Genomic DNA, 1,135,847 nt, shown 5'->3' on the forward strand with positions numbered 1-1,135,847 from the left:
TCCAAAGTGGTTGAACCAATTTGTGCTTCCACCCCCAGTCCGACTATGTATGAGAATTCTAAGTGCTTCCTATCTTGACATCATGAGTCTTTTTATTTTTAGCCGTTTAGACTAATATGCATTAATCTTTTTATTTTAGACCCAGGTGGTGGGTCTGTAAGTGGTGTTTCCTTGTAGTTTTAATTTATATTTCCCTGATGGAAAGGTAGTAGGTCATCTTTTCATATACTTAGTTTCCATTTGTGAAGTCTTTTCTGGAGTCTTGATTATTTCTTAATGTTTGTATCTCTATATTTTTCTTATTGAAGGAGTTTTTATATATTCTACATATAAATCTTTTAATAATAATTTTATCTCATCAAAATTTAAATACAAGCATCACTTCAAACAGTTAATAAGAAGGCATTCTGATCCTGTTAATGAAATAAAAGTATTTTTCTTTCTTGCTTTAGAAAATTATTTCAGACAACAATAATATATGACACGTGCATTTCATGTGTACACAGCTGGCCCAGAAACCCAGCCCGATATTCACGTGTGGAGCAGGGCATTCGCATTCGCCCTGGACTGGGTTCCAGAGCAGCCTCCAGCTGGGTTTGATTGAGCCGGGGAGGGGCATGGAGATGCGGACTCACTTGTTACTCCTTCTTCCAAGACAGGCTGACAGTGACTCTGCAGTGGCCCCAGGGGGCCAGGGTGACTGGAGGAACGGAGAGAATACCAAGGCAGACACAACCGCATCTGGTTGGGTTCTGGAAATGGGTTCCCAAAACTAGACTGCATGCTCGTTGCTGATGGCGAGTCAGCCACAGGGCAGGTGCTGGGGACCCACAGATGGTTGGGACACCAGCCTCCTCCTGAGGGAGCACAAGGTTTAGAAGTATAATTATAAGAATGTTCTTTCATCAGTCACCACCAATGCAACACACTAATGCAAGGTGTTAATAATAGAGTAGTGTATGGGAACTTCGTGTTTTATGCCTGATTTTTCTGTAAACCTACAAATTCTCTAATAAAGAATTAAAATAAAAAAGGGAGAGTCCAACATGCAGGCAAGGACTATGGCATGGAGGACTAAGCGTAAGAAGAGGTACGTTTGAGCAGGAAGCGATGGGAAGAAGGCTGGCAATTCCCAGCTCTGCCTGGAGACTCCCAGCCCTTGATGGGTCCCAGGACATCTTCACAGGGAACTGGTATCATTTGAGCTGTGTCTTGAGGGTTGAGCAGGAGACACCTGTAGAAGGCGGCAAGGAGGGCATCCCAGTGAGTGACAGTCTTGTGGCTGCGGTGTAGTGTGTGTAGGGGCCAGGGCAGGAGAGTTAGGGCTTGGGGATGGCCCAGTTCACAAAGGACAGAGACTTTCCTTCCTCAGCTTCCAGGGAGCCTTGGCTCCTGGCATCATGTTTCCAGTGGGTAATCTGAGGTTACAGCTTTCCAGGTCATCTGGTCCTCATGGCCAAGATGGGCTTGGAGAGTGGCTCTTTTAGAGTGGCCTTTCAGCTTAGAGAAATCATTGTTTCTGACCCCTCTTCATGGTAATTACTGTCTACAAAGCTGAGAATGCCATCAGGCATTTAGAAAGGGACTCAATTACCTGGTCAGTCCTTTCCCTACCCTCACCTGAGAATGTTCCTTTAAAAAAGAGCAACCTCTGGTGTCCTGTTGTTTTTCTCCTGGAGTTGGGATCTGGAAGGCAGGAAATAAAGGAAGATGGTCCCCCTGAGGCCTAGATTTCTGGGTCTGACAGGGAGAAGCCGAGTTAGAAACCAGGGGCGAGGATGCCAGGACCAGGGTGGGCCCTGGCTGGTCTGGGTGGGGTGGAGTCAGGGTGGGAGGGGCTGCTCGTAGGGCACACCTGAAGGACTTGGCCTGCTGCAGGAAGCTTCTGGCCTTGGTCATCTCCTGGGCCAGTCTCTTTAAATCATCACCTTCGAATAGTGGCAAGACGGGATCCTTGAAGAGGGGAAATAAGCGTGAAGTTACGTCCATTAAATGACTGAATGGAAACCGAAAATCCAAAATCTCAGGAGCAGAATTTTAGAACTAATGAAATCCAGCCTCTCCATGCAGGAAATCTTGTGGGCCTCAGCTTCCAGGGGTGTGGAGCCCACTGCCTCCAGGGCAGTTATTCTGCAAATGGGACCCTTGAAATAAGATGGCTGGTGTCATTGTAGGTGTGGGGACAGGGGCAAACCATGCTGGTCCCTGAGTCTCACTGCCATCAGCAGGTCTCTGAGTCTGGTAGAACAGAAATGCTATATGTTCTTCTTCTTTTTTTTTTAAATCCCATTCTTATTAGATAAAATCTCTTCAGCCCTTTCTCCATTTCTTCTAGGAAAATGGAGCTACGCAAGCATGCTTTTTTCTTATGTTAACTAATGAAATTCTAGAGCCTCGCCTTAAAAATGCAAGTTCTTGGGTGCACGGGTGTCAGTGGTAGAGTGCTTGAATGCACCCCCCCCCAAAAAAAAAAACAAAATGAAACACAGGTTCTCACAACTAACAAGAGAAACTAAGAAAGAGATGAAGTTAACCCTTCTCCTTGGCTACAGCGCAAGGGGAGATCCCTCTCTGCGCCTAAACTATTCACAGAATCCGGTTTGGTCAGGTATTACACTGAGAACCTTCCCTGTGTCATCAAGTTTGTTTTTCCGGGTAATAAGGATACTTGGGTGACCATCCATTACTTTTACCAACTTGTATTGCTTTCTTTATTATTTGTAATATTTGTCCCTAGAATAGTTGCTTGAACAAAAGGTTCCTGTAAGACACTCAGGTTTCAAAAATTATACCAGGTCCTTCGAAGTAACATTTAACATCCAAAAAGAAATCTGGAATTCTAATTGGTTGTCTTACTTGATAATCCTGTTGCCCTGGAAATGTTGCAACTGGCAACGCTGCATTGCTAAAAGGTATAAATAAGTGCATAATTTCTTCATCATATCAGAAGAGGATCATTGGTGTTTTCCTCTTATCCCACAAGCCTGGAGGAAACTATGGCTTTACTAGATTTGTTCTCTAACAGATAATTTGGATTTCTGTGTTTCAATGACTTTAGCCCAGGGAGACAGAAATAAACAGGAGGTAAAGCATATAGGTTAAGGGCGAGGGTGTTTTACCATGACTTTCGGTATCTCTCCTTGGTCTGTTCATCTGTGAAATGGGCCTACGAATGGTTGGGAGTTGAAAACAGGTAATCCTTAGGAAGCAAAGTGCCTGCACACAGTAGGCACTCAATAAATGTAAGCTGTTGCAATTATTAAATAATACCCCCAAGCCCTGCTTCTTTTCCATCTTTGAGGACAGTCAGCCTGAAAGCCCAGCAGCCAGGAAACACAATCTATTTTAGCCAACACTTGGTTTTCCAAGAGAAGCAGAGATCTCTTTCCCTAGAACGGCAAAATTGTGACTGCCGACAATTTGCGGAGCCAGTTCTACAAACCTCGCTGCTCACCACCTACCCCTTCATTGACGAAGCCCTTGGTCAGCAGGCCACGGATTTTGAAGAGTGCATCCTCACTAACAGGGCAGTGATAGCGTCCCCTGGTGAGCGAAGCCAGTGTTCTCAGGAACTCAACTGCTGCCCTAGTGGGGTTGGAAGAGAGGGCTGGGGAGAGGCCAACTGACCAGGCCCCTGCCAGCTCCCCAAGCAAGTGCCCCCAGAGCTGAGGATGTCAGTATCACCAAGAACATGTTCTCAGTCCGTTCGTGGGCAGCGGTCACCACTGAGCCCGGACTCCCTCAGACCGCATGGCCAGCATGCCTTAGCCCCGTTCCTTTATTGGAAGCCTGTCCAGTGCCTAATAAGTGTTAGATCTGTCCAGGACCCAAGTATGACCTTCACGGAGCTCATGGTTTAGAGAGAAGGATCCAACATTTTCCAAGTTCCTAGAGTAATCACAGTTTTGCCACTACTATTAAAGCTTTTCCAAAGGAGCAGAATCTCTCTCATCTAAAAGATGTTCTCCTTTAGTGACCATCTATGAAAGTAACCATAACGATGCTACGTTAATCTGTTATGTTTTCCTCTCTAGCTTTTTTCCTCCCAAACATTCACAAGCGTGTTCCCAAGAAACATCAGGATGGAGAATAAAATATGACTGTGCAGGTCGGTGCACATCTGTCTGCCCACAGGAGAAAATCAGAGGAGCGCCCCATGGGCGGGTGAGTGAGGCGCGGAGAGTTGTCAGAGCTGCCCAGGGTCCCAAGGAAGAGGGCAGCTCCTAATTGCTGACTCGCAGGATGGGAGCCCAGGGAGATGGGGGTCTAACATGAGGCCCAGATTAGGAGAGGAGGCTCAGGCCTTCTGGGGAAGATGAAACTCTGCCCAGGTGTCTCACTGCTCACCTGTCGGAGCTGTTAAAGGAAATGGTATGCACCTTCACGGCTCTTCTCTCCTCGAGTCTTTGGACTTCGCTTAGAATAAGGCTGCAGCTCGTGTCTGGCTTCCCGTCAGTCAGGAGGTATAATCCTTCCACACCGTGAAAGCCAAAAGCCTTCTGCAAGAGCCCGGGCAGGTGGAGCTCAGGGTAATAGCTAACTATGAAGGGCGAAAACTGATTGCATGAGGAAGGCTCCTGCTATCCCCCAGGAAGAGGATTCTGATCCAATCCCCCTGACTTGTTCATTCACGCCAACAGACTCCCCTTTTCAGCCTAAGACAGATGGAGGAAGCGGCTGAGGGTTAGTAGAAAGCATATGCCCACTTCCTGGCTGGTTAACCCCAAGCGAGTCACTTAACCTCTCTGAGCCTCTAGATTTTCATCTATAAAGTTGGAACAATGAGAATACCTTTTTCACTGGGTTTTTGGGAGACAAAACAAAATAACACTTGGTAAATTCTAAAGCAGCATGCAAAAGGAAAGTGACCTTAATTATCAGCAGAGATGTTTTGCTGCTAGGAAGGGAAGGGGGTTTAATGACGGAACTTGCCAGTAATGCTTCTAAGACTGACGTATTCCCCTGAGCTTCTAGGTGGGTCACCCACTGCATGGCCTGGTGGCATGCTGCGTCTGTGGTCTCCACCAGAGTGTCCTGCCATGGCTGTAGGCCCTCTGCGAAGCTGAGCAGGTTGAAACTGGGAAAGGAGGAGGAGAAGGGGGACAGACAGAGAAGGAGAGAAAGAGAGACTGGTGAGAACAGGCGAGTCTATATTGAATTCTGGGGGAAGCAACCTCTGTGAGGACTGTTTATGGCTCTCTGGGAAGACCCCTACAGGGACTCTGTGGCCCTTCTGGGGGAGGGGGGTGGCACCTAAGAATGAGAAGATTTGCACTGGAGATTCTAGATGCAGCTGGAAATAGATTTTAAATCCCAGATCAGCCACTTCCTGGTTATGCTATCTTGTGTGGGCAGATTACCCAATCTCTCTTAAGTCCTACTTTCCTTATCTGTAAAACGGGGATAATAACAGCATTGTTATAAGGGGTCTTTGTGAGGCTTGAAGGAAATCATGCATTATTGAGCTCAGAAAATACCCAATAAATGTTTACTCTTATTAATATTCAGGCAAGAATGAGCCTCAGCCTAGAATCTGAGTCTCTCTTCTTTAAAAAAAAAAAAAAATCAAGGGCAGCTGAAATCCATATTTCGAGATCACATAGAAGTTCCCTTACTCTGCTAACAAGTGTCTCTGGGCCTGAGATGCTTTACTTCAGCAGAAAACAGTGTTCTTCCTTCCTCAAATAGGCTTTTCAGAAGAGCATTCCAGAATCCCCCACGCTCTCTGAAACTCCAAGCAGAGAGATTCCTTGGCCAGGGAAGCCCCAGGAACTATTTCTTGGGTCTTTCTGAGGCTCTCCCCAACCCCCCGACCTGCACCCCTGCCTCCTACCTCTTACAGTGCTTCCGCAGCTGTTCCCAAATCAGCAGAATCAGCTCCGCCTTCACCTGCTGCAGGTAGGGGCCCATGGACCCCGACGTGTCCAGCAGGATGCACACTTTGCTCTCCAAAATGGCACCAAACAGGCGGCGGCTCCCTGTTCCGAGGGAGGTGGGGACAGAGACAGAAAAAGAGTGAGGGGGGGTGTCTCTCCTCCTTGTGGTTTTCCTCACTATATCTATGAGATATACAGTCTTGCAACACTTGTAGCCTGACCATTTTATCAAACGTCAGCTCCCTGGGAGACGGCCTCTGTGGTGCTGCTGGAGGGGCAACTGCCCAAGGGCAGAGCGAGTCAGTGAGTCTGGGCGTCAGCAGATCGAGATTTTAGTTCTGGTTCTGCCTGCAACGACTTGCACAAGTGGCTGTTATCTCCCTGGGCTTGTTTCCTCACCTCTAAAATGAAGTGGTTGGACTAAAGGGTGTCCAAGTGTGGTTTGGGGCCTAAAGAGCTGTTCGAGAGCATGCAGTCAGCCAACTGGCCAGCAGAAAGTCGCTGAGCATCCACTATCTGCCAGGCACTGTGCAAAGTACAAGGCAAGCCAGAGAGGGGCTCTGTGCTCACGGAGCTTGCAGGTGGCCAAGGAGGACAGAAGTTAAACAAACGATGACAATTCTACCAGGGTTAGGGAGGAAGAGATGGTGTTGTGGAAGCATGAAATTGGGAGAATCAAAATTAGTTGGATATAGGCTGGGGAGCAGAGAAGCTGCGACCGACGAGAAATGAAGTGGAGGTGTGGAGGTCATGCCAGATAGAGGCAACGGCCTGTGAAGGACTGCAGAGGGAGAGAAGAGTGTGGACTGCTTCAGGAACGAAGAGAAGCCCACTGTGGGGAATAGAAGAAGAGACTGGTAGAGAGAGGCCCATGGGGAGAAGGACATGAGATGAAGCTGGAGCACGCAGCCCCCTCCAGAGGCTTTGGAAAGCTGCCACTGTCGCTACACCCCACTGCCCGTGGATTGTCTATAGCAGGTTCTCCTGAAGAGGACTGGACCTAATGAATTTGTACAGGACCCCGAGTGGTCCTCTATAAAAGGCTCCCTCCTTCCTTGGGACCCTTACAGGCCCCAAAGCCTAAATCCGTGCCCTTGCCCGTGGCATGGTCTGCCCATCCACTTCGACTTGCTGCTTCCGACTCTCTCTTAATTCCCAGCCCACCCTCCTCTGGGAGGTGAGCTTGGCCCTCCTCAGCCAGCCCTGGCCATTCGCCTCTCCTGGAGAGGCTGTGGTGCTGTTTGTAAAGAAGAATGGAGGTTTCCTCTCTGTCCGGACCCCTCACCATCTCTACCTGCGTGGACCAGTTTGATGGCACCCAGTCACTACTAGCCCAAGCTTCTCGAAGCTGAACTCCAGTGCCATCCAGGAGGATGAGGTGAGGCAGCTGGCCTCGCAGAGCCCTGGATGGTCAGGTTGCTCTGTGGTGCTCTTAAGCCACTACCCCCCCTGTCATCCAGCACCCGACAAACATCGCCTGGCTTGACCTCGGAACCCAGAAGTTGTATTGTACCTGGATGATCATTCTGACCGAATCCTCCGACCTGCCAGCTCTTGAGTGCCTGGCCTGGGAGGAGCTGACCCCAGGGCCCCTGGGGGTAACTTTCCACTTCCGCTTATGGTCTCTGGCCTCTGGGACAGGTGGCAGACTCACCTGACAGCAGCCACTGCAGCCTCTGGACATAGCGCCTCATCACCTTCTCCAGGTTCGTGATGTATGCCTCGATTTCCCTGAGAGTCCAATGAATGTGTCTCAACATCCCCTGCATGATGGCAAGTGGAGACAAATTTCCCACAATCGACTATTTCTTTACTCCCCTCATCAATCCCTAAAACGGCTTACTCCATTTGTGGTTAATAATTTCCAAAGCATCTCTTAAGCATACATTTTAAATTTTGGTTTTAAAGCTTTATAATTTTTTTTATTACACTACTAGGATTTATGGTTCTAGGAAGGAGTGGAGGAATTGGGATGATGGTTTTGTGGCAAATGCAGTCACTGTGATTTTCTCTCTCAATTTTCAAGTGGAAAACTCTCAAAGCCAGGTCAGATGGTACGGTGTGATGTCCATACATTTCAAACTTAATCTTTATCTCGGTTTGAGAAGGGGAAGCACGATAAACTATCCAGTGGATAAATTTGAATTTGGTGGTTCTTTCTAATTTTGCGGTTTCTCCTGATGTTTTTTTTATGTAGTATTAAAGAGAAAGGAGAGAAAATGGGGTCTTTTAAAAAAAAAGTTTAGATGTTCATTTTGTCGTAAAATTTACTTGCTCCAGTGTTAGAGCAATGTAAAAACATAACCCCCAAAATGAAAAATCAGGAAGAAAACTCCCACCCCCCCCAACACACCCCCTCTACCATCCTAACACAACCTTCAGCAGTATTAGAGGTATAGAGTCCTGATTGGCAGATACTTCGGCCACAGCCCAATGTTGCCAGCAATTATTTCTAGTTCTCACTCCAGTGAGCCCTTCTGTCCCTGGGTGTCCTGCTCAGGTTGCTGCTGGAGAGATAACTTTGCTTCCAACAGGATTCTGCTCTTCCTAACCCACCCCCCACCCCCACCTGAGGGCAGTCCCCCTTTTATTTTTGGTGCACAGGCAGGCACTGGGAATCGAACCCGGGTCTCCAGCATGGCAGGTGAGAACTCTGCCTGCTGAGCCACTGTGGCCCACCCTGCAGTGCCACTTTATAGTCAATATTAGTAGCAGGGATATAACTATGGTATCATACATTCATGCGGAGCTTTCCCCGGAGCACTACTCTCTGCCATTTGTGGCTGAGAAGAGGCATGGCTTAGGGGAGAAAAAATATATATATATATGACTTACATTGACCTCTACACTGGGGAAGACACTGCAGTACTTGGCTGATGCAGGCCTCTGTGCTGACGTTTGATGAGTGCAATTGGAACCAAGGTGTCGAGAGATCCCCATCTTCAGTTTTTTCAGCCCATAGTTGGCTATCCACTTTAAAATAAAGAAAGAGCTATTAAGTAAGCCCAGCTTAAATGAATGGTTGTTTGACTCACCTTTATTGAAACCACATATCTGAAATCTGTCTCACATGATCGACCTGTGGGGTTTCCTAGGCCCTCACGGAGCTCACTGAGCATCTGCTGCATGCAATTTCCTTCCCCAGCTTCAGGCATAGATGCACAAAGAATTTGTGGAATGGAAACAAAATTTATTGAGCACTTACTACTCCCTAGTCTAGAGGTCACTGTTGCTTCTTGAACATCATTTCAAACCCACAACATTTGGGTAGAAAATCCTAATTGGTCTAAAGTTCAGAGTGTCAGCCAATTAGGGTCATCTCAGTCTCCTTGCCAAATTGAGAGATATAAGAATGGGCAGGGCCGAGCCAATCCAAGCATAGCAACCAGCACCCCACAGCAATCAACAACATACAGTAACCAGCACCGCATAGCAACTAGCACCCCTCTTAGACTTGTACTGAATGGATGGCTGTAAGAAGAAATATGTTCTGTCTTCCACATAAGAACAGGGAGGGGTATTTCTGTTCCTTGCAACCCAAAGCATCCGGCACCATGTAGTACTTTAAATGAAATACACTTCAATTAACCCCCCACATCAATTTATTAGATGGGCATAACTGTCTCCATTTTACAAGAACATTGAGATCGAGAGGAACTAAGTGACATGATCAACATGACCCATCTAGGAAGTAGCAGACACAGATTTCAAACCTATGTCTACTGAACCCTTACTCCATCTGCCACATTAAGCAGTCACCCTAAGCAGATGTGTCCTTGTTTTCAAGTGTGTCCACCCTCCTAAAAGTATGGTTGTCAGGTGGAATTATGGCCTTAGGGCCATGTGCTGGTGCTGACAATGCAATACCTCTTGGCTTGAACAAATTTTATCCTTTCTGGGCAACTCAATAGATGGGCTAGTTCTTCTTACACACTTTCCCTGAGGATACTTCTTGTACACAGAACCTAGAAGAAACACAGTAAAGTTACTTTGTGCACCTCTCACCTTCCTACCCACCACTTCCCATTCCATGTCAATTTCAGGGTCCATCAGGTCAGTTGTAAAATTCCTCAGGTGCAATTTGCTGAGAGGTAGAAAGGTAGGCTGCTAGGTGGGTGGGGGAAGGCTGCTCAGGATCTCCCTCTGACCTTGGGAACTCATCTCTGTGTCCTTCGTCATCAGCTCCAAATCTAAGGAAACTAGCCCTGTTGGGGGGAGCCAGAGGGTCTGTGCGGCAGGACCTTAGGAGGTCCTGACTTTTGTCATTCTCCTGCTAATGTTAAGTCTTTCTGTGTCCATTCCCCAGGACTGGGAGGGCTGAGTGGTTGAAGGATGGGCTACTCCAGGGGCAGTACTGCCCCAGGCCTGGAGTAGTTGTTGCCTGGATGGAGGAAGCTCCTGCCCACCAGGCTTGCTGATCCCATAGGATCAGCAGGCTGCCCAGACCTTTGTGCAGGGGTCAGGCTTACAGCTTACCCACATTATTTCCTGTATCTGTATAAAACAGTGAGAGAGATGTCTCTGCTTCTTTTGGCTTGGTCTTCCTCCTCCATCCTATAGTCCATTCTTTCAGTGACTGGGCTGGAACTAGAGAACATTAGGTTTGTTGGCCGGAGCAGCCTCCTGGGTTCACTGTCCAGCCTGGCTGGTGGGCTTCTCAATCTCAGCTGCCCTCTGGCCTGGAAGGTGGGGCTCCAAGACAGCCTTGAGGCACACCGCAATACTGACTCAGCCAGATCAGCAAGAGCTAGAGCTATCATTTAATGTGTCCTGCATGCGTACCAAGCATGGTGCTACGTGCTTTCCACACCCTGCTCCATTTTCTCCTCAAAATCCCCAGCGTACAGATGAGATAAGTGAGTTTTTAGTTTTGACTCCAGAATTAAACTTTGCACCATTCTGCCACGTCTTTGGCGTCAGAAATATGATACATGGCCTTAGGTCCTCTGAGCCGAGTACTTGCATAAAGATATGGCCACCCTGTTAAAAACTAGCTGGCATGTTACCCTTACCCCCATTGGAGCCTGAGTTTCTCTGCCTGTAAAATGGGGCGCTAGTAGAGACCCTACTGCGTAAGATTGTTGGAAGCATTAAATGGGCCAAGTCTTGGCAGAAGGCCTGGTGTATGGTCAAGGCTCATGGTCATGGATCCTTCTAGTTGTTCTCATCATCAATACAGGGCTCCCCATGGCACTCAGGCTGCCTTGGCCTTGCATGTGCCTTCCCTCTGCGCCCCAGCCCGACTGCGGGGTGTCTCACCGGGTGGGATGCCTGCTTTGCTGCTGAGTGGATGCCATATCAGGGCTTTCAAGGGGGGACTCTTCTCTCTGCCAGTGTCCTCTTTAACTCTCTAGAAAACAGGCGTCTTTCCCCTCAGTGGCCTGGCCTCTGTGCCCAGTGCCCCAGTCATCCCGGCTTCATTCTGTCAATGAGAAACCTTTGCAGGGAAGGGCCAGGGGGTGGAGATTCCTCAGGCATGTTTGACCATGTCCTGCAGAAGATTTGGAGGGGGTTCTGGGCTTTGAGGTAAGAAAGTAAACGTGAGTGGGCCACGGTAGCTCAACAGGCAAGAATGCTCGCCTGCCATGCCAGAGGACCTGGGTTCGATTCCCGGTGCCTGCCCATGTTAAAAAAAAAAAAAGTGTGTGGATGGTGTGTGTGTGGGAGGTGGTGGGGTACTAGGACAGCTGAGAGATACGTCTCTCAATGTGCCAGAACTTTATTCACAAGTTACCTGCCCTCCTTCCTACAAGACTGGGGTCTCTGGGCCTCCAGCATGGTAAGCAACCACCCAGGTAACTTCTGTGCTCTGCTGGGCACCTCAGCTTTAAGGGAGGAGCTCCTTTATCACTGGGCATCAATGAAATGGGGCAGTAGTTAAACACAGTCACCCAGGGCGCTGGGTGACCTTTGAGTGAGCCGCTGTGAGAAGGCCGTGGATCAACCCCCAGCTCTGTTTCTGGGCTGCCCCATTGGACGCCTCAGTGCAGCCTAAGCCTCCCGGCACTGAATCAGCTCAGGAACCTCTGAAGGCCAACAGGCAGGCCTGGCGAGTTTGGGTTTCCCCACTGACAGCTGCTTGGGAAGGCAGGAGAGGGTGGTGTGTCTGGACTGGCTCCTGAAAACCTGTGGAGTTAGTTCTTTGAATGAGGGCGGTGGGCCTGTGTATTCAGATTCTCCAGGGACTGAGCCATGCCCTGTCTGGGATGGATTTCCTCGTTCAGAAAACCTGTTGTGTTCACCGGGCCTGTTCACTGGTGAAGTGCTGAGGAGAGCCCAGGTTTCATGGCCCCTGCTGTGGTCTCCCCACCGTCACCCTCCTGGAGGCCCCCTGGGCTTGCTGAGGCTGTGTATGGGAATAAGCCCCTAGCAGGCACAGGGACATCCAGGCCCTTGCTCTCTTCAGTGACAGCAACAGCAAGAGCCCACAGGACACCCTAATTCCTTTGCCCCGAGTAACCCTCCAGGGCCCTCCAGGGTGAGCCCTTCTGCCTATACCCATCCCATATGGCCGGGTGGGTGTCCCCTCCCTAGGGTCCTTAGCCCTGGGCTAGGGAACACAGCTGGGTAGCCAGGCAGAGCCAAGAAGTGTTGGGGAGGCTGTAGTACGGGGTGCCCCCAGAGCTGAGAAGCAGGCACCCCAGCGGTGCGCCTTTCCCCAGAGGCCATGGCTAGGGGCACCCCCATGCACCCTGGGGAGACCTTGCCCCCACCCTCGCTGGCCATGTGAGGATCGAGGAAAGACCAGGAGACAAGATGGAAAGAAAAGCTTCTGCATGTTATCAGTGGGGAGAGTCAAACCATTCTGGCCAGCGAGGGGGCCGTGGGCTTGGGAGGACAGAGTTTCTTGGGCTGGCTTCTTTGCGTCTTTGGCTTTTCTTTTGGGGGTGCTGCGTTTTCCGGTCCTTTTCCCGACTGGTTCTTCAGGGAGGCCACTAGTAAGGCACACTGCAACAGGATTGGGAGTGTTACAGCACCACGGTGCCTCTAAGCACCAGACAGACAGACACATGGACATGCACACAAATGTCGGGATAATTGCGTCTGTTGGGACCTCTGGTATCCTTTGAACTCCCCTTTTTGCCCCTAAAGTGCCACCTGGAGCCAAGAGCACTGTGGGCCCAGCCTAAGAGTACCTACCACCTGTGGAGGGCCTGGGGTCACACAGACCCCGGGCTCATTGATGACTGGAGCTCTCAAACCCTCACCCCATCCATGTAGGGCCATTTTTACCCCCATTTTCCAGAGAGGAAACCCAGGCTCAGTTTGTTTAAGGGACTTCCCAAGGCCACAGGACTAGTGGGTAGGGAGCCTCCACCCCATGGGGGTCTGGTCCCAGAGCCTCCACACTGTGGGAGTATGCAACAAATGTCCACGTCCGCAGGTCCCTCTGCCCAGGCTGACCCTGGCTGCTGGCAGAGGTGTGGGGGACACGTGAGTCCTTTGCCTACACATTTCTCAATGGCCTGAAATAGTCTCCACCAATTATTCTCAACCAAAGCTCTAGAAGACACCATTAAAATGTAAATAGCATCCTACAAAGGGTGGGTTAAACCATATGCCCCCCCACCCAGCACCTTGTCCCTGAGTCTGTAGAGTGAAGGAGGGACTGGTGGCAGGTGGAGAAGGGGATTTGAAAGTCCCAAAAAGGCACATCCAGCGGAGCCCGAGGGGAAGAAAAGAGCCTGGAGGTCTGGGCCAGCCCTGTCCCCAGACCCTGGAGCTTACAGACTGGGTGGGAGAGTGACTCATCCCTGCAAATGGCAGAAATGAAAATGGAGGCAGATGGGACCCGACAGTGGGGCTGTTTCCACAACAGTGGGAACATACCCAGTGCTGTGGAATTGTGCACTTTAAAATGGCTGAAATGGCAGATTTTATATTACTGTAGTGGGCCACAATAAAAAAAAAGAGAAATGTAGCATATTATTTTAAAAAGGCAAAAAAACAACAACTGGGGGACTTCCGGAGAAGATGGCGGCTTAGTAAGACGCGCGGGTCTTAGTTCCTCCTCTAGAACAGCTACTAGGGAAGTAGAAACAATATAGAACAGCTCCCAGAGCCACTACAGAGACCAAGAAGACAGCGTACCCCATTCTGGAACGGCTGACTGGCTGGGAGAACCCGCTGCGGTGAGATCGCCGAGGGGTGCGCGCTTCCCCGGGCCGGGGCGGCAGGCAGCCGGAGTCCATCCCTCCCTCCTTCCCGGGCTGGCTGGGAGATTGGACAGGCGATCCCCTCAAGCCGTGGCGGCTGGCGCTCCCCCCCCATGCGCGGCCCCCCGGACCAGCTGGGAGAATTGGATCGGAGATCCCCCAAACCGCGGAGACCGGCGACCGAGGTCCCTTCCAAACACGTGGCTTCCCGTCCGGCTGGGAACGGTGTATAGGCACTCCCCCAAGCCGCGGCAGCTGGCGCCCCCCCACCACGCTTGGCGCCCCGGGCCGGCTGGGAAATTTGGACACGCGCTACCCCAAGCCGCAGAGGCCGGCGACCCTCCCCACGCGCAGATTCCCGGGCCAGCTGGGAGATTCGGATTGGCACACCCCCAAGCCACTTTGGCCGGCGACCCTCCCCTACAGCGAGAGTTTTCCAAAGTTAAAGGAGCCACAGCATCTTTTACTGGTGGGACCCGCAGACAGACGAGCGCCACCTACTGGGCAGGATAAGAAAAACAGAGCCCAGAGATTTCACAGAAAAATCTTTCAACCTGCTGGGTCCCACACCCAGGGAAATCTGATTAAATGTCCAGACGCCAGCAGAAGATAATGGATCACACTCAGAAAATTGAAGATATGGCCCAGTCAAAGGAACAAACCAATAGTTCAAATGAAATACAGGAGCTGAGACAACTGATGCTGAATATACGAACAGAAATGGAAAACCTCTTCAAAAACCAAATCAATAAATTGAGGGAGGACATGAAGAAGACATGAGCTGAACAAAAAGAAGAAATAGAAAAACTGAAAAAACAAATCACAGAACTTATGGGAGTGAAGGACAAAGTAGAAAAGATGGAAAAAACAATGGATACGTACAATGGGAGATTTAAACAGACAGAAGCCAGAATTAGTGAACTGGAGGATGGAACATCTGAATTCCAAAAAGAAACAGAAACTATAGGGAAAAGAAAGGAAAAATTTGAACAGGGGATCAGGGAACTGAATGACAGTATGAAGCGCACAAATACACGTGTTGTGGGAGTCCCAGAAGGAGAAGAGAAGGGAAAAGGAGGAGAAAAACTAATGGAAGAAATTATCACTGAAAATTTCCCAACTCTTATGAAAGACCTAAAATTACAGATCCAGGAAGTGCAGCGCACCCCAAAGAGAATAGACCCAAATAGGCGTTCTCCAAGACACTTACTAGTTAGAATGTCAGAGGTCAAAGAGAAAGAGAGGATCTTGAAAGCAGCAAGAGAAAAACAATCCATCACATACAAGGGAAACCCAATAAGACTATGTGTAGATTTCTCAGCAGAAACCATGGAAGCTAGAAGACAGTGGGATGATATATTTAAATTAATAAAAGAGAAAAACTGCCAACCAAGACTCCTATATCCAGCAAAATTGTCCTTCAAAAATGAGGGAGAAATTAAAACATTCTCAGACAAAAAGTCACTGAGAGAATTTGTGACCAAGAGACCAGCTCTGCAAGAAATACTAAAGGGAGCACTAGAGTCAGATACGAAAAGACAGAAGAGAGAGGTATGGAGAAGAATGTAGAAAGAAGGAAAATCAGATATGACATATATAATACAAAAGGCAAAATGGTAGAGGAAAATATTATCCAAACAGTAATAACACTAAATGTTAATGGACTGAATTCCCCAATCAAAAGGCATAGACTGGCAGAATGGATTAAAAAACAGGATCCTTCTACATGCTGTCTACAGGAAACACATCTTAGACCCAAAGATAAACATAGGTTGAAAGTGAAAGGTTGGGAAAAGATATTTCATGCAAATAACAAGAAGAAAAGAGCAGAAGTAGCTATACTAATATCCAACAAATTAGACTTCAACTGTAAAACAGTTTAAAGAGACAAAGAAGGACACTATCTACTAATAAAAGGAACAATTAAACAAGAAGACATAACAATTATAAATATTTATGCACTGAACCAGAATGCCCCAAAATACGTGAGGAATACACTGCAAACACTGAAAAGGGAAATAGACACATATACCATAATAGTTGGAGACTTCGATTCACCACTCTCATCAATGGACAGAACATCTAGACAGAGGATCAATAAAGAAATAGAGAATTTGAATATTACTATAAATGAGCTAGACTTAACAGACATTTATAGGACATTACATCCCACAACAGCAGGATACACCTTTTCTCAAGTGCCCATGGATTATTCTCAAAGATAGACCATATACTGGGTCACAAAGCAAGTCTTAACAAATTTAAAAAGATTGAAATCATACACAACACTTTCTCGGATCATAAAGGAATGAAGTTGGAAATCAATAATAGGCGGAGTGCCAGAAAATTCACAAATACGTGGAGGCTCAACAACACACTCTTAAACAATGAGTGGGTCAAGGAAGAAATTGCAAGAGAAATTAGTAAATATCTCGAGGCGAATGAAAACGAAAACACAACATATCAAAACCTATGGGACGCAGCAAAGGCAGTGCTAAGAGGGAAATTTATTGCCCTAAATGCCTATATCAGAAAAGAAGAAAAGGCAAAAATTCAGGAATTAACTGTCCACTTGGAAGAACTGGAGAAAGAACAGCAAACTAATCCCAAAGCAAGCAAAAGGAAAGAAATAACAAAGATTAGAGCAGAAATAAATGAAATTGAAAACAATAGAGAAAATCAATAAGACCAGAAGTTGGTTCTATGAGAAAACCAATAAGATTGATGGGCCCTTAGCAAGATTGACAAAAAGAAGAAGAGAGAGGATGCAAATAAATAAGATCAGAAATGGAAGAGGAGACATAAACACTGACCTCACAGAAACAAAGAAGGTAATAACAGGATACTATGAACAACTTTACGCTAATAAATACAACAATTTAGATGAAATGGACGGGTTCCTGGAAAGACATGAACAACCAACTTTGACTCAAGAAGAAATAGATGACCTCAACAAACCAATCACAAGTAAAGAAATTGAATCAGTCATTCAAAAGCTTCCTAAAAAGAAAAGTCCAGGACCAGACGGCTTCACATGTGAATTCCACCAAACATTCCAGAAAGCATTAGTACCAACTCTCCTCAAACTCTTCAAAAAAATCGAAGTGGAGGGAAAGCTACCTAATTCATTCTATGAAGCCAACATCACCCTCATACCAAAACCAGGCAAAGATATTACAAAAAAAGAAAACTACAGACCAATCTCTCTAATGAATATAGATGCAAAAATCCTCAACAAAATTCTAGCAAATCGAATCCAACAACACATTAAAAGAATTATACATCATGACCAAGTAGGATTCATCCCAGGTATGCAAGGATGGTTCAACATAAGAAAATCAATTAATGTAATACACCATATCAACAAATCAAAGCAGAAAAATCACATGATCATCTCAATTGATGCAGAGAAGGCATGTGACAAGATTCAACATCCTTTCCTGGTGAAAACACTTCAAAAGATAGGAATACAAGGGAACTTTCTTAAAATGATAGAGGGAATATATGAAAAACCCACAGCTAATATCATCCTCAATGGGGAAAAATTGAAAACTTTCCCCCTAAGATCAAGAACAAGACAAGGATGTCCATTATCACCACTATTATTCAACATCATGTTGGAGGTTCTAGCCAGAGCAATTAGACAAGAAAAAGAAATACAAGGCATCAAAATTGGAAAGGAAGAAGTAAAACTATCACTGTTTGCAGACGATATGATACTATACGTCGAAAACCCGGAAAAATCCACAACAAAACTACTAGAGCTAATAAATGAGTACAACAAAGTAGCAGGTTACAAGATCAACATTCAAAAATCTGTAGTATTTCTATACACTAGCAATGAACAAGCTGAGGGGGAATTCAAGAAATGAATTCCATTTACAACTGCAACTAAAAGAATAAAATACCTAGGAATAAATTTAACTAAAGAGACAAAAAACCGGCCATTAGAGAAATGCAAATCAAAACCACAATGAGATATCATCTCACACCCACCAGAATGGCCATTATCAACAAAACAGAAAATGACAAGTGCTGGAGAGGATGCGGAGAAAGAGGCACACTTATCCACTGTTGGTGGGAATGTCAAAGGGTGCAACCACTGTGGAAGGCAGTTTGGCGGTTCCTCAAAAAGCTGAATATAGAATTGCCATATGACCCAGCAATACCATTGCTAGGTATCTACTCAAAGGACTTAAGGGCAAAGACACAAACGGACATTTGCACACCAATGTTTATAGCAGCATTATTTACAATTGCAAAGAGATGGAAACAGCCAAAATCTCCATCAACAGAAGAGTGGCTAAACAAACTGTGGTATATACATACGATGGAATATTATGCAGCTTTAAGACAAGATAAACTTATGAACCATGTAATAACATGGATGGACCTAGAGAATATTATGCTGAGTGAATCCAGCCAAAAACTAAAGGACAAATACTGTATGGTCCCACTGATGTGAACGGACATTCGAGAATAAACTTGAAATATGTCATTGGTAACAGAGTTCAGCAGGAGTTAGAAACAGGGTAAGACAATGGGTAATTGAAGCTGAAGGGATACAGACTGTGCAACAGGACTAGATACAAAAACTCAAAAATGGACAGCACAATAATACCTAATTGTAAAGTAATCATGTTAAAACACTGAATGAAGCTGCATCTGAGCTATAGGTTTTTGTTTTGTTTTGTTTTGTTTTGTTTTGATTTTACTATTATTACTTTTATTTTTTTCTCTATATTAACATTCTATATCTTTTTCGGTTATGTTGCTAGTTCTTCTAAACCAATGCAAATGTACTAAGAAATGATGATCATGCATCTATGTGATGATGTTAAGAATTAATGATTGCATGTGTAGAATGGTATGATCTCTAAATGTTGGGTTAATTTCTTTTTTTCCGTTAATTAAAAAAAAAAAAAAAAAGAGAGAAGGGATAATTGGAGATGAAGGGATACAGACTGTACAACGGGACTGGATATAAAAACTCAGAAATGGACAGCACAATACTACCCAATTGTAATGCAATTATGTTAAAACACTGAATGAAGCTGCATGTGAGGTATAGGTTTTTTGTTTTTGTTCTTTTTGTTTTTTTTTCTTTCTATTATTGTTTTAATTCTTATTCTGTTGTCTTTTTATTTCTTTTTCTAAATCGATGCAAATGTACTAAGAAATGATGAATATGCAACTATGTGATGTTATTAAGAATTACTGATTGTACATGTAGATTGGAATGATTTCTAATTGTTTTGTTAATTCTTTTTTTAATTAATAAAAAAAAAAAAAAAAGAGACAAAAAACCTATACAAAGAAAACTACAAAAAACTTTTAAAAGAAATCACAGAAGACCTAAATAGATGGAAGGGCATACCGTGTTCATGGATTGGAAGACTAAATATAGTTAAGATGTCAATCCTACCTAAATTGATTTACAGATTCAATGCAATACCAATCAAAATCCCAACAACTTATTTTTCAGAAATAGAAAAACCAAGAAGCAAATTTATCTGGAAGGGCAGGGTGCCCCGAATTGCACCCTATAAAATGAAGCTGGAGGTCTCACGCTGCCGGACTTTAAGGCATATTATGAAGCCACAGTGGTCAAAACAGCATGGTATTGGCATAAAGATAGATATATCGACCAATGGAATCGAATAGAGTGCTCAGATATAGACCCTCTCATCTATGGACATTTGATCTTTGATAAGGCAGTCAAGCCAACTCACCTGGGACAGAACAGTCTCTTCAATAAATGGTGCCTAGAGAACTGGATATCCATATGCAAAAGAATGAAAGAGGACCCGTGTCTCATACCCTATACAAAAGTTAACTCAAAATGGATCAAAGATCTAAACATTAGGTCTAAGACCATAAAACAGTTAGAGGAAAATGTAGGGAGATATCTTATGAAACTTACAATTGGAGGCGGTTTTATGGATCTTAAACCTAAAGCAAGAGCACTGAAGAAAGAAAGAAAGAAAGAAATGGGAGGTCCTCAAAATTAAACACTTTTGTGCATCGAAGAACTTCATCAAGAAAGTAGAAAGACAGCCTACACAATGGGAGACAATATTTGGAAACGACATATCAGATAAAGGTCTAGTATCCAGAATTTATAAGGAGATTGTTCAACTCAACAACGAAAAGACAGCTAACCCAATTACAAAATGGGAAAAAGACTTGAACAGACACCTCTCAGAAGAGGAAATACAAATGGCCAAAAGGCACATGAAGAGATGCTCAATGTCCCTGGCCATTAGAGAAATGCAAATCAAAACCACAATGAGATATCATCTTACACCCACCAGAATGGCCATTATCAACAAAACAGAAAATGACAAGTGCTGGAGAGGATGCGGAGAAAGAGGCACACTTATCCACTGTTGGTGGGAATGTCAAATGGTGCAACCACTGTGGAAGGCAGTTTGGCGGTTCCTCAAAAAACTGAATATAGAATTGCCATACGACCCAGCAATACCATTGCTAGGTATCTACTCAAAGAACTTAAGGGCAAAGACACAAACGGACATTTGCACACCAATGTTTATAGCAGCATTATTTACAATTGCAAAGAGATGGAAACAGCCAAAATGTCCATCAACAGAAGAGTGGCTAAACAAACTTTGGTATATACATACGATGGAATATTATGCAGCGTTAAGACCGAATAAACTTATGAAGCATGTAATAACATGGATGGACCTAGAGAACATTATGCTGAGTGAGTCTAGCCAAAAACTAAAGGACAAATACTGTATGGTCCCACTGATGTGAACCGACATTCGAGAATAAACTTGGAATATGTCATTGGTAACAGAGACCAGCAGGAGTTAGAAACAGGGTAAGATAATGGGTAATTGGAGCTGAAGGGATACAGACTATGCAATAGGACTAGATACAAAAACTCAAAAATGGACAGCACAATAATACCTAATTGTAATGTAATTATGTTAAAACACTGAATGAAGCTGCATCTGAGCTATAGTTTTTTTGTTTGTCTGTTTGTTCGTTTGTGTCTTTTTTTTCTTTCTTTTTCCTTTTCTTTTTTATTTTTATTATTATTATTATTTTTATTTTTTTCTCTATATTAACATTCTATATCTTTTTCTGTTGTTTTGCTAGTTCTTTTCCTAAATCGATGCAAATGTACTAAGAAATGATGATCGCGCATCTATGTGATGATGTTAGGAATTACTGATTGCATACGTAGAATGGAATGATTTCTAAATGTTGTGTTAATTTCTTTTTTTTCTTTAATCAATAAAAAAAACAAAAAACAAAACAAAACAACAACAACCGGGAGGCAGGCTGTGCCTCCTTCACCGGCTCCTCCCCTGCCTTAACTGAGGGCCACACACTATACCTGCTGTCCCCACCCTACCCCAGGGCCCCAACTGCCCCAAAGCTCTCAGCCCAGATCCTTTTCCCTGACCTGCAAATCCACCTGCTTAGGGGACACCTGCCCTGGCAGGTCCCAGGTCCCACCCCCTCTTTCCTCCCTGCACCCCAGCCCCTCCTCCTCCTCTTCCCTCTCTCACTCAACGGCACCCCAGGCTGCCCAGCCCCCACCGGGGCCTCTGTGGATTTCTTCCTCTCCCTCACACCACACAATCAGCCCGAGTTGGGTCACCTCCCCTCCCTTCAATGTCTTCACTGCATTTCCTCACCTCCAGGCCCTTCCCGCCGCACTGACCTCACCCTGCTCCGCTCACCTCCCCTTCCTGAGGAAGTGACCTCGGGATTCTCCACTAACAGGGAGCTCGGTGGGAGGTCCGGGGAGGGAAAGGCAGGTGAGACAGCAGCTCAAAGGCCCTGACGTGGGAGCGAGGAAGGGACGAACCCGACGACTTCGCGGAGCTAAAGTGGAGCAGGGGCCGCAGAGTAAAACCAGTGACTCAGAGGAGCCCTCAGCGGCTCGCTGGAGGCCTCGGGCGTCGGTGCCCCGGGGCCCTGGATGTACCTTTTGGGAGTAGTTGACGGCCTTTTCCATCTCAGACATCACAGCGCTGATGTCGTCGCTTTCGTAAATGCCTGGAAGCAGAGCACGTCCTGGGGTGGGGAAGGCGCGTGATCACGCCAGACCCCCCACCCCCCACCCCGACCAAGCGTCCGCGGACCGAGCTGGCCGTGGCCTATTCCACGCCGTCTGGTGGCAGAGTAGACAGGCCACCACGGGGAGGTCACCAACTGTGGGGTCAGCCTTAGGACCCCATGCCCTGGCACCCGGCCAAGAGCTGTCCCCACGGAGAAGCTGGAGTTAAAGGCACAGGTCTTGCTACTCCACCAATAAAAAGACCCACCGGGGACTGTTTAAAATGTCGGTAGTGAATGTTGTTGACTCACTTGGGAGGGACTAGTGCAATGTCTAAGAACACAGCCTCTGGAGCTGGACTGCCTCGATTTACCTCCTGGTTAAGGTACATAAGCTCTCCATGTCTCAACTACCCCATCTGTAAAATGGGGTCATATTACTACCCACTGCTTAGGGCTTTTGTGAGGGATGAATCACAATATATGTGAAATGCGTGGAACCTGCCTGGCATATAATAGCTGCTCTGTAAGCGTTTGCTAATCTGAGTAATAATGGCCGGTCACATGACTTCATGGTACATGCCCAGCACTGTTTATGGGAAGAAAGAGCTGTGGGAAGTGGCCCCAGAGTTCCAGTTCTAGCCATGCTACTGTGTGCCACAGACATCCGAGGTCAGGGAGGGGCACACACCACCGTGTCCCAATCCTCAGCCACGCCCATAGCGCTGTCCTGATTTTTGTCTTATTTGCACACCACTTAAGCCATTATTGACTTATACATTTTGTCCCTGCTGACAATGGAAAGCCAAAGTTTTCCTAAGAAATGTTAAAACAGGAATGTAGCTCTCAGGCTGCAAAAGTGCTGCTCCAAGCCCACCCACAGCAAACCTGTGGGCCACCTGCTGTGAACACACCACCCTTTGGGAAACACTGAACGGGGCGGGGGTGGGGGGAGCTTCAGAGCCCCGTCCAGCTCTGACATTCTGAAATATTTAAAGCGGTTTTACTTTTTGTCTGTGATTCTGAAACACAGCTTTTCAGGATCCCATCGATGGCATCAGGAACTTCTATGGCAGCGCGACAGCTGTCTGGAAAGAAAGAGGTGGAAGAGCCATCCAAGGCTCACTCACCCGTGTCTCCGAACCAGTGGAAGCGGCCGCGGGCAGCCCGGGCGGCCTCCCTGTAGGCGGTGGCTGTGTCGGTCCGACTGGCGTAGCAGGCAGGGGGTGTGGTGTCCATCTCTGGCTCACCCACATAGAAGAGGCACACGTTGAGCTGGAGGTCGCAGCCTGCACAGGCCTCGGCCAGGTAGGCACTGATCAGGGACTGCAAGGGAGAGAGAGAGCAGAAGGCGCCTAGAGCTGAGGGTTCTGGGAGCTGCTGGTCTTGGGTCAGTTCTGCCTGGTTATCTTTCTAGAAGGCCTACTGTGCGCAGGTCTAGGGCTGGGGACTGAGGGTAGAGATGAGAGAACCTGGGTCACAATTTGAACAGCTTAAGAGGGCCAGGGAGGTGGCCCCCAGGGTGTGGGACTCCAACTGTGTCCAGGACCAGCAGCTGTGACATCCCCTGGAAAGTTATTAGGCCCCGCCCCCAGACCTACTGACCCATGTCTGCATTTTAACGAGATCCACAGGTGGGATTCACCTGCCCAGGGAAGTCTGAAAAGCACTGGTTCAGAAAAGCAGGCTGGAGACACTACCTAGGGGCAGAGGTGGGGTCGGCAAGGACAATGGGTGCCCGGGACGCTGCCCACCCACCATGTCCTGGTCGGGGATGCCTCCGGTGAAGAGGTAGATGCCCTGTGATTGGTGTTTGTCTTTGTCCTTGAAGTCCACTTCCAGAGCCTTCCGCAGGGCGCCGAGAACATTCCTGCTGCCCCCGCACCGCAGGTTCAGGGCCCACCTGGGGAGGAGGCGGGGGCTGCTGCTGAGCTGCTCCATCTGCCAGGCCCCAGGGTGGGGAGGACAAGGCCATGGGTGGCTGCGGGGGGGGGGTGGGTGGGGGCGGGGGGACTGGGGCAGGTGTTTTCTATTTTCTGCCTGTGTCTGCAGAGCCGCTGCCTGCGCAGGTGAAGGGTATGGGGGGCGGATAGAGCCCAGGCTGTCCTCAGTCGCAGCATACACTGCCTGTCACCTACCGCCAGGCGCTTTGTAAGGTGTGGTGGCTCACAGGTACCAACTCAGGCCTCCAACTTTCGATTCTCTTTCCAAACCTGTGAAGGAGGACAGAGGGCTTGCCCTGGGGCGGGGGGATGCACCCTCCCTCAGGGGCCTGGCTCTTCAGGGCTCCCCGGGATTTAGGAGGGGCAACATTCTGATGACACCCCTAAAATGGACCTGGGCAGCCACGAGGTCCCCTTGCTGCCCCAGCACATCCGAGGTGAGCACGGAGCTGGGGCTGTCAGCAGAGACACCCAGTGACGAGGGGAACCAGGGTGAGGGAAGTTTAAAAAGGAAGGAATGCTGGCTCCTTGGGGGTCCAACTTCCTCCTTCCACTTAGTGCTCTCTCCCCACCTCCTTCTCTTCTTCCTCACCACAGACCCCCCCCCTCTCCTCCTCTCTCCTCTGTTTCCTTTAAGAACAAGCTCCCTGGAAAAACTGTACCACCACGCCTACATCTCCCACTCACTCCTCAGCCTACTGCAGACACATGCCCACCCTGGGAAGTTCTCCAGCAGACATTTAACAATGACCTTTTTATTCCCCCTTCAATGGAAATACCTCTATCATAGTTCGATAATGATTCTAACCATAGAAACCGTTCTAATAACATTTTAAAAATCCTTCTAATTTTAGTCCCAGAATAAATTTTTAACCAGTTGCTCTCTTAGCCTCTCAGATGGAAAAAAAAATGTGTATGTAAATACATACATTTTCAGAAGTGGAATTATACACTATATATTACTTACAATCTGCTTGTTTCCATTCATTTGGACTAATCGAGGCCATTTTTCTACATTGAATTGCACAAATCCCCCTCATTCTTTTAAATGGTTGCATGGTTTCCCACCGTAAGGATTATTTTACCAGTTCCTTCCTGACAGTCTTACCATTTGTTTCCAGGCTTCTCTGCCATTATTTAAATTCCTGTGCACTTATCTTTGCACGCTCATGTTCGTATTTCCTTGAGATAATTCATAAAAGTGTAATTGTAGGAACAAAGAATACACACCTAAAATCTTTATCTCAATACAGAGGGCTGCATCAAATTGCATTCCTACCAACATTTCCCAAGAGTACTCTTTCCTCATGTCATCACCAGCACTGGGCATTATCAATTTTTAAAATATTTGCCCATCTGCATTGCAAGAAACTGTATCTCATTGTTTTCCTATCAGTGTCCTCTATCAACAGAGTCCTTCACTCCTGCCCATTCTTCTTTGCTTCTGCAGGATCTGACTCTGTCTTCCTAAAGTCCTCCTTCCTTGGTGCCCCACACCAGTCTCTCCTGGTTTCTTCTTACCTCCTTGGCTGCCCCTTTCTGGTGTTCCTTGGGTGGTTCCCTTCCTCTGTCCACCCTCCGGAGGTCTGTGTCTCCCAACTTCTATCTTTGATCATCTTCTCTCCCCTTTTATCTCTCTAAAGGTGCAGCCCATGCACACTTTCATGTTTTTAGCCATGCAACCAAAATGCTGATGGCTCTATTACCCAGATTTTCTGCCTGTGACCTCTCACTGGGGCTCCCAACAGGGGCTCCCAACAGGACATCTCCTCTTGAGACTCTCAAACTCTACCTGTTTAAAACCATCATTTCCTCCGAAGAACTGCCCCACCTGGGACATCTTCATTCTTCATCACTTCACTCTCCTCTTACCCCTACAGCCCAGCCGTGACTACATTCTGTGCATTCTAACTCCTTAATACCTCGTACCCGTGTCCCTTTCTTTCCATTCCATTGCTTTGGTTCAAGCTCACTGTGCTGGTCTGAAACTTTCCTGAACACCAGAAAAGCCACGGGTGCAGACATATGGGTGGGATCTTTTGATTAGGTTGTTTCCATGGTGATGTGACCCACCCAGTCATGGGGAGGGGCTTTTGGTTAGGCTGTTCCCATAGATATGTGACCCCCCTCCCCCACTCGAGGTGGTCTTAATCCATTTACTGGAGTCCTTTAAGAGAGGGATATTTTGGAGGAAGCACAGACACTCGGAGATGCAGAGAGAAGCGCCCCAGGAAATGCTAAGCAAGGACCAACAGTAACTGAAGGAGTCAGGACCTGGAGAGAGAGCCAAGGGAAGCTAAGAGATGAAATCCAGAGTGTGCCCCCAGAAAAACTAAGAGAGGACCCACAAACACTTCTAGAGACAAAGTCACTGGAATCAGAAGCTGAAGGCAACGGAAGTGGGAGCAAAACCCAGCAGATGGTAGCCACGTGCCTTCCAAGCTGACAGACGTTTTCCAAATGCCAGTGGCCTTTCTTCAGAGTCCAGATAACATCTTGTCGATGTCTTAATTGGGACACATTCGTGGATTTAAACCTGTAAATCTGTAACCTAATAAATCCCCTTTGTAAAAACCAGTCCACTTCTGGTATATTGCATTCCGGCAACTTTAGCAAACTGAAAACCCCCTCAACATTAGTGCAGACGACCGCCAGCAGGTCCCTAGCTGGTCTCCTTTCCTTCGGTATTACATCCCTTCAATTCATCCTTCACATCACTTGAGCCTTTGAAGATGCAAACCTGATCATATTAATACCTTCCCTGGAATCCTTCAATGCCTATATGAGCTATAGTACAGGAAACTCCTGAGCATGGCACATATAAGTCCTTCATTATTAGGTTTTGTTTTGTTTGTTTGATTGTTTTGTGATGCACAATCTCTACCTTTCACCTTCCAACCCCATCTCCGTCCCTATGTGGAAACTGATGGTCGCAAACTTTCTGTAGTACCTCACATCTCTGAGCCCCTGTCCTTGCTGTTCCCTCTACCTGGACTGCCCTTTCTTCCCGTTTCCCCCATCCTTCCACGGGCTAGGCAAACAGCTCCTCATTTGTCAAAACTCGACTAAAAGGTGGAGGAATCTTTCTCTATGGAGATTTCCTGACTTCACTCCACCCAGACAGAACAGAGCGGTCCGGCCTCTGATCACTCACTGTCCGATATCCTGCCTCCTACCTATTTCCTCAGAAAACACTTTCTAGCACTCCTTCCTTTCTTTTATTTTCATCCATTACCTATTGGCACAAAGGATATAGAGTTGGTCCAATTTCTCCTTCATTTAGGAGGAACCTAAAGTTAGCTACATTCTCTGAGCATGAAGGTGAGCCAAGAGAAGTGATAGGACCGATGTGCCATGATTCTATCTTCTTAGATCAGGGACTGATCTTTTACATAAGAAATTACCCTCGTTGATGATTGGCTGTACTTATTAGTAGCATGTTTGTATATTCAGCAGAGTGTAATTTACCCTACTAAGCTCTGTTGAGCTTCTTCAGAGTCTAACTCAGGCATGATTCAAGCATGGTTGAGATGTGCTCTTACATTTCTGGAGGTAGGAAGGAAATAGAGCTTGTGGTTGAGAGGAGGGATGTTGATTCAAACCCCAGCTCTACCATTTACTACGCATGAGCCTGGACAAGTTCCTTAATCTGGAGATGATATAAAAAATGGAAATGGTACTAATATTAAGTATGTGGATGAAATGAAATGGTCAATATAAGATGCCTAACGCAATACTTAGCACTCAATAAGGGCTCAAATAAATAGTTGTGATGGTACTGTTGTAATTGTTGAATTTGGTCATTATTGTTATTATGGTGGTTGTTGGATGGCTTAATTCAGGGGTCGGCAAATGATGACCCTTAGACCAATCTGGCCCACGGTCTACTTTGTTTAAAAAATGTTTATTCTATTACCATATATGCAACCCGACATTTCCCCTTTTAACTACATTCAGATATAGGTTTCAGTGCTGTGATATTGAAATAAATATTATTTCTTTTTTTAAATTATTTTATTTTTTCAAATACCAAAAAACACCACACAAACGCAAACATTCCTATTTTGATCATTCCATTCCACAAAATGCTATTTCTTAACATGCCTGTCTCCCACTACTAGGCCATAAGTTCCTTGTGTGTATTCACTTCTGTACCCCCAAAGCCCAACACAGCTTTCAATAAAAGGAATGTTTTCAGTAAAAGTCTGTTGAATGACTAAATGAGTGAATAAATGAATGAAAATGTTCTCCAAAACATTTCTCTAAGAATGTTTCTGTAGAATTTACTAGGGAAAGATTAGACTGTGGCATAGAAAATATCCAATTTAAGTGCTGACTTAATATTGCCCTCACCAATAGAACCTGCACCACTGGATGTGAAGTTGTATGAAAATGTACATTTCAAGTGGGCTTCTTTTCTTTCTTTCCTGATTAGTTAAAATGGTATGCAATTTTTAAAATGTATATGTGTGTGTATCTACATCTGTAATTTCAGTTTAGACCTGGAATCCTAAAGGCTTGAAATATTATGGCTTGCTAGAACTGAGCTGGGGACTCAGACTGGGACATGCCTGTGTCCTGCCCTTCTCTCATTTGTGTTTATCAGCTTGGGAGCCAAATAGGGCAATGGGCTGTGTTACTTTACCCTGACCGATCAAGCAGTGTGTTTTGGGGAAGCTTATCATCTTTGCCCCAGTGGGACTGTCCTGCAACCATTTAATTATTCAATGCCCCAAACAAGAGCACCCAAATCAGATAAAGCGATGGCCATCCTAGGGTGCTGTGTTCTCTTAACCTCTCTCGCCCAGCCACCTGCCAGGAGCCTCCCCTCGGCGATGGCACCCTAAAGTACCCTACCTCCCCTCCCCAGTGTGAGCTATGAGAACCTTACGCGATGATGTTGAAGTGGTCCTTGTTGGACAATTGCTCCTCGAGCAGCAGTCGCAGGGAGTGCTGGATATGAATAATGTACATGGAATTGGTCACAGAGATATCCAGCAGTATAACCACCCTAAAAAAGAAACATAAGCTTTAGGGGGAGAACCGAATCTCTCAGATAATGTTTATTTTGTTCCATCTTACTATTTAAAGCTTTTTCCAGGGGAATTTTGCATGTCAAATTCACAGCTGGCCAAAATCGTTCTAGTTTGAGGTCAACAGAGAGGTGCATTTGCAATAGTAGCCTAAGGGGATCGTGCAACCTTGTCTCCCTGGAGGTTCTGTAATGGAATAAAGGTCTCAGATGGTGGAGGTGGTTTAAGGGACAGTGTATGCATATAATGATTTTCATACATTTCCTTGTTTCAAATCACTAAGATTCAATACCATTAGAGGTTGGGGTCTCTGTAGGGAAAATTGACACAAGGTAAACAAGTAAGATGGGGAATAATGTGTTTCTAGACCCCTTGGGAAATTATTGTACCTTTTTGTTTCCTCTCTCTCCCAACATAAGATCTCTAGCTCCATTCTGTCTTCACCTTCTTTTACTACTCAAGTCTTATATTACCACCCCATTCCCACTTTGAGGCAGCTATGTATAGCAAATGGAAATCTACTGGATTTAGGGTCAGAAGATCTTGGATCAAGTCCCACTCTCTACTGGCTGTGTGACATTCTTACAATTCACAAAACCTCTCTGATCCTTGGTTTCTTTAACTATAAACTATAACAATACTCTTCATAGGGCTGTTTGAGAATTAAATGATATAGCTTGCATAAAAGTATTTTGTAAATGGTAAGCCATCGAAAAAGATAAGGAAAGATAATAATGTATCTATGGTCTCTCCTGGTTCAGCATCCATTACCTCTTCCGACACCAGCATCCTGGTTTTCCTCGGGAACACCTCTATCTCTATCAGTCCATGGGAGCAGGGTGGATTCTAACCCCCCCCCTAAGCTTCAGAGGTGGGCACTTGACCCTGGACAATCAGAGCATTGCATCCCCCTTGGCAGAGTGAATGGCTCAATGCATGGGCCCGTGATCCAAACCTTGGGGGCACTAAGCTGGTAGAAAATAAATCTGGAGCTTCAGGCCACTATCTTGCCACATGGGTAGGAATGTCCTCCTGAAAAAACAGCCAATAGAGAAGAAAGCAGGGCTGAGAGATAAACAGAGAGAGAGCCCTCACATGTTTGAATCCCTGAATCAGCCTTGCCTGAAGACAGCTGTCAAATCTATCTTAGAATTTTCAGTTACCTGAACCAGAAGTCCCTGTTATGCTTAAGCCAGTTTGCATTTAGTTTCTGTCACTTTGTGACGGGAAGAATACCAAGTGACACAACGACATTTTCCTTCTCCGGAGGCCAGGGGGTCTGCTGAGTGATTGCTAAACCCTAATCTAAGTGACGGCTTCTGATGCTACCAACAGAAAGTTCATGAGATGGGTAAGTGCTGTGGCACACACCACACCCAGTAGGACAAAGGTACTGTTGAGGGTAGGTACCTTTTCTCGCAGACGGTGCCCCAGATTCTTCTGCTAGCCAGGGAGAGCCACTCGATCCGCCTCTCATACATCCGCATAGCTCTGCTGAGCTGTTTCTGCAAACCCATGGGCCCCGCACAGTGAGTGGCTGATCAAAGGATGGCCAACGAAGGGTCTATGGCCGCATTCCTCAACTGGCTTCTGGGAGTGGTGTGTCAGGTCCATGGACACCCAGGCTGTATAAACGCTTTACTAAATTGTGGGAGAGTTTGCTACAAGACTAAGAAGAGACAAAGTATTCCATCGCCTCAAATAAGGGAGGAAGCAGAGCTTGCCCCACAGGACTAGAGGCATTTGTGTGAGGTGTTCTCCACCCTTCCCAGGGAGGAGGGTGGGGAACGTTCCAGAAGCTACTGTGGGTGCAGTACACAGCTTCTGTTTGCAAGTGCGGTTCCAGTTAGTGACTCGGTGAATCCACATCCCAGGGTGCCTTCCGCCCATTCCCGCTTCTTGCACCCCATACTCTGATGGACTGGGCCCACCACTGACCTGGTACTCATAGAGTAAAGGTGGGTCCACGTGAACATTCTTCACAGTTCCATCGTGCCACTCAAATTGTACCATCACCTTCTTCATTCAGGCATGGGCAGGAGTGGAGGAGGGGAACAGACGCAGATGTGGGGAAGGGATTTCAAGTTTAACCAGGCACCAGACTCTCCAGATCAGACACATGAGAGATAAATGGGCTCTGAGCACATTTCTGGTGAGAGTACCCCAGCAGGCCACTGCCTTGTCTGGAGCTGGCAGCAGAGGGTCTTCAGGAGAGCGACTGACTGAAAGGACCATGCCTCAAGTCAAGCCAGGGGGCCTCCTGGGAGGCTCTTCTGAACATCAGAGTCCTTATTACAAGAAATGATTGGGGGATTTTTGGTAATAGCCGAGTCAGAGACCTTAAAACATGGTTCTAAAGTTTGGGAACTCAGAAAGGCCTTCTGGGATACTTTGAAAATCCAATTTTGTTCATTCTGTTCTTTCATTGTCCACCAAGCAATCATGTCCATTTCTCTATTACTTCATCCATCTGTCCATTCATCCATCCATTGCTAGAACTATATACTCCGTCCCTCTTTCCTTTCATTATTCCATCTTTCTACTCATCTTTCCATTCACCTCCTATCCTTTCCCCTCATTTCTCCATGCTTCTAGTCCTCTATTCTACCATCTTTACTTTTTACTTTCATTCTTCCATTTTCCCCTTCCATCCTTCCATCTATTCACGTTTCTATTGATCCATTTACTCACATTTTCATTCATTCTTCAACATTTCCATCCATCCACCCATCCATCTTTTTCATCTCTCTTTCCATCCTCTATTCCATCTACTCACCCATGCACACATCCAGTCAATATTCATTGACTGCCTACTTACATTAGATTGGGATACAGAATTGGAGAAGAGTTTTTCCTCTTAAAGGACTCATGCTCTTGTGAGGATTTAGACATGTAGCAAACTCGTGCATAAACACATTACAGGAGCTGTACGTAGAAGCCTCCACAAGGGACAGTAAGGACACAAAAGAGAGTGAGTCTTCTATTTTTGTGGGGCGGAGGAAAATCATGGAGGAGGTAACCGTGGCTCCCAATGTCCTCCCTCTTGCCCTACCTCTAAAGTTTTATTTTCAGATCTTTCAAAAACAGCAGTTACAGTAGATTTGATGAGCATTCTAGAGTCCTGATTGACAAAGCCCCACTCCAGGCCACACGCCCCACAGCCCTGGGGCTCTGCCTTTGACTCCCATTGTCTGAACATTTAAGAAGACAGAAAATGGGGTACACAGGCAGTTCAGTGGTGGAATGCTAGCCTGCCATACGGGAGATCTGGATTCAATTCCTGACACATGTACTCCCAAAAGAAGAAGAAATGTGTGAAGGAATCCCCCTTTCCAAGGACTGAACAAAACTCTGCATTTGAGTTTGAATTACCTCATGGATGGTTGATGACACCGTTTTCTGGAGAATAGGCACAAATTCCTCCACGGGAGAGAATGCATTGGGTGCCAGAACCTGATAGAGGCTTAACTTCTTGGCTGTAAGAAGAGCAGGATTTGAGGCACCATCTGCAAAGCCCCCGTGGGTTTGTGCTCCTGTCCTGGGTGCTACCGTCTTAGGGGCTTTACCTTTTAGACCATTGACCTTGAGCCATTCTGTAGAAGTCTTGTCCAGGTTTGGGAACTCAATTGTGAGGGGAGACTCGTGCTTGGGGGGTTTAGGCAAGAGACTTGTAGGTGATGACCCTTTTTCCGTCTCTGTGGAAATCTAAATCAAATAGAAAACCTCATTGCGTACCCCTATTTTAGAGCTGGAAAGTCCTCAACGTCCTCCAGGCACCCAGCCCCCCCAATGTGGAACACCCTAAACATTGCCTCTCCCCAGCCTCCTCTCCGGAGATCTCTGGAATTTCCAGGGAAAATTCATGGACCCGGCTTCATCTCCCCTCCCCCACTCCCCGTTTAGCTCAGCACCGCGGACTCCGAGACCACAGACCGCTCTACCCGCAGCCTCTAAAGGCAAAGCTGAGGGCGACCTGAAAGCGAGCTGCTACATCAGCTTTTTTTTTTTTTTATAGTATTTATTTTTTTTAATAAATATTTTTATTGTCAAACTTTAGCAAACACACAAACATTCTTGACATACAAACATTCTGTACATGGTGTACAATCACTGGCTCACAGCATCATCACAGTTGTGTATTCATCATCACGATCATTTTTTTGAACATTTTCATCTCTCCAGCAAAAGAAATAAAAAAGAAAGAAGAAAAAACTCACACATACCACACCCCTTATCCCTCCCTCTCATTGACCACTAGTATTTTAATCTACTCAATTTATTTTCATTAAATTAAAATAAAATTCCCCCTATTGTTATTTTTAATCCATGCTTTTTTTACTCCTCTGTACATACTCTAGATAAAAGGAGCATCAGACACAAAGTTTTTTCTTTTTTTTGCATAGGCAGGAACCAGGAATGAAACCCGGGTCTTTGGCATGACAGGTGAGAACTCCTCCACTGAGCCACCACCATGGCCCGCCCAGACACAAGGTTTTCACAACCACCCAGTCACATTGTGAAAGCTGTATCATTATACAGTCATCTTCAAGCAACACAGCTACTGGAACACAGCTCCACAGTTTCAGGTACTCCCCTTTAGCCTCTTCAAAACACCATAAACTAAAAAGAGGATAGCTATTTAATGTGTAAGAATAACCTTCAGGGTACATCAGCTCATTTAGGGAGTCTAGATCTAGCCCAGCCCTCCCCTGAATTAAATAAATGAAAAAAACTGATTATTGAGAGGTTAAATCACACACTGGTGTATATGATCAAACACCAGTAAAGCATAGGGCAGCCATTCCCAAGCTTTGGTCATTTGGGCTCTACCTTCCTGAATTTTGCCCTACCTGAGTACCATAGCCATATTATTTACTTAATATTTCAAAAACATCATATATGTATCATTAAAGCTTTTGAATGATTTTTTACTTACTAAATTGACTAAAGGAATTTAAAAAGAAGATACACTGCTACCATAATGAGCTGATTTTATACACAATAAACATGTGACATTAAAAAATTTAATCCACATACCACCTAAAATCATCCTGCCTCTCACAAGTTGTATATGCACTTCATCTTAGGGAACTCCTAGCAAGGTATTGGGTCAGATGGACCTAAGTTCAATCTAAACTCAGTTTATTTCCATCTCTGTGATTTCAGACAAGTTATTTACCCTCCTAACTTCAGTCTTCTCAGGTGTAAAATAAGACTAATAATACGTCTGTCCCATGAAGATAAAATAAAGCATTTAAAAGATTACGCCTATCTCATAATGAACACTCATTAAATGAGAATTATCATAATTATAATACTAATAATTATTGCTATTATTTATAGATAAGCAGTGGAAGGACTACTTAAGAACTCTGTCTCTAGCCCAGGGTTTCTTTCAACACATCCATCCAAGCCAACACTGCCTGGTACCTCGCAGCTACTCCTTCATCCAACTAACCTAGAAACTTAGAATGTTTCTGTCCGTAGCAAGTTTTCTTTGTGGTGCTCGTGCCATAGCTGGCTGCGTTATTCTGCTCATGTTAAATTAACCAGGTCACCAAGCAGTGACCTTTGCCTACATGAGGAGCTGGGGTAGGGAAAGACTTCCTTCAAGATGCCTACTCCATGTGGTTGGGTTTTGCACCATTTTCCAAACCGGGGGGAGACGGGCAGTGGCAGGATGGATGGGACGGAAGGGGCCTGCTCTCTGTCTCTGAGATGAAGTTTTCAATTAGAAAGTCTACCAGGACCCTTCAGGTACCATGGAAAGACCACCCAGCAGAACCCAACTCAGAGTTCTGGGGTACAGCTGGGGGTGGGGCTTTGGCTGGTTTCATTTTGGCCTGTGAGGCTGGCTGAGGACCTCTGGGACAAGTCCTAGAACCTGCGCCCGAGCCACCTACCTCCTTCATGAGGCCGCTCAGCCCCTCACAGGGGTCGCTGTGCACCAGGGCTTGGACATGGCCGAGGAGGCGCTGGGCCTTCTGGATCTCTTCCAGGAGCTCCTCCAATTCCCCGCTGGTGTAGATCTGGGGCAGTGGGAGCAACTGGTCACCCAGAAGTCCCTTGGCTACTGGCAGTGGCCAAGGCGGAAAGGGCAAGCAACAAAGTCAATTCCCAAAACCGAGTGGCTGGCTATTTAAACCAGAGGTTATAAAATGGGGTCTGAGTGCTACACAGAGATTATGAATGTGTTTTGTTCCATTTGTATAGTACTGGCCCACAGTGCCTTTTAAAAAACTGACAGATTTTCTAACCTTAGAAATGCAAAGCACCACTTCACACCTACTAGGATGGTTATTATTATGTAAAACACACACACACACACACACACACACACACACACACAAGGAAATTGGAACCCTCATGCATTGTTGGCGGGAATGTAAAAAGATACAATTGCTATGGAAAACAGTTCATAGGTTCCTCAAAAAGTCAAAGGTAGAATTACCATATGACCTGGCAATTCCATTCCTAGGATTTCAAAGGACTGGAAACCGGTGTTCAGACAAAAGCTTGTACATAAATGTTCACAGCAGCACCAGTCACAAAAGCCAAAAGGTGCAAATCACCCAAATATTCATCAACGGATGAGGGAAAAATAATGAAACATACAATGAAACACTATTCAACCATCAAAGGGAATGAAGGAGGGACTTCCGGGAAGATGGCTGAATAGAGTAGCTCGAGATCAGCCCTGCTCCACTAAACGGTTAGATAGGGAATGGGAAGGCAACTGAGGCGGTGATTTGGGAGTGTGGCTGACCTGGGAGAGCCTTCGGCACCACATGCAGCAGCCCAATCACATCATTCAGCTCTGGGAATCACGCTTTCTGAGAGGCAGAAAGCTGAAGCCTGGCAAAGACCCACGGAGCCACAGAGCCTGTGGGAGTGCACGGACAGGAGTCTGGGACTAGGAAGTAAACCAGGCCGCGTTCCTTGGGCGTATTACCCTCACCAGTGCAGCCCCGTGACGAGTGACTCACCCCACACACCCACACTCCTGAGCCCTGTTACTTGCTCCCATTATCTTGTTTCAGGTGTCCCCACCCCACCAGCCCCCAGTGCATGTGCCTATCCCCCCACCCCCACCCCAGGTGCAGCCCAACCCACCTCTCCTGCCCCCTTCCCGACCACTGCCTCCCCCTCCCTGTTCCCTGCAGGCTGTTGCCAGCACATAAAGGCTGCGGGGACTGCCCTCCATACCTAGGCTACACTTGACCCCCCTGCCCATAGTGTCACACAGCCTTGCTCCACCCCCCCCCACCCCGAGCTCTGTGCATTCATTTATGGCACCCCCAGGCCCACACATGTGCACAGGCCCCAATCACATCATTCAGCTCTAGGAATCACGCTTTACAGCAGTTCTAGAATCACACATGTGCATGGCCGTCAGTCATACTTCCCAGCTCTGAGAAAGTGCTGACCTGCACAGTCAGATATCTGCCAGCAATCTATGCAGGTGTAATACCAACCTACTGCCATAGCTCTACACATGCTCACAAAGGCCCATGTGCCTTAGTGCAGCGCATGCCAGGGTTATGCCCCCCAGCCCTGTGCACCCTCACAGCTACATCCTCCCTGGCCTCTGGACACCCATGTTCACAAGCATCACATAACATCCCCAACCTGTACTTATACCTGTCCTGAAACAAATCACCGTACTCAGTGCTCCACCCCGTGCCCTGCTCCCTGCTATACAACCATCCCACAAACACAAGGCCTTAGACTGCTGAAAGAAATCAACTCCCAAAGTAAATCAATCAAGATATTTACATGCCACAAAGACAGCAGAAGATCACTAAGCTTATCACAATCCAGACAAATATAGCCCTGCCTAATGACCAACTTAAAACACCAGAGGAGACACAGACGTTGGAACAACCAATCAAAGATATTCATACAACTCTACTTAATAAAAAAAGTGGGATAGCAAATGACATAAAGGAGTCAAGAAGACAGTAGAAGAGCCTAAAGAGGAACTTGAAAGAATAAATAGAAAAATAGCAGATATCACAGAGATTATAGACACTGTTGACCAAATAAAATACATAGTAGAGGCATACAACACCAGACTTGAAGAGACAGAAGAAAGAATAAGTGATATAGAGGATGGGATGTTCTGAAGACTCAAAACAGCAAATGGCAAAAGAGATGGAAAAAAATGAATTGGAACTCAGGGAAATGATAGACAAAAGAAAGTGCACAAATACAAGAATCATTGGTGTCTGTATTAGTTAGAGTTCTCTAGATAAACAGAATCAACAGGAAACACTTGCAAATATAAAATTTATAAAAGTGTCTCATGTGACCACAGGAATGCAGAGTCCAAAATCCACAGGGCAGGCTGTGAAGCCGACGACTCCAATGGAGGGTCTGGATGAACTCTGCAGGAGAGGCTCACCAGCCGAAGCAGGAATGGAACCTGTCTCCTCTGAGTCCTCCTTAAAAGGCTTCCCATGATTAGATTTAGCATCACTAATTGTAGAAGACACTCCCCTTTGGCTGATTACAAATGGAATCAGCTGTGGATGCAGCTGACGTGATCATGACCTAATCCTATGAAATGTCCTCATTGCAACAGACAGGCCAGTACTTGCCCAATCAGATAAACAGCTACCGCAACTTGGCCAAGTTGACACATGTCCCTAACCATGACAGTCCACCCCTTGTCAACTTGGCACTTATATATATATGTCACCTTAAACCATACTTCATTTCCAAATGAAAACAAATAAGCACACATTTTTTTTCTTTTACCTGACAATGCTCAACTGTACTGCATATAATTGGAAACATAATAAATCTTTCCAGAATAAGGTGCAAATCCTTAGGCAACATGCATTCTTAAACTTGATATCTTACAACTTAAACAGTATAACATGAACAAAACAGCATTACAGTCCTTGTTTCTGTAACTGATCACGTGGTTGAAGTTCATATTTATCACTACCTTCTTCCACTACCCATTCCATGTTCCCTTTCCCCTCAGCAAGCACTTCAGCTGGCCATGGTTCTTTGCCTGGTGGGGTGACCAAAACCTTCATTCCTGAAGTTTCAGAGCCATTAGTAGTCCTGTCTGGATTGTGTTGTTGCAGTTTTCCATTGATTTTAATCACAGGACATGGTAGTACTAATAGACGCCCTAGGGGATCTCCTATATTCCAAGAAAACTCTTCTTTACCTTCATTATGTAGTTGCAGTCCTACTTCTTTCTGATAGTCAGGGTCAATTACCCCAGAGAATAATGTAATCCCCTTCTTGGCTTGTTGATCCAGAGGCATAAGTAGCCCAAAGTGACCAGGTGGCAATCTTAACTTCCAGTTCAGTGGTATCATTGTTGTTTCTCCTGGAGGAAGCACACCCCGTTTTGGAACTAAAACCTGTAGACCAGGAGAACTCAGGGTAGCAGGGACAGGAAGCAAAAATTTTCCTATTGGATCACTAGGGGTAATAGTGAGTGGTACCACACCCATTTCCACCCCTTGGTTCCTGGACCCATGGATCCTGGCTATGGGAGAAACAGCACCATACAGCGGACGCTGATTCAGAGCATACACAGCTTCCTGGAGAACATTACCCCAGCCTTTCAAGTTTTTGCCACCTAGTTGGCACTGTAATTGAGTTTTCAAAAGGCCATTCCATCGTTCTATCAATCCAGCTGCTTCTGGATGATGGGGAACATGGTAAGACCAGAGAATTCCATGAGCATGCGCCCATTCTCGCACTTCATTTGCTGTGAAGTGTGTTCCTTGATCAGAAGCAATGCTATGCAGAATACCATGACGATGGATGAGGCATTCTGTAAGCCTACGGATGGTAGTTTTGGCAGAAGCACTGCATGCAGGGAAAGCAAACCCATATCCAGAGTATGTGTCTATTCCAGTTAGAACAAATCGCTGCCCCTTCCATGAAGGGAGTGGTCCAATGTAATCAACCTGCCACCATATAGCTGGCTGGTCACCTCAGGGAATGGTGCCATATCGGGGGCTGAGTGTGGGTCTCTGCTGCTGGCAGACTTGGCACTCAGCAGTGGCTGTAGCCAGGTCAGACTTGGTGAGTGGAAGTCCATGTTGCTGAGCCCATGCATAACCTCCATCCCTACCACCATGACCACTTTGTTCATGAGCCCATTGGGCAATGACAGGAGTTGCTGGGGAAAGAGGCTGACTGGTATCTACAGAACGGGTCATCTTATCCACTTGATTATTAAAATCTTCCTCTGCTGAAGTCACCCTCTGATGTGCATTCACATGGGACACAAATATCTTCATGTTTTTAGCCCACTTAGAAAGGTCTATCCACATACTTCTTCCCCAGACCTCTTTGTCACCAATTTTCCAATTATGGTCTTTCCAAATCCCTGACCATCCAGCCAAACCATTAGCAACAGCCCATGAGTCAATATACAAACGCACCTCTGGCCAGTTTTCCTTCCAAGCAAAATGAACAACCAGGTGCACTGCTCAAAGTTCTTCCCACTGGGAGGATTTCCCCTCACCACTGTCCTTCAAGGACACCCCAGAAAGGGGTTGTAATGCTGCAGCTGTCCACTTTTGGGTGGTACCTGCATATCGTGCTGAACCATCTGTAAACCAGGCCCGAGTTTTCTCTTCCTCAGTCAATTCACTGTAAGGAACTCCCCAAGAGGCCACAGCCCTGGTCTGGGAAAGAGAAGATAATGTGGCAGCAGGAGTGGAAACCATGGGCATTTGTGCCACTTCTTCATGTAACTTACTTGTGCCTTCAGGACCTGCTCTGGCTCTATCTCGTATATACCATTTCCATTTTACAATAAAGTGCTGCTGTGCATGCCCAACTTTATGGCTTGGTGGGTCAGACAACACCCAACTCATGATAGGCAACTCAGGTCTCATGGTAACTTGGTGGCCCATGGTTAAGCGTTCAGTCTCTACTAAGGCCCAGTAGCAAGCCAAAAGCTGTTTCTCAAAAGGAGAGTAGTTATCTGGAGCAGATGGTAAGGCTTTGCTCCAAAATCCTCAGGGTCTGCGCTGTGATTCTCCTATAGGGGCCTGCCAAAGGCTCCAGACAGCATCTCTATTTGTCACTGACACTTCCAGCACCATTGGATCTGCTGGATCATACAGCCCAAGTGGTAGAGCAGCTTGTACAGCAGCCTGGACCTGTTGCAGAGCCTCCTCTTGTTCAGGTCCCCACTCAAAATTAGCAGCTTTTCTGGTCACTCGATAAATGGGCCAGAGTAGCACACCCAAATGAGGAATATGTTGTCGCCAAAATCCAAAAAGACCAACTAAGCATTGTGCCTCTTTTTTTGGTTATGGGAGGGGCCAGATGCAGCAACTTATCCTTCACCTTAGAAGGGATATCTCGACATGCCCCACACCACTGGACACCTAGAAATTTTACTGAGGTGGAAGGCCCCTGTATTTTTGCTGGATTTATCTCCCATCCTCTAACACGCAAATGCCTTACCAGTAAATCTAGAGTAGTTGCTACTTCTTGCTCACTAGGTCCAATCAACATGATATCATCAATATAATGGACCAGTGTGATGTCTTGTGGGAGGCAGAAACGATCAAGTTCTCTGCGATATGACATAGGGCTGGAGAGTTGATATACCCCTGAGGTAGGACAGTGAAAGTATATTGCTGACCTTGCCAGCTGAAAGCAAACTGTTTCTGGTGGTCCTTACTAATAGCTATTGAGAAAAAAGCATTTGCCAGATCAATAGCTGCATACCAGGTACCAGGGGATGTATTGATTTGCTCAAGCAATGATACTACATCTGGAACAGCAGCTGCAATTGTAGTTACCACCTGGTTGAGCTTACGATAATCCACTGTCATTCTCCAAGACCCATCTGTTTTCTGCACAGGCCAAATAGGAGAGTTGAACGGGGATGTGGTGGGAATCACCACACCTGCATCTTTCAAGTACTTAAGAGTGGCAGTAATCTCTGCAATCCCTCCAGGAATACAGTATTGTTTCTGATTTACTATTTTGCTTGGTAGGGGCAGTTCTAGTGGCTTCCACTTGGCCTTTCCCACCATAATAGCCCTCACTGCACGAGTTAGAGAGCCAATGTGGGGATTCTGCCAGTTGCTCAGTATGTCTATGCCAATTATACATTCCAGAACTGGAGAAATAACTACAGGATGGGTCCAGGGGCCCACTGGACCCATTGTGAGAAGAACCTGAGCTAAAACTCCATTGATCACCTGGCCTCCATAAGCCCCCACTCTGACTGGTGGTCCAGAGTGACGTGTTGGGTCCCCTGGAATTAATGTCACTTCTGAACCAGTGTCTAATAATCCCCAAAATATCTGATCATTTCCTTTTCCCCAATGCACAGTTACCCTCGTAAAAGGCTGTCGGTCTCCTTGGGGAAGACTTGGAGGAAGATTAACAGTATAAATTTGTGGCAGTGTAATAGGTTTCTCCCCCAAAGGGACCTGGCCTCCCCTTCATTCAAGGGGCTCTGGGTCTGTAAACTGTTTCAAGTCTGGAAACTGATTAAGGGGCCATGACTCTGTGTTTTTGTAATTCAGGTTAGACTTCTGTTCACTTGACCTAGAACTCTTTTGTTTATACAGCTCCAACAAGAATTTAGTAGACTGCCCTTCTATTGTATTTCTATGTACCCCATGATTTACTAGCCAATGCCACAAATCTCTGCGTGTCATTGAATTTGCTATCTATTATAATAGCCACATCTACCCTGTCTTTGGTGATTAAGTGCTGCCACCTGGCTTCTGCCAACTCGGGATCCTGTCATCCCCATTGTGTTTAAGGATTCCAGCTCAGTGACAGCAGTTCCCACAGTAATATCTGAACTACAGAGAAGTGCAACCACAGAGCTCTTCAGGGATGATGGTGCTAGTCTCACAAATTTATTTCTCACTGTTCTGGTAAAAGGTGCATTCTCTGGACATTCCTGGGGTGTAAGAGCAGGCTTTGCATGATAAATTCACTCTATCATTCCAATCTCTCTAAGCCTCTGGATCCCCTCATCTACATTATACCAGGGCAGTTCTGACATTTTGACCTTAGGTAATGTTGGCCACCTTTTGATCCATGTTTCAACCAACCACCCAAACAAGCTGTTAACACCTTTTCTAACCACTCGAGCTATAACATTGAATGCAGAATCTCTGCTTAGTGGGCCCATATCAATAAATCCATCCTGATCCAGCCTTATATTCCTTCCACCATTACCCCACACTCTTAAAATCCATTGCTACACATATTCCCCTGATTTCTGTCTATATTAATTGGAAAACTCACACAGTTCTTTTGGAGTATAACGTACCTCCTCATGTGTGATACTTTGTACCTCACCTTTAGGGGCCTATTGGGACTTTAGTCTAGTTATAGGTCTGGAAGAAATGAGGGGTGGTGGGGGTGGGTCATGAAAAGAATTAGAAATATCTTCCAAGCCATTTGCTTCAGGGCCTTCATTTGCAGTTTCATCTGGTGAAACAGGATTAATCACTCTAGGGATAATCCCTTCAGGAGGAGGTTGGGTGGCCAATTCCTCAAGGCAGGCTGGAGGTGGGGCGGCTATGCCCTCAGGGCAGCCTATTACAGGGTTATCTAGAGAAGGCTCAGCATGGCCTAGGGTTTCAACTTCGCCCCCAATATCATTATCAATCCATATGTCACCTGTTTACGTTTGGGTGCCAAATGTCACCTCCCATTTTCAGGGTCCCACTCCTTTCCAATCAAGGCCCTCACTTTAACGGCAGACACCGTGCAAGACTGAGATTTCAGTTTATGTTGTAAAGTTGCTACTCTAAGAATAAGATTCTGAGTCTGATTTTCAGAGATCTCAAGTCTACGGCTATAGGAAATAAGATTTTCCTTCAGGATACTCATAGAAACGTCTACGTCTTTCACACGGTGCTTAAGCTTCTCGTCTGAAGCCTTAAGCCCATTCCTCTCACCCCTTAATGTAGCCAGTGTATCTAACAACAACCGACAAACATCTCTATAACTCTTATTTCTACAAAACTCTGTAAAGGTGTCAAAAACATTATCCCCCAGAGTCTGGCTTTGTACAAGCAAAGCATTAGGAGAATCGAATGATGATATTTTGACGATCTCCTTTGCCAACTCACACCATGGATTGGAATTGTCAATCTGATTATGGGAATCAGAGTCCTTAGTGTCTCTGAGTCCAGTCAGAGTAGAAAACCATTCATAAAAACCCATTTTTAAGATTCTGTTCCTTAAGAACCACTCCCAGTACCAAGATGTTTTAGTTAGGGTTCTCTAGATAAACAGAATCAACAGGGAACACTTGCAAATATAAAATTTATAGAAGTGTCTCACATGACTGCAGGAACGCAGAGTCCAAATCCACAGGGCAGGCTGTGAAGCTGACAACTCCGATGGAGGGTCTGGATGAACTCCGCAGGAGAGGCTCACCAGCTGAAGCAGGAATGGGGCCTGTCTCCTCTGAGTCCTCCTTAAAAGTTTTCCCATGATTAGATTTAGCATCACTAATTGTAGAAGACACTCCCCTTTGGCTGATTACAAATGGAATCAGCTGTGGATGCAGCTGACGTGATCATGACCTAATCCTATGAAATGTCCTCATTGCAATAGACAGGCCAGTACTTGCCCAATCAGATAAACAGCTACCGCAACTTGGCCAAGTTGACACGTGTCCCTAACCATGACAGTGTCCCAGAAGGAAAAGAGAGGAGTAAAGAGCTAGGAAGAGTAGTTGAGGATATAATGGAGGAAAACTTCCCAACCCTCATAAAGGACATAAATATACAAGTCAAAGAAGCCCAACAAACTCCAAACAGAATAAATCCAAATAGGCCTTCCCCAAGACACATACTTATCACTCTGTCAAATGTTGATGAGAAGCAGAAAATCCTTAAGGAAGCAAGAGAAAAACAATCTACTACATACAAGGGAAACCAAATAAGACTGAGTTCAGACTACTCAACTAGCACCCTGGAGGCAAGAAGGCAGTTTTATGATATATTCAAAATCCTGAAAGACAAAGCCTTCCAGCCAAGAATTCTGTATCCAGCCAAACTGTCCTTTAAAATTGAAGGAGAGATTAAAGTTGTCATAGACAAAGAAGTCCTGAAAGAATTTGTCAACAAGAGACCAGCCCTACAAGAAATACTAAAAGGAATTCTGCCAGCTGCAAAAAAACAGACAGGAGAGGGAGGTCTGGAGGAGGGCACAGAATTGAAGAATACCACTAAGGGTAATTTAAAGAATACAAAGAGGAAGAGGTAAATAAATATATAGATCTGACAAATAAAATAAAAAGATAAGATGGTGGAATCAAGAAATTCATTTTCAGTAATAACTTTGAATATTAATGGACTAAACTTACCAATTAAAAGGTAGAGATTGGCAGAATGGATTAAGAAACATAATCCAGCTGTATGCTACTAATAAGAGATTCATCTTAGACACAAGGATACAAATAGATTGAAAGTGAAAGAATGGAAAAAGATTTTCCACACAAGTTGTAACCATATGAAAGCAGGAGTAGTTATTCTAATATCAGATAAAATAGACTTTAAATGTAAAGACATCATAAGAGACAAAGAAGGGCACTATATAGTAATTAAAGGGTCAATTCGCCAAGAAGTTATAGCAATCATAAATATTTATGCTCCCAATCAAGGAACTCCAAAGTACATGAGACAGACATTGGCAAAATTGGAGGGAGCTACAGATGTATCAATAATAATAGTATCAATACACCACCACTCTCCTCTATAGATAGAACAACCAGACAGAAGATCAACAAAGAAATGGAGAAGTTAAATAATTTGATAAATGAATTAGACCTGAAAGACATATATATAGATCATTATACCCCAAAGCATAAGGATATACATTCTTCTTTAGTGCTCATGGAACATTCTCTGGGATAGATCATAAGCTGGGGCATAAGATAGGTTTTTATAAATTTTAAAATGTTGAAATTATCCAAATCACTCTCTGATCACAATGGGATGAAGCTGGATCTCAATAACCACCAAAAGAATGAGAACATTCACAGATATAGGGAGATTAAATAACACACTCTTAAATAGCCAGTGGGCCAAAGAAGAAATTGCTAGAGGAATCTGTAGCTATCTGGAGATGAATGAAATGAGAATACAATTTATCAGAACTTATGGGATGTGGCAAAGGCTGTGCTGAGAGGGAAAATTATTGCCCTAAATGCCTATATTAAAAAATAAGAAAGAGCAAAAATCGAGGACATAACAGCACACCTGGAGAAACTTGAGAAAGAATAGCAAACTAATCCCACAGCAAATAGAAGAAGAGAAATAACAAAGATTAAAGCAGAGATAAATGAATGGGAGAACAAAAGAACAATAGAAAGAATCAATAAAACCAGAAGTTGGTCCTTTGAGAAAATCAGTAAAATTGTTGGGCCACTAGCAAGATTGACAAAGAAAAAAAGAAAAAGGATGCAAATAAACAAAATCAGAAATGAGAAGCGGTGCATTACCACAGACTCTGAAGAAGTAAAGAAATCATAAGAGGATACTATGAACAACTATAGGCCAATAAACTAGACGACATGGATGAAATGGACAAATTCCTGAAAACACACAAACAAGCAACAATGACTCAGGAAGAAATAGAAGATCTCAACAAACCAATCACAAGTAAAGAGATTCAATCAGTCATCATAAATCTTCCTACAAAGAAAAGCCCAGGGGCAGATGGCTTCACAGGGAATTTTTATCAAACATTCCATAAAGAACTAATACCAGTCCTGCTCAAACTATTCCAAAAAATTGAGGAAACAGGAACACTACCTAACTCATTTTATGAAGCTAATATCATTTTAATACCCAAACTGGGTAAAAAATGCTATAAGAAAGGAAAACTACAGGCCCATCTCCCTAATGAACATGGATGCAAAAATTCTCAATAAAATATTAGCAAATTGAATCCAACAACACACTATAAGATTTACACACCATGACCAAGGGGGGTTTATACCAGGAATGCAAGGATGGTTCAGCACAAGAAAATCAATTAATGTAATATGGCACATTAACAAATCGAAAGGGAAAAATCACATAATCATCTCAATTGATGCTGAAAAAGCATTCGACAAAATTCAGCATCCTTTTCTGATAAAAACACTCCAAAAGATAGGAGTCAAAGATAACTACCTCAATAGGATAAAGGAAATATATAAAAACCTGATAGCCAGCATCATACTCAATGGAGAGAGACTGAAAGCCTTCCCCCTAAGATCAAGTACAAGACAAGGATGCCAACTGTCACCACTATTGTTCAACATTGTGCTAGAAATTCTAGCTACAGCAATCAGGCAGGACAAAGAAATAAAAGGCATCAAAATTAGAAAGGAAGAAGTAAAACTCTCATTATTTGCAGATATGATACTATACTTGGAAGATCCTGAGAAATCTACAGCAAAGTTACTTGAGCGAATAAACAAATTCAGCAAGGTGGCGGGACATAAAATTAATGTGCAAAAATCAGTAACCTTCAGCAATGACCTGGCTGAGGAGTCAGTTAAGGAAAAAATTCCATTCAAAATAACAACTAAAATAATCAAGTACTTAGGAATGAACTAAACTAGGAACATAAAGGACTTGTACACAGAAAACTATATAACATTGCCAAAAGAAATCAAAGGAGATCTAACTAGGTGGAAAGACATTCCCTACTCATGGATAGGAAGGCTAAATATAGTTAAGATGTCAATTCTCTCCAAACTGATCTACAGACTCAACATAGTACCAATCAAAATTTCAACAGCCTGCCTTGAAGATTTGGAAAAGCTAACTACCAAATTCATCTGGAAGGGAAAGAGACCCCAAATAGCTAAAATCATCCTAAAAAAGAAGAACAAAGTGGAAGGATTAACACTCCCTGACTTTAAAACCTATTATAAAGCCACAGTGGTCAAAAGAGCATGGTACTGGCACAAAGATAAAACCATTGACTGATGGAATCGAATCAAGAGTGCAGAAATAGACCACCAGATCTATGGTCAACTGATTTTTGACAACGCCTCCAAATTCTCTGAACTGGGACAAATTAGTTTTTTCAATAATTGAGCAAGGAAGAACTGGATATCAATAGCCAAGAGAATGAAAGAGGAACCTTACCTTACACCCTACATAAAAATTAACTCAAAGTGGATCAAACACCTAAATATAAGAACTAGCACCATAAAGCTTGTAGAAGAAAATGTAGGGAAACATCTTCAAGACCTAGTAATAGGAGGTAACTTCCCAAACTTTACACCCAAAGCACAAGCAACAAAAGAAAAAACAAATAAATGGGAACTCCTCAAAATCAAATGCTTCTGCATTTCAAAAGACTCTGTCAAAAAGATGAAGAGGCAGCCATCTCAATGGGAGAAAATATTTGGAAATCACAGACAAAGGTTTGATTTTCTGTATATACAAAGAACTCATACAGCTCAACAACAAAAGAACAAACAACCCAATTATAAAATGGGCTAAAGATCCGAATAGGCATTTTTCTGAAGAGCAAATACAGATGGTTAAAAAGCACATGAAGAAATGCTCACTTTCCTTGGCTGTAAGGGAAATGCAGATCAAGATTACGAGATACCACCTCATACCTATAAGAATGGCTGCTATTAAACAAGCAGGAAACTACAAATGTTAGAGAAGATGTGGGACACTTATGCACTGCTGGTGGGAATGTATAATGGTACAGCCACTGTGGAAGACTGTTTGATGGTTCCTTAGGAAACTAAATATCGAGTTGCCCTGTGACCCAGCCATAGCACTACTTGGTATGTACCCAGAACTGCTGAAAGCAATGACACAAACACATTTGCACACCGATGTTCATAGCAGCATTATTCACAATCATCAAAAGATGGAAACAAACCAAATGCCCATCAACAGACGAGTGGATCAACAAAATGTGGTATATACATACGATGAAATATTATGCAGCAGTAAGACAAAATGACATCCTGAAGCACATGACAAGATGGATGAGCCTTGAAGACGTAATGCTGAGTTAAGTTAGCCAGATGCAGGATAGATACTGTATGATTACACTTTTATGACCAACATAAAAGTATAATCAGAGGCTTATAATACAAAATATAGGGAATTTAGAGATACATAGAAGCTAGAGATGGGTGAACCATTAGTTAATGAGGTTAAACTCCAATGTAAAGGAATAGATAGGAGTGAAGGTGGTTCTCTAGTGGGTCTATAAGTAACATTACCATTTTGAAGATGAACAAGATTGAACAGGGTTGTATAGACACACATATCCCATTAATTCATACTGGAAATATGAATTAGTTCTCGCAATAATTACTTCAAAGATATGATTCTTGTATAAAGAGTGTTTAAGTCCAGGGTACAGGGGGAGAACTGCTATTGCATGCTATGGGCTATGTTCCAAAGGAAACCACCAGCATTAACATAGTAATAGCAGAGGTATATAATGGGGGGAGGGACAAGAGTTAAGAGGAGGTTTAGATTTTCTACTGGGCGAGGGTATGTTTATTGGTTTTCTTTCTCTTGGGAACAATGGAATTATCTAAAATTGAGAATGTTGATGGACTGTGGACTTTGGGCCCTCTACATGATGCCCGATGAATGCAGGTGGCTGAAGGATGCACTGATGGAGAAGTAGTGAACAATGGTGTACACTTATGAATGAAGGTTGTGCTGCTACAAAAAGGAACAAAGTCGTGAGGCATGCAATGATGTGAATGAGCATATGGGACATTTGGTGAGACGAAATAAGCCAAAAACAAAAGTATGAGAATGGGATGGTCACCTTTAGAAAATGCTTATAAGAAAACAGGGGCCTAGATTGTAAGCTTTTACAGCAGACACATTTTACAGCAGACACATAAGCAGGTGATGATTATTTCTGGATTTTGAGAGGCTGTTTTATATATATAACCTGATATTTAGACATAAGAACGAAGCCAAACAGGTTGGTTTTAAAGTAATTCAGAACACAGGGGAAAGGAAGACAGTGTCTATATTTTAGAACCATACATACTCTTTGAAGAAAGATTTATTTGGTCTGGAACTGAAATTTTCTGTAGTGCGTAATCTAATTCAACCTATCTGTACAATTGAAACACAGGGAGCACAGTATAAGAAAGAGGTCCTTTAATCCTGTATAGAATATTATAATACCTGGATACATCCTAGAGTATATTAAGCAGATAATCAAAAAGTATTGGCAAAGCCCCCTGAGGGATGGGAGAAAAATATGGAACTATTAAATCTTACCATCAGGGAATCCCCTGATACTGTGTCAAACTTTAGAGACACCCAAATTTATGGGCCATGCCCTCAATCATGAGGCTTACTCTTGTGAAGCTTATGTAGGTAGTGGAGAAGCTTTGACTACCTATAGGCATGCCTAAGAGTTACTTCTGGAGGACCTCTGTTGTTGCTCAGATGTGGCCTCAGTCTCTCTATGCCCAACTCTGCAAGTGAAATCATTGCCATCCCCCCTATGTGGGACATGACATCCAGGGATGAAAGTCTCCCTGGCGACATGGGAGATGACTCTCAGGGATGAATCTAGGCCTGGCACCATGGGATCAACAATTCCATCCTGACCAAAAGGGGGAAAAGAGTGTAATTAATAAAGTGTCAGTGGCAGAGAGAGTTCAAATAGAGTCGAGAGGCTACTCTGGAGGTTATTCTTAATGTAAGCTTCAGTTAGACTTTGCTACCTGTCATAACCTGCCAACCCCCAACCAGAACCATTCCAGCCAATCCTAAAGCACACCTAGGGCAAAATATAAGATTCTACAAGGGTTGCAGGCACTAGAGTAACTTTCCAGAAACCTACAACCTTCAGATAGGTTCCTGGTCCAGATAAGTCCTGAAACTTAGCCCAGCCTCTCCAGAACATCAGATGGTTCCATCCCCCTACCCCATATTAGTGACAGACCCTTCCAATATGAAAAACTTAGAATTGCCATAGCCCAAATACCCCTAAAGAGAGGGATGGTAAAATCAAAGGTGATGGTGGAGTTATACAGATAAGATAGAGTTTCGCAAATGATATGAATGCTGGATCATTACATTGATATCTCTTTTAGTATCCAATATTTTAGAGCAGCTCGAATTAAAAACCTAAAACTGTGAAATTGTAATCCATGTCAAACTCTGAAATATGTTCTACAACTAATTGTGGTGCTGTGCTTTGAAATGCACAACTTTTTTGTACGTATGTTATTTTTCACAAATAAAGAGGGAAAAAAAGTCAATTGTGATGATAAAAAAATATTTAAGCCCTCTAGACTCCTATATTCTGGAGCAGCTAGAAGGAAAAACCTGAGAGGATTGTATGGTAGCCCATGGCAAACTCTGGGATCTGTTCTGTAAATACTTGTTGAAGAGTGCTTTGAAAACTATTGCTTTTTTATTTCTTTGCTTTGTATATTTGTATACATATATTGTATAGTATATGTTATACTATACAATAAAAAAAGTTAAAGAAAAAAAAGGAATGGAGTACTAAAACATGCTACAACGTGGATGAACCTTGACAACACAATGCTAACTGAAAGAAGACAGAGACAAAAAGCCACATACGACATGATCCCCTTTATCTGAAATATCCATATAAGGTAAATCCATAGACACAGAAGGCAGATTGGTGGTTGCCAGGGACCATGGGGGTGGAAGACTAGGGAGGGACCGCTTAATGGGTCCAGGATCTCCTCTGAGGGTGATGAAAATGTTTTAGAACTAAATAGAAGTGGTGGTGGTAGCACAACGCTGTGAATGTACTAAACATCACTGAGCCGTCCACTTTAAAGTACTTAATTGCACATTACGTGAATTTCACCTTAATAAAAAAGTGTCATGAAATCATACATGAATACTCCAGACTTCTTTTTTTCTTGGAAGTCTACAAGACCTGGTAACCCTGGGATCACACTTGTCCAGAGCCACACACAGCTGGGCTGGGAGGCGGCTGCCTCTTTAAACGGGGCCTGCACTACTCAGTTTGCCACAGACCCCACCACTCTCTGTTGCACCCTATTTTTTATCCTCACACTGTTGTTTTGCTTATAATAAAGAAGAAAATGAAACATTTTTATAGCCATATCTCTACCAACAGTAGGAAAGCAATAGATAAATCAAGAGGGCCACAAATTTTAAGAGGAAATATTTCTTAAATCAGCCAGTTTTATTCTCTTACTCTACTTTCCAGCTCCAAAAATCTGAGAGCTCTACAGAGTCTGGCGGAGGGGGTTGGGCGGTAACAAGAAGTGGGGTGCTGTCCAAGGCACATGTTACCTGACCTTGGCTCCTGGTGGCAGACACTAGGCTTGGTGACACTTGAACATGCTTGTGAGATGCAAACATTCATTTACTCGTGGATACTGTGGTTGGTAGGCAAAACACACCCGCTAGCTGAATGATCATGGGGGTCTCTATCTGCCAAATGGATCTGCACACGCATTTGCTCACTGTTACCTCCGCTGTAGCCAAAGAATGGATGATGTTTCCTTATTTACTGGGACAAGGACACTAATGGATGAATTGATGCAGAATGCATTGTCCATTCTGGAGAGAGAGAACTGGGGCAACTATTTTAGACTTGGTGCTTTGGTTGGGGGAGGGGGAAAGTGGAGCTTATGCTTATGCCAATTGGCTAGTGACTCCGGATTCCACCAGCTAGGGGTTAGAAGGCTTTAGGCCCACAGGCATGCAATCGACTCATCACACATGCTGACCAAAGGATCTCTTTAGACTCGCATGTTGTCCTTGGTCTTCCCATATACTCATTTTAACCAGAGTTTACCTCTGTAACCCTATGCGCGTGGGGGAAGCAAACACATAGCCATGATCTGTCCTAGGTCAGATCCTGGACCCAGCCTTGCAGGCAGGCTTGGAGGGAAGGAGAGGCATGCTACCTTAGCACAAGGGCTTACCTTCATCTCTGGGCTGTAGCAGTGGTAGGAGCCCCCCACAGCTTCTGCCATGTTCTTTAGGACAGCCTGTGGGGGTGGAGACAGTGTGAACCCTCACTTGGGCAGCGCCAATGCTCTAAAACACTTCCTTCTTGACTGAACCGCCCAACTATCCAATGCTTCCATTTTACCAGAGAAGTAGGTGCAAGGAGAAGCAGAGGAGAGGAGGGAGCTGCTTGCTCTGGGCCACAGCCTGGAGCCCTGTGTGGGAATGTATGCTTCAAAGTTGGCCTGGCTCACAGGACTCTCACCCAATCCAAGGGCCACCTCGAGGAATCTTGGGTACTTACGAGGGGCACCTGGTCACTGCATTTGTAAGTGATGGTGTGGATGAAGAGGGCCCTTCCCACAGTGGACTGCTGGATATACTGAGACAGGATTTCAGAGGGCTGATCTGGGCTTGGGAGAAGATGGAAGAAGAGAAGGGGGATGCAGGTCAGACGAGTCTGAGAACCCAAAAACATCGCCCGGGGACCACAGCCTGTGGGAGATGCAGGTTGGGTGGTCCCAAGGCCAGGCTCGTCCTGGTTTCCCTGCCCCTGGGGCTGCTCCCTCCCCAAGCCCTGTGCACGTGTGGCCCTTCTCTCAAGTACATGAGAAGAGCCTTGCTTGAAGAACTTTTTCCAAAGGATGGTTTGGTTCTTCCATCCCTTTCTTGTAGTCTTTCTCTGGCTTAGGAAAGGAGACCTACCAGCTTCCCATGATGGTCACCAGAGAATCCAACCCTTTAATAGTGAAGATTTTCTTTAGGGCTTGTAGTAAATTGCTGCCTCCACTGGGCTGTAGCTGCTTTACCCAGTTCTTGAGTTCCTGGAGCCTGGGGAGACAATAACGGACCCAGTGGGAGCAACCGAGTCGGTACCAGGCCTGGTATAAATATTAGCTCACCGAAACCTAACGATCATTCTTTGAGGTGGGTGCTGTTATCCCCAGGTTGTAAATGGGAGACTGAGGCCCAGGGGTAGGTAACTTGCTTAGGGTCATACTGCAGATAACTGGTAAAACAGAGATTTCAAACCAGGATGGCTCTGGAACCTGAGCTTCTGGCCACTGTCATTTGAGGGTCTGGGAATGAATGTCCCCTCTCACCACCCCCCAACTCTCCTGGGAGCCAGGACTCGGCCTGGAGCGTGACCTTACGGTATTAACGGGCTCTAAAGAGTGGGCACTGTGGCTGGGCAGCTCTTTTGCACACCTGCTCTTTGTACTCCCCTTTCCGTTTGTCAAAAAAAAAAAAAAGAAAATCTCAGCTGGGTGCTAATAAGTCTGTCTTTATTATAGCTGTCCATCGCCCTTCTAAGAAGAAAAGAGAGACCAAACCCCAGGCCTAGTGTCTCCTCCAGCCAGCAATCTCCAACTATCATTGTTTCACTTCTGTCGTACTGTAACCGAGAAATTGGGATTTAGGGGATGATTATGGTTGCTGAATCACTATATAGATTCTCCTTTTTGCTTTCTGACGAAAGGAAATACCTGAAATCTTTGAACTATAATTCGGTAGCCTTGATCTCTGATAATGATTGTATAACCTTTATCCGGTGCCCTTGTGATTGTAAAAACCTTGAGACTGATCCTCACTTGTACCCATTTTATCCGGTTTTTTGACTTTGGAGTCTTGTGATCACTAAAGACAGCCCTAATGTTTATTAATGAGAGTTCTTGGGTCAGCCCAGAACTAATCCAACCTAAATCCAAAGTTATCCTGATAACTGAAGCTGGATCTAACCAAAATGGGCCTGCCTGACATGCTCAGAGCTTAGACTTTAACCAACAAGTCACCAATACCTCATTATAACACTAAAAATCACACCCATTATCATATTAACCGTATCATTTTCTGTCATATGTTCTGTGACTAAAGCATGTAATCAATCTGCACATGCTCGATTACTAGATCACCTCTAATTACCTCATCTGGGACCATTGTTATCATTGTCCTAAAACCTGCCCGTCTTTTAATACTATAAAACCACCAGAATTACTGCAATTCAGGGAGAGAGATTTTTGGGCCACTAGGCCATCTGACCTCTTGCTTCGCACTTAGTAGTAAACTTTTTCCCTCTTTGAAACCTTGGTGGTTTCTCAGGAATTGGTCCCTGAGTGCATCAGGTAAGAATCCACAGCCTTTGTCCAATAACAGTATTCATTTTTATAGCTACCTTCTAATGATGACTAGTTATGGTCCTGATGGACGTTTCCTTCAACAATAAATGAAGTGAGATAATTCAAAGAAAATAAGCAGCAGTACAAATGACACTGAGATATGATGACAAAAGTCAAAAAGGATGTCCAGGAATGGCTGAAGTTGGGAACTCTTGGCTGGATGACCTCAAGGTGATTTCCAGTGGTTTAACTAGAGTAGAAATCACAGTCCTTTCACTGCGTTCCTGCTATGGGCCAGATACTTATTTTCTATTTCATCTTCACAACTCTGGGAGGGTAGGTATCATTGTCCTCATTTCCCAAAGAGGAGAGACAGAAGACTCACCATGAGCCTACTGCCAGTGGCTGACAGAACTGGGATGCAAAGCTGGAGCTGCCAGACCTGGGCACTTCTCTCCTTATAAAGCACCTCTTCCCACCCAGCACTGGGTGAGGAGGCTTGCCTCCCAGAAGTCTAAGCATGTGGTTTTTCCTGGAATCTGTTCTGTGCTCTGGATTTCCTGGAATCAGCTCTGCTATATACTAGATTGGAGACCTCAGGTATGTTCGCTAACTTGAGTCCCTATTTCCTTATGTGCAAAATGGGGATGCTAAGCCTGTTCCATGCAGTGGCTGTAAATATTAACTGGGATAACATGCATGAAGAGCTTAGAGTGGTAGCTAACAGCATCATGGGATCAAGAATATTCTCCCTTCATGGAAAAGAAATCTCTACTAACTGGCATACGTGAATAAAGTGCAGATCAGCGTAATTGCTCCTGCTTATGATTAAATGTCAGATGATAAACACAGAGATATGTCTATGAACACAGAATGTCTCTGGAAGGTGGTATGAAACTGTTATGGGAAGTGGGAAGGGGGTCTAGGGTGAGAGGGAGGCTCGTTTGCCATTATTTATCCTTTCGTACTATTTGAATTTTTTTAAAAAGACAATGTACATGTGTGCACATTTTAATAAAACTGTTTTTGCTAGTTTGTTGGGTAGAATGGTGTTCTGTGGTTGCTTTGCCTTTTATTGTGTGGGCTGCTCATGAAGGTGAGCTTTTATCCAAAAGTTGTGAGCTACCCATGTTGACATTTTTGTGAATTGTGTTTGTACTCACTTCTCTACTGTAGTCCTGGGACTTGCACCTTGACTATACAATAATGACGCTAATCCGTAGGGAAGAAAATGAACAAATAAACATCCTGCTGGGGCTGGGGAGCCACTCACGTGGAGGCGTTGACTTCCATGGGGGCTGGCCAGAGGGCCTTTGCAGTGGTTCCGAAGGAGAGGCTGTACAGCTTCTCCTTGTGGCTCAGCTGCTCATCGATGAGGCTCTGCCAGACAAGAGGACATCACTGGAGGGCCAGAGGGAAATGAGGGGCATGGCTTTACCTCTCCCATCCTGGCTGGCCCCTTTGGGCTTGGGTGTAAGTTGTGCTGAAATGGGACCCAAAGCTGCCATTTGCTTCCTTTCCCTTGGGTCTCATGGGAAGGATGGGATAAGCTGCCCCATGTCTGTGTAGGTGATGGGGGTGGGGCATGGGTCTTCAGTCTGTGGGTTGGCAGACCACCCTGGGAGCCTGTGGACTGAAGTTCTCTCCTAGAGTAGCACCCTAGGGCTGCTGCTCTCTCGGACCAGACCATGAGGTGTGGATAGGTGAGTATCTTGGCTGCCCTTCTGAGCATGCACTCTGGCTGTATCCTTGGCACTTATTTGTGGCTCTGCAGGGAGGAAGGTCAGACGTTGGGGCAGTGGTTTCTCTCCAAGGCATGTGAGTTGGGAGGCATGGGGGCAATGGGCATGCTGGCAATAGATGGCAAATGCCCACCAGGAAAGTTAACTCTTCCCTCTTCTTCCTGGACAGTTGGAAATTTCACCTTTCCCTGGCTAATATTAGACTGGCATGCCCCGGGTACCTTTGGAAGTTCGGTCCTGAGAACCCGCCATGGAGGGGAGCCTGCACTGACTGAGTCCTGCTGCCTGACCCTCCCTGAGACCAGGAACAGAGCACAAGTCTGGATGACAGATCCATGTTGAGTCCTGTCAAAAGGTCCTTGAACAGGCTATTGTTACTATGGTCCCATTCCAAAGTTCGGGTTAACCTAACAAAATAGCCTCTCCATGCTACTTCACAGAGACCACAGAGGTTTTACTTTGTGCCAGGTTTTGCCCAAGTGTCTCACTTGCTCGCACGAATGGTGATCCTAGGAGGTAGCCACTGTTATCACCCCCAGGTTACAGAGCAGGCAACTTAGGCACAGCAGGATTAGATGGCTGGAATTTGACTCCAGACATCAGACTCTAGAGCTCTTCGCTTCCTTGTTAGGACTCAGTGATAATGCACAGGTCCAGGAACAGACCAGGGAAAGCGGAATAGCTCCTCTCTCCAGAAAAGGCTGGGGTGGGGGAGGGCGGCCTGCGCTATGATGTGCTAGATAGAGTCCATGTCCATCTGATTCCATCTTCACCTTCTCTTTCCAGGCAACTGGCAGGCTCTGGGGACAAATTCTGGTTCGTAGATGCTGCGGTGGTGAGAACACTAGAAGTTTGCACCATGACTGGAAATGACTCTGGTTGGGTTTCTCAGAACTCAACACATTTCTTTAAAGGTAGGTGCTAATGAAGTGTGAAGTATTCTTCACAAAATCCTCTGTTTGGGATCTGCTCTAACAAAGCCAATTAGTGAGCTCACCCAGGGAAAGTGTGGGTCCAGGCAATGTCTGTGCTGCTTACCAGGAAGTCCTTCTCGAACTCGTCTTTCTGAGGACCACAGCTGACCCCTGACACGTCAATGAGGATGCCAACTCTGGCGCCCTTGATGAGGCCAAACACCTAAAGCAGAGAGCATTGTCACATACCCAGCACCACTTTGTGCTGCTTCTAAGCCTTTCACCGGGCAGAGGTGAGAACACTTTCCCCACCCCAGCAAGAAACAGCACATGGACGCTTCATTTTTTTTAATTTTTGGGCATTATTTGCTCCTACTTTGTGGCAGATTATTTTTTAAAGTTTTTTTTTCCCCCAAACATTTACCATCCACTCTTAAAAAGGTAATACATGTTCATTGTGGAAATCAGGACACTATAGAAGAGTGGCCAAAAACCTATCCCATCCATTGGCAAGACTTGCTGGCTCTACCTTCAAACCATACTTTGAATCCCATCACATCTCATCCTATCCGCTATAGTCATTGTGTCTAAGCCACTCTCATTCTCACCTAGCCTGTCTTCCAGCTTTCACCTTTCCCCTCTATAGTCGTGTGACACAGCAACCAAAGTGATCTTTTCAAAATCCAGTTCAGATCATGTCACCACCCTGCTTAAAATGCTCAGCTTTGGAATAAAATAAAAAACAAAATTCAGATACTCCCTGGTCTGAATCTGCCTGTATCTCTAATCTCATCATTTCACATTTCTCATTGTGCTTGCTACACTGGCCTGCATGCTGCTTCTGCAATGTGCCAAGCTTGCCCTGCCTCAGGACCTCTGTATTTGCTCTTTCTTCTGCCTGGAATATTCTTCCACAGACGTGTGCATGGTTTACTCGTTCACTTCCTGTAGGTCTCTGCTCAAATGCCTCCTCAGGGAGAGTTAGCTTGACCCTTCTGTTTAAATACCCCTCCTTCTATCCCATCTTCAAGTCCTTTACCCTGCTTTAATTTTCTTCATAGAACTATCACTAGCTGACCTCATCTAGTATTTGTTGATTTATTCATGACCCGTCCTTCGCCATTGGACTGAAAGTCCCATGAAGGCAGGGCCCTGATGTTGGTCAAGTTTGTGTCCCTAGCCCTAGAGCAGTGCCTGATACACAGTAATCACCCAATAAATATTTGCTGAATTAATGATCCAAATGAAGCTTGAGACTCCCCAGGACATTATCAAACCTCAGGGACCATAGCACTAGTTTTGTTCCTTATAAAATCGAAAACAGCTGCCATTAGAGTTTTAGAGCTTTTGCAATGACAACATGCATTCCCTCAAAGCTAGCCATTAAAATGATAGAAATTTATCTTGGAGAAATAATTAGACCAGTAGATAAGAGGAAATTGCAGCCCAGTGGCGCCAGATATTCCTATCTTTCTTTAGTTGCCAACTAATTAAAAATATATTTAAAGCCATGGGGAAGAGGCAGAAATATAGTTGTGAGCCAATTGGCCTGAAAGGCCACTAATTTGTAACTCCTACTTGGCCTCTGCAGATATGGTGTTGGAAACTCAGAGAAGGAAGGCCACTTATTCATGACCTTAGAGCAGAGTCAGGAACTTGGCCCAGCGATGGCCTATCCATCACTCCAGGCTGCCTAGGCACCCAGAGCTCTCACATTTTGACTTATGGGAGCTCTCTTCTCTGGGATCCAATCTGGACTCAGTTCATGACTCATCTCTAGCTCCATCAGTGTTGGGTGGGGAAAGAAGGGTCTTTCAATCCCTGCCCACTTTGTCAAAAGTGCCAGGACAGGTGTGAGAGGGTGGGGAGGTGAGGGCACCATTGCCTGAATGGATGTTTCTGGAGTAGCTGAAGATTTCAACCCTCTGAATTCTCTCTGCCTGCCTTATCATGTATAACCAGAGGGGGCGTGCCATAGCTGGAGACAGGCATCTGCTAATCAGCCCTAGGAAAGCAAAGGACGTTCTGGATCTGAGATGTAGACAACACCCTGCAACAGGCGTGGGACAGGCAGCCTTAACACTATGTTGTCAACTACTGGTCCTGTGCCATAGGAGCGGGAATTTCAGTATCTGCCTGTTCTCCCAGGAGTTGAAGATTACCTAAGGGTGGTCTTCAAATGGTGAAGCCCGAAATGTACCAGTTGGAGAAAAATAAGGAAGTAAATCAAATGTTAATTTGCCCGTTATCACTATGCTACTATTGGAGTTTGTGGAAAATGTTTAATCAAACTTTCAAGAAAAGTTATGTTCAGATGATCAGCCTTTGTTTCCTCACGGTTCTGAGGTTAAATGGTCTAGTGGATGTCTGCTGTTTTCACCTGCCCAGGATCCATTTCCCCTTCTGGTAACAGCACTCTGACTTTCCATTTGCAACCAGTGGTCTCCGTTTCTTAGTCCATGAGGTTTAGATGGGGCTTACCCAGTCTTCCCCCACTCCCCTCATCTCCTGCTTTCCAGGGGAGAGCGTAGGTTCCAGGTCTAGCCAGCTACTGTGTCTCATCGCTTGGCAATGGCAGTTGGTCTAAACTGGTCCCATGTGAGTCAATCTCAGGACTTGGGAGGGTGTTTTGGGAAAGGGAAGTGAGGTCCTTTTCCAATGGAGTTGTCTAGCTGGTGACCTGTAAGCTTAGAGGTGGGGAAAGCCTTGCTGAGAATAAAAACCAGAGGAAAGCAGAGCCCAGAGACAACGAGAAATGTGTTCCTGATGACATCATTTGAGCATTTCATTATGGTTATGTCTGAGCCTTTCATCTATGCAGGTCAAGAAACTCATGTTTTAGCCTAAGCCAATTTAAGTTGGAGGTCTGTAACTTGTAACTGAAAGGTATCTAACAAATACAAATGGGTGAAAGGGGGCAAGGAAAAAAATTCATGTCTATTACCTTCTTGCTGTTTTCTGTGAGCCACTGAATTCTCTGTTGATAGAGTTCAATAGTTCTGCCAAAATATCAGATTAGACTCGTCACCCAATGTTAGCTTCATCACTGAGCAGAGGCATCTTACACATATGGAAAGAAGGTATGGATAGGATTTTTTTTATGTGTCTGAGCCTTTGGGAAAAACATAAGACAAGCTCTAGCAAAAATAAAACAGAAGAATTAGTTTGGCAGTGCACTAGGCAAAAGAGAGAGGGAGTTGTAAAAGGGATCAAATACACAGATGCTGATGTATTGGCAATGCAATGTACATTATAAATGACAATGGGTGGAACAAGTGGTAGATTGCCGAATGAGGGTAGGTCTGTGGAAGATGGGGACATGCATTCTCATGTGGAAGGTGGAAGAACATTCTTGCACTTGCTCAAATTGGTGTCTCCTCAGATGGGACCATTCCTGCTCTCTTGGAATGTAGGTGCAACTGAAGCAATTCAGCAGCAGTTTTTCAATGAATCAATCAACAAAAAGTTAGTTTCCAAAAAGTAACTGGGGGACCTTCTTAAACTTACCTCATTGCAAACCAATGGCTAATTGGAGACTAGCACATAACAGGTGCTCAAGGTCAGGGCTTGGTCACCTGAATCTAATTGAATCATTCTCGCTCAGGGCAGGTAGGATTTGGAGGACTAGAGAGGGGCAAGGAAGACCTCCGGATGTGAAATCATGGGGCAGAGGGTGATGGGTAGAGTTATAAAGGATCCATGAGTATAAACAGAGGAAGAGTATGAGCTTCGTAAGGAGACATGCTTGTGTCTGAGATCCAACTTGCCATTTACTGGTGGCGTGACTTTGGACAAATGTGGTTGCCTCTCTCAGCCTATTCCATCACCCCACAGGAAGATAACAAGAAGATTCTGACCAAGTCGATTTGCCAAAAATCAACTTGTTGAACACTAATTCTCTGAAAATCAATTTTCCAAATGACCAATTAACTGAATATACTTGAACATTTCTTAAAATGCTGCTCTGGATTCAAAATTAAGACCACTAATGAAAGCTTTACAGAAATCTTTAAAATCTGTTAAAACCATCTGTGGTGGCTTAGACCTATGTACCCCAAAAAACATGTTCTTAAACTTAATCGATTTCTCTAGGACCGTTTGATGAGGTTACTTTAGTTACTGGATCAGGATGGGTTTTAATCCTGCTATTGAAGACCTTACAGGGAGGGTCACACAGAGAGAGAAAAGTCACAGGGGACAGCTAGAAGCTAGAACTCAACAGGATCTGGAAGAGAAAAGAGAACCCAGAAGAGGTCGCCAGATGCACTGCCGTGTGACTGAGAAGCCAAGGACCGAGGCTCGCAGGCAGCCACAGTCTTTTGGGAGAATGCATCGCCTTGATGACGCTTTGACTTCGGACTTCTCCTAGCCTTGGAACAATGAGCCAATACATTCCTGTTGTTTAAACCAACCCATTGCATGGTATTTGCTTTGGCAGCAAGGAGACTAAAACACTATCCAACTCCCCCCAAAAACAGTTGTAAAATTAAAAGAATGTTTTAGTAAATTTGGCAAATTGATCATTCAATGAGTCATCATTTTAACAATTGGTTTTTGATTAACTGGCCTAAAAGTAATACCATAGGTTACTTTCAGGTTGTCAGGAGGATTAACTAAGATAATGGATGCAGCCTTTAGAAGAATTCCTGGCACATTGTTGCATGCTATTATAACCTTTTAAGAAAGCTCAGGCAACCAGAAATCTGCTAGACCGGGAATGGGATCTTAGGGACTGGTCTCTACTCTTTACTGTCTACAAGTTATCAAGAGGTATGTTTGTATATATGTATGTGCATATTTGCATATATACATATACTATCAAAATCTGGTTATATTTGCAAAGATATGAACCCAGTCAGATGGGCACTGAAAGTGATCACTCTTAGCCATTAAACAACAAATGAGACTGTGAGTGTTGATGTGCTCACCCAAAAGGATGTGGATTGTAAAGTGCTGAGAAACACTAATCTGGTTCAATGTTTTCATTTGTGAAAAGAGAAAATTGGGGCTAGAAATGGGAAGCGACCTGCCCATGGTTCCACAGGGATCATTGCTTGAACAAAGTTACTTTCAGGCAGTGGAAATGAGATCAATTCTTGTGCTCTGGGGTTGCTGGGAAGACACTGAAAGCATACTTACTCTAAAAGCTTTGATTCAAAATGGCAGATGCTTCGGGTGGAGAAATGCATTTGCTGTCTGTCATTGCTGCCCTCCTTCCTGAAGAAGCAGAGCTGTATGAGAGGGTCTCTAGGGCGCAGGGGGATCATTGCAGGCTTGGCTGGGGAGGCGGGGAGGAGGGGAATGGCTTAAGACTTACAGGATGCCTGTGCCCTGACTTAACAGGTCAGTCACTGTGAGTTTCTCAAACTTTAAACTGTGAGTTGAAAGCCAATCTTCAGAGTCCTCCAAAACTGACAACTGAATCTCGCTCCCCTGCAACTTCTGCAAGACAGAAGCCAGAGTCAAGTGGGAAAGTGCGGAAAGAAATGGTAAGGATGAGAGTGCCCCAGGTTCCCTTCATACAGATAACCAAGAGCTGTCAACTCTGATCGGTGCTACCTTAAACACTGATTTAAAAACTTACCTTGCTGAGGGAAGATATGAATTGTGGAAGCCTGTCTTCTGGGTTAGTTGTCATGGCCATACCTGACTCCCACCACTCATCCCCACCTGAAGTTACACTATGTAGCCAGACAACTCAAGGGTCATTTGCCACATACTGATTTATAAGAGTCTGAGTGTACAGAGGAGCCATAACCAGACCATATATGACAATGGAATTCTGCAGGAACCAGCCCAGGGCAGTCATGACTTCATCAATGACTTCCAGTTTTCCTTTTTTTAGCCCCCCACTTCCAACTCAAGACCAACTAGAAAAAGCAAAATATTTTCCCCTAACCTATCCTATAAGATGCCTTGCCTCTAGTTAGCCCTCCTCCAGCTTCTCCAGACCTACAACCTCCAATCGGAGCATATCTGAAGCCTTCCTTCACTGTAAAGCTTTCCCACTTCCCTGTCTGCCTTTCAGTCTCTGCCAAACACAAGCGGTGGTAGTGGACTCCCTTGGTGTAGCTAGCTCTGAATAAACTGGCTCTGCTCCCATTTGAATGGTCATTGCTTAATTTTACACTTGTATCTCTGTATCTTTTCAGCTGTGTGAGTCTTCCCCACTGGGCTGAGAGGTCTTCAACAAAATTGGTTGACTAACTGATGGAAGAAAGATTAGGTTTATTCTATCCATTCCAGAGGCTAGAACTAGGAGCAGTGGGTGAAAGTCTTGGGAAATGGGTGACAGTTTTAGAGGAAACCTGGCTGGGGCATGGACTACACACCCTTGTTTGTACCTAATGATGGGTCTGCCACACTGTGCTAAGCTCAGGATGTGGTGGTGGCCTTTGTGGTGAAGCTCAAGTAGTTCATGGCAAGCATTCAATATGGCCATGCTTTCTGGAAAGCCAGAAGGTGGGAAGTCCTAATCTGAGGCTCTGGGTCTGCCATTTCTTCCTTTGTCTTTTCAGTGGGCATCACTGAGCCTTTCTGACAAGCCAAGCACATAGCTGATGTTAGGGGTACAGAGTGAATAAGGTAGAAATGTTCTTGCCTTCTTGGAGCGTCCTTTCTAGTGTAGGCAGATGGACAGTAAACAGAAAATGAAACCCACATACACGATTTCAGAAAGGAATAGTTCTAGTGAGAAAGTAAAACAGGGAAGTGTGATACACAGCTGGGGAAAGCACATTCCGGGCCAAGGTGTGGAGTTGGGGTGGGGTGGGAGGAGGTTGGAGGGTTTGAAGAACAGAAAAGTGGCCACTGTGGTTGGAATGTGGTAATAAGGGGGAGTCTGATGTGAGAGGAGGCTGAGAGGGTCTGCATGGCCCAGATCAGACAGGGATTCTGCGAGAGCTACCACAAACCACTCCTATGCTTGCATGGCATAGATGGACCTCCAGGGTTGCTGGAGTTGGCCACGACTCACTTAGGATATAGAATGCTATTGTGCTAGTTTGAAACGCGTATGTATCCCAGAAAAGCCATGTTCTTTTTCCTAATCCAATCTTGTGGGAGCTGACCTATTGTTTAGGGTGGGATCCTTTTTATTAAGTTGTTTCCATGGAGATGTGGCCCACCCAATTGTGGGTGAGGCCTTTTGATTAAGTGGTTTCCACGGAGATGTGTCTCTACCCATTCAAAGTGGGTTTTAATCCACTTACTGGATTCTTTTAAGAGGGAACCATTCTGGAAAAAAACTCAGCACCGACACAGAGACTTTGGAGATGCAGAAAGAAAACACCCCCGGGAAAACAGTTTGAAACCAGATGACAAAGGACCAGCAGATGCCAGCCATGTGTCTTCACAGCTGACAGAGGTGTTTCAGACACCATCGGCCCTTCTTGAGTGAAGGTATCTTTCTTTGGGTACCTGAGTTTGGACATTTTTATGGCCTTAGAACTGTAAACTTTTAACTTGATAAATCCCCTTTGTAATGGGTATATTGCATTCCAGCAGCATTAACAAATTAAAACACCTTTCAAAAGGGAAGGCTGGTTCAGTCCCACTGTAGAAAGACCCTGTTGCTTCTGATGATCGTGGAATGTGCCTGAGATTCCAGTCCAGATTTAGGGATAGCTTCGCCCATCTTCTGGGCACCACTCAAGCCCTACATGGATTCTGCTTGGTCTTGTATCTGTCCAGGCTTTCGTTGTGGTAGAGGAGATGGTGGGCGAGGGTTGGAAAATGTTTTGTGTGCTGAATGAACTGTGTGGGGTCGAGGGACAGCAGGAGAGATAGAGGAAGGAGTGCACTGCACTGGGGTTCTCCATTTACTAGCTTTGTGACACTAGGCAAGTCATTGTGATGCTTGCTTCAGTGTCAAATGGGCATTGTGAAATTAAAATATGGTAGAAAGTGAAGCTTTCTATGGTATAAAGTAGCCTGATTGTTCCTGCATAAACAGTTCTTATCAGTGATCTATATTGTTACAACTATCAACATTTTTTGTGTGCCCTGCCCCGGAATCTATCTTGCTTTGGCTAAGCCACTTGCCTGAACACTTTGGCTTAGCTCAGGAATAGCTTTCCAGCCTTGGGGCATAAACTCCTTCAAAGCCCAAACCCCCTTCCCTGGCCACCACTCACACCACCCACATACCTCACCCAGTATCCACAGCTTATCCCAAATAATAAGCTAATCATCTCCACGAACCTTGGATGACCCAGGCCCTTTCCCCTTGCACATGCATCTGCTTTCAACTAACCAGTCCTTGACTCCTGTGGGCATCTAACCTCCACCCCCGGGTCACAATACAGGCACGAGCCCATGGATCTCTCTTATTCTGCTTGTGTGCTCTCCGCCTGCTGGCTGAGTCCCCCACCCCAAGCTTCACTTCCCTCACCTGCACAACGCTCCTTTCTCCTTAGGACCTGTGAGTAACAAACTCTTTTCTCACGCATTATGGCTTTGGTTTCCCGTTGTGTCGCACTTGACCTCCACTGGACCCAAATTTAAAAGCCATTGTAACTAATTTGGAACACTTGTCCCCACCCCGGTTGTCTCCTGTTGGCATAGGTTTGGTAATAAATAGAAGGTAAAAAAACGCTGCTATTATAGCCCACCTAGATGGTACTGCATGCCTTAAGTTCTGTGCCTGAGGCCTGCTCTCCCTGTTTCAAAAGGAAATTACCAAGTGTTAAAGAAGTGTGAAAAACACACCAATAATGACAGCAAATATTTACATAGCATTCATGATGTGTCAGACACTTTCCATATATTAACTCATTTAATTCTACAAGGTAGCTTCTATTGTTAACCCCATTTTACCGACAGGGATACTGAGTTACAGAGAATTTAACCTGCCAGAGGTCACCAGCTATTAATTGTGGAGCTGGGATTTGAACCCAGGGGGACAGCTCCAGGCCCGCTCCTTTTAACTACGGCACTATCTTGCCTCTCTAAACTAGCCCCAAACAGAGAGTTGCCCTGTGCAGGGCTGAGAGGGTACTAATGGGAAAGGCAGTACTTTCTTTGTTATGTGATTCTGTGCGAATTAACGTCCTGTCCTTGAATAGCACGAATGAAAACCCTACATTTAGGGAAACCCCGCACCTAGGGAGACGCTGCCGCACATCACAGGAGCACTAGATGTCGCTGTCCTCCTCTTTCAGGTCCCAGCCATCTTCCTGATGGCGAACACTGAGCTTGGGGGCCTGCATTTGAAATGATCTCCATTTCAGTGCATGGATTTTGTCTTGTCAATGTTCTAAGGTCCACTATTAAACACAAAGGTTTTGACGGTGGGGCTTCATGATTGTGTACTAAAATACGAGCCTTATATAGAAAACAGCTCAGTAAGAGCTCTGTGTTGAGGCGATCTTTCCCTCTTTCCCCCTGCTTTTCATTTGGGAGGCAAAGGAGGCCCCAGCTGCGGCTGATAAATCTAAGCGTGGTCCTCGTACACCTGGGAAGTCACGCATTTTGATGTGAAATTAGATACAATGAAGACCCATGTCATCAACATCTGAAGTCCTCGAAAGATTCCTTCAGAATCTCAAGACTCCAATGGTGTTTCTTCGTGTCCCTTCGATTAAACTCACTTTCCCTTAAGTGCCAAAAAGAAACAAGGCTCTTTTCCTGATCACTTAATTGCCAGCATTATAACTGCATTGATTTTGACTGATTATCATTTCAAGGGTATCATATTTCAATTGTAGTGTAGCTTGGGTCCGAGGTATAGGCTAGCCTGGCACCTGACAAGTGCTGATGACAATTGTTCTATGGCATAATGAATTCTGAGTTCTAAACAACCCACCTTCTTTGTGGGATGACAGCTCCTTTACCTAGTAAAAGCCTAAAACTAGTTTTGGTTATTCTAGAGATTGGTTCTCCTGCCATACAGCAGTTCCTGAAACTGATTTCTGGATCTAGCTCTTGGGGAATCCTAAAAGCCAAAGAAATTTCAGGAAGGAGGATTTGAAAATGAAATTCTTTAGCCTTTAGGCTGTGTTAACATTGACAGAGTTTCCACATAGTCCTGAATATTTAATGGTGTAGTCAAGAAGGCTGGAAAATTTCTATACGCCACATAAAGATTCTTCAGTCATTTCCAATGACAGAGGATTAGAGATAAATGCTTAACTAATCTTTTTCAGTCCTAGGATCCTTTGGGAAGAAAGAAATACTCAGAACGAAACCCACTTGCAGTCCCTGACTATGATTTGTAAGCACTGCTACTCAGGTAATGTAATATGGTTTTTACCAGTAAGTCCTGTGTCTGGTTAACGTGCGTAACCAGTAATCCATTATCTGGATTTTGGTCAAGTCCATTGATATCCTTCTGGCTCCATTGCTTCTTTGGATTTCTGTTGGTGTTTCTCTTCAGGCTACAAAACACAAAGTGATTTGAACGATGCCCAGACATTGGTTATTGACTCCACATTGCCCCCTTCTCCTCTCTTTCCCTTAGTGCCTAAAGGAATTCTGGAAATATTTTTATTTCTGTGCAGTAACTGGGAAGGATTCTTTTGGAGTCCTGATAAAATGTGGACTATAGGTTATTGAGACACTGTATTATATTGTTCTGATGGTTAGATACCTAAAGCTCACAGGAAGATAGAAGATGATGCAATGACCATTTAACCAGTTTCACTTCAAGGCAGATATTTCCCCTCAACTCCCAGGGGCAAAATATTGTTTGTTTATTCGTTTTCCTTTACAACCTCAAAGAAGATGCTTACCAATGATTTTCCAGAAATGTATTATCTTGAGCATGGAAAACTTGTCTAGGTTTTGTAGCCATTAAGAAAACAGCCAAAGCTTATTTTCCTAGGGAGAAAAAGAATACCAGAAAAACAGAAGGATAAATGCAGCATGCAGTCAACAGCTTTGTGGGATTTTCTATGTTTAGCCCAACTAATTCATCCATTCCATAAATACTCATCGGACACCTACTAACTATCAGGCATTGTGCCAGGCACTGAGGATAAGATATTGAATAAGATAACAAGGGATTCTCCACCTTGGCACTTTTGACATTTTGGACTGCGTAGTCTTTCTTGGGGTGGGGGGGAGACGGGCTATCCTGTGCGTTGTAGACCATCCCTGGGCTCTACCTACTAGATGCCAGTAGCGTACTCCCTTCCAGTTGTGACAACCAGAAATGTCTCCAAACATTGCCAAGTGACCTCGGCAGGTGGGCGCAGGGGGACAATATCATCCCTAGTTGAGAACCACTGAAATAGACATTGTCCTTGTCTTTATATTCTTGAGAGGGAGATTGATATTAAAAATATTAAATTAAAAAATTACAAATCATGGTAAGTGTTATGAAGGAAATTAACAGGGTGATACGATAAAGAGTCATCAGGGAAGGGTACTACTTTACATAGGGAAAGTGGCTTTTGAACTTAGAGCTTCTTGAAGGATGAAAAGGAGCTGGCGTTGTTAGGAGTGTGATGAAGGTGAGACTAGGCAGAGAGGATAGCAAGTGCCGAGATCCTGGGGTGGGAAACATCTTGGCTTATTAAAGCAACTGACAGAAGACCATTTGGCCAGACCATGGAGATTTCAAGGAGCGGGGAAAGGGAGAGGAAAACTAAAGAGATGTGGTTGAGATCTTTTCTTTGAGAACGGCAACTGTACTCAAAGGGAGAATCCCCACAGCATATTGATCTCAGCTTATTGAATCAGTAGTAGACATATATCCAAGAAGGATCAGATTCTCTCCCTGGGAATTAGAATTAAGAACCATGGGACCACCATGTGCATTCAGAGCCTGGAGAAAAGACTGTCTTCAGAGAAAAGAGAAGTTCAGTGGTTCTCTCCCTTTCATGGTTCTCTAACTTAGAGAGAGCCTCCATCCCTCTACAGAAACCTAGGACTCATTCCCCAAAACCAATCCAGTACCTAATTTTGCCAATTTTACCTCTCTCGAAGCTCTCCACTTATCTCTGTTGCCACTGCCATTTCCCTAGTCCAGGTCACCGTGATCTCTGCATAAACTGCTGCAGTAGCCCCTAACTGGCCTTCCCTCAGTCACTCCATCCAATCTGTTCTGTTCTGTTCATTGAAACCAGAGAGATCTTTTAAAAGCACAAACCCAATGTCATGATTTCTCTTCTCCCTTCTGCTTAAAACTGTTTAAAGTCCTCCCTTTATTTCTAGGACGAAGATGAAAATCTTTAGATGGTATTTGAAGATCCACATAGTTTGGAAGTGTCCCACAGACCTCTCTAGTTTTCCCACATCACCAATGACCCCTCCCCTTGCTGTCTTCCACCAGGGCGTCCTTTCAACCCTGGAATACTATGTAATTCGTTTAAGGAAAGGACCTTTTCATGTGCCCTTGCTCTGGAACATTCTCCTTCCTTCCACCCACCCTACTCATCCTTGACATTTCAGCTCAAATACCACTTGCTATGGGAAGTCTTCTCCAGCTTTCCACTATTTCAGGTTCCTTTGTGCTATATAAACTTTCATAGAAAGAACTACTTCCTTTCAGAGCTTTTATCTTAATTTGAAGCCATACATCCACCTGTGTGATTTTTTTTAATTGATGTGCCTCTTCCAATAGACTGTAAACTACCTGAGACCAGGGTCTGGCAGACTCTCAGTAAGTATTTTATGGAGGGAAGATGAAGTGAGAGAAGGAGGTTAAGAAATTGCGTGGGTTCTTGGGTTCTTGAATTTCTAATTACTAATTCCAGGCACTTGTGAGAACTTCATTTCTGACTCTTGAGTTCCATGAGTTATCTCATTCCTTACAAGTTCCCTACCTTTTTGCTTAAGCTAGCTCATTTACTGTCACTTTCAACTGTCACTTTATCTATCTATCTATCTATCTATCTATCTATCTATCTATCTATCTATATATCTATCTATCTATCTATCTATCTATCTATCTATCTATCTATCTATAGATATATATATATATATCTATAGATAGATAGATATATAAAGACACAGCAAGTGGAAAAAATTCCAAATGAAGTTACAGCTCGAACATTAATGTAGAATGTGTTCTTATGAAATCATTAAATAACCTAGTGATGGTTCAGCAACTTGCTTTTCTCTTGGGAATCTTTCATCTTACATTCAGAGGATGCTTTGTTTTCTGGGAAGCACCAAGATAATGTGGCAATGTCTTAAAAAACAGGCTTTACTTCAACCAGCTTTGCTGGGAGGCTGGCAACAGGGATTGTTGAAGTGGAAATGCCTCAGGAACACTGGAAGTCCCACAATGTCTTTGGTTCCCTCTCTTTAGGAGGTGATTAGCAGCACTTAATGAATTCAGAGGTCTGCACAATTAGTTCTCGGGTGACTTGTGTAAGCTGATGGAGGAGGAGTTGGGCTGCATAAACTAACCAAGCAATGTGGTGTGTGCTAGAAAGAGCACTAGGCCTTTGGATGCTTCGTCTGCAGAATGGAAGAGGGTAATAGTAACTGCCCTGCCTACTTCAAATCCACTAAAAGGATCACATGAAATAGAGAATGTATAAGTGTTTTGTAAAATACAAAGTACTATAGAGACATGTAGAATACCATAAAATATGCTGCATCTTTAAGCACTTTAGCATATGACACTTTAGGAATCACTCATTCAATGAACATTTATAGAGTGCCTACTGGGTACCAGAGAGAGCTGGAGCTGGGGAGGTAGAGATGAACAGGACACAACTCTTACAATCAGGGCTTTGCTCAAATGAAAGCTTATTAGAGAGGACTGCTTTGAGCACCCTATCTCAACAGAACCCCCTCCACCTTACTTCATTTTTCTCCATAACTTGTTTCCAAGTTATGTACTTGGAAAGTACACCTGACGTTCTATGTACTCACTTATTGTCTGCTCCTTACCTCCACACTCCCATAAACAGTTCCTAGAACATAGGAGCTGCTCAATTATTCAACATTTGTTGGATAAATGCACTCAGGGCAAGTCCTGCATTTAGGCAAAGGTGCCCATCACACTTGGCGAGTGGCAGGAGGAAGTCCCTAGGAGGTACAAACTGGTCCTTGGGAAAGGGCATCTTGGTCAAAGGGAGGGAGAGAGGGAGCCTGATTCCTGGATAAAAGTAAATCTTTAGTGTGCTGTTTATCCAGGATAAATAGGTTTCTCCAGGATAAAACCACCCTGTGATTTGTCTTTTGAACTGCAAAATAACCTCCAGTCTTGCCCCCATCCAATCTGCTCTTCATTCTTTTGCCAGAATGAATTTTCTGATAGGCAGTTGTTTGTATTGCTTTCCATTTAGTTGTCATAGCTCCTCTGTGCCCGACAATACATTCTAGGCATGCTCACCTCTCCACCTCCAATCTCATCCTTGCCTTCCCTCTGGCAACCCTAATTTATACACACTTTATCGTTTAATACCTCCACACCTTTGCTCGAGAAGTACCTACTTCTAGAATGCTCTTAGCCCCTTTTGTCTGACAAGGGAGGGAGTCTTTCCCGAATTCCTTCACTGGCCCCAATCCCTGTGGAGGAAATCATTGCTCCCTATGGAAGCCCTATTGCTCCATCCTCATTGTCTCCTACCCAGTTGCCATGGTCTGTCTCCCCACCCAGCTCCATTATTTCCCTGTCTCCTGTCATATCTGAGGCACCCAGCAGGATCCCTGGTATACAGGGAGCAGATGCTTAAGACCTCAAACACTGAAATCTTTCTTACTCAGTCCAGAGTTTAGGGTCAAGGCCTCCCCCACCTTCTTCTATCTTCCCATCCCTTCAACCCTTGTGACACTCACCCTCACCTGCTTTTCTCCCCTTATTTCTCCATCTTTGGGAGAAGGGCTCCTGGTCACCCCAGGGGCCCTTCCTCTTCTGGTTCCCACTTCTGGTTCCTCCAAGCTCTTGTAAGCAACTCAACAGTGCTGCAGGCAAGTGTTAGCTGGTCTCCAAGGCAACAGACCGCACCACTGCAGCTTGGGGCAGGCAAAGGGAAAAAACTTCCTTAACCCCTGGAAGGAGTTACCACTTTGTTACTAATAACAACTCTCCCAGGTCACTCTGCTTTTCTCCACTCTTACAAAAGCCTGGAAGCCATTTGGACTTCTTTTCTATTTTTAGTGCTTCTGGATCAGCAGAGAACCATGGTTTAGACCTGGGGAGCCCTGTGGCCTGCCATCCTCCTGTGACTTGAACTGAAAGGTACCAGAGAACCTGTGACGTATGTGAGGGGGAGAAACTCCCCTTCCTCCCCAGGATCAATAGGTCCCTCCCCAAAGACTTCCTGGGAGAAGTTGGGTAGCCTCACCCCATACCAGGTCCAGCCCCTCCCAAACCTGGCTGAGACAACAGCAAGCACAATGACCTCTTAACCTTTGAGAGAGATCATCTTCTGCAGTGGTTCCCAAACGTAGGCACTTAGAAAATATATGTACACCCCCACTTGGAGTATTCTGATTCAGAACTGTGGTAAAGTGTGGGAACATGAATTTTTAACAATGGCCCCAAGTGATTATGATGTAACCAGTCCTTGGCCCATAGATGGGGACCTCTCCAGCCCTTTCTTTTATAGAGTTCAAGGGAGACAAAGTAATATAACTAGTGTCAACCAGTTTGTAAATACCTATGGGATTTGCACTTAGTTTCTATCTCAGTCATTTGTCAAATCATTGTCTTCCCTTTCTGAACACTTCATTGTGTAATTTAGAACATGTGCTACTTACAGTAGCTATCATATGGTAGAGAACCCCTTCAGACGTTGACCCCTGCAGTGACTCCTATAGGTTGGGTCAGAAACAAAACCCGTCAAAACAGAGACTGCTTACCTACCACAAGTCACCCTGGGTAGTACAGTTGTGGGTTGAGAGCAGCATGTGTGAATCCAGGACATCTGGCATCTGGTCAGCACCAACAAGGCAGGAGAAGGAGATCAGAAAGATGTAAGGAAGTCATGAGAGCCTGAGTACACCTCTATGAATAAGAGGTGAGGGCTTGTGTGGCCACCTTGCAGAAATCCTGGATAGAAAGGGCTGACTGGGCTTGAGTCACCATATTTGAAGATATGGGAGCTCCAGGCAAGTAATCTGCTACCCTCACCCATGCTCCATGGATGCATGGGTTTTCAACATTTTACAGGAACTAAAACTCAATATTGAAGAGTCTATTACTACCGTCTTCTACTTCACCTTGTATGACACATTTATTCTGGAAGTATTTATGTCAGATGGGATAAAACAGAGTAAGAATTTCAGGCTGTATGACCATCCAAGATGTGTGGGTCCCATTGTTCTCAGCTCCCCTGAGTACTGCTCATGAATGGTTCCATGTTAGGGATCTGGGACCTGACCAGGGTCAACTCACTTCTGGTCTTTATTTTGGAGGTCTCATCTGGTCCCATTACCCAGGAGTATGGGGGGATATATATTTTTAGATACTAATTTGTGTCTTGCCTTGTTTATCTCTCACCTCCATTTAAGCTATTAGTAGGTGCTTTTTGTTGGGTCAGAAAACAGCAGCCTGAAGTCAACAGATTGTTCTGTCTTTTATAAAAGCCTAAGCTAATGGAAAGTTTAAATTGAAAAGCTGAAGCAGGGGGAGGTGAGGGATGTGTCAAGAGGGGAGTGGCTGTGTATCAATATTCTTTCCATTAAATGAGACACAAACCCAACTCAAACTGGCTGAAGGAAAACAGGGAATTTATTTGCCCACGTAACAGAAAAATCCAGTGATAGTACTGGCTTTAGGTGTGGCTTGATCCAAAGATTAAAATGATGTTCACAGAATTCTGTCTCCATTTATTTCTCAGCTTCCTTTCTTCTGTGATGGCTTCATTCTCAGGCAGGCTCTTCCTGTGTGGCTGGCCAACTTGTACACCAGCAGCATCAAGTTTCTCCAAAATCCCACAGCACAGACCACTTAAAGGAAAGAGAAGACCTCTTTCCCAGAAGTTCCAGCAAAATCCCAGGATTGGTTTGCCCATATACTCATTGCTGAAGCCATTACCAGAACTGTCGTTCGCTAGACCTGGCTTCTGCATCTAGCCCTAGAGCCAGAGAATGGAACTGGCCCAATGGAACCACATGGCCTGAGGGTGGAGAAGGAACAGCTTTCCAAATGAAAACTGAGTTATTTCTTACTAAAGAAGAGAACATGGGTGCTAGGCACAAATGTTCCTTACATAACCAAAGGGAAAAAGCTATTTTTACCCCTAGACAAGCAGAGGTCAAGCAGAGATCTGAAGATTTGCGAGACAAGGACCTGCTTAAAGTTTGGTAGCAACACCTTGGTGAGACTGCAAGATCTAAGAGGAAATCGGTCTTATTTCATCAGGAGGTGTCCACAGGCATAGGGTCTCCCAGCTTACCAATGTTGTTTACCATGTCCCAAGCATGGGATGGAAACAGTTTTTTTTGGAGCTGCAACAATTGATATCTCAGCATAAGTGTAGCTGACAGATGACAAACAACTGGAGGGGCCTTCCTAATGTTTCAGCCATGGGTTTCTGAATAAGCCTGGGGTACCCCAATAACTGACAGATTTCCACTGATATGCTTGAAAAGGACTTGGAGTGAGATCTGAATTGATATTTTAAGAAAGTGCTATTTGTGGAGGGAGAAGAGCCTGTTTCGGAAAAATTTCCTGGGTGCTCAAATCCCTAAAGGACACCAACAAAATCAATGGGTAATTTTCACCAGTCAAGGAAATTAGCACTATAAATTACCACCTAACAAGAGCATAGGCTTACAGTGAGAGGGGAATGATGGAAGATTAGAAGAACAAGAAGTGGGAGGTTATTCTTTTTATTCTTTTTCAACAAAGCAGATAGTATTCACAAGTTGTTCCTAAATAGGGACTACCTTTTATGGTTGTTTGCATTCCATGTCCAAAAGAACCATAGATTTAGCTGCTCATGTTCTAGCCAAGAAATCATGCAACTGGGACCAGCTATTTTTGTTTCCTTTAAACTAGCCAAAATGACAATGTAGGACAGCAGGAGAAGTCCTAGATTTAAAGTCCGGGAACCTAGGTTAGAAACCCAGATTCATTAATTGCTAACTATAGCAACTGGTAAAGTGTTCCCCTTCTGATCCTTAACTTTCAACATAAAAAAAATCACCTCCTACCTCACAACAGGAGGATTTAGGAAAATGACGTGGAAAAGTCTGTAACAGAAGGAATTTAATGTTAGTTTCTTTGGCCAAACACTTATTGAATGTTATTATACCATGATGCTTTAAAAAATATGAACTGCCTTCATAGAGTTGTTGATATGCTTCAGTCAGAAAGTCAAGCTATTATATTTGGGAAGTTTCTATTATCTAAAACCTTACTTCACAGTAGCTTATTTTGAATAGCAAAAACCTGGAAACAACCTAACCGTACATCAAGAGAGGAAGAGGTAAATATATACATCAAATAGAATACTATGCAGCCATTTAAAATGAGGAAGACCTATATTTATTGACACAGAAAGATATCCATGACATATTAGGTAGTGGAAAATAGATATAACATGATCTTGTATTTGTTAAAAAAACTGAACAGGACACACCCATCATATACATATATATGAAAAGGTATAAAGGCACTAAAAAATATCTGGAAGAATACCCACCAAACTGTTAATTGTGGAAGGTAGATTTTATCAGGAAGGTAGAATGTGGGGGAAGGGATTTTAATTTTCTGTACTGTTTGATTTTTTAAAAAAATTTTATAACAGGCATGTGTTACTGTATAAAAAAAATCTATTCATACTAGTTTAGGATCATAGTAACTTCCGTCTCCACGACAGCACTTAAGACAAGAAAAAGTTACTGATGACCCTGAAAGAAGAAATGAGGGAAAGCATTGTAGTAGTGCGGAGGTAGTGGGTAGTGGATCTAGGATTGCAACAAGCCCATCTTGTTACTCATTAACTATATTAATAAAGTATATAGTAAATGATGTGGTCAAAAGCTTTTTTGGGTAGGTGGATTAATTTTTTTCCCTAGAGCAATTTATTATGGATAATGGAAAGGCTTTTTTTAAAAAATTGGTTATTCAACTATATTTGCATTTTGCTGCAGAGAATAAAGCAACGTAAAAGAATTTGTTTTTTTCATTAAAGAAAATACTTGAATTGTCTTAGATGACCAATATTAACATTTAAACAACATAAAAAAGAATACCAGAGTCAGGGCATGCCATTTGTTTTGCTTACTTGCCTGGACAGATAATAAATGGGGATTGATTTAATAGTGACCAAATATATTGGCAGTATTTACTAAAGCCACATAAACAATCAACTGGGGATATCTAAAATGAGAGCAAATCCTTGAATCCATTTTTTTTTAGCAGAAATAATTAACACCATCTTGACAGACCCAAGTTCTTGCAAAACATACCAATTGTATTATGGCTTCAAGACAGCAGAGAACACATAAGTTTGACGAAGCCTCCAGAAAGTTTTCTCAGGATCAGCGGAGTGCCTGCATCATCTGGATCCTCTCTGCATAAATATCAATGTCATTGCACTATGAGTTCAGTAATAAAGGATCTTGAGTCCATAGGGGAATCCTAAGGTCAATGAAGCTGACATTATACAGTTAAATACTTAAAAATAATGACCACACTGATGTAGCTGATCTCAGCAATCTTCTACCTTCAGGAAGAATCTCATTAAAACAGTCCTGGCTGATAGATGACTGGGTCTTTCAGATGTCCAAGAGATATGGTTCAGACTTTTCCTTTATAACATAACCCCAGGTTTGTGATAATTCAATTGAATGTGTAAAAACATTGTGCCAGGTCTCCAGGGAGAACAATATGAGCAAGTCATATTCTTTGTATCCAAAGAGTTTACAATCTAGCTATAGAGAAGTGTTTAATAATAGTAGCAACAACCATCATTTGAATACTTACCATGTGCCAGGCACTTTCCATACTTTCTTTTGTTTAAACCAACAATAACCCTGAGATGGGTAGTATGATTAGCCCTATTCTAGGGATGAGACAACCAAGGTTCACAGAGGTTAAGTGGTCACACAGCTAGAAATGTGGAATCGTGATTTGAATCTAGGCAGATAACTTCCTCTAGTAAAAAGTTCTGTAACAGAGGTATGAGTAAAAGAGAAACAAAGCAGAAAAGATTAAATGTATTTCAAATGTGGGAGGGATTAGGGAAAACTGCATGGAGGATGAAGTACAGAAACAGCCAAAGAAGGGAGCAGAATTGTATAGAATAGGCCAGTTTGTCAGAGAAAAATGAAGTGTAGCGGGAAAAGAAATAAGATTGAAGAGACAGCCTGAAATCAGATCATGGAGGGTTTTGAATGCTGTGCTAATAGATGGCTAGACAGTATGAACAATAGTGCTAGGCCCATTTATGAGGACATTCTTTCTGTGCTCTGCTGAGACCCAGTTAATAAACCTTTCTGAGGTCTTTATTTTTTCATTTGGAAAACAGAAACATTGTTCATGTTCTTTTAGATTCTGTCCTACTCTAAAATTTTATGGGTCTCATGGAAAATCTCTTCTTGAAACTTAATTTTCGTGGTCTTATTCTGTGACTGGAACTGGGGCTGATTTGTAGAAACCTTGAATGTGCTTGTAAATATTCCAGTGTTTTTCCAGTGTAAGTATTCCAGAAAAGAACCAAATGTCAGAAAACAATATAGCATTATGCTTTCTATCTTCACTACCACCTATAAATAACTACTTGTTTGGTTGCATAACTCTGACCCAGAAGCGTTTGCATAAAAGGAACTCTCAGACCTCTAGTTTTGGTGTTAAAGCAATCTTCTCTTCCAGTGGCTACAACAGTATTGATGGAAGACTAAGCCAAAATAAGATATTCTCAAACTCATGTTATTGATTTCAAATACCCTCAATAGCCTTTTCTTACAATTTTATCAAAGAGAAGGAAAAAGCGTTTATTTTCCTTCCTTAGATGTTCAGTATGAGTCTATTACAATTTCCAGTGGATCTATTTATTCATTAATGTTTATAGAAAAAAACACTTCAAAGACCGTTAACCTATGTTATAAGTTAAGATAAAAGCTTGACGGTATGAAGACAGGGTGGCCAACTTGTCCCAGTTTTAGCACTGAAAGATCAGCATCCCAGGAAATCCCCTCGTTTCCAGCATACTGTGCTGGTTGGTTACCCTATGAACTTGCCCGTAAGACCCAGAACCCAAGAATGTCCAAATCTTACTGTGTCTTCGTCCCTCAACCACACATGAGGCTCCTGAAGAGGTTACATAAAGAAGAAGCAGCAAAAGGTGAACACAGTGTCACTTTATTATTAGACTGGGTTGATCCTGATACCCCATAGTGAGTTACAGAAAGACTGTGGTGGAGCACATGAGATAATTTAAACACCAAGGGCCTCTACATAGCAACTCCAAACCCAAATTACTCTCTTGAGATCTAATAATAGTAGTACTATTATTATTATAACAACTACTAATAAATATTAGGATTTAAGATCTTTTGACCTGCAGTAAATGGGAAACAGAAGACTGAAGCAAAGATGAATGGGTCTCGGTATATGTGCAAGGAAGAAAAGAAAGAGAAAGATGGCTGCCTTTAGGGGCCATGGCTCAATTAATTTTTTCCAGTCCATGGAAACAAGATACAGAAGAGGAAGCCACATGCATGTAGTCTTTTATTGCTGAGAGACTCTTCTTAATGGTAAACACGGCCTACTCCATGTCCTAGAATATCAACACCCCTCTTCCATAGGGGTGAGCTAGGAATGGGAGTGGTAGAAGGGAAGGGAACCTCCCTCCCCCACAACCGACCTGCACAGTGCAAACAACAAAATCAACCTAAGAGGCACGAGGTGTCACTGTGTGAGTATGTGAAACCTCTGTAAGAAATCAATTTTTAAAGTAATAGAAGTCTTTTTAGTTTCTTTAGTAGACAATTTATTTTGATAAACTTGCTCAATAACAAAAATACAAGTGAAGAAAATTATGTTCATTTATACAGCTTGTATTAACAATTTGTTTTGAAACTATTAATTGAAAAAATGTTATAACCAATTAGAAAACAATTCTTAATAAAGTTGGGGATAATATACAGACCTTGATCACAAACTTTAAAATCTCTTGAAGTGAAACGAGTAAGTCCTGTGTTGGGAGGGAATCCTACCCACACAGATCATTTTTTTCCTTCATATTTTTTTTTTTTTTTTTAAAGGAAAGACAGAGAGAAGGAAGGAAGGATAGAAGGAAGGAAGGAAGGAAGAAAGGGAAACATCTTTAAACATTTTCTTGTTTTATTGTATTCTGTTTCTCCGTTTTTGTTACATGGGCTGGGGCCGGGAATCGAACCGAGGTCCTCCGGCATAGCAGGCAAGCACTTTGCCCGCTGAGCCACCGCGGCCCGCCCGTCCTTCATATTTTTATCCTTCAAAAATTTTCTGAAAGATAGCATACTGTTTTGAATTGTGAATGTAAATTTAATTTTTTAAAGGAGATCAAAGTGGGTTGATAAAACTGTTACTACAATCAGAGTAACTCAAGACTAATAGTCTTTTAATAAAGACAAAATAAATGCAACGTGTTCTTCCCAGGAAGTCCACAATGCAAAATAATAGCTAAGAGGATATCCAAAGTTAGTGTCCAATATTTTTTCAGGGTCTTTCTTCTAAATCAGTAGATTGTTTGTCACCAGGACTATTTATTATTATTAAAGTTAAGAGATTATACAGTGAATTCACAGAACATCAAGTAGGGATATCAAAGCTTTAGGCAAAAGGATAAAAACCAATTAAGTGTTTTGGTCATCTAGAACATTAAAAAAAAAAAGAGTTGTTCTTCAAAAACAAAACAAATGAAACAAAATAGGTCTATAAGAGGTGGAAGAGTCAGAAAAATTACATACACACATTAACAACATAGAACATGGATTACCTTTGGAAAGAATCATACTGAAATGTTTACTTTTAGTGAATTGAAGAATTTTTCACGTTGCAGGTATTTAGGCATGTTCAATAGGAGCTTCCAAAAATTTCAAACTAATTAAATCTTGTGCAAATAAAACCTATAAATAGTTTTCAGCAGATTTTACAGTGACGTTCTTAGGTATGAGAAGAATGCACACACTCGAAAAACAATGTAACAGACAAAAGTTTGACAAATGATTGCACCATAAAACAGTGTTTTATATACAGTTTACAACATATGATTTTCTGCTATAAATTAATACTGCACTATATAGTACTTAATATAGTGACCTTTTTAAAAGCAACTGATGACAGTTGTCTATTTTTTCACTTACAGGATTTATAGACTTTTATATGAATGAGTCCATTTCAATGTTTGGTCTGGAAGAATACAAAGATTTGACTTCACATAACCACTTGATGGGACGGTTTTAATCTTGGGTTAGAACGCTGACTGGCTAGAGGGAGTTTTCCCCTATCAGCCATTCACTTCCCCAGACAATGATGAAATTAAGGACAATTTAGGTTTCGGTAATTGATAGAAACAAAACCTCAAATTTTGCAATCTTCTATGCAATACCACCATAAGTGAAAAGAAGTAAACAGTGGGGAAATTCTTAGCAGCTGAGAAACTCTCTCTCCCCATGCTCATGATCCAGTTAAAAATATTTTGAGAAACTATTTACAATAAAATTCATCTTTTGGAAGAGAAAAGCTCCTGGTCATATCATTAATTTGAATCATACTTTGCTAACACTTTATCTCAGTGGTATAATGGTGACAACTAAAGCTTTCCTTCAAAGTGATCCATTAATTTGAGGACCAATCAAATCACAATAGGAACTGTAGTTCCAAATGTACAGAAAATACGTTCAGTGGTATTCTTAGAACTGACGAGACAGCATAATACTTGGGGAAAAAACAGTCTCCTTCAGATATCCCCTAAAGGTTACAATTTTTCCTGGGAAGGGAAAGTGTGACATTCCCCCAGACACTCAAGGAATGCACCACAGTGCTGGTCCACCTCTTACCCTTGACGGCCTAAGTGAGCTGAAACACTGGGGTTTTCTTTCATCATAAAATACTGCTCAATGTCATACAGACCTGGGCCAAACACTTCAGGCTCCTCTGCTTCACATCTGAGGAGGTAGCCCCATCACTGTAGTAATCATTCTATAATTTATCATCTGGCTTCTTAAAAACCAGTCCATTTATTTCTGCTTGTGTGCAGTATGGGCTATACTGGACTCTGCTGATAGGGACATTTGGGTTGCCACTTCACTATAAAGAAGGAAAACTTAACTCCATTGCCACAAAAGATGCTCCTGACCCCCATTTCAGACAGGAGATTATCTATAGTTTTCATCTGGAAAAACAACTAAGCATCGAAATGGAGGCATGGAAATGTGGAGAAGAAAAATACTGTATTTTAAAACTATTTCTGGGTTCAAGAGTTAATTGCAATGCTTTTTTAAGGAAAAAAACTTAAAGCTGTGGGGTTTACTACAGCCCTTTAAAGTAAATGCAAATACGTTAGCTTATAGCAAAGAGGCCTTATAGCATATAAAGAAAATAGTGTATTGCTCAGGTTTTTGGTAAAGGGGATGTGTTTTTAATGCTTATAGATGAAAAGAACATATGACTGAATTCTTATGGCAGGATAAAATTAGTGTTATAAATAGCCAAAATATTGTGAATTGATATTTACTAGTGAACTCTGTATCTGTGTTTTGTGTGCTTAAACATACAAAATGCATAATGTAACAGACTGAGAATCTCTGTACAATAGACAATAGTTGCTAATAATTTAAATACTGTCAGATTTCCCAAATTAAAAGGTTTGAACTTTAAAGTTATGACATGATCTCACTTTCTATTACGTATACAAATAAATTAACCCTACAAAGAATTTTGAGCTTAACTTAAAATTGCACCTAGACACGTATGGTATTATTTGTACCTATTACAAAAACCTGTTAAAATCAAGGGCTGCTACAAAGAATGAGGTAAACTGAAGACTCTCTCCACTATGCAGCCTTCAGAGAAATGGCTTTTTTTTCTATTGAGTTCTAGGTTTGCACACCACAGTGTTTTGCTAGCAAAGCATTCAGAGTTCTCTTCCAGGAACTGTTTGCATGTGTGCGTATATAAATTTACACACACACACACACACACTCACACACACATATATACACACTGTATACTGCATCAGCAAAATATATATATTATATATTTATATAAATATAAGGAAGATTTCCCCCACCCACCCACCACAAACAACGCTTCTTAGTGTTTGATTTTTTTTCTTGTACACAGAGAAGAGGGAATTTCAGAATTTTTACATACACTTTAGCAAACAAGTTTTGATCTATTGGCTTCTTGGTGCAGTAATGCAATGGCAATCTGTTCTGGTGCCATTACCAGGGAGTTATGAACACTAATTTCTTAGGAGGTGAGGCCAGCCCCACTTGAACTTCTCTTGCATCCCTCTGGTCCACCAAGATTCATAAATACTTAAGACTTTTTTTTTCCTCAAATGAATCATTAGACGTTAAAAACGCAACTACAGAGTCACAAAGGGCCACATGCTTTTCAGTATAAAGCATTCTCCTTCACTAGGTTGCTATCACAGTGCAGACCTGACTGCCTGAATATGCTCAGGAGATTTAGTCAATATTGTCTGTATTTGGTTAAGGAAAAGGCTCTCCTCATTTTTTTTTTTTAATCCAAAGTGCATAGTGAGAACAACTCAAAGCAATTTTCTTTTCAACATCACTTTCATCTAAGCATCTTCTATGAGAGGATTGCTCAGATGCCTTGCCTTTGTCCTCCAACCCTCCAAAAAAATTTTTTTTAAATTAAAAAAATAAAAGCAGAGTCAAGCAATTTAGACATTCATCAGCCTGGTAAACAAACTTTGCCAGCAAATAGAAGTCCTACTATTGTAAAGAAAATTGATAAGACAAAAAGTACATATGATGACCCAACTACTGTGTTGTTGGGTAATTTATAAGGTTGACCTCCGACTTCATTGATGTAAAATCCTATTGGAAATATTAGGGCAGCCATACAGAAAAGGATCACTGTAAAACAAACCAAAACACAACATTAGTAACATGGCTTGGTGATTAAAAAGAAAAAAACAATAAAAACTTGACACAAAGGTGTTTATAAGATGGACTGTAGGGTGTTAACATGGTCAAACCTGTTAAAATATGGACCACTTGTCAAAAGGTTTGCATATATTATAGGTCAAATTATCCCTAGAAGTTTAACAGTTAACTACAGTAAAAGTCTTTACTATATAGGGATGATTTTGAGCGGCAGCATGAAGAAAGGACTTCAACAAATCTACTAGTAGTCAGATAAACTATTCCTAGCCACTTAGAACTGTGATGTAAAAGTACCAGCTACAGTCAGATAGGGGCTAAGTTCTGAATCTACTACTCACTAGCTGTGCAATCCTAGGCAGGTCTCTGGTTCCCTTCTGAAAATGGGGAAAATACTAGAAGAATAAATAAAATAATATCAAGTCTCTGGCACAGTGCCAGGCTAAGAGTAAGTGCTGAATAAACAATGCCTATTATTATCATCATAGCCATTATCTTGCCAATTTTCTGCCCCCCCTCAGTTGATATTAGTTAGAAATGACTGGAGAAAAGGCACATACAAATGGAAATGCTATTTACTGTACTCTGACTCAAAGTCAGCCAGTAGGAAGAGCTGGAAAGACTTAGGGGATGATTAACAACTTGTCAGCAACAGTATTCGAAAAACATAAAAACTCTCTCAGGTTTCTGAATACACACAGGTCAAAGTGTGTGTGTGTGAGGGGAGAGGAGGTAGGGAAACTTTGAGTTTTGAATATAAACACAATGAAATATATTATTGCTAAAATGCTTCTAGAAAGATATCAGAAAACTCTGTGTATGGATCAAAATAATTCCACAATCCAATGTTTTAGCAAACAGTATGATCCCCTGTGCTACCAAAAAAAAAAAAAAATTTTGTTTTTTTAGCAAATCAAAATAATGTACAGATAGGCTAGCTTTTCCAAGAAAATATTTTATGCTCTTTGAAAGCATACTGGCCAAATATTTAGAGTCCTTCAAATTTCTTTAAAGGCAGTGCAATGGGAAGTGAGGCATAGGTATATGTAGAGTTGACACTTTCCATTATTACATGAATTAGAAACCTTTTTCAAATTAAACCTACCCCCAAGAATATTGACAGAACTCTGGATAAACATACTGGCTGATTTTCTCTCTCTCTCTTTTTTTTTTTTTTGCATTAATCGTCAACACTTATATGAAAGCCCCACCAGTTAGGAATCCTCTTCTGGAAGGAATAGCTCTAGCAATGTATTACAAAGTAGAACATTTTCTTAAGTAATACACAAGTACATGCATTAAGAAACACACCAGCACTCTTGTTTGCTTTATACCATTTAGGGAGACTATTTTATATTATGCAGAATCTAACTCATTTTGGGGCAACTACCACACTAAATAATATTATATAAGCGAACTTGAATTCTTTCAGATACCTATTATAGAACAAATGAAAACTACAGGCATTAAGTTTTAGAGCTTTTGACCTTACTGTTGTATAGTCAGCAATAAATAATTCCACTTATTAGTATTACTTGCACTAATTTCTAATGGCTTTTATGGCTTAATATAGTTTGGTAAATACAGCAAAACCACAATCTAAGTGGCTAATAACACATAATCTAGTAAAATAAAACAAATTAGTTCACTGTTTTAAAAACAGAACTTTCTTCTGAATGTTGATTAATCTAATTTTAGGGAATGCTAAAAAATTTCAGAAGAGAAGTATTTGAGGGATATTAAAATTATTCAATCCATGGTGGGCCATGGTGGCTCAGCAGGCAGAGTTCTCTCCTGCAATGCTGGAGACCCGGGTTTGATTCCTGGTGCCTGCCCATGCAAACAAACAAACAAAAAAAAGTAAAATTATTCAATCTGCCAATCGATGTGCCAACTTTATTTCTATCCTTTCCTATTTGCTATTGTAATATAAAAAATCTATATTTTGTAATGTAATAATCATTTTGAAACTACATTTAAAGTAGAATTTTATATTTTTACAAGACAAATATTTTCCAAATTGGTTAGGAATAACTGAATCAGATTTTAAGGAAGCAATGAACTCATTCAATATAACTTTGTTTTTCTTCCCCAAAGAATTAGGTTCTCCTTACTTCCAGGGGAGCATATTTAATGTAGGTAAATGAGTTCTCCTGTTAAGCTACTGAGCACTGTAAAGGTACTTCAGATTTTAATATATTATTAATGTTGATAATATCTATCAGTCCTTGAGGATTAAGTCCTGGGTCCTAAATATACTTAAAAAACATGTAACTTCATATTCTCCATGGTACAGATTTCTTGGTGCTATGAGTCAGAAATCTGGTATACTGCTAGATAAGAAGGTAAATCAGGGTGGAGAAGGAGAGAGGTCAGACGTGAAGAAAATGCACATCTTTGTTTCCCTTGTACCCTGGGGCAAGCCCATCAGCTGCAGCTCCCCTCAGAGAGCCACTTCCCTACTGTGTGTTTTGAATTATGCATCATATGCATACATTACCATTTTGAAAAATTAAATTACTTAATTAAAAAATTAAGGAAAGACACATTGTATTGGTGTAACTACATAAATAATCATTCTCTGTGAAAGAGCAGTGAAAAACAAATAAAACAACCCTAGTTCTTTCCCTTTATTGGGTCATCAGAATCAAAAGCATTCTCAAATTTCAGCTAAATCCAGAACTAAATTCTTCTCTGACATTATTTTACTCCTTAAAGAGTGAATTGAATCTGAATAAAGTGACTGCATCTGTGAGGAAAAGATAAAAGAGCCAGACTCTCTTCAGACACCCTGTCAACAGGCTATAATTTAGCAGCAATGTCTCTATAAGTGTCACCTGACTCTACTCTCCAGAAAAGAGAGACCTCAGAGGGTCTCTCTGAAAGGGAAACATCACCAACTTGTTTCAGCCTGTTTAATACGGGTGAAGCTTTTTTATGTCTCAATTTAAAACTGAGGGAGACAGAGACCAGGAAAAAAAAGGAGCCAGAAACATACACATTAAAGAGAAAGTACACATTAAAGAGCGAGAGGGAAAATAAAGGCTCATGAAGTAACAATCCTTCCTAGGGCCTTTTAACATTAAAAGATGTACATGGGATTATCCCTTATTTCTATGAAACTAGTTCTAAATGAAAATATCAAGTGAAAGTTAGCAATTACAATACTCATTTTTAAAAATGTATGCAAAATTGAGGTGATTTTAAGGTACTGAATTAGAAGCTAAATCCCATAATATTTTGCATAGGTATTGTCACTCAGTTTCTCAACAATGATACTTTTGCTATTTGGGGCTATATAATTCTTTGTTGTTGCATTGTAGGATATTGAGTGACATCCCTGCCCTCCACCTGCTAGATTCCAGTAGAATTCCTCTAGTTGTGACAATAAAAAAATGCTTCCAGACATTCCCAAATGTCCCTTGGGGAACATATTTGCTTTAGAAAGAAAGAAGCAAACAAGCAGATTTACAGAAATATATATTCCCTTGTGCATCTTTGTTTCTTTCGTTTAACTTGGAATAAACCTTTCATGTGTTCTGAAATTAATTTTGCAAAGTCTAAAGAGAATGTATACTGTAATATATCAGACCCCTGGGCATAGCTTAATGGAAAAAGAAATGCTGGTAAAAAATTATTAAATAACCAAATGTGTTCATTTTGCAATGGTCACACAGCAGCTCAAGTAGAAACTCAAAACGATGATTAAAAAGCCAATCACCATCTAATTTATATTTTTGTTGTATTTTCTTCTATATTTATCTTTATTGGAAAGAAGACACCAATATCTTTAAGAAGAGGAAAAAACTCAGGACAATTGTAGCTCTGAGTCACAAACTTGGAACATTTATGTCACAATGTGAAAAAAAAAATTAAAATAACATTTCTTATTTTTCACAAAAAAGAAAAAATCAATTGTTATGATAAATGCACAGCTATATGATGATATTGTGAAGCACTGATTGTACACTTTGGATGATTACATGCTATGTGAATATATGATATATATCAATAAAAAGAAAAAAAACACATTTCTTACAAAAGGTGATTAAGGTTTTAGATGTCCTGGTCTTGTGGTAAGAGTTCTGAAGAACTGGTGGGGGGTCTGTGTAGGGTCTATCTTGTGGCCATATACAACTGGTGTCTGTATGATTATGGAGTCTTGGATTCTTGATTATCTTCACAAATATACTAGCGTGCATGCCTTCTAGGCAAATTTGGTAAGCACAAGTTACTTACTTCCAGTGAATGCTATCCATCGAGCGTATTTTGTAGCTTCTCTTCGCCAGTGGGAAGCCACTAGCAAACCACATGTGACAGTCAATGAAATGATACCCATGATGATAAAAAACAGTGTGGTAACCCACTCTGGGGGAAGCCGGGGAGGGATGCATGTCCGGTCTCGTCCATGGATAGTTTGACATTGTCGCACAAGGCCCACAGTGAGTGCTCCTGGGAAGAGTAAAAGGTGGGAATACTTTAGTGGGGTTCGCATATCTATCACCCTCAAAAGTCCTGAAATCTTATTTCTTTGTGCGTGGCTCATTCAAGCACTTAATTCCACTGAGTTCTACTTTTCAACATGCTGCTATAGTCCACAATGAGGTACTAATGGGCTTAATATTCAAAGTAAACTTTTTTAAAAACCTTACATAAGCCATAGTGTAAGGCAGCTCATTTGGTCATTCATTAAATACTTTTTTCAGTGCTCGTGTCTGCACTATTCTAGGCTCCAGGGAAATAACAGATGAGATTTTTGCCCTCACTGAGTTTACATGCTAGCAGAAAGAGTTGGACTTTTTTTATTCCCAGGTCCAAGACTCATTACATATTTACTTTATTTTGGCTACAGAAAAAAACATTTTTCAGTAAAAGTCATAATTGAAGACAAACTTGAAATATGCCTAACCATAATATATTTTAACAATTATATAATGAATTAAACACCAGAAGCAATATGTTTGTCAATGTTAAAAGGACTAAGAATAATAAAAGTATTTTTCCATTAAATTCAAGAAAATATGTTGGAAAATCTAGTGGATTCCCTTCTCTGTTAAGTTCAACAATTTTTGTACATGGTATGTGTTCATACTGCCAAACTCTACTGGCATGCTTCAGCATAAAAGCTCAAAGGCAGTGGTGATAATTTTTAAAGTGCCTCTCCCTCCCTCCATTTAAATAAAATGAAAGTGATTTTTGTAAAACACCAAGTGCTATTTTCCAAAAATATATTCCGATGTCAAACCCATGGATCTCTTCTATCAAATTTGGGGTGAATTAATTTACAGAAATCCAGAAAAGGAGGGTTAAAAAGTAATTATTTTCTCCTTTTCCCTATTAAGAAGAATGATTAAAGTATTTCTTCTAAATAAAAATTGCTTGTTTCCCCACTTGAAGAGCAATTGCAAATAGGAAGAGTTGACAAAGTTTAAGAACAGCAATTTCTGGAATCATTTGAAAACATTACAGATTTCTGTTAACTTCTTTTTGTCTTATTTTGTTAATATGAACACAAATTTAAAAAATTGACCTCACAACCATAACACCTGCCATGAACAAGTGCCTTCTTTGAGAATAGTCAGTAAAAATCCTGGAGGCATTTTAGGAAAATGCCTTCATGTGAGAAGATAGACCGCAACTGGATATGTACGTATATATGTATTTGTGGGAAGGTAGGGCTGTTGGAGAGAAGGTGCTTTGTGCCAACTTGCTTTTTGCCACTGATACATTTTTAGCACTAAAGCAATGAGTTGAAAGAAAATGAAGGGAAAAATTGGTTCTGGCTCTCAAAATTGAGTTGTAGTCTTATTTTACCCCATAAGGCTAATTCTATCTCACCATAACTAACTCTTTACGTACTGTGGAGGAGGGTAACATTTAAACAAGTTATCCTTTTCCTCCAAAGACATCTAATAATTAGGCCCAGCTGGTGGTTTCTGCACAGGTGGAATCACTATAATGTCGGGTGTGTGGTGGGCAGGATGGAGGTGGACCAGGGGAGAGGAGTGGTGAAACTTCACAAGAAAGCCACAAGCTATATGCCTACCTCTAGTCACTGCTTGCTGCCCAGTGACTTCATAGGCCAAAGAGAAGTAAATCAGTTCAAATTTTTTTACTCTCTATTGCTAACTTTCAAGTTTTTTGGTAATTGTTTGAAAGCAGAAAAGGGTGGGGTGGGGTGAGTAGGCACGAAAGAATTGCATAATTGTCCTTAAACTGAAACACTCAAAAGTTTCCTTGAAAAGAAACTTTTCAACTTGGGGAAGGGAGTGCCTTATGATAAAGCATTTTATGGTAATGTTGGAAATAAAGGACCCAAGAACCAGAAATAACCTAACAAATGTTCAGCTTTAAAAGAAGAGCCCTGCTCCTGTATTTACAAGATTCCTTTTCATCATAAATCAAGACCGAATATTCAGCAATTATATTCTGGAAGAAAAGATGGCTAATGCAAACTGGCAATCAGAAGGTATACTGTATATACCAATTCACAGATATTTTATTGAGTGTCTCTCATGCTCGGCATTATTGAGGTCAGAGATTCTAAACTGAATACTGTCACACTGCAGTGAAAACAGACTTTGCTTAAATAAATTATACAAAGGTTGGTGCAAAGTGTTCTACCAACATTTTGTTAAAATTCATTTTCTTGAGTAAGAAAATGTCAACAAAATTTATATCACATTCATTCATTTTCTACAAGCTATGTGGGGGAGAATCAGCAAGGGTAATTGTGCTGCTATATTATATGTTGTAAATGCAGGCACTGTTAATAACCAGATTTTCACCAGGGTGTTTAATTTTCATCTTTTACCTAAAATAATTATTTTCTGTCTTTGGATTAAAATTTATCACTTAGGTTGACTAGCCAAGATGTTTTCCTTCCTCCAAACTCTTTTAACACATTTAGTCTATAGCACACAATCATGTGCTTGATTTTAAGGTAGTCTCTTTTTACCCCAAAGAAACTGCATCTTCTCTTTCATTGGAAACTCTCCAGTGGCTTGCAGCCGTGGGTACAAAGCAGGAATTAATAAGCATCTGGTGAGTTTAAACGAATTAAAATCAAGCTAAATTAAAAATCACAGTGCATTAAATAGATTCTCCTGCAGAACTGTATCTTACCCCAGTGTGGTTTCCTGCCGCACTAATTAAGGACAGGCTTAGTCATTTGCTAATTTTTGTTTTATCCAACAGGTCTTTAGCTTCTTGAAGGAGCCTAAAATTCCACTCCTCAAACAGCCAATCTATCCTTACCCTGGAGCTGTTTCCTAGGTAACCAATTTAGCCAAATAAAAGATTGCCACAATAGGAAAAAGGAAACCAAACTAAGAATGATAGCATCCCACATGCTTCTCAGTATCTTACCTGTATATCCTAATACACAAAAGGAAAAATCATAATGAATTTTACTTCATTAAGTGGGTGTATCTTATACCAGGCTTTTGACAGCCATCATCTACAGATGCAAGTCACTGCTAAAATGATTTAGCCAGCCTGAGCATGTCTATTGCCACAATGTGAATATAAGGCATGTCATCTCCATATGTAAAAGCTATGGAACAGAAAGTCTGTAACACAGGGATTGTAAAGCAGTGAGGCACACACCCACCACAGTCTGGCAGGGCTCCATATGTGCTTGCCAGCCAGCCATAGACAGAAGTCTCCCAGAGTTGGATCCGAGCAAAAATGGTAGAGTTCACATTTGCTGCTGACCTCTCCCCCTCACCTTTGTTTCCCACCTATTCACAATGTTCTCCCTGACTGCTCTTGGTATTGTGATTTGGCCTGTCCCATTTCTACCACTGATCTGGATCTCTTGCTTTACTTTCACCCTGGGGATATAAAAATCTGTTCTTGGAAAGATACTCCGTTGCTAACACAGAACAAATGCTTTCCCACCAAAGTCTTAATGACTGATAAAGGCTTAACATGTTGCCCCACCCAAGGTCATCTGCATTTAAGCAAGGGACAGTATACTGGCTTAACTGAAACTATAGAGCTTCATGTTTTAGTGACAGGTTGGCTAAGGAATTTAGAATTGGGGGCAGGTGAGGATAGGAAGGGACCAGGAAGGGGTGGGCCCTACTGTAGGTGGTGATGCACACCTCCCTGGCAGGTAATTCATTAAATGAGTAGAAGCACAAGGACGAAAAAGAAGAAAAGAAGAGCCTACAGTTGTTTAAATATTTTATGAACTTATTTCTTCCAGAAGCACTGCTACTGGCAATGATTTCATCTGCCACAATTTCTGGGTTCTACCTTAAGACAGAAACGTTTATAAACAGTGGACTGGCCAAAAGAATGACCAGGTAAAACAAGGAAACTTAATGAACCATAAACAGACAGTTTCTGAAAACCTGGGGAACTCAAGATGTTCAGGCCAAACCCAAGCATCCATAAGCAAGTGTTCCCTCCTGTTATTTCCACCTATTCTTATTCCTCCCTGACTCTACCAGGAGTCCTGTACTTTCTTGCCATCAATTATTTTCCTCTTTTCTTCATGTCCTATCCTGTCTAGCCTAAAGTCCTTGATCCATCATCTCTCCACCTAACTTCTTCCTCTAACGCCCTTCCACGCACTCAAGTGCCAAAAACCGTAACTCTGATTCTACATGAATTTCTCTCTTCTTGTATTTACCTACAGGCTGCTTGGATGCTTCTGGAAAGGATCACATAGCAGAGCAGAGAGTACCACTGTAAAGTCCTAACTTACAATCATGGGGCCATAACTGCTATCCAGAAACTAATTAGGTTTCCCTGAGTCAGTGCTTCCCCATTCTCTATTTCAAGTCTGCTGCACTGTCCATAAACATCAGACACATCCACCATGCCATCACAACCAGTAGGTGACTGTCTCTACTTCTCCTCAGAAAAAAATAGGGACCATAGAGAGCAACTTCTCAATTTCCCATCATCAAACATTAATTTATCTGCCCACATTTATTCTTTCATCCTGTTAATCCTTCTCTTGGTATTTTGGATCCCACCCCCTTCCACCTTCTTTGGGATCTTGCCCAGATTATTTTTTCTTTTCCTATCCACCTCTGGATCTCAAAAATGTTTAAATACACTCAAGTCTCCCCTAACACAAAACAAAACACTTCCACTATGCATACCCTGACAACCACTAATCTACTTCCTGTCTCTGTGGATTTGCTGATTCTGGGCATTTCATATAAATGGAATCTTAAATATGTGGCCTTTTATGACTGCCTTCCTCCCCTTAACATAATGTTGTCAAGGTTCATCCAACTGTAGCATGCGAATGGAACTTTGTTCCTTTTTATGGAATAACAATTCCTTTCAATTTTAGAATTTCTATTTGGTTCTTCTATTTAATTTTTATCTTTTTATTGATATTCTTTTTATGGTGAGGCATTGTTCTGAAATCTTCTTTGGATTTTTTTTTTCCTCAACAGTCAGATTTTTTCTTTTTTTTTCTGACTTACAACAAAACAATGTCATGGGTAGCATACCCAAACAGAAATAAGTGTAGATTTGTCCCATCTCAGCCCCTGTATCTTTTACTTTTATATACGATCCAAAATTTCCATTTTAGCAACTTTCAAATATGCAATTCAGTGGTAGAATTACATTCATAATGTTCTGCTACCATCACCATCACTCATTACCAAAACACTTACATCACTAAAAAACAGAAACTTTGCACTAATTAAGCATTAACTCCCATTTTCCTACCCAACCCCTGGTAACTTGTATTCTAATTTCTATGAATTTGCATATTCTAGTTATTTCATATGTGACATCCTACAGCATTTGTTCTTTCTGTATCTGGTTTCTTTCACTCAACACGATTTCTTCAAGGTTCACCCATGTTGTAGCATGCATAAAGAACTTTGTTTCTTTCTATAGCTGAATAGTATTCTACTGTATGTATATACCACGTTTTGTTTATTCATCATCTGTTGATGGACACTTGGGTTGCTTTCATCTTTTGGCACTTATGCACAATGCCACTAATGAATGTCAGTGTGCAAATATCTGTTTGAGTCCTTGCTTTCAATTCTTTTGAGTATATACCTACAAGTAGGATTCAGGTCATATGGTAATTCATACTTATCTTTCTGAGGAATTTTCAAACTGTTTAACGTTTTACATTCCCACTAATAATGTAAGTGTTCCTATTTCTCCACATCCTCTCCAACACTTAAGTTGTTTTTTTTGGTTTTGGTTTGCATTTCCCTAATGGTTAATGATGTTGAGCATCTTTTCATGTGCTTATTAGTCATTTTTATCTTTGGAGAAATGCCTATTCAAGTCTTTTTTTTTAATTGGGTTGTCTTTTTGTTGTTGAGTTTTAGGAGTTCTTTATATATTTTGGATATTAAATCCTTATCAGATATACAAATATTTTCTCCCATTCTGTATTTTTTACTTTCTTGATATAAGCCTGCTGATGCACGAAAGGTGTTAAAATTCAGTGAAGTTCCATTTATCTAATTTTTCTTTTGCCTGGGTTTTTGGTGTAAAGTCTAAGAAACCACTGCCTAACACAAGGTCCTGAAGATGCTTCCCTATTAGGTCTTTGATGCACTTTGAATTTGAATTAACTTTTGTACATGGTGTGAGGTAGGAGTCCACTTTCATTGCTTTGCCTATCAATATCTGGTTCTCCCAGAACCATTTATTGACGAGACCAGTTTTTCCCCACTGTGTGGACTTGGCACCCTTGCCAAAGATCAACTGGCCAAAGGTATGAAGGTTTATTTTTGAACTTTCAATTCAAATCCACTGGTCTGTATGTCTGTCCTTTTATCAGTATCACACTGATTTGATTACTGTTGTTTGTAATGAGTTTTAAAATTGGGAAGTGTGAATCCTTCAATATTGTTCTTTTTCAAGGAAGTTTTGGCTCTTTGGGGCTAAGCCCTTCCATATGAATTTGATAACCGGCTTTTCCATTTCTGTGAATAAAATCTGTCGGAATTTTTATTGGAATTGCATTGAATCTGTATATAGCTTTGAGTAGAATTGACACATTAATATTTAGTTTTCCAAACTATGAACATGGAATAGCCTTCCATTAACTTAGGACTTCTTTAATTTTATTCAGCAATATTTTATATTTTCCATGTACAGGTGTTTTACATCCTTGTCTGATTTATTCCTAGATATTTAAATCTTTACTTGCTATCGTAAATGGAATACTCTTCTTGATTTCCTCTTCAAATTGTTCATTATTGGTATATAGAAGCACAACTGATCTTTATGTGTTCATTTTGTATCCTGCCACTTTACTGAATTCATTTATTAGCTCTAGTTTTGTGGTAGATTTTTCAGGATTCTCTCTATATATCATCATGTCATCTTCAAACAGGGAGACTTTTACTTCCTCCTTTCCTGTTTGGATCTTTTGGCAATTACATCTTTTTCATGCCTACTTGCTTTGACTAGAACTTCCAGCACAATGCTGACAATAGGAATCCTGATCTTGTTCCTGATCTTGGAGGGAAAGTTTTCAGTTTTTCATCTTTGTGTATATTAACTGAGCCCTTTGTCATATTAAAGATGTTTCTTTCTATTCCTAGTTTTCTAAATATTTTTATAGGAAATTGTGCTAAACTTTGTCAAATGCCTTTCTTATGTCGCTTGAGATGATCGTGTTTTTTTCCCTCTTCATTCCAATAATACGGTGTATTACATGAATTGATATTCTTATGTTGAACCACCCTTGCATATCTGGAATAAATCCCACATGATTATGGTATAATTTTTTAATACGCTGTTGGATTCAGTTTATTAGTATTTTGTTGAGAATTTTTGCATCTATATTCATGGGGAATAATGGTCTATATATTTCTTTCTTGTGGTATCATTATTTTATTTTGGTGTTAGGGTGGTGCTGGCCTGACAGAATGAGTTGGGAAGTGTTCCTTTCTCTTCAATCTTTTGGAAGAGTTTGAGTAATACTGGCATTACGTCATTGAATGTGTGATAGAATTCACCAATGAAGTAATTTGATTCTGGGTTTTTACTTGTTGGGAGGTTTTTGATTCCTGATTTAATCTTTTTGTTACTGGCCTGCTGGCACTTTTTTATTTCTTCCTGAGTCAGTGTATGTAGTTTGCGTGTTTCTAGGCATTTGTCCATTTCATTTAGGTTGTGTAATTTATTGGTATACAATTGTTCAGTGTCCTCTTATACTCCTTTTTATTTCTGTGGGGTCAGTATTAATGTCCCCCCCCCATTCCTGACTTTAGTTATTTGCATTTATCTCTTTTTCCTTTGTCATTCTAGCTGAAGATTTATCAATTTTATTGATCTTTTCAAAGAATCAACTCTTGGTTTCATTGATTCTATTGTTCTTCTATTTTCTATTTCATCTCTAACTTTTAAAAATTTCCTTCCTTCTGCTTGCTTTGGGTTTAGTTTGCTTTTCTTTTTTCTAGATCTTCCAGTTGTGAGGTTAGATCTCTGATTAGAACTCTATTTTTTTTTAAGGCTAGAAATCAGAGTTATAAATTTCTCTCTGAGCCTAGCTTTTGCTCTGTCCCATAGTTTTGATGTGTTTTATTTTTGTTCATTTGATATTTCACATTTCCCTCAAGATATTTCCTGATTTCCCTTGTTTTTTTTTTTTTTTTTGACTGCTGATGGCTTGAGAGTATATTGTTTAATTTCCATATGTTTGGAAATTTTCCAGTTCTCCCTGTGTTGTTCATTCCATTGTGGTCAGAGAAGATGCTTTGTTATAAATTCAATCTTTTAAAATTTATTGAGACATGCTTTGTGACCTAACTTGTAGTCTACCCTGGAGAATGATTCATTTGCCCTTGAGAAGAATGCATAGTCTACTGTTTTAGGGTGGAATGTTCTGTATATGTCTTTTAAGTCTAGTTCATTTATAGCATTGTTCAAGTTCTCTGTTTCCTGATTGAGTTTTTGTCTAGATGTTCTATTCATTAATAAAAGTGGTATATTGAAAAGCCTCCATTTACTAATGTAGATGTATCTATTCTCCCTTAAGTTTGGTCAATGTCTGCCTCAGGCATTTTGGGGCACTATGGTTATGTTTATGGTCATTATTTCTTCTTGGTGGACTGAACTTTTTATTCAGTGTCCTTCTTAGTCTCTTTACCTGATATTAGTATAGCTACTCATACTCTCTTTTGGCTACTACTTGAATGGAATATATATATTCTTTCCAACCTTTCACTTTCAACCCATTTATGTCTTGGTGCTTAAAGTGAGTCTCTTGAAAACAACATATAATTGGATTGTGCTTCTTTATCCCACTGTCACGGGACTTACTTCAGCCACTGTCTTTCATTTTGTATGTCTTAATTTTTTTGTCTCTCTTTTCTCTGATTGCGGCTTTCTTTTATGTATAGTTGATCTTTTGTGCTATAACCAATTGACCCCCTTTCTCATTACCATGTGTAGGTACATATTTCAAATAATTTCTTTGTGGTTACCCTGTGGTTTGTATTAAACAACCTAAGTCTATAGCCTACTAGTTTGAAAAGATAAATTAAATTCAACAGCATATATAATCTCAGTTCCTATACCCCTGTTTCCCTTCTTTATGTTGCTTTTATTGTGCATTACCCATATATATATTTGGGTATATGGGTATGTGGTATATATATATATATATATTTTGTATGCTGTATGGCGAGGGTTACATTTCATTCTTTTTCCATGTGAGTATCCCCTTATTGCAGCACCATTTGTTGAATTTTTGTTTGCTTGGTTTTTTGTTTGGTTGTTTGGGAAATGCATGGGTTGGGAATTGAATCTGGATCTCCCACATGGCAAGTGAGAATCTCTTTATGTTTTTGTGTCCATAGCATAGAAATATGATTATTTCTTATTCAACTGTGTTCTAAATCATATAGGAAATAAAAAGTAGAGTTAAATATTGAGTATACCACATTACTGGGTTTTGGATTCACCCATGTAAGTATCTTAATGGAGATCTTTAGTTTTTCACCCTGCTCCAAGCTACTATTACCTGTGCTTTTCTTTCAACCTGAAGAACTCCCTTTAGCACTTTTGTAGGGCAGAACCCTTGGTGATGGACTCTCACTGTTTTTCTTTATCTGTAAATGTCTTATTTAAAGTCTCCCTCATTTTTGAAGGACAGTTTTGGCAGATAAAGAATTTTCCCTGGCAGTTTTTCTCTGTCATTACCTTAAATATATCATAACATTGCCTTCTTGCCTCGACATAATCTTATTTAGGATCCCTTGTGTGTAACAACTTGCTTTTCTCTTGATGCTCTCAGAATTCCTTCTATATCTTTGACACGTTCTTTAAAAAAATATTTTTATTGTAAACAAAAGACAAACATTCTTGACATAGTTACAATCAATAGCTCACAATATCATCACAGTTATGTATTCATCACCATGATCATTTTTTTAACATTTGCATCTCTCCAGCAAAAGAAATAAAAAAGTAAAAAGAAAAAACATGCCACTGCCCTTACGCCTCTCTCTCATTGACCACTAATATTTCAAACCACTCAATTTATTTTAACCTTTGTTCCCCCTATTACTTATTTCTTATTCATATTTTTTTACTTATCTGTCCATACTATAGATAAAAGAAGCATCCGACACAAGGTTTTCACAATCACACAGTCACACTGCAAAACCTGTATCATTATACAATCATCTTCCAGAAACATGGCTACTGGAACACAGCTTTACAGTTTCAGGTATTCCCTCTACCCACTCTAATGCACCATAAACTAAAAAGGGGATATCTATATAATGCATAAGGATAACCTCCAGGATAACCTCTCGACTCTGTTTGAAATCTCTCAGTCATTGACACTATTTTGTTTCATTACTCTCTTCCCCCTTTTGGTCAAGAAGGTTTTCTCAATCCCTTGATGCTGAGTCCCAGCTTATCCTAGGATTTCTGTCCCATGTTGCCAGGGAGGTTTACACCCCTGGGAGTCATGTCCCACATAGAGAGAGGGAGGACAGTGAGTTCACTGCCATGTCAGCTCAGGGAGAGAGAGGCCACATCTGAGCAACAAAAGAAGTTCTCTAGGAGTAACTCTCAAGCCTAATTTTAAGTAGGCTTAGCCTGTCCTTTGCAGGGATAAGTTTCATAGGGGCAACCCCCAAGATCAAGGGCTCAGCCTATTGATTTAGTTGTCCCCACTGCTTGTGAGAATATCAGGAATTCTCCAAATTGGGAAGTTGAATTTTCCCCTGTTTCTCCCCATTCTCCCAAGGGAACTTTGCAAATTCTTCTTTATTCACCGTTCAAATCACTATGGGATTTATTGGGACATCACACTAATCTAGACAAATCTACAAAATCTCACACCCTATTCAAGGTTCCATGTACTTATGGTGTTCAATTAAATTGCCCATATAAGTTAAATTAGGAAATGCACTAGTCAAAATATAAATTTTGCACCAAATAAACATTTCTTGCTTTAGTCTTAAACAGAAGTTGAAGTTTACCATCTATTTTCAACACCCTGCAAAACTAACATTCCTTAGTTCTTCCCCATTCAAAAGCATTTTTTAATTTGTACATTTAGTCAGTATCATTGTACACTCTAGACATTCCTAAATTATACCATCTCAGTCTTTATTGTCTAGCTTTCTTTCTGGTTTCATATGTGCCCCCAGCCCTTCTCCCTCTATCATTCTCACATTCACCTTCATTCAGTGTACTTATATTATTGTGCTATAATCAGGTAGTATTGTGCTATCCATCTCTGCATTTTTATAATCAGTCCTGTTGTACAATCTATATCCCTTCAGCACCAATTACCCAATCTCTACTCTATTTCTATCTCCTGATAACCTGTGACACTCACATTTTGATTGGTATGTATCATGGAGTGGGTCTATTATGACTTATCCTGTGTGGAGTTTATTGTGCTTCTTGGGCAGATATATTTATGTTTCTCATGAGATTTGGAAAATTTGGGGCCATTATTTCCTTAAATTCTTCTTCTGCCCCTTTTCCTCTTCCTCTCCTTCTGAGACACCCATAAAGTCTATGTTGGAATGCTTCATGTTGTCCCAAAGGCACTTAGGCACTGATAACTTTTTCATTCTTTTCTCTATCTGCTCTTCTGGCTGTATGTTTTCAATCGTTTGGTTTTTTAGTTCACTGATTTTTTTCTTCTGGTTGTTCAAATCTGCTGTTTAACAGCTCTAGTGTATCTGTCTTTTTTTTTTTTTTGCATGGGCAGGCACCGGGAATTGAACCTGGGTCCTGTAGCATGGCAGGCGAGAACTTCTGCCTGCTGAGCCACCGCGGTTCACCCATGTCTAGTGTATTTTTAATTTCCATTATTGTGTTTTTCATCTCTATAAATCTGTAATGTCCCTTTCTAAACTTTTCAATTCTTCTTTTTGTTCACACATTGTCTTCGTTATATCCTTTATTCTGTATCCCAAATTGTCTAACCATATTCTCTTTAGCTCCTTTAATTGCTTTAGAAGATCTGACTGAACATCTTTGATTAGTTGCTCTGGTGATTGTGTTTTCTCTAAAATTTTAACTTGTTCCCTTCACTGAGCCATCTCTTCCTAATGTATGGCTTGTGATCTTTTGTTGATGTCTGGGCATTTGTTTTGAAGCTAACTCTGGAAGTCGGTGTCTTCCTGCCTAGGGTTTGAGTACAGATTTGGCTGGTTGTTAAGGCCCTTCTTCCATGTTTGATCTGGTTTATAATGAACTTTTACAGCAGTCCATGGTTTGACAGTATGGATTTTCTCATGTCTTTCTGCACCTGTCTCTTACCCTGGACATATGCAGTAACTTTTAAGCATATCTTTGTTTTGTATGACTGTTTCCCTCAGGGAGAGAATTTCCTTTCTTCTGTTTCTCCTCTCAGAGTTTGGGCTGTTCTCTTTGTTTTTATGCAAATTTTTCTCCCTAGCTGTTATGATTTGCTCAACTTCTCTCCCGTGCTCTGCACTGCCTTTTCACTCCAGCTTTCAGCTCTGTGTCTGCCCTGTTTTATGGAGGTTTAGTTTTGCCTTTTAATGCAGCTTTTCTCCCTCTAGTATCTTCAACATTATGGTACCCTAACCCATAGAGCCAGATGGTTTCAGTATTCAGAAATGCCCATTTTTTTGTTTAGGAGCACCAGCAATTAGGGACAAGGCTGAGAGTGTACACAGCTTGGCAATAGTTTCACTGTGGATCACTTTGATTTCTGGGGGACTTTGTATGCTTGTATACACCTATTACTAGGGCCTTTTCTTGGGACTATGCGGCTCTAGGTCCCCATGCCTGAAGGTCCATAGAATTCTAAGTTGCTGCTACAGGTGGCTGTGGGCAGAAACTGTGGCAGGAGTTGCCTGGACAGTTGCACTGCCACTGTATGTCTCTTAAATTGTGTGGGGCCAAGTGTGGAGGAGGGGTTCAGACTGGAAGGTGTGCATCACTCTCCTAGCTCATTTTATTTGGTGTGTAGGTTTTTTCCCTTTGGTTAAGCATTTGTGAGTCTTTCTGCAGTCTCTATTGTCCTTCAGAGTTCTAAGCAAATTGAACTTGCTGTCTCTATGAGGAAATGTTCTTGGAAATGTCTTACTCCACCATCTTGATAATGTCACTACCTTTCCTCTAATTCTTCATACATAGTTTTTTTTTAGTTCTTGGACATATTTATAATAGTTAATTTAATCTCTCTTTCTAGTTAAGTCCAATGCCTAGGCTTCCTCAAGGGTAGTTTCTATTGATTGCTTTTTATTTTCTCCTCTGTATGGGCTGTAGCTTCTATTTCTTTGCAGATCTCATAATTTGTTGAAAACTGGAAATTTAAAATAATATAGTATGACAACACTGGAAATAAAATTCTCCAATCCCCAGGGTTTGCTGTTGCTGCCGTTTCCGTTTGTTTATGACTTTCTTCAAATACTTCTATAAGGTCTATATTCTTTGCTGTGTATGGTCTCTGAAGTCTGGGTTCCTTTAGCTTAATGTTCATCTAATGGTTGAACAGAGACATCTCTAAATGTCTTGAAGCAATAAGTCTTCCAGCCTTTCATGAGGGGCTCTATGTATGTTGTGCATGTCTTTAATACTCTTAGTCTTTATTTCCTCAAAGTTAGCCAGCAGTAAGAGATTAGAGCTTTCTTCTCGTTCCTGGGCATGGGTATAGCCCTGCACATGTGTCTGATTTTCTGGATTCCCAGGAATATGCCACAGATTTTCAAAGCTGTCTTTGGACATGCCATTCTCCAGTTTTCCCTTTTATGTATTCTGGTCAGTCTGTTGTTAGCCATAACAAGTAGTACCTCCTCAAACAGCTACAATGTTATACAATTGCTGCTAGTTGTTTTTGACAAATTTCCAGGGAATGGGACAGAGAAAACTTTGAATCAAGTCAAATAAAGATAAATCCTGAAAATGGAGCTTTTTAGCAAGCTGCCAGTCAGACCAAATGACACCTCTCTGTGGTTGGGGCTTTTGTGAATTCCAAATCCTTTTGCTCCCTCAGGTGGCTGGCTAGGTTGCTGCTTTTAACAGCTACTACAGTTGCAAAGCTGTAGGTTTCCAGAGCAGAGGAGAGGGCCGTAAGGATTAATAAAAGTTAAAATATCTAAGTTCACTGTTGATAATGAAATTTAGCTTTTAAAAAATGCTGCTTGGATTATTCTAAGCCTTTAGTTAATTTCCAGAGTTCTGAAAAAGTTAATGTGACAGTTTTTGCCAGTGTTCTTACTGCTTTTATGGTCCTTACCGTGCCATTCCAGAAGTTACCCCTGACAGGCCACAATTTGAGTCTCAGCTTTTCCACTAACTCAGGCAAATCACTTAACCTTCCTAAGTCTGCTTCAGTAGAAAATAATATGACCTACTCTTTTAGGTTTGTGTGAAAATTAAATTTAGATAAGGAGATGATACGTATAAAGCACCTGGAACTGTAAGCACACAATAAGCATTATATGTTTTCATTCTGGTTTTAAGAAAAAGATATACAGGACAGTAGTGAACACAATAATTTGGAATAGTAGACTCATAAAACTTACATTCCAAAATGAAAGGGTGATATGTGAGGGCTGCTAAGGCTACTAGTCATAAAAAGTACTCAGGATTCTCCTTTCCAACTGTTTCAATATATCATTCAGATTGAAGATTAAGCTCAAGGCAAGTTCAGATTTGTTGAAATAATAGCTGTGGGGACAGCTTTTATAGGAAAAGCAATGCTGGGAAATCTGGGATTGTGAACACTTTGTTAATATAATGAAATCCCAAAACATTTTCTTAGATAACAAATAAGTAGAAAAATTATCCTTAACCTTTCCTTTTAGTTTTATCTTCTTTTTGCTTGAGTCCTACTGGTTGTTCCCTCTATCTCTACTTAAAAGACAACTATTACCAGCTTTTGTAAGTTCAGTGTTCATAATTCATTCTATAGTTGACGAGATCATACCTTAGCATTTGCCCTCTCATAACAGCCTATTCTACCCAGCTTTTGCTCCATAAACTTTTTGGCTCTAGATCTAATACTGTAAAGATATTAAACACAAAACAGTAATCAATCTATATTTTAAAATCTGCTTCAGTGAGAAGTATGGCACGGTACCAGAATCTCCTTACTGTAACTCTCCTAATCACTGAAGCTCTTAACATTTAATGCATGAGAGGTTCACTAAGGAAAGCTTACCATAACATTTAAACTGTCCACACAATTTGTAGACAATACAAATTGCCATACTGCTAAGAGTGGCATGCTTGGCTTGAGTAGGATTGGAGGTGGAGTGGGGAGTGGGGTTGAGGACCCCTTGCATTTTTTACTCTGTCTTATCTGCATGTAGATAAATTCATATAGTTCTGTACTTTTTTTTTTAACTAAACAAAGTACATGTATTTGTTTTATATTTTAAAATCTAGAATGTTATAAAGCATTACTCAAATTTAAATAAAATGTGCTAAGTGTATTTTATTTCCACTGAGAAATCTTTCAACCAATCATAGATTTAAGAACATGCTCTAGATCTAAAAGAAATTGGAGTAAGACAAGAAAATCAGATAGACAGCTAAAATGGAATTTAAGTTACTATGTCTATATTTTCTACTCCATTTCAACTAGGGTATCATGAGCAAACCCAGTGGAGGAATGCAATGGACCATATTAGATACTTATTGTTTCTTTCCTGAATGACTTGGCAGAAGGAAACCCAAATAAGCTTTAACATTTATTTCACATAAAGGAAAAATCTCCATTTTTTTTTTTAAATGTAGAACTTACCTAACTTAAGATGTGTAATAATGGTTAAGGGACTAGAAAGCCAAACAAATTTGGTAGGTTGAATCACTTTTATGGGCAAAAAGTACCACAGAATTACTTGCAAAAATATTTAAGGAAAAGGCTGAGCTTTCCTGATCCCAGATCTGTCAATCATAGAAAAGGTTCATCTATGGACTAGGATCAAAAAGTAAACAAGCAATGCAGCAGACAAGACTGGCTCTCAATTATGCAAAAAACAGTGATTAAGAACATGAAATTAAGAGCTGGAAGGCATCTCAGATCACCTCTCCTAATTTCCCCAGTTTAGAGCTCAGACAATATAGAGCCCAAAGAGGTTAAATAAGTCTAAAAGGAAATACAGTAACTAGTAAGTTTGTGACTAACGGGCAGATTTTCAATTTCCCACATCCAAACTATTCCTGCCACTTGATGCAGTTTTTACAAATGAAGGGTTTCCTAGAGGATTCCTAATTATATTCACAATTATTTAAATTAGCTTTATTGAGGTATAATTTAAACACAATAAACTGACATTTTAAAGTGTATAATTCAATTCAGTGAGTTTTGACAACTATATTACAGCCACTGCATTCAAGACATGTATCACTATAAAAATTCCCGCATTCATCTATCTCAAGATAGATGCTTTCTATCACTATATTTTTACCTTTGATAGAATTTCATTTGAACGGAATCATACACTTTTTATTATTATGAATAAAGTCACTATATACACTCCTGTACAGGTTTTTGTGTGGACATATATTTTCTCTTATGTTAATACTGAGGAATGAAAATGCTGGGCCACATAGTAAGTATATGTTTAAATTTTACATGTGAGAAACTACCAAAGTGTTTTCTAAAGTGCCTGTACCATTTTGCATTCCCACCATCAATGTATGGAAATTTCAGCTGTTCCCAATACTAACCAATGTAGCTTGGTTAACAAGCTACATTTTAGCTATTCTAAATGCAGAGATCTTATTGTGGTTTTGTGTTTCCCTAATGTCTAATGATGTAGAGTATCTTTTCATGTGCTTCTTTATCATTTGTGCATCTTATATAGTGAAGTTTCTGTTAGAATATTTTGCCTAACTTATTTAAAAAAAAAACACCTCGGGGTTGCCTGTTTTATTACCGAATTGTAAGCGTTCTTTATATATTCTGGAACAAGTCTGATAGGCATTTTGTAAATATTTCCTCACAAATCTGCCTTCAAATTTTCTTAGCAAGATCTTTTGAAGAGCAACTATTTTAAATTTTGAAAGTATAATTTATCTGTTTCTTATCTTGTCCTCTATTGTTAACCACTAGCAAAGGGGATAAACCCAACCATCCTAATCCCAAAATAAGACTTAAGCAATCAGAGACTTTACCACATAGGGCACCAAAGTAATAAACTTTTGCTTGCTTTAAAACTCTGTTAATCAGAAGATCTTCAATGGCTAATGAAAAAAACTTGTCAAGAATAGTTAACTTTACTTATGCTGTATGAACAGACAGCTAAAAATCCTATCATCTCAGCCATTTACAGGACAAAAATACAGTAAGGATAGTTCTTCATTCCTTCCCTAGACAAAACAATGCCTAGCCCATATGCTCAGTAAATATTAATTGCCATCACCTGTGGAAGATCAAATAATTGCAAGTTCTATTCACTGCCTGAATAAATCATAGATAATGTATGACAAATTTTTAGTAAAAGACATGGCAGATATATATGGCAAGAGGGAGAGAGTTAGTATACTACAACAGAAAGATTCAACTAAAACAACCACAGCTATCACAAAGTCCAATTCTTATAAAACCAAAGTTTGCCAATAATAAGAATTCTGAAGAACATTATCAATGAATTCTCCAAGTTCATAAGCCAGCTGTCTCTTCTCACTCCATACTCTTTCTAAGCAATCTCAATTAGGTTCACAGATTCAACTATCACTTACAAGCCAAGTATTTACAAATTTATCTGTAAGACATCTCTTCTAAGCTCCAGGTTCTTACATATTACTGCTTACAGCATATTTCCACTTAGATGTCTCACCAGACACCACAACCTGAACAAAATGAACTCAATAGCAACTAAAAGAATCAAATATCTAGGAATAAATTTAACCAAGGATATAAAACACTTGAACATGGAAAACTGCAGAACATTGCTGAAAGAAATTAAAGAAGATCTAAATAGATGGAAGACCATTCCATGTTAATGGATTGGAGTATTACGTATTGTTAAGATGTCAATTCCGTCCCAAATGATTTACAGATTCAATGAAATCCCAATCAAAACAGCCTCTTTACAGAAATGGAAAAGCTAACCATCAAATTTATATGTAAGGGTAAGGGGCCCTGTATAGACAAAATCTTGAAAACTAAGAATGAAGTTGGAGGACTCACACTTCCTGATTTTAAAACTTATTATAAAGCTACCGTCCTTGAAATAGCATGATACTGGCAGAAGGACACACATTCAGACCAATAGAATTGAATTGAGTGTTCAGAAATGAACCCTCACTCCTTTGGCTAATTTCTTTCTTTCTTTTTTTTGGTGCATAGTCCGGGAATCAAACCTGGGTCTCCTGCATGGAAGGAGGGCATTTTAACCACTGAACTACCCGTGGCTAACTTGATTTTTTAAAAACATTTTTTATTGTGATTACAACATATATATATAAGCAACATGTTTCAAATTACATTTTTTTTTTTTTTTTTTTTTTTTTTTTTTTAAAGGAAAGACAGAGAGAGAAGGAAGGAAGGATAGAAGGAAGGAAGGAAGGAAGGAAGGGAAACATTTTTAAACATTTTCTTGTTTTATTGTATTCTGTTTCTCCGTTTTTGTTACATGGGCTGGGGCCGGGAATCGAACCGAGGTCCTCCGGCATAGCAGGCAAGCACTTTGCCCGCTGAGCCACCGCGGCCCACCCTCAAATTACATTTTAACAAATAATTTTAGAACAAATTTCGAAGTATGGTATGGGTTACAGCTCCAGAATTTCAGGTGTTTCCTTCTAGTTGCTCTAAGACACTGGAGACCAAAAAACTGTATAAATATAATGATTCTGTAGTCATATTCATTTGTTAAATCCTATCTTCCCTGTTACAACTCCTCCTTCTCCTTTGATTCTTCTCCTACTCTTTAGGGACATTTAGGCAATGGCCATTCTAATTTCTTCATTTTAGAAAAAGGGTGTTGACATTATGGGGCAGGGGAATACAACTGGTTGATGCTCTTGGAGAGACTGGTAACTCTTGGTTTCAGGGCTTATCTGGCCTAGGAACCATCTAGAGGTTTTAGGTTTCTGAAAAATAAACTTAGTGGGTGAAACTTTTATTGAGTCTCAGATAGAGCCCTGGGTATTCTTTAGGGTTTACAGGAATACTGTTCGTTGGGATTTGGCATACCATGGCAATTAGCAATAGCTAGATGAAGCATGCATAAGAGTAACCTCCAGAGTAGCCTCTCAATTCTATTTGAAATCACTTAGCCACTGATACCTTATTTTGTTATATTTCTTTTCCCCTTTTTGGTCAGGTAGGCATTGCTGATTTCATGGAGCCAGGGCCAGGCTCATCCCTGGGAGTCATGTCCTACGTTGCAAGGAAAACTTACATTCTTGGATGTCATGTCCCACATAGCATGGAGGGTAATGATTTTATTTGCAGAATTGGGCTTAGAGAGAGAGAGATGGCCAACTGATTTTTGATAAGAGTGCCAAGGTTCATTCAGTGGGTGAAAGAAGTCTCTTCAACAAATGGTGCTCAGAAAACTGGGTATCCATAGGCAGAAGAATGAAAGTGGACCCCTGCCTCACTCCATGTACTAAAGTTAACCTAAGAAGACCTAAGAATGAAAACTATAAAATTCCTAAAATAAAACAAAGGGAAGCATCTTCAGGACCTGTGTTAGGCAATGGTCTCTTAGATTTTACACCGAAAACCCAAGCAACAAAAGAAAAACTAGATAAATGAGACTTCACCAAATTAAAACCTTTTTTGTCTCTATGGGGACTTTTATCAAAAAAGTAAAAGGACAAAATGGGAGAAAATACTGGAAACCCTTATACTGGATAAGGGTTTAATATCCAAAATAAATAAAGAACTCCTAAAACTCAATAACAAAAAAGACAACCCAATTAAAAAATGATACAAAAGATCTGAACAGGCATTTCTCCAAAGATATACAAATGGCTAATAAGTGCATGAAAAGATGCTCAACATCATTAACCATCATGGAAATGCAAATCAAAACCACAATGAGATACCATTTCACACCCATTAGAATAGTTGCTATTAAAAAAAAAAACACAACTTAAGTGTTGGAGAGGATGTGGAGAAATAGGAATACTTGTACATTGTCGGTGGGAATGTAAAATGGTGCAGCCACTATGGAAAACTGGCAATTCCTTAGAAAATTAAGTATAGAATTACTATATGACTTGGTAATCCGACTTTTAGGTATATACCCCAAAGAACTGACAGCAAGGACTCGAACAGTTATTTGCATATAGATTTTCATAGAGGTCTTATTCACAATTACCAAAAGATGGAAGTAATCCAAGTATCCATCAACAAATGAATGGATAAACAAAATGTGGTATAAACATACAAAGGACCATTATTCAGCCATAAAAAGTAATGAAGTTCGGATGCATGCTACAATATGGATGAAGCCTGAAGATATTTTGAGTGACATAGCCAAACACAAAAGACAAGTACTGTAGGATTTCACTTTATAAAGAAGAACACAGGTTACCAGGGCAGCAATTGGGATGGGAAATGGGGGATTAATGCTTTAATTGGTGCCATTTCTGTTCTGGGTGATAGAAGTTTTGGTAATGGATGGTGGTGATGGAAGCAGAACATTATGAATGTTATTAACAGCACTGAATTGTATATTTGAAAGTGGTTAAAATGGGAAATTTTAGGTTGTATATATGTTACCAGAATGACATTTTAAAAAACCCACAGAACTGTGCAACACAAAGAGTGAACCCTAATGTAAACTATGGGCTATAATTAATAGTATAATTATAATATTGTTTCATTAACTGTAAAGGAGAAACCACTCTAATGCAAAATCTTAAAGAAAACTCTGTGTGGGGGGGAGAGGAAAAGGGGGTATAGTAACTATACTTTCTGCATGATTTTTCTGTAAACCCATAACTGCTCTTAAAACAACCAACCAACCAACCAACCTTCATAAACAAAAAAAAAGCAAAACCCTTAACTTCCATCCCAAATTTGGCTCCCTCTGGTGTTCTTCCTAGGGTTACTACTATTCATCCTGCTGTGTAAACTAGTAGCATTGTTTTGTTTTGTTTTAGTACTGATTATTTTATTTATTTATTTATTTTTTTACATGGGCAGGCACCGGGAATCGAACCCGGGTCATCTGGCATGGCAGGCAAGCATTCTTGCCTGCTGAGCCACTGTGGCCTGCACCTGATTTTTATTAGGGAGAAAAACTTTCCATAGAGGCTTCCTAGCAGATTTTCCCTCACATTTCACTGGCTGGAATTATTTTCACATGCCTGTGCCTAAGCCAGTCATGTTTTCAGAAGCTGGTTGACAAGATCATCATCTTTATTCCTTTTTTCTAACCCCCAAGCATCCTATCCTCAAATCATGAATTCATCTGGAATCTATCTCCTAAATATAAAAATCTATCTTCTTCTCTCCATTTCCATCCTAATCCAAATCATTATCAATCCTCATCTTTCAATTCTTGCCTCTTCCAATCCTTTCTTCTTCACACTGCAGAGTAATTATTTTAAAGATAATTTATTTGTGATTTATGCCACACTGCCTTATGCCCTCAAATGGCTTCCTTCTTAGGATAATGACCAAAATCCCTACATGGACTACCAGGCCCTGTATGAACTGGACTATACCTGTTTCTCCTGCCGTATCTCACCTCATTCTCCACCCTTTGCACTATGCAAATTAGCTGCATCTGTATTTGGTTTCTCACATGCACAAAACCCTTTCCCGCTTCGAGACCTTTGTGCATGTTATTCTTTCTGCCTACAGCACCATTTCTTGGTCCTCATTTTCTTGCTAACTCCCGCATTTCCTTTCATTCCTACTTTAAGTGTCATTTTCTTAGAGAGGCCTTTCCCTAGAACCTTCTTCCTGTCATTAGGCTCCCATTAAACTGTATTTTACCTTTCATAGCACTTATCATGATTATATTTATTTTCATGCTGTTTGTTTATTGTCTCTTTTACCTACTATACTATAAGCTCATTAAGAGTGTGGTCAGCAGCTATCTTATTTACCAATATATCAAATGCCTAGCAGTGCCTGATACATATCTTCAATAGTATATTAATTGAATAAATTGGCAATCTGCTATATATACTTTTTGCGTCAATCATTTAAGAATCTACATTTTATTACATTATTCTTTCTCCCCAACTCCAATAAGATAAATTAGGGATCATTTTTAACATGGCCAGCAAGATATTGACTGACATGTGCCTTGAGGAATATACTGATTCCTAACATGTTGGACTAGTTCTTGAGACATGTTCTAGTTTGCTAGCTGCCAGAATGCAACACACTAGAGACGGATTGGCTTTTAATTAAAGGGGATTTATTTCATTAGTTCTTCAGAGGAAAGGCAGCTAACTTTCATCTGAGGTTCTTTCTTACATGGGAAGGCACAGGGTGATCTCTGCTGGCCTTCTCTCCAGGCCTCTGGGTTTCAACAACTTTCCCCGGGGTGTTTTCTTTCTGCATCTCCAAAGGCCTGGGCTGAGCTGTGAGTGCTGAGATGAGGTATGCTGAGCTGCTTGGGCTGTGCTACGCTGACCTCTCTCATTTAAGCACCAGCCAATTAAATCAAACATCATTCATTGCAGCAGGCATGCCTCCTAGCTGACTGCAGATGTAATGAGCAACAGATGAGGTTCATGTATCATTGGCTCATGTCCACAGCAACATTAACTAGGCACCTTCACCTGGCCAAGTTGACAACTGAATCTAACTACCACAGGACATTTACAATGAAATGTAAATACAGATGTTCAGATTACAAAAGAGACCACAGAGACACTCAGAAGGTAAAAAAAAAAAAGACTAGAATTGTCAGCTAATGCCTAAACTCAGACCTTGGTGGTAGGTGCTAATGTAGGTATGTTTATATTTATGGAACTAAAGGCTTTAGCTATGGGAATAGGTAAGCCTATTCCTCAAGAGAAGAGGGGTCCCAAGCAAAGCTACAAGGTCTAGCACAAGGTATGTAGTCTTACTTTTGCTACCTCTGTGAAAGCAGGGATACCATATCTAGTTCTAAAAGACACAAACTTAGTTCTTTAGGCTTACTGTGCTCTTTGGAATTATATGTGGAGAACTTCAGCAAACAGCTTCAGGTTTGGCATTATCCAAACCCATGCCTTATAGTGTTCAACTCAAGAAGGCAGTCTGACTCTTCCTCCTCCAGGAATAAAGACAAGTATATGAGGGAGTCATGAGAGAAAGTCATCTCTCTCCACCCTGAAGTGTTGACTAAAGGTCAAGATGACTACAATTTTCAACTTCTACAATCAGCACCTCTGTAACCCACCTTCTATTATGAAATCTGATAAGACAGATTGTTTTGTGATCTGAGCTCCAAGGGTCATTCTTCTTCAAGACATTTATTTGCATTAAATATGGAAGATTCTTCTGGGGGAGAATTTCCATAATAGAAGAAAAATACAGGACACAAATTTTACCTAGTAATAAAGTCTTTATCATCCCCAATAGAGAAGGAGTAATACTGAGTACCACCTACTGTAATTTATATTTACCTCCCATGGATTTATACTTAAGCCCAAAAAGGACAGGGGATACAAAATTTGTGGGGAAAACATAAAGAGAACCAGTTCCATAATGAAGTCCATAAGACACTGGAGGGAGTGTCAATATTGTTTTGCTATTGCTCTAGTCAGGGTGTAACACAAGACATAAGATAAGTAGTTCTCCCATTTCAATAGGATATAATGTAGCTTACTTTAATTTCCTGTGTATAAACATTTAACCTAAAGGAAACATTAGTGAGGCCTGTTGGGGTGGCACTACAGAGCAGAAAAAATTGTGTTAACAATAGTTAACGGACAGAGGTTATGTATCCAGTGGAAATAGCATCAATGTGCAGCAGTATTCACTGGTATTACACAAGATGCTTCAAGGAGGCAGACCTGACTTGTTCTCTCTCTAAAAGACAGGAAAACACTTTTCAGGAGGCTGGAGTCCTGTATTAGTGAGAGAATGCACGAGTCAGCTACATACAGGTTACATTTATGATGCTTTAATCACTTATACTAGAGATAATGGTATAAAAACCCAATCATGAAAGAGAACTGATTTAGCATTTAATGAAGATAGAAGATATCTGACATGTTTAAATAACTTCAATTAAATAATAAGATACAAATTATTTCCATAAAAAGAAAATGAGGATAAAATGTTTAGAAGAAAATGGAGGAAATATCTTAAGGATCTTATGATAGGTGGTGGTTTCCTAGACCTTATATCCGAAGTGTGAGCAATGAAAGAAAACCAGATAAATAGGGTCTCTTCAAAACTGAACACTTTTTTGCATCAAAGGACTTTGTCAGAAAAGTAAAAAGGCAGCCAGCCTATACCAAGGGAGAAAATATCTGGAAACCTCATATCAGATAAGGGTTTAATATCCAGAATTAATAAAAAGATCCTACAACTCAAAAATAAAAAGGTAACACAATTTAAAATTGGACAAGACATGGACACTTTCAAAAATGAAATACAAACGGCTCAACAACATATGAAAAAATGTTCAATGTCACTGGCTATTAGGGAAATGCAAATCAAAACCACAGTGAGACATCATCTCACACCTACCAGAGTGGTCATTATGGAAACAAAACAAAAAACAAAAACAAAAACAGAAAATAAGTGCTGGAGAGGATGTGAAAAAAGAGACACTCTTAAATTCACTGTTAGTGTGAATGTAAAATGGTGCAACTGCTCTGGAAGGCAGCTGTTATCAGGCAATAAAAAGAGGGTAGAGATTGTGCATTTGATGCTAAAGGAGTACAGACTGTTCAACAGGATTGATTGTCAAGATCCAGAAATGGATAGTACAATACCATCTGATGGTAGCACAATATTTTAAGAACACTGAATGAAGCTGAATGTGAGTATGGTTGAGGGAGGAGAGTTAGGGGAATGTATGACTCCAAAAGGAAAGACAGGATAAAGACTGTGATGGTATAACTTAGCAATGCCTAGGGTGAACAATGATGGTGATTAAATATACAAATATGAGAACGTTTTTGCATGAGGGAGAACAAATGAATGTCAACATTACAAGGTACTGAAAATGGGATGGTATACAGAAAAATGCAACCAACACAAACTAGGGACTATAGTTAACAGTAATAGTGTAATATACTTCCATTGAATGTAACAAAGGCAGTGTGCCAAAGCTAAATGTCAATAAATAGGGGATATGGGATTCTTTGCAAAAGAAATGGAAATGTCCTCATATAGACTGCGGTGGAGAAGGCATGGTTATGTGATTATACCCAGAACCACTGATGTTTTACTTAAGTTGGATTGTATGATGTGTGAATGCAACTGTTTAAAGATGAACAGAGATGGCACTGACAGTCCATGGGGTAAGCTGGCAATAGAGATAACAAAATATCACTATTAAATTTTACTAATTGTACGCTTAGAAGAGGCAAGGCTGTTAGAGTGTTTTTGACACCTTAATGGTGTTCTGTGGAATTAAGAGGTATAATGATGTTAACTGGTTGCTGTCAGATATGATGCATACAGTTATGGGATGAGCTGAAGGTTTCACATTTGCAACTTAAGAGCTGTATGAAAGATGTAAAAGTTACCATGTGCCCTGAAAGGAAATCTTATTTCCTGTGGTTGCAGACTTGAGATCTCTGAAAATCAGACATATAGCCTCATTGTGTGAGTGGCAGATTTACAACGTAAATTAAAATCTCAATGTTGCAGAGTGTCTGTGGTTAAAGTAAGGACTTTGATTACAAAAGAATGGGATCCTGAAACTTGGGTTGGGGACATTTGGGTTGATAATGACGGTAATAAGGACACAGAAACCCTGCAATCTGCTGAGCCTTTGCTAGATAGACCTGCAATGGTCTATCCTGAGCCCCCTTACCTCTTACGTTTTAATAAATATTAATAAAATAATTAACTCTCATAAATTCAATAAGAAGTATAGTAAATTCCCCAAAGGTCATGAGATTTTGTAGGTTTGTCCAGAGTGATGCCTCGATAAATCCCAGAAGGATTTGAACAGTGAATAAAAAAGTATTTGCAAAGTCCCCTTGGGGGAATGGTGAGAAAGGAAGAAAATTCAGCTTCCCCAAGTGGAGAATTCTTGATATTCTCACAAGCAGTGGGGACAACCAAAGCAATAGGCTGAGCCCCCAATCTTGGGGTTTGTTCATATGAAACTTAACCCCACAAAGGATACTTAAAATTAGGCCTAAGGTCTGCCAATAGAGCCTCTTTTGTTGCTTAGATGTGGCCTCTCTATCTCAGCCAACACAACAAGCAAACTCACTGCCCTCCCCCTCTTTATGTTGGACATGACTCCCAGGCGTGTGGACCTTCCTGGCAACATGGGACAGAAATCCTAGAATGAGCTGGGACTCAGCACTAAGGGATTGAGAAAACCTTACGACCGAAAGGGAGAAGAGAGAAACGAGACAAAATAAAGTGTCAATGGCTGAGAGATTCCAAACAGAGTCGAGAGGTTATCCTGGAGGTTATTCTTAGGCATTAAATAGATATCACCTTTTAGTTAAGGCATAACAGAGAGGCTGGAAGGAACTGCCTGAAAATGTAGAGCTGTGTTCCAGTAGCCATGTTTCTTGGAAATGATTGTATAATGATATAGCTTTTGCAATGTGACTGTGTGATTGTGAAAACTTTGTGTCTGATGCTCCTTTTATCCACGGTATGGACAGATGAGTAAAACATATGGATTAAAAATAAATAAATAATAGGGGGAACAAATGTTAAAATAAATTCAGTAGATTGAGGGCGGGCCACGATGGCTCAGCAGAGAGAGTTCTCGCCTGCCATGCTAGAGACCTGGGTTCGATTCCTGATGCCTGCCCATGCAAAAAAAAAAAAAAATTTAGTAGATTGAAATGCTAGTGATCAATGAAAGGGAGGGGTAAGGGGTATGGTATGTAGGATTTTTTTTGTGTTTTCTTTTTATTTCTTTTTCTGAATTGATGCAAATGTTCTAACAAATGATCATGATGAATATAAAACTATGTGATGAAAAAAAAGAATGTTCATATTGTATGTTGATTGGTTTTATTCATAAAACTTTTTAAAAAGTTCCCCAAAGGACAGTAATTAAAAAAATACTTAAAAGAATAGTGGGAATAGTTCAGGGGGGATAACAAAAAACTTTCAGGAACTGACAGACATTTTTCAAAACAAAAGTAAGTTTTCCCTTAATGTCAACACTCAAAAAAGAAATAAAAAGAGAATTGTGTATTAAAATGCTAAATTAACCATAAATCTGTTCAAAAACTTAAAGAACAGAGATAAACATGTATCTGATCTCTAGATGGAGAAGAACATGTTAAGGAAAAAAAAACAAAAGTGGCATAGAAGGAACAAAGATGATGGGTTCAATTACATGAAGTCATGGAATACAATGTAAAAATAATCACAAGTGTGACAGACAATCATTATTAAAGAAACTACTTTCAAAAATAAATAAGCTTATTCACAGCTTTATCAAAAAGGGCAAAATTAATGAAAAAGTAATATGCAGGAAAAAGCTATGTATTTATAAGATTCTGTATTTTATAAGTCATAAAACAAATATAATTTAATAATAATGAAATTATTATTATTATTAATTGGCAGATTAGCCAAGATTTATGAGAGTTATATTATCCAGTGCTTGTGTTGGTATAAAATTTTCAGTATTCCTTACTCTTACAATCTATTCTAGTAAAAAATATGGGCAAAATTATGCACACAGATTGTATTTCACAATAATAACGGTGTAAAGGGAAGACAACCTAAGTGTTCACTTAAGGGGTAACTTTAACAGAATTATGATGTATAATTAAGAAATATCAGGTGGACGTTAATGTGATTTGAAAGAAGATTAATGATATGGAAAGTTGCTTTCAATATAATACTGAGTTGAAAATGCAATATATAATACCGCTATATATTATGATCTCAATTCTCTGAAAAAGACATAACGCCGAAAAGTAAACAAAGTATATACACTAAAGACTAATAGTGTTTATCTGACTTATTGAATTAAAGGATAATTTTTGTTTTCATCTTTTATCATTTTTATCCCATTTTCTATAAAGAGATATTTTGCTTTTGTAATCAGCAGAATAATTTAATAAAAGAAGTTTTACTTAAAAAAAAAGAACACAGAGATACATGTATTAGAGAAAATGTAGAGAGAAATGTACCTATTCACTGTTGGCAGGGAAGTAGAGTAGTGCAGCCCTTCTGAAGTGCAGTGTGAAGGCTCCAAAGGAGGCTAGGGGTGGGGTTGCCACCTGATCCTACAACCCTGAAGTTAGGTGTATATTTGGAGGAACTGAGGAGCAGGGACACAGAATTGCACACTGGTGTTTATGGTGGCAGTATTCAAGGACTCCTAGGGATGGAGGTAATCTAAGGGTACATCCACTGAAGACTGGAAGGGGAAACTATAGTGAATACATACAATGGACTATTGGACGGCTGCAAGAAAGAATGAAGTCATGAAGCATTCAACTAGGTGAATGAACCTGGAGGGCAGTAAATTGAGTGAAATAAGCCAGAAAAGAAAAGACAAATATTACAATGCCTCACTAATATGGACTAACTATAATGTGCAAACTCTGAGAATTGAATTTGAGAGCACAGGCTATTAGGGGAAGGGTTACTATAAGGGTTCCTAGATTGTAAGCTCTTACAGCAGTCACATCTATACCAGAGTTATTTTAAAATTCTGAGATGCTGAGCTCTTTGTGCATTTGTGTGATACCTGGGACACAGAGTTAGAGTTTTGTAGCTATGAAAGACAGCATTATCCCATACAGTAACTGTTAAAATTGCTGAAAAAATTATCAGACTTCAATTAGAGATATGAATAAAGCTGATTTGGGTAGGACTAAGGTGAATCAGACTGAAGGGTAAAGGATGATATTGACTGTATTTTAAAACTTCAACTTTTGTGTGAGACCACAGGAAGAGATGTTTATTTGGTTCAAAATTTATACTTTTGGTAGCAAAATATTAAATTTAACTTTAGTGGTCAGCTTATTCAAACAGCTAAATTACATGGAACCACAAATAGGGAGTGAGCTCTAGTTGATTTGTACAGGTTGGTGTAATGCCCTGGTACATCCCAGAGTAAGCTGGGCAGAAGATAAGCTATTATTTGCAAAGTTTCTTGAGGGACTGAGAAAAAAGGCTGAAATACTAATCTTACCTACTCGGGAGGACCTGATATTCTTGCAAGCAGTGGGGCTTGCCAATTTGATGGAATAGATCCTCGATCTTAGGTACTATCCTTATGAAACTTACTCCTGCGAAGGAGAAGCTAAGCCTGCTTATGATTATGTCTAAGAGTCACCCCCAAAGAAAACCACTTTTGTTGCTTAGATATGGCCTCTCTCTAAGCCAACTCTACAGATAAAATCACTGCTCTCTCCTCTACGTGGGTCCTAGGGGTGTAAATCTCCCTGGCATCATGGGTGATTCCCAGGGATGAGCCTGGCCTTGGAAATGTGGGAAAGAGAAAGCCTTCTTGACCAAAAGGGGGAAAAGATATGAAACAGAATAAAGTTTCAGTGACTGAGAGATTTCAAATAGAGTCGAGAGGTCATTTCAGTGGTTATTCTTATGCAGAATATAGATATCCCTTTTCAGTTCTTGGTATATTGGAGTAGCTAGAGGGAAATACCTGAAACTGTTGAACTGTAATCTGACAGCCTTGATTCTCGATAACTGAATAACTATAGAGCTTTTAACGTGTAGACATGTGAGTGTGAAAACCTTGTGGCTGACACTCTCTTTATTCAGTGTATGGACAGATGAATAAAAAAAAAAAGACAAAAAATAAACAACAGGGGTATGTGGGGGTTATGGGATTTTTACAAAATTATTTTTTTAATATATATTATATATTCACATACCATGTAATCATTCAAAGATTACAATCAATGGTTCACAATATCATCATATAGCTGTGCATTTATCATCACAATAGACTTCTTTTTTGTGAAAAATAATGTATATACAAAAAAGCAATAAATTTCAAAGCACATCACAACAATTAGTTGTAGAATAGATTTCAGAGTTTGGTATGGGTTACAATTTCACAATTTTCCACAATTCTAGCTGCTCTAAGATACTGGAGACTAAAAGAAATATCAATATAATGATTCAGCAATCATACTCATTTGTTAGACCTTACCTTCTCTCTATATAAATTCCACCATCACCTTTGATCTTTCTTTCACTTCTTTAGGGGTATTTGGGCTATGCATATTCTAACCTTTTCATGTTGGTAGGGGCTGTCAATAATATGGGATAGGGGGACAGAACTAGTTGATGTTCTGGAAGGGCTAGCCCCTCTGGGTTTCAGGACTTATCTACTCCAGGGACCCATCTGGAGGTTGTAGGTTTCTGGAAAGTTACTGTAGTGCATGGAACCTTTGTAGAATCTTATATATCACTTCAGGTATTCTTTAGATTGGCAGGAATGGTTTTGATTGGGGTTTGGCAAATTATGGTAGGTAGTAATGTCTAATCGAAGCTTGCTTATGTAAGAGTGACCTCCAAAGTAGCTCTCAACTCTATTTGAACTTTCTCAGCCACTGATACCTTATTACACTTCTTTCCCCCTTTTGGTCAGGATGGCATTTTTGATCCCAGACTCATCCCTGAGGATCATCTCTCACAGCACCAGGGAGACTTCTACTTCTGGATGTCATGATCTACAGGGTGGGAGGGCAATGATTTCACTTGCAGAGATGGGTTTACAGAGAGAGCCCACATCTGAGCAACAAGAGGTCCCCAGAAGCAACTCCTAGGCATACCTATTGGTAGGCTAAGCTTCTACACTATATACATAAGCTTCACAAGAGCAAGCCTCAAGATCAAGGGCTTGACCTATGTTTCCCTGGTGGTAGAGTTTAATTTTAATCCTCTCCCTCAAGGGATTCTGCCAATACTTTTTGATTATCTGCTTAATATACTCCAGGAGGTATCCAAGCATTACATTATGTTATACAGGATTAAAGGCCTCATTGTTATTCTGGGCTCAGTTATGGGATGTTTTGGGTGTTCTTTTTTATTTGTGCTATTTTTTGAGTAATGAAAATGTTCAAAAATGTATTGTGATTATGAATATGCAGCTTTATGATGATATCTTGTGAACCACTAAAAAAAATTGAAAAAAAAAAGGGAGGAAAAAATATTTGATTAGTCTTGAGAAAAAAGAAACGTATTCAATTCACAGAAAATAAATTATCTTTCTAAATATTCAAGGTAGTAGTACAGAAACTACCTTTTGCTTTCTATTACAAACAGGACCTAAATAAGTGCTTTGATGAGATACATTTGCTTTCAAATTTCACAGCATTGATCTAATATCAGTGTAAGTACTGTATACTAAGAGTTGATATATGAAAGGAATGAAGAAAGGAATTTTTTTCCTCAAAAACACCTAAGCAAAAATCTTCAGAGACTCCTCACTGTGCAATACAAATAATGTGAGGTGTTATAATGGGTGGGGGGTAGTATATGGTAACTTCGTATTTCTGTATGATTTTCCTATAAACCTACAACTCTAATAAAAAATTTAAAAGAAAGAAAGAATAATTTGGTGAAGTTTTGGATAAGGATTCACAGTAGAATATCATTTATCAGTGATGAATATATTATATTCCATGAAATTTAACCTTCAGGGAAAAACTGATGAAAGAAGTTGAAGTATTTAATCAACACAAATGTGTCTTTTCATTTCATACATGGCTTGACAAAACTTGCAAAATCACCAAGATGGAAATGATATTAGAATTTCTCCAACCACCTCTCAAAATGACAATTGACTCTTTTTTCTGATGCACACATATTTAAAAACTAAATTTTGAATAAGTACTATATACACTTGCCACAAAAACTCAAATGGTACAAAAAAGGATATAGTATAGATCAACAGGTAAATTTCCTTGATATCTAACCCCCAACTACCTAGTTCCCTTCCTGTGAGGCAACAACCACTGTTATTACTCTCTTGTGTATCTTTACGGGATCATGGCATATACACAAGCGTAAGTGTGTGTGTGTCTTTTCATTCTTTATAAAAAGCTCCACACAGTCATGGTACTATACACAATGTCCTATACCTTGCTTTTCAAAAATTATTTTTATTAAATAATTAGTAAATATAAATGAATAATAACAAAATATATGTTGAGGTTAAAATTCATGATATAATGAATGCCCATGCATTCACATATCACATGCTAGTTTAAGAAAAAAGGATATTTTTATTACTTCTGGAATCTCCTGTTTGCCTTCCTTGATCCTTCCTTTCTCCCCTGAGCTAATCACTCTCCTCAATTTGTGCTTATCAATTTCCTTGCTTTTACTTTTACTATGTTTTTTCTCAAACAATAAGTGATTTAGTTTTGTATGGTTCTGAACTTCATACAAATGGAACCTTACACAAGTATTCTTCCATAACTTGCTTTTCTCACTCAACATGATAGATGTTCAGATTGTTGTTCATTCATTTAAAAAAATATATTTTATTGAGATGTCTTCATGCACATACAGCCCACTCAAAGTATACAATCAATGGCTCACAATACCATCACATAGTTGTGCATTCATCACCATGATCATTTTTGGAACATTTGCATTACTCCAGAAAATAAAAGAAAATAAAAAAACTCATATATCCCATACCCCTTATCCCTCCCTCTCATTGACCACTAGTATTTCAATCTACCCATTTTTTACTCCTTAACGTTTATATAGCACATTTATATTAGCACACAAAAAAAGAAACACCATTTATATTAGCACACAAAAAATTAAATACTTAGGGATAGATCTGATAAAATATGTAGGGGATGTATATAATGAAAATGAAAGAATTCTGAATAAAGAAATCAAATATCTAAATAAAGAGAGAGCATTACATGTTCATGGATAAGAAGATGCATATTTTTTAAGATGTCTGTTCTTTCCAAATTGAACTACAGATTAAATGCTATCTCAATCAAAATCCCACCAAATTATTTTGTGGAAACTTTCAAACTGATTCCAAAGTTTAAATGGAAAGGCTAAAGAGCCAGAATAGCCAGTGCAATACTAGAAAAGTAGGCAGTTGGAGGAATGAAGCTACACTACCTAACTTTAAGACTTAGAAAGATACAATAATCAAGACTATTTGGTATTGGTGAAAAAACAGACAGATCAATGGAACAAAAGAGAGAGCCCAGAAATCGACCCATACAAACAGCCAGCAGATGTTTGACAAAGGAACAAATGCAATTCATGGGAGACAGAAATAGTCTTCAACAAATGGTGCTGGAACACTGATCATTCATATGCAAAGGAAAAACAAACCTAGACACAGAAATTAAAGCTTTCACTAAAATTAACTTAAAATGTATCACAGACCTAAATGTAAAATGCAAACTATAGAACACGTAGGAGATAACATAGGAGAAAATCTAGGCAAACTTGATTTTTTTAAAAAATATTTTTTATTGAGGTATCTTCATGCACCATACAGTCCATCCAAAGTATGCAATCAATGGGTCACGATATCATCATAGTTGTGTATTCATCACCATAATCATTTTTAGAACATCAGCAGCACTACAGAAAAACAAATAAAAAGAAAAAAGAAAAAAATCCATACATCCCATACCCCTTATTCCTCTCATTATACCACTAGTATTGCAATCTACCCCCCCCCTTTTTTTTTTTACCCCTTATCTATCTATTTATTTATTTGTCCTTATTTTCTTACTTATCTGTCCATACCCTGGATAAAGGGAACATAAGACACAAGGTTTTCACAATCACACTATAAAAACTACATAGTTATACAATCATCTTCAAGAATCAAAGCTACTAGAATACAGTTCAGTTTCAGGTACTTCCCTCTAGCCAATCCAATACACCATAAACAACAAAGGGGATATCTATATAATGCATAAGAATAACCTCCAGGATAACTTTTCAACTCTGAAATCTCTCAGCCACTGAAACTTTATTTTGTCTCATTTCTTTCTTCCCCCTTTAGGTTGAGAAGGCTTTCTCAATCACATGATGCCAGGTCTCACCTCACCCCCGGGAGTCACATCCCACATTGCCAGGGAGATTTACAGCCTTGGGAATCATGTTCCATGTAGTGGGAAGGGCAGTGAATTCACCTGCCCAGCTGGCTTAGAGAGAAAGACGCCACATCTGAGCAACAAAAGAAGTTCTCTGAGGGTTACTCAGGCATAATTATTAAGTAGGCTTAGTTTCTGCTTTGCAGGAATAAATTTCATAAGGGCAAACCCACGATTGAGGGCTCAGCCTAATGAACTGGTCATCCCCACTGCTTGTGAGAATATCAGAAATTCCTGTGTTCATTCACTTTTAACTGCTGGAGAGTATTCTAAGGTTTTTTTTTCTGACTTTATACATCTCAGTAGTTTCTAAGTTTGTTGTTGCTATTGTTTTGTTTGTTTTTGCAATTATAAACAAACATTTCTGTACATGTGTCCTGGTGCAAGTGAGTAAGAGTTTCTCTAGAATATATTAACAAGTGAAACTGCTAGGTCATAGGGTGCATCCATCCTTAAATTTACCAGGAATATGAAACTGCTTTCCAAATGGGTTGTATCAACTCACTTTTCCCCCTGCAGAATGTAGTCTTTCAATTACTCTATATCCTTGCCAACACCTGATATTGTCTGGACTGCTGTTTGCTTATTAACATATTGTGGAGAACCTTATATATGGTACAAACACAGTTGCCTCACTCTTTTTAAATGACTTCACTGTATTATATAAAATAGATATACCAGTTTTTACTTATTCATTCTTCTATAAAGGAAAGGTGCAATTATTCCCTTTTTAAACATTATTTCCAGTCTCTTGCTACTTCAAACTGAATAGAACAGCCTTATACATTTGCTACAAAATTAATTTCAAACATGAAACTACATCTGCAGAATAAATTCTTAGAAATAAAATGTGAGTCAAAGAGTATGTGCATTTAACATTTTGATGCATATTGCCAAATGTTCTCCATCGAAGTTATGTCAATTTACCCTCCACCAGCAATTAGTTCTTATCTCAGCTCATTCATATCAACAAAATGTTTACCAAAGTTTTTGATCTCTGCCAATGTGATAGGTGAAAAAATGTATCTCACTATAATTTTAATTTGTATTTCTTATACTAGAGAGGTTCAACAACCTTGTTTAAGGGCTATTTGTAAAATCTTTACTGTAATCCTCTGTTCATATCCTTTGCCTATTTTTTATTGACTGGCTGGTATTTCCCTTATGGAGATATAAGAGTTCTTTAAATATTGGGTAAATTAGCCATTTTTTAGTGTGTGCGTGCTATGAATTATAGATATTTTACCCTAGTTTGTCATTTTTCTTGTTTGTGGTACGGATTTTTTTTTTTTTTTTTTGGTCAGGCAGAAATTTTATTTTTGTATAGCATTAAGTTTATCAATAATTTATTCTATGGCTTCTAGGTTTTCTCATACTTAGAAAAGCCTTACTTTACACTAACATTAAATTGTGTTCTTTCTTTTACGTCTTTTCTATCCATATATTAAACATGTCCGCAGTTATCTTAGACTGGACAGCACCATGAAAATGAATGTTTTCTCTATAGGAGCACTACTGACATTTTGGATCAGATAATTCTTTGTTGTTAGGCTGTCCTGTGCATTATATGATTGTTTAGTAGGATCCCTGGCCTCTACCCACTAGATACCAGTAACATTACACCCCCAGTAGTGACAAAAAAATGTCTCCAGACATTGCCATTGTCCTGGGGGTGGGCAGCTAAAATTGCCCCCGACTGAGCACAACTGCTTTAGAGAGAAGTTTACCTTCGATATTTCTTTCTAACCACAGAGATGATTAGATCTTAAGCATAACATCCATTTATATTTAATTAGAAAAGCTGTTTCTTAAACACTGGAACTATCTCCTTTTGGAATTTAATATTTTAAGCTACCAACTAAGGAATCTGGTGCTGACATTTCTCTTGGACTGTTCTGTCTTTAATTTTATAATACCTTAAGAACAACCATTATTTTATGTCCTAGGCAACTAATAATTCATGCTCTTTAAATAATATAAGGCAGAATGTTGACAGCACCCAAGCAGAACTCAATCCAATTCACTAACCCTAGCTTAAGAGGGGTTTTCCTTTTAACTTTCAAAACTAATGTTTGAAAAACATATTTTTACAAAGAGGTTACTTTACAAGGTAAGCTCTCAACACACAAAACAGATATTACAGCTACAATAATAAAAAGCATGTGGTAATGGTGCAGGGAAGCATACACAAATCAATAATGAAGAATCAAACATACCCCAACAGGTCAAATATATATAAGAAGGCAGTTCAAATCACCAGAAAGAATGGATTATTCAGTTAACTGCTGTGGATAATTGGCTTCCATTTAGAAAAGAATTAAGATAAATTCCAATTTGATGCTGCACACCAAAATAAGATGGCATATGAATTAATATAAAATTAAAATAAGAAAATGAAAGAGAAAATTCTAGTTGACTATGTGGTCTTAGGGATGGGAAGGCATTTCTATGTGTAAGGTATATAAAAGAAAAGACCAACAGATCTGATCACAAATTTTTAAACTTCTTTATGTTGAAAAAGACCATAAATGTAATTTAAAGGCAAACAATAACCTGTGTGCAATACACATGAAGGGATAATATTCTTCATATATAATGAATTCTTTCAAAGCAACATGAAATCAAAACACCAAAATTGGAAAATGGGCAACAGATGTGAATAAGCAATTCATATAACATGGCACTTTTTTTAGTAATCAAAGAAAGGCAGATTAAAATAACATCTCTATTTTTTGACCATTAATTTGACAGAAACTACAAAAAAATTCAAGTTGGGGTTGTACAGTAACACAGTTTTCAGAAGAAGCATCAATTTCTATAGGTATTCCTCAGGCCAATTTAGCAGAAGATATTAAAATCTGTATTAAAAAATGTTCATATTTCCAACCTAAAATGTACAGAAATTTAGAATATGGTAAAAAAGCATATATCAAAATAGACTAGTCAATGAAAAGTGGGACAATTGGTTAAATAGTTTGTGAAAAATAAAGTGAGATACTTGTTTTGGTTTGCTAATGGTGCTGGAATGCAACATACCAGAAGTGGATTGGCTTTTATAAAGGGGATTTATTAAGTTTAAGTTTACAGTTCTAAGGCCATAAAAATGCCCAAGCTAAGGCATACAGAGGAAGATACTTTGACTCTGAAGAAAGGCCGAATAGTGTCCAGGATTTCTCTGTCAGCTGGCATTATATGTGGCTGGCATCTGAGGTCCTTGCTCCTGGTTCGTTTCCTCCATCTTCTAATTCCAGTGGCTTTCTTTCTCAGTGTATATAGGCCCTCATTTAGCTTCTCTGGGGCAAAACTCTGGGTTTCATCTCTTAGCTTAGCATCTCCCGGGACCAGAGATTTCTTCTCTTCAAACGTCTGTGTCCTGGTTTTATATGGCTTCTCTAAGCATCTCTGTAGCACTCACTCTAAGCATCTCCAAATGTCTGCATCTGAGCTCTCTCTCTCTGGAAGTGCTCTCAAAGACTCTAATAAACCAAGACCCACCTTAAATGGGCAGTCACATCTCCATTGCAACAAATGAATTGAAACTTCCCACCTTACAATTTTGGATCCAGGATTAAAAGAACATGGCTTATCATATATCTGCTCTGTGTGTCTATATGTATAGATACAGAAATACATGTACATAGAGAGACATATTAAAAAAAAAAGAACATTGCTGCCTTTACAAACTGGATTAGGATTAAAGGAACATGGTTTTTCTGGGGGTACAAAACAATTTAAAACCAGCACAATACTTGTATCAAAGCATGAACAAAAATAAATTCATGATGTTTTACAAAACTAAATGGAAAAATGAGAAACTTTAATCTTGGAGTAGGAAGATCCTTTCAAACTAAGAGGCAAAATCCTAAACTCATAAAGAAAAAAAAATGATATACACAGTACACAGGTGGTTCAGTGGTAGAATGCTTGCCTGCCATATGGGAAACCTGGATTCAATTCCTGGCCCATGCACCACCTCTCTCCCCCAAAAATCGATACACAAGATTTTAAACTTCAGTATAACAAAGGAAACCATAACAATTATTGATAGACAAATCTGAAAAACAGTATGAGACTTGAAGAAAATATACAACTATATTATCAGTTTAATATCTAGTATAGATGGATAGGTACTGAAAATCAATAAGAAAATAATAAAACCCTCAAGTATACAAACAGAAGATAAATAATAACTGAACAATAATATGAAAATATGTTCAACCTCAAAATAATTAAAGAAATGTACATTAAGACAAAATGCCATTTTTTGGCTAACAAACTGGCAAAGACTAAAGAAGATTTATACAATCCAGTACTGGAAAAGGTATAGAGAAAAATGAGTATTCTTTCAAAAATTGTTGAGAAATTGTTGAGATGGTGGGAAGAAAAAATCAGTGGCACGTCTTTTGAGAGCAATTTGGTACAATAACAACAGAAAGAGCAACAGAAGATAATACTTACATAAGGCTACCATGTCTCAGGCACTATTCAAAGTACTTTAGATATATTAATTCATTTAGTTTCATAACAATCCTACGAGATAAGTACTATTTCTTCTTCAGTTTATAAATGAAGAAACTGAGGCACACAGATGTTAAGTAACTTGCCCAAAGTCTCCATACTTTGAGGTGAGATGTTGAATAACACCGTACTTAAAGACACTGAATCTAGGGATTTTGGCTTTAGTGTCTGTGCTATATATTAGATATAAAACATCAAAGTGGTGGCACAGAGGTACAATGTTCAGATTTCCTTTCAAGAGATCTTGGACTTTAGTTGTAAAGAATATAGTTAGCTGCTAGACTACAACTGTTAGTGCTGCAAGGATTCACCTCATCTTTCAAACCAAGGCCAATTTCTTTCAGAGTAGCGTCTGGCCAAAAACTGAGCACAAGGTGAAATAGGTCTGACTATTTCCACCCAACACGGAGTACTTCCTCTAACAGGCAATCTTTACTCCAAAGTGCCCCATTGAAATGATCTAGACTCTGTCAGATGTGCATCATAGTTTGACCATTTTCCCTGTTTCCTGCTTTTGCACTCACTGTGTTTCACAGGCATTAATGTTCAATAAACTGCTTTTAGTTCTAACTCCATCTTAAGGTCAGCTTTCCAAAGGTCCCAAATGAAATAGGTGCCTTTCTCATCAGAACTGGAACAGTTTTTTAAATGGGGAATTTAATAAATTATAAGTTTACAGTTCTAAGCTTATGAAAATGTCCAAATTAAGGCACCAATAAAAGGTTACCTTCACTCAAGAAAGGCCAATTGGTCTGGAACACCTCTGTCATCTGGGAAGTCACATGATTGGCATCTTTTTTTTTTTTTTTTTTTTACTTTTCTTCCTCCAGAATTTGAGCCAGGGACACACACTGGGATTGCAGAACAGCTCCGCACCAAGCCAGGGTAATCCTTGTACACATAGTACAGTATATAGAAGCCTGTGCCAGTCTGTTGGGTGGCGGTGTGAAGGACTGAAGGAAGACATTTATTCTGGGCTTGCCATCCAAGAACTTGCCCTGCATGTAGAGGCAGCAGCAGCCAGAATGCTGCACCACAAATTACAGCTGCCTAGGGCAAAGGATTACTGGAAGTACAACGAATAGTGCAGCATACAGGACTGTGAGGAAATACTACTTCTTAGGGGAAAAGGGATATTTAGATCTGTGTAAACAGGAGTGTTCCTAGGGTTATATGCACATGCGCAGTCATAGGAAGACCCTATGCTTTTACCTAGGGCCATTTCTTAAACTCATTGATAAGCACTCATATGGCCAATCTGCAAAGACTTTGAAAGGAAAGTATTTTGTCCTTTTTTTTTTTTGCTAGGTCCTGGCATTCAAGGATATCTCTGTCAAAACACTAGCTAGATTAAAACAGTAACAGCAACAATACAGCTAGATAAAAGCTTAAGTGACAGACACCTCAGGGACTAAATTCCAGAGATAATGCATTAAAATACTGAAATGTCCAGTGTAACAACCTCCAGTGGGTTCCTAGGCCAGATAAGTTCTGAAATGCAGAGGGGCCAGCCTCTCCAAGCATCAACTAGTTCCATCCTCCTACCCCATACTATTGACACCCCTTTCCAACATGAAAAAGTTAGAATGGACATAGCCCAAATAACCCCAAAGATTGGGAGAAAGCTGAAAGGAGGAGTAATAACAGAGGACATAGGATTTAACAAATGAGTATGACTGCTGACTCATGATATTGAAATTTCTTTTAGTCTCCAGTGTCTTGGAGCAGCTAGAAGGAAAAACCTCAATTGTGGAGTATAACCCATACCAAACTTTGAAATCTGTTCTATAACTACTTATTACAATGTACCTTGAAATTTATTACTTTTTTATATGTATATTTTACAATAAAAATATTTAAAAAAAATGTCTAGTGTGCCACAAGAGATTACAAGGCATGCAAAGAAACAGGACTTATGGTCCATGCACAGGAAAGGAGGAAGATAAAGCATTAGAAATCATCAATGAGGAGGACTAGACCTTGGACATATCAGATAAAGAGTTTAAATTTTTTTTTGCCTAAATAAGGCAAGGAACTGAATGAAAACATAAGAAGTAACTATAGTTAACAATAGTTTCAAGACTTTCATCAACAGAAAAAAATGCATGACACCAACGCTAGGAGTCAACAGTAACGGGGACAACACTCTGGGATATTCTGGGTTTTCTTTCTGTTTTTTTTTTTAGTGATGAAAATGTTCTAAAATTGTGGTGATGAATATACAACTATGTGATGGCACTTTGAGCCACTGATTGTAGGCCATGGCTGGATTGTATGTTGTGTGCCTATTTCTCAGTAAAATTGCATTAAAAATAAGAGACAGCAGGAGTGGATCCACTTATATCAGACAAATTAGACTTTAAGCCAGTGATAAGAGGGTCAAGTCACCAAGAAGAAATAACAATTAAAACATAAATATACTTAAAAATAGAGCCTCCAAATCAAACACTGATGGACCTGAAAGGAGAAATAGATGGTTCTATGTGAACAAAAGGAGATTTCAATATAACAATTTCAATGATAGATAGAACACCTTAGATAGAAGATCAATAAGGAAATAGAGGAATTGAAGAATACTGTAAACCAACTAGATATTAACAGATATATATAGGACACTTCATCCCACATCAGCAGAGTACACATTCATCTCAAGTACACAGAACACATGTAAAATCACAAAACAAGCTCAACAGAATTTGAAAGATTGAGATCAAAGTATATTCTCTAACCACAATGGAAATGGCTCTAGAATAAAGCCAAAAATCAATAACAGGGAGAAATGGAAAATTAAAACCTATGTGGAAATTAAACAATACATTCTTTTTAATACAATTTTATTACTATATTATATATTCACATACCATTTAATCATGCAAAGTGTATAGTCAACAGTTCACAGTATCATCATACAGCTGTGTATACATCACAACAGATTTCTGAATATTTTCATAACTCCAAAAATTTTTTTTAAAGAATAAAAATAAAAAAAGGACACATAAAATATTCCATACCCCTATACTGCCCCATTATTTATTTTTTTGTCTTTATTTTCTTACTCATCTGACCATACATAAAGGGAGTGTCAGTGACAAGGGTTTTGCAATTACACAGTCAAGGGAGTGTAAGTCACAATTCATCAGCTATATTGTTATACAATCATCTTCAAGAACAGTTTCAGGTATTTCCCTCTAGCTACTCCAATACACCAAGAACTGAAAAGGCATATATGTCAGTTTGAAACTGTCGTGTATCCTAGAAAAGCAGTGTTCTTCAATCCTTGCCAATATTGTTGGGTGGGATCTTCTTGATTAAGTTGTTTCCATGGAGATGAGACCCACCTAATTGTGGATGGGACTTCTGATTAGGTGGTATCCATGGAGATGTGTCTACACCCATTCAAGGTGGATTTGCTTACTGGAGTCCTTTAAGAGGGAACCATTTTGGATAGAACTTTAGAGCCCACACAGCCAGAGACCTTTGGAGAGGAAAGAAAACACCCCCAGGGAAGCCAATGAAGAAGACAGGAGAGAAAACCAGCAGATATCGTTATGTGTGTTTCCAGCTGACAGAGGTGTTCAGAATCCAAAGACCCCAGCAGATGCCAGTCATATGCCTTCCCAACTGAAAGAGGTGTTCTGGACAGCATCAATCTTTCTTGAGTGAAAGTAATCTCTTGTTGGTGCCTTAATTTGGACATTTTCATGGCCTTAGAATTATAAACTTGCAACTTTGTAAATTCCCCTTTATAAAAGCCACTTCATTTCTGGAATATTACATCTATTTCAGCTTTGACAAACTAAAATAGATTTTGGTACCAGAGAAGTGGGGTGCTGCTGCAGTCTGCAAATACCAAACATGTTGGAATGACTTTTTAAATGGATAGGGGATTCTGGAAGAGTTGTTTGGAGCTTGATAGAGAAGGCCTAGAATGCTTTGAAGAGACTGTTGGTAGCAATGTGGACTCTAAAGATACCTCTGATAAAGCTTTAGACAGAAATGATGGATGTGTTATTGCAAACTGAAAGGAAGGTGATCCTTGTTTTAATTGTAAAAAATCTGGCAGAACTGACTGCTAGTTTTGGATGGAAGGCAGATATTAAAAGTCACAAGCTGGGATACTTAGCTAAAGAGAATTCCAAATTAAATGTGGAAAGTGCAGCCTAGTTTCTCCTTGTAGCTTACGACAGGAAAGACATAAGTTGAGAATTGAACTCTTGGGTACTAAGAAACCAGAAATTGATGGTCTGGAAAATTTTGGGCTTCCAGAAAGGGAGACCCCAAAGAATAGTGCCCCACATAAGGATTTAAACAAACATGGAACCAATCAGTCATTTTGGAAAAAAGTGAGGATTGGAGATGGAGTTAACCAGGAAGGGTCTGTGGAAAATTCTATTGTCTGATGGTTATGATACCTGCAGACTACATAGAAAACCAAAAAAGAGTGTTGTAGGGTCTTTATCAATGGACCCACTCCCAGTTTAGACCAAAAGGGACAGAAAAGGGACACATTGAAGGAAAAATAACTCCAAAGGCAGAACCATGGAAGCTAAGGTATGAAGTCAAGAAACTTCAGGCCAGGGGACCCTTGGATATAATGAGTTTGCCCCAAAGGCAAAGGGTAGGCCTTCCATCTCAATGTTCAAGAAGATTTGTGCCACCTCAGGGTCTGGAGACAGTGGAGCACATTCCCAGAGGACTAGGAAGAACCTTGCCGCCACCACATTGTTCTGAGAGGTTGAGTGTGGACTCCAGAGATGGCAGAGAGCTCGGGTACTACCCTCATGCTTGAAGAGGGTGAAACTGAGAAAAAGGTAGTCTAACCAATGTACCCCAAGGTTACATTTGGAGAAAACAGAGTCTAACCAATGTACCCCAAGGTTACATTTGGAGAAAACAGGGCTGCTGTGTAGGCTATTGAAAAGGGTGGGACTGCCACTTTCTAAGGAATGTGGCTCTCAGACTTTGAAACCTAATGGAGTTTGCACTGCAGATTTTTGGAACTATTTGGGTCTGGTGATCCCTGTGTTGCTTTCAATTTCTCTCTATGGAAATGGGAATATATATCTTACATGACTCCTTTGTATGCTAGCAGCAGATAACCTGTTCTTGGTTTTATAGGTCCAGAGCCAGAAGATAATTTTGCCTTAGGACAGACTATGCCTATAGCTGATTTTGATGAGATTTTGTACTTTTTCTGATTTTGTATTGTTACTGAAATAGTCTAAAGCTTTCTGATATTGTAATGGATGGATGCATTTTATGTATGGAAAAACATCTTTTTGGGGTCCAGAGGGTGGAATATGCCAGCTTGAAAAGCCATGTCCTTTAATCCTTGTCAATATTGTTGGGTGTGATCTTTTTGATTAAGTTGTTTCCATGGAGATGTGACCCACCCAATTGTGGCTGGAACCTTTTGATTAAGCAGTTTCCATGGAGATGTGTCTCCATCCATTCAACATGGGATTGCTAGAGTTTTTTAAACTCTTTTTTAAACTAGAGTTTTTTAAGAGGGGACCATTTTGGGAAACAGCTTTAGGGTCTACATAACGAGAGACTCTTGGAGATTAAAGAAAACGCACCTGGGGAAGCTGTAGACTATAAACACAGTGTTCAAATGTCCATTCATGTCCCTGCTCTCAGTTCCTCCAAGTATATACCTAACTTTGGGGTTGCAGGATCATATGGCTTTTTTTGTTTTCTCCTTGGGCAAGAAATGATCTCAAAATTTCAATGGTTCACAACAAGATTTACTTATTCCTCATATTATGATTCCGTTAAGCATTAAATTTACCTTTTTAAACTGGGAACTGGCTAAAAAGGCAGCTCTGATCCTCTGATGGAAGCAGAGGAAAAATAATGAAGAATTCTAAAATGGCTTGCAAAACTTCTTACATACGGTATACTCCATTTCTGACCATATTTTATTGACTAATGAAAGTTACTGTATTAGCCAGGGTTCTCTAGAGAAGGAGAACCAACAGAAGATATCTGTAAATATGAGATTTATAAAGATGTATCATGTAACCATGGGAATGAAAGTATCCAAAATCAGTAGGGCAGCCTGTGAGGCTGGCAGTGCCAATGAAAGGTCTGGACAAACTCCACAGGGGAGGCTCACTGGTTGAAGAAAGCAGTAAAAAAGTTTCTCTCCTCCCTGAAAAGTCTTCAACTGGTTGGATTATCTCATTGGTGGGAGAGAAGGCTTAGTTGATTATAGATGTAATCAGTCACAGATACAATCAACTGATTTAATACACCAGCCTTCTGGCTTACCAACCAGCCTTGATAAATATCCTTAGAGGAACGGTCAGACCAGTGCTTACCTGACCACACAGCTGGGCATCATCACTTGGCCAAGTTGACACCAGAACCTAACCATCACAGTCACACAGTGAAGTTGAATTCAATAGGAAAAGAAAGGAAAATCCTCCTGTACCTTAAGGAAGGGTAAAAATACTTGGAAACCATAATACAATCCACTATTTTCACACAGTAAACTTATAACTTAATCGCTGGGGCTATTATAGACCTTTGGGGAGTTGTGATGTGATGTTTTTCACTAAATTTTTTATCTTAATATTTTTCACGTATAAGAAATATTTTTTTTATATTGATACAAAGTCAATTTCTTGGTTGTAATATTGCAGTCTGAAGTAGTGGGATATATTTAGATATGCACTTATGTAAAGATTTTATTTTCCATTATTTAAAAGTATTTATACACAAATTAATTTCTTAGGTTTTATTTCATTATCTAGTTTCTTGTTATGGTTATTATGATTTGAGGGACATAACTGAGCTCCTGCCTTAAGTTATGTTACAAATATCTTAAAATTATTATGTCTATTTTATATATACACATATATATACTCCTCAAATTAAGAAAACTTTTAGAAATTTCTAGATTCTCTCCCATTTCTGATTTTATTTATTTATATGCACTTTCTCGCTCCCTCTTTTTTGGTCAGCCTAGCTAAGGGTGCATTGATTTTCTCAAAGAATCAACTTCTGGTTTTGTTGATTCTCTATTGTTTCCATGTTCTCAGTTTAATTTATTTCTAATCATGGTTATTTCTTACCCTCTGTTTGCTTTCAGGTTAGTTTGTGGTTCTTTGTCTAGTTTCTTCAGGTGAGTAATTAAGTCCTTGAATTTTACTCTTTCTTCTCTTCTAATACAGGCATTATAGACATAAATTTCCCTCTCTGCACCACCTTTGCTGCATCCCACAAGTTTTGATATGTTCTGTTTTCTTTTTTATTTGCCTCAGGATAATTATATATTCCTTCTGTAATTTTTCTGTTGACCCACTGGTTGTTTAAGGTGCAAAAATCTTTAACAATAAATACTCTTATTGTTTAGCCTCCATATACTTGTGAGTTTTCTGGACTTCCACCTGTTTCTGATTTCCAATAACATTTCATTATGTTATGAGAAAGAGTTTTGTGTAATTTCAATCTTTTAAATTTATTGAGACTTCCTTTGTGACCCAGCATATAGGCTATCCTTGAGAATGACCCATGTGAGAAAAATGTATACCCTGTTGTTGTGGGGTTTAATGTCATGTAAATGTCTGTTAAGTCTAGTTCATTTATTGTACTATTCAAAATCTCTGTTTCTTTACTGATCCTCTGCCTAGATGTTCTATCCATTGATGAGAGTGGTGTACTGAAGTCACCATCTATTATTATAGAGATGTCTACTTCTCTCTTTAATGTTGTCAGTGGGTGCCTCACGTATTTTGGGGCACTCTAGCTTGGTGCAAAAATATTTATGACTGTTAGTCTTCTTGATGAATTGTTCCTTTTATTAATATAGTGTCCTTCTTTGTCTTTTTGTTTTACATTTGAAGTCTAATTTGTCAGATACTAGTATAGCTACCCCCACTCTTTTCTGGTTTTTGTCTGTGTGAAAGATCTTTTTCCAACCTTTCACTTTTAACCTTGAATCTACAGTTGTATGCAACATGTAATTGGGTTCTGTTTTTAATCCATTTTGCCAGTTTATATCTTTTGATTGGGGAGTTTAAATCATTAATATTTAATGTTATTACTGCAAAAGCAGCACTTTCTTCTACCATTTCGTCTTTTGGACTTCATATATCACATCTTTTTTGTTCTCTTTTTACCAGTGCTGGTTTGAATCTGGGTTGTGCCTCAGAAAAGCCAGGTCCTTTAATTCTCATTTAATATGCTGGGTAGGAGACTTTTTGATTGTTTATGGAGATGTGACTCACCCAATTGTGGGTGGTAACTTCTGATTAGATGGTTTCCACGGAGACGCGTCTCACCCCATTCAAGGTGGGGTCGCTTACTGGAGTCCTTTAAGAGAAAACTATTTTGGAAAAAGCTTGAGACCATGAGAGCCCAGCCAGTGACCTTTGGAGATGAAGAAGGAAAATATCCCCAGAGGAGCTTCATGAAATAAGAAGCCTGGAGAGAAAGCTAGCAGATGTTGCTATGTTCACCATGTGCCTTTCCAGTTGAGAGAGAAACCCTGAATGTCATTGGACTTTTTGAACCAAGGTATCTTTCCCTGGATGTCTTAGATTGAACATTTCTATAGCCTTGCTTTAATTTGCACATTTTCACAGCCTTAGAGCATATAAATGTGCAACTTAATAAATTCTCCTTTTGAAAAGCTGTTTGGTATATAGCATTCTGGCAGCCTGCAAACTAGAACATTACCCTTACTGATAGTCTTCATTTCTAGATTCTTCTCCAGACCTCTCTCTCCTATCTTTTCCTATTTACCTGTAGTGCTCCCCTTAGTATTTCTTGTAAAGCAGGTCTCTTAGTCACAAACTCTCTCAGCGACTGTTTGAAAATATTTTAAGCTCTCTCTCATTTTTGAAGGACAGTTTTGTTGGGTATAGAATTCTTGCATGGTCATTTTTCTCTTTCTACATTTTAACTATATGATAACACTGCCTTCTTGCCTCCATGGTTTCTGCTGAGAAATCTGCACGTAGTTTTATCACACTTCTTTTTTATGTGATGGATCACTTCTCTTTTGCTCCTTTCAGAATTTTCTCTTTGTCTTTGAAATCTGACAATCTAATTAGAAAGTGTCTTGGAGTAGGTCTATGTGGATCTTTTCTGTTTGGGGTATGCTGTTCCTCTTGGATCCATAACTTTATGTTTTTCATAAGAGATGGGAAATTTTTAGTGATTATTTCCTCCATGATTCTCTCTGCCTTTTCCCTTCTCTTCTCCTTTTGGGACAGGCATAACATATATTTGTGTACCACATGTTGTCATTTAATCCCCTAAGACCCTGCTCATATTTTTCTATTCTTTTCCCTATCTGTTCTTTTGTGTGTACACAAAAGATGTCCTGTCTTTAGTAAACTAATCCTTTCTTCTGCCTCTTCAAATGTGCTGTTGTAAGTCTCCATTGGGTTTTCATCTCTTCTGTTGTGCCTTTCATTCCTGTAAGTTCTGCCATTTGATTTTCCAAGCTTTTGAGTTCTTCTTTGTGGTTGCCCAATGTTGATTTTATTTTTGAGTTGATTTAGCAATAATTAATGTTTGAACATTAATTAGTTGTTTTGACTCCTGTATCTCATTTGAAGTGTTAGTTTGTTCTTTTTACTGGACCATATCTTCATTTTTCCTAGTGTGACTCATAATATTTTGTTGTTGTGTTAGCATCTACTTTCCCTGATTAGTGTTCTAGTTTGCAAAGCTGCTGGAATGCAACATACCAGAAATGGAATGGCTTTTAAAAAGGGGAATTTATTAAGTTGCAAGTCTACATGTTCTAAGGCCATGGAAATGTGCTAATTAAAGCAAGACTATAGACATGTCCAATCTAAGACAGTGAGGGAGAGATACCTTGGTTCAAGAAGGCTGATGACATTCAGGGTTTCTCTCTCAACTGGAAAAGCACATGGTGAACATGGCAACGTCTGCTAGCTTTCTCTCCAGGCCTCTTGTTTCATGAAGCTCCCCTGGGGGTGTTTTCCTTAATCAACTCCAAAGGTCTCTGGCTGCGTGGGCTCTTGTGGCTCTGAAGCTTTTCCCAAAATGTTTCCTTTTAAAGGATTCAGATAAACTAATGAAGACCAACCTAGAATGGGTGGAGTCACATCCACCGCTAATCAAAGGTTAATACCCACAATTGGACAAGGTTTTAGACTACTGAAGGAAATCAACTTCCAAAGTATATTAATCAAGATATTTACACGCGGTGAAAACTACAGAAGATCATTAAACATATCACAATGCAGACAGATAAAGCCCAGCCTAATGACCAAATTAAAACACCTGAGGAGACACAGACGTTGGAACAACTGATCAAAGATGTTCATATAACGCTACCAAAGAAATTAAATGGGATGGCTAATGATATAAAGATCAAGAAGATACTATAAGAGTATAAAGAGGAATTTGAAAGAATAAATAGAAACGTAGCACATATCACAGAAATTAAAGACTCTGTAGACCAAATAAAAAACATACTAGAGGCACACAACAGCAGATTTGAAGAGACAGAAGAAAGTAAGTGAACTAGAGGACAGGACAACTGATTTTGAACACTCAAACCAGCAAATGGCAAAAAAGAAAAATTTGAATTGGATTTCAGGGAAATGACGGACAAAACAAAGTGCACAAATATAAGAATCATTGGTGTCCCAGGAGAAAAGAGGAGTAAAGGGCTAGGAAGAGTAGTTGAGGATATAATGGAGGAAAACGTACCAGCTCTCATAAAGGACATAAATATACAAGTCAAAGAAGCTCAATGAATTCCAAATAGAATAAATCCAAATAGGCCTTCCCCAAGACACATACTAATCAGTTTTTCAAATGTTGGAGAGAAGCAGAAAATTCTGAAAGCGGCAAGAGAAAAATAATCTACTACATACAAAGGTAAGCACATAAGACTGAGTTCAGACTACTCAACTGGCACCATGGAGGCAAGAAGGCAGTCGTATGATATATCTAAGATTGTGAAAGACAAAGCCTTCCAGCCAAGAAGACTGTACCAGCCAAACTGCCCTTCAAAACTGAGAGAGATTAAAATTTTCAGACAAACAAATCCTGAAAGAATGTGTCAACAAGAGACCAACCCTACAAGAAATACTATAGGGAGTTCTGCCAGGTGAAAGAAAAAGACAGGAGAGGGATATCTGGAGGAGGGCACAGAATTGAAGAATACCAGTAAGAGTAACTTGAAGGATAAAAAGAAAAAGAGGGAAAAGAATATATAAAATAAAAAAATAAGATAGTAGATTCAAGAAATACCTTTTCAGTAATAACTCTGAATGTTAATGGACTAAACTTACCAAGTAAAAGATACAGATTGGCAGAATGGGTTAAGAAATATAATCCAGCTATATGTTGCTTACAAGAAACTCATCTAAGACACAAGATACAAATAGATTGAGAGTGAAAGGACGGAAAAGATTTTCCATGCAAGTTGTAACCAAAAGAAAGCAGGAGTAGCTATACTAATATCAGAAAAAATAGATTTTAAATGTAAAGACATCATAAGAGACAAAGAAGGACACTATATTAATTAAAGGGACAATTCACCAAGAAGAAATAACAATCATAAATGTTTATGCTCCCACTCAAGGAGCTCCAAACTACGAGACAGACATTGGCAAAACTGAAGGGAGTGATAGATGTTTCAACAATAATTGGAGGAGACTTCAACACACTTCTGTCCTCTATAGATAGAACAACCAGACAGAAGATCAACAAGGAAACAGAAAAGTCAAACAACTTGATAAATGAATTAGACTTAACAGACATATATAGGTCATTGCACCCTAAAACACAAGGATGTACATTCTTCTCTAGTGCTCATGGAACATTCTCCAGGATAGATCATATGCTGGGATACAAAACAGGTCTTTATAAATTTAGAAACAATGAAATTATTCAAAACACTTTTTCTGATCACAATGGGATGAAGCTGGATCTCCATTAACCACCAAAGAAAGAATATTCACAAAAAAATGGGGATTATATAACACACTCTTAAACAACTAGTGGGTCAAAGAAGAAATTGCAAGAGAAAATCAGTAGCTATCTGGAGATCAATGAAAATGAGAATACAACATATCAGAACTTATGGGATGCGGCAAAAGGCTGTGCTGAGAGGGAAATTTATTGTTCTAAATGCCTATATTAAAAAACAAGAAAGAGCAAAAATCGAGGACTTAATTGCTCACTTGGAGGAACTTGAGAAATAACAACAAACTAACCCCAAAGCAAATAGAAGAAGGGAAATAACAAAGAATAAAGCAGAGTTAAATGAAGGGGAGAACAAAAGAACAACAGAAAGAATCAATAAAACCAAAAGTTGGTTCTTTGAGAAAATCAATAAAATTGATGGGCCACTAGTAAGACTGATTAAAGAAAAAAAGAGGATGTAAATAAACAAAATCAGAAACAAGAAAGGGTATGTTATCACAGACCCTGAAGAAATAAAAGATATCATAAGAGGATATTATGAACAACTATATGCCAACAAACTAGACAACTTAGATGACATGGACAAATTCCTGAAACACACAAACAAGCTACACTGATTCAGGAAGAAATAGAAGATCTCAACAAACCAATCACTAGTAAAGAGATTCAAGCAGTCATCAAAAATCTTCCTACAAAGAAAAGCCCAAGGCCAGATGGCTTCACAGAGGAATTTTATCAAACATTCGAAAAGAACTAACACCAATCCCACTCAAATGTTTCCAAAAAATTGAGGAAAAAGGAACACTACTTAACTTATTTTATGAAGCTAATATTATTTCAATACCATAAGCAAGTAAAGATGCTATAAGAAAGGAAAACTATACAGGCCAATCTCTACAATGAACACAGATGCAAAAAATTTTAACAAAATATTAGCAAATTGAATCCAACAACACATTAAAAGAATTATACACCGCAATCAAGGAGGGTTTATACCAGGAATGCAATGACGGTTCAACACAGAAAATCTATTAAAGTAATACAGCACATTAACAAATCAAAAGGGAAAAATCACGTGATTATCTCGATGGATGATGAAAAAGCATTCGACAAAATTCACCATCCTTTTCTGATAAAAACACTTCAAAAGATAAGAATCAAAGTTAACTTCCTCAATATGATAAAGGGCATATATGAAAACACGACAGCCAGCATTGTACTCAATGGAGAGACACTGAAAGCTTTCCCCTAAGATCAGGAACGAGACAAGGATGCCCAATGTCACTACGATTATTCAACATTGTGCTAGAAGTTCTAGCTAGAGCAATCAGGCAGGACAAAGAAATAAAAGGTTTCCAAATTGGAAAGGAAGAAGTAAAACTTTCACTATTTGCAGATGACATGATACTATACTTGGAAGATCCTGAGAAATCTACAGCAAAGTTACCTGAGCTAAAAAACAAATTCAGATTTTATATATTTCAGATATAAAATAATGTGCAAGAATCAGTAACATTTCTATACACAAGCAATGATCTGCAGAATCAGTTAAGGAAAAAAAATCCATTTAAAATAGAAACTAAAAGTATCAAGTACCTAGGAATGAACTTAACTAGGGATGTAACGGACTTGTCCACAGAAAACTACATAACATAGCCTAAAAGAAATCAAAGATCTAAACAGGTGGAAAGACATTCCCTGCCCATGGATAGGAAGGTTAAACACAGTTAAGATGTCAAGTCTACTGAAATTGATCTACCGATTCAATGCAGTCCCAATCAAAATTCCTACAACTCACTTTGAAGACTTGGAAAAGCTAGTTACCAAATTCATCTGGAAGGGAAAGTGATCCCGAATAGTTAAAAGAATCCTAAAAAAGAAGAATGAAAATGGGAGGTTTAAAACTTATTATAAAGCGGTCAAAACAGCATGGTATGGCACAAAAATAAAAGTATTGGCCAATGGAATCAAATAGAGTGCAGAAATAGTCTACCAAATCTTTGGTCAACTGATTTGGCCCCCAAATCCACTGAACTGGGATGAAATAGTCTTTTCAATAAATGGGCATGGGAGAACTGTATATCAACAGCCAAAGTCAGAGTTCGGAAGGATTTTTATAGCTCTAAATGGTTACATTAGAAAAGAATGATCTCAAATCAGTAACCTAACCTCACACATGGAGGGACTAGAAAAAGGAAAGTAAAGCCCAAGTGAGCAGAAAGAAGGAAATAATAAAGGTTAGAGTGGAGATAAATGAAATAGAAAATAGAAAAACAGTAGAGAGTACCAACAAAACCGAAGTTGGTTATTTGAAACGATCAATAAAATCAACAAATCTTTAGCGAGACTGACAAAGAAAAAAAAAAAGAAAAGAGTAAACAAATGACAAAAATGAAAGGGGAGACATTATAACCAACCTTAAAGAAATTTGAAAAGATTATAAGGATACTATCAACAATTATATATCATCACATTAAATAACCAAGATGAAACGGACAAATTCCTAGAAACATTCAAATGACTTAAGATGACTCCAAAAAAAATAAAATATGTCAACAAGCCAATAAGTAGTAAAGAAATTGAATCGGTTAAAAAAACCCTACCAATAAAGAAAAGCCCAGGACTAGATGGTTCACTGGTGAATCTTACCAAACAGTTCAAGAAGAATTAATACATATCCTTTTCAAACTCTTCTAAAAAATTGAAGATGTGGGAAAACTTTCTAATTCATTCTATGAGGCTAGCATCACAATACCAAACAAGATAGAGATATCACAAAACAGAAATTTACAAACTTATATTCCTTATAGGTTTGCATAGGTAAAAATCATCAATGAAATACCAGCAAATGAAATCCATCAACACACTGAAAGGATAATACATCATTATTAAGTGGGATTTATCTCAAGAATACAAGGGAAGTTCAACATAATAAAATCAGTCCATGTAATTAGCACATCAATAGAATGAAGGAAGAAAAGCATATTGTTTGGTTTGCTAATGTTACTAGAATGCAATATACCACAAATGGATTAGCTTTTACAAAGAGGATTTATTAGGTTATAAATTTAAAGTCTTAAGGCCATGAAAATGTCCAAATTAAAGCATCAATAACAGTACACCTTCACTCTAGAAAGGCTGATCACTTCCAGGGTTTCTCTTTCATGTGGGAAGGCACATGGCAATGTTTGCTCACCCTCTGCTCCTAAGTTTTGTTGCTTTTAGCTCTCAGTTCCAGTGGCCTCCTCTCTGAACTTCTGCAGGCCCTCACTTAGCTTCTCCATGGCAAACTCTGGATCTCATCTCTAAGCTTAGCATCTCCAACTGTCTGTGCCCTGGTTTCATTTCTCTGTTTCCCGTGTCAGTTCTGAACTCTTTCTCTCTCCATGAACACTTTAAAGGACTCCAGTAAACTAATCAAGTCCCACCTTGAATGAACGGGATCACATCTCCATCTAATCAAAAGGTCACACCCACAATTGAGTGGGTCACAACTCCATGGAAACAATCTAATAACATAAATCCAGCACCATCTCTTCATAAAAACACCAGAAAAACTAGGATAAGAGGAGAACTTCTTCAATATGATAAAGGGGACATACGAAAAACCTACAGCAAACATTATCCTCAGTGGTGAAACACTGAAAGCTTTCTCTGAGATCAGGAATGAGATAGGATGCGCACTTTCACTAATGCTATTCAAGTGTTACCTGGAGCAATTAGGCAATTAGAGAAAATATCAGCATCCAAATTGGAAAGGAAGAAGTAAAATGATCTCTTTTCACAGATGACATGATTCTATATATAGAAACTCCTGAAGAATCTACAAGAAAGGGCCATGGTGGCTCAGCAGGCAAGAATGCTCACCTGCCATGCCAGAGGACCCGGGTTCATTTCCTGGTGCCTGCCCATGTGAAAAAAAAAAAAGAATCTACAAGAAAGCTACTGAATGAATTCATCAAAGTGGCAGGGTACAAGATTGACACCCAGAAGTGAGTGATGTTTCTGAACACCAGCAATGAAGGAAATCAAGAAAACAACTCTGTTTACAATATCAAATAAAACATCTAGGAATATTTAACCAAGGATGTAAAAGACTTGTGTATGTAAAACTACAAATCTTTCCTGAAAATAATTTAAGGGAAACCTAAAGAAATCTAAAGTTATCCTGTGTTCATGGGGTGGTAAAATTTAACATGGTTAACAATGGGGAAAAACTGAAAACTTTCCCCCTAAGATCAGGAACAAGACAAGGATGTCCACTATCACCACTGTTATTCAACATTATGTTGGAAGTTCTAGCCAGAGCAATTAGACAAGAAAAAGAAATACAAGGCATCAAAATTGGAAAGGAAGAAGTAAAACTCTCACTGTTTGCAGATGATATGATACTGTATGTCAAAAACCCTGAAAAATCCACAGCAAAACTACTAGAGCTAATAAATGAGTACAGCAAAGTGGCAGGTTACAAGATCAACACTCAAAAATCTGTAGTGTTTGTATACACTAGTAATGAACAATCTGAGGGGGAAATCAAGAAACGAATTCCATTTACAATTGCAACTAAAAGAATAAAATACTTAGGAATAAATTTAACTAAAGAGACAAAAGACCTATACAAAGAAAACTACAAGAAACTGTTAAAAGAAATCACAGAAGACCTAAATAGATGGAAGGGCATACCATGTTCATGGACTGGAAGACTAAATACAGTTAAGATGTCAATTCTACCTAAATTGATTTACAGATTCAATGCAATACCAATCAAAATCCCAACAACTTATTTTTCAGAAATAGAAAAACCAATGAGCAAATTTATCTGGAAGGACAGCGTGCCCCGAATTGCTAAAAGTATCTTGAGGAAAAAAAAACGAAATGGAGGTCTCACGCTGCCTGACTTTAAGGCATATTATGAAGCCACAGTGGTCAAAACAGCATGGTATTGGCATAAAGATAGATATATTGACCAATGGAATCGAATAGAGTGCTCAGATACAGACCCTCACATCTATGGACATTTGAAATTGATAAGGCAGTCAAGCCAACTCACCTGGGACAGAACAGTCTCTTCAATAAATGGTGCCTAGAGAACTGGATATCCATATGCAAAAGAATGAAAGAGGACCCGTATCTCACACCCTATACAAAAGTTAACTCAAAATGGATCAGAGATCTAAACATTAGGTCTAAGACCATAAAACAGTTAGAGGAAAATGTAGGGGAATATCCTATAAATCTTATAATTGGAGGCGGTTTTATAGACCTTACACCCAAAGCAACAGCACTGAAGAAAGAAAGAAATAAATGGGAGCTCCTCAAAATTAAACACTTTCGTGCATCAAAGAACTTCATCAAGAAAGTAGAAAGACAGCCTACACAATGGGAGACAATATTTGGAAATGACATATCAGATAAAGGTCTAGTATCCAGAATTTATAAAGAGATTGTTCAACTCAACAACAAAAAGATAGCCAATCCAATTACAAAATGGGGAAAAGATTTGAACAGACACTTCTCATAAGAGGAAATACAAATGGCCAAAAGGCACATGAAGAGATGCTCAACGTCCCTGGCCATTAGAGAAATACAAATCAAAACCACAATGAGATATCATCTCACACCCACCAGAATGGCCATTATCAACAAAACAGAAAATGACAAGTGTTGGAGAGGATGTGGAGAAAGAGGCACACTTAATTCACGGTTGGTGGGAATGTCAAATGGTGCAACTGCTGTGGAAGGCAGTTTGGCGGTTCCTCAAAAAGCTGAATACAGAATTGCCATATGACCCAGAAATACCATTGCTAGGTATCTACTCAGAGGACATAAGGGCAAAGACACAAACGGACACTTGCACACCAATGTTTTTAGCAGCATTATTTACAATTGCCAAGAGATGGAAACAGCCAAATGTCCATCAAAAGATGAGTGGCTAAACAAACTGTGGTATATACATATGATGGAATATTATGCAGCTTTAAGACAGAATAAACTTATGAAGTATGTAACAACATGGATGGACCTTGAGAACATTATGCTGAGTGAGACTAGCCAAAAACTAAAGGAAAAATACTGTATGGTCACACTGATATGAACTGACATTAGTGAATAAACTTGGAATATTTTGTTGGCAACAGAGACCACCAGGAGATAGAAATAGGGTAAAATATTGGGTAACTGGAGCTGAAGGGATACAGACTGTGCAACAGGACTAGATACAAAAACGCAAAAATGGACAGCACAATAATACCTAATTGTAAAGTAATCATGTTAAAACACTGAATGAAGTTGCATCTGAGCTATAGGTTTTTGTTTCGTTTTGTTTTTACTATTATTATTTTTATTTTTTTCTCTATATTAACATTCCATATCTTTTTCAGTTGTGTTGCTAGTTCTTCTAAACCGATGCAAATGTACTAAGAAACGATGATCATGCATCTATGTGATGATGTTAAGAATTACTGATTGCATATGTAGAATGGTATGATTTCTAAATGTTGGGTTAATTTCTTTTTTTCCGTTAATTAAAAAAAAAAAGAGAGAGAAGGGGTAATTGGAGCTGAAGGGATACAAACTGTGCAACAGGACTCGATATAAAAACTCAGAAATGGACAGCACAATACTACCTAATTGTAATGCAATTATGTTAAAACACTGAATGAAGCTGCATGTGAGGTATAGGTTTTTTTTTCTATTATCATTTTAATTCTTATTCTGTTGTCTTTTTATTTCTTTTTCTAAATCGATGCAAATGTACTAAGAAATGATGAATATGCAACTATGTGATGATATTAAGAATTACTGATTGTACATGTAGAATGGAATGATTTCTAAATGTTTTGTTAATTTTTTTTAATTAATAAAAAAAAAGAAAAAAAGAAAAAAATAATAGTGAAATGTACAATGTACAAATTTTAAAAATGTTTTTGCATGAGGAAGAACAAAGGAATGTCATTATTGCAGGGTGCTGAAAATAGATGGTAACTAATATTTTAAAATGTCACCTTACGTGTGAGACTAAAGCAAAAAATGTTTGTTACAAAATTTACATTTTGATTAGTGCATTTCCTAATATAACTTATGTAGATAGTTTGATTGAACACCATAAGTACTTCAAATCTCAGGTAGGACATGAGATTTTGTTGGTTTGTCCAGAGTGACGCCCTGATGAATCCCAGAGTGATTCAATCAGTGAGTGGAAAAGTATTTGCAAAGCCCCCTTCGTGGAATGGTGAGAATGGGGAGAAATTCAACTTCCCCAAGTTGAATTCTTGATATTCTCACAAGCAGGGTGGACAACCAAAGCTATAGGCTGAGCCCCCAGTCTTGGGGTTTGTTCATATGAAACTTAACCCCACAAAGGATGGTCAAGTCTACTTAAAATTTAGGCCTAAGAGTCACCCCCAAGAGAGCCTCTTTTGTTGTTCAGATGTGGCCTCTCTCTCCAGCCAACACGACGAGCAGTCTCACTACCCTCCCCCTCTCTGCATGGGACATGACTCCCAGGGGTGTGGACCTTCCTGGCAACGTGGGACAGAGATCCTGGAATGAGCTGAGACTCAGCATCAAGGGATTGAGAGAACCTCCTCATCCAAAAGGGGGAAGAATGAAATGAGATTAAGTGTCAATGGCTGAGAGATTCCAAACAGAGTTGAGAGGTTATCCTGGAGGTTATTCTTATGCATTAAGTAGATATCACCTTGTTGTTCAAGATGTAGTGGAGAGGCTGGAGGGAACTGCCTGAAAATGTAGAGCTGTGTTCCAGTAGCCATGTTTCTTGATGATGATTGAACAAGCATATAGCTTTCACAATGTGACTGTGTGATTGTGAAAACCTTGTGTCTGATGCTCCTTTTATCTACCATAGCAACAGACGAGTAGAACATATGGAATAAAAATAAATAATAGGGGAACAAATATTAAAATAAATTTAGTTTGAAATGCTAGTGATAAATGAAAGTGAGGGGTAAGGGGTATGGTATGTATAATCTTTTTTTTTCTGTTATCGTTTTATTTCTTTTTCTGTTGTCTTTTTATTTCTTTTTCTAAATTGATGCAAATGTTCTAAGAAATGATGAATATGCAACTATGTGATGATATTAAGAATTACTGATTATATACGTAGAATGGAATGATATGTTAACGTTTTTGTTTGTTTGTTGTTAATTTTTAATAGATAAAAATTAAAATTAAAAAAAATTCAACATGGTTAAGATGTTGATATGACCCAAAGAGATGCACAGATTCAACACAATCCCAAACAAAATTCCAACCACCTTCTTAACAGAAATGGTAAAGCTAATTACTAAATTCACATGGACGGGCAAGGGGCTCCTAGTAGCCAAGACCATCTTGAAAAGGAACAAAGTTAGAAGACTCACACTTCTAGATCTCAAAATGTATATTACAAAGCTACATTAATAAAAACAATGTGGTAATGGCAAAAGGAAAGACATATGGGTCAATGGAAGAAAACTGAGAATTCAGAAATAAAGCAGCATACATAGCCAACTGATGTTTTTGAGAAGGGTGCCAAGTCCACTCAATTGCGGAAAGAATAGTCTCTTCAACAAATGGTGCTGGGGAAACTGGATTCCACATGCAAAAGAATGAATTTGGACCCCTACCTCACACCATATACAAAAATTAACTAAAATATGGTTGTACAACCTAAAAATAAGAGCTAAAACTATAAAACTCTTAGCAAAAAACAAAGGAAAATATCTCCATGACTTCATAATAGCCAGTGGATTCCTAGATTTTTACATCAAATGCATGAGCAAAAACCAAACCATAGACAAACTGGAGTTAATAAAAATTACAATAGTTTGTGCATGGAAGGCTATTCTCAAGAAAGCGAGAAAGACAACCAAGAGAATGGGAAAAATATTTGGAAATCATATATATGATAAGGGCTTTATATCCAAAATACATAAATAATTTCTACAACTCAACAAAAAAACAAACAACCTAATTGAAGAATAGGCAAATGATCTGAAACAATATCTCTCCAAATATGAAATACAAAAAACTAATAAGAACACAAAAAGTCTTAACATCATTAACCATTAAGGTAATGCAAATCAAAACTACCTCACACAGAATGGCTATTACTAAAAACCAAAAAACTGAAAATAAAAAGTGCTGGTGAGGATGCAGGGAAACAGGAACTCTAGCACATTGTTGATGTTAATATAAAAAGATACAGCCACTTGGAAAATAATTTGGCAGTTCCCCCAAAAGTTAGACATAGAACTATCATATGATCCAGTGTTATAGATTCAGTCACGGACTCCTGCAAAAACATTCTTCATCTTCATCCATGTTCCTGTGAAATCATCTGTATAAATAGGGCCTTTTGAAGATGCGGCCAAATGAATTGGATGGGTCTTATATTACCAGAGGCTTTATAAAGAGAAGTCAGAGAAGGCCAGAGAAGCCAGAAGTCAGAAGAAGAGAAAAAGGCAAGGACTTTGCCATGTGATGGAGGGCAGACATACAAGCCAAGAATCCGCAAAGATTGCTGGCAGCCAGCACCAAAAGTCTACAGTTTTGGAGTAGAGTTGCAGATATCTTGGCTTTGGACTTCTCAAAATTGTGAGCCAATAAATTCCCAGTTAAGCCAACCCATCATATGATATTTGTCACAGCAGTCTGGCAAACCAAGATACCCAGAAATCCCAGATATATTCCCCCAAAAATTGAAAGCAGGGACTTGGACAGATATTTTTACACCAATTTTAACAGCAGCATTAGTCATAATAGCCAAAAGGTGGAAGCAACCCAAACGTCCATTAACACTTGGCAAAATGGATATAATTGATAAAAATGTGACATATACATACAGTAGAATAATATTCAGCCATAAAAAGGAATGAAGTTCTGATACATGCTATAATATGAATGAACCCTGAAGACATCATGTTGAGTAAAATAAGTCAGAGCAAAAAAGACCAGATATGGTATGATTCCACTCATATGAAATAACCAGAATAAAAAAAATTCATAGAAAGTAGAGTACACAGAGTTAAAACTCTGAAACTATGAAGGTCAGCAGTACCCTATACAGAACTATTTAAAAAGCTGAAAAGGGGATCAGACTTGAGTAGAGATATGAACAAAGTTGATCTGGATAGGAATAAGGTAGAGCAGCATACAGGATTAAGGACGATATTGTCCATATTTTAAAACTTCAACATCTGTGTGAGAACAAAGGGAGAGATGTTTATTTGGGGCAAAATTTATACTTGTGGTAGTGCATTACCTAACTGGTCAGTTTAGTTGAACACCATAAGTACATGGAATCTTGAATAGGGTGTGAGATTTTGTTGATTTGTCTAGGTTAGCGTGATGTCCCAATATATCTCAGAGTAATCTGGTCAGTGAATAAAGAAGTATTTGCAAAGTGCCCTTGGGGGACTGGCGAGAAAAGAGGAAATATTCAACTTCCCCATTTGGAGAATTTCTAATATTCTCGCAATCAAATCAACAGGTCGAACCTGTGATCTTGGGGTGTATCCCTATGAAACTTCCTGCAAAGGATAGACTAAACCTACTTAAAATTGGGCCTAAGGGTCACCCCCAGAGAACTTCTTTTGTGACTCAGATGTGCTCGGTGGGCTAACTCACTGCCCTCCCCTCTACATGAGAAATGACTCCCTGGGGTGTAACTCTCCCTGGCGATGTGGGTCAGAACTCCCTGGATGAATCAGGACCTGACATCAAGGGACCAAGAAAGCCTTCTTGACCAAAAGGGGAAAGAGAGAAATGAGACAAAATAAAGTTTCAGTGGCTGAGAGATTTCAAACAAGGTTGAGAGGTTATCCTGGAGGTTATTCCTATGCAATATATAGGTATCCCTTTTTAGTTTATGGTGTATTGGAGTGGCTGAAGGGAAGTATCTGGAACTGTTGGGCTGTATTCCAGTAGCCTTGATTCCTGAAGACAATTGTATAAAGATATAACTTTTACAATGTAACTGTGTGATTGTGAAAAGCTTGCGTCTCATGCTTCTTTTATCCTGGGTATGGATGGATAAGTAAAATATATATGGATTAAAAAATAAATGAATAATAGAGGGGACAGAGGTATAGATGGAAATACCAGGAGTCAATGAGAAAGAGGGGTAAGGGGTATATTATGTATACGATTTTTCTTTTTATTTCTTTTTCTGGAGTGATACGAATGTTCTAAAAAATGATCATGGTGATGAATACACAACTATGTGTTGATATTGTGAGCCACTGATTGTATACTGTGTATGGACTGGGTGTGTGTGAAGATCTACTAATAAAAATAATAAAGAAAAAAAGTAGGGTACAGGTTACTAGGGAAGGAAGGGAGGGGGAATAAGTAATGTATAATGGCTGCAGGGCTTTCGTTTGGGGTGATGGAAAAGTTTTGCTAAAGGATAATGGTAAGTGCAGCACAGCATTGTGAGTATGGACTAATCCCACTGAAATGTACACTTGAGGGTGGTTAAGATGGGGAAGTTTTTGCTGTATATATTTCCACAATTAGAGACAGAGAAAGGGAGAGAGAGAAAGAATGAGAAGGAGAGGTGATGGGAATAGGGGAGAGAGAGACACACACACATACTAAAGAGACAGTGACAATTAAATGTAATACATGATTCTTCACTGGTTCTAGTAATGGCAAAGAAAAATGCTCCAAAGGACATTATGGAGATAATTGGAAAAAAAAGGAATATAGACTATATGCTTTATATGAATGTCAAAATTTCTGAATTTGCTAACAGTGAGGTTACATAAGTGAATATACTTGCTCTATGGAAATATATATGGAAGTATTAAGTGTTCAAGGAATAGAATGCATGCAACCTACTCTTTAGTGGATGGATAGGTAGATAGGTAGGTAGATAGAATATGACAAATATGGCAAAATGATAAAATTGACAAATCTGGTTATTTAGGTAAAGGAGTATATTGTCTTCTGTATTGGTTTTGTATTATTTTTGCAATTGCCTTGTAAGTTTGAAATTATTTCAAAATAAAAAGTTTTAAGAACTGATATATTATGTGTATGTTTCTGCAAGTACACATTTTAAATATATAGGAAACTGGGAGGAGTGGTTAATTCTGGAAAGGAAAGACAGAATGAGGTTGTGGGGAAGGAAAGATGGGGGCAGAAATTCTTCTATTTTTTACTTTTCATTTTTTTTAAAACTGAGAATGCATTCATGTATCACTAAAGGTAAAATAAAAGCGAGATAAAGCAAGAACTATGTTGGTCAGAGTTCTTTAAAATAGAGCAAGAAAGTCATCTATAGACATCAAAAAAATTATCTTTTCTGCTCTCCTATGCACTCAAATTCCACATCTCTCAGCTGCCTACTCTTCACGGTGGCTGTAGTAGTTAGGTTCAGGTATCAACTTGGCCAGGTGAAGGTACCTAGTTCTGTTGCGGTGGACATGAGCCAATGGTACGTGAACCTCATTTGTCGCTCATTACATCTGCAGTCGGCTAAGAGGTGTGCCTGCCTATAATGAATAATGTTTGATTTAATTGGCTGGTGCTTAAATGAGAGAGCTCAACGTAGCACAGCCCAAGCAGCTCAGCCCAGGCCTTTGGAGATGCAGAAAGGAATCACCCTGGGGAAAGTTGCTGGAACACAGGCCTGGAGAGAAGGCCAGCAGAGATCGCCCTGTGCCTTCCCAAGTAAGAAAGAACCTCAGTTGAAAGTTAGCTGCCTTTCCTCTTAAGAACTATACATCAACTAAATAAATGCCCTTTTATTAAAAGCCAATCCATCTCTGGTGTGTTGCATTCCAGCAGCTAGCAAACTAGAAGAGTGGCAATATGGCCATTTGAATTTTTCTTACTCAAAATTTTCTCAATAAAAGCCCCAAAACTGAATTAAAGAAATACAAATGGATTAATGCTGACACCTGAGTTAATAAAAAAAAGACAAGATTTTATTGCAGAAAGGATCCCCTGATGGTCTGAACCTGCACTGTCTAATATGAGAGTCACTGACCTCATGTGGCTACTGAACACTTAAAAAATATCTATTATGAAGAATTTTTTTTTTAAAAAGAAACACTAAAGTCCTTCTAAAATTTACTGTAAACCATTTATCATAGGAAATACTTTTCAGAAACTCAAAGAGCAAGCAAATATTTCTTTTCAGGATCTAATAACTGATAATTTTTTTATCAGTTTCCAAATATTTTACTACCCACCATGGCCCACAACCAACATTAGAGAACTCAATACATTTCATTTATAAGGACTATGAAGATCTAGCCCAAATAAATACTTGGGCTCTATCTGGGAATCCATTTAAAGCTATTTCCCCAATGTGACATGGTTATATTCACTTGTAAATCCTCTAATCATGATCCTTCTACTTTTTTTACTCATAATTTTCAATTTGCTTATTTTTCAGAGATTTGAAGGCCTCCTGATTATTTCTATGCCACTTGAGCACTGAGATCCAGAGGTACCAATTCCTCCCAGTTCCACAATCAGAAACTTGAAAATACCTTCTGCTCCAAACAAAACAACTCTATTGCTCTGCCCCACAGTATCAACATCCCTCCTTGGCCTGAAGCAGCCAGAGCAATCACCACCCCTGATCCCTCAAGAATGAGGAATGAACAAAGGGGGAAATGTATCCATTGATTACAGCAGTTTTTCTTACAACTGTAAATGTGATTTTAGCTTATTTCTATTCCCTTACTTGTTAACTTGTGCTAATTGAGTGACTTACAATGCTGCTGTCAAAGGCTTGTTTAGATGGTTATCTTTTGTTAACTGAGCAATCCACACTGTTGTAACTAGATGCTTCTTGGGCCCACACTTATACACTCCCTATTAACTATAATGAAAACAACCAATGAATATATGCCAACTTAAATACCTCTTTTTGTTTGAATTCCATAAAATCCTGAGCTCTTTAGACTCAGGGAGACAGATTTGAGCCAGAGGTGGAGGCAACCTATCTCCATGCTGATTACCTCACATTGAAGGTCTTTTCTCAAAATCTTGATGTCATGGCATTGACTTCTGTGTGTGTCAGGCAGCAAGCCCTTGCTTGGTAACAGAGGTATCCATTCTTCTGTTATAATCTATAACAGAGATGTTATGATTTTGGGATTGAGAAGTGCAGTGGTGACTTCTCACTATGGTAGTGGATTTCTGATCACAGCAGGAGCAGTGGCTTCCTTGGTGGTACAGTTCAGCAGTGGGGCTTTGGCTTCCATTTTAAAAGCTCATTATATCAGAACTCAATTAGAGATAAAAATGAAGCCAATCTGGCTGGGACAAAGGCAAACCAGAATTCAGGGCAAAAGATGATAGTGTCTCATTCATTACTGTACAAGACAAAAGACAGAGGTTTATTATGCCTAAAATCTAAACTTTCTATAACACATAATCTAAATCAACCTGTCTGGATAGCTCATTTAAACAACCCAAACTACGGGACTCCAGAACAGCAACAAGGCTTTGTAATTCTGTATAGCTTAAAGTAATATCAGGATACATCTCAGATTGGGGGTGGATGGGAGGAGACTGATGATTGAAAAGTATTTGGTAGAGTCCCTTGAGGGTCCAAAGGAAAAAAATATATATGAAAAATATATAAATTAAACTTTCTTATCTAGTAAATCCTGGGTACCCAATCAACCACTGGAGACTCTCAAGAAAATAGGCCAAGCCCTTGATTTTGAGGCTTGCCTTTATGAAACTTACTTGTGTAGTGGAGTAGCTAAGACTACCCATAAAGAAGCCTAAGACTTGCTTCCAGGAAACCTCTCTTCTTGCTTAGATGTGATCTCTCTCTCTAAGCCCAACTCTACAAGGAAAATCATTACCCACCCCCTATGTGAGGCACAACATTCAAGGAGTGAAAATCTCCCTGATAAAGTATATATTTTTGTGACTCCCAGGGATGAGCCTGGCACTGGCATCGTGGGAGCGACAATGTTTTCCAGACCAAAAGGGGGGAAAAGTGTAATAAAACAAGGCATTAGTGGCCAAGAGAGATCAAACAGAGTCAAAAGGTTATTCTGGAGGCTACTCTTTATGCAAGCTTCAGTTAGATAGAGCTAACTGCCATGGTTTGCTAAACCTCATTCAACATTGTTCTTAACTCTTAAAAACACCTAGGGCTCGAACTCAAACTCTCTAAGTTTCAAGCACCAAGTTTGCTTTCTTGGAACCTATAATTCTCAGAGGGTTCCTAGGACAGATAAATCTTGCCTTTCCAAGATTATCAATTAAGTACATCCCCCTATCCTTTACGTCAACACCCCTTCTCAACATGAAAAAGTCCGAATTGCCTAAAGATCTTTATAGACTGGAAAAAAGATCAAAGGAGAAGGAGGAGTTATAACAGAGAACATAAGATTTAACAATCGAGTATGACTGCTGAATCACTATATTAAAATTCCTTCTAGTCTCCAGTGTTTTGGAACAGCTAGAAGAAAAAAACTGAGATAGTGGAATGGTAGCCCATAACAAAGTCTGAAATCTGTTCTGTAATTACTTATTGAAGTGTACTTAGAAGATTATTGTTTTTTCTTTCTTTGCTATGTATATATTTCACAATAAAAACCATTAAAAAAAAAGAAGACGACACATGTAGGATAAATAGCACAGTACCTAGGTGCTTCTCCATGCTTTAGTTTGAATTGACTTCCATTTATTCAATCCTGAAGAAAACTCAGCAGATCAATCCCCTGAACTCTAACCTAGGCCCTGCATTCACTTGGTGATAACTATCATAACTGAGCACTGGGTGGTAACCTCTGAGGCCCAAGAAAAAATACTTTCTACAGGGCTGGTTTTAGAAACACCAAACCGCAAATTAACGCTAACAGCCATATGTATTCTGATTATTTAAATCTATAAATTTGAAGAATATGGCAACAGTGAATAGTCTAGCAAATCAAAGGAAGCACTTTTCGAGGTTAAAGGTAAATTTTAGATATGTTTACTTGCCCTCCTATTTACCTGAGAATCTCTCTGAAGCTCACTTCACTCACTATCTCAAAGTTTCTTTATCATTTCTTCCTTTTTGTTTTAAAAAAGACAAACGACCTTCTCTTTCTCAAAGTTTAATCCCTACAATGGTTTTTTAAAAAATCCAATTCCCCTCCTCTTCCTTTCTTCAGATTTCAGTTACTCCCTGGACCAGTATTAGTCAAAGTGTGGTCTTAGTATTTTACCTACATCAGAATATCCTGGGAGGTGTGTATGTCTGCTGGTTTAAAAAATGCTAATTCTAGGGCGGGCAATGGTGGTGCAGTGGCAGAGTTCTCACCTGCCATGCCAGAGACCTGGGATTGATTCCTAGTGTCTGCCCGTGCTGAAAACAAAACAAAACTAAACAAACTAGTTCTAGGGGCCTATTGTATTGGATTCTGTACAAGGGGGATCAGCAACCTGGATTTTAAATAAAATTCCGTTATTTTTGTGCACGTGAAAATTTGAAAACTGCATTAGACTACAAGTCTTTCTCTTTTCTTTCCAAATACATATTTGTCTTTATATAAAAGAGAACAAAACAAACTAGTCTCCCTCAGATTACCTCACTGTCTCTCTTCTCTTTAGCTCTGGAGAGGGGAGGTATTTACTGTCTTTATTTATCTCTTTATCCACACATTCCTCACTCTTTGTGACTTTTTCACTGCTTTAAGTTGTTCTTTTCAACTCATTCATTAAAGGTTTTATCATTCATAAAAAGGTTTTATAAAGAAGATAAAGGCAGAGAGTTCCAAAAATGGTACTGCCATTCCTTTAATCACCTAGTTTGAAAATCTTGCACTCATTCTTGTTGCTTTCCTCAATTCAACTCTTCCAATAGGTCAGAGTGCTTTCTTTCTTTATAGTTTTTCTTATTGGTTTCTTCCCATTCTATTGCTATCATTTCCTACCAGATCTTCAAATCCTGTTTTTCTGCATCCTATTCCTCGTATTTCATTCAACATATAGTTACTGAATGCCTTTTAAGCACTAGGCACTGTTTTGGGTGCTTCAACACAGCAGTAAGGCAGACTAATACCTTTCTCATGAAGCAAATATTCAAGTGGAAGGAGACAAGAAAACAAGTAAACAAATGAAGGAGACAAGAAACAAGTTCCTTTCATGTAGTCATACATGCCATGAAGAAAATGAAACAAGATAAGGCATTAGAGAGAAAAAGAGAGCAGTATTTCTAACTTTCAGGGTTGTAATGGAAGGCCTTTCAGAAGGGGTGATATTTGAGCTGAGACCTTAAATCTTATCACACTTCTGCTAAATTAATATGCACAAAACTCTATATGTTATTTCCCTGCTCATAAACTTTTTTTAAAAACAATTTTTATTACATGATATAACAAATACACAAAAAAGCAATAAATTTCAAAGTACATTGTAACAAGTAGTTATAGAAAAGATTTCAGAGTTTGTATGGGCTACTGTTCCACAATTTTAGGTTTTTTTCCTTCTAGCTGTTCCAAGACTGTTTTAACTCCTCCTCCTTTGATCCTTCTCCCAATCTTTAGGGGTATCTGGGCTCTGCCCTTTCTAACTTTTTAATGCTGGGGAGGGGTGCCAATAATAGGGGATAGGGGCATGGAACTAGTTGATGTTCTTGGAGAGGCTGGCCCCTTTGGGTTTCAGGACTTATCTGGTCTAGGAACCCATTTGGAGGTTGTAGGTTTCTAGAAAATAATCTTAGTATGTGAAACTTGTAGAATCTCAGCTACAGACCTAGGAATGATTTTGTTTGGGGTTTGGCAAAGCATGGTACTTAGCAATATCTAGCTAGAGCCTGCATAAGAGTAGGCTCCAGAATAGCTTCAGCTCTATTTGAACTCTCTTAGCTGCTGATCCCTCATTTTGTTACATTTCTTTTCCTTCTTTTGTTCAGGAAAGCGTTGTCAATCCCATGGTGCCAGAGCCAGCCTTGTCCCTGGGATTCATGTCCCACGTTGCCAGGGAGACTCTTGCCTGGGAGTAGAGTAATGATTTTTCTTTCAGAGTTGGGTTTAGAGAGCAAGAGGCCATATATGGAGCAATAGAAGAGATATTCTGGAAGTAACTTAGGCATAACTATATGTAGGCTTAGGTTCTCCACTAAAGAAATAAGCTTCACAAAAGCAAGCCTCAAGATCAAGGGCTTAACCTACTGACTTAGATTGTCGCTACTCCCTGGACCAGTATTAGCCAATTACTGGACCAGTATTAGTCAAAGTAAGATCTTAGTATTTTACTTACATCAGAATGTACTGGGGTATGTATGCCTGCTTGTTTAAAAAATGCTAACTCCTGGTCCCTAGACCTACTGTATTGGATTCTGTACAAAAGGGGGATCAGCAACCTACATTTTAAATAAAATATCCTATTTTATTTTTGTGTATGTGAAAATTTGAAAGCTGCATTAGACTATAGATCTTTCTCCTTTCTCTCTAAATATGTATTTGTTTTTATATAAAAGATATTGGGAGTCCCTAATATTTAAGACAGTATCAGGGATATCCCCAGTGGTAAAGCTTAATAGTTTCATATTTTTTCCCCCATTCCTCAAGGGACTTTGCCAATACTTTTTAATTAACTGCCCAATATACTCTCAAATATATCTGGATATTATCTTAAGCTGTACAGAATTATAAGCCCTCATTCCCATTCTGGGCTCCACATATTTGGGTTGTTTAAATGAGCAATTCACACAAGTTAAGTTAGATTATATACCACAGAAAACTTAGGTCTTGGACAAAATAAACCTCTCTTCCTTGGTCTCATACAGTAGGTGAAGTTCTAAAATAAAGACGATGTCATCCTTACCCCTGTATTCTGATTATCTTATCTCTAATTGAAGCTTGATCCTTTTTTCAGCAACAACAGTTGCTATATGTAGCAATGCTGACTTTCAGAGTCTTACTTGTCACACAGGTAGCCAAAGTTCCAGGGAGATACTAGGTTATACATATATAGCACAGCATCTCAAAATCTAGAAATAACATTAGCAGCTCTGGACTAAATGTGATTGCTATAAGAGCTTACCATCTAGACCCCAATCTTCATAAATGTACTTTCTAAAAAAGACCATACAATATATCCCTTGTTCTTGATTTTTTTGTACCACATAATGTCCCCAAGGTTTGTTCACCTCGTTCCATGTCTCATGACTTCATTCTTTCCTGTAGCTGCACACTCTTCCATCATATGTACATACCATAGTTCACCATTCTACTTCTAAGTCAAAGTATCCTTCTGCCACCTCCATCCATTGGGCATCATGTATAATGTCCAAAGTCAACAATACATGCCTTACATTATTCTCACTTAAGCTGTACAATCGTCAACATTCTCATTTTTAGACAATTTCCATTGCTCCAAAGAGATAAATAATTGATGAACACACTCTCAGTAAACAGAAAGTCCAAACCTTCCCTTAACTCTTGTCCTTCTCTCAGAATTATTTACCCCTGTTATTGCTGCGGTACTGTTTATGTTTTCCTGCTAAATATAGACCACAGCATGCAATAGTAGTTTTCTCCCTACCTCCTGCTCATAAACTTTTAAAGTCTTCCTACTAATTATAAGCAAAAGTAAAAATTCCCTACCTAACTTTCCAACCTAACTTGCTAAAACTCCCCTACAGATTCTGCTTCAACTAACATTTACTGTACTGAATGGTTAAAAGGATGTGCCAGGCATAGTGCTTGTCATTTTTTTTTCAAAAGATGCCTAACTGAACACTCCCAGGAAGTATATTTCCTTTTTATTGGTAAAAAGGAAAGAAACTTGCCTAAGATTACCCAGCTAATAAGTGGCAAGACTAGACCCCAAGTGATAATAAAAGCAGACATTTATTAGCATTTATTATGTGCCACACAATGTGTTAAGGGGTTTACTTACCTACTTGTGTCATTTAATCTTCATCACTGAAAGAGATGGGTATTACTATGTTCAAACAACAGTTATGATCAGATATCATGATGATTAAAGCTTAGAGAATGTCAATTTGCCTAAGTCACACAGCTACTAGGAGACCGAAACAGGATTAAAACAGACTGGTCTGACATCAAAGTCTGTTAGAGATCACTATACTTGGTTCATTCACTGCTTTTTCTCTTGTGTCCTGTGGGCAGAACCCCAACTCTAGAACAATGGCCTTCTTTTTCTATACTGTACCCCAAGCTGCAGACCTCTGCTGAAAAAAATACATTAACTTTTCTTCCTTTTTACATGGGCAGGCACCGGGAATCGAACCCGGGTCCTCTGGCATGGCAGGCGAGCATTCTTGCCTGCTGAGCCACCGTGGCCCGCCCAGCACTTACATTAACTTTTAAGAGTGGTTATTGTTAAAACACTTGTGTCTTCCTGGCCCAACTAATCCCTCTTCATGGCCAAGAAATCTGTTTTTCTAGCTAGCTCTTTCTCCCATTCTTTACAGTAGCTCTCTCTCAACTGCTTCCATTCTCTTCAAGCTTCCTACTTATCACTCTCCTTCACTCCCAGCATATGACCTCTCCCCTTAGCCCCAAGAAATACAAGCCATCAGAAGAGGACTCTTTCAACTTTCTACGGCCATTACCTATAAACTAACCTTACCTGCATTCATCCTTACTTCCTTTCCTCTTATTAAAAAAGAAACTGTATGTTTCCTCCTAAAGTCTATCCCTCTGCTGCTCTGATAAGCCCTGTCTTTACCACCACCAGGGTCCTTGCTCAATCAGTAATCACCTCTCTCTGGCATATTATCAGTCCCTCCCTCTTTCTATTGGCTCCTTCTCATTATCATTTAAACAAGCCCAAATCTTCTCCAGATGAAAAGTGACCCCATTCCTGACCCTACATTCTTCTCTAGTTAGCTAACCTCCCTCTTCTTTCCACAAGCAAAATTCAAGTCTTCATTGCTTCACCTCTTACTTATTTTCCACCCACTGTGAATGAGGGGCCTACCCTACCACTAGAATGTCTCACCAAGGTTATTAACAATACTTTAAATACAATATTCTTTTCAAGTTCATCTTACTTCTTTGGTAAAAATTAGATGCTGCTGACTATTTTTTTTTCTTTTACTATTTTTATTGAGAAATATCCACACACACAGAATTCAATCACATTACACAATCAATAGCTCACAATATCATCATATGATTGTGTATTCTTCTACATGATCATTTTTAGAGCATTTGAATCACTCCAGAAAAAGAAATAAAAAAAAAAAAAAAAAGAACTCACACTGTGGGGGGTCAGGAGCAATAAATCAGGCCCTAGCTAGAAGAAGGTATCCGGAGTCACAAGATCCAGGGGGGGGAAGTTCCCAAGAGTTAAAAATTGAGCAATAATCATTGTTAAGAAACAAAAAGAATGGGATGTATTGTGCAAGAGCAAATGGCATTTCTGTGCTTCTGTAGATAAGATTGCTTGCTTACAGCTGCAAACCAAGATGTGGCTCAAAAAGATAATGTCCTACTTCCGGAGAAGATGGCGGCTTAGTAAGACGCACGGATCTTAGTTCCTCCTCCAGAAAAGCAACTAAAGAAACAGAAACAATACGAAACAGCTCCTGGAGTCACGACAGAGACCAAAAAGACAGCGTACCCCATTCTGGAACGGCTGAACGGGCAGGGAGAATCCGCTGCGCTGCGGTGAGATACCCGAGGGGTGCGCGTTTTCCCGGCCGGGGCGGCTGGCGACTGGGGTCCCCTCCACGCACGTGGCTCCCCGGTCTGACTGGGAACGCTGGATAGCGGGGCCCTCCCGTCACGCTTGGCGTTTCGGGCCAGCTGGGCAATTAGGACCGGCACTCTCCCAAGCCGCGGCGGCCAGCGACCCCCGCCTCCACAAGCGGTTTCCCGGGCTGACTGCCGTGCAGACAGACGAGCGCCACGAGCGCCACCTACTGGGCAGGAAAAGAAAAACAGAGCCCAGAGATTTCACAGAAAAACCTTTCAACCAGCTGGGTCCCACACCCAGGGAAATCTGATCAAATGCCCAGACACCAGCAGAAAATAATGGATGACGCTCGGAAAATTGAAGATATGGCCCAGTCAAAGGAACAAACCAATAGTTCAAATGAGATACAGGAGCTGAGACAACTAATGCTGAATATACGAACAGAAATGGAAAAACTCTTCAAAAACCAAATCAATAAATTGAGGGAGGACATGAAGAAGACATGGGCTGAACAAAGAGAAGAAATAGAAAATCTGAAAAAACAAATCACAGAACTTATGGGACTGAAGGACAAAGAAGAAAAAATGGAAAAAACAATGGATACCTACAATGGTAGATCTAAAGAGACAGAAGCTACAATTAGTGAACTGGAGGATGGAACATCTGAATTCCAAAAAGAAACAGAAACTATAGGGAAAAGAATGGAAAAACTTGAGCAGGGGATCAGGGAACTGAATGACAATATGAAGCGCACAAATATACGTGTTGTGGGTGTCCCAGAAGGAGAAGAGAAGGGAAAAGGAGGAGAAAAACTAATGGAAGAAATTATCACTGAAAATTTCCCAACTCTTATGAAAGACCTAAATTTACAGATCCAAGAAGTGCAGCGCACCCCAAAGAGAATAGACCCAAATAGGCGTTCTCCAAGACATTTACTAGTTAGAATGTCAGAGGTCAAAGAGAAAGAGAGGATCTTGAAAGCAGCAAGAGAAAAACAATCAGTCACATACAAGGGAAACCCAATAAGACTATGTGTAGATTTCTCAGCAGAAACCATGGAAGCAAGAAGACAGTGGGATGATATATTTAAATTACTAAAAGAGAAAAACTGCCAACCAAGACTCCTATATCCAGCAAAATTGTCCTTCAAAAATGAAGGCGAAATTAAAACATTTATAGACAAAAAGTCACTGAGAGAATTTGTGACCAAGAGACCAGCTCTGCAAGAAATACTAAAGGGATCACTAGAGTCAGATACGAAAAGACAGAAGAGAGAGGTATGGAGTAAAGTGTAGAAAGAAGGAAAATCAGATATGATATATATAATACAAAAGCCAAAATGGTAGAGGAAAATATTATCCAAATAGTAGTAACACTAAAAGTTAATGGACTGAATTTCCCAATCAAAAGACATAGAATGGCAGAATGGATTACGACCCAGCAATACCACTGCTAGGTATCTACTCAAAGAACTTAAGGGCAAAGACACAGACGGACATTTGCACACCAGTGTTTATAGCAGCATTATCTACAATTGCAAAGAGATGGAAACAGCCAAACTGTCCATCAATAGACGAGTGGCTAAACAAACTGTGGCGTATACCTACGATGGAATATTATGCAGCTTTAAGACAGACTAAACTTATGAAGCATGTAATAACATGGATGGACCTAGAGAACATTATGCTGAGTGAGTCTAGCTGGGAACTAAAGGACAAATACTATATGGTCCCACTGATGTGAACTGACATTCGAGAATCAGCTTGGAATATATCATTGGTAACAGAGACCAGCAGGAGTTAGAAACAGGGTAAGATAATGGGTAATTGGAGCTGAAGGGATACAGACTGTGCAACAGGACTAGATACAAAAATTCAAAAATGGACAGCACAATAATACCTAAGTGTAATGTAACTAGGTTGGAACACTGAATGAAGCTGCACCTGAAATATGGTTTTTTGTTTGTTTGTTTGTGTGTTTGTATCTTTTGTTTTTGTTTTTTTTTTCCTTTTTATATATATATATTTTTTATTAGTATTATTATTTTAATTCTCTTCTCTATATTAACATTCTATATCTTTTTCTGCTGTTTTGCTAGTTCTTTTCCTAAATTGATGCAAATGTACTAAGAAATGATGATCATACATCTATGTGATGAAACTAAGAATTACTGAGTGCATGTGTAGAATGGAATGATTTCTAAATGTTGTGTTAATTTCTTTTCTTTTTTTTGATTAATAAAAAAAATAAAAATTAAAAAAAAAAAAAAAAAGATAGTCCTTTTTCCTGCTTCTGTGGATACCCTTGTGGTTTTTACCTTTATAAGCCCCCATTGAGAAATCCTCGGGGCTGCTCTCTGATTCCTCCTTCTTGAGTTTTGGTGGCTAATAAAGACTCCTAATTGGCTTGCAAATTGCTTTGACTTGTGTGGTCTCTCTTTTGGTGTGCCCCACAACAACACATCCCATACTCCTTATCCCTTCCTCTCACTGACCCACAGTATTTCAACCTACTCAATTTTTACCCTTTATCTCCCATTATTTATTTATTTTTTATCTTTTTCTTCTTCTTTTTTTTTAACTCATCTGCCCATACCCTGGATAAAAGAAGCATCAAACACAAGGTTTTCACAATTTCATAGTCACACTGTAAAAGCTATATAGTTAGTTATATAGTCTTCTTCAAGAATCAAGGTTATTGGAACACAGTTCGACAGTTTCAGGTAACTTTCCTCTAGTCACTCCAATACACACTAAAAAGGGATATCTATATAATGCATAAGAATAACTTCCAGGATAACCTCTCAGCCACTGAAATTTTGTCTTTCATTTCTCTCTTCCCCCCTTTTGGTCAAGAAGTCTTTCTCATTCCCATGATCCAGGTCCCAGCTCACCCCCGGGAGTCGAGTTTCACATTGGCTGACTTTTACATTCCTGGGAGTGCTGACTTCTTTCTTCCTGAAAATACTTTCTTCCTGTAACTCTCACAACATCAAATTTTCTTCCATTTTTTTTTTCTCTTAAGTCTAGCTCTTTCTCAGCCTCCTGGAGATGTTGGTGTTCTAAGAGTCACCCTCAAGAAAACCTCTTTTGTTACTCAGATGTGGTAACATGGCAAGCAAACTCACTACCCTCCCCCTGCCTACGTGGGACATGACTCCCAGGGGTGTGGACCTTCCTGGCAACGTGGGACAGAAATCTTAGAATGAGCTGGGACTCAGCATCAAGGGATTGGGAAAACCTTCTTGACCAAAAGGGGGAAGAGTGAAATGAGACAAAGTGTCAATGGCTGAGAGGTTCCAAACAGAGTTGAGAGGTTATTCTCTGGAGGTTATTCTTATGCATTAAGTAGATATCACCTTGTTATTCAAGACGTAGTGGAGAGGCTGGAGGGAACTGCCTGAAAATGTAGAGCTGTGTTCCAGTAGCCATGTTTCTTGATGATGATTGTATAATGATATAGCTTTCACAATGTGACTGTGTGATTGTGAAAACCTTGTGTCTGATGCTCCTTTTATCTACCTTGTCAACAAAGGAGTAGAACATATGGAATAAAAATAAATAATAGGGGGAACAAATGTTAAAATAAATTTAGTTTGAAATGCTGGTGATCAATGAAAGGGAGGGGTAAGGGGTATGGTATGTAAAATTTTTTTTCTGTTTTCTTTTTTTCTGTTGTCTTTTTATTTCTTTTTCTGAATTGATGCAAATGTTCTGAGAAATGATCATGATGATGAATATGCAACTATGTGATGATATTGTGAATTACTAATTATATATGTAGAACAGAATGATCATATGTTGAGATCAAAAATTAAAATTTTTTTTAATTTAAAAATTAATTTTAAAAAAGGTTACATACTGCATGACTCTATTTGTATAACATTCTCAAAATGACATAGTTATAGATGAAGAACCGCGATGTGGTGACTGCCGCAATCTCAGGACTGGCGTGAGGACAGTTGAATGTAAAGGCATGAGGATTTCCTTGGCAGTGGTGGAACAGTTCTGTGCCCTACTTGGCATGGTGGTTATACAAATCCAGATAGATGATAAAACGGCATAGACATACTAACAAAAATGGGAATGCACAAACGCTGGGGAGGTCTGAGAAAGGTCTGTGGTCTAGTCAGTTTATTGTGCCAATGTCAATTCCTTGGTTTTGATCATGCACCATAGTGATGTAAGGTGTTGTCACACGGGAAGCTGGGTGATGGATACACGAACTCTTCTGTTCTATTTTCGCAACTTCTCGGGGGCCTATAACTGTTTCAAAAGAAAAATCACTTATATAGTACCACAATAAAATTTTAGAGAAGTAAAAAAAAAAAAAAAAAAAGTTGGTGTTCTCAGGTTTCTTCTGTCCTGGATTCTCTTTTTGCCTTACTCTTCATATTCTCCTTGGTAAATATTATCTGTACCATGGCTTCAAAACCAACCATGTCAATGGTTCTTTATTCTGATATTCTTTCATTGCAGTCTGATTTATGAGTTTCAGATTCATATATTCACCTGCCCATTAGGTATATTCTCTGGCTTAACAACCTCTTCGTATTCAAAATATTGAAACTGGCATTCATTTTAAATGGCCTCTTATAGCCCTTATGAAAAAGTCTAAATTATTTACACAGCTTAAAAATTCTTCAGAAATAGTTAGGCAGTTTCTTAAAAAACTAAACATTCAACTAAGCTATGACCCAGCAATTGTACTCCTGGGCATTTATTATTCCAGAGTAATGAGTTTTGGGTTCATATGAAAACCTGCACACAAATATTTACTGTATTTTATTTGTAATAGCCTAAAACTGGAATCAGTCTAGATGTCATTCAACAGGCGAATAGTTAAACAAACTTAGGTACAGCCACACCATGGAAAACCACTCAGCAATAAGAAGAAACTATTGATACACACAACTTGGATGAATGTCAAGGGAATTATACTATATGAAAAAAAGCCAATCACTAAAGGTTATGTACTGTAAGATGCCATATTTATAACATTTTGACAATAACACAATTTTAGAAATAAGGACAGATAAATGGTTGCCAGAGGTTAGGGATCAGGATAGGGTGAGAAAGGGGTGTGTAGCTATAAAGGGCAACAGAAGGGATCCTTGTGGTGGTGGATACACGAAACTACACAGGTGATAAAATTGTATAGAATTTATACAAAAACCTATATACAAATGAATATAAGTAAAACAGGAAATCTGAATAAGTAAAACTGGAAATCTGAATAAGTAAAACAGGAAGTCTGAACAAGGTCTGTAAATTGTATCATTGTCAATATCCTGATTTGATATACTATAGTTTTGCAAAAAATGTTACCACTGGGGCTAGGAATAAAAGGGAAAGGTCAACAACCTGATAAAAGGGAACCTCATTAACCTGATAAAAAGAGTATCCACAGAAAACCCACAGCTAACATAATACTTAACCGAGAAAGACTGACTGCTTTCCTCTCTGAGGTGAGATAAGATAGATGTCCACTGTTGCCACTTCTATTCAACACTGAATGGGAGGTTTTGGCCAGGACATTTAGGCAAGACAAAGATTGGAAACAAGAAAATAAAACTATCTCTATCTCTCTTCTCAGGTGGCAAGTTCTTGAATACAGAAAATCCTAAGAAATCTTGCTGAAAACAAGTTCAGCATATAAGATCAATATACAAAAATCAACTCTATTTCTATATACTTGCAATTAAGGAAAGCCTATATAAATGGAAAAACATCCCATTTAAAGTGTACAATTTCACGATTCTTAGCATATTTTCAGAGTTGTGCAACTATCACCATGGTCAATTTTAGAACATTTTCATCATCCCCCAAAGAAACCCTGTATCCTTTAGCTATCACTCTCTAACCCTCTAAACCCTAATCAATCACTAAGCTACTTTCTGGCAGTATATATTTGCAATTTTGGACATTTCATACAGATAGAATCATACAATATATGGTGTTTTGTGACTGGCTCCTTTCACTTAGCATGCCAACCGCAGTATGTGAATTATATATCAATAAAGTTTTTAAGAGGAAACAAAAAAACTAGGTTCTTCATGATCTAGTCCTGTAGTCTGTGCTTTCTCATTCTTCCTTCAAATACTATTATCAACAAACACACCGAGATTCCAGTCCACTAAAGAAAACTTCTTTCCTTAAACCTCTAGGCTCTAATCCTGCCCTTCTTTCTACGTGGAACATTCTTACAACCCTTTCTTTCTTCCCTCTCTCTTCTGGCCAATTCCTATCTGTCCTTTAAGTCTCAGGTTAGATGTCATTCCTCCATGTAGCTATTTCTAACCTTCCAAGACTGAGAGGCACCTCCAATATGCTCCCACAGCAACATGCACATCTTACTTTAGTACTCTTCTCACTGAATTCCAATTAACTGCTTAATTGTCTGTATCTGTCACTAAAACTGGGTCTTATTTATCATACCTTGGCTTACAAGTAACAAAAAGTAAATACTTTTCAAAGAATGGGATAAACTAACCAAGAGTCAGAAACATGTTTGTGATAATTTGTCAGCTGAAAAGAATACTTTTTTTTTTAAGCCAGAAACAGACATTTATTATCATTTATAATTTGGCAGTGGCTTAGGTGGATGGTTTTGGCTCAGAGTCTCTCGTGAGATCAAGATGTCAACTGGGACTGCAGTCATCTGAAGACTTGGCTGGAGCTGGAGGTTCCACTTCCAAGATGGCAGACTTGTGAGGCTGGCAAGCCAGAGGCAGCTGTTGGTGAGGGATCTCTGTCCTTCACTACTTGAGCCTCTCCACAGAACTGCCTCAGTGGGCTTATCACCTGGCAGCTAACCTCCCCCAGAGTTAAAGATCCAAGAGAGAGCCAGAGAGATGCTGCAACGTCTGTTATGACCTAGCCTCAGAAGTCACACTCCATCATTTCTGCCATATTCTCTTGGGTACACAGCTCAGCTCTATGTGGAAAGAGACTACCTAAAAGTGTGAATACCAAAAGGCAAGAATCACTGGGGGGAGAATCTCTTTTGTTGCTCAGATGTGGCCTCTCTCTCTCAGCCAACACAACAAGCAAACTCATTGCTCTCCCCCTCTCTACATGGGACGTAACTCCCAGGGATGTGGACATTCCTGGCAACGTGGGACAGAAATCCTAGAATGAGCTGGGACTCGGCATCAGGGGATTGGGAAAACCTTCTCGAACAAAAGGGGGAAGAGCAAAATGAGATAAAATAAAGTGTCAATGGCTGAGAGATTCCAAACAGAATTGAGAGGTTATCCTGGAGGTTATTCTTATGCATTATATAGATATCACCTTTTAAGTTAAAGTGTAATGGAGAGGTTGGAGGGAACTGGCTGAAAATGTAGAGCTGTATTCCAGTAGCTATGTTTCTTGAAGATGATCGTATGACACAGCTTTTGCAATGTGACTGGGTGATTGTGAAAACCTTGTGTTTGATGCTCCTTTTATCTACCTTATCGACAGATGAGTAAATAATAGGGGGAACAAATATTATAATAAATTTAGCAGATTGAAATGCTACTGGTCAATCAAAGGGAGGGGTAAGGGGTATGGTATGCATTAATTTTTTTCTGTTTTCTTTTTATTTCTTTTTCTGAATTGATACAAATGGTCTAAGAAATGCTCATGATGATAAATATACAACTATGTGATGATAATGTGAATTACTGGTTATATACGTAGAACGAAATGATGATATGTTAAGAATGTCTGCGTTTTTGTTTTTTTTTTTTTAACATGGGCAGGCACTGGGAATCGAACCCGGGTCCTCTGGCATGGCAGGCGAGAATTCTTGCCTGCTAAGCCACTGTGGCCCGCGCATGTCTGCATTTTTTTTAATTAAAAAATTAATTTAAAAAACCTAAATAAACAAATAAATAATAGGGGGAACAAATATTATAATAAATTTAGTAGATTGAAATGCTAATGATCAAGGAAAGGGAGGGGTAAGGGGTATGTTATGTATGAATTTTTTCTGTTTTCTTTTTATTTCTTTTTCTGAATTGATACAAATGTTCTAAGAAATTATCATGATGATGAATATACAACTACGTTATGATATTGTGAGTTACTGATTATATATCAAGAATGGAATGATCATATGGTAAGAATGTTTGTGTTTGTAGATTGTTATATTGAATAATAAAAAAAAACAACACCACTGGGGGCCATTTTGGATGTTGGCTTATCTGTACCTTCACCCAGTCCTCTAGCATTTTGTTCTAGAAACTTCCAAACTTAGTTCTGTGCTTTCCTCATGATGTTATTGGGCATCTGGGAAAAAACTGTCTGCTCCACTTCACTCCCACCACACACATATATCACCACCAATGCCAAGACAATTTTTCACTGTCAACAGAAACACAGCAAACCACATTTGAAGATTCATAATTCATTTTGCATCATAAAAGTTCTGAGGAACACTCTGGTAAAGAATATGTTTAATTTTGACCCTGTATTTCTTAGACTAATTTGATCCTGAATTCTCCCTCAAGGACTATATTTTGTCTCCTCAAAACAATGCTCAGAAAGACATAATTCAAGAAATGCCTTTCTGAGGTTGTTCCAAATTAGGGCTGATCTTTCTTCAGGTGTGCCTGGATAATCTCCAAGGAGGTTTTTGTGGTTTTTCTGGCTCTGACGCTTGTGGGCATTCCCTGGGAGGGAGGCCTACTATGGTAGCAACCCACTTTTGCCCCTCAATGACTGAATTTGCAATATTAAACTCTGACTGATCCCAACAACCATAAGACTTCAGGCAAGGTCATTACAAATAGAGCTGAGGGTCACCCTTCTCCTTATTTTGTATTAGAAGGAGTGTTTCTTGGTTATCAATTCAAGCTGCATTTCTTTTTCTTTTTTTTAAATTTTTATTAATAAAACCAATCAACATATAACACGAACATTCTTAATGTATGAACATTCCATACTTTGTGTGTAATCAATGCTTCACAATATCATCACATAGTTGTATATTCATCACTATCATTTCTCAGAACATTAACATCACTCCAGAAAAAGAAATGAAAAGAAAAAAGAAAAAACTCAGACCTACCATACCCCTTACCTTCCCTCTCATTGACCACTAGTATTTCCTTCTACCCAATTCATTTCAACATTTGTTTTCCCTATTATTTATCTATTTTTAACCCATATGTTTTACTCATCTGTCCATAGTGTAGATAAAAGGAGCATCAGAACAAGGTTTTCACATAGTCATTTTGCAAAAGCTGTATCATTATACAATCATCTTAAAGAAACACAGCATTACAGTTTCAGGCACTTCCCTCTAGCCTCTCTAATACACCTTAAACTAAAAAGGGGTTATCTATATAATACATAAGAGTAACCTTCAGGATAACCTATCGACTCTATTTGGAATCTCTCAGCCACTGACACTTTATTTCATCTCATTTCTCTCTTTCCCCTTTCAGTAGAGAAGGTTTTCTCAATCCCTTGATGCTGAGTCCCAGCTCATTCTAGGATGTTTGTCCCACATTGCCAGGGAGGTTTATACCCCTGGGAGTCATGTCCTACGCAGAGAGAGGGAGGGCAGTGAGTTTGCTTGCCATGTTGGCTGAGAGATAGGCCACATCTGAGAAACAAAAGATGTTCTCTGGGGGTGACTCTTAGGCATAATTTCAAGTAAGCTTAATCTATCCTAAGTTTCATATGAACAAACCCCAAGATTGAGGGTTTGGCTTACTGATTCTGTTGACTTCACTGCTTGTGAGAGTATGAGGCCTTCTCCAAATGGGGAAGTTGAATTTTCCCTCTTTCTCACAATTCCCCCGAGGGGACTTTGCAAATATGAAAAGAATACTTTTAAAACCAAGTCCCAAATTACTTGAAATATTAACTTGTAAAGAGGAAAATACAGATGCAAAATTTGCCTAGAAATATGTGTGAAGCAGTTAACATTCAGACACTCTAAGCAAGTTTTCAAACGGAAAAAGAATGACCTCATTATTCAGTTAAACTTTGTGCAGACATACACATTTAACTTGACTGTTGGAAAAATACATTTTTGATTTTCAAATACTTTACTGTATTAGAATCTTTTCCTGCAATGATGTTTATTCTGAATCTCAGTGAATATCTATAAGCAAGTCTGAAAAATCATAAACCCTAGAGAGTAATAAGGCTCAATGCATTCTGATCAATTCTGAAAAAGAGTGAAGGTAGAACAGACGGTACAGATTCCATCTAGACTTTAAAATAGCAGGGTGACATCATTTGCACAGATTTTCTTCAAACTTAAGAGTGGAGTTCATAAGTAATTTTGCTGGGAAACTTTCAGAACTTTTTGAGAGTATGGAAACATGGGTTTATGGGGGAAGAAATCTGAGAAAATAGCCTTTTAATGGTGTCTTTGTTCTTTGTGTGAAATTAGTTAGCAATCTGGTAATTTAGAACTTTTCACCAGAGGTCCAAATAACTGGTTAAAAGCCTTTACTTAAGAATAAAACAGCATTTATTGCCCAAGAAATTTAAGGGTCTAAAAGTACAGGTCATTTGATTGCTGATGCACATTTTGATGACCAAATTAAAGGAAAGATAAACACTTTTAAACAGGAGAAGGAAGAAAAGGAGAAAGAATTTTTCTCAAACTATAAGATTTATGATAATATATGCCATTAAGAATTTTATAACTTCTCCCTAGACAGATGACAAGGCCAGAAGACTATAAATGGCAACTCAACTGAGAAAGAACTACAGGCAACCGTTTTAATCTATGAATCATACATGTATCTAACAGTCCAAATATATAATAACATATAAATAAATAACATACATGTATTTAACAGTGCTTTCAAAATCAGAGATAATTAAAATACCAGGAATGTACATTAAACAATTTGCCTTTTATGATTTTTAAAAACATGAACATTGCAGAAAGGGTAATGGAAACAATACTCTGATCATATGCACCTGTTCAAGTATATGGGGCTGGGGGAATACTAAGGAAAAGAGATATGTAATTGACATCAGTTTTGGAAAAAGTAAGATTTTAGAAAGAAAAAGAATAGGAAACATATAGACTATATATATAACAATGCCTAAATAAAAGAGACTAAGTATACTAAAAGGTTAATGAGAAAAGGAAACCATTGTCTTAAAAATAAGACTAAAACATACTTCAGATATTTATAGAGTATTATCTGTTTCTGATGTTACGATCCTCTTCATCTAAATTGCAGGGTCCAGCAGCCTGTCTAAGATATTGCTGAAATAATTATAATCAAACAAGTATCATAAATCCTACTACTCAATGCAACTGAGTAAAAATAGTCAATTACAATAAAGGAAATTTTTATTTGAACATATTGGTATTATATGGTTTGAATTGTGTCCAGTCCCTCCCTACCCCACCTCACCCCAAAGATATGTTGAATTTCTAATCCCCAGTACCTCAGAATGCAACCTTATTTAGAAACAGGATCACTAAAAATGAAATTAGGCAAATTAAAATGACACTGGTTTAGGATGGGTCCATAATCCAATATGACTGGTGTTGTCATAAGAAAGGGAGAGGAGACAGACAGACATAGTGGAGAACCAGATGATGGCTGAAGCAGAGATTAAAACCTAGGGACTGCTGCAAACCACACTAAAAGCTAGGAAGAGCCAAGAAAGTATTCTCTCCTACAGACTTTGGACCTCTAGCCTCCAGAACTGAGAGATAACAAATTTCAGTTGTTTTAAGTCATTCAGTTTATGGTACTTTATTATAGTAGCCCTAGGAAACTAAGACAGGTATATATGTGTACACATATATGTATTTGGTGTAATGATATCAAGCATTTTATAACTCCCAAACTTTGTAGTTTTCAGTTCTCTAAAATGATAGTGTTATGCCTCTTACATAATGATAATGATGATAATTATTGTGCTGGTTTGAAAGGAAGTATGCCCCCTAGAAAATTCATGTTTTAATCAAAATCCCATTTCATAAAGGAAGAATAATACCTATTCAATACTGTATGTTTGAAACTATAATCAGATCATCTCCTTGGATGATGTCATTTAGTCAAGAGTGGGTGTTAAACTGGATTAGGTGATGACATGTCTCCACCCATTTGGGTGGGTCTTGAGTGGTTTATTGGAGTCCTATAAAAGAGGGAACATTTTGGAGAATGGGAGATTCAGAGAGGGCAGACAATGCTGCAGCACCATGAAGCAGAGAGTCCATCAGTCAGTGCTCTGGAGTTGAAGAAGGAAAACGCCTCCCGGGGAGCTTCAAGAAACAGGAAGCCAGGAGAAGAAGCTAGCAGATGATGCCATGTTTGCCATGTGCCCTTCCAGATGAGAGAGGAACCCTGACCGTGTTCATCATGTGCCTTTCCAGATGAGGGAGAAACTCTGTGTTCACCATGTGCCTTTCCACTTGAGAAAGAAACCCTGAACTTCACTGGCCGTCTTGAATCAAGGTATCTTTTCCTGGATGCCTTAAATTGGACATTTCTATATCTTTGGGGTGAGGCGGGGTAGGGAGGGACTGGACACAATTCAAACCATATAATACCAATATGTTCAAATAAAAATTTCCTTTATTGTAATTGACTATTTTTACTCAGTTGCATTGAGTAGTAGGATTTATGATACTTGTTTGATTATAATTATTTCAGCAATATCTTAGATAGGCTGCTGGACCCTGCAATTTAGATGAAGAGGATCGTAACATCAGAAACAGATAATACTCTATAAATATCTGAAGTATGTTTTAGCCTTATTTTGGGACATTTTCTCGGCCTTGGAACTGTAAACTAGCAATTTATTAAATTCCCCCTTTAAAAGCCATTCTGTTTTTGGTATATTGCATTCCGGCAGCTAGGAAACTAGAACGATTATTTTTAGTTATATATAAGAAATTTGTGGAATATTCTGTGTTCTTTCTACAATGTTTTGATATTCTGAAAACCTGAAGAAGGGAAACTCCAGGAGCTTAATTGCTAATAATGAAGATTTTTATTGACTTCATTTTTAATGAAGATTTTTATTACATTTTCAAGATAAAAAGACATATAACTCTTAAAATAGATGGGTACAATCTAGGAAAAGAATTAAAACCAATATTTTTTCTAATTACCTTAAAAATTACAGACTTAAAAAACTAAAACTGCTCCAAAAGTTCTTCCAAAAGAACGATAAAGTTCTATAACCAAAAGGTTATCATTGCTAGCTATAAAAAACTCCCAGAGATTGTTCTCTGTTGCTGCAGTCAGGCATGATCTCCAAAGGAATGTAAAATTTTCATACTGAGTCAGAGGAATTGAAGGTAAGGGCTAGGGGCAGGAAATCAATTAGAAATTGAGTCCCCTCGCCACTACACTACTTGTGTAGTGGAGTAGGTGTTTGACAGCTTTCTTTCTCACTTCCAAAAAAAACTCAAGTGTTTTGGTACAGGAAAATCAACTTTTGTCCTAAGCTCTATTTCAAAACCTTGACATTTAAAATAATGGTACTGTATAAGAAATTCCCTCTTCCCATCATTCTAAATCAGGAGGAGGAGGTGGTAAAAGAATAAATAATAGTTTTTGAGAGCTTACTTAGTGCCAGGTATAGTATCATGTGATTTTGATTTACATATGTTCACTTAATTCTCAAGACAATTCTATGAGGAAACCAAATAGGCTAAGTGACTAGGCACCACTTAGAAAAAGATGGAGTTAGGACATATACCAGTTCTGATTCTAAAGCTCTGCTCAAAATTTATTATTCAGGAATTCATTTTTGTAGAACAATTTTAACTTCTCTAGAATGCTTGCCAGAGAGTCAAAACCTTAGAAATGTCAACAAAAGTATCTAATAAGCACTGACTTCCACAGACAAGTGGCATATTTCCACACAAACAGCTATTTTGGATAGAAAATTCTTTAAAAAATTTTCTGTGTGAACTCAGCCAACCTAATAAAAGATTATATTGCTGCTTTTCTTAATTCTGATAAACACCAATTTTCTTAATTATGATAAAAAGCACTTATTCAAATTAATCTGATTGTCGATCTTATTTCCCTTTAAAAATTACATTGATTTCCTAGGCCTAGATCTTCTTGTCAATTTTTCTGGTATGTTAGAAAAAATTACAGTTTAAAGCCACACATTGTAAGTACAGTTCAGAAGTAATTTAAAAATTAGAATGCTATTTTGATTCTGTTAATTCAAGAAGAGGTCCTTCAAATGCCGTAATTAAAAAAAAATCAGTTGGAGATCTACTACACCAACTAATTTAAGCAAGATCCAACTAAATTCCTGTACAGTTTAATTCCTCCCATCATTTTTACTCAGCAAAATTTTAAACAGCAGCTTGTATACCCAAGTTATTTACATATTTTCTCCCTTAATCATTCCCTTTCCAAAGGACATAGAGTTCATTTAACAAACAGTTATTAGGTACTTATTTCATTGAATGAATCCTTTCAAAATCACAGTTTATAAAGTAAATGTTTACACTATTTCTACACGTAAAAATGCAGGTCCAACAATTGCTCTCTACCACTCTTCCATCCCATCACTATAAGACACCCTAAATTATAACTAGATGAATGTGTTTAAGAATGCGGCTCTGTCATATACAAATTCCAGGCTTATTTATCAATACTGATTATATCTGGAATAATTGTGACTTTAACACTAGCTAGAATTCCTAGCTAGAATTCAGGAATCTTGTTTTTAGTGAAAAAGAAGGAATGAAGACCTATAGAAAAAGCTATGAGGTCATCTTTGAATTCATACAGAAAAAGGTGAGCAGAGTCAAATACCCTTTAATTTAGTAAGGCAGATTTCAAAAAGGTAGGCATAAGTACTATGCAATGAAGTTCTTCAAGGAAAGAATACTCAAAAGGTTAGGAAGTGCTCAAAAATGTCATTCAAACTAATAATTACAGATGATGCCAATAAAAGAAAGGGAGGTACTAGAGGAAAGCAGGATGGCAGCACAGGGACTCATCTAAAACAGCACACTAAAAAGCAGGGTGGTATAATGAACGAGCATGGGTTTCTGATTCCACCTTCTAATTAAATGATGCCAGACAAATCACCTCTCCTCTGCAAACATGCTTCTCCATCAGCAAAATGGGGATAACATTTCCTTGCAGAGCAGTTGTATGGTGTTTGCTGCATACTAAATAAAAGTCTGATATTTCTTTGCAGTTCTTTTTATTCTAAGACTATATTCCACCAAGGGAGCACAGAAGAGTACAATGTTCAAAAGTTACCCACAAAAATCAACTCTCCAAAATTCCCTATTCTATTCCCTTCCTAGGTTCAAAATCTTAATGACAACCTTATGTCCTTTCTTGACATGTGCAAGCTTGGACTGAGTACTAAGGTACAGACCAATAAATCAGATCTCATACTCTCAAGGAACTTAAATTCTGCACTAGAAAATAAGGCAAATACCACACATATTACCATGAAAAATGTGCAAGGTGTTACCCAGGAAAAAAAAAAACTTTCGGTTGGAGGTATCAAGAAGGTTTTTTATGAAGATGGCAGTTGGAAGATGCAGTGAGCAGGACACTGATAAAAGAAGGACTGGCAAGAGTAAGATGACATTTCAGGCTGAGAATAAACAACATCAACAAAGGCTTAGAGATGAGAACACAGATTATATTTAGGAGACAAAATTAACTGAAGAGTTTAAAGGTGGAGCCATACTGGGGAAAGTTGAGTGCCTTTTGTTCTGAGGATGATGAAGAGTCCTTGAAGGTTTCCAGTAGGAGCACAAGCAGTTGTGAAGAGCAAGGACTCTGGAGCTGGGCTGCCTGGGTTCAAATCTTGACTCTTGTACTTATCAAGTGTGTGACCCTGGGCAAGTTACTTAACCTTTTCTATGTCTCTGTCAGGATCATACTTTATTTGGTTCTCATTAGGATCAATGTAGTTAATACATGTAAAGTGCCTAAGAATACTATCTGTCACAAAGTAAATACTATATAAGTATTTGCTATTATTATTACATGTGTCCTTTGGAAAGATAAATTTAGCAACATGTATAGAAATGGACTAGAATGGAAATTTCCCTACCTTCTATGTTTACTCATGCTACATCCCCAGCATATCCCAAGTCTTCCTAACTATTTAAAATGTTCCTTATTAAATGCATCATTCATTCTGTTAAGCTCACATTCTACCTCTACCCTGACTACCTTGACAAAGAGTAGTTTCATCATGTACTTCACAGTAATTATTTCATATCTATATAGCCTTATCTTTCTAGAGTACAAATTTCTTAAAGAAAAAACACTTTTTTATTGTTTAAATGTAATCCCTCTGAATATTTAGTACAGTTTCTTCGAGACTACAGATACTTTAATAAGCATTTACTGTGAAACAGTATGGAATAAAGTCTGGTGGTTTGAGGTAATATCTGCGGAAAGATTAAAAGAAGATTCATTGTAAATTAAAGATTTATTAAAAGGGATGTTACTTTGTAAAAGAAATGGCCATATCTTTGATAGTCTAGCAATGATCTTTTACTTTTGGAAGTCAATTGATCTCAGTATGGCCCCCTCTTTTTTTTTAATGGCCTCTTTTTGAAAAGAACTTCTAATACTACAGCTGAAAGCAGACAAAGCAATATTCCAGGTAAACAATTTACTGTGACTACAATCCAAATGGGGAGATAAAGTGAAATTCTGCTTTCCCATTTACTTTCCTGACCTAAACAACTGCATTTTTCTTTACTCATGTTTAATCTCTAACAATAGTGGTACATGGTCCCTAGTTGAACAGAGCTATATTAAAAGTCAACAGCTGCTTTTTTGCTCAATATACACAACAGCAAGTGTCAAAATGCCAAATGTGATCTTTTATTTATAGCAAAGCTAGTATGAAGAGACACCCAAAAAAGTACAGACTTTTTCTCTTAAAAAAGAGCACAGTAAGTCAATGAAATGTCAGTTTGCTTCAAAATTGAACTGGAGTCATACACTATGAAACTTCATGCAAGAAAGCTATACATTTTCATTGGTACGTATCTACAAATACATGTATCATTGATAGCAACACCCAAATCCATATTCTTCTTATTTTGTCAGCTGTAAATCAATAAATTCCCAAAGTACAACACATTCTATTTGTGATGGCACATCTGGTAAGGATTTGCTTTCTTGTAACTTACAGCTAATGAGATAATGCACAGTGAAGTTTCCATAAGTTTATGACTGACAAGTGATTTTGATCTAATTCTTATTTCTAGGTATCCTGATATTCAAAGATCTTTAGGTTTCCTCCTGGCTCTTATCTAACCCATTATTTCCACACTAGCCTGCTAAATACTTCTTTTCCATAAGTTTTATACTGGCTAAAGGAGTAAACAATGTAACCACTACTCCCAATCTGTTATATTATCAATTGGTCCAGGTCTTCAAGTATTAAACTTTTTTGCAGCTAGCTACTAGCTGGACAAAGAATTCTAGAAAATACTTAGAAAAAAAATGTTTAGCATCAAAACTTGGATTCTAAAACACTGTGACAGCCAAAAAGAAATAAATGCATGTTTACATAAACCATCAAAAACAGATAAAGCTGTAAATATGAAATTTATACCTATATATTGTCACTGCTGTCACTGTATAACCTATATCTCCTGGATTACTTAGAGGAAGGATATAAAGCAAGGTCACTATGTAAGTAATTACCCATTCACGTTGCATGATTAAACTCTAATTTAAAATTCAACAGTAACAATTTCATAAACAGCAATGCTCCATTATGTGTATAAGTTTCCTCTATAAGATTATGCAATATGGCCTCTGCTTAAGTATTTAATGAAATGGGGTAAGGAAAAAAAAAAACACAAAAAATTCACAGGTGCATTGCAGAGGCTAATGATGACAAGAAGAATTTTTATTCCATAATTAGAACTAAATGCTCAGTTATACTGCTTGCCAGTTTTCATGAATAACTGTCTCATATATTTCAAACTGATTTTCAGAGTTTGAGGTGAGACAAACTGACTTCAAATAATTCACCTGTGAAACTCTATAGACCAGCAGCTCTTAGACTTATTCCTTTAAAAATAATTTCTGAACGAAACAATTTTCACAATTCATTGAGGTTAATACTCTTTAACCTTGAATGTTGGTGTGTGAGCCTGCATTAACGACTGGAAGAGCTGAAGAAGGTATTAGTTAAATCTGAATGATATAATTTTTATTAATAAAAAAATTAAGTATGACTTGCTCAAGATCACAGAGATACTAAATAGTGGAAGTGGGATTTGATGATATATTGATTTGATCCCAAAACCTGAGTGCATGTACCCTTTCGTCTATGCTTGGGTGCCTTTTGCTTAAGAAAACCTCTTCAATCTGTTCCAGAAACATCTAAACCCAATGCATTAGTTGGTTTTGGTATTTACATGTGTTCCATTAAGTCTGTATTACTACAACAACAGGTTATGCAGTCTCTCTTCCCAGATTGGACCCAGCTGGGTTTCTGGAATACTCAAATAAAGGCACATCATGATGCCTTAAATCTTTCTGGAACAAGGCAGGGTATAAGTAAATAAATAAGGCAGAAAATACAAAAGGAGATAGTAAAAATTTCAAATGTTTTGACCTTTTATGAAATAAATAAAATTATGACCAACATTTCAGCATTTACGAAGATCATGGCTTAGAGGCCATGTTTTTATTTCTTCACAACAGCCCTTTGAGATCAGTATATCATACCCATTTTATAGCTAAGAAATCAAATTACATGTCCCAAATCATACAGCTAATAAAAGAGAATTCAAGAACCAAATCTTTGTATATCTGACTCCAAATCCTACCTAACCACTAAACTGTACTGCGACTCTAATACAAACACATACTTATCAGGAAAGGGACAACAACAACATAGTTTCAGGACACACTAAGCTGAGCACTGTTTGGAGCTCTGATGTCTGTGACTGTTATTATGACTGTTTTGAAAAGGGCTCTGGCAGCCAGGTAATGAAGAGCCCAAAAAATATGGCTAGTTCTATAAATGTATCAGCAGTTATTACTCTGTGATTTCTTTTCCTGAATTTCTTTCCTTTTTAGTGATTTCCATTTAATCATGTCTTTTGCCCATGTTCATGGTCCCAAATTCCCCTCCTCCGAGGCCACGAGCTTACACCCTCCATCTTGAGAGATGACTTTTGGAACTAAGGTGGTAAAGGAAATAAATGCTTTCCTCAGGAAGTCTAATCCCACTGGAAAATCTGCCCTACACTATGAAATTCACAGTAGTAAATAATTTCAAGTTTAAAGCATGTCCTGTGGATACTGTAAAGACTTGTCTTTGAGTTTTTATTCAAAGTTGTCATTACTTGATATGCTGATAATGTTCTTTGTACCACTTTACCATGTGGGGAAGTGTTTTTCACAGAAGGAAAAGGAATTGAGTGATCCAAATATCCATCAACTGATGTATGGATAGCATGTGGTATAGCGATACAAAGGAATATTATTCAGTAATACAAAGGAATGAAGTACTGATATATGCTGTATAAGGATAAACCTTGAAAACATGATAAATGAAAGAAGCTAGTTACAAAGGACCACATACTATATGATTCCATTTATTTGAAATGTCCAGAATCAGCAAATCTATGTATAGGGAAAGTATATTACTGGTTACCTGAGGCTGGGTGGGATAAAGGGATAATGGCTAAGGGGTATAAGGTTTTTTCTTGGGGGAATGAAAATGTCATAAAATTGTGGTTAAAAAAAAATTGATTATGGTGACAGACGCAGAGCTTTGTGAAAATATTAAAAGCTACCAATTTATATACTTTGAATGAACTGTTATGGTTAGTGAATTACTATCTCAACAAAGCTGTTAAAAAGATTTAAAAGGCCAATGAAGAAATATTAGTGCTTTTTAAACAAAAGAACACAGGAGAAAAATCCATAACCAAATTTATCTGGAGAGGCAGCGTGCCCCGAATAGCTAAAAATATCCTGAGAAAGAAAAATGAAGTTGGAGGCCTCATGCACCCGACTTTAAGGCATATTATGAAGTTACAGTGGTCAAAACAGCATGGTACTGGCATAAAGATAGATATACTGACCAACAGAATCGAACAGAGTGTTCAGATATAGACCCTCTCATCTATGGACATTTGATCTTTGATAAGGCAGTCAAGCCAACTCACCTGGGACAGAACAGTCTCTTCAATAAATGGTGCCTAGAGAACTGGATATCGACATGCAAAAGAATGAAAGAGGAGCCATATCTCATACCCTATACAAAAATTAACTCAAAATGGATCAAAGACCTAAACATCAGATCTAAGACCATAAAACTTTTAGAAGAAAATATCTTATCAAACTTATAATAGGAGGCGGTTTCCTAGACCTTACACCCAAAGCACGAGCACTGAATAAATAAATAAATAAATGGGAACTCCTCAAAATTAATGCATCATTAATTTTGTGCATCTTTTGTGCATCAAAGATCTTCGTCAAGAAAGTAAAAAGACAGCTTACACAATGGGACACAATATTTGGAAATGATATATCAGATAAAGGTCTAGTACCCAGAATATATAAAGAGATTGTTCAACTCAATAACAAAAAGACAACTCAATTAAAAATAGGCAAGGGACATGAACAGACACTTCTCAGAAGAGGAAATACAAATGGCCAAATGGCACATGAAAAGATGCTCAACTTCCCTGGCTATTAGGGAAACTCAAATCAAAACCACAATGAGATATCATCTCACACTCACCAGAATGGCCATTATCAATAAAACAGAAAACGGCAAGTGCTAGAGAGGATGTGGAGAAAGAGGCACACTTATCCAAGGTTGGTGGGAATGTCAAATGGTACAACCACTGTGGAAGGCAGTGTGACAGTTCCTCAGGAAGCTAACTATAGAATTGCCATATGATTCAGCAGTACCATTGCTAGGTATCTACTCAGAGGACATGAGGGCAAGAATACAAACAGACATTTGCACACCAATGTCTATAGCAGCATTATTTATAATTGTCAAGAGATGGAAACAGCCAAAATGTCCATCAACAGAAGAGTGGCTAAGCAAGCTGTGGTATATACATATGATGGAATATTATGCAGCTGTAAGACAGAATAAAGTCATGAAGCATGTAACAACATGGATGGACCTTAAGGACATTATGCTGAGTGAGATTAGCCAGAAACAAAAGGACAAATACTATATGGTCTCACTGATATGAACTGACATCAGCAAATGAACTTGGAGAATTTCAGTTAGTAACAGAGACCATAAGGAGATAGAAATATGGTAGATATTGGGTAATTGGAGCTGAAGGGATACAGATCGTGCAACAGAACTGATTGTAAAAATTCAGGAATGGATAGCACTATCCTACCTAACTGTAATACAATGTTAGAACACTGAATGACACTGAATGTGAGAATGATAGAGGGAGGAGGCCAGGGGGCACAAATGAAATCAGAAGGAAAGATAGACGATAAAGGCTGAGATGGTATAACCTAGGAATGCCTAGAGTGTATAATGATAGTGACTAAATGTGCAAATTTAAAAATGTTTCTGCATGAAAAAGAACAAACGAATGTCAATAATGCAGGGTGTTGAAAATAGATGTTAATTAATATTTTAAAACTTTAACATATGTGTGAGACAAGCAAAAAATGTTTATTTGGTACAAAATTTATATTTTGACTAGTGCATTTCCTAATATAACTTATGTGGACAGCTTAATCGAACTCCATAGTACTTGGAACTTTGCATAGGGCATGAGATTTTGTAGGTTTGTCCAGAGTAATGCCCAGATAAATCCCAGAGCAATTTGATAAGTGAACAGGGAAGTATTTGCAGAGTCCCCTAAGGGGAATGGTGAGAAAGGGGAAAATTCAACTTCCCCAAGTGGAGAATTCTTGATATTCTCACAGGCAGTGGGGACAGCCAAAGCAATAGGCGGAGCCTTCAATCGTGGGGTTTGCTCATATGAAACTTAATTGCACAAAGGACAGGCTAAGCCTATTTAAAATTAGGCCTAAGACTCACCCCCAAGAGAACATGTTTTTTTTTTTTTAATTTTTATTAATTAAAAAAAAATTACAAGAAAGGCAAACATTCTTAACATTTGCTCATTCTGTTCTACATATATAATCAGTAATTCACAATATCATCACATAGTTGCATATTCACCATGATCATTTCTTGCATCAATTCAGAAAAAGAAATAAAAAGACAACAGGAAAATAAAATGAAAACAGTAAAAAAAGAAAAAAATTATACATACCATACCCCTTACCCCTCCCTTTCATTGATCACCAGCATTTCAAACTAAATTCATTTTAACATTTGTTCCCCCTATTATTTATTTTTATTCCATATGTTCTACTCATCTCTTCACAAGGTAGATAAAAGGAGCATCAGACACAAGGTTTTCACAATCACACAGTCACACTGTGAAAGCTATATCATTAAACAATCATCATCAAGAAACATGGCTACTGGAACACAGCTCTACATTTTCAGGCAGTTCCCTCCAGCCTCTCCATTCCATCTTGGATAACAAGGTGATATCTACTTAATGCATAAAAATAATCTCCAGGATAACCTCTCGACTCTGTCTGGAATCTCTCAGCCATTGACATTTTGTCTTCATTTCACTCTTTCCCCTTTTGGTCGAGAAGGTTTTCTCAATCCCTTGATGCTGGGTCTCAGCTCATTCTAGAGTTTTTCTCAATCCCTTGATGCCGAGTCTCAGCTCATTCTAGGACTTCTGTCCCAAGTTGCCAGGAAGGTCCACACCTCTGGGAGTCACGCCCCACGTAGACACGGGGAGGGTGGTGAGTTTGCTTGTTGTGTTGGCTGGAGAGAGAGGCCACATCTCCAAGAGAACCTCTTTTGTTGCTCAGATGTGGCCTCTTTCTCTCGGCCAACACAGCAAGCAAACTCACTGTCCTTCCCCTATGTGGGACATGACTCCCAGGGGTGTGGACCTTTCCGGCAACGTGGGACAGAAATCCTAGAATAAGCTGGAACTCAGGATCAAGGGATTGAGAAAATCTTGACCAAAAGGGGGAAGAGCGAAATGAGACAAAATAAAGTGTCAGTGGCTGAGAGATTCCAAACAGAGTCAAGAGGTTATCCTGGAGGTTATTCTTACACATTAAATAGATATCACCTTGTTAGTCAAGATGTAATGGAGAGAATGGAGAGAATTGCCTGAAAATATGCAGTTGTGCTCCAGTGGCATGTTTCTTGAAGATAATTGTATGACGATATGGCTGTCATAGTGTGACTGTGTGGTTGTGAAAGCCTTGTTTCTGATGCTTTTTTGTCTACCTTATCAATGGACAAGTAAAACATATGGAATAAAAATAAATAATAGGGGGAAGAAATGTTAAAATAAATTTAGTAGATTCAAATGCTGGTGATTGGTGAAGGGGAGGGGTAAGGGGTATGATATGTATGAATTTTTTTCTGTCTTCTTTTTATTGCTTTTCCTGAATGGATGCAGATGTTCTAAGAAATGATCATGATGATGAATATACAACTACGTGATACTGTGAGTTATTGATTATATAACAAGAACGGAATGATTATATAAGAATGTTTGTGTTTGTATGTGGTTATATATCATAAATAAAATATAAATTAATTAAAAAAAGGAAGGGAGGAGTAAGGTGTATAGTATGTATGAATTTTTTTGTCTTTTTATTTCTTTTTCTGAATTGATGCAAATGTTCTAAGAAATGATCAGTAATAAAGATAATATTTTTGTCCACAATTACCTTACTGTTTTTTTTCCAATTGGCTAAGAACATATATGGGAAAAAGTGTGTTGATTATTGAGACCCCTTAAACACCTAAACAATTTTAAAAACTAAAGAGAAAGAATGAAAATATTTTCAGGAATAAATACATTAATCTTTATTCAGCTATGACAGACTATAATGTGCACCAACTCTACAGGAAGAAATTCTAACTAGACATAGAGAAGGAGTTCATTCATGTACTAGAAGAGACTTTTGGGAAACAATCTGAAATCTTCCTAAGGAACACTGGGCAAATCCATGTAGAATGAATCAGGATGTTATAATCCTAAACTGTTGCTGAAATCCCTGCTGTGTAAAGGGATGATCTCAATAAGGGGATCTGTACATCATTTAAATTTATCAGAAGCAGTTTTGCTTAACTGTTAATCTTGTTAAAATTAACTAAAAAAAACTAAAAATTTTTTTCACAAAAAGTTTGCCTCAGGAATAAAAAAATTGTGAGCTAGGTTAAGGGACTTGGATAAAGTGAAAAATCTCATTTTAAGATTGAAGCCAAATCTCTTTCTTTCCTTCTTTTGTAATCTGGCTAAACCCCTAGCCACTGAAGGATTTTAACCTCATTTAAGATAAGGAAAGGTGTACATAAATAAGATATAGGTAATACTTCAATGAAGCACTTCCTTGATGGGAATCTTCGCAGCACCGAAACACAAGTTTCTTGGGCACGTGGGGGAACAATGAAGAAATGACTATTTACATTGGTCAAATATAAAAAATCAAAGGAATCCAATCAATAATGAATGGTAAAGTTCCTTGAAAACTATAAAGTACTATCTAAAATAAAAGATATTGCTATTGATGATGAGTTCTAGCAACCAGCAGAAATCTGACCTCCACATAAAAGAATTCCATTATTTTGCCATAATAATTCACCTACCATTTAATATTTTTGGTTCTGTTAACATAAACTGCTATAAGGGTCCTTGCTGAAGTGCCCCCCCTCCCACGTACTTTCCCCAAACATGTAATATCTATTGTTTCATTATATCTTCAAAAGTTTCTACATAATCCAGAAGCTATTAAAACAAATGCAAGACAGTTACCACGCACAAATGAAAATAAGACAAACGTACTCTTTCTGGATTAAACAAACTAAAAACTATGCCAGTCTGAGGCATGGTCCATAATCTTATGGTAATAGTCTGGATTTTAAGAGGTTATTCTATTCAGTTTTGTTGATATTTTATTTCCTTCTGTTTTAGCTCAAATAGAGGACAAGGGGCAAAGAGACCAGAACACAAAGATCTGAGACTGGAGGAGGAGGTAGGGTATGGGAGTGATGGAGAAAGCCCAAAGTCAACTTAACTTCTTCTAAACCTGGTCTTATTCTTGATGTTTCCTTATTTCCAAGGAAAACGTGTCAGTTTTCACGTAGAAAGTTCTTAGCTTTAATTTAAAAACTAGGATTCTCACGTGTTATTTTGAACTACAACTTAAGAATAGTAGCAGTAACACAACATTAATAACATCTAATATTTATTGAGCAGTTACCATGTGTCAGGCACTGTTATAAATGTTTTACAAGGATTAACATTAATCCTTACAATAACCTAGCGAGATGGGTACTATTATTATCCCTATTTTACAGAGGAGGAAACTAAGACACGAGAAGCTAAGGTCACAGAGCTAGTAAGTTGATGGAGTTTGGAAATAAATCCTGAAACTTTCCCTTAATGGTGCAGTACTTTTCATACTGATTCTGCAGAATTTTTCTTGATCTTTTGTCCCTCCCATGTCCACAGCAACTATACTGGATGACTTTTCCTCTCAATGTGAAGGAGTTGTACTCATTCTATCTCTGCATTCCTTCGAGTATAATAGAGGACCTATCTCTTTTGCTGTGCTTTGCATGCTCTCCTTTTCCATCTTCTCAGGAATGTTATGCTATCAATTCCCTCTTTCCTCCTTCTATATATGTAACAATTCCCTCTCACAGCTACATCTTTCCCATGGATATTTAATCTATTTTATACCTTAAGACTCCACCTAAAACTTCTTTGTAAAAAGGATCTTGCTGCTAGAACAGTGAAACCTCTTTGGCCCTAAGTACATAAAGTGCCAAAGAAAGTCTCATAAAAGGAGTCACTACATATATAACTAGGGTATCAAACACAACAGACCATGAACTGGCTGTCACACATATAACTGTGCAAAATAGTTCTAACACTGGAATTACCAATATTTTCAGAAACTAAAGCCCATATATTCACCAAATTCTAAGCCGTTCTGATAATTTCGTGTATGCTTTACAATTAAGAGTGCTGCTAAAACTGTGAAGCCAAAAAGAAGAGACTTCTTTAGTGTTATTGTAAATAACCAGTAAATCTGACAGCATGATTCTGTGTTACTAGGTCTAGACTGGGGAACAGTAGGGAGGAGGAAGCAACAAATGCCCTAGCTACAGCTTTTTTTTTTAAAGAGCTAAAAATATTGCAGGACAAATACAGAACAGTAAGTAATACTTAATGTTTTTATAACAAATTATTCATAAAGGAGGCTTGACCTTCTTCCCCACCAAAGGGGGAAAAATTCCCTTCAAGATGAGGCATTTAAAAAAATAAGATGATTTCTCGGTTTCATGAACTCTACTAACAGCTGTTTACATTAATTAAAGGTTTGGTCTCACAGATCTGGGTGAGTGAGTGTGAGTGTGGGTGTGGGTGTGGGTATGGTGGCCCAAGCTAAGAAACTCTTGCAAGCACAGTTACCTGGGATACCCTTAAGAGATGCCTGCCTCTTTTCTGAGGGCACCCCATTATCCCTCCTGCTTAGAGCTCTGGGGCATCAACAGCAGACACTGCTACTGCTCCTGGGCTGCCTACAACTCGAATGTGTTATTTAATTTTCTAACTACTATTAAGACCTCTAAATCATTTTGTGATGCATTGGAATGAAAGATGTTCCATGAAATTAAGTTTATTATTCGTATTATTATAGTTCCCAAGCCTAAAATAAAGCAAAATTATAACCACATAAGCTTCAAAGAGAAAATCGGAAGGCATGGGCGTTTTAGACATTGCCAAGCGGGCCGGAATGGCCCAAGAAGACGGGGGTTCGGCCCGGCACCCAGCCCTCGGCCAAGAACTCCAGCTCATCCAGCACTAACTACTGGCCCTAATCCTCGGGTCGGCGCCCGCCGCCCCAGCACCTCTCCCCGGGCCGCGCAGCTCCCTGGGGGTTGAGGGATTCGGAGTCGGACCTGACTCCCCTCGGCCTCTCTCGTCTTGCCTCCACAGGCTGCCTCTTTCCCGGCCCCCAGGCCTCGTTCTCCTGCCTCAAGCTCTCCGCCTGGTTTCTGATCCCTTCGCAGGCGCCTCAGTTTCCTCCAAACCGGTTCCTCCCGTTTCCCACCTTGACTTTTATCCAGAACGAAACTCGTTCCTCCTCGGTCCCTCAGGTGGGGTACTGCCCTCACCCCATCCTCTCGGGTCCGGGACCCTCCAAGCCAGCCCAGGTCTCCTCACCCTTCCGCCACTCCTCACTCTGCCGGGAGCGCCCGTTCCCTCAGCCTGAGGGTCTCGCTTGTGACCAGCAATAGCTTCTCCTCCACTTCCTTTTCCCTCAGCCTGGACCGCCCCTCGGCCGCCTTTCTCCGCGGCTAGGGTCTCCTTTCCGCGCCCTTCTTCTCCGGCCGGCCCTCGCCTCGGACTCTCCGGCCCGGGGCCCCCCTCCCTCCCCGTGCCCTCAGCCAACCCTTCTCCTGACCCCGCCGGCCCCCGCGCGCCCGCCGCTCACCCGCGGACTCCCCGGTGTTGATCCAGTCCGGGTTGGCGATGCTGGCGATGGCGAAGATATCGGCGGCCAGAAAGAGACATCCTGAGATGATGGTCAGTTTATCCATCTCCCCGCCCCGCTCCCCCCACCCCCCGAGCCCCGGGCAGGCCGCGGCCTCACGCCACCCGCCCCATGGGCCGCCGCCGGGGCCCGGAGTCCCCGCGCCGCGCCTCGCGCCCCCTCGGCCCCCGCGCGCCGCCCGCGCCCTCCGCGCGCCCGGGACCAGCAGCCGCGGCGCGGCCCGCACAGCCGGAACCGCCGCCCGCCCCGGAACTGCTCGGCCCGCCCGCCCCTCACCCGGAAGCGAAGCCGGGGCGCTGGCGAGTCCGGCGCCCGGGGGTCGCGGTGTCCCGGCTGGCTCCTTTCGGCGTGGGCGCTCGCATCTCCGCCTCAGCGGGTGATTCCTGCCCCCTCGACCCGTCCAGGCCCTGCTGCGGCGCGGCGTTCCCTCGGCTGCCCCCTCGACACTTCGCCCCGCGGCCTTGCCGACTGCCTCAAGCCCCTCTCGGCTCAGCCGTCCGGCTCCGGGACTCCACCTGGCCCGGCTCAGGCCCATGCACCGGCCTGGTCTCTTAGGGCCGGCCGCGCCACCTCTTTGCTTTTTAGCCAATAGTAATAATACTCTCGTTGTTGATGACTGTTTGGGCACAAAATACTGCGGTCCTTAGCCTTGCAGAGGGGGACGGGGGTGGGGTTTGAAGCCGCGGTTTTTCCAATTGAAGGCGGGCCCAGATCACCGACGAGTGATTTGGGGGTTGAGGGGCGCACGGCTCTTCTCACCTTTGTATTAGCTTTGCCTGTTGCATGTCAGTCAGCTGTTGGAATTGCCTCACTTAGAAAATAGCTATTCAGTACCTGCTGTGCGTCAGGCATCGCGATAAGCGTTGGGGGTATACTGCCTTGAACAAGAGAGGTGAGGATCCCGCTCTCCTGAAGCTGATATCTTGGGGGGAAGAGACCAACACGTGTGAAATTGATTTTTTTTCTTTTTACTGTTCAGCAGTTTTATTGAGATATATTCACATATCATACAAATCCATCCAAAGTGTACAAATCCATCCAAAGTGTACAATCAGTGGTTCATATATCATCACATAAGTTATGCAGTCATCACCACAATCAATTTTACAACACCTTCATTAGTCCAAAAAAAGGAAAAAAGCAACAAGAAAACCTGAACATCTCATAACCCTTATTCCCTATTATTATTATTATTTTAAATACAGAATTGATTTTTAAATAAAGATAATTTCAGGGGTGGATCCACTCATTAAATGGGGCTCACTGTGATGGAAGTGGGGGTGATATTTAGGATAGTGGGTTCTCTAGGAAGGTTACATTTATGCTATACGGCCAAGATCACAAAAGACCAGCCTTCAGAAAATCCGGGGCAAGACAACACTAAAAGGAACAACAAGTGCAAAGAACATAAGGGAGGGGGCAGGGGTGAGATTGGCATGCTCAAAGGACTGCAAGGTGGTCAGCGATGCTGGAGAGTGGTATGAGAACGCGTGGGGGAAGGAGGCAGAGACTAGATCTGGGGCTTTGAAAGGACCATGAGAGAGTTTGGATTTTGGTATTGATGGTCTTTAGCACAAGAGTGACATTTAATCTGTAAAGACATGGATGTGAAGATTAGATTGTAGGGGTGGGGGTGGCAGGTATGAAGGCAGTGACTCCAATTAAGAAGAAAATGAAGTAGTCAGGAGAGAGTGGTAGCTTTGGCTAGGGGGAGAAGAATAAAGATGGAAAGAAATGGACAAATCTGGATGTTTTGAAAGTAGAGCAAGGACTTGCTGATGGATGGGGGAGGAATAAAAGAAAGAGGACTCAAGAATGATGCCTAAGGTTTTTTGTTTGTTTTTGCTTGTTTTTAAAAGAAAATATAGGTTTATAGAAAGTCATGCAGAAAATAACTGTTCCCATATACCCCCCACCCTCCATCTTATTAATACCTTGACTCCTGTTTTTTGGCCTGAGTTTTTGGCTTGAGCAAACTGGTGTTTGTTGATACTATTTACTGAGTACTGTTGGGGGAGAGGCTTAGATCACATGGAAAAAATTAAGGCATTTGTGTAATTTGTTAGCAATACAGGTAATCTATCCATTTACGATTCTACTGTCTAATGGAAGTTTCCTTTTTTTTTTTTTCCATGTTGCATGGGCCAGATCACCATTAACCCTGACTTTGAATCCATCTTGCTTTCCCTGAGATTCCACCATGCAACAACCAGGAGACGAGGCACTCATTTCCCCCTTAAATACCAACTGGTTATCTCCAGAAAGACCCAGAAATGTGACATTTGTCTCTATTTTTGGAATGTCTACATGTCCACAAAACTCAGCAAGTTTCAAATTCCACCAATCCAACAGTCTTGCAAAATGTGCTTAGAGCTATCAGTATCACCACAAAGACTGGGTAGAGAGGGACGTGATTGCTGATCTGTAAGTTCCTGTCCAAACATTGATCTCTTGGGGGAAGGGGGAGGAGAATTTATTATTATTCTCATGCAATTTATTTTTCCTCTGCCACAGAAATTGGCACAAGAAAAATCAAGTATTCCAGGGACCCAGATAGAATGTGTATTACATTTCTGTGGGAGGCTTTAACTTTTTTCTTTGAAAGAAAAAGTACTGGAGAAGTTAAATAGAACTTCTTGTGTTTCTGTTGCCCAGTGATAGAAGAAATCCCAGCTATACAGAACTCAATTTCTCTTTGTCCCAAATAATGCCCACTAATGCTCACCACTGGGCAGTTGATGAGACTCCTAGGGTCCAATATTAGAACAGTTTGCTTATTCTAACTCTTGAGTGTTATGATGACTTAAGTCTTGTGTTTGAAAATACAAAGCATAAATTCCTCCTTCCACTACATTTCCCAGTCCCTCCACAGAAGATTCTGGATCTAAGATTAAAGCACAAAAACAAGCAGTATTGAGTTCTAAAAAAAATTTAAAACATTTAAATTAAATTAATGGCTGCACATCCTTACAGACAATAGTCATCTATCTCAGGGTTCCTACCAATTAGGTGGAGGATGGGAATAGAGGTGGCAGAGGCCAAATACACTGTTTGCAGGCTTCTCATTAATCCCTGTGTTTGGCCCCACATCTCATTCTTGCCCTCCAGCATACTTGGGATTTCAGAGGCCCAAGTCTCTCTCTCAGCTCTACAGCACTGATCCCCTCTATATCTCAGTCTAGATTTTATTAGGGCCTCTTCTTCCCACCGCCCGCCTCCCCCCCCCCCCCCCCCCCCATGGAACCCAACAGACTCCCAGAGTCAGGACCTCTGGCTTGATGATAGAAGCATCCCATTTTCTCATCCACCCCTAAGCAAAGTAGCTGGGGGTTTTCTATGCAGACAGAGAAGAAGCTAGGAGACTCCTTGTGGCAGACTGTTCTTGGGGACCCAGAAGAGCATAGAAGGCTCCCAGGAGGACCCTGTCCTGGCAGCCACATGTTGTAAGTGGCCGTTCTGTAGCTGTTAAAGGGTGGTGAGTACTGGGTGCTTTATCATGGTGGATGGTAGGCCTTGGTCGGGAAGAGGCTGACTCCAGGTGGGACTTTGGGGAAAGCTGTGCAGGGACTACGAAATCACTCCTCTCTTTAAGGAGTGTCTTCAGCCTCACTGGGGGTCACCCTTGCCTATGCAGGCCAGGAGTGTGGTGTGAGGACTGAAGGTTCTGAGCTTAAAGAAGACAAAAACACTAAATCTAGAGGTTAACAACTTGGGTCCAGGGCTTACAGATAGGGTTCTCCTGGAGCAGACTGAGCAAAGAGGTTAGTGATTAGTGTGCAAGAAGTTTATTAGGGAATGCTCTCAGGAACAACTACTGTGTGGAGAGGGAAGGGAGCAGCTTGGGAAGGGGGAGAAGTTGGGCTGTGGTACAGTCACAAGAGGCCTCAGCAGCCCCTGTGGGAAGCTCTGCAGCTGGGATGGTCCTTCAGAGCTGGTCAGAGTCAGGGCATAGGGGCTGGGTCTTTCTATCTCTGCATCGACCAGTGACCAGTCGGATGCTGGCTGCCCCAGGAACGGGATATGATCTTGGATGAGCAGCCCTCGGGAGAGGGCTGATATCTGAGACCTATGAACCTACAACTTTGCCTATAGCTGGGGATTTAGTCCTTCAGTCCTTGAGGGGCCCTAGGCAGCATGTGCAACAGTTTACCCAGTGTGCTGCGCAAATCGCCTTGTTTTGTGTAAAATCTGAAAGCAGCATCTTCGGATCCCCAGCAGGCATCTTTTCTTGGGGGAAACTTACAAGAGGCAGATGAGTGGGACAAACCATGGCTCCTGCCGCCCCTGCAGGTCCTTCAGTCCTAAAGAGGGATCTGGGCAGACAGCATAGCATCACTCCAGTTTGCATCCTGCAATTTCTCTAATTAGCGTGATCTTGGCATCTGCTCTAAAGAGATTTTTCAGCTTGGTATAGCAGGAAGGCAGAGGGACCTTCTGTGTGCCAGTCTTGTGCCCTTACTGAACCTCAAGTGCTGTCATCCTTTGTTCCCCACAAACTTTCAGCATTCCTCTGCTGATAGGAAGCTGGAGGGAACCGGTGCATCTATGATAGAACTAATCTGATATCTGGACAGGCTGTTTGGAGGGGAAACAGGAGACCTGTCACAAGAAGCCCCCAGCAGGAGACTCCTTGAGACTGAGAGGAGCTCTTTGTATCAGCCTCTGCGCCCCTGGAATTATCCAACGAGAAATCTGGGTAGAGCCACAGAAGAAGCCGAATAAACTGGTTCCCGCCCAGATTTACCACGAAAACCCATGCACACTGCCTGACACCCAATAGTGTCTGATAACTGTTTGGTAGACAAAGGAATGCCTTTTTGCCAGGTGTTTGACTGATTAGTTCCCTCAGAGTGGGGATAACAGCAGGACCCCACTACCTTGTTGTCTATTTCTTTTAGAATTTATTTTTGATAACCCCTGTTTTTCTTAAAAGTGTCCATTTCATCTGCTTCTAAATCTAAGCTCCAAGATGACTCGGCCTTTGCCTGTCCTGCCTCCTGTTGTGTCCCAGCATCAGCAGAAACCATAGAGCAGGCTTCCAGCAAATATTTGTTCTATGAGCGAGTGTGTGGGGGAGGAAGGATTATTTTGAAAGAAAGAAGGAAGAATTAATTCCTCTTATAATCGTGACTCATTATTTTGAGGCCATCCTTGGCCTTTTCTCATTCATATACCCATGATGAAAAGTGCAGATGCAAAAAAGCAGCTGGAGCTGGAAGTGGTACTGGAACAATATTTAAAAAGACCATTATTAGGGGCGCCTCAGGGGTTTCTAAGGGCTTCTAAGATCTTCCTCAGTTCACTGTCTCACACCTTTGAGACAACCACCCTCCCCGTTTCAGTCCACCAGAAAGGTTGAAAAGCCAGTGGCGGGTCAGGCACCGTGACAGTCCTGCCCACGTTGTGTGCTTCTCCACACACTCCATTGGCGTGAGGACCGCGGCACGTGTGCCAGCGTCCACGGGCATGCTGTGACTGATCAGCTGCTTCACTTCTGGGCGGCGGCTTCGCGCGCCCCCTGGCGGCCGACCAGAGGCGCGGCACCCGAGGTCCCGTCGCCTCCCGCGGTCTCCTCGCAGCCCGCGGTCTCCCCGAAGCGCTCCCGCACCCCGCGGGTTCGGAACTGTTGGGAGTTGAATCAACTCCAGCCTCGGCTCCGGGAGGTTCTCCCTAGCCGCTCGCCCTCCTGCGGCCATGGAGAAGAGCGCCCGCAAAAGCAGAAAGGGTAACCAAGAGGTGGAAGGGGGGTGACGCCCTGGGGACCAAGCCTTTACTTTTACTCCTCTGTCAATGACGCCCTCACCCCCTTGGCCTTGGAGGCAACCTCTCGCCATCTTTTGTTCACTGAGGTATGACTTACATACTGTGAGCTCGTTCCCTTTTAGTGTTCAGCTCTATACCCACCCACAGTCAAGCCATAGAACAGTCCCCACCGCTCCCCAGATTACGGTGCTGCCCCTTTGCAAGCAACGCCTGCCCTCACCGCAGCCTCTGGTACCCAAGATCTGTTTTTATAGTTTTGCTCTTTCCATGGAGAATGTCATGAAAATGGAATCATATGGCGTGGATCCTTTGGGTCTTTAAGTGGTAGCCCTCCTGTTTTTTGAGTCCTGTCTTCCTTGTGGATTCAGATGATAAGCATATTTAATTTGTAAGCTGAGGTTAGAACCTAGTCCCCACCCTAAGGTGTGACTTTTCTGTATGCTCAGGAACCACTGGTACTCAGAGGGGATGACCTGCCCCAAATTGCCCCCATAATCCTGAAAACTCTCCAAAGATGTTATCTTCCTTAGTCTCTGTTGATTATTTTCTAGATAGAGAACATCTGTGGTTTTGGGGAAAGTGAGGTTGGAAGTGGGCAAGGATACCCACTTGGAGAAAGAACCATGAACCCCCTCTGCCCTCCACAGCTGGGATTAAGGGAGCCAGGGGAGACCCCTTCAGCAGTGGTGAGGGCCCCAGGGCCCCCAAAACGTGGTCACACGGTCTTAGTAAGTAGGAGTTTGTCAGTTGTCCTTAAGAAAAAAATATTGTGTGGGAAACGCTGGATGAGTGTGCTGCAAATGAGACTATATAAACTTCCTCTTGCGAAAATAACTTTCTGTTGTTTTAAATCACTCCTCAAGCCCTTGAACCTTGTCTTGTGAGATTTGGTTCTGCAGAAAACATAACCCTCTACCCGCACCCATTATCCCCAGGGACCACAGGTTTTCCTTAAAATGTTTTTTGATTTTTGTTTCCTTACTTTTTTTGTTCATAGACATTTTATTTTGAAATAATTTCAAAGGTGCAGGACAGTTATGAAAAGAATACAAACTCCATACAGAGAACTTCAATATACTGTTACCAAGATACACAGATTCACCAATTTTAACATTTTGCCACTTTTGCTATCTCTCCCTCCCTCCTGTCTATATCTATCTAGCTAGCTATTTTCTCAACGTTTGAGCAGGTTGTATATGTCATGCTCCTTGAACACATAAAATCTCCATGTATATTTCCTGAGAATGAAGTTATTCACTTACGTAACCACCTTACTTATGGTTATAAGGTTAAGGAATTTAACATTGATATAAAGCTTTAAAATCTATCTTCTAATTTTTTCATATGTCTCTGTAATGCTCTTTTGGACCTTTTCTCCTCCATGATTAGCTCTAGTCAAGGATTGTGTACTGGATTTAATTGTCATTGTCTCTTTAATTTCTTCTTTTTTTTTCTTTTCACAAATTGTGGCCACATATATACAACATAAACTTTCCTATCCCAGCCCCTCCCAAGCTTAACATTCGGTGGAATTAATCACATTCATGATATTGTGGTACCCTTACAACCATCCATTTCCCATGACCCCAAACAGAAACTCCTACACCCTCCATGCATTAAGTCTTCCTTTCCCCTTCCCCCCTGCCCTGGTAACCAGTCTTCTACTTTCGCTATGACCTTGCATATTCTGGCTATTTCACAAAAGTGGAATCATACAATATCGTCTGTTTGTGTCTAACTTACTTCACTCAACATGTCTTCAGTGTTCTTCCATGTAGTGGCATGTACCGGAACGTCATTCCTTTTAGGACTGAGTAATTCCAGTGCTTTTGTTAGGCTTGCCCTGTTCATTTCCACCTTCAGCTCTGTGACCTGCCTGGTGACGCTGTGACCCTTTCATTTCCTGCTCTCATGTTGGAGCCCATAATCCACACTTCACACAGCAACCCAGAGGGATTTTTTAAAAACCTAAACCTGATTATGTCCTGCTTAAATCACTTCAAAGCTTTTTAATTAAGGTGACCCCCACCCCATCAGCCTGGCCCATGAGCCAGCCCCCCGTCTGCTCTCCCACTGGTCTTCTTTTTCTTCTGACAGGGTTTCTTCCTTCTAGTCTTAACCCTGATGCACGTCTCCCTCCTGCCCTACTTTCCCTATTTCCTGTTGGTCTTCTTGACATCAGTTCACACGTCACCTCCTCAGGCAAGCCTGCCTTGCCTTACCCAACCCTGCCCAGGCCGCTGTTCATGTCTAGAGTTTTCTGTACTTTTCCTTCATGGCGACCATTGGCTATTCAACATATATTCATGTGACTGATTGATAGGCCTCCTTCACTGGACTGTAAGATCCACAAGGGCAAGAAACACATCTGTTTTGCTCCTTATGGTGAACCCAGGGCCTAGCACACTGCCTATATGAATAAATATTTGTTAAGTGAATGGATAATAATAACTGACATTGATGAAACACTTATGTTGTGCCAGACACTGTGCCAAAATCCTGATTGTCTCCTTTAGTTCTCACGCTGCCCCTCTAAGGTGGACACTATTATCAGCCTACTTTTCAGATGAGGAAACTGAGGCACTAAGGGCTCTGGCATCAGATCTCCCATGCATCATCACTGTGCTGCCTTTTGGATGAAGGACTTAAATAAGGTCTTCTCTCTCCATTAGAAGGACATGTCAGCACCAAGCTCAAGGCCTCTGTGCACACCTTGAGCAAAACACAGAAGACCAAACTCACGGTGGGCAGAATGGGTCTGGGCCTGATCATCATCCAGCATGGGCCCTACCTCCAGATCACCCACCTCATCAGGAAGGGGGCCGCGGCCAAGGACGGGACACTCCAGCCAGGTGACTGTGGCTTCCCCATGCCTCTCTTCCATCCACCTTCAGGGACACTTGGGTCATTAGGCTTCAGTGTAACCATGGTAATGATGTTGATGGTGACATCGGTGGAAAGCTTTGCTGAGCCAGCCCATTGCTAGCCCTTATAAAAGCCTCACTGCTGTGTGTATTAGTTCATTTAATTCTCATAACAACCTCTCGGTAGGTATTCTCATCATCACCTCTCTTGGATAGGGAAAGAAACTGAGGCTCATGAGCTTGTGCTCCTGGCTCAGGGTCAGCCCCACCTTGTAAGTGGGGTACAAGCCCAGGCGGTGTAATTCCAGAGCTTGGTCTGTGGATAAGGATTTCTTCTTTTGTCGATGTTATTAATCATTGTTTACACTTAGGTGCTTGGTCTTGTTGCATATTCTTGACAACCTCTGAGGTACATGCTGCAGTAAACCACCTTACAGAAAAGGAGTCCAATCTTTTTTTTAAACTTTTTTTATCAATTAAAAAAAATTAACAAACAAAACATTTAGAAATCATTCCATTCTACATATATAATCAGTAATTCTTAATATCATCACATAGTTGCATATTCATCATTTCTTAGTACATTTGCATCGATTTAGAAAAAGAAATAAAAAGACAACAGAAAAAGAAATAAAATGATAATAGAGAAAGAAAAACTATATGTACCCTACCCCTTACCCCTCGCTTTCATTTACCACTATTTCAACCTGAATTTAACATTTGTTCCCCCTATTTTTAATTTTTATTCCATATGTTCTACTCTTCTGTTGATATAGTAGCTAAAAGGAGCATCAGACATAAGGTTTTCACATTCACAGAGTCTCACTGTGAAAGCTGTATCATTGTTCAATCATCATCAAGAAACATGGCTACTGGAACACAGCACTACATTTTCAGGCAGTTCCCTCCAGCCTAAGGAGTCCAATCTTTAGTACTCTGTCCAGGGTCACACTGAGGCTGGGATTTGAACCCTCTCTTGTCAAACTTGGGAGTCCAGGTTTTTTTTTTTTTTTTTTTTACCAACACTGCCCTGCTTCTTTTGTCTTTAGGTAAACGAATTTTCCATCCAGTTCAAGATGACTTTCCCACTCCTGGCCTGGGCTTATTGCTATACTCGAAGTAGGGGATGTACAAGGTGCTGGTGAGGTGGAGAGAAGGAAGAAGCCCGTTTGGTGTTCTCAGGGCTGAATTCCAGCCCGGGCTCTGCTGCTCTGCCACGAGTGTGACCTTAGTCACTTAACCTCCCAGGTGTCAATGGCCTTGTCTCTAAATCCGGGTAATATGCCTTTGTTAGAGGTTGTTAGGATTTGATGAGATAATTTTTATGAAAGTGCTTTGAAAACTAGAGGGCTACAAAAATACTGACAGTCATTTCTCTTAGACTGCTCTTAGTAAAGGATTCTTTCGAAATGTGTCTTTTTTTTTTTAAATAAAAAAATCATTGTGGTACAAGAACCCCAGTTGGTTAAATCACTAGTTTGCAAGCCTGGTTAATTATTAGAATTACCTGGGGAGCTTTTAAAACTAAGCCGCCTGGCCTGTATCTCCCCAGAGGTTCTGATTCAGTTAGTCTGGTATGAGGACCAAGCAGTTAGTTTTCAAAGTTCCTCAGGTGATTCTGATTTGCAGACAGGGTTCGAAGCAGTGGCGTAAAGAAGACGGTAGATAAATGATGCTGTTCTGAAACAGTGGGAGAGTTCTGGATTTTCTAGATCAAAAGAACTCCAGCATAGCCACCCCGGGCTTTTTCGCTTGTTCTCCTCTGCTTCTCTGGGTTCACTGACAGATGCTGGTTGATAACCAGGGTGCAAACTTGTAGAGTGGGCAGGAGTATGCGTTTATGCACATGAAAGAGAATCACATGGTGGGGGCTACAGTAATGGAAACCTTGAAGTTAGGGGCAGTGTTGGATTTGTCTTTTAAATCCTGGACTCACCTATAGTACAGGCACATTTATTACAAGTGTTTAATAATTGAATGATAAACTAGTATCTGTGCCAGGCATTGTGTAAGGTGTTCTTATATCGTTACCTTTTTAAATCCTTGCAACACTTCTGGAAGATAGATAATGAAACAGGCTTGTTCGGTATGCACAGCTAAATCAGTGGTCAGAACTTGGATTTAAACCCATGTCATCCAGAATGTGACCAGAAGTGAGATTTGCATACAGATAAAGGCAAGAACCCACACTGTTTCAGGACAAGTCAACCAGTGTTAGTTTATTCAGGCTAAACTTTAGATTCCTTTTGGCCCAGTATGGCTTTAACAGACTCTGATACCCAAAAACTTAAGAAACGAATATTTTTGACAGTAAACACAAACCAGTTATGGCTGCTGCCCTTACCAGACCCCATTCATTCAATAAATGTTTGCCTGCTGCCTGCCAGCACCGTGCTGGCATGGGGGTGATAGTGGTGAGCCAAACAAATGTGGTCCCTAATCATGTGGGGTATGTGGAACTCACAGCCTCTTTGGGAGATATAGGGGAAAAAATAAATCAAATCTATTCTCATTTGTGGCTGGGCTGCTGCAAAGTTGATTTATTATAGGTAATGAGATAACGTTCATATTGTGTGGTTCCTATAGGCCATTAAAACAGAAAAACAATGTGTAATGAGTTTATGTTCATAAATACTAAATTGCTGTTTCTTTAAGAGCAAGGTTAATATCTACTGCCAGCATAATCACATTCATACTCTGACACATTTGCTTTACAGGCAGAATGGTCAGGGAATTAGGCTGTTTATTTTCTGCCCTCTTGATAAAAGTCACCCTTTTACAACATAATTAAACAGAATGCCAAGCCATAGCTTTCAGCTATAAATGCTCCTCTTAACATTAGGCAAGTAAGCGCATCCAGCCAGTTCTTTTGCCATTGTAATTAACCTCGGTAGGATGAGCAGCTGTTTCATACTGCACACTCTGCAGGTAGCTGGAAGAAGCCTTGGTTTATTCTGAAATTAGCTTCCGATACTGGTTTGGTTCTGAGCTTTTTTTAAAGACCAAAGGAGGTTTTCTCCACATAAGTGTCCATTTTCCTGACTCCTAGGAACTCTTATTTCTGGTAGGATCCAGCTCTATGGAAATTTTTTTTCTTTCATTCCTTAGAGACTGCTTTTGGATCAGTGTAAATCCCAATTTAAGCACAGTGAGATGTAGTATCAAAGAGAAGTTAAAACTTCATCTTGACTCCTTTGTCATCTGGGTTTAGGTTTCAGCTGTTTTGTAACAAGGTTAATTTAAGTGTCCCTAGCTTCTCAGACAAAGAGAAGTGAACACATCCTTTGAGCTTCATTGGAGTCATTTCTTCCTGTGTCAGCTATAAAGACCCATTTCCATTTGGTGAGACATGAGTACTGGTAAAATCTGAAAATTTAAGATTTTACCCAGTGTGAGCCTGTTCTTTCCTTCCTCTGTGGATGAATGCTCATGTAGCATTCAGGTTCTTTGAAAGGAGCATTACAAATTTCTCTTAAGGCACTACACTGACTCTAGGATATCAAGTCTAACATAATTGCTGGAAAGGCTGGAGAACCAGGCTTGGAAAATGGGAATAAAGCAAAAACCATGAATAACTATCCCAGGCAGATTTTCCAGGTTCAGTGAACCAAGAGAGACTGCCCAAAGCTAGGTCTAAGTTTACCTGCCCATGCCCTAGGTGCTGGAGTAAAGAAGAGAGGGAGGCCAGTGCAAGGAAATAACAGGTTTTCCTAGCTTCTGATTTTGGTGTAGGACACACAGTCCTTTTCCCTCTTGTCAGGGGCTCAGAAGCTCCACGGCTGTCCATCATGCCTCCCTTTCTATCCAGTACTGCCCTGAAGAAAAGGACCTTGCTGTCAAATCCACTTAAACCAACATACTCTCTGTATATACACTCTAAGTTTTAATTAAAGCATATGTATTAGTCCAGTATTTCATACAGAACTATTTGCTTAACTAATACTGCACAAAGGCAGAAAATTAAGATGGAGGCTTGATGTTACTATAGTCTATTTACTCTGGATGGATTGGAAGTTGCCAGGTAGGTGTCATGGGAAGTAGGCCATTTATTCATGACTTAGGGTAAGTACTGTTTTCTTTATTAATAATAGCCATTTGTTTTGTTTGGAACACATTTTTGGACTCTTAAAGGATGGTTCAGATTGTTAAAGTGGCTTTAATTTCTGTCCAACTAAGGACATCAGAAATGTCACTAAAATACAATATATTTACCAGTACACTGCTATTAAGGAACATTTTGCATGCATTCTTCATTACGCAAAGGACACTCATGTCACTGCGATGAATGTTTTTATTAAATAAAAGCTGAAGCCTGACTTTGGTTCACAATGAACCTACAATGTGAACGTATAAAATGACACACTCACAATCAAACCAGAAACCAATATGGTCCCTTTAAAACAATATGTTAATTCTACTATTTTTTTTTTTTTAACTTCAGGTGATGTTCTGATTAGCGTTGGCCATGCCAATGTGTTAGGATATACTCTTCGAGAATTTTTAAAGCTTTTGCAACAAATCACCATAGGAACAGTGCTACAAATCAAGGTTTACCGAGATTTTATTGACATACCCCAAGAATGGCAAGAAATATATGACTTAATCCCTGAGACCAAATTCCCAGTAACACAGTAAGTAGTTCTACCTTTGTTAACTTAAGGAAATCTTTGTTATACTATAGAACCCCAAGGTCTTTGAAGTGTAGACACTGTGTTTAATGTGAGAATTATCGAATATTGAGAGAGGTAACCACAGGACCATGGTAGGAGAGATTGGAGACACCATCAGAATAATTTAGTGGGTTTTAAATCCTTTTGGAAAGGAGACAGTATGAGGCAGAGGCAAATGATAAAGGCAAGATCTTGGACTTAAGTTAGGAAAAAAAAAACAGCCATCGGATGGGAACTCTGTCCTCACATTTTCCTGCACTTTGCCCCTCTTCTTCTGAAATCAACCCTTAAACACATGCTGCATTCTCCTTTCCTCCTTTCTTGCCTGTGTATTCAACTTATTTCTGGGTCTTTACCAATAGCATTTAAATCTTTTAAAGCCCGTCTTAGCAAACCCTACCTCCATTCCACTCTCCTTTCTGCCCCTTGCCTCCCCTCCAAATTTGCTGAGAGCTGTAATGAACATCTCCTTTTCCTCAGTAGGCTCTAGTCCCCAGCACTCCTTAGCCTACCCCAGTCTAGGCTGTGCTTTCCTCACTCAGCTGAAATGCCTCTTCCCAAGTTGCTTATAACCTTCACACTGCTAATTCCAGTGGAATTTGGCCTGACTTTTGAGTAGCCTTAGCTACCTCACAGCCCATTGTCCCTTTCTTGAAACATCATTTCCCAAGGCTTCTGTGATACTACCCTCCCGATTTTCCCATTACTGTGGCCAACTCTTCTTTTACCCAACCATTGATTTCCTCAGGGTTTAGTCCTTGGGTCTCTTCTCTCAATCTCCTAAGCAATCTCATGGATACCTGTGGTTTCTATTGCAATCCATACACTAATCAATCACTCTCAAAATGTCTATCTCCAGACTTATCTATTTGGACACCTACTTGATATCTCTATTTGGGTATGTCATAAACTCTCCAACCTGTTATATCTAAAATCAAAAGCCAGCTCTCTGTTGTTCTTCCAGTGGCTCCTATCTCATTGAATACCTAGGTGATCAAGCCAGAAATCTAGGGTGCTTGTCTTCCTTATCACCCATGTCCCCCACAAACCAATCACTAAGACTTGCCATTTTATCTTTCTATCCATCTTCCAAATCGATCCACTTCTCTTCCTGGCCATCACCCCAGGCAAAGCTACCGTTTGGATGTATATGTTCTTGCCTCCTTTTCTTTCTCTATGCAGAATGATCCTTTCACCATGCAAATCTGATCATGAAGTGTTCTTTCTTAAAAAAAAATTTTAACACCTTCTTTTGTTCTTTGTATAAGTACTAAAATCCTAACAGTGGCCTATAATGCTTGCCATGGTTTGGCCTGCTTAAGTAGCACTCCAGTCTCATCCCAAGCTGTCCTTCCCATCTCTCCATGCTCTAGCCCACTTTGGCTTTGGGCTCTTCATCCTTGCGTTGCTCTAGACTCAGAATCTTTGCATTTGCTCTTGTCTGGAACATGTCCAGCATCTTGCTCTTTCTCTCCCAAGTGCACAGTTTCTTATCCTTGAAGGCTCATGGTACAGACTTCTCCAAGAAGTTTTTAACAACCTTTTAAATTTTTTAAAACTTCAGTGACATAGAAAGTTAGTGTTAAAGCTAAATTGTATCCTTTCTTTTATGAGCCAAAGCAGGTTTGTTTTGACCTTAACAATCCATTCCATTTTATTTACTACTCTTTTCATTTCAGCACATCAAATAAAACAGAGCAAGCAAAAGATGAAGATTTCACAAGTAGTGATGAAAATGAAGATGTGGTTTTAGATAAAAAACTTCAGTATCACAGATACCAACAGTCAACTGCACAACACCCTCCAAGGAGACCAATGTCCATTTCTAGAGAATGGCATGGATATAAAAAGAAGAACCACATTATTCGTGTAGGAAAAGACATTAACTGTGATGTGATGCTTCACAGGGATCAAAAGAAAGAAGTGAGAGCCCCTTCTCCATACTGGACAATGGTGAAGCAAGACAATGAAAGATCGTCCTCCTCCTCCTCGGCCTCTTCCACCTCAGACGCATTTTGGCTGGAAGACTGTGCCCAGGTTGAAAAGGGCAAGGACCAACCTCTATCAAAGGTTGGTTAGGCAATAGTTTGCAAATCTATAATAGGAGCATTTACAAGTCTGCCACAATATCCATGCAGACTTATCAATTCTGTTCCTTGACTGAATTGTAAAGTCTTTACAGACTTCTTCAACATGATTTCTAAAGACTTCACTGGGTTCTCATGGGCCTCACAAACTGTAGTCTCAAAATAGCAACATCATTTGGATCATCGAGACCCTCCTTTCTAGGAAAATGTCTCATCTTTTAGAAAATGTGGCAGATGCAACCAATATCAAATGTCTGAAAATAGTGGGGAACTTTATTTTTTAAGGTAAGTACCACATTATTCTTTAGATATTTAGTTTTTCTTTTTTGCAAACTTTAGGTGCCATACTGAAAAGAAATAATATATATTTTTTAGTGAGTTGTTCATATTAGAAGTTTTTTTTCCCCTTTAAATCCTACTTTGACTTTGTTGGGTTGATAGTTAATTACTTAAAAGAGCTGGACAGAAATAGATGAAGGGATAGGAGATGAAAGAAAAACAAAAGTGGTACAGTGAAGATAAGTCAGACATAAAATGAAGCAATGAGGATATGATTGATGAGGGAATTTATAAAATTCTTCAGAAATAATTCTAATTGCAAAAAAAGAGGGATAAACATCCAACTGTTTAACTATCCTTACTCCAACTGTGGGTTCTTAACTGTTTTTACCTTAAAAGGTCACGATAATAACATGGGAATGTTTACCCTCAAAGCCACTTAGCTTTAAGTTTGGAATGCTTCTGCACTTAATCTATTATAATCCCCTCTCCTTTGTAGCATCTAAAACAAAGACTTTAGCATATAGCAATGACCTGTTAATTAACTCATTAGGAAAATCACAAGAAAAAAAATTTAAACAATATTTTATTTACTTTAGGTCAGCTGGGAATAATTACCTGCATTTATACCTTATATCTCACCTCATTGAGAAAAAAAGATAAATGTTTTATTAGAGACTTTTGACTTTCAAGCGTTTGCAGCTCTGGATTGAGAAAACGTCTGATCTCCTGTAATATGTACTTCATTATTACAACTCATCAACAAAAGGTGTATGCCCCAAATTTCCACTTGCTGCCATTGACTTCTTGCCAGATACAAACTTCTTTGCTGCCTTTAAACAAGCAAAAGGGATAAAAAATTAAGAGAAATAAGAAAATGTACTATCAAGCAGATAAACTTATTCTGTTATTTTAAGAGTTTATGAAAAAGACTTTTTAAGCCAGCAGTTCTATAATAGCCTGTTTTGAAAAGTAACTACATGAGATGGCTGGAATTTTATTTTAATTTGTGATAATGTAGAGGAAAAGCTCAGCTCTTCCTCTGAAGAATGCTTCATCATATATGCACCTAATGGAGTGAGTGTGGTGCTCCAGACAGAGGGTAGCTGTGTACAGGGAAATAAGGAAAATCTCACTGGCAATACAAAGTGGGGCAGGGTCAGCCTCTGGCAGGGTTGTGCTTTTGTGTTTCTGTATTACATCGGCAAAATAGTCTAGACCAATTCAAATATATTTTGATTGTGAACTTAAAAGTTATGATTTATATCCTAGTATTCTTTCTGCCACTAGTTGGAGTCCACAAGTTGGTCAATGAAGTTAGTATGCATAACAGCATAGAGGCAGGACTGGGTAAAGCAGTGGTCTTCACGTTATCTCAGGCCAGTTTTTTTTTTTTTTTAAAAGAGAGATGGTGGTAGAGGGAACTGGGTTGTGGCAGTACAAAAAAAGATGAGGACAGTCATTTCAAAGAGTATATAATGATGAATTTAGGTACCAAGTGGTATCAAGTCAAAGTAATTCTCTTGAAATAGCTTTGTCTTTTTTTATATCCCCACCTGTTGTGTGAGAAGATGGCTGAAATCACTATAATGGAAGGGGAGTTATCATTTTTAATGTGGAAAGGACTGAGAAAAATCACTGATTTTGGATTTATTCTGCAGTTCATGTACTTGTTAGGTATAGTAGGGAAATACAAAGACGTATGAGCCACAGACCTTGCCTTTGAAACAATTCAAGTGTGTAGGGAACAATATATATGAAAAAATATATATAAATATATGAACAGTGGAATGTCTCAGGCCGAATAGACTTAAGAAAATTTTTTTTTACTTTAAAATATTGTGATGTATTGAAGATTTTTATCTTTAATATGCACATTTTACATATTACGCACAAACAAGTATAGCTGAAGGTTTACCTCTCCTAAAGAACATTTGAGATGCTGGATTGTATAGGATTAAGAACTGCCCAAACTTTACTATCAGATAGAATTCATATGAAATTACCAATTTTTAACTCTTTTTGACTTATGATTTAACAAAATGGTAATTTAGGAATGAGGAAGATAAATATACCTTACAATGACAAGGAAACTATTTATGGAGACTTCTGCCTCCATATGAGGCAGATAAAGGCACAAATAGCACGAGAACAACATCAACAGCCCAAGGATGCCTTCAGTATTTCTTCTGAAGCTGGATCACTATGGTTAAGTTATTTGGTGTTGAATCATATAATTTCTTAAGTAGTATTAACAACCCTACAATATGACAAAAGGTTTTCATTTGCTTACATTTATGATATCAGCGGCAGCCACTGAGTCAATCTGCTGAAGGACTGTGGTTGGCGGCACATACAAACCAGCAGCTAGAGCCTGGGACCCAACTTCATCCAAGAAACCCTCAGAAGACTCTACCAACATTAGGTATCCAGCTTTCAGCTTGTTCCTGTCCAATAAAGGATGTGTAAGGCAGGAGTTTTATAGAGAAAGGCAATGTTTTAGTGACTATGCAAAGTAACAGCTTTGAAATCTTACAGTGCCAAAGGCCCTCATTCTATTTCTTTTATTTACCTAATATTTTATTATATTATAATTTAGGAAAGCTGTCATTAAAAATATACTGAAAACCTAACAGATTGCTCTTTGACTTTGGAGTGGAACTTAGATCTAGTTAAAATTATTTTAATGTGAGGTTTTGATTAGTGTAAAAAACTCTTCCCCCTGAAACTCTGGTAATAACTGCAGCCATTTCTATTAAAAATACCTATGTAGGTTCTTAAGTCCATTTAGCTGAATGTTGTGTGTTGAGTCTCTATCCAATTTTCCCCCCTAAACCTTATTTCTATGCTGGGATTTGTCTCAAAGAGGGGAAAGGCATGATGGAGAAGGCAGGTGAGGATGAGAGACAAAATACAGGTTTTGTCAGTCCACCACACAAGCTTAAAAACAGGCACAAAAGCATCCATTCTAGCAGATGCCATGACCCTGAAGTCCTTTATTATTCTCAATTTCAAATAAAATAAATGAAAACTCAAATCCTCAATTCTCTCAGAAAGAAACTGTTATTCTTCATAAACTTGGTGTTTATAAAGCACTTGAGTTATTTAACCCCCAAATAAACTATCACTCTTTGACATTCTATAGCAAGACTTCCATCTGAACATAATTAAAATTTAATGTAGCAATTTCCCACAGTGTCAGCTTAATTAAAAAAGATTTTTACCTGCAATAAACTTTACCAAGAGGTTATTAGTTTGTCCCCTCAGCAATGACACCTCATTTTCTCTTTCACTATAGAAAGACTAAAAACTTTACAAAAGAAAATATCAATTCCATCAAAGTAACAAAACGAATGTATCTTGACATTAGTAACTGAACTTCTATTTTCTGTATATTGCCATTCCTTAGGAAAATTGTGCTACACTTGCTAAGAAATTTTTTTAAATAAATTAGATTTGAAACTTAGATTTTTTTCTTAACTAAGTCTAATGTTTCAATTATTCTCATATTTTGTTTTTGGTGCAATCACAGAACTGCATTCTATCAATCACTGGTTCCATGTATACACTATTTAATAAACTGTGTTGTACCTATTCAAGATATGAAATTTTATGTGTTTAGTATGTCAAAAGTAACAATATTAACTAGAACAGAAATGACTAGGTTATTCCGTCCTGGGTTGTAATTCACTGTCATGCTTCCCTCGCCATGGTTCCCTCATTATTAGTGGATACCATACACATTACATAAACAGGATACTAAGTAAATTGTTTCTAGTAATTTGTATAAATGGACATAATCATGTTTAAGACAAGAATCACTGGGAGTCAAATATCATTTTTGTGTTTTCCCCACCAAATTTCCACAATAAATACATTATTAAGAAAGAGTATTTTAAAGTGATATGCAATATTAACAACTATTACTTGAGAATGCATAAAAATGGTCAAGAAAATAAACAAATGTTAACAGTTACATTTTTAGGTGGTAGAATTATGGGTGCATTTGTTTCACTTTTCTTTTAAATTCTTTTCTATACTTTTCGATCCCTGTAAGTATATATTACAGTATTAATTAGAAAAGTAACTTTCAAGTATGTAAAGCACACATATCTGATAATGAATCTTACTTGGCAACTTGGACATCTGTACTGGAAAGGTTTCCTTGAGAGATTGTTTTTACTTGGTTATAGGCAGCCTTGATAACCTAGGATAGACAAGTAAAGGTCAGTTCATCTTTGATCAGTGCCAGAGTCCCTTTCAGCAACAAAAATGCTTCTCTACTGAGGCAAAAACACAAGATGGAAGGTCAGTTTCAAAGAAACTGCACAATGTCCACTTGGAATTCTTAAAGTCTCCGTGGGTTCCAGATTCTTTTGTGTTCCATAAGGCAGCTGTGTGTACAGATTTGCTTCTTCCAAAGTTAAGGAGCAGAGGCACAGGATGGCAGTATGGTTTAGGAAGAGCAAACCACCCATAAAAAATAAATACCTCTAAATTTTTCCCGGACTCTCACAAGATCATGCAATTAATACTGTTTTCTCTTAGTATTCACTAAGAAGAAAGCAGTAATCTATACATAGCCAAACATACTCAGGATGCTAAAGTCAGGAAGTTCCAGTGATGTGGGTGCTTAGTAAATAGTTGTTAAATATATTAATAAAGGTGGTCCATGATTTTTTTTGTTTATTTTTTAAAATATTTTTATTGACAAATCTTCACATATAGTCCATACATGGTATACAATCAATGGCTCACAATATCTTGACATAGTTGTGTATTCTTCACTATAATCATTTTTTTATGAAACATAACCACATACAAACACAAACATTCTTACCATATGATCATTCCATTCTTGTTATATAATCAATAACTCACAAAATCATCACAGTTTGTTTATTCATCATTATTATCATTTCTCAGAACATCTGCATCAATTCAGAAAAAAAAAAAGAAAACAGAAAAACACTCATACATACCATACCCCTTACCCCTCCCTTTCACTGATCACTAGCATTTCAATCTACTCAATTTATTTTAACATTTGTTCACCCTATTATTTATTTTTAAACCATATGTACTACTTATCTGTCTATAAGGTATATAAAAGGGGCATCAGACACAAGGTTTTCACAATCACACAGTCACATTATGAAAGCTATATCATTATACAATCATCTTCAAGAAACATGGCTACTGGAACACAGCTCTACATTTTCAGGAAGTTCCCTCCAGCCTCTCCATTATACCATAACTGAACACGTGGTATCTATTTAATGCATAAGAATAACCTCCAGGATAACCTCTCAACTCTGTTTGAAATCTCTCAGCCATTGACACTTTATTTTTTCTCATTTCACTCTTCCCCCCTTTGGTCGAGGGGGTTTTCTCAATCCCTTGGTGCTGAGTCCCAGCTCATTCTAGGATTTCTGTCCCATGTTGCCAGGAAGGTCCACACCCCTGGGAGTCATGTCCCGCATAGAGAAGGGGAGGGCAGTGAGTTTGCTTGTCGTGTTGGCTGGGAGAGAGAGGCCACATCTGAGCAAGAGAAGATGTTCTCTTGGGGGTGACTCTTAGGCCTACTTTTAAGTAGGCTTAGCCTATCCTTTGCGGGGTTAATTTTCTTATGAATAACCCCCAAGATTGGGGGCTCAGCCTATTGCTTTGGTTGTCCCCACTGCTTGTGAGAATATCAAGAATTCTCCACTTGGGGAAGTTGAATTTTCTCCCTTTCTCACCATTACCCCAAGGGGACTTTGCAAATACTTTTTATTTTTTTTATTAATTTTTAAATTAAAAAAAATGACAACAAAGGAACACAAACATTCTTAACATGTGATCATTCCATTCTACATAATCAGTAATTCACAATATCACATGTTGCATATTCATCATCATGATAATTTCTTAGAACATTTGGATCAATTCAGAAAAAGAAATAAAAAAATAGAAAAAAATTCATACATCCCATACCCTTTACCCCTCCCTTTCTTTTTCTTAAATTAATTAATTTTTTATTTATGATCCATAACCACATACAAACACATTCTTATCATATGATCATTCTGTTATTATATAATCAATAACTCACACTATCATCACATAGTTGTACATTCATCATCATAATCATTTCTTAGAACATCTGCATCAATTCAGAAAAAGCAATAAAAAAAAGACAGAAAAAAATTCATACATACCATACCCTTTACCCCTCCCCTTCACCGATCACCAGCATTTCAATCTACTGAATTTATTTTAACATTTGTTCCCCCTATTATTTATTTATTTTTAATCCATATGTTTTCTTTGCCCGTCGGTAAGGTAGACAAAAGAAGCATCAGATACAAGGCTCTCACAACCACACAGTCACACTGCGACACCCATATCATCATGCAATTACCTTCAAGAAACATGGGTGGCCCATGATTTTCTCCATCCCAACCCTGGCACCATTCTGGGTTGCATTCCATAATCACCATAATCTTATTGCATTCCATAATCGTCTAAATTCTAGGGCCTTCATTTTCCCCCATTTTAGCCACAGTCACATCCAGACTTGACATAACTGAGATTTGCCCTACCTCTGAAATCTCGAATCCCAAGACCCCCAGTCTCAGCCTTTAACGTCTCTATCCTTATCCTTCCACTTTATCAAGATCTCCAATTCCTTGATTTGTCTATTTTCTCTCAATCTCTCAGGCACACCTAGCTTTGCTTCTCTATCTAGCTAAGATTCATGAATCATTCTTTCAATCACTCTTGCCAGTGCTCCCAACAACCTTGCCACTGTCTCAAACTTCTAACTTGCCCACCTTGCAGAGGATTCCAACTTGGGATCAATCCTACTTCCTGCCTCACCCATTTCTCCAATAGGCTAGTGAATGCTACCGAAGAAAAATTACAAAACAGACCTCACAGCACTATAAATTCATAGTCACCCATCTCATGGAGATATCTAAACTTCCACTGATGCCCATTCTATAACTAGCCATTCATTTTGTCCTAAACATCATTATTCTCTTTAAACTCTCCTCTCCGCTCTTACTCTCAAAACATGACTCAGCCTCCTACTTCATCAGGGAGGTACATCCCCATCTTCCCAATATCCTTTTCTCTCTACATCAGCATTTATGTCCAAGGCTACCATGTCCACTTATACTCTGAATCCCACTTGCTCTGGCTTTTTCACACTTGATAATCAATTTGTAATTTTCTACCTCCTATATCTGCTCCAATCTTTTTGTCCTTTTCATATATATACATGCCTCTTCCAACTTAATCTTTCACTGTAAACTCTTCTAAAATTACCACCCTCCTTCCAGTCACATTTAAGCTCCCTGCAAATATAACCTAAACCAATCCTGCATTTCTTACTTCCTATCCATTCCTTAATTACTATAAATTTTAGAGCATTTACACCATTCTGATGAAAACTGCTAAGATTGCAATTGATGCCCTACTTTGCCAATTCTACCAGATTGCTCTGTGGTAAACTACAGGGATAATAATCCCCAGTGGATGAATATGGGTATACTCATTTATTTCTGTCTTCACCTGTGCTGGTTTTAAAGGATGTGTGCCCCCTAGAAAATCCATGTTTTAATCTAAATTCCATTTTGTAAAGGCAGAATAATCCCTATTCAATACTCTATGTTTGAATCTGTAAGTAGATCATCTCCCTTGGAAGATGTAACCCAATCAAGAGTGGTTGTTAAGCTGGATTAGGTGATGACATGCCTCCACTCATCTGGGTGGTCTTGAGAAGTTTCTGGAGTCCTATAAAAGAGGAAATATTTTGGAGAATGGGGGAGATTCAGAGAGAGCAGAGCAGAACAATACAGCCACAAGAAGTAGAGTCCGCCAGCCAGTGACCTTTGGAGATGAAGAAGGAAAATGCCTCCCGGGGAGCTTCATGAAACAGGAAGTCAGGAGAAGAAGCTAGCAGATGATGCCTTGCTCGCCATGTGCCCTTCCAGCTGAGAGAGAAACTGTGACTATGTTTGCCACGTGCCTTCTCACTTGAGAGAGAAACCCTGAACTTCATTGGCCTCCTTAACCAAGGTATCTTCCCCTGGATGCCTTTGATTGGACATTTCTATAGACTTCTATGGACATTTTCTCGGCCTCAGAACTGTAAACTAGCATCTGATTAAATTCCCCTTTTCAAAAGCCATTCCTTTTCTGGTATATTGCATTCTGGCAGCTAGAAAACTAGAACATCACCTCCAAAGATACCAACGTCTCTTCTTTTCCTTCCTTTTTTCCTAACACCTTTCCTTAGTCACTTAATCAAAGAACTTTAGCATCTGTGTTTTTCTCCTACAATCTTTTAGCTACAACCCTGATTTTAACACAATCTCCATGCTTTCAATTCCAAAAAATATGTATCTTGGCAATGACCTCTCTTGAGTTCTCAATTTAGATGTCCCAGAGTCAAGTCAATGGCACTTGTCCAAACATTTACATGCAGGCATCTGTACATGCCTGGAAGCATTAGTATACATTTTTAAGTTACCCCAGAGCAGGTACACCTTGATGCTATTATATTACACAGCTCTCATAAATGGCATTCAACATTCCACATTTTAACTAAAAACATGTTAATGGAAAACCAAAACAAAAACCAAACTTGTTAATGAGAGTGGGTTTGCAACTTACATCTCCAGCAGCTGCAGCCTGTGAGACAGTATAAATCCCAAAAAGTCCAGAATCCGAGTAACTGGCATTAAAAGCGGAAACCTGAAACATAATGAATCTTTACTGCAAGTTATTCTACCATGTAGAACCAAGTTTTAGTCTAGACAAAAATTTGTACCTTCACAGTATAAGTAAAATAAGTTAATATTTCACTTATCCAGTTCTGTCAAGGACTAAAGTGTTCTGCACACAGGCTACTTTGTTTAGAATTAGAGCTGCTTTAACTTTTTCATTTATATCTTTCTAAAACAGATTTACTTTCTTTTTTGCTGGTTATTTTCAAACCTTCTTTTTATGATTATAGATCACTGCAGATATTACTATATCACAGACACAGTATGGCCAAGTGATACAACTCAAGGGCTTTGACATTAGACAGACCTGGTTTCTTTGCTTTGCAGTAGGTGGTAACTTTTTCACCAGTTCTCATTCACTTCTCCCACAGACAAAAGCATTAGGGAAACATTTATGCTTGGTGGTTATTATCCAGGTGCCCAAGGTAGCAAGAAATTTAGCCTCTGGATATGTTTCCAGAGGTATAAACCCTGTATGAGCAGGGTTGTAGCCTCTGAAGATGAATTTGATTACCCAGACCGGTGTTTCAGTGTTTTTGTGGGCCACTTGCATGGATCACTAAAAATACAGACTTTCAGCTTCTTGCCCCGTGTTTACAGACTGCTATTGCTGTGGATGCTCACATTTTAAATAAGTGTTAAATAAATGCAGAAGAAGTTACTCTTCTGCATTTAAGGTTTGAGAATCACTGCGTCAACCCTTGTAAAGCATAAGAAGATATGCACTTTAATTACTTGAAGTTTAATTAATAACTTGAATTAGGACTAATTCAAGATATGTTTTTCAAATTGTACCCCAGGAAACCCTAAGGCTCTGTGTGGAAGATTCAAAAGGTTCCACAATCAAAGTAAGCCTTCAAAATGTTAAAAGCTAACTTTGGTGTTGTGCATTACAGGGAAAAAATCCTATGGAAAAAAAGGTTCCTCTGCTATCAAAGTATGTTTAGAAATTATCATTTGAGCATTAAACCAGAATAAAGACAGAAGGAGGTTGATTTTAATTTCCACTGTTAAAAGTGTCAAATGACCAAAGGCTTAATAAAGCAGAAACCTACATGTGTCACGTACTATTTGCTTAAATTATGAACAATGTTTAATCCTTCCACTTTGAACAGTTACCTTTTTTCCCTACCTTTAAAAATTTATTATAGAAGTTGTGGTTTTTATAACCACACACATAAAATACAGGAGTCCCATAAAACACCCTATTATTAACACCTTGCTTTGGTGTGGTACAAAAAAGGTACATTTTTATTATTAATTATAATCCATGATTTAACTTAGGGTTCACTATATTCTGCAGTTCGATTTTCTTTAAAAATTATTATGATAGTAACATATACACAACCTAAAATTTCCCCTTTTAGCCACATTCAAATATGTAATTCAGGGCCATTAATTAGGTCCACAATGTGCTATATCAACACTATCCATTACCAAACCGTTCCATCAACCCAAGCAGAAACTCTTTATTTTTTAAGCTGTAACTTCCTATTTCCTACCCCTGGTAACTTGTACTCTATGAGTTTGCTTATTCTACCTCCTATCAGTGAGATCTTATAATATTTGTCCTTTTGTGTCTGACTTATTTCATTCAACATGATGCCTTGAAGGTTCATAAATGTTGTTGTATCAGGATTTCATTCCTTTTTACAGCTGAATAATTTTCCATTGTGTAGATATATACCACATTTTGTTTGTCCACTTACTGGTTGATAGACACTTGGGTTGCTTCCATCTTTTAGCAATTATGAATAATGCTGCTATGAACACTGGTGTGCAAATATCTGTTCAGGTCTCCGCTTTCAATTCTTTTGGGTAAATACTTAGAAGTTGGGATTGCTGGGTCATATGGTAATTCTATGCCTGATTTTGAGGAAACGCTAAACTGTCTTCCATGGTGCCTGTACCATTTTACATTCTACCAGAAATGAATCAGTGTTTCTATTTTTCCACATCCTCTCCAACACTTCCAATTTTCTGCTTTCTTAAAAGAAGTCATTTAGTGGGTGTAAAATGTTATTGTGGTTTTGATTTACATTTCCCTAATGGCTAATGATACTGAGCATTTCTTCATGTGCTTTTTAGTCATCTGTATCTTCTTTGGAGAAATGTCTATTCAAGTCTTTTGCCCATTTGAAAATTGGATTGTTTGTCTTTTTGCTGTTGAGTTGAAGTATTTATAAAATATTCTGGATATTAAACCTTTATTGGATATGTCATTTCCAAATATTTTCTCTCACTGTGTAGTGTAGGTTGTTGTTTTACTTTTCTGATAAAGTCCTTTGAGGCATAAAAGTTTATAATTTTAACAAGGTCCCATTTATCTATTTTTCTTTCCTTGCTTCTGCTGTGGGTGTAAAGTCTGAGAAACCATTGCCTATGTTTCTGAAGATGCTTCCCTATGTTTTCTTCTACTAGCCTGATAGTTCTGGCTCTTATATTTAGGTCTCTGATCCATTTTGAATTGATTTTTATAAATGGTGTGAAGTAGGGGCTGGCAACAATAACTGCCATGTGGGGAGAAAATTTACTGGTATTTACCAGGTGATAGTAATTGCCATGGAGAGAAAGCAATTTATTGGTATTTACCATATTTGAGCTGCCTCTCCCTCCTATTCTTCCCTGGATGCTGTATAGTGTTCTACTATACTCTGTGGTTTTGAAATAGTTGATTCAGACAGCTCCTGCCTGATTAATAGTTGTTTGGTGGAAGGACTGATTCCTGGAGCACCTCCCCAGTGCTTATCTTCCCAAGCATTAGTTACCTTTTTCTTTTGAAGATTTTGTTTGTTTAATACAGCTAAAAAGAATGTATGTACAAAGAAGTGAGACATGAGAAAGCATTGATTCATCACTAATAAATCTATAAAAATCAGGATTTGGGGAAGGTGGAAAAGATTGCCTAAACATATTAAAAACCAAAACAAAACAAAAAGGAAACTGTGTGAGGGCCCTGGTGGCTCAGCTTGCCTGCCATGGTGGAGACCTGGGTTCGATTGCCGGTGCCTACCCATGCAAAAAAAAAGAAAGGAAACTGCAACCAAAATAAGCTAGTAATATCCCTACTAACAATTATGAAGAGTCTTCATAAGACTCCTTCCGTGATTTTTATTACACTAGACAGCCTCAACTGGCTGCTCTAGAGCTCCTGATAAGCAAAACAGAAATAAGGGAATTCCTCTGACTGGTCCCCATAATGAAGTGGGCCTCCATCCCCATCACTTGAAAGAGGATGTGAATCATTCCATAGACATCTGTCTTTCTGCACCACTCCCCATATTTCCCCATCTACCAGTTCTTTGGTTGTGTTCTAGGACTACCGTATCATATACTATTAAGCTGTACATCTATGCTAAGCATAACAGGCAATGACTGACAGGGAAAAATAATTTTTAAAAAAAATTATGTACTCAATCCACTTGGAATATTTCAAAAGGTGCAATACTTTTCTTCATTTGTAAGTGAAAGATGTTAGAAATTAATTACAAAAAAAAAAAAATCAGCAAATGGCAAACAAATGTTCTCGAAAGTTACTCACATTTATTGTGTATCCGAGAAAAGAGGAGGGCAAGACAGGTTCCAGACACTTTCATCAAATACTGAACCTACTCAAGGGTGGTGAGAAAAAGGCAACTTTCAAAAAGGAGTATGCTATTATATGAGGCGTTTACCATACTCCTTCTTAAGAGCACTAGGTGGGGAACAAATTTTCTAAACTAGATTTAGGAAGTGGAATGTGGACTCAACCCAACCTCCTCCCCTCAAGGGCTGTCCACCACTTGTTAATGAATTAAAAAACAAAACTAAATAAAAAATTACCTTCAAACTACCCCATCCCCCACAAAGGGGAAAGAAGGAAAAAAACAAAACACTAAGATGTCTAAGATTACTCAACAGAGTAGAACTAGGAAAAAGCTTCAGCAATTCAAATTAGTTTGTTAATTGAGACATCACAAGGATGCCTTGCTTTTAACCAAAACCAAAAACAAAAACAAAATTTTTTGAAACCATAAAACAAAAACTAGTACCGATCACTTTTCTGACAAAACATAATTATTTAAGATTAACTACTATTGGGAGGGGGCAGGGGGGCGATACCTATGGGCCTTGTCTCACATGAGTGCAGGGCATGTGTCATTGTAAAAACAAACTTTAATTTTTTAATCTTTAGTTTGATTTAAACGTTGTTTGTCATATGATACCAACACCAGCTGTGCAGAAAGGGCTCTGGAGAGATGTTCATAGCAGCACACAGCTGTGGCTCTTCTTTGGTTCTGGAGGCTACAGGACAGCCAATACTGTTTCACCAAATACATTCCTTAGGCCTTTCTGTGAATGCAGAACACCCCACATGTCCTGACAGCCTTCTGGTCACAGGACAGCTTTTCAGCAGTCTCTGGAGTGATGGGCTGCAGTTCCTCTAAGTTTCCTAATAGTACACGGGTCATTTCTAAGATCAATTTGGGACCCATCTAGTACGAAAGGAGTCTTTGGACAGTGGTGAGCTATCTCAGGTACCCATTTTTGTACACAATTTTCAAATGGCGTCCGAGAGACCACTGAAAAACAGACTAGAAATACATCTGTGGATCACCCACAACAACTCATTTAATTATATGCATTGCTGAAACAGTTTTATATCCACTTTAAATATTTCAAATATAATGTTGACCTCAGGTCCTCCACTGGGCAGTTACCTTTTAAAGGATAACTACTTTTAAAGCATAAACTACTGTGGATCATGTAGGGCATTAGGCAAACAACGGTCATTCATTACATACATTTTGGTTTCATCTGAATATTAATTTGAATAACATTATTTGAAAGTTTTAGCACTCTCTTTACTGTCATAAAAACAATGAAACTGAGAAAGAAGACAGAGGAAGAGAAAAGTTTAACAAAAAATCTAGAAAAAAAGACTAGTGAGGGTGCTATTAAACAAATAGGCAACTATAAATGTTGATAAGGATATGGAGAAATTGGGACACTTATACACTACTGGTGGGACTGTGTAATGGTGCAGCCACTTTGGAAAACAGTTTGGTGGTTCCTTAGGAAACTAAATATCAAGTTGCCCAGCAATAGCACTACTTGGTAAATACCCAGAAGAACTGAAAACAATGACACAAACAGACATTTGCACACTGATGTTCATAGCATTGTTCACAATTGCCAAAATGGAAACAATCCAAATGCCCATCAACAGACGAGTGGATTAAAAAAATGTGGTGTATATTTATATACACACATACACATATTTATATACATATATATGTACATATATATATATACACACACACATGATGGAATATTATGCAGCAGTAAGAAAGACACAAAAGGATAGCTACTGTACGATTCCACTTTTATGACCATGGTAAAGGTAAAATCATAGGCTTATAATACAGAATATAGGGGACCTAGAGATACATAGAAGCTAGAGATGGGTGAACGGTTAGCTAATGAGGTTGAACTCCAATGTAAGGGAATAGACAGAAGTGAAGGTGGTTCTCTAGTGAGTCTATAAGTAATATTACCATATTGAAGATGAAGAAGATTGAAAGGGATTGTATAGATCCATGTGTTCCACTGATTAACATGAGAAATATAAATCAGTTCTTGCAAGAACTAATTCAAAGGTATGGTTCATGAAGTCCAGGGTACAGGGGGAAAATTGCTATTGCATGCTACAGGGTATGTTTAAAAGGAAAACATCAGCACTACCACAGCAACAGCAGAGGTAAGTAATGGGAAGAGGGACAAGACTTAAGAGTAGATTTAAATTTTCTATTTGGTGAGGGTGTGTTTATTGGTTTTCTTTCTTTTGGGGACAATGAAATTATCTAAAATTGAGAATGTTGAGGGACTGTGGACTTGGGGCACTATACATGGTGTCTGATGAATGCAGGTGACTGAAGGATGCACTACCTGAGAAGCAGATTGGCAAGAATGATGGTGCATACTTACGAATGAACGTTGTGCTGCTACAAAAAGGAACAAAGTCGTGAGGCATGCAACGATGTGAATGAACATGTGGGACATTAGGTGAGGCAAAATAAGCCAGGAACAAAAGAACAACAATGGGATGGTCACCTTTAGAAAACGCTTATAAGAAAACAGGGGCCTAGATTGTAAGCTTTTAGACAGACACATTAAGTCCAGAGTGGTGATTATTATTTCTGGATTTTGAGAGGCTGTTTTATATATATATATTCTTATATCTAACTATCTGGTTTTATATATAACCAGATAGTTAGAGATAAGAATGCAGCCGATCAGGATGGGGTTAAAGTAATTCAGAACACAGGGGTAAGGAAGACAGTGTCTATATTTTAGAACCACATATACTCTTTGAGACTAAAGGAAGAAAGGTTTATTTGCTCTGGAACTGAAATTTTCTGTAGTGCATAATCTAACTCAACCTATCTGTATAGCTCATTTGAACAACTGAAACACAGGGAACACAGAACAAGAAACAGGTCTTTTAATCCTGTAGAGCTTAATGTAATGCCTGGATACATCCTCAAGTATATTAAGCTGATAATAAAAAAGTATTGGCAAAGTCCCTTGAGGAATGGGAGAAAAAATATGGAACTATTAAATTTTATAATCAGGGAATCCCCTGATACTGTGTCAAACATTAGGGACACCCAAATCAACAGGCCAAGCCCTTGATCTTGAGGCTTACTCTTGTGACGCTTATGTAGGTAGCAGAGAAGCTTAGACTACCTATAGGCTTGCCTAAGGGTACTACTGGAGGACCTCTTTTGCTACTTAGATGTAGCCTCACTCTTTCTTAGCCTAACTCTGCAAGTGAAATCATTGCCTTCCCCTTTTCGTGGGACATGACATCCAGGGTGAAAGTCTCCCTGGTGGCGTGGGAGATGACTCCTAGGGATGAGTCTGGCCCTGGCACAGTGGGATCAACAATTCCATCCTGACCAAAGGGGGAAAAGAAGTGTAACTGAAAAAGTATCAGTGACAGAGAGCATTCAAATAGAGTTGAGAGGCTACTCTGGAGGGTGCTCTTAAGCAAGCTTCAGTTAGACACTGCTACCTTCGTAATTTGCCAACCCCGAACCAAATTCGGGGCTGGAATTCCAGCCAATCCTAAAGAACACCTAGGGCAATATATAAGATTTCACAAGGGTTAAAGAACACCTAGGGCAATATATAAGATTACACAAGGGTTCCATGCACTAGAGTATCTTTCCAGAAACCTACACCTCCAGATGGGTCCCTGGACGAGAAGTCTTGAAACCTAGAGGGCCTAGCCTCTCCAGAACATAAGATAGTTCTACCTACCCCATATTATTGACAGACCCTTCCAACATGAAAAAATTAGAATGGCCATAGCCCAAATACTCCTAAAGAGAGGGAGAGAAAGATCGAAGGTGATGGTGGAGTCATACAGAGAAGACATGACTTAACAAATGAATATGAATGCTGAACCATTAAATTGATATCTCTTTTAGTCTCCAATATCTTAGAGCAGGTAGCAGTAAAAACCTAAAATTGTAAAATTGTAACCTATGGCAAACTCTGAAATACATTCTACAACTAACTGTGGCTATGCTTTGAATTTTATTGCTTTTTTGTATGTCATTTTTCACAAAAAAGAAAGAAAAAAGTCAACTGCGGTGATAAAAAAATAATGAAGCCTTTTAGTCTCCTATATTCTAGGAATATAGAATATAGAAGGAAAAATCTGAGAGGATCATATGGTAGCCCCTGACAAATTCTGGGATCTGTCCTGTAACTACTTGTTGAAGAGTACTTTGAAAACTACTGCTTTTTTCTTTCTTTGCTTTGTATATACGTTATAATATAAAAAAAAATGACTAAACTAATTAGGAATATTAGTGAACATCTTCAACTTAATAAAAATATTTATAGGAAAAAAAAGACTAGAGTCTAGGGAATGTTTAATATCTAAAAGTATATTCTAAAAGGAACTAAAGTATCAATTTCTGACTTATTTCTAAGCATTCAATTCCTCCTCCTATAGTAAAATAACTGAAAAGACAGTAAATCTATGACAGACCCACCACTGTACTAAAATCAAGTCTGGCTGCCTCATCAATTTTTTTTTTATTAATTAAAAAAAATTAACAAACAAAACATTTAGAAATCATTCCATTCTACATATATAATCAGCAATTCTTAATATCATCACATAGTTGCATATTCATCATTTCTTAGTACATTTGCATCGATTTAGAAAAAGAAATAAAAAGACAACAGAAAAAGAAATAAAATGTTAATAGAGAAAAAAAAACTATACGTACCATACCCCTTACCCCTCGCTTTCATTTACCACTATTTCAAACTGAATTTATTTAAACATTTGTTCCCCCTATTATTTATTTTTATTCCATATGTTCTACTCTTCTGTTGATATAGTAGCTAAAAGGAGCATCATACATAAGGTTTTCACATTCACAGTCTCATTGTGAAAGCTATATCATTATTCAATCATCATCAAGAGACATGGCTACTGGAACACTGCACTACATTTTCAGGCAATTCCCTCCAGCCTCTCCACTACACCTTGAACAACAAGGTGATATCTACTTAATGTGTAAGAATAACCTCCAGGATAACCTCTCGACTCTGTTTGGGATCTCTCAGCCATTGACACTTTGTCTCATTTTACTCATCCCCCTTTTGGTCGAGAAGGTTCTCTCAGTCTCTTGATGTTAATTCTCAGCTCATTCTAGGGTTTTTCTCAGTCCTTTGATGCTGAGTCTCAGCTCATTCCAGGATCTTTGTCCCACGTTGCCAGGAAGGTCCACACCCCTGGGAGTCATTTCCCATGCAGAGAGGGGGAGGGTGGTGAGACTGCTCATCATATTGGATGGAGAGAGAGGCCACATCTGAGCAACAAAAGAGGCTCTCTTGGGGGTGACTCTTAGGCCTCAATTTTAAGTAGACTTGACCTATCTTTTGTGGGGTTAAGTTTCATGTGAACAAACCCCAAGACTGGGGGCTCAGCCTATAGCTTTGGTTGTCCACACTGCTTGTGAGAATATCAAGAATTCAACTTGGGGAAGTTGAATTTCTCCCCCGCCTCATCAATTTTATAAATATTTTTCGTGGGTATTCATGTAAAATTTTAAGAACAGATAAAAATTAAGAGCAGATTATCAGGACTACGTTTTAAATACTGAACTTTTGAAAACAAAAAGAGATATCAACTGCTTAGACTCACGTCAAATGGCTGTTGAACTGCTTTGGCAATAGCCTGGTATAGAGAGCTGGTGGAGTTGCTGCCCCTCTTGACATGTGGTCCAGCACCAAGGACATGCTGGAGAACACTAAATGCATTGGCTTCTGTACTTCCTGTGGCAGAACTTTCTGCTACAAGAGCAGCATGGACAAGACTATCTCCATTCTGTTCTCGAATTTCACCTGAAGCCAAGTAAGGGAAACAGCGAAGAAGAAAATGGCAGTTATCACAGCTTTTAATGTTCAGTATTTCCCAGGGCACAGTATTAAACCACTAAGATTATGCTTTCCTATGTCCCTATGCTCTGCCAATACCATCCCACTTTCCCTAGCACACATGCAAAACACCTGGTTAACTACCAAGTAATCTAGTTCTTTCCTGCCACATTAAGACTAGTAATATATAAGCAGATCTGTTCCACACAGTTCCAGTGTTAATCTTGTGGATGGGGGAACTTCCCTCAGACAAATTAACACTAACAGAACAAAAGCACTTACCTCCACGGTATCTGGTCTTTGCGCCAGCTAAACCAAGTCCACCCCTCATGTTGAGAAACTGTTCAGCTACTTGCTTTAGGACAGGATGACTCACACCTATTTCAGCAGAAACACAAGGCAAAAACAGAATGTTTAGAACACAATTGCAGAACATCAACATTTCCCTTGTTTTAAAAACCATTTAAAATTTACTATATATTTAGAACTTTTTCCCTGTGCATATATTATCATCTTCTTTACTTTAAAAATAGGGTTATTTTATTGATATTGTTTCTGTCATCATTAGGGACATGTGCCAACTTGGCCAAGTTGTGGTACCTGTTTATTTGATTGGGCAAGTGCTGGCCTGTCTGTTGCAATGAGGACATTTCATAGGATTAGATCATGATCACGTCAGCTGCATCCACAGCTGATTCCATTTGTAATCAGCCAAAGGGGAGTGTCTTCTACAATGAGTGATGCTTAATCTAATCATGGGAAGCCTTTTAAGGAGGACTCAGAGGAGACAGGTCCCATTCCTGCTTTGGCTGGTGAGCCTCTCCTGTGGAGTTGACCCAGACCATCCATCGGAATTGTCAGCTTTGCAGCCTGCCCTGTGGATTTTGGACTCTGCGTTCCTGCAGTCACGTGAGACACTTTTATAAATTTTATATTTGCAAGTGTTCCCTGTTGATTCTGTTTCTCTAGAGAACCGTAACTAATACAGTTTCCAACCTGTCTTTTATAACTTATGTCTTTCTAAGTGAGTGATCTACCTCAAACATTTTAATGGTTATAAAGAATTCCATTATATGGACACACAGTCATTTTAATAAATCCCTTCTTGATGGATATGTGTATGTTTCCAATATTTTGCTATTAAAACAACATTGCATTTCACATTAAAAGACACTGTCAAGAGAGTGAAAAGACAACCTACAAAATGGGGAAAATATTAGCAAATCATGTCTCTGATAAAGGTCTAGAGTCCACAATAGATAAAGAACTCTCACAACTCAACAATAAAAAGACAAACCTGATTAAAAAAGGGCCAAAAATTTTAATAGACATTTTTCCAAAGAAGATGCTCAAAGCCATTAGTCATTGGGGAAATGCAAATCAAAATCACAATGAGTTACTGCTTTAAACCCTCTAAAATGGCCATAATATAAAGATGGAAAATAACAGGTATTAGTGAGGATGCAGAGAAACTGGGACCCTCATTCATAGTTGGTGGGAATGTAAAATGGTGTAGCTGCTGTGGGAGACAGTTTGGTAGTTCCTCAAAAAGTTAAGCACAGAGGTACATAGGATCCAGCAATTCTCAATATGCACTACAAAAACCTGAAATATTTGTTCCAACAAAAATTTATACAAGAATGTTCATATTTACAATAGCCAAAAGAAGAAACAACCAAATATCTACCAACTGACAAATGGATAAATAAAAGGTGGCGTATAGTTTTTATTTTATTTTTTATAGTTTTATAGAGAAATCTCCACACATATAAGTCCAAACATATTATACAACCAATGGCTCACAATATCATAAAATTGTGTATTCTTTACCATGATCATTTTTAGAACATTTGTATCACTCCAGAAAAAGAAATAAGAAAAAAAAAAGAACTCATACATCTCATACCTCTTATACTTCCCTCTCACTGACCCACAGTATTTCAATCTATCCAATTTTTACCCTTTATCTCCCCTTATTTTTTTATCCTCATTTTTTTTTTACTCATCTGTCCATACTCTAGATAAAAGGATCATCAAATGCAAGGTTTTCACAATCATACAGTCACACTGCAAATGCTATATAGTTATACAGTCCTCTTCAAGAATCTACTTGAATCTACTACTGGAACACAGTTCAATAGTTTTAGGTACTTCCCTCTACTCACTCCAATATAAAAAAGGATATCTATAAAATGCACAAGAATAGCCTCCAGGATAACCTCTCAACTCTGAAATCTTTCAGCCACTGAGACTTTATTTTGTCTCATTTCTCTTTTCCCTGTTTTGGCCAAGGAGGCTTTCTCAATCCATGATGCCGGGTCCCAGCTAATTCCCGGGGATCAGGTCTCTCATGTTGTCAGGGAGATTTATACCCCTGGGAGTCATGGCCCATACAGGGGTAAGGTTGGTGAGTTAACCTGCCAAGTCGGCTTAGAGAGAGAGGCCATATCTGAGCAACAAAAGAGGTTCTCAGGAGGTGACTCTCAGGTGATTATCAGTAGGCTTAGCTGCTCCTTTGCAGGAAAAATTTGCACAGGGGTGAGCCCCAAGATCAAGGTTTTGGTCTATTGGATTGTTTGTTCCCAGGGCTTGCAAGAATATCAAGAATTCCCCAGATGGGGAAGTTGAATATTTCCTCCTTTCTCCCCAGCCCCCTAAGGGGACTCAGTAAATACTTTTTTATTCTGTGCCCAAATTACTCTGGGATATTTTGGGGCATCACACTAACCTATACAACCCAACAAGATCTAGTGTAATTATTTGACATAAATAGAGGACCTGAACTCTCAAATTTTGCTAAATCATGTTTTCACATAATTAATATAAGGGATCAATATTAAGGAAGCAAATTTAAAAAGACAGGTAATCCACAACTTACCAAGTCCAATTAAAGCCATTCTTGCACTTGTAAAATAGTTCTGAATGTAGTAATGTAACTGGGGAAATTAAAAATATTTATTAGGTTATTTTTCTTTAAATATTAAACTGTGAAAACTTAAAATGCAATTAGGCAGAAAATAAATGCTCAGGCTTAAAATGGAGTATCGTGAATTAGAAGGGGCAACCTAGTGTCAAATGACACTGAGGTTTTTTTTTTAACTTTTCATTTTGAAATAATTTTGAACATACAAGAAAGTTGCAAAAATAATAAAAGAACTCCAATATATCCCAGCATTTTTGCACATTTGTTATATCATTCACTTACATAACCACATTAAGTAGAGTTATCAAACTCAAGGAATTTAACACTGATATAAAGCACATAGTCTACACTCCAATTTTTCCAACTGACCCAATAATGATCTTTTAAGTTATGTTCTCCATTATTATTAGATCCACTCCAGGATCATGCACTGCATTTAATCATCATTGTCTCTTCAGTGTCACTCATTTTTAAAACTGTGGTAATATATATACAACATAAAATTTCCCATCTCAACCACTTCCTGAAGCATTCCATTCAGTGGCATTAATCATATTTTTGAAGAAGTTCTATGATTTACATATGGTTGTGAAATGTGATACATCCGGAAGCCAAAGCTAAGATGGCTGATTAGAGAGAGGCTGGGCTTAGTTTTCTCCCAGAAAAACAACTAGGGGCAGGCAGAAAATTTTCAGAACAATGATTCTGGGACTCTGGAGATTAAGGAAGAGTGTTGGAAATACCCAGGGAAGTGTGGGATGAAGAGATGGAGACACTGCAGTGAGAAATCGTGAGTAACTCCCTTTAGCTCTGGTTCCTGGAGCAATCCCCCATCACTGGAGCAGAAAGTCTCAGGGTATCAGATCCCCGGTGGGTGGGAGGCTGCAGACTGAGCGGTCTTGGAAGTCCACCCCCTGCCAAACAAGGCATGACACAGTCTAGTACTGTTTCAGCTTTTGGTGGGTCAATTTGGATTGCTGGGTCCAGTGGTTTCAATGTGCCCAAGTTAGACCTGCTATCACTGCCTAGAAACAGCAGGGAGCTAAGAAGTGCCTGCCTTTCAGAAGACTGAGGGGAAGAAACTGTTAAAGAGCACTATCTTCTGGTAGGCAAGAAAAGTGTTTCCAGAAAGACATATAGAAGGCTTTTGGACCATATGAGTGAGTGCCATATGATGGGTAGGCCAGGAAAGCACACCCTTGGGGAGCAGTATTAAAGGCTTCTTGGTGTCTTTGCCTCACCCTGACCACTGGGTCCTGTGGAACTGATGTGTACTCCCTTTATGGGTCTACAGTCCCGCCCCGGTTGGGAACTACAGACAAGGCAAGTAGAATGAACACAAAACCAATAAAAAACAAAGTATCAGACAAAAGAGAAATTCTGATGTTTAGTGTAAACTCTCCAGAATTATCCAATGTCCAGACATCAGCAAAAAATTATGAGCCACATCAAGAAACAGGAAGATATGACCCAGTCAAAGAAGCAAGCCAACAAGTTTGAGATATGGAATTTAGAACTAATCAAAGATGTTCAAACAAATCTCCCAAACCAAATCAAGGAAATGGATAGAAAAGACACTGGGTGAGCATAAAGAAGAACCTGAATGCATGCAAAAACAAAACAAATCTTATGGGAATGAAAGGCACAATAGATGAAATTAAAAATACATTTGAGTCACACAACAGATTTGAAGAGGTAAAAGGATCAGTTAGCTGTAAGACAGAGCATCTGAATTCAAACAAAAAAGACAGAGAAAAGAATGGGAAAAATTGAACAGGGTCTTAGAGAACTGGTTGACAACACAAAGCACACAACAATTTGTGCAATGGGTGTCCCAGAAAAAGAGAAGGGAAAAGGGGCAGAAGGAATATCTGAGGAAATAATGGCTGAAAAATTTCCCAACTCCTATGAAAAATATGGATATCCATGCCCAAGAAGCACAACATACTCCAAACGGAATAAACTGAATAGACCTACTCCAAGACAGGTACTAATAAGAATGTTGAATGCCAAACATAAAGAGAGAACTGTGAAAGCAGCAAAAGAAAAACGATTTGTTACATACAACGGATGTCTGATAAGCACCAATTTTTCATCAGAAACCACATAGGTGAGAAGAAAGTAGTATGCTATATTTAAAATGCTGAAAGAGAAGAAACTGACATCTAAAAATTCTATATTTGGCTAAAGTGTCCCTCAAAAAATGAGAAAGTGTTTAAGATATTCACAGATAAGCAGAAGCTGAGAGAGTTCACTAACAAGAGACCTGTCATACAAGAAATACAAAAGGGAGCCCTGCCGGCTGAAAGGAAAAGATAGGAGAGAGAGTAAAGATAACTGAAAGGGTAAAAAGAGAGACAAAAATAAGTTAATATGGAATGTTAATAGATTAAACTCCTTAATCAAAAGACACATATCAGCAGAATGGATAAAAAAAAACGTAATGTCTACAAGAGACTTATCTTATATACTTGGAAGAACTGAGAGTAGGGACATGAATGGACATTTGCACACTGGTGTTTATGGCAGCAGTGTTCATAATTTGCAATGGATGAAAAGTGATCTAAGGGTACACAGACTGAGGAACAGAAGGGGGGAACTGTGGTGTATATGTACAATGGACTACTGAGCAGCTGCAAGAAGGAATGGAGTTGTGAGTCATGCAACTAGGTGAATGAACCTTGAGGACAGTGTGTTGAATGAAATATCAGAAACGAAAAGACAAATATTACCAATCCTCGTTCATATGGATTAACTATAATATACAAACTCAAAGAACTGAAGTTGAGAGCATGGGTTATCAGGATGTGACCTATTGCAAAGGTTCCTAGATTATAAACTCTTAGAGCAGTCACATCTATTCTGGAGTTGTAACTGTTACAGAACTTTCTAAATTTTGAGAAGTTGAGCTATTTGTGAATCATTTCCTGGAATATTAGGCATTTGTGTGATATCTGAGATTCAGAGTTAGAGCTCTGAAGCAATCAAAGTCAGCATTACCCCATACAGCAACTTTTAAAAAGATAAAAAAGTGACCAGGCTTCAAATAGAGATATGAAGAAGCTGATCTGGATAGGACTAAGGTAAATCAGAATACAGGGTAAATAGCGTTTCTATTTTAAAACTTCAACTTCTGTGTGAGACCAAAGGAAAAGATGTTTATTTGGTGCAAAATTTATATTTTTGGCAGTACATTATCTTAACTTGTATGGTCCACTTACTTAACACCATAATTACATGGAATCTTGAAAAGGGCGAGAGATTTTGTTGGTTTGTCCAGGTTAGTGTGCTGCCCTGATAAATCCCAGAGTAATTTGGGCAAAGAATAGAAAATATTTGTAAAGTTCATTTGGGGGACTGAGGAGAAAGGAGGAAATGTTCAACTTTCTCATCTGGGGAATTCCTGATATTCTCACAAGCATTGGGGACAACCAATCCAAAAGACCAAGCACTTGATCTTGGGGCTCACCCCTATGCAACTTTTTCCTGCAAAAGAGAAGCTAAGCGTACCGATAATTATGCCTAAGAGTCAACTGCAGAGAATCTCTTTTGTTGCTCAGATGTGACCTCTCTCTCTCTAAGTCAACTTAGCAGGTGAATTCACCACCCTTCCCCACTGTGTGGGACATGACTCCCAGGGGTATAACTCTCTCTGGCAACAAGGGACCTGATCCTCGGGAATTAGCTGGGACCCGGCATCATGGAATTGAGAAAGCCTCCTTGGCCAAAACGGGGAAGAGAGAAATGAGACAAAATAAAGTCTCAGAGGCTCTGAGAGAGTTGAGAGCTTATCCTGGAGGTTATTCTTATGCATTTTATAGATATCCCTTTTCAGTTTGAGGGGTATTGGAGTGACTACAGAGAAGTACCTGAAACTGATGAACTCTATTCCAGTAGCCGTGATTCTTGAAGATGAATGGATAATTATATAGCTTTTACAATGTGACCACATGATTGTGAAAACTTTGTGGGTGACACTTCCTTTATCCAGGGTATGGACAGATGAGTAAAACAATAAGGAGAATAAGTAAATAAATAATGGGGGTGGTTTTTAAGGGGTAAAAAAAACCTATAGATTGCAATACTAGCGGTCAATGAAAGGGAGGGGTAATGGGTATGGACTGTATGGGTTTTTTTTTGCATTTCTTTTTTCTGGAGTGATGCAAACATTCTAAAAATGATCATGGTGATGAATATACAACTACATAATGATATTGTGAGCCACTGATTGTATACTTTGGATGGATTATATGTGTGCATGTGAAGACATCTCAATAAAAATATTTTATAAAAACAATATAAAACTTAACAACAAAAACCAATATATATATATATAAGAGATTTAAAAAAATTAAATGATTAAAAAAAAAAAAAAAGACTCACCTTAGGCCCAAGGAAAAAAATAGGTTGAAAGTGAAAGGCTGGAAAAAGATATTTCACACAAACATATCCAACAAAAACCTGGGTAGCTAGACCAGTATCAGATAAAACAGACTTTAAATGCAAAGCTTCTATGAGAGACAAAGGACATGATTTATTAATAAAAGGGAAGAAGAAATAGCAATCATAAATATATATGAACCTAAGCAGGGTGCCCCAAAATACATGAGGCAAATGCTAGCAAAAACAAAAGGAGAAACAGACATATGTATAATAGTTGGAGACGTCAATACAACACTCATATCAAAAGATAGAATATCCAGACAAAGGTTCAATAAGGAAGCAGAGAACTTGAATAGTTTGATAAATGAACTAGAGCCAAAAGACATATACAGACACAATGCACCTCAAAACATCAGGATATACATTAATCTCAAACTCTCCAGGACAGATCAGATGTTGGGTCACAAAACAGGTCTCAATGAATTTAAAAAGACAAATTATAAAAACCACTTTTTCTGATCATAATGGAATGAAGCTGGAAATCTGTAAGTGGCAGAGGACTGGTGTTCTAGTTTGCTAGCTGCCGGAATGCAACACACCAGAGATGGATTGGCTTTTAATAAAAGGGGATTTATTTCGTTAGTTCTTCAGAGGAAAGGCAGCTAACTTTCAAGTGAAGTTCCTTCTTATGTGGGAAGGCACAGGGTGACCTCTGCCGGCCTTCTCTCCAAGCCTCTGGGTTCCAACAACTTTTCCCGGGGTGATTTCTTTCTGAACCTCCAAAGGCCTGGGCTGAGCTGTGAGTGCTGAGATGAGGTATGCTGAGCTACTTGGGCTGTGCTACATTGAGCTCTCTCATTTAAGCACCAGCCAATTAACTCAAACATCATTCATTGCAGCAGGCATGCCTCTTAGCTGACCGCAGATGTAATGAGCAACAGATGAGGTTCACATACCATTGGCTCATGTTCACAACAACAGAACTAGGCACGTTCACATGGCCAAGTTGACAACTGAATCTAACTATCACAACCGGAAAATGTACAATTTTATGGAGGTTAAACAGCATACTCATATAATTAGTGGGCCAAAGAAGAAAATACAAGAGAAATCAGTAAATATCTCAAGATGAATGAAAACAAGAACACAACATATCAAAACTCATGGGATGCAGCGAAGGTAATGCTGAGGGGGAAATTTATATCCCTAAATGCTTACATTAAAAAGTAAGAACAGGGGAGATGACACCCAGGGATGAGTCTGGCCCTGGCACTGTAGGATCAATAATGCCATCCTGACCAAAAGGGGAAAAAGACGTGTAACAACTAAGGTATCAGTGGCTGAGAGAGTTCAAATAGAGTCAAGAAGCTACACTAGAGGTCACTCTTACGCATGCTTTAGTTAGACATTGCTACCTATTATAACTTACCAAACCCCAACCAAAACCATTACTGCCAATTCTAAAGAATACCTACAGCATTAATACAAGATTTTACAAAGATTCAATGCACTCGGGTAACTCTCCAAACCCTAAAACCTTCAGATGGGTCCCTGGACCAGATAAGTACTGAAACGCAGAAGAGACAGCCCTTCCAGAATATCATCTAGTTCCATCCTCCTAATCCATATTATTGACAGCCCCTTCCAACATGAAAAAGTTAGAATGGAAATAGCCCAAATACCCCTAAAGAGTGGGAGAAAGATCAAAGTGATGGTGGAGTTATACAGAGAAGGTCGGGTTTAACAAATGAGTAAGAGTGCTGAATCATTATACTGATATTTCTTTTAGCCTCCAGTAATTTAGAGCAGCTAGGAATAAAAACCTAAAATTGTAGCATTGTAACCCATACCAAACTCTGAAATCTGTTCTACAACTAATTGCTGCAATGTTCTTTGAAATGTATTGCTTTTATGTATATATGTTATTTAAAGCGAAGGAGGAGTATAACAGAGAAGATATGATTTAACAAATGAGCATGACTGCTGAATCATTATGTTGATATTTCTGCTGGCCTCAAGTGTCTTGGAGCAGTTAGAAGAAAAAATGAAAAATCATGGAACTGTAACCCATACCAAACTTTAAAATCTGTACTATAACTACTTGTTAAAATGTACTTGGAAATTTATTGTCTATTTGTATATATTTTTCACAATAAAAAAAATGTTAAAAAAAATGGAAGAATGAGCTCAAAGACTTAACTACACACCACAAGGAACTAATAAAAGAATAGCAAACTAAGTCCAAAGCAAGCAGAAGGAAAAAAAATGACAAAGATTAGAGCAGAAATAAATGAAATTGAGAATTACAAAATTGAGAAAATCAACAAAACCAAAAGTTGATTCTTTAAGATCAATAAAACTGACAAATTTTTAGCTAGACTCACAAAGAAAAAAGATGCAAATAAATACAATCAAAATGATAAAGGGGACATTACTAGGGACCCCTCAGATATAAAAGATCAGAAGATATTATGAACTGTATACCAACAAAGTAGACAACTTAAATGAAATGGACAATTCTCAAGAAGCACATAAACAGCCTGCAATGATTGCTGAAGAAACAGAAGACTTCAATAAACCAGCCAAAAGTAGAGAGGGTTCAACAGTTATAAAAAAATCTCCCAACAAAGAAAAGCCCAGGGCTAGGTGGCTTCTACCAATTATTCCAAGAAGAATTCATACCAATTCTGCTCAAACTTTTCCAAAAAACTGAAGAGGAGGGAACACTATGTAACTCAACCTATGAAGCCAAAATCATTCTAATACCAAAGCCATATAAGAAAAGAAAATTAAAGACCAAACTCTCTAATGAATATAGATGCAAACATTCTCAACAAAATACTTGCAAATCAAATTCAACAGCACATTAAAAGAATTACACATTGTGATCAAATAGGTTTTATTTCAGGCATGCAAGGACGGTTCAACACAAGAAAATCAATTAATGTAAACACCACATTAAAAAATCAACAGAGAATAACCACATGATCATTTCAATGGACACAGGAAAGTGATTTGACAAAATCCTGCATCCTTTATTGATAAAAACACTTGAAAGATAGAAATAGAGGGAAACTTTCTAACATGACAAAGGGCAAAAATGGAAACCCAAAACTAACATCATACTCAATGGTGAAAGGCTGAAAGCTTTCCCTCTAAGATCTAGAACAAGACAAGGATGCCCATTGTCACCACTGTGATTCAACATTGTGCTAGAAGTTTTAGCTACGGCAATTGGGGGCAGAGGGGGAAGGCAACCAAATTGGAAAAGAAGAAGTAAATTTTTCACTATTTGCAGATATGAGCCTATACCTAGAAAGTCTCCAAAAATCTGCAAGAAAGCTCCTGGAACTAATAAACAAGTTCAGCAAAGCAAGAGGATACAAAATCAACATGAAAAATCAGTAGTTTCTGTACATTAGTAATGAAAAATGTGAGGATGAAATCAGGAAAAAAATTCCATCTACAATGGCAACTAAAAGAATGAAATATCTTGGAATAAATTTCACCAAGCACGCAAAGGACCTGTATTTACAAAACTACAAAGCATTGTTTAAAAAAAAAAAAAAAAGAAGTTCTAAGTAAATGGAAGGACATTCCATGTTTATGGACTTAAAGACTAAATATCATTATGATGTCAATTATGATGTCAATTCTACCCAAACTGACTTACACCTTCAACACAATTGAAATCAGAATTCTAACGGGCTACTTTGCAGAACTGGAAAAGCCAATTTATTAATTTTATTTGGAAGGGCAAGGGGCCTTGAATAGTGAAAAACATCTTGAAAAAGAAAGATGAAGCTGGAGGATTCTCACTTTCTGACTGCAGTGTATTACAAAACTACAGTGGTGACGATAACATGATATTGGTATAACGATAGATACACTGACCAATTTTTGGATACAGGCCCTCACATTTATGGTCAACTGAATTCTGATAAGGCTCCCAAGTTCACCCAACAAATGGTGCTGGGAGAACTGGATATCCATATCCAAAATAATGTAAGAGGACCCACATCTCCCACCTTATACAAAAGTAACTCAAAATGGATCAAAGAACTAAATATAAAAACCAAAATCATGAAACTCCTAGAAGAAAATGTAGGGAAGCATCATCAAGATCTTGTGGTAGGCAATAGTTTCTTAGATTTTATACTCAAATCATGAGCAAGAACAACAACAAAAATAGATAAATGGGATTCCTAAAAATTGAATACTTTAGTGCTTCAAAGAGTTTTATCAAGAGGGTGAAATGGCAGCTTAGTCAAGGGGAGAAAATATTTGGAAACCACATATCCGATAAGGGTTTAACATCAAGAATATACGGCAATACTACAGCTAAACGATAAAAAAAAAATCACCCAATTAAAAAAAATGGGCAAGACTTGAATAGGCATTTTTCCAAAGGGGAAATATAAATGGTTAAAAAGCATATCAACAGATACTCAACATCACCAGATGTGCCGGTTTGAAACTATCATGTCTAGTTTGAAGCTATTAACCCCCCCAAAGGTCATGTCCTTTAATCCTCATTCAATTTTGTTGAGTGGGATCTTTCTGATTGTTTCCATGGAGATGTGACCCACTCAGCTGTGGATGGTAACTTTTGATTTACATGGTTTCCATGGAGATGTATTTCTACCCATTCAAGGGGTGGGGCTGCTTACCGGTGTCCTTTAAGAGGGAGCCATTTTGGAGAAAGCTTTAGAACTAACAAAGCCACCAGAACCAACAGAGTCCATATAGCCAGAGACTGTATGATATGTATAAAGAAAATGCCACAACAGGAAGCCGTTGAAGAAGCCTGAAGAGAAAGCTAGCATATGTTGCCATGTATCCTTTTAGCTGAGAGACAAATACCAAATGTCACCAGCCTTCTTGAACCAAGGTATCTTTCCCTGGGTGCCTTAAATTGGATAGTTTTATAGTCTTGCCTTAGTTTGGACATTTTCATGGCCTTAGAACTATAAACTTGCAACTTATATTCCCCTTTTTAAAAGTCATTCCGCTTGAGGTATATTGCATTCTGGCCCCTTTTACAAACGAAAACACTAGTTATCAGGGAAATGCAAATTAAAGTTATAATGAGATATCATTTCACACCTACTAGAATGGGCATTATTACACAAATGGAAAATTATAAGTGTTGGAGAGGATGTGGAAAAATAGGAACACTCATTCACTGTTGGTTGAAATGTAGAAGAGTATAGCTGCTTATGGAAGACAGTTTGGTAGTTCCTAAGAAGCTAAATACAGAGCTGCCCTAGGATCTGACAATCCCATTACTAGGTATATACTCAGAAGAACTGAAGGCGGGATGCAAACAGGTATCTGCACACTGAAATTCATCGTGGCATTATTCACAAATGACAAAAGGTGAAAGCAACCCAGGTATCCGTTGATATATGAATGGATGAACAGACTTACAATGAAATATTAATCAGCTCTAAGAAGAAATGAAGTCTTGACACATGAATCTTGAAGATACTATGTTGAGTCAAGTCAGACACAAAAGGATAAATACTGTATGACCTAACTAATATGGACTAAGTACAATTAGCTTGCTCATGGTAATATCCAGACCATAGGTAAACAGAAGATAAAATAAGGGCATAGAATGGGGAGCTGATGTTTAATTTATAATTTTGCTGAGTGTAAAAGTTTGGAAATGGATAGTGGTGATGGTAGCACATTATAGTCAATGCAATTAACAGCAATGATATGTTGGTATGATTGTGGGTAAAAGGGGAACTTCAGGGTTGAGCATCTCACTAGAAGGAATGAAACATGAGACTATATAACACAGTGAAGGCTCTTGTGGGTGAAAATGTTCTAGAATTGATTATGGTGATGAAAGCAAAACCCTGTGAATATACTAGAAGACACTGACTGTATACTTTAGATGGACTGTATGTCATGTGAATTTATCTCAATAAAACTGCTTTAAAAAAAGGGGTGTGTGTGTCATACCAATGCAATGCATTAATTATCAGGTGGTATATGGCAATCCTGTATTCTGTAGACCCACAACTTCACTAACAAAAAAAAGAAAACGATAAGAAAAAAAAGGAAGTGGAACCAGTGTGCTTTCGAAGGTGAAAGAGGTAGTGAGCATGAGGATGAGATAGGAAGTAAAGAGGGATTAAAGAAAGATTTTGGTCAAAGGATTTATTATGATATTCAACATTTAAATTTTGTACTTTTTTTTTAGTTTAAAGATATAGAATAAATGTTCAGATAGAATTTTAAATTAAAAAGCAAGCTAGTCTCCTTGATAGCATGGGGTGTGACTCCCAGGTGAGTCTGGCCCCGGTACTGTGGAACTGACAATACCTTCCTGATCAAAAGAAGGAAAAGAAGTGTAATAAAATAAGGCATCAGTGGCCAAGACAGATCAGATGGGATTGAGAGGCTGTTCTGGAGGCTGCTCTTATGCAAGCTTCAGTTAGACACGGCTAATTGTCATGGTTTGCCAAACCTCAATCAACATCGCTCCTGATGTCTCTTAAGAATACCCAGGGCTCTGACTGAGACTCTATAAAGGTTTCATGCATTAGGTTTGCCTTCCTGGAGCATATAATTCTCAGAAGGTTTCTGGGTCAGATGGGTCCTGAGGTCCAGAGGGACCAGGCTCTCCAAGATTATCAATTAACTGTACCCCCTATCCTTCAGTGTGGACACCCCTTCTCAGCATGAAAAGCCAGGACAGGCATTCCCCAAAGATCCCTATAGACCGGGAGAAGGATTAAAGAAGGAGAAGGTATAGCAGAGAAGATGGGATTTAGCAGATAAGTATGGACTATATTAATATTCTTTCTAGCTTCCACTGTTTTGGAGCAGCTAGAAGGAAAAAGCTGAGATGATGTAATAGCAGCCCAAGACAAACTCTGGGATCTGTTCTGTAACTACTTGCTAAAGCATGCTTTGAAAATTACTGCTTTTTTTTTCTTTGCTTTGTATATCTGTTATATTTTACAACAAAAAAGTTAACCAAAAAAAAAAAAAAAAGCCAGTTGGACAAATGCTACAAAATTTATGCTGGAGTTCTCTGTTGTGGGTTTTCTATTATTTTTGCAACTGTCCTGCATGTTTGAAATCATTTCCAAATCAAAAGTTTAAAGGAAAAAAAAAGGCAAGCTGGAAAAAAAAAAAAGGCAAAAACCAACAACAAGTAAACTGAAGTTTTAAAAGTTCCATTAGAAGACAGAAAGAAATATTAGCAAACATCTGAAAATGGGAGATGAATGCTCAATTTAATGTGAAAAAAGTACATTTTAAACTGTAATGTGGTATTAGTACCTGTTCTGGTGTCACTTTTCCAATCCTATAATCAGGACAATATAAGGAATTAGCCAAGGCATTCTGGTAAGCGGCAGCATGTAAATTTTCAATGATACCTGTAAGAAAAGAAGTAGTGCGTGAAATAAAATTTAAGAAAAGAAGTAGTGAGTGAAATAAAATTTAAGAAAAGACAATACTTGAAAACCTAAAGCAAAAAAACTAACTTTGATCATCTTACAGAATTTAGCATTCAAAGGATTTGAGAGTGCATGGGTAGTTCAGTGGTTAGAACGCCTGCCCTCCATGCGGGAAACCCCCGTTCGATTCTTGGACAATGCATCCCCCCCGCCCCCCCAAAAAAAGAAAATAAAAGGATTTGAAATGTATCACTGTTTAATCTCTAGCAATTTTTTTTTTTACATGGGCAGGCACTGGGAATCGAACCCGGGTCCTCTGGCATGGCAGGTGCCTCTAGCAACTTTTAAAATTCTGCCAGTACAATGTGCTGAGAAAGATAAGAAATTACCATATGGCAGAAGCATCTACATGTCTAAGTCACTAAACATGTTTGAGCCCATCTAAACATTCATCTCCAACTTTATTCAAAACCTGGTATTATCTGGAAAGTATAATGGCCTGGGTTTAGGAAATCTGAATCTAGTTACCACTCTGCCACAAACTTGCCAAGTAACCTTAGACAAGTTATTTCATGTGCTTCTTAATTTCAGATTCTCAATTTTAGGTAATAAGGAAAGTGCCAAGATAAGAGGGGATAGAAAGTGTCATTCTTATTCATATTAGCTCTCAGAGGTATGTACTACTGTCAAGCTGGATTCCTCACTGGTGTCCTGGCTAACAATGTCCACACTTTTCCTGCCTTTCTTCAGGTTTGTTTTTTGAGTTTACTTTTTTTTTTTTTTATTAATTAAAAAAAGAATTAACAAAACAATTAGAAATCATTCCAATCTACATATACAATCAGTAATTCTTAATAACATCACATAGTTGCATATTCATCATTTCTTAGTACATTTGCATCGATTTAGAAAAAGAAATAAAAAGACAACAGAATAAGAATTAAAACAATAATAGAAAGAAAAAAAAACAAAAAAAACAAAAACAAAAAACCTATACCTCACATGCAGCTTCATTCAGTGTTTTAACATAATTGCATTACAATTGGGTAGTATTGTGCTGTCCATTTCTGAGTTTTTATATCCAGTCTCATTGTACAGTCTGTATCCCTTCATCTCCAATTATCCCTTCTCTTTTTTTTTTTTAATTAACGGAAAAAAAGAAATTAACCCAACATTTAGAGATCATACCATTCTACACATGCAATCATTAATTCTTAACATCATCACATAGATGCATGATCATCATTTCTTAGTACATTTGCATTGGTTTAGAAGAACTAGCAACATAACCGAAAAAGATATAGAATGTTAATATAGAGAAAAAAATAAAAGTAATAATAGTAAAATCAAAACAAAACAAAACAAAACAAAACAAAAACCTATAGCTCAGATGCAGCTTCATTCAGTGTTTTAACATGATTACTTTACAATTAGGTATTATTGTACTGTCCATTTTTGAGTTTTTGTATCTAGTCCTGTTGCACAGTCTGTATCCCTTCAGCTTCAATTACCCATTGTCTTACCCTGTTTCTAACTCCTGCTGAACTCTGTTACCAATGACATATTTCAAGTTTATTCTCGAATGTCCGTTCACATCAGTGGGACCATACAGTATTTGTCCTTTAGTTTTTGGCTGGATTCACTCAGCATAATATTCTCTAGGTCCATCCATGTTATTACATGGTTCATAAGTTTATCTTGTCTTAAAGCTGCATAATATTCCATCGTATGTATATACCACAGTTTGTTTAGCCACTCTTCTGTTGATGGAGATTTTGGCTGTTTCCATCTCTTTGCAATTGTAAATAATGCTGCTATAAACATTGGTGTGCAAATGTCCGTTTGTGTCTTTGCCCTTAAGTCCTTTGAGTAGATACCTAGCAATGGTATTGCTGGGTCGTATGGCAGTTCTATATTCAGCTTTTTGAGGAACCGCCAAACTGCCTTCCACAGTGGTTGCACCCTTTGACATTCCCACCAACAGTGGATAAGTGTGCCTCTTTCTCCGCATCCTCTCCAGCACTTGTCATTTTCTGTTTTGTTGATAATGGCCATTCTGGTGGGTGTGAGATGATATCTCATTGTGGTTTTGATTTGCATTTCTCTAATGGCCAGGGACATTAAGCATCTCTTCATGTGCCTCTTGGCCATCCGTATTTCCTCTTCTGAGAGGTGTCTGTTCAAGTCTTTTTCCCATTTTGTAATTGGGTTGGCTGTCTTTTTGTTGTTGAGATGAACAATCTCTTTATAAATTCTGGATACTAGACCTTTATCTGATATATCATTTCCAAATATTGTCTCCCATTGTGAAGGCTGTCTTTCTACTTTCTTGATGAAGATCTTTGATGCACAAAAGTGTTTAATTTTGAGGAGTTCCCATTTATTTATTTCCTTCTTCAGTGCTCTTGCTTTAGGTTTAAGGTCCATAAAACCGCCTCCAGTTGTAAGATCCATAAGATATCTCCCAACATTTTCCTCTAACTGTTTTATGGTCTTAGACCTAATGTTTAGATCTTTATCCATTTTGAGTTAACTTTTGTATAGGGTGTGAGAGATGGGTCTTCTTTCATTCTTTTGCATATGGATATCCAGTTCTCTAGGCACCATTTATTGAAGAGACTGCTCTGTCCCAGGTGAGTTGGCTTGACTGCCTTATCAAAGATCAAATGTCCATAGATGAGAGGGTCTATATCTGAGCACTCTACTCGATTCCATTGGTCGATATATCTATCTTTATGCCAATACCATGCTGTTTTGACCACTGTGGCGTCATAATATGCCTTAAAGTCAGGCAGCGCGAGACCTCCAGCTTCGTTTTTTTTCCTCAAGATGTTTTTAGCAATTCGGGGCACCCTGCCCTTCCAGATAAATTTGCTTATTGGTTTTTCTATTTCTGAAAAATAAGTTGTTGGGATTTTGATTGGTATTGCATTGAATCTGTAAATCAATTTAGGTAGGATTGACATCTTAACTATATTTAGTCTTCCAATCCATGAACACGGTATGCCCTTCCATCTATTTAGGTCTTCTGTGATTTCTTTTAGCAGTTTTTTGTAGTTTTCTTTATATAGGTTTTTTGTCTCTTTAGTTAAATTTATTCCTAGGTATTTTATTCTTTTAGTTGCAATTGTAAATGGGATTCGTTTCTTGATTTCCCCCTCAGCTTGTTCATTACTAGTGTATAGAAATGCTACAGATTTTTGAATGTTGATCTTGTAACCTGCTACTTTGCTGTACTCATTTATTAGCTCTAGTAGTTTTGTTGTGGATTTTTCCGGGTTTTCGACGTATAGTATCATATCGTCTGCAAACAGTGATAGTTTTACTTCTTCCTTTCCAATTTTGATGCCTTGTATTTCTTTTTCTTGTCTAATTGCTCTGGCTAGAACCTCCAACACAATGTTGAATAATAGTGGTGATAGTGGACATCCTTGTCTTGTTCCTGATCTTAGGGGGAAAGTTTTCAATTTTTCCCCATTGAGGATGATATTAGCTGTGGGTTTTTCATATATTCCCTCTATCATTTTAAGGAAGTTCCCTTGTATTCCTATCTTTTGAAGTGTTTTCAACAGGAAAGGATGTTGAATCTTGTCGAATGCCTTCTCTGTATCAATTGAGATGATCATGTGATTTTTCTGCTTTGATTTGTTGATATGGTGTATTACATTAATTGATTTTCTTATGTTGAACCATCCTTGCATACCTGGGATGAATCCTACTTGGTCATGATGTATAATTCTTTTAATGTGTTGTTGGATACGATTTGCTAGAATTTTATTGAGGATTTTTGCATCTGTATTCATTAGAGAGATTGGTCTGTAGTTTTCTTTTTTTGTAATATCTTTGCCTGGTTTTGGTATGAGGGTGATGTTGGCTTCATAGAATGAATTAGGTAGTTTTCCCTCCACTTCGATTTTTTTGAAGAGTTTGAAGAGAATTGGTACTAATTCTTTCTGGAACGTTTGGTAGAATTCACATGTGAAGCCATCTGGTCCTGGACTTTTCTTTTTAGGAAGCTTTTGAATGACTAATTCAATTTCTTTACTTGTGATTGGTTTGTTGAGGTCATCTATGTCTTCTTGAGTCAAAGTTGGTTGTTCATGTCTTTCCAGGAACCCGTCCATTTCCTCTAAATTGTTGTATTTATTAGCGTAAAGTTGTTCATAGTATCCTGTTATTACCTCCTTTATTTCTGTGAGGTCAGTAGTTATGTCTCCTCTTCCATTTCTGATCTTATTTATTTGCATCCTCTCTCTTCTTCTTTTTGTCAATCTTGCTAAGGGCCCATCAATCTTATTGATTTTCTCATAGAACCAACTTCTGGCCTTATTGATTTTCTCTATTGTTTTCATGTTTTCAATTTCATTTATTTGTGCTCTAATCTTTGTTATTTCTTTCCTTTTGCTTGCTTTGGGGTTAGCTTGCTGTTCTTTCTCCAGTTCTTCCAAATGGATAGTTAATTCCTGAATTTTTGCCTTTTCTTCTTTTCTGATATAGGCATTTAGAGCAATAAATTTCCCTCTTAGCACTGCCTTTGCTGCGTCCCATAAGTTTTGATATGTTGTGTTTTCATTTTCATTCGCCTCGAGGTATTTGCTAATTTCTCTTGCAATTTCTTCTTTGACCCAGTCGTTGTTTAGGAGTGTGTTGTTGAGCCTCCACGTATTTGTGAATTTTCTGGCACTCTGCCTATTATTGATTTCCAACATCATTCCTTTATGGTCCGAGAAAGTGTTGTGTAAGATTTCAATCTTTTTAAATTTGTTAAGACTTGCTTTGTGACCCAGCATATGGTCTATCTTTGAGAATGATCCATGAGCACTTGAGAAAAAGGTGTATCCTGCTGTTGTGGGATGTAATGTCCTATAAATGTCTGTTAAGTCTAGTTCATTTATAGTAATATTCAGATTCTCTATTTCTTTGTTGATCCTCTGTCTAGATGTTCTGTCCCTTGATGAGAGTGGTGAGTTGAAGTCTCCAACTATTATGGTATATGAGTCTATTTCCCTTTTCAGTGTTTGCAGTATATTCCTCACGTATTTTGGGGCATTCTGATTCGGTGCGTAAATATTTATGATTGTTATGTCTTCTTGTTTAATTGTTCCTTTTATTAGTAGATAGTGTCCTTCTTTGTCTCTTTTAACTGTTTTACATTTGAAGTCTAATTTGTTGGATATTAGTATAGCCACTCCTGCTCTTTTCTGGTTGTTATTTGCATGAAATATCTTTTTCCAACCTTTCACTTTCAACCTATGTTTATCTTTGGGTCTAAGATGTGTTTCCTGTAGACAGCATATCGAAGGATCCTGTTTTTTAATCCATTCTGCCAATCTATGTCTTTTGATTGGGGAATTCAGTCCATTGACATTTAGTGTTATTACTGTTTGGATAATATTTTCCTCTAACATTTTGCCTTTTGTATTATATATATCATATCTGATTTTCCTTCTTTCTACTCTTTTCCATATCTCTCTCTTCTGTCTTTTTGTATCTGACTCTAGTGCTCCCTTTAGTATTTCTTGCAGAGCTGGTCTCTTGGTCACAAATTCTCTCAGTGACTTTTTGTCTGAGAATGTTTTAATTTCTCCCTCATTTTTGAAGGATAATTTTGCTGGATATAGGAGTCTTGGTTGGCAGTTTTTCTCTTTTAGTATTTTAAATATATCATCCCACTGTCTTCTAGCTTCCATGGTTTCTGCTGAGAAATCTACACAAAGTCTTATTGGGTTTCCCTTGTATGTAATGGATTGTTTTTCTCTTGCTGCTTTCAAGATCTTCTCTTTCTCTTTGACCTCTGACATTCTAACTAGTAAGTGTCTTGGAGAATGCCTATTTGGGTCTAATCTCTTTGGGGTGCGCTGCACTTCTTGGATCTGTAATTTTAGGTCTTTCATAAGAGTTGGGAAATTTTCAGTGAAAATTTCTTCCATTAGTTTTTCTCCTCCTTTTCCCTTCTCTTCTCCTTCTGGGACACCCACAACACGTATATTTGTGCGGTTCATATTGTCCTTGAGTTCCCTGATACCCTGTTCAAATTTTTCCATTCTTTTCCCTATAGTTTCTGTTTCTTTTTGGAATTCAGATGTTCCATCCTCCAAATCACTAATTCTATCTTCTGTCTCTTTAAATCTATCATTGTAGCTATCCATTATTTTTTCTATGTTTGCTACTTTATCCTTCACTTCCATAAGTTCTGCGATTTGTTTTTTCAGTTTTTCTATTTCTTCTTTATGTTCAGCCCATGTCCTCTTCATGTCCTCCCTCAATTTATCGATTTCATTTTTGAAGAGGTTTTCCATTTCTGTTCGTATATTCAGCATTAGTTGTCTCAGCTCTTGTGTCTCATTTGAGCTATTGGTTTATTCCTTTGACTGAGCCATATTCTCAATCTTTTGAGCGTGGACAATTATCTTCTGCTGCTGGCGTCTGGGCATTTATTCAGATTTCTCTTGGTGTTGGACCCAGCAAGGTTGTAATATTTTTCTGTGAAATCTCTGGGTTCTGTTTTTCTTATCCTGCCCAGTAGGTGGCGCTCGTGGCACACGTTTGTCTGCGGGTCCCACCAGTAAAAGGTGCTGTGGGACCTTAAACTTTGGAAAACTCTCGCCGTCCTGGGGGTTCGCTAGCCGAAGCGGCTTGAGCCGGCCCGGGGTCCGAACGCAGGGAGGGTGTCCGAACGCAGGGAGGGTTGCTGGTCGCCGCAGCCAGGGAAAGAGCCCGTCCGAATTTCCTAGTCGGCCCTGGGCAACAAGCGTGGCGGGAGGGCGCCAGCGGCAGCGGCCCGCCCGAGAGAGTGCACGTTCCCCGGGAGTCACGGGGTCACCGTTCTCCGCGGCCTGGGGGTTTCCGATCCAATTCTCTCAGTTGGTCCGGGGGCTGCGCGTGGTGTGGGCGCCAGTCACCTTGGTTTCAGGGGACCACCTCTCCAATTCTCCCAGCCGGCCCGGGAAGGGGGAAGGGAGTAACTCCGGCCGCTTGCCACCCCGCCCGGTAAGGCCCGCGCGCCTCGGCGATCTCACCCAAGCTGCTTCTCTCAGCCAGCCAGCCGTTCCAGGATGGGGTACGCTGTCTTTTTTATCTCTGTTGTGGCTTTGGGCGCTTTCTGTATCGTTTCTACTCCCCTAGTAGGTGTCCTGGAGAAGAAACTAAGATCCGCGCGTCTTACTAAGCCGCCATCTTCCAGGAAGTCCGCCACTGGGTTTTTCTGAGTTTACTTTTTAAACAACTTTATGGAAATGTAATTCTCATGTTATACAACTCACCCTTTCATGTATACAATTCAATAGTTTTTAGTGTATTCACAAAGTTGTGCAACCATCACCAGAGTCAACTTTTAGAATATTTTCAACACTTCAAAAAGAAACGCTGGGACCAACTTGGTAGCATGAGACGCTCCTGGGGTTTCCTTCCCCCATGGAATCTTTGAACAACTAGCAAAAACTGGCAAAGTCATCTTTCTCAGAACTCTGGAAAGTTAAAGGCTTGCAGTAACTGGGTGAGTGTCAAATCAAGAAAACGCAACTCAAAAAAACAGTAGGAAAAGCTTCTGGTGCCTTTGCCTGTCCCTCCAGCCTCTCCCCAGACTGATGTGGAGCTGGCCTGTGGTCTCAGTGCAGGTCCTTCTCCCCATTCCAGAGGGAGCAGAGTAACCGCAGGTTGCAACTGGGAACTATGATGAAGGTTTTTGATGACTGCCCAGGAGAAGCTGGCTGGTATAAGTAAAGAGATTGCAATTTTCCCTTTTGACTGCTGAAATCATCACTTTGCCTTTTAAGGCCTTCAACTAATTGGATGAGATGTCACTTATTGTAGAAGGCAATTTCCTGAGTCGATTGTAAAAGTAACGAGCTATAGACACAATCGACTTACTGAAGATATAAAACCATGAAATATTCTCAAAGTAATAGTCCAACCAGTGCTTACTTGACGAAACTGAACACCATAACCTGGCTGAGCTAACACATGAACTTAACCATCACAAATGATCTCTTCAACATACGCTGGTGGGAAAACTGGATATATACTTGCACAGGAATGAAACTGGACCACTATCTCACATCATATACAAAACTAACTCTGAATGGACCAAGCACTTACCCACAAGAGCTAAACTCATAAAGTTCCTAGAATGAAACAGGGAAGAATCATCACAGTCTTTGATTTCATAATGAGTTTTTAGTTATGATACCAAAAGTAAAAGAAACAAAAGAAAAAATGCGTAAAATGGAATTCAACAAAATTAAACTCTTTTATATATCAAAGGTAACCATAAGAAGGTGAAAAGATAACCTACAGAATTAGAAAAAAATATCTGGAAACCAAATATTTGAAAAAGATTTAATATTGTCAATATATAAAGTACTATTATAACTCAACTACTACAACTCTTTCAACAAGAAAGAGATGTACAACCCAAACAAAAAAGGGCAAAATACTTGAAAAACACTTCTCCAAAGATATACAAATGGTTAATAAGCACATGAAAAGATTCTCAACATCATTAGCTATGAGAAAAATGCAAATCAGAACAATGATTTATAACTCAACTACTACAACTCTTTCAACAAGAAAGAGATGTACAACCCAAACAAAAAAGGGCAAAATACTTGAAAAACACTTCTCCAAAGATATACAAATGGTTAATAAGCACATGAAAAGATTCTCAACATCATTAGCTATGAGAAAAATGCAAATCAGAACAATGACATACGACTGCATATCCACCAGAATGGCTACTATTTAAAAAATGGAAAATAACAAGTGTTGGAGAGGATATGGAGACATGGAAACCCTTATACTTTGTTGGAGGAAATGTAAAATGGTGCAGCCACTGTGGAAACAGCTTGGAGGTTCCACAGAAAGTTAAATAGAGAATTACCACATGACCCAGCAATTTCACTTCTGGGTATATATCCAAAAGAATTTAAAGCATGGCTATTGCTTGAACAGATAGCAAACCAAGGTTCATAGCAACATTATTCACAACTGCCAAATGGTAGTAGCAACCCAAGTATCCATCAACAGATGAATGGATAAACAAAATGTGGTATATACATCCAACGGAATATTATTGTGGTATAAAATGGAATGAAGTTCTAATACACGCAATAACAAAAAAAGACTGCTGAAGATATCATGCTGAGTAAAATACGCCAAAAGAGGACAAATACTGTCTGATCTCATTTATATGAAACAATTAGCATATGCAAATTCTTAGAAATTAGAAGACAGGTTACCAGGGGCAGTGCTAAAGGTGGAGAATGGATATTAATGTTTAACTGCTACAGTGTTTGCTTGGAGTGATGGAGAAGTTTTGATAATATATAGTTGTGATGGTAGCAGGGCACTGTGAATATAATTAACATCACTGAATTGTACACCTGAAAATGGTTAAATGGGAAATTGTTCCTACTATATACCTCTAACAAAAAGGGAGGGAAGGGAAGGAAGAAAAAAGAAACCTTGTATCTGTTAGCCATCCATTCCTTAATGCCCCATTTCCCCAATCCTTAAGCAATCACTAATCTACTTTCTCTCTTGATAAATTTCCCTAATCTGGACCTTTGTATGAATGGAATCATGTAATTTGTGGACTTTTGTGACCGACTTCTTTTAGTTAGCACAGTGTTTCCGAGATTCATCCAAGTTGTAGCATTTGCCTCTTAAATTTGCTCCTTATTTCGACAACCTCCCTATTCTAGGCACTGTATTAGCTGCTGGAAATAGAAAGAGGAATAAGACAAAATCTTTGCCTCAAAATTCTGACAAGAAAAATTGTGAAATAAAATATTATAGGTGCAATTTCAGTAGTATGTCAGAAGTGTCAGGAGCACAAGGGAAGGCAGTGGGATCTGGACAGCAGTAACAGAAGAAGGAAATCTGACATGAGCCCTAAAGTCTAAGTAGGTGTTTCCCAGGTGGATATGAACTGATGAATGGCATTTAAGGTCAAGGAAACAGATGAGGCACAGGCAAAACATTTGATTCAAAGTGGAACTGCAGCTGGCAGGATAAATGAGAAACAAAGGAGGCAGGTAAGGGCTAGATTACGATAAGCCATGTATGCTAAACTTGAGTTTAGACTTTATCCCATAGATAATAAGAAGCCTTTAAAGGATTTTCACATCAGATCACTATAATGGCACTATGGGAAATAAAGTGAGGATGGAAACCTGGATGCCAAGGCAGCAGCCTTAGAGGTACCAGCGGGGAAGAATCTACTGCGACACGTCATTCTTTCCTGTCATTTTATCATTCTATTTCTTTAGTAGAGGTCCATAGTTTGTAACAAAGATGGCATTCCTCTGTGATCCAAAATATCACTATGAAATAGTATTAGCTCACATGAACAACACACTCAGTATGTTCTAGACGCTTACCGGTAGACAGTCCCCTAACAGACCAGATTTCCAAGTGAGGTCATGCTACATGAGCCCCGCAGCTGGTCATCTATTTCTGTAAACTTCTGTTCCCACGAGAAGTTGCATGGCTTCCAAGAGTCAGCAGTATGTTTACAGATTTGTTGTGCTGGTTGTACTTGTCAAGATTACATAATTTATATTAAACCTTACATAAATAATGAAACATAAATACAAAAACACCCCTTATTTCTTAAAAACTAGTTGCTTGCTTTGGAAAGACCCATTGTAGGTGAGTCGGCTAAATAACAATAACGACAACAGTAGAAACAACAATCTGCTTCTGGATTTGGTGTGAGCAAAATAACTATTAATAAAAAAAAGAAGACTGGAAGGAATACAGGGAAAAAAGACTATGGTTCTTAATTGTATATTATCAAAGATGAAAAGTAATCAACAAAGAACACATTTTTAAAAAACCAGAAATATTTTTGGAAATGGCACTTTATAAACCTAAATAGAAAAAAATCTCAAAAGCAATTTTTTTCTTAACAACTAGATATTCTAGAAAGACAGTATTTTAGAAACACCTAAATGTAATCTGAAAACACACTTACAAGCTTGTGGATTCTGAAGAGCCACAGCTTTGTCAATCTTCAGTTGAGGCTGAAGGGCAGAGACTTCCCAGCGACGAAATTCTGGCGCTGTGGTGACATTGAGCAGGATCTCCATAAGAATCTCACTATAGTAGACACCAAGGTGAGAGTTACAAGTCTAAAATGAAAAAACAATGCCCAAGATTCTACATAACTGTAGCGATCTCAATATTAAACTTTATATCTGGTGGTAAGCACAGTGTTATGAGCAAAGTTTGTGAATGAAAATTCAAACCAAGGTCAGAAGCCACAATCCCCCATTTCAGAAAGAAAGAACCAAGCAGTTAAGTATTTCTTTTAAAGCAAATCCTAAACACATGCAGATACTTACATGTCATCCCGCTGGCATTCAACAGTGTAAGCCAGGTTTTCCCTTGTTGCAGTCACACTGAATTAGAAATAATTTGCAGTGAATTATCTGAATTAGAACAGGCTTTCCTTTATGTCTTTCTTATTAAATCAACCAATTACTTTGGGGGAAAAAAACTAAGCATAAGAAGTACAAATAACAATAGAACAAAGCTCCACATACTCAGCAACCAAAAATGAAAAATATTTGTGTATATATATACACACACACACACATTTTTTTTGGCATGGGCAGGCTCCAGGAATCGAACCGAGGTCTCCAGCTCAGCAGGCAAGAATTCTTGCCACTGAGCCACTGTTGCACCGCCCAGTATATATTTTTAAAAGAAAAAAAATCACTTTTGTTTAATTTCTGCTATGCTGATAAATATAGATCTAGTTCATTACTTGACTGCTGTGTAGTATTCTTATCAGATAACTATGACATACTTTATTTATCCATTTCTCCGAAGGAGCTCATTTCCAAACTTTTCAAAGATAAAGAGCATCTTTTTGCATGTGGATTAAAAACTGCTGGATTGTAGCATACGTCCATTTTAAGTTTTATTATTCCCTAATTCTTTTCTAAGTGGATGTATCAATTTACACTCTCATCAGCAGTGTAACAGATTCCCAACTCCCTTATTGTTGTCAACACAGGATATTATCAGAAATCCAACAGATGTGAAATGATGTCACACTGATGAAGACACACTGGAGTTTCACCCTTTGAACACAGTCTGCTCCTATTCTTTGTCCATCTACTTCCTCTGTGGTCGTTTTTTTCCTGACTCGTAATTTTTTATTTTTCTGGTCATCCTCAGCATATTTTATACCTTGCAGATATTCTCTTATGGTCAGTTACTTAAAGTTTTACTTTGTTTAGGTAAAAACAAAGATGTTTTAATTTTAAATGTAGCTGAATTTCATGTCTTTTTTTTTTTTTTGCCCTGTTTAAGAAATCCTTTACCACCTTAATAACAGAAAAAAAAATTCCTTACAAGTGAATATTTTCTGATGTTTTCACTATTCATTTTCTATTATTTGTTAACACACCTTAATTTACCACCAACTGCTTCAATTCCACGGGTTATCTTGAAAGATGAAGCTCCTTTTGTAGTCTTTAAAAAAAAAAAGGATGACTGTTGTTAGTTTTTCAATACCAAATTTGTCAGACATCCCAAGTCTAAATGTTATTAGCAGATTCAAAAGGAACTTTACCTTAAAGTGGATCCTTTTTTAGTTTAAGAATGAGAAAGCAAGGTTCATAAAAAAGCACAACCTTAGATTTTCTTTTTTTGGTGCATGGTCTGGGAATTGAACCCGGGTCTCCTGCATGGAAGGCAGGCATTCTAACCACTGAACTACCCGTGCACCCACAAGTATAGATTTTTATATAAAGTATATTTAGGCAAAAATTCTACTCTCAAATGCAAGCTTATTGGACTTACCAGGCTATTCTGAAAGATACTTGCCTAGGGGAAAGTTACCTTTCTTTCAATTTTTGGCACTTCTCTTCCTTTCCTTTTCCCCCCTTTAAATTGATTTTTTGTGATCTAACACCAATGTTCAGATGACCAATAATATAGTATTTCTCTCTAGCAAACAATCCTGCGGTTTCTTGTTATAACTTAGTTTTTCTTTTAATTAGGCCACGATTCCACAGCATTGACTGTTAAACGTTTCCAAACATATCAACATGGTAAAGATGCTTACCAAACTGGATGCAAGACGCAGCAAATGAGAAGTTCCCAAATTGTTGGAGTCCTCATATCTACTGCCTGCTTTAATGAACAAACCAATTCTTGATGTAGGAGCATAGTTTTCCAGAGAAGCAATAACTAAGCCATTTGGTAATTTGGTAAACTGTATTTAAAATAAAGTAGAGATGTGGTTAATATCTTTGTATTACCAAGAAGAGTATGGTATATACTGGTTCAATGAATGACTTAGTGGGACTAACCTCAAGATCCTGAGGATGTAGAGGCGCTGCTGGAGGGGCAGCTGTGGCTTTAACTTTGGGAGCAACTTTGAGGGAATAAAACCTCTAGACACAAAAAAGACAGGTTATGCTCATTTCTCACACGAACAATATAAAAGCACTGGATCCTAGTGTACTCAAACCAACACAGGGTGTTCAGTGGTAAAAGAACGCTATCATCTCCATAAGAGGATTTTGCTGAAAAACTTGTTTTAGAATTATTAACCCAGCAGATTACCCAAGCCATTCTCAAACCTCTATTATATATGAATTTTAAAGTACCCAGGAATATTGAGTTCTATATGTTAATTTTTACAATGTAAAGTGTTGCCGTATTTCCTTTTCCCTTATAATTTTCAAGTGGTTCTTTCTAGCTCTAATACTTTGAAATTTTTCTGAAAAAGTGCAGCATTGCCACATCCATAATTTTTCATAGATTTTAGCACCACTGACTACCTTGTCTGCCCAAAGAGTCACATTCTTTTAGTCTATTCTCCCACTGAAATGACTTCATCTCTTTGATTATTTTAGTAGTCTTTATAAAAGAAGGTATACCAAGAAAAACTTCCTTTGTGCCTCCAAAATCTCTACAGTATCTTCAATTTCTTGGGCACTATACTAAGGCCACAAGTAATGGTTTTACTTTCCTGAGATTATTAACAATGCATCCACAGCAGACTCTTGATATATGATATGCAGTCACTGGTGGGAAAAAGGGTTCTCTTAAATGTCAAATAATAGATCCAAAGTTCTTTATATCACAAAATTCATTTTGATCATGATGAAAAGTCTTAAGATTACTAGTGGGGATGTTAAGGGCTAATAAAATTTGGTACTTTCAAGCTTAAAGAAACACTAACACATTGCTGGAGTTTTCCGAGGACCCCTAAGAGAAGCTCTTACTCTGAGCATCCATCATCAGTCTGTACTAAGTTAGCTGTTGGGTATCATTTGCAGTTAGTATTATTATAAATTACAATTAGTTTAGTTTTAGCATCAGTTTAGTTTGCTGGGTGTGGTATAGTTGCCCTATGTGTGATTCTGGCCTTTGATTTTCCAAAAAGTAAATTTTGGGATATGTGGGAGTAACAGTTTAAATATAAATAATCAATAGCTGATTACCAAGGATTTAGGTGTCTCTCTCAAGTATGCCTGAACAGTGACTCTTTGTTGGTTATGTGCTTCCTATAATTTGTCCCATTCAGATAAACTGTAAATAACTATCCTAGTAATTATCATAAAATTACTGGATTTTTAATTTAAAAAACATTTAATTTAAAAAATTTATTCTAAGTGCTACAGTTAGAAACGAATAGAATTGCTTTCAAGTTTGTTTACCTTGAATCTCTCCAATTCATTTACCTGTGTTTTTTTTTTCTAGTGGTAGGTAGAATGGGAGGAGGGTATCCTTTGACAGTTTAACTGGGCTGCCCTCAAATCTATGTATCATTGGTTTGTCTAGGCATGTCAGAAAGGGTAATACAATTACAGCTTAAATTACGGCCACTTGTATAACCCATATTTTCATATGTTTTATCAATATGCCCAGGGGACCTCTAGCCGCACTTCCTGTCTTTTGCATCTCCCCTTGCACAGTTTCTCAACCTTAGTACTATTGACACTCCTGGCTTGGTAATTCTTTATAATTGGAGGGGTGTCCTGGGCAGCACTCATGCCTCTAGATGTCAGTAGCACCTTCCAAAACTGTTACAATGCTCCCAGACACTGACAAAAGTCCCTTAGGGGATAAAATCGCCCCTAATTTACATTTTTAAAAACGGCGCTCCGCTACCCTACCCCACCTCCGCCCTCCCCAATCAGTACTCTACAGTTTCCCCCTATGTTTCAGTGGCGCAAAAGGGGGAGCCTTAAGCAGCTCTGGTGGAGAGACCAAAACCACCTCTTGGAGGAACCCTCTAACGAGAGATCAAGCACACATCATATTTCTAGGACGCGGTAACAGCTAACGATGACGTTTTAGACACTGTGATAAACGCTATACCTTCATTAGTTCATGCCTTCCTCATAACCTTACTCATAAGCCCATTTAACTTTTGGGGAAACTGATGCTCCATGATACACGAAGCAGTAGAAGCCGCAGGAGGAATGGGGCAAGAGGGGTTAGGAGGGAGGATGCGGATTCGTGTCCACCTCCCGCCCTCGGGGTCTCGCAGTCTCCTGCTGAGGCCCGCAAGTGCAGGTGTGACCTTCAAGGCCTTTCCGTGGAGTCCGTGGGATACATCTGCTCTCAAACCCTCTCCCCCTCTCCAAGTTTTCTGGCGGAGGTCTCCTCTGTCACATCGCGGACCCGGCCTCCAAGGCCCGACTCAGCCGGGAGCGCACTTCGCACACAAGGTTCAGCTGAAGGGCAGACTGAAGCCCTGAGCTCTGGGTCCCCAAATGGGCATCTCCGTTCCTGGTCACTTTTCTGACAAACTATTCCCCAGTACTTCCCCAAACCCGCCGGCTGTGCTCACCGAAAAGGAGCCAGCTCTGGTTAGCAGCTTCATGGTTCAAGATTGCTCCAACCCACGGTCACCGCCGGCTTAAAGGAAAGCAAGATGGTGACGGAGGACCGGAGCTTCCCAGTTCTCCCTGCGAACACGCTTTCCCACGCCTCCTAAGCGAAGTGGGACTCTCTATACAGTCCGTGCTCTACTGCTCCCAGAGGGTAGTTCTAGTTCAGTCCCTCCAAGACGCGCAATAGGGAGACACATAATTTTGTAAGTAAACATACAGCAGATAATTTAGTTTACTTGTTCGTGGATTATTTTCCTGGCTACTCACTTTATTGTCCTTTTGGTCTACGAATATGATAGCACATCATAACCCCCCCCCCCCCCCAGCTTTGGATTCTTCCGATCTGGATCGCCCAATGAAATGGCCCCTTTCCCGAGATTCCACTGGCTGTCGCTGAGCTCCGGCTCTGTGTGGGTGTTCGGATTTCTGGTTCACTGAGCAGTGGGGGTCCTAAGAGAGTCCTCCCAGTCCTGTTTTCACTTCGGGGTTTCGGCTTTGAAGCCGGACATTCGTGCCGCTTGCTGGGCGAAGTCCGCTGTAGATCAGTAGCTCCGTGAGAGCACAGGCCTTGTCGGACGAATTCGCTGCTGTATCCCCTAGAGCAGGCCGGGGACACGGTGAATCCGCCTTCTGAGGAATTCTCACTACTAAAGCTTTTGTTCTCATGGAATTTACGTGGTAGGCTGGGGTGACGTAAGTAAAAACGTAAACTGTAGTTTTCATATGAGGGAAATAAAAGTATTTTTGAATGGTGGTGGTGTGTGTACTCGCGCGCCATGTGAATTGAAACCTGCATATTGTAGACAGAGACAATCCTGTGAAGAGTTGGGGAAAATGAGTTCACGCCATTCTCAATTAGTATTAACTAATAAGGCACCTCGTGCTGGATTAAAGCTCAGTCCTGCCTCTTAAGGACCTAAGAGTCTAGTACCTTGCTACTTTGCTACCAACAGTATCGGCATCGCCTCAGAGTTTGGTAGAAATGTAGAATCTCCGGTCCTATACTGAATCAGAAACTAGTTTAACACGATCCTGAGGTGATTCGTGTGTATATTCAGGTTGGAGAAGCACTGGTGTTGTAGACGTTCCAAGGCATAAGCAAACTTATGTTCCCACTTAAAGCGCCCATAGTCGTCTCTCTTGCTATCTAAAATGACTCCAGGTGACATCTAAGACCCGGTCATCGAGAATCTAGTACCAACCGAATTCTCGCCACGAGAGATTGTGAATTTGATCCGTCCTCTCCATTTTCACTACCAAAGCCACTGTTCGGTTCATCTTCACCACTTACTGGTTTCTCTGCCTTCAGGGAAGCACTCTCAACCCAATCCATACCCTGTGGTTGAGTTTCCCGAAGTGTTGGAGACTTAACACCAATGCACGAGGTTATTTTAAGTTGGTATGTGGGTGACTCTTGTTCCATTTTAATAGTTACATATTTGTTTGGATTACAGCAAGTAATGCTGGTAATTAATTTCATCCTTAAATACATGGATAAAAGAAAATATTGATTTAAACAAAAGCAAGTAAGTTAACTACAGGTGATGTGGAGATATGACATATTACGGAGGTATTGTACTAGTGAGTGAAGTTTGGGTAACATTGCTCTGACCAAGTCACTCACATGCATAAAATCCTTCAATGATTCCCCATCTTTTTCAGGATAAAGTCCAAATTCATTAACAGAGTCCAGTCATTGGAACTTCATCATCAAACAGTTCAGGTTAGGTGGTACACTCACACAACACACACACACATCACAAGTCCTTATAGTTTTCCCTTGTGTTTTTACCAAAGGTTATAATACCATCCACACATCAAAAGTCACTGGGACCCAAATAATCCTGAAGAGGCAAAAAAAATTTCTGCTCAGAAACATGGTTGGATCTGAAAGATGATAATTCATGATAACAGCCACATAAATAACCATCAGTTTATTTAGCTTTCTGCAAAATTTCCTATTACACTTTCAACTACAATATGAGTGCATCTTGTGGAAAAATCTACTTCCACACAATATCAGGTCCTACCGAATTCCTCGATTGTGCTGCTTTTGTGAAGGCTGCTTATGTGTGTGTGGATAGGAGTGGGTTGTAGTTGAGATAGGTTTCATTATTAACATGTATGTGGTGTCGATTGTTGGGTATTGTGAGATTTCCACCTGATTCTTTTCCTTTAGCTCTCAACCTATCTGTCCTACAGCTAATCACAGTGAGAGAGGAACTTCAATTCCCACTTCGTGTTCCCACTCCCTGAACCCTTTGAAGCATTAATGCTTAGAGTAGTAAGCTCCTAATGTTTGCAGGTAGTAAAAAAAAATTGAGAACGGAGAACACACACACAAAAAAAGTGGGTGATTAAGAGGGTAAAAAGGAGACAAAAGGAAGAGAAGATTGTTCTCAAGATGAGGCTCTAAATTGTGTTCTTACTCATTACTGTTGCTAATTAAGTGAATTTTAAAGTCTTTTATCTATCTTCCTTTGATTTCTAAACTCCTTAATATAGAGATCTGTGACTCCTAACTGTTGCAGATGGCTTCAATCATGCTTAAGGGGCATGATTATTTTTTGTTTTATCATTTTTTCTTTATTAGAGACGTGTGCATTTACAGAACAATCATGCATAAGATGCAAGATTCCCATATACCAACCTATCATTAACACCTTCATTTGGTGTGGGACGTTTATTACAATTGACGATAGCACATTTTAATAATTGTACTGTTCACTACAGCCTATGGTTTAAGTTAGGGTTCACTGTCTAGTGTAGCATGGCTATTTTTTTTTTAAATCATTTTTAATGATTGAAACAAAAAATATCTAAAACCGCAGCTTCTGGAAGAACCACTTATTTTTGCCCATCTTGTATCTCTCCTCGAACTTGACCTTGGCCTGGCGCTGGGCCTTGCGTTTAAGAGCAGGATCTCTGAAGACGTCCTTGTTGACTACGGTTTTGTCCAAGGGGATATCCACAGAGTACCTTGTAGGCATGAGGTGATTGTAGTTATAAACTTTCACAAAAGACTTGATCTTTGACCTCTTGGCGATTTTCTTCTTGCCCATAGCAGCTGTCACTTTACGGGGGTAACGGTCAATTCCAGCCACTAGAGCATGGCTGTAGGGGCGGTCCGAGGTGCCATCATCAATGTTCTTCACGATGACGGCTTTGCATCCGGAGTAGCGTCCGGCCAGCACCAGCACCACCTTCCCGGGCTTCATAAACTTGCCCATTTCAACAGCAACCACTACGGCCTATGGCAGAAAGAGCATGGCTATTTTTGACACTACACTTAAGTGTCAAGATCTGAAATCAAAGCGACTCTAGTTAATGTTTATTCTCACTTTTCTCTTAGATCTGTGCATTTCCTATTAAATGGCACCATGCCTGTCCATTTTGTCTTAAAAAAGATTTTGCTTTCACCTTCCTTTTAGTGGTATGTAGAAACTGAGTAAGTTTGATATTCATCTCATCAGCTGATGTCAGATATGAAAAAGAAAATCCAAGTGAAATCACTTGTATCATGAATGTACAAAGATAAAGGAAGGAACTGTGGGACTCACACCTGTGGTGGTTTGAAGCTGTATATATCCCAGAAAAACATGTTCTTAGATCTAATTAATTCCTGTGGGTGTGAACCCATTATAAGTAGGATCTTTTGATGAGGTTACTTCAATGAATGCCTAACTGAATCAGGAAGGGTCTTAATCCTATCACTGCAGTCCTTTACAAGTGGAATGAGATTCAGGCACAGTGAAAGAAAGCCAGAGGAAGCGGCCAGAAGCTGCACATCAGTGGAATTCAGAAGAGAAGGAAGAGACTAGGAGATGGCGCCATGTGCCTTGCCATATGTGGTAGTTTGAAGCTGTTATGTACCCAATAAAGGGTACATAAAGTGTTCTTTTAGTCCATTCCTGTTGGTGCAGACTATTGTGGATCTTTTGATTAGTTTATTTTAATTGAGATGCGACCCACGCCATTCAAGTTAGGTCTTAATTCTTTTATTAGAGTCCTTTATAAAAGGATGAAACACATACAGAAGCTAAGAGATGAAATTAGGAGAAGCTCACAGAAAAAGCCCCAGAAAAGCTGAGCGAGGAAGCCATTGAAGCCAGAAGCTGAAAGCAGTGGAACCCGGGAGAGCAGAACAAGCAGACGCTGGCTATGTGCCTTTCCAAATGACAAAGGTGCCCCAGATGCTGGCAGCTTGTCTTCAGAGTCTAGGTATCATCCTGCTCACATTTTTGGCCTAAAAACTGTAAATTGTAAATTAATAAATCCCCATAGTAAAAAGCCAACCCATGTCTGGTATATTGCATTTTATCAGCTTTAACATACCAAAATACCACGTGATAAGCCAAGGACCAGGGATCACCAGTGGCCAGCCCAGGAACATCACAGTCTGGGAGAAAGCATCGCCTTGATCATACCTTGATTTGAGAGTAGGTATAATTATGTGTTAACCCCTTGATAGACCAGCATTTCATATCTGTCAAGGGGCCATGTTGTTGTTAATAGCTTATTCATTAATGAATCTGAAATAAGAGAGCATCTGCGATGAAAGGACCCTAGGCTAGGGGTTAGACTAAAAGAGAAATATATTGCATATTTGAGGCACATTTAAGAAATAGAGGACTTGGATGGAGTTCTTCATTTTAGCAAGATTTTCTCAATGCCACTTTTTTTTTTTTTGCCACCCGATCCCATGCAGCTGCTGCATATTAGTAGGGATGCTATAGTAAATCTCCAATTGCAATTCAGTTCAATTTCAAGACATAAGAATTTTTATTTATTTTATTTAAGAAAGAAAACCAATACACTTAGAGCCACCACCAATGGATATCTTAACCATAGGCATAATTTAAATAAAGTATCCATATCATTATTGTTAAGTCTGTGTTTGTGCAGTTTCATAAACCAATTTAAAATTAAGGCAACAAGGAAAAAATTTACCTAATCAGATAGCAAAGTTCTTAAATTCTAAGTATTAAACACTAAGAGGCCATTTGATTTTTTAAAATTTTTTATATATATTTTTTATTTTTTATTTTTTTCTCTATATTATCATTTTATTTCTTTTTCTGTTGTCTTGCTATTTCTTTTTCTAAATCGATGCAGATGCCATTTGATTTGCTGTCAAAACTGAATGTTCTCAAAATATCAAGTAGAAAGTTCTTTCAAATATCTGCATAGTAATGACCTATGTACTAAATATTTTCCTGATTTGAGGAAAATATTAAGATACAAACATTTTTACAATTAGCATATGGAAATCTTAACTACCTAAAATGGATATCTTAGCTTATCCATAGGCATATTAAAAAAAATCTAGATAATCATTATAAAGCCTGTGCGATATGTTTCATAAACCAATTTAAAATTAAAGCAAGAAAGGAAAAAATCTATAAATACAGATATCAGAGTTGCTTGAATTCTAAATATTAAACAGTATCATAAATACAATTTGATTAACTATCAAAATTGTGTTTTCAAAATATCAATTAAAAAGTTATAAGTATCAACTTTGCTATAATAGTGAGCTATGTTACTAAATATTTTCAAATTTTTGATTTCAGGAATTTATTTTCTCCTATGCTACTATAACTGCCTACAGTTTTTTTCTTTTTTACCATTTTTTAGTTATAAAATATAACATATATATACAAAGAAAGGAAAGAAAAAAGCAATAATTTTCAAAGCACACTTCAACCAGCAGCTACAGAACAGTTCCCAGAGTTTGTCATGGGCTGCCATGCCCTCAACTCAGATTTGCCTTCTAACTGCTCCAAAAAACTGGCAGCTTTATCAGAGTCATAATAATGGAATCATACAGTATCTGTCCTTTCGTATCTGACTTATTTCACTTATCATTATATCCTCAAGGTTCATCCATGTTGTCATATGTTTTGGGACACCATTTTTTTTAAATGCTGCATAATATTCCATCGTATGTATATACCACATTTTGTTTATCCACTCATCTGTTGATGGACACCTGGATTGTTTCCATCTCCTGGAAATTGTAAATATGCCGCTACAAACATAGTACGTAAATGTCTATTTGTGTCATTGTCACCCTAAACTCTTCTGGGTATATACCGAGTATTGGTATTGCTGGGTCATAGGGTAACTCAATATTTAATTTTCTGAGGAATTGCCAAAGTGATTTCCACAGTGGCTGAACCATTTTTCATTCCTGCCAACAGTGAATAAGTGTTCTAATTTCTCTTCATCCTCTCCAACATTTATAGTTTGTTTTTTAATAGTAGCTATTCTTATAGGTGTGAGATAATATCTCATTGTTGACTTAATTTCATTTCCCTTATAGCCAGTGAAGATGAGCAGCTCTTCATGTGCTTTTTACCCATCTGTATTTGCTCTTCAGAAAAGTGCCTATTTATTTCCTTTGCCCATTTTATAATTGGGTTATTTGTTCTTTTGTTGGTGAGCTGTATAATTTTTTTATGTACACAGTATATCTAGCCTTTGTCTGATATGTGGTTTCCAAATATTTTCTCACGTTGAGTTGGCTGCCTTTTCACCTTTTTGACAAAGTCGTTTGAGGCACAGAAGCTCTTGATCTTAAGGAGTTCCCATTTGTCTTTTTTTTCTTTCACAGCTTGTGCTTTAGGTATAAAGTTTAAGAAGTTACCTCCTATTACAGATCTTGAAGATGTTTCCCTACATTTGTTTCAAGAAGTTTTATGTTACTGGCTCTTACATTTAGGTCTTTGATTCATTTTTTTTTTCATTTTGAATTAATTTTTGTATAGGGTGTAAGGTAGGGGTTCTCTTTCATTCTTTTGGCTATTGAAATCCAGTTCTCCCATGCCCATTTATTGAGAAGACTATTCTGTCCTGATTTAGTGGATTTGGGGGCCTTATTGAAGATCAAATGTCCATAAATTTGGTGGCCAATCTGTGCACTCTCAATTCTATTCCACAGATCAATCTTTCTGTCTTTGTGTCAGTGCCATCCTGTTTGGACCACTTTATAGTAAGATTGGATGTCAAGAAGTGATAGACCTCTCAGTTCACTCTTCTTTTTAGGGTATCTTTAGATATTCAGGGTCTCTTTTCCATCCATATAAGTTTGATAACCAGTTTTCCCAAGTCTTCAAAGTAGGTCATTGGGATTTTTATTGGTATGGCATTGAATCTGTAGATCATTTTGGTAGAATTGACATCTTGATGATATTCAACCTTCCTGTTCATGAGCATGGATCTATTTAGGTCATTTTTAAATTTCTTTTAGCAATTTTTAAATAATTTTCTGCGTATAAGTCCTTGACATCCTTGGTTAGGCTTATTCCTAGATATTTAATTCTTCTGGTTGCTATTCTGAATGGAATTTTTTCCTCAGTTGTCACCTCAGGTCATTGCTTGGGTATAGAAACATTACTGATTTTTGTACATTAAACTTGTATCCTGCCATTTTTGCTGAATTTTTTTATTAGATCAAGTAGTTTTACTGTAGATTTCTCAGGGTTTTCTAAGTATAGGATCATGTCATTTGCAAATAATGAAAGTTTTACTTTTTCCCTTCCTATATGGATGCCTTTTATTTCTTTTTCCTGACTAATTGCTCCAGCTAGTACTTCTAATACAATGTTGGATAATAGTGGTTACAATGGGAATCCTTGTCTCATCCCTGATCTCAAGGGGAATGCTTTCAATTTCTCAGCATTAAGTATGATGCTGGCTATGGGTTTTTCATATACAGCTTTGTGATATTGAGAAAGTTTCCTTCGATGCCTAACTTTTGAAGTGTTTTTATCAGGAAAGGATGCTGGATTTTGTCTAATATTTTTTCAGCATCAATCGATATGATCATGTGACTTTTCCCTTTTGATTTGTTAATGTGCTGTATTACGTTGATTGATTTTATGTTGAACCACCTTTGCATTCCTGGTATGAGTCTCACTTGATCATGATGCATAATTCTTTTAATGTGGCATTGGATATGATTTGCTAGTATTTTGTTAAGAATTTTCGCATCTATGTTCATTAGGGAGATTGATCTGTAGTTTTCTTTTCTTGTATTGTCTTTATCCAATTTTGGTATTAGAGTGATGTTAGCTTCATAAAATAAGTTAGGTAGCATTCCTTTTTCTTCAATTTTTTTTTTCCTGGCCTGAGCAGACTTCAGAAATCGAATTTTTTTTTTCGGGCATGGCAGGTAAGAAATTCCTTTTTCTTCAGTTTTTTGGAAGAGTTTGAGCAGGATTGGTGCCAGTTCTTTTAGAAAAGTTTGATAAAATTCTCCTGTGAAACCATCAGGTCCCAAGCTTTTTTTGTTTGTGGGAAGATTTTTGATAATTGATTGGATCTCTTTACTTGTAATTGGTTTGTTGAGATCTTCTATTTCTTCTCAAGTCATTATAGGTAATTCATGTCTTTCTAAGAATTTTTTCCATTTCATCTAAGTTGTCTAGTTTGTTGGCATTTGGTTGTTCATAATATTCTCTTATAATTTTAAAAATTTCTTCATGATCTGTGGTAACAACACCCTTCTCATTTGTGATTTTATTTATTTGTGTCCTCTGTCTTTTCTTCTTTTTGTTCTAGCTAGGGGACCATAAATTTTATTAATTTTCTCAATGAACCAATGTTCTAGTTTGCTAGCTGCCAGAATGCAATATACCAGAGACAGGATGGCTTTTTAAAAAGGGGAATTTAATAAGTTGCTAGTTTACAGTTCTAAGGCTGAGAAAATGTCCCAATGAAAACAAGTCTCTAGAAATGTCCAATCAAAGGCATCCAGGGAAAGATACCTTGGTTCAAGAAGGCCAATGAAGTTCATGGTTTCTTTCTCAAGTGGAAGGGCACGTGGCGACCACAATCAGAGTTTCTCTCTCAGCTGTAAGTGCACATGGTGAATATGGCATCATCTGCTAGCTTTCTCTCTTGGCTTCTGGTTTCATGAAGATCCCCGGGAGGTGTTTTCCTTCTTCATCTCCAAAGGTCGCTGGCTCATGGACTCTGCTTTGTGGTGCTGCTCTCTCTGAATCTCCCATTCTCCAAAATGTTCCTTCTTTTATAGGACTCCAATAAACCAATCAAGACCCACCCAAATGGATGGAGACATGTCGTCACCTAATCCAATTTAACAACCACTCTTGACTAAATCACATCATCCAGGGAGATGATGTGATTACAGTTTCAAACATACATTATTGAATAGGGATTATTCTACCTTTAGGAAATGGGATTTTGATTAAAACATGGCTTTTCTAGGGGACATACTTCCTTTCAAACCAGCACAACCAACTTTTAGTTTTGTTGACTCTTTCTATTGTTCTATTGTTCTCCAGATTGTTTAATTCTGCTTTAATCTTTATTACTTCTCTTCTTTTATTTGCTTTGAGGTTAGTTTGCTGTTCTTTCAATTCTCCAGGTAAGCAGTTAAATCCTCAAGTTTTGCTCATTCTTGTTTTTGAATATAGGCATTTAGGGCAATTAATTTCCCTCTTAGCCCTGCCTTTGCCACATCCCATAAGTTTTGATATGTTGTATTCTCATTATCATTCATCTCCAGATATTTACTGATTTCTCTAGCAATTTTTAACTTGACCTACTGATTATTTAAGAGTGTGTTATTTAATGTCCATATATTTGTGAAAGCTCTGGTTCTTTGGTGATTATTAATTTCCAAATTTATTCCACTGTGATCAGAGAAAGTGCTTTGAATAATTTCAATCTTATTAAGTTTATAGATACTCAGTGTATGTCCCAGTATATGATCTATCCTGGAGAACTCATATTCTTCAATTCTGTGCCCTCCTCCAGACCTCCCTCTCCTGTCTTTTTTTTTTTTTTTTAATCAGATTCACAAAAGATTGTGTATCATGGTGTTTTGGGATGTAATGATCCATATATGTCTATTAGATCTAATTCGTTTATCTTATTAAGTTCTCTATTTCCTTGTTGATCCTCTGTGTGGTTGTTCTATCTATAGCAGAGAGTGATGTCTTGAAGTCTCATACTATTACTGTTGATATGTTTATAGCTCCCTTTGGGTTTTCCAATATGTGCCTCACGTACTTTGGAGCTCCTTGATTGGGAGCATACACATTTATGATTGTTATTTCTCCCTGGTGAATTGTCCCTTTTATTGATATGTAGTGTCCTTCTTTGTCTCTCATGATGTCTTTACATTTAAAGTCTATTTTGTCTGATATTAGTATAGCTACTCCTGCTTTCTTTTGGTTACAGCTTGCGTAGAATATCTTTTTCCATCCTTTCACCTTCAATCTAACTGTGTCCTTGAGTCTAAGATGCACCTCTTGTAAGCAGCATATAGATGGATAATGTTTTTGGATCCATTCTGTCAGTCTGTATCTTTTTTTTTTGGTGAGTTTAGTTCACTAACATTCAAAGTAGTTACTGTAAAAGCAGTTCTTGAGTCTACCATCTTGTCCTTGAGTTTTTGTCAGATTATGTATTATTTTCCTTCTCTCTCTCTTTTCCTTTAAATTACCTTTACTCATATTCTTCAATTCTGTGCCCTCCTCCAGACCTTCCTCTACTGTCTTTTTTTTTTTTTTAATCAGCGAACAGGGCTTCCTTTAGTATTTCTTGTAGAGCTTGTCTCTTGTTGACTAGTTCTCTCAATCTTTCTTTATCTTTGAAGATTTTAATCTCTCCCTCAATTTTGAATGATACCTTGGCTAGATAAAGAATTCTTGGTTGAAAGCCTTTCTCATTCAGGATCTTAAAAATATCATACCACTGTCTTCTTGCTTCCATGGTGCCCGTTGAGTAGTCTGAAGTCAGTCTTATGTGTTTTCCCTTGTGTGAAGTAGATTGCTTTTCTCATGCTGCTTTTAGGACTTTCTGCTTCTCTTCAACTCCTGACATTCTGATTAGTATGTGTCTTGCAGTAGGCTTGTTCGAATTTATTCTGTTTGGAGTTGGCTGGGCCTTTTTGATGTGCATATTTGTGTCCTTTATAAGGGTTGGGAAGTTTTCTCCAATTATATCTTCAACTAACTTTCCCAATCCTTTTCTCTTCTGGAGCACCAATAATTCTTATATTTTTGTGTCTCTTGTTGTCTATCATTTCCCTAAGATCCAGTTGCATTTTTTCCATCTTTCTTGCCATTTGTTCTTTTGTGCAATCTAGTTCTATTGTTCTATCTTCTAGCTCATTTATCCTTTCTTCTTCTTCTGCTTCTTCAAATCTGCTGTTTTGTGTCTCCAGTATATTTTTCATTTGGTGTACTGTATCTTTCATTTCCATAGGATCTGCCATTTTTCTATTTAACCTCCTGAATTTTTTTTTAATGCTCTTCTAGTGTCTTCCTGATATCCTTTATTTCTTTATAAATATCCTTGAATAGTTGTTCCATATTCTGTGTCCCCTCTGGAATTTTGATTGGTCATTTGGCTGGGCCATTTCTGCTTGGGTCTTCATGTGTTTTGTGATTTTCTGTTTTGTGCAGGGCATTTGATAATCTTGATATGGTTATTATGCAAGTTGGTTTCCTTCACTTTTCTAAAGTTTTGTATTTACTTAGTTTTTGCTGAATGTTTCCTTTTCTACTTTGTTTTTCAGTTATTCTCCTCCAGAACAAGTTCCAGATCTCATGTAGGGGATACAATTCAACTTAAGGGTCTATTATAAGTTATGCCAGAGTGTACAGGTACTCCAGTGGCAGAATGGCTGACTACCATGCAGGAGACTCAAGGTGGACTCCTAGCCTATGCACACACGCACAAAAAGAATGGGAAAAGAAAAAAGAGATACTACTAATAAAGTAAAATAATAATATAATAAAAACATGAAGCACACAAACAATAACCACCACAAAATACCCCTCGACAGTAGAAGGCACCAGAATCAAAAGAATTCACCCCAGGACATACTGGGAGTGAAGCCAGGCTGGCGCCCACTAGAGGGAGAGAAAATTTAAGAGAAAAAAAATAGTAATAATAAAAATAAATGAAATGGAATAATAAAAAATTAATCTGTGAAATAAAAAATAGTGAGTAAAAATATAATAGAAATTATGCATAAAACAAAAAATGAAAAGGACAATTATATTACCAATAAAGATGTATGGAAAGAATATGTTTTAAAAAGGAGGAAAATTAAAAAGGAATATTGAGAATAAAAAAAAAGCCTAGGCAGATAGGGAGTTAGCTTGCTTTCACTTACCGACTCTCCCCAGCAGGTGGCAACCGTGAGGCTACTCCTCCCTAAAGCTCTCCCCTCCCTGTTCTGGTGCAGTGGAACTGCACTTACCACATTTGGCCACCAGATAGCGCGTTGGAGTCTCCTTCTTCCCCAGCCTGGCCTGAGCGACTCAGGTGGGAGGGCTCGGCGGAGGTGGGGGTTGCTTCCGCAGCGGGGCAGGTCTCTTTCCCCGGACAGCGCTGGTGGGCGGGCTTTTCTCACACCCCACGGGGTGATCACTCCCCTCACCCCGAAGCCTGCCCTGCGGTGGACAATCAGTGGCCTCTGGCCTCCCTCTAGGTGCTGCCCACCGCAACCACGTGGGGAGATTTCCCCAGCCCTGTGCAGACTGGAACCAAGATGGGTCAGTTCCTCCCCATCGCACCTCCTTGGTGCACCGCAGCCTGCCCGGTGGGGATCCGGGACACCCAACCCACTTGCTTTCCTCTGATCCTCCTCCCGACCAAAACTGCCTAAAGACCTTCTTGAACTACTCACACCCCAGAACCTGTAGTCCTGGGTATTTTCTCCCCATCTTTTATCTTGTTTCACGGAGCAGGAGTGAACTCACTGCACTCCGGTTCGCCATCTCTCTGGAAGCCCAAGACATAAGAATTTATTGAGTACCTACTGTGGACTATATGCTTTGCAAAGCACTTTATAATCTTACTTGGAGAAAACTCTCTCTCTCTCCTCCTTACTCTTCCCTCCCTCTCTCTCCCATATACACACACACACACAGAAAATAGTAATATAAAAATCAAGACAGTATATGTCAAAGTGCCTCTAAATGATTGGTATATACAGTAAGTTTGATGGAAGAGAATGTTTTGGTGACATGAGAGCAATATGCAAATGTCTGAAGCTATAATGAAGGGTTGTCATGCTGAGCAGGAATTACTATGATGGCATCCTTCTGGCTTCAAGTCAGGGGAAATGAATTTAAGATGAAATTTTTATTTGTTTTTTGAAATGTCCTGCCTTTCTGAAGGGGGCTAGACCAGGGAACAGCAAAACTCAAAAGCCTACAGGATCTAGACAGGTAAAATAAAGGAGCAGAGTGGCCAGGTATAAAAAGAGTGGAGTTGTGGCAAAATGAAAAATGATGACATATTTAAGGGAGGTTGCTACTACTTAGCTAGAATCAGATTCAACATTGTGAAATTGTCTGATTTTTTAAGAGAAGTCATAAATCATTTTTATGTGTATTCAGTAGATTTTAAAAATATTACCAAATGATTCACTCTAAAATCTCCTTGCACATTGCGTTTGGCCAGTTTGTGACCTCTGGACTGAACAAATTGTTGGTGAAAAAGATTAAAAGTTTGGGTGGGTGGTTCGACTAAATAGCTTTTAAGGACATTCTAAACTTGAGATTTATCATAATAAGTACCGTCACTGGGCAAAAAGATTATGTAACAGTTTTAATTTCCTGGCTGTTAAAACAGGAATCTTGATCTGTCTGGGTTTTTTGCCCCCCTTTTAACTCTTCTTTTGTTGCTTCTAGATGCTTTTGCCAGGAGGGCAAATTTTGGGAGGAGGGTTACCCCAGAGAGGATGTTCTAGTTTGCTAGCTACTGGAATACAACACATCAGAGACGGATTGGGTTTCAATAAAAGGGGATTTATTTAGTTAACGTATAGTTCTTTAGAGGAAAGGCAGCTAACTCTCAACTGAGGTTCTTTCTTACGTGGGAAGGCACAGGGGCAATCTCTGCTGGCCTTCTCTCCAGGCCTCTGCGTTCCAACATCTTTCCCCGGGGTGATTCCTTTCTGTATCTCCAAAGGCCTGGGCCGAGCTGTGAGTGCTGAGATGAGGTATGCTGAGCTGCTTGGACTGTGCTACGTTGAGCTGTCTCATTTAAGCACCAGCCAACTAAATCAAACATCATTTATTGCAGCAGGCATGCTTCCTAGCTAACTGTAGATGTAATTAGCAACAGATGAAGTTCACATGCCATTGGCTCATGTCCACAGCAATAGAACTAGGCACCTTCACCTGGAAGTTGGCCCCTGAATCGAACTACCACAGAGGACTTGCCCAAGTCAGTATCTCCCAGCTAAAACAAGGCCTGGGACCTACCAAGGGGGCACAGAGAACTCAAAAGGACCACAGATCAGGTTCCAAAGGACCCTGGGGATGCCCAAAAGCCATTTATAGGTTCCCCAATGTTGCACTTTTCAGCCTTGCCCAAAAGGTGGCACTTTTCAGCCTTGCCCAAAAGGTGGCACTTTTCAGCAAACTCTTCCCCACAGCTGTAAGTAGGCAGTATGTCTTTAAACCCTCTTTGGCTGTGTCCCTTTTGGGGGCAGGGTTGAAGTAGTGGCTGCTGGGGTTCCTATCTGGGCTGAGCTAAAACCATGGTAAATGAGCCCTGCTTACCCTAGCTACCACAGTTCATTGATATTCTCAACTCTAATAGCCTTTTTGTCCCTTCCCTTATCACTCACAACCACTCTACCTCTTATATGCTTTTTGGTTCTAGAATACACAGTTACTAGAGTTTCTTTTGAATATGTCAAATTTGTCTTTGTATGTTTTTATTTCTGCCAGGAATGTCAGATTCTCCTCTCCCCTATCACCCTTGCCTAAGGGCTAGTGCATACTTATTGAACTCTTAGTCCAGGCTTTCTCCAAAGGGTTTTACATGATTCTTGGCCTTAACAGACTGGGCATGTGTACCTAGTCTAGCAAAACACATGACATATTATTTTAAATTTGTCTCTTCATGTGTCTCTTTCATAAGACTATGTGGTCAACGAATACAAGGACCACGTTTTTCATGTGTGCAATACCAGCACCCAGCACAATACCAGAAACAGAGTAAGAACTTAATAAATACACTGAATGCACCAGGGACAAGGAAAAGATAACCCTGGGGAGAATGAAGTTTAAGCTACAGTATCCCTTCAGGTAAAGGTGATAAAGGTGACCTAACAGACACCAGGAGGTGACATTTGGACTGGTGTTATGGTTCTTCATCTTAATAGTCTCTTGGTAAAGTTTACTGTTGGCAGAAATGAAGTGCTAATGTTCTATTGCTCAGCCTATTTTAGCAACTGATTTGATTCCACATGCTGGATGGAAGTACAGAACGACTGTTAAAGTGAGGTCATACTACATTGGCTCTGTGTCTGATACTTATATTCCAACAGGCTTCAGGTGACACTCTTCATTCAGACTCCAGAATAAGGCTTTTATTTTTCCTCCATTATGTCCAAATTTCTGGAGCTAGATGCTGTTTTTACAGGGTAAATTCATTTATTCACTATTTATTTGCTTTTAAATAGTTTTATTATGTGCCCTACACTACTCTAAGAGCTTTCAAAATTAATTCAATTAATCTTCTCAATAACTCAATGAGGTGTTCTATCCTGAATTTTCAGATGGCAAAATAGAATAACTTGCCCAAGGCCATGAATTAGTAAGAGTCAGAGTTGGGATTTAGAAAACAACCAAATCAAGCTCTTGATATCATCATCCCACCTCCCATTTCTTGTTGTGGCTTCCACTGTGAATAAGGTAGTCACTCCTCAAGAAGGTCAAGACTTGCCTTGAAGAACCTTACAATCCAGCAGGGAAGGGAGAATATTGTCCGTCTAACGTGAGTCCTCTATACAGCTGTTCTCACGGGGATTATGCAAGAGAATTAAATACTACAATAAATTATTTGAAGGATTATTTTCTCAGTTTTCCCAAGGACAGTACATATCTAGTACATTTCTAGATGCATAGGAGAGAAGAAAATTTGTTACATACAGTGAATGCCTTATGATAGGGCAAGTTCTGGAATCCCACTTGAGAAACACTGAAGTGAATCATACCCTTTTGAGTTTTCATGGATGAGTAAGTAGCATCTTACCTTTCTCATATTTTTACTGATATTTTTGTCATCAAATATACAAAATTTGAGGGCACATTTGGAGTGATGATCTTGTTGCTGTTCAACGTTTTGAAGGTTCGAGCTCCACTGGAACCAAGCAGGCCAAACTATTCCCCTTTTAGAATTGCAAGGGTGAGCCTGTCTACTGCCACAATAAGCACCCAATGAAAACATAGCTAAGGAAACATGTATCTTATAGTAAACTTTAAGCCTAAAACAGTGGCTAAAGAGCCCACTCCTAACTTCTGAGACAGCCACACTCCAATCCCTGGTTCCTTCTTTCCCCTAAAACAGTAACGGAACACAGACGTCAAAGATCAACTACAGTGAATCAGTGGCATTTCTGGTAGATTTCTGAAAGAAATAAGCAGGACTACACTGTTGCCAATTGACTGTAACTTCAAGAGTTCTTTAAGGATCAAAGAACTGTTCAAGGATGATAGGTTCCCTGAGGGACACTCCAGGACTTTGCTTCTCTCATTTACCACATCTTGGTCTTGGATGTGACGATGACCCATCACTGTTCTGTGCCTACATTCCAAGGCAAAGATTACAGTTGTGAATCTTTTTTAGGTAGGGCCAAATTATCCATTAGGTTATTAACCAAAGCGATCCACAGATTCAATGCAATTCCTATAAAAATACCAGCAGCCTTTTTTTTTGGAGAAAGGGGAATATGTCACCTCAAATTCATAAGGAATCACAAGGATCCCCAAATAGCCGATTTAATATTGCAAAAGAAGAGCAAAGTTTGAGAACTCACATTTCCAAATTTCAGAAATTATTGCAAAGCCACAATAATCTAAACAGTGCGGTCCTGGCGTAAATATAGACATATAGACCAATGGAAAATAATTGAGAGTTCAGAAATAAATTCATACATTAAAAAATATTTTTATTAATTTTTAAATTAAAAAAATTATAGGAAAGGAACACAAACATTCTTAATATGCGATCATTCCATTCTACATATATAATCAGTAATTCACAATATCATCACATAGTTGCATATTCATCATCATGATCATTTCTTAGAACATTTGCATCAATTCAGAAAAAGAAATAAAAAGACAACAGAAAAATAAAATTTAAAACAGAAAAAAAATTATACATACCATATCCCTTACCCCTCCCTTTCATTGATCACTAGCATTTCAAACTGAATTTATTTTAACATTTGTTCCCCCTATTATTTATTTTTATTCCATATGTTCTACTCATCTGTTGACAAGGTAGATAAAAGGAACATCAGACACAAGGTTTTCACAATCACAGTCGCATTGTGAAAACTATATCATTATACAATCATCATCTAGAAACATGGCTACTGGAACACAGCTCTACATTTTCAGGCAGTTCCCTCCACCCTCTCCATTTCCTCTTGGATAACAGGGTGATATCTACTTAATGCATAAGAATAACCTCCAGAATAACCTCTCGACTCTGTTTGGAATCTCTCAGCCATTAACACTTCGTTTCATTTCACTCTTCCCCCTTTTGGTTGAGAAGGTTTTCTCAATCCCTTGATGCTGGGTCTCAGCTCATTCTAGGGTTTTTCTCAATCCCTTGATGCTGAGTCTCAGCTCATTCTAGGATTTCTGTCCCACGTTGCCAGGAAGGTCCACACCCCTGGAAGTCATGTCCCACGTAGACAGGGGGAGGGTAGTGAGTTTGCTTGTTGTGTTGGCTGGAGACAGAGGCCACATCTGAGCAACAAAAGAGGTTCTCTTGGGGGTGACTCTTAGGCCTACTTTTAAGTAGGCTTGACCTATCCTTTGTGGGATTAAGCCCCAAGACTGGGGGCTCAGCCTATAGCTTTGGTTGTCCACACTATCTGTGAGAATATCAAGAATTCAACTTGGGGAAGTTGAATTTCTCCCCATTCTCACCTTTCCCCAAAGGGGACTTTGCAAATACTTTTCCACTCACTGATCAAATCACTCCGGGATTTATCGGGGCATCACTCTGGACAAACCGACAAAATCTAATGTCCTACCCAAGTTTCCATGTACTTATGTTGTTCAACCAAGCTATCTACATAAGTTATATTAGGAAGTGCACTAGTCCAAATATAAATTTTGTACCAAATAAACATTTTTTGCTTTAGTCTCACACATAAGTTGAAATTTTTAAAATTAAATCCATACATTTGACAAGTTTCCAAGTACTTTATTTGGGGAAAGAATGATGTCTTCAACAAATGGTGCTAGGAAAACTGGATATCCACGTGCATGAGAATGAAGTGAGACCTTTACCTTACATACTAAAAAATTAACTAATGGATTAAATTAGTTAATCCAGTTAATCCAGAAAATGGATTAAATACCTAAACATAAGAGCAAAACCCCTCAACTCCTAGAATAAATCATAGGAGTAAACACTTATAATCTTGGATTGGTAGTGACTTCTTAGATATGACACTAGAAGCCTGAACAACAAAAGAATAAAAAGATAAAATGTACTTCATCAAAATTAAAACTTTTATCCAACAAAGGATAATACTAATAAAGTGAAAAGTCAAGCTATCATATATCTTATATTTGGTTTAAAATCCAGAACATAGAAATAACTGCTATAACTCATAAACAAAAAGTCAAACAACCAAATTTAAAAACAGGCAAAGGACTTGAATAGATTTTTCTCCAAAGAAGATATACAAATGGCCAATAAGCACATGAAAAGATACTCAATATCTATTTTTCACAAAAAGAAAAAAAAGTTGATTATGATGATAAATGCACAACTATATGATGAAATTGTGAAAATATATACTAAAAAAAAGATACTCAGCATCATTGGTCATCACATCTTTTAGGATGGCTATGATTACAAAAAGCAGAAAATAACAAGGGGTGATGAGGATGTGGGGAAATTGGAACCCTGTGCCAATTTGAAAGTATTATGTACCCCAGTAAAGCCATATTTTAATCCTGAATCAATCTTGTGGAGGCAAACATTTCTTTTAATCCTAATTCAGTACTGTAGGTTGGAAACTTGATTCGATTATCTCCACAGCGATGTGACAGGCCCAATTGTGGGTATGACCTTTTGATTTGATGGAGATGTGACTCTGCCCATGCCGGGTGGGTCTTGATTAGTTTACTGGAGTCCTTTAAAAGGGGAAACATTTTTAAGAAAGCCAGAGATGACAGAGAAAACAGAGACTTCAGAGCAGAGGTGATACAGATGCCAATACTTAGAAATCAGAGATAAGGATGTTTGGAGATTCATGGAACCCAGCAGATATTGTCATGAGATGTTAAGCAAGCTGGAATCTGGAGTGAGCCAAAGGAAGCCAAGAGATGAATGCCTACCCCAGAGGAACAAAGTGAGAAGCCCCCACAGGAATAGAAGCCAAAAGCAATGGTGGCCAGGTGCAAGGGACCAGCAGATGCCAGCCACATGACTACCCAACTGACAGAGGTGTTCCTGACGCATTGACCTTCCTTGAGTTAAGGTATCGGTACCTGGATGCCTTAGTTGGGACATTTTTATAGGCTTAGACTTGTAAGCTTGTAAGTTATTAAATTCCCCCCCCTTAAAAATTATTGTAAGCAACAAACAAACATACAAACATTCTTGACATATGAACATTCTTGACATGGATACAATCAGTGGTTCACCATATCATCACATAGTTGTGGACTTATCACCATGATCATTGTTTTGGACATTTGCATCTCCCCAGGAAAAGAATCTCTCCAGCCTGTCCTTTGCAGGTATAAGTTTCATAGGGGTAAACTACAAGATTGAGGGCTTGGTCTTTTGATTTGGTTGTCCCCACCGCTTGCGAGAATATCAGGAATTCTCCAAATGAGGAAGTTGATTTTTTAAAGAAATTATTTGTCCTTATTGTCTTATTCCCCTGCCTATACAGTGGATAAAGAGAGTGTCAGTCATACAGTTTTCACAATCACATTTTAAAAGCTATATAGTATATATATATACTATATATAGTATACATATATAGTACATATATAGTATATATATATGTATGTATCATCATCAGGAATGAAGACTACTGGATTATAGTTCAATAGTTTTAGATATTTCCTTCTAGCTATTCTACTATACTAGATACTAAAAAGGAGTATCTATGGAATGCATAAGAATAACCTCCTGAATGACCTCTTGCCTCTAGTTAAACTCTCTTAGCCAATGAAACTTTTGTTTCTAAAGAGGGAACATTTTGGTCAAGAAGACTTTCTCAATCCCCTGACACCAGGGCTAGGCTCATTCCTGGGAGTCATGTCCTATGTTGCCAGGGAGATTTACACCTCTGGAAGTCATGTCCCACATAGCTGGGGAGGGCAGTGAGTTCACCTGCCAAATTGGCTTAGAGAGAGAGGCCACATCTGAGCAACAAAAGGGGTTCTCTGGGGGTGACTCTTAGGCATAATTATAAGTAGGCTTAACTTCTTCTTTGCAGGACTAAGTTTCATTAAGATCAAGCCTCAAGAATGAGGTCTTGGCTTATTAAATTGGGAGTCCCTAAAACTTGTGAGAACATTTAGAATTCCCCAGGTAGGCAAGTTTAGTAGTTCCAATTTTTCCCCCAGTCCTTCAAGAGGACTTTGCAAATACTTTTTTATTTTCTGCCCAATACACTTAGAATTGTAAACTTGTAACTTATTAAATCTCCCCTTTTAAAAGCCATTCCAGTTCTGGTTTATTGTGTTCAGGCACCTTGCAGAACAACACAAACCCTTATACATTGTTGGTAGCATTGTAAAATTGTACAACCACTGTGGAACTCAGAAAGTTGAATATATAATTACCATATGACCCAGCCATCCCATTTCTTGGTTTACACCCCCCAAAATGGAAAGCAGGAACTTAAACAGCTATAGTGTTTATAGAAGGATTATTCGCAATATCCAAAAGGTAGAGGCAACCCAAGTGTCCCTCAACAGATGAATGAATAGACTATCAAAATGTGTTTCTTCTCTACCATGGAATAACTAGAGAAAAGGCAGAAAACAGCCAGGACAGTGGTTCTAGGGTATGAGTGGCCAGAGAGGGTCTACTACATTATATAGGGAGGACCTGGATGAAAAAGTGGGGGAATTGTGACTGAAAGGATGGGGTGAGTTTATTTAATTGTGACCTCCTCTAGGGCTGGGTGTGTAGCCCTCCCTCACTGGCTCCAGGCTCAGTGAAGGAGGAGCTGAGCACTCCTGCATTTCCCATTCTGCAACCAGCTGGGGAGTCACCTCTCAGCCCAGCAGCCAGGAGCTCTTGTGTGGGAATTCAGGAATCAACCGACTTATTTTAGTTACACACAGAGACCTTGCTGCAGTGCAAAGTGCCTACCTCCCAGTCCTGAGGCAGCCTTCTGCAGCTGCCTGGTCTGGGAGGAAAGGGGATGCATAACAGAGCAGACAACTAGCAGGTGAGAGAGACACTCCATGTTCTGCTGCTCGTATACTTTCTCCATTGAGGTCGGAAGCATTCACAGCACATATGGGTAGAGAGGTGGGGACAAGGGAGAGAGCCACATGGAGGCACCAAGAGCACCTCCTCCATCCCAATGGCCTGCAGGTACACAGTGGGCAGGGATCTTGGGTGCTAGATAGCAGGGCACTTCCAAGCTGGCTGAGGGCTGGAGAAGGTTTTTCCATTTGGAAGCTTGTGAATCACCAGACCTATCATGCCCTCAAGTGAATTCTCTGCACAGTGCCCATCTCCAACACTCAGGGCTAGTAGTCTCCAGCACTCAGCACCTGCTGCAAAAACTGGACTTTCATTTGCTTTGGACCCCACCCAGCCAGCTGTAGTAGTCAGGGAAAAGTGGGCTTGAGGGGAAGATGTGGCTGAAGTCCGCTATCTGCTGGGAAGACAGGGAAAGTGCACTCTGGCAAGTTGCTGTTCTGGCAGATTTCCTACAGATATTCAAATAGACTTTGCATCTCCCATGGGAGACCTTGGCCATACTCTCACTTGGAATTATTAATAAACCAAGAGCCAAGGGAGACCTTCAATGCAAACCCAAGAAATTATAAAATCTTAGGTGAGTGAGGGAAATCAACTTTTAAAAGAACCTTATCAAGATAATTAAATGAGAAGAGATTAGCAGAAAATAACAAAGCACATGAAGAGGCAAAAAGATGTGGCTAAGCCAAATGATCAAATTAAAGATCCAGAGAAGACACAGAATTTGGAACAACTAATCAAGGAAGTACATAAAAATCTCCAAAATAACTTTAATGGGTTTGCCAAGGACATAAAGCATACTAAGAAGACACTAGAGGAGAGTGCCAAGATGGCGGCTTAGTGAGGTGTGGGATTAAATTCGTCCTCCAGAGCAACTACTAAATAGTGAGGAACATTACAGAACACTGCTGGGGCCACGTCAGTGACTGGACACACAGCATACCCCAGTCAGGCCCAGCTGGCCCAGCTGTGAACCCACCTAAAACCGTGAGTTCCCCAAGCCGTGGCAGCTGGTCCCCACAGGCTGCTACCCAGAGGAGAAAGGAAAGGGACTTTACTAGCAGTGGGGGATGAGCACAACTAAGCTCCAATGGTGAAATTAATCCACAAATTCTGACTACTAAAAATAGGCCCCCAGCTCAGCTGAACCTCGAGTCAAAGCAGAGGGTGTTGATTTTTGCCCTGGTACAGAGGGGGCAGAGCTGATGGGAAAAGAAAAAAGAAAAAAAGAAACAGAGTTTTTTTGGATTGGATAGCACATAATACTTGAAAGGGTCTGGGCCCTGAAGGAAAGGAGGGGGCATATAGAATCTGAAGGTACATAAAGCAACATACCAACTTAATTAAGCTCTTGATTGGCAAACTTGAGGAATGGGGGTCCTACTCTGAGGATTTTTCTTTCTTTTTTTGTGGTTGTGATTCTACAGCTTGACTGCCTTTGGATACAGCTGTAAGGCTTCTCAGGTTCCAACTGCCCCAGGCATAGGCCTGTGCCTTCTCCAGGAGAGGGGTGGGGCCCAGCTCAGGTGGATTCCCTTCCTCAAGGAATTCAGTCCCCACGGTCTGGAAAGGTGAAATGATTGAAGCTAGCCTACAACCTCTCCTCTGTCTCAAACACGCCCCCAGCAGGGAGAGTCTGCTGGTGGGACCCGCAGGCAGAAAAGCACCACACATTGGGCAGGATAGGAAAGACACAGACTCCAGAGGCCTCACAGGAAAGTCTTTCAACCTACTGGGTCTCACCCTCAGGGAAAACTGACGCAGGTGACTCTTTCCTTCTGAGAGGAGGCCAGTTTGGTCTGGGAAAATCTGGCTGGCATCTGTAATACCTAAGTAGACTGTCCTAAGTGGGGAAAAAAAAGGCACCATACAGGCAGGGCAAGAAACAAAACAAAAACTGAAAAATTCTGATCTGTTAAACAAAACCTAAGCTAGAGGTCTAGAATAAATAGAACTGAATTTCAAAGAACAGATAGACAACAAAGTCTCCAGCAAGAAAATCCTAGGTAAAAAAAATGAAAACAATCTCCAGAATAAACTAATTAAGGAAATTAAATGCATAGACACCAGCAAAAAATAACAAATCATACTAGGAAAATTGAAGATATGGTCCAGTCAAAGGAACAAATCAACAATTCAAATGAGATACAGGAGTCAAAACAATTCAGAATGTTTGAACAGACATGGAAAACCTTATCAAAAATCAAATCAATGAATTGAGAGAGGCTGTAAAGAAGGCAAGGAATGAACAAAAAGAAGAAATCAAAAGCCTGAAAAAACAAATCACAGAACTTATGGGAATGAAAGGTACAGTAGAAGAGATGAAAAAAAAAAAAAACAATGGAAACCTACAATGTTAGATTTCAAGAGGCAGAAGATAGGATTAGTGAACTGGAGGATGGAACATCTGAAATCCACAAGAAACAGAAAGTATAGGGAAAAAATGGAAAAATATGAAAAGGGACTCAAGGAATTGAATGATAATATGAAGCGCACAAATATACGTGTTGTGAGTGTCCCAGAAGGAGAATAGAAGGGAAAAGGAGGAGAAAAACTAATGGAGAAAGTTATCACTGAAAATTTCCCAACTCTTATGAAAGACTTAAAATTACAGATCCAAGAAGTGCAGCATACCCCAAACAAAACAGATCCAAATAGATGTACTCCAAGACACTTATTAATCAGAATGTCAGCTGTCAAAAAGAAAGAAAGAATCTTAAAAGCCCCAAGAGAAAAGCAATTCATCACATACAAGGGAAGGCCAATGAGACTATGTATCGATTTCTCAGCAGAAACCATGGAGGCAAGACTCCAAGACACTTATTAATCAGAATGTCAGATGTCAAAAAGAAAGAAAGAATCTTAAAAGCCCCAAGAGAAAAGCAATCCATCACATACAAGGGAAGGCCAATGAGACTATGTATCGATTTCTCAGCAGAAACCATGGAGGGAAGAAGACAGTGGGATGATATATTTAAATTACTAAAAGAGGTAAAACTGCCAACCAAGAATCTATATCCAGCAAAATAATCCTTCAAAAATGAGGGGGAATTTAAAACATTTTCAGACAAAAAATCACTGCGAGAATTTGTGATCAAGAGACCAGCTCTGCAAGAAATACTAAAGGGAGCACTAGAGACAGATACAAAAAGAAAGGAGAGAGAGGTGTGTAGAAGAGTGTAGAAATGAAGACTATTAGTAAAGGTTAAAAGAAGAGAAACTAGATATGACATATAAAATCCAAAAGGCAAAATGGTAGAAGTACTGCCTGTACAGTAATAACACTAAATGTTAATGGACTAAACTCCCTAATCAAAAGATACAGACTGGCAGAATGGATTAAAAAACAGGACCCATCTATATGCTGTCCACAGGATACACATCTTACACCCAAGGATAGGTTGAAAGTGAAAGACTAGGAAAAGATATTTCATGCAAATAACAATCAGAAAAGAGGAGGAATAGCTATACTAATATCCAACAAATTAGACTTCAAATGTAAAACAGTTAAAAGAGACAAAGAAGGACATTATATGTTAATAAAAGAAACAATTCAAAAAGAAGACATAACAATCATAAATATTTATGCACCAAGCCAGAATGCTCCAAAATACATGAGGCAAACAATGAAAACACTGAAAAGAGAAACAGACAAATCTACCATGATAGTTGGAGACTTCAATTCCCCACTCTCATCAATGGGCAGACCATATAGATAGAGGATGAATAAAGAAACAGAAAATTTGAATTACACAATAAATGAGCTAGACTTAACAGACATTTATAGAACATTACACCCCACAACAGCAGGATACACCTTTTTCTCAGGTGCTCATGCATCATTCTCAAAGATTGACCATATGCTGGGTCACAAAGCAAGTCTCAATCAATTTAAAAAGACTGAAATCATACAGAACACTTTCTCAGATCATAAAGGAATGAAGTTGGAAATCAATAATAGGCAGAGTGCCAGAAAATTCACAAATATATGGAGGCTCAACAACATACTCTTAAACAACCAGTGGGTCAAGGAAGAAATTACAAGAGAAATCAGTAAATATCTCGAGGCAAATGAAAATGAAGACACAACATACCAAAATTTCTAGGATGCAGCAAAGGCAGTGCTAAGAAGGAAATTTATTGCCCTAAATGCCTATATCAAAAAAGAAGAAAGAGCAAAAATCAAGGAATTAACTGTTCATTTGGAAGAACTAGAGAAAGAACAGCAAACTAACCCCAAAGCATGCAAAAGCAAATAAATAATGAAGATTAGAGCAGAAATTAATGAAATTGAGAAAGTCATGAAAACCAGAAATTGGTTCTATGAGAAAATCAGTAAGATTGATGGACCCTTAGCGAGGTTGATGAAAAGAAGAAACAAGAGGATGCAAATAAATAAAATCAGAAATGGAAGAAGAGACATAACCACTGACCACACAGAAATAAAGGAAGTAACAACAGGATACTATGAACAACTTTATGGTAATAAATATGACAATGTAGATAAAATGGACAACTTTCTAGAAAGGCATGAACAACCAACATTGATGCAAGAAGAAACAGATGACCTCAACAAACCAATCACAGGGAAAGAAATTGAATCAGTCCCTAAGAAGCTCCCCAAAAAGAAAAGTGCAGGACCAGATGGCTTCACATGTGAATTCCACCAAACTTTCCAGAAACAATTAGTACCAATCCTGCTCAAACTCTTCAAAAAAATTGAAGAGGAGAGAAAGCTACCTAACTCATTCTATGAAGCCAACATCACCCTCATACCAAAGCCAGACAAAAGATATTACAAAAAAGAGAGAAAACTATAGACCAATCTTTCTAATGAACACAGATGCAACAATCCTCAACAAAATTCTTGCAAACTGAATCCAGCAGCACATTAAAAGAATTATACACCATGACCAAGTAGGATTCATCCTGGGTATACAAGGATGGTTCAACATAAGAAAATCAATTAATGTAATACACCATATCAACAAATCAAAGCAGAAAAACCACATGATTATCTCAATTGATGCAGAAAAGGCATTTGACAATATTCAACATCCTTTCTTGTTGAAAACATTTTAAAGGATAGGAATAGAAGGGAACTTCCTCAACATGATAAAGGGAATATATGAAAAACCCAAGCAAACATCATCCTCAAAGGGGAAAATCTGAAAACTTTCCCCGTAAGATCAGGAACAAGACACGGATGTCCACTATCACCACTGTCATTCAACATTGTGTTGGAAGTTCTAGCCAGAGCAATTAGACAATAAAAAGAAATACAAGTGGAGCACAAAACTGGAGGAAGAGAAAGAAATTGTGATGGAGAAATTATAGTGAGAAACTCACTTGGCTGTGCCTGTTTGCACTTACTCCCCACCCTTGAGTCTAGTACTTTCTGATCAGCCCAGTTCCTCTATGTCAGAATGCTGTGGAATGGAATTTGTGAAGTCCCTTGCCACACTGGGAACAGGGTGACATGGCACAGTTCTGATACATTTGTTGCTCAACAAAATTGGACATCTTGATCCCACAGCCTTGCCCCATTCCACACAGGAACCCATGGTGCCTGGAAATCCATTGTTTACTCAAATAGAGAAGCTGCCATGAATGACTCAGTTGGCCATGTCTCATGGTGCCCATCCCCAAGCCCCAAGACAAAAAACTTCTGATAATCCTACTTCCTGCCTAATGGACTACTACAGACTGAAAGAATTGGGGACATTCTCCCTCTGCCAAGAATACAGGTGGATGCAGCAGAGCATGGTACAGGAGTTGACCTGCAAAATTGGATTTCTAGGTCTCTCTCCTTTTGGTCCTACCCAGGCAGATTCCTGAAATGCCATTATTTCCAACTGCCATAGAAATAGAGCAGACTGAGTGCTAAAATATATTGCCTTTGTTGTTTCCAAATTGTGCCGTCTGTGAAAGCTTGGAATGTGCCATCTTGGGAAGTGGTTTTCCTGGTTCTCTGTCCAAGTACCTTTGTAATTCTTCTGCACCTCCTGCATGTGACCTTGGCCCTGTTTTGACTGGGAAATACAAACACAGTGCCATATAAGAGCTGTAACAGAACCCTATCAACAGCAAAATCTTAGACAAGAGAGGGAAACCAGTCTTCAGAATCTCAATAACTTAATGGCCCAAATAACAAGCACAAAATTACAAGCCATACTAATAAACAAGAATATGGCCAGGCAAAGGAAGAAATTAAAAACAGATGTAAAAGCTGCAGCAACCACTCACATATATTCAAGCAAATCTAAACTAATTCAGAGATGAAGGAAAATGTATATTAAAGAATATTAAGAAGACACTGGGTGAACATATAAGAAGAGGTTGAAAGCCTGGAATAAAACTAACAGAAAGGCACAATAGATGAGATTAAACATATGTTAGAGGTAAACAGCAGCAGTTTTGAACAGGCAGAAGAAATAATTAGTAAGAATTAGTTCTATAAGGCAGGACATCTGAAATAAAAATGAGAAAATAATACATAAAGATAAGAATGGAAAAATTTGAGCAGCATCTCTGGGAATTGAATGATAACATGGAACTCACAAACATACATGAAATGGGTTTCCCAGAAGGAAGAGAGAAGGAAAAAGAGGCAGAAAGTATTTTCAAGGAAATAATGACAAAAATTATTCCCAAGTCTTATCAAAGACATAAAGATACAAATGCATTGGAATCCAAACAAAATAAACCCTACTAAACCCACTCTGAGACACATACTAATCAGAACGTCAACTTCCAAAGATAGAGAATTTTGAAAGCATTAAGAGAAAAGCAGTTCATTACCTACAACAGAATTGGAATTAAATTAAATGCCAACAAATTGGTAAATAAACCCACTACTGTCCCCCATCCATGAGACATGACTTCCAATGGCATAAGCCTCTGTAGCACTGTGGGACATGATAACCAGAGATGATCCTTGCCTTGTCCACATGAGTTGAGAGTTACTAAAAGTGGAGAAAGAAATGGAATAAAAAACAGTTTCAGCGGCTAAAACTTTCAAGTTTGATTGAGAAGCCATTCTGGAGGCTATCTTATGCAAGCTGTAGCCAGATATTTCATGCTACCAGAGTATGCCATAGCACAAACAACAGTATTCCTGAAAACTCTAGGGAATACCCTTATGCTCTATCTAAGTTTATGTAAAGGTTTGCTTAATAAGTTTATTTTCTCAGAAAATTAAATCCTCCAGATTGATCATAGTCAAGATAAGTCTTGAAACCCATAAGTACCAGTCACTCCAGAAAAATAACCAGATTAATTAATATATCTCTGAAATCCAGTACCCCTTTTCAGTATGAAAAAATTAAAGTGGTCCTTTCCCAGGTAGCCCTGAAGGATGAAAATAAATGAGAAGAAAGAGGTATAACTGAGAAGTTAGAATTCTGTAAATGACTGTGATTACTGACTCATTATACAGACATTTCTTTACAGAGTATAATGTTTTAGAATAACCAGAAGAAAGTACCTGAAGTTGTGGAACTGAAATCCAGTGGCTCTGATCTCTGATAATGATTGATAAGTATATTGCAAAGAAATAGTTGTCTGTGTGTGTATGAATCTATTTCAGGATGTTTTCTGTTGTTCCACTGACTCTCTTACTATAATCTGTCAATACAACACTGTCTTAGTTAGCCTACCTCAATTGTAAGTCTTAAAATTGTATAGATTGCAATACTAGTAGTTAGTAAGAGGGAGGGATAATATGTATGAGATGTTTGGGATTTTCTTTTTCCTTTTAATTTCATTTTCTGGAGTAATGGAAATGTATTAAATATGATCCTGCTGGTGAATACACACACACACACACACACACACACACACACACACACACACAAATAAAGAAATACAAGGCATCAAAATTGGAAAGGAAGAAGTCAGACTCTCAACTTTTTGCAGATGACATGATACTATATGTCAAGAACCCCGGAAAATCCACAGCAAAACTACTAGAGCTGATAAATGAGTACAGCAAAGTGGCAGGTTACAAGATCAACACTCAAAAATCTGTAGTGTTTCTATACACTAGTAATGAACAATCCGAGGGGGAAATGAAGAAAGAGATTCCATTTACAATCGCAAACAAAAGAATAAAATATTTAGGAATAAATTTAACTAAAGAGAAAAAAGCCCTATACAAAGTAAACTACAAGAAATTCTTAAAAGAAATCACAGAAGACCTAAATAAATGGAAGGGCATACTGTGTTCATGGATTGGAAGACTAAATATAGTTAAGATGTCAATTCTACCTGAATTGATTTACAGATTCAATGCAATACTGATTAAAATCCCCAAAACTTACTTTTCAGAAATAGAAAAGCCAATAACCAAATTTATCTGGAAGGGCAGTGTGCCCCGAATAGCTAAAAATATCCTGAGAAAGAAAAATGAAGCCAGAGGTCTCATGCTACCTGACTTTAAGGCGTATTATGAAGCTACAGTGGTCAAAATAGCATGGTACTGGCATAAAGATAGATATACTGACCAATGGAAAAGAACAGAATGTTCAGATATAGACCCTCTCATCTATGGACAATTGATCTTTGATAAGGTCATCAAACCAACTCACCTGGGACAGAACAATCTCTTCAATAAATGGTGCCTAGATAACTAGATATATGCAAAGAATGAAAGAGGATCCATATCTCACACTCTATACAAAAATTAACTTAAAATGGCTTAAAGACCTAAACATTAGATCTAAGACCATAAAACTGTTAGAAGAAAATGTAGGGAAATATCTTATAAATTTTATAATAGGAGGCGGTTTTACTAGACCTTGCACCCAAGGCACAAGAATTGAAGAAATAAATAAATGGGAACTCCTCAAAATTAAACACTTTTGTGCATCAAAGAATTTGTGAAGAAAGTAAAAAGATAGCCTGCACAATTGCAAACAATATTTGGGAATGATATATCAGATAAAGGTCTAGTATCCAGAATATATAAAGAGATTGTTCAACTCAACAACAAAAAGATAGAAAACCGAATTACAAAATGGGCAAAAGACTTGAACATATACTTCTCAGAAGAGGAAATACAAATGGCCAAAAGGCACATGAAAAGATGCTCAACTTCCCTGGCTATTAGGGAGATGCACATCAAAACCACAATGAGATATCATCTCATATCCACCAGAATGGCCATTATCAATAAAACGGAAAACAACAAATGCCGGAGAGGATGTGGAGAAAGAGGCACACTTATCCGCTGTTGGTAGGAATGTCAAATGCTACAACCGCTATGGAAGGCAGTTTGGCGGGTCATCAGGACACTAAGTATAGAATTGCCATATGACCCAGCAATACCATTGCTAGGTATCTATTGAGACACATGAGGGCAAGAACACAAATGGACATTTGCACACCAATATTTATAGCAGCATTATTTACAATTGCCAAGAGATGGAGAGAGCCAAAATGTCCATCAACAGACGAGTGGCTAAACAAGCTGTGGTATATACATAGGTTGGAATATTATGCAGCTGTAAGACAAAATAAAGTTATGAAGTATGTAACAACATGGGTGGACCTTTAAGACATTATGCTAAATGAGATTAGCCAGTAATGAAAGGAAAAAAACTGTATGGTCTCGCTGATATGAACTGACATTAGTGAATGAACTTAGAGAATTTCAGTTGGTAACAGACCATCAGGAGATAGAAATAGGGTAAGATATTGTGTAATTGGAGCTGAAGAAATATAGATTGTGCAACAGGACTGATTATAAAAATTCAGAAATGGATAGCATAGTACTGCCTAACTGTAATACAATAATGTTCGAACACTGAATGAAGCTGAATGTGAAAATGATAGAGGGAGTAAGGCTGTGGGCACAAATGAAATCAGAAGGAAAGATAGATGATAAAGACTGAGATGGTATAATCTAGGAATGCCTAGAATGTGTAATGATAGTAACTAAATGTACAAATTTAAAAATGTTTTTGCATGAAGAACAAAGGAATGCCAATACTGCAGGGTATTAAAAATAGATGGTAATTAATATTTTAAAAATTTAACTTACGTGTGAGACTAAAGTGAAAAATATTTATTTGGTACAAAATTTATATTTTGACTTTTGCAGTTCCTAATATAATTCATGTGGACAACTTAATTGACCACCATAAGTACATGGAACCTTGAGTAGGGCATAAGATTTTGTAGGTTTGTCCAGAGTGATGCCCTGATAAATCCCAGAGTGATTTGAACAGTGAATAAAAAATATTTGCAAAATCCCCCTGGGGGAATGGTGAATAAGGGGGAAAATTCAACTTCCCCAAGTGGAGAATTCTTGGTATTCTCACAAGCCGTGGGGACAACCAAAGCAACAGGCTGATCCCCCAATCCTGGGGTTTGTTCCTATGAAACTTAACCCTACAAAGGATAGGTTAAGCCTACTTAAAATTAGGCCTAAGAGTCACCCCCAGAGAACCTCTTTTGTTGCTCAGATGTGGCCTCTCTCCCTCAGCCAACATGACAAGCAAAGTCACTGCCCTCCCCCTCTCTACATGGGCATGACTTCCATGGGTGTGGACCTTCCTGGCAACATGGGACAGAAATCCTAGAATGAGCTGGGACTCAGTATCAAGGGATTGAGAAAACCTTCTCGACCAAAAGGGGGAAGAGTGAAATGAGACAAAATAAAGCGTCAATGGCTGAGAGATTCCAGAGTCGAGAGGTTATCATGGAGGTTATTCTTATGCATTAAATAGATAGCACCTGGGTGGGCCACGGTGGCTCAACAGGCAAGGATGCTTGCCTGCCATGCCAGAGGACCCGGGTTCGATTCCCGGTGCCTGCCCATGTGAAAAAAAAAGGAAAAAAATAGATATCACCTTTTTAGTTAAGGTGTAATCGAAAGGCTGGAGGGAACTACCTGAAAATGTAGAGCTGTGTTCCAGTAGCCATGTTCTTGAAGATGATTGTATAATGATACAGCTTTTGCAATGAGACTGTGTGATTGTGAAAACTTTGTGTCTGATGCTCCTTTTATCTACCTTATTTTTTATTTATTTATTTTTTTACATGGGCAGGCACTGGGAATCGAACCCGGGTCCTCAGGCATGGCAGGCAAGCATTCTTACTTGCTGAGCCACCGTGGCCCACCCTTATCTACCTTATTGATAGATGAGTAAAATATATGAAATAAAAATAAACAATAGGGGGAACAAATGTTAAAATAAATTTAGTAGGTTGTAATGCTAGTGATCAAGGAAGGGAGAGATAAGGGGTATGGTATGCAAGATTTTTTTTTTCTGTTGTCTTTTTATTTCTTTTTCCAAATTGATGCAAACGTTCTAAGAAATGATCATGATGATGAATATGCAATTATGTGATGATATTGTGAATTACTGATTATATATGTAGAATGCAATGATCATAGGTTAAGAATGTGTTTGTTGTTATACTTTTTAAAAATTAAAAAATTAATAAATTAAAAAAATAAAAAAGGAGACACTAGAAAAGCATAAAAAAGAATTTGAAAGAATAAATTAAAAAAAAGCAGATCTTATGAAAATGAAAGATACTGTAGATCAAATTAAAAATATACTAGAGACACACAACAGCAGATTTGAAGAAGAGGGCAGGGCAATTAAATGTGAATGTCCAAAAGAACAAATGATGAAAAAGATGGAAAAATTTGAAATGTATCTCAGGGAAATTACAGATAACATGAAGCACATAAATATAAGAATGGGTGTCCCAGAAGGAGATGAGGAGAGTAAAGGGCTAGGAAGAATATTGGAAAAGATAATTGGGGAAAATTTCTGAACTCTTATAGAAGACATAAATACGCAAATCAAAGAAGCCCAATGACGTCCAAATAGAAGAACTCCAAGTAGAGCCACCTAAAGACATATACGAATCAGATTGTCAAATGCTGAAGAGGAGAAAGTCCTGAAAGCAGCAAAAGCTATTCACCACATACAAGGGAAGTCACGTAAGACTAAATACTGACTACTCAAGGGGCACCATGGAGGTGAGAAGGCAGTGGTATCACATATTTATGATTCTGAAAGAGAAAAATAGGGAGGTGAGATTTTTTTTTTATCCAGCAAAACCGTCCTTTGAAAGTGAGGGAGAGTTTAAAATCTTCACAGAGAAAGAAATGCTGAGAGAATATGTTAGCAATAGACCTGCCCTGCAAGAAATAATAAAGGGTCAGCTGGAGAAAAAAAAGAAAAAAGGCAGGAGAGAGAGGTCTGGAGAAGGGCACAGAATTGAAGCATATTTGTAACTTAAAGGATAAAAAGAGAGGGAGGGAAAAAATAGATCTGACAAATTAAAACCAAAGGAAAAGATGGTTGGTTCAAGTACTGCCTTTATAGTAATAACTTTGAATGTGAATGGATTAAGCTCGCCAATTAAAAGATACAGATCGGCAGAATGGATTAAAAAGTATGATCCATCTATATGTTGTTTTCAAGAGACACGTCTTAGACTCAAGTATACAAATAGATTGAAAGTGAACAGATGGAAAAAAATATTCCATGCAAGCTGTAACCAAAAGAAAGCAGGGGTAGCTATTCTAATATCAGAATTTCTCTGTGGCCTATGGTTTATTTAGAAGTGTTATATTTAATTTCTAAGTACTTGGAGTTTTTCCAGATGCCTTTCAGTTATTGCTGTCTAGCTTAATTACATTATGGTTAGAGAGCACAGTTTGTATGATTTTGATTCTTTTGCATTTGTTAAGGTTTATTTTATGACCAAGGATGCCATGATTATTCTGCTGTTATGAGGTATAATATTGTATACATGTCAGTTGGGACATGCTCATTGATAGCATCATTCAGAGATCTTGCTGATTTCGTCTCTACATGATCCGTTTTTTTTGTATGCTGTTTGGTGGGTTCACATTTCATTATTTTTCCATGTTAGTATACCTTTATTACAGCACATTTATTGCATTTTTGGCTTTTTTGTTTTGCTTGTTTGTTTTTGGGGAACTGCATGGACCAGGAGTTGAAGCTGGGTCTCCCACATAGAAGGCAAGAGTTCTTCCACTGAACTACCCTTGCACCCCTCTATGTGATCTTTTTTTTTTGGTGGTGGTGGAAGGTTTTTTTTTCATTTTAACTTTTTTATTGTATAGTATAACATATATAAAGCAAAGAAAGAAAAAAGCAGTAGTTTTCAAAGCACTCTTCAACAAGTAGTTACAGGACAGATCCCAGAGCTTTTCATGGGCTACGATACAATCCTCTCAGATTTCTCCTTCTAGCTGCTTCAGAATATAGGAGGCTAGAAGGCTTAAATGTTTTTTCATCATCACAATTGATTTCTTTCCCTATTTTTTTTTGTGAAAAATAACATATATACAAAAAAGGAATAAAATTCAAAGCACAACTCCTCAATTAGTTGTAGAACATATTTCAGAGTTTGACGCGTTACAATTCCACAATTTTAGGTTTTAACTTCAAGCTGCTCTAAGATACTGGAGACTAAAAGAGATATCAATTTAATGATTCAGCATTCATATTAATTTATTAAATCCTATCTTCTCTGTATTACTTCACCATCACCTTTGGTCTTTCCATCCCTATCTTTAGGGGTGTTTGGGCTTTGGCCATTCTAATTTTTTCTTATTGGAAGGGTCTGTCACTAATATGGGTTAGGAAGATGGAGCTATCTGAAGTTCTGGAGAGGTTGGTCCTCTAGGTTTCAGGACATATCTGGAGCAGGGACCCATTTGGAGGTTGTAGATTCTACATGATCTTTTAATTACTGAAACGGGACCAATCAAATCTGTCATTCTGATTTGGCTATTTCTATTTTCAGTCCTTTCAGCTTTTGCTTCTTGTATTTTAAGGTTCTGCTGTTTGATGTCGTACGTTTAGGATTGTTATGTTTTCATAGTGAAGTTATTCTTGATGAATGTCTTTCTTAATTTCTGGTAATTGTCTTTGCTCTGCAGTCTACTTTGTCTTATATTAATATATAATTATATAATATAGCCACTCCAGTTTTTTGGGGATTAGTGGTTGCATGGTATATCTTTTCCTATCCATTAACTTAAAAAATTTTTAAATCTAGTAACATATATACAACCTAAAATTTCCTCTTTTAACCACATCCAAATATATAATTCAGTGCTGTGCTTTTAATTATGTTCACAATGTTGTGCTACCTTTTCCACCATCCATTGTACAAACTTTCTATCATCCCACATAGAAACTCTGTATCTTAAGTCCCTATTCCTTACCCTCACCCATTTCCTGCTTAATATAAGTGAGGAAATATTTCATATAAGTGAGATAATACAATATTTGTCCTTTTGTGTCTGACTGATTTCATTCAACATGATGTCTTCAAGGTTCATCCATGCTGTCATGTGTATCAGAATTTCCTTCCTGATGAATAATATTCCATTGTATGTATAACACAGTTTGATTATCCATTCATTGGTTGATGGACACTTGGGTTGCTTCCATCTGTTGGCAATTATGAATAACGCTGCTATGCACATTGGTGTGCAAATATCTGTTTGAGAGCATGCTTTCGATTCTTTTGGATATATATCCTATCCATTTATTTCTGTCTGTATATATCATCATATTTAAGGTAAATTTCTTATAGGCAGCACAATGTTGGATCCTTTTTTAAATGAAAATCCAATTTTACTATCTCTGTATTTTCATTGTTTTTTTTTAAAAACCATTTATAGTTGATGTATTTATTAACATGTTTGGATATAGGATCACAGTGTATTAAATGCTTTCTTTTTGTTTCCTCTGTTAATGCTTTCCTGCATCCCTTTGGATTGTTTTCATGTTTTTGAATGTTTCATTAATTTAACCATTGTGATTTTGATTATATCTCATTTTGTGTTTTTTAATGCTCACTGTAAGAATTACAGTATAATACCTAACTTTTACAGTTTATGTAGAGAAAATATTTTACCATGTCTAATAGAATAAGTGAACCTCACCAATACATAGTCCCTTTACTCTACCGCCTATATATTTGTCGTGTCACATATGTCACATGTTGCAACCACATATAATAAGAATATCATTAAAGTTATAATTTTACTTTTAACTCTCATATTTTTGAAGAATTTAAGAAGAAGATATTGTCTATTATTTTTATTTTTGCTTTATACATTTTGAAGCTCTGTGGTTTGATGCAGTCATTTAGGATTGCTCTACGTTCTCAGTAGAGCACGTAGGATTGATTCTATTATCATTACGTAATAACTTCTTTGCTTTGAAGTCTAGTTTATCTGATATTAATATATCTACTCCTACCTGCTTTTTTATTAATAGTTGCATGATTGAGTATCAAGGTATTTTATGAACCTTCCATTCTTCAACTTGAGTATTGGAAATTAAAATTATTTCAGACAATCACTCTTCCTTCTCCTGGTCCACACATCTAAGTAAAGCATTGAGATCACTTTTAGTCACTTCAATGATCAGCTTGAAAAGGGTGTAGAGTTAAATAGATCTACTTTGAAAATTCAGGATTTTTCCCTGAAAATTCCTGGGCATGATGTTTCTTTCTTACCCAGTATCAACCCCAGATGGGCCTGGTTTGTACATGGTCTGGGTGGAAGCCTGGCCAAAAGAAGATCTATGCTATCCAAATTTAATTCTGGCTCTGTAGGTTCTATTGAAAAAATTTTGTCCTTCCTGCACCTGACCCTTCCAGATGAAAGGTCTGGCTGTGAGGAGATGATTGGAAAAAAAGTAAAGTTACAGTCACTGGAACATGACAGACCATTTTGTGTGGTGGAGAGAGAGCAAACACTTAGGCAGCTGGGAGGGAACACCTTAGACCCTTGGAGCAATGGGGGAGAGAGATACATTAATGATCTTCCATCTTTCAGAACCACTGCTGGAGTCTTTCTCATGAAGGAAAACCCCTGGTGCAAATCTCCCAAACTGTTGCATGTGCCTTGAATTTAACTGACTATTAGGTCTTTCTTTGCTCATCAAATAGCTCTGACCACAATTTATTCTCCATTCTTTTAAACCTTACTGAGAAATCTATTGGAAACAGCAAAGACTGGCCCCAATTCCTGCACCTCTTTCACAAAACACTTGCCAACCCTATGAATGCTTTGTCCCTATCCATTCATGTAATCATTACATGGGGAAGGTAAATGCCATATGGCTGGTGGAACAGACAAAGAGGACATGCTGGATGGATTGTCCTTGGGAAGAAATTTATTTTTTTGTTTGCATGAACTGGGATCATAAGGTCTGCAAGAGAGGCAGGAGGATGTGTTTGAGGCACTGTCAATCTGTGCTTCCTGGCTGATGTCCCACTTGGGAGGCACCAACAATTGTAAATAACATTTTCTTCCTTGACGAACAAGGCACATCCTCATTATTGTATTGTATTGTATTGTATGAAGCAAATAGCCTCTGAAGAAGAGATATTGTCTCCCTCTGGACTTGAAGGAAGGTTTGCTTAATGTTCAGCATAATAAGATAAAGTCTCCTTCTAGAACAAAGGTTGGGCATGTTTGCTTATTGCTTATTATGAAAGATTTGGATTCCATAAGCTCAGGGTTCCCCTCACATAATGCAGTGCACTGAATATACAGGCATTGCCCAGCTCTACATGTGTTGCTCTGTGAGAATTGTGGGTAAGGAAACTATTACAAATTATGATACTCTTAGTTTTGTTATTGCTTTGAGTAATAAAGTTCCATTGTCTTTGACCCAGGTTTCCATGTTTTCTGCTACCATCCATGTGACTGTTAACTTGTTAATTCAAGGAAGGGTAAAATCTCAGACCTTTCACAGTGCTTGACAACAGATCACTCACCTTAATCTTCAAAGATGGTGATGAACTTTCCTATTTGGGAGAATATATATGTATATATGTACATATATGTGTACACACACACACACACACACATGCCCACACACCAAGATATACACACGTAGAAATGTCCCTTTATGTATCCAGGTGTAGGCAGCAATCAAAGAGACATAGGATCAGTGATTGGAACTGAATCTCATAGCAGCTTTATTTCCTTATCATTTTCTGCTTTATCAATATTAGCAAATGTCAAAAAGACTTGTTCCAGTGTTATCTGACTGATTGAATAGTCTTCTAAATTGAATAGCACTTTAGCTTCCTCCAAAATATTAAAAACCTTTAAAAGAAAAAAATGGAATTATTCATTGCAATCCCTCTAGATGAAACTTTTCCCATCCCATCATTCCACTACTCCTGCCAGGTTTATGTTTAGGGAAAAAAGATACAGTAGGGGGAGGTGAGAAAGTAGGAGGAAAAGACTGAAAAGACAGGGGAGGCAGTTTTCAATCCTCATTCTCTTAATTGGCATGGAATGATAATAGACTAGTGAGGCAAAAGTCTCAAACAATTAAATTTAGGGGCCTTTAAAAAGTAACCCACCCTTGAGGGATGGGAGAAAAAATACGGAACTATTAAGTTTTACCACTGGGGAAACCCCTGATACTGTCTCAAATATTAGGGACTCCCAAGTCAATATGTCATACCCTTGATCTGGAGGCTTGCTTTTGTAAAGCTTATTCCTGTAGCAGAGTGCTAAGCCTCCAGAGCACCTGTTTTGTTGCTCAGATATGGCCTCTCTCAATCTCTAAGCCCAACACTGCAAGGAAAACCATTACTCTTCCTTCTACGTGGGACATGACATTCAAGGGTGGACGTCTCCTTGGCAACATGGGACTTGGCTCCCAGGGATGAGCCTGACCCTGGCACTATGGGATTGACAGTGCCTTCCTGATCAAAGGAGGAAAAAGGAATGTAACGAAATAAGGCTAAGAGTTCAAACAGAATCGCGAGGCTATTCTGGAGGCTACTCTTATACAAGCTTCAGCTAGATATTGCTAATTAGCATGGTTTGCCAAACCTCAACCAAAACCATTCCTGTTTACCCTAAAGAACACTTAGGGCTCTATCTGAGATTCTACAAAAGTTTCACATACTAAGATTCCTTTCCAGAAACCTATGACCTCCAGTTCAGTTCCTAGGCCAGATAAGTCCTGAAATGCAGAGAGGACAGCCTCTCCAGAACATCAACTAGTTCCATGCCCTTACCCCATATTAACAACATCACTTTCCAACATGAAAAAGTAAGAATGGGCAGAGCTGAAATACCCCTAAAGATTGTGAGAAGGATCAAAAGGAGAAGGAGAAGTTATAACAGAGAAGATAGGATTTAACAAGTGAGTATGGCTGCTGAATCATTATATTGCTATTTCTTTCAGTCTCCAGTGTCTTGGAGCAGCCAGAAGGAAAAACCTAAAATTATGGAACAGTAACCCATACCAATCTCTGAAATCTATTCTATAACTACTTGTTACACTGTACTTTGATGTTATTGCTTTTTTTGTATATATGTTCTATTTCACAATAAAAATGTTTTTTTTAAAGAAAAGTAACCCAAAGGTTCTGCTACTCCTCCAATGTCAGAATTCTATTCCATGTACTTGCATTACAATGTTTCCTATCAGTCCTCTACTAACTATAATGTTGTAAGGGTATGATTTTTACAATTACCTTTCCCCAGCTAATTTCCTTGCTGGGAATGTAGTAGTCAATAATCCCTTCATGTTCCTGGTTAATGATGTTACCTAAGAAAAGAAAGATGTGGCAGGTAAGTTATATGGAGCGTGGCCCCGTACTTTTGACAGAGTTTGAAAAAATTTCTAAGTAATTCCTATTCCAATTATCCAAACTAAAGGAAGAGAGAATACATGTAGTTAATGCAGAAGATAATGTAATCCAAAAGCCCATTCTCTTTGGTATACATTAGCTTGTTAACTATTTCACTGATTTACTTCTGGCTGAAACATGGTGTTATTGCCTACAGTTTGTAAAAACCGCAGAGGATAGACTAACTAGTTTTTTTTTTTTTTTTTAAATTTATTTTTTTTATTAATTAAAAAAAGAATTAACAAAACAATTAGAAATCATTCCATTCTACATGTACAATCAGTAATTCTTAATAACATCACATAGTTGCATATTCAACATTTCTTAGTACATTTGCATCGATTTAGAAAAAGAAATAAAAAGACAACAGAATAAGAATTAAAATAATAATAGAAAGAAAAAGAAAAAAAAAACAAACCTGTACCTCACATGCAGCTTCATTCAGTGTTTTAACATAATTGCATTACAATTGGGTAGTATTGTGCTGTCCATTTCTGAGTTTTTTTTTTTTTTAAATTTTTTTATTAATCAAAAAAAAGAAAAGAAATTAACATAACATTTAGAAATCATTCCATTCTACAAATGCACTCAGTAATTCTTAGTATCATCACATAGATGTATGATCATCATTTCTTAGTACATTTGCATCGATTTAGGAAAAGAACTAGCAAAACAGCAGAAAAAGATATAGAATGTTAATATAGAGAAGAGAATTAAAATAATAATACTAATAATATATATATATAAAGGAAAAAGAAAAAAAACAAAAACAAAAGATACAAACACACAAACAAACAAACAAAAAACCATATTTCAGGTGCAGCTTCATTCAGTGTTCCAACATAGTTACATTACACTTAGGTATTATTGTGCTGTCCATTTTTGAGTTTTTGTATCTAGTCCTGTTGCACAGTCTGTATCCCTTCAGCTCCAATTACCCATTATCTTACCCTGTTTCTAACTCCTGCTGGTCTCTGTTACCAATGATATATTCCAAGCTGATTCTCAAATGTCGGTTCACATCAGTGGGACCTTACAGTATTTGTCCTTTAGTTTTGGGCTAGACTCACTCAGCATAATGTTCTCTAGGTCCATCCATGTTATTACATGCTTCATAAGTTTAGTCTGTCTTAAAGCTGCATAATATTCCATCGTAGGTATACGCCACAGTTTGTTTAGCCACTCGTCTGTTGATGAACATTTTGGCTGTTTCCATCTCTTTGCAATTGTAGATAATGCTGCTATAAACACTGGTGTGCAAATGTCCGTCTGTGTCTTTGCCCTTAAGTCCCTTGAGTAGATACCTAGCAGTGGTATTGCTGGGTCGTAATCCATTCTGCCATTCTATGTCTTTTGATTGGGAAATTCAGTCCATTAACTTTTAGTATTATTACTGTTTGGATAATATTTTCCTCTACCATTTTGCCTTTTGTATTATATATATCATATCTGATTTTCCTTCTTTCTACACTTTACTCCATACCTCTCTCTTCTGTCTTTTCGTATCTGACTCTAGTGCTCCCTTTAGTATTTCTTGCAGAGCTGGTCTCTTGGTCACAAATTCTCTCAGTGACTTTTTGTCTATAAATGTTTTAATTTCTCCTTCATTTTTGAAGGACAATTTTGCTGGATATAGGAGTCTTGGTTGGCAGTTTTTCTCTTTTAGTAATTTAAATATATCATCCCACTGTCTTCTAGCTTCCATGGTTTCTGCTGAGAAATCTACACATCGTCTTATTGGGTTTCCCTTGTATGTGACAGATTGTTTTTCTCTTGCTGCTTTCAAGATCCTCTCTTTCTCTTTGACCTCTGACATTCTAACTAGTAAGTGTCTTGGAGAACGCCTATTTGGGTCTATTCTCTTTGGGGTGCGCTGCACTTCTTGGATCTGTAAATTTAGGTCTTTCATAAGAGTTGGGAAATTTTCAGTGATAATTTCTTCCATTAGTTTTTCTCCTCCTTTTCCCTTCTCTTTTCCTTCTGGGACACCCACAACACGTATATTTGTGCGCTTCATATTGTCATTCAGTTCCCTGATCCCCTGCTCAAGTTTTTCCATTCTTTTCCCTATAGTTTCTGTTTGTTTTTGGAATTCAGATGTTCCATCCTCCATTTCACTAATTGTAGCTTCTGTCTCTTTAGATCTACCATTGTAGGTATCCATTGTTTTTTCCATTTTTTCTTCTTTGTCCTTCACTCCCATAAGTTCTGTGATTTGTTTTTTCAGATTTTCTATTTCTTCTTTTTGTTCAGCCCATGTCTTCTTCATGTCCTCCCTCAATTTATTGATTTGGTTTTTGAAGAATTTTTCCATTTCTGTTCGTATATTCAGCATTAGTTGTCTCAGCTCCTGTATCTCATTTGAACTATTGGTTTGTTCCTTTGACTGGGCCATATCTTCAATTTTCCAAGCGTCATCCATTATTTTCTGCTGGTGTCTGGGCATTTGATCAGATTTCCCTGGGTGTGGGACCCAGCTGGTTGAAAGGTTTTTCTGTGAAATCTTTGGGCTCTGTTTTTCTTTTCCTGCCCAGTAGGTGGCGCTCGTGGCGCTCGTCTGTCTGCAAGGCAGTCGCCCGGGAAACCGCGCGTGGAGGTGGGGGTCACTGGCCGCCGCGGCTTGGGAGAGTGCCGGTCCTAATTGCCCAGCTGGCCCGAAACGCCAAGCGTGACAGGAGGGCCCCGCTATCCAACGTTCCCAGTCAGACCGGGGAGCCACGTGCGTGGAGGGGACCCTAGTCGCCAGCCGCCCCGGCCGGGAAAATGCGCACCCCTCGGGTAGCTCACCGCAGCAGATTCTCCCTGCCCATTCAGCTGTTCCAGAATGGGGTATGCTGTCTTTTTGGTCTCTGTCGTGACTCCGGGAGCTGTTTCGTATTGTTTCTGTTTCTTTAGTTGCTTTTCTGGAGGAGGAACTAAGACCCGCGCATCTTACTAAGCCGCCATCTTCTCCGGAAGTCGACTAACTAGTTTTAGGCATACAAAAACTGATAGTGTAGATGCTCACTTTGCAAAACCTGAGCCTTATATGAATCCTAATTTTATATAGACTCTATTCCTAAACATAGTCTCTAGACTATGCTCAAACAATTTGGGTGTGGTTTCTTCTACCAGTGTGTGTGTGTGTGTGTGTGTGTAGGGGAGAGCAGTCTACTATTCTCAGAACTAGGCAAACTTCATCCTAAATGAAAGAGAAAATCCATGTATATAAAGCACAAATGCCAGACAAATATTTTCTTATTCCCTTTACAGTGTTCACTGGAGGAATGAGATATTATAGCTTCTGAAACTATCATAGCCATTCCTAATCGATAGGATGCATTTGTATTTATTGTTAGACACTTGGAGATTGTAAATGGAATTAGTTATTAAAATATTTTAAATAAATTGTTAATATTAGTAAGTGATTTTTTAATATAATGAGTCCATACTCAACCTCCATGAGGCTTATATATATATATATATATATATATATATATATATATATATATATATATATATATATTTTTTTTTTTTTTTTTGGCATGAGCAGGCTCTGGGAATTGAACCCGGGTCTCTGACATGGCAGGCGAGAATTCTGCCATTAAGCCACCATTGCACCATCCCACGATTATATATATATATATATATTTTTTAATTTTTTTATTAATCAAAATAAAGAAAAGAAATTAACACAACATTTAGAAATCATTCCATTCTACAAATGCACTCAGTAATTCTTAGTATCATCACATAGATGTATGATCATCATTTCTTAGTACATTTGCATCGATTTAGGAAAAGAACTAGCAAAACCGCAGAAAAAGATATAGAATGTTAATATAGAGAAGAGAATTAAAATAATAATACTAATAATATATATATATAAAGGAAAAAGAAAAAAAACAAAAACAAAAGATACAAACACACAAACAAACAAACAAAAAACCATATTTCAGGTGCAGCTTCATTCAGTGTTCCAACATAGTTACATTACACTTAGGTATTATTGTGCTGTCCATTTTTGAGTTTTTGTATCTAGTCCTGTTGCACAGTCTGTATCCCTTCAGCTCCAATTACCCATTATCTTACCCTGTTTCTAACTCCTGCTGGTCTCTGTTACCAATGATATATTCCAAGCTGATTCTCAAATGTCGGTTCACATCAGTGGGACCTTACAGTATTTGTCCTTTAGTTTTGGGCTAGACTCACTCAGCATAATGTTCTCTAGGTCCATCCATGTTATTACATGCTTCATAAGTTTAGTCTGTCTTAAAGCTGCATAATATTCCATCGTAGGTATACGCCACAGTTTGTTTAGCCACTCGTCTGTTGATGAACATTTTGGCTGTTTCCATCTCTTTGCAATTGTAGATAATGCTGCTATAAACACTGGTGTGCAAATGTCCGTCTGTGTCTTTGCCCTTAAGTCCCTTGAGTAGATACCTAGCAGTGGTATTGCTGGGTCGTAATCCATTCTGCCATTCTATGTCTTTTGATTGGGAAATTCAGTCCATTAACTTTTAGTATTATTACTGTTTGGATAATATTTTCCTCTACCATTTTGCCTTTTGTATTATATATATCATATCTGATTTTCCTTCTTTCTACACTTTACTCCATACCTCTCTCTTCTGTCTTTTCGTATCTGACTCTAGTGCTCCCTTTAGTATTTCTTGCAGAGCTGGTCTCTTGGTCACAAATTCTCTCAGTGACTTTTTGTCTATAAATGTTTTAATTTCTCCTTCATTTTTGAAGGACAATTTTGCTGGATATAGGAGTCTTGGTTGGCAGTTTTTCTCTTTTAGTAATTTAAATATATCATCCCACTGTCTTCTAGCTTCCATGGTTTCTGCTGAGAAATCTACACATCGTCTTATTGGGTTTCCCTTGTATGTGACAGATTGTTTTTCTCTTGCTGCTTTCAAGATCCTCTCTTTCTCTTTGACCTCTGACATTCTAACTAGTAAGTGTCTTGGAGAACGCCTATTTGGGTCTATTCTCTTTGGGGTGCGCTGCACTTCTTGGATCTGTAAATTTAGGTCTTTCATAAGAGTTGGGAAATTTTCAGTGATAATTTCTTCCATTAGTTTTTCTCCTCCTTTTCCCTTCTCTTTTCCTTCTGGGACACCCACAACACGTATATTTGTGCGCTTCATATTGTCATTCAGTTCCCTGATCCCCTGCTCAAGTTTTTCCATTCTTTTCCCTATAGTTTCTGTTTGTTTTTGGAATTCAGATGTTCCATCCTCCATTTCACTAATTGTAGCTTCTGTCTCTTTAGATCTACCATTGTAGGTATCCATTGTTTTTTCCATTTTTTCTTCTTTGTCCTTCACTCCCATAAGTTCTGTGATTTGTTTTTTCAGATTTTCTATTTCTTCTTTTTGTTCAGCCCATGTCTTCTTCATGTCCTCCCTCAATTTATTGATTTGGTTTTTGAAGAATTTTTCCATTTCTGTTCGTATATTCAGCATTAGTTGTCTCAGCTCCTGTATCTCATTTGAACTATTGGTTTGTTCCTTTGACTGGGCCATATCTTCAATTTTCCAAGCGTCATCCATTATTTTCTGCTGGTGTCTGGGCATTTGATCAGATTTCCCTGGGTGTGGGACCCAGCTGGTTGAAAGGTTTTTCTGTGAAATCTTTGGGCTCTGTTTTTCTTTTCCTGCCCAGTAGGTGGCGCTCGTGGCGCTCGTCTGTCTGCAAGGCAGTCGCCCGGGAAACCGCGCGTGGAGGTGGGGGTCACTGGCCGCCGCGGCTTGGGAGAGTGCCGGTCCTAATTGCCCAGCTGGCCCGAAACGCCAAGCGTGACAGGAGGGCCCCGCTATCCAACGTTCCCAGTCAGACCGGGGAGCCACGTGCGTGGAGGGGACCCTAGTCGCCAGCCGCCCCGGCCGGGAAAATGCGCACCCCTCGGGTAGCTCACCGCAGCAGATTCTCCCTGCCCATTCAGCTGTTCCAGAATGGGGTATGCTGTCTTTTTGGTCTCTGTCGTGACTCCGGGAGCTGTTTCGTATTGTTTCTGTTTCTTTAGTTGCTTTTCTGGAGGAGGAACTAAGACCCGCGCATCTTACTAAGCCGCCATCTTCTCCGGAAGTCGACTAACTAGTTTTAGGCATACAAAAACTGATAGTGTAGATGCTCACTTTGCAAAACCTGAGCCTTATATGAATCCTAATTTTATATAGACTCTATTCCTAAACATAGTCTCTAGACTATGCTCAAACAATTTGGGTGTGGTTTCTTCTACCAGTGTGTGTGTGTGTGTGTGTGTGTAGGGGAGAGCAGTCTACTATTCTCAGAACTAGGCAAACTTCATCCTAAATGAAAGAGAAAATCCATGTATATAAAGCACAAATGCCAGACAAATATTTTCTTATTCCCTTTACAGTGTTCACTGGAGGAATGAGATATTATAGCTTCTGAAACTATCATAGCCATTCCTAATCGATAGGATGCATTTGTATTTATTGTTAGACACTTGGAGATTGTAAATGGAATTAGTTATTAAAATATTTTAAATAAATTGTTAATATTAGTAAGTGATTTTTTAATATAATGAGTCCATACTCAACCTCCATGAGGCTTATATATATATATATATATATATATATATATATATATATATATATATATATATATATTTTTTTTTTTTTTTTTTTTGGCATGAGCAGGCTCTGGGAATTGAACCCGGGTCTCTGACATGGCAGGCGAGAATTCTGCCATTAAGCCACCATTGCACCATCCCACGATTATATATATATATATATATTTTTTAATTTTTTTATTAATCAAAATAAAGAAAAGAAATTAACACAACATTTAGAAATCATTCCATTCTACAAATGCACTCAGTAATTCTTAGTATCATCACATAGATGTATGATCATCATTTCTTAGTACATTTGCATCGATTTAGGAAAAGAACTAGCAAAACAGCAGAAAAAGATATAGAATGTTAATATAGAGAAGAGAATTAAAATAATAATACTAATAATATATATATATAAAGGAAAAAGAAAAAAAACAAAAACAAAAGATACAAACACACAAACAAACAAACAAAAAACCATATTTCAGGTGCAGCTTCATTCAGTGTTCCAACATAGTTACATTACACTTAGGTATTATTGTGCTGTCCATTTTTGAGTTTTTGTATCTAGTCCTGTTGCACAGTCTGTATCCCTTCAGCTCCAATTACCCATTATCTTACCCTGTTTCTAACTCCTGCTGGTCTCTGTTACCAATGATATATTCCAAGCTGATTCTCAAATGTCGGTTCACATCAGTGGGACCTTACAGTATTTGTCCTTTAGTTTTGGGCTAGACTCACTCAGCATAATGTTCTCTAGGTCCATCCATGTTATTACATGCTTCATAAGTTTAGTCTGTCTTAAAGCTGCATAATATTCCATCGTAGGTATACGCCACAGTTTGTTTAGCCACTCGTCTGTTGATGAACATTTTGGCTGTTTCCATCTCTTTGCAATTGTAGATAATGCTGCTATAAACACTGGTGTGCAAATGTCCGTCTGTGTCTTTGCCCTTAAGTCCCTTGAGTAGATACCTAGCAGTGGTATTGCTGGGTCGTAATCCATTCTGCCATTCTATGTCTTTTGATTGGGAAATTCAGTCCATTAACTTTTAGTATTATTACTGTTTGGATAATATTTTCCTCTACCATTTTGCCTTTTGTATTATATATATCATATCTGATTTTCCTTCTTTCTACACTTTACTCCATACCTCTCTCTTCTGTCTTTTCGTATCTGACTCTAGTGCTCCCTTTAGTATTTCTTGCAGAGCTGGTCTCTTGGTCACAAATTCTCTCAGTGACTTTTTGTCTATAAATGTTTTAATTTCTCCTTCATTTTTGAAGGACAATTTTGCTGGATATAGGAGTCTTGGTTGGCAGTTTTTCTCTTTTAGTAATTTAAATATATCATCCCACTGTCTTCTAGCTTCCATGGTTTCTGCTGAGAAATCTACACATCGTCTTATTGGGTTTCCCTTGTATGTGACAGATTGTTTTTCTCTTGCTGCTTTCAAGATCCTCTCTTTCTCTTTGACCTCTGACATTCTAACTAGTAAGTGTCTTGGAGAACGCCTATTTGGGTCTATTCTCTTTGGGGTGCGCTGCACTTCTTGGATCTGTAAATTTAGGTCTTTCATAAGAGTTGGGAAATTTTCAGTGATAATTTCTTCCATTAGTTTTTCTCCTCCTTTTCCCTTCTCTTTTCCTTCTGGGACACCCACAACACGTATATTTGTGCGCTTCATATTGTCATTCAGTTCCCTGATCCCCTGCTCAAGTTTTTCCATTCTTTTCCCTATAGTTTCTGTTTGTTTTTGGAATTCAGATGTTCCATCCTCCATTTCACTAATTGTAGCTTCTGTCTCTTTAGATCTACCATTGTAGGTATCCATTGTTTTTTCCATTTTTTCTTCTTTGTCCTTCACTCCCATAAGTTCTGTGCTTTGTTTTTTCAGATTTTCTATTCCTTCTTTTTGTTCAGCCCATGTCTTCTTCATGTCCTCCCTCAATTTATTGATTTGGTTTTTGAAGAGTTTTTCCATTTCTGTTCGTATATTCAGCATTAGTTGTCTCAGCTCCTGTATCTCATTTGAACTATTGGTTTGTTCCTTTGACTGGGCCATATCTTCAATTTTCCGAGTGTCATCCATTATTTTCTGCTGGTGTCTGGGCATTTGATCAGATTTCCCTGGGTGTGGGACCCAGCTGGTTGAAAGGTTTTTCTGTGAAATCTCTGGGCTCTGTTTTCTTTTCCTGCCCAGTAGGTGGCGCTCGTGGCGCCCGTCTGTCTGCACGGCAGTCGGCCCGGGAAACCGCGCATGGAGGCCGGGGCCGCTGGCTGCCGCGGCTTGGGAGAGTGCCGGTCCTAATTGCCCAGCTGGCCCGAAACGCCAAGTGTGACAGGAGGGCCCCGCTATCCAACGTTCCCAGTCAGACCGGGGAGCCACGTGCGTGGAGGGGACCCCAGTCGCCAGCCGCCCCGGCTGGGAAAACGCGCGCCTGTCGGGTATCTCACTGCAGCAGATTCTCCCTGCCCGTTCAGCTGTTCCAGAATGGGGTACGCTGTCTTTTTGGTCTCTGTCGTGACTCCGGGAGCTGTTTCGTATTGTTTCTGTTTCTTTAGTTGCTTTTCTGGAGGAGGAACTAAGACCCGCGCGTCTTACTAAGCTGCCATCTTCTCCAGAAGTCCCACGATTATATTTTTGTAAAACTTTTTCTATTGTGAAATATGTCAAATGCATAAAAACTGGAACATAAATATACAGTTTGGCAAATTATAATAAAGTTGCTGGTGCTTGAAACCTTTCTGTAGACTCTAGCAGTTTAGACATTAAAAATGACCACCACTGTTCCCATCATACCTGAAATCATAGCAGTGACTGACACAGTCCCTTAGTACCAGGCAGTATGCTGCCTTGAGCATTGCTACTATGGGTTGCAAAACAGTTTTCTAATTCTATCATTTCTTTAGAATTAAAAGTATATAATGTATTAACTCAAAATTTTCTATATGCAAAGAACTTTCTCTCATTCATTGTATTCAGTTACTCTAAAATTAAGGATAAGTGATTGATACCATCTCTTTATTCACTAGTTTTCAGAATCATAAGGTCTCCAGAGCCCCAATAATCCCCAAAGGTGACTTTTTTTAAAGACTTTTTAATTGTATAACATATAAACAAAGCAGAGAAAGAAAAAGCAATAGTCTTCAAAGCACTCTTTAACAAGTAGTTACAGGACAAATCCCAGAGTTTTTCATGGGTTGCTATACGATCCTCTAGGATTTTTCCTTCTTGCTGCTTCAGAATATAGGAGGCCAGAAGGCTTAAATATTTTTTTTTTATCATCACAATCGACTTTCTTTCTTTTCTTTTGTGAAAAATAACATATATACATAAAAAAGCAATAAATTTCAAAGCACAGCACCTCAATTAGTTGTAGAACATATTTCAGAGTTTGACATGGGTTACGATTCCATAATTTTAAGTTTTCACTTCTAGCTGCTCTAAAATACTGGAGACATTCATTCACATCATTGCTTGTTCATGACTTCATCCATTTTTTGTAGCAGCACATTTGTTCATAAGTATATACCATCGTTTGCCAATCTACTTCTCAGTCAGTGCCTCCTTCAACCACCTGCATTCATCAGGGATCATGCATAGTGTCCAAAGTCCATTAACACTCTCAATTTTGGATAATTTCATTGTTCCCAAGAGAAGGAAAACCAATAAACACACCTTCACCAAATAGGAAATCTAAACCTCTTAACTCATGTCTCTCCCCCCATTATTTACCTCTGCTGTTGCTGTGGTAGTGCTGATGCTTTCCTTTTAAACATAGCTCATAGCATGAAATAGCAGTTTTCCCCCGCACCCTGGACTTAAACACTCTTTGTACACAAATCTTAACTTTGAAGGACTTCTTGCAAGGACAAATTTATATTACTAGTGATAATCAGTGGGACACATAGGTCTACACAGCCCTTTTCAATCTTGTTCATCTTCAGTATGGTAATATTACTTATAGACCCACTAGAGAATCACCTTCACTTCTATCTATTCCTTTACATTAGAGTTCAATCTCATTAGCTAACAGTTCACCCATCTCTAGCTTCTATGTTTCTCTAAATCCCCTGTATTCTGTATTATAGGCCTCTGATTTTACCTTTACCATGGTCATTAAAGTGGCATCACACAGTATCTATCCTTTTGTTTTTGGCTTATTTCACTCAGAATTATGTCCTCAAGGCATCCATCTTGTCATGTGCTTCAGGACATCATTTCATCTACTGCTGCATAATATTCCATAGTATGCATATACCACATTTTGTTAATCTACTCATCCGTTGATGGACATATGGTTTGTTTCCATCTTTTGATGATTGTGAATAATGCTGCTATGAATATCAGTGTGCATGTCTGTTCGTGTCATTGCTTTCAGCTCTTCTGGGTATATACCAAGTAGTGCTATTGCTGGCTCATGGGGCAACTCGATATTTAGTTTCCTAAGGAGCCACTAAACAGTCTTTCATAGTGGCTGCACCACTATACATTTCCACCAGCAGTACATAAATGTCCCAGTTTCTCCACATCCTCTCCAGCATTTATAGTTTCCTGTTTGTTTAACAGCAGCCATTCTTATAGGTGTGAAGTGGTATCTCATTGTAGTCTTGATCTGCATTTTCCTTATAGCCAATGAAAATGAACACCGCTTCAGGTGCTCTTGATCTATCTGTATTTGCTTTTCAGAAAACTGCCTATTCATATCTTTAGACCATTTTATAATTGGGTTGTTTGTTCTTTTATTGTTGAGTTGTATGATTTTATTGTATATACAGGATATCAAACCTTTGTCCAATATGTGATTCCAAATATTTTCTTCATTGAGTTGGCTGCCTCTTCACCTTTTTGACAAAGTCTTTTGAGATGCAGAAACATTTGATCTGAGGAGTTCCCATCTATCTATTTTTCTTTTGTTGCTTGTGCTTTGGGTGTAAAATTTAGGAAGCTACTTCCTATTACTAGTTATTGAAGATGTTTCCTGACATTTTATTCTAGAAGCTTTATGATTCTGTTTTTATATTTAAGTGTTTGATCCATTTTGAGTTAATTTTTGTATAGGGTGTAAGATAGGGGTCCTCACTCATTCTTTTGGCTATTGATATCCAGTTCTTCCCTGCCCATTTATTGAAAAGACTATTTTGTCCCAGTTCAGAGGATTTGGGGGCCTTGTCAAAAATCAATTGACCATAGATTTGGTGGTCTATTTCTGTACTCTCAATTCAATTCCATGGTCAATGCTTCTATCTTTGCGCCCCTACCATGCTGTTTTTCTTTCTTTCTTTTTCATTTTTTAAAAATATAACAGCATACAAACATGAATATTCTTACCATATGATCATTCCATTCTTGGTATATAATCAATAACTCACAATATCATTACATAGTTATATTCATCACCACGATCACCTCTCAGAACATCTGCATCAATCCAGAAAAAGAAATAAAAAGAAACAGCAAAAAACTTCATACATACCATACCCCCTAACACTCCCCCTCACTGGTCACCAGCATTTCAATCTACTAAATTTATTTTTAATATTTTTTCCCTCGTTATTTATTTATTTTTAATCCATAGGTTTCACTCATCTGTTGATAACGTAGATAAAAGGAGCATCAGACACAAGGTTTTCACAATCACACAGTTACACTGTGAAAGCTATATCATTATACAATCTCTTCAAGAAACATGGCTGCTGGAACACAACTCTACATTTTCAGGCACGTCCCTCCAGCCTCTCCATTACACCTTAACTGAAAAGGTGATATCTATTTAATGCATAAGAATAACCTTCAGGATAACCTCTCGACTCTGTTTGGAATCTCTCAGCCATTAACACTTTATTTTGCCTCATTTTGCTCTTCCCCCTTTTGGTTGAGAAGGTTTTCTCAATCCCTTGATACTGAGTCCCAGCTCATTCTAGGATTTCTATCCCACATTGCCAGGAAGGTCCACACCCCTGGAAGTCATGCCTCACCTAGTGAAGGGGAGGGCAGTGAGTTTGCCTGTCATGTTGGCTGAGAGATAGAGGCCACATCTGAGCAACAAAAGAGGTTCTCTGGGGGGTGACTCTTGGGCATAATTTTAAGTAGGCTTAGCCTGTCCTTTGTGGGGTTAAGTTTCATATGAACAAACCCCAAGAATGAGGGCTCAGCCTATTGCTTTGGTTGTCCCCACGGCTTGTGAGAATATCAAGAATTCTCCACTTTGGGGACATTGAATTTTCCCCCTTTCTCACCATATCCCCAAGGGGACTTTGCTAAAACTTTTTTATTCATTGTCCAAATCACTCTGGAATTTATTGGGGCATCACTCTGGACAAACCTACAAAACCTCATGCCCTACTCAAGTTTCCATGTACTTATGGTGGTCAATTAAGCTGTCCACATAAGTTATATTGGGAAATGCACAAGTCAAAATATAAGTTTTTACCAAATAAACATTTTTTGCTTTCAACACACTGCAATCTTGACATTCCTTTGTTCTTCCTCATGCAAAAACATTTTTAAATTTGTACGTTTAGTCACTATCGTTATATACTCCAGGCATTCCTAGATTATACCACCTCAGTCTTTATCGTCTTTCCTTCTTATTTCATTTATTGCCCTCAGCCTTCCTCCCTCTATCATTCTCACATTCAGCTTCATTCAGTGTTCTAAAATTACTGTATTACAGTTAAGAAGTATTGCACTATTCATTTCTGATTTTTTAAAATCAGTCCTGTTACACAAACTGTATCCCTTCAGCTCCAATTACCCAGTATCTACCCTATTTCTATCTCCTGATGGTCTCTGTTACCAACTGAAATTCTCCAAGTTCATTCACTACTATTAGTTCATTTCAGTGGGACCATACAGTATTTGTCCTTTTGTTTTTGGCTAATTTCACTCAGCATAACGTCCTTAAGGTCCATCCATGTTGTTACATATGTCATAACTTTATTCTGTCTTACAGCCGCATAATATTCCAACCTATGTATATACCACAGCTTGTTAAGCACTCGTCTGTTGATGGACATTTTGGCTGTTTCCATCTCTCGGCAATTGTAAATAATGCTGCTATAAACATTGGTGTGCAAATGTCCGTTTGTGTCTTTGCCCTTATGTCCTTTGAGTAGATACCTAGCAATGGTATTGCCAGGTCATATGGTAATTCTATACTTAGCTTCCTGAGGAACCACCAAACTGCCTTTCACAGTGGCTGTACCATTTGACATCCCCACCAACAGTAGATAAGTGTGCTTCTTACTCTACATCCTCTCCAGCATTTTTTGTTTTCTGTATTTTTTAAAGATTGATTTATTATTAATTAAAAAATTTAACAAACTAAAACATTAACATATATAATCAGTAATTCACAATATCATCACTTAGTTGCATGGTCATCATTTCTTAGAACATTTGCATCAATTCAGAAAAAGAAATAAAAAGACAACAGAAAGAGAAATAAAATGAAAACAGAATAAAAAGATTAAACATACCATACCCTTTACTCCTTGCTTTCATTGATCACTAGCATTTAAAACTAAATTTATTTTAACATTTGTTCCCCCTATTCCTTATTTTTATTCCATATGTTCTACTCATCTGTTGACAAGGTAGATAAAAGGAGCCTCAGACACAAGGTTTTCACAATCATACAGTCACATTGTGAAGGCTATATCATTGTTCAATCTTCATCAAGAAACATGGCTACTGGAAGCTCTATATTTTCCGGCAGATCCCTCCAGCCTCTCCATTACATCTTGAATAACAAGGTGATATCTACTTAATGCGTAAGAATAACATTCAGGATAACCTCTCAACTCTGTTTGGAATCTCTTAGCCATTGCCACTCTGTCTCATTTCACTCTCCCCCCTTTTGGTCTAGGGGTCTAGATTTTCTCAATCCCTTGATGCTGAATCTCAGTTCATTCTAGAGTTTTTCTCAATCCCTTGATGCTGAGTCTCAGCTCATTCTAGGATTTCTCTCCCATGTTGCCAGGAAGGTCCACACCCCTGGGAGTCATGTCCCATGTAGACAGGGGGAGGGTGGTGAGTTTGCTTGTTGTGTTGGCTGGAGAGAGAGGCCACATCTGAGCAACAAAAGAGGCTCTGTTGGGGGTGACTCTTAGCCTAAATTTTAAGTAGACTTGACCTATCCTTTGTGGGGTTAAGTTTCATATTAACGAACCCCAAGACTGGGGGCTCAGCCTATAGCTTTGGTTGTCCACACTGCTCGTGAGAATATCAAGAATTCAACTTGGGGAAGTTGAATTTCTCCTCGTTCTCACCTTTCCCCAAAGGGGACTTTGCAAATACTTTTCCACTCACTAATCAAATCACTCTGGGATTCATCGGTACATCACTCTGGATGAACCAACAAAATCTCATGTCCTACCTGAGATTCCAAGTACTTATGGTGTTCAGTCAAGCTAGCAACATAAGTTACATTAGGAGATGCACTAGTCAAAATATAAATTTTGTACCAAATAAACATTTTTTGCTTTAGTCTCACACATAAGGTGAGATTTTAAAATATGAATTACCATCTATTTTCAGTACCCTGCAGTAATGACATTCCTTTGTTCTTCTTCATGCAAAAATATTTTAAAAATTTGTACATTTAGTCACCATTATTATACACTCTAGGCATTCCTAGATTATACCATCTCAATCTTTAACATCTATCTTTCTTTCTGATTTCATTTATGCCTCTAGCCCTCCTCCCTCTATCATTCTCACATGCAGCTTCATTCAGTGTTTTAACATAATTGTATTACAGTTACATAATATTGTGCTGTCCATCTCTGAGTTTTTATATTTAGTCCTGTTGCATAATCTGCATCCCTTCAGCTCCAATTATCCAATATCTTACCCCATTTCTATCTCCTGGTGGTCTCTGTTACCAACGAAATATTCCAAGTTTATTCACTAATGTCAGTTCATATCAGTGAGTCCATACAGTATTTGTCCTTTTGTTTTTGGCTAATTTCACTCAGCATAATGTCCTTAAGGTCCATCCAAGTTGTAACATACTTCATAACTTTATTCTGTCTTACAGCTGCATAATATTCCAACCTATGTATATATCACAGCTTGTTTAGCCACTCATCTGTTGATGGATATTTAGGCTGTTTCCATTTCTTGGCAATTGTAAATAATGCTATAAACATTGCTGTGCAAATGTCTGTTTGTGTCTTTGCCCTTATGACCTAGCAATGGTATTGCTGGGTCATATGGCAATTCTATATTCAGCGTTTTGAGGGACCGCCAAACTGCCTTTCACAGCGGTTGTACCATTTGACATTCCCACCAACAGTGAATAAGTGTGCCTCTTTCTCCACATCCTCTCCAGCACTTGTCATTTTCTGTTTTGTTGATAATGGCCATTCTGGTGGGTGCAAGATGATATCTCATTGTGGTTTTGATTTGCATTTCTCTAATGGCCAGGGACGTTGAGCATCTCTTCATGTGCCTTTTGGCCATTTGTATTTCCTCTTCTGAGAAGTGTCTGTTCAAGTCTTTTTCCCATTTTGTAATTGGGTTGTCTGTCTTTTTGTTGTTGAGTTGAACAATCTCTATAAATTCTGGATACTAGACCTTTATCTGACATATTGTTTCCAAATATTGTCTCCCGTTGTGTAGGCTGTCTTTTTACTTTCTTGATGAAGTTCTTTGATGCACAAAAGTGTTTAATTTTGAGGAGTTCCCATTTATTTATTTCTTCAGTGCTCTTGCTTTGGGTGTAAGGTCTATAAAACCGCCTTCAAGTATAAGATTTATAAGACATTTCCCTACATTTTCCTCTAACTGTTTTATGGTCTTAGACTTAATGTTTAGGTCTTTGATCCATTTTGAGTTAACTTTTGTATAGGATGTGAGATATGGGTCCTCTTTCATTCTTTTGCATATGGATATCCAGTTGTCTAGGCACCATTTATTGAAGAGACTGTTCTGTCCCAGGTGAGTTGGCTTGACTGCCTTATCAAAGATCAATTGTCCATAGATGAGAGGGACTATATCTGAACACTCTATTCGATTCCATTGGTCAATATATCTATCTTTATGCCAGTATAATGCTATTTTGACCACTGTAGCTTCATAATATGTCTTAAAGTCAGGCAGCATGAGACCTCCAACTTCATTTTTTCCCCTCAGGATACATTTAGCTATTTGGGGCACCCTGCCCTTCCAGATAAATTTGCTTATTGGCTTTTCTATTTCTGAAAAGTAAGTTTTGGGGATTTTAATCGGTATTGCATTGAATTTGTTAATCAATTTAGGTAGAATTGACATCTTAACTATATTTAGTCTTCCAATCCATGAACAGGGTATGTCCTTCCATCTGTTTAGGTCTTCTGTGATTTCTTTTAAGAATTTCTTGTAGTTTACTTTGCATAGGTCTTTTATCTCTTTAGTTAAATTTATTCCTAAATATTTTATTCTTTTGGTTGCAATTGTAAATGGAATTCGTATCTTGATTTCCCCCTCAGATTGTTCATTACTAGTGTATAGAAACACTACAGATTTTTGAGTGTTGATCTTATAACCTGCCACTTTGCTGAACTCGCTTATTAGCTCTTGTAGTTTTGCTGTGTTTTTTCCGGGTTTTTGACATAGAGTATCATATCATCTGCAAACAGTGAGAGTTTTACTTCTTCCTTTCCAATTTTGATGCCTTGTATTTCTTTTTATTGCCTAATTGCTCTGGCTAGAACCTCCAACACAATGTGGAATGACAGTGGTGATAGTGGACATCCTTGTCTTGTTCCTGATCTTACGGGGAAAGTTTTCAGTTTTTCCCCATTGAGGATATTAGCTGTGGGTTTTTCATATATTCCCTTTATCATGTTGAGGAAGTTCCCTTGTATTCCTATCCTTTGAAGTGTTTTCAACAAGAATGGATGTTGAATTTTGTCAAATGCCTTCTCTGCATCAATTGAGATGACGTGATTTTTTTGCTTTGATTTGTTGATATAGTGTATTACATTAATTGATTTTCTTATGTTGAACCATCCTTGCATACCTGGGATGAATCCTACCTGGTCATGATGTATAATTCTTTTAATGTGTTGCTGGATTCGATTTGCTAGAATTTTGTTGAGGATTTTTGCATCTATATTCATTAGGAGTAGTTTTCTTTTTTGTAATATCTTTGTCTGGCTTTGGTATGAGGGTGATGTTGGCTTCTTAGAATGAGTTAGGTAGCTTTCCCTCCTCTTCAATTGTTTTGAAGAGTTGGAATTTTTGAAGAGCAGGATTGGTAGTAATTCTTTCTGGAATGTTTGGTAGAATTCACAAGTGAAGCCATCTGGTCCTGGACTTTTCTTTTTGGGGAGCTTCTTAATGACTGATTCAATTTCTTTACTTGTAGTTGATTTGTTGAGGTCGTCTATTTCTTCTCGATTCAAAGTTGGTTGTTCATGCCTTTCTAGGAAGTTGTCCATTTCATCTACATTGTTGTATTTATTAGCATAAAATTGTTCATAGTATCCTGTCATTACTTCCATTATTTCTGTGGGGTCTTGTCTCCTCTTCCATTTCTGATTTTATTTATCTGCATCCTCTCTCTTCCTTTTTGTCAACCTTGCTAAGTGTCCATCAATCTTATTGATTTTCTCACAGAACCAACTTCTGGTTTTGTAGATTTTCTCGATTGTTTTCATGTTATTAATTTCATTTATTTCTGCTCTAATCTTTGTTATTTCTTTCCTTTTGCTTGCTTTGGGGTTAGTTTGCTGTTCTTTCTCCAGTTCTTCCAAGTGGACAGTTAATTCTCGATTTTTTGCCTTTTCCTCTTTTTTGATATAGGCATTTAGGGCAATAAATTTCCCTCTTAGCATTGCCTTTGCTGCATTCCATAAGTTTTGATATGTTGTGTTTTCATTTTCATTTGCCTTGAGATATTTACTGATTTCTCTTGTAATTTCTTCCTTGAACCACTGGCTGTTTAAGAGTGTGTTGTTGAGCCTCCACATTTTTGTAAATTTTCTGGCACTTTGCCTATTATTGATTTCCAACTTCATTCCTTTATGATCTGTGAAAGTGTTCTGAATGATTTCAATCTTTTTAATTTATTCAGACTTGCTTTGTGACCCAGCATATGGTCTATCTTTGAGAATGATGCATGAGCACCTGAGAAAAAGTTATATTCTGCTGTTGTGGGGTGTAATGTTCTATAAATGTCTGTTAAGTCTAGCTCATTTATTGTATTATTTAAGTTCTGTTTCTTTATTGATCCTCTGTTTAGATGTTTTGTTCATTGATGAGAGTGGGCAATTGAAGTCTCCAACTATTATGGTAGTTCTCTTTTCAGTGTTTGCCACATGTATTTTGGAGCATTTTGGTTCGGTGCATAAATATTTATGATTGTTATGTCCTCATGCTGAATTGTTCCTTTTAATAGTGCATAGTATCCTTCTTTGTCTCTTTTAACTGTTTTACATTTGAAATCTAATTTGTTGGATATTAGTATATCTACTCCTGCTCTTTTCTGATTGTTTTTTGCTTGAAATATCTTTTCCCTACCTTTCACTTTCAACCTACATTTGTTCTTGGGTCTATAATGCATCTCCTATAGACAGCATCTAGATGGATCCTGTGTTTTAATCTATCCTGCTAATATGTCTTTTGATTGGGGAGTTTAATCCATTAACATTTAGTGTTATTACTGTAAGGGCAGTACTTTCTTCTACCACTTTGTCTTTTGGATTTTATATGTCACGTCTAATAATTCTTCTTTTTACCTTTACTGATAGTCTTCATTTCTACACTCTTCTGCACCTCTCTCTCTTCTGGCTTTTTCTTTCCATCTCCAGTGCTCCCTTTAGTGTTTCTTGCGGTGTTGGTCTCTTGGTCACAAATTCTCTCAGTAAAGTTTTTTTTGTCTGAAAATGTTTTAATTTCCCCCTCATTTTTGAAGGACAGTTTTGCTGGATTAGAAGTCTTGGTTGGCAGTTTTTCTCTTTTAGTAAACTAAATATATCATCCTGCTGTCTTTTTGCTTCCATGGTTTCTGGTGAGAAATCTACACAGTCTTATTGGGCTTCCCTTGTATGTGATGGATTGCTTTTCTCTTGTGCTTTCAAGATTCTCTCTTTCTCTTTGACATCTAACATTCTGATTAGAAGTGTCTTGGAGTATGTCTTTGGATCCATTCTTTTTGGGGTACTCTGCACCTCTTGGATCTGTAATTTTAAGTCTTTCCTAAGAGTTGGGAAATTTTCCGTGATAATTTCCTCCATTAGTTTTTCTCTGCCTTTTACCTTCTCTTCTGTTTCTGGGAATCCATAACAAGTATATCCATGCACTTCATGTCGTCATTCACTTCCCTGAGTCCCTGCTCATAGTTTTCCATTCTTTTCCCTATATTTTCTTTTGCTTGTTGGATTTCAGATGTTCCATCCTCCAGTTCACTAATCCTATCTTCTGCCTCCTGAAATCTGACATTGTAGGTTTCCATTGTTTTTCTCATCTCTTCTGTGTGCCTTTCATTCACATAAGTTCTGTGATTTTTTTTCTGACTTTCAATTTCTTCTTGTTGTTCATTTCATGCCTTCTTTATACCTTCCCTCAATTCATTGATTTGATTTTTGATGAGTTTTCCATGTCTGTTGGAACATTCTGAATTGTTTCAACTCCTGTATCTCATTTGAACTGTTGGTTTGTTCCTTTGACTGGGCCATATCTTCAATTTTCCTAGTATGATTTGTTTTTTTTTGCTGGTGTCTATGCATTTAATTTGCTTAATTAGTTTATTCTGGTGGTTGTTTTCACATTTTTTAACCTAGAATTTTCTTGCTGGATGACTTTGTTGTCTATCTGTTCTTTAACATTCAGTTCAGCTTATTCTAGACCTCTAGCTTAGGTTTTGTTTAACAGATCAGAATTTTTCAGTTCTTGTTTTCTTGTTTCTTGCCCTGCCTGTACAGTGCCTTTTTTTTTTTTTTACCCCCCCTTAGGAGGTTCTACTTAGGTATTATAGACCCCAGTTAGATCTTCCTAGACCAAACTGGCCTCCTCTCAGGAGAAAAGAGTCCCCTGCATTAGTTTTCCCTGTGGGCGATACCCAGAAGGTTGAAAGACTTTCCTATGAGGCATCTGGACTCTGTGTTTTTCCATCCTGCCCAGTAGGTGGCGCTTGTCTGCCTGCAAGCCCACCAGCATAAGGTGATGTGGTACCTTTAACTTCAGCAGACTCTCCCTGCTGGAGGCATGGTGGAGACAGAGGAGAGGTTGTAGGCTGGCTTTAATTATTTCACTTTTCCAGACCCTGGGGTCTGAATTTCTTGAGGGAGGGATTCCCCCTGAGCCGGGCCCCACCCCTCTCCTGGGGCAGCTGGAGTCTGAGAAGCCCTGAAACTCTCTCCAAAGAGTAGTCAAACCATAGAAACACAGTCACAAAAAAGGAAAAGAAAACTCCTTTTCAGAGCAGGACCCCCATTCCTCGGGTTTGCCAATGAAGAGCTTAAGTTGGTCCATTGCTCTGTGTATCTACAGGTCCTATGTACCCCCTCCTTTTTCAGGGCCCAGACCCTTTCTAGTATTATGTGCTATCCGATCCAAAAAAACCTCTGTTTTTTCTTCTCTTTTCTTTTTCTGTCAGCCCTGCCTCTTCTGCACCAGGGCAAAACCCAGCAACCTCAGCTTTTACTCAAGGTGCAGCTGAGCTGAGGGCCTATATTTAGTAGTCAAAATTTGTTAATTAATTCCACAATCGGAGCTTGGTTGTGCTCAGCCCCTGCTGCTGGTAAAGTCTCTTTCTTTTCCCCTCTCAGAAGCAGCCTGTGGGGAGGAGGGCTGGCTCCACAGCTTGGGGAACTCATGGTTGTGGGTGGGCTTGCAGCCCGTCCAGCTTATCCAGACTGGGGTAAGCTGTGTGTCAGGTCACTGACATAGCCCCAGTAGTTGTTCTGTGCTGTTCCTGGCTATTTACTAGCTGCTCTGGAGGATGAACTAAATCCCACACCTCACTAAGCCATCTTGGCCCTGCCCCACAGCTGACATTCACTACCATGTTGCTTTGACCGCTGTGGTTTTATGATAGGTTTTAAAGTCAGGAAGTGTTAATCCTCTCACTTTGTTCTTCTGTTTTAGGATGCTTTTAGTTATTCAGAGTCTCCTTTCCTTCCAGATGAATTTGGTAACTAGCTTTTCCAAGTCTTCAAAGTAGGTTGTCAGAATTTTGATTGGTACTGTGTTAAATCTGTAGATCAATTTGGGAATAATTGACATCTTAACTATATTTAGCCTTCCTATCCACGAGCAGGGAATGTCTTTCCACCTATTTAGATCTTTGATTTCTTTTAGCAGTGTTATGCAGTTTTCTGTGTACAATTTTTTTATGTTCCTAGTTAAGTTCATTTCTAAATACTTGATTATTTTAATTGCTATTTTGAATGGAATTTTTTCCTTAACTGACTCCTCAGTTAGGTCATTGCTTGTGTATAGAAACATTACTGATTTTTGCACATTAATTTTATATCCTGCCACTTTGCTGAACTTATTAGCTTAAGTAACTTTGCTGCAGATTTTTCAGGATCTTCCAAGTATAGTATCATGTCATCTGCAAATAATGAATGTTTTATTTCTTCCTTTCCAATTTGGATGCCTTTTATTTCTTTGTCCTGCCTGATTGCTCTAGCTAGAACTTCTAGCACAATGTTGAATAATAGTAGTGACAGTGCGCATCCTTATCTCTTACCTGATCTTAGGGGCAAAGCTCTCAGTCTCTATCCATTCAGTACAATGCTGGCTATTGGCTTTTCATATATTCCCTTCATCATATTAAGGTACTTACCTTTGATTCCTATCTTTTGGAGTGTTTTTATCAGAAAAGGATGTTGAGTTTTGTTGAATGCTTTTTTCAGTATCAATCCAGGTGAACATGTGATTTTTCCCTTTTGATTTGTTAATGTGCTATATTACATTAATTGATTTTCTTAAGTTGAACCATCCTTGCATTCCTGACATAAACCCCACTTGGTCATGGTGTATAATTATTTTAATGTGTTGTTGGATTCAATTTGCTAATATTTTCTTGAGAATTTTTGCAGCTATGTTGTTTAGGGAGATTGGCCTGCAGTTTTCCTTTCTTATAGCATCTTTGCCCAGTTTTGGTATTAAATGACATCAGCTTCCTAAAATAAATTAGGTAGTATTCCATTTTCCTCAATTTGTTGGAAATGTGTGAGCAGGACTTATGTAAGTTCTTTTTGGAATGTTTGATAAAATTCCCCTGTTTGTTCTATCTATAGAGGAGAGTGTTGTATCGAAGTCTCCTACTATTGTTGTTGAACCATCTATTGCTCCCTTCAGTTTTGCTAATGTTTGCTTCATGTACTTTGGAGCTCCTTGATAGGGAGCATAGACATTTATGATTGTTATATCTTCTTTCTTTATATATATATATATCTTGAATGTTGCAGCAAACATGGAATGCTACCATCCAGGCTTTAGAAGAACAAGACCAATCTCTAAATAGCTTAGCTGAAATAGTCCTACAAAATAAAAGAGCCCTTGACATCCTAACTGCAAAAGTGGGAGGGATCTGTGCAATATTAAATGAAACCTTCTGTTTTTATGTCAATAGTACAGGCCAAGTATAACGAAATTTAAAAGTATTAAAAGAAAATGTGGCCATAATAAATAATAGCTTAGCAAATAAGAGGTAGATTCATCTTGGCTAGAAATTTTTCTCTCAAATTTTCTTTCATTCTTCTCTACCCCTTTATGAGCTATTCTGCTCCCCCTCATTGAGCCCTTAATTATCCTCCTGTTAATTTTCCTCCTAGACCCTTGTCTCTTACAATGTCTATATAAGTTTGTTCACAGGTCAATAGCAGCAACCAACAAAACTCTGAGAACATACTCCTGCTACAATAGAAATTTGAAAATCTGCTCCCATCTCAACAAAAGCATTGCTATCAACCTGTTCCAACAGAAGATGCCAAAAACCCAATTAATAATGCTCCTGCTCAGCTTGAAGCTTGATGAATTATCCCTTTAATTGATATATAGTGTCTTTCTTTGTCTCTTATGATGTGTTTACATTTAAAGTGTATTTTGTCCAATATTTGTATAGCTACTCCTGCTTTCTTTTGGTTAAAACTTGTGTAGAAAATCTTTTTCCATCCTTTCACTTTCAATCTATTTGTATACTTGTGTCTACGATGAATCTCTCGCAAGCAGTGTATAGCTGGATTATATTTCTTAATCCATCCTGCCAATCTGTATCTTTTAATTGGTAAGCTTAGTCCCTTAACAGTTATTACTGAAAAGGCATTTCTTGAATCCACTATGTTATCTTTTTTATTTTATTTGTCAGATCTATATATTCTTTTCCTTCTTTTTGTTTTTATTCTTCAAGTTCCCCTTATTGGTACCTTCAGTTCTGTGCCCTCCTCCAGACCTCCCTCTCCTGTTTTTTTTTTCCAACAGGCAGTATTTCCTTTAGTATTTCTTTTTTTTTTTTTAAATACAAATAAAAGTTTATTGCACAAAATTAAGGCCTTTGTATTCCACAGTTCACAAAGGCTAAACAAAGACTGGATAATTTTTAAGTTCTTCAAAAAAATTTTGCTTTCACTACATCTTGTCCTCAACTATTAAAAATGGCCTGACCAAAACGTTATCAAAACAAACACTATAAATAACATCAAGTCCTTTAAAGAAGACTACCCCAAATGTTATTTTTTTGACATAGGTGATCTTCATGGCATGGGATAGTGTGATCTTAAATCCTTGTAATGCATCGCTGGCAGCACCAACCTGTCTGTCATTTTCAAATTCAACAAAAGCAATGTCATGTCTTCCAGGTACCAAACGGACTTCCTTAAAACCAGGGAACTGATTAAACAGCATAGATAATATCCTTTCATTAGTCTCTTCTGGTAAGTTATTAAGGAATAAATATAGTTTGGAGGATAATCAGGAACCTGAGGATTTGGTGCTGCATTTCCTTGGGTATTAGTTGAATTTGGTGTTTCCAGACCTGGCTTTTTGTTTGCAGTTGACGCAGTCTGTTCCAAAGTTTTGGCTTTTTTCTTTTCTTTGTCAGCAAACGTGCCACGAATTTTAGATATCATATCAGAATCTGTTTTTGCATACTGGATTCACATTGGTTTACCATAAAATGGAAATCCTTGTAACTGTCTCAAGGCACTTGTGGAAGAACCCAGTTCCTTAAATATAACGAAGGCCTGACCCCTCATCTTCTTAGTCTTTAAAGCTACAATATCTACCACATGGCCAAACTGAGGAAACAGGGCATACAGCGATCTCTTCAATTCTTCTTTTTTAATTTTGTCATTCATATTTTTGATATAAATTGTATGATTGGGTCTATATCCATGTTTTTGTTTAAATTGTCCAAATAACCCTGCCCTCCCTGAGCTCAGCACATCCGTGTATGGCACTCCCAGGCCCACATATCCTTTAGTATTCCTTGTAGGGCCCGTTTCTTATTGTCAAAGTCTTTCAGGATTTCTTCATCTGTGAAAAGTTTAATCTCTCCCTCTGTTTTGGAGGACAGCTTGACCAGATACAGAATTCTTGGCTTGAAGTCTTTCTCTTTCAAGGTCTTGATTATATCGTACCACTCCCTTCTCATTGCCATGGTGCCAGGTGAGTAGTCTGAACTGTTTCCCTTGTATGTAGTAGATTGTTTTTCTCTTACTACTTTCACCATTTTCTGCTCCTCTTCAACATTTGACAGACTGATTAGTATGTGTCTTGGGGAAGGCCTATTTGAATTTATTCTGTTTGGAACTCATTGGGCTTCTTTGACTTGCATATTTGTGTCCTTTATAAGGGTTGGGAAGTTTTCCTCCATTATATCCTCAAGCACTCTTCCTAGCCCTTTATTCCTCTTTTCTTGTTCTGGGACACCAATGATTCTTATATTTGTGTGTTTTGTTTTGTCTATCATTTTCCTGAGATCCAGTTAAAATCTTTTCATCTTTTTTGCCATTTGCTGCTTTGGGTTTTCAAAATTAGTTACCTTGTCCTCTATATCACTTATTCTTTCTTCTGTCTCTTCAAAAATGCTGTTGTGTGCCTCTAATATGTTTTTTATTTGGTCAACAGAGTCTTCAATCTCTGTGACATCTTCTACTTTTCTATTTATTCTTTCAAATTCCTCTTCATGTTCTTCTACTGTCTTCTTGATCTCCTTCATGTCATTAGCCATCCCACTTATTAAGTAAAGTTATATGAACATCTTTGATTAGTTGTTCCAATGTCAGTGTCTCCTGTTGTTTTAATTTGGTTGTTAGGCTGGGTTATATCTGTCTGCATTGTGACATGCTTAGTGATCATTTGTTGTTTTCATCACATGTAAATATCTCAATTAATTTACTTTGGGAGTTGATTTCCTTCAGTAGGATGCAGTGTATGGGGCAGGGCAAAACAGCATGGTGATGCATCGTGGTGCAGATATAGGCGCAGTTGGGGATGTTACACTGGTGCTTGTGAATTGGGGTGCCCAGTGGCCAGGGAGGAAGTAGCTGTGTGGGTGCACAGGTCTGGGGGTCATAACCCTGGTTGTCCCCTGGTCTAGGGCGTGGGGCCCTTTGTGCGCATGCACAGAGCTGTGATAGCAGGTCGGCATTATGTCTTCATGGGTTGGGGTATCATACGACCTGGCTGCGTAGGTTAGGGCTTTCTTGGCCTGGGAAGTGTGACTGAGGGCCATGCATATGCACAGGCCTAGGAGTGCTGTAATTTGATGTTCCCAGAACTAGGAAGTGTGACTGACGGGCCGCACACATGCCTGCATCTAGGAGGGCTGTAAACTGATGCAGAGAGCTCAAGGGGGAGCAGAGTGAGTCTGTGCAACACTATGGTCAGGGGAGCAAGTGTAACCTGGGTATGGAGGTATGCGCCCGCAGTCTTTATGCACTGGCAACAGCCTGCAGAGAGCAGGGAGGAGGAGGCAGTGCTCGGGAGGGGTGCAGGCAGGAAAGGCCAGGTAGGCCGCACCTGGTATGGGGTGGGTACGCGCATTGGGGATTGGTGGGGTGGGCGTGTTTGGAGTGCAGGGAGCAGGGGTGGGTGATGGGGTTCAGGTGCATGGGGTGTGGGGTGAGTTTGGGTCATGGGGCTGCACTGATGAGAGTAGTATATTCACGGAGCATGGCTTCGCTTACTTCCTAGTCCCTCTCTCCCCATCTGTGCCCTCCTGTGGGCTCCATGCTTCTGCACTAGGCTTCAGGTTTCTGCTTCTCAGTTCCTCAGCTTTTGGAGCCAGGGCTGCCCTATGTGATGCAGAAGGCTCTCCCAGGTAAGCTGCACTCTTGAATCACCATCTCAGTTGCCCTCCTGTCCCTCTCTAACTTTTTCTTGGAGCAGGGCTGAAGTCGATCTACCCTATTCGGCCATCTTCCCAGAACCCTCGGTGACTGTTATTTTAATGATAATATTACAAACTTGTAAAATCTTATGTTTTAAAATGTTTCAATCCATTTGCCATTGTTGTTTCTGATGTTCAAATTATCCCTTTCAAGTTGTCTTCTCATGTACTTTGGATATAACCCAGATGTCTTTTGACCTGAAATCAGCCATTTCTCCATGGTGATCCAATTAATCTTAGGAGGAAATCAAATTATACAACACAATGTAGATGTTAGCAGTTCTTATTAAAACTCACTTGGTTATTTTTTCTAGGATTTTTAACTTGATAGAGCTAGGAAATAAATAACTTCTGTAGAGATAATAGTAAATCACATGTTAATACTGATATTTAAATTTAAAATTTAAACTTAAAATTCCTTTTACTTCTTTGCTTATGCTTGCATCTCTTTTCCTGATGCTGAAAATCACAATTTCTAATATCATTATCTAGTTTCTTATTTGTCATATTCAACTTGATACATATGATAGTTTGAAAGTACCAATGTAGAGAACATTAAGACGACAGAATGCAATTTAGGATGTTTTTCAGAGAGTTCTTGGTTCCTAAGGGATACTGAAAGCTGTTAAAAGTCAGTATTTCTTTATACAAATCACAACACACAGAGATGAACAAGGAGAGTACATAAAATAATGAACTATGCCTAAGTAGGGAAATAGACAACCAAGCCGGGTAGTGCCAGCTCTAGACAGATTTGGGTGAATATTGTGCTGAAAAGGATACAGGAGCAGATACAATCACCCCAAGATTGTGAAAATACCACCCTGACTGGGGAAATACTGAGGACATATATGAGATATGGTAGATCAGAGCAGTCACTACCAGGGAAGCAAAATGAAATGGCTGTAAAGGGCACTGGATAAGAGGTGTTAGTTAAGGGAGGGTCTGTTTCTGGGATAGATAGGAGTAATGAAAAAGGGGAGGCACTCTTTGGAAACATGGTGTTGAAGGAACAGAAAGAATGCATGAGTTACAAATTAAATTTTCTGCAGAAACAAAAAAGAATCAGAAAAACAAGAGACATCTCCACCCCTCTGTCTGCCAAAAAAAAAAAAAAAAAAGATAAAAGAAAAATCAGTTCCATTGGTTAGAAAAACTGAATTTCAAAACACCAGTAGGAGAGGACAGTAAAAATTAGTTTGCCACTCAGAACCCTCATAGCTTTCTACATATAACTACAATCTTTGGTCCAGGAAATTAGACCTTAAAAAAATGAAGAAAAATGGAGCCATATTCATATAAGATTAATATGAGGAGACAAAAATAAAATGAAAAACAAAAGCTTTCTGTTGATTATTTTATTTCCTCAAAAACTAACCAGAAGAAAACTATGACAAAGTATCTGACCTGACTTAAATATCCTTAAATAAGATTTGCTGTTGTGAAAAAATAAAACACCTTTTGTACCTGCAATTCAGGAAACTCAGAATATAAATGGACAAAAAGTTGGGAAGGGAAATAGGGCTACGTGTGGTGAGGAAGATGGTGAAGCAGGGAGCGCCAGGATTCAGTCCTTCCACCAAAGCACCTATTAAACAGGCTTGGACTGTCTGAAACAACCGTTCTGGGCTCTGGAGGCCAGAAGAACACTGCACACCATCTAGGCAGGAGTGGGAGGAAGAGGCTAAAGAACGATGGTAAAGAACAGGGGTGGTTCTCTCTATGCAATGGCTGCTGGAGCCCATCCTCCTTTTCTGGGGTGGGCTATCTTGGGATCCACCCCTGGCTGGCTGCTGCTGACAGAAAAGGACACAGAAAGCCTCTTCCCCAAGAACAAAGTTGGGGATAGCCATATACTATTCATGACTTTTGATTAGTGGATTTGGATTGCTGAGTTCCAGTTCTGAGCTACCATTTCAACCTACCCTGGACAAAAGTGCTGGCAGCCATTGTTCCAACCCCACCTCTGATGGGGACAGAGGCAGTGGTGATTTGGACAGTTAAGTCTTTAACTGTGGTTCCTTAGGTCTGTGGGAAACAGTTTGTTGAAGGGTAGCATCTGTTGGGCAGGCCATGAAAGTGCAGCTTTGGGAATCTATCAAGGAGGCTTTTGGTGTCCCTTCTGATCCCCTCTCCAGGGTACTTGGGAGCCAGTCTGTGAGCTCTTTGTGGGTCCTTGGCCTTGTTTTGGCTGGGAGATATGAACTTGAAACCTTTTTCAGGGTCACCCTCCTCTCAGAATTTGCCTTCCAGGCAAAAGCAGCTAGAAATTATGAAAAGAGTGTAAAAGTACTCTAGAGGCAATACAAAATCAAACAGCACAGATCAATATTCCTTGAGAAGGAACAGAGGAAAGGAAGGTATCTCCTGGAGGTGAAACTATTGTACAAACAGTGCAGCCTTAAAAAAAACAATTGTACAAACAGTGCAGCCTTTACCATATATCCAGGGTAAAAAAAACAGACGAAGAGCTGAAAAAATCATCAGTTAAACATGGACTTTTCTAAAGTTCCAGAATAAGTTGAACCAAGTGTCATAGAAGAGACAACACATAGCCAATAAACAATAAAACCCTAGGCAAGAGAGAGTAAATTCATCAAGATAATTAGATGTCTAGACATCAGCAAAATATTAAAAGTCAAGGAAACAAAACTCCAGAGGAGACACAGAATTTTGAACTAATCGAAAAAGTTTAAAAAAATCTCCAAAATAAATTCTAGGAGATGAAGGATAAAATAGAAAAGAGATAAGGGATATTAAGAAGACACTGGGTAAGCATAAAGAATAATTTGAAAGTATAAAGAGAAACAGAAATGATGGAAAGCGAAATAGAAGAGATTAAAAATACACTAGAGGCAAACAACAGCTGATCTGAATAGACAGAAGAAAGAATCAGTGAACTGGTAAGACAGGGACATCAAAATCTTATGGACAGAAGAACAGATAGAGTAAAGAATGGAAAAAATTGAGCAGGGTCTCAGAGACCTGAATGACAGTACAAAGTACAAAAACATATGTGTCATGAGTATCCTAGAAAGAGAAGAGAATGAAAAGGGAGCAGAAAGAATATTTCAGGAAATAATGGCCAAAAATTCCAACTCTTATGAAAGATATAAATATACATGTCCAAGAAGTGCAACATACTCTAAACAGAATAAATCCTAATTGACCTACTCTGAGACACATACTAATCAGAATGTCAAATGCCAAGGATAAAGAGAAAATCCTGAAAGTAATAATAGGAGAGTAATTTCTTACATACAAGGGAACAGCAATAAGATTAAGTGCTGATTTCTCATCAGAAACCATAGAGGTGAGAAGGCACAGGTATGATATATTTAAGGTACTAAATACTTTGTAATAAACTGCCAGCCTACAATTCTTTATCTGGCAAAACTGTCCTTAAAAAATGAGAGGGGGCTTAAAATAATCACAGATAAACAAAAACTGAGAGAGTTCATCAACAAAAGAGCTGCCCTACAAGAAATAAAAGGGAGTTCTTTACGGAGAAAGAGGCTTGGAGTAGAATGAAGAAATGAAGATTATCAGTAACAGTAACTAAAAGGATAGAAAGAAAAAGAAATATATGACAAGTATTGGTTTGCTAAAGTGGCCAGAACAAAAAACACCAGAAATGGAGAGGCTTTTATAAAAGGAATTTAATAAGTTACAAGTTCATAGTTCTAAGGCCATAAATATGTCCAAACTAAGGCATCCAGAGAAAGACATCTTGACTCAAGGAAGGCCAATCTGGGAAGGTGTGTGGTCAGCATCTGCTGGTCCTTGTCCCCAGTTTGTTGCTTCACCTTCTGAAGCCTGTGGTTTCCTCTCTAAGCAAATGTGGGCCTTCGCTTAGTTCCTCCAGGACACACTCTTTGTTCTGGCTTTCTTAGCATCTCATGGGAAGGTACATGGCAATGTATGCTGGGCTCTGCCCATGTCTGGGCATCTGCTTTCTCTGTTGGCACTCTAAACATCTCCAAACAGCCATGTCTCTGTCAGCTCTAAAGCAATTGTTCTCCAAGCGTCTGCACATGAAGTTTCTCCAAAATGTTTCTCCTTTTACAGGACTCTAGTAAACTAATCAAGACCAACCTTGAGTGGGTGGAGTCCCACCTCCATCTAATTAAAAGGGCACACCCACAATTGAGAGCACATCTCCATGGAGATAATCTAATAGAAAGTTTCCACCATACAGTATTGATTCAGGATTAAAAGAATGGCTTTCCCTACAAGATTGGATCAGGATTAAAACATGGCTTTTTTTTTCTGGGGTACATAATAGTTTCAAACCGGCACATTCCACCCTATGGAACCCCCAAAAAGACATGTTCTTTCCACATACAATGTACATTCACTCCATCACAATATCACAAAAGCCTTAAACCATTTCATTAGCAATAAAATGCCATACAAAGGAAAAAAATACAAAATCTCATCAAAGTTAATTACAGGCATGGTCTGTTCTGAGGCAAAAAATTCTCCTCTGACTCTGGACCTGTGAAACAGAACAAGTTATCTGCTGTCAATATACAAAGGAGGGAGTCAAAGGACACATGTTTCTATTGCCACAGGGAGAAATAGAAAGGCAAACGGGGTCATCAGACCCAAATGGTTCAAAAAACTTGCAGGGCAAACTCCATTGGATTTCAAAATCTGAGAGTTATTCATCTTTGCAGCTTTAGAAAATGACAGTTTCATCCTTTCCAAGGGCCTACATAGCAGCCCTGCTCTGCAAATGCAGGAGTGGTGGTTGCAAGATTGGGGCTTGTTGGGGGAACCACCTTTTTCTTGGCTCCATCCTCTCCAAATATTGGGGCAGCATGTGGGCTCTCTGCCATATCTGGGGCACATGCTTAACCCTTTCAGAACAATGGGGTGATCGCCCCTCTGAGGCCTGCAACTTCTCTGCTTCTGGGACAAACTCCACGTGTATAGTCGTGTCTGCTCTCCTGGCCTAAGATTTCCTGTCTCCAGACCTTAGTTTCCATGGTTTTGCCTCTGAATTAATTTTTCCTTCAAGTTGCCCCTTTCCTGTCCCTTTTTGTCCAGACTGACAGTCATTCTGTTTATACAGATACCCACAATAGCCTTGTGGGTTTTCTATGCAGTATGCAGGGATCATAACCCTGCATATCAGACAATAGGATTTTCCACAAATCCTTTCTGGATAACTCCACCTCAAACCCTGGCTTTTTCTGAAATGGCTAACTGGTTCCATCTTTAGTTAAATCCTCATGTGGTGTACTAACCACTGGGATTTCCCTTTGTGGAGGCCCAGAACTTTCCAGAGCATCAATTTCTGTTTTCTTTGTACCTAAAAGTTCTGTTCTCAACTTATCTCTTCCCTCTCTCATTTTACTAAAATCTGGAAGGAGCAGTCAGACTGCATTTTCCACATTTAGTTTTGAAATTTTTTCTGCTAAATATCCAAGTTCACCACTCTCAGATTCTGCCTTCCATCCACAAAGATCACCTTCCTTCCAGTTTGCAACAACATGTTCATCATTTCTGTCTAAGGCCTCATCAAAGATATCTTTAGAGTTCACATTTCTACCAACAGTCTCTCCAAAGTATTCTAGGCCTTCTCTATCAAGATCTTTTTCCATTTAAAAGGCTGTCCCAACATGTTTGGTATTTGTAAACCATGGCAGCACAACATATAAAAACCAAAGGATAATATGGTTGAAGTAAGTATTGCCTTTACAGTAATAGTAATGAATGTGAATGGACTAAACTCCTCAATCAAAAGACCCAGATTAGCAGAATGCATAAAAAAGTCTGATGCAAATATATACTTTTTACAAGAGATTCACCTTATATCCAAAAACACAAATAGGTTGAAAGTAAAATGTTGGAAAAAGATATTCCATGCAAACCAGAACATAAAACATCTATGTTCTTTTAATCCATCCTTGTGGGGGCAGACCTGTTGTGGGTAGGATCTTTTTATTAGGCTGTTTCTATGGAGATGTGACCCACCCAATTCAAGTGGGTCTTAATCCTTTTATTAGAGTCTTCTATGAAGAGAATAAAGATAGAAAACAGATCAGAGAGATGAAACCAAGGAAGGATGCACAGAGAGAGACAGAAACTACAGGGAGAAACAAGCAAGGACACACAGAATCTTAGAGACATTTTGGAGAGAAGGACCAGCAGACATTTCCATGTGACAGAAAACCCTGGATACCACTGGCCTTTCTTCAGCAAAGGTATCTTCTTGTTGATGCCTTAATTTGGCCATTTCCATGGCATTAGAATCGTAACTTAATATATCCCCATTGTTAAAAGCCAACCCATTTCTGGTATATTGCATTTTGGCAGCTTTTGCAAACCAAAACAAGTGAGATACATTTAAAACAATTATCAGAGGAAAATTCATTACCTTATATAATACTATCAATGAAAACAAAAAAAAGCAAATTAAATTTTGTACTCAAAATCTTAGAAAATTAACAGCAAAATAAACCAATAGGCAGAAGAAGGAGTGAAATAATAAAGGGCAAAAAATGAAGTAGAAAAACACTCAAGTAGAATAAATAAGTAAAAATACATCTTTTCTTTTTACTTGGAAAAAATAACAAAATAGAGAAACATGTAGCTAAGCTACCTAATCAAGAGACAGAATGGGAAGAACACAAATGAGAAATGCTGGGAAGGGGGTAGGAATTCCAAAATTCAAGAGAGACTTCTTTGCACACATTTATGCAAATACATTTGAAAATATTAATAAAATGTATCTTTTCATAGGAAAATACATTGTACCATTATTGACCAGATAAAAGCACTAGGACCAGATGATTTCCCAAAGTAAACTCTACCATATTTTGAAAGATAATTGCAATGTTAAGTAATTTGTTCACAATCTAGAAAGTGAAGGAATACTTCAACTTCTTTTAATAAGCCTATATAACATGGATAGTTAAATTGTTAAAGATATCACAAAAAGAAAACCAGAGGCCAATATCATTTATGATAATCAAGGCAAAGATCCTCAATAAAATACTGATGAACAGAATACCATAGAGCATGATGAAAATAACATACCATACCACATGGGATTTATTCCTGTAGTGCAAGGGTGATTTCACATTAGGAAATAATTAGAATTCGTCATATTAATTGATTTAAGGAGAAAAATCACATAATTACCTCCATAGACGTTGACCATAGATGCTGAAAAGCCCTTAAACAGTAAATACACATTCCTCATGAAAACACTCAATAGAACAGGAATTGAAGAATACTTCCTTAACATGTGTTCTGGTCAGGTTTGTGTGTCAACTTGGCCAGATGGTGGTGCCTGGTCATCTGGTTGGGCAAGCGCTGGCCTGTCTATTGCTATGATGACATTTCATGGACTTAAATTATGATTACGTTGGCTGCATCCACAGCTGATTGCATGTGTAATCAGCTAAGGGGAGTGTCTTCTGCAATGAGTGATGCTTAATCTAATCACCAGAAGTCTTTTAAGGAGGATGCAGAAGAGACAGTCATGCTTCCTGCTTCAGCTGGCGAGCTTCTCCTGTGGAATTCATCCCGACCCTTCATTGGAGTCACCAGTTTCACAGCCTGCCCTATGGGTTTTAGATTCTTCCATTCCCACGGCTGCCCAGCAAGCCTCTCCTGAGAGTTTGTTGAGGACCTTCATCAGCGTTACCAGCTTGCAGCCTGCCCTACAGACCTTGGACTCTACATTCCCATAGTTATGTGAGACACTTTTATGAATTTTATATCTATGGATATCTCCTGCTGATTCTATTTCTCTAGAGAATCCTAGCTAATGCAACATGATTAAAATTTATGTGTAACTCAGTTAGTGTCTTACTTAATGGGAGAAGCAATAGAGACATTTCCAATAATCCAGAAACAAAGAGTGCTCACTAATTTCCCTATGATTTAATATTTTAGTGGAATGGAATTAGACAATTCCATTGTCACTGGAATTAGACAAGAGAAAACAATCAGAGGCCTAAATATTGGAAAAAGATGTGAAAGTATTTCTATTTGAAGATTATATAATATCTTTACTCATTTTTTTTTCTATAAAACTTTTTTTATTGCCTATGTGCACATTTAATACCAAGACGTGATAAGTTTTTGATCCTGGAAGGAATGTTTGGTACAGCTAAAGTCAAAGTTTGATTTGAGATTATGGTTGTAGGGGAAAAACATATACAGGTAACTTTCAATATTATATTTGTTAAAATCAGGAAAATATTAAAATGATTTGGGTGTGCTATATGAAAAGCATTAAATGCTTTTGTCCCCATCAATTAGTGAGAAAACATGTAAGGATACTTGTTGGGAATATGGTATCTTATCCACTATAAAATGAGTCCATTATTTTCAGGGTAAAATAGTATAGTGGTAAGCACCGTCTCTTGGCTATGAGATTATATTATTATTTTGAGAAACATCTATGACATGGCACCTTTCTGACTGAAGCAAATTAACTGGTATAGTTCATCTCATTAGACAATAAACCCTCCCCAGGAGACCTGTATGAGAAACTCATATTCATATGTATAACTAGTTTTGTTCTTAAAAAGGATATACCTGTCAGCTTCCAAGCTCCAAAGTCTCAGACTGGAAGGGACTTCAGAAATGCTCCGAGGCCTGTGTTTTATGGGTGAACATGTAATTTGTTTAGAGATGTCCCCTCAAGCTCTGATTAGAAGCCAGTGCTGTGGTGTCCCATCATACATCATGGTTAGGGCAAGGAGTTCCTCTCTAAAGATAGAGTTTATTGAGTTCTGTCTTTTACTATAACTGCTTTTAAAGTCACAGGCCTTAAGCATTCTGAACTGCTTTCCTGATGCATAAGACTTCTCTATCTTGGGGGCTGTACCTGGCTCCCTGACCTTGATCTGTTTCCTGCTTACAAATTTGCTTCCTGTCAAATAGTCTTTAGTGGATTTCTGAAACATTATCTTCTCTATCTCAGATACCTGCTAGACTACTGGGTCATTTTAGAATCCAGAGGGCCAGGTTTGGCCATTGTATAGCCATTTCTCCCTGGCTGCTTCTTTCTCTGCAGTATAAAGAAGTTATGCATTTCAAAAGCTAGGAAAGTTACAATTTACCTGTCAGTAAACAGAAGATGGTTTATCAACAGACTTTACCTTAATGACTACAAATGTTTACCTCCTTCTTTCCAGAATGCAAAGAAAATCTTGGAAATGTCATAATATCTTACAAACATTTGCAAAACAAATCCTTATTCATACGAGAAAGAAACAATTGTATTCGTTGTCTTTGACACAAGGAAGTGTTTGGCGAGAAACATACAGATAGATGTACACACTTATATATAAATGTGATATGCTAATTAAAAATTGCAGTGGGCACTTATTAAAAATTTATTTTGCAATCTAACCGTTCAAAACATCTTTATATCAACAAATACAGCAGCTTGACTATTGGAATCATAAGTGATTTATCTTGAAAAGATTGCATTTGTAGCTGGATGCCAAGATTTTTTTGGGGGGGGGGGAATATTCATATCAAAATTGCTGGTTTTTTTGACCTATTTTGATTTCTCTATTTTTAGAGAAAAATTAAAACAAGTATCTCTGCTTTCACTTTATGAGTGAGATGGCCCCACTTTGTGTATTTCCATGTTTGTCCGAATTACAGCTGTTTATCTTGCAACTTTCTTTAAGACTAATTAAATGCAAATGTAACTCTGTGACTCATGGGAATACCTGCCAGACCCCTTATTAATACCTTCACTTAAAAACTCCTGTGCCAGAGAGTCATTAATTTGCTAAAAGAAAAGTGCTAAAGCAGCCCTTTGCCCACAAACAGTCCTGAAATGGCTGCCCAATTAGTCTGGTAGCCTTCTGATCCTCCTTTCAGACCCTGTGGCCCTTTGAGGACACAAGAAGGCTCCGATGATAACCTGGCAACCTAGGTAGAAACCCAGCCAAGTGTGAGCATTTGAAGCTGCAGTTTGGCTGCCATCATGTCGGCGAAAAGAAAGAATTCAGGCACCATGTCATCCAGTACAAAGGATAAAAACAGATTCAACCGGAAATTCAATGTGGCACCACATATGGGATACATGAGTGCAGTTATACAACAGGCCACATATTTTTTTTGAACAGTCTCCTACATGTGATGCCGAGGACATGTGTAACCATCATAACGTCTCTAGGAATCTGTATTTAATTTGAGTTGGGGTGGTGGCAGGGATTGGAGATCTGAAGCCGCCACAGGTTTGTGGCAGATGGCTCTGTGTCAGCTATGACAAGCAGCCAGGCTCAGCTTCCTCTGCAGATTTTCTTTTCTCTCTGATCAGGTAAATATGGGTACACTCTGGAAAGTTCTACAGATTCTGCCTTAGGCTGCAAGTTTGTGACTTAGCCCCATCTGTCACAAATCTTCCCTAGGTTCTGTTGTAAGCAGAGACCTGAATTTACCATGTTGTGCTGCCCAAGAAAACAGAGCCATCTCACCCTTATAGAGATGTTTTCTTATAATATCTGGTCTCTTGCAGAAATTCTGGAGCCTTTTTGAAAGCTGTTCAGGTGTAGAATACAGATATTCAGCTGGAAATATTTCAGGATAAACCAAGTCTTTGGGACAAAGTGGGTAACAACCGCAATACACAGCTTCCAACATTGCCACTCCAAAGAATTCATGTTTAGCTGTTGAGATGACAACATCAGCCATGCACAGTACTTGGAAATAGTCATCTTTGCTGGGTAAGTAGCCCCAGTGTAAGGCAGACGATCCCAATGCCTTTTTGGCCTCTGAAAATATATCTTTTAAGACATAATAATATAAACTGTAAAGCCTTATTTTCTGCAATAATTTTCAATTAATGAAGTTCACAAAATGAACATCAAGAAACTGACTTGTCAGTTGGTACAACTTTCATTCTCAACGCCATCAGTCTGACATTTTTCAGAAGCACTGAACACAGTTAAACGTTAAGAACAATTTCATGAGAATTGTTTTGGGAGTTGTATTCTGGAACATATTATCTTCATGGCCTTCCCCCTGGTAAGATGGATAAAGGATCTTGCCTTCAGAGCTGTGCTGAATTTTCTGGGACATCTTGGAAGGTTTCTCCAAGGACAGAAACATAGAAATTGAGTGCTAAGTCCTTAAGATGCATTAATGCCTTAAAAAAACTCTCTGGATCTTTATCATGTTCCCTTTATTAGAAACCTTGCTAAGCCTCTTTCTCTGATCCAAGTCTGCTTTTGTGAAATCTGCTCACATCAGGAAACCTGATGGGAAAGTAAATAACTTGGCACTTGGGTCTGATGATGCTTTCCAGATCCTTGGGTCTGTGATCAGGAATCAACTTCATGAATTTCCCAATAGAAGTGAGAAATGACTCCATATTAAACATCGAGTTAAATACCACCACATCAGCCACCAGGCATGAAAGAATTTGGTTGTATCCATATTGGAAATCCCTCTCCTGACATTTCTTAACAGGATATATCAATTGGTTCTCATGGAAGTACAGAATCTTTTTCAGTTTTCCAAGGTCAGGCCGAAGGGCAATCAGTTCAGTCAGGTTAAGCACTGAGCTTGCAAAGAGGATCCTCCTCCTCCTCGTCTCTCCCTCCTGGCCACCGGCGCGGCCCAGCCGGCGATGCGCTGACGCCGCGCCCCTCCCCCAGCGGCCGCGGCCACCGCCCCTCCCGGCCTGCGGCCGCCGCGGCCTCCAGACCATCTTTACTCATTTTGATTTATGTTTTTGTTTCATAGCTTCTATCATTTTTCATTGCTTTAGCTCATTTTAGAACACTCAGTATTCGTTTTCAACCGCTTCCCCCCCCCCCCCATTTTCTTCTATTGGGACTTCGTTTTTTATAGGCTTATTATTCTCCTAATCTCTTGTCTTAATACCTTTCTCTGGGGTCCAATTGCAAACTTTTATGTAACTCATATTTAAATGACATCTATTTTTCCGTATTTTAGGAGTTCTCTGTGTAGGGAGCAGGAGTTGACCAAGATAACTTCCCTAGGTTTATAGCTCCAGGGCTGTCTATTCTATTACGTCAGTGAATTATTAATAATTATTAATACTCTCAAAGTAGCCATCTCTGTAGTTATTTTCTGATATCTGTCTCCTTTCTCCTATCACCCTGGGCTGGGTGATAAAACTCTCTCTTCACCAGTGCCTGAAATTCTCTCTCCTTTATCCCCAGTGACCCTGTTTTGCTTCTAGCAGTTTTTCTCCAGAGTAGGATTCTTTCTTGAAGGGAATTTTGGTGGGATAATTCTGAGAGACTCAATAGCTTAGGAGGTATATCACTTTCTTTTCCTTTCTGCATCAACGTGGTTTCTTCAGTCTTTTTACATTCAGTGGCATACTGGAGCTTGGGAAGTCAAGACTTCTTCCAGTTATGATAGTTGATTTCACATCCACTTGCCCACATATCTTTTCCTTTTGGGTTGCATATTTCTTGGTAATTTTTAGGTTCCCTAGCTGTTAGGAATATCAAAACTTCCCTCTTTCTTTCCTTGGCTGTGTCTTGCATAATTGTTGATTGGGCATAAGTTTTGTTGCTTTGAGTAGTTTGGGCCCATCTCTTGTGTTCTGGCATCTGGGATACTTTGACAACTAATGTTGGTTATAAGATGTTCTCCATGGATTTTTACTTTTACAATTGAATTTATTCTCTGTGGGTGTGTGTGTGTGAGAGAAAGAGCCACAGAGCCAGAGAGAAAGAGAAATCTGGGGAGACCAAAAAATTAGGCGGCCATAAACATTTGCCTCACCCTGGAAAATACCACAGCCTTCTACTGGCAGCTGGGGGAGAGAGGGGGTCTATGTTGGCTGCACCTGCTTGTAGTGGAAGTTTTATCACCCTGGGCTGGGAGGGAAGAGGTAAAGAGTGAGTCATGGTTCAATGCCAAACAATCTTGCTGTTCTTATCAAGTTGTAGTAGATTTTGAAAATGCTTTTTCATTTGCTGTATGTCCCTAGGACCATTTTCAGAGATTTAAAAAAAAATAATTTCACAAGTTTCACTGGGGAGCAGATCTGCAGAGCTTCTCATATTGCCATTCTGGAAGCAGAAGTACTAAAGTTATTTTATATTCCATATTCCATACTGTTGATTTAAATATTGGAGTCTAAACTGCTTATATCTCTGCTTAATCTCATTTATTGTGCCCTATTTCTTTCTGTGATTGTTGGCTTTTAATTATGATCTTACAATGTGTGATTTTAATTTGTGGTAATCATAAGGTCCTAAATTGGGGACACTTTCCTTCTAAGAGGATCTATGTTTGCCTCTGTTCCGTGTTAATGGATGCTACCATTCTGGGTCTTAAATATTTGTTAGTTCAGTTTTGAAGGTCCTTAATTAATGAGAGAATCTCAGGATAAGCCATTTCCTTGGAATGAGCCCAAAGTTTCATCTCTTATCTCACTACCAGTATCAGAATTAATTTTAGGATAAATGAGTGTTTACATTGTGTTCTTGCTCACTGTCAGCTTTTAGCTTAATAATATTTTCTTTTCTGTTTTGGTTCTTTGAATTTTATCTCACTTTCCCTATAGGTCCCAGCAAAGGATTAAAAGGCAATTTTGTTTCAACATTTCCAGCAGTGGTATTTTTATTTTAACAGAAGGACCTTTCCAAGTATATATTCTGCCCTGCTGTGAGAAACAAAAAACCTCACTTTGTGGTCTGTAAAAAATAATGCATTATCTCTTAAATTATCTGAGATTAGATTTAGGATTCCTTAAATTTTTCTTCTGATCTTAGAGTTAATCTTTGACTGAAATGTATATTTAAGTTACCTTTCATATTTTGGGAAAAAACTTCTTATTTTGAAATAATTGCAAGCTCACAGGGCAGTTGTAAAACAATACAAAACCCATATAGAGAACTTCAACATACCACCTTTCCACAAATAACTAGATCCATCAATTTGAACATTTTGCCATTTTTCTGTATCATTCTCTCTCTCTCTCTTTCTTTCTACCAGAATTCCAAACATTTGAGAGTAGGATGTACACATCATGCCTACCTGGAAGAACAGTTCTATCTGCACTTCCTAAGAACAAGGATATGGACCATTATCAAGTTTAAGAATTTCCAACATTGATTTAAAGCTTTCAGTCTACATTCCAATTTTTTCTATGTCCAAATAATGTCCTTTTGAGCCTTTTCTCCCCCATTACTAGATCTAGTCCAGGATCATGTATTGCATTAGTTGTTATTGTCTATTTAGTTGCTTTTTGTTTAATCATGGAAACATACATACAATATGAACTTTTCCATCTCAACTCCCCCCAACTCTACCATTCAGTAAGATTATTCACATTCATAATGCTGTACCACTCCACCTCAATCCCTTACCAGAACTTTCCTGTTATCCCAAACATAAACTCTATATCCATTGTGAATTAAATTCTCCTTCTCCTTCCCTGACTGCCTCTGGTAACTTGTACTCTACTTTCTGTGTCTATTAATTTGAATATTCTAGTTATTTTGCATAAATGGAATCATACAATATCTATCCCTTTGTGTCTAGTGTATTTCACTCAACATGAAGGTTTATCCATGTAGTGGAATGTTTCAGAATGACATTCCTTTTTAAGGCTGAGTGAAATTTCATTGTATACATATTTTATTTATCCATTCTTCTGTTGAACAATGGTGTTGCTTCTACCTTTTGGCTATTGTGAATAATGCTGCTATGAGCAGTGGTATACAAATATCTATCTGAGTTTCTGCTTTAAATTCTTTTGCATGTATATCTAGAAGTGGGATTGCTGGATCACATGATAGTTCTGTTTAAATTTTTTAAAACTGCCAAATTGTTTTCCACAGCAGTCACACCATTTTACTTTTCTGCCCACAATGAATGATGGTTACTATTTATATGCGTCCTGATCAGCACTTATCATTTTCCATTTTTAAAATACTAGCCATTCTAGTTGGTATGAGGAGATATCTCTTGGTTTTTGATATGCATTTCCATAATGGCTAACAAGTCTGGGTATCTTTTCATGTGCTTATTGTATATCTTCCTTGGAGAAATGTCTATTCATGTCCTTTGCCCATTTTAAAATTTGAATGCTTGTCTTTTTTGTTGTTGAGTTGTAGGAATTCTTTATATTCTGATAGTATGCCCTTATTAGACATATGGTTTCCAAATATTTTCTCCCATTCTCTCTGTGTTAGCCAAGGTTTTCTAAAGAAACCGAACCAACAGGTGAAATCTGCAAATATGAAATTTATAAAGGTGTCTCAAACAACCGTGGGAATGGAAGAGGGCAGGCTATAAAACTAGAGGCTCTAATGAAGGGTCTGGACAAACTCTACAGGAGAGGCTCACTGGCTGAAGAAACAATGACAGATTCTCTCTTCTTTCTTAAAAGGCTTCAAGTAATTGGGTTTTCTCATTGTGGGAGACATGCCTTAGTTGATTGCAGATGTAGTCAGCCACAGCTGGAATCAACTGACTGTTGACTTAATACACCAGCTTTTCCAGCCAGGAAATATCCTTGCAGTAATGGTCAGGCAAGTGCTTGCCTGACCAGACAACTGGCTGTAATCATTTGGCCAAGTTGACACCAGAATCTAACCATCACACTCTTGGTTGTCTTTTCAATTTCTTGATAACGCCTGAACCTTTTACTTTTAAAATTTTTATCTTTCTTCCCTTTCTGGATAATACTTATACTTAAGTCCTTTGTGGCTCCTTTCTGTTCTGTCACTTCAAATAGGGAAGGTGTAACTGAAACAGCTATTTGCTCAAGGATACTGTGGGGAAACAACCGGTAAATAGTCAACTTTATACTTGGATATACTTTAACAGATACATTCACAACCAGCAATTGTGTTCACTTTCCTCAGGATAAGTCTGTTTTCAGTTTTTTGCATCTTCTCTCCCTTTCAGATTGAGCAGGACAGTGGGTTGACTCATAGTAAATATGGTTTTCTGTGTGGTTAATTCAGGATCTTTGACCATGCATACCTAATAAGTACTTGATAAATATTAAATGAATGAATGATTAAATGAATATTCAACCGCATAATGAACATATCCATCTGTGTATCTCATAGGTAATAGTTAATATGGTTAACACCGAATTCACTATCTTTTCCACAAAATGGTTCTTCTTAATTGCCCATCATACACACACACACACACACACACACACACACATTCTCTATCATTTCCTCCTCTTCATTCCTGCTGTCACTTCTTTAGTGTAGGCTGATTCCATTTACTGCTTTAAGCATTGGTTATACTCTCCATGCTTTCAATCTTATTATACCCTGACAATCTGGCTTCTACACTGTTGATGGAGTGATCGTTCAAAGTGGAGATGAAGCAAGCCAAAACTATGAAAGGTTTGCCATATCTCCATATAACGATTAGGATAAAGTAGTGGGAACAGAAAGAAATAGAAGCTAGCTGTAAATGGCTGTGTTATTGTGCCTTGTCCACAAAGAGGTGCCCACTGAATTTAGTATGTAGAAGCAGGATGATTCATCTTTATGTTTCACACTTCCAGATTTTTCCCTTGAAAGGAGTACAGGGAGATTATTGAATTTGCATTTTATAATCACTGCCTGACTGAGGGAACAGCAAAAGGCATAGGACACATGCTAAAAAAGAGGGGAAACTTTAAAAAAATGGATGTATAAACAATAAAAACTTATCCTCAATAATATAATTCTAGATGAACACATATGATTATTTGGCAAAGAGAGTGACAAAAGTCTCTGCCATTTTATAAGAGCTTCTTAGCATAATCAGGGATAAGAAGTTCATAGAAAAAAATTATTGCAGAAGGAGCACAATATGAAAACTCAATGAACATTAGTAACTCATAAAAAAAGTTAATTATTGAGGACATACAGCAGAACAACAAATAAATGTTAGAACAATTGTCACAAGTCAGCTCTACTTACATTACCTGGGAAATTTTTTGTGATGAATTCTTTGAATTCTTCCATTTTATCTTCATAATTACCAACCTTAAGCTTGGCTGTCAAACTGTGTATATTACCAAACTTTTTCTTGAGGTGCTGAGGGCTGCCTAGGCACTTCAACTTCCCCTTTGCTATGATGGCCAGCCTGGTGCAGAGGGCCTCACATTCCTCCACACTAGGGAGACAAGGGAAATACGGCTGGAGAGTCTCATTTTTAGAGAGCAAACTGTGTAGTTTAAATAGAGGCATGATTATAAGGTTATCTTTGCAGTGAGAGGGACTGATATTTCAGATGATTATCATTAAGGTTAAATTTGGAAGAGAAGATTTAAAAATTCAAAGAAATTGATGCCTAAATACACAAGAGGAACAGCCCCTATACTTTGTATCTTTTAATCTTCATATTTTCCCTCTTTGTACTCTAACTACAGTACCTCCTGGGTAATTCATATACTTAGGCAAGTTCACTGAAGCGTACTCTTGACTCCTAATTCCCTCCTATTGTAACCCCCGTAACTCCCAATTAAGCCTCCAAATGGGCTATACCTGTGGGAAGTTATGATGATAGCTTTTCCAGCTTTGCAGGTCCGTGTAATTATGTCCCAGAGCAGGCGCTGGGCTACTGGATCCATGCCAGTAGATGGCTCATCCAGGATGACGACTGAGGGATTTCCCATTAGGGCAATAGCAGTACTCAGTTTACGTCTATTTCCACCACTTTACAGAAAGAGAAAATGGGAGAATAAGATTCCCATTAATACGTGGGAAAGAATTAGCTCCGACATCCAGAATGCTGATTTGATATGAATAACAAAGGAGCAGGTCTAAGTCCAAGTATATATTAATTAATTTCATTTCAAAATGACTCTTCTTGTAATTTATTTCAGCATTACTACTGGTGGCATACTTTTTATTTAGGGAGACAAAGAACCATAAGGAGAAAGGAATAACTGCTCTTTTTTAAAATTCCAAGGCTATTGTTAATTTCTGTAAAAGTTGGCCTCACACTTCTGAGATATGCCTTATTTCTGAATCTTAAATCTGAAAACTGGCAGGACATTCCACAATTTATCTCACAGCCATTGCTCCTGTGTGTGAGAGGGGCTCAAGTTGTTTTCAGGCCTTCATTCCAAACAGTGGAAACACAAGTAGGGGCTTAATGATTGTGGCAGCATAATGTCTCACCTGTAGGTGTAGATAAACTTGTCAGCATAGGGTCCCAGGCGCATTGAGCACAAAAAGGCTTCCACATACTTATAAATGTTTGGCTCGGGGATCCCCCACAGCCTGGCATACATGATCATCAATTCCCGACCTGTCATGTGGCTCAGCGTGGAGTCAGATTGAGGACAATAGCCAATTCTCGACCTAACCTGAATCAAGAGGGTGATCATAAGCAATAGACTCGAGTCAACCATTCCATTGACCATACAGTTCATATGCTGCTAAGGTTGATACCCATAGATTTACTATTGAGACTTTCTTCTTTTCAAGTCTACAGGAAATTTGCAGCTGGAGCCCACCATAATAAAATAGAGTAAAATGGACTTATCAACACATATTAATTGTGCACTACTATGTGTCCAAGATAGGCTTTTTGTTAGATGAAGTTTCTTATAAGGTATCATTAGAAAAGAAACAATCTATGACATTAATTAAAATAATGTTTAGGATTCTACTTTCAGTAAGGGCCAAGTAGCTTGTATTGATCCAATCCCCGCAGATAACAAATATGAACTGCACTGTGTTTATTTGTTTACATTTAGCCTAGTTAAGTCTAAAATAAGTACACCAAAATTTCACCTTATCCCTATTATAGAGTAGACAGAGTTTGTAGTATGAGGTCAGTTATCTTAAATGCCTTTTAAAAATATTCAGAAATTTTTGAAGGATTTTAGAAGAAGTCTAAACTCTCTACAATCTAATATTCACAATATTTAGGATATAATCCCAAATCAACTGACAAATGAAGAAACAGCTGAATATTACCCATGTTCCAAAGACAAGACAGTCAATGAAGAGGGACCCCCAAATGACCAAAATTTGGAATGAACAGAAAATAATTTTATAGAAACTCTTATAACTATGCTTAAGAAAGTAAGGAAAATATGCTTACAATGAGAAAAAGAAGATAGAGTTAGAAAATCTCAGAAGAAAAACAGAAACAAAATTAAAAAATCAAATGGAAATTCTAGTGGTGAAAATTATACTATCTGAAATGAAAAATTCACTGGGTAGGCTTAACAGAAGATTGGAGATGAGAGAAGAAAGATTCAGTAAACTTGAAGATAGAACAACAGAAATTATTCAATCTAAAAAAATGTTTACAGGCAGAAAAAAATGAATGGATTCACAGTGATGTGTGTGATACAAGATCAAAGCATTTAGCATATCCAAAGATGGACTCCTAAAAGGAGAGTAGTGCAAGAATTGAGGAACATAAAGATATTTGATGAAAATTTACCACATTTGGTGAAAAGTATAAATTTACAGATTTATAACTCTCACTGAATCCCCAGGAAAATGGGATAAAGAAATGAACAAATTTTGCTTAAAGACATCACAGTCAAACTGCTGAAAACCTAAGAAAAAGAGAATATTTTGAATGCATCCAGATAGAAACAACACATATCTATGAGGACAAAAAGTCAAAATTCTGTTGAGTTCTAATTAGAAACTATGGAAGACAGAAGGCAGTGGAATATCTTTAGTATAAAATTTTATGCCCTTCAAAAATATCCTTTAATAGTAAAAGCAACTTTATTTTAATAGCCCCAAATGGAGAGACCCCAAATGTCTTTTAACAACTGAACAGATAAATAAGTCATGGTATATTCATACAATGGAATGCAACTGATCAAAACAAAGAACTGTTGATACATGTATCATGGAAGAATCTTTAATTGTGCTGAGTGAAAGAGCTAGATAATAAGAATATATTTTATATGACTCTATTTATATAAAACATTATACAATTAAAATTAATCTATAGAAGCAGAAAACCTATCAGTGACTCCTGAGGAGGAAGGAGTGAGGAGGAGCAGGAGGAAGTGATTACAAAGAGACACACAAAAACTGTTTGCAGTGTTTGAAAGATTCACTATATTGCAGCAATGGTTTCACAGTTGTATATATATGTGGAAAGTTTTCAAGTTATACAATTTAAATATGTGCAGTTATTGTATTTCAATTATACCTTAACAAAGCTGTTAACAAAGAGAACGGGGGCTAAATAAAAACTTTAAGAAAAACATAATCTGAGTTTTATAATACCAGCACATCCTCACTGAAAATAATCCTAAAGGATATTCATATCAAGAACAAGAAAACCTTTCCAAGACTAAAGGTTTGAAATGCAAGAAGGAATGGAAAATAAAAAAAGTGGTAAACATGTGGGTAAATGTTAACGCACATTGACTCTGTAAGGAATAATAATATTAAACAGAATTTAAAAATAAAAATAAATAAGCAAATTCATAGTCAGAAACTAGGTTACTGGTTATAGGGGCCAGGAAAGGGGTGGAAAATGGGAAGACAGGCTTAATTGATTACAGAGTTTCTGTTTGGCGTGATGGAAGGGTTTTGGAAATGGATGGTGGTGATGGTAGCAGAACACTGTGAATGTAATTTACTCCACTTAATTACGTTTTAGAGCGTGGTTTAAAAAGGAAATTGCAGGTTATATATATGTTACTAGAATAAAACTTTAAAAACCATAAAATTGTACAATATAAATAAAGACCCCTACTGTAAACTATGGAGTACAGTTAATAATATAGTTATAATGTTTCCTCAATTGTAAAAAAGATACCACACTAATGCAAAGTGTTAATAATAGGGAAAATTGTGTATGTGTGTGTGTGGGGAGGGGATACATGAGAATTCTGTATTTTTTGTATAATTTTTTTGTAAGCCTATGACTTCTTTAATAAAAATATAAATATATTTTAAAAATAGTATTCCTGGGATGAATCCTACTTGGTCATGATGTATAATTCTTTTAATGTGTTGTTGGATACGATTTGCTAGAATTTTTGCGATGCTGGACTTTAAGGCATATTATGAAGCCACAGTGGTCAAAACAGCATGGTATTGGTATAAAGATAGATATATTGACCAATGGAATCGAATAGAGTGCTCAGATATAGACCCTCTCATCTATGGACATTTGATCTTTGATAAGGCAGTCAAGCCAACTCACCTGGGACAGAACAGTCTCTTCAATAAATGGTGCCTAGAGAACTGGATATCCATATGTAAAAGAATGAAAGAAGACCCACATCTCACACCTTATACAAAAGTTAACTCCAAATGGATCAAAGATCTAAACATTAGGTCTAAGACCATAAAACAGTTAGAGGAAAATGTAGGGAGATATCTTATGAATCTTACAACTGGAGGTGGTTTTATGGACCTTAAACCTAAAGCAAGAGCACTGAAGAAATAAATAAATAAATGGGAGCTCCTCAAAATTAAACACTTTTGTGCATCAAAGAACTTCATCAAGAAAGTAGAAAGACAGCCTACACAATGGGAGATAATATTTGGAAATGACATATCAGATAAAGGTCTAGTATCCAGAATATATAAAGAGATTGTTCAACTCAATAACAAAAATAGTATTAAAATGCATGACAATGACCACATATAAATTGCAAGGTGTTCTAGCTTGCTAGCTGCCAGAATGCAATATACCAGAAACAGAACGGTTTTTAAAATGGGGAATTTAATAAGTTGCTAGTTTCAGTTCTAAGGCTGAGAAAATGTCCCAATTAAAACAAGTCTATAGAAATGTACAATCAAAGGTATCCATCTAGGGAAACATACCTTGGTTCAAGAAGTCCGATGAAGTTCAGGGTTTCTCTCTCAAGTGAGAAGGCACATGGCAAACACAGTCAGGGCTTCTCTCTCAGCTGAAAGGGCACATGGCAAACACGGCGTCATCTGCTAGCTTTCTCTCCTGGCTTCCGGTTTCATGAAGCTCCCCGCGAGACGTTTTCCTTCTTCATCTCCAGAGGTTGCTGGCTCATGGACTCTCTCCTTCGTGCTGCTGAAACATTCTCTACTCTCTCCGAATCTCTTCTCCAAAATGTTTCTTCTTTTATAGGACTCCAGAAACTAATCAAGACCCACCCAAATGAGTGGAGACACATCTCGCCTAATCCAGTTAACAACCACTCTTGATTGGGTTACATCTCCAGGGAGATGATCTAATTACATACAGTATTGAACAGGGATTATTCTGCCTTTACGAAATGGGATTTAGATTAAAACATGGCTTTTCTAGGGGACATACATCCTTTCAAACCAGCACAGAAGGGTAGTAAAAGAAGTTAAAGTGTTCAAATTTGTATAGTCTAGGAGTTAAAGAGGGTAATTAATTTTGACTTTTGATAACTAAGACTATTATAATTTCTAGGGTAACCTCTGAAAGATAGAAAAAGTATATAAATTTCAAAAATAAAGCAGAAAAATGTGATAATTAAAAATGCTCAATTAATCCAAACCAAGGCAAGAAAAAACAAACAGAGAAACAAAAACGTGGGAAAATATAATATACAAATCAAGTTGATGGATTTAAACCTATGTGTAGGAGTAATTATTTAAAATATAAGTGACTTCAATGTTTTAGTTAAAAGACAAAGATTGACCAGTTGAATGAAAACAGAAACAAAGACAAAAAAATTTTCAACTATATCCTCTTGAAAACATAGGGAAAATCTGAAAGCAAATGGAGAGAAAAAGATTTACTGTACGTATACTAATCAAAAGAGCTTAGGTAGCTATAGTAATATCAAAGAAAAAATTTAAAGCAAATATCATTCCTAGAGTTAGAAGAGAGTGTCACTTGGATAATTATAACAATAAATTTTCATAAGGAAGAAATAGTTTAAAATTTTAGGAATTTATGAATAGTGCCACAAAATCTATACAGGAAAATAAAAGGGGGGGGGGGATGGAGATTCAAGGAGAAACAGAAATTCATAATCAGAGTGGCTAATTTTAACATCCTTCTCTCAGTGTGACAGAACAAGGAGGCTAAAAAAATAGTAATGCTGTGGACTATTAAACAATTGATATGTTTCACCTGAAGAAATATATAGAATACTGTACACAACAACTAAAGAATGATACTTGTTCACAAAGATCAGTAATATTTACTTAGAATTACTTGCCACATGTTGGACTTTAAAGAAGGCTAAATACATTTCAAAGACATGAGGTATATAAATGGGTAAATATAAATTATTCCAATAGAACAATACAAACCTTTCTAAATATCAGAAGTAAAAGGGGAATAAAAACTTTTATTGATAAAATATATTAATAAATATAAAAGTATCAAATCCCCTATTATTAAAAAAGATTTTCAAATTGTAATCCTAATTAAAACCCATATCCATACTAACTTCAAGATGCCCCTCAAATACAATGATTCAGAAATGTTTAAAGCAAAATGCAAAAAGAAGAAAGCAAGGGTCCCAACTTGAATATAAGACAAAATAGAATTCAAACGTAAAAGCATTGAGAATGACAAAAAGGGCACTGATCTTGAAAGGTACCATTTGCTACAGAAATAGAAAAGTTATGAATATATTTGTACCAAATGAAAAAGAAGTAACTTTCCTAAGGCAGAAATTACAGGAAATATAAAGAGAAAAACATTCAACAGATTAAAACTAAGACTAACTTCAGGAGAAATAGAAAACTAAGAGTCACAGTTTCCACAGAAGAAATAGAGAAAGAAACAAAGATATATACATCAATGAAAATAAAAATAAAATAAAATAAAGCACCAATCCCCAATGGCTTTATAGGGGGTGTGCTGGTTTGAAAGGATTAGGTACCCTAGAAAAGCCATGTTTTAATCCTGATCCACCTTGTGGATCTTTTAATTCCTATTCAGTACTGTAGGTTGGAAACTTGATTAGGTTATCTCCACGGAGATGTGACTCACCCAAATTGTGGGTATTAACATTTCATTAGAGGGACATGTAACTCCACCCATTCTAGGTGGGTCTTGATTAGTTTACTGGAATCCTTTAAAAGATGAAGGATTTTGGAGCGAGTCCCTTTTGAGAGCTGCCAGAGAGTGAAGAGAACCAAGAGAGCCCACACAGTCAAAGAACTTTGGAGATGAAGGAAAATGCCCCCAGGAGAGCTTCATGAAACAAGAACCTGGAGAGAAAGCTAGCAGAAGTCACCATGTTTGCCTTGTGCCTTTCCAGTTGAGAGAGAAATCCTGAACTTCATTAGCCTTTCTTGAGTGAAGGTAACCTCTTGTTGGTGCCTTAACGTGGACATTTTTATAGCCTTGCTTTAATTGGGATGTTATCACGGCCTTAGAACTGTAAACTAGCAACTTACTAAATTCCCCTTTTTAAAAGTCATTCTGTTTCTGGTATATTGCATTTTGAAGCTAGCAAACTAGAACAGGGGGTATTCTATCAACTTTTTAAAGAACATATAACAATAGTGGTGTTTAAATAAGATAATAGAAAAATTAAGGGAAAATTTCATAGAAAAATTAAGAAAATTGAGCAAAACCCACAAAAAATTGAAAACAAAGTTCAATCTCACTTCTGAGTATTGATGCAAAATGCTAAAACTAAAAGCTGAATAGAAATCCAGAAGCCCCCTTAAAAGAATAATGCCTTATGAGCAAGTGGAGTTTATTACATTATGCAAGGATGGCTTAAAATTAGAAAAAAATATTCTATATATGCATATAGAATATATATGCATATATATATGCATTCATTCCATCAATAGATAAATTGGAGAAAATATTATGAAATTTTCTCCATCAATGATGAAAAAGCATTTTATAAAATTTAACTCCCATTTCTCTTAAAAATTCTCAAAATTGAAAATTGACGGTTAATTTAACATGACTCATTTAGCAAGAAATCTATATTGAACATATAATGGCCTAGATTGAACATCAACAATTGTCATAGCTTGTAAGCAAAAATTAGATAAGGCCGTTCCTTGACTATAGTGAGACAGGAAAGAGATAAGGCCTCTTTGTATATCTGAAATGAGATAGAATTGCAAAAACTCTCTTCACTGACTAAACTCTCTTCACTGACTAACACAAATGACTACTACTTTTATTTTTCCAATGACATCCCTAGCCTTTATTTAATCTTCCTGCCTCCTAGATAAAAATACCCACAAACACCAAATTGCCCCTACTTCCTGACAACATTCAAATCAGAACTGGTTTCAACGTCCAATATCCAGCACAACCGCAAAGCCTGTAATAAACCCTTCCCAATTTTCTCTTACCAAGACGGCTAGTTGTTCCTCTGATGTGCATTCACCCATGCTGCAGAAAACTAAATAAAACTAAATTTGTTTAACTACAGGTGTGTTTCTAGTGATTTTTGGCTGGTGAGCTTTATTATAATGACTTGGAATCAAGTGGCATAAAAGAGAAGATTGATATATCTACCTACTTAAAAGTTTCTGCAGGGCAAAAATAATATGAGCAAAATCAAAAGACAGATACACAAAATATCTGAAACTTACATTATAGATATTAACATATGAGAGTCCCAGAAGTTAATAAAGAAAAATATCAACAGTTAAAAACTGTAAAGGATATGAATACATTATTCACAGGAAAGGAAATGCAAATGATTCTTGAACATGTCAAAAGTTATGCAACCTTACTCATAACGAGAGAAAAATTTAGTAAAACTATAATGAAATATCATTTAAAAAACCTATCAGACTGATAAAAATCCAAAAAACTGATCACATGCTTTGTTATTATTAGTAAAGGGAAACAGTAACTCTTATACATTGTTGATGACTGCAAATTTGTATACCCACACATGGAAAGCAATTTGGCAAAATCCAGAAAATATATCCTTTTGTGTAATAAACTAGAAAAGAGATATTTATATTTGATTGTATATACATAACAATAACTTTAGAATGGTAGAAGTGGTTACCTTTTTGTGTGGACTTGGAAAGAAAGAAGGTTTCAAAGGAAATGAGGTTTCAAAGGAGAGTAAATGAGACTAATGCCTTGTGTAATTTTTTATATTTATGATTCAGGTGAATGCATACCTATGCATATTATGTCTATAATTTAGGTGAATGCATACCTCTCTTTCTCAGGTAGCTCCTGTAGCCCTATATTTAAAACTTCTTTTGCTGCCTCTTCCCACTTATATGGTTAAGTTTCTGAAAAGTCATCTCAAACTTTGGGTATAATTATTTTATCCCCTTTGTTTCACAACTACATTTCTTCAAAGTTTGGTCCACACTTATTAATTTCCTCATCCTCACTTGCCTATTTGTCATCCTACTGCATTCAGGCTTCAGTGATGTACAAGGTCCAGGTGGGTTATTACCTGAGATATTTGCTCTATTCCCTTGAAATTTTCTCCTCACCTGGCTTGTGTGATATAACTCTCTCTAGATTTTTCTTCCAATTCTTTAACTTATTACTCCCAATTTCTTCTCCAATTCCACTCCAAATCCTAAAAATTATAGTCACCCTCAGGATTGAGGCCATATTTTTATCTTAATACACATTATTGATAAGTATCTCATCTATTTCCACAGTTTAAATTTAACCTGTTCTTTGATGAATCCCAGATTTGTATCTTTCTATCAATTCACTAATACAGGTTCCAACTGTCTGTTGGGTATTAAAGTATTTGGGTGTATCACAGATACCTTAAACTCATCACATCCTCCTTCAAACACCTGAATCCTCCTGTATTTATTTTCTTGGCAAATGGAACTTTCATCCATTCACTAGCTCAAGATAGAAACCAGGATGATATCTTAGGCTCCTTTCATCCCCTTATAATACACATCCAAATGAAGCACTAAATCCTGTCAATTCTACCTTCTTATTATCTTTCACTGTTCCACTCATACTTTGCTTCCACTAGAGAGAAAACTGCCTTTACTTATACTCAATATATTATGCCTATTGCTCTCCATGGAGTCTTTTTGAGAAAAAAGTCAATATCCCTGGAATTCCCTTCCAGGTTCCCCACCCACTTGTCTGGTACCTTCTACTGATTACCTCAGGGTATCAAGTCTGTGACTAAGGTCAGAAATACCTTTCTGATATTTTCAGTGATGCTAATGCCATCAACTAGTACAGCTCCAGAGGTAGTGGTCTCCTCTCCAGTCAACATTTTAAAGGTGGTGGATTTTCCGGCTCCATTTAATCCAAGTAATCCAAAGCACTCAGACTTTTTGACTACAAGGGAGATATTCCTCACAGCCTTTACAACTGGACACGTATAATAAATCTGAGAAAATTAAAACAAAAACAAACTGCAATGTACTGAAGCACTGATTATGGGTCAAATACGGCTATATCCTCACACCCTTCTGGATCACTACCTGGGAACGGTTTCACAAGAGCTCTTTCATCTTCAGCCTTCTATCTTATCAGGAAAAGACACACAGATCCCAAAGAAATGCCACCAATACCATCAACAACTTCTTGATTGTAAAGGTGGGCTAAAGCTCAGGGCAATATTTGTCCTTGAGTAACTTTACCTTTGTAAGTTCTTTAAGAAGCAGTGGGTTCTTCTGCAAATTAACAGACAGTGCCAGAACCTTCTTCCTTTCATTTTTTACATCTTCATCTTCATATTCCTTGATTTTTTGTATGGACACTATAGCCTATATTTTCAAGACAAGAGTCACGAATGTGGATATTCTTAAGATAACTGGTTTAGACTGAGTGGCTTCAGGAAATCTGACCTGAGGGAATAACTTCAAAGATGTCAGTAAAGGTATGAGTAATTTCTACGAGCTTTCCTACCAGTTACCTGAACTTTCAAGCACAAAAATAATATTGACTTATTTAACTTTGGAAACTATAGTCACAAATAAGTGTCTATGGCTATGAATAAACAGCATGTTCTTGATAATAAACTGGTCACCATGAAAAACAGAGGCTACATCAATACTATTAATTAGAGTCTTGAGTGATATGTTATAATTAAAATGTATTCAAGAGACCATACAATTCCAAGTAAAAAATGAACTTTTTCTCTATTGAAAGAAGGCCTCTCCATAAGAGAAGTCTGAAAGATAAAAATGATTTATTGAAAGATAAATAATGATTTATTGTTTTGAAAGATAAACAATGATATATTGAAAGAAGGAATTAGGGAGGGGATAGAAGAAGGGCCACCAGCAGTGTGAGCTTAGTGAAAGAGATGGAGGAATGAAACAACAGGGCATGCTTTTTCTTTCTGAGTTTTGTGGTTTGTTTCTTTCTATAAATTGTTTCATTTCATCTCAGGTGTGAAATTTATGTGCAGAGAATGGCTTGTAACCTTTGTGAGATCTGCAGTGACATTCCCTTTTTGTTCCTGATGTTGGCAATTTGTATCTTCTCTATCTTACAGTCATTCTGGTTAGAGGTTTATCAGTTTTAGTTATCTTTCAAAGAATCAGCTTTTGGTTGTATTCAGTAATTTCTTTCTCTATTGCTTTTCTGCTTGTAATTTCATTTTTTTATGCTCTTATTTTTATTTCCAACTTCTTTTGGTCTGAGTTTATTTTGTTCATCCTTTCCTAATTTATTGAGGAGAAAGCTTTGATTATTGATATATCTTTTGAAATCTTCATTTCTAATATAAGCATTTAATGCTATAAATTTGCCTCAGAGCAGTGCTTTAGGTGCTTCCTGCAAATGTTGATATATTGTGTTTTCATTTTCACTCAGTTCAAAATATTTTCTAATTTCCCCTCAACTTCCCTTTTGGAACATGGGTTATAGAGAACTGTGTTGCTTTATTTGCAAGTGTTTACAGATTTTCCTATTATATTTTTGTTGTTGATTTATACTTTAATTTCATATAATCAGAAAATATACACCATTATTTCAATTATTTTAAAGTTGTGAATGGTCTGTCTTGGCATATATTTCATGTGTACTTCTTTTGTTGGGAAGAGTATTCTATAAATGTCAGCTTGATGATTTTCTCTTTAGTCTATCGATCACTGAGGGAATAACTGATAAATTACCAACTATAATGTGGACAGGCACATACTACTTATTTTGCAGGGCAGGCTGTATACTTGCTTGATCTGAGAACTGAAGACAAACTCTTAGTAAAGACGAGTGGGTTACTTGCATAGACTCAGAGGGTTCAGAGGAATTGGGGGATTTAAGATCTATGGGTTATCAACTCAGATGTCTCCAACCCACACGTCAGGGTCCCATTATTCTCCAATAAGAGACTGACCTTGGTGAAGACCTGCCATTGTTGAGTCTGATCTTCAGTGAAGCTCAGTTAATCTGAAAACTAGACCCTGATTCTGGTCATCAGTTTTCTCTGCCCTTCCGCTGGAGGAAATGAGAGCCTCATTATGTGCTACTGAAGAGGACATTTTGCTTTCTCATTTGACTTTCAATGTCCTAATTACTCTCAGCTTTTTATTATCTTTTTACAACAAAGGAATGTAGCAATAGTTCCCTAATTTCATTGTCCTTATAGTTGCTATTTCCTCCATACTTCTCAAATACCTGATATATTACATTAGATAGTGCATTTTCTTCCACTAGTATACCATCCAATTCACCAACAATCCATTGAGAGTTTTAAAAATTGGATCTTGTGCCAGAGGCTATTTGTATTCCCCTTACCACTAGTGATGCAATCCTCATTGCCAGCTGGGCAGAGAATAATCTAGTTCCAAAATTCCATTGCTTACTTACTGTGACTTCTCCTGGTACCAATGTTGTGGATGAGGTTCCCTGAGAAGCAGACTCAGGGATAGAATTAGTATATAAGATGTTCATTAAAGAGTAACCTTGGGACCAACACCTGTGGAAGGCAGAGGAAGGGAGCAGGAGTAGGCACAGGGGGAAGTCAAGCTGCAGTGCTCACCTGACCCTCTGGGAAGTGCTGGAGTTGTCTGGGTGAGATTAATATAACCAGGCCTTTTATTCCCAAATTAATGTCATTTTTATGAGGGCTGACCTTGGGAGAAGAGGCTCTTTGAAGCTTAAGCAATCCATGAAGACAACGGCAGCTGAAGGCTTCTGAAGATGGTACTCTCAGAAGCTGGGGACAATTAAGTTTTCACTGAAGGGGATGTGGACAGTGCATTACAATGTATACCATAATGGGGATTCAATTCCTGTAATTCCTGAGACATATATGGCGACTATCAGTGAAAATGTATGCGGCAGGATAAAATGCCAAGAACTACTTTTAAATCAAATGAAAGATATATACAGGGATTTTAGTGATAGATTAGATTGGGGTGCAGTATAAGAAAGGAGTCAAGGACAAGTCCCATATTCCTCTGTTGAACAAAGGTATAGATGATCATGTTATTTATTGAGATAGGGGACACTGGAAAATGTTCTGGCAGTGGAAGAAGGAGAAGATGCAGATATTAATAAACAACAATGCTGCTGCTACAGCACTTATTGTTTAGTATATGCTAAGCACTGTGCACTTTACAGATACTTATTTAATTTAATTTTTAAAGTAACTGTATGAAGTAAAGTCTATTATTATCTCATTTGTGTAGGGGATATATCTGAAATAATGACCAAAAATTTCTTAACTTTGATGAAAAACATTATACTTTCAAGAATTTGAACAAACTCCAAGTAGTTTAAACACAAAGAAGTTCATAACTAGCCATCTTCATCAAATTATTGAAAGTCAAGGACAAAAAGAAAATCTTGAAAGTAGCTAGAGAAAAATGACTCATATAAAGGTATCATAAGATTAATAGTTGGCCACTCAGAAGCAGGAGTCCATTGTAGTGTAATATATTCAAAGTGAAAGAAAAACTATCTATCAAGAATTCTATATCCAATGCCTATCACTTTTTGGTTCCTGCACTACATTTGCTTTTCATTGATGAGTATGGCTTCTTCTCATTTTGGAGTGTTAAGAAAACTAAGACTGGAGTTTTGACTTAGCCTAGGACATTCAGTTTATTTTGTATTTAGGATATCTAGGCAAACAGGACTAGTTTATTAGAGTTCCACATAAAATTTGAGGTGTAGCCCTTATTCCAAATTGAAAGTATTCCTTTGTCTGGCTCTGCAACCTGTGCATATAGGAGCAGTGGCAAATCCAGGGAAGAACTTAGAGCCAAATATCCTTGTAATATTGTCACCCAGGAAGACTGACAGAAGGGTATGGTCAAGACCCAGAGCCATCCTGGAGAAGTGCCCAGAGGTAAAACTTGGTTGAATGAGAAGTTACAATCAGAAATATTGAAAGCAATATCTTATTGAATAAGAGATGTTCAATCATGGATGAGTAAGGACTCAATTACTGAATGAGTGGACCACTAAAATAACCTTTAAAAACCTGAAGGAATATAAAAAAGTAAGAGCTATATAAAGCAACAATCAATAATCTGCCTGGTAAAGGCTATGCAGCCCTACAGTCCTGCTTAAATTTAAATAAGTCAATTCCATAATTACAACCAAATGACTCCCATAGACAGTGAATGTGCAAGGCAGTGCCTTCTATCATACCTTATCCATCACAAATGGATTATTTCCTTGTGAAGAGGATTCAAAGTTTAGAGACTTGAAGTCCAAACTTAGATAAAAAAAACCTTTTGAGTCAAATAATTTCCAATTAGGTCTTGATGTAATTGCCTAATATTTCCTTTATCCAGTAAAGTAGGTAGGGATATGCAAGTTCATACCTTCTGGCCTAATGGTGAGCTTTCTTTGAGTTGTATCTGAAGTCCTTGTTAGTTACTTACCCTCTTGCTTTTCACGAGCATCTTGTAGACATTAAACATAATGTTATGAAAGAAAAAGATTTTCAGGTTCCAGAATGCAGTCTCCACAAACAAAAGCAAGAGGAGAAAAAATAAGCCCAGGACAGCCATTGCAACCAAAAACTTTGCAATCCCATGTTCTCCAAAATTATAGATGTGTTTCTTAGTAACTGAGGATGATAAAAGAGATAGTCTTACTTTAAAAATTAGTACACTACTTAAGATAACACCACATATTAAGAAATATAAGATCAAAGTGAATTTTAGATTAGATAGAATTATAGAATATAGAAAATCTGAAATTTTCTTTATTATTATCTCTCTTAACTGACTTTCCGTGGCATTTATGGTTATTTTTGGTTACTATAAAGTTTCTCCTGTCATTAGATTTTTTCTCATACTTTTACAAGTTGTTGATTTGAGACCTTATCCATATCTACACAAAGACTGATTCTTTGCTAATAGCATGTCTAGTAAACAAGTAAAGCATACAAAATTTTATAAAAATTATTATAGGCCATAAAAATATCTTTACAGAAATTAAGAGAGAAAAACTTTTATTTCATATTTAGGAAAAAGTTTAAAGATGGAGCAGTACTCATAAGGAAGAAAACAACCAAGTGTCTACATTGTAAGTGGGCAAAAGCTGATAGTTTTTTACCTTATTGCAGAGGAAATGAGTCAATACAAACAGTTGAATAGGAGGCATCTCCGAAATATGAAGATGATAAAAATCTCTTCTTTTTCTAAGAATTCTTTTTTTCTCAGTTATTAGTATCAGTGTATACAAATACAATTTGTTTTATTAAAAACACACATAACATAAAATTTACCATTTTAAACATTTTAAAGTGTACAGTTCAGTGTCATTTAGTACATTCATAACATTGTGCAGCCTTCACTACTATCTAGATCTAGAAAGTTTTCATTACCCCAAAAGGAAACCTGATGCCCATTAAACAATCTCTTCCTATCCATTCCTTCCCCTAGGCACTGCTTTATGTTTCTATGAATTTGCTTATTCTGGATATTTCATATAAATAGAACTATATATTATGTGATCTTTTGTGTCTGGCTTTCGCTTAGCATAATGTTCTCATATTGTAGCATGTATCAGAACTTCATTCCTTTCTATGGCTGAATAGTAATATTCCATCATATGAGTATAATTCATTATTTATCCATTTATCAGATGATGGGCATTTGGGTTGTGTTTTCATTTCCTGACTGCTAAATAAACACCATTCAGTGGGTGGGCTTAACAATAGGAATTTATTGGCTCATAGTTTCAGAAGCTAAAAGGCTTGCTTCCTCTCAGGGTTGGTATCTACCGGATGGCTGGTAATCTTTGGAGTTTCTTGATTTTGTCACATAGCAATGCATATGATGGCATATTCTCCTATCTCTTCTGGTTTGCTGACTTCATTCTGTTTACAAAGCATAGCCATCCTAGTGAATGTGAAGTGGCATCTCATTGTGATTTTGATTTGCATTTCCCTAGTGACTAATAACTTTGGACATCTTTTCATGTATTTATTAGTTGTTTGTATGTATTCTTTGGAGAAACATGTACACAAGTCCTTTGCCTGTTTTTTAATTGTGCTGTTTCTCTGTTGTTGAGTTGTAAAGAGTTCTTTATATATTTTGGATACTAGACCCTTACAAGATATATGATTTGCAAATATCTTTTTCCATTTTGTAGGCAGTCTCTTCAGTTTCTTGATAATTTCCTTTGATACACACAAGATTTTAACTTTGATGAAATTTAACATTTTTTTCTACTGTTACTTGTACTTTTGGTGTCATATCTAAGAATCCACCATAAATCCAAGGTCATGAAGATTTACCCCTATGTTTTCTTCTAAAAGTTTTGTGATTTCAGCTTCTATATTGAGGCTTTGGTCATTTGGATTAATTTTGTATATAGTGTGAGGTAGGGCATTTGGATTAATTTTGTATATAGTGTGAGGTAGGCATCCAATTTCATTCTTCTGCATGTGGCTATCCTTTTGTTGTAGCACCATTTGAGGAACAGACTGTTTTTTTCCCTGTGCAATGGTCTTGGCATTCTCGTCAATTGAACATAGATATAAAGATGTATATTTGGACTCTCAATTCTATTACAGTGACCTCCAAGTCTGTCCTTATGCCAGTACCTCACTTTTTTTAATTAAATTTTTTTTTAATTGGAGAAGTTGTGGGTTTACAGAACAATCATGCATAGAATGCAGGGTTTTCATACGCCACCCTACCACTACCACTTGCACTGGTGTGGTGTATGAAACCACATTTAAAAAATTAAAATTTTAAAAAAATTTTTAACTTTTTAAATTGTATAGTATAACATATATACAAAGGAAAGCAATAAAAAAGCAATAGTTTTCAAAGCATTTTTCAACAAGTAGTTATAAGACAGATCCCAGAGTCTGTCATGATCCTCTCATATTTTTCCTTCTAACTGCTCCAGAATATAGGAGGCTAGAGGGCTTAAATATTTTTTATCACCACAGTCAACCTTTTTTCCTTCTTTTTTTCTTGTGAAAAATAACGTCTATACAAAAAAGCTATAAATTTCAAAGCACAGAGCCACAATCAGTTGTAGAACATATTTCAGAGTTTGACATGGGTTATAATTTCACAATTTTAGGTTTTCACTTCCTGCTGTTCTAAAATAGTAGAGACTAAAATAGCTATCAATTTAATGATTCAGCATTCTTATTCATTTGTTAACTCCTATCTTCTCTGTATAATTCCACCATCACCTTTGATCGTGCCATCCCTCTCTTTAGGGTTGTTTGGGCTATGGTAATCCTAAGTTTTTGATATTGGAAAGGTCTGTCACTCATATGGGGTTGGAAGATGGAACTAGCTGACGTTCTGGAGAGGCTGGGCCTTCTAGGTTTCAGGACTTCTCTGGACCAGGGACCCATTGGAGGTGAAACCACATTTTTGATAACACTTTTTTTTGGTAATTCTATTATTTTTTAACAGTAGTTAAATTTGTTATAATTGGGGACTTCCTGGAAGATGGCGGCTTAGTAAGACGTGCGGATCTTAGTTTCTTCTCCAGGACACCTACTAGGGGAGTAGAAACGATACAGAAAGCGCCCAAAGCCACAACAGAGATAAAAAAGACAGCGTACCCCATCCTGGAACGGCTGGCTGGCTGAGAGAAGCAGCTCAGGTGAGATCGCCCAGGCGCGCGGGCCTTACCGGGCGGGGTGGCAAGCGGCCGGAGTTACTCCCTTCCCCCTTCCCGGGCCGGCTGGGAGAATTGGAGAGGTGGTCCCCTGAAACCAAGGTGACTGGCGCCCACACCACGCGCAGCCCCCGGACCAACTGAGAGAATTGGATCGGAAACCCCCAGGCCGCGGAGAACGGTGACCCCGTGACTCCCGGGGAACGTGCACTCTCTCGGGCGGGCCGCTGCCGCTGGCGCCCTCCCGCCACGCTTGTTGCCCAGGGCCGACTAGGAAATTCGGATGGGCTCTTTCCCTGGCTGCGGCGACCAGCAACCCTCCCTGCATTCGGACACCCTCCCTGCGTTCGGACCCCGGGCCGGCTCAAGCCGCTTCGGCTAGCGAACCCCCAGGACGGCGAGAGTTTTCCAAAGTTAAAGGTCCCACAGCACCTTTTACTGGTGGGACCCGCAGACAAACGTGTGCCACGAGCGCCACCTACTGGGCAGGATAAGAAAAACAGAACCCAGAGATTTCACAGAAAAATATTACAACCTTGCTGGGTCCAACACCAAGAGAAATCTGAATAAATGCCCAGACGCCAGCAGCAGAAGATAACTGTCCACGCTCAAAAGATTGAGAATATGGCTCAGTCAAAGGAACAAACCAATAGCTCAAATGAGACACAAGAGCTGAGACAACTAATGCTGAATATACGAACAGAAATGGAAAACCTCTTCAAAAATGAAATCGATAAATTGAGGGAGGACATGAAGAGGACATGGGCTGAACATAAAGAAGAAATAGAAAAACTGAAAAAACAAATCGCAGAACTTATGGAAGTGAAGGATAAAGTAGCAAACATAGAAAAAATAATGGATAGCTACAATGATAGATTTAAAGAGACAGAAGATAGAATTAGTGATTTGGAGGATGGAACATCTGAATTCCAAAAAGAAACAGAAACTATAGGGAAAAGAATGGAAAAATTTGAACAGGGTATCAGGGAACTCAAGGACAATATGAACCACACAAATATACGTGTTGTGGGTGTCCCAGAAGGAGAAGAGAAGGGAAAAGGAGGAGAAAAACTAATGGAAGAAATTATCACTGAAAATTTCCCAACTCTTATGAAAGACCTAAAATTACAGATCCAAGAAGTGCAGCACACCCCAAAGAGATTAGACCCAAATAGGCGTTCTCCAAGACACTTATTAGTTAGAATGTCAGAGGTCAAAGAGAAAGAGAAGATCTTGAAAGCAGCAAGAGAAAAACAATCCATTACATACAAGGGAAACCCAATAAGACTTTGTGTAGATTTCTCAGCAGAAACCATGGAAGCTAGAAGACAGTGGGATGATATATTTAAAATACTAAAAGAGAAAAACTGCCAACCAAGACTCCTATATCCAGCAAAATTATCCTTCAAAAATGAGGGAGAAATTAAAACATTCTCAGACAAAAAGTCACTGAAAGAATTTGTGACCAAGAGACCAGCTCTGCAAGAAATACTAAAGGGAGCACTAGAGTCAGATACAAAAAGACAGAAGAGAGAGATATGGAAAAGAGTGTAGAAAGAAGGAAAATCAGATATGATATATATAATACAAAAGGCAAAATGTTGGAGGAAAATATTATCCAAACAGTAATAACACTAAATGTCAATGGACTGAATTCCCCAATCAAAAGACATAGATTGGCAGAATGGATTAAAAAACAGGATCCTTCGATATGCTGTCTACAGGAAACACATCTTAGACCCAAAGATAAACATAGGTTGAAAGTGAAAGGTTGGGAAAAGATATTTCATGCAAATAGCAACCAGAAAAGAGCAGGAGTGGCTATACTAATATCCAACAAATTAGACTTCAAATGTAAAACAGTTAAAAGAGACAAAGAAGGACACTATATACTAATAAAAGGAACAATTAAACAAGAAGACATAACAATCATAAATATTTACGCACCGAATCAGAATGCCAGAAAATACGTGAGGAATATACTGCAAACACTGAAAAGGGAAATAGACTCATATACCATAATAGTTGGAGACTTCAACTCACCACTCTCATCAAGGGACAGAACATCTAGACAGAGGATCAACAAAGAAATAGAGAATCTGAATATTACTATAAATGAACTAGACTTAATAGACATTTATAGGACATTACATCCCACAACAGCAGGATACACCTTTTTCTCAAGTGCTCATGGATCATTCTCAAAGATAGACCATATGCTGGGTCACAAAGCAAGTCTTAACAAATTTAAAAAGATTGAAATCTTACACAACACTTTCTCGGACCATAAAGGAATGATGTTGGAAATCAATAATAGGCAGAGTGCCAGAAAATTCACAAATACGTGGAGGCTCAACAACACACTCCTAAACAACGACTGGGTCAAAGAAGAAATTGCTAGAGAAATTAGCAAATACCTCGAGGCGAATGAAAATGAAAACACAACATATCAAAACTTATGGGACGCAGCAAAGGCAGTGCTAAGAGGGAAATTTATTGCTCTAAATGCCTATATCAGAAAAGAAGAAAAGGCAAAAATTCAGGAATTAACTATCCATTTGGAAGAACTGGAGAAAGAACAGCAAGCTAACCCCAAAGCAAGCAAAAGGAAAGAAATAACAAAGATTAGAGCACAAATAAATGAAATTGAAAACATGAAAACAATAGAGAAAATCAATAAGGCCAGAAGTTGGTTCTATGAGAAAATCAATAAGATTGATGGGCCCTTAGCAAGATTGACAAAAAGAAGAAGAGAGAGGATGCAAATAAATAAGATCAGAAATGGAAGAGGAGACATAACTACTGACCTCACAGAAATAAAGGAGGTAATAACAGGATACTATGAACAACTTTACGCTAATAAATACAACAATTTAGAGGAAATGCACGGGTTCCTGGAAAGACATGAACAACCAACTTTGACTCAAGAAGACATAGATGACCTCAACAAACCAATCACAAGTAAAGAAATTGAATTAGTCATTCAAAAGCTTCCTAAAAAGAAAAGTCCAGGACCAGATGGCTTCACATGTGAATTCTACCAAACGTTCCAGAAAGAATTAGTACCAATTCTCTTCAAACTCTTCAAAAAAATCAAAGTGGAGGGAAAACTACCTAATTCATTCTATGAAGCCAACATCACCCTCATACCAAAACCAGGCAAAGATATTACAAAAAAAGAAAACTACAGACCAATCTCTCTAATGAATACAGATGCAAAAATCCTCAATAAAATTCTAGCAAATCGTATCCAACAACACATTAAAAGAATTATACATCATGACCAAGTAGGATTCATCCCAGGTATGCAAGGATGGTTCAACATAAGAAAATCAATTAATGTAATACACCATATCAACAAATCAAAGCAGAAAAATCACATGATCATCTCAATTGATGCAGAGAAGGCATTCGACAAGATTCAACATCCTTTCCTGTTGAAAACACTTCAAAAGATAGGAATACAAGGGAACTTCCTTAAAATGATAGAGGGAATATATGAAAAACCCACAGCTAATATCATCCTCAATGGGGAAAAATTGAAAACTTTCCCCCTAAGATCAGGAACAAGACAAGGATGTCCACTATCACCACTATTATTCAACATTGTGTTGGAGGTTCTAGCCAGAGCAATTAGACAAGAAAAAGAAATACAAGGCATCAAAATTGGAAAGGAAGAAGTAAAACTATCACTGTTTGCAGACGATATGATACTATACGTCGAAAACCCGGAAAAATCCACAACAAAACTACTAGAGCTAATAAATGAGTACAGCAAAGTAGCAGGTTACAAGATCAACATTCAAAAATCTGTAGCATTTCTATACACTAGTAATGAACAAGCTGAGGGGGAAATCAAGAAACGAATCCCATTTACAATTGCAACTAAAAGAATAAAATACCTAGGAATAAATTTAACTAAAGAGACAAAAAACCTATATAAAGAAAACTACAAAAAACTGCTAAAAGAAATCACAGAAGACCTAAATAGATGGAAGGCCATACCGTGTTCATGGATTGGAAGACTAAATATAGTTAAGATGTCAATCCTACCTAAATTGATTTACAGATTCAATGCAATACCAATCAAAATCCCAACAACTTATTTTTCAGAAATAGAAAAACCAATAAGCAAATTTATCTGGAAGGGCAGGGTGCCCCGAATTGCTAAAAACATCTTGAGGAAAAAAAACGAAGCTGGAGGTCTTGCACTGCCTGACTTTAAGGCATATTATGAAGCCACAGTGGTCAAAACAGCATGGTATTGGCATAAAGATAGATATATCGACCAATGGAATCGAATAGAGTGCTCAGATATAGACCCTCTCATCTATGGACATTTGATCTTTGATAAGGCAGTCAAGCCAACCCACCTGGGACAGAGCAGTCTCTTCAATAAATGGTGCCTAGAGAACTGGATATCCATATGCAAAAGAATGAAAGAAGACCCATCTCTCACACCCTATACAAAAGTTAACTCAAAATGGATCAAAGATCTAAACATTAGGTCTAAGACCATAAAACAGTTAGAGGAAAATGTTGGGAGATATCTTATGGATCTTACAACTGGAGGTGGTTTTATGGACCTTAAACCTAAAGCAAGAGCACTGAAGAAGGAAATAAATAAATGGGAACTCCTCAAAATTAAACACTTTTGTGCATCAAAGAACTTCATCAAGAAAGTAGAAAGACAGCCTTCACAATGGGAGACAATATTTGGAAATGATATATCAGATAAAGGTCTAGTATCCAGAATTTATAAAGAGATTGTTCATCTCAACAACAAAAAGACAGCCAACCCAATTACAAAATGGGAAAAAGACTTGAACAGACACCTCTCAGAAGAGGAAATACGGATGGCCAAGAGGCACATGAAGAGATGCTCAATGTCCCTGGCCATTAGAGAAATGCAAATCAAAACCACAATGAGATATCATCTCACACCCACCAGAATGGCCATTATCAACAAAACAGAAAATGACAAGTGCTGGAGAGGATGCGGAGAAAGAGGCACACTTATCCACTGTTGGTGGGAATGTCAAAGGGTGCAACCACTGTGGAAGGCAGTTTGGCGGTTCCTCAAAAAGCTGAATATAGAATTGCCATACAACCCAGCAATACCATTGCTAGGTATCTACTCAAAGGACTTAAGGGCAAAGACACAAACGGACATTTGCACACCAATGTTTATAGCAGCATTATTTACAATTGCAAAGAGATGGAAACAGCCAAAATCTCCATCAACAGAAGAGTGGCTAAACAAACTGTGGTATACACATACGATGGAATATTATGCAGCTTTAAGACAAGATAAACTTATGAACCATGTAATAACATGGATGGACCTAGAGAATATTATGCTGAGTGAATCCAGCCAAAAACTAAAGGAGAAATACTGTATGGTCCCACTGATGTGAACGGACATTCGAGAATAAACTTGAAATATGTCATTGGTAACAGAGTTCAGCAGGAGTTAGAAACAGGGTAAGACAATGGGTAATTGAAGCTGAAGGGATACAGACTGTGCAACAGGACTAGATACAAAAACTCAAAAATGGACAGCACAATAATACCTAATTGTAAAGTAATCATGTTAAAACACTGAATGAAGCTGCATCTGAGCTATAGGTTTTTGTTTTGTTTTGTTTTGTTTTGTTTTGATTTTACTATTATTACTTTTATTTTTTTCTCTATATTAACATTCTATATCTTTTTCGGTTATGTTGCTAGTTCTTCTAAACCAATGCAAATGTACTAAGAAATGATGATCATGCATCTATGTGATGATGTTAAGAATTAATGATTGCATTGTAGAATGGTATGATCTCTAAATGTTGGGTTAATTTCTTTTTTTCCGTTAATTAAAAAAAAAAAAAAAAGAGAAGGGATAATTGGAGATGAAGGGATACAGACTGTACAACGGGACTGGATATAAAAACTCAGAAATGGACAGCACAATACTACCCAATTGTAATGCAATTATGTTAAAACACTGAATGAAGCTGCATGTGAGGTATAGGTTTTTTGTTTTTGTTTTTTTTGTTTTTTTTCTTTCTATTATTGCTTTAATTCTTATTCTGTTGTCTTTTTATTTCTTTTTCTAAATCGATGCAAATGTACTAAGAAATGATGAATATGCAACTATGTGACGTTATTAAGAATTACTGATTGTACATGTAGATTGGAATGATTTCTAATTGTTTTGTTAATTCTTTTTTTAATTAATAAAAAAAATTTGTTATAATTGATGAAACATTATTAAGTAATACTATAACTATCCTCCATAGTTTATACTGGGGTATTTCCTCCCATATATTCCTGACCTATTATTATTTTTTACATGCAATATCTTTATTTTATTACTCATCTACCCTGAATAAGGGGAGTGTCAGTCACAAGGTTTTTACAATCACACAGTCACATGATAAATGCTATATAATCATTATCAAAGACAAGGCTACCGGATTATAGTTCAACAATTATAGGTATTTCCTTCTGGCAATTCTAATACACTAGAAACTGAAAAGAAATATCAACATAATAAGTCAGTAGTAATAATCATTTTTAAAATTCTAATTTCTCAGTTATACCTCCTCCCTCTCATGTGATCAGTCTTTCAGTCTGTAGGGATATCTGGGCAATGTACATTTTAGCTTCTTCATTCTGGAAAAGGGTGTTAACTTATGGAGTAGGAAGAATGAAACTGGTTGATGCTCTGGGTTTCAGGACTTTTCTGGCATAGGAACAATCTAGAGGCCTTAAGTTTCTGAAAGAAAAGAAAAACTTACCAAGTAAAACTTTTATAGAGTCTTATAATAGAGCCCAGGATATTCTTTAGGGGTTTTAGGAATACTGTTGGTTGGGGCCTGGCATACTGTAGCAATTTGTAATATCTGGTTGAAACTTGCCTAAAAGTAACCTCCAGAATGATCCCTCAACTCTATCTGAAATCTCTCAGCCACGGAAAGTTTATTTTGTTTCATTTCTGTTCCCCCTTTTGGTCAAGAAGACATTCTCAATCCCATGGTACCAGGGCCAGGTTCATCCCTGGGAATCGTGTCCCACATAGGGAGAAGAGTAGTGAGTTTATCTGCAGAGTTGGCTTAGAGAAAGAGGCCGCATCTGAGCAACAAAAGAGGTCCTTTGGGGGTGATTCTTTAGCGTAATTATGAGTAGGCTTAGCTTCGCCATTGCAGAAATAAGTTTCATAAGAATGAGCCAGTATACTTGATTGCTGTAGTTTTTATTAGCAAGTCTTAAAACTTAGAAGTTTGAGTCCACAATTTTGTCCCTATTTTCAAAATCATTTTGGTTATTCAAGGCCTCTGTAATTCCATATGAATTTTAGGGTTGGCTTTTCCACTTTTGCAAAAAAAAAAAAAAATAGGCCATTGGGATCTTAACAACTCTGTAGATTATGTTGGGGAATGCTGTGGGTTGAATTGTATCCCCCCAAAAGATATGTTGAATTCCTAACCTCTGGCACATATGAATGTGACCTTATTTGGAAACAGAGTCTTTGCAGATATAATCAGGTTAAGCTGATGTCATACTAAATTAGGGTGGGCTTTAATCCAATATGACTGGTGTCCTTTTTTTTTTTAACATGGGCACCAGGAACTGAACCCAGGTTTCCGGCATGGCAGGCGAGAACCCTACCACTGAGTCACCATTGGCCACCTGACTGGTGTCCTTTTAAGAAGATAGAAATTTGGATACAGAGACAAAGATGCCAAGGGAAGGCTATATAGGAAGACAGAGGTAGGGACTTAAGTAATACTGATATAAACCAAGGAAGGCTTGGGGCTACCAGAGCTGGAAGACGCCTGGAAGTATTCTCTCCTACAGGCCTCAGAGGAGCATGGCCCCTACCAACACCTTGATTTCTGATTTCTAGCCTCCAGTATGGTGAGAGAATAAATTTCTGTTGTTATAAGCCACTGAAGTTTGTGGTAATTTGTTATAGCAACCCAAGAAACTAATATAGGGAGTATTGTTATCTTAGCAATATATGGTTATTCCAATCCATGGACCCAGGATGTTTTTTAGCTCACTTAGGCCTTCTTTGATTTCTTTCAGCAATAATTCATAGTTTGAAGTGTACAAATCTTGCTCCTCAGTGGTTAAATTTATGCCTAAGTATTTTATTACTTTGATGCTATTGTAAATAGAATTGATATAATTTCCTTTTCAGATTGTTCATTGCTAGTATTTAGAAATAAAATTTTTTTTTTCCCATTGATCTAATGTCATGCAACTTGGCTGAACTGTTGGTTCTAATAGTATTTCTGTGTGGATTCTTTAGGATTTTCTTTATACAGGATCAAGACATCTACAAATAGAGACACTTTACATCTTTCTTTCTAGTTTGATGTATTTTATTTATTTTCCTTGCCTAATTTCTCTGGCTGGAACTTCCAGTAAAATCTTGAATTTCAGTGGTGAAAGCAGCAGCTTTGTTATGTATCTGATCTTTGAGGAAAAGCTTTCAGTTTTTCATTGAGTTTTACGTAAACTGTTTTTTTTTTTTTAATAAATGCAATTTATCTTGTTTAAGAAGTTCCTAGTTTGATGAGTATTTTTGATCATGAAGTGATGTTGGATTTTGTCAAAGACTTTTTAATGCACGAATAGAGATTATTATGTATTTATTTTTCTTCCGTTCTATTAATATATTACATTGATTGATTTTTTGTATATTGAACCACTACTCCTGAGATAAACACTATTTGTTCATTTATGCCATCCTGCAACATTAAGTTGGTTGATGATATACACATCTATATTCATAATGGATATTAGTCTGTAGTTTCCTTTTCTTGTGATGTTTTGGGCTTTGAAAAGGATTGGGGTTAATTTTTTTTTGAAATATTTGGTTGATTTCACCAGTGAAGCAGTGGTTCTCATCTTGGGCTTTTCTTTTTTGATTATTGATTCAATCCTCTTACTAGTTATTGGTTTGTCGAGATCTTCTATTTCTTCTTGAGTAAGTTTTTATAGTCTGTGTGTTTCTAGGAATTTGTCCAGTTCACCTAAGTTATCTAATTCGCTGATGTACAGCTGTTCATAGTATTCTCTTACAACTCTTTTAATTTCTGTAGTGATGACTACATTTTCATTTAGGATTTTAGTAATTTGTGACTTCTCTCTTTTTTTCTTACACAGTCTAACTAAAGGTTTGCCAATTTCATTAACCTTCTCAAGGAACAAACGTATAGTTTTGTTGATTCTATTATTTTTTTATTTTCTATTTTATTTATCTTTGCTCTAATCACATCTCCATCCTTCTGCTTCCTTTGGGTTTACTTTGCTTTTTTTCCCCTAGTACCTCAAGATGTGAAGTTTGTTATTCTTTGGGATCTTTCTCTTTTTTTAATGTATATATTTACAGGTATAAATTTCAACCTAAGCACTGACTTTGCAGCATCTTATGGTTTGTTGTGTTTTTGTTTTCATTCACTTCTAAGTATTTTCTAATTTCACTTTTGATTTCCTCTTTGGTCTTTTGGAATGTGTTGCTTAATTTCCACATATTTGTAAATTTCTTCATAGGGCTTCAAGTTTGTTCTAGTTTGCTAGCTGCAGGAAAGCAATATACCAGAAATGGAATGGCTTTTAAAAAGGGGAATTTAATAAGTTGCTAGTTTACAGTTCTAAGGCTGAGAAATTGTCCCAATTAAAACAAGCCTATAGAAATGTCCAATCTAAGGCATTCATGCAGGGAAAGACACCTTCGTTCAAGAAGGCTGATGAAGTTCAGGATTTCTCTTACAAGTGAGAAGGCACATGGTGAACACAGTCATGGTTTCTCTCTCAGCTGGAAGGGCACATGATGAACATGGCATCATCTGCTAGCTTTCTCTCCTGGCTTCTGGTTTCATGAAGCTCCCTGGGAGGCGTTTTCTTCTTCATCTCCAGAGGTCGCTGGCTGGTGGACTCTGCTCTGTGGTGGTGCAGCATTCTCTGCTCTCTCCGAATCTCCCATTCTCCAAAATGTTTCCTCTTTTATAGGACTCCAATAAACGAGTCAAGACCCACCCAAATGGGTGGAGACACGTCGTCACCTAATCCAACTTAACAACCACTCTTGACTAAATCACATCATCCAGGGAGATGATCTGATTACAGTTTCAAACATAGGGTATTTAATAGGGATTATTCTACCTTTATGAAATGGGATTTTGATTAAAACATGGCTTTTCTAGGGGGCATACTTTCTTTCAAACCAGCACAAAGTTATTGCATAGTATAAGTTTATTTATAAATCCCTCTAGAATTACCTGTAAGGCAGATGTACTAGCAACAAACTATCCTCTTGAAGTATAGTTTTGCATCTATAGGATTCTTGGCTGGTAGTTTTCTATTTCAGCACTTTAAGTTTAACATTCCTCTGAATTCTGGTCTCTGTGGTTTCTACAGATAAACTGGCTATTAATCTTATTTAGGATCCCTTTTACATGATGAGTCACTTGCTGCTTTCAAGATCTTTGTCTTTTGAAAGTTTAATCCTATGTCTTGGTTTATCTCTTTGAATTTATCCTATTTGGAGTTCATTGTGGTTCTTGGATGTGTAAATTCATGTTTTTAATCAAATTTTAGAGGTTTATGACTAATTCATCAAGTATTTTTTCTGACCCTTTCTCTTTCTCCTCTAATTCTGGGACTCCTGAAATGCATATGTCGATATGCTTGAGGATGTCCCACAGATCTCTTAGGCTCTGTTCATTTTTCTTCATTCTTTTTCCTTTCTGCTCCTATAATGGATAATTTCAGATGTTCCATCTTCACCTTTATTATTTCTTCTAATGTGAGCCCCTTTTATGAATTTTTCACTCTTTTCAGGTCCAGGATTTCTATTTGGTATCTTAATTTAGACTAACTGATGTTATATTTGGTATGAAATCATTGTCTTGATTTCCTTTTGAGTTGTCCAAGATTTCCTTTAGCTTTTTGAGCATATTTAAGGCAGTTAATTAAAATTTTTTTATTGTTAAATACAATATATATATACGAAGCAAAGAAAGAAAGAAGCAATAATTTTCAAGCACACTTCAACAAGTAGTTACAGAACAGATCCCAGAGTTTGTCATGACTACTGTATCACCATTTCAGATTTTTCCTTCTAGCTGCTCCAAAACACTGGAGTCTAGAAGGAATATATATAGTATATTATATAGTGGTTCAACAATCATATTTGTTTGTTAAATCCTATTCTCTCTGTTTTATCTCCTACTTCTCTGATCCTTCTCCCAATCTATAGGAATCTTTAGGCAATGCCTGTTCTGACTTTTTCACATCAAGAAGGGGTGTTGCACCACTTTGAAAGGATTATGTGCCCTAGAAAAGCCGTGTTTTAATCCTGATTCATCTTGTAGAGGCAGTTGTTTCTTTTAATTCCTATTCAGCACTGTATGCTGGAAACTTGATTATCTCCATGGAGATGTGAAACATACAATCGTGGGTATTAATCTTTGATTAGAGGGAGATGTCACTCCACCCAATCCCAGGTGGGTCTTGATCAGTTTACTGGAATCCTTTAATAGAAGAAACATTTTGGAGAGAGCAACAGAGCCATGAAGACAGAGCCCACGCAGTCAGAGACCTTTGGGGATGAAGAAGGAAAACACCCCCAGTGGAGCTTTATGAAACAAGAAGTCTGGAGAGAAAGCTAGCAGACTTCATGAACAGTGAACTTCATGGCCTTTCTTGGGTGAAGGTAACTCCCTATTGGTTCCTTAACTTGGACATTTTTATAGATTTGCTTTAATTGGGACATTTTCACAGCCTTAGAACTGTAAACTTGCAACTTAAATTCCCTCCTTTTAAAGCCATTGTTTCTGATATATTGCATTCCAGCAGCTAGCAAACTAGAACATGTGTCAACACTAAAGGATGGGGGGATGTAATTAATTGATAATCTTGGAAAGGCTGGTCCTTCTTGGTTTCAGGATTTATTTGACCTAGGAACACTCCAGGAATTATAATTTCTAGGAAAGCAAACTTAAGTGCATGAAACATTTACAGAGTCTCAGTTCAAGCCCTATGTGTTCCTAAGAGTCAACAGGCGTGATGTTGGTTGGGGGTTAGCAAACCAGCAATTAGCACTATCTAACTGAAGTTTGCATAAGAGTAGCTTCCAGAAGACCCTCTTGATTCAATTTGATCTCTCTTGGCCACCAATGCCTTATTTTATTACACTTCTTTCTCCCATTTTGGTCCAGAAGGTACTGTCAATCCCACAGTGCCAGGCCAGGACTCAAGCCCGGGAGTCACACTGCACATTGTTGGGGAAATTTTCACCCTGAATGTCATGTCCCATGTGTTGGGAGGCTAATGATTTTTCTTGCAGAGTTGGGCTTAGAGAGAGAGAGAAAGGCTATATCTGAGCAACAGAGTTTTCCTAGAAGCAAGTCTTAGGCCTTGTTATAGGTAGTCTTAGCTTTTCCACTACAGAAATAAGTTTCTTAAGGGCAAGCCTCAAAATCTAGGGCTTGGTTTATTTTCTTGGGAGTTCCCAATGGTTGAGAGGATACCCAGGATTTTCCAGATGGAAAAGCTTAGTAGTTCCATATATATATGTATATATTTTTTCCTTCAGACTCTCAAGGCTCACTACCAATACTTTAAAAATATATTTTTTTATTGCAATATCTTCATACACATACAGTCCAACAAAGTATACAATCAATGGCTTGCAACACCATCACATAGTTGTTTATTCATCACCATGATCATTTTAAGAAAATTTGCATCACTCCAGAAATAGAAATAAAAAGAAAAAAGAAAAAACTCATATATCCCATACACTATACCCCTCCTCTTACTGACCATAAGTATTTCAATTTACATAATTTTTTTACCCTTTATCCCTGCATCCATTTTTATTTTTGTCCTTATTTTTTTTTACTCTTCTGTCCATACTGTGGATAAAGGGAGCATCAGCCATAAAGTTTCCACAATCACACACTCTACTAATATTTTAAAATTATCAGTCTACCATATCTGACATTTATCCTGGTATTACACTAAGCTATATAGACTTACAAGGCTTCATTCCCATTCCTGACACAAGGAGTTTGAGTTATTTAAATGAGCTATCCAGATACACTGGTTAAGATTATGTGTTACAGAAAATTTAGGTTCTAGACATAATGAACCTCACTGTCTTTAGTCTCATATTGTAGATGAAGGTCTAGAATACATGCACTTTCATCTTTTACCCTGTGTTCTAATTTTCCTTAGACCCAGCTAGATTGGCTACGTTTTAACTCTAATTGAGGCCTGATCTCTTTTTCATTTACTTTATTATTATATATAGCTAAGCTAACTTTCAGGGTTATAGCACTCAATTTCTGAATTGTAGGAGCCACAGAGTTACTCAAAGTTCCAGGGAAATATCAACAGATAAACAATAGTTCAGAGTCTCAGAATCTAGAAATACATTTATAACCTTGGACTAAGTGTGGCTGCTATAAAGACTTACAATCTAGACTCCCATTTTCTTATAAGTATTTTCTGAGAGAGACCTTAGCATATTTGTTCTTTTGTTTCTGGCTTATTTTGCACAACACATTGTCCCCAAGGTTTATTCGGTTTGTTGTATGCCTCTCGACATCCTTCCTTTTTGTAGCCTCACTTTATTCCATCATGTAAATGTATCACAGTTCGCCCTTCTGCTTCTCATTCATTGTACCCTTTGGCTCCCTCCATTTATTGGGCATCATAGATAACGTCTAAAATAAACTAGCCATGTCTGACAGTATCCTCACTTGACTGTACAATCAGCAGCATTGGTCCATAATCACAAAGAACTGGCAAACACACCATCACCAATTACCACATCAAAACTACCCCTTATCATTTGTCCCCCCCACCCCCCAATTAGTTGCCTCTGGTATTGCTGTGGTATTGCTGATGTCTTCCTGTTAACTATTGGGCAGAGCATGCATTTTCAGTTTTCCCTCTATACCCCTCTACTATTGATTCTTTGCCCACTATCAAACCTTTGAAATAGTTCATGTGAGAAATCAGTGGGATACATGGCACTGTACATCCCCTTTAATCATATTCACCTTCAATATGGCAATGTTACTTATGAGCCCGCTAATGAGTTACCATCACTTGTATCCATTCCTTTGCATTTTAGCTCAACCTCCTTGGGTAGTCTTTCTTTTATACAAAACTTTTATACAAAAGTCTAGCTTTTGTATAACTCTAGGTCTGCTATATTCTACAATATAACCTCTGAGATTATGTTTACCAGAGTCATAGTAGCAAAATCATGCAGTATCTGTCCTTTCGTGTCTGACTTATTTCACTCAGCATATGTCCTCAAGATTTACCCACATTGTCATATGCTTTGGGACCTCATTTTGCCTTACTGTTGCATAATACTCCATCATATGTATATACCATATTTTGTTTATCCACTCATCTGTTGATGGGCACTTGGATTGTTTCGATCTTTTGGCAATTGTGAATAGTGCTGCTATGAATATTGCTGTGCAAATGTATGTTTGTGTCACTGCTTTCAGCTATCTGGGTATATACCGAGTATTGGTATTGCTGGGTCACAGGGCAACTCAATATTTAGTTTTCTGAGGAACTGCCAAACTGTCTTCCACAGCAGCTGCACCATAATACATTCCCACCAACAGTGAATGAGCGCTCCAATTTCTCCATGTCCCCTCCAATATTTGTAGTTTTCTGTTTGATTAATTCACAGCCATTCTTATAGGTGTGAGGTGATACAAAATTGTCACCTTGATTTGCATTTCCCTTACAGCTAATGAAAATGAATATCCCTTCATGTAATTTTTGGCCATCTGTATTTGCTCTTTAGGATAGTGTCTATTCATATCCTCTGCCCATTTTTATAATTTAGTAGGTTGTTCTTTTGTTGTTGAACTGCATAATTTCTTTATGTACACAGGATACCAAGCCTTTATCTGATATGTAGTTTCCAAATATTTTCTCCCATTGAGTTGACTGCCTCTTCACCTTTTTGACAAAGTCCTTTGAGGCACAGAAGCTCTTGATCTTAAGGAGTTCCAATTTGTCTATTCTTTCGCTGCTTGTGCTTTAGGTGTAAAGTTTAAGAAGCTACCTCCTATTACTAGATTTTGAAGATGTTTCCCTGCATTTTCTTCTACAAGTTTTATGGTATTGACTCTTACATTTAGGTCTTTAATTCACTTTGAATTAATTTTTGAATAGGGTATTAGATAGGAGTTCTTTTTCATTTTTTGGCCTTTGATATCCAATTCTCCCATGCCCATTTATTGAAAAGACTATTCTGTCCCAGTTCAGTGAATTTGGGGGCCTTATCAAAGATCAACTATCCATAAATTTGGTGGTCTATCTCTGCACTCTCAATTTGATTCCTTTGGTTGATACTTCTTTCTTTGTGCCAGTTCCATGCTGTTTTGACCACTGTGACTTTATAGTAAGCTTTAAAGTCAGGAAGTGATAATCCTCCCACTTTGCTCTTCTTTTTAAGGTTATCTTTAACTATTTATGTTCTCTTTCCCTTCCAAATAAATTTTATAACTAGCTTTTCCAAGTCTTCAAAGTAGATTGTTGGAATTTGTATTGGTATTGCATTTGAATCTGTAGATTAATTTGGGTGGAACTGACATCTCAATGACATTTAATCTTCCTATCCATGAGCATGGATTATCTATCTATTTAGGCCATTTTAAATTACTTTCAGCGATGTTTTGTAATTTTCTGTGTAGAAGTCCTTGACATCCCTGGTTAGGATTATTCCTGGATACCTGATTCTTTTGGTCACTATCTTGAATTGATTTTTTCCCCTTAATTGTCTCCCCAGATAGATCATTACTTCTGTATAGAAACATTACTGATTTTGTACATTAATCTTGTATCCTGCCACTTTGCTGAATTTATTAGCTCAAATAGCTTTGCCATAGATTTCTCAGGGTTTTCTAAGTATAGGATCATGTCATCTGCAAATAATGAATGTTTTACTCTTCTGTTTCTATTTGGATGCCTTTTATTTCTTTTTCTTGCCTAACTGCTCTAGCTAGAACTTCTAATCTGATGTTGGATAATAGTGGTGATAATGGGTATCCTTGTCTCATTCTTGATTTTTTGGGGAATGCTTTCAGTCTCTCACCACTGAGTACGATGTTTACTGAAAGCATTCCCCCCTAAGATCATCATATTTTTCATATATGCCCTTTATCATATTAAGACAGTTTCTTTTGTTTCTTACCTTTGAATTATTATCATGAGAGGATGCTGAATTTTGTTGAGTGCTTTTTCAGCATTAATCCATATGATTGTGATTTTCTCCTTCTGATTTTTTAATGTGCTGTATTACTTTGATTGATTGGTTGTGTTGAATCACCCTTGCATTCCTGGTATAACCCCCACTTGGTCATGATGTATAATTCTTTTAATGAGTCATGGGCTTCCATTTGCTAGTATTTTGTCAAGAATTTTTGCACTTATATTCATCAGGGAGATTGGTCTGTAGTTTTCCTTCCTTGTAGTGTCTTTATCCAATTTTGGTATCAGAGTGATGTTAGCTTCATAAAATGTATTAGGTACCACTCATTTTCCCTCAGTCTTTTGGAAGAGTTTGAGCAGGACTGATATTAGTTCTTTTTGGAAACTTTGATAGAATTTTCTTCCTTGTGAAGCCATCTGGCACTGGGCTTTTATTTGTGGGAATATTTCTGATGACTGATTGAATCTCTAGTAATTGGTTTGTTGAAATCTTCTATTTAATCTCGATTCAGTATAGGTAATTTGCGTGTTTCTAGGAATTTGTTTGTTTCATCTACATTGTCTAGTTTGTTGGCATCTATAGATTTCTCTTATGATTTTTTTTATTAATTAAAAAAAGAATTAACAAAACAATTAGAAATCATTCCAATCTACATGAACAATCAGTAATTCTTAATAACATCACATAGTTGCATATTCATCATTTCTTAGTACATTTGCATCGATTTAGAAAAAGAAATAAAAAGACAACAGAATAAGAATTAAAACAATAATAGAAAGAAAAAAAAACAAAAAAAACAAAAAAAACAAAAACAAAAAACCTATACCTCACATGCAGCTTCATTCAGTGTTTTAACATAATTGCATTACAATTGGGTAGTATTGTGCTGTCCATTTCTGAGTTTTTATATCTCTTATGATTTTTAAAATTTCTTCAGGATCCATGACAGGATCCTCCTCTCACTTCTGATTTTGTTTATTTGTGTCCTCTATTTTATTTTTCTTTGTTAGTCTAGCTAGGGCTCCGTCAATTTTTTTCTTTTTTGGGTGCATGGTCCAGGAATCGAACCCGGGTCTCCTGCATGAAAGGCATTCTAACCACTGAACTATCTGTATACCTTTAGGGGTTCATCAGTTTTTAGTGATTTTTCCCAAAGAACTAACATCAAGAATTTTGGTTTTGTTGATTCTTTCTATTGTTTTATTTTTCCCTAGTTTATTTCTGCTTTAATCTTTGTTATTTCTCTTCTTTTATTTTATTTGGTGTTAGTTTGCTGCTCTTTCTCTAAACTCTTCAGGTGACCAGTTAAGTCCTCAAGTTTAACTCATTCTTGTTTTTAACATAGGCATTTAGGGCAATAAATTTCCCTCTCAGCTCTGCCTTTGCCACATCTCTTAAGCTCTGATTTGCTGTATTCTCATTATCATTCATCTCCAGATGAATTTACTGATTTCTCTGGTAGTTTCTTCTTTGATCCACTGATTATTTAAGAGTGTGTTTTAAAATCTCCATTTATTTGTGAACATTCCATGTAAGCTAAAGAAGAATGTATATCCTGGTATTTTGGGGTATAATGATCTGTATATGTCTAATTAGGTCTAATTTGTTTATCACATTATTTATGTTCTCTATTTCCTGTTGATCCTCTGTCTGGTTGTTCTATCTATAGTGGAGAATGGTGTATTTAAGTCACAACTATTATTGTTGAAATATCTATATCCCCCTTCAGTTTTGCCAACATTTGCCTCATGTACTTTGGAGTTCCTTGATTGGGGGCGTAAACATTTATGGTTATTATTTCCTCTTGGTGAACTGTCCCTTTTATTAATATGTAGGGTCCTTCTTATTCTTTAATGACATCTTTCATTTAAAGTCTATTTTGTCTGATGTTAGTATAGCTACTCCTGCTTTCTTTTGGTCATAGCTTTCATAGAAGATCTTTTCCCATCCTTTCAGTTTCAAACTAACTGTATTCTTGAGTCTAAGATGCATCTCTTGCAAACAGCATATAGATGGATTATATTTTCTGATCCATTCTATGAATCTATATCTTTTAATTGGTAAGCTTAATCCATTAATGTTCAAAGTTATTATTGTAAAAGCAGTTCTTGAATCTACCATCCTATCCTTTAGTTTGTGTCAGATCTATATATTCATTTCCCTCTCTCTCTTTTTATTCTTTAAATTACCCTTACTGTACTCTTTAATTCTGTGCCATCTTCCAGACCTCCCTCTCCTGTCTCTTTTTCTTTTTTTTACCCCAGCTGACAGGACTCCCTTTAGTATTTCTTATAGGACAGGTCTCTTGTGGACTAGTTCTCTCAGTCTTTGTTTGTCTTTGAAGATTTTAATCTTTCCCTCAGTTTTGAAGAACAACTTGGCTGGATAAAGAATTCTTGGCTGGAAGATTTTTTCATTCAGGATCTTAAATATTTCATACCACTGACTTCTTGCTTCCATGGTGTCTTAACTCAGTCTTATGTGATTTCCCTTAAAAAGGAAGAAGTTGATCTCTTTTCTTTTGCTGCTTTTAGGACTTTCTGTTTCTCTTCAATATTTGACAGTTTAATTAGCATGTGTCTTGGAGTAGGCCTATTTATTCTATTTGGAGTTTATGGAGTCTCTTAAATTTGCATACTTATTTCCTTTATAAGGGTTGGGAAATTTTCCCTGATTGCCCTTTACTACTTTCTTCCCCTTCTGGGACACCAGTGTTTCTTATATTTGTATACCTCTTGCTGTTGACCATTTCCTTAAGATCCAATTTCAGTTTTTCCATCTTTCCTGCACTTGTTCTTTTGTGTGCTCTAGTTTAATTGTTCTGTCTTCTAGCTCACTTATTCTTCCTTCTGCTTCTTCAAGTCTGCTATTGTGTGTGTAGTATATTTTTAATTTGGTCTATTATATCTTTCAGCTCTGTGAGATCTGTCATTTTTTTAATTTAATCTTTTGAATTTTTCTTTACACTCTTCTAGTGTCTTCTTGATAACCTTTATTTCTTTACAAATATCCATAAGTAATTATTCTATATTCTGTGTCCCCTCCAGAATTTTGATTTGGTCATTTGGCTGGGCCATTTCTGCCTGGATCTTCATGTGCTTTGTGATTTTCTGTTGTGTTTGGAGCATTTGATTATCTTAATAAAGTGGTTTTGCAAGTTGGTTTCCTTCACTCCTCTAAAGTTTTATATTTACTTGTTTTTTTTAAAACTGTATAATATAACATATATACACAGCAAAGAAAGAAAAAAGCAATAGTTTTCAAAGCACTCTTCAACAAGTAGTTACAGGACAGATCCCAGAGTTTGCCATAGGCTACCATATCACCATCTTAGATTTTTCTTTCTAGCTACTCCAGAACATAAGAGGCTAGAAGGAATAAATATATATATATATATATATATATATATATATATATATATATATATATTTTCATTGCAATCAACATTTTTTTTCTTTTGGTAAAAAATAATGTATATACAAAAAAGCAATCAATTTCAAAGCACAATAACAATTAGTTATAGAACAGATTTCAAAGTTCGGTATGGGTTACAATTCCACTTTTAAGTTTTTACTTGTAACTGCTCTAAGATACTGGAGACTTGTCTTTACTTGGTTTTGCATTGAAGGTTTCCTTTTGCACTTGTTTGTCAGTAATTCCCTGCCAAACCAAGGCCCAGATCTCATACAGGGAGTACAGTTCAACTCAAGGGTCTATTAAAAGTTAGGCTGGGGTGCATGGGTACTTCAGTAGTAGAATGCCTGTCTGCCACATGGAAGACTGGACTTGATTCCTGTCCCCTGAACCCCCAAAATAATAAAATAAAAATATAATGTGGAAAACAAAAATAACAACAAAAAATACACCTCAACAGTAGTAGGATCCAAAGTCAGAAGGAGACAACCTGAGATAAATTTGGAATGAACACAGATTGGGGCCCACAGCAGGGAGAAAAAATTAAAAAATAAATTAAAAAATATATAATAATAAAGAAATATAAAATAAGAAATAAAAAAATTTAATTAATGGATTACCTAACAAATCCCAGACATTGGACTTATTAAATACAGTCTTTAATTAACAGCCTTATAGCACCCACAGGGAGCCCAGAGGTGGGCTGGCCATCCACTATGAAGAGCCAGGCCTCCAGGTGCTGGGAGCAGTCACCCACTGGGTGCTGCGAGGGGCTGTCCCGTTGGGCATAGTGTGTGGTGGATCTGCTGGGCATGGGGCGCTGTAGGTCAGCTGGTCCCCCAGGGCACTGTCAGCTCCCCATGTTCTACTATGGCTCCATTATCCCTTTTCTTCTCATCTCCTGATTCTTTATCTCCTATTCCTCTCCCTCAACTCTTTCCTTTCCTTCTCATTTTGACATCTCTTACATTTTTTTGTCTCCCTCATCATTCTCATACTTCTTCCCTTCTTTTCCATATCTTGGTATTCCTACTTCTTTCAGCTCCCCCCACTCCCATCACTTCCCCCCCTCCTTGGGATTCTAACGTTTTTGCCACCTTAATCTTTGCTTCACTGGAGGGACAGACCCTTGGAGTTGCCTATTCTGCCATTTTTTTGGTTGAAATTTATTTTTATATATTGATTTAATTGATATTCATTCAGCAGTTTTGCTAAGTTCCCCAAACAATTCTAGTAACTTATCTGTAGATATTGGGGTTTTTACAAATAAATATTAACATCATCTGCAAATAATTTCAAACATTGTTTCATCCTATCCAACTCCTCATACTGAAAAATTTAAGGATATTAAATAAGTACAAAAAAATGCAATGTAAAATTAATGCCCATGAACCTACTACCCAATTGATAAATAAAACATTGCTAATAACTTCTTTCTAAGCATCTATTTCTTGATTTTACCCCCAGTACCTATTCTCTAGAGGTAATTGTTTTAACTATTCTCTCACTTTTTTCATCACAGGCATGCTTGTTCATAAATAATGTTTATATAGTTTGATTTTGAGCTTTATAAAAACAGCATTATGATGCTTGTAGTCTTCAGGGCCATGACTTTTGTTCATGCTTCATTTTTCTAAGATTTATTCATATTGTTGCCTGCAGCTGAAGTTAATAAATTTTCACTCCTCTATGATATCTCATTGTGTGTATAAAAGAGCCTTTATTTATGTATGTGTTCTCTTTCCAGATTTATCGTTGCAATTACAAACATTGCTGAATAAAAATTTATCAAAGGCTTATGTCTTGGAGTATAAATGCTTATATGTGCATGTTAAACTTTGTTAATGTCAACTTATTTTCCACAATGGCTTTCGTAAATTTTACTGACTAGCAATTAACGTTGCTCCCCATCCTCACTAATACTTGCTATTATCAGACTTTTCAACTTCTGTGGGTTTAATGACATTATATAGTGGTCTATATTGACGTTCTGTACTAATGACACTGAACAAATCTCCATATAGGCTATTTTGGGGCCATTAGTATTTTTTCCCTCCCTACCCCCGAAATGCTTCTTCATGTCTTTTTACTTATTTTTCTTAGATTGTTTGATGTGCTACAATCGTCTTTTGCAGATTTAGGCTTCTCTTCATTTTTTCAGGGTGGTCTTTTAATAAAGTGTCCTTAATTTTAAAGTAGTTAAATTTAGCAATCTATTTGTCATGATTATTGCTTTTTGTACCTGCTTAGGAAGGGCTTTCATACCCTGGTTTCAGAAAACTATTCTAATATGATTTCTTCTAAGTTTTAAACTTTGGTTTCCCTATTTATCTCCTTTGTCCATCTGTTTTTTTGTGTCTGGTGCAGAGTGTGGATCCAATTTCTTTTTTTCTTTTTATGAAAGATCAACTATCTTAGCACCTCTTATTGAATAGTCTATTTGTTTCCCAAATGATAATACAATGCCATCTCTTTTATGTGTCAAAGTTCCATATCATCTGTCATGTTTCTAGGCTCTCTATTCTATTAAATTGTCCATTTATTTCTATTTCTACACCAGTATTACAATGACTTTACTATAGCTTCATAAATGTTTACATTTTCAGATCTTGATGACTGGATTAGTACTTGAGAAAGCATCTACCTAAGAAGCATCAAGTCTGGTTTTTCAAAGTAAATTCTACTTAAATGAAAGGGATATTTTACCTAAACATTTACATTGAATACAAAGAGGGAACTCTATACAATTCATTCTCCCCACAATTCATTTTCTCTTATAAACATAAACTTCATACAGAAACCAAACATAGACATTATTCCAAAGGAAAGAGCAGGCCAATCTTCCTCAGAAGCATAAATATATAAAATTTCCTATAAAATATTAACAGAATATATAAATGCACACAGAGAAAATTAGGTTTATTCTAGGATGTGAGAAGAGTTTAATATTTTTAAAAACATTAATGTGATTTTATCCCATTAATATGTTAAAAGCAAAAGCCGCATGATCACATCTCAATTGATTCATGGAAAGTATTTGTTAAAAATCAAATACCCATACTTATCAACTCTTAATCCAACAAAGAGAACTAATCAAAAACATACTAAGCATAAAAAATTAGTGGTGAAATTACTAAATCGTGGCGCTTATATAACTGAGAAATTAGGATTCAAGGAATGATTTTAACTGCTGAATCCCTATATACTATTCCTTTTTTGCTTTCTGGTACATTGGAGTAACAGAGGAAAATACCTGAAATTTCTGAATTGTAATCCAGCTGTCTTGATATCTGATAATGGTTGTACAGCCTTTATCTTGTGTCTTTGTAATCATAAAAACCTTGTGACTAACCTTTACTTGTACTCATTTATCCAGTTTTTTGACTTCAGAGTTTGTGATCACAAAAGGCAGCCCTTAATGTTTATGAATGACAGGTCAATCCAGAAATAACCCAACCTAAGTCCAAAGTTATCCTGGTAACCAAAACTGGATCTAACCAAAATGGGCCTGTCTGACATGCACAATACCTTAGACTTTAACCTACAAGTCACCTATACCTCAGAATAATACTAAAAATCACACCCACTATCATATTAAGGCTGCCATTTTCTTACATACATTCTGTGACTAAGCATGTAATCAATCTGCACATACTCAATAATTAAATCACCCCAAATGATATCATTTGGGACCACTGTGCTCATTATCCTAAAACCTGCCCATCTTTTAATACTATAAAATTATCAGAATTACTGGAGTTCAGGGAGACAGATTCTTGGGCTGATAGGTCATCTGATCTCTTACTACATATCTAGTAATAAACTTTTTCTCTCTTTGAATCTCTGGTGTCTCAGGAATCAGTCTTTTGAGAGCATCGGGCAAAAGAATCCAATGCCTTTGTTCAATAACACTAATAAGTTGTGGAACCAGGATTTAAACTCAGGCTGATAAGTTTAAATCAGTCTGATAACTCCAGGCCATTTTCTTACTGTTCTTCTATAAAAATAAATAGTAGGGTGCATGGGTGGTTCAGCAGTAGAATGCTCACCTTTTATGTGGGAGACCCGGGTTTGATTCCTGGACCATGTACCACCACCCCCCAAAAATAGTATAAGATGATCAGGTTTATAGGTATAAGGGAAACCTTAAAACTCCCCAAAATATAGTTTTTGAATGCCAAATACTGTGACCATATGCAAAAACACTAAGTAAAGCAAAAGTAGGAGTGAACTATGAAAAGAAAATGAAATTTGTAAAATAGAAATGAAAAAAAACAAAACAACAACAAAGAAAAACTTAAATTTAAGCCAAAAATTAAATTACATATAAATGAATTTAGCTACATATAGCTAAAACTGGATTGGAGGAAAATATATACTTTCATAAGAGTTTATTATAAAAATAAAAATATGAATTAAGTATTAGCTTAAAAACTAGAAAAAAGCTAAAATGGACAAAATAGAAATTTAAAAAGAGTTTAAAAAAACATTAAAATCAAAGGCTGAAACTTCAAAATGATGTACATTTAGAAAAGCTGCTGGGGAAGCTAGGGTAAGATAAAAGGAAGGGAAAAAATTCTCCCAAAATAAACTATATTGGGAGTGTGAAATGAGATGCAATTACAGTTAAAGAATAGAATAAAATAATTATGTTCAATGTTATGAAAATACAAATTAACATGCATATTCTGTGAATTAAGTCAAGGAATAATGGACAAATAACTGAAAAGGTTGTTAAAGCTCTACCAGGAAAAATATGACAAGCATAAATGCTTTCATAAGCTGAGATCTAACTGCCAAGGACTGGATAATTACTATGCTATCTGAACTATTTTAAAGGATTTCAAGTTTCAGACTGTCAATCGAGCATACACATTAATTTCTCTTTCCTAAAATCTCTTTGAAATGGCCTATATACGAAAGGGAGTAAATCCTTAAAAATATGCAGAATGAAGGTGGTGGTAGGAATCGGGATGGGAACCAGCTGACTTCAAATTCTGTTAACTTTTTGGAAGAGAGAAGGATGACTGGGTGTTGGTAATAAATAGCTGGCCAGGGAAAGAGCTGATTTCCTAACAGTCTATTAATCCAACAGGCAAAGTCCCAGAGAGGCTCCAAACATGCAACTGGCAGTTATGGCTGGGATGAACAGTATTTAGAATATTTCATAAAAGTTTTGTACAGATGAGAGATTTATTTACCACCCCCTCACTCCAATCTATATTAATAAAAGGATTTCTTCATTCATAAGTATAAAAAAATTGACAGAGGCTCAATCTAACTTTATTTTATGCCAGCCAGACAAGCCTCCTTTCTGTTCTTTAAACATGTAAAGCTCTTCATTGATTTGGGCTTTTGTTCCTGCTCTTGCATCAATTTGAGATATTTTCCCTCCAGCTCTTCACTGACTGGCTCAACCTCGTTCTTTTATTCATCATATCTAAAAACATTCTGCAGAGATATCCTTCTTAAGTATTCCATCTGAAGTAGCCTCTCTAAGTTTCTAGCTCATTACCCTGTTATTTCCTTTGTCTATTTCTACATGAAGTTATTGGTTTTATTTATTTACCTTTACAGATTTTTCCATCTACCACCACACTTAAGAATATAAGCTCCATGAAAGTAGGGACCAATACTGTTACTTCAGTGTCTGGAATGGTGCCTGGCATATACTAAGTGTTTAAAATATATTTATTGAATGAAAGGAAAAAAGATAAACAGAGTTGGAGAAAGTTCAATGGCAGAGAGATGAGCAAAGACAGCAATTGACAATGACAGAAACAGAATTAATCCAGAGAATAAACAGAAAAAGAAAAAAAAGTATGTGTATGAATCTTTTTTATCTCTCAAAACGACTACGTGAGTGTGCATGTATATATGTATGTATGTATATACATATATTGGTAAGTTGTGATATTATAATATATACTATCTTGGTTCAAAAGCAACCATTAAGCAAACAAAAAGACAATCCGCAATCTGGGAGAAAATATTTGCAAACCTTATATATGATAAATAACTTGTACTCAGAATATAGAAAGAACACTTACAACACAATAGTAAGAAGATTTCAAAATGAGCAGATTTGAATAGGCTTTTCATCAAAGAAGACATATGAATGGCTAATTAGCACATGAAGATATGATCAATATCAATTATTAGGGAAATGCAAAATTAAAATCACAAATGAGATACCATTTTACACCTAACCATAGTGCTATAATTGAAAAGACAGAAAATAACAAGTGTTAAGAAGGATGTAGAGAAAATGGATCCCTCATAACATTGTGGAGGGAATGTCAATGCTGCAGCTGCTGTGGAAAACAGTTTGGTGGCTCCTTAAAAGTTAAACATAGAATTACTATAGCAATTCTACTCCAATCTGGTCATGACTATGAAATTTATCTTAGATTTTATTTTGAGGTTTCATTTTTCCCCCTCAGTCTGTGAAAATAACTTTGGTATAGAAAAATACTCAAAACAGGAAGCCTACCTGTTTCAATCAGAGGAAACACAGGTTCCCCTTATCTTCCAACATCTGAGTTTAAATGTGGAGATCTGAGAAGGAATAGCATAGGTTGTTGCTGGAGACTTGGAGAGCCCCAGATACTCACATGCTTTACTGCAGTTCAGGTATGTGCTTCGAAATTTCTTGGAACACAGTTTTTTCAGCTCATAGTTATCAAAGAATTTGCTGATACTCATTGCAAAGTTGTAATTAGGAAGCAGCATTAATAAATTATATATGATTGCTTTGGTGGATTTAGGCAAGTCAAACTCTGTGATTTAAAAGATGATAGATTATCTTTAATTATAAGTAAGGAACTTCCCCACAGCAACAAACTTCCCCCAAATGAACAAATCATTCTCAAATAATTACAAATCTAGCAGATAATCCTTGAAAACAAACTAGTTATTGGTCATTAAGCTGGTTCACTTTGGAAGTTTGTAGCACGGACTTGTCAGTTGGAGAGTTTGAGAGGGGAATTTTGGTAACAGTATTTCCCTAGGACTTGTGTTCCTGTCATTTGAGACAAACAGGAAACCAATATTAAGTATTTTTTTCACATTTCCAATCCTGCTTGTACAGTAAGAGAATAAACTATGATAGAACATATAGCCTAGGCTTCAACAGTGCGAAAGAATATGCAAAATTCTACCTGCTTTTAGAGGAGATCCATCTTTAGAGAAGTGAATTTATAGGCAACTGAGGTTTCTCCAAAGAATAAATATAATCCATAATTGATGGTGACTATATCATGACTCAGTTTAGATTACTGGAAGTGTGGAAAAGGCTAGATCTAAGCTAAAATGTATTTATGAGGTACTTTGAGGTCATAAAAATGGCCATTCAAGTATGATACTGGATAAAAGAAGTCTCTAAGAGGTGAAGCAATTAAGGGCCCAACAATGGCAATGTGCCCCTGAATAGCTCATGGTTTAGTGAAATGAGAAAAGCTGTTAAGGAAGGATTCCTTAAGGAAATTGGTTAGGCATTTAAATTGATAAACAAAATGTGAGAAGGTCTCGGTGGTGTGAAGGGTAAGAGCCTTTTACTTCTCCGTGTAGTCTATAAATACCTTCTCATCTCTGAAGAGTGGAGGAAGGGCTTCCTGGGTAAGACGGATTAAGATAATATATTTTGACTTCACTTGCAATTTTCTATTTATTTTCTAGGTTATATTTCAAATATGTCATTTAGATTATGTTCTGGATTACTAATTATTACTTCTCTCTGTTCTGAATTTCTCCATTTAATTCTTTTTTTTTTTTTTTTTTTTAAAGGAAAGACAGAGAGAAGGAAGGAAGGATAGAAGGAAGGAAGGAAGGAAGAAAGGGAAACATTTTTAAACATTTTCTTGTTTTATTGTATTCTGTTTCTCCGTTTTTGTTACATGGGCTGGGGCCGGGAATCGAACCGAGGTCCTCCGGCATAGCAGGCAAGCACTTTGCCCGCTGAGCCACCGCGGCCCGCCCTCCATTTAATTCTTAATTTCAAATATATTTTTGATCTCTGAAAGTTCCATTTGTTTCCTTTAAAATATGTTTTAAAAAATGTTTAGTTTTTTACTTATATTGTCAAACCTCATTGGTGTTTTGAATATATGTTAAATGCACTGTTTTATATTATCCTATACATACTGTATTTGAAATATTTGTTGGTATTATTCTTAGTGTTATTTTTCAACCAGGCTTTACCTCTATAGTTCCTTGCTTTATGTGCTTAGTTGTACTGATGTGAGTTTATGTTCCTTAGAAATTTTTTATGAGGTTAAGTTTAAAGCTGTTGTGCCAGTTTGAAACTATTATGTTATCCCAGAAAAGCCATATTTTAATTCTGATCCAATCTCGTGGGGCCAGACCTATTCTTTAGGGTGGGAAACTTTGTTTCCATGGAGATGTGACACACCCAAGTGTGGGTGTGACCTTTTGATTAGATAGAGATGTGACTCTGCCCATTAAAAGGTGGGTCTTGATTAGTTTACTGGAGTCCTTTAAAATTGGAAACATTTTGTAGACTGCTCAGACCCAACATGAGACTCAGATATTTGGGAATGTAGAAAGAAAATATTCCCAGAGAAGCTCTTTGAACCAGAAGCCAAAGACCCCAGCAGTCACCAGCCATATGTTTTCCCAGCTGATAGAAATATTCTTGAACCATTGACCTTTTTTGAGTCAAGTTATCTTTCTCTGGATGCCTTAGTTTGAACATTTTATGGCCTTAGTAACTGTAAACTTAATAAATTCCGTTTATAAAAACCAACCCTTTTCTGGTATATTGCATTTTGGCAGTATTTGGCAAACCCCAACTGATTTTTTTATACTGATGATAGCATGTTGATTGGACCTAGTGAGCAAGAAGTAGCAACTACTCTAGACTTATTGGTAGGACATTTGTATGTCAGGGGATGGGAGATAAATCCAACAAAAATACATGATCCTTCTACCTTAGTGAAATTTCTAGGTGTCCAGTGGTATGGGCACATAGAGATACCGCTTCTAAGGTGACAGATGAGCTGTTGCATCTGGCCCCTACTATGACCAAAAAAAGGGCAGAATGCCTGGTTTGCCTCTTTGGATTTGGGAGACAACATATTCCTCATTTGGGTGTGCTACTCTGGCCCATTTGCTGAGTGATCAGAGAAGCTGCTAGTTGTGGGTGGGGACCAGAACAAGAGGAGGCTCTGCCACAGGTCCAGGCTGCTATACAAGCTACTCTGCCAATTGGGCCACATGATCCAGCAGATCCAACGGTGCTGGAAGTGTCCACGGCAAATAAGGATGCTGTCTGGAGCCTTTGGAGAATCACAACAGAGTCCCTTAGGATTTTGGAGAAAGCCTTTACATCTGCTGCAGACAACTACTCCTCCCTTGAGAAGTAGTTTTTAGCCTGCTACTGGGCCTTAGTAGAGAGACTGAGTGCTTAACCATGGGCCACCAAGTTACCATGAGACCTGAGCTGCTTATCACTTGTCTGACCCACCAAGCCATAAAGTTGGGCATGCACTGCAGCACTCGATCATAAAATGGAAATGGTATATATGAGATAGGGCCAGAGCAAGTCCAGAAGGCACAAGTAAGTTATGTGAGAAAGTGGCCAAAATGCTGATGGTCTGCACTTCTGCCACATTACCTTCTCTTTCCCAGAACAGAGCTATGGCCTCTTGGGGGGCTCCTTATAGTCAGTTGACTGAAGAAGAGAAAATTTGGGCCTGCTTTACAGATGGTTCTACAGCCCTTTTCTAGTATGTCCTTGAAGGACAGTGGTGAGGGAAAATCCTCCTAATGAATGGAACTTTGAGCAGTGCACCTGGTTGTTCATTTTTCTTGGAAGGAGAACTGGCCAGAGGTTCACTTTTATACTGACTCATGGCTGTTGCTAATGGTTTTGCTGGATGGTCAGGGACTTGGAATGAATATGATTGGAAAACTGGTGACACAGAGGAATGGGAAGGAGGTATACGGATAGACCTTTCTGAGTGGGCAAAAAGCATGAAAATATTTGTGTCCCATGTGAATGCTCATCAGAGGGTGACTTCAGCAGAGGAAAGTTTTAATAATCAAGTGGATAAGATGACCCATTCTCTTTCCTCAGCCACTCCTGCCATTGCCCAATGGGCTCATGAACAAAGTCGGCATGGTGGTATGGATGGAGGTTATTCATGGGCTTAACAAAATGGACTTCCACTCACCAAGGCTGATCTGGCTATGGCCACTTTGAGTGCTGACTGCCAGCAGCAGAGACCCACACTCAGTCGCTGATATTGCACCATTCCCCGAGTGATCAGCCTACTACTCGGTGGCAGGTTGATTATACTGGACAACTTCCATCATGGAAGGGGCAGCAATTTGTTCTAATTGGAATAGACAGATACTCCAGATATGGGTTTGCCTTCCCTGCATGCAGTGTTTCCGCCAAAATGACAACCATGGATTTACGGAATGCCTTATCCACTCTCATGGTATTCCACACAGCATTGCTTCTGATCAAGGAACCCACTTCACAGCAAATGAAGTGCAGGAATGGGCACATGATCATGGAATTCTCTGGTCTTACCAAATTCCTCATCATTCAGAGGGAGCTGGGTTGATAGAATTGGTGGAAAAGTCTTTTGAAGACCCAATTATGGTGCCACCTAGGTGGCAGTACCTTGTGAGGCTGAGGCAATATTCTCCAGGAGGCTGTGTATGCTCTGAATCAGTATCCACTCTATGGTGTTGTTTCTCCCATAGCCAGGATTCATGGGTTCAGGAATCAAGGGGTGGGAATGGGAGTACCACCACTCACTATCACCCCTAGTGATCCACTAAAAAATTTTTGCTTCCTATCCCTGAAACCTTAAACTCTGCCAGTCTACAGGTCTTAGCTACCCAGGAGTGCTCTTACCAAGAAACACAATGATTCCATTGATTTGGAAGTTAGGACTGCCACCTGGCGTCTTTGGGTTTTTCACGCCTCTGAATCAACATGCAAGGAAGGGGATTACTATACTGGCTGAGGTGATGGATCCTGACTATCAAGGGGAAATAGAATTGCAACTACACAATGGAGTTAAAGGAGAGTTTTCCTGGAGTACAGGAGATCCCCTATGGGATCTCTTAGTACTACCATGCCCTGTGATTAAAGTCAATAGAAAACTGCAACCCAATGCAGGCAGGACTACCAATGGCCCAGAAATTTCAGGAATGAAGTTTGGGTCACCCCACTCCTGGTACCAAAATCTGTTTTGGTTTGCTAAATGCTGCTGGAATACAATATAGCAGAAATTGCTTGGCTTTTATGAATGGAATTTATTAAGTTACAAGTTTACAGTTCTCAGGCCATAAAAATGTCCAAACTAAGGCATCCAGAGAAAAATACCTTGTGTCAACAAAGGTCAATGAATCCAGAACACCTCTGAAGCTGGGAAGGCATGTGGCTGGTAACTGCTGGAGTCTTTGGCTTCTGGTTTCAAACAGCTTTCCTAGGGATATTTTCCTTCTGTGTCCCCAAATGCCTGAGTCTCATGTTGGGTCTGAGCATTCTCCAAAATGTTTCCAATTTTAAAGGACTCTAGTAAACTAATCAGGGCCCATCTTGAATGGGTGGAGTCACATCTCCATCCAATCAAAAGGCCACACCCTTAATGGGGCGCATCACATCTCCACAGAAATAATCTAAGGAAAAGGTCCACTCACAACTGGGCCTGCCACATCTCCATGGAAATAATCCAATCAAAGTTTCCCACCCTAAACAACAGGTCTGGCCCCACAATACTGGGTCAGGATTAAAACATGGCTTTTCTGGGGGTACATAATACTTTCAAATTGGCACAGATTTATCCTTTAGGAGGTATATGCACTACAAACTGGGGACTACTTTAAAGTGAAGGGGATACTTTAAAGTGGATTACCATCTTAAGACTTCTGGCTTACACAGGTCTTTTTTTATACCTAGAGATACATATTTTATATACACATACTACCCAAAGGATGTATATGCAAATGTAGGGTTTAATACCTTCCTCTGTGCCCCATTCAGGCTACATAAGGCAAGAGCATGACCATGAGGATTCCTAATTTCAGTTCCTTGTTAGAGTCTGCATTCTGAAATTTCTTCTCATCTTTTTTTTTGTGTGTGTTTTAATATTTTATTAGAGAAGTTGGAAGTTGAAGTTCAATATTGATGGTAACATAATTTTCTCTTTGTTCAGAGGAACACAGAATCGATTTGTACAAGCATATACAAGAACTCAGTTGGTGCTGTGTGTACTAAAATCAGAAATCTGATTAGTTCTAAACTACCAGGCTTCCATGCTCTCAGCTTTGGTAGCATGGCTCCATTCCCAACAGAATGCTTTTTGTCATGCACCCATGACATTTTTTTTTTTTTTTACATGGGCATGCACCGGGAATCGAACTCGTGTCCTTGGGCATGGCAGGCAAGCATTCTTACCTGCTGAGCCACCGTGGCCTGCCCCACCCATGACATCTTAATAAGGCATTTTACAAATTAAAAAAAATATTTTATCCAACATATTTTGTTGTTTTAAGTAGGACAATTCACCATATTCAGTCTACCATAGGAGTCTGGACATGGAAGTTTCCACTGAATTTCTAAGTGCCAAATCCAATTGCCAAATACCACATTTAAAAATTTTCCCCTTTATGTCACTCTCTAATCTCCTCCACTATGCTTTTCATCCCAGGAGACTTAGCTGTATGGACTAAATCAAGGGACTTCTTTACTCTCTAGCTTCTGGTTGGGCAAGGATCCTGGAGAGAGGGAGGCTATACTATTGCATTCAGTGTGTGAAAATTTATCAAACTGTACATTTATGGTCTCTGCATTTTTCTTTATGTCTGTTATACATCAATAAATAGTAAAAATAAGAATACATTCTTAAAGAGCTCTGCATTGACTGTCTTCTGTAGGATGAAGAAGATGGTAGGGGTTGTTGCAACTGAATTTGGTTCCTTGACATCAGTGGGAATACCACATTCCAGAAAGTAGTAGCCAGGGAACAGAAGTTAAGTATTAGATAGAAGCAAGGTGGGAACTATAAGCAACAGGGTCAGATGGTAATCAGATTGTTTTCAACCACAGGGATGGAATTAATTTCCTAAATTCAATATCTCTTGCAGACAAATTATATTATAGTTCAAGAATAAACTTAACAGGTTTAGAGGCCCACATCCCAGGAGAAGAGAATTCGTTATTGGCAACTGGCATTCATAAAATCTGCTGTATCTGGGTTTAAAATAGAGTGAAATCAAGGTTGTTACTTTAGTATACCTCTGGCAGCAGATAGAGCTCATTCCTCTGAATTAAGAAGAACACACCATGGCCAGACAAGAAATTGTTTCAGAAATGAACACAATTACCAAGATTAACATCTCTAGTTCATCTCACTTCTGGTAGGGGAACCTGAAGTCTTTGTAGTCTGGCTGCCTACAGGAAGGCAGACTCTCTGAGGGAGGGAGATACTGCTATGAGAAATGACATTGGTGCAAAAGAGTCCAAAGGTCTAAGTCAGCAGCAGAGAGGAAATTTAGAAAGGAAATACTCATAAGACAGAGTGGGTGACATGAGCAATTTGTGGGGCAGATTACCAGTAGAACTATTGTCAATCTTTAGCAACAAAGTCATTAACTCAAGGAATGAGCACCAATGCATAATTATACTTGTCTTTCAGCCAACTATGTAGGCTCAACTTCTACACATTGCATGATACAACCCCTTGGATAGGGGTTCAAAGGAATATAAAAACCATGTTTAACCCATGTACTACGTCTAGTTTTATGGGCGGCCAAGGCCTAAAATCAGGAACAAGGCTGGAAGCCTGTTTTTATGGAGTTCTCTTTAGGCAGGACTAAATTGCTTAACACAGTTCCAAATTCATGTTTATGGAGAATGTCAACAAAGGAATGCTCTAAAAACAAACAAAACAAGCAAGTAAGCAACCAAACAAACATGTCCTATTTGTGATCATCATCAACTGAGTGAGCTTCTCATTAAACTTCATAATCAGAGAAGGAAGGTAGGAAGAACCTATTCCAGGAATCCTGCTGAAACCAGGTCTGAAAGGAAGGAAACTGGTTTCATGATAATTGAACTGTTGCATATTTTGTTGTTTCCTTGTGAGACTATCTTGTTAGGAGGCTCAATATTACAGGCTTCTTCATGAAATTAAGGAGGAGTCATACCATAGGATCTCCCACTCTCCAGTCTCCGAACCTTTTTTAAAAATGCTACTAAGATGTTAAAATTAAAAGAGCTCTTAGGTGAGGCCTAGTGGATGGGGGGTGGGTAATTCAAAGGAAAAGAAAATGAATGTTTTGAACTCTTGTGCTGTAATCTTTTACCCTTTTATCTTTTTCTTTCATGAATCCAGAGTGATACTGAGTCCTGTTTCTTCAGAGGATTTGGCTTCTTACTCACTTTCTCTCTTTTTTTCTGTCTCTGTCTTTTCCTCTCTCACCTTCTCCCTCCCCCAACCTTGTTCTCTCATATACCCACTCAATAAATATTTGATGATTTCTAAAAAGCATAGGTTTTCAAAGATTCTTAGATCATTAACCATGTAGCAATTAATACTCTCATCCTTAAGCCCTTGCATCCTTGTTTATTTCTTGTATATCCCTGGGAAAGTGAAAGTTGTGTGGAGCCCTTACCATAGTGTTGTAATATGGTGAGAATGATGATAATGCTAACAGTTGAACAGTAGTTAAATAGCGTGAGCTTGATGTAGGCAACAGTACTACTAGAGAACAGGAAGCTGCCGAGGTACATGAGAGGAAGAACGCACCAGCCGTATAGCATAAAGATCAGCATTGTGTCCAGAAATTGGTAATCCACGACAAATGCATCCACTCCACAGTATTTGAACACTCCCTGAGACACAGAGTATACGGGTAAAAGCAAAGTGAAAGACACTTGCAACAGGAAGTTAAACCACAACACTTAGAAGCAGCAAGTACTGCATTTATTAGAGCACAGAACTATTCATTACTTAAATAATTTTACCCATTTTTAGAAAGTCTTAGAAGCCCAATGTGAACTATTATTTCTTCAACAGCAGACATTACAATGAGCAGAATGAGAATTCTTCCCTTTTCTGTTTCTTCTATTTGGAACAGTTTTTAGTACTTTTATTTTTCCATGATCAAAGTCAAAGTAATTATGTCTGCCTTAAGCCTAACTCTGAATTTTACCAGAAATAAAACTTCGAATTTTCCTACAAGATAGAATAATTCTCTAGATAATTTTCCTCTGACAGCATCACTCTCCACCTTTAGATTCACCTCTTGGCTCTACTCTGCACCCCCCTCCCTACTCCCACTCCCTACATTTATCTCAGTAACTTAGGAGTCTCTTCTTTAAAAAAAATCCATTTGGAAATCAGACAAGGAAGCATTAATTCAGCATTCCTTAGATTGAGAAGAAGGGAACTACTAGAGCTATTAAAGAAAATAATTTTACAAAAATATCTATACTAGTTTGTAATTTTTTCAAAGATGGCAGGTGACCTCTTTTGAGAAATTACATAATTGTTTAGCAATACTACTAATAAATGGAAAACAGGGTTAAAGTGAAAATTACTCCTATTAAACCCTACGAGGTTCTTTTGAAGTAGTTTACATTCAAGCAATTGTGTTTTAAGAAAGTGTATGTAGAAAATCAGCCATCTTAGGTGAAAGAAACTAACAGCTATAATTATAGTTAGTTATAACTTTCCCATCCCCTAACTATGGGGACTGAAATCCTTAAAAGTCTGAAAGAAATTGTGAGTAACCTAGGAGGTGCTTTGAACTAAGATTTTATAATACTTAGGGATGTTCTAAATTAGAACCTTTAAAAAAATTAAGTATGTGGATAAATGAAGAGATACGACCTGTTTTTATGGTATGACTGAACATGGTAAAAAATGTACATTCCCCATAGGTTAATCTAAGTAGAAAATTATGACAGGATCTTTTGGGGGGAATTATATAAGCAGATTCTAAAGTTTACATGTAAATAAACAAACAAAACATGTCAAGATAGCCATGTAATTCTGCAGAAAAAGATGAACAGAGACATAAGGTCAATCCACAAAAAAATTTATAAATGTACATTTGTAGATGTATTCTAGGGGAATTTAATTAATACTGTAATTAAAGTATCAATGGAACAGAATAAAGAATACAAAAATATACTTAAATGCATATTGTTGATTAATATACAACAAAGGCAGTATTTCAAATCAGAGGGAAAAACTTGGCCATTAAAAAAATGTGTGAGAAAAATGGATTAGATACTTAGGAAAAAACCTGAATCTTTACTTGACTCCTTATAAATAAGTTCATGAATAAGCGGGAAATAGCAGTCTAACATGTGTCTGATGATACATGACTTAAAAAGGGGAAGCTCCCTGAAGACCTTCAAGACCTGAGCTTCACAATGCAGAGCTAGGAGGCTTATCCCTAGGGTGATACTGATCCTTTGGTGAAGTCAGTAATCTTAACATTCACTAGAATTTAAGCTCATGAAAAGCTTGTCTATCCTGCTCATGCTGTGTGCATAGTACCTAAAACAGAGACTGGCTTATAGTAGGTACTCAGTATCTGTTGGATAAATAAATTGATTTACATATTCTGGAAGGTGTGACTTTCAAACGTGACCAACAGCATGATAAATCATTCAGGGCTCATAAAGACAGGCACACAGGCTGCATGAGAGGGAAGCCTCACCATTCAGCATCACTGGCAGCATGGCTCATAAAAGTTACTTGTTCAACTTCTCCAAGTCTTTATGGATGGACTCATTTATAGAAGAAGGCAGAGTTCATGACTAAGTGCCACCAAGAATCTCTCGGGGTAGCAGAGACAACAGTGGTGGGGAAGATAATTATTTAAGGGTTGAAACCAGCAATAAAATTAGCTCAGTGTTTGTCTCTGACATATAAGCTATATGTAAAATTGCGTGCCTGTGAATTTGACAAGTAGGAAAAAGGGTGAAACAGGAACCCTGGCTGTTAGGCAAACTTATGGAATCTTGCCACCATATATTGGGTCCAGGAAGAAATGCAGTTGATGGATTTTTACAGAACCAGAGCATGGTGAGGGAGTGTCTTGCTTAAAATAAAAAGGGGATGGAAAAATCAGAGAAGCAAGCAGAGCCAAGAATCTATTTGTAGAACCCCAGAGAATCATGAAAGAGAATCTTGGATGGAGAAGAGAGAAAGAATTATCACACCAAAAAGATGAAGAAGCAGATTTCAATGTCAGAGTAAGATACTAAGACAGAAGAAATTGAAAATATGAGACCAGAAAGAAGTTGAATGTACATTGTCCAGGATGACTCTGAATGTATAAATGATACTGGGCTTTGGAGTTACCCCAATCAGTATTCTGGGGGAATTTGGTAAGTAACTTACTTTCTCTGTGCCTCAATTTCCTTGCCTATAAATTTTTCTTTTTTTTTTTTTTTTTGGTGCATGGTCTCGAAATTGAACCCGGGTCTCCTGCATGGAAGGCGGGCATTCTAACCACTGAACTACATATAAATTTTATGAATTAAAATCACTTCAGAGAATTGTTGTGGTATTTGAATAACATACAAAAACCACAGAACAAGTAACTTTTCTCATGAGCCATAAGGGACAATATTGGTATAAGTATTAATAGTGGACGCTCTTATCTGCAGCCTATTTTTAACCTACTGTATCTAACCCATTTTTCTCACACCTTTTTTAATAGCCAAGTTTTTCCCTCTGATTTGAAATACTGCCTTTGTTGTATATTAACAAGAAATGGGAACTGGGTATGACAGCAAGGTTTAAAGAGTCAGAGAAAGAAGGAACCTCAGCATGGAGATTAATGATTCAATGGTTGTCTAAATGATTCCAATACTGCACTAAATGGAGGGCAGATGGTAAAACCAGCTATCGTGCTTGGATAAGCTCTCCCAGTTCCTGTGGTGAAAGAGGTGAGTGGTGGCCATCATAAGGTTGTTGCCATGCTGGCTGCTGGTGAGCTGAGAGCAGAAGAGGTGGGCGTCAAAAATCCCAGCCACTCTTGTTTGCATATGGCAAAATAAAGGAAGTACTGCTTTCTTGGGGCTCCTCTGGGACTCCTCTGTACGCATTGTTTACTCTTGGGGATTGGGGCTCCTCTGTACACATTATTTACTCTCCACACTAACACCATTAACCTTGTCCTCTCACTCCCATCCTTGAACCCCGCCTAAATAGCTGTTATGGCTGGTGGGATCCTAGCTCTTCCTCAGAATCAATCCTAGGGCCTTTTGAAAAATCATCAATTTCCTTATGATAGTGTAGCCAAAAAGACTAAAAAAATTTTCCTTTTTCCTCCAAAAAGTGCTTTTACTATTCCATGGTATAGTTTGGTTTGGACATTGGTAGTTCATCCTTTAAAATAGCAATTAGCAGGGTATTTGATAATATTCTGTTTTCATGCCTGTGTCTACAGTTAAACAGTGAACTATTTGAAGGCTGAGACATTGTCTTACTCATATTTATGTCCACAGTACCTACTATAGGACAAATAACTTCACCTCCTCTCCCCATATTTTTACCTCTCTATGTAGATTTCAACCCCATTTCCCCCCTCAAAGTAAGAGAGGTTTTAACAGTCACCAATGAGTAAAGCCATCACATTAAAAATATGTTACATGCTAACTTTCTATACTATTTCCTCAATGTCTAAAATTAGCGGCTGAGTTAAAACTAGTTCTGCTTTGCAGGATTTGGGGTGTGAAAGTGGGGAGTGAATGGTAGCAGGAAGCCTCACTTAAGACTTGAGTCTAAGCTGTATGTTCCAATTCAAACCACAGAGCTCAGCATTATGAAGTAGTGGGCAGTAGCTCAGTTATTATGAGTTGTAAGGGAAAGAGGACAAGTGAGCCCTTCTACCTTTAGGGCAGTTTTTGTGGGAGGGCATATTGATGAGCCAATATATGGGAAACCAATTCAAGAGAGCTTTTTCAAGGAAAGGTAGTTTCCCCAGCTGAAAGAATATCAGGGAGAACATTTCCATTTGAGGTTTCTACAATATATTCTCTGGCATGATAAGCCAAAGTAGTTTCAAATTTCTTGAAAGATTTTATATTAGCATAAAATTAGCTGATTAGAAAATTTCTGTGAGGGAGAGAAGGAAAATGAGCAATGAACATTTATGCAATTTCAGGTAATACTCACCAAAAGTAAGCAGCAGGGAATGGAGTAGCAGATGAGATCCCACAACAAAGCAGAGAACCAGTAAGTAAAAGCATGGACTCCACTCACAAATTGGATGTGCTTTGCATTACTGATTGTCTCAGTCACTGTCTGGACACAAAATGTACCAACAACAACAGCCATGCCAAAAGACAAACATAATGCTATTTGTAATCCATTTGCAGGCCTATAAAAGAAGATTAAATAAGAGTAGAAAATGCTGATTTCAGTAGCTATTCTCAAAAGTTTATGGCCAGATAGCAAGGGATCAATTCCAGTAAAAGGAAAATCATACATACACTATGTAAGAACCATAAAGAAGGAAAGGTTGAGGCTTGTTGGAGACTCTAATGGAAGCACTGGGGCCAGAAAGTGACATAAAAAGAATGTTGTCTAAAACAGCCAGGGATGTTGCAGATGAATGGTATGCCTCATTATTGAACAAAATAGTAAGTACTGTTTTATTCTTCTCAATCTTAATGGAAAGTGCAATAATGCAGAAGCTACGACACTCTATCGTTTCCAATGTGTGATTCAATGCATTATCTAGAATAAAGAAAGAAATTGGCCAGTGAGTTAGCATGTAATATGTCATATACTGTGCATGTTGGAGAGGTAGGTACATTTTAAAAATTTGCCTATCTCTTTCCTTTCTAACGTCTCACAATGCCCACTTCCAATCTTTACCTTTCTCTTTAAGAATACTAACCCACTGTTAATCATTAAAATACTTTCACCATACAGTCTACAACCTGAAGAAACAATGACACTAAGAGTTTCTTGCTCCTGTTTTCCAAAACAAACATGGTTTGTTACTGTTTTTCAAAGTTGCTTTGGTTATTCTAGGTCATTATATTTCCATATAAATTTTTGGATCTTGCCAATTTCTGCTAATAAGTGCTGGGATTTTGACAGGGAACAGATTGACTCTATAAATCAATGGTTGATGGACACATGGGTTGCTTCCAACTTTTGGCAAGTGTAAATAATGCTGCTATGAACATCAGTATGCAAATATCTGTTCAAGTCCCCGGGTATATACTCAATTCTTTTGGGTATATACCTAGTAGTGGGATTGCCAAGTTATATGGTAAACCTATATTTAATTTTCTAAGCAAGTACAAAATTATCTTCCACAGTGGCTGTCCCATCTTATGTTGCCACCAGCAATGAATGAGAGTTCCTATTTTCCTACATCCTCTCTAACATTTCTGTTTCATTTTTTAATAATAACCATTCTAGTGGGTGTGAAATAATATTTTATTGTGGTTTTGATTTGCATTTTCCTGATGGCTAATGATGTTGAGCATCCTTTCATGTGCTTTCTTCCTGGCCATTTGTATATCTTCTTTGGACAGAAGTATATTCAAGTCTTTTGCCCATTTTTAAATTGGGTTGTTTGTCTTTTTGTTGTTATGTTGAAGGATTTCTTTATATATTCTGGATAATAAACCTTCATTGGATATGCAGTTCCCAAATATTTTCTCCCATTGTATAGGCTGTTGCTTTACTTTCATGATAAAATCTTTTGATGCACAAAAGTTTTTAATTTTGATGAGGCCCCACTTATCTATTTTTTTCTTTTGATGCTTGTGTTTTAGGTGTAAAGTCTAAGAAACCACTGCCTAATACAGGGTCCTAAAGATGCTTCCCTATGTTTTCTTCCAGGCGGTTGGTAGTTCTGCCTTTTATCCATTTTGAGTTGAGTTTTATATATAAGGTGAGAGGTAGGGGTCCTCCTCCTTTCTTTTGCAAATGGAGATCCAGTTTTCCCAGTAGTACTTGTTGAAGAGACTATTCTTTCTCAATTGAGTGGTCTTTGCCCCCTGGTCAAAAATCAGTTGGCCATAAATGTGATTTCTTTGGTAGGATATAGTTGCATACTTTCCTTTAATTCTGTAAACATAGTTTCCTTCATTTCTTTGAAAATATCTATAAAAACTGATTTAAAATCTTCGTCTACTAAGTCCAATATCTGGCTGCCTTAAGGACATTTTCTGCTGCCTGCTTTTTTCCATATATGGACTGTTCTTTGCAGTTTCTCCACACATTCCATTTTGTTGTTAAAAACTGGACATTTAAGATAATGCAACGTACCAACTCTGGAATCAAATATCCCCTCTTGGGTTTGCTGTTACTGTTTTATTTTTTTTCACTTTGTTTTTTACTGTTGCAGCTTATTTGCTTAGCAACTTCCATGGACTAATTCTATAGATTTTGTATTCTCTACAATGTGCAGTCACAGATTTCACTGATAGAAGTTTTTAAAAAAACATAATAAAAGCATAAAAAATATGCTTTTATTTTTAAGCCTGGATCCTAGTGGTCACCCCTAGGATTTAATGGGCAGCCAAAGATTTCCTTAAATGCCTTGAGCCAGAAAGTCTCCTACCTTTTGCCAAGGGGATCTCTGTTGAAGGCACACCTTCAAGCTTCAGACAGTTTACACATCAGCCTCAATTCTCATTCCCTGCTTGGGCAAAACTTTGAAATTACCAGAGGTGAGTAACTGGAGGTTTCTTCTTTCCTAGGTCATCCCTGGTCACGTATAGTGTCCTGTGAACATTTCAAAGTTCCCTCTGTCATCTAGTTCTTCAGGTATTCCTGTCAAATTTTGTGACCAGGCTATCATTGACCCCATTTGAAATCACAGCCTTAGCCTGCTGTGATGATATTACCAGGAAATAACCTTTGTTCTTAGTAATGCCCTGTGGGATAGGGCTTTTCTTGAAGAGATGAACCCTGATTCAAATAATTTAGAAACAATGCCCTGGGAATGGAGATTTTTCCAGGAGCTGCTAGCTTGGTCAAAATATGGACAGTGCTCTTTGGATAGGCATTTTAATAGAGCTCTCTATAAACTGCAAGGTGCTGTCTTTTCATAGCTTCCATGCCTTTGGGCTAGGAGGGAAGATAGGTAGAAGAGCTCTAAGTTAAAATGCCACATTGTTCTTAAAACGGTTCAGTATTGTTTTTTCTTTGGTTAGGTAAGCAGGTAGAAAATTTACTGAGAACACATGAGAGGCACATGGGCACTCTCGCAAAACAGAACTGAGGAAAGTGAGAGGCCTCAGTAATTTCTTCTTGAATGAATAGACACGTTTTAGTTCATTCTGTGCCTCTGATTAACTTTTAGGGTTCAGAAATAGTTATTTTTTTATTGTTTTGCAAGTATTTTTATTGCTTTTATAGATGTGGGTTCAACAATATCCTCAGTTCATTCCACTAAAAGCTCAAATCCTTCAGCTGCTAGGCTGTGGGGTAATTTGTTATGCAGGAATAGATACCTAATGAATTACATAAAAAGGGTTGTTTTAAGAAAGATAATGCAGAGAAAGTGTTTAACATGGTTCGTGCCAAAGGTAAGTGCTGAACAGTTACTTATACTACCCTCAACATAAATTAGTACTGGGAAGTTAGTACATCCAGCCACCCGTTTTAGAATACTAGGCTAAAGGCCAGCATTCAGGTTTTGGTACCAACATGCCACACTATGAAAGCTTATTTTATTCTGATTGGAATAAAAATTCTGTGCTAAATTTCACAACAATGTAGCATTTGGATTTTTACCCATGCCCTGAAAGATGATGCAAAACCATCAACAGCCAAAATACCTACATTAGTTACTAACTTTGTAGCCAGAAATGTACTTTTTTTTTGCCTTATTTGTAATTGCCTGTACAATATCAGTAGTTAATAGTAGGTAGCTAAGTATTATAGTTCAGTCCTTTCTCTGCAAGTTACATATACAGGTCTTCCTATACCACAGTCTCCCTTTTTTCACGTGGGTCTTACCGTTCACTTGCCGAAGTTCTTGATTCTTAGTCTTAAGAAAAATCTCAAGGTTTTTTATGAGATTCAGAGCCAAATCAGAATTCCCTGAAATTGAGTAAGGTACAATGGTTTGACCATATTGACCCAAATCCATTTCTCTAGAAGGCAGTACCGCATAGCCTAAGTCCACAGTTCCTAAAAGATAGGTAGTGACAAGTATAATTACTGATAACTGTAGCAACATCAACTTCCAGTTACGGCGAGTGAAAAGTGCTCTTTTTATCAACATGGAACGAAATTGCTGGCAGTGAAGTGAAAACTAAAAAAGAGGAAAAGAAGCATAACATTACAATGATTAGTGACTCAAATAGGAATGCTGAAATTCATTAAGATAAATGTTTTCAAAATTTTGTAGTAGAAGAGGTACATATATAATACAAATACGTCCTTGATAAGAACCCAAGTAATAACAAGATGGTATGAAAAGTTTAATGTGTTTAAGATATTAAGTGAAAGGGTTAAGACTCAGCTTCTGATCTAACTACACTGAAACTACCAACTACATGATTTTCTTGATTAACATACTGGTAGAATTTCTTGTCAGAAACATAAAATTATATATAACTCTTTTATTTAATATGAAATCATAATTCTTCTATTTTCTCCATTTTATAAAGGAAATTAAATATTTTATATTACAAATTTCTTTCCCAAGGTTTTAATACACATGCTGTACATAGTTCACAGTGAGAACTGTGAACTAATCTGATCAACCAAAATCTTTTGAATACTATAGTCCTAACTCTTGTGTGTTGTCACAAAATAGAACAAAGGGAAATTTTATAGCAGTTGTGATCTTTATTTAGAACCCATCTCTTTGGCATCAGGAAATTAATGGAGTTGTAGTACAGGCTGCTCCATATCTGACAGGATTTTTTTTTTTACAGGATTTTTCATGGCTAAACTCCAATCCTCTTTTATGCTCATATATTCCACAAAATGTAAATCTTATAACAAACATATTAGGTTTGCATTCTTAGTGAATATGCTCACCCCAGTATTAAATTTAGTGGTAGGAAGTTCATTCAAAGCGGAAGAAATTTTCTCATAATTTCTGGGCACATCATTATCCTTGTCTGTGTCTTGTCCTGTTGTTTTGTGCTTCAAGGGAAGGGGCTGGATAGCCTGAATATCCATTTGAGAATCTGCCAGCTTACAGACCCTACACACATACACACAAAAAGAGCACAAAGCACTTTATTTTAGCCATATCCTATCTAATTTGGAAGTGTCAAACAGGTCTCAAATTCGGAAGCCTTGTTGGTCTTTCTCATTGATTGGCAGGAGCATTGTATGGAGGCAGTACAATAAGAGTGGTACCTAACCACCAGTCGCAGGGTTGCTGCCAGAACATTGCAAGCTTTCTAATAATCTGAGGCAACATGAAGAAAACAATTACAATGCATTGTGTGTTTCATGAAATTAAAGGATTTATCTTTAACCTAAGAAAAGTGTCTTCTTTTGGAAGTAAAAATATTCTTTATTTTTTAATGAAATATTAGGGACACATTGGAAGTTGTTTTTTTTTTAAATGTCGTTACTTTTCCTACTACTGCCCATGCCTGAAGCTGGGTCTTTGGGTGTGAACAGGCAATGATAATGAAGAAATATATACAAGTAATTATACCTCAAGTGGGAAAATGTTAACTAGACACTTCATTTTTCTATTATGTTAAGTAAAATGTTAAGCAGAAGAACAGAAGAATAAAGAAATTATAGTACATTGAGAGACAGGAAAGACTAATTCTACCATTCCAAGTGGTAAAAGACTTGGTAGAAAATACATAATTTGGCAAAGTGTATTTTTTTCTAAACCACAGAGTATCAAAATATTTCCAATACTTTCCTGTTAGCATTTGCATGGAATACAATATTAATAAACTCTGAAGTATGACAGTCACAAGAAATGAGATCAGTGACTTCTTTTCTACTCAAAACAGATATAAAATACTGATTAAAAAAAACCTGTTTGAAAATGTTACTGCAGCATTTCTGTTGTTTGATATTAAAAGAATTGAGGACTGTTGTGCTTTTAAATATATATTCCTTAACTACTCTTCTCTATCATCTTCCTTAAGTTTTTATTCTTGTTTTTTGCATTGGTAATAAATTTTCATTAGAAAACATAAGAAAAGACAAACAAGCAAAAAGATAAATACAATTCAATGCATTTAGGAATTGACAATGTTGTACAACTGCCATCTCTATCTTGTTCCAAAGCATTTCCATCACTCCAAAGTAAAAACCTTTACCCATTAAGCAGTGTCTCTCCATTCTCCCCTCTTACCAGAATTCAGGCAACCAACAATCTGAGTTCTATCTTTATGGATTAATCTATTCTGGATATTTTATATAAATGGAATCATACAATATGTAATCTTTTGTGTCTTGCTTCTTTTACTGGCATAAAATTTGTAAGGTTCATCCAGGTTGCAGCATATATCAATATACTGTTACTTTTTATGGCTGAATAATAGTCCATTGTATGAATATACCACAATCTGTTTATGCATTCATCTTTGCTAGTGAACTTTCCCTTCATTTTATTAATTAGAAAAGTTGTGGGTTTATAGAAAAATCATGCAGGAAGTACATATACAGAATTCCCACATAACACTCCCACAGTTTCCCCTATTGTTAACACTTTGCCTTAGTGTTGTTAACTTTGTTATAAGTGATAAAACAGTATTATCATAATTACACTATTAACTACAGTTTATATTTACTTAGGTTTATTCTTTGTGTTCCACAGTTCTGCTTTTAAAAATTTGTATTCTGGTAACATATAAAAGCTGAAATTTCCCATTTTAACCAGTTTAAAATATAAAATAGAATGACGTTAATTACAATTCACAATGTTGTGCTACTGTCACAACCCTCCATTACCAAAATGTTTCCATCACTCCAAATAGAAACTCCATACTAATTAAGCCCATTCCCTACCCTCTTGCTAGCCCCTGGTAACCAGCATTCTAGTTTGTTACTCTATGAATTTGATATTTCATATCTGTTAGATAATACAATATTTGTCCTTTTGTACCTGGCTTATTTAACTCAACATTGCATCTTCAAGATTCATTTATGTTGTACTGTGTATCAGAACTCCATTCCTTTTGACAGCTTAATATTCCATTGTATGTATAGACTACATTTTGCTTATCCATTAGTCAGTTGACAGATATTTGGTTTGCTTCCATGTTTTGGAAGTTATGAATAATGAACATCAGTGTACAAATATCTGTTTGAATCCCTGCTTTTAATACTTTTGGTTATATACCTAGAAGTGAGATTGCTGGATCATATGGTAATTCTATGCTTAGGTCTCTGTCTTCCACAACAAACTGTCTGTCATACACAGTCTTCCACAGTACTACACCATTTTACATTCCCATCAAAAATGTATGAGTGTTCCTATTTCTCTACTTCCCTTCCAACATTTGTAATTTTCTGTTTTTTTTAATACTAGCCATTCTAGTAGGTATGAAATGATATTTCATTGTGGTTTTGATTTGTATTTCCCTAATAGCTAATGTTGTTGGGCATCTTTTCATGTGATTTTTGGCCCTGTGTATATTTTCTTTGGAGCTTTATCTATTGAAATCCTTTGCCCATTTTTCAATTGAGTTATCTCTTTGTTGTCGAGCTGTAGGATTTCTTTTAAAATTCAGATATTAATACCTTATCAGATATGATTTCCAAATATTTTCTCCCATTCTGCAGACTGTCTTTTCACTATTATGATAAAGTCCTTTGATGCACAAAAGTTTTTATTTTTGATAATGTCACATCTATTTTGCCTTTTATTGTGTGTCCTTTCTAAGCAAAAAAAGTCAAAGAAATCATTGCCTAACACAAGGTCCTGAAAATATTGCCTTGTGTTTTCTTCTAGGAGTTTTATAGTGTTGGATATTTTATTTAGGTCTTTGATCCATTTTGAGTTAATTTTTGTATATAATGTGAGGTAGGGGTTCAACTTCATTCTTTTCCACATGGATATCCAGTTTTCCCAGTGCCATTTGTTAAAGAGACTATTCTTTCTCAATGAATGGACTTGGTACCCTTGTCATAATCAATTAGGCATAGATGTGAGGGATTATTACTGATTCTCAATTTGATTACAATAGTCTACATACTGGTCTTTATGCAAGTCTCCCACTATTTTGACTACTGTAGCTTTGTAATAAGTTTTAAATTGGGAAGTATAAGTCCTCCAACTTTGATCTTCTTTTCAAGATGTTTTTGGCTATTTAGGGCCCCTTACCCTTTCAAATAAATTTGATGGTTGACTTTTCCGTTTCTGCAAAGACTACTAGAATTTTCATTGGGATTGCACTGAACCTATAAATTGCTTTGCATGGAATAAGCATCTTAACAATATTTAGTCTTCTTTCAGGAATGTTTTGTAGTTTCCCACATATAAATCCTTTATCTCCTTGGTTAGATATTCGATTCTCAAAATTTTGCAAACCATCAATTTCTGTTTCTTTATGTGCAAGAGTTCAGTTTTTGGTGTATCCCTTGCCTCTTGCATTTTACTATAAGCTATAAGGAGAAGCCAAGCTGCACTTTCCACATTTAATTTGGAAATCTCTTCAGCTTAATATTCAAGGTCATCGCTTTCAAATTCTGTCTTCCATCCAACATCAGGACACAATTTTGCCAAATTCTCTACCACTTTATAGTAAGTGTTTCTTTGCTAACAATTTGCAATGACACATTCATCATTTCTGTCTAAGTCCTCCTCATAAGTACCTTTAGTGTCTATATTTCTACCAACAATCTCTTCTAAGAAATCTAGACCTTTCCTATCAAGAATTCTTCCAGAATCTTCCCCTTATCCATTTATAAAGTCATTTCAGCATTTTCAGCATTTGCTAATAGCAGCACCCCACTTTTCTGGTACCAAAATCTGTTTTGGTTTGCTAAAGCTGTTGGAATGCAATATACAAAAAAAATGAGTTGTCTTTTTCAATGGGGATTTATTAACTTACAATTTACAGTTCTTTAGCCATGAAAATGTCCAGCTCAAGGAATCAACAGGATGATAGCAAGACTCTGAAGAAAGGTTGATGGCATCTGAGACACCTCTGTCACATGGGAAGGCATATGACCAGCCAGTAGTCCTTTGCTCCTGGGTTTCATATTTTCAGCTTCTGGTCCTGGTGACTTCCTGTCTGAAGCTTCTGTGGGTTCTCTGTTAGCCTCCCCAGGACTTTTCTCTATGAATGTCTCTCAATTTCACCTCTTCTGTATGTTTCATCCTCTTATAAAGGACTTCAGCAAGTGGATTAAGACACACCTTGAATGAGGTGTGTCAAATCTCAATTGAAATAACCTAATCAAAAGGTACCACCCACAATAGGTCTGCACCCACAGGAATGGATTAAAAGAATGGCCTTTTCTGGTGGTAACAGCTTCAAACTACCACACCCCACCACTTTGATGACCAGGTTATTTTCTTCAGAAGACCTACACTATACCCCACAAATGTCAACTTTTAATGGGACTCATTGATTGCTTCTATCTGGTTAGTCACTTGCTTGATCCATGTTTTCATCTTAGTTTCAACCAAGTCTTAGTTCACTGTTTTATTTTTTATGTTTCCATCAGTTTGAAAGTTGTCACACAGAAGGTTATGTTCCCAGTACTCTTTGGAAGTTTACATAGAGAGCAACAAGTGACAACAGGTTTTTCACTGACTATATTCCCCAGGATTCTCCAGTTCATACTCAAATCCCTTGGCTGAGAATACCTTTTTTTAAAAAAATTTCATTAAGAAATATGCACACACAAACAGTTCACCAATATTTTATAATCAGTGGCTCACAATATCATCACATAGTTGTGTATTCTTCACTATGATATTTTTAGAACATTTGCATAACTCCAGAAGAAGAAATAAAAACAAAAATAAAGAGCTTATACATCCCATACCCTTACCCCAACCCCACTGAGTCAATCTACCCAAATTTTACCGTTTATTTTCACCTATTATTTATTTGCTATCCTTTTTTTTACTCATATATACATACTCTGGATAAAAAGAGTCAGATACAAGGTTTTCACAATTACACAGTTACACTGTAAAAACTATGTAATTATAATCTTCCTCAAGAATCAAGTCTGCTGGAACATAGTTCAACAGTCTCAGGTACTTCCCATAAACTAAAAGGGGGTATCTACATAACACATATGAATAACTTCCAGGATAACCTCTCAACTCTGTTTGAAATTTCTCAGCCACTGAGACTTTGTCTCATTTCTCTCTTTCCCCTTTTGGTCAGGAATGGTTTCTCATTCTATGATGCTGGGTCTAGGCTCATCTCTAGGAGTCAGGTCCCACATTACCAGGGAGATTTATACCTCTGGGAGTCATGTCCCATATAGTGGAGAGGGCAGTGCATTCACCTGCCAAGTTGGTTTAGAGAGAGAGGCCACATCTGAACAACAAAAGAGGTTCTCTGGGGGGTGACTCTTAGGCATAATTTTAAGTAGGCTTAGCTTTACTTTTGTGGGAATAACCTTCACAAGGGGCAAGCCCCCAAATTGAGGGCTCAGTCTATTGAATTGGTTGTCCCCACTGTTTGCGAGAATCAGGAATTCCCCAGGTGGGAAAGTTTAAAAATACCTCCTTTCTCCCCAGTCCTCCAAGGGACTTTGCAAATACTTGTTTATTCTCTGCCCAAATTACTCTGGGATATATCGGAGCATCACGTCAACCTGTACAAACCAATAAGATCTCAAGCCCTATTCAAGATTCCATGTAATTATGGTGTTCAAGTAAACTGACCATACAAGTTAAATTAAGTTAATGTGCTACCCAAAATATAAATTTTGCACCAAATAAATCTCTCTCTCTTTGGTCTTGCACAGAGGTTAAAGTTTGAAAATATGTGCCTGAGAATGCCTTTTGATGGCCGGTCTGGCCTGGGAAAGTGATGATGGACCTGGCCACTGACTGCACCTCTGACAGTCTTGACTACCAAAGCAAGAAAGACTTAAGGGGCAATAGTTACTAAGCAATAGGCACAAAGACTCTTCTTACCTCTATGCATGCCTACTGAGGTCATCAATGCTCACCCTTGGCAGGCACATTAGATCACTAAAGGCCTCAAGGGAGTGTGCTGGTTTGAAAATGTTCTGTACCCCAGAAAAGCCATGTTCTGTTAATCCAATCTTCTGGATGGGATCTTTTGTTTAGGTTATTTCCATGTGACTCTCCCAATAGTGGATGGGACCTTTGGAGATGTGGTCCTGCCCATTCAAGGTGGGCCTTACTTTGTTTGCTGGAGAGTTTAAAAAAGCTCATGGAGAGAGAGCTCAGAGCTAATACAAAAATTATTGTATTAGCTTCATACATACCTAGACACAGATGCATGAAGATGATTGGAGACAGAACAGAAGCTCAGAGAGGAGGCCACTGGAACCAGGAGCTGAAAGCAATGAAATCCAGGAGCAAAGGGTTAGCAGATGTTGCCATGTGCCTTCCCATGTGACAGAGAAACCCTGGACGTGATCAGCCTTTATTGAGTGAAGTATCCTCTTGTTGATGCCTTTATTTGGATATCTTCATGGCCTTAGAATTGTAATTTGTAACTTAATAAATCCCCTTTATAAAGGCCAGTCCATTTCTGGTATATTGCAATCCAGCAGCATCAGCAAACTAAAACAGGGAATTCCCATGAGAAAGAACCCAATTATATTTACCTGGTCATTGACCAGCCTCTCCAGTTATAAATGTAAGAGAATTCTTAAGACACAAGAGCATCCATCCTCTTTAACTCAGATATGATTAAGAAAATATGAACGACATGTAAACGGAAAGCAATAAATTCTAATCAATGTTGCAGGATTCTGTTAAGTGCAACACCAATAATCTCAAACAAATGTCTTAAAAACTTAATATTTAGAATGGGCTAGTTCACAGACCAAAAATTCCCAATTTAAGTGCTTAGCTTACATTATATTTAAACATATCTAGAGTAAGTGCTCACTATAATGACAAAAAAATAGACAATATATCTGGACCTAACTTTAAATGTGAAAATAGGTTTATAAGCACTCTCTTACCCTTTTCCCAAAGTATGTTTAAATGGGTTTACCATGCAGAGTTATGGCTTCCTGGAAGTGTTGTAAATCAGTCTCTATAGATGAGCTAGTTTCTGTTGAAGTATCTTGGTTAGAGGACACTACAGTCAGTCTTGGGGGAGCTCTTGAGTTTTGAAATGGAGCAACTTTTCTACATAAGAAGTTGATCAAATCTTCTCTATGTATAGTTATGCATTTTTAACTCAAGCCAACATATCCTTATTTCGTCACTGACAGTCAATATGAATTCCAATACCAAAACTTCACTGCTGGGTATCCATGCTTTCCTTGTAGAGACTGGTGACAGTGGTAGCTACATTTTATAAGTGGACCCTAAGTGAAAACCCTGGCTGCTGAAACACTTGGTCTTGTAGATCTGAGCTAGGCAGTGGCCAAGTTCTGGAAAAAGTGCTACAGGTTTTACTGCTTGTGCTAGGGAAGTGTGGTAGATACTACCTCCTCTTATAGCTGTTGGGCAGCTGCTCTTCTTGCTTGGCCTTGGCCAGGTACTGCTGCTTCCACTTGGAGAATCAGTGCTTGGCCATGCTCCTGGATCTCGGCCTTGCCCTCCTTCCACTCCTCCATCCTTTGTCACTGTACCCTTCTCAGGGGTCCCCACCCCCAATCCCCTCAATACCCAACTCCCACCCCAACCACCCCTCCCTGGGAGCGCTGCTGAGCTGGCTAACCACCAGTAGTGGTGGCAGCTACTCCCAGCTGCCTGGGCCTCCTGCATCCTGAGGGCCTGCAAGACCCCCTGTAGCCCAGGGCCTCCCTACTCTGGACCCCGCAGGAGGGCACCACCCCCAGATGACTGTCACTGCTTGCTGGAACCCACCTACCTACCACTGCCCCCCCACCCGGTGAACTACATGCTATGGTCTTCCTAGGGCCATGGCTGTTGACTTTCAAGGCCTCTGTGTAGCCTGGCTTGCATCACAGAACCCACACCAAAGACTCTCTCCCTCAGTTTTTTAAAAAATTAATTAATTAATTAATTAATTAAACATAACATACAAACTCAAACATTCTTATCATATGGTCATTTCATTTTTGATATCGATAACTCACAATACCAGCACATAGTTGTATATTCATCATCATGATCACTTCTTAGAACATTTGCATCAATTCAGAAAAAGAAATGAAAACAGAAAAAATATTCATACATACCATACCCTTTACCCCTCCCTTTCATTGATCACTAATATTTCAGTCTACTAAATTTAACATTTGTTCCCCCTATTATTTATTTTTATTCCATATGTTCTACTCCTCTGTTGATAAGGTGGATAAAAGGAGCATCAGACACAAGATTTTCAGTCACACAGTCACATTGTGAAAGCTATTATCATTATACAATCATCTTCAAGAAAAATTGCTACTGGAACACAGCTCTACATTTTCAGGCAGTTCCCTCCAGCCTCTCCATTACACCTTAACTAAAAGGTGATATCCATATAATGTGTAAGAATAATCTCCAGAATAACCTCTTGACTCTGTTTGGAATCTCTCAGCCAACTGACACTTTATTTTGGCTCATTTCACTCTTCCTCCTTTTGGTCGAGGACTTTTTCTCAATCCCTTGATGCTGAGTCCCAGCTCATTCTAGGATTTCTGTCTCACGTTGCCAGGAAGGTCCACACCCCTGGGAGTCATGTCCCACATAGAGAGAGGGAGGGCAGTGAGTTTCCTTGTTGTGTTGGCTGAGAGAGAAAGGCCAAATCTGAGCAACAAAAGAGGTTCTCTTGGGGGTGACTCTTAGGCCTAATTTTAAGTAGGCTTAGCTTATCCTTTGTGGGGTTAAGTTTCATACGAACAAACTGAAAGATTGAGTCTCCCTCACTCCACGAACCTGAGAGAATGAGTCTAGACCTGGTCTGTCATATCCTTATTAGAAAAAAGACATTTTGTGTCTTTTTTCCTTTTGAAAAGCTAGCCAGCTGCCCTTTCCTAGGGAAAGCCTGAACTCCCTAGGCACTTTCATTTTGAACTTTCACACAGTAGAAGAAACAAACTATGTGCAAATTAAATATATTACAGAAGCATGATTAGTTCAAGATTTTAAAATGATCACTAGTATGAACTTCAAGTTAGGACTAGAATTTTTTCCTATGATGAATAGATGTTAATTCTCTTTTTAAACTTTTTTCTGGTAAACCCTTTACCAGAAAAAGACATATGCATCAAGGCCCAAGCTCAAAATTTTTACATATTTCTCTAATATATGGAACTACACTAGCATAAAATATGAACATATCTAAAAACTCTTTAATACTGTGATTACTCCATCTACAAACATGGTAAGGTTTGCTCTCAAATTGACATAGGATTTTATAGGTAGAAGGATTTTATAGGATTTTTCAGGTCATCATTACTCACTTAAAGAAGACTTCTTCCATGGTAGTGACTGAAGCACCAAAGCTGGCAATGCCTAACTCTTTTTGATTCTTGTCCAGATCATTAAACAGACCTTCAAACCTAGAAGCAGAGGAGGAAAAGAAAAAACTAGCACTAACCTAAATGAATTTTCAATATAGTTTTGTCTCAAAATAATTTCTTATTAGTAATATGAAAAATGTTTAGTAGCTCTTTCTTCACTGCAATGCTTATGATGAAACAAAAGGGAAGAAGAAGGATTTATCTTAGCAAAGAACCCCATGGTAGCTTGATCTTTTATTCTTCTAATAAATCAATTAATTTCCTATGTATGTTCAGGACTATAGCTAGCTGACAAGAAGTTAAATATTGACATATGGCTCTTACATCAAAGAAAAGAGTTCTCAAATTTCAGAAAATGGAGTTGGTGAAGTATAAATCTCTTTCTGAGAGAGAAAGGCTTAGTCAAATAGCTAGGGGAGATATATGGTAGTTTTGGCAATTAAGTTATAGTTATACCAAGAGTTCTAAAGAAATTTTATAGGGTTTGATTTGTGCTCAGGGCCCTGAGGGTCTATGCTGGACCCTCTGGAAGGCCTCAAGAACCATGTTTGGGGGTTGGACAGTCCAGGCAGGTGCGTCAGGGCAAGGAGGCATGCAGCTGCCCATGGCCCAGGTCTGGGGTGCGCCTCCTGCACAGCCGGTCTGTTGAGGACAACTTACTGCAGGCATTCCAGAGGAGATGCCCCTAAGATGAATGTCTTTCACAAGTGCTACTGAAGTGAAAGGATTTACAACAGTTTGGAACCACAGTGGCAGATAAAACCAACTCCTTGGGGCTCAAGTATATAGGGATGGCCTGGATGAAAAAGCTGAGGAAGTGGGATGTAGAGAATGGGAGACCATCCAGGTAGTAGACCAAGTTACCTACCATACAGAGGCTCAGAGCCCTCAGAAGTGCATGGACAGGGAAGCAAGGATGAGGAAGTAAGCAAAGTCACATGGGACCACGCCCCTGTGCCCTGCCCCCACACCCCACCCCTGCCCCCCTGGTCCTGTTCTATGCCCCGCTCTATATCCCCACTGAGGTGTACACTACCCACCCCCCAACCCTGTGGTTGGTGGCTTCCAGTGTGCAATGGGACCAGTGGACCTGGCTGGAATTTCACTGGGTTTCCATCCATCTCACCCAGCTACCACAGTTAAGGAGAGGTGGGCCTGAGGGGATGAGGAACCTCAAGTGCCAGAAGAAATGAAAAGTGCAGTTTGGCAAACTGCCTATCTGTCTAACTTCAAACAGATCCTCAAGTAGAGCTGCATCTCCTGCATGAGGTCCAGGCCTTGCTTTGGCGGGGAATTACTGAAAAATGAAGTACAAAAGGAGACCTTCAACACAAACCCAAACAAACACTAAACCTTAAATGACTGAGGGAAATAAACTGTGCTGATTTGAAAGGACTTATGTACCCTAGAAAAGCCGTGATTTAATCCTAAGCAATCTTGTGGGAGCAACCGTTTTTCTTAATACCTATTCAGTACTATAGATTGGAAACTTGATTGGGTTATCTCCATGGAGATGTGGGTATTAAACTTTATTAGATAGAGACATGTCTTCATCCATTTTATGTGGGTCTTTTTTTTTTTTTATTAACGGAAAGAAAAAAAAAAGAAATTAACACAACATTTAGAAATCATACCATTCTACATATGCACTCAGTAATTCTTAACATCATCACATAGATGCATGATCATTGTTTCTTAGTACATTTGCATCGGTTTAGAGGAACTAGCAACACAACAGAAAAAGATATAAAATGTTAATATAAAGAAAAGAAATAAAAATAGTAGTAATAGTAAAAAACAACAACAACAAACAAACCAACAAGCAAACAAAAACAAAAAAACCCTATGGCTCAGATGCAGCTTCATTCAGTATTTTAACATGATTAATTTACAATTAGGTATTATTGTGCTGTCCATTTTTGAGTTTTTGTATCTAGTCCTGTTGCACAGTCTGTATCCCTTCAGCTTCAATTACCCATTGTCTTACCCTGTTTCTAACTCCTGCTGAACTCTGTTACCAATGACATATTTCAAGTTTATTCTCGAATGTCCGTTCACATCAGTGGGACCATACAGTATTTGTCCTTTAGTTTTTGGCTGGATTCACTCAGCATAATATTCTCTAGGTCCATCCATGTTATTACATGGTTCATAAGTTTATCTTGTCTTAAAGCTGCATAATATTCCATCGTATGTATATACCACAGTTTGTTTAGCCACTCTTCTGTTGATGGAGATTTTGGCTGTTTCCATCTCTTTGCAATTGTAAATAACGCTGCTATAAACATTGGTGTGCAAATGTCCGTTTGTGTCTTTGCCCTTAAGTCCTTTGAGTAGATACCTAGCAATGGTATTGCTGGGTCGTATGGCAATTCTATATTCAGCTTTTTGAGGAACCGCCAAACTGCCTTCCACAGTGGTTGCACCCTTTGACATTCCCACCAACAGTGGATAAGTGTGCCTCTTTCTCCGCATCCTCTCCAGCACTTGTCATTTTCTGTTTTGTTGATAATGGCCATTCTGGTGGGTGTGAGATGATATCTCATTGTGGTTTTGATTTGCATTTCTCTAATGGCCAGGGACATTGAGCATCTCTTCATGTGCCTCTTGGCCATCCGTATTTCTTCTTCTGGTAGGTGTCTGTTTAAGTCTTTTTCCCATTTTGTAATTGGGTTGGCTGTCTTTTTGTTGTTGAGTTGAATAATCTCTTTATAAATTCTGGATACTAGACCTTTATCTGATATATCATTTCCAAATATTGTCTCCCATTGTGTAGGCTGTCGTTCTACTTTCTTGATGAAGTTCTCTGATGCACAAAAGTGTTTAATTTTGAGGAGCTCCCATTTATTTATTTCCTTCTTCAGTGTTCTTGCTTTAGGTTTAAGGTCCATAAAACCACCTCCAGTTGTAAGATCCATAAGATATCTCCCAACATTTTCCTCTAACTGTTTTATGGTCTTAGACCTAATGTTTAGATCTTTGATCCATTTTGAGTTAACTTTTGTATAGGGTGTGAGAGATGGGTCTTCTTTCATTCTTTTGCATATGGATATCCAGTTCTCTAGGCACCATTTATTGAAGAGACTGTTCTGTCCCAGGTGAGTTGGCTTGACTGCCTTATCAAAGATCAAATGTCCATAGATGAGAGGGTCTATATCTGAGCACTCTATTCGCTTCCATTGGTCGATATATCTATCTTTATGCCAATACCATGCTGTTTTGACCACTGTGGCTTCATAATATGCCTTAAAGTCAGGCAGCGCGAGACCTCCAGCTTCGTTTTTTTTCCTCAAGATGTTTTTAGCAATTCGGGGTACCCTGCCCTTCCAGATAAATTTGCTTATTGGTTTTTCTATTTCTGAAAAATAAGTTGTTGGGATTTTGATTGGTATTGCATTGAATCTGTAAATCAATTTAGGTAGGATTGACATCTTAACTATATTTAGTCTTCCAATCCATGAACACGGTATGCCCTTCCATCTATTTAGGTCTTCTGTGATTTCTTTTAACAGTTTTTTGTAGTTTTCTTTATATAGGTTTTTTGTCTCTTTGGTTAAATTTATTCCTAGGTATTTTATTCTTTTAGTTGCGATTGTAAATGGGATTCGTTTCTTGATTTCCGCCTCAGGTTGTTCATTACTAGTGTATAGAAAAGCTACAGATTTTTGAATGTTGATCTTGTAGCCTGCTACTTTGCTGTACTCATTTATTAGCTCTAGTAATTTTGTTGTGGATTTTTCTGGGTTTTCTACATATAGTATCATATCGTCTGCAAACAGTGATAGTTTTACTTCTTCCTTTCCAATTTTGATGCCTTGTATTTCTTTTTCTTGCCTAATTGCTCTGGCTAGAACTTCCAACACAATGTTGAATAATAGTGGTGATAGTGGACATCCTTGTCTTGTTCCTGATCTTAGGGGGAAAGTTTTCAATTTTTCCCCATTGAGGATGATATTAGCTGTGGGTTTTTCATATATTCCCTCTATCATTTTAAGGAAGTTCCCTTGTATTCCTATCTTTTGAAGTGTTTTCAGCAGGAAAGGATGTTGAATCTTGTCAAATGCCTTCTCTGCATCAATTGAGATGATCATGTGATTTTTCTGCTTTGATTTGTTGATATGGTGTATTACATTAATTGATTTTCTTATGTTGAACCATCCTTGCATACCTGGGATGAATCCTACTTGGTCAGGATGTATAATTCTTTTAATGTGTTGTTGGATACGATTTGCTAGAATTTTATTGAGGATTTTTGCATCTGTATTCATTAGAGAGATTGGTCTGTACTTTTCTTTTTTTGTAATATCTTTGCCTGGTTTTGGTATGAGGGTGATGTTGGCTTCATAGAATGAATTAGGTAGTTTTCCCTCCACTTCGATTATGTTGAAGAGTTTGAGGAGAGTAGGTACTAATTCTTTCTGGAATGTTTGATAGAATTCACATGTGAAGCCGTCTGGTCCTGGACTTTTCTTTTTAGGGAGCTTTTGAATAACTAATTCAATCTCTTTACTTGTGATTGGTTTGTTGAGGTCGTCTATTTCTTCTTGAGTCAAAGTTGGTTGTTCATGTCTTTCCAGGAACCTGTCCATTTCTTCTAAATTGTTGTATTTATTAGCGTAAAGTTGTTCATAGTATCCTGTTATTACCTCCTTTATTTCTGTGAGGTCAGTAGTTATGTCTCCTCTTTCATTTCTAATCTTATTTATTTGCATCCTCTCTCTTCTTCTTTTTGTCAGTCTTGCTAAGGGCCCATCAATCTTGTTGATTTTCTCATAGAACCAACTTCTGGTCTTATTGATTTTCTCTATTGTTTTCATGTTTTCAATTTCATTTATTTCTGCTCTAATCTTTGTTATTTCTTTCCTTTTGCTTGCTTTGGGATTAGTTTGCTGTTCTTTCTCCAGTTCTTCCAAGTGGACAGTTAATTCCTGCATTTTTGCCTTTTCTTCTTTTCTGATAAAGGCATTTAGGGCAATAAATTTCCCTCTTAGCACTGCCTTTGCTGTGTCCCATAAGTTTTGATATGTTGTGTCTTCATTTTCATTTGCCTCTAGGTATTTACTAATTTCTCTTGCAATTTCTTCTTTGACCCACTTGTTGTTTAAGAGTGTGTTGTTGAGCCTCCATGTATTTATGAATTTTCTGGCACTCTGCCTATTATTGATTTCCAACTTCATTCCTTTATGATCTGAGAAAGTGTTGTGTATGATTTCAATATTTTTAAATTTGTTAAGACTTGCTTTGTGACCCAGCATATGGTCTATCTTTGAGAATGATCCATGAGCACTTGAAAAAAAGGTGTATCCTGCTGTTGTGGGATGTAATGTCCTATAGATGTCTGTTAAGTCAAGTTCATTTATAGTAATATTCAGGTTCTCTATTTCTTTATTGATCCTCTGTGTAGATGTTCTGTCCATTGATGAGAGTGGTGAATTGAAGTCTCCAACTATTATGGTATATGTGTCTATTTCCCTTTTCAGTGTATTCCTCATGTATTTTGGGGCATTCTGGTTCGGTGCGTAAATATTTATGATTGTTATGTCTTCTTGCTTAATTGTTCCTTTTAATAGTACATAGTGTCCTTCTTTGTCTCTTTTAACTGTTTTACATTTGAAGTCTAATTTGTTGGATATTAGTATAGCCACTCCTGCTCTTTTCTGGTTGTTGTTTGCATGAAATATCTTTTCCCAACCTTTCACTTTCAATCTATATTTATCTTTGGGTCTAAGATGTGTTTCCTGTAGACAGCATATAGAAGGATCCTGTTTTTTAATCCATTCTGCCAGTCTATGTCTTTTAATTGGGGAATTCAGTCCATTGACATTTAGAGTTATTACTGTTTGGATAATATTTTCCTCTACCATTTTGCCTTTTGTATTATATATATCATATCTGACTTTCCTTCTTTCTACACTTTTCTCCATGTCTCTCTCTTCTGTCTTTTTGTATCTGACTCTAGTGCTTCCTTTAGTATTTCTTGCAGAGCTGGTCTCTTGGTCACAAATTCTCTTAGTGACTTTTTGCCTGAGAATGTTTTAATTTCTCCCTCATTTTTGAAGGACAATTTTGCTGGATATAGGAGTCTTGGCTGGCAGTTTTTCTCTTTTAGTAACTTAAATATATCATCCCACTGTCTTCTAGCTTCCATCGTTTCTGCTGAGAAATCTACACATAGTCTTATTGGGTTTCCCTTGTATGTGACGGATTGTTTTTCTCTCGCTGCCTTCAAGACCCTCTCTTTCTCTTTGACCTCTGACATTCTAACTAGTAAGTGTCTTGGGGAACGCCTATTTGTGTCTAATCTCTTTGGGGTGCGCTGCACTTCTTGGATCTGTAATTTTAGGTCTTTCATAAGAGTTGGGAAATTTTCAGTGATAATTTCTTCCATTAGTTTTTCTCCTCCTTTTCCCTTCTCTTCTCCTTCTGGGATACCCACTACACGTATATTTGTACGGTTCACATTGTCCTTGAGTTCCCTGATACCTTGTTCAAATTTTTCCATTCTTTTCTGGATAGTTTCTGTTTCTTTTTGGAATTCAGATGTTTCATCCTCCAAATCACTAATTCTATCTTCTGTTTCTTTAAATCTGTCATTGTAGGTATCCATTGTTTTTTCCATCTTTTCTACTTTATCTTTCACTTCCATAAGTTCTGTGATTTGTTTTTTCAGTTTTTCTATTTCTTCTTTATGTTCAGCCCATGTCTTCCTCATGTCCTCCCTCAATTTATCGATTTCGTTTTTGAAGAGGTTTTCCATTTCTGTTCGTATATTCAGCATTAGTTGTTTCAGCTCCTGTATCTCATTTGAACTATTGGTTTCTTCGTTTGACTGGGCCATATGTTCAATTTTCTGAGCGTGATCCGTTATCTTCTGCTGGCGTCTGGGCATTTAGTCAGATTTCCCCGGGTGTTCGACCCCACAGGTTGAAAGATTTTTCTGTGCAATCTCTGGGTTCTGTTTTTCTTATCCTGCCCAGTAGGTGGCGCTCGTGGCACACGTTTGTCTGTGGGTTCCACCAGTGAAAGTTGCTGTGGGTCCTTTAACTCTGGAAAATTCTTGCCGTAGGGGAGGTTCGGCAGCCGAAGCGTCTTGGAAGAATGCCAGCCGGCCTGGGGTTCCGAATGCGGGGAGGGTCTCCAGCCGTCGCAGCACAGGAGAGCGTCCGGCCAAATGAGCTAGTCGGCCCGGGGCACCAAGCGTGGCGGGAGGGCGCCAGCTGTTGCAGCCCGGGAGAGTGCACTGTTCCCAGCCGACGGGGGAGTCACGTGTTTGGAAGGGATCCCCCGGTCACTGTTCTCCGCAGTCTGGGGATTTCCGACCCAACTATCTCAGTTGTTCCGGGGGGCCTCGTGTGGTGGGGGCATCAGCCGCCGTGGCCTAAGGGGACCGCCTGTCCAATTCTACCAGCTGGCCTGGGAAGGTGGAACGGAGGGACTCCGGTCGCTTTCCGTCCCACCCAGGAAAGCCCGTGCCCCTTGGTGATCTCACCGGAGCTGGTTCTCCCAGATAGTCAGCCGTTCCAGGATGGGGTACGCTGTCCCTTTGATCTCCCTCGTGGCTCCGGGAGCTGCTCTCTATTATCTCCACTCCCCCAGTAGCTGTTCTGGAGGAGGAAAGGTGAGGGCGGCAAGGCTGTCGAGGCTGGTGGCGGAGGAGCACGGTGAAGGCGGGGGAAGAGGGCACCGTGGTGGTTGGAGAGCAGCCGGAGCAGGAGGGGGAAGAGAGGGGAGAAGGAGGGCGGGAGGCTTGGCTGCTGCGGGGCGTGGGTGCCGCGCGGCGGGCCGGCGGAGAAAGAGAGGGGAGAAGGAGGGCGGGCGGCTCGGCTGCTGCGGGGCATGGGCGCCGCGCGGCGGGCCGGCGGAGAAAGAGAGGGGAGAAGGAGGGCGGGCGGCTCGGCTGCCTTTATGTGGGTCTTGATTAGTTTTCTGGAATCCTATAAAAGAGGAAACATTTTGGAGAAAGGAGGAGATTCAGAGAGAGCAGAGAAGAATGACACAGCTACAAGAAGCAGAGTCCACCAGCCAGCGACCTTTGCAGATGAAGAAGGAAAATGCCTCCCGGGAGCTTCATGAAACAGGAAGTTAGGAGAGAAAGCTAACAGATGATGCCATGTTTGCCACGTGTCTTTCCAGATGAGAGAGAAACCCTGACTGTGTTCTCCATGTGCCTTCTCACTTGAGAGAGAAACCCTGAACTTCATTGGCCTTCTTGAAGCAAAGTATCTTTCCTTGGATGCCTTAGATTGGACATTTCTATAGACTTGCTTAAATTGGGACATTTCCATGGCTTAAAAACTGTTAACTTACAGCTTATTAAATTCTCCCTTTTAAAAAGCCATTCCCTTTCTGGTATATTGCATTCTGGCAGCTAGCAAACTAGAACATCAACCTTTAAAATAACCCTATCAAAATAATCAAATGCCTTGTCACCAACAGAAAATCACAAAGCATATGAAGATGCAGGCAGATATGGCCCAACCAAATGACCAAATTAAGATACTGGAGGAGACACAGACTTTGGAACAATTAATCAAACATATTCATATAAATTTCCTAAATAAATTTAATGGATTGGCTAATGATATAAAGGATATCAAGAAGTCACTAGAAGAGCATAAAGAAGAATTTGAAAGAGTAAGTAGTAAAATAGCAGATATCACTAAGTTGAAACATACTGTAGACCAAACTAAAGATGTTATACAGGAAGAATTAACAGTATTTTAGGTTCAAAAGATTATCTTCTCTGGAAACCCATCCACTTCTTGAACACATTTCCTATTCTCAATGAGAGACTATTACACTTACATTTGATTACCCTCATAGAAAGTGAACTCAAAACTTTCCATTTTCTAAATTTATTCCATATTTTTGGCTGAATTCCATTTTCATCTAAACCTTATTCTGCTTTAATAATTGGTTCTAATGTTGCTCTTTATTGTAATCTGACAATGATACTTCTTCACATATTTTAAGGTCATATTTCTGTTCCAGTTGAATATTTTCCTCAATAGGATCACTTCAGTGTGTGTTTTTTTAATCTCTATCAACACCCCATATACTCTGTCAAGGATTATTGTGTCTATACGCACTGGTATATAGTTTTCTTGCAAAGTCTTTGCCTGATTTGGTATCAGGGTAATACTGGCCTTATAAAATGAGTTGGAAAATGTTCTCTCCTCATATTTTTTTAGAAAAATTTGAGTAGAATTTGTATTATTTCTTCTTTAAATGTTTGGTAGAATTCATCAGTGGAGCCATCTGGTCTTGGAGTTTTCTTTGTTGGAAGGTTTTTAAGTACAGATTCAGTTTCCTTAAAAATAAAGATCTTTACAATTGTTTTCCAAGGGATTTTTTCCATTTCATCTAAGTTGTCAAACTTTTGACGTGGAACTGTTTATAGCATTCCCTATTATTATTTTAATATAACTGAAGATTGGTAGTGATATCAACTTGCTCATACATAACACAGGTATTTATGTCTTCTTTTTCTTTCTCATCAATTTGACAAGAGTTTATCAAATGTATTGGTTTTCTCAAAGAACCAGCTTACAACTTTTTAAAAAAATCTAAAAAATTCACTTTCATTAGCTACATTCTATGGATAAGAATATAGGTATGGGGTTATAAATATTATTTCAAGGTCTATTTCTTATTGTTTTCTCATGTAAAAACTCACATGTAGAGCATTTAGAAGGGGGCCTGGCACAAAGTAAATGAAAAATTAATATTGGCTATCAAAACTTTATTCTTTTCTCATTATGTTGAACTGTTTTATGAATTAAATGTGTTAGGAGCATTTTATTCTGGCCCAGAAGTCCATATTTAATGTGTTGATGTAAATCTTTGTGACTATTCATTTTTACAAACTTCTTTATCTTTTCCATGTCTAAAATATTAGTAGAAAGACATGATGAAAATATCTCTTGCTTCTAAATCCTTAACTTTTCTGTTTTAGAGTTAATCTTAATGATATATTCATTATTCCTTGTTTCTTCTGATAATGTCACTGAATACGAATTGTTTGGAAAACAGCTATCATGCCACAGTTTGTAAAAGAACCACGTGGGCAGGAAACCAAAGATGCATTCCAGACAAAGTTAAACAGAAGTTATTGTCACTGGCAGTTCCCACTACCAAGAGAAAGGGCCGATAGCTAATATTCCTGACTGGCTACTGGAAGCAACATGTGCCTCATTTAGGGAGTCTCCTGGCTCCCTTAGCAAAGGTGACCTGCAACAACAGCAGGGTCCAGAGGCTGGTCAGCATACTGTAGCACAGATGTTGCCTTTGGAGCTTATGGACCCCACCAGCCCCACTTAAGCAGAAGTTCTGTGACTCCTATCCACGTGGCCTGGTGTCTATGGTGGCAAAGGATTCCAAATGGGATGCACTGGCCCCTCAAGAGTTTGGACACGCAAACTACCTGAGGCAGCTGTTAAGTATTTTCCCTCCAAATAGCAGCTTTTAGCCTGCTACTAGGCTCTAATGGAGACTAAGTTCTTATGTAACTTTAAGACCAAAGCTGTCCATTCTCATGTGGGTACTTACTAATCCTACTATTTTAACAGGATAGGCTCAACAAAACTCCATAACTTACTGGAAATGGTATATCCAATATCAAGGTTGACCAGGACCCCAAAGAGTCAGCTGACTCCATAAACAAATAGCTGCTTTACTGGAAAAGACTGAATGGCCTATAGGGGATGTTCCTGTCCCTCCCTTAGCTAAATGAGGCCCTGTAAGATGTTTCAGCTGATAGTATGGCTTGGGTTGTGAGTAGATCCACAAATTCAAGGCTTTTGGAGTCCTTTGGATCATGGTAGCTATCTTCCCTACGGACAGCCTCCTTCTACTGAAACTGGATGGGATATTCTGCCCAACGGGCTGAGCTCCAAGTGTTAGTAATGGCTGTGCAAGCCTCTCCTAAGATAATCCCTTTTTACATCATTATAGACTCATGGATCATTGACAAAGGCTAGCTATATAGTTTTGTCTATGGCAAACTAATGGTTGTGCTATAAAAGATTCCCTTATGGGGGACCAGGGATTATGGTAACAGCTTGGGAACTTGGAAAGAGATCTTCTCATCACCCATGTCGAAGCCCATGGTAAAGGGCCATTTGAAGCAGAAAACGGTAGAATTCCTATGCTGAACAAACATGTGCCCAACAGGTAGCCATGACTGCTAAGAAAACAGGACATGGGAACCTTCCTTTTGATGCAAGAATGGGCTAAATCATGACGACTCACTCTAGAAGAAGCTGAGGCCACAGATGCAGCACAGTTATGTAACTCCTGTCAACAAGTTCAGGCCATGCAAAATGGTGAGCTGGTTTACAAAAGTTAGGACTTAGGCCCTGCACAAATGTGGCAAATTTATAATATTAGACTGTTAACCTTAGTCAGGGGTTCTGATGGTGCCCGATAGCTACAGACACATACTCTGGCTAAGGACAGTAATACCTGTGTGTCATTTGGATGCTGGGATCACTATCTGTTGCCTTAGAGAAACACCTCTGCCATGTATTTGTATGCCCAACTGAACTCCAGTCAGATCAAGTTACCTAATTTAAAGCATAACCAACTAAAAAATGGGTGTACTTCCATGGCATCAGGTGGATCTCCCATGCCTTCTGTCACCTTTAAGCAAATGGAGTAAAAGAACACTGGAATGGCTGAATTAACAGCTACACAAAGGCCATCAAGATGGACACCTGATGGGATGGTATCCACCTTAAATAAAGACCACATGGACATTAAATGCTGCCTCTAGAGAAGGGAAACACAGCACTGCAGCCTTATTGGGAAATCCTGATCTTCAAGAGTAGGAGGGGGATTGGTGGTGGAGGACCTGGTAGTCACTGATTAGGCTGTGCTCACTTAATTTCAAACAGTATTCCCAACCATTCTTTCTCCTTTTTTTGTTTCAATAGGGTACACTCCTTGGGGGTAGTTTTTGGTCCAAGCGGCGGTGTCACCACCAACAGGGCTCCTTTTAGAGGTAATGCTGCCTCTAGGTGCCTCCCTCCTGTGGGACCCCATGGAATGGGGACAGAGGCAACAGAATATCAAGGCACTAGGGTCCCCTAGTCACACCCAGAACTCCCAACCCCCTATGCATGTGGGCAACATTATTTGGGTAGGTAAAATTTATGTAGGAAGTGACTTCCCCTTTCAGACTGATGACTAAGGTTGGAAAGTTTGGGTCAAGTAATGGAGACAGTGAATCCCCACTGACATTGTAGGATTTGGACAGCCTGGGCTTCAGCACCTGGGCAGCTCTCATTTGAAATAATAGGATAGGAACATCTCTGGCCTTCAGAAGTATGAGAGTTGGGTAGGGGGTGGGGAAGCTAACCTCTCTTTCTCTGCGTCCCTTAGAAATCTCTGTAGTGCTTGCATTGACAATACCAAAGTAAAGGTCAGCATGGTGGTGGCATCCGGTGGCAACTTAAAGCAATTTGAATTCCCTATCCCAGAATATAATCTTTATCTGCACAAACAACGATTTTAGAAAGGCTGGCTAGTACACAATGACACCAACCTCTCCGGAGTGTCAGTGGGTCAAATTGCCAGGTAAGTCATTGATGCATGTTCAGCTACAAATTCATCCTGGTGTTCCCTGTTTCAATATTACTTATAGCATGGATGGAAAAAATCCTCACATGGGAACCACTGACTCATATTGGCACTTTGGATGAGGGGATGCCTGCAACCATTCACTGCTGCTTCATGGCATACTCAGTCTGAACAAATTTATAACTGGACTAGTAAACATTATAATAACAAATCCCTAGTGGGTGTCTCATGTGCCTCACTCTGTGGTCCTTACTGGGCAACGGAATATCCCATGCAAGGAGAGTACTCTTGCTGCATTGGGATATTAGGGCCCATGGTCCATGTGGACAATCATACAAAGGGTTGGAAGGCCCCTGAGTACTGTTCATCATTGGGTTGCCAGTGACACCCTCTCAGGAGGACAATCAGATAGTTGGTTGCATTGTGTGGTCCTAGTTCTGATGCCCAGCATAGGCATACCTCCATTAGAATACATAATATGCTACTAGTCTCTGACCATGGAGGAAATAGCGAACACTACCACCTGAGCAATTCAAGACCAACAGGATACATTAAATTATTTAGCAGATGATAGTGGATAATCAGGTAGCTCTTGATTATCTGTTGGAAGAACACGGGGTGGGGGTGAGGGTCTGTGTTATTGCTAGTACATTATGCTATGTCTACATAAACAATCCAGGAAAGATTGAAACTGAATTGGAAAAGATATATGCGTGAGCAGATAGCTGTCATCCATACAACCCCAATTTCCCTTGAATTCTTTGATTTCTTTAGCTTTCTTAATCCAGAACTTGGGGATCCTGGTTAAGGACTGTTTACAGGAAGGCCTGTTCATCCTTCTAGGACTGGTTCTCCTGGTAGCCATAGTGAAGTGCACTATTCTCTGGGTGAATGAAGCGTTACTCCAACCAGTGCCAAACATTGTATGTTCTTTGGCAACAATAATACCTCAGTACCATGGAGTGGGTAGAAGTGTTTGGACTCCTACTCTTGATGACTAGCATTTCTTTGCTGTTTTTCTCATGGTGGGCTTTCTACCTTGGTAGAAGACTGGAACGTTGATCTGTCACATATGATATAGGAGGAGCAGGCATTGTGATAAATTTAAGCAGCTTCTCTGTATACATATTTCTTCCAGAATACCCTGTACTTCCAGATTTACAGTTAGGGTACCCAAGGAAACATCTGTCTTTTGTCTCTATGTGAGTCTTCATATAATGACTGTCTAGTTGTAGTTTCTTTTATTTCTCATAATCTTTGGTATCAAATTCTTTTATTCTTCCTCATGACTAGGACTGAGGACCCTTTCAGCACTCTTATAATACTGCTTCATGCTGCTGTTTCTTAAGAAGGTTCATATTTACTCTCCAAATGACTATAATTCCTATGAAGCATTTATTCTTCATCCATTCTACTTAGGAGCTCTTTATCAGATGGAAAAGCAGAGTAATGTCCTACAAGTCCTTCATCTTTTTTGCATATGATGATCACCTCACATCCATGGGACATCTAGGTAGTAATTACCTCTGGCAAGAAGATGAATATGGCACACTACTTAAAGGTCACTGATGAGTATTTTAAATTTCCATTTCTCTTAACTGGGATGGGAGTCCCAGGTAGAATTATCATCCCTTCATTTTCCCATATAACTAACTTAGATAACTGCTACAATCAAAATCCCAGTTATCCCTGTGTCCTTGTCACTCTTGCACCAAGAGTTCCCATTCAAACTTCTCTTAACGTTTATAATCTTAATATTTTCCTGGATATTATTCTTCAGGCTGAAAATCTACATACTATGCATATATATTTTACTATTAACTATCCCTTATTAACTCTAGGAAGCAACAGCCACTAGCTATAATAATACTGTGTATGATACATATTATATAAGATACAATCTTCCCCCCAAAAAACAGAAAGAAAAATATGAAATAATTATTGAATGAACTTGAATTTATGACATAATACTTGGTTCAGCGAGAACTCAGTTGTGAATATCCCAACTCTACTACTCAGCAAATGATAGCTATACCTGGAGATCTAGTTTGTTAGCACTAAAACAAAAAATGATTCCTGCCCATCCAAAAACTATTCATCTAAAACTTTCTGGATCCATACCTTTGTATATACTTTTTGGGTAAGATAAATGATAATTCAGCTCCAATATTGTTCTCCAAAGTGGCATTTGGAATGTGATAACGAATGAGTTCAGATATCTTCTCAACATCACAATGAGGTTCCCTTTCCATGACTATATGGTATCCAGCACCTGAGAGAAATCATTTATAAGACAAAACAAATAAGTTCTGTACTTTTAAATCCTCTTATAAGACTAAATTTGGGTCTCTGTATTTCAGGTTAGCTAGATCCACAAGGAAGAAGACAGGATAAATAATAGCTTCCTCTATAATTTCAAAAAATTTCTCAGTGAACAATGATCTAGTGTATATAGCCAGATATAGAAAGTATATGAAAAAGGTCCCTGTTATCTGGCTTCTTATTTCTGAAACTGCAATCTTGATATATATTCACTTAACAATTATTATTGGTTGCCCACTGTGTGTCAGGTAATAATCTAGGCCCTGGAGATAGAGCAGTGAACCAAGTAGATAAAAATCCCTGTCCTTATTAAGAGCTTACTTTCTAGAGAGAAGAAACAGTCAACAAAAGGAATAATATGAAACACACAGTATGTTAGAAAAAATAAAGCAAAGAAGGGAGATGTGAAAAGTTGAGGAAAGGTTGTTAAATTTTAGACAGATACATGGAAAGCATAACTGAGAAAATGATTTTCCATTAAAGACCTTAAAGAAGTCAGAGAACTATTATTCTTAATTAGTGGTCTGCAAGTACAGAGAAATTCTTCTCTGAAATTGGAGGAAAACATCAATGTTTTTAAATATATGTAATTCAAATGGTCATTTTACTTGCATTTATTTTCCACATTAATTTTTTTTTTTTTTTGGCATGGGCAGGCTTCAGGAATCAAACCTGGGTCTCTAGCTCGGCAGGTGAGAATTGTTGCCACTGAGCCATCATTGCACCGCCCCACATTAATATTTAAAACAGTGAATAACAGATCTTAAACACAGATCTCTTGGTCAATAATCTGGTTCATTACCTATATGTAAGGCAGTATTATTTCATTTTTCAAATGAGGCAACTGACATGACTCTCATGAGAATGAAGTGACTCATCCATCATTTACTAGCTATGGGGCCAAAACTTTTTTGGTTTACTTACAAAATGATGTGTAGATTGTTTTTCATTTCTCTGGAATCATGAGATAGTAAACTTCACAATTATCTTATACTCTCAACAGTCTGATCAATAGAAAATGACCTCTTAAACAGAGAGCTCAGTTAGTGAGAGCTGAATACTGATACCAGCATGGAATTTTCCATGCCATCAAAGAAGCAAATAGAAATTCTAGACTTTTGATAGAAGTGTTAGAAATTCAGTTTCAGCAGACTTAAAGTGCAGTCTCTTACAGAAGGGACCGAAATTTCCCAATGTAGTATGGTCTTGTTTAGTTACATATTATATATGATTTTATCAATAATTAGTAAAATTAGCAAATATAATTTGAAACTATTATAAATAATTTATTTAAATAAAACCATACCCACTTAAATCATGTGGCTTATAACCCAGGGACACAAATTTACATGGCATAAGCCCAATCTTGAATGTACAGCTCATTGCAAGTCAATTGTACAAACCCAAATCTGTAAAGTGATCAAACACTTTGAACAAAAAAATTGGCATATTTAAGCACGACTTTAGATAAGTTATTTGATGTATCTGGGCCCCAGTTTTGTATTCCAATGTTGTTTTGAATATTAAATAATATTTATAAAGTAGCTAACATAGTAACCAGTCTAGAGAAGATGATTAATGTAAGTTGAATAAACTCAAATACTGAATACACGAATGATTAAGTCAGTGTATCCTTAATTATCTCTACTTGCACTGATATATTTAGAATTCTCACTACTATAATTTTAGCCCCCAGTAATTCACTGTGTACCATTTTTATCTTCTCTGAAGACTTTATACTTATTGAAGACAAGGATAGTTTTATTCCATTTTTATGATCCTTTCATTCTACAATAAATTCTTACTGCAGTTGTCCCATTTAAGAGATATATCATTACACTGGGAATTTCTGTTTGTTTGCTTGTTTTTTGCAAGGGTATACACTGAGAACCAAACCTGGGTCTCTAGCATGGCAGGCGAGAATTCTGCCAATAAGCCACTGTCGCACCACCCCACACTGGGAATTTGATACTGGTTTGGCAAAGGAGAAACTAGGACTGGAGATGCCCTTGTTTCTCTACTCCCATTACTCATCAACCTATCAATTACTAAATCAAATAAATCTATTTGGAGGCACAACCTCATTCCAGGGACAAATAAAACTGTAAGTATGTACAAAAATTGGAGAAATGAGCATGATCTTTGTGGGTTGATGAAAGTATTTCCTGAGTCTCACAGTATGTGTTTGAGAAAAAGTGGTAAGTATATATAGGGAATATCCAAATTATATAGGGCCTTAAAAGCCAATTAGAATAGTTGGGATCTAATTAATAGGACAGAAGAAATCACCAAGATTTTGGTAAATTGACAAAAATAATGAAAATCATGTTAGAAGGGTATTATAAGGCATCACTATCCTAAGAATGATAAAGGGAGAGAGACCATATATTTGTTTCAGGAAGACTGAAGAGCCACAGCACTGCAGGGTCCCCTTGACCATGATGGCAATGCGGTCACCCAGGACGTCAGCTTCATCCATGTACTGGGTAGTCAGTAAAATAGTACGATTCTGTTTATATCGCTGAAGGAGATCCCATGTGGTCCTCCTTGACACTAGGTCCATGCCGGATGTTGGTTCATCAAGTATCAACACCTAAAGACCAGAAGAACAATTCCATGACCACTGATAACTGATACTATGTTACTCATGGAATACCTTACTATTCATGGGGGGCACATTTAAGCTAAGATATAGAATCTAGACTTAAATAGAATTAAAAACTCTGGAAAATTAATAATAACCCCAAACCCTATGACCTGGTGGATCAATAATATGAATCTCCTTTGATTACCACTGGCAAGATCCTTTTAAAGGGTTTATGTTAGGTTTTTATCAGCTGAGTGTTTTAGCCAGCTGGAACGGATCCATTTTAGCTCCCTCTCTCTTTCTTTCTCTCTTTCCTTTAATACCTTGGAGTCCCCTATAAGTGCTATTATGACGGAGAGTTTGCGCTTCATTCCTCCAGTTAGTGACTGTGAAAATGCATCACGCTTCTCTCGCAGATTGAAAGTAGACAACAGATAGTCAATTTCCATAGGAAGCATTTTCCGAGGTACTCCTTTTATCTAGAAAGAGGAACCAAAATTTACATGGTGTTTCCAACTTTATTCTTACAACAAAAACTTTTTTACACAGCTATCTATATGTTTCCTGCAACTCTGTCATTAGTAACACTTTGTACAGCTGTTTCTTTTTTACATCAGTTACATCATATTGTCTTTCCCTTGTATCTCTTTAAGTCTAAAGGAGAGTTATTCAAAAAAAAATTTTTAGAATTTGTAAAGATTCCTGAAGCACAGGAATACAGGGAGAAATGAAAACACATCTCTGGCTTCTAGGTAGGATGGAGTAACCAAAACACACATATACCGTTTTATCTCCCACTGAATTCAACTGTTAGATCTGGACATATGTAGATCTAATCCTAATAAACAAACCAAACTTTGGAAATTGAGTTCATGGGTAGAACTTTGCCCAGGTGCCAGTATGACCAATGGAAAACATGTATGCAGGAGAAATAGGAATAGCACCGCATAGACTTTGAAAATTGGTAAAAGAACCACAGCTCACAAATAGTATATAAACAAGAGTCAAGTGATGTACTATTAAAAACATACAGGATATAAACCAAAATTACTAGTCACACAAAGAATAGTAAAAATCTCAACTCACATAAGAAAACACAACAGATATCAATGATGAAATGACAAGACATTGGATTATCCACTAAGGTCTTTAATGCAGCTATTATAAAAATGTTCAAATGAGCAACTGCAGAAAATATTAACATAGAAGTATGAGAAAATTATAGAAGATAAAAATAAGAAAAAATATAAAACTAACTAAAAAATATAGTAACTAAACTAAAAACTCGTTTGATGTACTTGATACTAGAATAGAAATGATAGAGGAAAGGGTCAGTGAGCTTGAAGAGTGATCAATAGAAATGATCTAATATGAACAACACAGAAGAAAAAAGATTGAATACAAAGGAATAAAGCCCACAGGACTTTTAGTACAAAAAGAAAGATTCTAAGATCTATGTCACTGAATTCTAAGAAGGAGAGGTGAAAGAGTGCTTGGCTGAAAAAAATATTTGAAGAAATAATGATTGACAATGTCTCAGGTTTGGAAAAAGGCACAAATCTAGAGATTCAAGAAGCTAACTGAATTCCATCTAGGAGAATTAAAAAAAAACCCCACACTCAGAAGAATCATAACCAAATTGCTAAAAACTAAAGACAAAGAACAAATCTTGAGAGCATCTAGAGAAAAATGCACATTACCTATAGGGGAACAACAATGCAGATGACTGTAGATTTCATCAGAAACCACTGAGGCCAGAAAACAGTGGAACAACATTAAAAAATATATTTTTTCATTGATAAATCTTAACATACAAACATTCCATATATGGATTACAATCAGTGGCTCACAATGTCATCATATAGTTGTGCATTCATCATCATGATCATTTTTTCAGAATATTTGCATCACTCCAGAAAAAGAAATAAAAAGAAAAAAGAAAAAACTCATACATACTATATCCCTTACCCCTTCCTCTCATTGACCACTAGTATTTCCATCTACCCAATTTATTTTAACTTTTGTCCCCCTATTATCTGTTCATTCTCCATCTATATTTTTTATTCATCTGTCTATATCCTAGATAAAAGGAGCATCAGACACAAGGTTTTCACAATCACACAGCCACATTGTACAAGCCATATTGTTATACAATCATCTTCAAGAATCAAGGCTACTGGAACACAGCTCAACAGTTTCAGGTAATTCCCTCCAGCCACTCTAATACACCATAATCCAAAAAGGGACATCTATATAATGCATAAGAATAGCCTCCAGTATAACCTCTTTACTCTGTTGAAATCTCTCAGCCACTGAAACTTTAGTTTGTCTCATTTCTCTCTTCCCCCTGGCTCAACATTTTAAAAATTCTGGAGGAAAAGATCTTTCAAGCCAGAATTTTATTTCCAGCAAAAAAAAAAAAAAAAATCCCTGAGAAATGATGGTGAAATAAAGATATACTCAGATGAAGGAAAAATAAGAGAATTCATAACCAGTCTAAAAGAACTGATAAAGGATATTTTTCAACAGAAGAGAAATGACACCCAGAATAAAACTTGTTAAAAAACAACAAAAATGGTAAATATATGCTAAAGATAATAGGTTTTTATTTTCTTACTGAATCCTTTAAACTTTAATGTTGCATGATGGGGTTTTCAAAGAATATAGGTGTTAACAACATATAAAAATACAGAGGGAAGGGTAAAAAACTTACATGGTAGAAAGTTTTCCATGTTCCAAAATTAAGCTGGAAAATATTGATTCTAAATTACTGTGAAAAACTAGACTGCCTTTTGTAATCCCTAGAGAAACCACTAAAAAAGATAAAGAATTCCAGTTTGATAAGTAAAGAGCTTGGAAGTCATCACTCTTGGACTCACAAGAAAAAAGCTGAACAAACAGAAAACCAACACCTCTTATTAGGTCCATTAGAGAATTGAGGTCACTGGGCAAAACTGTGCCCTGAAAACTGGAGAGAGAAGTAGATAATAAGAATCACAGCTTGCCACGTGCAGGCGTGAAGACCACCAGGAGCAAAAGCTTGCCGCTGGTGCTAGTACCAGCAGAAACACTTAAACTGCAAATTTATGAATTGCTGGAAGTTCAGTGTGAATGAGCTTGTGAGTTACAAACTCCTGGAGGCCAAGTTATAGGGAGCTCAGACTTTCATGAGTTTACCTTCAGGAGCCTAACACAGTTCTCAGAGTGAAGATGAGAGAAAAATCCTCTCATCCTGCTTCTTGGCAGGGGGAAGGTTAAAGCAATTATACTGAAATACAGGGAGAGCACTCTGTTCTCCTTAAAAAGGGCTGCCCTCAAGGGAAACCAGTTTACCAGGGACCTACCACTTGGGTTTTATAAGAGCCTAACCCAGGGAAGGGAAATGCCCAATTCCAACACCTTTTAGCCTTCAGTATATTGGGAGAAAAATATCAATCTCCAGTAACTCTGTTTATCTGGGTAAAGGGAAATACCCAAATCCAGCCCCCTCTAACTTTCCTATTTCACCTAAGAGGGGGAAAAAACAGCACTCGTGAAAGTTACAGCCCAGAGGCAAAGGATCACTAAAAGACTGAGACTGAGTATAGGAGTATAGAATGGTTCCCGTCCCGTGATACCTTGTCACCATATCAACCAGTGTCCTGTATAACAACAGGAGATTACAGCAGAAAGAATTGCAAGATTCAGATACTTTTTAAAAGTAGGAGTCTCCAGGGAAACCAAAACATAACAGGAGAGACAAAAACAAGGCCACCAGAGGAAATTTTAGCTTCTTGCACCTGCAGGTACAACAAACAGTAAATAAAGTCTAATTTCTAGCCAGATGGACATAAAACTTCACAGTAAAGGCCTATTTACCACAGGCCCTTTTGCTTGATGCATCATGTGCAGCTTTCAAATAAAAATATTATAAGGCATGCTAAAAGGCAAAAAAAAACACAGTGTAAAGAGACAAAACAAGCTCAGATATGGAAGATATTTTTGAATATTCAGAATAATTATGATTACTATATAGGCCAAGGGCGCTAATGGAAAATGGTGGAAAATGTAAGAACATATAGGTGATGTAAGTAGAAAGATGGAAATTCTAAGAAAAATCAAATGGAGGGTGGGCCACTGTGGCTCAGCAGTAGAGTTCTCACCTGCCATGCTGGAGACTCGGGTTCGTTTCCTGGTGCCTGCCCATGTACAAAAGAAAAAAAAAAATCAAATGGATAAATTAGAAAAAAAAACTATAACAGAAATGAAGAATGCCTTTGATGAAGCTCGTAAGTATACCAGACAGGACTGAGAAAAGAATAAATGCATATGTGTGTGTGTGTGTGTGTGTGTGTCTGTGTGTGTGTATGACATATATATATGTCAAAGTTTCACAACCATAAAAGGAAAGAGAACAGAGAATAAAACAGAATATCAAAGAGCTGTGGGATAATGACCAAGGTACAACATATGCATAGTGGGAATACCGGGTAAAGAAAGAAAGAAAGAGGAAGGAGCAGAAAGAGTTAACGTAATAGTGTCTGAGAATTTCCCAAAATTAATGGCAGAAACAAAATTGCAGATCCAGGAAGCTCAGAGAACACTAAGTAGGATACCAAAAAGTCTACACATAGGCATATCACATTCACGCTAAAGAAAGTCAAAGAGAAAAATCTTGATAGAAGTCAGAGGGAAAAAACACAAGGAGCCTAAGGAGACACACTGACTAAATAAATGTAAAGTGGAATCCTTGATGGAATCATGGAACAGAAAAAATAAATAAGGACTTTGGTTAATAATAATAAATCAGTGTTGGTTCTTTCATCTGATAAATACACCACACTAATGTAAAATGGTAATGACAGAGAAAACTGGATATGGGGTATAAGGGAACTTTCCACTCTTTTTGCAATTTTCTGTAAAGGTATAACTAATCTAAAATAGAAGGTTTATTTTTATTTTTTACATGGGCAGGCACCGGGAATCGAACCTGGGTCCTCTGGCATCGCAGGCAAGCATTCCTGCCTGCTGAGCCACTGTGGCCCAACCTGGAAGGTTTATTTTAATGAATCACTGTAATATAAAAAAGCCAATCACTTTCTTATATACCAGCAATGAAGAATTATAATATGAAATTAGAAACATAACATTATTTACATTAGCACACAAAAAATAAGATACTTAGGGATAAATCTGACAAAATATGTAGGGGATGTATAATGAAAACTAAAGGACACTGATTAAAGAAATCAAATATCTAAATAAATAGAGAGCATTTCATGTTCATGGATAGGAAGATTCATATTATTAAGATGTCTATTCTTTCCAAACTGAACTACAGATAAAATGCAATCTCAATCAAAATCCCATCAAGTTGTTTTGTGGAAACTTACAAACTGATTCCAAAGTTTAAATGGAAAGGCAAAAGAGTCAGAATAGCCAATGCAATACTGGAGAAGAATGCAGTTGGAGGAATGACAGTACACTACCTAACTTTAAGACTTAAAGATACAATAATCAAGACTATTTGGTATTGGTGAAAAAATAGATCAATAGGACAAGAATCTCTGATTCTCCCTGTGCTGGTTTGAAATGATGTATGTACCCTAGAAAAGCCATGTTCTAATCCTAATCCCATTTTGTAAAGGCCTTCTAATTTCTATTCAGTTCTGTATGCTTGAAACTGTAATTAGATCATCTCCCCGGAGATGTGATTTAATCAAGAGTGGTTGTTAAACTGGATTAAGTAGAGGTGTGTCTCCACCCATTTGAGTGGGTCTTGATTAGTTTCTGAAATCCTATAAAACAGGAAACATTTTGGAGAATGAGAGATTCAGAGAGAGTAGAGCAGAACGACATAGCCACAAAAAGCAGAGTCCACCAGTCAACGACCTTTGGAGATGAAGAAGGAAAATGTCTCCTGGGGAGCTTCATGAAACAGAAAGCCAGGAGAAGAAGCTAGCAGATGATGCCATGCTTGCCATGTGCCCTTTGAGATGAGAGAGGAACCCTGACCGTGTTCACCATGTGCCTTTCCAGATGAGAGAGAAACTCTCTGTTCGCCATGTGCCCTTCCACTTGAGAGAGAAACCCTGGACTCCATTGGCATTCTTGAACCAAGGTATCTTTCCCTGGATGCCTTTGATTGGACATTTCTGTAGACTTGTTTTAATTGGGACATTTTCTCAGCCTTAGAACTATAAACTAGGAATTTATTAAATTCCCCTTTTAAAAAGTCATTCTGTTTCTGGTATATTGCATTCTGGCAGCTAGTAAACAAGAATACTCCCTTTCTCTAAAATGTTTCCTCTTTTATAGGATTCTAGTAAACTAATTAAGACCCACCCAAATGGGTGGAGACCCACCTTCACCTAATCCAGTTTAACAACTACTCTTGGTTAAATCACATCTCCAGGGAGATGATCTAATTACAGTTTCAAACATACAATACTGAATAGGGATTAGAAGAAATGGCTGCCTTTACAAAATGGGATAAGGATTAAAACATGGCTTTTCTAGGGTATATACATCCTTTCAAGTCAGCACATTCCACCCTCTGGACCCTAAAAAAGCCATGTTTTCCCCATATACAAAATATATTAATTCCATCACAATACCAGAAATCCTTAAACCATTCCAGTAGAAATACAAATGAAATACAAAGTTAGAAACAGTACAAACTCCTATCAAAGTTAGTTACAGGCATAGTCTGTTCTACCGCAAAATTATCCTCTGGCTCTGGAAATGCAGAACAAGTTATTTGCTGCCAACATACAAAGGAAGAACAGTCATAGGATACATATACACATTTCCATAGGGAGGTAGGAACACAGGGGTCACTGGGCCCAAGCAGTCTTGAAAACCTGCAGGGCAAACTACATTAGATTTCAAAGTCTGAGAGTCATTTATCTTCGGGGCTTTCGAAAGCAGCAGTCCCACCCTGTCCAAAGGCCTACACAGAGGCCTGCCTCTCTTCAAGTGCAATCTTGGGTGACACTGAGGAGACCACCTTTTTCTCAGCTCCACCTTCTCCAAGCATCGGGGCTGCACCCTGGCTCTCTGCCATCTCTGGGGTGCACATTCAACCCCTCCATGTGGTGGCAGCCAGGCTCTTCCCAGACCCCAAGGAATGTGCTTGACCCTCTCCAAGGCCTGAGGTGGCATGACTCTTCCACTGCCACGAGGTGGAAGGCCCATCCTCTGCCTTTGGGGCAAACTCACCCTCTCCACAGGCTTGGGTGGGTCCGCTCTCCTGGCCTGCGGCTTCTTGACGTCAGATCTCTGCCTCCATGGTTTTGCCTCTGAAGTTATTTTTCTTCCAATGTGTCCCTTCTCTGAACCCCCCAGTCCAGACCGGCACCGGCTCTGTTTATACAGGTCCCACAGCACTCTCGTGGGCTTTCTATGCAGTAGCCTTGGATCATGTCCATCAGACATAAGGAGTTTCCACAAATCTTTCCTGGATAACGCATGTCCAATCCTGGCTTTCTCTGAAATGGCTAACTGGTTTCACATTTGGCCAAATCCTCACATGGAGCACTATTTTCTGGGGTCTCCCTTTCTGGAAGCCCAGAATTTTCCAGAACATCAATTTCTGGTTTCTTTGTACCCAGGAGTTCAGTTCTTAGCTTATCTCTTTCTTGTTGCATTTCACTATAAGCTGTGAGGAGAAACCAGGGCTGCAGTTTCAACATGTAATTTGGAGATCTCTTCTGCTAAATATTCAAGTTCATGGCTTTTAAAATCAGCCTTCCAGCCAAAGCCACTGGTCAATTTTGACAGATCATCTGCTATTTTAAAACAAGGATCATCTTCCTTCCAGTGTGCAATAGCACATGCCTCATTTCTGTCTAGAGCCTGGTCAGAGGTACCTTTAGAGTCCACGTTTCTACCAACAGTCTCTTCAAAGCATTCTAGGCCTTTTCTTTCAAGCTTCTCACAACTCTTCCAGAATCTTTCCCTTATCCATTTAAAAAACTGTTCCAACATGTTTAGAACTTGCAAACCGCAGCAGCAACCCACTCCTGGTACCAAAATCTGTTCTAGTTTGCTAGCTGCCGGAATGCAATATATCAGGAATGGAATGGCTTTTAAAAAGGGGAATTTAATAAGTTGCTAGTTTACAGTTAAGGCTTAGAAAATGTCCCAATTAAAACAAGTCTATAGAAATGTCAAATCTAAGGCATCCAGGGAAAGATACTTTGGTTCAAGAAGGCAGATGAATTTCAGGGTTTCTCTCTCATCTGGAAGGGCACATGGCAAACACAGCATCATCTGCTAGCTTCTTCTCCTGGCTTCTGTTTCATGAAGCTCTCCTGAAGGCATTTTCCTTCTTCATTACCAAAGGTTGCTAGCTGGTGGACTCTACTTTTCGTGGCTATGTCGGTCTGCTCTGCTCTCTCTGAATCTCCCTTTCTCCAAAATGTTTCCTCTTTTATAGGATTCCACTAAACTAATGAAGGCCCACCCAAATGGGGGGAGATACATCTCCCCTAATCCAGCTTAACAATCACTCTTGATTAAATCACATTTCCAGGGAGATGATCTGACTAAAGTTTCAAACATATAATACTGAATAGGGATTAGAAAAAACAGCTGCCTTTACAAAATGGGATTAGGATTAAAACATGGCTTTTCTAGGGTACATACATCATTTCAAACTAGCACACTGAGGGTGACTCCTAGGCATATAAGTAGGCTTAGCTTCTCCTTTGCAGAAATAAGCTTCATAGGGGCAAGCCCCAAGATTGAGGGCTCAGCCTATTAAATTGGTTGCCTCCAGTGTTTGCAAGAATATCAGGAATTTCCCAAGTGGGGAAGTTTAACATTACTTCTTTTCTCCCTAGTCCCTCCAGGAGGCTTTGTTAAATACCTTTTTATTCTCTGCCCAAATTATTCTGGGATGTATTGGGGCATCACAGTGACCTGTACAATCCAACAAGATCTCATTCCCTATTCAAGATTCCATGTAATTATAGTGTTCAAATAAGCTGACCATACAAGTTAACTTAGATATTGTGCTACAAAAATATAAATTTTGCACTAAATATACATCACTTCCTTTGGTCTCTCACAAAACCTGAAGTTTTAAAATACAGACCATATCATCCCTTACCCTGTATTCTGATTTACCTTAGCCCTAGCCAAATCAGCTTCACTCATATCTTTAGCAGAAGCCTTTTTAGCAGTTGCTGTATGGGGTAATACTGGCTTTCATAGCTTCAGGGCTCTAACTCTGAGTTTCAGGTGTCACACAAATACCCAAAGTTCCAGGGAATGACCAGGTTATATACAAATAGCTCAGCATCTTAGAATTTAGAAATGTTACAACTCTGGAATAAATGTGGCTGCTGCAAGAGTTTGCAATCTAGGAACCTTTACAATAGGCCTTAACTTGATACCCTAGGCTCTTGATTTCAATTCCTCAAGTTTATATATTATTGTTAGTCCATATAAGTGAGACATGTTAATAATTGCTTTCTGTTTCTAATATTTCATTCAATATACTGTCCTCAAGATTCATTCATCTAGCTGCATGCCTCACAATTTCATTCCTTCTTGGAGCTGGTCAGTAGTCTATTGTATGTATACACCACAATTCCCCCTTCCATTCCTAAGTGATGTACCCTTAGACCACCTCCATCCATTGCAAATTGGAACACTGCTGCCATAAACACCAGTGTACTAATGTCCATTTGTTTCCTGACTCTCTGTTCTTCCAAGTTTACACCTAGCAACAGGGTTGCAGGATCATATGGCAATTCCACCTTTAGCCTCCTGTGAAGCCATGATACCGCCCTCCAGTAGTAGAAATATACCTATTCGCTGTTGGTAGGGGCTGCACCACTCTGCTTTCCTACCAACAGTGAATAGGTACATCTCTGTCTCCACATTTTCTTCAATACTTGTATCTCTCTGTTCATTTTTAAACAGTTGTATTCACACATCAGACAATCCAACCTAAGTAAAAAATCAATGGTTCCTGGCATAATCACATAGCCATGTCTTCACCACCACAATCTATATGAAGACATTTCCTCCACCTTCACCCCACAAAGAATCCTACACCCCTCCCCAATATCCCCCACTTATTGACATTTAGGTTTGGCATACTGCCTTTGTTACAGTCAATGGAAGCATATTATAAAGGGCAACTTTGATATTAGCAATGATATTGTTAATATACAACACCAAAAGTATGATTCATGAAAGAAAAACTTGATAGGTTGGACATCATGCAAATAAAAACATGTGCTTTTTGAAAGACTGTTGAAAGAATGAAAAGGCAAACCAGAGACTGGGAGAAAATATTTGCAAGCTACATAGCTGAGAAAGGACTTGTATCCAAAATATTTTAACTCAACAATAAGAAAACTTGCAACCCAAATTTTAAAAGTTTTATTTATTGTATAGTATAACATATATACAAAGTAAAGAAATAAAAAAGCAATAGATTTCAAAGCACTCTTCAAAAAAGTGGTTATAGGATAGATCCCAGGGTTTGCCATGGGTTACCATACAGTCCTCTCATATCTTTCCTTATAACTGCTCCAGAATATAGAGGACTAGAGGGCTTAAATACTTTTTTATCATCACAATTGACTTTTTTTCCTTCTTCTTTTGTGAACAATAACATACATACAAAAAAGCTATAAATTTCAAAGCACAGCACCACAATTAGTTGTAGAACATATTTCAGACTTTGACATGGGTTACAATTTCATAATTTTAGGTTTTTACTTCTAGCTGCTCTAAAATACTGGAGACTAAAAGACAGATCAATTTAATGATTCAGCATTCCTATTCATTTGTTAAGTACTATCTTCTATGTATAATTCTACCATCACCTTTGATCTTCTCATACTTCTCTTTGGGGTTGTTTGGGCTATGGCAATTTAAAATTTTTGATATTGGAAGGGTCTGTCTCTAATATGAGGTAGGGAGATGGAATTATCTGATGTTCTGGAGAGGCTGGGCTAGGTTTAAGGACTTTTTTGGACCAGGGACCCATCTGGAGGTTTCAGGTCTCTGGAAAGTTACTCCAGTGCCCACAACCCTTGTGGAATCATATATTGCCCTAGGTATTCTTTAGGATTGGCTGGAATGGTCCTGGTTGGGGGTTGGCAGGTTATGACAGGTAGCAAGGTCTACCTGAAGCTTGCATAAGAGCAACCTCCAAAGTAGCCTCTTGATTCTATTTGAACTCTCTCTGTCACTGATACTTTATTAATCATACTGCTTTTCCCCCTTTCGGTCAGGATGTAATTGTTGGTCCCATGGTGCCAGGTCTGGATTCATCCCTGGGAGTCATCTCCCACGTTGCCAAGAAGACTTTCGCCCCTGGATGTCATGTACCACATAGGGGGGAAGGCAATGATTTCACCTGCAGAGTTGGGCTTAGAGAAACTGAGGCCTCATCTGAGCAACAACAGAGGTTCTCCAGAAGTAACTGTTAGGTATGCCTATAGGTAGTCTAAGCTTCTCTGCTACCTACATAAGCTTCACTAGAGTACGCCTCATGGTCGAGGGCATGGCCTATTGATTTGGTTATCCCTAAGGTTTGACACAGTATTAGGGGATTCCCTGATGGTAAGGTTTAATAGTTCCATAGTCTTTCTTCCCTCCTTCAGGGGACTTTGCCAATACTTTTCGATTATCTAGTTAATATACTCCAGGATGTTCTCAGGCATTACAATAATCTATATAGGATTAAAGAACCTCTTTATTATTCTGTGCTCCCTGTGCTTCAGTTGTTCAAATGAGCTCTACAGATAGGTTGAATTACATTATGCACTACAGAAAATTTCAGTTCCAGACCAAATAAACCTTTCTTATATTGGTCTCAAAGAGTTTGTGTGGTCTATATTCTAAAATATAGACATTGTCTTCCTTACCCTTATGTTCTGAATTACATTAACCCCAACTGTTCAGCTTCATTCTCATCTCTAAATATCAGGTAATATATATATAAAACAGCCTCTCAAAATCCAGAAATAATAATCACCACTCCAGACTTAATGTGTCTGCTCTAAAAGCTTACAATCTAGGCCCCTGTTTTCTTAGAAGCATTTTCTAAAGTTGACCATCCCATTGTTGCTTTTTTTGTTCCTGGCTTATTTGTCTCACCAAATGTCCCACATGTTCATTCTCACGACTTTGTTCTTTTTCGTAGCAGCACAATCTTCGTTCGTAAGTATACACCATCGTTCGTCAATCTACTTCTCCATTAGTGCATCCTTCAGCCACCTACATTCATCGGGCATCATGCAGAGGGCCCAAAGTCCACAGTTTATCAACATTCTCAATTTTAGATAATTTCATTGTTCCCAAAAGTCAGAAAACCAATAAACACACCGCCACCAAATAGGAAATCTAACCCCCTTTAAACTCTTGTCCCTCACCCCATTATTTACCTGTGCTGTTGCTGTGGTAGTGCTGATGGTTTCCTTTTGAACATAGCTCACAGCATGCAATAGCAGTTTCCCCCTTGTACCCTGGACTTAAACCCTCTTCATACAAGAATCACATCTTTGAAGTAATTCTTATGAGAACTTATTCATATTTCTAGTGTGAGTCAGTGGGACATGTAGGTCTATACAACCCCTTTCAATAGAATCAACTTCGCGCCTATCTATTCCCTTACACTGGAGTTCAGCCTCATTACCTAATGGTTCACCCACCTCTAGCTTCCATTTATCTCTAAGTTCCCTATATTCTGTATTATAAGCCTCTGATTATACCTTTATGCTGGTCATAAAAGTGGAATGATACAGTATCCATCCTTTTGTGTATGGCTAATTTTGCTCGCATTATGTTCTCAAGGCTCATCCTTCTTGTCATGTGCTTCAGGATGTCATTTTGTCTTACTGCTGCATAATATTCCATCGTATGCATATACCACATTTTGTTGATCCACTCGTCTGTTGATGGGCATTTGGTTGATGGGCAAATCATCTTTTGGTGATTGTGAATAATGCTACTATGACATCGGTGTACAAATGTCTGTTTGTGTTGTTGCTTTCAGCTCTTCTGGGTATATACCAAGTAATGCTATTGCTGGGTCATAGGACAACTTCATATTTAGTTTCCTAAGGAACTGCCAAATAGTCTTCCATAGTGGCTGCACCATTACACATTCCTACCAGCAGGGCATAAGTGTCCCAGTTTCTCCACATCCTCTCCAATATTTATAGTTTACTGTTTGTTTAATAGCAGCCATTCTTATAGGTGTGAGGTGGTATCTCAGTAACCCAATTTTTAAAATGGGGAAAAGATCTGACTGACACTAACAATAGAAGATAAACAGATAGCAAATAAGTATTTGAAAACATGTTCAAAACCATATGTCATTAGGGAAGTGCAAATAAAAACTATCAGCTCACCTCGAGGGGCGGCAGCTCCCTGACTCTCCCATTGCAATCTGCAGCCACCATCTCGAGCGGCCGTGCAGCAACAGAAATGCCACCGTCACCTGCAAGAGCCTGCTCTGGCTGGGCCTGGGCCTGGTCTCTGTCGGCGCCGCGTTTGAGTCCGCAATGCACAGGCACTCAGACACAGAGACCCCAAACGACCTCCTCATAGCCTTGGATGACCTGCTCATGGGGTCACCAAACATCGACCAGCTGGCATCACACAGCATCCTCTTAAAGCAAGGTGTGTGTGCCCCCACCTGAGTGTCCTTCCGTACCAGAGGAGACCAGACACCACCCACCTGTATGACTTTAACTATTACTGGACGATGCACGTTGGGAACTACTCCACCATCCCCCAATACTTAAAGGAGAGTGGCTAGTGACCATGGGGGTTGGAAAAGTCTTTCACCTGGGAATACCTTCCAACCACAATAATGATTCTCTGTATAGCTGGTCTATTCTACCTTATCATCCCTACTCTAAGAAGTATGAAAACACCAAGACATGTAGGGGACTGATAGGGCTCCATGCCATTCTGCTTTGCCTCGTGATTGTGGCGGATGTGCCCGAGGGCACCTTGCCTGACAAACAGAGCACCAAGGAAGCCATATGCTTGCTGGAGAAGATGAAGGCATCAATCAGTCCTTTCTTCCTGGCCATTGGGTAACATAAGTCGCACACCCCCTTCAGACAGCCCAAGGAATTTCAGAAGCTGCATCTCTTGGAGAACATCTTCCTGGCTCCAGATCCCCAGGTCTTGCTGGCCTACTCCCAGTGGCCTGCAACTCCTGGATGGACATCAGGGAGCCTGAGGATGTCCAGGCCTTAAAACATCAGTGTGCTGTAAGGCCTGATTCCTGTGGACTTTGAGCAGAAGATCTGCCAGAGCTACTTTGCCTCCGTGTCTTATTTGGATACAGACTGGCCAATTTTGAGTGCTCTGGATGACCTTCAGCACATCAACAGCTCAATCGTTGTGTTCATATCACATCACAGCTGGGCTCAAGATAAGCATGGAGAATGGGCCAAATACAGCAATTCTGATGTCACCACTCATGTACCCCTGATGTTCTATGTTCCTGGAAAGACAGCTTTGCTTGCGGAGATAGCGAGAAGCTTTCCCCTAGGTGGACCCTTTTGATTCCATCAACTGATGGGACCAGGCAGGCAAGCCACAGCCCTCATGGAACTTGTCTCTCTCTCCCCCAGCTTGATGGACTGGTGGGACTGCGAGTTCCACCAAGCTTTTCTGTCCCCTGGTATCATGTAGAGCTGTGCAGAGAAGCATTTTTAATTCCACGACTTGGGAGAGGCTCCATACCTCTGCCGGACTCCCTGTGAGTCGTCTGCCTATAGCCAGTACTCCCGGCCTGCAGATTCCTTCAGTGGAGCTCTGGTAAGAAGAGTTTAAAAGATAAAAACGCCATGGGCTATTTCATATGCACAATAGTTCAGGTATACTGTGTAGGTTGGTTTCAATCTTGATGAATTTCTGGCTAACTTTTCAGACAGCCATTGAAGGGAACTGTATTCTGCAGATTCTGACCCATTGCAGGATCATAATGTATATAATGATTCCCGAGTTGGATAATTTATCCTATTATTGATGCCTTACGTTTTGCCAACCACAAAGGCTAGGCTGGTGAGAAAATGAACTTGGACTGGTTACTTTGTGATTTCCTATAATATTGGAGCCAATCAAGGAGTAGGCATTAACAATTTTGCCTAAAGTATGTAAACACCCAAGCTTCTTGAATTTAAAATTGGTAATAACTTGTATCCAGGCTGAGCTGAACTTTTTCTTTCTCTCTTTTTTTCCTTAAACAATCTGAATAAGTGCAAAGTGAACCAAAAACTAAAATTAGGTCATCTCTTTTTAGATACCATCATAACTAAACATAATACTCAAGAAACACAGATTTGTGGAATTTGGTGCATTTCAAATAGTAACCATATTATCAAATTAAGTTATACTAAATTCTTGGCTCTTTTGCTTTTAATTTAATAATATATTTTATTTAGCCCAATATAGTCCAGATATTACCATGTCAACATGTACTCTATGTCTCTTTCTAAAATGCCAAGTTAAATAGTAATGCTAAAAAGTCAAAGCCTTGAATTAAAGTCTCTTTTCAATGCTTGCTTCTAAGATCACAAGATTTCAAAGTCCAAAGACAAACTGTGCACGAGGTGATTAATGTGGAATTTCTGTATCAAATTCATTATCATTTATTATGATGCTCAATCAACTTGAGACATGAGATGAATGAGAACATCAGTGAAAATTCTTCAGATACTTTCAGACGCTGCAATGGATTTATTACTATCAGATAATGCAAACTTTTAATATCAGATAATGTAAACCTTCAGAGCAAAGAAAATTATGAGAAATGAAAGCGCACATAACATATTGATAAAGAATCATTTGACAAAGAAGACATGACAATCTTAAATGTACATGCACCTAACAACGGAGCTTAAAACATACCAAACAAAAACTGAAGAACTGAAATGAAAAATAGACAATGCACAACTTTAGAAGGACCGCAACATTCCTCTTTCAGTAATAGGTAGAAATCAGCAAGTATACAGAAGAACTGAACACCACCATCACGCGACTGGATCTAACTCATGTTTACAGAAAATTCCAACCAAACAGCAGGACACATGTTCTTTTAATGTACATATGAAACAGGCACCAAGATAGTTCTTATCCTGGGTCATAAAACAAACCTTAACTGCTTTAAAATAACTGAAATCACACAAAGTATGGTCTTTGTTCAAAATGGAATTAAACTAAAAAAAAAAAAAGAAAGAAAACAGATAACCTTCCATCACTGGTACATCAAACAACATAATTCTAAATAATCTATAGGCCACATAGGAAGTTGAACTAAACGAAAATGAAGATACAACATATCACAACAAAATTTGTAAGACATAGCTGAAGTAGTGCTTAGAGTTAGAATCACAGCAATAAATGCTTATGTTGGAAAGCAAATATGCCTCAAAAAACAATCTGAGTTCCCACCTTAAGAAACTAAACAAACAAACAAACAAAAACCCATCCAATGACACATGAAGAAAAAAAAATATAAGTATAAATCAATGAAATCAATAATAGAGAAACTAATGAAACCAAAAGCTGGCTCTTTATAAAGATCAATAAAACTGATAAACCTTTAGCAAGAATGACAAAAGAGAAAGAAAGAAGCACAAATTACCAATATCATCAAGAGAGAGGATGCTATCACAGAACCCACAGATGTTAAAAGGTTATGTGTGAATACTACAAATAATGCTATACATCAAATCTTCAATGAAATAGACTAATACCTCGAAAATCACAAAGTACCTTAGCTCACCCAAGATGAAACAGCCAGAATATTAGTTACTATTAAATGAATGGAACTTATCATTAAAACTATTAAAAAAAATGAACCTCCAAGTTTATATTGTTTTACTGGTGATCTAGGTAAAGCTCAATGAAGAAATGACACCAACTCTACATGATTTCTTGCAGAGAACAGAAAAGAAAGGAACATTTCCTAACTCATTTTATGAGGTTGATATTATAGTGATACCAAAACGAGATAAAGACAAGAAAAAGAGGAAACTACATATTAATATCCCTCATGAATACAAGTACTGAACAAGATATTATAAAACTGAGTTCAGACAGACAGACACACATACACACCCCATGACCATGTTTCAGGAATGTGAGGTGGGTTAAATATTTGACTATCAATCAATGTAATATACCAAGTTAACGGTTTAAAAAGAAAAACCATATACTTATTAATACCTGCAGGAAGAGCTTTGGATAAAATATAACATCCAATCATGATAAAAACTTAGCAAACAGAAGAAAGTAACTTCTTTAAGTTGATAAAAGATATCTACAAAATATCTTTATGCTGAAAGATCAGGAACAAGGGAAGAATGTCCACTCTCACCAATCATATTCTAACTGGAGGACTTAGCCAGTTGTGTTGGTTTGAAAGGATGTATGTACCCTAGAAAAGGTATGTTTTAATCAAAATCCCATTTCATAAAGGTAGAATAATCCTTATTCAATACTGTATGTTTGAAACTATAATCAAATCATCTCCCTGGAGATATGATTTAATTAAGAGTGGTTGTTAAGCTGGATTAGGTGATGACATGTCTCCACCCATTTGGGTGGATCTTGATAAGTTTCTGAAATCCTATAAAAGAGGAAACATTCTGGAGAATGAAGGAGATTCAGAGAGAGCAGAGCAGAATGACATAGCCCTGAGAAGCAGAGTCCACTGCCAGCAATCTTTGAGATAAAGAAGGAAAATGCCTTCCAGGAGCTTCATGAAACAGGAAGCCAGGAGAAGAAGCTAGTAGATGATGCCATGTTCACCATCTGCCCGTCCAGATGAGAGAGGAACCCTTTCTGTGTTCACCATGTGCCTTTCCAGATGAGAGAGAAACTCTGACTGTGTTCACCATGTGTCTTCCGCTTGAGAGAGAAACCCTGAACTTCATTGACTTTCTTGAACCAAGGTATCTTTCCATGGATGCCTTAGATTGGTCATTTCTATAGATTTGCTTTAAATGGGACATTTTCTGGGACATTTTCTCAGCCTTAGAACTGTAAACTAGCAAGTTTTAAAAATTTCCCTTTTTAAAAGTCATTCTGTTTCTAGTTTATTACATTCCGGCAGCTAGCAAACTAGAACACGAGTCCAGTAAAGCAATATAAAGAAATAAAAGGCATACAGGTTGACAAGAAAGAAATAAAACTGTCCTTATTTTCATATGACACACCATCTATGTATAAAACCAAGGAATCTATAATGAAAAAAATCTCCTAGAATAAGTGAGTTTAGCAGAGTGACAGGATAAAAGATCAACATAAAATATCAATATTTTTCTAGGTATACGCAAGAATCATTTAGAAAGGGATTTTTTTAAAAAGCATTCAAGGGGGTGGGAGGGTAGCTCAGTGGTTGAACTCTCGCCAGCCATGCAGGAGACCTGATTCTGGTCCATGCACTTTCCAACAAACAAACAAGCAAAACAAACAAAAAATTAAACAAATAGTGTTGCAATAATGGGATACTTATATGGAAAAATAAAAAAATATGACCCCGCTGTACAGCATACGAAAAAGAAAGCATTTATACATCTGGCCCAGCACCAAGCTGTGGAGCCCACTGGCCTTCACGGCAGGAGGAGAGACGGAGTGAGGGAATGAGGGAAGGAGGGTAGTGCAAAAAGCTTAGGAGGAAGTGACCCCGGCAGCTGCATTTTCCTGGGAAAGCAGCGGACAGAGCTGCACAACCTTGACAGGGTGTTGAGAAATTTCCTCTAGAGCTTTGGAAAGCTTGATGGACATATAAGTATCCCATTATTGCAACACTATTTGTTTAATTTTTTGTTTGTTTTGCTTGTTTGTTTGTTGGAAAGTGCATGGACCAGAATCAGGTCTTCTGCATGGCTGGCGAGAGTTCAACCACTTGAAAGAGCTTGAAAGCCAAGTTCAGGAAAAGTGACACCGATGAGTGGAATAAGTACGATGACCGCCTGCTGCAGGTTGTGGAGAATGGAGATGGAGAGACAGTAGCCTTACTGTTGGGCAATAAGGGCCAGTGCCACCTAGCGTGACCGAGAGGTCAAGCCTGCTTTTCATCTTGCTACTGCCAAAAGACACATAGTATGCCTCAGGGTCATGATTACACTTCGGAGCCAAGGACAGCCACCATGAGTGCATCAAGAAGCTCCTGCAGTCTAAATGCCCAACCAAGAGTACTGACAGCTTTGGGAAAACAGCTTTACATTACGCAGACGCACAGGGCTGCCTTCAAGCTGAGCAGGTTTTCTGAGAGCACAAAGGCCCCATAAACCTAAAGGACTCGGATAGGAACACACGACTGCTTCTTGCAGTTCAAAATGGCCACAGTGGCGGGCCGGGAAAGCGTGTGGGTGAAATGCTGGCAACTTCCTTCCACGCCCCGCCCAGCTAGCGCCCTTGAGGATGAGGCCAGGCTGCTGCTGGCCATTGTACCCAACTCTGCTCTCGGCCCCTGGCTGCCGCCATCTCACTCCTCGTGGAGGCCAGCTCCTCCAGAATCGGCGGGGTCCCCTCGGGCCTCTTTCCTTCCTGCAGCAGCCAAGCATGCAGTGGGTGCCTGGTAGATATTCTAAAACTTTTAATTTTCTTTTAAATTTTATTATTATTTAATTGGCAAGCCAAAACAACATACAAACACGAACACTCTTAACATACAGACATTCCATTAGTTGTACAATCAATGGCTTGCAATATCATCACATAGTAGTATATTCATCACAATGGTCATTTTTTAGAACATCTGCATCACTCCAGAAAAAAATATAAAAAGAAAAAAGAAAAAACTCATACATACCATATCCCCTTACTCCTCCCTCTCATTGACCACTCATATTTCCATCTACCCAATATATTTTAACCTTTGTTCCCCTTATTTTTTTTCATACCCCTTACCTTGATCAATCTACTCAATTTGTTTTAACATTTGTCCCATTATTTATTTATTTTTTCATTTTTTGAAATATGGAATGCTTCACGAATTTCCATGCCATCCTTGCGCAGGGGCTATGCTAATCTTCTCTGTATCTTTCCAATTTTGGTATATGTGCTGCCGAAGCAAGTACTATTTATTTGTTTTTAATCTATACTTTTTACTCATCTGTCTCTGCCATAGATAAAAGCAGCATCAGACACAAGTTTTCACAATCACATAGTCACATTGCGAACGTTATATCATTATACATTCATCTTCAAGAAACATGGCTATTGGAACACAGCTCTACAGTTTCAGGCACTTCCCTCAAGCCTCTCTAATACACCTTAAACTCAAAAGGGGATATCTATATAATGCGCAAGAATAACCTCCAGGATAACCTCTCAACTCTGCTTGAAATCTCTCAGCCACTGACACTTTATTTTGCCTCATTTCTGTCTTCCCACTTTCGTTCGAGAAGGTTTTCTCAATTTCTTGATGCTGAATCCCAGCTCACTCTAGGATTTCTGTCCCACGTTGCCATGGAGGTTTACACCCCTCAGTGTCGTATCCCATGTAGAGAGGCGGAAGGCAGTGAGTCTGCTTTCTTTGTTGGTTGAGAGAGAGATAGGACACATCTGAGGAACAAAAGAGGTTCTCTGGGGGTGACTCTTAGGCCTAATTTTAAGTAGGCTTAGCCTATCCTTTGTGGGGATAAGTTTCATATTGACAAACCCCAAGATTGAGGGCTCAACCTATTGATCTGGTTGTCCCTACTGCTTGCAAGAATATCAGGAATTCTTCAAATGGGGAAGTTGAATTTTCCCCCTTTCTTGCTATTCCCCCAAGAGGACTTTGCAAATACTTCTTTATTCACTGTTCAAACCACTCTGGGATTTATTGGGGGTATCACACTGGACAAACCTACAAAATCTCATGCCCTACTCAAGGTTCCATGTACTTATGGCGTTTAATTCACCTGTCCATATAAGTTATACTAGGAAATGCACTAGTCAAAAATATAAATTTTGTACCAATTAAATATTTTTTGCTTTAGTCTCACACAGAAGTTGAAGTTTTAAACTATCTATTTTCAACACCCTGCAATATTGACATTCCTTTATTCTTCCTCATTCAAAGACATTTTTTAATTTGTACATTTAGTCACTATCATTGTACACTCTAGGCATTCTTAGATTATACCATCTCAGTCTTTATCATCTATCTTTCCTTCTGGTTTCATATGTGCCCCCAGCCCTCCTCCCTCTATCATTCTCACATTCAGCTTTATTCAGTGTACTTACATTATTGTGCTACAATCAGGTAGTATTGTGCTATCCACTTCTGAATTTTTACAATCAGTCCTGTTGTACAATCTGTATCTCTTCAGCTCCAGTTACCCAGTACCTACTCTATTTCTATCTCCTGATGACCTCTGCTCTTAACTGAAATTCTTCAAGTTCATTTATTGATGTTAATTCATATCAGTGAGACTATTCAGTATTTGTACTTTTGTTTCTGGCTTATCTCACTCAGCATAGTGTCATCAAGGTCCATCCATGTTGTTACATGCTTCATGACTTTATTCAGTCTTACAGCTGCATAATATTCCACTGTATGTATATACCACAGCTTGCTTAGCCACCCATCTGTTGATGGATACTTTGGCTGTTTCCATCTCTTAGTAATTGTAAATAATGCTGCTATAAACATTGGTGTGCAAATGCTTGTTTGTGTCCTTGCCCTCACGTCCTCTGAATAGATACCTAGGAATGGTATTGCCGGATCACATGGCAATTCTATACTTAAATTCCTGAGGAACCGCAAAACTGCCTTCCACAGTGGTTGTAACATTTGACATTCCCACCAACAGTGGATAAGTGTGCTTCTTTCTCCAAATCTTCTTCAGCACTTGTTGTTTTCTATTTTATTGATAATGGCCATTCTGGTGGGTGTGAGATGATATCTCAATTGTGATTTTAATTTGCATTTCCCTAATAGCCAGGGAAGTTGAGCATCTTTTCATGTGCCTTTTAGCCATTTGCATTTCCTCTTCTGAGAAGTGTCTTTTGTCAATTTTGTAATTGGGTTGTTTGTCATTTTGTTGTTGAGTTGAACAATCTCTTTATATATTCTGGATACTAGACCTTTATCTGATATGTCATTTCCAAATATTGTCTTCCATTGTGTAGGCCATCTTTTTACTTTCTTGACAAAGTTCTTTGATATGTAAAAGTGTCTAATTTTGAGGAGTTCCCCTTTATCTATTTCTTTCTTCAATGCTCGTGCTTTGGGTGTAAGGTCTAGGAAACCGCCTCCTATTACAAGTTTTATATTTCCCTACATTTTCTTCTAAAAGTTTTATGGTATTAGATCTAATGTTTAGGTCTTTGATCCATTTTGAGTTAATTTTTGTATAGGGTATGAGGTATGGATCCTCTTTCATTCTTTTACATGTGGATATCCAGTTCTCCAAATACCATTTATTGAAGAGACTGTTCTACCCCAGGTGAGTTGGCTTGACTGCCTTATCAAAGATGAATTGTCTATGAATGAGAGGGTCTATATCTAAACACTCTAGTAAATTTCATTGGTCAGTATATCTATCTTTATGTCAGTACCATGCTGTTTTGACCACTGTAGCTTCCTAATATGCTTTAAAGTCCAGTAGTATGAGACCTCTGACTTCATTTTTCTCTCTCAGGATATTTTTAGCTATTTGGGGCAACCTGCCCTTCCACATAAATTTGGTTATTGGTTTTTCTATTTCTGAAAAGTAAGTTTTTGGAATTTTAATTGGTATTGCATTGAATCTATAAATCAATTTAGGTAGAATTAACATCTTAACTATTTAATCTTCCAATCCATGAACATGGCATGCCCCTCCATTTATCTTAACTATTTAATCTTCCAATCCATGAACATGGCATGCCCCTCCATTTATTTAGATCTTCTATGATATCTTTTAGCAATTTCTTGTAGTTTTCTTCATATAGATCTTTTGTATCCTTAGTTAAATTTATTCCTAAATATTTCATTCTTTTGGTTGCAATTGTAAATGTAATTTTTTTCTTGATGCCCCCCTCAGATTGTTCATTACTAGTGTATAGAAACACTACAGATTTCTGAGTGTTCATCTTGTAACCTGCTACTTTGCTGTAGTCATTTATTAGCTCTAGAAGTTTTGCTGTTTGGATTTTCCAGGGTTTTCGACATATAGTATCATATCATCTGCAAACAGTGAGAGTTTTACTTCTCCCTTTCCAATTTTGATGACTTGTATTTCTTTTTCTTGTCTAATTGCTCTGGCTAGAACTTCTACCACAGTGCTGAATAGCAGTGGTGATAGTGGACATCCTTGTCTTGTTCCTGATCTTAGGGGGAAAGCTTTCAGTTTTTCCCCATTGAGGATGATGTTAGCTGTGGGTTTTTCATATATTCCCTTTATCATGTTGAGGAAGTTCCCTTCTATTTCTATCCTTTCAAGTGTTTTCAACAAGAATGGATGTTGAATTTTGTCAAATGCCTTTTCTGCATCAATTGAGATGATCGTGTGGTTTTTCTGCTTTGATTTGTTGAAATGGTATTATTACCTTAATTGATTTTCTTATGTTGAACCATCCTTGCATACCTGGGATGTATCTTACTTGGTCATGGTGTATAACTCTTTTAATGTGCTGCTGGATTCAATTTGCAAGAATTTTGTTGAGGATTTTTGTATCTATATTCATTAGAGAGATTGTTCTGTAATTTTCTTTTCTTATAGTGTCTTTGGCTTTGGTATAGGGTGATGTTGGCTTCATAGAATGAGTTAGGTAGCCTTCTCTCCTCTTCAATTTTCTGAAGCGTTTGAGCAGGATTGGTACTAATTCTTTCTTGAATATTTGGTAGAATTCACATATGAAATCATCTGGTCCGGGACTTTTTTTTTGGGAGCTTCTTAATGACTGATTCAATTTATTTATTTGTGATTGGTTTTATGAGGTCATCTCAATGTTGTTTGTTCATGCCTTTCTAGGAAGTTGTCCATTTTATCTACAGTGTTTATTTTATTAGTATAAAATTGTTCATAGTATCCTCTCATTACTTCCTTTATTTCTGGGGAATTAGTAGTTATTTCTCTTCGGTGGGGTCTGTATTTATTTATTTCTATGGGGTCGGTAGTTAGTTCTCCTCTATGGGGTCAGTAATTATTTTTCCTCTTCCATTTATGATTGCATTCTCTCTCTCCTTCTTTTACCAACCTTGCTAAGGGTCCATAAACTTTATTGTTTCTAGTGCTCCCTTTAATATTTTTTGAAGAGTCAATCTCTTGGTCACAAATTCTCTCAGTGATTTTTTTGTTTGAAAATATTTTAATTTCCTCCTTATTTTTGAAGGACAATTTTGCTGGATATAAATTCTTGGTTGGCAGTTTTTCTCTTTTGGAATCTTAAATATATCATACCACTGTCTTCTCGCCTCTGTGGTTTTTGCTGAGAAATTTACACATGGTCTTATTGGTGTTCCCTTGTATGTGATGGACTGCTTTTCTCTTGTGCTTTCAAAATTCTCTTTTTCTCTTTGACATCTGACATTAGCAGTGCTACATTGCATTCTCCCATTTAAGCACCAGGCAATTAAGTCAAACGTCACTCATTGCAGCAGACACGCCTCCTAGCTGACTGCAGATGTAATTAGCAACAGATGAGGTTCACGTACCATTGGCTTGTGTCCGCAGCAACAGAACTAGGTATGCTCACCTGGCCAGGTTGACAACTGAATCTAACTAACACATCCTTCTTCCCCTCTAAGTCCACTTTCAAAGACTTGGATATAAATATGCTTCAAAAAATAAGTAATATGGGATCTTAAAATTATGTTTTTAATGCTAAGAATAAATAACTTTACTGAAAAATAAATGGCCACAGTGAGGTCACAGTGAGATCAAATCTCTAAAATAAGCTCAGAAAGAAGTGGAACTCCAGAAAAATAAAAAACAAACCATAAAGCTCCACCACTTGCTATCAGTCCTATCCAATTGAATGATGTGTCTTTCCTAAGATCAGTAACTTGAACACCACTTTCAGGAAAGGAATCTGTATTTTTTACTGAAGGCTGAGATCAGTTCCATACAGGAAAACAAAGACAGATTCAGTGACAGTACTATGGGTTTTGATAGCTTATTGGATATAAGTTCTAAAGCTGACCAATAAGATCTTGTCCTCTTTAAGCAAAAGTTGTTGCTCTTACCTTTCACAAGAGGGATTATAAGATAAATTACAGGCCAAGAACTCTCACGGTGGCAGAAGCAGACCTAAATTTTGACTCATACTATGCCACCCAAACTGGCTTGGCCCCATCCCAAGGCAAACTGAGCAAAACCTCCCCCCTCCGGATGCCACATTTTTAAACACATTCCTTGGATAAGTCCACCATCGACAGCTATGTCAGATATCAGCAACCAAAAGAGGTTTTGTAAGACTTGTAGAAGAGATTGGAGAGCTCTGGAGCAGAAAGGAAACTCAGGCTGAACTCCAGTCTAGAGAGACAGAATAGGTATGCTTAATCGATGCAGGTCTTTCAGAGGACAGCTCTGACCTCAGCCAGAAACTTAAAGACACGAGAGCAATTATGAGGAGACCATGAAAGAGGTCCATGTGCAGAAGCAGATGGAAGAGGGTCTCATCTTGCAAGGGTAATTATTTTCCATCTCCACAAGTTGAGGATCACTGAAGAGGAAATAGATGTTCTAAAGCAGGATCTCCTGAATGCGTTAGAAGAGAGTGAAAGAAAGAGATAGTGAGAGTATAGGAAAAACTTGAAGAGAGGGAGAAAGGTGTTGTGATTAAACCATCTGTGAAGGAGTAGAAGGATATAAAAAAGTTCATGGTTGGTTGGTTGTTGAGAATATGAATAAGGAGAAAGCACTCTTTGTTTGAGAAATATCAAGAGGCCCAAGAAGAAATGATGAAATTAAAGAACCCATTAAAAATTCAGATGACACATGAAGCCAGTGATGAGGAATAGGATGAAAGATGAACTTAATAAACAGGTGAGTGACCTATCTCAGCTGTACAAGGAAGCCCAGGCTGTTACAGGATTATGGGAGGAGGAAATCTCTAGAGGGTGTAATAGCTGAATATATAGTGCAGCATGAAAAACTGGCACATGTGACAAATGTATCCAGGGTCAAAGCAGAAGAGGCACTGTTTGAAATGCAGTCCCAGTGTTAAAAGAGGTAAACGAGTTGACCCAACCCAAGCAACTAGGAGATGTACAAAAAGAGAACTCTGTCTCCATAACAGAATGTTTGAAGTCATAACTATGCTGAGAACTACTGCAAAAGATACTGTGCCAGTTTGAAACTATTATGTACCCCAGAAAAACCACGTTTTCATCCTGACCCAATCTTGTGGGGGCAGCCATTTCTTCTAATCCTAAATTCAATATTGTAGGGTGAAAACTGTTTTGATTAGATTATTTCCATAAAGATGTGGTGTGCCTAACTGTGGGTATGGCCTTTTGATCAGACAGCCATGTGACTCTGCCCATTCAGGGTGGGTCTTTATTAGTTTACTGAAATACTCTAAAAGAGGAAATATTTTGGAAAAAGCTCAGAGCTGACAGAGATACAGATGCTTGGAGAACAGCTGCTTCAGAACTGACAGAGCCAACCTGAGAGCTAGATGTTTGGATATGCAGGGCCCAGCAGATGTCACCATGTGCTTTCCCATAAGATGCTAAACAAGTGAGAACCCAGAGCTGTGTCCAGAGGAATCAAGTAAAGGCTCACAGAAGCCAAATGAGAACCCCCCCCCCCCCCATAGCAAATAGAGGCCAAAAGCAATGGAACTCGGGAGCAGGGGACCAACAGATGCCAGCCATGTGCCTGCCCAGCTAATAGAGGTGTTCCAGATGGCATCAGCCTTTTCTGAATCATGGTAACCTCTTGTTGGTACCTTAGTTCGATCATCTTCTTGGCATTAGAAGTGTAAACTTGTAACGTATTAAATTCCGTTTTTAAAAGCCATTCCATTTCTGAAATATTGCTTTCCAGCAGCATTAACAAACTACCACAGAGACAGAGGGGGGGATAAAAGCAATCTTAAAAATCACTTTTCAAGCAAAGAAGGGGAAGTGGCCAAACTGGAGAAACAACTCTTAGACTAGAAAGCTGCCGTAACTGATGCTATGGCACTAAGTCTTCCTATGAAAAGCTCTGGTTTTCTCTAGAGAGTAAAGTGAGCCTGTTGGTACTGAAATTAAAGGATTAGGTAAAAGAGAAAAGAAAGCCCATTCAGAGATTGCCCAGATTAGAAGTGAAGTCTCACAAATAAAAAGGGATAAGAAAATATTCAGAATCTCCTAAATCAAAAAGCAAGAAGTAAATGAACATTTGCAAAAATCCCAGCAAGCTCAGGAAGAACTTGCAGAAATGAAGAGATATTCCTGAGAGCTCTTCAAAACTGGAGGAGGATAAAGATGGAAGATAAATGAGATGTAAAAGGAAAGCACCAAACTGAAGGAAGCTGTGAACTGGCTCTCACAGCTCTCCAACTCAATGAGCATGTCCAAGAGGTCAAGTCAGCAGCTGGAAGCACTGCAGCAGCAGATCAAATAGCTATAGAACCAACTGGCTGAATACAAGAAACAACATCAGGTCATATCGGTTTACAGAATGCATCTTCTGTTTGTTGTTCAGGACCAGACGGATGAAAATGTCCAGAAAGTACCGAAGCACTAACCAATGTGTAAAACCAATCCTAGAAGAAGTAAAGTAGATTGCTTGGCAAGACTTATTGTCCCCCTTACTGTCCATCTTTGAGTTAGAGTTGGAGCTAGTCATTGGCACTGCCGTTGCTTTCATTCATGTTATTACACTGTGACCTTGTATATCTTCTCTCCTTTCCAAAGGCTTCCGAGGACTGGTTCCAGGAAAAGATGGCCTTCCACAGAACTCTTTAAGGAATTCAAACCAGCAGAGGTCCACATCCCTTCAGATTCCAGAGTCAGGATCAGCCATGCCCAGAGGTCTAGGTCCAGACCCTGGCAGGTGGTTTTCCTCCACAGTAGCTGACCAGCTGAGGGAGCTTCCTCTTGGGGAGGTGCTGAGGCTTCCAAGCAGTGAATGTTGCTGCAATTCTTACTTTTGGTACTGTCCCCTTCTGGACAGGAGGGCTCTTTTTACCTTTGGTTTCCAATCCCCAAACGTGATTTCATTACTAGCCAAATTAATATGGCACTAGTAATGAAGTGCATGCTTAATACCCTTGACTGTGATATCCTGTGAATTAAAAAACTCTAATTCCATCCTTTCCCCCAATCTACCTTATACATCTCATCATGCTTACAAATCTTAGTTTGATGAACACTGTTAACTAAAATATGAAGTATAAAAACAAAATAAATTGTCCTTAAAAGTTTTTCTTCTGAAGTGAATCATTGACATGTTGCAAATTTTCTTTGCAAACTTGTTTCATGCTATTATCCTTGAAGCTCAGGAAATTCAAACACTTGGGTTTCAACAAGAAATTATAATAAACTCTTTGTTTACAGCCAAAAGAAATGCCTCATAGTTTTTAGTCTCAAAGTTTAAAAAGTTTCTTTCCCTCTAATATTTTTATTGGCTCTTAGAAGATTTTTCCATATCTAAACCCATAAAAAGTGAAATTTCCATTCAACTATATTAATGAAATTTTTTTAGGTAATCATGCTTAAAGTTTTCTTAAAATATAACTTTTACTCCAAGTTTTCAGCTATAACAAAAGGTGGTTATATATTCCAAACTCAAGATGAGCCGCTGCCAATACCCTTTGGACTTTGCAGCACTGTTTGGTTAGAACTGAGTGCGTATCTGAATATAATAAATCTCCTTTTTACCTGTTAAAAACTTTTACAGTAGCTCCAAATAATGAAATCCTTATGCATACATCTAATGAAACAGGTATTAGATCTGTATTATGAAAACTAGAAAATGCTGATTAAAAAAACCTAAGTTAATAGAAACAGTGTTCAAGTAACAAAACAATGTCAATTCTCTCCTAAATGATCTATAGATTTATTATAATACCAATCAAAACTCACAGGAAACCTCTGTACATACAAAAAAAAGAGATGATTCTAAAGTTTATCTGGAAGGACGAAGCAGCTAGAATATCTAAAACACTTTTGACAAAAAAGAACAAAGTTGAAGAAAAAGCACTGTTGCATTTTGAGACATTAAAAAACTGCACCAGTCGGGACAGTGTGGCATTTGCAAAGGGATAGGTTTATTCAAAGATAAAATAATAGTGTTTTCAAAACATGGTATTGGAATGATTGGATATATCTATATCTGTATCTGTATATCTATCTCCCAGACCTAAACTTTATACCTTTATATAAATACAAAGATTAACTCAAAATGCATCACGGATCTAAATAAATGTAACATATAAAACTCTAAAATTTTATAAGAAAATATAGAAGAAAATCTTTGAGTCCTGGAGTTAGGCATAGAGTTCTTAGCACAGACATCAAACCATGATCCACAGACTTCATCAATATTAAAAACTTTTTTTCTCTGCCAAAGACGACATCAAAAGAATGAAAAGATAAGCTAAGATTGGGAAAATATTTGTAAAGCACACATCCGACAAAGGACACATATCCAGAGTACCTAAATAACTCTCAAAATTTCAACAAAAAGAAATGAGAAAATAAGCAATTCAGACAAAAATGGGCAAGGGTTGGAACAAACACTTCCCCAAAAGGATATAACCATGGCAAACATAAGCATATTAAAATATGTTCAATATCATTAGCCAGTCTTGAAAACCAAATCAAAACCATGATTAGATACCACTGCATACCTATTAAGAATGGCTAAAATAAAAAATACATATAGTGACAATAAATGCTAGCAAGGATGTACAGCAAATGAAATTATGTACATTGTTGGTGGGAACGCAAAATGGTACAGCCACTCTGGAAAACAGTTTGGCAGTTTCTTATCAAGTTAAACACCATATGACTAAATAATCCTCTTTCTATAGAAATTAAAATATATTTTTACACAAAACCCTATAAATGAATTTTCACAGAAGCTTTATTCATAATCACTCAAACTGGAGAAAAGCCAAATGTTTTTCAATTGGAATTCTGTGGTATATACAAATACGGAATATTACTCAGCAATTAAAAGGAACAAATTACTAATACCTGCAAATAATACCTGGTGAATCTCAAAGGCATTATGCTGAATGAAAGAAGCCAGTCTCAAAGGATTACATACTATATTATTACATTCATATGACATTCTCAAAAAAAATACACAAAAATAGATGTATCAGATACAGGTTACCAAAAGTAACAGGTGGGGTGAAGGCTGACTATAAAGGAATAGCATGAGGGAGTTTCCTGGGGTGATGGAATTATATCCTATATCCTGATTGTGGTGTTGGTTACACTTATTTGTACATGTGTTAAAATTCCTAGGTCTATACATCAAAAGAAACAAGTCAAATTTACTGTGATAATTAAAAAATCATATCTCTGACTCACCACACAGTAGAATAAAAGGTGTTCTGACACTGTCAAATCATTAAAAAACAAATCTTGCTGTGGGCAGAAACCCAAGGTTTTTCGGATCTGAACCATGTTCTTTGAGATGTCAAATCTATTAACATAGGCCTCTCCACTGGTAGGGAGATAATTACCTAGAATGAAGCAGAAGAATGAGAGAAGTTTAGCTTTGGTGAGGAAACATGACAGCACATTGCATTTTATCATGTTGGATTCATAGTCTACTTATGGACTACTCAAAAGAATTAGCATTTATCTCCTGCAGAGGACTACTTCTGGAAAATATCAATAGTTGCCTTTATATGATGAGATTAGCTATATCTTTGTCTTCTTTCTTTGTCTTTTCTTTTTCACTTACATATTCTAATTTTCTACAATGGTTATGGGTTATATGGAAAATAAAAATATTTAAATAACTTCCTATATAATACTTACAAAATATTTATACTTTGCTGGTGGCAAGTGATCCAGATTTTAGGGAGAAACTATTTGATAATATGTGAAAAAGCAGGTATAGAACTATTTAAATCTTATGAATCATTCTATTTAGAATGTATATTTGAATAGTATATTTTAATATATACTCCAAAAGTGGAAACAAATACATCCATAATAAAACTACTAAGTTGATAGAAGACAAATGCTAAACAAAAGAAAATGAGTACATTAACTAGAGTATCTTGATATGACAGAGGATATTTTATATATTATACAAGAGGAATACTATTTGCCTATTAAAAATACCAAATGGCCAAAGGAAATGGCAAGTATGTAGACTATATCAACAAGTGGAAATTTTGATAAGAAATTAAATTCTAAAAAAGGTGAATACAAGCTGTTATGTTACATATTAATAACAAATAAATAACATATTTATATATATTAATAATAATCAGATGAAGATTTTTTAAAGGTGTGGAGTCAGGTTACTTCCCATATTATTACATGAATTAATGCATTTTAAAATACTTTTAGTAAGAGCAAAATGGTGGATCTAGAACTCCAGCGGCCCATCCCTCCATAGAAATAGAAAAAATGGACAAAATCTGTCAGAATAAACTCTGTCAGAGTGCAGGAAAATAGTCAAAAGATTTACAGTATCCTACCAAATGTGGAATTAAGAAAAAGGTGACTGAACCACAGAGGAGAGCTTGTGGCTTTTGAAGATACCCTTGTCCCACAACCCTCCCTGGCTCAGTGGTGTTCTTGAAAATGGCAGCTAATATTCTTGGTGAGGATTCCTGGTTCTGTAAGGAGTAGAGCAGACATTGTTTGCCAGGAATTGTTTGTTTTGACCTCTTGTGCTCCCTGAAGGAGTAAAGCCAGGAACTTGCCTTTGTTTTGCCTAATTGGAAACCATCTCAATGTGGAAGAAATGGATACATTTCTTGAGGTCTTCCTTGAAAATACTGAAAGGCAAATATACAAAGAGCTGACACTCAGGGCAAAGATAACAATTGGGAAAACAGTAAACACATCAAAAAATTTCCTGGGAGGAAATGCTGTTGTGTGAGATACCTTGGGGAATAAGGGCTTGCTTGAAAAACTATACTGAAAAATTTAGAAGGTCACACAGATGCCCATGACAAGGGCACATGCTTGAAAAAGAACTGTGAAGACCTTGAGCTCTGGCTGCTGGCCGATATTTGGGTTCAGGTCAAGACAGAGTGAAAGCAAAGGCAGAATTGTAAATGGCTTGGGCAGGCATTGAAGGACTGCCGTGACACAGAGTCATTCTACAAAGACTGGGAGAGGATTTTCTTTTATTTCTATTTTCTTTTCTTTCCTTGCCTTTTGTTTCATTTAATTTAATTTCGTTTTGTTTCATTTTTTATCTCTACTTTTCTTTTCTCTTCTCTTCTTTCCCATTCCTCCTCCTTCTTTCGGGCTCTGGATGTTTAAGAAAATCTCTGTTTAGTCAAGAGCTGACCAAAAGGTTACAGGAACAGACAGCTAAGAGAGTACACATGACAAAGAATACAGTCTTTACAAATTTAGCTGACAAAAGCCATTAAACAAACAAATGACTACAAACCACCACCAAACCCTGGAAGAAGAAATTTTGAGTTATCTCATCGTAATTTTCAAAATATCCAGTTTTTCAAAAAAAATTTCAAGGCATGGAACAAAAAAAAACCACAAGAAAATATGGTCCACTAAGGAAAAAAGACACTAATAGAAACTATCTCAGAGGAATCCAAGACACGGACTCACTAGGCAAGGACTTTAAATCAATCACCTTAAATATACTCAGAGAGCTACAGGAAACTGACAAAGAACTAAAGTAAATCAGGAGAACAACTTCTCAACAAATAGAATATCAATAAATAGATTGAAATGATAAAAAAACACCAAGACATTCTGAAATTTAAAGTAAATAACTGAGACAGAGGCAGGGCAAGATGATGACTTAGTGAGGAGCAGAATTTAGGTTGTCTAAGGCAGCTAGTAAATACCTAAGAGCTGTATGGAACAACTATCTGGGAGATCTCAGTTATGGATACACATGGTACATCAGCCTGGAAGGGTGGAATGGCCAAGCTCCCACACAGAAATGTAAATTTCCCAAGGTGTGGAGGCTGGTGCCTCTCTCCCATTGGCATGGCAGGTTGTTCCCCGAGGGAAGAAGATGCCCCACTCTGTCTTCTGGGACCAGCTGCTCTGCCAGGGCAACAAATAGTCACCCCACCAGGCATAGAGAATAGCTGCCCCAATGAGCACTGAGAATAAATGCTCTGATGGGTGCAGAGAATAGACACCCTGCTAGGAGTGAGAATAGCTGCCCCCCTGGGTGCTGAGAATAGCTGCCCCATCAGGTGCCAAGAATAGCTTTCTGCCATCTTGCTCAGCTGCAGCAGCAGCTGGAGCAGAGGGGAGGAGGTGGCTCAGAAGCACCATCTATTGGGAGGCCTCGAGTAGAATTGCATCCCCTCCATGAGATCTGGGTCTTGCTTTGGCAAATAATTACTGACAAAACAACTGCAAAAACTTCAAGGCAAACTCAAGCAAATACAAAACCTTAGATGAGTCAAAGAAATCAACTTTTAAAATAATCTAAGATAAACAAATGCCCTGAATGAAACAGAAAATCATAAAGTATGTGAATATTCAGGCAGATAAAGCCCAGCCAAATGACCAAATTATTACACTGAAGGGGACAGGGAATTTGGAACAACTAATCAAGGACATTCATAATAACATAAAGAATATCAGAATACACTGGAGGAGCATAAAGATGAATTTGAAAGATTAAGTAGAAAAATAGCAGATCTCAAGAGAAGAAAGACCAAAATAAGAGAAGTAGACCAAATTAAAAATATACTAGAGACACACAACAGCAGATTTGAACAGGTAGAAGAAAGAATAAGTGAGGTAGAAGACAGGACAACTGAACTTGAACGCACAAAAGAACAAATGGCAAAAAAGATGGAAAAAATAGAACAGGATTTCAGGAAAATGATGGACACATGAAAAACACAAATATAAGAATCATCAGTTCTTAGATGGAGAAGGAAAAAAGGCTACGAAGGTTAGTTGAAGAGATAATGAGGAAAAACTTCCCATATCTAAATATGCAAATCGAAGAAGCCTAACAAATGCCAAATAGAAGAAATACAAATAGACATACTCCAAAACACATGCTAATCAGACTGTCCAATGTTGAAGATAAGCAGAAAGTCCAGAGAACAACAAGAGAAAAGCGATTCACTACATACAAGGGAAACCATGTAAGACTGTGTTCAGCCTACTCAGCAGGCATCATGGAGGTGAGAAGGCAGTGGAATGATATAGTTAAGATCTTGAATGAGAAATATTTCTAGTCAAGAACTCTTTATCCAACCAAGTTGTCCTTCAAAATTGAGGGAGAGATTAAAATCTCAGACAAACAAAGGCTGAGAGAATTTATCAACAAGAGACCAGCCCTACAAGGAATTCTAAAGGGAGTTCTGGCAGCTGAAAAAGGAGAAAAAAAAAAAAAAAAGACAGGAGAGAGAGGTCTGGACAAGGCCACAGAATTAAAGAGTATCAGTAAAGATAACTTAAAAGATAAAAAGAGAGAGAGGGAAAAGAATATATAGATCTGACAAATAAAAACTAAAAGGATAAGATGGTAGTTCAACAACTGCTTTTACAGTAGTAACTTTGAGTGTACTAAACTCACCAATTAAAAGATGTTGAATTGGAAGCATGGATAAAAAAATATGGTCCACCTATATACTGCTTACAAGAGACTCATCTTAGACCCAAGGATACAAATAGATTGAAAGTGAAAGGGTGGAAAAAGATCTTCTACCAAAACTGTAACCAAAAGAAAGCAGAAATAATTCTGATCATATATATATATATATATATATATATATATATATATATATATATATATATATATATATACTTTGAATGTAAAGATGTCATAAGAGACAAGGAAGGACATATTAACACATGCAATACACTATGTAATATATATAACATATGTAATAATACATATTAACAAAAGGGACAATTCACCAAGAAGAAATAACAATAATAATTATTTACATTCCCAATCAAGGAGCTCCAGAATACATGAGGCAAACATTGGATAAATTAAAGGGAGTAATGGATATTTCAACAATAATAGTGAGAAACTTCAATACACCTCTCCTCCATAGATAGAACAACAAGAAAGAAGATCAACAAGGAAACATAGATATTAAACAATGTGAAAATTGAACCTGACAGACATATATAGATCATTACCAACCCAAAACACCAGGAAATGCATTTTTCTCTACTGCTCATGGAAAGTTTTTCAGGATAGATCATACGCTGGGACACAAAACAGGTCTTTATAAATTTAGTAAGATGGAAATTATTCAAAGCACTTTCTCTGACCACAATGGAATGAAGCTGGAAATTAGTAACCACCAAAGTAACAGAACTGTTATAAATACATGGAAATTAAACAACATGCTCTTAAGTAACCAGTGAACCAAAGAAGAAATTGCTAGAAAAATAGGTATCTCGAGATGAATGAAAATGAGAATATGACACTTAAGAATTTATAGGATGTGGCAAACACAGTGCTGAGAGGGAAATTTATTGCCTTCAATGCCTGTATTAAAAAAAGAGAGAGCAAATAAATAAAAATAAAAAGAAAGAAAGAGTAAAAAATTGAAGACTTAACCACACCTGGGGAACCAGAGAAAGAACAGCAAATGAACCCCAAAACAAATAGAAGAAGAGACATAACAGAGCTTAAAGCAGGAATAAATGAACTGGAGAACAACAATAGCAAAAAACACAAAACAATATAATCAACCAAACCAAAACTTGGTTCTTTGAAAAAAATCAATAAACTCTATGGACCCCTAGCTAGGCTGACAGAAAAAACAGAGAGAGGATACAAATAAACAAAACAAGAAAAGAGAGTGGCATTATCATCATGGATCCTAAAGAAATTTTAAAAATTCATGAGAAGATACTATGAACAGCTATATATGCCAACAAACTAGAAAACTCAGATGAAATGGACAACTTCCTAGAAACATACAAACTACCAACACTGACTCAAGAGAAAATAGAAGATCTCAACAAACCAATTATAAGGAATGAGGTTCAATAATCTTCCTACATCAAAAATCTTCCTACAAAGAAAAGCACAGGGCCAGACAGATTCAGAGGGGAATTTTTATCAAACATTTCAAAAGGAACTGTTCTAGTTTGCTAGCTGCCAGAATGCAACATAGCAGAAATGGAATGGGAATGTGGGTATGTGTATCCTATGAATGTTCCTTTTTTATATGTTGGCAGTAAATAGGGGAATTTAATAAGTTGCTAGTTTACAGTTCTAAGGACAAGAAAATGTCCCAATTAAAACAAGTCTAAAGAAATGTCCAATCTAAGGCATCCAGAGAAAGATACCTTGATCCAAGAAGGCTGATGACATTTGGGGCTTCTCTTCCAAATGGAAAGACACATAGCAAACATGAAATTCAGGATTTCTCTCTCAAGTGAAAGGGCACATGGCGAACACAGTGTGAGTTTCTCTCTCATCTGGAAAGGCACATGGTGAACACAGTCAGGGTTCCTTTCTCATCTGGAAGGGCAGATGGCGAACACGGCATCATCTGCTAGCTTCTTCTCCTGGCTTCCTGTTTCATGAAGCTCCCCGGGAGGCATTTTCCTTCTTCATCTCCAAAGGTCACTGGCTGGTGGGCTCTGCTTCTCATGGTCGTTCTACTTTGCTCCGAATCTCTCTTTCTCCAAAATGTTTCCTCCTTTATAGGATTCTAGTAAACTAATCTAGACCCACCCAAATGGGTGGAGACCCACCTCCACCTAATCCAGTTTAACAACCACTCTTGATTAAATCACATATACAGGGAGATGATTTGATTACAGTTTCAAACATACAATACTGAATAGGGATTAGAAGAAATGGCTGCCTTTACAAAATGGGATTTGGATTAAAATATGGTTTTTCTAGGGTATATACAGCATTTCAAGCCAGCACATTCTACCCTCTGGACCTTAAAAAAGACAGGTTTTCCCCACGTACAAAATACATTAATTTCATAACAATATCAGAAATCCTTAAACCATTTCAGTAACAATACAAATAAAATACAAAGTTAGAAACAGTATAAAATCCTTATCAAGTCAGTTACAGGCATAGTCTGTCCTGAGGCAAAGTTCTCTTCTGGCTCTGGACCTGTAAAACTCAGAACACGTTATTTACTGCCAACATATAAAAAAGGAACATTCATAGGATACATATACCCATTTCCATAGGGAGGAAGGAACACAGGGGTCACCAGCCCCATACAGTTTCAAAAACCTGCAGGGCAAAGTCCATTAGATTTCAAGGTCTGAGAGTCATTTATCTTTGGGGCTTTAGAAAGTGGCAGTCCCACCTTTTCCAAGGGCCTATGTAGTGGCTTGCCTGTCTCTGAATACAACGTTGGGGGACATTGGGGAGACCACCTTTTTCTTGGCTCCACCCTCTTCAAGCATCAGGGCTACACCTGGGCTCTCTGCTATCTTCGGGGCACACACTCAACCCCTCCATGTGGTGGCAGCCAGGCTCTCCCCAAACCCCAAGGAATGTGCTTCACCCTGTCCAAGGCCTGAGGTGACATGACTCTTCCCCTGCAATGAAGTAGAAGGTCCATCCTCTGCCTCTGGAACAAACTCACCCTCTCCATGTGCTTGGGTGTGTTCACTCTTCTCGCCCGAGGCTTCTTGACTCCAGACCCCAGCCTCAATGGTTTTTGCCTCTGAAGTTATTCTTCCTCCAATGTGTCCCTTCTCTGTCCCTCTCAGTCCTGATTGGTGGTGGTTCTCTTTATACAGATCTCACAACACTCTCGTTGGCTTTCTATGCAGTAGCCTTGGATCATGCCTATCAGACATAAGGAGTTCCCACAAATCCTTCCTGGATAACTGCATGTCTAAGCCTGGCTTTCTCTGAAATGGCTGGCTGGTTCCACATTTGGTTAAATCCTCATGTGGGGCACTTTTCTCTGGGGTCTCCCTTGGAGACCCAGAATTTTCCAGAACTTCAATTTCTGGTTTCTTTGTATCCAAGAGTTCAATTCTCAGCTTCTCTTTCCCGTTGTATTTCACTATAAGCTACGAGGAGAAACCAGGCTATCCTTTCCACATTTAATTTTGAAATCTCTTCTGCTAAATATCCAAGTTCATGGCTTTTAAAATCTGCCTTTCAGCCAAAGCCACTAGTCAACTCTGCCAGATTATCTGCCATTTTAAAACAAGGATTGCCTTCCTTTCAGTCTGTAATGACACATGCTTCATATCTGTCTAGAACCTGGTCAGAGGTATCTGTAGAGTTCACGGTCAGAGGTATCTGTAGAGTTCACATTTCTACCAAGAGTCTCTGCAGAGCATTCCAGGCATTCTCTATCAACTCTTCACAACTCCTCCAAAATCTTCCCCTTATCCATTTAAAAACCCATTTCAACATGTTTGGCATTTGCAAACTGCAGCAGCACCCCACTCTTCTGGTACCAAAATGTGTTCTAGTTTGCTAGCTGCCAGAGTGCAATATACCAGAAATGAAGTGGCTTTAAAAAAGGGGAATTTAATAAGTTGCTAGTTTACAGTTCTAAGACTGAGAAAATGTCCCAGTTAAAACAAGTCCATAGAAATGTCCAATTTAAGGCATCCAGGGAAAGATACCTTTGTTCAAGAAGGCTGATGATGTTCAACATTTCTCTGTCAGCTGGAAGGGCACATGGAAAACATAGCAGCATCTGCTGGTTTTCTTGTGGCTCTACAAAAGGGATTCTCTTCAAAATGTTTCCTCTTTTAAAGGATTCCAGCAAGCAACTACACCTTCAATGGGTGGAGACACACCTCCATGGAACTCATCTTATCAAAAGTTACCACCCACAACTGGGTGGGTCACATCTCCATGGGAACAATTAAAATACTCCCACCCAGCAATATTGAATGAGGCTTAAAGGACATGACTTTTTTTGGGTCCACCACAGATTCAAACCAGCGCAGGAACGAATACCAATATTAATACTAATACTAATACTGCTCAAATTCTTTCAAAACTTTGAGGAAAAATGAATGCTACCTAACTCATTTTATGAAGCTAACATCACTCTAATACCAAAAATGGATGAAGCTGCTACAAGAAAGGAAACCTACAGACCAATCTCCCTAATAAACATACATGCAAAAATTCTCAACAAAATACTAGGAAATTGAATCCAATGATTCATTAAAAGAATTATACATCATAAACAAGGAGGGTTTATACTAGGAATGTAAGGGTAGTTCAATATAAGAAAATCAATGAATGTAATAAGCACATAACAATACAAAAGGGAAAAGTCACATGATTATATCAATTGATGCTGAAAAAGCATTCAATGAAATTCAGCATTCTTTTCTGTTAAAAGAATTTTTCCGTTAAAAATGCTTCATGAGGCAGTAGTCAAAGGAAATTTCCTTAATATAATAAAGGGCATATATTAAAAACATGTAGCCAGTATCATACTCAATGGTGAGAGATTGAAAGTATTCCCTCAAAGATCGGAAATGAGACAAGGATGCCCGCAGTCCCTGCTATTATTTAACATTGTACTAGAAGTTTTAGCTAACGTGATTAGGCAGCAGAAAGTAATAAAGGCATCCAAATAGGAAAAGAAGAAGTAAAACTTTCATTATTTGCAGTTGACACACTATACTTGGAAAATCCTGAAAAATCTATGACAAAGGTACATGAGCTAATAAACAAATTCAGCAAAGTAGTGGGATAGAAGATTATTGTACAATAATCATTAATATTTCTATACACAGGTAATGATCTAATTGAGGAGAAAATTAAGGAAAGAATTCTATTCAAAATAGCAACTATAGGAATCAAATACCTAGAAAAGAGCTTAACCAGAGATGTTAGGGACAGTACATAGAATCCTACAAAACATTGTCAAAAGAAATCAAAGAAGATCTAAATAGACAGAAAGACATTCTGTGTTAATGGATAGGAAGGTTGAATGTCATCAAGATGTCAATTTTACCCAAACTGATCTTCAGATTCAAAGCAATACTAATAAAAATTCCATAAACCTTATTTGAAGACTCAGGAAAGTTTGTTATCAAATTTATTTGGAAGGAAAATAGACCTCAAATAGCTAAAGATATCATAAAAAAGAAGAGAGAAGTGAGAGGACAAATACTTCCTGACCTTAAATACATTCTAAAGCCACAGTGGTCAAAACAACATGGTATTGGCACAAAGAAGTATTGATCAATGGAACTGAACCGAGAGTCTGAAGATAGATCACCAAATCTACAGTCAGTTGATCTTTGACAAGGCCCCCAAATCCACTCATGGACAGAATAGTCTTTTCAATAAATGGGCATGCGAGAATTGGACATCAATAGCCAAAAGAATGAAAGAGAACTCCTACTTTACACCCTAGTTAAAAGTTAATTCAAAATGGATCAAAGACCTAAATATAAGAACCAGTACCATAAAACTCTTAGAAGAAAATATAGGGAAACATCTTTAAGATCTAATAAAGGAGGTAACTTCTTAAACTTTACACCCAAAAGCACAAGCAGCAAGAGAAAAAAATAGATAAATGGAACTCCTCAAAATAAAAAACTTCTGTGCCTCAAAGGACTTCATCAAAAAAGGTGAAGAGGCAGCCAACTCAATGATAGAAAACATTTGGAAACCACATAGCGGATAAAAATTTGATATCGTATGTACAAAAGTCTACAATTAAACAATGAAAGAACAAACAACCCAATTATAAAATGGGAAAAATGATATAGACATTTCTATGAAAAGCAAATAGAAATGGCTAAAAAGCACATGAAGAGATCCTCATCTTCATTATAATGGAACTACAAGTCAAGACTACATTGTGATACCACCTCACACCAATACGAATGGCTGTATTAAACAAACAGAAAACTACAAATGTTGGAGAGGATGTGGAGAAACTGGAACATGCAATCACTGCTGGTGGGAACATATAATGGTACAGCTGCAGTACATACCCAGAAAATCTGAAAGCAGTGACATGAACAAACATTTGCACATAGTGGCACTATTTACAATTGCCAAAAGGTGGAAACAATCCAAGTGCCCATCAAAAGATGAGTGGATAAACAAAATTTGGTATATACATACAATGGAATATTATATAGCAGTAAGATGAAATGAGGTCCCGAAGCATATGACAACATGGATGAACCTTGAGGATATAATGCTGAGTGAAATAAGCCAGACACAGAATAGATGCTATATGATCTCACTATTATGACTCTGGTAAAGGTAAATTCTGAGACTTACAATGTAGATTATACGGGACTTAGACATATACAGAAACTAGACATGATGAATGGTTACCCAATAAGGTTGAACTTAAATATAAGGGAACAGATAGAAGTGATGGTAGTTCATTAGTGGGGTAATAAGTAACACTGCTATATTGAAGGTGACTATGATTAAATGTATAATTATAAAGTTCTTGCATGAACTACTTCAAAAATTTGACCTTGTACAAAAAGTCAATAATAGAGGGGTATAGGGTGAAAACTAATATTGCATGCTATGGCATATAGTTAATAGAAAGACATCAATAGTAACACAGTAATATTAGGGGCTTATAATGGGGGGGTAGGTGGGGGGACAAGAGATAAGGGGAGGTTTTGATTTGATATTTGGTGAGGCTGTGTTTATCAGTTCTTTGTCTCTTCGGAGCAATGAAAACTGTCTAGAATTGAGAATGCTGATGCTTGTACAACTGAGTGAGGACACTGTGAGACATGGATTGCTTATTTTGGAATTATTTATGATGCCCAAAAGATGGAGGGGGCCGAAGGGCACAAAGACTGAGAAGCAGAGTGGCAAACCATGATGTATACATATGATGGAACATTGTACGACTACAAAAAGAAATGAAATCATGACAAAGTGAATGAACCTTGGGAGCATTGTACTGCCAAAATAAGCCAGAAGCAAAAGAACAAATATGGTGTGGTCTCTTTTAGAAAACACTTAGAAGAAAACTGGAACCTAGATTGTATGCTCTTATAGCAGTCACACTTAGTCAGGAATTGTAAGTGTATTTCTAGAGTCTGAGATGCTGTGCTATATATGGATAAGATCTTGGTGGGACTAACATAAATCAAATACAAGACAATTTATGTATTCTAGAGCTTCACTTATTTTATGAGACCAAAGGCAGAGAGTTCTAGCGTGTTCTAGAATGTAATTTAATGTAACACACAATCTAAATCAACGTGCCTGGATAGATCATTTTAACAACCTAAACACATGCAACCCAGAATGGGAATGAGGACTTGTAATTCTGTATGGCTTAATGTGATATCCAGCTACATCCTAGACTATGGTGGCCTGATAATAACTATTAATAGAGTCTCCAGTAGGACTGGAGAAAAAATATGAAACTATTAATTTTTCCCATTTGGGATGCCCCTGGCACTCTCAAACACTAAGGACTCCCAAGAAATTAGGTCAACCCCTTTATTTTGAGGACTGCCTGTACAAAAATTATTTCTATAATAGAGAAGCTAAGACTAATAATTATGCCTAAGAGTTGCTTCCAGGAAACCTCTTTCATTGCTCAGATGTGGCCCCCCCCAAACCCAATTCTACAAGGAAAATTATTACCGACTCCCCTATATGGGACAGAATATGTAGGGGTGAAAGTCTCCCTGAAAGTGTGAGACATGATTCCAAGGGATGAGCCTGCCAGTGCACTGTGGGATTGATAATGCATTCTGGACCAAAAGTGAGGAAAGGACTGTAACAAAATAAGGTATCAGTGGCTAAAAGAGTTTTAGTGGAGCCAAAAGGCTATTCTAGAGGCTACTCTTGTACAAGTTTCATCCAGATATTACTAATTGCCATGGTTTGCCAAATCCCAACCAACATCATTCCTGTTAACCTTAAAGAACACCTAGGGCTCCAACAGAGACTCTACAAAAGTTTCATGCACTAAGTTCACTGTCCTGCAATGTATAACTTTCAGAGAGTTCCTAGGACAGATAAATATGCAAACCTACAGGGGCCAGCCTCTCTAAGAATATCAACTAATTGTATCCCTCCCATCCTATATCACTGATACCCCTTTTCAACATGAAAAAGTTAGAATGGGCATATCCCAAAGACTCCTATAGACTGGGAGTAGGATCCAAGGAGAAGGAAGAGTTGTAATAAAGAAGATAGAATTTAATAGGCAAGTATGACTGCTGAATCACTATTTTGATGTTTCTTTTGGCCTCCAGTGTTTTGGAGCAGCTAGAACATAAAACATGAAGTTGTGGAATGGTGACCTATAGCAAACTTTGAACTCTGTCCTGTAACTACTTCTTAAAATGTACTCTGAAAATTACTGCCCCTTTTGTAAAAACATTTTTTACTTTAATATATACTTTATAATAAAAAACGTTTTAAAAATCACAAATGAAATGAAGTGGCTTTTGTTCAATCTTTAAAAATATTATCTAATGATCATAAAACTTAAAAAAAGTGAAAATTCTTATTAAACATTGTATATTATTGTTTAAAAATGCATTGACTAAACTTTTTAAAGTATTTAGTATTATTCTGATAAGTTTAATTTTGATGGTAATTGTATGTTGTGGAATGTGTGCTTAAAGACATGTTCCAAAATTATTTTGGTAACTTAAGTATAAAAGACAAAAGGATGTGTTTTTTATTAAAAGGGAAAACAAAATGTAGGACAAACCTGAATAAATACAGTAAGACAAAGAAAGTTCACAGAGAAAGGAAATTATTGTAAAAGTTAAGAAAAATTTGAAGGATCTAAGTTTCCAGTCTACAATGTTGAACCAGGATTAAAAGAAATTGCTGACCCCAAAGATTGGATGAGGATTAATACGTCTTTTTTTTTTTTTTTTATAAATAATAGCTTCAAACTTGCACATTCTGCCCTCTGGACCTCCCAGAAAGACACATTCCTTCCATATACAAAATACATTAATTCAATCACAATATCACCATTTCAGTAACAATACAAATGCAATATAAATTCAGAAACAATACAAAATCTCATCAAAATCAGCAACACACATGGTCTGTCATAAGGCAAAATTCTCCTCTATCTGTGGAGTTGTAAAACTCAGAACAAGTTATCTGCTGCCAATCTACAAAGGAGGGACATTCACCAGATACATATTCTGTTTCTCTAGAGAACCCTAACTAATACACGATGCTATGAAATATTATGCAGCAGTAAGAAGGAATGAAATCTGAAGTCCTGAAGGACACAAACAAATGGATGAACCTTGAGGACATTGTGTTGAGTGAAATAAGTCAGGCACAAAGGACAAAAAATGTATGCTCTCACTAATATGAATTAATTATAATAGATAAAGTACTAGATATAACATCGAGAATACAGGTTACCAGCAGAGAGAATGGGGCTAGAGAATGGAGAGTAGTTGCTTAATATGTGCAGAATTTTCAACTAAGTTGAATTTAAATGTTGGGAAATGGATGGAGGTGATGGCACCACATTATTGTGAGTAAAATTAACACTGCTGAATTGTGTGTGAATGTGGTTTATAGGGGAAGATTAGAATCATGTCTGTCACCAGAAGGAAAGCTAGAGGTTAAAACATGGGACTGTATAAATAGTAAATTTTGTGATGGGCGATGACTGTGATTAACAGCTGTTCTAGTTTGCTAGCTGCTAGAATGCAATATACCAAAAACGGAATGGCTTTTTAAAAGGGGAATTTAATAAGTTGCTAGTTTATAGTTCTAAGGCCAAGAAAATGTCCCAATTAAAACAAGTCTATAGAAATGTCCAATCAAAGGCATCCAGGGAAAGATACCTTGGTTCAAGAAGGCCGATGAAGTTCAGGGTTTCTCTCTCAAGTGAGAAGGCACATGGCGAACACAGTCAGGGCTTCTCTCTCGGCTGGAAGGGCACATGGCGAATACGGTGTCATCTGCTAGCTTTCTCTCCTGGCTTCCGGTTTCATGAAGTTCCCCGGGAGGCATTTTCCTTCTTCACCTCCAAAGGTTGCTGGCTCGTGGACTCTCTGAATCTCATGGCTACATCGTTCTGCTCTCTCTGAATCTCTCATTCTCCAAAATATTTCCTCTTTTATAGGACTCCAATAAATCAATCAAGACCCACCCAAATGGGTGGAGACATGTCGTCACCTAATCCAATTTAACAACCACTCTTGACTAAATCACATCATCCAGGAAGATGATCCAATCACAGTTTCAAACATACAGTGTTGAACAGGGATTATTCTACCTTTATGAAATGTGATTTATATTAAAACATGACTTTTCTAGGGGGCATACTTCCTTTCAACCCAGCACAACAGTACAAATACAAAAGTTTTCCTGTGATCTAGAACAAATGTATAACAATATTACAAGGAGTTAATAATAGAGTGGTAAGTGAGGAAAATGTACATATTCTGAACTATGGATTATAATTAACGGTAATATCTTACTTTTATCAACAGTAACAAATGTACCACACCAATGTTAGGGGTCAATGATAGGGGGCGATAAAGGGTATTGGATGTTTTCAGTGGGTTTTTTTTGAGTACTAAATATGTTCTAAAATTACTGTGGTGATGAATTTATAGTTATATGTTGATACTGTGAGCCACTAATTGTATTCTTTGAATGGACTGTATCATGTGTGACTATAGCTCAGTAAAACTGAATAACAAAAAAAGAGAAAGCTTACTTAAAAGTGGTAGTCTATTGTGGTGCCCTGGCTGGCCCCTGCCCACTCCTCCCTGGCTTGGTATGAAGCTAGCCTATGCTCCTCAGACATATCCATAGTACCAATTTCGAGAGGAGCAGAGTAACCCCCATGCATATACTGATAGCATGCAGTCTGACCCAATCTATCTCATGGTGGCCTGAGGGTCTCATTGTCCCAGACCTTGCCCTGTATGTAGAAGGCAGCTTAGCGAGTTCTCTTATAGAACACTGTGGGAGAGAAGTCAAATACTGCTTCCTGGGATAAGTGATATCTAGGTGTGGGATGCACAATGCAGTTTCCAGGACTGTGAGGAACCTGTTTCCTAGGGAAGAGGTGATGTTTGTTACAATGAGAACAGGTAATTCCTAGGGTTGCATGTACATGCCCAAGACAAGACATGTGCAGAAAGGATCAGGGAGTTAGTTCTCTATGCTTTGGCCTGGAGCTATTCTCTAAACTCATTGTTTGGATAAGCCCTGAAGAAAACCACGTGCTCAGGTCAATCTGTAAATACTGGAAAGGGTGTTTCTTTTTTTCCCTTTTTTTGTTAGCTCCTGGCCTTAAAGGAAAGCTTTGTCATAATCTTAGCTGGATACAAGCTTAAGGACCCCATAGTCTCACAGTCTAAATTCCAGTGATAACACATTAATATCTCAACAAAAGATTATAAAACATACAAAGAAACAGAAGGGGTCAGACAAAGGATTAGACATCATCAATGAGGAGGACCAGACCTGGGAATAACAGACAAAGACTTTTAAAAAAATGGTCCTAAATATGCTGAAAAAAGCTAAAGGAAAGAATGGTCAAAGAACTAAAGGAAATCAGGAAAACAGTAGATGGACACAAAGTGAATATCAATAGAGAGATGGAAATTTTGAAACGCAACTGAGCTCAAGGGTATAGTAATAGAAATTTAAAATTCCCTAGAAAGGTTCAACAGCAGATTGGAGGCTGCAGAAGAAAGAATAAGTGAACTTGATGATAAGACAATTAATTAAAACATTCAATTGGTGTTTCAGAAAGAAGAAATAATAAAGTCAGCAGAGACTGAAGAACCTGTGAGACACCAACAAGTATACCATATATGCATTGTGGGAGTCCAAGAAAGAGAAGAGAGAAAGGGTCAGGGAGAATTCTCAAATAATGGCTGAAAACTTTGCAAACTTAATCAAACACGTGAATAGACTCATACAAGACACTCAATGAAGTCCAAGCAGGATAAACTCAAATGGACCTATGCCATAGCATATTAAAATTAAACTGTAAAATGCCAAAGATGAAGAGAATTTTGAAAGCTTCAAGAGAGAAGCAATGTGTCATGTACAAGGGGACTTCAATAAAATTGAGTGCTGATTTTTTGTCAGAAACCATGGAAGCAAGAAAGCAGTGAGATGACATTTAAAATTCTAAAAGCAAAAAACTGCCAAACAAGAATTCCATATGTGGTAAAACTGTCTTTTAAAAATGAGGGATATATGGGAGGAGTGGCTCAGTGGCAGAATTTTTGCCTGCCTGCCCACGCAAAAAAAAAAAAAAAAAAAAAAAAAGGGGGTATATGAAGACGTTCCCCAAAAACAAAAGCTAAGGGAGTTTATCAGCACTATACTGGCTGATGAAGTAGAGCGCTATAGGTTGAAAAGGACAATACACAACAAAGAAATAAAAATGCATGAAAATAAAGATCTCTGCTGAGGGAAATGACATAGGTAAATATCACATGGATAAATATAAATGCCAGCACTATTGTATTTTTGTTTTGTAACTCCACTTTTTACTTCCTATAGGATCTAAAAGGCAAATGAATAAAATGTAACGATAAAATTTAGGTTTTTAGACCCATGGTGTATAAACATGTAATTTGTGACAAGTGGGTGTTGAAGTGGTATTAGACATACTTTGTGTATCCTATTGAAGTTAAGTTGGTACTAGCAAACGAGATTGTTATAGATTTAGGATGTTAAATTTAAGCTTCATGGTAACTACAAAAGAAAATATTGGAGAATATGGAAGTTCAGAGAGATAGAAATTAGAATACAGGTTGCCAGGGGCAGTGGGATTGGGAATTTAATGCATAAGGTTTCGGTTTGAGGACATGGGAAAATTTTAATAATGGATGGTGGTAAGGGTGCTGCAATATTGTGAGTATGATTAATCCAATTGAATAGTATTCTTGGGAGTGGTTAAGCTCAGAAAGTTTATGTTGTATGCTCCCCCCTCCACATACACACACAAAGAAAGGAAGTAAAGAGATAATGACAATTACATGTACTAAATCATCCTGGATGGGATTTAACAATGGAGAAGAAAAGACTCAAAGGGACATTATTGGGACATGAAAAAAAATTGGAATCCAAACTGTAAACTTTGTATCAATGAATATCAATTAAATTTGATAACTGTAAGTAATGTGATTACATAAGTGAAAACTCATGTTCTTAGGAAATGTACACAGCGGTAGTAAGTGTTCAAGGAGCACGATGTATAAAACCTATACTCAAGTGTTCAGAAAATGGATAGAAAGAATGAAACTGAAATTGGAAAATGGCTTGATAAATATATAGACAGATAGAAAGATAGATGTATAGATAAACTGATAGATATGGATAGCTGGATAAACTGATAGACTGATAGATAGATAGAATGATACAGCAACAAAATGCGGCAAAATGTTAAAATGGTGGATCTGGGTACTTAGTGGGTAGGAGGTATATTGGTATTTCCTATATAGAGTTTGTATTACTATTTTTTTGGTAAATATTTAAATTTTTATTTGTGTAATTACTATAATGATATTGCACTATTTGATGTTTAGAACCATGAAAAAATATTAAATTAACAAAAGTTGTTTCTTAAACATTATTTGCTATCTTTATTTTCCCAGCGAACAATCTATAATGAAAAAATGAGCAGGTACTTTGTGCAGCGCAAAACCAGAACACGACTTTTTTTCACTCTAGTAAAATACATCAAGTACACACTATTAGTATGAAGTAATAAAAGTTACTGGAAGGAATATAAACAGATACACTCATAAGCATTCAGCAGACAATTTTACTTTAATTCCTTTTCAGAATGTGTGCACATGAAATAATGAAATGAGACTGTATACAATAGACCAAAGGCAAACCTTATTGATTTGTTTTAAATAAGGCAAGTGAAATTTTAGGCTCAGAATTAAACAAGATTTTCAAGTAACTTCTTGGAGGTGTATAACAGGGAGAACATGAACATCGAATTTCTGACCATTAAATGCAAACTTGAAAGCAAATGTTTTCCAAGTTGTAGTGAAAGGAATTTCTAAGCACTGGAAAGTTATTTGGTGGCAATCCAAATTCTACAATATTTTCTCAATATAAATTTTGGAACATTCTAAATACTTTTATAAATTCAATTTCCTGTCATTGGAAAAATACTGAAATTCGAAGGAATGTTTGCTACATCAGTTTTAAGTGGTCAAAATAAAACAAATTATTTTTCTAGATTTTTATGCAATTCAAGTAGAATGGTACTGAGGAAGACACGTAATATTAATGAACCCAAATCGTTGAGAAAAGGCAAGTTGTAAGTTAAATAAAAGGACAAAACTACTATTAGAAACAGTGGAATAGGTGTGGCATAAGGGACTTACATTTAAATTTCACTGAGGAAAAACCTTAAAGCTTCTTCTCTTTTCTGGAGCTTAAATAGTGAATCATGTTCTAGCTTAAAAATTCACCTTGTTTCTCTAGAGGTCTTAATTTTTATACTTGGCAATGTGTTCATGGGCAGTAATAAGCCTTTGAATTTGTGCAGTACCTTCATAAATCTGATAGATCTTGGCATTTCTCATTAGTTTTTCCATAGGATATTCAGTATTATATCCATTGCCTCTGACAACCTGTACAGCATCAGTATCTAACTGATTTGCAGGATCTTCAACAAATGCCTTTGCAATAAAGGCATAAAAGGTATTTTGGTGACCAGAATTAACCTCCCAAGCTGTTCTCTGGTAACCTAATCTAGCCAGTTCAACTTTCATTGCCATTTCAGCCAGCAAGAAAGATATCCTTTGGTGCTCTACAAACAGCTCTCCAAAAGTTTTGCTCTTCAGGGCATACTTGGTACTTTCGTCCAAAACTCTTTGTCCTACTTCAGCAGCACCAGCTGCTACTGGAGGTCTGGTTTTATCAAAAGCTCCCATTGCAATTTTGAAATCTTCTCTGCCATAAATTAAAACATTTTCTTTAGGCACTTTCACATCTTCCAAGACAATTCCTCTTGTATCTGAACATCACTGGCCCATATTTAATTCTTTTCTTCCAATCTCGATTCCTGGAGTATATGTATCCACAATGAACTCAGTAAAGGCTTTAGCAGTAGGAGCCAATAAAAAATATCAATTATCTCCATCAGTTACCCACATCTTCTGACCATTAATAATATACTCATCTCCTTTTTTTTCTGCTTTGGTTTTTATACCAGCTACACCAAAGCCTGCTATAGGTTCTGTTATACAATAGGCACATGCCTCCTCAATCGTCCTCCCCAAGTACGTCTTTTGTTGTTTATAATTTCCAGCAATAACAGGCATATGCCCCAAAGAATTTGCTTCAATAGCAGTCTGAATCTCAGTACATCCATGAGTTAACTCTTCAGTAATTAAATAAGCATCAAAACTTCCAAGACCAAGGCCCCCACAACTCTCTGGAATGTATGTATTCATCGAACCAAGTTCCCATGCTCTTTTAATTAGGGGAACAGGGTACTCTCCAGTTTTATCATATTCTGCAGCAACAGGGATTATTTCCTGTCTGGCAAACTTACGAGCAGTAGACAAATTTTTTTTTAACTTTTTTTATTAATTAAAAAAAATTAACAAACAAAATATTTAGAAATCATTCCATTCTACACATATATCAGTAATTCTTAATATCATCACATAGTTGCATATTCATCATTTCTTAGTACATTTGCATCGATTTAGAAAAAGAAATAAAAAGACAACAGAAAAAGAAATAAAATGATAATAGAGAAAAAAACTATACGTACCATACCCCTTACCCGTCGCTTTCATTTACCACTATTTCAAGCTGAATTTATTTTAACATTTGTTCCCCCTATTATTTATTTATTTTTTTATTAATCAAAAAAAGAAAAGAAATTAACACAACATTTAGAAATCATTCCATTCTACACATGCACTCAGTAATTCTTAGTATCATCACATAGATGTATGATCATCATTTCTTAGTACATTTGCATTTAGGAAAAGAACTAGCAAAACAGCAGAAAAAGATATAGAATGTTAATATAGAGAAGAGAATTAAAATAATAATACTAATAAAAAATATATATATATATAAAAAGGAAAAAAACAAAAACAAAAGATACAAACATACAAACAAAAAACCATATTTCAGGTGCAGCTTCATTCAGTGTTCCAACATAGTTACATTACACTTAGGTATTATTGTGCTGTCCATTTTTGAGTTTTTGTATCTAGTCCTGTTGCACAGTCTGTATCCCTTCAACTCCAATTACCCATTATCTTACCCTGTTTCTAACTCCTGCTGGTCTCTGTTACCAATGATATATTCCAAGCTGATTCTCGAATGTCGGTTCACATCAGTGGGACCATACAGTATTTGTCCTTTAGTTTTTGGCTAGACTCACTCAGCGTAATATTCTCTAGGTCCATCCATGTTATTACATGCTTCATAAGTTTAGTCTGTCTTAAAGCTGCATAATATTCCATCGTAGGTATACGCCACAGTTTGTTTAGCTACTCGTCTGTTGATGGACATTTTGGCTGTTTCCATCTCTTTGCAATTGTAGATAATGCTGCTATAGACACTGGTGTGCAAATGTCCGTCTGTGTCTTTGCCCTTAAGTCCTTTGAGTAGATACCTAGCAGTGGTATTGCTGGGTCATAATCCATTCTGCCATTCTATGTCTTTTTTTTTTTTTTTTTAATTTTTTTATTAATCAAAAAAAAGAAAAGAAATTAACACAACATTTAGAAATCATTCCATTCTACAAATGCACTCAGTAATTCTTAGTATCATCACATAGATGTATGATCATCATTTCTTAGTACATTTGCATTGATTTAGGAAAAGAACTAGCAAAACAGCAGAAAAAAATATAGAATGTTAATATAGAGAAGAGAATTAAAATAATAATACTAATAATATATATATATATAAAGGAAAAAGAAAAAAAACAAAAACAAAAGATACAAACACACAAACAAACAAACAAAAAACCATATTTCAGGTGCAGCTTCATTCAGTGTTCCAACCTAGTTACATTACACTCAGGTATTATTGTGCTATCCATTTTTGAGTTTTTGTATCTAGTCCTGTTGCACAGTCTGTATCCCTTCAGCTCCAATTACCCATTATCTTACCCTGTTTCTAACTCCTGCTGGTCTCTGTTACCAATGATATATTCCAAGCTGATTCTCAAATGTCGGTTCACATCAGTGGGACCTTACAGTATTTGTCCTTTAGTTTTGGGCTAGACTCACTCAGCATAATGTTCTCTAGGTCCATCCATGTTATTACATGCTTCATAAGTTTAGTCTGTCTTAAAGCTGCATAATATTCCATCGTAGGTATACGCCACAGTTTGTTTAGCCACTCGTCTGTTGATGAACATTTTGGCTGTTTCCATCTCTTTGCAATTGTAGATAATGCTGCTATAAACACTGGTGTGCAAATGTCCGTCTGTGTCTTTGCCCTTTAGTCCCTTGAGTAGATACTTAGCAGTGGTATTGCTGGGTCGTAATCCATTCTGCCATTCTATGTCTTTTGATTGGGAAATTCAGTTCATTAACTTTTAGTATTATTACTGTTTGGATAATATTTTCCTCTACCATTTTGGCTTTTGTATTATATATATCATATCTGATTTTCCTTCTTTCTACACTTTACTCCATACCTCTCTCTTCTGTCTTTTCGTATCTGACTCTAGTGCTCCCTTTAGTATTTCTTGCAGAGCTGGTCTCTTGGTCACAAATTCTCTCAGTGACTTTTTGTCTATAAATGTTTTAATTTCTCCTTCATTTTTGAAGGACAATTTTGCTGGATATAGGAGTCTTGGTTGGCAGTTTTTCTCTTTTAGTAATTTAAATATATCATCCCACTGTCTTCTAGCTTCCATGGTTTCTGCTGAGAAATCTACACATAGTCTTATTGGGTTTCCCTTGTATGTGACAGATTGTTTTTCTCTTGCTGCTTTCAAGATCCTCTCTTTCTCTTTGACCTCTGACATTCTAACTAGTAAGTGTCTTGGAGAACGCCTATTTGGGTCTATTCTCTTTGGGGTGCGCTGCACTTCTTGGATCTGTAAATTTAGGTCTTTCATAAGAGTTGGGAAATTTTCAGTGATAATTTCTTCCATTAGTTTTTCTCCTCCTTTTCCCTTCTCTTCTCCTTCTGGGACACCCACAACACGTATATTTGTGCGCTTCATATTGTCATTCAGTTCCCTGATCCCCTGCTCAAGTTTTTCCATTCTTTTCCCTATAGTTTCTGTTTCTTTTTGGAATTCAGATGTTCCATCCTCCAGTTCACTAATTGTAGCTTCTGCCTCTTTAGATCTACCATTGTAGGTATCCATTGTTTTTTCCATTTTTTCTTCTTTGTCCTTCACTCCCATAAGTTCTGTGATTTGTTTTTTTCAGATTTTCTATTTCTTCTTTTTGTTCAGCCCATGTCTTCTTCATGTCCTCCCTCAATTTATTGATTTGGTTTTTGAAGAATTTTTCCATTTCTGTTCGTATATTCAGCATTAGTTGTCTCAGCTCCTGTATCTCATTTGAACTATTGGTTTGTTCCTTTGACTGGGCCATATCTTCAATTTTCCGAGCGTCATCCATTATTTTCTGCTGGTGTCTGGGCATTTGATCAGATTTCCCTGGGTGTGTTACGCAGCTGGTTGAAAGCTTTTTCTGTGAAATCTCTGGGCTCTGTTTTTCTTTTCCTGCCCAGTAGGTGGCGCTCGTGGCGCTCGTCTGTGTGCACTGCAGTCGGCCCGGGAAACCGCGCGTGGAGGTGGGGGTCGCTGGCCGCCGCGGCTTGGGAGAGTGCCGGTCCTAATTGCCCAGCTGGCCCGAAACGCCAAGCGTGACGGGAGGGCCCCGCTATCCAACGTTCCCAGTCAGGCCAGTGAGCCACGTGCGTGGAGGGGACCCCAGTCGCCAGCCGCCCCGGCCGGGAAAACGCGCGCCCCTCGGGTAACTCACCGCAGCAGATTCTCCCTGCCCGTTCAGCTGTTCCAGAATGGGGTACGCTGTCTTTTTGGTCTCTGTCGTGACTCCGGGAGCTGTTTCGTATTGTTTCTATTTCTTTAGTTGCTTTTCTGGAGGAGGAACTAAGACCCGCGCGTCTTACTAAGCCGCCATCTTCTCCGGAAGTCCATTCTATGTCTTTTGATTGGGAAATTCAGTCCATTAACTTTTAGTGTTATTACTGTTTGGATAATATTTTCCTCTACCATTTTGGCTTTTGTATTATATATATCATATCTGATTTTCCTTCTTTCTACACTTTACTCCATACCTCTCTCTTCTGTCTTTTCGTATCTGACTCTAGTGCTCCCTTTAGTATTTCTTGCAGAGCTGGTCTCTTGGTCACAAATTCTCTCAGTGACTTTTTGTCTATAAATGTTTTAATTTCTCCTTCATTTTTGAAGGACAATTTTGCTGGATATAGAAGTCTTGGTTGGCAGTTTTTCTCTTTTAGTAATTTAAATATATCATCCCACTGTCTTCTAGCTTCCATGGTTTCTGCTGAGAAATCTACACATAGTCTTATTGGGTTTCCCTTGTATGTGACAGATTGTTTTTCTCTTGCTGCTTTCAAGATCCTCTCTTTCTCTTTGACCTCTGAAATTCTAACTAGTAAGTGTCTTGGAGAACGCCTATTTGGGTCTATTCTCTTTGGGGTGCGCTGCACTTCTTGGATCTGTAAATTTAGGTCTTTCATAAGAGTTGGGAAATTTTCAGTGATAATTTCTTACATTAGTTTTTCTCCTCCTTTTCCCTTCTCTTCTTCTTCTGGGGCACCCACAACACGTACATTTGTGCGCTTCATATTGTCATTCAGTTCCCTGATCCCCTGCTCAAGTTTTTCCATTCTTTTCCCTATAGTTTCTGTTTCTTTTTGGAATTCAGATGTTCCATCCTCCAGTTCACTAATTGTAGCTTCTGTCTCTTTAGATCTACCATTGTAGGTATCCATTGTTTTTTCCATTTTTTCTTCTTTGTCCTTCACTCCCATAAGTTCTGTGATTTGTTTTTTTCAGATTTTCTATTTCTTCTTTTTGTTCAGCCCATGTCTTCTTCATGTCCTCCCTCAATTTATTGATTTGGTTTTTGAAGAGTTTTTCCATTTCTGTTCGTATATTCAGCATTAGTTGTCTCAGCTCCTGTATCTCATTTGAACTATTGGTTTGTTCCTTTGACTGGGCCATATCTTCAATTTTCCGAGCGTCATCCATTATTTTCTGCTGGTGTCTGGGCATTTGATCAGATTTCCCTGGGTGTGGTACCCGGCTGGTTGAAAGGTTTTTCTGTGAAGTCTCTGGGCTCTGTTTTTCTTTTCCTGCCCAGTAGGTGGCGCTCGTGGTGCTCGTCTGTCTGCAGGGCCCACCAGTAAAAGATGCTGTGGCTCCTTTAACTTGCCAATCCGAATCTTGCAGTCGGCCTAGGAAACCGCACGTGGGGGGGGGGGGGGGTTGCCTGCCGCCGCGGCTTGGGGGAGTGCCGGTCCAAATTGCCCAGCTGGCCCGAGACGCCAAGTGTGGCGGGAGGGCCCCGCTATCCAACGTTCCCAGTCAGACCGGGGAGCCACGTGCGTGGAGGGGACCCCAGTCGCCAGCCGCCCCGGCCGGGAAAATGCATGCCCCTTGGGTGTCTCACCACAGCGGATTCTCCCTGCCCGTTCAGCCGTTCCAGAATGGGGTACGCTGTCTTTTTGGTCTCTGTCGTGGCTCCGGGAGCTGTTTCGTATTGTTTCTGTTTCTTTAGTTGCTTTTCTGGAGGAGGAAGTCCTCAGTTCTTACTAAGCCGCCATCTTCTCCGGAAGTCCCTGTTCCCCCTATTATTTATTTTTATTCCATATGTTCTACTCTTCTGTTGATATAGTAGCTAAAAAGAGCATCAGACATAAGGTTTTCACATTCACAGAGTCTCATTGTGAAAGCTATATCATTGTTCACTCATCATCAAGAAACTTGGCTACTGGAACACAGCACTACATTTTCAGACAATTCCCTCCAGCCTCTCCACTACATCTTGAACAACAAGGTGATATCTACTTAATGTGTAAGAATAACCTCCAGGATAACCTCTTGACTCTGTTTGGAATCTCTCAGTCATTGACACTTTGTCTCATTTTACTCTTCCCCCTTTTGGTTGAGAAGGTTCTCTCAGTCTCTTGATGCTAATTCTCAGCTCATTCTAGGATTTTTCTCAGTCCTTTGATGCTGAGTCTCAGCTCATTCCAGGATCTTTGTCCCATGTTGCCAGGAAGGTCCATACCCCTGGGAGTCATGTCCCATGCAGAGAGGGGGAGGGTGGTGAGACCACTCATCATATTGGCTGGAGAGAGAGGCCACATCTGAGCAACAAAAGAGACTCTCTTGGGGGTGACTTAGGCCTAAATTTTAAGTAGACTTGACCTATCTTTTGTGGGGTTAAGTTTCACGTGAACAAACCCCAAGACTGGGGGCTCAGCCTATAGCTTTGGTTGTCGACACTGCTTGTGAGAATATCAAGAATTCAACTTGGGGAAGTTGAATTTCTCCCCACTCTCACCATTCCCCGAAGGGGGCTTGCAAATACTTTCCAGTCACTGATAAAATCATTCTGGGATTCATCGGGGGATCACTCTGGATAAACCAACAAAATCTCATGTGCTACCTGAGATTCCAAGTACTTATGACATTCAATCAAACTATCTACATGAGTTATATTAGGAAATGCTCTAGTCAAAATCTAAATTTTGTAACAAATAAACTTTTGCTTTAGTCTCACACATAAGGTGACATTTTAAAGTATTAGTTATCATCTATTTTCAGCACCCTGCAATAATGACAATCCTTTGTTCTTCCTCATGCAAAAACATTTTTAAAATTTGTACATTGTACATTTCACTATTGTTATACACTCTAGGCATTCCTAGATTATACCAATACCATCTCGATCTTTAACATCTATCTTTCTTTCTGATTACATTTATGTCCCCAGCCCTCCTCCCTCTATCATTCTCACATGCAGCTTCATTCAGTGTTTTAACCTAATTACATTACAGTTAGGTAGTATTGCGCTGTCCATTTCTGAGTTTTTGTATCCAGTCCTGTTGCACAGTCCGTATCCCTTCAGCTCCAAGTACCCACTATCTTACCCTATTTCTATCTCCTGATAGTCTCTGTTACCAATGACATATTCCAGGTTTATTCACTAATGTCGGTTCATATCAGTGAGACCATACAGTATTTGTCCTTTAGTTTTTGGCTAGTCTCACTCTGCATAATGTTCTCTAGGTCCATCCATGTTGTTACATACTTCATAAGTTTATTCTGTCTTAGAGCTGCATAATATTCCATCGTATGTATATACCACAGTTTGTTTAGCCACGCGTCTGAAGATGGACATTTTGGCTGTTTCCATCTCCTTGCAATTGTAAATAATGCTGCTATAAACACTGGTGTGCAAATGTCCATTTGTGTCTTTGCCCTTAAGTCCTCTGAGTAGACACCTAGCAATGGTATTGCTGGGTCATACGGCAATTCTATATTCAGCTTTTTGAGGAACCGCCAAACTGCCTTCCACAGTGGTTGCACCATTTGACATTCCCACCAACAGTGGATAAGTGTGCCTCTTTCTCCGCATCCTCTCCAGCACTTGTCATTTTCTGTTTTGTTGATAATGGCCTTTCTGGTGGGTGTGAGATGATATCTCATTGTGGTTTTGATTTGCATTTCTCTAATGGCCAGGGACATTGAGCATCTCTTCATGTGCCTTTTGGCCATTTGTATTTCCTCTTCTGAGAAGTGTCTGTTCAAGTCTTTTTCTCATTTTGTAATTGGATTGGCTGTCTTTTTGTTGTTGAGTTGAACAATCTCTTTATAAATTCTGGATACTAGACCTTTATCTGATATGTCATTTCCAAATATTGTCTCCCATTGTGTAGGCTTTCTTTTTACTTTCTTGATGAAGTTCTTTGATGTACAAAAGTGCAAAAGTGTTTAATTTTGAGGAGCTCCCATTTATTTATTTATTTCTTCAGTGCTCTTGCTTTAGGTGTAAGGTCCATAAAACCGCCTCCAACTATAAGATTCATAAGATATCTCCCTACATTTTCCTCTAACTGTTTTATGGTCTTAGACCTAATGTTTATATCTTTGATCCATTTTGAGTTAACTTTTGTATAGGGTGTGAGGTACGGGTCCTCTTTCATTCTTTTGCATATGGATATCCAATTCTCTAGGCACCATTTATTGAAGAGACTGTTCTGTCCCAGGTGAGTTGGCTTGACTGCCTTATCAAAGATCAAATGTCCATAGATGAGAGGGTCTATATCTGAGCACTCTATTCGATTCCATTGGTCAATATATCTATATTTATGCCAGTACCATGCTGTTTTGACCACTGTGGCATCATAATATGTCTTAAAGTCAGGCAGCGTGAGACCTCCAGCTTCGTTTTTTTTCCTCAAGATACTTTTAGTAATTCGGGGCACCCTGCCCTTCCAGATAAATTTGCTTATTGGTTTTTCTATTTCTGAAAAGTAAGTTGTTGGGATTTTGATTGGTATTGTGTTGAATCTGTAAATCAATTTAGGTAGAATTGACATCTTAACTATATTTAGTCTTCCAATACATGAACATGGTATGCCCTTCCACCTATTTAGGTCTTCTGTGATTTCTTTTAACAGTTTCATGTAGTTTTCTTTGTATAGGTCTTTTGTCTCTTTAGTTAAATTTATTCCTAAGTATTTTATTCTTTTAGTTGCAATTGTAAATGGAATTCATTTCTTGATTTCCCCTCTGCTTATTCATTTCTAGTGTATAGAAACACTACAGATTTTTGAATGTTGATCTTGTAACCTGCCACTTTGCTGTACTCGTTTATTAGCTCTAGTAGTTTTGCAGTGGATTTTTCCGGGTTTTCGACATAGAGTATCATATCATCTGCAAACAGTGATAGTTTTACTTCTTCCTTTCCAATTTTGATGCCTTGTATTTCTTTTTCTTGTCTAATTGCTCTGGCTAGAACTTCCAACACGATGTTGAATAACAGTGGTGATAGTGGACATCCTTGTCTTGTTCCTGATCTTAGGGGGAAAGTTTTCAAATTTTCTCCATTGAGCATGATATTAGCTGTGCGTTTTTCATATATTCCCTCTATCATTTTAAGGAAGTTCCCTTGTATTCCTATCCTTTGAAGTGTTTTCAACAGGAAGGGATGCTGAATCTTGTCAAATGCCTTCTCTGCATCAATTGAGATGATCATGTGATTTTTCTGCTTTGATTTGTTGATATGGTGTATTACATTAATTGAGTTTCTTTTGTTGAACCATCCTTGCATACGTGGGATAAATCCTACTTGGTCATGATGTATAATTCTTTTAATGTGTTGCTGGATTCGATTTGCTAGAATTTTGTTGAGGATTTTTGCATCTATATTCATTAGAGAGATTGGTCTGTAGTTTTCTTTTTTTGTAATATCTTTGCCTGGTTTTGGTATGAGGGTGATGTTGGCTTCATAGAATGAATTAGGTAGCTTTCCCTCCACTTCAATTTTTTTGAAGAGTTTGAGTAGGTTTGGTACTAATTCTTTCTGGAATGTTTGATAGAATTCACATGTGAAGCAGTCTGGTCCTGGACTTTTCTTTTGGGAAGCTTTTGAATGACTGATTCAGTTTCTTTACTTGTGATTGGTTTGTTGAGGTCATCTATTTCTTCTTGAGTCAAAGTTGGTTGTTCATGCCTTTCTAGGAACTTGTTCATTTCATATACACTGTTGTATTTATTAGCATAAAATTGTTCATAGTAACCTGTTATTACCTCCTTTATTTCTGTGAGGTCAGTGGTTATGTCTCCTCTTCCATTTCTGATCTTATTTATTTGCATCCTCTCTCTTCTTCTTTTTGTCAATCTTGCTAAGGGCCCATCAATCTTATTGATTTTCTCATAGAACCAACTTCTGGTCTTACTGATTTTCTCTATTGTTTTCATGTTCTCAATTTCATTTATTTCTGCTCTAATCTTTGTTATTTCTTTCTTTTTGCTTGCTTTGGGGCTAGTTTGCTGTTCTTTCTCCAGTTCTTCCAAGTGGACAGTTAATTTCTGAATTTTTGCCTTTTCTTCTTTTTTGATATAGGCATTTAGGGCAATAAATTTCCCTCTTAGCACTGCCTTTGCTGCGTCCCACAGGTTTTGATATGTTGTGTTTTCATTTTCATTCGCCTCGAGATATTTACTAATTTCTCTTGTAATTTCTTCCTTGACCCACTGGTTGTTTAAGAATGTGTTGTTGAGCCTCCACGTATTTGTGAATTTTCTGGCACTCTGCCTATCATTGATTTCCAACTTCATTCTTTTATGATCTGAGAAAGTTTTGTGTATGATTTCAATCTTTTTAAATTTGTTAAGACTTGCTTTGTGACCCAGCATATGGTCTATCTTTGAGAATGATCCATGAGCATTTGAGAAAAAGGTGTATCCTGCTGTTGTGGGGTGTAATTTCCTATAGATATCTGTTAAGTCTAGCTCATTTATTGTAATATTCAAATTCTGTGTTTCTTTATTGATCCTCTGTCTATATGTTCTGTCCATTGATGAGACTGGGGAATTGAAGTCTCCAACTATTATGGTAGATGTGTCTATTTCCCTTTTCAGTATTTGTAGTGTATTCCTCACATATTTTGGGGCATTCTGTTTTGGTGCATAAATATTTATGATTGTTATGTCATCATGTTGAATTGTTCCTTTTATTAGTATATAGTGTCCTTCTTTGTCTCTTTAAACTGTTTTACAGTTGAAGTCTAATTTGTTGGATATTAGTATAGCTACTCCTGCTCTTTTCTGGTTGTTATTTGCATGAAATATCTTTTCCCAACCTTTCACTTTCAACCTATGTTTATCTTTGGGTCTAAGATGTGTTTCCTGTAGACAGCATATAGAAGGATCCTGTTTTTTCATCCATTCCACCAGTCTATGTCTTTTGATTGGGGAGTTCAGTCCATTAACATTTAGCGTTATTACTGTTTGGGTAGTACTTTCCTCTACCATTTTGCCTTTTTTATTTTATATATCATATCTAATTTTCCTTCTTTCTACACTCTTCTCCACACTTCTCTCCTCTGTCTTTTCGTATCTGTCTCTAGTGCTCCCTTTAGTATTTCTTGCAGAGCTGGTCTCTTGGTCACAAATTCTCTCAGTGACTTTTTGTCTGAAAATGTTTTAATTTCTCCCTCATTTTTGAAGGAGAATTTTGCTGGATATAGAAGTCTTGGTTGGCAGTTTTTCTCTTTTAGTAATTTAAATATATCATCCCACTGTCTTCTAGCCTCCATGGTTTCTGCTGAGAAATCTACACATAATCTTATTGGGTTTCCCTTGTATGTGATGGATTGCTTTTCTCTTGCTGCTTTCAAGATCCTCTCTTTCTCTTTGACTGCTGACATTCTAACTAGTAAGTGTCTTGGAGAATGCCTATTTGGATCTATTCTCTTTGGGGTGCACTGCACTTCTTGGATCTGTAATTTTAGGTCTTTCCTAAGAGTTGATAAATTTTCAGTGATAATTTCTTCCATTAGTTTTTCTCCTCCTTTTCCCTTCTTTTCTCCTTCCGGGACACCCACAACACGTATATTTGTGCACTTCATATCATCATTCAATTCCCTGAGCCCCTGCTCCTATTTTTCCATTCTTTTCCCTATAGTTTCTCTTTCTTTTTGGATTTCAGATGTTCCATCCTCCATTCACTAATTTTAACCTCTGTCTCTTGAAATCTACCATTGTAGGTTTCCATTGTTTTTTTCATCTCTTCTACTGTATCTTTCATTCCCATAAGTTCTGTGATTTGTTTTTTCAGACTTTCCATTTCTTCTTTTTGTTCATTCCTTGCCTTCTTCATGTCTTCCCTCAATTCATTGATTTGGTTTTTGATCAGGTTTTCCATTTCTGTTCGTATATTCAGAATTAGTTGTCTCAGCTCCTGTATCTCATTTGAACTATTGGCTTGTTCCTTTCATTGGGCCCTATCTTCAATTTTCCTGGTGTGATTTGTTATTTTTTGCTGGTGTCTGGACATTTAATTACCTTAATTAGTTTATAATGGAGATTGCTTTCACTTATCTTACGTAGGGTTTTCTTGCTAGATGAGTTTGTTGTCTATCTGTTCATTGACCTTCAGTTCAGCTTTTTCTGGCCCTCTAGCTTAAGTTTTATTTAACAGAGGGTAATTTTTCAATTCTTGTTTTCTTGTTTCTTTTCCTGCTTGTAAGGTGCCTTTCCCCTCCCCACTCTTAGGATGGTCTACATAGGTATTGCAGACTCCAGCCGGGTTTTCCTGGACTAAGCTGGCATCCTTTCAGGGGGAAGGAATCACCTGTGTCAGTTTTCCCTGAGTGTGCGACCCAGCAGGTTGAAAGACTATCCTGTGAAGTCTCTGGGCTCTATTTTTCTTATCTGCCCAGTATGTGGTGCTTGTCTGTCTGCGGGTCCCCCCAGCAAAAGATGTTGTGGCTCCTTTAACTTTGGAAGGCTCTCCTTGCTGGGGGCGTGGTAGAGACAGGGGAAAGGTTGTAGGCTGGTTTTAATGGCTTCAAATTGCGAAGCCTTGGGGTCTGAATTCCTTGAGAGAGGGATTCCACCTGAGTTGCTTTTCACCCCTCCCGTGGGGAAGGTTCAGGCAGGAGAAAGCCCTGAAAGCAGCCTGTTTCTGCATATGTTTGGGGCCGTTGCTGCCTGTGTAATCCCGCCGCTGAATCCAGAGGCAGCCAAGCCTCCATAGAAACAGCCACAGAAGGCTCCGTTTCGTCTCCTTTCCTCTTTTTCGGTTAGCTCAATAGGGGACCTCCGCCTTGACCAGTTTCGCCTGAGCTGGGGGCCTATTTTTACTAGTCAGAATTTGTTTATTAATGCCACTATTGGTGTTTGGTTGGACTCAATCTCTGCTACTATTAGAGTTTCTTTCGTTTCCCTTCAGGAAGCCGCCTGTGGGGGAGGGGCGCCAGGCGCCGGCCGCCATGGCTTGGGGAACTGCACACGGCTTGGGGAACTGCGTGCAGCTTGGGGAACTCACTGTTCCGGAGACTTGCAGCCGGTCCAGCTGGTCCAGACTGGGGTATGCTGTGTGTCCGGTCACTGTTGTGGCTCCGGGAGCTATTCTGTCCCGTTTCTGGTTGTTTAGTAGTTGCTCTGGAGGACGAACTAAAATGCGCGCACATTACTAAGCCGCCTTCTTGGCCAGATATTGACAAATTCTTTTTGCTGTTCAGTGAGTTCAAAATTAAAACTGAATCCTGGTTCATGTTGTAAGGCAGTTTTTGTATGTCACGATCACCATAAAACCAAGAACTACTTCTCAGAACCCCACAGCTTCACCTAAACATTGCTGCCATGTTGGCTTCAGATCCAGGTACTCAGATCAAGTTTGAATCATTTTTGTGACTATCCTGTAAATCTGAAAGTATTTCAAAATAAAAAGTTTAAAAAAAATGGGCAAAGGTCTTTAATAAGTCTCCAAATGTCTATATAAATATGACCAAAAAAAGCACATGAAAATATGCTCAACATCTTTAATCATGAGGGAAATAGAATGTAAAAGCATAGTGATATACCCACTAAGGCAGCCACAATAAACATCAAACAAATAAACAAAAAGTAAAAAAAAAAAAAAAGAAATCAACAAGAGTTGGAAAGGATGTGGATAAATGGGAATATTTTAACATTACTAGTCAGAAAATAAATGGTGCAGTCACTTTGAAAAATAGTTTGGGTCTTCTTCCCCAAGGTAAACAGAATTGCCCTACTACTCAGCAATTCCACTCTGAGTTATATACCCAAAGATTTGAAAAGAGTTGTTCAAACAAAAACTTTTAAATGATTGCTCACATCAACACTACTCACAATAGCCAAAAGGTGGAAAGAACTCAAATGTCCATCAACAAAGTGGCACACACATAAATTGGAATATTATACAGCTATATAAAGGAATGAAGTACTGATATATGCCACAACATGGATGAATATTTAGAACATTGTGCTAAGTGAAGGAAGCTAGACACAAAAGGACAAATATTGCTTGATTCTGCTTCTATGAAATATCTAGAGTAAGAAAATTCATAGACAGAAAGCAGATTAATGTTTGCCAGAGGTTGACAAGAAGTGAAAATAAGAAGTGACTGCTTATTGGGTGTGGGGATTCCTTTTGGGATGATGAAAATGTTCTAGAACTTGACAGTGGGATGGTTGTACAACATTGTAAATGTGGAAAAGCCACTACAGTTTGCAATGGAAAAATATTAAATTTTATTTCATGCGTATTTTACCAAACAAGAAAGAAAAGAAAAACTTTTAATTGCAGACTTAAAAATGTTACTAAACTCGTAAATCAGTATACCAGTAAATACAATTGTAAATAAATTGTGAGAACAAGGTTTATCGTGAGACTTAAAAAAATTAATAAAACCTGGTTTTTGCCTCAAATAACTTAGAATATAGTAGAAGAAATAGACACAAGTGATTAAACAACTGTAGTTCATGAAAGAATTCATTCATTCATTCAAAAAATAGTTACTATGTACCTACTTTGTCAGATATTATTTTAGGTCCTGAGACATAATGCATGAAAGAGAGGAAAGAGCGATTAATTCTAACTGAGCTTGATGTTGGTTAGCGAATAGTATTAAATAAGCAGAGAGGTGATTAAAGCATTCCCAGTTAAGGAAAAGGCATAAACATATGATGCAGATGAGGAAGTGCATACTGTGCATTTTGAGAAATGTAAAGTGTGTCACAAGATAACATACGCAGAGCATATCAACATATACTATGTATATTATCGTGAGGGTAATGATAATTCACACCATAACCTTGTGATGTCATGAATGACTTATGAAGTCATGCTTAAGAATAGTTTTTATTGAGATTGAGAGGTAGCTAGTTCAAAGATATAAATAGAGAATGTGGGTAGTACCTGCCCATCCTCACTTAGTTTTGGTATCTCTTTGCTTCAAGTGAGAGGCCACTTAACAGTCACTCCTAGATTCAACCCTTTCCCAGCCTGCAGGACTTGTACTGACCACACGTGAAACATTGAATTTACTGCCCTTAATCCTTAGTATTCCTTATCCATTCTCCCTTGCTGATGAAAGTAATGTTTCTAAGACATGAACCTGCATATAAAATCATTTAATGGCTTCCTAGTGCTGTCAGCATAAATTATAAACTTCATAGTATAGTTTACTGCTTTAAAAATACAGAAAAGCCACGTTTTAACCCTGATCCAATCTTGTGGGAGTGATCATTTCTTCTAATCCTGATTCAATAATGTAGGTTGGAAACTTTTGATGAGATTATCTCTGCAGAGATGTGGCACACCTGATTGTGGGTATGACTTATGATCAGATGGAGACGTGACTCCATCCATTCCAGGTGGGTCTTGATTAGTTCACTGGAATCCTTTAAAAGAGGAAACATTTTGGAGAGAGTCAGAAATGACAGACGCCTCAGAGCTGACAAGAGAGCAGATGTAGACGCTTGGAGAACAGTTGCTTCAGAGAACAGAAACATGGGTGTTTGGAGATGCTTGGAACCCAGCAGACATCACCATGAGATATTATGTAAGCCAGACCCACCTGGAGAGAGCCAAGGGAAGCCAAGAGATGAAAGCCAGCCCCAGAGAAGCAAAGTGAGGAACCCCCACATGAACAGAGGCTGCAAGCAACAGTCCGAGGAGCAAGGGACCAGCAGATTCCAGCCATGTATCTTCCCAGCTGATAGAGGTATTCCTGACTATCACAGTTCCTTGATGCCAATGTTTCCCTGGATGTCATACTTACATATTTTTATAAATGTGTAACTTATTAAATTCCCCTTATTAAAAGCTGTTTCAGTTCTGGTATATCACATTTTGGCAGCTGGCAAACAAACACACATGGCTTTTCCAAAACCCTTTATGATTTGACCTTTTGATTATTCCTTCAGACTCACCTTTTGCCGTTTTTAATTTTCATTCTTTGCTCTAGTCATAAGATGTTCCCTGCTCTCAAACCTCTGGTCTTTTCTTATGCTTAGAATATTCTTCTTTCCTTCCCTTTATAGCCTTTCATACCTCAGATTAGATGTAACTTCCCTCATCCTTTTCCCAAAGACAGGATTAGTTGTCATTCTATTGGCTGACCAGCACAGTATATATACTATTCCCTTCTTAATTATGCTACATTGTGAATTCCAAATTTCTTGTCTTGTATTCCCCCAAGTATAAAATTGCAGGTAAAGATCTTGTAATGATCATTTATTATCATTCCTATAAAAATATTGGGATATAAATATTCAGATTGAGTAAATGAATGGAGTTGTTACAAGACCTGGAATGTCTTGGTTGTAGATAATAAAAGCTCTAATAATATTTACAAGTTTAGGTATCAATGAAACGACAACATCCTCAACCCAAAACTCAGTGATTGGCCCACTGCTGAAGAGGAACCTTGCTACTGCTGTGTACAGAGCTGAATACATACCTGTGAGAATGGACAGAGTTGTGGTCTTTCCTGCCCCATTATGTCCTAAAAGGACAGTGATCTGTCCTTTATATGAATTCAAAGACAAGTTGTTTACTGCCACACTGCCATTGAATTGCTGTGGGATAAAAGAAGCAATAACTTGGTAACTGTCACTTTCAGTTGTGAAAGACAATCATACATATCCTCTTAACCTCAGAAAAACAACACTAAATCAGCAAATTTATGCTGTAAAAACAGATGATATGAACAAGAAACAATATTTGGAGGCACATTACATCACAAAGTGTGGAGGCACATTGTTATGTTTATTTATCTGCATTTGGTCAGGAAACAGAGACCGTTCTATATTCCAGTTATGACGAGTTTAATATAGTAATCAGGGGCTTACTCACCAGTAGAAAGAACTGGTGAAGCTCAGGGAAGCTGTCACTGATGATCTGAAAAGTTAATGCTATAGTATTAGCCAGAAGTTTGCTGATAAGCAAGAGAATACCCAGAGCCTCCTGATAGTCTAAGTAGGGGTCTGCAAACTCAGATCTGTCCTATGACCTGTTTTTGTATGGCTAGTGAGGTAAAAATATTTTTTACATTTTAATGGATTAAAAAACAAAATAGAATATGTGACAGATATTGTATGTGGCTTGGAACATCTAAAATATTTACTCTTTGGCCCTTTACAGAAGAAAACGGCATCTCATTCAACAGGTCTTTGGGTAACTTCTAGTAACTATTTCAAGATATGATTGGACAGCCTGTGGATCTCAAGAACTCATCTTGTTGAATCTCAGATTTGCTCATGTGTCTGTGTATAGGCTTCTCTTATTGACAATTTCTAATCAGAAACCAAACAAGGAAGGGAATTCTGGGGAACGTAGCTCCTGGGCTGTCTTTTGCAATGTAGGAGAAACCTTAGAAGGAGGTGGTAGTGTTGCCAAAATGATCTACAAATTCTTGCTAGGCCAAGTTTCTAAGCAGTAGCAGTACTGACATTTGGGACTGAAGAATTCTTTGTTGAGAGGGATTCTCCTGTGTTTTGCAGCATGTTTAGCCATATCCCTGAACTTAAAATAAGTAAAAGACAGGAAATAATAAATAGAGCAGAAATCAATGAAATAGCAAACAACAATAAAAAAATAGAGAAAAATCAATAAAACACTCTCCTTTGAGAAGACCAATAAAACTGATATATCCCTGCAAGACTGCTTAAAAAAAACTCAAGATGAAATAGATAACTTGATTAGCCTTTTATCTATTAAAGAAATTGAATCTGTACTCATAAACTTTGCTGCAGAGAAAATTTCAGGCTCAAAAGGCTTCAATGATGAATTCTACCAAAATTTTAAGGGAAAACTAGTAGAAGTTGTAAAAAAAACTTTTCACTTCCAGTAAAGTGAAAAGGACAATATATTTTGCATCTTATTCTATGAGGCCAACATTATCCTGACCCCAAACCAGATAAAGGCTTTACTAGAAAAGAAAACTTCAGACCAATATCTCTCGTTGACCTAAACACAAAATTTGTAAAAATAATTTATGACAACAAAACCCATAAATAATAGGGCAAGATAGCAAGAAGAGGTCCATGGAAACACCACCCAGCAAGCAAAGCTGTTGAAAACTTTAAAAATAGAACAACCATCTAAAGCCTCTGGAAATTGCCCCAATGGCATGAAAAAAATGTATACAAGAAAACCTACTAAAACTTTGTTAAGAACAGGGAGAATATGTGCCATTTGAATATTCAGGTGCTTTAGCTTTTCATCTTACCATTCTAGTATCCTATTTTCCCTCCCTGTTTACCTTTTCCCAGGCTTTTCAGTTTCTGGACCTTAGATCTGTCTATTCTCCCCTTATCCACTGCCTTGACTCTGGTCCACCTGTATGAGTTCTTACATAGGCTACCATCTGGTCTTCCTTCTTCTTTTCTTCCATTTCCTCCCTCTCCTCCCTCTACCATTCTATTTCTACACAGTAGCCAGAATGATCTTTCTGAAACACAGGTCATGCCTTTAGGGCTATGTACCCATCAATGACTTCCCAATGAAGCCATTTATTATCATTCTTTCTCCTTGACCTTTTTTTTTCCAAATATATTTGTCTCCTTCTGATTCTCAAACACCTGAAGAACTATTTCATCTTAGGGTCTTTGAATGTGCTATTCTACCTACCTTGTGTGTTCTTCCCTGAGCTTTTCAAATGATTGATCCTTCTCAATCTTTAGACCTCACCTAATATATTACCTATTCAGGAAGAATTTCCTTTAATTACACTTAGTATTATCCTCTCCACCTCATACCCCAAATGTTAATATTTTATCATTCACTTTATTTTCTTAGAAGATTCAAATGTATTAGGAGATTCAAATATCACTTGTGGCCAAGCTGCTCAGAAAAGATCCAAAGTAATTCATAACTGCTGAAGCAAACATGACATATTTATAAAGAGAAGCCTGTTTTTATACATTCTATTTATAACATCTCCAACCTCTTAAAGTGAGACTATATTATTATCACCCTTTATTAAGCATCTCATTTGTTATCTTGAAATGGCCAGTTACAAACGATTATATGTATTGCATAGGACTTTCAGTTTCAGCAGGAAATGGAGAACTTTGAAACAATACCTTGCATAAATGTTTGATCTGGATATCTGCCACCAAATTGCTAGGTACAGTTTCAAAATACTCGCTTTGAGTTCTTTCTCTGACTTTTCTTTCTTTTCTCTTTTTTACTTCTGGTGTCCCAAACCAGTAGGAGCGCTACAAAGGAAATAAAAAAGTAATTAACAAATAGAGTATTAAGAAATGAAACATTCTATTTAAACGGACCTATAACAAATAAGGGACTAAATCAGTCAGCAGAAACCTCCCTACAGAGAAAAGTCCAATACCAAATGGAGTCACTGGTGAATTCTATATAAACATTCAAAGAAGAATTAACACCAATCTTTCAAAAACTCTCCAAAAATAGAAGACAAGGAAAGACTTCCTAACTCATTCTGTGAGGCTAGCATTACCCTTATACAAAGCCTGACTAACATCACAAGAAAAGAGAACTACATGCTAATGTCCTTTATAAATACAGGTGAAAAAATTCTCCACATAGTACTAGTAAACAAATTCAGCACATTAAAATGGTTATAAACCAGGACCAAGTGGGATTTTTCTTAGGAATGTAAAGGTGGTTCAACCAAGAATTTCAATCAATGTAATACATTACAGTAATAGAATGAAGAAAAAAAGATAATCATCTCAATTAACTAGAAAAATAATTTGACAAAATCTAACACCCTTTCAAGATTAACACTTAATAAACTAGGAAGAGAAGGAAACCTTCTAAAAAGGATAAAGGACATGTATGGAAAACGCACATCTAACAACATATTCAGTGATGAAAGACAAAGATTTCCTCTAAGATCAGGAACAAGATAAGGGTACCCGTTTTAATCCCTGCTAGTCAACATTATACTTGAAGTTAATTTTTAAAATTTTTAAATTTTTTTAAAATACCAAAAAAATACCAAACAAAAGCAAGCATTCATAATTTTTGATCATTCTGTTCTACATATAGAATCAGTAATTCACAATATCATCACATAGTTGCATATTCATCATCATGATCATTTCTTGGAACATTCGCATCTAGAAAAATAAAATGAAAACAGAAAAAAATTCATACATACCATACCCTCACCTCTCCCCCCCACTGATCACCAGCATTTCACTCTAAATTTATTTTAACATTTGTTCCCCTTACTATTCATCTTTATTCCATATGTTTTACTCGCCTGTTGATAAGGTAGGTAAAAGGAGCATTAGAAACAAGGTTCTCACAATCACACAGTCACATTGTGAACGCTATATCATTACACAGTCATCTTCAAGAAACATGGCTGCTGGAACACAGCTTCACATTTTCAGGCAGTTCCTTCCAGCTTCTCCATTACATCTTGACTAACAAGGTAATATCTATTTAATGCGTAAGAATAACCTCCAGGTTATTCTTCTCAACTCTGTTTGGAATCTTTCAGCCATTGACACTTTACTTTGCCTCATTTCACTCTTCCCCTTTTGATTGAGAAGGTTTTCTCAATCCCCTGATGCTGAGTCTCAGCTCATTCTAGGGTTTTTCTCAATCCCTTGATGCTGAGTCCCAGCTCATTCCAGGATTTCTGTCCCACGTTGCCAGGAAGGTCCACACCCCTGGGAGTCATGTCCCATGTAGATAGCGGGAGGGCAGTGAGTTTGCCTGTTGTGTTGGCTGGAGAGAGAAGCCACATCTGAGCAACAAAAGAGGTTCTCTTGGGGGTGACTTTTAGGTCTAATTTTAAGTAGGCTTGACCTATCCTTTGTGGGCTTAAGTTTCATGTGAACAAACCCCATATACTTGAAGTTTAGCCAAAGGAATTAGGCAAGAAAAAGAAATCAAAGGTGTGCTGGTTTGAAAGGACATATGTCCCCTAGAAAAGCCATGTTTTAATCTAAATCCAATTTCAGAAAGGCAGAATAATCCCTATTCAATACTGTATATTTGAAACTGTAATCAGATCATCTCCCTGGATATATGATTTAATCAAGAGTGGTTGTTAAACTGGATTAGGTGATGACATATCTCTACCCATTTGGGTGGGTCTTAATAAGTTTCTGGAGTCCTATGAAAGAGGAAACATTTTGGAGAGAGAGAGATGTGGAGAGAGCAGAGAATGCTGCAGCACCACAAAGCAGGGAGTCCACTAGCCACTGACCTTTGGAGATGAAGAAGGAAAACGCCTCCGGGGGAGCTTCCTGAAACTGGAAGCCAGGAGAGAAAGCTGGCAGATGACACCGTGTTTGCCTTGTGTCCTTCCAGCTGACAGAGAAGCCCTGACTGTGTTCAACATGTGCCTTCTCACATGTGAGAGAAACCCTGAACTTCATCGGCCTTCTTGAACTAAGGTATCTTTCCCTGGATGCCTTAGATTGGACATTTCTATAAACTTGTTTTAACTGGGACATATTCTTGGCCTTAGAACTGTAAACTAGCAACTCATTAAATTCCCCTTTATAAAAGCCATTCTGTTTCTGGTATATAGCATTCCAGCAGCTAGAAATCTAGAAGAAAAGGCACTCAAATTGGTAAGAAGAAATCAGACTATCCCTATTTGCAGAAGGCATGATCTTATATATGGAAAATCCTAAAGAATCTACACAAAAAATCAAAGCTCATAAACAAATCCAGCAAAGTTGCAGGGTACATACAAAAATTCAGTTGTACTTCTATACACCAGTAATGAACAATTCAGAAAGGAAATTAAGAAAGCAATTCTATTTCCAATAGCATCCAAAAGGATAAAGGCCCTAGGAATAAATTCAATCACATGTATGACAGACTTGTATAGTGAGAACTCGAAAACACTGTTGAAAGAAATTAAAGAAGATCTAAAAACAGAAAGATACCCTGTATCCATGAAGTAGAAGGCTTAATGTTGTCTTGATGGCAATACTATCCAAATTAATCTACAGATTCATGCAATCTCTATCAAACTCCCAACCACATTTTTCTTGCAGAAATGAAAAAGCAGATCCTCAAATTCATATGGAACTGCAAGGGGTCCAAGACAACTTTGGAAAAGAAGAATAGATTTGTAGGGCTCATATTTCCTGATTTCAAGACTTATTACAAAGTTATAGCAATCAGATCAGTGGGATATTGGCATAAGGGTAGAGAAATAGACCAATGAGGTAGAAATGAGAATCCAGAAATAAACTCATCCATCCATGACCAACTGATTTTTGACAAGGGTGCTAGGGTTATTCAATGGGAAAGGAATAGTCTCTTTAGTGGTGTTGGGACTAGATATCCTTACATAGAAGAATGAAGTTGGATTCCTACCTCATACAATGCACAAAAATTAAAAATGAATCAATGACCATGTAAGAAATAAAATGATAAAACTCTTAGAAAAAATGGTAAATCTTCATGATCCTGGTTTTAGTAATGGATTCTTAGATATGATACCAAAAGCATAACCAACAAAAGGAAGCAAATAGATAAACAGAACTTCAACAAAATAAAAAACTGTTGTGCATGAGAGAACACTATCAAGAGACTCAAAAGCCAATTCCCAGTAAAGCAGAAAATATTTTCAAATCATAAATCTGATAAGACTAGACTATCCAGAATATATAAAAAAATCTTACAATTCAACCATAAAAAGACAACCCAATTTAAAAATGGGCAAAGAACATTTCTCTTAAGGTTAACACACATATGGCCAACAAACACAATAGAAGATATTCAATGTCATCGGTTATTCAGAAAATGCAAATCAAAACCACAATGAGATACTATTTCACATCCATGAGGATGGCTATAAATAAAAAAGGAAAAAAAGAAAGTGTTTGTGAGGATGTGGACAAATTGAAATCCCTTTTCCTTTTATATTTAGCTTATGGGAATGTGAAATGCTGTAGCTCCTCTGGGAAAGTTCAGTGGTTCTTCAAAAAGTTAATTAAAAAATTACCAGCAATTCTACTCTGAGGTATACAGCCCAAATAATTGAAAATAGGTGCTAAAACAAAAACTCGGACATGAATATTCATAACAGCACTATTCACAATCACCACAAAGTAAAAACAACCTAAACATCCATTAGTGGATGAATGTATTAACAAATTGTGGTATATTCATACAATGGAATGTTATTCAGTCATAAAAAGGAATGAATGCTACAACATAGACGAAACTCAAAAACATCACACCAAGTGAAAGAAACAAGAAACAAAAGGTCATATACAATATAAATGATTCCATTTGTATGAAATACCCAAAACTAGGTAAATCTTTTGAAACAGAAAGCAAGATTGCTGTTTTCCACATTATGGGGAGAGGGGAGAATGGTAAGTAACTGCTTAATGGGTACAGGGTTTTATTTTGGGGTGGTAAAAAAGTTCTGGAATTAGACATTGTAGTTGTCAACATTGTGACTGTCCTAAATGCCACTGATTTGTTCATTTTAAAATCGTCAATTACATGCTATATGAATTTCACCTCAAGTTTGTTTTTTAATGTAATTTTATTGAGATATTTTCACACGTAAAATAATCCAAAGTATGCAATCAATGGATTATAGTATTATTACATACTTGTGCATTCATCACCACAATCAATTTTAGAACATTTTCATTACTCCAAGAAAAAAATAAAAAGAACACCCCAAACATCCCATAACCCTTATTTCCCGTATTACCTATCTATTTTTTTGTCTTTATTTTATTGCTCATCTGCCCATACACTGGGTAAAGGGAGTATCAGTCACAAGGTTTCCACAATCATACGGTCACACAAGAAAGACTATATAGTTACACACTTATCATCAAGAATCTAGTTACTGGATTACAGTTCAACAGTTTCATCATCTCAAGTTTTGAAGATTAAAAAATAAAATACAAAAAGGGAAAGAAATGACAAACTGAGAAATTGAAAGCACTTTGGCTTGGTTTACTTCGTGAAATGGAGAAGTGTAGTATACTTTCAGGAAGTATATTTTACAGCAAAATTATCTGTAAGTTGAAGTTCAGGGTCTAGAAGCAAATCTCTGTTTAAAATGCCACCATTAAAGAAGTAAGGACAAAATTAAAATACTCAAAAATGATGTCATAGCTAGTACCCTTTATCAATTCTCCTTACCATACAAGAACCAATAATGGCAAGGAAATGATTGAAGAGCAAGATGTAGATGATATCCTACTCTTAATATCCATTGAAAGGAAACAGGTGAGAGCTCACATACATACAATACCTATTAGTCTCCTTATTTGGATTTAAGAAATCATCACACATTAATTCGGTCGGGAAATCCTTTCAAAGAGACTTCCAGTTTTCTTTATTTTCTAGCCTAACACAATATGTAGCACTCGGATTTAAAAGGAATAATTACAATTTGTAATGTTTGGGTTTCTTATCTATAGATGTGTATTTGTATAAGTGGAAAGCTTTAAAATGTATCAAGAAATGACTCTTTCTCCAGTATGGCTGGCATGTGGATGAGAATTATTCTTTATCTGACATTTGATTATAAATATTATAAAATAGATCCTAAGGACTATGGCCTTTCTCAATAATAGCAGCATTAAAACTCACCATAAGGAAAAAGTACCATGGTTGGGGCACACCATACTGCCCTGGAAAGACAGCTTCTACATACCAGGTCACAAGGACATACAAGAAAGCATCAAGTAAAAGCATTCCCATCATATAGCCAAAGATGAGGTTGTCCTCAAGACTGGTTGGTTTCCAAAGGTTATCCCATTTAACACCAATCTCTGAAACAAAACAGAAGTTAGATACTATAGATGACAGTTCTGTGATGTAAAGAACAAAGAAAAGAAGACTGTACTTTATTTTAGATTTTGTATCTGATGATCATGTATCTGATGATACTTCTAAGTATTTAAGTCATCCAAAAAGGTATGTAACAAAATTGGTACCTGTCTATTCTCTTCCAAACCTTCAAAAAGAAATAGTAAATGAGACAAAATGAAAAGGAACTGAAACAAAAAAAAGCAATAACAAAAATGTCAGTGAAAATAAAAATGAAAAATCAGTAAATCAAAGCAAACATAAATAATAGTAAAAAATCAGCAAAAAACCTGACCTATCAGATCCTATCCCTCTTTTCTCCCCCTCATGCTAAATTTTCATTGAAATAACCATTAGGTTATACAAATTTGAAAAAAAAACATTCAAGGGCACTACAGATAGAAACTGATTACAGAGCAAAGAAAATAAAAAGGTTTTGCTTAGATATAGCACTGATGGAAAAGAAAAATGGAAATCACCAAAGACAGAAAAGTAATCTTTTCTACCTTTGTATCCTCTATCTCCAGAGGGTAGGATAGCAACTGGAAAAGGATTAGTGCTTGCAGCAAACCCCTCACTTCAGGTATGGAGATAACAATGCCCATGAACCTCATCTGCCCTTCAACTTCAGCCTTCCCTTGTCTTTAAGTTAGCACTACAAGAAGAATGTTTATGAGCATTGTATCTTTAAGAAAATCAGAAGAAAAGATAATTTGAGAAAAACTATTCAATGGAATTAAAAATGAATATCGAATTGAAAGCCATTTTGAGAGGCAGTGAACAGTGAGTTAGAAATCACAAGAAAAAAAAGGTAGATAAATCTAACTCCTCAACTTGAACAATTCTCTCAACCTAAACACAAAAAGCATTTATGAAAAAGTAAGCAAATCAGATAGAAAAGAAATAATAACTAAACAATATAAAATAAATAAAATAATTTGATAAAAATAACTCATTCAGAAAACTGAGAGTGTACATCCTTGCTTACTTTGTAAGCCAATGAAAAAACCTACATCTAAATAAATCCTCAGTGAATTTCTTACTGGTTCCTATATAAAATAAGTATTATACATGCATACAGAAAAAATTAAATGCATATTGTTTGACTGGCTATTAATGGGAGTATATTTTTGTTCACAGAACAGAAAATTAAGTATCTATGACCTTCTCACTAATCAGTACATGCAATAAAATCCCCACTAAATCCCAACATTATTTTTCATAGAACTTGAAAAAGTGATCCTAAAATTCAAGCAGAAGAACAAAGTGACAAGAATAACAAAAGATCAACAAGGTAGGGGGGATAAGTCTAAGAGATATTAAGACTTTATAAAGTTGTAAGTAAAACCAGGGTGGATTTGATATACGATTATACTCAAAAGACCCACAAAGTACAAAAGATCACCAGAAACAGATCCATGCATATAAGGAAACTTGATTTAAGACAGAGGTAGAATTAGAAACCAGGAGAGAACAAATTGTTCAATAACTAATTGTAACATCTAGATTTTCATGTGGAAAATAAATATTAGGTTCTCATAACAAACAGGAAAATCAACTACATTTATTGAAAAACTAAATGTGAAATTCAAAAATTTTAAAATTTTAGAAAAAATAAAATTATCTTATGACTCTGGGCATAGAAGGACTTCTTGAACAAGACCCAAGTGTACAAACTAAAGGAAGTACACTGAGTTATGCAGGCCACATATAATCAGTATACTTCAATTTGTAAGGTCCATATGGCAGTTCAGGCTAGGCACTTGCCACAGAGGCAAAAGATGCAGAGGATACCAAATAGATTTGAGGTCCCCATTTCCATCTACAATGAGATTTCATAAATTCCCATCCTTCACCAACATCATCTGGAACAAAGATTGACATTCAGAAGAGACTGAATAAATTGTATCAGATTTATATTACATTTAGTTTTTTCATCCTTGCTATCCAGTACAGTTTGGAGGAAAATTAGTTATAGCAAATAAAGATGCTATATTTGATTTTTACAGGAGAGCAATATAATGAATGCATTATTGGAGAGGATATGGAAAAACTCCCAGGTACTGTTGGTAGGAGAATATATTAGCATATTATTTTTGAAGGTAATTTCAATGAATCAATGAAATCAATGAAAATGTAAGCTATAAATACCTTATTGGACAGCATTTTTATGTCTAGGAACTTATTATTCAGCTCAAAATGAATATGTGACTAAATACATGTGTACCATTGTGGGCAATGGCAAAAAACTGGAAATGACTTAGATGTACATTGATTGAAAGCTAGTTATTGTGGTTCCCCTTTACAATGGAATATTAAACAACTTTGTAAAAGAATGAAGTCTATATACACATGGGAAGAGGTCCAAGATAATTTACTAAGTGAGCAAAGAGAACTGTAGTCTAGTAGGCATAAAATTATTTCATTTAGCATTTTTTACTCCATACATTCCTGTGTTTATTTTTACAGTTTACATATATTGCTATTATTATAAAGAAACAATTTTGGGGATGAATAAATCTAACGTGCCCTTACCTCTTCACTCACACGTCTACCCACAGTGTCCTGCCCTACCTTTCTAGGAATTGGATCAGCAAGGCAAAACTTGTAAGGCCAAGACTCACCTTTTATTTCCAATTTGAGCAGAAGATTAATCCCCAGTGCTAATGCAACATTTGAGCTGAGACAGGAAGCCACCTTCTTGGTGAGGGATATCTCTCCATAGTGCTGAACAATGGAGTTAAATGGAAAGAAAGTGGCAAAAAATAGGAGGTTTCCAGCGGAAGCAGCCAAACGGACTGCAAATAAGAAGGAAATTATAACATCAGCTTAAAGCAACCTGCAATATCCTTAGCTACAAATAACTTTATTATACTGTCACACAGCACTAGAATGTAAGCACTGTGAGACGAGGGAACTCGTCTGCTGTTGTTTTTTAAACACTTGTATTGCCAGTGCCTGAAGTACAGCATGTGATCAATAAATACAGGTTCAACAAATGATTGAATACAGATGTGAGGAAGAACTACTTCTGGAAAGTTATCCTTGTATGAGTATTGATAATACATATATTCAGTTATTTCAACAACGATCAACCCATATATATATAACAGAAATTTTTTCCTTCCTAAAATTTATTTATTCAAGGTCAGTCAGCTTGAGAAATTCTAAATGTATATCATCAAAATTAACATAAGTTGAATATCCTTAAGTATTTCCAGGCAGTTTGAAGTTATGGGTAGAAAAACAAAGGCCTATGAAGTTTTTGATATAAATTTCCAGTCTAACTCATACTACTTGTATTAGTTAGGGTTCTCTAGAGAAACAGAATCAACAGGAAATATTCATAAATATAAAATTTATAAAAGTGTCTCATGTAACTGCAGGAAGGTAGAGTCCAAAATCTGCAGGGCAGGCTGTGAAGCTGACAATTCCAATGGAGGGTCTGGATGAACTCCACAGGAGAGGCTCATTGGCTAAAGCAGGAAGAGAGCCTCTCTCTTCTGAATCCTCCTTAAAAAGCTTCCGGTGATTAGATTAAGCATCACTCATTGCAGAAGACACCCCCTCTTGGCTGATTACAAATGGAATCAGCTGTGGATGCAGCCAATGTGATCATAATTTAATTCTATAAAATATCCTCATAGCAATAGACAGGCCAGCACTTGTCCAACCAGACAAACAGGTACCACCACTTGGCCAAGTTGACACATAAACCTGACCATGACACTACTGAAAAATAAATAATTCTTTAACAAACAGATAATAACTGAATGTTAAATGTGTCTAAGTTCATAAGCATGGGATCCCGTAAGCTCTAGAAACAAAATTCTTTTCAAGAAATCACTGAACCTGGATACATCCCAGAGTATGTTGGGCGGATAATTACAAAGTACTGACAAAGTCCCTTGAGGTACTAGAGAAAAAATAGGAACTATTAAACTTTCCCACTCTGTTAATCCCTGATACTATTTCAAACATTATGTACTCCCAAGTCAATAGGCCAAGTGCTTGATTTTGAGTCTTGCTCTTATGAAATTTATTTCTGTAGCAGAGAAGCTAAGCCCACCTATAATTATGCCTAAGAGTTATACTGCCAGAAAATCTCTTTTGTTGCTCAGTTGTGGCCTCTTTCTCTCCAACTCCAACTCTGCAAGGAAAATCATTATCTTTCCCCTAAGTGGGACATGACATCCAGGATGAAAGTCTCTCTGGCAACATGAGACTTGACTCCCAGGGATGAGTCTGGCCTTGGCACTGTGGGATTGACCACCCTGACCAATAGGGAGAAAATAAATGTAATGAAATAAGGTATCAGTGGCTAAGAGAGTTCAAATAGAGTCAAGAAGCTATTCTGGAAGTTACTCTTAAAAAGCTTCAGCTAGATATTGCTAATTACCATGGTTTGCCACACCCCAACCAACACCATTCCTGTTAACCTTAAAGAACACCTAAGACCGTATCTGAGATTCTACAAAAGTTTCATGCACTAATATTACTTTCCAGAAACCTACAACTTCCATATGGTTCCTAGGCCAGTTGAGTCCTGAAACTCAGAGGGGCCAGCCTCTCCAAGAACATGAACTAGTTCCATCCTCCTATCCCAAATTGTCGACGTAACTTTCCAACATGAAAAAGTTAGAATGGGCATTGCCCCCAAACCCTTAAAGATTGTGAGAAGGATTAAAGGAGAAGGAGGAGTTATAACAGAGAAGACAGAATTTAACAATTGATTATGACTGCTGAGTTATTTCTTTAATATTGATATTTCTTTTAGACTCCAGTATCTTGGAGCAGCTAGAAGGAAAATCATGAAATTGTGGAAATGTAATCCACACTAAACTTTGAAATCTGTTCTATAACTATTTGTTACAATGCAGTGTGAAATTTATTGCTTTTTGGTATATATGTTATGTTTTACAATAAAAATGTTTTTAAAAAAGAAATCAAGAGGATATAAAATTCAACATTGGTGAAGAAAGTAAAAAGCACTCAGATGAAACTGTGAGATGGTATCCTCTAATGCTACGAATTACCCTTGATTCTTCCATTCAGTATATCCATCATCAAATTCTTTTAACTATCTCCAAAAATATAATTAATATATATTATTTTCTCTGAATGTAAACTAAATGATCCTAATCCAAGTCATCATATCTCATCTGGACTTAGAATTTGTTTCAGTGCTTCCACCTGACCCTCTACAGACATCAGTTCAACCTTTTTGTTTTTACAGAGATAAACATACAATTTATTCTACAGTAGCATCCATATGAAAAAGGATGTTCTGTGAAAAAAATGTAAAAATATGAAATCAGTTAATTAAAAACCTTATAATTCTAAATTTGATTGGAAATACTATGAACACATAATATATATTATCTCTCTCTCTTTTTTTTTTTTTAATTAACGGGAAAAAAGAAATTAACCCAACATTTAGAAATCATACCATTCTACATATGCAATCAGTAATTCTTAACATCATCACATAGATGCATGATCATCGTTTCTTAGTACATTTGCATCGGTTTAGAAGAACTAGCAACACAACCGAAAAAGATAAAGAATGTTAATATAGAGAAAAAAATAAAAGTAATAATAGTAAAAACAAAACAAAACAAAACAAAAACCTATAGCTCGGATGCAACTTCATTCAGTGTTTTAACATGATTACTTTACAATTAGGTATTATTGTGCTGTCCATTTTTGAGTTTTTGTATCTAGTCCTGTTGCACAGTCTGTATCCCTTCAGCTCCAATTGCCCATCATCTTACCCTGTTTCTACCTCCTGCTGGACTCTGTTACCAATGACATATTCCAAGTTTATTCTCGAATGTCGATTCACATCATTGGGACCATACAGTATTTGTCTTTTAGTTTTTGGCTAGACTCACTCAACATAATGTTCTCTAGGTCCATCCATGTTATTACATGCTTCATAAGTTTATCCTGTCTTAAAGCTGCATAATATTCCATCGTATGTATATACCACAGTTTGTTTAGCCACTCATCTGTTGATGGACATTTTGGCTGTTTCCATCTCTTTGCAATTGTAAATAACACTGCTATAAACATTGGTGTGCAAATGTCCGTTTGAGTTTTTGCCCTTAATTCCTTTGAGTAGATTCCCAGCAATGGTATTGCTGGGTCGTATGGCAATTCGATATTCAGCTTTTCGAGGAACCGCCAAACTGCCTTCCACAGTGGTTGCACCATTTGACATTCCCACCAACAGTGGATAAGTGTGCCTCTTTCTCCGCATCCTCTCCAGCACTTGTCATTTTCTGTTTTGTTGATAATGGCCATTCTGGTGGGTGTGAGCTGATATCTCATTGTGGTTTTGATTTGCATTTCTCTAATGGCCAGGGACATTGAGCATCTCTTCATGTGCCTTTTGGCCATTTGTATTTCCTCTTCTGAGAGGTGTCTGTTCAAGTCTTTTTCCCATTTTGTAATTGGGTTAGCTGTCTTTTTGCTGTTGAGTTGGACAATCTCTTTATAAATTCTGGATACTAGACCTTTATCTGATATGTCATTTCCAAATATTGTCTCCCATTGTGTAGGCTGTCTTTCTACTTTCTTGATGAAGTTCTTTGATGCACAAAAGTGTTTAATTTTGAGGAGTTCCCATTTATTTATTTCCTTCTTCAGTGCTCTTGCTTTAGGTTTAAGGTCCATAAAACTGCCTCCAATTGTAAGATTCATAAGATATCTCCCTACATTTTCCTCTAACTGTTTTATGGTCTTAGACCTAATGTTTAGATCTTTGATCCATTTTGAGTTAACTTTTGTGTAGGGTGTGAGATATGGGTCTTCTTTCATTCTTTTGCATATGGATATCCAGTTCTCTAGGAACCATTTATTGAAGAGACTGTTCTGTCCCAGGTGAGTTGGCTTGACTGCCTTATCAAAGATCAAATGTCCGTAGATGAGAGGGTCTATACCTGAGCACTCTATTCGATTCCATTGGTCGATATATCTATCTTTATGCCAATACCATGCTGTTTTGACCACTGTAGCTTCATAATATGCCTTAAAGTCAGGCAGTGCAAGACCTCCAGCTTCGTTTTTTTTACCCTCAAGATGTTTTTAGCAATTCGGGGCACCCTGCCCTTCCAGATAAATTTGCTTATTGGTTTTTCTATTTCTGAAAAATAAGTTGTTGGGATTTTGATTGGTATTGCATTGAATCTGTAAATCAATTTAGGTAGGATTGACATCTTAACTATATTTAGTCTTCCAATCCATGAACACGGTATGCCCTTCCATCTATTTAGGTCTTCTGTGATTTCTTTTAACAGTTTTTTGTAGTTTTCTTTATATAGGTTTTTTTTCTCTTTGGTTAAATTTATTCCTAGGTATTTTATTCTTTTAGTTGCAATTGTAAATGGGATTCGTTTCTTGATTTCCGCCTCAGCTTGTTCATTACTAGTGTATAGAAAAGCTACAGATTTTTGAATGTTGATCTTGTAGCCTGCTACTTTGCTGTACTCATTTATTAGCTCTAGTAATTTTGTTGTGGATTTTTCTGGGTTTTCTACATATAGTATCATATCGTCTGCAAACAGTGATAGTTTTACTTCTTCCTTTCCAATTTTGATGCCTTGTATTTCTTTTTCTTGCCTAATTGCTCTGGCTAGAACTTCCAACACAATGTTGAATAATAGTGGTGATAGTGGACATCCTTGTCTTGTTCCTGATCTTAGGGGGAAAGTTTTCAATTTTTCCCCATTGAGGATGATATTAGCTGTGGGTTTTTCATATATTCCCTCTATCATTTTAAGGAAGTTCCCTTGTATTCCTATCTTTTGAAGTGTTTTCAGCAGGAAAGGATGTTGAATCTTGTCAAATGCCTTCTCTGCATCAATTGAGATGATCATGTGATTTTTCTGCTTTGATTTGTTGATACGGTGTATTACATTAATTGATTTTCTTATGTTGAACCATCCTTGCATGCCTGGGATGAATCCTACTTGGTCATGATGTATAATTCTTTTAATGTGTTGTTGGATACGATTTGCTAGAATTTTATTGAGGATTTTTGCATCTGTATTCATTAGAGAGATTGGTCTGTAGTTTTCTTTTTTTGTAATATCTTTGCCTGGTTTTGGTATGAGGGTGATGTTGGCTTCATAGAATGAATTAGGTAGTTTTCCCTCCACTTCGATTATGTTGAAGAGTTTGAGGAGAGTAGGTACTAATTCTTTCTGGAATGTTTGATAGAATTCACATGTGAAGCCGTCTGGTCCTGGACTTTTCTTTTTAGGAAGCTTTTGAATGACTAATTCAATTTCTTTACTTGTAATTGGTTTGTTTAGGTCATTTATGTCTTCTTGAGTCAAAGTTGGTTGTTCATGTCTTTCCAGGAACCCGTCCATTTCATCTAAATTGTTGTATTTATTGGCGTAAAGTTGTTCATAGTATCCTGTTATTAACTCCTTTATTTCTGTGAGGTCAGTAGTTATGTCTCCTCTTCCATTTCTGATCTTATTTATTTGCATCCTCTCTCTTCTTCTTTTTGTCAATCTTGCTAAGGGCCCATCAATCTTATTGATTTTCTCATAGAACCAACTTCTGGTCTTACTGATTTTCTCTATTGTTTTCATGTTTTCAATTTCATTTATTTCTGCTCTAATCTTTGTTATTTCTTTCCTTTTGCTTGCTTTGGGGTTAGTTTGCTGTTCTTTCTCCAGTTCTTCCAAGTGGACAGTTAATTCTGCATTTTTGCCTTTTCTTCTTTTCTGATATAGGCATTTAGGGCAATAAATTTCCCTCTTAGCACTGCCTTTGCTGCGTCCCATAAGTTTTGATATGTTGTGTTTTCATTTTCATTCGCCTCGAGGTATTTGCTAATTTCTCTAGCAATTTCTTCTTTGACCCAGTTGTTTTTTAAGAGTGTGTTGTTGAGCCTCCACGTATTTGTGAATTTTCTGGCACTCTGCCTATTATTGATTTCCAACTTCATTCCTTTATGATCCGAGAAAGTGTTGTGTATGATTTCAATCTTTTTAAATTTGTTAAGACTTGCTTTGTGACCCAGCATATGGTCTATCTTTGAGAATGATCCATGAGCACTTGAGAAAAAGGTGTATCCTGCTGATGTGGGATGTAATGTCCTATAAATGTCTGTTAAGTCTAGCTCATTTATAGTAATATTCAGATTCTCTCTTTATTATCCTTCGTCTAGATGTTCTGTCCATTGATGAGAGTGGTGAATTGAAGTCTCCAACTATTATGGTATATGAGTCTATTTCTCTTTTCAGTGTTTGCAGTGTATTCCTCACGTATTTTGGGGCATTCTGGTTCAGTGCGTAAATATTTATGATTGTTATGTCTTCTTGTTTAATTGTTCTTTTTATTAGTATATAGTGTCCGTCTTTGTTTCTTTTAACTGTTTTACATTTGAAGTCTAATTTGTTGGATATTAGTATAGCCACTCCTGCTCTTTTCTGGTTGTTATTTGCATGAAATATCTTTTCCCAACCTTTCACTTTCAACCTATGTTTATCTTTGGGTCTTAGATGTGTTTCCTGTAGACAGCATATAGAAGGATCCTGTTTTTTCATCCATTGTGCCAATCTATGTCTTTTGATTGGGGAATTCAGTCCATTAACATTTAGTGTTATTACTGTTTGGGTAATACTTTCCTCTACCATTTTGCCTTTTGTATTATATATATCATATCTGATTTTCCTTCTTTCTACACTCTTCTCCATGCCTCTCTCTTCTGTCTTTTCGTTTCTGACTCTAGTGCTCCCTTTAGTATTTCTTGCAGAGCTGGTCTCTTGGTCACAAATTCTCTCAGTGACTTTTTGTCTGAGAATGTTTTAATTTCTCCCTCATTTTTTTTTTTTTTTAAAGGAAAGACAGAGAGAAGGAAGGAAGGATAGAAGGAAGGAAGAGAGGAAGAAAGGGAAACATCTTTTTTAAACATTTTCTTGTTTTATTGTATTTTGTTTCTCCGTTTTCGTTACATGGGCTGGGGCCGGGAATCGAACCGAGGTCCTCCGGCATAGCAGGCAAGCACTTTGCCCGCTGAGCCACCGCGGCCCGCCTCTCCCTCATTTTTGAAGGACAATTTTGCTGGACATAGGAGTCTTGGTTGGCAGTTTTTCTCTTTTAGTAATTTAAATATATCATCCCACTGTCTTCTAGCTTCCATGGTTTCTGCTGAGAAATCTACACATAGTCTTATTGGGTTTCCCTTGTATGTGATGGATTGTTTTTCTCTTGCTGTTTTCAAGATCCTCTCTTTCTCTTTGACCTCTGACATTCTAACTAGTAAGTGTCTTGGAGAACGCCTATTTGGGTCTAATCTCTTTGGGGTGTGCTGCACTTCTTGGATCTGTAATTTTAGGTCTTTCCTAAGAGTTGGGAAATTTTCAGTGATAATTTCTTCCATTAGTTTTTCTCCTCCTTTTCCTTTCTTTTCTCCTTCTGGGACACCCACAACACGTATATTTGTGCGGTTCATATTGTCCTTGAGTTCCCTGATACCCTGTTCAAATTTTTCCATTCTTTTCCCGATAGTTTCTGTTTCTTTTTGGAATTCAGATGTTCCATCCTCCAAATCACTAATTCTATCTTATGTCTCTTTAAATTTATCATTGTAGGTATCCATTGTTTTTTCCATCTTTTCTACTTTATCCTTCACGTCCATAAGTTCTGTGATATGTTTTTTCAGTTTTTCTATTTCTTCTTTTTGTTCAGCCCATGTCTTCTTCATGTCCTCCCTCAATTTATCGATTTCCTTTTTAAGAGGTTTTCCATTTCTGTTCGTATATTCAGCATTAGTTGTCTCAGCTCTTGTATCTCATTTGAACTATTGGTTTGTTCCTTTGACTGGACCATATTCTCAATCTTCTGAGCGTGGACCGTTATCTTCTGCTGCTGGCGTCTGGGCATTTAGTCAGATTTCCCTGGGTGTCGACCCAACAAGGTTGTAAGATTTTTCTGTGAAATCTCTGGGTTCTGTTTTTCTTATCCTGCCCAGTAGGTGGCGCTCGTGGCACACGTTTGTCTCACGTGTTTGGACGGGATCCCCCTGGTCACTGTTCTCCGCGGCCTGGGGATTTCCGATCCAATTCTCTCAGTTGGTTCGGGGGACCACGCGTGGTGGGGGCGTCCGCTGCCGCGGCTTGAGGGGACCCTGTGGCTCCTTTATTAATTTCCCTATTGGTGCCGGCCACAGCGGGCCCGGGGAATTCGCTACCAGACCAGAAAGCCGCCTGCGGGCGAGGGGCGTTGGTCGCAGTCCACCGCGGCCTGGGGAATTCGTCAGGCCCTCTGATCTGAGACTCGTAGCTGGACCAGGAAGCTGCCTGCAAAAGAGGGGCGCCAGCCGCCGCGGCTTGGGAAACTTGCCTCTCTGAGACTCTCAGCTGGCCTGGGAAGGAGGGAGGGAGGAGCTCTGGCCACCACAGCTGCCGCTGTTTGGGGGTTCACGCGCCGCTCGGGGATCTCACCGCAGCCGAGTCTCGCAGTCAGACTAGCCAGTCCAGACTGGGGTACGCTGTGTGTCCATTCCCTACCGTGGCCCCAGGAGCTGTTCTGCACTGTTTCTGTTCACCTAGTAGGTTCTCTGGAGGAGGAACTAAGACGCACGTACCTTACTAAGCCGCCATCTTGGCCCCGCCTGTATATTCTCTTATAAGTAACATTTTCTACCTCTGTCCATGTGAAATATCTGGAGACAATGACCAAATTCAGTAGCTCTGTTGACTCTATTAGTTGCCAATTGCTGCAGGTATATACTCTAAGTTTTCGATACACTCCAAAGTTTCTGGCTTTAATCAACCATTAAATTTCTTACAATTCTGAGGGTCAGGAATTCAGGAGGGGATCCAAAGGGATGGCTTATCTCTGCTCCCACCATGTTGGCAGGGTATCTTGGTTGAGGTCAGAGAACCCAGGATGGCCTTACTGTGGCACCTCAACTGGGATGGCTCAAATGCTCCAGACTATCTGGGATGGCAAAGCATTTGATGGTCATTTCATATGTCTGGGTCCTTGACTCTTTTGATATTGTCTCTATCTCTCTCTTCACAGAGTCTTTTTCCTTTTAAAGCCCATTCCGAGTCAGGCTTGGGTAGTTTATTTTTTGTAGTTTGGGTGCATGGTCTGGGAATTGAACCCAGGTCTCCCGCATGGAAGGCAAGCATTCTACCACTGAACCACCTGTGCAGCCTAAACAGGTCTAGTTGTTTTTTTTTTTTAACAGTTTTATTCACACACCATATCATCATCCAAAGTGTACAATCAATGGTATAATTGTATAATTACAGTTATGCATTCATAACTACAGTCAATATAATATTCTCATTTCTTCCAAATAAAAAAATCCCATACCCCTTATGTTCTACTATTATTAGCATTTACCTTTGGTATAGTGCCTTTGATACAATTAATGAAAGGATATTACAATGTTACTGTTTACTACAGACCATAGTCTACAGAAATTTGTATTTTTTCCCATATAATACCCTATTATTAATACCCTGCAATAGTGATGTAAGTTTGCTCTAGTTCATTCAAGAACTATCATATTTATACAATTCACCACCATCATTGTCCACTCTGCGTTTCACTAAGTTATACAGTTCCAGTTTTTATCTTCTAGCTTTCCTTCTGGTGACATACAAGATGCTAGTCTTCTTCTTTCAACCATATTTACACTCAGTTTTGTTAATTACACCTAGTGTACTGGCTATTCATTCCCCAGTATAATGAATATTTTCAATCAACCTTATTGAACATTCTGCAATCCTTAATCATTGATTGCCCAATCTCTGCCCTCTTTCTATCTCCTGATAACCTATGCTTTTGACTTTAACTCAGAGTTCGCTCATTTTAGCTAGTTCATATTAGTGAGACCATACAATATTTACCTTTTGTTTCTGGTTTATTTCACTCAACATAATGTCCTTAAGGTTCAGTCACTTTGTTGCATGCCTCATGCCTTCATTCCTTTCTGCAGTTGCACAATATTCCATTGGATGTATTCACCAGTTTGCCTTTCTTCTCATCAGTCCCTAGACCCTTGGACTGCCTCCATCCATTGGCAATTATGAATAATTCTGCCAGAAACATAACTGTGCAAATGGCTATTTGTGTTCTGGCATTCAGTTCTTCTGAGTATATACCTAGAAACTGGATTGCAGAATTATATGGCAACCCTATACTTAGCTTCCTGTGGAACCACACTGCCCTCCAGAGGGGCTGCACCATTCTACTTCCCTACCAGCAGTGAATAGGTGTACTACTTTCTTCACGTCTTCTCTAGCACTTGTGGTTTTCTGTTAATTTTTTAAAAAGTTGTATTCTGTGGTAGTTAGATTCAGTTGTCAACTTGGCCCAGTGCAGATACCTAGTTTTGTTGCTGTGGACATGAGCTAATGGTACATGAACCTCATCTGTTGCTAGGAGGTTACATCTGAAGTTGGCTAGGAGGCGTGCCTGCTGCAATGAATGAAGTTTGACATAACTGGCTGGTGCTTAAATGAGAGAGCACAATGTAGCACAGCCCGAGCAGCTTGGCATACCTCATCACAGCACTTGCAGCTCAGCCCAGGCGTTTGGAGATGCAGAAAGGAATCACCCTGGGGAAGTTGTTGGAACCTAGAGGCCTGGAGAGAAGGCCAGCAGAGATTACCCTGAGCCTTCCCACGTAAGAAAGAACCTCAGATGAAAGTTAGCTGCCTTTCCTCTGAAGAACTAACAAAATAAATCCTTTTTTATTAAAAGCCAATCCGTCTCTGGTGAGTTGCATTCCGGCAGCTAGCAAAGTAGAACATATTCCATGCATCATACAATCTACCCTAACTGTACAATAAATGACTCCTGGTATAATCACATACTTAAACATTCACCACTACAATATACAAGAGAACACTTCCATTTCTTCTGAACAGAAAGAATAGAGAAAAAAAAATCCTATAACCCTCCCTTATACCCTCTTATTGAAATTTAGCTTTAGTATATTGCCTTTGCTACAATTAATGAAAGAATATTATAATGTTACTGTTAACTGTAGATACTAGTTTGCATTAATTGTATTCTTCTTTAACGAACCCATTTTTTCATGTGCTTAGAAGTTTATTTTTTCTGTTTAATACACGTCTTAAGTAACCATTTTAATGTTTTTGATTGATGACTGAACTGTTTGGTTTCAATTTCCAAATTTGGTTTTAGTGGACAATGAACCAATTTCTGTTCTCATCTGTTGTGGTTTACTAGCTGCCGAATGCAATATACCAGAAACAGAATGGCTTTGAAAAGAGGGAATTTAATAAGTTGCTAGTTCACAGTTCTAAGGCTGAGAAAATGTCCTAATTAAAGCAAGTCTATACAAATATCCAATCTATGGCATCTAGGAAAAGATACCTTGGTTCAAGAAGGCTGATGAAGTTCAGGGTTTCTTTCTCAAGTGGAAGAGCACATGGTGAACCCAGTTCAGAGTTTCTCTCATGCGGAAAGGCACATGGTGAACACGGTCAGGGTTCCTCTCTCATCTGGAAGGGCACATGGCAAACATGGCATCATCTGCTAGCTTCTTCTCCTGGCTTCCTGTTTGATGAAGCTCCCCGGGAGGCATTTTCCTTCTTCATCTCCAAAGGTCACTGGCTGGTAGACTCTGCTTCTTGTGGCTATGTCATTCTGCTCTGCTCTCTCTGACTCTCATTCTCCAAAATGCTTCCTCTTTATAGGATTTCAGAAACTAATCAAGACCCACCCAAATGGGTGGAGACACACCTTTACCTAATCCAGCTTAACAACCACTCTTTTTTTAAAAAATTTATTAATTAAAAAAATTAAGAACAAACAAAACATTAACGTATCATTCCGTTCTACATATACAACCAGTAATTCTCAATATCATCACATAGCTGCATATTCATCATTTCTTAGAATATTTGCATCAATTCAGAAAAACAAATGAAAAGACAACCAAAACAGAAATAAAACAATAACAGAGAAAAAGATTATACATACCATACCCCTTACCCCTCGCTTTCATTTATCACTAGCATTTAAAACTAAATTTATTTTAACATTTGTTCCCCCTATTTCTTATTTTTATCCCATATTTCTACTCGTCTGTTGACATGGTAGATAAAAGGAGCATCAGACACAAGGTTTTCACAATCACACAGTCACATTGTGAAAGCTATATCATTATTCAATCATCATCAAGCAACATGGCTACTGGAACATAGCTCTACATTTTCAGGCAGTTCCCTCCAGCCTCTCCATTACATCTTGAATAACAAGGTGATATCTACTTAATGCGCAAGACTAACCTCCAGGATAACCTCTTGACACTGTTTGGAATCTCTCAGCCATAGACACTTTGTCTCATTTCACTCTTCCCTCTCTTGGTCGAGAAGGTTTTCTCAATCCCTTGATGCTGAGTCCCAGCTCATTCCAGGATTTCTGTCCCACATTGCCAGGAAGGTCCACACCCCTGGGAGTCATGTTTCACATAGACAGGGGGAGGGTGGTGAGTTTGTTTGCTGTATTGGCTGGAGAGAGAGGCCACATCTGAGCAACAAAAGAGGCTCTCTTGGGGGTGACTCTTAGGCCTAAATTTTAAGTAGACTTGACCTATCCTTTGCAGGGTTAAGTTTCATATGAACAAACCCCAGGACTGGGGGTTCAGCCTATAGCTTTGGTTGTCCACACTGCTTGTGAGAATATCAAGAATTCAACTTGGGGAAGTTGAATTTCTCCCTGTTCTTACCATTCTTCAAAGGGGACTTTGCAAAAACTTTTCCATTCACTGATCAAATCACTCTGGGATTCATCGGGGCATCACTCTGGACAAACCAACAAAATCTCATGTCCTACCCAAGATTCCAAGTACTTATGGTGTTCAATCAAGCTATCAACATAAGTTACATTAGGAGATGCACTAGTCAAAATATAAATTTTGTACCAAATAAATATTTTTTGCTTCACTCTCACACATAAGTTGAAATTTTAAAATATTAATTACCATCTATTTTCAGCACCCTGCAGTAATGACATTCCTTTGTTCTTCCTCATGCACAAACATTTTTAAAATTTGTACATTTAATCACTATCATTATACAATCTAGGCATTCCTAGATTATACTATCTCAGTCTTTATCGTCTTTCTTTCTGATTTCATTTAGGCCCCCAGCCCTCCTCCCTCTATCATTCTCACATGCAGCTTCATTCGGTGTTTTAACATAATTGTATTACAGTTAGGTAGTATTGTGCTGTCCATTTCTGAGTTTTTATATTCAGTCCTGTTGCACAATCCATATCCCTTCAGCTCCAATTACCCAATATCTTACCCTATTTCTATCTCCAGATGGTCTCGGTTACCAACGAAATATTCCAAGTTTATTCACTAATGTCAGTTTATATCAGTGAAACCATGCAGTATTTGTCCTTTTGTTTTTGGCTAATCTCATTCAGCATAATGTCCTTAAGGTCCATCCATGTTGTTACATACTTCATAACTTTACTTTGTCTTAAAGCTGCATAATATTCCATCGTATGTATATATCACAGTTTGTTTAGCCATTCCTCTGTTGATGGACATTTTGGCTGTTTCCATCTCTTTGCAATTGTAAATTTAACAACCACTCTTGATTAAATAAAATCTCCAGGGAAATGATCTAATTACAGTTTCAAACATACAATGTAGAATAGGGATTAGAAGAAGTGGCTGCCTTTACAAAATGGGATTAGGATTAAAACATGGCTTTTCTAGGGGACATACATCTTTTCAAACCAGCACACCATCCATAACAAATATTTAGAGCCGTATCTTCATGCTAATTTATGTTTTTTTAGCATTTTTAATTGTAAAATATATATATATACAAAAAAGCAATAATTTTGAAGTACATTGTAACAAGGAGTTATAGAACAGATATCAGAGCTTGGTATGGGTTAAAGTTCCACAATTCTAGTGGAACTAGTGGAACAGTGGAACTGTTCCCAGAAACTGGAGATTAAAAGAAGTATCAATGTAATGCTTCAGCAGTCATATTCATTTGTTAAATCTTTTCTGTCTTAATTTCTCCTTGTCCATTGGTCCTCCAAATCTTTAGGGGCATTTGGGCTTTGCCTATTCTAACTTTTTCATTTTGGAAAGGGGTTTCAATAATATGGGATAGGAGGATGGAGCTTGTTGATATTCTTGGAGAGGCTGACTTCTCTGGGTTTCAGGATTTACATGGCCTCAGAACCCATCTGGAGGTTGCAGGTTTCTGGAGAGTAATCTTAGTGTGTGAAATTTTTGTAGACAGAACCTTAGGTGTTCTTTAGGTTTGACAGGAATGACTTTTTCTTTCAAACCAGCACACCTTTGATTTCTACCTTTTGGAGTGTTTTAACCAGAAAAGGATGCTGAATTTTGTTGAATGCTTTTTCAGCATCAATCGAGATGATCACGTGATTTTTCCCTTTCAATATGTTAATGCGTTAACAATTAACATTTCGATATGTTAATTGATTTTCTTGTGTTGAACTATCCTTGTATTCCTGGCATAAACCTCACTTGGTCATGGTGTATAATTGTTTTGATGTGCTGGTGAATTTGATTTGCTAATATTTTATTGAGAATTTCTGCATCCATATTCATTAGAGAGATTGGCCTGTAGTTTTCCTTGCTTATAGCATCTTTATGCAGTTTTGATATTAAAATATTAGCTTCATAAAATGAGTAAGGTACAGTTCCTTTTTCCACAATTTTTGGGAAAAGTTTGAGCAGGACTGATGTTAGCTCTTTTTGAATGTTTGATAAAATTCCCCTGTGAAGCCATGCGGCTCTGGGCTTTTCTTTGTAGGAAGATTTTTGATGACTGATTGAATCTCTTTACTTGTGACTGGTTTGTTGAGATCTTCTATTTATTCCTGAATCAGTGTTGCTTGTTTGTGTGTCTCCAGGAATTTGTCCATTTCATCTAAGTTGTCTAGTTTTGCATCCCCTAAGTTTTGATATGTTGTGTTCTCGTTTTCATTTGCCTTGAGGTATTTACTGATTTCTCTTGTAATTTCTTCCCTGATCCAATGGTTGTTTAAGAAGAGGTTGTTTAGCCTGCATATATTTGTGACTTTTCCAGCCTGTGTTAGTTTGCAAGCTGCTAGAATGCAATATACCAGAACTGTAACAGTTTTTAAAAAGGGGAATTTAATAAGTTGCAAGTTTACAGTTCTAAGGAAGTGAAAGTGTCCAAATTAAGGCACCTAGATGTTACCTTCCCTCAGGAAAGACCAATTGGTCTGAAACACTTCTGTTATCTGGGAAGTCATGTGGCTGGCATCTGCTGGTCCCTTGCTCCTGGGCTCTGTTGCCTTCAGTCTCTGTCCGTGTGGAGGTTCCTTACTTTGCTTCTCTGGGGTTGGCTTTCATCTCTTGGCTTCCCTTGGCTCTTTCCAGGTCCTAGCTTGCTTAATATCTCATGGCAATGTCTGCTGGGCTCCAAGCATCTCCAAACATCCGTGCTTCTGTTCTCTGAAGCAGCTGTTCTCCATGCGTCTACATCTGTCCTCTGTCAGCTCTGAGGCTTCTGTCATTTCTGTAGGCTCTTTCGCCAAAGTATTCTCCTTTTAAAGACTCTAGCAATCTAACCAAGACCCATTCAGAGTGGGTGGGGTCACATATCCATCTACTCAAAAGATTACACCTACAATTGGGTGTGTCACATCCTCATGGAGATAATCTAATCAAAAGTTTTCAACCTACAGTATTGAATCAGAATTAAAGGAAATGGTTGCTCCCATAAGCTTGGATCAGGATTAAAACATGGCTTTTCTAAGGTACATAATACTTTCAAACCAGCACACAGCCATTTGCTTGTTATTTTTAATGCAATTTTATTGAGATATATTCACATATGATATAATCACCCAATGTGTACAATTAATGGTTCATAGTATTATCATATAGTTTTGCATTCATTACCACAATTTTTGAAAATTGTCATTACTCCAAGAAATACATATACATATAAAAATGAAAATAAAAATAAAAATGAAAAGAAAACCCCAAATATTCCATGCCCCATATCCCTACTATTTATTCACTTTTGTCCTTATTTTTTTTAACTCATCTGATCATGCACTAGATAAAGAGAGTGTTAGTCACAAGATTCTCACAATCACATGGTCACACTGAAAAAACTATATAGTTACACAATCATCTAAAAGAATCAAGGCTCCTGGGCTACAGTTAAACAATTTCACGTATTTCCATCTAGCTATTCGAATCCTCTTAAAACTAAAAAGGGATATCTATATAATGAATGAGAAAAATCTCCAGAATGATTTCTGGACTCTATTTGAAATCTCTCAGCCACTGAAACCTCGTTTCATTTTTCTTCCCCCTTTTGGTCAAGAAGGCTTTCTCAATTGTATGATACCCCTCCAGCTATTATTGATTTCCAGCTTCATTCCATTATGATCTGATAAACTGTTGTGTATAATTTCATTCTTTTAAAATTTATTAGGACCTGTTTTGTGATCCAAGATGTGGTCTATCCTGGAGAATGATTCATGAACACTAGAGAAAAATGTGCTTCTTGCTGTAGTAGGATGTCTGTTAAGCCTACTTAATTTATCATATTATTCAAGATCTCTGTTTCCCTGCTGATTCTCTGCCTAGATATTCTATCCAATGATGAGTGCATTGTATGGAAGTTTCAACTATTATTGTAGAGGTATCTATTTCTCTCTTTAGTGTTGCCAGTGTTTGCCTCATGTATTTTGGGGCACTCTGGCTAGGTGTAAAAATATTTATGACTGTTATTTCTTCTTCTGAAGTGCTGGCTTTATTAATACATAGTGATATTCTTTGCTTCTTTTAACTGTTTTACAGTTAAAGTATAATTTCCGATATTACTATAGCTACCCCTGCTCTTTTCTGGTTGCTATTTGCTTGCAATATTTTTTTCCAACTTTTCATTTTCAATCTATTTTTTGTCCTTGGGTCTAAAGTGAGTTCTTTTAGACAGTATATAGATGAATTTTTTCTTTTTATCCATTCTGCCAGTCTATGTCTTTTGATTGGGGACTTGAATGTTATCACAGTAAAGGCAGTATTTTTTTTTTATTAATTGAAAAAAATTAACAAAACATTTAGAAATCATTCCATTCTACATGTACAATCAGTAATTCTTAATATCATCATATAGTTGCATATTCATCATTTCTTAGTACATTTGCATCGATTTAGAAAAAGAAATAAAAAGACAACAGAATAAGAATTAAAACGATAATAGAGAGAAAAAAAAAACCTATACCTCACATGCAGCTTCATTCAATGTTTTAACATAATTGCATTACAATTAGGTAGTATTGTGCTGTCAATTTCTGAGTTTTTATATCGAGTCCTGTTGCACAGTCTGTATCCCTTCAGCTCCAATTACCCCTTCTCTCTCTTTTTTTTTTAATTAACGGAAAAAATGAAATTAACCCAACATTTAGAAATCATACCATTCTACATATGCAATCAGTAAATCTTAACATCATCACATAGATGCATGATCATCGTTTCTTAGTACATTTGCATCAGTTTAGAAGAACTAGCAACACAACCGAAAAAGACATAGAATGTTAATATAGAGAAAAAAATAAAAGAAATAATAGTAAAAACAAAACAAAACAAAACAAAAACCTATAGCTCGGATGCAGCTTCATTCAGTGTTTTAACATGATTACTTTACAATTAGGTATTATTGTGCTGTCCATTTTTGAGTTTTTGTATCTAGTCCTGTTGCACAGTCTGTATCCCTTCAGCTCCAATTGCCCATCATCTTACCCTGTTTCTACCTCCTGCTGGACTCTGTTACCAATGACATATTCCAAGTTTATTCTCGAATGTCTGTTCAAATCAGTGGGACCATACAGTATTTGTCCTTTAGTTTTTGGCTAGACTCACTCAGCATAAGGTTCTCTAGGTCCATCCATGTTATTACATGCTTCATAAGTTTATCCTGTCTTAAAGGTGCATAATATTCCATCGTATGTATATACCACAGTTTGTTTAGCCACTCATTTGTTGATGGACATTTTGGCTATTTCCATCTCTTTGCAATTGTAAATAACTGCTATAAACATTGGTGTGCAAATGTCCGTTTGTGTCTTTGCTCTTAAGTCCTTTGAGTATATTCCCAGCAATGGTATTGCTGGGTCGTATGGCAATTCTATATTCAGTTTTTTGAGGAACCGCCAAACTGCCTTCCACAGTGGTTGCACCATTTGACATTCCCACCAACAGTGGATAAGTGTGCCTCTTTCTCCGCATCCTCTCCAGCACTTGTCATTTTCTGTTTTGTTGATAATGGCCATTCTGGTGGGTGTGAGATGATATCTCATTGTGGTTTTGATTTGCATTTCTCTAATGGCCAGGGACACTGAGCATCTCTTCATGTGCCTTTGGGCAATTTGTATTTCCTCTTCTGATAGGTGTCTATTCAAGTCTTTTTCCCATTTGTAATTGGATTGGCTGTCTTTTTGTTGTTGAGTTGAACAATCTCTTTATAAATTCTGGATACTAGACCTTTATCTGATATGTCATTTCCAAATATTGTCTCCCATTGTGTAGGCTGTCTTTCTACTTTCTTGATGAAGTTCTTTGATGCACAAAAGTGTTTAATTTTGAGGAGCTCCCATTTATTTATTTCCTTCTTCAGTGTTCTTGCTTTAGGTTAAAGGTCCATAAAACCGCCTCCAGTTGTAAGATTCATAAGATATCTCCCAACATTTTCCTCTAACTGTTTTATGGTCTTAGACCTAATGTTTAGATCTTTGATCCATTTTGAGTTAACTTTTGTGTAGGGTGTGAGATATGGGTCTTCTTTCATTCTTTTGCATATGGATATCCAGTTCTCTAGGAACCATTTATTGAAGAGACTGTTCTGTCCCAGGTGAGTTGGCTTGACTGCCTTATCAAAGATCAAATGTCCATAGATGAGAGGGTCTATATCTGAGCCCTCTATTCGATTCCATTGGTCGATATATCTATCTTTATGCCAACACCATGCTGTTTTGACCACTGTGGCTTCATAATATGCCTTAAAGTCAGGCAGCGCGAGACCTCCAGCTTCGTTTTTTTTCCTCAAGATGTTTTTAGCAATTCAGGGCACCCTGCCCTTCCAGATAAATTTGCTTATTGGTTTTTCTATTTCTGAAAAATAAGTTGTTGGGATTTTGATTGGTATTGCATTGAATCTGTAAATCAATTTAGGTAGGATTGACATCTTAACTATATTTAGTCTTCCAATCCATGAACACGGTATGCCCTTCCATCTATTTAGGTCTTCTGTGATTTCTTTTAACAGTTTTTTGTAGTTTTCTTTATATAGGTTTTTTGTCTCTTTGGTTAAATTTATTCCTAGGTATTTCATTCTTTTAGTTGCAATTGTAAATGGGATTCGTTTCTTGATTTCCCCCTCAGCTTGTTCCTTACTAGTGTATAGAAATGCTACAGATTTCTGAATGTTGATCTTGTAACCTGCTACTTTGCTGTACTCATTTATTAGCTCTAGTAGTTTTGTTGTGGATTTTTCCGGGTTTTCGATGTATAGTATCATATCGTCTGCAAACAGTGATAGTTTTACTTCTTCCTTTCCAATTTTGATGCCTTGCATTTCTTTTTCCTGTCTAATTGCTCTGGCTAGAACCTCCAGCACAATGTTGAATAATAGTGTGATAGTTGACATCCTTGTCTTGTTCCTGATCTTAGGGGGAAAGTTTTCAATTTTTCCCCATTGAGGATGATATTAGCTGTGGGTTTTTCATATATTCCCTCTATCATTTTAAGGAAGTTCCCTTGTATTCCTATCTTTTGAAGTGTTTTCAACAGGAAAGGATGTTGAATCTTGTCAAATGCCTTCTCTGCATCAATTGAGATGATCATGTGATTTTTCTGCTTTGATTTGTTGATATGGTGTATTACATTAATTGATTTTCTTATGTTGAACCATCCTTGCATACCTGGGATGAATCCTACTTGGTCATGATGTATAATTCTTTTAATGTGTTGTTGGATACGATTTGCTAGAATTTTATTGAGGATTTTTGCATCTATATTCATTAGAGAGATTGGTCTGTAGTTTTCTTTTTTTGTAATATCTTTGCCTGGTTTTGGTATGAGGGTGATGTTGGCTTCATAGAATGAATTAGGTAGTTTTCCCTCCACTTCGATTTTTTTGAAGAATTTTTTTTTTTTTTTTTTTTTTTTTTTTTAAAGGAAAGACAGAGAGAAGGAAGGAAGGATAGAAGGAAGGAAGGAAGGAAGAAAGGGAAACATTTTTAAACATTTTCTTGTTTTATTGTATTCCGTTTCTCCGTTTTTTGTTACATGGGCCGGGGCCGGGAATCGAACCGAGGTCCTCCGGCACAGCAGGCAAGCACCCCGCCCGCTGAGCCACCGCGGCCCGCCCTTTTTGAAGAATTTGAGGAGAGTTGGTACTAATTCTTTCTGGAATGTTTGGTAGAATTCACATGTGAAGCCGTCTGGTCCTGGACTTTTCTTTTTAGGGAAGCTTTTGAATGACTAATTCAATTTCTTTACTTGTGATTGGTTTGTTGAGGTCATCTATTTCTTCTTGAGTCAAAGTTGGTTGTTCATGTCTTTCCAGGAACCCGTCCATTTCCTCTAAATTGTTGCATTTATTGGCGTAAAGTTGTTCATAGTATCCTGTTATTAACTCCTTTATTTCTGTGAGGTCAGTAGTTATGTCTCCTCTTCCATTTCTGATCTTATTTATTTGCATCCTCTCTCTTCTTCTTTTTGTCAATCTTGCTAAGGGCCCATCAATCTTATTGATTTTCTCATAGAACCAACTTCTGGTCTTATTGATTTTCTCTATTGTTTTCATGTTTTCAATTTCATTTATTTCTGCTCTGATTTTATTATTTCTTTCCTTTTGCTTGCTTTGGGATTAGTTTGCTGTTCTTTCTCCAGTTCTTCCAAGTGAACAGTTAATTCTGCATTTTTGCCTTTTCTTCTTTTCTGATATAGGCATTTAGGGCAATAAATTTCCCTCTTAGCACTGCCTTTGCTGCATCCCATAAGTTTTGATATGTTGTGTTTTCATTTTCATTCGCCTCTAGGTATTTACTAATTTCTCTTGCAATTTCTTCTTTGACCCACTCGTTGTTTAAGAGTGTGTTATTGAGCCTCCACGCATTTGTGAATTTTCTGGGACTCTGCCTATTATTGATTTCCAACTTCATTCCTTTATGATCCGAGAAAGTGTTGTGTATGATTTCAATCTTTTTAAATTTGTTAAGACTTGCTTTGTGACCCAGCATATGGTCTATCTTTGAGAATGATCCATGAGCACTTGAGAAAAAGGTGTATCCTGCTGTTGTGGGATGTAATGTCCTATAAATGTCTGTTAAGTCTAGCTCATTTATAGTAATATTCAGATTCTCTCTTTCTTTATTGATCCTCTGTCTAGATGTTCTGTCCATTGATGAGAGTGGTGAATTGAAGTCTCCAACTATTATGGTATTTGTGTCTATTTCCCTTTTCAGTGTTTGCAGTGCATTCCTCACGTATTTTGGGGCATTCTGGTTTGGTGCGTAAATATTTATGATTGTTATGTCATCATGTTTAATTGTTCCTTTTATTAGTATATAGTGTCCTTCTTTGTCTCTTTTAACTGTTTTACATTTGAAGTCTAACTTGCTGGATATTAGTATAGCTACTCCTGCTATTTTCTGGTTGTTATTTGCATGAAATATTTTTTCCCAACCTTTCACTTTCAACCTATGTTTATCTTTGGGTCTAAGATGTGTTTCCTGTAGACAGCATATAGAAGGATCCTGCTTTTTAATCCATTCTGCCAGTCTATGTCTTTTGATTGGGGAATTCAGTCCATTAATATTTAGTGTTATTACTGTTTGGATAATATTTTCCTCTAACATTTTGCCTTTTGTATTATATATATCATATCTGACTTTCTTTCTTTCTGCACTCTTCTCCATACCTCTCTCTTCTGTCTTTTCGTTTCTAACTCCAGTGCTCCCTTTAGTATTTCTTGCAGAGCTGGTCTCTTGGTCACAAATTCTCTCAGTGACTTTTTGTCTGAGAATGTTTTAATTTCTCCCTCATTTTTGAAGGACAATTTTGCTGGATATAGGAGTCTTGGTTGGCAGTTTTTCTCTTTTAGTAATTTAAATTTATCATCCCACTGTGTTCTAGCCTCTATGGTTTCTGCTGAGAAATCTACACATAGTCTTATTGGGTTTCCCTTGTATGTGATGGATTGTTTTTCTCTTGCTGCTTTCAAGATCCTCTCTTTCTCTTTGACCTCTGACATTCTAACTAGTAAGTGTCTTGGAGAATGCCTATTTGGGTCTAATGTCTTTGGGGTGTGCTGCACTTCTTGGATCTGTAATTTTAGGTCTTTCCTAAGAGTTGGGAAATTTTCAGTGATAATTTCTTCCATTAGTTTTTCTCCTCCTTTTCCTTTCTCTTCTCCTTCTGGGACACCCACAACACGTATATTTGTGCGGTTCATATTGTCCTTGAGTTCCCTGGTACCCTGTTCAAATTTTTCCATTCTTTTCCCGATAGTTTCTGTTTGTTTTTGGAATTCAGATGTTCCATCCTCCAAATCACTAATTCTATCTTCTGTCTCTTTGAATCTATCATTGTAGGTATCCATTGTTTTTTCCATCTGTTCTACTTTGTCCTTCACTTCCATAAGTTCTGTGATTTTTTTCAGTTTTTCTATTTCTTCTTTATGTTCAGCCTATGTTTTCTTCATGTCCTCCCTCAATTTATCGATTTCGTTTTTGAAGAGGTTTTCCATTTCTGTTCTTATATTCAGCATTAGTTGTCTCAGCTCCTGTATCTCATTTGAACTATTGGTTTGTTCCTTAGAGTGGGCCATATTTTCAATTTTTTGAGCGTGATCCGTTATCTTCTGCTGGCGTCTGCGCATTTAGACAGATTTCCTTGGGTGTTGGATCCAAAAGTTTGGAAGATTTTTCTGTGAAATCTCTGGGTTCTGTTGTTTTTTTATCCTGCCCAGTAGGTGGCGCTCGTGGCACACGTTTGTCTGCGGGTCCCACCAGTAAAAGGTGCTGTGGGTCCTTTAACTTTGGAAAACTCTCACCGTCCGGGAGGTTCGCTAGCCGAAGCGGCTTGGAAGAGTGCCAGCCGGCCTGGGGTCCGAACGCGGGGAGGGTCGCTGGCCGCCGCAGCCCGGGAAAGTGCCCGTCCGAATTTCCTAGTTGGCCCATGGCGCCAAGCGTGGCGGGAGGGCGCCAGCCGCAGCGGCCCGCCCGGGAGTGTGCACCGTTCCCGGGGATCACCGGTTTGGAAGGGCCCCCCCCCCTCCTGTCACCGTTCTCTGCGGCCTGGGGATTTCCGATTCAATCCTCTCAGTTGGTCCGGGGGGCCATGTGTGGTGTGGGCGCCAGCCACCGCGGTTTGAGGGGACTGCCTGTCCAATTCTCCCAGCCGGCCCAGGAAGGGGGAAGGGAGTGACTCCGGCCGCTTGCCGCCCCGCCCGTTGAAGCCCGCGCCCCTCGGCGATCTCACCAGAGCAGGTTCTCTCAGCCAGCCAGCCGTTCCAGGATGGGGTACGCTGTCTTTTTTATCTCTGTCGTGGCTTTGGGAGCTGTTCTGTATTGTTTCTACTCCCCTAGTAGCTGTTCTGGAGGAGAAACTAAGATCCGCGCATCTTACTAAGTCACCATCTTCTCCGGAAGTCCCCTAAAGGCAGTATTTTCACAACCTGTTGCTTCAGTCAACATCATTTACCAAAACTGTTTCATCACCTCAGACAGAAATTCCTGCACACATTAAGCAACATCTTCTCCCCAACTCGGTCCTAGTAATGTAATCTACTATCCACCTTTATGTATTTCATATAAGCAAGATCATAACATATGTGTCTTTTTGTGTCTGGTTTATTCCTCTTAACATTATGTATTCAATGTTTTTTCATGTTGCAGCACGCAAAGGAAGTCTGAGCTTTTTTTGCTGCTGAATAATATTCCATTTAGTGTGTTAATCATTTTGGGTAAAAAAGAAGCTCCTTGGGGACTGGCTATGTTTTGTTTCTTGGGTTCAGTTCTGGTTCCACAGACTATATCCAGTTTTTGAGAATTCAGTGAGCTTGTGATATATGGTATGTTTTCTTATATATGTTATAGTAGAAAATAAGAATTTTTAGAAGTCTCATCTTTCACATCCCTTTTTACCACATCCTTGAATTCCATTCTTCCTGAATATGATATGGCTTTCATGGCTGTAAGTGCAGGAGCTATTCAAAAATAAAAAGGATATGCAGTCCCTAACAATTTTCCTGAGCTGCTGAACCATCCCTGGGCTCCCTAATTCTAGACCTCTGATTCGTGTATAAAAAACCCCCAATTTATTTTTAGCACTTTTTTGGTTGCGTTTTCTGTTACTTGCAGCTGAATTCTATCCATAATTAGAGTCACTGTTCTTGTTACATTTTAGAATTATTCTAACATTTCCCACTAATGAATGAGTTGCAAGGGGATAGGAAACTAGAACGTCACATATTTATTGTAATAGTCACACAGTATTACACTTTATTCTTTGATGACTACTGCACAGGAAGAAATGCCTTTATGAATTAGATGTCCAAAATAGAAATACTAGAGTAAGACAAAATCCAAAAACATGCCATAGGGGAACCAGACAAAGAAACTGTTATTAAACATAAGATAGGACTAAGAGGTCATGAAACCAGTAACTTTCACATATACTGTTAAAGTCTTTTTAACGGAGCAGAATCATTTCAAATATTAACAAAAATATAAAACTCCTAGCACAGGGAAAGGAAATCTGTGAATACTCAATAAATGAGAGTAAATATACCACCATGAGGCAAAGCATCATTTCATGTTTTTCTGCATGGTATATTTTCTCACTGAGTTTTTCAATATTATTTTTCATTTTTCCTCTCTTATTTTTATGAAAGACTTCATATACTGAAAGAACAATTTTTTTAAAACATTTTTATTCACACCATACAACCCATCCTAAATGTACAATCAATGGATCTTGGTATAATCACATAGTTATGCATTCACCACTATAGTCAATATAACATTCTCATTTATCCAAAGAAAAAAATCTCATACTCCTTATATCCCCTATTATTAACATTTAGCTTTGGTATAGTGCCTTTATTACAGTTAATGAAAGAATATTATGAGCTGCCATTAACTAAAAATTTTAGTCTACCTTAATTTTATTTTTCTCATATACTATCCTGTTATTAATATTTTGTAATAATGACATACACTGGTTCTTGTTTATGTAAGAACTTTCTTGTATTTATACAATTAACGATCATCATTGTCCACTCTGGTTTTCAGTAAGTTATACAATCCCAGTTCTTATCCTCTAGTTTTCCTTCTGGTGACATACAAAATTTTAGCCTTTCTCTTTCAACCATACTCGCACTCACTTTTTTTGTTGGTTACACTTAAAGGATTGTGATACCTTCATACAGTGTTGTGCTATCCATTTCTAACCTTTACAATCAACCTTACTGAACATTTTGTACTCCTTAAATACCAATTTCCCGATCTCTTCCCTCTTTTTATCTTCTGGTAAATAGAACCTGGTAAAAACTAAAGTTAAACTGCTTTTGACTTTAACTCTCAGAGTTTGCTCATTATAGTTAGCTCATATTATTGAGGCCATATAATATTTGTCCTTTTTTTCTGGCTTATTTTGCTCAATATGATGTCCTCAAGTTTCATCTATGTTGTTGCATGTATCATGACTTTATTCCCTCTTACAGCTGTGTAATATTCTATCATATGTATATACAGTAAAACCATGTAGAAAATACATAATTCCCATATACGCATCCTCAAACATAGTTTTCTCTACTATTAAAACTTTGCACTAGTGTGTAGCTTTGTTAGAATTGATGGAACAATATTATTAAATTATAACTATTAACTGTAGCCCATAGTTTACATTAAGTTTCACTGTTTGTGCTGTACAGACCTAGAATTTTCTTAAAAAAAAATATATGTATATCCATCCTACATTTTGCCCCTTTTCCTCCCTTTACCACATTCAAATATACAATGCAATAGTGTTAATTACATTTGCAATGTTGTGTTACCATAACGAGTATTCATTACCAAAATTTTCCATCACCCCACAAAGAAATTCCATACCAATTAAGCATTAACTCCTCATTCACTAAATGCATCCTGGCCAGGGGTAACTGGTACTCTACTTTCTGATAATATTAATTTGCCTATACTAATGATTTCATGTCGCCAGAACATACAATGCTTATCCTTTTGTGTCTGGCTTATTTCACTAAATGTGATGTCTTCAAAGTTCATCCATGTTGTCACATGTATCAAAACTGTATTTCTTTTTCTGGCTGAATAATATCACATTGTATGAATACACCACAATTTGTTTATCCATTTCTCTGTTAGATAAGCGGGTTGCCTCCAATTTTTGGCAATTATGAATAAGACATTATGATCATCAGTGTTCATATATGTTTGAGACCCTGTTTTCAGTTCTTTGAGGTATATACCTAGAAGTGGGATTGCTGGATCATATGGTAAGTCTATACTTAACTTTCTGAGAACCATGAAACTGTTTTCCATAGCATCTTCACCATCTTATACTCCCACAAACAATGAATAAGTGCTCTTATTTCTCCACCACTCGTTATTTTCCACTTTTTAAACAGTAGCCATTCTACTGGGTGTTAAATAGAACCTCATTGTGCACTTTTCTTTTATTAGAGAAGTTGTAGGTTAACAGAAAACTAATGTATAAAATATAGACTTCCAATATATCACATTATCATTAACACATTGAGTTAGTGTGGTACACTTGTTACAGTTGGTAAAAGAACACTTTTGTAATTGTACTAACTATAGTCCACAGTTTACATTAGGGTTCACTGTATTGTATAGACCTATGCTTTTTTAAAAATGTTTATTCTAGTAAAATATATGTACCCTAAAAAGCTGTCTTTAAACCACATTCAAATATATAATACACAGTTATTAATTACATTTACAATGTTGTGCCATCATCACCATCATCCAATACCAAAACATTTTCATCACCCCAAATAGAAAGTCTGAAGTAATTATGCATTAACTTCCCATTCTGTACCCCGTATTATATTATTATATAATATATATAAAATATTTAATATATTTTATTATTTCTTTCTCTATGAGCCTGACTGTTCTAATTACTTCATATTAGTGAGAGCATACAAAATTTGTGCTTTTGTGTCTGGTTTATTAAACTCAACATGATGCCTTCAAGATTCATCCATGTTAAAATTGAGTGAGTAATATGAGAATCTTAGCAAACAGAGAAAATTTTGAAAGGAACCAAACAAAACTACCTTCCATGTGGGAAGCCGGGGTTCAATTCCCGATCCATGCAACCAAAAATAAAAAAGGAGAGAGAGATCAAGACATTACCAGATAAACAAAACTTGAGGGTGTTCATCACCACCACTCGATCTGCCATACAAGCACTGCTAAAGGGAGTTCTTCAAACTGAATAGAAAAGACACTAGACAATGATTCAAAGTGGCATAACGAAATAAAGACCTGCAGTAAAGGTAACCATTGGGGTAATGATATAAATGCCAATATTATTGTAGTGTATTGTTTGTATGTAACTATACTTCATATTGCCTACAGGTGCTAAAATGCAAATGCATAAAAAGTAATGATAAATCAATGCTTTGGGACATACAATGTACAAGACATATAAGTGGTAACAAGTACAGAAAAAGATGGGAGCATAGAGAGGCACAGGAAAAGTATATGTATATGCTATTCAAGTTAAGTTGGTATGAAATGAAATATGACAATATTTAGGACATTAAATTTTAAATCCATGGTAACCACAAGCAACACAGATAAAAAATTATCCAGACAGAAAACAGAGGGCACTTCCTGTAGTACAAAACACAAAAAAGCAAATAAATATAAAAGGCATTTACGGAAGAATTGAGGGAAAAAAAGATACAAAACATAAAAAGGCTAAAAGGAAAATCGCAGAAAAAAGTCCTGCATTATCAATAATGACTTTAAATGTAAGTGGACTAAGCTCTCCAATCAAAAGACAGATATTGGCAGAATGGATAAAAAGCACGACCCAAAGGGTACAAGGGTAGTTCAGTGGTAGAATTCTTGCCTGCCATGTGGGAAACGTTTCCCACGTTCAATTCCCAGTCCATGTACTTCCCCCAAAACAAACAAAAAAGAAAAACAAACAAAAATTCAACAAATGGTGCTGCCATAACAGGATACTCACATGGAAAAGTAATGAAATGTGACCCTGCCCTACAGCGCGCACACACACACACACAAAGCACAACCTAATTATATGCTGTCTGCAAAGGACTCACTTAAATTCAAAGGTACAAGTAGAGTGAAAGTGAAAGGATGGAAAAGATGCACCATGCAAGTAGTAATCAAAAGAGAGCTGAGGTAGCTATACTAATATCAGACAAAATAGATTTTATGTCAAAAGCAGTTTCTAGGGACAAAGATAGTCATTATATATTGATAAATGGGAAATTCACCAAGAAGACATAATAATTATAAATATATATACCCCTAAGAGTACTGACAGATTTGAAGGGAACAATTGACAACTGTGCCAGTTTGAAGGGATTAGGTACCCTAGAAAAGCCATTTCTAACTGTAGGTTGGAAATTTGGTTAGATTATCTCCACAGAGGTGTGATACACCCAATTGTGGGTATTAACCTTTGATTAGAGGGAGATGTGACTCTACCCATTCCAGGAGGGTCTTGACTAGTTTATTGGAATCCTTTAAAAGAGGGAACATTTTGGGGAGAGCCACAAGAACCACAAGAGCCCACACAGCCAGAGACCTTTGGAGATGAAGAAGGAAAACATCCCCAGGGGAGCTTCATGAAACAAGAAGCCTGGAGAGAAAGCTAGCAAACATTGTCATGTGTTCCATGTGCTTTTTCAGCTTTTCGTAACCTCTTGTTGGTGCCTTAATTTGGACATTTTAAAAGCCTTGCTTTAATTTGGACATTTTCATGGGTTTAGAATGATAAATTAGCAACTTAATAAATTCCCCCTCTTAAAAGCCATTCTGTTTCTAGTATATCATATTCTGGGACTTAGTACATTAGAACAACAGCTCTACATTAACAATAGGAGACTTTAATATACCACTTTAATAATAGATCAAACATCTAGTCAGAAAACCAATAAGGAAACACAAAGAATTGAATGATACTCTAAAACAACTAGATCTAACAGATATATATACAACACGTCACCCAACATAAACAGAATACACATATTTCTCTATTGCACATGGATCATTTTCCAGGACAGACCATATGTTAGGTTACAAAACAGGTCTTAATAAATTAAAAAATATTTAAATTTTATAATGCATATTCTCTGACTCAATGGAAAGAGGCTAGAAATAACAGAGGGAGAAATGGAAAATTCACAAATATAAGGAAATTAAGCAACATACTCTTAAACAACCAATGAGTTAAAGAGGAAAACACAAGCAAAATTAGGAAATATCTTGAGGTGTTTGAAAAAGAAAATATAACATACCAAAACTTAAAGGATGAAGTGAAGGCAGTGCTGAGAAGGAAATTTATAGCTCAGAATACTTTCATTAAAAGACTTCAAGTTAGAGATGAACCCTCAAAACTGGGAGAACTAGAAAAAGAAGAGGAAACTAAACCCAAAGTGAACAGAGGAAAAGAAATAGCTAAGATTAGAGAGTAGATAAATGAATGCAAAACAAAACAAAAACGATAGAGAGACACAACAAAACCAAAAGTTGGTTCTTTGAAAAGACCAACAAAATCAGCAAACCTTTTACTACCCTGTAATAGCTCTAAACAAGGATGTAAAGGACTTATACATAGAAAACTATAAAACATTGTTAAAGAAATCAAAGAAGACCTAAATAAATGGAAGGACATTCTTTATTCAAGGACTGAACGACTTTGAGTCAGTCTGACTCAATGCAATGGATAAATTCAGTGTAAGCCCAATCAAAATACCAACAGCCTTCTTTGCAGAAATGGAAAAAGCCAAACATCAAATTTATAGCAAAGGGTAAGGGGCCCTAAATAGCTAAAGCCATTCAAAAAAGAAGAAGGAAGTTGGATGCTCACATGTCCCAATCTTAAAACTTATTACAAAGCCACAGCAATCCAAACAGGATGGTACTGGCACAAGGATAGACATATAGATCAATGGAATTGAATGGAAAGCTCAGAAATCACATTTATGGCCAGCTGATTTTTCACAAGACCACTCAGTTGGGAAAGGATAGTCTCTTCAATAAATGATGCTGGGAAAATTGAATATTTACTTGAAAAAAAGGAAGATCCGTACTTCACAACTTACACAAAATAAACCAAAAATGGATCAAAGAATTATCAGACTCTTAGAAGAAAACACAGGGAAGCATCTTTAGGAACGTGTGTTAGGCAATAGTTTTTTAGACTTCACATGGGAAAGCAAAAGTGACAAATTAAAAATAGATGAATGGGACCTCATCAAAATTAATTTTTTTGCACCTCAAGGACTTTATCATAAAAATAAAGCTACAACCTATACAATGGGAAATATATTTGGAAATCACATATCAAATAAAGATTTAATATCTACAATATATAACCAGGTCCTCAACTGGACAACAAAAATACAAACAACTCAATTAAACAATGGGCAAAAGATCTGAATAGACATTTGTCTAAAAAAGACATATAAATTACCAGAAAGCACATAAAAAGATGCTCAACATCATTAGCTATTAGGGAAATGCAAATGAAAACCACAATAAGATATTATTTTTTGATAACACGGCTGCTATCAAAAAATGGAAAAAAGTGTTAGAGGGGATGCAGAGACCTATGAACATTCATTCATTGCTGGTGGCCATGTACCATGGTGCAGCCACTGTGAAAGACAGCTGGACAGTTCTTCAGAAAGCTAAGTATAGAACTATCATACGGCCTGGCAATCTCATGACTAGTTATATGCCTAGAAGAAATGTGTTCTAGTTTGCTAGCTGCCGGAATGCAACACATCAGAGATGGATTGGCTTTTAACAAAAGGGGATTTATTTCATTAGTTCTTCAGGGGAAAGGCAGCTAACTTTCATCTGAGGTCCTTTCTTATATGGGAAGGCTCAGGGCGATCTCTGCTGGCCTTCTCTCCAGGCCTCTGGGTTCCAACAACTTTCCCTGGGGTGTTTTCTTTCTGCATCTCCAAAGACCTTGGCTGAGATGAGGTATGCTGAGCTGCTTGGGCTGTGCTACGTTGACCTCTCTCATTCAAGCACCAGCCAATTAAATCAAACATCATTCCTATCAGCAGATATGCCTCCTAGCTGACCACAGATGACGCTCAGGTATCATTGGCTCATGTCCACAGGAACATAACTAGGCACCTTCACCTGGCCAAGTTGACAAATGAATCTAACTACCACAAAATGAAAGGGACTTGAAGAGATATTTGCATACAATTGTTCATTGCAGCATGGTTCACAATTGACAAAAGATGGAAGCAACTGAAGTGTGCATCAACTGATGAATGAATAAACAAAATGTGATATTTACATACAGTGGACTATTATTAGGCCATGAAAAGGAATGAAGTCCATGCAGAACAGATGAACCTCGAAGACACGTTGAATGACATAAGCCAGACGCAAACAACAAATATTGCATGTTCTCACTGACTTGAAACAATTAGAACAAGCAAACTCATAGAGTCAGAATATAGAAGATAGGTTACGAGGGGGCACAGGATAGGGAATGAGAAGTTAAGGCTTAAAATTAACAGAGTTCCTAATTGGAATGATGAAATATTTTTATAATGGATGATGGTGATTATAGTACATTAATTGTGAACACAATTGACAACACTAAAATAAATATGCTTAAAAGGGGAAAATGTTAGATTGTATATATGAAAGTAGAACAAAATTTTTTTGAAAAATCCATGCAACTACACTATACAAACAATAAACCCTAAGTTAAACCATGGACTTTAATCAATAGTACAATTATTAAAATGTGGTATCATCAATTGTAACAAATGTTGCATACTAATGCAAGGTGTTGGTGGTGGGGTGGTGTAACGGAATCCTGTGTTTTTCTGCACGATTGTCTCGAAAGCCCACAATTCCTAATAAAGAAAAAAAAAGACTCATCCACATTGTCACGTATAACAAAACCTCCTTTCTTTTTACATCTGAATAATATTCCTTTGTATGTATATACCACATTTTGTTTATCCATTCATTGGTTGATGGACACTTGTGTTGCCTTCATCCTTTAGAAATTGTGAATAATGCCACTATGAACTTCAGTGTGCAAACACCTGGTTCTGGTCACTGGTTTCTTCTTTTGGTAATATACCTAGAAGTGGTATTGCCAGATTATATGGCAATTCTAAACTTAACTTTCTTAGGAACCATCAAACTGTCTTCCACAGTAGCTATACCATTTTAGCTTCTCATTGCAGTTTGGATTCACATTTCCTTAATGGCTAAAGATGCTCCACAACTTTTCATGTGCTTACTAGCCACTTGTGTATCTTCTTGGAGAATTCTCTATGGAAGTCTTTCGCGCATTTGTTAACTAGGTTGTTTGTCTTTTTCTTGTTGATTGTAGGAGTTCTTTATATTTCTGGATGTTAAACCCATATTGGATGTGTACTTTCCAAATATTGTCTCCCATTCAGTACATTGTCTTTCTTATGTCTGTGATAAAGCCCTTTAATGCACAAACGCAATTCATTTGATGAAGTCCCATTTATCTATTTTTCTTTTGTTACTTGTGTTTTGGGTGTAAAATCTAAGAAACCACTTTATAACAAAATGTCCTTGAGATGCTTCCTCAGGAATTTTATGATTTGGGTTCTTATATTTAGCTCTTTGATTCATTTTGAATTAATTTTTGCTTATGATGTGAGGTAGAGATCTATAGTCGACTCTTTCCCCCTTGAATCAACTTGCTACCGTTTTCAAAACTCAGTGTCCATACATGTGATGGTTTATTTCTGAACTTCCAATTCAAATATATTTGTCTATACATCTATTCTTGTGTAATACCAGGTTACTTTGATTACTGTGGGATTTTAATGAGTTTTAAAATCGGGAAGTGTGACTACTCCAACTTTGTTCTTCCTTTTCCAAGATGGATTTAGCTATTCGGGTCCCCTTACCCTTCCTTATAAATTTTGTGATTGAGTTTTCCATTTCTAAAAGAAGCTGTTTCAATTTCGATTGGGATTACATTGAATCTGTAAACCACTCTGAGTAGAACTGCCATCTTACAAATATTTTGTCTTCCAAATCATGAACACAGAATATCCTTCTTTTAATTAGGTGGTGTTTTAGTTTGCTAATGCTGCCAGAATGCAATAGACCAGAAATGGAATGGTCTTAAAAAAGGCAGTTTATTAAGTTGCAAGTTTATAGTTCTAAGCCTATAAAATGCTCAAACTAAGGCATCCAGAGAAAGATACCTTAATTCAAGAAAGGCCTATGGGTCCAGAACATCTCTGTCAGCTGGGAAGGCATATAGCTGGTGTCTGCTGGTCGTTTGGCTTCTCATTCAAACAGCTTCCCAGGGGGGCATTTTGTTTTTGCATCTCCAAATGTCTGGATCTCATGAAGGCTCTGTCGCCACTGAAGCTTTTACTGAAATGGTTCCCTCTTAAAGGACTCCAGTAAGTGACCCCATCTTGAGTCGGTGGAGCTATATCTCCATGGAACCCACCTAATCAAAAGATCCCACCCACAACTGGCTGGGTCACATTTCTATGGAAACAACTTAATGAAAAGAACCCGCCCAGCAACATTGAACCGAGATTAAAAAACCTGGCTTTTCTGAGGGACCCAGCAGTTTCAAACTGGCACAGGTTTTCTTTGATCTCTTTTAGGAATGTTTTATATTTTCTACGTTCAAGTTCTTTATATCCTTGGTTAACTATTTCCTAGTTACAGAATTTTTTTTGTTGCTACTATAATGAAATTTTTGTCTTGATTTCCTCTTCATATTTTTTTGTAATTAGTGTATAGAAACACTACTGAATTTTTGCATGTTGATCCTGTACCTTTTCACTTTGCTGAATTCTTTGGTTAACTATAGTAGCTCAGTTGTGGATTTTTAAGCCATTTATGTCTATAGGATCATGTCATCTGAAAATAGGGAAAGTTTCATTTCTTCTTTTCTAAATTAGATGCCTTTTATTTATTTTTTTTTCTAATTGCTCAGGCTAGATATTCCAGAATAATGTTAAATGACTGTGGTGACCACAGTGGGCAACCTTGTCTTGTTTCTGATTTTAGAGGGAAGTTTTCAGAATTTCACCGCTGAGTATGATGTTAGCTGTAGGCTTTTCATATATGCCCTTTACCAAGTGAAGGAAGTTTTCTTTTATTCCTAACTACCTAAGTTTTATCAAGAAGCAGTGCTGGGTTTTGTCAAATACCTTTTCATGTTTATTGAGATGATCACGTGTGGTTTCTTTGCCCCTTATTTCTACTGATGTGGTGTTTAATATTGCTTTTCTTATGATGAACATTTGATTACACTGTATAATGGTTTCAATGTGCTATTGGATTTTATTGAGGATTTTTTGCATCTATAATCATCAAGTCTGTACTTTGCTTATAATATCTTTATCTGACTTTGGTATTACGGTCATGCCTCATTGAATGAGTCCTGATGTATTCACTCCTCTTCAATATTTTAGAAGAACCAGTTTTTAGTTTCATTGATTCTCTGTATTGCTTATTTTATTTTCTATTTCATTAATCTATGCTCTAATCTTTGGATTTCCTTCCTCCTCCTCACTTTATGTTTAGTTTTCCTTTCTTTTTCTAGATTCTCAAGTTGTGAGGTTAGGTTTCTTATTTAAGGTCTTTCTTCTTTTTAAATGTAAGCATTCAGAACTTTACATTTCCCTTGCTGCACTGCCTTTGTTGCATCCCATGAGTTTTGGCATGTTGTGTTTTCATTTTCATTGACCTAAAGATCTTTTCTAATTTCCCTTGTGATGTTTTTCTTTGACTCATTCATTTTGATTTCACCTATTTTTGAATTTTTCAGTTCCTTCTCATTATTGATTTTTAATCTCATCCCCTTGTGGTTATAGAAGATACACTGTATTATTTCAATACTTTAAAATTTATTGAGGCTTATTTTGTGACCCATCTTATGGACTTTACTAGAAAATGATCCATGTGCAATAGAAAAAATATGTGTATTTTGCTGGTGTTGGGTGATGTGTTCTCTATATGACTATGAGGTCTTTTTGATTTATAGGATTGTTAAAGTCTTGATTTCCTTATTAAACTTCAATCTGAATGTTCTATCCATTATTGAAATTTGTATATTGATGCTTCTTACTATTAAAGTAGAATAATCTATTTCTTCCTTCAAAATCTATCAATATTTACTTTGTACAATTTGGGTCTCTGCTGTTAGATGCATATGCATTTATGATTGTTGTATACTCTGTCTACCTGTTGAATTAACCACTTTATCAGTACTACCTCTTAACTGTGATAACAAATCTGCACTTAATCACATTTGGTTCTGTGTATATAACACTTCGCTTTTCTCTTTCACCTTTCAGAACTATCTCCTCGCCTGTGGCATTGACTGACTATTATGTGTCTGGACATGGTTCTCTGCAAGTGCATACTGTTTGGGGTTTGTTGGGATTGTAGAATGTGTATATTCACATCTTTCTTTAAATTTCGGAAGATTTCTGCCATTATTTCTTCAAATATTCCTTCTTCCCCTTTCTCTCTTCTCTCTTTTCTTCTCCTAGAACACTTGATGGTATTCCTCAGGTTTCTTAGACTCAGTTCACATTTTTCATTTTTTCCCTTTCTACTTCTTAGCCTGAATCATTTCAATTGTTTTGACTCCCTTCAGTGATCATGGTCTTCAACTCCAATATGCTTGGTTCTTTTTTAAAATTTTTATCTTTTTGAGATTCCTATATTGCTCATTCATTGTTTTCCTGATTTTTTTTAGTTCTTTCTCTGTGTTTTCCTTTATCTCCTTGAGCACATTTAAGACCATTTTTTTAAAAAAAAGTATGTCTGGAATGTTCAAAGTGTGATTTTGTTTGCTAATGACTCCTGGTATTTTATCTTGTTTGTATGAACTATCAATTTCTGTTTCTTTGTTTGTCTTGTAAACTAGGAAATAGTTTACACTGTACATTTTAATGTGTAAACTCTGGGATTTAGTCTGTTCCTAAATCTGTTTCTTAAGTTTGTATCCAGTATGACATGACAGAAATCCCTTTCAGTTCTAGGAGCTAACAAAAACAAACAAACCCAACATAAAAAAACACCTTTCACAGTTTTTGAAAATTGGCTGTTTGGCTGGTGCTCTCCTTCAGAGTTATCCCTCCTATCAAGATTATCAGCCCAAGTCAAAAGTGAAGTGTAGGGACCTCTCCATCTTTTCTAAGCCTGTGTCTTGGCCTTGGCTTGTGTTTACTTGTGGCCTTAGGAATTGCCCCATTTACAGGAATCTGAATGTCCCCTTCACTCCCTACATAACAGACTTTTCCCTCCTTCCAGGTTCTCAATCATAGTCTTACAGCTGCTAGTCCTTGCCCCAGGCCACTTGGACTTCTTACTTTGCTTTAGCTGGCTGAAAACTGCTTCTGCCTGCAGAGTAAGTCTGGGAGGCCAAGCCCCAGATGAATTTCCTCATTCATCCTTCAGGTTGTCACCTATTATACTGGTCCTGAATACAGACACCCCAGTTTGTACACAGTGGTTACCCTGTTCCCTCACGAACAGGATCAGGGATCCACAATGGGAATAAAGGCTGGATTCACTCTGCACCATGGAGCAAGGGCACCAAGGGCTTCTTCTATTATTTTTATAGTTACATTTTCTTGATTTGGTACTTGCAGCCCTTTAACTCTTTTCCAGAGTTTTGAGAAAAATGGTTCTGCCAGTTTCTACTAGTTGTTCAAAGATTCTGAAGTACTTTGTATTATCTTATGCCACCATCCTGTTCATTTGGAAGTCCATCTATCTCTGAATATATATTTTCAGTCCCACATTATTTCTCTTCTTCTCAGATTCAAAGATATTAATGTCAAATATTTTGTTTTTACTACAGATTCCTGACTCTCTTTTCTTTTCTGTTAATATTTTCTTCTTTGCTCAGACAGTATAAATTCTATTTTTTTGTTCTCAAGTTCACTGATTCTATCCTCTGTTATCTCCACTTTAGTTTTATACTTCTGCTATTTATGCTTTTCAGTTTATGATTTACATTTGCTTTTAAAAATAACTTCTATTTCTTTGCTGAGATTTCCTTTTTCTTTCCTTTGTTTCAAGAAATTGGTAGTTGCTTGTTGAAACATCTTATGAGGGCTACTAAATTCCTTGTCAGGTCATTACATTAACTGCTTCATTTCAATTTTGTCATCTTTTGACTATCATTTCTCAATGATGCTGTGATTTGCCTGGTTTTTGGTATGAGTGATTTTCAATTATATCCTGAACATTTTGGGTATTTTAAGACTCTGGATACCATTAAATCTGTTTATTTTCTAACAGGCAGTCTCTCTGTGGAGGTATAGTACAAGGATAAGATGTGTGTGTGTGTGTGTTCACCTTCTTTGCTAACTCCTTTGCAAAAATGGGGTACTGAATCACATTGTCTCATTTCAGACTGATGTGGTTGGATGTTCAGCTCTCTCTCTTTGGCTTGGCTTGCTGACACCTTCCTTGTGACAATGGAACATTTACTCATACTACCTCATTACTTCTGTTTGGAGATATAAGATAAGCTCCCAGCTGGGTCCTGCTGCTAACAGGAGGGGGAAATTGGTAGGATAACTCAGACTGCTTTTTGCAAAATGGGGGGCAGGGGGAGGTGTTCCATGGAAGTCCAGCTCCCCACTGGACCTTAATGACATTGCAGGGGGTGGAAGTGTACAAAGAGTGTTCACTAGCTTATCAATATCTTGTTCGGCTTTCTTGTGGTTGAGGTGTGGAAGTTCAGCTTCCAGCTTAATCTCGCTGACACCAGAGGAGGAGAGGAGATGGAATGTTCACTAGAACTGACTTTATACTACCTTCTTCAGTCTCATTGATTACCCTTGGGAGTGGTGGCTCAGCTCACCACTGGACCCTGCCAACACCACCCAGGCAGGGTAACTGGAAAACTGCCTGCTTCTGCGGGTAGGTGTTTAGGGTAAAGGACCAACTTCCTACATGATCCAGCTGAAACTGGGGTAGGTTTTTGGGGTAGGTTTTCCCTTGGTGGCTGGCTAGATTTCAGCAGGTATTGCCAAAATTAATTCTGTTGTTAGGCCACCCTTTTCCTGGTCTTGAGAGAATTTGAGGTGCTGTCTGCATATGCCTGTTGTCAGTTCTGGTTGGAGGCTTCTGTAGCGCCCTGTTCAAGACATATTATAAGCAATAATAAAATACAGGGAATTCAGGGCTGTGTCATTCTTAAAGTTTCAAGATCTCTAAACAGTGTTTCTTCTTCTTTCCACTTTTCAGACTTCCTTTGGTTGTTTACTGACTACATTTTTTCTAAGATTTTTTTTCCTTGTAAAGGGGAAGATCCAGGAGGAATGGGGCTACTCCATATTTTCAGGACCATGCAGGCAATATATTTAAAAACAAGCTTTAAAATATTTTAACCAATATCTTAATTGTTTTAGTTGCGAGAGTCATTTCTGACTAGACTACCATAGCACTAGAAATAAAAATCCCTTTCTTTTAAGTTTTATAGATAAACTGCCTTGTATTTACCTGGCTATCTATCTTTCTCTACAACGTATCACCTTCTGGTTGCTGACACCTTCCTTGCGAAAGTGGGACACTGCTAACTGCTGCATCAGGGTTCCCCCAAACTACTTCCAAGTTCAAAGATTCCTTAAGACTACTCACAGGATTCAACATACAGCTGTACTCAGGGCTATTTTATTACAGAAAAAGGATACAAAATGCAAAGTTAGCAAAAGAAGGACTCATGGGGTAAAATTTGGAGGAAACCAGCAGCAAGCTTTCAAAGTTCTCTCCCAGGATAATCACAGAGGTTGCACTTTAATTCTCCAGCAATGAATTTTGACCACACATGTGAAATGCTGTCTACCAAGGAAGTTAATTAGAGCCTCAATTCCCAAGGTTTTCAACTGGGGAATAGTCATATACACATTCTCTTCCTATGAGAATGTGTACCAGAATTTAAGATTCCCAGAAGGAAAGCAGATTTTTGGCATAAACCATACAGTTTTTTAAAAATGTAATTTTATTGAAATATATTCATACACCATACAATCCATTCAAAGTATACAATCAATGGTTCACAGTATTATCATACAGTTGTACATTCATCACCATGATTTGGTTTTAGAACATCTGCATTACTTTAGAAAAAGAAATAAAAAGGAGAAAGGAACCACTAAATGTACCATACCCTTACCCGTCCCTCTTATTTAAACCATATAGTTTTCACAAACAGTTTAGACACAGTGAGACCTTCCTATCAGATATGGAATGCTGGGAATTCTTCTGAAGTCCAAGTTGTCAGACACAGTGAAGGACTAACCTTGCAAGCCTGCCTTTATAAGGATAACAGTCCAGGACTGTTATGTTAATTCTTTTCTGCACAGTTGTGAATTCCAATTGTGAAGACCAATCACCTGATAAAGCCTGTGACAATATACTAAAAATTTTAAATATTTGTGATATTTAAGTTATAACTGTAAAATGTATTTGTATCCTAAAATGGATGACTAGTAGTGACATTCTCACAGTTGAGCACAGAAGAAACATATGGGAAAAATAATGGTTAATGTTTTTGGTCTAAGAAAACACACTTAAACATTTGAGAAGTGATTAAAAATGACTAGTAGAGAATTATTTCTATAAAATGTCTAATTAGACTAATATGGGGTTATTTGTTCACACATACTTTTCTCAGGTAAGCTCTCAAAAAGAAACAATTTTCATTGGTCTATACATATATATGATACAGCATATTAACACATGGCAAGTGTCAATATATATATGTAAATATATATTATATATGTCCAAATTAATTTTCAATGCTCTCTGTACTTACTGTCAAATCATTTCAATGTGTATTTCATCTTCGTAGAACCATTCCGTAAGGTATCTAGAAGTAGGTCCAAATATGACTTGATTATAGTCAATTAAAACAATGATTCTATCATAGGAGGAGTATGAAGACTCACCTTTACTGAAGAATGTGCTAAGCATAAAGCCAAATAATATTGAAGCGATGGCATAACACATAAGGAAAACAAAGATGAAACTATAGTCACTGTAGCGGAAGATTGGCTCATTTATAATCTACAATGAAACAATTATGAATCAGGTGAGTTACATAATAAATAGTATCACATAAATACAACAGAGGAGGGAGAAAATGATTGCCTTAATGAAACAGATCACACTGGTCAGTAATTGAAACTCAATGAGGTGGAAATTTAATGAAAAAATTAATTTCATACAGAAGTGTTTAAGTCTTTCTGGCAGATTCAGTAGCTACTAAATCCCAGAGTGGAGTCAATGAAAACCACTTTATTCTGTTAACTTGAGACCAATCAGCCCACACTATGATTATATTTTCCCTTTCAAAGGATAGCTGCAGCAGGCTCCCATCAAATAGAACTATGCTGTCTAATATAATAACCACTAATTACAGGTAGCTATGAAGCACCTGAAGTGTGGCTATGTGATAGAGAAAGTGAATTTCAATTCTAATTATTTTGAATGTAAATTTAAAAACTGAAGCAGTGTCAAATACAGATCAATTGATTCTCATGAAAAATTTAGCATCTGAATTGGGATGTGCTGCAAATATGAATTTTGTGCTATAAACACCAGATTTTGAAGATTTGGTATAAAAATTTAAAATATCACTAATTTTTATGTTGGCTGTATGTTGGGTAAAACTAAATATATTATTAAAATAACTCCGCCTGTTTTTTTATTTTTACATTTTTATTTCTAGAGACTACTGCAGAATTTAATATTATATATATGGCTCACATTAGAATTTCTATTGGACATTACGGAACTACACACTTGCCTTGGCAAAGAATAAGATGCATATCAAAGAGATAAGAATGACATACAAAGGGAAGACCGTGAAGAAATAGGTAGCCCAGATCATCCAGTTTTTAAGTCCGACGATGAGCTGGTAATCCTGTGCAAAAGTCAACAGAAATCAGACACTACATACATCAGGAATTCATAGTGCTTTTACATACATTTTTCTAATTTGTTTCTCATAACCTATATAATGACTGATATCATCTCCACTTTCAAATGAGAAATCAAATCTCAGAAAGTCAAGTATTTTTTATAATAATTATAGAGTTATTAAGTGGCACTACTGGGATTAAATTTGTTTCTCATAAATTCAGAGATTTTTTCCCCAATATTTTACCTAATATTGGACCAAAATGGAAAACACTACAAATCAATACTTAAAGAATTAATAAGATCCTTTTTCTTTTCTATTATATCCTGCATCTTTTTTTTCTATTATATCCTGCATCTAGGAATATTAGAGAATGTGCCTATTAAAAAAAAATCTAATTGTAGTTTTGAGGTAATCACTACAAAATAGGAAAAATAAAGTTCCTAGTATGATGAACCATTAATATTTTAAATAAATAGTTGGTTATAGATATATCAGACATTTCAATTTTTAACATAAGATCAAATATGGTTTATTTAACCACTGATATTTTGCAAAGCCTTTAAATGCGGTACTTTTAGATTGGCTATTTCAAGTTGATGTTTTAAACTTGAAACTCTCTGTCAGCCAAACCCCTCTGTGAGTTTGTGTGTGCATATTTGCATGTATGGAGAGGGTGAGAGAGAGGAAAGATATTTACTAAAGTTTTAGCAGGGTCTGTTCAGAGTGAATGTTCTTTATAATGTTCTGCAGTAGGCAGAATGGCACACCAAAGATGTTTACATTCCAGTTGCTGGAACCTGTGACTATGTTGTTACTTGGCAAAGGGACTTCACAGATACGATTATCCTGCATTATTTAGGTAGGCTCAATCTAATCACGAGCCCTTAAAATCAGATAATTTTCTCTGGCTCCAGTCAGAAAGATATGGCAGAAAAGAAATGCAGCAGAAGGGAAGGTCAAAGAAATTCCAAGTGTAAGCAGAATCTGATGCACTAATGTTCAGTCTGAAATACAAGGGCTCAGGAACAAGTATCGGAAAGGAGTAAGGGCAGCAACTGGATGAAAGGCAGCAAAGAAATGGGAAACTCAGTACTACACTCATAAGGAACTTCAGTCTGCCAACAACTTGAATGAGCTTGAAAGTGGATTTGTCCCCAGAGCGTCCAGTAGGGGACACAGCCCTGCCAACAACTTGATTTTAGCCTGGTGAGACCCACGTCAGACTTCTAATCTACAGAAATGTGAGATAATAAATAGGTGTTGTTTTTAGTCAGTTAAGTTTGTGATAAATTATGTCAACAATAGAAAACTAATGTATGTTTACAGTGTTCTTTTTGTTTAAATGTATGTTTGTATTTTTCCAGAGTGACATATATTGCTTTAGTTCTTCAGAAAGAAAATGATAAGAAACTGTGTGTAATGTCAAATTGATTCTCAGCAGTTATGCTTGCTGGACTATATTTTCAAGAATTTACAAATTGAACCATTTTTTTCCCCAGAGAACACCGAAAAAGCATGTAATTCCTGAGACTCAGAGAAGAGATACCTTCATTTTTGGAAGAATTTTAATAAATAGACTTATTTAATAAATACAGGGAAATTTAGGTTATCTACCTCTATTCTTTATTGGGTTTCGTAACTTGTGCCTTCCATGAAATTGGTCCGTTTCACCTAAGTTATCAGTGTATGTGCACAGAGTTGTTCACAGATTTCCTTTATTATTGTTTTAATGCATGTGTTTAATGTCACCTCTTTCATTATGATATTGGTAGTTTGTATCTTTTCTGTTTTCTTGGTCAGCCTGTCTAGTAGTTTTGTTGCTATTTTCAAAGAACTAGCATTCATGATCAATGTATTCCTATTTTCAATTTCATTGACTTGTTGGTGTAATTTTTCTTTCCTTATACTTTCGGTTTCATTTGTTCTTCCTTTCTCTAGTTTTGCCTAAGCTGTAAGTTAAGGTTAGTGATTTTATATATTTTCCCCTAATATATACATTCAGTGCTATAAATATCCTCCTAAGTACTGCTATAGCTGCATCCCATAAAATTTTATGTTGTATTTTAATTTTCATTTATTTCAAAATATTTTAAAATTTTCCTTAATATCCTTTTTGATCTGTGGGGTATTTAGAAGTATATTGTCCAATTTAAAAACATTTATGGATATTTAGGCATTTTCTGAATAGTTTCTATTATTTCATATTTGTGAAGGTTTGTGCTATAGCTTGGAATATGCTTTAAGGCCAAAAATATGGACAATTATGGTGAATATTTAATATATGCTAGTGATGAATGTGTCTTCTACTGTGGTTGGAAGGATTGTTTTATAAATCTTAAGTTCGTTGGTAGTTTAGTTCAGATAATCTACTTCCCTACCGATTTTTTGTTACTGGTTCAATGTTGAAACCTCAAATAATAATTATCAGTTTGTCTATTTCTCCTGTCAGATATAGCAGTTATTGCCTCAGATAGTTTTAAGTCCTATTGTTAGATGCATACATGTTTAGCATTGTTAACTGTTATCATTATGTAATGTCCCTTTTTATTCCTTATCTCATTCTTTGTTCTGAAATGTACAGTTTTAGTTTTGTAGGCTGATCCAGCAATAACATGAAATAGGTTGGCTTAGACAATAGAAATTGATTAGCTTACAGTTTTGAGGCTGAGAAAATGTTCAAATCAAGGCATCATCAAGATGATGCTTTCTTTCCAAAGACTGGCTGCTTGGTGACCTTTGGCTTCTCTGCTACCCAGCAAGGTACCTGGTGGCAGCTGTTGGTCTCTCCATTTTTTTTCCCCCAAGTTTCATTGATTTCAGCTTCTTGCTTTCAAGGTTTTCTCTCTGTATTCATTCTCTTTATAAAGGGCTCCAGTAAAAGGATTAAGTCCCATCTTCAGTGACATGGGTCACACCTTAACTGAAGTAGCCTCATCAAAGAATCCCACTTACAATGGGTTTATAATCACAGGAATGGATTAGATTCAAGAACAGGTTTTTCTCAGGCACACATAGCTTCAAACAACCACATTTACTGAAATTAATACAGCCATTTTCATATTTATGGCACACCATTAAACAATCTAAGTCTTTATATTTAAAGGAAAATTATTATAGATATAATAGGGTTTTGTTTTTTTATCCAATATGACAATTACTAACTTTTATATAATTAAATAATCATGTATTTAAATTTGAAGTGATTATTTACATAATTGGATTAAAATATACCTTGTTGCTGTTTTCTGTTTGTTATATTTGTTCTTTCTAATCTGCCTTCACTGATTTTAATATTCCATTTTATATCCTCTATTTACTATTATTTACACTTCTTTCTTAAAATTTTGAGTGGCTGCTCTAGGGTTTATAATGTACATTTTAAAGTAAAATGAGTCAAACTTTAAATATATATCACTTCATATATAATGAAAGGAGTTTACTAAAGTATATTGATCTTTCTTCTCTCCTACCCCTTCTGCATAGATATATGTTTTTATTTACATTATTCATTCTTTCCTTTATTTTTTTAAGATTTCAAAGAAGGAGTTGATTTAATAGCCACCTTAAATAGTAAAAAAAATCAACCAAGGAGGTGAAGAACTTATGAAATCTACAAAAGAATTTCAAAAGAAATTAAAGAACATCTAAATAAATGGCAAGGTATCCCATGTTCCTGGATAGAAACAGTATTTGTAAGACATCAATACTACATAAAGTGATTTACTTGTCATGGTTAGGGATAGGTGTCAACTTGGCCAAGTTGTGGTACCTGTTCATCTGATTGGGCAAGCGCTGGCCTGTTGCAATGAGGACATTTCATAGGATTAGGTCATGATCACTTCAGCTACATCCACAGCTGATTCCATTTGTAATCAGCCAAAGGGGAGTGTCTTCTGCAATTAGTGATGCTAAATCCAATCATGGGAAGCCTTTTAAGGAGGACTCAGAGGAGACAGGTTCCATTCCTGCTTTGGCTGGTGAGCCTCTCCTGTGGAGTTCATCCAGGCCATCCATTGGAGTCATCGGCTTCGCAGCCTGCCCTGTGGATTTTGGACTCTGCATTCCTACGGTCACGTGAGACACTTTCATAAATTTTTTATTTGCAAGTGTTCCCTGTTGATTCTGTTTCTCTAGAGAACCCTAACTAATACACTGATGCACTGCAATACCTATTAAAATCCTAGTGGACTTTTTAGCAGAAATGGAAAAGCTTATTCTCAAATTCATATGCAATTGCAAGGGGCCTGAATAGCCAAATCAATAATGCAAAAGAAGAACAAAGTTGAAGGCCTCACACTTCCCAATTTCAAAACTTAATACAAAGCAACATTAATAAAAAAAAGGTATGATACTGGCATAAAGACAAACATGTAGATTAATGGAATGTTATTGCTAGTCCAGAAATAAATTCAGACATATATGGCCAACTGAATTTCAACAAGTGTGCCTAATACAGTAATTGGGGGGAAAGAATGATCTTTTCACTAATTGTGTTAGAAAACCTGGATATCCACACATAAAAGAATAAAGTGGAACTCTCACATGTTATGTATAAAAATTACCTCTAAATGAATCAAGGACCTAAATAGAAGAGCTAAGACACTCTTAGAAGAAACCATAGAGGGTACTTTTATAACCATAGATTTGGTAATAATTTCTTAGATATGACACCAAAAGCACAAGCAATAAGAGAAAAAATAGGCTTTATCAAAATTAAAAACTTCTGCATGTTAAAGAACATTATCAAGAAAGTAAAAAGAGTGTGGGACACAGTGGCTCAGCAGGCAGACTTCTTGCCTGCCCACGCGAAAAAAAAGAAAGTGAAAAGATATCCTGAATTCTTCTGACATAACATGAAAGTTCCATGCTTTCTTGAACAACACATCCAGTCTTACTTTGTGCCTTCCTTCCCTAAACCTGGAAGCAGTTATATAATAGTGTAACCCAGAGACTTAGATCTGTGGACAAAGGTGGTTCATTACCTCTGGGATATTTTAATAAACCAACCTACATGATACATGTTTTTATAAACAAGTTCATTTTGGATATTCCAAATTAAATTTAATACTACATAATATTTACAAAATTTATTTAATTTTATATTTGTATCACTTTTCTTTTATACTGCAAACCTTGATTCTAATGTTATTGAACATAATTACTTAAATGCTTTTACAAAAATTAAACTACTGAATTGAAGTCTCAAATTACTTTGTATTAAGATTGCATCACACTAAGGAGGTATAGTCAAAGCACTATACTTTAAAGTTGTTTGAAATAAATCCTTCCTCTATGTGGCTATAACTATTTGATATACAGTCATGTTAAAGTATTTGTTTCTAATTTTAGGATTCTTTTAAAGAATAGTGATATATTTACATATTCCATGACTAGAATCTTACAGAAAGGTATTCAGAGAAGACTTGTCCCTCCATTGTTTCTCCCGTAAGTAACCATTTTTATTACTTGGTTGTTTTTATTCAAGTATTTCAAATATAAGCTAATACAAATTTGTACAAATATAAGCATATATATATATATATAAATATTACATATAATATTATATATATATTATTTTCTCCCTCACAAAAAATGTAGCACTATTCTGTAGCTTTCTTTTTGATGGGTGTGGGGGGGTTGACAAAAATATTCCACATCTTGTTCGTGGTGGTAGTTACATGAGTGCAGGACTACCTACATAAGCTGAGCTCAGTACAAAATGAAAATATAAAGCAGGAAAATGCCATTAAAGATACTAAAATACAAAACATTTAATCTTTTTTCTGTGATTTCTCTTTATACCTTTTATATATGCTATGAACACTGAGTTCATACTTTTACTCTTCTTCCTTTTAACAGACAATTATATTTTAGAGCAACTAAAATAAAAAATTTATATACACTTTTTACTTTAATTTATTCCATTTCCAATGTTCTTTATTTCTTTATGTAGATCTAATTTTCTGACCTAAAATCATATTCCCTTTGCTCAAGGAACTTCCATTAACATGGAAGTTGTAGGGTAGACCTTATGTCAATAAATATTCTCAGTTTTGTTGGCCTGAAATTATCTCTATTTTCTCTTATGTTTGAAAGATATTTTCACTGGATGTAGAACAATGGTTTGACAGTTTTTTCTTTCAACATTTTAAAGATATTACTCCACTGTCTTCTTGCTTACATGATTTCTGACAAGTCAGCTGTACTTTATCCTTGTTCTTCTGTTGGCAATGTATCCGTTTTTCTTCCTCTGACTGTCTTCTAGATTTTATCTTTGATTTTCAGTAGTTTCAACACAATATGAGTATGGTGTGTGTGTGTGTGTGTGTGTGTGTGTGGTATTGATCCTGCTCTGTGTCTTCTGAGCTTCTTGAATCTTTGCTTGATTATGCCATTAGTTTTGGGAAATTCTTGGTCATTATTTCTTCAAATATTTCCTTGCTCTATTCTCTCATCTTTCTTTTTGGATTCAAATTTTGCATGTGTTATACCATTTGATTTTGACCTACACTTTTGGATGCTTTATTCTGGCTTTTTAATATTTTTTTTCCCTTTGGATTTTAGTTTATGCAATTTGTCTTGCATTCAGGTTCACTGATTTTTTTTCGTAAATCCAGTCTACTGATGAGATTATCAAAGGCATTTTTCATTTCTTTTATTGTATTTTCTATTTTTTGAAATTCCACTTGAATCTTTCTTATAGTCTTTATCACTCTGCCCATATTACCTATCTGATCTTGCATGTTACCAACTCTGGAGAAAAGAATTAACACAGCAGATCTGAGACCACCATTCTTGAAAAGGTATGCTTGCATGTTTGACCCTTGTCTGGCATATAGGAACGTGACTGGTAAGTAGTTCCCTACCCAGATAAGTGGTAAGAGTGGTGTAGTGCTTAAACTGTTTTACAAACAAATGTTTATGGCAGAAACACGCCTTCCTTTTAGGAGCCTGAAATTTTGGAAAATGTTAGGCAAAGTGTGGCTAAATGACAAGCACCCAATCAAAACCCTGGATGTTGAGCCTGTAATGGGTTTCCCTGGTCAGAAATACTGCAAACATGCTGCTGAATTTTCACTGCTGCAAGAACAGTGTACTCTGTGTGACCCCACACATGGGAGGGAGAGAGTGTGAGGAAGCCTATATGTGGATTCCTCTACATTACCTGTCTTTTGCTCTTATAATCCAGCTGTGTATTTTTACTACGTCACTATAATAATCTTAGCTGTGAGTATAACTATATGCTAAGTCCCATGAATCCTTCTGTCTCAGAATGGAGGGGTGACCTGGGGACCTCAAACACATCTATCTTTCCCTTTAGAGCATTTAACATATCAATCATAGTTACTTAAATTTCATGTCTGCTAGTTTGAACACCTGTGTCATTTCTGAGTTTGGATCTGATGATTAATTTCTCTCTTGAGACTGTGCTTTTTCTTGATTTCTGTCATGCTCTATAATTTTTTGTTTAACTCCAGACATGTTTTCTGGGTCAGTGGATATTGAGGTAAATAGGCTTTACTGCAGGTATTAATATTTAGCCGGAGTTGTGCTGTATTTGAAGTTTATTATAGCTATGATTACCAGCACTGAAGTTTATTATTGCTATGGGCACCATAGACTTTAAATACCTCTAGTGATCTTGTTTTTGTTTCCCTCCTTGGCTCTGAGTCTTCCCTTTTGTTGTTCTCCAGAGAGCCTATATCTTGAAGCCCTCACAGCTTGGAAGATTGGTAAGTAGTAAGTACTCACTTTCCTGCTCTATTTTTGAATTTTGGTGGTAGGACATAACCACAAATACCCAGTGGTGAATATGTGATATAACTGAACTCTCAATACAAAAGAGCTCTCTACCAGCATAAACAGATCTTTACAGAAACTTTATCAGAACACAAGTTGGATTACCTTCAATCTCTTTTCCTTTTCATTCACAATGGACTGCATGATGGAAAGTACAGTTGGAGAAAACATAAGTATGAATATCAAGGGGAGGAAAGAACTTGTGACCCAAAGCAATCCATCGTGATGATAAGCTGGGTATGGAAATCTCTGCACAAAAATGCTAATACTATCAAACAGCTTTTCTCCAGCACTGCTCTCATGATATAGCATTATGGCTTTATCCAAAGCATGCTGTACAGCCAGGAACCCTTCTCTGATGTACCCTGCATGATAAAACAAACATGGTTAAGTACAACAGACTAAGGCACAGTTCAGATATGTAAAGAAGGCAGTAATTCAAGTAAGTGTTACCTTGCCGTCTACAGAACTTAAATTAACCATTGTATTAAGGACATTTGGGCATAATTATTAAGAAAACCTATCAGGGTTTTTTCACAAAAGGGGATACTTCTTTAGCTCAATCTGATTCACATCTTCCCCAAATTAAAATATTTAACTGAAAATAGTAGGTTATTAGATGCATACATATGTATAATTATTATCTTCCTGACATCTTGAAATCTTTTGTCTTGAAATCTATTTTATCAGATATGTATATATCTACTCCATCCTTCTTTTTTATTAATTTTTAAATGTTTTTAAAAATATAACAAACTCAAACATTCTTATGATCATTCCGTTCTATATATATAACCAGTAATTCACAATATCATCACATAGCTGCATATTAATCATCATGATCATTTCTTAGAACATTTGCATCGATTCAGAAAAAGAAACAGAGACAACAGAAAAAAATTCATATATACCATACTCCTTAGCCCTCCCTTTCATTGATCACTAGCATTTCAATCTAAATTTATTTTAACATTTGTTCCCCCTATTATTTATTTTTGTTCCATATGTTTTACTCGTCTGTTGATAAGGTAGGTAAAAGGAGCATCAGACACAAGGTTTTCTCAATTACACAGTCACATTGTGAAAGCTATATCATCATACAATCATCTTCAAGAAACAAGGCTCCTGGAACACAGCTCCACATTTTCAGGCAGTTCCCTCCAGCCTCTCCATTACATCTTGACTAACAAGGTGATATCTATTTGATGCTTAAGAATAACCTCCAGGATAACCTCTCAACTCTGGAATCTATCAGCCATTGACACTTTACTTTGTCTCATTTTGCTCCTCCACCTTTTGGTCAAGAAGATTTTCTCAATGCCTTGATGCTGAGTCTCAGCTCATTCCAGGACCTCTGCCCCACATTGCCAGGAAGGTACACACCACTAGGAGTCACATCCCACATAGACAGGGGGAGGGCAGTGAGTTTGCTTGTTGTGTTGGCTGGAGAGAGAGGCCACATCTGAGCAAGAGAAGAAGTTCTCTTGGGGGTGACTCTTAGGCCTAATTTTAAGTAGGCTTGACCTATCCTTTGTGGGGTTAAGTTTCATATGAACAAACCCCAAGATTGGGGGCTCAGTTATTGCTTTGGCTGTCTGCACTGCTTGTGAGAATATCCAGAATTCAACTTGGGGAAGTTGAATTTTCCCCCTTTCTCACCATTCCCCAAAGGGGACTTTGCAAATACTTTTTTATTCACTGTTCAAATCACTCCGGGATTTATGGGGACATCACTCTGGAGAAACCAACAAAATCTTATGCCCTACTAAAGGTTCCATGTACTTATGGTGTTTGATTAAGCTGTCTACATAAGTTATATTAGGAAATGCAGTAGTCAAAATATAAATTTTGTACCAAATAAACATTTTTTTGCTTTAGTTTCACACATAAGTTAGTATTAATTACTATCAATTTTCAACACCCTGCAGTAATGACATTTCTGTGTTCTTCCTCATGCAAAAACAATTTTTAAATTTGTACTTTTAGTCACTATCATTATACACTCTAGGAATTCCTAGATTATACCATCTCAGTCTTTACCATCTATGTTTTTTTCTGATTTCATTTTTGCCCCCAGCCTTCCTCCCTCCATCATTCTCACATTCAGCTTCATTCAGTGTTTTAACATAATTGTATTACAGTTAGGTAGTATTGTGCTATCCATTTCTGAGTCTTTACAATCAGTCCTGTTTCACAATCTAAATCCCTTCAGCTCCAATTACCCAATATCTTACCCTATTTCTATCTCCTGATGGTCTCTGTTACCAATGAAATTCTCCAACTTTATTCACTAATGTCAGTTCATATCAGTGAGACCATACAGTATTTGTCCTTTTGTTTCTGGCTAATCACACTCAGCATAATGTCCTTAAGGTCTATCCATGTTGTTACGTACTTCATAACTTTATTCTGTCCTACAGCTGCATAATATTCCATCGTATGCATATACCACAGTTTGTTTAGCCACTCGTCTGTTGATGGACATTTTGGCTGTTTCCATCTCTAGGCAATTATAAATAATGCTGCTATAAACTTTGGTGTGCAAATATCCATCTGTGTCCTTAACTTCATGTCCTCTGAGTAGATACCTAGCAATGGTATTGCTGGGTCATGTGGTAATTCTGTACTTAGCTTCCTGAGGAACCACCAAACTGCCTTCCACAGTGGTTGTACCATTTGATATCCCCACCAACAATAGATAAGTGTGCCTCTTATTCCACATCCTCTCCAGCATTTGTTGTTTTCTGTTTTATTGATAATGGCCATTCTGGTGGGTGTGAGATGATATCTCATTGTGGTTTTGATTTGCATTTCCGTAATAGCCAGGGAAGTTGAGCATCTTTTCATGTGCCTTTTGGCCATTTGTATTCCTCTGCTGAGAAGTGTCTGGCAAGTCTTCTGCCCATTTCGTAATTGGGTTGTGTTTTTGTTGTTGAGTTGAACAATCTCTTTATATATTCTGGATGCTAGACCTTTATCTGATATATCATTTCCAAATATTGTCTCCCACTGTGTACGCTATCTTTTTACTTTCTTGACAAAGTTCTTTGGTGCACAAAAGTGTTTAATTTTGAGGCATTCCATTTCTTTCTTTCTTTCTTCAATGCTCATGCTTTGTGTATAAGGTCTAGGAAACCACCTCCTATTATAAGATTTATAAGATATCTCCCTACATTTTCTTCTAACAGTTTTATGTTCTTAGATCTAATGTTTAGTCTTTGATCCATTTTGAGTTAATTTTTGTATAGGGTATGAGATATGGATCCTCTTTTATTCTTTTGCATGTGGATATCCAGTTCTTTAGGCACCATTTATTGAAGAGACTGTTCTGACCCAGGTGAGCTGGCTTGACTGCTTTATCAAAGATCAATTGTCCACAGATGAGAGTGTCTACATCTGAACACTCTTTTTCATTCCATTGGTCAGTATATCTATCTTTATGCCAGTACCATGCTGTTTTGACCACTGTAGCTTCATAATATGCCTTAAAGTCAGGTAGCGTGAGACCTCTTATTTCATTTTTTTTCTCAGGATACTTTTAGCTATTCAGGGCACCCTGCCCTTTCAGATAAATTTGGTTATTGTTTTTTCTATTTCTAAAAAGTAAGTATTAGGGATTTAAATCAGTATTGCACTGAATCTGTAAATCAATTTAGGCAGAATTGATGTCTTAACTATATTTATTCTTCTAATCCATGAACATTGTATGCCCTTCCATCTTTTTAGGTCTTTTGTGATTTACCAATTTCTTGTAGTTTTCTTTGTATAGGTTTTTTGTCTCATTAGCTAAATTTATTCCTAAATATTTTGTTCTTTTGGTTGCAATTGTAAATGGAATTCTTTTCTTGATTTCCCCTCAGGTTGTTCATTACTAGTGTATAGAAACACTACAGATTTTTGAGTGTTGATCTTGTAACCTGCTACTTTGCTGTACTCATTTATTAGCTCTAGTAATTTTTTGTGGATTTTTTTGGGTTTTCAACACATAGTATCATATCATCTGCAAACAGCGAGAGTTTTATTTCTTCCTTTCCAATTTTGATGCCTTGTATTTCTTTCGCTTGTCTAATTGCTCTGGCTAGAACTTCCAACACAATATTGAATAACAATGGTGATAGTGGACATCCTAGTCTTGTTCCTGATCTTAGGGGGAAAGTTTTCCATTTTTCCCCATTGAGGATGATGTTAGCTTGGGTTTTTCATATAGTCCCCTTATCATTTTGAGGAAGTTCCCTTCTATCCCTATCCTTTGAAGTGTTTCAACAGGAAAGGATGTTGAATTTTGTTAAATGCCTTTTCTGCATCAATCGAGATGATCATGTGGCTTTTCTGCTTTGATTTGTTGATATAGTGTATTACATTAATTGATTTTCTTATGTTGAACCATCCTTGCATACCTGGGATGAATCCTACTTGGTCATGATGTATAATTCTTTTAAGGTGCTGCTGGATTCGATTTGCTAGAATTTTGTTGAGGATTTTTACATCTATAGTCATTAGAGAGATTGGTCTGTAGTTTTATTTTTTTTTGTAATATCTTTGTCTGCCTTTGGGCTGAGGGTGATGTGATGTCAGCTTTGTAGAATGATTAGGTAGCTTTCCCTCTGCTTCGATTTTTTTGAAGAGTTTGAGCAGGATTGGTACTAGTCCTTTCTGGAATGTTTGGTAGAATTCACACGTAAAGCCATCTTGTCCTGGACTTTTCTTTTTGGGGAGCTTCTTAATGACTGCCTCAATTTCTTTACTTGTGACTGGTTTGTTGAGGTCGTCTATTTTTTCTCAAGTCAGTGTTGGTTGTTCATGCCTTTCTAGAAAGTTGTCCATTTCATCTACATTGTCGAATTTATTAGCATAAAGTTGTTCATAGTATTCTCTCATTGACTGCTTTATTTCTGTGGGGTCAGTGGTTATGTTTCCTCTTGTATTTCTGACTATTTATTTGCATCCTCTCTCTTCTTCTTTTTGTCAATCTTGCTAAGGGCCCATCAATCTTATTGATTTTCTCATAGAACCAACTTCTGGTTTTATTGATTTTCTCTATTGTTTTCATGTTTTCAATTTCATTTATTTCTGCTCTAATCTTTGTTATTTCTTTCCTTTTGCTTGCTTTGGGATTAGTTTGCTGTTCTTTCTCCAGTTCTTCCAAGTGGACAGTTAATTCCTGCATTTTTGCCTTTTCTTCTTTTCTGATATAGGCATTTAGGGCAATAAATTTCCCTCTTAGCACTGCCTTAGCTGCGTCCCATAAGTTTTGATATGTTGTGTTTTCATTTTCATTTGCCTGTAGGTATTTACTAATTTCTCTTGCAATTTCTTCTTTGACCCACTTGTTGTTTAAGAGTGTGTTGTTGAGCCTCCATGTATTTGTGAATTTTCTGGCACTCCACCTATTATTGATTTCCAACTTCATTCCTTTATGATCCGAGAAAGTGTTGTGTATGATTTCAATCTTTTTAAATTTCTTAAGACTAGCTTTGTGACCCAGCATATGGTCTATCTTTGAGAATGATCCATGAGCACTTGAAAAAAAGATGTATCCTGCTGTTGTGGGATATAATGTCCTATAAATGTCTGTTAAGTCTAGCTCATTTATAGTAATATTCAGATTCTCTATTTCTTTATTGATCCTCTGTCTAGATGTTCTGTCCATTGATGAGAATGGAGAATTGAAGTCTCCAACTATTATGGTATATGTGTTTATTTCCCTTTTCAGTGTTTGCAGTGTATTCCTCACGTATTTTGGGGCATTCTGGTCCGGTGCGTAAATATTTATGATTGTTATGTCATCATGTTGAATTGTTCCTTTTATTAGTAGATAATATCCTTCTTTGTCTCTTTAAACTGCCACCAGGTAATATGCTGGTCACCTCGGGAATCGTGCCACATTGGGGACTGAGTGTGGGTCTCTGCTGCTGGCAGACTTGGCACTCGGCAGCGGCTGTAGCCAAGTCAGCCTTGGTGAGTTGAAGTCCATGTTGCTGAGCCCATGTATAACCTCCATCCCTACCACCATGACCACTTTGTTCATGAGCCCATTGGGCAATGACAGGAGTTGTTGGGGAAAGAGGCTGACTGGTATCCACAAAACGGGTCATCTCATCCACTTGATTATTATAACCTTCCTCTGCTGAAGTCACCCTCTGCTGTGCATTCACATGGGACACAAATATCTTCATGTTTTTAACCCACTCAGAAAGGTCTATCTACATACTTCTTCCCCAGACCTCTTTGTCACCAATTTTCCAATTATGGCCTTTCCAAGTCCCTGACCATCCAGCCAAACCATTAGCAACAGCCCATGAGTCAGTATACAAACACCTCTGGCCAGTTTTCCTTCCAAACAAAATGAACAACCAGGTGCACTGCTTGAAGTTCTGCCTACTGGGAGTATTTTTTCTTACCACTGTCCTTCAAGGACACCCCAGAAAGGGGTTGTAATGCTGCAGCTGTCCACTTTTGGGTGGTACCTGCATATTGTTCTGAACCATCTGTAAACCAGGTCCAAGTTTTCTCTTCCTCAGTCAATTCACTGTAAGGAACTCCCCAAGAGGCCATAGCTCTGGTCTGGGAAAGAGAAGGTAATGTGGCAGGAGTGGAGACCATGGGCATTTGGGCCACTTCTTCATGTAACTTACTTGTGCCTTCAGGACCTGCTCTGGCTCTATCTCGTATATACCATTTCCATTTTACAATAGAGTGCTGCTGTGCACGCCCAACTTTATGGCTTGGTGGGTCAGACGACACCCAGCTCATGATAGGCAACTCAGGTCTCATGGTACTTGGCGGCCCATGGTTTAGCATTCAGTCTCTACTAAGGCACAGTAGCAGGGTAAAAGCTGTTTCTCAAAAGGAGAGTAGTTATCTGCAGCAGACGGTAAGGCTTTGCTCCAAAATCCTAAGGGTCTTGTTGTGATTCTCCTATAGGGGCCTGCCAAAGGCTCCAGACAGCATCTCTACTTGCCACTGACACTTCCAGCACCATTGGTCCTGCTGGATCATATGGCCCAAGTGGCAGAGCAGCTTTTACAGCAGCCTGGACCTGTCGCAGAGCTTCCTCTTGTTCAGGTCCCCACTCCTTTCCAATCAATGCCCTCACTTTAACAGCAGATACCATGCAAGATTGAGATTTCAATTTACGTTGTAAAGTTGCTACTCTAACAATAAGATTTTGTCTGTCTTTCAGAGATCTCAAGTCTACGGCTACAGGAAATAAGATTTTCCTTCAGGATACTCATAGAACCATTTACATCTGTCAGATGTCGCTTAAGCTTCTTGTTTGAAGCCTTAAGCCCATCCCTTTCACTCCTTAATATAGCCAGTATATCTAGCAACAACCAACCAACATCTCTATACTACTTATTTCTACAAAACTCTGTAAAGATGTCAAAAAAACATTATCCCCCAGAGCCTGGCTTTGTACAGTGAAGCATTAGGAGAATCGAATGATATTTTGACTATCTCTTTTGCCAACTCACTCCATGGATTGGGAGTGTCATTCTGATTATGGGAATCAGAGTCCTTAGTGTCTTTGAGTCCAGTCAGAGTAGAAAACCATTCATAAATACCCATTTTTCAGATTCTGTTTCTTAAGACCCACTCCTGGTACCTAGATGTATTAGTTAGGGTTCTCTAGAGAAACAGAATCAACAGGGAACAATCACAAATATAAAATTTATAAAAGTGTCTCAGGTGACCATGGGAATGCAGAGTCCAAATACCACAGGGCAGGCTGTGAAACCTACGACTCCAATGGAGGAAAAAGCTCCACAGGAGAGGCTTGCCAGCCAAAGCAGGAATAGAACCTGTCTCTTCTGAATCCTCCTTAAAAGGCTTCCCGTGATTAGATTGAGCATTGCTCATTGCAGAAGACACTCCTATTTGGCTGATTACAAATGGAATCAGCTGTGGATGCAGCTAACGTGATCATGATCTAATTCTATGAAATTTCATCATTGCAACAGACAGGCCAGCAGTTGCCCAACCAGACAAACAGGTACCACAACCTGGCCAAGCTGACACATGAACCTGACCACGACAGTTGTGTTTTCATTTTCATTTGCCTCAAGATATTTACTGATTTCTCTTGTAATTTCTTCCTTGACCCCCTCGTTGTTTAAGAGTGTGTTGTTGAGCCTCCACATATTTGTGAATTTTCTGGCACTCTGCCTATTACTGATTTCCAGCTTCATTCCTTTATGATCTGAGAAAGTGTTTTGTATGATTTACATCTTTTTGTATTTATTGAGACTTGCTTTGTGACCCAGCATATGGTCTCTCCTTGAGAATGATCCATGAGCACTTGAGAAAAAGGTGTATCCTGCTGTTGTGGGGTGTAATGTTCTATAAATGTCTTTAAGTCTAGCTCATTTATTGTATTATTCAAATTCTCTGCTTCTTTATTGATCCTCTGTCTAGATGTTCTGTCCACTGATGCGAGTGGAGAATTGAAGTCTCCAGCTATTATGGTAGTTGTTTGCTAGCTGCTGGAATGCAAAATACCAGAAACAGAATGGCATTTAAAAGGGGGAATTTAATAAATTTCTAGTTTACAGTTCTAAGGCTGAGAAAATGTCCCAATTAAAACAAGTCTATGGAAATGTCCAATTTAAGGCATCCGGGGAAAGATACCTTGGTTCAAGAAGGCTGATGACATTCAGTGTTTCTCTCCCAGTTGGAAAGGCACATGGAGAATATGGTGGTGTCTGCTCGCTTTCTCGTGGCTCTACCAAAAAGGGACTCTCTCCAAAATGTTTCCTTTTCTAAGGATTCCAGTAAGTAACTCCACCTTCAGTGGGTGGAGATACACCTCCATGGAAATCATCCAATCAGAAGTCACTACTCACAATTGGGTGGGTTACATCTTCATGGAAACAATCAAAATGCTCCCACCCAGCAATATTGAATGAGGATTAAAGGGCATGACTTTTCTGGGGTCCACCACAGATTCAAATCAGCATAATATTTCTCTTTTCAGTGTTTACCTCCTGTATTTTGGAGAATTCTGGCTCGGTGCATAAATATTTATGATTGTTATGTCTTCTTGTTGAATTGTTCCTTTTATTTAATAAATAGTGTCCTTTGTCTCTTTTAACTGTTTTACATTTGAAGTCTAATTTGTTAGATATTAGTATAGCACTGTCATGGTTAGGGACGGGTGTCAACTTGGCCGAGTTGTGGTACCTGTTCATCTGATTGGGCCAGCACTGGCCTGTCTGTTGCAATGAGGACATTTCATAGGATTAGGTCATGATCACATCAGCTACATCCACAGCTGATTCCATTTGTAATCAGCCAAGGGGGAGTGTCTTCTGCAATTAGTGATGCTAAATCCAATCATGGGAAGCCTTTTAAGGAGGACTCAGAGGAGTCAGGTTCCATTCCTGCTTTGGCTGGTGAGCCTCTCCTGTGGAGTTCATCCAGGCCATCCATCGGAGTCATCGGCTTCGCAGCCTGCCCTGTGGATTTTGGACTCTGCATTCCTACGGTCACGTGAGACACTTTCATAAATTTTATATTTGCAAGTGTTCCCTGTTGATTCTGTTTCTCTAGAGAACCCTAACTAATACAAGCTACTTCTGCTCTTTCCTCATTGTTATTTGCATGAAATATCTTTTCCCAACCTTTCACTTTCAAGCTATGTTTATCCTTGGGTCTAAGATGTGTTTCCTGTAGATAGCATATAGATGGGTCCTGTTTTTTAATCCATTCTGCCAGTCTGTGTCTTTTGATTGGGGAGTTTAATCCATTAACACTTAGTGTTAATTACTGTATGAGTAGTACTTTCATCTATCATTTTGCCTTTTGGATTTTATATGTCATATCTAATTTTTTTTTCTTATTACCTTTACTGATAGCCTTCATTCTCCATACTTCTCTCTCCTGTCTTTTCATATCTGCCTCTAATGCTCCCTTTAGTATTTCTTGCAGAGCCGGTCTCTTTGTCACAAATTCTCTCAGTGATTTTTTGGTCCGAAAATATTTTAATTTCTCCCTCATTTTTGAAAGACAATTTTTCTGGATATAGAATTCTTGGTTGGCAGTTTCTCTCTTTTAGTAATTTAAATATATCATCCCACTGTCTTCTTACCTCCATGGTGTCTGCTGAGAAATCTATGCATAGTCTTATTGAGCTTCCTTTGTATGTGGTGGATTGCTTTTCTCTTGCTGCTTTCGAGATTCTCTCTTTCTCTTTGATATCTGACATTCTGATTAATAAGTATCTTGGAGTATATCTATTTGGATCTGTTCTCTTTGGGGAATAGATATTTGGGGAATATTCTCTTTGGGAAGAAGCTGCACTTCTTGGACCTGTAATTTTAAGTCTTTCTTAAGAATTGGGAAATTTTCAGTGAAAATTTCTTCCATTAGTTTTTCTCCTCCTTTTCCCTTCTCTTCTCCTTCTGGGACACCCATAGAACGCATATTCGTGTGTGTCATGCCATCAATTCCCTGAGTCCCCACTCATATTTTCCCATTCTTTCCCCTATATTTTCTTTTGATTGTCAGATTTCAGATGTTCTGTCCTCCAGTTCACTAATCCTATCTTCTGCCTCTTGAAATCTGACATTGTAGGTTTCCATTGTTTTTTCATCTCTTCTACTGTGCCTTTCATTCCCACAAGGACTGTGATTTGTTTTTTCAGATTTTCAATTTCTTCTTTTTGTTCGTTCCTTGCCTTCTTTATATCCTCCCTCAATTCATTGATTTGATTTTTGATGAGGTTTTCCAAGTCTGTTTGTACATTCTGAATTAATTGTTTCAACTCCCGTATCTCATTTCAATTGTTGGTTTCTTCCTTTGACTAGGCCATATCTTCAATTTTCCTGGTGTAATTCATTATTTTTTGCTGGTGTCTGGGCATTTAATCACCTTAATTAGTTTATTCTGGAGATTGTTTTCACTTTTTTTACCTAGGGTATTTGTGCTGGATGACTTTGTTGTCTATCTGTTCTTTGACATTCAGTTCAGCTTATTCTGGACTACTAGCTTAGTTCTGTTTAATAGAGCAGAATTTTTCAGTTCTTGTTTTCTTGTTTCTTACCCTGCTTGTATGGTGCCTTTTTTTCCCCCACGCTTAGGTCTCCTTAGGTATTATAGACCCCAGCCAGATCTTCCAGACCAAACTGGACTCCTCTCAGGAGGAAAGAGTCACCTGCATCAGTTTTCCCTGAGGGTGAGACCCAGCAGGTTGAAAGACTTTCCTGTTAAGTCTCTGGACTCTGTGTTTTTCCTATCCTGCCCAGTATGTGGCGCTTCTCTGTCTGTGGGTCCCATCAGCATAAGGTGATGCGGTACCTTTAACTTCAGCAGACTCTCCCTGTTCAGGGCATGGTGGAGACAGAGGAGAGGTTGTAGGCTGGCTTTAATTGCTTCAAATTTCCAAACCCTGTGGTCTGAATTCCTTGAGGGAAGGAACCCACTTGAGCTGGGCCCCACCCCTCTCCTGGGGAAGGAACCAGCTCCAGACAAGCTCTCCAACATGCTTGTTTCTGCCTATGCCTGGGGCAGCTGCAGCCTGAGAAGCCCTGCCACTGTATCCAAAGGCAGTCCAGCCTTTGTAGAAACACAACCAGAGCAGGACCCCCATTCCTCAGGTTTGCTAATGAAAAGCATAAGTTGGTATGTTGCTTTGTGTACCTTCAGATCCTATGTGTCCCTTCCTTTCCTTCAGAGCCCAGACCCTTTCAAGCATTATGTGCTATCTGAGCCAAAAAACCTCTGTTTCTTTTTTCTTTTTCCATCAGCCTTGCCCCTCGGCTCTAGGGCAAAAATCAGCAACCTCCGCTTTGACCAGGTTCCATTGAGCTGAGGGCCTATTGTTAAAAGTCAGAATTTCTGAACTAATTCCACAATTGAAGATCAGTTGTGCTCAGCCCCTGCTACTGTTAAATTCTCTGTCCTTTCCCCTCTGGGAAGCAGCCTGTGGGGGAGGGGCGTCAGCCACAGTGGCTTGGGGAACTCACGGTTCTGGAGGGGCTCACAGCTGGTCCAGCTGGTCCAGACTGGAGTACGCTGTCCGGTCACTGATGTGGCCTCAGGAGTTGTTCTATACTGTTCCTGGCTATTTAGTAGCTGTTCTGGAGGATTAACTAAATCCCACACCTTGCTAAGCCACCACCTTGGCCCCTCCTCCGACTCCAGCCTTCTTATAGTTACTGTTTGCATATAATGTCACATCCATTTGCTTTCAATCTATTTGTTTCAGTCTATTAATATTTAATGTAATTTTTCATGTGGTTAGATTTGAGTGTACCATTTTATTATGTGTTTACTATTTATCTTATCCATTTTTGTTCTTCTCGTTCCCCTTTCCTACTTTTTTTGGGTTATTTAATATTTTTATAATAAATTTTTACACATTAGATTTTTAGCTCTACCTTGTTGCATTAATTTTTGTGATTGAACTAGAGATATTTTATTACTTTATATAAAATATAAAAATCTCATGACTGTATAGATCCATATCCTTCTTCCCTTATAAAATATGTCATATACATTACATCTACATAAACCCACAAAACAGATACCACACGGTGAAAATTGATCAATTTAATTACATCAAATTAAAGATTTCTGTTTGATAAAGGATACAATGAATAAAATCAGAAATTGGAAAAAGATATTCTTAATGTTTAGGATCAACAATATATGTAAAATGTAAGTGGAACTCCTTATATTGACCACCCTCAATACGGTCTTAGTAGAGGCGCTTGAGAAAGGCCTCAGTTTTGATCCCCTGATAAGGGAGCTCTCCAATTACAGGATTCCGGCTAGTAATGCAGATCCATGCAAGAGCATGATTGGCTACGGGGTGGAGGTGGGGAGGCTAAGTCCTTGACTTCAGGTCCTCTCAGAGACTGCAGTACACTGACTGTACACCTAATCTGGTGGGGGCAGCTTTCCTCCATGGGGCCTGCCAAGAAAGGCCTTTGCAATGAATTTCCTATGGACAGGCCTGAAAAATCACACATAGGTTTTTAGTCAGGAGCCAGGTTTCTCTATCTTGATTTTTCACCTCTTTTCCTGCCACTACTTCTTAGTCTTTGCATTCTCCTCTTACTTTACCTACTTCTTAATGTAAATGTTAGCTAACTCTCAGGCCATCATTTCCTCTTCTCTCTCTTAAACACTTCCCCCCAAATCAAAATAGCATGGTAATAAGGGAACATAATGGTCTCTTGCCTTTCAGCAAACAATATGCCACAAAACTGCAAAAATGAAATCACATGTATCATCCCAATGTCTGAGAGAAAAACATATTCTGATCAATTATATAAATTGTAAAACCTAAGACACAATCTTCTTCGTTCAGCAACAGTGTAAAACTGGAAAAAAATTGTGTTCGGTTACAAATAGAAATCAGATAAACTATGAGTCCTATCACTTGGAGAGACATACCCAGTAACATTGTAACATTATTCCTATTCATCTTAAATACTGCTATACCTTTGTATCTAATAACTTAAAAGAGAGATTTAATTCTTCTTCACTTGGTACAATAGGCTTTAATGACCTTCTAGTTTCATCTAATAGACTACCCTCTATTCTAATCATTAAAAAAAAAAAAGCAAAAATGGAACAAAACAAAATCGAGCAACAAAAAAGTCACACAGTTTTCTCTGAATGTGACATCCTGCTCTGCATGTGTTCATAACTTTATTCCCACTACCTGGAATAATTCCCACTCATCTCCATCTAGCCAATTCATTCAGTTCCCTGTAGATTCAGCTTAAGTACTTTCTTTCTCAGAAGACTTCACAAAGATTATTAAAAATGATTGCTTAATAGTTTTAAGTATTCTCTTACTGGTTACACTGTTTCTAATTTGTTTTTTGTTAGTGCTAAACTGTGCATAGCTTCTCTATTACATTGAGTATTTTCTAAATCCCACATTAAGGGCTTTTTGTATAAGATAAATTGCTAAGTAAAAACTTGAGTTAAAAATTATCACAATTTAAAGGTTTTATGTCAAATCAATAAAAACATATATAGCCATGAATATACAAGTAAATGTAAACAAATGAAAGTGTGTATATTTTCTGAGAATAAAAAATCATAACTATTAAATATACATAGATACATTGACATAAGAATCAAAAGAGGCTAAAACATGATATAAATAGTAAGCTTTCCAAATTTATAGGATTGAAAATAGTTTAGGGTATAATGTAAATTTAAATTTAAAAGTTACCACAAGTTAAGAATAAACAGATTTCCTCACCTGTGAAATAATAAGCACATGTTAATATGCAACTGTGATAATCAAGTACATTTAATTAAGGGTCTGCTCACCAGGACTTCCACCATCAGGATTACTTGGATTCCTGGGTCCTGCAGACGGATGAACAGGAAAGAGAGAGCCCGTTTTCCAGCCTACCTTGTCTGGCCACCAGATGGACCTCTGCACCCTAACAAAACGCAGATGATATTTTACCTAGAAATAGCAATAAGAAAAAAAATATATTAAAAAACAAAGAAAACTGTGAAAGGCAAATATTACAAATAAAGGAAAGTTAATTTCTAGATGAAAATCATGTGATTTGAGGGATGAGACTCACCTGATGTCAAATGGATTCTGAATGCTAAGGAATGACAGTGACTTGGAAGCACAGTTATATGTTCCTATCATACCTACATCTGAAGTCCATACAAAATACCAATAATTCACAAAAACAAGATAGACACAAGGCCAAAGATAAATGAAAAGACTGTCAATGTCATTTAATAAAATAAAGGGAAATTAAACCTATCAGACTGGCAAAGTAAAAAGTTTAAGAACACACTATAGGGGAGGCTGAACACAAATAGACACTTTAATACATTGCTGGTGGGATGCAAAATGACACATCTCCTATGGAGAATTGGGCAATTTCTAACAAAACTACACATTCATTTACTGTTTGATTCAGCAATCCTACTCTCAGGGACAGCCATGAATATATACCTAAAACAAAATGAATAAAATACATGCACAAGTTTGTTTATTGGATCACTATTTGTTGTAGAGGAAATATATTGTGAAGGACTACCAGTGCTGGTGGTATCTATGAGGGAGTGTAATGAGGGTGACTTTGAAGTGCTGGACAATCTGCAAAGTGCAAATTTGCAAATCTGCAAATTTGGTTCCTGCTATGGCAAAAACTACTATTGCCAAAATAAAGAAGTGTTGCAAGATGTCACTCACAGGAACTACAAACAGGAAGAGAACAGGAAGTCTCAAGTTCCTTCTTTCTCCCTCTTGCAGCCTGCCTCTAGTGCCTTCATTATGAGTCTCAGAGTTGGCTAGAAAATCAAACTCCCAGCTACTGGATCAAAAAGCAGAATATAGAAGAATGGAATTAGAGCTCAGAAACAAAAACCTAATGACTGACATCTATGCTATCTTTTGCATAAAAAAGGCAAATGAGATATGACATACGTGCACACACACACATATCTGTACCTTCTTACCTTTGTAAAACAAAATACATTTTGCGTCCCTGGCCGCTTGGCCCCCTGGGCTGGGCGCAGCACCGTTGGCAGCCAGGCTCCAGCCTGCGACCTGGGAAGCGGCTCAGAAGGAAAGCGATCGATCGCTGAAGCGGCACGTCGCACCCTTCAGCACAGCAAGGCAGCCCTTCACACCACAGCCCTGACTCTGGCCCTGCACCTCCGCTCCTCTCAGGAGTCAGGGAGACCTCGCGGCTCTGCTGCCCTCAGCTCTGGCAGGAAAGCCCAGCCGGCCCCAGGTGTCGGCTTGGCCGAGTTGGGGGCTCCAGTGAGGGCGGCAGTGGCTGCTGTCTAGTTACAGTGAAGGTAAATGGGGAACCCCAGGAGTCGGGGGAGCTGGGAGGCCTGCCCCCTCCCCCTTAGTGGAGGAACCCAAACAATTGCTTTTTTCTTTCTTTGTTTTGTATATATGTCAAATTATACATTAAAAAAGTTAAAAAAGTGGAAGATTAGGTTATTGGTTTGAGATCTTTCTTCTTTAATGTAAGCATAGCTATGAATATCCCTATGAGCACTGCTTTTGCTTCATTCCATTTATTTTGTTATGTTTTGTTTTTATTTCCCTTCAACTGCAAGTATTTACTAACTTCTTTGATGCATTGGTTAAAAGCATAAGTTTTTAACTTTCATGCCTATTTGTCTGTTTTCCTTAATTTATTCACAATTTCCTTTCCATCCTGGTCAGAGTAAATACATTATATGATTTTAGTCTTTTAAAATGTACTGACACATTTGTGGTCTAACATGGGTATCCAGGAGAATATTCCATGTGCATTTAGAAGAATGTGTATTCTGTTGTTGTTAGATAGAATGTTCTGTATGTTAGGTCTAGTCACTTTATACATTATTCAAGTCTTCTACATCTTGATTTATCTTTTTTATCCAGTTGTTCTAGCCAACAGAAAGTTGGGATGTTGAAGTCTACAACTACAACTGTTATTTTCCCCTTCACCTATAATTTATGCTTCATATACATTGGGACTTTGCTGACAGGTACATATATGTCTATAATTATTATATCTTCTTGATGGATTGACCCTTTTATCAATACATAATGTCCTTCTTTATCTCTTACAGCAACTTTTGTCTTAAGGTCTATCTTGACTGATATTAGTATGGCCTCTCCAGTTCTTTTTCGATTAGTGTTTGCATGTAATATCTTTTCTCACTTTTTCAGTTTCATTGCATTTGTGCTTTTGGTTCTCAAGTGAGTCTGTTAGCAGCAATAGTTGACTCATAAATTTCCTTAATCCATCCTGCCAATCTGTGCCTTTTAACTAGAGTTTGATGGATTTACATCTAATGTAATTACTGATAAGAAAGGAGTAAGTTTGCCATTTGCTATTTGTTTTCTAGTCATAATTTTGTTACTCAATTTCTCCATTGCTGCCTTTCTGTAATACAAAACTTGCTCCTATATTGGTCTGTTTCCATCCCTCCTGTTATTGTTAAAAATACAATAACAAGTACAAACTTTATAAACTGTACATCTACTGACATTGAGTTATTTTATGTAGTTATCTTTTAAATCATCTAGAAAAAAGGAATACTAATCAGAAATATATTAATACTGACTTTTATTGTACATTTATAGCTAACTTTACCAGTGTATTTTATCTCTTTAAACTCAAATTACTCTCTAGTGTCTTTTAACTTCAGCCTGAAGTATTCTCTTTAGCATTTCTTGGAGAGCAGATAACTAGCTACAAATTCTCCCAATTTTTGTTGATCTGGTAATATCTTCAATTCTCCCTAACTTTTGAAGATAAGTGTATTAGTCAGGGTTCTCTACTGAAACAGAACCAACAGGAAATATCTATAAATACGAGATTATAAAGGTGTCTCATGCAGCTGTGGGAATGGAAGAGTCCAGAATCTGTAGGGCAAGTTGGGAGGTTGTCAGCTGTGATGACAGGTCTGGATGAACTCCACAGGAGAGGTTCACTGGCTGAAGAAGCAGTGAAAAAGTCTGACTTCTCTCTTAAGTCCTCTATTGATTGGGTTATATGATTGGTGGGAGATACACCTTAGTTGGTCGCAGATGTAGTCAGTTAGAGATGCAATGAACTGACTGATGATTTAATATACCAGTCTTCCAGTTTATCACCAAGCCATGAAATATTCTTGCAGCAATGGCAAGGCCAGTGCTTCCCTGACCAGACAACTGGGTATCATCACTTGGCCAAGATGACACTAGAATCGAACCATCATAGTTAGTCTTGCTGGAAATAGTATTCTTGGTTGAGAGTTGGGTTTTTTCCTTTTAAATTATGAATGTATCACTCCACTGCCTTCTGGCCTCCATAGTTTCTGATAAGAAATCAGCTGTTAATCTTATCGAGGCTATTTTGCACATAACAAATGATATGCTGTCTCTTGCTGCATTCATAAGTCTCTCTTTGATTTTTGACAGTTTGATTATAATATGTCTCAGTGTGGATCACTTTGAGTTTATCCTTCTTGGAGTTCACTGAACTTCTTGGATGGATAGGTTCACATCTTTCATCAAATTTGGGAACATTTTAACCTTTATTTCTTCAAATATTCTTTCAGTCCTGCATCCTGGTGCTTCTCCTTCTGGAACTCCTATTATGTGTATAGTTGTATGCATGATGATATCCCACAAATTTCTTAGGCTCTGTTAGATTTCCTTCTTCTTCTTCTTCTTTTTTTTTTTTTTTTTTTGTTCTCAGATTGGGTAATCTCAATGGATCTAAATTTAGGTTTGTTCATTTGTTTTTTTTTTGCTGTTGTTTTCTCTATATTATTGATCTCTAAATTAATTATGTAGTGAATTGTTTATCTTTACCAGTTCCATTTCGGTTGTTTCCAACACAGCATTTAACTCTTTGGTGTACTCATTTCGCATTTCTCTTATTTCCTTTACACCATTTTTCCAATACTCCCTGTAGATCTTTGAGCACATTTACAATACTGGAGATATTGTAATTCTAATGCCCAGGGTTTCATAGGGAGAGTTCCTATATATTTTTCCAGTATATAGCCCATACTTGACTGTTTGCCTGCCTTGTAATTCTTTGTTGAAAACTGGACCTCCTGACCATTACAAATGTGTGAACTATGGTATCAGTGTTTACCCACTCTTCAATTTGCTGTTGTTGCCATTGTGGTAGCCATTGTTTGCTTAGTAACTTTCCTGAACTCATATTGTACAGTCTGTATTCTTTGTTTTGTGTGGTTAGCTTAGTGAAGTCCCTGTTTGGTTAGCTTAGTGATCAGCTAGTGATTTGACAATTACCTTGAAATGTCTGTAACTAAAACCAACCAAACAACGGTGATAAATACTTCTTAGTCTTTGCTAGTGGGATCTGTGTGTGAGTTTGGGTACTCCTTCAATACTTCACTGGAGAGTTTCCAATCCTGTTTTAACCTTCACTTGCTGCCTGTGCAGAACCTGAAGGCCAGTCAAAGGTCAGGACTTAGGGTCTGTATAGGTGTTTTCTATGCACATGCTGCACTCTGGGCATGCATATAGCCTTTTACATCAACAATAGTAAGTGGGGAAGCTTTTAAAAGCTCTTATTCTTCAAAGTTAAATTGTTAGTCTTTATTCTCAGACTTTTTGGCACCTACTTTTTGTCTCAACTGTTATTCTTTGCTCCAGCTGACAGAGGGTAATACATTTGCCTTTAAATATTTTTGAAAAAATGCCCCTCAGGCAGTCACCTCTATGTTGGGAGAGTTCTGAGTCAGGTGAAATAAAGGCAACCTCTTAGTATAACTCTTTTAAGGAGCCACAAAACAGGTAAACAAATCACAATTCTTTGAAAAGAAAGTCTGTCCTCCCTTTGGCACCAGGAATTTCCACTGGGAATGTGGGTGCTATCTTCAAGACTGCTGCAGAGTTCGTAAATGCCCACAAGTGTGCTTGTAGAAGCCCCTGGCCCATTGCTGGATCCGGTGTGGGGCATATGCCCTGGCCTTAATCTTGCCTCCACAAGGGCAGTGCCTTACTTCCCTGAGGCCAACCTCTCAAGGCTATGCACACCACACCCTCTGCAACTGGCCTCGAGCAGGCCCTTGAGCAAGACTAGCCCCTAAACAGGAATGCTGGCACTGAGTATGCAAGCAAAGGAAAGGAGCACACTGGAAGGAGTAGACAGGTTTGCCTTCATTTAATTTTTGAATGCATGTCAAAGTACGTTACAGACAACAGCAAACTCCCATGAAATGCCTTTGTAGTAACTAGCATTCAATATTTGTTTATGGTTCTTTTGAGTTGAAATTTACATGCAACAAAATGCACAGATCTTAAGTGTACATTTGTTGAATTTTGACATATGAAAACACATAGTGTAGCACAAACACCTATCAATACATACATTATCCTCACCCCCAGAGAGTTCTTTGATGCAATTTCCAGTTAATCCAACCACATCACCTGAGATACATCATTTGGCCAATTTCACAAAAAGATTATTTGGACTGTTCTATAAGTTCATATGAATGGAATCACATAATATTGTACTCTTTTGTATAAGGCTACTTTTACTCAGCAATGTTTCTTTTCCTTTCCCCCACATTTTCAGATGTTTTATTTATTTTGAACTCTTTATTGTAGTAACATACATGCAACTAAAAATTTCCATTTTAAGCACTTTCAAGTATATAATTTAAGTGGTAGGAACTACATTTGCAATATTGTGCTATCACTACCAACTTTGAATACCCAGATTTTTTCATCACCTCAAACAGAAACTCTGCACCCATATGTAATAATACCCCATTACCCTGCTTTTTCCCCATCTTTGGTCACTGGTTACCTGTAATCGACTTTTTCTCTATGAATTCTTTATTCTAGGTATTTCATATTGGTGAAATCATACACTGTCCGTTGTTCTTGGCTTATTTCACTCAGTAAGAAGTCTTCAAAGTTGATCCATGAGGAATGGATTCCTTTCTATGGATAAATAATAGTCCATTGTATATACATACCACATTTTGTTTATACACTCTTCTGCTGATGGGCAATTGGGTTGCTTTCAGCTTAGGCTATTGGGAATGCTTTTATGAAAACTGGTGTACATATATGTGTTCAAGTTCCAGCTTTATTGGATATATACCTAGAAGTAAGATTATCTGGTTGCACAGAATTATACATAGGAATTATGCTCAACTTTTTGAAGACCTGCCAAACTGATTTCCACAGTGGCTGTACCATTATACAATACCACTAACAATGGACATGCGTTCCAATTTCTCCACATCCTGGCCAACACATTTAGCAATTTAGTAGGCATAAACTGGTATCTTGTGGTTTTGATTTGCATTTCCCCGATGATCAATGATATTAAGCATGTTTCCATGTGTTAGTGGACATTTGTATATCTTCTTTGAACAAGTGCTTATTCAAGTACTTTGCTTGGGTAGGTTGTCTTTTTATTGTTGAGTTGTAGCAGTTCTTTATATGTTTTGGATAGTAAACCCTTCTCAGATATATGGTCAGCAATTCTTTTCTCCCATTTTGTAGGTTGTCTTTTCACTTTCTTGATAATGTGTTTTGACACACAAAAATTTAAATATGATAAAGTACATTTTATAATTTTATTCTTTGGTAGCTTGTGCTTTTGGTGTTATATCTAAGATATCACTGTTAATTCCAAGGTTATGAAGCTTTCACTCTGCATTTACTTCTAAGAGTTTTATGGTTCGGATCTTATGTTTAAGTCCTTGATCCATTTAGTTTATTTTTATTTCACTTTTTGCCCTGCAGTAGTTCATCCAAGAATTTACATTTGTAGTTTACTTGGTGAGACACATGAGTCTATACAATCCCTTTCAATTACGTTCACCTTCAATATGGTAATATTACTTATAGACCCACTAGTGAACTGCCTTCACTTCTGTCTATTCACTTACAATTAAGCTCAACCTTATCAGCAAACTGTTCACCCATCTTAAGCTTCTGTCTATCTCTAGGTCTCCTATATTCTGTATTATATGCCTCTGGTTTACCTTTACCATGGTAACAAAAGTGGAATCATACAGTATGTGTCCTTCTGTGTCTAGCTTATTTCACTCAGCATTATGGCCTCAAGAATCATCTATCTTGTCATGTGGTTCAGGACATCATTTTGTCTTACTGCTGCATAACAGTCCTTCATAGGTATATACCACATTTTGTTAATCTGCTTGTCCATTGATGGGTACTTGTATTGTTTCCATATTTTAGTGATTATGAATAGTGCTGCTATGAACATTGGTGTGCAAATCCCTGTGTCACTGCTTTCAGTTCTTCTGGGTATATACCAAGTAGTGCTATTGCTGGGTCATAGGACAACTCAATATTTAGTTTTCTGAAGAACCACCAGACTGTCTTCCTTAGCAGCTGTACCATTATACATTCCCATCAGCAGTGCATAAGTGTCCCATTTCTCTACATCTTCTCCAACATTTGTAGTTTCCTGTTTAATAGCAGCCATTCTTATAGGTGTGAGATGGTATCTCATTAGGTAGTCTTGATCTGAATTTCCCTTATAGCTAGTGAGAATGAGCATCTCTTCATGTGGTTTTCTCTTTTTGCTCTTCAGAAGAATGTCTATTCATGGCATTAGCTCACTTTATAATTGGGTTGTTTGTTCTTTTGTTGTTGAGTTGTATGATTTCTTTATGAATACAAGGTATCAAACAAGATATCTGATGTGTGATTTCCAAATGTTTTCTCCTTTTGGATTGACTGCTGCTTCACTTTTTTAACAGAGTTTTTGAGGTGCAGACACATTTGATTTTGAGGAGTTCCCATTTATCTGTTTTTTCTTTTGCTGTTTGTGCTTTGGGTGCAAAGCTTAGGAAGCTACCTCCTATTATTAGGTCTTGAAGACATTTCCCTACATTTTCTTCTAGGAGCTTTATGTTTAGATGTTTGATTCAACTTGAGTTGACTTTTGTATAGTATGTAAGGTAAGGGTCCTCTTTCATCCTTTTGGATACTGAAATCCCATTTTTCCATGCCCATTTATTGTAAAGACTGTTTGTCCCAGTTCAGTGGATTTGGGAGCCTTGTCGAACATCAGTTGACCACAGATTTGGTGGTCTATTTCTGCACTCTCGATTCAATTCCATTGGTCAATACTTTTATCTTTGTGCCAGTACCGTGCTGTATTGACCACTGTGGCTTTTTAATAAGTTTTAAAATTGGGGAGTGTTATTTCTCCCACTTCATTCTTTTAAAAAAAATTTTTTATTAAAAAAATTACAAGAAAGAAACACAAACATTCCTAACACATGCTCATTCCGCTCTACACATACACTCAGCAATTCACAATATCATATATTTGCATATTCATCATCATGATCATTTCCCAGAACATTTGCATTAATTCAGAAAAAGAAATAAAAAGACAACAGAAAAATAAAATGAAAACAGAAAAAAAAATTTTTTACATACCATACCCCTTACCCCCTCTTTCATTGATCACTAGCATTTCAAACTAAATTTATTTTAACATTTGTTCCCCCTATTATTTATTTTTATTCCATATGTTCTACTCATCTCTTCACAAGGTAGAAAAAAGGAGCATCAGACACAAGGTTTTCACAATCACACAGTCACACTGTGAAAGCTATATCATTATATAGTCAGCATTAAGAAACATGGTTACTGGAACACAGCTCTACATTTTCAGGCAGTTCCCTCCAGCCTCTCCATTACATCTTGAATAACAAGGTGATATCTACTTAATGCATAAGAATAACCTCCAGGATAACCTCTTGACTCTGTTTGGAATCTCTCAGCCATTGACACTTTGTCTCATTTCACTCTTCCCCCTTTTGGTTGAGAAGGTTTTCTCAATCCCTTGATGCTGGGTCTCAGCTCATTCTAGAGTTTTTCTCAATCCCTTGATGCTGAATCTCAGCTCATTCTGGGATTTCTGTCCCATGTTGCCAGGAAGACCCACACCCCTGGGAGTCATGTCCCACGTAGACAGGGGGAAGGTGGTGAGTTTGCTTGCTGTGTTGGCTGGAGAAAGAGGCCACATCTGAGCAACAAAAGAGGTTCTCTTCGGGGTGACTCTTAGGCCTAATTTTAAGTAGGCTTGACCTATCCCCTGTGGGGTTAAGTTTCATATGAACAAACCCCAAGACTGGGGGCTCAGCCTATAGCTTTGGTTGTCCACACTGCTTGTAAGAATATCAAGAAATCAACTTGGGGAAATTGAGTTTTCCCCCGTTCTCACTGGTCCCCAAAGGGGACTTTGCAAATACTTTTCCACTCACTGATCAAATCACTCTGGGATTCATCAGGGCATCACCTGGACAAACCAACAAAATCTCATTTTCTACCCAAAGTTCCATGTACATAAGGTGTTCAACCAACTATCTACACAAGTTATATTAGGAGATGTACTAGTCAAAATTTAAATTTGTACCAAATAAACATTTTTTGCTTTAGTCCCACACATAAGTTGAAATTTTAAAATATTAATTACCATCTATTTTCAGCACACTGCAGTAGACATTCTTTTGTTCTTCCTCATGCAAAAACATTTTTTTTAATTTGTACATTTAGTCACTATCATTATACACTCTAGGAATTCCTAGATTATACCATCTCAATCTTTATCACCTATCTTTCTTTGTGATTACATTTATGCCCCCAGCCCTCCTCCCTCTATCATTCTCACATGCAGCTTTATTCAGTGTTTTAACATAATTGTATTACAGTTAGGTAATACTGTGCTGTCCATTTCTGAGTTTTTATATTCAGTCCTGTTGCAAAATCTGTATCTCTTCAGCTCTAATTACCCAATATCTTACCCTGTTTCTATGTTCTGATGGTCTCTATTACCAACAAAATATTCCAAGTTTATTCACTAATGTCAGTTCATATCAGTGAGACCATACAGTATTTGTCCTTTTGTTTCTGGCTAATCACACTCAGCATAATGTCCTTAAGGTCCATCCATATTGTTACATACTTCATAACTTTATTCTGTCTTACAGCTGCATAATATTCCATCTTATGTATATGCCACAGTTTGTTTAGCCAACCGTCTGTTGATGGACATTTTGGCTATTTCCATCTCTTGGTAATTGTAAATAAAGCTGCTATAACCATTGGTGTGCAAATGTCCGTTTGTGTCCTTGCCCTCGTGTCCTTTGAGTAGAGACAGCATGTAGATGGGTCCTGTTTTTTAAACCATTTGGCCAGTCTATGTCTTTTGATTGGGGAGTTTACTCCATTAACATTCAGTATCATTGCACGGGTAGTATTTTCTTCTACTATTTTGCCTTTTGGATTTTATATGTCATATCTAATTTTCATTCTTTTTACCTTTACTCATAGTCTTTCTTTCTACACTCTTCTCCACACCTCTCTCTTTTGTCTTCATATCTGTCTCTAGTGCTCCCTTTAGTATTTCTTGCAGAACTGGTCTCTTGGTCACAAATTCTGTCAGTGACTTTTTGTGTGAAAATGTTTTAATTTCTCCTTCATTTTTGAAGGACAGTTTTGCTGGATGTAGAATTCTTGGTTGGCAGTTTTCCTCTTTTAATAATTTAAATATATCATCCCACGTCTTCTCACCTCCATGGTTTCTGCTGAGAAATCTACGCATAGTCTTATTGGGTTTCCCCTGTATGTGATAGATTGCTTTTCTCTTGCTGCTTTCAAGATTCTCTCTTTTCCTTTGACCTCTGACATTATGATTAGTAAATGTCTTGGAGTATGTCTATTTGGATCTATTCTCTTTGGAGTATGCTGCATTTCTTGGATCTGTAATTTTAAGTCTTTCATAAGAGTTGGGAAATTTTCAGTGATAATTTCCTCTATTAGTTTTTCTCCTCCTTTTCCCTTCTTTTCTCCTTCTGGGATACCCACAACACGTATATTCATGTGCTTCATTTTGTCTTTCAATTCCCTGAGTCCTTGCTCATATTTTTCCATTTTTTCCCTATTATTTTCTTTTTCTTGTCGGATTTCAGATGTTCTGTCCTCCAGTTCAGAAATCTTATGTTCTGTCTCTCGAAATCTACCATTGTAAGTTTCCATTGTTTTTGTCATCTCTTCTACCTTGCCTTTCATTTCCATAAGTTCTGTGATTTGTTTTTTCAGACTTTCAATTTCTTCTTTTTTGTTCATTCCTTGCCTTCTTTATATCCTCCCTCAATTCACTGATTTCGTTTTTCATGAGGTTTTCCATGTCTGCTCGTATATTCGGAATTAATTGTTTCAGCTCATGTATGTCCTTTGAATTGTTGGTTTGTTCCTTTGGGCCATACCTTCAATTTTCCTAGTGTGATTTGTTATTTTTTGCTGGCATCTAGGCATTTAATTACCTTAATTAGTTTATTCTGGAGATTGCTTTCACTTCTTTTACCTAGGGTTTTCTTGTTGGATGAATTTGTTGTCTATCTGTTCTTTGACATTCAGTTCAGCTTTATCTGGACCTCTACCTTAAGTTTTGTTTAACAGAGGAGAATTTTTCAGTTTTTGTTTTCTTGTTTCTTGCCCTGCTTTTATGGTGCCTTCTCCCCCCCCCCCCCACCCTTAGGAGGGTCTACTTAGGTATTATAGACCCCAGCTGGATTTTCCCAAACTGGCTTCCTATCAGGAGGAAAGAGTCACCTGCATCAGTTTTCTCTGACGGTGAGACCCAGCAGGTTAAAAAACATTCCTGTGAAGTCTATGGACTCTGTTTTTCTTATCCTGCGCAGTATGTGGTGCTTGTCTGCCTGCAGATCCCACCAGAGTAAGATGGTGTGGTACCTTTAACTTTGGCACACTCTCCCTGCTGGGGGCATGGTGGAGACAGAGGAGAGGTTGTAGGCTGGTTTTGATGGCTTCAAATTTCCAAACCCTGGGGGTCTGAATTCCTTGAGGGAGGGATTCCACCTGAGTTGGGCTTCACCCCTCCTCTGGGGAAGGCACAGGCTCCAGACAAGCCCATAAACGAGCTCGCTTCTGCCTATGCCTGGGGCATTTGCAGCCTGAGAAGTCCTGCCACTATATCCAAAGGCAGTGAAGCCTTTGTAGAAACACAGCCACAAAAACCACTGTTTCCTTCTTTTTTGTTTTTTCTTTTTCTGTCAGCCCTGCCCCCTTGGCACTGGGGCAAAAATGAGTGCCCTTGGCTTTGACCAGGTTCACCTGAGTTGGGGGCTGATTTTTAGTAGTCAGAATTTGTTAATTAATTCCACAATTGGTGTTTGGTTGGGCTCAGTCCCCGCTGCTGGTAAAGTCTCTTTCCTTTCCCCTCTGGGAAGCAGCCTATGGGGGAGGGGCGCTGGCTGCTGCAGCTTTGGGAACTCATGATTCTGGGGGGGCTCACAGCTGGTCCAGCTGGTCCAGACTGGGGTACACTGTGTGTCTGGTCACTGACGTGGCCCCAGGAGCTGTTCTGTACTGTTTCTGGTTATTTAGTAGTTGTTCTGGAGGACGAACTAAAATGTGCACATTGTTAAGCCGCCATCCTGATCTGGAAGTCACAAGCTGTGTCAAGGATCATGGCTTGACTTACTTCTTTGTCCCCATCTCCCTGTCCATGCATTCCTGACAGCTCCAGGCCTCCTTCTGGAAATGGATGCACTACGTTGTTCGTACTAGCTAGCCAGTCTTCAGTTCTCTGCATCTCAATTCTTCTGTTTTTTTTTTTTTCATCCATAGCCTCCCTATGTGGTGTAGAAGACCTGCCCAGGTCACTTACACCCTGGAATCACTCTCTGGGTCTTCCTCTAGCTGTTGTTTGTGGTAGGGATGAACTCAACCTATTCTATTCCATCATCTTCCCAAAGTCCTCATTTAGTTTATTTTTGTATACAGTGTGTGGTAAGGGTCCAACTTCAACCTTCTGCATATGGACATCCAGAATTCCCAGCATAAAAGTCCCCTGTTGAAGAGACTACTCTTTCTCCATCTTGGCACCCTCATCAAAAATCACATGGCAAATAACGGTTGGGTTCATTTCTGGACTGTAATTTTTATTCCACTGGTCTAAATATCTATCTTTATGTCAGTACCACACTATTTGGAATACTTATAATATTGTCGTAAGTGTAGACATTGAGAAGCGTGGGACCTCCAATGTTGCAGTTTGAAGCTGTTATGTTCCCTAGAAAAGACCATGTTCTTTTAATCCATTCCTGTGAGTGTAGACCTATTATATGTGGGACCTTTTGTTTAGATTATTTCAGTTGAGTCCTGCCCCCATAGTAGGTCTTAATCCCCTTAGTAGAACATTTATAAGAGATGAAATTAACAGAAGCACAGAGAGAAAAGCCCCAGATAAGTTAAGAGGGTCTACAGAAGCTCATAGAGGAAGCCTAAGAACAAAGATATTCACTAATATAACCATTTAAGTGCAGTTATCAAGTTCAAGAAATTTAACATTGATATAAAGCTTACAGTCTATTTTCCATATATCCCAATAATGTCCTTTTGGGCCTTTTCTTCTTCATTATTAGATCATGCACACATATTACCTTTAATAGGCATTTTCTCTTTATTTGCCATTTCTTTTTTTATTAACTGTGACAATAGATAGGCAACATAAACTTTCCCAACCCACCTGTTCCCAAGCACACCATTCAGTGGGACTAGTCACATTCACAATGTTGCAGTAACCTCACAACTGTCTATCACTAGAACCTTCCCATCACTCCAAACAGAAACCCTACAACATTATTTATTAACTCTACATTCTTGCTCCCTGTTCCTGGCAACCTGAACTCTACTTTCTGTCTCTATGAGTTTATATATCCTCTAATATTTTCTTTGTGGTTATCATGGGATTTAAATTTAACATCCTTAATCTATAACAACTTCATCTGTTTTGTACCAACCTAATTTTAATAACATAAACTATGTTCCTACAACCCTCCTCCTTTAGGCATTTCTTTTTACAAACATTTATAAATGATGACTCCCAAACCGGTGATTTCTGATTACATTTTATGCATTTGCCTTTTATAGGAAGTAAAAAGTGGGGTTACAAATAAAAAATACAATAATACTGGCACTTATATTTATATTCATGTTATTACCTTTACCAGAGATCTGTATTTCTTCACACAGCTTCAATCCATTGTCTAGCGTTCTTTCTTTTCAACATAGAAAACTACCTTTAGCATTTTTTAGAAGACTGGTGTAGTGGTGATGAACTGCTTTACCTTTTGTTCATCTGGATTTTATATGCCATATCTAATTTTTTTCCTCTTTTTACCTTTTGTTAATCTTCATTTCTACCTTTTCTCTAGACCTTTCTCTCGGTCTTTTCCTCTTTACCTATAGTGCTCTGTTTAGCACTTCTTGTAGAGTTAGTCTCTTAGTCACAAATTTTCTCAGTGACTGTCTGAAAATATTTTAACCTCCCCCTCATTTTTGAAGGCGTTTTGCTGGGTATAGGATTCTTGGTTAGCAGTTTTTGTGTTTCAGAATCTTAAATATATCATACCACTGCCTCCTTGCTTCCATGGTTTCTGCTGAGAAATCCACACATAGTCTTATCAAGCTTCCCTTGCATGTGATGGATTGCTTTTCTCTTGCTGCTTTCAAAATTCTCTCTTTGTTTTAGACATTTGAGAATCTGATTAGTAAGTGTCTTGGAGTAGTTCTATTTGGATCTATTCTGTTTGGGGGTACACACTGCACTTCTTGGATCTGTAACTTTATGTCTCTCATAAGAGATGGGAAATTTTCAGAGTTTATATACTCCACTAGTTTTTATGCTCCCTTTCCCTTTTCTTCTCCTTCTGAGACACCCATAACACGTATATTCATGTGCTTCATGTTGTCATTCAATTCCGTGAGTCCCTGCTCATATTTTTCTATTCTTTTCCCTATATTTTCTTTTCTGTTTCAGATTTCAGATGTCCAGTCCTCTAGTTCATTAATCCTTTCTTCTGCCAATGCAAAAAAAAACACCTTTTACATTGTCTGAAAAATTGTTTGAACTCCTGTATCTTATTTGAAATATTGGTTTGTTCCTTTGACTAGGCTATATCTTTGATTTTCCTAGTATGACTCATTAGTTTTTGCTGGTGTCTAGGCATTTGATTTCCTTAATTAGTTTATTTCCAAGGCTTTTTCTATCTTTTACCTAGGGTTTTCTTGTTGGATGGCTTTGTTTTCTCCCTGTTCTTTGGCTTTCAGTTCAACTTATTCTAGACCTCTAGCATAGGTTCTGTTTAACTGATCATAAATTTTCAGCTCCTGTTTTTCTGTTTCTGGCCCTGCCTATATAGGGCCCTTTTTTGAGGAGGATTTCCTCAGATATTATTGACTCCAGCCAGATTTTCCCAGACCAGATAGGCCCATGTCTCAGGAGGAGAGAATAACCAGCATCAAATTTCCTTGAGGGTGAGATCCAGCAGGTTGACAGACTTTCCTATGAAACCTCTAGACTCTGTGCTTTTCCTATCCTGCCCAGCATGTGGTGCTAGTCTGACTGCAGCTTCCCACCAGCATAAGGTAATGCCTTTAATTTCAGCAGCCTCTTCCTACCAGTGCTGTGGTTAGGACAGAGGCTGAGGTAGCAGGCAGGCTTTGATTGCTTCTATTTTCCTCCTCTGAAGGCAGGCCCTCACTTGCACTGGGCCCTGCCCCCCTTTTCTTGAGGAAGATAGAGCCTTTAGGGAATTGCCCCTTCCATCTCACTATTTACTTTGTCTCTCAGGCATGCCTTAATTCCGCCCTTGCCTGGGACAGTGCTGGAGCCTGAGAATGCTTCTAGTTCTATCTAATGAACCATTAAGAAGTTAAAAAAAAAAGATTTTTCAGTGCAGGACCCGTGTTCTCTGGGTTTGCCAACCAAGAGCTGGAGTTGGTATGTGAGTCTATGTGTCTGTCCTCAGGCTCTATGTGCCCCCTTTTCTTGGGTCTTGCCCTTTTTCAGTATTTTGTGCTGTCCAACTCAAAAATCTGTTCTTTTATTTTTCATTTTTATGTCTACCCCACCCCCTCTATTACAGAGTGAAAACACCTGGTTCCTTCAGTGCTTACTCGTTTTATCTGTGCTTAGGTTCTGTTTTCAGTAGTCTGAATTTATTAATCAATTCCACAACTGGAGCTTGGTTGAGCTAGTTCCTTGCTACTAGTAAAGTCTGTTTCCTTCCCCCTCAGTGAACCAGCCTGCCATGCTCATGGAGTAGGGTGCCAGCTTCTGCAGCTTGGGAGACTTACAGCTCTGTGTGGGGTCTTGGTCATTCCACCCATTCCAGACTGATTTATGATGTGTGTCCAGTCTGGTGTATGATGTGATGTCCCCCCAGAAGTTGTTCCATACAATTCCTGGGTATTTATTAGCTGCTCTGGAGGATGAACTAAATTCTTCACCTCACTATATATATATATGTTATTTTTTACAAAAAAGAAAGAAAAAAAGTCATTTGTGGTGATATTAAAGTATTTAAGCCTTCTAGCCCCCTATATTCTGGAACAGCTAGAACGAAAAATCTGAGAGAATCATATAGTAGCCCATGACAAACTCTGCAATCAGCCCTATAACTACTTGTTGAAGAGTGCTCTGAAAACTATTGCTTTTTAAAATTTCTTTGCTTTGTATATATGCTATACTACACAATAAAAAGTTTTTAAAGAAAATCTAGTTTGTCTGATGTTAGTAAGGCTACTCCAGCTTTCTTTTGGTTACAGCTTGTATAGATCTTTTTCCATCCTTTCACTTTCAATCTAACTCTGTCCTTGAGTCTAAGATGTATCTTATAAACAGCATATAGAAGGATTATGGTTTTTAATCCATTCTGTTGGTCTGTATCTTTTAATTCATGAATTTAGTACATTAACATTCAAAGTAATTACTGTAAAACAATTCTTGATTCTACCATCTTGTCCTTTAGTTTTTATTTGTCAGATCTGTATAGTATTTTCCTTCTCTCTCTCTTTTCCTTTAAATTACCTTTACTCATATTCTTCAATACAGTACCCTCTTCCAGACCTCCTTCTTCTGTCTTTTTTTATTAGCTGACAGAGTTCCCTTTAGTATTTCTTGTAGGGCTGGTCTCTTTCTGACTAGTTCTCTCAATCTTTCATTATCTTTGAAAATTTTAATCTCCTCCTCAATTTTGAAGGATAACTTGACTGGATAAAGAATTCTTGGTTGAAAGCCTTTTTTCATTCAGGATCTTAAAAATATCATACCACTGTCTTTTTGCTTCCATGGTGCCTGTTAAGTAGTCTGAGGTCAGTATTATGTGTTTTCCCTTGTATGTAGTAGATCGCTTTTCTTGTGCTGCTTCCAGGACTTTCTGTTTCTCTTCAACAGCTGACAGTCTGATTACTATGTGTCTTGGAGTGGGCCTGTTCAGAGTTACTCTATTTGGAGTGTGCTGGGCCTCTTTGATGTGCATATTTGTGTCTGTTATAAGGGTTGGGACGTTTTCTCCAATTTATCTACAACTAACTTTCCCAACCCTTTACTCTTCTCTTCTCCTTCTAAGACACTGATAATTCTTATATTTTTGTGCCTCTTGTTGTCCATCATTTCCCTAACATTCAGTTGCATTTTTTCCATCTTTCTTGCCATTTGTTCTTTTGCATGCTCCAGTACTATTGTTCTACCTTCTAGCTCACTTATTCTTCCTTTTGCTTCTTTGAATCTGCTATTGTGTGTCTCCAGTACATTTTTTATTTGGTCTGTTGTATCTTTCTTTTATGTGAGGTCTGCCATTTTTCTATTTAACCTGCCAAATTCTTCTTTATGCTCTTCTATTGTCTTCCTGATATTCTTTATTTCTTTATAAATATCCTTGAGGAGTTGTTCTATATTCTGTATCCCTTCTGAAATTTTGATTTGGTCATTTGGCTGGGTCATTTCTGCTTGGATCTTCATGTGCTTTGTGATTTTTGTTGTATCCTGGACATTTGATTATCTTGATATAGTTACTATGCAAGTTGTTTTCCTTCACTCTTCTCAAGTTTTATATTTCCTTAGTTTTGTTGAATGTCAGTTATTCTCTGCCAAATCAAGGTCCAGCTCTCACGTAGGGTATACAATTCAACTTAAGGATCTATTATAAGGTAGGCCAGGGTGCATAGGTACTCCAGTGGCAGAATGACTGGCTACCACGCAGGAGACCCAAGCTGAACTCCTAGCACTCTGGGACCTGCAGTACTGAACATTTCTCCCCATCTTCTATCTTGTTTCATGGAGCAGGAGTGAACTCATTTCACTCTGGTCTGCCATATTCCTGGAAGCCCCCCTTCTTCATTTTTGTATTAGTTATTTGTGTCTTGTCTTTTGTCTTTGTTAGTGTAGCTAAAGGCTTACCAATTTTATTGTTCTTTTCTCAGAACAAACTTTTGGTTTCATTTAATCTCTCCATTGTTCCTTTTTTTCCATTTATCTCTGTACTAATATTTATTATGTCTTCTCCTAAATTTAGGTTCAGTTTGCCATTTTTTCTTAGTTCCTCCAGATGTGAAACTAGGTTATTCATTTGAATTATTTCTTCTTTATCATAGGTATTTACAGCATTGTCCCTTTGAGCACTGCTTTGCTGCATCTCAAAGATTTGTTATATTGCTTTTTCCTTTTTCTTCATCTCTAAGATAATTTCCTGACTTCCCTTTTGATTATTTAACCAATTGATATTTTAAGAGTGTGCTATTTAATTTACATATGCTTGATAACTTTCCAGTTTTCCTTCTCTTATTGATTTCTAGAACCATTCTATTATGGTTAGAGAAGATGTTTTGTATGATTTCAATCTTTTAAAACTTATTGTTACTTTTTTTGTGTGGCATAACATATGGCCAGTTCTGGAGAATGAACCATGTGCATTTGAGAGGAATGTGTAGACTGCTGTTGTTGGGTAGAGTGCTCTATATATGGCAGTTAGATCTAGTTTATTTATAGTATTGTTCAAGTCCTCTATTCCCTTTTTGATTTCCAGTCTAGATGTTCTTTCCATTATTGAAGTAGTATATTGAAGTCTCAAACTATTATTGTAAAACATTTCTCCCTTCAATTTTGTCAATTTTTGCTTTATGTATTTGGGGGGCTCTTTGATTAGATGGATATATCATTATACTTGCTATATCTTCTTGGTAGATTTCTCTTTTATTAATATCATGTTCTTTACAGTCTATTGTAGCAGTGTTTAAATTAAACTCTATTTTGTTCAATATTAGTACTAGACAGTATCAGTATTAGTATAACCAATATTAGCACAGCTCTCTTTTGGTTATTTGCGTGAAATATTTGCATGAAATATTTTTTCATACTTTAACTTTCAACCTAGTTATGTCTTTGGCTCTATGTTGCATCTCTTGTAAACAACATATAATTGGATCATATTTTTAAATTTATTCTGCCAATCTGTGTCTTATGTTTGGAGAGTTTAATGTATTTACATTTAAAGTAATTATCAAAAGGCAGTACTAACTTCAGCCATTTGTCATTTTTCTTTTGTACATCTTATACATTTTTTGTACCTCACTGCTGCCCTCTTTTATGTATAGCTGATATTCTGTAAACAATTTGATCCCGTTCTCGTACCCTTTTCTATGTATATTTTACATACTTTCTTTGTGGCTACCATTGGTTTATGATTGACATAAAAATGTATAACAATCTAATTTGAACTGACATCAAGTTCAGCAGTATCTCTGTTCCTATATCCCTCTATTGCCCTCTTTATGTTGGTCCTGTTGAACATTTTTTGTGCTTGATACAGAAATATACTTATTTTATGCATTTGTAGTTTAGAACACAAAAGAAATAAAAAGTAGAGTCATATACAAAACTACAATACTCACATTTGTATTTACCCATATCATTACCTTTAATTGCAATCTTTATTTATCTGTCTTTGAGCTACTATCTATTGTTCTTTCCCTTTGACCCAAGATCTTCCTTTAGCATTTCTTGTAGGACATGTCCAACAGTAACGCACTCTTGTATTTACTGTTTATCAAATAAAATCTTATGTCTAATTTTTGAAGGACAATTTTGCCAGTATAGGATTTTGGCTGGCATTTTTTTCTTTCTGCACTTTAAATATGCCATCCCCCTTCCTTCTTTCCTCCATAGTTCCTGATGAAAAACTGGCACCTAATGTTGTGGATCCCTTGTATATGAGCCTCTTCTAACCTCTTACTTTTAGGAACCTCCCTTTGAGTTTGGCTTTAACTATATTTTGGTGTGCATCTGAGTTTACCCTATGTGGAGTTCATTGGGATTTTTTAGATGTGTACATTCATGTCTTTCACTAGATATATTACAAATGTTGGGTCTTTGTTTTTGTTTCACAATTCTCTGCATCTCTGCTCATTTTTTCTTAAGTTTCTTTTCTCCATGCTATAGATTGGGTGAACGCCATTGATCTTTCTCTAAGTAAACATTCTATTCTCTACAATCTCTACTCTTAAGACCATCTAGTGATTTCTAAATTTATTACTGTATTTTTCAGTTATATTTCATTGTTTCTAACTTCTATTCCTTTGAAGAGATTTTCTATTTTTTCATTTGTTTCAAGAGAATTTTAATTTGTTGCTGAAACACTTTTATATCGGTTGCTGTAAAATCCTTGTCAGATAATTCCAACATCTGTTTCATTGCCGTGTTGGTATCAGCTGATTGTACTTACTCATTCCAGTAGTGGTTTTCTTGGTTCTTGGTATGACATATGACTTTTCTATTGTATCCTGTACATTTTGTCTATTATGTTAGGAGATTCTGGGTCCTATTTCAATCTTTTTTATCAGCAGAGAATCTCCTTATTTAGGTGTAGCATATAGGTGGTTTTTATTTGCGTTGTGTAGTTCCAAAGATAGTTTAACAGAGCCTTCGTGGTATTATTTTGGTTTCTCAGTTCATGTAGTGCTGTGTAGTTCCCACTGATCCCTGCTGGTGTTGCCAAATGGGTTAGAGAAGGGAGACCTATGAAGACAAAGAACTTTCCAATTTGGACCACTTGTTGTGGCTGGGTCTCGCTTGCCAATTCTGTTACCTGTCTAATGTCTTCCAGTAAGGGTGGGGAATCTCAAGCCTTCATCTTAAGAATGAAGATTTCCTGGCAGGACACTTGCCACAGCATCCCACCTGCCAGTGTAGAATAGAGCACTTCTTGAGCCTAGCATGAATGTAGACACATAACATTCAGGCAAAGGCCTCTTATATAGTGTAGGTGCAACAATGGACATCTGACTATCAGATCTTTTATTCCACCATATTCCACACCACTTAGAAGCTACAGGTCTTAGAGAAAAAAAATTGAATGACCTATTAAGTTTTAGCTAAGACACCTGCTAGGAGACAATGCCCTGAGCATTATCCTAGATAATAGTCTATGCAGTTAAAAATAACTGTATATGACTCTGTCCCCAATAGCTAGAAAATAAGGGTATGTGAACCAAGGCTTCTAAGAGATGGCTCTCATCTAAGAGATGGCTCTTCTTATCATCACTCTGAGACCTACTTGTGGAATGTACATTTCCTATTTTCACAAACTCATACTCTGCTGGATTAAAGGCCTTGTTTCCTTGGGTGGGGAGAATATTTCCAACAGGAAACAGAGAAAATTTTCCACCACAGCTTTTGTGATTATCATTTGCATATATGAGCTACACACACTTGTCCACTAGCAAATAAAAGAGCTATGATATAAAAGGGGAAATTAACCATGATTAATATGAGGGGCTTGCATGGCTGTTATATAATGAAAACAAAAGAATGTCTGAAACTTGCTGGATTCACTGGGGTACCTCTTGGTGCTTAATTTCCCACTAATAACAGTGAATATGCATTGCAACAATCAGGCTCAGATACCCCTCGAAGAGTCTGGTTTGCCTGACCATGTAAGCAAGCTAGATCCTCTACAGTATTGTTCAAAAGTGACTAAAATTTATAACAGGCACGTGTATATATATCCTTATATTATAATCCCTTTGTAGAAATACTTACATATGAAGATGCATTTGCTTTGTCCCATTAAGTTTTTCTACTTGTGTAGTGTCTGTGTTCCCATATGGAATTTGACTAATAGACATGCATGGATTATTATGAAAGGACAGAAAAGGAAGGGGTAAGTGTGGTCAGAAGAGTTTTCAAATTGGAGGTCACAGTAGCAGTCTTATACTATAGAAAATAATGTGATCAAAGGCACAGAAAGAAGAAATATCATGGTGAATGCAGGGAACTTCTAGCAGTTACATGTTGCTGGATAATAAATAATGGAAAGGAGAGGCAGAAATGGTACAGAAGTACCCAGGTGCCAGAACACTGATACCATATATATTGTGCAAAGGACTCTGGATGTGAACCTGAGGCAATGGGAAACCACTGTAGTCTTTTGATCAGGACAGTGCCATGATCATATCTGAGGTTTAGCTTGATCATTGTGGCACTTCTGTGGATAAACAAAAGATCATGTTAAGAAAGTCAGATAAGACAGGGAAAATCTGGTGGATAGTATAAAGTCTGTGCTGTCCATGAAATCACAACAAATCATAAAGTTTATTATGAAAAAAGAAAGCAGGCACCCAGGCAAATAAACTGAGGAAATTTGTTTCAGGAATATTTGTCTCAGTTTCGAGAAAAGCTTGAAACTGCATTGAAGACATTCTGAACCAAAGTTTTTTTTTGAGCCTAATTCTGCACCAGTATATGGACAGTTCTGAGTTAATTAACATAAGGAAGTTGGCACAGAAGAATGGGGTCAAGGAAGGATGGAAAGACAGAATAAATAACTATCCTACCAATGGTTTTACTTAATCCTGCTTTCTACTGATAAGCACCTATCTCCTAAAAATAGGAATTACTTCCATGTTTAGATATCATGGATCAATCATTTATTTCCATTGCTTCACTTCCAAGACAGTATGTCTATAAGATCTGTTACAGAAAAACCAAGTTTAAAGCACTGCCCTTCTCTCTCCTACCTACAGGAATCAGATTCCTCTTCAGTGCCTACGAATGTTCTAATTGTGAATCAAACTGGTTGACCCTATGATTTTTCTCTAGAGATTTATGAAAGAAATTAAATTCTGTGTTTCATTAAAAAAGGAGATTTTCATGCTTAGTTGACTGTTCATGAAGATGTATATGTTTTATTCCATTAAGTCTTTCTACTTGTGCAGATGTCTATATGTTTCAGAATGAGAAGCACTGTTTTCGGTAGTCAGAGTTTCCCACGGTTCTGTTTTGCTTTGTTAAAACAATTCAGCAAAAAAAATTTCTGGCTTATTGTTGGACAACATTGTTTCATATATCAAATTTCAAAGAAAAAAAAAGAAAGAAAGCCTTTTTGACCATCTCCTTCAAACCAAGTACTTACAGTATAGCTAAGTATATACAGCTAAGTAAATACACAAAAAAGTTACTGGAATGCTTGGAATAAGATTCTATTTTTCGTTTTTTACATTATAAGCTCCTTTGAGCTTATAATGAATATAGTAACATCACAAGTGAAGTCAGAAGGATAGAAAATGCTCTGAAGGCTGATGTGGTCATCTGAGATCATTAAAAATGGCTGACCCTTAATAATGGATACAAAAATATAAATTAAAAATATAAATGAGGTCTCCTTTTTTAAGAAAAAAAAGCAGGGCCTTGGAAATTTTTGTCTTTTTTTCCTCCCCAGTTGCACATTCACATTGTGGCTTTGGTTGAGTGGTGGAGAGCACGTATCATATGCACATGGCAATGCCTCCTATGGGGGAGTGGGCATGCCTCTCTACTCAAAGGTGGCCACTTCGATTCTGAGATGGGAAGTGGAGGGTGAATAGGTCAGGGAGGCTTTTTTTCTTGTTGTTTAACTTTTCCTTTTTTTCTGTCTAGTCATCTTCATCAGTCTTCTGTTTTGGTGCCTGCATCTTCATCCTCATCATCTTCAGCTTCCTATCTGCCTGTAATGGCCTCAGCCTCTTCATCTTCATCAACATCCTCTTTCTCTCCATATCCTTCTTCTTCTTCCTCCTCCTCCTCCCCACCTTCTTTCTCTTCTTAATGTCTTGTTGTCAGCCTCCTGCTTCCTGTTTTTCTCATTAGTATTTCCATTAGCAAGTGTGTCTCGTCCATTCTTTGCCTCCTCCATAACTTTCTTCTACTCCTTTAAGTTCTTGGTGGTGATTTCAGAACTTGTATCCACAGTCATATGTCTGACTTGGTGAGGCACACCAGTGATCTAACACAAGGGGTTAAAAAGAAAGCTAGAGTTTGGGGACTCTGGCAAATAAGCTGCCAGCGTCCAAGGCAGTGGCACATAGCAGAGCTGGCTGCAGCAAGTGGGTGTCAGACCCAGAACAATACAGACAGTTTTTCAGAGCAGCCAGTCCCATGATTCTGCTTTATAATATAAGTCCTTGTGGGTGGCAGATACAGTTCCACCCTTATTAGAATAATGTAACACTTGAGAGCACAAGCATTAAAGTTACTCAAATCTGGATTCATATTCTTACTTTATTATATAACAGCAGAATGATGAGAAAGTTTCATTACTTATAAAACAGGGGTTCATAATATCTAATTGATTAAAATTCTAGACTCTAAAAGTACAGTTATGAGATCTCTAAACACACCTTTCTTTTTTTCAATATACCTTTCTTACCTGAAGTGGCAGGGGGTCACTACTGGTTTTGAAGTCAGAGTCAAAAACAATGGCAGCCAGCACCTTAGGTTTTTCAATGTCATACTTAACGTACTTCTCAAACTCGGTTTCTGAAGAAAAGCCTTTAACTGTAAAAAAAGAAAATTGCCCACATAAATAAAATAATAAATCTGATAATTCTTCTTCCCAAGAAGTGGGATACTACTTTACCTAGGCAAAAGTCTATCTAAATATTGCACATTGAAAACACTGTTTTTGAAATTTGGTACAATGAAGACTTATGGAAATTTGGGGTACAAAACAATTTTAGTTGTGTTATAAATTTTTCTACAATTTTAAGATAGTTTTTTTTTTACATTTTTTTATTAATTAAAAAATTAACTAACACAACATTTAGAAATCATTCCATTCTACATATGCAATCAGTTATTCTTAATATCATCACATAGATGTAAGATCATCATTTCTTAGTACATATGCATCGATTTAGAAAAAGAAATAGCAAGACAACAGAAAAAGAAATAAAATGATAATATAGAGAAAAGATAAAAATGAAAATAAAAAATACAAAAATATATAAGAAAAAAAAATTAAAAAAAAACAAAAAAAAAACTATAGCTCCGATGCAGCTTCATTCAGTGTTTTAACATAATTACATTACAATTAGGTAGTATTTTGCTGTCCATTTTTTTTTTTTTTGAAATCATACCATTCTACACATGCAATCAGTAATTCTTAACATCATCACATAGATGCATGATCATCGTTTCTTAGTACATTTGCATCGGTTTAGAAGAACTAGCAATATAACCGAAAAAGATATAGAATGCTAATATAGAGAAAAAAAAAGTAATAATAGTAAGAACAAAACAAAACAAAACAAAAACCTATAGCTCGGATGCAGCTTCATTCAGTGTTTTAACATGATTGCTTTACAATTAGGTATTATTGTGCTGTCCATTTTTGAGTTTTTGTATCTAGTCCTATTGCACAGTCTGTATCCCATCAGCTCCAATTACCCATTATCTTACCCTGTTTCTAACTCCTGCTGAACTCTGTTACCAATGACATATTCCAAGTTTATTCTCGAGTGTTGATTCACATCATTGGGACCATACAGTATTTGTCTTTTAGTTTTTGGCTAGACTCACTCAGCATAATGTTCTCTAGGTCCATCCACGTTATTACATGCTTCATAAGTTTATCCTGTCTTAAAGCTGCATAATATTCCATCGTATGTATATACCACAGTTTGTTTAGCCACTTGTCTGTTGATGGACATTTTGGCTGTTTCCATCTCTTTGCAATTGTAAATAACGCTGCTATAAACATTGGTGTGCAAATGTCCATTTGAGTTTTTGCCCTTAATTCCTTTGAGTAGATTCCCAGCAATGGTATTGCTGGGTCGTATGGCAATTCTATATTCAGCTTTTTGAGGAACCGCCAAACTGCCTTCCACAGTGGTTGCAACATTTGACATTCCCACCAACAGTGGATAAGTGTGCCTCTTTCACCACATCCTCTCCAGCACTTGTCATTTTCTGTTTTGTTGATAATGGCCATTCTGGTGGGTGTGAGATGATATCTCATTGTGGTTTTGATTTGCATTTCTCTAATGGCCAGGGACATTGAGCATCTCTTCATGTGCCTTTTGGCCATTTGTATTTCCTCCTCTGAGAGGTGTCTATTCAAGTCTTTTCCCCATTTTGTAATTGGGTTGGCTGTGTTTTTGTTGTTGAGTTGAACAATCTCTTTATAAATTCTGGATACTAGATCTTTATCTGATATGTCGCTTCCAAATATTGTGCCCCATTGTGTAGGCTGTCTTTCTACTTTCTTGATGAAGTTCTTTGATGCACAAAGGTATTTAATTTTCAGGAGTTCCCATTTATATATTTCCTTCTTCAGTGCTCTTGCTTTAGGTTTAAGGTCCATAAAACTGCCTCCAATTGTAAGATTCATAAGATATCTCCCTACATTTTCCTCTGTTTCATGGTCTTAGACCTAATGTTTAGATCTTTGATCCATTTTGAGTTAACTTTTGTGTAGGGTGTGAGATATGGGTCTTCTTTCATTCTTTTGCATATGGATATCCAGTTCTCTAGGCACCATTTATTGAAGAGACTGTTCTGTCCAAGGTGAGTTGGCTTGAGTGCCTTATCAGAGATCAAATGTCCATAGATGAGAGGGTCTACATCTGAGCACTCTATTCGATTCCATTGGTCGATATATCTATCTTTATGCCAATACCATGCTGTTCTGACCACTGTGGCTTCATAATATGCCTTAAAGTCAGGCAGTGCAAGACCTCCAGCTTCGTTTTTTTTCCTCAAGATGTTTTTAGCAATTCGGGGCACCCTGCCGTTCCAGGTAAATTTGCGTATTGGTTTTTCTATTTCTGAAAAATAAGTTGTTGGGATTTTGATTGGTATAACATTGAATCTGTAAATCAATTTAGGTAGGATTGACATCTTAACTATATTTAGTCTTCCAATCCATGAACACGGTATGCCCTTCCATCTATTTAGGTCTTCTGTGATTTCTTTTAGCAGTTTTTTGTAGTTTTCTTTATATAGGTTTTTTGTCTCTTTAGTTAAATTTATTCCTAGGTATTTTATTCTTTTAGTTGCAATTGTAAATGGGATTCGTTTCTTGATTTCCCCCTCCGCATGTTCATTGCTAGTGTATAGAAATGCTACAGATTTTTGAATGTTGATCTTGTAATCTGCTACTTTGCTGTACTCATTTATTAGCTCTAGTAGTTTTGTTGTGGATTTTTCCGGGTTTTCGACGTATAGTATCATATCGTCTGCAAACAGTGATAGTTTTACTTCTTCCTTTCCAATTCTGATGCCTTGTATTTCTTTTTTTTTGTCTAATTGCTCTGGCTAGAACCTCCAACACAATGTTGAATAATAGTGGTGATAATGGACATCCTTGTCTTGTTCCTGATCTTAGGGGGAAAGTTTTCAATTTTTCCCCATTGAGGATGATATTAGCTGTGGGTTTTTCATATATTCCCTCTATCATTTTAAGGAAGTTCCCTTGTATTCCTATCTTTTGAAGTGTTTTCAACAGGAAAGGATGTTGAATCTTGTCGAATGCCTTCTCTGCATCAATTGAGATGATCATGTGATTTTTCTGCTTTGATTTGTTGATATGGTGTATTACATTAATTGATTTTCTTATGTTGAACCATCCTTGCATACCTGGGATGAATCCTACTTGGTCATGATGTATAATTCTTTTAATGTGTTGTTGGATACGATTTGCTAGAATTTTATTGAGGATTTTTGCATCTATATTCATTAGAGAGATTGGTCTGTAGTTTTCTTTTTTTGTAATATCTTTGCCTGGTTTTGGTATGAGGGTGATGTTGGATTCACAGAATGAATTAGGTAGTTTTCCCTCCACTTGATTTTTTTGAAGAGTTTGAGGAGAGTTGGTACTAATTCTTTCTGGAATGTTTGACAGAATTCAGATGTGAAGCCGTCTGGTCCTGGACTTTTCTTTTTAGGAAGCTTTTGAATGACTAATTCAATTTCTTTACTTGTGATTGGTTTGTTGAGGTCTTCTATGTCTTCTTGAGTCAAAGTTGGTTGTTCATGTCTTTCCAGGAACCCGTCCATTTCCTCTAAATTGTTGTATTTATTAGCGTAAAGTTGTTCATAGTATCCTGTTATTACCTCCTTTATTTCTGTGAGGTCAGTGGTTATGTCTCCTCTTCCATTTCTGATCTCATTTATTTGCATTCTCTCTCTTCTTCTTTTTGTCAATCTTGCTAAGGGCCCATCAATCTTATTGATTTTCTCATAGAACCAACTTCTGGTCTGATTGATTTTCTCTATTGTTTTCATGTTCTCAATTTCATTTATTTCTGCTCTAATCTTTGTTATTTCTTTCCTTTTGCTTGCTTTGGGATTAGTTTGCTGTTCTTTCTCCAGTTCTTCCAAGTGGACAGTTAATTCCTGCATTTTTGCCTTTTCTTCTTTTCTGATATAGGCATTTAGGGCAATAAATTTCCATCTTAGCACTGCCTTTGCTGCGTCCCATAAGTTTTGAAATGTTGTGTTTTCATTTTCATTCGCCTCGAGGTATTTGCTAATTTCTCTAGCAATTTCTTCTTTGACCCACTCGTTGTTTAAGAGTGTGTTGTTGAGCTTCCACGTATTTGTGAATTTTCTGGCACTCCGCCTATTATTGATTTCCAACTTCATTCCTTTATGATCCGAGAAAGTGTTGTGTATGATTTCAATCTTTTCAAATTTGTTAAGACTTGCTTTGTGACCCAGCATATGGTCTATCTTTGAGAATGATCCATGAGCACTTGAGAAAAAGGTGTATCCTGCTGTTGTGGGATGTAATGTCCTATAAATGTCTGTTAAGTCTAGCTCATTTATAGTAATATTCAGATTCTCTATTTCTTTATTGATCCTCTGCCTAGATGTTCTGTCCACTGATGAGATGAGAGTGGTGAATTGAAGTCTCCAACTATTATGGTGTATGTGTCTATTTCCCTTTTCAGTGTTTGCAGTGTATTCCTCACGTATTTTGGGGCATTCTGCTTCGGTGCGTAAATATTCATGATTGTTATGTCTTCTTGTTTAATTGTTCCTTTTATTAGTATATAGTGTCCTTCTTTGTCTTTTTTAACTGTTTTACATTTGAAGTCTGATTTGTTGGATATTAGTATAGCCACTCCTGCTCTTTTCTGGTTGTTATTTGCATGAAATATCTTTTCCCAACCTTTCACTTTCAACCTATGTTTATCTTTGGGTTTAAGATGTGTTTCCTGTAGACAGCATATAGAAGGATCCTGTTTTTTAATCCATTCTGCCAATCTATGTCTTTTGATTGGGGAATTCAGTCCGTTAACATTTAGTGTTATTACTGTTTGGATAATATTTTCCTCTAACATTTTGCCTTTTGTATGATATATATCATATCTGATTTTCCTTCTTTCTACACTCTTCTCCATACCTCTCTCTTCTGTCTTTTTGTATCTGACTCTAGTGCTCCCTTTAGTATTTCTTGCAGTGCTGGTCTCTTGGTCACAAATTCTCTCAGTGACTTTTTGTCTGAGAATGTTTTAATTTCTCCCTCATTTTTGAAGGATAATTTTGCTGGATATAGAAGTCTTGGTTGGCAGTTTTTCTCTTTTAGTAATTTAAATATATCATTCTACTGTCTGCTAGCTTCCATGGTTTCTGCTGAGAAATCTACACAGTCTTATTGGGTTTCCCTTGTATGTGATAGATTGTTTTTCTCTTGCTGCTTTCAAGATCCTCTCTTTCTCTTTGACCTCTGACATTCTAACTAGTAAGTGTCTTGGAGAACGCCTATTTGGGTCTAATCTCTTTGTAGTGCGCTGCACTTCTTGGATCTGTAATTTTAGGTCTTTCATAAGAGTTGGGAAATTTTCAGTGATAATTTCTTCCATTAGTTTTTCTCCTCCTTTTCCCTTCTCTTCTCTTTCTGGGACACCCATAACACGTATATTTGTGCGGTTCATATTGTCCTTGAGTTCCCTGATACCCTGTTCAAATTTTTCCATTCTTTTCCCGATAGTTTCTGTTTCTTTTTGGAATTCAGATGTTCCATCCTCCAAATCACTAATTCTATCTTCTGTCTCTTTAAATCTATCATTGTAGGTATCCATTGTTTTTTCCATCTTTCCTACTTTATCCTTTACTTCCATAAGTTCTGTGATTTGTTTTTTCAGTTTTTCTATTTCTTCTTTATGTTCAGCCCATGTCCTCTTCATGTCCTCCCTCAATTTATCGATTTCATTTTTGAAGAGGTTTTCCATTTCTGTTCGTATATCCAGCATTAGTTGTCTCAGCTCTTGTATCTCATTTGAACTATTGGTTTGTTCGTTTGACTGGGCCATATTCTCAATCTTCTGAGCGTGTACCGTTATCTTCTGCTGCTGGCGTCTGGGCATTTAGTCAGATTTCCCTGCGTGTCGGACCCAACAAGGTTGTAAGATTTTTCTGTGAAATCTCTGGGTTCTGTTTTTCTTATCCTGCCCAGTAGATGGCGCTCGTGGTACACGTTTGTCTCAAGTGTTTGGAATGGATCCCCCCTGGTCACCGATCTCAGCGGCCTGGGGTTTTCCGATCCAATTCTCTCCCTTGGTTCAGGGGCTGCGCGTGGTGGGGGCGTCAGCCGCCGCGGCTTGAGGGGACCCTGTGGCTGGTAACCAGCCGCAGCGGGCCCGGGGAATTCGCCACCGGACCAGGAATTCGCCCACGGGGGAGGGGCGTCGGTCTCCGTCCGCTGCAGCCTGGGGAGTTCCCCACTGGACCAGGAAGCCGCCCGCGGGGGTGGGGTGCCACCGCGGCTTGGATAGCCCTCTGATCCGAGACTCGTAGCGATTCGAAGCCGAGATTCGAAGCCGCCCGCAAAAGAGGGGCACCGGCCGCCTCAGCTTGGGAAACTTGCCTCTCCGAGACTCTCAGCCAGCCCGGGAAGGAGGGAGGGAGTAGCTCCGACCGCCGCAGCTGCCGCTGCTCGGGAAATCGCGCGCCGCTCAGGGATCTCACCGCAGCCGAGTCTCGCAGTCAGACTAGCCAGTCCAGACTCGGGTACTCTGTGTGTCCATTCCCTGCCGTAGCCCCGGGAGCTGTTCTGCACTGTTTCAGTTCACCTAGTAGTTGCTTTGGAGGAGGACGAACTAAGATGCACGTACCTTACTAAGCCGCCATTGGAACCTCTCAAGATAGTATTTTGTGAACAACCTACATATAACAATAAGTCATTGGGCATCTGAGAAATGCAAATCAAAATCACAATAAAAATCATACTTAACACCCATTAAGGCTATATTAAAAAAGATAGGGGGAGATGATGTTATCAACATGGTGAAGTAAGACATCCCTTGAAAAAGCGTCCCCAGTGAATCAGTTTATAAAAAGACAAATATCCCTTGCAAAGAACTCTCCAATTCCACAAATTCTTATTAAAGTAAAACAAAAATATCAAGTAGGAAATTTCCATTCTAGACTATTGGTCCATTCCTGTCCCCTACACTTAGTCCTGCACAGCTTTGGAGTTCATCTGAGGCAGCGGCCCAGGTCCCTTCCACCATGGATAGAGACTTATAGAGCAACTCAAAAAAATAAGTTAGAACCCCATGCATATTCAAGCACAGGAGCCCAAGTCCTCAGAGACACAGAGCAGAACACGAGCACTGAGGAGTGCTGCATACAAAACGGCCTCCAGGGGCAAAAAACAGAGACCTCGATAAAAACTATTGGCAATGGCTGTTGTATCATAACCCAATCCAGTTTCTGTCGCCTGAAACATCTAAATGCAAAACAGACGTTTCTGGAGTGATCCACCCTTCTAGATTGCCTTCATCTGACTTTCTAGGATAGAATAGCCTAATGGGGAAGAAACCAGAGGCAGAAAAGCCTCTGAGAAAAAGAAAAGGGGAGGAGAGAGTTAAATAAACTTGTTAGATAATATGGATTCTAGAATTGAAAAGTATGAGGAAAATGGGGCACTGAGTGAGGGAGAGAATGTAAACAAATCATCAAAACTGGGGGGAAAATTCTTCACAAAAAAGAGACAGAAAAGATAAAGATTCCAAGAGAAGGAAAAGAGGAAAGGATGCTCTCACCTGGAGGTGAAACAATTGCACAAAAAATGCAGTCTTAAAAACTGCACTGCATATCCAGGGCAAGAATCTTCAGGATCAGATGAAGAAGAACTGAGAAAATCTAAACAGTTAAAAATGATCTAGTCTAAACGTCCAGAATAAGTTACATCAAGCATCAAAGAAGAGCCTTAACACAAAGTCAATCAACAATAAAACCTTAGGCAAGAGGGAAAAACAGACCTTTAGAGGTAACTTATCAAGATAGTGAGATGCCAAGACATAAGCAAAAAATTAAAAGCCATACTAAGAAACAGGAAGTTATGACTCAGTCAAGGGAACAAATTAAAACTTTAGAAGAGACTCAGAAATTGGAACAACTAACCAAAGATATTCACACAAATCTCCTAAATCAATTCAAGGAAATGAAGAAAAATATGGATAAAGAGATAAAGGATATTGGATGACAATGTGTGAGCATAAATAATTTGAAAGCATAAAAAGAAATATAACTGAAATCATGGGGATGAAAAGCACAAAATATATTAAAAATATACTAAAGGCATACAACAGAAGATGTGAACAGGCAGAAGAAAGAATCAATGATCTAAAAGACAAGACATCTGAAATCATACTGTGTGGTAGTTAGATTTAGTTGTCAACTTGGCCAGGTGAACGTGCTTAGTTCTATTGCTGTGGACATGAGTGAATGGTACATGAACCTCATCTGTTGCTCATTACATCTGCAATCGGCTAAGAGGCATCCCTGCTGTAATGAATGATGCTTGATTTAATTGGCTGGTGCTTAAATGAGAGACTCAGTGTAGCACAGCCCAAGTGCCTCAGCATACCTCATCTCAGCACTCGCAGCTCAGCCAAGGCCTTTGGAGATGCAGAAAGAAAACACACCAGGGAAAGTTGTTGGAACCCAGAGGCCTGGAGATAAGGCTAGCAGAGAGCACCCTGAGACTTCTCATGTAAGAAAGAACCTCATATGAAAGTTAGCTGCCTTTCCTCTGAAGAACTAATGAAATAAATCCCTTTTTATTAAAAGCCAATCCATCTCTGGTGTGTTGCATTCCAGCAGCTAGCAAACTAGAACATAATGTCAGAAGAACAGATAGTGAAAAAAATAGAATAATCAAGTAGGGTCCCAAGGATTTAAGTGACAGAATAAAATATACAAACATAAATATTGTGGGTGTCCCAGAAGGAGAAAAGAAGGGAAAGGGAGCAGAAAGAATATTTAAGGAAATAATGGCTGAAAGCTTCCCAACCCTTATGAAAGACATAACTATACATGTCCAAGAAGCTCAACATGCTCCAAACAATATAAATCCCAATATACCTATTCTGAGACCCAAACTAGTCAGAATATCAAATGTCAAAATAAAGAGAGACCTCTGAAAGCATGGAGAGAAAAGCAATTAGTCATATACAAGGAATCCTCAATAAAATTAAGTGCCTATTTCTCAGAGGAACTATGTAGTAGAGAAGGCACTGGTATGAAATATTTAAGGTGCTGAGAAAGAAAATCTGCCAGTCCAAAATTCTTTATTTGTTAAAACTGTCCTTCAAAAATGAGGGTCATTCCCAGTGACTGCCCTAGCAAAAACAAAAGGACAGTTTAAAATATTCACAGATAAAGAGAAACTGAGAGAGTCTGTCAACAAGAGACCTCACCTATAAGAATTACTAAAGGGAATACTGCAGTTGAAAGGAAAACACAGGAGAAAGTAGCCCGCAGTAATATAAAGAAATGAAGAGCATAATTAAGGTAACTAAAAGGGTAAAAGCAAAACCCAATAGAACTCTGTCCTCAATATATAACTCTAGTATTTAATTCAAATAAAAATCAGAAAACAATTGAAAAAGAAAAAGGAATATTTCCTGATAACAGTCATGCAAAATATAAAGTGGTAAAATGGGACCAAAACAACATAAAAAGGGGACACAGAAGGATTTGGCAGCAGAGACTTTATACTACTGAAGCTAAGCTGGTATATTTTCAAATTAGTAGGTAGAGATTTAGGTTCTAAATATAACCCCCCAGGGTAACCACAAATAAAGTATTTTAAAAATATACAGAAACAGAAATGAGAAATGGTTCAGTCAGATACATCACAAAAAATCAAGTATACAGAAAAGGAAAAGAGAGAAAAAAAGTTACATAAGAATCAAAGGACAAAATGGCTGAAGTAAGTACTATCTATACAGTTACATTCAATGTTAATGAATTATACTTTCGATCAAAAGTCAAGGATTGGCAGACTGGATAAAAAAGCATAAACTAACTAGATGTTGCTTACAGGAGACTCACTTTAAACCCAAACACACAAATAGATTTAAAGAGAAAGTTAGGTAAAAGATATTCCATGTAAACAGTAGCCAAATAAGAGCTGGGATAGTTATATTAATATCAGATCAAACAGACTTTAAGCCAAAAGTTGTTATAAGAAACAAAAAAAGGACACTATATATAAATAAAAGGGTCAATCTGCCAAGAAGAAATAACCATCATAGGTATTTATATACCTAACTAGGGTGTATTTTCACTATACTTAGTGCAAATATCATTTAGAAATGGAGGTAAAACAAAGACATTCTCAGATAAAGGAAAACAAATAAAAATTCATTGCTTGTAGACTTGTTCTAAAAGATTGTTAAAGAAATTCTTCAGAACAAAGGGAAATAATAACAGAAGAAAACTTGGAACTTTGGAATAAAGGAAGAGCAACAGCTATGATAATAAGGGTTATATATTTTTTCTTAAGTTTTTAAAAATATGTATATGAAAAAATATATGTATATGAATTATAACAGTTTCTAGTGAGGTGTTTTATTTATGTAGATATGAAAACGGCAAAAGAAAGAGAAAAATGTAAAGGATCCTGTGCTGGTTTGAAAGGATTTATGTACCCTAGAAAAGCCATGTTTTAATCCTAATCAATCTTGTGGGAGCAACCGTTTCTTTTAATCCCTATTCAATAAGGTATTAACCTTTCATTAGAGGGAGATGTGACACCACCCATTCCAGGCGGATCTTGATTAGTTTACTGGAATCCTTTTTGGAGAAAGCTTGAGAACAACGAGGTAGCCACGAGAACTACAGGAGCCTATGCAGCCAGAGACCTTTGGAGATAAGGAAGGAAAATGTCCTCCTGGGAGCATCATGAAACAAGAAGCCTAGAGAAAAAGCTAGAAGATGTCGCCACGTTCACCATGTGCCTTTCCAGTTGAGAGAGAAACCCTGAACTTCACTGGTCTTTCTTGAGTGAAGGTAACCTCTTGTTGGTGCCTGAATTTGGACATTTTTATAGACTTGCTTTAATTGGGAAATTTTCATGACCTTAGAACTGTAAACTTGCAAATTATTAAATTCCCCTTTTTAAAAGCCATCCCATTTCTGGTTTATTGCATTCTGGCAGCTAACAAACTAGAACAGGACCCATATACTGGTAAGGTTTTGAAATTACAATACAAGTGGTAAAATATTAATTCTAAGCAGACTGTGTTTCTAAGAGAAACCACTAATAATATTACATACAGAAGCCCCAAATCCGTATTTTTCTTTTGTGGATCATGGTTTTGGTATCATGTCTTATACTCTTCAACCAACTCTGTGTCTCCTACTTTCTTTCCTAAAAGTTTTACCATTTTACATTGAGACTTATGATCACTTTTGAGTTAATTCTTGCATAGGGGGGAAAGTTAAGATCAGGTTTCACTACTTTGGCTACTGACATCCAATTGTTCCAGCACTATTTGTTGGAAAGAATATTCTTCCTCCATTAACTTTCTTTGACACCTTTGTCAAAAATAATTTCAATGTATTTGTGTAGGTCTATTTCTGAGTTCTTCATTCCATTTCATTGAACTATATGCCTATCCCTCCCATCAGTACACTTTTAATTACTAAAATTATATTGTAAGTTTTAACATCCAACTTTATTCTTCTTTTTCAACAATGTTTTGTTCCTCTAAAAACAATTTAATAATATGTTTTAAAGAAAACCTTAGTTTCTAACCTTTTATACTGATGTTTAGATTCCTTTTCACATTTTCAGTGATCTCTTTTAGCACATCAATATTAGAAGGTATGTAGATCAATTCCCAGTCATCAGAATTTTTGAGGAAAGAAGGCAGAGTATTGATGGGTTGAGAAGCAAATCTGTAAGGTCCAGTAATCCTTATATTAATAAGTGAACGGAATAGCAAAAGCACCATTGCAAACATCAATGCTGTTAAAACTTCCACTAGTAAACCAAAGAACTGCCTCCTCTAGAAGAGAAACAAAAAGATGGTGTTAATTAACTTAATACACATTCGATACACATGGATAGTTTTATTATTTTAAACTCTGCCAATTTTACTCGGCAATAGCCAGTGCTTCCTGAACTGCTTCCCCTGACTCCTACACAACCACTCACTTTCTTACAGGCCATACTATACTACTGATTCACTCAACTCTATAGATGTGAAACTGATTTTGTGAGAGCACAAAAAATACGGCAAATTTAAATGTAACGAATGGGCATTTTCCATGAATGACTTTCCCTACCTGTGGTGGTTTAAGGCTGCCTTTACCCCAGAAAAACATGCCCCAGAAATACATTCCTGTGGGTGTAAACTCATTGTAAGTAGGACCTTTTGATGAGGTTACTTCAGTTAAGGTGCAACCCATCTCCTTCAGGATAGATCTTAATCCTGTTGCTGGAGTCCTTTATAAATAGAATTAATACACAAAGAAAACCATGGAAGCAAGACACTGAGATCAGTGAAATCCAGAAGAGAGAGAGGAGAGACAACAGGCACTGCCATGTGCCTTGCCATGTGGCAGAGAGGCCAAGGATCACTGGTAGCTAGTGGCTAGAAAGCAATGCCTTGATTTGGAAATTTCTTTTGGCCTCCAAACTGTAAACTAATAAATTCCCACTGTAAAAACCAACTCATTTCACAGTACCTGCTTTAAGCAGCATAGGGGATGAAAACAGATTTTGGTACTAGGAGAGTGGGGTAGTGCTATTGCAAATATAAAAAAATGTCAAAATGGCTTTGGAATTGGTTAAATGGGAAAAGGCTGGAAGAATTGTGAGCTGTTTGATAAAAAAGGCTTAGATTGCTCTGAAGAGACTATTGGTAGAAATATGGACACTAAAGGTATTTCTCATGAGGCCTTAGGAATGAGATTGTGTTGTGGGAAACTGAAAAACAGACAATCCCTTTTTAAAGTGGCACACAACTTGATAAAATTGTGTTCTGATGTTGTATGGAAGGCAGAATTTGAAAACAATGAAGGTGGATATTTAGTTGAGGAGATTTCCAAACTAAGTGTGAAAAGTGTAGTCTGGTTTCTCCTTGCAGCTTATGGTAAAATATGAGAGGAAAAGGATGTGCTTAGAAGTGAACAAAAACCCCCCAGAAATTGATGGTTTGGAAAATTCTGAGTTTTCAGAAAGCAAATCCTCAGAGAATAGTGCTCCATATGAGGGTTTAACTGAACATGGGCCAAGTCAGCCATTTTAGGCAATTTAGAACTGGAAGTACAGTTATCCAAGAAGGATCTGTGGAAAATGCTTTTGTCTGATGGCTTGGACCCCTGTGTACTACACTGAAAACCCACAAGTTTTTGTGAGATTTATATGAATGGAACCATTACCAGCCTGGACTAAAAGGGATAGAAAAGGGACAAACTGAAGGAAAAATATCACTTCAAGAGTAGAACCATGGAAGGTGAAGTCTGGACCAAAGATATCTTCTCAGGCCAAATGAGCAGGCCCACCTTTGTGTGTGGAAAGGGTGAATCAGCCCTGGAGCTTGGAGGGGGCTGACTGTCTACCTGTTGTTTAGGAAAAATGTCACCACCCCAGTGTTCTCAGATGTTAGAGCCTATTCTCTGTGGGCTGTACAGAGTCAACCCACCATCCCAATACCTGGAGACGATGGAGCCTTTACCCCAGTGTTTGTAGAGAGCATAGCCACTGCACAAGTATTTGTATAGTTTGGAGCTACAGCTCCATTAGGTCCTGAGGTCAAAACATCATGCCACAGATGATTCTCAGACCTGAAAATTGAATGGAGCATGCCCAATAGGGTTTCAGAATTATTTGGGACCCATGTCCCCTGTTTTCCTTCTAACTTCTCCCTATGGGAAAAATTTATGTTATGCCTGTCCCTCCACTGTATATTGGAAGCAGATAACTTGTTTTCTAGGTTTTACAAGTTCACAGACAGAAGGGAATTGTGCCCCAGGACAGACCACATCTATAACCAATTTTGATGAGACTTTGTACTTAGTATTTTCCTGAAATGACTTAAGGCTTTTGGGATATTATAGTGGAAAGAATATAATTTGTATATGGAAAGAACATGTCTTTCGGGGGTGCAAAGACTGTAGAATGGTGTATGTACCCCAGAAAAACATGTTCTTAATATTAATCCATTCCTGTGGTGTAAACTAATTGTAAATAGGACTTTTGAGGAAGCCACTTCAGTTGGTGTGGGCCATCTCATTCAGTGTGGGTCTTACTCCAATTGCTGGAGTCCTTTATAAATATAATCAATACAGAAATAAAACCACAGAAGTAAGAAGCTGAAAACAATGGAACCCAGAAGAGAAGGGAGAGACCAGCAGAAGCCACCATGTGTCTTATCATGTGGCAGAGGAGCCAAGAATTGCCAGCAAACAGTCTTTGGGAAGAAAGCACTGCCTTGATTTGGACATTTTTACTTAGTCTCAAAACTGTAAGCTGAGAAATTTCCACTGTTTAAACCAACCTATTTCATGGTAACTTGCCGTAAGCAGCCTACGAAACCAAAACACTACCTTTATGGTAAAATTTTTCCAGAGGAGCATTGCAAATTGATTGAGTTCCAATGAATACATTCTTCTACAAAAAGGGTATGTTCAACTCTATGGAGAGAAGAAAGATCTTTCAATGTTGTTACATAACAAAATGTGAACTTTAAGCAAATAATAGGATTATTTTTTCCCTTACTATTCTCCTTAATCAATCTTAAAAACTGATAGCAAGAAAGTGTATGTATTTGAAATAAACATTTGCAAACTGAATTGTTCTTACTTTTCTATTAACTTACTTACCACTGAAATAATTTCTACCCTATATAAATTACCAGGAAACAGAGAACAAATGCCAGTAAAATTCATCTCTGGAAAATTTGGTGTTATTGTTCCAGAGAAAGATGGCATGATGAGCTGAGAATACTGATGTCTTACTCACCTATGTTAAAGCTTGCTTGTAGGGCAGAAGCATCACACCAGAAAGGGCAGGCTGAGAAAATCAGGGGCAACCAGCCCTCCATGCCTGCCACTCTGGGGTTTAAAAATGTAAACTTGAATTTTAGTAGCAGCCTCCAAGGCACACACATATGAGAGTAAAGAGTAAGTATATAATTTTCCAAGTAGGCTTAAGCACAACCTTTGACTAAGTGGCTAACCCTGATCCAGGGGTATCCCTAGGAAGCCAAGCTTAAAGATAAACTCCAGGCATCGGTGAAAATTGAAGACAACATGTTCAGGGAATTAAATCAGGCACAAAGGGACAGATAGGATATGCAAACTAAAGAAGGCAGGAGGCAGATTACACTTCACCATGGGCAGGGGGAGGGAGTTAAGGAGAAATTGGGAACTAACGCATAATGGGTTTAGGGTTCTGTTTGGGGTGATGGAGAGGTAATGGGTAATGGAAGGTAATAAGGATAGCACAACACTGAATGTGATTAATCACACTGAATTTTATGCTTGAGAGTGGTTGGGATAGGAGAGGTTATGTTCTATTTTAAAAAAGAACAACTGAAGAGACAATGACAATTAGATGTAATACATTATCCTGGACTGGATATAATAATGGAGGAGAAAGGCCCAGAAGGACATGTTTGGACATACAAACAAACTGGAATGTAAACTGCATGCTTTATATCAGTGTTAAAGTTCTTGAATTTGATAACTGTATTTAAGGTTGTTACATAAGTGAATGTCTTTGTTCTTAGAAAACATACATGGAATTCAAGGAGAATGATGTACAACTTACTCTTAACTGATTAGTAATTGACAGATTACAGATAGACAAATGGATAAAGATAGATGAAAGGAGGAGGAAGGAAGGAAGAAAAGAAGGAAGGAAGGGTGAGCAGACATAACAAATGTCGCAAAATGTTAAATCTGGTGACTTTGGGGGCTATACTGGAGTTCTCTTGTATTGTTCCTGCAACTGTCCGAGAAGGTTGAAAATATTTCAAAATAAAAATTTCAGAAACCAAAAGATAAATACAAGGAAAAATATCTGAGGAGGGACATCAGAGGCAGAACATAGCAAACAGATTCTGCAGACTCTTCAGCTAAGTCATTAAATTTAACACCTGACAAAACATATGATAAAAAAACAAAAACAAAAAACAATAACACAAGTCCAAGGGGTCAAAAGGATCAGTAATCCACTACTGCAAAAATATACAATAAATTTTCCAACTCCTAGCAGAAAAGTATGAAACATACAAAGACACAGGAAAGTATAATCCACACAAAGGGAAAAACAAGCGAAAGAAATTGCCTTTGATAAGACCCAAATGTAGGACTTAGCAGGAAATTTCTTCAAAGCAACTATTATTAATATGTTCAAAGAACTAAAAGAAACCACGTATAAATAGCTAATGAGCAGTCTGATAAAAACAACTCACAATATAGATTATCAGTAAAGAGATTTTACGAAAAGGCCCAAGTGGAAATTATGGAGAAAGTGCAATAACCAAAATGGAAAATTTACTAGAAGGGCTCAACAGTAAACTCCAAATGACAGAAGAAACAATGAGCTTGAAGGAAGATCAACAGAGATTTTGAAATCTGATTCTGGAGTCTGAAGAACAAAAAGAAAAATTAACAAAGACCATGAAAATGTGGGACATCATTAACTGTATCAAAATACACTCAATAGGAACGCCTGAAGAAGATGAGAGAGAGAAAGGGACACAGTTATTGAAGAAATAATGGGTGAAAACTCCTCAAATTGAATATGAAACAATAACTCAGACAACCAAAAAGATAAACTCCCAGTAAGATAAAGTCAAAGAGATCCACTCCCACCCAAACACATCATAGTCAAATACTGAAGGCCAAAAAATAAATATCTTGAAAGCAGCAAGAAAGAAACAGCTGATCATATATAAGGGAATCCCAATGAAATTAACAGCTAATTTTTCATGAAAAACTATGAAGGCCAGAAGTAATAGGATGATATAGGCAAAGTGTCAAAAGAGGAAAACACTGCCAAGTAACAATTCTATTTATCTAGAAAAGCTACCTTTCAAGAAATGAAGACAGAATATATACATTTTCAGAAAGAGAGAGGAGAGAAAGAGAATGAATAAAAAAAAATTTGTTTCTAGCAGAACTGCCATAAAAGAAATATTAATATTAAAGAAAGTTCTTCAGAATGAAAAGAGTGACAACAGAGAGGAATTCAAACACACAATACACACACAAACAGGGATTGGGTAAACATAATTATGGAAGTAATGGCAAAGGAGAGTATTCTTACAAGCTTCTTTTTCTTCCATCAAGTAACTGATTTAGAAAGCAAACTGTATAAAATAATTTCTATAAAATTGCATTGAAGGGCCTAAAGGATACAGAAAAGAAGTATGTTTGAAAATAAAAACACAAAGGAGGGGGTTGGGAATGAAACTATATAAGAGTAAAGAAATACCACCACATGATAACTCAAGTCCATAGGGAAAAATTAGGTTAAAACACTTGTAACTCATTCTGTGAGGACACCATAACTTTAATACCAAAGCCAGACAGAGAATCTACAGATTCAATACCATATCTATCAAAATCCCAGCAGCCGTTTTTTTCCCTAGTTTTTTTTAAAAAAATTATTTTTAACTTTTTAATTGTACAATATACAATATACAAAGTAAAGAAAGAAAAAAGCAATAGTTTCAAGGTACTTTTCAATAAAGTAGTTACAGGACAGATCCCAGAGTTTGTCATGGGCTGCCATACCATGATCTCAGATTTGTCCTTTTAGCTGCTCCAGAACATTGGAGGCTAGAAGGAATAAATATGTCTTTATCATCATAATCGACTTTTTTTCTTTTTTGTAAAAAATAACATATATACACAAAAGTAATAAACTTCAAAGCACAGCACAACAATTAGTTGTAGAACAGATTTCAGAGTTTGGTATGGGGTTACAATTTCACAATTTTAGGTTTTTATTTTTAGTTGCTCTAAGATACCAGAGACTAAAAGAAATATCAATTTAATGATTTAGCAATCATATTTGTTTGTTAAACCTTATCTTCTCTGTATAACTCCACCATCACTTTTGATCTTTCCATCCCACTCTTTAGGTTATTTAGGCTATGGGCATTCTTACTTTTTCATGTTGGAAGGAGGTTGTCAATAATATGAGGTATGGGGATGGAACTAGCTGATGTTCTGGAGAGGCTGGGCCCTCTAGGTTTCAGGACTTCTCTGGTCCAGGGACCCATCTGGAGGTTGTAGGTTTCTGGAAAGTTACCCTAGTGTATGGAACCTTTGTAGAATCTTATATATTACCCCAGGTGTTCTTTAAGATTGACTGGAATGGTTCTGGTGGGGGGTTGGCAAGCTATGATAGGTAGCAATGTCTAACTGAAGCCTGCATAAGAGTGACCTCCAGAGTAGCCTCTCGGCTCTATTTGATCTCTCTCAGCCACTGATACTTTATCGGATACACTTCTTTTCCTCCCTTTTGGTCAGGATGGAATTGTTGATCCCACGGTGCCAGGGCTGGATTCATCCCTGGGAGTCATCTCCCACGCCACCAGGGACACTTTCACTCCTGGATGTCATGTCCCACATAGGGGGGAAGGGCAATGATTTCACTTGCAGAGTTGGGCTTAGGAAGAGTGAGGATACATTTGAGCAACAAAAGAAGTCCTCCAGAAGTAATTCTTAGGCATACCTATTGGTAGGCTAAGCTTCTCCGCTACATACATAAGCTTCACAAGAGTAAGCCTCAAGATCAAGGGCTTGGCCTATTGATTTGGGTGTCCCTAATGTTTGACACAGTATCAAGGGTTTTCCTGGTGGTAAAGTTTAATAGTTCTATATATTTTCTCCCATCTCTCAAGGGACGTTGCCAAAACTTTATGATTATCTGCTTAATATATTTTAGATGTATCCAGGCATTACATTAATATGTTAGTTTACAAAATTAAGTTATGGCTTCTTTAAAAAACTGGTTCAGAGCTCTACCTATTCAATTGTTACCCTCTTCTTCAAAGATCTTACAAGTTTCATCTCTTCTAGGAGGTCTTCTCCTAGGTTACTCTTTATCTGTTTTTTTTTTCTGAATTCTGACAGCATTTTTACTCCTTTATTAAGATAATTGTTGGCAGGTAATTTAAATACTACTGTCTTCTATTATTACTTGGTACAAGTATATTCCAACAAGAATATAAACTACTTGAAGCCAATAATTATGATTTCCCCATTCATGACAGCACCTACTAACCTGATTATGTAATATACTCATAAAACTATTCTGACTGACATTAAACAAAGCTACTACATATTCAAATTCTTCCACATATTGGGGTAACAAATAGCAAAATAATTAAAAAGCCAAATTCTTTGAAATCCAGGTAATCAATGTCACAAAAATCTCATTTATATTTCTTACTATACTCAACTGACACCTTAAATAGGATATATTTGAAGCATCAGCATATCCTTATTTTTATTATATTTTATATAAATGTCATCATTACCAGCTACATTGCTCAGTTTATGCAACCTGTCCAGCTAGGCTCCCTTTTTTAAGGGAAATTTAAAAAATGTATTTACAAACTAGCTTATTTTACTGGTAAACTTGTATAACTTAGGGAGAACATAACTAAGTGGGAATAAAACTGTTATTTGTTTTATTCAAAAAGACATAAAAACAGGTATAGGACTAGTCTTTGTCAGTACAATTTTTGCAGCTGTATTTGCTTTTTTATTCCCTCTATCAGAGGTTAAAAAACTCTGTGTTTTCATAATAACCCCAAATTAAGACCAATCTCAAGAGTATATTGACTATCAAGCTCAGGAAAATACACCACAATTGTTTAAATTGTCCAAAGCATAAATCCAGGAAAACTTTTCCATAGCTCTGAAGGACATTTCCTTTTGTTAGTGAAATTAGACAATTAGATTTTATTCAATTACTATTATCCCAAGGCTATTTATATTTTAATATGATTTGTCTATTATAGCTATTGTTGCAAGGATATTATTGGAAAAAATAATTACAAGTGGGGAATTCTTTCAGAACAAACATACCCTATTGGCAGCATTTCTTCTATGCCTACCATTTCTAATCTCTAGACTCAGTAGAAAGAATTCTAAAATAAGCCCATAGTTTCCCCATCTTTCTGTACCCACTCTTCCCCTATAGCTGCTTTAGCTGTGTGCCAGTTTGAAACTATTATGTACCCCAGAAAAGCCATTCCTTTATTTTCATTCAATATTGCTGGGTGGGATTTTTTTATTGTTTCTGTGGAGATATGACACCCCTCCAACTGTGGGTGGTAACTCTTGATTAGATTGTTTCCATGGAGATGTATCTCCACATTCAAGGTGGGGTTGCTTACTGGAGCCCTTTAAGAGGGAACCCATTTGAAAAAAGATTGAGAGACACCAGAACCGACAGAGCCAACAGATGGACAGACCCTGAGGAAGCTGTTGAAGATTCCTGGAGAGAAAACTTTTAGACTTCATCAGGTGCCTTTCCAGCTGAGAGTGAAACACCAAACATCACTGGCCTTCTTGAACCAAGGTTATGTTTCTCTGGATGCCTTGGATTGGATATTTTCATAGTCTTGTCCAATTTTCGACATTTTCGCAGTCTTAGAACTGTAAACTTGCAACTTAACAAATCCCCCCTTTTAAAAGCCATTTCATTTCTGACATATTTATTGCATTCTGGCAGCTTACAAACTAAAACAAACTGGTTCATTCATATTCGGTCAAGTTTCAAGAGGCTCTGAGGGCAGAGTTAGGTGAGAGAGGAAAAATGCAGCCTGGTCTGTTTAACTTAGTTTTTTTTTTTTTGCATGCACAGGCACAGGAAATCGAACCCAGGTCTCCAGCATGGCAGGTGAGAACTCTGCCTGCTGAGCCACTGTGGCTCACCCTGAACTTGGTTTTAAAAGTTTTAAATGAGGGAATCGGATTTGAGAGTTTTTACACCTTTTATTGTTTCCAATGATTAGATCTATTTCACTTAAAGCTGTGACCCAGTTAATTGGAAAACTGCTTGCCCTTTCCTGTAGCAGCCCCTGCCTTTCGGAAATTTTAGTATGGTTTCTTTTCAATGTCCAGGTTTGTTTACAGTAATTACAAAAACCTAAGGCTTTGCACCCTGTTTTTTTTTTTTTTTGCTTTGGGACCCCAGGAATATTTATATATACACATAAAATACTAATACTAATATATATATATACTTAAATATAATACTAATATATATATATAAGGGTCTATATATATACACACACACACACATATATATACTTATTTATCTCTAAGCAATTTAAGTAGACCTTTTTAAGAATTGTTTTGTTAATTTGCTATTACTGTAGTATTAGAATTTAAAATGAAGCCTTAAGGGTGGTGCAACAGTGGCTTAGTGGCAGAATTCTCTCGCCTGCCATGTAGGAGTCATGGGTTTGATTCCCGATGCCTGCCCATGCAAAAAAAAAAAAAAATGTAACCTGCAAACTGTATATTTGAGTTTTGAATTAACAGATGAGCAATATGTAAAGTATGTTTCCAGACATGAACAGGCACCAATTGAGCTATACATTAATTACCATTGCTTGTGTTTTTTCATATATTGCCTCAGACTTGGAAGCACCATGCTCCAAGTATCTTAGCGGATGTAATTCCTAAAGAAAATAGTGAATAACTGAGATAAGGAACTAATGTTCTCCAGAGCCCTGTTACTTATTACCCAAGGTGATTATCTTTTTTTGTCTCTAACATGTATAAGCCATGCAAAAAAAAAAAACACTTTGGCAGGGGCACAGATTTGCGAAGTTCCCCTGTCCTCCAGCCAGCATCAATAAAACTTCCTTTTCTTCACAGCCTGTTCGGTACGTCTGTGCATTAAGCTGTACCAAGCAACAAACCCAGATTTGGGGGGGGTCCTCATCTTCATTACCATCCAGAGGCATGAAAATACACATTGAGCAAGCAGACAGACAAAATAGAAAGTCAGTCACACAAGAAACAGAAATGTGTACTTTTGAAAATGGCAAATAAAGGACTGAATAAACATCAACTCATCCCATTTCTGCTGTTTTGCAGGACAATTCTAACTGTAATGTAGTATTCTTTTCCACAGAGCATTGTCAGGCCATTTCTCTTCTGATTCTAAATCAGACAGAGGCTAGATTGTGTTACAGAAATAAACTTTTATTCTCACAGGCTTATAACTTAAATCTTTCCAGTTTTTCAAAATACAACCCAACTACCTCATTTTAATGAATTTCAGTAATCAATATCTAATTAGGAACACTTGAAGAGGATAATGCAGTGTTCTAGTTTGCTAGCTGACGGAATGCAATATACCAGAAACAGAATGGCTTTTAAAAAGGGGAATTTAATAAATTGCTAGTTTACAGTTCTAAGGCCAGGAAAATGTCCCAATTAAAACAAGTCTATAGAAATGTCCAATCAAAGGCATCCAGGTAAAGATACCTTGGTTCAAGAAGGCCGATGAAATTCAGGGTTTCTATCTCAAGTGGAAAGGTACATCGTGAACACAGTCAGAGTTTCTCTCTCATCTGGAAAGGCACACGGCAAACATGGCATCATTTGCTAGCTTCTTCTCCTGGCTTCCTATTTCATGAAGCTCCCCGGGAGGCGTTTTCCTTCTTCTTCAAAGCACTGGCTGATGGACTCTCTGCTTCGTGGTGCTGCAGCATTCTCTGCTCTCTCTGAATCTCTCATTCTCCAAAATGTTTCCTCTTTTTACAGGACTTCAGAAACTTATCAAGACCCGCCCAAATGGGTGGAGACATGTCATCACCTAATCCAGTTGAACAACCACTTTTGATTAAATCACATCTCCAGGGAGATAATCTGATTACAGTTTCAAATGTACAGTACTGAATAGGGATTATTCTGCCTTTATGAAATGGGATTTAGATTAAAACACGGCTTTTCTAGGGGACATACATCCTTTCAAACCAGCACATGCAGTAACACACCAACTAACAAATTTTAATAGACACTTCACACTTACTATATATTTAAGTAACACACCAATTAATAACTAGACCAACCAAACCAATTCACAAGTAAATAGACATTAAACACTTTATACCTAGGTAACACAACAGTTAATGGGTATACTTAGTTTCATTAAATGTCAATTGTTGGATTACTTGTTTTCAGGAGTATACTCAACAAACAAACTCAGGGCAGGGCCTTGAGCCCCATATAGACAAACACAGGTAAGGGCCTCAAACCCCATACAGAACGGTTCCCAGGAAACAAGAGGGGTCATTCCGGAAGCAGGACCCAAGGCTTAAGCCTTGGTCCGGGGGACTCTAACCTAACTTCCTGATCCACTTTTACCTTGATGACCCAATCATACAATCAGATGTCCAGACCTGGAACTGGAAAACTGTTTCTCTCTTTAAAGCTTTTTAAGGTGCCGAGGATCTGGAATGCCAGCAGAACAGAGAAAAACCTGTTTACAGAGTCTCTAGACTAAAAGGAGTCTAGCAGCTAAAATAGGCTCAATTATCCGTTTATCCGTCCAGCCAGGGCTCCAGAATTTTGGGCAGAGGACTTCTTTAGGAATCTTTGTCCCATTTGGGTGGCCAAACAGATAATCAAAAGCAGTGGGTTCTCTGCCCTACCGCTCCAATGACCAATTCTGGAGACCCCGGGGTTTCAAAGAGAGAAAGATTATATTTTCAGGAGTGAAGTAGGATATCAGATAGCCTAACAGCCTAAAAATCTGTTCCCCTGAACTGCAATAATTCTGATAGCACCAAAAGATGGGCAAGCTTTAGGATAATGAGCACAAGTGCTTCAGGTGATACAATTAGAGGCAATCTAATTACTGAGCAGGCACAGAATGACTACATGCTAAGTCACATTTTAGTATTATAATGAGACATAGGTGACTTACAGGTTAAGGTTTCAGCTACAGTGTATTATGTCAGGGAGGCCCATTTTGGTTAGATCCAGTTTTGCTTACCAAGATAATTTTGGAATTGGGGTGGGTCAGTTCTGGGCTGACCCAAGACCCTTCATTAATAAACATTAGGAGCCGTCTTCAGTGATCACAAGATTCTGAAGTTGAAAACCCGGATAAAAGGCGTATAAATTTAGTTAAAAGGTTTTTACAATCACAAAGACACAAAGATAGAGACTATAAAATCATTATCAGAGATCAAGTCAACTGAATTACAGTTCTGAAATTCTATCTCTACTATATCAGGAAGTGAAAAAGGAAACTCTATGTAATGATTCAGTAATCATAATCATCCCCTAAATCCTAATTTATTACTTACCCATGTTAGAGGAAAAAAGTAACTGTTGTTTTTCTACCAAATGTCAGGTTTCCTCCTTTTCCACAACTGATCAAAACTAAATGATATTATTAAATTCTTGAAAGTTAAGCGACCTTTGGCTCTTCACAATCCTAACACGCTCCCTCAGACACTTTTTTTCTTTTTTCTTTTTGCAGCGGCGGCCTAGCACCGAGGCTCTTACGGCACTGTTACTCTCACGGACCACAACACCCCTCTGAGATGAGACCATTCATCACATTTCAGTTCACACAGCCAATAACCGCCAGCACCACGCCTACTCGGTCGCCGCGCCTCCGAAAACCTCAGTTTTTAATGACTAAACTACAACCAAAATTAAAAAGTCAAAATTCAAACCGTCTCTCGTCGTTCTGTGGGGGTGGGAGTGGTGGAGGGTTCCACAACTTAGTCTCTCACGCTTTTGGTTCTGTTTCTATTTTTGTTGAGGGGAACAGTTTTCGGGCTCTGCGCGCAGACATCGGATGGTCCCCGGGGGAAGCCGGGCCAGGGGAGGCCAGAGTCCAGGGAGCCGGAGTGGAGAGGAGGCGCCGAGTAACTCACAGCTGAGGACGCGCCACAGCCGCCGTCTACGCTGACGAGCGCGCGTCCGACCCCGTGCGGCGCCGCCCCGCAACGCCCTAGCCAACCGTCCAGGCCCGGCGCCAGAGAGGCTGCCCCGTCCCCTCGCGCCGCCACAGACCCTCCCACCCAGTCTCCGGACCCAAGAACCCGCCCCCTCGCGCCCACAGACCGTCCCCACCCCGCCCTCGGATCCCCCGCCCCCTCGCGCCCACAGACCCTCCGCACCCCGCCCCCTCGCGCCCACAGACCCTCCCCACCCCGTCCCACAGACCCTCCCCACCCCTCCCCCTTCCCCTCGCGCCCACAGACCTTCCCCACCCCGCCCTCGCATCCCCCGCCCCCTCGCGCCCACAGACCCTCCCCACCCCTCCCCCGCCCCCTCGCGCCCACAGACCCTCCCCACCCCTCCCCCGCCCCCTCGCGCCCACAGACCCTCCCCACCCCTCCCCCTTCCCCTCGCGCCCACAGACCCTCCCCACCGCGCCCCGGCCCCACCCATGGCACCGCCTCAGAGCCCAGAGCGTACCCCCTCACAGTCCCCCGCAGCCCTCCCACGTGGCCCTTGATTCTAAAACTAAACTGAGGAGTTTTGTCTTTATTAGGATCAAACACTCATCATAGTCGCGTCTGAAGAACTCAGAGACTCAAATGTGCACGCTGACCAGAACATCCATATGCCTGACCTTAACAATTTCCTTCCTAAAGTCACTGAAGCGAGCCTCCCACTGAGCCACACCTGAGGGAGGTTAGGGTGATGGCTTTGCCAGCTTCACCTGTCTGTCATTATGTTCCAGCACAGGTGCGGGGCTGCAGGGTCCAAGCCAGTTGACGGCTCATCCAGGATGATGACTGAGGGCTTTCTCATTAGGGCAGTAGCAGTACTCAGCCTACGTTTGTTTCCTGCGCTCCATGATAAAGATAGGAGGAGAAAGTGGAAGAAGAGGAGGCTGTACAGATTCGTTATTCATAGTGAAGCGTGAAGGTAAACACCCTAAATGACAGTCCGATCAAACAACATGAACATCAGCAATGCTTCTTAAATGTGATTTTAAAAAGCCTCAGGTACAGGTGTACATATCAATTCATTTTCATTTGAAAGGTAGAGGAGTGACTTGTTTATATAAGTGATTTTAGCTGCATTATCGGTGGCATTAGGGTGCCATGGGTTTTCCATGTGCATAAACACCACCAGAATTCAAAGGGCCTCACATTCCTCCTTATTTGGGAGACCAGAACAAGCATGCTCCATTTTGAGGCTCGAAGGTGATAATTCAAAAAAACTAGGATTTTGAGTTTCATCTTTGCAAAGGAAAGTGGAGCTACACTGATAGCTTTATTACTGGCATCTGAAACCTGCCAGGGCATTGGATAATTTCAGTCTCAGGTAATTGTGTGCCAGAGGGGGCTTAGGTGGAGCTGTGGGAATTCATTTCAACCTCAGAACATAGGGAGATCCCTCAGCATCAGCAACAGTGTAATGCCTCACCTGTAGGTGTAGATTAACTTGTCTGCATGGGGTTCCAGATGTAGCGAGTTCAGCCAGTTGTTCACATACAGGTGAATCTGGGGCTCAGAGACTCCCCATATTCTGGCATACATGATCATTATTTCCCGAGCAGTCATGTACTCCAGGAGGGCATCCGTTTGAGGACAATAGCCAATCCTTGACCTCACCTGATTGTGAGTAAGGACCTAAGTAATGTATCCCATTAAGTAGTATGGATGAGATAGGAGACATGAAGTCCTCTGGGCCAGGCCTCTAAGAGTCCTATGAAGAATATTTTCTCTTCTAAGGCTACAAATATTGGTCACTAGAGACTACTGGAATGAATGGGAATAATAGCCTCTCCAATTCAGTGTTGATGATCTTGGGGATGAATAAGTTATAAATGAAATCCAAGAGCACATTCAATTTGGGGCATCTTTATGAAATGTTCTCATTAATCAGGAATGGTAAAGGGCATGGCCACTCCAAATTATTTTGTACTGAACAATCTGCACAGCCATGTGGAGGCCTTGTTTCGCAGTGAGGCTGATCCAGAAACAAAGCCTTTTCCCCCACCCCACTCTCAAGAGACTGCAAAAAATGTTAATGTGGCAGTTAGCCGTTATCAGGTGCACATAGATCTCATAGCCAGAGAAGAAGCAATAGATTTATACTGCTTCTAGACCATTCATGCTACTGGACTCTTGGCAGAAGCAAACTGACATCCTCTCCTTATCTAAAAGCAATAGAATGATGGTTTCTATATATCACTTTAAAATGGATAGTATCTAAATGAGGATATGGCAACTGTGAATGTGCCAACCTAAAACAGAGCAGTTTCATGGACTCTCTTCACCTTAAGGTTCCATGAGCATCATTCCTACTTGTCTACTCAAGTGCCCATGAATCCTGGACAAGTGCTTAGATTTCTTATGTTGCTTCTGGGGTACCCATCTGCCCCAAGAGTAATCAAAAGAAAAGTTCTCTGTTTTCCTCCCCTTCTATTTCATTTCTCCTTGTTCACTTCTTCCCTAGAGGTGGGGCAGGAGTAGGAAGTAATATATATATATATATATATATATATATTTATAAAGAGCATATATAATATATATATTACATTGCTGTATGTTCTTGGACTCTAAAGGTTCTTGGTACAAAGATTTTCTTACAAATGAAGATTAAGAGTCTTCATTTGGTTTTTGGAAATATTAATGAAACCCATCTCTTAAACTTTAGGGTTTAGACTCTTTTTATGTGTGAAACTGGCTTGTGTGTGGGTGTGTGTATGTATGCATTCACAGGAAAGATGATTTGCTCCAGGTCTTAGGCTCTGCTTATCCATAATTCAGCTGCTAAAACATAATGTTCTTGATTTTTGGTTTGTCCCGCCTGTCAGCACCATCATCTATTAATGTTTCTGTTCAAACATCCAGAATACTCAGAAATAAGTTCTTGTCCCCCACCCTGATAAATGTTACTCTTCCTTATTTCTGGGAGAGAAAACAGGAATTTCATCAAATCTTAGAAATGCACATGCTAGATACATAGGCTATTTACCTAAATCTAAAACGAAGGGGACAAACATTCTCCTTTGGGGGAATCTTTATTACATAAATCTATTTACACCGAGATATACACACAACACACAGTAGGATATCCCTCTGTGCATCCAGGTTGGAACTAAATCTCATGGCACCATTTTTTCACTCGCATCTTCTGTTTTATCTGGGTTAGAAAACATCAGGAAGACCTGTTCCAGCGTTATCTGACTGATGGAATAGTCTTCTAAATGGAATTGCTCTTTAGCTTTCTCCAAAATACTGAACACCTTTAAGAACAACAACAAAATTGCAGTTACCATTTTAATCTTCCATCCCAATCCCAAACCCAGGTAAGCCTCAACCCCAACTTCCTAAAACTGTCAAGTTTATGTTAGAGGACAGAAAGAACTGAAGGGGGAGGTAAGAAAGTAGAAGGAATCAATAATTGAGAAACAGAGAGAAGGCAGTTCTCTGTCCCCATTCTTTTGGTGGACATGGAATATTATTAGGATTTAGGGACAGAAATCTCAAGCAATTGAACACCAGTGGACTTTGAAAAATAGCCTAAACACTCTGCTCCTCTTACAATCCCAGGTTCTCATTCCACATGTTTGGATCCCAAATATTTCCCAACAGTCGTGCTCTATTAGCATGTAATATCAGAAGGGCATAGCTTCTACAATCACCTTTCCCCAGCTATTGTCCTTGCTGGGAATGTAGTAGGTAACAATCTTTTGATGCACCTGGTTCATGATACTACCTAATAAGAGAAACATAGGATAGGTAATTAATCTTACAGGTTTCAGTTTTAATTATTGAATTATTGCTACGTCAACTTAATTATATACAACAGAGGGGTGAATAGATGTGGCTAATACAAAAGGGAACATAATCCAAAGGCCCACTATCTTTGGGATACCTGACATGGATAATTCAACTGATTTATTCCTGCTGAAATAGTCTTATCTAGAACTCATAGCAATTGTTGAGGGCAGGCTACTCACTTCTAGGCACAGGAAAACTGTCAGTACACTTGCCCAACCTAAAGCTCTTGAGCCTTCTAAAATTTCTACTGTTATGACAAGAACATGGGAGAATATGAATATAAACTGCGAAGATTTTCTTCCTGATTGTGTGTCATGCATGCATATAGAGTATGTTAAGTGGGGAGGAGAGCAGAGAGCAGGGCTGTCGTGAGAATGTGAAGCCCATTATTTAATGTTATTTTTTTTTTCACATGTACAGGCGTTGGGAATTGAACCTGGGTCTCCGGCATGACAGGTGAGAACTCTGCCACTGAGTCACTGTTGCCTCATTCATTTAATTTTAATCTCTGTGATTCAGTCTTTCTTTTTTTTCTTATAACAGCAGAGAGTTGGATTTTGCTTGTTAGCAAGTCATAATTTTTTTTCCATTTAATGGTGAAGAGTTAAGCCTATTTACATTATGACTACATATTTTGTAGTTTTATTATAATTTTATATAAAGCATATGCTTATAATACACAAATGTTTGCATGCATGTAAACAAATATAAATATATAATATACATATGCATATATATATATATATTTCCACGATGTGCTGGTGCTCTCTATTTTCGCTTAATGTCTTATTTGTGATAATGGAAGTTCGATATTTTTGTTCTCACGGTTAATTTCATAACAATATCTTTATACTAATACCCATGGTCCCTTCTTTTTAGGAGACTGACTTTTATGATTCCTCATTAAAAACAATATTGAATATGCTAGTAACATCTTAGCTCCCTGGCCCAATATCTAATATGCAGTAGTTTTTTTATTGTCTAGTAATATACAAATTGCATACAATGATCATGGTCTAATTTGTATATATTCTCTGCCATGTTTCACTCCACTTTTACCATGTTTCACTCCACTTTTGATTTAAAATCATATCAATTATATGATATTCTGTATCACCTGAATCCCCTTCATTTAGGTGTAGTTTTTGTTTTTGTATTTATGTGCATTGTCCGGGAATTGAACCCGGGTCTCCCACATGGAAGGCGAGCATTCTACCACTGAACCACCCATGCACCCTTAGACCTAGTTTTTGAGCTAAATATATTCAGTGCTCACCAATACTTTTTATGCAGAAATTTAGCCAATCATTTCTTGGTTGATCTGAATTGTTTTTTGTTGTATATTTTTCAAAATGAGGCAAGAACAGTATTTCCTGAGTTCTTTTTGTTCAGAACTATTTATAGCTTTCAGTTTTGAAGGTCATTTCGGCTGGTTGTAAAATTCTTGGGTTGAATTTTATTTTATTTGAGTATGTTAAATATATTACATTTACTCCTAGCATAAAATGTTCTTGTCATAAAGTCTGAGGTCAATCTAATTTTCTTTCTCTTATGAAGACTTGTCTTTTTATCTGGATATCCAAAGGGCACTCCTCCTTTATTATTAAACTATCATTAAAATATTATTAAAATATCAAGGAATATTAGAATATTCCTTGGTGTTGATGATCTAGGGAGATTTTTCAGGTGTACTGGGTGCTCTTTCAATTGCCCTCTTGTTTTTCTAGGAAGTTTTAAAAATTAGTTTGGTAAAGTATGCATAACATAAAATTTACCATTTTAGCCGTTTTAACTGTACAGTTCGATAGCAGTATGTGCATTCACAATATTGTGCAAACATCACCACTACCTATTTCTAGAAGTTTTTTATCACTCCAGAAGAAAACCCCAACCCATTAATTAGTCAATTCTCATTTCCCCCATCACCAACCCCTGACAACCATCAGTTTGTTTTCTGTCTCTATGGCTTTCTCTAGTTTAGATAATTCATATAAATGAAATCATACAATATGTGCTTTTCCTATCTGACTTCTTTCACTTTGTTTTCAACGTTCTTCTACACTGTCATATGTATCAGTACTTCATTCTTTTTATGGCTAAATAATATTCCATTGTATGTATATACCACAATTTGTTTAAAAATGTATCTATTGATGAACTCATGGATTTTCATCTTTTGAATATTGTTTATGACACATCTATGAACATTTGTGTGCAAGTATTTGTTTGTTACCTGGTTTCGTTCCTTTTGGGGATATTCCTAGAGGTGGAATTGCTGGCTCATATGGTGATTATATGTTTAACATATTGAGGAACTTCCAAACTGTTTTCCAAAGTGACTGTACCATTACATATCTTCATCAGCAATGTATGAGGTTTCCAATTTCTCCACATTCTCACTGCACTTATTTTCCATTTTCAAATAAAAACTATTCTGGTGAGTGTGGAGTGGTGTATCATTTTGGTTTTTATTTGAATTCCCCAGTGAATAATGATGCTCAGCATCTTTTCATACATCTGTTGGCCATATGTATATCTTTTTTTTTTTTTGAGAAATGTCTATTCAAGTCCTGTGGAATTTTTAAAATTAGTTACTTGGTTTTTTGTTATTGTTGGGTTGTAAGAATTTCCCATATAGTTTAGATATTAGACCACTATCAGATACATGTTTGGCAAATATAGACTGTTTTTTACATTCTGTTGATAGTGTTCTTTTTTGGGAGGGGTAAAGGGGGGTTACATGGGCTGGGAAATGGAACTTGATAGTATTCTTTGATGCACAAAGGTATTATATTTTATGAAGTCCAGTTGATCTATCTTTTCTTTTGTTGCCTGGCTTTTGGTGTTATATTTTAGAAACCATTGCCAAATCCAAGTTTATGTAGATGGAGATTTGCCCTTATGTTTTCTTCTAAGAGTTTTATAGCTATGACTCTTAATTAGAGGTTTTAAATCTATCCTGAGTTAAATTTTTGCGTGTGGTGTAGAGTAAGGATCCAACTTCATTCTTTTATATATGGATTTCCACTTGTTGAATAAACTGTTGTTTGCCCATTGAATGGACTTGGCACCCTTATTTCTGGACTTTCAATTCTATTTCATTGGTCTGTATGTTGTCCTTATACCAGGGCCACAGTCTTTTGATTACTTCAGATTTGCAGTAAATTTTGAAATCAGAATGTATGTGTCCTCCAATGTTGTTCCTTTAAAAAAAGATAGTTTTGGTAATTTTTGGTCCCTTAAAATTGCGTATGAATCCTAGGCTGTGGCTTTCTGTTTCTGTATACAGTATTATTGGTATATTGATAGGGATTTCATTGAATCTGTAGCTTGATTTGAGCAGTTATTGCCATCTTAACAATATTAAGTCTTCTCATCAAAGAAAATGGGGTGTCTTCCACTTAATTAGCTCTTCTTTAATTCTTTTGAGTATTATTTTATAGTTTTTAAGTGTACAAGTTTTGCAGCTCTTTAATTAAATTTATTTCTAAGTAGTTTATTCCTTTTTAAAAAAATTTTTTATTAATTAAAAAAATTAACAACAAACAAAACATTAAGATATCATTCCTTTCTACATATATAATGCTAGTGGTAAATGAAAGTGGGGGTAAGGGGTATGGTATGTATAATCTTTTTTTTTCTCTGTTATAGTTTTGTTTTTATTTCTGTTGTCTTTTTATTTCTTTTTCTAAATCGATGCAAATGTTCTAAGAAATGATGAATATGCAACTACGTGATGATATTAAGAATTACTGATTATATAGTTTATTCCTTTTGATTTTATTGTAAATAGAATTTTCTTAATTTTTCTTTTGGATTGCTCATTGCTATTATAAAGAAATATAACTGATTTGGGGGTTTTGATTTGGTATCCTACAACTTTCTGAATTTCTTTATTAGTGCTAAGAATTTTTTGTGGATATTGTAGAGTTTTTAAAATATAAGATAATGTCATCTGTGAAGAGATGGATTTACCTCTTCCTTTCTGATTTCGATGACATTTATGTCTCTTTTTTGCCTATTTACTCTGGATAGAACTTCTAGTTCTATGTTGAGTAGAAGTAGCAAAAACAAGCAATCTTGTCTTGGAAAGGCTTTCAGTTTCTCAGCTTTAAGTATAATGTTAGCTGTGTGCTTCTCACATATGGCCTTCATCATGTTCAGGAAGTTTCTTTCTATACCTAGTATATTAAGTGTTTTTATCATGAAATAGTGCTGGATTCCTGCATCAATCAAGGTGATCCCTTCATTCCATTAATGTGTTGTGTTGCACTAATTGACTTTCGTATGTTGACCCATCCTTGCATCCCTGGGATAAATTCTACTTGGTTGCGGTGGATAATCCATTAATATGATGCTGGATTTGATTTACTAGTATTTGGTGGGGATTTTTGCATCCATATTCATAATGGTGATTGGCCTGTAGTTTTCTTTCCTTGTTCTGTCTTTGGGTTTTGTATCAGGTAATTCTGGACAAACAGAATGCATTAGAAAATGTTTCCTCCTCTTGAGTTTTTGGATGAGTTTGAGAGGATTTTTGTTAATTCTTTGCTTCATAGAATTCACCTGTGAAACCATATAGTCCTGGTCTTTTCTTTTTTGGGGAAGATTTGATTACTGATTCAATCACCTTACTTGATATAATTCTGTTCAGATTTTCTATTTCTTCTGAGTCAACTTTCATAATTTGTATGTTTCCAGGATTTTTTTCATTTCATCTCAGTTGTCCAACTTATTGGCATACAATTGTTGAAGTATTCTCTTATAATCCTTTTTCATTTCTGTAAGGTTAGTAATAATTTCTCATTTCATTTCTGATTTCAGTAATTTGAATCTTCTTTATTTCTTAGCCAGTCTAGCTGAAAGATTTTGTTGATCTTTTCAAAGAACCAGATTTTTATTTTGTTAATTTCCTCCATTGTTTTTCTATTCTTTGTTGCATTTATCTCTGCTTAAATCTTTTTTTTTAATTTTCCAAATGAAATTTATTATTATTTTAAAGAATATTGCCTGATATGTAAATTCATGTATCTGATGTAAGTGATTCTGGCTAAGGTTTCTGCTTTCTTTTGTTTCAGGAAAAAGACAAAACAGTTCTCTGCCTTAGAACACACAAGAGAAATGAAAAATCATAAAACTGGGCGGGCCGCGGTGGCTCAGCGGGCAAAGTGCTTGCCTGCTATGCCGGAGGACCTCGGTTCGATTCCCGGCCCCAGCCCATGTAACAAAAAAAAAACGGAGAAACAAAATACAATAAAACAAGAAAATGTTTAAAAGATGTTTCCCTTTCTTCCTCCCTTCCTTCCTTCTATCCTTCCTTCCTTCTCTCTGTCTTTCCTTTAAAAAAAAAAAAAAAAAAAAAAAAAAAAAATCATAAAACTTGCAGAACTTCTGAAGTGGTATGTTTTTGATGCACTCAGCATTTGAAAAAGCTATGTGAAAACAGGAAAGGTCTTTAGCCTAGGGATTAACTTGTTTCTGGTCAAGGAAACCGGCGAGGACATTTGAATCACTCTCTCTGGTGGTGGTGTTGTTTTTGTGCATGTGTTTTTTCCTGATGTTTGATGGTTATTTCTTTTACCATTTCTGTCCTGAAAGATATCTCTTTATCTGGACAATTACTCTTTTTACACAGGAGGGAAATTCAAAGCTAGTAGTTGTTTTGTTTAACTAGAACTTCCCTTTGCTCTGGCCCTAAGCTAAGTCACTGAGGTTTCTTTTACCCAGGTTAGGTCTTGATTCTTGGGAGTGATAGACACCCAGAATTGTTACATTTCTTTTTGCATCCTTATTCATAATAGTTGCCTAATGCTGATAAAAGGTTTCAGACCTGCATCCTGCGCACAATAGCCTCCTTCAACAGAGTCGAGACACTGATGACAGGAAAACAAGCTTGGAGCCTGATCATGATACCTGGAATGCTCGTCCTTTTTCTGTTTAGGTACTACCAGCTATTCTTTTTCTTTAAGAGTTTTATTCACACACCATGCAATCCATCCTAAGTGTACAATTGATGGCTCTTGGAATAATCACAAAATTAGGCATTCACCACCACAATCAATATGAAAACATTCTCATTTCTTCCAAAGAAAAAAATCCCATACCACTTGTATCCCATTATTGACATTTTGCTTTGGTATAGTACCTTTGTCACAATTAATAAAAGAAATTACAATGTTACTGTTAACTATAGACTTTAGTTTATATTAATTGTATTTTTTCCATGTAACACCCTATTATTAACATGTTGCAATAGTGGAATACGTTTGTTCTTATTCATGTCAGAACTTTCCTATATTTATACAATTAAGCACAATCATTGCCCACTCTGGATTTTGCTGTTATACAGTCCCAGTTTTTATCTTCTGGTGACATACACGACTCTAGCCTTTCTCTTTCAACCATAGTCACACTCAGCTTTGTTAATTATGCTTATGGTATCGTGCTACACCATCACCCAGTATTGTGTTATCCATTTCTGAACCTTTACAATTAACCTTATTGAATATTCTGTACTTCTTAAGAATTGATTGCCCAGTCTCTGCCCTATTTCTATCTTCTTATAACCTATGCTTTTGATTTAAACACTCAGAGTTTGCTCATAATAGTTAGTTCATATTATTGAGACATACAATATTGGTCCTTTTATTTTTGGCTTTTTTTATTCAACATAATGTCCTCAAGGTTCATTCACCTTGTTGCATGCCTCATGACAATTCCTTTCTGCATACATAGTGTGTATTTGCCACAGTTTGTTTATCTACTTGTCATCTGATGGACATTTGGGCTGTTTCCATCTGTTGGCAATTGTGAATAATGCAACTATAATCAACAGTCTGAAAATGTCTTTTTGCATCCCTGCTTTCAGTTCTTCTGAGTATATACCTTGTAATGGAATTGCTGGATCATATGACAATTCTATACTTAGCTTCCTGAGAAACTGCCACACTGCCTTCCAGAGCAACTGTACCATTCTACATTTCCATCATCAATGAATAAATGGTCCTCTTTCTCCACATCCTCTCCAGCACTTGTTTTCTGTTTTTTTTGTTTTTTTAAATAATGGCCATTCTAGCAGGTGTGAGATGGCATCTTGTTGTGGTTTTGATTTGTATTTCCCTAATAACTAGTGAAGTTGAGCATCTTTTTATGGGCTTTTCAGCCATTTGTATTTTTTCTTTGGAAAGGTCTATCCATTTTATTTGCCCTTTTAAAATCGGTTGTTTGTCTTTGTTGCTAAGTTATAGGATCTCTTTATATATTGTAGATATTAAACCTTTATTGGAAATGTGGTTTCCAAATATTGTTTCCCATTGAGTAGACTGCCTTTTTACTACTCTGACAAAGTCCTTTGACTCTGCTTCAATCTTTATTATATCTTTCCTTCTGCCAGCTTTTGGACTAGCTTGCTCCTCTTTTTCTAGTTTTTCAAGGTGTAAATATAGTTTATTGTTTTGAGATATTTCTTCTTTATTAATGTAGTCCTTTACAGCTATAAATTTTACTCTTAGCACAGCTTTTGCTGCATGCCATAAGTTTGATTTTTTGTATTTATTGATTTTTCTTAATGTATCATTTCGATTTCCACTTTCTCTATCTATTTTAAAAGTTATTTTCTTAGTAGCTAACTTGGGGAGTTAAATTAACATCTTAAATTTATAGCAAACTTGTTTGGATAAAGCCAACTTAGTTTCAAGAGTGTATTAACCCTCTGGCTCCATACATTTCCATCCTTCCCTGTTTATGTTACTTTTGTTGGAGATTATATCTTCACAGACTTTGTGTTCTTTAATATAGATTTATTTTTTTAAACGGGGGAAAATAGGGTAACAAACCTAAAGTGTAATAGTACTAGCTTTCACATTTACCTACTGTTACCTTTATCAATAGCCCTTTTATTCTGGCATTGAGTTACTGTCTGTCCTTTCTTTCAGGTATGAAGGCCTCCTTCTAGAATTTTTTTGCAGAGAGAGCTACTAGCAACAAATTTCCTCAGCTTTTTTTTTTTTAATGTCTTCATGTCTCCCTCATTCTTGAAGGGGAATTGCTGGATACACAATTTTTGGTGTTTTTGTTTGTTTGTTTGTTTAACACTTTAAATATGCCTTCTCGGTGCCAACTGGCCTCCTTGGTTTCTGATTAGATGTAAGCTGTTAATTTTATTGAAGAGTCTTGTATGTGATGAGCCACTTGTCTTGTGCTGTTTTAAAGATTCTTTGTCTTTTGCCAGTTTCACTATGTTGTGCCTTGGCATGATCTCTACATTTTTTCTACTTGGAATTGAAATTCTTAGATGTGTAGATTCATGTTTTTTTTAATCTAATTTGGGAAGTTTTGGCTATTATTTCTTCAAATATTTTTCTGTCCCATTATTTTCTCTCTCACCTCCTTCTGTGACACTCATGATGTTTAGGTTGGTATGCTTTATAATGTCTCATATGGTCCTCAGGCTTTATTTATTTTTCTTTATTCATTTTTTCTTTCTGCTCCTCAGACTGGATAATTTCTAATATAATATGCTAACTCCAAGAATTAGATTCTCCCCCGCTCAGGGATTGCTGATTTTTGTTCATTGAGTGCTGCAGTCAAATGTTTGTTTAGTGACTGTTCTAGTTTGCTAGCTGCCAGAATGCACTATACCAGAAATGGAGTGAATTTTAAAAAGGGAAATTTATTAAGTTGCAAGTTTACAGTTTTAAGGCCATGATCATGTTCCAATCAAAGCAAGTCTATAAAAACGTCTAAATTAAGTCACCAGCAGGAGATTACTTTTGCTCAAGAAAGGCCAATGAAGTTCAGGGTTTCTCTCCCAACTGGTAAAAATGGTAACATTTGCTTTCTCTCCAGGCTTCTTGTTTCATAAAGCTTCCCCAGGGATATTCATCTACAGAGGTCTCTGGCTGCATGGGCTATCTCATCTGTCGTGGACCTTGTCATTTCCTTAGATATCTGGATCCCCTCCCCTCAAAAAGGATCTAAGTCTCTTTAAATATTCCTTTAGCAGTCTCAATGGTAAAGTGACTCGCCATCCCCACACCCCACAGCTGTGGTGGAGGTGAGGAATGGAGGACTGTTACTAGTTTCTACACACCACTCTCTTAACAAATTTCATCAGCCTCTCTCTTCATCAAGCACTCCCTTAGTTGCTGTTTAAGTGTCCAATCATGTTCCAGCATACTAAGATGGTTGATTAAGATAGTTATTTCTTCAGTTTGATATTGTTTCAATGGAGGGAATGATCCTTAATTTTTCTTATGCCAGCATTTTATGGGACCTAACTCTCAGAAGATTTCTTAAAAGATAGTTTTCAGAATTTGTTCTATTCTATTCCTTTGATTTTCTTGTTTGTAGATTACTTTCATAATTGCGTTGGATTGTCATTGCCTTACTTCTCTCTCACTTTCTCTCGAATTCTTATCTGTTTTTCTGTTTGATTTTTTTTCTATTTACTCAATTTCTGATATCTAGCTCCTTTCTTGTGATTTCTATGTTTTTTATTTGCTCTTTCTCCTTAAGTATTTCTGAAATGCTTTCTTCTTCTAAAATTAATCTCCAATGCTCTATCAGCTGTGTTTTCACATACCCCTATTTTCTACTCATCTTATTTTTCAGCCATTCCAATTGTGATTTAGGATTTTCTTTCATATCTATATCCTTCTTTATTTTTAAAGTTCATATTGATGTGTTAGGTAGTAATTTTCATCTATCTTGTGGCTTTATATATCTGTTATTCTTTCATGTCTGTTAGGTTTTTCTCCAGTCCTCAAATGCTTAAAATATTTTTCTGTTAAGTTCAACCACAATCTCTACAGCTGTCATATTTAAGTAAGTTGAATTTTCTTATACTTTTGGAAGAAGTTTCCTGTGCAGGGGGTGGGGTAGACAGAATAACTTTCTTAGCATTACAACTGTAGGGATCAGTCCTAAGAGTTCTCTATGATATAGTAAATAATATGATATGTCAGTAAAGAGCCTCTTCAGGTATTTATATTTACCTCCTATGGTTCTCCCTCAACTCCAGGCCTAAATAAGGGATGTTTTCCTTATGAGAGGATCTGTATTGATTCTTCTTGGAGAGAAGATGATACCAACCACCCACTTTTCTCCACCTTGAGGGTCCTGCCTTTATGTGGGAGTCTTAGCTTGAGTTTTCCAGTATTGCAACTGAATGTTCCTTTTCTTTTCATTTCTTTTAAATTTTAAATAATGTCCTCAATTTTGTTTCTGAGACAATGATTGCATTAAAATAATTTTATTTTTATCTTATAACATTCCCATTTTATTTTACCATAAGTGCTTTTCAGAGTATATAACCTTCCAAATACAGAAGTAGAATAATCTTATTTGTGCATATTTTAGAGAGAATACATGATCACATTTATTTCCTTGAGATTATGGAGAATCATGCAATTTAAATATTCCCTGTTTACGGTGGTAAGCCATTTTCTTTTTGTGTGGGCAGGCACCGGGAATCAAACTGGGTCTCTGGTATGGCAGGCAAGAATTCTGCCACTGAGCCACCATCACACCGCCTGGTAAGCCTTCTTTTTAAGTGTGTATTACAGCTCACCTTTGCTTACAATTATTCTTTCTTCTTTTTTAAAATTAATGTTCATGTATAGGTCTCATGTCAGGACTTTCTCAATCTGCCATATTTGCATAGATATTTACTAAGGAACAATATGAGAAAGGACTGGGTAACCATTCTTCAAGTAGAGTCCATTCTTTGGGTAGCTAAATTTGTTAGGATAGCTCACAGCAAATGGATCTTTACTGATATAATAAGAACTAAAAACATTTGCCAAGTGAATTCATACATAAATATTGAACTTCTTAACAGGTCTATTCATTTGCAGTTGTCATAGGCATGTCATAATCTGACCAAAAATGAGGTAATATTCTTTCCCTCATATCTGCTCCTCCACATCTGCTCCACTATTCATTTCTTATCTATATTCTGTTCTCCAGTCCTATGTAATAAATCATGCTATTTTCTATTGCCTAGAAGATAAGGTTCCAATTTATCAGCCTGACACACAATGGGAACTTCTGTCATATTTTGCTCAGCCTAAAAAAAAAATGGAAACTAAAATGAAAACCCAAAATTATTCAAAGCATTGTCATGTCCCTGATTTATGTTTAGAAAAGAGAGGTGAGGAACAAAAAGAAACAATCACTGGTTGTGTACTATACCACATTGGCAGAGAGGTACTTATTGAATTTAGCATATATAGCCTTGAAGGAGAGAATGAAGCTTAGTAGTTCTTGCTTGCATTTCAAAACCACATCCTGGTTGAGTCAGCAAAAGACTAGAGTTACATGCTTAGTGTGAGGAAAAGAAACATGAAATGTTGCATGGATAATATATGGAAATAGTTGAGAATTATGCTAAAAAATACGACTTAGTTATAAAGTCATATGTAGACCACAAATACAGAACTGCCTGACCAGAAGAGCTTGGTGACAACCACTGTTTTTGTGAAATCTTTGAGCATAAACAGATATGAGAAGTTCACAAGGACAAAATTTCCTGAAGGGATTCAATAAGGAAGGTAAATAAGCATCAATAACTCGCAAGAGACAGTTTTGGAGACATACAACATATGGATACAATGTGATTTGGCATATATCCAACAAAGTTAGCCCAACCTAATTTACCTGGGAAGGTTGTTGCAATGAAATTTTTAAAATCTTCTAAATGATCTTCATCATCATCAGTCTTAACCTTTGCCTTCATGATGTAATAATGGCCAAACTTGTTCTTAAGGTGCTGTGGGCTGCCCAAGCACATGAACTTGCCTTTCACCATGATGGCCAGCCTGGTACAAAGGGCTTCACATTCCTCCATACTAGAAAAACAAGATGCCAGAATAATGTAATCCTAAAATCTGCTTTGGAGGACATTTTCTAATTCAAACAGAAGCCAAATTTTGTGAATCTCTTTGCAATGGAAAGTTGCATTTGCCAAATATCAAGTCATCATTGCAAAATGTTTTTTTTTTTTTTTTGCATGGGCAGGCACCGGAAATCGAACCCAAGTCTCCATCATGGCAGGTGAGAACTCTCCCTGCTGAGCCACTGTGGCCTGCCCGCAAAATGTATATTTTTCAATGCAAAGTAACAAAGGACCAAGTCCTCAAAAGGAGCATGTCCTGAACTTCCTAACTTCTACTCGTTCTTGATTTTGCAGCTTAGTGAGGATTCTTGTCTGTCCCATTCATTAGATTAATGAGGAGCTCACATACTCAGGGAGGATCTCTCTTCAATATTCTCAGCCCCAAGTAATTCCCTCTTATAGCCTGCCAAACCTAAAGCAAGCCTCTCAGTGAGCCATACCTGTGAGAGGTTAGAATGATGGCTTTGCCAGCTTCACGTGTCCGTGTCACTACGTTCCAGAGCAGACGCCGGGCTACTGGGTCCATGCCAGTTGATGGCTCATCCAGGATGATGACTGAGGGCTTTCCCATCAGGGCAATAGCAGTACTCAGCCTACGTTTGTTTCCTCCACTTCATGGTCAAGATAGGAGAGAGAGAGAGTGAGAGAAGAGAAGACTGTACAAATCAATTATTCATAGTGAAGTGCTAACACAGACATCCAAAATGACAATCCGAGCAAACAACATGAATGTCAGCAATGCTTCTTAGATGTGGCTTTAACACGGCAGCAGACCCAGGTGGAGGTGTACATATTAATTAATTTTCATTTGAAAGGTAGAGGAGTGACTTTTGTTTATGTAAATGATTTTAGCAGCATTACCAGAGACATTTATTTACTTTACTTAGAGTACCATGGGTTTTCAGGTGCATAAACACCACCATAATTCAAAGGGCCTCACATTCATCCTTACTTGGGAGACCTGAACAAGCATGCTCCATTCTGAGGCTCAAAGGTAATAGTTCAAAAGAACTAGGATTTGGAGTTTCACCTTTACAAGGGGAAGACTTGGAACGCCACCGATAGACTTTATTACTGGCAACTGAAAACAGCCAGGGCATTAGATAATTTCACTATCAGGTAATTGTGTGACACAGGGGGCTTAGGTGGAGCTGTGGGAATTCATTTCAAACTTCAGAACATAGGGAGACCCCTCAGCATCAGCAGCAGTGTAATGCCTCACCTGTAGGTGTAGATTAACTTGTCTGCATGGGGCTCCAGATGTAGCGAGTTCAGCCAGTTGTTCACATACAGGTGAATCTGGGGCTCAGAGACTCCCCATATTCTGGCATACATGATCATTATTTCCCGAGCAGTCATGTACTCCAGCAGGGCATCCGTTTGAGGACAATAGCCAATCCTTGACCTCACCTGATTGTGAGAAAGGCCTTAAGTAAGGACCTAAGTAATGTATCCCATTAAGTAGTATGGATGAGATAGCAGACATGAAGTCCTCTGGGCCAGGCCTCTAAGAGTCCTATGAAGAATATTTTCTCTTCTAAGGCTACAAATATTGGTCACTAGAGACTACTGGAATGAATGGGAATAATGGACTCTCCAATTCAGTGTTGATGATCTTGGGGAATGAATAAGTTATAAATGAAATCCCAGAGCACATTCAATTTGGGGCATCTTTATGAAATGTTCTCATTAATCAGGAATGGTAAAGGGCATGACCACTCCAAATGATTTTGTACTGAAAAATCTGCACAGCCATGTGGAGGCCTTGTTTCACAGTGAGGCTGATCCAGAAACAAAGCCTTTCCCCCACCCCACTCTCAGGAGACTGCAAAGAATGTTGTTGTGGCAGTTAGCCAAATCCTTTTGTAGATGTGCATTCAGGTGCACATAAATCCCATAGTCAGAGAAAAAGCTGAGAATTAAATTTAAGTTAAATTAAATTTTGTTTATTACATCAATCCCAGCCTCTTCATGGCCCTAGAGTTTTGGCAGAAGTAAATTCAAATGCGCTGCTTTTCCTAGATATCAAATGATTTTTATAAATAATTGTTGAAGGAATATTACCTACATTCAAATATAGTCATATAAAGAAGGAATGCCGGCAAAATCAATACTCACAGGAACAAATTTGTAATGACTTCATACATTAATATTTGCAGTACAAGATGAGAAAATAATTATGCTTAATATATTTGAACATATTTTGCAGGTTTAAAATATCTTATGAAGAAAGTACAAACCATCACTTAGAAGTTTTGGAAATGATCATATATGTCATCTAAAAATAAAAAATAATGCTGTGTTAAAAATTCCTTGAGTCACAAGGAAGTAGATAGTACTTAGCTGGGGGATGGGTCATAAGAAATGTAGAATGCAGTATAAAGCCCTATGAAAGTGATACTGAGAGATAAGGAATGGGGTGCACAGGTAGTTCAGTGGTAGAATGCTCACTTCTTCCATGAGGGAGACCCAGGTTTGATTCCCAGACTATGCACCACCCCCCAAAAAGAAAGAGAGATAAGGAATAAGTAATATGTGAAATTGGAGTTGGAGACAGAGAGAAATAAAGGAGCACAAGAAATATTTGAAGATATAATAGCTGAAAATTATCCAGAACCACTAAGGATATCAGTTGATAAATTTAGGAATATGCACAAATCCTATGTAGGGTACATTTTAAAATGGTTCCATACTTAAGTTCTTCCTGTTGAAGCCTATGAAGAGCAAAGAGAAACTTTATAAAGCAGCCGTAGGAAAAAGAGAGATTATCTATATAGGAGTGTCAGACTGACATCTGACTTTTCAAAAGCAGTGATGAAAGCTTGACGATAGTTAAATAACACCTCCAATATGCTAAAAGAGAATAAATGTGAACCTTAAAGGTCTATGAAAAGTGCAAATATCTTCCAAGAATAAGAGTGAAATAAAGGTATTTCCAGAAAAATAAAATCTGAATAAAAAGTTTTCCCCTCAGATGGAAGAGGGGAAAGATGTCTAAAACTGCCATTTCTATTCATGCTGAGTAGAGATTCTAGCCAATGCAAGAAACCTGGGGTGGGGTAGGGAGGAAAGTATAAGTATTTGAGCAGGAAGCAAACCCTTACTATTTGCAGCAATTTAATTTATAGATTAATTATTAGAATTAAGAGAATTTAGGAATTTTGTTGACTACAAATTCAATATTTAAAGCTCATCTGTATTTTTATAAACGACCAATAAGTAATTAAAAATAAAATTTTAGGATTTAATTTACAGCAATATTAAAGTGTAAAGTAAGCAGCAATAAGTTGCACATACTAGTTTTCATGTTCTTACACATGGTGAGCTAGCTGAATCCTCTAGCTACTGCAAAATCCTTGCAAAATTATTAAAGTATTATTTGCAGACATTTAACAAGACCCAAATGCATTATAGATATACTGTGGTCAATTTTTCTGGAATCCCATTCAAAATCACAGGTTTTTTTTATAAAGACAAATTGATTCTTAACTTTGTTTATAATTTTAAAGGGTCAAGAATAACCAAGACGATATTTACAATAAAGTTTGTTTTTTTTACAATAAAGTCTTTAGTATTTCATATTTTGATTTATTATAAAGCTGCATTAATTAAGAAAGTGTACTGATGCAAGGATGGAAAAATATACCCGTGGAACACAAATGAGTCCAGCAACTGACCCACATTTTTTTAACACTTGATATTTGATGAAATTGATACCCCAATTTATGGGGCAAGGACAGAATATTTCAAAAAAAGATGCTGAGCCAATTTGCTATCTATATGCTAAAAAAATGTGGAATGATTCTTGACCCTTATTTCACACCACAGTTGTTTACAGATGGATTATAGATTTAAATGTGAAAGATAGGCCAATGAAATTTGTAGATGATAGCAAAGAAAATTTAAGTTTTAGTTTAAATTTAGGGTAGGTAAGGAATTCTCAAATAGGACACACAAAAAAAATGATCATAGAGAAAATATAGACTATTGAAATTATAAACTTCTTTTCAACAAAAGAAAGACAATTATACAAGAAAAATTATTCTGAAAATAATTACAAAAAGCCAGATAACTCAAAAGGAAAATGGGTAAAACACCTGAACAGCCACATTGCTAAATAGCATATCCACATTTCCAATACACATTTGACAATAAATTCAGGTTTGCTCATCAGTTAAAGAAAATGAAAACCACCAAAAGCCAACATAATTTCTAAGATGAAAAAGTCTAAAAGACTGACAATATCAAATATTTGTAAGAATGTCGAATGATAGAAAACATCATCCACTGCTGGTAGGAGAGGAAATTGGTGGAACCCCTTTGACAGAATTACCTGAACCCCCAAATCATCATGCTTTTCAATCTTAATAATAGTCTAACCTTGTGGATATTTTTGATGATGCTAAAGCCATCAATGAACACATCCCCAGAGGTAATAGTCTTTTCTCCAGTTAACATTTGGAAGGTAGAGGTTTTTCCAGCTCCATTAAATCCAAGCAATCCAAAGCACTCCTCCTTTTGTATTGCAAAGGAAATATTTTTCACAGCCAGGATGGCTGGACGCTTAAAATATATCTGAAAAAATCCAGAAAACACAATATAGTTAAAATTACATATAGGTCATACACAATCACCCCAGACCCTTATGGACCACTATCTGGAACAATTTCACAAGAGCTCCTTTTTTCTACTTGGAAAATTTATCTGTATCCTAAAGAACTGCCGCAATCCCTTGACACCAAAAACATGCTCTTAAGTGGGGGCAAGGCCAGTATAATGTTGGCCATTGAATGATATTACCTTTGTGAGTTCCTTAACAAGTACAGTAGTATTCAGAAATTCATACGGCCGCTCCAGGATTCTCTTCCTTTCCTTTTCTACATCTTCATCTTCAGATTCTCCAGATAATTCCTTGGACACTACATCCTTTATTTTAAAGACAAGAACCATAGAGGGGGATGGTCTGTAGACATCTGACTAAACTGGGTGGATTCAGGAAAGCTAAATTGAGAGACAATCTCAAAAATATCAAAATAGAATGCTTAAGTCATTTCCACGAGACTGCGTTAATATCACCTTACTCTTAGATACAAACTTGATAGAGGTTTGAAGAATGAAAAGTTCATCAGAAGAATGAGGGTGGGAGCACAGGAGAGGGAAAGGACATTCCATATAATAGATAGACTGTGAATTACAACATTCTGATGTGTACTCTAAATCTTTGAAAGACAGAAGTTAAAGCATTCAAGGAAATGGTTTTCATGAGCTGGATTCTTAAGAAATAGTAAGTTATCTCAAGAGGGTAGGGGAGCTCTCAAAAACACAGCCCTGCAATTGTAATAATAACTTTTGACAAGATTAAAAGGGATGGGGAGCTAGGGAAATTTGTAAACCTTCAAAAAAGTAGCTTTCCCAAAGTAACTCGTTGAACTCTGTGACCTATATTTTCAAGAAAAATATACAGATAAAAAGAATACTCTTTAGTGAGTAGAACAAGAGGCTCTAGGAAACTGATCTCAATATGTTAGAACATAAAGTTGGAGTATTTTAAAGACTTTTTGTCCAATCTCTTTGGAACAGATTGATCCTTGCTTTCCACAGTTTAAGAAATAGAGATTGCATAGTCTGTTTTGCCAGAATTGGGCACCTCATGATAAACTGAAGCCACATAGAGCTTATTATAATCAATCATGATTTGTTATAATCACAATATGTTCAACATGCCAAAGAATAAAGAAATATTAACTCTTCCTTTTAGTGAAGAGAGGAGAGTCAGTAAGGCTTCAAGTAGAAGAATTTTGAGATTTCCTGAACGGCAATACTCAGAGATCCTTCTAGAATGGCAATAGGAGGAGATCCTTAGACCCATGTGCCAGCAAAACTAGTGAAAGTTATTTTTAAAAATAACCATTTAGAGTCTCTGGAAATAGTCCTACAGGAATACAGAAAATGAAGAAACATTTATTCAATGGTATTTGCTAAAACTCAGTAAGAACAGTGAAGGCCCATGGCATTTGGACTGTGACTCACATTCTGTCTCCCTGCCTCCCAGCCCGGTGATATGGAACTCCACTCCAGGTGGGCACAGCCAAGAACATAAGTCTTCTTCTTCCCCTACTTCCAGTTTAGGGCTATCGAATCTTCACAGAAGGGGCAGAATGTCAGCATTACTCTTCCCACCCACCAGCTATCTGTTCCAGAGGCTGAGTTCTGGGGCTCCCTTTTCCACCTATCCCCCTACTACTGGGTAGAAGCTCTGACCTTGGGCATGGTGTGCTACACTGGGAACCTGCTTGCTCCTACCCTACATCATTCTTAGGGCAGAGGCTCCACACCAGGAAAGGTGAGTCAAGAAGATTAAGGATCTAGCTTCTAAAGCATGTCTACCCTCCCAGCTCCAGAGCCATGTCTTAGAGATTTTTTTTCCCAATGGAATAATCATCCTGTAAAACATAAAGCTCCTACTCTCTTCCCAGAGGAAAGGACTTTATTTGTAACAATGGGTGAGGAAGTGCAAGCCTAAAGATGCTCTAAAGAACAATGGAAGTTTTTGGTGGAATTAAGCAATTAAGAGGAAACTGATAGCTTCATTAGAGTAATAAATTCAACCGTAGTCTAAGTAGTTAACCAAAGAGACCCAGTAAAAGAGACAACTAAAAGAAGGCCTCAGCATGTGAACAAACCTTAACCACTGACCTCAAACTAGCTCTGCAATGGAGCTTGCATTTAATTGAATTAGGCTGTGGAATAATTTGTATCTTAGGGCATTATTGAAAATAATAGAAGAACAAGCAAGAAATTAGTAGAGTTTAACAACTGGATGTGGTGAGGAAAAGACACATGTCTTTTCCAGGGCTGCAACCTCTGAGGAGCAACCTCAGAGGCTTCACACTGCAACAGAAATGGAATTTATTAAAATAGTCAGTAAACAAAAAGGCAAACAATAAGTCCCCTAAAATGTCCATATTTCAACAAAAAGCTTATGATACATGCAAAGAAACAGGGAAGGGTGACATACATAGGAATAAAGCAGGCAACAGAAACTGCAAGTGAGAACAACCAGATATTAGATTTAACATAAGAATTCAAAGTAGCCATCGTAGTTATGTTCAAATAACTAAAGGAAACAATGCTTCAAGTAACAGAAGAGGGTATGATGACAATGTCTCTCAAATAGAGACTGTCAATAGGAGATAACTATAAAAAGGAACCAAATGGAAATTACGTAGTTGAAAAGTACAATAACTGAAATGAAATTTCATTACAAGGGCTCAATAGTATGTTTGAACTTGCCAAAGAAAAAAAATAGCAAACTTGAAGATAGCTAAAGAGTGTATGCAATCCAAAGAACAAGAAAAAAAGAATGTTGAAAAATGAACAGAGCCTCAGAGAAATGTGGGAAACTATTAAGTACACTAACATATGAACAATAGGAAGCCAGATCCAGAGAGAGAAAAAGAAGCAGAAAATTATTCAAAGAAATAAGGGCTGAAAATTCCCCCAATTTAACGAAAACCATCAACCTACAAATCCATCAATGGATACTAAGTAGGATAAATACAAAAAGTTGTATGTCCAAATGTGGGCATATCATAGTGAAAATGCTGAAAGCCTAGGAGCAGGAGAAAATCTTGAAAGAAGCAAGGGAAAAACACGTCACCTATAAGATAACCTCTATAAGGTTAATAGCTGACTTATCAGAAACAATGGAGGACAGAGGCAGTGGGATAACCTAGTACAAATCCTCAAAGAAAAAAATCTGAGACCCAAAGATCCTATATCCAGGAAAACTATCTTTAAAAAACAAAGACAAGGGTGGGCAATGGGGCTCAGTGGCAGAGTTCTCACCTGCCATGTTGGAGGCCTGGGTTTGATTCCCAGTGCCTGCCCATGTTAAAAAAAAAAAGCAAAGACAAGATTGGATGCATTCAGGGAGGTATGGCATAGACATGAATAGGCATTTGCACACTGGAGTTCATGGTAGCATAACTCCATATGGTAGTCCTCCATTGATGGAGGAGGCCTAAGGGTACATTCATTGATGAAAGCAAGGGAGAAACATGGTGTATACATACAGTGGAATAATGAGCTGCCATAGGAAGGAATGAAGTCATGTGGCATACAATTAGGAGAATGAACCTTGCAGACATTATGTTGAATGAAATAAGCCAGAAAACAAATTGGACAAATAATTTATGGTCTCACCTATATAAACTAACAATAATGAACAAACTTTGAGAATTGAATTTGAGTACATAGGTTATCAGGGGATAGAAAGTGGGCAGAGGTTGAGCAATCAACGAGTAAGGAGTAAAGAATGTTCAAATAAGGCTCATTGAAAGTTTCCTAGATTAGAAGTTTTTATAGCTGAAAGTTTCCTAGATTAGAAGATCTTCTAGCAGTCACATGTATTCCTGAGTTTTAACTGGAATTTCTAAATTCTGAGATGCTGTGCTCTTTGTGTATAACCTGGTAGTTCCCTTGAACACTGAGAATCTGTGAAATACTTGAGATTCAGAATTCGAATTCTGAAGTTCTCAAAGTCAGCATTACTCCATCGAGCAACTGTTAAAGAAACTGAAAAAAGGCAACTGTCAAAGAAGCTGAAAAAGAGATCAGACTTCGATTAGAGATATGAATGAAATGGACCTGGTTAGGACTAAGGTAAAACAGAATACAGGATGATGGATGATATTGTTTGTATTTTAAAACTACAACCTCTGTGTGAGACCAAATGAAGAAATGTTTATTTAGCCCAAAATTTAAATTTTCAGTAGTGCAGTATCTAATTTAACCTGTCTGGTCTATTTGTTACCTAATTACATGAGATCCAGAATAGGGAATGAGGTTTTATTACTTTATACAGGTTAATGTAATAACCAGATATCCTTAAAGATTGAGAGGAAGATCAAATGAGAGGAAGGAGGTGCAATTCAGAAATTAGGATTTAAGAAATGACTCTGACTGCTGACTCATAATATAGATATTCCTTTAAAAAGTCTTGTGTTTTGGAATGGCCAGAAGGAAATACATGAGGTTGCTGAATGTAATCTAGTATCCCTAATCTATGATAATGATTGTATAACTATATTGCAAAAAAAAAAGTCAGTTGCCTTGTTTGTATGGATCTACTTCTGAAAGTTTGTTTCGTTCCACTGATATATATATATATCTCAATACTACACTGTCTTAGTTAATATAACTCTATTGTAAGTATTAAAGCAGGTGGGGGGGGTGGTTCGAGGATAGTTCAGTTGTAGAATTCTCACTTGCCATGTGGGAGACCCGGGTTCAATTCCCAACCCATGAGCTTCCCCAAAACAAACAGGCAAAACAAACAATAATGGGATACACACATGGGAAGAATGTGTGACCACCACCATACAGCAAAAAAAAAATGGGTAGATTGCAATACTAGTGGTCAATAAGAGGGAGGGATAAAGGGTATAGATGTATGGTGTTTTCATTTTTTTTTTTTGTTTCTTTTTCTGGAGTAATGCACATGTTCTAAAAATGATTATGTGATGAATAAACAACTATATGATGATATTGTGAACCATTGATTGACTACTTTGGACGGATTGTATGGTGGGTGAAGATAACTCAAAATTGCATTACAAAAAAAAGTGAAGACAAGACATTCCCAGATAAGCAAAAGTATAGTTTTTTTTTTTTTTTTTGGTAGCAGACCTGCCTTACAGGAAATACTAAAGAAATTTGATCAGGATGAAGCAAGTAATACTAGGCATAATTTGATTCCATGTGAAAAAAGCAAAGAGCAAAAAAGGTAATCATGTAATTATAAAAAACAGTATAAATTCACATTTCTTTTATGAACCAACAAATATATACAACATTTTTTATGTAATTGCATTGTTGGGCCTATAACACATAGAAATGTGATTTATTTGCCAACAGCAGAACAAAGGATGTGAGTAGAAGCAAAGTGGTATTGGAATAAGGAAAGGCACTAGATGACAACACTAATCTACATGAATAAATCAAGAAAAGCAGAAATGGGAAATCAGAAGGCTCATATAACAAAGCCTATAAATATATACATGCTTTCCTAGCTTCCCCTAGCTTCTTTAAAAGAGGAAATATTATATAATGTAACAATTATAACAATGTATTATAGAGTTGGCAGTATATAGATGTATAACAATAATAGCACAAAGGGGAAAGAGAATAGAGATATATAAGAATAGCTTTTCTGTATCTCACTGGAATTAAGTTACCACAAACCTGAGGTAGATTCTGGTAAGATGTATTTGGTAAGCACTAGACCAACCAGCAAGGAAATAGCTAAAAATATATAGTGAAAAATCATTAAAGGAATTAAAATATTACATTATAAAAACTTCACTTAATGCAAAAGAGAGCAGAAAATGATGAAGAGAAGAACAAAAGATATGACACATAGGAAAAAAAGTAAAATTTAGACACGTATTCAACCACGTCAATAATAACATTAAATGTGAATAGATTAAATGATTCATTCAAAAGGGAGAGTGGATAAAAAAGGATCCAACTGTATGCTTTCTACAAGTGACTCACTTTAGACTCAAAGACACAACTAAATTGAAAATACATGCATGGAGAAGGTATGTCATGGAAGCATCAACCAAAAGAACGCTTGGTGACACTAATTTTGGATAAAATAATATTGGCACTACTAATTTGAGATAATATAGATTTTTAGACAAAAAGATGTTACCAGGGATAAAGATGGACAATATGGTGGATAGAATTATGCACCCCCTCAAAAGACATGTTCTTAATTAATATTAATATTTGCATTTTTAGAATTTTAAAAATGACAAAAATGAAGGGAGGAAAAGACAATTCAACAATAAGAGCTGGAGACTTCAATAATTAATCGAACAACCAAACAGAAAACTTTAACAACACAATAAACCAACTATTCCTAATAGATATCTATGAAAGACTCTACTCAACAACAGCAAATTGGGCATTTCTCTCAAATGCTGGAAACTAAAGATAAGAGAAACTCTTGAAAGTAGCCAAAGAAGAGCAACATATCACACACTAGAGAACAAACACGTTAAATTACTGCTGATTTCTCATTTGCATTAAGGGAGGCCAGAAGACATTGAAATGACATTGTTAGAATGCTTAATGAAAGAAAGAAAGAAAATCTATCAACTCATATTTCTAAGAAAGCAAAAGTGTCTTTAAAGAATGAAGGTAAATTAAAATATTTTTGGATAAAAGGAAACTAAGAATTATTCTCCTGCTAGATTTTCAATAAAATGAATCATTTTATTGCTTAAGAAAGTTTTCAGTCTAAAGGGAAATGAAAACAGAGGGAATCTCATACTCAAGAAAGAATGAATAAAATCAGAAATGCTAAATGTCTAGATGAACATTTTTCTCTTAATTTCTTTAAAATATGTATGATGTTTTAAAGCAAAATTATAGCATTTTGCGTGGTTAAAATGTATGACATGAAACCCATATTATAGCTATAGTAAACCACACTATAGCTATGTTGTAAAAAAAACATTGAGGGAAGGGAATAGACATTTATGGTTTCATGTTTTCTACATTTTACAGTATTAACTCTAAATATACCATGTTAGGTTGTGTATATTTTTTTAAACCCTTGAGCAACCACTAAAGACAGTGCAAAGTGGTATAGCTAAAAAATCAATAAAGAAATTAAAATAAAAAAAGAAAGGCAGGAAAAGGGAAGCAAAGAAATAAAAAAACCAGACAGAATAAATGGAAAACAGGAAATATGACAGACAGATGGAAATCCCAAACCATTAATAATGGACTAAAATCTCCAGTTGAAAAGTCAGAAATTATCAGAATGGGTAGAGGCAAGACCTAACTATATGCTGTTTACAAAGAGACACTTTAAGTAAATGTCTTAGAAGGCTGAAAGTAAGTTGATGAAAATAGTAAGCATGTGTAAAAAGTAAGCACAAATAGACAGGAGATGCCACATATCAGATGAAACAGACTTCAAGATAAAGAATATAGCCAGAGATACAGGGTAAAACTTCATGATTATAAAAGAGTCATCAGGTAGGCATTACAATAATAAATGTTCCTGCACTTAAAGGTAGAGATTCAAATTACTTGAAGAAACAATAGGCAAAATTAAAGAGAGAAATAAATAAATCCACAATCACGATTGGAGACTTTAACATCTCTTTCTCAGTGATTAATAGATAAACCTGACAAAAATATCAGTGAAGACTAGATGATCTGAATAACACTATCAACAATCATAACTAAATTGATATAGACTATTAAAACCAGCAAATGCAAAATACACATTTATTTCAAGTGCAAATGTACAGATTGTTACCATACTGTTACCCAGATTGACCGTATGCTGAGCCATAGAACAAGTATTGGTGGATTTAAGAGGACTGAAATCATCCAGAGTAGGTTCTTTGAGCACAAAGAAATTAAATTAGAACTCAATAACAATAACTTATCTAGAAAATTCCCACATATTTGGAAATTAATCTGCCCACCTCTAAATAATCCCTGTATCAAAGAAGAAATATGGGAATTTAGAAGATATTCTGAACATTTGAATGGTGATAAAAATACAATAATTCAAAATTTGTGGGATACAGCATGAGCACTGCTTATATAGAAGTGTTTAATTTTAAATGCTTTAATTAGAAAAGAAGAAAAATCTAAAAGCAGTGACTAAGGCTTTCCATTAGGAAATTAGAAGAAAGGAGAAAAATAAACCAAAAGGAAGTAGGAAAAAAAAGGAAATTATAAATACAAGACCCAAAATCAATGAAACAGAAAGTAATCAACAGGAGAAAAAAAATAAGCCAAAAATTGGTTCTTTGAAATTATCAACATAATAAATGCAGTTTACTGTAGGTAAAGTATACCTCTATAAAGTTTATTTAAAAATGCTTTCTTAGGGACATATATTGATTTTTCTTTTATTCAGTAACAGAAGTAATGATTTGTTGAAACATACTTGGTTTAGGCCTAATGATTTGTTCTCTTAGAGTTGTTCTTAAGGTCCAGGCTTAATTACTCACCTTTCTGAATTTCTTGAAGATTGCAAAGTAGACATATTGATTGAAAAATGTACATAACCTCCACAAACTGATCTCTCTAAGGAAAATCAAGAGTAGGAAAATAAAGCCTGTAATACCCATCATCGCCAAATACCTTCCGATCATTTTCTCTTCCAAAGTAAAAACATTCTTCTTAGTATCTAAGAATGGCAAAAAAGAGAGATAATCTTGCTGTAGAACATTGACACCATAAGCAAGGTCTAAGAAAACAACAAATAGGAAGAAATATGAGATAAAAAGGAATTTTAGGCTAAACTGAGATAAGTAAAACATTTAGAATGTAAGAAGTGATTATCCTACCATTAAAAAAAATCATTTGAAAATGAATTCTGAAGGCTGACCTTCATGAACAGAATATATGGTAATCAAATAAGCATATGAATAATAACATATTTATATGTTGAATCATTCTTGCATTCCATGTGACTATGTCCACACTCCTTTCAGAGGGGTGAAATCTTACATTGATAATTGAGAGATTGTTTTAAAGTGAAAATGCAATTGGGAAATAGAACACCTTATCATTTCAACAATGTAAAAGTGATCATTAATTGATGCTTTTTGAACTTTCTTATAAAGAAAATTCCCAATAAAAGGCACATTACTCCAGATAGAAAAAAATTATGCACAAGTATACGGAAATTAAACTACACACTCTTAAATAACTAGTGGGTTAAAGAAAAAATCATGAGTGAAATTAGAAAATATTTTGAAACAAATGAAAAGGAAAACATAAAATACAAAAATATAAGGCTGTAGTAAAGTCAATTCTCAGAGGGAAATTTATAGCTATGAATGCCTACATTAAAAAAGAAGAAAGATCTGGAATCAATAACCTAACTCCATATCTGGAGAAACCAGGAACTAAGAACAAACTAGACCTAAAGTTATCAGAAGGAAAGAAATAGAAAAAATATTGAACAGAGATAAATGAAAAGGAATAGAAAACAATTGGGTGAACCAATGAAATCATAAGTTGATTATTTGATAAAATTGACAAACATTTGGCTAATTTGGAAAAAAGAGAGAAGGTGTAAAGAGATGCAAAATGAAATGGGTGAAAAAAATGAAATGGGTGGCATTAATACTGATGCTGAAGAAAATAAATGGATTTTAGGAGAATAATATGAACAATTGAATTAGAACAAGTTACATAATCTACAGGGAATGGACAAATTCCTAGAAACACAATATTTACCTAAATAAGCTCAAGAAGAAATATGAAACTTGTTACTGACCTATAACAAGTAAAGACTTTGAATTCATAAGGATAAACCTCACAATGAAGAAAAGCTAAGGGCCAGACAGCTTCATTGGTGAATTCTACTAAACATTCAAAGAAAAATTAACACCAATGCTCAAACTCTTCCAAGAAATTGAAGAGTAGGGAACTTCGTAATTCATTCTGCGACGACACCATAACTTTAATACCAAAGCCAGATAGAGAATCTACAGATTCAATACCATATCTTTCAAAATCCCAGCAGCTGTTTTTTCCCGTTTAAAATTTTTTTTATTTTTAACTTTTTAATTGTACAATAAACAATATACAAACCAAAGAAAGAAAAAAAGCAATAGTTTCAAAACACTCTTCAGCAAAGTAGTTAGTTATAGGACAGATCCCAGAGTTTGTCATGGGCTGCCATACCATGATTTGAGATTTTTCCTTTTAGCTGCTCCAGGACATTGGAGGCTAGAAGGAATAAATATGTCTTTATCATCACAATCGACGTTTTTTCTTTTTTGTATACACAAAAGCAATAAATTTCAAAGCACAGCATAACAATTATTTGAAGAACAGGTTTCAGAGTTGGTATGGGTTACAATTCCAGAATTTTAGGTTTTTACTTCTAGCTGCTCTAAGCTTCTGGAGACTAAAAGAAATATCAATATGATAATTCAGCAATCATACTAATTTGTTAAACCTTACCTTCTCTGTGTAAGTCCACCATCACCTTTGATCTGTCTATCCCATTCTTCAGGGGTATTTCAGTTATGCCCATCCTTACTTTTTCATGTTGGAAGGAACTGTCATTAATATGAGGTAGGGAGATGGAATTAGCTGATGTTCTGGAGAGGCTGGCTCCTCTAGGTTTCAGGACTCATCTTGTCCAGGGACACATCTTGAGATTGTAGGTTTCTGGAAAGTTACCCTAGTGCACGGAACCTTTCTAGAATCTTATATATTTTCCTAAGGGTTCATGAGGATTGGCTGGAATGGTTTTGGTTGGGGTTTGACAAGTTATGATAGGTAGCAATGTCTAACTGAAGCCTGTGTAAGAGTAACCTCCAGAGTAGCCTCTCAACTCTATTTGAACTCTCTCAGACACTGATACCTTATTTGTTACACTTCTTTTCCCCGTTTTGGTCAGGATGGCATTGTTGATCCCACAGTGCCAGGGCCACTCATCCCTGGGAGTCATCTCCCATGCTGCCAGGGAGACTTTCACCCCTGAATGTCATGTCCCACGTGGGGGGAGAGGTGCAATGATTTCACTTGCAGAGCTGAACTTAGAAAGAGTGAGGCTACATCTGAGCAACAAAAGAGGTCCTCCAGAAGTAATGCTTAGGCATACCTATAGGTAGGCTAAGCTTCTCCGCTGCATACATAAACTTCACAAGAGTAAGCCTCAAGATCAAGGGCTTGGCCTATTAATTTGAGTGTCCCTAATGTTTGACATAGTATCATGGGTTTCCCCAGTGGTAAAGTTTAATAGTTCCATATTTTTCTCCCATCCCTCAAGGGGCTTTGTCAATACTTTTTGATTTTTGGCTTAATATATTCTAGGATGATCCAGGCATTATATTAAGTTATAAAGGATTAAAGGCCCTCATTCTTATTCTGGGCCCCCTGTGTTTCTTCCTTAAATGAGCTATCCAGACAGGTTGAGTTAGATTATGCGCTACAGAAAATTTAGATTCCAGATGAAATAAACCTTTCTTCCTTTGGTCTCAAAGAGCATGTGAGGTTCTAAAATTTAGACAATGTCTTCCTTACCCCTGTGTTCTGAATTACCTTAATGCCAACATGATCAGCTTCATTTTTATCTCTAAATACCAGGTTATACATACACAAAAGTCTTTCAAAATCCAGAAATAATAATTACCACTCCAGATTACATGTGACTGCTATAAGAGCTTACAATCTAGGCCCCTGTTTTCTTATAAGGATTTTCTAAAGGAGACAAGACAATATTTTCTGTTTTGTCTCTGGCTTATTTTACCTCACCAAATGTCCCACAGGTTTTTCAACAATGTTGCATGTCTCACAACTTCATTCCTTTTTGTAGCAACACAGTATTCAATCATATGTATACACTATCATTTGCCAATCTACTTCTCAGTTAGTGCATCCTTCAGTCACCTGCATTCATTAGGCATCATGTATAATGCCAAAAGTACACAGTCCATCAACAATCTCAATTTTAGATAATTTCATTGTTCCCAAGACCCAGCAGCCATTTTGCAGAAGTCAAGGAAAAAAATCCTCAAATTCATATGGAATTGCAAAGGACCCTAAGTAGCCAAGTCAGTATTGACAAAGGACAAAGTTAAAGGTTTCAGAGTTCTTAATTTCAAAAGTTGCTACAAAGCCTCAGTAATCAACACAATGTGTTGTTGATACAAAGATAGACATATAGGCCAATACAATATTATTCTCAGTTCAGAAATAAACCCATAAATATATGGTCAAGTGATTTTCAATAAGCATGCCTGGTATATTAATTGGGGAAAAAAGAATCTCTTCAACAACTGGTGCTGGGAAAACTGAATATTCACATGCAAAAGAATGAAGTTGGACCCCCTACCTCACACCATAGATTTAGGACATAAATATAAGAGCTGAAACCACAGAATTCTAGAAGAAATTATAGGAGGAAGTCTTTGTAACCTTGTATTTGGCATTGGTTTCTTAGATTTGACACTAATAGCACAAGCAACAAAAGAAAAAATAGATAAAGTGGATATCAAAATCAAAACCTTTGTACATCAAAGGACACTATCAAGAAAGTGAAAAAATCTACAGAATGAGAGAAAATAATTGCTAACTTTATATTTGATAAGGACTTAATATCCAGACTATATAAAGAACTGCTGCAACTCAACAAAAAAGAAAAATATCTCAATTTAAAAATAGGCAAGGGGGAGGGCAATGGTGGCTCAGTGGCAGAGTTCTCGCCTGCCGTGCTGGAGACCTGGGTTTGATTCCTGGTGCCTGCCCAAGCAAAAAAAAAAAAGAAAGAAAAGAAAAAAAAGAAGAAAAGAAAAATAGGCAAAGGACTTGAATAAACATTCCTCCAAAGAAGGTATACAAATGGCCAATAAGCATATGAAAAGATGCTCAACATCATTGGTCATCAGAGAAATGCAAATAAGACCACAACGAGTTACCACTTTACACTCATTAGGATGGTTCTATTAAAAATAGAAAATAAACAGTGTTGGCTAGTATGTGGAGAAATAGGAACCCTTCTACATTGTTTGTCGCATTGTACGATAGTGCAGCAATTGTGGTCATCGGTTTTGCAGTTCTTCAGAATTCGAAAATAGAATTACCATGTTACCCAACAAATCCACTTCTTGGTGTATACTGAAAAGAATTGAAAGCTGGAACTCAAATAAATATTTGTACATCAATGTTTACAGTAGCATTATTCCCATATAACCTAAAGGCAGAAGCATCCCAAGTGTCCACAGATGGATGAATGGATAAACAAAATATGGTATATTCACACAAAGGAATACCATTCACTTATAAGAAGGAATGAAGTTCTGATGTATGCTACAACATGGATGAATCCTGAATATACCATGTTAAATGAAAAAAGCCAGACACAAAAAGACAAATAATACCACTTTTGTGAAAATCTTAGAAAAAGCGAATCTCTAGAGACAGATAGCAGATTATAGGTTACCAGGGGTTGGGCATGGAAGGAAGAGGGAATTATTAATGGGTGCAGAGTTTCTGTTTGAAATGATGGAAAATTTGGGAAAAATAGTATGTGGTTGGTGGAAGCACAATTTGTGAATCAAATTAATACAAATGAATTATACTCTTGAAAATGGAAATTTTGAGTTGTACATATAACAAGTTTTAAAAAGTTTGTGTTAATAGAAGTATTTATAATAGCCATTATATGTAAGCAACCCAAACGTCAGTCAGCATTAGAAAGGATAAATGAATTGCATATCCAAAAAATGGAATACTATACAGGAATGCGAATTTGTGAAACTAGTGCTACATTTAACTCACAAATATATTGTTAAGCAAAAAGAACACAAAAACATGCAAAAATACATAGTATTATTCCCTTTAAAAAGGTTACATTATGCTAATCTATGGTGTAGATGTCAGAACAGGAGATTTTTGGGGGAAAGACCAGGTGGGGCTGGGAGAGGCCATAGAGTGTGTTTCTGGAATGCTGGTAATATTTTATTTCTTGATCTCAGATGAGCTCTTATGGTTAGGTTCAGTGTGTGTGAATTCATTGTACTATACAGTTAAAACATTTGCATTTTTCCGTATAGGTTACATTTTATTTTCTATCTCAATACCCTATTTATTTCTTCATTTATTTGCTTTATAACATCACCGTCACTGGAATATGAATGGAAGTAAGTCAAGAAACTTTTGTTTAGCTTACAACCATATCAGAGCATCAATTACCATACCTGACATGTAGTAAGTGCTCAATAAACACTTAGTGACTGAGTAAAAGGATCACTTGAATTTTTTGAGAGAACCAACAACAGAGAAGAAAAGGACCTAGATGAACAAAGAAAGCACCTCTTTTTGGAATAAGAGAGGATAACCCAGGCAATTGAATACATTTTTAAAGTCTATTCTGATTTGTATACTCTGAGAAATCCAAGAAGGCATCACATTTAAAAGCAAGAACAAGTTAGCTATTAGTTAACATGAATAATCTGAGAATTAAGATTTCTCTGATATTAAATATCATTTAATACCATATTGCAAAAGAAATCAATACAAAGACTGGGAAATGATAGCGAAGAAAAAGTTGAACAGCCAGATAATAGGAGAGCAAAGTTAAGCAATTCTAAAGGAATATTAAATTCCTTTAATTTAATTTAATTCCCCTCAGCATGAGGGGTCCAGAGACTTCAGATTGAAATTGCCCAACAAATCTAAATACTAAGAATGTCTATGGCAAAATTTCACAACACCAAGGGAAAAAGGAAACTCTTGGAAGTTTTCAGAAGAAATAAAGTGGCTACCTAAAAAGAAATAGGAATCAGATTAACATAAAAGTCCTTAGTACTCAGCCGAGTAGTTAATTATAAAATTTCATAATATCAGGAACAACCACAGAATAAATAATTCACTTTTAAAGCAGTGAAATTCAGTACAGCATAAAACATATGAGTAGAATCTCTAAAAGTTATGACAGCTATTATTGTTTTTACATTTTTAAACAATATATATTGCTATTACTTGTTATTAATATATTACCTTTTACTTTCTTACATTGAAAGATAAATGACCTAATTCTTTTGTACTCTTGTTTCTCTCTCATATAATTACATTGCTTATAAAAATATCCTCTACTCCTCAAATTACATTGCTTATAAAAATATCCTCTACTCCTCACATTTACCTTTGGTCTTATGCCTGTATTTATTATTCCATCAAATGTATAGAACATCTCTTAACTACTTTCATGTTGTCAAAGCTGTTACCATTAAATTTTTAATAGCCAAAAATCAAATTGTCTTCTCTGTCTATAATTGATACCCGAATTTTAAAACCAATAAATAGCATTTACATTATTGTGACCATGTAAATACTGTTGATTGCAGAGTTTAGTGTTAAAATAACTTTGCCACCTAAATATGAATGTTCAAATGGTTTCTTCTTTACGCTATACTCAAAAGCAAAACATATTTAGTTTACTTAATGATGGAGTACACCTTGTTTTAATGTTACCGCCTCCCACTTACTCACCCCTTGCCTAGACTTCTAAGGACTTGTTAAGAAAAGAAACATGGTTTCTTATTCATCTGGCACATTATTTAGCTTGAATTTCATGTGTGAGGCACTGTGCCAGGCAATGAAAAATACCAAAGTAGTCCCTGCTTCTATGGATATTCAACCATATAATGACATGTTTTTGTCACTAGATTTTACGTGAAATCTTTGTCATTTTTTCTACCTCAATCCATTCCTTAAAATTGACCGACTATATAGTTACAGCTATTTGACTACTGAGCTGCCCCTTGAGATCATTAACTATCGTTTAAGGGAGGACCTAGCTTTTTAAGTACTCTTTGCATATCTCACTTTTACCACAAATATTTTCAAAACTATCTAATAAACGACACAGTGCCATCATATCTAAAGTAAACATGAAAATTTACCCCCTTCTTTTTCTATGAATCTGCAGAACTATTTTTCTTTTTTTGCTTTCATTTCTGATTCTTTTCTCCATTATATTGCTTTCATCACCCAAATCACTCCTTCCTACCTTTACTTATTTATTCAATGAAAATTTGAGTCTCTCCTATGTGCCAGATCCTATGTTAGGCACTAGAGAATGGATTTTGTCTATTCCTTAATAACTTGTGGGCGGGTGAGTGTGGGTGATTATGGGTGGTGGTGGTAGGGATACCAAAAGTAAATACAATAGTGCTACGATACCAATCCTTCCCCTGGAGGTTCTTCCCCAAAGAGAAAAATTCATTTTGTAATGAAAGAACCTAAGTTTTGACTCTCCATTCTGGCCCATATATGCTGTGTGACATAAGTAAGGCACATAGTTTCCCCAAAATGAGTATAACATGTATCTTGAGGAGTTGTGGTAAAGATTTAAAATAATGCATGTAAAGCTACTAGGTGTTTGATTATGAGTAGTTCTTACTCTACATCTGATGACTACTTTAAATTTACCTTGGGTTTGCTTTTAAAGCTTCATTATATTTACAGAGATTTTTCATAGCCTTGTAAAATGACTTATGTACTGAACATATGGCCTTACTTTCCTTAGAAGGAAGGGCTAATTTCCCTTATCTTCCATGGGCTGAGCCTGAGGCTAATTCCAGAGACATATAGGGACCCCCAAAGTACTTACTTTCTTTACTACAATTTAAGTAGACCGGCGGATGTCTTAGGTTGTGGCACAATATCTTATTCTGGTAGATGTTAGTATATTCACTGATGCACTTTGCAAGGTTGTAATTGGGAAGCAGCCGTAACAAATTAAGTATGAAGGTTCTAGAGGCATTTGACAGTCTGTGTCCTGTTTCTAAAAAAGATGATAAGATTAGGTTTCATTATAGAAAATGAACCACACCCAGGACAACAAACGCCCCCAAGAGAATAAAACCAAACTCAGGGAATTAAAAATCAGATGATTATATTGGAATTTAGTTCCAGTTGATAGCCAGTGACACAATTTGTGTTGTTAATTGCAGAATTCTGAAAAGTTCTTTTTGTGAAGTAGGTGTCCATATATGTTTTCCTGACACCTGACAAGAACTGGAAACCACTACTGGTTATTTTTCATATCTCTAATCCCAATTGATCAACTGGAGAGCCACATAGAGATAGGAGAATAGAGCTTAGCTTTCAATGGTAAGGAACAGATAGGGAAAATTTCTCCTTTCTTCGAGACCAGAAAATGTTCAAAGAAACAAACTGATGTCTCTCTAAAGAATGAACTGAATATGAGTAATTGGTGATTAGATTCCTGGAAATATGAACATGTTTAGTTTTTGAATTGCCATTGTAGAATTCTGATATTGAGCTCATATGTGGTGGAGAGATAAAAGGCTAGTTTAAGCAAAAACTTCTTTTAGTTTTGAGGAGAGATGGCCAAGAATTAAAACCTGACGTGTCAAAGCCATGGCAATTCTGTCCTTAGCATATCTTAACTTGATAATGAGACAAATAATAGATCCAGAGTGAAGAATTTGGAATATTGGCCATATGAATAGTTGCTAAAAAAAAGCAATAGGCTTATTAAATAGACTAGCATTGTCCAATAGGACTTTTCATGATTATGGAAACGCTTTACAGCTGCATTATTCAATATGTACATGTAGCTATTGAGCACTTGAAATGTGACTAGGATTACTAGGGAACTGAGTTTCAAATTTTAATTTTGATTAATTTAAATTTAAATCTAGATAGGCAAATGTGATCAATGAGTACTAATTGGACTGCATAGGTATGGTCTAGTAACTTTTGGCATTTTCTTGTATCTTCTCATTTCCAAAAAGAAGAGAAAAATCTCTCAAAGTGAGGAAAAGAAACACTATATCTTATCTGACAAATGAAAAAAAAAAAAGCGTCCTTAGGGATGTCACGATAAAAATTGACAAAATGTGTGTTAAAATATTTGTTAGTCAGTTTAGCATAGACTCTGACCATTCAGAATAGGCTTCTGCCCACCTAAGTTGGACACAAACTGTACAATGGGTGTGGGCATCTTGGTGTACACTGGTAGAATTTCAGTTCTTACTATAGATTCTGAAGAAGGCTGCTTTGATATCTGCTCTTTTGGCTTGCTCAGCATCCATTCTCCATACTTCTGGTAACCGTTTCTCATATTTTATAGCATTTTTGAATAATGGTAGTTTCATTTCCAGTGTGTATATGTTTTATTTATTTTTCTATATTACAAAACTGATCAGGACCTACTGTGTAATGTTAAATAGAAGTTGGGATCTAGGTTTTAAAAGGAAATGCTTTTAATGAGTCACCAATTTGTATTATATTTGCTATAGATTTTGGTATACATAGACATATGTCCTTTTTAAACTTGGGCAAGTTTTTTCTTCCTAATCCTAGTTCACTAAGAAATTTTATCATGTATCTTATTGATTTATGCATCTTCCTAGATTCAGTTTGCTAAAATTCTGCTTAGAAATTTTGAATCATATACTTATGGATGAGATTGGTTTGTGATGGTATTTCATAAGATGTTCTTGTCAGGTTATGACATGGGGTTCTGCTTATCTCACAGGAAGGGATGAGAAGTATTTTATGTTTTTTCTGTCTTAGCTGGGAGAATATATAGAACTCATCAATAGAGCCACCTGGGCCTTGGTTTTCTTTCTGAAGGGAACTATTGACTTCATTTAATTAAATGAATGCTTATATCATACAAATTTACTAATTCCTTAAATCAGGTTTAGTAAATTTCATTTTTTTCTAGAAGTGTAACAAATATTTACTTTCCAAATTTCTTTGCCTAAAATTGTTGATCATATCCTCTTATCTTTTCAGTGGTACAGCGTTTTCCTATATGTTTCCTTTTTATTTATAATATTTATTGATGCTTTCTCCTTTTTTTTCTTGAATTGCTTAGCATTATGTTAATTTTATGAGATCCCCAAGTGAGTTAATTGGTATTCTTTATTGTATATTTGTTTTCTATTGATGCTCTTTATTGTATATTTCTTTAAATTTTGCTCCTATCTTTATATTTCCCTTCTACTTTTTTTGAGCATAATATACTGCTCTTTTTCTAATGTTCTGGGTTGGATGTTCTGTTAATTAATTTTTAAACTTTCTAATGTTAACAGCAATAAGATTTCCCCCAAATATTTTTTTTAGCTGCAGAGTATCTATCTTACTCTTGAGTTCTAAATATGTTTCTAACTTCTCTTATGATTCTCTTTGGCCAATTAGTTATTTAGAACTGTTTTTAAAAATTTCCTACTATATGTTTTTTAACCAGTTACCTTGGGAGTGATCTCCAATTTAATTACATATTGGTCCATGAATGTATTATTATAAATATTAATCTTCATGGTCTGTCTGGTCAGTTTTTGTGTGCTCAAAATGCATATTTGGGTTACTAGTTCTATATATGCCCATTAGCTCAAGCTTATTAACTGTACTGTTTATTAGATAACACTTATTCTTTCTCTGTCTTCTAACAGAGGTGTATTAAAATCTTCTCTTTCATATCTTCTATCTCATTATCTCATAGGATACATTCAGGATATTTCTTTTGTATCCATCTTTAATCCACAAATTCTCTTTTTTTAAGTTTCCTTTCTATGTTGTGTCCTATTTGGTGTGTTAATTTTGTTCACTCTTATAATGAGGGTATGGTTCTTTGCACTTACCATTTTATGTAGGAAGCTACTAAACCTTTGGTGGACTTCTGTGGTTTTTATTCTGTTCTTTGTTTTCCTCATAATTAACAAAAATGCCTCACCAGATGCTGACAGTAACCATAGGTCTAAGGCTACCTTTAATGCTTGCTTACCTACAAGGAACTTGCTTTTACTTTATTGTTAACTTCTGTTAATTCCATACTTCTTTCTCAGCTCATTATTTTTGGGAGAGTATAGTTAGAGTATTGGCTATGCTGCTGAAAAGAGGAGGTCCCTCTTTACTTTCTAAATGCCAAGTCTTCTAGCTCCTTGTTTGTTTTCACCCTACATGACTTTTTGCAACATATTCTTTCCAAGATATACCTTTTAAGCTTTCTAAAACAGTAATCTCTTCTGATTCTTATTCTAGCACAACTATTTCTCTCTACTCCCTTAAATGATAATTGCCCAGAATTCTAGATCATTGTTCACAAGCTTAAATGCCTATAATCATAGAAGGAAAAAAAGGAGATACAAATATTAAGGCTCCTGCAGTAACCAGGCCCGAGAGGAAGGAAAACAGGTTTAATTTTACCTATATTGTGCATATAAAGTTTTTCTTCTTTTTGGAAAATCTTGTTAGAGGCTTAAGATCTTGTAGTGTTCACTAAATTAGGGAAGAGGAGTCAGCATAAAACTTTCCCTTATCAGAACTGCTGTCCTCTCTCAAGAGCTGAAGATTCATCTCTACTCTTCTCTGCTCACATCACTCCAAAGTGCTGCAATATCAAGGCTAACACTTCTTAAGATAATAGAGGTCTAACATATTTGAGATACATTTTTTTCTATCTTTCTGAGGTCTTCCTCCTTTAAGAAGAAAGATGCTCTTTTGTTTCACCATGCCTGGCTGAAAAACTCTTCCAAAAATCAACTGCAAAACAGATTCCTTAAATCATGTGATGGAGCTACAGGAAGTGTGGGAGTCAGAGAAGTCATATCAGAAGACCTGTGGATCAGGTTCACTCCCACCACTTCATTATGAAGATTTCAGCTGTAGCACAATACTTAGACTATCTCAGGTATTCAAGATACAGTCATTCATCAAGTACAAGCTTTCCCCTAAAATTTAGAACTTAACTGTCTGTGAATGTTCCTGGGTGTCTGTAAGCTCATTCCTCCTTATTTAGGTGCTTTCCGGGGAAGGGAAAATTTTGTGAAGCCCTTACTTACCATTATTGTATTGAACTGCAGTATCTATAAGAAGACTGAAAATGCCTGAAAAGTAGTTGAATAGGATGAGCTTGATGTAGGCAGAAGTACTTTTGGGAAACAGGAAGCTCAGCAGGTACATGAGGGGAATGGCACACCAGCCGTAGAGTGTGAAGATCAACATTGTGTCCAGAGAGTGGTAATCCATGACATATATATCCATTTCACAATATTTGAACACTCCCTGAGACACAGAGTATATAGGTAAAGGCAAGGAAGGTGAAGGGCAAATGCAAAAAGAAATCAAGCCAGAACATGCAGAGAAGGAATCAGCAAGCCCTGCCTTTATTTAGCCTACAACTCCTTATTTAAAATCACTTGGCCTCTTAAAAAAGAACGCCTTAGCCTATGAGCATGAAGTTACTTACACTTCTTCATGAGAGACATTCCAGTGAGCAGAGCCACTTAAACTTATCTTTTTTCCCTCAGTATGTATGCATGTATCTATTTTTAATTCATAAGCAAAGGCAGTATACATTTCCCCAATAAAATTCTCAACTTTCCCGAATATAGATTATTTCTCTAAAGATTTTGTCTTCTGCCTATTGTAGTATGACACAACTGCTTCTTACTGTTATCCACCTTTAAATTTGGTCTCCTGGCTTTATTCTAAACCCTCACTCCTCTCTCACCTTGCCCCATCCATTCAGGAGCCTCTTTCTTCACTTTTTCCAATTCAAATTGAAAAGAAGTTAATGAAGCACAAAATCAGAAGGATGTAAGTAGAAATGAGAATGGGTGGTGGGGGAAGGAACCTGTAGCTGATAAGGGAAATAAATTTATGGAAATACATCTCTCCTTAGTCATTACAGTCCTTCCACAAATGGCAGGGTAGTCCCTTTGTGCAATTATATAATCATGTAACAGAACCACTGACAAGAAAAAAAGTATAAGTTAGGAATAGCCATTATACAATTGATGACTGATGTTCCTGATGGTGGCAGCAATAGCAGTAGACATGATTAGATCTTAGTTGAATACAACACCTACAGCTATGATTGCTTTGTTTCTGACTAACTGTACTGCAACCCTAAACAGAATACAACAAGGTAATAAAATAAAAGTTAGAGTGACCTAGGAATCCCCACGTTGTAAGGCTAATAATGTCTTCAGGGTCACATATCCGTAACAATTATGGAGAAAGTTGTTTTTCCTAATTTCTAATTTCCTAATAAACAATCCACCTTATTCTTAGCCAAGAAATTCCCATGTTGTGAATTAAGTATATTTTACCTAAAGTAATCAATAAATGAAAATGCAACAAGGTTTTCAAATAAATATTTTAGCCGCTTTATTATGAAATATAACACATCACAAAAGTGCACAAAACAAATTATCACACAGCAAACCTGGAGAAAAGCATTGCAATGCCAGAACCCAAGTAACTTACCATGTCCTCCCCCAGCCCCTATGAGAATAACAACTATTCTGACATTTATCATAAACACTTTTCCTTATTGTTTTATATATTTCTTAATAGTATTTGCCACATAGGCATGCATCTCTAAATATTATATTTAGTATCATCTATATATTGGATTTTTAATGGATGTCATTATACAGATAAATCCTTTTGTATTTGGCGTCTTTTACTCAACATTGTTTGTAACTTGCCTTTATGTCATTAAGTGTAGCTCTAACTCATTCTTTTTTTTTTTTTTTTTTTTTTTTTTTTAAAGGAAAGACAGAGAGAAGGAAGGAAGGATAGAAGGAAGGAAGGAAGGAAGAAAGGGAAACATTTTTAAACATTTTCTTGTATTCTGTTTCTCCGTTTTTGTTACATGGGCTGGGGCCGGGAATCGAACCGAGGTCCTCCAGCATAGCAGGCAAGCACTTTGCCCGCTGAGCCACCGCGGCCCGCCCTCTAACTCATTCTTTATCTAGCTACGTAGTATTCCCCAGATGATTATACCACAATTTATCCATTTCAATCTTCATGAATAATGGGCTGTTTTCAGTGTTCTATTATTATGAATAATGATTACAAATATTTTCTTTAGCCTGCCTCTTGGTGAGTATGTGCACATATAAAAGTAGCGGAATAACTGAATCACAAATTGTAGTTATCTTCAACTTCAGAAGAAAATGCCAAACTGTTTTCTAATAGTTCCTGTTGTTTCACACCGTTGTCAAAATTTATTGTCAGTACTTAATATTAGCCATTGTTGCATGTTTGTAGTGTTATCTCGTTGTGATTTAAATTTGACTCTCCTTGATAAATTATGAGGTTGGATACTTTAACATATATATTTATTATTTGTGTGTCCATTTTCATGTTATACGTGTTTTACTATTAGGGTGTCATTCTACTAGGGCTTCTTATGCTGGATAAAAACCTTGTGTCAGACATATGTACGTCCAATGTCTTCTCCCACACTGTAGCTTGACTTTCCATTCTATAAATGATAGATTTTGATGAGAAGGAAATTTGTAGGCCAAAAAATTTATCCTTTTTCCTTTAAGGTTAGTTCTTTGAATATACCCTGTTCAAAAATATAATCCCTGTCTGAGGCCATGGTGATATTATATATTATGCTTTATCATCTTCAGTAGGTTTATAATTTCAATTTTCATAATTTGATCTACAATTCACCTGGAATGGATTTTTCTGTGTAGTATAAAGTAAGAGTCAACTTCCATTAAGTTCATTATGAATATTCAGTTGTTCTTGCATCCTTTTTTCCCCCCCTTTTTTGCATGAGCAGGCTCCAGGAATTGAACCCGGGTCTCAGGCCTGGCAGGCAAAAACTCTGCCACTAAGCCACCACTGCCTGCCCCTGCATCACTTTTAACTTTTTGATGAGTTAGAATTCACATAACATAAAATTCACCATTTTAACTACTTTAAAGTGTACTATTCAGTGAGTTTTATTATATTTACAAAATTATGCGAGCCTTATCCCTATCTAATTTGGGGACATTTTCATTACCTCAAAGAGAAACTGAATGGCTCTAAGCAAATTACTCTTCACAGACTCAAGCAAATACTAATCTACTTTCTATGTCTGTGGATTTGTATATTCTGGACATTTTATATAAATGGAATCATATAATATGAGGTATCATACAATATGAAACATTTTTATGAATGGCTTCTTTCACTTAGCATAATGTTTTCGAGGTTCATCCACTTTGTAACATGTATCAGTACTTCATTTGCTGTTATGGCCATGTAATATTCCACGTGTATTTTATACATTCATCTTTGAGTTGTTTCCATTTTTTTCATATTATGAAAAACGCTACTATGTGTAAACATGTGCAAGTTTGAATATATTATTTCAATTTTCTTGAGTATAAATCAAGAAGTGGAATTTTTAAGTCATATGGTAATTCTATGCTTAACCTTGAAGAACTGCTAGACTGGTTTCCGCATTGACTACTCCATTTAATATTCCTTCTTTGCTTCACATAACAATTTTTATCTTAAGGTCTATTTTGAATTATATTGTTAGAGCTGCTGCAGCTCTTTTTTGGTTGCTATTTGCATGGTGAATCTTTTTACTTTCAACATATGTGTCTTAGAATCTAAAGTTTGTCTCTTGTAGACAGCATATAGTTGGATAATGTTTTTGTATCCATTCAGCCAATCTCTACCTTTTAATTGGACAGCTTAATTGGACAAATAATTACTTATAAGAAATGATGCACTTCTGCCATTTTGTTTGTTTTTTCTATGTCTTACATCTTTTTTTGTTCTTCCTCTTTATATATATTTTGGAGTAATTTTATTTGTGATGGTCCTGGGGATTACAATTAACTTTTTTTTTTTTTTTTACATGGGCAGGCACCAGGAATCAAACCTGGGTCCTCTGGCATGGCAGGCAAGCGTCCTTGCCTGCTGAGCCACCGTGGCCCGCCCTACAATTAACATTTTAATTCATCACAGATTAGTTCATATTAACATCAATTTAATTTTAATACAGCGTAAAACTTGGCTCTTATATAGCTCCATCCCTCCATGCTCTTATTGTACAAGTTAACATCTTTATACATTCTGTGCCAATCAACATAGATTTATAATTATTGTTTTATGCTGTTGTCTTTTAAATCAGATAGGAAAAGGGAGTTATAAACAAAAATATATTAATATCATCTTTTATTTTTAGCTACATAGTTACACACTAGTTTTCTTTATTTCTTCATGTGGATTTAGTTATTATCTAGAGTCCCTTAATTTAGGACTGAAGGACACCCTTAAACTTTCTTTTAGGGCTGGTCTACTAGCAATAAACTCTCAGTTTTTTTTTTTTTAATCTAGTATTGTCTTAATTTCTCTTCTGCTTTAAAAGATAGTTTTCCTGTGTCTACAATTTTGGTTTGACAGTTTTTTCTTTCAGAACTTCAAATATGTCATCCTCTGCCTTCTGGCCTCAAGTATTTCTGATGAGAAATCAGTTATTAGTTAATCTTATTGAGGAAACCTTGTACATGAGTATTCACTCCTTTCTTGATTTCAGGATTCTCTCTTTTTGTCTTTTGATGGTTTGACTAGGATGGGTCTGGTGTGGTTCTCTGATTTTTCCTACGTGGACTTGAGATTCTTTGATGTATAGATTAGTGTCTTTAATTAAATTTGAGAATTTTGTGGCCATTATTTCTTCAAATATGACTTCTACCCCTTTCCCTGGCCTCATTCTGGGACTCCTATTGTGTGTATGTTGGTTTGCTTGATGGAGCCCACAGGTCTCCTAGCTCTGTTCTTCTTCTTTTTTAAAAATTATTTTTCTCTTTCTATTCCTCACACCATAAAATCTCAATTGACCTAACTTCATGTTCATTACTTCTTTCTTCTGCCTACTCAAATCTGCCGTGAAGCCTCTCTAGTGAATTTTTCATTTCAGTTATTGTAATTAACTCCAAATTCCTCTTTGGTTTATTATTTTTATATCTTTATTGATATTCTATATTTGGTAAAAAAAAAAACTGTTCTCATGGCTTCCTTTAGTTTAGTCATGGTTTCCTTTATCCCTTTGAACATATTTAATATATATTACAAAGTATTTGTCTAATAAGCTCAATGTGTGGGCTTCTTCAGGGACAGTTTCTATCAATTGCTTTTGTCTTACATATGGGTCTACTTTCTTTTTTAGTTTTTTTTTTTAACCTTAGCACATTTGTAGATTTACAAAATAACATGTAGAAAACACAGAGTTCCCATATACACCCACTCACACAGTTTTTCCCTATTTTTTACATTTTGCATGTGTGGTAATTTTGCTAAAAGTGATGAAACCTTATTAAATTAACTACAGTCCATAGTTTACATTTGGGCTCACTGTGTCCGATTGATTTTTAAATTTTTATTCTAGTAAGACATATACAACCTAACAGCTCCCCTTTAAACCACATTTAAATATATAATTCAGGAATGTTAATGGCATTCACAGTGTTGTGCTAACATCACCACCATCCATTACCAAAATTTTCCATCAGGCCAAACAGAAACTTCGTACCAATATTGCATTAACTCCGCATTCCCTATCCCTAGGCCAGCCCCTGGTAACATATATTCTAGTTTATGACTCTGAATTTGCTTTTTCTAACTATTTCATATCAGTAAGAAAATACAATATTTATCCTATTATATCTGCTTTATTTTGTGCAACATGATGCATTCATGTTCTTCTATGTTGTTGCATTCATCAGGACTTCATTCCTTTTACATATCAATATCACATGATATTTCATCATGTGTCTACAGCACATTTTGTTTATCCATTCATCAGTTGGTGCACCCTATGGTTGTTCCATCTTTTAACAAATGTGAAAAATGCTGCTATGATGTCAGAATGCAAATATCTGTTCAAGCATCTGCTTGCAAATTTTTTGGGTATATACGTGGAAGTGGTATTGCTGGGTCATTTGGCAATTCTGTTTTCACCTTTCTGAGAAATTGCAAGATTGTAACTGCAACATTTTACATCTCTCACCAACAATGAATGAGTATTCCCAGTTTTCCACATCCTCTCTAGCACTTGTTATTTTCTGTTGTTTAATAGTAACCATTCTAATGAGCATGAAATGGTATCTCATTGTGGTTTTGACTTGCATTTTCCTAGTGATGTAAGAATCTTTTAAGTTCTCTTAAGCCACTGTATATCTTCTTTGGGGAAATGTTTCTTCAAGTTTTTTTGCTCAATTTAAAATTGGGTTGTTTGTCTTTTTGCTTTTGAGTTGCAGGATTTCCTTATATACTCTGGATATTAAAACCCTTATCAAATATGTGGTTTCCAAATAATTTATTCCACTCTATAGGTTGTTTTTCCACTTTAATGAAGTCTTTTGATGCACAAAAGTTTTTAATTTTGATTAGTTTCCATTTATCTATTTGTTGTTGCTGTGCTTTTAATGTAAAGTTTAAGAATTCATTGCCTAACCTACGTTCCTGAACATGCTTCATGTTTTCTTCTAGGCATTTTATAGTTTTGTTTATTATTTTTAGTCTTTGATCACTGTAAGTTGATTTTAATGTATCGACAGACATGGATGTCCACCTTAATTCCTTATGGATATGCAGTTTTCCCAGCACAATTTGTCAAAGAGACTTCTTTCCCAATTGAGTGTACCTGGCACCACCATGTCAAAAATTGGTTGGGCATAGATATATGGGTTTATTTTTGAACCCTTAATTCTACTCCATTGGTCTTTCCTTGTGCCAGTATCATGCTATTTTGATTACTGTAGATTTGGATTAAGCTTTAAAACCAGAAAGTGTGAGTCCTCCTACTTCATTCTTTTTCAAGATTTTGAATTTGGCCTTTTGGGGACTCATACTTTCATACACATTTGATGCTTGGCTTGTCTAATTCCTAGTTCCAGGAATTTGTCCATTTCATCTAAGTTATCTAATTTATTGATGTACCCTTCAAAATAATATCTTATGATAATCTTTTTATTTCTCTGGTGTTAGTAGTAAAGTCCCAGGATCATTTCTGATTTTAGTTATTTGTGCCCCCTTTTTTTTCTCTGACATTCTAGCTAAAGGTTTTTCAACTTTATTCATCTTTTCAAAGAACCAACTTTTGGTTTCATCAATTCTATTATTTTTTATTCTCTATTTTATTTATCTTCAATGTAATCTTTTTTATTTCCTTCATTTTGTTGTTTTTGTGTCTGCTCTGCTTCTCTTTTTTTTTTTTTTTAGAAACTCCAGTTGTGAGACGAGATATTCTCATTTGAGATCTTTATTCCCTTTTAATGTAAGCATTTAGAGCTGTATGTTTCCTTCTTGGCACTGCTTTGCCTGCTTTCCATAAGTTTTGGTAAGTTATGTTTTCATTTTTATTTGCCTAATGTCTTTGTGATTTCTTCGACTTATTGCTTGTTTGAGAGTGTATTGTTTAATTTCCATGTATTTGCTAAATTTACAGTTTCCCCTAGTTAATTGATTTGTAGCTTTATTCCATTGTGATTGGAGAAGATACTTTCTATGATTTCAATAGTTTTTAATTTATTGAAACTTATTTTATGGCTTGACATATGGTGTATCTTGGAGAATTATCCATGTGCAGTAGAGAAGAATGTGTATTCTGCTGCTATTGGGCGAAGTGTTTATACATGTCTCTTAAATCTTTTTGGTTTATAGAATCATTCAAATATTCTATTTCTGTGTTAAACTTCTACCTAGATGCTCTATTCATAATTGAAAATGGTGTATTGAAGTCTCTTACTACTAATATAGAACATCTAAATATGTCAATATTTGCTTCATATATTTTGGGGATGTGCCATTAGGGGCATCTATATTTCTAATTGTTACGTCTTCATATTGAATCAAACCCTTTATCAGTATATAGTGACCTACTTTGTCCCTCATAACTGTTTTTTACTTAAAGTCTATTTCATCTCACATAAGTTTAGTGCCTCAGTTTTGTTTTGATTACTGTTTGCATGGCATATACTTTTTCCATTCTTTAACTTTCAGTCTACTTGTGTCTTTAAATTTAATGTGAGTCTCTTGCAGACAGGCATAATTGCATCATGCCTTTTTTACATTCTGTGAACCTGTCTTTTAAATGGGGAGTTTAATCTATTTATATTTGAGGAAACTATCAATAATACAGGACTTTTTTCTACCACTTTGTCTTCATCAGTCTTATATATCTTTTTAATCCCTCAATTTTTCCATTAATGACTACATTCATATTTATTTGATTTTTTTTGTAGTGTACCAGTTTGAGTCCTTCTCATTTGTTTCTGCATATATTTTTTCAGATATTTTCTTTGTTACCAAGGGGATTGCATTTAACATCCTAAATCTATAATAATCATGTTTGATTTGATACCAATTTAACTTTATTGCACACATCATATTCCTATAACATACCATCCCTCCACCCTTTTTGTGTACATGCTGCAAATTGTATCTTTATACATCGAATGACCTAAACACTAGATTTATCATCACTTTTTATGTGTTTGTATTTTGAAACCTATAAGAAGTAAAAAGTGGAGTTATATACCAAAAAATACAATTTGATAGTATTTTATACTTTCCCATATGGTTACTTTTACTGGAGGTCTTATTTCTTTATCTGCTCCAGTCCACTGTTTAGTGTCCTTTCCTTTCAGTCTGAGGAACTCCCTTTAAAAGTGCATGTAGGTCAGGTCTAGTGGTAACAAACTCCCTCAGCTTTTCTTTATCTTGTAATATATTCAGCTCCCTTATTTTTAAAAGATGTTCTTGCTGACTATATAATTCTTAGTTGGCAACTATTTTCTTCCAGCACCTTGTTTTATTTCATCACCTTCTTGTTTCCAAGTTTTATGTTTGTTTGTTTTTAATGAGAAAGCAGCACTTAATCATTTTGGGACTTCCTTTTACATAGCATGCTGCTTTTCACTTGCAGCTTTTGGAACTCTCTCCGTGTTCTTGGCATTCAGCAGTTTGATTACTGTGTGTCTGGGCATGGGTCTGAGTTTATCCTGTTTGGTGTTCATTTGGCTTCTTAATGTTCATATTCATGTCTTTCATTAAATTTGGGAAGTCTTCTGCCATTATTTCTTTGAATATTTCTTCTGGCCTTTTCTCTCTTTCTTCTCCTTCTGGGGCTCCCATAAGTGTGTATATATAAGTGTCCCACCTGTCTCTTAGGTTCTTCTCACTGCTTTTGATTATTATTTTTTCTGTTCCTCAGCCTGACTCATTTCAATTGTATTGTCTTTGAGTTCATGGATTCTTTCTTCTGACTACTCCAATCTGCTTTTGAAATGCTGTAGGGAAATTTTCATTTTAATTATTGAGTTTTCAACTCTAGTATTTCAGTTTGATTCTTTTCTAGTTTGCTAGCTGCCAGAATGCAATAGACCAGAAATGGAATGGCTTTTAAAAAGGAGAATTTAATGTTACAAGTTTACAGTTCTATGGCCATGAAAATGTCCCAATTAAAGCAAGTCTATAAAAATATCCAAATTAAGTCACAAACAAGGGGTTACCTTCACTTAAGAAAGGCCAATGAAGTTCAGGGTTTCTCCCTCAACTGGAAAGGCACATGGCAAACATGGCGATGTCTGCCAGCCTCCTCTCCAGGCCTCATGCTTTATGAAACTTCCTGGAGTCGTTCTCCTTCATCTCCAAAGGTTGCTGGCTGGTGGACTCTGTGGTTCTCTTGTCATTCTGAAGCTTTCTCCAACATGCTTCCTCTTTTAAAGGATTCCAGTAAACTAATCACGACCTACGTGGAATGGGTGGAGTCACATCCCCCTCTGTTCAAAAGTTAATGACCACAAATTGGGTGAGTCACATCTCTGTGGAGATAACCCAATCAAATTTCCAATATACAGTGCAGCGTGGGGTTTTAGGATTAAAGCATGGCTTTTAAAGGGCACAAAAATCCTTTCAAACCAGCACAGAGTCCTTTAAAATTTTTCTTTCTTTATTGAGATACTCATATTTTTCATTGTTTTTCTGATATTCTTTAGTTCTTACTCTGTGCTTTCCTTTCTCTCCTTGAGCACATTGGGGATCATGTTTAAAAACTCTTCATCTAGTATATACAAAATCTGGTCCTCTTTGTTGGGCTTCCTGGAGATTTTGAAGTGTTAGCTCTGTTATTTAGTCACTGAGCTATCTGTTTCTCAAGTTTTTATCCAGATAGTGGATATGAAAAAAGATTTTCTTATGTGCCAGGAGCTAACATACGCAAACAAATCAATGCAAAAAACTAATTTCACAGTCATTACAAAGTGGCTTTGCATTGGCTGGTGCTTTTTCAGAATTTATTTTTCGTATCAAGAAAATAAGCTTGAGGTAAAAGTGAAGTACAGGGTCAACTCTGTCTTTTCTGAGCTTTCATCTTGTCTTGGGCTTGTGAGGAATGAAGGAGGGAAGACAGTGACAGAAATAATGTCCATTTGCTTCACTGGTTCCTGTGGTGACAGATATAATTAGGTCTGCTCTTGTCATGCTGCCTGGTAACTTATGAACAGAAAAGGATGGCATGGGTCTCCCTGTCCACAGTGACACATGTATTAAGATGAAGGATGTGCTGAAAGAACTTCCTCCTGTTCATTCTAATTTGGAGATCTCTATATTGGAGGTTCTCTCCACAGTATACCACCAACTTTCCCCACCTACCATTTCAAGCATGGAGCTCACTGGCCACAGTGCTATGCGACAGTACATAGGATGTGCAGAGAAAGAAATTCCTGATGCCTTTCAACAGTAGGCCTTTATGTACATATGTACATAAATAAGAATATTTATCTATTATTTTCTTCATTCCAAAAAGTATACACACACATATACATGTATCATACAGCGCAGACATGTTCACAGTTCACAAATACATATACATACACATAATCACATGATTTTGATGGTATAATGCACAGAATTTAAATTAAATTTTAATTTTATTTTAAATTTAATTTTAAATGTTTAAAAACTCTTCATCTAGTATATACAAAATCTGGTCCTCTTTACTGGACTTCCTGTACATTTTGAAGTGCTAACTCTGTTATTTAGTCACTGAGCTATCTGTTTCTCAAGTTTTTATCCAGATAGTGGATTTTTTTTTTCATGTGTAGTAAAAAAACTTTATTAAGAAGCCTTTGAAGTCAAAAAATAAAACTCTTGATACAATTTTCTTAACCCTTAAGTCAGCGCAGCAAATATATAATCAGTAATTTAGCTGTGTAAGGTTAAAGGTCCGTTATTTTTATTTAAAATAAAATATATTTTAGTTCTTAAAATTTATTCCATAAAGTACACATTTCCCTATAAATTCCCTACATATACACAAGAGGTAAAAAGTAAAAAAGTAAAAATAAAAATAAAAATAAAATGATAAAAAATTTTAAAAACAAAACGTTAGAAATTTCTGTTTGGGACGTCTCACCATCCCCCCCACCCCCACCCCCAGGCCGCGGGTAGTTGACGTACAAAACAGTAAACAGTTCGCCTGAAAAAGGGAGTAGAAACGTCCTGTGTCGGAGAATTCCCTACAGGCTGACAACCGCTGGCGAAAACAGCGGCGGTTTAAATTTAAATTTAAATTAAATGTTTTTCTCAAGTACAAATGGAATAAGGAGAAAAAGGGAAAGATATAACACAGAAGAAAATTTCAGAGATGAGGTAGAAAGGGAGGGAGAAAAGAAGTAATTTTACTGGTCTATTATCTAGTTTGGACTGTAAAAAATTTCATAGCTTTATAATAAGAAGTAACATATCATGTTATATTTTATTGTCTTTGTTAGTTTGTGTCCATTACTAAACAGTTAACTACTTAAGAGATGAGTCATATTCTTATTAATACTTAAATCCTAGTACCTATTATTAGAGAAGGAACTTCTGTCTACCCTCCTCAATAATTTCACCTCTAGGCACACTACATATTATATATTTGTTGCTTTTTACCATCCCCCAAACACACACACAAACACACACTGGACAGTAATTGCTAACATAGCTGGGAGATTCTAGCGTATACATGGGGCCAAGATTCATTAGGGATGGTATCCATTCATACATGTTTATTCTTTGTTCTAATTCTTCATTGATAGAAACTACGTGGGTTTAAGTGGGGTGAGTAGGATCAATAAACTTCACTTACTTCTCCAGCCTAGAATGTGTTTTCTCTAACCCCTTCCTTTCATAAAGTTCAGAATTGGGAATTACTAGCTCATCTTTAAATATAAAATATTTATCTCGCATATAGTTCCTTTGGTTAGGAACTCTGATAGAAGAAAAACTGGGGTATAGGATTTAGACACATAAATTGCACACTGAATTCCAAGATAGTGTATGGATGATAACAGGTATTAAATAAATTTTTGAAATAAACTGAAAGGTACTCTAAGGGAAACTAGGAAATATGGCCATAGTGTAGTCAGGAGGTCCAGTAGATGACAAAAGTGTACAAGAATGGACAATATGGGACAGGTGACAGGTAAGAAACCCTCCACCTTTAAAGGAGCTTTGGGGTTGAGCACAAATTGATGAACATACTTTTTGATTAAATAGAGTAATTCCAGCAAATAAATGGGAAGCTAGTCCAAAAGAGGTTTTTCTTCTGGAAAGAAAGTATTTTCTTCTAATGAAGGAATATGAGGGGTTAAGTTTCTACCATAAGAGTTTTACAATGTATTTTCTAAGATGATGAAGAAATTAATTTATTGGCAGAGTTAGATTTATGACACTATTAGAAAATAGGAATTTTAGGTAGGATACCTAAAGAAAATGCGCCCTCAGGAAACGTTAACACTCACCAGTACTAAGCAGCAGGAAATGAAGAAGATGGTGAAATCCCACAGTAGAGCAGAAAGCCAGTATATGAGCACATAGACCCCACTCACAAATTGGATGTGCTTTGCCTTAGTTATTCTCTCAGTTACTGTCAGGAGACAAAAGCCACTGATCAAAAAAGCCATGCCAAAATGCAAATTTAAGGCTATTTGGAGTCCATTTGTTATGCTGCAGAAGGAACAAAAGAGGGTATATCAGAAAATCAACATAGTAGGGAATGCATATTTCTATCAATAGCTATTTTTATCATAAAAATGTAACAAGATAGGGTAGAAGGAATATATTTAAAGTGTAAAACTCAATTCTAATGAAAATGATAACATACTCATCATTCGTGTTATCATCACTAATGCGTGGCTGAGGCTTGTTGAAGACTGTTAAGGAAGCATTAGGGCCAGAAAGTAACAGGAAAAGAATGTTATCTAACATTGCGAGTGATACAGATGGTGAATGATATGCTTCATTGTTGAACAGAACAGTAAATATTGTTTCATCATTGGTCACATCAACGGAAAGTGCAACAATGCATGAGTGCACGCAATCTTTATTTTCCTGCAAGTAATCCAGTAAGTCACCTAGGATAAAGAAACAATATTGGTCAGTCAAGCCATAATACAGATCACCTACAATATATGTTAGGGAAGAGGAACAGTTCTTACGACAATTAAAACCTGGCTTCTAATTACTTCAGTCTTTGATTGGGTTTAGATCTGCCCTTAATTTTACTTCCAGCCTAAATTAAATCTCCTAAAAAGATTTAATTTTGTGCAGAATCTTTACAATTTTCATAACCAATATCTGGCATTCAATTAAAAATAATCAGGTATGCCAATAAATAGAACCTGGAGAAAGCACAGACTACAGAAATATATCCACATATGAACTAGGTATTAGAGATGGAGAATTTACCAGGGAACTGGAGTTCATGAAGAATCAAATGGTGATGTTAGAATTGAAAAAATACATAAATTACTAATTGAGGACTCAATATTTAACAAATAACTAGTTGGACATAAATGAAGAGTAGGAAGAAACAATTATGAATCTTTAGCCAATTTTTTGAGGTTCTACTTTTGCTGGGCTTAATAAAGTGTTACAAATGAAAGAAAAAAAGTGGTAGGATCTTATGGTACCCTGGCTGGCTCCTCCCCATCCCATCTTTGGCTTGGTGAGAGCTTACCCAGGCTCATAGTGTGAGTTCCTGGTTCCAGAGGAAGCAAAGTAACACTAGAGCATATACTGGAATCATATGTCTAGTCCAGTCTGTCTAGTGGCTGCTAAGGGACTTGCTGTCTCCATCCCAGTATGGGGAAGTATTATGCATTCAAGGAATATGATGTGTATAACCTGCTCTCAAAGCTTCATAAAATATATTGATAGTTGATAGATAGAATGATATGGCAAAGGTGGCAAAGTGTTAAAATTGGTGGAGATTTTTTTTTCGGGGGGGGGAATATGTTGGAGTTTTCTGTATGGAGTTGTATTATTTTTGCAACTGCTCTGCAAGTTTGAAGTTTTTCCAAAATAAAAAGCTTAAAAAATAATAAAATAAAACTACTCTGAAAGATAAATTAAAATAAAATAATTCCATTCTGAGGAACTAGCCCATTAAACCTTCACTATTCCTGTTATGGATATGACCAATCTAGGAGACTGAAGAAAAGCTTCAAGGGCTTAGGACTTCCATACCACTCTGTGATGTTTGGATTCATGTGAAACATTGCATTCCGGCCAGATTTTTAAATTTAAAAAATGCATGCTTAATTTCACAGTAACATGCATTTTGGTGCTTTTGTTTTATTTCACTTTAAAGGATCAACAAATGGCTGATAGATGAACCACAGCCAAAGTACCTCTACTATTAATTAACTTTTTGAGACCAGTACCATCACAGGGGGGCATTTTTGCCCTTAATTTAGCTGTCTCTATGAGATTGGTGACTTGCAGGAAAAGAAAGGAACAGCAGCTAACTACTACAGATAGATCCTTCTTAGCAAGTGACATAAACAGGTTGTCATTTAAAAGCAATGTTTTTTGTTTTTAACTCAGCCCTACCTTGTACTTTCTGAAGTATTTGTTTTTCAGATGCTAGCGTACTTTCAAATTGTTTTAAGAAAATCAGAGTCAAATCAGAATCCCCAGAAATAGAAAAAGGTACAATGGTTCGACCGTATTGATGCAAATTCATTTCCCTGGCAGGTTCATCATGATCATTTGAAAAATTATCAGCTTTTAAGAGAAAGGTAATGACACCTAGAAATCCCAGTATCTGTAGCAACATCAGCTTCCAATGGCGCCAATTGAACATCACCCTTTTTGTGAACATGGCACAAAACTGTTGGTGATAGAGGGAACACTAAAGAAAGAAGAGAGAAGCATAATATTAAAATAGTTATAAATCTAAACAGGCCATATATTTTGAAATTCATTAAGATGAAAGCCTTAAAATTTTATTGTAGAGGATATAAAGTTTTTTAAAAATAATTACTTGGAATAGAAACTAAGCATAATAAAACAAAAGTATAAACAGTCTTTTGTTTGTATAAGGCAAAGGTCAACAGACTATGGCCTGTTTTGCAAACAAAGTCTTATTGGAACACAGTTATGCCCCCTCATCTCTCTATGGTCCATGGTTACTTTGATCCTACAAAGGAAGAAATGAATAACCATAAGGCTCAAAAAGCCAAAAATATTTACTATCTGGCCCATTGCAGAAAAAGTTCACTAAATCCCAAATAATTCACAAGAGAACTACTAGAGCTAATAAAAAATTCAGCAAACTTGCAATGTATAAGATTAACAAACAGAAATAAATTGTTTCTATATCTGAAATGGAAATTAAGAGAGAAATTCCATTTACAGTAGCATCTAAAAGAATAAAATAAACATAACCAAGGAGATGAAAGTCTTGTATATAGGAAACTATAAAACACCACTGAAAGAACTTAAAGAAGACCTAAATAAATGGCAAGACATCCTGTCTTCATGGACTGGAGGACTTAATATTGTTAAGATGCCAATACTACCCAAAGTGTTCTATAGCTTCAATTCAACCCTAACAAACTTTCAGCACCTCTTTTGCAAAAATAGAGAAGCTGATCTTCAAATTCATATGGAATGGCAAGGGACGCTGAGTAGTCAAAAGAACTTTTCTAAAAAATAGATGGCCTATGCATCCCAATTTCAAAACTTATTACAAAGCTACAGTAACCAAACAGCATGGTCCTGGCATAAGGTTAAACATAGAGACCAACAGAATAGAATTGCATGTCCATAAAAAAAACCACACACATTTATGGCCATTCGGTATTTGTCAAGCATGTCAAGTCCACTCAAAGGGTAAAGAATAGTCTCCTCAATAAATGGTGCTGCAAAACTGATGCACATATGCATAAATGAAGATGGATTCTTACCTCATACCACATAGGAAAATTAACTCAAAATGGATCAAGGACATAAACATAAGAGCTAAAACCACAAAACTCTTAGAAGAAAACATGAATATCAGCCTGACCTTGGGTTTGGTGATGGATTCTTAGATATGACATCTAAAGTATGAGCAACAAAAGAGAAAACTGATAAATTGGACTTCAGAAAAATTTAAAAATTCTGTGCATGAAAGGATATTATCAAGAAAGTGAAAAGACAATGCACAGAATGGGAGAAAGCAGTTGTAAACCATATATCTATTAAGGGTTAACACCCAATATACACAAATAACAAAAAGACAAACAACCCAATTAAAAAAAAATGGGCAAAGGATTTGAGTAGGCATTTCTCCAAAGAAGATTATACAAATGGCCAATAAACATATGAAAAGATGCTCAACATTATTAGCCATCAGAGAAATGGAAATCATAACTAAAATAAGACATAGCTACCCACTCACTAGGATAGCTATTATTTTGAAAAAACTGAAAATAACACATGTTGCTGAAGGCATGCGAAAATCTGAACCCTTGTACGTTTTTGGTGGAAATGTAAAATGGTACAGCCCTATGGAAAACAGTTTTGCAGTTCCTCAGAAAGCTAAACATGGAATTACCATATGACCAGGCAATCCACTTCAGATAGAACCTGCGAATAACTGAAAATAGGTACTTGGACAGATATTTATATACAAGGTCCACAGCAGCATTATTGACAATAGCCAAAAGGTGAAAACAACCCAAGCATATATCAATGGAAGAATGGATAAATGTAATTTGCTCACGAAAAGGAATGAACTTCTGAAACATGCTATAACGTGGATGAACCTTGAAATGACTATTTTCAGTGAAATAATTCAGACACAAAAGAACAAATATTGTATGAAATATTTATATGAAATGTCTAGAATAAGCAAATTCACAGAAGCAGAAAGTATATTAGAAGTTACCAGGGACCAGGGGAAGGAGAAATCAGGAGTTACTGCTTAATGGGTATAGAATTTCTATTTGGGGTAGTGAAAAAGTTTTGCTAATGGATGGTGTGATGGTAGCAGAACATTGTATATGTAATTAATACCACTGAATTGTACCCTTAAAATGGCTAAAATGGGAAATTTTGTTATATATATAACCAAAATAAGAAAAATTTAAAAAAGTTAGCTGATTCCTGCTATAACGTTTTCAATAAATTATTTAGAGTCTAGTTGATACAACACACTTAAAATCTTAAGAGGCTGATTCTCCTCATGAATTGTGAACCAGAAGAACAAAATCAGATCCATTTCTCTTGTGATTGTTCTATGATCTTTGTGTGTTTTTTTCTTTTCCTAAGGGAAGCATTACCATAAAATCCTTTAATACACACATACACACACATAGTGCACATACATACAGTTTTCAAGATATTTGATCTGGTTCAAAGTGAGAAAATATCCCTTACTCTGATCAAGCAAGGCCTCCTAAATGAAATTTGGGTGTTTTCAAGGAGCAGGGAATGGTGATAAATTTAGAGTTGGAATTTCTCAATATGCTCTTCCTTGTGCCCACAAAAGAAAGTTCTTCATAGCTTTTATAAAGACAGATCATTAGACAAAGCTTTAAAATATAAGAACATGCCAACTTAGGAATCATAAATCTTTCTAAGCTGACCTGCCAAATCTTCCTTTATATGCACCTGTTGTGAAAGAGTAAATAGGGAAGAGTGGAAATGTGCATACATAGGAAAATCACATTTCTTGAGTATTTGATATAAGCAAAACTTTTGTTTTTTTTAAGATGATATTAAAATCCAAAGTCCCATACTAATAAATGACAAAAAAAATTCTACCTCAATTCCGTCTGATTCCAAATCCTCAGACAACAGCACATTGCCTTTCAGCTGAAATCATCTTACCCTCAGTAAAAGCATTCATAGAAGCACACATAAAAGATTTGTGTCCCATATCTCAACCTCCCAATAGCCAAGAAAACCAGGTGCTTTACTGGGGAAAAAGGTAATTAAAAGGAGAATGAAATAATGCTTGGCAACTTAAGGAGACTATCTGTGCTGAGGTAAATATTGATTTGCATTTTGGTTTCTCACTGCAAAACATAAAATATTTAAAATACCGTGCATTCCTGATTATTAAATATTAGGCTCACTAGTATTCTCACTCAAACTTCAATGAATAAATTTGTGTTAACAAATTCTAAAAAGTGAATTCTAAAAGACAGAAAAAAAAGAACTCCAAGGAATAACAACAGTGGTAGCAACATCTGGGATCTTTGACCAGAACCCAACACTTCTGCATAAGGAAATTAATTAGGTTGTTGTACAGACTTTCACATCCGGTTGGGTTTGCAGTGGCTGAGAACTCCACGCTCATTTCAGTTCAAGCATTAAAACAAAATATATCTTGCGCCCCAACCAACTATATACATCAGGCTTTTTAGTGAAGGTGCTTACCCCAGTATTAAACATAATAGAAGAGCATTCACTCAGGGTGCAAGAATCTGATGTTTCAAAATTTCTAGACATATTCTGGCTATTTCTCAGGTCTTTGCTCATCAGGGAGGAAGAACGGATAGCTCTTTGCGACTCTGCCCTCTTATTGACCCTACATCAAAAAAAAAAAAAATCACAAAGCATTTCATTTCAATTCTATCCCAGTATAGTTTGTTGGAAGACTGAGTCATAATCCCCAATTCAGAAGGCTCCTTGCTTTTCTCACAGTCTGGCAGGAACATTATATGGGGGCAAAATGGGAATTGTGGTAAAGCAGTGGTTCCCAAGCACTAATCAGAGGACTGAAGACAGTCTGAGGTAAAATGAGAAAAATGAGGGCAATGTAGTGAATATTTCATTAAACCAAATTCATTAAAGGGAAAGACTAATGTCTAATTCCTACTTTGGGAAACTTAAAATATCCATTCTTTTATGAAATGATGGTGATAGGTTTTTCAATATCCTTACTTAAAAAAATTATGTTAGTGCCCACCCTCTTTATTTCCTAATGTATGAAATCTGAAATTTTAGTGAGTTTACAAAGGATACTAAGATATGGTCCTTACTGTACAAGGTTTCTATTCCCCCTGCATTATTACTCACCTAAGGAAGACTTCTTCCATGGTAGTGATAGACGCACCAAAGCTAGCAATGCCCAGCTCTTTCTGTCTCTTTTCCAGATCACTAAAGAGAGTTTCAAACCTAGAAGAGGGAAAGAGTAAATGATTAGCACTGAACCCAGTGATTTTTGTAATTATATATATTTTAACTAAAAACTGTTATCTCCTCGGTAGTGAGAAGTTATAGTCTCCACGTCAGAAATGTGGGACAAATGAAAAGAAAGAAACTAGCAAATTGTTATAGCAAGTTACTCCCCACTCAGTTCTTGGATACACATAATTTCGGTCTTCTGATAAAATTATCAAGAGATTACATATATGTTTATTCTAGTTAATAATAGTTAACTTGTACATGTACATATGCTATGGTTCATATTCAGTAAATCAAAACAGAAAATCATCCTTAAATTGATATGAAGAAAAAGACACTTAAAGATCGAAAATGGAGTAGGTGCAGCAAAAATGGAGACTTCTGGTGTAATTAGCCAGGGAACATCTATAGAATTTGAGTTAGATGCAATATAGAGGCATCAAGACTTTTAAAGAACAGTTTCCTGGGAAGATTTTAGTACATCGGATTCAGAAGATTATCTTTTCTGGAAATCTCTAGTTCTCAAAACCATCTCTGTCACATTCCCACCAAAGGGCAATTGAACCTACGTTTGAACTCTCAGTGATGGGACAACTGAAAATTCCCTCTTGAAAAATCTATCAAAATTTCCTCCATATTTGAGCTTAAATGATCCCCCCCATCCAATTCTATCTACTTTTACACATTACTCTAATCTTATACTCTGAGGTTATATAGAACAGATAAAATCCACCTACGTGACAGCCCTTCAAATGTTTTAAATCCATTTTCCCTTAGCTTCTTCATTCCCAATGCATGGCTTTTCAACCAGGACTCACCCATATTTTTTTTGCTTCCACTTTAGTTATGAAATTAATAAGTGTGCACTATACAACATTCAGAAATTAAAAGTATAAAGAAAATAAAAAGCACCATATTTCCCATGGATGACAAATGTTAATACACTAATATTTTGAATATTTACTTATTTTTTGCTTCTTTGGCTTTACATATTACATGACAACATTAGAATTAAATTCTGCTGCCTTAAAATGCATTTGATACAGCCAGAAATGGTGATAAGCTATCAGTAATTTAATGAATAAAGAACTTATGGTAGGAAGGTATGATAGAATAGAATCTAAATAAAATGTAGATTTCTCCATGCTCATTTAAAGAAATCCTAGGAGTCCTAACACAGAAAGTTGACCAAGATAAGCTGGTAAGCATACAAAGAAGAATTCAGAATGTTATTGTGGCAGGATACTATTTCTATAAACATAATTATTGTTGAACACATCAGTTACACATTTAGTGATCCTGACTAATACAGGATCTTTCTTCTTGCTTATTGAGATATATCTATACAAGGTACATTAATCTTAAGTGAATTTTTACACATGCACATACCTGGATATTCAATATCCAGATAAGGGATTGTGCAATTCCAACTTACCAGAAAATGACTCATGCCCCTTCCCAATCAATCTACCCTCCTCCAACTCCCCATATACACACACGCACCCACACATGCACCTTGTGGTAACAATGAATTTAGAGTTTTTAACTAAAGATTAGTTTTGGCTTTTCTTAAATGTCATATAAATGGAGCCCCAGAGCCTGTACTTTTTCACCCAATGCAATGCATGATTCATCCATGTTGTTATGTGTACCAGTAATTCATTCTCTTTTATGGCTGAGCGATAGTCATCCATTCTTCAGCTGATAGACATTTGGGTGTTTCTGATTTGAGGCTATTATGAATAAGGCAGCTATCAAGATAAACTTTCTTTTACATGCCTTTTGATGGACAGATGCCTCATAGGTAAATACTAGGAATGAATTTTCTGGGACATTGGATAAGCACTTAGCTTAGTAGAGATGGTCAAATGTTTTTCAAAGCAGTTTTACTATTTAATACTTCCATAAGCAATGTATGAGAGTTTCAACTGCCACATTCACATGCTACTCTGAGACTTTTAGTTTTAGCAATTCTGGTGGATGTATTGTGCTAATGTGTTCGTTTTTTATTTTTTGCAATTTTGCTCATAGTCACGGGGGTGGGAGAATTCTTGACATAATCTTTTATTTCACTAGTTCTATTGTCTGCCCTTATTGTCAGTTTTTTATTAGCAAATCAGGAATTTTATCTCTAAGTTTTCCTCTTCACAGCTACTTGGTCTAGAGTCACAGTCTCAGTTTGATTGAGATGCAATAGCAGAGTTTCAAAAGTTTTCTGTAATTGCAGTAAATTTATTTTCAAAGTAGGCATTTCTTATCAAATCTTAGATTAGCCGTTTCTTTAAAAATTCAGCATCTTTTTTAATAATCCATTTTTTTCTTCTGTCCTTAAGAAAGTCAGTGTTGATGTTTATTAGTATTGAGATGAAGTCATAAAGCACTTCAGGAGGAAATTCCATGCAAGTCTTTGGTGTGATTCTGCATAATTCAGTGATGTCTTCTAAATTTTCATTCCAGTTTGCTTGTGCAGAATCAATCTTGGGCTCATGTGATTTCTTCACTTTGTTTAAAATGATGATGAGATTGACATGTCTTCAGTTTTCAAAATCATGGTGTAGATGGAAGAACATAATCTTTGAAGATAAATGGGCTTGCATTTGAATCCAGCCTGTATCACTATTACTTTTGATTCAATCTTTTGATTTGATTTACTATTGATTTAATCTTACTATTGGATTTATTTTTTAATGTTAAGAGTCATCATTTGTAAAAAAGATAAAATAAGTATATTTTATTTTCTTCTCTCATTTGTCACATTATTTCACTTTTTTGTAGAGAAACATTTATTTCTCTACAATCATTTTATGGTGATCTGAGGGAACTCATATGTACTTTCTACTAACTTAGAGACCTGAATTTATTTAAAGCAGCTAGGGGTATCATGAAAATCTCTTCCTACTTTTGATTTGTTCTTACCCTTTAAGTGTAAAGATCATTATCATTGATAAAATAGGATTGAATCAAAAGAGCAATAGAAGAGTACTGCTTCCTTGAGGAAGCATTGTTTCCTGGCATTCTTGGTCAAGATATATCTTTAGATATTTCTTTTTCACATTGCCAGATTGCAAATGCAAGATCCCATGTCTTTAAGCCAAGTGGAGGTAAAACTAGAGGAAAGGAATCAGGATACTTTAAATCAGGCCCTGACAAAGCCGCACTCACTCCATAATATTTTATCTGGATCTATGATGGTCACTTCTAATTTCTCTTCCATTTCTTCCTGGTTAACTTGCTTGTCCTGACCTCAATTACTAGGCCTACTTCTGTCCTACCAGATAGATTTATGAAGCACTCATACCTTTCCAACTGTTTTGCTTAGGAGTCAACCTTGCCCATCAGAGAAGATACCCAACTCTAAGAAAAATGAATGGTAACATTACTATCATTAAAACTACAGGCATACCTCATGTTATGTGCTGTGTTTTATTGCACTTTTTTTCTTTCTTTCTTTTTTTTTTTTTTTCACAAATTGAAGGGTTGTGGCTACCCTGCCTTGAGCAAGTCTATCAGCACCATTTTTCCAACAGTTTTTGCTCACTTCATATCTCTATATCACATTTTGGTAATTCTCATAATATCTTAAACTTTTTCATTATTATTATACCTGTTATGGTGATCTGTGATCACGTGTCTTTAATGGCACTATTGTAACTGTTTTGGGGCACTACAAACCATGCCCATATAAAATGGTGAACTTAACTGATAAATGTCACGTGTGTTCTGACTGCTCAATGAACTGGCCATGGCCCAATCTCCCTCTCCTCAGACCTCCTTATTCCATGAGATATAACAATATCAAAATTAGGCAAATAACCCTACAATGGCCTTTAAGTGTTCAAGTGAAAGGAAGAGTTGCATGTCTCTCACTTTAAATCAAAAGCTGGACATAATTAAGCTTAGGGAGGAAGGGAAGTCAAATGCCAAGATAGGCTGAAAGCTAGTTTTCCTGTGACAAACAAGTCAATCTTGGAAAATGTTGGAAAAGTTCTTGAAGGATATTAAAAGTGCTACTCCAGAGAAAACACAAATGGTAAGAAAGCAAGTTTTAGTAGTCTGGATAAAAGATGAAACCAGCCACAACGTTCCCTTAAGCTAAAACCTAATCCAGAGTTAGGCCCTGACTCACTTCAATTCAGTTGAGTCTGAGGGAGGTGAGGAAGCTGCAGAAGAAATGTCTGAAGCTAGTAGAGGTTTGTTCATGATGTTTAAAGAAAGAAGCCCTCTCTATAAGATAAAAATGCAAGGTGAAGCAGCAAATACTGATGTAGAAGCTGCAATAAATTGTAGCTAGATAACTGATGAAGGTAGCTACACTAAACAGCACATTTTCAATATGGACAAAAGACCCTTATTTTGGAAGAAGATGGCATCTAGGATTTCCAGGCTAGAGAGAAGAAATCAGTGCCTGGCTTCAAAGCTTCAAAGGGAAGGTTGGCTTTCTTTTTAGGGGCTAATGTAGCTGGTGACTTTTAAGTTGAAACTACTAATGTTCATTTACCATTCAAAAAATCCTAGGGTCCTTAAGAATTATGCTAAATCTCCTCTGCCTGTGCTCTATAAATGGAAAAACAAAGCCTGGATAGCAGCACATCTGTTTACAACATGGTTTATCGAATATTTTAAGCCCGCTGTTGAGACCTACTGCTCAGATACCTCTCAAAAGATTCCTTCCTCTTTGTCAATTTACCTGGTCACCCAAGAGATGTGATGGAGATATACAATGAGATTAAATATTTTCATGCCTGCTAACACAAAATCCATTCTGCAGTCCTTGGATAAAGGAGTCATTTGGATTTTCAAGTATTACTATTGAAAAATTACATTTCATAAGGCTATAGGTTCCATAGATAGCGAGTCCTCTGATGGATTTGGGCAAAGTCAATTAAAAACCTTCTGGAAAGGATTCACCATTCTAGATGACATTAAGAACATTCATGATTCAAAATATCAATATTAATAGGAGTTTGAAAAAGTAGGGATTTAAGACTTCAGTGGAGGAAGTAACAACAAATGTGAAAATAGCAAGAAAACTAGAATTAGAAGTGGAACCTGAAGATGTGACTGAATTGCTGCAACCTCATGATAAAATGTTAATGGATGAGGAATTGCTTCTTACGGATGAGCAAAGAAAGTGGTTTCCTGGATGGAAACTACTTCTGGTGAAGATGCTGTGAACATTGTTGAAACACAACAAAAGATTTAGAATTTTACATAAACATATTTGATGAAACAATGGCATGTTCTGAGAGGATTGGCTCCACTTTTGAAGGAAGTTTTACTGTGGGTAAAATGCTATCAAACAGTATTGAATTTATACAGAAATCTTTTGTGAGAGGAAGACTCAGTCAATACAGCAAACTTCACTGTTGTCTTATTTTAAGAAATTGCCACAGCCACACCAACTTTCAGCATAGCATTCACCACCCTGGTCAGTAGCAGTCAACAAATTCAAGGCAAGACCCTCTACAGACCAAAAGGTTATGACTTGCTGAAGACTCAGATGATGGTTAGCAACAGATTATTTTTAAGTTAAGGTATGTACATTGTTTTTTAGACCCAATGCTATTACATACTTTGTATACTGAAGTATACTGTAAACATAACTTTTATATGTACTGGGAAACCAAAAAAAATTCATTTTATTGCAATGCTTGCTTTATTATAGTGGTCCTGGAACTAGACCTGCAATGTCTCCAAGATGTGCCTATTCCTTTGAATAACAGATTGGAATATTAAAGTTCCTGATGATGTTCTATCAGCCTCTTATATTTATCCTTGTTTGTTGAATTTTATATATTACTTTCTTTATTTTGGGAATCTTGTGGCCAGAATCTCATTTCTGAAGTTTCCAAACACTTGAGTTATCTTTCCTTTCAAAAGATCATGCCATGGAATCTTGCTTTTCTATATACATTCCAATTTTGGCATGTCTGGATTCACCAAGTTCCTTCTTTCTTTCAGGCCATGAAGTTTACCATGATGTGGTAAGTTCCCCCAAGGTATTTGATGTATTTTTTGTTCTACAATTAACATTTTCTTGATTATCAGAATTAAAATCAGAGAAGCAGTTTCTTTTTCATTTCCTCCTTCTTGTAGGAGGTGTAAGTGTTGGCATGAAAAGTGAAGAACTTGTCAGGAGACCTGATTTGAGGTAAATAAGACATGTATTAGAAGTCCACACTTGGTTATAAGTAAAGATGATATTTACTATGTCATCTTGCTTAAACATTATATAAGGAATATATTACACATTTCTTCTTCTTAGACAGGAGTTTCACACATTGATACTTAGCTAGTTTCTCTCTCTTCCTACTGTCACTGATCTTCCACCATATTTCTACCTTCTAGTTCATGAAGTTTTTTCAAATGTATATTCTCTGATATTAGCATTATTCTGATACCTATTCTACATCTCTATTCATATGGAATTCTGTGTTTCACACCAATCCAACATTATGAAACTAAATTTAATTCTACCCAGTCTCAATATTGTTTTACAACAAATTATGAAATTGTTTTTAAATTTTTAAAGGTTACTTTCCTTGTGAGATACACTCAAAGAATTGGAATATAGGTATATGCAATTAAAATTATTTCTTTTTCTCTTTGCTATTATTTTTATGCAAATAAATATATATTAGAACAATATATGGTAGAAAATAAGTACTCAATTATTGTTAGCTGTCAAAAGTTTAGCTGGACTGTATATTACTAAGAACTTAACTGTCATTTCATTTTTAAATATTATACTCAAATAACTGGATCCATAGGTATTCCTTTTCTGGTAATTTTTCTTTTCCACATTTTTTAGTTTAAAATTCTCCCTGTTAGAGAAAACTTCATTCAAAGCAAACAAACTCTTCTCTAACTTCATAATTTTCATTTTACTTTGTACTGAGTCCATCACTTCACATCTGGAATATGGTCCCCAAATCCTGGAGCTTCTTCCAATTTCTCCCTTCCAAGACTAAGAGATTATTAAGAAGATAGGATAATAACATCATCTGTTTATATATCCTTCTTCTTCCTGTTTTAGACTTAATCATAGCATGCTGTGTCCAGTCTTTTCTGAGAATGTCATTTGTGTTCAAATGAATCAGAATAGGTAGATTATGTGATAATTTTAAGCAAGTGCTTCATCTATGTCTCCTACAGATATATTCTACAGTTCAGATGGATCACAACTTCCACCCTGTGCTAAGCTACCAACATCATACCTGACTTCCACCTTTGCCTCACCTCAGTTATCATTTATCTCCAGTGGCAGCTTTGTTTGGTTCTTTGTTATATTTCATTCTTTCACTCAAGCTTATGCCTAGGATCTTGGTTTTATTGAGCTGCCTGATCATGCTGTTCAGTGCTGATGCTTCTCAAGAAATTTCAGATTTACTGGTTAAATATAATTCAAATGATACAGTTCCTCTTCTTTCACTTTCTCCTTTTTTGACACATTTCTCTGTTGTATAGTTCTTTGACTTACAGGACTCAATATTCAATATTCAATAAATATTTCTTTTATTTAATACTTCCTTAATTTTTTTGGCAGGGGGAGCATGAGTAGGCTCTGGGAAACAAACCCAGGTCTCTGGTATGGAAGGAGAGAATTCTGCCTTCCTTAATTTTATTTAGAATATGGTTTTCCTAGGAAAGAAGTTAAAGTCCTTCGTTTTCTTGAATATGACAACTGGCTTAAATCTAGGGGATTTAAATCTAAGTTGCAAAAAGATAAAACTGTCATACTCTCTGAAAGTCACTGAAGAGCACTCTTAGTTTCTATTTCCTGCTTTTAGGGTGGTTATCCCAGGAAGAGTTCTTATTCTTTGTGGCGCCTTTGATGAATAATTTAGCTAACTGATGCTAACTGCCTGTTTCTTTTTGTCACCCCTGCCTGTATCCAGGAGTCACCATTTAAAACATTTCCCCCTTCTCATTATCTTAATATTTCTCTTTACTCCACTCACCAGTGGAAAACATACTCTACCAGCAACTTACTGTCAGTTATCACCAATTGACACATGGAAGTTATAGCCACTAGGTTTCATCTCTTTCTTCAGTTCAAGTGGAGGCTATGATTGGAGTTTGGACTTGTTAGATAAACTACTTTTAAGCCTGAAGAGATCAGGAAAAGTATCAATGACCTCTGGTGGTCTAAAAGCAATCATTTAGCACTCTCTGGATCCATACCTGTGTGTACAGTCTTTGGGTAGAATAAATGATAATTCAGTTCCAATGTTGCTCTCCAAAGTGGCCGTTGGTATATGATAATGAATCAGTTGGGAGACTTCTTCAACCTTACATTGAGGTTCCTTTACCATGATTATGTGGTATCCCACACCTAGAAAATCCATTTAGAATAACAAATAAAACAATTTTGTACTTCCGATACTCTTGTGAGAACATAGTTGGCTTTCCATATTTGTGTGATCTAGAAGAAGACAAGGCGTGTCAAAAATTATTGGGTTACAAATTCTAAGGAGACCAATGAATATATGTTTTATAATTCCAGTACTTTTCTTAGGTACTTGTAATGATCTGAGTTATATAGCAGTTAGAGCAGAGTTGCGTGAAAAGCCTCTGTTATCTGGCCTCTGGTCTTATTGACACTGAAATCTGAGAAGACAAGATTTGCATTCATTAAACAGATATTTATTAGGTATCTATTATACTCAGGCAGTAAATAAATCAGATAAAAATCACTTCCTTCAGAGAGCTGAGAAATCCTTCCAAGGTACTTTGTACCTTCACTAAATACACCGTTCTTGACTCCCAGAAGCTAGGGGTTGGGTAGTATAGCTAATGCACTCCAGGACTTTGTGGAAACCATTGCAGTGGCATTCTGAAGGCTCAGGTTAAGGCAGAAGAGCTGAGAGAAAAGTCCCTCACTGAGTATATTACAATGGCCCTTCAAAGGCTTGGGAGAGGGCAGCAGGACAGATAAAGCTCTCTAAAGGTGAAGAAATCTATGTAAAGGTAGAACAAAGAGGACTAGTCAGATCTAAGAAGGTAGATTCTGTTCATCTCTGTCCTGAAATGTTTTAGGGGTGGTGTCAAAGTTTTACCTTTAGGAGAGTTTAGGATATGTGTGGATGAGACTGAAGATCTTTTTAAGCTACAGTCCCAAGGTAACTAAAATATCTTGAGCACAAATACTTGCAATATTTTGTTTTTCATCCCTTGAAATATCCCACTTGTTTCTTTTTGTATCTTTTATTTCTATGATTATCTTACTAGATGTAGGGAAAGCATCAACAAAATTCAAAACTTGTAATAATTTTAAACAAACTTCCAAGAAAGTGGCATAGAAGGAAAATCAAACCAGTGAAAGGGTTCTATGTAAAACCTACAGGAAATGTCATACTTAATCATGCAGTATTGTACAATTCCTCTCTAAGATCAAGAACAAATTTGTCCACTTTTACCCCTTCTATTAAAGACTATATTGCAAGTCCTATACAGAAAAATAAGACAAGAAAAGGAAATGAAAGGTATACTGATTGACAGGAAGAAGCCAAATCATTCTTATTCACAGGTGGCAGGATTCTGCGTAGAATCTATATGTGAACAAACAAGTGCACAGGATACTAGGTCAAGATTAAAAATCATTGAAAATCTACTTTTACAAGAAATGAAACAATTGGGAAATGAAATTAAACAATTTTACATAGAATAAAAATAGAAAATTTTGGAATAAATTGAAGTAAATTCTTTATACTGAACAAATAAAATATAACAAAAAAGCCTAAATAAATCAAGGAATAATACCAAGTTCACATGTTAGAAAATTTAATATTGTTAAAGTGACCATTCTTCCCAAAATGATATATAAATTCAGAGCAATCCTAACTGATATGCCACTGCACGTTTTTGTGAAATTTGACAAAATGATTCTAAAATTTAAATGGAAATAAAAGGGACCAAAATAACTGAAGTAATTTTGAAAAAGAAGAAAAGGAGGACTTACATTATCTGTTTCTAAGACATAAAGTACAGTATCCAAGACTGTGGTATTTGAAAAAGAATAGACTTAGAGATCAATGAAACAGAAAAGAAAATCCAAAAATACTCCAACATATGGATGGTGATTGATTTTCATCAAAGGTGCCAAAGCAATTCAATTGGGAAAGGAATGCATTTTCAACAAATGATGCCAGATGTTTGTATGGAAAAGCAAATTAACATCAATACTTATCTAACACCATTCACAAGAATCAACTTGAAATAGATCACAAATCTACACTTATGAGCTAGAACCATAAAACATTCAGAAGATACAGGAGAATATCTTTGCAACCTTTACATAGGCAAAGATTTCCTAGAGAGGGCACAAAAGCACTGATATAAAATAAAACAATTGATAAATTAAAAATTCATTGTCATCAAAAGATAACACTAAAAATGGATAGACAAGTGTATCAGTTAGGGTTCTCTAGAGAAACCGAATCAACAGGAAACACAAATATAAAATTTGTAAGTGTCTCACATGACTACAGGAATGCAGAGTCCAAAATCCGAAGGGCAGGCTGTGAAGCCAATGATTCTGATGGAGGGTCTGAATGAACTCCAAAGGAGAGGCTTGCCGGTCGAAGCAGGAAGAAAGCCTGTCTCTTCTGAATCCTCCTTAAAAGGCTTCCGGGAATGAGACTGAGCATCACTCATCGCAGAACACACTCCCCTTGGCTGATTACAAATGGAATCAGCTATGGATGCAGCTGACATGATCATGATCTAATTCTATGAAATCTCCTCATTGCAACAGACAGACGAGCACTTGCCCAACTAGACAAACAGGTACCACTACTTGGCCAAGTTGACACATGAACCTGACCATCACAGTCCACCCCTTGTCAACTTGGCAGCTATATATATTACCTTAAACCATACCTAATTTCTAAATAAAAAACATTAAAACACACATTTTTTTCTTTCACCTAACAATACTCAACTGTCCTGCATATAACTGGAAACACAGTAACTCTCTTCAGAACAGGGTGCAAGTCCTTGGTTAATATTTATTCTTAAACTTGATATCTTACAACTTAAATGGTATAACAGGAACAAAACAGCATCACAGTCCTCTTTTCTGTAACTGATCACGTAGTCGTAGTTCATATTTATCACCACCTTCTTTCACTACCCATTCCATGTTCCCTTTACCTTCAGCAAGCACTTCAGCTGGCCATGGTTCTTTGCCTGGTGGGTGACCCAAACCTTCATTCCTGAAGTTTCAGACAAATTGGTAGTCCTGCTTGGATTGGGTTGTTGCAGTTTTCCATTGATTTTAATCACAGGGCATGGTAGTACTAAAAGACACCCTAGGGGATCTTCTATATTCCAAGAAAACTCTTCTTTACCTCTATTGTATAGTTGCAGTCCTATTTCCCCCTGATAGTCAGGGTCGATCACCCCAGACAATAATGCAATCCCCTTCTTGGCTTGTTGATCCAGGGGCATGAGTAGCCCAAAGTGACCAGGTGGCAATCTTAGATTCTAGTTCAATGGAATAATTGTTGTTTCTCCTGGTGGAAGCACTCCCCCTTTTGGAACTAAAATCTGTAGACCAGTAGAGCTCAGCATCGCAGAGACAGGAAGCAAAAATTTTCCTCATGGATCATTCCCACTTCCACCCCTTGGTTCCTGGACCCATGGATCCTGGCTATGGGAGAAATAGCACCATCCAGCGGATGCTGATTCAGAGAATATACAGCTTCCTGGAGAATATTACTCCAGCCTTTCAAGGTATTGCCACTTAGTTGGCACTGTAATTGAGTTTTCAAAAGGCCATTCCATGATTCTATCAATCCAGCTGCTTCTGGATGATGGGGAACATGTTAAGACCAGAGAATTCCATGAGCATGTGCCCATTCCCGCACTTCATTTGCTGTGAAGTGTGTTCCTCGATCAGAAGCAATGCTATGTGCAATACCATGATGATGAATAAGGCATTCTGTAAGCCCATAGATGGTAGTTTTGGCAGGAGCACTGCGGGCAGGGAAAGCAAACCCATATCCAGAGTACGTGTCTGTTCCAGTTAGAACAAATCACTGCCCCTTCCATGAAGGGAGTGGTCCAATGTAGTCAACCTGCCACCATGTAGCTGTCTGGTCACCTTGGGGAATGGTGCCATATTGGGGGCTGAGTGTAGGTCTCTGCTGCTGGCAGATTGGGCACTCAGCAGTGGCTGTAGCCAAGTCAGCCTTGGTGAGTTCAAGTCCATGTTGCTGAGCCCATGCATAACCTCCATCCCTACCACCATGACCACCTTGTTCACGAGCCCATTGGGCAATGACAGGAGTTGCTGCACAAAGAAGCTGACTGGTATCCACAGAATGGGTCATCTAATCCACTTGATTATTATAACCTTTCTCTGCTGAAGTCACCCTCTGGTGTGCATTCACATGGGACACAAATATGTTCATGTTTTCAGCCCACTCAGAAAGGTCTATCCACATACTTCTTACTGTCAGAATCCCCATATTGGCTCTCTAACTCATGCAGTGAGGGCTATTATGGTGGGAAAGGCCGAGTGGAAGCCACTAGAACTGCCCCTACCTAGCAAAATAATAAATCAGAAGCAATACTGGATTCCTGGAGGGACTGCAGAGATTACTGCCACTCTTAAGGACTTGAAGTATGCAGGAGTGATGATTCCCACCAATTCCCATTCACCTCTCCTATTTGGCCTATGCAGAAAACAGATGGGTCTTGGAGGATGACAGTGGATTATCATAAACTCAACCAGGTGCTAACTCCAATTGCAGCCTTGTTCCAGATGTGGTATCATTGCTTGAGAAAATCAATACATCCCCTGGTAACTGGTATGCAGCTATTGATCTGGCAAATGTTTTTTTTTTTCTCAATGGCTATTAGTAAGGACAACCAGAAACAGTTTGCTTTCAGCTGGCAAGGTCAGAAACATATTTTCACTGTCCTGCCTCAGGGGTATCTCAACTCTCAGGCCTATGTCATAATCTTGTCTACAGGAACCTTGATCGTTTGTCCCTCCCACAAGACATCACACTGTTCCATTATATTGATGATATCATGTTGATTGAACATAATGAGCAAGAAGTAGCAACTGCTCTAGATTTACTGGTAAGGCATTTGCATGTCAGAGGATGGGAGATAAATCCAACAAAATACAGGGGCATTCCACCTCAGTGAAATTTCCATGGTGTGGAGCATGTCAAGATATATCTTCTAAGGTGAAGGATAAATTGCTGCATCTGGCCCCTCCCACAACCAAAAAAGAGGCACAATGCCTAGTTGGTCTCTTTGGATTTTGCCAACAACATATTCCTCATTTGGGTGTGCTACTCCGGCCCATTTATCTAGTGACCAGAAAAGCTGCTAATTTTGAGTGGGGACCTGAACAAGAAGAGGCTCTGTGACAGGTCCAGGCTGCTGTACAAGCTGCTCTGCCACTTGGGTCATATGATCCAGCAGATCCAATGGTGCTGGAAGTGTCAGTGGCAAATAGAGATGCTGTCTGGAGCCTTTGGCAGGCCCCTATAGGAGAATCACAATGCAGACCCTTAGGATTTCAGAGCAAAGTCTTACCATCTGCTGCAGATAACTACTCTCCTTTTGAGAAACAGCTTCTGGCCTGCTACTGGGCCTTAGTAGAGACTGAACGCTTAACCATGGGCCACTAAGTTACCATGAGACCTGAGTTGCTATCAGGAGCTGGGTGTTGTCTGAACCACCAAGCTGTAAAGTTGGACGTGTGCAGCAGCACTCTATGTAAAAGGAAATGGTATATACGAGATAGGGCTAGAGCAGGTCCTGAAGGCACAAGCAAGTTACATGAAGAAGTGGCCCAAATGCCCATGGTCTCCACTCCTGCCACATTACCTTCTCTTTCCCAGACCAGAGCTATGGCCTCTTGGGGAGTTCCTTACAGTGAATTGACTGAGGAAGAGAAAACTTGGGCCTGGTTTACAGATGGTTCAGCATGATATGCAGGTACCACCCGAAAGTGGACAGCTGCAGCACTACAACCCCTTTCTGGGGTGTCCTTGAAGGACAGTGGTGAGGGGAAATCCTCCCAGTGGACAGAATTTTGAGCAGTGCACCTGGTTGTTCATTTTGTTGAAGGGAAACTGGCCAGAGGTGTTTGTATACTGACTCATGGGCTGTTGCTAATGGTTTGGCTGGATGGTCAGGGACTTGAAAAGATCATAATTGGAAAATTGGTGACAAAGAGGTCTGTGTAAGAAGTATTCCAAGCCATTTGCTTCAGGGCCTTCATTTGCAGTCTCATCTGGTGAAACAGGATTAATCACTGTAGGGCTAATCCCTTCAGAAGGATTTGGGTGGCCAACTCCTCAAGGCAGGTTGGAGGTGGGGCGGCTATGTCCTCAGGGAAAACTATTACAGGGTTATCTAGAGAAGACTCAGCATGATCTAGGGTTTCAGCTTCACCGCCAACATCATTATCAATCCATATGTCACCATCCCATTTTTCAGGGTCCCACTCCTTTCCAGCCATTGCCCTCACTTTAAAAGCAGACATCATGCAACATTGAGATTTCAGTTTATGTTCAAAGTTGCTACTCAAACAATAAGATTCTGAGTCTGATTTTCAGAGATCTCAAGTCTACGGTTACAGGAAATAAGATTTTCCTTCAGGATACTCATAGAAACGTCTACATCTGTCAGACAGCGCTTAAGTTTCTCATTTGAAGCACATCCCTTTCACTCCTTACTGCAGCCAGTGTATCGAACAACAACCAGCCAACATCTCTATACCTCTTATTTCCACAAAACTCTGTAAAGGTGTCAAAAACATTATTCTCCAGAGCCTGGCTTTGGTACAAACAAAGCATTAGGAGAATAGAATGGTGATATTTTGACTATCTCTTCTGCCAACTCAGTCCATGGATTGGGAGTGTCATTTTGATTATGGGAATCAGAGTCCTTAGTGCCTTTGAGTCCAGTCAGAGTAGAAAACCATTCATAAAAACCCATTTTTAAGATTCTGTTTCTTAAGAACCACTCTTGGTACCAAGATGTATTAGTTAGGGTTCTCTAGAGAAACAGAATCAACAGGGAACACTCGCAAATATAAAATTTATAAAAGTGTCTCACGTGACCATGGAAATGCAAACTCCAAAATCCGCAGGGTAGGCTGCGAAGCCGATGATTCTGATGGAAGGTCTGGACGAACTCCACAGGAGAGGCTCACTGGCTGAAGCAGCAAGTGTCTGTTCTGAATCCTCCTTAAAAGGCTTCCAGTGATTAGATTGAGCATCACTCATTGCAGAAGACACTCCCCTTGGCTGATTACAAATGGAATCAACTGTGGATGCAGCTGACATGATCATGATTTAATTCTATGAAATGTCCTCATTGCACCAGACAGGCCAGCACTTGCCCAACCAGACAAACAGGTACTACCACTTGGCCAAGTTGACATATGAAGCTGACCATGACAAGTGACTCATTCAGAGAAACAGTTACAATATATCTATCTGACAAAGGACTCATATCCAAGATTTATAAAGGGCTCCTGCAAAATAACAATAAAAAAGACAAAGAACTAACTTTTAAAAATGAACGAAAGACTTAATTAGACACTTCGCAAAACTTATGTGAGCAGCTAGTTTGTACATGAAACGGTACTCGGTGTATAATGCAAATTAGAACCATAAGAAAATGCCACTTCATGCCCACTAAAACAGCTAAAATCAAAAAGACAGTATCAAAATATTGGGGTGGGTATGGAGCAAGTGAAATTCTCAAACATTGCTGGCAGGTGAGTACATTACAATCGCTTTGAAGAACCTTTCGGCAGTTAAACACACACCTGATCCTTAAGCAAGCAAATCCACTCTTAGGTCATTTTAAACAAGAAAAACTTTTTACCCCCAAAAGACTTTACAAGTAACTTTACAACACATTTGCTCACTGTATTTGAAAAATGGAAACAACCTAAATACCCATCAAGAGTAGTATGACTAAAGAATGTGTGGTATGTTCATATAAGATAATACCATTCAGCAATAAAAATGTGTGTGCCACTAATATATGCAACAACATAGATGAATCTCAAAAATGTGCTGAGGGAAAGAAATAAAAAGCAAATAAAAGTGTTGTATAATTCATTTATATTACATTGAAGAACTAATATATGGTAATAAAAAGCAGAAAGTGATTGCATGTATGGGAGGGGAATTGATGGAAAGAGATACAAGGGAACTTTCTGAGGCCATTCAAATATTTTCTCTTGTTTTGCTAGGAGTCAAATGGGTATATGCAATTGCAAAAACTCAGCTAACCGAACATGTAAGATTTATTCATTATATTGTATGTAAATTATATTTCAATTAAAAAATATTCCTCGATAAGGGCATATATTCTAGAGAGGGGAACTGATAATAAAAAAGGTGAATGAGTAAAATTGTGTATTATATTAGATAATTCTAATGCTTCAGAGAGAAAAAAGGGAAATATTGGGAATGAGGTATTGAAATTTGGTTTAGGGGGCCAAAGAAGATTTAGGTAATTTTGAATAGCAAACTAAAATAGGTAAGGAAGCTATCACAACATACAATATTTTCCAAGTTTTCAAAAACTCTTCTCCAGATTGGAAGAAAATAATTTTCTTATACAGAGGTGGCAATATTGGTTTGACAAACAAGAAAAAAAGTGCAGATATATTTGGTTCCCTACATTTGCCTCTACAATCCATCAACCTACCTATCTATCTATTGCCCATCTATCTGTCTGTCTATCCATCCATTCAACCATCCATTAAATTTCATTGAAGGCACAACTGCAAATTACAATTTTAGGAGAAGCCAAGTGAGAGAAATGAATTGGAACTTTGGGTAATACAATAAACATAACAGTGGGAAATGATTTTGAATTATTAAACTATTAACACTATTTCAAAAGGATCATAGTGGAGCCATAACTAATAGGACAGAGGAAACCACTGAAATTTTGAGTCAACAAAAATAATAAAAATCATGTTAGAAGAATAGGGCATCAGCATCCTAAGAAGGATCAAAAGGAGAGAGACCATATATTTGTTTCAGGAAGACTGAAGAGCCACAGCACTGCAGGGTCCCCTGGTCCATGATGGCAATACGGTCACCCAGATTGTCAGCTTCGTCCATGTAGTGTGTGGTCAGTAAAATGGTACGATCCTGTTTATATTGCTGAAGGAGATCCCAAGTGGACCTCCTTGACACTGGGTCCATGCCAGATGTTGGCTCATCAAGTATCACCACCTAAAGGTCAGAAGAATAATTCCATGACCATTGTTAATAAATGTCACTAGTGACTTACCAGTGTTTATTTTGCCTTTTTCATCACTTGTCCAACTAAGCTAAGATAGTAGGTTTAGTGAAAATTTGAATTAGGACACTGGAATAATTCCAAACATATAAACATCCTGCACCAACTGGGCCGATAAAGTAAATGTTATCTGATTGTCATTTGGGATGTGTTAGATCTTTATCAGCTCTCTGGTGTGTGCCAGCTGATTGTTTTAGGCAAGCTATAGAAATGATCCATTTTTAGCATCCTCTCTCTTATATTCTCTGTCTCTCTCTTTGTGCCTCTCTCCCTGCTTCTCTCCATCCCTCCCTCTTTCTCTCTCCCTCTCCCACTCCTGCCCCTCTCCCCACTCTGTCTCTCTCTTTACCTTGGAGCCCCCTATAAGTGCTATAATGATGGAGAGTTTGCGCTTCATTCCTCCACTCAGTGACTGTGAAAATTCATCACGCTTTTCTAGCAGGTTAAAGGCAGTCAGCATATGGTCAATTTCCTTAGGTTGTGTCTTTGGAGGTATTCCTTTTAACTAGAAAGAGGAACAAGAGTTTACACGGTGCTTCCAACTTTATTCTTAGAAACATTTTATACCAAGTTTTTTTTTTTTTTTTTTTTTTTTTTTTTACATCCTCTATATGATGTCTTCTTCTTCTTGCCTCCCTTTAGTTTAAGGGAGTATTTCTCAAAAATCTATTTTTGAACTTCATGAGAATAAGGATATTAGTAGTTGGTAATCTACCTGAAGTACATGAATAGAGTAAAAAAAGGGAAGATATCTTTGACTCACCACACAATAGAAATGAAGATGTTCTGACACTGTCAAGTAATTAAATAACAAGTTCTGCTGGGGACACAAGCCCAAGTTTTTCCTGATCTTAGTCATGTCCGTTTTGGTGTCATATCCATTAATATAGGCCTCTCCACTGGTAGGAGGATAGAGACCTAGAATTAAGCAGATGATATAACAGAAGCTTGCCTTTTGTGAGAGAAAATAAAAACACACTTCTCATTAGTACCTCAACTTCATAGTTACTTAAGGATTATTCATAAGAGTTACCAATATCTCACACAGAAGAGAATTTCTGGAAAATATTAATGGTTATCTTCTGGGTGATGAAACTGGAAATAATTCTTGCATGTTATTATTTTTTTTAATGTAAGTTCTAATTTTCTATGACTATGAAAGAGTATAATTTGCACAGGTAACAAAAACACTAAAGAGTTTGTTATATTAAATATTCCAGCATTGACATAAGCCACTGAAAACGTTTGGCATTGTTTATCTGAGATTCCCTTCGGTTCACTTCATTTAAAATTGATAGTTTTGTTATCAATAAGATTGGAATCTTAGAATCTCAGCTAAGATTCTTAGTTGAGAGTCTTTTTTTTTCTTTCAGCACTTTGAATATGTCATTTGCTGCTTTCTGGTCTCCATTGTGTTTTTATGAATACTCACCTGTAAATCTTAATGGAGTGTTCTTGTATGCAATGAGTCATTTTTCTCTTATTGCTTTCAAGATTTTTTCTTTGTATTTCAGAATTTTTACTATTTTGTGTCTGGGTGTGGATCTATTCACATTTAGCATATTTGGACTTCACCCTCTCTAACACTTATAGTTTTCTGTTATTTAACAGTGGCCATTCTAATGGGTATTAAATGATATCTCATTGTGATTCTGATTTGCATTTCACCAATTGCTAGTGATGTTGAGCATCTTTTTAGGCAAGCTATAGAAAGGATCCATTTTTAGCATTCTCTCTCTTACATTCTCTCTCTCTGTGCCTCTCTCCCTGATTCTCTCCATCCCTCCTTCTTTCTCTCTCTCTCTTCCACTCCTGCCCCTCTCCCTACTCTGTCTCTCTCTTTATCTTGGAGCTACCTATAAGTACTATAATGATGGAGACTTTGCACTTTATTCCACCACTCAGTGACTGGCAAATCACGTTTTGCTAGCAGGTTATTTGTATTTTAGCCACTTGTATTTTCTGCTTGGAAAATGTCTATTCAAGTCTTTTGTTCATTTTTAAATCGGGTTGTCTTTTTATTGTTGAGTTGTAGGATTTCTTTATATATTCTAGATATTGAACTCTTATCAGATGTGTAGTTTCCAAATATTTCCTCCCCTTGAATAGGTTGACTTTTCACTTTCTTAACAAGGTCCTTCGAAGCACAAAAATAATTTAATTTTGAGGAGGTCACATTTATCTAGTTCTTCTGTTGCTTGTGTGTAAAGATAAGAAATCATTGCCTCTCACAAAATCTTGAAGATGCTCCCTACATTTTCTTCTATGAGTTTTATGGTCCTTGCTCTTATATTTAGGTCCTTGATCCTTTTTGAGTTAATTTTTTTGTATAAGTTACAAATGTTATCTTGAGATAGGATACTCTTTCATTTTTTGGAACATGGATGCCCAGTTCTCCCAGCAGTGTTTGTTGAAGAGACTGTTCTGTCCCGGTTGAGTGGCCTTGGCAGCCTTGTCAAAAATCAGTTGATCATAGATAGTCTACTTCTGAACTCTCAATCTGAATCTATTGGTCAATATATATTTTATGTCAGTACCACGCTGTTTTGACCACTGTAACTTTGCTGTAGATTTTTTGGACTTTGTATAGAATCATATCACATGCAAACAGAGAAAGTTTTATTTCATCCTTTCCAATTTGGATTCCTTTTATTTTTCTATGCCTAACTGCCAGCTAGAACTTCTAGCACAATGTTGAATAACAGTGGTGACAGTGGGCTTGTTGTTTCAGATCTTAGAAGGAAAGCTTTCAATCTTTCACCATTGAGTATTATGTTCGCAATGAGTTTTTATTTTTTTATAAATGCTCTTTGTCATATTGAGGAAATTTCCTTCAATTTCTACTTTTCAAAGTGTTTTTATCAAGCAAGGATGCTGGATTTTGACAATTACCCTTTGTGCATCCATTGAGATGATCATGTGTTGAAACTATAGCTTCCCTCAGAGCAGAAATTCAGTGATCTAAGTTCAACTTAATAAAAGCCATGATCAGTGTTCATGAATAACTGATCACCACTATTATTCAACATCGTGTTATTCCTTGGGAGTCAAGGTATCTTTTCCAGATGCCTTAATTTGGACATTTTTATGGCCTTAGAACTGTAAACTTGTAACTTAATAAATCTCCTTATAAATGCCAATCCACTTCTGGTATGTTGCCTTCTGGCAGCTTTAGGAAACTAAACAACCATACTTTGTTTCTTTTCAGCTCTCATAATTTTTATTGAAAACTGGACATCTCAGGGCCTATTTTAGTAACTTTTTTGTACCAACTCTGGACACCGATTTCCTCTGGCTTTTGGTTGTTGTTGCTCCTTGCTTGTTTTTTTTTGTTTTGTTTTGTAGTAGGCTATTTTAATGAAATCTGGTTTTTCCCTGCAGTTTGAAACCTTTCGTGTTTTTTTCTAGAAGGGTGCAGCCTTGCACATGTGCACAGTCACCCAGGGATGACAGTGGTTTTAGCAAGGCTTCCTTTGACTCTCTTTTCCCGATCTCTCTGTTAAGACCTCTGCCTCATTCAATATTACAGCCAGCAGTTAGGATCCGCCAATTACTGGCTTATGCTTCTATCATTTACAACAATGTCCTAGGGCATAAATTGGTCAGAAATATATCCAATTAAATACAGCAGGGGTAGTTTTTGAGGCAGTATGAGTTTTTTTTCTGACACCTGGAGGGCTCTTCCTAACTGTCTCTTTCCTTAGTTTCCTCTGGCAACTTAGCTAGCCTGTGATTTAAATTGTTGCTATTGACAAAGAGAAACTACTTTGTTCAAGAGTGTCCTTAGGCTTGAACTTTATCACACAGTTTCAAATAAAGTCATTTGCCATTGGGAGAGCTTTGGAGCTTTCTTTTCATAAGTACTGCTTCATCCCTGGTCAAAATTTCTCAACCACTACTCTGAGCACTGAATGGCGACATAGCCTGTGGTCTTCTTAGCTTGCCTTTCCTAGAATGAACCCTCCGTCTTATGGGACAGCTGGTTTGAAGGCAATCTGGGAGCCAGTATTCTCACTCATTAGACCTGGGCAGAGCCTCTGTTCTATGGGTAGAGGATGGTGGAGGAATGGAGCTGCTTAGTCTCTTGACCACACTCACCAGTAATTTAGCCTTTTAAACTTGGAGTTGGAAGGGATAAGAAATGCTGGTAGCATGCCCCTCCAAGTGAGATAAGCATCCTTGACTGGGAGCTGAAGATAGTGGAAACCTATCTTCTTGATCACACTCACCCAGAGTGGAGCTTTCAAAAAGCTAAGCTGGGGGATGGAGAGGGAGATGTGGCTCAAATGACATCTTCACTAATCTCAAGTTTTTGTATATTCCCTTGAAAAGATGTTTCTTCATTTGCTGTATGTTAGTAACAATTTTGAAAGACTTTAAATAGTTGTTTTGTGTGTGTGTGTGTGGTATTCACCAGCTTTGCTTGTTCTACTATGATGTGGATACACAGAACTCCTTACACTGCCATACCAAAAATGCAAACATTGTCATTATTCTTTCTTAAACATTCAGTAGTCTTCTAAAGACGTTTTAATATGTGAAAAATTTTAAAATGGTCTTTTATATTAACCCACATTTTACCATTTCAGTGCCCTTCCTTTTTTATCCTACGGATTTGAGTTTCAATTTAGAATCATTTCTCTTCTGCCTGACAACTTTGCATTTCTTGTCCCTACTCCTTCCAGGGAGTGTACAAGGATATGGTCTATCTTTGTGATTGTCCATGGGTGGTTAGAAAGAATATGTATTTTTCTGTTGTTTGAGTGGAGCTTTCCATAAATGTCAATTAGATACTGTTGGTTGTTAGTGTTGTTAAGTTTTTCTGTACCCTTACTGATTTTCTGTTTAGCATTTATGTTTCTTGTTGATTGGTATGGAATTGTCTGTCAACTATAATTATGGATTTGTATATTTCTTTTTTTATGTGTATCAATTTATACTTCAGGCATTATGACACTCTGTTGTTTGGTGTGTACGCATTTAAAATTGCTTTGTCTTCATGGTGGATTGACTTTTTTATCGTTACACAATTCCTCTTTCTAATTTAAAATTTCATAATAAATTATTTGCAACCTAAAAACAAAGTGGATTATTGAACCACTTTATGTATAAATGAAATAACTAAACTGTCAATATCAAGTATACAAAAGTCTCAAGCTTCAACCACAGTTTCTACTGAGGACACCCTTGAACAGAGCTGCACACCTACCTGCGAGAATGGATAGAGTGGTGGATTTTCCTGCCCCATTATGTCCTAGAAGAACCGTGATCTGCCCCTCATATAAATTCAAAGATAAGTCTTTTACAGCTATTTTGGTACTGTTCTGCACTTGGAATACCTGTGGGGGATAAAACCCACAAATACTAACTTTATTGCTATCACTTGTGAAGAGTAAGAACTCATTAATTATATAAAAGAAACAATAGCACGTCATCATTCACATAATGAAAAAAATCAAAGTGTAAGAAGGATGAAACTAAAAAGGAAACAATATTTGAGGCAGAATATGGTTTAGAATTTTGCAGTAGGTCAACAAACATCCTCTGAGCCATCTCATACACTTCTGCTTTGTGTCAATTCCATCTTAAAGCTGATAACATCATAATCTCCTTCAAATAATGTCTTTTTCCTGATTTGGAGAACTGTCCATTGAAAAACCTACACATGGATTTTCTAGAGGTATCTCACATTTATATGTCTAAACTAATAAGTGCTTTGCTTAAGACGTAAAAAGTTGTAAAGAACATCACCCTCACCATAACAACAAGAAGATGAATAATTTACACAATCATAACTTTTTTCAGACCTATCTGAGAAGTGAGGTTCCAAGGTAACCAACTAGACTGAAATTTATGGGAAAATATCTGCTCTCAAGGAGACATGGTATATGAACATTTTCTTAGGTGGAGCAGATACCAGTCACGCAACAAGCTAATAAGATTATTTTGGTTAAATTTTTAATGAAAATGAGGTGAAAACAGCTTAAGAAATGCAATACTTAAATGCAACAGATGAGATTAAGGCCCATGTCATTCAAATTTAAGGAATATATTACTTCCAGTACAACTCCTTGATGGTGAATAAAGATAAACATCTTATGTAAGAGAAAAGAAAATGTTCTTTTTACCCCAAATGCTTCTATTTACAATTTAACCCTAGATGTCTTCATCTTGTCTTATCCCTAGACTTAAGTGCCCAGACCCATGTAACTGTTTATTTGAAATCTCTTCTTGGATGAATGTGTAAACTTCCTAAATCCAAAATAGATCTCTTAATTTCTGAAGCCTTCATTTGAAACCAATGAATCAACTAACCAAAGAAACCTGGAAATCTCCCCTAATGTTTTAATATTTATAAATGGCTCCACTGATCACCCAATTTTACTCAAGCCACAAGACCAATAATCACATTAGTTTATTCCTTTTCCTTAAATCACACATCCAACCCATCAGCAAGTTCTACCTTCAGAATATATTCTGAGTCTCTATATTTCCACCTCTACTACTGTGGAGCCTGCAACAGGCTATCAAAACGAACCAGTTAACCCTAAGCAAGGCATTCACGTAGGCCAGCTGGAAAGTCCCTTGTGCACGCGGAATATAAAGGTCAACAAATCAGTAACAACACGTCTCCAACTAGCCCCAATCATGGTTATCGTTTCAAACTTGCCTTATGATTGGTCCACGATGCATTAACCAAACATTTCTGCATCCTGCTATGTATAAAATCTGCAGCTGTTTGTACCTCCTTTCTCCTAACTTGTAGTGGTACTCGCAAAGCTTTGTGCCCTGCTGCACAGCACAACAATTCGAGCCTGACCTCTGGTGTCGTGTCCTGTTTTGGAAGCCGCTGTGTCCTAGCGTCAGGGGTGCAACACTACCACCAGCGTGGTCCATGCTATTATATACTTGCTAGGATATGATAAAAAGCCTCTAACTTGTCCTACTTCTCCTTCTTCTGCTCATACTCCTCAAGCAGAGTTGTCTTTTCAAAACATAAATCAGATCATATCCCTTACCTCCTAAAGGCCTATAATAATTCAATATTTAAAAAATGAAATCCAAATTTTATCATGTCCTACAAGACCCTACATGACTTGGATGATGACCACATTTGCAAACTCATTTGGTATCATTCTTTTTTTGTTTCCTTCATTCCAACTTGGTCTTCTCTCTTTTCTTCAACATATGAAGCTCCTTCCCATGTGAGGGCTTTGAACTTTCTTGTCTGTCTGTTTCAGTGTTGTGTCCCTAGTTTTTCAACTGGCTCAATTTCATAATTCTGGTCTCAGGTTCAGGGTCACTATTGTAGGTTGAGTTTCCCAGGAAGCAGGTTCAAATAAAAGATTAGCATGTAGGAAGTTTACTAAGGAATCTCTAAAGATCAGCACCTGTGGAGGAAAGGAATGGAAGGATGAATGAGCAAAGAGTAGAAAATCTGCAATGCAGTTACTTTAAGGCCTCAGAAGACTCCACAAAGAGCTCTTAAGCAAGAATGGCCCTTCAGCATTATCCCAAGTTGAGAGACAGGACCTTTATATCTCTATATTGAACAGTCATTAGATATAAGTTGCACCAAGAAGGAATGTAAGCTTGGATGAAGTGACTTTCTTTAGCCAAACTAATTCCAAAGAAGCTGACAAGGGCTGTCAGCTGAAACTGTTGATGACACTCTTCTCTGCAGATTGGGTTAAATCTTTCAGTTCAGTAGGTGGCCTCTGGGCAGTGCAGTTTAATATCTACGCCACACCTTACATTGCTTAGATACCCTTCCTTCATGTAAGTACCAGGAGCAGCTTCTCTAGGATTCTGGTGGAACTCTTCACCAGGGAAGACCTTACAAAAAGACGGTACATGGGATGATTTACAGCCCCGTTGTTAGTCTCAACACTGCAACTGATATTCATCATCTTCCTTTACTCTCCATTCTAGATTCCTATCATCTTGGACTAGCACAAAGGTTGGTCTAGGTGGCTCTCCTGGGGGTTGAGCCAAACTCTCATCCTGAGTTACTGTGTACTTCAGGCCATGAATGATGCATTTGTCCATTTACTGTCACAGAGAGCAAGGAAGTATCAAGACCAAATGGATCACGTGGGTGCCAAATGTGTTCCTCTCTGTCCTCACTGTAAAAGACATCCTACCAACTTCCTGATGATCAGGGTCAATTGTCCTTTGCCAGAATGGTGAGTTTTCTTCTTGCCTACTGATCCCTTGGCATGAGAGGCCCCCAGTGCCTGGAAGGTAATCAATTTATAGTTCAAAGGAATCTTGATGTATCCCCGGGTGGAAGCATTCTTCAATGATGACCATTGATTTGATGTGTATATTGCATCCTAGAGGATAGTAATGCATCCTTGCCAGTTATTGTCTTCAGGCAAGTGCCTCAGCTATGACTTCAGTAGACTATTTCATCACTCCGTTGGATTGGTAGCTTCTGGACATATGTGATAGACCAGTGCACCCCATGATTGTGAGCCTGGTGCTGTACCTCTTTCACTGCGAAATGGGCCTCCTTATTTGATGTGACACTATGTGGGATTCGATGTGGGTGTACCAAACACTCTATAAGCCCTGGGATGTGGTGATGGTCGAGGCTCTGCAGGCATTAAAGGCAAATACATACCTGGAATACATGTTGATACCTATCAAAATGAATTGAAGACCCTTTGGGGGGAAGAGCTCCATTTACTCAACTAGGCACAAGCGACTGGCTGATCTCTTTGAAGAATGTTCAGAATTGGGTTTTGTGGCTGACCTACTGGATATTCAGCAGCAGCAGTTGCTTGATTAGCTTTGTAAGTGAGAGCCCATGTTGTTAGGTCTATCCCTATATCCCTGTCACTGTAGCTATCTGTTTTTGTGGCACTACTGTGATGTCTGAAAGGCTGGCTGATGTCAGCTGGATGAATCATTCTCTCAAGTCATTACTGAGTTACCCTTCTGTGGTTTATGGCCTCTGGTGGATGTCATCATAGTTTATAAAGATCTTCACACTTTGTTCTCATTCCTGTAGATCCATTCACATGTTTCTAGCCTAGAACTTTTTGTCACCAATCTTCTAATCCTTTTTCTTCTAGGCTCCCGACTAATTGGCCAGAATATTCACCACTGCTCACGAATGCGGTGGTGTGGGGCCACTTCTCCTTTTACACCAAGTGGATGACAAGGTGCATGATCTGAAACTCTGTACTTTGGCAGCATTTAACCTTACAGCTTTCTTTCAAGGCTATCCTTGTCTGAAGCTGTTGCAGAGTTGCTGATAATTTTTGGCTTTCATCTGTGTACCAAGTCGAGCTACTGATAAACCACTCAGGCTTTTTTTTTTTCCTTTGTGGGCTGGTCAAGAAGGAACCCCGCTATGGCCACAGGTGTGAGCTGATGGAGAAGCACTGATACCATAGTGATGGAGGATATGGAGATCTGGACTTCCTGCTCATTCAGCTTGCTATGATTCTGCTTATGTTCAATCTCTGATGTACCATTTTCATATTATGATAGATTGATGCTGGTTTTGCCTGCCCTTATTGATTTGGTGGGTCTGATGTAATCCAGCTCATGATGGAAAGTTCTGGACACAAGATCACTTGGTATCCTATGATCAGCTGCTTTATCTCTGCCAGGGGCCAATAGCATGCCAAGAGCTGTTTTATTAAAGATATGATTCTCTGTTGCAGTTGCAGATTGAAGGTCCTGATACAGAACCCTAGAGATCTGCATTGTCATTCTCCCATTAAGGTTTATCATAAATCAACATGACATATTTTTCCAACATGACACCTGTGCCAGTTTGAAACTAGTATGTACCCCAGAAATGCCATGTTTTAATCCTGATCCAATCTTGAGGGGGCACCTGTTTCTTTTAATCTTGACTCAATACTGTAGGGTGGAAACTGTCTTGATTAGATTATCTCCACAAAGGTGTGGCATGCCCAATTGTGGGTGTGACCTTTTGATTAGCTGGAGATGTGACTCTACCTAGTCAAGGTGGGTCTTGATTAGTTTACTAGAGTCTTTTAAAAGGGAAAACATTTTGAAGAAACTTCAGAGAGATGCAGATACTTGGATAACAGTTGCTTCAGAGCTGACAGAGACATGGATGTTTACAGATGCTTGGCGTGCTGACAGAGAGATGCCTAGACATGGGCAGAGCCCAACAGGCATTGCCATGCACCTTCCCATGAGATGCTAAGCAACCTAGAACCCAAAGTTGTGTCCCTGAGGAGCTAAATGAAGGCCCACAGATGCTTAGAGAAGAAAGCACCGGCATCAGAAAGCTGGAAGCAATGAAACTGGGTACAAGGACCAGCAGACACCAGCCATGTGCCTTCCCAGATGACAGAGGTATTCCAGAAGGCATCAGACTTTCTTGAGTGAAGGCAACCTCTTGTTGGTGCCCTAATTTGGACATTTTCATGGCCTTAGAACTGTACTTTTAACACAGTAAATTCCCTTTATAAAAGCCATCCCATTTCTGGTATATTGCTTTATGGAAGTATTAGCAAACTAATACAACACCTCTAATACCATACTGTATGTTGGGTTGTAATATCTAAGTAATGTGGCTGTTTGCAATGTAGCCTGGACCTCCTGGAGAGACCTGTCCTGCTCTGGACTCCACTAGCATTTGGAAGATTTTTATGTCACCTGATATAGGTGATCTAACCCAGGTGTAGAATATGTTGCCTTCAAAACTCAGAGAGTCCTATTATTCTTCCTTTTTCATGGTGGGAGGGCTGAAGTTCAATACTTTGCACTTTATTTTCAAAAGTTTTTCCAGACCACTGAACCCCTAAAAATTTTATTGAATTTTCTCTGAATCTTTATAGGCCTTATCTGCCTTCATCTTTGGCACTGATAGGTCTCACTAAGGACTCCAGTATACCTGCCATTTCTTGTTTATCACCTCAGTATAGCGTGCCAGACATATTTTGCAGTAAGTGGAAGCAGCCCAGACCCCTTTGTATTTTATTAGGACAGAGGACCAAGGAAATCTTATAGCCCTGGGTAAATAAAGTGTTTACTGTTGTTGCCCATTTCAAATGAATACAAAGTTTCTGATCCTCATTTCTGAGGAGATTGAAAAAATAAATTTGCCAAATCAATGGCCCCATGTCATGTCCTTGGGCTGTGTTAACCTCCTCTAGTAAAGATACCACATTTGACACTGCTGTTGAAATTGGGACTACTGTTTCCTCAAATTTGTGACAGATCCACTGTCATCCTCCTGCATCCATCTGGATGGATTTTGTGAGGACCAGGATGGTGAGTTAAATAGGGATATGATGGTGACCACTACTCACACATTCTTCAAGTCTTTGAAGGTAGCCCTAATTGCTGTCACTCCTTCAAGAATTAGTATTGTTTCTGATATACTATCTGTGACAATGGGAGTGGGCAGTTTCAGAAGAGTCCACTTGACTTTCCCCAATATGATATCTCTTGCTCAAGAGGCCAAAGAACCAATGTTTATTCCAGTTATACATTTAGCAGCTGTGGCAATGCCCACCTACTGGGTCCATGGACCCAGTGTACCCACTATAAACCAGACAATGACCAGGATTCTATTTTCTACCTAGAGCACACTGGTCCCCATTCCAAAAAGGGGACCATAATGGCATTTTGGATCTCCAGGTATTGCTACCCATATAAATGGTTATATGTCCCTTTGCAGAGGGACTAGAGTAATAATGTACATTTGCTTGGTGTTGAGAGTGCTTTCTCCTGGCTATCCATCCACTCCTTCTGTATTAGTTAGGGTTCTCTAGAGAAACAGAATCAACAGGGAACATTTGCAAATATAAAATTTATAAAAGTGTCTCACGTGACCACCAGAACGCAGAGTCCAAAATCCACAGGGCAGGCTGTGAAGCCGACGACTCCAATGGAGGGTCTGAATGGACACCACAGGAGAGGCTCACCAGCCGAAGCAGGAATGGAACCTGTCTCCTCTGAGTCCTCCTTAAAAGGCTTCCCCTGATTAGATTTAGCATCACTAATTGTAGAAGACACTCCCCTTTGGCTGATTACAAATGGAATCAGCTGTGGATGCAGCTGACGTGCTCATGACCTAATCCTATGAAATGTCCTCATTGCAAGAGACAGGCCAGCACTTGTCCAATCAGATAAACAGGTACCACAACTTGGCCAAGTTGACACATGTCCCTAACCATGACACCTTCAGTCAATGGGTTATAGACTCTGAAAACTGGAAACAGTGGAGGAGACCATGAATTTGTCCTCAACTGTTCTCAGTCTCCTAATGATCCATCCTTCCTTTCTTCTGATTGTTTGGTTTAAGCCATACTCTGACTGATTATCTATCTTGCCCTGTTTTAATAACCATTATTTGTGCATCAGGGTCCCCTGAGTGCCACTCCCAATTTACCACTTATTAGAATAATTGTTCCTGCTGTACCACTATTTTGGAATCTTATCATTTCCATTACTATCAGTTCAGTTTTATCATGCTATCTACTACTGACAGCATTTCTCAATGACACTGGTGTTCTTCTCATTAGCACGTTCTTATTTTCCTTTGGTAAATGTCCTCTGGGCCCATCTGAGAAACACAGTTACACAGTAGCTTAATCATATGGAACTGATCTGAAGTCTCTCTTGAGGTTGCAGGCAAGATGTCAGCTTGGGCAGCAGTAATCTGAAGGGCAACCACTCACGTGGTTGGAAGAATGGTACTGACCGTATTGGGAAACCTCAGTTCTTGCACACATGAACATGTTCTCCAGGGAACAACCTGAATGATGTGGTGGATTGTTCCTCCAGAGAAAACAGGTCAAGAGAGCTAGGCAGAAAATGTACTTCTTTTTTATGGCCTACTATTAGAAGTCATGTTCTCGCACTTCTGCAGTATTCTAAGGGTCACACAGATCAATTCCAGGATGTGAGTATCCCTGGGGGCCACTGCAAAGGCTGGCTATATAGCCCACTGCTCTAGTTTGTTAGCCACCAGAATGCAATATACCAGAAATGGAATGGCTTTTAAAAAGAGGAATTTAATAAGTTGCTAGTTTATAGTTCTAAGGCTGAGATAATGTCCCAATTAAAGCAGGTCTATAGAAATGTCCAATCAAAGCCATCCAGAGAAAGATACCTTGGTTCGAGAAGGTAGATGAAGTTCAGGGTTTCTCTCTCAAGTAAGAAGGCACATGGTGAACATAGTCAGGGCTTCTCTCTCAACTGGAAGGGCACATGGTGAACATGGCATCATCTGCTAGCTTTCTCTCCTGGCTTCTTGTTTCATGAAGCTCCCCGGGAGGCATTTTCCTTCTTCATCTCCAAAGGTCGCTGGCTGGTAGACTCTCTGTTTCTTGTGGCTGTGTCGTTCTCTGCTTTCTCAGAAATCTCTTGCTTTCTCCAAAATGTTTCCTCTTTTATAGGATTCCCATAAACTAATCAAGACCCACCCAAATGGGTGGAGACATGTCATCACCTAATCCAGTTTAACAACCACTCTTGATTGAGTCACATCTCCAGGGAGATGATTTAATTGCAGTTTCAAGCATACAGTACTGAATAGGGATTAGAAGAAATGGCTGCCTTTACAAAATGGCATTAGCATTTAAACATGGCTTTTCTAGGGTACATACATCCTTTCAAACCAGCACACCCACCCAACTTCAAGGCTCATATTCTTTCCACATAAAAATAGCTTCACTTGTCCTAGGTGCCATAAAAGTCTTAAACCTTTACACCATCAGCTCAAAATACAGAATCTTCCCACTGCTCCAAAAAAGAAAAAAAAGAAAAAGAAAAGGAATCCAGGACCTTGACATCTAAATCAGGTCCAGGTGTGGATGAGGCTCTTCCAGTGTAGGCTCTTGAAAGTACTACACCAAATACAATGCCTCTTAATCTGAACACCTGTGAACTAAAGAGACAAGAAATCTTCTCCCCAGCCCCAAATGCTAAAAAACTGTGGGATAGGCATAGGTTAACCACTATGCAAACTCATTTTTAAAAGGAAAAGGGGAAGCATGTAGGAGCCACTAACCCATAGGAATTCTGAAATCTGGCAGGGCACATGTAGGCAGTTCTTTGATTAGGACTCAACACCAGAGAATGACTCGCCATGACTCTTGGCTCCACCCTCCAGGCTTCTAGTTCTGCCGTTTGAATCATCCTTCCTTTGCCGTGAAAGGTATCCCACATTTGCTGCTGAGTTCTTTAGCCTGCTCTGTACCTGTCTGGCAGTCCAAAGGCCTCTTTTCATTTTGTGCTATCTGTTCTTTTATGTACAAGCTGACAGTATTTCTTCTAGTACAGCTCTCTTTAAAACACTAGGTTCACTCTCACCATAAAAGCCATATCCACAAATTTATTTGGGACATCCCCTTGTCTACTTTCGGCTTAAGCTGAGGTTTCTGAGGGACACTACCCTTAAGCTTGTTAGAATCCCAATTGTTTGACTAAATAGTTCTTGGAGGCACCACTTGAGAGCTTTCTGAGGTTTTAAAACAAAGGGTTTTATCATCACAACCTTAGCTTCAACTTTAAACTATGCTTTTGTGACAATGCCCTGGATTTGATCTTTGCTTGGAAACCAATTTCTTAATTTTAACATCATCTGCTATCTGGAGAGGCTGTATATTCTTAAAACCAACACCTGGCTCCTCTATGTTTAACAGTTCTTTCTTCAGCCTATCACTCTCCTCTCACATTTACTACATTTGTACTGCAAGGTATCAAGTTAAAAAGCAAGATAGCTCCTTCAGTAATCTGCCTGGAAACCTTCTTACCCCAATTAACCAGTTCAGGGGGTAAAGTTTTTATTTTCCACATTACTGCAGGTGACAGTGTGGATAAACTTTATGCCCTTACATAACAAGGATCCTCTTTCCTCCAATTTTCATTAAAATTTTTCTCACTTACCTTTAAGCCCTCAGTGGCAGACACCTCCAAGACCATCAGGCTTCTTCTGCTAACAGTATATTCTAGACCCTTCAGGCTTTCACTATTATTCTCCTTGAAGTTTTTCCAGATTCCATTCTTTTCCCAGTCTCAAAGCAGCATCCACTGCCAGGTACCAAAATCTATTTTATCTATATATATATCTATATATAAATATATCTGTATATTTATCTATATATTACTATGTCTATATAGTAATTTATTACAAAATTTAGCAGCTTAAAGCAACAATAAACATTGTTCTGACTTTAGGAATGCTCAACTGTGCAACTTTAGCTCAAAGTCTTTCCTGAGTTTTTACTCAAAATATTGGCTAGGGTGCAGACATCTGAAAGTCTGATTGAGACCACTGGATCCAAAATGGTTTCACTCACATGGCTGGTAATTTGATGCTGGTTGTTGGAGGAAGGACTCATTTCACTCCAGGAGGGCCTCTCTGCAGTCATTGGGTGACTGCTTGAGTATCGTTACAACATGGTAGCTGACTTCCCCAGAGTAATTCAAGACACTAACGTAGCCTTAGCCTCAGTAAGCAATCATGCCACTTTTGGAGTTTTCAATTAGTCATGCAGGTCAGCTGTGTTCAAAGTGTGAAAACCAGGAGGTTTTAATCATTGGAAGTCATCTTGGAGGATTTCTACCACATATAGTGACATAACCCAAGATATTTTCTTAAAGGTCAGAAGGGAAGGCAGGGTAATATCCTGGAAGAGATAGGTTGATTGTCTTATTGGGCCAAAGGTCACTGTAATATCTTCAAGGAAGGGAGAAAGAAATATTATCTTAGTGGGGAGGAGTGAGCCATTTCTGCAAGCTGAAAATTCAGAAGAAAAATGAGACACAAGATTTTTGAGTCTCAGATGTCCCATCCCATTTTTCAGGGTTCTATTCCTTCCCAATCAGGCTCTGATCCTGGTAATTGAGAATTTAATTTTCTCTAGAGCGCTGCTATTCTTATGATTGATTCTTGGACTTGTTTCTCAGGTTTTTCTGCTCTTTGGTGTCTGGAAATGAGAATCTTTTAAAATGTTTCCTAGGAAGTCCTCTGAATTCAAATTAGCTAACCCTATTTTACAATTAAATCTCTTTTGTAAGAGGGAGGGAAAGTGGCAAGAAATACCTTACGTATAGCTTTTATGTCTTTTGTTAGGACAATCCATAAGAGCATCTGTAAATTATGCTATGCATAACTTTTCTTCAGGGAAGGAAGCACATTATTTTAATAATCCTCTTTAAAAGAGCCCTCCCCCAATCCTCCTTTGCTTTCTGTTGAAACCCATTGCAGTTGAATATAAAGTTTCTCTTCTAAATTAGGATCTCACTTTCACCTTCAGAGAAAACAGGAAATGCCAACAGTCAATATAAGCTAAAAGATGGGAAGCACAGTCCTCCAACAGGATTCTCAACTACAATACCATCCTCCAGTATGTTAAAAAATATCAAAAACAAAAAACAAAATGTGGAAAGTAATCAGAAATTCCCTATGCTCTGGTATGTATAGCTCTTTATCAAAACAATGACCTATAAAAGACTTGTGTTATGCCCATTCCTCAATTTCCATTAGAGGAGAAAATACTTGTTTGCCAAAAGGCATAAAAAATGTACTTCCAAGCCACTTAAATATAATAAGTCAAGGGAAACCACTCAGGAGAAAGAGGGAAACCCAGTTCTGTTCCAGGAGAGGCTAGTGGAAGCCCTAAAAAAGTTGTTTTAGTTTCTAAAGCTGCCAGAATGCAATTTACGAGAAATGGATTGGGTTTTTATAAAGGGGATTTATTAAATTACATGTTTACAGTTTGAAGGCCTTAGAAATGTCCCAACCAAGGCACCCAAAGAAAGGTACCTTGACTCTAAAGAAAGGCTCCTGCTTTGTGGCTTCCTCTCTAAGCATTTGTGGGCTATCACTTAGCTCCTCCAGAGGAAAATGCTGGGTTCTCACTCACTTAGCACCCCATGGGAAGGCACAGAGCAACATCTGCTGGGCTGTGGTTTCTAACAGCTAAGCATCTCCAAATGTCTAGTCTGTGTCAGCGCTGAGGCTCTTTTTTCTCTCTGTGAGCTCTCTTAAAGACCCCAGGAAACTAATTAAGACACCTTGAAAGGGCAGAGTCACATCTCTATCTAATCAAAAGGTCACAATCTCAATTGGGTGGGCCACATCTCCATGGAAGTTATCTAATCAAAAGGTCACAACCCACAATTGCTTATGTCGCAGCTCCATGGACACAACCTGATCAAAGTTTCCATCCTAAACAACAGATCTGCCCCCACATATGTGGACTCGGATTGAAAGAACATGGCTTTTCTGGGGTACCTAACAGTCTTAAACAAGCACAAAAGTTTACTCACGTAAGCCCAAATTTCTGAGAAAGTCAAATTTTGCTGGTCACTCATTTCATCAGCCAATCTGCCCCTGGCATTCAGAAAATTGTAAAAGCCCTCTATGGGCCTGCAAACTCCCATTAATGAATTATTGGAAACTGCATTTTCTGTCTTTAACAATTGAAACAAGGCCAAGAAGGAGAAGAAGTCAAAAAAACTGTGTGCAGAAGACCAGAAAACAGGCTAAGCTTATTGCATTTGCTGCAGTTGCAGTGCCCTGTCCTCTCCAGGGCACCCAAATCGTGGCTCCAAGCCTCAAGCACCTTGCTTCAACAGTGAGTCAGAGGGCCTCTGGCAAACAGGGTGTCCAAAACCTTTAGATAACCCTCAACTTCAGGGCCCTCCCTGGCCTTGTCCCTGAGTCACCAATATGGGTCTGAAATAGGGGGCAGGACAGCCTCTTGAGACCTGCTCGCACCAAGTAAAAAAGACTAAGGGTGCCAGAGGCTGTATATGGCTCTGCTGACTTCACATTTGACTACCTTAGAGGGGCCCTGGGTGACACTGGATGGGACAGGTAAAATTATAAATTTCTTACTTAACAGTGGAGCCACTCTGTCCTGAACTGTCACTTTGGACCTACCTCCCCTCCTCAGATTTGCCCAGTTACGGGCCCCACATTGCTTTTTGCCTCTCGCCTTTCTCACCTGTCTTTGGAAGAATGCCTGCATGTCCTCTTACATGTGTAACTAATAAATTTTCTATCCGCTTACAAAAAATAAAAATTACAACTCCTCCTGTATTTTACAAATACTTGATATATGGCACTGATTAGGCATTTCTTTCCCTTGATGTACCATCCCAATTTGCCACCTGTGATACCTTGTACCAGAGTCTACCTCCCCACCTTATCATGCTTTCTCAGTCCACATTTAATAGCAACAATCACTAATTAGGTCACCTGAGAAGTGGATGCTAAAACAGAAATTAGGAAGTCTATGCAGGAGGTTTACTTAACATGGAAATTAGCATACAGGAGTGCTCATGGGATTGACATCTATGTAAGAAAAGGAAGGATGCAGATTTGGAAGAGAGCATAGTTAGGTTTCAATGCAGTAACCATAGGGTTAACCATATAGGGAAGCTGGGGATGGGATGAACATTCAGATTTGACCTCAGCTGTGAGAAAGGGAAAGCCTTTATACTCCCACCTGATCAGTTATTGGATGCAAAGTTGTTCTAGGGAAACAGACCTGATTTGGGTAAAGTGACTCTGTTCAGCTGAAACTATTCAAAGGGGGTGGTCAGCAATAACAATGCCATGTCACCAGAGAGACTTTCCTTGGATAATCTACCTAACATGTTCTCCTCCCCATCCTACCCTTGAGCTATTATCTCATCACCCTCTTCATTTTCCTAATGGCATTTGCTGCATAATGTAATTATCTTGTTTGTTCATATGTTTAATTGCTAATGTGCTTTCATTCACACTATAATGTAAGTTCTTGAGGGCAGGAATTTTATCTGTCTTTTCCACTGCTGTATCTCCAGTTCCAAGAATGCATGAATTAATGAGAGATACACAGCAGGTCCTTGGTTCTTCTGAGCACCTTCATAGCCTGGATATGAAAGTATAGGGAAAGATGAATTTCTCAGCTCATTAGAGAAAAGTTAAGGGTCAATCTGGGAGGGAAAGCATGAAGACAGAAATGGGAGGAGACAAGGGAGGGTAGAGCTGGGGAAATGGCCTTAGTCTTTGTGTTCCTTGAGCCAATCCCATCCAGCCCTGATCTATATTAAGGTTTTCTAATATTCATCAAAAAGTTTAATACGAATGGACTTACTGAGGAAACCAGGGAAAATACTGAGTTTCACATCTGGGTTGATGCAACTAAAATAAGATAGCATGTTGCATGGTATAGGCAGAGAGACTACAAGAGCATAAACACCCCCAGAATTGGCAGAATTTGAAAGGAGGGCTTTGTGTTTCCAAAACTTTGGGATTAGGAGCTCAAACCGAGTTCATGTACGCCTTTGAGAGGCAAAAGAATGCCAGCAAATACATAGGTTACTTGAATATTACATTCCTGCAGCTGATACAAATAAACAGAGAGATCCAAGAGCCCCTCCTTGCCAAACATCTCAGAAGAAATTACAGACAGCTACAAATGCAAAACATTTGTGAACAGAAATTAATGTTCACATCCTCTAATCATCGAGCTCCACTAAACTCTACTTTTTAAAATGAGAGCATTTGTAGAAGATACCATTTTAGTTTATAAAAAACTTGATTCTATTTTGGAGGAAAGAAAAAAGAAAGATGCATTTTTTTTATATATCACATAAATTTCATTTTAATATTTCTCAAAGGATGTAAACCTAATGACTATGAATTTTGTTTTGTTTTGTTTTGCATGAACAGGCAACAGGAATCGAACCCAGGTCTCCAGCATGGCAGTTAAGAATATGACTATGAATTTTGATTAGCATTTGAAAATTAGCTTTTGAAATCAGCATTTTTTTCCTGGCATTACCAGCAACAAATATTACCACGAACTGTAAACTAAATTTCCATTACATCAAGGAAAAAAGTACTGTTAAACAATACCTTGTACAAATGTTTGATCTGGATACCTGCCACTAAACCAGTAGGTTCAGCTTCAAAATATTTGTTCTCAATTGTCTCATAAAATTGTTTTTTTTCTCTTTTCTTCTCAGTTGGTTCTCCAAACCAGTAAGAATGCTAAGAAGGAAATAAAAATGTAATCTCTAGGTGACATTGAAAAATAAAGCATTTGAAAATACTCTTGCATTTTCCCATTTATTTTGAGATGGTCTGCAGAAAATTTCTTGGTATAAACATTTGGAGTGAATTAGCTATAAAGTGAATCCCGCAGGGCATAAAAGCAGTCTATTCTATTAAAATTATAACTGTCCGAGAGAGACAAAAGGAAATCACTCCAAAATGAGGTGACAGCAAAAGTGTTGTATCACTCTTGGCCAGATTTCCTCTGAACCATGCATAAACCTTTTTATTATTTACATAAAATGATAAAAGGAGAAGAGATGATGAAGGGAGAGTAAGCTGGATGCTCCTCACTTAGCTATGGTCTGACTCTAAGTAATCTCAGGTAATTCAGGAAATGAAGATGGTGAGGAGTCCCCAGATATGGGCCATAAAACCTCTCCTCATTAGCATACAAAGACCCATAACACGTTCATTTATTTACATTTGAGTTCAATCCTTTATGAAATATTTCCCTGCAGTACTCAGAATTTGTAAACTCTTGGGTTGCAGGCCATGATCTATAGATTATTTATATGTATCTATTTTGGACAGCTTGAAGTGTACTAGGAAAAGGCTAGTGAATTCGTATGGCTGGAATGTAGATGAGATGATTCTTTCACCTATCCATTGCTTCAATTATAGATAATGCAAAATTAACTCATGATGGATTTTATAGATATTACAAAATAGATTTATAAGGACTGGCCTATCTAAATAACAGAAGCACTATGACTCACCTGCAAGAAAAAGTTCCATGGCTTGGGCATACCATACTCTCCTGGAAAGACTGCGTCTATATACCAGGCTACAAGGCCATAAAGGAGAGCATCACATAAAAGCATTCCCAACACATAGGCAAAAACAAAGTTATCTGTTTGAGTTGATGTAAAAATGTTACTCCATTTAATTCCAGTTCCTGAAACATAACAGGACAAATTTACTATACGTGCCACCTTAAACTAAAACTAAGTTATCCATCTGCATCATAATTTTAAAATGAAAAAATATGTGGATACTCTCTAGAGATTCTTCCTATAGTCAGCCATTTTCTTTATTTTTTTTACATGGGCAGGCACCGGGAATCGAACCCGGGTCCTCTGGCGTGGCAGGTGAGAATTCTTGCCTGCTGAGCCACTGTGGCCCACCCTCAGCCATTTTCTTATATTCTTAGAATTTAGGTTGGCAAGAAGAAAATTGAGTAAGTAATCATGTAAGGTATTCCTGTCTATACCCCCAAACAAAAACTAATTAGTAATGACTGAAATAAAAATAAAATTTAACAGAAAGTCAAGAAAATAAGCTTAAAGAACAATAAACAGACCTATGAGTTAAGATGAGGACTGTTCTCTCCTCCCGTACTCAAGCTAAATATTCACTGGAATATATAATTATGGGAAAATGTTTATAATCATTGAAAAGTAGGGACTGTTGCTGATTGCAGGGCACAAACCTAGAATAATTTTTTTGTATACCTACAGCATTGATAGAAAAAGGAAGAAGGAAGTTACTAAAACCCTACTGCTATATAAAGGGTGGTATTTCAGGAAAAGGACAAGAGGCCCTAATAGACTTGAAGTATATTTCTGGAGCGAATGTGGAAATACTTATATTCTATAAGTGATAGTATAAAGTAGCATAATTTTTGGAGGGTGGTTTAGCAATATCAGTTTTATGAATACTAAGAATTTCCTATAAGACAACAAAGATAATATATCTTTTGAATAAGGCTAAATATACAAGGCAAATACTTACCCTGCATTTCTGCATTGACGAGGAACTGAATTCCCAGTGCCATGGCAATGTTTGAGCAAAGACAGGAAGCTAGTTTCTGGGTGAGTGTCATCTCGTCATAATTTTGGGAGATGATACTATACGGAAAGTAGGTGGCAAAATACAGGAAACCTCCAACAGAAACAGCATAATGGGCTGTAAACCAGGAAATTAAAAGGACAATTTAAATAATGTCCCCAAAACTAACAATAAATATCTTCATTTTATTATAAATGCTCTGTGAGAAATAAAACAATGTCTGGCACATAGTAAGTGCTCAAAAATATTTCTGAATGAATAAAAGACTGAAATGAAACATTTGAGGAGCTAACTTTTCTGGATTATGGATAGTCCAGCTTTTAATGGAAAATTTTTAAATTCAGTAATTGTCACTCAGCATATGACAGACATAAATATACATGCCCAAGAAGCACAATGCACTCCAAACAGAGTAAACTTAATAGACCTACTGTGAGACACACACTAATGAGATGGTTGAATGACAAAGATAAAGAAAACAACAAGAGAAAAGCAATTTGTTACATACAAGGGATCTTCAATAAGACTATAAGACTAAGTGTTGAGGAGGCAAGAAGGCAGTGGTCTGATACACTTAAGGCTCTGAAAAAGAAAAGCTGCCACCTAAAAATTCTTTATCTGACAGAACTATCCTTCAAAAATGAGGGAGATACCCCTAAAGAGATGGATGGTAAGATCAAAGGTGATGGTGGAGTTATACAGAGAAGATACAATTTAACAAATGAATATGAATGCTGAGTTATTAAATTGATATCTCTTTTAGTCTCCAGTATTTTAGAACAGCTGGAAGTAAAAACCTAAAATTGTGGAATTGTAATCCATGACAAACTCTGAAATATGTTCTACAACTAATTATGGCGCAGTATTTTGAAATTTTTAGCTTTTTTGTAAAAGAAGGAAAAAAAGTAGATTGTGATGATAAAAAATATTTAAGCCCTCTAGCCTCCTATATTCTGGAGCAGCTAGAGGGAAAAGTATGAGAGGATCGTATGGTACCCCATGACACACTCTGAGATCTGTCCTATAACTACTTGTTGAAGTCGCTTTGAAAACTATTGCTTTTTTCTTTGCTTTGTATGTATGTTATACTATACAATAAAAATGTTAAAAATAAAAAAATTGAGAGAGAATGTAAAACATTCACAGATAAACAGAAACTAAGAGTTCAAAAGGTCCTGCCCTACAAGAATTGTTAAGGGAGTCCTTTAGATTGAAAGGAAAAGACAGGAGAGATTGGCTTGGAGTAAGCAAAGAAGAGATGATCAGTACAGGTAACTAAATGAGTGAATGCAAAACCTAAAGTACTACATCTTCAATATATAAAATTAATCTTTAATTCCAGTAAAGGTTAGAATACAATTGAGCAAAAATAGTTTACAAAAAAAAAAGAAAGAAAGAAAGAGTCATATTTCCTGAAAATGGACACACAAAATATAAAGAGGAAATGTGGGCTACAAACAACATAAAGATGGCAAATGGAGGGAAATGGGAGCAGAGAACATGTATGCTTTTTTTAAAACAAAATTTATTTTAACATTTGTTCCCATATTATTTATTTTTATTCCATATGTTCTACTCATCTGTTGACAAGGTAGATAAAAGAAGCATCAGACACAAGTTTTTCACAATCACACAGTCATATTGTGAAAGCTATATCATTATACAATCATCTTCAAGAAACATGGTTACTGGAACACAGCTCTACATTTTCAGGCAGTTCCCTCCAGCCTCTCCATTATATCTTGAATAACAAGGTGATATCTACTTAATGTGTAAGAATAACCTCCAGAATAACCTCTCGTCTCTGTTTGGAATCTCTCAGCCATTGACACTTTGTCTCATTTCACTCTTCCCCCTTTTGGTTGAGAAGGTTTTCTCAATCCCTTCATGCTGAGTCTCAACTCATTCTAGGGTTTTTCTCAATCCCTTGATGCTGAGTCTCAGCTCATTCCAGGATTTCTGTCCCATGTTGCCAGGAAGGTCCACATCCCTGGGAGTCATGTCCCATGTAGACAGGGGGAGGGTGGTGAGTTTGCTTGTTGTGTTGGCTGGAGAGAGAGGCCATATCTGAGCAACAGAAGAGGTTCTCTTGGGGGTGACTCTTAGGTCTAATTTTAAGCAGGCTTGACTTATCCTTTGTGGGGTTAAGTTTCATATGCACAACCCTCAAGACTGGGGGCTCAGCCTATAGCTTTGGTTGTCCACACTGCTTGTGAGAATATCAAGAATTCAACTTGGGAAAGTTGAATTTTCCCCCATTCTCACCATTCCTTGAAGGGGTCTTTGCAAATACTTTTTTTTTTACATGGGCAGGCACAAGGAATCGAACCCGGCTCCTCTGGCATGGCAGGCAAGCATCCTTGCCTGCTGAGCCACTGTGGCCCGCCCTGCAAATAGTTTTTTATTCACTGTCAAATCACTCTGGGAGTTATCAGGGCTTCATTCTGGACAAACCAACAAAATCTCATCTCCTACTCAAGGTTCCATGTACTTATGGTGTTCAATTAAGCTATCTACATAAGTTATACTAGGAAATGCACTAGTCAAAATATAAATTTTGTACCAAATAAAGACTTTTCGCTTTAGTCTCACACATAAGTTGAATTTTTTAAATATTAATTCCTATCTATTTTCAGCACACTGCAGTAATGACATTCTTTTGTTCATCCTCATGCAAAAACATTTTTAAAATTTGGACATTTAGTCACTATCATTATACACTCTAGGCATTCCTAGATTATACCATCTCAATCTTTATCGTCTATCTTTCTTTCTGATTTCATTTGTGCCCCTAGCCCTCCACCCTCTATCATTCTCACATTCAGCTTCATTAAGTGTTTTAACATAATTGCATTACAGTTAAGTAGTATTGTGCTGTCCATTTCTGAGTTTTTACATTCAGTCCTGTTGCACAATCTGTATCCCTTCAGCTCCAATTACCCAACATCTTACCCTATTTCTATTTCCTGATGGTCTCTGTTACCAACGAAATTCTCCAAGTTTATTCACTAATGTCAGTTCATATTAGTGAGACCATATAGTATTTGTCTTTCTGTTTCTGGCTAATCTCACTCAGCATAATGTCCTTAAGGTCCATCCATGTTTTTACATACTTCATAACTTTATCTGTCTTAGAGCTGCATAATATTCCATCATATGTATATACCACAGTTTGTTTAGCCACTCGTCTGTTGATGGACATTTTGGCTGTTTCCATCTCTTTGCAATTGTAAATAATGCTGCTATAAACATTGGTGTGAAAATGTCCATATGTGCCCTTGCCCTCATGCCCTCTGAGCAGATACCTAACAATGGTATTGCCGGGTCATATGGCAATTCTATATTTAGCTTTTGAGGAACCACCAAATGCTTTCCACAGCAGTTGTACCATTGATATTCCCACCAACAGTGAATAAGTGTGCCTCTTTCTCCACATCCTCTCCAGCACTTGTCATTTTCTGTTTTGTTGATAATGGCCATTCTGGTGGGTGTGAGATGATATCTCATTGTGGTTTTGATTTGCATTTCTTAATGGCCAGGGAAGTTGAGCATCTCTTCATGTGCCTTTTGGCCATTTGTATTTTCTCTTCTGAGAAGTGTCTGTTCAAGTCTTTTTCCCATATTGTAATTGGGTTGGCTGTCTTTTTGTTGTCGAGTTGAACAATCTCTTTATAAATTCTGTATGCTAGACCTTTATCTGATATGTCATTTCCAAATATTGTCTCCCATTGTGTAAGCTGTCTTTTTACTTTCTTTTTTTTTTTATTAATTAAAAAAAGAATTAACAAAACAATTAGAAATCATTCCACTCTACCTGTACAATCAGTAATTCTTAATAACATCACATAGTTGCATATTCATCATTTAGTACATTTGCATCGATTTAGAAAAAGAAATAAAAAGACAACAGAATAAGAATTAAAACAATAATAGAAAGAAAAAGAAAAAAAAAAAACAAAAAAAACAAAAAACCTATACCTCACATGCAGCTTCATTCAGTGTTTTAACATAATTGCATTACAATTGGGTAGTATTGTGCTGTCCATTTCTGAGTTTTTATATCCAGTTCCGTTGTACAGTCTGTATCCCTTCAGCTCCAATTATCCCTTCTCTTTTTTTTTTTTTAATTAACGGAAAAAAAGAAATTAACCCAACATTTAGAGATCATACCATTCTACATATGCAATCATTAATTCTTAACATCATCACATAGATGCATGATCATCATTTCTTAGTACATATGCATTGGTTTAGAAGAACTAGCAACATAACCGAAAAAGATATAGAATGTTAATATAGAGAAAAAAATAAAAGTAACAATAGTAAAATCAAAACAAAACAAAACAAAACAAAAACCTATAGCTCAGACGCAGCTTCATTCAGTGTTTTAACATGATTACTTTACAATTAGGTATTATTGTGCTGTCCATTTCTGAGTTTTTGTATCTAGTCCTGTTACACCGTCTGTATCCCTTCAACTCCAATTGGCCATTATCTTACCCTGTTTCTACCTCCTGCTGGACTCTGTTATCAAGGACATATTCCAAATTTATTCTCGAATGTCTGTTCACATCAGTGGGACCATACAGTATTTGTCCTTTAGTTTTTGGCTAGACTCACTCAGCATAATGTTCTCTAGGTCCATCCATGTTATTACATGCTTCATAAGTTTATCCTGTCTTAAAGCTGCATAGTATTCCATCGTATGTATATACCACAGTTTGTTTAGCCACTCTTCTGTTGATGGAGATTTTGGCTGTTTCCATCTCTTTGCAATTGTAAATAATGCTGCTATAAACATTGGTGTGCAAATGTCCGTTTGTGTCTTTGCCCTTAAGTCCTTTGAGTATATTCCCAGCAATGGTATTGCTGGGTTGTATGGCAATTCTATATTCAGCTTTTTGAGAAACCGCCAAACTGCCTTCCACAGTGGTTGCACCATTTGACATTCCCACCAACAGTGGATAAGTGTGCCTCTTTCTCCGCATCCTCTCCAGCACTTGTCATTTTCTGTTTTGTTGATAATGGCCATTCTGGTGGGTGTGAGATGATATCTCATTGTGGTTTTGATTTGCATTTCTCTAATGGCCAGGGACATTGAGCATCTCTTCATGTGCCTTTTGGCCATTTGTATTTCCTCTTCTGATAGGTGTCTGTTCAAGTCTTTTTCCCATTTTGTAATTGGGTCGGCTGTCTTTTTGTTGTTGAGATGAACAATCTCTTTATAAATTCTGGATACTAGACCTTTATCTGATATATCATTTCCAAATATTGTCTCCCATTGTGAAGGCTGTCTTTTTACTTTCTTGATGAAGTTCTTTGATGCACAAAAGTGTGTAATTTTGAGGAGTTCCGATTTGTTTATTTATTTCTTCAATGCTCTTGCTTTGGGTGTAAGGTCTAGAAAACCGCTTCCAAGTATAAGAGTTATATTTCCCTACATTTTCTTCTAACAGTTTTATGGTCTTAGATATAATGTTTGGGTGTTTGACCCATTTTGAGTTAACTTTTGTATAGGGTGTGAGATATGGGTCCTCTTTCATTCTTTTGCATATGGATATCCAGTTCTCTAGGCACCATTTATTGAAGAGACTGTTCTGTCCCAGGTGAGCTGGCTTGACTTCCTTATCAAAGATCAATTGTCCATAGATGAGAGGGTCTATATCTGAACACTCTATTCCATTCCATTGGTCAATATATCTATCTTTATGCCAGTACCATGCTGTTTTGATCACTGTAGCTTCATAATATGCCTTAAAGTCAGGTAGCATGAGACCTCTGACTTCATTTTTTTTTTCTCAGGATACTTTTAGCTATTCGGGGCACCCTGCCCTTCTAGATAAATTTGGTTATTGGTTTTTCTATTTCTGAAAAGTAAGTTTTGGGGATTTTAACTGGCATTGCATTGAATCTGTAAATCAATTTAGGTAGATTTCACAGTTTAACTATATTTAGTCTTCCAATCCATGAACATGGTATGCCCTTCCACCTATTTAGGTCTTCTGTGATTTAACAATTTCTTGTAGTTTTTTTTTGTATAGGTCTTTTGTCTCTTTAGTTAAATTTATTCCTAAATATTTTATTCTTTTGGTTGCAATTGTAAATGGAATTCTTTTCTTGATTTCCCCCTCAGATTGTCCATTACTAGTGTATAGAAACACTATAGATTTTTGAGTGTTGATCTTGTAACACGCCACTTTTCTGTACTCATTTATTAGCTCTAGTAGTTTTGCTGTGGATTTTTTGGGATTTTCAACATATAGTTTCATATCATCTGCAAACAGTGAGAGTTTTACTTCTTCCCTTCCAATTTTGATGCCGTGTATTTCTTTTTCTTGTCTAATTGCTCTGGCTAGAACTTCCAAGACATTGTTGAATAACAGTGGTGATAGTGGACATCCTTGTCTTATTCCTGATCTTAGGGGGGAAGTTTTCCATTTTTCCCCATTGAAGATGATGTTAGCTTGGGTTTTTCATATATTCCCTTTATCATTTTGAGGAAGTTCCCTTCTATCCTTATCCTTTGAAGTGTTTTCAACAAGAATGGATGCTGAATTTTGTGAAATGCCTTTTCTGCATCAATCGAGATGATCATGTGGCTTTTCTGCTTTGATTTGTTGATATGGTGTATTACACTAATTGATTTTCTTATGTTGAACCATCCTTGAATACCTGGGATGAATCGTACTTGGTCATGGTGTCTAATTCTTTTAATGTGTTCCTGGATTTGATTTGCTAGAATTTTGTTGAGGATTTTTGCATCTATATTCATTAGAGAGATTGGTCTGTATTTTTCTTTCTTTTTTGTTTTTACAATATCTTTGTCTGGTTTGGTCTGAGGGTGATGTTGGCTTCATAGAATGACTTAGGTAGCTTTCCCTCCTCTTCAATTTTTTTGAAGAGTTTGAGCAGGATTGGTACTAATTCTTTCTGGAAAGTTTGGTAAAATTTACATGTGAAGCCATCTGGTCCTGCACTTTTCTTTTTGGGGAGCTTCTTAACGACTGATTCAATTTCTTTCCCTGTGATTGGTTTGTTGGGGTCGTCTATTTCTTCTTGCATCAATGTTGGTTATTCATGCCTTTCTAGAAAGTTGTCCATTTTATCTACATTGTCATATTTATTAGCATAAAGTTGTTCATAGTATCCTGTCATTACTTCCTTTATTTCTGTGGGGTTAGTGTTTATGTCTCCTCTTCCACTTCTGATTTCATTTATTTGCATCCTCTCTGTTCTTCTTTTTGTCAGTCTTGCTAAGGGTCCATCAATCTTATTGATTTTTCTCATAAAACCAGCTTCTGGTTTTGTTGATTTTCTCAATTGTTTTCATGTTCTCAATTTCATTTATTTCTGTTCTAATCTTCATTATTTCTTTCCTTTTGCTTGCTTTGGGGTTAGTCTGCTGTTCTTTCTCTAGTACTTCCAAGTTAATTCTTCGATTTTTGCCCTTTCTCCTTTTTTGATATAGGGATTTAGGGCAATAAAATTCCCTCTTAGCACTGCTTTTGCTGCATCCCATAAGTTTTGATATGTTGTGTTTTCATTTTCATTTGCCTTGACATAGTTACTGATTTCTCTTGTAATTTCTTCCTTGACCCACTGGTTGTTTAAGAGTGTGTTGTTGAGCCTCCACATATTTGTGAATTTTCTGGCACTCTACCTATTATTGATTTCCAACTTCATTACTTTATGACCTGAGAAAGTGGCTTGTATGATTTCAATCTTTTTAAATTTATTGAGACTTGCTTTGTGACCCAGCAGATTGTCTATCCTTGAGAATGATCCATGAGCACTTGAGAAAAAGGTGATCCTGCTGTTGTGCGTGTAATATTCTATAAATGTCTCTTAAGCCTAGCTCATTTATTGTATTATTCAAATTCTCAGTTTCTTTATTGATCCTCTGTCTAGATGTTCTGTCCATTGATGACAGTGGTGAATTGACATCTCAAACTATCATGGTATATGTGTTTTTTTCTCTTTTCAGTGTTTTCATTGTTTGCCTCATGTATTTTGGAGCATTCTGGCTTGGTGCATAAATATTTATGATTTCTATGTCTTCTTGCTGAATTGATCCTTTTATTAATACATAGTATCCTTCCTTCTCTCTTTTAACTGTTTTACATTTGAAGTCTAATTTGTTGGATATTAGTATAGCTACTCCTGCTCTTTTCTGATTGTTATTTGCATGAAATATCTTTTCCAAACCTTTCACTTTCAACCCATGTTTATCCTTGGTTGTAAGATGTGTTTCCTGTAGACAGCATATAGATGGGTCCTGTTTTTTAATCCATTCTGCCAAGCTATGTCTTTTGATTGGAGAGTTTAATCCATTAACATACAGTGTTATTACTGTATGGGTAATACTTTCTTCTCCCATTTTGGCTTTTGCATTTTATATGCCATATTTAATTTTCCTTCTTTTAACCTTTACTCATAGTCTTCCTTTCTACACTCTTCTCCACACTTCTCTCTTCTGTCTTTTTGTATCTGTGTCTAGTGCTCCCTTTAGTATTTCTTGCAGAGCTGGTCTCTTGGTCACAAATTCTCTTGGTGATTTTTTTGTCTGAAAATGTTTTAATTTCTCCCTCATTTTTGAAGGGCAATTTTGCTGGATATAGAATTCTTGGTTGGCAGTTTTTCTTTTTTAGTAATTTAAATATATCATCCCACTGTCTTCTTGCCTCCATGTTTTCTGCTGAGAGATCTACACATAGTCTTATTGGGCTTCCCTTGTATGTGATGGATTGCTTTTCTCTTGCTGCTTTCAAGATTCTCTCTTTCTCTTTGACCTCTGACATTCTGATTATTAAGTGTGTTGGAGTATGTCTATTTGGATCTATTCTCTTTGGGGTACGCTGCACTTCTTGGATCTGTAATTTTAAGTCTTTCATAAGAGTTGGGAAATTTTCAGTGATAATTTCCTCCATTGGTTTTTCTCCTCCTTTTCCCTTCTCTTCTCCTCCTGCAGCACCCAGAACATGTATATTCATGCACTTCATATTGTCATTCAATTCCCTGAGTCCCTGCTCATATTTTTCCCTATATTTTCTTTTGCTTGTTGGATTTCAGATGTTCCATCCTCCAGTTCACTAATCCTATCTTCTGCCTCTCAAAATCTAACATGGTAGGTTTCCATTGCTTTTTTCATCTCTTCTACTGTGCCTTTCATTCCCATAAGTTCTGTTTTTCCAGACTTTCCATTTCTTCTTTTTGTTCATTCCTTGCCTTCTTTTTTTTTTTTTTTTTTTAAAGAGAGAGTGAGGAAAGGAAGGAAAGACAGAGAAGGAAGGAAGGATGGAAGGGAAACATTTTTTAAACATTTTCTTGTTTTATTATATTTTGTTTGTTTGTTTGTTTTTTACATGGGCTGGGGCCGGGAATCGAACCGGGGTCCTCCGGCATGGCAGGCAAGCACTCTTGCCCGCTGAGCCACCGCGGCCCGCCCTCCTTGCCTTCTTTATATTCTCCCTCAATTCATTGATTTGATTTTTGATGAGGTTTACTATGTCTCTTCGTATATTCTGAAATAATTGTTTCAACTCCTGCATCTCATTTGAATTGTTGGGTTGTTCCTTTGACTGGGCGATATCTTTAATTTTCCTAGTGTTCTTTTCTGCTGTCATCTAGGCATTTAATTACCTTAATTAGTTTATCCTGGAGATTGTTTTCACTTATTTTACCTGAGGTTTTCTTGCTGTATGAATCTGTTGTCTGTCTGTTCTTTCACATTCAGTTCAGCTTTTTTTGGACCTCTAGCTTACGTTTTGTTTAACAGAGGAGAATTTTTCAGTTCTTGTGTTCTTGTTTCTTGTCCTGCCTGTATGGTGTCTTCCCCCCTCCCCTTAGGAGGATCTACTTAGGTATTATATACCCCAGCTGGATTTTTCGAGACGAAACTGGCCTCCTGTCAGGAGGTAAGAATCACCTGCATCAGTGAGGGTGAGACCCAGGAGGTTGAAAGACTTTCCTGTGAAGTCTCTGGACTCTGTTTTTCTTATCCTGCCCAGTATGTGGCTCTTGTCTGCCTGCAGGTCCCACCAGCATAGGATGACGTGGTACCTTTAACTCTTCCTGCTGGGGGCATGGTGGAGACAGAGGAGAGGTTGTAGGCTGGTTTTAATGGCTTAAAATTACCAAGCTGTGGTGTCTGAATTCCTTAAGGAAGGGATTCCACCTGATTTGGGCTTCACTCCTCTCCTGGGGAAGGCACAGGCTCCAGACAAGGAGCTCAAACAAGCTTGTTTCTGCCTATGCCTGGGGCAGTTGCAGCCTGAGAAGCCTTGCCGCTGTATCTAAAGGCAGTCAAGGCTTTGTAGAAACACAGCCACAAAAACCTCTGTTTCGTTTTCTTTCTTTTTCTGTCAGCCCTGCCCTCTTCATGCCAGGGCAAAAATGAGCAACCTCCACTTTGACCAAGTTCACCTGAGCTGGGGGCCTATTTTTCGTTGTCAGAATTTGTTAATTAATTCCACAATTGGTGTTTGGTTGTGCTCAGCCCCTGCTGCTGGTAAAGTCCTTTTCCTTTCTCCTCTGGGAAGCAGTCTGTGGAGGAGGGGTGCTGGCCGTCATGGCTTGGGGAACTCACGGTTCTGGGGGGGGCTCGCAGCTGGTCCAGCTGGTCCAGACTGGGGTACACTGTATGTTTGGTCACTGACGTGGCCCCAGGAGCTATTCTGTACTGTTCCTGGTTATTTAGTAGCTGTTCTGGAGGATGAATTAAATTGCATACCTTGCTAATCGGCCATCCTGGCACCCAAATTGGAGAAAGACTCACCTGTATGCTTTTTTGTTTGTTTGTTTGTTTTTATTATTAATTAAAGAAAAAAAGAAATTAACACAACATTTAGAAATCATTCCATTCTACATATGCAATCATTAATTCTTAACATCATCACATAGATGCATGATCATCATTTCTTAGTACATTTGCATCGATTTAGGAAAAGAACTAGCAAAACAACAGAAAAACATATAGAATGTTAATATATAGAAAAAATAAAAGTAATAATAATAGTAAAAAAAAAGACACAAACAAACAAACAAACAAACAAAAAAACCCTAGAGCTCAAATGCAGCTTCATTCAGTGTTTTAACATGATTACTTTACAATTAGGTATTATTGTGCTGTCCATTTTTGAGTTTTTGTATCTAGTCCTGTTGCACAGTCTGTATCCCTTCAGCTCCAATTACCCATTATCTTACCCTGTTTCTTATTCCTGTTGGTCTCTGTTACCAATGACATATTCCAAGTTTATTCTCGAATGTCGGTTCACATCAGTGGGACCATACAGTATTTGTCCTTTAGTTTTTGGCTAGACTCACTCAGCATAATGTTCTCTAGGTCCATCCATGTCATTACATGCTTCATAACTTTATTCTGTCTTAAAGCTGCATAATATTCCATCGTATGTATATACCACAGTTTGTTTAGCCACTCGTCTGTTGATGGACATTTTGGCTGTTTCCATCTCTTTGCAATTGTAAATAACGCTCCTATAAACATTGGTGTGCAAATGTCCGTTTGTGTCTTTGCCCTTAAGTCCTTTGAGTAGATACCTAACAATAGTATTGCTGTGTCGTATGGCAAGTCTATATTCAGTTTTTTGAGGAACCGCCAAACTGCCTTCCACAGTGGTTGCACCATTTGACATTCCCACCAACAGTGGATAAGTGTGCCTCTTTCTCCGCATCCTCTCCAGCACTTGTCATTTTCTGTTTTGTTGATAATGGCCATTCTCTGGTGGGTGTGAGGTGATATCTCAATGTGGTTTTGATTTGCATTTCTCTAATGGCCAGGGACATTGAGCATCTCTTCATGTGCCTTTTGGCCGTTTGTATTTCCTCTTTTGAGAGGTGTCTGTTCAAGTCTTTTTCCCATTTTGTAATTGGGTTGGCTGTCTTTTTGTTGTTGAGTTGGACAATCTCTTTATAAATTCTGGATACTAGACCTTTATCTGATATGTTGTTTCCAAATATTGTCTCCCATTGTGTAGGCTGTCTTTCTACTTTCTTGATGAAGTTCTTTGATGCACAAAAGTGTTTAATTTTGAGGAGCTCCCATTTGTTTATTTCCTTCTTCAGTGCTCTTGCTTTAGGTTTAAGGTCCATAAAACCGCCTCCAATTGTTAGATTCATAAGATATCTCCCTACATTTTCCTCTAACTGTTTTATGGTCTTAGACCTAATGTTTAGATCTTTGATCCATTTTGAGTTAACTTTTGTATAGGGTGTGAGATATGGGTCTTCTTTCATTCTTTTGCGTATGGATATCCAGTTCTCTAGGCACCATTTATTGGAGACTGTTCTGTCCCAGGTGAATTGGCTTGACTGCCTTATCAAAGATCAAATGTCCATAGATGAGAGGGTCTATATCTGAGCACTCTATTCGATTCCATTGGTCGATATATCTATCTTTATCCCAATACCATGCTGTTTTGACCTGTGGCTTCATAATATGCCTTAAAGTCCGGTAGCGTGAGACCTCCAGCTTCGTTTTTTTTCCTCAAGATACTTTTAGCAATTCGGGGCACCCTGCCCTTCCAGATAAATTTGCTTATTGGTTTTTCTATTTCTGAAAAATAAGTTGTTGGGATTTTGATTGGTATTGCATTGAATCTGTAAATCAATTTAGGTAGGATTGACATCTTAACTATATTTAGTCTTCCAGTCCATGAACACGGTATGCCCTTCCATCTATTTAGGTCTTCTGTGATTTCTTTTAACAGTTTTTTGTAGTTTTCTTTATATAGGTTTTTTGTCTCTTTAGTTAAATTTATTGCTAGGTATTTTATTCTTTTAGTTGCAATTGTAAATGGGATTCGTTTCTTGATTTCCCCCTGAGCTTGTTCATTACTAGTGTATAGAAATGCTACAGATTTTTGAATGTTGATCTTGTAACCTGCTACTTTGCTATACTCATTTATTAGCTCTAGCAGGTGCAGAAAGACAAGATAAAATAAGACATAATTATTAGAGAGGAGGAAAAAAAATCTTCATTTCATTTTCACCCAATCCAAATATATACATAGAAAATCTGAACAATGTATAGTTATTAGAAATAATTATATAATTTAGTAAATTGTTGATAAAAATCAACATTGAAATCAATTTAAATACATCAAGAACAGCTGGAAAATTTAACCTTAAAAATCATGCATTTATAATCACAATTAACAAAATTTTTTTTTTTATGAAACCAACACACTTATTCTAAAATATATCCTATATCCAAGATGGTACAAGGCTAAAGACATGCCTGAGGTAAAAGAACAAATTGGATGTCTTGGCCTACCAGGTAACAAGATTTAACATGAAGCTGTCTTAATTAAAGTCCTGTGACGAAACCCTGGTTCATTCATAGAGAAATAAGTCAATGAAAGGACAGTCCCAAAAGAGATCCACACAGATATGGAACCTAGATTTACAGCAAAACAGGCACCGCAATTTAGAGAAGAAAGGGTGAGTGTTTATCAAATGTTGCCGGGATAATTAGCATGCATTTAAAGAAACCCCAATCATTTTTGTTACTTTACACCCCACAAAAGAGTCAATCTCCACATAGTACAAAGGAGAATAACTTTATGACTTTGGAATAGGAAACAATTTTTAATGACATATATCACAAACTATGAAGGAAAAGATTGATAAATTTTACTATGTTAAAATTAGAAACTGTCAAAAGATGTCTAAAAACATCTAAGGCTCCAAACTGAGATTAGTTTGCAACATATCTGCAACTCATAAAATTAGTAGGAATGTATGAAGAACTGCAGTGTAACAATGAGAAGATTAGAATACATTAATTTTAAAGAAGAGGAAACACATATGACTCATATTAATAATACGTATTCAGCTTCATTAGTAATTAGGAAAATGCAGATTTAAATTTCCATGATAAAACATTTCATACAGCTAATTTGGCACAAATTAAAGCTTATGATTACCAAATATTGGTCTGGATATAGAGCATTTTCTTTTGAAGCAACTGCGAATTCATGGAATGACTTGGGAATTGTTTACACAACCTAGACAGGTTGTGTAAGCAACTCCATTTCTAAGTAGATACCATTGTATCATAGTGGAAGTTCTGTACTTTTATCAGAAGGCACATACAAAAATGTCCAGAAATTGAGTCTGCTGGAAATAGAAAATAGGTATTTGTAAGGTACCTAACTTATTTTTCAACATATCACATTCTGCCTCACATTGTCACAGTACAATTCTCTACCTGTGAGTTTAGATTTCTTTTTTGTGTCTGGTTGGTTGGATTCCTTTGCTGTCTTGTAGGTTGAACATATGATCCTGTGCCATGAAAGGACTCATCAAATGATAGTATTCATGATAATGTAATAAGAAAATAGACATACTTATGAAATGGAGTTATTTGGTAATATCCTGTGAGCCCTCAAAGGGAAAGGAAACAATTATTTGCCTTTGTATATTAGATATTGTGTCAGACACAAATTAAGTGACCTGAAGAGTTAAATGAATCAATGAATGGACACTTATATTCGTTCACTTGACTTCCTACTCTCTTTATCATCTCAGCCTTCAAAAATGTTTGAAAACCAACTTCTACAGGAAACATTTTTAGATTTATCTCAACCTCAATCTGATGTCAGAGTATTTTAATTTGTATCCTTTTTCTCATGTGTGCCCTGCATTCTATTAATTTTCACTCTGTCTGCCTGTTATTTCAAGTCATTTTTTTGTTCATATGTTATTTGTGTCCCAAGCTTAATGTCAGGTCTATGGGGGCAGGTACTATATTTCACTAACACCCAGGAGATACACAATAAAGATCTAAATTAAATGCAAGAACACTTTCTTTCAGTCAAACAGTTTTGTGTGATTTTTTTCTCCATGCACTCCAGATATTTCACACACTCATTTTCAGATATTGGTAGACATTGGACTCTCCACATAGATATACAGAAGCCATGTCAGTCCCAATACCTCTAGGTAGATGGCTAGACAGATACCATACATGAAATGGCAGCTAAAGGTCAGAAGGCACTCCAAAATATGATCCTATTATGTTGTTAATCCTTTTTGGTTTTATCCTTTATAGTGTGTCGTATATTAAATTTCATTGCTTATTTCATTTCTTTTCAAATAATTTAGTATGAACATATTTGTATTTACAGTTAGAATGTAAGCAGGGGCTATATATGAAGTGGCAACAAAAATTTAAAGGCGCACCCAAGTATAATGCTCTTTTAAGTCAATTTTCTTTTAGTCACTGAGATTCTTTCACAGGAGGAGTCTCAGACTTACCTCTGTTGAAGAATGTGCTAACCATAAAGCTGAAGAATATTGAGGTGATGGCAAAACACAGCAAAAAGACAAAGATGAGAGAGGGTTCACTGTTTTGGAGGACCGGCGCAGGTTCAATCTAACAAAACAATCAAGAAACCAAATTAGTCATACGCTAAGTGGTATCACAGAAAAACAAAAGAGAAATAAAACATTCTGAAATATTTTCATAGTCCTAGTAAACCAATTGCAATGTTCAATGAGATGAAGCATGAATGAAATAATTCATTTCTTACTGAAGGTCCACCCAGCTAGGTATAAAGTTTGGTTTGCTGAGAGACTAAGCAGAATTTCCACAATGGAATCAAAGCAATCCACATTTTCATTTTCCTCGTAACCTAAGGGACCCATTCTGCCCACACCATATTTCTGTTTTCCCTTGCAAAACCTAGCTGTAACACGTGGCAGTCAAACAGACACTTGCCTTGGCAAAGAAACTTATACATATCAAAATGATGACAATTAAATACAAAGAGAAGAATGTGACGAAATAGGCAGTCCAGAGCATCCAGTTACTGAGTCCTATCATGAGCTGGTACTCCTGTGGGAGAGTTAACACAAACCAAATATCATGTAAAATAATATGTACAGTGCGGAGAGTTTTCAAAATGTATTTGCAAGTGTTGTCTATAATTTAATTTCCGTAGTAACTAAAATGGTTTAAATAATAAATATTATCTCCATTTAATAGATGGGGAAATAAAGGCTCAGAGTGTCAAGTTATTTGATTAAAATTATTTAGTGAGTGGCAGTCTTATGATTCTAACGCAGATCTTAACAGCCCAGAGATCATTTTCCCAATAACTTACCAAGTACTGTTCAGACACGAGAAACAAATAAAACTATAGTCTCTCTTTTTTATTATGTCCTCTCCCAGGAGATAAGAAAGGAACGTAAATATATTTAAATTCAATTATAATTTAGAAGCAAACACTTAAAACAAGATAAAAGGGGGAAGAAAAAGCTCAGAGTTTTAGCAGTAATCTGTATGAACCAAAAATATTCCTCAGAAGTGGTTGTTTATAGACACACGGTATTTCAAGTTTTAACAAAAGATATCTAAAAGGTTTAAGTAACAATATAATGTATACAAGCAATAAGAAGATTAAAATGTGTGGTATGAATTTTCAAAGGCTATTTTAAAATATTTTTATTGAATTTTACTGATGTGCCAATATTAAATTCTGACTTTAAGCTCCTCAAGGGCAGGGGCTATGTCTTCATACTTGTATCTGTTTGGCGCAGACGATGTGCTTTATTAACTGAATGAATTTATTAAATGAACAAATGAATAAATATTAGGATTTCTGGAAATCTACTTACTTTCCAGAGTTCTTAAAAGTGAATGCTGGTCTACTTTATTATGCATAGGGGACACAAATAGAGTTTCTTTTAAGTTTCCTTGGGACTGATGCTTGAATCAGTCTTATTTAACAAGTTTTAATGAACTGTCAAAATGACAGTATATTTAACAAAAGATGTGGAAGACTTGTACATTGAAAAGTACAAAATGTTGTTGAAATAATTTGAAAAAATCAAAATGAATATAAAGACATCCCATTGTATGTTAAGATGGCAGCACTTCCCAAATTAGTCTACAAATTCAACACAATCTGCCAAAATCCCTGCCAGCTATTTTCCAGAAATTGACAAGCAAATTCTAAAATTCATATGGAAATGCAAAAGACTAAAGATAGCCAAAAAAACTTTAAAAAAAAGAACAAAGTTAGAAGATTTACACTACCAGATTTCAGGACTTACTACAAAGCTACAATAATCAAGACAGTATGGTCCTGGCATAAGGACAGATAACGTAATTAAAAGGAACACAGAAACAAACGCTTACTTTTATGGTCAATTGATTTTCTGTAAAGGTGTCAAGAAAATTTTATGGGAAAGGAAATAGTGTGGGACGATTGGACATCCAAATGGTGACAACAAACCCTAAACAAAGAAAAAGCCCTCAAGAATTTGTAAATCTACCTCATAATTTGCATATACACAAGGTATATACAAGAATTTGTGTATTTTGTGTATATAATACACAAAAATTATCGCAAAATGTATAGTAGACCTAAATGTAAGAGCTAAAACGATAAAACATTTAGCAGAAAATATAGGAGTAAATCTTCATGATTTCAATAATGAAATGATCATATGCATTTTCTTCTTTATTCTATTTCTACAGTGAGATATGTTGATTTTCTAATGTTAATCTAACCTTTCATTCCTGGAATACATCTGCTCCACTTGGTCATGTGTTATCCTTTGCATATATTGCTAGATTTGATTAGTGAATACTTTGTCAGGATTTTTGTGTTTATGTCCATGAGTGCTATTGTTCTATACTTTTCTTATATTATCCTTGTATGGTTTTGCTAAGCATGTGTGGCTTCATAAATAGTTACAAAGTGTTTTTGCCTCTCTATATTCTAAAAGAGTTTGTGTATAATTGGTATTAGTTTTTTCTTACATACTTAACAGTATTCTCAGTGGAACTAGATGGTTCTGGAATTATCTAGTGAAAAGACTTTCAAATATGATTTCAGTTTCTTAAACAGGTTTATGGCTATTTAGATAATCTGTTTCTTCTTGCTTGGTAGCTTTATATTTAAAGGAGTTTGTCAATTTCATCTAAATGGTCATATTTATTGACATGAATTTGTTCACAATATTTTATCTTTTTAATGTCTATAGAATCTGTAGTGATATCCTTTGTGGTAGTTCGATTCAGGTGTCAATTTGGCTAGGTGAAGGCACCTAGTTCTATTGCTGTGGATATGAGCTAATGGCATGTGAATGTCATCTGTTCCTGATTACATCTGCAGTTGGCTAGGAGGTGTGCCTGCTGTAATTAATGGTGTTTAATTTAGTTGGCTGGTGCTTAAATGAGAGAGCGCAACGTAGCACAGTCCAAGCAGCTCAGCATACCTCATCTCAGCACTCGCAGCTCCAGGCCTTTGGAGATGCAGAAAGGAATCACCCCAGGGAAAGTTGTTGGACCCAGAGGCCTGGAGAGAAGGCCAGCAGAGATCATCCTGTGCCCTTCCACGTAAGAAAGAACCTCAGTTGAAAGTTAGCTGCCTTTCCTCTGAAGAACTATATGTTAACTAAATAAATCCCCTTTTATTGAAAGCCAATCCGTCTCTGGTGTGTTGCATTCTGGTAGCTAGCAAACTAGAACATCCTCCTTCACTGATTTTGTGATATGTGATCATATTTTAATTTTGAAAAGTCTGGCAAGGATTTCTTTTTCTGCATCTTAAAAAAAATTCTGCTCTTGTCTTTATTCCTTCCTTCTTTTGTGTTTAAATTGCTTTTCTTTTTCTAGCTTCTTAAGCAGGAAGCTGAGACTACTGATTATCTATTTTTGTTTCAATGATGAAAGCTGCATTTTCTGTGCAATTAGTTTGAAATATTTTCTAATATCAGTCATATCCAGACTTCTGTATCTTACATTTGGCCACAGAGAAAGGGATATTAGCCATTACAAATAGTGCAGAGAATAAATAATTGGGTGAAAAGTAGGCACTCAAGGGGAAGATAGTAAGAAAAGAACAAAAAATGAAATACAAAAACTTCTAGAAAAATTTTAAAAGTTCTGGGGACACGCAGTTCCATCAAAATAGTATTTTGAACTTAACTCTGCATTCGACCAAATGATATGCTATGACTTATAACTGACAGTAGGAGGATACCACCAACTTTCAAATTTGGTGGTGAAAATTTACAAGAAATGACAATGTTCTGAATAAGTCATTAAGCATACAAGAATCAGGCTACAACTTCTACCACATGCTCTAGTGAATTTTCAGATATACAGAAAAATCAACCTATTATATTCAAAATTAACAAAAATTATTCTGCAAGGCCTTGTGCTAGAAACATCAGAGGATGTAAAGAAAAAATAGAAAGTCATATTCTGTTTAAAAAGTGTGTGGTCTAGAAGAAGATCCAAGACATATTAGCTTTTTAAGAAGAGAATTGATATAGTAATGATTCCTCTACATCCACTATGGTGACAGGCGTTGCAGTCAATGCATTTACATTAAAATGTCTAATACAGGTAGAACATAACTTCCAAAGGAGAAATTTAGGAAAACACAGACTAGCTGATTTCAGAGAGAGTTAAACTGACTATACATGAAAGGCACTGGCCTCCTATAAAGCTCTAAGAAAGTACATCTTAGAAGACCTGGTTATTCATCCAAAGGATGTTATTCATTCATGCAAAATGTACTTATTACATACCTTATACAGAATAAGCACTATGGTAGAGTACATAGTTAGAAATGAAAGTCTTTACCCTCAAAAGTATGATCTATTAAAAGATAAGAGAATGTACTAACAAGCAGATTAATAAAAAGCTATGAATTAGATAGATCTACTTTTTTTTATTAATTAAAAAAAGAATTAACAAAACAATTAGAAATCATTCCAATCTACATGTACAATCAGTAATTCTTAATAACATCACATAGTTGCATATTCATCATTTCTTAGTACATTTGCATCGATTTAGAAAAAGAAATAAAAAGACAACAGAATAAGAATTAAAACAATAATAGAAAGAAAAAAAAACAAAAAAAACAAAAACAAAAAACCTATACCTCACATGCAGCTTCATTCAGTGTTTTAACATAATTGCATTACAATTGGGTAGTATTGTGCTGTCCATTTCTGAGTTTTTATATCCAGTCCCGTTGTACAGTCTGTATCCCTTCATCTCCAATTATCCCTTCTCTTTTTTTTTTTTTTTTAATTAACGGAAAAAAAGAAATTAACCCAACATTTAGAGATCATACCATTCTACACATGCAATCATTAATTCTTAACATCATCACATAGATGCATGATCATCATTTCTTAGTACATTTGCATTGGTTTAGAAGAACTAGCAACATAACCGAAAAAGATATAGAATGTTAATATAGAGAAAAAAACAAAAGTAATAATAGTAAAATCAAAACAAAACAAAACAAAACAAAACAAAAACCTATAGCTCAGATGCAGCTTCATTCAGTGTTTTAACATGATTACTTTACAATTAGGTATTATTGTGCTGTCCATTTTTGAGTTTTTGTATCTAGTCCTGTTGCACAGTCTGTATCCCTTCAGCTTCAATTACCCATTGTCTTACCCTGTTTCTAACTCCTGCTGAACGCTGTTACCAATGACATATTTCAAGTTTATTCTCGAATGTCCGTTCACATCAGTGGGACCATACAGTATTTGTCCTTTAGTTTTTGGCTGGATTCACTCAGCATAATATTCTCTAGGTCCATCCATGTTATTACATGGTTCATAAGTTTATCTTGTCTTAAAGCTGCATAATATTCCATCGTATGTATATACCACAGTTTGTTTAGCCACTCTTCTGTTGATGGAGATTTTGGCTGTTTCCATCTCTTTGCAATTGTAAATAATGCTGCTATAAACATTGGTGTGCAAATGTCCGTTTGTGTCTTTGCCCTTAAGTCCTTTGAGTAGATACCTAGCAATGGTATTGCTGGGTCGTATGGCAATTCTATATTCAGCTTTTTGAGGAACCGCCAAACTGCCTTCCACAGTGGTTGCACCCTTTGACATTCCCACCAACAGTGGATAAGTGTGCCTCTTTCTCCGCATCCTCTCCAGCACTTGTCATTTTCTGTTTTGTTGATAATGGCCATTCTGGTGGGTGTGAGATGATATCTCATTGTGGTTTTGATTTGCATTTCTCTAATGGCCAGGGACATTGAGCATCTCTTCATGTGCCTCTTGGCCATCCGTATTTCCTCTTCTGAGAGGTGTCTGTTCAAGTCTTTTTCCCATTTTGTAATTGGGTTGGCTGTCTTTTTGTTGTTGAGATGAACAATCTCTTTATAAATTCTGGATACTAGACCTTTATCTGATATATCATTTCCAAATATTGTCTCCCATTGTGAAGGCTGTCTTTCTACTTTCTTGATGAAGTTCTTTGATGCACAAAAGTGTTTAATTTTGAGGAGTTCCCATTTATTTATTTCCTTCTTCAGTGCTCTTGCTTTAGGTTTAAGGTCCATAAAACCGCCTCCAGTTGTAAGATCCATAAGATATCTCCCAACATTTTCCTCTAACTGTTTTATGGTCTTAGACCTAATGTTTAGATCTTTGATCCATTTTGAGTTAACTTTTGTGTAGGGTGTGAGAGATGGGTCTTCTTTCATTCTTTTGCATATGGATATCCAGTTCTCTAGGCACCATTTATTGAAGAGACTGCTCTGTTCCAGGTGAGTTGGCTTGACTGCCTTATCAAAGATCAAATGTCCATAGATGAGAGGGTCTATATCTGAGCACTCTATTCGATTCCATTGGTCGATATATCTATCTTTATGCCAATACCATGCTGTTTTGACCACTGTGGCTTCATAATATGCCTTAAAGTCAGGCAGCGCGAGACCTCCAGCTTCGTTTTTTTCCCTCAAGATGTTTTTAGCAATTCGGGGCACCCTGCCCTTCCAGATAAATTTGCTTATTGGTTTTTCTATTTCTGAAAAATAAGTTGTTGGGATTTTGATTGGTATTGCATTGAATCTGTAAATCAATTTAGGTAGGATTGACATCTTAACTATATTTAGTCTTCCAATCCATGAACACGGTATGCCCTTCCATCTATTTAGGTCTTCTGTGATTTCTTTTAGCAGTTTTTTGTAGTTTTCTTTATATAGGTTTTTTGTCTCTTTAGTTAAATTTATTCCTAGGTATTTTATTCTTTTAGTTGCAATTGTAAATGGGATTCGTTTCTTGATTTCCCCCTCAGCTTGTTCATTACTAGTGTATAGAAATGCTACAGATTTTTGAATGTTGATCTTGTAACCTGCTACTTTGCTGTACTCATTTATTAGCTCTAGTAGTTTTGTTGTGGATTTTTCCGGGTTTTCGACGTATAGTATCATATCGTCTGCAAACAGTGATAGTTTTACTTCTTCCTTTCCAATTTTGATGCCTTGTATTTCTTTTTCTTGTCTAATTGCTCTGGCTAGAACCTCCAACACAATGTTGAATAATAGTGGTGATAGTGGACATCCTTGTCTTGTTCCTGATCTTAGGGGGAAAGTTTTCAATTTTTCCCCATTGAGGATGATATTAGCTGTGGGTTTTTCATATATTCCCTCTATCATTTTAAGGAAGTTCCCTTGTATTCCTATCTTTTGAAGTGTTTTCAACAGGAAAGGATGTTGAATCTTGTCGAATGCCTTCTCTGCATCAATTGAGATGATCATGTGATTTTTCTGCTTTGATTTGTTGATATGGTGTATTACATTAATTGATTTTCTTATGTTGAACCATCCTTGCATACCTGGGATGAATCCTACTTGGTCATGATGTATAATTCTTTTAATGTGCTGTTGGATACGATTTGCTAGAATTTTATTGAGGATTTTTGCATCTGTATTCATTAGAGAGATTGGTCTGTAGTTTTCTTTTTTTGTAATATCTTTGCCTGGTTTTGGTATGAGGGTGATGTTGGCTTCATAGAATGAATTAGGTAGTTTTCCCTCCACTTCGATTTTTTTGAAGAGTTTGAAGAGAATTGGTACTAATTCTTTCTGGAACGTTTGGTAGAATTCACATGTGAAGCCATCTGGTCCTGGACTTTTCTTTTTAGGAAGCTTTTAAATGACTAATTCAATTTCTTTACTTGTGATTGGTTTGTTGAGGTCATCTATGTCTTCTTGAGTCAAAGTTGGTTGTTCATGTCTTTCCAGGAACCCGTCCATTTCCTCTAAATTGTTGTATTTATTAGCGTAAAGTTGTTCATAGTATCCTGTTATTACCTCCTTTATTTCTGTGAGGTCAGTAGTTATGTCTCCTCTTCCATTTCTGATCTTATTTATTTGCATCCTCTCTCTTCTTCTTTTTGTCAATCTTGCTAAGGGCCCATCAATCTTATTGATTTTCTCATAGAACCAACTTCTGGCCTTATTGATTTTCTCTATTGTTTTCATGTTTTCAATTTCATTTATTTGTGCTCTAATCTTTGTTATTTCTTTCCTTTTGCTTGCTTTGGGGTTAGCTTGCTGTTCTTTCTCCAGTTCTTCCAAATGGATAGTTAATTCCTGAATTTTTGCCTTTTCTTCTTTTCTGATATAGGCATTTAGAGCAATAAATTTCCCTCTTAGCACTGCCTTTGCTGCGTCCCATAAGTTTTGATATGTTGTGTTTTCATTTTCATTCGCCTCGAGGTATTTGCTAATTTCTCTTGCAATTTCTTCTTTGACCCAGTCGTTGTTTAGGAGTGTGTTGTTGAGCCTCCACGTATTTGTGAATTTTCTGGCACTCTGCCTATTATTGATTTCCAACATCATTCCTTTATGGTCCGAGAAAGTGTTGTGTAAGATTTCAATCTTTTTAAATTTGTTGAGACTTGCTTTGTGACCCAGCATATGGTCTATCTTTGAGAATGATCCATGAGCACTTGAGAAAAAGGTGTATCCTGCTGTTGTGGGATGTAATGTCCTATAAGTGTCTGTTAAGTCTAGCTCATTTATAGTAATATTCAGATTCTCTATTTCTTTGTTGATCCTCTGTCTAGATGTTCTGTCCATTGATGAGAGTGGTGAGTTGAAGTCTCCAACTATTATGGTATATGAGTCTATTTCCCTTTTCAGTGTTTGCAGTATATTCCTCACGTATTTTGGGGCATTCTGATTTGGTGCGTAAATATTTATGATTGTTATGTCTTCTTGTTTAATTGTTCCTTTTATTAGTATATAGTGTCCTTCTTTGTCTCTTTTAACTGTTTTACATTTGAAGTCTAATTTGTTGGATATTAGTATAGCCACTCCTGCTCTTTTCTGGTTGTTATTTGCATGAAATATCTTTTCCCAACCTTTCACTTTCAACCTATGTTTATCTTTGGGTCTAAGATGTGTTTCCTGTAGACAGCATATAGAAGGATCCTGTTTTTTAATCCATTCTGCCAATCTATGTCTTTTGATTGGGGAATTCAGTCCATTGACATTTAGTGTTATTACTGTTTGGATAATATTTTCCTCTAACATTTTGCCTTTTGTATTATATATATCATATCTGATTTTCCTTCTTTCTACACTCTTTTCCATATCTCTCTCTTCTGTCTTTTTGTATCTGACTCTAGTGCTCCCTTTAGTATTTCTTGCAGAGCTGGTCTCTTGGTCACAAATTCTTTCAGTGACTTTTTGTCTGAGAATGTTTTAATTTCTCCCTCATTTTTGAAGGATAATTTTGCTGGATATAGGAGTCTTGGTTGGCAGTTTTTCTCTTTTAGTATTTTAAATATATCATCCCACTGTCTTCTAGCTTCCATGGTTTCTGCTGAGAAATCTACACAAAGTCTTATTGGGTTTCCCTTGTATGTAATGGATTGTTTTTCTCTTGCTGCTTTCAAGATCTTCTCTTTCTCTTTGACCTCTGACATTCTAACTAGTAAGTGTCTTGGAGAACGCCTATTTGGGTCTAATCTCTTTGGGGTGCGCTGCACTTCTTGGATCTGTAATTTTAGGCCTTTCATAAGAGTTGGGAAATTTTCAGTGATAATTTCTTCCATTAGTTTTTCTCCTCCTTTTCCCTTCTCTTCTCCTTCTGGGACACCCACAACACGTATATTTGTGCGGTTCATATTGTCCTTGAGTTCCCTGATACCCTGTTCAAATTTTTCCATTCTTTTCCCTATAGTTTCTGTTTCTTTTTGGAATTCAGATGTTCCATCCTCCAAATCACTAATTCTATCTTCTGTCTCTTTAAATCTATCATTGTAGCTATCCATTATTTTTTCTATGTTTGCTACTTTATCCCTCACTTCCATAAGTTCTGCGATTTGTTTTTTCAGTTTTTCTATTTCTTCTTTATGTTCAGCCCATGTCCTCTTCATGTCCTCCCTCAATTTATCGATTTCATTTTTGAAGAGGCTTTCCATTTCTGTTCGTATATTCAGCATTAGTTGTCTCAGCTCTTGTGTCTCATTTGAGCTATTGGTTTGTTCCTTTGACTGAGCCATATTCTCAATCTTTTGAGTGTGGACAGTTATCTTCTGCTGCTGGCGTCTGGGCATTTATTCAGATTTCTCTTGGTTGGACCCAGCAAGGTTGTAATATTTTTCTGTGAAATCTCTGGGTTCTGTTTTTCTTATCCTGCCCAGTAGGTGGCGCTCGTGGCACACGTTTGTCTGCGGGTCCCACCAGTAAAAGGTGCTGTGGGACCTTAAACTTTGGAAAACTCTCGCCGTCCTGGGGGTTCGCTAGCCGAAGCGGCTTGAGCCGGTCCGGGGTCCGAACGCAGGGAGGGTGTCCGAACGCAGGGAGGGTTGCTGGTCGCCGCAGCCAGGGAAAGAGCCCGTCCGAATTTCCTAGTCAGCCCTGGGCAACAAGCGTGGCGGGAGGGCGCCAGTGGCAGCGGCCCACCCGAGAGAGTGCACGTTCCCCGGGAGTCACGGGGTCACCGTTCTCCGCGGCCTGGGGGTTTCCGATCCAATTCTCTCAGTTGGTCCGGGGGCTGCGCGTGGTGTGGGCGCCAGTCGCCTTGGTTTCAGGGGACCACCTCTCCAATTCTCCCAGCCGGCCCGGGAAGTGGGAAGGGAGTAACTCCGGCCGCTTGCCACCCCGCCCGGTAAGGCCCGCGCGCCTCGGCGATCTCACCCGAGCTGCTTCTTTCAGCCAGCCAGCCGTTCCAGGATGGGGTACGCTGTCTTTTTTATCTCTGTTGTGGCTTTGGGCGCTTTCTGTATCGTTTCTACTCCCCTAGTAGGTGTCCTGGAGAAGAAACTAAGATCCGCGCGTCTTACTAAGCCGCCATCTTCCAGGAAGTCCTGATAGATCTACTTTTGTTAATGATTGACTAGATGGTTCTAAGAACACCTGGAAAATTAGAGAAACTATATATTTTTTAACTTACTGAGGCAGGCAGGAGAAACTATGAGGCAAAAATCCAGGAAGGGAGAAAATACCAGAGAAGCGAGTGAGACAGTCAGGTGTCCTTTACCCCTAAATGCAATCTGTCAATAAAGATGAAACTGAGAAACTTAGAAGAAGAGTGGTCAACAAACTTACGAGGGCTCACTAAGAAGGAAAGGATTGGGTAAAAGCTCCGGGCTTTCAACTGATATAACAAAGTACTAGTCTCTAGGTGTAAGACAAAAACAATCTTGTCTTTAATACAGCTTTACATCATCTTAATCCTTATTGGATTACAATGATCTAATATTGGACTGATATTGCCAAAAACAGCAGAGTAGGTAGCTCTGAGGGCTTGTCCCTGTACAGAAGTGTTGAAAAATCAGCAAAAAACTGTCAGACCAACTTTTTGAGACCACTGGAAAAAGTAAAAAATTGACAACAGCCACTAGAATGTTGACTCAAGAAAAAAGCAACTTAAAAACGGTAAAAAGTATTGTAGTATTTTTATTACTTGCTCTTGCCTCACTTCCCCACTCCCTCACTAGCTCGGTAACAGTCTTAAAGATGGCAGGTTGCATTCCCAGTGTGGGATCCTGGTTCCTAGTTTTGAACGGAGCAAAGGAGACCTTTTAAGAATTGTATTTTGCCTGTTCCAACCTGCTCAGAGACTATCTGAAGGACTGATGCAAGGCACTTGCCCTTGTTTTGACTCAGAACTCACTTGGGGTGGAATAGCAGGGGGCATTTTTAAAAACACTGTGCAGCAAATAAACACCCTGCAGCTGCCTGGGGCAAAAGATTACAGTTGAGGCACATAACAGAATGCCTAAAGCCTGGAAGGAAACACCGGGGAGAGAGTTTCTTTTGGAAGCCAGGGCATTCAAAACGCCCATGTATACTGGGGAATTTAGAAAGCCACTCCCATATCCAGGGCAGGATATATGCTCAGAAAAGACCGGAAAAGATCCTAAGCTTCCTCTGGCTGGACTCTAGGATCACTGCAAGCAGAAAGAGAAGGCTAAAGCAGAATTGTCAATGGTCTGGCTAAGTAAGAGTGAAGTAAGGTCCCAGCAAAGCCAATCGGCAAATACAAGAAGAGTTTATTTTTCTTCTTTTCATTTTTAATTTCTCTCCTCACCCCTCTTTCCCTTTCTTTCTCTCTCTCACACACACACACCCACAGACACACCCCCCCTTCTTTTTCTCTCTCCTGTGTTCAAGAAAATCTCTGTCCAAAAACAAACAACAGCAAAAACAAAAAAACACTTTAGCTGAACACAAGCTAAAGGAATAGAAACTTCAGAGACCATACATGACAAATAATACAGTCTTGGTGAACATAGTTTAGAAAAGTCACTAAATAAACAACTACAGCCTATAACAAACACAAGCAAAACCTAAGGTGGGAGTAGAATCTGATTTCAAGAGTTACCATGTTATAATATCCAAAATGAGCTTTCAAAAAAAAAATGAAGCATACAAAGAAACAACAAAGTATTCACAGACTAAATAAACAGAAGAAATGCACAGAAATTGCCCCTGAAGAAGCGCACAGACATTGATTGGACTTTTTTTATAGATAAAACTTTTTTTTTATAGATAAAAACTTTTAATCAACTGTCTTAAGTATGTTCAAAAGCCTAAAGGGAACCATGGACAAAGAGCTGAAGGAAACTAGGAGGATGACGTCTCAACAAAAAGAGATTATCAATAAAGATATAAATTATAAAAAGGAACCAAAAAGTTCGGCAGCTGAAAAGTATAACTTTAATGAACAATTCACTAGAAAATCTCAACAGCAAATTGTGTGCAGGTAAAATAAAGTGAATTTCAAGATAGACAATTAAAAAATTATCCACTCGGAGGATCAGAATGAAAAAAGAATGGAGAAAAATGAGCACAACCCAGAGACCTGTTAGATAATATGATGAGTTCCTTGAAAGACACAATCTACCAAAACTCACACAAGGAAAAATAGATGACCTGTATAGGCCTATCTACATATTAAAGAAATTGAATTAACAATTAATAGCCTTCCAAAGCAGAAAGCATAATCAGACCCAGATAGTTTCACTGGGGATAATATTAAAGAAGAAATTATCTCAATTCACTATAATTTCTTCTAGAAAATAGAAGCCATAAGGCCAGAATAACACTAATAACAAAACCAGTCAAAGGCATACAAGAAAGAAAAAATTCAGGCCACTGTCTCTCATGAATACAGATGCAAAATCCTTAACAAATTTTAGCAGATCAGATCCAACAATGTATAAAAAATGTTAAACACCACAACTAAGTGTTTTTATCCCAGGTAAACAAGGCTGCCTCAACATTCAAAAATAAATTAATGTCATACATAACATTGACAGGATAAAAGAAAAAAAATCATATGATCATATCAGTAGATGAGGAAAGAGCACTTGATCTGTCCAATACCCATTCATGATAAAAACTCCCAGAAAACTAAGAAGAGAGAGGAACTGCCTCAACTTAATAAAGAACATCTATTAAAAAAACCTACAGCAAATATCATACTTGATGTTGAGAAATTAGAAGCTTTCCCCCTAAGATCAGGAACAAGTCAAGAATGTTCCCTCTTACCACTCCTATTTAACATCATAATGGAAGTCCTAGCTAATGCAATAAGACAAGGAAAGAAAATAAATGTATTTAGTGTGGAAAGAAAGAAATTACACTGTCCTGGTTCACAGATGACATGATTGTTTATGTAGAAAATCCTAAAGAATTAACAAGAACAAAAAAACACCTGGAATTATGAAGTGATTTTAACATAGTTGTAGGATAAAAGATTAACATATAAATCTGCCTTCCAGCAATGGACAATTGCCATTTGAAGTTAAAAAATGACAACAACATTTACTTAATATAAAAAAACACTTAGGTATAGGTGGTTCAGTGGTAGAATGCTCACCTTCCATGCAGGAGACCCAGGTTCAATTCCTGGACCACGCACCCACCCTCCAAAAAAAAACCACAAAAACAACTTAGGTATAAATCTAACATATGTGGAAAATTACAAAGCTCTGATGAAAGAAAGAAAAGGGTATCTAAATAAATGGAGAGAGAGTCTATATTCATTGATAGAAAGACGGTATTTTTAAGATGCCAGCTCTTCCCAATTTAAGCCATAAATTCAACCCAATCCAATAAAATCCCAGCAAGTTATTTTGAGGAGATTGAAAAACTGATCTTAAATTTATATGGAAAATACTGAAGAAGACCAACATGGGAGAACTGTCATTACCCGACTCAAGTCTTAGTATAAAACTACTATAATCAAATAAATCAAATTGTGGTTTATTAGTGGAAGAATGGAGAAATAGATCAATGGAACGGAAGAGAGAGCCAAAATTAGACCACACAAATATAGTTAGTTGATCTTTGACATATTCAACAAATGGTGCTGGAACAACTGACCACCTACATGTAAAAAACTGAATCTAGACACAGATCTTATACTCTTCACAAAAATTAACTCAAAATGGGTCAAAGAACTAAATACAAAACAAACTAAAAATCTTCTGGAAAATGACATAGGAGAAAACCTAAGTGATCTTGGGTTTGGCGATGACTATTTATTACAACTCCAAAAGCGCAATCCCTGAAATAAAAAATTGATAAATTGCACTTCATTAAAATTAAAAACTGCTGCTTTGTGAAAGACGTATTTAAGAGACTCACAGACTAGCAGAAAGTATTTGCAAACACATATCTGATAAAGGAATTGTACCCAAAATATTCAGAGAACTCTTAAAACTCAGTAGTAAGAAAACAAACAACCCAAATAAAAAAAATGGATAAAAGATCTGAACAGACGCATCACCAAACAAGATTACAGAGGAAAAACAGGCATATAAAAAATGCTCAACATCATATGTGATCATGTTATGGCAAATGAAAACAACAATAAGATCTTACTAACACCTACTCAAAATGGCTACAGTCCAAAACACTGACAACCCCAAATGTCAGAGAGAACAGAGAATAACAGGGACTCTAATTCATTGATGGTGGGAATGAAAAATGGTACAGTCACTTTGGAAAACAGTCTGGCCATTTCTTGCAAGGCTAACAGAAGCTCAACACTTGGTTTAGTAATTGCATTCCTAGGTATTTATTCAAATAAGTTGAAAACACATTTTTCATTAAAAACCTGCAAATAAATGATACCTGTAGTTTTATTAACTCAAAACTTAGAATCAAACAAGATATTCTTCAATAGGTAAATGGATAAACAATTTGTGGTACATCAATACAATGGAATATTATTCAGCAATAAAAAAAATTCGTTATCAAGCTAATGATATGGTAGAAACTTAAATGCTAAGTGTAGGAAGTAGGTCTGAAAGGCTACATTTTACATTATTCCAACTATATGACATTCTGGAAAAGGCAAAGCTATACAGATAGTATAAAGATCAATGGTTGCATGGTTTTTGGTGACAGGGCATGGGGGATGAATAGGTGGAGCACGGGATTTTTAGGGCAGTAAAGCTATTTCATATGATTCTGTACGGCGGATACATGGCATTATGCATTTGTCAAAACCTATAGAACTGTATAACACACAGTGTGAACTATGGACTTTGGTTAATAATAACATATTAATATTGGTTCACCAGTTGTAACAAATGTTAACACTAACGAAGATAATAATAGGGAAAATTGTGTGGAGGGCATGAGAGGCATGCTCTGTACTTTCCATGCAAATTTTCTGTAAACATGAAACTGCGCTACAAAATAAAGTAATTAAAAATAAAGACTGACAATACCAACTTTTGATGATTATGTGGTACTATCATACTTTGTTGGTGTGAATATGAAATAATACAATCACTTTTGAAAAAAATTAACCACTTTGAAAGGAACCCATTGTGAAGGGCAGTAGGAGAAGAATATCTGCAATGTTTATCAACCAGCACAGTATATTCCACATATACTAGTTCTCCCAACTCCCAAAGCAAAGAACACATAATCAATGGAAAAAATAGGCAGATCTTAAGAGACAATTCACTGAGGAAGATATGTATATGGCCCATAAACATGAAAAAATATGCTCCACCTCATTAATAATTAGGAAAATGAAAATAAAGCCACAATGCTGAGGAGAACTGGTCATAGATTAGAAGAGTCAGGGCAGACTAGAGCATACCTACTTCTCCATATCTTTTCCTCTCCAACTCTAACTAATGACAACTTTAGAGTGTAATGACTACTGCTTCACATCAGTAACCCACATCTCATGTCACTTCATTTTTGGCCAACTTTAATCAGAAACCATACAGGAAAGATGCTTACTGAACAATTTGCCACTAAATACTCATCAGACTTGCAAAAAATAAAAAAAAGATTGAAAATACCAAATGTTGATGAGGACATAGAACGAATAGAATTCTCATCAAAAACCCACAAATAAATGATAGCTGGAGTTTTATTAACTCAAAACTTAGAATCAAACAAGATATTCTTCAATAAGTAAATGGGTAAATGGATAAACAATTTGTGGTACATCAATACAATGGAATATTATTTAGCAATGAAAAGAAATTCGTTATCAAGCTAATGATATGGTAGAAACTTCAAAGTATAAATTGGTAAAATTTATTGGTATACTTTGGCTGCATCTACTAAAGATAAATCTGCATAACCTAACACCCAGTTAAAAAGACAGGTCTAAAATATTCATAGAAGCATTATTTATAATAGTCAAATTCCAAACAATCCAAATGACCTTTCAAGAAGAAAATGGATAAATGGTGATATGGTCATACCATGGAATCTTAGAACTCAATGAACATAAGTAAACAACAATTATATGGTTCAGCTGAATGAACCACACAGTCATAAAATAATATAGGACATGATTCCATTTATGTCAAAATCAAAACCAGAAAGAATTAACTCATGGTGTTAGAAATCAGGTTAATATCTTTAGGAATGTGTTTGAAGAATACACAAGGGAACTTCTAGGGGGCTGGCAATGTTTTATATCTTAACAGGGTCATGATAACATGGGCATACTTATTTAATGGTAAATCCATTCAGCCATATACTTAGGATTTTTACATGTTTCTATGTGCATGTATGTTATATTTCAATGAAAAAGTTTAGAAACAAAAAATAAAGACTAAATATTATAAGTTATATGGTTGAAGTTTGTGTATGATAGTCATGGGGCACTAAAGAAAAAATGTTAAATTATAGTTGAGAATTAATGTAAACATCAAGGAATAGCAGCTATGAAAGCTGAGGCAAGAAAATTAACTGTATTTACCACTCAGAACAGAGAAAGTCATTACAGCTAGAAGATTCAAACCTATGACTTAAGACTGGATGGATAAATTATTGAATTTTGAACTATAAAATCTCTGGCCTTAACACAACATGCTATTGACCAAGACACAATATTGAAAGGACTATAAAAGGTCATCTAGAAGAAACAGTTTCAATGAGCAGAAACTAGGAAGGAAAGAAAGAGAGAGAGGGAGAGCGAGAGAGAGGAAAGGAGGGAGGAAGGTAGGAAAGAAGGAAGGAGGAAGAAATAAATCACAGAATCACAGATAATTGAATTGTATCATAAATTCATCTAGATATAATTCCAAGAGTCAATTTGATTATTTCATTGTAATCCACCTTATACCAAATTGGTTTTAGGGCATTCCACATTTGTATATGATCTGTAATGTTTTTGTGAAGTAGTCTTCTAGAAGGACTAAAAAACAAATCGAGTTTCAATGAAAAGACAAAATTTAGAAAGTTGTCAAGTGATGTAAGTGCTCACTCCTTGGCTGCTACTGAAACATAACTATCTACCAGTGCTAAGTGTAGAGAAATAATCCAACCCTCCATATAAATTTGACCCACATGTGCAAAATTTTCCACAGAAGTTCTATCTATCGCAAGAAGAGCAGAGTTACCTTCAATCTGTTTTCCTTCTCCCACACAATGGATTGAATGAGGGTAAAATGGTTCATAGAGAACATAAATAAAACCACCAAAGGGATGAAAAGGCCAGAATATACAAAGAAGAAATCACGATAATAAGCTGGGTATGGAAATCTCTGAACAAAAATTCTGATATTACTGAACAGCATTTCTGCAGCGGTGCTGTTGTGGTATAGCATAATGGCCTTATCCACGGAATGTTGCATAATTAGGAACCCTTCACTGATGTACCCTAAAGGAGAAAACAAATATTGTTAAGTACAACAGACCAAGAAATAGTTGAGCTGAACAAAGAAGGCAATGATGTCAAAGAAAAACAACAAAACCAATTGTTATAAGAGTTTTAACCATTATAATTTAATTTATAATTTATAATTATAATTTATAATTCCCATAGTCAAAATTTCACAAAGCAGCTATTACGGCTTCACAGCACAAATATACATAATACTTTCTAAAAGGAATCTCATTCCCAGTTTCCCAGAAGTAAAGTACTGCATGAAATTATAGAGCTGTTTTCTGTCGATCAACTGAAATGTATAAGAATGAAATGTATCAATAAAGGCTTTGATTCTGTACCCTGGACATTTGAAAAAGAAATGAAGCTCATACAAGAAGTGATAAATTGAGTTTTGTGTGAGCTGATGTCTACTAAGACAGTGCTACTCAAAGTATGATCCTAACACACAGTTTCTAACTGATATGTGAGCTGAATATAGACATTAAGAGCGAACACTTTAAAACTTTCATAGAAATTTGGCATTTCCATGACATCTAGAAACGAATTTTTATATTTATTTATAAACAAGTGTTTTATATTATGAATGTGAATCCTAAGTCACAAAAATATATGTACATACTTTCTCCCCTCTGAATCTTGCACTTTTTTAACAGTCCTTTTCATATGAGAAGTATTTCATTTCAGTTAAGTCCAATTTGTCCATGTTTTATTTTATAGCTTTATAATTAAGTGACTTTTGTGTCCTAATAAATCAAGGCTTCCCCTAGGGTCATGAAGATATTCTCATGAATTTTGTTGTACAAAGTTTTATGATTTTAGCTTTTGCATTTAGGCTTATGATCATCTTGAATGAATTTTCATTTAAGTTGTGAGGTAGTGATCAAGATTCATTTCTTGGTCAACATATCAAGTTGTTCTAGCATCATTTGTTGAAAAGATTTTCTTTTCTGCAGTGGCATCTGTTTATGTAGGGGTCTATTTCTGGACACCCCGTTAGTTCCATTGCTCTACTTCTTAGTCCTTAAGCAAATATGACAATGTCTTAATTACTGTGGTTTTATAGTAGTTTTGGAATCAAGTTAAGTTATATCCTCCAACATTGTTCTTCCTTTTCAAGATTATTTTGTATATTCCAGGTCATTTTCATTTCCATATACATTTTAGAAAAAAGTTTGTCAATTTTTCAAAAGAGGCAGCTGGGGTTTTGATTGTAAATATATTGACTAAGTCAATTTAGGGAGAATTTATATCTTTAAATATATTGAATCTTCCAACCAATGAAGACAACATTTCACATCATTTATTGCATTCTTTTTTATCTTCTCCCAAAAATGTTTTATATATGTTGGACATAGATTTATAATTTATTTTTGTATACTTTTGTGTCTTGGGATTTTACTAAAGTAACACAACTATAGTAGTATTTTGTAGATTTCTTCAGATTATCTGCATACATGACTGTGTCATCTGCCAAAAAATATAATCTCACTTTTTCTTTTCCAAGCTTTATAGCTTTCATTTATTATTTTTTTTCTGGTACAGGCTAAGATTTCTAGTAGTATGCTGAATAGAAGCAATGAGAGCAAACATCCTTGCTTTACTCCTGATATTAGCGGCAAATAGTTAATTTTTTTTTTTTTTACATGGACAGGCACCGGGAATCGAACCCGGGTCCTCGGGCATGGCGGGCAAGCACTCTTACCTGCTGAGCCACCGTGGCCTGCCCAAGTTAATTTTTCTTAAGTAGACTATACATTTTTTCACAGATGTGCCTTTAGAAAATTCACTTTCATTGCTACTTAGGGTTGGACTTTTTTTTAAGTATAATTTTTATTCTGGAAAATTCATTTTACAGAAACACTACAAAGAAAGTACAGAGAATTTCTGTATACTATATATTTTTTCATATTTACATAATTAACATTTTTATTTTTCTTCATTTCTTCCACTGGCTTTGAGTTAATGTCTACTCTAATTTCCTTTCATACTGAAGGATTTCGTCTAGTAATCCTTGTAACGCAAATCTGCTAACAATGGATTCTCTCAGTCTTTGTTTCTCAGGGATTAGTCATGTAACCAAGAAGTTAGGATTTAAGGGATGATTACGGTTGTTGAATCATTTTATAGATAATCCTTTTTGCTCTCTGGTATACTAGAGTAGACAGAGGGAAACACCTGAACTCTTTGAACTGCAATCCAACTGCCCCGATCCCTGATAATGACTGTATAACCTTTATCTTGTGCCCTTGTGACTGTAACAACCCCACAACTAACTTTCACTTGTACCCATTTTATTTGGTTTTGCGACTTTGAAGTCTTGTGATCACAAAATACAGCTCCTAATGTTTATTAATAAAGGGTCTTGGGTCAGTCCAGAACTAACCCACCCCAAGTCCAGAGTTATCTTGATATCCAAGCCTGGACCTAACCAAAATGGGCCTGCCTGGCATATGCAGTAGTTTTAACTTTAACCTATAAGTGACCTATACCTCATTATAATACTAAAAATCATTCCCATCATCATATTAAGGCCACAATTTTTTACATATACTCTGTGACTAAGCATGTAATCAATCTGCACATGCTCAATAATTAGATCGCCTCTAATTACATCATTTGGAGCCATTGTGCTCCTTAACCTGCCCATCTTTTAATACTATAAAAAATAATTATAGCTCAAGGAGACAGTTTTTGGGCTGATAGGCCATCTGCATCATGCCTAGCAATAAACTTGTTCTTTCTCTCCCTGAAACCTCAGTGTGTCAAGAACTGATCATTGAGCACACCGGGCAAAGAAACTACTGTCATTGTCTGGTAACAGTTTGGTGACCCCTAGTTGGGACAAAGATTCTTAAGGACTTCAGCTGACCAAAGTTCTGGAGCCCCAGCAGAGCAGATAAATGTGGTAACCAAGCCTTTTGTGGCTGCCAGACATTATTTAGTTGAGAGGCGTGGCAATCATGTTTTTCTCTGTTCTCCTGGTACTCCTGATCCTTTCAGCACCTTAAAAAGCTTCAAAGAGTGAAACCATTTCCAGCTCCAAATCTGGACATCTGCTGGGTGTGTTGTCAAGGTAAAAATTAATCAGGAAGTTAATACAGCAGGTCCCATTTCCAGAATGATCCCTCTTGCTCTGCCTCTACACCTCTTCGTTTTCTGGATACTACTCTATATACCATAAATTTTTAATGGGATGTTATCTTGTCCCAGGAGACCACAGTACATAAACAGATATACAGTATATCAATGATACTACAATTTCATGCAAGGGATTATTAGAGGGAAAATGTCTAAAAAAGTCTTAGAAAGGCAATAACGAAAAAAGATTGAGAAATATTGCTGTATACCTTGCAGCCAGCTTTCCTGATATTACCTTCTTACATATTCATATTACATTTGTCAAAACCCAGAAATTGACATTGGTACAACACCGTTAACTAAATTACAGACTTTTCTTGGATTGCACCAATTTTTCCATTAATGTTCTTTTCCTGTTCTATGGTACGTGAATGTATTTAGTTGTCATGTCTCCATAGTTTCCTCTGATCTGTGAAAGTTTCTTTTTTCCTTGTTCTTCATGACCTCGAAAATTTTCAATAGTACTGGTCAGGTATTTTGTACAATGTTCCACAATTTGGATTTGTCTGCTGTTAGACAAATCCTCACTATTAGACCAGGGTTATAAGTTTGCTAGAAAGTGCTCAGAGATGAAGTGCTTTCTTAATCACATTATATCAGGGGGCATTTGATATCAGCCTGACTTAGCACTGGTGATATTAATGGTGATCACTTAGCTATAGTGATGTCTTCTAGTTTTCTTCACTGTAAACTATTTTTTCCCCTTTCTACACTCTATTCTTTGAAAGCAAGCTATTAAGTCCAGCCCACACTTAAGGGGAAAGGCATTAAGTTCCACCTCCTACAAACACAATATCTACATATATTATTTGGAATTCTCCTATAAGGAAGATTTGTGCATTCCGTTCTTGTAGTTATTCAGTCATTTATTTGTATCAGCACAGATTAATAGAAATTTATTTTATTCTTTGGGTTACAATCAATTAGTATCATTAATTATTTTGATGCTCAATTTCTTCCAGCTTTGGCCATTTGGACTCTTCTAGGTTGTCTCTTTTGTTCTTTTGGACAGTCCCAATCCCACCACAAACTCAACTTTTTTTCAAATTTTTTTTAAACTTTTTTTTTTTGGCATGGGCAGGCTCCAGGAATCGAACCCAGGTCTCCAGCACATTTTAAACTTTTTTTTTTATTGTATAATAAAACATATATACAAAGCAAAGAAAGAAAAAAACAATAAGTTTCAGAGTATTTTTCAACAAGTAGTTACAGGACAAATCCCGGAGTTTGTGGTGGATTATCATACCATCATTTTAGATTTGTCATTCTAGCTACTCCAGAACATAGGAGGCTAGAAGGAATAAGTATTTTTATTATCATCACAATCGACTTTTTTTCTTTTTTGTGAAAAATAACATATATACAAAAAAGCAATAAATTTCAAAGCACAGCACAACAATTAGGTGGAGAATAGATTTCAGAGTTAAGTATGAGTTACAATTCCACAATTTTAGGTTTTCACTTCTAGCTGCTCTAAGATATTGGAGATTAAAATATCTCATTTGTATGAATTCATGAATATGATTCAGCAATCATACTCATTTGTTAAACCCTACCTTCTCTGTATAACTCCACCATCCCCTGTGACCTTTCTCCCACTCTCCAGGGATATTTGGGCTATGCCCATTTTAACTTTTTCATGTTGGAAGGGGCTGTAGATAACATAGGACAAGGGGATGGAACTAGTTGATGTTCTGGAGAGACTGGCCCTTCTGCATTTCAGGACTTATCTGGTCTAGAGACCCATCTAGGGGTTGTAAGTTTCTGAAAAGTTACCCTAGTGCATAGAACCTTTTTAGAATCTTATATAACATCATAAGTGTTCTTTAGGATTGGCAGGAATGATTTTAATTGGGAGTTGGCAAGCTATGAGAGATAGCAATGCCTAACTGAAGCTTATGTAAGAGTGATCTCCTAGTAGCCTCTCGACTGAAGAGAGGATTTTTTTTTTCTAACATGGGCAGGCACTGGGAATTGAACCGGGGTCCTCTGGCATGGCAGGCGAGAACTCTGCCTGCTGAGCCATTGTGGCCCATCCCTGAAGAGAGGGACTTTGAAAGCTACAAGAGAAACGTGATTTATCATATACAAGGGATCCCTGATAAGGCCAACAGCAGATTATTCATCAGAAACCATGGAGGCCAGAATGATCAGTGGAATGGAATATTTAAAGTCTTTAGTGAAAAATCTGTCAACAAGAATTCTATATCTGGCAAAATTATCTTTCAAAAACGAAGGAAAAATGAATGAACATGCAGGTAAACAAAAGCTTAAGAATTAATTACCAGAAGACCTGCCCTATAAAAAATCCTAAAAAGAGCCCTTTAGACTGAAGGACAGACACCAGACAGCAACTTGAAGCCATAAGAAGAAATAAGGAACATTAGTAAAGGTAACTATACAGATAAACATAAAGTCCTGTGTGATTATTCTTTTGGTATAATTTGGTATAAAACCAAAATTATACTTTTGGTTCATAAATTCTCTCTCCCCACCCATATGACTCAGGCAAATATGTACAATAAATTATATGTTTATGTTAATGGGCATTCAACGTATAAAGATTTAACTGAGACAATAAAATATAAAAGAGGGAAAGAGATATATAGGAATAGTTTTTATACCACTGAAACTAAGTTGTACTAGTTGAACTAAGTTGTTATTTGTTTAAGATGTTAGTTGTAAGTACAAACGTAACGACTAAGAAATATAGATACAAGTAAATAAGGAGGAGGAGACTTTCAGGAATGTGGCCGAGTGGAGTGGATTGAGTTCACTCCTGCTCTGTGGAACAAGATAGGAGATGGGGAGAAAATGACCCGGTCTGCAGGATGTGAGTAAGCAAAACAGGGTCTCTAGGGTATTTTGGGGTGAAGAGAAGCAGGGGATAGGGATGGGGAGAGCGGTGGGCGGGGGGCTCAATCGACTGTGATCACCACTGGGGCAGGCTGCAGTGGGAGAGGAGCTAATCGGAGGGAACTGACAATATTTTTGCTCCAGCCTGCCGCAACTGCTGGCTGGGGAAACTTTCCCACGTGGGTTGTAGTTGACAGCGCCTGCAGGGAGCCCAGAGGCAGACCCAGTCATCCACGTGGGGGGGCCAGGAGGTTGGGAATAGCTGGCCCCACAGGAAAGGTATTTGGCAGACCTGCCCGGCACCAGGAGCTGTGGGTCAGTTGATCCCCAGGGCGCTGGTTGGTTCTCCAGTCCTGATGTATAATTCTTTTACTGTGTCATTGGATTCGATTTCCAAGTATATTTTCTTAAGAACTTTTCCATCTGTGTTTATTAGGGAGATAGGCCTATAGTGTTGCTTTCTTATATCATCTTTATCTGGTTTGGGCATTAGAATGATGTTAGATCTATAAAATTAGGCAGCGTTCCTTTTTCCTCAAGTTTTTGGAAGAGTTTGAGCAGGATTGGTTCTAGCTGTTTTTGGAATGTTTGATAAAATTCACCTGTGAAGCCATCTGGTCCTGGGCTTTTCTTTTGGGGAAAATATTTGATGACTGACTGAATCTCTTTAGTCGTAATTGGTTTGTTGAGAGCTTCTATTTCTTCTCTAGTCATTATAGGTAATTCGACTGTTTCTAGGAATTTTTCCATTTCATCTAAGTTGTCTAGTTTGTGGCATATCGTTGCTTATAATATTCTCTTACGAATTTTTAAAATTTCTTCATGATCTGTGGTAACAACTCCCCTCTCATTTGTGATTTTGTTTACCTGCACCCTCTCTATTTTTTATTTGTTAGTCTAGCTAGGGATTTTCTTAAAGAACCAACTTTTGGTTTTGTTGATTCTTTCTATTGTTTTCTTGTTCTCCTGGTGTTTGGGGGTATAATGATCTGTGTATATCTATATCAGGATCAAGTAGGATTTTATAACAGAAATGCAAGAATGACTCAATGTTAAGAAAATCAATCAAGATAATACAACATATTAACAATCAAAAGGAAAAAATCACATGGTCATATAATCAATGCTGAAAAAGGCTTTGACAAAGTCCAGCATCCTTTCCTGATAAAAACAGTTCAAAAGTTAGGAATTGAAGGACAGTTTCTCAATATCATAAAGGGCATATACGCAAAACCCATAGCCAGCATCATATTTAATGGTGAAAGACTGGAAAGCATTCCCCCTAAGACTGGGAATGAGACAAGGATGCCCATTATCACCACTATTATTCGACATTGTACTAGAAGTCCTAGTGGGAACAATTAGACAGGAGAAAGAAATAAAAGGCATCCAAATAGGAAAGAGAGAAGTAAAACTTTCATTATTTGCAGATGACATAATCCTATACTTAGAAAACCCTAAGAAATCTATGGCACAGCTACTTGAACTAATAAACAAATTCAGCAAAGCGGTAGAATACAAGATTAAAGTACAAAAATCAGTAATGTTTCTATACACAAGAAATGACCGATATGAAGAGACAATTCAGGAAGAAATTCCATTCAAAATAGCAACCAAAAGAATCAGGTTTCTAGAAATAAGGAAAGCCAGGGATGTCAAGGACTTCTACACAGAAAATTACAAAAAAAAAAAAAACTTCTAAAAGAAATTTAAAATGACCTAAATAGATGGAAAGACACTCCATGCTCATGGATAGGAAGGATGAATGTCATCAAGGTGTCAATTTTATAAAAACTGATCCACAAATTCAATGTAATACCAATCAAAATCCCAGCAACCTACTCTGAAGACTTGGAAAAGCTGGTTATCAAATTTATATGGAAAGGAAAGAAACCTTGAATAGCAACAATAGCATCCAAAAGAATGAAATACTTTGGAATAAATTTTGGTAAGGAGGTGAAAGGCTTATACACTGTAAACTACGAAACATTACTGAGGGTGATATCATCAACATGGCAACATAAAAAGCCACTGAAAATCTCTCCTCAAAAAGAGATTCAGCCATCAAAAAGAACAATTCTGAATTGTTCAAAATTTGGATGAGGATGTGGACTGAAAAGGAACCCTACAAATTCTTAAATTGAAGAAGTAGAAGAATATTAGGTAGGAAATTTCTGTCCCGGATCTGCTGGTCCTCTCCCCTTCCCCTCACTTGGTCTCACTGTGTGGGATGGGTAGAGAAACAGCAGCAGGGAACCCTCCCAAGGGGGATACATAATACATGTGCTCTCACAGCAGTGAGACAGACCCTCACCCTTTGGAGACCTGGGGGACAGGGGAGAGCATTTCAAGGCTTAGGTCAGTGATAGACAGAGAATCTGAGAAAACATAGACAGAAGCTGTGTTTACAACCCTGGGTCTCAAAGTCCTCCCCACCCCTGTGAGAAACCACAGCAAAAGACTTGCCTGGGAGGAGGCTAAAGACTGGAACAGCTTGGGGTGTACTCTACCACAAATAAAATGGGAGACACAGACCCATATTGAGCCGGACTTTGGATGGCAAAGAGAGAGAACAGAAAATCTGCAGTTTCAGCCAGACCTGGATAGATACAACTAGGACTCTGAGGACAATTAAGTTATTGAACAGAGCCATCTGCTAGGCAGAACAGAAAGTGCAAGAAAATTGAAGAGCTTTTTCAGAGTGAATCCAAAAACTTATTTCAGGCTGACTAGAGTGGTTCTAGAGATGCTGCAGAGGAATCTGCCCCTGTTTTGGCTAAGAAACATGGATAACCTAACTGTTAAAGTAGGGCCCTAAAACAAACCCAGGTCTTGCAGGATAGTGAAAAATGGGGCATCACTAGCAGACAAGCAAGACTGTTTTATCCACAAACAAACACATTGCTGTGGTGCCTTGTTTGGGGGCTGGGGGGGAGATTAGGGGACAGAACAAATCTGAGAATTGACCAGTGAGAAACACAAAGTAAAAATCTGAACAACAGGGAATCCCTAGGCAAAAGACATAAAATGATCTCTAGAATAAACTAAGCAAGAAAATCTGATGCTTTGCCAGGAGAAAATCAAGACTCATACCAGGAAGAATAAACATATGACCATTTGGTGGGATACAGGAATTGGAATAAATAATTAATGATGTCAAAACAGATCTTCTGAAACAACTGAATCAGTTTAGGGAAAATATGGAAACAGACATGGAGCATATAAAGAAGACATAGGGTGTGCATAGAGAAGAACTCAAAAGCTTGAAAAAACAAATGGCAGAACTAATGGGAATGAAAGGCAGAACAGAAATGATTAACAACAAAATGGAGACATACGGCCACAGAGTTCGTGAAGTGGCAGAAGAAAGAATTAGTGAACTAGAAGACAGATATCTGAAATTCTACACAAAAGAACAGATCGGGGAAAAAAAAGGAAAAATTTGAGTAGGGTCTCAGGGAACTGAATGACTACATGAAGCTATATTGTGCTATGTATGTGTTATGGGTGTCCCAGAAGGAGAAGAGAAGGGAAAAGGCTCAGAAATGGAGGAAAAATTTCCCAACTCTTATGAAGGACATAAAACTACAGATTCAAGAAGTGCAGCATACCCCAAACAGAATAGATCCAAATAGACCTACATGAAGACACTTACTAATCAGATTGCCATTGTCAAAGATAAAGAGAGAATTCAGCAAGAGAAAAGCAATAATCACATGCTAGGGAAGCTCAGTAAGACTAAGTGTGGATCTTTCAGAAGAAACCACAAAGGCAAGAAGGCAGTGGGATGATATATTTAAGATATTGAAAGAGAAAAACTGCCAACCAATAATTCTATATCTGGCAAAACTGTCTTTCGAAAACAAGGGAGAGTTTAAAATATTTTCAGATAAATAGACATTGAGAGAGTTCATGAAAAGAGACCTTCTCTGAAAGAAATTCTAAAGGGAGCACTACAGGTAGATAGGAAAAAGACAAGAGAGAGAGAGGTTTGGAGAAGAGTGTTGAAATGAAGATTAGCAGGAAGGGTAACTAATTAGGGTTAAAAGAGAGAAAAAAATAAGGTACAATAGATATAATCTAAAAGAAAAAATGGTTTAAGAAAGTACAGCCTTTATAGAAATAACATTAAATGTTAATGGATTAAACTCCCCAATCAAAAGATACAGATTTGCAGAATGGATTAAAAAAGAGGATATATCTATATGCTGTCTACAAGAGACTCACTTAAGCTCATGGACAAAAAACACGTTGAAAATTAAAGGCTAGAAAAAGATACTCCATGCAAACAACATCCAGAAATAAGCAGGGGTAGCTATACTATTATCAGACAAATTAGATTTCCTATGTAAAACAATTAAAAGTGATAAAGAACATTATGTATTAATAAAAGGAACAATTCATCAGGAAGACATAACAATCATAAATATTTACCTGCTGAGCCAGAGTGTCCCAAAATACACGAGGCAAACACTGACAACACTGAATGGAGAAGTAGATGCTTCTACAGTAGTGATGGAGACTTCAACACACCATTCTTATAAATGGATCAGTAAGGAAGCAGAGATCTTGAATAAGCAGGTCTCAGTAAATTTGAGAATATCAAAATTATAAAAAGCATTTCCTTATATTATTATATAATGAAATTGGAAATCAGTAACAGGCAGAAGACTGGAAAATTCACAATGTATGAGGTTAAATGACACACTCTTAAACAAGCAGTGGGTTAAGGAAGAAACTACAAGAGAAATTAGTAAATATCTCAAGGCAAATGAAAATAAAACACAAGATATCAAAACTTACAAGATGCAGCAAAGGCAGTGCTGAAAGGGAAATTTACTGCCCTCAACACCTATATTTAAAAAGAAGGGCAAAAATCAATGAATTAATTGCTCACTTGGAGGAACTAGAGAAAGAACAGCAAACTAACCCCAAGGAAAACAGAAGAAAGAACAAAGATTAGAGCAGAAATAAATAAAATTGAGAACATAAAAATAGAGAGGATCAATAAAACCAGAAGTTGGTTCTCTGAGAAAGCCATTAAAATAGATGAACTCTTAGCTAGGCTATCAAAGAAACAGAAAGGATGCAAATAAATAAAATAAAAAATGGGAGGGGGGATACAACTACTGATGCTACAGAAATAAAGGAGATAATGAGAGAGTACTATGAACTGCATACTAACAAGCTAGAGAACTTAGACTAAACTGACAACTTCCTAGAAAAGCAAGCACAACCAACACTGACTCGAGAAGAAATATGACCTCAACAAACCAATCAGAAGTGAAGAGATTAAATCAGCCATCAAAAAAAAGAGAAAAAGCCATAACAGAAAAATCCAGGACCAGAGGGCTTCACATATGAATTCTACCAAACATTCAAGAAAGAATTAGTAATCCTACTCAAACTCTTCAAGAAAACTGAAGAGGAATGAAAACTACTTAACTCATTCAATAAACTCAATATCACCCTAATACCTAAGCTATGCAAAGATATTACAAGAAAGGAAAATTATATACTAATCTCTTTAATGAATATAGATGCAAAAATCCTCAAAAAAATACTTGCAAATTGAACCCAGCAGCACGTTAAAAGAATTATACACCATGACCAGAATATATAAAAAACCCATAGCCAACATTATACTCAATGGGGAAAGACTGAAAGCTTTCCCTCTAAGATTAGGAACAAGAAAAGGATGACTATGGTCACCACTATTATTCAACATTGTACTGGGAGTTCTAGCTAAAGCAGAACTATGGAAGCAGGAGTCTGGCTGAAGAGATTTTCTTGGTCTAAGAGAGAAGGTCTCCTGTCCCTGTCTTTGTTTGGAGGGGGACAGACCTTCTGTCCCAATGTCTGGGGAGAATGTGGCCCCCACAGCAATGTTTGATGTTCAGGAAGACCATGGTCACTGATCCAGTGCTTGGAAAGGGTGGGGCTGTGGCTACAGCAGGCCCAGAGGACAAAGCACCAATCCACAGATAACTCTCAGGTCTTGGAATCTAAAGGAGTTTGCCCAGCTAGGCTTTGAACTTGCTTGACCTGTGGCACCTGTTTTCCTTTCCATTTCTCCCTACTGGAATGGAAATGTCTAGCCTATCCATGTCCCACCATTGCATTTTGGAAGCAGATAACTTATGTTTTAATTTGTAAAAGCTGCTGAAATGCAATATCAAAATAGAATGGCTTTTAAAAAGGGAATTTATTAAGTTGCAGGTTTATAGTTCTAAGGCTGTGAAAATGTCCAAATTAAGGCAAAGCTATAAAAATGTCCAAACTAAGGCATGCAGGTAAAGATACCTTGGCTCAAGAAAGCCAATGATGTTTGGGCACATGGAGACATCAGTTAGCTTTCTCTCCTGGCTTCTTGTTTCATGAAGCTCCCCAGGGGATGTTTTCCTTCTCCATCTCCAAAGGTCTCTGGCGGTGTGGGCTCTGCTGGCTCTGTACTTTTTCCAAATGGTTCTCTTTTAAAGGGCTCCAGTAAGCAACCCTACCTTGAATGGGTGGAGACACATCTCCATGGAAATTATCTAACCAAAAGTTACCACCCACAACTGGGTAGGTCATATCTCCACTGAAACAATAAAAAAAGATTCCACCCAGCAATATTGAATGAGGATTAACAGACATAGCTTTTCTGGGGTATATTATAGCTCCAAATTGGTACAACTTGTTTTCTAGGTTTCACAGGTCCAAAGACAGAAGGAATTTGCGCTCCAGGAAAGACTACACCCATAACCGATTTTGATGAGAATTTGGAGTTGTTGCAAGTTGTTACTGAAATGGTTTATAGCTCTTGGGATATCGGGATGGGGTGAATGCATTTTGCATGTGGGAAGAATGTATATTTTGGGGGTCCAGAGGGCAAACTATGGTAGATTGAATCATGCACCCTAGCAAAAGACATATTCTTGATCTGCATTCTTGGGAGTGTGAACATATTTATAAATAGTATCTTTGTATATGTTAAGGTGAGAGGCAGGATGTGGACTATTTATGAATAGGATCTTTGAGGATTTATATTTGGCCAATCCAAATTAGGGTGGGCCCTAATTCTTATTAATGGAGCCCTTATAAAAAGGGAATTCAGATACAGTCAGAGAAGCCAGAAGTCAGAGAAAGCCACAGGAGACTAAGGACATTGCCATATGATGGAGGCAGAGATGTAAGCCACAGAGCCCCAAGCATAGTGACAAGCCATCTAGACTTTGAGAGAAAGCATGGCCTTGTGAATGCCTTGCTTTGAAACTGCTGGCCTCTAAAACCGTCAGCCAATAAATTCTTGTTGTTTAAGTCCCACCAATTATGTGGTGTTTGCCGTAACAGCTCTGATAAACTAAACACTGGGGTAGGGTTTATTGGTTATTAGGTGTTACCCTTTTTATGTATTGCTGGATTCAATTTGCTAATATTATGTTAAATATTTTTACCCCTAAATTCCTAAGGAATATTATAATACTTTCCTCTCAAGATCCTGTGAGCTTTTGGTTTCAAGGTTATGATATCTCATAAAGCAAACTGGGAGGAAATCCTCTTTATCAAGACTCTGAATTTGTATATGAACTTTGTGTACTTGGATCAGGACAAGAAATCTTCAGCTATGATTATGGCTTTTTCTATTTCCTCATTTAGTTATGTTTTGGTTTGCTAATGCTGCCAGAATGCAATATACCAGAAAATGGAACAGCTTTTAAAAAGGTAATTTATTAAGTTGCAAGTTTCTAATTCTAAGGCTGTAAATATGTCCGAGCTAAGGCATCCAGGGAAAGATACCTTGGCTTAAGAAGGCTAATGGGTCTGGAACACCTCTGTCAGCTCGAAAGGCATGTGGATTGCATCTGCTGAGGTCTTTGGCTTGTTGTTTCAAACAGCTTCCCCAGGGGCATTTTTTCCCTTCATCTCTAAACGTCTGGGTCTCCTGTTAACTCTGAAGCTTTTTCCAAAATGGTTCCCTCTTAAAGGACTCCACTAAGGAACCCCACCTTGAATGGGTGGAGACCATTCCATGGAAATCGCCTAATCAACAGTTTCCACTCACAATTGGGTGGGGCACATCTCTACGGAAACAATTTAATCAAAAGATCTCATGCCACAATACTGAATCAGGATTAAAGAACATGGCTTCTCTGGAGTACACAACAGTTTCAACAGTACAAATTGCATCAATTTTTGTTTTGTGCATTTTGGAGTTACTATCAGGCTTATATGTATTTATTTACATATATGTATATATATGTATATGTGTATATAAATGCATATGAATATATATGTAATGCTTGATCAATTGACTTTTATATCATCTTGAAAATTCCTCTTTATATCTAATAATACTCCTTGTCTTGACATTTTTATTTTCTGATATTAATAAAGCTATGTTATCTCTTACAATTAGTATTGGCATGATATATATTTTTCATCCTTTAATTTTCAATCAATTTTGTCTTTATGTTTAAAATGTGTCTCTTATAGACAGTATATCTACTTTCTTGCTTTTTGTTAAGTCTGAGAAACTCTGCCTTTTATATGGGGTGTTTAGTCATTTAAATTTAATGAAATTATCTATTTATGTTGAGAATTGAATCATGCACACAAAAGACACTTCAGGTTTTAGTCCACATTCATGTGGGTGTGAACACATTTGTGAACAAGACCTTTGAAGATGTTATAATTAGTTAAGAAGCAAATCCCCCTAAATCATTTGTCCTTCTAATGATGTTGGAGTTCTAGTCTCCCAGACTGTGACAAATAAATCCCTGTTGTTTAAGCCAACCAGTGTGTGGCATTTGTTAGAGCAGCCTTGGCAAACACAATATGGTCATCTACATGCATACTATTTGTTTCTCTACGCCCCATCTGTTTTCGTTCCTTTTTCTTTGCCTCTTGACTCTTTCAGGTGAGGTGTTTTTTTTTTTTATTCCATTCCATCTCATTTTAGACTTTTTACCCATATTTCTTTAATTTTTAGTTGTTTCTCTAGAGATACAAAATGAACTCTTTCCTTATCGCAACAGTGAATGAGTATCATGCAAGTTTACATATATGTAAAGACCTCCTCCCTATAGTATAATTCCATTTATCCTCTTTTCTTTGTTTACTCTATTTTATATTATATTATCCCAACTCGTATTATAAATCCTATAACAGTTATTGATTTTGCTTTATATACTCAATCTTTTCTCTCTCTGCTTTAAACCAGAAAATATATTGTGTCTGTTTTTAAAGAAATTGAGAAAAGAAAAATTCTTTTCATTTAATTATATATAATCAATTCCAGTGTACTTTATTCTTTTCTGTAGAAATGATTGCTTTTCCTTGGTACTATAGCTCTGTGGAGAGCTTTCCTTAGGATTTCTTATAGCATGTCAAATTACAGTCATCTTATAGTGTGATATCTTATAGTCTCCATTTTCTGAAATTCAACTTTCGTTTATCTGAAAATGCCTTTATTCACCTTAATTTTTGAAGAATGTTTTCAATAGCTATAGAATTTTAGGTTGACAGCTTCTTTTTATCAGATTTTAAAGATATTTTCCATTATTGTCTGGCTTTTATTGTTTCTGTTGAGATATCAGCCATTATTTTTATTGCTGTTCTCATGTATATGCTGTCTTTTTTGTGTGTGTCAAACTCCTTTTCAGATTTTCCCTTTATCTTTGGTTTTCCCTAGATTAACAATGATGTGTATAGATGTGGTTACTTTGTATTTATCCTGATTGAAATATGTTGAGCTTTTTTGGACCTTTAGTCTATAATTTTTATCAAATTTGAAAAATATCCGACACCTTAAATCTGCTTTCTGCCACATTCTGTTTCTCCTTTCATATGGTATCTCCAGCTACCATCAGGTGGCATTTAATATTGTCTGACAGGTCGCTAATACTGTGTTCATTTTTTAAACTGAGATGAAATTCATATAGATAGCCATTCCAACCGTTTTGAATGGCGGTATTTTGTACATTCACAATGTTGAGCAACTACCACCTCTACCTAGTTCCAAAACATTTTCATCACCCCCCAAAATAAACCCCATTCCTTTAAAGCAGTTACTCTCTATTTTCTTCTCTCCTCAGCCTCTGTAAACCACCAGTCTGCTTTCTGTCTCTTTGGATTTACCGATTCCAAACATTTCAAATAAATGGAAGCATACAGTATCTAATATTTTGTGTCCGGCCTCTTTTATTTGGCATAATGTTTTTGAGGTTCATTCACAATGTAGTATGTATCAATACTTCATTCATTTTTATGTCTGAATAATGCCAATCTTTTCTCTCTTTGCTTTAGACCAGAAAATATATATTGTGTCTTCAAACTTATTGATCCTTTATTTTGTTCTGTCCAATATGCTATTAATCCCATCTAATAAATGTCTGATTTCAGATTTTTGTTCTAGAATTTTCATCTGTTTCAGTTTTGTCATACACATTTATTTTCATAAATTCCTGATCTCTTCATCCATTCTATCCACCTTTTTTTAAACATACTTATTAACATACCTATAAAATTGTGTTAAAGCCCTTGTCTGCTAGTTCCTATACCTCGTTGTGGAGACCCAGGGCTCAGGCACAACTGCCCCCCCCTTCCATGTTAAGAATAAGTAACTGCACTTAGTCTCTTACATCAGTGACCCAACCAGAAGCTGCAGGTCAAGAGGCCTCCTCAGGGAGGGAATGTACAGATGGTATTGTAACCCCTTTATCTTGGAAAGCATCAAAATTCCTCTTCCTTGATCACTGCTGATGACAAACTTCAGACCCCTGTGCTATGAGACCCTGCTGAAACTCTGTTGTTACACCCTGGCCCTAAATCCTTATAAGCTGTCCTTGCACTCCCTACCCCTTTGTGGAGCACTAATTTACATTTTCTAACCAGCCACCATCAGGAAGAATCCCCTGTTTCTAAATCTTAATAAAATCCATTACTAACTCTCTGCCTAACCTATTTTTGGTCTTAGGGCTGCATCAAACTGAGCTTTTCAAGAGCTGGGCTGGAATGCTCATTTATTTGCACATTTATATATATTGACTCTGTTTTTTTTTTGCTTTTGGATAACATTCTCCTGCTTTCTTGTATATCATAATTTTGAATTGCATGGCAGATATCATAATTTTAAAAAGTGGACACTAAAGTATATTTTATAATAGCCCCTTCCTCTTTCATGCAGCTAGAGTGATTCCATAATTACATATTCCAAATTCCATAAGAGTCTAGTTGAGCTGAACCTGTGTTGAGGTCTGTTTGGCTTTCCAATGGGACCAAGGATATCTACCTTCATTCCTCTGGCCATACCTATCTTCCTTATCCCCTGCAGCATTACCAATGCATAGTATCTTTTATTTTCTCAGGAACTGAAGTAGGACAAGACTTCCAGCCAAGAATTCTGTACCCAGCCAAACTGTCCTTCAAAATGGAGGAAGAGATTAAATTTTTCACAGACAAACAAATTCTGAATGAATTTGTCAACAAGAGACTGGCCCTAAAGAATACTACAAGGAGTTATGTCAGTTGGAAAAAAAGACAGGAGAGGGAGGTCTGGAGGAGGGCACAGAATTGAAGAGAACCAGTAAGGGTAATTTAAAGGATAAAAAGAGAAAGAGGGAAAATAATATATAGATCTGACAAATAAAATCCAAAGGATGAAACGATAGATTCAATAAACACCTTTTCAGTAATAACTTTGAATGTTGATGGACTAAACCTACCAATTAAAAGATACAATTTGGCAGAATGGATTAAGAAATATAATTCAGGTATGTGCTTCTTACAAGAGATTCATTTTAGACATAAGGATACAAATAGATTGAAGGTGAAAGGATGGATAAAGATGTTCCATGCAAGTTGTAACCAAAAGAAAACAAGAGTACTTATACTAATATCACATAAAATAGACTATAAATGTAAACACATCATAAGAGACAAAGATGGATACTATATATTAATAAAAGGGACAATTCACCAAGAAGAAATAACAATCATAGAGCTCCAAAGTATATGAGATGACACTGGAAAAACTGAAGGGAATGACAGATATTTCAACAATAATAGTAAGAGATTTCAATATACCACTCTCCTCTATAGATAGAACAACCAGACAGAAGAGCAACGAGGAAATAGAGAAGTTAAACATTTTGATAATTGAATTATACCTAACAGACATATATAGGTCATTATGTCCCAAAACACTAGGATATACATTCTTCTCTAGTGGTCATGGAACATTCTCCAGAATAGATCATATGCCGGGGCACAAAACAGGTCTTTATAAATTTTAAAACATGGAAATTATTCAAAACACTTTCTCTGATCACAGTGGAATGAAGCTGGATAGCAATAACCACCAAAGAATGAGAACTTTCACAAATACATGGAGATTACAAAAAATTGCTAGAGAAATCAGTAGCTATCTGGAGATGAATGAAAATGAGAATATGGGATGTGGCAAAGGCTGTACTGAGAGGAAATTTATTGCCCTAAATGCCTATATTAAAAAACAAGAAAGAGCAAAATTCAAGAATTTAACAGCTCACTGGGAGGAATTTGAGATAGAACAGCAAACTAACCCCAAAACAAAAAGAATAGAAATAACAAAGATTAAAGCAGAGTGAAATGAATGGGAGAACAAAAGAAAAATAAAATCAATAAAACCAAAAGTTGATTCTTGAGAAAATCAATAAAATCAATGGCCACTAGCAAGGTTGAAAAAAAAGAGAGAGGGTACAAATAAACAAAACCAGAAATGAGGACAGGTGTGTTACTACAGACCCTGAAGAAATAAAAGAAATTATAAGAAATTATGAACAACCATATGCCCACAAACTAGACAACTTAGGTGAGATGGACAAATTTCTGGAAATACATAAACAAGCTACACTGACTCAGGAAGAAATAGAAGATCTCAACACCAATCACAAGTCGATTCAATCAGTCATCAAGAATCTTTCTACAAAGAAATGCCCAGGGCCAGATGCCTCGTCAAACATTCCAAAATGAAATAACACCAATCCTGCTCAAACTTAAAAAAAATTGATGAAGAAGGAACACTACATAACTAATTTTATGAAGCTAATATCATTTTAATACCAAAACCGAGTAAAAATGGTATAAGAAAGGAAAATTACAGGTCAATCTCCCTAATGAACATAGATGCAAACATTCTCAACAAAATACTACCAAATAAAATCCAACAATACATTAGAATTATACACCACAACCAAGTGGGGTTTATACCAGAAATGCAAGGATGGTTCAACACAAGAAAATCAATTCATGTAATATAGTACATTAACAAATCAAAAGGGAAAAATCACATGATTATCTTGATTGATGCTGAAAAAGCATTTTACAAAATTCAACATCCCTTGCTGAGAAAAACACTTCAAAAGATAACAATCAAAGGCAATTTCCTCAATATGATAAAGGACAAATATGAAAAGCCCATAACCAGCATTGTACTCAATGGAGAGAGACCAAAATCTTTCCCCTTAATATCTGGAATGAAACAAGGATGCCCTCTTTCACCACTATTATTTAATATTGTACTAGAAATTCTAGCTAGAGCAATAAGGGAGGAAAAAGAAATACAAGGCATCCAAATTGGAAAGTAGGAAGTAAAACTTGCATTATTTGCAGATGACACAATACTACACTTAGAAAATCCTGAGAAATGTACAACAAAGTTAATTGAGCTAATAAACACGCAGCAAGGTGGTGAGATATAAAATTAATGTGTGTTCTAGTTTGCTAGCTGCCAGAATGCAATATACCAGAAACAGAATGGCTTTTAAAAGGGGGAATTTAAAAAGTTGATAGTTTACAGTTCTAAGGCCAAGAAAATGTCCCAGTTACAGCAAGTCTATAGAAATGTCCAATCAAAGGCATCCAGGGAAAGATACTTTGGTTCAAGAAGGCCAATGAAGTTCAGGGTTTCTCTCTCTAGTCAGAAGGCACATGGCAAATGCAGTCACAGTTTCTCTCTTGGCTGGAAGGGCACATGGTGAACAAGGCATCATCTGCTAGCTTTCTCTCCTGGCTTCCTGTTTCATGAAGCTCCCCAGGAGGTGTTTTCCTTCTTCATCTCCAAAGGTCACTGGCTAGTGAGCTCTCTGCTTCTCATGGCTATGTCATTCTTCTCTGGCTCTCTCTGAATCTCTTTCATTCTCCAAAATGTTTCCTCTTTTATAGGACTCCAAAAACTTCTCAAGACCCACACACATGGGTGGAGACATGTCGTCACCTAATCCAGCTTAACAACCACTCTTGAGTAAATCACATCTCCAGGGAGATGATCTGATTACAGTTTCAAACATACAGTATTGAATAGGTATTACTCTACCTTTATGAAATGGGATTTTGACTAAAACGGCTTTTCTAGGGTTCATACATCCTTTCAAACCAGCACAATGTGCAAAAATGAGTAATGTTTCTACACACAACCAATGGCCTAATTGAGGAGTCAGTTAAGGAAAAAATTCCATTCAAAATAGCAACTAAAAGAATCAGCTACCTAGGAATGAACTTAAGTAGGGATGTAAAGGACTTGTACATAGAAAACTATATAAAACATTGCTGAAAGAAATAAAAGAAGATATAAACAGGTGGAAACCTCCCTGCTCATGAATGGGAAGGTTAAATATAGTTAAGATGTCAATTCTACCCAAATTGATCTACAGATTCAACAAAATACCAGTCAAAATTCCAACAACCAACTTTGAAGACTTGGAAAAACTAGTTACTGAATTCATCTGGAAGGGAAAGAGACCCTGAATAGCTAAAAGCATCCTAAAAAAGGAGAACCAAGTGGGAGGATTAACACTTTCTGATTTTAAAACTTATTATAAAGCCACCATGGTCAAAACAGCATGGTACTGGCACAAAGATAGAAGTATTGACTGATGGATATGACATCCAGGTATGAAAGTCTTCCTGGTGTTGTGGAAGATGACTCCCAGAGATGAGTCTAAACTGGTACCATGGGACCAACAATGCTATTCTCGCCAAAAGGGAGAAAAGAAATGTAACAAATAAGGTATCAGTGGCTGAGAGAGTTTAAATAGAATTGAGAGGTCACTCTTATGAAAGCTTCAATTAGACATTGTTACCTATCATCACTTAGCAAACCCCAACCAAAACCATCCCAGCCAATTCTAAGGAACACGTAGGGCAATATATAGGATTCTACAAAGGTTCCATGCGCTAGGGTAACTTTCCAGAAATCTACAACCTCCAGAAGGGTTCCTGGGCCAGTAAGTCCTGAAACCTAGAGGGGCCAGCCTCTCTAGAACATAAGTTAGTTCCATTTCTGTACCCCATATTATTGACATCCCCTTCCAACATGAAAAAGTTAGAATGGGTATAGTCCAAATACCCCTAAAGAGTGGGAGAAAGACCAAAGGTGATGGGGGAATTATACAGAGAAGGTAAGGTTTAACAAATGAGCACAATTGCTGAAACATTATACTGATAGTTCTTTTAGTCTCTGGTATCTTAGAGCAGCTAGAAGTAATCTAAAATTGTGGAATTGCAACTCATATCAAACTCTGAAATCTGTTCTACAAGTATTTGTTGAGCTGTGCTTTGAAATTTATTGCTTTTTTGTATATATGTCATTTTTCACAAAGAAGGAAAAATGTCAATTGTGATGATAAAAAATATATATATTTCTTCTAGCTTCCAATGTTCTGGAGCAGCTAGAAGGAAAAATCTGAGATGATAGTATGGTAGCCCATGACAAACTCTGTGATCTGTCCTGTAACTACTTATTGAAGAGTGCTTTGAAAACTATGGCTTTTTTGTTTCCTTGCTTTTTAAATATGTTATATTACACAAAAAAAGTTAAAAAAATATATACGGAAACACAATGATAATGATCATGAAAGAGTAGAAGATGATATAAATACAGTGATCAATTGCATAGGAGTTTTATAATGGTCTCTGGACAGTGAAAAATTAAATGAAAAGAATCACCACTACAAGTTAAAAATATAGCTTTTATCACAAGGTTGAAGAAATATAAGCATAAAGATATGATGGCTCTTATACAACTGAGATATTAAAATAAGTATACTAAATGATCTACTTACCTGGACTTCCTCCATCTTCATCGTGTGGGTTTCTGGGGCCTATCGAAGGAACAGGTGGAAAGAGAAAAGCTGTTCTCCAGCTTCGGACTTGAAGAAAATTACCTATCAACATTTTGCTCCTCTGGAAACTACTAAAACGCAGATAATATTTTACCTAGAAGAAACAACAAGAAACAAACAATATCTATAAATCAACAAAAAAAAACACAAATTAAGAGACAAAAGGAAATTGAAGTACAAATGGGAATATGTGATTGTGGGAGCAGACTGCCAAAGCAGATTCTTAACATCAGGAAATGAGAACAAATGTAAGGGTTTGGGACAGTGAAAATTTAAGATCACCTGCTCGGGCCACATCTAAACTTAAACTTCTTCCCTTAAATCTGTCCTCTCTCAAGTTCATGAAATTTTTAATCTAAGTGTTGACAACACTTGGATGCATATTATGGGTCTTCAATAAGCAAACTGAAGTGGCACTTTGTATATCACTGTGAATGTATTTTTTCTAAACAGACAACTAGCATGAGTACTGAAATGAAATACACCAAAAAGTATTACTGAATTTTCTTCTCATTATGTCACCCAATTATTCTGGGACAAAAATCTGTTTTTCTCCTAAAAGCAACTGTGACATAAGAAAGATTCCTATATGAGGACAGAGAAAGAATGTGATAAAACATATTTGTGTGCTGGAGACCCGGGTTCAATTCCTGGTGCCTGCCCACAAATGGAAGGAATGAGGGAGTGATGGGACAGAATGAAAAGATGCTTATAGCCCAATCAGTGGTTTTCCTTCCTTTTTACCTCCATTATCAATCATCTATACCCTTAAATACAGAATTTATTTAGGGAGAGAGAGAGAGAGAGAGAGTAAATATATACTACTGTACTAAGGTTATTTCTTTCAATACCAGGCAGCATGTCTGCAAAATCTAATAGACCCCAAGTTTAAAGTACTGTCACTCTCATTCTCTCCTCCAAGGGAGCTGTCGTCAGAATTTTTCTTAGTGTAGGCCGATATCCTAATTCTGATTCAGCCTGAATGAGCCTTACAGTCATTTTCCAGTTTTAGATTTAGGAGAGAAATTATTTGATCCACCCAAGAAAAAAAATTAAGACTTTTCAGTGTTGGGTTCCCTACCACAGCTTTAACACATAGTCTTTAGACCAAGAAAATGTGTATTTCCTTCATTATCTGCCCTTATCAGATATAACGGCAAAAGTAATAACCTTGGTCCCTATTTACAAATATAAGGCCTGGTAGGTGGTAAAAAACAATCCTGTCATCATCAGCGTAAAGCACTGGCTAAGTGCACAATTAGATTTGGATTCAAAACACTATTCTGCCATGTACAGACAGTATAATCTTCAGCAAGATACAGTTTTCCCACTTATAAAATGGGATAATTAATGGAATGATTTAACCTCATTAAATCCCTGAAACTGTAAGTATGACTATGAGGTTTCTACATAAAGTTTTCTCACCTTAAGTGGCAGGGGATCATGGCTATCTTTGAAGTTGTGGTCAAAAATAATAGCAGCCAGCATTTTTTGAGAGATATTCTGAGACTTAACATAATTCTCAAACTCTTTTTCTGAAGAGAAGCCTTGAACTGTAGCGAGAGAAAAAGGTAATGTGAGTTGGCCACATAAATGTCTGACGGCTCTTCCTATCCGTAAACACCACTTTAGATGGATGAAAGCCCATCAAAATATAAATTTCAAAACACTGTTGTTCAAACATTGGCATAACAAAATCGCTAATGGATATTTGGTTTGCATTACATTTTTTAGGAGTTTAAAAAAGTTTTATCACAAGTTTAAAATGTTAATAACTGCATATTAAAGTAAGCTAAAGGATGAAGAATGCTTTGAACTTTTGAAATTTCTATCTGGAAGGAAAATAAGAGCAAAATTTATCTATGCAATCCAGTTAAAGTCATATACCATAAGAAACTCTAAAACTGGAATTAAAAGCGACCAGAACTTGGGAAATGAAACCACTTTCAATTTCAATATCTGAAGTGATCTGTCAATGAATTTAGCATAAATTAAATTTAACCTAATTAAAATTAAAATGACTATAACATCTTCAAAATCTATCTGTCAATGAATTTAGCATAAATTAAATTTAACCTAATTAAAATTAAAATGACTATAACATCTTCAAAATCTATCACTTCAATAACTCTTCAAATTTTTTAATTCATTTACTCTCCCACCATACAGCCTAGTGACCCAACAAAAAACACCAACACTAAAAGAATGTAACTTCCAACCTTTTTCATACCAACATAAACCCAGATTTTTTAGCCCCAAACAGTAGACATTAAATACTCACACATGCACACACACACACCTGAGCATACAACTATTTTCCTGAAGCCCAGATTGACTGTAATTGTCCTTCCAATCATTCCATGCATAAGAAAGCAACCGCATTAGTTTGGGATGATGGGATAATATGTGGCAGAAATGAAACCCAGCTGGAATGGAGAGCCAAAAGCAACTAGTACAATTGAACTGGTGTGGTTTCTCTCCTCCCCATTCCAGTAGTTACATTAATTCTGCTTTCCTTGTCGTAGGTAGTTCCATTTGCTCTTCTAAAATGCCTCAAAAAAATTTCCCCTGTGTACCCATTTTTAAACATAAGGAACCTTGGCTACCTTAGAAGAGGGGATTAAACTTAGGCGCTAGCTTTTGGTTTTTGTAAGTGAGTACAGTAAGATAGTTATAAACTCTAAACCCAGCCTCTACTTTTGAAACTGAACCCAACCACTGGCTGCCACTTAACTCACGCATGTATTCCTTAGCTCCAAGGGACCTCCCAATTTCTTTGCCTTAAGCACTGACCTCTGTAGAAATAGGAACAATTCTTTTTAGTTGTCTGGCCTCTAGTGGTGAAGGATCCGCAAATATATTTTCATTAACTTGTAATGGATTGCCATCATTTTTGGATTTCAGCTTTATGTTGATTTTACCCAACAATTCTAGGTTGGTGCAGCTATTTTTCTGCCATAGCACTGATTCTTAGGGTAACTCTCCATGATTTGGGCTTCTATGCAGGAGTTACATGCTCAATCAGGAATAAGAATGTGTGTGTGTGTGTGAGAGAGAGAGAGGGAGAGAGAGAGAGTTTTGAGTGCTTTACTTTATGGATCTAGGAATATATCTTTGCTTATATTTCCCTGAATATGGAATCTGGGGTGAATTTACGTACCAGTGCTTTCTTAGAGGGTAAGGAATCCCAGGACAACAAGAAAGAAGAGAAAAGGAAAGGGCACTTCTGGGACTAGGGTGAGACAATTGAGTGGCCTAGGGTACAAAATTTAAGGAGGCTCTCACTCTTAAGGTTGTGCAAGGGTGAGTATCACCTTAAATTTTGAATCCTAGGTGCCTTAGTTGCTTAGCCTAGTCTCAGTTATAGGGAAGAGAAACTCAGAAGAAGGGGAAGCAATACAAGGTGGCACATTATGAAGTTAGGCCCAGCATAATAAGAAATATAACAAGAGGCTGTTTGGAAGTTTTGCATCTTGAAATACTCTCTGTGAGAAGAAAGAGCAAGGAATTTATATGTTAGCTATTTCCCATCTCTGCCTATCATTTGTCAAATTTTGCCCCATGGGTGTTAACTCCCCATGGAGTCTGTTTTACTGGGCTGTTCCAAGAGCCACTGGGGAAATCAAAATCTCCATACTTGGGCAATGGAACTGCTCCCACAACAGTAGAAATAATGGAGGCCATTGTGAAGCCCATCCCTTGTCTCAAGGGACGAGGTGAAAGTAGGGGTGGCAATGATCTTCCTCTGAACATGAGGCTGATATCTAGTGGGGAGGGTGAGGCCAAAAACATCTGGGAAATTCCTAAATGCCACAGGACCTGTAAAAATATACATCATTATGTAACACATAAGCAATTTTTATAAAACTTCACTTGTATTAGAACACAAAAACTTCAATTAATTATGATGAGTCAACATCATAAAGAACGTATTCTCTGACCATAATGTAATAAAAGTAGAAACAACCAAAAGATTTTTCAAATCTGCATATAAGGACTTATAATTCTAGCTATGGTAGAGCAGCTTATAATAGACTAACTTCTCACTGCCAAAAACTTGAATAAAATATACAAACCAACAAGAACACGACTTGTTCAAGAACAACTTATAAGCCTTGAAAAACAGAAGTACACAAACAAAGTGACTGCCATATTCACCCTGGCTTTTTTCCCTGAAAACATTTGCAAAAAATTGAAGGCCTAATTAAACTGAAGAGAAAGAATTCAGAACTTGGGACTTCCAAAATGGTTGAAACTTAAGAGGCAAAATCCTAAAGAGAACAGCACAGTAGAGGAATAAAGTAAGAAATCAGCATGCAAATTTCCCTTGAGTCATTGGCCAACTCCTAAACTAAGCATGCATAGGCTGAAACTCCAAGGATCCATGAAGATAACAGAAGCTGGAAGGCTAAAATGCTGAGCAGTGATTTCAGCAGACAGGCAATGATGGGGAAACAGAGAATGGAATTCAAGCCCCACAACAGTGGAGGGCCCTTCATAAACACCTGAAGACTTTCAATTGAGAATCCAGAATGACAACACCACAGAAGTAAGAACCATGCATCAGAACTAGGAAGGATGCACAGGGGTAAAGAAAAAATAGAAAAAGAGCAGTTCTTAAGACTGAAAACAACATTCAACAAGATCAAGGTGATATGCCAGTACTTTAGCCACCACCCAGAAAAGTTAACTGTTGGCTATAAAACAGGACTAGATGAACTAAAAGAAAAATATATCTATACAAGTGACTCAAATACTGGAATTTTCTGGCAGGCATTTTAAAGTTACTATAGATAATATGGTTAATAAATTAAAAAAAGGAATATTTCATCAAAGATCTAGAGTCTAATAAAAACAGGGCTAAATGGAAATTCTAGAAGAGAAAAATATTATTTTTAAATTAACAATTTTAAATTAATGTTCTCTCATTAAAGGAAAATTAAAATAGAAACCAACAACAGAAAGGTAATAAGAAATGCCCACATGTTTGGCAGTTAAGTAACACATTCCTAGAAATTCCACGCATCAAAGAAGAAATCAGAGTAGAAATTAGAAAATATTTTAGGTAACCCAAAGTGACCTGCAACAGATTCTAAATTTGTTGAAACATTTGTGATTTATACTTTAAAAATTATTGGAAGATCTAAACCTATAAATCTCTCAGAGGGAAGCAAAGGTAATGAATTCTTAGGTTTTACATCCAAAGCATGAGCAACAAAAGAAAAAATAGATAAACTAGATTTTATCAAAATTTAAAACTTTTGTACACCTAAGGACTTTATCAAGAATGTGAAAAGACAACTAACAGAATGGAAGTAAGAATATGGAAAGCATATGCTTGATAAGGGTTTAATATCCAATATATATAAGTGACTCCTACAACTCTACAACAAAAAGACAAACAACCCACTCACAAAGTGCATAAATGACTTCAATAAATTTATCTCCAAAAATTATGCAAATGGTAATAAGCATATGAAAAGATGCTCAACATCATTCATCATTAGGGAAATGCAAATCAAACCACAATGAGATACCAGTTCACACCCACTAGCATAGCTATTATTTTAAAAAAAAACAGAAAAAAAAAAGTTCTGGTGAAGATGAGGAGAAATAGCAGAGTTCTCTGTATGGGTTTTGTATCATTTTTTACAATTGCCTTGTAAAAGTTTGAAATTAATTTCAAAGTAAAAAGTTTAATTTTGGAAATTTTACATTCTTCTGCTTCAGTGTTTGTTTTAAAATGAATGTTTTGATATGCTGTCTATGCTCAGTGACTCTCAAGGACTTTTGAGAAATAAAAAGGATAATTTAAAAAACCCAAGACTGAATAAATTTATATATATACATAAAATACATATGTACATACACATATAAAGGGTGGAGGGGTACTATAGGGATGTTCACCAAATTTCTGAGTTTATCTCTGAGGGAAAGAGAGAAATGGGTCAGGAATTTGAAGGTAAGTAAAGAATTGGAAACTCCTAAAATAATTCTATATAGCTTGATTCTTCTCTAATGCATTTATTTATACATGACTTGTGGAACACTTTTATATAAACAATGTTTTAAATAACTGACTACTGAGTGAATCCATCCATAATAAAGACTCACACTTATTCTATGCCTTTGAATACTTTGGGCACATCATCATATACCCTGCAGATATACTTACTCAGGTTTAAGAAGAACAACCAGAAATAAAAGAAAGACTTAGTACCACAGAACTGGAAATTTACTTGGAATAATGTAAATCAATCATCTAACTTTAAACTATTACAATTTGATTTGGGCTCTAGGAAAAAAAATAAGAAAATATTTAGCTCTTATTTAGTTTTAACAAAATCCATATTATACTTAGGAGGTTAATATCTTTCCTAATAAAATCCTTAGGTGCATCGTAGGTTGTGAGGATCTCTTAGGTGGTTTTACTTGGGAGGTTAATGCCCAATTACAAAGGTTATAAATATGTCTCTTCTAAAGCCATCTAATAGTATGTTTTTCAGAAAGCATTAATTTCTAACCTGTCATATCGATGTTTAAATCATTTTTCACATTTTCAATGATATTCTTTACCACAACACTTTTGGAAGGCACATAAGCCAATTCCCAGTTACCAGGAAAAGAGATGGGTATTTTGAGGAACGAAGGCAGATCATCGATGGGTTGATCAGGGTATTTGTAAGGTCCATATTTTTTTATTATAACTAAGTAGCGTGTTACCATAAGCATAGCAGCAAATAGTAACATTAGGATGATTTCCAAAACTAAAAGAATAAATTGCCGTTTCTGGAAAAGGACAAAAATAGGCATGTGTTAATTACCCTAAAACATGCATGTATTAATTATCCTAAAATAGACAATGTGTTAATTACCCTAAGAGATCATCAACTTTGCAAATGGCTAATTATTTTATGTTACATTTCTTACAGCTTCTAGAATAGCAAATGGCTATTTTATATTATGCTTCTTACAGCTTCTATAATAGCAACAATTCCCTGGACTGTATTTTTCCTTCTTTCTACATGTCATTCTACTATATTTCACTCTGTGAGTACTCTTTAGGAAGAGATACCTCCAGTCCTGGAACTGAAAAAAATAAAACAGTATAAATTGAAATGCAGTGATCAAACTGTCAGAATTTCCCCTTGTGGCATTCCAGCAGTTTAAACAATTTTTCACAGATAATTCAACCTACCTTTAAAGTAAAATTCTTCCAGAGAAGAATCGCAAATTTGTTGAGCCCCGAAAAATCCATTCTTCTAAAAAAGAGTGGAAGTTCAACTCTTTGGAGGAAGTAAAGATTAAAAACAAAGAAGAAGAAAGAAAATTAAGACTATCTTACAAAATACAAATTTTAGACATATAAGATTATTTCATTTTCCTACTTAATTTTCTAATCGATCTTTTAAAAAATGACAAGAATAGGCATTTGAAACAAAAAAACATTGGAGAGGTTGTTTATTTCTATATTTTATTCAATATCTGTTGAGCTTCTAATATGTACAAAATACCAAGCAATGACAAAACAAAGATAAATTGTTGCAAGATTCCAGGCAAATTTGGCCAACAGCTTTCCCAACTGCCATTAAAATACTAATTAAGAAACAACCCAGAGGATGTGAAAAGATGGTGGTGTAAGCAGGTGTGGAATTTAGTTCGTCCTCTAGAGCTGCTAGTCAATAGCTGAGAACTGTCTGGAACAACTGGGGGACTTCCTTGACCATGCACACATCTTAGACCAGTCTGGAATGGGTGGTAGCGTCAAGATCACAGTGCAAAACTGTAAGTAAGGTCCCTGAACTGTGGAGGCTGGCACCCATCCCCAACTGGCGCAACAAGCTGTTTGGAGACACTTCCCTGTGGGAAAAAGAAGCAGTCACTACTAGGAGCAAGGCAAGGAGAGATCAAGCGAACTCCAATGCAGACTTAGTTAACAAATCCAGACTGCTGAATATAAGCTCTGAGCACAGATAAACCCAGAAAAACATGAAAGTAACCCTGAAGTCTCTCCAGGCAGAAAGGAGGTGGGGTTGACAAAAAAAAGAGAAGGCTTTGGAGTTGGCTGAGCTCAGAATACTGGAAAAGGACTGTGCTCCCAGAAAAGGTGCAAAAATAGCTGGGCACCAACTCGGACACTTGATTAGGAAGAAACTGGGGGACTCTGAACTGACTCTGAAAAGGATCTTTCTTTTTTTTTTTCCACACGGGCAGGCACCAGGAACCTGGTCTCCAGCATGGCAGGCAAGAATTGTGCCTGCTGAGCCACTATGGCCTGCCCTGAAAAGGATTTTTAAAAAGATTTTTGGCAGCTCTTAAACAAAGTCCCAGGGATTTTGAATTGTTACCACTGACCCAGGTAAGGGGGGAATTAAGGAATGTCTGAAAGATAAAATAACTAGTCAGGTGGGAGAGATTGTTCCCTAAAGGGTGTATCTTCCCTCAAGAAAATGGATGGGGGCAAGGTCTAGCACAAGTGGTGGCTCTTATTCAGAGAACTCAGACCCAGACACTGGAAAATAGAAAAAGAAGGTAATCTTCTTCTACCTCAACTTTTGTCTCAATCATGCCCCTTGCAGGGACAGGGTCTACTGAAAATTAAAGGCACTGCACCACTTTATGCTGGTGGGGAGAAGCATACGGGCAAGAACTACCTACTGGGCAGGACAGAAAAAGCATAACATTAAGAGGCTTCAATGGAAAGACTGGCAACCTGCTAGGTCTCATTCTCAGGGAAACTTGAAACTTGATACTGATTATATCCTCTTCCAGAGTCCTGGGCCTGTCTTGTCCTGGAAAGCCTGATTGGGCACGATCCTATCTGGGCAGGGCAAAAACCAGAAAAACAAGCACTCAGAAATTCTGATCAGTTAAAACAGAAGCTTTGCTAGAGGTCTAGAGTAAGTTGAACTGAATGCCAAAGAACAGCCAGAGAAGAAAGCCAACTAACAAGCCGACCTAAGTAAAAGAGAGAGAATAATTTCCAGAATACACCAATAAAGGAAATCAGATGCCTAGCTGTCAGCAAAAAACACAAATCATACTAGGAAGACAAAAAATATGGCCCAATCAAAGGAACAAACTAACACTTCAAATGAGATACAGGAGCTGAAACAAGCTAATCAAAAATCTTCACACCAATCTTCTAAATCAAATCAATGAGGTGAAGGAAAATATGTCAGAAGAGATGAGGGATATAAAGAAGACACTGTGTGACCATGAGGAAGAACTCAAAAGCTTGAAAAAAAAAACAAATGGCCTACCTTATGGAATGAAAGTCACAATAGAAGAGATGAAAAATACAATGACGCTTACAACAGCAGATTTGAAGAGGCAGAAGAAAGGATTAGGGAACCAGAGGACAGGACATCTGAAATACTATACACAAAAGAACAGACAGGGAAAAGAATGCAAAAATATGAACAGGGTATCAGGGAACTGAATGACAACATGACGCACATAAATTTACATGTTATGGGTGTCCCAGAAGGAGAGGAGAAGGGAAAAGGGGAAGAAAGAATAATGGAGGATATAATCATTGAAAACTTTCCAACTCTTATGAAAGACATAGAATTACAGATTGAGGGAGCACAGAATACCCCAAAGAGAATAGATCCAAAAAGACCTACTCCAAGACACTTACCTATCAGATTGTCAAATGTCAAAGACAAAGAAAGAATTCTGGAAGGAGCAAGAGAAAAGAAGTCCAACACATACAATGGAAGCTCAATAAGATTATGTGAGGATTTCTCAACAGAAACCATGGTGGCAAGGAAGCAGTGGTATGGTTTATTTAAGAAACTGAAAGAGAAACACTGGCAACCAAGAATTCTGTATCCAGAAAAACTATCTTTCAAAAATAAGGGAGATATAAAATATTTTCAGAGAAAAAGACACTGAGAGAGTTTGTGAATAGGAGACCTACTCTACAAGAAATACTAATGGGAGCACTACAGTACAGGCTGATAGAAAAGACAGTAGAGAAAGGTTTGGAAATGAGTGTAGAACTGAAGATTATCAGTTAGGGTAAAAAGAGAGAGGAAAAATAAGATAAGACATAGAAAATCCAAAAGACAAAATGGCAGAAGAAAGTACTGCTTTTACAGTAATAACATTAAATGATAATGGATTAAACTCCCCAATCAAAAGACATAGACTGACAGAATGAATTAAAAAATAGACCCTACCCTATATACTGTTTATAAGAGACTCACTTTAGACCCAAGGACAAAAATAACTTGAAAGTGAAAGTGAAAGTCTAGGGGCATGTACGACACCAGAAGGAAGGATAGAGGATAAAAACTAGGACTGTATAACTTCGCAAAACCTAGAGTGGACAATCATGGTGATTAAATGTTCAAATATAAGAAAGTTTTCACATGAGGAAATGTGAAAATAAATGTGAAATAAATGTCAATATTGTAAGGTGTTGAAAATGGGAGGGTATATGGAAAAATACAATTAATGCAAACTAGAGTCTATAGTTAACAGTAGCATTGTAATATGCTTCCATTAATTGTAATAAAGGCAATATATCAAAGCTAAATATAAACAAGAGGTGGATATAAGGGAGGGGTATGGGATTCTTGGTGGTGGTGTTTCTCCTTTTTATTTATTTTATTTTTTTAGTCTTCATTTTTTTTCTCTTCTTTCTAGAAGAAATGGAAATGTTCTCATATAGATGGTGGTGGTGAATGTGGAACTATGTGATTATTCTGGGATAGTAAACTATGTGTTTACTTAAGATGTTTATTCCCATATTTTTATTCAACATCTGTTGAGCTTCTAATATATACAAAATACCAAGCAATGACAAATGAAAGATCAATAAATTGTGTGTGTGAGTAAATTGTTTAAAATACAAACAGAAGGATACAAGTGCTGTAGAAAATGTGGACAGAGACATATACCTATTCACTGTTTGTAAGGAAGTAGATGGTGCAGCCCATCTGGAGGGAAGTGTTGTGGTTCCACAGGTGGCTAAGTACAGAGTTTCAATATGATCCTGCAACCTAGTTAATAGGTACATATTTGGAAGGACTGAAAGCAGGGACATGAATGGACATTTGCACAATGGTGTTTATGGTGGCAGTATTTACAATTTGTAATGGATGGTGGTTGCCAAAGGGTGTATCATCTGATAAATGGAAGGGCCAACTGTGGTGTATACATACAATGGAAGATTGAACAGCTGCAAGACAGAATGAAGTTGTGAGAAGCAGAACTAGATGAATGAAACTTGGGTACGCTGTGTTGAGTGAAGCAAGCCAGAAATGAAAATATTGTAAAGCATCACTAATAAGACTAAATATAATTTTCAGAATCTGATAACTGAATTCAAGAGCATAGGTTATCAGGGGCTAGTATGTAAATGTTCCTAGACTATAAACTCTTATAGTATTCACATCTATTCCTGAGCTTTTATTGCTCGTGGGAAACAGACCTTTTTACCTTCAGGCTAAACCTTGAGACGGTGACCCGGGTCACATAGCTCTTGTGGAACACCACAGACAGCTCGTCTCCTACAAGTAAGCTTTGAAGGGTAAAAGGGCTGGGGGCTAGAATATGCTATTCTTTGAAGAGATTTCACAGCTAAACAATTTAGCTTAAAAGGTTTTGCATTTTCTTGTATTTTACATATTGGTGTAATTGTAATTAACATTAAAGATTAACTTGATGTTACTTCCTCCTGCCTTTTGAAATAACCACTAGTAAATAGCTGGAGCAAAACTAGCAAAGGGCTCTTGGCTCTAGAAGTTCACGAGTCCCTTGCTCCCATTTTCTGAGAAGCTGAGGTCTTATGTTTGACCTGGTCATTCCCTGGAACTCTGTGTATCTGTGTGACACTTGAGACTCAGAGTTCAGTTCTGCAGCTCTGAAAGTCAGCACTACCCCATACAATAATTGTTAAAGAAGTTGAAGAAGAAATCAGACTTCAAATAGATATATGAATGAAGCTTATTTGGGTAGGACTAAGGTAAATCAGAATAAGGATCAGGGATGATATTGACTGTATTTTAAAACTTCAACTTCTGTGTGACACCAAAGGAAGAGATGTTTATTTGGTGCAAAATTTATATTTTCAGTAGCACACTATCTAATTTAACCTGTATGCTCAGTTTATTTTAACAACATAATTACATGGAACTTTGAATAGGGAATGAGAGCTTGTTATTTTGAACAGGTAAATGTAATACCCTGATACATCCCAGAGTAATTGGGGAGAAAATTAAAGAGTACTTGCAAAGTCCCCTTGAGGGACTTGGAAAAATGTAGAAATACTAAACCTCCTCAACTGGGAAATATTGATATTTCCACCAGGATTATGGACTCCCAATTTAATAAGCCAAGCCCTCAATCATGGGGGCTTGTCTTTATGAAACTTATTTCTACAAATGAGAAGCTAAGCCTACTTATAATTATGCCTAAGAGTCATCTGCAGAGAACATCTTTTGTTCCTCAGGTGTGGCCTCTCTCTCTCTCTCTAAGCCAACTGCAAATAAACTCACTACCCTCCCTGCTATGTGGGACATGTCTCCCAGGAGTGTAAATTTCCCTGGCAAAGTGGGGCATGACTCCCAGGGATGGGCCTGTCCCTGGCATTGTGGGATTGTGTAAGCCTTCTTGACCAAAAAGGGGAAAAGAAATGAAGCAAAATCAAGTTTTAGTGGCTAAGAGATTTCAACTTGAGTAGAGAGGTCATGCTATATGTATATAGATATCTCTTTTTAGTTTTTAGTGTAGTAGAATAGCTAGAAGGCAATACCTAAACTGTTGAACTGTACAGCTTTTATGGTATGATTGTGACAACCCTGTGATTGATATTCCCTTTTTCTAGTGTACAGACAGATTAGTAACAAACTAAAGGCAAAAATAGTAAATAATAGGGAGGATGAGTGGTTTGGGATGTTTGAGGTGTTATTTTTATTATTTTTTTTCCTTTGGGATTGTGAAAATATTCTAAAATTGATTGTGGTGATGAAGCACAACTATATGATGATAATTTGAGCCACTGATTGCATACTTTGGATGATTATATGGTAGGTAAACAAATCTCAATACAACTGCATAGAAAAGAAAAGAAACACCCAAGAATAACATATAACTAATTTCCAAAAAGTGGGCAAAATATCCAAATAGACATTTTGTAAAAGATGCTGTATAAATTACCAAAAGCACAGAAAAAGCTTCTCAAAACGTCTTAAGTCATGAGCAAAATACAAATTAAAACTATAAAGGGAAACCAACACACACACACTAGAATGGCTAAAAGACTGACACCACCAAATTTTTGAGGGAATGAGGCACAAAAAATACCATACATTACTGGTGACAGTATAATACAGTACAAACACTTTGCAAAACTTAAGTCATTTCTTAAAAAGTTAAACATTCATCTATCCCAGTGGTTTTCAGCCTGGAGGGATTTTGCCTCCCAGGAGATATTTAGCAATAGAGTAGCTAGACACCAGGGAGCTGCCAAACATCCTACAATGTGCAGTATAGTTCCTTCATAACAAGGAATTATCTAACCCAAAATGTCAATAGTGCCAAGGTTGAGAACTCCTGATTATCCTGTGATCCAGTAAGTGTATTCTTAGGCAGTTATGTAAGAGTAATGGAAAGATATGCTCACAATAAAAGCCTTTAACAAGAATGTTCTTAGCATCCTTATTCATAATAGTCCAAAATTTGAATCAACCCAGATTATCAACAGGAAAATAATAAAAACTTAAAGTTAAATAAAAGCATTATATTTATGAAAAGGGATACAAGTCAGTAATGAATGGAATGAACTACTGATGCACACAACATGAATAAGCCTAAAAAATATTGCAAAATAAGCCAGACATGAAAAGCACCTACTGTATTTCATTATAGGAAATTCTAAAATAGGCAAAACTAACCTATTGTGTAGAAACTGGATCAGCAGTAGACTTGGAAGGGGCATTGTTCAGAAAAGTTAACACAGTATTCCTTTTCAGGTGGTGGTGGTGTTCCATCTGGTTATGTAACTGTGTCTCATTTCTAATCATCTTTTCATTGCTTTTCTATAAATTCTGTTTTTATATCCCTGAAGTCAGTATTGTCTGCAAATCTCAGACTATAAATTAATTGGCCATAAATATCACATTGCCTTTTGTGCAACAACACCCAAGAACCTAAGTGAATTCCAAGCAGGAAAAACTCAAATAGACCTATTCCAAAACATATCATAGTGAAAATGTCAAAACCCAAAGACAAAGACTTTTGAAAGAAACAATAGAGAATTAAATTATCATGTAGAAAGGATCCTCAATAAGATTAATATCCAATTTCTCATGAGGAACCACGGATACCAGAGGTCAGTGGAATAACTGTATATAAACTCCTTAAAGAAAAAAAAGAAGGTTAATCAGGAATTCTAATATGGTAAAATTAACCTTCATGAATGAAAAATAAATTAAGATATTTACAAATAAATGAGAGCTGAAGAAGCTCATTACAAACAATCTGCCCTTCAAGATATTAAAAGCAAGATATTTCAGGCTGAAATAAAGACACTAGACAGAAATTTGAAGCCATAAGGAAAAATAAAGCACATTTGTAATGGTACATAAAATACTATATTATTGTACTTTTGGTTTGTAACTTCTTCCTCCTCCCTTAATTACTTAAAAGGAACATGTATAAAAATTAAAGTCTAGGTTAATATAATCTAAGATAATAATATAAATGGGGAAGATGAGATGTATAGCTGCAGATTATTTGTATACTACTGAAATGAAACTGGTATCATTCAACAAGGTAGCTATTAGGTTAAGACGTTAATTGTAATAATAAAGGTAACAACTAAGAAAAAACCTTAAAAAATATAGAGAAAAGAAAAAAATCAAAACGGTATTCCACAAAAAAGGAACTAAATACAAAAAAAGGTTGTAATGGACTAATTGAGAAAAAATACAATTATACAAAAAAAATAGCTAAATGACAGAACTAAATTCTCCGTTACCAGTAATTACCATAAAAGTAATTGGTTTAGTCATTTACCTATACCAGTAAGTATTATATCCCTATCAATAGCTATAAGTATTCCTTTGAGGACCTTCCTTTGCTACATTACATGTTCATATGTTATGTTTTCATTTTCATTCATCTCTAAGTATTTTTTATTTCCCTTGTGATTTCTCCTTTGATCTATTGGTTCTTTAAGAATATGTTGTTTAATTTCCACATATTTGTAAACTGTTCCATTTTCCTTCTGCTATTACTTTCTAGTTTAATTCCATTGTGGTGAGAGAAGGTATTTTTATTTTATTTCAATCGTTTCAGATTTATTAAGATTTTATTTGTGGTCTAATAAATAAATGATTTATTATTTATTTCTGGAGAATGATTCATGTACACTTGAGAAGAATGTATAGTCTGCTATTATTGGGTGGAGTATTCTGTGTATATATATATATATATATATATATATATATCCATCCATTAGGAGTAATTGATTAAAGTGTTATTCAAAACTTTTCTTTTTCTTTTATGTAGACATTGTATCAATTATTAAATTCTAAACATGGTTCATTTGCATGTTGTCTAAAAGAGACTTACTTTATATACAAAGACACAAAGAGTTGAGAGTAAAAGGATGGGGAAAAATGTTCCATGCAAATAGTAACCAAAAGCAAACTAGATTGTCTATATTTTAGTCAGACAAAAATAGATATTAAGTCAAAAAAAGTTATAAGAAACAAAGGACACACACATATATAGAAGATTATATGTTGGATCAATCCAACAAAGATATGACAATTATAAACACATATGCAACTAACAACAGAGCCTGAAAATATATCAAGCAAAAATTGAAAGAAATGAAGGGGAAAAAAATATATTCTTACAATAATGGTTGAAGACATCAATACACCATATTTAATATTTAACATTATGTTGAGTGAAATAAGACAGACAAAAAAAGAAAAAATATTGTCTAATCTCACTGAATTGAAACAACTAGAATACATAAACTCAGAGTCATAATCTAGTTTACAATTCACCAAGAAGAAATACAATCATAAATGTTTATGTTCCCAATCAAGGAGCTCCAAAGTACACAAGACTGACATTGGCAAAACTGAAGGGAGCAATAGATATTTCAACAATAATAGTACACCACTAATAATAATACACCACTCTATTCTATAGACAGAATAACCAGACAGAGGATCAACAAGGAAATAGAGAAATTAAACAATGTGGTAAATGAATTAGACCTAACAGATATATGTATATAGGTCATTACATCCCAAAGTACCAGGATATACATTCTCCTCTAGTGCTCATGGAACATTCTCTAGAATAGGTCATATGCTGGGGCAAAAAACAGGTCTTTATAAATTTAAAAATATTGAAATTATTCAAAGCAATTTCTTTGATCACAATGGAATGAAGCTGGATATCAATAACTATGAAATAATGAGAACATTCAAAATTTTTTGGAGACCAAATAACACTATTAAACAATGAGTGGGTCAAAGAAGAAATTACTAGGGAAATCAGTAGCTATCTGAAGATGAATAAAAATGAGAATACAATGTATCAGAACTTGTGGGATGGGTAAAGGCTGTGTGGAGAAGGAAATTCATTGTCCTAAATGCCTATGTTAAAAATCAAGAAAGAGCAAAAATTGAGGATTTAACTGCTCACCTGGAGGAATTTGAGAAAGAACAGCAAACTAACCCCAAAACAATAGAAGAGTAATAACAAAGATTAAAGCAGAGTTAAATGAATGGGAGAACAAAAGAACAATAGAAAGAATCAATAAAATCAAAAGTTGGTTCCTTGATGAAATCAATAAAATAGATGGGCCACTAGCAAGGCTGACAAAGAAAAAAAGAGAGAGGGTGCAAATAAACAAAGTAAAAAATTAGAAGAGGTCATTACCTCAGACTGTGAAGAAATAAAATAAATCATAAGACCATACTATAAACAATCATATGCCAACAAACTAGACAACTTAGATGTAAAAGAACACATCCCTGGGAACATGAAAAACAAGTGACAGTGACTCAAGAAGAAACAGAAGGTCTCACAAACCAACCACAAGTGAAGAGATTCCATCAATTATCAAAAATCTTCCTACAAAGAAACACCCAGGGCCACATGGCTTCACAGGGAATTGTATCAAACATTCCAAAATGTACTATCACCAATCTTGTTCAAACTTTTAAAAAAAACTGAGGAAAAAGGAATACTACCTAGCTCATTCTATGAAGCTAACATTAATACCAAAACCAGGTAAAGATGCTATAAGAAAGGAAAACTACAGGCCAATCTCCCTAATGAACACAGATGCAAAAATTCTCAACAAAATACTAGCAAAATGAATCCAATAACACTTTAAAAAATTATACACCATGACCAAGTGGAGTTTATACCAGGAATGCAAGGATGGTTCAACACAAGAAAACCAGTTAATGTAATACAGAACATTACAAATTGAAAGGGAAAAAAATCACATGATCATCACAACTGTTGCTGAAAAAGCATTCAACAAAATTCAACATCCTTTTCTGATAAAAACACATCAAAAGATAGGAATCAAAGCTACCTTCTTCAATATGATAAAGGGCACATATAAAAACCCTACATCCAGCATTGTACTCAATGGAGAGAGACTGAAAGCTTTCTTCCTAAGACTGGGAATAAGACAAGGATACCCTCTGTCACCACTGTTATTCAACATTGTACTAGAAGTTCTAGCTAGAGCAATCAGGCAGGAAAAATAAATAAAAGGCATCCATATTGGAAAGGAAAAAGTAAAACTCTCATTATTTGCAGATGACATGATACTATACTTGGAAAATCCTGAGACACCTACAACAAAGTTATTTAAGCTACTAAACAAATACAGCAAGGTGATGAAATATAAAATTAATGTGCAAAAATCAGTAACGTTTCTATACACAACCAATGACCTAACTGAGGAGTCAATTAAGAAAAAAAATCCATTCAAAATAGCAAATAAAACAATCAAGTACCTAGGAATGAACTTAACTAAAGATGTAAAGAACTTGTATAGGCTTCCTGGAACATGGCGGCTTAGTAAGACGCGCGGATCTTAGTTTCTTCTCCAGGACACCTACTAGGGGAGTAGAAACGATACAGAAAGCGCCCAAAGCCACAACAGAGATAAAAAAGACAGCGTACCCATTCCTGGAACGGCTGGCTGGCTGAGAGAAGCAGCTCGGGTGAGATCGCCGAGGCGCGCGGGCCTTACCGGGCGGGGTGGCAAGTGGCCGGAGTTACTCCCTTCCCCCTTCCTGGGCCGGCTGGGAGAATTGGAGAGGCGGTCCCCTGAAACCAAGGCGACTGGCACCCACACCACGCGCAGCCCCCGGACCAACTGAGAGAATTGGATCGGAAACCCCCAGGCCGCGGAGAACGGTGACGGGTGGGGGAGGCCCCTTCCAAACCCGTGACTCCCGGGGAACGTGCACTCTCTCGGGCAGGCCGCTGCCGCTGGCGCCCTCCCACCACGCTTGTTGCCCAGGGCCGACTAGGAAATTCGGACGGGCTCTTTCCCTGGCTGCGGCGACCAGCAACCCTCCCTGCGTTCGGACCCCGGGCCGGCTCAAGCCGTTTCAGCTAGCGAACCCCCAGGACGGCGAGAGTTTTCCAAAGTTTAAGGTCCCACAGCACCTTTTACTGGTGGGACCCGCAGACAAACGGGTGCCACGAGCGCCACCTACTGGGCAGGATAAGAAAAACAGAACCCAGAGATTTCACAGAAAAATATTACAACCTTGCTGGGTCCAACACCAAGAGAAATCTGAATAAATGCCCAGACGCCAGCAGCAGAAGATAACTGTCCACGCTCAAAAGATTGAGAATATGGCTCAGTCAAAGGAACAAACCAATAGCTCAAATGAGACACAAGAGCTGAGACAACTAATGCTGAATATACGAACAGAAATGGAAAACCTCTTCAAAAATGAAATCGATAAATTGAGGGAGGACATGAAGAGGACATGGGCTGAACATAAAGAAGAAATAGAAAAACTGAAAAAACAAATCGCAGAACTTATGGAAGTGAAGGATAAAGTAGCAAACATAGAAAAAATAATGGATAGCTACAATGATAGATTTAAAGAGACAGAAGATAGAATTAGTGAATTGGAGGATGGAACATCTGAATTCCAAAAAGAAACAGAAACTATCGGGAAAAGAATGGAAAAATTTGAACAGGGTATCAGGGAACTCAAGGACAATATGAACCGCACAAATATACGTGTTGTGGGTGTCCCAGAAGGAGAAGAGAAGGGAAAAGGAGGAGAAAAACTAATGGAAGAAATTATCACTGAAAATTTCCCAACTCTTATGAAAGACCTAAAATTACAGATCCAAGAAGTGCAGCGCACCCCAAAGAGATTAGACCCAAATAGGCGTTCTCCAAGACACTTACTAGTTAGAATGTCAGAGGTCAAAGAGAAAGAGAAGATCTTGAAAGCAGCAAGAGAAAAACAATCCATTACATACAAGGGAAACCCAATAAGATTTTGTGTAGATTTCTCAGCAGAAACCATGGAAGCTAGAAGACAGTGGGATGATATATTTAAAATACTAAAAGAGAAAAACTGCCAACCAAGACTCCTATATCCAGCAAAATTATCCTTCAAAAATGAGGGAGAAATTAAAACATTCTCAGACAAAAAGTCACTGAAAGAATTTGTGACCAAGAGACCAGCTCTGCAAGAAATACTAAAGGGAGCACTAGAGTCAGATACAAAAAGACAGAAGAGAGAGATATGGAAAAGAGTGTAGAAAGAAGGAAAATCAGATATGATATATATAATACAAAAGGCAAAATGTTAGAGGAAAATATTATCCAAACAGTAATAACACTAAATGTCAATGGACTGAATTCCCCAATCAAAAGACATAGATTGGCAGAATGGATTAAAAAACAGGATCCTTCTATATGCTGTCTACAGGAAACACATCTCAGACCCAAAGATAAACATAGGTTGAAAGTGAAAGGTTGGGAAAAGATATTTCATGCAAATAACAACCAGAAAAGAGCAGGAGTGGCTATACTAATATCCAAAAAATTAGACTTCAAATGTAAAACAGTTAAAAGAGACAAAGAAGGACACTATATACTAATAAAAGGAACAATTAAACAAGAAGACATAACAATCATAAATATCTACGCACCGAATCAGAATGCCCCAAAATACGTGAGGAATATACTGCAAACATTGAAAAGGGAAATAGACTCATATACCATAATAGTTGGAGACTTCAACTCACCACTCTCATCAAGGGACAGAACATCTAGACAGAGGATCAACAAAGAAATAGAGAATCTGAATATTACTATAAATGAACTAGACTTAATAGACATTTATAGGACATTACATCCCACAACAGCAGGATACACCTTTTTCTCAAGTGCTCATGGATCATTCTCAAAGATAGACCATATGCTGGGTCACAAAACAAGTCTTAACAAATTTAAAAAGATTGAAATCTTACACAACACTTTCTCGGACCATAAAGGAATGATGTTGGAAATCAATAATAGGCAGAGTGCCAGAAAATTCACAAATACGTGGAGGCTCAACAACACACTCCTAAACAACGACTGGGTCAAAGAAGAAATTGCAAGGGAAATTAGCAAATACCTCGAGGCGAATGAAAATGAAAACACAACATATCAAAACTTATGGGACGCAGCAAAGGCAGTGCTAAGAGGGAAATTTATTGCTCTAAATGCCTGGATCAGAAAAGAAGAAAAGGCAAAAATTCAGGAATTAACTATCCATTTGGAAGAACTGGAGAAAGAACAGCAAGCTAACCCCAAAGCAAGCAAAAGGAAAGAAATAACAAAGATTAGAGCACAAATAAATGAAATTGAAAACATGAAAACAATAGAGAAAATCAATAAGGCCAGAAGTTGGTTCTATGAGAAAATCAATAAGATTGATGGGCCCTTAGCAAGATTGACAAAAAGAAGAAGAGAGAGGATGCAAATAAATAAGATCAGAAATGGAAGAGGAGACATAACTACTGACCTCACAGAAATAAAGGAGGTAATAACAGGATACTAGGAACAACTTTACGCTAATAAATACAACAATTTAGAGGAAATGGACGGGTTCCTGGAAAGACATGAACAACCAACTTTGACTCAAGAAGACATAGATGACCTCAACAAACCAATCACAAGTAAAGAAATTGAATTAGTCATTCAAAAGCTTCCTAAAAAGAAAAGTCCAGGACCAGATGGCTTCACATGTGAATTCTACCAAACGTTCCAGAAAGAATTAGTACCAATTCTCTTCAAACTCTTCAAAAAAATCGAAGTGGAGGGAAAACTACCTAATTCATTCTATGAAGCCAACATCACCCTCATACCAAAACCAGGCAAAGATATTACAAAAAAAGAAAACTACAGACCAATCTCTCTAATGAATACAGATGCAAAAATCCTCAATAAAATTCTAGCAAATCGTATCCAACAACACATTAAAAGAATTATACATCATGACCAAGTAGGATTCATCCCAGGTATGCAAGGATGGTTCAACATAAGAAAATCAATTAATGTAATACACCATATCAACAAATCAAAGCAGAAAAATCACATGATCATCTCAATTGATGCAGAGAAGGCATTCGACCTGATTCAACATCCTTTCCTGTTGAAAACACTTCAAAAGATAGGAATACAAGGGAACTTCCTTAAAATGATAGAGGGAATATATGAAAAACCCACAGCTAATATCATCCTCAATGGGGAAAAATTGAAAACTTTCCCCCTAAGATCAGGAACAAGACAAGGATGTCCACTATCACCACTATTATTCAACATTGTGTTGGAGGTTCTAGCCAGAGCAATTAGACAAGAAAAAGAAATACAAGGCATCAAAATTGGAAAGGAAGAAGTAAAACTATCACTGTTTGCAGACGATATGATACTATACGTCGAAAACCCGGAAAAATCCACAACAAAACTACTAGAGCTAATAAATGAGTACAGCAAAGTAGCAGGTTACAAGATCAACATTCAAAAATCTGTAGCATTTCTATACACTAGTAATGAACAAGCTGAGGGGGAAATCAAGAAACGAATCCCATTTACAATTGCAACTAAAAGAATAAAATACCTAGGAATAAATTTAACTAAAGAGACAAAAAACCTATATAAAGAAAACTACAAAAAACTGCTAAAAGAAATCACAGAAGACCTAAATAGATGGAAGGGCATACCGTGTTCATGGATTGGAAGACTAAATATAGTTAAGATGTCAATCCTACCTAAATTGATTTACAGATTCAATGCAATACCAATCAAAATCCCAACAACTTATTTTTCAGAAATAGAAAAACCAATAAGCAAATTTATCTGGAAGGGCAGGGTGCCCCGAATTGCTAAAAACATCTTGAGGAAAAAAAACGAAGCTGGAGGTCTCGCGCTGCCTGACTTTAAGGCATATTATGAAGCCACAGTGGTCAAAACAGCATGGTACTGGCATAAAGATAGATATATCGACCAATGGAATCGAATAGAGTGCTCAGATATAGACCCTCTCATCTATGGACATTTGATCTTTGATAAGGCAGTCAAGCCAACTCACCTGGGACAGAGCAGTCTCTTCAATAAATGGTGCCTAGAGAACTGGATATCCATATGCAAAAGAATGAAAGAAGACCCATGTCTCACACCCTATACAAAAGTTAACTCAAAATGGATCAAAGATCTAAACATTAGGTCTAAGACCATAAAACAGTTAGAGGAAAATGTTGGGAGATACCTTATGGATCTTACAACTGGAGGCGGTTTTATGGACCTTAAACCTAAAGCAAGAGCACTGAAGAAGGAAATAAATAAATGGGAACTCCTCAAAATTAAACACTTTTGTGCATCAAAGAACTTCATCAAGAAAGTAGAAAGACAGCCTTCACAATGGGAGACAATATTTGGAAATGATATATCAGATAAAGGTCTAGTATCCAGAATTTATAAAGAGATTGTTCATCTCAACAACAAAAAGACAGCCAACCCAATTACAAAATGGGAAAAAGACTTGAACAGACACCTCTCAGAAGAGGAAATACGGATGGCCAAGAGGCACATGAAGAGATGCTCAATGTCCCTGGCCATTAGAGAAATGCAAATCAAAACCACAATGAGATATCATCTCACACCCACCAGAATGGCCATTATCAACAAAACAGAAAATGACAAGTGCTGGAGAGGATGCGGAGAAAGAGGCACACTTATCCACTGTTGGTGGGAATGTCAAAGGGTGCAACCACTGTGGAAGGCAGTTTGGCGGTTCCTCAAAAAGCTGAATATAGAATTGCCATACGACCCAGCAATACCATTGCTAGGTATCTCCTCAAAGGACTTAAGGGCAAAGACACAAACGGACATTTGCACACCAATGTTTATAGCAGCATTATTTACAATTGCAAAGAGATGGAAACAGCCAAAATCTCCATCAACAGAAGAGTGGCTAAACAAACTGTGGTATATACATACGATGGAATATTATGCAGCTTTAAGACAAGATAAACTTATGAACCATGTAATAACATGGATGGACCTAGAGAATATTATGCTGAGTGAATCCAGCCAAAAACTAAAGGACAAATACTGTATGGTCCCACTGATGTGAATGGACATTCGAGAATAAACTTGAAATATGTCATTGGTAACAGAGTTCAGCAGGAGTTAGAAACAGGGTAAGACAATGGGTAATTGAAGCTGAAGGGATACAGACTGTGCAACAGGACTAGATACAAAAACTCAAAAATGGACAGCACAATAATACCTAATTGTAAAGTAATCATGTTAAAACACTGAATGAAGCTGCATCTGAGCTATAGGTTTTTGTTTTGTTTTGTTTTGTTTTGTTTTGATTTTACTATTATTACTTTTATTTTTTTCTCTATATTAACATTCTATATCTTTTTCGGTTATGTTGCTAGTTCTTCTAAACCAATGCAAATGTACTAAGAAATGATGATCATGCATCTATGTGATGATGTTAAGAATTAATGATTGCATGTGTAGAATGGTATGATCTCTAAATGTTGGGTTAATTTCTTTTTTTCCGTTAATTAAAAAAAAAAAAAAAAGAGAGAAGGGATAATTGGAGATGAAGGGATACAGACTGTACAACGGGACTGGATATAAAAACTCAGAAATGGACAGCACAATACTACCCAATTGTAATGCAATTATGTTAAAACACTGAATGAAGCTGCATGTGAGGTATAGGTTTTTTGTTTTTGTTTTTTTTGTTTTTTTTTTTTTCTTTCTATTATTGTTTTAATTCTTATTCTGTTGTCTTTTTATTTCTTTTTCTAAATCGATGCAAATGTACTAAGAAATGATGAATATGCAACTATGTGATGCTATTAAGAATTACTGATTGTACATGTAGATTGGAATGATTTCTAATTGTTTTGTTAATTCTTTTTTTAATTAATAAAAAAAAAAAAAACTGGAAGAACTTCCATGCTAGAGACCCAGGTTCGATTTCCGGTGCCTGCCCATGCAAACAAACAAAAAACCTGGAAGAACTAGAAAAAAAAAGAGTAAACTAAACCCAAAGTGAGCAGAAGGAAGGAAATAATAAAGGTTGATGAAAGATGAAATAGAAATCAAAAAGAACCCCAACAAAACTAAAATTGATTTTTTTAAAAGATCAATACATATGACAAACATTTAGCTAGACAGACCAAAAAAAGAGAAGGTACAAATAAAGAAAATCAGAAATGAAAAGGGGGTCATTATTGCTGATCCTGCTGAAATAAAAAAGGATGATAAGATACTATGAACAACTGCTTGCCAATAAACTATATAACCTAAGTTAAATGGACAAATTCTTAGAAACACACAAACTACCTACATTGACTCAAAAAGAAACAGAAGATGTTAATAAACCAATTACTAGTAAAGCAACTGAATGAATAATCAAATACCTCCCAAACATGAAAAGCCCAGGACCAGATGGCTTCATAGGGGAATTCTACCAAATATTCCACAGAGACTTAACTCCAATTCTGCTGAAACTCTTCCAAATAATGAAGAGTAGGGAACACTTCTTAATTCATTCTACAAGGCCAACAACACCTTCATATAAAATCCAGATAGAGATACATGAAAAGGAAACTAAAGACCAATACCTCTAATGAATATAGAGACACACACACAAAAAAAACTCAACAAAATACTCACAAACTGAATACAACAGTATATTAAAAGATCAAGTAGGATTTATCCTTGGTATGCACGGTTGGGTCAGGATAAGAAAATCAGTTAATACACCACATGAACAGAATGAAAGGATAAAAGCATGTGATCATCTTAGTTCATACAGAAAAGGCATTTGACAAAATACAGCACCATTTAATGATAAAAATACACTAAGAGTAGAAAGAAACTTCCCAAGCATGATAAATGGCAAAAATGAAAAGCCCACAGCTAACATCCTACTTAACAGTGAAAGACTGAAAGCTTTCCCTCCGAGGTCAAGAAAAAGACAAGGATTACCACTGTCACCACTGTTATTCAACATTTTACAGGAAGTCCTTGTCAGAGAAATTAGGCAAGAATAAGAAATAAAAGTCATCCAAATTGGAAAGGAAGAAGTAAAACATTCCCTATTCACAGATGATATAATCTTAAGTACAGAAAATCCTGAATAATCGAACACAAAACTCCTACAGCTAATAAATGATTTAGCAAAGTGGCAGGGTACAAATCAACACCCCAAAATCAGCAAAACAAGAAATACATTCCATTAACAATAGCAACTAAAATAATAAAATATTTAGAAATAAATCAGATGTAAGGGACTTGTACACAGACAACTACAAAATATTGCTAAAAGAAATTAAAGAAGTCCTAAATAAATGGAATAATATTCTATGTTCATGGACTGGAAGACTAAATATCATTAAGATGTCAATAGTACCCAAAGCAATATCTACAGTCAATGCAATCCCAATCAAAATTCCAACAACCTTCTCTGATTGTTTATATGGGAGGGTAAGGGGCCCCAAATAGCTAAAGCAATTTTTTTAAGCTAAAAGCATTTTTAAAAATAAGAATGAACCTGATGGACTCATGCTTCCTGACCTTAAAACTTATTACAAAGCCACAGTAATCAAAACAGCAGGGTCCTGGCACAAGGACAGACATACAGACCAATGGAATCAAACTGAGAGGTCAGAAATCAATCTCCAGATTTATGGCCAAATGATTTTTCACAAGGTGGGAAAGCCTACTCCATTGGGAAAGAAAAGTACCTTCAACAAATTGTGCTGGGAAAACTGGCTCTCCATCTGCAAGAAAAAAAAAAAATGAAGACCCCTATCTCACACCATATACAGAAGTCAAATAAAAATGGATCAAAGACCTTAGTACCAGACCTAGAATATTAAACTCTTAGTAGAAAACATAGGGAAGCATCTTCAGAACCTTTTTAGGCAACGATTTCTTAGACTTCACACCAAAAGCTCAAGCTACAAAGGAAAAAAATAGATGAACAGGACCTTATCACAAGGATAAAAATATGTGCCTCAATGGATTCTATCATGAAGGTAAAACAACAACCTACACAATGGGAGAAAGCTTTTGGAAACCATATACCTGATAAAGGATTAATACCCAAAATATGCAAAGAAATCCTTCAACTTATTAACAAAAAGACAACTCAATTTAAAAAATGGGCAAAAGACTTGAACAGATGTCTCTCCAAAGAAGATACATAAATGGCCAAAAAGCACATCAAAAGATGTGCAATGGGTGCAGGGGTGGTTTGGTGGTAGAATGCTCACTTTTCACGTGGGAGACCCGGATTTGATTCCCGGACCATGCACCCCTCAAAAAAAAAAAAAAGATGTACAACATAATTAGCCATCATGGAAATAAAAATCAAAACCACAATGACACACCATGTCAAACCCATTAAAATGGCTGCTATTATAAAAAAAAAGGGAAAATAACAAGTGTTGGAGGGGATTCAGAGAATTAGGAACACTCATTCATTGTTGATAGCAATAAAATATGGTGCAACTTCTGTGGAAGACAGTGTGGCAGTTTCTCAGGTAGCAAAGTATAGAACTACCATATGGCCCAGTAATCCCATTATTGGGTATATACAGCAGGGACTCAGATATTTGCACACTGATGTTCATAGTGACATTATACATAATTGCCAAAAGACAGAAGCAACCCAAATGTTCATCAACCAATGAAAGATATGTAGAAGGTGGTATATACATACAATGGAAAAACATTCACCGGTAAAAAGGAATGAAGTCCTGATAAATGCCACATGGATGAATCACACTTCATCAACATGAAGACATCATGTTGACTGCGATAAGCCAGACACAAAAAGGACAGATATTGTATGTCTCACTGATTGGAAACAATTAGAATACACAAATCCATAGAGTCAGAATCTAGAATACAGGTTACCAAAACAGGGAATGGGAAGTTAAGGCTCAAAAAGTACAGGGTTCATCCAAACGATGACGAATCAGGATGCTGGCAACATTATACTCCTCTGGCAAAAACATTATACCAGCCACTGTCCTGTGACGAAACACAGGGACAACTCTATGACCCCCTCCAGCAAGAAGCAGATACAGAAAACAGACCTTCACCCTTCAGCCTCCCAAGAAAACTAAAAGGAAAAGGCTAGAATGTTAGGCAGAACCCCTCCCCCATGATGTGAGCAACCCCTAGCAAATATCCCAAGAAGTTTCCCCCATTCATGATTTCCAGGAAACCCACCAAGCCTGCCCCAGCTCATGTCCTCTTGCCCTTGGCAGCTGTAATCTTGTGATAAGCTCCCCTTACCCAAGATCCGCACTCTGGCAGTCGCAACCCTGCATGACTACTGCAGCGTTTAAATTTTAAACCTCGCCAATGAAAAGCTGCCAACTCTCAATTTAGCGTCCTGATTCCAAAACCAACCAATGGAAACCTGCTGACTTTCTGCTCCCAAGCTAGACAATGAAAATCCACCACCTCCCTTTCTCTATTTCCTGCTAACCATCCTACACAACCTGTCCCCCTTCCCCTGCTTGCCGCTGTCACCGTCTTAGGCATCAGCCCATCTGCGCATAGTCTTGCAATAAAGCTCCTGGATCAGAAAAAAAAAAAGCACAGGGTTCCTATTTGGAATGATGCAGATGTTTTGGTATGGATGTTGGTAATGTTAGCAAAACACTGTGAATGCAATTAACAGCACTGAAACATATATATCTGAATATGACTAAAAGGGGAAATGTTAGATTAAATATACAGTAACAGACAAATTTTTCAAAAAAAAATCCATGTAGCACACTATACTAACAGTGAGCTCCAAGTTAAATTATGGACTTAAATTAATAGAATTATAAAAATGTGATATCATCAATTGCAATAAATATTCTACACTAATGTAAGATGTTGGCGTGGGATAGTTTATGGGAATCATATTTTATGCATGATTTTTCAGTAAACCCACAACTTCTGTGAAAAAAAAAAAACAGTATGGAAGGCATTTTTGTTGATGTGGCAATGGTTCAAAAGCCAATTTACAATTCACACAGCCTTGCAACTTTGCAATTATGCCGTTCTTAAGGAATTTTTCACTGGAAAGAGGGATAAAATCACCTTTCATTTTAGTTGATAAAAGAGATACATGCCTGGAACATTAACCATAAAGGAACGTACACACACAACAGATGGAAGCCTTAAACAGGAAAAAAAAAACCTATAGAAACAGTTTCATAAAGAAACTAATGACAAACAACTGCATTCACTAAAACATAAGAAACAGTAAAATAAATGGAAAACTAGACAGTGTTTACATAAGTAATGGCAATCCATTCAATGGAATCCTTTTCACTTGTTACCACAAATGAGGTACATGTGTATGTACCCCCGTGGTAAGATGTTGAGATATTGTTAAGAGGGAAAAGTTGCAAACATTAAACTTAATATAAGCCTATTCTTTTGTGTTATGTTTACATGTAATATATATGGTGTGTGTGTATGTGTGTGTGTATATATATATACACACACATATATATATATGTATATGTGTGTAAGAAATGGCAGAATGCATACCAACCTGTTTACAGTATTTAGTCTCACAGGAGATGGAAATATGGAGGACTTATACATTCCATAATTTGTATGTCTATAAGGCTTGAATTTTACATAATACATCTGTATTATTTTCCTGATTGTTTTCTCAGATGGGGAGCAGAATGTGGCAAAAGATGCATCTAATGCACCCAATAATTTTTTTCTCTTCCTCTTATAGTGGGGTAATGTTTTGGAACATTCCATACGTTTTCACTTCAATACAGTTTTGCATCCCATTTGCCTAATTTTTCTCCCCTCAGGGAAGAGAGAACATCATCCCAGGCAGAGAGAACACTGAGGCCAGTTCTTTGAGTCTGCTCTTTCTAGGGTAAAATATATTTAAGCTCTTACACAATGAGGAAGATAAAGCTTCTCAGTCTCTTGTCACCCCACCCTAGACGAATCTGGGAGATCTTAGGGCTGAAGGGGTCTGACCCCAGAAGAATCTGGCAGGGAACCAACCTCACCCTCAAAATTCTGACCCTAAATAATACAGCCCCCAGTCCCAAGAATCCAGATGTAACCAGCAAGCGGAAGGAAGGGGTTTGGTGGAAGCAGGGACCTAAAGTGTTTGAAAAATTTTAGGACAACCTGTGGTCTCAAAGCTATAATTAAATGGGGTTAATTGAAAATGAAAGCACATTGCATGGCTTACACTTCTGAAGTATTAGAATGTGACTTATACCCACCAGACTATTTCACCTCAGTGCCCTTTTCTGGAAAGAAAGCACCGGACTGCTGTGAATGAAACACAGCAGCTTTCATAAGTTTACAGAAATGTAGGTTTCTTCTCTTTAAAATTTTCTTGCCTACCTTACATAAAATGAGGGCAACTAAGACAAAGTGTCCTACCCTCAACTTCATCTCCACATCCACTTTGCCATTACCAACAACGAATATAATCTCGTTTAGATATCACAACCACCCTGAGAGGAGTTAAGCCAATTACTTTCCTTTTTTATAGGCGAGTAAAATGGCAGAACCAGGACTAGAATCAAGACCTTTGCCTCCAAATCCCCTTCTTTCAAATATTTTCAACAAGCAAAGTAAAATCATTTAAGAGTGACTCTGTTTTGTTTTTCAAGGTGTTTTTGTTTGCTTTGTTCCGGTTAGTTTGTGACTATGTGCGTCCAGGGGTGGTGGGGGTAGTGGTGGTGGTTTCGAAACCTTAAGTCTCTAGAGTTTTGCTTCTGTTTTTACTTGTGGTGGCGGGTGAGGGGACACTTGTCGGGTTAGGGGACACTTGTCGGGTTCGGCGCGCCCAGCGCCGGCAGTGGGAAGACGACTCCGCGGGGGAGCCAGGGAGGGAATGGCCAGAGCTCCGGGAGTCTGGGAGGAGGAAGCGGGGATGGGGGACCGCCGGGACACTCACCGCTCAGGCCGCCCAACCGCCGCCGCCGTCGCCGCCGAGAGGCGCGCGTCCACCCCCGCGCGGCGCCACCCCGCAACGCGCTTGCCAACCGCCAGCCCCGCGGGCAGGTTTGCGCGCCTCGCTCAAAGGCTCGGACTCGTCGCCACGCGCGTCCTACCGCACCACCACCCCCGCCTTCTCCCATCACGCTCCAGCCCCGCCGCCCCAGTCCCTCCACCACCCCTACCCCCTTCCCCACGCCTTATCATTCCCTTCCCCAGCGCGTGCCCGCACCCCCAGCGCCGTCGCCCTGCTGTCTCCCACCCTCTTCCAGCGATCGCGATCCTCAGCCGGTGGCCTCTCAGCACGTGCGTCTCCCATCCACCTCATCGCATGTTCACTGTCCAGGGACCCCAGCCCCTAAAAGGTCCCCACTTTCGCACCCTTTCTCATCCTCCCCGCTTGGCTATTTGATCCTTCTGTGTGGTCCCACCACCCCCTCCTTTCAAGGGCTTCCCTCTCCCTCACCTCTCAGGTTCACCCTCAGCCAGTCCAGCCACAGCTGGCAGAAAGTCTAAGGAGACTGAGTGGTTGCCATCTTCCCCGGGGTCTGTTGGGGGTTAGTAGGGAACTTACAGGGGCACAGGCACAAAGTTCTGCAAACTCCCCACGCGTGGGCCTTCCTAAGGCTCCCTTCTTGGGGTTGGACCCAGCACCAAGCGTGCCGTCCACGTGTCCCTTTCCTCAGCGCGCGTCGCCCGTCCCTTAGCAGGTCTTCCTAGTCACTGTGGGGGCCGCCTCCACCCATAGCCTCTTCCCCCACTTCATCTGAGCGCGGTTTCCTGACGCGAAGCCATTCCGTAGACCTCACCTCCGAGCCTTTCTCATGCTTCCCAGTGCTGGCTCCTCCTGGGCAACTCCACTCCCATAGTTACTTCTAGTTTAATGGTTAGAATCACAGATTCTGAATTCTAATTATCAGAGAGCAAATCCCAGCTTGCCTACTTTGGAGTTAGACCCTTTAAATATTTCTTCTTTGCCTCTGATTAGAGGTTAAACTTTGTGAGGAGAGGGCACTGGTGGAACAGGACAAGGGCTTCTCTTACTGGTTAAGATTTTTTTCTCTTTGATTCTTCTTGCTCCTGCTTTGCTGCTGAATGGGGATAGAGGGCATTCAGTGGCCCTTTCTCTCCTCCCCCCGCCCCCCATTAAGTGTAGATTCCCTGTGAGTCATGCAGGTGCCCCCGTGATTGGCTAGCCAGTGCCAACCTGCCAGTACACCAAAGAATTCTTTCCCACTTGCCAGACTGAAGCAACGGTACCCAGAGGTCTGTTTCTTGCTCAGCAACTATGGAACAGTTCTACACCAGGGCCAGTGAATTGGCCACAGCTACACCTTCTCCAACCAAGTCTGAATCCCAGCCTTAGAATGGGATCCCTTTTTTGGAGTCTGTTTCTTCCTGCTATGTGGTATTTTTTAAGAAATATTTTTATTGACATGAGGTAGTTCCAAGAGGGAACCCAGTATTATTGCTGCAGTTCCTTACTAAAATGGCTTTATGAATTTGTGCACTCTCAGGAATGTGTAAAAACACGTTTTCTGAAAGAGATAGTGAAACAAAATGTCTGCTGCATCTGCCAGGCATGCCCAAGCCTGCCTGCATTCCAGACAAAAGAAATCAACTACAAGCCAGAACTTATAGCCGTGTCCCTGTGCATTCCCATAGTAACTCCCGCTCTGCTTGCTTTCCTATATAATCTGGAGACAAAGGATATTTGGTGCTCAGACTTTGGACAGAAGTCCTCTGAGCCTGCCAGCAATAAAAAGCTTGTCCACTTCTCAGAGGCTCCAGTGCTTTCTTGTGCAATGTTTTGAGTTTTTCCCTACTTCTGGTGCATTGGCTGGGAAGCTCCGCACCCCAAGGAAGAGACACTCTTGTGTCTCTCTCCCCATCTCTGGGAGGCCTGAGCCACAGTCTGATCGCAATCATCCCCGGGTGCCCACGGAACCTTTTCTTCAGGTTCGGGATCATCTGATTGGAATGGGACACTGGCTCCCTAGACTCAGGAGAGACCTCAGCAGCCCTGAGAACTGAACCAGAGCTCTGCCTATCAGATTGGTAAGAACGGCCATTCAATCAGGTATAGGGACTGACAGGTCCTGCCTTTCAGGCAGAAGAGGAGACTAATCACCTCCAAAACCTGGCCAAGTACCCTCTGGAGAGGCCAAAGGAGAAACCCCAGGTAGTTAGATATACTCTGGTTTGGGGAGGCAGCACAACTTGTCATGTTGTTAAGTACCTGGTGTGTGAAAGTATGTACAAGATGTGGCTCTGTCCTGAGGCTTCAGTGCTGTGTCACCCATGAAGCGAATTGTGTGTCCCAATCTGCAGTTCCATGGGTCCTCATATGGCTCATAAGATGGCCCTCTCAACAGTTTTGGGTTTATACTAACCTGCCTCATGCCAAGAGGACCCTAAATTCGAGGGAAGCAGTCAGAGACAGATGAAGTGATTATCATTTTGTGTATTCTACTCTTTTATTGTCTGGTGCCCCGGGAGGATCACTATGGATGGTACTGAAAGCAAACCCCCCTTAGCCTGCCTTCTTAAAGTTGAAAAAAAGGAAAAAGGGTCTCCTGGAGACTATGAAGTGAAGCTTAAGCTCCAAGAGCAGTGCAAATTTTGCCAATTAGATTGGCCCACTTTTGGAATTGGATGGCCATCTAAGGGGTCATTCGACCCCCAACTGATCCGAGCCATTTGGCAAGTTATCACAGGACAGCCAGGCCACCCTGATCAGTTCCTGTATATTGACTCCTGGCTCCAACTCATTAGAAATTCACCACCATGGCTAAAAGCTTGCATTTCACCATGTGAAAGTAGCCCACGATGACCTGGGCATTCCACTCCCTGGAGTGGTTGCTACAATGCAATTAGCCTGAGCCACCACCAAATTTCCAACCCCAGAGAACTCCCCACCACTGACAAAGAAAAACCTCAGCTGCCAAGACAAAGGGGCAGAGGAGCTGTCCTCCCCACCATTGGCAGAAACTCTTTACCCCACCTTCTTAAACCCCCGACCACAGAAAAACCTCCGGTCCTCCCTGCTGCTGCTGAAGACCCATTACCCCTGCCCTACCTGGCTCCAGCTTCCTGACCCCTGCCTCAAGCACTGGCTGTGGTTCCAGAAGCACCATCAGCTCACCCAGTGCCTCTACTGGAAACCCCCCCTCACCAGGAACTCCAGCCAGCTCTCCGCTATCGCTTCCCGTCTCTCCTTGTCCAAGCCTGACTGAATCCCCTCCAGAAATCTCGCAAACTGTGGAACCTCTGATCCCAAGTTGGCAAAACCTGTGGCACCTCGGGAGCTCTGCAATTGCCCCTGTGAGAAACTCTAGGGCCAGTTACTAAGACCCAGATGGCCTGTTGCAGGGAGGTCAGTCAATATTTCAGCCTTTTTCAACCACTGACCTCATAAACTGGAAAAACCAAACTCCCACTTACACTAAGAAACCTCAGGCTATGATTGACTTACTCCAGTTAATTATACAGACCCATCAGCCAACATAGCAAGATTGCCACCAGCTCTGCATCACCCTCTTTAGCATGGAAAAGCAGGAACAGATTTCACAAGCCATCCTGAAGTGGATGGAAGAAAACGCTCCTGTAGGGATGATGAACACATCCCAATATGCTCAAAACTCCTTCCCAGATGTAGACCCACAGTGGGACCTGAACACGGAAGCTGGCAAAAATAATTTATACCTCTGCCAAACTGCACTCATTCAAGGCATGAGAAAGGGGGTCAAAAAAACCCACAAAAAACAGCAATATATAAAAAACCGCTGGAGTCCTGCAAAATGCAGACAAAGCCCCTCTCCAGTTCCACGTGTGCCTCTGTGAAGCCTTTAGACTGTACACTCCTTTTGACTCTGAGGCACCAGAAAAGCAAAGACTTGTTAACTCTGCATTTGTTGGGCAAGCCCAACCTGACATCCAGAGAAAGCTACAAAAATTGGAAAGGTTTTCTGGAATGAATATATCCCAGTTCCTTAAGGTGGCTACAAAAGTCTACATAAACCAAGACCAGGAGGCATGAAGAGAAGCAAATCACCAATTAAAAAAAAAAAAAAAGCAAACTTGCTGTAGTGCTAACCCAGGGCACTTGAAAGCCCCATTCTCAAAACACAGAATCTTCAGGTGACCAAGGCCAGGAAATAAAACACCCGCTTATTGGGAGCCCCTGGGAGAAGGTAGAAGAGCAGCTTCACTGGAAGGAAGCCAGTGTGCTTACTGTAAGGAAAAAGGACACTGGAAAGCAGAATGCCCCAACAAAAAAAAATGGGAAAGGGGTGTCAAACACCCCACTAGCTGCAGAGAACCCAGAGCCACTGATTTCATAGGTCTAGAAGCCCTTGAAAACAACTCGGACTGAGACAGACTGGGCCCATTCATACTCAGCCCCAGGGAGTCCATGGTCACGATAACAGTAGGGGGCCAAAAGATGAAATTTATGGTAAACACAGGCACAGAACATTCTGCTGTCATGCAACAAATTGGGCCAAACACTAAATAGCAAACCACCATTATTGGAGCCACTGGTGTCTCATTTCAGCATCCCTTCCTGACAGCCCGTAAGTGTCTGCTAGGATCCCCAGAAGTCTCCCATCGATTTCTTTAACTTCCTGACTGCTTGGTACCCCTTCTGGGTACCAAGATCGCTGGTACCCACTGGGCCGAGATCCCTGACAAAGCTCCAGGCTCAAATAAACTTCAGTGCAGAAGGAGAATGCCTCCTGATGCTAAAGGACCCAGAAAAAAGGATCATAGTAACCCCGACAGCCCCCGAGATTTCCATCTCGGAAATCTTGGTAAGTGGTGATTTTTTCTTGCCAAAGAGGACAGAAGCTGACCCAACTATCTACAGGTGCCAGGAATTAATCCTTCTGTTTGGGTAGAAAACAGTTCACTGGGGCTAACAATGAACTCCCCTCTGGTCCTTGCGGAACTTCACCCAGGAGTTGCCTCAGTGTGTCTTAAACAATATCCATTCCCCTGAGAAGCCCAGGTGAGAATTCAGGCACACATTAACCACTTACTTGTTCATGGTATACTATGGAAATGTCAGTTCCCATGGAACACTCCTTTGCTACCATTATGAAAACCCAGCTCCAATGATTACCGCTCCGTTCAAAACTTGAGGGCCATTGTTCTAGTTTGCTAGCTGCTGGAATGCAACACACTAGAGACAGATTGACTTTAAATAAAAGGGAATTTATTTTGTTAGTTCCTCAGAGGAAAGGCAGCTAACTTTCAACTGAGGTTATTTCTTACATGGGAAGGCACAGGATGGTCTCTTCTGGCCTTCTCTCCAGGCCTCTGGGTTCCAACAACTTTCCCCAGGGTGACTTCTTTCTGCATCTCCAAAGGCCTGGACTGAACTGCAAGTGCTGAGATGAGGTATGCTGAGCGGCTTGGGCTGTGCTACATTGCACTCTCTCATTTAAGCACCAGCCAATTAAGTCAAACATCATTCATTGCAGCAGGCATGCCTCCTAGCTGACCGCAGATGTAATCAGCAACAGATGAGGTTCACGTACCACTGGTGCATGTCCACAGCAACAGAACTAGGTGCCTTCACCTGGCCAAGTTGACTAATGAATCTAACTACCACAGCCATCAACAAAGTAACTGTTACCTTACATCCCATAGTGCCAAACCCATATACCCTTTTGAGCTTAATTCCTGACATAGCATCATTTTTCTCCTGCCTTGACCTAAAAGATGCTTTCTTCTGCATTCATCTGACACTGGTCAGCCAACCCATTTTTTGCCTTTGAGTGGGAACATTCGTACGCTGGAAGAAAATAATTCACAAGGGTGTGCCTGCCTCAAGGGTTCAAAAATTCTCCCACTATATCTAGCCAAACCCTAGGGAAGGACTTGCAAGAATTTCATGACAAAATGTATAATAGTGGGAGGGCCCAAGATGGTGGCTTAGTGAGGTGTGGAATTTAGTTTTTCCTCCAGAGCAGTTACTAAATAGCCAGAAACAGTACAGAACTACTGCTGGGGCCACATCCGTGCCTGGACACATGTGTACACGAGTCCACACAAGCTGGACTGGTTGCGAGCCACCCAGAACTGTAAGGCCCCCAAGCCACAGAGGCCAGTGCCCCTCACCCACAGGCTGGTTCCCAGAGGGGAAAGGAGAGAGACTTCACTAGCAGCAAGGGGCTAAGCTCAACCAAACTCCAATTGTGGGATTAATTAACAAATTCTGACTACTGAAAAGAGACCCCCAGCTCAGCTGAACCTCAAGTAAAAGCTGAGATTGCTGGGTTTTGCCCCAGTGAAGAGGGGACAGGGCAGATGGAAAAAGAAAAAATAAAAAGTTTTTTTTTTTTTATCAGACAGCACAAAATACTTGAAAGAGTCTAGGCCCTGAAGGAAAGGAGGGTGCACTTAGGACCTGGAGATACACAGAGCAATGTACCAACTTAAGCTCTTGATTGCCAAACCCAAGGAATGAGGGTTCTGCTCCCAAAAGGATTTTTTTTTCTTTTTTTTCTTTGGCTGTGTTTCTATGGCTTGACTGCTCTTTGGATATAACTGCAGGGCTTCTCAAGCTCCAACTGCCCCAGGCAAGGGCAGAATTAAGCTTGTCTGAGAGACAAAGAGGCTGGTCAGGTGACAGGAGGTAATTCCCTGGAGGCTGTCTTCCCCAGAAGAAGGATGGTGTAAGCTCAGGTACAATCCCTCCCTCAAGGAATTCAGACACCAGGTCTGGAAAACTGTAGCAATTAAAGCTAGACTGCAACCTCTCCTCTGTTTCAACCACACCCCCAGCAGGGGGAGTCTACTGAAGTTAAAGGCATTCCATCACTTTATGCTGTCCAGCAGGCAGACAAGCGCCACATACTGAGCAGGTTAGGAAAAGCACAGAGACTAGAGGATTCATAGGAATGTCTTTCAACCTGCTGGGTCTCACCCTCAGGGAAAACTGATGCAGGTGACTCTTTAATCCTGAGAGGAGGCCAGTCTGGTCTGGGAAAATGTGGCTGGGGTCTATAATACCTAAGTAGACCCTCCTAGGGAAAAAAAAGAAGAAGAAAACTGCACCATATAGGCAGGACAAGAAGCAAAAAAATAAAAACTGAAAAATTCTGATCTGTTAAACAAACCTATGCTAGAGGTCTAGAATAAGCTGAACCGAATGTCAAAGAACAGATAGACAACAAAGTCATCCAGCAAGAAAATTCTAGGTAAAAAAAGTGAAAACAATCTCCAGAATAAACTAATTAAGGAAATTAAATGTCTAGATACCAGCAAAAAATAATGAATCATATTAGGAAAATTGAATATATGGCCCAGTCAAAGGAACAAACCAACAATTCAAATGAGATGCAGGAGTTGAAACAATTAATTCAGATATGGAAATGTTCAAACAGAGATGGACAATCTCATCAAGAATCAAATCAATGAATTGAGGGGGGGGATATAACGAAGGCAAGGGATGAACAAAAAGAAGAAACCAAAAGTCTGAAAAAACAAATCACAGAACTTATGGGAGTGAAAGCCACAGTAGAAGAGATGAAAAAAACAATGGAAACATACAATGCTAGATTTCAAGAGGCAGGAGATAGAATTAGTGAAGTGGAGGGGGAGACTTCTGAAATCTGACAAGCAAAAGAAAATATAGGGAAAAGAATGGAAAAATATGAGCAAGGACTCAGGGAATTAAATGACAACATGAAGCACACAAATATACATGTTGTGGGTGTCCCAGAAGTAGACGAGAAGGGAAAAGAGGAAGAAAAACTAATGGAGGAAATTATCACTGAAAATTTCCCAACTTTTATGAAAGACTTAAAATTACAGATCCAGGAAGTGAAGCATACCCCAGACAGAATAGATCCAAATAGACATATTCCAAGACACCTACTAATCAAGATGTCAGATGTCAAATAGAAAGAGAGAATTTTGATAGCAGCAAGAGAAAAGCAATCACTCACATACAAGGGAAGCCCAATAAGACTATGCATAGATTTCTCAGCAGAAACCATGGAGGTGAGAAAACAGTGGCATGATATATTTAAATTACTAAAAGAGGTAAAACTGCCAACCAAGAATCCATATCCAGCAAAATAGTCCTTCAAAAATGAGGGTGAATTTAAAACATTTTCAGACAAGAAGTCACTGAGAGAATTTGTGACCAAGAGACTAGTTCTGCAAGATATACTAAAGGGAGCACTAGAGATAGATAGAAAAAGACAGGAGAGAAAGGTGTGGAGAAGAGTGTAGAAATGAAGACTATCAGTAAAGGTAAAAAGAAGAAAAATTAGATATGACATATAAAATCCAAAATGCAAAATGGTACAAGAAAGTACTGCCCTTACAGTAATAACAGTAAATGTTAATGGATTAAACTCCCCAATCAAAAGACATAGACTGGCAGAATGGATTTAAAAACAGGACCCATCTATATGCTGTCTACAGGAGATGCATTTTAGATGCATGGATAAACATAGGTTGAAAGTGAAAAGTTGGGAAAGGATATTCATGTAAACAACAATCAGAAAAGAGCAGGAGTAGGCATATTATTATGCAACAAATTAGACTTCAAATGTAAAACAGTTAAAAGAGACAAAGAAGGATGTTATGTATCAATAAAAAGGAACACTTCAACAAGAAGGCATAATAATCATAAATATTTATGCACTGAGCCAGAGCGCTCCAAAATATATGAGGCAAACACTGCAAAGAGAAATAGACACACCTCTCATAATAGTGGGATACTTCAATTCCCTGCTCTCATCAATGGACAGAACATCTAGACAGAAGATCAATAGAGAAGCAGAGAATTTGAATAATACAATAAACGAACTAGACTTAACAGATATTTTTAGAACATTACACCCCACAATAGAAGGATACACCTTCTTCTCAAGTGTTCATGGAGACTTGCTTTGTGTCAATAAACTTTAACAGATTGAAATAATACAAAACACTTTCTCATATCACAAAGGAACGAAGCTGGATATCAACAATAGGCAGAGGGCCAGAAAATTCACAAATATATGGAAGCTCAACAACACACTCTTAAACAACCAGTGGGTCAAGGAAGAAGTTACAAGAGAAATCAGTAAATGTCTCAAGCAAATGAAAATGAAAACACAACATATCAAAATGTATGGGATTCAGCAAAGGCAGTGCTAAGAGGAAAATTTATTGCCCTAAATGTCTATATCAGAAAAGAAGAAAGAGGAAAAATCTAGGAATTACTGTTCACTTGGAAGAACTAGAGAAAGAACAATAAACTAACCCCAAAGCAAGCAAAAGGAAAGAAATAATGAAGATTAGAGAAGAAATAAATGAAATTGAGAACAAGAAAACAATCAATAAAATCAAGAAAACCAGAAGTTGGTTCTATGAGAAAATCAATGGATTGGTGGGCCCTTAGCAAGGTTGACAAAAGGAAGAAGAGAGGATGCAAATAAATAAATTTGGAAATGGAAGAGGAGACATAACCAGTGATGATGCAGAAATAAAGGAGAGAATGAGAGGATACTATGAACAACTTTATGCTAATAAACTAGACAATGTAGATGAAATGGACAACTTCGTAGAAAGGCATGAACAACCAACATTCACTCAAGAAGAAATAGAAGACCCCAGCAATCCAATCACAAGTAAAGAAATGAATTAGTTATTAAGAAGCTGCCAAAAAAAGAAGAGTCCAGGACCAGATAGCTTCACCTGTGAATTCTACCAAACATTCGAGAAATAATTAGTACCAATCCTGATCAAACTCTTCAAAAAAACTGAAGAGGAGGGAAGGCTACCTAACTCATTCTATGAAGCCAATATCACCCTCATACCAAAGCCAGACAAAGATATTACTAGAAAAGAAAATTACAGACCAATCTCTCTAATGAATATAGATGCAAAAATCCTCAACAAAATTCTTGCAAATTGAATCTAGCAGCACATTAAAAGAATTATATACTGTGACCAAGTAGGATTCAACCCAGGCATGTAAAGATGGATCAACATAAGAAAATCAATTAATGTAATACACCATATCAACAAATCAAAGCAGAAAAATCACATGATCATCTCAACTGATACAGAAAAGGTCTTTTACAAAATTCAACATCCTTTCTTGTTGAAAACACTTCAAAGGATAGGAATAAAAGGGAATTTATTAAACATGAGAAAGGGAATATATGAAAAACCCACAGCTAACATCATCCTTAATGGGGAAAAACTGATAACTTTTCCCCCAAGATCAGGAACAAGACAAGGATGGCCAATATCACCACTGTTATTCAACATTGTGTTGGAAGTTCTAGCCAGAGCAATTAGACAAGAAAAAGAAATACAAGGCATCAAAATTAAAAAGGAAGAAGTAAAACTTTCACTGTTTGCAGATGATATACTATAATATGTTAAAAACCCTGAAAAATCCACAGGAAAACTATTAGAGCTAGTAAAGGAGTGCAGCAAAGTGGCAGGTTACAAGATCAACACTCAAAAATCTGTACTGTTTCTATACACTAGTAATGAGCAATCTGAGGGGAAAATCAAGAAAAAATCCATTTACAATTGCAACCAAAAGAATAAAATATTTAGGAATAAATTTAACTAAGGATACAGAAGACCTATACAAAGAAAACTACAAGAAATTGCTAAAAGAAATCACAGAAGACCTAAATAAATGGAGTGGCATACCATGTTCATGGACTGGAAGGCTAAATATAGTTATGATGTGAATTCTACCTAAACTGATTTATAGATTCAATGCATACCAATTAAAATCCTGAAAACATACATTCCTGGAGAAAAGCCAATAACCAAATTGCTCTGGAAGGGCAGCATGCCCCAAATAGCTAAAAATATCTTGAGAAAGAAAAATGAAGTCAGAGGACTCACACTACCTGACTTTAACTTGCATTAAGGAGCTACAGTGTTTAAAACAACATGGTACTGGCATAAAGATAGATATACTAACCAATGGAATCAAATAGAGTGTTCAGATATAGTCCTTCTCATCTATGGACAATTGATCTTTGATAAGGCAATCAAGCCAACTCACCTGGAACAGAACATTTTCTTCAATAAATTGTGCGTGGAGAACTGATATCCACATGCAAAAGAATGAAAAAGGATCCATATCTCACACCCGATACAAAAACTAACTCAAAATGGATCAAAGGCCTATAGATCTAAGACCATAAAACTTTTAGAAGATAATGTAAGAAAATCTTATAAAACTTATAATAGGAGGCAGTTTCCTAGATCTTACACCCAAAACATGAGCATTGAAGAAATAAATAAATTGGAATGCCTCAAAATAAAACACTTTTGTGCATCAAAGAACTTTGTCAGGAAATTAAAAAGACAGCCTACCCAATGGGAGACAATATTTGGAAACAATATATCAGATAAGTGTCTAGTATCCAGAATATATAAAGAGATTATTCAACTCAACAGCAAAAAGATGAACAACCCAATTACAAAATGGGCAAAAGATATGAACAGACACTACTCAAAAGAGGAAATACAAATGGCTAAAAGGCACATGAAAAGATGCTCAATTTCCCTGGCTATTGGGGAAATGCAAGTCAAAACCACAATGAGATATCATCTCACACCTACCAGAATGGCCATTATTAATACAACAGAAAATGACAAATGCTGGAGATTATGTGGAGAAAGAGGTACACTTATCCATTGTTGGTGGGAATGTAAATGGGTACAACTGCTGTGGAAGGCAGTTTGGTGGTTCCTCAGGAAGCAAAGTATAGAATTGCCATATGACCCAGTGTCATGGTTAGGGACAGGTGTCAACTTGGCCATGTTGTGGTACCTGTTCGTCTGATTGGGTAAGCACTGGCTTGTCTGTTGCAATGAGGACATTTCATAGGATTAGGTTATGATCACGTTAGCTACATCCACAGCTGATTCCATTTGTGATCAGCCAAAGGGGAGTGTCTTCTGCAATTAGTGATGCTAAATGCAATCATGGGAAGCCTTTTAAGGATGACTCAGAGGAGATAAGTTGCATTCCTGCTTTGGCTGGCGAGCCTCTCCTGTGGAGTTCATCCAGGCCATCCATTGGAGTCATCAGCTTCGCAGCCTGCCCTGTGGATTTTGGACTCTGCGTTCCTACGGTCACGTGAGACACTTTTATAAATTTTATATTTGCAAGTGTTCCCTGTTGATTCTGTTTCTCTAGAGAACCCTAACTAATACATCTTGGTACCAGGAGTGGTTCTTAAGGAACAGAATCTTAAAAATGGGTTTTTATGAATGGTTTTCTACTCTGACTGGGCTCAGAGACACTAAGGACTCTGATTCCCATAATCAGAATGACACTCCCAATCCATGGACTGAGTTGGCAAAGGAGATAGTCAAAATATCATCATTCGATTCTCCTAATGCTTCGCTTGTACGAAGCCAGACTCTGGGGGATAATGTTCTTGACACCTTTACAGAGTTTTGTAGAAATAAGAGTTATAGAGATGTTGGTTGGTTGTTGTTAGATACACTGTCTGCATTAAAGGGTGAAAGGGATGGGCTTAAGGCTTCAAACAAGAAGCTTAAGTGCCGTCTGAAAGATGTAGAGGTTTCTATGAGTATCCTCAAGGAAAATTTTATTTCCTGTAGCCGTAGACTTGAGATCTCTGAAAATCAGACTCAGAATCTTATTGTTAGAGTAGCAACTTTACAACGTAAACTGAAATCTCAGTCTTGCATGGTGTCTGCCGTTAAAGTGAGGGCATTGATTGGAAAGGAGTGGGACCCTGAAAAATGGGATGGTGACATATGGATTGATAATGATGTTGGGGGTGAGGTTGAAACCCTAGACCATGCTGAGCCTTCTTTAGATAACCCTGTAATAGTCTGCCCTGAGGACATAGCCGCCCCACCTTCAGCCTGCCTTGAGGAATTGGCCACCCAACCTCCTCCTGAAGGGATTAGCCCTAGAGTTATTAATCCTGTTTCACCAGATGAAACTGCAAATGAAAGCCCTGAAGCAAATGGCTTGGAAGATATTTCTAATTCTTTTCATGACCCACCCCCACCACCCCTCATTTCTTCTAGACCTATAACTAGACTAAAGTCCCAACAGGCCCCTAAAGGTGAGGTACAAAGTATCACACATGAGGAGGTACGTTATACTCCAAAAGAACTGTGTGAGTTTTCCAATTTATATAGACAGAAATCAGGGGAATATGTGTGGCAATGGATTTTAAGAGTGTGGGATAATGGTGGGAGGAATATAAGGCTGGATCAGGCTGAATTTATTGATATGGGCCCACTAAGCAGAGATTCTGCATTCAATGTTATAGCTAGAGCAGTTAGAAAAGGTGTTAACAGCTTGTTTGGGTGGTTGGTTGAAACATGGATCAAAAGGTGGCCAACATTACCTGAGGTTGAAATGCCAGAACTGCCCTGGTATAATGTAGATGAGGGGATCCAGAGGCTTAGAGAGATTGGGATGTTAGAGTGGATTTATCATGCAAAGCCTGCTCTTACACCCCAGGAATGTCCAGAAGATGCACCTTTTACCAGAACAGTGAGAAATAAGTTTGTGAGACTAGCACCATCATCCCTCAAGAGCTCTGTGGTTGCAATTCTCTGTAGGTCAGATATTACTGTAGGAACTGCTGTCACTGAGCTGGAATCCTTAAACACAATGGGGATGACAGGATCCCGAGTTGGCAGAAGCCAGGTGGCAGCACTTAATCACCAAAGACAGGGTAGACGTGGGTATTATAATAGACAACAAACTCAAAGGAGGCATCAAAATTATATGACACGCAGAGATTTGTGGCATTGGCTAGTAAATCATGGGGTGCCTAGAAATACAATAGAAGGGCAGTCTACTAAATTCTTGTTGGAGCTGTATAAACAAAAGAGTTCTAGGTCAAGGGAACAGAAGTCTAATCTGAATTACAAAAACACAGAATCACGGCCCCTTAATCAATTTCCAGACTTGAAACAGTTTACAGACCCTGAGCCCCTTGAATGAAGGGGAGGCCAGGTCCCTATGGGGAAGAAACCTGTTACACTGCCACAAATTTATACTGTTGACCTTCCTCTAAGTCTTCCTCAAGGAGACCGACGGCCTTTTACCAGGGTAACTGTGCATTGGGGAAAAGGAAATGATCAGATATTTCGGGGATTATTAGACACTGGTTCAGAAGTGACATTAATTCCAGGGGACCCAAAACGTCACTCTGGACCACCAGTCAGAGTGGGGGCTTATGGAGGCCAGGTGATCAATGGAGTTTTAGCTCAGGTCCGTCTCACAGTGGGTCCAGTGGGCCCCCGGACCCATCCTGTAGTTATTTCCCCAGTTCCGGAATGTATAATTGGCATAGACATACTGAGCAACTGGCAGAATCCCCACGTTGGTTCTCTAACTCGTGCAGTGAGGGCTATTATGGTGGGAAAGGCCAAGTGGAAGCCACTAGAACTGCCCCTACCAAGCAAAATAGTAAATCAAAAGCAATACCGTATTCCTGGAGGGATTGCAGAGATTACTGCCACTCTTAAGGACTTGAAAGATGCAGGGGTGGTGATTCCCACCACATCCCCATTCAACTCTCCCATTTGGCCTGTGCAGAAAACAGATGGGTCTTGGAGAATGACAGTGGATTATCGTAAACTCAACCAGGTGGTAACTCCAATTGCAGCTGCTGTTCCAGATGTAGTATCATTGCTTGAGCAAATCAATACATCCCCTGGTACCTGGTATGCAGCTATTGATCTGGCAAATGCTTTTTTCTCAATAGCTATTAGTAAGGACCACCAGAAACAGTTTGCTTTCAGCTGGCAAGGTCAGCAATATACTTTCACTGTCCTACCTCAGGGGTATATCAACTCTCCAGCCCTATGTCATAATCTTGTTCGCAGAGACCTTGATCGTTTCTGCCTCCCACAAGACATCACACTGGTCCATTATATTGATGATATCATGTTGATTGGACCTAGTGAACAAGAAGTAGCAACTACTCTAGATTTACTGGTAAGGCATTTGCGTGTCAGAGGATGGGAGATAAATCCAACAAAAATACAGGGGCCTTCCACCTCAGTAAAATTTCTAGGTGTCCAGTGGTGTGGGGCTTGTCGAGATATCCCTTCTAAGGTGAAGGATAAATTGCTGCATCTGGCCCCTCCCACAACCAAAAAAGAGGCACAACGCCTAGTTGGTCTTTTTGGATTTTGGCGACAACATATTCCTCATTTGGGTGTGCTACTCCGGCCCATTTATCGAGTGACCAGAAAAGCTGCCAATTTTGAGTGGGGACCTGAACAAGAGGAGGCTCTGCGACAGGTCCAGGCTGCTGTGCAAGCTGCTCTGCCACTTGGGCCATATGATTCAGCAGATCCAATGGTGCTGGAAGTGTCAGTGGCAAATAGAGATGCTGTCTGGAGCCTTTGGCAGGCCCCAGTAGGAGAATCACAACGCAGACCCTTAGGATTTTGGAGCAAAGCCTTATCATCTGCTGCAGATAACTACTCTCCTTTTGAGAAACAGCTTTTGGCCTGCTACTGGGCCTTAGTAGAGACTGAACGCTTAACCATGGGCCACCAAGTTACCATGAGACCTGAGTTGCCTATCATGAGTTGGGTGTTGTCTGACCCACCAAGCCATAAAGTTGGGCGTGCACAGCAGCACTCTATTGTAAAGTGGAAATGGTATATACGAGATAGAGCCAGAGCAGGTCCTGAAGGCACAAGTAAGTTACATGAAGAAGTGGCACAGATGCCCATGGTTTCCACTCCTGCTGCCACATTACCTTCTCTTTCCCAGACCAGAGCTATGGCCTCTTGGGGAGTTCCTTACAGTGAATTGACTGAGGAAGAGAAAACTCGGGCCTGGTTTACAGATGGTTCAGCACGATATGCAGGTACCACCCGAAAGTGGACAGCTGCAGCATTACAACCCCTTTCTGGGGTGTCTTTAAAGGACAGTGGTGAGGGGAAATCCTCCCAGTGGGCAGAACTTCGAGCAGTGCACCTGGTTGTTCATTTTGCTTGGAAGGAAAACTGGCCAGAGGTGCGTTTGTATACTGACTCATGGGCTGTTGCTAATGGTTTGGCTGGATGGTCAGGGACTTGGAAAGACCATAATTGGAAAATTGGTGACAAAGAGGTCTGGGGAAGAAGTATGTGGATAGACCTTTCTGAGTGGGCTAAAAACATGAAGATATTTGTGTCCCATGTGAATGCACACCAGAGGGTGACTTCAGCAGAGGAAGATTTTAATAATCAAGTGGATAAGATGACCCGTTCTATGGATACCAGTCAGCCTGTTTCCCCAGCAACTCCTGTTATTGCCCAATGGGCTCATGAACAAAGTGGTCATGGTGGTAGGGATGGAGGTTATGCATGGGCTCAGCAGCATGGACTTCCACTCACCAAGGCTGACCTGGCTACAGCCACTGCTGAGTGCCCAATCTGCCAGCAGCAGAGACCCACACTCAGCCCCCGATATGGCACCATTCCCCGAGGTGACCAGCCAGCTACATGGTGGCAGGTTGATTACATTGGACCACTCCCTTCATGGAAGGGGCAGCGATTTGTTCTAACTGGAATAGACACATACTCTGGATATGGGTTTGCTTTCCCTGCACGCAATGCTTCTGCCAAAACTACTATTCGTGGGCTTACAGAATGCCTTATCCATCGCCATGGTATTCCACATAGCATTGCTTCGGATCAAGGAACACACTTCACAGCAAATGAAGTGCGGGAATGGGCACATGCTCATGGAATTCTCTGGTCTTACCATGTTCCCCATCATCCAGAAGCAGCTGGATTGATAGAACGGTGGAATGGCCTTTTGAAAACTCAATTACGGTGCCAACTAGGTGGCAAAAACTTGAAAGGCTGGGGTAATGTTCTCCAGGAAGCTGTGTATGCTCTGAATCAGCGTCCACTGTATGGTGCTGTTTCTCCCATAGCCAGGATCCATGGGTCCAGGAACCAAGGGGTGGAAATGGGTGTGGTGCCACTCACTATTACTCCTAGTGATCCACTGGGAAAATTTTTGCTTCCTGTCCCTGCTACCCTGAGTTCTGCTGGTCTACAGGTTTTAGTTCCAAAACGGGGTGTGCTTTCTCCAGGAGAAACAACAGTGATACCACTGAACTGGAAGTTAAGATTGCCACCTGGCCACTTTGGGCTACTTATGCCTCTGGATCAACACACCAAGAAGGGAATTACATTATTGTCTGGGGTAATTGACCCTGACTATCAGAAAGAAGTAGGACTGCAACTACATAATGGAGGTAAAGAAGAGTTTTCTTGGAATATAGGAGATCCCCTGGGGCGTCTATTAGTACTACCATGCCCTGTGATTAAAATCAATGGAAAACTGCAACAACACAATCCAGGCAGGACCACTAATGGCTCTGAGACTTCAGGAATGAAGGTTTGGGTCACCCCACCAGGCAAAGAACCACGGCCAGCTGAAGTGCTTGCTGAGGGGAAAGGGAACATGGAATGGGTAGTGGAAGAAGGTAGTGATAAATATGAACTTCGACCACGTGATCAGTTACAGAAACGAGGACTGTAATGCTGTTTTGTTTGTGTTATACTATTTAAGTTGTAAGATATCAAGTTTAAGAATGAATGTTGTCCAAGGATTTGCACCCTATTCTGGAGAGATTTAATGTGTTTCCAGTTATATGCAGGACAGTTGAGTATTGTCAGGTAAAAGAAAAAATGTGTGCTTATTTTTGTTTTCATTTGGAAATCTAAGGTATAGGTGCCAAGTTGACAAGGGGTGGACTGTCATGGTTAGGGACAGGTGTCAACTTGGCCATGTTGTGGTACCTGTTCGTCTGATTGGGTAAGCACTGGCTTGTCTGTTGCAATGAGGACATTTCATAGGATTAGGTTATGATCACGTTAGCTACATCCACAGCTGATTCCATTTGTGATCAGCCAAAGGGGAGTGTCTTCTGCAATTAGTGATGCTAAATGCAATCATGGGAAGCCTTTTAAGGAGGACTCAGAGGAGATAAGTTGCATTCCTGCTTTGGCTGGCGAGCCTCTCCTGTGGAGTTCATCCAGGCCATCCATTGGAGTCATCAGCTTCGCAGCCTGCCCTGTGGATTTTGGACTCTGCGTTCCTACGGTCACGTGAGACACTTTTATAAATTTTATATTTGCAAGTGTTCCCTGTTGATTCTGTTTCTCTAGAGAACCCTAACTAATACACCCAGCAATACCATTGCTAGTATCTATTCAGAGAACATGAGGGCAAAGACACAAATGGACATTTGCACACCAATGTTTATAACAGCATTAGTTACAATTGCCAAAAGATGTAAACAGCCCAAATGTCCACCAACAGACAGGTGGCTAAACAACTTTGGTATATACATACGATGGAATATTACTCATCTGTAAGACAGAATAAAGTAATGGATCATGTAACAATATGGGTGGATCTTGAGCACATTATGCTGAGTGAGATTAGCCAGAAACAAAGGGACAAATACTGTATGGTCTCACTGATATGAGCTAACATTAATGAATAAACTAGGAGAATTTCAGTTAAGAACAGAGGCCATCAGGAGATAGAAATAGGGTACATTTTGGGTAATTGGAGCTGAAGGGATACAGATTTTGCAACAGGACTGATTGTAAAAATTTAGAAATGGATAGTACAATACTACTTGATTGTAGCATAATAATGTTAGTACACTGAATGATGCTGAATGTGAGAATGATGGAGGAGGGAGGAGGGCTGAGGGCACAAATGAAGCCAGATGGAAAGATAGATGATAAAGACTGAGATGGTATAATTTAGGAAAACCTAGTGTGTACAATGATAGTAATTAAATGCACAAATTTAAAAAATTCTTTACATGAGGAAGAACAAATGAATGTCAATATTGCAGGGTGTTGAAAATAGATGGTAATTCTTATTTTAAAACTTTCACTTATGTGTGAGACTAAAGCAAAAAATGTTTATTTGGTACAAAATTTATATTTTGATTAGTGTATTTCCTAATATAGTTTATATGGACAATTTAATTGAACACCATAAGTACATGGAACCTTGAATAGGGCATGAGATTTTGAGGTTTGTCCAAAGTGATGCCCTGATAAATCCCAGAGTGATTTGAACAGTGAATAAAAAAGTATTTACAAAGTCCTCTTGGGGGAACGTCAAGAAAAGAAAATTCAACTTCTCCATTTGGAGAGTTCCTGATATTTTTGCAGGAAGTGGGGACAACCAAATCAAGAGGCTGAACCCTCAATCTTGGAGTTTTGTTCATATGAAACTTATCCCCACAAAGGATAGACTAAGCCTACTTAAAATTAGGCCTACGAGTGCCCCCCATGGAACCTCTTTTGTTGCTCAGATGTGGCCTATCTTTGTCTCAGCCAACATGGTAAGCAAACTCACTGCCCTCCCCCTCTCTACATGAGACATGACTCCCAGGGGTGTGAACCTCCCTGAAACATGGGACAGAAATCATAGAATGAGCTGGGACTCAGCACCAAGGGATTCAGAAAACCTTCACGACCAAAAGGGGAAGAGAGAAATGAGACAAAATGAAGTGTCAGTGGCTAAGAGATTTCAGAGTTGAGAGGTTATCCTTATGAATTATATAGATATGCCCTTTTTAGTTTAAGGGGTATTACGCTTGAGGGAAGTGCCTGAAACTGTAGAGCTGTTCTAGTAGCCGTGTTTCTTGAAGATGATTGTATAATGATACAGCTTTCACAGTGTGATTGTGTGATTGTGAAAACTTTGTGTCTGATGCTCCTTTTATCTACAGTATGGACAGATGAGTAAAATATATGGATTAAAAATAAATAAACAATATGGGTAACAAATGTTAAAATTAAAAAATATATATACTGGGTAGATGGAAATACTAGTGGTCAATGAGAGGCAGGGTTAAGGGGTATGTTATGTATGAGTTTTTTCTTTTTTCTTCCTATTTCTTTTTCTGGAGTGATACAAATATTCTAAAAAATGATCATGATGATGATGAATATACAGCTGTGTGATGGTATTGTGAGCCATTGGTTGTACATCATGTATGGAATGTATGTATGTTAAGAATGTATATGTTTGTATGTTATCAGTAAAAAAAGAAAAAAATAATATGTTCAAAACAAAAAGGAAAAATAGCATAATAGCATTTTGCTCCAGTATGTCGATGATCTACTCTTAGCCAGCACAACCTCACAAGACTGTCTAAAAGGCACAAGAGCACTACTGGCCTACCTAAATCAAACAGGCTATAAGGCCTCTAAAAAAAAGCCCCAAATTTGCAAAAAACAAGTAAAATTCCTCAGACTTCATGTTGCCCAAGCCACCCGGCACCTGGGAGTTAAAAGCAAACAAGCAGTTTGTCAAATACTACACCCACATCTTGGTAACAAGTCTGAGTTCCTAGTGGCCCTGGAATTCTGCCACATCTGGATCCCTAACTTCGCTGCAGTCACTAAGGCCCTGTATGAGGCTAAGCAAAGAGCTGAAAATTCACCCCTGCTCTGGGAAGCCGAACAACAAAGAGCCTTTCAAACTCTAAAGAAGGCAGCACCTTCCTACCAAATAAATGGTGGAAATTCAAGAATGGTCAGTTTAGCAGTTCCCAAAGCACTTGATCCAGCAGTGGTCTCACAAGTTCATGAAGCTAGCCATTATGGTAAAACAGTCCTGGAGCAGTTTCTTCAACAGTATGTTTACATTCCTCGGCTGCATCAACTCGCCTGAGCAGTTTGTGCTAAATGCGTAACATGTTCAAAACAACACCCAACAAGTGTTGAACCCCCCTAGGAATTCAAGTCATGGGACAAATGCCATTCGATAGCATCCAGATAAACTTCACAGAGCTTCCCCGGGCAAGGGGATACCACTACCTGCTAGTAAAAGTCTGTACCTTTTCAGGATGGATGGAAGCCATTCCAACTCACTCAGAAAAAGCCAGGAAGTAGTTAGGTTCTTGTACAAAAAAATCATCCCATGGTATGGCCTTCTGAGCTCCCTGGGCCCTAACAATGGACCAAATTATACAAAATCTCAGCAAGACCCTCTGCATAAAGTGGAATCAGTCCTATCTCAATATGTGATAGAGAAAGTCAGCAGGGAGTTACAAAGGATAGAGAAGACTTGAAAAACATTATCAATCTTTTTGTTGTTGTTGTTTTAATGTAGTTTTATTGAAATATATTCACAAACCATGAAATCCATCCAAAGTATACCATCAATGGCTCCCAGTATCTTCATACGAATGTGTAATCACCACAATCAAGTTTAGAATATTTTCATTACTACAATAATAGTAAGATCAAATTAAAATATAAAAGAAAATCTAAAATATCCCATACCCCTTATGCCCCCCCCCATTGTTGAGCCCTAGTATTGATGTGGTACATTTGTTATAGAGAATATTAAGATATTACCTTGATTATAGTCCATAATTTACAATAGGTACATTTTTCTCTCAAATACCCCTCTGTTATTAACTCTTTGCAATAGTGTTGTCTATTTGTTCTAGTTTATAACTTTTATATTTGTACTATTAGTAACAGTCACCATTCACCAGAATATTCACTGTTATACATTCCCGTGTTTTCACCTCTAGCTCTCCTTCTGGTGACATACATGATTGTAAACTCCCCCTTTAAACCACATTCACTCACACTCAGGACTATTAATTACACTCACAATAATGTGCTACCATCACCCTCTATCCATTTCCAAACATATAAGCTCAACTTAGCTACACATTCTGCAGATATCAAGCAACAGCTCCCCATTCTCTAGTCTCATTCTATCCCCTGGTAACTTATACTCTAGATTTTATGTCTATGAGTTTACATATTATAATTTATTTATATTAGTCTTAACATACAATTTTTGTTCTTTTGTGTCTGACTTATTTCACTCAACAATGTCCTCAAGGTTCATCCATGTTTTTGTATGCTTCAAAACTTCATTCTTCCTTACTGCTGAATAATATTCCATTACACGTATATACCACATTTTGTTTATACATTCATCAGTTAATAGACACTTAGGTTGTTTCCATCTTTTGGCAATTGTGAATAATGCCTCTATGACCATCGGTGTGAAAGTGTCTGTTCACATCCCTGCTTTCAGATCTTCTGGATATACAGTGGCAACTCTATACTTAGCTTTCCAAGGAACTGCCAGACTGTCTTCTACAGCAGCTGTACCATGTACAGTCCCATCAGCACTGAATAAAGGTTTCTATTTCTGCACATCCTCTCCAACACTTGTGGCTTACTCTTTGTTTAACAGAGGCATTCTTGGAGGTATGAAAGTATATCTCATTATGGTTTTGATTTACAATTCCATAATAGCTAGTGTGCTTGAGCATCTTTTCATGTGCATTTTAACCATATGCATTTCCTCTTCGGAAAATTTTCATTCTTATCTTTTGCCCATTTTTAAATTGCATTGTTCATCTCTTTATTGTTGAGTTGTAGGATTTATTTTATATTCTGGGTATCAAACCCTTAGCAGATATGTGGTTTCCAAGTATTTTTTCCCATTGAGTCAGCTGCCTTTTTACTCTTCTAAAAAGTTCTTTGAAGCACAGAGCATTCTATTTTGAGGAATTACATTAATATATTTCTCCTTTCACTGCTTGTGCTTGGGGTATAACGTCTAGGAAACTACATCTTATCACTATATTTGAAGATGTTTTCTTCTAAGAGTTTTAGGGTATTGGCTCTTAAGTCTTTGATCCACATTTGGATTAATTTTTGTATAGGGTGAGAGATACGCATCTTTTTCATTCTTTTGGATATTGATATCCAGTTCTCCCAGCAACATTTGTCGAAGAAATTCTTCTGTCCCAGTTGAGTGAACATGATGGCCTTGTCAAAAAACAATTGACAATAGATATGAGGGTCTATTTCTGAACTCTCAATTTGATTTAATTGATCAATATATCTATCTTTATGCCAACATCATGTTATTTGGACTACTGTGGCCTTATAATATGCTTTAAAGTCCAGAAGCATGAGTCCTCCCACTTGATTCTTCATTTTCAAGATGTTTTTGGCCACTTGAGGTCCCATACCACTCCAAATAAATGTAATAGTTAGCTTTTCCAGTTCTGAAAAGTAGACTTTTGGAACTTTGATTGGTATTGAATTGAATCTTAGGTCAATTTGGGTAGAATTGATATCTTAATGACATTTAACCTTCCTATCCACGAACATGGAATGTCTTTCCACCTATTTAGGTCTTCTTTAATTTCTTTTAGAAATGCTTTGTGATTTTCTTGTACAGGCCCTTTACAACCTTAGTTAAGTTTATTCCTAGATATTTAATTTTTCAGTTGCTATTGTAAATGGCATTTACAATATTGTAAATGCTATTGTAATTTTTTCTTTTTTTTTACCTCCTCAGATAACTTATTACTAGTGTATAGAAACCTTAGTGGTTTTGCATGTTGATCTTGAATCCCACCACTTTGCTGAACTCATTTATTAGCTAAAGTAGTTTGTCACAGTTTTTCCAAGATTTCTAAATACAGGATCATGTCATCTGCATCCAATTTGGATGCCTTTTATTTCTTTTTCTTGCATAATTGCTCTAGCTAGAACTTCTAGTACAATGTCGAATAACAGTGGTGATAGCAGGCATCCTTGTCTTATTCCTGACCTAAGAAGGAAAGCGTTCAGTCTCTCACCACTGAGTACAATGTTAGCTGTTGGTTTTCATATATGCCTTTTATCATATTGGGGAAATTTCCTTCAATTCCTCCCAATCAAAGTGTTTTTTATTAAGAAAGGATGCTGGACTTTGTTAAATACTTTTTGTGCATCAATAGAGGTGAATATTCCCCCCCCCTTGATTTGTTGATGTAGTGTATTGCATTAATTGATTTCTTGTGTTGAAAAACCCTTGCATACTTGGAATAAAACCCACTTGGTCATGGTGTATGTCTTTTTAATGTGCTTTTGGATTCGATTTGAAAGTATTTTGTTGAGGATTTTTTCATTTATATTCATTGGAGAGATTGGTTGGAAGTTTTCTTTTTTTGTAGTTTCTTCATCTAGTTTTGGTATTAAGATCATACTGGCTTCCTAGAATGAGTTATGTAGTGTTCCATCTTCAATTTTTTGGAAGCATTTGAGCACGATTGGTATTAATTCTTCTTGGAATGCTTGGTAAAATTCACCCGTGAAGCCATCTGAACCTGGGCTTTTCTTTATGGGAAGATTTTTGTTGACTGAGTCAATTTCTTTATTTGTGATTGATTTGTTGAGGGCTTCTATTTATTCTTGAGTCACTATAGGTTGTTTTTGTGTTTCTAGGAAACTGTCCATTTCATCTAAGTGTGAATAACAAACTATTTGTTGGCATACAGCTTTTTTTGTTTGTTTTGCCCCAGGAATCAAACACCGGTCTTGGGCATGGCAGGTGAGAACTCTGCCTGCTGTGCCAACATTGCCTGCCTGGCATACAGTTTTTCTTAGTAGCTTATCATTATCCATGATAATGACTCCCCCTCTCATTTCCAGTCTTATATATTTGCATTTGTTTTTGTCTTTGTCAGTCTAGCTAAAGGTTTGTTGATTTTATAATCTTCTCAAAGAACCAACTTTTGGTTTTATGGATTCTATTATTCTTTTTTATACATTTCATTTATTTCCACTCTAACATTTGTTGTTTCTTTTCTTCTGCTTACTTCGGAATTAGTTTGCTCTTCTTTCTTTTGTTCCACTAGGTGTGCAATCAGGTCTTTGATTTTAGCTCTTTCTTCACTTTAAATGTAGGCATTTAAGGCAAAAAGTTTTTTCCAGCACTGCTCTTGCTGTATCCCACAGGTTTCAATATATTGCATTCTTGTTTTTATTCTTCTCGAGATATTTACCAATTTCTCTTGCAATTTCTTTTTTGACCCATTGATTCTTTAAGAGCATGTTGTTTTACCTCCACATATTTGTGAAATTTCCAATTCTCTAGTTGTTATTAATTTCCAACTTCATTACATTATGATCAGAGAAAGTACTTTTTATAGTTTCATTCCTTTTAAATTTGTGCTCTGTGCCCCAGCATGTGGTCTATCCTGGAGAACGTTCCATGAACATGAGGGAAGAATGTATACCCTGCTGTTTTGGGGTGCAATACTCTATATACGTTTGTTATATCTAGCTCATTTATCTTATTATTTAGGTTCTCTGTGTCCATGTTGATCCTTTGTCCAAAGGTTCTATTTATTGGAAGGAGTGATGTGTTGATGTCTCCCACTATTTTAGTAGAGATATTTAATACTCTCTTCTGCTTTGTCAGCATTTGCCTCATGTATTTGGGGCACCCTGGTTAGATGCGCATTTATTTATGATTTTTGTTTCTTCTTGGTGGATGCCTCCTTCATTAATACATTATGTACCTCTTTGTCTCTTATAATAGCTTTGCATTTAAAGTCTATTTTTTTCCTATATTAGTATTGCTACCCCAGCTTTTCTTTGGGGGGTGGGATACAAACCTCTCTCTCCAGTTTCCAGTTCTTTTTTTTTTTTTTCAGTTGGCAGATCTCCCTTCAGTATTTCTTTCAGGGCAGGTCTCTTGTTAACCAATTCTCTCAGTTTTTGTTTATCTATTGAAATTATTTAGGACATTTGTTCAACCATCTTTGATTAGTTGTTCCAAATCATGTATTTCTTTCAACTTTTTTTATTTGACCATTTGATTTGGCCATATCTTCTTGTTTCTTAATTTACCTTGTAATTTTTTACAGGTTTCTGGACATCTGATTATATTGATAAGATTATTTTGAAAGTTGATTTCCCTTCATCAGATTCACGTTGAAGGTTTCCTTTGGCACTTGGTTCTTCAGTATTTTACAGCTACACCAGGGTCATTGTCCCCTTATGGGTGCAGACTTGTACCAAAGGGCTCTAGAGAAAAGGTCAGGTAAATCGCTTCTCAGACTACCTTTACCAGCGATCCCTGCAGATGGCACTCTTCTGCAACCTATTCTCCAGAGCCCTACAAAGTTTTTTTTCATCCCTTTATTTCTTCAGTGAACAGGGATAAAGGCCCACGGTGCCATGGGCACATTTCCAGAAATGACCAAGGTTGTGGGACCCTGCTGTCCTATTTCACTGGTTAACAATTGGGTCAAGACTGTTCTGCATCCCCCTTTTCCCAAGGGAAGAGCCTCCCTGTCCCTCTCAGACCACTGCAGCCTGGACAGGACCCAGGCTCACTCCAGGCTGTCAGCCTCAGGTGGGGGCAGAGGAGGCAGGGAGGGATGGGCATCTGGGACTGCAGTGAAGCCCAGTCACTCACCACTGCTTCTCTGTTTGTGTAGAGTGCCCTGGGCTTCCGCGTAGAAAGGTTCGATGCTGTGAGATCCAGAGGGTCACCCCTTCTGACCAGCAGCTGGAATAGGACTGTGCCATGTCCCCTTTTCCTGAGTGGAGAGTCTCTCTGTCTCTCCCCAAGCCTCAGCCAGCCAGATGAGAGCCAGACCCACCTGGACTTGCCAGCCTCAGGGGTGGGGGGTGGGTGCCAGGCACCCTGGTGCAGATCATTCCAGCTCCACAATCTCTGTTTCTGAGACCAATTGAACCGCTGGCTCCTGAGCTTCCCTGTGGAAAGGCCCAGGCTGCAGGACTGAAGGGTTAATCTGACCAGTCAAGAGTCTGCCCAGGACTGTGCAGTGCCTGCTGGCTGTTGGGGTGGGGGGATTGGTGACAGGAACTGCGTTGGAGATTAGTCTTTTGCTTCAGTCTCTGAGTTTGTGGGAATAATGGAGCCATGAGCTTCTGAGCTCCTTCATGAAAAGGCTCTAAGCTGCAAGACCAAGAGGGTTAATTTCACTACCCTCATTGGAGTGGGTCCGTGCTGGCTCACCAGCTGGTGAGAACCAAGCTGTCCCACAGCTACTGGGCTCAGGAGAAAGAAGGGGCACCGGGTGCCATGGCTGAGTTCACACAACACAATTTCTCAGTCACGGTTTCTACATTTCATCACCCAGGTCCTCCTTATATGCTGCAATGGTTCTTCCCTGGTCTCCTGAGCCCCAGAACCGCTGATTTGGATAATTCTTGCATGTTCTTTAGGTGCTTTTGTAGAGGATGAGTTCTGCCTGTCCTTATTCTACTCTTCCCAGGAGACTCTGATGTTGATTATTAATTAGACTGTTTTTCAGTATAAAATTGGTGCGCATGTGTGTGTGTATGCATGTGTGCATATCCTTGGGAAAGATGATTTGCTCCAGGTCTTAGTCTCCTCTTATTCATAATGCAGCTGCTAAAGCATAACGTTCTCACTTTTCAGGCTGTCCCATCTAATAGCACTAAGTTTTCTAGTGTTTCAGTTCAAACATTCAAAATACTCAGGCTTAGTTTCTTGACCCCACCCTGAGAAAGGCTGCTCTTCCTTATTTCTGGGAGAGAAAACAGGAGTACCACCAAATCTTTTCAGATTTGTACATGCTGGATACACAGGCCACTCACCTCAATCTACAAAGAAAGGGACAAAGATTCTACTTTGGGGGACTCTTTATTACAGAAATAAATTTCAAACAAAATATATACACAGAGGAATGTCCCTCTGTTATCCAAGTGCAATAGGGAGCAGTCTAAGAAATAAGGGTCACGGGTTGAAACTGAATCTCATGGAGTCTATTTTCCACTTTCATCTCCTGTTTTACCTGGGTTAGCAAAGGTCAAAAAGACTTGTTCCAGTGTTATTTGGCTGATAGAATAGTCTTCTATATTGTATTGCTTTTTAGCATCCTCCATAATACCAAACATCTTTAATAACAAAAACAAAAAATATGGTTATAATTGTAATCCTCCTTCCTAGCCCCTAACCCAGATAAGCCTCAACCCCACCCTTCCCTAATGCCTATCAAGTTTATGTTAGAGGGCAAAAGGCACTGGAGGGGGAGGTGAGAAAGTAGAAGGAATGGAAAAATAAGAAATGAAGCCAGGCAGGAGGCAATTCTCTGTCTCCATTCTTTTGACAAGCATGGAATAATAATGGGATTTAGGGACAAAAATCTCAAGCAATTGAACACAATGGCCTTTGAAAAGTAGCCTAAAGGCTCTGCTCCCCTCTCATTACCAGGTTCCCATTCCACGTTTGGGTCCCAAATATTTCCTAAATAGAGTAGTAATTGTACTCTATTAACATGTCATGAAAAAAAGGGCAGGGCTTCTACAATCACCTTTCCCCAGCTATTGTCCTTGCTGGGAATGGAGTAGTTAATAATCCCTTGACTCTCCTGGTTTATGGCACTACCTAAGAAAGGAAAGATATGACAGGTGAATACATTTAAAATTTCGAACCATTGCCACATCACTTTAATTATACACAATAGAGGGGTGAATAGATGTGGTTATTACAAAAGGGGACATAACCCAAAGGCCCACTGTCTTTGGGATACTTGACATGGCTAATTTTTCAAGAAATTTTTGTTCCTGCTGAAATAGCCATAATAATCTTATAGCAATTGTTGAGGGTGGGCTAACTCACCTCTCCACACAGGAAAATTGTCAGCTCATATGCCCAAGGTAAAACACCCACACCTACCTAAAATTCTAATGTTATGACAAGAGTTTATTCCTAAGCATAGTACACAAAATATGAACTGGGAGGATTTTCCTCTTGGTTGTGTATCAAGCATAAGCATAGAGTGTGTTTGGTGGGGAGGAGAGCAGGACAAAATCTTCCCCTTTTTCTTATAATTATTAATCTCCATGCTATGTGAAAGCAGAAATTATACATATAAATCACCATCTTGATTCTTGTACAGGTGAATACGAATCACATGATGGGATGAGAGGAGGTAGCCATTACTAATTTAAAACAAAGAGAAAGAGGCGCTTGCCAGGAGAAATAAGACCAGAACATGTGCTGACCTAAGGCAGACACCACCGTCTGCCATTCAAACTGCAAGGATTTAACTAAAAGAAAAATTTAGCTACAAACTAAGTGTGAGTTACAATGAGAACGTGAAGATCATACTTATATTTTTAACCTTGTTTAAATAAATGGCTTGTTTTGGTAGTATTTTTTACAGAGAATAGAAAGTTGGATTTCACTTGTTATCCAATCAAAAAAAAATGTTTTTTTCCTTTCTTATGGGAGCTAAGCCTTTTTTTACATTTATTGATAATACCAATATGTTCAGTGTGCATTCTCCCATATAATTATACATAATGAAAATGCATATATCTTTTTATATGCATAAATATAAACATAAACACATAAAAATAAGCATATATATATATATATATATACTATGTGGTTGGTTCTACTTCTTTTTTTATTACATGTGTTATATAGGGAAGTTTATGATTTTGTTCTAATGGTTAACATCCATACTGATATCTTTAAATTAATATTCATAATCCTCTATTTTTAAGATACTGTTTTTAGTGCCTATTAAGAACACTGAATGTGCTACTAACTTCTTAGCTACCTCCTTCAGCATATAATTTAAAGTAATATTTTATTCCCAGCTAACACCTAAAACACATTCAGTAAGCATATTATACCTTCCATATATCCCCTGCCTTTTCCCCCCATTTTGATCATTGTATTATATATACATTTCTAAAATATGTATCAACTATGTAATAGTCTGTCATCGAAATAAACCCTAAATAAAGGACTTAGCCCTATTTCTACAGTTAAATATATTCAAGGCCCACTATTTGTTTGCATGCAGAAGCTTCTCCAATCATTTCTTGGTTGATCTGAAATTTTTTGTTTGCATATTCTTCAGGAAGAGCTCATGGGAACCACACTCCCTGAGTTCTCATGTGTCTATAACTATTTGTTTATAACTTTTCTTCTTAAAGGTCATTTTCTCTGAATGTAAAAACCTTCACATGGATTTTTCCTTCTTAGAGGGTTTTAAATAGGTGATATGCCTCTTAGCATAAAATTTTACAAAGTCCAAGGTCAATCTGATTTTCTTTCCCTAGTAAATAACTAGTCTTTTTGCCTGGCTATCCAAATGCTCCCCTGCCTTTTATGATTAAAGTACAATAGTTATATTAGAATATTCATTGGTGTCAACAATTTGGGGTCAACTTTTTCAGTGCAGATTTGTCTTCGTTTATTTCTTGAAACTTTCTTGAATGGCAGTCTTTAGTATTTCATCTGCTTTGTGGCCTCTATATTTGCTAAGCTTCCACTCTCTTTTACGTTTTTTTGTTGGTCATCTTTTATTTACGATATTTTTCTGTGGAGTTCAACACAATCTTTAAGTTGTTCATGTTTAAGTGAGATGAATTTTCTTATAGTTTTGGGGGGAGTTTCTTACGTAGGAGGGGTAGTGGGACAGAATAATTGTCTTAGCTTGATAGCTGCAGGGTTCCTTTCTCCATGTAGACCTTCTCAATGTAGATCTTCCTCTCAGTGTAGACCTTCCTCTGTTTTTTCTCCATCCCGGGCCTAAATCTCCCCCCAGAGGAGATCTGTGCTTGCTTCTGCCTGGAGTCAGGAGCTACTACCAACCACTTTTGTTCACTTTGAGCTTCCAGACTTTGAGTAAGTTGAGTCTCAGCATGAGCTTCCCAACCTTGCAGAGGGTCCAGAGCTTCATCTGTGATCCTGGTGCCGACACTGGACACTTGCTTTCTGAACTTGCATTATCCTGCTGCTTGCTCTTATGTTCCAGCTCACTGTGTTTTTTATTTTCACCTTTTTTTCATTTTATTTTTTTATTTTTTGGTTACTAAGGAAATTTCTCACTTTTGTTACTGTGCGAAGTATTGTATTAAGACCACTTTTGCTTTAATTTTATCAGGACTACTTTTCAGAGATATAATTTTTATACTGCAAAAAAATGGAATTATCTTTTTTATGCTTTCTTAAAGCACAATATCTCATTTGTGCTGTCTTATTTGTGATTTTTAAAAAAGAATACATGGCCAGCTTGAATTTCATTGAGATTATGTAGAATCATGTGCCCTAAATATTTTCTGGTTCCTATGGTAAGTCTCTTTTGAACTATATAGTCCAGCTGCTCTTTGCTTATAAGAATTCTTTCTTCCTACAAAAATGAATGTTTATGTATAGGTCGCACACCAGTTCCTTTTTGAGTCTGTGATATTTGAGTACCTATTTTGCTCAAGAATAATATGAGGAAGGACTGGGCAACCACCCCTGAATGGTTAGGAATGTTATCTCAACCCAATTCCTCATTACTGTGGTTCGGACCACATCCCTGAGGATAGGTCTCTGGCCACTGTTTAGCATCTCACCTTCAAACTAAGCAAGTTGCTAGAAGAGCTCACAGTAAATGAGGTTTTCTGGTCACAGCTTCTCTTTGTGATTATCTAGGCACCACATCAAAAATATCTGATGTAATAAGTACTCAAAAATATTTGCAAAATGAATTCATAAGTAACATTCAGCTTCTTAATGCACCTATCCATATGCATTTGTCATACATCAGAAGCAGTCTGACCCAACTATCAGGTAATTTTCTTTTTCTTGTTCTTGGACCTCCACATCTGTTCCATCATCCACTTCCTATATACTTTCTGCTTTCCATTCCTACTGTGTTATCAATCATGCTATTTTCCATTGCCTAGAAGATAAGGTTCCAATTTCTTAGCCTGACATTCAATGGGAACTTCTGTGATATTTTGATTATCCAACCAAACTGGAATCTAAGATGAAGAACCAGAATTGTTCAAAGCATTTCCATGCCTCTGATTTATGTTTAGAAAAGAGAGGTTTGGATCATAATCTGTGATTCTGTACCACGTATACATGGAGACACCTACTGAATTTAGCATGCAAAAGCAGAACTATTCCTAAATGGAAAGAAAGAAGTTTAGTGATTCTTGTTTGCATTTCAAAACCATGTCCTGGCTAAAGCAGTAAAAGATCACAGTTACATGTTTAGTGCGAGGAGAAAAAAATTCTGCATGGAAAAGATGTACAAATAATTGAGAATCATGCTCAAAAATACAACCTTAGAATATCATTCCTATGGACAGCACAAATCCACAACTGCCTGATTAGCTGATACAGAAACTTGATGAGAACCTTTGTTTTTTCATGAAAACTACTTAACATAACCAAACACGGGAAGTTTATAGGAACAAATATTCCAAAAGAAACTCAGTATGGAAGATCAATAAATATAAAAAACTTATAGGAAATAGTTACTGGAGACATACAATATTATCAATGGTGAAAAAACAAATATGACTTAGCCCATCTCCGCCTCTAATAAAGTTAACTGGATTTATTTACCTGGGAAGGTTTTTTCAATGAAATTTTTAAAATTCTTTATTATATTTTCATCTGTACCAGTTTTCATCTTGATCTTCAGGATGTAAACATTACCAAACTTGTTCTTGAGGTGCTGCGGGCTGCCCAAGCACACCAACTTGCCCTTTACCATGATGGCCAGCCTGGTACAAAGGGCATCACATTCATCCATACTGGGGAGACAAGATACCAGAGTGATTTAAGGCTAGAAAGATTCTCCATTGGAGGGTATTCTGTAGTTCAACAGCCAGGACTTTGTGACTCTCCTTGCATGTGCCTATTGTCAAGCTCATGGTTGGGAAGTGGAGATTTTTAAAATTCAAAGTAGTTAGAGACCAAATCCTTAAAAAACACATCTCCTGAACTTTCTACCCTCTTCCCATTTTTGATTTTTTTAGTGCAATGAGGATTCTGGGTTATTGCATTAATTAAATTACCCAGGAGCTCACATTCAGGCAGTATCACTATCCAATATTCCCAGCCCCAAATAATTTCCTCTTACAGCGACTACAACTCCTGCCAACCTTCAAGCAAGCCTCCCAGTGAGCCACACCTGTGGGAGGTTATGATGATGACTTTGCCACTTTCTCGTGTCCTTGTTACCACATTCCAGAGCAGGCGTCGGGCTACTGGGTCCATGCCTGTTGATGGCTCATCCAGGAAAATCACTGAGGGTTTTCCCATTAGGGCAACAGCAGTACTCAGCCTACGTTTCACTCCTCCACTTCGTGGTCAGGGAAGGAGAGAGAAAGCAGAAGAAAAGAAGGCTATATATTACAGAAATTTAACCCATATAAATGCATGTAATACATAGTTATTTATAGGAAACAATCAGAAAAGGCTTCCAAAATGCTGAGTAACAGGAAACAGCAGAGATTTAAAAAATATGGATTGTATGTTATTCAACCAAAGTATCATAACCAAATCCAGATGAAATCAATTCATTTTCATTTGAAATGGGGAAAAGTGACTTTTGTTTATTACTTGATTTTAGCCACATTATCAGTGGAATTTTATATTCTTATCCTTGAGTGTCATGGGTATTCCCAGATAGATAAGCTGCATCATGGTCAGCCCGATACAAAGAGACTTATGTTCCTCATTGCTTGGAAGACAAAAGAACTACAGAGAGACTGCGAGAGAGAGAGATGCTTTCTTTTGGAATTCAATGGCTGCAATTCAAACAGCACTGGAAAGATGTGATACTACCCAGGTCTCCTTTACTGCTGACATCTACATCCTGGTAGGGCATTGTGTTATTTCACAGTCATTGCCCCTGTTTAGTAGTGAAGCTCATTTTAAGCTGTGGGCACTCAGTCCAAAAAGAAGAAACATAGGGTTGCTCCTGAACGCTGGTATCAATGAGGATGCCAGTAAAATATCTCACCTGTAAGTGTAGACAACCTTGTCAGCACTGGCTTCCAGATTCAGTGAGCTCAACAAGTTGTTCACATGTGAGGAAATCTTGGCCTCAGGGATCCCCCACAACCTGGCATACATGACCATTATTTCCCGAGCAGTCATGTGCTCCAGCAAGGCATCAAACTGTGGACAATAGCCAATCTTGGACCTTACCTAAAATAAGAGAATAGCAATGGAAAAAGAGAATAACAAGTCAACTCTTCCACTGTGCATACAATAAATGGAACTAGAAGACCTGAAGTACTCCAGCCCATGCCCCTTAGATCGCCACAGAGTTTCTTTGATCTCCACAGAGTTTCTAAAAAGATTTGCTTCTTCTCCAGTCGTTACAAAATCACTGCAGCTGAAGTCTATTGTATATTACAAGTACAACTGTGCATAAGTATGTGCCCATGATAGATTTTTATAGAGGCTAAGCCAATCTGTGAACCATGGACTCTAATTAATAGTAGAATTACTATTAGTCACTGCTTCCAATATTGGTGGATATATACCTAGAAGTGGGAGGGCAGGGTCATTGATAGTTCTATGTTTAACCTTCTGAGGAACTGCCAATTCCTTCAAATACTCACAAACACTTGATATTTTCCATGTTCTTAATAACAGCCATCCTAGCGGGTGTGAAGTAGCATCTCATTGTGATTTAGTCATTTCCCTAATGACTAAGGTGATTATTGTCTGTTTGTATATATTCTTTGGAGAAACGTCTATTCAATTATTTGTCCATTATTTTAAAGCAGTTTTATTGAGATAAATTCACATAGTATTCAAACTATCTAAAGCGTACAATCAATGTCTTCTAGTATATTCACAGAACTGTGCATTCACCAATTATAGAACATTTTCACCCCACAGAGGGTTCACTATGTTACACAGTCCTATGTTTCATCCTATGGCTTTCCTTCTAGTGACATACACAACTTTAAACCTCTCCCTTTCAACCACATATCATCACTGTTAGTTACAGTTACTATAATGTGCTCCCATCATCTCCATTGGTTTCCAAACAACTGCAATAAACTTTATTACACGTTCTGTACAAATTAAGCATGAAATTCCCATCCTCTGCCCTCAGTAGACCTTCTGGTGGCTAATGTGATAGATACTAATGCCATGAGTTTGCTACTTCTATTTAGTTCAAATTACTGAGGTCATACAATATTTGTCCTTTTCTATCTGACTTATTTCACTCAACATAATGTCCTCAAGGTGCATCCATGTAGTCACATGCATCATGACTTCATTTCTTCTTACAGCTGCATAGTATCCTATCATATGTATATACCACATTTTGTTTAGCCATTCATTGGGTGGTGGACACCTGAGTTGTTTCCATCTTTTGGCAAGTTTAAGTAATGCCACTATTTTGTTGTTATTGTTTTCCTAAAGTGCTGTTTTGTTTTTAAAATGTTTTTATCGATAAATCTTAACATACAAACATTATTAACATACAAACATTCCATACGTGATATACAATCAGTGGCTCACAGTACCATCACATAATTTTGTATTCATCACCATGATCATTTGTTGAACATTTGCATCACTCCAGAAAAAGAAATAAAAAGAATAAAGAAAAAAAACTCATACATACCATATCCCATACCCCTCCCTCTCATTGACCACTAGCAGTTTACACAACTTATTTTACCCTTAGCCCCGCCTATTATTTACTTATTTATTCATATCCATATATATTTTTTACTCATCTGTCCATACCCTGGACAAAAGGAGCATCTAGACACAAGGTTTTCACAATCACACAGTCACGTTGCAAAAGCTATATCATTATACAATCATCCTCAAGAAACAAGGGTACTGGACCACAACTCAATAGTTTCAGGTACTTCTCTCTAGCCACTCCAGTACACCATAAACTAAAAAGGGATATCTATATAATGCCTAAGAATAACCTCCAGGATAATCTCTCAACTCTGTTTGAAATCTCTCACCCAGTGAAACTTTATTTTGTCTCATTTCTCCTTTACCCTTTTGGTCAAGAAGGTTTTCTCAATCTCTTGATGCCATGTCCTGGCTTATCCCAGGATTTGTGTCCCACATTGGCAGGGAGATTTACACCCCTGGGAGTCATGTTCCACATAGGAGGGAGAGCAGTGAGTAGTAATGCTGCTAGTAACATCAGTGTGCCATGTTTGTTTGTGATCCTGCTGTCAGTTCTGAATATATATCCAGTAATGGGATTGATGGATCATATGACAGCTCTATCCTTAGCTTCCTGAGGAACTGCCAGACTGTCTTTCACAATGGCTGCACTGTATCTTCCGACAGTAAATAAGTGTTCCTATTTCTCCACATCCTCTCCTTTTAATAGTGGCCGTTTTAGTAGGTGTGAAGTGATATCTTACTGTGGTTTTGACTTGAATTTCCCTAATAGCTAGTGATGCTGAACATCTGTTCATGTACTTGCTAGCCATTTGTATATACTCTTTGATAAAAGGTCTATTCATATCTTTTACCCATTTTTAAATTGGTCTTTTTTATCATTGAGTTGTAAGACCTCTTTATATATCCCAGATATGTGGTTTCCAAATATTTTCTCCCACTAAATAGGCTGCCTTTTCACCCTCTTGCAAAGTCCTCTGAAAGAGCATAAAAGTGTTCAATTTTGAGAAGGTCTCACTTAATTTTTCTTTCATCACTTGTGCTTAAGGTGTAAGGTCTAAGAAACCACTACCACAGATCTTGAAGATACTTCCTTACATTGTCTTCTAGGAATTTTGTGGTGCTAGATTTTAGATTTATGTCTTTGATCCACTTTGAGTTAATTTTTCTATAAGGCATAAGATGGGGTGCTCTTTCATTCTTTTAGATATTGATAACCAATTCTCCCAGCACCATTTGTTAAAGAGAATTCTCTGCCTCAGTTGGGTGCCCTAGGCAGCCTTGTCAAAAATCAATTGATCATTGATTTGAGAGTCTATTCCTGAACTCTCAATTCAATTCCATTGATCAATGTCTGTTTTTATGCTTTTTTTTTTTATCACTGTAGCTTTGTAATATGTTCTGAAGTCAGGAAGTGAGAGTACTCCAACTTTGTTTTTCTTTTTCAAGACTTTTTTGGCTTTTCAGGAGCCTTTACACTTCCAAATGAATTTGGTAATTGAATTTTCCAATTCTGCAAAGTAGGCTATTGGAATTTTGATTGGGATTGTGTTGAATCTGCAAATCAATTTGGGTAGAATAGACATCTTAACAATAATTATCCTTCCAATCTGTAAACACAGATCGTCCTTCTATTTATTTAAGTCTTTAATTTCTTTTAACAATGCTTTGTAGTTTTTGAATGCAGGTCGTTTACATGCTTGGTTAAGTTTATTCCTAGATATTTTATTCTTTTAGTTGCTATTGTAAATGGAATTTTTTTCCTGATTTCATCCTCATATTGTTCATTTCAAGTGTATAGAAACACTACTGATTTTCATGTGTTAATCATGTATCTCGTCACTTGGCTGAACTCATTTATTAGGTCTAGTAGCTTTGTTGTAGAGTTTTCTGGACTTTCTAGCTATCGTATCATATCATTTGCAAAAAGTGAAAGATTTACTTCTTCCTTTATGATTTGTATGCCTTTTATTTCACATATTTGCCTAATTGCTCTAGCCAGTACAATGTTGAATAACATGGTGAAAGTGTCTTGTTCTTGATATCAAGAGCAAAGCTTTCAGTCTTTCACCACTGAGTAGGATGTTAGGTGTAGGTTTTTTCATATATGCCCTTTATCATGTTGCAAATGTTTCCTTTAAATCATATCTCAAAGCATTTTTATCAATAAGGGATGCTGGATTTTGTCAAATGCCTTTTCTGCATCAATCAAGATGATCATGTGGTTCTTCCCCTTGATTTGTTAATGTGATGTATTATGTTGATTTATTTTCTTGTGTTGAACCACCTTTGCATACCTGGGATAAAACCCACTTGATCATGGCATATAAGTCTTTTAATTTGCTGTTGTATTCGATATGCAAGGTTTATTTTTTCTTGAGTATTTTTGCATCTTATTTATTAAAGAGATTGTTCAGTAATTTTCCTTTCCTGTAGAATCTTCATTTGGTTTTGGTATTAAGGTGATGTGGGCTTCATAGAATGAGTTAGATAGTGCCTTCAATTTTCAAGAAGGATTTTAGCTGAGTTATTACTTCTTCCTAGAATGATTGTTAGAATGCACCTGTGAAGCTATCTGGTCCTGACTGCTTCAATCTTTTTATTTGTAATTGGTTTGTTGAGATATTCTAGTTTTTGTAGAGTTGGTGTTGGTTGTTCTTGCATTTCTATAAAATTGTCCATTTCATCTAAGTTGTCTAGTTTGTAGGTGTACAGTTGTTCATAGTATTCTCTATTGATTCTATTTAATTCTGTGGGGTCAGTAGTAATGCCCCCCTTCTCATTTCTGATTTTATTTATTTGCATCATTACTGTCTTTTTTTTCTCTTTTGTCATTCTAGCTAAGGGCTTGTCAATTTTATTGATTTTCTTAAAAAAACAACTATTGGTTTTGTTTATTCTCTCTATTGTACTTTTGTTATCAATTTCATTTATTTCTGCCCTAACCTTCATTATTTCTTTCTTCTGCTTGTTTTGCACTTCTTTTTCATGGTTCTCCAGATGTGTAATTATGCCTTTGATTTTAGCTCTTTCTTCCTTTTTAATGTACACATTTAGGACTATAAATTTCTCTCTGTGGACTGCCTTCACTGCATTCCATGAGTTTTGATATATTGTGCTCTCAGTTTCCTTTGTCTTAAGATATTTACTTATTTCACTTACAACTTCTTCACCTAGTTATTGTTTAAAAGCATATTGTTTAATCCCCATATAATTGTGCATTTTCCAGTCTGTTGTTGAATTCCTGTTTCTTTCCCTTATGATCAGGAAAAGTACTTTGTATAATTTCAATCTTTTAAACTTTATTTATTGTGACCTGTTTTTTGATCCAATATATGGTCTATCCTGCAGAATGATCCACAAGCCCCTGAGAAGTATATACATATATATCCTGGTGTCCTGGGTGTATTCTTCTGTATACGTCAGGTCTAGTTCTTTTTTTTTTTATTATTAATTAAAAAAATTAACTAACACAACATTTAGAAATCATTCCATTCTACATATACAATCAGTAATTCTTAATATCATCACATAGATGCATATTCATCATTTCTTAGTACATTTGCATCGATTTAGAAAAAAAATAGCAAGACAACAGAAAAAGAAATAAAACGATAACAGAGAGAAAAAAAGAACAAAAAAGAAAAAAGAAAAAAAAACTATACCTCAGATGCAGCTTCATCCAGTGTTTTAACATAATTACATTACAATTAGGTAGTACTGTGCTGTCCATTTCTGGGTTTTGTATCCAGTCTTGTTGCACAGTCTGTATCCCTTCAGCTCTAATTACCCATTATCTTACCCTATTTCTATCTCCTGATGGTCTCTGTTACCAATGACATATTCCAAGTTTATTCTCGAATGTCGGTTCACATCATTGGGACCATACAGTATTTGTCCTTTAGTTTTTGGCTAGTCTCACTCACCATAATGTTCTCTAGGTCCATCCATGTTACTACATGCTTCATAAGTTTATTCTGTCTTAAAGCTGCATAATATTCCATCGTATGTATATACCACAGTTTGTTTAGCCACTTGTCTGTTGATGGACATTTTGGCTGTTTCCATCTCTTTGCAATTGTAAATAATGCTGCTATAAACATTGGTGTGCAAATGTCCGTTTGTGTCTTTGCCCTTAAGTCCTTTGAGTAGATACCTAGCAATGGTATTTCTGGGTCGTATGGCAATTCTATATTCAGCTTTTTGAGGAACCGCCAAACTGCCTTCCACAGTGGTTGCACCATTTGACATTCCCACCAACAGTGGGTAAGTGTGCCTCTTTCTCCGCATCCTCTCCAGCACTTGTCATTTTCTGTTTTGTTGATAATGGCCATTCTGGTGGGTGTGAGATGATATCTCATTGTGGTTTTGATTTGCATTTCTCTAATGGCCAGGGACATTGAGCATCTCTTTATGTGCCTTTTGGCCATTTGTATTTCCTCTTCTGAGAAGTGTCTGTTCACATCTTTTGCCCATTTTGTAATTGGATTGGCTGTCTTTTTTTGTTGAGTTGAACAATCTCTTTATAAATTCTGGATACTAGACCTTTATTTGATATGTCGTTTCCAAATATTGTCTCCCATTTTGTAGGCTGTCTTTCTACTTTCTTGATGCACAAAAGTGTTTAATTTTGAGGAGCTCCCATTTCTTTCTTTCTTTCTTCAGTGCTACTGCTTTAGGTTTAAAGTCCATAAAACCGCCTCCAATTGGAAGATTCATGAGATATCTCCCTACATTTTCCTCTAACTGTTTTATGGTCTTAGACCTAATGTTTAGATCTTTGATCCATTTTGAGTTAACTTTTGTATAGGGTGTGAGATACGGGTCCTCTTTCATTCTTTTGCATATGGATATCCAGCTCTCTAGGCACCATTTATTGAAGAGACTGTTCTGTCCCAGGTGAGTTGGCTTGACTGCCTTAACAAAGATCAAATGTCCATAGATGAGAGGGTCTACATCTGAGCACTCTATTCAATTCCATTGGTTGATATATCTATCTTTATGCCAATACCATGCTGTTTTGACCACTGTGACTTCATAATATGCCTTAAAGTCCAGCAGCGTGAGACCTCCAGCTTCGTTTTTTTCCCTCAAGATACTTTTAGCAATTCGGGGCACCCTGCCCTGCCAGATAAATTTGCTTCTTGGTTTTTCTATTTCTGAAAAATAAGTTGTTGAGGATTTTGATTGGTATTGTGTTGAATCTGTAAATCACTTTAGGTAGAATTGACATCTTAACTATATTTAGTCTTCCAATCCATGAACATGGTATGCCCTTCCATCTGTTTAGGTCTTCTGTGAGTTCTTTCAACAGTTTTTTGTAGTTTTCTTTGTATAGGTCTTTTGTCTCTTTAGTTAAATTTATTCCTAGGTATTTTATTCTTTTAGTTGCAATTGTAAATGGAATTCGTTTCTTGATTTCCCCATCCGCTTGTTCATTGCTAGTGTATAGAAATACTACAGATTTTTGAATGTTGATCTTGTAACCTGCTACCTTGCTGTACTCATTTATTAGCTCTGGTAGTTTTGCTGTGGATTTTTCAGGGTTTTCGACGTATAGTATCATATCATCTGCAAACAGTGATAGTTTTACTTCTTCCTTTCCAATTTTGATGCCTTGTATTTCTTTTTCTTGTATAATTGCTCTGGCTAGAACCTCCAACACAATGTTGAATAACAGTGGTGATAATGGACATCCTTGTCTTGTTCCTGATCTTAGGGGGAAAGTTTTCAATTTTTCCCCATTGAGGATGATATTAGCTGTGGGTTTTTCATATATTCCCTCTATCATTTTAAGGAGGTTCCCTTGTATTCCTATCCTTTGAAGTGTTTTCAACAGGAAAGGATGTTGACTCTTGTCAAATGCCTTCTCTGCATCAATTGAGATGATCATGTGAGTTTTCTGCTTTGATTTGTTGATATGGTGTATTACATTAATTGATTTTCTTATGTTGAACCATCCTTGCATACCTGGGATGAATCCTACTTGGTCATGATGTATAATTCTTTTAATGTGTTGCTGGATTCGATTTGCTGGAATTTTGTTGAGGATTTTTGCATCTATATTCATTAGAGAGATTGGTCTGTAGTTTTCTTTTTTGTAATATCTTTGCCTGGTTTTGGTATGAGGGTGATGTTGGCTTCATAGAATGAATTAGATAGCTTTCCCTCTACTTCAATTTTTTTGAAGAGTTTGAGCAGGGTCGGTACTAATTCTTTCTGAAATGTTTGGTAGAATTCACATGTGAAGCCGTCTGGTCCTGGACTTTTCTTTTTGGGAAGCTTTTGAATGACTGATTCAATTTCTTTACTTGTGATTGGTTTGTTGAGGTTATCTATTTCTTCTTGAGTCAAAGTTGGTTGTTCATGCCTTTCTAGGAACTTGTCCATTTCATCTACATTGTTGTATTTATTAACATAAAGTTGTTCATAGTATCCTGTTATTACCTCCTTTATATCTGTGAGGTCAGTGGTTATGTCTCCTCTTCCATTTCTGATCCTATTTATTTGTGTCCTCTCTCTTCTTCTTTTTGTCAATCTTGCTAAGGGCCCATCAATCTTGTTGAATTTCTCATAGAACCAACTTCTGGTCTTACTGATTTTCTCTATTGTTTTCATGTTCTCAATTTCATTTATTTCTGCTCTAATCTTTGTTATTTCTTTCCTTTTGCTTGCTTTGGGGTTAGTTTGCTGTTCTTTCTCCAGTTCTTCCAAGTGAATAGTTAATTCCCGAATTTTTGCCCTTGCTTCTTTTTTGATATAGGCATTTAGGGCAATAAATTTCCCTCTTAGCACTGCCTTTGCTGCGTCCCATAGGTTTTGATATGTTGTGTTTTCAATTTCATTCGCCTCGAGATATTTACTAATTTCTCTTGTAATTTCTTCCTTGACCCACTTGTTTAAGAGTGTGTTGTTGAGCCTCCATGTATTTGTGAATTTTCTGGCACTCTGCCTATTATTGATTTCCAACTTCATTCCTTTATGATCTGAGAAAGTGTTGTGTATGATTTCAATCTTTTTAAATTTGTTGAGACTTGCTTTGTGACCCAGCATATGGTCTATCTTTGAGAATGATCCATGAGCACTTGAGAAAAAGGTGTATCCTGCTGTTGTGGGGTGTAATGTCTTATAGATGTCTGTTAAGTTTAGCTCATTTATTGCAATATTCAAATTCTCTGTTTCTTTATTGATCCTCTGTCTAGATGTTCTGTCCATTGATGAGCGTGGGGAATTGAAGTCTCCAACTATTATGGTAGATGTGTCTATTTCCGTTTTCAGTATTTGCAGTATATTCCTCACGTATTTTGGGGCATTTTGATTCGGTGCATAAATATTTATGATTGTTATGTCTTCTTGTTGAATTGTTCCTTATATTAGTAGATAGTATCCTTCTTTGTCTCTTTTAACTGTTTTACATTTGAAGTCTAATTTGTTGGATATTAGTATAGCTACTCCTGCTCTTTTCTGGTTGTTATTTGCATGAAATATCTTTTCCCAACCTTTCACTATCAACCTATGTTTATCTTTGGGTCTAAGATGTGTTTCCTGTACACAGCATACAGAAGGATCCTGTTTTTTAATCCATTCTGCCAGTCTATGTCTTTTGATTGGGGAATTCAGTCCATTAACATTTAGTGTTATTACTGTTTGGGTAAAACTTTCCTCTACCATTTTGCCTTTTGTATTATATACATCATATCTGATTTTCCTTCTTTCTACACTGTTCTCCATACCTCTCTCTTCTGTCTTTTCGTATCTGACTCTACTGCTCCCTTTAGTATTTCTTGCAGAGCTGGTCTCTTGGTCACAAATTCTCTCAGTGACTTTTTGTCTGAAAATGTTTTAATTTCTCCCTCATTTTTGAAGGATAATTTTGCTGGATATAGAAGTCTTGGTTGGCAGTTTTTCTCTTTTAGTAATTTAAATATATCATCCCACTGTCTTCTTGCCTCCATGGTTTCTGCTGAGAAATCTACACATAGTCTTATTGGGTTTCCCTTGTATGTGATGGATTGTTTTTCTCTTGCTGCTTTCAAGATCCTCTCTTTCTCTTTGACCTCTGACATTCTAACTAGTAAGTGTCTTGGAGAACGTCTATTTGGATCTATTCTCTTTGGAGTGCACTGCACTTCTTGGATCTGTGATTTTAGGTCTTTCATAAGAGTCGGGAAATTTTCATTGATAATTTCTTCCATTAGTTTTTCTCCTCCTTTTCCCTTCTCTTCTCCTTCTGGGTCACCCACAACTCGTATATTTGTGCACTTCATATTATCATTCAATTCCCTGAGCCCCTGCTCAAAATTTTCCATTATTTTCCCTATAATTTCTGTTTCTTTTTGGATTTCAGATGTTCCATCCTCCAGTTCACTAATTCTAACCTCTGTCTCTTGAAATCTACCATTGTAGGTTTCCATTGTTTTTTTCATCTCTTCTACTGCATCTTTCATTCCCATAAGTTCTGTGATTTGTTTTTTCAGACTTTCCATTTCTTCTTTTTGTTCATTTCTTGCCTTCTTCATGTCCTCCTTCAATTCATTGATTTGGTTTTTGATGAGGTTTTCCATTTCTGTTCGTATATTCAGAATTAGTTGTCTCAGCTCCTGTATCTCATTTGAACTATGGGTTTGTTCCTTTGACTGGGCCATATCTTCAATTTTCGTGGTGAGATTTGTTATTTTTTGCTGGCGTCTGGACATTTAATCAGATTTCCCTGAGTGTGAGACCCAGCAGGTTGAAAGATTTTCCTGTGAAGTCTCTAGGCTGTTTTTTTTTATCCTGCTCAGTATGTGGTGCTTGTCTGTTTGCGGGTCCCACCAGCAAAAGATGTTGTGGCTCCTTTATTAATGCCACTATTGGTGTTTGGTTGGACCCAGTCCCTGCCACTGCCAGAAACTCCCTACTCTCCCTCCGGGCAGCCGCCTGTGGGGGAGGGGCGCCGGCCGCCACAGCTTGGGGAACTCGCTGATCCGAGACTCACCGCCGGCCCGGGAAGCCGCCTGTGGGGGAGGGGCACCAGTCACTGGCCACCGCGGCGTGGGGAACTCGCTGATCTGAGACTCGCCACCGGACCGGGAAGCTGCCTGTGGGGGAGGGGCACCGGTCGCCGGCTGCCACTGCTTGGGGAACTCGCTGATCCGAGACTTGTAGCCGGTCCGGGAAGCCGCCCGCAAGAGACCAGTGCCGGCCGCCGGCCATCGCAGCTTGGGAAACTTGCCTCTCCGAGACTCTCAGCCAGTCCAGAAAGGATGGAGGGAGGGGCGCCGGCCGCCAGCCGCCGTGGACCGGGGAAGCGCGTGCCGCTCGGTGAGCTCACCACAGCGGAGTCTTGCAGCCTGTCCAGCCAGTCCAGACTGGGGTACGCTGTGTGTCCGGTCCCTGCCGTGGCCCCGGGAGCTGTTCTGCACTGTTTCTGGTCACCTAGTAGTTGCTCTGGAGGAGGAACTAAGACATGCGTACCTTACTAAGCTGCCATCTTGGCCCCGACTCTAGGTCTAGTTCTTTTATAAAGTACTCAAGTTCTCTATTTCCTTAGTGATCCTCTGTCTAGATGTTCTATCTCTTGAAGAGAGTAGTGTGTTGAAGTCTCCCACTATTATTGTAGAGAAGTCTATGCATACCTTCAGTTTTGCCAATACTTGCCTCAGGTATTTTGGGGCACCATTTATGATTATTATTTCCTCTTGATGGGTTACCCCTTTTATTAATGTTATGTATTTCTTTGTCTCTTAAAACATCTTGCATTTACAGTCTTTTTCTTATATTGGTATAGCTACCCCAGCTGTTTTAGGGGTATTATTTGTGCGAAATATCTTTTGCAGCCTTTCAGGCTTAATCTATTTTTATCCTTTGGTCTGAGGTGAATCTTTTGGAGATTTGCATATAGACATCTCATATATTTTTTAATCCACCCTGTCAGTCTGTATCTTTTGATTGGGGAGTTTAATCCATTCACATTCAGAGTTATTACTGTAGAGGCAGTATTTTCTTCATCTATTTTATCCTTTGGCTTTTATATATCATATCTTATTTTTGTCTCTCTTTTTACCCTTTCAGTTACCTATATTGAAACTTTTCATTTTTGCACTCTCCTCCAAGCCTCTCTCTCCCTGTCTTTTCCTCTCAGTCTTTAGGACTCCCTTTAGAATTTCTTGAAGGAAGGTCTCTTGTTAACAAACTGTTTCAGCTTCTGATTTTCTGTGAATATCTTAATCTGCCTCTTATTTTTGAATGGCAGTTTTCTTGAATAGAGGATTCTTGGCTGACAATTTTTCTCCTCGGGATTCTGAATATATCATGCCACTGCCCTCTTGCCTCCATGATTTCTGATAAGAATTCAGAACTTAGTCTTATCAGGCATCCCTTGTATGAAATGAATCACTTTTCCCTTGCTGCTTTCAGAATTCTCCCTTTGTCTTTCTCATTTTACATTCCAGTTTGTATGTGTCTTGGAGTAGGTCTATTCTGATTTATTTGATTTGGCATAAGTTGCACTTCTTGGACCTGATATCAATGCCTTTCACAAGACTTGGGAAGTTTCTAAGCAGTTATTTCCTCCAATATTCCTTTTGCTCCATTTCCCTTCTCTTTTCCTTCTGGGTCATCCATGTGGCAAATGTTCATGTGTTTCATGCTGTCAGTCAAGTCCCAGAAACCCTGCTAAATTTTTCCCATTCTTTTCTCTGTTCTTCGGTCTGTTTGAATTCAGATACTCTGTCTTCTGTCTCATTGGTCCTTTCTTCTGTCTGTTCTAATCTGTTGTTGTGTACTTTTAGTGCATTTTTAATTTCATCTATTATACCTTTTATTCCCATAAGATCTGCTATTTTTCTTTGTGTGTTTTCAAATTATTCTTTTTGCTCACTTAGTGTCTTTTTAATATCCTATTTCTTTTCAGCCATCCCATTGAATTCATTTAGGAGATCTGTTTGGTATCTTTGATTAGCTGTTCTAGAGTCTGCATATCCTTGACTTTATTTGCTCCTTTGACTGGGCCATATCTTCCTGTTTCTCAATGTAGCTTGTTATTTCTTGCTGATATCTAAGCATTGGATTTTCTTGGCAACTTTCCTCTGAAGGTCAGATTCTCTCCCTTGTCAAAGTTAAAGCTGTTGATTGGTTTTTATTAATGCTCCTTTTGAAACTTGGTTCATCAATATTACCCAACGAGGGCTGGGCCAGGAGCCCACGAAGGGGGTACACACCCATTCCACAGGGCCCCAGGGATAAGATCAGGTAAAGATGCCTAAAAGCCTTTACTTCTGCTCCCCAAGAGTATATTTTCCTGGCCTGTCCAGCATATGGCCCTCTTCATCCAAAAGCCTTTTAGATGTCTTCATGGAGGTGCACTTTCCTCACCTGCCAGCAAATGGCACTGTTAGGAAACCTATTCCCCTCAGCTCTCAGAATGCAGCCTATTTTAAACTGTTGGCACCAAACAATGGAATAGCCAGTCAGGAAAGGGCAGTTTGAAACTATTGGTGGTCCCAGGAGTCCAAATTTACCAGCCAAAAGCTGGTACAGTGCTAGATCACGTCCTTTCCTGTTCTTGCGAGAGTGAAACTCTACTGCTCTCAGCCTGGAGCTGCTCGCCTGGAGACTGGAGAACTGGTGCTTTCTGCCCCTAGTGTGGGGGATGGGCACAGGAAGTGGGGCTAAAGAGGGTTTAACTCATGATCTCTCACCACAGCCTGACTTATAGTCCCACACTTTCCTGAGTACTGTAGAGTACTTCCTCTGGTCTCCAGAGCCCTAGATCCATTGTTGCAGACAGTTTTTGCCTGACCTCTCATAGTTTTTCTGGGAGAGAAGTGAGCCTAACCTCTCTCTAATCAGCCATCTTGGATCTCTGCCCATTTTTTAATAGGGCAGTTTGTGTTTTTGTTTTTTAGTTTTAAGAGTTCTTTACATATTCAGAATTCTAGACCTTTATCGGATATATGGTTTGCAAATATTTTCTCCCATTCTTTGGGCTTCCCTTTCACTCTCATGATAATGTTCTTATCACTAAATGAAGTCCCATTTATCTAGCTTTCTTACTGTGCCTGTAACTTAGGTGTCATATTAAAGAAATCATCACCAAACCCAAAGTCAGGAAGAGTTTCCCTCATAGTTTTTACTGAGAGTTTTATAATTTTAGCTCGTCAATTTGTTTTTTATCCACTTTTAGTTAATTCTTGTAAATGGTGTGGAGTAGGGGTCCAATTTCATTCTTTTGCATGTAGATTTCTAGATTTCTTAGTACCGTATGTTGAAGAGACTGTATTTTCCCTATTGAATGGTCTTGTCACCCTTGCCAAACATCAATTGACAATAGCTGTGAGGATTTATATTGGGGTCTCAATGTTGTTCCATTCATTCATACGTCTATCCTTATGCCAGTTTTGTTATTCCATTTTGTTTCCTATAGCTTTGTAGTAAGTTTTGAAATTGGGAAATGTGAGTCTTTTAATCTTGTTCTTACGCTCATGATTATTTTTACTACTTTGGGTCCCTTGGAATTTCACAATAATTTTAGGATTACTTTTACCATTTCTAAAAAAAAAAGAAATCAGTGGAATTTTGGTAAGGATTGCATTCAATCTGTATATCACTTTGTTGTAAATCTGAGGATTTCTAATGGCAGTAACATACACTCTTTATTCAGATGGTGCTTGGATCCTTTGGGTGAGAGGGAAAGTCCCTCTCAGGAGGAGACCCTCCAGAGGCTTTGGTGCAAGCAATTATCCAAAGGGAAGCCGGGCAAGTGAAATTCCCAGGGGAGAAGCTTAAATGTCCAGATGCTGTCTGTGCTGGTTTGAAAGGATGTATGTCCCCTAAAAAAGCCATGTTTTAATCTAAATCCCATTTCGTAAAGGCAGAATAATCCTTATTCAATACTGTATGTTTGAATCTGTAATTAGATCATCTCCCTGGAGACGTAACCCAATCAAGAGTGGTGGTTAAGATGGATTAGGGGAGATACGTCTCTACCTATTTGGGTGCATCTTGATTGGTTTAATGGAGTCCTATAAAAGAGGAAACATTTTGGAGAATGAGAGAGATTCAAAGAGAGCAGAGAAGAACGACATAGCCACAAGAAGCAGAGAGCCCAGTAGCCAGCGACCCTTGGAGATGAAGAAGGAAAATGCCTCCTGGGGAGCTTCATGAAACAGGAAGCTAGGAGAGAAAGCTAGCGGATGATGCCTTGCTCCCCATGTGCCCTTCCAGCCAAGAGAGAAACTGTGACTGTACTCGCCATGTGCCTTCCACTTGAGAAAAAAACCCTGAATTTCATTGGCCTTCTTGAACCAAGGTATCTTTCCCTGGATGCCTTAGATTGGACACTTCTATAGACTTACTTTAATTGGGACATTTTCTCAGCCTTAGAACTATAAATTAGCAAATTATTAAATTCTCCTTTTTAAAAGCCATTCTGTTTCTGGTATATTGCATTCTGGCAGCTAGCAAACTAGTGCAATCTCTCTCAGTATGGCCATGAATTTCTGGGTCAGAAAGCTCCAAAGAGTAGATGTGGCTGGGAATATTCTATAGCCCTGTGGATTATATCATCTTTCACTAGCATATGTTGTGTGCAGTTTGTGGAGGTATGCAAAACCGGACAATTCTAAATGTCTAAAAACTGCTTATCTGGCCATTTTAAAAACAATTGAATGTTTAAGAATTTGAATTTTGTGTCAGCAGGCTTTGAGCCCACAGTTTCAGCTTATAGTAAAGAAGCAAACAGCACACAGGCTAATACACAGAGACTATCTTTAGCTCCTTTATATAACAATTCAGCCTCTGGCCTGATGATTTCTATAATCTAAGTTGTGTGTTATGTTTTAATGCTGACTTTGGGGACAACAATAACATATCCTAAAGACCCAGAATCCTGTATGTGTACAAACTTGGATTTCAAAACCCATTTCCAGCCAGGAGAACAGATTAGAGTCAGAGAAAATTTTTATTTGTTCAATCTGTTTGATCAATAGAGTGGCATTATGACCTCTTTGTCACTGGTTCCTGGCTATCTATAAAATGCAGCAAGTATTATCTATCTACATGCAGCAAAGTGTGTTACCAAGTCCATAGACTCCTCCTTCGGTGACCAGTAGGTTATCTAACACCATGTCCCCTAAAGTATAATGAGATTTGGTCAAGGGTTTCAACCCTTGAGCTGTTTAATTTGCATGGATAACTTCTTGGACAATGCTATCTGTATATCTTGTAATTGTATGGTATCCCATACAACAGTTCCTTGTATATATTGCCTTCTAGTATTTATTGATCCGTGGCCAAAGAGGATGTTTTAGTTTCCCAGTTGCTAAAATACATTGGGTTTGTTTAGACATTGGTAGTTTATTGGCTCATAGTTTTGAGTTTAGGAGAAGTAAAAAATCAAGAAGACATCAGCAAGGTGATGCTTTCTTCCTAAAGACTGGCATCCTCTGGCTGGCTGTGGGAGATCCTTAGCCCTTGGTTTTTCTGTCACATGGTAATACATGTGGTGGTTTCTCTCTTGACATGACTTTCACTCTTCGAATAAAGGACTCTAGTAATCCAGATTAAAGCCCCACTGATTCAGCAGCACTACGCCTTAACTGAAGTAACATCTTGAAGAGATTTGATTTACAATGAGCCCACATCCACTAGAATGCAGATCCGGACCGAGAACATGTCCAAACCGAGGTACACAATTCAAATCACCATGAAGGGCATCCATGGTAAGGTGCCCTTGGCCACCTTGGTTAGAGCAATTTCATTCTGCCTCAATAGATGGGGCTTTAATTGGAGAGTGAGAGAGATCTTTATAATTAGTAGGAAAAGAGGCCAATGGTTATAAAGGCATTCATTATTGGAGGGTTTACATTTTGTCATCATCCCAAGGATTAATAAAAACTACAATTTTATCCCTATAATCCTGTAGGGTTTGTTTGTATTATCTCTGTATGACCCCAGTTGTGATTTGTTTGCAGCAGTTGTGGTTATCTTGACAATGAAATTGGGTGCACATATCTCTTGACATTCCTTAAGTGAGACCTGATAGTAGCCTGATGCCCTATTCTTTTATAGTACTAGTTAAGAATAGTGGGTTTTGTATGACTTGAAGTAAAAGGTGGCCCATAGGGCTTAAAAAGCATCCATGAGTCACAGATGGTATCACAGAATCTGGCTGAACTAGAAAAGATGTTGCTAGTGGTATTAGAGACAGGAGAAATGTTAGCCTCAATGTTGACGTTTATGTAAGCTAAGAGAAGGCCTCCGCGGATATATACCACTGATAAAGCATTTAAATAGGTCCTGAGACTCAATGAAATCTACTTACCAGTTCTGATATAGCCCTTCTCCTCTGCAAATTTCTCCTGTACAATAGGCCCAGTGTCTAGATTTATGGTATGCATTATAGTTCCTATGACCTTGTGTAAATATCTCTCTGCTGTGTTGAGTCTTCAATTACAGTCCATTTTCATAGCCCATGATGCCGAAATGCACTTTGCTCTCGTATGTCCACTGATAGAAGGGGTAGGATGGCTCATACCAAAGTTCTGGAGATTAACCCTCCATGAGGTTCACCTAGTTTCATGGCTTGGGTAGTTCATTGGCTTTGGTATTATCCTGTGCCTCCTCCATGTCTTGTTTGATATGAGTCAAGTTTCTGGTGGAAGTCTGGGCAGGCATGTATCTGTGGGAAACTGAGAGAAGGTGTACTGTTGTCCCACAAACGTTGTGGTAGATTCAGTTGTCAACTTGGCCAGGTGAAGGCACCTAGTTTTGTTGCTGTGGACATAAGCCAATAGTGCGTGAACCTCGTCTGTTGCTGATTACATCTGCAGTCAGCTAGGAGGCGTGCCTGCTGTAATGAATGATGTTTGATTTAATTGGCTGGTGCTTGAATGAGAGAGCTCAACGTAGCACACCCCAAGCAGCTCAGCATACCCCTTCCCAGCACTCGCAGCTCAGCCTAAGCCTTCGGAGATGCAGAAAGAAATCACCCTGGGGAAAGTTGTTGGAACCCAGATGCCTGGAGAGAAGGCCAGCAGAGACCACCCTGTGCCTTCCCACGTAAGATAGAACCTCAGTGGAAAGTTAGCTACCTTTCCTCTGAAGAACTGACAAAATAAATCCCTTTTTATTAAAAGCCAATCAGTCCCTGGTGTGTTGCATTCCGGCAGTTAGCAAACCAGAACAAAGGTGAAGGCAAATTATAGACTCTCTCCTGAGGCACTTTTACGGAATAAAACATGTTCATTAAATCTATTATGCCAAGCCATTTGTCCATGCTGTTGTTGCTGTTTTTGTTTGTTTGTTTTTGTATGCTGTATGGTGGGGTCACATTTCATTATTTTTTCACGTGAGTATCCCATTATTGCAGCACCATTTGTTGAAATTTTGTTTGTTTGTTTTGCTTGTTTAGTTTTTGGGAAGTGCGTGGACTGGAAATCGAACCCGTGTCTCTGGCATGGCAGGCAAGAACTCTGCCACTGAGCCACCATGGCCCGCCCACCCTGCCCATGCTATTTTGAATGGCATCATTAATGTGGTAGTATCATGCAGAGATGTGCTAATAAAGAAAACTGTCTTACTGAACTCTTTATAGTCTATAGTTAGCCTCCACTAATTAGTAATGGCTTTAAGCATAAGGGGTACCAGGGAATCCAAAGGTAAGATGGTAGGAATCGGTTCCCCACCCCCACCCCCTTTTTAAAAATTAAGTCAGTTATTTTCAGATCATAGACCTTCAGAGTCTTGTCTCAGCTAGTACTATGGTGTATTTATGACCTGCATCAGTAGGAGAAAGTCAACTGTTTACCACTAGGTGGCACCCACCAACCGGGTAAAAGCCTTGGGTTGTTTCATGAGTTTACCTGCTGACTGAAGTCTATTACAATTATGGGAAAGGGATAATCTCAGGGGCACAACCAGGTATAAGCATCTTTTAGCAAAAGTGGGTCAATTTAGTAGTTAGGGAGGTAATTACCCCTTCTAATAATCTTCCCCTCCACTCCCCAAGACTGTGATTTCTTGGGTAGATCGTTTTGGTTTGCTAAATTTACTGGAATGCAATACACCAGAAATGGGTTGGCTTTTTCAGTGGAGATGTATTAGGTTACAAAGTACAACTCTAAGGCCATGGAAATGTCCAAATTAAGACATCAACCAAGGTACCTTCACGGAAGAAAGGCCAGTGGCATCAGGGTTCCTCTGTTACATGGAAAGATAACTACTGTCCTTTGCTCCCAGGTCCCATTGGTTTCAGGTTCTGTGTGTCCTTGCTTGCTTTTCCAAGGACACCTCTCTGAGCTCTCTGTATCTGCAGGTCCTCTCTTTGCATCTCAGGGACATTTCTCTGTCCATGTTCTTTACTTGGTTTCATCTCTCTGCTCTTTGTATCTGTCTCTCTGTGTTTCATGTTTTTAGTTTTCTTCATAGAAGACTCCAGTAAAAGGATTAAGACCCACCTTAATTGGGTAGGTCACAATGGAAACAACCATTGGAAACAACCTAATCAAAAGATCTTACCCACAATGGGTCTGCACATACAAGAATGGATTAAAAGAGCATGGTTTTTCTGGGGCACATGACATCTTCAAACCAGCACAGGTCCCTTTAAGGAATGAATACTTCTTGGAATTAGAGCTGTCTGGACACTTATAGCCAACAGAGCCAGTCAGTGTTGTGCATTCTTGGGAGTCCATGCTGCAGTTAATATGGTCATAGGGTGATTGTCCGCCCATGGAGGCCCACTGCTGCAACCATTGGATTCCTAGATGGGGCAGGTCCCTACCACTGACGGAGATTAGAGGCACAGAGGATGGGGAAGTCTTAAAATTTAGCTCCACTTATCACATGACATAGCAAATTCATTCCTAGCAAATTCTTAGGGGAATTAAACTTTTGTTCATGTGGAAAACTGTGCACAAATATTTATAGCTGCTCTCAAACCTGGAAATAACCCAAATTTTTTTCAACATGTGAATGGCTAAACTATAGATCATCTGCAGAGTTGGCAAAGAACAACTGCTAGAGAAAGAACAAGGTACTGGGGAGCTATAAAACAAACAATCCCCGAGCTTACTGATTTTCACACTAGCTATTGCCGAGAGACATAATTGAATGCATAAGACATACAATAAACTCTTACTCTTAGCAATAAATTAGTCTGAGAGTACAAGGACAAATCATCTCTCCAGTAAAATCTACTCTATACCCACTCTAAAAAATCTGAAAACAGGCTTCAAAAGATCAAGCTGATCTATAAGTTACTGAGCTATCTGCCATAAATGACTCAACCCTCTTGAAGGAACACAACAAATTACAGCAATCAGTAAGGCAAAATGTAAAATTTACTATGTCTGGCATACAATGAGAGAAATGAAAAGAAGCAGGAAAATGTGACCCATTACTTCAGCCTCAGAAAGAATAGAGAGGCTGCCATTAGCAGAACAGAACTTTAAAGCAGCTATTAAAATTAGTATAAACATGTTCAAGGATATAAAGGAAACTATGAATGCAGTGATGTGAGAAGTGGAAGATATTGAAAAGAATCAAATGCAATAAAATGAAAAATACAATATCTGAAATGAAAATTTATGTGTTTATGATTAACAACAGATTACACACTGCAGAAAAAAGGTCAATTAACTTAAGACATAGCAATAAAAACTATTCAAAATGAAGTACTCAGAGAATAAAGACTGAAATCAACGAACAAGACTTCAGTGACCTGTGGGACAATATCAAGTAGCTTTAAATATTTGTCACCAGAGTCTTAGAAAGGGAAACAGGGTCACAAATTGTATATTCCTAAATAGTCATGACAATATTTTCCCTACAACATGTTCTTCTTACAGTGAGATTTTGATGTGCCTCACCTTAGGGGTATGGTCTAGTGGTCCAAGCCTCTTCTTCTTGGATGCTTTGACAGGTAGAGTACATTGGAAGTGATGCTATGTGACTTCCAAAGCTGGGTTAGAGGAGGCAATTCGGTTTCTCAATTTCTCTCTCCTCCCATCTTTCTGTTTCCTTTGGAGAAAGTCAGCTATGGTGTGAGGAAGCTGACAGGCCACATAAAGAGGCCATAGAGGTGCTCTGGTCAATATCCAGCATCATCTGCTGGACATGTGAGGAAGCCGTCTTATCACCAGCCCAGCTGAGCCTTCAGATAATTCCAGTTCTCGGCCTCAAGGCACCTGCTGCCATTTAATTGTCCCTAATTAAGATTAACACTGTGGAACAGCAAACATTTCTCTGCTGTGTCTATTCCAAGTTCTTGACCCACAGAATCTGTGAACGTAAAAGATAGCTGCGGTTTTATGTCACTAAGTATGGCATGGCTTGTTACACAACATTAGATGACAGTGGTCAAAACAATTTTTAAGAAATAATGGTTAAATTTTTCCAAATTTAATGAAATCTATAAAAACACTGAGCCAAGAATCCCAACAAACTTCAAGAAGGAAAAGCAAAGAAAACAAAGTTAAAATCAAATTTCTGTAAAAATGAGGGATTCTTTAAAGGAGCCAGAAAGAAAAAGATACATTACATACAGAGAAAAAAAGATGAGTAACAACAGACTTTCATCAGAAGCCATCAGATAACAATGAAAGGACATCTTTGATTAATTGAACGAAGAAAGCTAACAATATAAAATTCCATACCCAGCTAAAAGTATTTCTTAAAAAATGAAGGTGGGAGGGCCACGGTGGCTCAGCAGGCAAGAATTCTTGCCTGCCATGCCAGAGGACCCAGGTTCAGTTCCCTGTGCCTGCCCATGGGGAAAAAAAAAAATGAAGGCAAATAAAGATTTTATAGAAAAAAAGGAACTGACAACTTCCAGCAAATCATCCCTATAAGAAATGTTTAAGAATGATAAAAGATGGAAATTTGGATATATATACAAAGGAATGAATAGCATGAAAGTAGTATTTGGGTAAATATTTTAAAAATTTTTCTCAGTTTTTAATCTCTTTTAAAAGATAACTGACTAAAGGAAAATGATGTATTGTGGAGCTTGTAATGTATAAAAGTAAAATATATGACAGCTATAGCACAAAAGATGGGAGGGAAACTTATAAATGCAGTAGGATAAATATTATCCAAAGGTAGACCATGATGAGCTAAATATTCATAGCGTAAACCTTAAAACAACTATAATAAAAAGAGTTATAGCTAATAAAACAATCAAACCAATAGAGGAGATAAAGCGAATTTTTAAAATTACTCCAAATAAAAGCAGGAAAAGAAGAACAAAAATGACGCGGCAGAAATAGCTAGGTAGCAGCTATTTCTTTAATTGCATTAAATATGAATGCTCTAAAGATCCAATTAAAAGGCAAAGTCTGTCTGTCAGCCTAGATGAAAAAGCAACACCCAACTCAATGCTCTCTAGAAGAAATGTATTTCAAATATAAAGAAATAAATGGATCAAGAGTAAAAGGATGTGTAATGACCACATGAGAACTTATCTCCTGAAGATAAAACTGTGAATGCTAGATAAAATATATTCTGAAGGTACCAGAGTGGAAACATACGAAGGTAGATTCTGGAGAGAAGTAAAATCTTGAAAGAAGGAATTACATGGTGTTATGTTTTGTATGTTTGTTTGTTTGTTTGGAGAGGCAGTGTAGAGTCCATATGATGCAGGACATAAGACTATTATGTACAGTTTCTGCTGAAATCTGACTGGGGTTCAAGACTCACACAAACACAGCAAACTCAAAGCAGCTCAGGTAAGGACAAAAATTATCTCTCCAATATCTATTAGATGTGTGACAAAACCCATAATAATAAATACCTATCCTGTGCTACTGATAAGCATATGAAAAACACATTATCCAATTCTGGCTAATGTGAAGGAAAGGCTACTGGAAGCTTCTAGAATATATTTCCTCACTCTTAGGAAGAACTTTGAAAAGAGATGTTTTTTCCTATCCTTTGCTAGTTTTTCTATTTTGATGTTTTATCTTTTTCTTGCCAGTTTGTTAAAGATTTTTCACATGTTAGGTAATATATATAACTAAGCAGATAAATTAATTTATATGGTTACAGTTATTTCATTCTTTTTTTTTTTTACTTTATGGTAGATTTTGCGATGCCTTTTGTTGTTATTGTTACTGAGCTAATCAATCTTTTCTCTGATGAGTCCTATTTTTTGTGTCAGTTAAAAAGGCCTTTCTCACTCCAAAGTAATACAATAATTTTCCCATGGAAAAAATGAAACTGTTAATAAACATTAGTGATTTCAAGGAGAAAAATATATAACCATTTCATTAGAGGCCAAAAATAGCAATTTGTAAAATTTAATGCTCTTAACAAAACAGGAATTGAAACTAATTTTCTTAAATATATAAAGGTTAGTTACCAATTACAATATAAAAAGTTGAAATTTCATAGGCAACAGGAAACAAGACATGGATATCTGGCATCACTGATGTTTTCTTAACTATGCAATAACACAAGAAAAAATGAGGTGGAAAAACTGCAAGGAAAAGCAAAATTGACATTATTTGCTGATGGCAAGATTGTCTCCAGAGATAAACTAAGATAAACTTCAGGTAAGTTCAGCTAAGTGTCTGGATATTGGATCAACATATCAAAAAATCAACAGATTCAATGGAAACAAAACCCAAAAGATTCAGAGAAATTAATCTAGTGTGATTGTAAAAGATGGAGAAAAGTACTAAAAAATATTGAAGGATGTTTAAAAGACCTGAAGATAGGAAGAGGTCACTTTGCACTGTAGAAGGGTGGAAGCAGATAGTTTACACAAATTCCTTTAAGATGTTTTAGTGTGAAATTCCTATTGGGTTCTTCATGAATTAAATTCTTCCTCCTTCTGGCTTGATACATTCCTCAAAGTTTTTTGTCTGTTGATACCAGTCTATTTTATACATTTGCTTTAAATTTTTCTTATTTTTATATTGCTTTCGTCATCTATGTGGGGAGGGAAAAAGGGCAATTTTACAGCTTTATTTCATATGGTTGCACAGGCTGTGAATTACACTACTCCAGAGAACTAAACTACAATATGATGTTTTGCTTTCTCTGCCAAAAGACTGCAATGCATAACCTCCATGTTTGTATATATATTGATGGTCCATGTTAACCAATGTGTAAATGTATTCAGGCTACCATACTGAATCTAAAGTTTTTCAGTTCAATAACTTACCATCGGTTGAATGACTGTTGGGTCTAAGTCACAAGGGAGAGGCAGTGCTGTAATGCAGAGCTCATGGGCCACCTAGGAGTCTTCTAGAATCTCATCCAAATCTCATGTTGTATTGAGAGCACTGGAAAGTTTTCCCTGCTACAGATCTTCAAGAGTTATAATCTCTGGTAAGGACTTCTCATGTCAATTTTACCAAGTTGTTACCTTTATCAGATCTTTCTTCACTAAAGCTGCCATTTCAGACCTTATAAAAGGGAACTTGAATCCCTATTTGTCATTGCCTCAGAGAAAATATTCAAGCTGCACCCTGTAATAACTTACTCAGATTTGCTGAACTCCATTTTGAGCCTTTGCAACAGGCGGCCTCATTTAGCTTCTCTGATATCATTCTTTCAAAGCTTTCCTCTTAATAATGTTACTCCTTTTTCTCAATTTTATTTTCCAGTTCCTCTTCCTCTGCTCATAATATCTGAACTCTTTGTATCCCCCAGGGTTAAGTCCATGTACCTCCTCTTACCTGATTCAAGATACTCCACTGGTTATTCATTATACTTCTATGGTTTAAATTTCACCTACTTTGATGAATCCATTTGAGTTCATGGCATAACTTCCAATTGCCTCCTGGGTCTTTCCATTCTGGATGCTTCACGGACAGCACCTATTCAATATCTCCACACTTTCTCCTGAAAACCTTATCTTCCTCTATTCGCAGTCTTGGTAACAAAATTGTCACCATTCATTAGTTTAGGTTAAAAACCGCTTTCTCTCTTACATATCACACTCAAACCAAATACTTAATCCTGTTAGTTTTCTTTCTTTCTTTTTTTAAAATTATGTTTCAAAACCATCTCCTTATCCCCACAATCACTGCCTTAGCTTATGCCCTAATTATGACTCACCTGGATAACTGAAAGTACCTCCTAACAATTCTTCCTGCTGCAAGGCTCATCCTGTTGCAGTCCTTTCTATACTTCTACTGTTACAAACTTTCTAAGATGCCAAGGTGGTCATTTCACTTTCCTGTTTAATGGCCTTTAAAAATCCCCCCAATAAACTTGAGGTTAATACTCCATTAATTTGCATTTAATATATATCCATCAAGATCAGTTCCCCATCCATCCTCCCCTAAATGAGTACTTTCTACTTTAGTCATATGGAATAAGTGCCATTCTTCAGGCTCATTATGTAGTCAGTCCTATTCCTGCAGTCCCTTCTTCATCTAGTTAATCTCATCCTACCAGTTTTAAAAGCACTCCTTTGTAAACTTTCTGTGTGCAGTTTTCCATTTCAGAGTATGTTTTCAGGAAATCTGATGTAAGTCAGCTGGCCAACTCTATCCTTGCAATATTTCTCAAATTTCACCTCCTCTAAGACATTTTCTCTGTCTACCCTCCAACCCCAAACAAGGTTAGGTTCCCTCATTTATGCTCCCATTAATCACCCTGTGAATCCCTTTGTCATAAGAATCAACATGTAATATCATAATGGTCAGTTCCTTTGTGTAATTTCCCAACAAAAATGTGAACTCCTAAGGGACAGGTGTCTTTATTTATTTTTGCAGTCCAAGTGCCTTGTTTAGCATATGTTAGATGACCTTTCAAGAGAATCTGCCTTAGTTTCAAAGGACATAAAAGACACTCTCATCTTTGATTCTCATGGTAGTGCTGTCTTATTGCCTCCATCATCTTTCAAAAATGTATTTCTCCCTCTAGATTCCACTGGCTGTGCCAACAGCATTCAATATCAATGGATACACTGATTCATGTCTCTGAACTCCAGTCACCTGTCTCAATCTTACTCCCAAGTCATCATGTTTCTTATATCTTTGACAGCAATGGTGTCTTACCTTTCGGATATGTTTGGTGGTGCTATAGCCATCAATGAACACATCCCCAGAGGTAGCAGTCTCCTCGCCAGTCAGAATTTCAAAGGTAGTGGTTTTTCCAGCTCCATTTAGTCCAAGCAATCCAAAACACTCCCTCGTTTCAATTGCAAGAGAAATATTTCTCACAGCCAGAACAGGTGGAAGTGTAAAATATATCTAAAAAAATATCCGGGAAAGCACAATATACTGTAGACTACTCATAAGTCAAGTGTCATCAATTGCTCAGACCCTTAGGGAACACTATCTGGGACAGTTTCACATGAGATTTTCTATTCTTAGGGAGAACACCCTTAGATCATAAAGAAACACAATGAGCACTTGACACCAATGACATGCTCTTAAATGTTGATGAAGCCAACATAATGTTGGCCATTGAATGACATTACCTTTATGAGTTCTTTAATAACCACTATGACATTCAGCAACTCATGATGCCGCTCCAGGATTCTCTTCCTTTCTCTTTCTACATCTTCATCTTCAGATTCCCCAGATAAATTTGTGGACACTAAACCCTATTTTTTCAAAACAAAAAGAATCATACAGATAGATGTTCTTTAGGCAACTAATTCATAGTTTGGAAACCAGGCTCCTAGCCACAAGCAAAAAGCATGTTCTTACCAAAACATACACTTTGTGAAAAACTGCAATCACAACAGAGACTATTAATTATAATCAAAAGTTATTTGTTAATATAATAAAGAATGCCCTAGAGGATACCAATAAGGCTATGTGTAGGGAAAGATAAACTATTTTTTCTGAGAGAAAGAGAAGGATTCAGGGACAGCTTTGCATAAGAACTGTCTGAGCTGCATGTTTTTAAACATTTTATTGTGAAATATAGATACAGAAAAGTGATACATTTCAAAGTACAGTTTAACAAGTAGTTATAAAGCAACTTTCAAAGTACAGTATGGGTTACAGTTCCACAATTTCACGTATTTCCTTTTGGCTGTTCTAATACACTAGAGACTAATATGAAATATCAATTTAATGATTCAGTAGTCACAAACATTTGTTAGATCTCATCTTCTCTGTTACAACTCCTCCCTCTCATTTGATCTTTCTCCCAGTCTTCAGGGATATTTGGACACTGACCGTTCTAGCTTTTTCATGTTGAAAAGAGGTGTTGACACTATGGGGTAGGGGGATGCAACCAGTTGAAATTCTTGGAGAACCTGGTACCTTTGGGTTTCAGGGCTTATCTGGCACTGGAACAATCTGGAGGTTTTAAGTTTCTGAAAAACAAACTTAGTGAATGTAACTTTTATAGAGCCTCAGACAGGCCCTGGGTATTCTTTAAGGTTTTCAGGAATACTGAATGTAACACTTTTATAATGATATTTGGATATACTTTTTTGGTGAAGTCACTGTCCAAATCTTTTTCCCATTTTAAAATTGGGCTGTCATTTTTATACTGTAACATTTCTATATGCATTCTGGAAAAGAGTCGTTTGACAGTTGTAGGTACTTAAAAATCTTCTACTCTGTGGCTTCCTTTTTCACTTAGTTGTCTTTTGATAATCGTAAGTCTTGCCTTCACTATTATAAAGGTATTTTATATGCTTTTGCCCTAAAATCTTTATTGTGTTACCATTCACATTTAGATCTACAGAGGAATTCTAAATCTATATTCTATCTAATTAGAGTGAAGGGGCAATCAAAGTTTATTAGTTTCTATATTGATATTCAACTGAATCAGCACCATTTATTAAGAAGAATATTCTTTCCCCACTGCATTGGGTGTCAACTTTGCCATAAATCAGGTAACTACATATTAGTGTGACCATATCTGGATATTGTGTTCCAGTGATTCTCAAACTTTAGCATGCACCAGAATCATTTGGATGATTTGATAAAATGCTGAATAATGCATCATATCCTCAAAACTTCTGATTCAGTAGGTCTGAGTTAGGATCCGAGAATTTGCATTTCCAGTGACTTTCTAGTTGATGCTGATGATTACATGGTGAGAAAAACTATTCTTTTCTGATACATTATTCTATGAGCCTATTTGTCTTCATAACTATAGTTTATAAACAATATTGATAGTAATCAGTATAGCACTTGTGTTCTATCTCAAAAATCCCTTGGCTATTCTTGGCACTTTACATTTGCATATAAATTTTAGAATCAGCCTTTCCGTTTACACACACAGTCACACACATACACACACACACAGTAAGATAAATCTGCTAAGATTTATTTTGGAACTGCATTGAATTTTTAGATCAATTTGAGGGAAACTGTCAACTTCCCACTATTGAGTTTTCCAAAGCATGAATATGTATATTTTTCATTTATTTAGGTTTTCTTTAATTTCTCAATAACATCATGTAAGTTTCAGTGTAGAGGTAGTGCATATCTTTTTAAAGATTTATTAAGTATTTAATGTTTTTATGCTATATAAATGGGACAATTTTACGTTTCTTTTTTTGGCTAGTAAACAGATATAAAATTGCTTTTTCCATATTCACTTTTTATTTAGCAATTTTTTTTAGAGAAGTTGTGGCTTTACAGAGCAATCACGGCATAAAATACAGGATCCACCCACCACCTACCACCAATACCCTGCACTGGTGTGGATCATTTGTTACAATTAATGATAGCATATTTTTACAACTGTGCTATTAATTAAAGTCCATCATATATTTAGGGCTCATGTTTGTGTACTGTAGTTCCAAGGATTTAAAAAAATATATTTTAATTTTTATCCTGTTAACATGTATACAATCTAACATTTCCCCTTTTAATCTTTATTCATTAGGGAGATTGGTCTGTAGTTTTCCTTTTTTTGTAGTATGTATATAAGGTTAGAGTGATTTTAGCTTCAAAAAATGAATTAGACAGTGTTCTCTGTTCTTCAGTTTTTTTGGAAAAGCTTGAAAAGGAATGGTGTTAATTTTTCTCAGAATGACTGATTCCCTTGTGAAGCCATCAGGTCCTGGGCTTTTCTTTATAGGGAGGTTTGATGGCTGATCCACTTTCTCACTTGTGACTGATTTGTTGAGGTGTTCTATTTCTTCTTGAGTCAGTATACTTTGTTCTAGTGCTTCTAAGAAATTGTCCATTTCATCCAAGTTGTCTAGTTTGTTGGCATACAGTTGTTCACGGTATCTCTTATAATCTTTTTTATTTCTTCAGAGTCAGTATACTTTGTTCTAGTGCTTCTAAGAAATTGTCCATTTCATCTAAGTTGTCTAGTTTGTTGGCATACAGTTGTTCACGGTATCTCTTATAATCTTTTTTATTTCTTCAGAGTCAGTATACTTTGTTCTAGTGCTTCTAAGAAATTGTCCATTTCATCTAAGTTGTCTAGTTTGTTGGCATACAGTTGTTCATGGTATCTCTTATAATCTTTTTTATTTCTTCAGGGTTTGTGGTAATGACCCTCATCTCATTTCTGATTTAACTTATTTGCATTTCATCTACTTTGCAATTTCATCTACTTTGGTCTTGTGGCACGAAGATAAATCTATTTTAGGTAATGGCATCCTCAATATGTTTCAGACTAGTTCTATACAAGGGTTTCATTCTATAGTCCAAGCTAGAAATCAAATATTCTCTTGCCAGCCTTTATCTTTTATACATACATATCTCTCAAAATAAACTGAGAAATATTAGTTGTTCTAAAGGGACTTTCCAGTCAAATATTACTCAATATTATTCTTCAATATCACTCCATTTTCATTAATCTGTCTTTTTCCTGCAGACCTGGAGATGTGTGAAACACAATACAAAGGCTTATGTAATAGTTTTTAAATGCCCAAGGCAAGAAAAAGTCAACTTTTCTGTCCTAGACAAAAGTTCTTCGACTTCTTGCATGTAGGCAAGCTTTGGTTACAGAAGTATAAATTCTGTGTAGGAGTTGGAAAAGGAAGTAGGAATAGATCTTTTGTCTTGCTGGAGTAATAGATATTCATTACAAACACATACCAGACAGTCAGTACCATTGGGTGAATGCTTACTCACACTACAGAAAACCAGGTCACAAGAGAAGGCCCTTTTGCCCCAAAATATTCTTTCCTCTGAAAATACTGCAGAGAATGTCTCTCAAAGTAGGGAGCAGTAGCACAAGAATCATCTGGGAATATGTTACATAGGCAAATTTTTAGGACTCATTCTAGATCTCTTAAATAAGAAACTTAGGAGAAGGGAACTAGAAATTTATACTGTAATTTGTGTTTATCAGGCGATTCTGATAAATGCTAAAGTTTGAAAACACTGCTGTAGAGCCTTGCTATTTATTGCTTCAGTCTATAGAATTGGTAGTTTGTTGAAAATATCTAGGGGCTAAATTAGGAGGAATGAGCAGTTTTGGGAGGGAATGCTTTTCTTGACACAGATGTTCAAAGGTATGCTTTCTATTATCCATAAAAATATCATGCTCTGACTGTTAGAGGCCAAAATGTTTATAGACCACACAGTTCAACCTATGTTGAAAAGTCTCTGATTCACATGAATCCTAGACACTGTGCATTGATTTATTATCCCATATCCAGTGATCGAGTTTAGGCATTTGTAGGGTCATGTTTTTGGTCTTAGAGTTGTCTCGCGCTCCATGCAGTTACTCACCCTATTAAGTATCTTGTAGACTGGAAAGAAAATATTATGATGAACAATGCTTTTCAGTCTCCATGAAATGTTCTCCATAAAGAAAACCAAGAGGAAATAAACAAATCCTGTGACAGCCATTGCAATTAAAAATTTTCCAATTGCATTATCTTCCAAACCAAATACATTGTTTTCATCTGCGGATGACAACAACAACAAAAAAGTTCAGGCTTACTTTAAAAACATCAACCCAATGAAAAACCTCTAAGACATCAACAAATGGGAAGCACTAGAGAATCAAATTGAATAGTTATCGAGTAAGCAAAAAAAATAAAGTAGTCTAATGGATGGTTTAATAAGTTTATATGCCATACAAGTATCTTCAAAATTCTTTGAGGGGCAAAATCTTTAATTTCATGATATTTGTCTTGCTATAGTTCTAGCCATCCATTACCAACTGTGTTGGTTTGAAAGGATGTATGTCCCCTAGAAAAGCCATGTTTTAATCAGAATCCCATTTTGTAATGGCAGAATAATCCCTATTCAATACTGTATGTTTGAATCTGTAATTAGATCATCTCCCGGGGGATGTGATTTAATCAAGAGTGGTTGTTAAGCTGGATTAGGTGATGACATGTCTCCATCCATTTGGGTTGGTCTTGTTTAGTTTCTGAAGTTCTATAAAAGAGGAAACATTTTTGGAGAATGAGAGATTCAGAGAGAGATTCGGAGAGAGCAGAGAATGCTGCAGCACCACAAAGCAGAGAGTCCAAGAACCAGCGACCTTTGGAGATGAGGAAGGAAAATGCCTCCCGGGAAGCTTGATGAAACTGGAAGCCAGGAAAGAAAGCTAGCAGATGATGCCTTGCTCACCATGTGCCCTTCCAGCCAAGAGAGAAACTGTGACTGCATTCGCCATGTGCCTTTCCAGATGAGAGAGAAACCCTGAACTTCATCGGCCTTCTTGAACCAAGGTATCTTTCCCTAGATGCCTTTGATTGGACATTTCTATGGACTTGTTTTAATTGGACATTTTCTCAGCCTTAGAACTGTAAACTAGCAACTTATTAAATTCCCCTTTTCAAAAGCCATTCTGTTTCTGGTATATCGCATTCCGGCAGCTAGCAAACTAGAATACAAACATATACCAGATAGCCAGAACTATTTACACTAATCGAAGTACATGATAGCCGCATAGCCCCCCTCTTGCCTCAAAATATTCTTTCCCCTGAAAACACTGCAGATGGGATTCCCAAAGTGTGAAACAGCAAAAGAATCACCTAGGAATGTATTACAAATGCAAATACTCTTAGAAAGAGAACACACTAACATTTAAACTGTTGTAAATGCCCAAGAGCTGGCACTTTTCAAATCACTTATGAGAAAAAGTTAATGATTACAAGGTTATGAATTCATGATAGTTAAAACAGTAGGCTCATCAGAGATGTGAAAATGATAAACATTTTTTTTAAAATTTGTTTTGAAATATCATGGAGCAAGAAATTCACATATAATAAGTGCAGGACTTAATGAAGTTTTACAAATTTAAAATATTCATATAACCAATATTTTATTCATATTCAAAATTCAAATACATTTTATCTATAGTATTTTTGAGTACAGTACATTCTATAGTTTTTGGTGTTGCAATTTTAAACGTTCAAGTGAAGTCTGGAAAACATACCACTCTATACATCTCTTTGCTTTCCCTGGTTATGACTGCTTTAAATATTTCCTCTACATACATTGATAAAAATATCAGACAATGTTAAAATTTTTGTTTCAAATACCAAACATAACTTAGATAATTCAAGTGAAGGAGGATATGTTGTATCCATCTTTTCACTCCTTTGCTCTTTTTTCCTTCCTGATGTTCCCAGATTCCTTCTTTTTATCATTTCCTTTCTCTTTCTATTTGGAGAATTTCTTTTAGCTATTCTTTCAGTGTTCTGCTGAAAGAACACTTTTAGCTATTCTTTCAGTGTTCTGCTGGTGACAAATTCTTATAGATTTCTTTCATCTGAGACTCTCTTGATTTCCCTTCATTACTGAATATCTTGTTTGGACACAAAATTTTGAGGTGACTTCTTTTCTTTCAGCACTTGAAAAATGTTGTGTCACTTCCTTCTGGCCTTCATGATTTCTGATGAGAAATTTTCTGCAAATTAGGGAAGTTTTTCCTCCTATAGATACTAAAGTATCATCTCTTTGTAGCTGCTTTCAAGATTTTTTGTTTGTCTTTCATTTTCAGAAGTTTGATTATGATATTCTTGGAGTAGATGTCTTTGGTTTTAACCTACTTGGGGTTCACTGAGTTTCTTGAATCTAAGGTTTAAATCTTTTGCCAAACTTGTACCTTTAAATAATTTTTCTGTCCCACTCTCTATCTCTTCTCCTCTGCCCCTCCAATTATACAAATTTCAAATCTTTTATTATATTGCCACAGGCCCCTGAGGCTCTGTTCATTTTTTCAAGTCCATAGTCTCTGTATTTCAGATAGCATAATTTCTACTTTCTATCTTCTAGTTTACTGAGTTTTTGCTCACTCCTTTCTATTTTGCTGTTAAGCTCATTTAGTGAGTTTTAAAATTTTTTTGTTTTTACATTTTTTATTTCTAAAATTTCTATTTTTATTTCTAGAATTTCCACTGGGCTCTTCATCAATCTTGTATTTCTATGTCTTGTCTTCGTGTGTGCGTGTGTTTAAAAAAAGTCCAGGCCTGGTTTTTTGGGTCCTCTTGTTTAGGGCCCCAGAAGGTTGCAGTAAAAGGGTGCATCAGAACTGGGTTCTCATCAGAGGCTTTACTGGAGAGGCATCTGATTCCAAGCTACCCCAGGTTGTTGGCAGAATTCAATTCCTTATGGCTGAAGGATCCATAAGAGGTTGCTTTTTAACATTTTTATTGTGAGCTATAACATAGGTGCAGAAAAGTGTTAAATTTTAAAGTACATTTTAAAAAGTACTTATAGAAAAAATTCAAAATATGGTATGGATTACAGTTCCACAATTTCAGGTATTTCCTTCTAACTGCTCTAATAGACTGGAGACCAAAAGGAAATATCAATATAATAATTTAGTAGTCACACTCACTTGTTAAATCCTATCTTCTCTGCTACAGCTCCTCCCTCTCATATTTAGGGATATTTGGGCTATACCCATTCTGACTTTTTCATGTTGTAAAGGGGTGTCAACAATATGGGACAGGGGGATGTAACTAACTGATGGTCTTGGAGAGGCCATCCCCTCAAGGTTTCAGGACTTATCTGGCCTAGGAAACATTTGGAAGTTACTTAGGGCATGAAATTTTTATAGATTCTCAGATAGAGCCCTAGGTGTTCTTTTTTTACAAAAATGTGGAACGCTTCATGAATTTGCGTGTCATCCTTGCACAGGAGCCATGCTAATCTTTTCTGTATCATTCCAATTTTAGTATATGTGCTGCCAAAGTGAGCACCGTAGGTGTTCTTTAGGGCTTATAGGAATCATGTCTGTTGGTGTTTGTCAAGTCATGGTAATTAGAAATATCTAGCTGAAGTTTGCATAAGAGTAGCCTCCAGCATAGCCATATGACTCTATTTGAAATCTCTGGTCACTGAAACCTTATTTAGTTTCATTTCTTTCCCCCCTTTTGGCCAAGGAGGCATTGTCAATCCTATGATCCCAGGCTGATTCCTGGGAGTCATGTTCCATATTGACAGGGAAACTTACACACCTGGAAGTCATGTCCCACATAGAGGGTAAGGTAATGATTTTCCTTGCAGAGTTGGACTTAGTGAAAGAGAGGCCACGTCTGAGCAATGAGTCACTCTTCAAGTGACTCTTAGGCATAATTATAAGCAGGCTTAGCTCCCCTATTACAGAAATAAGTTTCCTAAGAGCAAGACTCAAGATAGAAGACTTGGCATATTAACTTGGGAGTCCCTAATTTTGAGAGAGTATCAGGAATTTCCCAGGTGGGAAAGTTTAATAGATCCATATTTTTACTCTCATCCTCAAGGAACTTTGCAAATACTTTCTTATTATCTGTCGAACATACTCTGGAATGTATCAGGGTATTACATTATGTCTATTTCTTTTTTTTTTCCTTCTTCAGTGGTGATGGAAATGTTCTACATCTGCACTGTCCAATACAACAGCCACTAGCCACAGGCGGCTATTGAGAAAATAAAAGGTGGCCAGTGTGACAGAGGAAACTGATTTTTAGTTTTTAAAATTTTAATAGCTACATGTGACTAGTTGCCATCATACTTTCTGAAGTACATAATAGTTTCAAAGCAGCACATTCTATCCTTTGGACCCCCCAAAAAGAAATGTTCCTTCCATATATAAAATACATTAACACCATTACATCTTCACAAAACTTTAAGCCACTTCTGTAACAATGCAAATAAATCCAAAGTCAAACCAGTACAAAAATTTCATCAAAGTCAACTATAGGCATAGTCTGTTCTAAGGCAAAAATATCTCCTCTGGCTCTAGACATGTGAAACTCAGAACAAGTTATCTGCTGCCAATGTATAAAAGAAGGACAGTTATAGGATACATGCTTCCATTGTCATAGGGAGAAATCAAAAGGTAAATGGGTGTAACTGGACCCAAACAGTCCCAAAAACCTGCAGGGCAAAATTCTTTGGATTTCAATGTCTGAGGGTCATTTATCTTCGGGGCTTTAGAAAGCAGCAATCCCACCCTTTCCAAGGGCTTATGCACTGGCCTTGCTCTCTTTACAAATGCTGGGGTGAGTTGCAACATTTGGGCACCTTGGGGGGACCACCTTTTTCTTGGCCCCACCCTCTCCAAACATTAGGGCAACACCTGGGATATTTGCCATCTCCAGGACACATGCTCAAGCCCTCCAGGACAATGGGGTGGCAGCCAGGCTCTCTCCAATCCCCAGTTTATGTGCTCAACCCTCTTTGAGGCCTGGGGCTGCACAACTCTTCCTGAGCAATGAAGCAGAAGGTCTGCTTTCTGCTTCTGAGGAAAATTCACCCTCTCCACATGTATAGATGGGTCCGCAATCCTGGCCAGAGATTTCATGGCTCCAGATCTTAGCTTCCATGGGTCTGTCTCTAGAGCCATTTTTCCTTCAATTTGTCTCTTTAAGTCCAGACTTGCAATGGATCTGTTCATACAGATCTCGCAAAAAACTGATTTTCCATAGAGTATGCAAGGATGAAAGCTGTTCTAGTTTGCTAGCTGCTGGAATGCAATATACCAGAAACGGAATGGCTTCCAACAAGGGGAATTTAATGAGTTGCTAGTTTACAGTTCTAAGGCCGAGAAAATGTCCCAATTAAAACAAGTCTATAGAAATGTCCAATCAAAGGCATCCAGGGAAAGATACCTCGGTTCAAGAAGGCCGATGAAGTTCAGGGTTCCGCTCTCAAGTGAGACGCCCCATGGCGAATACGGCGTCATCTGCTAGCTTTCTCTCTTGGCTTCCTATTTCATGAAGCACCCCGGGAGGGGTCTTCCTTCTTCATCTCCAAAGGTCGCTGACTGGTGGACTCTCTGCTTTGTAGTGTTGCTCTCTCTGAATCTCCCTGAATCCTTCATTCACCAAAATGTTTCATTTTTTTTTTTTTTATAGCTCGGATGCAGCTTCATTCAGTGTTTTAACATGATTACTTTACAATTAGGTATTATTGTGCTGTCCATTTTTGAGTTTTTGTATCTAGTCCTGTTGCACAGTCTGTATCCCATCACCTCCAATTACCCATTATCTTACCCTGTTTCTAACTGCTGCTGAACTCTGTTACCAATGACATATTCCAAGTTTATTCTCGAATGTCGATTCACATCATTGGGACCATACAGTATTTGTCTTTTAGTTTTTGGCTAGAATCACTCAGCATAATGTTCTCTAGGTCCATCCATGTTATTACATGCTTCATAAGTTTATCCTGTCTTAAAGCTGCATGATATTCCATTGTATGTATATACCACAGTTTGTTTAGCCACTCGTGTGTTGATGGACATTTTGGCTGTTTCCATCTCTTTGCAATTGTAAATAACGCTGCTATAAACATTGGTGTGCAAATGTCCATTTGAGTTTTTGCCCTTTGAGTAGATTCCCAGCAATGGTATTGCTGGGTCGTATGGCGATTCTATATTCAGCTTTTTGAGGAACCGCCAAACTGCCTTCCACAGTGGTTGCACCATTTGACATTCCCACCAACAGTGGATAAGTGTGCCTCTCTCACCACATCCTCTCCAGCACTTGTCATTTTCTGTTTTGTTGATAATGGCCATTCTGGTGGGTGTGAGATGATATCTCATTGTGGTTTTGATTTGCATTTCTCTAATGGCCAGGGACATTGAGCATCTCTTCATGTGCCTTTTGGCCATTTGTATTTCCTCCTCCGAGAGGTGTCTATTCAAGTCTTTTTCCCATTTTGTAATTGGGTTGGCTGTCTTTTTGTTGTTGAGTTGAACAATCTCTTTATAAATTCTGGATACTAGACCTTTATCTGATATGTCGTTTCCAAATATTGTTTCCCATTGTGTAGGCTGTCTTTCTACTTTCTTGATGAAGTTCTTTGATGCACAAAAGTGTTAAATTTTGAGGAGTTCCCATTTATTTATTTCCTTCTTCAGTGCTCTTGCTTTAGGTTTAAGGTCCATAAAACTGCCTCCAATTGTAAGATTCATAAGATATCTCCCTACATTTTCCTCTAACTGTTTTATGGTCTTAGACCTAATGTTTAGATCTTTGATCCATTTTGAGTTAACTTTTGTGTAGGGTGTGAGATATGGGTCTTCTTTCATTCTTTTGCATATGGATATCCAGTTCTCTAGGCACCATTTATTGAAGAGACTGCTCTGTCCCAGGTGAGTTGGCTTGACTGCCTTATCAAAGATCAAATGTCCATAGATGAGAGGGTCTATATCTGAGCACTCTATTCGATTCCATTGGTCGATATATCTATCTTTATGCCAGTACCATGCTGTTTTGACCACTGTGGCTTCATAATATGCCTTAAAGTCAGGCAGCGCGAGACCTCCAGCTTCGTTTTTTCCTCAAGATGTTTTTAGCAATTTGGGGCACCCTGCCCTTCCAGATAAATTTGCTTATTGGTTTTTCTATTTCTGAAAAATAAGTTGTTGGGATTTTGATTGGTATTGCATTGAATCTGTAAATCAATTTAGGTAGGATTGACATCTTAACTATATTTAGTCTTCCAATCCATGAACACAGTATGCCCTTCCATCTATTTAGGTCTTCTGTGATTTCTTTTAGCAGTTTTTTGTAGTTTTCTTTATATAGGTTTTTTGTCTCTTTAGTTAAATTTATTCCTAGGTATTTTATTCTTTTAGTTGCAATTGTAAATGGGATTCGTTTCTTGATTTCCCCCTCAGCTTGTTCATTACTAGTGTATAGAAATGCTACAGATTTTTGAATGTTGATCTTGTAACCTGCTACTTTGCTGTACTAATTTATTAGCTCTAGTAGTTTTGTTGTGGATTTTTCCAGGTTTTCGACGTATAGTATCATATCGTCTGCAAACAGTGATAGTTTTACTTCTTCCTTTCCAATTTTGATGCCTTGTATTTCTTTTTCTTGTCTAATTGCTCTGGCTAGAACCTCCAACACAATGTTGAATAATAGTGGTGATAGTGGACATCCTTGTCTTGTTCCTGATCTTAGGGGGAAAGTTTTCAATTTTTCCCCATTGAGGATGATATTAGCTGTGGGTTTTTCATATATTCCCTCTCTCATTTTGAGGAAGTTCCCTTGTATTCCTATCCTTTGAAGTGTTTTCAACAGGAAAGGATGTTGACTCTTGTCAAATGCCTTCTCTGCATCAATTGAGATGATCATGTGATTTTTCTGCTTTGATTTGTTGATATGGTGTATTACATTAATTGATTTTCTTATGTTGAACCATCCTTGCATACCTGGGATGAATCCTACTTGGTCATGATGTATAATTCTTTTAATGTGTTGTTGGATACAATTTGCTAGAATTTTATTGAGGTTTTTTGCATCTATTTTCATTAGAGAGATTGGCCTGTAGTTTTCTTTTTTTGTAATATCTTTGCCTGGTTTTGGTATGAGGGTGATGCTGGCTTCATAGAATGAATTAGGTAGTTTTCCCTCTGCTGAGATTTTTTTGAAGAGTTTGAGGAGAGTTGGTACTAATTCTTTCTGGAATGTTTGATAGAATTCACATGTGAAGCCGTCTGGTCCTGGACTTTTCTTTTTAGGAAGCTTTTGAGTGACTAATTCAATTTCTTTACTTGTGATTGGTTTGTTGAGGTCATCTATGTCTTCTTGAGTCAAAGTTGGTTGTTCATGTCTTTCCAGGAACCCGTCCATTTCCTCTAAATTGTTGTATTTATTAGCGTAAAGTTGTTCATTGTATCCTGTTATTACCTCCTTTATTTCTGTGAGGTCAGTAGTTATGTCTCCTCTTCCATTTCTGATCTTATTTATTTGTATCCTCTCTCTTCTTCTTTTTGTCAATCTTGCTAAGGGTCCATCAATCTTATTGATTTTCTCATAGAACCAACTTCTGGCCTTATTGATTTTCTCTATTGTTTTCATGTTTTCAATTTCATTTATTTCTGCTCTAATCTTTGTTATTTCTTTCCTTTTTCTTGCTTTGGGATTAGTTTGCTGTTCTTTCTCCAGTTCTTCCAAGTGGACAGTTAATTCCTGCATTTTTGCCTTTTCTTCTTTTCTGATATAGGCATTTAGGGCAATAAATTTCCCTCTTAGCACTGCCTTTGCTGCGTCCCATAAGTTTTGATATGTTGTGTTTTTGTTTTCATTCGCCTCGAGGTATTTGCTAATTTCTCTAGCAATTTCTTCTTTGACCCACTCGTTGTTTAGGAGTATGTTGTTGAGCCTCCACGTATTTGTGAATTTTCTGGCACTCCGCCTATTATTGATTTCCAACTTCATTCCTTTATGATCCGAGAAAGTGTTGTGTATGATTTCAATATTTTTAAATTTGTTAAGACTTGCTTTGTGACCCAGCATATGGTCTATCTTTGAGAATGATCCATGAGCACTTGAGAAAGAGGTGTATCCTGCTGTTGTGGGATGTAATGTCCTATAAATGTCTGTTAACTCTAGCTCATTTATAGTAATATTCAGATTCTCTATTTCTTTATTGATCCTCTGTCTAGATGTTTTGTCCATTGATGAGAGTGGGGAATTGAAGTCTCCAACTATTATGGTATATGAGCCTATTTCCCTTTTCAGTGTTTGCAGTGTATTCCTCACGTATTTTGGGGCATTCTGGTTCGGTGCGTAAATATTTATGATTGTTATGTCTTCTTGTTTAATTGTTCCTTTTAGTAGTATATAGTGTCCTTCTTTGTCTCTTTTAATTGTTTTACATTTGAAGTCTAATTTGTTGGATATTAGTATAGCCACTCCTGCTATTTTCTGGTTGTTATTTGCATGAAATATCTTTTCCCAACCTTTCACTTTCAACCTATGTTTATCTTTGGGTCTAAGATGTGTTTCCTGTAGACAGCATATAGAAGGATCCTGTTTTTTAATCCATTCTGCCAATCTATGTCTTTTGATTGGGGAATTCAGTCCATTAACATTTAGTGTTATTACTGTTTGGATAATATTTTCCTCTAACATTTTGCCTTTTGTATTATATATATCATATCTGATTTTCCTTCTTTCTACACTCTTCTCCATACCTCTCAGTTCTGTCTTTTTGCTTTAGTATTTCTTGCAGAGCTGGTCTCTTGGTCACAAATTCTCTCAGTGACTTTTTGTCTGAGAATGTTTTAATTTCTCCCTCATTTTTGAAGGATAATTTTGCTGGATATAGGAGTCTTGGTTGGCAGTTTTTCTCTTTTAGTATTTTAAATATATCATCCCACTGTCTTCTAGCTTCCATGGTTTCTGCTGAGAAATCTACACATAGTCTTATTGGGTTTCCCTTGTATGTGATGGATTGTTTTTCTCTTGCTGCTTTCAAGATCCTCTCTTTCTCTTTGACCTCTGACATTCTAACTAGTAAGTGTCTTGGAGAATGCCTATTTGGGTCTAATCTCTTTGGGGTGCGCTGCACTTCCTGGATCTGTAATTTTAGGTCTTTCATAAGAGTTGGGAAATGTTCAGTGATAATTTCTTCCATTAGTTTTTCTCCTCCTTTTCCCTTCTCTTCTCCTTCTGGGACACCCACAACACGTATATTTGTGCGGTTCATATTGTCCTTGAGTTCCCTGATACCCTGTTCAAATTTTTCCATTCTTTTCCCGATAGTTTCTGTTTCTTTTTGGAATTCAGATGTTCCATCCTCCAAATCACTAATTCTATCTTCTGTCTCTTTAAATCTATCATTGTAGGTATCCATTGTTTTTTCCATCTTTTCTACTTTATCCTTCACTTCCATAAGTTCTGTGATTTGTTTTTTCAGTTTTTCTATTTCTTCCTCATGTTCAGCCCATGTCTTCTTCATGTCCTCCCTCAATTTATCGATTTCATTTTTGAAGAGGTTTTCCATTTCTGTTCGTATATTCAGCATTAGTTGTCTCAGCTCTTGTATCTCATTTGAACTACTGGTTTGTTCCTTTGACTGGGCCATATTCTCAATCTTCTGAGCGTGGATCGTTATCTTCTGCTGCTGGCGTCTGGGCATTTAGTCAGATTTCCCTGGGTGTCGGACCCAACAAGGTTGTAAGATTTTTCTGTGAAATCTCTGGGTTCTGTTTTTCCTATCCTTCCCAGCAGGTGGCGCTCGTGGCACACGTTTGTGTCACGTGTTTGGAAGTGATCCCCCCGGTCACCGATCTCCGCGGCCTGGGGATTTCCGATCCAATTCTCTCCGTTGGTTCGGGGGGCCGCGTGTGGTGGGGGCGTCAGCCGCCGCGGCTTGAGGGGACCCTGTGGTTGGTCGCCAGATGCAGCGGGCCCGGGGAATTCGCTACTGGACCAGGAAGTCGCCCGCGGGGGAGGGGCGTCAGTCACCGGCCGCTGCGGCCTGGGGAATTCCCCACTGGACCAGGAAGCTACCCGCGGGGGAGGGCCACCGCGGCTTGGGTAGCCCTCTGATTCAAGACTCCTAGCCTGACCAGGAAGCCGCCCGCAAAAGAGGGGCACCGCCCACCTCGGCTTGGGAAACTTGCCTCTCCGAGACTCTCAGCCAGCCCGGGAAGGAGGGAGGGAGGAGCTCCGGCCGCCACAGCTGCCGCTGCTCGGGAAATCGTGCGCCGCTCGGGCATCTCACCGCAGCCGAGTCTCGCAGTCAGACTAGCCAGTCCAGACTTGGGTATGCTGTGTGTCCATTCCCTGCCGTGGCCCCGGGAGCTGTTCTGCACTGTTTCAGTTCACCTAGTAGTTGCTTTGGAGTAGGAACTAAGACGCACGTACCTTACTAAGCCGCCATCTTGGCCCCGCCCCCCAAAATGTTTCCTTTTTTATAGAACTTCAGAAACTAATCAAGACCCACTCAAATGGGTGGAGACATGTCATCCCCTAATCCAGTTTAACAACCATTCTTAACTAAATCACATCAACCAGGGAGATGATCTCGCTACAGTTTCAAATATACAGTATTGAATAGGGATGATTCTACCTTTATGAAATGGGACTTATGTTAAAACATAGCTTTTCTTAGGGGACATGCTTCCTTTCAAACCAGCACAAAAGCCATCAGACAATAGGACTTTCCCCAAATCCTTTCTGAATAATTCCATCTCCAATCCTCACTGGTCCTGTAATGGCTGGCTTCTTCCATGTTTGCTTAAATCCTGACATGGGGCCCTATTCACTGGGGTCTCACTTTCTGGAAGCCCAGAATTTTCCAGACCATTAAGTTCTGGTTTCTTTGTTCTCAAGAATTCAGTTCTCAACTTATTTCCTTTCACATTTTACTATAAGTTTCAAGGAGCAGCCAGGCTGCATTTTCCACATTTAGTTTGGAAATTTCCTCAGCTAAGTATCCCAGGTTCTTGCCTATAAACTCTAACTTCCATCCAACAGCAGTACCCAATTTTGTAAGATTCTATACCACTTTAAAACAAAGGTCACCTTCCTTCCAGTTTGCAATGCCACATTTCTCATTTCTGTCTAAGTCCTCATCAGAGATATCTTTAGAGGCCACAGTTCTACCAACAGTCTCTTCAAAACTTTCTAGGCCCTCTCTATCAAGATTCTCACAACTCTTCCAGAATCTTCCCCTAATTCATTTAAAAGCTGCTCCAACATGTTTGGCATTTGCAAACTGCAGTACTCCACTTTTCTGGTACCAAAATTTGTATTAGTTTATTAAGCTGTTGGAATGCAATATACCAAAAATGGAATGGCTTTGAAAAAGGGAATTTAAAAAGTTACAAGTTTACACTTCTAGTGCCAAGAAAATGCCCAAACTAAAGCAAATACAAGCTGTGCTAGTTTGAAGATATTATGTACCCCAGAAAAGCCGTGTTTTAATCCTGATTCAATATTGTGGAGACAGTCATTTCTTTTCATCCTGATTCAATACTGCAGGGCAGAAACTCTTTGATTAGATTATCTCCACAGAGGTGTTACACACCCAATTGTGGGTGTGACCTTTCGAGTACCTTTTCATGTTACTCTGGCCATTCAGGGAGGGTCATGATTAGTGGAGTCCTTTAAAAGGGGAAACATTTTGAAGAAACCTCAGAGCTGATGCAGATGCTTAGAGGATCATTGCTTCAGAGCTGACAGAGCCAACACAAGACCCTGATGTTTGGAGATGCAGGGCCCAGCAGACATCACCATATGCTTTCCCATGAGATGATAAGCAAGCCAGAACCCAGAGCTTAAGTGAAGGCCCACAAATGCCAAATAAGGAATTCCCACAGAAAACAAAGGCTGAAATCAATGGAGCCCAGGAGCAAGGGACCAACAGGTTCCAATCATGTACCTTTCCAGCTGACAGAGGTGTTCCAGATGGTATCAGCCTTTCTTCAGTGAAGGTAACCTCTTGGTGCCTTAGTTTGAACATTCTCTTGGTGCTAGAACTGTAAACTTGTAACTCATTAAATTCCCTTTTTCAAAGCCATTCCATTTCTAGAATATTGCATTCCAGCAGCTTAACAAATTAATAGTGTTTGATCCTCTTCAAATTTTGGGAAGTTTGAACAGGATTGTAATTATTTCTTAAAATGATTGGTAGAATTCACCAGTGAAGCCATCTGGTCCTGGGCTTTTCTTTGTTGGGAGATTTTTGATGACTGATTCATTCCCTTTACTTGTAATGGGTCTGTTGCGGTATTCTATTTCTTTTATAGTCAGTGTAGGCTGTATGTGTGCTTCTAAGACTTTGTACATTTCGTCTTAGTTGTATAATTGTTGGCATACAGTTGTTCATAGTATCCTCTGATGATTCTTCTTATTTCTGTGGGATCAATAGTGATGCTTTATATCAATTCTGATTTTATTTGCATCTTCTCTCTTTTTTTCATTCTTGGTCCAGCTAAGGGTTTGTCAATTTTATTGATCTTTTCATAGAACTAACTTTTGGTTTTGTTAATTCTTTCTGTTTTTAATTCTATCATTTTTTCTGCTCTAATATTTGTTATTTCTTTCCTCCTGCTTACATTGGGATTAGTTTGCTGTTCTTTTACTAGTTTCCCCAGGTGTGCAGGTAGGTCTTTGATTTTTGCTGTTTCCTTTTTTAACATGGGCAGGCACTGGGAATCGAACCCGGGTCCTCTAGCATCGCAGGCAAGCGTTCCTGCCTGCTGAACCCTGTGGCCCACCTCTTTCTTTTTTTTAATGTTAGATTTTAGAGTTATAAATTTCCCTCTTAGCATTGCTTTTGCTGAATCCCATAAGTTTTGATATGTTATGTTCTCATCATCATTCATCTCAAGATATTTCTTGATTTCTGTTGCAATTTCTTCTTTGACCCACTGATTGTTTAAGAGTGTGTTAACTTCTATATATATGTGAATTTTTCAGTTCTTGGCCTGTTTTTGATTTCCAGCTTCATTCCATTGTGATCAGAAAAGATAATTTGTATAATTTCAATCTTTTAAAATGTATTGAGATTTGTTTTGTGAGGCATGTGGTATATCTTGGAGAGCAGGGATATACCTCAATTCATAATGATATAATTATTTACATAAACTGCTGAATTCAACTTGCCAAAATTTTGTTAAGGGTTTTTGCCTCTATGTTTATTAGACTATACATTTCCTTCCTCATAAATTTTTCTTCTGTATTTGATATCAGAGTAATGTCATCCCCATATTGAGGAGGGGAATGTTCCTTCCCCTTTTAATTTCTGAAAGAAAGTAGGTGCAACTGGTATATTTTCATCCTTGAATGTTTGGTAGACTTTACTAATGAAGTAAACTTCATACTGAAGTGTGTGTGTGTGTGTGTGTGTGTGTGTGTGTGTGTGTGTGTGTGTAGGGTAATTATAAGTCCAATTTGCTTAATTGATCCACAGTTTGGTAATTGTTCTAGTTTGCTAGCTGCCGGAATGCAATACAGCAGAGACGGATTGACTTTTAATAAAAGGGGATTTATTTTGTTGATTCATTCAGAGGAAAGGCAGCTAACTTTCCACTGAGGTTCTTTCTTACATGGAAGGTACAGGATGGTCTCTGCTTGACTTCTCTCCACGCCCCTGGGTTCCAACAACTTCCCCCGGGGTGACTTCTTTCTGCATCTCCAAAGGCCTGGGCTGAGCTGCGCGTGCTGAGATGAGGAATGCTGAGCTGCTAGGCTGTGCTACATTGTGTTCTCTCATTTAAGCACCAGCCAATTAAGTCAAACATCACTCATTGCAGCAGACACGCCTCCTAGCCGACTGCAGATGTAATTAGCAACAGATGAGATTCACATACCATTGGTTTGTGTCGCAGCAACAGAACTAGGTATGCTCACCTGGCCAAGTTGACAACTGAATCTAACTAACACAGTAATTTTTGTCTTTCAAATAATTTATTCATTATATAGAAGTGGTCAAATTTATTGATATAAAGTAGTTTATAATATTTTCTTCTTATCTTTTAATGGCTATAGGATCTGTAGTGATGATCCTTTTTTCATTCCTGGTAGTGGTAGTTTGTGTCTTCCCCCTTTTTTTTTTCTTAGACAAACTAGCTAGAGTTCTATCAGTTTTATTTTTCTCTTCAAAGAATCACCTTTTCCCTCATAAAATTTCTGTTAGTTTTCTCCTTTTCTGTTACTTTGATTCATTCTTTCTGATTAATTTGGTTTTAAAATATTTTTCTTTTCTAGTTTCTTATGGTAGAAAACTTTAATGTTTTATATTTCCTGCAAGAACTTATTTATATTTATAGTGTTAATTGGTGGGACACATGAGTCTATATAATCTCATTCAATCATGTTCACCTTCACTATGATAATATTACTTATAGATCCACTAGTGAACCGCTTTCATTCCTGTTTATTCCCTTTGTGCTGGTTTGAAAGGAAGTATGCCCCCTAAGAAAAGTCATGTTTTAATATAAATCCCATTTCATAAAGGTAGAATAATCCCTGTTCAATACTGTATATTTGAAACTGTAATGAGATCATCTCCCTGGTTGATGTGATTTAGTCAAGAATGGTTGTTAAACTGGATTAGAGGATGACATGTCTCCACCCATCTGAGTGGGTCATGATTGGTTTACTGGAGTCCTATAAAAGAGGAAATGTTTTGGAGAAAGAGATTCAGAGAGAGCAGAATGACATAGCCACGAGAAACAGAGTCCACCAGCCAGTAACCTTTGGAGATGAAGAAGGAAAATGCCTCCCAGCGAGCTTCATGAAACCAGAAGCCAGGAGAGAAAGCTAACAGATGACGCCGTATTCGCCATGTGCCCTTCCAGCTGAGAGAGAAGCCCTGACTGTGTTCGCATGTGCCTTCTCACTTGAGAGAGAAACCCTGAACTTCATCGGCCTTCATGAACCAAGGTATCTTTCCCCAGATGCCTTAGATTGGACAGTTCTATAGGCTTGTTTTAATTGGGACATTTTCTTGCCCTTAGGACTGTAAATTAGCAACTCGTTAAATTCCCCTTGTTAAAAGCCGTTCTGTTTCTGGTATATTGCATTCCAGCAGCTAGCAAACTAGAACACCCTTACAATTAAGTTCAACCTCATTAGCAAACTGTTCACCCATCTTAAGCTTCTGTGTATCTCTAGGTCCCCTATATTCTGTATGATAAGCCTCTGGTTTTACATTTACCATGGTCATAAGTGTGGAATCATATAGTATTTGTCCTTTTGTATGTGGCTTATTTCACTCAGCATTATGTTTGCAAGGCTCATCCATCTTGTCATGTGGTTCAGGATGTCATTTCGTCTTACTGCTGCATAATATTCCATCACATGTATATACCATATTTTGTTAACTCACTTGTCTGTTGATGAGCATTTGAATTGTCTCCATCTTTTGGCTAATGTGAATTATCCTGTCATGAACATCAGTGTGCAAATCTCTGTTTGTGTCACTGCTTTCAGCTCTTCTGGGTATATACCAAGTAGTGGCATTGTTGAGTCATAGGGCAACTTGATATTCAGATTTCTGAGGAACTGCCAGACTGTCTTCCATAGCTGCTGTACCATTATATGTTCCCAATAGCGGTGCCTAAGTGTCCCAATTTCTCCACATCCTCTCCAACATTTGTAGTTTCCTGTTTCAACAGCAGCCATTCTTCTAGGTGTGAGGTGATATCTCATTGTAGCATTGATCTGCATTTCCCTTATAGCTAATGAGAAAAAGCATCTCTTCATGGCTTTTTTAGCCACCTTTATCTGGTCTTCAGAAAAATGTTTATTCATATCTTTAGCACACTTTATAATTAGGTTGCTTGTTTTTCTGTTGCTGAGTTGTATGGTTCCTTTATATATACAGGATATCAAACCTTTATCTGATGTGCGATTTCCAAATATTCTCTCCCACTGAGTTGCTGCCTCTTCACCTTTTTGACAAAGTCTTTTGAGCCTTTGATTTTGAGAGTTCCCATTAATCTATTTTTTCTTTTGTTGCTTGCACTTTGGATGTAAAATCCTCCTATTCCAAAGACTTGAGATGTTTCCCTACATTTTCTTCTAGGAGATTTATGGTATTGGTTCTTATATTTAGGTGTTTGATCCAATTTGAGTTGATACTTGTACATGGTGTAAGGTAAGAATCCTCTTTCATTCTGGCTATTGATATCCAGTTGATCCTCTGTCGGGGTTGTTCTGTCTATAGAGGAGAGTGGTGTATTTAAGTCTCCTACTATTATTGTTGAAACATTTATCTCTCCCTTCAGTTTTGCCAATGTCTGTCCCACGTACTTAGGAGCTCCTTGACTGGGAGTATATACATTTATGATTATTATTTCTTATTGACTACTTGTCCCTTTTACTAATATATAGTGTCCTTCTTTGTTGCTTATGATGTCTTTACATTTAAAGTCTATTTTCTCTGATATCAGTATAGCTACTCCTGCTTTCTTTTGGTTACAGCTTGTACGGAGCATCTTTTCCCATCCTTAGTGAAGGATGGAAATCTATTGTATCCTATTCAATCTATTTGTACCCTTGTGTCTAAAATGAGTCTCTTGTAAGCAGTGTATAGATGGATTATATTTCTTAATTCATTCTGCCAGTCCATATCTTTTTATTGGTAGTTTTAGTTCATTAAACAAAGTTATTACTGTAAAGGCATTTCTTGTATCCAGCATCTTATCTTTTGGATTTTATTTGCCAGATCTATATGGTTTTTTTCTCTATATCTCTTTTTATCCTTAGGTTACCCTTACTGGTACTCTTCAATTCTGAGCCTTCCTGCAGACCTCCCTCTCCTGCCTTTTTTTTTTTTCAGCCAGCAGAACTCACTTTAGTATTTCTTGTAGAACTGGCCTCTTGTTCACATGTTCTCTCAGCTTTTGTTTGTCAGTGAAAATTTTAATCTCTCCCTCAGTTTTCAAGGACAATTTGGCTGGGTACAGAATTCTTGATGGGAAATCTTTCTCTTTCAAGATCATAAATATATCATGTCACTGCCTTCTCACCTCCACAGTGTCAGTAGAGTAGTCTTCAGTCTTATGTGGTTACCCTTGTATGTAGTAGATTGTTTTTCTCTTGCCGCTTTCAGGATTTTCTGCTTCTCTTCAATGTTTAACAGATTAAGATGTGTCTTGGCATAGGTCTATTTGGATTTATTCTATCTAGAGTCTGTTGGGCTTCTTTTATCTGCATATTTATGTCTTTTATAAAAGTTGGGAAGTTTTCCCCCATTATATCCTCCATTATTCTTTCTAGCCCTTACTCTTCTCTTTTCCTTCTGGGACACTGATGATTCTTATATTTGAGCACTTTGTTTAGTCCATCATTTCCCTGAGATCCAGTTCAAATTTTTCCATTTTTTTGTCATGTATTCCTTTGTGTGTTCAAAATCAGTTGTCCTGCCCTCTTGTTAGCTTATTCTTTCTCCTGCCACTTCAAATCTGCTGTTGTGTATCTCTAGCATATTTTTTATTTGGCTACAGCATCTTTAAGCTCTGTGATAGCTGCTAGTTTTCTATTTATTCTTACAAACTCCTCTTTATGTTCTTCTAGTACCTTCCTGATCTCCTTTATGTCATTAGCCATCCCACTGATTTTATTTAGTAGAGGTATATGAATATCTTTGATTAGTTGTTCCAAAGTCCGTGTCTTCTCTGGTGTTTTAATTTGGTCGTTAGACTGGGCTGTGTCTGTCTGCATCTTCATATGGTTAGTGATCGTCTGTCTTTGCAGCGTGTAAATGTCTTGACAGGGTTAGTTTGGATGTTGATTTCCTTCAATAGTCTAAAGCTTTGTATTTGTGGGATGGATATGGAGCAGGATGTGGGGCATGGGGTGAGGTGCAACAGTGCAGGGATGGGTGTGGTGCAGGCATATGCACAGGTCAGGGACTCTATGCTGGTGCTTCCTTGTCCCTGTATCCCTGATGGCTCCAGGCCTCCATGTAGAAATAGATACACTAGGCTATCTACACTAGCTGACTGGTCTCCCATTCTCTGTGTCTCAATTTTTTTGCTTTTTCAACCAGGACCTCCATATGTGGTATAGAAGACCCTCCCAGGTCACTTATACTCTGGAATCACTCATGAGGTCTTTTTTCTGTCCCTTCTCTAGCTGTTCTTTGGAGCAGGTAAAGTTAACCTATCCTATTCCACCATCTTCCCGGAAGTCCAATGGGTTTGTTTTTTCCTAACACTCATTTAATGCTACACAGTTCTCTCTAAGGACTGCATTATCGTCACTCCATATAATTATGTTTTAACTTTCATTCAAAATGTTATCTTACCCCCTTGTGATCTCTTTCTTGACCTATGACTTCTGTATTATTTTTGAAGTGTATTGCGTAGTTTTCAAATATGTGGGAGCATTTTTCAGATCTTTGTTTTTGCTTAATTCTATTGTATTCAGAAAAATAATATATTTTTAATCAATCTGATTTTTAGTTATTATTACTTATTTCAGTCCTTTTAAATTAACTGAGACCTATTTATGATCTATCTTGGTTAAAGTTCTATGCGCATGTGTAAAAAGTGTGTATCCTGCTTTGGGTAGAGCATCAATGTCACTTTGGTACAGTTGGTTGCTAGAGCTACACAAATAATTTAAATCCATTCAGATTTTCTCTCTCTCTTTTATATCAGCTATTCTGAGAGAAAAATGTTCAAGTCTCCAACTACATTTGTTGATTTGTCTATTTCTCCTTTCAGTTCTTTCCATTTTGGTTTTGAAATTTCTGATTGCCTTTTGTTTTTCTAGTTAGGAAAAGAAACATATCACCTTTGGCATATCATTAATGTATTTTACATGCCTATTTATTTTGTAAGTTGGTTTGATTATAATTCATGTACTAGGCATGGAAATGTACAAGGAGTCACAATCATGTTATGACTTATCATTTCACTAGATTTTATATGGAATTGCTCACCTCTCATCTCTCCACTTGAATCCTTCTACTGAAGTTTATTGGTATGAATGCTTGAATTCTATGCTGCTTCATGAAACTATCAACTATTGTAACATACAGGACATGGGTTAAACTTTCACTAAATATATGTTCCCTTACCCCATTTTCCCATTCACATGAAAAAGAAAATACTGAAGAATTATCAGATCATTGAGACAGAGCCACCATTAGGGATTCCTGAGGTAGAAACAAATACTTATTCCTTCCTCTTTCCTGAATTGCTCTCCTTTCTCTTGCCTTCATTTCTGGCTCCTCTCTCCATTTTTGTGCCCTTGGCAACCCAAAATCAGTATGTCCAATTTTTAATTACTTATTCAACTAACATTTGCGTCTCTGTTATGTTCCAGGCACCATATTAGACAATGGGAAATTGAGGTAATTCAATCCCTTCTCTCAAATAGTTAGTTTATTATGAAAGAGCAGTGACAGAAAAATAAACACAACACAATTATAATATAGGTCTTCCCAATGGAGATTCTTTCCCATAGAAGAAAAAAAAATGCATTATACTATAAGCTTTGAATCTTAGCTCTACCTTGTACAAGCTGTGTAACATAGGGCAAGTTATTTAATCTTTAGTTTTCTCAAAATGAGATTAATGATACATGACTTCATGAGTTGCACAGAAGATTCAAAATAATGTAGCTAAAGTATTCACATGTACTAAGTAATTGGCTAATAAGTAATGAGCCTTGGAGAGCCCCAATACTCACTTTCTTTACAACTCATGGAGGTATGAGTGCTTCCCATGGTGGAACACAATTTCCTTAACTCGTACATATCATAATATTTGCTTATACTCATCCCAAGGTTATAAATGGGCAACAGAAGGAATGAATTAAGTACGAAGGTTTTAGTAGTACTTTGGCCTGTAATTAAAAAGACAACAATTAGCATGCCATTTATTAAATGAACTACTGAGTACAACAAAAAATCTCCCCAGGTTCATGAAATTAAACTGAGAAAATTACAAAGTCAAATATTATCCCAATAAAGCTCTATTTTCTTGCCACTAACTGTGCTTCCCCAGATACTTTGTAGCATAATTTCTGTTGATAATTACAGAGCTTTGGGAAGCAATTTTGGGGAAGTGGATATCTATATAATCTGTCTTCCTGTCACCTGATATAAGCAGGAAACCAATATTGATTATTCTCACATTCCTTATCTTCCTTGATCAATAAAGAAGCAAAAAGGTGTAATGAAAACTTTAGCCTAAGATTCAACAGTGGGGAAGATATATGGAATATTTTATTAGGTGAAAGAAGATACACATTCAGAGAAATAAGTTTAAAGCTGAGATTTCCCTAAATATTAAATATGTATAATAATTTATCAGTATATAAGAGTAAATAGGAAACACGGTTAAGGGTTAAATTATAAATAGCCTCTATTCAGCTTATTGGGAATAGAGAAAAAAAAAAGATACTTGTAAGACATTTTGAAATGAGAGAGGTGGCCATCCAAGGTGACCAGAAATACAGAATGAGAGAAGTTCCTGATATGCAAATTCCCGAAGTGTCATGCCAAGCTTGCCCTGAAGAGGGTGATAATTGGTGCAGATACATATAATCTAGTAGTCAGAAAGAATTCTGGACTAATGCAGATTAAACTCTCAGTCTCTCTCTGCAGAGTACATAAATACCCTCTCACCTCTAAAGATCAGAGGAAAATCTTCCCAAATAAAGCAAAGTAGAATGATGCCTTAGCTGGCAAGGAGTTGAAGGTTACATATGAAGGCAGCACAGATATCAGTCAGCACAGTTAAAAAACAGAAAAATGTATTGTATATGCATAAGTAATATATAAAAATAATTATATTCTAGCACAGCACTGATCAATATAAGTAGAATAACCAACCAAATTGGATACTAACTATAAACAATCAGTATGAACATAATGGCTGAATAGTGACATTTTCTATAGCATTCTTGAGAAAGGCAGAATTGTTATCTGCTGTTTTGGTTTTCTTAGGCATATATTCTCCATGTTGTTCATAACAGTGTTCTAATTTTCATGGCTCCACTGAATGACAACTTAGTTTATTTTCTAATCTCATACCCGTTATTTTTCTCTAATTCTGAACTGACCAGGAACTCAGAAGTCATGCTGATTTTAAAGGAAATGCTTTAAATGATACAGCATTGAGTATGATGTTTATGTACATTTTTTTGTAACTGCAGATTATGAAGATAGGGGAGCCCTCTTTCAAGTTATTAAGAACTATTATAATGAATGACTGTTTAATGTTTCTGATGATGTTTTAGCATATATCATTATTTCCTCCCTTTATTATTATGGTGACTTACTAAACTTTCTGAGTCTATTAACTCTACCCTGCATCACTGGGAAAAATCTAGTTTTGTCATAATGGATTTTTCTACATTTTGTTGTATTCAGTCTGTTAATATTCTGCTCAGGATTTCTCCATATATATTTATGAATGAGAACCTGAAATTTTCCTTTCTTATGTCCTTCTCATTTATTTATAGTATCAAAGTTATACTAATTTCATAGAATAAGAAGTGAAGCCACTTCTCTCCTATTCTATGGAAAGGTTTGTATTAGATTCATGTTTTTTGCATGGTTAACAAACTGATAGACTAATATTGGCTCTCTTTTCTTTGTGAAAATATTTTTAACTACCAAGTTAATTGCTTGACTTGTTTATAAGAACATTCCTATTTTCTAATTATTTTTAATTAGTAAGCATTGGGAAGTTATTTTCTATATATTTGTATCTAGTTATTCCTAAATTTTGAAATAGTTTGCTCCAAAGTATTTATCATATTGTCTTATTTTCTTAATGTCTGCAGCATCTGTATTTACATCTCCATTCCATTCCTACTCTTGTTTATTTAGACCTTTTATTCTTTTTATCAATTTACCAGAGTTGTGTCAATATTACAATCTTTCCAAAGAACCAGTATTTGGCTCTGATGGTACTCTTTTATATGTTAGTTTGCTATTTCTTTAATTTCTACTCTCATCATTATTATTTTATCCCTTCTACTTTTCTTAGATTTGTTCTATGTATCAATTGGGTTCTTAAGTAATTTTTATCCATTTATTTCCTCCTAATGTAATTTAAAGATATAAACATTTCCACTAGTATCCTAATCTGTACAGTATTTTTATTCAGCCTCAAATATTTCATAATTTCAATATTTATTTCATCTTTGACTACTAAGTGACTTATATATGCTTTTCTAATCTCAAATATATGACTCCATTAATTTTTGCTAAACATATACAGTGATTTGGAAACTGCTCTCTATTTTCAGAAAGATTTTGCGTAGCATTAGTATTTTGTTCCCTTAAAAGTTGCTAAGAGATGGGCAGGCAATGGTGGCTCAGTGGCAGAGTTCTCGCCTGCCATGCCAGAGACACGGATTCAATTCCTTGTGCCTGACCATGTAAAAAAAAAAGTTGCTAAGAGACTTCCTATCGACCAAGATGGCAGCATGACCTATGTTCTAGTTTGCTAACTGCCGGAATGCAATATACCAGAAACAGAATGGTTTTTTAAAAGTGGAATTTAATCAGATGCTAGTTTACAACTCCAAGGCCAAGAAAATGTCCCAATTAAAACAAGTCTATACAAATGCCTAATCTAAGGCATCCAGGGAAAGATGCCTTGGTTAAAGAAGGCTGATGAAGTTCAGGGTTTCTCTCTCAAGTGAGAAGGCACATGGTGAACACAGTCAGGGCTTCTCTCTTAGCTGTAAGGGCACGTGGTGAAGATGGTGTCATCTGCTAGCTTTCTCTCCTGGCTTCCTGTTTCATGAAGCTCCCCGGGAGGTGTTTTCCTTCTTCATCTCCAAAGGTTGCTGGCTATGGCATTCTTCTCTGGCTCTCTCTGAATCTTTCATTCTCCAAAATGTTTCCTCTTTTATAGGACTCTAGAAACTTCTCAAGACCGCCCCCCCAATGGGTGGAGGCATGTCATCATCTAATCCAGTTTAACGACCACTTTTGATTAAATCACATCTCCAGGGAGATGATCTGATTACAGTTTCAAACATACAGTATTGAATAGGGACTATTCGGCCTTTATGAAATGGGATTTAGATTAAAACGTGACTTTTCTAGGGGACATACATCCTTTCAAACCAGCACAACCTACTTTAGGGTTCTGTTCTCTCACATAATCTTTAAGCAATGAGCAAAATCTGGCAAACATCTTCCTCAAAAAATCCAGGAAAGCAGTAAAGGGTGTCAGCAAATGGTTCATTGTTAGGCCAAAAAAAAAACCTTTAAAACAAGTAGTAGATGTCCCTGGCTCTCTTGCTTGCTCCTCTTTAATGAGGTGTGATGGCAACCGCATCTCCTACAGAGTTGTACAACCCTGGCCATGTTATGGAGGGAGCAGAGTAACCCCTATATACATGCTGGGTGCCTGTACATTTATGCTGATCTACTAAGAGGGACCTGAAAGACTGAATCAGAAAACTCATCTCTGACTCACCCTCGGAAAACTTGCCCTGAAGGCAGAAGCAGTTTGCAGTCAAAGAAATACAAGAAACAATTTCAGTTTCGGGCAAAGGATTATCTGCTTTAAGTCATACAAATAGCACACCATGGAAAGGGGAGAAGTCTATTTCATAGGGAGTTGAGGGACACTGCAATTCCTGAAAACAGCGGAATTCTTAAGGCAAAATATGCAACCGCAAGACAAGAAACAGGCACTGAAAGGAAATAGAGGGTCCCATCATTTTGACTAGGGCTGATATCCTTGAAAGGATGGCAAAACCCTGAAGAAGAGCACAGAAAACAGAGACCAAAGGTTCAAAGACTGGGAAAGGCATATTTTGTATTTGTTTGCTTTCAATAGTTCCTACCATTCCATGAAATTTATGTCCTATCATTATCTAGATACAAATTTAAGGAATAGACAGCTTGGGGAATAATTCCAGTGTAAAGTTTAAAACTATTAAAATATATGGTGAGCAAAAAACAGGTTACAAAGCAAACAAATAAATAAGAAATAATGGCCTATCCACAAGAACAGGATAAAATCCAGAAAATATCAATGAAGATGAAACTTTGGACATACAAGACATAGACATTTTTAAAATGATCTGCAATATGCTCAAATAAATAAAGGAAAACACAGAGAAAGAAGTGAAGTATATCAGGAAAATTATGAGAATCTCAATAAAGAGATAGAAATTTTAAAAGAAAACCAAACAGAAATACTGCAGTTTTGGATACCAAAATAACTGAAATAAAAATTTCCCTAAGGGGGTAGAACGGTAGTTAAGTGGTGGAATTCTCACCTGCTATGCAGGAGAACAGGTTCAATTACTGGTCCATGCACTTCCCAAACAAGCAAACAAAAATTCAACAAATGCAATAATGGGATACTCACATGGAAAAATAATTAAATGTGATCCCACCATACAGCATACCAAAAAAAAAAAAAAAAATTCCCTGGATGATTCAAAAGCAGATTAGAGCTGGCAATAGAAAGAACTAGTGAACTTGAAGATAAAACAATTCAAATGATTCAGGCCAAGAGGCAGAAAGAAAAAAGAATGAAAAAAGAGAACAGAGCCTAAGAGACCTGTGCAAGAGTACCAATATGTGCATTATGGGAGCCCAAGAAGGAAAAGAGACAGAGAGAGGGGCAGAAAGAATATTGAAAAAATAATGGCAGAAAACTTCCCAAATTAAAAAGAACATAAATACACACATTCAAGTATTATAACAAACCTGAACACACAGGATAAACTCAAAGAGAACCAGGCCTAAACACTTGTAGTCAAACTATTGAATGCCAAAGACAGGGAGAGAGTCACACAAGAGAAAATAATTGTATTATGTACAATGGAGCCCTAATAAGATGGTTTCAACTTCTCATCAGAAACTATGGAGGGCAGAAGGCAGTGTGACAAAATATTTATAATATTGAAAGAAAATAATTGCTACCCAAGAATTTTATATCCAGCAAGGATATGTTTGAAAAATGAAGGTGAAATCGGGGTATATGTGAATAAACAAAAGCTGAAAGAGTTCATAACCACTTGACTTCTCAAAAGCAAAGCTAAAAGGAGTTCTTCAGACGAAAGTATCAAAGTGGCAAAAAGAAATAAGACCTCTGGTAAAGGTAACTATATAGGTGGTTATAAATATCAATATTATTGAGGTATTTTTGGTACATAAACCCACTTTTCGCTTCTTATGGGTTCTAGAGTGCAAATGCATAAAAGGCAATCATAGATCTATTGTTTTGTACATACAATATATAAACATAAAATTGTAACAAGTACAACAAAAACGTGGAGGAGATGGTGAGGTATAGTAACTGTATTTGCATATGGAATTGAAGATAAACTGATATCCAATCAAATGTAGCTCTTATAGATGTGGGATGTTAAACTTAAGCCCCGTGGTCACCACAAAGAAAATATGTGAAAAATATAAGCAGGAGGAAATGAGAAGTATTCAAAATGGTTCACTACTAAGATCAAATAAATATGAATGCAAGCATTAATGGAAGAATTTAGGGACAAAAATGGTATAAGACTTACAAAGACCAAATAACAAAACTGCAAGAGAGTGCACCACACATCAGTAGTTAATTTAAATGCAAAAAGACTAAAACTCTCCAGTCAAAAGGCAGATTGGCAGGGCTCAACTATATAGTGTCTACCAGAGGCTCACCTTAAATTCAAAGACGCAAGTAGGCTGAAATGAAAGGATGGAAAAAAATACACCATGCAAATAGAACCCAAAAAGAGCTAGGGTAGCTATAATATTAGATAAAATAGACTTTCAGTAAAAAAATTTATAAGGGAAATCCCTTTCTCATTTCCATTTCTGTATATTTTTAAAGTACTTTGTTACCTGGGGTTGGTATTACACAACTTACATTTACAACTTACCAATTGGAAAAGATAACCATTTTTCAATACACATTTTCTGTTCATATATCCCTCAATTTTGCTTCTTTTTGTTGTTTTTGCTCCACATTTCCTCTTTATATTTTGTATGCCCATTATCAGGAACATGACTGTTACTTATTCAGTTGTATTCTTACTCATATAGGAATTAAATATTAGCATTATATATTGAGGATAGCGTACCATTGAGTTTTGCATTTACTCATATGGTTACCTTTTACTGAACATCTTCACATCTTCACTCTGCTCCAAGCCACTCTCTCCTGTATTTTCCTTTCAATTCCTTTAGCAATTCTTGAAGACAGATCTTTTGGTCAGCAACTCTTTCAGTTTCTGTTAATCTATGAATCTATTAGAGTCTATCATATTTGAAGGACAGTTTTTCTGGATAAAGAATTTTTGGCTGGCAGTTTTTCTCTTTCATACTTTAAATACATCTTTCCACTGCCTTCTCACCTCCATGGTTTTGAATAAGAAACTGGAATTTAGTCTTATGGGAGATCCCTTGTATGTGATGAACTGCCTTTCCCTTTCTGCCTTCAGAATTCTCTTTTATCTTTATCGTTTGACATTCTGATTAGTATGTCTCTCAGAGTAGGTCTATTAGGGTTCATTCTGTTTGGAGTGCATTGTGCTTCCTGGACATGTATATTCACGTCTTGTTTCAAAAAGTTGGGAAATTTGAGGCCATTATTTCCTCAAAAATTCTTTCTGCCCCCTTTTTCTTCCTTTCTTCTACAAGGATTCCCATTATGGGTATGTTTGTATGCTTTCTGCTGTCACTGAAGTCCTTGAGATGCTGCTCAATTTTCTCTATTCTTTTTTCTCTCTGTCCCTCTGTATTCTCTCAATTGCCCTGTTTTCTAGTTCACTAATTCTTTCTTCTACCTGTTCAAATCTGCTATTGTATGCCATTTTATGCCCTAGTGTATTTTTAGCCTCCATTACTGTGCTTTTCATCCCCATAATTTGTTGTTTCTTTTTAAACTTTTGGATTCTTCTTTTTGCTCACATAGTCTTCTTAATCCTTTAGGTCTATATTCACCATCAGTTTATTTCTAGCCATATTTTTCTTTATCTCCTTGAATTGCTTCAGGATATTTTTTTGACATCTTCCATTAGTTGTTCCAAAATCTTCTCTGAAGTTTTTTTCCCCCTTTATTGAGCTATATATTCCTGTTTCTTACTATAGCTTGCTGATGTCTAGGCATCTGATTATTTTGATGTGATAATTCTGAAAGTCGGTTTCTCTCTCTTGCCTAGGGTTTTATTGTAAATTGGTTATATATTAAAGTTCTTCTTTGACCCAACTTATATAGGACCTTTAAAGTAGCTCGTGTTTTACTGTTCAGATGTTCTCGGGTTTCTGCACCTTATTCTTGCCCCGGATATGCAATACATTATTTGAGATTACTCTTTCATGTGAAGTTGCTTCACCTCCAGGAGAAAGCTTCATTTCCTTAATTCTTTGTCTGCAGAAAGTCTGATCTTCTGTTTTTTGCAGAACTTTCTCCCAAACTCTTATAATTTAACTTCACTCCTTCACTCAGTGCCCCTTTTTATTACACTTTCCAGTTCTGAGACCCATCCTACCCACTTTTTGATGTGAGGTCTTTTCTGCCTCCAGTTCCTTCCCCTTTTAGGGTATCCCATCCCAGGGAGCCAGAGTGGGTCAATCCAAAAACTGCGTTTTCTCATTTAGGTGCTAAAGCTGAGATGGGGCTTAGTGTTTGCACCTCTTGCCACCAGTTCTTCCAATGTCTCTTGTAGTTCCTGGAAATCTTTTGTATGCATGCGCATGTCAGTTGCTTTTGTTTCACCCTGTGTCTCTGTTGACTCAGTCCCTGTGGGGGTCTAAACTGCTGTTGTGAGTGGCTCTATGGTCTGTGTCCGTGGCAGGAGGTACCTGAGCTATGATGCCTCTCTGTAACTCTTAAGCTGTGCAGGACCAAGAGAGGGGGAAGAGTCCGAACAGGCAGGTCTGGGTTATAGAGCTCCTAGTTACAACCTAAAGAATGGGAGAAAATATTTGGAGACCATGTGTCTGATAAGAGTTTAATATTCAGCATATATGAAGAAATCCTACAAATCAAAAGCAAACAATAAAATTTTAAAAAGTGCAAAGAACTTGAATAGACATTACTCCAGAAAATATATACAAATGGCCATTAAGCACATGGAAATATGCTCAAAATCATTAGCCATTAGGAAAATGCAAATCAAAACCACATTTCACACCCATTAGAATGACTACTGTAAAAAAAAAACTGAAAATTACAAGTGTTGGAGAGGATGTGTAGAAATAATACTTGTTCATTGTTGGTGGAAATGTAAAATAGTTCAGCCACTGTGGAAATCAGTTTGAATGTTCCTCAAAAAGTATATTATTACCATATGACCCAGCAATACCACTTCTAGGTATATACTTGAAAGAATTGAAATAGGGACTTGGATAGATATCTGAACACTGATGTTCTTAGCAGCATTATTCACAATAGGCAAAAGTTGGAACCAACTTAAATGTTCACGAACAGATGAATGAATAAACAAAATGTGGTATGTACACTTGCCGAAATATTATTCAGCTTTGAAAAGAAATGAAGTTCTGATACATATGCAACACAGATGAATTTTGAAGCCGTCATGTTTATTAAAATAAGCTAGACATGAAAAGGCAAATATTGTAGGATATAACATATGAAATTTATATGAAAATTCTTAGAAATTAGAGTATGTTAACAGGAGCTGGGTGGGGGTAGAGAATAAGGAGTTAATTGGTAGAGTTTCTGCTTAAGGTAATGGAAAAGTTTTGTTAGTTGATGGTGGTGATGGTAGCACATTATTGTGAATGTAATTAATCCCACTGAATTATGTATTTGAAAGTGATTAAAGTAGGAAACTTTAGGCTTTATATATGTTACTACAATAAAATTTTTTCTTAAAAAATAGAACTGTGCAACACAAACTGAACATAGAAAATTATGGACTATTGTTAAAAGCATAATTATAATAATAGTTTCATATGCTGTAATGAAAGTATCACACTAATGCAAAGTTTTAGTAATAGGGAAAACAATGTTGCACGTGCAGTGGACATATGGACCCTCTGTATTTTCTGCATGACTTTCTGTAACCTGCAACATCTCTAGAAAAAGAAAAGAAAAGGTTTCAAGTGATAAAAATAAAAACCTACTTACACATGCTATAGAAAAAAAAATCACCATGAATGAACCATTGAAATGATCTGGGTCTCGAGTTTTTGCAGGGGAATATTTTGATTACAAATTCAATTTCTTTTATCTATAGTGTGGAGTAGTTAGATTCAGTGTCCACTTGGCCAGGTGATCATGCCCAGTTGGGCTGTTGCTGTGGTCGTAAATAATCAGCATGTGAAATTCATCTGCGGCTGATTACATATGCAGTTGGCTAAGGGGAGTACCTTCTGCAATGAGTGTCATCTAATTTAATTAGCTGGAGGCTAAGAGTATGTTTGGTGATGCAGAAAGGAATCGCCCTGGGGAAAGCCCTTTAAACTCAGAAGCACAGAGTGAAGGCCATCAGAAGCCGCTGTGTGCCTTCCCATGTGACGGAGAAAGCCAGAGGAAAGCCAGCTGCCTCTCTTCCAAAGAACTGTAGATATGTAACTAAACAAATTCCCTTTATAAAAGCCAGATTATTTCTGGTGTATTGGATTTTGATAGCATTAACAAACTAAAACATAGGGCAATGTTCAGATTTCCCATTTCATGATGAGTCAGGGTACGTTGCTTATGTTTCAAGGAATTTAATGATTTCATTTCAATCATCTAATGCACTGGCATAAAGTGATCCAAGATATCCACTTCTTCACTTTGTAAAGTTTGGAGTATATGTAGTGATGTCCCCTTTTTCACTCCTAACATTTGAAATTTGTGTTCTCTTTGTCTTTCTTGCTCAGTCTATCTCAGGATTTACAAATTTTGTTAATACTTTCAAAGAGCTTTTTAATCCTTTCTTCTTTCCTAATGTAAGAATTTAAGGCTTTTATGGATATGTGTGGAGAACTGTGGTAAGAGCATAGGTTTTAGGTTCGAACAAATCTGGGTTCCACTTGTAACTCAGCAGATCCTTCAGTTTTATTATCTGTTTGTTCTGTTCATTACACCAAGATGGAAAGCTAATTCTACAGAATAGGAAGAAAATATTACAGGGGAAAAAGTGAGTCATGGTTAAATAAGTTTGGGAAGTTCTAGGTTAAATAAAGTTCAACTGGCTTTTTAATTGTAGGGCTACTTGGGACCTTTAATATATTAAAGTATAATGTCACTATCCAAAAGGAGAGGAACATATAAATTAAAACATGGCAAAATTTAAATTTAAATTATTTTCCAATTTGTCATGTGATTCTACTTTGATGCTTTGAGTATTTAGAAGTGAGATTCTAATTTTCTCCAAATTTGAAAGTTTTAAAATATCTTATTGTTTTCTAATTTAGTTCTTTATTCAAAGAGTATACTGTATAGAATTCCAGTCTTTTTATATTTATTGGGATTTAATTTAAAATCCAAACTATTTTCTAACTGGATGAACTACCATATACAATGAAAAAAGAAGGTGTATTTTGAAATTGATCTGGTAAATAAAGCTTAAGTACAAATGTCAATTGTCTAAGGGTCAATAGTGCAGCTCACATATCCTCTGTCCTTATTGAATTTTTTTGTCTTGAAGTTCAATCAATTCTTGAGAAACAGTTGTTAATGTCTCCAACTATTTTGAAGCTCTGTAATAAGGTTCATACAAATTTAAGACTGTAATGCCTTCCTAATGAATTTTCCCTTTCCTCATTATGAAATGTCCAGCAATGCTGAGGCTTAATTGATCTGATATAGTCACGCCAGTGTTCTTATGCTCACTTTTTGCATTTGATTTTTCCCCATTCCTTTATTTCTGCAGTCTTTGAAGTTCATCTCTATGTCTTTCAAACAATCGCATGCAACAATTTCTGCCTTTTAATTGGGCTGACTAAATAATTAATTTAATCTTAATTCTTGAAACTGTAATTTAAGATTTTTTCAAAGTTTAGGAAATTTTAAACCATATGTCTTCAAATATTTTTATCATCCATTCTCTTTCTCAGACTTCAGTTATATGTACCTTTTGATTTGGCATACAGGTCACTAAGGTTCTTTTCATATTTTTTTCCTGTTTGTCAGGACTTAGGGACTCTGGGAGGGGGAATGGGGGGGAAGGAGGTGGCTATGATTGTAAGAGATCAACATGAGGGATGCTCGTGGAAATGTAACTGTTCAGTGATCTTGATTGTGGTGGTGGATATAAACCTAAGCATGTGATGAAACTGTTTACTAATACACACATCCACATCCATAAATAAAACTGAGGAAATCTGAACAAGGTTGGTGGAGTGCTTCAATGTCAATATCCTGGTTGTGATATTACACTAAAGTTTTGTAAAATACTACATTTGGGGAAAACTCAGTATCTAAGATCTCTTGATATTATTTCTTACAACTGTATGTGAATGTATAACTATCTCACAAAATGTCAATTAGACAGATGAGTATTTGGGTTTATTTGGATAAACTTGATATGCTAAAATTTTGTTAAAGATCTCTGCACCTATGTTCATAAAGGATACCAGAAATTTTCTTTCCCTGTAATCTTTGTCTAGTTTTCCTAATTAGGGTAATGGTAGACTCAAAATGATTTGGGAAGAGTCCCATTCTCCTCTGTTTTAAAAAGGTTTTAGGTACATCAGTATCATTTCTTTTTTAAAAGTTTGATAGAATTCACCAGTGAAGCCATCTAGGTTTTCTTTGTGAGGTTTTAAATTAGTAATGCAATTATTTTAATTGTCATCTAATAACTCATGTGTTGTAATTTTTGAGTCAGATTCAGTAATATGTGTCTTTCCAGGAATTTTTCTAGACTATCAATATTATCGGCATTAAATTGTTCATTATATTCCCTACTTTTATTTTCCTTTCTGTAGCATCTTTAATGATATACTCTCTTTCCATTCTTGGTATTGCAATTTTTTGTCTTCTTTTATTTTCTTGATGACTATGGATAGAGGTTTACCAATTTATTGATCTTTTCAAAGAACAAATTTTAGGTTTCATTGGTTTTTCCCTCGTTTGTCCACTTTCTTTCTCATTAATTTCCACAGGCATCTTCATTATTTCTTTCTTTTACTGACTGTTAGTTTAATCAACTTTTCTTTTTTCTAACTTCTTTTAGTGGAAGCTTAATTAATTGATTTTAAACATTTTTTTTGTTTTGTAATATAATCATTTAAAGCTAAAAATCACTCTAAACACTACTTTAGCTGCATCTTCATATTTTGACATGTGTTTTCATTTTCTTTCAGTGAAAAATATTTTTTTAATTTCCTCTGTGATTTCATTTTTGGCAATGAGTCATTTAGAAGAGAACTGTTTAGTTTCCAAATATTTAGGGACTTTCCAAATGCCTTTCTGTTTCTAATTTAATTCTATTGTGGTCAGAGGCCATACTCTGTATGATTTCAGTATCTTTAATTTCATTAACACTGCTTTTATATTTGAGCATGTGGTCTATCTTTATGAATGTTAAACATGAATTTGAGAAGAATGTATAATCTTCAGACACTGAGTGGAGAGTTCTGTTGATATCAATTAAGTACGTCCTAAAATATTTATTTCTGTATCCCTTCTGATTTTATACATAACTGCCTTATCAACTATTGAGAGAAAAGTATTACAATCTTAATTCTCTATATTTCCTTGCAGTTCTGTCAGTTTTTTGCTTCGTGTTCTATTTTATCTTTCTCTTTCTGGGGGCATATGCATTTTAGGTTGTTATGTCCTTTTTGATGAACTGAACTTTTCGGCCTTATGAAATACCATTCTTGGTCCTAGGTAATCTTCTTTGTTCTGAATCCTATTTTATCTCATATTAATATAAACCACTCCAGCTTCCCTAAGTTCAGTGTTTGCACAATACAAATTTTCCCACCTTTTACTTTTAACCTATTTGTCTTTTTCTTGTAGAAAGCATATAGTCTGGCTGTTCTTTTTTAATTCAATCTGATATGATCCATTTTATTTGGCATATTTAGACCTTTTATATTTAATGTCATATTGATAAGGTTTATTTTAGTTTGTAAGCTGCCAGAATGCAATATACCAGAAACAGAATGATTTTTTAAAAATTATCAATAAAAAGTGATTTTATTAAGTTGTAAGTTTTTAGTTCAAAGGACATGAAAATGTCCAAATTAAGGCATCCAAAGAAAGATACCTTAACTCCAAAGAAAGGGCCATTGAAATTCGGGGTTTCTCTCTCAGCTGGGAGGGCACATGGTGACATCTGCTAGGTTTTTGTGCTCATTTCATAAGGCCTCCCCAGGGGCATTTTCCTTCTGCATCTCTGAAGACCTTTGGCTATATGGGCTCAATTGGTTCTGCTGGCTCTAAAGCTTCTTCCAAAACGGTTCCTTCTTAAAGGACTCCAGTAAGCAACCCCACCTTGAATGGGTTGAGACACATATCCATGGAAACAACTGATAAAAAATTACCACCCACATTGGGTGGGTCACATCTCCATGAAAACTAAAAAAGATCCCACCCAGCATTATTCAATAAGGATTAAAGAACATAGCTTTCTGGGGGAACATATGGCTTCAAACTGGCAAAGCCCACCCTTTGGATCCCCAAAAAACATGTTCTTTCCAAATGCAAACTACACTCATTCCATTACAATATTACAAAGCCTTGAACCATTTCAGTAAAAATACAAATACAATACAAAGTCAGGAATAGCACAAAATTTCAACAAAGTCAGCTACAGGTATGGGCTATCCTAAGGCAAAATTCTCCTCTGGCTCTGGACCTGTAACACTCAGAACAAGTTATCTTCAGTCAACATACAAAGGTGAAATGAGTCATAGGATAGATGTTCCCATTTCCATAGGGAGAAACTGGAAAGAACACAGGGGTCACTGGACCCAAACAGTTCTGAAAACCTGCAGGGCAAATCCCATTGTATTTCAAAGTCTGAGAGTCCTTTATCCTCAGGCCTTTAGAAAGCAGCAGTCCCACGCTTTCCAAGGGCCTACACAGTGGCCTGGCTCTCTCCAAATGCAACCTTGGAGGACACTAGGGAGACTGCCTTTTTCTTGGCTCCACCCTCTCCAAGCATCGGCTATGCCTGGGCTCTCTTTCATCTCCGAGGCACACACTCAACCTCTCCAGAAAAATGGCGTGACAGTCTGGCCTTCCCCAATCCCCAAGGAATGTGCTCAACCCTCTCTAAGGCCTGAGGCAGCACAATTTCCTGGACAGGGACGTGGAAGGCCCACCCCCTGCCTTTGGGACAAACTCACCCCTTCCAAGTGCTTGGGTGGGTCCAATCTCCTGGCCCAAGGTTTCTTGGCTTCAGACCTTAGCTTCCATGGTTCTGCCTCTGAGGTTATTTTTCTTCCAATTTGTACTTCTTCTGTCCCTTTTAGTCCAGACCATCAGTGGTTCTGTTTATACAGACCTCTCAACACTCTTGCTGGTTTTCTATGTAATATGCTGGGATCATGCCCATCATGGGATCAACGGGACTTTCCACAAATCCTTCCAGGATAACTCCATTCTCAAATCCTGGCTTTTTTCTGAAATGGATGATTAGTTCCACGTTTGGTTAAATCCTCACATGGGGCACTATTCTCTGGGATCTCCCTTACTGGAAGCTCAGAATTTTCCAGAACATCATTTTCTACTTTCTTTGTACCCAAGAGTTCCATTCTCAGCTTATCTCTTTCCTGTTGCATTTCACAATAAGCTGCAAGGAGAAACCAGGCTGCATTTCTCACATTTAATTTGGAAATCTCCTCTGCTAAATATCCAAGTTCATGACTTTGAAAATATGACTTCCATTCAAAACCAGTAGTCAATTTTGCCAGACTATCTGCCATTTTAAAATAAGGGTCACCTTCCTTCCAGTTTCTAATAACATGTGCATCATTTCTGCTTAAGACCTTATCAGAGGTATCTTTAGAGTTTACATTTCTACCAACAGACTCTTTAAAGCATTTGAGGCCCTCTCTCTCATGCTTCCCACAACTCTTCCAGAATCTTCCCGTTATCCATTTAAAAAGCTGTTCCAACATGTTTGGTATCTGCAATCCGCAGGAGCACCCTACTTCTCCATTATCAAAATCTGTTTTAGTTTGTAAGCTGCCAGAATGCTATATACCAGAAATACAATGACTTTTAAAAAGCGAATTTATTAACTTACAAGTTTACAGTTCTAACACCATAAAAATGTCCAAATTAAGGCATCCAGAGAAAGATACCTTAATTGCAAAGAAAGAGCCAATGAAGTTTGGGGTTTCTCTCTCAGCTGGAAGGGGACGTGGCAACGCCTGCTAGCCTTCTCTCTTCATTTCATAGGCTTCCCTGGGGGTGTTTTCTTTCTGCATCTCCCAAGATCTCTGGCTGTGTGGGTTCTGTTTCTTCTATTGGCTCAAAAGCTTTTTCCAAAATGGTTCCCCCTTACAGGGCTCTATTAAGCAACCCCCCCCCCTTCAACGGATGGAGACATGTCTCCATGGAAACTGATAGGTTTTTCGACCAGTAGGGAGAAGAGACCAAAATTCAATGAGAGGTGCTTTATGGCAAGGCTATGCACAGGTGGGCTGAAGCCTACAAGGTGACAGCTCCGAGGAGGAGAAGGGGTAGTTTATAGAGGACAGCTGGCGTGAAGTCCAGCTTGAGTGCAGGTAGTTGTCAGGTTTTTACTGGCTGATTTAGAAGCGGGGGTAGGGAGATGGTTAAGTGGGCAGTTATCCCAAGCTGCAGCTGCTGGGAATATAACTGCCAGAGGGCTGATGTTGGATAAGCGGAGCTTATTGCAAGATTGTAGCTGCTGGAGTGCAGATGCAAAGACAATCATGGGACTGCTGCATGAGCTGGGGCAGAGTTTGGTTTTGCAAGGGACTTCCTGGAAATTAAGGGTGGAGGAAGGTTCTTGGAATGTTTGCAAAGAGTAGGTTACTTCAGGGGGTGGTTTAGCCTAAGAGAAACCACTAATTAAGAGTTACCACCCACAACTGGATGGGTCACATCTCCATGGAAACAATAAAAAAGATCTCACCCAGCAATATTGAATGAGGATTAAAGAACATGGCTTTTCTGGGGGTACATAATAGCTTCAAACTGGCACTACATTTATTTTAAAGCTATTAAATTACTATTTGTTTTCTATTTGTGCAATCTGATCTTTCTTCATTTTCCTCTTTTCCTGCCTCCTTTTGCATTAATTGAGGATATTTTAGAATTCTGTTCTATCTCCATTGGATTAACTATACTTCTTTTTTTTAAGATTAATTATACAGGAGGGTTTACAATATGCATTTCAAACTTATCACTGCATACCATGGAGCCTAAAGTACAATCAGAGATGAAAGATTAGGGTCTTTACTATAAATTTGTCCTCCCTGTGAATGCACATTGTTTTATAAATTTCCTTTTATAATTGGGAGTCTTTCAGAGCCTTTATTTCTCAAAGTAACCTTCTCCACAGCTTTTCTTTCCAGGTTTTTAGCATGTCTATTGTTTGCTACATCTGTAATCTTTGCCCTACACAGTGGTAGGTTGTACCTTTCAATATTAATGTTTTTGCATTTCAGCATTTTTTGAGGGACATCTTTTGCCTCCAGGTAGCTGCTTCTCTGCCCAGAGAGCTCCAAGTTAGGTGGAAGAAAAGCAAGCCTTGTGTAAATCTTTCAGAGAACTCTCAGAGAGATCAAAGCAAACAAACACAATTACTTTGGACCAAGGTCCACTCTGACCATTTCAGAACCTGAAACCCAGACTCAGAATGTGGGCTGCCACTTCAATATCACCTCAGGGCTGGGGGAAGGGTGGGGCAAAGGTAAATGGCCACAAAGCTCTCCTACCATGTTTCAGACACCTTTCTCCAGGTTTAGCATATGGTTGCTATAAACCTTTGGCTATCTTCCAATAAGGTTGATTTTAACAGTTTTTGCCAGTGTTTGCAGTGTTTCTAGAAAGGGAAAGACCTGAAGTGCCCTACTTCACCATTTTTATTGAAATCACTCCACTGTTTGATTTTTTTTTAATGTAATACTATTCATAGAATAAACAACACTTCATCATGTTGTTTTATCGTTGGTGGATTCAATTTGCAAATATTCTATTAGAGACAATATGCAAATATTCTATTAGAAACTTTTAAGGGACACTGATCTGAAATATGTTTTTCTTGTAATGCATCTCACATTTGGTATGGTTTTATCGACCTCATAAAATAAGGTTAGGAAACATTCCTCCTTATCCACTTTTGACAAGATATTGTGTAAGGGATATTTTTTTCAAACAAATATTTGATAAAGTTCACCGTAAAACACTCAGGGACTGGAATTATGGGTGTGGATATGTATATTTATGTATGGTGGGGAATCCTTTTGCTCACTGCTAATTTAATTTCTTCGAGATAAGAGTTATTAATATTTTCTTTACCTTATCATGGCACCTTTAATAAGATGTCTTTCTCAAAGAATTTTTTGGTATTTCATCTAAGTTTCTAAAATTATTGACATACAATTGTTCCTAATATCCCCATATGATCCTTTAAGGTCTGTAGGTAAGTACTGATATGCCTTCATTCATTCCTAATATTGGTAATTTGTGTGTGTTCTCTTTTTCCCTCCCTTCTAAACTCCTTCCTTCATGCTTTTTAATCAATCTTGCTAGGGTTTTATCAATTTTATTAATATTTTCAAAGAGCTACCTTTTGGCTTTAACATTTTGTTGTTGATTTTCTATATTTCTATTAAATATAAATTTATTTTTTCTATTAAATATACATTTATTTATATTAAATTTATTTATATTTAATAAATGTACATTGTTTTATAAATTTCCTTTTATAATTGGGAGTTTTAATTTAAATATAAATTTAAAATATAAATAATTTAAATATAAATTTATTTATATTTCCCTTCCACTGATTTAGGGTTTAACTTGCTCTACTTACTCTATCTTTTAACGTAAAAAAAAAATTGCTGATTTTACGCGCCGTTCTAGTTTGAATATATAAACATCTAATGCTATAAAATTCCATCTAAATACTGTATTAGATGCATCTTAAAAATTTTGATTTGTAATTATTTTCATTATCATTCAATTAGTAGTATTTTCTAATTTCTTTTGAAATTCCTATTCTACTCATGAACTTTTTAAATGCATTGTTTGCCAAATATTTGATGACTTTCTAGATTTTTGTGACTTAGTTATTTGTACTGTAGTAAAAATCAATCTTTGTGGTATTTCAGTCTTTAACAAGGTAATTGTGCCCCAGAACATGCTTCTCCTCTCAGTCACACTGCTCTGAAATACAATGTCTACAGCCTACTCAAGCCAATGTTAGCTTCTAAAAGCCCCTGCAAGATTAAACATTAATTAGAACATTCTCATGGAACATCTAAGAGCTTTTACCTATGTCTTGGAGTGCAAGAATACAATTAATAGAATATAGATAAAGTCTGACCTCCTCTTGGGATTAGGTATTCACCAGGAAGTAATTCTAGGATGGCTGGTTTGGAATGATTTTTGTTGATCTTCTTTAGAAGAACAGTACCATTAGTTTATAGTGGTTTGTGTGGGTTTGTGTGTGAGAGAGAGAGGCAAGGGTTTGCCAAACAATATTCTCAGGGAGAAGAGCTATGCATACAATCTGAAGAGTGCCAAAAATGCAAAATAATAATCAGTCACCATAAATTCTGTACCTTGATGCTCACAGCCTTCTTGTATATTTGCTTAAAATGAGAGGAGATTAAAAAGTTGTCTTTGAGCCAAAATAGGAGCATCTCCTATCATAAAACTACAAAGGATTTCTCATAAATATCACATTAAAATAGCAGCGCCGATCTGGAAACCCAGATGACCTTATGGAAAAATTTGCCAGAGGCTGTCTTTACTTTTTGTATTTTGTTATCTCTGCAGAAACAATGTGTATACAGAGAAGCACTGGAGATATTTTTCAAGAATCTCTCCACTGGGTTCAGTGTTGCTTTTCAAATTCTTTATGTGTGAAGAGGCCAGAGATGGAGACAGAGGTGTGGGCTCCTGCTCTGGTTCAGCCACCGTTAGCTCTGGACAAGATGCCTCATCTCTCTGACCACAGTGCCCTCCTCTGATATGAGAATATTACTTGTCTCTCAAAATAGTGGAAACTAGTGATAATAAAAAGTGGAAGCAAATATACCTAAATATGTATATGTATGAAGTTAATCTATATGCTGAAGTTAAAAAAAATGCAACTGACTTATTTTTATTTTAGGATACAATGCATCTTTTTTGACATTGCATAGACACATGAATATACTGTTTATTCTGCAGTTGTTGGTATAGCATTCTCTAAATGTCTCTTAGGTGAAGTTTTTTGAATATGTTCAAATCTTTCATATCCTTATTATTCTTTATTGACTTAATCTATCAGCTATGATTGTGGACCTACCTATTTCTTATGTTCATCAGTTTGTACTTCATGTATTTTGAATTTATCCTCTTAGGTGTAAACACATTTATGATTGTTATATCATGCTGATAAACTGGTCCTTTTCCATTATGAAATGGCCCTCCCTATCTCCAACAATATTCACCGTCTTGAAGTCTACTTTTTCATGTGCTTTCTTATGCTCACGGTTTGCATGGTATGTCTTTTTCTGCCTTTTCACTTTCAACCTCTGTTTCATAAGTGCATAAGTACATAACTTCATAAGTACAAAGCGTTTAGTTACCTCTTTCCTTTCTATTCAGTCTGAAATTCTTTGCTTTTAATTGGAGTGATAATTCTATTTACATTCAATGTAATTATTGATATGGCTGGATTTTGATCAGCCATTTTGCTTTCTGTTTCCTGTTTTCCCATCTATTTCTTTCCTCTATTTCTCCTTTTCTGTATTTTTACAGGTTAACTGAATATATTGTAGTATTCCAATGTATTTCCTCACTATATTTTTATAGGTATACCTCTATATATTTATTTTTAGTGGTTCTCTAGGGATTACAGGATGTATCCTTACAAATTCCATTTGTATAACATTCCTTGTACTGGTGATATATTTTATGTCTCTGTCTATTATATACCCCATGATAAAATGCTTTTTTTTTCTTTTAAGCAATTTTTCAGGAGTTGAAGAGTAGAAAATATTTTATATTTGCCACACAGTTACCCATCCCCAGTGCTCTTCATTCCTCCCTGAATTTGATTATCTATTTGGTATCATTTCCTTTTTCCTGAAGAAATATCCTTGGCCGTCTTTAGAGCAGGTCTGACCTGTAACAATATGTCTCAGCTCTGGTTTAATCTGAAATGTCTTTACTACATTCTCAATTGTGAAGGATATTTTTGCTGTATATTGTATGCTGGCTTGACCTTTATTTTCCTTTCAGCATGCTAAAGATGTTTTTCTATTTTCTTCAATATTTTAGAGTTTCAAAGGCGAGAACAACCATAATTTGTATCTTTGTTCATTTCATATGTAAAGTGCCTCCCCCACCTTCAATCTGGCTGCTTTCTTCTTTATCTTTGCTTTTCAGCAATTTTGCTATAATGTACTTAGGCGTGGTATTATTTGTATTTATCCTGCCTGTTTTTCACTAATCTTCTTGAATTAAGAATGTTTTACCCCAAATCTGAGAAAATCTTGCCATTATTTTTCCAAATATTTTTAATACTCCATTCTTTTTCTCCTCCCTTTCTGGGACTGTAATTACTCAAATGTTAGAACATTTGATATAGTTCACAGATCACTGAGGTTTTGTTCATCTTTTTCAATCCATACCCATTCCTCCCAGATGGGATCCTTCTAATGGATCTACTTAAGGTCACTGATACTTTCTTCCGAAGTCTCCAATAGGCTGTTAAACCGGCCAGTGAAGTTTTTGTTTCAGATACTGTACTTTTCAGTGCTCAAATTTCTATTTCATTCTATTGCTATTCCAATTTTTCTATAAGAGTTCCCATCTCTTAATTTTATTATTTTCTCCTTTATTATAAAAGTCATGGGTTTTCAGAACAATTATTCATAAAATACAGGATTCCCATGTATTCCCATTATTAACACCCTGCACTAGGGTGGGACATTTGTTACAAATTATGATAGCACATTTTTATAATTGTATTAACTATAGTCCATGGTTGAACTTAGGGTTCACTGTGTATTGTACTTCTATCTCTTAATTTTAATATACTCATATTATTTTATCCATATTTTCATTAATCCCTAAAGCACACTTAAAATACCTGCTTTAAACTCTTTCTGCAAATTCCAAGATCTGGTTCATTTCAGAGTCCATTTTCTTGATTATGAGTAACATTTTTCTGTTTTTGTTTTATATATATAGCACTTTTTACATTATGCTGTACATTTTAGGATGTCTGTATTTTTTTTATCTTGTGAGCTTTCTTGACCCTGTTAGCATGAGTTATATTCTTTGTTGGGTGGGTCCTATGTTGGTTTTACTTTAGTCCCAAGACATGGTTCTATTTTAGAGTACAGATCAGCAAACTATGGCCCTTGGGCCAAATCTGGCCTACTATCTGTTTTTGTAAAAAAGTTTTATTTATTGGAACACACCCACAATCATTCGTGCATATACTACCTGTGACCAGTTTGGCACTGTGACATCAAAGTGAAGTTCATTTTGACAGAGACCACATGGCTATAAAGCTTGAAATATTCACTTTCTGGTCTTGTACATAAAAAGCTTGCTGACTCCTGTAGGGCATTGTCCTTTAGAGGCTAAAGTGTTCCGTGGGGTTTTTCCACTCTGGATGTTCCACAACTCTACTACCTCCCAATACTACATGATTTCTGGTATCTCCATTCTGCTTTCAGTGTTACAGAACTAGTGATTTAGGAACCCAAGAGTGTTGCTCTGTATTTGAGTAGGCCAGCCATCAGAAAGGTCATGTAAGTTAGCCCTACACTGACTTGGTGGGCATCACCTTTTGTGCAGCTCTTTCTTGGTACCTGTTCCACACAGTCCAGCCACTTCAGCAGTGTTGCAACCTGATCTCTTCCTCCTCAGATCAATGAGACCAGCATGCACTGGTTTGGCTCCAACACCCTGTGCTCCCAAATGGCACCCACAGGAAGGAAGCTGGAATGAATGTGGAGTGCATCTGTATCTCCAATCTGCCAAACATCACAGTCCCATACTTCTATTGTTTAATGTTTGAGAATGGTTGCTTTATAATTTTGTTAATTTTATAGCTATGTATGGTGGGAGGGCAAGACTGGAACCAGTACCTCCCTGATGGCCAGAAGTTGAAGCCCTACATTGTTTTGTTTAATGATTCACTGAGTTTCTTCAATATGAGGATTTGTTTTTCATGGATTCTAGAAAATTATCAGCCATTATTACTTCTGATACTGTTTTTATTCCCCTGTTATTTCTTTCTCATCTCTAAGTGGATATATTTTAGACTTTCTCACTATACCTTATATGCCTTTAAACTTCGGCCTCATATTTTCCATTTCTTTATCTGATAGAATATACTCCTGGTATTTTTAAAATATCTATCTCTAGCTCACTGTATTTCTCTCTTATGTTGTGGGTAATCTATTGAAAGTATCCACTGAGTTTTCAATTTCAATTATAATTCTGCTTTCAAAAAGTTCTGTCTGGTTGTTTTTCAAATGTGCTTCCATAAAGTTATTTTTTGGTTATTTGCAAATATTGTCTATCCTATGTTATTTAAAAAATAAAATATATTCTATCCCAAAATTTCTTACAACTGTTTGCAAGTCTGATTCTCTGGCACATGGTTTCTACTGGCTTTGTGGTTTGTTACCTTGGTGTGTGATGATTTTTGACATGATCTCATGTTATCTAGAAAAATATAAGGATATTGGAGGTCACTGTGTTTTCTTCCAGAAAAAAAAGGGGGTTTGCTTTGGGCAGCTGCATATGAGCACTACAAACTATGCTTCACTTGAAAATAACTTCTAAGTTTAAGGTTTTAACTTTCATAGGTAGCATCAATTCAAGATATAAATTTGTATCAGTACTTATATGTAATTAAAATTCTCAGAAGAACTTTTCTCTCCATCCTGAGGCAAGTTCATTGCTATCATCTTCTGTGGGATGAGTAACTCCAACACTAAGGGTATAGCCCTTTGTGGTTCCCACTTTTATGCGGTGGTTATGATGGAATTTTATGGAACTATAACTAAATGTCTTTTGTGTTCCCAGGCAGTCAATAACATTGAAATGCAAAAATTGAGGCCTCTACTGAATTTTTAATTTTTAAATCTACAAGATCCTTGATTGCGATCTCATCCAACTTGACAATTTCCATTATATAACACTATTGCTTACCCACATTTTTACTTTAACCCTTAACTTGTAAGAATGGAAGAAAATCTAAGAATCACAGCAGGGGACAAAGTTCTCACCTATAGAACAGAATTCAGAATATGTGACAGAAAACACGCATATTCCTTAAATCATCTTCCCTATATGTTTTTACTCAAAACTGGAGATTTTATAGAAGCTATATCTCAAATCAATACTGAATTCTTTCTAATGAAGGAGCCAAAGAGAAGGACCTAAACAAACTGGAAAGGAATAAATTGTTATTTGAACCTTGAATTTCAGAAATGGATACAATATTTGCCTATGGGAAAGTCAGTAGGTTTTGTAGGTTGCTTACTTACAGAGAAAAATTAGACTATAGAGGATGGCTGAATTTTCAGCCCACTCTGCGAAATGACCTTCACTGGGAAAATAAGAATAAATTAATATTGGTGAGGAAGAACAAAAGTTGGTGAGAAAGAGAATATGCCTAGGTTACTGACAGAGGATAAATTTAGAAAGAAAATATAGATGAGAGAGAATGTAAAATATAATTACTTAGTGGAGAAGATAGGGTGAAGAATCTATCAATAATAGATATATTATCGCATATAAAGACTGTGATAGACAGACTAACAGCCCCTCAAAGATGCCCATGCCCTAATGCCTGGAACCCATATATATGTTACTTTACAAGGAAGAAGGAACTTTGCAAAAATAAATTAAGGTTAAGGACCTTGAGGGGGCAAGATTATCCTGGATTATCCAGGTGGACCCAATCTAATCACGTGTCCATGAAAGCAGAAGAAGGAGGAAGAAGGGTGGGTCAGAGAAATGAGATATGAGAAGGACTCAACCTATTTTTGCTGTCTTTGAGGTTGAAGGGAAGGGGCTGTGAGTCAGGGAATATAATGACCTCTAGAAGCTAGGCTGGGTCTTTAGATGTCAGCCAGCAAGGAGTCAGGGATTTCCAATTTTCAACTTCAAAGAACTGAATCTGCCAGTAATCCAAACAAGCAAGAAAATGGATCCTTCCAAAAACGGATGCAGCCCTACAGACACCTTGATTTTAGACCATTGAGACTCTTGTCAGACTTTTGACTTACAGAGCTGTAAGAGAATAGATCTGTGGTACTTTGGCAAAGTAGCAACTGAAAAGTAATAGAGAGGCAGACTGACAGTGATATGACCAATTCGAAACAAGCCTAGCTCCTCCTACACGTTTGTTACTCTTGTATTTAGGGATCAATTCTTTATGATAAGGCATAATATTTCCCCTTGAAAATATATACAAGGAGTACTAAAAGTCAGTCTTCAGCTAATTCAGAGAATCCTTTGTGGAAAGCCAAAGCCTAAGGTCCGGACATGGTCATCTGGGTCTTTGCAAGACCAGGCATGTATGAATTACTTAACACAGATCAAATGAATGTTTATAAGGTGATTTGACAAAGGAGTGTCAGCAATCTGTCTTGTTAGGATATTCTATTTGTGATAATTGCTAACCTAATCAATCACTCCTTAAATCTCATAATCAGAGGACAACGAAAAGATAAACATTCTACAAATCCTGAACAAACAAGGCCTAGGAGCAAAGGGATTGGTTTAGTGATAATGTTAGTGGCATACTTTGTTCTACATTGCACCCAACTTAATGTCTAGAATATGAACGGCACTTAATAAGAGATTGTTAACTAGCATTTATGAACGGCACTTAATAAGAGATTGTTAACTAGCATTATGTTTTTTCCTAGAAACTTAGAGCATAACAACTTTCTAGTGTTCTTTTCTTTAAACCATTCCTCCTTATTTATTTACAGTAAGCCCGGTGGAAGGGGAAATTTTATGGGACCCTTACCCTTATTTGAGTTTAAAATAAAATCAATTAATATACTGAAAATGCCTGAACAGTAGTTCAACAGGACGAGCTTGACATAGGCGCTGGTGCTACTAGAAAACAGGAAACTCATCAGGTACGTGAAAGGAATGACAGACCAGCCAAACAGCATGAAGATCATCATTGTGCCCAGAAAGTGGTAATCCTTGACCATTACATCCAAACTGGACAACCAGAACACCACCTGAGACAGAGAGTACAGAGGTAAGGTCAAAATGTGAGGCACTTCCAAGTCTTCCTCAACAGTAAGCAGAACAATTCTACTTCCCTTTCTGGTTTTTTCTCCTACCTGGAATGGTTTTATTTTGTTCTTCTTGATCAATATCAAAGTGCGTCCTTTCTCTCACTTTCCCCCAACCCCTTATAAAGCCATCCTCCATATTTTCAAAAATCAGATCACCAACTAGGAAACGAAGTTTTCTAAGTATTTTCATTCTGGCCTCTGTGAACTGCGATACTCACCTTTCACTGCTCTCCATTTCCAGATTCTGCCTGCTGACCCTAATCTGCGCCCCCATTCCCGCTCCCCACTATCTCAGTCACTCAAGACCCTTCTTCTGGTTCCAGCTGAGAATTACACAAGGAAACCCAAAGCAAGAGGGGACTAAGTAAGGAAAGAGAGACCCTACAGAGCTGTTAAGGAAAAATAATTTCAAGAACTCTAGCATCTTATCAGTTGTTAATTGTAGTTATTCAAAACTCCAGGATTGTCTATTTTAAATTATGAAATGATTATATAGCAGGATCCTTGAAAAGTGTATAGTAGGGTTAATCTGAGAATAGCCTCTATACGGTTTATAACTGAGGCTTTTCAATGGTATACATGAAAACAACAAAGAAATGAGCATAAATTAGATAAAAATATTTGGGTGCTACAGAGATGGCTGCTTTGTTTCTGTTATAAGAGACTTTCAACCTCAAGTATAATGGAATAAATACAGTCAGCTACTCAGATAAGAGGTTGAGTTGACCCAGACAACTTTTTTGCTAAAAGAGTTATAATGTTTAGGTATGTCACCGATTATAACATGATAAGTTTTGTACAGGAAGACTCAACATTGTAAAAATGTAGATTTCCTCCCAAATTAGTTCATAAACAAAAGCACCTATCAGCTATTTTAGATGACAATTTAAAATCTTATTTGTAAATAGAACACACATTCAGAAATGTACAGAATATGTATGTTCAGTTCAATGAGTTATCACAAAACATTGTTGTGAAACTACCACACAGGCCAAGAAACAATACACTCCATAACCTAATGCCACTCAAGGCATGAAATCTTCGTCTTCTGTGAAATTACCCACTATCCTCACTTACAAAATAATCATTTTCCTTCCTTTCTTTATGGTTTTAGCAAAACCATCTCTAAATATTACCAATTCTATGCTATAAATTACTACATAACTATGCATAAACATAAACAATAGAACTGTATAGCATGCCTTTCTTCATATCTAGTTTCCTTTTGCTTGGCATTATATTTGTGAGATTCATTCACACTGTTACCTAGAGTGGTAATTCATTTCCATTGCTGTTTAGTATTCCAGTGTATTACTATATCATATTTATGTGTCTATTTTAGTTTGATGAATATTTGGATTATTTCTAGTGTTTATAATTATGAATAGCCTTCTTAAAAACATTCTTGTACATGTTTGTTGATGAACATGTGCGAGCTTTTCCATTGGGTAAATGTATAGCAAAGTGGTATATCTGGTCAAAAATACTCAAATTTAGAAGAAAGTGTCAATGTTTTCCATAGTGATTGGACCAATTAACATTCCCACCAATAGTAATGATAGCTCCCACTGTTTTATATTCTCATAATAATTCAGATTTTAGTCTTTATTTTAGCCATTCTGGTGGGTATGTATCAGTATATGTATTAGTTTCCTATGGCTGCTGTAACAAATTACCACAAACTTAATGGCTTAATACAACACAAATTTAAGACCTTACAATTCTGGAGGTCAGAAATTTGAAATGGTCTCAACAGGCTAAAACCAAAGTGTCAGCAAGGTTGCATTACTTCTGGAGGTTCTAGTGTGAATTCATTTCTTGGCTCTTTCAGCCTCTAGAGGCTGTTTGCATTCCTTGGTTCATAACCCCTTCCATCATCTTCAAAGCCAAAAGCTTACAACTTTCAAATCTTTGACTGTGGTACTCCTTCCTCTCTTGTTCACATTTATAAGGACACCTATGATTAGATAGGGCCCATCTGGATAATGCAGGAAAATCTCACTGCAAGATCCTTAACTAAATCACATTTGCCAAGTCCCTTTTGCAATGGAAGGTAATGCTGTCACAAATTCTGGGGATTTGGATAGGGACATCTCTGGAGCTCCATTATTTCTACCACAGTATGTCATTATGATTTTAATTTGTATTTCCTTCACACTTGATGGAATTGAATGCTTTTCTATATGTTTTTAGGACATTTGGTTATCTTCTTTTATGACATGCCAATTCAAACTACTTTTTTTTCTTTATCTGTCTTCATTATTTATATGTATATATTAGATATGAGCAATTTATCCATTATCTATATTATACAGTTATATTCTCCCAGTCCCTGGCTTGGCTCCTAATTGTCTTAATGGAGGTTCTTAGTTTAATGCAGACCAATTTATTGATTTTTTCTTTCATTCTTAGTGCTTTCTGTGTCCTGCTTGAGAAATCTCTTCCTATTCCAAGGCCAAGGAGTTATTCTCCTTTAATATCTTCTAGTCATTATATTAGTTTTTCCTTCACATAAATTCTACAATCTACCTGGAATTGATTTTTGTATGATATGACAAAGAGATTAAGTTCCATTTTATATTGAAGGATATCTTGTAATCCCAAACCCATGTATTAAAAAAACTATCTTTCCCTAATTCTTGTAGTATGATCTCTGCTATAAATCAACTATCTACTTTGGAGTAGATCTGTATTCTTTTCCCTTGTACTATTTGTCTACCTTTTCCCAATACCATGTCTTAATTACCATAATGTAAAAAAAAAAAGCCTTTAAATCTGCCTTTTTCTTCTTCAATATTAATTGGCTATTCTTGGCTCCGATATTTCCATAAAAAATTTACAGTATTCTTATCAACTGATACACACACACACACACACACACACACACACACAGAAATCTGTTGGGATACTGATTGAGTTTGCATTGACTCTATAAACTAAATTCATTGACTCTATAAACTAAATTAGAGGAAATTATCTCTTTACAAGATTGAGTCTTCCAATCCACAAAATGAATATGAATTTAGGTATTCTTTAATTCTTTTTAATAATGTTTTATAGTTTGGTGGCTATGGTACATTGAATTATGTACCCCAGAAAGAAAATGTTTTCTTAATATTATCTTAATATTGTAAATAGGACCTTTTGAAGATGTTATTTTTGTTATGGTGTGACCACTGAATCAGTTTGGCCTTTACTCCAAATTACTGGAGTCCTTAGAAGCAGAAAAAAATTCAGACACAGAAGGAGAAAGTCAAAGAAAAAGCCAGAAGAAAGAATTCTAGGAACTCAGAAGAGAAAGAAGACATCACCATGTATGTTGCCATGTGATAGTAAAACCAAGGGTCCAAGGAACACCCGCAGCTAGCCTCAGAATGCCACAGTCTTTGGGCAGAAAACATCACCTTGATGATTCCTCACTTTTGGACTTCTAGCCTCAAAACAGTGAGCCAATACCTTCCTACTGTTTTAAAAACTGGGACACTAATGCCTAGTATGTTGCCTTAGCTAACTTATTGTTTTTAATATTGCTTAACCCATTGATTATTTCTTAATATATCTCAAAATTCTCTGAATTTTTTTATATAAACAATCGTTCATAGAGAATAAAGATAGTTTTATTTTTTGTTCTGAGCCTTTTAAAATGTATTTCTTTTTCTTGCCTTAAAATTCTGGACAGGAATTCCAGCACAATGCTAAACTGAAGTGAAGATATCAAGCATTCTTCTCTGGTTCTAAATATCACAGAGAATGCTTTCAATATTTCACCGTTAAATGTGATATTTTCCATAGTTTCTTTCTAAATTTTAAATATTCTTTATCAGAAAATGGCATTTTTATCTCTTTTTATTTAGAGAGATTTCTGTAAGTTGATGAGAAATTTAGCAAACTATTTTTCCTACCTAGTTAGTTGATCCCACGATTTTTCTCCATTAGTTTATTAATGTCAAAAATTAAAAAGATTTGTTATAACTTGTTCAATCAACTTTATATTGCAGAATAAATCAAACTTCCTCATAATATATTATTCTTCTTATATGCTGTATTAACTTGATAATATATTTCCAAGGATTTTTTATTATGTTCATGATTTTAGCCTTTAGTTTTCCTTTCCTTAAAATATCTTTTTATCAGGCTTTTAAAATTACTATTAAGCTTGCATTAAAAATGAGCCAAGAACTATTTTCTTCAATACTCTGGAAACATTTGCTTAAAATTGGTTATCATTTGTATTCAAACTCACAGTAAAGCCATCTTAATTTTAGATTCAGTGTCTCTCAGAATTAGTAGGACTAATTAGGCTTTCTCTTTGTGTTTACTAGTTTTTCCAATTTTCAAACATCTTGATAACCAAGTGTAGTCTGTATATCTAGATTTTTTTTCAGTATTTTCTATACAATTACACTGTACTTAGTAGAAATAACCCACATGATTTAAGACTTTAAAATGTGGTAATAAGTGAGCCACATCAGATACCCTGAGAAAGCTTCCCTTATGGTGCTTGCTGGGGAGGGGAACAGCAGCCACTAACAAATTGAGAATAAAAGTGGCTAAAACACAGCTTTCACCAAGTATAAGTCCTAATTAGATAATTAGCCACTCCTTTCCCAACAGAGGAATGTCTTAAGCCTCTCCAGAGGACAAAAATATAATCTGGATACTTTATAACATTTTAATTTCAATGTCTGGCACTCAACAAAATTACATGATGTGACAAAAGACAACATGCCTAAAAATTAAGAGAAAAAGTAAAAACACATTCAGAAGTGTTCCAGATATGAACTTATTGATAAGAATATTGAAAAAACTATGATTAATATGTTTAAGAAAATAGAAAAGTAGAGCACATAGGTTTACAGATGAAGAATTTGACAAGATAATTTGAATGCTGGAAAAGTATTAACTGCAAATTATATATCTAAAACACATAAACCTTAAAATAAGAACCCATTAGATGAGTATAACAGGAGAGTTGACACCACATAAGACAAAGTTGGCAAACTGGAGAAGAGAGCAATAGAAAATATCCAAAGAAATGCATAATGAAAAAAAATGGAATACACAAAAATAGGATTAGAGACATGTTAGAATACAATGAAAGGAAACAATAACCATAATTTGAATCAGAGATCAAGAAGAGAAAGAAGATGAAGTAGATGAATGGATGAGAAAAATGGCCAAATTTTCCAAACTAGTAAGAGACTATAACTCTCAGATTGAGGAAGCTCTGAACACCTCAAGTAGGATAAATGCAATTAAGTTGAGGCATAATATAAGAATAATGCTGAAAACCTAATTCAAATAGTAAATCTTAAAAGAAAATAGTGAGAGGAAAAAGACATTACTTTCAAAGCAATAAAAAAAAGAATAACAGCTGATTTATCAGTGGAAATGATGGAAGCCAGAACACAGTGGAATGACAGCATTAAAGTGAAAGGGGGGAAAATACCTAGCAAAATATACTTCAAAAGAGAAACAAATGAAGGAATTTTCATACAAACAAAATATGTAAGTTTTTTTTTGCTATCAAACAGTCCATAAAAGAAATAGAGAAAAGTATCCAGACAGAGGAAAAATTATTCCAGATACAATTGCAGAAAATAGTAATAATAATACTAGAAAAGATTTCAGGTGGGAAAATGTAAATGAACATTTACTGTAAAAAAACAATGATAGCTTTTGAATTTAATATAGCTGTAGAATTAAAATGCTTGATCAAATTAATGCAAAGGATGGGAAAGGAAAATTAGAATGCTAGGACTTAAGGTCTAAGCACTATCAGAAAAATGATCAAAGCAATAATTTGCACTAACAGTAATTAATCAAGTATGCATACTAAAATCCTAATCTTTAGGAGAGCCACTAAAAGAAAAGTAAAAGAATACATGACACACAGATTAATAGTGGGTAAGAAAAAAGGAGAAAGAGAAACATAAAATAGTTTATTCAAATAGGAAAAGAATAAGATAAACTCAAAATATCAGTACTTCCTAAAATACAAACAGCCCAAGTAGTTCATTCATAAGACTAAGATTATCAATCTGGATAAATACACACACACAAAAAAACTAATTCTAACTATAAATATTTACAAGAGACATTTTACATATAAGGACCCAAAGACTGAATGTTCAAGGATGGAAAAACAGTAATCAAAGAAAACCAGAGTATCTACACTATAACCAAACAAAATATATTTTAAGGTAAGAAGACGCATCAGTGGAAATAATATAGCAAAAATGAGGTCAAACTATCAGGAAAATGCAATTCTAAATATTATATTATTTATATATAATATAATATTCACAAGCACGAATGTATAAATAATATAAAGCAAACTATATAAAGTAAATTTCAAATTCTACCAAATTATATATAATATTATATTATATATAAATAATATAAATATTTATATATAATATTCGCAAGCACGAATGTATAAATAATATAAAGCAAACTATATAAAATAAATTTCAAATTCTATCAAAATTTGACAGACAAGTAGGCAAAATATCAGCAGCAATAAAGATCTATAACATAATAAACAAAACTGACCTAATGGCATACAATGACAAATACAGAACATTGCCCCCAATAATAACAGGACACACAGTCTTGTCAAATACACATTTCCCAAAATCAACTACATGCCGTAACATAAAGCATGATTTGACATATTTAAATGACTGAAATAATTTACAGTATGTTTTCTGAGAAAAGTAGTATTAAGGTATGAACACATTTTTGAGCTGCTTAGAAATTAAATCTTGAGTTTTTTGGAAACCCCATCATCCAGAGATGACTTTGAAAATTAGGAAATTTTTAGAAATGAATGTTAATACGCAAACAGTATATCAAGCTTTTGATTGTTGCTAAGGCAAGATAGATAATTGAAAGATTTAGGGGTGTTTGTTTAGAATTTTTTACAGATTGACCCCACGTCCGTACTAAGTATGTAAGTCCATGGGGACGGATGGGTGGAAGTGCTGGTAGAGAATGGGGGAAGGAGATCATGGACCCAAAGGCAACACCTGCATTAGTTCTCCTGTGTCTGTGATGATAGATGTGAACAGTGACTCTCACAGGGTTAGTGGTTTGCCCCTGCTCTTCCTGACTGCAAACGGAAGAGTATCACTGAGCTTTTTGATCACAGCAGTGCATGTCACAGCAGGAAAAACATCATGCTCTTATCTACCTTGGAGCTCTCTGTATACATGAAGTGCTCCACTTATCACTCCCAACCTCTAATCCTTTCTCTGTTCCAACAGGTAGGATCCCAGTTCTTTCTAAGAATCGTAAGTTATAACTTCCCAACCCTAGAGTCCCACAGGCAATGATCATAGTTTCCTAATGACTTTGGGAGCTCAGTGCAACTCACTTCAGGTAAGAATTGGGTTTGTTTTAACTTTCACAGCAGTATCTCATTTACCCTTTCTTTGATACAGATAGGGGTGTGGCCACAGAGGGGATGGCACGAGATTTGGAAAAGGAGAAGAAAGCAACAAGCATAAACAGACCAAAAAAATTCCTGCTGTTTACTGAAGACTGTTTATCTATTACTTTCATTCCAAAAGGTTTATATGCATACATGCACATACACAGTCAAATGGTCTGTGGCATAAAATTTAAAAATTCACTTGAGGGAAACTAGAAACCAGAGAAGATGAGCATGAATATCCCTTGAATAATTAATGAACACAACAGACGAGAAGATGGGGAAACACTAGGGGCAAGATAAAAAATATTTTTTAAAACATTTTTCTTTGTGTAGTATGACACTGGTCATCTAATGTGACAAGTTATATTTCTTTCTCTTTCTCATTTATAACAGCTTTGGAGCTAGTACATATCAGTGACCAAGGAAGCCAGATGCTAGTTCTGTTTCACAGATAAGAACATTATATTTAAAAGAAAGAATGTAACAGAGAGAAATTTCACTGAGACTTCTGCAATGTATTCTCTAGCACAGTGAGCTAAAGAATTTTCATTTTTGTTGAGAGATTTAGATTTAGATTTTATTATCCAAATAGAATTTTTCTGACATTTTGTCTGAGGGGTCTGAGCCCTCAAGACATTTTGTCTAACACTCACCAATAGTAAGCAGCAGGAAACGAAGAAGATGGCGAAATCCCACAACAGAGCAGAGACCCAGAAATTAATGGCATAGACCCCACTCACATACTGGATATGCTTTGCCTTAGTGGTTCTTTCAGACACTGTGAGGAGACAAAATCCACTGACCAAAATACTCATGCCAAAAAACAAATTCAGGGCTACCTGGATTCCAAGTTGTGGTCTATAAAAGAGTGAATAAAGGGGACAGGTCAGTAAAACATAAAGTGGGAAATATTCATTTCTAACAATGGCTATTTTTGTGATCGGATAGGGGAGAAGAGACTATTCTAAAGCATAAAGATTACTACCAATTAAAAATTATACACACCCTTGCTCTCTTTTAGTAGTAGTCTGTTGAGGCTGAGGTTTGTTGGAGACTGTAATGGAAGCATCAGGTCCAGAAAGTGTCCTAAAAATAATATTGTCTAATAGCGCCAGGGATAATGATGGTGAATGATACGCCTCATTGTTGAACCAGAAGGTAATGTTCATTCTGTTTCCCATAACCTCGATGGAAAATGCGACAATACATGAGTAAACGCATTTTTCATTTTGCAACAAGTAATCCTCCAGGTCACCTGAAATAAGGACAAATTTTGGTCATGGGGTCAGCATGCAATACAAATCCCATATTATTAATTTTGGAGGGCGGGACCCAATAATTTTACTTGCATGATACATTTACTATAAAGCCCTTTATGGAAAATATTTGCTGACTTCTGCTTTAGGGATTGAAAATAAATTGAGGAACTTGTCCTATGTTGCTGTACCCTTCAAAGCATTTGCCAATTCCTAAGAGGCACAGGTGAAAGTTTAACAAGCTGAACACACAATCATCCTCAAGAGGCCAAGAGGTTAAACAGAGAATTCTCTGCTGGGGAGATCATGACCCTCCTAGGGCAAGAAGGTCTGGGAAATAATCCTAAGTGTTCAAATGAGATTTCTGGAGAGTTATACCCGAAGAATAAGGCTGGGTGAAAAAAAAATAGATCGGGAGTGCATGGGTGGTTCACTGGCAGAATGCCTACTTTCCATATGGGAGACCTGGGTTCAATTCTCAGGCTATGCAGCATCCCACCCCACCTCTCAAAAAAAAAAAAAAAATCAGGACTTACAAGGACTAAATCAGTACAAAGTGATCTGTTCCTATCTAACCAGAGGCTTAAAGCTAAAATAAACTATTTACCTCTCAGGGGGGTGATGACATCTAAAACATCTACAGTATTTTTAATACAATATTTAGAATTCAATTAAAAGGTATAAGACATACTGATATATGGGAGGAAAAGATAAGGCAGATAATAAAAACATACCAACATGTGATCCAGGTATGTGGGGTTAAAATAACTGTAAATACTATGTTAGAAAAAGACAACAACCTAATGAAAATCATCCCCAAATTTGAATCAATAAAAAAAATCAAGTGGAAACAGTATATAAATAAAAAATTTTCATTTACTGAAGTTGAAAACTCAACTGAAGTTTTAATAACAAACTGAAAATAGTTGAAGGGGGTAACTAAACTAAAAGATAAGTCAGTAGATAATACCCAGATTGCAGCTGAGAGAAAAATGGATTCAAAACAATAAATATGAAACATATATGGGAAATGGTAAAAAATGTCTACATAGATGGCATTGATATCTAGAAAAAAAAAGTAAAGAAAGAACTGGGGAGAAGCAATCTCTGAAGAGATAATGCCTGATAAATTCCCTAAACTGACATCAAACACATAGCACAGATTGTAAAACACTACAAACCTCAAGCATGATAAATAGAAAAAAAGTGATACCTGGGCATATCATAATAAACCTGATGAAAATCCAATACTAAAAGAACACTTTAAGAGCATCCAGAGAAAAAAAGACACTTATCTTTGAAAGGAGCAACAATGTCTAACAGCTGGATTTGTAAAAGAAATTAAGGAAGCCAGAAAAAATAGCATGATATCTTTAAAGTGCTGAAAGAAAATAACTGTAAACCTAGAATTGTATGCTAGGCAAAAATATTCTAAGTAAAATAAAGATGTGTTTAGATGCAAAAAAAAAAAAAAAAAACTGAGCAAGACTTCATTGCCAGCAGTCCTGGACTGTAAGAAATACTAAGGTTGAGAGGAGCCAAGATGGTGGCTTAGCAAGGGGTGGGATTTAGTTTGTCCTCCAGAGCAGCTAGTAAATAGCCAGGAACAGTACAGAACAACTGCTGGGGCCACGTCAGTGACTGGACAGACAGCATACCCCAATCTGGACCAGGTGAACTGGCTGCAATCCCCCCCAGAACCGTGACTTCCCCAAGCCACAGCAGCCAACACCCCTCCCCCACAGGCTGCTTCCCAGAGGCTAAAGGAAAGGGACTTGACTAGCAGCAGGGGCTGAGCACAACAAAACTCCAAGTGTGGAATTAATTAACAAATTCTGACTACTAAAAATAGGCCTTCAGCTCAGCTGAACTTCGAGGTTGCTAGATTTTGCCGCAGTGCAGAGGGTGTGGGGTTGACAGAAAAAGAAAAAAGAGGTTTTCTTGGATCTGAAAAGGTCTGGGCCCTGCGGGAAAGGAGGGGGCACCTAGGACCTGGAGATACACAGAGCAACGTACCAACTTAAGCTCTTGATTGGCAAACCCGAGGGGTCCTGCTCTGAAAAGAATTTTTCTTTTTCTCCTTTGTAGCTGTGTTTCTACAGCTTGATTACTCTTTGGATACAGCTGCAATGCTTCTTGGGTTCCACTGCCCCAGGCATAAGCAGAATTGAGCTTGTTTGAGAGCTTGTCTGGAGCCTATGCCTTCCCCAGGAGAGGGGTGGGGCTTAGCTCAGGTGGAATCCCTCCCTCAAGGAATTCAGACCCCAGGGTCTGGAAAAGTGAAGCGATTAGAGCCAGCCTACACCCTCTCCTCTGTCTCCAACACACCCCCAGCAGGGAGAGTCTGCTGAAGTTAAAGGTACTGCATCACCTGATGCTGGTGGGATTTGCAGGCAGAAAAGGGCCACATACTAGGCAGGATACGAAAAACACAGAGTCCAGAGACTTCATAGGAAAGTCTTTCAATCTGCTGGGTCTCCCCTCAGGGAAAACTGATGCAGGTGACTCTTTCCTCCTGAGAGGGGAACAGTTGGGTCTGGGAAACCCTGACAGGGGTCTATAATACCTAAGTAGACCCTCCGAAGTGGGGGCAGGGGGGAGGTACCATACAGGCGGGGCAAGAAAGAAAAAAAAACAAGAACTGAAAAATTCTGATCTATTAAACAAAACATAAACTAGAGGACTAGAATAAACTGAATTGAATGTCAAAGAACAGATAGACAACAAAGTCATCCAGCATGAAAATCCTAGGGAAAAAAAAGTGAAATCATTCTCCAGAATAAACTAATTAAGGTAATTAAATGCCTAGACACTAGAAAAGAATAATGACTCATACTAGGAAAATTGAAGAAATGGCCCAGTCAAAGGAACAAACCAACAATTCAAATGAGATACAGGAGTTGAAACAATTAATTCAGAATGTTCGAACAAACATGGAAAACCTCATCAAAAATCAAATCAACAAATTGAGGGAAGATATAAAGAAGGCAAGGAATGAACAAAAGAAGAAATCGGAAGTCTGAAAAAACAAATCACGGAACTTATGGGAATGAAAGGCACAGTAGAAGAGATTAAAAAAACAATGGAAACCTACAATGTCAGATTTCAAGAGGCAGAAGATAGTATTAGTGAACTGGAAGATGGGACATCTGAAATCCGACAAGCCAAAGAAAACATAGGGAAAAGAATGGGAAAATATGAGCAGGGACTCAGGGAATAGAATGACAGCATGAAGCACAGGAATATAGGTGTTCTGGGTGTCCCAGAAGGAGAAGAGAAGGGAAAAGGAGGAGAAAAACTAATGGAAGAAATTATCACTGAAAATTTCCCAACTCTAATGAAAGACTTAAAATTACAGATCCAAGAAGTGCAGCACACCCCAAACAGAATCAATCCAAACAGATGTACTCCAAGACAGTTATTAATCAGAATGTCAGATGTCAAAGAGAAAGAGAGAATCTTGAAAGCAGCAAGAGAAAAACAATCCATCACACTCAAGGGAAGCCCAATAAGACTATGTGTAGATTTCTCAGCTGAAACCATGGAGATGAGAAGAGAGTGGGAGGATATATTTAAGATACTAAAAGAGAAAAACTGCCAACAAGGAATTCTATATCCAGCAAAACTGTCCTTCAGAAATGAGGGGGAAATCAAAATATTTGCAGACAAAAATTTGCTGAGAGAATTTGTGACCAAGAGACTGGCTCTGCAAGAAATACTAAAGGGAGGACTAGAGACAGATAAGAAAAGAGAGGAGAGAGAAGTATGGAGAATGAAGGCTATCAGTAAAGGTAAAAAGAAGAAAAATTAGATATGACATATAAAATCAAAAAGGCAAAATGGTAGAAGAAAGTACTGCCTGTATAGTAATAACATTAAATGTTAATGGATTAACCTCCTCAATCAAAAGACATAGACTGGCAGAATGGATTAAAAAACAGGACCCATCTATATGCTGTCTACAGGAAATGCATCTTAGACCCAAGGATAGACATAGGTTGAAAGTGAAAGCTTGGGAAAAGATATTTCATGCATATAACAATCAGAAAAGAGCAAGAGCAGCTATACTAATATCCAACAAATTAGACTTCAAATGTAAAACAGTTAAAAGAGACAAAGAAGGATACTATGTATTAATAGAAGGAACAATTCAACAAAAAGACATAACAATCATAAATATTTATGCACTGAACCAGAATGCTCCAAAATACATGAGGCAAACACCAAAAAAGAGAAACAGACACATTTACTATAATAGTTGGAGTCTCCAATTCCCTACTCTCATCAATGGACAGAACATCTAGACAGAGGATCAATAAAGAAACAGAGAATTTGAATAATATAATAAATGAGCAAGACTTAACACATATATAGAACAGTACATCCCACAACAGCAGGATACACCTTTTTCTCAAGTGTTCACAGGTCATTATCAAGGATAGACCATATTCTGTGTCACAAAGCAAGCCTCAATAAACTTAAAAAGATTGAAATCATACAAAACACTTTCTCAGATCATGAGGTGATGAAGCTGGAAATCAATAATAGGCAGAGTGCCAGAAAATTCACAAATATATGGTGGGGTCAACAACACACTCTTAAACAACCAGTGGGTCAGGGAAGAAATTACAAGAGAAATCAGTAACTATCTCAAGGCAAATGAAAATGAAAACACAACACATCAAAACTTATGGGATGCAGCAAAGGCAGTGCTAAGAGGGAAATTTATTGCCTTAAATGCCTATATCAAAAAAGAAGAAAGAGCAAAAATGGAGGAATAAAATGTCCATTTGGAAGAACTAGAGAAAGAACAGCAAATTAACCCCAAAGCAAGCAAAAGAAAAGAAATAATGAAGATTAGAGATGAAATTGAGAACATGAAAACAATCGAGAAAATCAATAAAACCAGAAGTTGGTTCTATGAGAAAATCAATAAGATTGGTGGACCCTTAGCAAGGTTGACAAAAAGAAGAGAGAGGAGGCAAATAAATAAAATCAGAAATGGAAAAGGAGACATAACCACTGACCCCAAAGAAATATAGGAAGTAATGAGAGGATACAATGAACAACTTTATGCTAATAAACTAGACAATACAGATGAAATGGACAACTTCCTAGAAAGGCATGAACAACAACATAGACTCGAGAAGAAATAGACGACTTCAACAAATCAATCACAAGTAAAGAAGTTGAATTGGTCATTAAGAAGCTCCCCAAAAAGAAAAGTCCAGGACCAGATGGATTCATATGTGAATTTTGCCAAACATTCAGAATTAGTTTACCAATTCTACTCAAACTCTTCAAAAAAATTGAAGAGGAGGGAAAGCTACCAAACTCATTCTACGAAGCCAACATGACCCCCATACCAAAGCCAGACAAACATATTACAAGAAAAGAAACTACAGACCAATCCCTCTAATAAATATAGATGCAAAAATCCTCAACAAAATTCTTGCAAATAGAATCCAGCAGCACATTAAAAGAATTGTACACCATGACCAAGTAGGATTCATCCCAGGAATGCAAGAATGGTTCAACATAAGAAAATCAATTAATGTAATACACCACATCAACAAATCAAAGCAGAAAAACCACATTATCATCTCGATTGATGCAGAAAAAGCATTTGACAAAATTCAACATCCTTTCTTGTTGAAAACACTTCAAAGGATAGGAATAGAAGGGAACTTCCTCAACATAATAAAGGGAATATATGAAAAACTCACAGCTAATATCATCCTCAATGGGGAAAAACTGAAAACTTTCCCCCTAAGATCAGGAACACGACAAGGATGTCCACTTTCACCATTGTTATTCAACATTGTGTTGGAAGTTCTAGCCAGAGCAATTAGACAAGAAAAAGAAATGCAAGGCATCAAAATTGGAAAGGAAGAAGTAAAATTCCCACTGTTTGCAGATGATACTATATGTCGAAAACTCTGAAAAATCCATAGCAAAACTAACTAGAGCTACTAAATGAGTACAGCAAAGTGGCAGGTTACAAGATCAACACTCAAAAATCTGTAGTATTTCTATACACTAGTAATGAACAATCTGAAGGGGAAATCAATAAAAAAAAAATCCATTTACAATTGCAACCAAAAGAATAAAATATCTAGGAATAAATTTAACTAAAGAGAAAAAATACCTATACAAAGGATCGTACAAGAAATTGTCAAAAGAAATCACAGAAGACCTAAATAAATGGAAGAGCATACCATGCTCATGAATTGGAAGACTAAATATAGTTAAGATGTCAATTCTACCTAAATTGATTTATATATTCAATACAATACCAATTAAAATTCCAAAAACTTATTTTTCATAAATAGAAAAACCAATAAGCAAATTTATCTGGAAGGGCAGGGTGCCCTGAATAGCTTAAAGTATCCTGAGAAAGAAAAATGAAGTTGGAGGTCTCCTTTTACCTGACTTTAAGGCATATTATGAAGCTACAGTGGTCAAAACAGCATGGTACTGGCATAAAGATAGATACATTGACTAATGGAATCAAATAGAGTGTTCAGATATAGACCCTCTCATCTATGGACAATTGATTTTTGATAAGGCAGTCAAGCCAACTCACCCGGGACAGAACAGCCTCTTCAATAAATGGTGCCTAGCCAACTGGATATCCACACGTAAAAGAATGAAAGAGGATCCATATCTCACACCCTATACAAAAATTAACTCAAAATAGATCAAAGACCTAAACATTAGATCTAAGACCATAAAATTTTTAGAAGAAAATGCAGGGAGATATCTTATTAATCTTATAATAGGAGGCAATTTCCTAGACCTTATACCCAAAGCATGAGCATTGAAGAAATAAATAAATGGGAACTCCTCAAAATTAAACACTTCTGTGCATCAAAGATCTTTGTCAAGAAAGTAAAAAGACAGCCTACACAATGGGAGACAATATTTGGAAACAATATGTCAGATAAAGGTCTAGTATCCAGATTTTATAAAGAGATTGTTCAACTCAATAGCAAAAAGACAGCCAACCCAATTACAAAATGGGCAAAAGATGTGAACAGACACTTCTCAGAAGAGGAAATACAAATGGCCAAAAGGCACATGAAAAGATGCTCAACTTCCCTAGCTATTAGGGAAGTGCAAATCAAAACCACAATGAGGTATCATCTCACACCCACAAGAATAGCCATTATCAATAAAACAGAAAATGACAGGGCTAGAAAGGATGTGGAGAAAGAGGCACACTTATCCACTGTTGGTGGGAAGGTCAAATGGTAGAACCACTGTGGAAGGCAGTTTGGTGCTTCCTCAGGAAGCTAAGTGTAGAATTGCCATATGATCCAGCAATACCATTGCTACGTATCTCCTCAGAGGACATGAGGGCAAGGACACAAGTGGACATTTGCACACCAGTGTTTATATCAGCATTATTTACAATTGCCGAGAGATGGAAACAGACCAAATGTCCATCAACAAATGAGTGGCTAAACAAGCTGTGGTATATACATACGATGGAATATTATGCAGCTGTAAGACAGAACATAGTCATGGAGCATGTAACAACATGGATGGACCTTAAGGACATTATGCTGAGTGTAATTAGCCAGAAACAAAAGGACAAATGCTGTATAGTGTCACTGATATGAACTGACATTAGTGAATGAACTTGGAGAATTTCAGTTGGTAACGAAGGCCATCAGGAGATAGAAATAGGGTAGATTTTGGATAATTTGGAGCTGAAGGGATACAGATTGTGCAACAGGACTGATTGTAAAAATTGGATAGCACAATACTACCTAACTATAATGCAATAATGTTAGAACGCTGAATGAAGCTGAATGTGAGAATGACAGAGGGAATAGGCCTTGGGGCAAAAAAGAAATCAGAAGGAAGGATAGACAATAAAGACTGAGATGGTATAATCTAGGAATGCCTAGAGTGTATAATGATAGCGACTAAATGTGAAAATTTAAAAATATTTCTGCATGAGGAAGAACAAAGGAATGTCAATAATTCAGGGTATTGAAAATAGATGGTAATTAATATTTTAAAACTTTAACATATGTGTGAGACAAGCAAAAATGTTCATTTGTACAAAATCAATATTTTGACTAGTGCATTTCCTAATATAATTATGAGGACAGTTTAATCGAACACTATAGTACTTGGAACCTTGCATAGGGCATGAAATTTTGTAGGTTTGTCCAGAGTGATTACCAGATAAATCCCAGAGCGATTTGATTTGAATAGTGAATAAGAAAATATTTGCAGAGTCCCCTAAGGGAAATGGTGAGAATGGAGGAAAATAAATAAATAAAGACATTGAATCGGTTATAAAAAAAACAGCCACCAAAGAAGAGCCCAGGACCAGTTGGCTTCTCAGGTGAATTCCAACAATTATTCCAAGAAATAATAGCAATCCTTGTCAAAGTTTTCAAAAAAATTGGAGAGTAGGGAACACTATCTAAGTTATTCTATGAAGCCAATATTACCCTAACACCAAAGTCAGATAAAGATACTATAAGAAAAGAATATTACAGACCAATTTCTCTAATAAACATACATGCAAAAACCCTCAAAACAGTACTTGAAAATTGAATGCCACAACACATCAAAAGAATTGTATACTATGATCAAGTGGGTTATATACTAGGTATGCAAGAGTGATTCAACACAAGAAAATCAATTAATGTAATACACCATATTAACAAAATGCAAGGAAAACACACATGATCATCTCAATTGGAGCAGAAAAAGCATTTGAAAAACTCCAGTATCTTTTTTTTATAAAAACACTGTGAAAGATAGGAATAGAAGGAAGCTTCCCCAACATGATTAAGGGCATATATAAAAAGCCCACAGCTAATACTGTAATCAATTATAAAGACGGAAAGTTCTCCCTCTAAGAACCGGAACAAGACATGTATGCCCACTGTTCCCACTGTTATTCAACATTGTTTCAGGAGTTCTAGCAAGTGCAATTAGGCAAGAAAAAGAAATAAAAGCCATCAAAACTGGAAAGAAGTAAAACTTTCCCTATTTATAGATGATATCATCTAATACATAGAAAATCCTGAAAAATCCACAACAAAGCTCTTAGAGCAAATAAATGAATTCAGCAAAGTGACAGGGTACAAGATCAATCCCCCCAAATAAGTAGTATTTATATACACAAGGAGGGAAAATGCAGAAGAAGAAATCAAAATAGCAACTAAAAGAAACAAATATCTGGGAATAAATCTAACCAAGGATGTAAAGAAATTGTGCACAGAAAACTACAAAATACTGCTGAAAGAAATCAGAGAAGACCTAGGTAAATGGGAATACATTCCCTGTCCATGGCTTGGAAGACTATATATCATTAAGATGTCAATTCTACTGAGAGCGATTTACATGTTTAATGCAATTCTAATCAAAATTTTAATAGCCTACTTTGATGAATTGGAAAAGCCAATTATCAAATTTATTTAGAAGGCTCAGGGGCCCTGGATAGCTAGAAACATCTTGAAAAAGAAAAAGACTGGAGGACTCACACTTCCTAATTTAAAACATATTACAAAGCTACAATGGTCAAAAGAGCATGTTATTAGCATAAAGATAATATACTGACCAATGAAATCTAATTGAGAGTTCAGAAACAGACCCTCACATCTATGGCCAACTGATTTTTGACAAGGCTGCCAAGTCTACCCAACCGTGACAGAAGAGTTTCTTAAAAAAATGGTGCTTGCAGAACTGGATATTTATATACAAAAGAATGAAAGAGGACCCCTTATACAAAAACTAACTCAATTAGTTACAAAATAGGCCAAAGACCTAAATATAAGAACCAGAACCATAAAAAAGTCCTGGAAGAAAATCTAGGAAAGCATCTTCAACATCTTGTGGTAGAAGATGGTTTCTTAGGCTTTACATTCAAATCACAAGCAACAAAAGAAAAAAAATAGATAAACAGGATCTCCTCAAAATTAATTAACTTCTGTGCATCAAAATTCTTTGTCACAAAAGTGAAAAGGCAGCCTAACCAATGTGAAAAAAATATTTGGAAACCACATATCCAGATTATATTAAAAATTCCTAAAACTCCACAATAAAATAAAATAATTTTATTTCAATAATAAAAAGACAAACAACCTAATTTTAAAATGGAGAAAAGATTTGAACACTTTCTTCCAAACAGGAAATGCAAATGGCCAAAAAACAATGAAAGATGCTCAACATCACTAGCTATTTATGGAAACACAGTTCAAAACCACAATGTGATATTTCACATATAGTTTAAAAAAATAGAAAGTACAAGTATTGGAGAGGATGTGGAGAAAGGAACACTCATTCACTGCTTGTAGGAATGTAAAATGGTACAGCTGCTGTTTCTGACAGTTCCTCAGGAAGCTAAGTATACAATTGCCATATGACCCAGCAACCCTACTAGGCTTACACTCAACAGACATTTGCACGCTAATGTTCATAGCACCATTATTGACAACTGTCAAAAGAGAGAAGCGACCCAAGTGTCAATTAACTGATGAATGGATAAGGAAAATGTGGTATATACATATAATAGATGTATATAGCGTTTTATATATATATATATATATAAACATGACTGTTTATTATATGATAGCCTTCATATGAACTGTTTATAATAAGCAAACTCATATATTTAGTATCTAGAATACAGGTTACCAGGAGATAGAATGGGAGAAGAGAATGGAGAGTTGATACTCAATTTGTGGATAATTTCTATTTAGGTTTATTGTAAATGTTTGGAATTAGACAAAATGGTAGCACATTATTGTGAGCATAATTAATAATACTGAATTATGCATGTGAATGTGGATGAAAGGTTCAGTTTTAGGTGTTTTCTACTAGGAGGAAAACACTAGAAGATAAAACATGGAACTGTATAACATAGTGACCTCTGTGTTTGACAATGTCTGTGGTGAACTGCACAAATATTAAGAATGTTCTTTCATTAACTATAGCGAATATATGTCACTAGTTTAAGAGTTAGTAATAGGGTGGTGTTCTAGTTTGCTAGCTGCCAGAATGCAATATACCAGAAACAGAACAGCTTTTAAAATGGGGAATTTAATAAGTTGTTAATCTACAGTTTTAAGGCCAAGAAAGTGTTCCAATTAAAGCAAGTCTATAGAAATGTCCAATCTAAGGCACCCAAGGAGAGATACCTTGGTTCAGGAAGGCTGATGAAGCTCAAGGTTTCTCAAGTGAGATAGCACATGGCAAACATGGTCAGGGTTTCTCTCTCATCTGGAAAGGGACATGGCAAACACAGCATCATCTGCTAGCTTTCTCTCCTGGCTTCCTGTTTCATGAAACTCCTCGGGAGGCATTTTCCTTCTTCATCTCCAAAGGTCACTGGCTGGTGGACTCTGCTTCTTGTGGCCGCATCGTTCTGCTCTCTCAGAATCTTCTCATTCTTCAAAATGTCTCCTCTTTTATAGGATTCCAGTAAACTAATCAAGACCCACCCAAATGGGTGGAGACACATCTCCACCTAATCCAGTTTAACAACCACTCTTGATAATTCACATCTCCAGGGAGATAATCTAATTACAGTTTCAAACATACAGTACTGAATAGGGATTAGAAGAAACGGCTCCCTTTACAAAATGGGATTAGGATTAAAACATGGCTTTTGTAGGGTACATACATCCTTTCAAACCAGCACAGGTAGTATATGGAAAAATTACACCTAATGCAAACTATGGACTGTGTAGCTAACAGTAATATTCTAGTATTCTTTAAACATACATAAAACTTTAGAGATAGAATTAGATTAGTGGTTATATAGGGCTGGGAAAGGATAGAGTGATTAAGAGGTTACTCTAAGGAATGAGGTTTTTCTTTGTAATAAAATGTTCTAAGGGTGGGCAATGGTGATTCATAGGCAGAGTTCTTGCCTGCCATGCCGGAGACCTGGGTTCACTTCCTTTTTTTTTCCCACGTAAAAAAAAAAAAGTTTTAAAATTGATTGTGCTGATGAGTGCACAACCCTGTAATTATGATAAAAGCCACTGTTTGTACACCTCAGATGGATTGTATAGTATGTGAATGTATTTAAATAAAACTGCATTAAAAAAGAAACAAGAATGGAATTAAATGTTACACTAGAAAAAATCAATTAATGATAAAAAAAGGCAGTAATGGAGAAATTTAGGAAAAAAAATTATATGACATAAAGAACAAAATGGCAGAAATAAGTCCTTTCTTATCAGAAATTGTGTTAAATATAAAGGAATATATTCTCCATTTAAAAGGCATATTCTAAAAGAAACTCATGTAGAAACAGAGTTTGGTAGTTTCTGATAAGATCATACAATTACCGCATAACCTACTGATGCCACTCCTAGGAGTTTAACCAGCAGAAATTAAACCATATGTTCACATAAAGACATGAATCCATAGCAGCATTTTTCTTAATAGCCTTAACTGGAAACAAGTCTAGTGTCCAATAACTGATAAAATAGATAAACATGCAGTGGTATATCCATACAATGACATAGTATTCAGCAACAAAACAGTACTAAATATTATAACAATATTTATGAGTCCTAAAATATACAAGAAACTGACTGATTTCTTTAATAGGAAATTCTAGTAATGACAAAAGTATAGTGACAAAAAGATCAGTGGTTGCTTGGCACTGGGGTATAGGAGAGGTAATTTTTGAAGTTGATGGAAATATTCCATATCTTGATTGTGATATGATTATGTGACTCTATACAATTGTCGAAATTCATCAAACTGAAAACCTAAAGAGAAGTGATATACTTATAAATGAACAATTTCTTTAATGTAGAAATTATGATGGAAGTTAATAAATATTTTTGCTGGGTGATACTAAACTTAGAAGCTACTAAACATGTGGGATGAATTTAAAATTATGATCCTTGTGAGGGAAATTTATACTGCCTTAAATATATGAAGACAGAAGGTTGAAAATCACTGCTCTAAGAATCCTGCAAAATTAGAAAAAAAAATGAATAGCAAGTGAAGATGGTGGAGTGGGGGTGCCAGAATTCAACTTTCTGCCAGAGCGATAATAAACAGGAACTGTTTGAAACAATTATTTTGAAACTCTAGAGGACAGAAGAATACTGTACAGCATCTAGGGAAGAGAGGAAGAGTCTGATAAATTATGGGGAAGAGCAGTAAATTGTACTCTGCACACAGCAGCTACTGATGCTCATCCTCCATTTTTTCAGGAAGCTGCCATGGTGTCCTGTCCCTAGCTAGCTCACAAGTGAAAGGAAGAGATGTAAATATCCTTTACCTTGCGACCAAGAGAGGGCACAGCTGACCACGGATCATGACTTTTGATTAGTGAATTCAAATCACTAGGGGCATAGCTCTAAGGGTGGCCACTGAACCCACCATGGACAAAGGCAGTGGTGGCCTGATTCAACTTGTGTTGGACAAAGTCCACTATAAAGGAGACTTAAAGACCCTACGCTTCCTGAGGGCTGTCGGGACTGTCAGTCAAAAGACTGTGTTGGGCCAAGAAAGCTCAGCTTTGGGAAGCCATGGAAGAAACTCTCTTGGTTCCTTTTCTGATCCACTCCCAAGGGTACACTGGAGCTGTGTACCCTCTGGCAGAGTCTGTGTCCCTTTCATGGATCCCTGGACCTGTTACAGCTGGGAAAGACTGACTTGGGAAGGTCCCTTCTAGCATGCCCCTCTTTCCAGGATTTGCCCTCTGGGCAAAAGCAGCTTGAGATAATGAAAGGAATACAAGAAACTATAGAGGTGGACAGTCTGGGCCAAAAGTTTGCCAGCTCCAAACACCCAGGAGAAGGAGTTATGCCTCCTGGGAAACAGAGGGGACAATCAAACTCATGTAAAACAAGTAACAAGCAAAAGCTCAGGACAACACACACGCTCAGGACAGGAAAACCCCTGCTCACTGCATTCAATACGGGCAGACCTTTCTGATATGAGGGCTGACACTCAAGAAAATCTCTGTTCTATCAGCAGCTTGTTCTCTGATTTGTTATTAAATCAGAGAACAGACATATCAAAGAATAAATGTTAACCAGAGTCAACATTTTAAAATATTAAAACATCCACTGTGCAACAAGAGTACAAAACAAATGAAGAAACAGGAAATGATGTTCCACCTAAAAGAAGAGTAGAAAAATCTAGAAAATGCCAGTGAAGGACACCTGAATGTGGATATACCAAACAAAGCCCTTAAAAAAAGCTACCTTAAAAGTGTACAATGAGGACGGGCAATGGTGGCTCAGTGACAGAGTTCTCGCCTGCCATGCTGGAGACCCAGGTTCAGTTCCCAGTGCCTGCCCATGTAAAAAACAAAAGAAAGAAAAAAAGTGTACAAGGAGATTAAGAAAATACAAAGGATATCAGGAAAAAAAAGTGAACAGGCAATATGGAATCTTAGTAAAGATATAGAAGTTTTAAAAAGGAACCAAACAGAACAACTGGAGCTGAAGACAGTAACTGAAATGAAAAATTCTCAGGAGGGTTTTAAGAGCAGACTGTAGCTGGAAGAAAAACAGTGAATTCAAAGACAAAACATTGGAAATGAATCAGGCCAAGGGGCAAAAAGAAAGTATAATTACAAAAAGTGAAAATACACCTTTAGGACACCATCAAGTATATCATACAAGCATTATGGACATCTCAGAAAGAGAATAAAGAGAGAAAGGGGCAGAAAGAATATTCAAAGAAATAATGACAGAGAACTTCTCAAACTTAACAAAAGATGTGAATATGCACATGCAAGATGCTGAGAGAACACCAAGTACGATAAACATGAATAAAAACAGACCCCATCATATATTGATCACACTATCAAATGCAAAGGACAAGGAAAGAATTCTGCAAGCTGCAAAAGAAAAGCAACATGTTACATAGAAGGGCATCCTAATTAGATTGAGTCTTGATTTTTTTCATCAAAAACCATAGTGGCAAGAAGGCAGTGGGTTGAAATACTGAAAGTGCTGAAGGAAAACAACTGCCAACCAAGAATTTTATATCCAGTGAAACTATCTTCCAAAAATGAGGGAAAGATTAAGACATTCTCAGATCAGCAAAAGCTGAGGGAATTCATTACCACTAGGAGTGTCCTCCAAGAAAAACCAAAAGGAGTTCTTTAGAGTGAAAAGGAAAGGACTCTAGACAGGTTCATACTGGCATAAAGTAATAAAGACCAGTGGTAAAGAATAAAGACCTGAGTAATTAGAAATATCAGATTATCATATTGTATTATTTGATATGTAGCTCCACTTCTTACTTCTGACAGGTGCTAAAATGCAAATTCATAGAAAATTATGACAAATCTATGGTTTTGGACATACAATGCACAAAGATATAAGTGGTAACAAGTGCATAAAAGAGGTTGGGAGACAATAGGGTATAAGAAATGTACATGTGTGTGCTGTTGAAGTTAAGTTGGTATCAAACCAAATATGATTGTTACATATTTAAAATGTTAACTTTTAATACCATGGTAGCTACAAGGAACACAGATGAAAAGGATATTCAGATAGAAAAGAGAAGGTATTCAGTATGGTACAAAACAAAAAATCAAATATATACAAAAGTAGGCATTAACAGAAGAATTGAGGCACAAAAAAGTTATAAGGCATATAAAGGCTAAGTACCTAAATGGCAGAAGAATATACCACACTATCAGTAGTGACTTTAAATGTAAATGGAATAAATTCTCCAGTAAAAAGGCAGTCATTGGGAGAATGGATAAAAAAAAAAGCATGACCCAAAATATGCTGTCTACAAGAGTCTCACTATAAACAAAACAAGTAGACTGAAAGTGAAATGATGGAAAAAATATATCATGCAAAGAGTAACCAAAAGAGAGATGGTATACTAATATCAGATAAATAGACTTTAAGTCAAGAACAGTTATGAGGGACAAAGATGGTTATTACATACCAATAAAGGGGAAAATCCACCAAAAACATTTAACAATAATGAATATATATGCACATAACAGTAGAGCCCCTGATATATAATAAGGAAATACTAAGAGATTTAAAGGGAGAAATTGGGAGACCTTAATATACCACTGTCAATAATGGATAAAACATCCAGTCAGAAGATTAATAAAGAAATACAAGACTTGAACAATATGAGACTGTGAACCAACTCGACCTAACAGACATATACAGAACACTTCAAGCAATAAAAATAGAATACACACTATCTTGAGTGCACATGGATCATTCTCTAGCATAGACCATATGTTAAGTCACAAAAGAAGTATCAATAAATTTTGAAATACAGAAAATTTTTGATACATATTCTCTAACCACAACAGAATGAAGCTAGAAATCAGTAACAGAGAAGAAATGAAGAATTCACAAAGGTATGGATATTAAATAACATACTGTTAAATATCATGGGTTAAAGATAAAATAACAAGTCAAAAAAGGAAATATAGTGATATGAATAAAAATGAAAATATAGATATCAAAACTTATGGCATGCAGCAAAGACACTGCTGAGAAGAAATTTATAACTACAAATGCTTACATTTATAAAGAAGAAAAATTTCAAATCAGACAGCTAACGTCAAAGCTGGAAGAACTAGAAAAAGAAGAGCAAACTAAACCCAAAGCAAGCAGAGGGAAAGAAATAACAAAGATAAGGGAAGAGATAAGTGAAATAGAAAAAAAAACTGCAATGGCATCAACAAAACCAAAAGTTGGTTCTTTGAAAAGAACAGTAGCATTGGCAATCCTTTAGCTAGACTGACAAAGAAAAATGGAGAAGATACAAATAACTAAAACCAGAAATGAAAGAGGGGACATTATTATGGACACTGCTGAAATAAAAAGCACTATGAAAGGATACTATGAACATCTGTATGCCAAAAAATTAGGTAATCTTTGAAAAATGGACAATTTCTTAGAAACACATAAACCACTCCAGAAGACAGAGGATATTTCTACAAACCAATTCTTAGTAAAGGGATTGAATCAGTCATCAAAAACCTCCCAAAAAACAAAAGCCCAGGACCAGATAGCATCACAGAAGAATTCTACCAAACATTTCAAGAAGACTTTTCTCCAATTTTGCTAAAATTCTTTCAAAAGATGGAGGGAATGCTTCTTAATTCATTCTTTGAGTGAACATGACCCTCATACCAAAGCCAGGTCGATCACAAGAAAACTACAGACCAATATCTCATGATTATAGGAGCAAATATCCTCAACTAAATACTATTGAACTGAATCCAACAGCATATTAAAAAATATATACATCATGATCAAGTAGGATATATCCCAAGTAAGCAAGGTTAGTTCAACATACGAAAATCAATTAATATAATGCACCATATTAACATAATGAAGGAAAAAAAACCACATGATCATCTCAATTGATTAGGAAAAAGGCATTTGACAAAATTCAGCACCCCTTCATTATAAAAACAGTTAGAAAACTAGGAATAGAAAGGAAGTTCCTCAACATGATAAAGTCCATATATGAAAATCCCACAACTAACATCCTATTCAATGATAAAAGAATGAAAGCTTGTCCTCTGAGATCAGTGAACAAGGATGTCCACTGTCACCACTGTTATTCAACATTGTACTGGAATTCTTGCCAGGGCAAAAGAAATAAAAGCTATCCAAATTAAAAAGAAAGAAGTAAAACTTTCCCTATTTACAGATGATATCATCCTATAGACAGAAAAATCTTGAAAAAAATCCACAACAAATCTCCTTGAGCAAATAAATGAATTCAGAAGTGGCAGGATAAAAGATCAGAATCCCCAAATAAGTAGTGTTATATACACAAGCAATGAGCAAGCAGAAAAAATCAAGAAAACTATTCCATTCACAATACAACTAAAAGAATGAAATATCTAGGAATAAATTTAACCAAAGATTTAAAGGAATTGTACACAGAAAACTGTTTAGCAAAGCACTGCTTAAAGAAATCAAAGATCTAAATAAATGGAAGGACATTCTATGTTTGGATTGGAAGACTAGTTACTGTTAAGCTGTCAGTCCTACCCAGAACAAGTTACAGATTCAATGCAATACCAATCAAAATTCCAATAACCTTTATTGCAGAAATGTAAAAGCCAATAATCAAGTTTATATAGAAGGGTAATGGGCCCTAAATAGCTAAAGCCATCTTGAAAAAGAAAAATGAAGCTGAAAGAACCACATTTTGCATCTTAAATCTTATTACAAAGCCACAGTAATCAAAACAGCATGGTACTAGGGGTGCTAGGGTAGCTCACTGGTAGAATTCTTGCCTGCCATGCGGGAGACCCAGGTTCGGTTCCTGGCCCATGCACTTCCTCCAAAAACAAATAAACAAACAACAATTCAGTAAATGCTGCTGCAATAATGGGATACTCAAATGGAAAAAAAATGCAATGTGACCCCCATCATACAGTGTACAAAAAAAAAAAAACCCACAAAAAACAGCATGGCACTGGCACAAGGACAGACATAGAAACCAATGGTACTGAACTGAAGTGCTCAGAAATCAATGCTCACATTTATGGCCAACTGATTTTTAACAAAGTGGCAAAGAACACTCAATTGGGAAAGAATAGGCTCTTCACCAAATAGTGCTGGGAAACTGCATCTGTAACTGTTAAAAATGAATGAGCTGTGCCACACAAAGCATACAAAAAAAAAAAAAAAATAGTGAGCTGAATCAGATAAGTCCTGAAACCTAGAAGGCCCAGCCTCTCTGGAACATCAGCTAGTTCCATCTCCCTACCACATATTATTGACAGCCCCTCCCAACATGAAAAAGTTAGAATGGTTATAACCCAAATACCCCTAAAGAGTGGGACAGAAAGTTCAAAGGTAATGGTGCAGTTATATAGAGAAGTTAGGGTTTAACAAACGAATATGATTGTTGAATCATTAAATAGTTATTTCTTTTTGTCTCCAGTATCTTAGAGCAGCTAGAAGTAAAAATCTGTAATTGTGGAACTGTAATCCATACCAAATTCTGAAATCTGTTCTACAACTAATTATTGTGTTGTGCCTTGAAATGCATTGCTTTTTTGTATATATGTTGTTTCACACAAAATAAAAAGAAAAAAGTTGATTGTTACGATAAAAAAAAATATTTATTCCTTTTAGCCTCCCATGTTCTGGAGTAGCTAAAAGGCAAAATCTGAAAAGATATGGTAGCCCATGACAAACTCTGGGATCTGTCCTGTGACTACTTGTTGAAGAGTGTGTCGAAAATGATTGCTTTTTCCTTTCTCTGCTTTGTATATATGTTGCATTGTAAATTTAAAAAAAAGCAAAAGAAAAGTGAATGAGGACGCCTACCTCATAGCTTATATAAATATCAACTCCAAATGGCTCAAAGACCTAAATATGAAAATACCTAGGAGAAAACAAGACTGAATTCTTAGGACCTTGTATGAGGAAATACTTTCTTAGAGTTTATACCCAAAGCACAAGTAGCAACAGAAAAAACATAAATATGACCTCATAAAAATTTTTGTCCTCAAAGGATTTTATCACTAAGGTAAAATGACAAGCTATACAATGGGAGAAAATATTTGGAAACCACATATATGCATATCTGATTAATATTCGGAATATTAATCCCTCAACAAGAAATCCCTCAACTTAACAAGAAAAGGTCAAAGAATCCCATTTTAAAAAATGGGCAAAACACTTGAATGGACATTGCTCCAAAAAAGATAGACAGATGGTCAGAAAGCACATGAAAAGATGCTCAACATCATCAGCCATCAAGGAAATGCAAATCAAAACCACGAGATAACCATTCAAACTATTAAAATGGCTGCTACTAAAAATTAAAATATCAAGTGTTGGAGGGGATGCAGATAAACAGAAACACACATTCATTATAGTGGCAATGTAAAATGGTGTGGCCACTGTGATGAAAGTTTGGTGGTTCCTCACAAAGCTAAGTGTAGAACTACCATATGACCTGGCAATCCCACTACTGGTAGATAGCTCAGTGATTTGAAAGCAGGGACTCAAACAGTTATTTTCCCACTGACTTTCATAAGCAGCATTATTCTCAATTGCCAAAAGATGGAAGCAACCCAAGTGTCCATCAACCAATAAATGGACAAATAGAATCTAACATTCCCCCTTTTGATTAGATTCAGATTTATATTTCAGTGCTGTTAATTACATTCACAACGTTGTGCTATGGTCACCACCATGCATTAACAAAACATTTCCAGCATTCTAAATGGGAACACTGTATATTTTAAGACTTAACATCCTCTTCCCTATTCCTTAGCCACCCATGTCTGGCTTATTTCACTCAACATGATGTATTCAAGGTTTATCCATGTATCAGGACTTCATTCCTTTTTACAGCTGAATAATATCCCCTAGCATGTATATATCACATTTTATTTATCCACTCATCGGTAACATAATAAAGTTTTAAAAATCCACTTTTATTCTATACAACAATGAACCCTAAGTTAAACCATGGACTATATTAAATAGTACAATTATTAAAAAGTTGCTACCATCATTGTTACTAATATTCCACTCCAAAGCATGGTGTTAATAATAAGGTGGGGATCCTGTATTTTATGCATGATTGTTCTTTAAACCCATAAATTCTCTAATAAAGAAAAAGATTTTTTTAAAAAGTAAAGGAAAAATAGAATAGCCAATTAAATCCAGATAGAGTAGAAGAAAGGAAATAATAATGATGACAGCTGAGCTTTCTATTTCTACTTAAATAGAAAACAAATATATCATTTAAAAATCAAAGAAAAAGATGGCTCTTTAAAAAGACTATAAAATCGATAAACACATTGGAAGATAAATTACTGATATAACAAATGAGGATATCACTACAGGGGTTCTATTCCTGTAGTTCTATAATTAGTATACACTAATTGCAAAAAATATGTGTAAAAAATTTAACAGCAACACTATTTGCTGTTAAACACTATCTACTTTTCTACAAAAGTAGAAACAACAAATACCCATCAACAATGGAATAGATTAAATTGTGATCTCTTTAATACAAAGGAACGCATGCAGTAATGAGAAAGAATCAACTACTGCTTCACCCATCAACAGGTGAAACTTAAAAACATAATATGGAGAGAAAATTCAGAAATAAAACTGTGCATACAGTATGATATCATGTCTTTATGGCATAAAGTACAAAATAAGCACCATTTGCTTATCTAAAGTGACACCATTAAACGAAGTAGCAGAAAGAAATAAAATATAAAGCACCTGGAAGGAAATGTTCTGTATTGAAAGAGAACAGGCTTGCCTCTTAAAGAGAGAAGATTTGGTGTACTGAGGGTTAACATTGCAGACTCCAGTCAGTCTCAAAATCAAGGCTTAAAATACATACTAGATGTATAATTTGGGGCAATTTACTTAACATCTCTAAACCTCAATGTCCCTGACTTTAGCAAATAGGGTTGTCACAGAAGTTAAGTGAGATAATTCAGGTCAACTATTTAGAAAAGTTCTTGCCAAAAGTATGTGTTCAATATATGCAATCAGTTATCATTACTACCTTTCAAATAAGTAAAATTGGAGGAGCCTGGCCATAAAGGCTACTGTCCAGTCTGTTTTTGGATATGACCAATCTAAGGAGACTTGTGAAGAGCCTTTCGGGGTTTGGGATGATGATACCACACTGCGTGCCTAGGTTTGTATTAAGATTTTGTACCAAATTTTACAAACCCAAGTATTTTGGTACTTGTATTCATTCCCTGAAAGAAGCCACAAATGGCTGGTAAAAAGTCCATACTCAAAGTGCCTCCATTAATAACTAACTCTTGGCCATTAGTCTTGAAGGGTGATTCTTGCCTGACTGAGATGCGTTTATGAAACTGGAGACTAAAAAGAAAAGAAAGAAACAGGTAGCTAAATATTCCAGTTAAGACCCTTCTCTGAAATGAAACAAGCAGCTCTTCATCTATTAGCAGTCGTTTTTTTTTTTCCTTTAATGAGCCTTACCTTCTACTTTCTTAAGGTTTTGCTTATCTTTTAGCATGATTTTGAGATTTTTTATGAGATTCTCAGGCACATCAGGATTCCCAGAAATGGAATAAAGGACAGTAGTTCGACCATACTGATCCAAATCCATTTTCCTGGCAGGCTCTTCGGTAGTTCTTGAAATGCTCACACCCCTGATCAGAAGATAAACAATCCCCACAAGTCCCAGTATCTGCAGCAACACCAAATTCCAGTTGCGCCAAGTGAACAACGCCCTCTTCAGGAGCATGGCGTGGAACTGCTGGCAGTAAAGCGTGCACTAGCGAGAGGACAGAAAAACCGAGTTACCGTGGTCACGGGCCGGAGCTGGCCATTCCTCATGAAATTCATTAAGATAAATGCTTTGACTCTCGTGGTAGATGCCCATATGTTTACAAATATAGCCTTGTACAGAGCATAAGCAGTTAGCCGACTAGATAGCAAGCAAAATTTCATATTTGAGTTACGTGTTGATTTAAATGGTTAAAGTTTGGCTTTAAAGCTTCGTTAATTTAATTATACTGAAAATGATTTTTATCATTTATATACTCATATAGCATTTCCGAGCAGAACAACATCCCATCTGTCCTTATTACTCAATATTAAGCTATAATCTATCTATATTATATTATATATATATATATCATTAAATCATGATCTATCTATATATCTATCATCTCATTCTAATAAATGTACATAAGTAACAAGTTTTCATTGCCAGGTTTAATCCCTGGGATCTACAGGTTGTGTAGAAAGTCAGAAAACAGAGGATGAATTTATTTCTAAACTGCAATTAAGTGTTTAATATGTTTTCCTTCAACCTTTAAAGCAATGGGTACAGTCATCAATTTGAAAACTGTATAATAAAGATATTATTTGCTCTAGGTTTACAGACTTTTTGAACAATCTACTGTTAACTTATTACATATATATTTTCAGATTAACAATCAAACCCACTGTTTTAAATGTAAAGACTTCACCTGAAAAGGTGCCTGGAAGGTGAAGAAACACATAATGAACATATTTGAATATGTTACCAACAGCTTAAAGAATGTGTTCCTTCTGTTTTTCCAACATTTTGGGTACTCCATAGCTCATAGTGAGAAAATATCCCAAATCAATCAACCAGTATTTTCTGAATGAAATGATCAGTATTTGGATCTTGTCGTTGACTAGAAATAAGACAAAATTTAGAAGAATTTTTTTGCACATCGTCTTCAGGGAAGGAAGAAGTGCCTTCTGGTGTTCAGAAGATGGGTTATTAGATATATTTCTAGAATGAAGACTCTGAAATCCAGGAATCAACTTTTCTAGATTGGTCTGCCAAATCGTCCTTCATCTGCACTTTCTAAGAGAAAGAATTAGGGAAAAGTGATAGAGCAGCTGAAAGGTACAAGCAGGGAGAGGAAGAAAATTAAATTTCTTAAGTACCTGATTCATGCCAAAATTACAGGGTTCACATTAACACATTAAAACAGCCTCGTAGTCAATGAAACTGAAACACAGATATGTTTAATGATGTGGTCGAAGTCAAATAACTAGTAAATGATAGAGCAAGGATTCTAGTTCCATTGGATGGAAACTTCACACTCCAGTTGTATAATCCCAACCATACAACTGCTGTATATATACTGCTCCTTCCTCAGCCCCTCAATGAAAGCACGCCATAAAGCACCGTGGAGAAATATATTCCCATCTCAGAACCTTTAGTCAAAAATCCTAGGGAAAATTGTAGGGATTAGATAACTAGGAAAACAATGAAAGAAATGCTGGACAATCCAAAGAAACTTCTCGTGCTGATGAAGGAACAGAACGGGAATGGTCCATTAGGTTACGCATTCGCGTGCATAAATTTGAATGTCTTTTATGTGTGTAAATAGTGATAATTTATATCAGCACCTTTTCTCAACTCTGAAAGAACCAACAATTTTGAAAACTGAGATAAGTGACACTGAGGAGTGACGATGGTGAAAGTAGAATTTGACTCACAGCCCTACTATTGCACTCTTGAATTAGAAAATTAATTGGATTGCATGACAGACCATTCCTTACGTGGCTGGTTGGCCCTTCTATGAAGAAGAACTCCAAACTCTCCTTTAAGTTCAAATATTAAAATGAAATGAGCTTTTCTTTAATCCCATGTAAATATATCTGCCATTATATTCTTAGTGATGAGGCTCACCCCAGTATTAAACACCCTGCCAGAGGGCTCTCCATCACTGGAAGAATCTGAGATTTCAAGACTGCTGAGTGCATTCATATTCTGATTCTTGGCTTGTCTTGTCTGGGGGGCCTTTGAGGAAGAGAGACGGACAGACTCAATGTTCGTTTGGGGCTCTGCCAGCTGACTGACCCTACAACCCAAAAAAGAAAAAAAAAGAAAGAGATAAAGAATATAAAACCATTTTAACCAAAACAGTGGTTTCCAAATACCCAGTCCATTGCTAGGTTTTCACCAAAGGAAGCAAAAATGGGGAAAACTAAATGAAGGATACATAATCCTAATATTATGTATTATTAAGATAAACAACTAAAGCAAGTTAAAGGTCTAAGATAATGTCTTTTTACTGTGGGTAGGGAAGGGAGAGGGATAGGGGGTGGTTAAATATTTGGAGTAGTTTACAAAGCAAATTAGCCACGAGTTCATTTGTCTTCCAGGGTTTCACAATTCCATAGGAAGGAAATGCTAAAGAGAATAACAGAAATCACAGTATAATGATTGGAAACATTAAGTTCAACCATGGGAATTCCATAAGACTTGACAAAAAATGCATAATTTGCATTTTTTGTAACCCTAAATTGGTTAGGGTTTTTCCCTAAACTGATGAGTTGGCAAGACTTCTTAATACTCTTCTTTTAGCAGGACCACAAAACCAGCATCAAATGCTGGTTCCAAAACCCTATTTTAAGCTCACTGCAGAATTTGTACAATATCTAGTTCTCCAGTACCACAGTAATTGATACCTGAAACAAATACATTTTTTCTCTAACTTCTTTATTAAGTTATTATTTTCCGGGGGGTGGTGCATGGTCTGGGAATTGAATCTGCGTCTCCTCATGAAAGGTGGGCATTCTAAACACTGAACTACTTGTGCACTCTCTTTTTTAAGTTTTTATACATTTGTAAGACATATTGAAGGGGAAGAGTTTAAAAATACAATAAACCAAAAGAAAAAATATGCAAAATCTAATTACCCTGAGATTTTCTAATGACATTTTTCCTTACATACATATGTGCAGGTGTAAATATGTACCTACACACACACAATGCAAAGATAGGGTCACGCTACTAACATTGTTATGCAACTTGCTTTTGAATTATTAACATCCATTTATTTTACTATCCACATCACGTCTAAAGATGGAACTATTACATTATATGGATGCTCCACAGTTTACTAATTCCTTACTTTGCTTTAATGTTTCACTATTATTAAACAATTCTATGATGAATATACATATATCACTGTCCATGTAAGACAAATTTTCATAAGTTGAACTCACACATTTATATATGTTGTCAAACTGTTTTTCAGAAAGAGTTTACATATACCTGGCTGCTTATAAAACCTGCCTATTTTACACCTTCACCAGTCTGAGCATTAAAAATAGTTCTCCAATATTTGCTTTATTTTTAATTCCTTTGAATTAATTTCTCCATTTGTAGTTATTCTTTTGTGTATTTTTATTTGCCTAATTTTATACCATTTTCATACTATCCTTAATGGTTTAGAAGACTTATTTATTATAATTAACCCTTTTTTCATTTGTATTTTAATTTGATTAAAGTATTCTCTGTTGAATAAAATGCTTTCATTTTCATGTAGCCAACTATTTTTTTTATGCTCTCTGTGTGGAAAAAGCATAAGTGTAAGAAATCCCCTTTGTGCCCAACATGGAGAATTAACCACTTTCAACATTTTGTCAGGTGAGTAAAAAAAAAAAACAACAAACGGAAAACATTAAATTTGTCACAAAATTTGCAATTGAATTTCATTCTTCCCCTGCCTCCTCCATCAAGACAACTCTGAGAAGTCTGGTGTGTAACCTACCAGATACGTTTTTTTAAATAAACTTTTTATTTTAGAATAGCTTTAGATTTACAGAAAAGTAATGGAGAGTTCCCATATATCTCTCACCCTATTGTTGACATTTTACATTACAGCAAAATATTTATCACAACTAAGAAACTGACATTGGTAGATGACAGTTGTCATTTGCTAGCTGCCGGAATGCAACATACCAGAAACAGAATGGCTTCTAACAAGGGGAATTCAATAAGTTGCTAGTCTACAGTTCCAAGGCCGAGAAAATGTCCCAATCAAAACAAGTCTATAGAAATGTCCAATTTAAGGCACCTGGGGAAAGATGCCGACGTTCAACGTTTCTCTCTCAGCTGGAAGGGCACATGGTGAACATGGTGGCATCTACTGGCTTTCTCGTGGCTCTACCAAAAGGGACTCTCTCCAAAATGTTTCCTCTTTTAAGGGATTCCAGCAAGCAACTCCACCTTCAGTAGGTGGAGACACACCTCCATGGAAATCATCTAATCAAAAGTTACCACCCACAATTGGGTGGGTCACATCTTCAAGGAAACAATCAAAATGCTCCCACCCAGCAATATTGAATGAGGATCAAAAGGCATGGCTTTTCTGGGGTCCACCACAGATTCAGACCAGCACATTCCACCCTTTGGACCCCAAAAAGACATGCTCTTTCCAAATGCAAAATACATTCATTACACAACAATATCAGAAAACCTTAAACCTTTCAATAAATACAAATATACAAATATACTGTCTCTAATTTGATACAAATGAAGTATCAAATTAGAGACAGTATAAAATCTCATCAAGTCACACATGGTCTGTCCTAGGGCAAAATTTTCTCCATTTGCTCTGGACCTTTGAAAACTCATAACAAGTTATTTGCTGCCAACATACAAAGGAGGAACATTCATAGGATACATATACACATTTCCATAGGGAGGAAGGAACACAGGGGTCACCAGACCCATACAGTTTTGAAAACCTGCAGAGCAAAGTCCATTAGATTTCAAAGTCTGAGAGTCATTTAGCTTTTGGGCTTTAGAAAATGGCAGTCCCACCCTCTCCAAGGGCCTACACAGAGGCCTACCTCTCTTTGAATGCAACCTTGGGGGACATTGGGGAGACCACCTTTTTCTAGGCTCCACCCTCTCCAAGCCTTGGGGCTACACCCGGACACTTTGCCATCTCTGGGGCACATGCTCAACCCCTCTGTGTGGTGGCAACCAGGCTCTCACCAGGCCCCAAGGAATGTGCTTCAGCCTCTCTAAGGTCTGAGGTGGCATAACTCTTCCACTGCAACAAGGTAGAAGGCCCATCCTCTGCCTTTGGGGCAAACTCACCCTCTCCACGGGCTTGGGTGGGTCCACTCTCCTGGCCCAAGGCTTCTTGACTTCAGACCTTAGTCTCCATGGTTTTGCCTTTGAAGTTATTGTTCTTCCAATGTGTCCCTTCTCCGAAACCCTCAGTCCAGACTGGCAGCGGCTCTGTTTGTACAGGTCCCACAGCACTCTCGTGGGCTTTCTATGCAGTAGTGTTGGATCATGCCCATCAGGCATAAGGAGTTCCCACAAATCTTTCCTGGATAACTCCATGTCTGATCCTGGCTTTCTCTGAAATGGCTGACTGGTTCCACATCTGGCCAAGACCTCAAGTGGGGCACTATTCTCTGGGGTCTCCCTTCCTGGAGGCCCAGAATTTTCCAGAACTTCAATTTCTGGTTTCTATTTACTCAAGAGTTCAATTTTCAGCTTATCTCTTTCCTGTCGCATTTCACTATAAGCTGTGAGGAGAAACCAGGCTGCACTGTCCACATTTAATTTGGAGATCTCTTCTGCTAAATATCCAAGTTCATGGCTTTTAAAATCAGCCTTCCAGTCAAAGCCACTAGCCAATTTTGCCAGATTATCTGCCATTTTAAAACAAGGCTCGTCCTCCTTCCAGTCTATAATAACACATGCCTCATTTCTGTCTAAGGCTTTATCGAAAGTGTCTTTAGAGTCCACTTTTCTACCAGCAGTCTCTTCAAAGCATTCTAGACCTTCTCTAGCAAGCTTCTTACAACTCTTCCAAAATCTTCCCCTTATCCATTTAAAAAGCCGTTCCAACATGTTTGGTATTTGCAAACCACAGCAGTAGCACCCCACTCCTGGTGCCAAAATCTGTTGTAGTTTGCTAGCTGCTGGAATGCAAGATACCAGAAATGGAATGGCTTCTAACAAGGGGAATTCAATAAGTGCTAGTCTACAGTTCCAAGGCTGAGAAAATGTCCCAATCAAAACAAGTCTATAGAAATGTCCAATTTAAGCCATCTGGGGAAAGATACCTTAGTTCAAGAAGGCCGACGTTTAATGTTTCTCTCTCAGCTGGAAGGGCACATGGTGAACATGGTGGCATCTGATGGCTTTCTTGTGGCTCTACCAAAAGGGACTCTCTCCAAAATGTTTCCTCTTTTAAGGGATTCCAGCAAGCAATTTCACCTTCAGTAGGTGGAGACACACCTCCATGGAAATCATCTAATCAAAAGTTACCACCCACAACTGGGTGGGTCACATCTTCAAGGAAACAATCAAAATGCTCCCACCCAGCAATATTGAATGAGGATCAAAGGGCATGGCTTTCCTGGGGTCCACCACAGATTCAGACCAGCACAATGACTATTAATTAGATTCCAACTTTCGTTCTGATTTCATTAGTTTTTCCATGAATGCCCGTTTTCTGTCCCAGGATCCCATCCAGAATATCACATTATATTTAGTTGTTTTATAACCTTAGTCTCCTCTGGTCAATGAAAGTTTCTCAGACTTTCCTTGTTTTTCATTACCTTGACAGTTTTGAAGACTACTGGTCATAAATTTTGTGAAATGATCCCTAATCTGGGTTTGTCTTGTTTTTCTCATGGTTACAAAGGGGTTATAAATTTGGGATGGAAAACACAGAGGTGAAGTACCCTTTTCATCAAATCATATCAGGAGTTCAAGACATCAACATGATCTATCACTGATTATGTCAATCTCGACCCCCCAGCCGAAGTATCCTGTTCCTAAGTCCATACTGATCAAAACAGATAACTGAATACATACATACATACATAAATGGGGGTAGAAGGCAAATCTTCCTTGTAGAAGAATTCCAAATAATGTGCATAGATACACTGCCCCCTCCCCAGAGTTGAAACTTAATCTCTTCTCCCTTAAAGGGTTTTGTTTAGCGACATGATTCCAAAGAGTGACATATGGAAGGGGAGAGAAAGTAATTTTACAGTGGAGAAATCAGATACATTTTACTACCTTTGTATGCACATTTATATATCCATAAACATTATAATATTGTTTTCTGGGTTTCAAGTTTTATATAAGTGGTAGAGTACATGGGACATATACTCCCACTAAACACTTTTCTCGAAAAAATTAAGTGTTTTACATCTCTCTGTGTTGACATATGTATAAAGACTTAGTTCATTTCTTTCAATTGATATATACAGCATTTCATTACATAGGGATCAAATTTTACTCAAACATCACATTATTTATTCCAATATTTTTCTATTACAACCTTTAATGACTATCTCTGTATGCATCTTGTGGTCACATGTGTGAGAACTGCTCTAAAGAATAATCCAACAGTAGAATTTCAAGGATGTGGAATGTGGGTATTTTTAATTTACTAGATATTTTTGTTATTCATCAATGTTATGGAATCAGTTCATGGTGCAAGCAGCAGGATTTGAGAATTCCTCTTTTCCTTCAACCTCACCAATAAAGGATAAGTTTTGTCAATGTAGTTTTAGTTATTCTAAGCACTTCGTATTTCCACAGGAATTTTAGAATCAGCTTCTTAATTTCTAGAAAAAGTTTTCTGGCACTTTGATTGAGATTGCATTGAAACTACAGATCATTTTGGGGAGAATGTACATCTTAAAAATATTGAGTCTTCTAACCCAAGAACACAGTATTATTCTGCATTTCTTTCAGTCTTCTTTAATTTCACTTACTAATGGCTTGCAAGTTTTAGTGTATAGGTCTTGTATATCTTATGTCAGATTTATCCCTCATATTTCCTATTTTAAAATGTTATTGTAAACCGAAGTTTTTTTCAATTTTAATTTCAAATTATCTAGTAGTAGAAGTTAGAAAAAAACTGATTTGCAGATGTTGATCTTCTATCCCACAACCATGCTAAAGTCACTTATTCATTCCAGTGGCTTTTCGAGGCTACACTGGTTTTCTACACAGACCTCTATGTCATCTATGAATAAAAACAATTTTACTTCTTCCTTCCCAACCTGGATGTCTTTTGTTTCCTTCTCTTATCTATCGCAATTGGTAGATCTCTAATAAAATCCTGAATAGAAGTGGTGAAGAACATCCTTTACTCGTACCCAACTTTAAGGGAATTCAGTTTTTCATTGGTAAGTATGAGGTTAGCTGTAACTTTTTTTGTAGATGCCCTTTATCAGTTTGAGAAAAGTTCCTTCCATTCCTATAATGAGAGCTTTGTATTAGGAATGGATCTTATAATTTATCAAATGCTTTTTCTGCATCTAGTGAGATGATCATGTGTTTTTTCATTTTTAGTTTCATAATATGGTGTATTATATTGATTGATTTTTGATTAGTAAGTTAATCTTATATCTGGAGCAAACCCCGTATAGTCATGATGTATGGACATTTTTATTATACTGGTGGATTTGATTTGCTTAAGTGTTGTGAAGAATTTTGACATTCAGGTTCAGGAGAGATCTCGGTCTGTGATTTTTCTAGTAACATCTTTGTCTGGTTTGGGTATCAGGTATGGTGACATGTTTGAATGAATTGTGAAGTAGTCCCTCAACTTCAATTTTTAAAAATTTTTGGAGAATTGGTATTATTTCTCCGTAAGTGTTTGGCAGAATTCACAGGTAAAGGCATCTGCACCTGGAGTTTTCTTTATGAGAAGGCTTTACAATTTCATTTCTTCAATAGGTTATCTATTTCTTCTTGAGTGAGCTTTGATAGTTTGTGTCTTTTAAGGAATTTGCACATTTCATCTAAGTTATCAAATTTATTGACATAAGATTGATATACTGTTCTCTTTTTATCCTTTTACTGTCTGTAGAATTTGTAGTGATGTCATCTTTCTCTTTTTTGATCATTAATTTTGGTCTTCCCTCCTTTTTCCCATTCAATCTAGCTATGGATATATCACTTTTCTTTATCTTCTGAGAGAACCATCTTTTAGTTTCAATTATTTTCACCATTTTTTTCAACTTTATATTTCATTGACTTCCACTCTGACATTTATTATTTCCATTCTCCTGATCACATTGAATTTACTGTGCTCCTCTTTTTCTTGTTTCTTAAGATGTGGAGTCTGAGGTCACTGTTTTGAGACACATCTCTTTTTTTCCAACATAGGCATTTAGTGCTATAAATTTCCTTCTATATAATGCTTTAGTGGTGTTCCACACATTTTGATACATTGTGGTTATTCACTCAGTTCCAAATACTTCCTAACTTTCCTTTTGATTTCTTCTTGGACCAATAGATTACATAGAAATGTGCTATTTAGTTACCAAATATTTGGAGATTTTCCAGACATAATTATGTTATTAATTTCTAATTACCCTTTGTGATCAAAGAACATATTTGTATGACTTGAATACTTTTAAATTTATTGAAACTTAAAAAGAATTTGCTCTACCAAAGGCTTACATCATTTTAACATTCCTAGGTATCTTGTGAGTGTGCTTGCTTTGTCATATTGAATATCTTTTTTTCTTCTTAGGTTTCCTCAAGTAGTTATTGATAGTTTGTAAAAATGCTATTGATTAGGATATCTTGGTCATGTGGCAGCTATCATATGGACCATGGTGATTACTCCCTGTTCTAGTTTGCTAGCTGCCGGAATGCAACACACCAGAGACGGATTGGCTTTTAATAAAAGGGGATTTATTTTGTTGTTCTTCAGAGGAAAGGCAGCTTACTTTCCACTGAGGTTCTTTCCTACGTGGAAGGCACAAGATGGTCTCTGCTGGTCTTCTCTCCAGGCCTCTGGGTTTGAACAACTTTCCCCGGGGTGACTTCTTTCTGCATCTCCAAAGGCCTGGGCTGAGCTGCTAGTGCTGAGATGAGGAATGCGGAGCTGCTTAGTTGTGCTACATTGGGATCTCTCATTTAAGCACCAGCCAATTAAGTCAAACGTCACTCATTACAGCAGACACGCCTCCTAGCTGACTGCAGATGTAATTGGCAACAGATGAGGTTCACGTACCATTGGCTTGTGTCCGCAGCAACAGAACTAGGTATGCTCACCTGGCCAAGTTGACAACTGAATCTAACTAACACACTCCCCAAAGTACATGTATGTGTGTGTGTGCGCTCACGCGCACGCACAGACATAGGGATGAATGAGCATGCCACCTAAAATGACTTTTTCTGTGCCCTTCTATGGCAGAAACATTTATTGCTCCCTGATTATACACTTGCCACCCTCCCACATTTCCCAGGCCCCCTGCAGTTAAGAGAGGCGAGTGAATTAGTTATGAGCTCAAAGCTGTGAGAAGAATTTCTGTTACTTCTGGGCAGAAACATTTTAAAGCTCTCTCCCCTGCCACAGTAATTCTGGAAGTCATACAATGAGAAAACCCACGGATGAAGCTGCATGTAATGAAGGACAGCTGCCATAGTCACCGAAATTACATTGAATTTTGAGTGAAAAATACACATTTTTTTGTGTTGAGTTACTGAGTTTTTAAGGTAATTTTAAATGCAATTTTATTAAGATATATTCACATACCACACAACCATCCAAAGTATGCACTCAATGGCTCACAGTATTATATAGTTATGCATTCTTACCACAATCAATTTTTTTTTATATTTTCATTACTCCAAAAAAAAGAATAAAAATTAAAAAAAAATAAGAACACCCAAAATATCCCATACCTCTTATCCCCCCACATTATTTCTTTTTGTCTTTATTTTCTTACTCATATGTCCATATACTGGATAAAGGAAGTCTCAGCCACAAGGTTTTCACAATCACATGGTCACACTGTAAAAGCTATATAGTTACATAACTGTGCTTAAGAATTGAGGCTACTGGATTACAGTTCAACAGTTTCAAGTATTTCCTTCTAACAGTCCTAATACACTAAAAACTAAAAAGGGGTATCTATATAATGCATAAGAATACCTCCAGAACGATCTCTTAACTCTATTTGAAATCGCTCAAAGACTGAAACATTATTTTTGTTTCATTTCTCTTCCCTGTCTTTGTCCAGAAGGTTTTCTTAATTCTAAAATGCCAGGTCATGGCACTTTCCTGGGAGTCATGTCCCATGTTGCCAGGGAGATTTACACCCCTGAGAGTCAGGTCCCATGTAAGTAGGAGGGCAGTGAGTTTATTTTCAGAGATGGCTTAGAGAAAGAGGCAATAAAAGTAGCAGAAAAGGTTCTCTGGGGATGACTCTTAGACATAATTATAAGTAGGCTTAGGGCAATAATTTTCATAAATTATTCTCCTTCGCAGGAATAAGTTTCATAAGGGCAAGCCCCAAGATTGAGGGCTTGGACTATTAAATTGGTAGTCTTGCAAGAATATCAGGAATTCCTGAGGTGGGGAATTCTAATACTTCTACTTTTTTCCCCAGTCCGCTAGAGAACTTTGATAATATTTATTTTCTGCCCAGATTACCCTGGGATGTATCGGGGCCACACACTAACCTGTTCAAACCAATAAGATCTCACTATTCAAGGTTCCATGTAATTACGGTTTTGAATAAGCTGACCATACAAGTTAAATTTGATATTGTGCTACAGAAAATATAAATTTTGCACCAAATAAACATCTCTTCCTCTGATTTCACACAGAAGTTGAAGCTTTAAAACACAGTCAGTGTCATCCTTTACCCTTTTTTACATTAGTCTTAGGTTAAATTTTTAAAAGGAACTTTTAAAAGTTGGACTAATATACTTTCCAATCATTATACATCCATACTTTTTCTTCTCATTCCATTTTGATGAAAGTGTGGCTATATATTACAAACCTAAACATCAGCTTACCATAAAATCCAGCAACCACACTCCTAGGTATTTCCCCAAATGAATTGAAAATTTATCTCCATAAAAAACCGGCCCACAAATGCTTATAGCACCTTTACTGATAATTGCCAAAACTTGGAAGCAGCCAAGATGCCCTTCAATAGGTAAATGGATAAATAACCTGTGGCAATTCCATATAATGGAGTATCATTCAGTGACAGAAACAAATGAATCTTAGATGCATATTGCTAAGTGAAAGAAGCCAGACTGGAAACACGACATATTACTGATTCCAACTATAGAGCATTCTGGAAAAGGCAAAACTACCGAGTTGGTAAAAAGATCAGTAGGTCCAATGGGTTTGGGGAGAAGGGAGCGGGATGAAAAGGTAAACCACAGGGCAATTTTATGGCAGTTAAACTAGTCTTTATAATGTATACACAGGACGTTACACATTTGTCTAAGCCCATAGAAGTGCACAACACAAACAGTGAACCCTACAGACTTGAGTTACTTGTAGGATATTGATTCTATCAACTGAAACAAATGTACCACACTAGTGCAAGATGTTAATAATGAACGAAGCTATCAACGGAGGTGGGGTGCAGGAGATGATGGGTATATGGGAACTCTCTACTTTCATTGCAGTTTTCCTGTAAACCTAAAACTGCTCTAAAAATAAATATATATATATATATTTTTTACTTTAAAATTTTATTAAAAATGCAATGTAAAATTTTATTACTTTAAAAATTGAGTGTTTATTAGATAATCTTCAACAGGTTAAAGAAGTTTCTTTTCATACTTTCTACTTTGTGCTTATTTTGATATTTTTCTATATTCTTAACTTGGTAGCATAATTTTAATTTTTAATTATCTCATTATATAAGCTTTCTCTACTAAACACACTCATATTTATACTTTTTTACATTCATAAATTTTATAAATTTTCTTCTGAGTACACCTTTTTTTTCATAATCAACAAATCTTCTACAAGGCTCTCATTGTTGAGGACTAATTAGTTATAATTAACATTGTAATTTCCTCTTCAATCAATGAGTATTTCAGTAATTCCTAGAACTGTTTGAAAATATTCTTCAGTATTTTTCAAATTCTCAGAAGTTATGGAAGTCTTTGGTCAAAATTTTTTCTAGCCACGGATGAGATAATTGTTACCTCCAGGATGCAGGGAACCTTATGGTGCCCTTTGTAATGTCAAGTGTCAATTCCTAACTGCCTTCTGGCTTCCCCTTTTTATTTATTGATCATTTCATTGAAAATGCTTTAATACATAAGTAAAATTTAAATTTTTATATCTTAGCACTTTTGTTATACCTTCAACTGCCCAATTTTCTCACACGTTATCCCAAAATTGCCCACTGATGTTTGAAACAAAGGCAGAGAGATTATGGGAGAGTCCAGAAATAGATTAGTTGAACAGCATTCAAACTTCATAAAGCCTAGTGTAGTTCCTCAGAACTCACTGAGTACATAACATAGTACTCTCCTAACAACTGGCTGATTGTGCAAAGTGTATGTATTAACTGCCTTTTGCAGTACTGCAGTACTGTAATGGAAGTGTGTGTGTGTGTGTATTTTTTTTCAGTACAAAATATTTCTGATATAATGTGCTGTACCAGGCATCAGTAAATATTCTTGTGCATTTAATACAATTAACAAGCTTAATCTTCCATATAGAGAGATTTACACAGATTTTCTTGTTATTTATAGCACAGTGGATAATGATGACATCCTGGGAATCTGTCAAGAATTCACTGGTCATCTAATACACGATTGATATTTGTGAATGTTATATGTATATGTGGAAATAAGACGTACTCTCTAATGACTAAGGACAAAGTTGTGTATAAGTGTGTGTGTGTATGTGTGTGTGTGTAAGGAATGAGAGAGAAAGAAATTAAGCTGGCAAATTATATTATTCAAGTTCTCTATTTCCTAATTAATATTTTGTCCACCTGCCTGCAGTTTCTATGAGAAGTAGATGACAGACTCCCACACCATTATGAATTTATATATTTTCCTTAGAGTTTCATAAACTTTTGGTTTCTTTACTTAGAAACAAATGCATTAATCTTACGGTTTCTGGTGGATTGGTCATTTGAACTATATAAATATTCACGTGGAATCCTGTTTTGTCTAACAGTTCACTAAAAAGGAAAAATAAATAAATAAATAGGAAATAGAACACAACCTTTTTTTTTGGGTGTTATGATGATAACCTCCACGAAAAACTCCAGAGTCAAATAAGGTGAAAAGTTCTTAAGAAAAAATTTTGTAACTGACAAATTAATACCAAAATTCATATTATAAAAATAGAGAAATGTTACATAACTTTGAAAAAGGAATATAAAAAGGGGACCTGCACTGACAAATACTAATATATTTTAGAAAATGTAGGACTACCAAAGAGCAGAAAGCCTAGATCTATAGATCACATTAGAAACTGTGGAAATGGACATCAGTTTATTTAAGAATCATACAAAAAATATTTCTAGTGGTATTGAGATAACTGATGGACAAGCTGGAGAAAAAAAATTTAGATGCAATCCCTATGTCACACAACAAAATTAATTTTAAATGACTAGAATAAAAATAATGCTAAAAGAAAACAAGGAAATATTTATCTAATTTGGCAATATTTTACTAAGAAAAAAGAAAAAGCCTATTGAAAGACATTGATACATTTGAATATATATAAGTTTTAGGTTCCTCATAACTGTAAAGAAAATTATCCCCCAAATATTGCAAAAATTGTTTTTCAAAGGGGAAATATCCTTACTTTTTACAGAGCACACAAAACAATAAGAAAAACCCCAATGACTTGATTCGAAACTGTCACTAGCTTTGTGGGGATTTGGGAAATTATATAATCTCTCTCAGCCTGTTTATTCACCTATAAAATGGAGATCATAATAGAACTTACCCCATAGTTAGGATTACAATGATTAAATTTCAATACGTAGAAAGCATTTAGAATAGGATCTGGCACATGGCAGGAACTCAATGAATGTTAACTTTTAACCAGTTCCACGATTTTTGTGACTCAATCTCATCACCATCATCATGATACATTTCGTCCAGTACCTGCTCTGACCTAGGCATTGCACTTTGTTACAAAATACTATGCCTCATAATAACCCAGAGGTTAAACTGACTCTTGAAGAGGTTAAATAAATTGCACAAAGTCATTTAACTAGCATGTGGTATAGCCATAATAGAAACCTATATTTATCTGACACTGGTGCTCATACTGCTTCACTAAGTCATAAATATTTCATTAGATATGTTGGAAAAACTAGTTCCCTGTAATAGGGAGCCAGTACATGCAAGTGACAAAACTGCACTCCCTAAGGAAAATAACATTGTCCAATCAGACAATAACAATTGAAAATGGACAAAAGCAGTGATAGGGAGCTAGCAAGAATGCGTGATTATGTGCTTTCCTTGGCTTTTCTGTTTCTTATTGTAAATTAATGACGCAGCATTCTGATATGTATTATATGTCAAAGTTTACTTATAATCTTTGGTGAAGTTTATTAGCATGAAAGTCACTGCTCTGTGTAAGCACCAAGACTGACAAGATTAAGTTTCTGAGCCTGAGAGGATGAACTCTAGACCCCAGAAAGGACTTTTTGTGAGGTCTTCTGACAGCTAACCAGCTGGCCCTCTCCTGCAATGTACTGAACTCCCTCTTCTCTTTGAACTCTCACCCAGCAGGGCTAGGTAATCTCAGAATATAAGATATGTACAGGTGAAATAAGTTAGTACAGATGTGAATAGATCAAGATCTTAAAATCATCCCCAGTAAGACCTCCAATTTAGATCCAGGACTCTGTGTATGACCACATAACTTCTCTTATCTCTGGACCAACCCTAGCCCTTCTACCCACTAAAAGTACAGGCACCGAAACCCAAACCCTGTCTATTTAGCACCTGGGTTCAGTTGTTTATGCCGCTTCACAGCTCCAGGTCATGCATCCCACATCTCACCTCCCCAGCTCCCTCAACTGCGGCTCCCCATCTAGTCCCTCCATCACAGCCATGCCGACCCACCAAGGGAGCAAGGTGCAAAAACTGTGTCTGGGATTTGTTGATTAGCATTTTTAATAATCCCAATATCATTTATTGAATTACTGAAGTCTCCGACAGGGCTTGCTTTCAAAATGAAACATGTTCTTAGAGGAGAAGGTTTTTCTTTACCCTCATGCATCATTACTCACCTAAGGAAAACTTCCTCCAAGGTCGTGATAGAGACACCAAAGCTGGCAATGCCCAGACTTTTCTGTCTTGTTTCCAGATCAGTAAACAGAGCCTCAAACCTAGAAGAAACAGAGGAAGAGGAGCTAGAGCCTAAACTAGATGATTTTCATATGTATGTATTTTGTTACCAAGTAATGTCTCCTCAGGAGTGTGAAAAATGTAGCCCATTCTTTGCTGCAATTCTTTATTATGGTTTCCCTGTCCCTGATAAATCAGAAATGTGGGAGAAATGAAGAGAAAGAAATTAGCCAATTGCCATAGCTAACTGTTTTCTGTCTGGTTTTCTGATAAAATTACCAATTGACTTTCTCTCTATATTAATGCTCATAGCTAGCTGTTAACAACTTGATTTATTGTACAATATATTCTATAGTTCCTGTAATCTAATAAATCAAAGAGGGAAAATGTTTTCAAGTTAATAAGCAGCAGCAAATACTCCAAACAGAAAATGAAATATAATAGAAGCTAGAGATGGGAAAGAACTATTCAAATAGTCAGGGAAGTTCTGTACAATTTCAAACAGATGTGATGTGATATGGCATCGAGGCTTCAGAAAAAACTATTTACTGAGATTTCAGTTTCTCGGGTTTAGAAGAACATCCTTTCCAGAAACATATTCAGTTATTGAGTCTATCTTTACTATATTTTCTCCAAGAGAAATTATCTTTACTATATTTTCCCTACAGAAGGAAGACTGAAAAAAATATCCATTTTGGAAAACCCTATCAAAATTCCCTCTATAGTTTGAGCCAAAATGGATTCATTTAAACTTACAGCACAATAATACCTAATTGTAAAGTAACCATGTTAAAACACTGAATGAAGCTGCATCTGAGCTATAGGTTTTTGTTTTTTTGTTTTTTACTATTATTATTACTTTTATTTTTTTTCTCTATATTAACATTCTATATCTTTTTCTGTTGTGTTGCTAGTTCTTCTAAACTGATGCAAATGTACTAAGAAACAATGATCATGCATCTATGTGATGATGTTAGGAATTACTGAATGCATATGTAGAATGGTATGATTTCTAAATGTTGGGTTAATTTCTTTTTTTCCGTTAATTAATAAAAAAAATTTTTTAAAAAGTGGAAAAAAGCAATCTTAAGAAAATTATTCTGATATATTTCTAGAGCTCTCAAGATAATAAAATGCATACACGTCAATGTATGCATGGCAAAATCTTACACAATATAAAACAAATTCAGTTTTTGAAAGTGAGTATCTCTGTAGAGAAGGAATATGGGATCCTCCCATTTTTTTATCCATTTGGTACTGTAGTGAGAAAGTCTGGCAGTGATTGAGATTTTCTGTACATGTGTGGATTGAACAGCAAACTCCTGCCTCCTTAGAACTGGAGAAATCAGAAACAAAACAAAACAAAAAAATTACTCACAATTAATCAGTCAAATATTAGTACTAGGATTACTGTTTTTAAAAAATGTAGCAAATGCAGAAAATGTAGATAATACAAAAGTCTAAAGGAGAAAATAAAAACAATCTTACCACCCAGAGAAAATGACATTGTTAAAATTTGATGTACTTCCATGTGTTTTATTTTCTCTTTCTTTTTTTGCACATTGGGATCACACATCATTCGAATTATATACCCAGCTTTATAATCCAAATTTCCCTATGAAAATATAAATTCTATAATATGACTATGCCATAATTTAATTAAACTTTCTTTATTGGTGGAAATTTAGGTTATTTACATTTGTATAAATATGACAACTTTGAACATTCTTTGAAATGTCTCTAGATGTTTCCTTAGAATGTATTTTTTATCTTGGAATTACTGGGACAAAGTGTGTGAATATTTTGAAAAGTTTGCCTCCATTAGTATATAAAGAAGCTGTTTCATAAAATTATTATCAGTGGTTACCATTATTATTTTAAAGTTTTTCTCAAGCTAATGAGCAAAAAAGATTCTAATGATAGCTAGCTTAAATTTGCTCTTCTTTCATTAGTGATTCTGAAGAATTTTCTATATAGACTGGCAATTTGCATTTCTTTTTTGAAAAGTTTATCTTTTTAAAAACATTTATTTTCTTAATACAAAAGTAATGTTTTATGATAAAAACATACAGAAATTATAATAAAACATTTAAAAGCAAAAATCCTCAATTGGGCTTCATCATCACCATTGTCAGAATTTGTACATAAACCTTCAGTAGTTTTCTGCAAGTTTATAATGTTTCTAAAACAAAAATGAATTTTTGTCAGATTTTTTGTTTTTAATGTAGTTTTTTTCACTTGCCAATGAATTAATGTTTTCTCATGTCAAAATATCATTTTAATGACAACCTAGTATTTCTATTCTGTGTATTAATGTGTCATATGTTGTTCACCCCTTCGTCTGGTAATAGATATTATTATTAATGCCACAATTTTTCTGTTATATACATAATAAATATTCAGTGAAAATTCTTGTACACAAGTATTTGACATGGATAAATATATTTTGTCAAACTGTATCAAATTAGTGCCTGTGCTTGTTTTATTACCTTATTACATTTACAAAGATGTACAGCATTTTTTGTCTAATTAAAAATATGACAACAGACTAAAAATTATGGCACCGAAGTAATAAGTTACAATAAATGATAGCATAAGTAATGCTGATTTTCATGCATTCCTTTAAAAAGATGTCCAACTTGAAATAAGTGGAGAAAACACTATAAGGTATCATGACTCAATTTTTATATTAGGTTATGCACATATATACATGTAAAAATTGGTCAGAATGTACACCAAACTATAAGCCAATATTTTAAAGATGCAAATGGTTATATCATTCCTCTGTTTAAAAATACCTTATTTCCTAGCACTCAGAGGAAAGAAAACAAAATCTTAAGCTGAAAGTTCCTGCAGGACCTGCCCCTTTCCCTTCATTTTCTGTGCTCCAGCCACTATGGCTTTGTCTGGACTCTGAAACATAACATGCTCCTTTCTGCCTCAGACACCATTTCCTCCGGGAATATTCTGTTCACTACTAAATATTACTCATCATTTATATCTTAGTTTACGTGTTGCTTGCTTTTCCTAACCATTCAGATATAGCAACTTATGCTTCTCCTACAAATAGCTTATCAGAAATGTGATTAACAATGGCGACTTCACTCATTCATCAAATATTCGTGGAGTGTTCTGGGCCCAGAGGATGCAGCGATGAACAAAATCTAGTCCCTGATTTCATATTTTAGTGCAAGAGAGGAGACAATACAGTAAATAAGTGAATAATGCAATATCAAGTTATTTATCTACTTATGTCACAATATCTGGCTAGAAGGCCATGTGTTAACAGGGAAGGCAGTTTGTAAACTGAATAATTACTTCATAACATTACTTTTTCCCTTCCTTGGCTTCTTTATTTTGATTTATCACACTGTCTTTTTTAAATACTGGAAGTATCTTTCTATTGCTTGTATTCATCAGTTAAAAACTTGGTCATATATGACACAATGGGGTCACAACATTGTACGTTCAAAGTTCTTTGGATGCTAATCTTGAAGATAAATATTCTGATTTTCCTTTTTTGTGTAAGTAAACTTTTTAAATTTAAATTTGGCTGCTATAATACTTTAAAATTCAAATCCACATTTAAAAATTTTCACCAGGGTATATCCAGGTTTTGGTTCCTTTGAACTAATTTTAGCTGGAGTCAAGTTTAAAACTCAAAGGGGTGGAGAACCAGATGCCATGAACTAATTTTCTTCTATGGTTTCATCTTGGTCTTTACCTCATCAGTCACTATACCATTCCATCCTTATGAAATTCCTATTATGTGTATATTGATCTCTGATCTGTTTAATGCCTCCCATCTTTTACACTGAGTTCTAGAAAGATTTCTCAAGGTAGTCTTCATACATCTAATTCTAATTAGATTCTATTAATGAATTCTGCCATATCTAATATTGATCTACAATTCAGTTTTTATTGGGCAATTAGGATCCCTTATATCTAACTTTTCCTTTTCTGACTCTTTGTTTTAGAAGCACAAAGTCCTCCTTAATCTTAGATCATGAAGCAGAAAGTTTCTGAGGTTTTATATTTCTATATTAAATTTTTTCAGAATTAGGTATTTCTTGTGATATCTAATATTTATCTTTTCTTTTTGAATTGGAAAGAAATTTATATTCAACTAAAACTGACATGTGTAAGAGAGTCTCTAAAGACTGGGGGATGATTTTGCCTGATGCCGTGATTATATCTTTAAAGTACCATTCTAGATTCCCACCCAAAATCAAATTCAGACTTACTGGTCAGATTTTTTGAGCTCCACCTTTTTCCATTTGTGGAAAGGTAAAGTGATATTCTTATTTGTCCACTTTTCTAGCATCATGATGTAAATGGAAGAGCAGAGGCTTTGGAGTCAAAGGCTGGGTTTGAATTCAGCCTCCAAAACAATTTGTTCTCACTCTTTGTACTTTATTTAGTCTCTGAGCATCATCATAAATAAAACAAGTAAAATATCTCTTTAAAAATATTGATATGTAATACACATACTATAAAATTCACCTTTGAATACACACATTAGTTTTTAGAATATTCACAAAGTTGTGCAACCATCACTACCATTGAATTCCTGAATAATTCTATTACCCCCAAAACAAACCCCCCATACCCATTAGTAGTCACTTGCCATTTCTCCCTCCCCAGCCCTTGGCTATCACAATTGTGTTTGGTCTCTATGGATTTGGCTATATGGAACACTTCACATAAATGGAATCATACCTGTGTGTCCTTTGTGCCTGTATTATTTCACATAGCATAATGATTTCAAGGTTCAATTATACTGTATTAAGTATTAGTACTTCATTCCTTGTTGCGCTGGTTTGAAACTGTCATGTACCCCAGAAAGGCCATTTTCATCTAATCCAATCTTGTGGGTACAGACTTATAGTGGGTGGGATCTTTTTATTCGGTTGTTTCCATAGAGATGTGACCCACCGAACTCAATGTGGGTCTGGGTTTACTGGAGTCCTTAAAAGAGCTCATGGAGAAAGAGCTCAGAGTCAAGACAGAGAACAGAGAGATGAAACTAGGACACAGACATCTGGAGATGCTTGGAGACAAACAGAAGCTCAGAGAGGAAGCCACTGGATCCAAGAACTAAAAGCAAGAAAACACAGGGGCAAAGGGTCTGCAGGTGTCACTATATGCCTTCCCATGTGAGAAAGAAACCCTGTCAAAATAGGCCTTTCTTGAGTGAAGGTATTCTCATGTTGATGCCTTGATTTCAACATATTTGTGGCCTTAGAACTGTAAACTTATAACTTAATAAACCCCCTTTGTAAAAAACAATCCATTTCTGGTATATTTCATTCTGACAGCATTAGTAAACTAAATGAGATTTTGGAAAGAGAGTGGAGTGTTGCCATTTGCAAAAACCACACATGATGGAATGGTTTTTACCTGAATAAGAGGAAGATTCTGGAAGAATTGTGAGGAAGTGAATAGGAGAGGCCTGGATTACTTTGAAGAGACTGTTGGTAGAAATATGGGCACTGAAGTTTCTTCCAATAAGGCCTTAGACAGAAATGATGAATCTGTCATTGCAAACTGGAAGAAAGGCAATCCTTGTTTTAAAATGGCAGAGGATTTGGCAAAATTGAGTACTGCTGTTGGACGGAAGATAGAATTTGAAGGTGACGAGCTTGGATATCTAGCCAAGGTAATTTCCAAACAAAACGTGGAAAATACAGCCTGGTTTCTTTTTGCAGCTATAGTAAAATGCAACAGGAAATGGATAAGCTCAGAACTGAACTTTTGGGTACAAAGAAACCAGAAACTCATAGTTTGGAAAATTCTTTTGGAAAATGAAACACCAGATAATATTGCCACATGTGAGGATTTAACCAAATGAAACAGTCAGCTATTTCAGAAAACACCAGAACTGGAGATGGAGTTATCCAGAAAAGATTTATGCAAAGTCTTATTTTCTGAAGGTTTTGACCTTTGTATGCTGCATGCCAAGTCGATAAATTTCTTGCAAGATCTGTATGAATGGAACCACTGCCAGTCTGGACTAAAAGGGACAGAAAAGGAACAAATTGAAGGGAAAAATGACTTCAAAGGCAGAACCATGGAAGCTAATGTCTGGAACAAGGAAATTTCGGGCCAGGAGAACAGATCCACCCCACACATGTGGAATGGATGAGTCTGCCCAAGAAGTAGATAGTGGGCCTTCCGCTTCATTTGCTTGGGAAGAGTGTTCCCCTTTCAGGCCTCAGAGAGGATGGAGTACATTCCCCAGGAACTGCGGAGGGCCTGGATGCCACCCCACTGTTCTGAAGGGGTTAAGCGTGTGTCCTAGAGATAGCAGAGAGTCCAGGTGCCATCTAGATGCTTGAAAAAGGTGAGGCTGAGAACAAGGTGGTCTCCCCAATGCTTGGATATGTTGCAACCCTCACCCCAGTGTTTGAAGAGAGCTGGGCTGCTCCAAAAGCCCTTGGGGAGGGTAGGACTGCTGCTCTCTCAAACCCTGAGGATACATGATTTTCAGATCTTAAAATATAATGGAGTTTGCCCTGTAGGTTTTAAGAACTGTTTGGATCCAGTGACCCCTGTTTTCTTTTCAATTTTTCCCTATGGAAATTGAGTTTATCCTATGATTGTCCCTCCTTAGAATACTGGCAGCAGATAACCTGTTCTAAGTTTCACAGATTCACAGCCAGAGGAGGATTTTGCCTTATGACAGACCATGCCTGTAACTGATTGAGATTCTGTACTGTTTTTGACTTGGCATTGTGTTTGCACTGTTACCGAAAAAGTTTAAGGCTTTTGTGATATTGAGATGGAATGAATATATTTTGTATATGGTAAGAACATGTTTTTTTAGGGTCCAGAGGGTGCTGGTTTGAAACGTTATGTTCTCCAGAGAAGCCAATATTCTTCTAATCCAATCTCGTGGGTACAGACATATTGTAGATGAGATCATTTCCATGGAAATGTGACTCCACCCATTCAAGGTGGGTCATAATTAATTTTCTGGAGTCCTTAAAAGAGCCAACACAGAGAGCTGAGAGCAAACACAGATGTTTGGAGATGCAGACAGAAAATGCCAGAAGGACACACAGGGCCTGACCCAGAAGCCGGGAGAGGACAGTAGATGTTGCCATGTGCTTTTCCATGTTACAGAGAAACCCCAGACATATTTGGCCTCTTCTGAGTAAGTATCCTCTTGTTGATGCCTTAATTTGGACATACTCCAACTTAGAACTGTGAACTTGTAACAATAAATCCCCTTTGTAAAAACCAATCCATTCCCAGTATATTGTATTCTGGCAGCATTAGCAAACTGAAACACTTGTTATGGCTCAATATTTTTCTATTGTATGGATGTAGCACATTTTGTTTATCCACACATGAATGGATGGACACTTGAGTAGTAGTCTGTTCTTTTTTGGCTATTATAAATAAAACTGATATGAACATCATGAACACATTTTTTTTGTGGACATGCTCTCAATACTCTTGAGTATATACTTATGAGTGGAATTGCTGGGTTATTTGCTGACTCTGGTTGACATTTTGAGGAATTGACAAACAGTTTTCCAAGGTGGCTGCATCATTTTATATTATAACCACCATGTATGAGGCTCCAATTATTCCACATCCTCAACACTTATTTTGAATTTTTATGACAGCCATCCAACTTGTGTGAGGTAGTATCTCACTGTGGTTTTATTTTGCATGTCCATAATGACTAATGAATGTGGAACACCTTTTCATGTGTTTGTTGATGCATTTGTATAGGTTCTTTGGGGAAACAGCTATTCAAATCTTTTGCCCATTTTTTTATTGAACAGCTTTATTCTGCCTTAGAATAAAAACCTTGCTTTAATATTGCAAGGTGTACTGCAGGTATGTCATGCTGGCAGTTATTACTGGGGCACCAATAGTCCTAATAGATGACCCAGAGGGCTGGGAAAATGTGTGAATCCAAATTTTTGGAGCAGGTAGAACCAGTATTTACAGTTTTTCTCCTTGAAATTGGCCTGGGATATCTCAAACAATCTTTACAAGTACTGCCACAGTACTTGCTTCACCTTCAGAAATACCTCAGAAATGTGTACGGTATCATGATTGGTGGGTCCTCCAAAAGGTTTTGCTTTTAACATGTAAACAAATAGTACTATATTATCTACACTATGGCTGTCTAATATTGGATCTTAATAATGAAACCAAATTACAAAATATGTCCTTGTAAAGCTATACAAGAGACAAAATTAAAATGAAAAATATCAACCATCTTTAAATATTCCAATTCTCTTACAGAGTAGTTCTCAACATCTTTATCACTTTTGAGTGTTTTAAGGAGAAAGTTAAAAATGAAAATAAATTAATATTAAATTAATAAAATAAATAAATATTAAATTAATATTAAAATTAATAAATTATTAAATTAATTTTAATTTAATAAATAAATTAAAATATTTAAATCTTTGGATCCCTTTATTCCATGGTCTTCATAAAAACACAAAAAGGGCCAGATTTGTTTATCTTTGTTCTAGTTTGCTAGCTGCCAGAATGCAATACACCAGAATCAGAATGGCTTTTTAAAAGGGGAATTAAATAAGTTGGTAGTTTACAGTTCTAAGGCTTAGAAAATGTCCCAATTAAAGCAAGTCTATAGAAATGTCCAATCTAAGGCATCCAGGGAAAGATACCTTGGTTCAAGAAGGCCGAGGAAGTTCAGGGTTTCTTTCTCAAGTGAGAAGGCACATCGCGAACACAATCAGATTTTCTCTCTCATCTGGAAAGGCACATGGTGAGCACGACATCATCTGCTGGCTTCTTCTCCTGGCTTCCTGTTTCATGAAGCTCCCCGGGAGGCATGTTCCTTCTTCATCTCCAAAGGTCGCTGGCTAGTGGACTCTGCTTCTTGGTGGCTATGTCGTTCTGTTCTGCTCTTTCTGAATCTCCTTCATTCTCCAAAATGTTTCCTCTTTTATAGGACTCCAGAAGCTTATCAAGACCCACCCAAATGGGTGGAGACATGTCGTCACCTAATCCAGCTTAACAACCGCTCGTGATTAAATCACATCTCCCAGGAGATGATTTGATTACAGTTTCAAACATACAGTATTGAATAGGAATTATTCTGCCTTTATAAATGGGATTTAGATTAAAGCATGGCTTTTCTAGGGGACATACATCCTTTCAAATCAGCACAACCATTATAGTTTAAAACATCATAAAGATTTTTATAGTGAGCAATTCATAACGAGCAATGAACTCTATACTGAGTCATTTGTGGGTCCATAGGCCCAAGAACCAGTGTCCTGATCTTTTTACAGGTTGTCAAAATAGCAATGCCTAACACTCTGAATCTTCTTGAAATTGAATGGAATGAGTCAAAGCATCAGGACAAAATATTTAATTCCAGGCACATCAGGAAGAAGAGGTTTATTGATGTCTAGTTTTATTTTATTAAAAAAAGGGGGGGCTTACTTCTCTGAAAATACAACTAAGTACATTTTTATCTACTATTGTGTACACTCATATACTGAAAATATCTTTTATTTGGACAAACCCTGTGATATGCCATCTACTATAAAATGAAGCCCTTAAAATGAGCATGAATAATTTCTCCTTTTTACACAACAAAAGAATTTATCAATCACCATTTATATTTCAAACATTAAAAAAGGAAAAAAAAAGTCAAAGAAATCATAACAGCCTGGAAACTTAAGAAAAAAACACCAGCCAGTAACTCTGTTTCTCAGCAAAACAACCTTTGTAAGGACAGTGTATGTTTGCTGAATTTAAAATGTTTATTCTTTAAAAAATTAGTTGCTTTTTATATAGCTATACAAAGTTCTTGATGTTTCTTTGGCAATGGAATATAATGGAACTTTACAACTGTATAAAAAAGTTATCTTTGCCTAGGAAACAGTATTTACTGTGTGTACAGATATGTTAGTTTGCAAGCTGCTGGAATGCAATCCATCAAAACTGGAAGAGTTTTAAAGGGGGAATTTAATAAGTTAGAAATTATAGTTCTAAGCCAATAAAATTGTCCAAAATTAAGGCACCAACATGAAGTTACCTTCCCTCAAGAAAGGCAGATGGGTCTGGAACTTATGTCAGCTGGGAAGTCACGTGGCTGACATCTACTGGTCCCTTCCTCCTGGTCTCCATTTGCTTTCAGCCTCTGTTCCTGTGGGGATTTCTACTTTGCTTCTCCAGGGCTGGCTTTCATCCCTTGGATTCCCTTGGCTCTCTCCAGGTTTCAGCCTGCTTAACATCTATGGCGCTGTCTGCTGGGCTCCAAGTATCTCCAAACATCCATGTCTCTGTTCTCTGAAGCAACTGCTCTCCAAGCATCTACATCTGCTCTCTCTGTCAGCTCTGAGGCTTCTGTTGTTTCCGTCAGCTCTGTTCTGAAGTTTCTGCTGGCTCTGTCATTTCTGGCTGTCTTCCATATACTTCCTCTTTTAAAGGATTCCAGTAAACCAATCAAGACCCACCTGGAATGGGTGGAGTCACAACATCTCCATCTAATTGAAGGTCACACCCACAATTGGGCACGTCACATTTCTGTGGAGATAATCTAATCAAGTTTCCAGCCCACCGTGCTGAATAGGGATTAAAAGACATGGCTGCTCCCACAAAATTGGATCAGGATTAAAGCATGGCTTTTACTTTCAAACCTGCACAACATAGTTGATTGAAAATTCTCTACTATCCAGGACTCTTAAGTAATTGACAAAATAAGCTACCTCAAAAAGGAAATTACAAGATTTCCAAAACAAAAGAGAGACATACACACAACTTTCTGTGGCTCAAAACACAGTATCACGGCCCCATCTGCAGGCAACTTGCAATAATTGCCAAATACAATTTAGTGATAAGAAAAATCCTCTCAGTGATGAAAAAATATTTATTAGTCCCATTGAAGTACTACTTTAGTTAAACTGTACATAAGAAATTACTTAACCTCTGCTATTCCAAATATATTTAATGCTCATTTTTAAAGATGAGTCCCCCCCCCACTCCAAATAAACTGCATTATATCTTTGAAATTAAGCAGAAAACAAAATAAAACCCAGGGCTGGTGACAAATATACAGCAAATTCACATCTCCATTCCTCACAAAGTCTGAAACCAATTTCAGAACCATGAAGAGCTAGAAACTCACCTAGGTTCAAACACTCATTTGTAGACTATACAGCAACTTTGTTGTCTTTCTTTCAGAAAGCTGTATGACCGATACAGACCTTTTAGGGTCCAAAAGCTGTGGGTTTTCTACATTCAAAATCTACAAACTCTCTGCTGCTGTGACCTCCTCCAAATGTGGCACAAAATCCTCAAGGGGTGGTAAAGATACCACCTCTACCACCACCACACCCTCTTTCTTCAGCCCTGTTTGGTCTCCATTCTTTATTATCATCACCAGAAATATTATCAAAGAAGGATTTAGTTTTGTCCTATTAGCAATTAGGTCCAAGTGAATCTTCTTCACCAGCATTTCCTTCTGTTTTGGGTATCAACTCCGGAGTCTCTTTTATCTTCACCATTTACAGGCTCCTCCTGTTTCTCAAGTTTATTTTCTTTTAATTTAAGTTTATTATGAAATACTCTACTGATTTCCTCCTTATTAAATTGCCATTCACACTTTCAAAGTCAAAGTCTTTCTCAAATTTCATTGGGCCATCTCATGGAATACCAAATCTTCCTCTGCTACCTGGATGTCCCCCATGTCCTCTCCTTGGAGCTGAAGGAACATCTGGAACTACTTGTCTCTTGCTATCATTTCTGAGTTGCTCATTTTCTAGTCTTGAGACTTTGTGCGCTTCAGCTCACCTGTGCTCTTCATTCTCAATGGCTTTCTGGCTAGGAGATGGCACAGGGCTGGTTGACACGGGGCTTATTCTCCCACGAGGTGCTGGAGCGGGTAAGTGGGCAGAGGCAACTGCATTGCTTGTTCCGTGATGGGGCTCTTCTCAAAGGGCCTGAGGATTTGAACAATCATGAGATAGCTGGGTTTTTAGAGATCTTGTATCCCGTGTAATGGCAGAACCAATAGGACTACTTTGAGATAAGGTACCTCTGATCTGTTCTAAAAGATGTCAAGGAACTTCCAGCTTACACCAATAGCACCAAATTTCTGTTACTAATGAACTTGGACTGAAATGGTTGCGTGTTGACATCCTGCCAAAAGGTCCACAGGAACCCACTGACTGGAACGAAAACGTAGATGAGCCTAGTGAAGACTTAACAATAGCTGGGTCCTAAGGAAAAGAACATTGTGGTTTTGGTGGCTTACAAACAGTGAGGTCTTTAATATCACTCCTGCGGAATATGATATATTCAAACACTTCATTTTGAAGTGATACTGGATGATATGTTGATCTGTCTTCTGGACCAAAAGCCAGAGCTTTGGCAAGAGCCATGGGGGAGTTCTCAGATGGCACAGAGGATGCCCTCATAGTGGATCTCTGCCTTGGAGATGAGGATGATTTTGCTGCCAAAGTAAGGGTGCCCCCATGCACAGTGCCAGTGCCACAGCCACTGCTCTGGTGCACTCAGGCAGATCCCACACTGCTGTCCCCACTCCACACGTATGCACACTCACTCTGTAGGCGCCTACAGCAGCCACCTCAGACCCAACATGGTGTCCCCTTTGCCCATTTTTAAATTGGGTTATTAGTTTTCTTATTGTTGAGCTTTGTTCTTAATACAGTCTAGATACTTGGCCTTTACCAAATGTATATTACTCAAAAATATTTTCACCCATTCTATGGACTCTCTTTTCACTTTCTTGGTAGAACTCATAGTGGATCTCTGCTATTATCAATTCCAGTGTTAGGAGGATATCCCCTATATTTTCTTCTAAAAGTTTGCAATCTTATATTTAGGTTTTGATCCACAATAAGTTAATTTCTGTATGTAGCATGAAATAGGGGTCCAAATTCATTTTTTTTTCTTGCATACGGATTTGTGGATAAATGCGTGGAGTTTGCCATCATAACAATATTACATCTTCCACTCCACTAACACTGGATGTCTTTCCATTTATTTAAGTTTTAATTTCTTTCAGCAATGTTTTGTAGTTTGCTGCATGTAAGTCATACATTTTCTTGGTTAAATATATTTCTAAATATTTCATTTATATTTGATGCTATTGTAAATGAAACTGTTTTCATAATTTTCTTTTTGGGGTTGTTCACTGCTACTGTATAGAAAGCCAACCGATTTTTGTGTATGAATTATGTATCCTGTAGCTTTGTTGAATTTGTTTATTGACTCTATGTTTTCTCTTCCTTGTGGATTGTTTGAGATTTTCTACATAATTGCTCATATCTGTGAATAGAGATATTTCTACTACTTTCGTTCCAATTTGGGTGTCTTTTATTTCCTTTTCTTACCTAATTACATTGGCTAGAATGTTGAATGGAAGTGGAAAAAGGAACATCTCTGTCTTCTTCCTGATGTAGAAGAGCTTTCAACATTTCACTGCTGAGTTGTTAGCTGTTGGTTTTTCATGTGTGGCTTTCATCGTGCTGAGGATATTCATTTTTATTACTAGTTTTTGAGTGTATTATCATGAAAGCGTGTTGGATTTTGTCAATCAACTAATTATGCATTTTTTTCCTTCATTGTATTAATAGGGTATATTACATAGATTGATTTTCATACATTAAACAAATCTTGTAGTTCTGGGGTGAACAGTCCTTTTTATGTGCTTCTGGATTTGGTATGCTAGTATTTTGCTGAGAAGTTAAAAAAATATTTTTTTATTGAGGAATGTCCACACATACAGTCCAACCATATTATACAATCAATGGCTTACAATACCATCACATAGTTGCATATTCTTCACCCTAATCATTTTTAGACCATTTGCATCATGTTCAGGAACTTCTGTTTCTTTGTTCACAAAAGATAACAGTCCGTATTTTTTTTCTTTGTTTCCAGTTTTTAAAAAAGAATATAATGGCCTCATATAATAGGTTGGGAAGTGTACTTTCTTCTATTTTAGGAGAGTCTGTGAAGAACTGGTTTTTATTCCTCTTTAGACATTTTGTAGAACTCATCACTGTAGCCATGTGTGCCTGTGCTTTGCTTTCTGGCAAGTTTTTTGATTCCTAATCCAATTCCTTTACTTATTAGGGGTCAACGCAGATTTTCTATTTCTTCTTCACTTAGGTTACCACTTTGTTGTCTTCATAGTATTCCCTACACTCTTTTTTACACCTGTAAGGTTTGTTCTAATGTCTCCTCTTTCATCATGATGTAATTTGAATTTTCTCTTTTTCCCCTTGGTGGTGTAGTAAAGATTTGTCACTTTTGTGGATCTTTTTTTAAAACATCAACTTTCAGTTTCCTGATTTTCTCTTTTGCTTTTCTATTCTCTTTTTTGTTTACTTTTGCTCTACTCTGTACTATTTCCTTTTTCCTGCTAGTTTGGGTTTAGTTTACTCTTCTTCTTCTTTCTAGTTCCTTAAGGTATAAAATTAAGTTACTGATTTGAGATCTTTCTCCTTTTTACAGTATAGGTGATTGCTTTTACAAATTCCCCTCTTACTGCCGCTTTAGCTACATCTGGTAAGTTTTGGTACAGTATTTTCATTTTCATTCATCACAAAGTATGTTCTAATTTGCTACTGCTTTCTTCTTTGACATACTGAAGTTTAATTTGGAGTACGTGTTTTAATTTCCACATATTTATGAATTTCCTTTTGTTATAGATTTTTTTATTTCATTCCATTGTAGTCAGACTATCTACTCCGTATGATTTCAATCCTTTTAAATTTAGTCATACTTGTTTTATGGCCTAATATATGGTCTTTCCTAGAGAATATTGTAAAATCCGTATTTTATGATATTGTCTGGGGTTAAATTTAATTATTTACTTTAATTATATATTGTGCTTGGCCCTTCATACAAATGATTAATATTTACTTCTTTCAAGTATTTCTGCCATAATATAAATGATGAGTTGTACTATAATCAACCTTTTATTGTATGGGAATGTTCTAAGACCCTAAATCTAAAACAGCACAAAGGTATTTATTTCCTTTATTACCAGAACAAATTACAAGGTCAGTTAGGCTTTCTTTAATTGTCCTATCCTTGACCACAATATCAGTTCATTTAAACTATCATTTATTCCTCAACAACCAGGTAAACTGAAAAAGTACTTCTGGATATAACTCTTCCTAGCTTGAAGACCTGAACTCATTTTTGGCAGCTAAGTGCACTCTGAATATCTCTTTCATCTATTTGTTCTCAACTTTTCCTTTCAAAGCACAGTTTATTTGATTAAAAAGATAGAAGCAAAGTTGGAGTTAAGTATTACTGTGTTTTTTTAATGGTGCTTGTTTTACTAAGAAGAGGGCTTTTCCTTTTAACTATAGATTGTTCTCTTTCTTATTGCTAGATTGTAATTTAGGACACCATGCCTTTAAAAGCAGTGAAGCCATTGCTCAAAGAAAAGGGTACTGCCATAGCAGAACTCATGCCAAAATATATATATATATCATAATCTGGACCAATCATTTTAGTTCTGGTTTCCTAAGCACTTCTTCCTAGTGTGTCCTTGCTGGCCCTGGTCTTAGATACTCATTAGTCTCTTATGTCACCCTACTCAGACTTACTTTCTAACCTCAGGCCATTCCTGGTTCTGCTTTTTTGCTACTAGTTCTAAATAAAATTTTATAGTCCTTATATGCTTTCTCTAAGGTTTACATCGACTGACATCCTCTTTCCAAGTGTTTCTCAGGAGTCAGCATGGACAACTGCAAGGAATACTGGCACTTCAAAAGAAACTATGAAAGCATAGCTTGATAGTTTTGGGGAATATTTGATCGTATAAAGATACTGACTACCTGATGCTATTGTGTACTACCTTATTTTAATTATCCTTAGTTAAACATTCTTCCATCATTTATAAATACCCATAAGCTGTGATAGAAAAAACAAAACAAAAATTTCCTGTCATTTCAAATTGTTAAACTGTACTGGCTATTCCTTGCTGGAATTAGATACACGACTATAGTATTCTGGATCTTTTTCTTACCACCTTACATAGGTGTTCTGAAACTTCTTTTCAAAGACATTATTTTCCAACCTAATGATTTATTTCTTTGAGCTTGAAATCCAAACAGGTTCTTGCAGATTGATGTTATCTGTGAGTAGTTTTTCAACAGAATGTCTTTGTTTTTTGCACACAAGTCCAATCATCAGAAGGAAAACATGATAAAGGCCTCATCTGCTTCCAAATCATCCCATTTCCCATTTCAGACTCCCATGGTGATGTCTTCTCTTCCTCTTGGTTTCTGACCAGTTATCCTAAAGAATGCAGAATGATGATACGCCCTTTCATTTTCTTCCTTTGGAGCATATCTACAAGCCTGCCTCAAGGGAATAGCAACCTAATAATTACCTCTCGTAAGAAGATGAAATTAGCAGTCCCTGAACGGGACACTCAAGGTAGAATTGTCATCCGATGTATCAGTCAGGGTTCTCTAAGGAAACAGAATTAGCAGGAGATATCTGTAAGTATGATTTTATAAAAGTTCTCATGCAACTATGGTGATGCAAGAGTCCACATTCCATAGGGCAGGCCACAAGGTGACAGCTCCGATGAAGGTTTCAATGAATTCCCAAGGAGGGGCTGGCTGGCTGAAACAGAGAGATTCTCTCTTCTGACTTCTCCTTTAAAGCCTTCAACTGATTAAATTAAATATCACTAACTGCAGGGGCACTCCCCTGGCCAATTGCAGATGTAATCAGCCATGCATGCAATCAATATGCTGATGATTTAATAAACCAGCCACAAAATGTCTTGGCAGTAGACATTAGGCCACTGCTTGCTTGACCAGACAGCTGGGCACCAACACCTGGCAAAGGTGAACAAGAATTTAACCATCACTGTCCAACCCTTGTCAACCTGGCAGCTGTAATCTCTAACCAGAGCAAATAACAGACATTTTTTTTTGCCTGACAATACTCAACTGTCCTGCATATAACTGGAAGTTCACTAAATCTCTCTAGAATAGGGTGCAAGTTCTTGAGTAACATCCCTGCTTAAACTAGATATTCTATAACTTAAATACTACGACATGAACAATAACAATTTATGTCACCTGATAAGGGGATAAGATAGAGAAGAAAGCAAAAACTGGTCATGTGGTCCCAGTTCATATTTATCACTACCTTCTTTCACTACCCAGCCCAAGCTCCCATTACCCTCAGCAAGCACTTCAGCTGGACCATGGTTCTTTACCTAGTGGGGTGACCCAAACCTTCATTCCTGAAGTTTCTGGGCCAACGGTAGACCTGCCTGGATTTGGTTGTTGAACTTTCCCATTGACATTAATCACAGGTCATGGTAGTACTAAGAGATGTCCTAGGGGATCGTAGGGGATCTGCTGTATCACAAGAAAACTCTTCTTGTGCAGTCCTATTGCTGCTTGATAGTCAGGATCAATCACTCTAGACAGAATAGCAATCCCCTTCCTTGCCTGTTGATTCAGAAGCATGAGAAGCCCAAAATGGCAGGGTGGCAATCTTAATTTCCAGTTCAATGGAATCATTGTACTGTCTCTTGGTAGAAGCAATCCTCCTTTTGGAAATAACACCTACAGATCAGCAGAACCTAAAGTTGCAGGGGTAGGAAGCAAAAATGTTTCTAGAAGATCATTAGAGGTGATAGTAAGTGGTGCCAGTTCCATTTCCAACCCTTGATACCTGAACCCATGAATTCTGGCTAAAGGGAGAAACAGCACTATAGAGTGAATGCCATGAAGGTGGATAAGGCATTCCATAAGTCCATGGATGGTAATTTTGGCAGAAACATTGTGTAAGGGAAGGCTAACCCATATCCGAGTACGTGTCTATTCCAGTTAGAAGCAATCACTGCCCCTTCCATCATAGAAGTGGTCCAATGTAATCAACCTGCCACCAGGTAGTAGCCTAATCACATCAGGGAATGGATCACATTGGGGACTGAGTATGGGACTCTGCTGCTGGGAGACTGGGCATTCAGCAGTGACTGTAGCCAGGCCAACCTTGGTGAACAGAAGTCCCTGTGGCTGAGAGCAAGCATAACTTCCATCACTAACCATGACCACTTTGTTCATGAACTCATTGGGCGATGAGAGCATGGCTTGAGAAAGAGGATGACTAGTATCCACAGAATGAGTCATCCTATACACTTATTAAGACCTTCCTCTTGTATATATCATTTCCATTTTATGATGGAGTACTGCTGTGCATGCCCAACTTTATGAGTTGGGTGGGTCTGACAACATCCAGCTCATGATAGGCAACTCAGATCTCAGTAACTTGGTGGCCCAAGATTAAGCATTCAGTCTCTACTAAGGCCCAGTAAATAGGTCAAAGCTATTTCTCAAAAGGAGACTAGTTTTCTACAGAGAATGGTAAGGCTTTACTCCAAAATCCTAAGGATCTGTGCTGTGATTCTCCTATAGGGTCCTGCCAAAGGCTCCAGACAGCATCTCTATTTGCCACTGACACTTCCAGCACCATTGGATCTGCTGGATCATATGGCCCAAGTGGCAGAGCAGCTTGCACAGCAGCCTGGACCTGTCACAGAGCCTCCTCTTTTTCCAGTCCCCACTCAAAACTAGAAGCTTTTCTTGTCACTAGGTAAATGGGCCAGGGTAGCACACCCAAATGAGAAATATGCTGTCTCCAAAATCCAAAGAGACCAACTAGGCATTATGCCTTTTTTTCCTTTGCAGGAGGGGACAGATGTAATAGCTTATCCTTCAACTTAGAAGGGATAACTCAACATACCCCACACCATTGGACACCTAGAAATTTTACTGAGGTAGAAAGCCCCTGACATTTTCCTTGGGTTTATTTCCCATCCTCTGACATGCAAATGCCTTACCAATAAGTCTAGAGTAGTTGCTAATTCTTGTTCACTATGTCCAATCAACATGATACCAATATAACAGACCAGCTGATGTGGGAGGGAAATGATCAAGGTCCCTGTGGACAAGATTAAGAAACAGGGCCGGAGAGCTGACATACCCTTGAAGTGGGGCAGTAAAAGTATACTGCTGGCCTTGCCAGCTGAAAGCAAACTGTTTCTGGTGGTCCTTACTAACAGCTATTGAGAAAAAAAGCATTTTCATGATCAATAGCTGCATGCCAGGTACCAGGGGATATGTTGATTTGCTCAATGATACCACATCTGGAACAGTAGCTACAATTGGAGTCATTACCTGGTCAACTTTATGATAACCAACTGTCATCCTCTGTGCTGGTTTGAAAGGATATGTGCCCTAGAAAAGCCATGTTTTAATCCTAATCCATTGTAATCCCTATTTAGTACTATGTTTGGAAATTTGATTATATTATCTCCACAGAGATGTGACACACCCAATTGTGTGTATTAACCTTTGTTTAGAGGGAGATGTGATTCCACCCATTCCAGGTGGGTCTTGATTAGTTTACTGGAATCCTTTAAAAGAGGAAACATTTTGGAAAAAGTGAGAGCCATGAGAACCATGAAAGCCCATGCAGCCAGAGACCTTTGGAGATGAAGAAGGAAAACGCCCCCAGGGGAGCTTCATGAAACAAGTAGCCTAGAGAGAAAGCTACAGATGTCACCATGTCACCATGTGCCTTTCCAGTTGAGAGAGAAACTCTGAAATTCATTGGACTTTCTTGAGTGAAGGTAACTTCTTCATGGAGCTTTAATTTGGACATTTTTATAGACTTGTTTTAATTGGGACATTTTCACAGCCAGAACACTGCAAACTTGCAACTTAATATATTCCCCCTTTTAAAAGCTGTCCTGTTTCTGGTATATCACATCCCAGAAGCTTGAAAACTAGAACATCCTCCAAGATCTATATGTTTTATGAACAGACCAAACAGGAGAGTTGAATGGGGATGAGCGGGACTCACCACTCCTGCATCCTTCAAGTCCTTACGAGTAGCACTAATCTGTGCAATCCCTCCAGGAATCTGATATCGCTTCTGATTTACTATTTTTCTAGGTAGGGGTAGTACTAGTGGCTTCCACTTGGTGTTTCCTACCATAATAGCCCCCACTCCACAAGTCAGGAACCAATTTGGAGATTCTGCCAGTTGCTGAGTAGGTCTATTCCAATTATGCATTCCACAACAGGGGAAATAACCATAGAATGAGTCCAGGGACCCACTGGACCCACTGTGAGATGGACCTGAGCTAAAACTCCTAATTCTGAACTCCATATCCCCTATTCTGACTAGAGGACCAGAGTAAGATTTTGGATCTCCTGGAATTAATGTTACTCCTGAGCCAGTGTCTAATAATCACTGAAATATCTGATCATTTCCTTTTCCCAAATGCATATTAGCTTGGTAAAAGGCTATAGATCTCCTTGGGGAAGGCTGGGAAAAGACTAATAATATAAATTTTTGGTAGTATAATAGGTCCTTCCCCAAGGTACATGGACTTTCCCTCATTCAAGAGGCTCTGGGTCTCTGGACAGACTCATGTCTGGGAAACAATTAAGGAGCCATGACTCCCTGTTTTTGCAATTTAAGTTAGAACTCTTCTACATATATGATCAAACAAGAATTTAGTAGACTGCCTATCTATTTTACTTCTAGGCACCCATGATCTTCTAGCCAATGCCACAATTCTTTGTGAGTCAGGCTATTTTGACTGCTGTTTTGAGTCTGCTGTTCATTATGGTAACCATACCCATCTTGCATTGGTGGGTGCTGCCCTGTGGCTTCTGCCAATTTAGGATCTGACCATCTTCACTGTGTTCAAGGATTCCAGCTCAGTGACAGCAGTTCTCACAGTAATATCTGACCTACAAAGAAGGGCAAACTCTCAGGGACAATGGAGCTAGTCTCACAAATTTATTCCTCAAAGTCTTGGTAAAGGTGTGTTCTCTGGACGTTCCTGGGATGTGTGAGCAGGTCTTCCATGATAAATCCACTTTCAGCTTCCAATCTCTGTAATCCTTTGGATCCCTTCCTCTACATTATACCAGGGCAGCGCTGACATTTTGACCTCATGTTTCATCCATATTTCAGCCAACCACCCAAACAAACTGTTAATGCCTTGTCTAACCTCTTGAATTATAACACTGAATGCAGAATCTCTGCTTCATGGGCCCATATCAATTAATTCAGCCTGACCCAATTTTATTTTCCTTCCTGTGTTATCCCACATCCTTAATATCCATTCCCACACATATTCCCCTGATTCTTATCTAAATAAATTAGAAAACTCATGTAGTTCTTTTGGAGTAAAGCATACTTCCTCAAAGGTCACACTTTGTACCTCACATTTCGGGGTCTGTTGGGATTTTAGTCCAGTTACAGGTCTTGAAAAGCGGGATGGGTCATGGAAAAAATTAAAAGTGTCCTTGAAGCCAGCTACCTCAGCATATTCCACTGAAGTGTCATCTGGTGAAACAGGATTAATCACTCCAGACAGAAGTGAGGACTGTTTCTCCAGGGGAGCTGGTTTCAAATTTAGCAAGCACTGAAGGGTTAATTTCTTCAGGTAAAGGTTGGATAGCAGACTCCTCAAGGCAGACTGGAGGTCTGGAAGCATTTCTTCAAGGCAGGCTGGATGTTGGGTAGCTATTTCCTGAGGGCAGGCTGGGGGTGGGGGGTGGCTGTTTCCTCAGAGCAGACCATTAGAGGTATATCTAGCAATGAGCCAGCAGAATGTAGGATTCCAAAGTCCATTGTCTAGACATTGCCATCATTACCAACCCATATGTCCCATTCCAGTTTTCAGGATCCCATTATTTTCCAATCAATGCATGTATTTTAACAGTAGACCCCTACAAGGTTGTTTTAGTTCATGTTATAAATCTGCTACTTACACAAGGAGACTCTGTGTCTGGTTTTCAGAGACCTCAAGTCTGCAACCACAGGTAATAAGATTTTCTTTCATGGAACACAAAGAAACTTTTATATCTTCCATACAGCATTTAAGGTGCAAATCTGAAGCTTCAGGTCATACTTTTATCTCATAACTGTATGCAGAATAACTAAGAACAATTAGCCTCTTATCTTCACAAAGGTACAATTGACAGAATCAAATGGTGATATTTTGTGTATCTCTATTGCCAACTTACACCATGGACAGTCAGTGCCATCTTGATTCTTGGAAATAGAGTCATTAGTGCCTTTGAGTTTAATCAGAGTAGAATACCAATTACAAAAACCCATTTTTAAGATTCTGTTTCTCAAGAACTACTCCAGGTACCAAGCTGTATTAGTCAAGGTTCACCAGGGTAACAGAACCAACAGGAGCTATCTGTACATATGAGATTTTATAAAGTTGTCTCTTGCAACTGTGGTGCATGAGTCCAAATTCCATAGGCAGCCTGTGAGTTGACAGCTCCTTTGAAGGTCTTCAGTGAATACTCCAGGAGAGGCTAGCTGGCTGAAGTAGTGAGGGATTCTCTCTTTTGACTTCTCCTTTAAAGCCTTCGACTGATTAGATTAAATGTCACTAATTGTGGGGGACTCTCTCCTCGGCCAACTGCACATGTAATCAGCAATGCATACAATCAACATGCTGATGATACAATAAACCAGCCTCCTGGTTTATTAACCAGCCACAAAATGTCCTGGCAGTAATGGCTAAGCCAGTGCTTGACCAGACAACTGGGCACCATCATGCGACCAAGTCGACATAGAAATCTAACCATTAACACCCTGTTTCTCCATTTGATAGTTAATTCGGCTGATTTTTTGTGATCAAAGCACCTATTTCTTCCAGGTTTCTGTGGTCCCTGACTCCAGAAGCTGCCAAATAGGCTTTTTTTTATATATTACTATCTAAATATTTCCTTTGACTCTATTTGCCCAGAAAAAAAAAGTTGTACTAATAACTTACTATACCACTAATTAACACCAGGCTTTTAGAAATAGAAATAAAAATATCAAGAGAAGCCTAAATTAAATGTAACCTATGTGGCACCTCTGTACAGTTCAGGAAATCTTGAAAGTAAATTTTCTATTACTTAACACCTGGCAACTAGAAAGAATTTATTTCCCAACCCCAAGGAAACCTGGAAAAGTGACCATGATTTTTGTAACCCTGAAAACCATTTCTCTATCATTCTCTGGTTCCATACCTGTCTGTGTACTCTCTAGGGAGGATAAACGACAATTCAGCTGCAACATTGTTCTCCAAAACGGCTCCTGGTATATGAGAATTAATGATTTCAGTGATTTCCTCAACATCACAGTTAGGTTCCTTCACCATGATGATGTGGTATCCCACACCTGAAAAGATATATTTACAAAACCAAATAAAGCAGTTTTGAATTTTGTATATTCTTAGGGGATAATACGTGGCTCTCCATGGTATAAGTCAGCAGAAGACATGGCATGTCACATGTCATTTGGCTACAGTTCTAAGGAGGGACATCCATAAAACTTCCAAATGCAGCTCTAAGAGGCCAATGATGGTTAAGGATCTGGTTATATAATCAGATTTACAGAAATACAGAATAAACCCTCTGCAATACAATCTCCTTTCCTTCTGAAACTGTAATATGGGATCTGGGAGGACAGTAATAAATATTAATTAATTCATTCAACAAATATTTGTTGAGGGCTTACTGTGTGCCAGGAACTATTCTAGATCCCAGTTATACAGCCATGAGTCAAAAAGCTAGAAATCATAATTTTTTTGTCATGGGCAGGCCTTAGGAATCGAACCCGGGTCTCCATCATGGCAGTGAAGAATTCTGTCACTGAGCCACTGTTGCACCACCCGGAAATCATAAAATTTTAACCTTCTAGTGAGAAAAGAGAGATAAGTGAAATTAATTAGCAAAATCTTCTCTAGTGTTAGTGCTAAGGAGAAGAAAGTTAATTGTCTTGGAAAGGGCAATACGAAATGATGAGGAGGAAGTGTCGAAAGTTAAGATGGGGCCAGGGAAGGCCTGATAGAGAAGGTGCTCTTGAGTATAGATCTGAAAGAAGTGAGGCAGCTATCAGGGCTTATTCCACACTTTGCAGGTGGAGAAGAATTACCCATATTGGGGGGAAAAAAACCAGTCATTGGAAAATCCAGTAGAAAACACTTTGCACATTTTTGTTTCTGTTTATGATAACAAAAAATGCAAGTCATAGATCTTAAACATCAGAAGTGGCTCAGGAGATACTACGGCTCAGTCATCTGTGTATGGCAGGTAAGCATTACTTCACCTCATTGTGTTAGGAATTCTCTTCTACCTCAATAGACTTTTCTATTACCAAGTCTTCATGATTGTCTCAAGATTTTAAACACACCCATGTACATGTGTGTGCATGCACATATGCATATGAACATATATGTGTATGCATATATTTGTGTATATAATATACATATTTGATTTTTTCCAATACCATTGCCTTCATTCTAATTTTGACATGCACTACTTTATTACTGTATTACTGTAGCTGTATTACTGCTACATCTTCTAATGGGCCTTACTGAGTTCTCCATTTCAAAATTCATTTTATATGTTCATCTGTATGTGAAATGAAAACCATTCTAGCCCTTCCATTTTCCAACAAACTTAATTTCTCATTAAGCCTCCACCAAAACTTTCTGATCCAGGCTAACCTCTTCCATTGTCCCAGGGAAAAATAGGCCCCTTTTCACCCTTATGTTTTACTTACCTACCCTCCTAAAAAAATAAAATGTGTTCTGTCTAAAACTGTCTTTTTCAACTCCAATTTTAAAAGAGAGCACTCTGTTGATAACCAACATACTTAAGCAGTAATTTTGTATCTATTAATAACCTACTTATTATCAACTTCAAAATCTTCATCTGTAAATAAATAGACATTCAAAATTATGCCTCCTTCCACTTCTTACAAACAGACTTACTATTTAAAATCCACATCTTCCTAGGTGGAAAGAGGAGGAGGGGTAGCACATTAGGGTGGAAAGTATGGGCTTTGGTGACAGAGGGTACCAGGTCCAGATTTCTGTCTCTCAGTGCATGGTTTAGAAATGTTATTTAAGATATGTGAAGCCAAATTTTTTCCTCCATAAACAGGCAGAGTTCTGAAGAGTAAATGAGATAAAGTATTCAAAGTGGGAAACATAGTAACTCATCCAAAAAAAAAATCCATAAATGAGTTGAATGAATGAACAAAAATACTGAAGTAATTGTTAATGGAATAGAGTCATCCTTAACTATTCTCATTTATTTGTATCATCTGATTGTGAAGCCCGAATACACGTACTGGCTTTAGAAGTCAATCATCTGTGATTTAATATTACTCATTTTTTTGCAGTAGTATTACTGACTAAGCGGACTAAGTGCTCATCAAAGTCAGGACTATTTTATTCCACTATTTATTCATTTCTTGCCCAATAAATTCTTCTTGATCAATTGTCACATTTCATGGACATTTTGTGAAAATGAATCTATAAAGCATTTAACTTATTACACTTAGATTTGACTCTGAATTGGAGAAAGAGAAAAAAAGAGTCAAAAATATCTGTTCACTGACTTTATCCCCTACAGGCATGAACTAATCTGCCAAGTCTCTTGGAGGAATGATTACATTTCAGGAACAAATTAATACTTTGGTAGAAGCCAGATGGGGTCATAAAGAATATCTTCCAAGTTAGAGGGCACTTATTGGGTCATACTGGGAAATAACTGAAAAGATAGGATACGTCTAAGTTGTATAGAGCCATAAAAATCAATTGAAATAGTTTAGATCTAAAGCAAAAGGATACAGGAAGCTATTGAACTTCTATATAACTAGACAAAAAAAATAATGAAAATCATGTTAGAAGAATATTATAAGGGATCAATATTCAAGAAGGCTGAAAGGGAGAGAGACCATATATTTGTTTCAGGAAGATTGAAGAGCCACAGCACTGCAGGGACCCCTGGACCATGATGGCAATGCGGTCACCCAGGACGTCAGCTTCATCCATGTAGTGTGTGGTCAGTAAAATGGTACGATCAAGTTTGTACTGCTGAAGGAGATCCCAGGTGGTCCTCCTTGAGATTGGGTCCATGCCAGATGTCGGCTCGTCAAGTATCACCACCTAAAGGTTAGAAGAACAATTCCATGAGTATTGTGAATTCATGCTATGCCACACATGAGATACCCAACTCATCATGTGGACACACTTTAGCTAAGATACAGAATCTGGACTAAACCAAAATGAAGAACTCTGGAAAATTACTAATAACCCCAAACCCCAAGACCATGCTATATTCTACCAGCTGGGTCAGTAATGGGAATCCCCTGTGATGATCATCTGGGTGGTTCCCTTTGGGGAATTAGATTTTCATATCAGTGCTTAGGTTGTTGTCACCTGAATTTTATGGATCAGCTGGAGCCAGGGACTCATTTTAACTGTCCTTTACCTTGGAGCCCCCTATAAGTGCAATGATGATGGAGAGTTTGCGCTTCATTCCTCCACTCAGTGACTGTGAAAATGAATCACGCTTCTCCTGCAGGTCAAAAGCGGTCAGCATTCCGTTAATTTCAATAGAATACTTCTCTTGAGATACTCCTTTTATCTGTTAAGAAAAGCTAGAATTTACACGGTGCTTCCAACTTTATCCTTAGAAAAGTCTTAGATCAGAAACCTTCTTACACAGCTCTCTAGAGCTAATACATTTCTTCTTCCCTATATAGTAAGAGGGCAATACCTCAAAATAAAAAATGACTTTAACGTCATAAGAATAAGGATGTTGCTCTTACTTAACGTGCCTGGAGCAGATGAAAACAGTCAGGGGAGGAGAGAATAACAAATCTCTGGCTCACCACACAGTAGAAATAAAGATGTTCTGCTACTGTCAAATTATGAAACAACAGGTCATTCTGGGGACAAAGGCCCAAGTTTTTCCTGATATGCACCATGTCCTTTGAGATGTCATATCCATTAATATAGACATCTCCACTGGTAGGAACAATGAAACCTAAAATTAAGCAGAACATATGACAGAAACTTAGCTTTGGTGAGGAAACCTGACAATACACTATACACTAGCACCTCAATTGCACCGTCTACTTATGGATTACTTAAAAGAATAAGCAAAATCTTGTACAAAGGAATACGTTTGATAAATATCAATGCTAGGTTGATGGGAAAAGAAACCATTTTTGTGGCATAATTTTATTCTTGGCCTGGTGGCTTAGTCTCTTTCTCTCCCTCCCTCGGCCATTTTGGCACGACCGGTTCTTCTAGATCTCTGAATTACAAGCCTCACCGGCGACTAGTGATGATGCAGTCTTGTCTCTTTAACCCTATTGGCCTTCTCCTTAGTCCTCCACCTGCCCAACATCCACTGCTACAAGTACACTCAGGAACAGCATCTCTATGGTCACAGTCACTCACCCGTCCTCCCTGTGTGATTGGCTACCCTCCCCTGGAGGCCACGCCCTAACTCCGCCTCTCCTCAAACTGTATATAATCCAGGGCTCACGGAGCCTCGTGGTCTTTAGCTACTGGCGGCCCTGGCATAAGCGTCTACCAACAATAAAGCTACCTCGCTTCATGCCTTAAGTGACTTGGCCTCCAGTCCTTTAGACCCGCAGCGAGGTCTCCTGCGCGCACCCCTTGGACCCAGACCCCTGGCTCGAGCCCCTTTTCTGCGTGCGGCAGTGTCGTCTAGCAAGCAGTGAGAAGCTGAGGAGTAGAGGGTCCCTGATAGTTTAGCGGTTGGGCCAAACCGCACATTTTTCTTTCTTTTTTCATATTCATATATTCTCATTTTCAATGAGCATAAAATGATATGAATTACTCAGTGTGCTGGTCTGAGTCTGTAGTGGACCCCAGAAAAGCCATGCCCTTTGATCCTCATTCCATATTGCTGGGTGGAAGCATTTTGATTGTTTCCATGAAGATGTGACCCACCCAATTGGGGGTGGTAACTTTTGATTAGATGATTTCCATGGAAGTGTGTCTCTACCCACTGAAGGTGGAGTTGCTTGCTGGAATCCTTTAAAAGAGGAAACATTTTGGAGACAGTCCCCTTTTGGTAGAGCCACGTGAAAGCTAGCAGATGACACCGTGTTCACCATGTGCCCTTCCAGCTGAGAGAGAAATGTTGAACGTCATTGGCTTTCTTGAACCAAAGTATCTTTCCCCGGATGCCTTAAATTGGACATGTCTATAGACTTGTTTTAACTGGGACATTTTCTCAACCTTAGAACTGTAAACTAGCAACTTATTCAATTCTCCTTTTTAAATGCCATTCTGTTTCTGGTATTTTGCATTCCGATAGCTAGCAAACTAGAACACTTGGGTAATCAAAACATTTTAAATAATTTGCTGAATTCCAAAATACTGCTGTCAGCCATTTCAAAACATATGTGAAAACCAATTATGAGCTGAGTACTGCCCTATGTATACTGTGATAGACTTTTTTTTAAATGAAAATACAGGGCCCTTATCCTCAAGAAGTTGGTAGGTAAAACACAATCACATAAAATAGTCTAAAATCATTTACATAAAAATGTATGCATAGATGATGCAACTGGATCAGTTTTATGGAAAAATATCTATTATATTAGGTATAGCTACAAAGCTACTTAAACTCCATGACTCATTATTTCTACTATATAAAATACACTAAGAAAAATGTATTCAAGATTGTTCATTTTATTTAGGGTGAGCAAATGTCCCAGTTTCTCAGCCTCGTATCTGGTATAACATTTGTCCCCAATTTTTTATTTTTAAGTGACACTATTAATAGTTGTACTAAAAATAAGCTGGGCAGGTACAGTACCCCTACTGTGCATGCCTGGCTTCTGGCAATGTCTGGCAGTATATGAGAAGCACATGGAATAAAGACAGTTATCACATTTTAATATACAAGGTGTCTGAGAGAGAAACTGTGATAACTTCTTTTCCAAACCCATTCCTGATACAATGTCACTAACACATTCCTTTAAGAAAAATATGCAGAGCACTTCCTGATATGCTAGCTATGACTATTAACTATTAGCTAAGACAGTTCATGGCTTTCAGTAGAGATGGTGGTAGGAGAAGTCCTGAGTAATGCTGCCCTGCTGGTCACCTGCTGTACAAGTCAGTCCTGCATGTGAAAAGCAGGAAGTTAACCAGGAACCCAAGGGCAAGTGAAGCAGGACCATGTGAGGTCAGTGGGAAATGGAGCAGAGTTTTACTTGAATTATTTGTAGGATTTAGATGAAAAGAAGTCCTGATACAGCACGTACACATCTTGCTTTCATACTTCTGTCATTGATTGCATTATGTAATCTTACAACAATTAATCTATCTCACCATGTAGTGTACTAGGGGTCCCCAAGACCATGCCTAGGTTTGATGAGCCACTAGAATGATTCTCAGAATTCACTATATAGAGTCGCACTGATGGCTAGGATTTATTGTAATGAAAGGATACAAAGCAAAATTAGCAAACAGAACTGCATTCAGGGGAAAGTACAGAGGGAAACCAGGCACAATTCCCAGGGGTTCTCTCTCAGTGGAATCACACAGGACACAATTCTTCTAGCAATGAGTTTTAAAAACACACATGAACCCTGTGTTTGATGCTCCTTTTATCTACCTTATCAACAGATGAGTAAAATACATGGAATAAAAATAAATAATAGGGGGAACAAATGTTAAAATAAACTTAGATTGAAATGCTAGTGATCATATGAAAGGGAGGGGTAAGGAGTATGGTATGTATGAATTTTTTTCTGTTGAATTTTTATTTCTTTTTCTGAACTGATGTGAATGTTCTAAAAAATGGTCATAATGATGAATGTGCAACTATGTGATGATATTGTGAATTACTGATTATATATTGATTATAGATGTAGAACAGAATGGTCATATGTTAAGAATATTTGTGTTTCTTTCTTGTCATTTTTTTAACTTAAAAATTAAAAAAAAAAACACATGTGAAATGCCATTTATCGAGGAAATTCATTAGAGGTCCAGCACCCAGGCCTTTTATTGGGGGTTGGTCATACAAGCACCCTCTGCCTAGCCTGTACCAAAGTTCCAGACTCCCTGCTGTTCAGCATAAACCATATTCTTTACACAATCAGTTTAGGTACACCAGTTAGCCATTCTTATTAGTTTGAGGAATGGTGAGAACTCCCCCAAAATGCAAGTTCCCAGGTGCCAACACTGCAAACAGGTCTTTATAAGGATAGCAGACGTGCTATATAACTCTTCTTAGCACATTTGGTACATATATATTGCTTCAAATAAATTTTGATAAATTACAAATGGATTAGCTGAGCAATAAGAGAGCTTTCTGAGGTGATGGTGAAGATCTCTTTTTTTATAGGGGAATATGTTGCACAGATGTATTCATACATCAAAATTCAGCAAATGTTCACTTTAAATTTATGCATTTAATTATAATGAAATTTATAACTGTATCAAAAAAATTTAATTATATGCATAATAGAGTATTTAGGAGTATACTGATGTCTACAATTAACTTTAAAATGCTTACAATATGCATTGATAGTTGTGTCAAAGTAGGTACAGTAAAATGTTAAAATGGTAGAATCTTTGTGATGAGTGTTTTCATTTAAAAGCTGCTGGAATAGAATGTACCAGAAATGGAATGGTTTTTTAAAAGGGGGAATTTATTAAGTTTCAAATTTACAGTTCTAAGGCCATGAAAATGTCCAAATTAAGGCAAGGCTATAAAAATGTCCAAACTAAGGCATCCAGGGAAAAATACCTTGGCCGAAGAAAGCCAATGATATTTGGGGTTCTCTCTCAGTTGGAATGGCACATGGCAACATCTGCTAACCTTCTCTCCCAGTTTCTTGTTTCATGAACTTCCTCCCGGGGCATTTTCCTTTTTCACCTCCAGAGGTCTCTGGCTGTGTGAGCTCTGTTGGTTCTGGCAGCTCTTGCAGCTCTAAAGCTTTTTCCAAAATGGTTTCCTCTTAAAGGGCTCAAGTAAGCAACCCCACCTTGAATGGGTGGAGACCCATCTCCATGGAAACCAACTAATCAAGCATTACCACTCACAATTGGGTAGGTCACATCTCCATAGAAACAATAAAAACATCCCACCCAGCAATATTGTATGAGGGTTAAAGGACATGGTTTTCTGGGGTACATGACAGATTCAAACCAGCACAGTGAGTATATGGGTGTTCAATGAAAAATTCTTTCAATATGGTTGTATGTTTGAAGATTCTCATAATAAATATGAAAAGACATATTCATAAGAAAAGCGACATTTTACAGTGAAACCAATGCATATTGAACAAATTAAAATGTTTTGTTGATAAAAAGGAAGGGATATAGAAAGGTAAGAAAGATAAAAGAAAATTAATGAATAAATAAAGGAATAAATGAATGAAAATTTAAGAAGAGGGTCCTTGCATTGACCAAAAAAGGACTGAACTGTGAAGTGAGAAATTTATGCACCCAAGAAACAGAAATAAATACTAATTTTCAAATTTTATAACAAATTATTTGTACTTTAAAAAGAGAATGGATTAATTACAAACTGTATGTGTCACTTAAATGACAACAATGCCAACATCAAGATGGTACACAAAAGCCTCTAGCTTGGTCCACAATATTCGTGCAGAGGGTGGCCCTGGGGACATACCTGAGAGAATGGATAAGGTGGTAGTCTTTCCTGCCCCATTTTGTCCTAGAAGAGCAGTGATCTGTCCCTCATATGCATTCAAATTCAAGTCTTGAACGGCTATTGTAGTATTATTGTTCAGTCTGAATTCCTACCAAAAAAAAAAAAATACTATATTTATATCTATCACTATCAATCGTGAAGAGCAAGCATTCATAGTAGTTGTCCATAGAAGAAAAACACCATATCCTCAATTTCAAGAGGTAGAAAAATCAAAATATAAAAAAAAAGAAAACAATTGTGAGAAGAACCAACCCTGGGAAGCACAACACGGGCAGACCTCTTTAGTAGGCCTAGGTAAACTTCCCCAGAACTATCTCATCTTCTTCCACTTTGTTTCAAATACTGTCTTGAAACTGATAATGATACAATATGCTCCAGTCAATGTATTTCTCCTAAATTGCAGAGCTGTCTGCTGGAAATCTATTATACTTGGTTGACCCATCAGCACCTGGAACTACTCATCATCACATTTGAAAATGTCCACCTGCTGCATCCTTTCCCAGATGAATGGGATCATTATCCACCAAGATGTGAAAACCAGAGACTTGGGACTCATTTATCCTAGGCAACTCTCTCTACCTCATCTACTAAAACTCATCAGTCACCAGCTACCACTAATTAACTCACTCATTCTGCAAGCATTTATGAGTGCCCACTACGTGTAAGACACTTTGAATAAATGTATAAAAAGACACACTGTTTCTGCTCTCAGGACAGATGTATTCTATAAGAGAAACATACAAAAAGCAAAAACAGGGGAAGTGATTAGACATTAGTAAAGGATGCTGCTTCACATAAAATCATCAGATAATGCTCTCTGAAGTCAAATATTTTAAGCTAAAACCCAAAATTTAGCGTGTGTGAAGACTAATTTAAAAAAAGTGCAGTTTGCTCCAACATGTAAAGCACTTACAATCATCGCTCTCCCCCTTACTCTCAGTTTCATCCAAACTGAAAATCAACAACTGTTCTTTGATCCATCAGAGAACTGAGGTCGTGGAGCCCCCACAACTGAAGAGATGGTCAAATAGAGAGAATCACAGCTTACTGCGAGCCCCAGCTGCTGGACCCAATAACTGGTCTAGAAGGTGCCGTTAAGCAGCAAATGTCAAATTGCTGGAGGCTGAGTATGGACTAGCTTGACAGTTTAAAAAAAACTTCTGGAGGTCCAATTTGGGGTTGAGGAGGGCACATTTTCATAGTGTTATTTTATGGCTAAGATATTTAAAATGGAATCTTAAGGTCATTCTGGAGATTATTCTTAAGCAAGTATCATGAATCTGCCAAAGTACACAAGGACTCAAGTAACAATATTCCTTAAAATCCGACACCTGAATACCGTAAAACAAACCACAAGATAAAGAATTTGGTTAACTATCTAACTTGAAGGACAACTGGAGTACCTCAAATATCCATCACCACCAACTTGTCTAGTCTTTTTATTTAAAAAAAATATTTGCCTGGAAATGCCTAGATGGGACATAATTTCAGTCCCTACCTGAATCTGTGCTGAGAATTGCAATTCTAAGACCCAAATAAATGTCTATGTCGCCTTGCAGCTTAGTTTGTTATTTCTCCGTGGACAAACCTGACCAGGTTCTCAAGGTGAAGATTAGAGACAACTCAGACAACACTCCCTTCATGCATCAAGCAAGGAATGAGGGGTGTAACCATTTTGAAATTCCTCAGGGGAAATATAACAAATTTGCAATATGCCCACAGCATTCTGTTCTCTGGAGCAAAGGCCTGCTCTCAAGAGAAACTACTTTGCTAGAGCCTACTGGTCTGTGGGGAAAGGAAAATACCCAAATCCAGCCCTCATTTAGCCTTCCAGTCTCACCTAAGGAGGGGGAAAGCTGAGAATCACTTGCAAAAACACAGCCCAGGGTCACAGGCCCAAAACAAGAGTGAAACTTATTCACAGGATTGTAGAATGCCTTCCCTCCCCCACACTTTACCACCATATCAGCAGGGCTCCAGTGTAAGATAGTTGGTTACAGCTCAAATTACTGCAAGGCTGAGGCTCTATTTAAGAAAGTGCTCTTAGGGGAAGATAAGACAGACAGAAAAAAGGTCTAGAGGAAATAGAAGACACCGGCCCCTACAGCTACAGCAAACATTAAATACTGCCCAAACCTTAGCAGTATTATGTTAATGAGGATTAACATAAAACCTCACAATAAAGGCCTGTTTACCTCAGTTCCTGTTACTCAATACATCATGTCTGAGTTTTAACCCAAAACTACAAGTCATGCTAAAAAGCAAGAAAAAGCACAGTCTGCAGAGAACAAACAAGACATTTTCCATTTTACAGATGGAAAATAAGCAGCGTACTCCTGTGCCAGCTGCTGGCTGGTGAAGTGGACCTCCCAGCTCCACAGTCCAGAATCTTTGCACACACAAATCTGGAAATTACCAGACCCATCACACCTACAAGCCGGAGTTTGCCGTGATGCACAGGGCTAATGCCCCACCCCTGAGCTGACGGCTTCTAGCATGCCTAGGGGCCTGAGGCCTGACTGGATTTTCACCTGGTCTGGACCCTGTCCAGAAAGCTGCAGCAGACAGGGAGAGGTGGAGCTGTGGGGAAGTAGTGGCCAAGAGCACCATTGGCTGGGAAGAGGGGGAAAGTTTAGACTGGCAAGCTGCTTCTCTGTCTTGACTGCAAAAGACTTTTAAAAAGGGCTTCTCCCCTGAGTAGGCCCTGACCTTGATTTGGCTGGGAATTACTGACAAACCAAATGTCAAAGGAGACATTTAATGCAAACTCAAGCAAAAGCAAAAATAAAACTCTAGATGCACAAGGGAAACAAACTTTCAAAATAATCTTATTGAGATAATCAAGTACCAAAAAAAAAAACAGCAAAAAATCACAAACCATATAAGAAGGAAGAAGATATGGCCAAGCTAACTGATCAAAATAAAAAGCCAGAGGAGACACAGAATTTGGAACAACTTATCAAAGATGTTCATACAAATCCCCTAAGTAAGTTCGATGGATTGGCTAAAGAGATGAAGAATGTCAAGAAGTCACTAGAAGAGTATCATAAAGAATTTGAAAGAATCAATACAAATATAACAGATCTTTCAAAAATGAAAAATACAAAAAATGAAAAATACAAAAATGAAAAATGAAAGATACTGCAGATCAAATTAAAAATATACTAGAGAAACGCAACAGCATATTTAAGGAAGCAGAAGAAACAATAAGTGAACTAGAGGACACAGCAACTGAATTTGAACACACAAAAGAACAAGTGATGAAAAAAAGATGGAAAAATTTAAATTGGATCTGAGGGAAATGAAGGACAACATGAAGTATGAAAATATAAGGGTCATTGGTGTCCAAGAAGGAAAAGAGAAGAGTTAAAGGGCTAGGAAGATTGTTTGAGGAGATAACTGAGAAAAACTTCCCAACCCTTATAAAAGACATAAATATTGTAAGTCAAAGTAGCCAAATAAACTCCAAATAGAATATATCCAAACAAAAACACTCTAATACATATACAAATTAGACTATTTAATGCTGAAGAGAAGAGAGTTCTAAGAACAGCAAGAGAAAAGTAATTCACCCCATAAAAGGGAAGTCACACAAGACTAAATGCTGATTCTGAAAGAGAAAAATTTACAGCCAAGAATCCTTTAACCAGAAAAGGAGTCCTTCAAAAATTTAAATTTTCACAGATAAACAAAGGCTAAGAGAACTTGTTAACAGGAACCCTGTCCTGGAAGAAATACTAAAGGGAGTTCTGTTGGCTGAAAAAAAGTCAGGAGAGACTTTGAGGAGACTACAGAAATGATCATCAGTAAAGGTAGCTAAAAGGATAAAAAGAGTGAAAAATACTAGATCTCTCAAATAAAAGCCAGGGTATAAAATGAATAAAGCAAGGGACAGCTTTTATAGTAATACCACAGTATTTTAATGGATTAAACTCCCAAATAAGACACAGACTGGCAGAATGGATTTTTAAAAATCTGATCCATCTTTATGTTGTTTACAAGAGACTCACTTTAGACCCAAAGACACAAATAGGCTGAAAGTGAATGGATGGAAAAAGATATTCCATGTAGGCAATAATCCCAAACAAGCATTAGTAGCCATACTAATACAGGCAAAATAAAATTTAAATGCAAAGATGTCATAAGAGACAAGGAAGGACACCATGTATTAATAAAAGAGATAATCCAAGAAGAAATAACAATTATATATGTCTATGCACCCAATCAAGGTGGTCCAGAGTACATGAGGCAAACACAGGCAAACTGAAGGGAGCAACAGACATTTCTACATTTCTACACATACGATTCTCTGCAACAGAAAGAACAACTAGAAAGATGATCAACAAGGAAATAGGGAACCTAAATAACAGGCCTAACAGACATATATAGATTGTTGCATCCCAAAACACAAGGATGTACATTTTTCTCAAGAGCTCATAGAACATTCTCTAGGTTAGATCCTATTCTGTAGCACAAAACTGATTTAAAGTTTTTTTAAAGATTGAAATTATGCAAAGCACATTCTCTGATCAGAATGGAACAAAGATGGAAATCAATAACCACTGAAGAAATGGAACTGTCACAAACATATGAAAGTTAGACAACATACTCTTAAACAATCAGTGAGTCAAAGAAGAAATTGCAGAAGAAATCAGTAAGTATCTAGAGAAGAATGAAAATGAGAATACAACATATTACAACTTATGGGATGCAGTGAAGGAAGTGCTGAGAGGGAAATTTATAGCTCTAAATGCTTACATTAAAAAGGAAGAAAGTGCTAAAGAGAAAGGCCTAACTGACCAACTGAAGGAACCAGAGAAAGAGTAGAAAACTAACCCTAAAGCAAGTAGATGAAAAGAAATAAAGATTAAGGCAGAAATAAATGAATTGGAGGAAAAAGCAGCAGAAGCAATAAAACCAAAAGTTGGTTCTTTGAAAAGATCTACAAGATTGTTAAAACTTTAGCTAGACTGACAAAATCAAAAGACAGAAGATGCAAATAAATAGAATCAGAAATGAAAGGGGGATCATTACTATAGATCCTGAAGAAAGAAAAAAGATCATAAGAGGATACTACATACAACTACATGCCAACAAACTAGACAATTCAGATGAAATGAACAATTTCTTAAAAGCACATGAATATCCTAAAGTGATCCAATGAGAAACAGAAGACCTCAACAAACCAATCACAAGTAAAGAGATCGAATCAGTCAGCCAAAACTTCCCTACAAAGAAAAGCTCTGGGCAAGATGGCTTCACAAAGGAATTTCATCAAACAAAAACTAACACCATTAATGTTCAAACTCTTCCAAAAACTTGAAGAAAAGGGAACACTACCTAACTTATTCTGTGAAGCTAATATCACTCTAATACCAAAACCAAATAAAAATACTATAAGAATGGAGATTAGGGCAATCTCCCTAATGGCCATAGATGCAAAAACTGTCAACAAAATATTTGCAAATCAAATCCAATGGTACATTAAAAGAACTATACACTATGACCAAGTGGAGTTTATTCCAGGTATGAATTAAACCTGGAATAAACTCTTGCATTGATGACTCAATGCAAGAAAATCAATCAGTGTAATACACCACATCAATGAACTGAAAGGGAAAAATCATTCAATCATCTCTATTGATTCCTAAAGAGCATTCAACAAGATTCAGCATCCTTTCTTGATAAAAACACTTCAAAAGATAGGAATCAATGTTGAAGGCAAGCAGGAATGGGGAGAGGGTGTTTAATAGATCTATGTGTCCCACTGATTAACACTAGAAATATCAATAAGTTCTTGCAAGAACTACTTTAAAGAGATGATTCATGTACATAGAGTATTTAAGTCCAGGGTACAGGAGGTAGGCTACAATTGCATGCTATGTTCTGTGTTTGATGGGGAAACATCAGCAGTATCGCAGCAGCAGCAGGGGTAAATAATGGGGGGAGGGACAAGAATTAAGGGGAGGTTTAGATTTCCTAAGAGAAAGACAACCAACGAACACACCCTCGCCAATAAGAAATCTGAACCTCCCCTTAATTCTTGTCCCTCCCCCCATTATTTACCCCTGCTCCTGCTATGATACTGCTGGGTGTGTTTGTTGGTTGTTTTTCTCTTGGGAACAAAGAAATTATCTAGAATTGAGATTGTTGATGGACTGTGGACTTTGGGCATTATACATGATGCCTAATGAATGCAGGTGGCTGAGAGATGCACTGACTGAGAGATGGATTGGTGAGCAATGGTGCATACATATGATTGAATATTGTGCTGCTACACAAAGGAATGGAGTCATGGGGCATGCAGCAACGTGAATGGACTGGTGGAACATTTGGTGAGGCAAAATAGGCCAGAAGCAAAAGAACAAATACTGGATGGTCTTTAGAAAATGCTTATGGAAAGACAGTGGCCTGGATTGTGAGCTCTTGTAACAGACACATTTGGTCCAGAGTGGTAATTATTATTTCCGGACTTTGAGAGGCTGCTTCATATATCTTTAAGCTGGTATTTGGAGATGGGAATGAAGTCAATCAGGTCCCAATTGAGATGATTCAGAATACTGGGATAAGGAAGACACTGTCTATATTTTGGAACTGCACCTGCTCTTTGAGACCAAAGGAAGAAAGGTTTATTTTGTCTGAAACCTAGATTTTCTGTGGCACATGGTCTGGCTCAACTTATCTGAATAGCTCATTTGAACAACTGAAACATGGGGAGCCCAGAAAGGGAATGAGGGCCTTTGATGCTGTGTGGCTTAGTGTGATGCCTGGATATATCCTAGAATATACTATGCGGATAATCAAAAAGTATTGGTGGGGTCCCTTGAAGGATGGGAGAAAAAATGTGGAACTGTTGAGCTCTGCCATTAGAGAGTCACCTGGTGCTGGGTCAATCACTGGGGACACCCAAATCAATAGGCCATGCCCTTGATCTTGAGGCTTACTCTTGTGGGGCTTTTGTAGGTGGTGGAGAGGCTATAGTTATGGGTAAGGGTTACTTCTGGAGGACCTCTTTTGTTGTTCAGATGTGGTCTCACTCTCTCTAAGCCCAACTCTGCAAGTGATCAATGCCCTCCCCGCTACATGGGACGTGACGTCCAGGGGTGAGGGTCCCGGCCCACATGGGAGATGTCAGCAGGGATGGGTCTGGCCCTGGCACAGTGGCATCAAACGATTCCACCCTGATCAAGAGGGGTGTATTAGTTAGAGTTCTCTAGAGAAACAGAACCAACAGGAAATATTCGTAAATATGAAATTTATAAAAGTGTCTCACATAACTGTGGGAAAGTAGAGTCCAAAGTCTGCAGGGCAGGCTGTGAAGCTGATGACTCTGATGGAGGGTCTAGATGGACTCCACAGGAGAGGCTCACCAGCCAAAGCAGGAAGCGAGCCTATCTCCTCTGAATCCTCCTTAAAAGGCTTTCAGTGATTAGATTAAGCATCACTCATTAAAGAAGACACACCCCTTGGCTGATTACAAACAGAATCAGTTGTGGATGTATCCAACTTGATCATGATTTAATTCTATGAAATGTCCTCATAGCAAAAGACAGGCCAGCACTTGGCCAACCAGACAAACAGGTACCACCACGTGGCCAAGTTGACACAAGAACCTGATCATGACAGTCCACCCCTTGTCAACTTCACAGCTATACTCATCACCACAAACCATACTTTATTTTTAAATAGAAAACAATAAAAGACAATTTTTTCTCACATAACAATACTCAACTGTCCTGAATATAACTGGAAACACATTAAATCTCTTCTTAAACTTGATATCTTACAACTTAAATAGTATAACATGAACAAAACAGCATTACATTCCTCATATCTGAAACTGATCACATGGCTGTAGTTCATATTTATGACCACCTTCTTCCACTACCCATTCCATGTTCCCTTTACCCTCAGCAAGCACTTCAGCTGGCCATGGTTCTTTGCCTGGTGGGGTGACCCAAACCTTCATTCCTGAAGTTTCAGAGCCATTGGTAGTCCTGCTTGGACTGGGTTGTTGCAGTTTTCCATTGATTTTAGTCACAGGGCATGGTAGTACTAAAAGATGCCCTAGAGGATCTCCTATATTCCAGGAAAACTCTTTCTTTACCTCTATTGTGTAGTTGCAGTCCTATTTTCCTGATAGTCAGGGTCAATCACCACAGCCAGTAACATAATCCCTTTCTTGGCTTGTTGATCCAGAGGCATGAGTAGTCCAAAGTGAACAGGTGGCAGTCTTAGATTCCTGCTCAGTGGAATAATTGTTGTTTCTCCTGGTGGAGGCACTTCCCCTTTTGGAACTAAAACCTGTAGACCAGCAGAGCTCATAGTCGCAGGGACAGGAAGCAAAAATTTTCCTAGTGGAACACTAGGGGTAATAGTGAGTGGTGCCACTCCCATTTCCATCCCTTGGGTCCTGGACCCATGGATCCTGGTTATAGGAGAAACAGCACCATAGAGAGGATGCTGATTCAGAGCACACATAGCTTCCTGGAGAACATTACCCCAGCCCTTCAAGGTATTGCCACCCAGTTGGCACTGTAATTGAGTTTTCAAAAGGCCATTCCACTGTTCTATCAAACTAGCTGCTTCTGGATGATGGGGAACACAGTAAGACCAGGGAGTTCCATAAGCATGTACTCATTCCCACACTTCATTTGTTGTGAAGTGTGTTCCCTGATCAGAAGCAATGCTGTGTGGAATACCAAGACGCTGTATAAGGCATTCTATAAGCACACGGATGGTAGTTTTGGCAGAAGCATTGTATGCAGGGAAAGCAAACCCATATCCAGAGTATGTGTCTATTCCAATTAGAACAAATTGCTGCCCCTTCTATGAAGGGAGCGGTCCAACGTAATCAACCTGCCACCATGTAGCTGGCTGGTCACCTCAGGGAATGGTGCCATATCTGGGACTGAGTGTGGGTCTCTGCTGCTGGCAGATTGGGCACTCAGCAGTAGCTGTAGCCAGGTCCACCTTGGTGAGTGGAAGTCCATGTTTCTGAGCCCAAGCATAACCTCCATCTCTACCACCATGGCCACTTTGTTTATGAGCCCTTTGGGTAATGACAGGAGATGCTGTGGAAAGAGGCTGACTGGTATCCACAAAATGGGTCATCTTATCCACTTGATTATTAAAACCTTCATCTGCTGAAGTCACCCTCAGGTGCGCATTCACATGGGACATAAATATGTTCATGCTTTAGCCCACTCAGAAAGGTCCATCCACATAACTCTTCCCCAGACCTCTTTGTCACCAATTTTCCAATTATGGTCTTTCCAAGTCCCTGACCATCCAAACCATTAGCAACAGCCCATGAGCAGTATAGAAATGCATCTCTGACCAGTTCTCCTTTGAAGCAAAATGAACAACCAGGTGAACTGCTAGAAGTTCTGCCCACTGGGAGGATCTCCCCTCACCACTGTTCTTCAAGGACACCCCAGAAAGGGGTTATAGTGCTGCAGCTGTCCACTTTTGGGTGGTACCTGCATATCGTGCTGAACCATTTGTAAAACAAGCCCAAGTTTTTCTCTTCCTCAATCAATTCACTGTAAGGAATTCCTCAAGAAGCCATAGCGCTGGTCCAGGAAAGAGAAGGTAATGCGGCAGGAGTGGAGACTATGGGCATTGGGGCACTTCCTCATGAAGCTTACTTGTGCCTTCAGGACCTGCTCTGGTGCTATCTCGTATATACCATTTCCATTTTATGATGGGGTGCTGCTGTGCACACCTAACTTTGTGGCTTGTTGGGTCAGACAACACCCAGCACATGATAGGAAATTCAGGTCTCATGGTAACTTGGTGGCCCAAGGTTAAGCATTCAGTCTCTACTAAGGTCCAGTAACAGGCCAAATGCTGTTTCTCAAAAGGAGAGTAGTAATCTGCAGCAGATGGTAAGGCTTTGCTCCAGTATCCTAAGGGTCTGTGCTGTGATTCTCCTATAGGGGCTCCTAACAGCATCTCTATCTGCCACTGACACTTTCAGCACAATTGGATCTGCTGGATCATATGGTCCAAGTGGCAGAGCAGCTTGTACAGCAGCCTGGATCTGTCAGAGAGCCTCCTCATGTTCGGGTCCCCACTCAAAATTAGCAGCTTTTCTGGTCACTCGATAAATGAGCCAGAGTAGCACACCCAAATGAGGAATATGTTGTTGCCAAAATCCAAAGAGACTAACTAGGTGTTGTGCCTCTTTTCTGGTCATAGGTGGGGCCAGAGGCAGCAACTTATCCTTCACCTTAGAAGGGATACCTCGATTATGCCCCACAACACTGGACACCTAGAAATTTCACTGAGGTGGAAGGCCCCTGTATTTTTGTTGGATTTCTCTCCCATTCTCTGATATGTGAATGCCTTACCAGTTAGTTGAGAGTAGTTGCTATTTCTTGCTCACTAGGTCAAATCAACATGATATGATCAATATTATGGACCAGTGTGATGTCTCATGGAAGGGAGAAATGATCAAGTTCCCTGTGGACAAGATTATGACATAGGGCTGGAGAGATGATAGTCCCCTGATATAGGACAGTGAAAGTATATTGCTGACCTTGCCAGCTGAAAGCAAACTGTTTCTGGTGGTCCTTGCTATTAGCTATTGAGAAAAAAGCATTTGCCAGATCAATAGCTGCATACCAGTTACCAGAGGATGTATGGATTTTCTCAAGCAATGATACCACATCTGGAACAGTAGCTGCAATTGAAGTTACCACCTGGTTGAGCTTATGATAATCCACTGTCATCTCCAAGACCCATCTGTTTTGTGCACAGGCCAAATAGGAGAGTTGAATGGGGATGTGATGGTAATCACCACCCCTGCATCCTTCAAGGGCTTAAGAGTGGCAGTAATCTCTGCAATCCCTCCAGGAATCCAATATTGCTTCTGATTTACTGTTTTGCTGGGTAGAGGTAGTTCTAGTGGCTTCCACTTGGCCCTTCCCACCATAACAGCCCTCACTGCATGAGTTAGAGAGCCAATGAGGGGATTCTGCCAGTTGTTCAGAACGTCTATTTCAATTATATATCCTGGAAGTGGGGAAAGAACTACAGAATGGGTCCAGGGGCCCCCGGACCCACTGTGAGACAAAACTGAGCTAAAACTCCATCGATCATCTGATTTCCATAGGCCCCCACTCTGACTGTTGGATCAGAGTGATGTTTTGGGTCCCCTGGAATTAGTGTCACTTCTGAACCAGTGTCTAATAATCCCCGAAATATCTGATCATTTCCTTTTCCCCAGTGCACAGTTCCCTTTGTGAAAGGCCGTCAGTCTCCTTTGGGAAGGCTTGGAGGAATATTAACAGTATAAATGTGCGGCAGTGTAACAGGGATCTCCCCCAAGGGGATCTGGCCTCCCCTTCATTAAAGGGGCTCTGGGTCTTTAATCTGTCTCAAGTCTGGAAATTGATTAAGGGGCTGTGACTCTGTGTTTTTGTAATTCAGGTTAGACTTCTGTTCACTTGACCTAGAACTCTTTTGTTGATACAGCTCAAACAAGAATTTAGAACATGTTCTAGTTGGCTAGCTGCCAGAATGCAACATCACAGAAATTGAATCGGTTTTAAAAAGGAGAATTTAATAAATTGCTAGTTTAACAGTTCTAAGGCCGAGAAAATGTCCCAATTAAAACAAGTCTATAGATATGTCCAGTCAAAGGCATCTAGAGAAAGATACCTTGTTCAAGAAGGCCAATGAAGTTCAGGGTTTCTCTCAAGGGGAAGAGCACTTGGTGAACACAGTCAGAATTTCTCTCTCATCTGAGAAGGTGCATGGTGAACACGGTCAGGGTTTCACTCTCATCTGGAAGAGCATGTGGCAAACATGGTGTTGTCTGCTAGCTTCCTCTCCTGGTTTCCTGTTTCATGAGCACCCCAGGAGGCATTTTCCTTCTTCATCTCCAAAGGTCCCTGGCTGGTGGACTCTGCTTCTCATGGCTATGTCATTCTGTTCTGCTCTCTCTGAATCTCCTCATTCTCCAAAATGTTTCCTCTTTTATAGGACTTCAGAAACCAATCAAGACCCACCCAAATGGGTGGAGACATGCCTCCAGCTAATCCATCTTAACAGCCACTCTTGATTAAATCACATCTCCAGGGAGATGATCTAAATACAGTTTCAAATTTACAGTACTGGATAGGTATTAGAAGAAATGGTTGCCTCTACAAAATGGGATTAGGATTAAAACATGACTTTTCTAGGGTACACATTATTTCAAACCAGCACACTGCCCATCTATTGTATTTCTAGGTACCCCATGTTTTACTAACCAACCCCACACATCTCTGCAAGTCAGATTACTCTGACTCCTGCTTTGAGTTTGCTATTACAACAGCCACATCCACCCTGTCTTTGGTGATTAATTGCTGCCACCTAGCTTCTGCCAAATCAGGATCCGGTCATCCCCACTGCGTTTAAGGATTCCAGTTCCCAGTGACACAGTAATATGACGTACAGAGAAGTGCAACTACAGAGCTCTTCAAGGATGATGGTGCTAGTCTCACAAATTTATTTCTCACTGTTCTGGTAAAAGGTGCATCCTCCAGACATTCGTGGGGTGTAAGAGCAGGCTTTGCATGATAAATCCACTCTAACATTCCAATTTCTCTAAGCCTCTGGATCCCCTCATCTACATTATGCCAGGCAGTTCTGGCATTTCAACCTCAGGTAATGTTTACCTTCTGATCCATGTTTCAGCCAACCATCCAAACAAACTGTTAATGCCTTTTCTAACCCCTCAAGCTGTAACACTGAATGCAGAATCTCTGCTTAATGGGCCATATCAATAAATTCAGCCTGATCCAGCCTTATATTCCTCCCACCATTATCCCACACACTTAAAATCCATTGCCACACATATTTCCCTGATTTTTATTTATATAAATTGGAAAACTCACACAGTTCTTTTGGAGTATAATGTACCTCCTCATGTCTGATACTTTGTACCTCACCTTTAGGGGCTTGTTGGGACTTAAGTTCAGTTATAGGTCTGGAAGGAATGAGGGGTGGTGGGGGTAGTCGTGAAAAGAATTAGAAATATCTTCCAAGCCATTTGCTTCAGGGCATTCATTTGAAGTTTCATCTGGTGAAACAGGATTAATCATTCTAGGGCTAATCCCTTCAGGTGGAAGTTGGGTGGCCAATTCCTCATGGCAGGCTGGAGGTGGGGCAGCTATGTCCTCAGGGCAGACTATTACAGGGTTATCTAGAGGAGACTCAGCATGACCTAGGGTTTCAACCTTACCCCCGACATCATTATCAATCCATATGTCGCCATCCCATTTTTTAGGGTCCCACTCCTTTCCAATCAATGCCCTCACTTTAATGGCAGACACCATGCAACATTGAGATTTCAGTTTATATTGTAAAGTTGCTACTCTAACAATAAGATTCTGAGTTGATTTTCAGAGATCTCAAGTCTATGGCTAAAGGAAATAAGATTTTCCTTCAGGACACTCATAGAAACTTCTACATCTGTCAGATGAGGCTTAAGCTTCTTGTTTGAAGCCTTAAGCCCATCCTTTTCACTCCTTAATGTATCCAATGTATTTAACAACAACCAGCCAACATCTCTATACCTCTTATTTCCACAAAACTTCATAAAGTTGTCAAAAACAATATCCCCCAGAGCCTGGCTTCATACAAGCGAAGCATTAGGAGAATCGAATGGTGATATTTTGATTATCTCTTTTGCCAACTCAGTCCATGGATTGGGATTGTTGTACTGATTATGGGAATCAGAGTCCTTAGTGCCTTTGAGTCCAGTCAGAGTAGAATACTATTCATAAAAACCCATTTTTAATATTCTGTTTCTTAAAAACCCAGCTAAAGGCTGATACCAGCCTTTGTCAACTAAAAGTAATCCATGCACCTGGATGGCTGTTGCTGTAGAGCCTGGTACTGGCAACATCTGGATGGAAGAAGGTATGGAACAGAGCAGTCACTGGGCCAAGCTACAAACCACTTGGGTAGTGCTTATGCATGAAGCCAGCTGGACTGTATATAAGGTACTGACCATGGGGCTGCCTCAATGAAAGAGTCAACATTGGACAGTTTTAAATGAACTCTTATGGGAACAGGATCTATAGTAACAAATTGCAGCATGTTTAAAAAGAAATGGAAGTGACTGTTTTTCACATTGCTGCACATACTGCTGGATTTCCTCTGTGAAATCAGAGGCAGATCAACTAGCTCATTTGTAACCCTGCAGTGAGTGTCAATAGATGACATCACTTTATGGCTAGATTGGAAGGAGGGTTTACCAAGAACAAAAGGCCATATGGACCCTCTCAAAGGAGACTGTTATTGAAATAGTTGGATATCCTAATGGCTTGCAACCAGTGTCCTGCATGCCAGATGCAGAGACCTCAGATTATGCCTTATTGATGAGGACAGCTGGCATAAGCAAACCAGCCATGCACCAGATGGCAAATAGACTACATCAGAATCTTAATGGTATCAGAAGAACAAAAATATGCCCTGGTATGTGCAAACACATTCCCAGGCCTACTACAGGTCTTCCTAGAGAAGAGAGTGGCTCAGCAAGCCACCGTCTAGGGATCACAAAAATTAAGTGTTATGCATAGACTCCCTGTCACTATCAATCCACTTCACCAGCCATGAAATACAAAAGTGGATGGAGAAAAGTAACATCCAGTGAGACTTTCACTTACCCTACAATCCAACAGCTACCAGTCTAGTGGAGAGTATAAATAAGTTTTACAACAATGACAGAAATCACTAACACCTTAAAACCTGGAGTAAGATGCTGCTGCAAACCGTCTAAGAACATTAATGTCAACCCATGACCTGGCAGCTTATTACCTACTCACTGCTGGGTCAATTAAAACTCAAGTTGTGGGGCCTGAGCCACCACTTCTGGTGCACTGCTTCCAGAAAAGGGGCAGTCAGGTAACATTCTACTTCCTTTGCCAGAAGACCTACCCACAGGGTCATCCCTTGTCGACTGGCCCTGGCAGTAGCCAATGCCACCACAATGGTTGGGGTTTTGGAGCCCCTGGGAAAAAGGGTTGAAGAGCCTTGTGATAAGGCCCTGGGTGTTCTACAAAACCCCTTTGCAAAGCCACATCACTAACCAAGTCCCCCTCTCCAGAAGGGAATGCTAATTTTATCCACGTGGGATGTCAAATATATAAATTTAACACCAAAATGCACTACTGTTATACCAAGCTCCAGCTGGGCAATAAGTATGGTATTGTAAGCCTAGCACCAAGCCACAAGGGCCTGTAATCCTGAGCCAAACAGTTGTTACTGTTTGTGTTCTCGTTCATGAAGGTGACTTACCTATCCTAACTCCTCTAAACATCTCACTTTTTGCTCCTAGTTCACTAAGTGGCATTTACTCCAGCACTTTTCTAGACTGGATGGAGGTATTTGCTGCTGTGCACAGCTGGTCAAATGGCTGGATCTGTGGGGAGCTGCCCACCTCAGCTGCAGACAGTATGCTTTCATAGGTATGCTCACAACCCTTGGAGCCATCTCATGTACTTGCTGTGCTTTATATTGCTATTGTGAAATTCTCATGCAATGTTCCTCTGCAAACCTGACTCAAGGGTGATTGCAGAAGAATGCAGGTAAATTTATAAGGGCAAATAGGGTTTGTAGGGGCGGGAAGTGTAAGGTGAATATTTTATCATGTGCAAACTTTGCTTCCCCCATTTCTTCCCCTTCCCCTGTTTCCTGGGAACAATACTAAAAGTGTTCCAAGGCCCCTGGCCAAGCCTCAAGGGACAAGGGAGTATTTATTTAATCAGAAGGCACATGGTATGCAAGACAGATAACACTGGCCAGATCTCTATCCTGTGATCATGAAGGATGGAGTTGTTTTGTATAAAGCCCCTGTATATATATGCATGAAGAAGTCCTATACACATTCCTGAGTGCAATAAATATAAGACTTGTAGTCTCGCATAGTATGGCTCTGTGCCTTCTCTATTCTCCTATATAATCTCCACGCAACCTGTTGTACCCTGTGGAGCACTGCATGGAGGCTACTGCCACCCTGAACTGCATCTCCTGCATGTAAGCTTCCCTAAGTACATGTTTGTATGATTCATCTTCATCTGTGTTCCTGAAACATTCTTTGCACTTGGTGTTTTAGTTTGTTACAGCTGCTGAAATAAATGTGCCAGGAATGGGTTGGCTTTTACAATGGGAATTTATTAACTTAAAAGCTAACAGTTCTGAGGCTGTAAAAATATACAAATCAAGGCATCAACAGGTGATGCTTTCTCCTGGAAGACCAGATACCCACGATCCTGAGGTCCTCTGTTCCATTCTCTTCTGGGCTTCATTGTTTTCAGCTTCTTCCTGCTCCATCTTTGGCTTTAAATTTCAGATCCTGTATCTTTCTCTCTCAGCTTCCGTGTGTTTCTCTGAATTTCACTCTCTTATACAGGACTCCAGTAGGAGTATTAAGACCCACCTGGGGTGTGCCTCAACTGAAATAACCTAGTCAAAATGTCCTACCCACAGTAGGTCTACATCCACAAGAATGTAATAGCATTGGTCTTTTAGGGTCCATAAAGCTTCAGTCCATCACAGGCAGTAACACCCTGGGACTTGAGACTGTGTTGTTTACAGCAGCACAGATATCTCTTGGATCTGCTGAGCACTCTTCAGTCTAGATGTTAAATCACGGAAGAATTAACTGCTGTACACATTAAAGGAAACTCTTAGGGATGATCTCAAAGAAAAATAAAAAACAAAGAGTTAAGAATAAACATGCATCCCCTTAAGATCAGGAACAAGGCAAGGATGTCCACTATCACCACTGTTATTCAACATTGTGTTGGAAGTTCTAGCCAGAGCAATCAGACAAGAAAAAGAAATACAAGGCATCAAAATTGGAAAAGAAGAAGTAAAACTCTCACTAATGCAGACAATATGATACTATATGTCAAAAACCCTGAAAAATCCACAGCAAAACTACTAGAACTAATAAATGAGTACAGCAAAGTGGCAGATTACAAGATCAACACTCAAAAATTCATAGTGTTTCTATACACTAGTAATGAACAATCTGAGGGGGAAATCAAGGAAAAGATTCTATTTACAATTGCAACCAAATGAATAAAATATTTCAGAATAAATTAAACTAAAGGGACAAAAGACCTATACTAAGAAAACTACAAAGAAATTGCTAAAATAACAGAAGACCTAAATAAATGGAAGGCCGTATCATGTACATGGATTGGAAGACTAAATATAGTTAAGATGTCAAGTCTACCTAAATTGATTTACAAATTCAATATAATACCAATTAAAATCCCAAAAACTTACTTTTCAGAAATGGAAAAACCAACAACCAAATTTATCTGGAGGGGTAGGGTGCCCCAAATAGCTAAAAATATCCTGAGAAAGAAAAATGAAGTTGGAGGTTTCACACTACCTGATTTTAAGCCATATTATGAAGCTACAGTGGTCAAAACAGCATGGTACTGGCATAAAGATAGATATACTGACCAATAGAATCGAATAGAGTGTTCAGATGTAAACCCTCTCATCTATGGACAATTGATCTTTGATAAGGCAGTCAAGCCAACTCACCTGAGACAGAACAGTCTCTTCAATAAATGGTGCCTAGAGAACTGGATATCCACATGCAAAAGAATGAAAAAGGATCCGTATCTCACACCCGATACAAAAATTAACTCAAAATGGATCACAGACCTAAACATTAGGTCTAAGACCATAAAACTTTTAGAAGAAAATGTACAGAAATATTTTATAAATCTTATAATAGGAGGCAGTTTCTTAGACTTTACACCCAAAGCCCATGCATTGGAGAAATCAATAAATAAATGGGAGCTCCTCAAAATTAAATACTTTTGAGCATCAAAGAACTTTGTCAAGAAAGTAAAAAGACAGCCTACACAATGGGAGACAATATTTGGAAATGATACATCAGTTAAAGGTCTAGTATCCAGAATATATAAAGCGATTGTTCAACTCAACAACAAAAAGACCGACAACCCAATTACTAAATGGGCAAAGGAATTGAACAGACACTTCTCAGAAGAGGAAATACAAATGGCCAAAAGGCACATGAAAAGATGCTCAAAATCCCTGGCTATTAGGGAAATGCAAATCAAAACCACAATGAGATATCATCTCATACCCACCAGAATGGCCATTATCAATAAAACAGTAAACGACAAGTGCTGGAGAGGATGTGGAGAAAGAGGCACACTTATCCACTGTTGGTGGGAATGTCAAATGGTACAACCGCTGTGGAAGGCAGTTTGGTGGTTCCTCAGGAAGCTAAGTATAGACCCGGCAATACCATTGCTAGGAATCTACCCAGAGGACATGAGGGTAAGCACCCAAATGGACATTTGCACTCCAATGTTTATAGCAGCATTATTTATAATTGCCAACTGATGGAAACAGCCAAAATGTCCATCAACAGATGAGTGGCTAAACAAGCTGTGGTTTATACATATGATGGAATATTATAAAGCTGTGAGACAGAATAAAGTTCTGAAGTATGTGACAACATGGATGAACCTTAAGGACATTATGCTGAGTAAGATTAGCCAAAACAAAAGAATAAATACTGTATGGTCTCACTGATACGAACTAACATTAGTGAATGAACTTGGAGAATTTCAGTTAAGAACAGAGACCATCAGGAGATAGCAATAGGGTAGATACTGGGTAACTGGAGCTGAAGGGATACAGATTGTACAACAGGACTGATTGTAAAAATTCAGAAATAGATAGCACAATACTACCTAACTGTAATACAATAATATTAGGATACTGAATGAAGCTAAAAGTGAGAATGATAGAGGGAGGAGGCCTGGGGGCACAAATGAAATCAAAAGGGAAGACAGACAAAAAAGACTGAGATGGTATAATCTAGGAATGCCTAGAGTGTATAATGATAGTGACTAAATATACAAATTTAAAAATGTTTTTGCATGAGGAAGAACAAAGGAATGTCAATATTGCAGGGTGTTGGAAATAGATGGTAATTCATATTTTAAAACTTTAACTTATGTGTGAGACTAAAGCAAAAAATGCTTATTTGGTACAAAATTTAGATTTTTACTAGTGCATTTCCTAATATAACTTATGTGGACAGCTTAGTTGAACACCGTAAGTAATGGAACTTTGTGTAGGGCATGAGTTTTTGTAGTTTTGTCCAGAGTGATGCCCCAATAAATCCCAGAGTGATTTGAACAGTGAATTAAAAAAGTATTTGCAAAGTCCCCTTGGGGGAATGGTGAGAAACGGGGAAGATTCAACTTCCCTACGTGGAGAATTCCTGATATTCTCACAAGCTGTGGGGACAATCAAAGCAATAGGCTGAGCCCTCAGTCTTGGGGTTTATTCACATAAACTTAACCCTGCAAAGGATAGACTAAGCCTACTGAAAATTAGGCCTAAGAGTCATCCCCAAGAAAACCTCTTTTGTTGCGCAGATGTGGCCTCTCTCTCTCTCTCTCAGCCAACATGACAAGCAAACTCATGCCCTCCCCCTCTCTACATGGGACATGACTCCCAGGGATGTGGACCTTCCTGGAAATGTGGGACAGAAATCCTAGAATGAGCTGGGACTCAGCACCAAGGTATTGAGAAAACCTTCTCGACTAAAAGGGGAAGAGCGAAATAAGACAAAATAAAGGTTCAATGGCTGAGAGATTCCAAACAGATTCGAGAGGTTATCCTGGAGGTTATTCTTACATATTATATAGATATCACCTTTTTATTTAAGGTGTAATGGAGAGGCTGGAGGGAAGTACCTGAAAATGTAGAGCTGTGGTCCAGTAGCCATGTTTCTTGAAGATGATTGTAAAATGATACAGCTTTCACAATGTGACTGTGTGATTGTGAAAACCTTGTGCCTGATGCTCCTTTTATCTACCTTATCAACAGATGGATAAACATATGGGTTAAAAATAAATAAATAGTAGGGAACAAATGTTAAAATAAAAAAAAGAATAAACATGGATGAGTAGATCTGGGGAATGGCCATAATCTCTGTGTTCTTGATACAACTCTATCTAGCCTCAATCTCTCTTACAGATTACTAATATTTGGAACATTGTAGATACGAATGGATGTCTTGAGAAAATCAGTGGAAAGGCAGTGTTTTACATCTGAGTTGATGTGATTACACCAAGATTCAGCATGCATATGCTAGAGGCAAAGAGTCTTGTGAGAGCACAAACAACCCCCTTTCACCCCAAATACTCACGCACACAAATTAGTAGCAATTGTGAAGACAGATTTGAATTACTACAAATTGTGGGATTCAAGTCAAGCTGAAGTAGGTCCTTGAGGGACAAGGGAATCCAAATTCATATGGGTTACTTGAATAATACATGCATACAGTTGAAACAGATCAGTTGAAATATCCAAGTACACCTCTGCCAAACACTTAGTCAAAAAAATGTCGAGTCAAACAGCTTAAAGCACAACTCATAGAACAAATTAAATCACAATTATGAACAGAAATTAATATTTACTTATCGGAATTATCAAGGTTCCAACTAGACTCTACCCCTTAAAATGAGAGTATTTAGAAGACACCATTATCATCTACAGAAAGCAGGATTAATTCTAAAGTAGAAGAAATGCAGGTTTTTTATGGTATTTGCAAAACTTTCATTTTTATCTTTGTCCAAGAAAATAAATGTGTGCACTATAACCTTTTATTAGCATTTTATGAGGATAGGGCTATAATATGATAATTTCAATAAATTTTAATTTATGTCTTGTAAACACATTTTCATTCCTATCAGGAAAAAGAAGCAATACCTTGTACAAATGTTTGATCTGGATACCAGTCACCAAACCAACAGGTTCAGCTTCAAAATAATCACTTTTCACCAGCTCACTGAATTGTGAATCTCCTTTCTTCAGAGTTCTTGGTTCCCCAAACCAGTAGGAGCGCTAAGAAAGGGACAAAAACATAATCATCATTATGGCACTGAAAAATAAAATGCCCTTAAAAGTTAAGAACACTTTGGCTGTTTTCACACTGGTTTTGTTAATGGGTTGATTCAGATATCTTGAAACTATATTTGTAAGCAAATTACTTAGAATTTTAATTCCTACACAATAAGCACAGAACATGCTATTCAAAATGTCACTGTCCAAAAAGAGATACAAATGAAATCACATTAAAATGACATCATAAAAATCACAGCATTATGCCAGAGACCCAGATTCAATTCCCGGTGCCTGCCCATGCAAAAATAAAACCCACAGCATCACTCTGAATCAGGTCTCTTTACTTGAACATATGATCTACAGATCCCTGGAGGTCCCTGAGATCTTTTAGTGGCTCCATGAAGTTAAAATTGTTATTATTATTTTTTTGCATGGGCAGGCACTGGTAATCAAACCCAGGTCTCTGGCATGGCAGGCAAGAACTCTGTCTGCTGAGCCACCATGGCCTGCCCCAAAATTATTTTCATAGAAGTACTTAAAAATCCAGTATTTGTGTTTTTCACTGTGTCAGAATTTTCACTGATGGTGTAAAGCATGGAAGGTAAAACTGCTAGTGCCTTAACATGAATTAAGCAGTAAAATCAAACTGTACTAGCAGTCATTGCCTTTTTCATCACCAGATATTAAGAGTTTTTTAAAAAAAAAGTCTGTTTCATTTAATATTGGCATTGATGAAGTAAAAACAACTAATTTAACAGATCTCATACCTGAATACAAGTTTTTTAAATATTCTGTGTGATGAGATTGGAAGTACACATAAAACACTTCCTCTATACCCTGAAATACATGGATGTCCTGAGGAAACTCTCTTTTCATTGTTTGAGTGGTGAGGTTAACTAGCCACTTTCTCACGGAATACTATTTTTACTTGAGAGAATAAAAGTCGCAAAGACCAAGGTTACTGAAACATTTTACTGAAAATGAATGAAAAGATGCTGTCATTTACCAATGATAAAATTTGAACTTTCAAGCAAAATTAGTATCTTGTAAACTTGTATCCAACTGCTGTATGACAACTTCCCCAATCTTTAAACTATTCTGACTAGTATAAGTATTGGTATTAACAAACGTGATTTTTTGATAATATATAATGAAATATATTGGGTCAACACTGGGAATGTATGAAGAGCTAGTTGAACCAATATTTTTCAAATGACCAACATATGATGTTACAAAATTATGCATGGCTAATGTTCCATTCAGATGATAAAACAAATCAACGGATGTTCATTAATTTGTTTTCAGATTTCAAACTTTAACTCACTATTTGTAAACTATCATCAGTTAAGTTTTGGGGAAGTTTTAAAGAAACCCACACTTATTGAAAAGGCTACTAAATACTCCTCCCTTTCCCAACTACATAACTGTACAAGGCCAGATTTTCTTCATGTATTTTCACCAAAGCAACATAATGTAACATAATGCAACAGATCAAATGAAGAACCAGATATGTGAATCTAGTTGTCTTTTATTTAGACAAATGAGAAATATATTTGCGAAAATATAAAACATGCCACTCTTCTTCTCGTTTTCGTCTATTTTAGAAAATAGTTATTTTCATAAAAAAACAATTTTAGCATTAATGGTTTTGTAGGTGATATTTTTGAATAAGTTTATAATTTAAAAAATATAAAGTTAATTACTAATATGGTAAATATTAATAGATATAACAAAAGCTCTTTGGGGAAATCAACAATTTTTAATAATGTAAGTGAGTCCCGAGACCAAAAAGTTTGGGAACCATAGCTTTGAACTACAGAAGCATAAGAGAAAGGACTGGAAAGGGAGAACCAGATGCTGACACTCTCCCCTTTCTATGGCTTTTAAAGCAGATGGTGAGAGTCCAGATATTGGAAATAAGTAATCCCATTCTCACTAGGATCTGAAGACCCCACTACATATTCATTCAGGTGGAATTTATTCAACAGAAAGCCACTCGATTCTAGTATAAATGTTACAAAATTTAACTCATAATGGCTCTAGTTGATTAAAAATATGTATTGATCTAATAAGGCTAGGGCATCAGGGGAAGGAGTTAAAGGTAATGATGTTCACTCTCCTACAAATGAGGCACATAAGAACCGGGGTTGCTTTCAGTAACAGAAGCATTAGAACTCACCTGTACAAAAAAATACCAGGGCTGGGGCACGCCATACTTCCCTGGAAAGACAGCATCTACGTACCAGGCCACAAGGCCATATAAGAAAGCATCAAATAAAAGCATCCCCAGAATGTGGGCAAAAGTGAAGCTATCATCTGGGGTCACTGGTTCAAATAAGTTATCCCAGTTAACACCAGTCCCTGAAACATAATAGAAGACAGTTACTTCAGGAGCCCAACTGTGAGGAGCACAGTTTCCATCTGTTTCATAATTAAACCATGAGGAAAAAGTACATTGGCATTCTCTGGAGACAGGGCTATTTGCTATTTGCTTATACCTTTAGATTTTGGTGTTAAAGAGGATAATGAAGTAAGTACTAATATAAGGAGCCTCTTCCTGCAACCAAATGCAACTAAAAGTTAGTAATTAGAAACAAAAATTTTAAATAACAAAAAATCTGTGAGATACTCCTCAAAACAGTAAGCAGATGCATAGATTTAAATGGTGGCCCTATTTCTCCATTTTCTGTCACACTAATTAATCGCCACCAAAATAATCAGCAAGACATGTAAGTTTCAACATCAAAAAGTAAGGCAGAGTACAGAATACAGGTATCAAGACTAATCAATTTTTTTCTTATATTCAGAACTGATGGATATGGTAGGAGTAAGTCACGAAAGGCAGACAGGTGAACTTTCCTCCCTCTTCTCCTATTCCCAACAGAGAAATTAATATTGCAATGATTAGAAAGTGCCCCAACAGACTTGCATTGAAAACCTAAACTCAACGAGGTGAGGTACGGAGATCACAGCAGGCCAATAAATTGCTCATCTGCCTGTTGATTTCAGCTTCCCCTTATCTCTATTGACCAGGAACACGAGAAGCCTACCAAAGGGGTCTAATGACCTTGCAGATTTTCTTCTGGCCCAAATAGTTATAAGAAGTGAAAGAACAAATGGATAGTGTATTAGTCTAGGTTAGTTTGCTCCTATCAAAAACAGCCAAATAATAGAACATCAGTTAATCAAGGATCCTTTTCCTAGTGTTTATTTTTTTTAGCGAAATAGCTCTGAATCTGTCTCTATATCCTCCAAGCTGCTGTATCACAGATTTTATAATTTCTTGATGAATGTACTCCCCACATTTCTTTGATTCTAGATAAGGCTGTTCTCTGTAAAAGTTTGGGTTTGGAATTAATATCTGATAAATCCAGAACCATTTCTACTTATCTAAAGTAGCTTAATTCCCTTTTTATAAGAATAAGTAACTAGAGAGAAACCACAAGATTTTGAAATTTTTCTTAATGCTTTTTAAAAAGGCATCGTTGGGGGTTATTTCCTAAAGTCATTGTAAAAACAGCTTTTCCTTTCATTTATTTCATAATTAGTTATTGTTTATATATAAGAAAACTATGTATGTTTATTTTGACCCCAGTCATGTTACCACTCCTCTGAAATTTTCTAAGTGAAAGCATATGGAATTAGATTTGCTTACATAAATAGTAACATATAGAAATTTCTGATCCATATTATAAGCAAGATTTAAGATTTTAGACTTTAGACTTTACACCTAAGCACATGGAACTAGAGGGAAAAATAAATAAATGGGACTTTATCAATATTGAAAATTTTTACCCATCAAAAGTACTTCATCATGGGAGATGTGGCCAAGATGGTGGCTTAGCAATGTGCACATTTTAGTTCATCCTCCAGAACAACTACTAAATAACCAGAAACAGTACAGAACAGCTCCTGGAGCCATGTCAGTGACAGGACACACAGTGTACCCCAGTCTGGACCAGCTGGACCGGCTGCGAGCCTCCCCAGAATCGTGAGTTCCCCAAGCCACTGTGGCTGGTGCCCCTCCCCCACAGGCTGCTTCCCAGAGGGAAAGGAAAGAGACTTTAACAGCAGCAGGGGCTGAGTCCAACTAAACACCAATTGTGGCATTAATTAACAAATTCTGCTCAGGTGAACCTGGTCAAAGTGGAGGTCGCTCATTGGGTTAAGGGAAAAAGAAAAATAGGAAATAAACAGAGGTTTTTGTGGCTGTGTTTCCACAAAGGCTTGACTGCCTCTGGATTCAGCGGCAGGACCCTTCAGACTGCAACTGCCCCAGGCATAGGCAGTAACAAGCTCCTTTCAGGCAGGGCTTGTCTCGAGCCTGTGCCTTCCCCAGGGGAGGGGTGAAGCCTAACTCAGGTGGAATTCCTCCCTCAAGGAATTCAGACCCCAGGGCTTGGTAATTTGAAGCCATTAAAAACAGCCTACAACCTCTCCTCTGTCTCCACCACACCCAAAGCAGGGACAGTCTTCCAAAGTTAAAGGTGCCACATCATCTTAAGCTGGTGGGACCCGCAGGCAGACAAGTGCCACATATTGGGCAGGATAAGAAAAACAGAGCCCAGATACTTCACAGGAAAGTCTTTTAACCTGCTGGGTTTCACCCTCAGGGAAAACTGATGCAGGTGACTCCTTTCCCCTGATAGGAGGTCAGGTTAGTCCGGCAAAACCCAGCTGGAGTCTATGATACCTATGTAGACCCTCCTAAGGATGGGGGTGGGGTGGGAAAGGCACCATATAAGCATGGCAAGAAACAAGAAAACAAGAACCAAAAAATTCTCCTCTATTAAACAAAACCTAAGCTAGAGGTCCAGAAAAAGCTGAACTGAATGTCAAAGGACAGATAAACAACAAATTCATCCAGCAAGAAAACCCTAGGTAAGAGAAGGGAAACCAATCTCCAGAATAAACTAATTAAGGTAATTCAATGTCTAGACACCAGCAAAAAATAACAAATCACACGAGGAAAATTGAAGATATGGCCCAGTCAAAGGAACAAACCAACAGTTCAAATGAGATACAAGAGCTGAAACAATAAATTCAGAATATATGAACAGACATGGAAAACCTCATCAAAACCCAAATAAATGAATTGAGGGAGGATATGAAGAAGGCAAGGAATGAACAAAAAGAAGAAATGGAAAATCTGAAAAAAAAAATCACAGAACTCATGGAAATGAAAGGCACAATAGAAGAGATGAAAAAACAATGCAAACCTACAATGGTAGATTTCGAGACACAGAGGATAGGATTAGTGAACTGGAGGATGGAACACCTGAAATCCAAAAAGAAACAGAAACTATAGGGAAAAAAATGGAAAACTATGAGCAGGGACTCAGGGAATTGAGTGATAATATGAAGCGCATGAATATACATGTTGTGGGTGTCCCAGAAGGAGAAGAGAAGGGAAAAGGAGGAGAAAAACTAATGGAAGAAATTATCACTGAAAATTTCCCAACTCTTATGAAAGACCTAAAATTACAGATCCAAGAAGTGCAGCGCACCCCAAAGGGAATAGATCCAAATAGGTGTTCTCCAAGACACTTACTAATCAGAATGTCAGAGGTCAAAGAGAAAGAGAGGATCTTGAAAGCAGCAAGAGAAAAGCAATCCATCACATACAAGGGAAACCCAATAAGACTATGCATAGATTTCTCAGCAGAAACCATGGAGGCAAGAAGACAGTGGGATGATATATTTAAATTACTAAAAGAGAAAAACTGCCAACCAAGAATTCTATATCAAGCAAAATTGTCCTTCAAAAATGAGGGAGAAATTAAAACATTTTCAGACAAAAAATCATTGACAGAATTTCTGACCAAGAGACCAGCTCTGCAAGAAATACTAAAGGGAGCACTGCAGACAGATATAAAAACACAAAAGAAAGAGGTGTGGAGAAGAGTGTAGAAAGAAGGAAAATTAGATATGACATATAAGTTCTAAAAGACAAAATGGTAGAAGATAGTACTACCTGTACAGTAATAACACTAAATGTTAATGGATTGAACTCCCCAATCAAAAGACATAGACTGGCAGAATGGATTAAAAAACAGGATCCTTCTATATGGTGTCTAAAGGAAACACACCTTAGACACAAAGATAAACATAGGTTGAAAGTGAAAGGTTGGGAAAAGATATTTCATGCAAATAACAACCAGAAAAGAGCAGGAGTAGCTATACTAATATCCAACAAATTAGACTTCAAATGTAAAACAGTTAAAAGAGAAAAAGAAGGATATTATATACTAACAAAAAGAACAATTCAGCACGAAGACATAACAATCATAAATATTTATGCACCGAACCAGAATGCTCCAAAATACATGTGGCAAACACTGCAAACACTGAAAAGAGAACTAGACACATCCACCATGATAGTTGGAGACTTCAATTCACCACTCTCATCAATGGACAGAACATCTAGACAGAGGATCAATAAAGAAACAGAGAATTTGAATATTATAATAAATGAGCTAGACTTAACAGACATTTATTGGACATTACACCCCACAACAGCAGAATACACCTTTTTCTCAAGTGCTCATGGATCATTCTCAAAGATAGACCATATGCTGGGTCACAAAGCAAGTCTCAATAAATTTAAAAAGACTGAAATCATACAAAACACTTTCTCAGATCATAAACGAATGAAGTTGGAAATCAGTAATAGGCAGAGCGCCAGAAAATTCACAACTATGTGGAGGCTCAACAACAAACTCTTAAACAACCAGTGGGTCAAGGAACAAATTACAAGAGAAATCAGTAAATATCTTGAGGCAAATGAAAATTAAAACACAACATATCAAAAGTTATGGGATGCAGCAAAAGCAGTGCTAAAAGGGAAATTTATTGCCCTAAATGCCTATATCAAAAAAGAAGAAAGTGCAAAAATTCAGGAATTAACTGTCCACTTGAAAGAACTGGAGAAAGAACAGCAAACTAACCCCAAAGCAAGCAAAAGGAAAGAAATAACAAGGATTAGAGCAGAAATAAATGAAATTGAGAACATGAAGACAATTGAGAAAATCAATAAAACCAGAAGCTGGTTCTACGAGAAAATCAATAATATTGATGGGCCCTTAGCAGGATTGACAAAAAGAAGAAGAGAGAGCATGCAAATAAATAAGATCAGAAATGGAAGAGGAGACATAACCACTGACCCCACAGAAATGAAGGAGATAATAACAGATAATACAACAATGTAGATGAAATGGACAAGTTCCAAGAAAGGCATGAACAACCAACTTTGACTCAAGAAGAAATAGATGACCTCAACAAACCAATCACAAGTAAAGAAACTGAATCAGTCATTCAAAAGCTTCCCAAAAAGAAAAGTCCAGGACCAGACGGCTTCACATGTGAATTCTAACAAACACTGCAGAAAGAATTAGTACCAATCCTGCTCAAACTCTTCAAAAAAATTGAAGAGGAAGGAAAGCTACCTAATTCATTCAATGAAGCCAACATCACCCTCATACCAAAGCCAGACAAAGATATTACAAAAAAAGAAAACTACAGACCAATCTCTCTCATGAATATAGATGCAAAAATCCTCACCAAAATTCTAGCAAATCAAATCCAGCAACACATGAAAAGAATTATATATCATGACCAAGTAGGATTCATCCCAGGTATGCAAGGATGGTTCAACATAAGAAAATCAATTAATGTAATATACCATATCAACAAATCAAAGCAGAAAAAATCACATGATCATCTCAATTGATGCAGAGAAGGCATTTGACAAAATTCAACATCCTTTCCTGTTGAAAACACTTCAAAGGATAGGAATACAAGGGAACTTCTTTAAAATGATAAAAGGGAATATATGAAAAACCCACAGCTAATATCATCCTCAATGGGGAAAAACTGAAAACTTTCCCCCTAAGATCAAGAACAAGACAAGGATGTCCACTATCACCACTGTTATTCAACATTGTGTTGGAAGTTCTAGCCAGAGTAATTAGACAAGAAAAAGAAATACAAGGCATCAAAATTGGAAAGGAAGAAGTAAAACTCTCACTGTTTGCAGATGATATGATACTATATGTTGAAAGCCCTGAAAAATCCACAGCAAAACTACTAGAGCTAATAAACAAGTACAGCAAAGTTAACATTCAAAAATCTGTAGTGTTTCTATACACTAGTAATGAACAATCTGAAGGGGACATCAAGAAACGAATTTCATTTACAATTGCAACCAAAAGAATAAAATATTTAGGAATAAATTTAACTAAAGAGACAAAAGACCTATACAGAGGAAACTACAAGAAATTGTTAAAGGAAATCACAGAAGACCTAAATAGATGGAAGGGCATACTGTGTTCATGGATTGGAAGACTTATTTAGTCTTAGATGTCAATTCTACCTAAATTGATTTACAGATTCAATGCAATACCAATAAAAATCCCAACAAATTACTTTTCAGAAATAGAAAAAACAATAAGCAAATTTATCTGGAAGGGCAGAGTGCCCCGAATTGCTAAAAGTATCTTGAGGAAAAAAAACAAAGCTGGAGGTCTCACGCTACCTGACTTTAAGGTATATTATGAAGCTACAGTGGTCAAAACAGCATGGTACTGGCATAAAGATAGATATACTGACCAATGGAATCGAATAGAGTGTTCATATATAGACCCTCTCATCTATGGACATTTGATCTTTGATAAGGCAGTCAAGCCAACTCACCTGGGACAGAACAGTCTCTTCAATAAATGGTGCCTAGAGAACTGGATATCCATATGCAAAAGAATGAAAGAGGACCCACATCTTACACCCTGTACAAAAGTTAACTCAAAATGGATCAAAGATCTAAACATCAGGTCTAAGACCATAAAACAGTTAAAGGAAAATGTAGGGAAATATCTTATAAATCTTATAGTTGGAGGCGGTTTTATAGACCTTACACCCAAAGCAAGGGCACTGAAGAAAGAAAGAAAGAAATGGGAACTCCTCAAAATTAAACACTTTTGCACATCAAAGAACTTCACCAAGAAAATAAAAAGACAGCCTACACAATGGGAGACAATATTTGGAAATGACATATTAGATAAAGGTCTAGTATCCAGAATTTATAAAGAGATTGTTCAACTCAACAACAAAAAGACAGCCAATCCAATTACAAAATGGGAAAAAGACTTGAACAGACACTTCTCTGAGGACGAAATACAAATGGCCAAAAGGCACATGAAGAGATGCTCAACGTCCTTGGCCATTAGAGAAATGCAAATCAAAACCACAATAAGATATCATCTCACACCCACCAGAATGGCCATTATCAACAAAACAGAAAATGACAAGTGCTGGAGAGGATGCGGTGAAAGAGGCACACTTATCCACTGTTGGTGGGAATGTCAAATGGTGCAACCACTGTAGAAGGCAGTATGGTGGTTCCTCAAAAAGCTGAATATAGAATTGCCATATGACCTGGCAATACCATTGCTAGGTATCTACTCAAAGGAGATAAGGGCAAAGACACAAACGGACATTTGCACACCAATGTTTATAGCAGCATTATCTACAATTGTAAAGAGATGGAAACAATCAAAATGTCCATCAACAGACAAGTGGCTAAACAAACTGTGGTATATACATACGATGGAATATTATGCAGCTTTAAGACAGAATAAAGTTATGAAGTATGTAACAACATCGATGGACCTTGAGAACATTATGCTGAGTGAGACTAGCCAAAAACAAAAGGACTAATACTGTATGGTCTCAATGATATGAACTGACATTAATGAATAAATCTGGAATATTTTGTTGATAACAGAGACCATCAGGAGATAGAAATAGGGTAAGATATTGGGTAATTGGAGCTGAGGGGATTCAGACTGTGCAACAGGATTGAATATAAAAACTCAGAAATGGACAGCACAATACTATCTAACTATAATACAATTATGTTAAAACACTGAATGAAGCTGCATGTGAGAATGATAGAGGGAGGAGAGCTGGGGGCATAAATGAAATCAGAAAGAAAGATAGATGTTAAAGATTGAGATGGTATAATCTAGGAATGCCTAGAGTGTATAATAATAGTGACTAAATGTACAAATTTTAAAAATGCTTTTGCATGAGAAAGAACAAAGGAATGTTATTATGCAGGGTGCTGAAAATAGATGGTAATTCATATTTTAAAATGTCACCTTATGTGTGTGACTAAAGCAAAAAATGTTTATTTGGTACAAACTTTATATTTTGACTAGTGCTTTTTCTGATATAACTTATGTAGATAGTTTGATTGAACACCATAAGTACTTGGAATCTCAGGTAAGACATGATATTTTGTTGGTTTGTCCAGAGTGATGCCCTGATGAATCCCAGAGTGATTCAATCAGTGAGTGGAAAAGTATTTGCAAAGCCCGCTTTGGGAAATGGTGAGAACGGGGAGAAATTCAACTTCCCCAAGTTGAATTCTTGATATTCTCACAAGCAGTGTGGACAACCAAAGCTATAGGCTGAGCCCCCAGTCTTGGGGGTTGTTCATATGAAACTTAACCCCACAAAGGATAGGTCAAGTCTTCTTAAAATTTAGGCCTAAGAGTCACCCCCAAGAGAGCCTCTTCTGTTGCTCAGATGTGGCCTCTCTCTCCAGCCAACACAACAAGCAGTCTCACCACCCTCCCCCTGTCTATGTGGGACATGACTCCCAGGGGTGTGGACCTTCCTGGCAATGTGGGACAGAAATCCTAGAAAGAGCTGAGACCCAGCACCAAGGGATTGAGAAAAACCCTAGAATGAGCTGAGACTCAGCATCGAGGGATTGAGAAAACCTTCTCGACCAAAAGGGGGAAGAGTGAAATGAGACAAAGTGGCAATGGCTGAGAGATTCCAAACAGAGTTGAGAGGTTATCCTGGAGGTTATTCTGACGCATTAAGTAGATATCACCTTGTTATTCAAGATGTAATGGAGAGGCTGGAGGGAACTGCCTGAAAATGTAGAGCTGTGTTCCAGTAGCCATGTTTCTTGAGGATGATTGAATAATGACATAGCTTTCACAATGTGACTGTGTGATTGTGAAAACCTTGTGTCTGATGCTCCTTTTATCTACCTTGTCAACAAACGAGTAGAACATATGGAATAAAAATAAATAATAGGGGGAACAAATGCTAAAATAAATTTAGTTTGAAATGCTAGTGATCAGTGAAAGCGAGGGGTAAGGGGTATGGTAGGTATAATCTTTTTCTTTTTTCTTTTCTGTTTTCATTTGCTTTTTCTATTGTCTTTTTCTTTTTCTGAATTGATGCAAATGTTCTAAGAAATGATGAATATGCAACTAAGTGATGATATTGTGAATTACTGATTATATATGTTAATTTCTCATTTGGTTTGTTAAATTTTTTTAATTAATAAATAAATTTTTAAAAATGTTAAAAATAATAATAAACCAGTGGGGTAATAAAAAGTACTTCATCATGAAATAAAAAACAACCTACAGAATGGGAGAAAATATATGGAAACTACATATTTTATAAGGTTTCAATTCCCAGAATATAAAGATATCTTTATAACTCAACAGTAAGAAGACAACCCAATTTAAAAATGGGCAAATGACATGAATAGACATTTCTGTAAAGATATACAAATGACCAAAAAGCACATGAAAAGATGTTCAGTATCATTAGCCACTAAAAGAATGCAAATCAAACCCACAATTAGATACCATTTCATACCCGCTAGAATGGCTACTATTCAGAAAATGGAAAATAAGAAGTGTTGGAGAGTATGGCAGAAATAGGAGCACTCGTTCATTGTTGGTGGGAAAGTAAATGGTTCAGCCACTGTGGAAACCAGTCTGTAGTTCCTCAGAATGTTAAGCATAGAATTACCATATGACCCAGCAATCCCACTTCTAGGTATACATCCCCCAAAAAACTGAAAGCAGGAACTCAGATAGATAATCTGCCTACTGATGTTCACAATGGCATTATTCAAAATTGTCAAAAGATGGAAGCATCTCGAGCATTCATCAACAGAATGAATGGATAAACAAAATGTGGTACAAACATGCAATGGAATATTATTCAACCATAAAATGAAATGAAGCTCTGATACATGCTTTGTAAGAACTCAGTGATCTGAAGCAATTAGAATAAAAAAATTTAGAGTTATAAACTAGAACACTGGTTACCAGGGGTGCAGGTGGGGTACAAAATGGGGAAGTAATGCTTAATTGGTACAGAATTTCTGTTTTGGGTGATAGAATAGTTTCAGTATTAGCTGGTGGTAATGGTAGCACAACATTTTGTATGTAATAGCACTGAATTACATATCTGAATGTGATTAAAAGGTGAAATATTAAGTTGTGTGTATATATATATATATATATATATATATATTTGTTTTTATAATAAAATTTAAAAAAACATAGAATAGTACAACACAAATAGTGAACCCCCAAAACTGTGGACTATAGTTAATAATAAAATTATAATAATCTTTCAACAATTTTAACAAAGTTACTACATTAATGCAAAATATTAATAATGGGGGTTATATATGAACTCTGTATTTTATACATGATTTTTATAGTAAAAAATTATGTAAAAAAGGCAGAGATTGGAAGATTGAATCAAAACCCATGATCCATCTATTTGTGTTCTACCAAAATATTCACTTTAGAAAACAAAACACACAAAAAACAAAGCTGAAATTAAAAGGATGAAAAACATATACCATGCAATTTACAGCCAAAAGAGAGCTCAGATGGAAATATTATTGTAAGATAAAATAGATTTAAGTAAAAAAAATTTACAAGGATGAATAAGAACATTATATATTGATAAAAGATTAAACCCAGAAAAGAGATATAAAAATTACAAACATATACACAACTAATAACAGACCCCAAAATATATGAAGAAAAATGGACAGAATTAAAGGGAAAAATAGACCATTGTACAAGAATAGTTGGAGAATGTGAAATAACATTTCCAATAATGTACAGAATATCCAGACAGAATATCAATGAGGAAATATAGAACTTACACAATACTTTAAACAAATTAAATATATAGACAGCACTCTACCCAACAACAGTAGAGTACACATTTTTCAAAAGTGCATATGAAACATTCTTCAGGATAGACCATATTTCATGCCACAAAACAAGTACAATTAATAAAACTGAAATTATACAAAGCATCTTTTCTGATCACACTGGAAGAAAGAAAACTAGAAATTAACAGAAGGAAAAGTAGTAAATTCACAAATATATGGAAATTAATCGAATGCTCTGTTTAGGTTTGCTAAAGCTGCCAAACGCAATATACCAGAAACGGGTTGGCTTTTCAAATGGGGTTTTACTATGTTACAAATTTGCAGTTCTGAGGCCATGAGAATGTCCAAATTAACATAGTAAGAGGAAGATACCCCTTTTCTCTCTCATTTTTCATGAGCTTCAAGAAGTCAAGGTACATATTCCACATTTAGTTTGAAGATTTCCTCAGCTAGATATCCCAGATCGCTGCCTTTAAATTCTACCTTCCATCCAACACTAGTATTCAATTTTACCAAATTCCCCGCCACTTTAAAACAAGGACTGCTTTTCTTCAAGTTTGTAATGACACATTCATCATTTCTGTCTAAGGCCCCATTGGAAGCACCTTTAGCGTCCATATTTTTACAAGAGTCTCTTCAAAGCAATCTAGGATTTTCCAATCAAATGCCTCACAATTCTTCCAGAATCTTCTTCTTATCCATTTATAAAGCTGTTTCAGCATTTTTGGTATTTGCAAATTCTAGCACTCCACTCTTCTGGTACAATATCTTTTTGGGTTTGCTAAAACTACCAAATGCAATATACCAGAAATGGGTGGGCTTTTTCAATGACGTTTTATTAGGTTACAAATTCACAGTTCTAAAGCCATGAAAATGTCCCAATTGATGCATCAAGAGGAAGATACCTTCTCTGAGGAAAGGTTGCTGGCACCCGGAGTTCTTTGTCACACGGGAAAGCACATGGCAATGTCTGCTGCTCCTTCTCTCCTGGTTTCAATAGCTGTCTCCAAACATTTCTGGGCATTTCTCTCTCAGCTTCTCTGAGCTCTCTGAGTTTCATCTGTCTTTTATCCTCTCACAGAGGACTCCGGTAAGGGGATTAGAACCTATCTTGAGTGGACTGGGTCACATCTCCATGGAAACAACTTAATCAAAGGGTCCCACCCACAACATGTATTCTTTTAATGTTAAAATTAATCCACAAGAATGGATTAAAAGAACACAGTCTTTTCTGGGGCACATAAGAGATTCAAACCAGTAAACATGCTTAAACAACTAATATATCAAAGAAGAAATCACAGGGGAAATTGGAAAATGCCTTGAGATGAAAAATAAAAAACACTTTAGCCATAATCAAATATATAATTCAGTGCCATTAATTATATTCACAGTGTGTTCTATTTCGCTAGCTGCTGGAATGCAACACACCAGAGACAGATTGGCTTTTAATAAAAGGGGATTTATTTCATTAGTTCTTCAAAGGAAAGACAGCTAACTTTCATCTGAGGTTCTTATGTAGGAAGGCTCAGGATAATCTCTGCTGGCCTTCTCTCCAGGCCCCTGGGTTCCAACAACTTTCCCCGGGGTGATTCCTTTCAGCATCTCCAAAGGCCTGGGCTGAGCTGCGAGTGCTGAGATGAGGTATGCCAAGCTGCTTGGGCTGTGCTACGTTGAGCTCTCTCATTTAAGCATCAGTCAATTAAGTCAAACATCATTCATTGCAGCAGGCACGCCTCCTAGCCGACTGCAGATGTAATGAACCACAGATGAGGTTCACGTACCATTGGCTCACATCTGCAGCAACAGAACTAGATGTCTTCACCTGGCCAAGTTGATAACTGAATCTAACTACCACAGTGTTATGTTAAAATTTTAGGTTGTATATATGTTGGTAGAATAAAAAGTTTAAGAACCATAGGACTGTATAACACAGTGAACCTTAATGAAAACCATGGGTTATATAGTTAATAGTAAAATTATCACGATGTTCTTGTATCAATTGTAACAAATGTGCCAAATGTACCACATTGTTAATCTGGATGTTAGTATAAGAGATGTGCCAGGTAGCAGATAGAACCTGAGACCTGGCCCTCCAAGCTCCCCTTAAAACAGCTGTACGCAAGGACCCTGGTTTTACTGACTCATGGGTTGGGGTTAACAGTCTAGCTATTTGATCAAGCCAATGGAAAAACGGAAATTTTTTAATTACAGGTAAACCACACTGGGGTGCCCACAGCTGGCAGGGATCAACAGACTTTCCACTTCCTATTTGGGCTACTCAGATTTCTGCACATATTCTCATCCCCAGTCTGGAGACCCACTTGAACACCACTGCTGATCACTTCACCACAATATAAGTTACAGACCTGACAGACTGTATACTTAAGACCAATAATACTCAGCTCACTCCTGCAAACTCCCTGGCTCTGCCTTTATAACTTGCCATCCAGACACATAAAACTTAAGGTGTACAGGCCCTGGTAGATGGGCCCAGGCGGTAGGGCGAGCCCGTTGGGCCCTCATTGGCTAAACAGATGGTTGATAATTGTCTCCTCTGTAATAAAACTAAATACTGGCTCAATTCCCTGTGGCCAGTTCCATTATTTAGATGGTGGTTGTTTTGTTTTGCTAAAGCTGACAGAATGCAACATACCCAAGACGGATTGACTTTTAATAAGTGATTTATTTAGTTAAAAATATATACTTCTTCAGAGGAAAGGCAGCTTCCTTTCATCTGAGGCACTCGGTTACATGAAAGGCACATGGTGGCATCTGACATCTGCAGGCCTACTCTCCTGGCTTCTGGGTTCCAATGGCCTTCCCTGGAGCGATTTCTTTCTGCATCTCCAAACATCTGGGCTACGCTGTGAATGCTGAGCTGATGAGCTCTCTGCTGACCTCTCTCTTTTAAGCCAGCTAATTAAATTAAACTTCACTCTTTGTGGAACCTCTTAGCCGATGGCAAATATAATCAGCCAGAGATGAATTTCACATTTAATACAACAGAATCAGAACAGGGCATCATCACCTGGCCAAGTTAACACCTGAACTCAACTACCACAGTGGTCTACTCTATCAGTCATTTACCTTTTAGCCACACAAATGAGATTAATCCACACTTAGTAGGGAATTCCCTACTAAACCGACTGAAACTATCGGACAGGTGTCAAAGACCCTAAAGCACCTTAAGAAAGATACCCATACTTTCCATAATATCACTAAAATCATTCAACATATACCACTAGTCCCCAAAGCTACTATTTATCTCTTTGGTTAGCCACAGATAAAAAGACACACTGGCTTACAGCAGGTTTTCAGGGACTACTACTCATCAGAATGGGCCTCTGCTATGTTTTAACTTGAATTCTACTTTGCAACCATCTTCTAGATCACTTCATTTGCTATACCTCGTAAGCCTGCTCCACTATTCAGGTCTCCTCCATACAAATATCTTCTATAATCACCCCCAAGGATTCCCCAGGTATTCATATGGAATGATGAGGATGTTGAAGCATTGCAGAGCCCACTGCATTAACCAGTTTTCCAGTGTTTGTAAAATGATGCTTCAATGATTGTAGATGCTTCCAGGTGATCAATTCCTACTATATATCTGTCAATCCTAGATAACACTGACCCCAGTCTGCTTACAAGAAAACAACCCCAAACTTGTGGGGATGCCCCTTTCATATCTTGCCCATCAAAATCCCATGCTAACGTACCCCTGGCTCACCTTCCCACACTTTGTGCAGAAACCACAATAAAGGCACTTAGTTCTACTCTCTCACTCTATGCCCCAGCACTGACCCTGGTGTTTTCCCTTTGCGTCCCTACATGGTGTGCTGTGTTCTCCCCGGGCAGCTGTGAGTGAAATAAATCTTTTATATGACACCTGCCTCTGTCCTGATCTGCATCCGGCCTTACCACGCATCACACAAGGTAATGCAAATACACAACCACTAGAATGGCTACAATTAAAAAAAAAATAGGAAAAGAGCAGTGTTAGCAAGGATGTGGAGAAATTGGGACACCTGTGCACTGCTGATGGGGCTATAATACAGTGCAGCACTGCAGAAAAGAACTATTTTGGTGATTCCTCAAAAAGTTAAACATAGAAGTAATGTACGACTCAGCTATTGCATATATATGTGTGTTTCTATCCAAAAGAATTGAAAGCAGACACTCAAACAGATTTGTACACCAATGTACGTAATAGCATTAGCTAAAAGGCAGAAACAACCCAAGAGTCCATGAACAGATGAGTGATACACAAAATGTGGTATATACATACAATGACATAATGTCAGTCATAAAAAGCAATGAAGATATGATACATTGCTACAACATGGATGAACCCTAAAAATGTTATGCTAACTGAAATACACCAGACACAAAAGGACAAATATTGAATGATCCCATTTAAATGAGTTAACTAAATTCATAGTGCCACAAAATGGATTAGCGGTTACCGGGGACCGGGGGGGTGGGGGGGGGGGGCGGGGGAGATGCAGTAGAGTCTCCATTTGGGATGTTCAAAAACTTTTGGAAATAGTGATGATGGTTACACAACATTCTGAATGTAGTTAGTGCCACTGAACTGTACATTTAAAATGGTTAAAATGGTAAATTTCAACTTAGGTATATTTTATCACCACAACAATTCAATTAAAATGATGAATTTTATGCTATTGAATTTACCTCCATAAAGAGATATCAGGCATTCCATCCCCGCCCACGCACTTCCCCCAAAAAACAGACAAACAGAAAACCAACAAGCAAAAAAATTCAACAAATGGTGCTGCAATAATGGGATACTCACATGGAAAAACGAATCAAATGTGACCCCCTCATATAGCATACAAAAAAAAAAGGTATCAGGTAAATTCCAGGAAGATGGCAGAGTAGGGTACCCTGGGTTAACTCCTATTCCATAGAACAAGATGGAGATGGGGTAAAAATGACCAAGACTGCAGCCCCGGGAGGGTGAGTGACTGAAGAGAGTTTTCAATATTTCACAGGGAGGAGAGAGGTGGGGAGATACGGAGGACAGCTGATGGGTCTGATGGGCCATGACCCGAAAAGGGGTGGGGGTGGGAGGAGCGTGGCCCAGGGGCAAGCACGGATGAGAGGAAACTGACCATCCCTCTGCTCCAGCCTGGCCCAGATGCTGGCTAGGGAAAACTCCCCGCACGACTCCGCAGCTGGCAGCACCTATGAGGAGCCTGAAAGTCAGCCTAGCCATCCACCGCGAAAAGCAACGACCCCCGGAACTGGGACCAGTCGCCCAGCCAGGCGCCTAGCTGTCCTGTCGAATGCCCTGAGCGGCAGACCCACCAGGCGCCAGGTGCTACAATCAGCTGCTCCCCCAAGTGCTGCGATCGGCTCCCAGGTCCTGCGCACCATGACCAACCATCCCACTGCCTTGTGCTGGGAGCAGTCACCCCGCTGGGCATGCCATCTTCCCAGACAGCTGCTGCAGCCTGGGAGGGGCAGGCCTGAGGGAAAGAGGTGACTCAGGAGCACTACCTGCAGGGAAGAAGCAGTAAATGCAGCCTGGCAAACTCCCTATCTGCCTAGGTTTTTAAAAATATATTTTTCTATATTGTTATTAGTATTATTATTTTTATTTATATATACTTTTATACATTTACATTTTTATTGATTTTTTTTATTATTTGTTTTTTAATTTTTCTTTTCACCAGTATGAGCTCCTTCCCAATATATCCTGGGATATCTCCTTCTGACTTCAGGTCCTACTGAGGAGTCTCCTTCTTAAAAATTTCTTCTTCCTTCTCCTTCTCCTTCTCCTCCTCCTCCCCCTCTTCCTTCCCTTCCCCTCCCCCTCCCCCCTCCCCTTCCCTCCCCCTCCTCCTTCCCTCCCTCTCCCCTCCCCTCCCCCCTCCCCCTCTCTCCTCCTTCTTCCTATTATTATTATTATTATTATCTTGGTGGGGGTGATGGGTCAGGAATCAAGCCCAGGTATTCTGCATGGTAGACCAGGCATTCTGTCACTGAATTTTCCATGTACCCCTGCCTATTTTTTAATAGAACCTCAAGTAGAACTGCACCCCCTACAAGATCTGGGCCTTGGTTTGATGGGAAATTACTGACAAACCAAGTACAAAAGGGAACTTTCAATGCAAAATCAAATAAATACCAAACAGTAGTGAGGAAAGGAAATTAACTTGCAAAATAATCTTATTTAGATAACCAAATGCCCCAAACACAACAGAAAATCGCAGAGCACTTGAAGATCCAGGCTGAAATGGCCGAGCCAAAGTAAATCAAAACACTGAAGGGGACACAGAATATGGAACAACTACTCAAGGATATTTATAAAGAAATAAGGCACTAAAAAGACACTAAAAGAGCATAAAGGAGAATTTGAAAGATTAAATAGAAAAAAAATGGCAGATCTCACAGAGAAGAAAGATACAGCAGATCAAATCAGAAATATACTAGACACACAATAGAAGATTTAAAGAAGCAGAAGGAAGAATAAGTGAGCTTAAAGACAGAATAACAGAACTAGAGCACACAAAAGAAAAAATGGCAAGAAAGATGGAAAAAATGGAACTGAATATTAGGGAGATGATGGAAAACAAAAGGCACAAATATAAGAATCACTGGTGTCCTAGAAGGAGAAGAGAAAAGTAAAGGGCTGTGAAGGTTAGTTGAAGATATAATCGGGCAAAACTTCCCAAACCTGTTGAATCTGTTTGTGAACCCCAGAAAAGCTAAGGTTTTTAATCCTCATTCAGTATTGCTGGGTGGGATCCTTCTTATTATTACCTTGAAGAAAAACTTTTGATTAGATGGTTTCTATGGAGATGTGTCTCCACCCATTCAAGGTCAGGTTGCTTGCTGGAGTCCTTTAAAAGGAACCATTTTAGAAAAAGCTTTAGAACTGACAGAGCCTACATAGCCAGAGACTTCTGGAAATGCATAAAGAAAATGCCCCTGGGGAAGCCACTGAAGAAGTCTGGAAAGAAAGCTAGCAGATGTCACAATGTGCCTTTCCAGCTGAGAAGGAAACCCTAAAAGTCATCAGCCTTTTTAAGTCAAGGTATCTTTTTCTGGATGCCTTAGTTTGGACATTTCAACAGTCTTAGAATTGTAACTTGCAACTAATAAATTCTCCATTTAACAGTCACTCCATTTCTGTTATATTGCATTTTGGCAGCTTTACAAACTAAAACACCTTATAAAAGACATAAATATGTGAATCAAAGAACCCTAAGTACAATATATCCAAATAGGTTTACTGTAAGATATATTTTAATCAAACTGTCAAATGTTGAAGAGAAGCAGAAAATCCTGAAAGCAGCACGAGAAAAGCTTTCTACTATATACAAGGGAAAACGGTTAAGACTGATCAGATTACTCAACAAACACCATGGAAGCAAGAAGCCAGTGGTATAATACACTTAAGCTCCTGAATAAGAGAGGATAGAGAATTCCTTATCCAGGCAAGTTGTCCTTAAAAATTGAGGGAGAGATTAAAATCTTCAGAGATGAACAAAGTCTGAGAGAACTAGTTAACAAAAGACCTGCCCTACAAGAAATACTAAAAGAAGCCTATCCGCAGAAAAAAAAAGAAAGAAAAGGGAGTTCTGGGGAAAGGAAAAAAGAGAAAGGGGGGAAAAGAATATAGAAATCTGACAGAAACTAAAGGATAAGATGGTAGATTCAATAACTGCATTTACAGTAATAATTTTGAATGTTAATGGATTAAATTCACCAATTAAAAAACACAGATTGGTGGAATGGATTAAAATATATAATCCATCTATATTCTGTTTACAAGACACACACTTTAGACCCAAGGACACAAATAGATTGAAAGTGAAAGGATGGAAAAAGATGTTCTATGCAAACTGTAACCAAAAGAAAGCAGGAGTAGCTATACTAATATCAGATAAAACTGACTGTAAATGTTAAGACATCATAAGAGGCAAAGGACACTACATGGTAATAAAAGGGACAATTCACCAAGAGGAAATAGCAATCATAAATGTTTATGCTCACAATCAAGGAGCTTCAAACCTTGCTAAAGTGAAGGGAGCTATAGACATTTCAACAATAATAGTGGGAGACTTCAACATACCACTCTCCACCATAGATAGAACAATCAGACAGAAGATCATGAGGAAACAGATAATCTAAACAATGTGATGAATGATTTAGACTCAATAGACATATACAGATCGTTACACCCTAAGACACCAGGATATACGTTCTTCTCTAGTGCATGCGAATGTTCTCCAGGATAGATCATATGCTGGGACAAATGCTAAGTCTTTATAAATTTAATAAGATTGAAATCATTCAAAGCAATTTCTCTGACCACTGCAGAATGAAGTTGGAAATTAATAATCACCAAAGAACCAGAGCTTTCACAAATATATGGAGATCACACAACGCACTCTTACATAATCAGTGGGTTAAAGAAGAAGTAGGTAGAGAAACTGGTAAATATCTGGAGATGAATGATAATGAGAGCACAACATATCAGAGCTTATGGGATGTGGCAAAGGCAGTGCTGGGAAGGAATTTGTAGCCCTAAATGCCTATATTAAAAAACAAGAATGAGCAAAAACAGAGGATTTAACTGCTTACTTGGAGAAATTAGAGAAGGAACAGCAAATGATCCCCCAAAGAAATAGGAGAAATAACAAAGATTAGAGCAGAAATAAATGAACTCGAGAACAGCAGCAACAACAAAAAACAACAGAATCAACAAAACCAAAAGTTGGTTCTTGGAGAAAATCAATAAAATTGACGGACTTTTATATCTAGACTGATAAAGAAAAAGAGAGAGAGGATGCAAATTAACAAAATTTTAAAATCATAAGAAACTACCTTGAACAACTATATGCCAACAAACTAGACAACTTATTAGATGAAATGGACAAACTCCTAGAAGCATACAAACTGCCTATACTGACTCAAGAAGAAACAGATCTCAATAAACCAATTACAAGTAAAGAGATTCGATCGATCATCAAAGATCTTCCCACAAATAAAGCCAATAACCAGACAGTTTCACAGGGGAATTTTATCAAGCATTCCAAAAAGAACGAGCACCAATTCTGCTCATGCTCTTCCAAAAAAACTGACGAAAAGGAAAGCTACCTGTTCCAGTCTGAAAAGATTTGGGAAGCCCAGAAAAGCCATGCTTTAATCCTAATCCAATCTTGTAGGAGGAATTGTTTCTTTTAAACCCTATTCAGCACTGTAGTTTGAGAGCTTGATTAGATTATCTCCACAGAGATGTGAAGCCACCCATTCCAGGTAGGTCTTGACTACTTTACCGGAGTCCTTTAAAACAGGAAGCCTTTTGGAGAAAGCTGGAGAATGACAAGAGCAGCAGAGACATGAGAACTACACAATCCACCAGCCAGTAACCTTTGGAGATGAAGAAGAAGAATGCGCTTGGGGGATCTTCAGGCAACGGGCTTGTAGAGAAAACTAGAAGACACCACCATGTTCTCCATGTGCCTTTCCAGTTGAGAGAGAAACCATGAACTTCATTGACCTTTCTCGAGTGAAAGTAACCTCTTATTGGTGCCTTAATTTGTACTATTTTTATAGACTTGCTTTAATTTGGACTTTCCCACAGCCTTAGAACTGTAAACTTATTAAATCCCACTTTTTAAAAACCACTGCATTTCTGATATATCGCATTGTGGTAGCTAGCAAACTAGAACACTGCCTAACTTATTTTATGAAGCTAACATCACTCTAATACTGAATTGGATAAAGACACTACAAGTAAGGAAAATTACAGACCAATCTTTCTAATGAACATGCAAAACTTCTCAACATAATACTAGCAAATCAAATCAAATGACATGTAGAAGAATTATACATCACAACCAACTGGGGTTTATACCAGGAATGCAAGGGTTGTTTAACACAAGAAAATCAATCAACATGATACAGCACATTAAGATATCAGAAGAGAAAAATCACATGATCATATCAATTGATGCTGAAAAAGCATTCAACAAAATTCAACATCCTTTCATGATAAAAACACCTCAAAAGGTAGGTATCAAAGGAAATTTCCTCAATATGATAAAATGCATAAATGAAAAATGCATAGTTATTATTATACTTAACAGTGAGAGACAGAAAGCATTCCACCTAAGATTGGGAATGAGAAAAGGAGGTCCATTGTCACCACTATTATTTAACATTGAACTACAAGCCCTAGCTGGAGTGATTAGACAGGAGAAAGAAATAAAATTCATCTAAATTGGAAAGGAAGATGTAAAACTTTCATTATTTGCAGATGACAAGATCCTATACATGGAAATCCCTAGAAAACTAAGACAAAGCTGCTTGAGCTAATAAATTCAGCAAAGCGGCAGGACATAAGATAAATACACAAAAATCAGTAATGTTTCTATACACAAGTGTATGTATGAGTTAGGGTTCTCTAGAGAGAAATAGAATCAATAGGAAATTTCCATAAATATAAAATTTATAAAAATGTGTCATGGAACTGTGGGAATATAGAGTCCAAAATCTGTAGGGCAGGCTGTGAAGCTGAGGATTCCAATGGAAACTTCACAGGAGAAGCTCGCCGGCCAAAGCAGGAAGAGAGCCTATCTCTTATGAATCCTCCTTAAAAGGCTTCCAGTGATTAGATTAAGAATCACTCATGCAGAAGACACTTCCCTTGGCTGATCAGCTGACATCATCATGATTTAATTCTATGAAATGTCCTCATAGCAACAGAGAGGCCAGTGCTTGCCCAACAAGACAAACAGGTACCACCACTTGGCCAAGTTGACACATGAACCTGACATTGACAGTCCACCCCTTGTCAACTTGGCACCTATACATATCACCTTACACTATACCTAATTTCTAAATATAAAACAATAAAACACATTTTTTTCTTTCACCTAACAATACTCAACTGTCCTGCATATAAATGGAAACACATTAAACCTCTCCAGAATAGGGTGCAACTCCTTGGGTGATTTCTTATAGCTTAAATAGTATAACATGAACAAAACACCATTACAGTCCTCATTTCTGTAACTGATCATGTGGTCATAGTTCATATTTATCACTACTTAATCCATTACCCATTCCATGTTCCCTTTACCCCCAGCAAGCACTTCAGCTGGCCATGGTTCTTTACCTGGTGAGGTGACCCAAACCTTCATTCCTGAAGTTTCAGAGCCATTGGTAGTCCTGCCTGGATTGGGTTGTTGCAGTTTTCCATTGATTTTAATCACAGACCATGGTAGTACTAAAAGACGCCTTAGGGGGTCTCCTATATTCCAGGAAAATTCTTCTTTACCTCCATTATGTAGTTGCAGTCCTATTTCCCCTTGATAGTCAGGGTCAATCACCCCAGACAATAATGTAATCGCCTTCTTGGCTTGTTGATCCAGGGGCATGAGTAGCCCAAAGTGACCAGGTGGCAGTCTTAGATTCCAGTTCAATGTAATCAATGTTGTTTCTCCTGGTGGAAGTACTCCCCTCTTGGAACTAAAACCTGTAAGCCAGCAGAGCTCAGGGTGACAGGGACAAGAAGCAAAAATTTTCCTAGTGGATCACTAGGAGTAATAGTGAGTGGTGCCAGCCCCATTTCCACTCCTTGGTTCCTGGACCCATGGATCCTGGCTATGGGAGAAATAGCACCACACAGTGGATGCTGTTTCAGAGCATACACAGCTTCCTGGAGAACATTACCCTAGCTCTTCAAGGTATTGCCACCTAGTTGGCACCATAATTGAGTTTTCAAAAGGCCATTCCACCGTTCTATCAATCCAGCTGCTTCTGGATGATGGGGAACATGGTAAGACCAGAGAATTCCATGAGCATGTGCCCATTCCTGCACTTCATTTGTTGTGAAGTGTGTTCCCTGATCAGAATCAATGCTGTGTGGAATACCATGACAATGTATAAGGCATTCTATAAGCACATGGATGGTAGTTTTGGCAGAAGCATTGCATGCAGGGAAAGCAAACCCATATCCAGAGTATGTGTCTATTCCAGTTAGAACAAATCGCTGCCCCTTCCATGAAGGGAGTGGTCCAATGTAATCAACCTGCCACCATGTAGCTGGCTGTCCACCTCGGGGAATGGTGCCATATCAGGGGCTGAGTGTGCATCTTTGCTGCTGGCAGATTGGGCACTCAGTACTGGCTGTAGCCAGGTCAGACTTGGTGAGTGGAAGTCCATACTGCTAAGCCCAAGCATAATCTCCATCCCTACCACATTGACCACTGTTCATGAGCCCATTGGGCAATGACAGAGGTGCTATGGAAAGAAGCTGACTGGTATCCACAGAACGGGTCATGTTATCCACTTGATTATTAAAACCTTCTTCTGCTGAAGTCACTCTCTGGTGCACATTCACATGGGATGCAAATATGTTCACGTTTTTAACCTACTCAAAAAGGTCTCTCCATATAACTCTTCCTCAGACCTCTTTGTCACCAATTTTTCAATTATGTCCTTCCAAGTCTCTGACCATCCAGTCAAACCTTTAGCAACAGCCCATGAGTTAGTAAACAAACGCATCTCTGGCCAGTTCTCCTTGCAAGCAAAATGAACAACCAGGTGCACTGCTCAAAGTTCTCTCCGCTGGGAGGATTTCCCCTCACCACTGTCCTTCAAGGACACCCCAGAAAGGGGTTATAATGCTGCAGCTGTCCACTTTCAGATAGTACCTGCATATCGTGCTGAACCATCTGCAAACCAGGCCCGAGTTTTCTCTTCCTCAGTCAATTTACTGTAAGGAACTCCCCAAGAGACCACAGCTCTGGTCTGGGAAAGAGAAGGTAATGTGGCAGGAGTGGAAACCATGGGCATTTAGGCCACTTCCTCATGTAACTTACTTGTGCTTTCAGGATCTGCTCTGGCCTTATCTCATATATACTGTTTCCATTTTATGATAGAGTGCTGCTGCACATACCCAAATTTATGGCTTGGTGGGTCAGAAAACACCCAGCTCATAATAGGCAACTCAGGTCTCATGGTAACTTGGTGGCTCAAGGTTAAGCATTCAGTCTCTACTAAGGCCCAGTAGCAGGCCAAAGCTGTTTCTCAAAAGGAGAGTAGTTACCTGCAGCAGATGGGAAGGCTTTGTTCCAAAATCCTAAGGGTCTGCATTGTGATTCTCCTATAGGGGACCGCCAAAGGCTCCAAACAGCATCTCTATTTGCCACTGACACTTCCAGCACCATTGAATCTGCTGGATCATATGGTCCAAGTGGCAGAACAGCTTGTACAGCAGCCTGGACTTGTCGCAGAGCCTCCTCTGTTCAGGTCCCCACTCAAAATTAGCAGCTTTTCTGGTCACTCGATAAATGGGCTGGAGTAGCACACCCAAATGAGGAATATGTTGTCACCAAAATCCGAAGAGACCAACTAGGGGTTGGCCTCTTTTTTGGTCATAGGAGGGGCCAGATGCAGCAACTTATCCGTCACCTTAGAAGGGATATCTCGACATGCCCCACAACACTGGACACCTAGAAATTTCACTGAGGTGGAAGGCCCCTGCATTTTTGTTAGATTTATCTCCCATCATATGACACACAATTGCCTAACCAGTAAGTCTAGAGTAGTTGCTACTTCTTGCTCACTAGGTCCAATCAACATGATATCATCAATATCATGGACCAGTGTGATGTATTATGGAAGGGGGAAATAATCAAGGTACCTTTGGACAAGATTATGACATAGGGCTGGAGAGTTGATATTCTCCTGAAGTAGGATAGTGAAAGAATATTGTTTCTTCACAGAAACAGAGAGCCAGTATGGGGATTCTGTCAGTTTCTCAGTATGTCTATTCCAATGATATATTCTGGAACTGGGGAAATAACTACAGAATGGGTCTGGGGGCCCACTGGACCCACTGTGTGATGGACCTGAGCTAAAACTCCATCAAACATCTGATTTCCGTAAGTCCCCACTCTGACTGTTGGACCAGAGTGATGTTTTGGATCCCCTGGAATTAATGTCACTTCCGAACCAGTGTCTAATAATCCCAGAAATATCTGATCATTTCCTTTTCCCCAATGCACAGTTACCCTGGTAAAAGGCCGTCAGTCTCCTTGGGGAAGCTTGGAGGAGGATTAACAGTATAAATCTGTGGCAGTGTAACAACAGGGATCTGCTCCAAAGGGACCTGGCCTCCCCTTCATTCAAGGGGCTCTAGGTATGTAAACTTTCTCAAGTCTGGAAATTGATTACGGGGCCATGACTGTGTTTTTGTAATTCAGGTTAGACTTCTGTTCTCTTGACTTAGAACTCTTTTGTTCATACAGCTCAAACAAGAATTTAGTAGACTGCCCATCTATTGTATTTCTAGGTACCCCATGATTTACTAACCAACACCACAAATCTCTGCATGTCACATTATTTTGATTCCTGCTTTGAGTTTGCTGTCTATTGTAATAGCCATGTCCACCCTGTCTTTGGCAATTAAGTGCTGCCACCTGGCTTCTGCCAACTCGGGATCTGGTCATCCCCACTGTGTTTGGATTCCAACTCAGTGACAGCTGTTCCCACAGTAATATCTGATCTACAGAGAAATGCAACTACAGAGCTCTTCAGGGATGATGGTGCTAGTCTCACAAATTTATTTCTCACTGTTCTGGTAAAAGGTGCATCCTCCGGACATTCCAGGCTTTGCATGATAAATCCACTCTAACAGTCCAGTCTCTTTAAGCCTCTGGATCCCCTCATCTACATTATACCAGGGCAGTTCTGGCATTTCAACCTCAGGTAATGTTGGCCACCTTTTGATCCATGTTTCAATCAACCATCCAAACAAACTGTTAATACCTTTTCTAACTCCTCGAGCTTTAACATTGAATGCAGAATCTCTGCTTAGTGGGCCCATATCAATAAATTCAGCCTGATCCAGCCTTATATTCCTCCCACCATTATCACACACCCTTAAAATCCATTGTCACACATATCCCCCTGATTTCTGTCTATATAAATTGGAAAACTCACACAGTTCTTCTGGAGTATAATATACCTCCTCATGTGTGATACTTCTTACCTCACCTTTTGGGGCCTGTTGGGACTTTAGTTTAGTTATAGGTCTGGAAGAAATGAGGGATGGTGGGGGTGGGTCATGAAAAGAATTAGAAAATCTTCCAAGCCGTTTGCTTCAGGGCATTCATTTGCAGTTTCATCTGGTGAAACAGGATTAAATAACTCCAGGATGGAGGCAGGGTGGCTATGTCCTCAGGGCAGAATATTACAGGGTCATCTAGAGAAGACTCAGCATGACCTAGGGTTTCAACCTCGCCCCCGACATCATTATCAATCCATATGTCACCATCCCATTTTCCAGGGTCCCACTCCTTTTCAATCAATGCCCTCACTTTAACAGCAGACACCATGCAACACTGAGATTTCAGTTTACATTGTAAAGTTGCTACTCTAACAATAAGATTCTGAGTCTGATTTTCAGAAATCTCAAGTCTATGACTACAGGAAATAAGATTTTCCTTCAGGATACTCATAGAAACTTCTACATCTGTCAGACAGTGCTTAAGCTTCTTGTTTGAAGCCTTAAGCCCATCCCTTTCACTCATTAATGTATCCAACGTATCTAACAACGACCAGCCAACATCTCTATACCTTCTATTTCCACAAAACTCTGTAAAGGTGTCAAAAACATTATCCCCCAGAGCCTGCCTTCATACAAGCAAAGCATTAGAAGAATCGAATAGTGATATTTTGACTATCTCTTTTGCCAACTCACTCCATGAATTGGCAGTGTCATTCTGATTATGGGTATCAGAGTTCTTAGTGCCTCTGAGTCCAGTCAGAGTAGAAAAACATTCATAAAAACCCATTTTTAAGATTCTGTTCCCTAAGAACCACTCCTGGTACCAAGTTGTATTGGATAGGGTTCTGTAGAGAAACAGAATCAACAGGAAATATTTGTAAATATAAAATGTGTCTCACATAACCATGGGAACACAGAGTCCAAAATTTGTAGAGCAGGCTGTGAAGCTGACGATTCCAATGGAGGGTCTGGATGAACTCCACAGGAGAGGCTTGCTGGCTGAAGCAGGAAGAGAGCCTGCCTCTTCTGAATGCTCCTTAAAAGGCTTCTAGTGATTAGAATAAGAATCACTCATTGTAGAAGACATTTGCCTTGGCTGATTACGAATGGAATCAGCTATGGATGCTTTGACACGCTCATGAAATATCCTCATAGCAACAGACAGGCCAGCACTTGCCCAACAAGACAAACAGATACCACCACTTGGCCAAGTTCACCCATGAACCTGACCATGACAACAAGTAATGACCTACCTGAGGAGACAATTAAGGAAAAAAATCTATTCCAAATAATGACCAAAGGAAATCAGATCTCTAGAAAAAAAGTCTAATCATGGATGTCATGGACTTGCACACAAAAAATTTTAAAAAGCACTGTAAACAAATTTTTAAATGTCCTAAATAGATGGAAAGATATTCCATGCTCATGGATAAGAAGGTTTAATGTCATTAAGATGTCAATTCCACCCAAATTGATCTACAGATTCAATACAATACCAATCAAAATCCCAACAACCAAGTTTGAAGACTTTGAAAAGCTAGTTATAAAATTTATTTGGAAGGGAAAGAGACGCTGAATAGCTAAAAATACTCTAAAAAAGAAGAGCAAAGTTGGAGGACTAAAACTTTCTGACTTTAAAGCTTACTATAAAGTCACATAGGTCAAAACAGTATGATACTGGCACAAAAAATAGAAGTATTGACCAATGGAATCGAATCAAGAGGTGGAGACAGACCATCAAAACTACAGACAATTGATCTTCAATAAGGGCCCCAAATCCACTGAACTGGGTCAGAATAGTCTTTTCAATAAATGGGCATGGGAGAATTGGATATCAGTAGCCAAAAGAATGAAAGAGGATCCTTACCTTAAACCCTATAAATACAAAAATTAATTCAAAATGAAGGAGCCAGTATCATAAAACTTCTAGAAGAAAATGTAGGAAAACATCATCAAGATCTAGTAATAGGAGGGAGCTTCTTAAACATGATACCTAAAGTATAAACAGCAAAAGAAAAAATAGATAAATGGGAACCCTTTAAGAGTAAGAGTTTCTGTGCATCAAAGGACATTGTCAAAAAGGTGAAGAGGCAGCAAATACAATGGGAGAAAATATTTGGAAACTACATATCAGATAAAGGCTTGATATTCTATACATAAAGAAATTATAGAGCTCAACAATAAAAGAACAAACAATCCAATTAAAAAATAGGCAAAGGATACTTCTCCAAAGAACAAATACAAATGGCTAAAAAGTACAGGAAGAGATGATCATTCTCATTAGCTACAAGAGAAATGCAAATCAAGATGACAATGAGATATCCTCTCTGTGCCAGTTTGAAAAGATATATGTAGCCTAGAAAAGCCATGTTTTAATCCTAATCCCATTTTGTAAAGGCAGCCATTTCTTCTAATCCCTATTCAGTATGGTATGTTAGAAATTTAATTAGATCATCTCCCTGGAGATGTGATTTAATCAAGAGTGGCCGTTAATCTGGATTAGGTAGAGGCGTGTCCCCACCCATTTGGGTGGGTCTTGATTAGTTTCTGAAGTCCTATAAAAGAGGAAACATTTTGGAGAATGAAAGAGATTCAGAGAGAGCAGAGAATGCTGCAGCACTACAAAGCAGAGAGTCCACTAGCCAGTGCTTTGGAGATGAAGTAGGAAAATGCCTCCTGGGGAGCTTCATGAAACAGGAAGCTAGGAGAAAAAGCTAGCAGATGACGCCATGCTTGTCATGTGTCCTTCCAGTCAAGAAACAAACTGTAACTGTGTTTACCATGTGCCTTCTCACTTGAGAGAGAAACCCTGAACTTCATCGACCTTCTTGAACCAAGTTATCTCTCCCTGGATGCCTTTGATTGGACATTTCTATAGACTTGTTTTAACTGTGACATTTTCTCGGCCTTAGAACTGTAAACTAGCAACTTATTAAACTCCCCTTTTTAAAAGCCATTCCATTTCGTATATTGCATTCTGGCAGCTAGCAAACTAGAACACTCTCATACCTATAAGAATGGCTGCTATTTAACAAACAGAAAACTACAAATGTTGGAGAGGATGTAGAAAAATTGGAACATTATTCACTGTTGGTGGGAATGCATAATGGTGCAGTCACTGTGGAAAACAGTTTGGGAATTCCTCAGAAAACTAATTATTGAGTTTCCCTTTGACCCAGCAATACCAATACTTGGTATATATCCAGAAGAGCTGAAAGCAGTGACAAAACAGACATTTTCATACCAATGCTCATAGCAGCATTATAACAATTGCCAAAAGATGGAAACAATCCAAGTTTCCACCAACAGACTAGTGAATAAACAAAATGAGGCACATACATACGATACAATAGTTCAAAAGACTTACATAACTAGCTGCCTTGAACATAAAAGAAGAATTTATCTAAGTGATTCTGAACACAGTACTTTGTGTGCTGTGCATTGCAATGTGTGCATTGCAATGTGTGCTATGACCACATAGCCTCAGACTAAACATAAAAGGAACTGCAAATAAATCTTGCTGAAAGTACTTTTTTTTCTTCACATGTGCAAGCACCAGGAATCGAACCTGGGTCTTTGGCATGGCAAGCAAGAACTCTGCCTGCTGAGCCACCGTGGCCCACCCTGAAAGTACTTCTTGAGTGTTACAAACACTGAACAAATGATAAATATGTTGATAAGATTGGGGACCAGGTTTCTCAAAAGGGGGGAAAGGGAGAAAAATGTATTGAATGGAGAAAATCTAAGAAGAACTCTGTGGTACTGGATTTGGAATTTTGAACTCATAGATTTTAATACACGGATATAGACTATTGTCTCTCAACCTCAGCACTACTGACATTTGGGGCCAGAAAATTCTTTACTATGGGGACTGTCCTGTACGTTGCAGGATGTTTAGTGGCATCTCTGTCCCCAGCCTGTACTGCTGGTCTCTACCTACCAGATGTCAGCAGCACTCCCCACCCAGTCATGACGATCATAAGCCTCCTGGGTGGCAAAATTGCTCCCAATTGAGACTACTGCTATGGACAAAGATATAGCATTCATGTATTTATTTATATATATGCATGTATTCATACAGCACGCATATCCAACCAAATATACATTTAATTTTATAGTAAAGAAATACTAAAATAGTTAAGAAAAATAGTTAAGAAATACAAAAGTCTCCCCTCACCCACTGCCCCACCCACCCCATCATCAACCCCAGACCACCTGCCATTTCTCTCTGGGAATCAAATCAGCAAAGACAGTTTTACAAAGCAAAGACTCACGCTTCATTTCCATCTTGCTCATGAAGTGAATCCCCATGGCCATTGCAATATTTAAACTGAGACAGGAAGCCAGTTTCTGAATGAGACTCATTTGTGCATATATGTTACTGATGATTCCTTGTGGAAAGAAGATGAGAAAATAGAAGAAACCTCCAACAGAAACAGCCAAAGTTGCTGCAAAGTAAGAAGGAGTATTTAGTGAGTTCACACAAGGTATGAAAGCTTAAAATTCTTATTTTACTACAACAGAGCTACAAAAGAAGGGAACTCCTTGTCTGTCTTGTTCAGCACAGTATGACTAGCATCTAGCATAGTACCGAATGCATTTTAGGTGCTCAATAAGTACTTTTGCTTGAATGAAAGAATTATTTTCTGGAATTTGTCCTTCTCATACAATGACAATAGATATTTATGGTCATTTAAAGAACTTATCCTTATTTTTATAACAATTTTCTTTTTCATTTTTATTTATTCAAGACCACTCAGCATAAGAAATTCTAACTGAATAGTATCACTATTTGTATAATTTGAATATACCTAGACTGTTTCCATTTATTTTGGAATGTTGGTAAATGAAAACTGAAAAAAAAAAGTGTTAGTATTTTATATAACTTCCAGTCTAATTTACGACACTTAAATAAAATACATAATAAAGTCAACGTTATAGAGACGTTATATATAGCATCTGGCTTAGGGTGCTATATATCACAGAGACTACTTTATTTCTGGCTTTTTCTCTCACTGAGAACAGAAAAAAAATGCAGACAAAATGATTTGTAAAGTATGTTTTGAAGCATCAGAGGACCAAGCAGGGACAACTAGGCCAAAATCAAGGTAAGATGACCAGAAAGGTGGGCCTAGCATTTGGTGCTAATTTTCACCTTAAAACATTTATAAAATCTAAACTGTAGCTTAGAGACAGAAACTGAGCAAGGCTTTCCACTCAGTTAAGGTGCTCAGAGAAATAAAATTTGAAATCGAGACCTGCTAAAGGAAAGAAGCATGATAAATATACCAAACTTTCACTTAGGGCCCTGAAAGCTACGTCTAAAATATCGGTGTACCAGAAACAGATCAGCTTGGAACTGCCCCAAAGGCTTATTGGATTAGGATGATTTGGGAATGCTATTGCCCCTAACTTAAATGACCAACAAAAATAAAAGTTAACACCCTCTTTGGGGAAACCACATAATTAAACATCAAGAGAAAAACAATAGACAATAGAATGACAATGGTCATTAATGTTATTAGACATAGATGTTAAAATAACTATAAATGCAGTGAGCAAAAAATTAGATGACAAATATGGAGAATTTTAGTTACAAATGGGAAACTGTAAGAGAAAATCAGACATACATTCTCAAACTGACAATACAGTTAGTTACTAGAATTAATAATTAAAAGATGGATTTCCTGGACCACGTACCTAAAAAAAAAAAAAAAAGATGGCTTTACCTAACTCAGCAAGAAAAATCACTACCTTCTCCCCTTCATGAGACATGACATACAGGGGTGAAAATCTTCCTAGCAACGTGGGATATGACTCCCAGAGATGAGCCTGGCTCTGGCACTGTGGATTGACAATGCCTTCCTGACTGAAACAGGGAAAAGAAATGTAACAATATAAGGTCTCAGTGGCTAAGAGAGTTCAAATAGACTCAAGAGGTTATTCTGGAGCCTACTCTCATGCAAGCTTCAGTTAGATATTGCTAATTGCCAAAGCCCAATTATATATACTTGATTAAATATAATTGAGATTATATATCTCAATCTATGAAGTAAACCTTAATCCCTAAAGAACACCTAGGGCCCTGAGATTCTACGAAAGTTTCACACATTAAAATTATTTCCAGAAACCTACAATATCCAGATGGTTTCTAGGCCAGATATATCTTGAAACCCAGAGAGGCCAATCTCTCCAGTAATGGGATAGTTCCATCCTCCTATCCCATATTATCAACACTCCTTTTCAACATGAAAAAGTTAGAATTAGCATAGCCCAATTACCACTAAACAGTGGGAAAAAGATCAAAGGAGAAGAAAGAATTATAACAGAAAATACAGGCGTTAACAAATGAGTATGACTGCTAAATCATTATATTGATATTTCTTTTAGTCTCCAGTGTCTTGGAGCAGCTAGATGGAAAAATCTGAAATTGTGGAACTGTAATCAATCCATACTAAACTCTGAAATCTGTTCTATAGCTACTTGTTACAATGTACTTTGAAATGTATTGCTTTTTTGTATATATGTTACATGTCATAACAAAAAATGTTTAAAAAATGACTTTAACAATAGATGAGAAATAACTAACTGTAGAATTAGGAAATAGGAAGAGTTGGAAAAATATACAAATAGAAGCACAGAAGAGATTTCTAAAAAACTGGAAAATACAGAAAACATCTTAAGGAATATTTGAAACATGATGAAAAGGTCTAATATTTATGTAATTGAAATTCCAGAATAAAAGACGAGAAAATGGTGGGGAAGAAGCAATATTTGAAAACAAATGAAAAAGAAAAGAAGGAAGGAAGGAAAATTAAGGCATTCAAATTGGAAAGGAAAACTATTTTTAAGTGGCATGATACTATACGTATAAAATCCTAAAGAATGCATAAAAAACTATTAGAGCTAATATACAAATTTGAAGATTATTTACAAAACTCAATTGTAAAACTATTTCAGAAAACTAAATTAAAAAATCATCCATAAAATTATCAAAAAGAATAAAATATATTAGAATAAATTTAACAAAATAAGCAAAAGATTTGTACACTAAAACTACAAAATATTTCTGAGAGATATTCCATGCTCGTGAACTGAAAGATTGAGTATTGTAAAGACGCTAATTTTTCCTCAAACTAATCTGCAGATTCAATGCAATCTCCATCAAAATCTTAACAGGCTTCACTGAGGAAATTGGCAAACTAATCCTAAAATTTACATGGAATCAAGAATACTCTTAGGGAACTGCCTGAAAATGTAGAGCTGTGTTCCAGTAGCCATGTTTCTTGATGATGATTGAACAATGATATAGCTTTCACAATGAGACTCTGTAAATGTGAAAACCTTGTGTCTGATGCTCCTTTTATCTACCATATCAACAGAAGAGTAGGACATATGAAGTAAAAATAAATAATAGGGGGAACAAACGTTAAAATAAATTTAGTTTGAAATGCTAGTGGTAAATGAAAGCGAGGGGTAAGGGGTATGGTATGTATAACTTTTTTTTCTCTATTATCGTTTTATTTCTTTTTCTGTTGTCTTTTTCTTTCTTTTTCTAAATCGATGCAAATGTTCTAAGAAATGATGAATATGCAACGATGTGATGATATTAAGAATTACTGATTATATATGTAGAGTGGAATGAAAAAAAAAAGAAGAATACTCTCAGGCATGTGTTAGTGATCTTGAAGATGGCAGCCTGCATTCCCACGTAGGTTTCTGGTTCCAGAGGCAGCAGAGCAGGACTGGTTAGCAAGGAACTGTGTTTGTCTAAGTTTTGACCTCTCTGGGGGTTGTCGGGGGTTCCCCAAAGGGCTGATACAAGGCATCTGTCTTTCTCCTAACTCAGAAATATCTGTATTAGTCAGGATTCTCCAGATAAACAGAACCAAAAGGAGAGATTATATATCTCAATCTATGAAGTAAATCTTAATCCAGACACCCAAGGACAACAATACAAATATATGGATGAATATAGATCTAAAAGTCCTCAACAAAATACTAGCAAACTGGATCCAGCAGCATATTAACAGGATTATATACCATGACCAAGTGGAATTATACCTAAGGACCAAGTGTGGTTCAACATACAAAAGTAAATCAATGTAATGCACCACATTAATACACTTAAGGAAATAAACCACATGATCATCTTGATTAATGCAGAAAAACCTTTGACAAAATCTGACACCAGTTCATGATAAAAATACTCAACAAGCTAGGACTCTATTCACAGATGGCATGATACTATATACAAGAAAATCCTAAAGAATACACAAATTAATTAAGCTAATAAAACAAAGTCAGCAAAGTTGCAGGATACAAGGTCAACATACAAAAATTAGTTGTATTTCTATATAGTAGCAACGAATAATCCAAAAAGGAAATGAGGAAAATAATTGCATTTAGAGTAGAGAACAAAAGAATAAAATATTTACAAACAAATTCAACCAAGGAGGCAAAAGACTTTTAGGTTGAAAACTATAAAATACTGCTTAAAGAAATTAAAGATGAACTACATAATGGAAAACTTCCTGTTCTCATGGATTGGAGGACCTAATATTGCTAAAATGTCAATAGTTCTACAGACTCAATACAATCCCTATCAAAATCCCAATAGCCTGTTTTACAAAAATGGAAAAGCAGATCCTCAAATTCATATTTAATTATAAGGACCCAAATAGCAAAACTAATACTGAAAGAGAAGAACAAAGTTGGAGGACTCACATGTTCCAACCTGAAAACATACTTTAAAAAGAAAAAAGCTGCAATGATTAGAACACTGTGATACTGGCACAAGGATAGAAATATGGAACAATGGCATAGAATTGAAAGTCCAGAAATAAATCCATCTATTTATGATCAATTTATTTTCAAGAAAAAGTTCCAATGGGGAAAGATTTACATTATGCTGGGACAACTGAATAGACACATGCAAACAAATGAAGTTGTACCCATACCTCATCCCATATACAAAAAATTAATGCAGAATGGATTAAAGACCTAAATTTGAGAGCTAAAACTATAGAACTTCCATAGAAAGCACGAGAATAAATTTTCATGACTTTAAACTAATTTGACAGTAGATTCTTAGATATGACACCAAAAAGCAAAAGCAACAAAAGAAAAAAATAGATAAGAAACTTCTCCAGAGAAGATATGAAAATGCCAACAAGCATATGAAAAGATGCTTGACATCATTAGTCTTTAGGGAAATGCAATAAAAAACCACAATGAAATACCCCTTCACATCCATAGGGTGGCTATAACAAAAAATTTAAAAAATGAAAAATGTCAAGCATTAGGGAGGATGTGGAGAAATTAGGATCCTTATACAATGCCAGAGGGAATGCATGTGGAAAATAGTTTGACTGCTCCTCAAAAAGTTAAACACACCATTACCACATGACCCTGTAATACCACTCGTGTGTATAATACCCATAAGAACTGAAAACAGATATTTGTACAAATACTTGGACATGAATGTTCATGGCAAACCTACTCACAATAGCCAAAAGTGGAACTAACCCAATGTTCGCTAACCAATAAACAAAACGTGGTATATCGATAAAGAGGAATGAAGTACTGCTATGACATGGATAAACCTCAGAAAAATTTTGCTACATGAAAGAAGCCAGACACAAACAACATATAGTGTTGATTGCATTTCTATGAAATATTTAGAACAAGGAAATCTACAGAAACAGAAAGCTGATTCGTGGTTCCAAGAGGCTATTCACAAGGAGGAATGGGAACGGTTGCTTAGTAGCTATGGGGTCTCTTTCGAGATTGATGAAATGTTTTGGAATTAGATAGAAGTGATGGCTTCATAACATTATGAATATACAGAATGCCATTGAATTTTACACATTAGAATGGTTAATTTTTCTGTTAAGTGAATTTCACCTCAATTTAAAAAGAGAAAACTCAAAAAAAGATGAAAAACCCAACTTAAAAACTGGCCAAAAATATGAACAGACATTTCACCAAAGAAGAGACAGAAATGGCAAATAATCACATTAGGAAAATTTAAATTAAAATTATGCTGTCACTACACACTCACTATAATGACTATAATTTAAAAATGCAATAGAAGGTCCGGGCCAGTATGTGGAGAAACTGAAACGTCCATTCATTGCTGAAGGGAATGAATGTAAAATTGTGCAGCCACTTTGGAAAAGTTTGTCCAGTTCTAAAAAGTTAAATACATATTTGTCACACAACCCGAACAAGTCTACTTCTTAATATCTACCCAAGAAAAATGAAAATACATGTCCACACAAAGACTTATATGGAAACAATCATGGCAGCATTATTCATAACAGCCAAAAAAAAAAAAAAACTGGAAACAATCAAAATGTCTATCAACTGGTAAATGAATAAGCAAAATGTGGTATATCCATAATGGGGAATAGGTTTCACCAATAAAAAGGAAGGAAATATTAAAACATGCTAGAACATGGATGAGCTTCAAAAACATGTTAGATACAAAAGTGAAATAAGTCAGATACAAAAGACTTTATATCGTCTTTTGTATCTGACTTATATGATAGTCTATATGATATCTATATAGATATGTCTATATGGCTCCATCTGTACCAAACGTCTAGAAAAGGCAATCTATATACAGAGAAACCAAATCATTGGTTGTCTTGTACTGGAGAGGTGAGAGTGGGATTGATTAAAATGGGCTAAAGGGAAATTTTGATGGTAAGAGAAAAATTCTAAAATGAGATTATGATTAAGATTGCCTAACTTGATAACTGTACTAGTGGGTGATTTTTATGACATGTACATTATAAAGCTGTAAAAAAAATATTGTCAGGGCATTTTATAGAAGATAAACACCTTAATGGCTCATATTAGCATGTGTTAACATGATGGGCTTCAACTGTAATCAGGAAATTACAAATTAAAATTACTCTGAGATACCTTTCACTCCTGAAAACATGGTACAAATTTTGAAAGTGTTGGCAAAGAAATAAAACAACAGGAACACTTATCTAATACTAAGACTGTAAATTTGTGTAACCACTTTGAGAAACAGCTTGACAGAAACTACCAAGGTAATTTTTCAAATACCCCTCGAACAAGAAATTCTGCTCTAGGTGTGTGCCCCAGAAAAAGTCTTGCACATTTGTACCAGATGACATATAATGTTCACATCAATATTATTCATAATAGTAACTAACAGGAAAGAATCCATGTATCCATCAGGTATAAAAATAACAATTATAATAAATAATAATTGTAACAATTGTAATAAATAATAAATGCAACAAAGAATTATTACAGAGCAGTAACTATTCTATCAGATTTACCCACAAATATAGATGAAGCTGAAAATATAATGCTGAGCTAACAAAATAAGTTATATAAAAACCATATCGATTATTTCATGTATAAAACTAAATAATACCTTATATATAGATAATTCATATAGCTCTTTCCCCAGTGAGTGCTACCCAAGCAACATACACAAGCAGAAGCAAATTGTTTTTAGAATATTTAATCAGTACTATTGTTGTTTTAGATAGGTGCTGTGGTTTTTGCCTACTTTATGTTGCTCAGCAGCACATCACCTCCAGTCTCACTTTGACCTAATAATTCAAAGCAGGTGGTAGGTATGATTCTCTACTTCGTGAGAACCCACTAATGGGCACCAGTGTTACTGCTGAAAAACAGAATGCCTATGACATACAAATTTCTTTACCTTAAAATCATTTGTTTCATGGTACTTACGACTGAGAGATGATACTATTCTAATGGTTGAATGGTAGTGAAAAAAAAGAAACAAAATTTTTAATATATGATAGCTAAATGACCACAGAAGAGTAATTCTACAAATTCCATAACTATCTGAATTTTTCTGGTCACACATTTGACCTTCTTTTAGTATATATGCTCTTGTTACATATGGTCTTATTTTGGTTTTTATCCTTTTTTTTTCACATGTATCCTGTGCCGTGTTACTGTTCACTGCTCTTTTCCCTGCCTCTCAAATCATTATGATATTTGTCTTTTCAGTTAGAATGTAAGCTGAGGCTATATAGGAAGTGGCAACTAAAGTTTAGAAGGAGCTACCAAATATAATCCTCTTTTAGTCAACTGAAGCACTGAGACTCTTTCACAGGAGGAATCAAAGACTCACTTTTATCGAAGAACGTGCTAATCATAAAGCCAAAGATTATTGCGGAGATGACATAATACAGGAAAAAGACGAAGATGAAAGATGGGCTGCTGTAGGAGAGAACCGGCACGTCTGCAATCTAATGAAACAATCAGGGAGCCAGTTTAGTCGTCATCATACTCTTAACTAATGTCACAGAAAAACAAGGGAGAGGAAAAGAAAGTCCTTAAACATTTGAACAGGTTATATGAAGCTGCTCAGGGAGATGGAAAGTCAACCAGCTCAATTCTCACCCAAGGACTACTCATCTCAGTATCTGACTTTGTTTACTGACTGAGCAGCTTCTGAATTACCATAGCGGAATTGACAGAAACCACTTTATTCTCCTGCAAACTAAGACCACTCGGCCCATGCCCCAATTATTTTATCCCTCCCAATGTTGAGCTTTGCATCCCACATTCAGACAGATACTTGCCTTGGCAAACAGAATCAGGAACACTAAACAGATCATAATTAAATACAGCAGTAAGAATGTGACGAAATAGGCAGCCCAGAGCATGCCATTACTGAGTCCTATCATGAGCTGGTACTCCTGTGGGAGAGTTAACACAAACAAAATATCACATAAAACAACTCATAGTATTTCATTACATTCCCACAGCCATCCACAGAAGTAAAATATCATCGACCCCATTTTCACAGAGGAAGAAATAAAGGCTCAGAGGAATCAAGTGACTTGGTCAAAATCATTTGCCCAGTGAATGGCAGTACTCTAATTCCAATGAAGAATTCAGAATCCAGAGATCTTTGCCCCAACCACATACCAGGTACAGTTCTCACAGAGGAAATGCTTTAATAAAAATGTAAATTACGGAAAAGGTTTTCTTTGTATGCTCTACCTCGAGGAAGTATTGGAGGATTGTAAAAATAAATTTAAATTCATGAAATGTTAGAGTAGGCACAGACAAACTTCAGCTTGCAGGTCAAATCCAGCCTACCCCACATTTTTCTAAAGAAAGCTTTATTGGAAGACAGCTGTGCTGTTTCCTTTCCATATTGTCTATGGCTGCCTCCGTCCTACAACAGAAGAGTTGGGTAGTTGCAATACGTCCTCCAAAGCATAAAATATTTATTATCTGCTCTTACAAAAAATTTTCCAACCTCTGATCCAAACCAAACCCCTCTAATTTCACAGCACAGAAAGCCAAAGCCAGAGAGCGTGGGTGCCTCCTACAAAGTTCCACAGTGTAGAACTCGCTGTTCCATGCTCTTTCCACCCTGCACGTGGCCTCTGCAGGTTTCTGAGGCCATGTTCTCCAGTTTAATAGCACAGACTATAAGCCAGACAATAACAGGAACTTATTGGCTCATGGTTTCAGAGGCTAGAAGGCTTTCTACCTCCTGGAGTCCGTCTCTTCTGGCGGACAGGCAATCTTTGGGATTCCGTGAAGGCTTTTGCTCCTTCCCCTCTGGATTCTGTTAATGTCCAGCTCCTGGCTATTCCCTGGGGCTTCTCTTTCTCTGCCCAATTTCCTTGGCCTATAAGGACTTGAGCCACATTGGATCAAGGCCCACCCTCATTCAACTTGGACACACTTTAACTTACAACAACTCCAAAGGTCCTGTTTTCACACCAGGCATTGGGACCTGAACACATCTTTCATAGGGACATGATTCACTCTCCAATAGTCTGCCAATCCCTAATCTAAGCTCTCCTCCACATCCCAAACCAGGGTCATTTTTTCTGAAGGCAAAACCATTAAGAGTGCTCCACTGTTTCAAAGTCTGTCCCTCAACTACTATCTCCCTTGTGAACTGTAATCCTTCATTGCATAGACCAATCACCCACCCCTCTGTACTTCAGGAACAGAATTTTCCAGACTGCTAGGTACTTAGCATATTATAAAAGTAATGAATATCTCATCAACTAAACCCTTACCCATTCCTTTTTTTTTTTTTTTTTACCATTCCTTGATGGAAATTCTGTGGTTGTCTTTTCTATTACTACCATTTGTTGGGTGCTTCTTACAGATCAGAGAATGATTGGGACACTTTTTCACATAATACCTCATTTAATCTCCTAATTACCCTAGAAATTAGAAATTATTATCTTAAAGTTACATCTGTTTAAATTGGCAATGATCAAAGTTAATCGTTGGTGAAACCACGATTGAAACATAAGCTCTATCAGAATCCTTAGAACAAAGTAAATAAGAAATAAATGTTGAATGAATTGATGGATAGATGGATAAACTAATGGCCTTCTCTCTAACTTTAAGGCCATTGATCATTGCAACATGGTCTTTATTTTACTTAATATTGAACGTAATTTCAAAGGAAATGAGAGAGTAAAAATTGGTCAAGAATCAGAATCACAATGTTGGGACTGAAGTATACCTTAAATTTATCTCATTCAAGAACTTACATAATTATTTCTTTGTTGTCCACTTTATTTCAAAGAGGATTCATCATTTTTGATATTTTACCTCTCCCCTTAAATTTCTTTTCAAGTGGTCATTTAGTCAATAAAACTAAAAGCCAAATAAAGAATTTAGATAAAAGCAAAACATCAGAAAAGTGGCAAATGGCTTAGTTCACACTCTTTCCAATCTATACTTGTATATTACTGCTGAAACATAACAGTCATTCACCAGTACCAAATGTGAAGAAATAACAGAAAGAATACTCATAAATCCTCCACATAAATCTGCTCCACAGACCCAAAATGTTACAAAGAAAGTGAAATTACCTTTAATCTGTGTTCCTTTTCCCACACAACAGTCCGGATGAGGGTAAATTCAGTTACACAAAACATAAGTAAGACTATCACAGGGAAGATAATCATAAAACGTGCCAAAAACTCATCATGATCATAAGCTGGGTATGGAAATCTCTTGACAAAAAGGTTGATATTGTGCAATAGCCCTGCTGCAGCTCTGGCATCGTGATACATCATGATGGCCTTATCTAAGGCATGCTGCACAGCCAGGAACCCTTCTCTGATATACCCTAAGTGAGAAAACAAAGGTTGTTAAGAAATAGTCAGTAATCAGGAAGGATGTAACTCAGGTCATCCAGAGCTTTTCGTTCAAAGAACAAAACTGTTCCACAAACCATGTATTGTGATTTTGGACTCAAACATAAGATAAATACCATGGAAATGTACTACCATCTTCCCAAAACTAAAATATTGCATGAAAATGGTAGAGTTGTTTTGTATAATTTTATCAACCAGAAGAAATGAGAATTAAGCAAATATCACATGTACTTCTGTACGCTGGACATATGAAATAGAAATGAAGCTCAAAACAAGGAGCAGATTTTCTAAGTGAGTTATTCCAGCTGATGCCCCTGAAGGAACATTTGATTTCATTGAGATTAGAAAAAACCTCTAAACATAGGTCCCCATACAAACCTTAAATGTATCCCAATATTCTTTTGGGATGACATATTCACAAAATCATAGATTCAGGGTTACTATTTCTCAAAAGTCTCTAGTTCCTTGTGGGTGGAGAATAGGGAAAATATTAGTAGTAAAAGCATAGAGAATCATATTTATATAAGTCAACTTTATCGATATTACTTCTGTTAACATAGAAGAAGGCAATATAAGGTGATACAGTGAACAGATTCTGAACTCACTCTACCTTTCTCCAAGTCCCTGCCCCCACTACCTGACAAATAGACAATTTACTTAACCTCCCTTGAACCTTATTTCTTCACTTACAAACTGATATAATATTACCCTCATCCTTAAGTATCCTAAAATATACAAAGGACCCCAAAGCTGAGGCTATAGTTAGAATTATTAGAGTAAGAAAAACAGCTATCTACACCAGCAATGTACAACCTGAAAAGGAAATTAAGAAAATAATTTCATTTATAATAGCATCTAAAAGAAAAAAATATCTAGAAATGAATTTAGCCAAGGAAGTGAATCACAGGTCCACTAAAAACTACAAAACATTGATGAGAGATATAAAAGACAAGATATCCCATGTTCCTGGATTAGGAAATTAATGTTATTAAAATATCAATATTACCAAAAGTCATCTACAGATTCAATGCAGTTCCTATCAAAATTCCTTTTGTTCAGAAAAAGCTAAGCCAATTTCCTAATTCATATGGTTTTGAATGGACCTGAATAGCAAAACAAAATCCTAAAAAAGAGGAACAAAGTTGGAGGACACACTTTTCTCTATTTCAAAACTTACCACAAAGTCATAGTAATCAAAACAGTAGTACTGACATGAGGACAGACATTTGGAATTGACAGTCCAGAAATTAACCCACGCATCTATGACCAACTCAGTTTCATAAGGGTGCTAAGTAGGTTCAATGGGGAAAGAATAATGTCTTCAATAAATGGTACTGGAAAACTGGATATCCAAATGTAAAAAAAAAAAAAATTAACTTGGAACCATACCCTCACAGCATATACAAAAATTAACTCCAAGTGGATCAATGACCTAAACATAAGGGCTAAAACCATAAAACTCTTGGAAGAAAACATAGAAGAAAATCTTCAGGGTCTTGTATTAGGCAATGGATTCTTAGAAATTACACCAAAAGCACAAACAACAACAACAAAAAAAAAGATAAATTGCACTTCATCAAAATTTAAAACTTTTCTGTGTCAGAGGACATTATCAAGAAAGTCAAAAAAAAAAAAAAACACCTACAGAATAAAGAACGGGAGAAAATAGTTGCAAATCATGCATATGATAAAGGTTTAATGTCCAGAATATATAAAGCACTCTACAACTCAACAACAAAAAGACAAACATCGAATTTAAAAATGAGCAAAGGACTTGAATACACATTTCTCCAAAGAAGATATCCAAAAGGCCAATAAACACATGAAAAGATCTTCAACATAATTTGCCATTAGAGAAGTGCAAATCAAAGCCACTAGGGTGGCTATTATCAAAAAAAAAAAAAGGAAAATAAGTGTTGGAGAGAATTTGGAGAAACTGAAACCCTTATTGCTGTTGGTGATGTATAATAATGCAGCTGCTGAGGAAAACAGTTTGGCAATTCCTCAGAAAATTAAACATAGAATAATCACATCATCTAGTAATATCAATAAAGCATATGCCCCAAAGAATTTAAAGCAGGGACTCAAACAGTGTCTGAGTACACCAGTGTTCACAGTAGCGTTATTCACAATAGCCAAAAGGTGGAAATAGCACAATTGTCCACTGACAAATAAATGGTTAAACACAATGTAGTATATACCTACAATGGAATACTATTCAGCTATAAATGGAATGAAGTTCTGATACATGCTGCAACTTGGATAAACTTGAAAACATGACACTAAGCAAAATAAGCCAGATATGAAAAAAACAAATATATGGTTTCCCTTGCATGAAATATCCCAGCAGATTCATAGATTCATAAAGTAATTAGAAGTTACCAAGGCCTGGAGGTAAAAGGGAATGGAAGGAGGTTAATGAGAACACAATTTCTCCTTCAGGTGATGGCAGCACAATACTACAAAAGTATCTGTCACTCAACTGTAACACATAAAATAGTTAAATGGTAAATTTTATATATATAGTCAAAATAACAAAAATAAATAAAATATGAAATTGTCACTTGAAAAAATAGCTATTTAAAGCACATGGGACTCAAGAAAGGTCAATGAATTTTGGCAAGGCGGTGGGGCTTAGTGAGGTGTGGGATTTAGTTCATCCTCCAAAGCAGCTAATAAATAGTGAGGAACAGTACAGAACAACTGCTGGGGCCACATCAGTGACCCAACACACAGTGTACCCCAGTCTGGACCAGCTAGACCAGCTGCAAGCCCCCCGAGAACCATGAGTTCCCCAAGCCACGTGGCCGGCACCCCTCCCCCACAGGTCACTGCCCAGAGGGGTAAGGAAATAGGCTTGAACAGCAGCAGGGGCTGAGTGCAACAAAATTCCAATTGTGGAATTGATTCTGACTACTAAAAATAGGTCCCCAGCTCAGGTGAACCTCGAGTAAAAGCGGAGTTTGCTGGTTTTTGCACTGGCACAGAGCAGGCAGGGCTGACGGGAAAAGAAATAAAAACCTGCGCCCTGAAGGAAAGGAGGGGGCACATAGGACCTGGAGATATACACAGCAATGTATTAACTTAAGCTCTTGATTAACAAACCTGAGGAATGGGACTCCTGCTCTGAAAAGGATTTTTCTCTTTCGTTTTGGTGGCTGTGTTTCTATGGCTTGACTGCTCTTTGGATACAGCTGTAAGGCTTCTTGGACTTCACTGCCCCAGGCATAGGCAGAAACAAGCTTGTTTGAGAACTTGTCTGGTGCCTGTGCCTTCCCCAGGAGAGGGGTGGGGCCCAGCTCAGGTGGATTCCCTCCCTCAAGGAATTCAGACCCCAGGGTCTGGAAAAGTGAAGCAATGAAAACCAGACTACAACCTTTCCTCTGTCTCCACCATGCCCCCAGGAGGGAGAATCTGCTAAACTTAAAGGTACCACATCACCTTATGCTGGGGTGACCCGCAGGCAGACAAGCGCCACCTACTGGGCAGGATAGGAAAAACAGAGCCCAGAGGCTTCACAGGAATGTCTTTCAACCTCCTGGGTCTCACCTTCAGGGAAAACTGACTCTTCCCTCCTGACAGGAGGCCAGTTTGGTCTGAGAAAATCGGGCTGGCATCTATAATACCGAAGTAGACCCTCCTAAGTGTGTGGGGACGGGGGGCAGGGAAGGCATCATACAGGCAGGGCAAGAAACAAGAAAACAAGAACTGAAAAATTCTGATTTGCTAAACAAAACCTAAGCTAGAGGCCCAGAATAACTGAATGTCAAAGAACAGATAGACAACAAAGTCATCCAGCAAGAAAATCCTAGGTAAAAAAAAAAGTGAAAACAAGGTCCAGAATAAACTAATTAAGGTAATTAAATGCCTAGACACCAGCAAAAAAATAACAAGTCACACTAGGAAAACTGAATATGTGGCCGAAAGGAACAGACCAACAATTCAAATGAGATACAGGAGTTGAAACAATTAATTCAGAATGTTCAAACAGACTGGAAAACCACATCAAAAATGAAATCAATAAATTGAGGGAGGATATAAAGAAGGCAAGGAATGAACAAAAAGAAGAAATCAAAGTCTGAAAAAATAAATCGCAGAACTTATGGGAATTAAAGGCACAGTAGAAGAGATGAAAAAAACAATGAAAACCTACAATGTCAGATTTCAAGAGGTAGAAGATAGGATTAGTGAACTGGAGGACAGGACATCTGAAATCCGACATGCAAAAGAAAATATAGGGAAAAGAATGGAAAAATATGAGCAGGGACTCTGGGAACTGAAAGACAACATGAAGTGGATGAATATACATGTTGTGGGTGTCCCAGAAGGAGAAGAGAAGGGAAAAGGAGGAGAAAACCAATGGAGGAAATTATCACTGAAAATTTCCCAACTCTTATGAAAGACTTAAAATTACAGATCCAAGAAATGCAGTGCACCCCAAACAGAAGAGATCCAAATAGACATACTCCAATACACTTAATAATCAGAATGTCAGATGTCAAAGAAAAAGAGAGAATCTTGAAAGAGCAACAGAAAAGCAATCCATCACACACAAGGGAAGCCCAATTAGACTATGTATAGATTTCTCAGCAGAAACCATGGAGGCAAGAAAACAGTGGGATGAATATTTAAATAACTAAAAGAGAAAAACTGCCAACCAAGAATTCTATATCCAGCAAAACTGTCCTTCAAAAGTGAGGGAGAAATTAAAACATGTTCAGGCAAAGAATCACTGCGAGAATTTGTGACCAAGAGACCAGATCTGAAAGAAATACTAAAGGGAGCACTAGAGGCAGATATGAAAAGACAGGAGAGAGAGGTATGGAGAGAAGTGTAGAAAGGAAGAAAAATTAGATGTGACATGTAAAATCCAAAAGGCAAAATGGTAGAAGAAAATACTACCTGTACAGTAATAACATTACATGTTAATGGATTAAACTCCCCAATCAAAAGACACAGACTGGCAGAATGGATTAAGAAAAAGGACCTATCTATATGCTGTCTACAGGAAACACATCTTAGACCCTAGGATAAACATAGGTTGAAAGTGAAAGGTTAGGAAAAGATATTTCATGCAAATAACAATCAGAAAAGAGCAGAAGTAGCTATACTAATATCCAACAAGTTAGACTCAACTGTAAAGCAGTTAAAAGAGACAAAGAAGGACACTGTGTATTAATAAAAGGAATGATTCAACAAAAAGACATGACAATCATAAGTATTTATGCACCAAGCCAGAATGCTCCAAAATACATGAGGCAAACACTGAAAAGAGAAATAGACACATCTACCATAATAGTTAGAGACTTCAATTCTCCACTCTCATCAATGGACAGAACATCTACACAGAGGATCAATAAAGAAAAATAGAACTTAAATAATACAATAAATGAGCTAGACTTAACAGACATTTATAATATTACACCCCACAACAGCAGGATATACCTTTTTCTCAAGTGCTCATGGATCATTCTCAAGGATAGATCACAAACTGGGTCACAAACCAAGCCTCAATAAATTTAAGATGACTGAAATAATACAAACACTTTCTGAGATCATAAAGGAATAAAGTTGGAAATTAATAATAGGCAGAGTGCCAGAAAATTCACAAATATATGGAGACTCAACAACACATTGTTAAACAACCAGTGGGTCAAGGAAGAAATTAAAAGAGAAATCAGTAAATATCTCGATGCAAATGAAAATGAAAACATGACTTATCAAAATTTATGGGATGCAGCAAAGGCAGTGCTAAGAAGGAAATTTATTGCCCTAAATGCCTAAATCAAAGAAAAAAGAAAGGGCAAAAATCAAAGAATTAACTGTCCACTTGGAAGAAGTAGAGAAAGAACAGCAAACTAACCCCACAGCAAGCAAAAGGAAACAAATAATGACGATTAGAGCAGAAATAAATGAAACTGAGAACATGAAAACAATTGAGAAAATCAACAAAACCAGAAGTTGGTTCTATGAGAAAATCAAGAAGATTGATGGACCTTTAGTGAGATTGACAAAATAGAAGAGAGAGGATGCAAATAAATAAAATCAGAAATGGAAGAGAAGACATAACCACTGACCCCACAGAAATAAAGCAAGTAATGAGAAGGTACTATGAACAACTTTATGCTAATAAACTCAATAATGTGGATGAAATGGACAACTTCCTAGAAAGGCATGAACACCAACATTGACTCGAGAAGAAATAGACGACCAAACAAACAAATCACAAGTAAAGAAATTTAATCAGTCATTAAGAAGCTCCCCAAGAAGAAAAGTCCAGGACCAGATGGCTTCACGTGTGAATTCTACCAAACATTCAAGAAGAAATTAGTACCAATCCTGCTCAAACTCGTCAAAAAAATTGAAGAGGAGGTAAAGCTACCTAACTCATTCTACGAAGCTAACATCACCCTCATACCAAAGCCAGACAAAGATATTACAAAAAAAAAAACCACAGACCTATCTCTCTTATGCATATAGATGCAGAAATCCTCAATAAAATTCTAGCAAATCGTATCCAACAACACATTAAAAGAATTATACATCATGACCAAGTAGGATTCATCCCAGGTATGCAAGGATGGTTCAACATAAGAAAATCAATTAATGTAATACACCATATCAACAAATCAAAACAGAAAAACCACATGATCATTTTGATTGATGCAGAAAAGGCATTTGACAAAATTCAACATCCTTTCCTGTTGAAAACACTTCAAAGGATAGGAATACAAGGGAACTTCCTCAACATGATAAAGGGAATATATGAAAACCCCACAGATAACATCATCCTCATTGGAGAAATACTGAAAACTTTCCTCCCAAGATCAGGAACAAGACAAGGATGTCCACTATCACTATGATTATTCAGCATTGTGTTGGAAGTTCTAGCCAGAGCAATTAGACAAGAAAAAGAAATGCAAGGCATCAAAATTGGAAAGGAAGAACTAAAACTATCACTGTTTGCAAATGATATGATACTATATGTTGAAAACCCTGAAAAATCCACAGCAAAACTACTAGAGCTAATAAACAAATACAGCAAAGTGGCAGGTTACAAGATCAACATTCAAAAAGCTGTAGTGCATTTGCATTGATTTAGAAAAAGAAATAGCAAGACAACAGAAAAAGAAATAAAATGATAATATAGAGAAAAAAATAAAAATAAAAAATAAAAAAATATTTTAAAAAATCTGTAGTGTTTCTATACACTAGTAATGAACAATCTGAGGAGGAAATCAAGAAACGAATTCCATTTACAATTGCAACTAAAAGAATAAAATACTTAGGAATAAATTTAACTAAAGAGACAAAAGACCTATACAAAGAAAACTACAAGAAACTGTTAAAAGAAATCATAGAAGACCTAAATAAATGGAAGGGCATACTGTGTGCACGGACTGGAAGGCTAAATATATTAAGATGTCAATTCTACCTAAATTGATTTACAGATTCAATGCAATACCAATTAAAATCCCAAAAACTTACTTTTCAGAAATAGAAAAACCAATAACCAAATTTATCTGGAACAGCAGGGTGCCCCAAAGAGCTAAAAGTATCCTGAGATAGAAAATGAAGTCTGAGGTCTCACGCTACCTGACTTTGAGGCATAGTACGAAGCTACAGTGGTCAAAACAGTATGGTATTTGCATAAAGATAGATATACTGGCCAATGGAATCGAATAGAGTGTTCAGATATAGACCCTCCCATCTATGGACAATTGCTCTTTGATAAGGCAGTCAAGCCAACTCACCTGGGACAGAACAGTCTCTTCAATAAATGGTGCCTAGAGAACTGGAAATCCACATGCAAAAAAATGAAAGAGGATCCATGTCTCACACCCTATACAAAAATTAACTCAAAATGGATCAAAGACCTAAACATTAGATCTAAGACGATAAAACTGTTAGAAAAAAATGTAGTGAAATATCTTATAAATCTTATAATAGGAGGCAGTTTCCTAGACCATACACCCAAAGCCCATGCATTGGAGAAATCAATAAATAAATGGGAACTCCTCAAAATTAAACACTTTTGCACATCAAAGAACTTAGTCAAGAAAGTAAAAAGACAACCTACACAATGGGAGACAATATTTGGAAATGATGTATCAGTTAAAGGTCTAGTAGCCAGAATATATAAAGAGATTGTTCAACTCAACAATGAAAAGACAGACAACCCAATTACTAAATGGGCAAAAGAATTAAACAGACACTTCTCAGAAGAGGAAATACAAATGGCCAAAAGGCACATGAAAAGATGCTCAACTTCCCTGGCTATTAGGGAAATGCAAATCAAAACCACAATGAGATATCATCTCACACCCACCAGAATGGCCATTATCAATAAAACAGTAAACAACAAGTGCTGGAGAGGAAGTGGAGAAAGAGGCACACTTATCCACTGTTGGTGGGAATGTCAAATGGTACAACAGCTGTGGAAGGCAGTTTGGTGGTTCCTCAGGAAGCTAAATATAGAATTGCTATATGACCCGGCAATACCATTGCTAGGAATCTACTCAGACGACATGAGGGCAAAGACACAAATGGACATTTGCACTCCAATGTTTACAGCATTATTTACAATTGCTAAGAGATGGAAACAGCCCAAATGTCCATCAACAGAGGAGTGGTTAACCAAGCTGTGGTATATACATACAATGGAATATTATGCAGCTGTAAGACAGAATAAATTTATGAAGTATGTAGCAACATGGATGGACCTTAAGGACATTTTTCTGAGTGAGATTAGCCAGAAACAAAAGGACAATACTGTATGGTCTCACTGATATGAACTAACATTAATGAATGAACTTGGATAATTTCAGTTAAGAACAGAGGTCATCAGGCGATAGAAATAGAGTAGATATTGGGTAATTGGAACTGGAAGGTTACAGATTGTGCAACAGGACTGATTGTAAAAATTCAGAAATTGATAGCACAACACTACTTAACTGTAATACAATAATGTTAGAACACAGAATGAAGCTGATTATGAGAATGATAGAGGGAGAAGGCCTGGGGGCACAAATGAAATCAGAAGGAAAGAAACATGATAAAGACCGAGATGGTATAATCTAGGAATGCCTAGAGTGTATGATGATAGTGACTATATGTACAAATTTAAAAATGTTTTACATGAGGAAGAACAAAGAATGTAAATAATGCAGGGTTTTGAAAATAGATGGTAATTAATATTTTATTACAAAACATGTTTATTTGGTACAAAATTTATTCTTTGACTAGTACGTTTCCTAATATAATTTATGTGGACAGCTTAATTGAACACCATAAGTACATGGAACCTTGAGTAGGGCATAAGATTTTGTAGGTTTGTCCCGAGTGATGCTTTGATAAATACCAGAAGCATTTGAACAGTGAATAAAAAAGTATTTGCAAAGTCCCCTTGGGGGAATGGTGAGAAAGGGGGAAAATTCACCTTCCCCAAGTAGAGAATTCTTGATATTCTCACAAGCAGTGGGGACAGCAAAAGCAATAGGCTGAGCCCCCAATATTGGGGTTTGTTCATATGAAACTTAACCCTGCAAATGATAGGCTAAGCCTAGGCCTAAGAGTCACCACCAGAGAACCTCTTTTGTTGCTCAGATGTGGCCTCTCTCTCTCAGCCAACACAACAAGCAAACTCACTGCCCTCCCCCTCTCTACCCAGGACATGACTCCCAGGGGTGTGGACCTTCCTGGCAACGTGGGACAGAAATCCTAGAATGAGCTGGGACTCAACACCAAGGGATTGAGAAAACTTTCTCAATCAAAAGGGGGAATAGAGAAATAAGACAAAATAAAGTGTCAGTGGCTGGCAGATTCCAAACAGAATTGAGAGGTTATCCGGGAGATTATTCTTACTCATTAAATAGATGTCACCTTTTTAGTTAAAGTGTAATGGAGAGGTTGGAGGGAACTGCCTGAAAATGTAGAGCTGTGTTTAGTAGCCATGTTTCTTGAAGATGATCGTATAATGATATAGCTTTAGCAATGGGACTGTGTGATTGTGAAAACCTTGTGACTGATGCTTCTTTTATCTACCTTATGGACAGATGAGTAGAACATATGGATTAAAAACAAATAAATAATAGGGGTAACAAATGTTAAAATAAATTTAGTAGATTGAAATACTAGTGATCACTGACAGGGAGGGGTATGGGCTATGGTATGTGTTCTAGTTTGCTAGCTGCTGGAATGCAATATACCACAAACAGAGTGGCTTTTAAAAAGGGGAATTTAATAAGTTACTAGTTTACAGTTCTAAGGCTGAGAAAATGTCCCAATTAAAACAAATCTATAGAAATGTCCAATCTAAGGCATCCAGGGAGATACCTCAGTTCAAGAAGGCTGATAAAGTTCAGAGTTTCTCTCTCAAGTGGAAGAGCACATGGTAAACACAGTCAAAGTTTCTCTCTCATCTGGAAAGGCACATGGTGAACATGGTCAGTGTTCCTCTCTCACCTGCACGGGCACATGGTGAACACAGCGTCATCTGCTAGCTTCTTCCCCTGGCTTCCTGTTTCATGAAGCTCCCTGAGAGACATCTTCCTTCTTCATCTCCAAAGCTGCTGGCTGATGAACTCTCTGCTTCGTGGTGCTGCAGTATTCTCTGCTCTCTCCAAATCTCCTCATTCTCCAAAATGTTTCCTCTTTTATAGGACTCCAGAAACTTATTAAGACCCACCCAAATGGATGGAGACATGCTATCACCTAATCCAGTTTAACAACGACTCTTGACTAAATCACATCATCCAGGGAGAGGATCTGATTACAGTTTCAAACATACTGTACTGAATAGGGATTATTCTACCTTTATGAAATGGGATTTTGATTAAAACATGCTTTTCTAGGGTCCATACATCCTTTCAAACCAGCACATTATGTGTATGAATTTTTTTTCTGTTTTCTTTTTATTTATTTTTCTGAATTGATACAAATGTTCTAAGAAATTATCAAGATGATAAATATACAACTATGTGATGGAAAAAAAGAATGTTCATATTGTATCTTGATTGGTTTTACTAATAATTTTTTTTAAAGCACATGGGCTTTTTCACATAAGACTATTGTGAAAAGCATGGATGCACTAAGGATTAATGTTTATTGAATAATTCAGTTATGTTCTATAATGAAAGTATTTTATTTTCATTTCATGTTATTACATCTTTAAATATACATACATATGCATTTTTTCCATACTCAAATGCACAAGGTTGAAATGATTTTGATGGTACTCTTCCCAGTTGAAGGCACACTGGTTAATACAATGACCCTGTCGTCTTATTTCTGTATTCCCCTAATCCCCATTCCTTTCTCACATTCCTCTCCCCTCCCTAAAGTGACTTTCTAATGTTCTTTTCTTGAATAGGTCTTTATAAAGTGTTTGTTATTCTGTGTGCATATAATTTTAATTTATTTAAATGATACTGTATTATTTTTTAGTTTGTTAGCAGAAATGGGGTGGCTTTTAAAAAGGTAATTTATTGCATTACACATTTACAGTTCCAAGGCTGCAAAATGTCCAGACTAAGGCATCCAGACACAGATACTTTGACTCAGGAAAGGACCAATGACATTCGGGGTTTCTCTGTCAGCTGGCAAGTCTTTCTCTCCTGATTTCTCATTTCAAACAGCTTCCCCAGGAGTATTTTACTTTTTGCATCTCCAAGCATCTCTCTCTGTATCAGCTCTGAAGCTTTTTCAAAAATGGTTCCCTCTAAAAGGACTCCAGTAAGCAACCTCACCTTGAATGGGTGGAGACATTTCTCCATGGAAAGCATCTAATCAAAAAGTTCCCACCCCAAAATGGATCAAAGATCTAAACATTAGGTCTAAGACCATAAAACAGAGGAAAATGTAGGGAGATATCTTATGAATCTTACAATTGGAGGCAGTTTTATGGACCTTAAACCTAAAGCAAGAGCACTGAAGAAAGAAAGAAAGAAATGGGAGCTCCTCAAAGTTAAACACTTTTGTGCATCAAAGAACTTCATCAAGAAAGTAGAAAGACAGCCTACACAATGGGAAACGATATTTGGAAACGACATATCAGATAAAGGTCTAGTATCCAGAATTTATAAAGAGATTGTTCAACTCAACAACAAAAAGACAGCCAGCCCAATTACAAAATGGGAAAAAGACTTGAATAGACACCTCTCAGAAGAGGAAATACAAATGGCCAAAAGGCACTTGAAGAGATGCTCAATGTCCCTGGCCATTAGAGAAATGCAAATCAAAACCACAATGAGATATCATCTCACACCCACCAGAATGGCCATTATCAACAAAACAGAAAATGACAAGTGCTGGAGAGGATGTGGAGAAAGAGGCACACTTATCCACTGTTGGTGGGAATGTCAAATGGTGCAACCACTGTGGAAGGCAGTTTGGCGGTTCCTCAAAAAGCTGAATATAGAATTGCCATACGACCCAGCAATATCATTGCTAGGTATCTACTCAAAGGACTTAAGGGCAAAGACACAAACGGACATTTGCACACCAATGTTTATAGCAGCATTATTTACAATTGCAAAGAGATGGAAACAGCCAAAATGTTCATCAACAGACGAGTGGCTAAACAAACTGTGGTATATACATATGATGGAATATTATGCAGCTTTAAGACAGAATAAACTTATGAAGCATGTAATAACATGGATGGACCTAGAGAACATTATGCTGAGTGAGACTAGCCAAAAACTAAAGGACAAATACTGTATGGTCCCACTGATGTGAACTGACATTAGAGAATAAACTTGGAATATGTCATTGGTAACAGAGACCATCAGGAGTTAGAAATAGGGTAAGATAATGGGTAATTGGAGCTGAAGGGATTCAGACTGTGCAACAGGACTGGATACAAAAACTCAAAAATGGACAGCACAATACTACCTAATTGTGATGTAATTATCTTAAAACACTGAATGAAGCTGCATCTGAGCTATAGTTTTTTTTGTTTTTTTATATATTTTTTTTTATTTTTATTTTTTTCTATTATCATTTTATTTCTTTTTCTGTTGTCTTGCTATTTCTTTTTCTAAATCGATGCAAATGTACTAAGAAATGATGATCATACATCTATGTGATGATATTAAGAATTACTGATTGTATATGTAGAATGGAATGATTTCTAAATGTTGTGTTAGTTAATTTTTTTTGTAATTAATAAAAAAAAAAAGGTCCCACCCACCATTGGATGGGTCACATCTCCATGGAAACAGCTTAATCAAAAAGGTCCCACCCAACAATATTGAGTCAGGATTAAAGAACATGGCTTTTCTGGGGTACATAACAGTTTCAAACTGGCACAATTAAATATATTTATATGTTTTCCTAATTTTTGCTTTTATATTATATTTTTATTATCCACAGACATTGTTACGTATACATCAAGTTATTTGAGTGTAACTGCTGCATAATCCATGATGTACACCCACATTTTACCACCTCCTCCCAAAGCTATAAATACCCAAAATTCCCAATACCACAAACCATAATTAACACTCATACATAACTCATTATGACCCCATAAGAATATCCTTAATTTGATGAGGTACTGCCAGACTTCTCTACAAAATGGCTGCAGCAATCCATACATCCACCACTGTAAATGAGGCTTCCTGAATTCTCATATGTCACCAAAAGTTTACATGGGCAAAACACACTTTGTGAACCAAGCAGCACCAAACTACAAGTGGTAAGGAGCACTTCTGAGAGAGCAGAAAGAAGAAGCTTATATGGGGCAAATGCAGAAGCAAATGAGGAAATGTTCTAATTGGATAACTAAGCTACATTTCTTATTTGGGCTGTTTTTTGGTGGAAAGCCCTTTTTGAAGGTGTCTATTTTTGACTGGCTGGAGTTAAGATGGTATTGCTTAATATGGCAAGCATTTAGGGCAAGGCTACTTGGGTTTTTCCTTCAGGGACGGGCCAAGTTCACTCCAGTCTGAAGGCCCCCTGAATTTTAACAATTTCCCTCTTTTTGGTCATCCTTTCAGCTCTGTGACATTGACCAAAATGGGGCTTAGCACCACTGTCTGTTTTCTTTATATTTCGTCCCATTACAGAAGCTGCAGGCAATAATGTTGAGTTTATTAATGGTATCTATCCTTTGACTTTGTTTGCTGGCTTCTGCTGCTCAAGTCTCATCATGACCATCTGGCAGTGGTGACCATCTGACAGTGGCAGTGGGAAAACCTTCAAGACTCTTGAGAGAATAAAGTGCACCAGGGAGACCACAAGGAGGATAATACCAAGAGACTGAAGGAGACACTTCAACCGAGGTTCCCAACTTTCAAACCAATTTTTGCTCAACAGATTAAAGAAGGAGTTGGAGACAGGGACCTGTTGTAGCCAGGTAGCTTGTTCACTAATTTTGTGCAACTGAATTTTTACAGTACCAGAAGTGTTTATTCAGGTCCAAGTAGTGTCAGCCACAGCATAGACTCACTCCTGTTCAGCCAATAAATAGTCCAAGGTTATCTTGTCCAACACTACTTGAGCAAGGGCGCTAAGAGCCCAGTGAAGCACATGGGATTCCAGCCAGGGTGGTGGTGTTTATACATTCTTGCTGGGAATACTATCATTTGTCCTTAATAACCTCAGGTCTGTGGCACTGGGAGTATAAAAAGTTGACCAAAATGTATTCACCTCTTAAACTTATCTCACAGTTGAGGTTTGGGGCCCAAATTAAGCCATGTGTCAAGAAACTTTGTAGTTTATGGAGGCATAGGGACTATTACACAATGGTCTCCTGGTTCTGTTAGGATATCTGTGTAACTTTTTAGACCTGTTATATTTCAAGTAAGATTATGAGTCCATAAGAGATTAAAACAGGGTAAAGGGGATCTTGAGTCTGGTATCTGTACTTGATTCACAACTGTTGGAGCAGTTCAGTTAAAGGAAACCGAAATGTTTGGAATGAGGGAGAAACTAGTGATCGGATGGACCAAGCAGTCTCTGAGGACATGGACCCAGATCTAACATTCCATTAGATTTTTTGATGTAGTATTGCTTGTAAAATCTCAGTAACTGCCTTCTTATTCCAAGCTTAGATAGAAAGTAAGAGAAATGTAAGTAGGAGAGGGGGTACAAGGGTTGTCCAGTGGTGAATTCCCACCTGCCATGCAGGAAAACCGGGTTCAATTCCAAATCCATGCACTTCCCAAAAAAATGAAAAAAATTTTCAATAAATGGTACTACCATAATGGGAGACTCACATGGAAAGATAATTAAGTGTGATCCTGCCATACAGCATACAAAACAAAATAGAAAAATAAGTAGGAGGATATCACAGGAGGAAATGCAGTCATGGTGACAGAAGGATGCTTTTTTGACATTCAGCTGCGGTGTGAGTGGTGAGAACTTGGTAGCATCCTCTTCAGCAGGGCACATGAGCAGCCTTTCATTGGTGTGCTTTCCAGAAGATCCTGTCTCCAGGCTCTAAGGAATGCGAGAAGTCCTCTTTCAAAGTGATGGATCCCAGGTGGTTTTTCTCACCTAATGGGAATATTCTTTGGCTAATGTGTTCAAGCTTTAGAATGTTTAGTCATATCAGAGTTTAAAAGAGCAGGTGATATATGAGGCTGAGCTTTTGTTTCCCAACAACAGCAGATCATATAGCATTAAAGTTAAAGGGAGAACATTAAGCCAGGGCAAACTTGTGGATTCTGTCAACTTTGTTAATTCAATAAATGGTACTACTACAATATCCATTTTTTTCCTTCCACCTTTCCTGATGACAAGGGATCATAAAGGCAGTGATAGCGCCAGAATGTCTGGCTTAATTATATGACCTGTAAAGTGGGTGCCTAGAGCACTTGATATTTTAGGAACCCAACAGGAACCCATTTTCTAACAGTTTATTTGTCACTGTGATCACATTTGCCTTCCTGCCAGGACAAGCTTCAATCCATCCAGAAAACAGGCAAGTAAGCCATAGAAGGAGGCAGCTGAAGGAAATCCATCTTCAACTGTTCAAATGGGCCAGCAGTAGTGGACATGTGCTGCCTGAGACAATAGCTTTTCTGGATTGTGAGTTTGGCACACTAGACATTGATTATAAATCATTCTGGCCACCTTAGGACAGTCTCCCCACCAATAATTTATTTTAAGGCTAGACTATATAGTTTATTAAAATATATTGGACAGCATACAATCCATTAAATGATTACTTTTTTATTTTAGTACATTTTTCTTAATATTTATATTGCATTTTATTTTTAATGTTAAAATTCATTTTCATTATTTACATCAAAGTAAAATAATTACAAATCAGACAATATATTTTAAATACGCTCACATTTTTAAATTTCACAGCGCTAATTCTGCTCTGACCATCTCTCCTGCTACTTTCCTCAGATGTTTTAACTGGCCAGAGTGATTCAGATCACACAGCCACTAGCTACTGAATAATAGAATCTGTTCAAATAAAAAAATTGGATCTCTTGACTCCCAGACACTACATTATACTGCCATTATGAAATTCATACCAATTTTTAATATTATTTAGCTACATAGCATCATTCAATAGTTGGAATTTGTCTAACATCTTCTTTGTTTCACAGAACATGATCATTTTAAGGAAAAACCTCCCACCAGAATCAAGTCCCATGTATATATTTTTCTAAGATGAACTCTCCTTTTTGGTTTCAAACAATTCTTTTACCATCAAGATCATGCCGTTTCCTATGAATTTACTCCTAAAGACCAAGTTTAGGATGCAGCACATAAATTTTAAAACAGAACAAACTCTTTTTTTTAACTTTCGATTGAAAAAATACTCAAAATGTCTTTTATAAAATGACAACAGAAACACAACCCACCACCCTAATTTAGGAGCTACTTTCATGTTTGGACAGCTAGCCCATCTTTATTTCATATAGCAATGATTCTATATACATAAACTTCTATATTAATCTGACTCAGTAATAATTATTTTTAATGACTACACAATAGTCTCTCAAATTGATATACAATGGTATTTTCAACTATTCACTTATTAAAGATTAGGATAATCATTTCCAATGTTTACTGATAATGGTAAATTGCATGTACATTTTGTCTACCATTGAATATTTTCCAAAGTCCGCATTGGATTTTTTCTTCAAGGCAATTTTTTAAATTAAAAACCACCCCAATCAGGGTGGTTCAGCAGGCAGAATCTTTGCCAGCCATGCTGGAGAGCCGGTTTCAATTCTCGGTGCCTGCCCATGCCAAAAACAAAAAACCACCCCAATCGGGTAGTGCAATGGTGGCTCAGTGGCAGAGCTCTCGCCTGCCATGTGGGAGACCCAGGTTCTATTCCAGGTACCTGCCCATGTGAAAAAACAAAACAAAACACCCCAATCAAGAAGGCAGAATGAAAAGTGAGAAGCTTCAGGGCTCTGTCCCCACATTAGACATTTAAACAACCGGAGAGAATGGGTTGAAACAGCTGTCACTGTTGAGAAGCACCTTTCTCAAAGCTCCAAAAATAGTTAAAGGACTACACTAACAGCGTGAGCACCAAACCAAGGAAAAGGCAACTTAAAAGTGGCAGGATCTCATGGCACCTGGCTGGTCCTCTCCATCCCTTCACTGTCTCACCACAGAGCAAGCCCGTGTGCAGGCCTGGTCCTGGTTCTAGAGGGAGCAGGGTAACCCTCATGCACATACTGGGAGCATGGGCGTCTGGTCCAACCTTTCTGGTGGAAGCCTGAGGACAGTGCCCAGAACCATGAGGAACTGCTTCCTAGGGAAGAGGAGCACATTCAGGTCCCAGTGAAAGGGGGAATTCCTAATGCCAAATGTGCATGCCTAAGACATGATGTACGCACAGAAATGATCAGGGAAGCCCCTATGCTTTGACCTCAGGTTATTGTCTAAATTCATTTTATGTATAAGCTCTGAAGGAGAACACTCATTCAGATTAATCTGCAAAGACTGGGTAAGGTATTTTCTTTTCTCCCTTCTCTTTTGTTTGTTAGCTCCTTGCACTGAAAGAAAGCTCTGTCACAATGCTCGCTGGATACAACTTAATGAACACATAATGCTGTATGTAGTAAGTATCTAAATTCCAGTAATAACTATAATAACACGTTAAAATACCAAAATGTCTAGGTTTCAACAAAATATTTCAAAACAGGGCGGGCCGCGGTGGCTCAGCGGGCAAGAGTGCTTGCCTGCCGTGCCAGAGGACCCCGGTTCGATTCCCGGCCCCAGCCCATGTAAAAAACAAACAAACAAACAAAATATAATAAAACAAGAAAATGTTTAAAAATGTTAAAAAAAAAATATATTTCAAAACATTCAAAGAACAGGAAGCAATGGGCTCAGGTGAAGGAGAAGATTAAAGTATTATAAGCCATCAATGAGGAGGACCAGACTTGAGACATTCTAGACTAGGCAAGGACCTTTTTTTATAAATGCACCAACGTATGCTAAAAAAATAAAGGAATCCTCGCATCTGTCCATGCAAATAAGGAAAACATAGACAAAGAACTAAAGGAAGTCAGGAAAACAAAGATGAATATAATGAGAATATCAAAAGAGAATTGGAAATGATGAAAAGAAACCAAAAAAAACCTGAAGACTATAGTAACAGAAATTAAAAGTTCCTTAGAGGGGTTCCACAGTAGATTGGAGCAGGCTGAAGAAGGAATCAGTGAACTTGAAGATACGCAACTAAAATCATCCAGTCTGAGAAACAGAAGGAAGAATGAAGAAAATTGAATGAACTAAGGAACCTGTGAGACACCATCAAGCTTTCTAATATATACACTGTGGGAGTTCCAGAAGGAGAAGAGGGAATGGGGCACCAAGAATGTTCAAATAAATCATGACTGAAAACTTCACAAACTTAATGAAAGACATGAAGATACACATCCAAGCTACTCAACCAACTCCAAACAGGATAAGCCCAAATAGACTCACACCACAGCAAATTATATTCAAACTGTCAAATGCCAAAAATAAAGAGAATCCTGAAAGCTGCAAGAGAGAAGCAACATGTCAGGTACAAGGGAGCCTCGATAAGATTAAATGCCAATCTTCCATCAGAAACCATGGAGACAAGAAGGCAGTGGGAAGACATTTTTAAAGTACTGAAAGCAAAAAAATGTCAACTAAGAATTCTATATTTGGCAAAGCCATCTTTCAAAAATGAGGTAAAAAAAAAAAAAAAGAGAGAGAGACAGAAACTGCAGAGCTGACAGAGCCCAGAGCTGACACAGATGCCCGGATGTCTGGAGATGATTGGAGCACAGCAGATATTGCCATGAGATGTTAAGCAAGCCAGAACCTGGAGAGAGCCAAGGGAAGCCAAGAGATGAAAGCCAGCCCTGGAGAAGCAAAGTGAGGGACCCCCACAGGAATAGAGACTGAAAACAATGGAGCCTAGGAGCCAGGGACTAGCAGATGCCAGCCACATGATTTCCCAGCTGACAGAGGTTTTCTTGACCCACTGGACTTCCTTGAATTAAGATACTTTTCCTGGACACCTTAGTTTTGAAATTTTATAGGCTTAGAACTATAAATTTGTAACTTACTAAATTCCCTTTTTAAAAGCCATTCCAGTTCTGGTATATCAATTCTGGGAGCTCACAAATTAACACAAAGGGCAATGCTGAAATGTGTCTCATGAAGAGGCCAGGGGCTCTAAACTCCACCACCCTAAGTAGCACATTATAAAATTATATCTGTAATTTAATCTTATTGGACTTGAGACATTGTGGACTGTTTTACTAGAAGTCAAAAGTAGGAAAGAAAATGATCATTCAGAGGGGGTTATCACCCTTCTCTAGGATCCTACTACTAACTTCTCTAATTAGTAAATAGCCTATGCTCTATCAGTGTTTTGTGGGTTGAAATAGTAGAGTGTGCTTCTCAAAATGTCAATTTATAAAAATGTCTATTTCTTCAAATGAGATTTAGATAATGTACAATTTGCTATGATGGGATGTCTCTATCCTTATCAATTCCTTTTAGCATTAACACTTGTCAGTCATTTGAGCAGGTCACCTTGCATTGGAGGGAAGTGATAGCTGTGCTGCTCATATCTGGATTAGAATTTCATTCTTATTTTATATCATCTGTGTGATGAACTCTACATGCCCAAACACTGTCCCTTTACCTGTTTCATATCAAATTTTCTTCCCTCTTGGTCTCTTATTACAAGCCAAAGTATAGGGTAGAATATATTATGACAATTATTTTATGTACACACTTTCTCTAGTTTGGAAGCAGCTATTGATTTTTTTTCCTTCTACTAATTAGGGTGTCTGGAATTGAATGACAGGGGATGCAGGAATCTCTGATTTCAGGCACTCTATGGGGAAAGTGAGAACCTGTCTTATTGATCACAGTTTTTAGTTTATATCACAGGCTGAAGGCCAGACCTTAAACACTCCATTTTTTGACCTCCAGCCAGAGAAGTTTCAGGCTACCTCCATCCTGGCATAATAAGCCTTTGTGTGATTGTCAAGCACTGGAATTTTCTTTTCTTAGATTGTGAGCATTACTATGCAGGGATGCACTGTCAAATTCAGCCTGTCAACAACTCCTCATTCCTAATGATATTTTAAGGATATAATTTCCTATAAACAACAGCACACTGATCTTGTTATTTTAATGAATACAAAGTGTCATTTCATACCGATATACCAGCACTTACTTTGTCATTGTTACAAGTGTTTTGTGACAGCAAATGTATTATCAATAGATGATCAATCATTTCTCACAAATCTTTTCACATTTCTCATATTAATATAATTGTGGTAAAATAGTTACATCAATAGATATTTGCATTCATAAAGCTTTGGTATATGTCACCAAGTACAAGTACATGCTGGGAAATAAGCACTTTACAGTGCCACTAGCAAAAGGCAGTGTCATACATTTTTAAAGTCTTGCTCAATTTTGAAATCCCATGTTTTCTAAGACTTGATAGACACAAATAGAAGTTATTTTATTTTGCATCTCATTTCTGATGATGTCTCAATATGTTGGCTATGTTTGTATATCATTTTCTGTAGTTGTAAAGGAATGTACATGTTCATAGTCTTCTCCTTTAATATTTCCATGGGAGTTTCCTCTTTTTGCTTATTTATGCTTATTAATCTTGTTGTAATAATGATCTGGGTATGCTGTCATAAATTTCTCAATTGTTTATCACCAAAAAAAATGAAAGGAAGATTAAGACATTCCAGATAAAAGCTGAGGGAGTTTGTCAATACTAGAGTTCCACAGATAAAGGAAAATGACATAGATTATATAGATCAAAGCCACATGAAGAAATAAAGATCTCCAAAAAGGATAATGACATGGGTAAATATAAATAAATGCTAGTACTATTTTATTTTTGGTTCATAACTCTGCTTTTTACTTCTTATATGATCTAAAAGGCAAATGTATAAAATATAATGATAAATCAGTGATTTGGGACTGCATGTATAAACATGTAATTTTTGGCAAGAACTATATAAAAGTGGGGAGATGAAGGTTATAGAAATATAGTTTGTGCATACTACTGAGGTTAAGTTGGTATCAAAGAAAACAAATTGTTATATATCTAGGTCATTAAATTCAAGCCCCATAGTAACTACAAAGGAAATATCAGAGAGAATATTCAAGCTTACAGAGATGGAAAGTAGAGAACAGGTTGCCAGGGATGGAGGGCAGGGTAAATGGGGATTTAATGCATAATGGGTGTAGGTTTCTGCATTGAGGAGATGGGAACATTTTAATAATGGAAGGTAGCGAAGGTACTGCAACACTGTGAATGGGATTAATCCCACTGAATGGTATACTTAGGAGTGGTTGAAATGAGAAAGTTTATGTGGTATGTATGTTCCCATAATTAAAAAAATAAAGAAAGAGCAACTAGGGAGTCAATGACAATTAAATGTAATATATTATCCTGGTTGATATCTAACAAGGGAGAAGGAAAGACTCATTGGAACGTATGAAAATAAAATGAAATATAGACTGCACACTTTACATTGATGTTACATTTCTTGAACTTGGTCACTGCACTGAAAAGTGGTTACAAGTGAATATCTCATTCTTAGGAAATATAGTGGCAGTATTTAGTGTTCAAGGAGCTTGGCGTACACAACCTACACTGAATAAAGAAAATTAATTATAGAAAGATAGACATATAATGAATAGACAGAGAGATGAACTGCGAGATAGATGGACAGGTAGAATGACAAGAGAAAATGTGGCAAAATGTTAAACTTGGTAGATCCTGGTATCTAAGGAGACAGAAGTATGTTGGGGGCTCTCTATTTGGGAGTTGTTATATTTGTGACTATTTTGTAAGTTTGAAAGTACTGCAGAGTAAAAGTTTTTAAAAAGAATTAAAATTACCACTGCATAATTTTAAAATGCTCATCAACCCAAAAGAATAATATACAACCACAAGTATGAAAGTGGTTTCATACTTGTATTAGTTTGTTAAAAGCTGCTGGAATGCAATATACTAGAAATAGAACAGCTTTTAAAAAGAGAATTTATTAAGTTACAAGTTTACAGTTCTAAGTCCCTAAAAACGTCCAAACTAAGGCATCCAGAAAAAGATACCTTGACTCAAGGAAGGCCAATGTCCGTTACATGGAACGGCACATGGCTGGCATCTACAGGTCCTTGTTTCTAGTTCCATTGCTTCCAGCATCTGATGCCAGTGGTTTCCTCTCTAAGCATCTGTGGACGTCCACTTAGCTCCTCTGGAACACAACTCTGGGTTCTGGATTGCTTAGTATCTCATAGGAAGGCAAGTGGCAATGTGTAATGGGCTCTGAATATCAAACATTATTTCTAGGAATCTGGTTCTCTCTGTTGACACTCTAAGCATCTCCAAATGTCTGCATCTTTGTCAGCTCTCAGCAACTGTTCTCTGAGCATCTGAGCTTCCTCCAAAGTGTTTCCCCTTTTAAAGGATTCCAGTGAACTAATCAAGACCCACCTTAAATGAGCAAAGTCACACCTCCATCAATCAAAAGATCACACCCACAATTGGGTGTGTCACATCTCCACGGCAACAATCCAATCAAAGTTTCCACCCTAAAATACTGAATCAGGATTAGGAGAACAAATCTTTGCTGTGGCGCATAACAATTTCAAGCATACAAGTCTTGTTAACATGAAAATGAATCATTAAATCAGCAGAGCCAAAATTTACTAAGACCACATAAATACATGGAAATATACCGATAATATCCAGGAAAGGATTAAAGGTAATATAAATACACTTTTCAAAATGTCCAAGGTTTTATTAATGCTTGTTTTTACAATTAAAAATGCAAATTAAAAAATTACTCTCACATGAATGAATAACTTTCTCACATATTGGAAAAAATAAGCTATATATGTGATGACTGTTAGGACGCAATCAAAACGTTAATGCAAGTATGTTTAATTATCTGCTTACCGGGATATCCGCCATCTGCCATATTCGAGTCCCTGGGTCCTATAGAAGGAAGAGGTGGAAAAAGAAGAGCTGTATCCCATTTTTTGGAGGAATCCATCCTCCCAGGTGATGGCTTACTGAGACCACTGAGCTTACCAAAACGCAGGCAATATTTTACCTAGGATGAGCAACGGGAAACACACAGCAGTTACGAATCATGAACAATGAACAGCAAATGTCAGCAGCAGAAAGAAATTACAACACAAATTTAAAAACTGTATTTTGAAGACAGAATGAAAAATTCAAGATTCTAAACAAGAAATGCCAGCATCCCTGTCACAAGGGACAAGGAGCAAATCCACTGAACGTGTATCTGTCCTATTTCATCTTCATGGAACTGGGCTTCAAAGACACATGGATGTGCATGATGGGTCTACATTAAATGTATGGTCATCACCATGAATGTATTTTCTAGACCAACAATTGGCATCTCTACTCGGTGAAACATCAAAAAGTACCACTAATTTCCTTTTCCATTATGTCAGCCAATTATGCTAAAGCAAAAATCTCTCCTTCAAAAAGTGACTTATACATAGAGGTGATAAAACATAAATGTGAAGCGTTACATATTGTAAGTATTAAATGAAACTACCATGATATATCTGATATATCAGGGTAGGGTGGGGTGGACCTGAGCAGCTTAACAAGATATCAGACTAAGAGTTGCCAAGGGTCAGAAGAGTCAGACCAGAGAAATCAATAAGCTCAAAAGGAAAAGGCAGGTACACTAAGCTTAGGTAAACATTCACATGTTCAGTTATTTAAGATGAAGATTTAAGGACCTACAAAATGCTAAAATATTATTGATATGCAATCCTTGACCTCAAGGAACACACGGGGTATCATGGGAACACAAAAGAGAGAAGGAAGAAGTGTGACAGGAGAGACTTTGTATAAGTATTCACAGCAGGATTTTTTAAGACTTAGTTAAGGGTTGCCCAAGTAAAAATGGGAGAGGGGAGCACCAAAAGGAGACAGGATAATACAAACAAAGGAACAGAACCAAGAGATACAGTGCATGCAGGTAACTACTCATGGTTCAACATTACAGAAGCATAAAGCCCAAAGAAAGAAGTGGAGAGGTATGTAGAAAACAGGTCACAGGTGGCCTTGTATCCCATGCAAAGGACCTCCTGTAAATAATGGAGAACCCCTCAAGTCTTTTACACCAAGAGAGTAACATGATCTTTTCTATGTTCTCAGTGGATCCATTTAGTACCTATGTATGTAGATAAGTCTTGCCTAGAAAGGTCAGATAAGCAACAGAAGAGCTGATGGGTAAAGTAGGCCTATACTATTTATGAAGTAGAAAACAGAGATAAGAAACTGTGTGCAGTAAACAGCAGGAAGAGAACAGGCACCTGGACAAATACCTGGGGTGAAGTTACCAGGAATCCACCCCAAATGCTAGACATGGTGAATTGGCAATAAAAATGAAGCTCATAACTGCACCAAAGATATTCTGAGCCACAACTCTGTATAGCAGTGAACCTGTACCAGCATCACCACAGAGTGTTGGCATAGTAATTAGAGTGAAGGCACTTATGGAAAGAATGAAGGAGGGATGGAACAGACAGACAGAAAGAATACTTACTGTCCTGCTAGTGATTTTCCTTCCTCAAACACTTAGATTCTAAAGGCAGGACTTGTCTCTACACATAGATATTAAAGTGTTCATTTCCCTTAATAGGAGGCAGCACATTTATAAGTGCTGGTAAAGAATCTCCAAGGCATCAAGTTGAAAGCTCTGTCCTTTTCTGTCTTCCTTGGAGGCTGTTATTAGAATCTTCTTCAGCATCTGTAGATGTCCTAATTCTGATTCATCCTAGCCGAGCCTAAGAGCTTTTACCAGAGATAGAGAAGAGCAATTCAAGAGAACAAAGTTCTTCCATGTCGGGATCTCTGCTAGGAAATATGTATCTGCTTTTTTATTGACTATATTCTTATTTTCTTAACCACAACTTGCAGGCCTGGCACGAGAGACTGGCAACGTTAATAACCTTAGTCAAGTTCCAATCATTCCATTTTCTCAATTAAGACCATCAGGTAATAATTTCCTCCTCATCAGAATAACGTCACAGTTACAAGCACAAGTATTAAAACAAATTGGAGCTGAATTCCAATGCCTGCTCTGCTACTGGACGAGCAGTTATGATCTTGGGGAAGTTATAATTCTTCCCACTTATGAAATGGGAGTGATAACTATATCTCACTAAATTCATGAGACTTAAAAGTACAATGATAAGGTCTTTAGATAAAACGGTCTCACCTTCAGTGGTAAAGGGTCACTGCTGGATTTGAAATTATGATCAAATACAATAGCAGCCAGCACACGGACAGATTTATTTTCATACTTAATGTAATTTTCAAGATCTTTTACTGAGGAAAAGCCTCGAACTGTAGAAAGAAATATCTATGAAGTAAGTTATCCATATAAATTCAAAATGTCTAATGATCATTTCTATCTTTACTGTGAATACCATAATCCTATGATGACAATGTAAATTTTCAAACCCTATTCATCAAATATTGACGTCACAGGCTACCTAAAGCATATTTGGAGTATACAGTCATTCTTAAGTGTATTATAAAAGTTTTATCATATTATAAATAATAATCATTTCAATAACTGTATATTAAGGTGAGTGGAGCAGGGGAGGGGAGGGAAACCCTTCATTATGCTTTACAGCCTCGTGATTCCTTTTTTTTTTCCCCATGGGCAGGCACTGGAAATCAAACCCGGGTCCCCAGCATGGCAAGCGAGAACTCTGCCAGCTGAGCCACCATGACCCACCCCCTTGTGATTATTTTCTTTTCCTTTTTTTTAATGTTTTTTATTGTGAAATATATATACAGAAAAAGCAATAATTTTCAAAGGATATTTTAATAAGTAGTTACTCAACAGACTTCAAAGTTTAGTATGGGTTACCATTCCACCTTTTTTAGGTTTTTCCTTCCAGCAGCTCCAAAACACTAGAAGCTTTTTTTATATCATTATAGTGATTCAGCAGTCATATTCATCTGTTAAATCCCATATTCTCTGTTATAACTACTGTTTCTCCTTTAATCTTACTCCCAAACTACAGGGGTCTTTGGGCTATGTCCATTCTAACTTTTTCATGTTGAAAAGGGGTATCAACAATACAGCATAGGGGGATGAAATTAGTTGATATTCTTGGAGAAGCTGGCCCACCTGGGTTTCAGGATTTATTTGGCCTAGGAACTCCCTCTGGAGGTTGTAGGTTTCAGGAAAGTAAGCTTGGTACATAAAACTGTAGTAGAGTTTCAGAGCCCTAAGCATTCTTTAGTGTTAACAGGAATGGTGTTGGTTGGGGGTTGGCAAACCATGGTAATTAACAATATCTAGCTGAAGCTTGCATTAGAATAGCTTCCAGAATAGCCTCTCGACTCCATTTGAACTCTCTTAGCCACTGATACCTTACTTTGTTATGTATTTTTTTCCTCTTTTTATTCTAAAAACCATTGTCTGTCCCACAATGCCAGGACCAGGCTCAACCCTGGGAGTCATGTCCCATGTTGCCAGGGAGACCTTCACCCCTGAATGTCGTGTCCCACATAGGGAGGAGAAGGGGTGAGCTAAGAGAAATAGAGGCCACTTCTGAGCAACCAAAGAGGTTTCCTGGAAGCAATTCTTAGGCATAATTATAGGTAGTCTTAGCTTCTCCACTATAGAAATAAGTTTCATGAGGGCAAGCCTGGAAATCAAGGCCTTGGCCTATTTTCTTGGGAAGTTCCTAATGTTTGACAGAGTACCAGAGGTTTCCCAGAAGGGAAAGTTTAACATTTCCATATTTTTTCTCCAGTCCCTCAAGGGACCCTACCAATACTTTTTAATTATCAGCCCACCATAGTCTGGAATGTTTCTGGGTATGACATTAAGCTATACAGAATTGTGTGTTATAGAAAATTTAGATTCCAGATGCTATAAAGCCCTCTGCTTTTGATTTCATACAGTAGGTGGCGCTCTAGAGCACACATACTATCATCTTTTGCCCTGTATTCTGATTTACCTTAATCCCAACAAGATCAATTTCATTTTTATCTCAAATTGAAGCTTTATCTCTTTTTCGGTTGCTTTAACTGTTGTTATATGTAGCAATGCTGACTTCCAGAGCTGCAGAACTCTAGCTTTGAATCTTAGGTGTCACAGAAGTACTTGAAGTTCCAGGGAAATACCAGCTTATGCACATATTACACAGTGTCTCAAAATCTAGAAATACACTTATAATTTGTATTAAGTATGGCTGCTATAAGAGTTTATAATCTGGGCTCCAGTTTTCTTATAAGTATTTTCTGAAAGAGACCTTAGCATATTTGTTATTTTTGTTTCTGGCTTATTTTGCACAACACATTGTCCCCGAAGGTTCATTCAGTTCATTGCATGCCTCACAACATCATTCCTTTTTGTTTCCACATCACATTCCATCATATATGTACATATATATACATAACACAGTTTCAGCTTCTCAGTCATTGTACCCTTCGGCCCCTTCCATCCACTGGGCATCAAGGATAATGTCCAAAATAGACAAACTATATCTTACAGTGTCCTCACTTGGTTTTAGACAATGTTCATTGGTCCAAAGAGACAAAGAACTGCTAAATGCATGCTCATGAAATATCAAATCAAAATCTCCCCTAATCTCTTGTCCCCATGCCCCCCCCAATTATTTACCGTTGTTATTGTTGTTTTCCTGTTAACTATAGGCCACAGCATGCAATATAAGTTTCCCTCCAACACCTCTCTATTGACTCTTTGTACAAGATCAACCTTTGAAGAAGTTCATGTGAGAACTTATTTGTAATTGTTATCAGTGAATTACACAGCACTATACACCCCTCTCGATCATATCCACCTTCAATATGGCAAGGTTACTTATAACTCTCCTAATTAGCTACCATTACTTCCATCCATTCCCTTATATTTAAGTTCAACCTCATCAGGCAACCTTTCCCCCACCTCTAGTTTCTGTGTACCTCTAGATCCCTATATTCTACAGTGTAAACCTCTGAGATTACCTTCACCAGAGTCATTCGTGATTACTTTTTAAAAATTAAATAAATTAAAAGAGAATAAGGACTGAGATGGCAATTCAGGAGTGCAACTGACCTGGGAGAGCCTTCTGCACCACACAGAGCAGCCCTGGTTGCAGAGGCTGAGGAGCTGAGAAGCAGAAAATTGGAGCCTAATGCAGAAGTGCAGAGCCCACAAGAGTGCACACAATGGGAACTAGGAAAACCCAAACCACATTCCTTGAACACGCTACCCTTACCAGCACAGCCCCATGACCTGCGACTCACCCCACATCCCACATACTGAACCCCATTACCTGCCCCCACTCCCTGCGCTCCAAGTGCCCCCACCCCACCAACCCCAACATGCGTATCCCACCCCCATCCCAAGTGCAGCCCAACCCACCTCTCTTGCACTCCTCCCAAGCACTACCTCCCCCTCCCTGCTCCCTGCAGGCTGTCACCAAAGCATAAAGGATGCAGGCACTTAACTTCATACCCAGGCTACACTCACTCCCTGCCCACAGTGTTGCATAGCCTCACCCCGCCCCTGCACTTCAGCTCTGCGCATCAGTTTACAGCGCTCACAGACCGGTATATGTGCTCGGCACCCAGTCATCCCCCTCAGCTCTGGGAACATCAGTTTACAGTACTCCTAGACCCATGCAAGCACACGGACCTCAGTCACGCTTCCCAGATCTGAGAAAGTACTGACCTGCACAGCCAGGTCACATCCACCCCAGCCCAGGAAGGCATAACACCGACCAGCTGCCACAGCTCTGCACATGCACACAAAGGGCCCCATGCCCTAGACCAGTGCATACCAGGGTTATGCCCCACCCCAGACCTGTGCACCCGCACAGCTGCATCCTCTCTGGTCCCCGGGCACCCACGTTCACAAGCACCAGCGTAACTAACATCCCCAACCTGCACCTATACCTACACTGCAACACATCACTGCATTGTTGTGCCCTGCCCCATATCCTGCATCCAGATACACATCCACCCTGCAAACACAATGCTTCAGACTACTGAAGGAAATCAACTGCCAAGCTAAATCAATCAAGATATTTATATGTGATGAAAACAACAGAAGATCACTAAGCATATCACAATGCAGACAGATATAGTCCAGCCTAACAACCAAAATAGAACACCAGGGGAGACACAGTGTCTAAAGTTCTAAGCTATACAAATTTCCAAACTAAGGCATCCAAGGAAAGGTACCTTAATTCAAGGAAGGCTGATGGGTCAGGAACACCTCTGTCAGCAGGGAAGTCACGTGGCTGGTCATCTGCTGGTCCCTTGCCCCTGGGCTCTGTTGCTTTCAGTCTTTGTTCCCGTGAAGGTTATTCACTTTGCTTCTCTGGGGCTGGCTTTCATTTCTTGGCTTCCCTTGGATCTCTCCAGATTCTGGCTTGTTTAACATCTCAAGACAATGTCTACTGGACTCCAAGCATCTCCAAACACCTGTGTCTCTGTTCTCTGAAGCAACTGTTCTCCAAGCATCTACATCTGTGCTCTCTGTCAGCTCTGAGGCTTCTGTCATTTCTGACTCTCTCCAAAATGTTTCCTCTTTTAAAGGATTCCAGTAAACTAATCAAGACCCCACATGGAATGGGTGGAGTCACATCTCCAACTAATCAAAGGGTCATGCCCACAATTGGGCACGTAATCTCTCAGTGGAGATAATCTAATCAAAGGTTTCCATTTTACAATCTTGAATCAGGATTAAGAGAAAGAACTGCATCCACAAGATTGAATCAGGATTAAAACATGGCTTTTCTTGGGTGCATAATATTTTCAATGGCACACGAGGTGATATATCCCTTAGAATATATATTGGAAATATTAGTCAAAGACTTTAAATCAACATTTTAAATATACTCAATGAACTAAAGGAATCCATATACAAAGAACTAATGAAAATTAAGACAACATGTGGACAAAATAAAGACATGCAAATTGTAAAAAAGAACCAAACAGACATTTTGGAGATACAAATTGCAAGTAATGGAACTTAAAAACCCAGGAGATGGGCAATATGGTGGCTTACTGAGGTGTGGAATTTAGTTTGTACTCCAGAGCAGCTAGTAAATAGCCAGGAACAGTACAGAACAACTGGTGGGGCTACTTCAGTGAGCAGACACACAGCATACATCAGCCTGGGCCAGGTGGGCCAGCTAAGACCCACAGAGAACTGTAAATCATACAAGCAATGGAGGCTGGCACCCCTCCCCTATGACACCTGGTTCCCCAAGAGGAAAGGAAACAGACTTTACTAGTAGCAAGGGCTTAGTTCTACAAAGCTCGACTTATGGAATTAATTAACAAATTCTGACTGCTGAAAATAGGCCCCCAGCTCAGATAAACCTGGAATAAGCACTAAAGGTACTAGGAGTTTTTGCCCCATCAGAGAGGGGGTGGGGCTGATGGGGAAAAGAAAAAACAACAGGGGCTTTTTGAGTCTGACAACACAAAATACTGCAAAAGGGCTGGACCCCAAGAAAGGGGAGGCACATAGAGTCTGGAGATTTATTGAGCCATGTACCAACTTAGGCTCTTGATTGACAAACCCAAGGAGTGGGGTCCTGCTCTGAAAAGGCTTTTTTTTCCCTACTCCTTAACAGCTCACTAGATAGAACCTGAAGCCTTAGGCTTAGGCTCTAGCAGTACACCAGGCAAGGGCAGAATTCAGCTTGTCTGAGAGACAAAGTAACTAGTCAGGTCAAAGGATTAGTTCCCTAAAGACTACAACTTTCCCAAGAGAAAGGTGGAGCCCAACTGAAGTGGAATTCCTCCCTCAAGGAATTCAGGCCCCAGTGACCGGAAAACTGAAGAAATTAATTCCAGCCTACAACCTCACCTCTGTCTCAACCAGGGCCCTAGCTGGGACAGCCTGTTGAAATTAGAGGCACCACATCACTTTCGGCTGGTGGGAAGCCACGGGCAGACAAGTACCACATGCTGGGCATGATAGGATAAGTACAGAGTCTAGAGGTTTCTTAGGAAAGTCTGACAGCCTGCTGGGTCTCACTCTCAGGGAAAACTGATGCTGGCGACTCTTTCTTCCTGAGGAAAGTGGGGCAATCCAGTCTGGGAAAATGTGACTGGGGTCTATAATATTTGAGAAGATCCTCCACACACACACAAAAAAGGCTCCATACAGGCGGTGCAAGAAAAAGAAAAACAAGAATTCAAAAATTCTGATCAGTTAAACAGAACCTGTGCTAGCGGTCTAGAATAAGTTGAATTGAATGTCAAAGGATATATAGAGAACAAATCCAAACAGCAAGAAAATTCTATGTAAAAGAGTGAAAACAACCTCCCAAATAAACTAATTGAGGACATCAAATGCCTAGACCCAACAAAATGTACAAGTCATACTAGTAAAACAAAAAATATGGCCCAGTCAAGGAACAAACCAACAATTCAAATGAGATACAGGAGTTAAAACATCTAATTCAGGATGTTCAAACAGATATGAAAAACCTCATCAAAAATCAAATAAATTAAGTTGAGGGAGGATATAAAGAAGACATTGGATGAACAAAAACAAGAAATCAAAAGTTTGAAGAAGCAAATCATGGAACTTAGGGGAATGAAATGCATAGCAGAAGAAATGAAAAAAACAATGAAAACCTAAAACAACAGATTTAAAGAGGCAGAAGAAAGGATTAGTGACCTAGAGGGCTGGACACCTGAAATCCAATATACAAAAGAAAATATAGGGAAAAAATGGAAAAAATATGAGCAAGGTCTCAGGGAACTGAATGACAACATGAAGTGCACAAATATACATGTTATGGGTGTCCCAGAAGGAGAAGAGAAGGGAAAAAGAGAAGAAAGACTAATGGAGGAAATTATCACTGAAAATTTCCCATCTCCTATGAAAGACATAAAATTTAAAGATCCAAGAAGTACAGTGTATTCAAATGGAATAGATCCAAATAGACATACTCCAAGACACTTAAAATCAGAGTCAAATATCAAAAAGAAAAAGATAATTTTGAAAGCAGCAAGAAAAAAGCAATCCATCACATACAAGGGAAGTCCAATGAGACTACATGTGGATTTCTCAGCAGAAACCATAGAGACAAGAAGGCAGAGGTGTGATATATTTAAGATTCTAAAAGAGAAAAACTGCCAATGAAGAATTCTATATCCAGAAAAATTGTCCTTTAAAAATGTTGAGAAGGGTGTATGGGTGGTTCAGTGGTAGAGTGCTTGCCTTTCATGATGCAGACCTGGGTTCAACCATGCATTCCCCCAAAATGAGGAGGAGATTAAAATATTTTTAGGCAAACAATCACTGACAGAATTTGTGACCAAGAGACCAGTTCTGCAAGAAATACTAAAGGGGGCATTACAGGCAGATAGGAAAAAGCAGGAGAGAGAGGTCTGGAGAATAGTATATAAATGAAAACTATCAGTAAAAGTAAAAAAGAAATATAAAACAAGATATGACATATAAAATCCAAAAAGCAAAACGGCAGAAGAAAATATTGCCTTTACAATTATAACACTAACTGTTAATGGACTAAACTCTCCAATCAAGAGACACAGATTAGCAGAATGGACCCATCTATATGCTATCTACAGGAGACTCGTTTTAGACCCAAGGACAAAAATACATTGAAAGTGAAAGGTTGGGAAAAGATATTTCATGCTTCATAATCAGAAAAGAGCAGAAGTAGCTCTACTAATATGCAACAAATTAAACTTCAAATGTAAAACAATTAAAAGAGACAAAGAAGGACACTATGTATTAATAAAAGAAACAATTTAACAAGAAGACATAACTATCATAAATATTTATGCACTGAGCCAAAGTGCTCCAAAGTACATGAGGCAAACACAACACTGAAAGGAGAAATAGACACCTTTATAAATTCCCTGCTCTCATCAATGGATAGAACATCTAGACAGAGGATCAATAAAGAAACAGAGAATTTGAATAATACAATAAATGAACTAGACTTAACAGGCATTTACAGAACATTATACCCCACAACAGCAGGATACACATTTTTCTCAAGAGCTCATGGATCATTCTCAAGGATAGACCATATGCTGGGTCATAACGCTAGTCTCAATAAATTTAAAAGGATTGAAATCACATAAAACACATTCTTGGATCATAATGGAATGAAGTTGGAAATGAATAACAGGCAGAGAGCCATCAAATTCACAAATATTTGGAAGCTAAACAAAACATTCTTAAACAATCAGTGTGTCAAGGAAGAAATTACAAGAGAAATAAGTAAATATCTCAAGGCAAACAAAAATGAAAACACAACATGTCAAAAGTTATGTACAGCAAAAGCAGTAGTAAGAGGCAAATTTATGCCTTAAATGCCTATATTTAAAAAGAAGAAAGCGCAAAAATCAAGGAATTAACTCTTTACTTGGAAGAACTAGAGAAAGAACAGCAAATTAACCCCAAAAGCAAACAAAAGGAAGGAAATAGCAAAGATTAGAGCAGAAATAAATGAAATTGAGAACATGAAAACAACAGAGAAAATCAACAAAACCAGAAGTTGGTTCTTTGAGAAAATCAATAAAATTGATGGGCCCTTAGCTAGGTTGACTAAAAGAGAGAGGAGAGAGAAAGAGAGACAGAGAGAGAGAGAGACAGAGAGAGAGAGAGAGAGAAGATGAAAATAAATAAAATCAGAAATGGAAGAGAAGACATAACCATTGACCCCGCAGAAATAAAGGAGGTAATGAGAGGGTACTATGAGCAACTATATGCTAATCAACTAGACAACAAAGATGAAATGGACAACTTCCTAGAAAGGCATGGACAACCAACATTGACTTAGATGAAGAAATAGAAGAAATAGATGACCTCAACAATCCAATCACAAATAAAAAGATAGGATCAGTCATCAAGAAACTCCAAAAAAAGAAAGTTCAGGACCAGATGACTTCATATGTGAATTCTACCAAGAATTAGTACCAATCCTGCTCAAACTCTTCAAAAAAACTGAAGAGCAGGGAAAGCTACCTAACTCATTCTATGAAACCAACATCATCCTAAAACCAAAGCCAGACAAGGATACTACAAGAAAGAAAATTAGCGGAGAAGATGGCGGCTTAGTAAGACGCGCGGGTCTTAGTTCCTCCTCCAGAAAAGCAACTAAAGAAACAGAAACAATACGAAACAGCTCCCGGAGTCACGACAGAGACCAAAAAGACAGCGTACCCCATTCTGGAACAGCTGAACGGGCAGGGAGAATCTGCTGCGGTGAGCTACCCGAGGGGTGCGCGTTTTCCCGGCCGGGGCGGCTGGCGACTGGGGTCCCCTCCACGCACGTGGCTCCCCGGTCTGACTGGGAACGTTGGATAGCGGGGCCCTCCCGTCACGCTTGGCGTTTCGGGCCAGCTGGGCAATTAGGACCGGCACTCTCCCAAGCCGCGGCAGCCAGCGACCCCCACCTCCACGCGCGGTTTCCCGGGCCGACTGCCGTGCAGACAGACGAGCGCCACGAGCGCCACCTACTGGGCAGGAAAAGAAAAACAGAGCCCAGAGATTTCACAGAAAAAGCTTTGAACCAGCTGGGTCCCACACCCAGGGAAATCTGATCAAATGCCCAGACACCAGCAGAAAATAATGGATGACGCTCGGAAAATTGAAGATATGGCCCAGTCAAAGGAACAAACCAATAGTTCAAATGAGATACAGGAGCTGAGACAACTAATGCTGAATATACGAACAGAAATGGAAAAATTCTTCAAAAACCAAATCAATAAATTGAGGGAGGACATGAAGAAGACATGGGCTGAACAAAAAGAAGAAATAGAAAATCTGAAAAAACAAATCACAGAACTTATGGGAGTGAAGGACAAAGAAGAAAAAATGGAAAAAACAATGGATACCTACAATGGTAGATCTAAAGAGACAGAAGCTACAATTAGTGAACTGGAGGATGGAACATCTGAATTCCAAAAAGAAACAGAAACTATAGGGAAAAGAATGGAAAAACTTGAGCAGGGGATCAGGGAACTGAATGACAATATGAAGCGCACAAATATACGTGTTGTGGGTGTCCCAGAAGGAGAAGAGAAGGGAAAAGGAGGAGAAAAACTAATGGAAGAAATTATCACTGAAAATTTCCCAACTCTTATGAAAGACCTAAATTTACAGATCCAAGAAGTGCAGCGCACCCCAAAGAGAATAGGCGTTCTCCAAGACACTTACTAGTTAGAATGTCAGAGGTCAAAGAGAAAGAGAGGATCTTGAAAGCAGCAAGAGAAAAACAATCCATCACATACAAGGGAAACCCAATAAGACTATGTGTAGATTTCTCAGCAGAAACCATGGAAGCTAGAAGACAGTGGGATGATATATTTAAATTACTAAAAGAGAAAAACTGCCAACCAAGACTCCTATATCCAGCAAAATTGTCCTTCAAAAATGAAGGAGAAATTAAAACATTTATAGACAAAAAGTCACTGAGAGAATTTGTGACCAAGAGACCAGCTCTGCAAGAAATACTAAAGGGAGCACTAGAGTCAGATACGAAAAGACAGAAGAGAGAGGTATGGAGTAAAGTGTAGAAAGAAGGAAAATCAGATATGATATATGTAATACAAAAGCCAAAATGGTAGAGGAAAATATTATCCAAACAGTAATAATACTAAAAGTTAATGGACTGAATTTCCCAATCAAAAGACATAGAATGGCAGAATGGATTACGACCCAGCAATACCACTGCTAGGTATCTACTCAAAAGACTTAAGGGCAAAGACACAGACGGACATTTGCACACCAGTGTTTATAGCAGCATTATCTACAATTGTAAAGAGATGGAAACAGCCAAAATGTTCATCAACAGACGAGTGACTAAACAAACTGTGGCGTATACCTACGATGGAATATTATGCAGCTTTAAGACAGACTAAACTTATGAAGCATGTAATAACATGGATGGACCTAGAGAACATTATGCTGAGTGAGTCTAGCCCAAAACTAAAGGACAAATACTGTAAGGTCCCACTGATGTGAACCGACATTTGAGAATCAGCTTGGAATATATCATTGGTAACAGAGACCAGCAGGAGTTAGAAACAGGGTAAGATAATGGGTAATTGGAGCTGAAGGGATACAGACTGTGCAACAGGACTAGATACAAAAACTCAAAAATGGACAGCACAATAATACCTAAGTGTAATGCAACTAGGTTGGAACACTGAATGAAGCTGCACCTGAAATATGGTTTTTTGTTTGTTTGTGTGTTTGTATCGTTTGTTTTTGTTTTTTTTCTTTTTCCTTTTTATATATATATATATATTATTAGTATTATTATTTTAATTCTCTTCTCTATATTAACATTCTATATTTTTTTCTGCTGTTTTGCTAGTTCTTTTCCTAAATCGATGCAAATGTACTAAGAAATGATGATCATACATCTATGTGATGATACTAAGAATTACTGAGTGCATTTGTAGAATGGAATGATTTCTAAATGTTGTGTTAATTTCTTTTCTTTTTTTTGATTAATAAAAAAATTTAAAAAAAAAGAAAGAAAATTACAGACCAAGCTCTTCAATGAACACAGGTGCAAAAAATCCTCAATGAAGTACTTGTGAATTGAATCCAGCAGCACATTAAAAGAATTAAACACCATAACCAAGTGGGGTTTATTCCAGATATGCAAGGATGGTTCAACATAAGAAAATCAATTAATGTAATACACTGTATCAACAAATTAAAGCAGAAAAACACATGATCATTTCGATTGATGCAGAAAAAATATTTGACAAAACTTAACGTCTTTTCTAGATGAAAACGCTTCAAAGGACAGGAATATAAGGGAAATTCCTCAACATGATAAAAGGAATATGTGAAAAACCCACAGCTAACATCATCCTCAATGGGGAAAAACTGAAAGCCTTCCCTCTAATATGAGGAACAAAACAAGGATGCCCACTGTCACCACTGTTAAAGTACTAGCCAGAGCAACTACACAAGAGAAAGAAATAAAAGGCATCCAAATTGGAAAGGAAGAAGTAAAACTTTCACGTTTGCAGATGATATATTATATGTTGAAAATCCTGAAAAATCTACAGCAAAGCTACTAGAGCTAATAAATGTGTACAGCGAAGTGACAGGGTCCAAGATCAACACCAAAAAAAAAAAAAAATCAGTATTGTTTCTATGCACTAGTAATGAGCAATCTGAAGAGGAAATCAAGAAAAAAATCCATTCACAATAGCAATCAAATCAAATATTTAGGAATAAATTTAACTAAGGATACAAAAGACCTATACATGGAAAACTACAAGAAATTGCTAAAAGAAATCATGGAAGAACTAAGTAAATGGAAGAGCATACCATATACATGGACTGGAAGACTAAATACAGCTAAGATGTCAATTCTACCCAAATTGATTTATAGAGTCAATGCACTACCAATTAAAATGCCAACAACTTATTTTGCAGAAATAGAAAAACCAATAATAAAACTTATTTGGAAGGTAAGGGTGTCCCAAATAGCTAAAAATATCTTGAGAAAGAAAAATGAAGTGGGAGGTTTCACACTCTCTAACTTCTAAGCATATTCCAAAGCAACAGTGGTCAAAACAGCATGATTCTGGCATAAAAATAGATATACTGACCAATGAAACGACATATCTGATAAGGGTTTAGCATATAAAGAAAAAATGGGCAAAAGACACTTCTCAGAAGAGGAAATACAAATGGCTACAAAGCACATTAAATGATATTAACTTCACTGGCTACTAGGGAAAGGCAAATCAAAACCATAATCTAGATACCTACTAGAATGGCCATAACAAAAAAAAAAAAAAAACAGAAAAAAAAGTGCTGGAGAGGATGTGGAAAAAGAGGAACACTTATCCACTGCTGCTGGGAATGTAAAATGTTACAACCTCCCTGGAAAGCAGTTTGGCGCTTCCTCAGGAAGCTAAGTATAGAACTGCCATATGATCCAGCAATCCCATTACTAGGTATATATTCAGAGGATCTGAAGGCAAAGACACAAACAGATATTTGCACACCAGTATTTATAGCAGCATTATTTATGAGTGCCAAGAGATGGAAGCAGCCCAAATGTCCATCAATGGATGAGTGGCTAAATAAGCTGTGGTATATATAAAAGATGGAATATTACAGAGCTGTAAGACAGAATAAAGTGATGAAGCATGTAATAATGTGGATGAAGCTTGAGGACATTATGCTGAGTGAAATTAGCCTGAAACAAAGGGACAAGTACTGTATAGTGTCACTAATATGAACTACTATTAATGAGTGAACTTGGAGAATTGAAGTTAAGAACACAGGTTATCTGGAGATAGAAATAAAGATTGAGCATTTGGTGCTGAAGGAATACAGATTGTGCAATAGGACTAATTGTAAAAATTCAGAAATGGATAGCACAATACTACCTCATTGTGGCACAACAATATAAGTACTGAATGAAGCCGAATGTATATGCTAGAGGGAGAAAGGCTGAGGGCATATATGAAACCAGAAGGAAAGATGGAGGATAGAGACTGAGACGGTATAATTTAGGAATGCCTAGAGTGGACAATGATGGTGATTAAATGTACAAATTAAAAAAAAACCTTTTTGCATAAGGGAGAACAAATGAATATCAATAGTCAGGGTGTTGAAAATAGATGGTATGTGGGAAAAAAATACAATCAATGCAAGGTAGAGTCTGCAGTCAACAGTAACATTGTAACATGCTTCCACTCAATGTAACAAAGACATTATACCAAAACTAAACGTCAACAGGTGGGGGGCATGGGGAAGGGGTACGGATTCTTTGTGGAAAAAAAGGAAATGTCTTCAGATAGATTATGGTGGCAAAGGCATGTCTACACATTTAGATTGGATTATATGATGTGTGAATAAAACCGTTTAAAAATGAACTGAAAGAAATAAGTGCTGGAGGAAACGCAGAGAAAGAGATGTAACTATTCTCTGTCAGTATGGAAACTGAGAGGCAGCACTTGGAGGACCGTGTGGTAGTTCACTGGAGGCTAGGGATGGCGTTGCCATATGATCCTGAAATCCTATTGCTCAGTCTATACCTGGAGGAACTGACTGTGCGGACTGTAATGGACATTTGCACACGGGTGTCTATGGCAGCAGTGTTCACAATCCATAATGGATCTAGGCAGCCTAAGGGTACAATGAATGAGGAATGGAAGGGGGAGCTATGGTGTATGCATACAATGAACTACTGACTGGCCACAAAAAGGAATAAAGTTGTGAAGCATGCAACTAGGTGAATGAACAATAAAAACCATACAAGAAATATAGAAAACAAAGGGATAAACAGCAGAAATAAATACTTTCTTCTCAGTTATTATCTTAAGTGTCCATAGATTAGGCTCCCATATTAAAAAGCAGAGATCTGTTGATTGGATTAAACAGCATGATCCATCTATATGCTTTCTACAAGAAAGTCTCTTTTGGCACAAACACACAATGAGCTGAAAATAAAACAATGGGAAAACATATTCCTACTACTCAAAAGATTTTCCCACTACTCAATGCAAACTACTCAAAAGAGAGCCCAAATGGCTATACTATTATCAGAAAAAATATACTTTAAGTTAAAAAAGTTTACAAGAGCCAAAGAAGGATATTATATATTGAGAAAAGAATCAATCCAGTAGGAAGATATAATGATTATAAACATATACGCACCTTATAACAGAGCCCAAAAATATATGAAGCAAAATTTAACAGAATTGAAAAAAGAAATGGATAGTACTCCAATAATACTTGGAGACTTCAATATACCACTTTCATAATTGATAGAGCAGCTAAGCAGAGAATCAATACAGAAATAGAGGACTTGAACAACACATCAGCCCAATTAGACCTAATGGACATATATAAAACATTCAGTTGCTGCTGTGTATTCAACAACAGCAGAATACACATTTATACTAGTTAGGGTTCTTTAGAGAAAGAGAATCAACAGGAAATATTTGTAAAAATAAAATTTACAAAAGTGTCTCATGTAACTGTGGGAACATAGAGTCCACAATCTGTAGGGCAGGCTGTGAAGCTGATGATTCCGATGGAGGGTCTGGACGAACTCCACAGGAGAGGCTCACCGGCCGAAGCAGGAAGAGCCTGTCTTTTCTGAATTCTCCTTAAAAGGCTTCCAGTGATTAGATTAGGCATTACTCACTGCAGAAGACACTCCCCTTGGCTGATTACAAATGGAATCAGCTATGGATGCAGCCAACCTGCTCATGATTTAGTTCTATGAAATGTCCTCATAGCAACAGACAGGCCAACACTTGCTCAACCAAACAGGTACCACCACTCGGCCAAACTGACACATGAACCTAACCATGACAACATTCTTCTCATGTGTCCATTCAAAATTTTCCATCACAGACCATATGTTAGCATGAGGCAGTTCACAAGTTTAACCTCAGTATTTTTGTTTAACTTTATGAAATCATGTGTATCACCTCAGCATTATTGTTGTATACCTTTATGAATTTACGTGTATTTGTGTGTATCACCTTATGATTTATGTATGAAATTATGTACTCCTAAAGTACATAAGAAGCAGGGAGTAAAAGAAAATGTCTGCGGCATCTGTCTGCCTCTGGTCACGTCTGCAGATCCTGCCTCAGGTCATGGCCGCCAAACAGGGGTCTTCTGCTCATGTCCCATATCAGACAAAAGAAATTCCATACGTTTCCAGTGCTTATGGCCAGTTCTCCACAGTGACTCCTGCCTTGCTTACTAGCCTATATAATCTGGAAACGGAGAATATTCTGGGCTCAGAATTTGGAGGAAGAGTCTTCTGGGTCTGCTGGCAATAAAGTTTTGGCCACTTCTCAGAGGCTCAGGTGCTTTCTTGGGTAGACAGAAAGCTTCTGTCACTACTTCAAGCACATAAATAAAATCTTAGTCTTAATACACATACTAAGTATCATCTTGGGCCACAATTTAAATAAAGCTAGAAATCAATATTAGAAGGAAAATGGAAAAAAAATTTAAATATATGGAAATCAAACAGCACATCATTAAACAACAATGGGTCAAAGAAGAAATCACAGGGGAAATTAGGTAATGGCTTGCTATGAATGATAAAAACACAACATACAAAAACTTAAGGGATTCAGCAAAGGCAGTGCTCAGAGAGAAATTTATACCTCTAAATGCCTTCATTAAAAAGAAGAAAGATCACAAATCAAAAACCAGATTTAGCACTTAAAGAATCTGGAACAAGAAGAGCAAACCAAACCCAAAGTAACTAGAAGGAAGGAAATAGTAATGAGCAAAGTAGAGACCAATGAAATGGAGGATCGAAAAACAATAGAAACAACAAAACCAAAATTAGCTTTTTTAAAAGATCACTAAAATTGATAAACCTTTAGTCAACCTAACCAGAAAAAAGAAAGGACATTACTATTGACCTTTCAAGGATATAAAAGATTATATTTTTATTTGCCAACACATTAGAAAATCTCGATGAAATGTACACATTCCTAGATACATACAGATTATTTAATCTGATGCAAGAAGAAACGGACCTATAACAAACAGATTGAATCAGTCATCAAAAACCCCCTAACAAAGAGAAATGCAGGACCAGATGATTTCACTGCTGAATTCTACCAAACATTTAAATATTTAAAAAATATCCTTCTCAGACTATTCAAAAATTATAAAAGGAGGATTACTTCTTAACTCATTCTATGAAGGCCAGCATTATCCTGATACAAAGCCAGATAAAGAGAGCACAAAAAAGAAGATTAGAAAAAAATAGCCCTTATGAAAAGAAACAAAAATTTTCAACAAAATACTAGCCAGCTAAATCCAATAGTATATTTAAAGGATTATATACAATGTCCAAGAAGGATTTCTTTCAAGAATGCAAGAATGGTTCAATATAAGATAATCAAACAATGTGCTATAGCACAATAACATAATGAACAACAACAAAAAATACATGATCATCTCAATTGGTGCAGAAAAGACTGGAGAAAAATCCAACATTCTTTCATGAAAAACATTCAAAAAACTAGGAATAGAAGAGAACTTTATGAACTGATAAAGGGCATTTATGAAAAACCCACAGCAAATATCATAGTCAATGGTGAAAGACTGAAAGCTGCACCTCTAAACTCAGGAACTAGATAAGGATGTCAACTATCACCACTGTTATTCAACATTGTACTCCAAGTTCTAGGCAATGAAATCAAGCAAGAGTAAGAAATAAAAAGCACCCAAGTTGGAAAGAAAGAAGTCAAATTATGTTTATTTGCAGTCGACATGATCCTATCTATAGAAAATCATGAAGAATCCACAAGAAAGCTGTGCTGGTTTGAAAGGATATATGCCCCCTAAGAAAAGCCATGTTTTGATATAAATCCCATTTCTTAAAGGTAGAATAATCCTTGTTCAATACTGTATATATGAAACTGTAATGAGATCATCTCCCTGGTTGATGTGATTTAGTCAAGAATGGTTGTTAAACTGGATTAGGGGATGACATGTCTCCACCCATTTGAGTGGGTCTTGATTAGTTTCTGAAATTCTATAAAAGAGGAAACATTTTGGAGAGGGAGACTCAGAGAGAGCAGAGGATGCTGCAGCACCACAAAGCAGAGACTCCGCCAGCAAGTGACCTTTGGAGATGAAGAAGGAAAACGCCTCCCGGGGAGCTTCATGAAACTGGAAGCCAGGAGAGAAAGCTAGCAGATGATGCCATATTTGCCATGTGCCCTTCCAGCCGGGAGAGAAGCCCTGACTGTGTTCACCATGTGCCTTCTCACTTGAGAGAGAAACCCTGAACTTCATTGGCCTTCTTGAACCAAGGTATCTTTCCCTGGATGCCTTTGATTGGACTTTTCTATAGACTTGTTTTAATTCTCGGCCTTAGAACTGTAGACTAGCAACTCATTAAATTCCCCTTGTTAAAAGCCATTCCATTTCTGGTATATTGCATTCTAGTAGCTAGCAAACTAGAACAAAAGCTACTGGAACTAATAAACAAATATGGCAAAGTCGCAAGGTACAAGATCAACATGCAGAAGTCAACTGAATTCCTAAACACCAATAATGAAGAATCTGAAAAGGAAGTAAAAAAAAAAAAGTCCACTTACAATAGCACCTAAAGGAATAAAATACCTAGAAATAAAGATAACCAAGGATATGTGGATTTAACTCTGTATAAGTCTTATTATACACTTATTATACACTGAAAACTACAAAATATTGCTGAAAGAAAGAAGAAATGGAAAGACATCCCATGTTTCATGGATCGGAAGACAATACTGTTAAGATGTCAAAACTGCCTAAAGTGATCTACAAATTCGATGTAATCCCTATCAAAATTCTAGCAGCCTTTTTTCCAGAAATGGAAATTCATATAGAATTGTAATGGGCCCCAAATGCCAAAATAATCCTGAAAACAGAAAACAAAATTGGAGGACTCACACTCTCCGATTCAAAACTTACTAGCAACAGTATTGGAGTGGCTAGAGGGAAATACCTGAAACTGTTGAACTGTATTGTAGTAGCCTTCATTCTTGAAGATAATTGTATGCTACGCAGCTTTTACAATGTGACTCTATGATTAGGAAAACCTTGTGACTAATGCTCCCTTTATCCAGGGTATGCATAGATGAGTAAAAACATAAAGACAAAAATAAATAAATAATAAAAGGTTGGACATAAGGGGTTTAAAACAATACTAGAGGTCAGTGAGAGGGAGGGGTATGGGGTATGGGATGTATGGGTTTTTTTCTTTTTATTTCTTTTTCTGGAGTGATGCAAATGCTCTAAAAATGATCACAGGAATGAATACACAACCATGTGACGATATTGTGAGCCACTGATTATACACTTCAGATGAACTGTATGGTGCATGAAGATATCTCAGTAAAAATATTTTTTTAAAAAGCATGCTATTCCACTATGGGATGATATTGTGAACCATTGATTGTACACTCTTGGTATGTGAATATACAATACATGTCAATAAAAAATAAATAATTTTAAAAAGATCAAAGGAGCAGGTGGAGTTATAAAAGAGAATATAGGATTTAATAATCATTATATTGATTTTTCTTTTAGTCTCCAGTGTCCTGGAGCAGCCAAAGGAAAAACCTAAAACCATGGAACTGTAACCCATACCAAACTCTGAAATCTGTTCTGTAACTAATTGCTGTGCTATGCTTTGAAACTTAATGCCTTTTTGTATATATCTTCATAACAAAAAATAAAAATAAATAAGTGTGCTACTGACATAAGGATCGACATACAGACCAATGTAATGGAACTGAAAGTTCAGAGTTAAATCCACACATCTATTGCCACTTGATTTTCAACAAAGATGCCAAGTCCATTCAATGGTGAAAGAATAATCTCTTCAACAAAGTGTTGGGACAAACGAAAATGAACATGCAAGAGAATGAAAATGGACCCATACCTCTTATCATATACAAAGATTAAATCCAAATGGATCAAAAACCTAAATATAAGACTTAATGTTACAAAACTTATAAGAAAACACAGGAAAATATTTCAGGATCCTATAGTAAGCAATGGATCTTTAGATTTTATATCAAAAGCAAAAACAACAAAAGAAAAACAGACGAGGTTTCATCAAAATTGGAAACTTCTGTGCATCAAAGGAGTTTATCAAAAAAGTGAAAGACAGCCTACTCAATGGGATAAAATAATTGGAAACCATATATAAAAGTTTAATATCCAGAATACATGAAGAACTCTTACAACTCAACAACAAAAGGACAAACAATTCAATTTTTAAATGAGTCAACGATTTGAAGACATTTCTCAAAAAAAAGATATCCAAATGAACAATAACTACATGAAAAGAAGTTCAACATCATTAGCCATACAAGAAATGCAAATTAAAACTACAGTGTGATACCAGTTCCTACCTACTAAAATGGCTGTTATTTAAAAACTGAAAATATTAAGTCTTGGCTAGCATGCCCTCACATATTGTCTGGGGCAATGTAAAATGGTGCTATAACTATGAAAATAAGTTTGGCAGTTCCTCAGAAAATTAAACATAGAATTATCATATGACCCAGAAATTTCACCCCTAGGGATAAACCCCAAAGAATTTAAAGCAGGGTCTCACAGATATTTGTACAACAATGTTTATCACAACATTATTCACAATAGCCAAGAGGTGGAAGCACCCCTAGTGTCCCTCAACAGATAAATGAATAAATAAAATGTGGTATATCCATACAATGGAATAGTAATTCAGAGATAAAGAGGAGTAAAGTACTGGTAAATGCTACACTATTGATGAACCTTGAAGACATCATGTTAACTGAAATAAGCCAGACACAAAAAGGCAAATATTGCATGATTTCTCCTCTATGAGATACTTTAGAATAAGCAAATTCATAAAAACAGAAAGTAGAAGAGTGATTACCAGAGATGGCGGAGGGTTGAACCGGGAGCTATTGCCAATTTGAATGTTGGATTGGGATGATGAAAAATTCTAGAAGTAGATAGTGGTGAAAGTTACTCAGTATTTTTAATGTTCTTAATACTAAAGAACTGTCCACTTAAAATAGTTAAAAAGTTTATGTTATTTATATACATATATACCACAATTAAAAATAAGTTAATTCTAGGGCAGGCCACAGTGGCTCAACAGGCAGAGTTCTCACCTGCCATGCCAGAGACCCTGGTTCAATTCCTGGTGCCTGCCCATGAAAAAAAAAAAAACTTAATAATAAGTTAATTCTAGGGGATGCAAGGATAGTTTAGTGGTTGAATTCTAGCCTGCCATGCGGGAGACCTGGGTTCAATTCCCAGTCCATGCACTTCCCCAAAAAAAACAAACAATCAAAACAAACTAACAAAAAATTCAACAAATGGTGCTGTAGTAACGGGATACTGACATGGAAAAAGAATGAAATGTGACCTCACCATACAGTATACAAAAGGAAAAAGTTAATTCTAAAAGAGAAACAAGGGACAAAGAAGATTTAGAATCTAATTTTAAATATCACATTTAGTTTATGATTATACGAAGAATACATTTGATATTATTTGATAATGTCCAAAATGTTATCTATAGGAGATTAATGCATACTTATGAAGGTCATTGGAGACGACCACTTCTAAAACATTTTAACAACATATTCTACAGAAAACCTTTCAAACACCACAATTTCTAACCTTTAAAAGTGTAATTTAAATTCGTTTTCACCATCTCAGTAAGACTTTTTGCCACAACACTCCCAGAAGGCACATAAACCAATTCATACGTAATTTTAGTATCTTTGAGGAAATCAGGCAACTGAGTCATGGGAAGAGGAGTATAACGGGTGGCTTCTCGAAATTTCTTTGGCGTATTTTGGCGGTCAAACAATATCAATGCAGAAAACAGAAATGTCAGGGAGATTTCCACAACTAAAATAATGAATTGACGCCTCTGCAAAAGAAACAAAAGGACTGTGTCAATTAACCTGAGAATAAGCATAGGGGTTACAGGATCATATGGCAACCCCACCCCTAGCTTCTTTTGGAGACCCCACACTGCCCTCCGGAGAGGCTGCACTACTCACCTTCCCAATCAACAGTGAATAGATGCATCTCTTTCTCCATATTTTCTCCAGTACTTGTATCTCATTGCTCATTTTATACAGTTTAAAATGTATATTATTCAGTTTCCTTCTACTACAAGAATTGTTCCCTGGATTTTCTCTTTCATCTTTTTATTGCTTTTATTATTCATACTATGGATTTCTTTTATTTATCAAAGGTCGTTGATGCACAGAAGTGTTTAATCTTGAATAACAGTAACGACATGTTATAGGCATCCTTGTCTTTTTCCTGATCTTAGTGGGATAGCTTTCAGTCTTTCCCCATTGAGCATGACGTTAGCTGTGGGTTTTCATATATTCCCATTATCATGTTGAGGAAGTTTCCTTCCATTCCTATCCTTTCAAGTGTTTTCATCAAGAAAATATGCTGAATTTTCTCAAATGCCTTTTGTGCATTAATCGAGATGATCATGTAGTTTCTCTGCTTGGATTTATTGATTGTGGGGTATTACATTAATTGATTTTATTGTGTTGAACCAACGTTGCATTCCTGGAATAAATCCCAATTGGTCACGGTGTATGATTCTCTTAATATGCTGCTAGAATCAATTTGCAAGGATTTTGTTGAGGATTTTGTATTCATATTCATTAAAGAGATTGGTCTGTAATTTTCTTTTCTTGTAGTTTATTTATTTGACTTTGCTATTAAGGTAATGTTGGTTTCATAGATGAATTAGTAGGTATCTTTCCCTCCACTTCAATTTTTTTTGAAGAGTTTGATCAGGATTGGTACTAATTTTTCTTGAATGTTTAGTATAATTACTATATAAGGCATCTTTTCTTGGATGCTTCTTTTTTGGGAGCTTCTTGATGATTGATTCAATATCCTTACTTGTGTTTAGTTTGCTGAGGTCATCTTTTTCTTCTGGAGTCAATGCTGGTTGTTCATGCTTTTCTAGAAAATGACATTTTGAGTTTCCTGGAATCAGTGTCACTTCTGAGCCTGTGCCTAATAATCCCAGAAATATCAGATCATTTCCTTTTCCCCAGTGCACAGTCACCCTGGTAAAAGGCTGCAGGTCTCCTTGGGGAAGGCTGGGAGGAAGGCTGACCATAAAATTTTGGGCAATGTAAAAGGGTCCTTCCCCAAGGGTACCCAGCCCTTCCCTCCTCCAAGGGGCTCTGGGACTGTAAGCTGTCTCAAGTCTGGGAATTGATTAAGGGGCCATGACTCTCTTTGTAATTCACGTTAGACTTCTGTTCACTTGACCTAGAATTTTCCTGCTTATATGTCTCAAATAAGAATTTAGTAGACTGTCCATCTATTTTACTAGGCACCTCATGATCTACTGGCCAATACTATAAGTCTTTGTGAGTCAGATTATTCTGACTGATGCTTTGAATTTGCTGTCCATTATGGTGGCCACGCCCAGCTTGTCTATGGTGATTAACTGTCACCACCTGGCTTCTGCCAACTCAGGATCTGATCAGCCCCATTCTGTTTAAGGATTTCAGCTCAGTGACAGCACTTCCCACAGTAATATCTGACCTACAGGGAAGGGCAAATATAGAGCTCTTCAGGGATGATGGAGCTAGTCTCATGAATTTACTTCTCAAGGTTCTGGTGAAAGATGTGTCCTCTGGACATTCCTGGTATGTGTGAGCACGTCTTCCATGATAAATCCACTCTAACATCCCAATCTCTCTAAGCCTACACTATACCAGGACAGTTCTAGCATCCTGACCTCAGGTCATTTCAGCCACCTTTTGATCCATGTTTCAGCCAACCATCCAAACAAACTGTTAACACCCCTCTTAATCCCTCAAGCGACAACAGTTAATGCAGACTTTCTGCTTTGTGGGCCCATATCAATAAATTCAGCTTGATCCAACTTTATATTCCTTCCACAATTATCCCACACCCTTCATATCCATTCCCACATATATTTCCCTGATTTCTGTCTATACAGATTGGAAAACTCATGCAGTTCTCTTGGAGTATAGCCTACTTCTTCATGGATAACACTTTGCATCTCACCTTTTGGAGCCTTTTGGAACTTTAGTCTATTTATATGTCTTGAAGAAAAGAGGGGTGGTGGGGGTGGAATATGAAAAGAAATAGAACTGTCTTTCAAGCCAATTACCTCAGGGCATTCCCTTAGCGTTTCATCTGGTGAAACAGGATTAGTCACTCCAGAGGAGTGAGGGCTGTTTCCCCAGGGAGGTGGCTGCAGGTTCAGCAGGCACTAGGAGTAACCTTTCAGTTAGGTGAAGGGTGGACAGCAGACTCCTCTGAGCAGACTGGAGGCTGGGAAGGTGTTTCCTCAATGCAGGATGGAAGTCAGGAAGCTCTTTCCTAAGAGCAGCCCATTACACGTCTATCTAGCAAAGGCTCAGCAGAATCCAGGGATCCCATCTCCCATCACCATTACTATCAAGCCTTATACACCCATCCCACGTTTCAGGATTGGAAAAGACAGGATCCCTGGATTCTGCTGCACCTCTGCAAGATCACCCTTGCTAAGGGTTCATCAGTTTTATTGATTTTCTCAATGAACAACTTCTGGTTTTGTTGATTTTCTCTACTGTTTTCATATTCTCAATTTCATTTATTTCTGCTTTAATCTCTGTTATTCCTTTCCTTCTGTTTCCTTTGGGGTTAGCTTGCTGTTCTTTCTCTAATTCTTCAAGGTGAACACTTAATTCTTCAATTTTTGCTCTGCTTTTTTTAATATAGGTATTTATGGAGATAAATTTCCCCTTTAGTACTGTGCTTGCTGCATCCTCTATATTTTGCTATGTTGTGTTTTCATTTTCATTTGCCTCGAGACATTTACTGATTTCTCTTGTAAGTTCTTCCTTGACCCACTGGTTGTTTAAGAGTGTTTTATTTAGCCTCCATGTATTTGTGAATTTTACAGCCCTCTGCCTGTTATTGGTTTCCACCTTTATTCCATTATGATTCGAGAAGGTGTTTTGCATAATTTCATTCTTTTTAAATTTATTGAGACTTGCTTTGTGGCCCAGCATATGGTCTATGCTTGACAGTGATCCTTGAGCACTTGAGAAAAATGAGTTCTCTGCATTTGTGGGGTGGAATGTTCTGTCAATATCTGTTAAATCTAATATAATAATAATAATATTATTATTCAAAATTATTACTCAAAATCTCTGTTTCCTTATTGACCTCTGTCTAGATGTTCTATCCAATGATGTGAGTGGTGAACTGAAGTCTCCAACTATTATTGCCCAGGTGTCTACTTCTCCCTTCAGTGCTGTCAGTATTTGCCTAATGTACTTTAAGGTACTCTGGCTTGGTGCAAAAAAGTTTGTGATTGTTATGTCTTCTTGATGAATTGTTCCTTTTATTAGTACATAGTGTCATTCTTTGTCTCTTTCAATCGTTTTACATTTGAAGTCTGATTTGTTGGATATTAGTATAGCCACCCTGCTCTTTTCTGTTGTTGTTTGCGTGCAGTATCTTTTTCAACCTTTCAATTTCAGTCTGTTTTTGTCCCTGGATCTGAAGTTAGTCTCTTGTAGACAGTATATAAATGGATCCTGTTTTTTAATCCATTCTGACAGTCTGTGTCTTTTGATTGGAGAATTTAATCAATTAAAGTGGAGAGAGAGAGAGAGAGCCTTTTCAGAGCTGGACCCCAGCTTCCCAGGTTTGCCAGTCAAGAGTTGGAGTTGGTATATGGCGCTATGTTTCCCCAGGCTCTATATCCCCCTTTTCTAGGGATCAGCCCTTTTCCAATATTTTGTGCTGTCCAACTCAAAAAGCCTCTTTTTAATTTTTTTGATGAGCCCTGCTCCCTCTCTGCAGGGGCAAAATCTCCCAGTTCCTTTAGTGCTTACTCCCAGATTCTGTGTGCTCAGGGCCTGTTTACAGCAGTCAAAATTTGTTGGCTAATTCTGCAGTGGAGCTTGGTTGAGCTACCTTCCTTGCTCCTAGTACAGTGTGTTTCTTTTTCCCTCAGGGAACCAGCCAGCCATGCCATGGGGGAAGGACACTGGCCTCTGCAGCCTGAGAGACTTAGAGCTCTGTGTGGGATCTCAGCCATTCCACCCATTCCAGACTGGTGTACAATGTGTGTCCAGTCACTGATGTCCCCCAACAGTTCCATTCAGTTCCTGGCTATTTACTACCTGCCCTAGAGGATGAACTAAATTCCATACTTCACTAAGCCACCATCTTGCCCCCTCCATTAGCTTTTTTTAACCATTGTCCACAGACAGTCTACTCACCTTTAAAGTGAAATTCTTCCAGAGGAGGACTGAAAATTGGTTGAGCCACAACAAATTCATTTTACCATAAAGAACGGAAAGTCAATTCTAAGGAGGAAGTAAAGATTAAAAATAATTCAGATTACCTTTCAACTTGACCAAATGAAAGGACAATTCCATTGTTCTATTCTTTTATTTCATCAATGTTGAAAGATCAAGAGCAGAAAATAACTTGAAATAAGTACTCATATACTCTTATTTTATATTAATTCATTAATTTCATGTCTTGAGCTTCATATTTTTACGAAAATATTGGGCAATGGAAAAGCAAAGTTCAAAACATTTCATATTTGCAAGGAAAATATAAACTATAAAGGATATCAATTATTTTCTAGACTCTGAGAGGAACTCTATAAATTACAACACTATATATCTACTATATATTTTATTCCTGACTTGTGCCATATTCTTGTGCCATATTCAGCACTGGATTCATTCAAAGCAATTGTGACCCTGTCATCAAGTTGTGGATAGTGTGGTATAATATTTAATAACCCAGGTTATGAAGGTAGGATGCTTGAATTCAAATCTTAATTCTCACTTACAAATGGCATGGTTTTGAGCAAAATAACCTTATGGAATATTATTATCTGTACAATTAGAAAAGTAATAGTACCTACTACTAGGTGGTTTGAAACTTTATGTACCCCAGAAAAATATGTTCTTAACTTTAATCCATTCCTGTGGATGTGAACCCATTTTAAGTAGACTCTTTTAATGAGGCTATTTCAATTAAGGTATAACCCACCTCATTCAGGGTAGGGCCTAATCCTATTACTGGAGTCCACTATAAACAAAATGAATACATATAGAGAGAATGTCACAAAAGCAAGAAGCTGAAAGTAATAAAATACAGAAGAGAAGGGAGAGACCAACAGACACCTCCAAGTTCCTTGCCATGAGGCAGAGGAGCCAAGGATTGCCAGCAGCCAGTCTTTGAGAAGAAAGAATTGCCCTGATGATGCTTTGATTTGGAATCTTTTTTGGCCTCAAACAGTAAGCTAATAAATTCTCATTGTTTAAGCCATCCCATTTCATGTTATCTGCTTTAAGCAGCCTAGAAAACTAAAACAGATCCTTTATAGGGTTTTCTCAAGCCATATGCCTATATTTGAGAGGGCGGCTGAAAGACTATGCACTGCTTTCATAGCCTCACAGGGCTTTCAAAATCAGAGCTGGACTACAAGATATATCAAAGGGGAAGGACGTGGTGTTCTGTATTGCATAGGACCAAAAATTGCGGAATTCTTTGAGTAAGTGAACCAGGAAGGGTAATCAGGGAAGCAGCAGGGAGATCAAAGGAAAACACTAGAATTGAATGATCACTGAACTGAAGGCAGTGGCAGGCAATCAAAGAAGTAGATGATTTCTGACAAAAGACCAAAATGAAGAGCCTCAGAGAACCTGAAAAAGAGTGTGGTGATTTGAAACTCAGGGGACCCCAGAAAAGATCATGTTCTGAAAGTGAATCCTTCCTATGGGTGTAGACCTACGGGTGGGACCTTCTGATGAGGTGATTTCAGCTGACGCATGCCCCAGGTCTTAATCCTCTTACTGGAGTCCTTTATAAGAGGTGAAATTCAGAGGAACACACGGAAAGAGAGAGAGAAGGGCACGATCAGAAGCTGAGAAAGAAAGCCACAGATGGAACAGCCAGAAGCTGAAAGCAACAAGGCCAGAGAGAGAAGGCAAAGAGCAGCAGACACCAGCCAAGTGCCTTGCCGGGTGACAGAGGAGTCCCAGATTCTGGTAGCCTGTCTTCAGGGAGAAAGCACTGCCTGATGCCTTCTTCTGAACGTATTCACAGCCTCAGAACTGTAAGCTTCTAAGTCAATGAATCCCCATTGTTAAAAGCCAGCCCATTTCTGGTATATTGCATTTCAGCAACTTTGGCAAACTAAAGCAAAGAGAGAGATTAAAAAAAATAAAAAGAGGAAGCAGCCCACTCTAGACTTGAGCATAAGTGGGTCGCATACGAATTAGCACAGCAAACACTTTTATTACTGACTTAACAGACTTATGTCCAGGTCCCTGAAGGATCCAAATACAACAACAAAATCTTTAAAAACTGAACTGATACTGGAACCACAGCCCTGAGAAGGGGATTTGGAACTTGAGGCTTAAACATAACTGGGCAGGATGGCCAGATAAAATATAGGATGGTCAGTTACATTTGAATGAAAGATAAGGAATAAATAATTGGGGGATACATACTTATACTAAAAAAAATTATTCTTTGTTTAGCTGAAATTCAAATTAACTGGGCATCCTGTATTTTATTTGCTAAATTTGGCAACTCTATAATCAGGTTAATTGCCTCCTCAACAAAAATATCAGTAATATCCATAAGATTTAAAGATGGCCCAGCAACTCTTAACGTAATGCACAAAATGTCCAGAATACAATAAAATTATTTGGCACAGATGTTAGAATTATCAGAAAAAAGATTTTAAAGCACTTTTATAAAAATGCAGTAGTAAATACCATTAAACAAATTTGAAATAGAATTAGCAAGGACATGAGAATATAAAGAAAAACCAAATGGAAATTTTAGAACTGAAAATTACCATAACAAAAATAAAGCATTCACTGGATGGATTCAATAGCAGAATGTAGATGACAGAGGAAAAATAGAGTTTACTTGAAAGTAGATCAGTAGAAATTATCCAATATGAACAAAACTAAAAAAAAATGAGCAGAAATCTTAGAAATACATTGGGTAACAACAAAACAACTTGAACCTAACACTCAAGTCATCATTCCCAGACAAGAGGAGAAAGAGTGTGGCTCTGAAAAAGGTATTTGAAGAAATAATGGCTGAAAGCTTCCAAAATGTAGCAAAAGACATAAACTTACAGATCCAAGAAGCTGAGCAAACCCAAACAAGTTCTCAAAGAAATTTATGTCCAGACATATCATAATCAAATTTATAAAAGCTGAAGGCAAAGAAAAATTATTGATAGAAGCCAGAGAAAAAGCAACATATTACCTGTAGGGGAACAAATATTCAAAAGGATGTACAATTGTCATCAGAAAGTAGAAAGGCCAAAAGAAAGTGGTAAACATTTTTTGAATGCTAAAAAAAAACAAGAACTGTCAACCAGGAGTTGGATATTCAACAAAGATATCCTTCAGAAATGAAAGTGTCAAATAAAGACAATCATAGGTAAGGAAAACTCAGAGAAGACATAGGCAGGGCATTTATGTTCTAAAAAACATCACTAGAGAAAGTTCTTCAGACAGAAGAGAAATAACACCAGAAGCAAACATGAAACATTAGGAATGAAGAAAGAGCAACAGAAATGGTAAATCTGGATAAAGATGGCAGACTATTCCCTTACTGAGTTCTTTAAGCAAAGGTTATAATATGGTCTGATAGAGTTTTCAGTAAAGGAAGATGAGACAACTAATACAAAGGGGGAAGAGTAAGGGGACCTATATGGTGGTAAAATTTCTGTATTCCAATTGAAGTGGTAAAATATTGATTCTAAATAGACTAATACTATTTACAATTGTGCTTTTTAATCCCTAGCACAGCTAAGAAATTATACAAAATCACAACAGATAAAGAGAATTTTTTAAAGTACAAAGAACCCAAAAGAAGCCAGAACCAAAACAAAGAGGAAAGAGAAAATAAGTAATATAATGGTAGACAGAAATTTAATCATTTCAAGGATTACATTAAATATAAAGATCTAAATATGGAATTAACTTACCCTGACACCTTCCCCCCACTCTTCAGCTATGCAACAGCCTTAGCGATAGCAGACCACATTCCCAGTATAAGTACTTAGTACTGGAGAGAACAGAAGGGCCTTATTTCCAAAGAGCTGTGTTTATCTATTTTCACCCTATGGTGGCTCCGGGCTTGCCTTTATTTTAATTAAACAGGAACACTCCCAGGGCTGAAGAGGGTGCCCTTGGGGCATTTATGAAAAATATTTAAAGGCAATGTATTAATTTCTGTTCCCTTAGGTACAGGATAACACAGGGAGATCAAAATAGACTATCTGAAAGGGTTCAGAGGAAAGACTGAGGAACAAGTTACTTTGGAGAATAAGGACTTTGAAAACATCCCATATATTTCTGGGAATCTAAAAGGCCATGCTTATGTCCAGGATGGGAAACTTGTTCAGAAAAGACATTGAAGAGGTCCTTTCAGGCTCTATGTAAATGGGAAATAAAGGTTAGGGCAGTGTTATAAACCACCCAACTGAGTGTGAAGGTATGTTCCAGCACACACACAGAGCTCATCCGCAACGACTGGGAGATCTGGGGTATTTTTTTTATTTTATTTTGCTTCCAAGTGTTTACAGAAACCTTGTGATTAACCTTCACTGTACCCATTTATCCAGTTTTTGAACCTTAGAGTCTTATAATCACTAAAGACAGCCCTTATTGTTTATTCATGAAGGGTCTTAGGTCAGTCCAGAACTAACCCACCCAAGCCCAAAGTTATCTTGATCACCTAGACTGGATCTAAGCAAAATGGGCCCACCTGACATGTGCAGTAGGTTAGACTTTAACCTACAAGTCACCCAAAGCTCATTATAATACTAAAAATCATGCCCATCATCATATTAAGGTCGCTGTTTTCTTACATATGCTCTGTGACTAAGCACGTAATCAATCTGTGCATGCTCAATAATTAGATCACCTTTAATTACATCATCTGGGGCCACTATGTGTTATTCTAAAACCTGCCCATCTTTTGATTTTATAAAACTATCAGATTTGCTGCAGTTTGGGGAGACAGGTTTTGGGCCAACAGACCATCCTGCTACATGCCTAGTAATAAACTTTTTCTCTCTTTGAAACGCTGGTGTCTCAGGAATTAGTCATTTGAGCACATCAGGCAAAAGAATCCACTGCCTTTGTCTGGTTACATGTACAGAAAAACATCTTCTTAAATTTAATCCATTCCTGTGGGTGTAAATCCATTGTAAGTAGGACCTTTTAATGAGGTTAATTCAGTTACAGTGTGAGCCACTCAGTCAGGATAGGTCTTAATCCTTTTAGTGGAGTCCTTCATAAATGGCATGAATTCAGACATCAGAGAAAAAACCACAGAGGGAGCAGCCAGAAGTGAGATATCAGTGGAATCCAGAAGAGAAGAGAGAAACCAGAGACAATGCCAAATGCCTTGCCATGTGGGAAATCAAGGACCACGGATCACTGACAGCCAGCCCCAGAATGCCACAGTCTCTGGGGACAAAGCAACATCATGATAATGCCTTGATTTGGACATTTTCTTATCCTCAAAAACATGAGCAAATAAATTCCCATTGTTTAACCTGACCCATTTCGTCGCATTTGCTTCAGCAATCAAGGAAACTAAAACAGGAACCATGTACCAAGAACCAAAGAAAACCATGAGAATAATCTTTCACCAAATAGAGAATATCTATAAAAAGATAGAAATTATAAAGAAGAACCAAACAGTGTCATTTAAAAGTATAATAACTGAAATGAAAAATTTGCTAGAGGGTTGAACAGCAGATCTGAGCAGAGAGAAGAAAGAACCAGTGAAGTTGAAGATAGGTCAACTGAGATTACTTAGACTTGGGAGAGGAAAGAAAAAAGAAAAATGAAAAGAATTTAGACCCTGATGGGACACTATCAAGCATACAAATATACACATAATGGAAGTCCCAGAAAGACATGAGAGAAAGGAAGGAGCAAAAAAGAATATTTAAAGAAATAATGGCCAAAAACTTCACAAATTTGATGAAAGACATAAATCTACCCACAGACCCATACATCCAAGTATCTGAACAAAGTCCAATTAGAATAAACTCAAAGACATGCATACCAGACATTATAATCAAACTGTCAAAAACAAAGACAAAGAAAGACTCTAGAAAGCAACAAAAAGAGACTGCAACTTGTCACATACAATGGACCCTCAATAAGAGCAACAGCTGATTTCTCATCAGAAACTAGGATGGCCAAAGGCAATGGAATGACATATTCAAAATGCCAAAATAAAAAAAAGGGTCAACCAAAAATTTTATATCTGGCAAAACTGCCCTTCAAAAATGAGGAAGAAATTAAGATACTGCCAGGTAAACAAAAACAGACTGAGTTTGCTAATAGACCTCTGCTACATGAAATGCTAAAGGGAATCCTTCTGGTTGAAAAAAGAAAAGAAACGGAAACAAGATAGTAACTGGAATCAACATGAATAAATAAAGAAAACTGAAAATGGTAACCTACATGAGTAAATCCGAAAGTCAGCATTAATGTATTTTTGGTCTGTGATACCATGTTTTATCTTGTATGATTAAAAAAACAACTGCATAAAACAATACTTATAAATCTATGTTCGTGGATACACAATGTATAAAGATGTAACTGGGGCTAATAACATAAAAGAAGGAGATGGACTAGACAGGCACAAAGTTTTTGTACGCCATTCAAAGTACACTGGTATTAAATCAAATTAGATTGTTATAGATGAAGATGTTACTTGTATCCCTAAGTAAGCACTACGAAAATTACAAAAATACATATATAGTAAAATAAATAAGAAGGGAATCAAAATGGAACACTACAAAATATCTAACACAAAAGAAGGCAGTAATAGAGGAATTTCAGAACAAAAAAATACAAAGAATAGAAAGTAAATAGCAAACTGACAGAATTAAGTCCTTCCCTGTCAGTAACAGCAATGAAGGTAAATGGTTTAAATTCTCCAATGCAAAGGGATATTCTGAAGAATGGATCTAAAGGAACATGATGATCTCAATATATGGTGTCAATAAGAAATTCACTTTATATTCAAGCCACAAGTAAGCTGAAAGTGAAAAGATGGAAAAATATATTCCATTCCAACAGTAACAAAAAGAAAGCTCAACTGGCTATACTAATATCAGAAAAAAACTGTGCAAGACACACAGAAGGACATTATATTGACTGTAAAAAACGTCAAGCCATCATGAAAATATAAACATATACACAAATAACAACAGGGCCCCAAAACATATGAGGAAAAATCTGACAAAGTTGAAGGGAGAGTTAAATAGTGGAATAACAACAGCTGAATAGTAATAGTTGTAGATTTCAATACCCTACTGTGCTGGTTTAAAAGGATTATGTACCCTAGAAAAGCCATGTTTTAATCCTGATCCATCTTGTGGAAGCAGCCATTTCTTTTAATCCCTACTCAGTACTGTAGGTTGGAAACTTGATTAGATTATCTCCACAGAGATGCAACTCACCCAATTGTGGGTACTGATTTTGATAAGAGGGAGATGTGACTCCACCCATTCCAGTTGGGTCTTGATTAGGTTACTGGAAGCCTTTAAAAGAGGAAGCATTTTGGAAAAAGCTTCAGAGCCACGAGATCCATGAGAGCCACAAGAACCACGAGAGCCCATGCAGCCAGAGATTTTTTAAAATGAAGAAGGAAAATGCCCCTGGGGGAGCTTCATGAAATGAGAAGCCTAGAGAGAAAGCTAGCAGACATCGCCATGTTCGCCATGTGCCTTTCCACTTGACAAAGAAACCCTCAACATCCCTGGCTTTCTTGAGTGAAGGTAACCTCTTGTTGGTGCCTTAATTTGGACATTTTTATAGACTTGCTTTAATTGGGATATTTTCATGGCCTTGGAAGTGTAAACTTGAAACTTAATAAATTCCCCCTTTTAAAAACCATTCTGTTTCTGGTATATGGCATGTCCATTTCAGTAATGGAAAGAACAATTGTAGAGAATAACAAAGAAATACAAGACATTAATAATACAATAAACTCACTAGCCCTAACAGACACATACAGAACTCCTAACGACAGCAAAATAGCCATTCTTCTCAAGTGCACATGCAACACTTGACAGACATACTGTCCAGGACAGACCGTATGTTAGGCCACAAAGCAAATTTCAGTGAATTTTTAAAGTTTGAAATCATTAAAAGTATCTTCTTTACCAATGGAATTAAATTAAAAACCAATATAGAAGGAAATCTGGAAAATTCAAAAGTATATGGAGATTAAACAACACACCCAAACAATTGGTCAAAGTAGAAATCATAAGCAAAAGCAGAAAATACTTTGAGATGAATGAAAATGAAACACAACATTCTAAAACTCATGGATGCAACAGGAGTTTAATTGTAATCATCTACTATAAAAAACGAGATTTCATAACAATCACCTAAACTTCCACCTTAAGAAACTAGGAAAAGAAGAGCAACTAAACCCAAAGCAAGAGGAAGTAAAGAAATAATAAAGATTAGGGTAGAGAGAAACAAAATAGAGAACAGAAAAACAGAGAGAATCAAGGAAACCAGAAGTTGGTTCTTTGAAAAGATCAACAAAACTGAAAAATCTCTGGCTAGACTGACAAAGAAAAAGAGAAGATTCAAATTACTAAACTTAGAAAGTCGAGGCATTATTTTGAGCTTTCAGAAATATAAAAGATTACAAGAGAATATTATGAATAATTGTAAGTCAACAAAATTGATAACCTAGATGAAATAGACAAATTTCAAGAAACACACAATCTACCAAAACCGACTCAAGAAAAAATAGAAAATTTGATGGTTTCTCTGATGAATTCTACCAAACATTTAAAGAAGAATTAATACCAATCCTTCTCAAACTCTTTGAAAAATCAGAAAAGGAAGGAATACCTTCTAATTCCTTCTATGAAGTCAACCTTATCCTGAACCCAAAGACATCACAAGAAAGAAAACTACAGACCAAAATCCCTTATGAATATAGATATAAAACTCTCAGCAAGTTACTAGCAAACAGAATTATACACTATGACCAAGTGAGATTTATCCCAAGAATACAGGATGGTTTCACATATTAAAATCAATGTAATACACCATATTAATAGAATAAATGAAAAGACCACATGATCAAATCATTTGAAGCAAATACGGCATTTGACAAAATGCAACACAATTTCACAATGAAAACTAGGAATAAAAGGAAACTTCCTCAAGCTGCTACATCACATCTATGGAAAGAAAAAAAAGAAAACAGCTAACACTATACTCAATAGTGAGAGACTGAAAGCCTTCCACGTAAGATCAGAAATAAGACAGGGATGTCGCCTCACACCACATCTATTGAACATTATACTGAAAGTTCTAACCAGAGAAAATAGGCAAGAAAAGGGAATAAAAGGCATCCAAATTGAAAAGGATATGGTAAAACTATCTCTCTTTGCAGGTGGCATGCTCTTTTCTATAGAAGATTCTAAAGAAACCACAAAAAGAAACTGTTAGATATATTCAACAAATTCAACAGTGTTGCAGCATACAAAATTATCATACAAATATCAATTGTATATCTATCCACTAGCAATGTATAATCCAAAAAGGAAACTAAGGGAAAATTCCATGTACAGCAGCATGAAACACTTAGAAAATAAATTTAATCAAGGAGATGCAAGACTGAAAACTACAAAATGATGCTTAAAGAATTTAAAGACAACCTAAATGACAAGATTGCTGTGTTCCTGAACTGGAAAACTTAATATTGTGAATATGGCAATACTCGCCAAAACAACTCACAAATTCAACGCTAACCCTACCAAAATTCCAACTGCCTGTTTTGTAGAAATGGACTAGCTGATTCTAATATTCATATGGAATTGCAACGGACCCAGAATAGCCAAAACAATCTGGAAATAAAATCAAGTTGGAGGACTCATACTTCCTGATTTCAAAACTTACTACAAAGCCACAGAAATCAAACTGATACAATGCTGGCCTTCCATTTGGGAGACCAGGGTTCGATTCCCAGTTCATGCATCTGGAGAAAAAAGAAAAGAAAAGAAAGAAAAACTACAAAATCCGTAGAAAAAAGCATAGAAGTAAATATTCCTTACCTTATATTAGGTCATGAATTATTAGATATGACACCAAAAGCACGAACAACAAAAATAGATAAGTTGGACTTCATCAAAATTAACCTTTTGTGCATCAAAGTACACTATCAAGAAAGTGAAAAGACAACCTACAGAAAGAGACAAAATACTTGCACATCACATATCTGAGAAGAATCTAACATCCTTACGCTGGATATAATAGCTACACTAGTATATTCCTACAACTTAAGAGCAAAAAGAGAAATAAGCAATTTTAAAATGGGCAAACAACTGAACAGACATTTCTCTAAAGATACACAAATGGAAAATAAGTAGATAACAAGATTTTAAACATCATTATTAATTAGGGAAATGTACATCAAAACCACAATAAAATACCACTTACTAGGATAGCAATATGATAATAATAAAATGTTGGCAAAGATATGGGGATACTGGAACCCTCGTGCACCGCTGTTGGCAGTGTAAAACGGTGCAGCATTGTTGGTAGTGTAAAACAATTTGGCACCTCCTCAAAAAGTTAAACAGATCGCCAATGACCCAGTAATTGTATTCCTTGGTATTTACCCAAGAGAAGAGAAAACAAGTCCCCACAAACACATGTACACAAATGCTCACTGCAGCGTTAGTTTTATTCCTCATAGCCAAAACGTGGAAACACCCCAAACGTCCATCAACTGACCGATGAATAAACACATGTTGGATATCCATACAATAAAATATTATTCAGCTATATAGAGGAATGAAGTTCTGATGCATGCTACAAAACGTACAAACCTTTAAAATATTAAGTGAAAGAAGCCAGGCACAGAAGGTCACATATTGTCTGATTCTATTTATATGAAAGTTTGTGATGGCTGCACAACACTGACAGTGTATTAAAAGTAAGAACTGTACACTTAAAAAAGGTTAAAATGGTGCATCGTACTGGAATCGTACTGGAACCACAGCTGACGGTGCCTCCGTTTAACTATTAAATTACAACCAAAATTAAGAAGTTAAAATTCAACCCTAAATCTCTAGTGGGGTTTTTTGTTTATTGCTTTCGTTTTCACTTTTGCTGGCGAGGGGAGGGGCGCGGGCGGGACACTTTCGGGCTCTGCGCCGACAACGGGACGCCTCCCCCGCCCCCCCCCCCCCACCTCCCCACGCCGCCCCAAAGCCGGGAGCAGAAGGGGCCAAGGCTCAGGGAGTCAGGGAGGTTGGGGACGCCGAGGACACTCACCGCTCTGGCCGCAAACCGCCGCTGAGGGGCGCGCGTCGACCGCGTGGAGCGCCTCGCCACAAGGCCGCCTCCAACCGCCCGCCCCGCGGGTAGGTTTGCGAACCCCGGTCTCGCGGGAGCCACCCCGGGTGCGAAGCACCCGTCCCAGCGCCCAGCATGCCGGACTACCCAAGGAGCGCGCGCCTCCGGATCCTCCCATTGGCCCACGCGCCCACGCGCCCACGTGCCGGGGTGCACAGCTGGTCCCACCCCTTCCCGCAGCCCCCTCCACACCTGCTCAGGGTCATCTGACCACCACCGCGCCCTTTCTCAGGGCTCCCAAACATATCACCCCTTGCTTTTCCTGGCTGACCCCACAGTTCCCCACCTCCAAAAAGACAGAGAACAGGGGTAAGGGGGATGAGATGCCGGCCTTGGGCGCAACATTTAAAGAGGTGCCAAAAAATTCACTAAGATAAAAAACACTTTTAATACAGTATGTAATTTTAAAATTTGGAATTAAAAAATTAATGTAAAATTTCCATAAAGAGCTATATTGGAGTCTAACGAAAAAAAAAATCAGTAATCCTGATCTTGTTTTCCTTTAAAATTTTGATACTTAGTTCATGGCGAATTTTTGTATTAATTTTTACTTCTTTTAAATATTGCATTACAATATTCCGTTGTTTTGGTTTGGTTTGGTTTGTGTGTGTGTGTGTGTGTGTGAGAGAGAGAGAGAGAGAGAGAGAGAGAGAGACCTCCAGAGTAGCTCTGGACTTTATTTGAGCTCTCTCTGCCACTGATACTTTATTTTTTTAATTTTTTATTCTTTTTATTTTTTTTAAATATAACAAACACATTTTTAACATATGATCATTCGTTCTATATATATAATCAGTAAATCACAATGTCATCACATAGTTATATATTCATCATCATGATCATTTCTTAGAACATTTGCATCAGTTCAGAAAAAAAATAAAAAGACAACAGAAAAAAATTCATACATACCATACCCCCTACTCCTGCCTTTCATTAATCACTAGCATTTCAATCTAAACTTATTTTAACATTTGTTCCCCCTATTATTTATTTTTATTTCGTATGTTTTTACTCATCTGTTGATAAGGTAGATAAAAGGAGCATCATATACAAGGTTTTCACACTCACTCAGTCACATTGTGAAAGCTATATCATTATACAATCATCTTTAAGAAACATGGCTACTGGAACACAGCTCTACATTTTCAGGCACTTCCCTCCAGCCTCTCCATTATATCTTATATCTTGACTAACAAGGTGATATCTATTTAATGTGTAAGAATAACCTCCAGGATAACGTCTCGACTCTGTTTGGAATCTCTCAGCCATTGACACTTTATTTTTCTCTTCCCCCTTTGGCTTGAGAAGATTTTCTCAGTCCCTTGATGCTGAGTCCCAGCTCATGCTAGGATTTCTGTCCCACATTGCCAGGAAGGTTCACACCCCTGGGAGTCATGTCCCACGTAGACAGGGGAAGGGCGGTGAATTTGCTTGTGTTGGCTGGAGAGAGAGGCCACATCTAAGCTATAAAAGAGATTCTCTTGTGGGTTTCACTTAGGCCTAATTTTAAGTAGGCTTGACCTATCCTTTATGGGGTTAAGTTTCATATGAACAAACCCCAAGATTGAGTACTCAGCCTATTGCTTTGGTTGTCCCCACTGCTTGTGAAAATATCAAGAATTCTCTACTTGGGGAAATTGAATTTTCTCCCTTTCTTACCATTCCCCCAAGAGGACTTTGCAAATACTTTTTTACTCCCTGTTCAAATCACTCTGGGATTTATTGGGGCATCACTCTAGACAAACCTACAAAATGTTATGCTCTACTCAGGGTTCCATGTACTTATAGTGTTCAATTAAGCTGTCCACATACATTGTATTAGGAACTGCACTAGTCGAAATATAAATTTTGTACCAAATAAACATTTTTTTGCTTTAGTTTCACAAATAAGTTAAAATTTGAAAATATGAATTACCATCTATTTTCAACATCCTGCAGTAGTGACATTCCTTTGTTCTTCCTCATGCAAAAACATTTTTAAATTTGTACATTTAGTCACTACCATTATACACTCTAAGCATTCCTAGATTATACCATCTCAGTCTTTATCATCTATCTTTCTCTTTTCGTTTGTGCCCCCAATCCTCTTCCCTCTATCATTCTCACATTCAGCTTCATTCAGTGTTCTAGTATAATTGTATTACAGTTTGGTAGTATTGTGTTATTCATTTCCGAGTTTTTACAATCAGTCCTGTTGCACAATTTGTATCTCTTCAGCTCCAATTACATAACATCTTACCCTATTTCTATCTCCTGATGGTCTCTGTTATCAATGAAATTCTCCAACTTTATTCACTAATGTCAGTTCATATCAGTGAGACCATACAGTATTTGTCTTTTTGTTTCTGGCTAATCTCACTCAGCATAATGTCCTTAAGGTCCATCCATGTCTTTACACCCTTCATAACTTTATTCTGCCTTATAGCTGCATAATATTCCATTGTATATATATACCAGAGTTTGTTTAGCCACTCGTCTGTTGATGGACATTTTGCCTGTTTCCATCTCTTCACAATTGTAAATAATGCTGCTATAAACATTGGTGTGCAAATGTCTGTTTGTGTCCTTGTCCTCATGTCCTCTGAGTAGATACCTAGCAATGGTATTGCCGGGTCATATGGCAATCCTTCCTGAGGACCTGCCACACTGTCTTCCACAGCGGTTGTACCATTTGACATTCCCACCAACAATGGACAAGTGTGCCTCTTTCTCCACATCCTCTCCAGCACTTCTGTTTTATTGATAATGGTCATTTTGGTGGGTGTGAGATGATATCTCATTGTGGCTTTGCTTTGCATTTCCCTAATAGTCAGGGAAGTTGAGCATCTTTTCATATGCCTTTTGGCCATTTGTATTTCCTCTTCTGAGAAGTGTCTGTTCAAGTCTTTTGCCCATGTTGTAATTGGGTTGTCTGTCTTTTCGTTGTTGAGTTGAAAAATCTCTTTATATATTCTGGATACTAGACTTTATCTGACATATTGTTTCCAAATATTGTCTCCCATTGTGTAGGCTGTCTTTTTACTTTCTTGACAAAGTTCTTTGATGACAAAAGTGTTTAATATTGAGGAGTTCCCATTTATTTATTTATTTATTCAAGCTCTTGCTTTGGGTGTAAGGTATAGGAAACTGCTTCCTATTACAATATTTATAAGATATTTCCCAACATTTTCTTCTAACAGTTTTATGGTCTTAGATCTAATGTTTAGGTCTTTGATCCATTTTGAGTTAATTTTTGTATAGGGTGTGAGATATGAATCCTCTTTCATTCTTTTGTGTATGGATATCCAGTTCTCTAGGCACCATTTATTGAAGGGACTGTTCTGTCTCAGGTGAGTTGGTTTGACTGCCTTATCAAAGATCAATTGTCCATAGATGAGAGGATCTAAATATGAACACTCTTTTCAATTCCATTGGTCAGTATATCTATTTTTATGCCAGTACCATGCTGTTTTGACCACTGTAGCTTCATAATACACCTTAAAGTCAGGTAGCATGAGACCTCCAACATCATTTTTCTTTCTCAGGATACTTTTAGCTCTTTGGGGCACCCTGCCCTTACATATAAATTTAGTTATTGGTTTTTTTATTTCTGAAAAGTAAGTTTTGGGGATTTTAATTGTGTTGCATTGAATCTGCAAATCAGTTTAGGTAAAATTAATATCTTAACTATATTTAGTCTTCCAATCCATGAACACGTGTGCCCTTCCATTTATTTAGGTCTTCTGTGATTTATTTTAGCAATTTCTTGTAGTTTTCTTTGTATAGGTCTTTTGTCTCTTTAGTTAAATTTATTCTGAAATATTTTGTTCTTTTGGTTGCAATTGTAAATGGAATTTTTTCTTGATTTCCCCCTCAGATTGTTCATTACTAGTGTATAGAAATACTACAGATTTTTGAGTGCTGATCTTATAACCTGCCACTTTGCTGTACTCATTTATTAGCTCTAGTAGTTTTGCTGTGGGTTTTTCGGGGTTTTTGACATATAGTAATCATATCATCTGCAAACAGTAAGAGTTTTACTTCTTCCTTTCCAATTTTGATGCCTTGTATTTCTTTTTCTTGTCTAATTGCTCTGGCTAGAACTTTCAACACAATGTTGAAAACAGTGATGATAGTGGACATCCTTGTCTTGTTCCTGATCTTAGGGGGAAAGTTTTAAGTTTTTCTCCTTTGAGGATGATGTTAGCTGTGGGTTTTTCATATATTCCCTTTATCATGGTTGAGGAAGTTCCCTTCTATTCCTATCTTTTGACATGTTTTCAACAGGAAAGGATGTTGAATTTTGTCAAATGCCTTTTCTGCATCAATCGAGATGATCATGTGGTTTTTCTGCTTTGATTTGTTGATGTGGTGTATTACATTAATTGATTTTCTTAAGTTGAACCATCCTTGCATACCTGGGATGAATCCTACTTGGTCATAGTGTATAATTCTTTTGATGTGCAGCTGGATTCCATTTGCTAGAATTTTTTTGAGGATTTTTGCATCTATATTCATGAGAGAGATTTGTCTGAGTTTTTTTTTTGTAATAATTTGTCTGGCTTTGGTATGAGGGCGATGTTAGCTTCATAGAATGAGTTAGGTAGCTTTCCCTCCTCTTCAATTTTTTTGAAGAGTTTGAGCAGGATTTGTATTAATTTCTTCTGGAATGTTTGGTAGTGTTCACATGTGAAGCCATCTGGTCCTGGACTTTTCTTTTTGGGTAGTTTCTGAATAACTGATTCAATTTGTTTACTTGTGATTGGTTTGTTGAGGTCATCTATTTCTTCTGGAGTCAATGTTGGTTGTTTATGCCTTTCTAGGAAGTTGTCCATTTCATCTGCATTGTCAAGTTTATTAGCATAAAATTGTTCATAGTATCCTGTCATTACTTCCTGTATTTCTGTTGGGTCAGTGGTTATGTCTCCTCTTCCATTTCTGATTTTATTTATTTACATCCTCTCTCCTCTTTTTTTTGTCAACCTCACTAAAGGTCCCTCAATCTTGTTGATTTTTCATAGAACCAACTTCTGGTTTTGTTGATTTTCTCAATTGTTTTCATGTTGACAATTTCATTTATTTCTGCTCTAATCTTCATTACTTCTTTCCTTTTGCTTGCTTTGGTGTTTGCTGTTCTTTCTCTAGTTCTTCTAAGTGGACTGTTAATTCCTCAATTTTTGCCCTTTCTTCTTTTTTGATATAGGCATTTAGGGCAATAAATTTCCCTCTTAGCACTGCTTTGCTGCATCTCATAAATTTTGATATGCCGTGTTTTCATTTTCATTTGCCTTGAGATATTTATTGATTTCTCCTGTAATTTCTTCCTTGACCCACTGGTTGTTAAAGAGTTTGTTGTTGAGCCTCCACATATTTGTGAATTTTCTGGTGCTCTGCCTATTATTGATTTCCAACTTCATTCCTTTATGATCTGAGAAAGTGTATTGTATGATTTCAATCCTTTTAAATTTGTTGAGACTAGCTTTGTGACCCAGCATATGGTCTATCCTTGAGAATGATCCATGAGCACTTGAGAAAAAGGTGTATCCGCTGTTGTGGGGTGTAATGTTCTATGTATGTCTGTTAAGTCTAGCTCATTTATTGTATTATTCAAATTCTCTGTTTCTTTATTGATCCTCTGTCTAGATGTTGTGTCCATGATGAGAGTGGGGAATTGAAGTCTCCAACTATTATGGTGATATGTCTATTTCTCTTTTCAGTGTTTGCCTCATGTATTTTGGAGCATTCTGGCTCAGTGCATAAATATTTATAATTGTTATATCTTTTTGTTGAACTGTTCCTTTTACTAATACATAGCGTCCTTCTTTGTCTCTTTTAACTGTTTTACATTTGAAATTTGTTGGATATTAGTATAGCTAATTTGTTGGATATTAGGATAGCTACTCCTGCTCTTTTCTGATTGTTATTTGCATGAAATATCTTTTCCCAAACTTTCACTTTCAATCTATATTTATACTTGGGTCTAAGATGTGTTTCCTTTAGACAGCATATGGATATTTTTCCTGTTTTTAAATCCATTCTGCTAGTCTATGTCTTTTGATTGGAGAGTTTAATACATTAACATGTAGTGTTATTACTGTACAGATTTTCTTCTACCATTTTGCCTTTTGGATTTTATATGTCACATCTAATTTTTATTCTTTTTACCTTTACTCATAGTCCTCATTTCTACACTCTTCTCCATACCTCTCTCTCCTGTCTTTTCATATCTGCCTCTAGTACTCCCTTTAGTATTTCTTGCAGAGCCAGTCTCTTGGTCACAAGTTCTCTCAGTGATTTTTTTGTCTGAAAATGTTTTAATTTCTCCCTCATTTTTGAGGGACAATTTTGCTGGACATAGAATTCTTGGTTGGCAGTTTTTCTCTTTTAGTTATTTAAATATATCATCCCACTGTCTTCTCGCCTCCATGGTTTCTGCTGAGAAATCTATACATAGTTTTATTGGGCTTCCCTTGTGTGTGATGGATTGTTTTTCTCTTGCTGCTTTCAAGATTCTCTTTTTCTCTTTGACATCTGACATTCCGATTAGTAAGTGTCTTGGAGTTCGTCTATTTGGATCTATTCTGTTTGGGGTACACTGCATTTCTTGGATCTGTAATTTTAAGTCTTTCATAAGAGTTGGGAAATTTTCAGGGATAATTTCCTCCATTAGTGTTTCTCATCCTTTTCCCTTCTCTTCTCCTTCTGGGACACCCACAACAAGCATATTCATGTGCTTCATGTTGTCATTCAATTCCCTATGTCCCTGCTCATATTTTTCCATTCTTTTCCCTATATTTTCTTTTGCTTGTTGGGTTTCAGATGTTCCATCCTCCAGTTCACTAATCCTATCTTCTGCCTCTTGAAATCTGACATTGTAGGTTTCCATTGTCATCTCTTCTACTGTGCCTTTCATTCCCATAAGTTCTGTGATTTGTTTTTTCAGACTTTTGTTTCTTCTTTTTGTTCATTCCTTGCCTTCTTTCAATCCTCCCTCAATTCATTGGTTTGATTTTTGAGGTTTTCCATGTCTGTTCAAACATTCTGAATTAATTGTTTCAACTCCTGTATCTCATTTGAATTGTTGGTTTGTTCCTTTCACTGGGCCATATCTTCAATTTTCCTAGTGTAATTCATTATGTTTTTGCTGGTGTCTAGGCATTTAATTACCTTAATTAGTTTATCCTGGAGATTGTTTTCACTTCTTTTACCTAGGATTTTCTTGCTGGATGACTTTGTTGTCTATCTGTTCTTTGACATTCAGTACAGCTTATTCTGGACAACTAGCTTAGGTTTTAAGAGATCAGAATTTTTCAGTTCTTGTTTTCTTGTTTCTTGCCCTGCCTGTATCGTGCCTTTCGCTCCCCCCCCCACCCCCACCCTTAGGAGGATCTACTTAGGTATTATAGACCACAGCAAGATTTTCCCAGACCAAACTAGTCTCAGTTCTGGGGGGGCTCACAGCTGGTCCAGCTTGTCCAGACTGGGGTAAGCTGTGTGTCCGGTCACTGATGTGGCCCCAGCAGTTGTTCTGCACTGTTCCTGGTTATTTAGTAGCTGTTCTGGAGGATGAACTAAATCCCACACCTCACTAAGCCACCATTTTGGCACTCTCTCAATATTCCATTTTTAAAATATTGATTACAGAGTTTTGTCGCATCCCATTAGATGTGTGTACATGGGTCATGCTCCCTACTCACCCCACCATAATGACAGCCTTATTCATATCTCTGAAGCTCCCACCCCCACCCTTTCTGTTACATCTTCCACATTGTGGTCCCCTCAGTGTGGTGAGAGCAGATGGTCCAGGGAGCTGCTAGTGGACACTCACTTTCCAGGTTCTGTTGGGGATTAGCAAGGAACTTCCAGAGGTGCAGGTCCCAGGGCAGCAAACACCCCGGCTTGTACCAGGGCAAGGCAGGGAAAGAATGTTACACCAGGGTCTCCTCGTTGCTGGCCACCACCTTACTAATAAGTTTTGGACTAAAACAGTGTATTCTTTTGTCTGATGAGTTCAATTCCTAAGACACTGGAGTTTCAAAGAAAGCAGTTCAGTACTAAGCAGGTAGCAGGACATCAGATGGCCTATCCACCCAAAATCTCTCCCCAAACTGCAGTAATTCTGATAGTTTTATTAGAGAAAAAGATGGGCAGGGTTTAGGATAATGAGCACAGTAGCCCCAGATGATGCAATTAGAGGTGATTTAATTATTGAGCATGTGCAGATTGATTACATGCTTAGTCACAGAATGTATGCAAGAAAATAGTAGCCTTAATATGATGAGGGGTGTGATTTTTAATATTATAATGAGCTATAGGTGACTTGTAGTTTAAGGCTAAGCTACTGTGCAAGTAGGAAAAGCCCATTTTCGGTAGATTCCAGTATTGGTTATTAAGGTACCTCTGGAGTGCAATGGTGGTTCAGTGGTAGAATGTTCCCCTGCCATACCAGAAGACCCAGGTTTGATTCCAGCCAATATACCAAAAGAAAAAGAAAAAAGATAACCTTGGACTTGGGGTGGGTTAGTTCTGGGCTAACTCAAGACCCTTCATTAATAAACATTAGAGGCTGTCCTTAGAGATTATAAGGCTCAGAAGTTGAAAAACTGGTTAAATGGGTACAAATGATGGTTAGTTATAAGGTTTTTACACTCACAGGGGCAGAAGATAAGGGCTATACAATCATTATTAGTGATCAAGGCAGCTGGATTACAGTCTAGAAATTTCAGGCATTTCCCTCTGTCTACTCCAATACACCAGAAAGTAAAAAAAGAATATGTATATAATGTTTCAGTAATCAAAACCATCCCTTAAATCCTAATTTCTCAATTTATAGGTCTTCCCTCACATTTGATAATTATCTCTCAATCTTGAGGGATATTGGGGAAACGACTCTTCTAACTGCTTCAAGGCTGAAAAGAGACATTGTCATTAAGGGCAAAGGGATAAAACAATGAAATTGGTTGTGTTCTTGGAGAGTCCAGTATTTCTGGATGTCAGAACTACTCTGGTGTTGGAACAATCTGTAGGTTTTAAGCCTTTGAAAAACAAACTTCATAAGTAAAATTTTATACAGCTCAGTATATCTTTCAGGATTTCCAGGAATGCTTGTTGATTGGGGGGTTGTCATTTTGTGGCAGCTTGGCAATATCTAACTGAAACTTGCCTAAGAGTTACCTCCAGAATGACCTCTTGACTCAATTTGAAATCTCGTAGCCATTGAAACTCTATTTCTTTTGCCCCTTTCAGTCACCTAATCAATGATGCCAGGGCTAGTCTCATCCTTCGGGGTTATGTTTCATGAAGCCAGGGCCAGTTATATCCCAAGATCCTAGGCTTACGCCACTGAAAATTATCCCACGTAGGAGAGAAGGTCAGAATTTGACTTAGAGAGAGCCCACATTTGAGTAACAGCAGATGTTCTCTGGAGATGAATAATATTTTACCTATACAAACTTAACCAGCAACAGGATAGAAAATCCATTTTAACCACTGTAATAGTTCCCAAACACCTCTGATGCAATATGTTAAACTATTTTTAAAATCTTATTTTTACGAGGTGAAAGAACAAATTATTTGTAACAGTTTTTCCCTTAACAGTGAGAAGAATTGTCTTTGGAAATAAAGGATGATAAGGCCAACATAAACATTAACAAGGAGATTATTCTGATGTAAAATTTTTGTTTTCTAGACAGAGTATTCAAATGATTAAGAAAAACTTTTATAAAACTTTACATTAAGAGCAGGCTAACAATCCACATTATTTTAACAGGGAGAAAACCAAACTTTAGCTTTGTATGAATACCTGGTTTGACATACAGAAGCTTTCTTTTTTTGAAATATATGATAAGCAGACTTATTAAATTTTTATCAGCACTGTCTTACATGATAGCATTTATTAACAGAAATATACTGATTGACATTAACAAAGCCACTACAAATTCAAATTCATCCACATACTGAGGTAACAAATGGCCAAGTAACCAAAAGCCAGATTCTTTGAAATCAAGCTAATCAAGGTTATTTAAAAATCCACCTATATTTTTTATTAAACTTAACTGATTTCTTAATTAGAGTATGTTTGAAGCATTAACATATTTTTAATTTTATTATACTTTATATAAGTGCTATTATTACCAGGTACATTGTTCAGTCTATGTAACCAAACCTGTCTAGTTAGGCTATTTTAAAAAGGATTTTAAGAAACTATTTATAATAATAGCTTATTTTATTAGTAAGCATGTATAAATTTGGGAGAACATGCCTAAGCAGAATAAAATCACATTTGTTCAATTCAAAATTTTATCACACGCAGGAGATTCCAGAAGCCAGAAACTGATAAAAGTCTGAACTCGGAAGAAGCTACATAAAAGTCTGCCTTCAGTAGAACGCTATCAACTCTGGGAGAGAGCATGACCTTGCTGATATCTTGATTTAAACTTGCAGGTTTTAAAACTGTGAGTGTTGATGCTGATGTAACAGTGCTAGGTTCTGGTCCTGGAGGATATGTTGCTGCTATTAAAGCCGCCCAGTTAGGCTTCAAGACAGTCTGCATTGAGAAGAATGAAACCCTTGGTGGAACATGCTTGAATGTTGGTTGCATTCCTTCTAAGGCTTTATTGAATAACTCTCATTATTACCATATGGCTCATGGAAAAGATTTTGCATCTAAGGGAATTGAAGTGCCTGAAGTTCGCTTGAATTTAGAGAAGATGATGGAGCAGAAGAGTACTGCAGTAAAAGCTCTAACCGGTGGAATTGCCCACTTGTTCAAACAGAATAAGGTTGTTCATGTAAATGGATATGGAAAGATAACTGGCAAAAATCAGGTCACTGCTACAAAACCCGATGGCAACACTCAAGTTATTGATACAAAGAACGTTCTTATAGCTACAGGTTCAGAAGTTACTCCCTTTCCTGGAATCACGATTGATGAAGATACAATAGTGTCATCTACAGGTGCTTTATCTTTAAAAAAAGTTCCAGAAAAGATGATTGTGATTGGTGCAGGAGTAATAGGTGTAGAATTGGGTTCAGTTTGGCAAAGACTTGGTGCAGATGTGACAGCAGTTGAGTTTTGGGGTCATGTTGGTGGAGTTGGAATTGATATGGAGATATCTAAAAACTTTCAGCATGTCCTTCAAAAACAGGGATTTAAATTTAAATTGAATACAAAGGTTCCTGGTGCTACCAAGAAGTCAGATGGAAATATTGATGTTTCAATTGAAGCTGCTTCTGGTGGTAAAGCTGAAGTTCTCACTTGTGATGTACTCTTGGTGTGCATTGGCCGATGACCCTTTACTCAGAATTTAGGACTAGAGGAACTTGGCATTGAACCAGATCCCAGAGGTAGAATTCCAGTCAATTCCAGATTCCAAACAAAAATTCCTAATATCTATGCTATTGGTGATGTGGTTGCTGGTCCAATGCTGGCTCACAAAGCAGAGGATGAAGGCATTATCTGTGTTGAAGGAATGGCTGGTGGTGCTGTGCACATTGACTACAATTGTGTGCCATCAGTGATTTACACACATCCTGAAGTTGCTTGGGTTGGCAAATCAGAAGAGCAGTTGAAAGAAGAGGGTATTGAGTACAAAGTTGGGAAATTCCCATTTGCTGCTAACAGCAGAGCTAAGACAAATGCTGACACAGATGGCCTGGTGAAGATTCTTGGGCAGAAATCCACAGACAGAGTATTAGGAGCACATATTCTAGGACCAGGTGCTGGAGAAATGGTAAGTGAAGCTGCTCTTGCTTTGGAATATGGAGCATCCTGTGAAGATAGAGCTTGAGTCTGTCATGCACATCCGACTTTATCAGAAGCTTTTAGAGAAGCAAACCTGGCTGCATCATTTGGCAAGGCAATCAACTTTTTTTTTTTTTTTAAAGAGCTTTAAGTTTTTATTTTCATAAGTGTTACTTTGGAAAAATTATTTGCTGCTATTTCTTTATATAGCTTATAATAACAAGAAGCAGAAAATTAAGAAAAATATTTGTTACTTCAAATGAAAATAGTAATTCAGCAGTTAGCACTTTAGCACAATGCTTTCAACTATAGCACTGATCATCTTTTAATTTTAAGAGATCATTTTCCAGTCTCATGTTTTAATGAAATGAATTTCATGTGTTCTCAGTTAAATATAGTATCTCACTTTATGTAGCTAGAGATCATATTAATCTTGTTTATCATTGCATCCCCTACACAAACCACTTTCCTAACTCTTAGAGTAAATATTTGTTGAATGCTTGAAGGAATGAAGAGTCTAGACTTCTATTACTAAAACTGGTATTATGATTTTTTATCTTATTGTCCCATCAAAGAGAACTGTAACTTCTTTGATATCATCCACTATTGCCCTCCTTTCTTCTTGCCTCAGAAGATATGACTAAAGTTATTCCTTTCCTATGTCTTTCCTTTTAGTATACAAATATGCACACATCTCTTTCATCTTCAAAAGCAATAAAACCCTTGGCCTGAATAGCTTTGTGTCTCTCCTTCCCTTCATTGCCAAGCCGCATGAAAGAGTAGTCTACCTTGAACATCTCTCTTTTCTCACTTTGCATTCACTTAATTAATTTTAACCTAGTATCTTTGGCCCCATTCTGGAATCAGACAGCCAGAGATCCAAATCTCAGTATCACCTCTCATTGGCTTTGCAACCACAGGCAGGTCATATCACCTCTCTAAGGTGAATATCTCTCTACAGGACACACCTCATACAGCTCTCATGAAAATTAAATGAGAGAATACATTGAAAGCACTTCCATACTGCTGGTGTATAGCAAAGGCTCAATCAATGGTAGTTATTATTCTTTTTTTTTTTTTTTAATTTTTTTATTAATCAAAAAAAAGAAAAGAAATTAACACAACATTTAGAAATCATTCCATTCTACACATGCACTCAGTAATTCTTAGTATCATCACATAGATGTATGATCATCATTTCTTAGTACATTTGCATCGATTTAGGAAAAGAACTAGCAAAACAGCAGAAAAAGATATAGAATGTTAATATAGAGAAGAGAATTAAAATAATAATACTAATAATATATATATATATAAAGGAAAAAGAAAAAACAAAAACAAAAGATACAAACACACAAACAAACAAACAAAAAACCATATTTCAGGTGCAGCTTCATTCAGTGTTCCAACCTAGTTACATTACACTTAGGTATTATTGTGCTGTCCATTTTTGAGTTTTTGTATCTAGTCCTGTTGCACAGTCTGTATCCCTTCAGCTCCAATTACCCATTATCTTACCCTGTTTCTAACTCCTGCTGGTCTCTGTTACCAATGATATAGTCCAAGCTGATTCTCGAATGTCGGTTCACATCAGTGGGACCATACAGTATTTGTCCTTTAGTTTTTGGCTAGACTCACTCAGCATAATGTTCTCTAGGTCCATCTATGTTATTACATGCTTCATAAGTTTAGTCTGTCTTAAAGCTGCATAATATTCCATCGTAGGTATACGCCACAGTTTGTTTAGCCACTCGTCTGTTGATGGGCATTTTGGCTGTTTCCATCTCTTTGAAGTTGTAGATAATGCTGCTATAAACACTGGTGTGCAAATGTCCGTCTGTGTCTTTGCCCTTAAGTCCTTTGAGTAGATACCTAGCAGTGGTATTGCTGGGTCGTAATCCATTCTGCCATTCTATGTCTTTTGATTGGGAAATTCAGTCCATTAACTTTTAGTGTTATTACTGTTTGGATAATATTTTCCTCTACCATTTTGGCTTTTGTATTATATATATCATATCTAATTTTCCTTCATTTCTACACTTTACTCCATACCTCTCTCTTCTGTCTTTTCGTATCTGACTCTAGTGCTCCCTTTAGTATTTCTTGCAGAGCTGGTCTCTTGGTCACAAATTCTCTCAGTGACTTTTTGTCTATAAATGTTTTAATTTCTCCTTCATTTTTGAAGGACAATTTTGCTGGATATAGGAGTCTTGGTTGGCAGTTTTTCTCTTTTAGTGATTTAAATATATCATCCCACTGTCTTCTAGCTTCCATGGTTTCTGCTGAGAAATCTACACATAGTCTTATTGGGTTTCCCTTGTATGTGACAGATTGTTTTTCTCTTACTGCTTTCAAGATCCTCTCTTTCTCTTTGACCTCTGACATTCTAACTAGTAAATGTCTTGGAGAACGCCTATTTGGGTCTATTCTCTTTGGGGTGCGCTGCACTTCTTGGATCTGTATATTTAGGTCTTTCATAAGAGTTGGGAAATTTTCAGTGATAATTTCTTCCATTAGTTTTTCTCCTCCTTTTCCCTTCTCTTCTCCTTCTGGGACACCCACAACACGTATATTTGTGCGCTTCATATTGTCATTCAGTTCCCTGATTCCCTGCTCAAGTTTTTCCATTCTTTTCCCTATAGTTTCTGTTTCTTTTTGGAATTCAGTTGTTCCATCCTCCAGTTCACTAATTGTAGCTTCTGTCTCTTTAGATCTACCATTGTAGGTATCCATTGTTTTTCCATTTTTTCTTCTTTGTCCTTCACTCCCACAAGTTCTGTGATTTGTTTTTTCAGATTTTCTATTTCTTCTTTTTGTTCAGCCCATATCTTCTTCATGTCCTCCCTCAATTTATTGATTTGGTTTTTGAAGAGTTTTTCCATTTCTGTTCGTATATTCAGCATTAGTTGTCTCAGCTCCTGTATCTCATTTGAACTATTGGTTTGTTCCTTTGATTGGGCCATATCTTCAATTTTCCGAGCGTCATCCATTATTTTCTGCTGGTGTCTGGGCATTTGATCAGATCTCCCTGGGTGTGGGACCCAGCTGGTTGAAAGGTTTTTCTGTGGAATCTCTGGGCTCTGTTTTTCTTTTCCTGCCCAGTAGGTGGCGCTCGTGGCGGTCGTTTGTCTGCGGGGCAGTCAGCCCGGGAAACCGCGCGTGGAGGCGGGGGTCGCTAGCCGTGGCTTGGGGGAGTGCCGGTCCAAATTGCCCAGCTGGCCCGAGACGCCAAGCGTGACGGGAGGGCCCCGCTATCCAATGTTCCCAGTCAGACCGGGGAGCCACGTGCGTGGAGGGGACCCCAGACGCCAGCCACCCCAGCCGGGAAAACGTGCACCCCTCGGGTATCTCACAGCAGTGGATTCTCCCTACCCGTTCAGCCGTTCCAGAATGGGGTACGCTGTCTTTTTTGGTCTCCGTCGTGACTCCGGGAGCTGTTTTGTATTGTTTCTGTTTCTTTAGTTGCTTTTCTGGAGGAGGAACTAAGACCCGCGCGTCTTACTAAGCCGCCATCTTCTCCGGAAGTCGGCAATCAACTTTTAAGTTGTTTTTTTTTTCCTGAAGTTTCCTGGGAGCTTTCATAAAGGCCACGTTTCTGAACAGGAAGTGTTCATGGCTCCCAGAATTTTTCGGACTGAATTAAGAAACTTTTGGAAGGCATTTAATAGGTCCAGAAAGAACGGGATAATCGCACATATATTAAGAAAATTTGATATTGTTCAGCACATCAATATTTCAGGAAAATAAAAGCTACTTATAGTAGCATCCTGGACAATTTTCATTAGTTCATGCTGTTCAACTTCACTGAATTTATATTCAGTCTCTTTTACCCCCGATACAGTAAAGTTGAATTTACTTAAAAAAAAAAATTTATCACAAAATTCCTTTAATTGGAAGTTGAAAAAAAAACCTCTTTGTTTTCATAATATTTTTAAATTACAATTTTAAAAGTACATTGATTGGGCAGGCCATGGTGGCTCAGCAGGCAAAGTTCTCACCTGCCATGCTGGAGACCCAAGTTCAATTCCCAGTGCCTGCCCATGCAAAAAAAAAAGTACAATGACTATCAGGTTCTGAAAAATATAATCCAATTGTTTAGTTTGTCCCAAGCCTTATTTCAGAAAATCTTCTCCATATTTCTCAGACCTTTCATTAAACTTACTGAAATTTGGTCTAATCAGATTTTATTCAGTTACTCTTTTCCCAAGGCTATTTATATTTTAATAATGATCTGATTACTACAGTCCAATGCAAAGGTATTACTGGAAAAAATAATATTAACACCTCCGTCATCCTTCTGTGCTTAGCCCTTCCCCAATAACTGCTTAGGCTGGTTAGTCCTTTGGGCAGATGAAGCCTGGCTTGTTGAAAGTTTTAGGTGAGGGTTGTGGAATTTTGAGAGTTCCTATGCCCTTTGTTAACTATTTCTAATTAGTAGATCTATTTTACTAAAAGCTATGACTGGGGCAACTGGAAAATGTCTTTGCCTTTCCTAGAGGCAAATTTCCAGCAAACTTTTATAGCTTTAGGGGAATTCTAGGGGGGTTCTTTCTAATATCCAGGTTTGTTTATAGTAATTACAAAACTAATTATTTGGATCTTGCTCCTCAGAGTATTTCTCCTTTTTCATTTCAGAAGTTCCAATTTATATATTTATATAAAGTGCCTAATTATTTCTAAGCAGTTCAAATAGAGCTCTTTAAGAATTTTCCTATTAATTAGTATAGCCATCTACAGATATGAGAATATACATTAAACAGGCAGACAGACACAAATAGAAAGTTACACAGGAAATGGAAACAGAGAAATACTTTTGAGAGAGACAATTATAGGATTGAATATATTATCTCATCCCATTTTTAACTTTTTGCAGAACAAAATTTTAACTGTAATATCTTTAATTTTAACTGTAATGGTAGTATTTTCATTTTAAATTATTTTGAGGCCAGATTATGTTACAGAAGTAACACTTTTTTATAGAATCATAACTAAAATCTTTTCAATTTTCCATAATCAGTGACCAATTAGGAACATCTGACCAGTACAAATGTAGGAACATACCAACTAACAAATTTAAACACATAACACATTATACTTATGTAACACACCAATTAATAACTAGACTGAACACACCAACTAACAATTAAACAGGCATTAAACACTTACTTTACCTAAGTAACACACTAGCTAGTGCTTGAACAGGACTACTTAACTTCATTAGATACCAATTACTTGTTGGATTACTCAATTTTTTAGACGTATACCCAACAGAAAAATTTAGGGCAGGGCTTCAAACCCCATATAGCATGATACCCAGAAAGCAGAAAGGTGTAGAAGTCAGGGTAAGGAGCTTGTTCTGGAAGCAGGACCAGGCCTAAAAGCTAGGTCCAAAGGGACTTGAACTTCCATATTTTCTTCCAGACCCACTTTGCTCTTTGTTGATCCACTCACGCAGTCAGATGTCCAGATATGGAACTGGAAACGGTGCTCGCTTTGAAGCTTTTTAAGGTGCCAAAAGTCTCTAGAGTGCCAGGAGAACAGAGAAACTCTGATTGCCCAGCCTCCAGACTAAATTCAGTCCAGCGACCACAAAAGGCTTCGTTACCTGGCTTACCTGCTCTGCAAGGCAGCTGGATTGCAATTTAGAGATTTCAATTCTTTCCCTCTGTCTACTCCGATATACCAGAAAGCTAAAAGCACTATCTGTATAATGATTCAGTAACCATAATCACCCCTAAACCCTAATTTCTCAGTTACACTGTGGTCCCCTCAGTGCGGTGAGGGCAGGTAGTCCAGGAACAGTATGTGGCCACTCCCTCCCCAGAACCCGTTGGGGCTTAGCAGTGACCTCCAGAGGTGCAGGTCCTAGGACAGCAAACACACCAGGCTTGTCCCAGGACAAGGCAGGGAAAGAAAGTTACACCAGGATCTCCTGGTTGCTGGCCACCATTTTACTAATGAGTTTATTAGTATTATTTCTAATAATTCATTACTACCAGTAGCCTTATCATTATTTTAATAAAAACAATTGCATATTAATAATACTTAACGAAACATGTTAAATAGACTTATTAATATAATACTTACTAATAATACATATTAAACATCTACCTGAGAAATACTTCTCAAAGATGATCTCACTTACGCCTCATGGCAACTCTGGGAAGTTGGCACTCATGTAACTCATATTGTCTGTCGGGTCAGAAGGAGAGACACTGAAAGAGATGTCAACCCACACTAGTACCAGTGTTGCCTGCAAAACATGACTCACACAGGCTCTGATGGAAAGACATTTTACTCACATAGAGAAGAAACAAAGCAAGGCCAGCTTTATTAGGGGGTGTCGGTTCCCCATAGCCAACTCCTCTTGATCCTTGGCAGACGTAGGGAGGTGTTATATGCATAGCACCCCTTACAGTGTTTGTGGGTCACAGTGGAGGAGCCTTGGTCCTTCCCCTCCAGGAGGAGATAGACCCCCAGGGGATGAGAGCTGGATGTCATAAAACATGCCACCAGAGTCAGACTGTCTCCAGTGAATGTTGTCATATGCTCGGGACAACAGGGGAAGGAACGTAACTACTAGAGGATTGTGCCTTATCCCTCAGGCCTACACACCCACTCCTGAACACAGGAGGTGTCTATGGGTCCCCGGGAAAGGCAGCAGACCATCACAGGACTGTCTCCTACCACTTTATGTGCATTTTGCAGTTGAGGAAACAGGAGTAAATCTCTCGTCCAAGGTCATCTAGCATATACAAATGACAGAACTAAGAATTCAAATCCAAACTGGCTGATGCCAAAGTCCTTTGCTTGAGACTCACTAAACCTGAAGCTCTTGATCTTGTACCTGAAAGTAATTTAGTGGAGATTTCAGATAAAAATAAACATTAGAAACTGAATAAAATACATAGAAACAAATCAGGATCTTGGGTATCTGTTCGTAGAATACCTCACATCAATAAGTTAAAATAGGAAAACAATATAATCATCTCCATAAATCCCCACTTGTATATAAAATCCTTAACTACCATTCCTGATGGGAAGTTCTTTGTAAACCTCCCATACAAGAGTGCTTGTTTATATGTCACCCAAAAATCTGCTAAGTCCACAACCCAAGCCAAATGGTGTTATGCCAGAATTTCAGACACTCTTCTCCTTCTGGAACATTTGGGGTAGGGATGTGTTTGTTTTATAGCAGGTCCCCTGTCAGTTCACACTGCAGCACCAGCATCTAATCTAGATTCTGGAGCATTGATTTGTAGTGGGCCACAGACTAGTGGCCTTGGGGCTGGTCATCTGGAATTCTGGACCAGACAGCCACCCTAGGACCACTGCTGCTAGCACGTGCCTGGAAAAGAGGAAGAAAGGGCCTCTCCCCTTTTATGATAACTCCCTCACCCAGGAGATCTTAAGCCTTGAGCTAAAATAAGGTTATCAGGTTTGGCCGCCAAAACTTCCCTGAGGACCTGGGTGATGATTTGGGGTGATTCACAGACCTATTTTTTAAAAAGCATTTCTTTTAATGCAAATTAGAGATGCTTAAAGCAGCATATCAATCTATAAGATAATGTTTATTTTGCTTCAACTGAAGCTAAATATAGTAATACATTCTTAAACAAAGCATATTAAGTATAATAATAATAGAAGTGGCAGGAAGTATTAGAGGCTCCATGGAACCTGGCGCCTGAACTCCGGGTACAGGTGGTCCTCTAAGAATCCAGCTCTATCTGCCTCAGAGAAGCCCCTGACCCAGACCAGAAGTATTGCATAACCTGCATTTTGAAAAGGGTCTGGACCTGGAGACAAGTTAGTTCCCTGTGACTCAGAAATAATTCAACCAGGACCTATTCTTCCAATACCACTTTACTAAGGAGTTGGGTGGTGTTACCCAAAATCTCGCAAGGAAGATGATTTGAGGTGATATACAGACTGTCCCTATTCCTACAGGATTTGCTAGAACTGAATAGATGAGCTTTCTATTTAATCAGAGCTAAATTCATTAACTCACAACAGAAGCAAACATATATCTGGTTTTCCTGTCTCACATCTCTCTTTCAGTTGGTTGCTATTTGGTTTTGCTGTGGTTTTTTTTTTTTTTTTCCTTAGAATAATGGGTCTAATTGCTA

At 37.7% G+C, this 1,135,847-nt stretch overlaps 9 protein-coding genes, 1 long non-coding RNA gene, 2 other non-coding genes and 9 pseudogenes across 32 annotated transcripts; 7 read left to right on the plus strand and 14 right to left on the minus strand.

Moving 5' to 3' along the window:
- Window positions 1-381: 381 nt before the first annotated feature.
- VWA3A (von Willebrand factor A domain containing 3A) lies at window positions 382-72,207 on the minus strand. Its single transcript, XM_077141577.1, has 35 exons — window positions 72,073-72,207; window positions 71,507-71,677; window positions 67,501-67,588; window positions 67,023-67,146; window positions 62,088-62,212; window positions 61,910-61,987; window positions 59,715-59,769; window positions 56,895-56,993; window positions 55,388-55,494; window positions 52,703-52,828; window positions 52,302-52,410; window positions 51,973-52,038; window positions 34,949-35,074; window positions 32,612-32,750; window positions 32,418-32,521; window positions 30,984-31,064; window positions 30,456-30,550; window positions 28,904-29,023; window positions 24,208-24,282; window positions 23,828-23,972; window positions 23,200-23,395; window positions 21,999-22,069; window positions 12,678-12,824; window positions 11,136-11,226; window positions 10,353-10,463; window positions 9,744-9,841; window positions 8,712-8,849; window positions 7,531-7,639; window positions 5,834-5,978; window positions 4,933-5,077; window positions 4,348-4,499; window positions 3,462-3,585; window positions 1,856-1,953; window positions 1,621-1,686; window positions 382-1,234 (listed from the first exon to the last, which is right to left on the minus strand). The coding sequence occupies exons 3-34, from the start codon at window positions 67,560-67,562 to the stop codon at window positions 1,635-1,637; spliced, it is 3,513 nt and encodes a 1,170-aa protein (XP_076997692.1). The 5' UTR covers window positions 67,563-67,588; window positions 71,507-71,677; window positions 72,073-72,207; the 3' UTR covers window positions 382-1,234; window positions 1,621-1,634.
- LOC143667395 (uncharacterized) lies at window positions 65,092-76,401 on the plus strand. 6 transcript variants are annotated; one of them, XR_013168021.1, is made up of 5 exons: window positions 65,092-65,192; window positions 66,916-67,001; window positions 71,829-71,909; window positions 73,513-75,105; window positions 76,041-76,398. It is a non-coding gene; the product is annotated as an uncharacterized LOC143667395 (long non-coding RNA). The 6 variants fall into 6 exon arrangements; XR_013168022.1 differs by having other exon boundaries at window positions 73,513-74,496; window positions 76,041-76,397; XR_013168024.1 differs by having other exon boundaries at window positions 73,513-74,496; window positions 76,044-76,397.
- Window positions 76,402-81,920: 5,519 nt separating this feature from the next.
- MOSMO (modulator of smoothened) lies at window positions 81,921-187,078 on the minus strand. The gene is made up of 3 exons (XM_077141579.1): window positions 186,951-187,078; window positions 86,987-87,199; window positions 81,921-82,720 (listed from the first exon to the last, which is right to left on the minus strand). Exons 1-3 carry the CDS (start codon window positions 187,054-187,056, stop codon window positions 82,536-82,538), a joined length of 504 nt encoding a protein of 167 aa, XP_076997694.1. The 5' UTR covers window positions 187,057-187,078; the 3' UTR covers window positions 81,921-82,535.
- Window positions 187,079-192,597: 5,519 nt separating this feature from the next.
- On the plus strand, window positions 192,598-249,030 carry PDZD9 (PDZ domain containing 9). 4 transcript variants are annotated; one of them, XR_013168026.1, is made up of 5 exons: window positions 192,598-192,735; window positions 195,446-195,625; window positions 200,079-200,268; window positions 201,987-202,679; window positions 248,632-249,030. XR_013168026.1 is itself a non-coding variant. In XM_077141581.1 (4 exons), exons 1-4 carry the CDS (start codon window positions 192,705-192,707, stop codon window positions 202,384-202,386), a joined length of 801 nt encoding a protein of 266 aa, XP_076997696.1. In that variant the 5' UTR covers window positions 192,598-192,704; the 3' UTR covers window positions 202,387-206,714. The 4 variants fall into 4 exon arrangements, 1 of the variants encoding a protein (XP_076997696.1); XR_013168028.1 differs by lacking the exon at window positions 195,446-195,625 and adding an exon at window positions 196,687-196,913 and having other exon boundaries at window positions 192,653-192,735; XR_013168027.1 differs by lacking the exon at window positions 195,446-195,625.
- UQCRC2 (ubiquinol-cytochrome c reductase core protein 2) lies at window positions 203,243-251,569 on the minus strand. The gene is made up of 14 exons (XM_077141580.1): window positions 251,439-251,569; window positions 248,944-249,027; window positions 248,697-248,846; window positions 248,037-248,101; window positions 246,964-247,020; window positions 246,594-246,718; window positions 235,500-235,597; window positions 223,770-223,827; window positions 221,174-221,269; window positions 220,659-220,858; window positions 211,335-211,415; window positions 206,804-206,880; window positions 204,967-205,120; window positions 203,243-203,506 (listed from the first exon to the last, which is right to left on the minus strand). Exons 1-14 carry the CDS (start codon window positions 251,469-251,471, stop codon window positions 203,423-203,425), a joined length of 1,362 nt encoding a protein of 453 aa, XP_076997695.1. The 5' UTR covers window positions 251,472-251,569; the 3' UTR covers window positions 203,243-203,422.
- A 2,689-nt stretch (window positions 251,570-254,258) lies between these two features.
- On the minus strand, window positions 254,259-254,747 carry LOC143666620 (large ribosomal subunit protein eL27 pseudogene; annotated as a pseudogene).
- A 35,188-nt stretch (window positions 254,748-289,935) lies between these two features.
- On the minus strand, window positions 289,936-614,852 carry LOC143667399 (phospholipid-transporting ATPase ABCA3-like). 7 transcript variants are annotated; one of them, XM_077141582.1, is made up of 33 exons: window positions 614,583-614,852; window positions 604,456-604,542; window positions 601,658-601,910; window positions 590,030-590,157; window positions 565,310-565,451; window positions 551,123-551,382; window positions 543,101-543,217; window positions 542,241-542,358; window positions 501,591-501,764; window positions 498,748-498,929; window positions 493,251-493,385; window positions 491,020-491,064; window positions 490,625-490,742; window positions 454,603-454,757; window positions 428,312-428,347; window positions 424,493-424,648; window positions 423,965-424,175; window positions 421,382-421,532; window positions 406,622-406,720; window positions 397,145-397,313; window positions 396,113-396,410; window positions 392,617-392,863; window positions 392,300-392,504; window positions 387,774-387,993; window positions 379,733-379,897; window positions 350,233-350,420; window positions 346,030-346,155; window positions 345,582-345,776; window positions 336,676-336,863; window positions 336,037-336,207; window positions 335,475-335,665; window positions 291,496-291,569; window positions 289,936-290,104 (listed from the first exon to the last, which is right to left on the minus strand). In XM_077141582.1, exons 2-33 carry the CDS (start codon window positions 604,513-604,515, stop codon window positions 289,964-289,966), a joined length of 5,118 nt encoding a protein of 1,705 aa, XP_076997697.1. In that variant the 5' UTR covers window positions 604,516-604,542; window positions 614,583-614,852; the 3' UTR covers window positions 289,936-289,963. The 7 variants fall into 7 exon arrangements, with proteins under 7 accessions (XP_076997697.1, XP_076997700.1, XP_076997699.1 ...); XM_077141585.1 differs by lacking the exon at window positions 614,583-614,852 and adding an exon at window positions 614,208-614,547; XM_077141584.1 differs by lacking the exon at window positions 614,583-614,852 and adding an exon at window positions 604,871-604,967.
- LOC143667797 (U2 small nuclear ribonucleoprotein B'' pseudogene) lies at window positions 310,520-320,512 on the minus strand (annotated as a pseudogene).
- LOC143667798 (tRNA-queuosine alpha-mannosyltransferase-like) lies at window positions 327,799-330,257 on the minus strand. The gene is given in 2 exon segments (XM_077142376.1): window positions 327,799-329,333; window positions 329,620-330,257. Coding segments are annotated over 2 exon segments (1,032 nt in total). The 3' UTR covers window positions 327,799-328,939.
- On the minus strand, window positions 403,603-404,824 carry LOC143667400 (HUWE1-associated protein modifying stress responses 1 pseudogene; annotated as a pseudogene).
- LOC143667799 (iduronate 2-sulfatase pseudogene) lies at window positions 428,413-439,151 on the plus strand (annotated as a pseudogene).
- Window positions 443,486-450,423, plus strand: LOC143667800 (ankycorbin pseudogene; annotated as a pseudogene).
- LOC143667875 (U6 spliceosomal RNA) lies at window positions 444,123-444,229 on the minus strand. The gene has a single exon (XR_013168183.1). It is a non-coding gene; the product is annotated as a U6 spliceosomal RNA (small nuclear RNA).
- LOC143667801 (ankycorbin pseudogene) lies at window positions 450,999-451,804 on the plus strand (annotated as a pseudogene).
- Window positions 473,437-487,501, minus strand: LOC143667401 (medium-chain specific acyl-CoA dehydrogenase, mitochondrial-like; annotated as a pseudogene).
- A 2,997-nt stretch (window positions 614,853-617,849) lies between the features above and the next one.
- On the minus strand, window positions 617,850-800,642 carry LOC143667402 (phospholipid-transporting ATPase ABCA3-like). The gene is made up of 31 exons (XM_077141590.1): window positions 800,565-800,642; window positions 777,248-777,335; window positions 776,574-776,838; window positions 771,475-771,602; window positions 769,990-770,143; window positions 747,645-747,904; window positions 730,236-730,352; window positions 729,773-729,890; window positions 714,440-714,613; window positions 713,425-713,603; window positions 712,508-712,642; window positions 697,859-697,988; window positions 693,413-693,567; window positions 692,999-693,154; window positions 692,372-692,582; window positions 683,533-683,683; window positions 675,241-675,339; window positions 674,599-674,749; window positions 670,780-671,080; window positions 669,050-669,299; window positions 668,688-668,892; window positions 655,938-656,160; window positions 651,731-651,904; window positions 643,602-643,780; window positions 635,356-635,481; window positions 634,936-635,130; window positions 631,778-631,965; window positions 630,996-631,166; window positions 630,318-630,508; window positions 618,521-618,594; window positions 617,850-618,121 (listed from the first exon to the last, which is right to left on the minus strand). Exons 2-31 carry the CDS (start codon window positions 777,305-777,307, stop codon window positions 617,981-617,983), a joined length of 5,061 nt encoding a protein of 1,686 aa, XP_076997705.1. The 5' UTR covers window positions 777,308-777,335; window positions 800,565-800,642; the 3' UTR covers window positions 617,850-617,980.
- LOC143667403 (uncharacterized) lies at window positions 619,009-712,644 on the plus strand. 2 transcript variants are annotated; one of them, XM_077141592.1, is made up of 6 exons: window positions 619,009-619,115; window positions 623,738-623,783; window positions 624,026-624,058; window positions 624,461-624,600; window positions 629,122-629,194; window positions 712,322-712,644. In XM_077141592.1, exons 1-6 carry the CDS (start codon window positions 619,072-619,074, stop codon window positions 712,367-712,369), a joined length of 384 nt encoding a protein of 127 aa, XP_076997707.1. In that variant the 5' UTR covers window positions 619,009-619,071; the 3' UTR covers window positions 712,370-712,644. The 2 variants fall into 2 exon arrangements, with proteins under 2 accessions (XP_076997707.1, XP_076997708.1); XM_077141593.1 differs by lacking the exons at window positions 629,122-629,194; window positions 712,322-712,644 and adding an exon at window positions 626,594-626,656.
- A 27,403-nt stretch (window positions 800,643-828,045) lies between the features above and the next one.
- LOC143667404 (phospholipid-transporting ATPase ABCA3-like) lies at window positions 828,046-1,116,016 on the minus strand. Of its 6 annotated transcripts, none has more exons than XM_077141594.1 (31): window positions 1,115,919-1,116,016; window positions 1,104,813-1,104,899; window positions 1,100,194-1,100,449; window positions 1,079,245-1,079,372; window positions 1,076,937-1,077,093; window positions 1,053,239-1,053,498; window positions 1,050,965-1,051,081; window positions 1,050,511-1,050,628; window positions 1,042,634-1,042,807; window positions 1,012,475-1,012,656; window positions 1,010,161-1,010,295; window positions 989,341-989,470; window positions 984,542-984,696; window positions 984,139-984,294; window positions 983,603-983,813; window positions 980,884-981,034; window positions 957,754-957,852; window positions 943,625-943,796; window positions 941,425-941,722; window positions 919,224-919,473; window positions 918,872-919,076; window positions 910,498-910,720; window positions 885,094-885,249; window positions 864,479-864,654; window positions 860,293-860,418; window positions 859,868-860,062; window positions 834,217-834,404; window positions 833,383-833,553; window positions 832,812-833,002; window positions 828,760-828,833; window positions 828,046-828,343 (listed from the first exon to the last, which is right to left on the minus strand). In XM_077141594.1, the coding sequence occupies exons 2-31, from the start codon at window positions 1,104,870-1,104,872 to the stop codon at window positions 828,212-828,214; spliced, it is 5,046 nt and encodes a 1,681-aa protein (XP_076997709.1). In that variant the 5' UTR covers window positions 1,104,873-1,104,899; window positions 1,115,919-1,116,016; the 3' UTR covers window positions 828,046-828,211. The 6 variants fall into 6 exon arrangements, with proteins under 6 accessions (XP_076997709.1, XP_076997710.1, XP_076997711.1 ...); XM_077141595.1 differs by lacking the exon at window positions 1,115,919-1,116,016 and adding an exon at window positions 1,115,079-1,115,429; XM_077141596.1 differs by lacking the exon at window positions 1,115,919-1,116,016 and adding an exon at window positions 1,114,539-1,114,559.
- On the minus strand, window positions 867,806-867,912 carry LOC143667870 (U6 spliceosomal RNA). Its single transcript, XR_013168178.1, has one exon. It is a non-coding gene; the product is annotated as a U6 spliceosomal RNA (small nuclear RNA).
- On the minus strand, window positions 967,558-979,343 carry LOC143667802 (protein LSM14 homolog A pseudogene; annotated as a pseudogene).
- A 10,425-nt stretch (window positions 1,116,017-1,126,441) lies between the features above and the next one.
- Window positions 1,126,442-1,127,872, plus strand: LOC143666763 (dihydrolipoyl dehydrogenase, mitochondrial pseudogene; annotated as a pseudogene).
- The last annotated feature ends 7,975 nt before the right edge of the window (window positions 1,127,873-1,135,847 follow it).

Source organism: Tamandua tetradactyla, chromosome 23 (genome assembly GCF_023851605.1).
Source record: "Tamandua tetradactyla isolate mTamTet1 chromosome 23, mTamTet1.pri, whole genome shotgun sequence".
NCBI lineage: Eukaryota > Metazoa > Chordata > Mammalia > Pilosa > Myrmecophagidae > Tamandua > Tamandua tetradactyla.

Excerpts from the sequence above, each read along its gene's own strand:
- MOSMO (XM_077141579.1), bottom strand. The coding sequence starts at position 187,056 with ATGGATAAACTGACCATCATCTCAGGATGTCTCTTTCTGGCCGCCGAT. Across the intron at positions 87,200-186,950 it reads CAACACCGGGGAGTCCGCGG|GAGCACTCACTGTGGGCCTT; the intron begins GTGAGCGGCGGG and ends TACTCTTCCCAG. Across the intron at positions 82,721-86,986 it reads ATGGATAGCATTCACTGGAA|TGATCCTTTTCTGTATGGCT; the intron begins GTAAGTAACTTG and ends TTTGTTTTACAG.
- PDZD9 (XM_077141581.1), top strand. The coding sequence starts at position 192,705 with ATGGAGAAGAGCGCCCGCAAAAGCAGAAAGG. Across the intron at positions 192,736-195,445 it reads CGCCCGCAAAAGCAGAAAGG|AAGGACATGTCAGCACCAAG; the intron begins GTAACCAAGAGG and ends TCTCTCCATTAG. Across the intron at positions 200,269-201,986 it reads ACCAAATTCCCAGTAACACA|CACATCAAATAAAACAGAGC; the intron begins GTAAGTAGTTCT and ends TTTTCATTTCAG.
- VWA3A (XM_077141577.1), bottom strand. The coding sequence starts at position 67,562 with ATGGCTACAAAACCTAGACAAGTTTTCCATGCTCAAGATAATACATTT. Across the intron at positions 67,147-67,500 it reads ACATTTCTGGAAAATCATTG|CCTGAAGAGAAACACCAACA; the intron begins GTAAGCATCTTC and ends TGTGTTTTGTAG. Across the intron at positions 24,283-28,903 it reads GACCACTTCAACATCATCGC|GTTTGGAAAGAGAATCGAAA; the intron begins GTAAGGTTCTCA and ends CCTCCTTCACAG.
- LOC143667403 (XM_077141592.1), top strand. The coding sequence starts at position 619,072 with ATGTACAGGCGTTGGGAATTGAACCTGGGTCTCCGGCATGACAG. Across the intron at positions 624,601-629,121 it reads CTCGTCCTTTTTCTGTTTAG|GCACCGGGAATCAAACTGGG; the intron begins GTACTACCAGCT and ends TTGTGTGGGCAG. Across the intron at positions 629,195-712,321 it reads AGCCACCATCACACCGCCTG|GCAACAGGAATCGAACCCAG; the intron begins GTAAGCCTTCTT and ends TTGCATGAACAG.
- UQCRC2 (XM_077141580.1), bottom strand. The coding sequence starts at position 251,471 with ATGAAGCTGCTAACCAGAGCTGGCTCCTTTTCG. Across the intron at positions 206,881-211,334 it reads AGGCTGCAGCTGCTGGAGAT|GTTATCAAGGCTGCCTATAA; the intron begins GTAAGTTGCAAA and ends TGTCTATCCTAG. Across the intron at positions 205,121-206,803 it reads ACAGATGTCCAAGTTGCCAA|GAACAAGCTGAAAGCTGGAT; the intron begins GTAAGATTCATT and ends TTTATTGGACAG.
- LOC143667404 (XM_077141594.1), bottom strand. The coding sequence starts at position 1,104,872 with ATGAATTTGTTGTGGCTCAACCAATTTTCAGTCCTCCTCTGGAAGAAT. Across the intron at positions 1,079,373-1,100,193 it reads TTTAAATTACACTTTTAAAG|TTCGAGGCTTTTCCTCAGTA; the intron begins GTTAGAAATTGT and ends TTCTTTCTACAG. Across the intron at positions 860,419-864,478 it reads TCTACAAGATACTTAATAGG|GGTTTAGTGTCCACAAATTT; the intron begins GTGAGTAACTGC and ends TTGAAAAAATAG.
- LOC143667402 (XM_077141590.1), bottom strand. The coding sequence starts at position 777,307 with ATGGATTTTTCGGGGCTCAACAAATTTGCGATTCTTCTCTGGAAGAAT. Across the intron at positions 631,966-634,935 it reads TCATCAAAAATATCCACAAG|GTGAGGTCAAGGATTGGCTA; the intron begins GTTAGACTATTA and ends TCTCACAATCAG. Across the intron at positions 631,167-631,777 it reads AAGTTAATCTACACCTACAG|TGGAGGAAACAAACGTAGGC; the intron begins GTGAGGCATTAC and ends TTGACCATGAAG.
- LOC143667399 (XM_077141582.1), bottom strand. The coding sequence starts at position 604,515 with ATGTATTCATTGGAACTCAATCAATTTGCAATGCTCCTCTGGAAAAAT. Across the intron at positions 501,765-542,240 it reads TAGCACATTCTTCAGTAAAG|TCCGTTTGGCTGCTTCCGCT; the intron begins GTGAGTCTTCAT and ends TCTTATTTGCAG. Across the intron at positions 387,994-392,299 it reads TTCCCTGCTGCTTACTTTTG|GGAGTGTTCAAATACTGTGG; the intron begins GTGAGTATTACC and ends TCTGTGTCTCAG.